Consider the following 1,095,691-nt stretch of genomic DNA (forward strand, 5'->3'; position numbering starts at 1 on the left):
TTGCTGTTCTGCATAGGACTGAACTCCCTAAGCCAAGTAATCACCAAGACAGGCTATGGATACAGCCTCAGAAATGAAGCTACGATCAGTCACCTCCTCTACATGGATGACATAAAGCTGTATGCTAAGAGTGAAAGGGACATAGACTCCCTGATCCACACAACCAGGATCTACAGCAGCGACATCGGGATGTGATAGTCGGATGGTGACTAAGAGAGGAACGGTAGTCCGGACTGAAGGGGTCTCACTCCCCGAAGGAACAATAGCAGACATTGAGGACAGCTACAAGTACCTCGGTGTACCACAAGCCAATGGCAACCTTGAACTGGCAACAAGGAAAGCGGCTGGGGACTAGTGAGTGTGAGAGCCACTGTCCAGGATGAAACATCCAAGCTCCATGAATACATCAAGGAGAAGGCTCCAACGGATGACGTACTCAGAGAATGTCTCAGACAATGGGCAACAGAGGATGAGGCGCTGGAAGAGGGACCATCATCGGAGGACAAGCCCCTACACGGGATGTACCACCGGACCATAACTGAAGTGGCCGATCTCAAGAATTCCCATCAGTGGCTAGAGAGGGCTGGCCTGAAGGACAGTACAGAGGCACTCCTCCTGGCTGCTCAGGAGCAGGCCCTGAGCACTAGAGCCATTGAGGCCCAGATATACCACACCAGACAAGACCCAAGGTGTAGGTTGTGCAAAGAGGCACCTGAGACGATCTAACACATAACTGCAGGGTGTAAGGTGCTGGCAGGGAAAGCCTATATGGAACGCCATAACCAGGTGGCTGGCATAGTCTACCGAAACATCTGTGCGGAGTACGGACTGGAAACCCCAAGGTCAAAATGGGAAACACCTCCTAAGGTGGTGGAGAATGACAGAGCGAAGATCCTATGGGACTTCCAGATCCAGACTGACAAGATGGTAATGGCGAACCAACCAGATATCCTGATGATAGATAAAGGGCAGAGGAAAGCCGTTGTAGTGGATGTAGCGGTCCCAAGTGCTGGAAACATCAGAAAGAAGGAACACGAGAAACTCGAGAAATCCCAAGGGCTCAGAGAGGAGCTGGAGAGAGCCTGGAAGGTAAAGGGGACAGTCGTGCCTGTGGTGGTCGGAGCACTCGGGGCAGTGACCCCCAAACTAGATGATGAGTGGTTGCAACAGATCCCGGGAACAACATCGGACATCTCAGTCCAGAAATGTGCAGTGCTGGGAACGGCAAGGATACTGCGCAGAACCCTCAAGCTTCCTGGCCTCTGGTAGAGGACCCCAGCTGAATGAGGGATGGACACCACCTGAGGGGTGAGACGAGGATTTTTTTTATAGATATACAGTAGATACACATTCACTCCCATGAACATCCCCAACAACATTAACACCAACACTACAGAAATTCAAACCGTAAAGATTCACATAACCAACCACAAAAGACTACACATATGCAACATGTATATACCCCCCAGAGATACCACCCGACCAGACCACGCCACAGAAGACACAGACATCACCAACACCTTCCAATACATAAACTCGCTGAACAACACCATTCTAACCGCAGACATCAACGCTCACTCAACACAATGGCACTCTCCCTACGACGACCACAGAGGCACCCTCATTGCAGACATACTACAGAACTCCCAACAAATCACTCTAAACGCAAACACACCTACCAGAAAACCTACAAACATCAACCAACAACCAACATCACCGGACATCACAACAGCCAGCAACAGCATCACAAACAGAACAACATGGACCACAATACACGCACTCAGTTCAGACCACCTTCCTATCAAAATCACACACAACACGCGTGCTCCTTTCCGCCTACAACAACACCTTCAAACTTACACAAATTACAGGAAAGCAGACTGGGAAGGATACACCTCTGAAATAGAATCAGCACTGGAGAACTTAACCATACCTGACAACATCCACACAGCCAACACCATGCTCACAAACCTCATACTTACAGCAGACAAACACCACATACCCCACGGAAAAATAAAAAGCAAATCACTTCTCCTACCACAACACATCAGAACACTCATCAGCCAAAGAAACGACATCAGACAACAAAACCACCAAGACCCACGCATCACAGACCTAAACAAAGAAATAGACAAACAAATCCAAAAACAAACAAGAGCTATGGAAAGAACACTTAACGGATGCATGGAACCACAGACACAAACAATACATACTCTGGAACACAGTAACAAGACTATCTAACAAAGAACAAAAAGCACCAGAAAACACCACAATACAGTTCGGACAACACACGGCAATATCCAACAAACAGAAAGCACGAGCATTCAACAAACAATTCACCAACATAATACAACACAAAACCAACAGAACATACAGACAACTACAACGCAAAATACGAAAACTCAACACCACGCCCATAACCATCACAGAACAACAAGTCAAACAAGCACTACAACGCTCCAAAAGCAACAACTCCACAGGCCCAGACAACATAAACATCAGACATCTGAAACACCTAGGCCCCAAAGCAATAACACTACTCACACACACTTACAACACATCACTCAACACCAACACCATCCCCGCAATATGGAAGACTGCAGAAATAATCCCAATACCAAAACCCAACAAAAACCACGCACTCGGCCCATCCTACAGACCAATAGCACTACTCAGCCCAATAGCCAAAACAATGGAAAAGGTAATACTACCCTTCATTACCAACAACACTCAACTACCCTCTCACCAACACGGCTTCCGAAAACAACACTCCACAACCACAGCACTACACCACATACACAACATCATAGCCACAGGTTTCAATCAACAAAAACCACCACAACGAACAGTTGCCATAGCCCTAGACATGTCCAAAGCCTTTGACACGGTAAACCTACACACACTCACAAACAAACTCAACAACACTAACACCCCAAACATCATCATCAAATACATCTTCAACTACATAAGGGGACGCAGACAATACACTCAATACCGGGGGGAAACATCAGAACACAGAAACACGAAAACGGGAGTACCACAGGGGGGAGTACTTTCACCAACACTATTCAACATATACATGGCAGACTTACCACAACCACCTCCAAATGTACACACAGTTACATATGCAGACGACATCACCATTCTATCCACACATGTCAAACCACAACAGGCACAACAACGAGTACAAAAATATCTCCACGACATATACAACTGGACAAAACAGAACCAACTCACACTCAACGCAGACAAAACCACCACCACTCTGTTCACACCGGATCCGGCAGAATACAGCAACAGACTCACTTTACAAATAGATAACACCACCCTACCCACAGTCCGCGAACGCAAAATACTGGGATTAACATGGGACCCCAAACTCACCTTCTCAAAACACACACAACACACTCTAACCCGCGCCAAGCAATCAAACAAAATACTTAAAGCCTTAACAACCACTCACTGGGGAAAATCCAAAGAAACTATACTCACCACATACAAAGCAACCACACTCACACGCCTCGAATACGCAAACACTATATGGTCACCAACACTATCGGACACAAACAAGACAAAACTCCAGACCACACAGAACACCGCACTCAGAATAGCAACAGGATGCACACAAGACACAAACATACAACACTTGCATGAGGAAACAAAAACTCTCCCACTGAACACCCATCTAAAACTACACGCATCGCAAATCAGACAAAAAGCCCAACACCCAACCCACCCACTACACCCACTCACTCAACAACCACCACCACCCAGACAAAAGAAACAAACAATCTTCCACAACAACAACTACACACACAACAAAGACACAGCACCACAGGACACCAACAACGACACCATAAAACAGAACATGAAAGACATACACACCCACTTTGTACAAACACACTTGGACACCAGACAACACAACAAAGTAATACATGCACCAGCACCAGAAATAGACCCATCAGAGCAAGACCTACCACACAGAACCAGACAACTCCTAGCACAACTGCGAACCAACAAATCACCAGCCCTCCACTCCTACCTACACAACATTACACCGGACACACACCCAACACCACTCTGTGCGCTATGCGGCACGCAAGTGCACGACACACAACACCTGTTCACCTGCACAAACATACCCACCACACTGACTCCGGAGGACCTCTGGCGAAACCCAAGCGGAGTGGCGGCCCTGCTCGCCCGCTGGGCGGAGGAGGGGGGTCTGGGGATCCGGAGTGAGGGCCCGGTCCCCCAATGTCGGGGCACGGGTGGGGTCGACAACAACAACAACAACAACATAAAAAAAGACTCCCCCTTTAAATATTCCTGCTGCATAATATATCTCCTTTCCTTTCGTAAAGGATGGTCAGAACCTTTCCTAAGCATTATTAAAATTTAGACGATCTTTGCTCCAGGTGCTACCGGCTCATCTCACTCGGTTAGGATAGGAAAGGAAAGTTCCTATGCCAAAATGATAATCCAAAAAGGGCCCCTGTTGGTGGATAATCAGGCCATGGGAGGTGTGAGTAAATTGTGAGGGGGTGTTGGCTGGAGCTAGAAATAATTTTGGTGTCTTGTCCCTGCAGTAGGTTCATTAAAAGAGCAACCAGTGTTTTCACCACCATGGTCGGATCTTACTGTGGAGGGTAACCCATACAGGCAGGTGGCTTGGACAAAATATTTCAACACTGTCAAAGCTGTGTTGTCTGTGCTCCAGTTGAAGGTACGTTATTAGCCTGGAATTCCCATCAATGCCGACATGTGTCACAAACACCCACCTGTAAAACAAACATGAAAAGAATAATGATTAAATACAAGAAAACAATCAAGTTTCATATCTTGTTTGAAATATCATCTCGGTAGAGAAGGTATTGCTGTGCACTTAAGACTACATGGAGGCAATTTGGAGTTTGTGTAACTTGGATATACAAATGATAAAATTCAATTTAATCTGTGCTGTCCATACAATATGGCTTTCTAATGCTCCCACGAGTACAAATATAAGATGATCCCTTATTACCGAATGAGACGCATATGCCCATCTATGTGCCATAAACTATTGGGGAATGGCACATAGTATGTTCTTCTAGCCACAGTCTGGCTCCATCTCTGGGCTGCAGCAGCTGGCTCAATACGGTTGAGGATTTCTCGAACTCTTTTTCTTTGTACTACAATACCATCAGCACGCAGGTATGCCCTCATCATCTGCAACAGGTTCATAAAACAACACAATAAAGAAAGTACACTTTCACAATGAATATAATGATATATACATGAAGGGACAAGAGTATGTAGCAGAACACTTGCTTCCGAGCCTGATCTGGGAAATTGGCTGTGCAATCTTCTGACATGCTCTTCCAGGTCAACATCATGAATGGGAGTAAATCTATTTCTGGCTGAAATCTGAAAAAACTTCATTTTTTTATGCAGGTATGAAGAGGAACAACACAACATCTCAGTGATGGCTCTCACTGTAAAGCCCTGAGTGGGGAGCAGTTCAATTTGATCACTTGTAATGTCAAGTGCTGGTCTTCCTCGTCTACCTAAACATATGGAAATAAAAGGATTAAGGAATTCAAGCAAACGAATCACTGCGTGTTTTTTATATACTGTATACAGTACAGGCATATAGACACAGATGTACATAAAAGTATATGCAGCTTCAAAACCACGAGCAGCTATTTTCTCTAACCATTTTACTCAAGAAAAAAATAATTCAAACTTATAATTGAATAACTAAAAGATCACTAGTTATTGCTTAAAAGTGTACAGCCATCGCGTTACTTAATAGTCTACTGATTTGCAGGAAAACCACTGGTATAAAACGACGTTTGACAGGGTGATAGAAGGTAAGTCACAGCAAGTCGTCAGTAAAACCCGTGTGTAGTTCGAATAAAAATACATACGAAAAACCAATGACAAAAAATGGTAGCCATTTTACCTGTGTGCAAACGATGTGCCACATGGGAACAAACACGTCCACCATTAGGAGTGGGTCCCGCAATGATGACAGATCGGAGATCTATTGGACTTTGAATCAAACTTTGAATAGTATCAGCGCTAAACTGGTCACTAACTCTTCTTAAATTAGCAATTGAAATGTTTATCGCGCGTACTTCACTTTCACCGGCAGACCCTTGATGACAGGCACTCTCTATTGCCCTGCACCTTCGCCGAATACGTCTCAGGACACTGTCCGCCATTGTTGTTTTAAAAAACTAAGTGGGCACAGAATTTCCAAAATCATGAGCCCTGACTGGTGGGATGACACTATTTTGAAACGTACAGCCAATAGGATACCGTTACATGTTTTCGTAATCATCCTTATTTGCATTTAATGCAAGTACAGTGTAATGTCACTAGCACTACAAGTGGGCACATTTATGGCCTTACATGTTCACTAGTAAGCGTCAAAATCATCTTACCAGTGAACTAGTGGGCACATTTATGGCCTTACATGTTCAGTAGTAAGCGTCAAAATAATCTTATTAGTGAACTAGTGGGCGTTTTGCGGCTTACATGTTCACTAGTAAGCGTCAAAATGACCTTACTAGTGAACTAGTGAGCGTTTTGTGGCTTACATGTTCACTAGTAAGCGTCAAAATGACCTTACTAGTAAACTAGTGAGCGTTTTGTGGCTTACATGTTCACTAGTAAGCGTCAAAATGATCTTACTAGTGAACTATTGGGCGTTTTGTGGCTTACATGTTCACTAGTAAGCCTCAAAATGATCTTACTAGTGAACTAGTAGGCGATGTGTGGCTTACATGTCAACTAGTAAGCCTCAAAATGAACTTACTAGTGAACTAGTGGGCACATTTATGGCCTTACATGTTCACTAGTAAGCGTCAAAATGATCTTACTAGTGAACTAGTGGGCGTTTTGTGGCTTACATGTTCACTAGTAAGCGTCAAAATGACCTTACTAGTGAACTAGTGGGCGTTTTGTGGCTTACATGTTCACTAGTAAGCGTCAAAATGATCTTACTAGTGAACGAGTGAGCGTTTTGTGGCTGACATGTTCATAAATAAGTGTCAAAATGATCTTACTAGGGAACTAGTGGGCGTTTTGTGGCTTACATGTTCACTAGTAAGCGTCAAAATTACCTTACTAGTGAACCAGTGAGCGTTTTGTGGCTTACATGTTCACTAGTAAGCGTCAAAATGACCTTACTAGTGAACTAGTGAGCGTTTTGTGGCTTACATGTTCACTAGTAAGCGTCAAAATGATCTTACTAGTGAACTAGTGGGCGTTCTGTGGCTTACATGTTCACTAGAAGCCTCAAAATTATCTTACTAGTGAACTATCCGGCGTTTTGTGGCTTACATGTCAACTAGTAAGCCTCAAAATGATCTTACTAGTGAACTAGTGGGCACATTTATGGCCTTACATGTTCACTAGTAAGCGTCAAAATGACCTTACTAGTGAACTAGTGGGCAATATGGAATAAATACTCAAAGGGCTTGCCAGGCAAGCCCATTGAGTATTTAAAGGGTTCAAAGGGCTTGCCTGGCAAGCCCTTTGAGTATTTATTCATCCGTGATGGTATTGTAGACCAATGAGAGCACGTCCGACAGACACGTGGACTTCGGGCGGCCAATCATGATGCATTTCGAGCCAAGCCCCAACAAAAACGGAGGAGAAAACTTTCAGACGCTTTGAAAGCTTTTGGGGTACATATTACTCTTGTTGTTACACAAAATTTTGTTTTACGATTATTTTAGGCGGTAACGTTATGGTGTAAATGTCAAATACGTGGTCAATTTATCAAGATGAAGCCTGCTTAAAAATTTGCTCCAACAATTTTGGAGATGTGTCTGACTTTGACAGCAATGGCGGCAGTTCAACGCTGACAGTCGCAGTCGGGTGCAGATTTATTTCGGCAGGACTTTCTAAAATCTGCCGTTTGCTCTGACAGTTCTCTGTCTGACAGTCACATTTTGTCTTATTACTCACAAGCTAATTGACATTTAAAAAAAGAGTTAATGTTTGGAACACGATTTTGCTCTTACTGTTTGCTGCCTTAGTTCGTTTGAAATATTCGCTTCCTGCATTACATGAAGTACATTTTTTAATATTCACAAGACTAACTGTGCATTATAAATAATGTCACATTTGCACTACGTTTTACTGGATCTACAACTAAACTAGGTCCTCGTTTCTGGGAGAGTCCACAGCACCTCCTGTATCACAACCATTCTGCCGGCACACCTTCAGCAGCACGATGTTTCTAACGGGAGCTGGAGGGTGATCAGCTTCATTGAAGAACAGGAGGAGGAGAGGCACAACGTTTGTCATTTGTGATATGTTTTTAGACTTTTCTCCTAACTAAAAAAACGATGTTTTGTTAATTTCTTGATATAGTTCTTGTATTTAAATATTTTAACAATCAAATATTTTTCAACTGTGTTTTAGATATGAATTGTATGAAATAAATCAGTGAAGCCCCATTCAAATTCTACTCTATCTAATCTGCTCGATCACACTGCTGTCAACCTGCTGTACCTCCAAACTCCTTGGCTTACTCGCAGTTGGAGGGTTCCCCCCGAACGGGGGAACAAATCAAGGAACCAATCCCTGCACCCCGAACGGGGTGCCCTTACGGCCGTTTTTTTTTTTTTCGGCTAACCGCCCCCTGAACCTGGCAGGGTGGCGGGCGGACCTTTTGCTCCAGGCGGGGGACATAGAGACAAATCCGGGGCCCACACAGACACTCTCACGCACGCAACAAACACACACACAACAAACTACCTGGACATGCGACATTTGCACACAACAGATTACAAGAAGACAGACATCCTTCAGATGCAACCACCACACACCACACTGGGTACACAAACATTGCACAAACATAAACACTAGACAATACAACATAACATGGAAATGCAGACTACATCCCAAAACACCACCACGAACAACAACACCTCGTAGGACACCAACAGGCAGCAGAGCACAAACAGACCAAAACAACACACTCGCCTCACCAACACTACCCTCAAAGGCAACACGGACAGACAACTCCAACAGAGATACAACAAACACAAGACCACCCTCCCAAACCTGGACCTGCAATAGCTGCAATAGAATCATCACACGCAGACAAACCTCACTCAGATGCAACTCAACACACCCACACTGGATACACAGACATTGCTCCGGCATCACCACCCGCCAATACACAAACACGTGGACATGCAGAACACACACGCAAACAACAAACACCCCAACACCACAACCCCCGAACAACCCACAAAGAACAACACCCACCAACAAAAACAACAAACACACACTGACCATACTACAAATAAACATCAACGGCATCCAAAACAAGAAAACAGAACTAGAAGAACTCGCCTCACAACAGGACGCAGACATCATCACCATACAAGAAACCAAACTAGAAAAACAACACAACACACCTCGTCTCACCAACTACACCAGCATTAGGAAAGACATAGAACACAAGGGAGGAGGAGGACTGCTCACATACATTCACAAATCAGTCACATTCACTCCCATGAACATCCCCAACAACATTAACACCAACACTACAGAAATTCAAACCGTAAAGATTCACATAACCAACCACAAAAGACTACACATATGCAACATGTATATACCCCCCAGAGATACCATCCGACCAGACCACGCCACAGAAGACACAGACATCACCAACACCTTCCAATACATAAACTCGCTGAACAACACCATTCTAACCGCAGACATCAACGCTCACTCAACACAATGGCCTTTATTTCAGCCTTGTAACAGGACTATTGTGTTATGGCTGCTTCATCATCGCCGTCGTGAGTCGTTATGAGTACAAATATTTTTATTTGTTGATATTTCTCTCTTAATATACTGTATGATACTTTAACTGTGTTTGATCATTTAAAAAATGTGTTAAAACACCGTAAAAACATTTTTTTTATGTTCTGGAAATGATTTTATAACTTGCCTAAGGTGTGTAAATTGAAGGAAACACAACTGTAACATTCGTTCATCTATTCTCTATATTGCTCATGAGAGTCACAGGTGACCTGGATCCTATCCCAGCTCAATCCCGATGATAGGCATGATAAACCCTGGGACTGGCCGCCTCTCTGTTGCAGGGCACTTATCGACAAACATCCATTCACACCTAAGGATTTGTTTTTAGTTTTCAATTAACCCAAAAAGTGTGGTTTTGGAATGCAGGAGGAAGCCAGAGTACTGGCATAAAATCCCAACAAGCATGGAGAGTGCATGCAAACTTCTGGAGGCCCAAGCTCGGATTCTAACAACCGACCTCAGGACTGTTAAGTGACCACAACATATTATATATAATTTTACTTAGACCTTAATGAGTAACTTTTTTATTCAGTTCACATACTGTAAATACTTTTTTTAAAAATGTATAATTTTCAAAGGCATTAAAAAGTCACTCAAGTTTTTTTTGTTGCAGCATGATCTAATGGTTACTTTAGGCCAGTGGTCCTCAACTAGAAATGTCCACTTTTGTTTTTTTAATAAGACCAAGGTCCGATTCCATGCACGGGAATCATGGGTAGCAGGGCTATATGCCCATTTAGTATGGTAAAGCCAAGCTTATACAAATAAACACTCCTCACAACCAATCAATAATGGGGTGCATGAAAATAATTATTCACTTTGCCAGTACACAGCAAATAATGAGAGGTATTGTGTTGAGGCACAGGAACTCTTTTATTTTGTTAAGTTGTGCCTTCTTAATAATACAAATAGCACTTTTAGGGAAATAAGACATTTTTACTTTAACTTTGTTAAACAGTAGTTGTCTTTTTCCCTTTCTTTAATAAAAATAAAACACTAATTTTACCAAAATAAATACTAAACATGAAAACAAAAATATCCTTTTCATGTGTACAATTCCCCTTTTCAAATCCCCTCTGAAATCACTTAAAATATACCAGAAGAGGAGTTAAGAACCATTTTAAATACTGACACAGGGAGCACAGGAATGTGCAGTGCTGTTCTTCCACTATAAGTGAATGCAATGTCTGAGGCATGCAAATATTATTTGACGACGCCATTGTGACGTTCATTTACCTTGCGGTGTCCTGCTGTTAAACAGCTGCAAAGAACCCCGGGTAGACGGGAGCAGAACTGCACACAATCGAAACCTCCCGCGATTCGTTTTGTCTAATTGTCTGTGTGCGGCTCTCCTGGGCTGAAGCTGTGAGCACACTGTGGCGTCGCGCATGCGTCTGACACAATCCTCCATTTTGAATCGCCGTGTTAGCGTTAGCTTGTGGCGCAATGTAAACACCGACTAGTAAAAAGGAAGTGAACTCACGTGGCGAGTAGAATGGCTTGCAGTTTATTGGGAAAATCCTGCGCACTATGCGGGTGTTCGGCCGTCTCGTTTTTGCCCCCCGCGACGCTAGGGTTCGACGGCGGGTATCGTCCGAGGCGCGTCCTTCGGTTCGCCGCGCGCGGCGGGTCGACGGCCGCCGCTGCCCGGCTCCGAGGCTCACAGCTTCAGCCCAGGAGAGCCGCACACAGACAATTAGACAAAACGAATCGCGGGAGGAACCCCGGGTAGACGGGAGCAGAACTGCACACAATCGAAACCTCCCGCGATTCGTTTTGTCTAATTGTCTGTGTGCGGCTCTCCTGGGCTGAAGCTGTGAGCACACTGTGGCGTCGCGCATGCGTCTGACACAATCCTCCATTTTGAATCGCCGTGTTAGCGTTAGCTTGTGGCGCAATGTAAACACCGACTAGTAAAAAGGAAGTGAACTAAAAATCCTGCGCACTATGCGGGTGTTCGGCCGTCTCGTTTTTGCCCCCCGCGACGCTAGGGTTCGACGGCGGGTATCGTCCGAGGCGCGTCCTTCGGTTCGCCGCGCGCGGCGGGTCGACGGCCGCCGCTGCCCGGCTCCGACCGCGCCATCTTGCAACGCACTGTCAGACGAGGGCTCGGAACGCCCCAGCGCGCATGCAAATTAGCCATGTGCGCGAAAGCCGCGCGCGGGATTCGAAATGTACGCACCTTGTGTTGTCGTCTGAAATGAAAAATAAAATCATTTGCCCGCCCGCCGCCCCCCTCTCTCTTAAAACGACTCGTCCGAGGCATTTTGAATGCGTGTGTATTGGGATAGACGCGTGCTGACGGTTAAGTATGGGCACACCTTAAATTCAAATGAGCCAATCAGCGTATCGTATATGCTGACGCTTGGGTATGGGCACACCTTAAATTCAAATGGGCCAATCAGCGCATCGTATATGCTGACGCTTAGGTATGGGCACACCTTAAATTCAAATGAGCCAATCAGCGCATCGTATATGCTGACGCTTATGTATGGGCACACCGTCATTTCAGAGGAGCCAATCAGCGCATCGTTATCGCCACATGCCCTCCTCAGACAGGGTCTCCAGTTAGTCCTCTGCATTACATCTGTTAGTGCACGCAAAGAATACAACGGATAATAAACGCCATCAGGCGCTGACAGGTATGGCAGCCTCGGTCACACGCTCCCTAGTATTATCCCTGTTTTTGTCATTTTCGTTTGTTTTTGGCGACCCTGAGCGGCTTACTTACACGAGGGAAAAGTTTGATTTACACAACAACGGCATTTCCTTGCGCATCAGGATACGTATTCAAGAGGGCAAGAAAGAACTCAAAGAACAAATGTGCTTCGTAGCAATCTTTATTTTGATTTATTTACATAAAATTTGAAAACTATAACATTCTCATGTCCTAAATATAGCTTGAATTGGACAAGTCATCCATTTCTAAACCGCTTGACCTCATTATTCACACTTAACTGGATCTGCCGTGATCTTTTTCAGGTGGTATGAACCATGAACCTTTGTACGGGAACTAATTTTAAAAAATGATACAAGTGAAAAACAGTGAAATGTGTCATATAAATAAAATAGACACAAAACAGAAAAGGCATTCAGCACACTTTGGTACCTCTGACTGGCTGCTCCTCTTCTCTTCTTTTCAACTTTGACCATATCATGACCCAAATTTAATGGGACTTCCTGCTGAATGACAACAATATCTTCCAAGATTAATACACACGCACTCACACACACACGCACACACATGCGCGCGCACACACACACACACACACACACACACACACACGCACACACACACACTCCGATGCTGACAACCCGTCCGTCCGGAGGCGAGATGCACCCTCACACACATATTGAGCGTCATCCCTTTTCAGCTCCTGAGCTGTTTATTTACAAACACACACATTGGCAAACCTCCAGAGGAAGGATTCGGTTCTACAAACAAATGAACTGACAAGCAAAGATTACTTTAATTTTCCAACTTCACCCGCCCACCCACTGTTTAATTAATCTTTCTAAAATAATAAATACGGGTAATCTCTTTAGCCAACTACAACACTGCATCATGACATAAATGTTCTTTCTTCAGCTTGAACTGTGCTCAAGCACTGGAGTAATGCTCACTGTTTTCTAAAAAAAGTCTAAGTCTAAGACTTTTGCAAATTGTCATTTAGATATACATGTTTATTTCTAAGAATACATTAAAATAGACAGAAATTAAGAACACTAATAAGGATATTTCATTTCTTTTTGTGGCAGTCGAAAATTTTACGGGATCGATCTTCTGCGCTGCCGAGAAGTCAAAATGTATGTTAAGATGCCCGTCAGCCCTTAATTGTCCTCCCTCCTGTCAGAATATGATAGATAGATATGTGATATTTGTTAGCTGTCAGGGCAGGCAACAATGAGGGTGTTGCCTACGTAGTAAAGTCATTTCTATTCACTGGGCGAAAACTCCCCTATTTTGCTACAGGAGGACCGCTTCGCTTCGGTTTTCGTCTCCCCACCCCCACTCGCTGTCACGAACGTGGTGGTAGAGGAACCCATAAAGCAGGCAGGAGGGAGGAGCAAGGTGAACCTGACAAAATGTCAGGTGACACTAAGACACTGAATCCAAATCAAACAAAAGTCCTGAAAACCAACAAGAATACAAGGTAACAAACACAACCGTATGACAGACGCAAAAACAAGGTGAAAGCAATACAAACTAAAATCCATGGCAGTCAGGCACAAACACTAACCAACAGAAGCAGTGACGGCAACAGAAACAATGAGTCCTTTTCACAGAAAAGCTACTCATGACATGATGGCCAACAGGTGTGCCGCTGTAGGAGGAGCCCTACAGAGTCACCTGTTGGTCTCAAACAGATCAACCGTGACACCCTCATTTTCCCCTACTCTCCCCGCAATCGAATTGGGACCAGTGCACCGGGCTACTAGTCAACCCATGAGTGAGAGTATTCAATAACCTTCCATGCATGGGAAATTTGAGTACCCGTGCTACCAAGTCGATCTGCAGAAAAGTGCTTGTCCGTACCTGTAATTATATCCACATTTCCATATTGAGGCAAAAAAAAAAAACTAAAAAGATGAAGTGACGTTACCAGATGGACTTCTGATTGGACGGTATCACTTTGCATCAAAACCAATCTTGTATAACATTCCCCACCTCTGGCCAAATATCTGTCCTGTCAAACAGTGTGGATTTTTACTAACAGTGTAAATTTTGTGCATCGCACATACATTTATTTTGCAAACAAAAGTTTTACATGTCGATCCAAGGTACCGTACATCGCATAAAACCCAACAGCATTCAAGCACTTACTGTAAACAACTGTTTACTGTAATGGTGGTCTTCCCTCATCGACATAAATGTAAATAAATTAAGAAACAATTACAAAAGCCCTCAAGTGACTGAACATAAATCATTCATCTGAAGTAATATTGCATTTCTTTTCAATGACATCTTTGAACTGGTTTAATTTAGTTTTGGGATGCAGATTTATGCTGATTTTAAGGAATCTAAATTGATGAGTGCTAAACATCCAATCCATCCACTTTTCCTCACAAAGGTTAATTCTAAATATGATTTAAATATAATGAAAATAAACTATGCCATGATTCAGTTGTGTGTTGGAGTTTGTCAGTTTAATTGTACAGCAACACCAGTGGACTAGCTTGGATGGATTGGATACAAGCAATACTTTGCACTCTACATTATTCACGACTTTGCCTTAGCCGATGGCAAGGGGGCTGACAGCCTAAATGAAACCAAGAGGGAGTGGCTTTGTTTCAGGGGGGAAAAGTGTCCCACCATGTTTGTCATCCACATAGTCGTGATCAATAATAGCTTCAAGATGCCCGTTGCCTGAACGACACTGGATAGTAGTTTGCTGCATTTACTCATGGTCGTTAGCATGAGCGTTGGTCGACATCGCAAGGCTTGTTGGAAAGCTTTAGTCCAATGATCAACCTTCCTTTTGGCATGCCACAACTGCCAAAACGATGCAAAGAAACAATGATGGCAACATTTTGACTGTGGATGTTATTATTTTGAGGTTGTTTCATGATCAGCCTTGGATGCGTCGCCATTGAACTTAATACTCTATTGCCCTGATTCTCAAGGTATACAGTCCCAAAAGTGGATCACAACTAGAAAACAATGACTTGTATTTGTATTGAAATTTTTCCCAAACACTACTTTGATGTACTATTTTCACACATAGAAGCCATAATATTACAAATACAGTGCAGCTTAGCCTTTGGCTAGCGGACATCAGAGCTAGCAATCTGCTTTTGCCAGTATGTCAAACTCATTTGGAACTACTGTACGTCTAAAATGGTTACATTAGCGTTGGTCCTCCTCGAACATATACTTTACATGCCTTTTTGAGTGGCGTTCTTTTCAACAAAGAAAATACATTCTTTATTGATCAAAACGTCTCTAAAATGGGATGCGACTTTGCAGCAATAGGAAGATGGAGGTCCCAAGATGACAACAGTTGAGAACCACTGCACTGCTGTAAGACAGGAACTGCAAACAGAAGGTCTCTTGGTGTGCCTGCCACTTTGCTCAAGTGGAAGGAGTATTTTAACCCTTTCATGCACAAATAATAACTTTATATCTGATAATATTTCCACTGTAGTAACCGCCTGAAAAGGTAAAGAAATAAAATATGGTGAGTACTGTGTCTGGAGCTCTGTCAAATTATTTGAGGGGGGTTTGGAGCTACTGTGACTTCAAGGCCTCCACTCTTCTGAAAATGGAACAGAGCAGCATCAGCAGTGGTCACTCCCATGCGGCATCCGTATGACATCTGAAGGTTGGCACCCCCGGACTCGTTCTTTGGATTCGTCTAGTCCATTCAAATCGCAGGGTCCTGATATCCTTTCGTTCTTCTGGTTCTCCTCCATCCCAGTCTTTCCACGATTGCTATTTTGTTAAGTTAATGGTATAATAATTTTTTGATCATCCACAGTGATTAGAATCGTATTCCTGCGGTTCTTGCCGACGTGATCGAGCAGAATCACAGCCCTGTGGCCGTCGTTCTCGTCAGTCGGAACATCGTGGGAATCTGTGGCCGAGATGTTGGGATTGGCACTGCAGTTGCCAAGGCAGCAGCAGAGAAATCTTGTCGCGGGTCGAAAAATAGCCAGGGAAAAACCTCGGCGAGCACTTTCGCTGACAAAACAGTAGAGAGCGGGATCAGCCACACAGTTCAAAGAGGTCAACAACAGCGCTAGGTGGTAATAGTTGAATATCCCTTTTGGAAATAAGAACACAGGACAGACGGTGTGATTCGACAGTTTTAATCCAAGTCAAAAGATCACTTCATTGAAAAGAAATCATACCTGTAATAAAGTTGCAATCCCGCTCCAGAACTGTGCGAACTAACAGAAAGACGTGGTAAGGGGAAAAACAGATGAGGAAGATGAGGATGGTACTGCTAACTAACTGTCGGATTCGGGTCTTCTGATCTGGCTGCGTGCCTGCACTTTGGCCCACAGCACGAAGCACGCACAGGTAGCTGATCTGCAAACCAAAAATCTAGGGCAGAATATGAGCAGTCATTGCATTTGCACTTCTAAAAACCGTATGAGGATGGGAAAGCATTTTGTATTTTGTGGCTGTCTTGAATGGAAACTCTAAAAAGGTCGGACGATTTACAGTTCAAATGGAATGATCAAAAGATGCATCCGACCATACGTAATTTATTCTGCTTATCCAAACTAGGTCATAGACGTGCTGGAGTTTATTCCATCTGACTTCAGGTGAGAGTGGGCTACACCTTGAACTGGTTGCTAGCCAACCGCAAGACAAATATAGACAAACATCCATTCAGACTCAAAAAAGTCAAAGCAGTGTCTTGAATAAAGTGCATTATGAGCCCATGCTCTTTTATTTAACCCTTTCATGCGCCCTGTAACCTAATAACATGATAAGATGTCCACTGTAGTAACCGCTGTCCCTGAAAGTGTTTAAATAAAAACTGGTATTTTCAGTAAGAGCTGCAGAAGAAAGACAAGAAGACTCATCAACGTGGTGACATGAAGAGCTCAGACCGGACTCGCAAAAATCGTCATGAAGTGCTCGTTCATATGAATAATTATCGAAACGGCATTCCTACCAGCAGGATGGCCAACGGGAACATGAACCCAATAGTGACGCGGTAGTAGTTGATTGGATACTCCCAAGGCCGCATGGGGTAGTGCTCAAAGCACACCGATTGGTTGTTGGGATTTTTGCTCAGCTCTTTATGACGGAAGAAAACCACGCCCACCGCAACTTCCTTCAGCCAGATGATGGCACTGAAAAGACAAGCTGCACTTATAGAGCGCAGGGAGGTGAACCTGCAGACGAATGAGAAAGTTTTACAGTTGAGTCATATTAAATGTTACGCTAACCCACGGGTGTCAAACTCAAGGCCAGATTTGGCCCACCACATCATTTGATGTGGCCAGTGAAAGCAAATCAAAGATGTCAACTTTTTATGATGCTTGCTAAAATCTCGACCAAAATTTCAAATTCTCAATTGTAATAAATAAGAGTGGTACTGAAAGCATTACAGTAACTTAAACAGTGAATCAATAAACTGTTATTCTTGACTTCTTGACATGGTTTCAGCCATAACATAGTGATAAAGCCGCTCATTCCTATCGGCTGCTGAATAAACATACGTAAAAACCTGAAACCATTGTAAATAGCACAGCCACCTTATGCTGTATTTTCTATGCTATTGCTAATTTATTGTATTTATTCTACAAATATATTGCTAATGCTATATTTGCACTTATATTGAACTGTGTACAGTTCTTTTCTGAAACATTTATTTTGTGCAATGAAACAATTTGTTGTTTTTTTTCTTCGATCCCTCCCAATTTTGCTGCTGTAGACTGCACATTTCCCCAGTGTGGGACAAATAAAGTAAATAAATATTCTTATTTTATCTTATAATGGCCCTCTACTGGAAATTGTCATTAAAATCAGTCCCGCGAAAAAAAATTGTTTGACACTCCTGTTCTAATCCTTTCATGCACGCTATAACCTGATAACATGATAAGCTGTCCACTGTAATAACTCCTGTCCCTTAAGGTGAATCTCAGGTTTGCGGCGGTATTCGGATAATATCGAAAGAACACGCCATACAGGTAATTTCATTGAGGAAAAAGTCAAATAGTGCTGCGAAATGTATTTCCGATGCCATAGGTTCTATGGCATCGGAAATACATGTTCTATGGCATAGGACAAGCGAGGGGACAGGCTGCAGTTTGATCAATTAAAATGATTCCAGCTCTAGCTATTGCTAAGGCACAAACTAGCAAAACAAACATTCGGACTCTAGACAGCAGAAATTGTAACAATGGTGGGGTTGAAAATGTGACAAAAAACAAACAAACAAAAAAAACGTACGTGGTCAATTAGAACATGGTGTGAAATGATCACCATGAAAGTACTGTAACGTTACTGGGATTGGCCCAAAACTGTTTGGAGGGCCTCAACCAGAAAATGACATCAAGAGTATGAGACGGAACCACACAGTGAGATGGAAACCAACAGCATTGGCAAATGGTCCATGTATGGACTTCTATTGCAGAATCTCTCAGTCTTACACAGGATGTCAACCAATTCAAGGCAAGTGTGGTTGACGGAGCAGGAAGGGAAATGCATTAAAAAAAAGACAGAAAATGGTGAACGTGTGGGAGCCTTTCAGACCGAACTGCAGAGATGGCAAATTCAGGTCCAGAAAGTAAGAGCCCTGCTGACAGTTTGGCTTTAGCCGCACGTGCCTCGACTCCATCAGCAGATAAATGATTTGCTTGTTGGCCCATTTAAGTGACGTAGTTTTGGACTTCATTTTTAGAGGTGTAAATGCTCATTTCATTTGGGGACAAGATGTGGTTTATGTCGTATGATCAGTGAAAAAAAAGTGATTTCAACGTGTTTTGAATGAGAAAGATTTTATGATTTGAATTTAGTGACAGCTCGACTTGCTTGTTTTTTTTTTTTCTTTCCCCACATGCCTTGGGTGATTCTGTGGACTTGAAGGTCATGACCTGAGACTTACAATTTGCACATGTGACTTACTCCCACCTATTAGTCATATTATTCAACTCCCATATTTTTTTTTCCACCCCAGTTTGGAATCATTTTTTTTCAAGCAAAATATTTTTGAAAATTTCTTATTATTGTTATTGTATGTATATTATTTTGGGGTTCTCGAGCAGAGTAATTCTTATATACAACTTGTGAAAAACAACCTCAAAGGGTGAACGACAGCCAGGTAACGATCCAGACTTATACAGCATAGGAAGCCAATGCTGATGTAGATGTTCTCATAAAGAAGAAAGCCACACAACTGACACAGCCATTCCCTGTGACGCCAATCGTCATCCTGTAACAACAAACAAAAATATGGGAATACAAACATGTACGGGGTAAGACAAAACGATTTGTGGATTTGTGTGTTTCACATGCAGTGCCTAAAAAAAATTATTTACTCCTCCACCCACACATATAAGCAGCCATGTGTCAAAATCAATTCATGTTTTCCTTCAATATTTTCCCACAATACCAGAGGTGGAAAATCCAGGTCTTGAAGGTCAAAATGCGCTTTGTTTACCTGCCGATTGAGTAAAGGCACCCGTGGCTAAAGCCAAGCTGTGGCAAGATTTTTAACTTTCTGCACCTATCCCCTCTACACAATAGTGTAATAATAATAAATTGTTGGTTTATTCTTTCCCAATGTAGTATGATTCATTACTTGCATTTACTTCCGTCAGTATTCAATTTCCATCGACTCTTAATTTTACTTTTGCCCCGTCTGTAATTCAAGATCCATCTATCCATCAATTTTACGATCCGCTTATCCTCACAAGGACTTGAATGTCCGGGTGTGCCGGAGCCTATCCCAGCTGTCTTCGGGTAGTAGGCGGGGGGACACTCTGAATTCGTTGCCAGCCAATTGCAGGGCACACATGGGAACAGGGAACAACCCTGTGCTCAAAATCACACCTAGGGACAATTTAGACCGTTGTAGAACATGCAAAGTCTTTGTTGGACCTTGTGAGGATGAGAAGTTCGTTCAAATCTTTGGGCAGGTAACATAGGTTTGTATCGCTGGTTAACGGTGTTTGAAATCCTCACTGTCAAAGTCAAAACACGTCGAATTGAATCATTTAGCCCTTGACCACAAAAAAGTTGCAAAGTGTTTTACATGCCCTCATTCGACAAATATTAACGACATCCCCTGATCTAAACCACAGAAGAGGGCAATGATCTGAGGAAAAATGAGAAACCTTGAGAAGGGGGAAATCCCCCTTCCAGGATGACCAGACTGCAATGGATGTCAAGTAGGTAATATTCAACATCATAAGGTTCTATCCAGTATTCAACAAGTCAAGTCAAGTCAACAGTATTTAGAGCACTTTCAAACAGCCATCGCTGCATACAAAGTACTGTACATGGAGCGATTTAACATACACAATAAACAGTAAGACGAAATGGTAATAAAAGCGGTAGAAAGCACCAAGCAGTAAAATCATGCTGAGTCGAACGCCAAAGAATACAAGTGGGTTTTGAGGAGGGCTTTAAAGATGGGCAGCGAGGAGGCTTGCCGAATGTTCAGTGGGAGGTCATTCCAGAGAGAGGGACCAGCAACAGAAAAGGCTCGATCCCCCCTGACCCTCAGTTTAGTTCTTGGTACTTCTAACAAAGACTGGTCCACAGACCTGAGGCGCCGGGCAGGTGTGTAGGGGCGGATGAGCTCAGAGTAAGGTGGCGCGAGATTATTTAGAGATTTGAAAACAAAGAGGAGGATCTTGAAAATAACTCTAAAATAAATGGGGAGCCAATGAAGGGATGCCAGAGTAGGAGTTATATGCTCCCTCTTACGAGTACCAGTCAAGAGGCGAGCAGCGGCATTCTGGACTAGCTGAAGGCGCTTAATGGAGGACTGTCTGACTCCAAAGTACAGGGCATTACAGTAATCGAGCCGGGATGTGACAAAGGCATGGTCTCAAAGTGTTCATGTGAGAGGAAAGGTTTTATTTTGGCCAGCTGTCTAAGGTGAAAGAAGCTGGATTTAACAACGGCACCAATTTGCCGATCGAGTTTGAAATCACTGTCCAATTTAAGGCCCAAGTTTGAGACCGTTGATTTCAAATAAGGAGACAGGGGGCCCAAGTCTACAGGATGGAATGTACAAGGGCCACTGGGACCAAACAATATCACCTCTGTCTTCTTTTCGTTGATTTTCAAGAAATTTTGTGCCATCCAGGTTTTGATTTCTTCCAGACAGGATAGGAGTGGCCTTAATGAGAAGGCGTCTTTCTTGCTCAGTGGGACATAGATCTGGCAGTCATCTGCATAGCAGTGGAAGGGAATACCATGTTTCCTTAAGATGGAACCCAATGGGAGAAGATACAGCGAGAATAGCAGAGGCAGAATTGAGCCCTGTGGAACACCACATGACAGGGGAGCAGTGCGTGACTCAGAGCAGCCACACAAAAGGTCCTGTCAGCTAGATAGGACCTAAACCACTCAAGAGCACTGCCGCCAATGCCCACAAAGTGCTGCAAACGAGTCAGCAGAATACTGTGATCCACTGTATCAAATGCTGCAGTTAAGTCCAACAAGACCAGACACACGTGGTCTCCAGAGTCATTTGCCAGGAGGATGTCATTAGAAACGCGTAACAGGGCTGACTCCGTGCTATGCATCGTCTTGAAACCTGACTGGAAGACCTCCAAGATGTTATGTTCATCCAAGAAAAGTTTCAACTGCATGTGCACCACTTTTTCCAGAATTTTGGAAATGAAAGGCAGTTTTGAAATGGGCCTGTTACTTGACAGCACATCTGATCAAGACCAGGTTTTTTGATCAAGTGTTGGACCACAGCATGTTTAAACTGTTGGGGAACTACACCAGAAGAAAGGCTGCTGTTGATGATGTCCAAGACTGATGCACCAACACTCGGGAGAACCTCCTGAAAGAAGCGTGGGGGAAGAGAGTCGCAAGGGGAGCCAGATGGCTTCGTCTGGCGAACTACATCCTACAAAAGCGCCAAGAACACAGTATCAAAAGAATTAAGTACAGCTGAACATGGAACATGGACAGAGGGGTCAGATGAGGTATTTGAGACCGGAGTCCTAGCTTTAGAGACCTTATCAATGAAAAACTGAAGGAATCTGTTGCACATCTCGGGTGAAGAATCCGAGCAAGTAGGCAGAGGGGGTTTGAGTACAGAATCTATCGTTTTAAATAGTGCGCGTGGGTTGTGACGGTTAGCTAGAATAAGGTCCGACAGATATTCTCTTTTGGCCTCTTTTACTGTGAGCTGGTAGTTACGCCAGCAGTCTTTCCAAATTTGATAAGAGACATGCAATTTGTCTTTTTTCCACTTGCGTTCAGCTTTGCGACACTCCTGCCTAGCTGCGCGCGGAATGTCGTTAAACCATGGCTCGGGTTTAGGCTTTGGGAGCACAATTTTTGAAGGAGCCACCAAATCCAGGATGGCACGGCATGACGAGTCGAAGCAAGAGGTGAGTTCCTCTGTGTTAGACGAGGGTACGCAAAGGTTATTAAAGGCATCAGAGAAACGACTAGCAGTGCGAGGGTTAAAAATTCGGCGTTTACAGCTAGGAGCGCCAGATTTCACAGCAGCATGCGATAAGACTACTTCAAATAAAACTGCCATGTGATCAGAAATCCCATTTTCAAGGACTTCCAGATTCGACACCGGTAGACCATGAGCAAGGACAAGGTCTAAAATATGTCCTTGTTCATGTGTCGGGCTGGTCACATACTGCACAAAATTAAAAGATTCGATAAGTCTTAAGAAGTCTTTTGCTAGCGGCTTTTATTAAATCAATGAAATAATCCATTTAATAGAATGAGAAGCTGCTGAAAGACTCCTTTGGAGTGATTTATGAAGATACCTCGTTGACTTGGCCCTTACAGATATATCATCGAGCAAGAACTCACTGGGCGACGCTACATCACGGCTCTGCTTCATGCACACTAATAAGGAGCAAATATGTCTGCACACGTTTGCTCTTATGCTGTCTCAGAGGCATCCCAGACACCTCATGACCAGTCGTTGAGTATGTGATATTACATTTGCTGCGATGCGTCAAGACAACTCAAAATCGGCTGGGAGACAAACGTCTGTCGGCTCAAAATCGGGCTACATTTGTGCGGTCTGATGTCGGCTTTCAAGATCCAGGTTAAAAAGGCCATCTCTCGGCTAGCCTTGGAAGGGCGGATCAAAGTGGCTGAGCTCTGCCTCTCCGGCTGCCCCCATGACTTGACACCGAAAGCACAATGGACGAATGAATGGCTGGGATGTGCAAAAACATTTGTGTCAAATTTTGAAGGATGTGTAAAATTGAAGGGTGGTGACCATTTGTTCAAGGCACTGCATGCGACTGTGAATGATCAATTTTAGTTTACCTGAAAAAAGTATTGGAGCCACAGTGGTAATGATGCCAGGTATAATAGATCAGACACGGTGAGGTTTATCAAATAAACCCCCAGCTCATTCTTTTGCTTTAGCTGCAGTGCTGCATGGTACAGAGCGTACAGGTTGGAGGGAACACCCACCTAAAATCAGGAAGACCCATGTGATTCTCTTAAGTGCTGATAAGACTTCCGATATCCTACCTTTCCACCAAACGAACAGATGCGGGGTACAGCAGAATTTAGCAACTTGCTGTGCTAATATCTTGAACCACATTCCCATATAAGGGCAGTAAGGATTTTGTTGTGAACAAAATTAGGCTATGCCAGTTTTTGAGCTCACCTGCACTGTCTATCCATGTTAACTCATTCAGTACCAGCCAATTCTAGACCAAGTCTGAAAAGACGTTGAAAAACGTCTTTGGGAGTGACTGAGTTAAGCCCAAAAATCAATTTGTACTAGAATGTTACTAAGCAGACCAAAGACCTGCCGTCAATAGTCAGAAAGTAATTTCTGAAAAGTGCTTTTGTGATCACCGTCTGAGCTGCGCACCCGAGCAATTACGTACTTCTCTCACCCTCTCAGCACATACAAGACATCACCACGTACGCATTATATTTCTACATTCTCTCATTCCTTCCATTTGAATCGACAAACGTCATTCCCACTTCCCTTGCAGTTTCAGTCACACAACCGACGACGAAGTTTGAAGCATACTTTGACACACATAGACTTAGACTCACCAATGGCGAGACGCTGCAGGCAACTCCGTTTGGGACAGTCAAACACTGTATTTTATTAAAATGCTATTAACCCTAGTGAATAGTTTGGTCTGGAACATGTCAAAAAACACATATTACGAATATTAACACTGGGTAGATTGACAGATGATACCCAACTGCGCCCTCCTAGGTATCAATATCAATTTTGACTTTCTGGGCTCGATTATCATAGACAGGAACCCGTGGATCTGTGAAATTGGGAGACCGCGCTATAGCTATATAGCTCTTCTGGCATATTTGATTTGGGTGATTTGACACCCCCGACGCATCTGGGAATTTGGTGACCAAAAGTAGACTAGATTTCACACTACCTAAAAACCAGATCTAAGGTGTGGCTTCAGTGAAGTAATGCGATTTGGTGGATTTAAATGAGACGCAGGCAGACTTCTGAGCTTCGCGGTTGTGTGTGGTGGATGACTCATATTTCTATCATAAATGATTTAATTTGCCCAGGAGTTGGCTGCGTTCCATCCCGCAATGGCACACAACAGCGAAAACGCACTGAACCTAGGTCTAGGAAAATACGAAAAGAAAGAAAACTCCACCCATGCGCCAAGTTAAACTTTGCTTTGCACTACATTTGCACTAGGCACAAAAATAGGTCCCCTGAATCCAGTTCCATTAACTCAAGTGAAATTTGTAGAACACCATGTTTATTCGTTGGGAGGTGTCCAATCCTCCAGGATTCTACCATTCATTGTGTCATGAGGCAGGATAGTCAAGGGATTAAATGATCATTTTCATTATTACTCGGGATGAAATTACGGTTTCATTACAATACAGGATTTTAGTTTTGCTGTGTGCAATGCCTCTTTAAGGGCAAGCAAACAGTGTTCGAGAGGGAAAAAGGAGGGTGGGTGGAGGAGGGGGTGGGAGCACTTAGCTAATAATGCATGTGTGGCATGTTTCACATAAACAGTAAAGATGGATTCATGGAGAAAAACGCAACAACAGTCTCATTCCTTTACTGGAGGAAAAATAATTATTTTGGATTTATATTGTTGTTATGCATGTTCCTATGCAGTGGTACCTTCGGATATGACTTTTAATTTAATTAATTTATGAAAAAAGACTTTTGTAATTCAAAACACTCATATTGCAAGGTATCTTACCCCAATGAAATAAATGCCGTTAAGTGCTCGCGTGATCAATAAGTTGGCAGACGAGGAGACTTAAAGGAAAAGCTATGCTTCAAATACTCATCATTCTCATTGATTTATGTTTAGTTTGATAGTACACTTCGACTAGGTGTGGCAATAAACAACTTGAAGCCTCTTTTCTTTGTCGTGAAGTGAAATAAGTTCAACGCTACCATACCGTGCTCATCTCTCAATTGATCAGGTATCTCAAGTCAAAGCAAAAAAAAAAAGAAGACACGCCTCAAAGAGACGATGCCAACTTCTCACTGAAGTGCCTCAGAAGGTTGACAGGGACATAAATATCCAATTTGAAAACATTCTGTTCTATTAAGAGTCCAATTTTGGAAAAATGCGAGTACTCAGTAAATATTTATTATAGGCACACACTTACCAGTAGTACGAAGATATACACAAAGCAGAAGAGGTACTGGTGGATTTCATGGCTGACGGTGCAGTTCATAATGCCCTCCTCAAGCATAATGAACCGGCACAGCCTTCTCTTTTTAGATGAACTTCTCCAGAGGGTTCACCTTTTTACACCCACACACACAAAATAAATATTCTTTTTTCTGTTTTCTTCTTGGACAAGGTTGCTTAAGTTCCTGGCTGCCACTCTAGAGGAAAGAAAGAAATGTGTTTTAGGGATTGACAGAACAGGGAAAGCAGGTCTGTTGTCCATATAACAGTGAACACGGAAAATGCTTTGATGGAATATGCTGTACGCAGGGGTGCGCATAACAATATTGGTCTGTTTCCCAAAGGAGCACCAGAGGTTGTTGCTTGGTACTCTTTACCCCCCCCTACCCCCCAACCACCAACTTCACCACAGACTGGTTTCACATAAAGACATCGGACTTTCTCGTATGCCACATGCTTTTAGCTGAGATCAATCGAACTGAGAAAGGAGCGAATCCCTTCGTGATCATTTGAACAAGTCATTTGCAAATGATACAACACAACCACTCAAGCCCCCAGGCTCCCCAAAAAATAATATAAAATAAAATTTACAAAAGTATCACGTGTGAACATTTTGATTTGTTGGCTATTGTATTTTGTGGAAATTTATGAAATGCATGATTGATGAAATGTCCGTGCAGTTAGAGTTGGACCCTGGACGACTCTCCACTAATCACAGCCCTCGGTAACCACTTTGTTTCAAATGTTTTGAGCAGCAAATGAGTTTCGGTTTAAATTCCAAACCTTTAAAGAATACTTTTGCTCGCGGCTGTAGCTAGCTAGTAGTCTAGAGTAGTTGTAGAGTCATAGTCGTGTCTAGAATAATGCACATGTAACCAGGCCTTCAGCATTCATTACGAAATGGGTGCGGGGGGTTTTTTCAAGGTTTTTCCCCACGTTTACGATTATAGGATAGAAAGGCATGTTGAAAATCCCACTGCCTTCAGTGATATCATTGGACACACAGTCTCTCCATTTCAGCAACCAAACCACCATTTCGCTTCGCCTGCTCATTCAGTCATTGTCAAATTGTTCTTCACCCAGAGGAAATGACATACTAAAAAGACATGGTTGAGATCTCAAACAAGTCTGATTACCGGTACTTACTCCTCGACAAAATGAGGTGCCTGTGATATTACACTGAGACAAAGGTGTGTTGCTCCTGCGTCTCATCATTTTCTCCTGAGCAATAGTTACTCTCAAATTAGTTTGCTTTTGAGCTTTGTCTTTTTGTGATTCCAAGCAAAGAAATCTCTTTATGAACCCAATCTAAGCAATGACTACATTTACAAGCCGTCAATATTTGGCCTAAGGTCAGAATTATGGTTCCTGTGCTTGTTTGTCACGACGAGCGTTGCAGCTGACAGATGACGTCAACATAGGCACATAGAAGAGAGTGCTCGCGCCTCATTTTCCCTCTCTCTCTCACTCTTTGTGCATTAGATTAAATCCTTCCCAATGAACACGATAAATAAATATCCGTGTCTGGATATATAATTTGCCACGTTTATAGCCATTTAACTTAACTCCTGTAGTCCAATTTGCTTTTTATAAACGGCATTTGGCTTCTTTGAGAGCCCCTTTTCCTCGATGACGGATTCACCAAGTCCATTTTGCCGAAGAACACTGAGCTCGAATCCGTTTTATCTACGGGTGCATGTACATTATAACTATCGTTAGGTACTGTTGTAAAACACAATATGTATCTGGCTGGTTGGGTCTCCTGTCATCAAGTGATCACCACCTTCAAATCTGCAAACGTATTTGTTGTGAGTGTGTTAACAGCAAATAGCACATGTGACTCCTGGATCACATGTGCTGTGCAATAGGTGGACACGTGTACTTGAATATTTGTCCAATCGTTTGTAATATATGCAACCTTTGTGGTTCATAAAGGGAGGAAACAGTGATGAAACACGCATTAGGCATGAGATAGGAGGTGCATTAAAAGATTAAAAGACCGCTTGCACATTTCAAACTCAGACACAAACTCCCTCTCCCCGCCCCCCCTCCCCATATATTAATGTTAATAACTACAACTATCTAAACAATGTGGGCTTTCTAACAATCTATCAAAGCTGATAAATCAAGACAAATGACAACGGTGAAATATGTTTGTTTTTTAATTTAATTCCAAGAAATGTTCCATCTGGTGACCTTCAGTATGTTGTAATGCATAAGGAAATTGCAAGGCTTTGATTCACCATTCTGAAAGTTTCAGAAAGTATTAGTGGTTGGGATGTCACACATTAAATATTCAGTGAGATTTTATACTGCCCGATGGCTTTAAGATAAGATAAGATAAGATATCCTTTATTCGTCCCACACTGGGGAAATTTACAGCCTCCAGCAGCAAGAATGTATGTAGAAAGAAGAAAGGAGAAAGAGAAAAAAAAATAAAAAAATTAATAATAAACAACAAATCTTTTAACACCTTTTGGTACAGTACAGGACATGCATGAAATGATCAGTGTTTAAACATCTTACATGTTTTATCTTCAGTTGTTCGAAAGCAATGGTCGGCAACCCAAAACGTTTAAAGCCATATTGGACCAAAAAAAACAAAAATATACCTGGAGCCTGAAAAAAATTAAAAGCCTTATAGTTAAGGCAACACTTGCTGTATGTATCTATATTAGCCATACTAGCCTATTATCAAAATGACCAAGGTGGCTACAAATACACAATGAACCTTCACGATTAAATGTTTTTTTCCCTGCAGTGCATTCTGTAGAGCAGGGGTGCCCAACCTTTTTTTGACTGAACACCTAACTTTTCGATCAACCAACCTCCTGCGATTGACCCGTTACCGCACATGCGCGCATACGCACGAACTTAGACACAGATGCCATAAGGAGCAACAGCCATAATGGCCCCTAAGATGAACGATGCATGGTACGCACCTTTGCAACATGTTAACTATCGTAGCTCATGTGCACCATTGAAAAATGTTTCTCTAGGCCCTCCAGATTCCCAGTCTTTGCCAGTACCCTCAGTGAATTGTACATAATAGGCCGTTTTTTTCAAATGTTTTTTTTTTTTACAACAACCACCTGCCTGGCATCCAACCCCGCTAATAGAAAAGTGCGTCGCAGGCTATGACGCAAATCTTTGTTGACAGAAACGTTGAAACGTAATATTTATTTTACACATTTTTACAGCATTATAAAACGTCAAGAATGTTTGTGTCATGTGTGTCCTCCTACAGAAACCATATCAAAACAAATAAACCTATTTCCCTTCGCCATCTTTTTCCATTTTCAAACATTTTTGAAAACGCTCCAAGCAGCCACTAGGGTGACGCTAAAGAGCAATCTGCAGCTCCAGAGTCGCGAGTTGCCGACCCCCGTTCTAAAGAGTTTAAAGTTTTTTTGTATGCTATACATGCTGCATGGGCTTTTAAAAAAAAAATCATTTTATAAAAGTTTCATTTTAAACTATAATGATCTTGGCCCTACTGGACGTACTGTAAAGGGGCAATAAACTGGTCTGAGGAACATTTAAAGGTGGATTGCATTTGAAGTACACTGCCTACGGTCCAAAAGGGAGAAGACGATCAATGAAAGCAGCTTTGAAGCTGCCTATGTCGAGTACACAAATCATTGGAGTGCCACGGAATTCAATTTGTGTCAGGGCCGCATATATTTTTGCGCAGCTGGAAAGGATTGGTGAATAACATGGGTTGGTGGTTTCCTCTCAAAGGGACCATCCTCATTCACACGTGCACAATCCAACAAGCATACGAATGAATGCATCACTGTGTCAAGGACGGCATGCTGACGGGGATGCAGAAGTGACCGATAGTCAAAGCTGGTCTGCAAAGAGGACGAAAGTCCTCCTCATCGTACAGATATGAATTATAAATACAAATATCTGTATTTAGCCTAAATTACACAAGTCTAAGAAAAAGTGACTCTCAGTAGTTTCCTGTTAGGGGCCTTCGCGTGGCACAGGATGTTTGACACCCATTTTACAGAGGATCCTCTTCTTGACGCAACACACCCATTTTTAGTCGGACATGGTAATATCAACATATACAGTAGCGGAAAGATTCTTGCCACATTTTGGTGCCTGTTGAAATGACTGATGAAATTTTGTTCCTAAATTGTGAAGGCAAGCTCTTATTGATGTCCCAATAAAGTTAGTCAAGCATTACTGGGCTCTTAAACTGAGTGTCGTAGGTTGGAGCACCTCACTTGAAAGGCAATTTAAAATGACCCTCTATCAATGAAAAAGATGACGTCAGCGTTTCGAACTATATTTAGCAACTTTCTAATCCCTCTAGGACAATTTTTTTCTAAAGCGACTCATGACCCCTGACAACCCTCACACTGACCATGACATCACATTGCAATTTACAGTATGTGGGCGGCCCGGTGGTTGACTGGTTAGCGAGTCACCTCACATTGCAGAGGTACAGGGTTTGATTCCGGCTCCGCCCTTCCTGTGTGGAGTTTGCATGTTCTCCCCGTGCCTTCGCAGGTTTTCTCCGGGTATTCCAGTTTCCTCCCACATTCCAAAAACATGCACGGCAGACCGATTGAACACTCTAAATTGTTCTGAGGTGTGAGTGTGAGCGCGGATGGTTGTTCATTTATGTGTGCCTTGCGATTGGCTGCCAGCCGGTTCAGGGTGTACTGCCTGAAGGCAGATAGGATAAAGCCAATCCGAAAATGGATGGATGGATGTAATTTGTGTAAATTAAGGTAAATCAATCCTGACTATCTTTCACAGTAAATCTACCATCAAGCATCTGCGTCTTCATTGTATTTTGGGAGAAGCTGTGGATAAATTTTGGTTAGACCAGACAAGAGCCTGGAACTGAACGAGTGCTGCCTCAACCCATCAAACACAGAGGGAAGGAATGAAGAGCACCGTATATTTGAAACAGTTCTACTACTCTCTGAAATTGTATTGTTTTAGTCAAATTAATGCAGTGTCGAGTTCTGTGAGTATGGTGACCTCACCACCAGTGTTACATGAATCTTTCCAATAGAGATGAACAATTGAACCAGCAGCTAATGTAGATTTGCTTTCTCACCACAGTTAAACCTCCCTTGTATTTCCCTCTTTCTTAGTATGTCCTTGATCCAATTTATTTTAAAAACATTGGTCACGCCCTACACACACCACCCAAAAAAGCCAATTCAACAGTAATGACACTCTAGCTACGCAGCAACAACAATATACAGTAACTCATTTGTAGAAGCAGAAGTATACCCATGTTGGATTTCATGTCCATTGAGTGAGTTACTCGAAGAAGAAAAGGTGAATATTACTTACCGATGTGAAGACTGCGTAGAAATGAGCTCAAGGTCTGCCTGTCTGCGCTCTTCTGGCTGACTCAATTGTGCTTGCGCGCTCCTTCTGAGGCGCGCTCGCGCCTACACTCCAAATATAAATGTTTTGTGCCCGTGCGTGTGTATCAACCACAAGGAGCAGATTACTCGAAAAAAGGAGGGTCACAACTTTCAAGGAGTCCAAATAGGGTGGGTACTGCTGTTTGGTGCATAGGCACAAACAACATTCAGGACCCGTCCCTTGGCCTGATGGTGGAAGGAAGCCATCCTGTCAACCACTGGCGTGAACCCCAGGCACCAAGCCGAGGAGCAATAAGAATGCCCACACCTGCTTGGCGCCTCACACCTTGGGCAACTCCAGATTGGAAAAGTCCCAACAGCTCGGACATCAGACTGGTAGCAGCGCCTAAGCTGTATGTGGAGGTGAGCCCAAAACTATCGAGTCAGAACTTCTCGGCCTCGCACACCAGCTTAGGCTCCTTTACTGCCACAGAGGTGACATTCAATGATCCGAGAGCTAGTTCCTTTAGCTGGGGATCAGATCTCCTTTTGCCGCCTCCCAGCTCAAAGGGCGCCTGACACCTTTGGCCCCTCCCACAGGTGATGAGCCCATGGAAAGGGGGACCCATGTTGCCTTAGCTGGTTGAGCCTGGCCAGGCCCCATGGGTGCGGGCGCACGCCAGACAGCCCCACCTCCAGCCCTGGCTCCACGATCTTCTGGATAAATGTGACAGCCAAGTGTCTTAATATTCTGTCCATGTCATGCAAATTGCGTCCACAAAGGTGATGTTACAAACTCAGACATTGATCAAGTTGAGAAGTTTTTATTGCAAAAAGTATCTAGTTCACAAGTCTAGAAGCCTTTTAATAATAGTCACGTCACAACAGGCCTGTCAACATTAATTAGTAAAGTGAACGACATAAGCGTTTATTCCAGTTACAACAGGAAAATGTCTTTGACATCAACCTTCACTGCGCTCGCCTAAAGCTGCGAGATGCTTCCGTGAAGACCAGACAGTAGGGCATTTTGGTGGACAGACAAAAATAAAAACAGTTCAGCAATGCAAATACACTTTCCTTTCAGACAGCCAACAGAACAGTAATAATGGCAGACACACAGTTTGTGTTATTTCAGCCGGTAAAAAAAAATAGCCTGGAGGAATTCCATTTATTTTCTTAAAGCATCAGCAAAATGGTGGACAGCCACCCACATCGCGTCCTACCTTAAGCACAGACGTCCTAAACCAGAATAAAACGTAGGGAGGTGAAAACACCACCACTGGCATCAAGTATGAGTGTCAAGTCGTCACATCACATTAGTCACTAATTAATCGCATTCCTATTCCCTATGAATATCAAAATTTCCAATGGAATTATCAGTCCGTTTTTCTAAGTTTAGAGCTCAACTGTGTTTTTGATGCAATAAATCAAACTTTACAAAAGACAAGCCACCTTTGCGGTTTCGAGTATGTACAGTCACAATAATTTAGCTCGTTGCATAAAGTAAAATGTGCTTGACACCTGACAGGGGAGCAGAAGAAAGCTTCCACATATCCACATGATCACTACAATTCCAGTGTCAACATCCTCTCCTTGTTGGCTTTCTAGACCTTTTTTAAGTCTTTGTTGTCAAAAAGCCGGAAGGTCACATTTCTATTTACAGACAGCAGTACATAAATGTATATGAAGTCAGAAAATCAGCTTCATCAAAATGAGATTCGCGAACATCACCTTTCTCTCACTGCCTGTCTCACATAGATCCCCCGTTCCGAAATTACAGAATTACTGTGTGTGTCTACAAACACACACACACACACACACACAATATATATATATATATATATATATATATATATATATATATATATATATACACACATACACACACACACACATACTGTATATATATGTAGTGATTATAAGTTGCATTTATTAATGACTGTGAGTGGAGTGTGCTTTGCACCCTGGCAGCGGATGAGGACAACAAAGCATTGGCTAATACAGTCATACCTCGGTTTTTGACCATAATCCGTTCGAAAACCGAAACCACGCATTAAAAGTAAAATATAATCTTTATTGAACACGTCTGTGCACAATGCAACGCTACACGAGGAAGCGTCACTCTCTCCCTTGTGTAAAGGAAGGCGAGGGGAGTCAAGTGACGCATTCAAGTGCGCTCAGTTTGTTCGAGAACCGAAATCTGGTCATTTTCCAAGGCATAAAAAACTCTTAATTTTTGGTCGAAAACTGATTTGGTCGAGAACAGAGACGTTCGAAAACCGAGGTTTGACTGTAACTACATTCAAGTTTTACTTTTTTTTTTTTTAATCTTAAAATGGGTTAGCTTAACCAAAAATCCCGCCTTGGTTAAAAATTAACCAGTGGCAGTTTTTTAAACTGACGTTGAATGGGAGTCAGCCCACAAGTTCCACCATTTTTAAGTTTCAATTTTCAAGTTTGATACAAAGGTGTGCGTAAATGTTTTATATTCACTAGACACGTGCACGCATGGAAGGAACCAAAAAGTTGCACTAATATGACACTTTCAGGCATTTTGCTCTGATGTCATAAATGTGTTTAGCAAGAGAATATAAAATGTCAAACACTTGGTGGATTTCATTGCGATGAACTAAATCGATCTAAAGGTTCGATAACACCTCAATCACCATCACCCTCCCAGTAGTATGTATTCATTAAACTATGTTTAAAAAAAAAAAAAAAAAAAAACAAGCACAAGTCAGTACAATTCGGTATCAGTTTCTCATTATGATTGTGTTCCTTACTGTTAAAGTTATGAAATGTATCAAATAACCCCGTGTATATTTGGTGAAGTTGGTTGGGGCTCAGACCACAGTGGTCTTGGACAAGGGGCCAGACAACACCAAACCGCAGCACAATTTGCGTTGAATTCAATGACTGATCTCACTGGTATAATGGCTCAAAATTCACTTGCCAGTTTCTCTCACAGCTATGACGAGACCAATCAGTATTGGTGAACCATTTGGCTGCTTCTTTCACTCCCACTGTACTTGGTTGAAAGGCAGAATAGTGTTGACTCAGTCAAATATCAGTGGTGCATGTGGACACTTCCAATCTCCGCAGTTTATTTTGCTGTCCTCACATTTCCCATCCTCGCGACCCTCGCTCCTGTTTCAGCATCCCGCTTTTTTACAGTATTCTCACTGCCTCTCTCAATTCATAAATACACTTCGGCATGGCATCGCCACCCCTCTCTGCTCACCTTTTCCGGTGGTTGTTTGAGATGATACTTGATATGTTTACTATTTTGCGCGCTACTGATTGAATTAAGTGTGCTTCGAGGATTTAGTAGCACAAGCCCTTTGTCCATTGCTCCGAGGAAGCCAAAACCAGGAGAATTGTAATGAGGTCACTTGTCATAGCTTTGATCGCTTCTTCATCCCAAAACTGCGGTTTTTGAAATCCGGCTTCATTTCCGTACTTCCCGTTAAAGATGTTCACTAGTGCTGGGCATTGATGTCTAATGGTTTTCGTCAAATAGAAGCTCCAGAAAATAGACTGTGGTCCGTGTTCCCGTTTTTATACAGACCTAACCGAATCCTTGTCTTGGCATCTGTGATTAGACACAGCCGTACTCATACCACACAGTCTGGGGGTCGTTGTTGGGGTCAGGGGAAGCGGGTGTGCTTTTTGGGCGTTCCGCAGAGGTGCATCTCACCCTCTCACTGTCTTTGTCTTGGCGAAAAGGCTCACCTGGGCGCTCCTCCCCGAACACCTCTCCATGTTCCAAGGCTTCGTCCGGCTGAGCAGTGGGCACAGCCCTCACAGGGGTTACCATGGCAACCTCCCCACGATGATAGTAAGACGACGAGAGGCCGTTAGGGGACACAGAGGTCCGTCCTCTACCGCGCTCTCTCTCCACATGTCTGTCTGTCTGTAGCGTGAGAGAAGACGAATGGTGAATGGGGGAGTTCGGGATGCCGCCGTCTCTGTGCTGATCGGTTGAGCTAGCCAAACGTGCAGAGAGCGGCCTCTCCCTTCCATTCGTCCCTCCTCCTTGCCTCCGAACCACCGCATCTGACTGGTTCGCAGATCCCCCGTTTCCATGAAAACTGTCTGGCCCGTTGGAGCGCAGCAAATCAGCAGAGGCCAGGCTGAACGTCCTGCTCAGTGACTGGTTGATCCTCTGGGTCACAGGTCGGCCAGAGGCCTGCGACTGGCTGACAGGCTGCCGAGAAGATGGCTTAACACTTTGGCCCGGCCTCTGGTTAGATGCATGTACGGTGGGTGTGACGTAGCTGGTGGGGGTGCCCTGATCTTTACCGGTGGGACCCGAAGAGGCTGGACTTCTGGTGAAGTATTCAATCATTAATTCCTCTCTGGTTTCTGTTGGAACCTGATCAAGAACAAAAACATTTAGTTCCACTTCGGTAAATTCCCTGTCACTGAAAAAATCTTTCCATGTGAGTACTCATGTGTGTGGGGGGGTGGGGGGGGGTGCAATCAATCAGATCATCTCGGGTAAACACTGAGGTTAAGTGACAAAGAAAATATTAAAATGATCACTCAAAGTTAAAAAGACAAAGGAAAAGCCTTTGAAGCAAAGGACATTAAGTGTTCATTCCATCCGCTCGTCTTATCAATTAAGGACTGTCAATTTGTTTCGGATTCTCGTTGGAAGACCGCAACGTTTTCTAAGTAGAACGTCATAAGAATCATGACAGGTTTTATGTTTGGTGAGACATCCCTCTGATTTCAGGAAAGGTCACAAAGACAAAGGCTGGAATTTAACAGTTGATTTGCGGGCAAAATTTGGCTTCAGAAGAGATTAGAGGTGTGGGGAAGTACCATCATAAAACTAGAGCATGACAGCAAATTAAGTTTGCTCAGCTGAAAACCATACATCTTGGCAGCTGTGAAACTGAATTCTTAAAAAGGATGATAGCAAGCAGTAGATTTGTATTATTCAAACTGACGTCTAGTGGAAAAAACGGTTTTCTTGGCTGTTTTGTTGTACAGAGGGACGGACCATGACTTTAAACAAAAGAGTAAAATACAATACAATGTTTGTTTTTTGTTCTAGTTTGTTGCCGCATGTGACATGAAGAGCAGAATTATGACACAGACAGGACACGCAGGTGGAAAAATAAGTGTCTTTAAATTTAAGAATACAAAGTAGCAACCGAGACCAAGGGAAGCATCCAAAACAGGCTGCATAGGGGCTCCCGAGTATGCGACTTGGAGACCCCTGATGGAGAGCTCTGATGGAGAGCAATAGAGTCAGAGCTGTACCAGGGATGCCAATATTTGCCACCCGCACCAGTGGAGAAAATTAACTCACAAATGTATTATTACATATGGGGTTTTTTTCCCCTTTCTGTTTGGCTCTTAATGGAGGCAGATGCTTCTCTGCTCCTCTCCTCTTCCATCCTCCCTGCTTTCTTGTCTCATGTGGTCTTGTGTTTGAACTACTACGTCGGCCTCCCGATGTATTTCTTGCGAAAAATCTAAGGGTGGATTTGGTCATCTGGTATCTCAACACAATTGTCGAGACTTTCTTGACGAGAGAAGCTGGTAGAGTCGGAGCCGGCTTGCGCCCGCGTGGACGGCGGCAGCTCGATATATTTTGGATTCCTGGAATATATGAAGGATGTGTCTGTTTATTCTGTCCAACGTTATTGGAATTCTGCGAACAGGTATCCTGCCGTTTGGGGTTGACAGTTCCTGTTTAATTGTAAAAAGTTAGTGGACGGGAGCCGCTTTCGTGGAGGCGAACAAGCTGCAGCGTCTTTCTGGATGGTGTGGGACAAGCGGTCAACATTCGAAACCAGGCAACATGTGAACTCAATCTCGAGACACTGCGCAGATGGTAAAAAATTTGATTGCCAATTTGGCAAATGAATGGCCTCTGAAGGGCACCAGCAAGCTTTATGGTCAACTGATATTATTGGCATGTTCCCCAAACAACCGTTATCTGGAGCTCCTCCTAGAAGCGATGCAACCAAGGCAATATACTGGATCTTGGCGTGCTGGCAAAGATATCGACACAGACTTTAACTTTGAAACAACTCACTACTCCACACAATGTACACACATCTCGGACACTTCACTGTTTCCGTCAGTTTTCCCACACCCCTCCCCATGATGTACCCTGATACGCTACGAATGTGCCAGCCTGAAGTGGCTTGGCTGCTAGATAGAGTGACTGGGGGTCACACTTTTTTGACTCATCACTTTTCCATATGTGCATCTCATTGAGGTTTTTCTCCAGGCTCAAACCATAGTCTTTTTTTCCCTTCTCCTCCCCTATCATTTCCTTCCACAATTAAGAACCGGGGCACTAAACAGTGAACCGCCAGGCTTCCAGTACTGTCTCCCTCTGTTGGTCATTGTTATTGTTTCTTTGGGAGGACAGGTTTTTACATACTTGGTCAATAAATCAGATTCTGGGGAACCAATTTAACCTACAGTCACAATAACGGCCCAACCACTTTCTATAAGACTTACCAGTAGGCTGATTACGAGTCAGTCCCAGGGATGACAAAAGCCAATCACATTCCTATGTTCAGTGAACCGAATACACAGTTGTTTTAAGACAGGGGTGTTGAACTCATGTTAGTCGCGGGCCAATTTGAAGTTACGTCTTCCCTCGGAGGGCCGGCATGACATTGAAACCACAAAATTATTACTTATACACAACAAATTAATGCATTATTAGTTTTGAGATCAGTCAAGTCGATTAAAATAGAGTCACAAAAATTATTGCAAAATGTCAACGTTATTTATTACCGTATTTTCACAACCATTCGGCGCACCGCATTGTTGGGCGCAGTCTCGGTAACGGGTGCCATTTCTGTATTTGACACATACACAAAACGCACTGTATTATTGGGCGCAGCCAGGCATGGTAAAACATACGCCAGCTTCAACATACGGCATGCTATGGGCGTGCCTTTAGCGTCCTCTTACACACCCACCCTTCACTCATTGGCGGACTTCCGCATGCCTGTCGTCACTCACGTCCGCCTTTTCTCTGTATAAACAGCGTGTCGGCCAGAAGTGCTCTCAGTCAGGCTTTGGAACTCGGCGCATACACTAGACCAGGGGTGCCCATTACATCGATCCTGATCTACCGGTAGATCTAAAACAGGTCCTAAGTAAGGGTGTGGAAAATAATCGATATTAATCGATACATCGATGCGCACGTGCGCGATCCGAGTGCATCGGCTCATTCACTGGGTACGACGCGATTGACGGGTGAAATCGCGATTCATCACGATGCATTGATGGGTATCGGTAAAATCCGAGGAGACCCCGAGGAAGACCCAGGACACGCTGGAGAGACTATGTCACCCAGCTTGCCTGGGAACGACTCGGGATCCCCCGGGGAGAGCTGGAAGAAGTAGCTAGGGAGAGGGAAGTCTGGGCTTCCCTGCTAAAGCTGTTGCCCCCGCGACCCGGCCCCGGATAAGCGGTAGATGATGGATGGATGGATGGATGGTAAAATCCGATTCAAGCGCCGTTTTATTCATGTTAAACGTCACATATCTGCCCTTTCCTAGGCGCAATGAATGCACCATCATTGCTTTGTGTTTTGTGTTGAATACGGACGGTAGCCGTGCGTCACATACAGTCCAGTACACAACTAGCGAAACATTATGGAAGTTAGCGCACGCAGCAGCAAGGAAACTACTATATTTAATGCAGCCGCAACATTCAAATCTTATGTTTGGAAATACTACGGCTTCGAAAAGAAAGACGGAAAGCTTGATAAAACCTCCGTAATTTGCAAGGAATGTCGCACTAAGAAGCCATACAACGGCAGCACCACAAATATGCAGACCCACTTAAACCGATGGCACCAGATCACCGACAAGTTACCCTCCCGCTTCCCCGCCCAGTTCCTCGTCGGACACCGGAGAAACTCTTGGAAAACCAGGTCAGGATCAGAAAAAAATTGCCTCTTATTTTGGGAGTCCCCTTGCAACTCACTGTGACCGCGCAATGGCTATAACTAAGGCCACTGCTTATTTCATATGCAAAGACCTCCAGCCTTAGCGTGCTGGACAACGAGGGTTTCAGACAGCTCGTGCACGTTTTGGAACCCAGGTATAAAATACCGGACAGGTCTGTGTTCACTTACAAACATATTCCCGACGTGTACAACAAAGTAAGAAGTGAGATTACTGTGTCGCTGAACAGTGCGCAAAGAGTTGCACTTACAGTGGATGGGTGGACATCTTGCGCTAGAGATTCATATACATATATATATTATTATATTTCATATAAGACACTCAGTGAGAATAGTCTGTTTGTGTTTACACTATAGCAACAGCTGTGAGTCTCAGGTGCCAAATTGTTTACATTTTCTTTGCACAAAACCCAATTGTGAAAGGCTTAAATAAGTTGTTTTACAAGTTCTACTCTTTATAAGGAATAAAGTGGCATCCTTTTTGTAATACCATACTGAATTCCATCTTTTTAAAAGCTTTTTTTCTTTGCTTATTTGCATCATGTTTAATTGCACAATATCGCAACAAATTGCATTGTATCGTATCGTATCGCATTGATTTGAACTTAATGTGTATCGAATCGTATCGCATCGTGACGAAGGTGAAACGTATCGCATCGTATCGCCAGAAAATTCCATGTATCGTTTAAGTATCGCATCGCTGGCAGTGGATCGTGATGTGTATCGAATCGTCCTCAGTGCTGAGATTCACATCCCTAGTCCTAAGTAGATCCGAAGAGTGCCGAGGAGAAAAAAAAACAAAAAAATGTTTGTGTTAATGTACGCTGCACCATAATCATCCTATCAGTCTCCTTTTCACAAAATAAACATGTGCCGCGGGTTCAAAGCTACATTACATTTCTCACAACTTGTGCTGAGGTGTATACACGCATTTTGAAAACAGAGGACAATGTTTATGTTTGTTTAGTACAGATAATATACAACACAATGACAAGCAACATTGACAAATATATTTCTCACCGTTTGTGGTGACTTCAGGTTGCTCTCTTGCAGAAACTCCTCCAGTGACACTATTTCACTTCCGGGAGATGAAGGGCGACCCCTACTTCTAATGCCGCCTCCACGCTGTGGTTGGGCCCGCTGGGGTGCTTGATCGTATGGGAGAGTTGCGCTGCGTGACAAGATCTGCTGTGATTGGCTGAGACCCCTGACATCATCGCTGGATAGGCTCGCTGACCGGAGGTGACAATCGGATGCATCTAGGATAAAAAACGTTTTGGAATACTCTTGCACATCAGTCACGTTCAAAATGATGGAATAATTTTAAAATCCTCAATGATGGAATAATTTGCACAGCACAGTCCCTTGCTGGTTGCTAGTCAAGGTCCGAATTGTTCAGATTTTCAAGCAAACTACCCACAATAAATTACAGTCAAGTGTAAAAATGTAAAACAGTACAGTCTTGAAATTTTCTCTTAGCTTTAATTAACAACTTTGCTAAAGGTCATGTTGAAGTAAAAAAAATGTTAACCACCTAAAAAGGTAAAAACACTCACTTAAAAACTTAATGGCTGGCCACTCAATTTTCTGCTTGCTAATGTTAACAGCTAACACACTAAATTGTGCAACAAAAAAAAAGCCACAAAAATATAAAACAAAACAAAACACATGAACTGAGTCCTTCTGCAAGATTTGACTTTCCTATTTAGTGGATTCAGAAAATGTTGCCGGACTTCCCAAATTCAGGGGCATTAGAATAAAGACGTTCCACTGTAGTACTGTATTGTTGGCCTCATTAGAGTTGAGCCGATTCAACTGTCAGTACCTTTGCAGTTGACCGGTGAGTTTGAGCTGGAGGTATGGTGACTAAAGTCAGCTGATCCTGGACGACATCCCATGTGACCACGTGGACCAAATCCGGTCTCAGTGTCTTCGTCGAAGAGTACACCTACAAAAACATGGTTACATCTCCAGCTCCGCTTGTGTTCAGGTCTGCTGTTAAGTGGCCCTTGTGTCTTACCTCTGGGCCTGCAGCTACTGAGGGCAAGTGAAGAAGATTGATGGCTTGGGGTGGAACTCAGAGCTTTGTGGGTCTGTGTGAGGCCTGAAAAACACATTCGCGCGCGAATGCACGCACATATACACAGGGTTACTGTTACTCTGGGGAAAAAAATAATCCATTCAGCCATCCATTTTCCATACACTGATGATCACAAGGATCACGGGATTGCTGGAGCCTATCCGGGCTGACTTTGGGGTGGCCAGCCACCCGAAGGAAGAAACCAATACCGCATTTTCCGCACTATAATGCGCACCTAAGAGCACACAATTTTCTCAAAAGCCTACAGTGCACTTTATAATCCGATGTGCCTTATATATATATATATTATATGGATCGTCATTCTGATTTCTTGGACGTAGTATTTTAAATGTTCTAAAAAGCATTTTGTTCCAGCTGCAGTGGTTGTGAAAGCGCTACATGAATAAAGTAGCTCTGTGCTGTGCCGCGCACGACTGGGAGGGGAGGCGGCCTCGCGATGGTTCTGCGCGAGGATTGGAAATTTGCACCTGTAAATGTGCCTGCTTTTTTATCTTTTGAAGCGACAGTTATACAGCTCTCTGGATCAACTCCCACACTGATTGCCACTATTTACCGTCCACCAAAACCAAACAAGAATTTTATCACTGACATTACTACACTCCTCACTCATCTGTATACACTATCACCAAATGTGATTCTCTTAGGAGATTTTAATATACACATGGACAATATCAATAACTCACTCACCAAAGACTTTACCTCCCGTCTGGACAGTTTTGGTTTTCAACAGTATGTCAACTTTCCCACACACAGTAAAGGACATATTCTGGACTTGATCTGCTGTATTGGATTATCACCAACAAACTGTAAAACCGATCTCCTCCCATACACAGATCATCTATTGCTTTCATTCAATGTTAACCTGTCATTTTTCAAATCCAACCCACAACGCATTATACATTTCCGTAAAATCAAGGACATTAACCCGGACAATTTAGAATCACTTATCAACAACCTCCCCAGTACTGCTTGTCTTTCTACAACAGATGAGTTTTTGACACACTACAATACAAATCTCCATAACATTCTCAATATCCTGGCCCCACTCAAAACCCGAACTGTCTCCTTCAACCAAACAGCACCCTGGTTTACCCCTACCCTCAGACAACTTAAATCAAAAGGCCGTCAACTTGAAAGATTATATAGAAAAACTGGACTCGCCATTCATAAAGAAATGTACACTACCCACTTTCTCCATTACAAGGACTCAATATCCAAAGCCAAATCAATCTTCTACTCTGGATTAATCAGTTCCAATGAAGGCAACCCCAGATCACTCTTTTCACTCATTTTTAAACTCACAAAACCTGCTGACACTCTTCCCTCACATCTCTATTCCACTGATTTTTGTAATACTATGGCCTCATTTTTTACATCCAAAATCCAACTTATCCACCAGCAACTCACCCCTTCAGCTGCTCCTAACCCTCCGTCTCCATTCTCCCCGGTTCCTCCCCACCTATTCTCTGCATTTACATCCCCATCTGTCCACCAAGTCTCCATCTTAATCCAGAAGTCCAAATCCTCTACTTGTCAACTTGACCCTCTCCCTACTGTTTTAGTCAAAGCTTCTATCCCGGCCCTCTCCCCTCTCATCACTAACATTATTCAAACTTCCCTCTCTACTGGCATTGTACCATCTCATCTCAAAACTGCTGCTGTCACTCCCATACTGAAGAAACCTGGCTCTGATCCCTGCGACTTGAACAACTTTCGTCCCATATCAAACCTTCCGTTCATCTCCACACTTCTAGAGAAAACAGTAGCTGCTCAACTTCACACCCATCTTTCCTCCAATAAGCTCTACGAACAATTTCAATCTGGCTTCCGTCCCCTCCATAGTACCGGAACTGCCCTCCTCAAAATATGCAATGACCTTCTCTCTGCTGACTCCGGTTCACTCGCCATCCTCCTCCTGCTTGACCTCAGTGCAGCCTTTGACACCATCTCTCACCCCATCCTCCTCGACAGACTCTCCTCCATTGGCATCACCAGCATCCCCCTCTCCTGGTTCCGCTCCTATCTTTCTGACCGCACCCAGTTTATCCAGCTCAAACGTTTTAGATCTCACCCCTTTCCCCTCACTTCAGGTGTTCCTCAGGGTTCTGTCCTTGGCCCATTGCTATTTCTAATATATCTTCTTCCCCTTGGTAATATCTTCAGGAAACATCACATTCATTTTCATTGCTACGCGGATGACACCCAGCTCTACATCTCTACCAAACCTAATACCATACTTCCACCATCCTCCCTAACCAACTGCCTGCAGGAATTAAAATCTTGGTTCACCTCAAATTTCCTCAAACTGAATAGCAATAAAACTGAATTCCTCCTTATTGGCACTAAATCCAATCTAAACAAAATAAACAATTTCTCCATTCCCTTCGAAAGCTCTTCCATCTCCCCCTCCCCTCAGGTCAAGAGTCTGGGTGTCATCCTTGATAGCACCCTCTCCTTCACCTCACATATCAACCACATCACTCGTTCTGCATATTATCATCTTCGAAACATCCACCGGCTCTGCTCTTCTCTCACTCCTCAGTCCACTGCTATACTTGTACACACCCTCGTCACCTCGCGACTCGATTACTGTAATTCCCTTCTGTTTGGTCTCCCCCAAAAAACCCTCCATAAGCTTCAGCTGGTCCAAAATTCAGCCGCCCGCATTATCACACTCACGCCATACATAAACCATATTACACCTGTCCTTCAACATCTCCACTGGCTCCCCATTATACACCGCATTCAATATAAAATCCTGCTCATTCAAATCCATTCATGACCTAGCCCCTCCATACCTATCTGACCTCATCCATATTCCTACGCCTGTCCGCTCTCTTCGTTCCTCCTCCTCTGTCCTCCTCTCTGTCCCCCCTGCTCGCCTCGTCACCATGGGAAATAGAGCCTTCAGTCGCTCTGCTCCCCAGCTATGGAACTCACTCCCCGCTGACCTTCGTAATACAGCCTCATTAACACATTTCAAATCCCGCCTCAAAACACATCTGTTTCGACAAGCCTATTCACTCAGACCATAAAGCCATTATTTTATTTATTTATTTTTGTTGTATTTTTTCTTATCTTATTTGATGTAGTTTTTAACATTGTACTTGTGATTTTAACTGCTTGTTGTAAGGTGTCCTTGAGTTTCTAGAAAGGCGCCCACAAATAAAATGTATTATTATTTTTATTATTATTAAAGTGGTATTGTATTCTTTAGCGTGGCTCCATCTAGTGGACGCAGCCACTATTGCTGCGTCTATTCTATGCACCTTATAATGCGTTGCGCCATATATGAAAACACTTCAAATTCATTGAAGGTGCAGCTTATACTCTTCAGCGCGTTATCGTGTGGAAAATATGGGAATGAGAACGTTTTTTTCCCTCAGTGCACTAGACCCTGAGAAATTGTTACCTGTTTAAATTCAGCTTTCAAAAATTCTCTTTTTCAGGAAAGAGAAACTTAATCGCTGCCCTACGATTGGCTGGAAACCAGTTGAGTGCGTACGCCGCCTGCTGCCCGAAGACAGCTGGGATAGGCTCTGACACACCCGCGTCCCTTATGAGGCATAAGCAGCTTGGATAGTGGTATGTTTTGAATCTCTATTCATTCATATTATTTACTCTGATAATAAAAGATACCAGCAAATCCGGGGACCATATTTTACACCAGTACAAAGGAGAAAAAAAATGCATTTTAAGGGTGATTTTTATTAAGACGCTTTGTTACAAAAACGAAATAATGTCACTTTTTGTGCAATATTTAAAAATCACCATGTCCATCTTCTCCAGTGACACTCTCACTACTACCTCCTGGTGTGCTGCAATGATACACCCCTCGTCCTCTGTCAGTCAAACCTGCGGACCAATGACAGCACAAATAAGACCATCTCAGTTCAGTTAGACGAAGAAGTGTGATGATAAATAGGACGGAAGCAAACAAGAAGAAGCAGAGCTTGGCAACAGTGCAAGGACAGCAAGGACAGGTGTGTGACTGTGTGCATGGTTAGTTCAAGCAGAACGTTGAGAAATCCACACAATGATTTTGGCTGGTCTTGACTATTGTACAGTATGATGAATTTAATTCTTGTTGGGCATAATAATAAGAATTTTATGCTGTCTAATAATTGCTATGGTACAAGGCTGCACTGTATCTACAAATGATGCAGACAGTTCCACAGTTCCCTGTGTGTAATAGGGTATATTCCCCCCGACCCCGGAAAATGATACAAGTTAATACAAGGCTGGACACATTTTATGATTATTTAACAGATGAAGCTAAAATGAAGTCATTTGGATTAAATGTCTTACTCAAATCCTAAAAAAAATTCTATCTAGACATGGGACCCTGGCTTGGAATCGCACAAGAAGACTGAGTGAAAGCCAAAACTATTCACACAGTTGCCAAACTTTGAGTGAGAATGTTTGAGTTGGTAGTGCCATGAGAAAAGGACAAAATACTGCTAAGTGGGAATAAAATTGGTATTTCTGACACCTTTTTAGAAGGTAATGTCAAGCCAGAGTACATCAATCCAAATTAAAGTGATGGCAAAGATTATATAATCCTGAAGAAGTTACCGTATTTTCTGCAGTATAAGGCACACCTAAAAGCATTAAATTTTATAAAAAGCCGAAAGTTGCGCTTTATAATCCAATGTGCCTTCTAGATGGCGTTGATGTCTTTATATTCCCCATTGAGTTGTTTCCGTTAGTGTTCCGATGCCATTTAAGTGATGCACCAATTGTAACGAAAGACGGTTCTATTCAACACGAGCTGACGTGCATTCGCCAACACACACTCAAACAGACAACTACTTTGTGAACTGTGCAGCCATTATGAAACAAATAATCCAAAAGCAGAGTCAACTACTGACTAAATAAAGGATAAGGGAGACAAGCAAGACTTCTAAGGATATTTAGCCTCTTGTGAATGTGAGCCCACAAGGTTTCGGCCTTTTTGTTAAATCGATTGTCTTCCCAACCTTTGTCTTTCATTTATTGTTTTGTAATGCCATTTGTATTTATGCCAAGGAATAAACTCTGTATTTTTATGGACTTTGTGTCGTGCTTCATGCTACATCCTGAGGAGCTATGTATGGGTCAATATTCAGATTTCTTAGACGTAGTATTTGAAATGTTCTGTAAAGTGCTTTGTAACAGCTGCAGTGGTTGTAAAGGCACTATATAAATAAAGCGGAACTGTATTGTATTCCCTTTAGCATCGCTAACTGCAGCCGCTATTGTAGCTTCTATTCTATGCGCCTTATAATGCAGTGCGCACTATATAGGAACAGTTTTTTTGTACTTCAAACGTATACTCCCCCCCACTTCAAAAGTGACCAACAATGCCATCTCCAATTAATCTAACACAGACATTTTGGGAATTTAGGAAAAAAAGAAAGCCGGCAAAACGTAACCTTGTTGAAAGGTTGTTAAGCATGTTTTTAGTGAACAACTTTTCCGATTTGCAAAACAATTTCCCCTTTTAATCTTAGACAATAGACAGTTAGCCCAACAAATTTTTGCAACAAATAAAGTTTTCCAAATTTTCAAAAGAACTGAAAAATTCACTTAATGTATCTTTTTACATGAAGTGAAAACCGCCGAAAAACGATGCATTATTGTTAAAACCAAAAGGTGCAGAGCGTTCCCATGGTTACCAAAATCTCTTGGAAAGTGAACTGAAATTTTAAATAAATTACTAGTTTTAAAAGGATCTCGTACCGGCCGTCAGAAAGAAAAAAAAAAGTAGTATATCGTTGCTAATAACCAGTCTATCCTCCCCCCCTTTGGCATGCCACCAATCTGCCCTGATGAACATCGCTGCAGATACAGACAGTGATGATATTTGTGACACAATGACTTCAACAACACAAATAAAATGGAGACGAATAGATATGTTTTTCCACACGGTTCTTGAAGCCAGCGGCCATCTTCGAGGTTATCTGAGGCTAAAGCCACTGGCTCACATGTTGGTGTCTGTTCACAGCTAACAGACAAGACCAGTTTAGCAAAGAGCTGACAGGTAATAAGTTAGCAGGTGCTGGTTGCTGCGGTAACATTTCTTGGGCTGATTGCATTCAAGACAAACGACTGCAGCAAGGCATTGTGAAGCAACCGCATTTATAAACAGTGGCCTGCTCCAATGTGACTCGGATGAGAAGTGATCTTATTACCAACCGTTGCCTCATCATTTCAGAGCGCACTCTGAAAAGGGAAGACACTGCGGGTCTACTAAAATGCAAATAAATTATATTCTTACACATAGAAATCAATTTTAAGGATGGGGGCGTGCGGGCAAGCTTGCTGTGCTGTCGAAACAGTGACACACGCACGCGCACACACAAAAACTTAACTGGTATTACTGGCAGCCAATATTTGCAACAGGCAACTCTTTTGTGGATGTTTTATGTGATTTTATATGTGTGATTTGTATTCTCGAGGAACAACCCCATGCCAGTCGGTGTTCATGAAATATGTATGCATGCTGTAAGTCTTCGTGGGAAATGCTGAAAGTCAGTGATGACCGATGATGATGATGATGATGATTATGGTTTAAAAAGATGAAGAGGAAGATGAGGGTATTAGAACACTCCATTGGCTGAGACGGACTGGCTAGTGATGGCGTCTGCTGTGATGTCACTGGACGACCAGAATTGGAGTCGTCTGCTGAGAGAGAGGGAGGGCCGTGAGGAAGGGTCGGAGGTGGGGGAAGGGGACGGAAGAAGTTTATCTTGGCTTTTACTGCGGAAAAAACAGAAGCGTTTTGGGACAGGAGGAGCTGAGGGGTAGAAAAATGGAGAGAGAGGGAGAGAGAGATGGAGACAAGACAAGAAAAAAAATGATAAAACAATAGTGAGTAAATGAAAAAATATATATAGAATTTGTGATGAATGTTAAAACTTCATGAGGAGCCACATTAAGGGGTTAAATTTATGAGACTGACATGAGAAAGCAGTCATGTTTAAGGGTGGTGTGTTATGGAAATTTGAGTTTGAATTGCTTGTATACAAACAACTGGGTCTCTGAAATGCAGGCCCACCTATCAAGTGTAAAAATACAACAAGCACATAAATTGTTCATGTTCAGCACGCGGGTAGTTGTGTTTGTCCACTGTTTGCACCACGTGCAGGGATCATTTGCATTAGTGACAGCGAGAATGAAAACGATGCTTTTATTTTATCGTTTTACTCTATCTGGAGGCTCACTTTTCTGGCCTGGCCTAATCGCAAGGCCCTACCTCCGGCGCCGTTCATCAGGGTTGTGACAGCTGTTTTCAACTTTGCACAGGCGCTACACCGCCACACAAGCAGTGATTACAACCAGAGCATTTAATTTTTTTTTAATCCTAGACTATGTAAAATACATTTTATTCAATAAAAACATGTAACAAAAATAGTCGGCTTTCAATTAAATCATGCAGAGGCCACTGAGAGATTCATCATGGTGCCATGCATAAGAAAAACTAAACACCTGCTAAATGCGGCACTTCTAAGTGAACAAACAAGTGTAAAAAAAAAAGTAAAAGAATACGATGGACAGATTACGAATGTACATGATAGAAACAGACTTGGCAAGGCTGCCCCTCTGTTCTAGGCCTCAGCAATGAATCAAAATGTAATTGTCATTTCTCGCAGTTAAAACACTTCTTTAGTGTCGTGATACAGTATTTGCACATATTTGGTAGCACAATTCTGAGATGTATCAAAAAAAATATTTTGATATATGTATGTTTGTGCATGTATTTCTGTATTAGTGTGTACATGTATATATGTAAATACAGTATGGATGTGAATATATATGCATGTGTATGTACAGTATATCCATCCATTCATTTACAACACCGCTGATCCTGAACGGTGTCATAGGTCGGTGCTGGAGCCTATGCCAGTTGAATTCAGGTGGAAGGCGGACTACGCACTGAACTGGTCGCCAGTCAATCGCAGGACACATGGAAAGACAAACAACTATACACACCCACATTCATGCCGTCACTGAGTGGAAACCGATCCCACGCTGCCCATACACAAGTCAGGCGAGTGGACCACAACCCTACCAGTGACTTGTACTGTATTTTGGCGTATATACAGGAAAATAACAAAAGACCAATACAAAAAGATGAGGTCAATAAATAACTGTAAATATTTTATGGAGATGGGGCAATATTAAAGGAATTGTACTTCTTTCGGACATATAAGTTAAACTACTGTTCAGTTTTCTTGTCTATGATTGCCCTGGTCATCAATGTTGTACTATTATTCTGTTTTACAAAAAACAAACACACATTGGTCGGGCGCGCTTGATTCCAATTTGCAATAATGGTATTATCTCTGATCAAAATGCCTTTTCAAAATGATTGACTTTGATGTGAATTTTAACAACCACCATTTAACAACTGCAATTTCTAAATCCATCCATCCATCCATTTTCTGAACCGCTTAATCCTCACTAGGGTCGCGGGGGGTGCTGGAGCCTATCCCAGCCGTCTTCGGGCAGTAGGCGGGGGATCAGTTGCCAGCCAATCGCAGGGCACACAGAGACGAACAACCATCCACGCTCACAATCACACCTAGGGACAATTTAGAGCGTCCAATCAGCCTGCCATGCATGTTTTTTTGGAATGTGGGAGGAAACCGGAGCACCCGGAGAAAACCCATGCAAGCCCGGGGAGAACATGCAAACTCCACACAGGGAGACCAGAGCTGGAATCGAACCCGGTACCTCTGCACTGTGAAGCCGACGTGCTAACCACTGGACTACCGGGCCGCCCATTTCTAAATCCACCTTTTAACAAAAACATAGCTCAGGGTTCTCTGTCTCAACCAGACACAGAACAAAATCCATCCATCCATTTCCTGATCCAATTATCCTCACAAGGGTCACAGGGCGTGCTGGAGCCTAGCCCAGCTGTCTTCGGGCAGTAGGCGGGAGACACCCTGAACCGGTTGCTAGCCAATCGCAGGGCACACAGAGACAAACAACCAACCTAAGGTCATTTTAGAGTGTTCCATTAACCTGCCACGCATGTTTTTAGAAAGTGGGAGGAAACTGGAGTATCCGGAAAAAAACATTCAGACATAGGGAGAACTTGCAAACTCCACCCAGGGAGGTCGGAACCGGAATCGTACCCTACACCTTTGCACCGTGAGGCCAACGCGCTAACCAGTCCACACCAGGCCACCATGCTGTTGATCTATAAATCTGAAACTTAATGTTCTTGGACCAAAATACATGCAAGATGTACTACTACTCTATGAATCAGCCAGACCCCTCAGGTCATCTGGCACAGGAGTCTTGTGTGTTCCCAGAACCAGAACCCAAAAAAGTGGAGCAGCATTTTAGGTATGATGCTCCTCACCTGTGGAACAAACTCCTCTGCTCACACTGTCAGCTCATTTAAATTAGGGCTCGAAACATTCTTTTTTTTACTGCAGCATTCTCATGAACAATCAATTTTCTTTTTCGTTCATGTTAGCGACCGATATAGCTGTTGCCCATCATGGGACGCGTGTGCGTGTGTATGCGTGTGTGCGGGAATGGGACAATTTCATGTTGGTTGGCTCATTGAAAAGTGGATCTTCGGTCAAAAAATGTTGGGCACCCCTGACATGCAATACCTCACACACTCTTGTGCTTCGGAATTGTAGATTTCATCTGAAAATCCTGAAACAAATCATGCGTTGAAAATATACATACCTAAAAAAAGAGAGCAGTGTGTTCACGTGTGTGTTTATCTACCTCGGCTGTTGGGCATCAATGTTGGACTCTGGAGGCCCAGGCTTGGGCTGTTGCTGTGGTTATTATGTTTACTGTGAGTGTGGCCATTGTCCCAGGACTCATTTCCTGTTCTCTGAGGGCCAGGGGGTGGGGTTTCTGGGGGGAGTAATGGAGGGGGGGCAGGTAGTGGGATGTCAGGTGCACTCTTTGTCCATTCTCTCTCTTGGGTCCCTTCCTTGTCTTGATCTCCACCTCGCTCCCTGCTCCTCTCCTTCCTCGGTTTCATGAGTTTGACGAAAGCCTTGGCGCCGGACCAATGACTCCTCCTGACAACGCACAGAATACTTTTAATCACAACCTTCCAGCTATACATTTTCTCCAACCACAAGAGCATCTGGAACTTCTCCCAGCTGACTTTGGAAGGTATAACCTGAACTGGTTCCCAGTTAATCACAAGGCACATGCTGGAAACATATCAAACACAACAAATCATTGTCAAAATATTTTGGATTGACATTTCATATCCTACTTTACATCTTGTTGTTTGTTTTAGAGAGAGAGAGAAAGAAAGAGAGATATTACTGAGACATCTCTTATGCTGCCTTCAGGTAGTTCAAATATACCCACATACATATTTGCACATACTATATCCCCCCAACCAAAAATTATATATACCGTATTGGCCCGAATATAAGACGGACCTGATTAGCTATGATGGCCAGTCCCTCCCACCCCCTCCAGCCCGCCCTGACAGCACTTGGTAGCTCCTTCAGCCAGAGACTATTACACCCGCGCTGCAAGAAGGAGAGATACCGACGCTCGTTCCTACCGACTGCTGTCAGGCTAATGAATAAAAAATACAATCATAATAATAATAATAATTAAATGATGAAGGAAAATTGTCAATAGTACTGCGATTTATCCATTTTGTGTTCATATTGCATTTTATTGAAAGATGTTTGTTGTTTTTTTCTCTTTCTTCTTTCTACATACTTTCTTGCTGCTGGAGGCTGTAAATTTCCCCAGTGTGGGACGAATAAATGATATCTTATCTTATTATAAGACGACCCACTCTTTTTCGAGACTCAAGTTTGAAAAAAGACTTTTTGAACACCAAATTAATTTTTATAAAGAAAATAATTAAAGTAAATCTGAAACTAATGATTATAACAATATATTTGAGAGACAAAGCATATTATTTTGCCTCAATCAAATCTTAATATCTGAACATTTAAATATGTAAACTAAAGTGCAATCACATTCGTAAATGAATGGCTTCTGGTTTTTGAAATGTAAATTACATCAGAACTTCTCCTCAGCTGCCGCTATTGTTATTTTTCTTCTTCGTGCTACCACTATTTTTCTTTTTATTCTTCGTGACGGGTTCGCTTTGGCCTGGGAGTCAAGTTAAGCATTCGCTTCAATGGAATCTGGCGCCATCTAGCGTCGTGAATGGGTATAATGTCTAGACCCCGAATATAAGACGACCCCCACATATTATATATATATATATATATAATATACACACACACACACATGCACGCATGCACACCATGATGAGAAACAGCCTGAAACTGAGGCATGCAATGCACTTTTGCAGCCTGATAACCATCGTAGCTCACACGTACCGTTTTAAAGTGCTTCCCTGGGCCCTCCTAGGTTCCTATTCTTTGCTCGTGCCCTCAGTGAATTGTACACGAAGCAAACTCTGAATGAGAATAATGACGATAAAAGATAGAGCGCAACAGCTCTGAACACAAGCTGCAATTGCAAACTGCTGAGCGCTAACAATTTCTGGTGACGTAATCAGGCGCCACCGTATATTCAAGATTTACCTGCTTTATTTTTTAAATATATTTTTTTGTGAAAATGCGACTGAAAGGATGATTATGGTGCAGTGTTTATTAACACAAACAAATATATAACTAACATACAAAGACACACAAATGGTTGTTTGTTTTTTTTCTCCTCGACACTCCTCGGATCTACCTGGGACCTGTCTTAGATCTACCGGTAGATCAGGATCGACGTAATGGGCACCCCTGCTATACAGTATATACACAGTACGTACAACCCACATCCTGTTCAGTCCCCTCCAAAGGTATTGGACTGACAGGTCACTTCCTTTGCTTTTTCCGTGCACTGAAGACATTTGGGTTTCTGATCAAAAAATTAATATCACATTGAAGTTCGGAATGGTGGTTGGAACAGAATGAGTTCTGAAGCCTAAAAAGCCATTTGGGCTTGCATTTTACAGAAAAATGCACTTAAACTAATCGGGAGAAGCTTCATCATACATCAGGACAATGACCCAAATCACACTGTCAACACAACAAAGGACATCTCGTGGGTTAAAAGTAGAAGGTCCACTCAGCTTCCTGTGTGCAAACTCAACACAGGAAGGCCGGAGCCGGAAACGAACCCTGCACCTCTGTACTTACTTTTTGGGTGTAGGGTCATAGAACTTGTACTGGTCCATGATCTTCTCTTCCAATTTCTCTTTCTGACGACGAAGAGTGTTCAGTTTATCACTAACAAAGTCAAAGAAGGAAAAAAATTTTTGCAAAATGTCCAGAGAAACTGTTCTTCATGCTTTGTTATCATTTTTTTTTTTTTTTTTATGATGGCGCCCCCTGAGTGGCTGCCTCTCCAGCAGCTCATATCTTGCTGCTGGAGGCTGTAAATTTCCCCATTGTGGGACAAATAAAGGATATCTTATCTTATCTTATCTTATACCTGTCAACCTCGGCTAATAGCTGCCCTTATAAATGATTACGATTCCCCTTACAAAGCAACAAAAACCCGTACAACGGTTTACCGCGCATGCGCACATCATGCTTTATCAATCCAACCGTACGCAGCGATGAAAAAAAAATATGCAATTGAGGATTACTCTTGCCGCAACAATAGTAGCGATCGACGACGGCATTGTCGTTGGCTACCAGCAGGTGAGACGATCCGGATTTGAGGCAAAATGTTTTTTGTGAGATCGGTTCACAATTTTTTTTGTTGTTGTTTTTAAATAAAAGTTGTAATACGCCGTACATGATTTGAAATGATAAAAAAAACCTCTAAAATACGGTGAAAATATACAAGTTGACAGGTATGCGTTATCAAAGTCAAAATTGCCCCTTTTCCACTTCGCAACAGTTCAGATCTACTCCTTATTTTGATTAGTAATTGTTTTTTTTAGCAATAATTGTGGTAAACAAAGGAGACTCAAGTCAACCAGGGAGTGCTGCAGCAAAGTGGAGACTGTAGAGTATCAAGGCACTGACAAATTGCATTTGGTTTTCACAACGTCCACTGCAGGTTAGGCCGCAGAATGGCAGCGGGACAACAGCGATATCGCACCAGCTTGCCCATATTTGCCACTGGTTGCTGAGTGACCAAGTGGGAAGTAGCCCAAGTGACTTCTTCTGCTGGTTTTGATGTATAAGTAAAACTTTCAAAAAGTAATATTTTTATATTACATTATATTACATACATTTCTAACACTTTCAAAAAACATGATACAAAGTAATGGTGATCTGCCTTTTTTACCACGTTACAGAAGGCCAATTACCTTGTGTTCCACTCGTCAGGAAAACTACGATACCAACCACATTAATTATTGATTCCGCTATTTGTCATATTTTGCTTTTCTCTGCCGTTTTTGCTGTCAATCTGTAATCACTGCGCCAAAATCACCCGGCAGGGTGTGGCGACGCATAAATAATCAATGGGTTCGTGAATGGCTTATTGTGATGTGCCAAGTGCAGCGTGAAAAGGCCTAATACTGCAGCTTCCACTCAACAAGGTCAACTTACGTTAGCATGTTTGTATAATTTCCATTAGGGTTATTCGTTACAAAGCCTGTTGGAAAGACAAAGCTGCCTGATCAACAGTGGTTTCCTTCACCCATTAGGCATGTACTCAGCATCCTTAGACGGCCTGCTAGTACCTGATGGCACCGATCGCGCCAGCGGAAAAGGGTCAGTGAAAAAGTGGCATGTAAAAGAGGCTTGGGTTCTACAGAATGAATTGCAATTGCAAAGGGTAGTGCCTACACTGCATACAACACAGTACAGTACAGTTTCTTATGTTCCCTCCTACATCGAGTAAATACAGTATTGTTGGTGTGCGAATAGTTACATGTACAGCTTCTGCTCCTGATGATAAAGCTCTTTGCTCTCCATGCTTCTTTCCAGCAGAGTGTGGTTTTGCTGACTCAAAAGGTTGATCTGGCTCAGCAGGTGATGATTTTCTTCTTCTAGATTCCCTTTCAGGCGACTTAAAAGCTGATTCAAACCCAATGCATTCCAGAGTTGACACAAGCATATCACCTAATTACTGTATTTTCCACACAATAAGGCGCACCTAAAAGCATTACAATTTCTTAAAAGCCAAGAGTGCGCTTTATAATCCGGTGCTCTTTATGTATACGTCTCTTTATAGTTCCCATTGAGTTGTTTCCCTGTCAGGGTTCCGATGCCATCTAGTGGTGTTCTGCCCAACACAAATTGACATGTGCATTCGTCAGCACACACTGAAATAGAGCTCACAAACGTACTTTGTAATGCTTTTAGGTGTAGGCAGAGATCACAAATTAGGTTTGTGAGCTCTGCGCAGCCATCAGAAATGAAAATAAGACCAAAAGCAGAGTTAACTACTGACAAAGGAAGGAGACAAGCAAGACTTCAAAGGATATTTAGACCCTTGTGAATGTGAGCTTGACTCGATTTGTGTGCTTTTTTGTCAAATCAATTGTCATCATAAATTTTGTCTTTCATTTATTGTTTCCTAATGCCATTTTCATTTACATGTTTCATGTCCATGTTCGTGACCAGTTCTGCATGGCTTTGCTTGATGATAAAGCTTTATTGCATTGTATTCCCTTTCGCGTAGCTCCATCTAGTGGATGCATAATGCCACTACAGCCACTATTGTAGCTTCGATTCTATGCAGTGTCAAGTCAAGTCAAGTCAACAGTATTTATAGAGCACTTTCAAACAGCCATCGCTGCATACAAAGTGCTGTACCCAATATATATGAAAAGAGTTTTGAAATAGGCCATTCATTGAAGGTGCACCTTGTAATCCGAAGTGCTTTATAGTGGAGAAAATATGGTACATGAAAAATATTACTTTTTTACATCTGGGAAAAGATTTACCTCACAGTGGTTGTCGAGCTTGGTCATAGTGAGGTCCAAGCCCTGGTGTTGCTCCATGAGCGTATCATACCGGGACATCCATCGATTCACTTCTAGCTGAGCAGTGCTAAATGAGGTCTTGAGTTCATTCATCTGCTGCTGGAGCGCATTGCACTGTGCAGATTGCTGGGATTCGCTATGTGACATCCTAAAGATTGTACACAACACGAGCCAATAAATACGTTTCCTCTGAAGCGGCAATATTTCATAGATTTTTGAAAATGGGAGACAATAAATGCCACGTGAACTGAATAACACTAGGGAATGATTTGGAGAAAATAAAACTATGCAGTCACAATAGGTCAGTTCTATCAGTATCACCAAACAGAAGACTAGCATAGCAGTTTCTTCTCTTAACCTTGTAGCTACGGGCATAACATTTTCAAAGCTTGTAACAATTCCATTTTAGTGTTTTATTACACATTAATTTCATTTTTTTTTTAAGAAAACGGGGATCTTACATTTCAATAGCTTGGTATCATAGAGGAAAAACTGAAATCAATTTTGGATTCCACACCCAAACATTTGTTAAAAATGGTTGTCAGATCTAACTCAACAAAAAAAATGTATTCCCCAGTGTCATTTCTTTGTTGACCAACACCTCCTCACTGAGCTGTCCACAACAATCGAGATTCTCATGCCCCAAATCACAATCACAAGTATTGCGTGTTCAAATGTAACCTGATGTGGTACCGACATTGATTTCAAGGAACTAAAAAAAAAAATCATAATCTGGAGCTCTGCATGTATGTCATAAACCTGTCAGCGTCTGCCATCTTGTACCTGTCCACTTCATTTTTAAGTTGAAGGTTCTCTTGCTGCAGTAGCCGATTCTTCTGGTGCTCTTGGTTTAATGCCTCTCTCTCCTTCTGACCTCGCCCTTCTAAATCCTCCCATTTCTCTTTTTGCTGTAACAAAGCGCAATACCTGCAAAGAGGCAGAGAGAAATTACACAGAAGTCAATTAGTTTTCAGAGGGAAAAAAAAATAAATGCTGCCATCATTCATGAATATAGTTTCATTATAGAGCTGCAACTAATGATTGGTACTTTAACAATGGATTCATCTGTTGATTTTTTTTCTCATTGATCAACAAATCAGGTTTAATTTTTTTTTACATTTCTATCCCTTTCGAAAATAAGATAAGAAAACCTTTATTTGTCTCACAATGGAGAAATTCGCAATCTAGAACAGGGAAAAAAAAGGACATAATTTCTAATTTACATTGCAGGAAACCGCCCAAACAGAATGCTGCATTCTGCTGCATCGTGTTGAAAATGACATTTGCTATGCTAACGATGAAGTCCTATGCTGGACTTGTGTGTTACACAAATGTGCATTGGCTGCTCTACTTGTGCGTGACATGACGTGTGACATAGAGCGATTCAAGCGTAATAAAAGTTTTTTATGACAGCAATTCAATTGCTGAGTCACAATTTTGATGTTCAACTGAAAATTCAAAATTGGGGGGAAAGTGCTTGTGTTCGACCTTGTATTTGTATGTGACAAACTTACTTGCTGTGCATTGTTCTGTGTTCGCCTTCTAGTGTCCTCTGCTTGACTTTCAGAGCCGTGTGTTGACTGATCAACTCCTCGTACTCATGTGCTTGCCTCTCATGTACATTCAGCAAGCGCTCGTGGTCATTGAGAACGCTTTCTCTGCCTCGCCAGGCCTCCTCGCGCTGTCTTTGCCATGACTCGACCTCATTCTCCAAGGCGGTGACTTGGCCTTGCAACACGGCATTCTGAGCCATGAGAGATGCACTCTGGGACGACAGTGTGGAGTTTTCCACCTAGGAGACAGTAACATCCATTATACCAGGGGCCTGCAACCTGAGGCTCCAAAGCCACACGCGGCTCCTTCATCCTTCTGCTCGGGCTCACTGTGACTTTGGAAAATCAATAGTTAGTATTTCACTTTAAATTTGTTTTCATTTATTTACCGTATTTTCACGACCATTCGGCGCACCGTATGGTTGGGTGCAGTTTTATAGTGGTAAAACATACGCCAGCTTAAACATACAGCATGCATGAGCGCACGCTAAAAACACGTTAGCTTGAAGCATACGGTAGCATGCCAAGACAAAGCTACAAGACAAGCTAAAAACACATTTTTAAAAAGACAACTGAAGCAAAACCGAGTTCCGTTGTATTTTATTTAGCCATCGTACAGTGGACTCACGTTTTTCGCTCAATCATCACCCAGAAATCCATCAAAGTCCTCATCCTCTGAATCAGAATTGATCAATTGTGCAAGTACAGGTAATCCATCAAAAACGCCGTGTTCCCTCTCGTTGTCAGAGTCACTCTCATTGCCATGTGGCTCCACAGAAATGATGTTCGGCTTTGGCAAAAACTCGAACAACAGTGCAAGCAGACACGTTCGTCCCAGCAGCCACAATCCATTCGCAAATTGTGGCGTAACTCGTCCAGCGCTGCCTCTCACTCTTTGTAAAGTAGTGTTTGCCATCTATCATCCATTGTTCCCATGCCGTTCGCAACTTTACTTTGACCGCCCGGGTGATGCCGATGTCCAGCGGTTGTTTAGTCAAGCCTCCGGGAATAACGGCAAGCTCAGAGTTCATTTGCTTGACTTGGTTTTTCACCGCTGCTGTGAGATAGGGACGCATGCCAAAAGCATAACCGATGGCTTGAAGTTTGAGCTTCGTAGGCGTCTCTTTGTAGAATTTATTTTCGGGGGTTCTTAGAAACCAAAACCGAAGTTGTTTTGCAACAATGCACATAGCCACACTCTATACAGGTGTTGGTACCTGCTTGCGGCGTCCCTTTAGCGTCCACTTACACGCCCACCCTTCACTCATTGGCAGACTTCTCCCCCGCATGCCTGTCCTCTCTCACGTCTGCCTTCGCTCTCTCTCTCTCCAGATATCTATATATACACGCCCACCCGTCACTGATTGGCCGACTTCTTTGCCGCACGCCTGTCCACAGTCACTTCCGCCTTTTCTCTATATAAACAGCGTGTCGGCTGTCTGTCAGGTTTTGGAACTCAGCGCATACACAAGACGCTCCGCATCATAAGGCGTCCCGTCTATTTTGGAGAAAATTGAAGACTTTTAATGGCGCCTTATAGTCGTGAAAATACGGTACTCAATTTGAAGACTATGGTGCTCTTGTAACATTAAAATAAAACTTTTTTTTTTCTCTCAAAATATGCGGCAAAGCTGCCTTCACCTGGGACCAAGATTTCCGGAGCTATTCGAACCCCTGCAAGCAACCCAAGAAAAAAGAAGTATCTGAAGAAAAATAATAATATTACGTGCCACATCGGCTATTTTTTGATTTTATTGATTGATTTCATAAATGCAACAGTTTCATTCATACATACAGGAAAAAATAGGAAGGAAGGAAGGAGAGAGAGAGAGAGAGAGAAGAATTTGAGATTTGGATATGGTTTGTTTGTTCCTCTGGTATGAAACAAAGTAAAACAACATGCCGAAAACATGATTGTGAACAAAATGATTGCCTGAGGTGTTTCAGAATGATCTGTGTACCTGAAGTTGTGCTGTCTGAGTATGCAGAGCTGAATTCTGCTCCTGCAGCACTGTGGTGTGTCGCTGCAGTGTCGCCATTTGGTTGTTGAGTGAAGTGTTTTGGTGCTCAAGTTGTTTAAGCTGATCCTTCAACAAACTGCTCCGAGTCTGCAGTGAGGCATTCTAGGGAAAATACGGACACCGTTAATAATGACAATAGGCAAGAACTACTCAGAAAATATGCATATGGTGACCCTGACTGAATTACAAAACAGTGATGTATTTACAGGAAACTGGATGACATGAATTCATATATTTGAAAATCAAACTAAATTTCATTTCTGAGCAACAGGGTGAGTGTTAACAAGCCTCAATGACATTATATCAATTAGACAAACCAGTGACACACCCACATACACTCAATTGCGAGCAAACCCCCGCCGAAACTTACATTCTTCTCGATCTCAATGAGATGATCTTTGATACGGAGAAGCTCAGCAGTTGCTGAGCTGCCCCGTCCGTCTCCTCCTGAGAACTCAGGGGGGTTGTGGTTTTCTTTTCTCTCCCGTTGCTCACGGAAGGTAGACACTTTCTCAAGCGCCTGAATCAAAATGAAAATAAAACAAATTCTCGTGGGTCTCTCTCTATTTTTACACACGTCTCTTACTCATTCCGAATTTAGTTATGTATGCTTATATGTGTTTCTGCGTCGACAGATTTAATTCTGAATTGAAAACATACAGGAAGTGTACAGCACAGGGGCATTAGCGAGCCTGACATCTACATGCAATTGCTGTTGCTTCTTTGCTGCCTATTGGCAATACATTACACCATGGAAATTTACTTCCTGTGCAAAGTACTGAATTGGAGAAGACTTTCTTAAAAATTTAAGCTACAACTTCACCAAGAAATGGTTAAATAAATAATAGGGGGGGGGGGGGGGTCTCTGGACACCGCATGATCTCCATGTGTTACAGTTTAGGAAAGACAAGGTACTCCTTTTCTTGGGTGTTTAAATACCGGAAGTCAGAACAGGTCCTAATAACTGGAAGTTAACTACTAAGTGCAATCTTTCCTGGTGTGTACTTCACCACCTTCACATTAAGTTTCTAAACATATTTGACAAAACAACAGCTGAAATACGATTCACTTGCCCAATAATTCGAAACTACTGGCATGAAGCGAATGCTCGGCTGTGTTTTTATTTTCACTCACAGTAGCTAGCTCATTCTGTAGTGTGGCGTTGCGTGTGTTGCTCTCTTCGAGTTTCTTCTCCAGATTGGAGATTTTGCCCTCTTTAATCTTCATTGCCTGTTGGACTGTTTCCTCCAGTCGGGATTCAAGCAGCTTGTACTTGCTGACGCACACAAGCACGAGTCAACGTCAACGTTTTACAGTAAGGCTTCTCGGTACTCCAACAAAGTGAGCATTTGTAAAGTATTTGGTGCGATTTCAAGCTACCTGTCTTCCAGCATGTGCTCCTGCTGCAGTAGTCTTTCTCGGTTGAGTCCCACCTTCTCCAGTTCTTCATTGAGTCTTTCCAACTCGACGCTGTGCTGCTGGACTCTCAATTTCTCGGACACCAACTCCTACGCGCAATGCTCTTTGTTACGCTTATTATAGTTAATGACAAACCTATGTGCACCCGCATGTGCCATTCTACTGTGCAGTATGTAATATGAGTAGCTCACACCACACAAAGTCCTCGATATCTACCCCCCCCCAAAAAAAACAACAATGTCACTCTTACCTCTCGAAGTGTAACCAACGTTCTCTTGTCAATGGTGGCCTGTTTGTGCAGCTCCTTGTTCTCCCTCTCCAACTCTTTGGCCTTGAGTGCCACCTCCTTCAGCAAATTCACTTCTTTTCTCAAATCTACGCCGTTCTTCTCCGCCAGAGCCAACTGACGAGCCTTCTCCTCCAGCTCCGCCTCCTTACCTTCCAGGAGCATTCTGTTCCTCCAACTCTCTTTTTCCAGGTGCTTCCTTCCCTTCTCAGACTGTTCCAGGTCCACCAGCATCTTCCGTCTCTCCCTGTCCCCTTCCTCTCTCCTCCTCTGCTCCCGACTCAGATCTTCTATTTCCTTTCTCAGCTCTTCCTGCCTACGCAATGCTTCCTGCTCCTCCCTCTCCATTTGTTCCCGCTCCTCTTTCAACTTGTCCATCTCACCCTCTAAGCGATGCTTCTCTTGATTTAGTGTGGCAACACTGACTTCCAGCCTCTCTGCTCTCTTCCTCTCGCCGTGTAGCTCCACTCTGACCTCCTCCAATCTCCTCTGCAGTTCTTGCAACTCTTTCTGCACCTCCTTGTAGTCCTCCTGTTGTTTTGTGAGAAGAGACGCTGAGGAGCGCAGATTTTCCACGGAGCGGCGGAGGTCCAGGTTTTCCTTTGTCAGGAGGCTATTTGCTGCTTCCTGTCTCTTCAGTTGCTGAAGCCCTCGTTGAGCCTCCTCGGCTTCCCGTTTCAGTCTGTGCACGTCCTGCTCCAGGGAGGACACCTGCTTCTCAAGAAACTCTGACCTCTCGCTGCAAGCACGCAGAGATGTCACCTGGAGACCCAAACGTCCAAGTCGATCACTTTGTTTTCGCCCCCCTTCAGGAATCGTATCATCGATAAAGGGAATGGCTTACCTCTCTGTTAAGAGCATCCCTGTTTCTCTCCGTCTTGGCCATCTCCCTCTCGACTTCACTGCATCTTTCTGCCCTCTCCCTCAGCCTCTCTGCCTCTTCTTTGGAAAGCATGAGTTGAGTTTCCAGACTTGCTAACCGGGCACTGGTATCAGTAATGCCTTGGTGTAGGTGGCGATTCTCTGCTTCCACCTCGCGGACCCTTGTTTCACTGTGAGACTGCGCCCGCTCACGAAGCGACACCATAGCATCAAAAAGATGCTGCTTCTCACTCTCCAATTCTGAAATCTTGTTACACGGGAGAAATAGAGCAGGAAGGTCTTAAGCAAGGCACACGATCTCTTTCTGTTGTTGACTCTTTCTGTTGTACTTTGCGTTTACTGAAGCTTGATCTGTCTTTGCTCTTCATCACATCATGACGGACTGAACTTCTCTGGTGTACAACTGAGCTTCTGACCGTGTTGCTAGAATTTACCTGTCGGTCTTTGTCTGCTCTTAGAGCGTGCATTTCTCTTTCCAGATTTTGCTTCTCCTTCAACAATTCCTCCGCAAGTGACTCCATGTCTTGATTGGTCAGTTTCTCCTGGTCCAGCAAGCCTTGGAGACGCTCCAACTGAGAGAGACACCAATATAGTCATGTAAAAGCTAAATTAAAAAAAAAAAAAAACCTTACAGACAAAGACGAACAAAATCCAGAATCAAAATTAAAACAGAGGAAGAGAAGACAAGGGCTTCAGATGATCTGCTTTGCTCCCTTTCAATCCCCTATTCTGCAGGACTCTTTAGTGGTTCTCATTTCATATAAGGTAGGCTACTTTTTAACAAGGTTTTACATCCACAAGCCTGTTTTTGCACACGCAAACTTGAGGGCTCCACAGGGTTCCACTGTCCAGGCTTGACTGGATTTCTTTCTACGAATGGCTTAAATGGCTTACATTTTAAAAAGGTTTTTTTGATTCTACCTTGGTACTGAGACCCTGGTTATCCCTGTCCAGCTCTTGGGTATGGAGTTGCTTCTGTTGCAGCTGGTGATTCTCCTCTTTTAGTCTTTCAATCGAGGTTTGCAGCTCGCTGTTCTCTTTCTCCAGTTTCAAAACTCGACTGGAGACACACTCGTTGAGCTCATGGACAAACGATTTCCGGGCTACAGCACACCAAAAATTGAGAAGTCAGGTTCGGTGGAAAACAGTAATGGAAAATGTGTAGGTACCGCTAGCTTACTTTCCGAGATAGAATTGTCTTGGTTTTTGGTTAGCTGTTCCAGTTCCCATCCCAGATGAGCCGATTCGTTCATACTCTGTTTCTGTCCAATCTCCAGAAGCATGTTCTCCTCCACCAGCTCCTCGAGCCGACGGCGCTCATTGTCCCTCTCCTGCAAAGACCACAGACAAACATTTGTGTCCTAGAGCAAATACAACATATGAGAATACCAACTTGCATGACCACTTATATATTCCCAAAAGAGCATGAGCTGAGCGTGGCTCAGAAATTCTCAGCAGATTATGCAATTCATCAGCATTTCTTTGCAGGTCAGTGGACTGCGCATGCATATAAATATCACTTTATAAAACATTTTGCCATCTTACCCATTTAGTTTTTGCCTTCTATCCATCCATCCTTCCATTTTCTGGTTGGATGGATGGAGCCTATCCCAGGTGTCTTTGGGCAGTTGGCGGGGGACACCCTGAAATGCTTGCCAGCGAATCGAAGGGCACACATATACAAACAACCATTCGTGCTCACAATCACACCAGGGGACATTTTAGTGTGTTCAATTAACCTCGGGTGCATGTTTTTACATGGAGCAAACCCAGGCAGGCACAGGGAGAACGCCACACAGGAAGGCCGGGAACTGGAATCAAACCCTGAACCCTCTGCACTGTGAGGCAGACGTGATAACCAGTTGTGCACCGTACCGCCGCATTTGGTTGCTTGTTACCAAATTAAATATGTTTTTGTCTCCAAATGGATAACTGTGCTACACAGTGAGCAACTGTGTACGATGAACAATTGTAACATTCCACTTTTATTTGTCCTTGACGGTGTATTAAGACAAGCAAGTTGTATGTGATATAATGACACCATACCATTTCCAAGTCACGTATTTTAGCTCGTAGTAGCAGGTTGTCCTTCTCCATCGCGTGAACTTTCTCACAGCGCCCCCTGGAGACTGATAGTTGCTCCTCCAGCAAAACTTTAGTCTCCATAAGCGTCAGGTTGTCTTCACGAAGCTCCTAAAATCCACACATATTAAGTATAGCTCGGGTGTGAGTCCCTCTTGCTACATATGAGTTTTGGGTCTTGAGATGAAGAATCCATAGTTTTTCGGTGATACAAAATATGAAATTACATCGCTACATAGATATAACAATAAAGAATGAATCGTCAAAATTGATTCATAAATGTGAGTCCCATAGAAGATGTGTTTACCTCCACTCTGTTCTTGTAGAAGTGAACATCATTGAGTTTCTCTTTACACCGAGTCAACTCGGTATCGAGTCGGTCCACCCGGGCCGCTTTCTCCCTCAAAGAGTCAACCTCATCCCGATACAGTCGTACAGAGCGAGCCTCACAAGACAGTGACTGATTCTGAACCACACACAGAAACATGAATACATACATGCTTTCTCTGTGGCTTCCGTGGACAATTATCTTGCGAGGCGTCATTTTTTTTGGCGTCGTTTGAGCCAACTAGTCAGATGACGTAAAGGTTGTAATTCTCAGGTGTCATATTATCGAATCTGAGCAAGGCTAGGTATCACCGTCAAATAGTTTCTATGCACAATATACACCTGGGAGACAGTTTTGGTGAGACCAAAACTGGAAATCAGTTACCGGTATATTCAATTTGGGTTGTTAACTGTCTCTAAAATTATGAGTTCTAGGAGGCCCTCTTATCCCAATGAACATGACATATTACTGACACGATGGCAACATCATACACACGCAAATTACCGTATTTGATGATGATGAAGCACACAGTGCAGGGATTAACGCACGTGAAGCTAACCTCTTGTTTAAGTCTCTGAAGCTCCTGATCTAGATGCTCCACTTCATGTTTGGAATCCATCAACTGCTCAGTCTTCTCTTCCCTGCACACAGAATTTTACAATTATCTTGTGCCTACTGCATGGTGAGCTTAAAAGCCTCAGTCGACTCACAACTCTTGTCTATATCTGCGAAGCTTGGCCTTCGTGTCCGCGAGCTCGACAGATATATGCTGCTTCTCTTCTTTGGTAAGGCTGGCCACAGCCAAGGCTGATCCTTTGTTATTCACTATCACACCTCCTGAAGTATTCACTTGCCCTGGGTTACCTATTGATCTTTCCTGGGGATGCAGGCTGGATAAGTAGTCCCTCTCCTGGGTAAGATCCACAATGACCTAAAAGGGGTGACATCAATTCTCAATATATCATCTACTGTATATAAATAAAAATATACATTCCGTATTTTGCGGACTATGATGCGCACCTAAAAGAATTCAATTTTCTCTAAAGCTGACAGTAAGACCTATAATCCGATGCACCTTCTATTTGGTGTTGCAGTCTCTTTATATTCCCCGTTGAGTTGTTTCCCTGTTTGTGTTACTATGCCATCTAGTGGTGATTATTAGCAGGAACCAATTGTAACCTAAAAGGGTTCTCCCCGACACCAATTGACATGTGCATTCGCCAACCCACACTTCAACAAACAATGACTTCGTTAGTATCTGCGCAGCCATTATGAAATGACGATGATACCACAAGCATAGTTAACTACTGACTTAACGAGCCCCTTGTGGATGTGAACCCTCGAGGGCAATTGTCTTCACATTTTTTGACTTTCATTATTTGTTTTTTCATGCCATTTGTATTTATGTTTCATGTCCATGTTTGTGATCAGTTCTCATTGTGACAGCTGCAGCGGTTGTGAAGGCTTTATATCAGTCTTTTTTAAACTGTTTTGAGCCAAGGCACACTTCTTTCATTGAAAAAAAATCTTGCTCTACATAAATAAAGCTGTATTGTATTGTATCCCCTTTAACGTAGCACCATCTCATGGATGCATAGCGAAACTGCAGCCACTATTGTATGCGCTTAATAATGCAATCCGCCCTATACAGTATATGAAAACAGTCTGAAAATAGGCCATTCATTCAAAGAGCGCTTTAAAATCAGAGGTGCCTTATAATGCAGAAAATACGGTCATGTAGCAAAATGTTCATTTCTCATTAAATGTACAAGTGTTTTCATACGTTGGGAATATTTCCTGCATGTCTGACACTCAATTGTGATCAAACCTTTAAGGTGACAGTGCCGAGGTACGGGGATGCCAGATGAATGAAGAACTGCCGTAAAGCTTTAAAAATAGAGCTAACCGGTGCATTAGCAGCCCATGCTTTTGGCCTGCTAGTTAGGGCACTTGACTCTTAAGTCGGGGGACGGTGGTCGTGTGGATTCGAGTCTCGGTTTGCATCAGAAGACCACCGTCACACCTGATCGAATGTGCTTCAGCTTCAAAGTCAAGTTCATAGGACAATTATTTCATGAGATGTCTGCTATAGAAATTGTTCAATGTGTTTTATTCATAATTCTTTTTTTGTGGTTGTTATCGTTACCTCACTGGCCTTGTCTCTCTGCGCTATCAGTTGCTGTAGAGACGTAGCCATGCTGCGTGACAATGGTTCAAACTCTTCCTGTGCTAGCCCTGCTCCTTCCTCTAGCCATGAAAGGTCAAGTACATTCTGCTGGTTGTGGGTCACCTGCAAATACAGATACACACTTTTACTTTTCACTTGTTATACGACTGTTGCAGTCAGCAGTGTGACACTGCACCGAACTGAACTGAGATCTTTTTTCTGATATTTCACCATTCCGAATTAGCTCAATAAGGAAAACCAAAATAATAGGATACAATTCATCAATCAAATAACCAAGTGCACGAAATGGTCTACAACCTAAAGTCCAGGATAGTCATCATGTTCATCGTTGAACATACAGTATATACTGTTCTTCACTGACCTCCTGGATGTGAGCGACGATGGCAGCTTGGGTCTCAATGTCCAGCAGTTTGATCCTTTCGATCATCTCCTCCTTACGCTCACACTAATATTGAACACACACTTCAATCGTTAGAAATATACATTTTTGCAAGTTGTTTTTATATTCCGCTATCGAAAATGGAAACTACGGGAAATATATTGTACATGTAAAATTTGTGGCTGTTTATTTAGCTGCTGCTAAGAGCATTTCATCATGTCAGCATTTGTACATGGCCCAAGAAACCCCTTCCTGTCTTCCTGTTCCCTGCCTCAGTGAAACCTTCCTTTTTCCTGAAAACAGTCAGAATAGACCAGGTAGGAAGGAGACAAACTATCGGGGAAGAAAATAGAGGGAGAGGGAGTGAAGTTTGGAAGGATGGTAACAAAGGGAATAACAAAACAACTGCGGAGATTGAGAAGTTTAGCGTTTAAGTGGGCGCAGAGTCAAGGCGGCGGTGTAACTTCTGTATTAGGATGCTGCTAAGAGTAAAAGTAAGAAAAAAGAAAGTGTTATTTGATCAACATTTTCATGAGTCTTCAGCGTAGCAAAGTATTTCATCCCACAGTGATAGTCTCACTGTGTATCGTATTAGCAGTATGAGCAATCAGCTTTGCTCAGACATGAAAAACTAAACAGACACAAATACTCTTCTTGGGAGAGACTGGTTGTCTGGGCATGTGTGTGTGTGTGTGTGTGTGTACGAGTTACCTGGACAGCACAGCCAAGTATCAACAGTAAAATTCTTTTCAGCTCCTCCATGCTCTTTTCTAAAGGGTGGACAACACAACGTTTTACTTTTTCACAGTTCAGTTTTGAGCAAAGTAGCTTTTTGTGGGGCGTGAAAACAAAAGGTCTTTCCTCACTCATAACACTGTTTGAATGTTTTTTTTCCACTGGACTTTTAACTCCACTCGGCTTCCTGTGTGAAAACTCCACACAGGAAGGGTGGAGCTGGAATTGAACCCTGCACCTCTGCACTGTGAGGCCGACGTCCAAAACAGTTGTCCACCATGCCGCCCCCTCCCTCTCTCTTACTCTCTCTCTCTCTCTCTCTCTCACACACACATACCTTCATGATGTTTTACACAAGAAACACAGTTAAAGTGCATTCTGAACTGAATCCATCCGTACATCCGTTTTTGAACCGCTTGCTTATCCTCTCATTTCAACTGTACCGCTTGGTGGAACACTTCAATGAAATATCAACATTTGTAAATTCAATGTCAAACACAACTGGGCGAATGATGAGTGTGACTATGTTTATATGCAGTCAATGTTTTGTTTAAGGTCAAAATTGTGGTTTCATTTGCAATAACCCATTTGCATGGGCGAGCAGAAAGATTTACTGCTGGATAAATTGGAATAAATTGGAATCCCGGGGGTCTTTTGTCATTGCCTTGGGCAACCACACTATTAGCAATATTCCGGTTATGAAACTGCTATTGACTGAATGTAAACATAGCCTGTATAAGTGATGAGAGTGAGCGTGAGTGCGCGCTACCTGATAAGGGATCCCTGGCAATGGAGAGAATGTTTGGAAGAGGCATCACTATTAACTGCTGAAGGGTATCCTGTAACGGAGGAGGTTTGTTAAAGCAATAAAAACTGAAATTGAAATTGAGTGTCACACCTAAACAAAAGGACTTATGCACACCTTTCAACATGTATTTGGTTCAGGTTGATATCCTGAAGCCTAAATGAACATTAATTTGATCATACAACTCATTCCTATGAAGAAACATTCAAATTTAGAAAACATGCTCAGCTCGGCCTGAAAATGCATTTACTGAAGCGAGGAAAATATATACATATTTTTTTAACAACCGTCTGTAAGCGGTTTTGTGAACAAAAATGTTGGGATCGGAACAGAATGCTGACAATGTTGTGTGTTTTGGGACAAGGGAAGTCGCTGTCATCAGGGAAAGGTTATCTTGGAATAGAGCACGCACACGCACACACAAACTTTCTTCATTGAAAATTTCAGAGGTGCAACAGTGCAGGTCTGGTAGCAAAAAGAAACAATTATTGGATGATAAGAGTTATTTTGATGTTTAAAAAAAAAAAAAGAGTTATCTGATCAGCATCAACTTACACGACTGCTCCAACGGAGACAAAGTGCAGTGAACGCTCAGAAGTAGTACAATACTTGCAGGTCCAATTTCACTGTCCCAAAGACTAGGGGGTAATTGGATCGTCAAATCCCTCGTTCTCGGTTTAAATAAAATATGTGAGCTGCTTACCAGCTGGTCTTGGAAGATGAGAAAGAATTTAAACACAAAGATGTTGACTTCAAACAAGCACAGCCTCAATTAACATGGACTGTAACAGTCACCACCTGACATTTATGATATTAACCGCAAAATAAGTCCGGTGACCATTTAATGGATTATCATTCAAAAAAAAGTGGAAATGAAACCTAACACCGCCAGGAGCAATTCATTGAAAAGTATGATCAAGGTGGATTGTTATCAACAGAAACACAACTTCTAAATATCCTTTGAATTTTATTAAATTCTGGAAAGCTATACAGTGGTCCCTCGTTTATCCCGGGTGTTACGTTCCAAAAATAACCCGTCAAAGGGGAAATCTGTGAAGCAAGCAATTTTTTTTTCAATTAGGTACTGTACTGTTTTAAGGTTGTAAATCACATCATTAACATTTTCTCACATTTCCCTCTTGTTTAAGCACACTCAAAGTTCAAACCTTTGCAAGAAAAAAATATGTATACAGTATCATCATCATTATCATTATTATTACTATTGTTCAGCTTATTTATACCGCAACAAAAGTCAAACCTTGTTTTAACCCTGTGTTGTGGGTCAAATTGGCCCGTTTAGAAAATCTAGGGATGATAAAAAGCTTAAAACTTAGTCTACTGAGCACTGTTTTATCTGATTTGAATATTATCAGCACAGCAATATTTATGATGATTCACATGCTCACTGTAAAATCCAGAATGTCGAATTACAGGAAGTCAATGAGGACACAATGTAGGTTTTAGGCTGTAAAAAACAGCATGCAAGATTGCACTTGGAAAAAAAATGCCAAAAGGTCAATCGGGGGACCACTGAAAAATGGAAAAACTAATCATCTAATTTGGAGAGCAATCGTAATGTTTACTTGAGATATTAAGTGGGCAGCACGGTGGTCGATTATTAGCATGTCCCCAGAGTGCAGAGGTGCATGGTTCGATTCTGGCTCAGGCCTTCCTGTGTGGAGTTTGCATGTTCTCCCAGTGGCTGCGCGGGTTTTCTCTGAGTACTCCCATATTCCAAGAACATGCCTGGCAGGTTAATGGGAGACTCTAAAATTTAGAGTCTAAATTGTCCCTCGGTGTGAGTGTGAGCGTGAATGGTTGTTCGTCTAAAGGGCCGTTCACACGGCACACATTTGCTCCGGCGCTGCACCGATATATTTTGTTGCGATATATTTTGCACCGCAGCAAATTGTGTGGAGCGTTCACACGTACAAAGCCGATGAGCGGGGCAGCCCCTACACTTGCGTTCACACGGCAGTTTCTGCAGCGGAGCGTGTTGGTTCTTTTTAAAACGTACTGTATATACACTACTCAAGCGACTACTGCACCGGCACGTTCTTTTCCTTCTCGGTCTCCGTGCCTTCTGCTCGAGAGTGACCGCCCAAGAAAACATAAATGAACGATGACTTCAATGACACTCAGAAAAGCAAACACTAATGCGCCAAACAGAAAATCAAGAGAGGAAATCACAAAATAAATTCTATGGGGGCTGGGGGGGTTGTGAACAAACAATAAAGGAACAAACAACTCCGAGACAGTCCAGTCTCCTACAAAAGGAAAGATGTTACTAGCCAAGTCTTGTGTCGTTCTGAAACAAACACATTACGGAAGTCCGACAGAGCACGAATGCAACGCATTCTCGCCATACGTACTCTTCACAAGCATTTGCTCTGGGGCAAATTTAACCCAGTTGCGTTCACACGTGCAAATTAACACCGGTGCTGCTTCGCAAACGAGCATTTGCTCCGGAGCAAATATTTGACCCACCTCCATTAGGTGGGTCAAATTTGGTCCGGTATAAGCTCTTTTCCGGGGCTACGCCGGAGCTAATTTGCACGTGTGAACGCTCTACTGGGGCAGCCCCGGCGCAGCACCGGACCAAATCTTGCCGTGTGAACAGCCCTCAAGTGTGCCCTGCGATAGGCTGGCAACCATTTCAGGGTGTACCCCGCCTACTGGCCAAAGACGGCTGGGATAGGCTCCAGCACGCCCGTGACCCTTGTGAGGATAAAGCCGTTCGTTCAGATTATGGATGGATGGATGGAGATCTCAAGTATACTGTACATAGTTACAAACGCACAACATCTGAATGCAATCCAAATCATTTACTGGATTGTTCAATGAAACAAAGTATCGATTCATCATTCTGATGCATTTGTATTTTCCAGTTTTACACAAATGAGGCAAAAACAACGCAATTTAGAGAAATGTGATCATTCTAGAAGGAGTTCGTATTCTGCAATTCTGGCTCGCATGCATTGATGATGTCGTGTAGCAAAAATCACATTAGACATCCAACACTTCAAATTGACAGGAGGTCAATATATGATGTAACAATGACCTATTTAAACACACGCACACACACACACACGCACATGCAAACGCACACTCACAGAATCCTAATCCATGCACCACTAACACTCCGGATTTATACATCTAATCTGAGATCAATAGAAGGGTAGCAAGTACCAGAGGATGCAAAGTTAACAAAACCGCAAATACTTTGGACAACATTCCCCATCATTTACTTATGTGGGGAACATACAAGCTGTTTGTTTTGAAACAACATGAGTTGTATTAATTGAAAAAGTCATATAAATTATAAATGCAACTATCTGCAGTTCATCTTGCTCATCGTGAGCAAAATTGGATTTACAGTATTTGCAGTCAAGTTAAACACAATACGAGAAAGATGTGTAAAAATGTCATCCAAACAAAGACACTGTAGGAGGAGCCATCAAAAGGAGAGCGGAAGCTCAATTTAACAGGGGGGCAAGGGGTCATTTGTTTGAGCTGATTTACATTGAAAGACTTTTTTCAGAGCCTAAATCCAATTATATAATTGCAGTATTGTAATCAAATGTTTTTAAATAAAAGTTTGAAACGAACTGAAAAGTTTTAAAATTTCTCCAAATATGCGTTGGTGCTTGGGGGTGCAAAAACCATTGGCAAGTATTACCGTTGACCACATTGACAGCGATGGCTGCTCAGTCTGTGAAAACATAAAAATATTCAAAGAATTGCAGGCCTCGCTGATTAGCTTCAGTTCAGGTCAGTGTCCATAACTCAACTTTAAAGCCTGGATCCCACTGTGAGCTTGAATGAAAAATTTACATTCGCAAACACTTGCAAATCTTCTCTGCTAAATGGGATGTAGATTTAAGAAATACTCTGGACAAAAATGGCCTCCATGGGAGAGTTTCAAGGCAAAAACCACTGTTGACAAGTATACGATAAAATAAAGGGTTGTCTCATTTAGCAAGAAACAATGTTATGATTCAGAAGAATTTGGGATCATTATTTTTATTTGTTTTTAACACCTTATGTAAAAGAAAAAAAAACAGATTAATTAAACAATGAGTTCTGCTTTTGACCAGAAAATGTTTCGGGTGATTACACCTCTGAATAGCTCCCCTCCAAAAATTCAGGTTTTCGGGTGGCCAAGTCAAAATGCGGACTTCAATCCAATTGAGATACTGTAGTACGACCTTAAATGGGCAGTGCATTCTCATAAACCTTCTAAGGGCAAAGTTAAACAATTCTATGAAGAAGAGAGTCAAAATTCTTCCATGGCAAATGCGTGAGTGACTTCAGTTCATGCTGCCATCGTTGCTAACCTTTTACCAGCTATTATTTTTCACACAGGCCAAAATACAGTAGGTTGACTTTTTCCCCCTTAAATACAATCATGCTTTCAAAAGAGCATTCTATAGTTACTTGGGTGAACTTTGTGAGATACAAAATTGACATTGATGACGTGAAAGATACAAGATAAATCAAGGGAGGTGGAAAATACTTTTTTCACAGCACTATGTAAAGTAGGCCAGAGGATCTGGAGTTCAAAACATCCCATAGACACAGCCCTTTGTTGCAGTTTCCAGAGTAACCGAGGAGGGTGAAGGTACAAGCATGATGCAACCCTTAAATTTATTAGGGCTGGGGAGCAGCACTGGTGAATAGTGAGAATCAAAGTTGCACCAGCTCCTCGATACTATGACCCCACCGGTATACTCAACTGCGAAGATGCAATTCTACAATATTCCAGGTGACATTAAAAGGTTGGAAGTAGTGTTGACAAACGATTAAAATACTTGATCGTGATTAAATGTATATAAATGTTGTGGCTAACTCATAATTAATCACAATTAATCGCACATTTTTACCCCCCCCCCCCCCAACCCCATTTTAATGCTCTCATCAACATGGAATAGTGCATCAATTTTCTTTGTGCAAAATACAGGCAACAATTTCAATTTTACATTAATATTTTTCACTTTTCACACAGTTCATGACTGCAAAACACACACATAACTTTCTTTGGTTTTGTCAGTGGAACCATCTGGTAACTTTTTAAAAGCAAACTTTCCAGTCATAAGCTCTTGAGTATCCATTTTCGGTGTCTAGCGTTGCCATTCGCTCAAACCGTGGCCGACCAAACAGACATGCGCGTGGTTATGTGTGGTGCAAACGTAACATCCTGTGTGATGTGGGTGATGCTGCATTAATCTCACGAGAAAAAATGTAATCCCGTTAAAACTGATTGAAATTAATGCCCATAATAACGCATTGAATTGGCAGCACTTCAATGCTGGGAGTGCTGCCAACACCAACACCAAACACTTGGACATGGCAATGTTAGATTTGTTTTGGAATGAGTGTGAATATGACCAGTGTGTTAGTCAGATGGTCACTTGAAGCACTGTGAAAACGAGTCTTGAGAGTTGGTGATATCTTGTTACAGGGCTTGACACAAAAGAGAACAGGGAGAGGTGGGAGACACTCGCTTTCATTCAAACTCGCTTGCATTCACATACACAGAGCTTAACACTGCAACGGGTGTTGGCTTCTTCCTAACCGGGATGGCATAACAGCCACTCTCCAGGCACTGGTTCGAACTGACTTTCTGCACTGTCGACCCATGTAAAAATTGAGAGAAGCATACAGTGTTTCAGAAACGTGTGCATATGGTCGGGTACTGTATGTAAGCGCACGTACAGTGCACTCCGCTTAATAGAACACCGGTTAATAGAGTAATCCGCTTAATAGAGCAAAAGGCTCTGGAACGGATTTGCCTAATGCAATTTCCTATAAAGATACTCCGCTTAGTAGAACAGATCTCCGCTTAATAGAACAGGCCGTAAGCAATGAACATTGTAAACTAGTGGTTTTCAAAGTGTAGCTATCGCGATACTGTACCACCATCGCGAGAAAACGCGGTAGTTCTAGCCGTATACAGTAACAGGTAGCACGCGTCACTTCACACATAGACACACGCACGTCACAATGGCTTCAACTTCATTCAAGAGACGAGGGCTATCACCTTCGGATAAGAAGGACATACTCAGATGATACGATGCATTGCCGGATTCTCAGAAGGTACGCCCGCGGTTTCCAGGACTTCCCTCTTATCCAGCGCATTGAGAGGGAAGTCAACCGCAAAATTACGGACTCCTGTTTCCAGACAAAAGTAATGAAATTTTTCTCGTGATTTGAGATGTTTGACTGAAGTTGATTAAAGTTGTTGTTTTGTTGTTTGATTAAAGATATGGACGTCCACAGTCGAAATATCTCTTCTAACTCGTCAGCAGGGGTTTTTCTGCGTGCATAACTTGGTCGTCGACGTGTCTGAAGGTATACCTAATAAAGTGTCTCCGGTTAATAGAAACTCCGCTTAGTAGAACAGAAGCGCTTCGGCCCAATGGTGTTCTATTAAGCGGAGTGCACTGTATTGTCAAAGCTGAGCATTTGACTACAGAGATCACACACCCACCTAAGCCCAGACTGTCCAGAATGACCCAATTTAAAAGTGTGTGTGCAGACTGTACAGATAGAACAGACAGAAGGACGTACAGACTATAATCTGTGGTCCAATGACGACGGTGGGAAAAATATCGATTCATCGATGTTTTGCAATATTTCCCTTTGCAAGTCAGTATCAATTCAGCAAGTCCTCTGAATCAATCAACCTCAGGGACGCATGTGCGTTGTATGGATGGGAGCGCTGCACAACAAAACAAAAATAACAACAACATGGCACCAAAAGCCAGCTGCTGCAGCCTGAAGCTAGCACCTTCTATTTCTGACGTTTTGGGTCCTTTTGGATTGCCCAGTACATTTGCTTGCCAACTACATCCAAGCACTGTTCACGCATAGAAAGAGCTTCAACAATACGTGTCGTGGCAAAGTAGCCATTTAAGAAGTTGGTGCAGACACTCGAAACATCCTACGCATTACCCACACGAAAATATGACCCTAACCCTTCCCGTGTGGAATTTGCATGTTCTTCCCGTGCCTGTGTGGGTTTTCTCAGTGTACTCCGTTTTCCTCCCACATTCCAAAAACATGCATGACAGGCTGATTGAACACTCAAAATTGTCTCTAAGTGTTAGTGTGAGCGCAGATGGTTGTTTGTCGATGTGTGTGCCCTGTGATAGGCTGGGAACCGGTTGAGGGTGTCGTCTCCCGCCTACTGCCCGAAGACGACTGGGATAGGCTCCGGCACGCCCGCGACCCTCGTGAGGATAAAGCGGTTCAGATAATGGATGAATGGTTGGATGGATATTGTGCACGTTTTAATTTTTAACAAATCACAGTTTAACTGCTTTCTGGATTTGAGCCGTGATTGATCATTACCTACGCTCTTAGGCACTGTGATGTCATTTTCAATCGAAAATGGCTGCCCCTGAGATGGATACAAACCGGTGGGTTCATATTCCACAAACAAAATAATAATCACAACGCCGTGTTTAGACTAGTGAGGGCGTAGGGAAAATGATTGTAAATATAATTTTTGACTTGACTTCTCTTTTAATTACTTGTAACTGTGGCGCCATTAATTTGCGAGGAGGACTGATTCGACAGCGGATTTTTATGCCTTCAATCGGCAGCCTTTGCATTTATTTTGTAGCATGAAAAAAAAGTATCTGACACGATACTTTGTATACTTTCGGTCAGGGGGAGGGAACTCCCGTTCCTTGAGAGCTGTATCCTTCTCGTTTCGGATCTCTCTATTTCAACAAACGATTCAATGATTCAAACGATCAGCTCATCAGCAAGCTCTGTCGAAGCCTGAAATGATCAAGATCAATTGAATCAGGTGTGTTGGAGGAGGGAAAGCTTGTAAAACAGGCAAGATATGGCTGTTGGGGAACTGGAGTTCCCTACCCCTGTTGTAGGTAATTGCCCATCCCTACCTTTCGTAGCATTAACATGGATATCGAATCAAAATCTGTCAAATCGCAAACCTGAAAAATCAATACAGAACTGAATTACAGCCTAAAATAATCTAAATCGAATCGCGAGGTTCTCAACTATGACAGTCCTGTCAAACCCTATTCACTGAATTCTGACAGATCCAATGCATAACGGCACGTTTGATAAAAAGCGGTGCACTTTTATTTCTATCTATATAGAGCACGAGTCGGTACATTTTAACTTGTTGCTGACACAGTGACTCCACCTTGTACAGTAAGCAATCTAAGTGAACTTTGAGATTGTGTCACTCTAGCCAAGGGCTGTGTGTTTGTTTGGTGGGCAGGTGGGGTGGAGCTTAGAGGTGGGACAGTTAGTGGATAGTCTTTGTATAAAAGTGCACAGAACAATACTTGAGCTCAAATTTGAGACCAACCTGGCTCTGGTGGAAGTAAAAGAACAATGTCATCACAGCACCGTTCAAACACGAGACATTGCATCTCAAGTCTATGTTTCCAAGTAAACACTAAAATGCAGTTCACACGCTGGTGTGGTTTAGAGCCCTGCCCCGGCTATTCTTTTGTTTTTCAGAAATCTCCTTAAAAAGGTTGATTTACATTTTCATTTTGGCAAATTAGGAAGTATGGATGGATAATCATAACTTTTATTTGACCACCTGTTAAAAGACTTAAAAACAACTTTGAGATCAAAAACAGAAATATAACAGTATGATATGTAGTTGTGTGGTCTTGCCGAGCCTCAAGTTGAGACAATTGTAGTCATTCAGTGTCCTTTGAGGAGATAGATACAGAAGCTGCAGGAGGAGTTTATATGTCCCAAAAGTGCAGTGCGGCTGAACGTGACTGGCTACTTTGTTCTAAATCATGCTCGACTTTGACACAAAAAGTGCAAACATTTGTGGCAAAGTGGTGGACACTGTGCTGGCCTCGCTTGATCCAACTATGGAGGTTTTGTGAAAAAGCTGGTTTCCGTTACATCGCTTGCGCATCATGGAACTAAACTTTTTTTTAATTCAAGACAATACATATGTAGTGTGCTTTTCGAAAACACTGGTCTCTTTCTGGAACGCCGGTTTGCAAGGGTTTTAAATCCTTCTGGACTCAGGTGTAGTACACAGTGGGTTACGCCTTTCTTAAAAGTACTTCAAATTTGGGTTTTGACATGGCGTATCTTGAAAAGCTATGTTGTAACTGTGGCATCAGGCCTTTCCACAAACGTAGAAACACCATCACTGGCACAAAAACTTGAATGACCCACGTTGTACAAGCAATAAATAATAAAGTGATTGGACAGAACACAAAATAGCACTGAGGAAAAAGTGTACATGTAGGTATTGTTATACAAGAATGGGTCCCCCAGCAGGGGCAGGTTCAGAAGGTATTTTTCAATCAAAGCTGAGGAGACACTTCAGATGACATACAAACAAATGAAATTCACAAACAAACACTGGGATGATTTTTCTGAACACAAACACAATGGCTTCCTGGTTTGTTGGATCATGAAGATTGCGTCAAGGGTCCTATGTGAGTATGCATACCTGGTAGTAGGTCCTGATGTGTCTCATGAGAAGGGTCAAATTGTGAAGGCGAAGCGACACATCATTGTTCACATTCTTGTTCAGCCTCTGGTTGTTTGGACTGGGGTCACTACGGAGACAAAAACGCACGCCAAAGAGGCTTTAGATTTATGTCGTTCACGCCTGTTTAAGACAAGGATCAATAAAAATAAGTCCCTTTGTTCGGAATGGGGATTTAGGGCCTTCAATGTCACCGTGTGCCAGTCTCATTTGCATATGAACTGTGTGTGTGCGTGTGTAAGCGGGAGCATGAAAGGTTGGCAACATTGCTTGACCGAGCCTTCGGGGACATGAGTCAGAAGAGTTCAGTTCTACACTTATGGTTTCAACAAGGGTGTCAAAAGAAATGGGGGAAAATGTCTTGATACCCTAGATTGGAGTACTGATTAAATTTACAGTACCTGGCGAAAGTATTACCCCCCCCCACCCCCATGAACTTTTTTGACATTTCAGGTTTCAAAAATAAAGATATAAAAGTGGATTTTTTTTCCCAATCAACACCAAGTGTATACACACAAACAAACACACCTCTCTCTCTCTCTCTGTCTCATGTGCCATTGCAATGACTTTTTTTTCAGTGTGTGTCATTGCAGTAGACCACTATCAGCCATCTGTTGGAGGTGGGGCTCACCTGCCAGCGCCACTTGGCACACAACATGCGATGGAGGGGAAGGAGGGAAGGCGGCAACATCCGTCATGCACAGGTTGCAAATCGAATTGAATGGAGGGAAACACTGTTGCCGGCTGCTGCGTATGAGTAACTGCGCTGCAATTTTTTTTCCCTTCCCACTCCGGGTGTACCCCCAAGTCCAGTGTCCGGTCCGCGCCTCACACTGGAGCACAGCTCATTAATACTGGGGGATATGCAACCTTAAAAGGCGTCTCGCGATGAAACTGATCAGGACCTAACTGACAGGAAAACATAATGTCACTGCTGGATTTACTTCAAGCTTTACAATGAAGGGTATTTGGTGTCTTTTTCTGCTGAAGTATCATATGCTTCAATCTCCTCACACCACGTTCATGTCTGTCTTCATTGTTTTGCAAAACATTATAATAATGCTATTGTTCTCCACACATTGAATGCCCCTTGGCTGGCTAGCCCCCGCCTTCGGGGAGGATTTAGGTTTTCTACGGTATAGATGAGAAAGTGGGTTAAACAGGAGGAGCGTGAGCGGTATTAAAGCAGAGAGAGAGAGAGAGAGAGAGACCCCTACGAGCAAGCTTGTTGAAAAGACGTCAAAACAAGACTGTATGAAGCACATTTACCCATCAAGTCATGCAAAAAGAAAGACAAAAAAACGATTGTGCCAGTTTGTCCCGGTAGTACTAAGCATCACATTGTTGACCATACGTTACAAGCACATTAAACACCAAATGAGCAGATGGGAGAAAACAGAAAGGCTGTTCATTATTCCATACAGAGTTCAGCGTTTTAATTGCCGAACACATGTGTGAACTTATATGAGCATATTAAAGCAAGCTGACCAAATATAGCATGATGTTTTCTCTTTTTTTTCAAGGTGCTCTAATGTTTTTGGGACAAAAACAGCAGCAGCTCTCTTAAAATCCAAATTGAACTTCACTAATTTTGTACATGGCACCATCCATGCTCGCACTGCCACTTTACCCACAAACGCAGCTTTCCCTGGGGTGCGAAACACTGAGCGCACAATGGAATCTGACGCTAACGTAACACAAAAACTGCTTTGCTATGCTTTTCTTATGGTGTTCAAAGTGTTCATAGTGGTTGAAATACACAAGACTAAATATATATTCGTACATTCATTAATATCTCCAGTAGTAATTTCAGTCAAGAGTATGGCAGTGAGGTTTTGTGTGGGTGTGTGTGCATCCGCATCCATGCGCGTTGTCGTGTGGAACGGGACATAGTGGTCCCTGACCTTTTTTCTGTCACGGACTGGTTCATGCTATGACATTTTCTGATCTGGCAACGATACATTACATTCCTACATTGGTGATCACATAAAATTGGGGAATATATGCTCCACTTTTTTTTTCTTTTTTTAAATAAGACCGACACCGCACCCGTGGCTGAGGACCAATGCAGTTGGGGACCTGTGCCAGAATAGAGCTTTATGCTCCTGGTCCTGATGTATACTTTTTGGCACAAATACTGTTTTGTACAACAGTACTGGTTTAGTCCATGTAATTACTTCAACTATACAGAGAGTGCACAAAAGCTTTTCATATTGCAAAGATACTTTGTTGAATTAAATTAAAATTGCACCTATTCTACAGTACCAAGCAACCATGTGTGACTCAGTACAAACACTGACTGAAGTTCAAAGAAGACATCTGGCAGTGATGCTCAGAATTTGAAATGCGCTCGTCAGGATGTGGTTACAGAAACACACTCATATAGATGCACGCAGGATACCATTCATGCACTCTTTCCTGTCCACACAGACCAAAGTATTTGTCAAAGTATTTGAGTATTTGTCAACTGAATCATGACAGCGAGACTCACTAAGGGCCCTATTTATCATTCCCAGAGAAAGTCTAGCGAAAAAAGCTGGTTGTGGGATGGAATAAGCCAAGTCCCGGCCAATTGAAGCGCACTCACTTCATTTCCGTTAAAATCAGGGCAGCCAAAGCAAACGTAATTTCACATTGAGGAAACAGTAATAGCCTCACAAGAGTCCATGCCTGACATTGGCACCTAAACTGCAAGATTTCCCCTTGCAAATGATAAGTCGCCCAAGTATATTAGGTGAGCAATTGGAGACGGCCTTGCACTTGCACAACTGTGCATGCACGTGTGACCATGCCCTCCCTCCCCAACAGTAACCGCGGTGCTATTAAAATACTTTAAATATTAAATACGATGATAATGACTCGAATTTGTTCAATGAATTGATTTCTACAATGCTTCAGAGGGGTTGTGCCACACCCTTTGTCATATTTATGCAATACAATACAGCTTTATTTATACAGCACTGTCACAATAGCTGCAGCTGAAACAAAGCGCTCTACGGAAGGAACATTTGAATGAAATCCGGTGACATCCACCACACACGTCCGCTGAGTGCCGAATCTGTGTTGATCAAATACACCCAAATTGCATTGTGTCACCTGTGCAGCACAAAAGTCTAAAATTGGGTCTACATTTTGTAATCAGATTTTCAGATCGGGGTGAGGCAGGAACGCCCGGTGAAGCAGAGCACTTCTACCAAATTCACAAACACACTGAACTAGACAATTGGCCAAGAACGAAAATGACGATGTGGCTTTTTTTACACCAAGCACAGACTACTTTCAATGACCAAATTGTTGGATGAGTCGGGAACGAGGCAAATCTGTGTGCCAGACGCCAAGAGAGGCGCAAAACAGTCCCAAACATACTAGACTCGTGCTGGCACGAAAATGAAGCTATGCCCGTTTTCAAATCGGGCACATGGGTGCCACTCGACTAAAATCGGGCCTGAAACGTTACCTACATTTGTGTCATGATCTTGTGCAGGAAGACGCCATCCACAAGTTCGACGAACATGTTGACACGCTCTTCTGAACCCGCATTGTCACATGATCCCAGTGGACCCAATGTCCGCACCTGAAGACACAAAATATGGGGTCAAAAAACATCAGAAAAAACCCCGTCAGATCCCACTTAGAGTTTTTGAGCTTTTGAACTGCTAGACATGTTTCAGGACATTAAGAAGCTGAACCAGAGCCATAACGCCGTTATAAGTCACCTATGGAAAAAAAATGATGCAACCTTTAGCATAAGGCTTATAGCTTTTGTCTGCATTTTATTTGCAAAGTGGAAAAATTATGGATATTTCAAACAAAAATCATTGCGGAGTCATAGAAAACCCATTAGAAACGTTTTTTTTAAACGTTTCATTCCATGTTACATTATTATAACACCTGGATTTCACAGCCTGCTGAACTGCTGGTATATGTCCACTATCCACGTCATGACTTTTCTGCTGTCTGACCCTATTTACATTTGTCTGAGGAAAAAAAAAACAACTTCTGATTGACCAGAAAAGGTTAACAGGATGTGTGCCACGGGTAGACAGGAAGTACCGCAGGGTTATTAACCTGCAGCCCGGTTTGATTTGATGACCTCTAGCAGAAATCATTTTAGTGTGCTTAGTGACTAAAATGCGTTTGCTTTCCACTCAAAACCTGACATTTGAATCTGTGTCACTTGTTCAATGATCAGTCTGGTGTTCTAGTAGCAAGTTAGAACCAAATAAAACGAGTACTGTAGACATCTGTGAAGTTGACTAAAGACGGCTGTTTGTTGACATTATTAAAACCTGATCGAACCAGCGACGCGTTGATCCTGAGGTTCCCCACATTCTTAAGTTCGGGAAAACACTGCGATTAATTTTCTTGTATTTGAATGCGCACTTTGTCCGCTATTAATATTCCGGTTTTAATAATTGTATTCTCTAACATTTTTAAAAGTCTTATTTTTTCTTTAGTAATGCTTGTAATCAGGTGCTATGAGTTGATCAAGCATCTCGAGTATCATACTATCATCAGTACTCATCTAGAGGCAAACATGGCTCTCCTACTCACCCACAACACGAGGGGCGACTCCAAGAAGGCTGCCAACAGCTCGGAAAGAGTCCCATCCATGGTGCCTGGGCCTGGATCCCTGTTGATCAGTCAGTCGAAGCTGGCGGCAGGTCTCCACGAACAGAACAAAGCCGCCGCGAGGCATTCACCTCCCCCGGATGAGCTTTCTCTCACACACTATTGTTTCGCGGTGTCCCAGTTCCCTCGACGCATGGTTAAATATTCCAAAACGCGCCGAACTCGTTCAAAGCCGTTCAGCATAGTTCAAAGGGGTGCTGCAAGCATTTAGAGTGTTTGAAGTTGTCAAATACAGTTTTTTCCACGTCTTGGGCAAAACACTTGATTTAATACAAACTTCGACAGGACAGTTGCTCGCGTTGTCAAGTATACAACACTCGGCCGTAAAGCAGGAAAAAAAGAGTCAAACGGATGAAGGCAAGAAATACGTTCAATATGTAATAAACACGCGCACACCAAACTCCTAACGTGTCAACTTTGTGGTTTCCGTTTTTCCCCCCAAATTTAAGTTATTTCCACACCCCATCCACACGCTTCTCAAATTATGCACTCCAAACCGACTGGCGAGTGGGTGACACCTCCCGAAATATGATTGACGACTATTTCGTCCAATCCCATATTAAAAATCCATAGACTCCGCCTTTTAGGACGAATTAACCAATTATTATTCCGTAATTCAGGAGCGTTTCCCTTTTGGAATGACGTCAGCGCCAACAAAACCAAACAATTCGGGGGAGTGTTTCTTTGTACTTTTATTACGGTACTCGTTGTAAATAGTCGTATATACTGCATGCGTAAACTGTAAAACTATTGTATTTTTTTACCCCAAATTGATTAAATATTCCAATAACGTTTGTCACGTTGTTTCAAACTAATTTAATGGAAATCGCAAAGAGCACTAGTGACAGTTAGGTGCACTTGGAGGAGGAGTCAAAGCCACCTCTTTTTCCAACCCCCCAGGGCTCCCCATACCAACGGTAAACATTTCATGTCTTTGATTTTTCTATTTCACATGAACGCAGTATTCTTAGAGCCTTTGATACTCGGCCACAAGTTTTCTAAATATACTAACTGCATATTTATAGAATAAATGTACAACTGGTCTGAATCTAAGTTTATATAAAGAACACTCAATTCTTATCGCAAACTTTAATGAAAATAATTGATTTCACACGACAGCAAACAAAACCAAAAAAAAACCCAGCAGAAAAGTAATTGTTTAATCATACCATCCACATTCGTGGTTTCATGAAATAGAGTGCACACATATAACAATCTTTCCTCCACACTCATAATACAAGTAGGAGCAAAACTGAGAAAAAATCTAACCATATAATTGCGAAGAATGAAGACACGGTTATGTCATTGTGCTTTTTAGATATGATTTGCCATTGATTGTAGAATGCAAAATGGCGTCTGTGTCAATCGATCACTGTGATTGATTGTTAGCTTTCAAATCAGTGCATGAGATTGAAGTAGACAACACAACATAAAAAGCAACTTCACAGCAAAGAAAATGGCATGAGCTATAAAATAAAGATCACCAAAATGTTGATTTTTACTTCCTATAGCGCCTGCTTGATTACTAGTGTGATGGAAATTGTACTGGATATGTCTGAATTTTATTTCATGAAACCCTGACTGTGGATCCAACGATAAAGAATGGTGGCATCATACACAGCCTTGCCTAATTGGCTACCCCTCACTGAGGGTTTGTGTGTAACCCTGGCAACCACCCACTGTGATAATTCGGCTAAACCACTGGGTACACTTGTTTGCGTTCCGAGCAGTAAGTTTAAAATCACTGACAGTGTGAGTGGTGATCTTTTCCTTTCATATGTTCCCTGGGATTGACTAGTGACAAATTCAGTTCCTGCAACCCCAAACAGGATAAACAGAGCATGGATGGTAAACAGAATAATGTTTAATCTCCATGGGGAGGCAATAAAATATCAACGGTCATGTGGATTTGTAGCTTAAAAATGCCCTACATATTGGACATGGCAAAGGATAAATATAAACAATATAATTTGATTTAACAACATAATCTCACGCCTGAAAATCACCCACTTGAACATATTTCTCGTAATTCCTTGAAATGTTTTTTTTTTAATTCGTTCTCCGAGCACAACAGTGACTAAAGTTAACGTTACTTCATCAGAAACAACTCCAAGAAAAATACTGTACTTGGCCAAACGTGAAAAGTGTTTTGAGTACGTGGGCTTCCGCGGGAGCTGGTGACTTCTTTCGTACGTCTGACAAGGAGAGCAGGGTTGAACGTGTTCGCACAAGCTGTAATTCTTGCAGTTCGTTGGACAGCAGCGTTATCAAGTGGAGATTTAATGTTACTACAAGACAGTTATTTTGGGAGAGCGAGGAGGGACAAACTTGGACACCCATCATCCATCCACTCTCTCTAATGCAGATAAAGTCTTGCAAAAGTATCTCCCCTTGGACTTTTTGCCACATTTCAGGCTTCAAAGGTCAAGATAAAAAAATAAAAAAAGATGTTGTGTGTGTAAAGATAAAGAATCAACATCAAGTGATATGCAGATGTGAGATGGAATGAAATTCATACGATATTCCCACCTTTTATTTTAAATAAATAAAATAAGTGTACTTTATTCATTTCAGAATGTGCAATATTATTCAGCCCTTTTCCTGTCAGAGCGTCCAACTCTCTAAGCAAGATACATCCTGAACTGGGTGCCAGTGTAGTGGGAACTTGACATTTAACAGTGTTATACTTAACTGTTAACTTGTATCATTGGATCACTTGATCATGCTATCTGTAAATGCTGCTATGGAAAGTAGGTTGCAATGCTAACTTGTCATTTTCCTGTAAGTCAGACTTTAACCCCTCCCAAGAAGAAAATGCTATAAGAGAGGGGCCGAAATGAATGCACCTGGAGGCTGAGAAAAAAGTTATGACGGAAAACAAAATAAAACACTTAGACTTGCATTGCTTCTCAGATTTACCCATATGTAAAGCATTAAAATTATTCAAAAAAATAGAAGCCAGTCTTTTTTTTAAATCAACTATTTGTTTATTGTGAATAGCGATAGAAAATGACAGCTTTTTCCTTAAGCATGTGACATCAAAATAAACTAAAAGTGGCATCAATTAATTTTACATTCAATACTCAAACCCACTTCTGCGCAACCCCACCTCATCCGGACCTAAGGTAGGGAGGGAGGTGAAGTAGGAGAAACCTGTAATCCTATTGGTGGACTTCATACACCCATTTTCAAAATAACAAATATATAAATGCTCTACACAGTGAGAACAGCCATATTGTGTCAGGTCATAATACTTCATTGTCCTCGAGACATTTTTATTCACTCCCATCCAGACACACAAAACGGAATATATTTGGCAAATGGTGCCCTTTCGGAATGAAACAATGTACCTTCATCCTTTCTTTGTAGCCCTTCACTCCTCAAGGCTCATTGGTCATTTACATGATAATGTGATCAGACGGGACAGAGTCGAAGGGAAGTGAGAACATAAAACAGTCAGCCAAGAATGGGAATATCAAGTGCTGCGTTCATATTATTAATATCAAAAGAATGCTGTCAAAACTACATGCCCAACCGGTCAGTCATTTGAGTTCACAAGGCTGCGGTTTGGAAGCCATCAATCACCACCTCCAGTATGGTTAACAGGTGTCACATAGCAGTATATGTACAGTCTTGAATTTGTATTCAATGTTTGTGTGTATTAACAGATCTCAACAGTGATTTTCACATTTACTACTAAATTGCCTCATCAATAGGCGTGCTCAGGATATCGGCCAAGCCAGTATTTCATTATAAAAACAAACAATAGGTGGAACAAAAAAAAATCTTTGTGTACATGGATTCTACATACTGCACCAAGTAAAAACAATTCACTTCAATAATTTATATATTCAATTATGATGGTTGAAATGACAACAGGATGAATCGCAAGAAAAAAAATTGCCTACAAATGTTGAAGGTCCATGTTTTGGTGCCATCAGGAATGATTTTTGTGCCAGACAGCACATAAGTGTGACAAATAGAGGACAGTGTAATATAGTGCAGAATCTGTTCGGTGTTCAAATGATTCGCTTTGTGTGACATTAATCATGTAAATACACATGAACTTGCTTTCATTACGCTTGGCAACTGACTAAATCCACTGTTAGCAAATCTTTCATTCTGATATCTGCTATGCAATGCCAAAGTAAAACACAAAGAATACCATGTAAAAGTAAAATACAAAGATACTTTGATTGGAATGTGACTGGATCAGTGGAGGTAGTATGTAGTGATTGCGAGTTCACTTGACACCAACAACTATTTCTCCAACAGTGGCCTAAGTACCTTGTAAATGATACAGCACCGCTGAATGAATAGTCCGGGCACTGTGTACTTACGCTATTTAAAAAAAAAAAAAAATCACATACCGTATAGTGCTTGAAAAAAATCGGATAACCACCACCTACTTGTTTCGGGTGCTTTGATGTGGATTATTTCAATTTAAATGTGCTTTTATGTAAGTATTTTGCAGCAACAGGAGGAATTTCTCATACCCAAATTGCCATTTGGCTTCTTCGCAAAGTAGTTAAATTGATCAATCATATTTTTCTATCACTAAAACTTTTTTTTGCTATTTGGAAATGCAAGTCATTCACTATGACTTCACATCTTGATAATTAAATATTGCCATTTTAAAAAGAAACTACATTTGAAAATTCATGAATATTCAGCAAAGTGCTCCTATAACATGCCCTCAAAAAATATCTCGGTCAGCAGTGGCATAAACCTTTCGTTAGGTGACGGAGTATCAAACTTGTTAACCACCGTATGTCTGTCTGCACGTGCGTGAGGGAGAGAGAGAATGTCAGCGCAACCAGGAGCAGGGCACCCACTGGGGTTCTGTATCCAGTTTGTTGATGAGTCTTAGCAGCTCGGCATAGGCTTTGTCCTGGTCTGTGTTAACTATGATGGCGTCAAACAGGTGACCCCAGCTTTGCTCCATCTCCCGTGCTCTCTCAATGATGTCCCGTAGCTCCTCGGGCTGTCCCAATCACAAAAAATTAGGATTAAGAAGGCTCAAAGCCACATGCTGCAAAAATTACATTGCCAAAAATTTCCACAAACAGGTGAACCGGCACCTTGGGGTTCTTATGGTCTTTCGCCAACAGGGCTCTGAGTCTTTCTTGTGAAGGTGGTGCTATGAAGATGACGTATGGTTTTAAATCTGAACTTCTCAGCACCTTAAGGGCCTGCACACACACAGACACATTTCAATTAGACTAAACCAATAACTCAAGAAAAAAACTACATTTTCATGTACATGTATGTTTAAATACATAAGTTGGTAGTTTAAAGCCGTGCATGAAATTTGCTGCTCGTGTGTGTGTATACACACCAACCTGAGTATGTAGACAGAGTACACATATTTTCCCAGTGTTGATGACCTGTCTCACCGAGTCCGTGCTGGTTCCATAAAGATTCTTCTCAAACTCGCCAGACTCAATCAGCTTGCCTAAGGAAAGTATTGAGGGCGCACAAACACAAGTGTCCAGGGGTGGCAAATGAGATTTGGCACTGCACACTTGGGAAAATTGAATTCTAACATGTTTTTACATGGTAAAAATGAGTACACACCAATAAAATCTTGCAACGCAAAATTTTAGAAGAACCATTTTTAAACCACAACAGTTCCACCCATGGGGGTCTAAATAAAACTTTTTGAAAATATGAGACTTTTGGCCTATTTTAATGGGATTTCAACTACTGTATTTTCTGCACTTTAAGGCGCTTCGGATTATAAAGCACACCTTCAATAAATGGCCTATTTTAAAACTGTTTCCATATATAGGGTAAACTGAATTATAAAGCGCATAAAATAGAAGCTTCAATAGTGGCTGGGATTGCGCTATGCATACACGAAGGTGATACACTAAAGGGAATAAGATACGACAAGAAAACCTTTATTAGTCTCGCAATAGAGACATTCCCAATTTACAGCAGCAAAATACAATACAGCTTTATATATATATATATATATATATATATATATATATATATATATATATATATCCTTCATGACCGCTGCAGCTGTAACAAAACTAAGAACTGGCCACAAACACGGACATGAAACAAATACAAATGGTATTACAAAACATTAACTGAAAGACAAAAGTTCTGAAGATTCAACAAAAACACACACAAACCAAAAGGGGCTCAGTATCCTTAGAAGTCTTGTCTCCTTCTGTTGTTTAGTCAGTAGTTAACTATGCTTTTGGTATGATCTTCGTTTCATAATGGCTGCACAGATGCTCACAAAGTAGTCTGAGTGTGTGTTGGCGACTGCACATTTCAAGTAGTGTCGGGCAGAACCCTTTTAGATTACAACTGGTTCCCTGCTAATAACCACTAGACGGCATAGAAACACCAACAGGAAAATAATTCAATGGGGAATATAAAGAGATTGCAACTCCATACATAAAGCGCATCGTATACGGGTGCACTGTTGGCTTTTGAGAAAATGGAATGCTTTTAGGTGCACCTTATAGTCCGGAAAATACGGTAATTCTTTTCAATTTAAAATGGTAACATGAAAGCTTACCAGCAGCCAGCTCGGTCTCAAACATCTGACGAGAAACAAAATGATAATCTCGACCACCGAGCTCTACATCTCGCCGGCTCCGCGTTGTGTCTGCAACACAAAATCTCAGGTGGGTATACAGGACGAACGTTGCACGGGTGCTTGTGTGAGTGTTTAAGTCTCACGAGGTACAGCCCCAGCAAAGCGTTCAGGGTGGTTATTTAGAAGTCTCTGACGAAGCTCGCCCTGCCCACAGCTGGTTGGCCCAATCAATGCTATTGGCCGCTTCCGATTGGCTGGCTGGTGGTACAGGGCCATCTCCTCATAGGTCAGAATCTCCTCATCAATATCTAGGCCAGTTGGCAACGGGGGAGAAAACAAAGAATGGTGATGCAGTGTTTCATCAATGACGTGCTTATTGCATACAGTTTGTTACCATCATTTCTCTGAGTGTTGTAAAGCAGCTTCTTTCTCTTTCTCTTGTTCTTTTTGGCACACCACAACTTTCCTGGAAAAAAAAAGATCATTAAAAAAAACTTGCATTAGAAGAGCCAAAAATAATGACAATTTTTTCCCCCATTTTAATTCAACAGTCTGTGCTTTGAGTATTTTTCTTTTTCAATCAAATGTAAATTTTATAACTGAAATGAATGAAAAAGCTGAATTAGGTAACAAGAGACTTTGTACTTTCAGTGCCTCAACTACGCACACAATTGCCAGTGGGAAGCGGGCCCTCGCACAAGAGGCATGGCTTTCTCTATGTATCGTCAACAGACATATTTTATCCTATGCACTCCACATGTTGACCATCAACAGTCTGTCAATTTCGTTCATGAATGTGTGCGACACATTTGATCTTTCTAACCAGGCAGAAAAGCAACTGAAAGTGCACGGTGGCGGAAAGAGAGTACAGCACAGCGCTTTTCCTAAAGAGCAAGGGTCACCTTTTTGAAACTAACTGAGAGCAACCTCTTGGGGACTGCTTAATACAAAGCCCTATTCGTTGCTCAAATTACCTTTAATAATAGTATCATTTGCATGCATGATTACTAATGATATGTATTTATGTGACGACACTGACAATGTCTATGATTTCACACAATAATTAGGGAAAACACAAGTATTAACGTGTAACTCTATATCTATAATTCTGTGCCAGGGTTGAGGTGTTTATATTTTCAAATGATAGCCCCTGCAACATTCCTAAAAAAACCCTAATGCCCAATCATTTGTAAGCTATTTTTAGAACAAGCCAGGCTACTCATGCGATCCTTGGGGGTGACCTGGTGCCCGCGGGCAACATGTTGGTGAGCCCTGCACAAGTCAGTGCCTCATCAGTCATGAACCTCACCGCACGTCACTGGTGTAAACCACCACAAAACTTTTCCTTTTCACAATTGCGACATTTCCATGAAGACAGACCTGATTTCTCGGGCTCTTTGTCTTCTTCTATTGTCTGTTTCATTGCTTCTCTCTGCTGCTGGAAACTCTTCCCTATGACCAAAAAAACCCCCAAAACAATCATTTATGATACCATCAGGCAAAATGCTCAATGACTAAGAGATGTACTTGACAGCACCATAACTTCCATAGCTTAGAAAAAAGATTGAAGGACCTGGTACCAATCCAGCAAGAGGCTGATTATCTTCATCTCCATCCCTATATGCTTGCCACCAATTGGGGTCAGACTGGCTGATGATGTGGAGAATATCTCCTTTCTGGAAGGACAAGCCCAACTCTCTGCATGGCACATAGGGGTCATCTGATGGGTCATAGTCGAAATGTGCTTTCACATGAACCTATAGGAACCAAGGAGGATGAGTTGGGGGTGGGGGGGGTGATGCACATTGAGATTTTGTTCTTCGGGTGTTCATTTATTTGTGAAATTGTCTTATTTAACACACGAGCCGTCTTTGATTTGGTTAAGAAATGTTCCCTTTTTAAATATTTTGAATAATCAGCAATAGACTGTAAATGTCAGCACAGATTCAGCACTTACTACATTCTCTTTGACTGGGGGAGGTTTGCTCTGAGGACTCGGAATGAGTACAAAGGTCAGGAGGCCGTGCATGTCCGCCTGAAACAAAGACATTTTGCAAATTACTTTTGGATAGTGGGCTTGTTGTTTTGCGCATTTGCTGTGAAGCTGCACACACTAAATTGACTCAGCTGAATGGAAAACAGAACAATTCCAAGTTAGGGTGGTTTTTAATCGCCTTTTAAACGCTAAGACAAACTGAAATACATCAAGAAATGTATTTTGTTAATTTGTGTATACTTACTAGAATGTCAAAGACTTGGTTGACATCTTTGCCTTTTATTTCAATGCCATTTATTTCCAATATTTCATCTCCTTCTGCTAAAAGTCCACTGCGTTCGGCTGCTCCTCCTCGAACAATCCTACTGATAATCACACTTTCCATTTCATTCCGGACCGTCGCCCCCTGGGGAAAACACAGACAAGACCTTGTGTGGGATGACCGCTGACATTTTTTAAATTATTTTTTTGTATACTGTGTATTCAGAGTATGAGGATCGGAAAAAGTCAAGCCAAGAAGGCATCTGTATTGTAGATGGAAACAAAATAAAGGTCAAATATGAATACAATAGACCCACTTGATCTATAAATAACATGAAAAATATATAATATAATATACACACCAAGATAAATACAATTGTTAGGCTGCAACAGCAGCCACGACTCCGGTATCGTATTGTATCGGTTTGTACTGGAAATTAAATGTCTGACCAGTGGTATGTCTCGGGCCTTCTCTATGTGAACAATCTTTACTGTCTCTTCTCCCCATTGTGTCAGTGTCTCTGTTTGGCTGGTCGGTGGTTCTAGTTCCATTTCTTTCTCTGCGATGCGGTCATGTGCCAGAAGCAAAGACTGCAGCGTAACGACATAGACACATCATAGGAATACACACACAACAACTACCAAATTATTATTTTAGTAACTTGATACAGTTTAAGAAGTTGTGTCGAGCTACAAGTCTTCACCTGGAGGCGAATGTCTGATAGGATCCTGCAGAGTTCCAGTCCTTCTTTGTTCTGACATGTCTGGCTGAGATTTCTGACCTGAAATCAACAATAGTAAAATATTACAGACAGATTTTTTTTTTACGTTGCAAAATAAGATTTGCTTTTGGTGTGTGGATAAATGATTTCTTGTTTCTACAACTATTACACAATGTATCCCACCCCTGGAGTGATGTTATGATGCAGGAATATTTGTCAGGGAGGCCAGCTAATGCTGTGAGGCAGTTCATTCAGTAAACCTCACTATTCTCCAGTGCCTTAAGAGCTGCATTAGCCACTGGGCTAGGAATCTGGGCTTTTAGCCTACAAGGCTAGTGCGCTCACCTCAAAAGAAGTGGGCACCAAGCCCAGGGCTGGTTCGTGCATGATGAGCACCACCTAGAGTGGTGCCATGGCCCAGATTGAGAGGAATGTTTCTGGGGGTGAGTGTTCCGGATGCCAGCTAGTGCTGTGCTACAATATATGAAGTCAATCTCACTCCCTGATGCCTTAAGAGCTTTTAACCTACTCTGCTACCACGCTCAACTCTGAAGCTGTGATCTCGGGAACAAGCAGAAGCTGAACGACTACAAGTTAGAAATTACCTCCAGTGCCAGCTGTAGTGCCTGGTCTGTTTGTGGGTATGGGGGAGAGGGTCTGTGCATGTTGTTGGCCACCGCATTATGGATCTTAAGTGCAGACTGGAACTCTGACTAGAAACAAAGGCGACAAACATTTAGTGACAGAAATAGGTAAAAACGTGAGCGATGTTATGCTTACTAAAAAAGGTATTTCAGCATACATGGTTACCCCACTATATCTTCTTGGTTTTTACAATTATACAGAGAAGTTCAAATTTAGTGCAGTAACAATTTCTAGGGTGTACTGAAGTCTACTGAAAGTGATGCAGCATTAAAGAAAAAAACAAGAAAATGATTTTGGGGTTTTAGATTAATACGCCCCCTGAGCCCCCCCCCAAAAAAGACACTGGTACAAAATTATCCTGACAACTAGGAGTGTGCAGCTCTCCACAAAAGATCTGATGCGGTTTTTGATACATAGGGTGCGAAACAATTGAAGGAAGGTTGAATTTGAAAGTGGAACCATTGGATTTGGTTCAAGTCAGTGGGACTACGATTGGAGATTGTACGGCATAGTCTGAGACGGTATGATGCAATTTGGTTGTCATGTGACATACATTCGCATCCAGTTCTCAGTAATGTTCTAGTGTTTTTACTAGAGCTGTCAGTTTAGCGCGTTTTTATTGGCATTAATTTAAATGAATTTTAACAGGATTAAAATTTTTCTTGCGAGATTAACGCGGCACACGTCACAAGCGGATGTTACATTGCTCTATAAATACACCAGAAACAAAACAAGCGCGCTGCAAAAGTCCACGCCCATGTCTGTTTTACCAGCCACGGCAGCTCGAGACACCAAAAACGGAAACTTAAAGAGTTTATGAATGGGAAGTTTACTTTTAAAAAGTTGCCAGATTGCTCCACTGACAAGACCAAAGTTACCCGTTCTTCTCTCTCTATATATATCATACAGGTACACGATGTATGCCACCGACGCGATTGTTACTTGTTTGGAACTATTTTGTGTGGAAGGTTACAGTGTTCTGAACTTCTCTGTGTTCATCATACAGTGACAGCGCGCTGTAGTGGTAGCGACATAGCGAAAATAAAACGTCTCCAGTGTTGTCATCGAACCAAGTGTAGTCATCCGAAATGTGGTCTACACAAAACCGTGGAGAGACTTCCGCGCAAGAAGTACCAACACAATCAACATAGCCCGACTCTGTTAAGGGGAGTGAAACCCCCCTCTTTCAGAATGGTTTGCCCCGGCAGCACGGGGGAAGTACGTGCGCTTTTTTGTACGGCGGGCAGTTTTGAATACAGCGGCACATAATGAACACTGGTGTCTGGTGTCTTGCAATTCTTCAACAAACATACAGAAACAGACTGCTGTGTTCAAAGCAAACTTGAGAAAAACGAAGTATGCAACCATGGTTTAAATCCATTATAGGCTGAGTACTTGTTTACCCTGGATGTGCACTTTATAATGTTATATTGCTCTGTTTTGATTTCATTAAAAAAGCTGTTGTGTGACAAAATATTTTTTTTCCACTGTTGTTGATGGACAGTAATATTGTGTGAGAGATTATGTGTGAACAACTGCTCCAAGTGAAAAATTGTTATTTCAGTAAATATTTGCATTTGGCATAAAGAAAACTGATTCATGATTCCAAGTTGATGAGAGCATTAAAATGGGGAAAAATAGGACAAAAAATGTAAAAGGAAATTCAGAAACGATAAAAAATGTGTGAGTAATCATGATTAATTTTCATTCATTCATCTTCCGAGCCGCTTGATCCTCACTAGGGTCGCGGGGGGTGCTGGAGCCTATCCCAGCTGTCTTCGGGCAGTAGGCGGGGGACACTCTGAACCGGTTGCCAGCCAATCGCAGGGCACACAGAAACGAACAACCATTCGCACTCACCCTCACACCTAGGGACAATTTAGAGTGTTCAATCAGCCTGCCACGCATGTTTTTGGAATGTGGGAGGAAACCGGAGCACCCGGAGAAAACCCACGCAGGCCCGGGGAGAACATGCAAACTCCACACAGAGAGGCCGGAGCTGGAATCGAACCTGGTACCTCTGCACTGTGAAGCCGACGTGCTAACCACTGGACTACCGGGCCGCCCTGATTAATTTTCATTTGAGTTAATTATGACAGTTGCATTTTTAATTAGATTAAATATTTTAATCTTTTTACAGCTCTAGTTTTTACTGTCTAGTACATTTTAGAGTTCTTTTTAAGATCCTATTTTTTGCACTATAAGGCTTCGGAGTATAAGGCGCACCATCAGTTAATGGCCCATTATAAAACGGTTTTCATATATACTATTCAACGCATTACAAGGCGCAAATAGAAGCTACAGTAGTGGCTGCCAGTTGTTGTTCCCACAGAGAAGAGAGAATACATGCCAATGTGTACTGTTGTGTGCTCTGAAAGTGTTGTTGCTCAGTATTAAAGAGGAAGTCAACCCCAAAATGTCCTAACAAAAATATGTTGTATGCAGCCCCACTCGTCTAAACACGGTATTCTGATTAATATTGCGAAAACACTGTTGGCGAACTTCTGCCGAACTTCACAAATATTACTATATTTTCCGCACAATAAGGCGCACCTAAGAGCATTCAATTTTCTCAAAAAACGACAGTGCACCTTTTAATCCGATGCGCCTAATTTAAAGAGCCTGTAACTATCCTTATATTCCCAATGGAGTTGTTTCCCTATGCCATCTAGTGGCGATAATTAGCAGGAACCAATTGTAACCTAAAAGGGTCCTCCCCAACACTAATTTACATGTGCAATCGCCAACACCCACTCAAACAGACAACTACTGCAGCGGTTGTGAAGGCGATACATAAATAAAGCTGTAGGTGTATTGTATTCATTTAGCGTAGGGCCATCTAGTGGATGCATAGTGTAACCGCGGCTACTATTGTACAAGTTTATTATGTTGTACACCCTATATATGAAAACAGTTTTAAAATAGGCCATTCATTGAAGGTATGCTTTATAATCTGAAGTGCCTTATAGTGTAGAAAATACAGTACTCGCAAATGCTTGCCATTAAGTGGGATAGGGGCTTACATGGAGGTGGAGGGCGGCCTTAAAGGGGGAAGTGAAGTCAAAAATGTTTTGTATGCGCACCCATGATGTCTAAACAACAGTATGATTAATAATCCAGCCATCTTCTATGGCAAAAATGTTATGGCAATGACTGTGCGAACCACCCATTTTATTTTTTAGGTCTCCATAACTAGGACCAAGTATTCCCCATCGATTACAGTACCTTGTTAAGTAGTGCAAGAACCAGCTCGATGTCATTCTGACTCTGCGGGTCGGACAGACAGCCCCGGACCTGCTTCAGTGACAGCAACAACTCATCCAACTCTGCAGGAAAAACACATTGCCATTCGAGTCATTTCATATTTTTGTCCATGGGCAGAATGAGAATATCGTCTTGCGCTGGCTTCACATTGACTGTCCCATTTCACAGTGAAGAGTAGTACACAGATAAACATTACAGTCCCCAAGAGATTTAATTAAGTTGCTTCCAGGAGTGTCTCATGTCTGTCTCTCCCTCCCTGTGCAATTCCCTCCCACATGTTCTTCCTTACATTCCTTTCAGTCCAAGCTTTACTTCCCTCTTCTGTTGCTCTCCCGTTTCACAAACAGGTTCAATGATGTTCGCTCCAGAAGTGGAAAAACTTTCACGACTATTACTTTATGTGCACTAGCTGACGTTTGTGTGTTCATACCAAGCAAAGTGTGCCGACTGCTCAGTGGTGGTTGCTGTGACGTGTGTGTGTCCTGAAGGAATGTGGGGTTGTCGATGCCAATGTGGGGATTCTGGGAGAGCTGCTTCAGCCTGAGTGAAGCATTCAGATCCAGCTGCCGACCTTCCTCCTCTCGACGTCGGCGCAGGTCCTCCTAGCAAAAAGAGACAAGTTAAGTAGGCCAGATTACAGGATGTCTGGTTTCTAATCGACAGGCTCTTTAAAAACCAGACAAATCAAAAAGGACATTTCTGGATTGATCAAGAATGAAATCAGCAATTGCTCGACAGGGCTTGGTAAACTCTTTTGTGCAGACAACCACATTACCTGATGTTGTCTTATTCTCTCAAGTTGAGCAGATCGCCGGACTGGCAGTGTCCGGCTCCCCAGTTCTCCCGGACAGTCGACGGCCATTTCCCTGTGCTGGTGTCCTACCCTCAGCTCTTCATCTCCTCCTCTTCCTCCTCCTTCTCCAGCAACATGTCCATTCAGATGAGAGGTTGTCATCCCTCATACACTTGGAGTCACTAGTGTGTATGCCCACGGATTTCAGGGTTGCCCAGGTATATGCCACGATACAAGGATTTCTAGGAGGGTAGCTCTGTAAACAATGCAGCCATGTTGCCTATACCTGCGGACAAAGCAGACGCCTCAAAGATTTATTCATTCATCTTCCAAGCCGCTTGATCCTCACTAGGGTCGCGGGGGTGCTGGAGCCTATCCCAGCTGTCTCCGGGCAGTAGGCGGGGGACACCCTGAATCGGTTGCCAGCCAATCGCAGGGCACACAGAAACGAACAACCATTCGCACTCACACTCACACCTAGGGACAATTTAGAGTGTTCAATCAGCCTGCTACGCATGTTTTTGGAATGTGGGAGGAAACCGGAGCACCCGGAGAAAACCCACGCAGGCCCGGGGAGAACATGCAAACTCCACACAGGGAGGCCGGAGCTGGAATCAAACCCGGTACCTCTGCACTGTGAAGCCGACGTGCTAACCACTGGACTACCGGGCCGCCCCCTCAAAGATTTAACTTTGTTTATTTCGTTTTGTGATTAAGTACATTGAAGTGAAAATGGTGATGATTGTTGTTCTTAAAACATTCAAACCGAGACAACGTAATCAAAAGTAAAGGCACTACCGATGTCTCAAAATACAAAGTACATTTACCAGCATATGACAAAACACTAATACCTCATAAAAAGAAAGGGAATGGACGAGCACCTTATACAGGTAAATGACTCCTCGTAGATTTTTCTCCATGTGGCTACTGAGCTAAAATGAATTTGACGTCCCTAATCTAAAGCGAGGGTGTCAAATTCAGTCGCCAGGGGCTCCAAACTCAAAGCACAGTTTTTGTAGTGTGCAGAACAGGATAAACGTTATAAGTTTAAAACTAAATGTTTATAACAAAGATCAGCATCAAAAGAGACAGTATAGAACAGTAGTTTGTGATTGACCAGTAGCTTGCTAAGGGGGTGTCAGTTGATTGCATAGCATTAACTCACTCATTGCCAGCCCTCCCTGTGTTATATTATTTTAGCAACCTGCCAACAACACTGAATGAGCCCATAAAAACATCAATCAAAATAAGTAGACTCCCTCCCTATCATCCGTTGCGAACATACAAGGCAGCCACCTGCCTGTTGCATGACTCACCGCGCATGCACATAAAAGGGTGCTAATTGGCAAAACTAGCAGCTTCTGTTTATTTCTGCCGACTCTACACTTAATCCAGCAAGTATAAAAATGATTAGGGGCCCAGTAAGCAAATTATTTCCAGACAGCTCTTATGTTTTTCTTGCAGTGAACTCGGTGGCAGGGCGTCCGGGGGGACGCGGGTGATGCACTCTGTGACGTGCTTGCGGTGCACCTGGCGCTGGGGAATGAATCGCTGGGCGGAGAAGCGGCTTCTCCCGACTCCTCACTCGCCTAGGCAAGTGCCCTCCGATGCCATTTGGTGGCTGTCATTTGGAGTCGGTCCACCCCTGGGTGCTTGCTGGCTGGCTGAAGCAGGACATGCGGAGTGGCATTTTTGGGCCATTGATTGAGTTGACTTGTTTGTTCTTTTATCTCTAACAATTTTTTTTCAGGCTGTTATTTAGCAGACATGTTTCAGCGAAAGTCTCTCGCCTCCTCAAAGAGTGTCACATGATGGCGGGATTCTTCTTTATCAGCTAATGTTCAATGCAGGCGTGATTAGCCTGTCAGATTAGACAGGAGAGTCAGGCCCCCAACTTGACTGATATTCATTGGGAAGTGTGCACATGGGTCGCTATCAGCAGCTCCTGTCCGGACTCCCTGGCTGATTCCATTCAGCGCAAGTCATCAGAGTAAAGTAAGGACAGAAAATGTATAGTCGTTCTATTGTGAAATATGCTTCGTGCAGTTTTGTGAGTGATAATGTAGTAGCTTTGTTCATTTTATAAGTAAAAATCTAACAAATTCAAAAGAGCATGCTGAAAAAAAACTGCAAATATAGAAAAATGACAAAAATACCAATTCAAAACCTTCAAGCGCCTTACGCACACACACACACACACACACACACACACACACACACACACACACACACACACACACGCAGGATGGACACGTAAATGTCAACAGAAGCTCCAAAGAAAAAAAGGTGGAAAAGGGATTGATTACTTATCTTAGTCACAACCACCACAAAAGCATGTTTGATATGTTATCTCTCACCAGCAGGGCAGTGTATTTGTACGTGTGTGAACACACACGCAAACGCACACGCACACGCAAAATACTCAGATCCCATGGTTCAGGAGTGAGGAATGCCAGGCAGTCCTGGGAACAAAATTCCACGGCTGGGGGAGGGAAGTGTGTGTATACAAGACCACGTACAGTCTGTAAAATAGTGTTTGACCCCTTCCTGATTTCTGTGTTCTTTGCATATTTATCACATACAAAGGTTTCAGTTCATCACACAAATTTCAACATCACAGACACTACACAAGGAAATCCTAAACACAGTTTCTACATGCCAATTTATTCAGGTCCCCCCCAAAAAATCCCAAACTACCTGTCCCGACGTGAAAACGTAATTGTCCCCCCTTGTTAAATCACATAGTAACTGTGACTGACGACAGTTTTGAGAAAGGCGAGTTCAATTTCACAGGAAACAAACACTCTAGCATCACCTTTGTTGAGAAATCATATTAAGAGAATGTGTCAGACAAAGTGAAGTAGGGTACAAGATCTAAAGAAACAAACACATCCTCCTCCCATGATCCAAAGAAATTTGATAAGAAATTTTTAAAAAAAGGTTCTTGACCACTATCAGTCTGGAAAAGGTTACAAAGCCATTTCCAAGTCTCCGGGGCTTCAGCAAACCATCGTCAGAGCCATTATCCAGAAAAAGATCAAACTGGGAGCAGTGGCAAAAAGTCCCAGGAGTGGTCGATCAGCTAAAATAACTCCATGAGTGCGAGGAAGACTCATCTAGGAGGTTGCGAAAGAACCTCGAACAACATCCAAAGAACGACAGGACTCATTAGCCTCAGTTCAGGTCAGTGTTCACGACTCTGAAAGATACTGGCCAAAAATGGCATCCATGGCAGAGTTCCCAGGCAAAAACCATTGCTGACACAAAGGCTCGTTTCACGTTTGCCATCGAAAGACGTCGACCCAGAGACACTCCTTCATATGGCAGCACGATAAATTCCGGATCACTTTCAATGTTTGAGGGCATAATGCGATAGGAACTTTGCAATTAGGAGACTTGCGATGCATCCTTAGTCTGTCGGCTGGCCTTGTAACCCTTTGTGATAACCCTGGAAGAGCTGCTCATGGAGATGGAAGTTTGGGGCCTCTCTGCTTAGTCCACTGCTCTTGCAGCCCGACCCCGGATAAGATGGATGAATGGATTGGCGGACTTTCAATGTGTTAACATTGAAGCAGATTGTCAGTGGTGCATCTCAATCACAACGCAAATTTTAAAATGACTCGGCAGCGAACAGACACCCAGAAATGTTACAGGATCCCTTACGTCAACAGGGAGGAGTGGCCTTGAAGATGAAAAGTATATTCATGTTGAGCATAAGCAATTCTGAAAATGGGCACCTATAGAATATTGAATGCATATAACATTACCACCCAGAAATTTTTTAACAGTGTCATTTGTGCTCGATACAAAAGAGCAACATTGAGCAAGACAGTTGTAATACAAATATTCACATCTGTGCCCATTCGCAGTTTGGCTTTTTAATATGTTTAGAAGAAGCGCAAAATATGAATTCTGACTCGCAAATTGCATTGTGAATCTGCTTATTTTGAGCCTGGTTTTATTGATCAAATACAGACACAGATCTGCACTTGGGTACTCTGGAGTTGGAAGCAGAAAGAGAGGCAAACCTTATCACGGTATGACGCACACAGACACAGACACACACTACCGAAAAGGGTTGTACAACCCTGTACCAAGCAAAGAGAAAGCAAGCCCGGATATAGAAGAACTTTGATGCCTTTGATGCCTTTTAGGCACTCATTTGTGCTTCAATATCAATAGACATTTGATCAATATCAATGTTTAAAAACTAAAATAAATAATTTAGGAAGCAACACTGGCTCTGCCATTCTGCGTGCTGTAATAAGAGTTTAAAGTGTGACATTGGATTTGTGCCACTATTGCAAGCAACAATGAGGAAATTTAGAGCACAAAAGCATGTTTTGAGTGCACAGGAACCTTTCCTGTGAACCTTGTCGGCCGAAACTGTGAGAAATATGTGGTGAACCACCCAAGGAGTGCGCATACTGGAATTAAGTGCACTTCAGTGTGTAGGTACGCCAAATGAAAGTGTGGCCTCTTTAAAGTAAATGCCTCAATGCAACTTTGACAATATGATTGTATTGTGCATACGAACGATTGTATTGTGCATACGAACACAATCAAGCACGTTTGGATGAATACGTGTTTGAGAAGAAAAGGACTTGCTCGCTCCACTTTTGCCCAGCTATGACCCTCTCAGCGTCACAAATAACAGACAAGTTTAAAAAATAATAATGTCCTATGACATAATGAGCGAGCGATAAAGAAAAATTAGTACTTCAAGGAAGGTTCATGCAACTGCATAATGATACCGCTTAATACAATATAATGCGACACACATATTGAAACAGGAAATGTTACAGGATCCCATACGTCAACAGGGAGGAGTGGCCTTGAAGATGAAAAGTATATTCATGTTGAGCATAAGCAATTCTGAAAATGGGCACCTATAGTATATTGAATGCATATAACATTACACCGTCCTGAATTTGAATTTTGACTTGAGATTTGCACAAGAAATATTGTCAAAATTACATGAGCGTAGTGCTCATCATCTTTTTTTCTAAAAGCAATTTCTCTCACTAACATTTTGTTTTAGGTTTATTAATTACATCCACATCGGAAATCCCGATTTGTGCAAAAATATGGAGGCTACTTTGTTTCTGATTACATTTGACAATGTTATAAAGAAAACAAAAGCACTATAGGATGCATTTTTTCATTTTAATGTCACTTCAAAATAAAGTGAAAAAATGTCTGCAGTCGGTGTGTTGTGTATTTATTTTTAACAGAATAACTGAAGCTATATCATTATTGTGATATAAAGTGGCCTATATCGTGACAACATTTTTCCATATCGCCCAGCACTAAATATACCATGATACTTTGTGCCAGTGAACCAATATAATCGCATGACAACAAAATGACTGGCCAAGCCTATTTATTTGTCGCTGTCATGTACAAAACCACAATGTTGTGCTTCTTCCCACACATGAGCTTTTTTTCTGACAATATTGTAACTTTATAGACAGCATTGTGAGCATTTGTATATCGCCAACCAAATACATTGTGACGGTTGGATATCATTACTCCCCTAGAAGAGACTGAGCAACATTATACAGCTGGGTGAATACAGGGCTTAGCTATCGAATCAGCCATCGGTCCAAGGAAACACTGAGATGGACAACAGAAGAGACGATTGTTGGTCCAACACTGCTTTGGTGGCACATTTTGATTTGTATGTGGCCTAATTTTAAGTTTGTCAGAGCATGGAGAGAGTGAGAACGAGAGTGAATACAATTTCAGAGAACAGAGGACGTGTGTATTGTGGTGGCCGGTAGCCCATGTGCTTGTTTGCTACTGTATGTTTCATCAGGATCTGTAAATACATTATCAACCTTGGCCTCATCACCTCAACAACATTGACGAAACGACTTACTGAAAGACGATCATAGTTTCAAATATTACAGAAATGAACAAATATACTATTACCTCGGGCTGGACGATTAATGGAAATGTTATTTGTGATTTCGATTTAGGGTTCTGGCAATCTTCACAATGTGATAATCGAAGATAAATGATTCATGTGCAAAACGGCAAGGTGCGTTTACAAGTTCCTGATGTTGTGAGAGGACCTATCTAAAATGATATAAGTTGGATCAATGTAGATTTCTTAATAGCTATAAAATTTATTCTTTGGTTAGCTATCTATGATTTTAATTAATTCATGGTTGAAGAGGCCCAGGTGGTTCAGCAGGTGATTGAGAGACATGGCAGGAAAATGTACAAACAAGTGGAAGGACACCATCGCATATAGAAAACTGCCAACACTCACCCTGACCTTCTCTAAAGATAAGCCGTATGTTTACAGTATTTCTAAGCCACACAGTTATCACATGTTTGTGTCACTTGTGTCCATGTAAAAAACTTTTTCTTTTCTTTGAAGAAGTTGCAAATTCTTTGGCACAACCACACAAATGATTGTTTATTATGCACAATTCTCTGCAGTTGCCCCACATTACCAATTGCTTATCATGGCTCCAAACTGCCCCTTAAAGGTCACATTTTGCACCTAAAATTCGAGAGTGCGCGAGTACATTTTTCGACCAGTCACACCTGTGAGACTTGACTTGAATATTGTCATACCGGTATAATTGTAATCAATAGCATTGCAAGATTTAACAAAAACCCAAAGAAATTACACTTATTATGTAGTGAAAGAAATGCTTTTCACATACGGCAAAATAAGCAGTTTGTGTGAGTCTTGCTTGTTGCTAATTAATTGTAATACCTTTAAAAAAATAATTTAATAAACAATTCTAAAATATATTTCTTTAAGCTACTGAGGGTGCATTCAGATAATTCACTCTGGCACCCGCACATTACTCTGAGAGAGTGTGTTTGGAGAGGCAGATAGCACTCTAACCCAGTTAATTTCCAAATGGACCCTATGTTCTAAACCATTCATTAATTCATTCATCTTCCGAGCCGCTTGAGCCTCAGTAGGGTCGCGGGGGATGCTGGAGCCTATCCCAGCTGTCTTCGGGCAGTAGGCGGGGGACACCCTGAATCGGTTACCAGCCAATCGCAGGGCACACAGAAACGAACAACCATTCGCACTCACACTCACACATAGGGACAATTTAGAGTGTTCAATCAGCCTGCCACGCATGTTTTTGGAATGTGGGAGGAAACCGGAGCACCCGGAGAAAACCCACACAAGCCCGGGGAGAACATGCAAACTCCACACAGGGAGGCCGGAGCTGGAATTGAACCCGGTACTTCTGCACTGTGAAGCCGACGTGCTAACCACTGGACTACCGGGCCGCCTTGTCCCCAAACTTTTTCCTGTGAGGGCCACATAACTTTTCGCTTCTCTGATGGGGGTGCCGGGGTCGTTTTGTAACAGCAAAAGTGTGACTGCAAGAGTACCTAGACGTAAAAATGTATCGTTTCCCAGAAACCCACACAAAATCAAATAACTTTTTTTGATACACTCGCGGTATTAAAGACGTCTTTCTTCTCGGGACACACCACCTCCGCGACAGCATTCATGCATTTCTTGACAAACTCTCCTTACCGCTGCTTGCTATCAGTTGAGCAAACCGAAAGCTAGCCCGAACAGATGGCTGGTTCAGCTGAGCTTGGCGTACAAATGTATTTTGCTGAGCTAAAGTTCTTCTTTTTAGCATTGACAGTTTGTCTGCTCTCATTTGCCCATGCAAAAAAATCGTACTCGTTTCAATCGTACGGGATTCATAGTGTCTCCGCAGATTGTATTCTTTGAATACCGCCACCGACAGATGAGAAAGACAATCTTTTCTTTGCATTGAAAAAAAAAATTGTTTCTCCATTTTGGGTTAAATTCCCTGTATTGTGAATAATTTTTTTCTCTTACCATACCTTTTCGCCATGATTATGTTCTCTTTGAGAGGGACGGGTTTAGGATTTTTTTTTCTGGGTTTGCCAGATAACGGCACAGACCACAGAAGGATGTAACAAATGTCACGTTATTTATTTTACTTTATGTTAACGGATTTGTTAAGCGCTTTGTTACAGCTGCCGCTGTTGTGAAAGCGCTATATAAATCAGCGTGTATTGTATTGTATATGTGTTTATGAAATTGTTACTAGCTAATAGTTAATCATGAATATAGTTCATAACTAAGGAATATTTTATTGCAAAAGCCAAATTTTATGATAAAATACAAATATACACAGATGAAAAAGAAATCAAAAGACTCTCAGGTATTGTTCAGGGGGGCCGGACCAAATGTGGAGGCGGGCCGGATCCGGCCCGCTGTTCTAAACCAATCAGTAGCTTGCGCTTGAATTGTTTTCATCTGCGCTGCCGGGCGCACTGTATTCTCAGTCTGAGCGGCAAAATGTCCAAATTCTGGCCCGGGGGCCAATTGCGGCCCATGTTCAAATTTTGACCGGCCTCTGGCATAAAATTAATCATGTGTCAGCACTGATGACCAGAGGAAAAAATACATATTTACAAAAAATCTATTTTATATTTCACCAGAAGATGGCCACAAACCCGTAGCTCTGCTCTCGGTACATAAGTACTCCCCGAAACGTGCTCTGGGCCTCCAAAACACACAACTCTCACAGTCATATAACGCGTCACAGCGAATTTCCGAGCACAGCCCTCGCTGCATGACGCTTATGAGACACTTTAAAGGCCATTTCAAAAATAGAGACTGCCGTGAAGAAAAGGAAAGTTAATAGAAAGGGACGTCGCTTTCACCATAAATATAAATTGACACTTTTTTTCCCTACTGAAATATGAAACAACTGTGACTGCCTAATTTGCCAACAGGCTGTAGTTGTTTAAGGAAAACAATGACAAGAGGCCCTACCAGATGAAACATGCAAACTACTCCAAGGTGAATACTACTCCAAGGTGAATGGGAACAAACGTCATGAAAATGAAAGCAACTGAAGGATGAATGGTTGGGCCTTACACATTTTTACCTCACCAAATCTGGATCTCTGGTGCACTCTGAATGACTTAATGGCACATTTGAACAACACTCTGATTTTCTGAATGGTTGGAGTCCAGCAGTGTGCACTGGGAGCATATTTCCGGAACATGCCATTGGTGTTGATAACGCCCCGAGATACTGTTCCAGGTCAAAGTCACATAAAACCATTCAATTCCATTTGAAACTTGTTGCACGTCTTTGTACTTCGTATAATGCAGGGGCCTTTACTAAAATTAAAAGAAAAAAAAAAGATAAATTGTGCATCCTTATTTCCTAAACCTTCCTAAACCCTAAAAATTTCATTTAAGAGTCGATAGATAGATATGTAAAACACAAAATAAGGTGAAGGCCTGGTCTCATAACTGCAAGTCATTCATCCAGTGAGCACCAAACAACAAACCTCTGGTGCTCCTTTTAGAACAAGACCAAATTTGTTGTGTACACCTGGATCTAAATATATAATTACCAAATCATACCACACACACAGCATTTACAGTTAGGTAGAGTATTGGGTTAGCCGTATTGTCGACTTCCTATAACGTCATACGCCTCCCTCTGCGGGTTTGGCTAATTAATTTCAGCCAATGTAGCAGTTGCGACAGTTGACATTCTAACGTTCATGATTGAGATGCATCAGTGACACATAAACTGATATGAATTCGCCATTAAAGTTATATGCATTTCAAGAATGTTTGAATGTTTCGTGTTTGCCTGGCTTGTTGGGCATTTCTGTTTACTGTGGTTTAAAATACTTTCACCTTGATTAAACGTGTTTCTCGTGTATTTGGGGAGGGTGCGGTGACAGCGAGTCAGTCCCATTACTGTATCAGAAGTTACGTCTTTGCGAACATATCGGTGCTAATAAACGCCATTCGTTTCAAACACTGTTTGGTGACGTTCCTCAATTTTGTGAACAGGCCGAAAGAAACGCATCCTTTGTGTTTTCTTTAAGTGACAGTGTCCAGGCTAAAATTAGCCGCTAACTAGCTAGCTCACTTGCTGCGTCTTTCCAGCACCTGTTGATAACAAAAGCCTCTTCATCTGGGGGCGAAGAGTAGACGCTTCAGTACTCACTCGCGCTGTTCCACGGCCGTCCCACGTTCCTCTGACGAAAACAGCAAGCTTCATCCAACCAGTCGTGGGTCTTCTGGCGTTATGTCACAGTTTCGTTCGTACAAGTTCGCTGCTCGATTCTTCTACTCAGCAGCTCGGACGTCTCCCGCCCTCCTCGTCGCTCCCCCTCCCTGTCTGTCCGTCGGTCTGTCATTTCTACAGTCACAGAAAAAAAGAGAAGACCAGCCCGCCCCCAAGTAGTCAGAGCGGCGAAACGATTGGATAGGCCAATAACAGGAAACGCTATCTGACCAATCAAACACTCGTATGTCCGATCAGCGTCACCGTCACCAGTGCAATGTCTGTCGGAATAAATTATAATATACTTCTGCACTTGCATTACTTTTCACTGCGATTGGCTGGCAACCGGTTCAGGGTGTCCCCCGCCTACTGCCTACTGCTAGACGGCTGGGATAGGCTCCAGCACCCCCTGCGACTCTAGTGAGGATTAAGCGGTTATGAAAATGAATGAATGAATACTACTTCCATTATTTTTCAATCAGGAGCGTCTAGGCCTGGGATGAGCAACTATTTTAATTTAAATAGATAAATGAATACATTTTTGGGACCTTGTGTTAAGCATCAAACCAGTATAGAATTACTGTATTTCCAAACCAGGTGCAATCTGTATTTAATTGAATACACGACAACGACAGGATATTTTATGGTCAAATTGAAAACGTTATTGTTTTTGCAATGTAATCGCTTGTCGAGCGAGTTGGACAGACATCCACCATCTGCTGGACGACCGGTACATGTGAAAAATGTAAAAAAAAAAAAAAAAAAAAGGCGGGGGTGGGGGGACTGAAAATGCTAATACTATATTGAATTACACTCCATGCTAGTTCTATGATCCGTGATTTCCATTGCTTCTCTTTTCAATCCAACAAATACAAATGTTATTCCCCTTAAAATAGCTGGATGTGCATATTTCTTATTTTAAAACAAAAATAGGCGGTGGGGGGAGGCTTTAAATGCTAAGACAGTATTGAATTACTTTCCATGCTAGTTCTATGGTCCGTGATTTCCACTGCTAGCGTTTCAAAAAATGTTTCACTCCAAACATTTTTTTCCCCAAAACAGCTAGATGGGAGGATGAGCAGGAAATGAAGCAAAGCACCGCAGGCCGGGAGCCTCAGTTTAGCATTCCGGACTCAGGCAGTCGGTTTGTGCACCCACACTTGAGGTTACCACTCATCCCATCCTGTTGCCCTGGCGAACCTCTCGTACTGTCACAATGTAAATACCACAAATTAAAAGCTGCTTCTGAAATGTTGTCTGATATCCATCTTTTGATCGTGAAACACAACAAAACAACGGAATTGACCTTGCCAGTCCAATACTTTTGGAGAGGACTGTAAATAAAAGTGAAATGCTATTCAATATGCATTGATGCATGTAAAATGCATCAGTTTAATGTACTTAAGTGCATGGAATAGTAAAGCATTGTAATTCACTCTGGCAGCAATTGCTTCACTTTCCTTTGCTGCTGCAGCAATGTTACTTAATTTTTGTATGCATTATATTTTTCAATCACTATATGCCTGCATTTTCACCCCCAATTCCAAGGGGCTGTCAGCAACAGGTGTCTTTCCATTCCCATAGTGAATTGCCATGTCGGGCCCCGATGATGCTGTGTTTTTATTGTGGCCGTACACAAGTTTAGCTTGTGGTGATTAATTGAACTAGTTGAGATCAGCTGTTCTGGACCCGAATGATCTGTGACTATTTGAGTTCAGGGGAAGTCAAGGTTTAGATAAAGATCATGTTGAATCTTACTGGAATGTCCCCCAGGTGTAACAATGCATATCTGTCTTCCAAACACGAGAAAGTATTCTTTAAAAAAAAAAATAATAATAATATGCACAACTTATATTTCAGACTAAACAGAACTGGAACAAAACAGGTCATACAGAATAGTCAGGATTAATTTTATTAATTCATTTTCAGTTTCAATAATATCATTACAGAAAAACAATTTACATGATATTTTATACAGTAATAGAATGCTGTGTAATTGCTTCAAGTGCTGGTCATAGTTTATAGTGTGTGCAATGTGAGACTGGTTTCAGTCAGGTGTTAAGAATCACTCAGTACAAAGGCTGTAATAACCTGCTTCTTACTCCAATCAATCTGTCAGGCTTTGATTCCGCCTGTTTAGGCAGGTGCCTGGAAGAGCTCGTAATCCGTGTTCAGGTCATAGCGGTGTTGATGTAAATATAAATTGCGCAAAACCTGGCAAGTCTTTTCACTGAACTTTTTTGTTCTAATATGTTAACTTCTACTTACTTATCGCACACAACCATTGAGCAAGCTAAAATGACATGTCATTTTTACTCTCACTTTCCTCCAGTCTGCCCTCTACACTATGAAATGAACGCAGCATGAGCCCCCAATATAAATACGATGATTTTGAGGTATTAGGGACATTTCTGATATACACACACTACAGGGTTAAGGAAGCATGGTCCAACATCATCTTACGTCTAGTACAATCAAAATAAACACAAGCACAAATGAAGCATGAATATTGGAGAGAAATCCTGCCGACATACGGCAACCTGCTCAACGTGTGCACCACACCCCTCGTGAGAGCTTGGAGGGGAGGCAGGAATTAGTTTGTGGAATTTTGGGCGAGGCTGAACGAAGACCACAAGAGGCAGTCAAGAGAAGGGTCCAAGCTCCAGCGCTCGTGCTGCATTCATATCACAAATGACAATGGTAACATGAACTTCTTTTTTTATTAAAAATAAATAAATATATAAATAGAAACAAAAAATCGCATTCTCGACCTTTGGGCAAGTGAAGCAAAAGCAATTACGAGAAGCATCCATTCATGAAAAAACATCAACAAGCAACTTGGTGCCGTCACAATATTCATCAAACGAAAAATACTTGTGCAACAAACTTGCTTTTCTCCTACCGTCAGAATGCAGCATTAAAACTTTTGGACGGCATCGTTTGGCACTGATCACACTGACAAGAAGAATCACAAACTTTTGGAGCAAAGTTAGGGCAAAGGGTGAATATCGATTGCTTACAGTGCTGTTATTTGGCAAATTCTACAAGGTCAGTTTCTAAAGATGACAATATCGCAGTCAACTGGTCTACTTTGTATTGAAAATGACGGAGGCGGACATTCCGTCAGTACTGACGCTCGCTTTGCTGACGATTGACGCAAAACGAGAAGAAAAAAAGGACGATGCACTGATTGAAGTGGGTTTCGTTCAACGGCGTAATCGTCACTAACCAGGTCAAATAACAAAGGACATCTGCGTCCATCATTGACTGAACGACGGCGTTTTGCTGACGACAGAAGAGAGAAATAAGCCCCCCCCCCCCCGTCTCGTTTGTTTGGTCGCGGGGGTGGGGGGGGTCGTCTTCGAGGGAACTGCATTGAATCTCCGTGTGAGAGAGTGAGTGCTCCTGAATTTCAATAGGATCTCTGCGAGGAAATGTGATCGCCGGCTGTAATTGGCTAATGAGGCGGATCCAGATGAAACCACGAAGCTCTGGGATACCAACACAAATATACAATCTTCGTTTGGGTGTAATTTAATGGACAGGTGTCCAGGCTGCTGCTGGTGGGTGACGGAACGACGAAATTTCGTAAAATAAATGCCCACCTCTGGAAGGAGATGACGTTTGATTCAGTTCAATAAACACATATGAAGCAACAGATAAAATATGATTAGTCTTTTTCACATTTGTTGGGCTGCATACAGTAGAGAGAGCTTGTTCAAGGATTAAGAATTTTGTTGTTTTTGACTTTTTAAACGCAACTTTCTTTTTTTCCGAGGCAGAGGAAACATTACGTAGCTAGACTAGTGATTCCCAACCAAGGGTGCTGTGGGAAATTATCCAATTTCACTTAATTGTGAAATACATATCTCTTTGTCAGTGACTGTAAGTGACAGGCAAAGCTCGCAGAAAACAAAATAAACTTGTGTACCCGCCTGTTGTCATTCAAACAACAAAATTAATAATGGCTTTCTTTGAGTTGACAGCATCAGCTTTGTGTTCACATCAACAGGTCCAGGTTTCACACCAAGTACATCAATTTGTCAGTCAACGACCAATAAATTTAGACAAGATAGCCATAATTTCAGGATTCATACTTTTTCCCGACATTATTCTCATTTAAAATGGGTGCCTTAGCTTAAAATGGGGAAGAGGGAGGGATCTTCAACTAAACAACACACATTTACAGAAAGTGTATGTGAATGTCGAAAAGTTGAGGTGCCGCAGAAATATTGTCAGGTATACATGAAAATGTTTGAACGACAAGTAGAAACAGAGGATTTGAATGAAAAACAAAGATCGACTGAAAACAAACGATAAGACTGGGCATTGCCATTCAGGGGTTGTCAGGTTCCAATTTTTCGGAATCTTTCTTCGAGGGGGGCTCGTTTTTTTTTGTCTGCTTCCTGAGCATTTTCCTTGCGCAAGGCACCAAATCCTCCAAATGTAGAGGGGTGCAATACATTTCTGACATCTCTAATTTTAAAAAAGTATCATAAAAAATATCCAATAAGAAGTCTGTGTTTTTTTTTATTCTATGTTTGCTTTAGAAGTCTTTCCAGCATTTGACCTCTACAAAGTCAAGATTGTTTTCAAGTGACATTAAAAAGGGATGGTCAAACAAACGCAAGCGTCAGCCAGTTTTGACCGTTAAAATCCTATATCCTGAATTCTTCATAATTTTACCTACATGGAGCAGCAGCATCTTAGAATAGGTCATGATTAGGTTTGTCATTTGCAAGCTCTGCTCGAAACAACACCCCACCCCAAAAAAAATGATGAAGGGCAACTCCACACGGAAACTCTTAATAGCATTTGTCAGCCGATGAAATGCGTTCATCACATCGCACTTCCTACCACAGTGAGAAAATATTCCAAGTGGGGTCCTGAAATCAAGCCAGTTAGGAGCCACTAAGAACAGCCAACAACTTCCACCATTTTTTTTTTTAGGTGTGTATTTGCTGCGTTTATGGTTGTCAAGTGTCATTCAAGTAAGACTTTGCTAATGATCCACTGCTTTCAGTGAGTCACCAGTTTTATTGTGTAATACAATGCATCGTTGCTGATGTTTTGATTTTTGGGGTCGGACAAACAAAGTCAGGGGGAACGGTTTTCAATCAATTGCAAAGGGATTCTACAAAAGGCTGTGTTGAGAGGGATGGAAGACGGAAGAGCTGAAACGAAGAAGACAAAAGAGCGTGTGGCATAAGCAGAGGAACGGAGTCATTTTCTATCACTAGATCCACGAAGGAAAAGTGCTGATCGCACAAAGCAAATGAACTCGAGAGACAAGAATGTGATTACTACTAGAGTGATGATGATATTCAATCAGAACCATAATAATATCAGATGAAGTACGAATATTAATAATTATAATCAGGAGAATTATATAATATTACAGAATAAATCTCATTTGTATATTCCTTCACATTTTTTTCTTAAATCTTCTCAATGCAGACCTATGAGGATTCAACGTCTGCTGGCTCCAATTGGCTGTTGCATATGACATCACAGCTAATAGATGCCCCTGTCCAGGCAGAAAGTCCCAGCACCGTCAATATATTTGTCTCCAGTGACTGAAATCTGGGGGGAAAAATATCTGGGTGAGTTGCTACATGTTCAACTTTGTGAGTGTCAAGCACAGAACGGCAGGGCCATGTTAAAACTCAAGAAAGCACCTGCATCATAGCCGTCCGATGACCATAACATCCACAACTTCTCCCTTGTGCAGTTCCACATACTGCTCGGTTTTCGGAGGCAACATCAGCAGGCCGTTGGCACTGCGCATTGACATTAGCCTGCTGGACACTTGGTTACCTGAAAGGGGGGGACAAGAAATTTTGGGGGGTAGGGGGGGGAACTTCCTCAGACTAGTTGATCGCCTCAAGCACAAAAGAAGTCACAAACTAACATGTGAACACAATTTTCTCAGACTTGCATTGGCCACATTTTTAGGTACACTTCCAAAATCGATGTGTACATTTAAAAAAAAGTCAATTACAGTATCTTCCAATATATCTATTACAGTATATATAATACTGTACATTTAAGCGTTATTAAATAGAACTGAACTGCTACATACGAAAAGGTGTTTGTAATAATGTGGTTACGTTCATGCCATTTCACTGACAGGATACATCACAATCGATCATTTGGTTTTTTTTCGAAAGGCAGAAATGTTGGTATAACTCTTGTGTTTCATTGCATTAGATTGTGTGCGTAAGTGAATGATTCTTAGGACAGAAATTGAAAAAAAAAATTTTTTTTTGCAAAAACACAATCTAAATTAATGATAAAAACGTTCCATACATGTTCATGGGAAGACACAATTGGTAATCTTTCCTCTAAAACCACCATTGCAAATTACAAACACCCCAGGTAATTTTGCGTTTTTTTGGAATTTTAATTGATTGACAGAATCCCCATTATTCTTTAAGTATCAATGAAGCATTCAACCTTTTTATCCCATGTTAACAAAAGGATCAAATAACACCCCAAATTAGTTGAAAGGCTTTTCATGGCGCACAACATGACATTGCTCTTGTCATCATTCTGTTGTCAGCAGGGCCGATAAATTTGAAGAGAGCATCAACCATTACTCAACATTTATATGGAAAATGTTTGAACAGAAATTGGAGGCGAGCATGGTTATTTGGTTGAGAGAAATTCTGGCTCCGGTGATGGTGATGGTGGAAATGATGAGATCAAGTGTGGCCCTTATAGCCTGCCTGTGTGCATGCATTCTCACACCTGTGCTTTGAGCCCAGGGCAGCGGCTCTTGGTGATGCCAGGTGAGAATACAGCGATGGTACTCTGGTCGAGGATCTAGCTTCACATCACACGAAAGCTAAAACAAACACAAACAAACTAGTGGTGGGACCTCCTTAACCCTTGTGTTAGCCTTATTGCCTGAGGCTTTAGTCATCAAACAAGAGCAATGAATCTTATTTTCACTCATTCAAAATACAGTATCTGACACGACGAACAGGAAGTGAAATTTAAACAGCTATAGATTGACAACATATATAAATTCGTACAGATTCGTACAAATTTTCAAAAGTGTGCAATTCTAATACCATCTCAAGCAACATTTTGAGCTAAGAATATCCACAACTAAATTCAAGTTGGCTATATTCAAGCCTTTAAATGGCAAATTTCTGTTTAAATGTCGTAATTCTGAATGGCTGTATGGTCTTTTCCATCCATCCATTTTCTGATCTGCTTTATCCTCACAGGGGTCGCGGGGGGTGCTGGAGCCTATCCGAGCCGTCTTCGGGCAGTAGGCGGGGGACACCCTGAACCGGTTACCAGCCAATCACAGGGCACACATAGATGAACAACCATCCGCGCTCACACTCACACCTAGGGACAATTTAGAGTGTTCAATCAGCCTGCTAAATTGATTTTTTTAAGGTGGGGGGGGGGGGGAAGGATAAGGTCTGCTGTAATTTTATTTGGAGGAAATTAACTGTACAGACCAAAAGTCAAGATGAAAAGTCATGACTATATTGTATCCACTATATTAATATACTTTTAAGGTATATTACCTTAAAAGTACTGGTATACATCCTGCCTGACATACGTGCTAACCATCTGAATTCATTTCCAGTTTCTGTTTAGCGCTCCAGGCCAGTTTTGCTTGCTATTCTGCTGTTCAAAGTTGGATTTTCTCTGCTCAAACGTGGTTCCAGCCAGATTTCTATGAGAAGCGTACTCAATCACCCAACACTTAATTCCAGTGTTAATTGGTTCCCTGTCAGTTTTAGGTTGGCTTTCCTCTGCATCCCTTTGTGATAACAAAACTACTCAGAAATGTAGCTAATTCGCGACCACGGAGGTAAGGATGACTGACTTAGGAGCAACTCAGCAACATTTACCCGCACCCCAACTGTGTCTAAATACTATATGCTGCTCATCAACTCAAAATTAGGTTTTCTTTCATTACAAAATGAAGTTGATCACACTTTGCAGACAGTTGGCTATAGAGCAGGGACAGTCCATGAACATTCTTTGGTAGAAATAATTGTCTGTTTTTGTTTTGTACAAAGTAGAATGAATATGTACGCCGTATGTTGTGACAGAGGAGTAACCTGACCAAAACCTCCATGTATTGTGTTCAAAAACAGTGCATTATATATTGGATACCCTTGACAAATAGCATTCTGTTAAAGATGAATTGGAAAAAAAAACAAGTACCTTTTATTTTGCTTTCTTTGTCAGTGTGTATGAGAAGGTGTTTAAGTGGGTTACCCTGGCTTTAATAATGGTGGGTCTAGGGTCCAGAATGCCTTGCATCTTCCTCAGTGCAGGAATCACAAAGAGATTACATGTGACAACTGCAGACACAGGGTTACCTGTAAAAACAAGCGATCACAGATTTTCAATTGGGAAAACGGAGCGCTTCATAGCAGTCAACTGACAGCATGATTCTCAGAAGCATTATGGATTGACATGTTTTATCACTGAATTATCTTTGCATTGGAATACAGCAGTGATTCCAAGTCAATGTGCCCTGGCGCCATGGGAAATTATATGTCAATTATTTCAAAGAAAAATAGTTTTTCTATTTAAAATTTGTTTTGTTCAGATATAAGCCAACCAGGTGTAGGAACAGGCAGACTTTTTCTCACTTTTGACTGAAACTGTCAGAGATATTCAATCCATGTTTTTTTTTAAATTCTTGTCGTTTCGTCAAGAATTATATATTGCATCATAAAATGAGCTGTGTCAAATATTTTGCTTATATACAATACAATACAATACATGCTGATTTATATAGCGCTTTCGCAACAACGGCAGCTGTAACAAAGCGCTTAACAAAACAGTTAACATAAAGTAAAATAAATAAACACAACACATAACATAAAACACGGACAGTCGTGCAGTCCTAACCACTTTTCCGTCACACACTTTGTTGTTTCGAGCAGTTTGAGATGAAAGAGGAGAGCTTCAAAGTGTCCTTTAACCAGTGGATCAGAGACGTCGTGCTCAAAATGTGCACACGTCGGCTACAAGCTAAGTTTCAAAGTCAACAGCGCCGACATCTCCACTGAACAAAACGGGGTTGTGAAAAATGCTGCGCATTACAGGCACAAAAAACAAGTGCCCCAGGTCTGTCCAGCACCTGACAGTCAATGGCGCCGACATTCCTCCCAATCAAAATCTGTGCTGGTACAGGCGTGCTGCCGAGAAGGTGCAACCACCAAGCACAGATTCTTCTCCTTTGACGAATGTCGTGACCAAAAAACGCTGAAAACAGTCCATATAGTCAAAAAACAATCATCATCATCAGTAAGAGCGAGTGGACTTTGTCGCGTCAGGCAACTTTATTTGGAAGGTTTCCCACAACCGTTTTAAAACGAGTCACGGCAAGACATGGTGACAGATCTGACAGACTGGAGTGACAGCTGAAACTGCCAACAAAGGAAGAGAATTGTCTTTACTGGATAAAAACATTTGTCTGAACAAAAGAAATTTAAAACTTGAATAGAAGATGAGAGAAAACAAGATGAATGCTGAAGTTTGATACACCAGTTCGACACGAACAACAAAATATCCAGCTAACTGCAACACATACAGACAAGTTTCATACCTGGCAGAGCAAAGATGAGTTTCCGCGTTCCATCAATGTCAACAGTGGCAAAGGTAGTAGGAAGACTGAAAACAAACACAGAACCCTTTTCTTAAGCATAGCTCTATAAGCAAGTTGCATTATCAGTTACAAAATAACAATTTGCAACAATTTAACCATAGGCGAGTGGAAACAATATTCTTAAAATGTCTCTCCGTTTTATTTGCATATACTGTAAACCTTTAGGATTGTGGTTTGCTGTTGAATCTTGAAATTATTTATCTTCAAAAATGTATCGTGTTTGCAGGACTGAATTGAATATGAGCAGGGTTGCTTCCTTTGATGAAAGATGGAAACGCTTTGTGCTTCCTGTACAGTAGGTGGCGGTATGCCTCAAAGAGCTGTTGTGAGTGGCTTGGGAGGAGGAAAAATGATGTCACTTCACTTTGGTATAACAACATAATCTACAATTTTTTTTTAAGTTCTATTTTTTAGGGAGGCGTAATGATTTGCATGGTGTACGGTCAGTGGCGCGAGGCATCAAAATGGTCTAATCCACCAACGATCCAAGAAGAAGAAGGTACGCAAGCTACGCTACTTGGATTGGAGTTTAACTTTGGCCACGATGTGGAGTGGAATTCTGGTTATGGTATGCCATTTTAAATGCTAAATTAAATAAACTTTTTGGAGTTTTTAGGGTTAAAACCGCTGCAAGCAGCTCCCAGTTGTATAGACTAGCAAATAAGCTGAAGTGAAATGTAAGTGAGTTAATGTGAAGCTCTTTGGTTATTGGTTTTACATGCTCAATCAACCGGTATTGTGAAGGGTAACTAAACGAGGGTGAATGGTAAAGAAAAAAAGAACGACGTCATCCTTTATCTACTCACCCTGGCTTCATGAACACACGTCCAAAGTGAATCTGAGCATGAAGGTCAATGTCCAGCACCTGCTTCAGGAAGTCCTGGTTGGAAACACAGTAAATTATGTTCATCTAACTGTGTCAGCTTAATTGATCAAATGTTGTCAGATGATCAAAACTGGAAAATTCAGCATGGATGAGTCAGAGTTTGGATCTTACCTTCTCTCCCATGGAGACGCCCCCTGAGGTGATGATGACATCAGCACGACTGATTCCCTCATGAAGAGCTGAGAGCAGGTCATCAGGGCTGCGCATATAGGTATGAAATGTCACTCCGGGGTCATGAATGACTCCGCATATTGCAAAGACAGAGGAATAAACCCGATCAAGAATTCAGTGAGATCTGTTGAATTTCAAACAAGAGACACATTTGGAAAGATGTGGATGATACTCTAAATACACTGCCCTTAAAATGTATTTGTGTGTGCGTGTGTGTGTAAAATTATTTTACTATTACAGTATTTTATATTCTTAATTTCTTAGTACAGTATTTGGCAATTATTATTTGCACAAAATGGTCAGAATGCATCAATGAAGAGTTACAGCTTGGAATGAACTTTTACCGAGACAGGAAATAATTTGTTTTTTTTGTAATATTTTTACTTGTCTCCAACAATGCCCAGGTTGATGGTTGGATATCCATGTTCCTGGATGGTCGCGAGCAGAGTCGAACGGTTGGAGTCTCTGATCTTTCCTGGGTGGAGGTCATCTTCTGGATTCAACAGCTTGAATGCAATAAATCAGTGAGTTCATGAACAGAGAACGCGCTGGTAATAATCCTGTGATTATTTGTGCGCACACACCTCATTTCCAGTGGACATGACAGCCACCACTGGGAACTTGTGCACATTGACATCAGTCACCCCCACAGTAGCCAGCAGACCGATCTCTGATGGGCCCATGTGTGTCCCTTTGGCTAACACACACTCTCCTCGTCTGATGTCATGACCTATAGGCCTGAACAGACAATAACAGTTGACAGATGAAGTTCTAAAGCACATTTAGAATTGTAAATTTCCCCAGTGTGGGACAAATAAAGGATATCTTAGGCGTGTCTGTGCGTTAGGGGTGCCACAAACGACTATTTCGCTAGTCGACTAATCACCAACAGTAGTTGTGATTGGTCGACAAATTGGACCATATGTAAATCTTAGCGGATTGTGCTAGCAAGCAGAAACATGATACTCTGTGCGAGTTCGGGTGTGACTCTAAGGGAGTTGCTTGTTCAATACCAACCACAAGCACAAAAAAATGTGTTTTGGGTGTCAATACATGCGAGTGAGTTCGCTGACTATTACCTCCAACCACCCATCTCACAGCCTCTTCGACCTGCTGCCGTCAGGGAGAAGACTACGGTGTCTCTGTGCTCGAACCAGCAGGCTTAAGAACAGTTTATTCCACCAGGCGGTCAGGAGACTCAACGCCCCTACCCCCTTTTCTGCTCGCAATCCCCCCCACTCTACCCCTGCCTCCTGCCACAGACTGTGACGCTCCCTCAGCATCTGACATCCGATTATTACTTAAACAATGGACTAACTTCAACCTGCAATAATCACAAGTTTCACCTTCCCATTGCATTTTAGTTTTCTTTTTTTTAAAAATATATTTGTCTTTTTTAATGCAGTTCAGTTTCACTGCCGTTATTTTTAGCTGTGTGTGTTTTCAATGCACTGCATGTTTGCACTGTGGTTGAGAGGAATGAAATTTCATCTGTGCTGTATGTTGTACGTAGAGCATATTTGACGATAAAGCTGACATGACTTGATTTGATTTTGGGTGAAAATACGCCCAAATTTCCAGACTTTGTTGCTAACACGGTTTAGCCAAGACCCTGCATTACCCTCAAAGATTCTGTTTAAATCCGGGATGGCCTGGATTACCACTACCGCGCATGTACGTCACAGACAAGGCATACAGCCAGCAGGAGGAGCGGGAGATGAGACAGTTATAATGATAAGTGAATCGTGTTAACTATTAAATTAATTGTCAACGATTTTGATCATTGATGTGACTAGTCAACTCATTTTGGCAGCATGATGCCATTGTTCCTTTTTACCTGATGTCCTGTCCTGGCCGAGCCTGCACCATAATCCTCACTTCTAATTCTTCTGTGCCCTGAAACACACCAGAGATAATATTACCATACTTGATGAGACACATGTATTCCCCGGCAACAATTTGTTTTCTTGCTTACATCTTCAGACTCTCTCAAAAGTTCTGTATCTTCTACTTGGACTACTGCGTCAGCACCACACGGAATGGGAGCACCAGTGGTCACCCTCATCACTTGGCCTGGCATCACCGTGTGGGTGGGCTGCATTGACGCACATATTAGAGTCATATTAGAATTGTCAACTTAGAACTGCAGTACAAAATTTGCCACAATCAACGAAAAGAAGACAGAGGTGATATTGTTTGGTCCCAGTGGCCCTTGTACATTCCATCCTGTAGACTTGGGCCCCCTGTCTCCTTATCTTAAGTCAACGGTCTCAAACTTGGGCCTTAAACTGGACAGTGATTTCAAACTCGATCGGCAAATTGGTGCCGTTGTTAAATCCAGCTTCTTTCACCTTAGACAGCTGGCCAAAATAAAACCTCTTCTCTCACATGAACACTTTGAGACAGTAATTCATGCCTTTGTCACATCCTGGCTGGATTACTGCAATGCCCTGTACTTTGGAGTCAGCCAGTCCTCCATTAAGCACCTTCAGCTGGTCCAGAATGCAGCTGCTCGCCTCTTGACTGGTACTCGTAAGAGGGAGTATATAACTCCTTCTCTGGCATCCCTTCACTGGCTCCCCATTCATTTTAGAGTTATTTTTAAGCCTCCTCTTTGTTTTCAAATCTCTGAATAATCTCGCGCCACCTTACCTCTCTGAGCTCATTCGCCCCTACACACCTGCCCCCAGCGCCTCAGGTCTGTGGACCAGTCTTTGTTAGAAGTGCCAAGAACTAAACTGAGGCTCAGAGGGCATCGAGCCTTTTCTGTTGCTGGTCCCTCTCTCTGGAATGACCTCCCACTGAACATTCGGCAAGCCTCCTCGCTGCCCATCTTTAAAGCCCTCCTCAAAACTCACTTGTATTCTTTGGCGTTCGACTCGGCATGACTTACATTTGTTCTTGATTTTACTGCTTGGTGCTTTCTACCGCCTTTATTACCGATTCGTCTTACTGTTTATTGTGTATGTTAAATCGCTCCATGTACAGCACTTTGTATGCAGCGATGGATGTTTGAAAGTGCTCTATAAATACTGTTGACTTGACTTGACTTGACAATCTAGTCATTTTTAATATTTTTGCTGGGAAAAAAAATCTCATGGGAGCATCTTTCTTTTGTTGTTACTCGCTTCCCACAGTTCAAAGCTATGACAGTAATGTAGGTGATCATTAATTATGTGACTGGCTGCGAGTATTTTTACAAGCACACCCTCAAGTCATGCTCTACTTTTGTGAGCCTTCTAACAATATGTGCTGTTGTACACTTGCGTAAAACAGCCATCGGGGATGACCAGAGAATGTGAACGATGCCTTGTTGTGTTATGAATGAGCCACTCGCTTTCTTCAAATGTTGGAATAAGTCATTGGTGATATGTTTAATATCTTGTATAATGACAAGTCGCAAACATGTTTGTGCTGAAAATGTTCAAAACGGGATACGTTACACGGTTAACAGCAGTTTCCTGTGCGACTTACAAAGCTCAATGTATAGTCCTGGAAACTCAATCAAAGAAATGTGCCTTGAAAAACATTGAAAAACACTCATCAAGAGGAGTAAAAAAAATACAAGTGGTCCATGAAGTGTGCATTATAGGACGCTGCATGAAATGACGACGTTGAGGAGTGATCAAAACATTTTTACCATGACTTAAATTATAACATACAAGACATTTAAAGGAAAAACGTTTCTATTAAATACCGACTCGTCACTCTCAAGTTGTGGGAGATGCCTCCCGTGCTCGCATGTCTAAAGAGGAGAGTTTAACGCCCCCGTGAATGTTACATTACTTGACTACTTTTATACAATTTATACAATTAAAATTATAAAATTTTAAGCTTTGGGCTGCTGGGAAAGGAAAATAAAGATTTTAAAAGGAGGGCATTTTTCGAAAGATCTCAAAACTGACATTTTTAACAAAACAATCCATTTTTGTCAATAACTCAAACTAATCTGTCACGAATGACATACACTTGGGAAATTATTAAGATTTCACTTGGCAAAACAATTCTCTTCCGTCTGCGATTGGATTTCAGTGGTGTTTTCAAATATTTGAATTTACCCATCACTTCTAAAAAGCTGACTAAAGACCGAATGTTCTTTCTTTAAAAGTTAGCTTCCTTTACTTTCTGTACCGGTCATAACCCCAATAGGAAATTGCCCCCCAAAAAAGCACATTAGGATAATCCTTTGTTGTCTTGACTATTTTTGACAATTGAAATAAACTGAACAAGTTTGAATTGCACCAATTAGTGAATAAGGACTGACTGACCTGTTGTCCAGCCTGTGATTCTCCCATGATGAAGCGATCTCCTGGGCCATCGGCAGCTGCAGGACAACAACGCCAAATGAAATTAACTGTGAAAACTAGAGCATCTTCTTGAATGGTGATTTAAAAGACGATTTCAGTGCCGAATACAGAGTGAAAAATCTCATCTTTAAAACACAGAGTGCTAAGAAGAAAACATCACATGTAGTACGAGATGAATGCAAGAATCATCAGCTTGAACCAAACCTTCCCACTGCCTACCTCTTACAGCATAGCCATCTTTAACTGAGGCGGGAAATGGAGGAAGGTTGTCTTTGGCATAGATGTCCTGAGCGAGCACTCGACCCAATCCGTCTAGAAGGATTAGGACTTTACTAAAACCATTTCAACAACACTCAACAACAACCATCACAACAGGTTGAGTTAGTGCACGGAGTAGTTGGAAGTTTCACTGCTTTACGCCGCTTACGTTTCAAAACCGATTAGGGCATACAACGCACAATCGATGGTGGAGACTGACCTCTGTAGTTGATGACTTCAATTCCCAGAATAGGAGTCATTTCTAAAACAGTGATGAAGGCTTTGTCCATTGATGTCAGTGGAAACGGGGACATCCGATGGCGTCGTGCCACTTTGCTGATGTCTACTGCACTGTGGCCTGAACATCCGCACACACAATAAAAGTTTTGCATGGTCATGGAGTTGTGCAAGGGTGATGTGTAAATAACTTACTGGCTCTCAGGATGTTCTCATTACTGCCACATCGGGACTGGACCTGGAGGAGGACAATGACTCTCTTGTTAGTCGTTGTTTGAATCGCATGGAACTACTGTAAGTCCAACGTTTTACTTTGTTACGTGATTGTTGAAGTTATTGTCTCCTGACAAAGGATTCAGAGTGGATGATTGAATATGGATACATACAGTCTTTGTGGAACTTTGACTTTTACAAACCAGTGCAGCCATTTACCTGTATTATAACTTTTAGCCACTGATCGGTTTACATTGCTATCATTGAAGTATCTACACATATAAAAAAAATGAAAAAAAAACTATGAAACTGTTGTTTAAAATTTCCATATGACTTCTCCCCATCTCCGCTGTATTTATCTGCTCCAGTTGTCAAGGTTTGTAGCTTGTTTTCTCCAGAAGGCCTGTGTCAGGTCCTTCCACAGACCTTCAATAGGATTTATATAAATTGTTTGGAATAGGCAATGCATCACTTTAGAATAGTCCAATGCTTTGCTGTTAGCCATTGAGTCATTATCTTGTGACAAGACCCATGACCTGCGAATGAGGCCGAGGTTTCTGACAATAGGCAGGACAATTCTCTCTAAAATATCTTGATAGTTATGAGATTTCATTATAGCTGGACAGATTCAAGACAGCCTGTGCTGGATTTGGCAAAGCAGCCCCAGAACATGACAGACCCTCCTCCATGTTGAACAGTAGGTACAGTATTCTTTTGTTGATATGCTTCCTTTTTTTAATCTGTGAACATAGAGCTGATGTGCCTTGCCAATGAGTTCCAATTTTGTCTCAGCTCTCCCAGAAGCTTTGTGAATGTACTGTATGTCGGTGGAACTTCCTTCTCGCAGCAACATGTGGGGATGACAATATGACGTGTTTTCACTGACATTAACCGCTCGTTCTCTGCATTTAAATAACCTACATTTTAATAAATAACAAACACACTTTTGTTTTACTTTATTGTTTTTTGTTTTTTTTAAAGAAAACAAAAAGATTTTCGTGCGGCACGGTGACAGACTGGTAAGTACGTGTGCCTCACAGTGCAGAGGTGCAGAGTTTGATTCCACGCCCTGGCCTTCCTGTGTGGGGTTTGCGTGTTCTCCCTGTGTCTGTGTGGGTTTTCTCCAGGTACTCCAATTTGTTCCCACATTTCAAAAACATGCATGGTACGTTTAAGGATCACTCTAAAATTGTCCGGAGGTGTGATTTTGAGCATGAATGGTTGTTTGTCTATGTGTACCCTGCGATTGGCTGGCAATCAGGTCTACCTCGTCTGCTCCCCTGAAAACAGCTGGGATAGCCTCCAGCACGCCCGCGACCCTAGTGAGGATAAAGTGGTTCAGATAATGGATGGATGAAATGATGCAAGAGCAATTTGTGATTGGATGGTCATGAGGGCGGAGGTGGCACTCCCTCCTACATATGCAACAGCAAAGTAGGGATATCACTAGTTTTCAGATTACAACAGTGCATCACGCATGTTGCCAATGATAAGTTACATAGAATGAGAAGAATTACAGCATAGATCCATCCATTCATCCCAGACAAGACCGTTTGTAAATCGAAAGTAGTCCAGTAATTTTTCTCCGAAAACTATAAATGTAGGCAAAAAGGAGTGTTTTGGACCGGAGGTTTCACTGTGAGAGAGAGAGAGAGAGAGAGAGAGAGAGAGAGAGAGAGACAGACAGACAGAGAGAGAGAGAGAGAGAGAGAGAGAGAGAGAGAGAGAGAGAGAGCGAGAGAGAGAGAGAGAGAGAGAGGCGCCCACACAAATTATAACAGTTGATGAGTTATTTATACATTTATTTATTTGGTGCTTTGCTTTTCTCTTCAAACGTCCTTGTTTTGTACTTCTCCTGCTAGTTGTAAATCTTCTATGATGCACTTGTGGAGTTGTGGTAATCCGGGGCAGAAGTGATGTAAATAGAAACATTGTGGGTAATGCAGTGTCATGGCTCACCCGTAATAGCTACAGAATCCAAAAGGCAATTTTCACACAAAATGCTTATTACAATGCAAGCCTTCATTTCTTGGGAGCACGGCGGTGATGAACGACCATAGAAAAAGAAAGCATGTAGGGGCTGATGCCTGATTTCAGTCCTGACATAGGGACAGTCGTGTCTAGAAGATTAGCAGACACAGGCTACCGTGGGTGTTTGATGTAAAGCAATACCACGTCACGTGCCAAAACATTGTCGCGTGTACTATGGATTACAGAAGCATTAACCAGTGAACTCCCATTTACCGACAACCAAAACACATTTTGTATGCCCGTGGTAGACATCAAACAGAAAGAGCACAGACAACACACAACCCATAAGTCTCTCTCCATTCCTACACTCGCAACCACGCCACAAAGTGTTGCTTTTAAGAACTCGGACATAGCAGCACTCAAAGTAACAGAGCGTGACATGTTTTGTCACAAGCCCTCAGTGGAAGCACAAATGATAAAGCACAACCTAGGTCGTTACAATATACTAACTTATAGTGCTAAAAATTATGTTCTAAGATTGAAGGATTTTTTTCTGTTCAGGTAGATACCACATTTTGATTGTGTAGCTCATTTTACTCCGTACTTTTAATTAATACAAAGGAGTGAAGGCAGAGAAAGCTGGATACAGGTGCGAACCAGCGTCTGAGAACTTTGAGTGGGACATGGAGTCACCTAAGTGTTTCACGAGCACCATATTGTTTTTTGCTTAAAAAGAACACGTCCGGTAAACTTAAAGAAACTGATTTGTAAACACATGTCCCTCATCGAAAATTCAGGTTGGAACCATCAGAAAAATAACAAAATGTGAGCTGGCTCAAATAGACTGCACATGCTTTTCACCAGTGAAACAACAAATTAAATGTGACCTTTAGGATAATTCCAGCATCAAGTTTTTGCATGTTTTTCCTTTTCAGAATTAGCACCACTTGTCATTACAAAGCGCATCTTAGAATATTACATTCTGCTTGCTCGGAAAGACATTGGAAAAAAAACTTTGGGTTGAGGGCAGACACAGCAAGATACCAAGTATGTGCAAAATTGCAAGAACAGATTTATTTTCCATTGTTGGAAAATAAAAGATGCATTCTTCCATTCGTCAAAAAGATCTCGACTCGGGCTTCCATACAGCGTCTACATTCATGTGTTAATGTGACTATATGTGGGTACCTTAGGTGTTGGGCATGATGCGGTGGAAAGGCGGGAGGTTGCCTGTGTTGCCCGTGGTGACTCAGAAGGGGTGGAGCTCAAAGACGCAGAATCTCGAGGAAGCACCTGAACACCTCGAGAAATGATCGAGTCCGGAATCTACAGGTTAAGAAAGCAGAGACATTAAGATGATCCATGTTGCCATGAAAAATCTTTGGTCTTACTGCACAGTAACATAGAGTATTTTTGAAGCAACAATTTATGCAACTAGGATTTAATCTGTTGTTGTGCTGTTGTTAAACATGGAAACCGATGACACGAATGACTACATTTAAAACTCATTCAGTACCAGCCAATTCTGGACCAAGTCTGAAAAGACGTTTAAAAACGTCTTTGGGAGTGAATGAGTTAATACAGTGGATGATTACAAAAACGAAAAAGAGAATAGCAGTTGACGTAGAGGTTAGCAGGATTGAGCCGTCGTCTCCCAAAATAAGATCTATGTTCAAATATACATTTGAAGAAACTACAAACAGACCACTTGACGCTTTATTAGGTCCAATTAGTTATGCATGAACTTTCGTGAAACAGTCACAAATTAAACATGTTGATAATTTTGGGTTCAACTTTAAACTAAACAAGGAAATTAAACTGATTTTCAAAGCACGGACACCCATTATATGACAGTAATAATTACATCTCGGTTAAACACTGTCTGACAGCAAAGTATGCATTTATCCATCCATCCATTTATCTGATACGCTTATCCTCACAAGGGTCACGGGCATGTTGTAGCCTATGCCAGGTGTTTTCGGGCAGTAGGCAGGGTACACTCTGAACTAGTTGCCAGCCAATTGCAGGGGACACATAGCTGAACAAAAACCATTAACACTCACACTGAGGGACAATATAGAGCAATGAATTTACCATGCATGTTTGGAATGAAAGTACGCTGATAAAACTCTACATTAAAAAAAAAATACGAAAAAAAGACTTATCTGCATTACATAATCTTACAGTAAAGCCAGGTCCATTATGTTTTAAAAAAAGTCCATTAGTGTCCTATTAAAAGAAGGTATAAATAAAGAAATCAATAACAATCCATTACATCATAGGTACAATTAGAAATGATATTGTGCATGGAAAGTTGAATTACGTTTGCCAGAATTTTGACATCAACAGCGTTTTATGATCTTGCCTTTACACAAACCACATTAGATTTGAAATCAAATAATCAAGATGTGTGCGATTGGCTGGCAACCCATTCAGGGTGTCCCCCGCCTACTGCCCGGAGACAGCTGGGATAGGCTCCAGCACCCCCCGCGACCCTAGTGAGGATCAAGCGGTTCGGAAAATGGATGAATGAATGAATAATCAAGATGTGACTAAAGTATAGACTTTCCGCTTTAATGAGGTTGTATTGGCAATTATCCATCTGGCCATCCATCCATTCATCATCTTCATTTTATCAGGAGTCAGGGTCGTGAGCGCAGCAGCTTAAGCAGGGAAGTACAGATGACTCTCTCCCCAACCACTTCATTCAACTCATCCAGGGGGAGCCCAAGAGATTCCCAGACAGGCCGGGAGACAGAGCCCACCGTGTGCTGGATGTACACAGAACACCTTACCAGGGGAGCACCCAGGAGGCATCCTGACCATATGCCCGAGCCACATCTTCCGTTTCCTCTCAATGCAGAGGATAAGCAGTCTGTGGGTCTTGCTGCCATAAATATCATTTCAATTGAATGAAGTTCCCTGGGTTCTGTCAGTCTTCGTCGGATCATTGTGTGTTCTTGTCATGTTTTGTTTCCGTTATATATTTTTTTGCTTGTTTGTTACTTTGGTTTCATGTAGTTTTCAGGACTCTGTGTATTTGACTTCGATTTTACTCCTGCAAGTATTTTTTTGTTAATATACAGGTATTTTCTTCAGTCCAGTGCCTCCTGCCTCCCTGCTTTTTGGGTCCTCTACCATCACGCAAAATTTGACAGAATGATCCGAACCAGCAAATGGACCCCGCAGGACCAGAGACTTGATACCATCGCCAAACCCATTCCAGCGGCGCACATCCTATGGCAACCACCCCTTTCTGGCGGCGCATGTCCTACGGCAGCCACCCCATTCTGGGGGTGCACGTCCTGCTGGCGCCACCCCATTCTGTTCTGGCGGCGCATGTTCTGCAGCCGCCACCCGTCCCCGTTTTGGTGGCACACGTCATGCGGCCGCCATTCGTCCCCGTTCCAGCAGCGCACGCCCTGCAGCGACCACTGGGCCTTTGGGACATCTGGGATCCATCCCTTGAGGGAGGGGTAATGTTATGTTTTTGTTTAGATTACATTTGGTTTTGTTCCTTCATGTGCCTTTTTTGTCTCCACCTGCTCTGGTCATCCGGGTCCCTTGTGTTAACCAATCAGCTCTTTCAACCCTTTGTGTCTTGTCCATGTGTTTCTCCTTGTCTCGTCGCTTTGCTTGTATTTAGTTCCCCGAGTTCTGTCAGTCTTTGTAGAATCATTGTGTGTTCCTGTCATGTTTTGTTTCATATTTTTTTTTGTTTGTTACCTTGGTCTCATCAAAGACGGCGACGAGTCTGCGTACCGCCAACAAGTGGAGCAGCTGGAGCTGTGGTGCGGCCGACACAACCTCGGGCTGAACACGCTCAAGACTGTAGAGATGATCGTGGACTTCAGGAAACATTCTTCTCCTCAGTTGCCCCTCACACTATCCAACTGCCCTGTGTCAACCGTCGAGACCTTCAAGTTCCTGGGAATCACAGTCTCCCAGGACATGAAGTGGGAAGTCAACACCATCTCCATCCTGAAAAGGGCCCGGCAGCGGATGTACTTCCTGAGGCTGCTGAGGAAGCATGGCCTGCCACAGGAGGTGCTACGACAGTTCTACAAGGCAGTCATCGAATCAATCCTGTGTTCTTCCATCACGGTTTGGTTTGGGGCCGCCACAAAAAAGGACAAAATCCGACTTCAACGGACAGTTAGGACGGCAGAAAAAATCGTTGGCACCGCCCTACCCACTCTTGAGGACTTGCACACTGCAAGACTCAAGACAAGGGCACGGAAAATCCTCCTGGATCCCCCGCACCCTGCGCACCACCTTTTTCAGCCACTCCCCTCAGGCAGACGCTACAGATCCATGCGCACCAAATCCAGTAGACACTTAAACAGCTTCTTCCCTCTAGCCCAGTGGTCCTCAACTAGAAATGCTGGAGGTCCACTTTTTTTTTTTTATTAAGACCAAGGTCCGGTCCCATGCATGGCGGTCATAAGGAGCAGGGCTATATGCCCATTTAGTATGAGCATATATAAAATAACAATTATTCACTGCCAGTACACAGCAAATAATGTATTTTGTTGAGGCACCAAAGAAATCAATCCCAATTTGCATTTTGTATTGCATCACAAAGCTGGCCAGACAAATCAGCAGCAAGGACTTCAGTTCGTCTGGTCGATGTGGAATCTGACAGTGGAATTTGCTTTATTTTGGCTGTCATTTGCTCCTTTTCTTTGCCTTCAAACATTGTGCCCATAACTTCAGTCATGCATTCTTTTATAATTTCTGCATCAAAGAATGGTTTCTTGTGCTTACCCAAAACCCAGGCCACTTGCAGTGAGCACTCTGTTGCTTTTTGTTGGTGTGTCATACATGTCACAATCTTCCTGCTTGAGTCTTGATATGACCTTTTCAGTTTCTTTATTTCGTTTGTTCTTAGCTCTGAATTAGGAGGGAAATCCCGTTCAAAAGAGCTGTGCTCAGTCACATAGTGGCGTTTAATATTTTGACTCTTGACCAGAGCTACCGTCTTTAGGCATATTAGACACAGTGGCTTGGTGCTCGACAGAGGTAGAATGAAAGCATAGTTGTCAGTCCATTCTTCCTTGAAACGCCGATTTTCACTGTCCACCTTTCTCTTTGAAGCAATTTTAGAGGACGCCATTGTGACGTTTATTTACCTGTTCTGCTGTTAAACAGCTCTAAAAGACCCCCTGGTAGATGGGAGCAAAACTGCACACAATCGAAACCTTCGTCTTAATTGTGTGTGCGGCTCTCCTGGACTGAAGCTGTGAGCACACGGTGGCGTTGCGCATGCGTCTGTTTCCGGCCACAATGATTAAACAATGAGAACTATTTTGAATGCGTGTTTATTGGGATAGACGCGTGCTGACGCTTATGTATGGGCACACCTTAAATTCAGAGGAGCCAATCAGCGCCTCGTATATGCTGACGCTTATGTATGGACACACCTTCAGTTCAGAGGAGCCAATCAGCGCATCGTTATCGCTGACATGCCCTGCTCAACCAGGGTCTCCAGTCAGTCAAACATTATACACACAAAGTCGCGCTGCCGCGGTCCTCTGCCTTACATCTGCACGCAAAGAATACAACGGATAATTTTAACAAGCGATCGCGGTAATGCGCAGATTATAGTCCACAAATATAAAATGTATAACTTAAAAATCACTTTATAAATTATTATTTTATACAATTTTCCGAGGGCCCGGACAGAGGAGGCCCGGACAGAGGAGGTCGGCGGTCCGGACTGAGGAGGTCGGCGGTCCGGTCGTGGATCGCGGTCCGCCAGTTGAGGAAGAGGGCTCTAGCCATTAACTCCTTAAACAGTCACTGACATAGTCACTCTTCTTGCACCACAAAATGGTACTACAAAACTACTGGTTACTCTAAAATGGTTCAATGATTTTGTTGTTTACAATGATACTAGTGCAGCGTGTTATACCGGAGACAAATTCCTTGTGTGTTCTACATACTTGGCCAATAAAGATGATTCTGATTCTGATTCTGATGTTGTTTCCAGGTCTTTGTTTGAGTTAGTTTTTCCAGTGTACTCCTGCAATCATTTTTTTGTTCATATCTTTTGTTCAGTCCACCCTCCTCATCCTGCCACGCTGCTTTTTGGGCCTTCTACCATCATGCAATACTTGACTCAAAGTGGTGTATAAAGACAAAATCGCAAAAGTGATATCAATGTCAACACTTCTCAAAATGTACACATTGAGCAGATTAAAAATAAGAACCTGTAATTCCAATCCAAGTCTTGAGATGTCCTTCCTGGTTGGTCATGATTGTATATAAAACATGCAAAAACCGGTGGTCTCTACAGCAAGTTGAGATGTCTTAAGCAATAGCTCACTTGAATAATTTCATCAGACTGACAAAAGCACCTCCAGAGTCCCAGAAGAGATTATACAACTAAATGCCTGGGATGGTCACCATCTACTCACATGTGAATAGACTTTGACATCCAGTATTCAGTAGTGAACCCTGAGGAAACTCACCTAGCTTTCTGAGGAATGGGAAATTATCAAATACATCCTCTCTTGTAAATATATGTATTTTGCTTTTATACTATATCATAATTTCTATTCATTTCATCATTCCCTTGTGCTGGCAGCCGTAAAATTGCCCAACTACCGGAACAGTTTGTCCTTGTGGGCCTCATGTGATGTAGTAATTCACCTTCACCCAGGCCAATTCATACAATGGAAACATTGTCAGACTTTTACACAACATGAACCCAGACCAAATGATTATCTCCGGATAGGGTTGTTTCTCCCAAAAGGACTTATGAATAATTGTCACCACGGTGTCCTGATTTTCAAAAAAGTACAAAAAAAATGTCCATGGGGAAAGAGGTGAGGTAGGTGGTACAATTACATAACACACAAAACATGTGCAGTTCACCCACTCAACAAGAGAACGTCAGATACTTGTGTGGCAAATGCTAATTAACTGCCACTCACGACTGGAACGATTGTCCAAATGTTTATCTGTAGAAAGGAGCGGAAACATTCAGAATGTATCGAGCTTTGGGTTTTGCTACATTGACCAACAGGGCAGTTACTAAAAAAGCATGAACACTTTTTGGGAATGTGTACTTGAAGCTTCTTCTTTAAATAGTTTTTCAAAGCAATTTTTCAGTCCCCTAAATGCCTGTAAATGTGTATGTATCCTTCTGGCCACTGGTTGGTTTGACTTAAAATTCTAATAACTGTTGCTTTAAGGGTCGTGGAGCTTTCTCCAAACGTCAACCACGTACGCCAGTTGAAATATGAATTGGCAGGTTCTGACAGACAGACATGATGACCTGATCAATGAAAAAAAAAGGGAGTGTGAGGGTGCCTCACCTGCTGGTCATGGCTGCAGGAGCAGGTGAAATGAGTGGGAGGGGCAGGCGTGTTGCCAGGCAGATAGGGACCCCCCTTAGCCATGACCACAGCATGGCTTGTCTGATGGACACCAAAATGCATGCACGGGTCACATACAGACACATGTTGGCAGAAGTGAACAGATGAATGACATGATGTGGGCATACTGACAAAACGTTCATTTTACGCTCATGAATCAGGTGGATGAAATATTCATCCATACCAGGTACATTGGACACCTTGGAACGGCTTGTAATTTATAGGAAAAAGAAACTGTGACACAGGTGGAGAAATAAATGGAAGTCAAAGAAAAACAGGGTGAGACGAAGGAGGACACGACAAATAAGCATTGGCTGTTGTCCTACACTACACTCCAAATTTATGTTTGTTTGTTTGTTGGGGGGGTTGTTTTTTGCAATTCATCTGGTGCTTTTTGTAAGTGTGTGATCTTTTATCAGCCATCATAGGCCAAAGAAGAAAAGCATCATGAAACTACGATTGGGCAAAAACTTGGATCATGTTCAAAATAGTGATAAATGTGTGTAATTTGGCTGGTGTCCATAGCAACAAAGTATAAAAGCCATATCTTGGTTCAGTAAAATGGAGTGCAATGTTGCCTGGAATATGCGGCCGTGTGCAGTCGTGCACCGCTCCAACCCTCTCAGGGCACAGCAAAATGTATACAGCACCCCCCCAAAAAAAAAAACGTCAAACCTGAGTTGCATTGGATTTTCACATTAGCCTCATACAAAAGCTATTGAAAGGTTGATTTGGTGTGTGAGGTTGACCAAGCAGGAAGAAAAATGTACAACTTTTTTTTTTAAGACAAAAATGGTGACAGTGCAGGAGCAGACTAAAAACCGCAGTGTCTTGCAATCATTGTCACGCAGACCTTGCTCGAAGATGCCCACTTCCAGTTTCATTTTGCCTCGTCTCAGGTCTATATGGGTCTTCTTTACAGTGATTAAAGTTGATTTACCACCTTACTAATATAACATTTCCCTGCAGAGGTATTGGTCTCTTTTATTTGTATGTCTACCTTGGAGTTGGGAGTTGTTTACTCCCATGGTGAAAAGTGCAGTCTCTGCAGGTTGAAAACAAACAAAAAATGGTTGCAATCAATGTTTCCTCTAACTTAATGGATGCTGAGAGGGTGAGAGCAGTGCGCAATTGCTCACACGCGCAGCTTAGAGGGAATAGCGGTTGCAATGTGTTGGACAGCCCATCAATTGGACACGTGGTGTTGTCCAGCTTTCATGCTGTCCACTCGTCGAGTCACCGATCCCCTCAGTGGAAAGAACCCAGATGCTTGAATGAGAATATCTGTGCACAACTGAAGAATATTGTCGCAATGCACAGTATGTATGAAGTGTGGATGGCCAATCCGTGGTGAGATTCACTAACTTATTGCAGCTCCGCGCTGCCTCGTGTCATCAATGCACGGGCCACGAGTAAGCACGCTTTTGCTGGCTCAGTACAGGGCCAGAGCTGGTCATTTGGATGCCCAAGGCAAAACTAATAAGCGTATTTTTCACACTAGAAGGCGGACCTAAAAGCATTCAATTATCTCAAAAGCCGACAGGGTGCTTTATAATCCGATGTGCCTTATACATGGATCAATATTCTGATTTATTGGACGTGGTATTTTAAATGTAAAGCGCTTTGTTACAGCCGAAGCCGGTTGTGAAAGCCCTATATACAAAGAGCTGTATTGCATTGAATTCCCTTGAGCGTAGCTCTATCTGGTGGATGCATAACACAACCTAAGACGCAGCCACTATTGTGGCTTCTAGTCTGTGCGCCTTATAATGCGGTCCGGTACAGTTTTAAAATAGACCATTCATTGAAGGTGCCCTTATACTCCGAAGTGCCTTTTAGTCTGGAAAATACGGTTGTCATTTTTTTTTAATGCTCAGCCACATGGAAAATTAGAGGGAACATTGGATACAGGAAAGATAGGCAGGGTCTTTGCTTGAAACTATAGCCTATATAATCAGTTTTTATTTTTTGTACATGGGGTCCTCAGATTTTGTGACATTTCAAGGTTACAACGCGCGTAAGATGTCATTAAGCAGAACAAGGCAAACTTGTTGCCTGCCTTATTTACAGTTTTTCATTTGACTGGTTTATATTCAAGCAGTGTTTGTCATAAAAATATGTACCGTACTATAATTATGACTTTCCTATTGGTCGGTAATAGGTTGGTTCCACAGAAACCTAACTTTGCTGTAAATCAAGGACCGACTGGATGCTCAAAATTCACATTTTCAACCAATTATAGTGTTTTAAAGAAAACGTGTCATACCTTGTGCAACATATACAAAACTATTAACACAAAAGACCCGCTGTGGCCAAAGCAACAAATCAAATGGATGCCCAAGAATTTTGTAGAGTACTGTAATCCTGCACACTACACAACTGCATTTGGCTCAATAGCCTTGTTATCTGTGCTGTCATGACCAAAATGACCTTCGAGGTTTCTAAAAGTTTCACTGATCAAGTCTGCAGCAGCAATATTGGATGCCCTGTTAGTCTGTTACCTTTGCAGCAATAGCAGCTGCGGTGATGTGGGAGGAGCCATGCTGGTGATGATGATGATGGTGGTGGTGTGCATGTCGACCTCTCCGCCTGTCTTCCTCCTCATCATCCTCCTCCTCCTCGCACTGAGTGCCGCGCTCCATAGTGTGCGAGTGGGCATGCGCGTTGGTGTGTGCGTTGGACAGCAGAGAAGAAGGAGAAGGCAGCTGCTCGAGTGCGGCGTGTACGGATTTAACCCTGACCATGGCCTCGCGCAGCAGGTCGATGGCATGGGGCAGAGCAGGAAGGATGAATTGAAAACACTCCTGGAAAAAAAAAAACTGAATTCATAAAAATTAAAGGATTTCCCAGTCATAAAAACAGCTAATGCGTGCAGTTTTATTCCAATCCGGCTAACAAAGGTTCGAATGTGCATGGGTGTTGATTAGCTAAACTTGCTAAATTTTTTAGCTTAATTTTTTAAGTTTTTCAAACAATTGGAGAAAAAAAAGTAATGTTTAGGCAACAGTGCAACTTGTCATATCCGCCGCAGCTGTTCTGAGCTATTGATACGATCTATTTCAGATCGACTGATAACTGATGAACATAGTTGTACTCTTGATGCAACTCATTAAGTCAAGACATCAAAAGACAAAAATGAGCAACTCCTCCGGCTGACATTTTTTAAAGCATGAAAATTTCTGTGAGTCTGTACAGTCTTGACCTATAAGTCTGAGCCCAGAGCTTCAGTACTTAACCTATTTTGACGTGCTTTGAGCGCATGACAGTTGGGGTGAACGGGACTTAAACTCTGGCAACAAACAGGCATCCGTGTGATGACACTGCCCTTCCATTGCATTCACCTCTCTCATTCTTGAGAAAATAGCAAACAGAACCACCCACAATTCATGTGTGCAGCAACGAACATAAAGATAAATTATACTGACAGAAGTGTTCAAGCTTTTGATGAATTACTTAAATCAAAAGCTCACCCACGACTTTAGCGAGGATAAGTTGGATAGAAAATTGCTGGATGAATGGAATTGGGTGAAGAGCCTTAATCTGCCCTTGCATTGACTCCTACCGTGTATCCCGTTCCATTTCACAGGTGAGCAGGATCATAATTAATTTGTGTATTTTTTTGCGCCATTTATTTGAAATAATGTCCTGCTTTTGAATAAAGGGATGGAAATTAAAACATGCTTTTTAAAATCCAATTTATTGATTAATCATCACAACAATTGACAGATTAATCGATTATTTTATGTTTCCCTGAAACATACCTTCTGGAATTATGGCCAAAAAGTTCTAACTTGATTTCATCGGAGCTTAATGCATTTTCCCACATGTAATTTGTATTTGAATGATGTTTTTGAAATGACAGACCACATGTGTCAAACTCAAGGCCAGGGGGCCATATCTGGCCCGCCACGTCGTTTTATGTGGCCCGCGAAAGCAAATCATCCTTGCTAAAATCTGTCCCGAAATGTCGAAATGTCATGTGCAATAACGTTGAGATTTTTGTTTACCCTGTTCACACTCACCTGAACAATAATTGAACAAACTAGTTATCGATCACTTTGTTGTGTGCAAGTAATTATACGATTTGATGAAATATACGATATGAAACATTGATTCGGTTTCACTGTCGTAACGGCCCTCCGAGGGAAGACGTAACTCCAAAGTGGCCCGCAACAAAAGTGAGTTTGACACCGCTGCTGTAGACAATGTGGAGGAACTCATAAATAGTTTGAAACAGCAAAGGAAGCGAACATCTTCCAACTATTGTTGCAAAATTTAAAATAAATAAATAAATAAGGAAAAGCCTACTAGAACAGTTTTATTTGAGATTATTCAGAGGCACTGGTGCCAGATGTGCATTAACTCCCATTGAACATGAATTTAAATGTGATTGGTTAATTATGAACATAGCCACATCACATTTAAAATATGTATGCAGTGTAACCAAATGATTTAATCAAAATTTCCTTTCCCTTTTAAAAAAAAATGTTTTAACCCATTGAGTTTTACAGCTAAGAATCACAATGGTGGGGGAAAGTCAAACCCTGGCACTTGAGCGGGGGTGGGGGGGGTCGGGGGTATAGACTTGTCATATCCACTGTAAAGTGAATATACCCTTTTCAGGATCAGTTTAACATAGCAGAAAATCAGAGTGAACAGAGTCATGGTACATTACCTGAGAGCCCTTCTTGCTCCCTGGCAGGTTGATGATCAGAGTTTTACCACGGATACCACACACTGGCCTGGAATTAAAACAGTAAATGAGCACATGTGAACCAAGCTAGAGTCAACCTGATTTTGGTGAAAGGAGAAGTAACATGGAATGAGAGGAAACCAAATTGAATCCTCACCTGGACAGCATACCAAGTGGTGTAACGTTTAGGGAGCCCATAAGCATTGCCAGAGCCATGCCTGGAGCCTCTCTCTCGATTACTTCTCTGGTGGCCTACAAGTTGAAACAGCGGTTGATAGTTGGCAATCAATTAAAGTAAAGTATTAAAGTATATATTAAGACTTTGGGACTTAAAGCAATGGACTGAGTTAGTCATGGAATTTCAAAAGCAATCAATCAAGTCCCTATAAATTGAGACATTAAATCAAAACATACTTCTGGATATTAGTGATGAAACAATACGTTCATGCGAGTACCTCTGGCGTAACATCGCGTGGTGCAAATCCAGTTCCTCCTGTGGTGAGAATAAGATTAAGCTCCTGGTCATCACACCATTCCAAAAGAGTTTCCTGTACAAAACATATTCTCAGAATTAACAATTGCAACTTAGACCTGAAATTTGATGGGCAGAAATGTGAATTTGTATGCCAGCTTTTCAAACATGGGTCTTAATCTCAGGTCCTTGAGGGTCGCTTTCCGAAATGTTTGAGACCCTGGCTTCAAACTCTTTGAAAATGAAGACGAACATATTTTACAGACCATTACAAGCACTGGACTATTCAGTCCAATATCAATTAAGAAGTCTATTTTAAAACGTTTTCATACATAAAGCAAATGGGGTTATGAGGTCGATTTGATAGATTTAACACTACTTTGTTTGTTTCAGCGCGGACGCAAAATATCATGTGACACCGCATGTCTCAATTGCTGTTGTTTTCCGTGAAATTACACGGGGGTTCCTGTGTGAGGAAAAGTTGAGAGGATCCTCTGACAGACAAAAAGAAAAAGGATTGAACACAGCAAGTCAATCTGGTGACCAGTGGTGGTGGTATTACTTTGGCTACTGCTTAATGCTATTTTCGCGGGCAGCTCAATGGCGAGAAAACAACTCAATGCATTCACCATGACCCAACCTTTGTTACTCGGTCCCCGGCAGCTACTGGAAGCTTGCTACGTTGTTTCCCAGTGCTCCCACATTACAACATTGGGAATGCGCCGCCAGAAACATTGAGCTTGCCTTCGGTCTCTGTGACCCCAGGATTAGGCGAGTAGGACCACATTTCCCGTGATTATTTGACACAGAAGCAGGAAGTAGTTCTCTTTGCGCTACGACGAAAACATGGATGATTGATTGCGATTTGATGTGGATGAGAATGAGAACACTAACGTAAAAGGAAGGAATTTGAATTATAGACAACGATCTGAAAAGCCATCCATACATAAGGCGCACCGGATTACAAGGTGTACTCTCGCTCTTTTGAGAAAAATAAAAGGGTTTTAATTGTGTCTTATGGTCTGAAAAATACAGTAAATAGCTGAACATTGTACATGCAGCAAAATGTTCATCATGTCAGTGTTACGACTTCATGTGCATCAAAGCCGAATTCCATACCTTGATTTCATCAATCTCATCAGGAACAATTTTATAGGCTGCAATGACCCCACCTAACCTGCAGGTTGTGACAGAGGAAATTAGAGGAATCTCGAAAAGTCTGTGCAAGTGTGTCGGCAGACTTACAGTGACGGATCATGAACCAGGTCCTTCAAGTTGACCCCACTCCTGTCCTCAGCCAAGTTCTTGAAACAACTGTCACTGACTGAGAAGAAGGTAAGATTTTCATATATTATATAATATATAACACATATTCATATGAATGAGAAGAAAATTCGGATGGAAAAAAAAAATCCTGAAGAGCGTGTTAAGGACCCAAACTAAAAGTAAAATTGATTATATTAAGTGAGTAATTTAGCGTACTTTTTACATCGAACAATGAAAACATTCTGGTTAAACCAAGCAAACATCAAGTGTAGTTCATAAATTGTTATCTTTAATTATTAATAACAAAAAAAAACAACAACAACAACATTCATCGCTACATTGCCCTGTGTGGAAAAAGCGATTGGCCCCGAAACCAATAATTGGGTGGGCCATTCTCAGCAACAACAACTGACATCAAGCCCTTTCTGCAACGAGCAATGAGTTTTTCATATATCTGTGCATATATTTTGGCCCATTCTTCCGAGCAGAATTGTTCTAATCCAGCAACACTGGACCATTGTCCTGCTACAGAGGCCAGGCACACATCAGCTTGCGGCCACGGTCTGATGGATCTAATCATGCGAAGACCTACTTGAAATATGGATTTACAAAAACAGATTATTCCCACAGAAGAACGAAACCCACACTGCACAATACGTGGCAAGCGGCTCTCCAATGAGTCAATGGAGCCTTCCAGACTGATGTGTCATACTTGGTGGTTAAAGGCATTGCTAAGGCTAAAGAGTAAGACATCACTGTCCAAATCCAAGTTTTTAACTTCCTTGGCCCTGTGAAAATGCTGTACAAATAAAGATGTATTGTATTGTATTTCCTCTGGGTGAAGAGTAGCAAGGATTGGCTGATGTTTTCTGATCTACTTCAGGAGAGTAAAACCAGCTTTGGCACACAACTCACTGACCTTCTTATGATGGGACAGGCATTCTTTGTGAATGGCATTTGGCACAAGACAGTCATACACATAAAAATGCAGCAGCAGAGTGTTCCGATTGTCCTCGGCACACGCGAAGGGAAAAAGAAGGCACAGATTGGAGATGATGTGGTACCAAACATGGCCTCGATATATGCGACCAGTTGGGTTGTTAAAAATCTGAGTTGTTTTGACTGTTGCATCCGTAATTCATAGTAGACGTTACAATCCGTGCACCAAACAAGACATTGCGGTACATAAAATATACACTGTAGCCTGTGTCTGCTAATGCTAGCTTTTAGACAAGGCTGGTTCTATGCCAGAAATGAAATCAAGCATCAACCAGAATGGGCAGCCTGGTGGTCCAGTGGTTAGCGCGTCGACCTCACAGTGCAGAGGGGTTCAATTCCAGCTCCAGCCTCCCTGTGTGGAGTTTGCATGTTCTCCCTCTACCTGTGTGGGTTTTTTTTTCCGGGAACTGCAGTTTCCTCCCACATTCCAAAAACACACATGGCAGTCTGATTGAACACTCTAAATTGTCCCTAGGTGTGAGTGTGAGCGCGGATGATTGTTCGTCTCTTTGTGCCCTGCGATTGGCTGGCAACGGGTTCAGGGTGTCCCTCGCCTACTGCTCGAAGACGGCTGGGATAGGCTCCAGCACCCCCCGCGGTTCTTGTGAGGATAAGCGGATCGGAAAATGGATGGATCAGCCAGATTGTGCTTCGTTTTTAGATGCTAGTTTATCAACGCCGTGCTGCCATAAAAAGGAGGTTTGCATCTTCTTGAGTATTTTGGGTGAAAATGTGACTAATCTTTCTGACTATGTTTCTAACACGGGTTAGCCATGACACTGTATTACCCACAACGCTTCATTTTTACACGGATGACCCGGATTACCACTAGTGCGGATGTGCATTGCAGCCCAGGCTTTCAGCCGGCGGGAAAAGCGGGAGACAAGCCACGTTCCACACAAAACAGTCCAATAAAGGATATCTTAAATAAATATATACATAAACGACTCATTTACTATTAAATTGTCAATGGTTTTGTTCATCGTCATTGTGAGTAGTCGACTAATTTTGCCCTTTCAACTGTCTCACCCAAAGATGATCCAATCTTGCTAGTAAAATTAGGTTTCCTGTCATGTCGGGTTTCAAACACTGATTTTCCATTTGGAAATGTACTTTGAGCAAACCAATCACAACCCAACATAGGATGGTCTTGATGTCATCAGGGCCCACCGTCCACTTCACCAACAACCTCGCAGGTCTCCCATGTATGATGTTGGTGCCAATGAGCAGGTCCACATCTTTCTCAACCTCCGGTATCCGTACATGCTTCAGATATGTCCAGTGTTCAAGGTCCATTGCCTGTGGAATCTTCTCGTGGTGAACAGGCATCTTCCTTCGTGTGAAAATCGCAAGTAAGTTTCAAAGGTTGTTGCGTTCCATGCCAGCCACTGCAAATCAGACATAAAGCAACTTTCTCATGATCCATCGTTCTGAGAAGGATCCCCATCTTTTTTCCGGTCAGATGAAGTCCATTCATGAGTCGTTTGTGGCCAAACAAGGCAGTGCTCCCTGGAACTACACACAAGTTACCAAAGTTTTGTGCCCCCTTTTGGACTTCACGTGGCTGGGTTGTAGTGACAATGGACATTGATGTATATCGGTCCAGGTCAAGCCACTGGACTGTATTGACATCACAGCCCCTTCAGAAACACCACTGGCGTGGGTTGAATTTATTTGCTTTGTTTGGGAGTGAAAATGCAACAATGTAGGGTACCTTAGTTTGCATACTCTGGAGGACGAATGCGTTTTGCAATTTCTACTTCTGTGCCCAATGCACGAAAAAATGAAAGTACATCCTTTTTTTCCTGAACAAAAAGACACATTTTCATCTTCTGTCTTTTTATCCAACATAAGTCAAACATGCTAAGAATGTCTAGCTCCACAAAATACGCACACCTTTACATTGCTGTTCTCCTTTTTGTTTACAGGTTCCACTTTCGTTTCAAACCTTTCTTGTTGCGCCAAAAAGTTTGACCACATCACATTGACAAAAAAATGCAATGCTGTTAAGACTTTAGGATCCCACGGGAACCCTGCTGATCTTTGTCCAGGATGACTGAGTGGTAACTGCATGCTTACAGCATCCACATTTAACTGCATATTCGTTTCATTAGATTTAGCAGAAACACGAAAGCCTTCTGAAACCATGAGCACATTCACTCTCACCATAAACGCTGCCAGTTCCATGTCAAAGCCCAATGGCTCAATTTTTCTCCTGAGTTATTCCTCTTGCTTGAATTGCACGTTTAGGAAATAACGGTGAAGCTTTCCCGGCTGGTTGGTCTGTTGCTGTTAGCACTCTAAAATGACTCCACCAGCCTCTCTCCGATGCGCCTGCTGACGTCATCACGAGAGGGCTCTCGAGTTGAGCACAAGAGGACACGCCACGGAGTTCCATCCTCACTCACTCGCAGCAAATGCACAATTAATGCGTTTGACGGCATGCTGCGCATTGCTAAGTGTTGTGTGAAAAGGCTGTAACGGTGTGTTGAACAGTTAAGTATTTGCTGACTTCCATGTTATTGTTTTATATTTATGGTCATCGAGTGTTTTTATACATTTTTTAATGACATGGACTTCACTTTTAGCATGCTCTGCCTTGCATACAAACTTGGGTCACGTTGTCGCCACAGGAGTGGAAATCTGCCGCATATTGAGGACACACTGTACTTGACTTTAGAGATTCCAAAATATTTTACAGGTCTCACAACAAGTTAGATTCTTTGGTCAATAACGAGCAAGGGCTGGGAACTGGATGGAGAAAATTAAAAAGAACCATTGAGAAGAGGATCCCCTTTCCAGTAATATTTGTTGAATTGGTTGAAGTGGTGCGGTCGAAAGTATTTTGAAAGCTCCCCAAATCTCTGTTTGCACACCCAAGAAGAAGCAGCATTAAATTGTTCCATTTTAAGTCCAGGTCATGAATGTTATGATGTGTTCATTAACTGCACTGACGTGTCAAGAGGGTGTGAGCTTCAACACCACGGTCAGCAGTGTTTTGCATACAAAACGCTACCTCGTCAAAACCACGACAACAGCCTTCCAAGTCAGCTACTGGCTTGCATCCTCTGAGCATTTTGAGCACGTCTCCTTCTGCCTTTGAGAGATGGCAGTAGGCCTACTGGTGACTGCCACACGACTCGATGGACGCTATAGTCCCCATCCTCCTCACGATTCAAAGGAAAACATCGGCGAAGCGAATTAGAGAAGCTGCTAAACTACCTGCTGAAGAGAATTCATTTTGCCCTGTTGACGGCTCTCGTCTGCTGATTAAATGTGCAAGCGCACGATTTATGATTGACAAATGAATATTCTCTTAAAGGAAGATTACACAAGCAGGCAGAAGAGACGAAGCGTCTGTCAAAGTGACATCGTAGTCACGAAAACGAAATGCACGCGTAGAAATAGGCAACAAATCTGCCAAAATACATGAATAATGCAGCTCATGGGCTCGGTGGGGTTGCACAGTCGTTACGCTGCTACAAATTATGCCACTTGCCAGCATCAAGGTAGCAACGTCAATAGAGCTTCACAGGAAATTAAACACTTATCTTCAAAATAAAAGTAGATATTTATATTGAGGCTCATTGAAACACTTCCTAGTGGTGCGGGGATAACACCTAATTTTGAAAGTATTTCCCAAACGTCTACGTTCATTCTGTCACTCGGAGCTGATTAGAATATCTCGCTATAGCGTGAATGTATCTAAAATCATGGTGTTGGATGTGCCATATAGTATTTCCATGTCACGTCGACTAAATGCAGGACACACATTCATACAGAAATGCACGCCCGTCGTTCAGAGCGTATTCAACATCTGACAGACCTGTTAAACAGCTAGCTGCTAATGTAGACCATTGACAGCAAACGGAACCGGCTAGCATGCTGCCTAACCACGGCTAGCTCCTCTGCAGTGGAAAGAGCTAATTTTGTGACACTGTCGAGCAGCGGCAAGCGACGCGTAGACGACACATGCCCATTCAATTTGGGGGCATTAAATGACGTTTCCTCAAACGCTTTCTTACCTGTTAGAATTCCCACTCGGGTCTGATGGTCGTGATTGGTGAGCACCATCCCGTCCGTCGCCATGTTTACAACCTCTGTCTGCACTGTGACAGCACATAAGAGAAACAGTGCTGGGGAGCGTGAGCTGCCGTTGCACCTCTGGAGGACGACTGCCTGCGCGTGCTGGCGCGTGTACGCTCGCGCCTATACACTCCTGTTTGAAATCGACCTTGGTGCTATTTTAGGTTAAAAAATAAGTATTAAGTATCATTTGTAAAACCACAGATTGTGTAGTTTACCAACTGAATGTCTGCTATAAATAAAAGCACAATTTTCCCTACATAAAACACACGCTTCACACAGGAACACGTTTTTATATCTTAGTTGCAAGCATTATGTACAAGAATAAACCCCAATTTAAATTCCAGAGCTAAATGTTTGGTCCCAACAACTACTAGTTACCAACAAGCGCTTAATCATGCAAGATGCTGTGCAACAGAATTTCAGAATAAATACTGGATGCGCATTTCCTTATTATCAAGCACATAGGTGTAATTGAAATATAAATCTCCATTGTGCTGTATAAGTAGTGCCAATAACGCCAATATGTTTTCATGGAGACATCTAATAACCCAACTTGAAGAGGATACCCGAGACCAGGTCTCAAAACAGACAGCAAGATGGGGGCGTAACCTGTTTTGGGGAGTGACGATTTGAGCGGGTACCGTTCGTTCATTTTGATGTCCAATGAGGGTGCGCAATGTGTGCACCGAAAAATGACGCAATCGACAGCCATCTTGCGTTGCCATTCGATAAGTGTGCCAAACTTGAATACATTGATTTCTCCGATGTTTTCTTTATGTTTTAATGGCAAATTTGTGGCTTACAGTTGGACCAATAAGTCTAGGAGAAACACTTCATACAGGTTTCATCAGTAAGAATGTGATTATAAATGTTCTCTTATAAAGTACAGTATATCTTTGCTGTGCTTCTTATCATTTGCATCATGGTTTCAGATCCATCACTAATGAAATGAAAGCAAAGTCCATCTGGAAAAAAAAATATCTGCGGATGTAAACCTAACTTCTGTAAGTCACTATTCATGATACTGAGATAATATATCCCGAATGATCGAGGCAAACAGCGAAGTTCGTTCTTTGAGAGGTTCTTATACATCAATCCGTGTAGTGCAGTCAGTCAAATCTCGTGAAATGGGAGGTACCCACCTCAGATGTCAAGGTCATGTGATCCACAAGGTCAATTTCAAGGTCAAATTACAGTTGAAAAGTCAAGATACTAAAATTAATCTTCTAAATCAGGGGTTTTTGGACCATAAATCCACTTTTCGATCAACCAACCTCCCGCAGTCGACCCGTTACCACGCACGCGCTCACGCACGCATGTACACATGAGAAATAGCCTGACGCTGAGGCATGCGACACACTTAGGCAGCCTGTTAACGATCGTAGGTCATGTGTACCGTTTGAAAATGCTTATCTTGCCCCTCCAGATTCCCATTCTTTGCCCGTCCCCTCAGTGAATTGTACAAAACAAACTCTGAATGAGAATAATAACGATAAAATACATTGCGCAACAACTCTGATCACAAGCCTACCCTCTCTGCTTCCCTTCATCTCAGCCATTATCCATTCCTCTCTGTCGACTGGAATTGTTCCTGTGCTCTTCAAAACTGCAGCTGTCACACAAATCCTGAAAAAAACTGGTTCAGATCCCAATGACTTCAATAACCTACGCCCCATTTCCCATCTTCCCTTCATCTCGAAAATTCTGGAGAAAACTGTCGCCTCTCAGATCCACTCCCACCTCACCGACAATAGTCTTTATGAACAATTCCAGTCCGGCTTCCGTCCCCGTCACAGTACTGAAACAGCCCTCATAAAAATCACAAACGATCTTCTCATGGCAGCAGACTCTGGCCTTATCTCCATCCTCATCCTCCTTGACCTGAGTGCAGCCTTCGACACAATCTCTCACCCCATCCTCCTCAATCGACTCTCTACCATAGGCATCACCAACACCCCTCTACATTGGTTCCACTCATATCTCACTGGCCGCTCTCAGTTCATTCAAGTTGATTCTTTTACTTCACAATCCCTCCCCGTTTCTTCTGGTGTTCCCCAGGGTTCTGTCCTCGGTCCGCTCCTCTTCATTGTCTACCTCCTTCCACTCGGAAACATTTTCCGCAAATTTGGCTTACACTTTCACTGCTTTGCGGATGACACCCAGCTCTATCTCTCCAGCAAACCCGACGCTTCTCTCCCACCCTCGTCCCTCTCTCACTGTCTCTCAGAAATCAAATCTTGGTTCACCCACAATTTCCTCAAGCTAAACAGCAATAAAACTGAACTCCTACTCGTCGGTACCAAATCCACTCTAAACAAAGCCGACAGTTTCTCCCTCACAATTGATAATGCCACTATATCTCCTTCCCCCCAGGTGAAGAGTCTGGGTGTCATCCTTGACAGTTCACTATCCTTTCACTCCCACATCAATAACATTACCCGATCCGCTCATTTCCACCTTCGCAATATAAACCGCCTCCGTCCCTCACTCACTCCGCACACCACCGCTATCCTTGTTCACAGTCTCGTCACTTCCCGTATTGACTACTGCAACTCACTCCTCTTCGGTGTCCATCAAAAATTCCTCCATAAACTTCAACTTGTTCAGAATTCAGCAGCCCGGATCATCACGAGAACCCCCTCCTTCCATCATATCACCCCCATCCTCCGACAGCTCCACTGGCTTCCTGTCAAACTTAGAATCAACTTCAAAATACTTCTCTATACATTCAAAGCCATCCATAACCTTGCGCCCCCCTATCTGTCAGATCTATTTCAAATCTCCATTCCCTCTCGCTCACTCAGGTCCTCATCCTCCCTCCACCTTTTTCTACCCTCTGCCCGTCTCAGTACAATGGGGTGCAGAGCCTTCAGTCGCTCTGCCCCCAAACTCTGGAACTCACTTCCTCCCAACATTCGTAATATTGACTCTCTTTCCTTATTCAAAACCCAGCTCAAAACCCACCTATTCAGACTTGCCTACCCGCCTTAAATCTTTCTTTATTTATTTATTATTTTATCTGTGTTTTACTATTGGTCTTGGCTGTACAGTGTCCTTGAGTGTTGTGAAAGGCGCTTACAAATGTGATGTATTATTATTATTATTATTACAAGCTGCAACTACAGACTGCTGAGTGCTAACAACTTCCGGTGACGCACTCACACGTCACTGTAGGTTAAAGATGACCTGCTTTATTTTATTTTCTTTTTTAAATACTTTTTGTGAAAGTGAGCTTGATTGTATGATTAGGGTGCAGTGTGCTTTAACACAAAAAACATATTACTAACATGCAAAGAGACACAAATGTTTGTTTGTTTGTTTGTTTGTTTGTTTGTTTGTTTGTTTGTTTTTTCCTTTACACACCTCGGATCAACTTGGGACCATCCGCGCTCACACTCACCCCTAGGGACAATTTAGAGTGTTCCACTAACCTGCCACGCATGTTTTTGGAATGTGGCAGGAAACCGGAGTATACAGAGAAAACTCACGCAAGAAGAAACATGCAAACTCTACACAGGAAAGTCATAGCCGGAATTGAACCCTGCACCTCTGCACTGTAAGGCCGATGCACTAACCAGTCGACCTCCCGCCCCTGAAGAAAATGTCAAAATTTGGTGGGTCGTAGCTCTTTAAACACCTGCTCTAATTAACCTCAAATTTGAGATTTAGTGTTGTGCCATCACTATCAAAAAGCATCCATCCATCCATTTGAACATCCTTACTCCACACAGGGAGGTGGAACCCGGCACCTCTGCACTGTGAGGTTGAGCGCTAACCTCTAGACCACTGGACCACCCTATCAAAAAGCATACTAAGTTGAATTAAAATAAAAATCTGCTTGGTTAAAATGTTTAGGTGGCTTGAAATTACCCTCTCTTAATTCCAATGTCATATAATAATTTCATTAAAACTCAATTAAATTGAAATCATATACAATACAATACAATACAATACAATACAATACAATACAATACAATACAATACATTCAATACATGCTGATTTATATAGCGCTTTCACAACAGCGGCAGCTGTAACAAAGCGCTTAACAAAACAGTTAATAAAGTAAAATAATAAACACAACGCATAACATGAAATATGGACAGTCGTGCCTGTCCCATGGCATAACTGCCACGACTGTAAGAACATGTTGTACTAAGGGAAAAGCAGGATCCTGTAGCTAACCGGGTACTGCGGATCACCATTCATTAGCTACAGGATCACCATTCATTGATGCTTCGACCCTTATCTTGTAACATCTCCAACAGATGGGTCAGTGAACAGCGCCATCCTCCTGATATTTCCCATAGCCCCACTTTAGATTTTATTGGCTTTACAAGTCTTATCAAGTCTCTTTTACCAGGGCTGGAAGCTTGCCTTCTTTGCTTCCTCTGCTATATCCCTCATTGCCCTGTGAAATCTGGCAACGAGGGATAACTTAATACTGTAGGCGCAATGTTGACACTCCCTCAATGCCGCTTTCACCCACTTCAGCATGGTAGAGCTTTTGCAGTGCGTCACTTTCACTGCACTCTGCCACCAGGCCAGTGTGCTTTGCACGCTACCTGTCGTGAGCAGCCTCCAGGCCCTCTTCCCAGGCCACCGTCAGTTCAATGAGCAGGACAGTTTTTCTGGCTGGAGAACACAACCTGATGTCTGGTCACAAAGTGGTGTTGCTGATCTGCCTTGGGAATTGGAGCATGAATGATCAAATTCAGCTGTTGTGGTTTTAAATCAGATGCTCTTTTGACCATCTCAATCCCATAGAATCTGGTGCAAAAGTTGAACATTCTGCAACTGAAAATGTTGTGTATGTTGTATTGTTTGTCCAACCATGCTTGAACTTTGACGTGGAGCTATAGGGGAATTTATACAAAAGCAGAAGAAAAAGCTATGACAATTGTACACAAGGCTGGATTTCGCAATCATACAAATAACCTGTTTCCGAAGTCAAATGTTTTAAAACTGATAGATTTACAAATTTAAACTGGCACAGATAATGTATTGGGCGACATAAGCATAAAAAAAACGAGCTACCATTCCGAAATTAGTGAGTGGGACAATGTCTACAATTTGAGAGGAAACTATAACTTTGACAATGGGTGCGCTTGTACTAATCTCAGGAACTGGTGCATATCATCCTACGGAGAAACTGTATGGAATTAAATGGAAGATAAATTGAAGGAGAGAAGAGATGTTCAATTTTCTTTTTAATGTAGAATTCTTTATGCAAATTACCAAAGAGAGGAAAGGAAAGATGACTGTTTTCAATCTTCTGGATGCCAAGCAGTTTTTTCCCCTTTTTTGCTTGTACAACATTGCTTCGACTGATCTTTATTAGGCTATGCATTCTCACTGTTAAAAATGAAGCAGGACTGGAAAGGTGGATATGATTATAAAATTAAAATATACTATAATGTATATAATATACTGCTGTTTTCTTTTAGAATAGAAATGTGGGTGTTATGGATCTAGGACAGGTATGATCTGAACAAAGTGCCAGAAAAATACACTGACATTTGGGCGTATGTACAACGTGTGCTTATTTTCAATTTCTTCCTTTTTTCGGGGTAGGGAAACGACAACCTTACGAAGAGTCTTTACTTAGCATAATTCCATCGGAACCATTGCAAGCATTGCATCGGTGACACAATAAAGCTTTGGAACCAAAGGAGTTCTTTATTTGCCTGGGACGCAATAAAAAAGTGGGCGGTAACGCCCTCGTGTCGGCGATACTGGGCAAGCGCAAGTTTACTGTATCGTAGCAACCGGAGGAGCAAATCGAAAATGGTGGTAAGTTGTTTGTCGCCGAATTTTTATTATTCTGTTTAGCATTTACAGTATTACCGTTTCTGTCTGTAACTGTTTGGTAGGACGTCATATAACAATATTAACATTAGGCCAAACGCCGTATGGAATGATGATAGCGTCACTGCGTGTTCGGGTTTAAATCACGAGTGTTCATTCGAAAACAGAAAATCAACCAAATACTAGGAATGACAGTTTTTGTTCATTTGGTTTGTTTTTTGGTATTGTTTCCAGGGGAAAGCAACAACAATAAAAGAAGCCCTGACCAAATGGGTAAGTGGCATAAAGACAAGATTTTTGAAATTCAGTTACTCTATAAACTTTAACCTGTGTTTCGATAAAAGCTTGTAAACAGTGGACCAAAAATTGATTAGTATACCCGTGTTCAATTTGTGCTTCTTTGTGTTCAGGAGGAGAAGACCGGAGAGAAGAGCAGCGAGGCCACAGTTGTTAGGCTCTATGGTCAAATTCCTCCGATTGAAAAGTTGGACTCCACTCTTGGCAAAATCCCCAACTGCGAGTGAGGCATGAAAATGAACCATTTTAAAGCAAAGTGCACGTGGTCCCTCTGTCTAATGTATCTTGTCTGTCTGCTTGTCCATCCACCTGGCTGTCTGTTGGCCTCTTTTCTTTCCCTGTGTGCTGTATCATTCACAGAAAGCTGTGTCTGTCCACAAATTGCATTGACAAAATAACCAATCTAGGAGAACTAAGTAAGGACTTTATTACATAAAAACGTCAGGCGGCACACAAAACATATATTGAGAGTTAACATGGATTTATTCCTCTCTGTTTTTTTTCAGAAAATTTGAAAATTTTGTCACTGGGTAGAAATAATATCAAGGCCTTTACTGGGCTGGTGAGCGCATATACATTCAATTTTGTAAACATTTTGGTGATTTCAGTTTGTTTCACTTGCAACATTTTGTGATGATGTGGTTGTGCAAAAACATGAAAGGTGCATATTGTCTCGTGTGTTGTGGATTCCTGCAGGATGCAGTCGGCGACACATTAGAAGAGTTGTGGATCTCTTATAACCTGATCGAGAAAATGAAGGGTGTTCATTTGATGAAAAAACTTCGAGTTCTCTATATGTCCAATAACCTCGTCAAAGACTGGGGTGAGCTATGCTCCTAACGTCACCAAATGCAGAACTGACGTGCAAACCTCTAAAGCTGGCCACCATTCCCCCCGCCCCCCACATCATGATGACATTTTATTTTAAATGTTGGTTTGCAGGAGAGTTTTCCAAGCTGGCTGATCTCCCATGCCTGGTCGATCTGGTGTTTGTGGGAAATCCTCTTGAAGAGAAACACTCACCTGACGGAACATGGATGGATGAAGCTACTAAGAGGTTACCCAGACTGACAAAACTGGACGGTAAAGTATTTCAGCACCAGTATCTATTTAAAGGATTGTCATCTAACTGTCTGTAAATACGATATAATACGAAATACTATACTGATTCAAAAATCTTTTTGCAATGGATTACTACAAGGAACTGGAAGTTGACAAAAAAAAACACATGAAAACACACACACACACACACACACACACGCACACACACGCACACACACATGCGCACGCACACACACAATGTTTGTTTTGGAAGGAAAACATTTACACATGGAGTTTAGAATTCACGTTGACTTAACAAGGGTATTTTTACATAAGAACAACAAAAGAGAAGCAATTGTTATTTTGAATTGATGCATGGAGAGACTGCAACATTGTCAAAAGTGCCAGTAGTGGGCAGTGGACTGCAATTTTACCAGCTGCTTGCCCACCTTGAACTTGTGCACGTTCATTCATTCATTCATCTTCCGTACCGCTTGATCCTCACTAGGGTCGCGGGGGGCGCTGGAGCCTATCCCAGCTGTCCCCGGGCAGTAGGCGGGGGACACTCTGAATCGGTTGCCAGCCAATCGCAGGGCACACATAGACAAACAATCATCCACGCTCACACTCACACCTAGGGACAATTCAGAGTGTTCGATCAGCCTGCCATGCATATTTTTGGAATGTGGGAGGAAACCGGAGCACCCGGAGAAAACCCACGCAGGCCCGGGGAGAACATGCAAACTCCACACAGGGAGGCCGGAGCTGGAATCGAACCCGGTACCTCTGCACTGTGAAGCCGACGTGCTAACCACTGGACTACCGGGCCGCCACCTTGTGCACGTTATGAATACATTTCATCAGTGTTTATCGTATTCCGCAAAAGTGCTGTTGTCACCATGCTTGTGCTTTCGCATTTCAAAAACGAAAATGTAAGGTTGATTGAATAATCTAAATTATCCATAGTTGTGAGCGTGTAAATCGTTGGTTTTATCTTATGTATGACCTGTGATTTACTGGCAACCAGTCCAGGGCAAACATCAAAATGAGGACAAATGTAGAAAATGATTGAGACTCAAGCCGTATACAGTGTCGCTCAAATGGGAAGTGAGACTCCATTTTTTTCTGCTGCACGCATTTCTTTTGAGAAGGTTTATTCGTTCTACTAATGTATATTTGTGGAACCCCGCCCCTAACCGTTCCATCTCTTTTTTTAACGTTCTTCATGGTCTCAGTGGGTAACACCGCTTACTTCAGACATGGAGCCGGTGTTCAAACCCTGGACAGGGTGAACGATAACATCCACATTGGTCCTTTGGCAAGACCCTTTATACGCCAATTCATAACCACTGCCGGGTCCAAAGCTGGATAAAAATCGAGTGGGTTGTGTCAGGAAGGTCACCCGCTGTAAATATGGGGGCCACACATATCATAGAAGTGACTTGGTGTCCTTTATCCTTCTGTTCTGTTGATGGCGGCGCGGGCACCCGCAGCGGCTCCTCTTCTCTTTCTCCTGTGTTTGCACCGTGGTTGATTGGAAATAAATTTAATCTGTGCTCTATGTTGCACATAGAGCGCATTTGATAATAAAGTGGTCTTGAACTTGAACTTGGTGTGGTGCCCCTACAGGGAAAAGCTGAAAGTAGCTTCGTTTTTTTTTTTTGCAAGGTCTTTTTCTGTGTTTTCATTTCACTTCAGGCAAAATGTTGAAATGACACCAATTGGATAATTTAGTCTACAACCAAACATACATTTTTAGTGATCGAGAATGTTCTCAAGCACATACTGTACACCACTCTCGAGCTGAACCTTCTTCATGAAGGCAGTGCAAAGTCTACCAGCCCTCCGAAGGAAGATTCTCACTTTGATTCCACTGATTCCAGCACAATTACGTAGTTTCACCCGCAAGGAATGGAATGGCAATTGATCTATGCTTGCTTTGTACAGTGAATATGCCTTTTTTTCCCATTGTCTCCAGGGATTCCCGTCATCAAACAAGATGCAGGTGAAGATGACGACTGATGGGCTGCAAAACTACAAAAGTTCTCTTTGAAATTCATCGATTTGAAATTTCTTTTGGAAAATCTGATGTGACAAACCTGCCCTTAGTGTTAATCTTCTGTCACTCCCATCTCTTATAGAATGCCTCAGCTTTATCCTTTACAGCAAGCCCATGTATATTGTGGTTGAACTGGCTACACAATAATATATTCCACGAGAATAATCCTTTGTCAGGTGGTCCGCTGTAAAATTCATCACTACTTTTGATGGTTGACAATTTTGTAATTGCTTAGAAAACCAATCATGTTGACCCTAGTGTACCTTTTAAGATCATGAGTGTCCTGTGGAAATGATTCAATTTCACAAAATGGATCTGATACTTATTATGTATTAATTACAACGGCAGTACCTGTATATCCTTGTCTATCTATCTATGCCAGCAATTTACAGTGACAGGGAGAACAATGTAATGTTCTTGCTTAGATGGCAGAAGGAAAAATAAACCTGTGTATTGACCCGATTCTATTCATTCATTCCCATAACTCACGGCTTCCTGCCAGTATATTCACTTTGTGAACAATTCAAGGGGCTCAGATTTCACACTGAACAAGTCAATTTGGGGTTAAATTACCGTAAAACAGGCTCACCTTTATTTCAGTTTCTATACCTATTGTTACAATTTTGCTTGGTGGTGTGCCGTTACATAATTTTAAGGTAAAATGGTTGGGAAACACTGGATTCTAGAAAAGCTTCTTCTGAGGTTTTATAATGCTATACTTTCCCTGTGTAATACCCTTGTATAAGGGCGGCCCGGTGATCCACTTGTTAGCGCCTCACAGTGCAGAGGTACTGGGTTCAATTCGAGCTCTGGCCTCCCAGTGTGGAGTATGCATATTCATCCCGGGCCTGCGTTGGTTTTTTCCGGGTACTCCGGTTTCCTCCCACATTCCAAAAACATGCATGGCAGGCTGATTGAACACTCAAAATTGTCCCTAGGTGTGAGTGCGGATGGTTGTTCATCTCTGTGTGGCCTGCAATTGGCTGGCAACTGGTTCAGGGTGTGAATGAATGAACGCATAAAAGTACCTAAAATAAAAATGTACTTACTAACCTAAACTAATGCAGAGTTTATTTGAAGGTGTATTTAACTTCCACGACGTTCATTCTTTCGATTTGAATTCAAAATTGTAAAATGCTAATTCGAGATCGAGTACTGATAATGTCAATGCCAAATTAATATCGGATTGATCAAGACATGATGAGATCGATACAGTAGTTTCTGTTTTGCTCTTTTATGCACTGTTGCCTTGTATTTTTGGGGGATTGTTTGCACTTCATTTGGTATATTTTTTTGCCAGTTTTTTTTTTTTTTTCCCTAGAAAGAGAAGAGATTTGCACTGAAGGGGCTAGACGTTGTTTTGTTTTTGTATTGATTCCCCAAACGCACTTGACAAATCATTGGGTTTTTGAGTGTTTTATATTTGATTTTGGGTGATCATTTTGAAGAGCGTGTTTATTGAAGTGAAACAAAAACCCAGAAGAGAAAAGCAATGAAGGGATATTTGTCACCTAATTTTTGCACGGTAGTTTCTGGACAGAACCTGGGGAAAAAATATGTTTCCCGGTGATCACTTTGTGCACTTTTAAGAGAAAAAAAAAATCCACAGCTTTAACAATGACTAGTAGTACTGTATTTTAAGATAAGATAAGATATCCTTTCTATTTGCCAATAAACTTTGTCCGATTTATGTCGTGTTTTTTAACTGTAAAATAATTAAAAACAAAGAAGCATCACAAAAAACATGTACATGTATCATGAAAATTACCGGTACTTGAGATTTATGATGCATCAACCTTAGTTATTAAAAAGTTGGCATCGATATTGGCTATCCTTGCCCTGCATTTACTTGGTATTGGATCACTCCCTAAATATGCACCACCATTCGCAAATAGAAATAGGAAATGACTGAATATCTGAATATGAAATTGTGAGAATTAAGTCATAGTTAAAGAAAGTTCTACCTTTTTATTACCGACTAAATGTGGAAAAATGCACGTACAGTAACCGTATGTAACTAATCGTCATCGATTTATCACTAATCATATAACCAGCAAAATAATAGTCTTTAGAAACAAGTTAGAAACAAGCTGAATAAAAAATAAAATGATGTAAAAACAATTGTAAATAGCACAGCCACCTTATCTATATCTATATTTATATTGCACTTAATCGAACGGTGTACATTGAAACTTTAACATTTATTTTGTGACTGCAAACACTTTGTTTTTACCCACAATCTTACTGCTGTAGACTGTAAATTTCCCCAGTGTGGGACAAATAAAGTACCGGTATATCTAATCTTATCTTATCTTAAACAGCTGTGATGTTGTATTTCAACAATTAATCTAATTTGATAAGACGTGCAAGTGGATTCATTTATTGTTTCGTTGCTGGGTACATACAGTACGGTTTACTAGAGTCAGTACATAAAATATACAAGACATTTAACAACAGTTTTTATTCATAGTTGTGGTCATGGTTTTACCTGCAGAATTTGCCAAAGATTTTTTTTCTGGGAAATATGACGACTGAATGGGGCACCACATTATTCTCTTTGTTACTGTTTTTTTTTAAATTGTGCTGTACTGTATTTAAAAAATGTTTCGCATGATCACTATTTTTTATTTTGAATAAGGAAGCTACAAGTTGTACATTGTCAGTTCATGATCACAATCTATTCAGTCATTGCATAAGACTCACTATTTTGTTCCAGTAATCAAACAAAGAGTTATTTACGAACCGTACACATTGATTCTGGAACAGTTTGTGGGAATGTACTGGACATAACATTGGTAGGGAAAGGGGTGAGAATGACAATGGCGAAAGTGATGTCATATTCATGTCCGGAAGAGAGCAGTAATGCTCCTAAAAATGTCCAACATGTCAAAAATTGCAAGAGAAGAAATAACAAACTCGTATTATTTTGCAGCGCGTTGCTAACAAAAAGGAAACAGTTTCGCTGTTTGGTGCAAGCATGCTGCGTCATAAAGCGAGTGTGGAGGTAAAGCAAGTGATTGGAATTTTGTCAAAGTTACTGACGGCCACCGGACTCCAACATGTCCCTGCACCGGAGACTTTTAGACGGGCTAAGTTTGGCGAAGTCAATGTGGTAAGTGTCTCTTAATCCATTTGTATATGTGACGATGCGGTCGGAGCACAATCTAAAACGCTTAATATATATATTAAAAAAAACTTAACATGGCTTAGTGTCAAAACTACGACCAATTGTTATCAAAATTCTCATGCATACATCTCTACCAATGCCCACTTCATCCTTGGAAAAACATCAAAACGATCGCCAAAATATATTGTGTTTTGGGGATACTATTGAGCTTTTTTCCCCCCACATTGACGCGAATTAATGTTCGAAAACTATAGTTCTTGGGTGCTGAAGTTAACCACATTACGCAATGTCAGGCAGGTTTCCAACAGTCCTCACGATTTCTTCCCCTAATTGAAGAGGTATCCAAGACAAGAACGCATCGTTCGCGACATTAATAATTTGGAGTTGTATTGTGATTATATTTGCAGGAAATACTTAAATGGTAAATGTTGTAACTTTGTCAAGTCAAATACAACTTTATTGTCAAGGGTAGCCTACCAATGATATTACCCCAAATACGAACAGTACTGTATTAACAACAATTGCGTCAAATTCGTTAGTATTGCCGATAAAGTATCTGTAATTCAGTTTTGTCTTGTCAAAAATAACTTTTGTGATACCCGAAATGGACGAAATTATCTGCAATGGCATTTACATCACTTTTGCCATTTTTGTGTATGAGGTTTGTCATTCTCGACACAATTTGCTGATATCTGCTATGCAAATATCTGCTTATGTGGAAACAGTCTCTCTGTAACTCAAATTTGAGATATTTACAATTTGATTCTGAGGAACATAACTATGGAGAATTAATGACAAGTCAAAATGGCAATATATATATATGGCAACAATTGAGTTGCAGCTCACCCTAATTTACTCGTGGATGTTGGCAGCTGGATGGTAGAGATCTAAAAAAAAAAGAATTCCATACGCATAAATGGCAAAAGTGGCATCACTTGCCGTCGGTCAGATGGCGTCGCAGATATCTGTAATTCAGTTTTGACGATAAGCAAGACATATCTCTGTGTCTGTTGTTTCAAATTCTGTTAGATGTTTTGAATGAAAGTTCCACTGATTCAAAATGTGATTACAGCTACTCAGAAAGACATTAACATCTACAGTGTTAACAATTCTGGATACTAAAGCCAAACTTAGCTTTCACGTGTTGAATACACTTTTCATAAGGTTTAAATTATGTACTTGCAGCGTACATGTTGCAGGCCACCTTGGAGAAACCACACCCTGGAGGAGAGAATATTGTTGTTATAAACACTAGTTTTATTTAGAACGGTCACCTGCTTAAATCTAATGTACCGGTAGTAACAATATTCCTACAATTATACTGTTTTTTGAGAATTTCTGCATCTGATTTTGCTGTCTTTTTGTTTTCCAGGAGGATCAATTCTGGCAGCTGCTAGCCAACATCCTGCAGACAAGAACTCTGTCCGCTGCAGGCTGCACACAGATAAAAAATGGTCAGTCGCAGACAAGCCCGCTTCAGACCAAAGAATCGAAAGTCTGGCTTAATTTTGTTAAAATGGATGGATGGAGTTTGGACACAGCTGATTTAAACCATGCAAACTTGTTTAACTCCACCTCCTCAAAGAATCGGAATAGGTTGGAAGCGGAATCGATACGGGGAATCAGAACCGGGATCATTTAAATTCAAACAATGCACAACACTAGTTTTTCACAATCGGAACAGAGTTCTATTAGGTCTGCTTATGTTTTTCCTCCATCATGTCTGAACTCTGTAGTCACTCCTGAGTGCAAGATGCTGGTGAGCACAGGCCTGTGGCAGAGTGGTTACTATGCTGGCTGGATGTATCGAAGCCAGACGGGAGGAGTCACCAGCAGGGAACTCCTTCTAGCATTTGGCTGGTTGCTTGCTGATGGAACGCTGGAGAAACTTTTGACCCGACGAGTACAACAACTGGACAAAACACTTGTCCCACCCATACTTGTAAGTCTGACCAGGACAGTCACACACAGTACACGCCATTCAGTATTTGCACAATCCTTCGACCATAAAATGGCTTAAAGTCAAGTAACTTGCTGTCGATGGAAAATGACATCATAGTGCCTAAGGGCTCAGGTGACGACCAGCTGTTTTCTGAGTTAGGCCATTTGACATTCACAAGCTAAGTTGTGATTGGTTGTTACATGAGCCTTGAGCAACTGTCATGCAATTGGCAGTCGACAGCGAGTGGCTAAATGGCTGCTCGTTGACACTGACAAAAAAAAGAAAAGATTTGTGCTGCAGGGACAAAAGTACGGTTGATGCCGGAGCTGCATGACGAAGTGTTGGATTAGCTGACCCAAAATATGTAAAACTTGGGTTACAACTGTCCACAGCCAAACGCAAATCCCGATTTAACCGCAAATCCCCACTTTGGCTGGAGTTTTCAGAAACCTTCGATTTCAATGCAAAAAAATCTCTGGGACATGTGAATAACAGGGCAAACCACAGAAAACTATCTCCCATTTGCCAAAAGCCTTAACCCACTCCTGAGGAGCAATAAGTAACAACCATATAATATGGACTCCAGATCACACTGACTGGAAATGAACCTTGTTTGAATGTTTTTAATTGCAGGGAAACTTGAATGAAAGCCTAGGCAAGCATGGAGAGAACATGTCAACTACATTTACAGACAAAATCAAAGCTATTTGAAGAGGAAAACAAGAGAATATATATAAATATAGCCCATGCATTTGCTTACATTTGGTGGTGCAAGGGTATTTGATGAGAGATCTTGTTTTCTGTGTTCTAGATGAAACTTGAGATTCCTCAGCAGTCCCTGGTCGAGTGCAGCTCAATGAGAAGACTTCAGTGGCTCATGGGTTGTCTGAGACACCAGGGACGGATGCTGCTGGCCATGCAGGACGAGCGAGCTTCTTTGCTACATGCTGTGAGGAAGTTCATCTAACTTGTTAAACACAACTCCCGTATTGGCCCGAATAGAAGACGGCCCTGATTACAAGACGACCCCCTCTTTTTCAAGACTCATTGTTGAAAAAAGACTTTTTGAGCACTCAATTAATTTTTATACAGAAAATAATGACAGTACATCTGAAACAAATGATTATAACAATATATTTGAGAGAAAGAGCATGTTATTTTGCCTCATTTAAAACAAAAGTGCAATCACGTTCGTAAATGAATGGCTTCTGGTTTTTGAAATGTAAATTACATCATAACTTCTCATCAGCTGCCGGTTAACCTGGCCGATCATCGACCCACCTTACCCCAGATTGTCACTTCGTTTCTCCATTTTCTGTTATCTCTTCTATTATTTTCTTCTCTTTTCCTTGTTACCGCTATTTTTTATTTTTCTTCTTCGTGCTACTGCTATTTTTATTTTTAAGTTTTCGTGGCAGGGGTTCACTTTGGCTTGGTAAGTCAAGTTCAACATTCGCTTCAATGATATCTGGCGCCATCTAGCGTCGTGAATGGGTATATTGTCTTGACCCTGAATATAAGACGACCCCCACTTTTTCAGTCTTATTTCAATGCAAAAAACACCGTCTTATATTCGGGCCAATACTTGTGTTGGTTCAGTTTATTGTTGTGCGATGGATGATTTTGTCAAGTTCTAAGTGTCTAAATTTGAAAAACTGCTTAGGTGTTGTTTATCTGTTGCTAATGCATGATTTAGGCGTTGAAAGTTAAACCAAAATATTGACACGCTGATAAGGGCGTGTGAATAGTGAGAAATTTCACCATCAAACAACAATTCTAGTGGGCTGAAATGAAAGGTGGACATAATTTCAGGTTAATATTAGATCACAGCATATCATGTGAGCAGGAACACTTGTCTACTTGCAATACAGACTTAATTCTATCCATCCATCCAATGTTCGGGCATTAGGCGGAGGACACCCTGAACCGGTTGCTAGCCACTCGCAGGGCACACACAGACAAACAACCATTCACGCTAACACTCACACCTCGGGACAATTTTGAGCGTTCAATCAGCCTGTCATGCATGTTTTTGGAATGTGGGAGGAAACCGGAGAACCCGGAGAAAACCCACGCAGGCCCGGGGAGAACATGCAAGCCCCACAGAGGAAGGCCGTGGCATTGAATCAAAGCCAGCACCTCTGTACTGTGAGGTCGACACGCTAACCACTCGACCACCAGGCCGCATGACTTAATTCTAAAATTAATTAATGTGCAGACCATATATAACTGATTTTATAATGTTTGTGTTTTTATTTCCCAGATTTTTTCTGCTAGCCAACCTTCTCGATCATCTTCCGCTGGTCAAAGCTGTACTGTGCTGAATGAGGTGCGGAAGTAAATTACCACTTGTCATGCAACATGCATATTAAAGTTAGAGCTCTGACTCTCAAGTCTGAAAGTGTTTAAAATAGGACACACATTGTCCACATTCCAAATAAATTAAGTTATCATACAGTAGCAACTTTGAAAGATCAAACACAGTTCGTTTTATTTTGGACACTGTGCAATTTTCAATGTGTTAAAATTTGAATTCCCCTTCACCTACCCGAATGGAAATAATGGATGCATTGTACTTTTTAACATTCTTTAACTCTTAACTGTAGTATAACTCTACAGTGAAACAACATATTGTGCTTGGAAGGTGTAACCCTTCAAATTCACTTGTTACCCAAAACAGAACTAACTTTGCAAAGTTCCCATCTACATCATTGTGTGTTTTGTATTTTAGACATGCATTGGTGCGCAGGAAGTTTGTGACCTCCTTGAGTTGTACCTAAACTGGAAGCAGGTGGAGAATGTTTTCTGGACCTGGATGGTGAGTTGTACATCTGCAGAGATCCAGACTAACATTTTATTTAATTTTTTAACGAGCAGCACAGTGGACCTAATCTGAAGTTTTAGGTGCTCTAAGTATAACATTTTAGGATTCATTCATTCATCTTCCATACCGCTTGATCCTCACTAGGGTCGCGGGGGGTGCTGGAGCCTATCCCAGCTGTCTTCGGGCAGTAGGCGGGGGACACCCTGAATCGGTTGCCAGCCAATCGCAGGGCAACATTTTAGGATGCACACTCTCAATGAACTTGCAAGGGTCACATTTCCACGCATTTTCACGATCTTACTGATAAACGGAGTATGTGTATCGCCGAAGTTTGTCAGCAGCAGCAGCAACAACAAATCACCAAATGCATTGGTCGCACATGCGTGACTAGTCATTAACGTGCGCATGGATTTTAGGTGCCATCATTTAGGGGCATTCTGGGGTCCCTGCTATGCACGCCTCAAAACCTTCAAAATACACAAAGCATTTGTGCCTGTGTACTTGTAGGACAGTGTGGTTGATTACCGTGAGAAGGATGCTGTCACCGAGAGGCCGTCACATCTGAGGGGAGCGATCGCTAGCCTCCCTGGACAACCGGCTACAGAAAAACTGGACGACATACTGCTGAGACTGAAAACAGTGCAGGTGCTCGGTGACACACGCGTTTCAAAAGTGAAAAAATGAAATTCGGAACCCCACCAATTCCATTAAGTTGGGACTGTTATGATAAAATAACAAACATTGTATGATATTATAAATTACATTTTTTAAAAAAAATAGCGCTTTGTAGACTTGGCTGTTCTTCTTCCCCCAAACAGAAGAGACAGAAGACTACAAGAGGGGACGTTCAGGACGGCCGAGGGAGACTTCGGGCTGGCATGGATATTTGCCATGACACGGCTTTTCTCGAATCTTTGCCTCCCCTGTTGTCCATCTCTCAGACATACCGAGCCAGATTCCAGTCCGCGAAGACGGGCAACAGCTGCTCGGTCAGTTTCCATGGTACAGTCGAGGAGGCAGACGTGCTGTCAGCGTCTCAGGTCTTGGGACTGCTTACTCAAACTGAGAGACAGCTGCTGGAGGGGAGGGACACACAGAGACTGGCCAACAGGATGAAGCTACAGGAGATGATTGGCAGATTGGACAAACTGGTGTTGATACCACCGTAAACATTGTTTGTGTTCAACACGTGAAAAATTACATCTGCTGTGCCCGCCGTAAGATATTATGGATGTTTGTAGGTGCTAAAGGGTCATCAGAAAATGGACACGTTTCTCATGCAGGCCTGTGAAATGATATGAAATGACTGAACATAATTTATGATGCCGTATTTGAAGGGGAACTAAACCCAAGATGTTTTGTAAATTATAACATTTTCTTTAGCAGCTACTGTTTACTTAAGTCTATATTTTTGTTTCTTGAGATGTTGTTGCCAATTCACTTTTCCTGACAGATTCTATTTATGTGCCTTCTTGATTAAACGAATGTGGTGGTAATCAGGTTTGGGTGTGGTCTGTGGGATTTAACTCGGCTTTCCCAAAACGGTCATTCGTCGCAGTTTGTGATTTAACGAGAGGGGGCAATTCCTTTTTCACATGGAGCCAGTTTCCATTTTTGGGTTCCTTTGCAAGTAAAAGAATTTTCCCGGGTTGTAATCTCATCTGGATTACTTTTTGTGTTTCACATCAAAGAGAACAAACGTACAATGCTGATGTCCGCTTCATGTTTTTCCGGTCTTTATTAAATCCATTGTATTCAATCTCTCAGCCGAGCCAATACCCGCTTATTGTCAGGAATTATGATCTCTGTCAACATGGCACCGTATTTGTATTTAATTATTCAGTTTTTATTCCATCAATGCTAACAGATGACTGTTAAAATCATGCTGGTAGATCCTTATCCGAAAAATTACTTTTTCACAGAGGATCAGAAAGGTTTGGATTTTCTTTTTGCCTGAATAAAGTGAATTGTCATTTGAAAATTGCATTTGAAAAGTGTCAGGGCTGATCTGTGACAAAAGACCACCAGAGCAAATAATTCTCTCTCTCCCACTCCTCTGCATCCTTTGTTCTAGTTGCATCGTTTGGGCAACTCTTCAATCGAGCTCAGTCAAAAGGGAAATAAGACTGACACGCAGAATTTCTTGGTCTTGACTTTGGTAATGTAAGTACAGGAACTGTGTTGAACATCAGCAAATGCTCCCAATTAAATATCCACTCGTCTGTTTTCTGCCATTCGGGGTGACCAGGATATGATCTCAAAAATGACATTTGGAGAGAACTAGGGTACACCCTGGATTGGTCACCAGTCAATCGCAGCCTTATTAAACATGAATTACATGAACAAAATGATTAACATTGCATTGCCGCATAAACATAGTAGTTTTACAAAAAGGAGTTCCAGACCCCACGAATAGACAATCACACAGCCGGCATGTTATGCTATAGTTGAACATTGCACAGACATGAGACTGACTGGAAACAAAAAGAAATTAAAGGTCCCATGCAACCATTAAACCCACCTTCATGGTAATACAATACTTTGAGTTTCTCCCAAAAATAAATTTAAGCAGTTTATTGCTCGATTCCTCTGAGCTGATGGAAAGTTTTAGCTTTACGTAAGTGTCGTCGCCATCAGTCTTTTTTTTTTTTTTCGGAGTTGAGTGGCCGCGTAGTAACCGTGAAGTCAGTGGGCAATCTTACGTCACAAATTGAAATCTGCTCATTTCTGCATGGCTTTGTCTTTCAAAGCCTATTGCATTGACGTCCAGCTACATGGATGCCAAACCTAAACCATGTCAGATTCATTTTGACTGATGTTATTCAGAAACAAGTGGGGGAAAAAATGAGGCCTTTAAGATATTCTTCCAGGCTTCATCAAAGCATCAGGTGAAGCCAAATGTTCACTTTTGCATTCAGCACCAGTGTTGCGGTTACAGAGCAATACAACAGCAGCTGCTGCGGCAGTGAAGCAATTACCAGCTAATCAGACATCCCTCTTCTTCTGTATTTTCAGTATCGACAGTTGAAATGTTTTGGAAAACGCTTTGTGGAGGGGGTCTTGGGGGCGGGCTAGTGGGACAGCTGCGGCCAGACCAGGCACGTTGGGTTGATCCATGGTCAATGGGGTGATAGATGAAGCAATACGTTCCTGGTTGACACTTGTTCTTCACACTCAGTGCCAGCTCTGCAGCTGCCAGGGGCCGCCGAACACCATTTTCATAGATGCTGAGGATGTATGAATCTGGAGGACAGACAGAAGGATTTTTGGGGAAGTGAAGGAAAGTGTTACTAGACAATATTACCAACCCAAGATATTTTGGTCCCATAATTACATTAAAGCATAGTAAAATATCAGAGTATTTGGACACCAAAGTATTACGCATTTAGCACTGATCTATTTAGATTGTTAGACACACAGATTTGAATTTCAGTGATATCTACCTTGTTCAAAGCGTGCAGCACACTGTTCGGTCAGCTGTTGGACTGTGGTGGTGGGAAGGATGCCTAGAGTTTTGGGATTACTTCCAATGTCAGGAGAGCATATTGTCAAGAATTCCTGCGCAACCGCCATAAACACAAGAGTTACAACTATAAACATTTATGCAGTCAAAATAACACGCATGTATTGTCAGATTCCAGAAACTGTTTCAGTGATTCATAACTACTTAGAAGGTATATTTGGTTCATGTCAATTTGTGTAATTGTCTGTTCATCCAGCAAGATGATTTTTATCGGGCAAGCTACCGTTTTCCCAATATTTTAATAACTACTTTGGTGTGGTCGGCCAACCTTTTCCACTCAGCGAGCTGTTGTTATGCCTTACAAATACATTTGTTTGATTTATTAGGTCGATTATTGTAACATGTTGCTCTCTGATCTTCCCATGTCGAGTATTAAAAGTCTGCAGTAAGTACAAATTGCTGCAGCAAGACTCCTGACAAGGACAAAAAAAAGTTTGATCATGGTACTCTGATACTTGCATTGGTTCCCAGTCCACTCGAGATGCAATTTCATGGTTTTGAACTTAAAATATTACACCGGTTAGCACCTTCCTATCTCGTTGACTTGGTGGTACTGTACATTTCGTCATCATCCATCGCAACCTGATCATCCTGGAAAGGGGATCCCCCATCTGCGGCCCCTTCTCAAGGTTTCTCATTTTTCCCTAGATTGTGTTTTGGAAGTTTTTCTTTGCCCTCCTGGGGTTTACTATGAGGCGATGTTGTTAATATTTATCAACTTTAGCGCCGTTGTTTGCGCATGAGCGGTGATGCAGTCATCTGATTGGGTTGCACTCTATGTCAATCAAGTAACGGGATTGATGATAGGCTGACGGAGTACGTTCTGTGAAGTTAGCGCCTTGTTAGAATGGTAAAGCCACTGCCGAGGAGTTTGACGCTTGTTGTTGTAAGAGCCCGGGAGCCGCATTGAACCAGCCAAAGAACCGCACGCGGCTCTTGAGCCGTGGGTTGCCCACCACTGCTCTAAGGCAAGGGTGGCCAACTGGTGGCCTTCACTCACATTCAGAGTGGCACTCGATTAATTTCTAAAACGAAAATCTTTGCTGTTGATGAGCCATTGAAATATGGAATACCAGTCTCAACCAGATGATAGCAGACATCGCTCAGCAGCGCCTCCGACCCATAAAGTTGCAATTGCGAAGAAAAGCGTGTCGTGGCTGCCACAAAAGTGAGCACAAAAAAGCACAAAAGAGAGCATTGACAGTTGGTTTACATGGGGCTTGAGTACATACATACTCTAACGGCCCCATGGGGATAAATAAAGTTTTCTGAATCTGAATTTGTGTCCTCCATAAACATGGATATATTCGATGCTTAATAGTGCTACAAACGCTTATGGCGGTTTAATTGGACAAACAGCCATGATGTTTTACCCATCGTTTAATAATAATAAAAAAACACAGACTTATGCACATATTTTGTCCGTATTAAAAAGGTAATTTTTGTTTGGAATGCATCACCTATCCCTCACTGATTGATGGATGGATGGATGGATTGGAAAAACTTTTTCTGTTTAAGTTATTTGGCCTGTATTGCCTGGGATAAACATGCAACCCTAACCTTTAAATGACTTTTTCTTTGGGGGGGGGGGGGGGGTGGCTGCTTGAGAATAAGAGAGTACCGGTATGTCTACCTGAACAGATCTTTGGTCCAACCATTCCAGGTTGAGTGTGCGTCGTCTCTCCCACCGTTGAATGGAGTCCTGAATCTCCTTACTCAGCTCACGTGGACCTGACTTCTGCCGGTCAAACGTCTTAATGTGCTCAAGAGCGCCGTACGTGGTCGTCAAATAATATGAGCCTACATACGTACAGACACACATGTTACAAACAACAAAGGTCATTGCAGGGGCAAATAGCTGAGCGGTGAAAGGAAGCAAATACTGTACCTTCTCCTATTGTTACCGCAGGGTCCATCAACTCCATCATGTATTCCACATCCAGCAGTAAATTTGACAGATTAGATCTAGCCAGGACATAAATCATTACAGGCAGGAAGTCATCAGCTCCATGGGTCCGCCCTGTGAAATCATGCAGACTTTTTGTCACCACGTTAGACGAGTGTTGATTTAATTCCACGTACTTGCTGGTATTGTGGTCGCAAGACCAAAATTTTGACTTTGATATTATACCTGCATATCATGCCTCGATACGCACAATGAAGAGATACTAAAAAAAACAAAAATGAATAAAGCACAGTGGAAGAATTAGCTGACACCTAAACAACTTCCAATTCTTTTTATTTGTATTTGTTTAGAAAATTAAAAGGATACTAATTAAAATATTTGTAATTGAATAAATGTTTTAAACAACTTTGAACATCGATCGTTTTTAAACACTACTGTTAAACATCCATCCATTTTCTGAGTGTGCTGGAGCTTATCCGAGCTGCGTTCGGACAGTGGGCGGGGTACACCCTGAACTGGTCGCCAGCCAATCACGGGGCACACATGGACGAACAACCATCCGCGCACACACTCACATATTGCGACAGTTTCAAGTGTAGGTTAATGGGGAGAACATGCAAACTCAACACAGGGAGGGCGGAGCGGGAATCGAAACCTGCACTTCCGCACTGTTGCCGACGCGCTAACCAGTCGACCACCAGGCCGCAACACTACTGAAAATGTTATATTTATATCCAGCACTACAAAAAATATTTGTTGTTTTAGCAAAGTTATCATGATCATAAATCCACGTTCCAAAAACATGCGTGGTAGGCTGATTGGACGCTCTAAATTGTCCCTAGGTGTGAATGTGAGCGTGGATGGTTGTTCGTCTCTGTGTGCCCTGGCTGGCAACTGATCCAGGGTGTCCCCCGCCTACTGCCCGAAGACGGCTGGGATAGGCTCCAGCACCCCCCGCGACCCTAGTGAGGATTAAGCGGTTCAGAAAATGGATGGATGGATGGAAATTACTAGTGTTAGCTCATCGTTGGCTGCCTCAAAAGTGTTGAAAGCTAGCTTTGCTTTTTTTTTTATATCGACATATTTCACCTAATTTTGAGTAGTTTGGGGACATGCAGAGAATGTTATATCCAATTCGTATGTTGCCAAAGAGTAATACAGTGCCACAATGTCACCAAACCTTAGTTGCAATCTTAGTTGTTCCCTCTGCTTTTCTCGACTCAAAATGATTCTCTTTGCTCTTTTTTGTCCCTACACAGCCGCACACCGCTTCGCAAAGATGCCCAATCGCTGGCCATTCCATTGTTTTGAATTTAGAATTTTTTTTGGTGCATTTTTTGAAGCCTTTAAAAGTTCCATCCACCTACCCATCCGTTTTCTAACCCGCTTATCCTGACAAGGGTCGCGGAAAGGACTTACACCCACAGACGAAAATGCACCTCCGTAATTTGTTTAAGGTTTCCTGTCATTTGCCAGTCGACAGCTAAACGGGCATCCGTCAGTGATGGACTGACGGACCTCCCATTAGAATTGACGTAATGCTCACCTCCGGTAACTGTATAGTCCTCCCCTCATTCTGTTTGGCTATTCGGGCAGCCAGCTAACTACTTTCTCCTCGTCACATTTCATGTGACCACCGTACCTGTCATGACGCACAGGCGCATTAAGATCGCAGACTATTTTTAACAACACGTTTATTTTATTTTATATATTTTGTTGTGTATATTTTCAATGAAATAAAAGGAATTAATTTGTTCAGTGGCATATTATTACTCAACCGCTTCGATATTTGTGCTTTCATCGTTGTTGTTTTCCTGCTCACATTGCATTATGATTTCTATGAATAACCTGTTGAGTGAAGATCGATGCTCACTACTTTTCCAAGTGCATTGTGGGTAAACTTTGAGTCCACTACATTTTTTAGATATTCAGACACCCCAACAAAATGGCCTAACACCATAATAGTGCACAATATAGGTATGAGTGTGCACATTCGACACAGCCATAGTTTAAAATTTGTTTTACAAATCAATTTGGGGGCGGCCCGGTAGTCCAGTGGTTAGCACGTCGGCTTCACAGTGCAGAGGTACCGGGTTCGATTCCAGCTCCGGCCTCCCTGTGTGGAGTTTGCATGTTCTCCCCGGGCCTGCGTGGGTTTTCTCCGGGTGCTCCGGTTTCCTCCCACATTCCAAAAACATGCGTGGCAGGCGGATTGAACACTCTAAATTGTCCCTAGGTGTGAGTGTGAGTGCGAATGGTTGTTTGTCTCTGTGTGCCCTGCGATTGGCTGGCAACCGATTCAGGGTGTCCCCCGCCTACTGCCCGGAGACGGCTGGGATAGGCTCCAGCACCCCCCGCGACCCTAGTGAGGATCAAGCGGTTAGGAAGATGAATGAATGAATGAATGAAATCAATTTGGACATCTATGAGCTTCAAAATACTTCTCGAGGAACATGTTTGTACCTAAACCAAGTCTTATAACTAACATGGAACGATAACAATCACATGCCCTTTTATAAATGCTGTGGAATATATGGTGAGGTGTGTTGCCATTTTAACCTTTACTGCCCAGGATCTTCAGAATCAATCTTCACAATGGGATTGTTTCTTTAACCAATGATATTTCAAATGCGTACTGCCTCGATGACACACGTTTTTGCAGTGTATTATTATAATAATAATGATAGCAATAATAATAATAAAGTGTGCATTTTTAGTTTTCGTTTTTGGGGCACTTACCTGGACTGCTGACAGACATGGAGTCGTAGATGATTTTACAGGCCTTGAGCAGTAACTCAATCTTCTTTCGAGGAGAATATTCAAGATGCAGATTACTGAGTTTCACGCTAATCTTCTCCATCGCCGAGGCCTCTGGGATGGCGGTGGTGACTCCCAGAGCTGTGGTGGTACTGCCGAGAACTACAGACTAATTTACACAAAATTGCACAGACCTCATTTTAAAAGAAGCGGTTGCGCATGCGATGATTAAACCACACGTAGTACAAATATGTTGCGCCACCTGGTTCTGTGCAAGTTGCTTAAGGCTGCCATTGTTGGTGTGTAGTTTCTCCAGACTGCGGTAAACAGGCTCCCTCAGTGGCTTCAGTACACTCTTACACAGAGCTGCTTCGACAATGCTCTCTACAGGGTCATAAAGTACAAATCATCCTTCCAAACGTTGACCTTGTTGAGAGAGACATGTTACAAATCACAAGCACCTGTTATTTATTTATTTATTTATTGCTTCATCTACGTAGACCCATAACCTATAGGTGGAAATATTTCTTGATGAATTCATCACACTGGTCAAGAGAAAAATTTTAATCAGAGATGACGCTGATTTAAAAAATGTCTATGTCTGTTTTTTTTTTTTTTGGTATCGCTTCAGGTTCTTACAATTAATTTTTGTTTATTAGTGAGACCAGTAAACGCCTGCGCAATATGGATTTTTCCAATTTACCCAAAAAATCCACCCGTTTCTGAACCTAACCCTTAATTCATATACCGGTATATTGTATATTATTGTTCTTATGATATTATTATTATTAAAACGATGTGCTAGAGAAAAAAAATTGAATCAGCACAGTTAATCGAGAAAAGTTTGAATCTCTGATTAAAAAAAATATATAATTTTTTTTACCAGTGTTATAAATTAGGGTGACTTCTTTGCCTCAAATATGAAACCTTGTGCCCTCCTCATATTCACTAAACTTTGGACATATAATGTACATCTATCCATCCATCCATTTTCCGCATCGCTCGATCCTCGCAAGGCTTGCAGGACATTCTGGAGCCTATCCCAGCTCTATTCGGCAGTAGGCGTGGGACACCCTGAACCAGTTGCCAGCCAATCGCAGGGCACACAGACGAACAACCATTCACGCTCACACTCACACAATTTAGAGTGCTCCATTAACCTGCCATGCAGGTTTTTGGAATGTGGGAGGAAACTGGACTACCCGGAGAAAACCCACGCAGGCACGGGGAGAACATGCAAACTCCACACAGGAATGCCGGAATCGAACCGAGCACCCTTTCTGACCTGCTAATCAGTGGACCACCGTGCCTTCTAAAATGTCCATGCATAAACAAATTATTTTAACATTTTCATAAGTTAACATTCGAAAATGAATGACTATTCTGCAGTGGAAGAGAGGTTAAAGACTGGGGAAAAAAGTAAATACTGACGTTTTATATTTTATTAGAGATGTGTTATGCATGGCATGTTAGTGGGGGTGGGGAGGTCATAAAAGGTGCAAAATCTCTCCGTATATAATCCCATACAGTAATTTGTCTTTGCAAACAGGACAGCACAGGAGCTAAATATAAACGACATGTGGCATACCCAGTTTGTCTTGTGAGAACTGATGCTGCGGCTCTATCATGGCCTGAAGTTCAGCACTTTGCAGCAGGTAACTCTTTAATTGAGTCATCATCTGCCTGATCTCCTGTAACAGCTCAGTGGAAGTCGCGTGGTTGGACATGGTCTCAAGGGTAAATGCTCGGTGCTCTTTCACCTACAAATCACACATGAAAACTGAACTTGATTCTTTGCGTTGGATATTTTGGAAACATGAACATTATTACTGGATGTATTTCAAGTAAATCATTTACCAGGCTACCAAAATAGCTCAGGGGGTCTCTGGCGAGCTCTACAATGCGTTGGGAGAGCCGACGGTCGTGATTGATGAGACCAGTGATAACGGTAGACAGGCGAGAACGAGCTTTGCCCAACATTATGGTGGTTGGTGTCCTCTTTATTTTGCTGCCGCGATTCTCTGATGGAAAACTAAAATAAATAGATGGGTACAGTAAAGTTAGTTGACATCCCAGGTTCTATGTCTTGATACCATGACCCTCCCCGGTCCCCTCCAGACAGACGCACACACGCACACACACACATATCCGCATTGCAGCCAATGGGCAGGTGACAGTAGTGCCTGGCGTGGTTGATAGTAACCAACGATCAAGTCTACGGGAGCTCTGCCCGATGTCGCTCTACATCTCGCATACTAAAACTTGGCCGAGGAAGAAGTCCGAAATATTTGTGGGATGGGATTGGAAGCAGTATACTTGCTGTCAAAACAATGATAGTGCATTTTTGCACCCAAGTTTGATCTCAATGTGGAGGTGGACACTCTGTATTTACTGTAAATGAAAAGCTGGGCTGGAGGGTGAAATATACAAAACTTGAGATGTCACAAAAAAGATTCTTTCCGCGCCACTGCTGAATGCAGCCAAGTGGCGGAAATGTACTACCGGCAGCTTTAGCCCGCCGGGTCGTTTCTTCCAATACTACTATGAGCCAAGGGGAACAACAAACGGTGGGCTATCTAGAACTGAGGACCAAGATGGCTTTCTGCCCATTGATGAGGAGGCCAAATGCCCCACAGGCGGGCCTCAAGGACCAATAATGCAGATCATCTCAGACAACACTCGCAGGCTTGCGAGTAGGACACAATGCTACGGAGTACAGATAGGTCAAGTCGTTTGGTCGTGGACGCATTGCGTGACTTTGCGTCCGGGCCTTCAAGAAACTTGAAGTTCAAGACAAGTTGATCACTCTACACAAGGATTTCCATTGAACGTGTGAGTCCATGATTGATCTCAGAATGGGTGCTGTTAGGTAGTACTGACCATTGTATCTATGCACTTAAAGGGAAGTCTAACCCAAAATGTTCTTGACAGTAAGATGTTCTGCATGCCTCCACTAGTCCAGACACGGTAGTCTGATTACAGTAAAACTACATTTATGCTATATAAGTTAAGCAGGGAATTTTGCTACTTTCTGTCAACTGAAAATGACATCACAGTTGCTCAGTGCTCAGTTAAAAAACAATCATGGCTCATATTGTTTTTGATTGTGATTTAATTCTTTTCGTACTGACACAGCTTATACCTCCGTCCATCCCTCCATCCATCTTCTGATCCGCTTACCCTCACAAGTATGCCAGAGACTATCCCAGCTGTCATCGGGCAGTCGGCGGGGGACACCCTGAACCGGTTGCCAGCCAATCGCAGTACAAATATTGACGAACAACCCTTCGTGCTCACACACACACCTCGGGAAAATTTAAAGTATTCATTCACCCTGGCGTGCATGTTTTTTGGGATGTGGGAGGAAACCGAAGTACCCCGGAGAAAACCCATGCCAGCACGGGGAGAACATGCAAACTGTAAGGCCAGAGCCGGAATCGAACCCCGCACCTCTGCACTGTGACCACCGCACTGCCTACAATTAATACACTCAATTGAAAAAAAATAAACTGAATGAATTCTTATCCTACTTATGATTTTGATCATGCTCCAGATTCATCTCTCCTTCTTCTTCGGTGCTGCTGTTAGAGTAGGAGTCCGGATCTAGCATGGCGCCCCCGTGAGGAGAGTACAGTGACGCATCTGGTCTTGGTGCCAGGGCGGGAGGGCCTACTTTTGTCCCAGTGTTCTGATTGGCCAGTCCACCGTTTGAGCTATTCGGTGAGCATGGTTTCTTCCTTGGCTGAGGTATCGGTCGAGTGGGTCTCTTCGCTGACATTTGAGGACTAAATTGTTGTTTGTCCTCTTCTTTATCCTTGCTCGCAGCTCTCTCTCCCCCGCTCGCGTCCGACAGTTCAACACCTTCATCCACCAGACATGTTTTTGCTTTCTCTCGTAGTCCTTCTCCTTCCTTTTCAGGTCCCATCCCAGGATTTTGGCCCTTGTCCCCGCCATCTGCACTGTTCCTAGAGGAAGTGCGGCGTAGAGGAGCAGGACGCAGCGAGGGGATGGCTCGACTCTGCGGGGGAACTGGAGGTCTTAATGGAGGAGGTGATGTCAACGCTGTCTTCCTGTCTTCTTTGTCCCCTCCCCCCACCCTTCCTTCCTCTTTTCTGTCAGCTACAGAGCTTTTTTCGAACGGGGGAGATGAGAAGAGCAGACCCATCCCAGAGCCGGATCCCAGGCTGGGCGGTCTGGGAGGAGGCCGCTTGAATTTCGTGTCCTGGTTCAAGTTAGTCTTGATCTGATTTTTAATGTCTCCGTTTTCCTTCTGGTTGGATTCTCCATTGAGCAAGTAGGCAATGATGCTTTTAGGGGTGTTGATTAGTAGTTTGGACTCAGAGAAGTCTTTTGGCTGCTTGGTTGGAGTCTCTGCCAAAGTGATTGGGTTGATATACAAATAAACCATGTTGGCATTCTGGTCCAAAACTAGGTTCTGTTTTTTTGTCTTCTGGTTCGTATCTGATGTCCAAAAGTCTGCAATATAGCCAAAGAAAAATATGTAACAGTTATCATATTTGTATAAACGTAGTATTGCATTTACTAGTAATATCTCAGATTGACAAATCCATACCCAAAAAATTAAATAAATAAAACAACCAAACCTTCGATTTCTATTTGTGAGAATTGTGGCCCACATTTATAAATATGTCACTGTCTACAGTCTGTACGTATTCCAATTGAAGAACTTTTCAGTTCAGTCTATCCTAAAATGTATACGATACAACAACATACAGCGCGTATCTGCAGTACCTGTACACATAGCAGAGATGATCGCCAGCTCCTCTTTCTGTGTTGCCATTGAAATAGCTTGTGGTAATTTCAGCGGTGCAGCCAGGATGTCCCTGATGGGATTCAACAACAAAGATTCAGTAATTTTAAGAAGTACGTTGTCGTAAAAAGTATTTGACCATGAAATGCAGTAACAGCTTGGATGGGAGTTTGCTAACAGGCACAAATTGTATCATTTCATCACCGAAGGTGACAAATATTGTGACTCTGTGTAGAATACAGGATGAATAATGGTGAAGACTTTCATTTGGAAAATTGAGTATTCAAAGTATTCGCATTAGTTATCATTCAAAACTCAACAAGTAGTTGATATGTTTCCCATTTTTACTCTGAAAATCTCTTTACTGCTACCAGTATGTCTCTCAAATTAAATGTTATGATTTACAACATGTTTTCCAAGCATGTTAATGACATTTTTGAGTATTTTTAAATGTGTTCTGTCCGATTGCTTAACATGCCTTTTCCATGAAGACAAACACAAATGCCCCTTCACAGTCACATCCAATGATTACTAAATGACTTAAGGAGGTCTGCCTTTAGACTTTTTTCCCCTATTTAGTACATCTTTCCATGAACGTGTGTGTGTGTGTGTGTGTGTGTTTAACCTGCTGACACAGTAGAAGGAGATGAGTTTGTAGATGTCATCAAAAACTAGCGCCGAACCATCTAAGTGAAGAACTGCAGCGGAAGAAAAAAAAACAAAACAAAACAGGCTAGTTCCGGAATGTCCACATTGTCAAGGTTTGTATAGAGTAGACACGAATAAGAAGACGCGCATACATGTCTTGTGCTGTTTGACCTTCAGGTTTTGTATTGGCATCCTTTCCTCCTCCTCAGGCAGGCGCACCGACAGCATCATCCCGTGCTCCTCTGTGCTTTGAACCAGAAAGATCTGCTCGTCCCGATCAGATGATGTCAAGTTGTAGAAAGTTGATGTGGAAGAGGAATGGGACATTATACAGTAAATCTGAGTAGTGTATCTGACACACTATTTTCTGACATACTATGTACCAGAGAAAACCCACGCAGGCGCGGGAAGAACATGCAAATTTCACAGGAAGGCCGGAGGTGGAATTAAACCCTGCACCTCTGCGCTCTGAGGGCAACGTGGTAATCAGTCAACCACCGTGCCACCGACTCCACATACAAAATATTAAAATATACATTTTCATAGTAAATGTACTTGTCCTGAGAAAAGAATGCTTGAAAAAAAAATCCCTAAAATACAATTTTTTCTCTTGTCCCACACCCAGTGACCAAATTGAATTTCAAATAAAAGTTAAAATGGAAAAAACAAAACAGAGCAATAAATAAACTCAAAGCAATCAACAGTTACAAAGTGGCAAAACTTGTTCCACTTTTCAGACGGAAGTTTAATAATAACAACAAACAGCACTCCAGAGTTTCCTGCTAGTTATATTTGTCTACAGCTGACTACAGCCACTTCCATTCCAACGTGAACATTTTTGGGAAGAGATACAAACATATGTGTGGGTGTCTCACCCCTGCAGCCTCTTCTCGCAGGATGCACGTGATTTCTTCTTGGGTGAGTTCTTTGGTGAGCCATACAGAACTGCTGCCCACCAAGAGATCTATAAGGCTCAGCATTGGTGTTGGAGAGGCCGGTGAGATGGCAGGGGGAGAAGCTAGGCAGTCAGTGGGGGAGGTTGAATCTACCTGGGGTGAGAGTGAAGAGACAGGAAAGAAGGAGGGAGTACGCTCACCGCTGATAGAGCTCTCTAGGAGAAGTGAGGGAGACACAGTGTATGGGGTCGGGGAGAGAGGCGAATGGAGAGATGGAGCAGGTGGGTTCGAGGAGAGCGGGGAAGGAAGTTTAGGAGTAAAAGGCAGTGACGGAGTAGTGGGTGGAGGTAGGGGAGGTCGAGAAGGGATTTGGGAGGACTTTGTGGTGGGAGGAGGAGGCCTGGGTCGACATGGCCTTGTAGAGGGGAGGGCAGGGGTGGTATGAGCTCCTGTCAGAGTGTTCGTGAGGCTGTGAAGGACAAATAGAAGGTCATGAATTCCATGCTGGCAAGCTGTCCCCACTTCACTTGGCATTTGATAACAGTCAACCATTGGTTTCAAATGTTTTTTCATAAGACAAGTTCATTTATATCAACGGTAATTGTCGTGTATGTAGGCTTTAGGGTTACAACCGAATGGTTTAAGTTTCCTCTCAAAATTTCAGTCACACACAAACACACACACACACACACACACACACACACACAGAAGTTTGTTACACAATACTTCCAAACATCTCCATTCTGGTAAACACATTGATACTGTTTCTTATTCATGAGAGGAGCAGAAGCAGCAATATCACCTGACCTCATGACTACCAAATGACTCACTCCAACTCTGTTTGGGCTCGACTTCGTCTTTAGTCACAGCACATTTGATACAATTGGTATTAAGAGTACGAGTATGTTATCTGCAAGGTTATTTAAGTCAACAAAAACAAACAAAATTATTACTATTATTCATAAAATAATATAAAAACTAACTACATTTTACATTTATAAAACTAAAACTCACTACAATTGCAGGGAAAATGACCCTCATTTTCATCTTTGGCAATTAATTTAATTCATGATCCTTTGGGGTTGATTTTAAATGCATTTATTTATGTGTTGGCCTGAAAAAGAACGTTCGAACAGTCAAGTCTTATTAATGTGTGTTGCACAGGAGCAACTTCATTTACCAAGCAGCCAATAAAAAATATGCCATCAGATAGACAGACGTGTTGCGTTTTTGGCTCCACCGATTTCATCATACGTGTCAGACTTCTGGAAAGAATAGAATTGGACTCCAGAAACGTGAACACGAAAAGAATGAACAAATATTTATTACAGAAAAAAAAAAACAGGCCGCATGACAGACAAAGTACAACAAAAGTTGCTGGTAAAACTGCAGAATAATGACTAAACCAAAAAACACTTGCCAACGCAAGGATCAAAATCAACAGAAATAACTTGTCACTGAATAGACAAAGGCGGCCCGGTGGGCCAGTGGTTAGCACGTCGGCTTCACAGTGCACAGGTACCGGGTTCGATTCCAGCTCCGGCCTCCCTGTGTGGAGTTTGCATGTTCTCCCCGGGCCTGCGTGGGTTTTCTCCGGGTGCTCCGGTTTCCTCCCACATTCCAAAAACATGCATGGCAGGCTGTTTGGACGCTCTAAATTGTCCCTAGGTGTGAGTGTGAGCGTGGATGGTTGTTCGTCTCTGTGTGCCCTGTGATTGGCTGGCAACCAATTCAGGGTGTCCCCCGCCTACTGCCCGAAGACAGCTGGGATAGGCTACAGCACCCCCCGCGACCCTAGTGAGGATCAAGCGGCTCGGAAGATGAATGAATGAATGAATAGACAAGGGACGACCCGGTGGTCCAGTGGTGAGTGCGTCAACCTCACAGTGCAGAGGTTATGGATTCAATTCCAGCTCCTGCCTCCCTGTGTGGAGTTTGCATGTTCTCTCCGAGCCTGCGTGGGTTTTCTCCGGGTACTCGGGTTTCCTCCCACATTCCAAAAACATGCATGGTAAAGTTCATTTGACGGTCTTCTAGGCGGAATTGTGAGTGTGAATGTTTGTTTATCTATGTGTGCTCTGCAATTGGCTGGCGACCAGTTCAGATGATTGTAGGATGGATAATATATGATAAATATAAATGAGTAATATCATAAAAATCACAGCTACAGTACGAATATGCACCACACGCGGTTATAACAGTGATGTAGGCATTTTATAAATTGCAAACTCTCATCAACAGAAAAAAAACGTTGACTTTCTTATATGCAATGACAATCATTTTGAGATGCACACACGCAAGTAATAATGATTTTCATATTCACGTCACTGCAGCCTTGAAATCGGGAAGATTTTTGTGAACGACTTATATATGTTTTATTAGGTAGTTATTAGCAAATATATGTCGGTGATTCTATTTATTTTGTTTACTGAAATACAAACACTTAAGATATACCACAAGAATTTTCTACAGTTAAAATTTTGAGTTCGATGAGTGCCTTAGAGGAGGAAGAGGTTAATCACATTATGCCATACTATTGTACTTCACCATCAAAGCTCTTAAGTTGACAAGTATGAGAAGGGAACTAACAATCCAGCACTTGTATCCATTGCGTGTACGTGACAAAGATTTCTGTCTCTGACCTGCAAGTGAGGGTCTTGCACAAAATTCTTAAGTGGCAGACTTGGTCAAAAGCGCTTGCATATTTTCAGTGCGTATCGAACCATACAAAGTTCACATGTCAAAACAAAGTCGACTCAATGAGAGATCACGTTACAAACCTGATCTATGGGCACCAATGTAAGAAAAATGTAATGACGCAAGCCCATGAAACTTGTTTTTTGTAGCCACTGACCTATTTATTAGTGAGTCACGTCTGTTTTTCCTGCCGCGTCTTGTTGACTTCCAAGTTCCACCCATGACTACTCTTTCCCTTCTTACACTTACAACACCCCATTGCCTTGGTAAAATACAGTTTGCTCACAAGATTTTCAAACAGTTCATTGATCCCAAACTCACCCAGTTTCCTGAGAATCAACGTTGGCTTCCATCATAATTTCTGAAAGTTGACTGTTGGACTGCTCGGTAACCTTCTTTCTCTTTTTCTTTTCACTCTCAGCTTCACCCAAATCCCGCCTTCTCTCCTCCCTGGTTCTTCCTCTTGTTTAGTCAAAGCAGGACAGAATAAGGCAAGATAAGGGGAAAATAACTGCCCGTGTCAGCTCTGGCCTCAACTTCCTGAGCTGAAAGACAAACCGCGGCTGAGAACTGTGGTTTCGTCTGCTCTTCTGGTCTTTTTCATTCATGCTATATGCTATATAAGTGGATGTCATGACTTTCTTTCTTCTTGCATCTTCTGCTTTTTGTACCAAATCAAAGGCATATATCTATATATAGATATATACATATATCTCGATATAGATATAGACATAGATATATATTCTATTTTATCCTCTGGACTCTGTCCTACATATTCAGCAGCCGCTTGTTCAGGCCCCACCTTGTCTCCTCCCCCACTCCTTTAAAGGCTTCCAGATGGATCCAAACTCACACTTGTGGAATGTAAAACTTCATGTTTCTCTCTCGCTTCACCTTCTCTGACGCACCCTAATCATTTCTCATTGCCTTGTTTCCTTTTTTTTTTATGATTGCATTTCCATTAAAACCAATTGCTTTCAGAAACAGGCTCCCTAGATTTTATCTTCAATGACCGAATGTTGAGCCGCTGCTATAAACATACAGTGTTTTGATATGCATGCGTGGTTCAACCATCTACACTCAACAGTGAGCATGTTGATTGTGCAGCTGCTTCCTGTGTAAGCACCAGCACTCATGCATGCTTGCAACATTGCACACATTCTGGTTGCATAGTTTCACCTCCAGCGAACTGCCACTGGATGGAGCAAAAATACAGAGATATGCAGTTATCTCAGCAACACTGAAAAGCATACCCCTATGACAATGTAAAAAGTACATCTTGAATCTTCCAGTCACTGGCTAATCAAGGTGCCATCATTCACCAAGAATACATGAGAAATAAATGCAAATAAAGAACAAGTAAAATGGAAATATTCCATCCATCCATCCATTTTCCACCGCTTATCCGGGGTCGGGTCACGGGGGCAGCAGCTTTAGGAGGGAACCCCAGATTTCCCTGTCCCCAGCCACTTCTTCGAGCTCTTCCTGGCGGATCCCCAGGCGTTCCCAGGCCAGCTGGGTGACAGTCTCTCCAGCGTGTCCTGGGTCGTCCCCGGGGTCTCCTGCCAGTGGGACATGCCCGGAACACCTCACCAGGGAGGCATCCTAATTAGATGCCCGAGCCACCTCATCTGGCTCCTCTCGATGTGGAGGAGAAGCGGCTCTACTCTGAGCCCCTCTCGGATGACCGAGCTTCTCACCTTATCTCGAAGGGAGAACCCGGACACCCTGCGGAGAAAATTCATTTTGGCCGCTTGTATCCGGGATTTCGTTCTTTCGGTCAGGACCCATAGCTCGTGACCATAGATGAGGGTTGGGACGTGGATCGACCGGTAAATTGTGAGCTTCGACTTTTCGCTCAGCTCCTTCTTTACCACGACGGACCGATACAACGTCTGCATCACAGCAGAATGGAAATATTTTCAAATATATTTTGAGATGAACAGGATCCATTCGCATAGTTTATGATGAGAAAAATGGATGGAAAGGTGAACGACTGGTTAGCATGTCCACAGTACAGAAGTGCAGTTTGATTCCCACTGACACATGCACACACACACACGTGCGAGTATACACGCACATGTCACGTTGACCAACATTCATAATGGACCCTAAAATGAACGAAACAGAAAAAGAAACTAATCACTGCCTACCTAAGTGGGAGACCTGACACAGTGAGGCAGAGACACACTTTTATGGCATGTTAAGTGCAGAAATATGCAGAAATATTGATATATCGAAGCTCATGTGTACCGTTTGAAAATGATGCTCCTGGTGCCGCAGATTCCCATTCATTGACAATGCCATCTGTGAATTGCAAATCAAACAAACTTTGAATGAGAATCATCAAAAACGATCAACAGCTTCGATCGCAAACTCCAATTCCAGACTGCTAACCGCGAACAACTTCCTGCGATGCGTAGGTTTAAAGTGATTTTTTGGGGGGAGGGGGTGCTTCGGGTGCAGTGTACCCGAACACTAAAATATATAAAATTAATAACATGCAAGCCTTTTTTTCCCCTCATTTCCCCCTCAACCGTTGCAGTCTCTTCTCCCTGGAGCCTCATTCTTCCTCTTCCACCCCTCTCCCTCATGCAAATATAGCCCGTCTTCCGCCAATATGCCTTCATTCCTCTCCTTTCCGCCGCATGCCTCCACCTTTCGAAATGTTCCGCCACCTCCTCTCTTTGACATCATTGACCACGGGGATTCCAGTCTGTCCTCATTAGTCAGCCTATCCGTTACTATTACAAAGAGGAAGAGGGTTCAAGCTGAACCATTATACAGTCCAACCTCCAATTTAAACCCTTCTATCACACCGACAGCAGACCTCACCACCATTCTGCTATCCTCATACATGTCCTGTACTAGAGTATCCTTACATACTTCTCCGCCACTTCAGACTTTCTCATGCAGTACAACAGTTCCTCTCCGGGTGCTCTGTCATTGGCTTTCTCTTCTAGATCAAGAAAGAAAATGCAGCTCTTTCTGACCTTCTATGTAAATAATGCATCTGTAGTACTCCTCTGGGCATGAAATGATACTGTTGTTCACAAACACTTTGGTCCTGAGTCGAGCTTACCTTCCGACAACTTTGGTTTGAGCAGCGTTGAAAGAAATTGATGGGCGGAGACGAGCAATGTTTTTGAGGAGGAAGAAAGCCGTTTTGGTGGTTTGGTTGATGTGTTGATCGAAAGAGAGGTTATTATCAAAAAGGACCCCGAGGTTGCGACAGTGAGAGGAGGGGGACAGGGTGAAGTTATCTATAGTGAGGGTAAAGTTGGTGGTTGTTTGGGTGAGGGACCGAGGACCGATTATAAGCAGTTGAGATTTAGTACAGTTAAGAGTGAGAAAGTTTGTTTGCAACCAGGATTTGACATCTGAGAGACAGTTAGACAGGGTGGAGTGGGTTGTTGGGGTAAATGATTTGGTGGCTATGTACAATTGGACATCATCAGCGTAGCAGAGTAACTGGAGACCATGATGACGTATGATTTGGCCGAGGGGTAAAAGATAGAGAATGAAGAGAAGAGGACCGAGCACAGAACCCTGGGGGACACCTTGGGACAGTGGGGCAGTGTAGGAAGAGCAGTTGTTTATGTGTATGAATTGTTTCCTGTCTGTGAGATAAGAGTGTGGCCAGGTAAGGACTTTGTCGGTGATGTTTAGGTATTGTAGGCGAGAGAGTAGGATGGAATGGTTGATGATGTCAAAGGCAGCTGTAAGGTCAAGAAGGATGAGGATGGAGAGTAGGCCGGAGTCAGAGGCAAGGAGGAGGTCATTGGTGATTTTAAGGAGGGCTGTTTCAGTGCTGTGTTGTGTGCGGAATCCAGATTGAAATTGTTCAAAAAGCTGGTCGTTGTTTAGGTAGGTTTTAATTTGAGATGTGACGGCACGTTCTATGACTTTGGACAGAAAGGGAAGGTTGGAGATGGGTCGAAAGTTGCTCATGATGTCAGGGTTGAGTCCGGGTTTTTTGATGATGGGGGTTACGGCAGCCAGTTTGAGTAAGGAGGGGACATAGGCAGAGTTGAGGGAGGAGTTGACAATGTTCATGACGAGGTGGGAGATGGTGGGAAAGCAGTGCTTGACGAAGGAAGATGGGATGGGATCCAGTGTGCAGGTGGAGGAGTTCATTGTTGAAATGATATTGGTGAGTTCGGCTATGGAGACAGGTGTGAATTCAGAGAGAGGTGAAGTAGTTGGAGTGATGGATGCTGGTAGGAAGGGAGGGGGGACAGGTGAGGTGGTGAGTGAACTGTAGAGGATGTCGATTTTGGATAGAAAGTGGGATAGGAATGAGTTGCATTTGTCAACGGTGAAAGAGGTAGAAATATTGTCGCTGGGTTTGAGGAGTTTGTTGACGGTGGAGAAGAGACCCTTTTGGTTGTTGGAGTCGGTGTGGATTAGGTTGGAGTAGTAGGTGGAATGGCTGGAGTTGAGTGCGGTCTTGTATAACTGAAGGTGATCAGTGTAGGCGAGGAGATGAACAGTTAAACCAGATTTTTTATACAGTCTTTCTAACTGGCGTTTTCGGGTTTTAAGTTTGCGGAGTTCTGGGGTGTACCAGGGGGCTGAGCGAGTGAAGGAGACAGATTTGGTTTTGATGGGGGCGAGTTGGTTAAGACAGGAGGAGAGAGTGCTGTTGTAGTAGTTGGTGAGAACAGTGGGGTCATGGGACAGTGGAGGAGGTAGTATGGACAAGTGGTTGAGGACGGAGGTAGAGAAGCCAGTTGGCGAAACGGATTTGAGGTTTCTGAATGATATGGTGCGCTTTACCTTGGGAATGGGGATAGGGAGGTGGAGGTCCAGAGTGATAGCCAGGTGATCGGAAATGTTGAGGTTGGTGCTAGAGAGTTTTTCAATGGTGAGACCGGTGGAATAGACCAAGTTCAGAGTGTGACCGTGGGTGTGGGTGGGGAAGTTGACATGTTGAGTGAAGTTAAGGCAGTCCAAAAGGTCAAGAAATTCAGAGGCATGTTTGCAGTTGGTATCGTCGATGTGGAAGTTAAAGTCGCCAAGGAGCAGAGTGAAAGGTGAGATAAGTGAAAGCTGTGTGACAAAATCTGAGAAGTCTGATAAAAATGATGGGTTGAATTTTGGGGGCCGGTAAATGACAGCAATGACCAGGGGGGAGCGACCAGGGAATTTGAAGGTGATGTGTTCAAAGGACTCAGTGGGTGAGGTGGATATAGTGCTGATTTTAAACTCTATTTTATGGACTGATGCCACCCCACCACCTCGGCCAGTGAGGCGGGGCTTGTCGATGTAGGTGTAACCAGGTGGGGTGGCTTGGTTGAGTGAGAAGTAGTCCAGGTGTTTGTGCCAGGTTTCGGTGATAAAGAGGAAGCCCAGGTTATTGTCAGTTATGAATTCATGTAAGACGAGTGCTTTGTTGTTGAGTGAGCGGGTGTTAAATAGAGCCAGTTTGAGGATTTTGTGGTGTGTGGGTGACAGTGTGGATTTGGGGAGTGGGCGGAGGTTGGTATTTGATATTTTAAAACATTTTCTCTTGTTATTATAGTAGTGCGGGTGTCTGGCTGTGATGATGGATTGAATGGGGTAGATGGCAGCAGGATCAGGATGAGACAGTGACAACTGGGGCCTGTAGAGGGGACTATGGCAAGCTGAAGTGCCGGGTGTTGGTAAAGTGGAGGAAGGGGAAGGTGCAGGTGTGTGATTTGTGATTAGTCAGCTTGTGGAGTGGTGGACAGCATGCTGGACATTTGCTGCCAGTATTCTGCTGCCTAATTTGTTGGGGTGAAAACCATCCGGTTTTAAAAGGGATGGACGGCGCCAAAATATATCAAAATTGTCAATGAAGCCCACATTATGTGTCCTGCAGGCAGTTTGTAGCCAGGTGTGGAGGCTAAGCATACGGCTGAAAATGCCCATGCCACGGTGCGGAGAAAGTGGGCCGCTAATGAAAATTGATTTCCCGGTCGAGTTAAGGAACTGAAGAAGTTCGTTGAAGTGACCTTTGGTGATTTCTGACTGCCGGTGGGATGCATCAACGCAGCCTACATGTACAATAATTCGATGGACAGATGGTGGGAGTAGATGAAGCAGGCTGGGGAGTTTTGCGAGGATGATGGGAACAGTGGCTCCGGGGAAGCAGTGTGTTGTTGCGTTGAATATAATGAGTACCCGCTGACTTTCCAAATTTCATCCTTTTTAGTACCATTCTAACTCCTTTTTACAAATCAGTGTTACTTCCTGGTCCACCACAATTGCCTCTTCGACTCTTCCTCCTCTCTCATTTTCCTCAGCCATCAACGCCTTAAAGCCTTCTTTCCATCTATTCAGCACACTACCGGGACCAGTTAACAGATTTTCATCTCTATCCTTAATCTCCCTAACCCGCTGCACATCCTTTCCATCTCTATCTATTTGTCTGGCAAACCCGCAATGATCTTTCTCACCTTCTTTCCTGTACAACCTGACATATATGTCATCATATGCCAATTTTTTGGGGCCTTTTCCACCTTCACCTACGCTCTATGTTGCATGTCTTTGTAATCTCGTCTCCTTTCTTGAGTTCTCTCAATGTCCCACTTCTTATTACCAGTAGCTGAGCTTTTTCTTTTTGTGGTTTTTCCACACCACCAAGTCTCATTCTCCCCTTTTCTATCAGAAGATATTCTAAGTACTTTTCTGCCCGTCTCTCGGATCACGTTGGCTGCCGCGATCCAGTCTACTGAAAGCTCCTTCTGCCCACCAATAGCCTGTCTCACCTTTTCTTGAAGGGCTGATTGACACAAAAAATTGGTCCGGTCTGCTCTTCTAAAACAACTGCCTCTCATTTCATTTATTCAGTGAATTGGATGACGAACAAAGTGGAATAAACTGACTCGTGTCAATGTAAGCAGTGCATGTACATGTATGGATGTGCGAGAGCTCACCCTTGCTTTGTTGGTGCAAAAGAAGGTGAATGAAATGAAAATATTATACCTGACATTGCGGCAATTCAAGTCAACAGTATTTATAGAGCACTTTCAAAAGGCCATCGCTGCATACAAAGTGCTGTACATGGAGCAATTTAACATGCACAATAAACAGTAAGACAAATCTGTAATAAAAGGCGGTAGAAAGCCCCAAACAGTAAAACCAAGAACAAATCTAAGTCATGCTGAGTCGAATGCTGTTTTGAAACACTTCTGATACTCAATTTGGATGAATATCAAGTTTTATAAAGGATCGTCGGAGATAGGCACTCAGAAATAACGACAAGACACTTCTGGCTACCAACAATAGGCACTTTATTGGTCCCACACAGAAATGATAACACAGTTCAAACAAGTTGTATGAAGCTAAAGAACTCTTACCGTGTGCCAGTAGGGTGGAGAGCCAACACCCTCAGCAGAGTGAGCTTCAATACGAGCTAGGCATTCGTACGTAAACCCATAGCAGACTCTGCTGAAGTAGCATCGCTCCCATCCTTTTATCCTCTAAAGTGTGTGCATCGGGAGGGGTGAGTGGCCATTCTCATCCCTTCCTACGCCACACTGTTTGTTGTGTAACCAAGTGGCACGGACTTGTAATTATTTACTTGCAATTATTCCAAAGCAGGTTCAAGAGTTTCCAAAGGGTTTATCTTATTTGTAATCATTTACTTGTAATTATTCCAAAGCAGGTTCAAGCCAAAGGGTTTATCTCACTTGCAATCATTCCAAAGCAGGTTCAAGAGATTACCTCTGAGAAGATATACATTGGTTAAAGGAAACATCACAAAATATCTTAATATACCAAATGCCAAAGAATACAAGTGAGTTTTGAGGAGGGCTTTAAAGATGGGCAGCGAGGAGGCTTGCCGAATGTTCAGTGGGACGTCATTCCAGAGAGAGGGACCAGCAACAGAAAAGGCTCGATCCCCTCTGAGCCTCAGTTTAGTTCTTGGTACTTCTAATAATGTCTGGTCCACAGACCTGAGGCGCCGGGCAGGTGTGTAGGGGCGGATGAGCTCAGAGAGGTAAGGTGGTGCGAGATTATTCAGAGATTTAAAAACAAAGAGGAGGATCTTGAAAATAACTCTAAAATGAATGGGGCGCCAGTGAAGGGATGCCAGAGTAGGAGTTATGTGCTCCCTCTTACGAGTACCAGTCAAGAGACGAGCAGCGGCATTCTGGACCAGCTGAAAGTGCTTAATGGAGGACTGGCTGACTCCAAAGTAAAGGGCATTGCAGTAATCGAGCCGGGATGTGACAAAGGCATGAATTACTGTCTCAAAGTGTTCATGTGAGAGGAGAGGTATTATTTAGTGTCGGCTGCACCAGAGCTCCAGCTGCTCCACTTGTTGGCGGTACACAGACTCGTCGCCGTCTTTGATGAGACAGATGACCGTGGTGTCGTCTGCGAACTTTATGAGTTTGACAGCTGGATCTGTTGAGGTGCAATCGTTTGTGTAGAGAGAGAAGAGCAGTGGCGAGAGGACACATGCCTGTGGGGCTCCAGTGCTGGTGGTGCGTATTGATGATGTTGTTGCTCCCAGTCTCACCTGTTGTGTCCGTCCCGTCAGGAAGCCGAGGATCCACTGGCAGATCGTAGGGGACACACCGAGGTGGAGTAGTTTGGGGGTGAGGAGTTCCGGGATGATGGTATTGAACGCAGAGCTGAAATCCACAAACAGAATCCTTGCGTAGGTCCCTGTGCTGTCGAAGTGTTTGAGGATGTAGTGCAGACCTATGTTGACTGCGTCTTCCACAGACCTGTTTGCCCGGTAGGAAAACTGGAGAGTGTCCAGCAGGGGTCCAGTGACGTTCTTTAGGTGGTTCAGCACAAGGCGTTCAACGGACTTCATGACCACAGACGTCAGGGCGACAGGTCTATAGTCGTTCAGTTTCGATGTTGCCGATTTCTTGTGAACTGGGATGATGGTAGACTGTTTGAAGCAGGATGGGACCTCACACAGCTCCAGGGATCTGTTGAAGATTTGTGTGAAGACCGGAGCCAGCTGGTCAGCGCAGACTTTCAGGCAGGAGGGGGACACTTTGTCGGGCCCCGGAGTTTTCTCGATCTTTTGCTGCTTGAAGAGCCGTCTCACGTCCTGTTCGTGGATCTGTAGTGGAGAAAAAGAGGGTGGGGGGGTAGGTAGTGTGGTTTCTGGTAGAGGTGTGTGTGTGTGGGAAATGGGGGTGTCCTTTTCAAATCGGCAGAAAAACATGTTTAGTTCATTAGCAAGACCCTTATTGTTCACTGTTTGGGGGGATGGCATTCTATAGTTAGTGATTGCTTTCAGGCCATTCCATACAGATGCAGAGTCCTTAGCAGAGAACTGGTTTTTCAGCCTCTCTGCATAGCTTCTCTTAGCGATGTTAATTTCCTTTGTCAATTGGTTTTGGGCATGTTTGTACAGTGCCCGATCTCCACTTCTAAATGCGGCCTCTTTCTCTTTCCTGAGTTGCCCGAGTTTGGGAGTAAATGCGCAGCAGCTTTTCCCTCGTGTAAGTAAGCCGCTCAGGGTCGCCAAAAACAAACGAAAATGACAAAAACGGGGATAATACTAGGGAGCGTGTGACCGAGGCTGCCATACCTGTCGGCGCCTGATGATGATGATGACGCCTGAAAGACAATAGAATATATATTATTTGTAATTGTTTATAGTTCATGCATCTAGAAGCAGTGGGGATGTTTTGGGCTGGCAGCGAATTGGAGCGTAATCCAAAAACAACGCCTTCACCATGCCCCTTGAACCACTGAATTCCGCAGCATAGCTGGACTCAGACCATCCAGCTGACTTCCTCCAGCTGTTCATTACGGATCAGCTGCTCCCGCATATCGCAGGTGCCACGAACCGCTTTGCAGAAAATTACTTTTGTCAAAGCCCCCCGGTTGCAAAAAATTACAACGGAGACCAGTTTCTGTTCAAGAACTCATTATTTTGGGGGAACTCAGAGTCATTACAGGATTTGTAATTGAAAGAAAAACATGATCTAAGGAAGAACAGGGTGAGAACAAGAACTGATAAAGGAAGCTACAGAGAGAAATTCAGAGGAAGAGCGGAAAAAATGTCTGCAAAATGGAAATATGATGTTGCTTGCATGGCAGGGCATGCACATTGATGATGGTCACCAACGTCACTGCCACAAGGAAACAATGCATTAAGTTGATGTGTTTAAAAAAGGACAGACAAAAGTGGTCAGTGTTCCCAAGACTGTATTGCGTTGGAAAACGCAGACATGAATGGGATGGACAAACTTGGTTAGACGACTGCCTACTTCCGCTTCATGCGCAGATCACTGACCTGACCCAAAGAGTTTGTGGCTTATTTATTTCAGTTATGCATGTTCAATACTCATATTCTGTTCAAAGCCAGAAACAGATGGAACACATTTTCTCTTCTGGATTTTATGACGGCAGCAACAGACTCCCGTACCACAAAGCAACACACAAAGGAAGAAGCTGCATGTTGTCAATGTAGAAGGGTCTGTGGTTATGGGTGTGGCTAAAAGGCCAACATAGGGCGCATTACAAGACCGAGCCACCAAGTTGGCTTGAAGGACCACGGCACAAACACAAACTGAAATACTTGCCGCCCACCACAAAAAATGCCACAACACAAAAAATGCCGGATCTGCCAGCACCAGCGTGGCGAAACGTGAATGTGATGCGAGACGTGGGCTGCCCTTGCATCAAGGTAATTTGTAACGTGAAGGGAACAACACGCACAAACATATGCTCAGTTTTTAGTTCTCATGACGCATTGTTGTTCGTGTAGTATGATATACTTAACGACTGGTCGTGAGGCGTCTGGGATGCTTAAGACAAGCACGGGACCCACAGGCAGACAGAATGAACTCAGTACAGGTTTATCATCAGGGAAGAGGACCAGGTGAAGGAGGCAAGAAACAAAGGCAGTCAGAGAAACCGAACGTAGGTGTACTGGAGGTGCTGGATGCGACAGCTCAGCAGCAGGAGAGGTAGCTGAACAACTGACAATGGGTGTTTTTTAGACTAGTCTTTATGCTACAGTGGAGAGTATGGCTAATGAGGTGAAGACTGGCAGGTGTGTAGGTGAGACAGGTGCAATGATTGGGGAGATGCCCAGCCCACATTGAATTGAAGAAAAGGCAACACAGTGGAACACTGAGGACAGACACAATGGATTCAAACAATGGGGAACTGCTTTTGTGTTTCCGTAACACAAAAAATCCCTATGAGTAGCGGTGAAAAGCAGATCTATGTGCCCAAAACTTGATGAGTACAAACACACATATCCTAATCTGCCTGCCACCTTGTACTTTCATGAAAACATCGAAAATGGTAGAGTCGAAAATGTTACCTTTTTAATGTAAACCAATATTGTCCAAAAATACTCTATATTGCAACCGTTAGTACTTATCTTTGATGCTAATATTAAGTGTTTGAAATAAATCTGTGACAAATGTCTGCGTGTGCCTGTGGTGATTTCGCTGAATCACTGAGTGATTCTTTGTCACTCGAAATCAAGCTCCTCTTGCTTGGAAGAGGCTAATGGTGGCAACCGTTTCCATGTGGATGTTTTTGCTGCTGCTGCCTGTACTAACTACCTTGCCGCCTCCTCAGTGATGCATGTTGCATTAATGCTGAGGTGAAGAGTGGGAGGTAGAGGGCAGGCTGAGAGGGCTGTACAAGAGAGATGGAGAGAAGAAGTGCATGGGAGCTGAGATAGATAGATAGATAGATAGATAGATAGATAGATAGATAGATAGATAGATAGATAGATAGATAGATAGATAGATAGATAGATAGATAGATAGATAGATAGATAGATAGATAGATAGATAGATAGATAGATAGATAGATAGATTATTTCATGAGAAAGACAATATGAAGTGTGAAATATTGAATAAGCAAACAGAGGGAGGAAAAGTTGGTCTCTTGTAGCTCTTCTAACCCTGAAGCTGTATGGAGGGTAAAAGGGAGGGGAAGAGAGCAGCAGAGGGAGGTTGATTTGAGGAGCTACATGGAGAGAGAGGGGGAGAGAGAGAGAGAGAGAGAGAGAGAGAGAGAGAGAGAGAGAGAGAGAGAAAGAGAGAAAGAAGGGCAGAGGAGGAGGAAGGTTTGCGTTGGTGTGTTGGTTGGCAGAGTGTGCTTGTCAAAAAAAACCCTTCCTCTGACAGAAGGCATGATTCACAGCATTCACAGCAGAGAGAGAGAGAGAGAAAGAGAGAGAGAGAGAGCAAGAGAGGAGGAGGAGGAGGAGGAGGAGGAGGAGGAGGAGGAGGAGGAGGAGAATACAAGCTACTGAAAGAGAAAGAGAAAACGAAACAGACCATGATGTGAGACGCATCAAGAGGCACAGCACAGACACAATTCTGGTAAGGAAAACAATTGTGCATGCATAAGGGCAATGCATTCATTGGACGGGATGGGAGACTGAATTCTAAAGACTCTGACCGCGTTGATCAGGTTTGGTTTTTTTTTTGGACCAGCGGAAACAGAGCAGGTGGCGGGGCAGTGAAGAAATAGAGATACTTCGTTGTATGGGGACAGAAAACACACTGATGCATTGATATTTTAAGACATAAACAAGCGAAATTGCAAATTAATTTCTTTGCGGACGGGGTGCATATCTATCTATCTGAGGTTTTTTTTTCCCAATGCATTTCAGTGGGTGTCAATTAAATGTTGTTTTTTGATATTCGTGGGCCAGCCAAGTCACTATGCCCCTCCACTATATACAACACCTGGCCAATGTCTTTCTTCAGGTAACCTCAGAGCAGAGCGTGGTCATGGCACTTTATGTCGATAATTTTGTTTAAAAAACAATGACAAAGTCCTCAAATCCAATACAAGCGTTTTTATCCATGCGGCCCGAGCTCCATGTTCTCTCATAAAATGTTGATGTGACTTCACTGAGCTGAATAGAAAAACAAAAGTTTTTCCTCTGTACAAGCCTGGCTGAGTCAAATCCAATATGGCTGTCACATTGATGCATGTGAAGGAAGGACCACTCGGAGCCAGACAGGAAAAGATGTTGCTTTAACGGTAGCTCCCTTTACATGTCATTGGCTATGGATGGTGGAATGGGGGCACCCAACAATCCCCAAAATGTGTCTATTGCACTAGGACCGACTGCACATGGCACACTCGTAATGTGTCTATTGGCAACAATCTCGTTTGAGACACCAGAGCTAAACACATTTTACTGATCAATAACTGTATACAAAGTATCCTGCTCATCTAAAAACTTTATATAGATATTTTTTTAAGCATTTATATTACAGCATTTTATTGTCATTATTTCCATTTTATTGTCATTATTTCCATTTTATTGTCATTATTTCCATCCTGGACCGAGGCTGAAGAGTGGTGCCCTGGCGCCGTCTATTGGCAAGCCTCCACTCTATCTTGGATACCAAATGTCTTTGGCTTTTCATATGATTGTGAAATTCTCAAGAGGCTCTCGAATCTCACACAAAGAGATTAGTAGTCACCAAGTGCAACCTACTATATTGTGGGTAAATTAAAAACACAGTCAGTCTTTATTTATTTATGAAGTTATTTTCAAAATGTAAAAGCATGACCTTTGCTGTTTCGCTAATATATGAACGTGAGACACACAATGACAATTCAGCAAAGAATTTTCCATGCTGTGCAGCATCATCTTCCTTGTTTTTTTCGCAGATGGACGACTCAAGTCAGCAAATACAGCAAGAATGAGGGGACGCTTTGCCCGAATCCAGTCTCCTATTCACTGTGCTCTGTACCTGCCTTCCTAACGCTTGGGTGGATTAAGACACAGCTGGCTCCAAGCACATAGTGATTTAAAAAAAAAACTGACTGTAAACAAACTCATCCTGGAAAAAAAAACAGGGAGGCAGAGAACATTTTTTATATTGATGAATGGGCATATGAGAATAACTGTGGACATACAAAGTGGACATGTTTTGTATTTACTTTTGTAAGGCATCCACTGTCATTTTTGGACAAAAGACTCAATTTCCATTTTCTTTCTAACTTGTTGTTCCAAGTCATGGCTGTCTTTTTAAGTGACCTTGATTAGAAACTGAGTTGTTTCAAAGACCCTGTCTTATAAGTCTTGAGAAGCTGCATAGAATAGAAGGACTGTTCTTCATTGGTTTGACTGGAACACTTCAATTTAACACATTTTTAAGAAATGTGTCTGTTTGGCTTGTTTATAAAATCAATATTCTTCAGATTCAGTTAAACTATAGACTTCACAATTGACGCTTCAAACTTTTCCCGTGCCTCCCATCCACCCTTCCCACTATCTACCTTCCAACAAAATATGGGCAAACCACTAAGCCGCCCAGGCTGTTTCAGAAAGAGCTCATGCTGCCTGGAGAAACATGTAGTTGGAGAAAGAGGAGTGAGAGGTCGAGATGTGATGATGGAAGGGGGATACGGTGACGGCTATGTACCACAACGCTCTATCTATGATACCATGTGCATTAATCAACAAATTGACAGCCACCACCATCATCATCACCATCCTGTAGGATCAACGCGACGAGATGCTGGAGGTGAAGGGAGTTTCAGCTACTCTGCAAGTGGCTCCCTTCGGGTTAGCAGATCTCCAGCTGAAATGTTCGACTCGCAGCCTTGCTCTCTAACTCCAAATCCCTCATTTGTTCGCCGTCTGGATGAACGGGCTATCTACGATTCGCTGAAACTCGGAGTTCAGGATACTGATGGTGGTGGCTGCCCTTCGCCTGGACATTTCAACCGGTCAGTTTCTCCAGCCGTGTCCTCATTCTCTGCACCAGGAGTGTCATCATCATCCAAGAAGCACCACCATCACTATCACCCTCATCATGGGGAGAGTACAAAGAGTAGGGATAGTCGTCACTCCTGGAAAGTTCTCACACCTCCAAAACACCTGGACTGTTTGGACATCACTACAAATGAAATGATGGGCCAAGGAGGAGGATGTTTGAACCCAGCACACTATTCTCACCCTGGAAGGCCATCTCCTTCTCTTACATCTCCCCTTATATCCCCCTTCTCGGGCTCACCTCTCTCATCTGGCTATCATACGCCAGTCTTCTTCTCACCTGCCAAACCTCGCCCAAGTCAATCTCAAAGTTTGCGTTGTTCACCTCCCCATGTGATTCAACCAAGACATTACTCACAAAGCCAGAGCCTAAGGATGTCACCACCACATGAACTTAGACGTTCCCCCTACCGTGCCCCATTGGTCCAACTTTCTGCTCATGACCTTGAGCAGGATTTGAGGGAGCAAGGTGGATGGGGTTGTGGTGAGCGAGAACGGGAGTGGGAAAGGGAGAGAGAGAGGGAGATGGAGAGAGGGTGGGCACAGCGAGAGTGGGAAAGAGAGAGGGAAAGAGGAAGACTGGAGAGGGAGAGAGCAAGAGAAAGGGAGAGGAAGGAAACGAGTTTTGGGACGTTTGGTTATGGTCGACCGGTTCCTCTGCGTTCAGACAGAGACTCTGTCTTTTTAGAACCTGAACAGGTCTTAGACACGGTCCCACTTTTACTTCCCCAGCCTTCACCTTCTCCTTCACCTTCACCAAGTGCTGCCCCAAGAATGGGCACTGGTGCAGTGGGAAGAAATCGAACTGGTTCAAAAGTATTCTCAGATACTCTTGCCGAGTGTACAGTTTCTACAACTGACAATGGGAATATGAGCTCAGGGTTAATTGAAAGCAAGCCGAGTTGTGGATCAAGATTAGTCAGTGGAGGTGGAAGCATGGCCGAGGCTGACATCATGGCTGGGATGCATGGAAAAAATAGAGTTGGAAGCTGGAACAAATATGAAAATGGAGCCAAAGTTAGTATTAAAAATGGGTCTGAAAAAAGAATGGGTTCACAGGTGAAAACAAGAGCAGGGGGGAGAGATTTGGAAGGAAAAGTGGAATCTGGAGTATATATAGAAAATGTGTCAAAAGCTGTAAACAGAGAGGGACAAAGGAGAGGGACAAAGGGTGGAGAAAAATTTGGAAGAGCTGTCACTAAAGCAGAAACAATTCCTGAGGCAAGACCATCAACTTTATATAATATAGACAATGGGGTTGTGCTTGGAGATCAAATGGAGAGTGGAACCGTGTATGATTTTAGAATGATGGTAGATATCGAAACAGAGCCTGAAATGAAAGAAAGTCCAGAGCCGGTGGAGATTGCAAGAGATGCAACAACCAACATTGTTAAAAAGTTGAGCTCAGACCCAGCTGCAGTTTTAGAAACTAAACTTGAAAAAGAGGTAACGATTGTATCTTCGCATGAGCCGGAGGCAGCACCTGACGTGGGACTGGCCAAGGAAATAGAAATTAAAACTAAGAATGACACCGTCAATAAAGAAAACAACAACAACATAGATAAAGCCCAGGTGAATATAGAGCCTGTGGAGAAAACTGAAACTGCCCCTGCAGAAAAAGCTCAGAAAACATCTGTGGATATCGGAAAAATAATATCCAGCCATGTTGGAAAAGGATCCAAAAGCCAAAAGTCCAAATCCTCAAAGTCCAGTTCCAGGTCTCGACCCGGTACTGCCACAGGGTTGAGACCTGGGGTGCTTAGCCCACGACTGCGAAAAGGTCTGGCGGATTTGGAATCAACAGGCCCCGCTGAAGGCATTGAGTCCACCTGGCCTCGTCGAATCATGGTTAGAAAGAGAACTGTTCGGCAAGGTGGCGCAGTCCATAACCTTCCCATCCTTCCACCACTTCCATCAGTCATATCTGCCTTAGAGAAGCGCCGCCCACATTCCCATCTCCATTTCCGCCCAGGCCATCACTCAGAGAACCCGCTTTCGACAGATCTGAACATTTTTACAGGCCGGAGCTCACTAAAAGAGCCCTCCCATCAAGAGCAAGCCAATTTAGCCAATTTAGTGGGCAGAGCATCCCTTAAAGAGCAGAACCTGGAGCACTGGAGAGTCTACAGAGACCAGGAGGAATCCAGAAAATGTAAAACCAGGGAGAAACAAAGCGATAAGACTGATCATAATAATGAGACAGGGGGAAAAGATCAAATTGGAGAGATCGACGACAGCAATCATAAAACTAAAGAGAATGCATCCAAGACAAAGGATACAATTGGAAACCAACTGCTGGACGACATCAAACAAGACAAGATCAAAATAAGCTTAGAAGAAAAAGTTCAACAGAGTGGAAGTGAAATAATAAAAGTAGTCGTAGAAGAAAGGCATCATGACATTATCAGTGAGAAAATGGAAAAGAGAGACATTGAAGATGGAAAGCAAGAGCAACAGTTGCAAACGGAGGAGCTTGTGGCACATGTAAAGAACGAAGAAGGTGTGGTGGAAGCAGGGATTGGAAGATCCTTTGGGGAGGAGCATGCAATTGAGAGTTGGGATTCCGTGCTCCAGATGGTCAATACTATTTGGGATGATGGCTGGGAGAAAGGGGGAGCAGCAGGAGGTGATGCAGATTCTTTATCGGGTTCCCTTCAACGCTGGCCCCTCCTTCGGCCTCCGGTAGGCTTTGGAGGCTCCCATCCCCCCTCGTCTGCAGCCTCGGAGCTCAGTTTGACAGAGCTGGAGAAGAGAGCGAGAGAGCTGGATTCTGATTTGGAACACCTCGATCTGTCTCAGGGCACCCAGGATTTATACCAAACACCGGCGGAGTCTCAAAAGGAGCGATCTGATCTGTACCAAACACATCCCAGGCAGCAGAAAGAGAAAGGGTCTGTCTTGACAGGTAGGCATAAGCTGTGCTGTTTTACTTGATTTCTTTAAGTAAGGTACTATGTATACATGCTTTAAGCCCATATCTGACTCAGTGGCAAAGGTTTGGAACTGTGTGCTCACGTAGCAAATTTCGAACATGTATGGCAAATGTTCATTGCCATAAGAAAAACTGTTTGAGACCATGAAAATTGTTGGCAAACGTCTTTGCGACAGTTTGCGATCTTGAACCCTGACGAACAGACAACATTCGCATCGGTGCGCACTCACTCTCAAACCGCTGCTGCTCAGTGAGATATTGCTTTTTAGGATGGAAAATGTTAACATTTGCATGATTAGTAGCATGGCAAATTTTTAAAAATCTGAAAAATCTCTTAAGATAGATTTCCCTTTCAATTTGAAAACCCAACACTAAGGGATAAAAATGAAGCAATTTAGCGCTTTTCTAGGTTAGCCTTACAGACTGAATTCCCATTCATGTAACCAATCAGATATTTTGTGATAAATCTTGTGCAGATGGTTCAAATGCAATTTGTTTTTCTGGATCACTCAAGCAAATAAAGTTTTTCTACTTTAAATTGATCCACTGGGTAACACGTCCACCTCACAGGGCAGAGGTTAGATACCAGGCTCCAGCCTTCCTGTGTGCAGTTTGCATGTTCTCCCCATGCTTGTGTGGGTTTTCAACAGGTACTCCGGTTTACTCCCACATTCCAAAAATATGCATAGCGGGTTAACAGGTTTAACTAGGTGTAAGTAGTAGTGCAAATGGTTGTTTGTCTATGTGTACCCTCCGATTAGTTGGCAATCGGTTCGGGATGTTCCCTGCCTACTGCCCGAAGAGAGCTGGGATAGGCTCCAGCACACCCGCGACCCCCGTAAGGATACGCGGATTAGAAAATGATTGAATGAATGGATTGTTCATGTCACTTTGACAGAAAAACTGACCCCAAAAATTTGCTAATTTTCTTCACTTCCCAAAGATATTACAAGACACTCCACACCTCCCCGCCCTCCCTAGTCCCCTTTTAACATGAATTGAGCAACGGTATTCAGATTTGGTTGTTATTGTTTTCTATGGCTTCAGATTTCAAAATAATTTAAATTTGATGTGAGAATATATACAATTACAACGAAATGCAGGCGAAATTGTGGAATTATAATAACAATAATATAGGTTAAGTATGCTTCTCACTGTCATAATGGACTTCTGGGGAAATGATGATGTGGCCCGCGGTGAAAATTAGTTTCACACCCTGGTATAGTGTGAACTCTAATACATCTCTCAGGGATTGTGCCTGAAAAAGAGAGAATAAATGAATATAGGTTGTGTGAATGGGTGTTTGGAATTGACCTAGCATTAGGCTTTTATTTAAAAAAAAATAATGTCACTGGGCTATATTGTGACAAAGAATGCACTAACCCCTTGCGGTGATACCATTTGTGATTTGTTGGAATCATGTTACGATAGAGATAAATGTCTGCTGAATTCCAGGAAACTTTTAATGGGAAGTTTAGCTTAGGATCTGTTTATCATTTTTTAAAAAAAGAGAGAAATATATGAAATCAGCATTCTATTGTTGGTCCAATGTTTGCACCTCTTGGCTCTCAAGGCTGATTTTTAATCAGTCATCATCGCTTCCTGTGCAGTTCAAAGTTCACTTTCGAGCAGTGGTCCCCAACCCCCTGGTCATTTGGTGCCGGGCCGCACAGAAAGACTAAATAACTTAACATTACTTCTGTTTTATTCCTTTCGGAATCTGAAAGATGTTCTATTTTGAAAGAATCACTGCATTCTCTGTTATATCCATTAACAGTAAGTCACTCTTGACGCAGGTCAAGGTGCGCTTCTCGGTCACGTGATAAGTTACTGCTAAAATGAAAACCAGGAGCGAGCAAAATGGGTACCGTAATAAATAAACGTCTTTGGAAAGTTTCTTTAGGAAGGGGAAAAGTCCCAGCCAGGAGACAAAAGGAGACCATTTGACTTCCAAGAAAAAGAAGGCTACATTTAATCAGACAGTATCAGGAGTCCTACTTAAGATATGGATTTATCTCATTAGGAGATTCCCACGCACCAAGCCCACTCTACATAATATGCGGTGATGGTGAGTCGTAATTTTCATGCGCTTTGTATTTGTGGTGTATCTTATTTTGAAGGCACGTTTAAATGTTACCATAGCGACCAGAGAGTGTTGAGGCCAGGTTGGACGTTCATCGTGTCATGATTCGTGTTTATTATTATGTTATGAAAATATCACCTTTTTCATGCAGGTCATATCATATTATTTTGTTGTATTTATCCGGCCTTAAAGGCTGGTCCCTGAAAATATTGTCTGACATTAAACCAGTCCGTGCGGCAAAAATGGTTGTGGACTGCTGCTTTAGAGCATGTTAAACACGGGGTGTGTTGTTTTCTTTATTGGTTTGAGAAAAGCTTGCTTGTTCGATCAACCGACCTTTGAAGTTGCATTGCCTCACAATGCACTTTGTTGCAAAAGTGTCAGAAAACACAGGATTGAAATTTCACCTGTTAGGTTACAAACATAATCAGGAATGGAAAACAGGTCAGGTTCTCCAATTACAATTTGTGTCCGCTCTGCCTCAGCTACCTTCATTGCCTGGAGCGGAGTCATTCGTCTCATAATTGTGACCCAGAATAGAAAAATGAGTTCACAGTGAAGACATTAGTTGCTGGCATCACCTCCACCCCATCCCTATTCCAAAAAAAAAAAAATAAAACAACCCAAAAAACAAAAGAGTGACCTACGTTTTCCAATGACATTGTATATCAAACATTAGGCTCGGTTACTCATTATATCATTATTATCATACTCATTCCATGACCACATATATGCAAAGGTAGATGTGACACTCCTGTTTTGAGCTGCACGTCTATTATAGTACTCAAACGAATGGCATTGGACCAATCAGATGGCAGTATTTTGGGGTCATTAACTCTCAGGGATTCATTTGTGTAGATGGTGCGCATCCCCTGGGTCTAAGAAATGAAGCATCTAGATTTTCACGCAGGTCCTCCTTGAGTGCGTCTGGGAATTGGGCAGGTCACAGATTGGGGGCATTTTCTTTTATACGCCCTGGGCTACTCTGACAAACATGGTGCCTGAAAGTTGACTGAACTGCAGCCCACCTGAAAGCCATCTCCTGAATGGAGACCAGCGACTGCGTTCATGCTTCCTCAATGTCAGTCATGCACCTCTCCTGAGCGGAATTTAAAGGAAATGAGTGGAGCCGCTTTCACTGGCCGTGAAGCAAGTTGGCTATGTTCACTCCCACAATGGCGCAAATGCCGATTTTCTACTCTCCAAAGGAAAGAAAAGTCCACCCATGTGCACAGTTAGGCTGCACTTTGTGCTAGACCTATGCTTGGCATGAAATTAGGGTCCACTGTGTACCGTACGACCACTATTTTTGACATGATCCCATTGACTAGGTAATACTGTATGTGGTCAAACCTCAAAACACAAAGTTGTTGTTCTTTAAATGCTTAATGTTGAATGTGCTGCGAACTGGGTTTTATTTAGACATCTACAGTTATAGTTGTGTGCAGTTGATTTGATTTAGATTGGTTACTTTTCCCATTACCCAGCGCAACCCCTAAAAAGTTCCTCGCACCACGCACACATTCAGTGATTTCAAATGTTTTGTATTTAGAACGAATCGGTGCAATCTATTTCGCTCATTGTGAGGTAATGTGTATCTGTAGATTTAGTTTGAACTATTGAGCAATGACATCACCTCCGAGTTATGTCGAAAAATTACCTGTCTTGAGATTTGCTGGAGCCGATAATGGGCTCAGTGGCGCTTGTGTGAGGACCGAAGTGTGTACTGTTTTTCTGTGCCTGTTGTGTCAGTAGCATGTCTGCATCTTCTGTTTGAATGTATATGTGTGTGTGTGTGTGTGTGTGTGCGTGTGTGTGTGTGTGTGTGTTTGTGTGTGTGTGTGAGTGTGTGTGTGTGTGTGTGCGTGTGTGTGTGTGTGTGTGTGTGTGTGTGTGTGAGTGTGTGTGAGTGTGTGTGTGTGTGCTTGTGGTTATCTGATGAGTACCGTAACTCTTTTTGAAATTACCAGTTCCTCCGCATTAATTCCCAAATATCCATATAATTAATTAAACCCTTGTCATTTTTATATAACTTGCTCTGGGCACAAGTTGAGCTCATGCTGCTGAATGAAAAAATAATTTTCTCTTCATTGTTTAATAGGTTAATATTAACTGTTTAATATCATTAAACAAAGGAGTAAAACATTACAAAATTTCTTCCTGTTTATATATAATGGTTGGAGCAAGCTTCTGCACGGTGGATAAGTGAGGATAAGTGGATTAGATAATGGATGGCTGGATGTGTGCACTGTTATTTGTGGACAAACCATCTCATTGTGATACCGAAAGGAAAAATACACCTCTGCATCGCATAGAATAAACAGTAATTAGGAGGTAAAGAAAGGAGCAATGTGAACATGGGACAATCTCTTTTGGGTCAATTATACATACGTTTCAAGTGGTTGTTCGTGTATGCCTGCGATTGGCCGGCAACCAGTTCAGGGTATACCCCGCCGACTGCCCGTGGACAGCTGGGATAGGCGCCCCTTGCGAAGATACGCGGATTAAAAAATGGATAGATGGATGGATGGATGTGTTTGAATGGTGTCAATGACAATATTCTAGTCAATATTGGAAGATACCTTTGTGATATCTGCGATGCTTGTGAGTGTCATTAACTTGTGAGTTTGTGTGAAGAACAGCCCGTGAGTTGCCATGTGTATGAAATGCGCTATATAAATAATAGTGTCTTGCCTCGACTGTTAAGTGTGTTATCCCAAAACATATACGCATCCGTTCATTAATGCCTGATCGTCTAATCTCTTTTTTTTTAATCCAGCTCTTCTGAAGTCAAACAATCAGTGTCGGTTTCCAAATCGCTCCTTTTGTTTTTAGGATATGACTTCATATTTTGTGAATCTTGCATCAATATTTTAGATTGGTGGTGTAAATAATGTAAATTCAAAGTTACAGAATATGGGGTGGTGATAGCCCCTACAAATGATCTAGGTCTCTCTCTTCACTATGTAGACTCCATTTCAGGAACACAAAAAGAAAAGTTAGAAATCTACATGACAACTGCTCATGTAATACTGTACTGTGATAAAAATGTAGTGTCCAACAGCTCTCCTCTTGCTCTTGTTTAATGAAACTAATTGTGTGCTGTTTTCTAGGAGTGGGGAGCAGGTCCCAGGTCAGTCTTGAGTTCAGCTCCATGGTATTGCCAGTTACTGACACAGACAAAGACACTGTCGGCTGGTCATTAAAATCTGCTGGGACGTCCACTGTTGGCACAAGGTTAGTGGCAGTGTCAATGTGACAAATTAATTGCCGTCGGTGTTGGGCAAGTTACTACCAACATCACTTTACTTGGTGTTACCTTCTGTGTAGAGTGATATGCTCCTGATTTCTTTTACATTGTTTTTTTTTAGTCTGTGATGAATTGATTTATTATTGCATTTGACATTTTGCAAACAGCTATTAAAGTTAACTGATATTAATGAAGCTCTTTTTATATAAAGTGTGGGGTATAATGTAAATATTTTGGCTCCATGGTGGCAGATCATTGCCTTTGATTCATATTTGCACCAATAACAAGATTTTTATTTTAATATAAATCTTGGAACTGAAATTTGGTCCAATAAAGAACCCCAGACCGTAGAGCATAAATAAAATAATCCACATACTCAAATTAATTTCTCCACGGGGAAAAACAAGTTTTAAATTGTCAATAATAGTTAAGTAAAAACGTACAATAATAAAGTGATGGATCAATAGATCGGAAACATGCAATAAAAGAAAAACATATCCTTTGATAAAGATAGACCTGACCTGAGTCTTTTTCATGAAAAAAAAGCACAATTCAAAGTTTAGCAAGTTGTAATTCTCTTTACTAGTTAGAAACAAAGGTTCATGGTGAATGGTATGAACAAATGGAAATGATAAACGAGAACATAAGACTCTTATGTAATGGTGCATAACGTAGATTGTCAGATTGGATTTGCCGTAGCATGACATCAGCGGCCAGCGCAGGCCTTTCGCCCAGAGGCAGTCTGATTTGCATTTTCTAGCTAATAGCCAATCAGAATGATCTATTTTGCCTTACTGCGACTGTTGGCCAATTCATTCAAATCATACCTTCTCATTAGACGCCCTGAAAAGAGCATCAAACAGCTGCAGCACAGTCATAACTCTGCAATTCGTGTTCTGACCAGAATAAAGACAACTAAAAAAACTAAAGGCTTTACACTGGCTACGAATTAGTTTGTAGACTCGATTTTTAAATTCTTTGACTGGTTTTAAACCACTGGATGGTACTGGATAACCCACTTGAGCTTTGAGATTTGTAGACTTGGGTCAGTTAGTGGAGTATCAATTTTAAAGTAAACATGGTGAAGCTGGATTTTGTTGTTATGCTGCACACTAATCGAATAAACCGCCAACAGAAGTGAGGTTAGCCCTGAGTATAAATGCTTTAAAATCCAGGTTAAAAACTCTTTTTTCCCCCTCCTACCTTTGATTCAGGTCTTGAAAACATTTTACAATGAAATTTTCTTTTTGTTAGTTCAAGATATTTCTATACTTTAAAATGGTTTTAACGTTTTCTGTAAATGTGTTTAAATGATGTCGCTGTGCTTTCTTTTAGTACTTTTTCCAAGGCAATTTTGTTTTGTCTGTGTCATTGTCTGTACTGTTTGTAAACGCTTGGAGGTGTTTGTAAATGCTTGTTGTTGTTGTTGTTGTTGTTGTATCTTTGCTTATGTGAATCATATTGAGTTGCCTTGTCTGTAAAATGTGCTATACAGTATATAAATAAAGTTGCCTTGCCTCTCCATAAAGCGCAATGACTCGTGATTTCAATTCTAAACGCTGCTATTTGTTTCGGTTTCTTCCCACTTGTATTGTGACTGTGTTTTGCATTTTATTTCGTGAAACTATAACCAGAAGTGAGCAATTCATCGTCATTGCACATTCGCCAGCGGCCATCCCGCCAGTCCGTCATCAACAGTCTGTCATTATTTCAGGCCAGGCCAGTCGTCAGTCTGTCATCCTTATTTAAACCCTGATTTCAATAAAATTATTATACACTGTAATTTGTTAAATTACACTGAAGTAAAAATCTGTTGAACAGTTTTTCACTGACACATCTAAAAAAGCGGTGACGAACCGTAATATAATGATGACGAAAGCGCGGCGAAAATAACGATGACAGAGTGATGGACTGACGACTGACAGACTGAAATGATTTTGGATCGATGGGCCGCTCGCTGGCAAATAACGGACCAGCAAAATTTACTGATGCGCCCACCACTGCCCATTACCACTGATTGTAATACAGTACATGCACAGCTATTGCTGTGTGACAGTTAACAACGGACTAAGCTACTCTTTCTATTTCTTTATTTATTTGTGTGCATTCGATGTACTGTATAAAAAAAAGCTTTTGGGAGTTTAATACTTAATAATTTATGTTTTACCCATGGCTGTCACTAAGTGCAACATGTTATAAAATATGAAGATTATGCAATGTTTCATTTTAAATTTCCAGTAATGGCCATGTGGCAAAATACTGTATGTATAAAGGAGCATTCGGGCCTTAGTGAAAAGAGAAAACTATGACTAAGACATGTCAAGTCATACTGTTTCTGAATGGATGTCAAAATTCCCCGCAAACATAAGATACCTTGAGAAACGCGATATATTCATCATATTATATGACAAGTGATTTTGCATAAATTATCGGGCGGAAAAACTGTGATTTCACACCATTGTTTTTTTTTGTTCTCAGTAACTGCCAGAAATGCGCAATCATACTGATGTGCCAAAACATTTTTAAATTTGTGAAATACTGATCCAACCGTAACTTGAAAAGCTCTTTAATAGTCCTCTTAACGTAGATGTAAGATGTACACTATGTTCATGCTCATTATTATTTATGATAATTATTGAAAGTCTCGTTGTATAATTATTCATTTCCTTTTTCATTACCAGTATAGATAAAATATACTGTATATTTATATTACATTGTAAACCTTAAAAGCCATACAATGAAATTTTTGTCTTTCATTTCCTTATTTTGTAGTGGGAGCACCTTTAAATTTTGTATTCAGCCATGATCTGCCAGCAATACGATGCAGTGTTTTTTTTTTAAGGAGTTAAATATCAAAATTATGTCTCCATCAAACTTTGGATATCGATCAATGCACATATTGTGTCGGGTATAAAGGCCTGAATAGAGAGTTAAAAATAGAACGGCACAAATGTAATGGCATAGTGGTGGTAAGCAATTGTGCAATCTCTCTTCCAGCCCAAATAAAGAGGACAGCTCTCCAGACTCCAACTTAACGCTGGAATCTGACTCCAGTGGCGTCTTTCTCTCATTATCCACTCAGAGCCAGGAGGGGGCTGGCTCTGACAGCGACCAGCCAATCAGTGGCTCTGACCTTGGCAGCAGCAACACATCATTGGAGAAGGAAGGGGACGATGGAGGTTTCAAGGAATGGGGCAGGGAGGAGAGTGCTGAACTCCAGTGGTGCTACCCCTCGCTGCTCAGCACCTCCTCTCACGAAGACGTTGAAGGAAATAAGGACAATGCCGAGGATGTTTGTGGCTCGAGAGGGAGAAATGAAACGAGAGGGAAAGACGGAGATGGATGGAGGGAAGAAATGGGAGAGGGACTATTTTCAAGCTATAAGTCCACACTGGACCAATCAGAAACTAGTCAGTTTGAAGCAATGCGGCAGAGAAGAAAAGTTACCATCATGGCAAATGACCCCCTCCTTCCGCCGTCTCCCATGAAGCAGCCAATAAAACACCTGATAGATCCGTATCATAAGCCAATTCGAAGCTCAGGACTGGACAGTAGTGACATTGATCCATTTGTCCAACCGGATAGCTTTGTTTATCTTGCTGTGTCAGCAAGACCCGGCCCCCATGGAGAGATCTCCACAGTTACAGATTACTCCACCCAAGACATAAAGCGACACCTTGACCATAAGAAAGCACATTTTGAGCATTCCAACCTGGAATCCCATGCCAGGCCGTCACACCTTGCCCCCCGGAAACCAGAAGAAGGAGATTTTTTATGTACTGACAGTTTTGTATACCTAGCTGCTCCAGATTGCCTCCTCTTAGGCCCTGAAGGATCAGCATCATACAGTGGCAGGTAGGTTTTTTTTTTTATTGTGAAAGGTCCTATGCTACACTTAGAGTAAATATATATCTTCTATGTTGGCGGCTCGGTGGTCGAGTAGTTAGCGCGTCGACCTCACAGGGCAGAGGTTTGATACCAGGCTCCAGCCTTCCTTTATGGAGTTTGCATGTTCTCTCCGTGCCTGCGTGGGTTTTCTCCGGGTAGTACGGTTTCCTCCCACAGTCCAAAAACATGCATGGCAGGCTGATTGAACACTCAAAAATTGTCCCTTGGTCTGAGTGTGAGCACGGACGGTTTGTTCGTCTCTGTGACCTGCGATTGGCTGGCAACCGGTTGAGTATGTCGTCCCCCACCGACTGCCAGAAGACAGCTGGGATGGGCTCCAGCACACCCCGCGGCCCTTGTGAGGATAAAGCGGATTAGAAAATGGATGGGTGGATGTTTGATGTCCCTTTATCGGGTGTCAAGATAATTTTAAGTGGAAAAGCTCAGGATGTCCTTTTTCAAGCTATTCCAGTTGGTCAAACATGCCTGGCACTTCTGACGGCTAGATTTTCTTATCCATATGTAAATTGGCAATGATTGGATCATTGTTATCCTCAATTTGAATTTTATGGAAAATAGCTTTTCTCTATTTAGTAGCTGGTGATAGCTGGGCGTCTTGTAGCGGCCATGTCAGGTCTTATTTTCATTGTGAATCAGAATTTACCTAGCTTTGGTAACTCACACGAGCACATTGAGCGATTTGACACTCTAAATCAGGCATGTCCAAAGTCCGGCCCGCGGGCCAAATCCGGCCCGCGGTCGAATTTCATCCGGCCCTCGGCCCCCGTCATAAAATCAGTGCCGTCTGGCCCGCAGGTTGGGCGCAATGGAACAACGTGTTGCATTGACTGAGGTCTCGTAGACTGGTGAGTGATGTTTCATAGAGAACTGCTTCCCTCTAGTGGCTAAATGAGTAATAGCATTCACTAAATGAGTACAGGTAATAGCATTTAGACACTAGAGGCCATCACTCACGAGTTAACAAGACATCACTCCGTGTTTATATTGACGGATATGTCATATTTCAAATTCCTGTTTCAAATGAACCAAAAGAAATTCGTAAGATTGTTGAACTTAAAATAAAAATGGAAATGTGAAACAGACTGGCTTACTAAAATTTGTTGAACAATATTGTTGTTCAATGTAAAGAATGTCAGCCAAGGTCGGCCCCCCGACATTTTACCACATAAAATCTGGCCCCCTTGGCAAAAAGTTTGGACACCCCTGCTCTAAATGTATATAAGTTTTTGAGACTGCAGAAACAAAACATTGCAGGTTATCATAAGGAATACTGGATACCATTAAAAGATATTCAGTAATATTCAATGAAGAAGCCTGTTGATATGGAAAGGGCTTAAAGAGGCTCGCTTGACAGTAACCAGTGTGTTGCTTGTGTACATTTTGGCAACAAAGCAACAATGACCGCAAGCTTTGCTATTTTATCCTTAAGTACATTATAAATTACAAATTGAATTAAGTACTGTTGTAAAACAATATACATGTATAATTTAGTTACTGGATTTGTAAGGTTTTGCTTGATTAAAACCTGGATATGTATTTTTAGCATGCGTGTAAGCAAAAGGTCAAACAAGTATTTCGTCATGTTTCAATAAAATGCTGCAAAGTTAGTTATGGTCTGGATTGTTAGAATTAGGCCATGCGATTGGCTGACAACCAGCTCAGGGTGCACCCCGCCGACAGCTGGGATAGGCTCCAGCATAGCTGGATGGATGTATTATGAGTCCCTGTCAATCTTGACTTCATATGTAACGACAGGATGCCAATTGCCATTTTTTTCAGCCTCTTGGCCTTCACATGCGATTTTATCTGGAAATTGCATTCTCTTGTTATTATGAAAATTAAACATATTAGCTAACCACTTTTTACTTACCAAATAATGGTGATGTGTATCTATTCATTCAGGTAAAAATTCATTTGTAAATCATCTCAGAAGTCCTACTACAGTATCTTTATTTAGTTTAGTTTTTTTTTTGCACCGCATACTCATCCACATGCAACTCTTCCAGCACCATTTGCATCTCCAAAGGTGTGTTGACCATCACCTCAATATGCGAGAGCTGCAAAAAAGACCAGAAAAAGTGGACCACTACACTTGCAGTGTCTCAAGTTCATTGTACAAATACAAATTTCTGTGTTTCGTTTTGTTTTGTTTTTTTCCAGGGAGTCTGACTCTGAAAGTTCTGGCTCTGAGCCCGTTGATGAGTCTATATTGGGTTGCAGTTCAGTGGCAGGAGACAGCGACTGGGATTCGGACCTGTCTGATTCGGGTCCCGGTCGCCCTTCCAAAGTTGCAGCTGCAGCGGCTAAATCTGCTGGGTTAGCCCGACCCAAAAGACTGCCAGCAGAACCGCGTTGGGACTCATTTGGAGAAGTCACAGAACCTGAGTTGCTGGACGAGCCCTTCATTGAACAGGACCACAGCAGCAAAGTGAGCAAGCTTCCCATCGGATCGACAAACTTGGATAATCAGCCTGCTGAAGCAACGGGGACAACAACAGCTGAGCAATCGTCATCAACCAAGAAGGTTACCTGGCAGTTCAAACCAGCCCAGAGGTCAGTCTGCACTGGAAGTAGGAAAGAGAAGGAGAAGGAAATGACATCATTTTCATCATCGTCAGAGGCCGGGATAACTGAACGTTGTCAACGTGAGGAGTATCAACCTCCCCATTCATCTTCATCGTCTTTAACATCATCCCAATCGTCCTCCTCTTCTGGTTGAACTAAGCAGTTATTGCCTGGGTCTCTGTGGGACGCTTTCAACACCTAAACTGAGTTGGTTCCAAAAACGGTAGAGAAGTTCTTCAACTTTCTCTGTAGAATCTGTTGGCTTGAGCAGTCCAAGCCTATTATCTTTTCTGTTATCTTTTAATCTTGCAGCTAGCTTTGCCATTGCCTTCTTGCCACATAAAGATGCATAAATGCGAACCAAATGAGCTTACCTGACAGTATGTAATGATTTTTAGTCAAAGGACTCTGAGAGACTGTGAGGAAATGCAGTCAGTTACGGTGTATACTGGAAGAAATGAACAGTAAAATAAAATACCTATGAATGATTTACAGAATACAGGTTGGCCTATTGCACACATTTTCATAATATGTTGTATTATGTTGAATGTACTGTACAGAAACGATTACACAAACAACGTACTCCAGAATAAACTCAAAATAATATTATATACAGTATATAATAGTGGGGCAGCCCGGTAGTCCAGTGGTTAGCACGTGGGCTTCACAGTGCAGAGGTGCCGGGTTCGATTCCAGCTCCGGCCTCCCTGTGTGGAGTTTGCATGTTCTCCCCGGGCCTGCGTGGGTTTTCTCCGGGTGCTCCGGTTTCCTCCCACATTCCAAAAACATGCGTGGCAGGCTAATTGGACGCTCTAAATTGTCCCTAGGTGTGAGTGTGGTTGCGAATGGTTGTTCGATTCTGTGTGCCCTGCGATTGGCTTGCAACCGATTCAGGGTGTCCCCCGCCTACTGCCCGAAGACAGCTGGGATAGGCTCCAGCACCCCCCGCGACCCTAGAGAGGATCAAGCGGCTCGGAAGATGAATGAATGAATGAATATATAATAGTTGGCATGATCCTTAACCATTAAATGGTAGGTGGGATTTGAAACAGAGTGCGCGAATCTAAAAATCGAACAATTGAACATGATTGCGGCCTTTATATTGAATATTTTCATTTTTCTTTCCCAAACGCCACAATAGATGGATGTATTTTACCAACAAACCTTTAAGAATTGACTGATGTCAAGCTAAAGTGTACAGCGTATTTTATTTAACATTGCAGTGGATTTAACTGTGTGTGACCGATATATTTTCACCATTGAGATAAGAGCGTAGTGCAGTGTACTATATACGTACATAGAATGGGATCAATGTGCAGACATGGAAAATATCGGAATTTGTTCCCATTTCTTTTCTGACCTGAAAATGTGAATGTATTCATAATTGAGCGACGTGCTTAGAGATCCACAATATATTCTACGTGAAGTGTGTTTCTTGAGTGATTTGTGTACTATAGCCGACTGTAGTTGATAAGTTTAATTTTCTTCAATGCTGCTTTCCCCTCAGTAGAGCTATTGCAATTACTACGAGACGTAATCCAAGATCAGGATTTAGTTCAGGGGCCACATGCACCCCAGTTTGATCTCAAGTCAGCTGGACCAGTATATTTCTGGCCTTTAAAAAATATATATATAAATACACATATATATATAAAGAGAGCGAGATATATATATAGAGAGAGAGAATTCACATTTTTTCTCTTCTTTTGTGCAAATAAGTACCGGTACATTTGGATATTCATGTATTATTATCTTGTTGCAAATCTTGTTGAAGATCCTATGATTTATTTCAAATTTCTCGCAATATCAACAGTGTTATTATTCAGTGTTTTTATTTGTATATGTTGTGTAACTTACAGCTCACAGTGGATCGACATACTGTATGTACCTTTTCATAAAGGAATTTAGGATCGAGAAATCCTTTGAAACTGGAATGCATTTCCACTTTCACTTGGAGATCTGGACAAACCTCAGCTGACTCATTCCGCCGTACAAAGCAAAATAAACATGTTTCAGAGTGAGTATGCACTTGTCTGTTGCTGGTCCATCTCTCTGGAATGACCTCCCACTGAACATTCGGCAAACCTCCTCGCTGCCCATCTTTAAAGCCCTCCTCAAAACTCACTTGTATTCTTTGGCGTTTGACTCAGCATGACTTAGATTTGCTATTGGTTTTACTGCTTGGTGCTTTCTACCGCCTTATTACTTATTACTTATTACTGATTCGTCTTACTGTTTATTGTATATGTTAAATCGCTCCATGTACAGCACTTTGTATGCAGCGATGGCTGTTTGAAAGTGCTCTATAAATACTGTTGACTTGACTTGACTTGTCATTTTGCCTGGTAAATGGAAACGCAAAATTACATGCAAGTTTGTAGCAGCGCACGGAAAAGAACAAAAAATACACTCAGTCACCACACCGTTCACCAAACACACACGTGGAGGTATGTGGAGTGGCTGTGTAGTTTTTTAACAGGTTGTAAAAAGAATTTGAGAGGGTGAGAGGATACTCGAGGAGGGGAGGTAAAATATGTTTTTGCTACTCGATGAGGAGTAATGGAAGCTTGACTCAGAAAGGGAGGGAATATTTATGAACAAGAGTATGGATTTCATGCCCGAGAGATCTACAGCTACATTATTTGGCTCAAGGTTGTTGATGGAGAAGTTCAGAAAAGGTCAGGAGGAGCTGTATTGTATTTTTGTGGATCAAAAGACACAATTAGACCGGGCTTTACACTACACGATAAAGCGCTAAGGGTCAACGGTCCACAATAATGATGTGTGTGGCAAGGGGGTGAAGAGGTTGGAATGGTTGGAGGAAAGTGTTAGGTGCCTTGTTTGATGCAAGACAGCAGCACTGAAGGGATGACAGGGAGCAGAGCTTGAGGTGGTGGAAATGAAGAAGTTGAGGTTTTCTTTTGGAGAGACAAGGTTTGATAAGATGACAAATTAGCTCTTCAGAGGAACAGCCAAGGTTAGATATTTACAAAGTTAGAGAACCAGACCTTGATGGTTTGGACACATCCCGAGTAGAGATACTGAGTACATTGAATATGTTGGAGCTGCTCGGCAGGAGAGTGAGAAGAAGCCTTCAAAGAAGGTTGATACATGCAGTTGGGAACGGCATGAGAGTAGATGATGTTCTCGAAGAGGATTCAGAGGATAGATTTGTCAATGGAAAGACCTGGAACGGGACAAGCCAAAAGCAAAGAAGCTTCACCAAACCAACCTTTTATCATCTTTGACTGATGTTTTGCAATATTCCTTCTGTTAAAACATTTCGACGGGAGGTATTCATTTTTTACACAAGTGAATTGTTTACGGGCGGCCCGGTAGTCGAGTGGTTAGAGCGTTGACTTCACAGTGCAGAGGTACCGGGTTCAATTCCAGCTTCGGCCTACCTATGTTTGCATGTTCTCTCCGTGCCTGTGTGGTTTTTCTCTGGGTGCTCCGGTTTCCTCCCACATACCAAAAACATGCGTGGCAAGTTAATGGAACACTCTAAATTGTCTCTAGTTGTGAGTGTGCGTTGTTTCTGTGTGCCCTGCGATTGGGTGGCAACCAGTTCAGGGTGTCCCCTGCCTACTCCCTGAAGACAGTTGGGATAGGCTCCAGCACCCCCCATGACCCCGGTGAGGATGAAGCGGTTCGGAAAATGAATGAATGAATCAGGATTTTGGCCCATCATTTATGAAGAGACCACATCAATATGATACACAGATCAAGTACTTGACATAATTCACCTTCAAATCTTGGCTCCATTTTCTTTGTTTTAGTAGGGCTGTGCCCTTCTAATATGAAGTTTGCATGTTCCCTTCATGCCTGCGTGGGTTTACTCCAGGTACTCCCGTTTCCCGCCACATTCAAAAAAGCATGGTAGGTTGAGTGAACGTTCTAAATTGTCCCTATTTGTGATCGTGAAAACTAATGGTTGTTTGTCTCTGTGTGCGCTGCCATTGGCTGGCAACCAGTTCAGGGTGTCCCCCGCTTACGGAGAAAATTGGGATAGGCTCCAGCACGCCCCGCGACCCTTGTGATGATAAAGCGGATCAGAAAGTGGATGGATAGATAGTATCCTTCCGACACCCTGATGCCCCCCCAATGTATTTTTTTAAGGTTGGGGCATGTGGTCTGTCAGGTTAAGATGGCTTGTTTCTTGCACTCTATCTCCAATGGCTTAGGAGGCACGTGTCTTTCACCCAGCCATGGTTCTCCAAGAAGTCCTGGAGCATTTCTTTGCTTACACTAAAATGCACACACATGCCCCCGCGGACAGACACACACACATGCATGCACGCCCACAGCCTGTGGCACCATCTGTGTTTGAGATCCATCGAACGGTATGAGAAGTTGTGTCAGTAATGTAGGTCTGTCCATCTATTTAAAGCTTATTAATTAGAGCATTTGAATAAGGCCTCAGAGAGTGAGATTACCTTTATGAATAGTTAATTCATGTGCCAGTTCTGCAACTATCAAGGGAATTGTTGGGCCAGATGACACATTCGGTTTGTCACCGCCTGTAACATTTCACATTCATTGTAAAGAAGAAAGATAGGACATGGAAGATTCTGGTAGTTTGATAAATGTTGAGGAAATTCACTGTCCTCTAAATCCATTTTGGATATCATATGTTTCTCTCATCTTTATTCCTCTACGTAATGAAATGATTGGCTTCAGGCATCATGCGGAACCCAAAGTGGACTCAATAACCCATGAGCGTGGAAGACCACGTTCAACACTTTGGTAGGACATTTCTGGGATTCGGTCACGCCTTTTGACCTTTTCGAATGCGTTTGTGCTGTTTGTGAATGCAGAGAAGGGTAGATTCCACCTGAGCCCCGACGGAATCTCCCAGCTCAACTTGAAAAGCTCTTCAAAAGATTCCTGCAGTGGAAACGCAGAAACTCTTCATGTTCAGAATTCTTGGCCTATCGAACCAGACTTGACAGTTTTACAGATTTTGGGAAATCCTGTCACGTTACTAATTACACATTGCGTACCAATGAAATCTGACATCTAGATTTTAAAGCCTCTGTCCAGCCATTTACTGGTGTTTGTTGTGTTTCGTGTAGACTAGAGAGAGCAAGAGAGATACAGCCAGACCAAGAGATAAATAGACAGAAAATTGAAAGACAGTATTACTGCTTTACAAACTCGCACAAGTGTCGAATCCATGTGCCGAAAGTAAAAACCCTGCTATACAAAGCATTATACAAAAATTATAGTCTTTGGATATTGTGAATATCGTGGTGGGGTCCTATTGTAATATATTTAGCTATCAGTTTGATATTCAATCAGGTCTCAATATTCATAGACGGCGCCGCTGCACTTGAGCATAAAAACCTGCGCATCTTGATTTTAGTGCCGGCGCGAGCCTCGTTTCGCCTGTTTGGAAATTTGTCAAACTGCTTGGCATCACAAACAGGGGCTGTCTTTTGACATTCGTCCAGCGCATCAGACAATTTTGTGGCTGATAGTTGAATAAAAAAACAAAGAATAAAGAATACAAATGATGGTCATTCAACTTTGAACTGCGTTTTTGCCCTCTTTAGTCCATGTTGTCTCTCAGAAGTGGTTTTTGCCTGGCGTTTTGTAAAGAACTCTTACGAGGACATTTGCTTTTGTCGGCTTTTAACATTCATTCGAAAATGTCGAAGGCAAACATCAACATAGTGAGCGATCGCCCAACTGGTGAACACTCTTTCTTGATGATTCACATTTACGTAAAACTATCAGGACGCCTCAAGGCCCGAGGGGCGAATGACGAGGACGCTGCATAGACACATCTATCTACCTACACTAATAGACAAATACGGTAGAAGACCTTCTGAGCCAATGGGTTGCCAGGATGATGCTCAGTAACAGCCAATGGCAGAGCGGCTATAAGTATGTTGGGTTGAGAAACTCTGAGCTGCGAGTACCAAACAATACTGCATTTTTACCTTTCGTATCTTGAAATTTCTTTTGTAACAAGAGGCAATATTTTCCTGTTGATACATTTCGTAACTTGAACATTTCGCACGAAGAGACGTTCGTAAATAGAGGTCCCACTGTACTATACTTTGCACACTTGGACCTACTGCATGGATTTATTTTGTCGCCATGTCATGGACTGCACCTCTCACATGTTCAATGCGATGATAAGAGCTGCTTTGATTGGCTGCAAATGAAGTCCGTTGTTGGGTGGTGCAAAACACCCATTTTTAACTGCGCTGAGATGTGTGCACCTGCTAACATACCAAATCCCACGCTAGCCCGCCTCAAATCAGCTCTATTTCCCTGAAGTGGGCTTTTGGGTTTTAAATGAAACGTTAGTCATCAGTTGAGCTACATAAAAGTCTGGTGAAAAAGACTGATATCGGTGTTGCAAAATTATTTCAGTTATGCTGAATTTATGTCAGAAAACCATAAATTATTTCATATTGTACTATAAAATGTCTACTTTCATCTTGAAGGAGATTCAGTAACTGGCTCTTGATTATGCTGCACAACATTGATTTAGCTAATGACATTTTCGGAGGATTAGTCCGAGAAAATGAGGGCTACAAAAGCAGAAAGAAAATCAACTGCAGTAGGCTGCCGAAGGACCATTTTTGTCAAAGCCGACGTGAGTCTTCTCATTTATTTTTTTATTCGTGTGTGTGTGTGTGTGTGTGTGTGTGTGTGTGTGTGTGTGTGTGTGTGTGTGTGTGTGTGTGTGTGTGTGTGTGTGTGTGTGTGTGTGTGTGTGTGTGTGTGTGTGAGAGTATTTAAATCAACAATTTGCAAGTGGGTTCCCCTTCCACCTGTGTCCTCCTAATGAAAAATGACTCCGAAGGAACAAATTATACAATGAAAGCATGCTAAAAAAATTACAGTTGTCTGGTTCAATGCTACATCACTGTTACAGTCTGTAATTGTATCTCAACACAGCCCTTCACGTTGTTGCTCTTCTTTATCTGCAGTGACCATGAAAAAAAAAATCCCAATGCAGCGATTCACTATTTGCCATTTAATGCTTGGAATTATCACTCCCATTTATGTAACGAGTGCAAATATGAAAGCCCGTCAGTATTTTTCCCTGCTTTTCTCTTATTTCGTTCGTCACCACTTTTCTTCATATTGTTGTGTACGCATCGTGGGTGTGTGTATGAGTGTGTGGGTGGTTGCAAGGTTTTTTTTATTTTATTTTATTTTTTTATCTGTGAACGTTTTCTACGTGGGTGATAGTGGCTTGACTGTGTCGCGTGTGAGTTTCTGAATATCTGCAGAATCGAACACACAAAGAAACACACACACAAACACAATCCAAGGTTGCATCTCTTTTTTTTGATAAATACTGTTGCGTGGGTACTTAAAAAAATTTTTTTTACATCACCATTTCTAATGAATATTAATCAGCATCTACTTGTGCCACTTACACACCCGTCGAAATTAGCAAAAATAAAAACAATTAAGGTTGGATGAACAACATTCATTGTACTATGTTGAGTTATCATGACAAAAGACAAATTGATTAACAGATAGTAAAGGCGATAAATATTTATGACCGATAAACAGAACTGGTGCTTTACTTGGTTTTTTGCCAAACTGGCCAGGACAATTACTACAATTACATCTAGAGTCTAATAACAAAAGAGACTGAACTACAGTAAGATAGTTTGGAATATGCGATTGAAGCATCAGTGACAAAGAGTAAGAGGGTAACAGTAAGAGGTGATTATATAACACCATCCCAAATATCATGGTGAAGACCTGAGAGGGAAAATGAGCTATTTTAAACCTGGGCTACAGCTCAGAGAAAGAAGCAATGTGGGCTGATCTGCTGGCCATCACAGCAAGCTCCACTGATTTGTGTGTAAAGCGTGCCCCCCTCCCCACCCCTCCACCACGCTCCCTGTGAAAAACTGGCATCACAGACAGTTTAGTACGAAGGCAGGTTACATAATGATGACTGGTACTACACCTCAAAATTTGCATCCTGCTCTAATAAACCACACCATCACCCCCCCCCAAAAAAAATTGCAATTGTATAAAAACAAAACTGCTTCTAGCAAGATATAATCAACATTTTCATAAATGCTAACCTTAAAGGAGTTGCAAATTGCAATTTTTTCACACATTAAAATGTTCCCTGCTGTCTTAATAATATATTTATGATGTGCTTCAGTCTAAATTACCCAGCACACATTTCAACCTCTTTTTACAGGCTTTTTCAAGCAGCAAGTGTTTTTAGAGGTCTAATGCAAATGAGCGACAGCTCGTAATGTTCCGCTTCTCTGAGTTTTGACTGAAAGAGACGAGAAACTAAATCCTGGCTTTACTGTTCTTCCGCTGATGCGGCCATTTATCATGAAGGTGGCACTTGATTAACGGGGGAAAAGCTGAATTTTACTTTCAAAAGTTCAAGTGCCCATAAAAATATTGTTCTATTCTATGTATTGTGTATTTCGCTCATGGAAGCAGTGCTTCATCATCAAGCAAAGTAGTGTGCTGATCCATGCATTTGGTGCATGCATTGTGTGAAATGTGTTGTCACGTTACCAACATTTTTACTTTGATACATGCACGTAAAATACATTGATAGCAATACTGAAAACTTACCAGAGCAAAAACTTAAAAATAGGCAAAAAACAGCAGATGCAAATGATCAGCTAATAAGGCAGCTGTGAAGCAACATTAGAACAATCCAGATTATTTGAATCAGTTGTGTTGCAGCTGGGAGAGATGGAAAACTGGCAAGACAGCGGCCCTTGAGGGCCGACTTTGAACACCCCCGCATTATAGGGACAACTATCACAATGGAGGCCGGTTGTCAAACGTATTAGTAAACTACATTTCTTTCTTTTATTTTTAATTGGTATAGAAACACTATCCTTACAGTTGTTTTGTCAAAATGTTTTAATCAAAAAAAGGAAAAAACGTTAAAACACACATACACACATTCTGCACTCAATAATTCTATCCTTAGTGGAGCTGTAAAAAATTAATCAAAAATGGCTTCAACATGACTGTACCGTGATCACAAAATCTTACATTTGGATGCAAATAATATGTGAGTCAGATAAATAAGCACAAAATATGCACTACATAAAATACGTAGCAGCACATAACAAGATTTATAAACACTTGGGCGCTATGTCTAACAGGGAACCAACAGTAAAGTAAGTGCCGGTACATGAAAGTCTGAAGTAGTGGTGTCCCGTATGTTTGTTTCGTTCCAGGAACCATTTCTTAGTGTAAGATGATCACATGTAGTAAATTTCCATCAGATTTTCATCCTCACATTTTTGTTCTTCAGCATTCTTCTTCTGCATAATGCTAGAAACGATCAAGAAGATGTATAACAAAAACATATATCAAGTGTCAAACATTCAAACAAGTGTTACAGTGTCCCAAAGAACAAAAAAAATCCTAAATGTTTTCACAACAGCATTGAGATTTCTCAGTGGATTTAGACATAATCGAAGACAAAATAGACTAATAGGCTAACATATTCTCGGTAAGATATTATATTTCTCAGTCCAGAAGTAAAGTGACTGACTGTCTCTACAAAAAAAAATGTCTCAACATTCACACATCATCTTGTAAGCGGGTCAAAATTAAAAGTATAAAGAAAGTATAAGACCATTCCAGGTTTTGTTTTACATCTATGACTCAACAATCCATCATTCCGGACTCGGATGAGCTCTTGTCTGTTCACCTTTGTGTTCTGTTTACGTCTGCAAAACCGGCAATAAGTGTGAGAGTGATATGACACTCCCACATGACGTCGTCTGCTCCTGCTGGGGCTGCAATTCAAGAGCTCACCTTGAAATAAAGGACATTGAGTCGACCCCCCACCCGTCCCCACCTCACCCACACTATTTTCTACACTAAACCGCACAAATGACTTGCGAGTCATTATCCAGCATCAACGACAGACTGCATTGCGACGTCAACTTTCAATAAACCGGTTTGATCAGCACGTCTTAAGGGAACGCCTTTTATAGAAGTGTAGCGCCCTCTGGTGTATATATTTACACAACGTGCTAAAATGCACTGAACGTTCAGATTCTTGTAGTCATGGACGTTTCGGCGTTTTTCTTTTTCTTGTCTTTTTTTAATAGTTTAAAGAAGAAGCTGAAAAAATACAGGTCATGTGATAGATCGTTTAGGGCAGTGCTTACAATAATTGAAGTGTTTTTCGCAACAACACCAATATTGTTTACTGTTACCATGACCTGAGAAACCACTGGCCTGCGTATATCATATACGGTACATATTATACATTTGATGTAAACAAAGTTTATTACAAGAGGTCCAGGGGTATTTGTAAAATTACAGTTTTTATGATTTGATGCCTAGAACTGTCAATTGAAAACACCTACTATAAGTATGATTTGTTATACATGGATATATATTTACAGACACACAAATATCACTGCAAACCTCTCCATGTAAAGTGAAATATTCATTGGAATATCTTATGAATAGTGAAATTCTACACTTCAATCATAGGTTGATTGTTTGATTTAATTTCACCATAATTTTGGTGCTTTATAAAGGCAAAATCATGTCAATAGTGTCATTTTTCAAATACTAAAATAGGGTGGCGCGGTGACGACTGGTTAACATGTGTCCGCCTCACAGTGTGGAGATGCAGGGTTCGATTCCGGCTCTGGCCTTTCTGTGTGGAGTTTGCATGTTCTCCCCCCGTGCCCGCGTGGGTTTCCTCCGGGTACTCCAGTTTCCTTTCCTCCATTCCAAAAACATGCCTGGCAGGTTAATGGAAGAATAAAAATTGTCCCTAGGTTTGATTGTGAGCACAAATGGTTGTTTGTCTATGTGTGCTCTGCAATTGGCTGGCAACCAGTTAAGGTGTACCCTACCTAATGTCTGAATACGGCTGGGATAGGCTCCAACACGTGACCCTCGTGAGGATAAGTGGATGAGAACATGGATGCAGGGATGGATGGACAACGTAATGTAATGTAATGTAATGTTCAATTCCTGACCCCGTACATTAAACAGAAAAGGATCACAAATGATCATGCTAATTTTAAGGCAACATATTTGGATATGATATACTCAACATTTCAATTAAATAACCACATATTTTGTTTCTTAAGAAGATGATATTTCAATTCTCAGCCTGGTCAGTCCACGTTATGACAAAGGTCTTCCATTTTCAGCCAGTGTGCCATGTGTAATTTATCAGAGGAATAATGCAAACGTTGGCATGCGCCGTAGTTCGAGTGGTGCCCAGTATTTGACCAGTTGAAGTCAGTTGCAGGGAGTTTCTCATTCAAGATGAAGTTAGAAATGTGAAATCCAAACAACACATTTCTGTTTCTCCTCCTCCTTCGAACACAATGTCCCACAGCATACAAAAAAGTATTTTCAGTCAGTTGACTTATATCCATCATTTGATTGTGTCGAGATTTTTTTTCAATCAGATAATTAATTAATCCATCTTGAATGGATGTCTAAAGCGTTGTCGTCGCACCCATATCGCTGGTCTTGGCTTTCTTATTTAAACTTTTCTGGCTCTCAGCCAGTGTTGGATCAGTCTTCCTGTACAGCGACCTGGGTGGAGCCATGTTGGTGAGCTCATGCTGATCAGCGAACATTATCCTCTCGTTCTCGTGTCGGACCCGGAATCTTTTGACGAGGCGCTTACCAATGAGATAAAGCATCTCACAAATGCACATGAAGATACACAGTACACTGGAGATGACCATAAACAACATGAAGATCTTTTTCTCAGTCGGACGGCTAATGAAGCAGTCCACTGTGTTCGGGCACGGATCCAGTGAACACTTGGATAACCTGAGAAATAATGGAGAGATGATTGATTTTACTCAAATAATAAATATCGAAATCAAAAGATTGTATAATATGAAAACAAATTACTTTGGCAGGTCATATCCATGGTAAACGTGATGCAGAATGTAGAGGAATGAGATGTCGAATCCAGCTTTGAAGACCAAACTAATTAGATAAGTCCACCACAGCCCTCCTCTCTTCTTGCCAGGGTTGGCGTACAGGTGAGAGCCTTCGTGTAACTCCACATATTTCTTGTCCTTTTCTTCCCGGAATCTGACATGAGCCACCACCATGAGAGATGGGCAGGTGACAAAGATCAGCTGCAGTGCCCACAGACGGATGTGGGAGATGGGGAAGATGTGGTCGTAGCACACGTTGGTGCAGCCCGGCTACGAAATAAGCATGAGTAGTCAAAGAAATGGATGAAACAATTGCACTTACTAAAGTAACCTGCATTTCCAACAGCAGCCCCGCCCCCTCTCTACAAATAAAATGTTTGATGGTAGGATAGGAACGGTCATTAAAATCAGTTTTCCCCAGTTTAAAATTTTTGTCAACATAGCAAAGCTGAGTTGCGGCGCCTGTAACAGCAATTCAGTTTAGTTCGGTTAATTGTGGAGTGTCCTTTTTGGAAGCAACATGCTGATGGCCAGAGGTACGTTGATTATGTCTCAACTGGTTTGCTGGCTACAGAAGCTGTTTGTGTTGAAGCCAGTAAGACGAGTCTGCCAAGTTATGGCAATGATTTTAGTTCCTGTAGTTATGTTATGTAATGATATGGCTACAGGGTAAATTCCGTAGAGTGCATTTGACTCTAAAAAGTCTATATTTGGTCCGAGTCAAAAAAGAGTAACATGTTCAAAGTAAATTTTACACTGGAAAAAACATTGGTGCAAAAAGTTTTTGAGGACTTTTTTTTTCCAATGTAAAATTTACTCTGAATATTGGATTCTCAAATTTTACTGTGTTTACACTGGGACCAAATATAGTTGATTTAGGGTATGTGTCAAACACAAGGCCCGGGGGCCAGATTCGGCCCGCCACATCATTTTATGTGGCCCGCGAAAGCAAATCATTTGTGTCAACTTCCATGAACCTTGCTAAAATCTGTACCGAAACATCAAATTGTCATGTGTCATAAATAATGTTGAGATTTTGCAATAATTTTGTCACCCTGTTCACACTCACTCAATCAATAATTGAACAAACTATTTTAGTTGATATGATTTCAAAACTAGTAATCCATCAAATTGTTGTATACTAATATAATACAAACATTTGAAGTAATAATATACAAAAATTGATTTCACTTTACTGTTGTGATGGCCCTCCGAAAGAAGACGTAACCCCATAGTGGCCCGCGACAAAAATGAGTTTGACACCCCTGTTTTAGAGTAAAATGTACTCTGAAATTTACTGTGTTGACAATACTGTTTTTATTATATTTTTTAAAAATGTTAAATATCAGTTAATACACTGAGGGAATGTAGTCAAATGCTCATGTTATTCTGGTACAGTACATTTCTGTCCTGTCTTACCTGCCGTGTATTGCACACAAAGTCTTTGCTGTCATCGCCCCAAACTCTTTGTGCTGCCACCACAAATACTAGCACACGGAAGACAAACACCATGGACAGCCAAATCTTTCCAAACGCGGTGGAGTACTTATTGACTCCACTCAACAGGCTTTCAAGCCCCGACCAGTTCATCCCCGCGGCCTCAACTTGTCTTGCTGATAAAAAAAAAAAAAGAAAAAAAAGAGAGAGTGCTCCTCCTGTAGGAGAAAACAAGCAAACAAAAAAATGTTAGAAGCAGACAGATCATTGTTGAATCTGTGGCAACCAGTCAGGATTCACCACACCTCACTCAGTGTAACATTGGAGTGCAACACATAGGTTCAGCAGGCACAGACTCGCATGAAGTTCTTCATACCAACTCAGAAATCAACAAGGAAGACGTGCATGTGCAGAAGACATGGCTTGGGTTTCTTGTTTCTCAAAAACAGACAGACTGTTTGCAAGCCTGACGACTATGAAAAATATATATTATACAAATGTCACTGAAGTGAGTAATTTGATCAGGGGTCTCACATAACGTGGATCTAAAAATTATACACACCCCAAGTTTCTGTAATATAAATACCCCACCCACTCATTTTCCGATCGTAGGGCACACATAGACAAACAACCATTGACATTCACAGTCACCCCTATCGAAAATGATGAGTTTCCAAATCAAAAATCAGACCAAAAGAAATCATTTCAAAACTTTTTCCACCATGAATGTGACCTAACCTGTCCAACTCAACTGAAATGTGATTCCTTTTCGAAGGAGAAAGGAAAATCAAACAATAGTTGTGGTTGCACAACATGCCCTCTTTTCACCGGTGATATGGCCGTGCTCAAAATGAAATACAGTACAGTATTCACATTCAAAAGGGAGTGAGATCGCGCCTGCCACCACTTCAAGTGTCTCTGATTAACCAACAACAACATTTAGCTTTTCCACAGATCAGGCTTTTTATTACTTGTTTTTAGGGGAGGCTTAGGGGTGTTTTAGCATAAAAACCTCAAGGTTTTTATGCTAAAACTGACTGGTGTGAGGAACTGTTTGTAATTACCTCAACCTTAACTACGGTATGTCGTCGTTTCTTGCTGAACAAATAAACAGTACCACTAATACAATACAATACAATACAATACAATACAATACAATACAATACCATACAATACATGCTGATTTATATAGCGCTTTCACAACAGCGGCAGCTGTAACAAAGCACTTAACAAAACAGTTAACATAAAGTAAAATGCTAACACCTTCGCGCTAAACTGTCAGTTCGGTATGTATCGTAGTATGTAAGTTCAATCGTGTTTTAACACATTTTACTACTTGTTTTTAGGAGATTTCGTTTGTGTATATAAAGTCAGATTTGGATGATTTTCTATCGTGCCACCAAATCCCCAAGCCCAAACATACAGTATGAAGAAATTGTCACATTTACTTAACGGTCCATCGTTCCCAGAAATTGTTGCCGCCCCTTCAATTTTGCCGTTGGCCTTCTCAAATTTTCATCACTTTTGGCGGGATGACCATATTCTTGGTTCTGTCACTATTGTGCCATATTTTCTACATTTGATGATGACTGTCTTCACCTTGTTCCATGATCTATTTAATACTTTGGAAATTATTTTGTACCCTTCTCCTAACCGATAGCTTTGAACAAGGAGATGCGTCTTATGCTTTGTAAGCTCTCTGCGGGCCATGGCTTGGGCTGTGAGGTATGACTCCAAAATGGACAGGAAAAGCATACTAGAACATCTGAACTTTATTTGGGGTTGATCAGAGGCATACTGATTGGTGGAAAGTGAGCGCTGACTCCAATTTAACCTAAGTTTGACTGTGATTGGATAATTCTGAGCTCAGCTACATCCCCCAATTATAAGAGAGTGTGCACACTTGTCTAGCTACATTCATTCATTCATTCATTCATTTTCCTACCCGCTTGATCCTCACTAGGGTCGCGGGGGGTGCTGGAGCCCATCCCAGCTGTCTCCGGGCAGTAGGCGGGGGACACCCTGAATCGGTTGCCAGCCAATCGCAGGGCACACAGAGACGAACAACCATTCGCACTCACACTCACACGTAGGGACAATTTAGAGTGTTCAAACAGCCTGCCACGCATGTTTTTGGAATGTGGGAGGAAACCGGAGCACCCGGAGAAAACCCACGCAGGCCCGGGGAGAACATGCAAACTCCACACAGGGAGGCCGGAGCTGGAATCGAACCCGGTACCTCTGCACTGTGAAGCCGACGTGCTAACCACTGGACTACCGGGCCGCCCTCTAGCTACATTAGCTCTGTTTATTTTTTTGTTTCATCTCATGAAAAAATAATAATAACCATATAGTTTCACCAGCTACAGGTCGTGAAAAGGGATGAGAAAATGTCTGAAATTATTTCTCTTGGTCACTTCCTTTTGTATACTATACATCATAAACAAAATCTGACATTTTAACGGGGGTGTTTGCATTCACTGTAATACACTCCAAACAAATTAAAGTACTGCACAGTACAGCAATTCAGTTGGTCTAATTTGTCTATTCGATTAAAGTGAGTTTGTTTTTTTGATGTTTCGAAAGGACCTTTGTGCCTCCCATATTTTTACCATTAAAAAAAAAAAGCAAAAAACACTCAGTATTGATTATTTTCATATCTTGTTGACACAAGAGGGCTCTATTTTTATAACTGGCGCATGCGGAAATGCTGGTATATCTTGGCTTTCGTGCGGGTGCAAGGCCCCGAATCATGGTAGAAATCAATTATTCATTCATTCATTCATTCATCTTCCGAGCCGCTTGATCCTCACTAGGGTCGCGGGGGGTGCCGGAGCCTATCCCAGCTGTCTTCGGGCAGTAGGCGGGGGACACCCTGAATTGCTTGCCAGCCAATCGCAAGAAATCAATTAAATGAATGTTATTTTTATTATTATTATTGTTATTATAATTATAATTATTAAATCATCCACCTGGCCTGCATGCAACTGGACTTGTGGAGCGGGAGTGTGGATACATAGTTACATGCGATACGCCGACATATTTATGTCGCCAATGGTTAACATGAGCTTATTTATTAAGGGTAACCGCTTTGGTTGCCTGTTAGTCTAAGAGGAGTGAAAATGCTCTGATCACGCATGGATTGATGCATCATTTTCCGGACAGTTTCCATGTGAGGTGTGAGTGTGACACATTTATAGGGAAAGAGTAGACTGAGTAGAAACTGTAGAATCAAATTTCAGTGAAGAATATGCCATTGTTACTGTCAATGTCGATCCAAATATTTTTACACCATAACCAGCAAGTAGCACGGCAGAGAGGTAATTGTTTATCACACCATCCAAAGTCACAGTTTCATGAAATAGAATGCCCACAAATACCAAACTTGCGCAACACAGTCATAAAACAAGCAGAAACATAGCCCGGCAAAAGGCAACAATCATAGCTGTGAAACATTGGGATTTTTGCGTCATTGGGCTTTTTAGACATGATTTGAAACAATGTGAGTCATTCGCATTATGTTAAATGGCATCAGCCTTCGGTGGCAATCGAACCCTCTGATTCGCTAGCAAATCGGTGCATGAGACAGAAGACAACAATTAGATTGTATACCAAAGTAAAACAACGGCAAAGAAAAAAAGCACTAGCTGGTAAATTAAGCTCAGCATAACATTGCTTTTTTTCCCTTAGACTTGGTCCTGGTTGGTCTTGGAGTTTTTTGGGGCAATGTTCTATATATGTGTGCATTGTATTTCATGAAAACCTGATGTGGACTGTTTGATAAACAATGCCTTCTCGGTGACAGAAATGGTTACATGAAAGGAAGAAGGGATTCAACTGGTAGACAAAGATAAACTGGCAGGCCTGACACTTTCTGGACCTGGATTTGACATCTCTCAGACAGGAGGATTTGCATTTTGGCTATCGATGTAGCCCGCCCTCTGTGAGGTGTTTTGTCACTCTGGCCAACTCACCAAAAGAAATCTGATTATAACCCTGCCACAGCTAACTTTGGTTCATTCTTGTTTTGTTAATCATGTCAACATAGCCAGATAATATTGTAGCAAGCAGGACAGTCAAAGGGTATCGCTCTCATACATAACAAACTCCTTTTGTGGTTGGATGATCCCTTTTTTCCAGTTTGCCAGTGGAGGCATTATAACAGCCACCAAAAAATACAAATTGCATTTGTGGCCACACTGAACTGAAGTCTCTAAAGTTATGACATGTTTAAGAAACATTTCAAACCCAAACTACAAAGAACAGGTTTGCCACCTTCAACGCAGGCCAGACGATCAACCAGCAAGTCAACAAAGACATTATGTTGTGTTAAGTCAAGAGTTGTACAGTAGAGCTCGTTTGCGGCTGCCACCATGACAGCAAGAAGCAATGCTCTGAACATCTTTCCTGGCCCAAAACAACATCATTATGCTGCTAGAGCAACCCTACTGATATGGTGCTCAATATGTTCTTTTTTTGCCCCCTCTTTCAAAAGCTCGGTAGGGTCATCAGAGGAGCTGTTTTTAAGACGTACATAACATTAAGATGGCTGATACAATGGAAGTGTGGAGAATTCCAGAAGGTGTGGTGTCCTTAATTAAACCTTTTTAGGTGGTGACACTGTCGAACCACTATTAGCCAGAATCAGCACTGGTCTTGTATATTCATGATATTGTTGCTGGCTTGTGAAAAGTCATTGAAAATTTGTTTACATTCATAATGTATCTATGTTCGTCAGGGTGTTTGAATTTCAGATAACCCATAAATGTACAAATGAAAAAAAAAGACCAAAAAATGGACGTACAGTATGTGTTTTTCACAGGACAGCAACAAAATAATATGTTTCTATAATATCATGTTTAGCGTCTTTATACTGTATTATTCAAGCCTTTCAGAAAATATTACCTCTGTGTATTTCATTAGTTGATGTTAAGGGGCAAGTGGCTCAACATACGATCGACCTGAATATTTAACCGTTGACATTTTCTTGGCTTTAAATGTTGTACAAGTCATACCTTTTAGCAGTATGTTAAAGAGTTTAGCACCTTTTAAAAATTGCAACGATGATTGGTCGATTTAAGTGAATAAAACTCAAGATATTGAATATTTAAAAAGCAAGAACGTTGTTGGTTTCATCGTATTTATTAATTACATTTCCCCAGGTTCCGTTCGAGTATATATATCACAAGCTATACAAAAAGGGAAATCCATATTGAATATACAGTACAACAGCCGTCTTAGCCTTGCATTCTTTCCGTATTAGTCAAGGCTCACCCACTGATTCATGAGTTAAAAAAACAAAACAAACAAACAAAAAAAGAGATTTGAAAGACTTTTTGTTTTAGATGTGTGTTTTTCAATGACTGAAATGAGTCGAGCCTCAACATTGAGGACTGTTCTATTTTGACCATACAACTTGGGATTTCTGTGCCATTTTCACTGCTACTTATTGACCGTCAGTGATGCTTGATGAACAAGGTGTCATCAAACGCCATGAACATTAACCTACAATATGTCCCTATTGCCAGACCTGAAACAACCAGCTATACATGTCATCATCCCTTTCTACGTTGGTTGTGGATATTGATTGCAATATCATCATGAATGACAATCTCTTTTTCCACTTTATAACTCATAAAACGTTCATAGGTCTCAGTCAGAGGAAAAATTAAACCCAACACCAACAGTAACGTAGGTTCCACACATTTCCCCCTGTAAAGCAAATTGTTTTCTGTGTAAAACAAACAAGCAACAAGACTAACATTGATACTTGCTTTTGACACAGGGAAAAAATATGACCAGATTCAAACTTACCTGGTGCTGAAAACCTTCCTTAAAATCTGATACGTTTTTCCCTAAAACAAAGGAGAAAGTATCAATTTACAACAGTTCAAGTTAGGATGCGAAACTATTTAGCTCTTTTCCGTCTTTCAGGGATTGTCTGTTCTTGCTCGCCCTTTTCCAGAAATCTTGCCAAACCAGATTCAGCAGCTTCTACGTCATCACACACACGCACGCCCACGCGCACGCACACACACGCCCTGTCATGTTAGAGAGACACTAAGCTAGGTGATAAACATCTGAAGGAACGGGAAAGAAATTGTCAGACTCTGAAAGAAAATGGGATCAAATATCCACCGTTTTCTTATCCACGAATGAATTTGTGTGTGAGACTGTGCGTGTGCTTTTAGAGAAAAAGTAGTGCGCTTTGGAGAGAGCCACGCCCCTTTTGTCTCACCCAGTTAAAAGCATTGGAATGAAATGTTTCAGGGGATCCTATGAATCACGTCGATATACGAACATTATTACAATAATAATAATACTGTAGTTACCATCCTATTCTGGTGTCACAAGTGCTCTATATCTAATGTCTCTTTTACTTATTTCTTCATACTTTCAGTATTTCTAAATGTTATTACCCAGGAAGATAGCTGGCCTGGACTCCAGCGCGCCCCGCGACCCTTGTGAGGATAAGCAGATCAGAAAACGGATGGATGGGTGTATGATCATATTCATAACAGGGTTGCACAGCTAGAGTGAGACATTCAATCAAGGCTAACTTGGCTGTAAAAGTATGACAAATAAAATAGAAGAGTCGGTTCCATTCTTGTGGAAAACGGTTTGTGCTGTCAAGTGCAGCGCATCATGTTATTCACTTCTTTCCTCTTATTTCTACCATGCTAAAATGTTATGGGGTTGCGTGCAAGTTGTGGGACACACGTTCCACGAATAATACTTTTTAGTTCAAATATGATGTTTATTAAAACAAATGTTCCCACAATTATATGGGTCAGCAATGAAACAGATCACTTAAAAATGACATTAAAGATTCGATTTGATCATTGGGAGAGCAAGAATAAAAATTGCATTTTAGGGCATACTCCTGATGTATTTGGTATTTTCAGGCATACTTTTCTCCTTGTTCTTTTAGACTTGTTCTCGGGACAAGTAAATATACTCAGAAACTGCGTGTTTTAATTTTTGAATGTGGATTGTTTAAAGTTCGATTTCTGGAATGGCCCATCCATTGAACTGCATGTCGGTATTTGTATTGCCGTAGAGCAGGCATTTCCATAATCTATCTATCTATCTATCTATCTATCTATCTATCTATCTATCTATCTATCTATCTATCTATCTATCTATCTATCTATCTATCTATCTATCTATCTATCTATCTATCTATCTATCTATCTATCTATCTATCTATCTATCTATCTATCTACAGTATCTATCTATCTATCTATCTATCTATCTATCTATCTATCTATCTATCTATCTATCTATCTATCTATCTATCTATCTATCTATCTATCTATCTATCTATCTATCTATATTTCTAATAATAATAAGTAAATAGTCATTTTAATGCACAATGACTCGTTGCACTGGAAGACAAATTAAATATCCATCCATCCATCCATCCATTATCTACCGCTTATCCGGGGCCGGGTCGCGGGGGCAACAGCTTTAGCAGGGAAGCCCAGACTTCCCTCTCCCTAGCTACTTCTTCCAGCTCTCCCCGGGGGATCCCGAGTCGTTCCCAGGCAAGCTGGGTGACATAGTCTCTCCAGCGTGTCCTGGGTCTTCCTCGGGGTCTCCTCCCGGTGGGACATGACCGGAACACCTCACCGGGGAGGCGCTCAGGAGGCATCCGAATCAGATGCCCAAGCCACCTCATCTGGCTCCTCTCGATGTGGAGGAGAAGCGGATCGACTCTGAGCCCCTCCCGGATGACTGAGCTTCTCACCTTATCTCTAAGGGAGAGCCCGGACACCCTGCGGAGAAAACTCATTTCAGCCGCTTGTATCCGGGATCTCGTTCTTTCGGTCACGACCCATAGCTCGTGACCATAGGTTAGGGTTGGGACGTAGATCGACCGGTAAATTGAGAGCTTCGCCCTTTGGCTCAGCTCCTTCTTCACCACGACAGACCGATACAACGTCCGCATCACAGCAGACGCTGCACCGATCCGCCTGTCGATCTCTCGCTCCCTGACATCGGTGGTATAGTGACCGAACAGCCCGTATCAGGGGGTTCGGTACCCTATACCCACGAAGAACCCCCCACAGAACTCCCCGAGGGACACCGTCAAACACCTTCTCCAAGTCCACAAAACACATGTAGACTGGTTGACTTCAACCACAGAGATAGGAGAGCCCACCTCAGAGTCCCAAGGCTCTGCTTCCTCCAAGGAAGGCGTGTTGGTGGAGTTGAGGAGGTCTTCGAAGTACTCTGCCCACCAGTTCACAACGTCCCGAGTCAAAGTCAGCAGCGCCCCATCCCCACTGTACACAGTGTTAGTGGTGCACTGCTTCCCCCTCCTGAGACGTCGGATGGTGGACCAGAATTTCCTTGAAGCCGTCCGGAAGTCGGCTTCCATGGCCTCACCGAACTCTTCCCACGCTCGGGTTTTTGCCTCGGCGACCACCGAAGCCGCAGTCCGCTTGGCCAGTCGATATCCGTCAGCTGCCTCTGGGGTCCCACAGGCCATAAAGCCTCGATAGGACTCCTTCTTCAGCTTGACGGCATCCCTTACTGCTGGTGTCCACCAGCGAGTACGGGGATTGCCGCCACGACAGGCACCAACCACCTTACGGCCACAACTCAGATTGGCCGACTCAACAATAGAGGCACGGAACATGGTCCACTCTGGCTCAATGTCCCCCGCCTCCCCCGGAACATGGGAAAAGCTCTGTCGGAGGTGGTAGTTGAAACTCCTTCTGACAGGGGATTCCGCCAGACGCTCCCAACAAACCCTCACTATACGTTTGGGTCTGCCAGGACGGACCGGCATCTTCCCCCACCATCGGAGCCTACTCACCACCTGGTGGTGATCAGTTGACAGCTCCGCCCCTCTCTTCACCCGAGAGTCCAGAACATGCGGCCGCAAATCCGATGATACAACTACAAAGTCGATCATCGAACTGCGGCCTAGGGTGTCCTGGTGCCAAGTGCACATATGGACACCCATATGTTTGAACAAGGTGTTCGTTATGGACAATCCGTGACGAGCACAGAAGTCCAATCCTGTTTGGTGCATATGCACAAACAACAGTCAGGACCCGTCCACCCACCCGAAGGCGGAGGGAGGCAACCCTCTCGTCTACCGGTGTGAACCCCAATGTACAGGCACTGAGCCGGGGGACAATGAGTATGCCCACACCTGCTCTGCGCCTCTCACCGTGAGCAACTACAGAGTGGAAGAGAGTCCAACCCCTCTCGAGAGAACTGGTACCAGAACCCAGGCTCTGTGTGGAGGCAAGTCCGACTATATCCAGTCGGAAATTCTCTGCCTCACACACCAGCTCGGGCTCCTTCCCTGCCAGAGAGGTGACATTCCATGTCCCAAGAGCTGGCTTCTGTAGCCGAGGATCGGACCGCCAGGGTCCCCGCCTTTGGCTGCCGCCCAGCTCATATTGCACCCGACCCCTTTGGCCCCTCTCATGGGTGGTGAGCCCATGGGAAGGGGGACCCACGTTGCCTCTTCGGGCTGTGCCCGGCCGGGCCCCATGGGTGTAAGCCCGGCCACCAGGCGCCTGCCAACGAGCCCCACCTCCAGGCCTGGCTCCAGAGGGGGGCCCGGTGACCCGTGTCCGGGCAAGGGAAACCTAGATCCATTTATTTCGATCATCATTGGGGTCTTTGAGCCGTGCTTTGTCTGGCCCCTCACCTCGAACCTGTTTGCCATGGGTGACCCTGCCAGGGGCATAAAGCCCCAGACAACTTAGCTTCTAGGATCATTGGGACACACAAACCCCTCCACCACGGTAAGGTGACGACTCACGGACAAATTAAGAATTAAGAATTAAGAATACCTTTATTAGTCTCGCAATGGAGAAATTCCAGATTCACAGCAGCAAAGTTATGAAAGGAAGAAGTAGAACAACAAAAAAATAGGAGCTGCTGGAAAGGCAGCCACTCTCGCGGCGCCATTTTGAAGTCAAAATAACAAAAAATAACACAAGACAACACATAGGACAGAGACAGTCGTGCAATCTTCACCACTTTTCTGCATACACTTTGTTGTCTGAAGCAGTTATAGATGAAAGAGGAGAGGATCAAAGTGTCCTTTCACCAGTGGATCAGAGACATCATGCTGAAAAATGTGCACACGTCTGCTCCAAGCAAAGTTTTGAAAGCAAACACGAAGCTGTAGCGTCCATTGACGAAAAGAGATTAGTTCACTTCTCCTGTCCCACATAATCCGCTTCAAACTCCAAGCCGCGACTCCCAGCTCCAAATCCGCATCGGCACTCCGCGCCAACGCTCCTTTCTTCTCATCGTCGGCTCCTCAAGACCTCCATCCATCCAGCCGCAGACCGTTCAACAGCACCGATCTCTCCGCTGAACAAAGCGGGGCTGTGAAAAATGCTGCCCATTACAGGCGCAAGACACAAGTGCCCCGGGACTGTCCAGCAACGACAGTCAAATGGTGCCGACGTTCCTCCAGTCAAAAACAGTGCTGGTATACCCATGCTGCCGAGAAGGCGCAACCACCAAGCACAGAGTCTCCTCCTTGATGAATGTCGTGGCCAAAAATGCTGAAAAAGGTCCACATCAAGTCCACACGACGTAACAACAAACACAAAGTGACAAAAGAAACACAAGAACAACAAAAAAAAGCAAGGCTCATGAGAGCACTTGCTGACGGCTGCCTACTCGGGCGCCATCTTGACTTCAAAGAATATTAAATATTAAATTAAAATATATACAATCACAGTGTGTGGTTATGTTATGCTTTTTCAAACACTTGAACACTCTTTGAGCATCAACTTTAAGATACTGTGCTAAATATTGGTTTAATGAAAAAGATTTATTGTATAGTACTTAAAATGGCGCTTTTGACATATCTGGTTAGGCAGTGCCCACTGCCTTCCCATCCCCAGTGGCGCTGATGACCATTCAACCCTTAATTCAAACCTTAACTATTATTTAAGCATAGCGTGTGAAGACTTGCTTTCTCTGCTATTATGGATGCACCCTTTACGTGCGTCTCTCATTTCCTGACTTTCTATTGTTTACACTCCAGTCCGTTAGGCAGCGCTACTGCACTGGTTTGCCATCATCCGGATAAATGACAAAAGAAGGCGAAGAAGACAGAGGAGGCGGTACGTGATGTTTTCGCTGTACAGTACAGTAATCGCATACTTGGTTACGTTGTGCCCTCGTTTTGGAACCTGGTTGTTTTGTCCTTTTCTAACCGACCTTCTCAGATCCTCTGAGCCGAAATCGCTGTAAATACAGTTTAATTAAGATTAGTTTTGTGTTTTGTGTTGCATACGATGTTTTTGCACGGGTTGTCATAGTGTAATGTCACGTCAGACGCTTAATTAACGTTATATTGCAAATCATGTAATATGAGTGGAGTAATAAGAAATTGATTGGGAAGTTTTATTCGACGTCTTATTTAGTTTATCATTAAACTAAACGTATTTGAAACCTCGACTTTGACAATGTCACTCGACAGCAACTGATCCGTCGAATATTGTTCAACGTAATATAAATCTGTTCGAAAGACCTTCAGAATACTTAACGGTCCAGTATCTAGCACTGTGACGCAATATGTGACCGTTCCTTAAGATGATTTCGTTGACAATTCTGTTCAATGTGCAGTCACTTCAATTTATCGGTTCCCCTAACACGCTGCAAGACACCCTCAAGCCCGTGTTTTCTATTGCACAACAGTTTAGCATCAAGCTAGCAGGCCGTTGTCAGCCGTGAGCAGAAGCAAACCAGCATCTTCATCAATGGTGTGTCCACATACAGCAGCCGTCACATTGTCCTGCGCGTGCTCAATGAACTGTCTCCTCAGCTCACATCACAGTGAGTAATTAGTTAAAATTTTTATTCCAAAAAATGTTATTGTCAGTTGCCAAACCTCACTCATTTGACCCATCCCTCACACCCACACTAAGAGCTTGTTGGCACAAGAATTATATTTTGGGAATGCGTGTCCCATCAAGTAACAGTTTCATTTACTTACACCAGTGCAACCAGTAATGTTTATTATTTGTTCATATATTTTTGTTGAATACTTTTTATTGGTTGCTGACAAACACTGCCCAATTATAAAGCGGTCAATGAAAATGAGTGGAGTTAATGATTACTTTGCAAGTCGACTTTAAAGGTTTAAAAAAAAAACTCGTAAAAAACAACATTTAGTTTGGAGCTCTGTTACAGAGACATCCTCAGTCATTGAGTTAGTAAATTAATATTTTGTTGCCTTTCTCTCTACTCAGGCTGCTCGTGTATGGCAGTTGCAAGGCGCGAAAGGGAGTTCTGCCAAGCCCAGCACCTACTGCTAATTGTGGACAAGTGAACCACAGACACTAGAAAGACAAAAGCACTGGCATTCACACACATATACCCACGAGTAAGTCTGGGTGGTAAATAACAGTAGTAAAACAAGATATCAATGTAATACAGTGTTGTTATGTTGGCAGGTCTTCCCTGCCACCCTGTTTAACCACGTGAAGGAATCTTGGTGAACAGCAGAGGCTTTGATTATTTGTGGTCTCAACATCTCCACTTTTCCTCTCATCGCTTGATTTGATTTACTTCTCTGGATGGGTTGACATTTTCCAAAGGAAGCCTGGATTGATCTGATTTTATTTGCTCTGTTTTCCCATTTCACTCCAAAGATTTTCTCTCCCATTCACAAAACGTCTGCTATTTTTCATTAAGTAGCAAACTTCAGTGGGTGTAAAAATGAACCGACTTGCGCCAGTGGAAATCTCTTATGACTCTCTAAGGTTCCTCATCACACACAACCCCACTAATGCACAACTTGGAAGGTTTATTGAGGTAGGGCACATTTTTTTGCACTTTCAATAACAACTGTCATATTACTTGTTTGGAGAATTTGTTGTGACATTGAAATCTGTGTCGATTCGAAGGACCTAAAAGCATACAGAGCTAACACCCTGGTAAGAGTGTGTGCTGCCACTTATGACAAGGCACCAGTGGAACAAGAAGGCATTCGTGTCCTGGTGAGTGACCAAATTTATTGATTTATGTAATGTGTGTACAGTATATATATATATATATATATATATATATATATATATATATATATATATAAAATAGAGCTGTCAGTTTAGCACGTTTTTATTGGCATTAATTTAAATGAATTTTAACGGGATTAAACATTTTCTCGCGAGATTTACGCGGCACACGTCACAAGCGGATGTTACGTTGCTCTATAAATACACCAGAAACAAAACAACAAGCGCGCTGCAAAAGTCCACGCCCATGTCTGTTTTACCAGCCACGACAAGACCAAAGTTACCTGTTCTTCTCTCTCTATATATATCATACAGGTACACGATGTATGCCACTGACGCGATTGTTACTTATTTGGAACTATTTTGTGTGGAAGGTTACAGTGTTCTGAGCTTCTCTGTGTTCATCTGACAGTGACAGCGCGCTGTAGTGGTAGCGACCTAGCGAAAATAAAACGTCTCCAGTGTTGTCATCGAACCAAGTGTAGTCATCCGAAATGAGGTCTACACAAAACCTTAGAGAGACTTCCGCGCAAGAAGGACCAACACAATCAACATAGCCCGACTGTGTTAGGGGGAGTGAAACCCCCCCTCTTTCAGAATGGTTTGCCCCAGCAGCACGGGGGAAGTGCTTGCGCTTGTTTGTACGGCCAGCAGTTTTGAATACAGCGGCACATAACGAACACTGGTGTCTCGTTATTCTCCAACAAACATACAGAAACAGACTGCTGTGTTCAAAGCAAACTTGAGAAAAACGAAGTATGCAACCATGGTTTAAATCCACTATAGGCTGAGTACTAGTTTACCCTAGATGTGCACTTTATAATGTTATATTGCTCTGTTTTGATTTCATTAAAAAAGCTGTTAAGGCAGCTGTTGTGTGACAATTTTTTTTTCACTGTTGTTGATGGACAGTAATATTGTGTGAGAGATTATGTCTGAACAACTGCTCCAAGTGAAAAATGTTCATGTAAAATTGAAAATTGAAATTGTTATTTCAGTAAATATTTGCATTTGGCACATAGAAAACGGATTCATGATTGCAAGTTGATGAGAGCATTAAAATGGGGAAAAATAGGACAAAAAATGTAAAAGGAAATTCAGAAACAATAAAAAATGTGTGAGTAATCACAATTAATTTTTTTGTTCATTTGAGTTAATTATGACAGTTGAATTTTTAATTAGATTAAATATTGTAATCGTTTGACAGCTCTAATATAAAAATATAAAATGTATACAGTGAACCCTCGTTACAACTCGGTTCACCTTTCACGGTTTTGTTGTTTCACAAAAAAAAAAATGAATGCTAATGTTTTGGGCGCTTTTTTTTGTAAATCAGAATCAGAATCATCTTTATTGGCCAAGTATGTAGAACACACAAGGAATTTGTCTCCGGTATAACACACTGCACTAGTATCATCGTAAACAACAAAATCATTGAACCATTTTAGAGTATACCAGTAGTTTTGTAGTACCATTTTGTGGTGCAAGAAGAGTGACTATGTCAGTGACTGTTTAAGGAGTTAATGGCTAGAGGGAAAAAGCTGTTTAAGTGTCTACTGGATTTGGTGTGCATGGATCTGTAGCGTCTGCCTGAGGGGAGTGGCTGAAAAAGGTGGTGGGCAGGGTGCGGGGGATCCAGGAGGATTTTCCGTGCCCTTGTCTTGATTCTTGCAGTGTGCAAGTCCTCAAGAGTGGGTAGGGCGGTGCCAACGATTTTTTCTGCCGTCCTAACTGTCCGTTGAAGTCGGATTTTGTCCTTTTTTGTGGCGGCCCCAAACCAAACCGTGATGGAAGAACACAGGATTGATTCGATGACTGCCGTGTAGAACTGTCGTAGCACCTCCTGTGGCAGGCCATGCTTCCTCAGCAGCCTCAGGAAGTACATCCGCTGCCGGGCCCTTTTCAGGATGGAGATGGTGTTGACTTCCCAAACAGTGCATTGTGTTTTGCAACCTGATTGGCTAAGAGACTGTAGACCAATATCAACCTTCTTTGACTAAAGATCTGCTTAACAAGCAGCAAACCTCCCGTGATCAACCTGTTAGCGCACGTGCACGCGGGACATGCTTGGAACGCCTTGCCAGGGAGGCGTCCAGGATAAGATCCAGAAAATACAGAATGTGAAACTGCAGATATAGATGTTTTCTGAATCCACGTGATCTTTTTTCTAGGATATGCCATTTGAAGATGGCTCTGCCCCTCCCGATCAAGTGGTTGAAAGTTGGCTGAGTCTTTTGGAGACAAAGTTCCGAGACGAGCCCGGCAGCTGTGTGGCTGTGCATTGTGTTGCTGGATTGGGAAGGTATGATTGCCCAAGATCGCAGATGTCAAATTCCGGTCCTCGATCCTGATTCAAATGATCAGGATTGTTTTCAGTGCATTTGAATCACGTGTGTGGGAGGCGGGAAACATCTAAAGTGCGCAGGACTCAAGTTTGACACTTGTGCTCTCGATATGATTTAGAAACATTGTGCTGAAAAAAGTAATTGCCTCCTTGACAAATTCATATTTTATTGCAGATTTTTTTCCTCTTTTAATGTTTAACATCAAAAAATAGCAATATCAGACAAAGATAATTGAAGTAAAGATGAAATGCAGTATTTAAGTGGAGACCTTATTTATTAAGGAAAAAAAATCCATTCAAATATACCTGCCCCCCTCCTTTTTTAAATTACGACTGTGGCCAATCATATTTTTTTAGAAAGCTGAATTCATTGTTACTGAACTCACCCAGGTTTAATTACCTTAAGGCCTGTTCAATCAACAAATCACTACCGTGTTGTTTTACCGTGTAATTGCTCAATTTAGCCATAATGACAGAAATATACATATTTTGGCTGATTTTCTTTGTTAGCCGTGAGTCTTCACATTCTAATATGGGATATTTGCAAAGAAAGTGGTCACGCAGATGGATTTTTTGTAATATTAAATGATCTTAAACAGTGGTAAACAGAAAAATCAAGTAGACACAAGATTTTGTGTGTTTGTGAAAAGAAAATCACCACCTCCTTTCGTCCATACCTGACGCGGCGTTATGGGGCGCATTTGTGCAGCGTGTTAACTATCGTACCTCACGTGTGCCGTTTTCTCTCGGCCCTCCAGATTCCCATTCTTTGCCAGTGCCCTCGGTGAATTGTACGTGAAACAAACTCTGAATGAGAATAATAATAACAACAACAGATATAGCGCATTCCTTTATTGAACTGTGTACAGCTCTATTCTGCAACATTTATTTTTGTGCATGCAAACACTTTTTCTTTCCCCCCCCCCCAATTTTGCTGCTGTAGACTGTAAATTTCCCCAGTGTGGGAAAAATAAAGGATATCTTATCTTATTGTTGGAATTGCCTTTTTGTCTCTAGAGCTCCAGTTCTAGTAGCCCTTGCTTTGATCGAGTGTGGGATGGCGTATGAAGATGCTGTTCACTTCATAAGACTGTGAGTACCTCATACCTACCGTAATTTTTTGTAACATGTACAAGGCCGCCATTACACTGTCCAATGGGCACAGGTACTCTTACTCACACAGCCTTGCTCTTTGTGAACACAGGTTTCAAGCTTTATGATGTTTTTTTTTTTAAATCTTGTTTTTCAGGAAGCGTCGTGGAGCATTCAACTCAAAGCAGCTGCTTTTCTTGGAAAACTACAAACCAAAACTGTGCTTGCGCTCCAAAGATGCGAACAGACAGAGTTGCGCAGTACAATAGGAATCAGCAAGCACAGCTTACCCTCTAAATCTTCGCTGTAGTTTCATCAATGGTTCATGTACATTTTGATGTTATTTCTTAGATTAGTTCAAAATGTTTCATCCATTTAAGATTATCCAAGCGGCAAATTCCACTTTTGTAGGTGCTAGAAGACTTCTTGCCTCTCACCAATGGGACTTGACGTTCTGTTGACTATTTCAAATCCAAACCGCACGTTCTCCCCTTTGAAGTTATCCCTCTGGACTCTTAACGGGCACTTTTCCAGCCTTCTCTGTGACAACATCATGTACTCTCCTGAAAGGATTCTTCAGGGATCCTTCACAGGGCTGCACTAGGAGTAATTTTGATGTTGGCCACATCTTCAAAACAAGTCTCCTTGATGACTCCCTTGAGCTCGGGAAAGAGAAAAAAAAATCACACAGAGCAGAGTCAGTTCAATAAGGAGCGGCACAACAATGTTATTCTCGGCCTGGAAATGTCGGAAGATGAGGGCATTTTGAGGGGCTGCGTTGTCAGGGTGAAGCAGCAACAAGTTCCTGCGCATGGAATGAAGCAAACGCCCTGTGGCATGAAAAGGCAGAATATGATGGACGGCTATCAAATTGAAGAATTCAATGAACATGACTTTGGAATCCGACTGTATTACTTTCTTAGGCCATGCCGATGTTGGACTCTTCCACTGAAGGCTCTGATGGCCTTTGGCCTCAAGAGTTATACTTAAAGATCTCCCTCCCGAGTCTCATCTAGTCTCTTTGGTCTCGTCACTCACTCTGCTATTTGCTTGATGACGTGCCGCAGAGGAGATGTATTTAAATGCACTCGGGGAGAAAAATTCAATGGTTTCGGAGAGCCGAGGTAAAACAGGGTGAGCCTAAAGTCGATGTACTGTACATTTGACATAATAATCTGGTGTTTGTGGTCTGAGGTTGGGACAAAAAGTGGAGAAATATAGCCCAAATACTGTAACGTTATGCAGCAGGCTTTAAAATTGGCTCCTATTTTATTTTGCTGTTTTTAAGAGAGACCAAACTTTGAGTTAAGACCAAGTTAGAGGCTTGTTTTGGTATTTTTTCTCTCTCCACATTTTAAAGCGAGACAAATATTTGAAATGGCATTGATTTTAATGTAAGAAATTAGAAGTTAAGAAGACCCTCAGTGAATGACAAGCTTGCAAATGGTTGTGGTTCTGATATCATTAATAACTTTGATGTGTTTTGCATCCAATTAAAAATACTCTTCATTCGACATCTGTCTTTGGTTAGCGCGCAACAAAAAAATTACCGTACATGTGGGACGATGAAGAGAAGTTTATTTTTTCTCCAAAATTTGTAATTCCACTTCTCACTCAACATTCACATTAATATTTTTAAATAATTATTTTGTTGTTTAGTAGGTACAGTCATTCCAATGTCAACTCTTTGACTGTCCAGGATGTAGCACTGATAACGCTTTAAAAAAAAAAGATCAATTTCCAAATGTATGTCAGTTTTAGGCAAACGTTGCTGTATTATACAATTCAAATGTACCGACTGTTTGTCCCAATGCTAGTATTTCTTTGTAGAAGAACCTTGTATTGCAATGTTTTGCCAGTGGTAGCCAAGTTTTATGTGACAATTCATGTGTGGGACGAATAAAGGATATCTTATCTTATTCAAATTAGTTTCATCTAAAGTGCCATCAAAACGTATTTGCCAGTGTCCTAATTTGTTTAGTTTTATCAATGTTCATCACAAGTGTTGAAAATAATTAAACCAAGACACAGAAGGCCAGACAGGTTGGGATTTCCCCCCTGAAGAAATAAAATAATACCGATCATTTTTGTGCATTTTGCATTTTGTGTTCTCAGTGATTGCCTTTGTGAGATATTATAATTGGCTAGTTGATAGTGTAACATGAGTCCTGTCAAATACAAATGCCAAACAACTAAGAAATCAGGAAATACTTTTGACATGGCACAGCATTTAGTAGATTGTCGTAGCTATGACAAGAAATCATAACAGCATCATCTTCCTTGTTTCCTGCCCGTTTTGCTCTACGTCTTGCTCTTTATGATACTGTGTTCTGGTAACACGATGTGTGGTATTGGGCCACTATTATCCATGCTAAATGTTAATGGTCCATAATGTGCGTAATGATCCTGGGTGCACTGTGATATGTTTGCTGGGCTACGTGCAACCACATGAGCACACGTATCAAAGATGGCAACAGTATGCAAACATTGTTACAAACATAGAGCACAACTTTTGCCCAAAATGCCAGAATTCCTTCTTTTGTGGCACTCTTCTGTAGTTTGTATTTGGTCCGATCGTTAATGTTTTTGCTGATCCTTGATTTCCTGTTATTGACTCATTTCACGGTTTCTTTGTGAAATGCCTACTCACAGTAAATGTGTTCAGTAGCCTTGTGTGTGTGTGTACTTTTTGTCCAAATCATGAAAAACTAGAGCAGTGGTGTCAAACTCACTTTTGTCGCGGGCCACATTGTAGTTACGGTTTCCCTTGGAGAGCCACTATGAATTTTGGGAAACCATATACCGGTAAATGTATAATGACCTCCACCTATTACATACACAGCGCACGACAAATTGATGGGCAACTAGTTTTAAAATCAGAAGTCAAGAATAATGACTGTTACTGTGAATTACACATGACAATTTGAAATTTTGGTTCAGACTTTAGCAAGCATCATGGAACTTGACATGCTTGATTTGCTTTCGTGGCCCACATAAAATTATATGGCCGGCCAGATCAGGTCCCCGGGCCTTGACTCTGCACCTTTAAAGCTTTTATTTTGAAGTCAGCACTTGCTTTGACAGCGTCTTAATGTTTGCCGCTTCCGTGACATGTCTAAATGACGGTGCCAATCAACAGTAAATAAATAATCTTTTTTTTTTACCCGAATAGTACAGCATACTGTAGGAGTCGTATGACTATTCCAAATTGCAAGAGATACATTGAACAAGAGATGGCACTGTGGGCTCATGTGAAGTCTGTCGCAATTCGTCACGGCAGGGGAAGGGCACTCCGGTTCCTCGACAGCCATATCCTGTCTGTACGATCAGCTCATCAGCAAGCTCTGTAGAACCCTGAAACGATCATGATCAATTGAATCAGCTGTGTTGAATACTCCTGCGTTAGACGCTAAAAAGACGTGCTGGTACTTCGTAAGCACGGCAGCCGACTGGTTAGCACATTCGGCTCACATTGAGGAGGTCGCGGTTTCGAACCCGTGTCTGCGTGTTTTCTCCGAGTACAGTTTCCTCCATCATTCCCAATAATGCATGTCAGGTTAACTGAACACGAAATTGTCCCGAGGTGTGACTGGGTGTAAATGTTTGTCTGTGTGCCCTGCAATTGGCTAGCACTCGATTCACGGTGTAATACCCTGCCGACAGCCGGAAGATGGCTGGGAGAGCCAACACATCCGGGACCCACTTGAGGAAAAACGGCTCGAATTATGGATGGGTGGTACTCGGCACCACTGTTGTCTGGTGGTAGCCAATCAGCAGCGTGTACTCCTGACGCGTCACTGCGCATGTGCAAAAGCATCCACACGTGGTTCGTGGAAACCACGCACGCAGACTCGGGCGCTTTCAGAAATGGCGGACGGCAAAGGCAGCTCTTTGCTGCCTCTACCTTGCGTTTTTTCACCCAAATCACGCCAGTACCTGGCAGTGTGTGCCCAAGATGGAAGGCTTCGAATTTGGAACACAGACAGTAAAACACTTCACCAGGAATATGTGCCTTCAGCTCATTTGAGTGCCACTTGTACATGCATACATTGGGGACCATGCCGGACAATCAAGGTACGTAAGGCTGCTATGGTGCTGCCTGCAGTTGCTAAATAGCCTAGCGCGGCCTAAACTAGAGGGGCGAGGACGTTGTCAGAGAATCACAGCGATACACAATCACTGTCGATGTTTGCAAAAAAATTGCGCGCGAATACCTTGCAACAATACCCAATGTTAACACATATAGACGTTTTCTCGTGCCTCCGCCCGAGACTTTGCCGTATAATCACCATAGCTAAGCGCTAGCCGTCAACGCTTCTCGAAACGCACATGTTGGTCCCACATGGACTTGTGAAAGTTTACTGTGCCTAACCCTTAAGCGTCATGCAATTATTAGATTACCTCGACAATATAACTACCAATGCTATATATTTTCCAAAGTTTCCGAATACGGTCCTTTCGAAGATTTTTTTTAATTCACTCAGTAACACTTCAGGAATGTTAGCTACATGTTGTTAGTGACAGTAGGGTTCAGAAACTCTTGCATCACAGTGAAAATTCACGGATTTAAATGAATCGTTATAAATTTAACGGTCTATGCTTATCGGTATGAATATTTGTATCCATAACGTCATATGTCGTCGAATTGCTTTGCGCGAGCTCTTACCATGTTTCGTCAGTACAATCTCAGGTGTGTTGCATGCGTGATTGATATTCACCTATTATGTTGGTGTTATGCGCTCAATATTGAAATTTGAATGCTCTCAAGTGGCCTCTGTAAATGCTGAAAAATGGTATCCAGTAGTTGAAATAAACCCTGCCTAACAATCCAATATATGACGTGGATAAACGAAGAGTTGGAGGGACGGATCTGCCAGTGGTCAGTTTTTGATAGTATTTCCTTGGTGATCTGGCATCTCAAGAACAACAGCATTTTTGCAAACCTCCATATTTACTAATGTGTACAATGCAACCATTTCATTCACTTTTCATCTGTGCTGTATGTGTAACATACATTTGACAATAAAGTTGTACTTGACTTGATCAGTGGAACCTTAATGAGGCACGTTTTTTAGGAAGGTCCTCAGAGGAAGAAGAGGAAATCAGAGGCAGGGCAGCTGGAGGAAAAGGCAGACCTGCTGGCAATGGGCACGGTGGCAGGCACTGTGCTCATTTACAGTACTGCTAAGGGAGTTTTGCACTGCACCTTGGTGAGTTTCAAACAAAAAATAACACCAACATGAAATTCTTGTTCAAATTTGTTGTGGTTGTATTTAGTCAACAGGTTGTCACCATGATTTCACCTTTTGGAGAAATTGTAGTAGCACTGAATTTAATCACATGTTTCAAAATGAGGCTGCCTTATATTGGCACACTGTTTGTGTCCAATTCAGTTGTTGTTAAACTTGATTGTCCCAGTTGTTGTTTAACTTGATTGTCCTTTGTTCCTTTCAGGATGGAGGCCATAGTGGAGGAGTGAATTGCGTTCACTGGCACCCTGAAGATAGTTTATTATATAGTGGCTCAGATGATACAAACATTGTAGAATGGGACCTGCAGACAGGCAAGATGCGGAGGTCAGTATATGAAATATCTCAAACTTGATGGGACATAATTTAAAACCAGCAGTTATTAGGACTGTACGGTTTCGGAAAACCCTGTGATCTGGATGGAGAATATTGCAACATTCTCATCCATTTCTTGATCCGCTTATCCTCACAAGGTTCGCTCGCGGGCCATGCTGGAGCCTATCCCAGCTGTCTTCGGGCAGTAAGCGGGGTAAAACCTGAACTGGGGCACACATAGACGAACAACCAATTTTGCCGACACCCAATCCTAGGGACAATTTACAGTGTTCCGTTAACCTGCCATGCATGTTTTTGAAATGTGGGAAGAAACCGGAGAAACCCACGCAGCCACGCGGAGAACATACAAACTCCTCACAAAAAATCGAACCCCACACCCCTGTACTGTGAGGCTGACGTGCTAACCAGTCGCCCACCGGACCCCCCAACCTATATATTTAACATGTAGAAATTACATTTTAATTATGAAATACTTTGTTATACGTCAAAATAACAAGACTCAATGTATTGTTTGTTTAAATACATACAGTATATTTTTTTTAGTAATGCTCCTACTGTTCTATTGGGTGGGGATGTATATTTAAGGTTGCATCTGATTCGTCAAAGTCAGACAAAAGCATACAACTCCATAAAAAAGGATCGATTTATGACACATTTTGCCGTGACACAATGACAATATTTTTGCGATATATTGGGCTGCCCTGGCAGTTAATTCTTAAATGCAGATGCAAAGTCCTAACATGTGGGGTACTTATTTTCTTACTCTTTTACAAACTACATGAATGGCAATACATTTTTAAATTGTTGAGTATGTAACTTGTTAAAAGGGGGATGATTCCAAGTGGAAGCACTTGTTTTTAAATTATCTGTAAAGGGGAAAAAAAATTGTACTTCTGTGGCAGTCGATGCTCGATAATTTCTAGGGAGGGGGTTCAAATCTTGTTTATGGGGAGGAATGAAGCATATCTTAGAAGTGGGGAAACCCCTAAAAAGCAAAACCAGTTTTGAAAGGCATAATGCCCAATTCTGATTAATAATAAAATCACATATTTTTATATATTCCTTGACAAGGCCCCTTTCATTGGGATTTTTGTCTTTCAACTACCAAAAGCCTTTGGCTATTTTGGGAAAATGGGTGCTGAAGTCCTGTCTGTAAAACAGAAACAATCTCTGGTATAAAACTGAGAAAAGACATTCTCACTTGCATGTTGGTTTGAAAGGCTAGTCATCGAGCAAATGATTGTGTCATAATAAATCCAAGCCCAATTGTTGTTTACAGTAAGTGGAAGGCAGACCGTGCTGCAGTGACCAGTTTGTGTGTGAGCCCAGATGGTAAACTGTTGCTTTCAGCTGGACAGACCATCAAAATGTGGGACCTGGACACCAAGGAGGTTTATAGGGTGAGTGTCACAAACTTTGCATTCATATGTGTAGATATGAGAGCAGTTAACTGAGAACATCAAAGAAGCCTCATTTGCAATCAGCACTCATGTTTCCAACAATTACTGTAATTTCCAGACTACAAAACACCTGAATAAAAGCCACAGTAGCCTCCCAGAACCTTTCTCAGTCACTCTTGTTATGTGAGGCCATTTCGCCAGTGAGCTTCTTCGGGCAGTAGTGCACCTTAGTTTGTGGCAGTGTAGCCTTTGGAAAGTTGTTTATGTGTTGGGGAGATTTAGCCGATTTTGCTCCATAGTCAGAAATGCTGTCCTTCCTCCTTGGCTAGCTGTTAGAGCCAGCTGTCTGTCACAAGCAATGGTGGAAGTAGATCGAGACAGTCACGTTTCAGAGATGGCTCTATCTATGGCACATGATCCCAATGCTAATTGAACCCCATTGAAATTGAAATAAATATATATATATATATATATATATATATATATATATATATATATATATATATATATTATATATATTTTGCGCACTCCAGCCGCAAATGGCTGATAAATATTCCGTAGGAGGGCCACTGTGAACTGTTCGTTAATTTCATTGGTCACATGTGACAGGAAAATATGGGACATTCCAAGCAATGAGAGAATGTTTTCCTATACCAGTTAAACATGGCTGTCACCGAGCAGCAGTGGCAACTTGTCTGCTTCTTTCCCGTTTCAGAAATTCACAGGCCATTCTACAGCCGTGACGACCCTCCACTTTGCCACCACACGACCCCCTGACAGCAGCAGTCTCTATTTTCTGTCCGGAGCTGCTCACAATCGACTGCTTAGCGTATGGTGCGTACACACACGGTGTCATTTCAGATCGTGAACTGTATGTACATCACACTACATTACACTGTCAATGTGCCGTGGTACTGACTTAAAGATCGTTTCACTTCAGGCAAGTACGAGAAGATGGAAGGGACAAGAACTCGGTGGTGTCATTCGTACTGACAGATGAGCCTCAACATATTGACCTTGTCACATCCAAGAGCAAGGAGCAGGTCAGAGAAGCAACTGCGTATATGATTGAGCCTCATAAAATGCATTGAGACGTTGTGATGCGCAGTAGACTATTGTGATGGAAATATTTGTTGATAAACGCAATGCCAAATTCTTGGTTCTCTCCCCTTTACAGGCGGTGAGGCTAGCAGTGGTGTGTAAAGATGGACAGTTGCATCTCTTTGAGCACTTTCTAAATGGGTAAGCCCTGAGCGCATTCAATTTATCTACTGTATTAACCTTTGTCATGCAATATTAAGATGTGTTGATGCATGGTTCACTGCTTGGTAGCAATCAGGATGCTTTTATGTGGATGCTTAAGTCTTAAAATCTGTTGAATCCATCCATCCTAATTGGCTTTAGAATATCTTTAAAATGTTAACAGATGAAAAGTGGGGTTTTATTAAATAATTTTCCGAATGACTCTTGCGGAGAGGTCAAACAATCACCATAGTGCAACCGACAAAACAGTAATGTGGTTTTAGTAAGGACTCTTAAAAAGACCGGAGTCACGTCATGTATATGTCCTTTTGCATTTTGGGACAACATGGTACATTTTTGAAGCAGGTCGAAAATCAAAATTGTAATTGAATTCAACACTCTTAAAGCATTTTTAATTTCACTTTCCTAAAACTATAGCGGCGGCCCGGTAGCCCAGTGGTTAGCACGTTGGCTTCACAGTGCAGAGGTACCGGGTTCGATTCCAGCTCCGGCCTCCCTGTGTGGAGTTTGCATGTTCTCCCCAGGCCTGCGTGGGTTTTCTCCGGGTGCTCCGGTTTCCTCCCACATTCCAAAAACATGCGTGGAAGGCTGATTGGACGCTCTAAATTGTCCCTACGTGTGAGTGTGGTTGCGAATGGTTGTTCGTTTCTGTGTGCCCTGCGATTGGCTGGCAACCGATTCAGGGTGTCCCCCGCCTACTGCCCGAAGACAGTTGGGATAGGCTCCAGCACCCCCGCGACCCTAGTGAGGATCAAGCGGCTGGGAAGATGATGAATAAAACTATAGCAACACTATTAACCTTATCTGTGCTTTGGGGCTCATATTGGCTGACTATGTCCACTTATGAGTGAATTATGTATCGAAATATTCATTATGGTTTGAGGTGGGGGAGGAAATTGTCTTGAGACTTGGCAGAGGTCCCCTATTTGCGTCTAATAGTCAGTATGGGTAACTGGTAGTGTAACTGGACTGTTGTATTTTTGATGGTAATTGTTTGAGTCACCAGGTATGTAAAAAAAGGGGGGGGGTCCACACACTCCTGAAAAATCTCATCATTTAATGTAGCCTGTTCTGTCTTTTTGAATTTTCCACAGATACAATATCCTCCCTAATTTGAAAATATAGATTTGTAGAGCATTTTAGCTGGTGAATTAGATCAAACGGTTGTCATTGCAGGCCCTGCAAGAAGCCCCTGTCACCTTCATGCACAGTGCAGATGTCGGACACAAAGGATTCCCCAATGCCGATCCCGTTTCTTGCAGCTGCCTTGTGTGATGAGTCACGGAGTGTGATGCTGGCTTATGGCAACTATCTACAACCTGTAATGGAGAGAGTGGTGAGTGCGCAGGCGGTTCCTTCACTACATAGCCTAGCCAATTGTTTAATAGCTCATAAAATGACTGGATTAATAATTTTTGGCTTCACTGTCTAGTCTTAGTCGACTCTTTATGCCCTTGGTAATTCATTTGGCCGTTCATTCGGCAATGAACGTCTCTTGATTTTTGATGAATGAGTTCCGTTGGAAACTTTCCAGAGGTAGTGTCAAATTTGTTGATCTAACTTTATCACAACCTCTTCATTTGCAGGATATCAACACACCTGACAGGCATGTTTGTTTGACACGGAATGTTCAAACCACATTGTCCCTTTCCATTGCATCGACCGTTTCCAAGGTAACCATCATGCTTTTGGTGTCCCGATAGTCTACGTGTCTATGTGCTGTCAGATGTAGGGCTACATATTAATGCTCTTTGATCATTGTCCAGACAACTTCCCCCTGCTGACCTTGTTGGCATCTCTGGTATTATCTCGGATAAGAAAACCTTTATTTCTCTCACAATGGAGAAATTCCCAATTTACAGCCATTTGCAGCAAAAATTTGAAAGGGAGAAAGTAGAAAACAAAAAGTATATACATATATTATACATTATATAAATATATTGAAAGCAGTTCCAACACAAGTCAATGGCCTTAAACATGAATTCAGAGCCACAATGGAGTTGCTTAGATCTAAGAATATTCAAGGTTGAATGGGTGTCAAGGTTTTAGTGTGTGTGAGAAGGATTCGAAAAAAAGCTGCTCACAGATATTGTCCATCCAGTCTGGCTGAGCTTGAGCTCTTTTGCCAAGAAGAATGGACCATAAATTCTGTGTAACGCTGGTAGAGACCAACCCCAAAAGACTAATAGCTGTAATTGATATAGAAGGGTTCATGCAGGGGGCTGAATGCAAATGCGCACCACATTTTCATATGTTTTTTTTCCCATAAAATTTTGACAATTATTTGCCAGTTTGTGGATCATATAAAATCATTGAAAAAATAAGTTTGTAGTTGTAGAGTTTTTGGAAAACTTTTTTTTTCTACATTGTACATTTTGCAAGGTGGCAAAATGTAAAAAAATGCAAGGGGTAAAAATACTTTTTCACGGTACTGCAGAGTACTTGAAATATTCTGTATTTGTCGGAAGAAGGAAGAAAAAAATGCTTCCCTTGTATCATCTACAGGTAAAAACCCCAATTGTCAATGCCAAGAGCAAAGTGCTGGTTCCTGGCCTTCCTGGACATCAAGCCCCAGTGAAAGCAACAGAGAAAAGGAAGAAAGACTCTGACTCCAAAGAGGTTTGTTGATTGCACCTGATCTTGAATAACAAATGCCAAAATGTCACATTCTATTTATCTTTGCCCCCGGAAAAAGACAGTCTGCCCGAAACACTCTCGTTGATTGGATTGAGACAGCCTCATTAAATGTATATCCACTTGTCCTCATTTAGCAGAAGTTTCTCTTCCCTCTTCAGATGTCAATAGCAGAGCGTATTGGCGAAATTGATCTGCAGTCTACAGCTCTCACCGAAAAGGGAGCGTCTCAAGGGACGCCCTCTTTACAGACAGATAATTTTGCAGTGTTGCTGGTGCAGGGCCTTGAGAGCGGTGACGGCGACATTCTAAATGTAAGTATTCCTCTCGGGGTCTCTATACGCTTCAGTGAATTCTTAATTCCATGAATCTGTTGCCGTGTCCCCTCCAAAACATTTTTAGTGTTTTTCAATTAAAAAATAGCACTCTGTAACATTGTACTTGATCAAAACATAGTAGTGATACAATTAAATGCCATGTTACGGTTTAAAGATCCCCTACCAAACCGGCATTTATAATATTTAATGGACAGCTGGGCAATAAGGATGAGAAATATATCATAAGTATTTCATATGAGTCTACCCATAATAATGTTTTTAACTTAACCAAAATGAGGGAAACTATTACGTGGATTCAAGATAAAATACAATAGAACACAGACAAGTAGGAAAATTAGTACCATTCTAAATATTTATAAAAAATAGTTGTAAAAATAATTTTCAGATCATGTGGTTGTTGTTGTGCACATGGTAATGTGGTGTATTGTGCTATGTTGTTTACGTCCATGCTCCCCGAGCTGTGTCCTGAACGCATATTTACGGATAATATAAAGCGACAAGGGTGATAGCTTTCCATTCATCTTGATTTATTAAAATTATTTTAATATTTATTAAATTATTAATTTTAATATTTAGTTTTTTAAAATTAAAATTCAATAATTGCCCCAACTCCTTCATCAGCATTTTCCCCTTTCCTTTCACAGAAAGTTTTTCAAACTCGTAAAGATCAAGTAATCAAGAAAACGGTGGCTCGGCTACCCCTCCCTGCTGTTTTACCAATGGTGGAAGAGGTTGGTGTCAGTTCATTTTCTGCAGTGACACGAGCCTTGAGCTTTTGTCACAATTGATTTACGCAAGCATTTTCTTCTAGATTACCAGGAGGCTCCAAGGACACCCCTTCACGTAAGTATAAACATTGGCAGTCACTTATATTAGATGCATTGTATTCTGAGGGACCTTTTTTGCCCTGAGAAGTTCCTGTGGGTTCCTTCATTTAAAAAAAAAAACTCCAACTGGAATGCTGTCTTTAACCCTCCTATTATCTTCAAATATAACCCATTTTACCCATGGGGTCAATCTGACCCAAGGGATAATTTCAATTTTGTTGTTACTTGAGTAAAACATTTTAAATGGTTTTGCATATACTTTACATTTTGGCACGTTGGAAATTTTGCATCACTAATTTTATTTTTATGATCACGTCCTTAATGAAGGCTTGAGTTGATAAATCAAATGTATTGATGAGCCTCTTCGACAATTTAGCAATAATCATAGACACAATGGTTGACAAAACTATTACTTGGAAAGGAAGCATGAGAGATATTGAATGGTGGAATCCATTTGAACAATTTTTCCCTTTCTTCTATCAGGGCAGTTTTTGTGGTCCGGTGGCTCAAAGCTGTGCTCACGCACCACACGTCATACCTTTCTTCGGTGAGTCAGCTGTTTGCTCATTTGGAGCTATTGCAGTACAGTAATCCCTCGCTCTAACGTGGTTCACTTTCTGCGGCTTTGCTTTTTCACAGATTTATTTTTTTTTGTGCAGTTTTTTTTTTAACAGTGAATTGTGTTCTGCATCCTGATTGGATAAGGGACTGACCAACGTAACCAGTCTACGGACCTCGTCTCTGTACAGCTTGCCAAATTTACCGCTGCGAAGTTTTGGTCTTTGGTTTCGTTGTATCAGTGGCGGATGCTGGTCTGGAAAGGGGGGCTCAATTTAGGCCTACGTCATAAAATCTGTCCGTTTATTTATACGTGAATTCTACTTATCTGTTGCCTTCACCATACAATCGGTGATTGCCTCATTTCGCTGTCAATCATAAAGAGATTCAGCCTCAGACAGATCATCAATCATCATGCAGAAAAGCTGAGAATCCGGGACAGCCGATAAACGGCCACTGTCCATAGACTCCCAGGGTCGCTGAGCATCCGATGGGCATGACAATTTGACAATAAAGTTGTACTTGATACTTGATTTACCCAATGACTTGTTAACCTATACTGAACTCTCATATTTAGTCAGTGACATGTCCACATAATTGTATGTACACACATGTATTTGATCATTTACTATTTGACATTTTAGGGGAAGCTGAGCTTCCCTTGCAATCTTGGAGCAATCGCCTTTGCATTGTATACATAGTTTAGTATTGTGTAACTGTAAAAAATAAAGCAGACTATCAAGTACAACTTTATTGTCCAATGTGCTGCATGTGAAATTTCGTCCCTCTCGCATTTTTTTGCTTAAAAAAAATACTACTTTACGGATTTCACTTACCACTGGTTCTTTTTGGAACGTAACCCCCGCGATAAACGAGGGATTACTGTAATCCTAAACGAGACACTTTAGTGGTATTGCCAGTAGGAAATGTTACCATTGTCTCTGTTTTTCTAAAAGGCATATTTTGAAAATGACATTTTTTGTGTTTAATAATGACCCTTGTTGAGTGTTTGGACAGTTTTGTCATGTTTTCTGTTTCTATTACCAACCTGAGTGATTCTGCGCTATATCCCAAAAGCTGCCTGACCTGGTTTCCAAGCTGGGAGTGCTCTATCACATGATTGAGAGCAGAGTGAAGACGTTCCACAAACTGAACAAGCTGCATGGGAAGCTGTACCTCCTCCTTACACAGGTCAGCTTGAGCACATTTTATGAAAAATGTTACCCTCACCACGTCACGTGTTCATTCTTGCTACCTGAGTACATTGCAGTTGCTCCTCCAACAAGGCACTGTAAATGCTTATTTGCGTTCGGTGCGCCTCAAAGCAGTATTGTTGATAGTTACATGAACCTTCTTCATGCAGTGTAACTACAATGTAAGTCTAGTGAACCAACACTCTCATGCCGTGCTTGCGTGAGCATTGACCAACCGTCTTGGGGCGACTTTTCTTTTTAGCGCACTCATTATTGCCTGATTTTGACTTGCGTGCGATGCCGAGGTTCTGACATGGTTAACACCGGTATTAGCATATCAAAGATGGCAAATTTCAATCCGTGTACATCACATCCGGAGGGCTTTTTCGCCAGGTTTGCGCAATATAATCTTATTGTTAGAGTTGTGCTCAGGCAGCTAGTCATTTATTTGAATGAAGTTCTGCCACTCACTCGTTCCGCATGAGTATGCCACATGTGCGATTGCGTCTTCTTCGTTGGATTCGCTTCTGCTACTTCATTGGTTTGTATGTTTTATTGGTTTAGCGCTTGTTCTTTGTGTTTGGAGGAGGCTATGCGCTGCCTACAACATGCACAGTTTTTCTATCCAATATTTTATTATTCTTTATCATTTTCTCTTGCTATGAATCACGCATTACATATTGAGATTAATGTTTTTCCCGATATTTTGCAGTCATGATTGCAAGTATTTGATTCATTTGTATTTTCTACCAATGATATTGGCCTCCCTGTGTGGAGTTTACATGTTCTCCTGGGCCTGCGTGGGTTTTCACACATTTCAAAAGCATGCATGGCAGGCTGATTGGACGCTCTAAATTGTGCTAAGGTGTGAGCGTGGATGGTTGTTCGTCTCTGTGTGCCCTGCGATTGGCTGGCAACTAATTCAGGGTGTCCCCGCCTACTGCCCGAAGACGGCTAACTCCCTGTGTGGAGTTTACATGTTCTCCTGGGCCTGCATGGGTTTTCTCCGGGTGCTCCGGTTTCCTCACACATTTCAAAAGCATGCATGGCAGGCTGATTGGACGCTCTAAATTGTGCTTAGGTGTGAGCGTGGATGGTTGTTCGTCTCTGTGTGCCCTGCGATTGGCTGGCAACTAATTCAGGGTGTCCCCGCCTACTGCCCGAAGACGGCTAGCGTAGGCTCCAGCACCCCCCGCGACCCTAGTGAAGATCAAGCGGTTCGGAAAATGGATGGATGAATGGATGGATGGATATTGGTGCATGGTATACCAAAACTCTGCATACTGTCACTGTCGGACAGAGTCTTTGCATCTCCAAAAGCACTACTTTTCAGGGGCTGAAAAACCCCATCTCTCGTTAGATACCAACTACTGCTTCGTTCAAATTAAACTTAATACTGCTATCAAAGACCATTTTGTGCATCGAGGCAACACCACCCCAAAACCATGTTCAGTCGCAAATGTATTTTATAAGCTAGAAAATCCTAAATTTATTATGTTATCACTGATTAAAAAGGTGTCATATGGCACCAGTCATCCACATCTGTGTCCACAGACGCTGGCCAAGATAAAAAAACGTTTCCTATTTCTCAAAAGCAAAACGCTGTGGTTATGTCAGCTTGCTTCTGTTCTGAAGCATTACAGAGAACCATATACAAAAAAATAAAAAATATTCAAATGTATATAACTTGACCCTTTTCAGTCGTTATGGTCTTAATCGACTTTCCATCCTGAGGCGACATTACGCTGCATGGCTCCGGAAAAGTTGGAGTTTTCAAGCCTTCGAGAGAATAGATTTGTTCTCAAGCTATTTCCAGCACTTTGAAATGGTTAATAACGTGTCAAGATAACAGATAATATGGGCAAGAGCACTTGTATCGATTTGTGAAAAATAATGAAATTTACTTTACTTGGACATGTTAGGTTTCGGCCCGACTGCAACAATGTTATAAAGTTATATCTCCTTAATATTTTGTCCAGGATAACAGTCAAAACACATCCAAAGTAACATTTGAGTTTGAGCCTCTGCAACTTTCCCTTTGGAAAGTTGCGTCCCCCTAAAACCAAATTAGTGTTTTCAATATTGCGACCGATGAATCATCCACAAATCCTAACACTATTATTTTTTTTCCCACCAGGTAGCAACAAGCACGGGTAGCAACAAGGTATCTGATGTTGACCACACAGCCAAGCTGGTTTATGAAGATGGTAAGGATTTGTGGTTATTTATTTATTGTTGTTGCTCTGTCCAAAAATTGTTTATTTATTTATTGCCCCGACTTCTTTTCTGATGTTCAATATGTTTTCGGTACTAATCTGTGTGGTACAGTCATATTTTGCTCGTTGCTTCAAATAGATGTAACTTCTTCATGGGTCCTCTTGAACACAGGTGTCAAAGTCAAGGCCCGGGGGCCAGATCCGGCCCACCAAATCATTGTATGTGGTCCGCGGGAGCAAATCATGTGTGTCAACTTTCGTGATCGTTGTTGGAATCTGTACCGAAATGTCAAATTGTGATAAATAACGTTGAGACTTTGCATCGGACCTCCGAGGGAAACCGTAACGAAAAAGTCTTGAAGCTTCCTTTCTGTCATAATTACAGATGGAGAAGACTGCTGTGTAAAATGTCAATGAAAACCCAAATCCAATCATTTGCAAATCCGATAAGTTAAAATAATTTGTTGACTTGGTTTGAAGCACTGTTGCACTGGGCCCTGTAAATACGTGATGATGCTGCTACATTTTAGTTTAAAATATATATGAATGGTTTGGACAAATTGCTCTCATCCCATCCTTGCTTGTGATCAGCTTCACCTTTCTGCGATGCTGCTTGATGATCCATTCTTGATACTCATGCACATTCTTCAAATGTTTTCCCCCCTCCTTTTGCCTTTTGAATAGAATCTTCAGATGAAGATGAGGCCTCTGGGCCCGAAGACCTTGTGGATGAAGACTCGGATGTAAGTGAGATGAGACTGGCAAGTCCTGTTTGAGTAATTGTTTCAATCACGGCATCTACACGTTAGTTTTGTTCATAACTACAAACAAGTGCTGGGCGATATGGAGAAAAAAATGGTCACAATAGATGTCATTTTATGGCATGATAACGATATACCACGATGTAGATATTTTCTGTTATTCAATATGTTAAAAAAATAGAACGTAGTCACTACTTATCTTTTCTCACTTTATTTCTCAGTGGCATTAGAGAGACAGGTATCATCAGAGAAATTCATTCAGTAGTAACACGATATAAAATGATCCGTCAATATGCATGGGGTCTTGCATTGCAATTAGAATGAAAGTGAATGACTACCCGGAATGCAAATGCTCCATATAAACACCTCGATGAATGTGAATGGCTTTTCTTTTGGATTCACGGTGTTCCTTTTTGCCAATTTGAACAAATGCCACGTCAAGAGTGCAAATAATACGTTCATTCGCAAGCTCTGAAGAAGCGGAAGAACGATCCTCATGATGTGAGTCGGGTTGCAGCAAGGACCGTGGGGCCGTTGAGGGCCGACTTTGGACACCCCTATCTAGTTGTCGGTTACTCACTTGAAAATAGCGTCTTGTCTGCGACGAGAGAACTTTTTTAAAACTATACATGTATCTTGTTTTTATCCAGCTCCTGCTTCAATATGCCTTATAACAGTCACAGCTACTGTGCTCCATAGATCTATTTGCTTTATAAAGAATGTTTTAAGCCGGCTTCCCAAACGGGGTAGGGTCATAACGGGAACATAACATCTCGTGCATGGGGATACTCAAGGCCATATCCATACAGTTAGTGTATACACACAAATCACAATCAGCATTGTTTTCAGCCTCCTGCAGAGCTTGCTGATGAATTGATTATTTGAATCAGCTGTGTTGGAGGAGGGAAACATCTACAACTTGCAGGACGGCGGGCGTTGACGAATGGAGTCTTTTAAAGTTATATAAAATAATGGACCTGTTTTGACCCCCGCAGCTTGTTGCAAACAAAGTTCTTTTCACAGCAAAATATTGAGCATGTACTTCAGTCACTATCAATCTTTACGTCCTATTGTATGCAGTGTGAGCCACGGAAAAAGTTGGTTGCACCCATGTCATGGCGCATTCTTCCTGCTTCAAGATGTCACCCTGACATGATGTTTGTTATTTATTAGAATTGGGAGGAGGATGAGCTGATGGAGGAGGACAAGAAGGCTCAAACTGACCAGGATGAAGAGGATCCTGACAGCAGGACAGATTCCAAAGCCAACGGCGAGGAAAACATGGAGCATGATAATGAGAGTGAAGAGGAATGAAATGTCAAACACAAAAATGGACTCGAGAGAGTTATATGTACTTTCATTTTAGTTTCATCATTATGATTTTATTATGATACCCAAGTATTGTTTTACAAAATTGAGGGAAGTGATGGAAGTCAACAGGTTGTCCTCCATTTTATGTTCAACCGTCTCTATCTTTTACACTCTGTGAAGACTGCCAACTTGAGAAGGAGGAGGGCAACGCGTGACGCAAAATGACACACTTTCCAACTTGGTCAATTTTATGATGAATCCCAGTTCGTTTTGGCCAGATGAAGTTGTAAATGAATCTGGAGATGTTTCCAGCTTAGTCAGCATCTCGGGATTAATGCTGTCATCTTGCAATCAATACTACAGCATATTGTTGTGCTGTGCAGTAGAAAAGGTGGCACCTCCTTATTGGTTGACTATAACCACACTTGCCATTTTGTGCCTGGTTCTTAGAGCTGGGATGCAGGCTTTTTATGTACAGAACACTCTTGGATCCAGAGGTGGACTCAGTAAGACCATACATTATGTCCCCGCGTAACAATGTAAATCTCTATTGTACAGTGAAGTGTTTGTATGAGCTCTTCCCTCGAACTATCCCGCAGAGGTCCTTGAGATTAAAGGAACTCCGATAAAACAAGTCTCCTGAAGGTTTTTATTTCCATGTGTGTCGGGATCCTCTTGTTTTTACATATGAGTTAGGTCCGGACATGGTCTGATGTCCACCAGCTTAAAACCAAACCTGGCGGTAAACAAGAGAAAAAAACATCAACAGACTGAATAAATGGCTTTTTAACATGAATTTGTGTTGATCGGGTGTTATGTGTAATTTAGATACCTCGTTTATACCATTAAAATATAAGACTCAAAATGAGATTTGAAAAAAAAGATGCAATTATTTGTATACCACAACAACCATCCACGCTCTCACACACCTAGGGACAATTTAGAGTGTTCAATCAGCCTGCCACGCATGTAGCCCAGTGGTTAGCACGTCGGCTTCACAGCGCAGAGGTACCGGGTTCGATTCCAGCTCCGGCCTCCCTGTGTGGAGTTTGCGTGTTCTCCCCGGGCCTGCGTGGGTTTTCTCCGGGTGCTCCGGTTTCCTCCCACATTCCAAAAAACATGCGTGGCAGGCTGATTGAACACTCTAAATTGTCCCTAGGTGTGAGTGAGAGCGTGGATGGTTGTTCGTCTCTGTGTACCCTGTGATTGGCTGGCAACCGATTCAGGGTGTCCCCCGCCTACTGCCCGGAGACAGCTGGGATAGGCTCCTGCACCCCCCGCGACCCTTGTGAGGATCAAGCGGTTCGGAAGATGAATGAATAAATGAATATTTGTATACCTGATGCCTTAATCAAATGGTGTGCTGTGTATGTGTTAAATTACAATGTGACAAATGTTTCACAATGCTCCATTGAAGCCTACGAGTGGTTTTTAAATTGTGTAAATTTGTATTAAAACTTTAGATTAGGTCAGACTTGTACCTATTGGCTTTTATGTGTTTTGCATAATGATTTCTCCCAACTCAAACACCCATTTCAGACCTATGCTGACTGACGCCCCCTAGTGTACCGGACTGCATAGGCTGTAAGGCGCAAGACTGGGGGGGGGGGGGGGGGGGTGCGTCAACCGCTCTGCGTAAATGAATAGAACATTGGAGCCATCATCATGGAGTATTTACAGTACTTCCACTTGGGAAAACATGACCATGTTGATTTGGTTAATTTGTACATGAGCATTCTACAGTTTCTGGAACGTTTTTGATACCCCTTTCTCCCGTTCGTGGTTGTTATTCTTTTTACATCACGCACCTCTTCTCACGGCGGCCATGTCGAAGGTCTAAGAGTGCTTGAATAGATACAATTAAAGTCTTTGCATTTGCAGTTCTCAAGAGTACAGTGTTCACGAGAAAAGACTTCAATGTATTTCCACTTTAAAATCTGATATAATCGCCCTTCTGTTCGGGAGACAGGTCCTGACTGTTTCATGTGCTTATACTGTACACCACACAAAATAGACGAGTAACCACCCCTTTTTGGAGTCCTTGGAGGGGGGCCACCCCTGGAATCTGCTTTGAACCAGTTTTACAAACTTAGATGAAGCCTTTTGGACCTTTTGCGCTTATAAATGTGTTTTAGCCCCCTCTACTGGTAAAGAGTTGATATAACAGTTTGCAGGAGATTACTTCACACCTCGCCACAACGAGCTGAAAACAATAAATAAACTGAGCCGTCACAAGGCCTCAGTCTTTCGGGGGGGGGGGGGGGGGGGGGGGGGGAGGGACATGAAATGCATTGGGGCTGGTGGCAATTATGATTCTTACCCTATCAACAAGTGGTCCCAGACCTTTTTTGTGTCACGGACCAGTTCAGACAAGTACATGTTCCCGAACCGCCAACCACGTTTCATTGCTTTTATATTGCCAGTTTAGAGCATTGGTACTACTGTAGCAACAAAGATAATCATAGAGTAATTAGACATTTTATTAATATCCCCCCACCCCCATTTATTTCAAACAGTGTTATTCTCCTGAACAACAAATGTAGAATAAAATAAACGAGAACTACTAAAAATGGACAAATCAGGAATAATAATTAATATTTAAATACAAGTGATTATCCTTCATGCAGCGTTAGCATCCTTGCTACTACTTCCAAATGTGATGGATGAAAAATGACACAATTGACTGCTCTTTTCATCCGGTGGCTGGCGGCTAGTTAGAAGCGACTAAATTGCGACTGTTTAGCTGGGCAGGTTGTGCAAACTACTCGCTTTTTCATACTTTCCTCATTTGGGTGGGACATGTTAACTTCAAAACCAATACAGTATTAGAAAACCAATATTATATTTGTCTAGAGTAGCGCTCATTTCTGCCATAACCTATACAGTAAATATGCTCACAGCATAGCTCGCAGGTCTATTTGGGCCAAGGCCCGGTACCGGTGGTTGGGGACCCCTGCTATGAACAACTATTTGTGCGTGAATGTGTGGCTCAAATCCAACAGTGCAAACCACACATACGGGCTTCGAACCTCCATCATGGCATGACAGGCTGTTGCCCATTCGATTTCCTTCAAACAAAACACCACTGTTTTTTCATATGTATCATGTCTGAATGATAAAAAGAAGAAAAAACTATGAGCATTCCAGATTGTGGCTCTTCTTTCAAGCTCAAAGTCTCATTACCGGGCTGACTCAGAAACTCTTTCAAAATAAGATCCTAATATTTTAGGCAATATCAGTTTCCCCACAATGAGATGCGGCTGTTATATTTCCAACCCATATGGTTTATTACAAACTATCATTCACTGCATGTACAGTTCTTTTTTTATTAGTTAGTCACATAATTGAATCATTATCAACACACTAAATCACCGTGTATGTAATATTTTTTTTTCCAATAAAGCAGCTTTTTATGATGCAACAACATGGTGCAATTTTAGGACCCCTAAGAGTCTGTGTGCTGAGAATTGTCACACACAGAGGTGCAGTGCATCGTCGTTAATCTCAGCATGTATTATTGATTTCTGTGCCCAGCAACAAATACAGCATCTCTGTAGGGATGCAGCTGTGTGGTAAATTCAACCTGTACATGGTGATTTGTAGGATACCGACATGTCTTCTCATTTTGCAAATGTGAGGAACTGGTAGAAATTACATGTCAGCTGTGGGAAAATGAGTCAAAAGATGAACTGAAATCATATTGCCATTTTTTCCCAGTGTGTCTTTCTTTGCTGGTCTTTCCATTTCCTTAGCATAAAATGTTTTATTCTCTATTCATTCCAGCTAGTTTGACTCATATTTAATGATTATTGTATTATTATTTTTTTGAATTATTCATGTAGAAAACATTGTACAATAAATTGATTGTAAATGTAACATGACATCAGTGATGGTGTAGAGCATGGGTGCCCAAAGTACGGCCAGTGGGCCATTTGTGGCCTGCCATCCATTTTTCAGCAGCACCGCAACATGATTCCAACTTCCAAAAAACACAAAAATGACATTTGATCTGAGCCGCAAGGTTAGTTAAAAAAGGTGAAGGTGGGCAGAGTGAGAATGGAGGGTGTACAGTAAAACTTATTTTCTGTATTTGAAGATACATATGAACCATTTATAATTGAAACAATATAAGAACACAATATATCTTTAAAACACTGTAGTGAAGAAAGATAATTCAATTTTAGCTACAAAAATAATTCCTTCCAATTTGTACTTTATTTAATTAAATTTTTGTGAAAGTGAGACTGATAGGATGATTAGGGTGCAATGTGCACTAACACAAAAATATATTCATAACATGTACAGAAACACACAAATCTTTGTTATTTTTCCTCTACACCACTCGCGATTGATTTGGGACCAGTTCGCGAGCTACCGGTTGATAATGGGCAGCCCTGCTGTACAGGATAAGCGGTGTTGAAAATGGATGGATGTCACATATCGTCGCTGCTCCATGAAAAACATGCATGTCCATTTTTTGTAATTTTTTAAGGAATTATGTTAATGGGGTGTCCATGTTTCGGACATCCCGTTAACGTGAAAATGAAAAAAAAAAGACATAGTTTTACTTCTCTTTCTTGTTGGTTCCATTGCGCAATATGAACAATATATTTGTTTCCTAGTAAGTTCTACAAGGAAACAAGTATATTGTTGTACACTACCGAAGTATGCAATGAATGTTTTCAACTAGGAACCACGTAATTTACTGAAAGTTACCAGAAATGAAAGCATTCAAGTAGACAAAAGCAAATGGAAATTTTCAGACTCCGTATGATCTGTGCGATACGGCCATATACGTAAGATTCACCACCAAATCGGTATGAACTATGGCTAAACCGTATGAGTTGACAGGTATGATTATACGTTGCGCTAACTGTTACCTGTCAGTGGTAGACCCGCCCCTCTTAAAGTGCCAGAGTTAAACCATCAATATGGGTTTCCTTGGATGGAATTTATTAGATTCGTTCGTGATTCTTGCTGTCCTTATACAAGTGTTTCGAGGCTCTAATCCCTCATTGTGTCCGAGGACCGGCAATCCGAGGCCAAGGCCATGGCCAAGGCCAAGGCCAAGGACTTGACTCCCGAGGCCAAGGCCAAGGACCAAGGACTTGACTCCGAGGCCAAGGCCGAGGACCAAGGACTGCCCCTCGGTCCTCGAGCCGGTCCTTTGCCTCGAGGACACATCACTGCTGGTTGATGAAATTAAACAATCTGTTTGGTAATAACCCCGCCCCGCCCCCGCACACACATACATTACTCTTCAATTCTGTTCACAATTAGAACAGCTTCCCAAAAAGTCTCATGGCAATTTCCTCCAAATTCGACTGCAGTTGAGGTACCTTTTTCCCCCCACGTTACATTAATTAATACGGGTGTAGCACAGTGAAGAGAGTATAAAAATTGATTAGAATATTCGTATGGTTTCTCTCCACATGAGTGCGTCGGGAAACACACACTGGTAATTCGCTAATCGCTCTGTGCAATGTTGCGAAGGATTACGAGGATGAAGTATTTTCCTTGGATGACAATTGAGGTAAATCAATTTTCCATTTTCTTTTTGGTCCTCACTCCTATCGAGTGTCAGACTAATGATAGCATGAGCCAGTGGGACAGGAGTCATTCATCAAAAGCTTTAAAGTGCAATAGCCGATCTGCGTCTCTCTCTCTCTCTCTGTCTCTCCTTATTAGTAAAATAAAATTACTTGTGAGGCGAGCTGCTTGCAGCTATAAGGCTCTAATTATGGAGGATAGGGGGATTAATTAGAGAAACGCAGACACCCTCTGGTTTGATGGAAACATAATTCATTTTTAACTTAACTGAAAGTAAACACGAGTCTGACATCAGTTTACAGACACTCGCGTGACGCAGACGGACGTTTCACGCGAGTGTTTGCGGGCCTTAAAACGTTTTCCTGTCTAAATAAAAAGGGGCCAGCGCAAAACTTTGTTAACATTTTTCTTAAGGAGATTAATAGTTACTGTCGTGTCGACTCAGTTAACGGGGTTGAGACTGTGACAAAATTGGTCACTTTTGTGATCTGTTTTTCAACGTGTCCAACCAAATAAGAAATCATCTGGTCGTTCATTACATTTGAATGCCACTGGCACGCAGGCATTGAAGTTAGACGTCACCCGTGTTCAGTCTTCTATAGTTTGTTTGTGCCGGCATATCGCGCATATGTGCACGCCATTCCATTCACATTTCAGCACATAGGGATGTGTTCCACATATTGGTCCATGTGTGGCAGGCAATAAACACCCTGCACGCATGTAGTCAGTCATAAGCCAAAAGGCAAAACCGCAATGGGCATCCTTGACGCGATGGCATTTTACTTGCTGACATTCAACAAGACAAAAATACCAAAACAACTGAATGAAAATAATAACAAAGGATTAGATTTGCCTCATTTCCATTGAAATTTTAGAGTGCAGGGTTTCAAAGAAGGTTTTGCGTTCCACGCAGGGTCGTGATTTTTAACTGTGATTTTAAAATTGAGTAATAATTACTGTAAAAATACGTGACCTCAGGTTTTAAAAGAGTCAAAGTTTCAAAGGACGGTTTAAAGGAGAGTTTGCTTTCCATGCACTGTTCCCATGTTTAACATTGACTATAAATTGAGTCAGAAACTTCACTCCTGAGATCCTGTCTGCCAGGGTGCTGTCTCAGGAGAAGACTTGATGCCAAAATCCCTGTGTTCAAAGTCAGGAGTGCAACCCACTGATGCACGCAGATAGCTGCATTGATTAATCAGGACGGCTTTCAAAGGAGTGTTTCAGATTTCAAAAGAAGTCACAGTTTTTGACAGCTGTCCCAAAAGTATTATTGTGATTATTATTATCCTTCCGCCCATCTTCCCAGCTGTCTTTCGGCAGTAGGCGGGGACACCCTGAACCGGTTGCCAACCAATCGCTGCGCACACAGAGACAAACAACCATCCGCGCTCACACTCACACCACTTAGAGCAGGGGTGTCCAAACTTTTTGCCAAGGGGGCCAGATTTTATGTGGTAAAATGTCGGGGGGCCGACCTTGGCTGACATTCTTTACATTGAACAACAATATTGTTCAACAAATTTTAGTAAGCCAGTCTGTTTCACATTTCCATTTTTATTTTAATTTCAACAATCTTAAGAATTTCTTTTGGTTCATTTGAAACAGGTATATCACATGCAACTGCTTATTCACTTGACTTTTTCTTAAACAGAAGTCTCCTGAGTGCAAATTGATTGATTTGAAACATAAAATGTATCACCATGACTTTTCAATAGTCACAAAACCTTTGACTCGAACAACAGGGAAATGAACAAGCAATACACATATCCACAACTGCAAGGATCATTTGAAATATGACATATCAGTCAATATAAACACGGAGTGATGTCTTGTTAACTCGTGAGTGATGCCCTCTAGTGTCTAAATGCTATTACTCATTTAGTGAATGCTATTACTCATTTAGCCACTAGAGGTAAGCAGTACTCTATGAAACATCACTCCCCAGTCTACGAGACCTCAGTCAATGCAACACGTGTTCCATTGCGCCCAACCTGCGGGCCAGACGGCACTGATTTTATGACAGGGGTCGAGGGCCGGATGAAATTCGACCGCGGGCCGGATTTGGCCCGCGGGCCGGACTTTGAACACGCCTGACTTAGAGTGTTCAATCAGCCTGCCACGCATGTTTTTGGAATTTGTGAGGAAACCGGAGTACCCAGAGAAAACCCACGCAGGCATAGGGAGAACATGCAAACCCCACACGGAAAGGCCAGAGCCAGGATCAAACCCACGACCTCTGCACTGTGAGGTCAACGGGCTAACCACTGGAACACCGGACCACCTTATTATTATTATTATTATAATTTGTATTATGATTATTATTATCCATGACCCGAATCGCTTATCCTCACGAGGGTCGCGGGTGTGCTGGAACCAATCCCAGCTGTCTTTGGGCAGGAGGCGAGGGAGCATGGCCGAGGGATTCAATTGGGCCTGTTTTTAATTTGAGATTGACAACCCTGGTCTAGTCCCTCATTCCCCACAGGATGGCGAACTTGTTTTATCTGTCGGCTCAACAGTGATGATTCTTTCATTTGAAATCATCTGATACTGTAAAAGCAAACACTGTGGCTATTTTACTGTCCTAGCGAGGCATTTATTACAATGATTCATCAGATCCTGTCCGATGCAGTGCAGCAAACTATAATCATCAGATTAATAACTCTGGGAATCCCCGAAACATACTAGAGAGCAGTGTAAGAGTTGTAGATGCCTCTGAAATATTATGCTTTGTAAGATAATTTAGGATAATTCAAGAGGCCAGGCACTAAGGCAGTGCACGTGCCATGTAGCCTACAGTTTGTTGAGCCTTGCACCACACCGAAAGACCCTGTTGTAAAATGAATTCAATCATTTGCTTCAAAATACATAAAACAATGTTTGAATATACAGTAAGTGCTGAAAACATGTCCAAAGACTGACAATAATTTAGCAAAAATTTAATTTTGGCAGCCTTATTAGCAACACTGTTCTCTGAGGTGTGTCAAATTTACAAGACTTTATCTTTTTTTTTTTAACCTGTGAAATGTAATCCCTAGTTCCCTTGTTGTAATTGTACAATGTTGTGTGCAACCGCAGCACAATATATCCTTTGTGTTTGTATTTCTTGCCATCCTCACACAGCGAATGAACTGACGCCTTTCACCCTCCTCGCTTTGCGTTGCCATAGGCACGAGGCCCAAAAGAGGAGTTTCATATCCACCATCCCTCTCTGTATTGCGGTTCAATAATTGCTGGTTCAGTGCATTGCAGATTTTTATGATGGGATTTGGCATTTTATATACACTATAGATTTGTTTATTATCATAGTGTTAAAAATGAATGAATAAATGAATGAGTGAATAATTTAAAGCAACTGTATCAAAAATAATTGAAGTGGTTGCTCCGTTGCATATTTATTTATTTATTTATTTTCCCCATTATTTGCATTTTATTCTGATTTATAACCTGTTCCCTGTTCGATTCCGGCTGCGGCCTCCCTGTGTGGAGTTTGCAAGTTCTCCCCGGGCTTGCGTGGGTTTTCTCCGGGTGCTCCGGTTCAGGGTGTCCCCCGCCTACTGCTCGAAGACGGCTGGGATAGGCTCCAGCACCTCCCGCGACTCTAGTGAGGATCAAGCGGTTCGGAAAATGGATGGATAAAATAATACGCCTACATTAATATGACCCAGATATAGAGTATTAGCTTGCTTTATCTCTAGAGCTAATTCATTCAAAAAGAAAGCAAACAGGGTCGGGCAAAGTACATCGCATGCTTAACTCAAAAACATGTAACAAACCCGCCAGTAAACATCAGATTAATTTCAACAGGAGCCGCTGGATTTTAACACAAAGTCTGACATGCTTGATAAAAATCCTCCCCCAACCCTTCTTCGATTGGTTGAAAAGCAAGCGTGTTCCTGTTTACCTCATCAAATGCTTTTGTAGATGGATTAAGATTAATCCCTACATAGTTAAGGGGTATTTTGTGGTTGTTGATTTTGTTGGGGTGACTTTCTGATTGTCTTCACAATAGATTTTAAACCAAACACACAAATCGGTTGGGGTCAAAATAATTTTTCAATATATGAATGAGGATAATGATTTTGGGGCTTCATTTGGAAACTTTTCAATTCCTGATGCTTTATTTAAGTGTGCTTTGTCTGTAGCCCCTTTTACCTCCTCCAAGGAAATGTCACTGTTGAAAAACATATTTGTACAGAATTCTGATGTATTTATATGGATCTGCTTTTCATTGAATGTGCAAATGTCATTTACAAATTTCTCATTAATAACTATCAATAAGAAAATGAAATGAATCTGCAATTTTCCCCGTTTACCAAGTATGGCTACTTCTAAAAATAATTTGGGTTGTATTTGGCCAGGATTCGCCTTTTTAAAGCTATTTTGGTTGGGCAAGAAATGTTCCATATACCGGTACTCATAAATATCTCAAAAATATATTCAATGTGTAAATAAGCTTTGCTCCTATTATGTCTCTGCTGTCCTTAATTTAATAACGACAGCTCTGCATTCAACACCATCATCCCGGAACTCCTCACCTCCAAGCTTCTCCAGCTCAGTGTGTCCCCTATGATCGGCCAGTTGATCCTCAGCTTCCGCATGTGCAGGACACAACAGGTGAGTCTGGGAAGGACAGCCCCATCAATATGCACCATCAGCACTGGGGCTCCCCAAGGATGCGTCCTCTCTCCGCTGCTCTTCTCCCTCTTCACGAATGACTGCACCTCAACACACCAAGCTGATATCGAACCATGCGCACCAAACCAGCAGACGTTCAAACAGCTTCTTCCCTCTCATCATTAAATCCCTAAACAGTGACTCGAATCTATAGTGGCTCTTTGCATTTTTGTAGCTCCAGCTCTCTACAATTGTCAGTGATCAATATTCCACAGCATAAGACACTTAAAAGCCCACAAGGACTTTTGGTATAATTGCACACTGAAAGTTGGACTACAGTTACTGCTACTGGTCACTTAAAAAAATGGTACAATGATTATCTGCACCAACTGCACAACCGCCCTAGGTATTGTATTGCACCACTGATCACTTGATCTGTCATTGGGTGGTACTCCTGCATGACGGCACCCTGACATTACGAGTCTTCTTGTACTTATATGTCGTGTTTTTGTTTATTGTAGTTGCTTGTTATTGCAATGCTAGTGTAGCCTATTCTACTGGAGAAAAACTCCGTGTGTGTTTTACATGTGCGGCCAATAAAGATGATTCTGATTCTGATAAAGAAAACAGCAAATGGTGGTGGTGGTGGGGGGGGGGGGGGGGGGGTCAAAAAATTTGTCTAAAACTTGGTTAGTCGACCTAAAATCTTTGGCCACTGTCCATAGTTACCACAATGAAATGAAGTGCAAAAAGAAGAAAAAAAAAGTGCCTGTTGTCGTCGAGCTCCACAGAGGATGGTTTGGGCACTCCATTCTTCAAGGAAAGCTTGGGGTAATATTTACATACTTTTGATACACTTAACATGCAGTCAACATAATGCCTCCTGAGCTACATAATGTTATGCGTTCATGATTATATCAAAAGTGCAGGGATATCTGCTTCCCAAAGTCCTCCAGCTTTTCTCCAATTTCATTGTTCCACTCATTTTTCTTTTCCTCCGCCGTTGTGCGTGTGTATAAATGTTGACAACGGAAGGCAAGGCGCAGTTGCATGATGCAATCCTATTGATGGATGTCAAGGTTTTGCGGTGCAAGGTTCTTGTTGAACTGTCATGCTACATGAAAGATAACCTCCCTCCCCGCAAAAATTGAACATTCTAGACCAGGGGTGTCCAAACGTTTTGCCAAGGGGGCCAGATTTTATGTGGTAAAATGTCGGGGGGCCGACCTTGGCTGACATTCTTTACATTGAACAACAATATTGTTCAACAAATTTTAGTAAGCCAGTCTGTTTCACATTTCCATTTTTATTTTAATTTCAACAATCTTAAGAATTTCTTTTGGTTCATTTGAAACAGGTATATCACATGCAACTGCTTATTCACTTGACTTTTTCTTAAACAGAAGTCTCCTGAGTGCAAATTGATTGATTTGAAACATAAGATGTATCACCATGACTTTTCAATAGTCACAAAACCTTTGACTCGAACAACAGGGAAATGAACAAGCAATACACATATCCACAACTGCAAGGATCATTTGAAATATGACATAGAAAGGCGCCCACAAATAAAATGTATTATTATTATTATTATTATTATATCAGTCAATATAAACACGGAGTGATGTCTTGTTAACTCGTGAGTGATGCCCTCTAGTGTCTAAATGCTATTACTCATTTAGTGAATGCTATTACTCATTTAGCCACTAGAGGGAAGCAGTACTCTATGAAACATCACTCACCAGTCTACGAGACCTCAGTCAATGCAACACGTGTTCCATAGCGCCCAACCTGCGGGCCAGACGGCACTGATTTTATGACAGGGGCCGAGGGCCGGATGAAATTCGACCGCGGGCCGGATTTGGCCCGCGGGCCGGACTTTGGATATGCCTGTTCTAGACTCTAGGGGTCTGCAACCTTCATCATCAAAAGAGCTGATTTGATCTTCCGCCAAAGAAAATTAATCTGGACCGGCAAAACATACCACAGCTTTTGCAATTTTAAAATTTGTATCAAGCAAACAAAATTGCCCATTACAACCGCAGAACATAAAAATCAGTGTAGTGTGATGTTGGCCTTCTTTGAAATTAATGACGCAGTGGACTATGCAGACCTATTTGAGTCCTTTTATATTTGTGTCATATTTAAATTCAAATTAGACCACTTAAATATGAATAAAACATTGAATTGAGCCTTGGCACCTTTTCTTTTGTCAAGTCCATTTCGGTCTCGCTCTCTTTAGGTTTCTTTCTCAGCCATCAAAAAAAAAAAAAAAAAAAAAAAAAAAAAGAAAAATGAGGAGAAAAAATAGTCTATAATATTTTTTTCCCACCTGGTTAATGTGACTTCTGTTTCTGGAGTTCGCTGTGAGCGATTTCAACAAAAATCGGCACATACCAAAGTACACCAAAAAAAAATATGGATCTAGACCATTGATTCCCAACTCCTGTGCTGCGACACATGAGCGTGCTGTGAGGGATTATCCGATGTTTCACAGGAAAATTGACCAATGTCAATTATTTTGACAAAAGATTGGCTGGCAGGCAGTTCAGGGTGGACTCCGCCTACTGCCCCAAGTCAGCTGGGCTAAGCGGAACAAAAAAATTTATTAAAAAAAAATATACAGTATATATAACCAATTTTTATTTAATGCATTAGTCAACAACACATCGTAACAGGCATAACAATCAAATGCAGCTCTTCCTCTAGAATGACAGGTGCACAATTAACCGGTGTATCCACTTTTTGTGAATCATTTTGCTCAATGGTGTGCCGAGAGATTTTTTTTTCAATGTTTTATATGTCACTTGGCTCCAGTGTTGCCAACTCCTCAGGAAGGAAAGTAGCTATTGGCTGTCCTAAAAGTCGCTATATGACACCATCACCCAATTTGCGTCATTGACCATGTGCAGGTAAAGTAATGGACGCTGTAGAAGAGGAATAATGTTGTGGAATGGACAACAGGTGAGTAAAACAAACACCCTAAATGTGTTGAGAATTACAAATGAACTTTCTTCTTTTGATTCTTGTTTCTTTTATGGTCACAATTCCAACCCTCCTCTTTTATCCGGGCTTGCTAGCGGCAAAAGTGACTCAATAGAGCCAATCAGATGGACTTACATGGTTATTTTTTTAGGTTCATTTTTGTTTTTTAGTTGTTTAGTTACTTTATTCATTTATTGAGTTAATTTAGTTGGGTTTTCTTCAGTTGGGTTTTGTCACAACGAAACTTGAATATCCATCCATCCATTTTCTAATCCGCTTACCCTCACAAGGCTCACGGGTGTGCTGGACCCTATCCCAGCTGTCTTCAGGCTGTAGGCGGGGCAAAGAATGGGAATGGAAGAAGCATTTTAAAACGGTACACGTGAGACTGTTAACACGCTGCTAAAAGTGCGTCCCAAGCCTCCACATCAAGTCTCAACTGAGGTAGGCAGTGATTTGCTTGTCACAAACGTGTGTTTACTCTTTTGTTCATCTTAGGGGTCCGTTTGCTCATCAGGGGATGCGTCTGTATGTCCGTGTGTATGCGGTAACGGGTCAATCGTGGGAGGTTGTTTAAAAAAAAGGTTGGACACCCCTGATCTAGAGCATGATTTTTGAGGAGGGCTGCAACAGAAGCAGTTTAAAGATAGAGGTGACAGGTTCATGATCGGAGTTGATAAGAATGCCCATTGTGTTGTAGAGGACAGGCAGCGAGGTGGAGGCCTTGGAAGCCGAGTTAATGCAATAATTTGCTTTATGTCCAGCCCCAAAAATGTCTCCATTAACTTTCCGAATATTCATTCATTCATCTTCCGAGCCGCTTGATCCTCAATAGGGTCGCGGGGGGTGCTGGAGCCTATCCCAGCTGTCTTCGGGCAGTAGGCGGGGGACACCCTGAATCGGTTGCCAGCCAATCGCAGGGCACACAGAGACGAACAACCATCCACGCTCACACTCACACCTAGGGACAATTTAGAGTGCTCAATCAGCCTGCCACGCATGTTTTTTGGAATGTGGGAGGAAACCGGAGCACCCGGAGAAAACCCACGCAGGAGAACATGCAAACTCCACACAGGGAGGCCGGAGCTGGAATCGAACCCAGTACCTCTGCACTGTGAAGCTGACGTGCTAACCACTGGGCTACCGGGCCGCCCCACCTTTCCGAATATTTTTACAATATTCTTCCATCCATTTCCAATAGCATTTATCTTGTGGTGGGTCACAGGTGGGCTGGAGCATGAAAGTGGTGGACTTTGCCCTAAACAGGTCATCAGTCAGTTATGGGGCACTTATGAAGAGCGCTGACATTTCTGTTATTTCATTTCTCTTTCTGTTCGTGTCACCTGTTCCTGTCTTTCATTTCCTGCCTGCCCTGGTGGTCCACACACCAGTGTCTCATAGGCTCATCATTCAAGAGGATATTTAGTTTCTCACTTTGGCTCCAGTTGTTTTGTCCCATTTGTTTTTGTTCTGCATCCTCGCTCGGTTTATTTGTCATCACTTTTTGCCTGCCTCCAACACTTCAACTCGCAGAAAGGACATGCGGCTCTTAATGCTCTTTTCACTCTGAACTTGCAGCACGCAGTTGTCAATTCTATTCATTCTGTATGTAGTCAGGGTCGGACATCACAGAAGGGAGCATTGTTGCGTGGCTCCAACGAGACGGTAAATCACGTGTGATGAAAAGATTTGACTTTCGAGTGGTGCCGTCGTGACGTCAGAAAGCGTTTTCAATAGGAGAGTGGTTTACTGCTCGGAAGGGAAGGAAGGGGCCGGTTCAGCAGGGTCATTCAGCCTTATAGTTCATTTGAGCATTTCAAGGCTAGAAATCTTCAGTGGTACTTCAGTTTACTCCATGCTTCAACCAGGAATTTTCCAAAGGGAACTTTGGAAAGCACAAGTTACTCTCTTTCAGTCAAGCAGAAAGAATTATTTCCCAAATTTATGAACCAATCTTATCAACTCCTTCCTAAAAAGCCAAAGAAAGAAGGGGAGTTAGTCAAAACATGCAAAGGAGAGCGAGGGAGGAAGAGGGACGGGATGGGGAATGTTTATATGCGGTCATATGTATGATTTGGCTTTTTGCAAGTAACACTCAAAATTTGGGGCCGTTAGCCTCTGACTGGTTGGCCAGCCCTGCCCTACATCATGGTGATATTATGGTTCTTTTCATTATATCATGCTAATCAAAGCCTTAACAAACAAAATTATGTAATTTGAGAAAAATTTGTGCAAAAGATCTTTCCCTACCTGTACCGTGGATGCCAGATCAATCGTTTGATTGGCTGTTTTTTTTCCAGCATCTAGTGTTCACAGGACATTTGCTTTTGTACTGAACTCCATTATTTAAGTCAAATGATAAACTGCGTTGTTGCATCTTTCACAGATGAGAGATTGGATTGGATGACTGGACAAGCACACGCGCATACACATCCTTGTTATCACTGTTTTCATCGCTCTGATTCTTTTTCCCCCCGTGACGTGGTTCGATAATGCGGAGCGCAACGGCGAACCGCGCAGCTGGTCATTGTTCGGCCACTTCGTGGTTCCCCCCCCGCCCCCCCCCCCCCCGCCCTTCCCATTCATCCTCCCCCTTATACATGTTATGTCTTGTGACTTGTTGTAACTGTCATATGCTTATTCATGTGCTAGTGTCTTTTTTTATCCTGGACTTAAATTATCCTTGGAAGAGGATAGTTCGAGCGTGTTTTTTTTCCCTCTCCCTAGCCAGAGTTTTTCCTTTCTGAATTCTGATTGTAATTTCCCCATTGCGGGACAAATAAAGGATATCGTAATCCTAATCGGGGGAGAAATAGTCAAAATAGAAGTCTGCCATATTCCCATGCATTACAAACGTCGAACAATTATTTGTAGTCCACCTGAAAAATACTAAAAACTTTGAGTGCTGTATTTCAGAATTTTTTTTTTTAATTATCATTAGTATTTTTTAATCACTGATTTTTCCTAAATCATCCCGTCTCATCTCAACCTGGCACATTACGTAGTTCATCTCAAATATGCTAAATTAACTATCGGTAAATGATTTCTTTCAGGAAATTTGGCCAACATAATGTAATCATTGTCATCTAATTATGATTTTCATACTTGATGAACCACTGACTCAGCATCAGTATAGGCTAACTCACCAATATTGTTGAAAGTCCAGATAAGATATTTCTCATCAGGTCTGACACATGAGTCACACTTTGGCCGCATCTAATTGCTGAGTCATCCTGTAATGTAATTGGGAAATGTAAATGAATGTAGGCTGAAGAGGAGCCTTGGAGCAGAGGAAGTATATCGATTATGGAGTGCAGAGTCCCTTTTGTTTTTTGTTTAAATAAGAAAAACATTATTTTAGAAAAAGCATCATCATTCACCATAAACTCAGTGCCTTTTGGGAAAAGTGATCCAATTCTGTGACTGCCACACATTCATTTATATTCAGGCCTTTGACAAAACAAAACAGGCATGCAAACATTTGGAATGAGACCAATTACATATGCATTAAGATCCAAATCCCATGATGAGGTTTTTTTATACATTTCCGTATGTTTGTATGCCAATCCATCAAAACATAAAAGCCATAAAGTCTTTATGTGAAACTCTCAGATGTCTGGAAGGATTCAGGGCAGAACAAGGATTCCACAAGCATTGGCAGAGTTAAGAAGCTTTGAACAAAATATTGATTTATAAAAACGCAAGACCGACAAAGTACCACGAAGGACGCTGGTAACAAAGAACCAGGAAAAGGCGAGAACAAACCAAAAGCGCTTGCAAAAGGCAAGGAGCAAGAAAAACTTGCTTGTCAAGGACGAGAGAATCCAACACACAAAGAACATAAATCGAGACTGCATAACCAGAATACTTACAGAACAAAATTATTATGAAAGGCGAAGGCTATGAGGAAAAAATATCGAGAACATAGAGAGAATTGAGGCACAAGTGGACAGAGTCTTTAGCAAGTAGTGATGGGTCCATGAGGCCTCATGAGGCGTGTCGACACACTGACACACTGTGTTGATACTGTGCTGATACTGTGTCACTGACCACTGCCACCTGCTGGACCTTCAAGATCCCTGCATCCAACCCACTCAACAGACTTTACTGACTGATAATTTTTTTGTATATTGAACATATAAAATATACAATTCGGTAATAAATTGGCAAAAAGTGAAGGTAAGATATAAAAAAAGGAAAAGAAAATAGTCATCATCACAAATATGTGATCAAAGGAGTAGAAAGAAGTAAAAAAACCCTAGAGTCCTACCCCTTCTTATATATGAATTGATCATTTTTCAAAATAGAAAAGAAAGTCTACATATCAACAAATGCTTTTACCCTTATGTATGCTGTACTAATACATTTTTACATTAGGTTTGTATATACAGTACATACTCTTTAGAGCACATGTATATGTCGATTTTCTCATATTCATAATGGATGCTACATTTCATTAATATATTAAATAATCTCATCAATGTATTCCTGATGTATTGCTATATTTCATGGGTGTATCGAATTTATTAGCTTAATTCTGATTTGTGTAGTTGTCTTGTACTACTCTCAAATTCATTTTTAATCTCAGCAAGAGAGTTACTCATTTTACTGGTCCATTTCAGAATCATTCCACAGATTTACACCTATTACAGATACACTCCTTTGCGTGATGTTTGTTCGTGTTTTGGATTTTTCTGTATAGGTTAGTACCCCTTAAATTATGACAACTTTCTCGAATTTTAAAAAGCTTCTGGATGTTTTGGCAAAGGAGGTTATTGTGTGCTTTGTACATTAATTGGGCGATTTTGAAGTCAACCAGGTCATGAGATTTCATTGTTTAATTTGATAAACAGTGGATTTGTGGGTTCCGTCTATTTGGAGCCAGTGATTGTTCTGATTGCTTTGTATTGTAGTTTTAAAACAGTGTTTTACTGGCATTTCCCCATATTTCCACACAATAGGTCAAATATGGAAGTAATAAAAGTGTGTACAAGGATTTCTTATTCAGCACATCCTTAGTTTTGGGAGGATCCCTATGGTTTGGGATATTTTTCTTTTATCATCTATTATGTAGCTGCCAGCACGGTTTTGCATCTACAACTGTTCCAAGACATTTTCATAAGGTCATTCATCGATTTGATGAAGTGTATACAATATCATTCACATCCATGCATTTATTTTGCAACATTCAATGTGTTCAAATAATGTGAAGATCATTTGAATGAGGATGCTTGTGGGCTTTGATTTCACATTTTTATTGAGAAAAATAAGATGCTCCAATGTTTTAAACTTCAGCCTGTTGCGTCTTTTACAAGCAATTTCTCCTGCTGTGAAGAACACACGCTCACAAGGGACGGATGTGGCTGGCGTACAAAGGAACTCCTTTGCGAAGTGGGACAGGTTTGGGAAAGAAGTGTGTTGGTCCTTCCAGTACAGCTGCTTCCTGGAACCTTGATTGTCAAACATGGAGTGGAGAGTCAACCAATAATTACTGATTGTCAATTAATCATCAACATAGCAACCGTGAAAAGATGAGAACGTTTGTATACCTGGCGTAATACCGGGTGCATCGCGAACTTCATTCTCATGCTTGGCCCGATAATGCCTCAGCATGGTGGAGGTGCTTCTGTTGGCGAATTGACTTGGCAAATTCGACATTTCACCTGTAATGAAATGTGAATAAGAAGTAACTAAGAGTTACCTTGAAATGTATTCGGATTAGAATGGTACAACACGTCAATAATCTGAGAGGCACTCGGCGAGTGCCTCTCGCCGAGAGGCTCTCGGCGACAGAAGGCGATTTGAATAAATAAATAATACCTTATTCTCCAGGACATCAAAATGGTCCCACACGGCGGATGATTTGCGTCTCTGCTCCATAATCGGCAAGGAAGGCAAGGCACGAACACGAAGTCTGCACTGACACGAGCTTCGACAAGCGAGCGTGAGTGAGGTCTGGCTTGTTTCGGCAGGTGTTCCTTATAAACACTGTGTGGCGGGCTTTTGCTGCGTCAACGCCCTCTGCACTGAGTCGACGCCCCCTGGACTAAGTGGCGCAGCCTGTACTGTGCCAAGCAGCCGATGCAGTCTAAACTGCACCGGTGCAGTTCATGTGTCAATTAGCAGCCTGGACTGTGTCAACGCAGCCGATGTGTCAATTAGCAGCCTGGACTGTGTCAACGCAGCCGGTGTGTCAATTAGAAGCCTGGACTGTGTCAACGCAGTTCACGTGTCAATCACGTGACGTAATGAGCCAGCACATGCATCGACACGTGGTTTGCTCTGTGTAGTGATGGGTCCAGCGACACCAATGCATTGACACATGCGCCGGGCTCACAGAGCAAACCACGTGTCGATGCATGTGCTGGCTCATTACGTCACGTGATTGACACGTGAACTGCGTTGACACAGTCTAGGCTTCTAATTGACACACCGGCTGCGTTGACACAGTCCAGGCTGCTAATTGACACATCGACTGCGTTGACACAGTCCAGGCTGCTAATTGACACATCGGCTGAGTTGACACAGTCCAGGCTGCTAACTGACACGTGAACTGCACCGGTGCAGTTTAGACTGCATCGGCTGCTTGGCACAGTACAGGCTGCGCCACTTAGTCCAGGGGGCGTTGACTCAGTGCAGAGGGCGTTGACGCAGCAAAAGCCCGCCGCACAGTGTTTATAAGGAAGTGGGTTTGGCGACACAATGCCACTTGCCGAAACAAGCCAGACCTCACTCACGCTCGCTTGTCGAAGTTCGTGTCAGTGCAGACTTCGTGTTCGTGCCTTGCCTTCCTTGCCGATTATGGAGCAGAGACGCAAATCATCCGCCATGTGGGACCATTTTGATGTCCCGGAGAATAAGGTATTATTTATTTATTTATTCAAATCGCCTTCTGTCGCCGAGAGCCTCTCGGCGAGAGGCACTCGCCGAGTGCCTCTCAGATTATTGACATGTGTTGTACCATTCTAATCCGAATACATTTCAAGGTAACTCTTAGTTACTTCTTATTCACATTTCATTACAGGTGAAATGTCGAATTTGCCGGGTCGAATTGTCATACACCAACAGAGGCACCTCCACCATGCTGAGGCATTATCGGGCCAAGCATGAGAATGAAGTTCGCGATACACCCAGTATTACGCCAGGTATACAAACGTTCACTCATCTTTTCACGGTTGCTATGTTGATGATTTAATTGACAATCAGTAATTATTATTGGTTGACTCTCCACTCCATGTTTGACAATCAAGGTTCCACGAAGCAGCTGTACTGGAAGGACCAACACACTTCTTTCCCAAACCTCTCCCACCTCGCAAAGGAGTTCCTTTGTACGCCAGCCTCATCCGTCCCTTGTGAGCGTGTGTTCTCCACAGCAGGAGAAATCGCTTGTAAAAGACGCAACAGGCTGAAGTTTAAAACATTGGAGCATCTTATTTTTCTCAATAAAAATTTGTGAAATAAAAGCCCACAAGCATCCTCATTCAAATGATCTTCACATTATTTGAACACATTGAATGTTGCAAAATGAATGCATGGATGTGAATGATATTGTACACTTCATCATCAAATCGATGAATGACCTTATGAAAATGTTTTGGAACAGTTGTAGATGCAAAACCGTGCTGGCAGCTACATAATAGATAATAAAAGAAAAATATCCCAAACCATAGGGATCCTCCCAAAACTAAGGATGTGCTGAATAAGAAATCCTTGTACACACTTTTATTACTTCCATATTTGACCTATTGTGTGGACATATGGGGAAATGCCAGTAAAACACTGTTTTAAAACTACAATACAAAGCAATCAGAACAATCACTGGCTCCAAATAGACGGAACCCACAAATCCACTGTTTATCAAATTAAACAATGAAATCTCATGACCTGGTTGACTTCAAAATCGCCCAATTAATGTACAAAGCACACAATAACCTCCTTTGCCAAAACATCCAGAAGCTTTTTAAAATTCGAGAAAGTTGTCATAATTTAAGGGGTACTAACCTATACAGAAAAATCCAAAACACGAACAAACATCACGCAAAGGAGTGTATCTGTAATAGGTGTAAATCTGTGGAATGATTCTGAAACGGACCAGTAAAATGAGTAACTCTCTTGCTGAGATTAAAAATGAATTTGAGAGTAGTACAAGACAACTACACAAATCAGAATTAAGCTAATAAATTCGATACACCCATGAAATATAGCAATACATCAGGAATACATTGATGAGATTATTTAATATATTAATGAAATGTAGCATCCATTATGAATATGAGAAAATCGACATATACTTGTGCTCCAATGAGTATGTACTGTATATACAAACCTAAAGTTGTAAAAATGTATAAGTACAGCATACATAAGGGTAAAAGCATTTGTTGATATGTAGACTTTCTTTTCTATTTTGAAAAATGATCAATTCATATATAAGAAGGGGTAGGACTCCAGGGTTTTTTTACTTCTTTCTACTCCTTTGAACACATATTTGTGATGATGACTATTTTCTTTTCCTTTTTTTATATCTTACCTTCACTTTTTGCCAATTTATTACCGAATTGTATATTTTATATGTTCAATATACAAAAAAATTATCAGTCAGTAAAGTCTGTTGAGTGGGTTGGATGCAGGGATCTTGAAGGTCCAGCAGGTGGCAGTGGTCAGTGACACAGTATCAGCACAGTATCAACACAGTGTGTCAGTGTGTCGACACGCCTCATGAGGCCTCATGGACCCATCACTAGCTCTGTGAGCCCGGCGCATGTGTCAATGCATCGGTGTCGCTGGACCCATCACTATTAGCAAGGTTTAATAATCTGACAGCCAGTTGTCGGTGTAGCATGGCTTTATAAAGGCAGTAGGTAACGAGGCCTGATGCGGCACAGGTGCCAGTCATTATTGACGCCTACTCTCCAGCTGGTGACTGAAAAAAACAAAACAGTGCCATGCAGCCAATCAGAAAGCGAGGTGATGAGGCGACAAGGACATACGGTGGGAAATCCTGTCATGATTTGTTTTGGGACCAACAGGTGGCACTGTAGGGCTCCCCCAGCAGTTGCACACCTGTTGGTCATTATGTAATTATTAGTTGTATAAAAGGACTCCTGCCCGAACACTCAGTTTCGGGTCACTGTTTGCTCTTTACTACTGTCATGTTCGTTTGTTTGCTGTTGCTTTTTGCTGCTGTCATGTTTTGGTCATGTTTTTGTTATTGAGAGTTTTTACTTTCTGCCATGGTTTTTGTTGGTTACTTTGGATTTGTTTTGTTTTCATGACTTTGTTTTGGATTTAGTTTTCTGTGTTTTATCAATACACTTCTTCAAATACACCCTGCTCCTCCCTCCTGCCTGCTTTTTGCGGTCCACCACCACCTTGCTACGTGACAAATCCAAAATCAAAACAGTCATGATGCAACAGAAAATCCCTGCTTGAGCCGTCTCCACTCCTTTGACCAATGCCTTTTCTTTTTTCTGTCATTGTTTTTCTGCTAGAAAACCACAAACTATCACCACTGCCTCCTCTTTGTCGACCATGTTTGCTTACTCTGAAGTCACGTTCCCCATCGCGTTTCCCGTCTGCCCTGGGAATATTCATGAATGAAATTGGCTTGTGTGTGATGTGTTGGCTTTGCTGCGTGGGAGCACATGCCGTGTGTTCAAAATTGTTATACCGGTGATTTTCTTGTCATGTGTGCGGTTTCTCAGTTTTTGGAAGTCTGTCATTTTCATATCTTGCCATGTGAAGCAGGCTTTTGGCAAATCAGAAATGGAGAATTGAGTTTTCCTCTGCTATGGAGACGAAGACACGGCACACTATTGCAAATAGTCGATGAGAGAAACTGAAAAAAAAAACATTTCAGCAGATTTATGGAATACCTCATAATGAAAATGCATTTTGGCAGGTGCACATTGGACAAGAAATCACATGGGAACGGTGAGTCATTTGAATAATTTTTGACAAATTTACCAAAGTTTATAGTTAAACTATTCAAAGGTAGAGATTGCATAATATTTGCCGCCAACTCAATTTGAGTTTGGGAAAAGTAACTTCTCCATGGACCAGATCTAAAATTGCTAAAAGCAATAGACACAGCACGTACTCATGAGCTACAGCAAACACAGATGAAAAGAATGGCTCATGAATGTCAAGTAGGCAACATGCAGTCAACAGCAAGATGGTAAGACAAAGTGCCAGCAAGTCGTTTGACAGGCAAAAAAGCCAGAAAAAGGCCTGTGGCATATGTGGAGGTGATAACAATAGAACAGAAGAATGACCTGTCAAAGGAAAAAAAAAGCTCCTAAATAAAAAAAAGGCCAACCACCAGGCAAGTAAAAAAATCCCTAGACACAGAATTGTGCAAAACCCAGGGAAGTCTACACTCAACTCTACTCAATGAGATTTATAGAGCACTTTGAAACAACCACTGCTGTGGAATTGGGACCACAGAATCGACAACTGCTGTTCAAGTCGGATACGAGAGTTTCAGTGCGCATCAACCCAGAATCTTATGAATAACTCTATTGGCAAAATCAAACTGTAATTCGACTAGCCCTCGCACCACCATGATTTCTATGCATGTTTCTGGCACTGCAGAAATACAACATAACTCTCATCTAAAACATCAGCAAGGAGATCCCTGTTGCTGAGAAATGATCCAGAAAATCCATGGATGATCAGGACAGTGTCTTATCTGAAGCCGTGGAGACCCGAGTACAGATTCATTTCAGTGCAGCACCTGTGTGCACAGACAACGTGAATAACATCTGAACAGCAACTGCTCAGAAGGAACAACCAGTGGCGTTTTCTAGCCTGTGCTACGCGAAGTGTTTTTTTTTTTATTGAGAAAAATAAGATGCTCCAATGTTTTAAACTTCAGCCTGTTGCGTCTTTTACAAGCAATTTCTCCTGCTGTGAAGAACACACGCTCACAAGGGACGGATGTGGCTGGCGTACAAAGGAACTCCTTTGCGAAGTGGGAGAGGTTTGGGAAAGAAGTGTGTTGGTCCTTCCAGTACAGCTGCTTCCTGTGCTACGCGAAGTGGTTTTCTATTTGCAACGTGACATGTGTTTGCACTAGAAATTTGCACCCCCTTGCGCAGGTTATAAAAGCGATACAGGCCTGCAGTGGGACATTGTGGGTCTTGGTGAATTATGGATAATGTAGTTACACTTGTCGTGAACGTGGAGAGGAAAAAGCTATCAGGTGCAGAAGAAAAGAGGATAAATGGGCAAATAATGCATCATGAAGAAAGCTTTATTCCTTTTGACTATACTATGTTGTTATTTTATGGATGAGGTGGGGGGGTCCTCTCATGTAAACTGTAGCACTTAACGGCCACCCTGCAAAGTGCTTTTAATAGCCTGGCCGCTTATGTTTATTTACTTTTGTGGGGCTGGGGGTATAGGTAGGGGGGGGGGCTTGGGGTTAAATGAGCTGAGATCAGATAGATAAGTAAGAGCATATGGGAGGACGTTTGCAATTACTGAAAATAACAACGTGGCATTGTTTATTTACCCCTTGCTAAGAGGCTTGCAAGGAAAACAAACATTAGAAACAATGAACAAGGCCTTTGTGGAAAGGTAATATCAAATGTAAGGGGCCTTCTGAGGCGCAAATATCAACGATGCAACCAGTGTAGATGATATTTCAGGCCATTGAAGGAAAGAAGGAGGGGGAAAAATCTGTCCAGAATTCCCATAGATTGATTTTGTTGAGAGAATAGCTCAAAGAGGGTAGGTTGCTGGTAAGGGAGGAGGATTATTTGTCTCATCATCTTGACTCCTGTCAGTCACGGGGAGTCTCAATGACATTAGTTGTTTCTCTTTTCAGCAACAAAATATAAAATGAAATAGAATTGGGTAGTTGGTGGATGTAAGTGCATAGCATCATTTTGTTGAGTTCAGCTGAACAAAAAAAAAAGCGAGAATGGCCAGCAGGGGGCGGTGCAGCCATGCCTCACTTGCTTACCCTGACCGCATGTTCGCTCATACACGGTGCACACAGGACACACGTGTGTATGAGTCATCAATAATAGTAGGCCTGACTAATAGGTTATACCGTATTTTCTTACAGGAAGATATAAATATTCATTCATTCATCCAATTTCCAAACCGCTTTATCCTCACAAGGGTCACGGGGGTGCGAGAGCCTATCCCAGCTGTCTCCGGGCAGTAGGCGGGTGACACCTCTTTCTCAAAGTTGACTGCTGGTACTGCTTTGCCATGTGGTTGTTTCTTGTATCTCTTATGATGTTGACTTATTTTCAGGGTGTATTGATGCCCTCCATGTTTGGGTTGCCATTCAGGGACTTGTTTCTGAAGATGTTGTTGTGAATTTCTATCACGAATGCCTCCATGTCTTCTCTGGGGTTTGTCAGCCGTCCAGATGTTGCTGCATACCTGCAGTATTCTAGTCAATTATAAGGGGTCTTTTAAAGTGCTTTTTGGCTGCCTAGATTTCTTGAGCAATCCCTTGCCAAATTGTATGTTATTGTGGGTAGGGTCTGCGATTGGCTGGCGACCAGTTCAAGGTGTTATTCCACACCGAAAACACCTTTGAGGCCAGTGTAACGATGAGTCTTGAACGCAAACAGCAGGACAAGGATTTCGTCTTTTCTATTTAATCAACAAGAAATGTAATAAATAAATAAATACATACATAAATAAATAAAACATGTCTTTGTCCCTGTGTCTCTGTTTTACCTTAATTTGTTTGGTCAAAAACTGTATTGTTTCATTCATCCATTTTCTGATCCGCTTTATCCTCCCAAGGGTCACAGGGCGTACTGGAGCCTATCCCAGCCGTCTTCGGGCAGTAGGCGGGGGACACCCTGAACCAGTCACCAGCCAATTGCAAGGCACACATTGTCGAACAACCATCTCTGGTCACACTCACACCTAGTGACAATTTAGAGTGTTCATTCAGCCTGCCACGCATGTTTTTGGAATGTGGGAGGAAACCCGAGTACACAGAAACATGCAAACTCAACACAGGAATACCGGAGCTGGAATCAAACCTGGTACCTCCGCACCGCGAGGTCAACGTGCTCACCACTGGCCCACCGGGCTGCCACAAATGAATCTAATATATGCATAAAATTATCTGGATAATTATTTTTACGAAGTTTTGAAATATGCTAATACAATAAATCAAGACTGCATAATATATGGAACACACTACAAAAACTGACCCTTATTAAAATGGCTCCAACACTGCCTACTGCCCAATCACAGCTGGTATAGGCTCCAGCACACCTGCGCCCCTCGGGATGATAAGCGAGTTGGAAAATGGATGGATGAATTGTGTTCAGATATTGGCTTTCTGCCTGGTGTCTCCCATCTTGGTGCCATTAAATTCATTCCTTCGCAGGGTGGGGTTGGCTCTTTGGGGAGCTATTTCAAGAGTCCCTCCTTTAGTCTTGAGTGCTGAGAGATCTCGTGGACCGTGATGTTCTTCCCGCTTGGAGCTCTCCTTCGTCTTACGAGGTTCTACCGCTATGCGGTGCACATGTGGTCTTCCTTCCCCACACTTGGTCCTGCCTTGGTGTATTTTCAGCCCTTTTGTGATGTCTTTCCACAGTGACACATGACTTCCTTTGCCTGCACAGTTCACAGTGTTTGGGTGAGCCGTGTCATTATCCATATGTCTGATATACGGGCCATTCCAGGATAATGGACTTGCGGATAATGACATATGAAGTGATGAAAGAGAATCGGCGTCAATCGTAATGGAACCATGAGTTATCGATTACATTTCTTATTATTTGATCACGTGTAGCATGATGCGTGCGTTGTGATGCTTGGCAATTTTGACTCAGTTGGCTCCAAACGTGTTCAGTCACATCCACGTTATTGTATTGGATTTATGAAAAAGGGAATGCTAAAAACACACTGCACATCAACATAACTGACCATAACTGCAAGTGTATTAAAGTGTGCCATATTAACTCATTCAATCCCAGCCATTTTCACTGGAGCAACCGCCTCAATCCCAGCGTTTTTACTGGATTTTGACTGATCTTGCAAGGCCCACAGAATATTTGGTTCTAATGTTACATAAACATGGAGCCGACCAAAATAAAGTTTGGACGTTTTTTTTTCTTTTTCCATTCTTCAGCAATCAGCATTACAAAATCGCTAAGTTTCATGAAAATTGAGATTCCTGGACAAAAAACTGAGAAAAAGATCTTTTTGTAAAAGCATGCATTTCAAACATGTGAGGCACCACTGCCACCTACTGGTCGTTTTTTAAACATGATCTACAATGCAAACGGCAAAAAAAAAAAGACTTGGCCAAGTACGTCCTTGGTAGGCGGGGGATCATTTTAAAAAGATGTACAAGTACGTCTTGTGGAATGAAAGAGTTGGCCAAGGGGAACGTACATGGTGAGTGTGTCAGATGTCTGGACAGGAGACTTGACACAAATGTCAGGTGCATGGAAAAAATATGAACATGCAATTGAGATAATATGCCAGTTCATGAATTGAACCGTTATGCTGACGACATTCATATTTTTATTCACAATGGCATGAAAAAAGTGAGACAGTATACCAGTAGGACTCAATTGATGATGAATAATTTAGTCTGTCTAGCCTTGACTTACAATATGTCTGTGCTCTACAAAGTACCCTGCAGTCACTTTTTTTTCAGTAATAGATGTATTATATGCATGAGCTATTTTTTTTTCTCAGCTAACAAAACACAGAAGGCAACAACGCATCCAGACATTTTGCATGCAAACTTTCAGATACACACCCACGCCACCGGTTCTGACCCCAAAATCATTAATTACCTAATGCAATGAGGCCCACACGGAAACACAATAGCACATAACTGCAGCATCCTCCTGCTGCCATCCAGAGCACGCCTGACTAATAGATGTGTGACAAGAACAAGACAAAAAAAAGCTACCTAAATGAAATTATTAATTCATGTCTCGCGACCAGTGAGATGAGAAATTAAGAAACAGAGGGGAGCTCCATAATTAATGGTCCAGCAGGGCCGCCACACCAAGTTTCAAACACTGAACGCAGAATGCATCTAAAATTCACGGCCAACTCCTTCATAGACGAGTGAGAATGTAGCAGCAGGCACCTAAGGTAAGATCATTTAAAACAAACCAACAAATGTCTCACATCAGCAGAGGTTTTAGTTGCAAAAAAAAAAGGGCTTAAGATTGTTGTTGTTTTGGCTTTGGGACCTTTTATTAAATAAGTGAAACGAATCAGCAGCCTCATATTTAAAGATTGAATCTCAATGTAAAATGCGGTCAGGGTGGATTTTGACATTGAAGCTGACCAAATGCTACGAATAAAAAGTACATTATTTGATCGTAGTTTGTTTCACCTTGCTGCAGTGCTCCTGTCAGACAGTTCATAATCCTTTTCCTTCAGCTCCACTGAGACAGAAGACACATGCTTATCCTCGAACACAACCACCCGTTTGAGAGGGTGATATGTGGTTGCTAAATCAGCAGCGTTTCTCCACTTTGGCCTGTCACAAAGCCTGAGGGGGTTTTGTACCGTGTAGCATCTGCCTGGCCACGCATTGCTGTCTACACTGTTGGTCAGCTCATCCGGCGTGTAGAATGATGCACATGAGCTGGCTCACTGGGACATGTTTTTTTTAAATCAATAAGATTTGAATATCTTTAATTCACTCACTTCCTTCTTCGTTCCGATAAGCTGTTTGGTCTACTGTATTCACCGTTCCAGTGGTTGGCCACGTTCAGATTTTGTTTGGAAACAAGTGACTTTGATTCGATAGTTCCTGAAAGCAGAATACACTGTAACTGCATCTTGTTAATTAGTGTAGCATTTATCAATTTGGGATGGACTGTGTTGTAAATATTAGCTTATACTGGTTTCATTGTGTGGTCCGGTGAGCCAGTGGTGAGCGTGTTGACCTCACGTTGCAGAGGCCATGGGTTTGATCCCGGCTCCGGCCTTCCTGTGTGGAGTTTGCATGTTCTCCCCGGGTCTGCGTGGGTTTTCTCTGGGTACTCTGGTTTCTTCCAACATTCCAAAAACATGCAGGGCGGGCTGATTAAACACTCTAAATTGACCCTAGGTGTGATGTGTGAGTGCGGATGTTTGTTCGTCTGTGTGTGCCCTGCGATCGGCTGTCCCCCGCCTACTGCAATACGGCTGTGATAGGCTCCAGCACCCCCCGCGACCCTACTGAGGATAAAGTGGTTCGGAAAATGGATGGATGGATGGTTTCACTGTTGCTTCAATTTTGTCGTTTCATGATACTAAACCGGGGGTAGGCAAATCCGGTCTTCAAAGGGCGCACTCCTGCTTGTCTGAGAAGTTTCCCTCTCCCACTGGAATCCAAACTATCGGAAATACACAACTCTGTCAATTTCTAAAATGAGTATTATATTTGAAAAGGCTGGATATGTGGATGCTACTCTATATTGGTTATGGCCTCTTAGTATTTTACGTTTTCTCATACCTTGCCTTAGCACAACACTGCATCATAATTTGAAGTATTGCCGATAATTGTGTCGATTCCAACGTGAAGGATACTAGAACCACAAATTACTATGTCATCACTTTCTTTCAGGAAAAAAATGAATGATTAAATAAAAACAAAGCAGCACAGAGGTATGGCTAGCATGTTTTCCTCGCAGCTGGCCTGGCATTTGAATCCCAATTTAGGCCTGCAGTTTGCAGGTGTGGGTTTTCCCCAGCTACTACGACTTCCTCCCACGTTCCAAAAACATGCATGTTAGGTCAAGTGAACACTTAAAATTATCCATAGATGTGAGAATTGTGCTTGGCTGGCAGTCACTCCAGGGTGGACCAAGCCTCTGGCACAAAATCAGGATAGGCTCCAGATAATCCCTCTTAAATGTGTTGATGATGAGTCACAGTGAAACAGAGACGAGGGTGACCCTTCTGAACTCAATCACCCTGTTACTCTTCTGATCGAGAAAGAGCTGTTCATGATGACTATTGACCAATCATCACACAGGTCTCGAGAGCACACAAAGATTCTCTCGTCGTGGTGAAAGTGGTTGAAGACGCAACATAAAACCACGGACAACAGCTGTTCGAGGGAGTGAACGGGTGACCAATCTAGCTTCTCTGCAACAGCATGTCAGAGGGTGATTGTCACAATAAGGAAATTTTACAAAGCCTGCTCGTTAAGTCACAATTATGTCACGTCATCATGTGAGACAGCAGGATTATATTGTTGACTACATTATGTCTGTTTCAATACAAAACAAACCCAAAGAGACATGACACCTGTATGATTCATTAAACAATAAATAACTATAATCCATCCTTCCCTTCTCCATACGAGCCCTCGTTCGGGTCACGGGTAAGCTGGAGCCTACCTGAGCAAGAAGAAGGGTGCACCTAAGACTGATCCCCATCCCAGGGCAGAAATCATGAATGAACACGTAACAGAGAATCCGTGAACCCAGTGAACAGTAGGGTTCGGTCTCTATCCCCTACGGAAATTTCCAAATGACACCTTTCCAATGTCAGAAGATGGCAACAAAGCACTTTTTATACTATACATGGTTTTGGCCTGAGCACAAAAATGAATAGATGAGTTTTTCAGCCAATAATGTGGAATACTGAATAAAATCAGTGAATAGGTACATTAGCGAACGTTGAACCCCAAATATGCCGGCATTCACTGCCTGCATTAGCTGTGTTTTGTCTTGATGTGAATAGACACAGCTCACAAATTTATCACACCGTCATGTCACATGAGTTGTGGGGGATCCAAAAAGCAATGCAGAAGGGAGGAGCAGAGCAGACTTAAGAAAATGTATTAACAACACTGAAAAAAACCCCCTACAACCCAAATTCAACTCTCAACTCAACTGTATTTATAGAGCGCGTTCAAGCAACCATCACTGCATACAAAGTGCTGTACATGGAGCAACTAACATATACAACAGTAAAGCAACAAATCGGTAACAAAGACGGTAGAAAGCACAGAGCAGCAAAACCAAGAACACATCTGAGTCATGCCAAAGAACACAAGTGAGTTTTGAGGCGGGTTTTAAAGATGGGCAGCGAGGAGGCTTGCCGAATGTTCAGTGGGAGGTCATTCCGGAGAGAGGGACGGGCAACAGAAAAGGCTGGATCCCCTCTGAGCCTCAGGTTAGTTCTTGGTACTTCTAATAATGTCTGGTCCGCAGACCTGAGGCGCCGAACAGGTGTGTAGGGGCGGATGAGCTCAGAGAGGTAAGGTGGCGCGAGGTCATTTAGAGATTTGAAAACAAATAACAGGATCTTGAAAAGAACTCTAAAATCTATAGGGAGCCAGGAAGGGAAAACAACCGAATTCCTAAAAATACTCAGGAACCAAAGTAACAAACAAAAACCCATGGCAAGAAGCAAAAACAACATGACAGCGTGGTCGGCGAGGCACTGCTTTTAAAAGAAAAGAATTACAGTAGTGGCATGATGACCAACAGGTGCGATACCCTTGGTGAAGCCCTGCAGTGCCACCTGTTGGTCACAAAGCGGGTAATCATGACACACCCACTGTATTTTCGTCACTGTGGTTGTCCCACACCATTTAGATGCAGCAGCACCTCTTGGATCCTATTGAAGAGGCGACAGTAGCTTCTTCATACGTACTTGGGCCTCGGGAAACTGCATCCCGGCGACTATCAACATATCTATGAGCAAGGCATTGAATCTCAGGGGCACTGAACCATTCATGCACCCCATCACTCTGACATCACTCCTTGCATGCATTTGAGTACTATTGCTTCTCTGTGTTGTTTGCAACCAAAATGAAAAGCAAATTATAAATTCAATTTCCTCTGGCCTTGAGGTGAATTGGTATACAGTAAATATTGTTACCGGAAGTAATGCCGCGGGAGCTTAAATACACGCAACGCCCACCCAATGCGACGGAAAATACTGACGCTGAAACAAGTTTTCACTTCGCGTTTTTCGATCATCAGATTCTAAACGACGACGTGTAAGTGAGTTTTTATTGCTGTGCGTTTTACTGTAATTGTGAATGATTTTAACTTTATTCACTTACGTCGTGTAGATCATCGCGTCGAAACAGAGAAGAACTGTAACGACTGGAGCGGAGCGAGTGAAATGCATCCGTTTGAGCAGGCTGGACACAAAGTTAAAAATATCCAGCAGACACTGGGAGTCGGAAAGACGCAAATTTACGAAACTTTAAAAAACAAGGCATCGATTCAACTCCTGATGACAAGCCACCATCCAGCAAGGAAGCAATGCAAATGGCAACAAAAATCCTTCAGTATGCACAAGAATTACCAGACATCAGTGATCAACGGGACAGTTACTTGCAACTAGCAAGAAAACTGTATGACACGCACGCAAACATTGTCATAAACCAAAGAATGCATCCAACAAAACAATCCAAAATACAATTTTTTTTCCCAAGACAGAAAAAAATAAACATTAAAATGCTGTATGTTTTTTACTGTTGTGATTTTTTTTGGGATACACCTGTATTGCACTTTTTGTTATATAAAATTTTGGGCAGTATATTTTTGTATTTTATTGATTGTGTTGTTACACGTGCATTTTGTCAACATACTTGCAGGTCCATAAAGGACATGTACCATGCTCATTTCCCAAATGAGGAATTTCTGTTATCAGGACAAATTGGACAGCGCAAACGCGAGTCCGTACTAGAGAATATTTACTGTAGTAACGAATAAAATGAAATCCCAAAAGATAAAGTTAAAAAGTGTAGTGCAGAAAGAGCCCCCTCTCCCTCTCTCTTTCTCCTGTTTTTAATACATGTTTTGTATTACAGCCGTTAACATCTATTTATACCTCTATGACAGGTTGGAATATTAAAATGTTGACACGTAGTCACTGACGGTTTAGCAGTTAACTCACTTGGCATCCATCTAGTAGCTTGGGTTCCAGTTTGAATGGTTGTCCATCTATTTGTGCCTTTTGATCGACTGCTGACCAGTACGTGGTTTTATTCAGCTTTTCCCCGAAATTCCGCTGGGATAGACTCCAGCTACCCATGACCCAAATGGAAAATAAAAGTGTTTTAGACAATTGATGGATGTAAATATTAAATGCAGCTTTTTGTCTGGTGACTGTTCAACCCTTGAAGCGACTCCTTCAATTTGTTGAAGACCCGGCAACCTCAAGATGTGATTTGTTACTGTTGCAGGTGGCAATGGTGCTCGGGAAAATATATCACTTTAAAATTCACCAATGTTTTGCTATTTTCTAGAAACCCTTTCAGTCAAAGGCCCTCAGTGTGGACATCATTTTCTTCCCCTTGAGGTGCCCGTTCGTGATTACAGGCCTATGCCACTCATCTGCTTTCGTGCGGGAGTGACAACTGCTATTTGTCCTGCAAAAATGGCATCGCAAGATCTGGCAATCATTCAGCTCCACAATGAGCAAACAGTATGAAAGACATGTGTAAAACCTTTTTGGCCATGTCTGAAAGAAAAAAAAAACAATGCAGTGCTGCAAAATGGAAAAAAAGACAATTTTCCCAAATGTACAAATAATTACCGTACACCAAATCCAGTACTTGTAAATGAGTGCGTAGTTATTATCTGCGGACTGTTTTGCGGCAACCGTCCGCTGTGTCACATGTACTGTATTTTTGGCAGTCCATTAATGATAATTTTTCGTGGAAAAATCCATTCATCCTTTTTCTATACCATTTGTGTTAATTTGGGCGGCTGGAGCTTATCCCAGCTGGCTTTGTGTGAGAGAATAGGTACATCTTGGTCTGGATGTCAGCCAATCACTTTTCAATCTCACACCAACGGACAACTTAGTCTCTTTCATGCACGTTTTTGAAACATGAATGAAAGCTCGACTACCAGGAGGGAAAAAAAATCAATAAACACATAAACACGTTTTGCAAGTCAAACTTCGGGGCTCCAAATAAACGGGGCCCTGCTCGACCTTCCAAAATCCACTCCACTGAAGTCGAAGTTAATGTCCGTGTTCACTTCATGAGACACTTCCATATTTGTTCACAAGATGTAAAACTTTAGATGAGCCGAATGAAACCCCCGGGTCATGACTTATGCATAGTAGTAATAAAGTGAGATGAATCATTGATCTCCTGGCGATCCTTTTTCAAAAGTCTAATCTCACCCTTTAGTCTCAAAGCGTGGAGAGAAGAAGCCCATTTTCGTTATTAGAGCTCCCGCGTGGCCGAGAAAATGTCACGGTGTAGCATTACTGGTTGACTCCCAGGAGCTCAGTGTCCTACATACGAGAAGAAAAGGCTTTCGTTTGGATGTTAAAATGGCCTTTGAGGATGGGAAATGAAACATAAATAATTATATTTTATTAAAGTGCGAGTCAAATAATTACCTGAACATGACTTCCTGTGTATTTACTTCAATAAATGTTCTCTCCTGAGTTTTCACAGCACTCCTGATATTATATTCATTGGTTTATCATCTAGTTACCGTTAATCATCTAAATGACCGGGAAGCGGATGACTCGCTCATAAATAGTTCAGATTACGGCCTGGCCTGGGGTTTAAACATTTTGAGAATGCGCATTATGTAGGCTAGCGAAATTATAACCACCAGCTTTTGAGAGGTAAAATTATGCGTGTTTATTGCTCACATTTGTCGCTTCGGGCTCGTTATTTATGTATTTATTTTTGGGCATAGTTGTGGCTCGGCAATTACAGACACCGCCGACTGCAAATGGTAAAATCATTCACCGCTAATATTGTGGGATTATGACCATAAAGTGATCAAGCCAATATTATGCAATGGTTGTATGTTGAATTCTGTGGAAAAATAGCAAATACGGTTAATTGTGAAACTGTCACGATTGTAAATATTGTTCACTAGAGGGCACTGGTTGGTAGAGGAAAGAACATGAAGCCAGCCAGCAGCAGCCAGTGGGAACAAACATGTAATGTAAAAAATCTCTCATGCGCCATGAACACATTTCTACGAAGAATGGTCAACGTTTGTTCACATCTTGAGGCTCCGTTTGCATGTTGCGGTTCTTAGCTTCATATATTCTTGGGGTTGTTTTTTAGTTATTAAGGTTGGGTTTTTAGGCATAGAAAGCTTGATGAGCTGACTCAGAGTGGCGCAAGAAGGCAAAACCTCATGTTGAGTAGCTTAATGTCAATAGAAAACATCTGGGTGGTTGACTGGTTAGCGCGTCGGCCTCACAGTACAGAAAGGTTCACATTCTCCCCGTGCCTGTGTGGGTTTTCTTCGGGTTCTCCGGTTTCCTCCCACATTCCAAAAACATGCAGGGCAGGTTGATTGAACACTCTAAATTGTCCTTAGGTGTGAATGTGAGCCCGGATGGTTGTTTGTCTATGTATGCCCTGCAATTGGTTGGCAACCGGTTCAAGGGGTTCCCTGCATACTGCCCGAAGACGGCTGGGATAGGCTCCAGCACCCATGGATGGATGGATGGATGGATGGATGGATGGATGGATGGATGGATGGATGGAGTTAACCAAAAAGTAGACTTTAATCCTGAAAACGGGAGATATATATGCACACACACACACACACACACACACACACACACACACACACACACACGCACACACACACACACACACACACACACACACACACACTATTGTAGCGCTTCTCCCAAACTTATGGGTACAACCGTATGCCATATACCAGTGGGTCTCAGGCTTTTTTGGCTCATGTACCCCCGAACATGTCAAACAGGACATAATACAACTGATTATTACATGAAAATCATTTTACTTTGTAAACCTAATTTGAACATTGAATTGTTAGCCATTGTCTTCTCTTGGACTAAAATGAAACATATACTCACAAATACATTTTGAATGGACAATACTTGTCGGCAAAAATGCAGAATGAAAATCCTATCTTGGTATCGGTATAATTAGAAAAGATTGAAATGTAATTATTTTTTCATAATTAGGGGGGAAATTTTCAGAATGTAAATCATGCACTACAGACAAAATAAAATCACAAAATTACGAATGAACAATGCTTAGTTAGTACATTTTAGTACAGTATAATGTAAGCCAAAGCTTTTTTTTTTAACTTGCACATGCGCCAGTCTATCGCCAATGGCATGTCTATTTTGCGCTCTTCTCAAAAAAATGGTTATTTAAAAATGTGCTTTCCGTGTCTACTTTTAGATATGCTGTAGAGAGGAATCCCCTCTGTGGCCTCGTTTAAAATGTGATCATTTTTATGCAGTATTTCAATGTTTATCGCAAGAGCAGCAGGATAATTAATTTTGACTGCGGAAATCGAGCTCGTTCTTCATACAGGTATTTACCTATCCCACTTAATTTTAAGGTAGATGTATTTGGAGACTGGTACACATAATTAGATCTAGTACGGTGCCAAAAAAAAATTACACAATGCCAAAGTTTTTGACGCCTGACTGTGAAAGGAGTGGAGACGTCGGGGAGCCGGCCGGGTTAAGCCAGCCATCCGTTGGTAGCGATGGTGTGGGAATCCAGTAGCCAAACAAACAACTGATAGACGGGAATCTCACTGCAAAGATGGATTTTATTGCAATCTTAGTCCTGTGCTTGACCCAGAATGCTTCTCTCTGCTCTTGTCCCAACAGTATTACACCGCTTCGCATTGACATTGAATCACAGGCCATTTAATTGTTTTGAATTAGAAACAAGGGGTCATTTTTGCCCACTTTTTGAAGTCGTCTTGGCATATTGATACAATTGAAAAACAATTTTGTTCCTTTCGTCAAACTTTTTTTCTGTGACTTTCATTTTGTTGATGAAAAAATATATACCGGTAAATAAAATTGATTTTTTTCAAAGATATCTCTGAATGCCACTCAAAGATTTCTCTGCATCAGATTGTCAGCACCATCAACAACGAACTGAAAGCAGGACAAAATTTGAGGCAAACCTAACCTCTGTCAGCCACAATTCACAATATTGAGAATATACTCTAAATCAAAAGTGTCAAACTCATGCCCCGGGGGCCAGATCCGGCCCGCCAGGTCTTTTTAGGTGGCCCTCGAAAGCAAATCATGTGTGTCATCTGTACGGAAATGTCATGCGTAATAATAATTTTGTTTCCCGGTTTACAATCACTTGAACAATAACTGAAGAAACTATTCTAATTGACTTGACTGATTTCAAAACGAATAATCTATTCATTTGTTGTGTACAAGTGATCATTTTGTGGTTTCACGGCCCTCCGAGGGAAGACATAACTCCAGATTGAAAAAAAACAAAAAAAAGTTCGACACCCCTCCTCTAAATGGTCGACGCAAAAAGTGAATTTTGTACTGTAACAGATTCCTAATATAAAATGCGTACTGATAAGAGTGTTTTCACAGCTGCCCTCTGACGAAGAGGCGGCGTTGATGTCTCCACTGAACAGGAATGAGCCCTAGCCCATTTCTTGTTTAAAAAGTGGAAATTGAAAAACGAAAAACAAGCCTTTGTGCGCTCTTCTATTACGTGTTTTTTTTAAGTCAAAATGCAGACATAATTTGTTTCACTCGAGCTCATTTTGCCTTGACCCCGCAGTTAAAACGTTCGAGAGCAATTTGCTCATCACAGTTTCTTTTAACGACTTTTCTTTTCATAAAATAATTAAACACACAGGTTTAGAACACTTCTCCTTGTCCTTGAACATAGCAAAGACACAACATTGAATCGAATGTTTCTCTTGCTCACTCAATCTAAACCTCGCTCACTGTTGACATCCGTTATCTTGTGTTGTCTGAGGCACTTTTCTCGCTTTTAAATCCATCTCCTCCTTTGGGATTAATAAAATTGAATTGAAATGAACATGAGCCGAAAGTGATACGCAGATGCGAAGACACCGTGGCATCTTTTTCACACGCAGAAATGAAATCTAATGTGCTTATCATGGATGCCTCCAGCAGGATTAGCTATGAAGATATGTGCGGGGTTTTTTTTTCTTCTATTTTTTGGCCCATGGAGAGACGGGAGGTGGTGGCAAATGCAAAATCCCTCCACGTGTGCGCGTGTTTTTATACACCAACTATGTAATTGGGCCACAATTGCAAAAGCTGGACAACACGCAACCCTGACTCACTGATTCTGATGGTTTATTCATATTGAGGGTTGGCTGAGAATAAGATGTAATAAGATACTACTATCAGACTAACTCAGCCGAGGGCCAATATCTCTTGAGGCATTGCTCTCACCGGTAATGGCAAATATAACCTTTGCAGGCATTTTAGCGCCATCCCGCTCATCAATACAATTGTGTTGTGGTGAGGTCATGGTAATGCTAAAGCGAAGAGAGTGAAAACGATGGCATCATTTAATGAATAAAAATACATTCTAAATGTTATTTGTGTCGTTGTTGAATCGGAAACTAGTCGTTACGCCCACTTAGTGTGACGGTCGACAGCACACAGCATCATTAGAGCGGGTCTGTGATGGCACTAGCGGCTTCTCTCAGCGCGTTTAGATGATGTTAAGCATCTATATTCTGCTGCTGTAATTGCTTCACAGGGAAGCCACGTCGCTACAAAGCAGGCGGTTTCGACAAGGTGGATCCCCAAAATGATGAAGGAGGCCAGACTCTAAATGACATGGGCTGATGTAATCGGCTGATGAATTTGGTCACATCAAAGTACTCGCCAACCTGACATCACATCGATGCGCGCCCTTTATCTTCTGTACCTGGCCACTCTCGGAAGATATGCAAAGAAGCGTGTCGCTGCTCAACTTCTGACACCAGGCTGCGGGGCAGATGGTAATGTTCCATTTGATGTCAAATTATTTCCTCAGTAGGCCATGCCTCTAATTGGAGCTCGACAGCATTTCTTCTACAGGAAGAAAAGCAAAGGTGTCATTGACTTCAATGACTGCCAAAGGAAACTGACGTTTTTGTGATTTCATCAAATCTCAAGATGTGATGACATTTTCACTCTTTCTGAAGCATTCAGGGCACAATTTCGAGCTGATCTTAGCATCCCACACCACATCGCTAGGGAGGTGCATATTTGCATATAAAATGGGATCCACTGTAATTAAATTTGCATGCATATTTTATGCTTGTCTGACTAGGTTCAGTTCCCATGTAGTGATGGTGTGATTGACTGAAACTACTCCAGGCTGTGGGCCGCACTTTGCCCAAAGATAACAAAGGCTCCAGTTGTACATTGCCCTAAGCAGCATAAACTGTTGAAAGAAATGCATGGATGGCTGGATTTTGTGTAGACCTAGCAGATAGGCCATACATCTTCTTCTTTACCTTTCGTGTGCCCCTTTAGGGGGCCGCTTTTTCCATGGATGCTGTCCTCCTGCATCCTCCTTTCTAATGGAAACATCGATCATGTCTTCCCTTCTTGCATCTGTCAACCTTCTCTTATAGGAGTTCTTTTTGTCATTCTTTTCTGGCAGCTCTCCATTATTTTGTCTCCAAAACATCTAACCATGACTGTCCCTCTAATGAGCTCATTTCTAACATGATCTAACCTGGTCACTCCTAAAGAGATCCTCAACGTCTTCATTCCTGTCACCACCAATTCACCTTCCTTTTGTCTCTGTCGTGCAACTGTCTTGAATCCAAATATTATTGCCAACCTCACCATTGTCTTTTATACTCCCCTTTTTCCTAGTGGAGTCTCTTCGATCACATTACCACATATGACATTGTCCTCCACCCGTCCCAACCTGTCTTGATCCATTTCTTCACCCCCTTGCCACACTCACCATTGCTTTGGATTGTTGACCCAAAGTATTTAATGTCAAGCTCTTCTCCTTGTAGGCTTGCTCTTCCCCAACTCATTCATGCACATATACATATATTCCTTGCCCCGCCTGGTGGATGACTGGTGAGCATGTCGGCCTCACAGTGCAAAGGTGCAGAGTTCAATTCCGGCTCCGGCCTTCCTGTGTGGAGTTTGCATGTTCTCCCTGTGTTTGAGTTGGTTTTCTCCAGGGTACTCTGGTTTCCTCCCACATTCTAAAAACATGCATGGCCGGTTAATGAAACACTCAAAATTGTCCTTAGGTATGTGTATGCTTGAGCGCAGATGGTTGTTTGTCTCTGTGTTCGCTGGCAACCAGCTCAAGGTATAAGCGGCCTGCTGCCCGAAGACGGCTGGGATAGGTCCCCCACGACCCTTGTGAGGATCAGTGGATCAGAAAATGGATGGATGGATGGCTTGACAGATGCCCAATTGATAAAAAGCCTAAAATTAAACTAAAGCATATTATTTTTGAAAAAATAAAAAGAGACAAAGAAATCCACACCTGAACTTGAAAAACGTAAAAATTATATAAAAACTAACTACCTGTAAAATGAAAAATTCCAAATTTTGCCTATCAAACAGTAACAACCAAATTATGGTGTATATGCAATTGGAAACAGATAAAACCAGCTCAGACGACTAGCTCTGGCACAATGTAATTTGAAATGCTATACAGTAAATGAATCTGACTGCATTACATCTTGAAGTGACTCATTCAAGCTGAGAACATGCTTGAAGCAGCCTGATTATTGCCTTCTTGACTCCCCCCCCCCACCCCCCCGACTCCCCCCATCCTATCCCATAAATTTCACTGCTAAACAGCACACACATTCAGGCCACTACTCTTAATATTAGACGTTCACTCATCATCATAACCACAAAGTGTCCCAATCAGTGAAGCTGTTTAATATGCTCATAAACCCCAAATATCTCCTTTTGAGTTTGATTGTTAAATCTCACCATTGAGTCATTTGCTTTTTCCGTGATTGTATCTGTACGGGAGAGGATTAGGGCCAATTCCGTATATCTGAAACCTAAAATCTTTCATTTGCTCCAAAGTTTTGTACACAAAACAAAATGAGCAAACAGAAAAACAAAAATTTGGCTGGACTGCGGCATCATAAAAGTCCACGGACAATCCTTGAGACACTGACTCACTGCAGCCATGAAGCATTCACACCAAATGAAGCAAACTTGATGTCTCATTACCTTTAACTGCAGAGCAGTACAGCTGACGAACTGCTCTGTCCGTTTGTCACCGACACTTGTGGACATCTCATGAATTTGATTATGAGTTAGAAAACAGATTAGTTGCATGATAGGCAGTGGGACGAGGCTACACATCTGCTTTAGCTTTGAGATCAATGATCCCTGACAAGGGATGACCTGATCTTTTAAGTTTTTACCTTTTTTTTTTCTTAATCAGATTTTTTTTTTGCACTCGTCATTCTTGCACATTTCTTCTAAATCTTGTTTTAAAGTTCATTAAATGTGCAAATAACGTAGCATCCTCCTATGTCATTTGCAATGTATGCACTGTATGAAAAACTCCAATACAGTAGATGCCATAGACCCAAAATGTCAGTCTAAAATTTAAACGCTCATAGAAGCAGTCTTTAATGATGTGATTGGTTAACCACTGACAAATCTCTCTCTCTCTCTCTCTCTCTCTCTCTCTCTCTTTTTCTCTCTCTCTCTATATATATCGATCTATATATATATATCCTTCTCTGGCTCGGCTCCGTCCAGAGAGGGAGACCAGTGGCCACCGATGGCCATGGCCTCGTCTTTGCCTCTCATGCCCACTAAAAACTGAAGGTGAAAAAGTAGACAGGGGGGTACAGAGGTGAGGTAAACGGTAAAAGTTAGAGATGAGTGACATCTAAAACACTCAATTCCTCTACTGCTTATCCTAACTGGCTGTGATGATGTAGTTACGTTTCCTACTTCCAAACATGATGCCATGAGATACGTTACCCACCATGCAAAAGACGGTTGGAGGCTAAGATCAAGGCGGCTCGGAAAGATGTGAGTCAATTGACGATCCAGAGAGGTGTGATGAAAAGGCCGATACCTGAGAAGTACATCCAGATGACCATACCCGAAGCACTCGAAACTGCCAAACAAAGACTCCAAGCCTTGTCCAGCCGCCTAAAGCGGTACTCGAAAGAGAATGAGGCCAGACGAATAAACAGGCTGTTCGCAACACAACCTGCGAAAGTGTACGCTCAGTGGCAGGGTCCTAACAACAGAGCTGACCCACCCAGACTCGAAACTGAAAGGTACTGGAAAGGCATCTGGGAGAAGGAGGTTGCACATAACAGCAGTGCACAATGGCTGGTGACCCTGAGAGAGGAGCACAGCAACCTCCTTGAACAGAACCCAGTTAACATAACAGTGGAAGACATACAGGAAAGAGTCTCGGATATGAAGAACTGGACAGCACCAGGCCCGGACATGGTCCACACCTACTGGCTAAAGAAACTCACAGCACTCCATGAGGGCCTAGCAGCACAAATGAACCAGCTGCTGAGGGATGGGACTCACCCAGGATGGCTAACCGAAGGGCAAACAATCCTGATCATGAAGGATCCCTCAAAGGGTGCAGTCCCATCCAACTATCGGCCAATAACCTGTCTCTCCACAACATGGAAGCTCATGTCAGGCATCATTGCGGCTCAGATAAGTGGACACATGGATCAATACATGAGCGAAGCACAGAAGGGCATTGGTTGAGATACCAGAGGAGCCAAACATCAGCCCCTGGTTGACAGAACAGTCGCACAAGACTTCAGGTCCCAACGTACCCACCTGAGCACAGCCTGGATTGATTACAAGAATGCCTATGACTCGATGCCACATACATGGATCACTGAATGCTTGGAGTTGTTTAAGGTGAACAGGACCCGAAGAGCCTTCGTTGTGAACTCGATGAGGATGTGGAAAACCACACTTGAAGCCAATGGCAAGCCACTTACCCAAGTGTCCATAAGATGTGGCATATATCAAGGTGATGCACTCTCCCCACTGCTGTTCTGCATAGGACTGAAGCCCCTAAGCCAAGTAAGTAATCACCAAGACAGGCTATGGATACCGCCTCAGAAATGGAGCTACAATCAGTCACCTCCTCTACATGGATGACATAAAGCTGTATGCTAAGAGCGAAAGGGGCATAGACTCCCTGATCCACACAACCAGGATCTACAGCAGCGACATCGGGATGTCATTTGGGCTTGAGAAATGTAGTCGGATGGTGACTAAGTGAGGAAAGGTAGTCCGCACTGAAGGGGTATCACTCCCCGAAGGAACAACAGCAGACATTGAGGACAGTTACAAGTACCTCGGTATACCACAAGCCAATGGCAACCTCGAACTGGCAACAAGGAAAGCGGCTACGGCCAGATACCTCCAGCGATTCAGGAAAGTCCTAAGAAGCCAGCTCAATGGCAAGAATAAGACCCGGGCAATAAACAGCTATGCCCTGCCAGTGATCTGATACCCTGCAGGAATAATAAGGTGGCCAAAGGAAGAGATTCAGACCACGGACGTTAAGACCCGAAAGCTCCTAACCATGCATGCATGGTTCCATCCCAAATCCGGCACCTAGGGACTGTACGCAAGCCAAAATGAGGGAGGCCGGGGACTAGTGAGTGTGAGAGCCAATGTCCAGGATGAAACATCCAAGCTCCATGGATACATCAAGGAGAAGGCTCCAGCGGATGACGTACTCAGAGAATGTCTCAGACAATGGGGAACAGAAGATGAGGCGCTGGAAGAGGGACCATCATGGGAGGACACGCCCCTACACGGGCTGTACCACCGGACCATAACTGAAGTGGCTGATCTCAAGAAGTCCTATCAGTGGCTCTAGAGGGCTTGCCTGAAGGACAGTACAGAGGCACTCATCTTGGCTGCTCAGGAGCAGGCCCTGAGCACCAGAGCCATTGAGGCCCAGATATACCACACCAGACAAGAAAGTGTGCAAAGAGGCACCTGAGATGATCCAACACATAACTGCAGGATGTAAGATGCTGGCAGGGAAAGCCTACATGGAACGCCATAACCAGCTGGCATAGTCTACCCAAACATCTGTGCGGAGTATGGACTGTAAACCCAAAGGTCAAAATAGGAAACCTCAGAAGGGACTTCGATATCCAGACTGACAAGATGGTAATGGCGAACCAACCAGATATCGTGATCATAGATAAAGGGCAGAGGAAAGCCGTTGTAGTGGATGTAGCGTTCCCATGTGATGGAAACATCAGGGAGAAGGAACAAGAGAAACTCGAGAAATACCAAGGGCTCAGAGAGGAGCTGGAGAGAGCCTGGAAGGTAAAGCTGACAGTCGTGCCTGTGGTGGTCAGAGCACTCGGGGCAGTGACCCCAAACTCAGACATCTCAGTCCAGAAATGTGCAGTGCTGGGAACAGCAAGGATACTGTGCAGAACCCTCAAGCTTCCTGGCCTCTGGTAGAGGACCCGAGCTGAATGAGGGACGGACACCACCCGAGGGGGGGGGGGGGGTGAGATGAGGAATTATATATATATATATATATATATATATATATGTGTGTGTGTGTGTGTGAAATATGGGCCCCATTTTAGATCTAATGAGTGGAATGACGGAAGCTTAGAGGCCTTTAAATAAGGAATTGAAATCCAAAGTATTGGCTTCTCACAGCTGCTGACTGATTTAAACATATTATCTGCCATGATTGGTTCAAGTTGCACTCCCCCCCCAAACCCACCACTCCTTCCTCCCGAATCTACTTTTAGTGAGAGATTGACAGTTGAAAGCAACAGCTTGATGAAGAGGAATGAAAATGGACAAGACTGTGGAGACACAGTCAGGGAGAAAAGGCTCAGACGAACTGTCTTGCTCTCCACACAAACGATGTACCATAGTTATCTGTGATAAAAAACAGTACACCTTTGGCCAATGCTATGTGATATCCTACGGAAGACAGGTTCGTTATTCCATGTAAGAAAAGAACTTTAATATCAACATTTTGTCTGGCGAGTGCATGGAGCAGGTGAAGCAACCTGTGGTGGACAGTCCTTCCTTCCCTCCATAAAGTACCATGAGAGACATTCTCCACACTTCTGTCCACTGCTAATGCAAAACTGTTACCAAAACAGAGAAAACATTTTTGCCATATTTTTGATTTTCTGTGTCCACTTTCGACTACTAAACAGAGGTGAGTGGGTATTCCACAAGAATTGACGCAAGGTCTGTCAGTCCTTCACTGTCAAGAGCCAAAGAATAGAAATGAGTTTTAAGACAAGGTTTAAAGATGGACAGTGACAGGGCATGCGCAATGTTCAGTGGGAGGTCATTCCAAAGAGAGCGACCAGCAATGGAAAAGGCTCTATCCCCCCCAGTCTCCGCTTAGTTCTTGGTACCGCACACAATGTCTGGTCCATAGACCTGAGGCACCGGACAGGTGTGTAGGGGTGGAGGAGCTCAGAGAGGTAAGGTGGAGCGAGGCCATTTTAAGATTTGAAAACAAATATAGGTAATAGGATCTTAAAAACAACTCTAAAATGTATTGGGAGCTACTTACGAGTAGCAGTCAAGAGGCGAGCAGCAGCATTTTGGACCAACTGGAGATACCTAATGGAGGATTGACTGACTCCAAAATAAAGTGTATTACAGTAATCCGGCCGGGATGTGACGATGGCATGAATTCCTGTTTCAAAGTGCTCACGAGAAAGGAAGTGTTTTACTCTAGCCAGTTGCTTAAGATGAAAGAAGCTCGATTTAACAACGGCACCAATTTGCCGGTCCAATTTAAAATCAGCTCTTTAAGCGGTAATTGTTTGATGGAGATACACTGATATACAGTGCACTTCATTTACCATTTTAATCTCATTAGATTTTTCGTTCGTTGGACTATGGCGTTTCTTTGGGGGATTGGCTCATCAGCAAGCTCTGGAAGTGCCTGATAACAATCCTGATCATTTTAATCAGGTGTGTTACAGCAGGGAGAGATGCAAAACATGCAGGAAAGTGGCCCTCCAAGACCCAAGTTAGACACCCGTGTCAACAAAATGGGTTCTTCCTTGGCCCCTCGAGCATACCTCAAACAAAAGTCTGGTGGAAAACATTTTTTTGTCTGTAGCACTATTTACTGCTATGAAAAAGCTTGTCTTGGTCTTAGACTTTTATATGGAACAGTATCTTCTCATATATTACAAGCTAATTCTTAAAAAAAAAAAAGAGGCAACTCATGCTTTTACGAATCTAATAACGAAAACCGTTTTTGTGTATTTCGGCTGTTGCCTCGAGTGTAAAAAAATGCCACTAAAATGCTTTGGAAATAATTCCAAATTAAATGAAGTGAGAGTCGGTGAGTCACTAATTACAGTCCACTCAAATATCCCATTGTTTGGGAGAAAGGAGGCAGACGACTACAAAACAGGAAACCAAATACGGATTCAAGGGAATTAAAAACAAATTGAGAAAATAATAGGTAAATCATCTCTGCTGAGGCCTAATTGTGCTAATAATAATAATAATAATACATTTTATTTGTGGGGGGCAGCCCGGTAGACCAGTGGTTAGCACGTTGGCTTCACAGTGCAGAGGTACCGGGTTCGATTCCAGCTCCGGCCTCCCTGTGTGGAGCTTGCATGTTCTCCCCGGGCCTGCGTGGGTTTTCTGCGGGTACTTCGGTTTCCTCCCACATTCCAAAAAACATGCGTGGCAGGCTGATTGAGCACTCTAAATTGTCCCTAGGTGTGAGTGTGAGTGTGGATGGTTGTTTGTCTCTGTGTGCCCCGTGATTGGCTGGCAACCAATTCAGGGTGTCCCCCGCCTACTGCAGACAGACAGCTGAGACAGGCTCCAGCACCCCCCGCGACCCTAGTGAGGATCAAGCGGTTTGGAAGATGAATGAATGAATGAATGAATTTATTTGTGGGCGCCTTTCTGGGAACTCAACGACACCTTACAACAAGCAGTTAAAATCACGAATACAATGTTAAAAACAACATAAAATAAAATAATTAATTCAATAAAATGCGTTCATAGCACATTTTGCGGAGGGTTTTCATTTTTTCTGAAGATATAGAAATATATTACATCTCTATTTGTCGTATTCTGCTCTGTCTTTGTTGACATTTTCAGCAGAAATAAATATTTTTGTTTCGTAGTTTGAGTCTGTTGAATCTTTTCGCACTTTACCAATTCTGACTTGGGGCACTAAAAAAAAATTAAAACTTGATCTTAAAGTTCCTGGAAAGTGCAACAGGATATTTTCGCAGCCTTGCCCTTGCCACATGAACTCTTCAAGTAGCTTGTCTGACCACATGGTTTGATGTGATGATTGATATTGATGAGATCTTTTTTGTCATTCCAAATCATGTCCAGTCAAGGTCTACTAACATGGCACAATAAATAAATAACTGAGAAATTGATCGTTTTTAAAATCTTCCCTATTCTCACAGAGCTTTAAAATGCCTCTAGACCGTAATGTGCATACTGTGGCAGTAAAAGTACACATCAACATTTTATAAGAAAAAAAACAGGATAAACCACCATTTTAATATTGTGAAGTCTTCACAGCAGCAGATGCCTTGCTCAGACATTTGAGACACCAAATCTTGAAGGTTGGGATCGAGTCATTTCTTGACTTCACATATTCATATTTGCTTGATGTGCACATGGAATTGGTAATGAGTAATGCACACGCATGGCAACTAATTTATTAATTAATTCATTTTCCGATCCACTTATCCTCACTAAGGTCGCGGGGTGTGCTGGAGCCTATCCCAGCAGTCTTCGGGCAGGAGGGGGGAACAACCTGAACCGGTTGCTACCCAATCGCAGGGCACACTTATACAAACAGCCATTCGTGCTCACAATCACTGGCAGAACATGCAAACTCCACACAGAGAGGCCGGAGCTGGAATTGAACCCGGTAACTCTGCAGGTCGACGCGCTAACCATTGGACCACGGACCACCCCATGGCACCTAATATAATTCTAAAAATGAATTGTATAATGGAACCTGTTAACAACTAAAACTTCCTTCTACATTGCCTGATCAAACGCCATGAGCCAGGCCCTCAAGTGTTAAAAAGGCTTAGCGTTGAACTGGTGTAGTCCATGGAAACAGCTCCACCGGTTATGGGGTGCCAAGTGAAGTATTTGCATCCTCCAAACCTTCTTAGGGCTTGAGTACAATTTAAAAAAAATGTTTGACCTTATGGCTGATTATACTAAAATTGGTTGTCACATCACACACAGATACACGATGCAGTCTGAAAAAATAAAATAAAATAAGCACTCAGTATTTGGCCATGGCAGACGGGACCTCCTTAAAACCAAGAGAAGGAGTTCTACCTTGAGAGTTGGGAAATTAACAACACTGATATATAATAGAAGATTCTGTGGGAACATTTTACTCACGGCATTCGTTCTTTCTTCTTTTGTGTTGACTGGCCATCACAGTTGATGAGATTTTTGGCCAGCCTTTCTGGCCTACAATCATTTGGAGACGAGCCATCCTTTCACTGCATGAATAATGATGTTCCATTTACCGGTAATACAAAAGAGGGTCGTGCAGCCAGTGTGATCTGCACAGGATGGCTGTGCGGACACCCACAGCTGCGAGAGACTCTGAAAACGCTGGGAAACAGTTGGGGGCTTTAATGGGCGTTTGCTGTGAAAATCAAGCCTACCTCTGTCCCTCCTGTTGGAGTGACTCATCAAACATTTACTATTGTAAAGAGAGGATTAGCCTGCCCGAGCACCCAGATGCGACTCTGATAGTGTCCTTCTGACGCGGCGCACTGCGACAATGAAACATCATTTCACACGAACATGGGCTTGTCCTTTGCCATCTCCATGCTGGAGCAAGACAGGCCTGATTTCACATCAACATTTCCATTTATCATGTTTTGCTTGAAGGTGCATGAAATGAAAATTTGAGAAGCAGGGCCATTCGGCATTTGTCGTGAATAGTGAGAGAGGAACGGAGGTTAGATAGTCACCTGTTTTTGAATTATTATGTATTGTCACTTACTAACATTCACATTGACCCATAAAGGGTACAATGAAAGTGCTCGTGAATATTTGCATATAGATTACAGTTTGAAATATGTCAGTGTTGTGCAGTGTAACGCGATTGTCTAGCTGGTTGACTCAATGTGAAATTCTCTGATCTTCTGTCATGATTGTTATTTGACAGAGTGTGAGGAGAGTTCGAATTTCCCCTCACAGATTAAATGAAGGGTGTCTGGACGATGCTGTCAATAGAAAGTGCTGCCTTGTCTTTCGTCGAATTCCTCGGGAACATTATTATTACAAACAAAATGAGCAAACCAGGCAAAGCCTTAATTGACCTCCCCGCAAAGAGGAGTAATAATGGTGACAAATGGAGAAAAATCACACAGTGACCAGTGTGGCGGCTTGGGCGAGATTTATTTTGGCGCCCCCCCGCCATCGACCATTTACATTTAGTTGCAAAACAAGTCAATTTACTTGACATTTAATTTTCCAATAACATCGCCTTAGCTTATATGATAGCATCACCCTTAAATTTACACGTTTCACTGCAAAACCGGTGAGGCTGTCACAGTTTTTTAACATTAAAGTATGGACATATTCTTTTTGCCCCTCGAATGTAAACTATAACATCTGATGATTTCAGCTTTTTTGTTACTCTGCAATGCAATTCTCTCATTTTCATATACGATTTCAAATGCGACGACCACCGTAATGAATTTGGACCTTGAGAGCAACTAAGGCGCAAGAGTTAATGGGATGCAGGTGAAGCACGGTGTTGATTTCAAATGTATTCGGCTTGCTCTTCTGGGCTTGTTTAATTGTTTATATTGTTTCCAATTTAATCGTCTTTGCTTTTGACTTGAAATTAAGAGTTCATAGTAATCATTCGTGAGGGCCATACATTCATTCATTTTCCGAACCGCTCGATCCTCACTAGGGTCGCGGGGGTGCTGGAGCCTATCCCAGCTGTCTTCGGGCAGTAGGCGGGGGACACCCTGAACCGGTTGCCAGTCAATCGCAGGGCACACAGAAATGAACTAGGGCCATACATATTATTATTATTAACTGGGAATCTTTTCAGCATGAATCAGAATAGAATCAGAATCACCTTTAATGTCATTGTATAGCATACAACGAAATTTGGGTGCCACTCCTTAGTAGATTTTGTAAAAAAATAAATAAAATTGAATAAAATAACGGTTTAATAAATACACCAATAAATGAACCAGTGCCTCTTTGAAGACACTGTGACGCCAACGTCTTTCAGCCAACTCGTTCCAAGGGAAAACAAAGTCAACAGGTACCTCACTTGGTTCTCTACCCAAGCCAGCTGCATCCGAATTCTATCAGTCAGAACTGATGGCCAATTAGCGGGGGCCAGCAGACGGAGGCTCACCATCAGGCACAGGATTTGGTGGATTTTCTAACTGAGGCATTTTTCAAAAAGCGAAAATGGTATTTTCATTTGTGCACGTTATTCACCGAATTATTGTGTTCACAAAAAAAAAGCAAACATGCACAAACATCCACACACACTGATAATAATAATAATACATTTTATTTATAAGCGCCTTTCAAGACACCCAAGGACACTTTACAATAACAAAAAACACAAAACAATACGGCTGAGGAGTCCTGCAGCAAATATGTGCCTGAAGAGATAGATGGCTCCTCACCAGACACCTGCATGTCTGCTGTGCAAGTGTCTGACTCCTCATTTTTGGCCTCGAATATTGCAAAATTGTTCCCAAATTTACAATTAAGATACAATGTATATGTGAGATAACACTACCCAAATAAAATGACCGGAATACACCCATTATAAACATATGTTACATCCTATTAACTAAGCATAATACATTACTCATTATTTTTCAAATATATCACATGTAGTTTACAAAATGCCACGTGACTGTATGATACCAAGTCATTTAACTTAGCGTATAGTTATACGGATTAAAAAAAATTCCACAGTCAGGACGTCTGTTTGAATTTACATCTATGTTGCATAAAGAAACTAGACCAGGTTGCCGTTGGGTGAAATTCGTTACATGGCATGATGCCTCAGTTCTCATAGTTGCTCATTTAACAAAACAAAAGACCAAATACAGTACAGTCAATTAAATTCTTTGCACTTAATCGTTTGCTCTGAAAAGAAGTTGTCCAGCCACCTACAGTATTTTGATTGGGACATTTTCCCACCACTGGATACTTGTTGAATTGTTTATTCATTCATTCATTGTTAATTTATGTATTTATTAATTTATTTTAGTTCAATGTGTTGTGTGTTCAATACAAAATCTGTATTTTTTTAATGGAAAAGAGATAATACAAAATGACCATTAAATTCATTTTATAAAAGGAAAAAAAATGATATGATATGTAGGAGACCAAAAAGGAAATCTTTTTTTCACAATATATTTTCAGTTGACCACCACTATTCATGGGAAACGGAGAACAGGAAAAACAGAAAACAGCCAAAGTGTGCCTATTATTGACTCAGGGCCAAATTCACAAAGAATGAACTGTGGCCACTGATGGCAGCTTCAACTACACTTGATTCACACCGGAAGTTTGCTCATCTTTTGTACTTTTTCAAGGGAAATGCTATTCACATTATTTCCTGTAATTCATTATCTTTTTTTTTATTAATTACTGAATGACCTTCAACCCAGCAATCTTTAAATCCATGAACAACCTCTTTCACGTCGTACTGAAAATCTTTTTTTTTTTTTTTTTTGCTTGACAACGTATATTTGAATATTGATTTTCTTCTGTTATTTTTCATCCAACTCTTTATTGTTCCCATTCATTTTTTTTATTGGTTAATTTGCATACAGAACTCTGAGAACAGCCATCTTCCTGAGCAATAAGCTTTTGTGGCTTGCCTTTCTTTTGGAGTGTGTCACTGACTGTCTTCTCTGCAACAGTCACCTCAGTCAACCTCTCACATGATTGTGGAAGCTACTAAACCAAACAATTTAAGTCTCTTAACTTAAGGAAGCCTTTGCGGGTGTTTCAGGTCATTAGGCAATTACAGTGCGACGCTGATAATTTACCACATTGAACTTTCCGCTGAATTCTAATTTTACGAGACTGATTTTTTAAAATGTAGGTATAAGCTGGGTCGCATCCTCCAAGCAGACCAAGAGAAGCTTATCAATGCTTTTATATTCAGTTGACTTGATTATTGCAAGGGCTGCCCGGTGGTCCAGTGGTTAGCGCATCGACCTCACGGTGCAGAGGTTCAGTTCCAGCTCCGGCCTCCCTGTGGCAACTTTGCATGTTCTCCCCGGGTGTGGGTTTTTCCGGGTACTCCGGTTTCCTCCCACATTCCAAAAAACATGCATGGCAGGCTGATTAAACACTCTACATTGCCCCTGGGTGGGAGTTGGAGAGTAGATGGTTGTTTGTCTCTGTGTGCCCCGCGATTGGCTGGCAACCGGTTCAGGGTGTCCCCCCGCCTACTGCCCGAAAATGGCTGGGATAGGCTCCAGGCTGTGACCCATTTGAGGATTAAGCGGATTGGAAAATGGATGGATGGATGAATAGGAAAAGCCATGGTTATGACGATTAAAAGAAACAAAGACAAAGATTCATGAATCTATAGAATGAAACAGATGACGGATTTTCCATGATGTTTGAATTTATTGCCGTGTATCTGTAGAAATGGCAGATGAATACAGGATGCATTGGAATTTAATCACTGGTCTCTCTAATGCCACATGTCTTTTGACTGTTTGGCTCTAAGCAAAGATTGCTTTCTTATTTTCTGTTTTTAATGCAAATGGAGTAAGCTAGCCGTTTACTTGTAGCTCACCTAAAAGAATGCAGATCATCCTTCCCCAGTGAAAATGTAGATGGAAGACATGATTCATATGCAGATCTTGTGTAGCATTTCATTGCCGCACTCTTCCCCAAACTCACACAATGGCAAAATGAGTGACAGGTGTGACGTGACGCTCTCATAGCAACCATCGTTTCTTCAACAGACATAGAGAAGGGTAAACATTTGTCATGCGGTTTGAATCGTTTGCGGAAAAGATGAAGATGGTGTGTCTTGTCCAGGGAAACCAAGACAACAAAAGTATTTTTTAAAAATAATGAGATGTATTTAAGAAAGAAAAAGAAAAGAAAAAAAACATGGAGAGACACCATTCACCGATCTGTCAAGGGAGCCTTCTCCCCCTTCGTGTCTTGCGCTCTCATTTTATCTTGTTGGGAGGTGGTCAAGGTCAGCTCAATCAGCATTTTGAGCAGCTACACGGAGTACAGACCAGTGCATGTGCAGGCAACTTTGCTTATCCGCAAAATAACTGGTCAGCATTCAAAGGTACGGTCACATTCAATCGTACGAACTGTTACTTCCATTTAGTGTTGTTATATGTCAAATTCCCATGAGATGTAATATGAGTTGCATTCAGAACGCACATTCTGAAAGAGATCATAAATGACTCCTTGAATGTGTTTGGCAATAAAGCCCGTATGGATTTTCATCACCCGAAACAGTGATTCCATTGCACTGTGGAATTGCAATCCTGGCGACTGACTTTCTTGTTGTCATAACAACCAGTGTGGCTTATTTTAAACAAAGAAAGGCATATTTAAATCAAATGTATGTTTTATTAATACCATCAACATCTTTTTAAAATGTATAATCCATGGTCATGCGTCTTGTCTGGCGATTTAAATAGAAATGCCGTTTATGAGGCCCCTGGCACCAAATTGTCCCAGATCAACAGAGTTTGCATATTAGTGAGGAGGCGTAATGTGACGGACTTAATAGGATTTATTTAATCAGAGTAAATTTATCACCCAACATCATTAAAGCAGTCAAACGATTTTGTTGATACATCCATGCATCCATCCATCCATTGTCTTTACTCCTCATGTTCGCGAGAGTCGTGGGTGTGCTGGAGCCTTGATCAGCCGTCAATGAGCGAGAGGCGGGGAACACTCTGAACAGCCATTCGCAAGACATAGCTTGTTGTTTATTTTCGACTAAAACTCAAACAGTTGGTGTTTTTAAACTCATTTATGTCACGTTTTGCATGATGGTGGATGTTGTAGGGAAAAAGCAGGGAAGCAGGGAGGAGCAGGGTGGAGTGACCAAGATGTATAAAATTGCAAACAGGAATAAACCGGAGAAACTAAAAAAAAAAAATCCCAGGCAACAAAGTAGCAAACAAAACCTAAAACTGAAAACAAAACATACCATGTGCACAGAGACACACAATGATCCGACACTGACTGTTTGGGCAGGGAGTCCTTTTAAACACACACATGAACGAATGATCAACAGGTGTGCCACTGCAGGGGGAGCCCTACACTGCCACCTGGTGGTCATAAACAGAACTACCCTAACAATTTATTTGTAACAGAGAAATTCTATAACCTACTGATCGTCATGGCAATGTTTTTTTTTTTAACCGAAAGTTATTATAAAATGTTCAAAAATCATACTATAATTTTAACACTTCAAGCCACTCTTATCAGGATGGTTTTCAATCCACTGCCCACAAAAAAACCCAACCAAAAAAATAAAAATAAACAACCAGCAGCAACATCTACAGAACATGTCACGTTGTGCCCGAAGCGATGGAATAATTGCTTCGTGCACAACAAAATAAGGAAGTGGTAGTGGATCCCCGAAATAGCAGACACAGAAAAGGTTTGTCAGAGAACAAAAGAGGTTTAATACAAAAACACAAAATACCCGTCCGGAAGAAACAATAAAAACCGCTGGTCAAAAATAAGGACCAGGAATAAATTAAGGAGGTAACAGAAAACGCTTGCGGGAAAAATAGACAAGGAGAATTAATTGGCAACTATAGAATTTCACACAAGCGGATAAGACTGCACGCTATAGCAGTCAATTGACTTTAAGATAATAATTTATTCGAGAAGGACTCGGCGAGAGTAATGGCACGACGTGGAATACTCCGGCAGTAAGTCAACTGCCAGAGCGCCCAAATAAAGCCTGCGTTATTAGTCCCCAATGGGTGACAGGTGTGCAGGTGGCAAACAGGGCCTGCCCCCTGCTGGCAAACACGGGACGTGACAGAACACAATGATACATTAATGTTTTTGTAAACCAAAAATGCTGCAATGCCTAAAATTATCTTTTTTTTTTTTTTTTGGTATTTCCTTAGACGGCGGGCACAAGTAGAAGAGGGCATCTGCACCATTGTGCAGTGCCGTGCGTTGCTGTGGAAGCGATTGCAGTCAATTTGTTTGCTGTCCAATGGACAGAACCTCCACACAGAGGTTCAACGTCAGGCACGGGATTTGGTGAGATTTCGAAATGAGGCATTTCCATTCAAGAGAAATTGGTATTGTCATTAGTCCACGTTATTCACAGCATTTACAGTGTTTGCAAAATAAATACACACACACACACACACGCATACAAAACCAAGCCCACTGCTCCACTTTTACTACTGTCAATCTGCTTTTGCCGCTCCCAACTGAAACTCCGGTCACCCCGTTACCACCCCGGGTAAATCTTTGTTCATCTGCCACTGGTCCTCTTGCCCTCTGTGGGACATCACATGTTTTGTCAGCAGTCTGAACTCAAACACTTAGGTAATTTGATGAGATGTCATGTGACGTCATGCATGATTGTTTCTTAAACGTCAGGCTTTTGTGCAAGTTAAGGTGAAGGATTTTGATTAAACTCTGAAATGCATAATTCTGGGGACTGGTAATTTGACTTTAGTTGGGTGTGCATTTTTGGAAGACTGCACTGATTTAAAGCTATTCAAAGCCTCCCAAGAAATGCAATGCTTACTCTTCCTGGAAGAGATTTTATAGAGCTTGCGGTTCTGTACGACTCTGTGTTTCTCAGTCATCTGTAATTCAGGCAGACTCCTTGAGCAAGTTAACCAAGACTAGACAGGAAAAGATAATAAGACTGTTAGCGGATTTCTGTTCCACCTCTCCAGTCATCTAGACATACTCCATTTCATCTCGCCCCACCACTGTTTGCACCAGTATCGCCTCACATTGCTGGTTGCCAAGGAGCTCATGAATTTTTCATATCTAGTGTATGGCACTCTAGCAAGTGGTTAAATCTTGACTGTGGAGCTTGTGTGGGTGTCAGTCTGTGGAAACGCAGCCCTTGATTAATGATAGTGGGAAGTGCAAACAATTACAACTTGAATGGAGCAAATAGGGCAGTGGTGGACGTGCGGCAACTCTGAGGCAGAACGACAGATCTAGAAATCAACCTGCAATCTGGTTTATCGGCCAAGGGAAATGAGTTTGTTAGCTCACTTCTGAAATGAAAAGATTATGTAACAAAGTGGTAAACATGCCCCTGTCTCAGCTTTTTTGAAATGTGTTACAGGTATCAAATTCAAAATCTGTTTGAACATCAAATATCTTTGTCGTGTATTCGATTGAATACAGGTTGACAAGAATTTGTGAATGTATGTTTTGATTTCATTTATGTTTTACACAAAATCCAACTTCATTGAAATGAGGATTTGAAGAATGACATTGTCTTCAGTCATTCTAATAGATAGTGTGCACTAGAGACAAAGGTAAAAAACAAAATTCTGAGCTTGAGGGATTCCCTTTGGAACATTTGGAGAAGCACCGCAAGTGCAACAACATATGAAATTATGGAATTGAAACTGTTAGTGGAAGAAAAAAAACATTATTGAGTCACAGAAATGAAAAGTATCGGTCCAATAATTTGGGTGGGACCAGCAACCACATAAAAGTTGTTTGGTTTAATTGAACTCTTCTTGAGTGCCCATCTTGTCTAACATTGCATTTAATACTGCTGCTGTGTGTGTGTGTGTGTGTTTAAGTGCTCCATAAATAAAGTTGAGTTGAGTGGAAACTTGGAACCGTACACTCAAAATATTGCTCTGGGAAAGGTCAAGACGAGACAATTGTCACAGTGTTCTGAAATGACCCAGACACAATGAATTGCAGTTGATAGGGGTTTTGTCATTGTTGACGGGCTCCAAGTCAGCCCCTAAGATCAGGGATGGGCAAATGGAACTTGATTAATTTTTGAAAATAAAAACAATTCATGTAGCTGAGCAGTTGTAATAACAGTGTTCACTGCTAGATGGCAGGCATCATATGGCACTAATTGTCCCATGTCCGCGGCTGCATTTGTGCATCAAATAAAAAGAGAGAACTGGTCCTGGCAAAAAACAAAACAAAACAAAAAACAGCACCAAAGCCAAATTAGCTGAATGTGGTGTTTTTCAAGTAAAATTGAATGCAGATTAATACTCTATGTTGACCAAAAACAAACGCAAACCTATTTCTCTAGTTTGCTTTGAGGTGATATGAGCCAGGAAAATTTTCAACCTCAGTTGCTATCACACCACCGATCACAAAAGTACATCAAGATTTTCTTTTTTGCAAAATCACTGACAGTTCATTTGAGGTCCACGAGGAGGTACAAAATTTTTGTCCTCCAAAAATAGGAGGTTGTCAATGCTTCATATTGTTAGAAAAGTGAATGGTGGCTTGGACGAGCAAGTGAAGTGAACTTTATTGCCCTTTATGTTGGTTTGCTGTTCAGTAGTCTTGTGCCGTCTTTGAATAGGCACTTCAATGCAAGAGGAGAGCACTTTGCACAGAAAGGGGTAAAAACACAAAAAAATCATGGTGTGTGGTTAATTTGTGTTTAGACTTGAGGAGTGGATATTTTTTATATGCATTTTAGCAAATAAATATGAAGATGCTGTTATGTTAAAAAAACAGACATATGCACATAGTTTGTCCTTATTAACAACGGCGTTTTTGTTATCGATTTGATTCGAAAGTATACTGCGGGAAAACCCACGCAGTCACAAGGAGACTATCCAAATTCCACACAGGAAGGCCAGACCTCTGGACTGAGAGGCAGGCATGCTAATCCGCCGACCACCATGCAGCCGGTTAGCACGCTAGCTGTCTATCTCGCTAGCTAGCTAACTAAAATAATTTGTTTTTGCTGACGGTAGCTCAATATAATTTAATAAAAGGCAAGGCACTTTATTTTATTTTATAAAAAAAAGTAAGGGGTTGATTGCATTAAAAAACGAATCTGATAAGTACAATTGATCAAAAATATAGCAAAGAAAATGTCGGAAGTCATTACTTCCCACCAATCTTTTGAAAATCAGGCCCCCTTGTGTCATGATAATGACTCTGTCCATGGTTCTGATCGTCTTTGGAAGCATCTGTGGGAACGTTCTTGTTTGTCTGTTCTACTCACAAGTAGAAATGCCATTGACAGCAGGAAAAACCGGGACTGGCAACATTTTTGTCTGACGTTCCTGAAATATGGCTTCTTTGGAGTCAAATTTACACAGGCAATGTTGTTACTGTGCTTGTACGGAACATCTGTTTCACCAAAACGCACACTTAAATACTAACGATGTGTAACAGAGTGAACTTGTGTCCCCCACACTGCAGCAGCTAATTCCTGTCTCAGCACTTCACACTGGTGGGGTAATTAGCAGTTTACAAGTGTCTTAATTATCCACCACTCCGAGTCATAAATTCTCCAATGCTGTGAAATTCTCCAGGATGGTAGACTAACAAGACATACAAATGACGACAAATGACAGGACAGCGAGGGACGACCTGATTTACTACAGTTTGCGCATGCAAAAAATTGGCGCAAACTTGAATGCGGACGCAAACAAATGTGGAAACTAATCTACTAACCTGGTTAGCCGGGTTTGCATCAGCCAAACATTCTTTCCCAAAGTTTATATTGCACATTATCGAAGGAGTATACCTGTATTTAAAAAGAATTGCGATGGCCTAGTTTGCGTCTTTAAATAGCTAGTTTGAGAGGGAGGTGCCAGCATTGTGCAGATAAAATATGAAGCGGAGGAGATGACTCACTTGTGTAAAATTTTTAAATAAACTATAAAGACGGCATATACGGTACAACTTTTTATGGAGCGTGTTCGTTTCCCAGAAAAGTGACTGTCAACTTTCTAAGTTACTTTGGTCAAATAACAGGAACATTCAAATGAGTTCATTTATATCGACTATTTTCCACAAGGCATTTCAGCTAGAATGTTTTTTAGGGGCATTTTCCATTGTTAAAAAAACATTTTAACATTAATGTTTAATGTTCAAAGAAAAATTAAAATACCTTTATTTGAAGTAGGACAGAAAGCATTTCTGGTCCATGCTGAAATCCCAAGTTTCAAATGCACAAAGTATGAATCCGAATGTGATCCGAATTATAAACCATGGTCTGCGTTCTGTGCCCAAAAGGTCCCTGCAGCAGTGGATGTGGTTGATGAAACAATGTTCCCCCAGTGAGTTACTAATACCGAAACCTTTGGAGGGATTTGTAAAATGACATTTCATTTTCTACTTCTTGTGTGGAAATAAATATCAGACAAGTTGATGCTGTGTGAAGTGGGTTTTGGATGCATGGCTCTATTGGATGAAAACAAGTTTTCCCAAAAGCCTCCCACAGAACCAGAAAGCTGAAATATAAGGCAGTGTCTTATTTTCTCGCAGTGTTTGAGGCACAACATTTTTATTTCATTCATTCGGTGGGAATTGGGCAACTTGACACTTTCAGCACAGCATTAACGGTACTTAAAACCTTTGTCTTCAGTTGGACCATTAACTAAACAGGCTAAAACAACCCCAACTCCCACCTTCCACTCCATCACAAACCACAAGAAGCTTTCATTTTGATGGTACCATGCAGATTCCATGCGTGCATCAACCCCGCACATGAAATCATCTTATCTTTGTTTAAAAAAAAAAAAAAAGTCTGCCAGGATCCTGGGTGGTTATTCTTGAGTCGTTCTTCGCCCCCAGTGGACACTGCCGTTTGTCGAGTGGCTACCTTTTCTTCTGTCTGGAGCTAGTGTTTGGAGAAGTAGCTCTTTAGGCTTGTTTACAGTCATGCCACAGGGTGTCACGTGCAGTGAAATATGACAGAGGAGCACAGGACTAAGGAGGGATCATTTTCGAACGTTTCTGCAACAGAGAATGAATTCTGCGGGAGGAGCGCAGAGGCGACACCACAGCTAGCACAGTGCTTGGGAGGCTTGTACGAGCAATTGTTCCTTCGTGAAGGCCAAGCTAAAGGTTTTACAGTCAAGTACGGTGCAAGTACAGTACAAGTAAGTACACCCACTTTAACATATGAATAGGGGTCAGGGGTCATCTGTTAAAATGGATTATAAATTTAAGACCGAGTGTGAAGTCATTTAAAAAAATCCGTCCATCCATCCATCCATCATCTACCGCTTATCCGGGGCCGGGTCGCGGGGGCAACAGCTTTAGCAGGGAAGCCCAGACTTCCCTCTCCCTAGCTACTTCTTCCAGCTCTCCCCGGGGGATCCCGAGACGTTCCTCGGGGTCTCCTCCCGGTGGGACATGCCCGGAACACCTCACCAGGGAGGCGCTCAGGAGGCATCCGAATCAGATGCCCAAGCCACCTCATCTGGCTCCTCTCGATGTGGAGGAGAAGCGGCTCGACTCTGAGCCCCTCCCGGATGACCGAGCTTCTCACCTTATCTCTAAGGGAGAGCCCGGACACCCTGCGGAGAAAACTCATTTCGGCCGCTTGTATCCGGGATCTCGTTCTTTCGGTCACGACCCATAGCTCGTGAGGGTTGGGATGTAGATCGACCGGTAAATTGAGAGCTTCGCCCTTTGGCTCAGCTCCTTCTTCACCACGACAGACCGATACAACGTCCGCATCACAGCAGACGCTGCACCGATCCGCCTGTCGATCTCCCGCTCCCTCCTTCCCCCACTCGTGAACAAGACCCCAAGATACTTGAACTCCTCCACTTGGGGCAAAATCTCCTCCCCGACCCGGAGGGGGCACGCCACCCTTTTCCGACGGAGGACCATGGTTTCAGATTTGGAGGTGCTGATTTTCATCCCAACCGCTTCACACTCGGCTGCGAAACGCTCCAGTGAGAGTTGGAGAGCCCCGTTTGAAGGAGCCAACAGCACCACATCATCTGCAAAAAGCAGGGATGCAATACTGAGGCCCCCAAAACGGACCCCCTCAACGCTTCGGCTGCACCTAGAAATTCTGTCCATAAAAGTTATGAACAGAATCGGCGACAAAGGGCAGCCTTGGCGGAGTCCTACCCCCACTGGAAACGATTCCGACTTACTGCCGGCAATGCGAACCAAACTCTGACATCGGTGGTATAGTGACCGAACAGCCCGTATCAGGGGGTTCGGTACCCCATACCCACGAAGCACCCCCCACAGAACTCCACGAGGGACACGGTCAAACGCCTTCTCCAAGTCCACAAAACACATGTAGACTGGTTGGGCGAATTCCCACATACCCTCAAGGACCCTGCTAAGGGTGTAAAGCTGGTCCACTGTTCCACGGTTGGGACGAAAACTCCACTGCTCCTCCTCAATCTGAGGCTCGACTTCCTGACGGACCCTCCTCTCCAGCACTCCTGAATAGACCTTACCAGGGGGGTTGAGGAGTGTGATCCCTCTGTAGTTGGAACACACCCTCCGGTCCCCCTTTTTAAAAAGAGGGACTACCACCCCGGTCTGCCAATCCAGAGGCACTCTCCCTGTTGGCCACGCGATGTTGCAGAGGCGTGTCAACCAGGACAGCCCCACAACATCCAGAGTCTTGAGGAACTCCGGGCGGATCTCATCCACCCCTGGGGCCTTGCCACCGAGGAGCTTTTTAACCACATCGGTGACTTCAACCACAGAGATAGGAGAGCCCACCTCAGAGTCCCCAGGCTCTGCTTCCGCCAAGGAAGGCGTGTTGGTGAAGTTGAGGAGGTCTTCGAAGTACTCTGCCCACCGGTTCACAACGTCCCGAGTCGAAGTCAGCAGCGCCCCATCCCCACTGTACACAGTGTTAGTGGTGCACCGCTTCCCCCTCCTGAGACGTCGGATGGTGGACCAGAATTTCCTCGAAGCCGTCCGGAAGTCGGCTTCCATGGCCTCACCGAACTCTTCCCACGCTCTGGTTTTTTGCCTCGGCGAACACCGAAGCCGCGGTCCGCTTGGCCAGTCGATACCCGTCAGCTGCCTCTGGGGTCCCACAGGCCATAAAGGCTCGATAGGACTCCTTGACGGCATCCCTTACTGCTGGTGTCCACCAGCGAGTACGGGGGTTGCCGCCACGACAGGCACCAACCACCTTACGGCCACAACTCAGATTGGCCGCCTCAACAATAGAGGCACGGAACATGGTCCACTCGGGCTCAATGTCCCCCGCCTCCCCCGGAACATGGGAAACGCTCTGTCGGAGGTGGGAGTTGAAACTCCTTTTGACAGGGGATTCCGCCAGACGTTCCCAACAAACCCTCACTATACGTTTGGGTCTGCCAGGACGGACCGGCATCTTCCTCCACCATCGGAGCCTACTCACCACCAGGTGGTGATCAGTTGACAGCTCCGCCCCACTCTTCACCCGAGTGTCCAGAACATGCGGCCGCAAATCCGATGATACAACTACAAAGTCGATCATCGAATTGCGGCCTAGGGTGTCCTGGTGCCAAGTGCACATATGGACACCCTTATGCTTGAACAATGTGTTCGTTATGGACAATCCGTGACGAGCACAGAAGTCCAATAACAAAACACCACTCGGGTTCTGACCGGGGGTGGGGGGGGGGGGGCGTTCCTCCCAATCACGCCCCTCCAGGTCTCACTGTCATTGCCCACGTGAGCATTGAAGTCCCCCAGCAGAAGTACTCTCCAGCACACCCTCCAAGGACTCCAAAAAGGGTGGGTATGCTGAGCTGCGGTTTGGTGCATATGCACAAACAACAGTCAGGACCCGTCCACCCACCCGAAGGCGGAGGGAGGCAACCCTCTCGTCTCCCGGTGTGAACCCCAATGTACAGGCACTGTGCCGGGGGGCAATGAGTATGCCCACACCTGCTCTGCGCCTCTCACCGTGAGCAACTCCAGAGTGGAAGAGAGTCCAACCCCTCTCGAGAGAACTGGTACCAGAACCCAGGCTGTGTGTGGAGGCAAGTCCGACTATATCCAGTCGGAAATTCTCTGCCTAACACACCAGCTCGGGCTCCTTCCCTGCCAGAGAGGTGACATTCCATGTCCCAAGAGCTAGCTTCTGCAGCCGAGGATCGGACCGCCAGGGTCCCCACCTTTGGCTGCCGCCCAGCTCACATTGCACCCGACCCCTTTGGCCCCTCTCATAGGTGGTGAGCCCATGGGAAAGGGGACCCACGTTGCCTCTTCGGGCTGTGCCCGGCCGGGCCCCATGGGTGTAGGCCTGGCCACCAGGCGCTTGCCAACGAGCCCCACCTCCAGGTCTGGCTCCAGAGGGGGGCCCCGGTGACCCGCGTACGGGCAAGGGAAAGCTAGATCCATTTATTGTATTCATCATTGGGGTCTTTGAGCCGTGCTTTGTCTGGCCCCTCACCTAGAACCTTTTTGGCAAGGGTGACCCTGCCAGGGGCATAAAGCCCCAGACAACTTAGCTTCTAGGATCATTGGGACACACAAACCCCTCCACCACGGTAAGGTGACGACTCACAGAGTCATTTAAAAAAAATTCAAATGCAATCTTTGTATGTCAGAGTAAGGTAATAAAACAAAATACAGTACATTCAACAAAGTATTTCAAAACATCATTTATATTTCATATATTCGACAAAGTAAACAGTTCCGCGATGTGTGATCCTGGCGAGCGACCAACATTTAAGTGTGACGTTCTTTAAAGAAAAACAATGGCACAGCTCAATATGGAAAGTGTACAAAGCCAATCAGAAATAGATTCAGAAAGCGTTGTGTCAAACTTATCTGAGGGGATCCAGGTGTTGGAGGAAGAGTTGGAGGAAGAGAGCGTTGTTGGCAAGAACCATGTTGGACCATAGATATACGATCCAGATGCACAGGATGCGGAAAATGAGTGGAGTGGAAACGAGACCCATCGAGATTGAAAGAATGGTAAGCTATATCGGCTGCCGTTATTAGCCTAGCGTCATTGTTTGAAATTTGATGCTTTGTCAGGCTGTAAATTGCACACAGTGGGATTACCTACTTGGTCCTTGTATTCCCCCTCACACTGAGAGCACCCGCTATAGTGGGTTACATTGTCATTGCTAAGGTTGTTCTGTTGCATTGTTGACCACGGCACACAATACATCGGCTACATTTTTAATTGCAAAACATTGCAGAGGATTCTAGATATTTTTAATGCTTTCATACAGGATTAATAATAATAATAATAATAATAATGCATTTTATTTAAAAGTGCCTTTCATGCCACCCAAGGACACTGTACAAACAATAAGAAAATACAATGTAAAAATTTGTAAACGAGATGTTATATAAAAACAGGACATAAAATCATACAAACATAGGAAATGGAAGAGCAATGTGTTGTAGGCAATCCTGAACAGGTGTGTTTTTAGTCGGGACTTGAAAGTGGAAAGAGGTGTGCAGTTTTGGAGGTCCGGAGGTAGGTTGTTCCAGAGCTTTCGAGCAGCGTGACTGAGGGCTCAGGCTCCCATTGTGATCAGTCAGGCAGGGGGCACTGACAGGCGGAGGGAGGACGAGGATCTGAGGGAGCGAGAGGGGATATGCACCTGGAGAAGGTCAGATAGCTAAGGAGGGGCCAGGTTGTGGATGGCCATATATGTATATAGAAGCAGTTTGTAGTTGATTCGATGTTGAACAGGGAGCCAGTGTAGCTGTTGTAGAACGGGGGTGATGTGCTGGTGGGAAGATGTTTTTGTGATGATACGAGCAGAGGCGTTCTGAACCAGTTGGATTTTATGAAGGGACTTTTGAGGTAGCCCGAAGAGGAGAGCGTTGCAGTAATCAAGGCGGGATGTGACAAGACTGTGGACAAGGATAGCAGTGGTGCGGGGGGGTGAGGGAAGGGTGAAGTCTGGTAATATTGCGGAGGTGGAAATAAGCAGTGCGGGTGATGGTGTTGATATATGAGTGGAAGGTGAGCATACTATCCAGGATGACACCCAGACTCTTAACCTGGGGGGAGGGGGACACGAGGGAACTGTCAATGTTAAAGGAAAAACTGTTTACTTTGGATAAAGTGGATTTGGTGCCAAGAAGGAGGACTTCAGTTTTATTAGCATTTAATTTAAGAAAGTTTGTTGTGAACCATGTTTTGAGTTCGGAGAGGCAAGAGGTGAGGGAGGGTGGTGGGAGTATGGAGTTTGGCTTGCAGCAGAGGTAGAGCTGGGCGTCATCAGCAAAGCAGTGAAAGTGGATGTTAAATTTGCGGAGGATATGGCCAAGAGGCAGGAGGTAGATGATGAAGAGAAGTGGATCTAGGACAGATCCCTGTGGTACACCTGTGGTGACTGGGGAGGCCTTTGAGGTGAATGATTTGAGCTGGACAAACTGCGTGCGGCCAGTGAGGTAGGAGTGGAACCAACTGAGGGGAGTGTGGGAGAGACCAATGGAGGAGAGTCTATTGAGGAGGATAAGGTGAGAGATTGTGTCAAAGGCAGCGCTCAAGTCTAAGAGGATGAGGATGGAGACTAAACCGGAGTCAGATGCTATGAGGAGATCATTTACAATACGGATTAGGGCAGTCTCTGTGCTTTGGCGGACGGAAACCGGACTGAAAGGGTTCATAGAGAGAGTGAAGGGACAGGTGGGAGTGGAGTTGAGCAGCAACAGTTTTTTCAAGGATTTTTGAGATAAATGGAAGGTTGGAGATGGGGCGGAGGTTATCAAAGTTGTTGGGGTCAGAGCCATGTTTTTTCAGTGTGGGGGTGATAGCAGCGGCTTTGAGGAGTGATGGGACAATACCAGAAGAGAGTGAGGAGTGGATAATGGCAGATATGTGAGGAAGCACAGAAGGAAGGCAGGATTTAACAAGGGAGGAAGGGAGGGGATCAAGCTGGCAAGTGGTGGGCTTGGATTTGAGTATGAGGTCGGATAATTCAGCAGTCGTTGGTAGAACAAAACTGGAGAAAAAATGACAAGGAGAAGAAGTTTCAGATGGGGGGGGGGGGAGCAGGCAGGTTGTGATGGAGTTGGTGATGGATCTTGAGGATTTTGTGGTTGAAGTGTTCCATTATGGAGTTGCAGGTTGCTGTGGATTACACACATGTGCATGTATATTTTGAATCGAATGTTTTCGTAAACTACCGTCAGGGTTATTCATTGATTATCACACCTACCTTTTTGCAAATCTTTTACCATAACCAAAACTGTTGAGAAAATGGTGTCGTAAAAGTGGTTGTAACAAAGAACTGCATGTGAAATTTGTTCGCTTTGCGAGAATGAAACTGATCCATTTACGTGCCCTGTTCTTTTCTTTTGGCCATTCCAAAAACTGTTTGGTGAAACGTGAATAGTGCATCGCCACATAGCGCAGAAGCCTTTCGCCAAATAACTCGATAACAATTGCAAAGAGCAGTTGCCTTGCTGCATTCAGAGTGCTATCTGGTCCAAAAAAAAAAAAAGAAAATAATACAAACATTAAACATCATTAAACAATACCTAGTCTTATGCCGAGTTAAAAGCCATAGAATAAAAATGTATTTTAAGATGAGTTACAAGAGACGGACAGGGACCTTGATGAGTGGGACAAGAGAGGGACAGGAAATGGAAAAGGCTCGGTCCTTTGTACCTCTGCAATAAGTGCCACGGCCACCTTCTGTATTTGATGTGCAATTAATTATAAAAACAAAACATATCCCCGGGGTTACACAGCTCCCGTCGGTATCGCACCACTGGTGCGCACCACGATTTGAGAAGGACTGTGCTCCACATGGGTGGTCCAGTGGTTAGCGCGTCAACCTCACGTTGCGTAGGTGCAGGGTTCATTTCTGGCTCCGGCCTCCCTGTGTGGGGTTTACATGTTCGCGCAATGCCTGTGTGGGTTTTCTCTGGGTACTCCGGTTTCCTCCCACATACCAAAAACATGCAGGGCAGGTTGATTGAACACTCTAAATTGTCCTTCGGTGTGAGCGTGGATGGTTGTTTGTCTCTGTGTGCCCTGCGATTGGCTGGCAACCGGGTCAGGGTGTCCCCCGCCTACTGCCGAAGACAGCTGGGATAGGCTCCAGCACGCCCCGTGACCCTTGTGAGGATAAAGCGGATCAGAAAACGGATGAATGGATGGATGTGCTACACAAACAACTGCACTTCAATGCACCCAGCTGTCAAACTCTGGAAGTCGACAACGCAATGATCCACCTCATTATACACAGCGGCATGTCGGTGTATAAACAGGAAGTGGGCGGTTGGTGCAACCAACACAACCTGGGCACTCGTTTTGTAGACAGGCACACATGTGCTTGGCATCAGAAACAGTGCATCTTAATTTTCGGTGTGGGGCAAGTCTACTGTGTTTTGGAATTTTGCAGATTGTGCTGCACCTTTGCGAGGTGAAAGCAGGTCTTAGTTGTTTTGCCGTTGGAGGTGTTGGATGTCATCGTATTTCGTCAATAAATAAGAGAGCATGCATCAAACCCTCTGATTCACTGTCGAAATCAACACACTGAATGTACTACTATTATCATCATTCATCTTTATATTTTTAAAAGCACGCCCCTGACTGCGGCACGCACAATCAAAGGTAAATGCCCATTATACAACCGTCTTTGTAACGTCATTCTCAAATGGAGATTTTTTTTTTGCAGTTCCTACTAATCATACATTTGCGTGGTGATCTCCTGCACAGACTCCAGAGAGTCCATATTATGCTTCTGCTATGTTCACCGAGCACAGAATTTAAAGAGAATGAAAGGATTTGCGTCAATAGGCTGGGATCAAATTGGCTGTGCTCACTTCCCACAATGGCGCAAATTCCATTCATCACTGCACCCGCGTGTGAAAATCCCATCATCCACCCCATCCATTAACTGAGATGCTTATCCTCCGTAGGGTTCGCAGGCATCTTCCTAACCGTAGCAGCAGGCGGTGTACACTTTGTACTGGTTGCCAGCCAATCACAAAATAACAAAACAAAGAAAAGTCAGTCTGGAACAGGCTCTCGATTGTAGAGATGACTTCAAGACATGTCTTCAGCCACGACAGATACACAAAGATTGATTTCCATTGTCAAAATAAGTTTGGGGCAGCGCGGCAGTCCAGTGGTTAGCACGTTGGATTCACAGTGCAGAGGTACCGGGTTCGATTCCAGCTCCGGGCTCCCTGTGTGGAGTTTGCATGTTCTCCCGGGGCCTGTGTGGGTTTTCTCCAGGTGCTCCGGTTTCCTCCTACATTCCTAAAAACATGCGTGGCAGGCTGATTGAACACTCTAAAATTGTCCCTAGTTGTGAGTGTGAGCGTGGATGGTTGTTCGTCTCTGTGTGCCCTGCGATTGGCAACCAATTCAGGGTGTCCCCCGCCTACTGCCCGGCGACAGCTGGGATAGGCTCCAGCACCCCCCGCAACCCCAGTGAGGATCAAGCGGTTCGGAAGATGAATGAATGAATGAAAATAGGTTTGGGGTTTCTGTGAATATCATCAGATTTTGGCTGTCACTGGTATTCTTCTGTGGTCTTGTCACAAAAAAAAAAAATCCAAAGAAAAAGCAAAAAACTGATTTTGTTCATTCTGAAGATACTGTATGACTACAAAATGTTACACCGATGTCGATCCAAAAAAAATGTCAATAACGCCTCGGATGATCAGATTTTTCTTACAGAGATGTCGACGCTAACAATAAGTGTGAGTGGGCTAAACAGGCTGACAGGATCCTGGAACAAATGAAACCGTGACAGACACTTGTGGGAGAAAAACCTGTTGCTCAGTTGTAAGCATGAAAAATTGCGAGTAAAATGGTGATCGTATAATTGTTTCTCTCTGCAAACAACGATGAATCAACTCCATGTGGGTGGAAGTCTCCCCCGAACAAAAAATAAGGACCAATACCCCCAATGTGACTTATGTCTGGGAAGAATTCAGCCATTAAATTCTGCGAGGTTTGTTTTTGCACTTCAGTGGCATCTAAAAATGATACACGATGAAGAAGTCATTCAACTAATGTTTATTTTACTGCAATGCCACATGGGTATTTTTGCTAAGGAGCCCAGAATAGGGATGTGCGGAGCTGATTGGCCTCCATGAGCTTTAATCATTGCTCCATTCTTTAATGGAGCAATTATTAGCAAGAGGATTTAGTGTCTCATTTAAGTCTCATGCTGGCCTCTTGGTAATTTAGTTCTCGGTTGGCGGATTGATTAAAGACGGTGGCATTTCCATAGTTTACCTTCCCTGAAGTTTGTGTCTTCTACACGTGGTAGGAATACACACTCTAGCCACAATAGCGAGCTCTGATGGGTGGAATGGACATGAATTGTCTAAATACAACAACAGTCCAGTGACTGCAGCATGATGGTGAGATGGCGCAAGGAAAGAGTAGAATTTTCTCCAGTATTATTAATGCTGGAGTTTTGTTGAAGTACGAGTTGTGGCAGTTTTATGAGGCAATTTTATTTTCTTAGGATGTGCAAGTGTGTGGGTTGCGAGGGGAGACTGTGTTAGTGGCATTGTGTCCAAGGCAGATATATACACCATGATGACCTTGAATCTGGCCTTGGCACTCACTTGCGTTCTCATCCCTCTTGCTTCAATGTCAGGAAAAAAAAAAAAAAATTGAAGCAAATTTAAAAAGTAGATTGTCTAAAGTGCACAGTTCGGTTCTTTACTCAGTCTCTGCTACTGCTGGAGGTGGTGCCTCTTCCTGCTATTTTACATGCAACAAGCACAAACTAACAGAAATATTTTTTTTCAGTGACTTTGATAAAATAGTAAATACAATGAATAATGTATGTTTATTTTTCAGAGTAGTCTGAACATCATCCTTGCACGGTAAAATAAAACCGTTTGGGGATCATAAACAATATTAGCAGGATTATATGTTGTGCATGTAAAGAATATCTACATTATTATTGTATGTGTATAACTTGTGTGATTGTTGACTGTAAGAATCGCTTAGTAGATTTACATTCTCGAAGGATAACGAGAACATTAAACCAGATTTTAAGATGCATGTAAACACCTGCATCTGCCGTGGTCAACAATGCCAAATTGAAATCTCTTTCTTATGATCTGTAACATCCTATGGGACTTCAACTCAACTTCAACTCAAGGTCCGGTCCTGAGGAAATTATTTTTGCAAATATACAGAAAATATTGCCCAAGAATAGCATGACTACGCTCACGCTATTAGCGACCATTTTTTGAAGAATATCACTTGTCACTGCACACACCTGCGATTGGCTGGCAACCGGTTCAGGTCATCTCCCGCCTGCTGCCCGAAGATGGCTGGGATAGGCTCCAGCGCTCCCCGCAACCCTTGTGAGGATATGCGGATCGGAAAATGAATTAACTACACACACACACACATTTCCCTGCAGTGTTTTAATGTTGTCAAATGGAGTTTTATATAATTCTAACTAACAGTGGATAGTGTTAGTTGTGTCGAAATTTGCCCACTCGGCATCCTGGAAGGGGGATTCTCCCATCTGCGGCCCCTTCTGAAGGTTTCTCATTTTTCCCCGGATGTTTTTTTTTTTGGTTTTTGCCTTGCCCTCCTTGGGATTAAGGTCAGGGGATTCCGTTAATATTTGTCAACTGTGGGCATGTGAAGCCCTTTGAAACTGTTGGTAATTAAGGCCGGTATAAATAAATGTGACTTAACTCCTGAGCCATTTTACGGTTTGCAGTCATTTTAATGTCAAAGTTATTGATACAGCATTTGTGTTAAATCGCAGTGTATTGCACCGTCGGCCTAATTTTGTGGTCTAGTAAACAGAGAGTTTTGCTGCCATCTTTTAGGTATCCCACTCTAAGAATTATCTTGATAGCCAAACAAAAGCTACTGCTTTCCTGTAAGAACTGGCTTCTCCATGATGAATGTACCATGACAGATTCTGTTTTGGTTTCACTTCCACTTTACCATATCCATCTCATCCTCCCACCATTTCCCCAGTAACAGATAATTCACCATTCATTCACCTCTAACCTCTCCCATGTGATGTATGTCATTGCGACAAATACCCGGCATGCCCCGTCTTATCCTCCATCCAGCTAATATATCATGTCAGCCTTCAGCAAAGCACACACTTGTATTGACAAGATGCAGGTGAAAAATTATCTGCCTGTACCTTTTCCAGGCTTGCATTGTGCTTTTGTCTCTCTGTGAAAGTGATATAATTTTCCATTTAACTACCTGGTCATCAGGAGGTCTTCATTTCTACAATGTGAATTATCTTTCTTTCTTGAAACAATTTATTTCAAACACCCAGAAAAATAAAAGTACAGTATACTATAGGAACTAGTGAAGAAAAATAGTAAAATGAAGAGCATTAAAAATAAAGAAAAAAAAGAGCAAATCAGAATTACAAATAATCATTACAACAGGTGATCTTTTACCTACTTACACATCTTCCTGCACATGTATGTTAATTTCATGTTAAGATCCACCCATCTTTAGGAATCTTCATACATCTATACATAAAAAAACATACACGCAATATTTCAATTTTGAATACATCTTGTGTCGTTCCAAAGAAAGCTACCATTATGCATTTATCGATAATTGTCATGCATCACTAAGCCTTCAGTATAACAGTTACTATATCTTATTTTACTGAATTATACACCTTTGCTTCTTATCTTCCGCATAACAGTGCTCATAGTTGTGTTTAGTACTATTATAACCTTATCATATAACATCAACTTTACAGTAATGGTACAGTCATGCTCCAGCTAATTCCATATTCTGTGCCTCTTCTCTATTAATACATTTTTTATTATAATAAAAATGCGAAAGTTCCCTCTTTAGTCTGGTGCATATATTCGCCCTACAGACAGAAACAAGTTCTGGATTGCTGCAGAACAAAGTGCATCCCACAAACGTAGCCACAGATAGAGATCAACAAAAGTGTTATTACAGAAAATGCAATACCGACAAAAGGCAAGGAGTACTAAAATATGAAAATCACTTGTCATAAAAAGACAAGGAGATCCAATTTAAAGAAATACGATAAGATATCCTTTATTTGTCCCACACTGGGGAAATTTACAGCTTCCAGCAGCAAGAATGTCGGTAGAAAGAAGAAAAAAAAACAAAAACAAACACCGTTCAATTAAGTGCAAACAAACAAGCACAACACTTAGACCGAGAATACAAACTGTGAACAAGAAACAAAGTAAAACAAAACTTTAAGATAATCTAACACTCGAGTTGTGAGCAAGGCAAGCGAATCACCCGACATCAGGTTGGCAGCGAGGCAGAGCTCATAAAGACTGATAATTGTAATGTGTGACAGATATAGCTCGGGAGGGAACGCCACCCCCCAACCAGAAACCGAAACATGTTGCATTGACACCAATTATCAATGCCTCATTATCAGGTTCATGGTTACCGAAAGGAAGAGTGCTCCAACAAACCTTTTTAAATGAAGTCGTTGAGCTGCATTGTCCATTAATCTCTCCATTCTCTTTCCCCACCCACTTTTCCGGGGTTGCATATTTGGCAGGAAAGCCCAGTCTTCCCTCGCCTTAGCCACTTTTTCCACCTCTTCGCGAGGGATGCCAAGGCATTCCCACATTCCCAGGCTCTCACATATACATTATGGCAGCACAGAATGACCCCGGAGTGAAGAAGATTGCGTTTGCAGTCATGTCTCATTTCATCCAGTCAATGAAGTCATTGAAAGATCCCGCAAATGATGACATACAGTCGATGATTCATTTTGCAAAAAATGCAAAATAATGAAAACTCCAAAGCGCAGCCTTCTTTTGTGTGCAAGTTAAAGCTCCTGTGCGTTTTGATTGACTGTTGAAATCACGATGATCTGGTGGGATATATTTCAGTCATCTGGGGCTTTAAGGTGATATATATTTCACGACAAGTAAGAATTTGTAGGCATAAGAAAGATGTGTGCTATTTGAATGACAGCAGGGGTGTGTTTTCAGTGCATTCAGGGGACACTCCCGCAGCATTTGACAACAAAAAAAAAGGCTGAATTTTACATATTTTTGATAACTCATATTGTATTCCTGCAGTGTTTTTAAACATTCCAATTTTGCAGGGTTGTGAATGCCTTTCTCTGTGGTGTGACATACTGTATTAACTTTGACTTTACAGCGACTCAAAGGGGAAAATTCACAATCTACCGTACATTTTTATTGCACAATAAAGACTCTGGGCCCTATATTAGTTCCCAGCACAAAGCGCAATCTAACTGTTAGATTTATGTCATATCGACTATCCATGCCTCACCTCTCATCTCCAAAGGAGACTCCGTTTAGATAAGCAGGAAAGGAAATACAGAATTTTTTGATTTTTACTATAAAAGTGGTCAAAATACTTTAAGAACCACACCAAAATCATAGTCCAGAGGACAAATATTAATACAAGTACTTGCGTTATTTTATTATTGCATCTCATGACGACAGACGTGACGATCTCCCTTGACTGAGCAACACTGCTGTGCGCATGGGTTGAACTGCAATGTAGGTCATGCCCCTAAAACCAATGGATCCATCTCGCTAATGGGGTGTGCCTTAATCAACTATTTCTGAGAACTTCCAATAATTTTCAGCCGCCCACGAAGAAAAAAAGTAGACCAGTCATCTGTAAAGATCAAGACAACAACTACTACTGTATAGAAAACAGATCAAAACAGACATGCTGACTACTTTATAGAGCTATCTGGTTTCATATTACCGATTACAGACTTCTTGGCTGACTTGTGTGGGAGAAGTATTTGATGCGTTTACTCCGTGCGAATGAAGTTAGTTCCTTATGAGACAGGTATTGACAATGTGCCCAATGGATGTAATCTTTGATTTACTGGCTCATCATTAAGCCACAATCAAGTACATTGGTTAGAAAACTTTAGGCTCACATTAACCTTCTCAATGTGTAAACTGTGGGATTCCTGAAAGTACTGTAGATCAATACGGATCCAATGAAGACACTTTAAAATGTAATTGTGTTCATTTACTCTCACAGTCAAAATCACCTCAATTGGTAATGAAAGTAACCATTGAACAAATACTGCGCGGTTTCTGCTGTGCATTCAGGACTACTGGTAAAAGCATGGATTCCTTTGCAATATAAAAACACAGTATGGGGCTGTTGTGGCAAACTTTACAACACAGAACTATTGACTCAACATGCTGGTGACCGTCAATAGATTCATGAAAAGTCAATGTTTTTTTCAACAAAAAAAGTGTAAATTGAAATACAGTATATCAAATAAATATTTTCCAAACATCCCTTGCTGACGTCATTCTCCTTACACAATCAAAGTACTTGGAAGTTGACAAGATTTTTGATCAATTTTTGTTTAGTGTAAAAAAAAAAAATATTTAAAAAAAATCAGGCGCACATCATGGTGAGAGTTTGAGTTGATTTTCAATGAACAACAAGCATTCAACATCCATCCATCCATTTTCCGATACACTTTATCCTCACAAGGGTTGCGGGGGTGCTAGAGCCTATTCCAGCTGTCTTCGGGCAGTTGCCGGGGGAAACCCTAAACCGGTTGCCAGCCAATCGCAGGCCACACCCAGATGAACAACCACACGCGCCAACACTCAAACCTAGGAACAATTTAGAGTGTTCAATCAGCCTGCGATGCATGTTTGGAATGTGGGAGGAAACCGCAGTACCCAGAGAAAGCCCACGCAGGCAGGGGGAGAACATGCAAACTCCATACAGGAAGGCCGGAGCTGGAATCGTCCCTCTGCATTGTGAGGTCAACGCGCTAACCGCTTGACCACACTGCAAATTAAATACATAGCAAAAGTCAAGAATAGCTGTGCTTGATGATTTATGTTATGACTGCTCATGCAGAGAGCTCCTCAAATAAAAGACAGGCATCTTTCAAGTCAACTATGAACACTCATCGCCCGACATTAACCCTTTACAACTTGTCAGTCAGGGCTATAAGAAATGACCACCCTGAACATGTGCCAGCCAACAAGACACTAATCAACTCTTGAACAGTGCTTTCTTCTTCTTTTAAAGGCTAATGTTGTTCCTTGTACCCTGCAGAACTACGATTTATGGAGCTTAGAGAAATTTGTCACAAGACGAAACAGTAACAAACACACAAAAACAAAAAGCAACCTAAAAAAAGCCACATGATTGCTTCCTCAAGCACTGGCAGTGTGTTATGCAAGTAAAATAAATACAAGATATAGATTGAGCTCAAGTTTTGGGAAGGTCGGAGGACAGCGAAAGTTAGACCTGTAGAGAGATGTGCTGATGACATTTGTTTTTAAAACATCCTATTAGTTGGGCATTGAGCAGCTTTACAAGGTGGGAATGGGGAAAGAAAAAAAAAATCACACAGAATGAAAGGAAAGCCACTTGTGGTGACTCACCTGCTGATTTATGAGGTTCACCGCGTACCATGAAAAGTGACGCTAGAGGCGGGAAGGGTTGCTGTAAGAACACATCACTATGTAATTTATCACGCCAGCGCTCCCCCAGTGACCTTAAGTGCGCAGGCTTGCGAGTCATCGTAGCCTACAAAAAAATGTTCAGGAAAAGAGCTGATTAGTGCACTGAATGTGCAGTTTTGGAAATTTCGTCTTTTGTGTGGTTTGCTTACTAAAATGTGAAGAAGGCGGGACAAACCAAGAAAAATCATTTCAAAACTTTTTGTTCGGGTTTGTATGCGACCCCGATTGAACGACAACAGGCAGGCATGGGCGTTGTTTATTAGAGTCTTTGCAAAGTCAACTCGGGGAAGAAAACTGGGACTTACTTCAGAGTTCAGGGAGAAGCACGAGGAATCCACAGGGAAACGTCCGTACAGGGAACAAACAATTCAGGAGATGCCAACAGAGCTCACTACAGGTGGTGACAGCATGAATTTGCACTGAAGACTGGTTTGGGAACCAACTTATACCAGCCCAAACGACATGATGGGCTACAGGTGGGTAATGAGCTGGCAAGTCTCAGGTGTGAGGTGCACACCACCCTGGCTGAGGAGGCTGCCTGGCTGGCCCCTCCCTAACACTTTTCCCACCATCACTGTGGCCTATACCCTATATAACTCAGTTCAATCTTTTTAAATTGTCTTTTGATGGCAACAACTGAAAAAATGTGGCTGCAGAAGTGTGCACAGCCTCATCTACAGCACCTGGGATTCGATTGCTTTCCGGATGACTTAATCACATTTAAACTCATGTTAAATGTGAGTCATCTCACACCCGTTAATTTTTATGGTGCCTCTGATTAAGGTCAAATAAATCTCATATATTCTAGTAGGCAAGTCTCTGTGTCACGCTCTGCCCGAAGCGATAACGGATCGCTCCGTGCAGAACAAGGAAGTAAAGGGTTGGATCCCCGGAAAGCAGACAACGAAAAAATCTTGTCAAACAAAAGGTGTCTTTAATGACAAAAAACAGAAAGAGCCCGACAGGGAAAAACGGTAACAAAAAACGCTGATCAAATAAGGACCAGGAGTAACAAAGAAGGAAAAAACAACTGAAAACGCTCGCGAAAAAACAAAACACGAGGAGGGCCTGAATTGGCGAAAATACGATAAGTACAATTCTTAGAGTCTAAACGCGAAATCACAAGAGTATCGGCCGTAAGGCAAGAAGGCAACGAGTCAAGAACAGGTGTGCAGTAGGCAGAGGGAAAAACCCGCCACCTGCTGGCAGTCACGGAACGTGACACTCTGATGGTGTAGTGGTACACTCGCCTGACTTACAGTATATGCGGACAGCGTGGGATCGGTTCCCACTCAGTGACTGTGTGGATGTGAGTGATTGTTCATCTCGACATGTGCCCCCGGACTGACTGGAGACCAGTTGAGGGTGTAGTCTGCCTTCCGCTCAGGCTCAGCTGGGGTAGGCTCCAGGAACTCCCCATGACCCTGTTCAGGATAAACTGTATTGGGAATGGATAGATGGATGGATTGTAGTAGGCTTTTCCCAATGATAGCTTTCTCGATTCGGCAAAACACTGAGGCCCGAATGCACAAAGAATGACCTGCAGCTGCTGATAGCACCTTTAATTGCTCTTCATTTGCCGACAGTTTGCTCTGTCTCAACACCATATTAACAAAGGTTAAGTTTGTGACGCATTTCACCATCTGCATTTGCTTTGTGCAAGCTATCTGTTTCCTCCATTTTCACCAGGCAAAAGCCACGCGATACTATCGTGAATGGGGCCCAGAAGATTTTGTGTGAACACAATGCCGTGTTGACCTGTGCATAAACCCCTCCAGTTTGTCTAAGGCCCCGGATCCAAGTGAAGAAAACTAGCCCCCAAAGCACGATGCAGCCACCACCGTGCTTCACTGGAGGCACTTCTGTGATGATGAGCAGTTTTGTTTTTGCACCAAATGATCCATTTTGGAATTAAGGCCAGGTTTCAGTCAATTGTGAAAAAATACATGAAAATAAAAATCGCCAAAATAAAAATTTCCAAACACGTGGCCTAATGTGTTGTTGTCCGATTCAACCAGTGGTTGACTTTGCAGTCAGCACACACACACACACACACACACACACACACACACACACACACACACACACACACACACACACACACACACACACACACACACACACACACACACACACACACCATTGAAGGCCTCCTCGAACATAACTTCATTTGAGGAGTCCAACCTCATGCTAATTATCATGTTTGCACAGACAGTAGTGCAACCACATTATGTATTTCAGTTGTTTATGTTTGTATCCTCTCTAGAAAATTGAGTTGTACAGATTGGAAGCTACATTTATGATCCCAAAAAGTTTGAATTAATTTGTCTTGGTCTCATTTTGTTGTATCACAGAAACCTGCCATTTGAACAAATTCTTGATATCCACTGTATGTTGTGATGCTGAAAATGATCGGTGGGCTACGAATTTGCCATTATATTGGCCAACGACCACCAAATGCTTTCCTTTGAAATACAGAGGGCCACAATTTGACAATGGTACACTTATATTTATTTTTTAAGAAAATGGCAGTTCGTATTTCATACGCAGTAACTCTAAAATGAAAGGGGTAACTCCACTACACCTGTACATGATTCCTTACTTGACATACTTTGTCACGCCTTCACTGCAAGCACCTTTTCTGTTTGTTTGTGGGTCTTGAGAAAAGAAACCCTTCTTCAGAAAATTAAAAAGTGTGCTTTACCGTTTTTAAAATCCAGCCACTGACAATTAAAGAATATTCCATTTATTTGCGTCTTTTGATGAATGTTTCAAGTAATAGTCAATGTGCACGGTAACGTGCTCACCTCTCAGTTTTATGTGATGTGGTTGAATGTGAATAGAGGCAACCTGTATGACAAAATGCACTGCACCTTACACTTCAGTGCCATTTTCACCACCTGAACACAAGCACAAAGCTTCATCCATTAGCTGCCATACATACTGTAACTGCACACGTTGTAATACGTAACACTTTTTGACACAGGATGTGATGGCGCGCGTAGATCATGAGCTTTCCTTTCCTTCGCTGTACTTGACTCTTCCCGTCAGAGTGATGGGAATGAACTTGGGTTCTTTTGCCCAAAGAATGCGATTCCACAGCATGTGACATGTGTGACAGGTGCTTTGCATGTTGTTTTAAACGTGCTGTCTTTGAATTCATTAGGGCTTCTCATGAATGTGAAAACAGTTAAATGACTTGAATGATGTATGTATGTATGCGCAGAATGTATTTGGTTTTTGTGTGTTTATATAGTTTTGAGTGGACGGATTTCTCTTGCCTCTGCTCACCCACACATAGAGTACCTTAAGTTCCATGGTTCCGTCGAAGTCGATTCTCTCCCACACTGATATATATCAGGGTCAGAAATAAAGCAGCTAATGTAATGTAATTGCAGCAGCTCTGCATTTGATAGAAGAGCATTGCATTGTCTCCTCCGGTTTCCTCCTGCAAGAGATTCAGATTGGTCTGACACCGAACGTGACTCAGGCTCTCAGAATGAAAATAGAATGCTCTCTCTTGAATAATGTGATGAAATATTGCATACACTTTATGAATATAAATTTATCCCCATTATCATCGTTTTGTAGGCGTCGAAACACAAGTTGGAAGGGATTTAAAACACACACATACACAGAAACACACAAATGTTTTGTGTTTGACCTGAACCTTTAAGGCATCAACCCAGAGAAGGGATAAGTTCTGGGTGAGTCAACACCTTATGCAATTCAGATTTTTCAATGTGTTGTAATTTGTAGCTATGAGGAAATCGAAATCGAAAGCACCTTGAATTGGTTGCCAGCCAATCGCAGGGCACACACAAACAAACGACCATCCATGCTCACACTCACACCTAGGGACAATTTAGAGTGTTCAATCAGCCTGCCATGGGTGTTTTTGGAATGTGGGAGGAAACCAGAATACTGGGAAAAAACCCACACAGGCACGGGAAGAACATGCAAACTCCACGCTTGGAGGCCAGAGCTGGAATTGAACCCAGTACCTTCGCACTGTGAGGTTGACACACTAATGATGAAAAAATCCACCTGTCAATTCATAAATACTCCAAGATATATTATTATGATTATGATGATTATTATTATTCTATGAAAACCTGATTTCATCGTGAAAAAAAACGAGCAGATTTTGTCTCAGCGCAAAAAAGAAATCAAAGGTTATCCTCCATCTCTGATTAAAAAAAAAAGTACAAGTTTGCTGTCCCGCGTAATCTGTTTCGTCAGATGATTCACCTTGGCAAAGGTTTGCGCCGTATATCCATCACATCACATACATTCGTTGCTTATGCAGCTATCCTGTTCCTGTTCAAGGTTACTGAGAGGGTGGAGCCCAAATGACTTGTGAAAGTGTAGTTGTACGCCCAGGGCTGGCAAACTCGTCTATCACAGCTGACACAGAACGAGCAAACATTCACATTCACCCACGGGAAATGTAGTCTTTAATTAACATAGCATAGCTATGGTGCTTTTCAAAAATGAAACAAAGGATAAGGGGTATATGTTAAACTCCAGACTGGAAATCAGAACTCTCATTCTGTGAAACAGCAGTGCTGGCCTGTGGCATTCTACGTTAACATGTTTAATATGTTTTGCGGTGAATCACATGGCATCATACTGCTATTTGTAATTGTCATACCCCCACCCCCCGCCCACCACCGCCCTTTGGACATGTCACTTTTGAGAGATCAAATACATCCCTATATTGATCCACCCTTCTTTCTCCCCTTCCTGGATTAATGACATTGTTGTCATTCCATTTTTCTTAAATCCTCTCATTTCGTTTTTCCTACGTCCCACATATGCTCAGTGGCCAAGGCTCTAATTAGATACTGAAAACGAATGGTAATTAGGCGGTAATATATTGTTCTGTGAAAATGAATGAGCATTAACATTGGTATGTGTGATAACGCCATCTAGTGGCTGTTGAGCGAGCGAGAGTGAAAAGCTGCCATGTTTCCCCTCTGCACTCCAAACATAACAATTGCTATTCCCAATTAATAGACAGGCACACACACACAAGGCGATAAGTAGCATCCTTGTGAAACTCTGAGTTGCGAATAAAAGGGAGAGAAAGTCGCACCTCAGTAAATCGTTTGTAGCATCCGGTGGACCAACCCTGGACATTTGTCTGCTCACGTCCTGCCTGCCGTTTTTCATTCCAATAAAACCACACGCTTCGCGTCTACAGTCAACTACCTCAGCCACTTTTGACTGATTGCGATGTGAGAGTCGCACACGAAGAAAACGTCTCATCGTGACGTCAAATGGATGTGTGAATTACTTCCTCGCATTTATTAGTGTGTGGCGGAGGCGAGACGCCGAGCTTGCATCACTTCTGACCAGCTGTGCACTCAAATGAGAGAGAGAGAGAGAGAGAGAGAGAGAGAGAGAGAGAGAGAGAGAGAGGGAGAGAGAGAGAGAGAGAGAGAATTGAGCAGCGTTCCATTTCCCAAGTTTACGGACGTTCAGCATATTTCAACTCAGTGTGTAGTTTTGTGTGCGTGTGTGTTTTCTCCTCAAAGGGAAAAGAGCGGCTGCTGACAGAGACCACTTGTACGCAAACTGTGCCAGGAAACGGCGAGTCTTTGGGGGGTTTCTGGAACGGACCAGACCGGCATATCAATTAGCGACCAAGAGAGAGACTGGCTGGCTGAAACCTTCGAGATAAGCCACAAGGAAGACACATAGAGAGAAATAGAGTGATGGCTGATTGGAGGGCAGGAGTATAAAAATCTCTGTTTTGTCTCGTCGATCCACGTGTGCGCGCGGCCCCAAAAAGAAAGAAAGAAAAAAAAAAAGACGCAGGAGCTCCTTTCGCACTTGCCGATTTTGCGCTGCGTCTATGCGAGGGACGCATTGGAGGAAGCGGTGAACGGTGGGATTAGACACTGCTTCTCCCGAGCTGAGGACTTGATTCGTTTCAACAATGAACAGTCGCTTCTTGGTTCTGGTTGTTTGTTCTGCGGTATTTTTCGCCGGGCTGCAGTGCACCTCCCCATCGGCGACAGACGCCACCGCCGCCGTCTCCGGTAATACCAGCGGTAGCGGCAGCGGGGAAATTGGGGGTAAAAGAGACTTCAATCAAACGATAAACTCCCGCTTGAAGAGGAAAACACTGGCTGTGGATTTTGCCGTTCCCTCTTTGCTGCGCTTTTACCTGGCGGAGTTTGTTAAGAGACCCCTAAATGGAGACTGCCAGACTTTTAGAGGATGTTACACAGTGAGTGCAAACTTAAAAATGCACTGCATACCGTTACAGAAAACCATATCTACCCTTGTCGATCAAAGGTCTCCAGCATCCGCAAGAAGTAACACGTCTGTTGACGGCCAGCTTCCTTTCTTTTCCAAGCGGCCGCTGTCCAAAGTTCTGAAATTAGGTCTGACCAAAGCCAGTCGCAAATCTAATCAAGTGGTGGTGGAAATAGGAGAGGATATCATCAGGACGGGATGCGGGGGGTTGTCTGTGTACGAGGAGGCACCCGCGCTCACCCTGGAAATGGACCTCACAACTATTCTGGAGTGGTGGCTTGGCGCGGACGGAGGCCGACTGAGAGTTCGGCTCATGCCCGAGAAAAAGGCACAGGTGCCTGGGATCGAGGACCGCTACACTGCGGCCATACGAGCAGCGGACCCCCGCCTCTTTCTACAGATTCTCTCCCAGGGTGAGTCTTTAACCCCCCACCCCTTTCTATGTCTCCACATATTCTCTCTGCCCCATAAACACCAAACTACCTTACGCCGCTCAGTCAAGTCCTGATATTCCGTCCTGCAAAATATGAGCTGAACACATGTTGCAATACAGTGGCGGCTTTCATGTTGAGAATTATGTGTTGCCACGAGCAATGAGAGGAAGTTGTAGTCTGATCATATCATCGCAAGAGGATGTGTTTGTGGAAAGAACAGTCAATAGGTGATCTGATTGAGCTTGATTCCCTGTCATGCTCTTGCTTCATTACTGATGCTAACAGCAGCGCTTAAAGATGAAGTGCATATTGATTTCATCCTCTTGGCCATTTGTTACCTTCCACGGCCTCCATTGTGACCATTTTACAGACAGAGAGAGAGAGAGAGAAAAAAATTCCTTTTTTAAATAATGCATGCACAAATCCTACATGTGAGTTGATTCGAGTCGAAGAAGCCCCAGCAGGGCCTCTCACGTTCCCCTTGACATAGCTTCTGGAGTTCCCTTGCCACCCACTTCGAGCGGGGGAAAAAAAGGTTGAAATGAAACAAAAAGGCATTATTCTGATGAGGCACAAATGATGTCTTTATCACAAAGAATGCTTTAGCGCTCAATACTCCAGGGGGTTATTTCGGCTCTCTCCTGAGGATTGGCACAATCAGTGTAATTGCTGAGGCTGTCCTAGAAAAATGCAATGAAACCAATCAGACCAAAGCAAAGAAGAGGCTAGCTTGAGCTTGGTTGGATGGAAGCGTTGCATGTATAATATATGCTTCTGCACTCACTTGAGGAAGGCGATAGAGTCCTCAAAAGTAAGACCTCGTGCCATTCGATGTTTGCTTTGTGGTTTTGCTCTTTGTAATGATAAGAAATGGAACAGGTGTATTACATAATAAAATAAATGACTTAATACCCCGAAGAAACGCACACCGACACATAGACAACGAACAGGGCTACGACTGCAGTACCCAAGTGATAATCTTAGCATGGAAAGATGTGATTTCGTTTTTTTTTTTTTAATAATCTCTTTAAGGTCAGGTTTTTAATGATCGCCACCTCAGCATTGCCCTGAAATGTCGATCTTATGTACACGGTGACCTAAGTAATCAAATGACACCAATTGCACCTCAGGCTACCTGCATTATTGACCTATAGAACTGACAACATATGAAGCAGGTCACCGTCACGTGAAAAAACCCCCCAAAACATTCAAAGGTTTGCATTGCAACAGTGATGACATGGAACCTGCGTATCACGGCACATGTCATTCGCTGAGGCGATTGCGCAATTACTCTTGAGATATCCACGCCATTGTTGTGGTGGAATAATCATTCGGAATAGTCATTTGTTAACGATGATATGACTACTGTAGTTTTGTCTTATTGCCCCCAAAACAAATGAACGCAACTACGCTTTGAATACGGCATCTAATTTGAACCAGAGTAGGTAATGGCACTTAACTTTTTATTATATTGAGCTTATTAAACTGCAACAATTATTGTGCTATTTCTCCAAATTTTGCTCTGATAGTGTTGTGGTTCAGTCACCTGGCTTGCGTCAGCTGGCGTAGGCTCCGGCTCATGGCATAGTTGAGCAGTATACAACATGTACGGAGACAAATTTGAATTCTCAGAAGCAAAAAAAAATATTTTGATCATCGCTGTGTATATTGTACTGCAGGCGTTACACTGAAAAGAAAGTTTTTGTTGAATTTATTCAATTTTGTTTTGTCAAGTGTTCGCACAAAATAAAATCATCAGCTTCCTTTTTTTTTTTTAACAAACTATATATCTACTTAACGAATGGCTTCAGCTTCCCTTGAGATGGGCACATGAACCACAGGCAGACAGAATGAGCTCAGAACTGGTTTACTGTCAGGAAGGGGGACGGGTTTGAAGAGGCAGGAAGCAAAAGCAATCGGAGAAACCAAATTGAGGTGTACAGCAAGGCTTGAACGTAAAGGCAGCAGCGAGTACGGCACGGAAGATAGCTGACCCACTGGCAACGGGTGGCTCTTCAGTCTGACCTTTATGCGGCAAGGAGTGAATGTGGCTGACCAGGTGAAGACTGGCAGGTGTGTTGGAGAGACAGGTGCAATGATTATCCAGCCCAGAGAAAAGAGGGAAGAGCCACATAGTGGACCGCAGATGACAGACAATGTATTCTAACAGTATGTATCTCGATCCAGATGAGTTTACTTTGTCCAGTCATATGATGAAATAAAATGGAGTAAATTGAACACATCGGGGTTTTTTTTTTCAGTGTGAGCCACACAGAGAACCAGATCAAAAACATGTCAGCATGCAGGCAAAGCGAAACGTCAGTCTGATGGTGTCCGTCAACAGCGCAGTACCACTGAGCTGAGTTTGGGATAGCTTGGGGCCTTTCTCAGAAACGAGTTTGATGCCTTGTCCAACGACTAGACGGTTTCGTTTGAAGCAGGATTCAAACCCTTGTCATACCTTGTGAACTAAGCTATTGCCGCCCCATTTATTGGAAAGAACATTAAGCCTACTTGTAAGGTCCGATACCATAGGTGTACCAAAGATTCTGTATTTTCAACTCGTATTAAGGCTCAGTTTTGATTGATTTAAGTAACTTGTGTTGGACAACGGAACTGTGTTGTTTACAAAGATACTGTAATGCAGTATTCCATCATCACAGCAACCTGCAACCCCAGTAGTACCGCCCTGTCGTAGCGCTACTCAATCGCCATGATGAGCGCAAACGGAAGAGCGAGTGCCATTTCTCATGAGTCATGTCACATCATATTGTGCATGTCAATTCAAAGATATTTGTGTGTTTTGCCAATGTACGACAAAATATGCCCCTGACTGAGTTTGACATTTCTCCGTTCATTGTGTGTCTTTTCTCCCGCCTTAAGTCAAATACTGGCTATTAGCATTGGAATAAATGGCTGTTCTGGCACCCTGAATAATTTGGCAACCATGTAAACATGCCTGAAGGAACCAAGACATGAAACTCTGCCGGATGAATTTGTTACTTACTTATGCAGTGGGCCTTAAGGGGTAAATAATTACTGTGAGTTGTTCCTGCGGGGAGAGCAAAGGTGTGATGAAGTTGACCTCTACTTTTGTAGCCTTTGCTATAGTTACTAAGTGGTGCCGTAATAGCTTTCAAAACACTGAAACACAAAGGGCAACACAGCTTTGTTCATATGCACATTCCTACCCTCAAGTCAAAATCTGCTGCCAACACGCTTGTAAGAAAAGTGGCGCAATTGTAGGTCCCCCCACCACCCTTATTGCCCCAAAACAAACACACTTGTGTGATCTCATCAGGATGCTCACGCTACCTTCCTGTGCGAGGAGGTCTCAAACAAAACGCAACAGTACAATCAAACATTCTGAATCAGAATATGGTATATTCTTTCATTCCACAGCAATCACTTCTTCTTTGTTATCAGAGAGAAAATGACTTCAATGATACTAACTTTATCGGATTATTGCTCAATGTTGCCAGTTCTAAAGCAAAGGATCAGAATTTTGAATCAGGAGAGAGGAAATTCCCTTGTCGTCTATTGCACCTGTCTTCACATAACACAACTAGTCAGATCGTCTTCAAATGGGCAATTCTGCCAACCAATAGTCATCCAGTACCGTGCATCATGTTTGTGATTGGTGGTAGGATTGGTGACATTACTGAAAACACATATTGAAATGCATTACAATAGCTAATATTTTACATAAAAATGCTTCGAAAAACAAAAACAAAACAAAAATGAGTTGCAATGAACTAAATCCTCTTGGTGGGGATGTTTCCTTTCACCCTTGATTTGCATGGAGGCCCAAAGGAAAAATGACATGACATTGCCAGAAAAGAGGTTGAGCTTGTAATCAATGAGGCTACTGACATCAAAAGCTTGTATCAATCAACTGCTAATGGGAAAATCAATAGAAAATCAGAATGACAAGCCCCTTTATTATTTATATATTTCTATGATCAGTTTACCTCGCTGTATAGCGCGACACCTTATCAAAACCCCCATGCAGCTTGGGGGGGCTCACCGAGGATACGCAGAGCAGTGATACGTCTTAACTGGGAGGACGGCTGGTGGCTATCATTGTAAAGTATTTTTGCTACTTTCGTACTGCACTAAGTAATACTACTTTACTGTCGTCATGAACGTTTAAAACCATCACCTGTGTTAAAACTATGGATATTCACTTTGCAAAATTCATGATGTTTATTACAGTTGTTGTATTGGATCATATTTGAGATTTTACACATATACTATATTTAATTTTGTACTGATCCATTTGTCCTTGAGAATAAGGAGACACGCACCGCATCTACATGCTAAATGCTATTTCGCCATTGTGGCACACATGGCTGCTTTACGGAGCTTACGCAACAGTGGGCTTTACCGGCGTCACATGCATATGCGTGTCATTGTTTTTGTTCACGCAGAGAGCCCCATGGGAAAGATTTGCAAACATGGCATATTGGGATGGCCCAGTGTTCCACTTGCTACCTAATGTTTCCCTGACAGTCACTGTGCTGAACTTCACGGCGTAATGTGAAGATTGAGTCTGTTTGACTCAAAAAAGGAAATTTGATTCAATCAAATGTTATTTTTCTAATTCGTGAATTTTTGGTTGTGAGACTGCAGACAGCAATTTTGGACAGGTTGTATTATTCTGGAGTTGACGCAAAATGTTAAAAAGCGTGTGACTTCATGTTCTCACTTCTGTTAATGTAATCGAGAAGAATGAGCATCCAGATTGATGTTTATGCCCATATCTATGTTTTGCAAATTCACTGAACTCAAGGTGACTTTGGCTGTGAATTCCCTTTTTACTTCTTATTCAGCAGTGTCTTTGCCTACGCTTCCCTGATGTTTTAGCTATTTATATATGCCTGCAAGCTGACTGTTTGATTAATGGTGATGCTTTTAAGAAGCATCGGTGCCAAAGTAATGCTACAGGCTTGCTATGAAGAGTACAAGTACATGCCATACATGAGTGCTTCCTTCTAATGTTCCACTCCCATAATGAGAGAAGTGAATGAGCCTGGAAGTTTCTTTTTAGCATTTTTTTGATGTTTAGATCGAAAGGGGATCGAGCCTTTTCTGTTGCTTGTCCCTCTCTCTGGAATGACCTCCCACTGAACATTCGGCAAGCCTCCTCGCTGCCCACCTTCAAAGCCCTCCTCAAAACTCACTTATATATTCTTTGGCATTCGACTCAGCATAACTTAGATTTGTTCTTGATTTTACTGTTTGGTGCTTTCTACCGCCTTTATTACTGATTTGTCTTACTGTTTATTGTGCATGTTAAATTGCTCCATGTACAGCACTTTGTATGCAGCAATGGCTGTTTGAAAGTGCTCTATAAATACTGTTGACTTGACTTGACTTGTTTATTTTTGTTATTATCAAGGCTTCAGGTCCGTAAATCATTATTGATTCAACTTTTCTAATGGAATATATCTACTGGACAGCAAATCCCCCTCATTTACGAGTTCCGGGTGTGTGGTGCTGATATTTTGTGGATTGTTTTGTACAGTTAATAACTCTTATGCTGTGATGAAGCTTGTCTATTTTGGTGGTAATTCTATTCTTGAACACTAGATGGTGTCACACAACATACCGTATTTTCACGACTATAAGGCGCCATTAAAAGTCTTAAATTTTCTCCAACATGGACAGGACGCCTTATGGTGCGGAGCGTCCTTTATATGCGCTGAGTTCCAAAATCTGACTGACAGCCGACACGCTGTTTATATAGAGAAAAGGCGGAAGTGACTGTGGCCAGGCATGCGGGAGAGAAGTTGGCCAATCAGGGAAGGGTGGGCGTGTATATATACATATATGGAGAGGGAGAGAGAGAGAGAGAGAGAGGGAGAGAGGGAGAGAGAGAGGACAGGCAAGCTAGTCCGCCAATGGTGAAGGGTGGGCGTGTAAGTGGACGCCTCAAGCCAGTACCAACACTTGTATAAAGTGTGGCAATGTGCATTGTTGCAAAACAACTCCGGTTTTGGTTTCTAAGAACCCCTGAAAATAAAGACACACCTACGAAGCTCAGTTCAAACTTAAAGCCACCGGTTATGCTTTTGGCATGCGTGCCCATCTCACAGCAGCGGTGAAAAACCAAGTCAAGCAAATGAACTCTGAGCTTGCCCTTATTCCCGGAGGCTTGACTAAAGAACTCCAACCGCTGGACATTGGCATCAACCGGGCGTTGAAAGTAAAGTTGCAAACGGCATGGGAACAATGGATGATCGGTGGCAAACACAACTTTACAAAGAGTGAGAGGCAGCGCTTGGCGAGTTACGCCACAATACGCAACAACGAGAGGGAACGCGGCGTTTTTCATGGATTACGGTACTTGCACAATTGTTCAATTCTTTCTACACACACACGCGCTGCCACCATGTTTCGCTCTGTTCTTTACTTTCAAATGTGGGAAAGCTTCACACGAGAGAAATGTTGACTTTGCTGTTGCTACTCCTTTCCGCTCGGCAATGCGTAGCAACTCACACTAGCATGTGATGCATTGAATGACAACTGAGATGTGCAGTCCTCTGCTTCTGATACAGAGGATGAGGACTTTGATGGATTTCTGGGTGATGATTGATCGAAAAACGTGAGAACATTGTACGATGGCTAAATAAAATACACCCGAACTCAGTTCTGCTTTCGTTGCCTTTTTAAAAACGTGTTTTTATCTTATCTGTATGTCTTGGCATGCTACCGTATGCTTCAAGCTAACGTGTTAGAGTGCGCGCATGCATGCCGTATGTTTAAGCTGGCGTATGTTTTACCACTGTAAAACTGCGGCCATTCGTACGATGCGTCCTGTGTATGTGTAAAATACAGAAATGTCACGCATTAATGAGACTGCGGCCATTAGTACGATGCGTCGAATAGTCGTGAAAATACGGTACTTTAAAATGGTCTGAATTTGAAACAAGAAGAAAATGAAAAAGAACAGCTGCCTGTGGTAATTGGTGAATTTGAAACGATCATGTAATTTTTTTCACCTTATTTATTAATATTTTACAAAAAATTAAGTTGATTCCTGTGATGAGACTCCTAATTGATTGAAATATCTTTTCAAAATATACTGTACACTGTAGTGAAACAGAAAAAAATTGAGATGATTCATTATGAGTTGAGTTGTCCGATATCCAGTAACTTGAATTGAATACTTTTTTGAAAAACAAAAATACACACATATTGTTCTTAACCCTCGTAGTGCACCGCTTGCGATAAATGTAAAATGATGTCTTTGAATCAAAGGCAAAGGCATTCCGAAAAGCACGAGAGAGCTGAAACTTATGGAGGGGTTCTAAAATTGCCTAAATTTCATGACGTCACCAGCTGATAATTCTCAGGCATTGCAGCAATAATAAAAAAACGTTTTGATACCTTAATCTTCACAATTTACTTATTTTGCACCATAGAGACCCATTATAATTCTTATTTTTGAATGCATCGTAAACCTAATGTGTAAACATGCATTTCACACGTTTTTTACATCAATCGCTTTGTTTTCGCTTGGACAGACATGTATGCCACATTGTTGGGTTGAGGTCATTCCAATTGTGCAACTTTTAGGTGGCGCCAGAGGATCGCAACTGAGTTTGCCTTTTTGCAGGAGGCTTCAAACCAATGCATTGTACATGAACACGTCCGGTCGGGCTTGTTAGTAGGGCTTGGTTGGGACCTCCAGACACAATTTTTTTTTCCTTTTGCAAAAAATAAAGAATAAAAAATCCCAAAGAACTAATACAAACTATATATGTATGGATAGCACAGATGCCTCTGAACATTTTGAGTGTTTGAAAAAAAAAGAATGTTTGTATAACACAAAATACATCATTACAAAAATTGTAAAATGCGTAACTTAAGGCCTTTTTAATTTGGAGCACACAAGGGTTAATGTGACAGAGTTGATTATGATGTACCCAAATCCCTGGATTTTGCATTAATTTCACCAAGCATTTCATTTCTGCTGCAGTTTGGAAAGGTGAACTCTGATCCGACTTGAATTCCCACTGCTGGCATGTAGGCGTGATTCTGATATAGTTACTTAGTTAGTTATACAGTTTCAGCTATGACATGGAATGCCATCATACCAGGATAACACTCTGCACCTTCCAACAAGTAAATAGAAATAACATTAAAATGTTGGGTAAAATAGTATTTTTCTTTCCTAACTATTGACAGTGAAATCAACAACATCGGTATTATTGCACCATACTGAATTAAACAACACTTTTAAAAAGACAGCCGTTCATCCACTTACGGTGAGGACCAAAATACGCAAGTCCACTCGAAAGGGGCGACTCAAATATTTTACAAAATAAAATCTCATGTTTTGTTTACGACACCATTATCATATCTGCTTTGGGTTTCTAATAGGCCTGCGGTTTAGAAAAATAAAATCAAAATCAATGAATGGGAAGATGACCTGCAAAAAGAAATTGAAATTTAAAGGGACAATAAACAGGAGGCAGAGGAGGGCACACACTTGGGGTCTTTGTAATGCAATGAGGCACTGCCTCTGAGCATTTCTCAGTGTCAGTCTGTCTTGGGCTTTACACATCATTTGCCAAGCTCACATTTATTTGCTAAATTGAGCCAGGCCCAGTCACGCTTCCTATAGACCGCAAACATCAACTGAAGCTGAATGTGAATGAAAGTCATAACATTCACCTGAAGTAAGAAAGGAATGACCAAATGCCTCAGCTGCCCGATACCAAAGCGTGGCTGCCATAGCAGAGAAGCCTGATAGCCCTCAAGCCTCATCCCCAGCTCCCTTTATGATCTGTAATGGGATTGTTAAAGAGTGCCAGCAGCATCTTCATCACAGAACAAAAGCCTCTTAATTGGATTTAATTCGTCATGAAATGTCGGGAGAGAGCAGTGTTTCACTGAACCCACTCATCCCTTGAAGCTTTTACGCGTACCTCACATTCAAAGCCTGCCGATTTGGGCGGACCTCATATCTTTCATTTAGTTCCCGTGGGAGATGGCACATGGATGGGTATTTGAAAAAAACAAAACAAAACAAAACAACAGCAACAATGCAAAAGTGCCATTAGACGCAGTTTGTGGCTTATGGTCACATAAGACTCCGCACGCTCGATGGCTTGGACCAGCTCAAGTGATGGCAGCCTCCTTATTAACCATTGTGTAACAGATGCAATTCTCTTGTGTGTCAGTGGAGGGCAGCAGAGAGATAATAGCATTACTGTGCAACAGGTGACAGTGTGCAATCGCAGCGAGACGAGCAAGACAGTGACGGAGACGTTTCTGAAAAGGGAAAATACAAATGCCAAACTGGGCTCGCGACAAAATTCTGACCTAGATGATCTGAGTGCTCAGCAAAAGAAAAAAGACAAGACGGTGAGCTTGAGGCATTAGAGCAAAAGCTATCTTGGATTTGGATTTACTTTCACCGGGGATGCAAGGGCATCGTCCTCACTATGCTTGGTGGGTGGTGAGAAGTTCTCCGATAGCGCCATTGAGCCAAGTAAGCTCAAGCGCCATCTCACAACGAAACACCTTTCTGTTCAAAACAAGCCAGTGCACTATTTTCGACGTGTACATACAGCGAATGAGAAACGGGCAGCTTCTTTGAGAAAAACCACAAAGATCAACAAGAGAGAACTCAAAGCTTGCTTTCTTGTTACTGAACTCATAGCTAAATCAAAAAAAGTTCAACATTGTGGCAGAAAGATTAATATTGCCAGTTTCCTCGGCCAAAGAGATAGCACTATTGTGAGACGTATTGGTGAGATGTCTGCCGACATTGAAACGGTCGCTTTGGAAAAGATTTGCATTCGTAAGAAACTTACAACTTGATGCGCCAACGGCTATCAGTGAACACTGCCGGTAATTGGCCAATGTACGTTTTGTGGATTGTCATCAGAGAAAACGTATTGTTTTGCAAGGCGCTACCAGAAAAATCAACAGGCGAGGACATATTTTCGGTCACGTCAGAATATCTTGACAAAAGCGGGTGTCTACACCGATGGGGCCGCAGCTCTGGTCGGACGCATCGAGGGCTTCGTGTGTAGGGTCAAAGACAGAAGTTATTGTTACGCACTGTTTTTTTTTTGTACTGTGAGGCCCTCGTCGCAAAGACCTTACCAGCAGATTTAGCTCCCGAGTAGCATGATCCTGTATCCTGTGCGCACAGTGAACTTTGTGAAGACGCAACCTTTAAAATTTGCGTCTTTGTGTGAGGAAATGACAGCGGAACATAAAGTCTTACTGCTCCACACTGAGGTCCGGTGGCATAGTTCTGGCCTGTGAGAAGAACGTCAAGTTTTTCTCACAAACGAGAGATCGGATTACTCAAATCTGTTTGCAAGTGATGAGGGGTGTACAAATCTGGCAAATCTGAATGATATATTTTATCATAGGAATGAACTGAACACACGGATGCAAGGCCGAAATGAAAACTTGCTTCCGAGCACTGATAAAATCAAGGGATTCCATAGATTTTTTTTTCCAAGATGTCACATGTTGTTTGTTGTTTCATCGTGCGGACCATGATATGGACTGTTTTCAGCTATTTTTGGCCACGACATTCGTCAAAGGAGAAGTATCTGTGCTTGGTGGTTGCGCCTTCTCGGCAGCACGCCTGTACCAGCACAGATTTTGGTTGGGAGGAATATCGGCGCCATTGACTGTCGGTGCTGGACAGACCTGGGGCGCTTGTGTTTTTTGCGCCTGCAATGGGCAGCATTTTTCACAACCCCGTTTTGTTCAGTGGCTATGTCGGCGCTGTTGGACAGTCGGCGTTAGTGCGGCTGAATGGATGGCTGCTGAAGTTGAGGATGAGGAGAGAGGAGCGTTGGCGCAGAGCGCCGATGCGCATTTGGAACCGTGAGTCGCCGCTTAGAATTGAAATGGATTTCCATGGGACAGGAGAAGTGAACCAATCTCTTTTCGTCAATGGATGCTACAGCTTCTTGTTGACTTTGAAACTTAGCTTGTAGCTGACGTGTGCACATTTTGAGCATGACGTCTCTGATCCACTGGTTAAAGGAAAATTTGATTCTCTCCTCTTTCATCTCAAACTGCTTCAAACAACAAAGCGTGTGATGGAAAAGTGGTTAGGACTGCATGACTGTCTGTGTTTTATGTTATGTGTTGTGTTTATTGTTTTACTTGATGTTAACTGTTTTGTTAAGCGCTTTGTTACAGCTGCCGCTGTTGTGAAAGCGCTGTATAAATCAGCATGTATTGTATTGTATTGATAGGAGCAGCTTTGGTAACACGCGCAGTGTGGTAACCTTGAGATTTTCCCTTTCACCGTGAAACTGCATGATGGCATTACTGCAATGTGGCAGATGATTTACAAACATTTGAAAACTGAGTTCATCTTTCTACCATTCCTGCCATGTTTTCCATTTTCATGTTCACCAAAATAGGCTCAGGTTTCACACTTGGTATGCGTAAACACATTTAGAAACTTCTTCTCATCTTCTTCAACTTCTTCATCTTATGAACTATATTTATGATGAGTAGTGTGCCCGAGTGTCATTGTGTGCCTTAGGATTTTGTAAATGTATAAAATGTGCCGTGGCTCAAAAAAGGTTGAACATCACTCCATTAGAGAACACCGTTAAAAGGAAAATGTTTTGTATTCCACATGTGTTTCGAGGTCAAAAGAGAACAGAAAAAACCCCCAAAAAGTGAGGAATAAGTAATCCAGGAATAGACCGTGACTGTGATTAGAATTGTAATATCTGCCTTGTTTTAGTGCCATCTATTCACACCTTTTCCCCAGACATGGTTAACAGGAAAAATAGATAAATAAATAAGTAACTGATTGTTGGCACGGTGGTCGACTGGTGGTCCACCTCACAGTGCAGAGATCCAGGGTTCAATTCCGTCTCCGGCCTTCCTGTGTGGAGTGTGCATGTTCTCCCCGTGCCTGCGTGGGTTTTCTCCGGGTACTCTGGTTTCCTCCCACATTCCAATTTGCATGGCAGGTCAATGGAACACTCTAAATTGTCCTTTGGTGTGATTGTGAGTGCGATTGGCTGTTTGTCTATTTGTGCTCTACAATTGGCTGAATCCCGCCTTCTCCTCAAAGACAGCCCCACCGCGCCCCCTGACCCTCGTGAGGAAAAAGCGAATTAGAAATAAATGACATACATTACCACCAAACTATCAAAAACATTTTCCCAACAAATAAATACACAAAATAAAATTTCAATAAAATAACTTAAGGTGCCATTACACTCCAACGACGGGCATATCACTACTTTCTCAATACCCATCCATCCATCCATTTTCCGAACCACTTGATCCTCACTAGGGTCGCGGGGGGTGCTGGAGCCTATCCCAGCCGTCTTCGGGCAGTAGGCGGGGGACACACTGAATCAGTTGCCAGCCAATCACAGGGCACACAGAGACGAACAACCATCCACACCCACACTCACACCTAGAGACAATTTAGAGTGTTCAATCAGCCTGCCATGCATGTTTTTGGAATGTGGGAGGAAACCGGAGCACCCGGAGAAAACCCACGCAAGCCCGGGGAGAACATGCAAACTCCACACAGGGAGACCGGAGCTGGAATCGAACCCGGTACCTCTGCACTGTGAAGCCGACGTGCTAACCACTGGACTACCGGGCCGCCACTTTCTCAATACAATACACGAAATAAAATTGGGCTCCAATAAACAACTCGAGGTGCCAGCCAGAGAAATCAAAAACTAACTTTAAACATTGGAGAACATAAAAGTGCAGTTGCATGACAGCAAAACGGGCTATTTGAAAACTAGACAAAATAAATGAGTTCAGAACTCTGCATTTCTGCCACGGTTTGACTTAGCCGAGAACTTTGTTTTTCTTTTCTTCATCCTAGCAAATGTCTTAACAACATTGTTAAAGTTAGCCCTCTGATTATGGTCCATCTCAATGAAAAGTATTGCCAGGTTTGAGAGACAAGACGCACTAATCGTTGAGCGCAGGTCCGATTTAATTGCTGTAGTTGAAGGCAACGAAAAGGCGCTCTTGTGCACTGCTTATTTATGGTCTAAATGCGGCACCGCAGGGCGTCTTGTTCCCATGACAACTGACTGACGAGAGACATGTGACACGTCATGCTTAAGGGCTTCAACCGTGGCTCGGGCCACACCAAGTAGCTGGAGGGGATCCAGATTCGGTCGTGTTCAGATTTACCGGGAGAGTCGGTTCTTGTGATAACCCGCCTCAAATCTGAGATCATCGTCGCTTGGTGTTACAGTGGACAGTGCGTGCTTGTTTCTTTGCTGTGGCTGTGTGGTCCCAGAATAGATGTGTCAGTTTTGTGCATTTGGTCGCATGTTCAATTAACTTTTGATTTTCTTTTTTACCCTGCACCACACATATCATTTTCTGGTGGTTTCTGTCTTTTAAGCGTCTTTGCAATTGCAGTTGTCCTCTATTTTGCCCCCCAGAAACGGTTATTGACTGAGCAATCACATTGAATAGAAGCATGGATCAGTTCTAATTGGGGTGCAGAGGGGGGTGGGGGTGGCGCTCATATCCCTACAACATAATGCAGTGACCCAATCAGATGTTACACTCCGTGTTATCTGGGGCTACCAGGGACAGCATTACATTAAAAAAAGTTTGACCGCAAGAGGGCTCATGGGTTTATAAAACTCACCAACACGTCTTCTACGCAGCTTTTCGCTTTTTTTTTTGTTTTTGACTTGGCTTGCTTTGTTTTGTACGGAGCCCTTAAGTTAACATGGCAGTACAAAAAAACCATGCCTTCCCTCGCAAAAATGTGCATTTCCTCACAAAGATTGTGAGAAAACGCAAATGTTTTTGTTTATTTTTTTTTTTTTGTAAGGGTACGCTTTTTTTTTTTTAATGCGCGTTTATGTACTTCCAGGTCAGCTCATGTCTCATGACTTCGGGGAAGGAGAGAATTATGGAGGAGGACTTGCAAACTGTATTTAAGCTCAAAAACAAATTTAATGTCTTGGTCAAGCCAATTTCAAAGTAAAATTCCATTAAACTCGCCATCAATGTTTGTTGTTTTCAGTTACCCGGAGGATGACCCGGAAGTGGCGTCGACATGCATTAAAAAAAGCACCCCCCTCCACCACCTCAAAAATGTTTGCGATATCTCGCAATATTGGGGAGGGGAGGCAAAACTTTGAGAGGGAACGCAAAGGGTTTTTTTTTACTTCCATGTCCCCTTAGACACTCCGTAGTTTTGCTGTGACCGAGCTCCGCAAAGGCAAGATATAAGTCCAATCATTTGAGCAACTGAAAATTAAAATATGTGGGTTTTTTTTTTTTTTTAAATAAAACTACCTTCATGTGAGTTTCAATTCAATCGAAAATGTGAAGTGCTCCACTGATCTACAGTAAATTTTATTTACAGTAATTTGAAAAGACCTCCACTACTCCATTAGAGCTTTTTCATCTTGTTATGTCATGCGCTGTTCTTGAAAGTGCCTTGCATAAAGTGTGACACTGGACTTCAATGACTTGAGATCTCCCGCTTGGCTGCATTTATGTGCCTATTGCTTTACGTATTCATGCTAAATACGTTCAATTTCACAAAGACACTGCAGATTTTTGTTGGGGCAGTTGATTTGCCCTTTTCAGGAATACTTTCCACATCATTTTTAATTGCATTTGCGGCTGACAGTCCCTGTTATAGTTCTTCCTAAAGATCAAACCTTACTTTGTGTACTGAGGCAAAGCTAAGCTGGAAAAGCGACGGGCCTTTGACAAACTTTTGGGTATAACTGCAGGTACGCAGCCACCTGCGGACCATTGCTCCCTGTTGCTCAGCCGTGAGCCATCTTTCATTGATTATTTTGGAAACAGAGAATAACAGAATAACGAAGAACGTCAAATTGTGTACAATGCCTTGCCGTGCTGAGCTCTCCAAAGTACTCCAGGCTCAAATACATTTTACAAAGATTGTGTTTTAATAATGTCTGCCCTGTTCAAGCACATATGCCAGAGCAACAACTGGTGCTTCCAACTTAAAACATGAAGCGACTTTAGCCATTAAGCTAGCTACCAAAATGAGTGTCACAACAAATGCGACTTGAAGAGAAAGGGAAACCGTGACGCCTAATAATAATACAATAATAATACAGAAGAGACTGCAGTGTGCATATAGCTCGGATTTTTTAAAATATTGTTTACACAGGGTTGGTTTACCAAACAGATGACAAGGTCCTCCGTTAAATATCTACAAGTGCGTTCAGTCGCATTATTCGCTTTTGTTTTTCAGAGCAAGAGCACTTTTGACTGAATGGCATTTGATTCGATGGAATATTTTCAGTGCTGTGCAAGGTCGGACAAATTTGCATTTTGATTATTTTGTTTGGCTGGCAACCAGTTAAGGGTGTCCCCCGCCTACTGCCCGAAGACAGCTGGGATAGGCTCCAGCACGCCCCGTGACCCTTGTGAGGATGAGCGGATCAGAAAATGGATGGATGGATGGATGGATTAGCTGTGTTGTTTCTCTTCTCTCGCATTATCTCAGTGTTAAAATATGTCCTTTACTTTGATGCAAAGATCATGTCCCGCCCATTTCCCATTTTGATCTTTAACTCAAAACAATATTAGGATTAAAAGCTAACGGGGGAGCTTTATCGGGGAAAAAAAACTGCCCCCAATTGACCTTCCAAACAATGCAGTGTACATCTGATGCTTGTGATGGGAATTAAAAATTATTTTTCTGCTTGGCTGTTGTGCCAATTTTACCAAAGTAGGCCCATAAAATTTATGGAGTTATTATTTATGCATGCTTAGAAATATATGAAAGTGCTCCTTGTTAAAATACCAATGAATTCTTACCTTAGGATAGAGTTACATTTTGCCTCACCGCAAATAAAGACGTAGCTGAAATCTAACCAGCAGAACTCGGTCTGCTGATTGCTTTTCCCCCCCGTCATCTTCATTTGAGCAATTGAAACACAAAACTTTATTTGAGTCTTTGAACCACAAAACTGCAATATATAAAAATGTTTAGAGTGGGATTTATTCGGCACCGTGCTTCTACGAAGACTCCATCAGCTGTCACAGTCGCACATTATTAAGAGCCTCAAATGTGCTACAATGTGCTCAGGCTGAACATTTTCCATCTTAGTTTGGCAGATGCGGAGGAGGGCCACGAGTCAAGCAATTGTTGTTCACTTTTGCTGCTCCTTATTTTTCATTTTAAGAGCCCATGAGTTGTTGGTTTCTTCGGATAACGACGTTGTATGCAGTAAAATAGAACCCAAAAAAGATCATGAACATCACTACTACTTACGCTTATTCGGGAGGATAATACTGTACACCTCAATCAATTTGTCCTGCACTTCTACCTTGTCATTAACTCATTCAATCTCAGCCATTTTCACTGGAGCAAATTTTCATGAAAATGGCGATTCCTGGGCAAAAAACGGCGAAAAAGAGCTTTTTGTAAAAGCATGCATTTCAAGCACGCCAGGCACCACTGTCACCTACTGGTCACTTTTCGACATGATTTTCAATGCAAACATCTTATTCTCATTTACAGATTGCGTCAGACCCTCCTCCTATCTATGACGCAAAAAAAAAAAAAAAGACTCAGACGTACAAGTACATCCTTGGTAGGCGGGGTATAATTTTAAAAGGATGTACAAGTATGTCTTATGGAATGAAAGAGTTAAAGGAAATGCATATTGTTTAATTTTCACAAAGTTACGATAAAAGTGTCAAAGCAAAATATCTCTGACACGCGTTGGTCAAAATTCCACAAATGATGGTACACTTATTAGTATTGGGCTCTCTTAACAGCCCTGTTCATCGCGATTTTCAGCTGCTACACTGGACACAAGCACATGACACCGGGTGTAAGATCACCACATTGGCTCCCCGCATCTTTCAGGATCGATTTTAACGTTCTTTTTTTAATTGTAATGGTGTTAGCTCAGTGGTGGGCAAACTACGGCCAGTGGGCCAGATCCGGCCCGTTGGGCTTTTTAATCCGGCCCGCCAAAGATTGTTTCAGAATACAGTATAACGTTTGATGTGAATTCCCGCAATTTATTTCATTCTTACTTGCAATGACTGGCGTTCAACACCAGGTGGCGCTGTGACTTTATTTTGCAGTTCCTGTACCCCGAAAGAATGTGAGAGGAACAGAGAGAGAGAGAGCGAGAGAGAGAGCGAGAGAGAGAGAGAGAGAGAGAGAGAGAGAGAGAGAGAGAGAGAGAGAGAGAGAGAGAGAGAGAGCACTCTAGAGAGCGAGCCATTTCCAATTCAGTAATCGCTCTACTTCTACTGGTTAGATCGCAAGCCATCTGCAGCAATGTCAAAGAAAAGAAAAGATGATTAAGAAGGAAGGCCTAAATACTTTTTTTACCAAAGTCCGATCCAAGGCTGTATGTCATATATGCCAAGAAACTGTTGCGGTTTTAAAAGAATACAACATCAGCCGTCACTTTTCCACTAAACATGCTAATTACGCCAGCAACCTTTCAACACAAGAACGTACAGCCACAGCTGACAGGTTGCTAGCAAGTTTGCAGGCTCAACAAAACACCTTTACTCGATCAACTTCCATCCAAGAAGCAAGCACGATGACAATTTTTTTTACTGGCATTCAAACTAGCAAGAGCCAGCAAGCCTTTCTCCTAAGGGGAGTTTCTTAAAGAGTGCATGTTAGAGACAGCAAGTATTTTATGTCCTGGGAGCAAGAACAAATTTGAAAAAAATAGCTTATCACGCAGGTCAGTGACTCGCCGGATTGAAGTAATTGACGAACACTTAACGAGCAAGCTAAACAAAAAAGCGGAGAGATTTTCATTATATTCTTTGGCACTGGACGAAAGCAACGATATTAAGGACACTGTTAAAATCTTAATTTTTATCAGAGGGATTCATGAGAATTTCGAGATTACGGAGGAGTTTTTGGATATGGAATCCCTGAAAGGAAAAACACGAGGAAAGGATTTATTTAACAGCGTGTCAGCGGTCATACAGAGGCACAAATTACCTTGGAGAACGCTCACCAACGTTACCACAGACGGATCACCGAATCTGACAGGAAAAAATATCGGGATGCTGAAGAGAGTTCAGGACAGGGTGGAAGACGACAACCCTGAGCAGGAGGTAATTTTCCTACACTGCATAATTCACCAGGAAGCACTGTGTAAATCCGTGCTGCAGCTTGACCACGTAGTGAAGCCAGTCGTGAAACTTATCAATTTTATTCGAGCGAGGGGACTTCACCATCGTCAATTTATTCAATTCCTTGAATAAGCTGACGCTGATCGCACGGATTTATTGTACCATTCTAATATCCGCTGGTTAAATTGGGGAAAGTATGTCAACGTGTGTGCAAGCTCAAACAGGAGATTATTTCATTTTTAGAGCAATTTGATAACAGTGACAAGTTTCCTGAGATGAATGACAGATTGGCTTTGTGATTTTGCTTTTACTGTGGACATACTGACACATATGAACGAACTGAATGTGAAGCTCCAAGAGAAAACCAGTTTGTGCATGAAATGCAAGCAAACGTCAAAGCCTTCAAAAGCAAGCTGATTTTATTTTCGAAGCAGCCAAGTCATTTGCTCATTTCCCCACACTGGCTACGTTGAAGGAGGCCCCACAACATGTGAAAAAATACAGAAAATCACTGGATGACCTGCATGAGGAATTCTGCCGTCGCTTTTGCGATTTTGGAAAAATTGACAGGGCACTTCAGCTGGTGTCATGTCCCTTCTCACAAGACCCGCAAACAGTGCCACAGGAGTTGCAGTTGGAACTAATAGATCTCCAATGTGACATGATGTTAAAGGACAAGTTCCACTTCCTGAAACTGGATATGTTTTATGCTTCGTTAAGTGCAGCCAAATTTCCAAACATCCAGACTATGGCACGGAGAATGCTGGTGTTGTTTGGCTCGACATATGTGTGATGAACACCAACAAAACACCCCACAGAACCCGGGTGAGTGATGAACACCTCAGATCTGTTCTGAGAATTGCGACAACACGATTCCAACCAGACTACTCCCATTAAAAACGATGTTAATACTTTAATGCTTTTGTTCTGTTTATGTTTAATATGTTCTGATGTTCGGTTAATAAATCTATCTTGTGCTGACCTGGCCCGTCTATCAATTTTTAAAAGGCAATGTGGCCCCTGAGCCAAAAAGTTTACCCACCCCTGTGTTACCTATTATATCAAACTGATCTGCTTTCATCATATCAACCCTCACAGGCCTTGTGGTTCACTGACACCAGCCTTATAATTCTGCCAACAATTTGCATTCTGGCCTGCGACTGTGGAACAGCCTGCCAGGAGGCATCAGGACCGCGAAGAATTTTGATGCTATTTAAAGGAGGCTGATAACTCACCTGTTTGTTTTAGCATTTTATTGACTTCGTTTGATCGATTTCGAAATGTATTAATGCCATCACTTATTTATTCACTTATCGATCTAATGGTTATTCTATCCATCCATTTTTCCGACCCACTTGTCCTTGTTAAGAGTCGCGGGGGGTGCTGAAGCATACACCAGCTGACTTCAGATGAAAGGCGGACTATACCTCGAACTGGTCGCCAGTCAATCACAGGGCACATATAGTGACAAATGACCATTCATGGCCACATGCACGCCATCACTGAGTGGGAACTGATCCCACGCTGCCCGCACACAAGTCAAGCGAGTGTACCGCTACAACATCGGTGACCTGGTTATTCTATTTGATTATATTTATATTGGAGTCTTTTTAACTCTGGCGGTCTCCTCATGGGAGCCTCCAAGGTGGGATGTGATCCTGGAGATGAACGGGATCAAGCGGAATGAGGAACCTCTGCACTTTGTGGAAAGTCTACCCTGGTCGTGGTGGTCTCTGTGGCCATTTCCTTTTATCCTCACGTGTCTTGCCATGTCTCGGAACTACCAGTTAATATGTAAAATGTGAGGAATAACTAAAAACAAATGTGCTGTTCGTGTACGTATACATATGGTGTGTGTGTGTACATCTGTATGTGGGGACGGGTGGATTTTAATAGACAATACCATTTTCATTGTCTGTTCTAAGCTTCGTAAAACACTTTCCAATGCATTGCTAATGCATGAAAAGAACCTTGTAAAAAATGTTATTTAATTTAATATACTCACTCATGTGAAAGGCACGGCTCACCCAACCTCTCGACTGCATGGTGCGCCAAGAGGAGTAAGTCTATGCTTCGTGTTACCTTGATGAGGGTAAGAGCAAGGAGGCTGCTGCTAATTTTAAGATTTTAAATTTGATTCTCCAAGTTAAAGCTTGATATGTTTGATACTTGGTCATTTGAGGCACTTTACACGCAGTTTCGGCAGGAAAGCGGTGCAGGTATTGATGCGCAGACCCACAAGGATTACACATGGAGCACGTTAAAACAGTGTCTACGCAGCAAAAAAAGGTTATTGCAATGTTTACAAATTAATAGGTACATCCAAAATCACTGTGTGTGCCTGAAAGTGGGCATGACGTGAGGTTGGGAGTTGGGGAACATGTTCATGTGCACGACTATCTCTGCAGTTGCATTTTCATTCATGTTTACTTGTCCACTAGGGAGTACTGAGTGGCTTCCGGGCAACACAAAGCTTATTGTTGTGGAACGGTGACCAAAAGCCAGCAGCTTGAAGCCACATTAGAAAGGCAGCATGGGGAAAGGGGGGGGGGGGATATCATCACCATCTTTTTTTAATTGGGTGCCAGCTGGACAACTCTTTGTCCTTTCTTTTCTGGCACGGCACCCATGAAATCAATCCCGAGCAACGTACACAACTATTCACCTGCTATGCTTACAACAAAAACCTGACCATGGTTCCTGATTCTCCCTCTGATTATCTCCTCATGCTGAATTACCGTAGTGGCCTGAATATAAGACGGCCCTGATTATAAGACGACCCCCCAAATCATGTTTGAAAAAATAATTTTTGAACACCAAATACAATTTATACAGAAAATAAATACAGTACACCTGAAACAAATTGTTATAACAATATATTTGAGAGAAAAAGCATGTTATTTTGCCTCATTCAAATCTAAATTGCAATCACATTTGTAAATGAGTAGCTTCTGGTTTTTGAAATGTAAATTACATCATAACTTCTCCTCAGCTGCAGGTTAACCTGGCTGATCATCAACCCACTTTTCTCCAGATTGTCGCTACGTTTCTCAATTTTCTGTTATCGCTTCTATATTTTCTTCTCTTTTCCTTCTTACCGCTACTTTTTAATTTTTCTTCTTCGTGCTACCGCTATTTTTATTTTTATTCTTTGCGGCAGGGGTTCACTTTGGCCTGGGGAATCAAGTTCAGCATTCGCTTCAATGATGTCTGGTGCCATCTAGCGTCGTGAATGGGTATCATGTCTAGACCCCGAAAGTAAGACGACCCCTACTTTTTCAGTCTTATTTCAATGCAAAAAGCAACGTCTTATATTTGGGCCAATACGGTATTGTTCTTTTTTTTAAACTCCAAGTCAGGGAGGGCGATTCACATAGCGTGATGCTGATTTATTTTGAATGATCCAGAAGTAGTTATCGAGATAATAGATGCTTAATTCATCCACAAGCGGAATTCACTGTGCCAGCAGTCTCCTCAATAAAAACAACAGAACACAAAGCAAAGCAGCAATGCCCAAACACAAATGATATACAATGTTGAAATCATTTCAATATTGCATTTTTAAAAATATGAAACTTAGTTTCCATCCATCCGAATTCCGATTCACTTTATCCTCACAAGGGTGACGGGGGGTGCTGGAGCCTGTCCCAGCTGTCTTCGGGCAGTAGGCGGGGGGCACCCTGAACCGGTTGCTAGCCAATCGCAGGGCACACAGAGACGAACAACCATCCGCGCTCGCACTAATGCTGAATGTCTCATCTCCTCCTCGAATGGGTGGAATGGGGCCACTGTTAAACACATCAGAACTCACAGCTCAACAGTTCAGTAAAGTCCTGTTTTGAAACTTCAGACCGTTGTCTGGACACATCGTTTAACCCGATGTGCAGAATAAGCCGTTGTCTGGTTGGATATGCTGACACAATCTTTCTCTCTGAGGCCCGTGATGCGTCATTTGGAAAGCAGAGTATATTGGTATTTTTACTGCACATCCTTTGTACATCCAGAACGGAAGAATCACCTACAATAAGTATATCGGGCCGAGCCTTTTCTCTTAGTCCCTTATCACTTGAGTTTTTGGTTCCTACATTGCTGCCTGAGAATTTACAGTTCATGCTCTCATCCAGAGTAGATTCGGTGTCTTGGGGAAGCGAACTCAATCGATTTTGAAGATTCAGAGATCTATTCCCAGCTTTTCCCCTGGCCATTGTCAAAAGCGATGTCCTCACACAAATAGGGGTTGAGGATGCTCTCAGTCTTTGTGGTAATGCTGGCTAGCTAGTTGCATCCAAAAGAGGTGCTCTATTCTTTGGCCTTGCTCCAACACGGTACTACGGACTACTACTTTGTGATTTATGGCACCTTGTGTCCTGTTTGCTATTTTGAAGATTGTCCTGCAATTTAGCCTCCAGCCATAATGTTGCCATATCAAACCACACTTTGTGAGGTGTTGCCTATAGTACAGTAAAAAAGGCGTAATATACTGATTCCAAGAGCAGCAAGTACGACTTTTGCATTTTGTACAATTTCTTGCCCATGAAGAAATGCCAGCTAACAAATCCCCAAGACTAGTTTTCTGACATAAAGTGGAATATGCTGTATGATTCAAAGTGACTACAAGTAAATATGTTTATCCATCTGTATCTTTTAAATGCAATTATTTTGGAGATAACACAATGAAGAAAGAAAAACTCTTCCTCATGACTGTACAGGGGAAGCAGCCTGAATATAATGTTTAATGCACCGTGAAGTTGTGTCATGCACTTGTGGTGAGTGGGGTTTAGAGTCTCACTGTACCACACACACGTATAATTAAAGACAGCCAAATCCCTTCTTTCACACGCCGTTTAAAAGGAACGCTGTCATGTACAGATGATTCATGTTTTATAGAGCCAAGTCACCAACTGACAAGTATGAGACTGCCCTGATCTATCACGTAATAGAGATGCCATTAAAAATGTTCGACTGCTGTAGGATGCCAGACACGATGGTGAATGCAGCTGCCTTTAGGCAGACAAGCTTAAGGATGGATTATGTAAGAGTTTCAAAATAAAGTGGGCCACTGTCATTTTTGTCTCCCCTTTATAATTCGGCCTAGCAGAACTTTGTAACTCTTATGTGACATTGATGAAGCCCTTACACATCACAGAGGGATAAAATCGAACAGAAGACATTGGGCTGTGACTTGGTAAAGTTTTCTCTGTGCAACAATGCCCGTGTGCGTCACAAAATGATAAGGAAGCGCCTTTGGTGAGTTTTTCAACAGTTTTTTTTTCTTCCAAAAATATGTTACCAGTTATTTAATAAATGCATGATCTGGGGTCCAGGGGTGCCTACAAATGCCCACGTCTCATGCATGGTCATTTATATCATTTGGAAGGAGAGAGTTTGCAATACATCTGCCAATGTCATGAACAAACTCCAAGTCAATTTTTGTTTCCGCAATGTCAAGCACGATGTACTCGAGCGAAGTAGGGCAGGACCGCCCTAATTTTGATGTAAATGAGGGATTTGGCGAGGATTGGACTACTTCCGTGCCACAACGTTGCACAAAAGCGTAAACACCTTGCTACGCCTAATTCTACTGGCGCAAAGTCAAGCAAAATATCTCTGAAAAAGGTTTAACCAGGTTAATGTTTCCTAGCTTGGAAAAAAAATAATAAACTTGGGCTAACTCCGACCCTGGGAAGTTGATCACACAGTAAATGTAGCAAACAAAAAGCAGCCGAGTAATGGTAAAGAGTTCAGACTGAGTAGAAGTTAAAAAATGTGTCACAAAAAGCACGGTATATTTATACATTCAGTCAATATCAGGACAGAGATCACACACGGCTGGTGCTCGGGGCTCCGAAGCAGAAGTGGAAGCGAGTGAGGTGAATTGAACCATTATTGAAATGAAATGGCGTGTACTGTATTCTTGTTCTTAAAATATGACAATTCAACCTTGTACTGTATGGGTTTTACAGCTTTCTACCCTGTTAAAAAACATGAACGCTTATAAAATATAGAATTATCTGTAAAATTTTGGGCCTGCTATCATTCTCTTTCAGAGTGTTTTAGCACCCCTAAAAATTGGCTGGACACTTCATCTGTATCTCACAACTTTGCTGCCCCTTACTTTCTTCTGAGTTTTAATGCATGGCTGCTGTTGAAAACAAATTTGTAACGCAGTTCCATAACTAAATTTGAAGAGTCCATTAAAATTAATGAACTTCTTTTCCTATGATAGCCAGCAGAGTCTGTAAAAATTGTTAAATAAAACAGTGATGTACTCCAAAAGGCATTTGTTTTGGAGCCGTTTTCTTGCTGGAAAAGCAATGCCAGTCAAGAGGGAAAAGTTAAGGTAAGACGGAATATAAAAAATACAGTTTCAAAGTGACAGGACAGAAATGATCCTTTCCATGGTGCCCTGGGATGAAGAAATGAAATTGAATTTGTGCGTTTGGGTCTCATTTGAAGCACTCACCATTTGTGACTGAGTGTCATTTATCTCCCACAGCTCCAGTTGTTGCATTTGTATTGAACAGTAGTCAATCAAGCAAACAATGAATGCCAGCTGGCTGCTGAGACTATAAAAGAGAAAGGGGAATACAACAATGAATGAAAGGGAGAGGCCAAATTAATGTATGCCAGTGGAAACTAAACAAGACCCAGCTTTTACTCTGATTACACATCAAATGGGAGGAAGCCATTAGTGATGGATCGTATTGGCTTTTTGGCAAACTTCGGAGAGTTATGTCTATTGATCTTTTGCTTTCTTGTCAAAGAAGGTGAGTGAAGTGAAAGAAACATAGCCGGAAACTTGGTCAGACATAATCATTATTTTACACATAGCTGCTCTTAAATGCAGTTAAAGCCTTGGCTGTTCTGTGAAATCCAAGTCGTATTTTGAAAATGGAAAGTTTGTTCTTGAAAAATTACATAACAATGACAGTGCAAACCTCTAAAGTCCACACAGTCTCTTTCACAGTGTGTTGGTCAAGCTCTGGTTTGTTTGTGTTGTTTCTATGGGCAATATATGAGGTAAATTTACATTGTGGGCTCAGAGAATATACTCATGTCTGCGGGATGTCATTCACAATGACATTTTAGCCAAAGAAAAACAACATGCCCAGAGTTCATTCCCAGATGCAAAACGTTTTATATGGCATATATGCTTTGGCTTTCCCACCCAATCACAAGTCAAGACAAATTCTTTCAACAAACATGGCCTTACACCCACCCGCCCATCCATTTTCTACCATTTATCCGGGTTCGGGTCTCCGGGTAGCAGCCTGGGCTTCCCTCTCCCAAGCCTTCTGATGGTCCCAAGGCATCACGACCCACAGCTCGTGACCATAGGTGAGGGTCGGGATGTAGATTGGTAAATCGCCACGACAGACCAATACTAAGTCTACATCACAGCAAATGCCAAACACTGATTTGCCTTTTAGTCCATCCTGCCTTCGCTCGTGAACAATGCCCCAAGATATTTAACCTCATTGAAATGTTAGAATTGTATTGAAAATAAATGAACAGTATTACATCATGCACAAAAAGCAGAGATGTGATACTGAACTCACCAAAGTGGAATCTCTCAACACGTTGGCCACATCTGGAAATTGTGGCCATATAGGTTATGAACAGAATCCGTGACAAAGGGCAGCCTTGGCGAAGCCCAACCTTCGCTGGAAAAGAATCTTACCGGCAATGCAAACTGAACTCTGACATCTGTGGTACAGGGACTGAACAGCTTTTATGAGGGAGTTCGGTACCTTGTACTCCTGAGTCACCAGCCTCAGAATTCCCCAAATGACATGTTGTAGCGCATTGACCAAGTCCACAAGGCACATGTAGACTGGTTTGGTGAACTCTCATGCACCCTTGAGCACCCTGCTGAGAGTGTAGTGCTAGTCCACTGTCAACGGCCAAGACAAAAACCACACTGCCCTTACAGAATCATAGAGTTCACTTGCTTATGTACCCACCACTACAGCACCTCTGAACAGACTTTACCAGCCAGGCTGAGGAGGGTGATCCCTCTGTATTTCGATCATACACTCCAGTCCTCCTCCTTTAAAAAAACCTCGGTCTGCTAATCCAGAGGCACTGTCCCCAGTCTTCACACAATGTTGTAGAGGTCTGTCAACCAGGACAGAGACGGGAGAAGCTCATCCTCCCCTGATGCTTTGCCACAGAGGAGCTTTTTAAACACATCACTGACTTCGGCAGAGCAGTGAAGCCAATGGACTCCATTAGGACTCCTTCAGCTTGATGGCATCCTTTACCACCAGTGTCCACCAGTGGGTTTGGCTATTGCCATCACAACAGACACCTTCGTGCCACAGCTCGGATCGGCCAGCTGAACAATGGAGGCACAGAACATGGTCCACTCAATATCCCCCACATCCCCTGGATGTGGGCGAAGTTCTGCTGAAGTTGGAATTGAAACTGTCTGACAGGAGATTCTGCCAGACGTTCCCAGCAAACGCTCATAATACAATGTGGTGTGTCAGGTCGAACCGACATTTTCCCCCTTTACCGGAACCAACAGACCATCAGAAGCTGATACGTTGACAGCTCTGCCCCTCTCCTCATCCAAGAGTCCAAAACATGCTGCCGCTAATCTATTGACATGACCACAAAGTCGATCATCAAACTGCAGCCTCGGGTGTCCTGGTGCCAGATGCATATATGGACCCCCTTATGTTTGAACATGGTGTTTCTTTACGGACAATCTGGGACGAGCAAACAAGTTCAATAACAAAACACCTCTGGGTTTCTGATCAAGGGGGCTGTTCCTCCCAATCACATCCTTACAGGTCTCCCTCACATTGCCCATGTGAGTTTCCAAGTCCCCAGCAGATCGAAGACTGCTTTCAAGGACTCTAAAGAGGGTGAGTACAAACTTGGTGACATTAACTACAGTGGGAGGCTTATGTGCTGAAAACTGAAAAGGTCGTTTATCCCAATATACTGATTTGAAATTCCCCCTTTTTTTTATTTGTTTTTGCATTTGCCAGACACATAAAGTGTCTGCACCAAATATTTGTTACAATCTGTGTCATCTAATGAGAAGGAAATATAGATGACAAAAGGACATGACTGGCATACAAAGACAGATTTAATTGATTTTTTTTTTTTGGTAAGAATGGACAAATAAAAAGTTATGTATGGTTCAAATATAGAATATATGAAGAGGGTGAGCAGGGGAGTATGTTTGGAAGAAGCAATGTAGAATCAGATCCATAGCAATTAGGACACATTAAACGATATGCTGTCATAACCTCCAACTGGCAGTTGTTTTTAAGAGCTGTCATGATTTCAGTTTAGTGTTGCGTGGAGTGTTTAAGCCTGAAGATTTATGTTTTTTTTATTGTAATGACTATTAGGTATTATGTATTACAGATTAGACCTATTCATTTATTATGCCACAGTGACTGACCACAGAGGATACAAGGGCTGTGAATGGTTTTTCAAGACTCAATATGAATTCGGGCACCCTTTTCAAGGTCAAGGGCATGCTAGCATATGCATATGCCAGTCAGGACAAATGAACAGAAATTGCAGTTTCAAGTTGGAGGGTGTTGCTCACAATGTTACAGATCCCCCATGCCGCATGTTACTACAATTTGGTATACACGTTACGCCCCACTGGGCATTCCTGCCCCAACGACCCAGTGCATCTGAAAAAAAAAGAAATAAAATAAAATTAAAAATAAAGTAGACTACATTTTAGACTGGGTAAAAGGAGATCTATTTTGCAGCGCAACTGTAGTTGATTATGGAGCAGGCAGACAAATTCGGTGCTCAGTGGACATGTGTGTGCATGGTGGACATCATGGTGTTTCATTCATGAATACAGCTCTCGCATGGGACTGAATCACAGTAGAAATTGATTCATTGAACGGATTATTGTCATGATCATCTTCAAAACATTGTAATAACACCCCATCATCGTGTGTGTGTGGGGGGTACTCATAATGTATTGAAACAGCGGTTGTATAGAAGACAGGTGGTGAAAACTTTATGATGAATATTGCAGTCGTTGACATTATTGCAATTGCTTTGAATTGGATTCTGTGGGATGTTGACATTTTATCAAGCTTTGAAGTGAGTTGCCGGGTAAATTGTGATGCTTGCTGCTCATTCAAAATTGGCACTGTTTCAAATCGAACTACCTGTACTCTCGGTAGATACCCTCTGGACATTCATGCATACTGTCGCATATAAATAGCATGCTGTAAACCATCAGCAGGGCAAGACACTGAGGTTTTTGCCACCAACAAAAGTTCATTGATTGATTTTTTTTTTAACCTCACTGGTTGGCAAAAAATAAAATCAAGAACAGGGTTGCAGAGTTGAGTGTAATCTTCCCATGACACAGTGTTTGACATGTGCAGCTGGGGAGAGGTTTGCGCATTGATCTGCACATTTGCTCTCACCACGGGCATGCTCATTTGAATAATAAAAGGGGAGAATATTTTTGTGTGGAGTGCCTCAAGACCATATGAGGAGTGAAGAATGAAGTGAGGGCTGAAATCCATTGGGGATCTTTGTAGGACAGTAAGGGGCTGTTGTGAATGGCTAATGAAGAAAAGGGTGATATGCAGAAATGATGATTGGAAGGAAGGAGGAAAGAGGAAGTAATCAGGAATGAACCGGGGGAGAAACTGTATGTCATCTTTTCTTTTTCACTTTAATGGGATCCTAATAAACTCATTTTATAAGGTGCAGGCAATGCTCTGTGAGGTAAAAAAAAAAGACAAAAAGAAATACAGTATGTGAAATATGCAATCCTGTATAAAGATGAGTTTGTTAAAGCAATTCATACCTGAGCTCTTGCCCGAAGTCAGCTGGGATCGGAAATCAGATGAACAGTAGACCCTGGATTCATGTAAAATCAAGTCAAATTTATTTATATAGCCTTTAATAACAGAAAGGTCTCAAAGGGCTTCACATGTCCATAACTGAAAACATCTTAACCACATTCCATGAGCTTGGGAGGGCAAAGAAAAACTAACAAAAAAACAACAAAAAAAGAAAAACATCCAGGTAAAAATGAGATACTTTGAGAAGGGAAGATGGGGGATCCCTCTTCCACAATGACCAGCGTGCAATCGCTGCTGATTGGGCAACATTTAACACAATAAGGTGCTATACACGGGCGGGGGTCCAGTGGTTAGAGCGTCAACCTCACATTGTAGAGGTTATGGGTTCGATCCCGGCCCCGCCCTTCCTGTGTGGAGTTTACATGTTCTCCCCGTGCCTGCGTGGATTTTCTTCGGGTACGCTGGTTTCTTCCCACATTCCAAAAACATGCGTGGCAGGTTAATGGAACACTCTAAAATCGTCTGTAAGTGTGAGTGTGAGCGTTAATGGTTGTTTGTCTCTGTGTGCCCTGCGATTGTCTGGCAACCGGTTCAGGATTTCCGCCGCCTACTGTCCGAAGACAGCTGGATAGGCTCCAGCACCCCTGGCGTCCCTTGTGACGATAAAGCAAATCGAAAAATGGATGGATGGATGGATGTTGATATACACTGTTCATTAGAATTATGTAAGAGTCAGTTTTAAGACCTTTTCAGAGAAGTGGGTCCTCTTCATCTAAGGTTGATAACAGAGTTACTAGTGGCCGAACCAAAATGTTGTATAACTGCAAATTAGGAATAAAGCAGAGTACAACTATCATTATTATCATTATTTGTAGAGAAGGAGAGGTCATGTAAACTGCATTAAACTCATGTAGGTATTGATAAGGTGTCCATATTTTTGTGTCTTTGTTATGTGTTGATATCGTCAATAAATCAAGTCATTACAAACGCTCACGGCATTAATTATTTTGCAAGGTGGATCGAGTTGGAATTCGCCAATTGTGTCTGATTTTAGTTCACATACAAGAGTCCTCGGTGCATATGCTGACTTTACTGCTGGTACGGTACGTGGTGGATAAAAACTACAGAAGCCAAGTATGATTAGAAAGTATTTTTTTTCCCTCTCCACTCATAAATTAGCGAGGATATAAGACAAGCTTCCTATCACTAAAGGTCATAAACCCTCCCAAGGGGGCCATTAAGTGTGTTTTCTTTCTCGCTCTGTCTCTCTCTCTCTCACTCAGAAATTGCGTTTAACTCAAAGATAGTCACCCAACGCATTGGAATGGTAATGCCATCGGATTGAAACAACGGGGCCTGTGTAACGAGCAAATAGACTTAAAATAGACAAAAAAGCAAAAGCAATGCAAGAAAGGTTTAAGGATTTGTCCGGAAAAATGATGAGAAATCAATGTGCAGGGAGATTCAAACACTTGCCAGCCTCATATAAATGAATCACAGACTCACAGCCAATGTCTTACTTGAACATTTTTAACACTAAATACAAAAACTGCAAATGCAGCCTTTCCACCCCCCAACCACCGCCCTCCCTCCTCCTATTTTGTGACCTATAGGGAAGTGAGTTATTACATCTTTGTGCACTGCCGTCCATCTGGCAGTGTTACTTACCTCCTCGGGAAGAACGACTGCTTAAACTGCTACCAATTCATCCACAGTTGGGTGTCTCTGCCACTAATAGTGGGAATCATTTGAAATTAAATGAGCCATTTTCTGCAGTAATTGAAAAGATTTTCATATTAACATGTACATTAGCAGCAGTTTCCCCGACGCTGCAACAGCTGTGAGGCCACAGGGTATTCACGAACGAGAGTTAAGAGCACCGTTTGCATACATAAAGATTATGTACTATGTGAAGGCAAATTCAAGAATGAATGTTCACCAGAGAATGTTTCACCGAAAGTGTTTTTAATTTCTCAGAGATAAACATGAAGTTGCCAGTTTAAAATGGTGGATTTGTTTTTGCAGTCTGTTTTGATTTTACTGTGCTGGATATTTTTAAACTTTTCAAGGTAAGGTGTCACGCTATGCCCAAACACTGCTTCTATCACCTGAGTAAACGCAAAGAAAGTGTCTAAGTTTTGTTGATATCTTCCTTGTGATAAATCAAGTCTTTTTTTTTTTGCATAGCCCTTAATCACAAGAGGCTCAAAGGTCTTCACAAGCCAAAATCCCCACGGGACAATTTTATGATTCTCTGATGACAGTTGCAACTTCAAAGATCTAAATGGGGATCAGTGTACATTACCGTAGGTAGAAAGGCATTCATACTGTATATTTAGGGTGGTCTTCACTTCATGAAACATCTGAAGAGAACATCCAGAGACCAAATTTGTTTTTTGCAGCTGTCAAAAATAAAAGCGCAGATCAAATGAAACATTTGGGGAAGACATGGGATGCAAAATTTGCATGAAAGTGAGGTGCACAGCTCAGATGCTGTGACATAATTTGATGACTGGGATTTATAGTAATGGGAGTTAGCAGTAGGAGCTTGCGTTTGTTTTGTACAGTATTATGTAAAAATTCTTACTTGTCACACTTGGGCAGTAACAGTAGAAATATATATATATATATATATATATATATATGATAAGATAAGATAAGATAAGATATCCTTTATTCGTCCCACACTGGGGAAATTTACAGCCTCCAGCAGCAAGAATGTATGTAGAAAGAAGAAAGGAGAAAGAGAAAAAAAAAACAAACAAACATCTTTCAATTAAATACAATATGAACACAATGGATAAATCTCAGTACTATTTACAATTTTCCTTCACATACTTTAATTATTATTATTATGATTGTTATTTTTTATTCATCAGCCTGACAGCAGTCGGTAGGAACGAGCGTCGGTATCTCTCCTTCTTGCAGCGCGGGTGTAACAGTCTCTGGCTGAAGGAGCTACCAAGTGCTGTCAGGGCGGGCTGGAGGGGGTGGGAGGGACTGGCCATCATAGCTTTTAGCTTAGTTAGCATCCTTCTGTTGCCCACCTCCTCCAGACTGTCAAGGGAGCAACCCAGGGCAGAACTGGCCTTCCTGACCAGTCGCTCCAGTCTCTTTCTGTCCCGGGCTGAGATGCTGCCTGACCAGCAGACAATGCCATAATGGATGGCCGAGGCCACCACCGAGTTATAGAACGTCTTAAGGAGTGACCCCTGAACCCCAAAAGACCTCAGTTTCCTGAGTAGGAAGAGTCGGCTCTGTCCTTTCCTAATATATATATATATATATTATATATATATATATTATATATCGTAATGCATGAATTTGGACTTACTGCAGACTCTCAATCATCAGCCCCAACATTAGACACCTCTGCAATATGTATTGCAGTATGAATTTGAGCCAATTCATGATGCCAATTTAATTGCCTTGCTTCCCGAAGCATCTTAACAATGCAACAGCAATATGAAAAAAAAAAACCCCAAAAAACGTTTGGCATGATATCGAGTTCAATTGACTGCATAGTACAGTCCCCGTCGACCATATTTTCTCTCTCACGAATCGTAAAAACTGGTCATCTTTTCATTGACAGACTATGCAACGCAGCCCTTGCAATGGATTGTATTAAAAAAAAATTACATACCGTGCTCTAGTTACAAAATGTTGTTGACACTGAATGTACAGTAAATTTAAATTTATATTATGGAGAATATTTTTTACAATTCAATAATAAATGTTACTGTACTTGTGATTCAGATTCATCGACCTTATTTGCAGCTGGCAAAAATGTAATCATTTCATATGCAAAGACAATCCGAAAGTGCGCGCTGTAATTAACTGCCCCCAATAGTTGGATTTCAATATTTCAGTTTCTGTACATTTGAACTCATCGGTCCAACAAAGCAGAAAGCCCAGATGATGAAAGGTGACCTAGATAACTTTTGTGAAGCTGTGTGCAATCATCATGTGAGTGTGGCAAAATACAAACGGAACAAAATTGGGAAACAAAACTAACCTCAATCCCCTGAGCGCCAATAGGCAACGTCTCAACTCTATGCAAAATGGGACATTTGAACCACATATGCGTGCCCTATGCAGCATTTTGAGGAATGTTTTACTGGAGCAAAATGAGACTTGTCTACTACTGGCAGCCTCATACAACAGTGTATCCAAATGTGCGAGCGATGCAAGGATGATATTTTTATTCTAATTTTGCTTCTCTCCAGAGTGATCTTACATCAAAAAGTGGGTAGCTCTGAATATTCAAACACTGCATTATAAATAAGAGAATTTTTAACTTGAGTATTCTCGAGATTTACACACCCATCCATTTCCTTCTGCTTATCTTGGGTTTGGTTGTGGGGGCAGTAGCTCAAGCAGGAAAGTCCCGATTTCCCTCCACCAGCCACTTCATCTGACTCTTCTGGGAGGATCCTGAAACGCTCCTGGGCCAACTGAGACATCAGCGGGATGTGTCCGCAACACCTTAGGGAAGTATCAAATAGGCACCCTCACAAGAGGCCACAGCCACCTCATGTGGCTCCTCAATGTAGAGGAGGAGCAACTCGGCTCTGAGACTCAAACAATGCGTATTCCTGCAATATGGCTGCTGATATGGCTGTATTTATTTATTTTTAAATTCGAAAAAAAAAAGGGAAAACTTTCAGCCTAAATATGGAAGGCCAAAAAGTCCCGTTAAGACTCCTCCAGCTTGACTACATTCCTTATCACGGTGTCCACCAATGGGTTCGGGGATTGCTGCCGCAGCAGTAAATGACTCACTGAGGTGCCAGGTCAAAGAGGCATCTGACCTCAACATCGCAGCCAATGCACCAAGTGATAGTGATCGGTTGAAAGCGCCGCCCCTCTCGTCACCCGAATGTCAGAGAAGTAGCAGCAAATCTGATGATACGACCACAAAATCAATGTCAAACTGCGGCTGAAGGTGTCTTGGCCCCAAGTTTTAAATCCTTATGTCTGAACATGCTTTTCATCAAGTACAATCCAAAACACCACTTGGGTTCTCATCGAGGTGCTAGTTCCTCCCACTCACATCCTTCCATGTCTCATTATCATTGCCCATGCTTTTTTTTTTCTCAATCTAAAATGGGTTGCTATTCAAATTAGACATGAATGAGGACAATCATGCAAAACAGAATATAGAGTCAATATGAATGTTTAATTACAAGTAATGGTGCAGTAACGTTTTTTTGTGTGTGAATCATTACCATTGCTCAAAGCAGAAAAAAAAGTGTAATCAGGATAAGAGGATTCATCTGATGCCTGACCTGCCCTAATTTTTATCACCGCAAATATGTCACAACTGCAGCTTCACCCACTCCCACACAAAATTAAGTCTGTTCCAGTGTCGTAGCCTGATGCATTAGAAAGCCCTAACGGCATACCAGCGCCTGAAGAGAGTCTCCTTACATGTGCCCGTAACGCCTTCAACCAGCATAAAGTTTGTTCGCCACAATGTCGACATCTGCAGGCATAATTAAAATTCCCTCTGCTGGGCTGAGCGACCATCTAATTGATCTCAGACAGAGGCATGCTCTGTCAGAGGCAGTCGATGAGGCTCCAACAGTGCGCTCCCTTTGACAACCCAGCTGTAATTGAACATTAATTATCACCGATATAGCTCTCCATATGGCTTAAACTGCTCGCTGATAATGCATTCAAAGCGCTTGATGTGTTTAATGTGACGGTGTGACAAATTGAACTCTCATCAACTGAACTCTCATTACATTCACCGAAAATGCATTTGTATGAATTAGCATGCAATGCTTTGTCAGTACCTGTAAGTCTCCGTCCAGTCACACGGGATGACTGAGAATGATGTTTGTGTAACTGATGATGGATTCATCTCAATGTTTCGGAAGTTCGTTGGAATGGAGTCAAATCGATTTTTAGGTGTTCCTCATTAAACAAGTAAAAGAATAGTCATCTACTTAAAACGTCAACATATATTGCATATTCACATCACTAGTCTTCCTTCTGAAAGGAATGTATCAGTTTAAGACTTCAAATGTAAGGCCTCGTCAAAGGGTGTTGTGTTCAGCGGTCAGGATTTTGCTAGAATAGGCATAAACAGAATAATTACAGGCCTAATGGCATTTCCATTACAAGCAAAAGTGATGGATCAAATGTCAGATTGCATTGAGGTAAACAACAAAAACTTGGAGAAGAAAATTACTGTTTGCTGCCTCAAATATTCATGAACAAATCAGAACGGAGCATGAGGACAAAAAGAGTGTCAGTGTCCACACTTCAGGCCGTTTTTTTCGGAGACATATTGCAAACCCAATCCCAATGCAGTTGGGACGTTGTGTTAAACATAAGTAAGAACAAACTGCAATGATTTGTAGATCATTCTCAAGATGTATTTCATTGAATACACAACAAAGACAAAATATATAATGTTTAAAGTGATTTTTGATTTAAAATGTTATGACTGCGACAGGGTCATGTTTACAACTGTTTTACATCGCTTTTTCTTTGAACAACATTCAATAAATGTTTGGGAACTGAGGACACTGATTGTTGAAGCTTTGTAGGTGGAATTATTTCCCATTCTGGCTTGAGCTAACGCTTCTCTATTATCGTATTGTACGCTTTATAATGTGCCACACATTTTCAATGGGAGACAGGTCTGGACTGCAGTCAGTGAGTCTAGTTCCGCAGTATTTTATAAACCCAATTTAAATGTGTTAAAAAAAAATCTGAATTATTTGCAAATTGAATACACAACCAAGACAAGATAGTTCATGTTCAGACTGAGAGACTTCACTGTCTAATGTATTCAATTAAATATAGGTGTAACATTATTTGCAAATCATTGCATTCTGCTTTTATTTGTGTTCAAATCAACGTCCCAACTTCTTTGGAATTGGGCTAATACCTGCACTCGGGTGTAAAAACTCTCAAATTTAGATTGCTATGCCAGTTGTAAGCCTCCTGTAGTGCATTTGGGAGTTTATGATGGCGCCCCCTGAGTGGCTGCCTCTCCAGCAGCTCATATCCCTGTTTGAGTTTCTTTTCGTCCTTTTACTTTATTTATTACTTCTTCCCATTTTGTTTTGGGTGGTTTTGTACCCCAAACCCATGGGGGGGAGAGGGGCAGCTTCATTTATGCTCATCTCCTTTATTTGCTTTAATCTTTTTACGTATCCTGTGAACGGAGATCCAGATAGCACACGCAACTCCATTGTTTACAGTAAGGACCAGCTGTTAGCATGGCGGGCTAACAGCAGGCTACTGGCCGGTGACAAACCGGATATCCCACGAGAGTTGAAGAGGAGGACACGAGGGTGTCGAGCCGGGAAGGACCGCCGCACAAGGCGGAGAAAGTACAGACATGTCCTCCCGTCCGTCATCATGGGGAATGTAAGATCGCTCCCTAACAAGATGGATGAGCTGGCGGCGCTAACGCGACATCAAAGGGAGTACCGCGAGGCTAGCCTAATGCTACTCACCGAGTGGTGGCTAACAGCGATCACTCCGGACACACATGTCGAGTTGGAAGGCTTCCAACTCATACGTGCGGACAGGAATGAAGGGAGTGGAAAGAGAAAAGGTGGGGGACTTGCTGTTTTTGTGAACAACAAATGGTGCAATCCGGGGCATATCACGATCAAAGACAAACTCTGCAACCGGGACATTGAGCTGCTAGCAATTAGCCTCAGGCCCCATTATCTCCCGAGGGAATTCTCACACGTCATAGCCGTGACAGTGTACATCCCCCCGTCGGCTAATAGTGATGCAGTGTGTGATGCCCTGATGACTGTCGTGAGCAGGCTGCAAACACAGTCCCCCAACGCCCTGCTGATCATCTCTGGGGACTTCAACCATGTCTCTCTGTCGTCCTCCCTTTCAACCTTCAAGCAGTATGTAACCTGTGCCACTAGAGACAATAATATTTTGGACTTGTTTTATGCCAATACCAAGGAGGCATATAAACCCCTCTCCCTCCCCCATCTTGGAAGAGCAGACCACAACTTGGTATTGGCAACCAACTGTGACCAGAATGGTCAAGAAATGGTCATCGGAAGCTGAAGATGCTCTGCGAGACTGCTTCGCGACAACCAGGTGGGAACTCTTCAGCGAGGTTCATGGGGAGGACATTGATGCACTCACTGACACCATCACGGATTATATAAACTTCTGTGAGGAGAACACTGTACCCACCAGAACTCTGCGGTGTTTTTCCAACAACAAACCATGGATTAATCCGGACATAAAGACCCTGCTGAAGGAGAAGAAGAGAACTTTTCGGTCGAGAAACAGAGAGGAGCTGAAGGCCGTGCAGATTCGGCTGAGAAGAAAGATCAGGGAGGGGAAGAAGTTATACAGGATGAAATTGGAGGACCAGTTACAGGCCAGCAATGTCACTGGTGTCTGGAGGGGCCTGAAAACCATCTCAGGCCATGACAGCCCAAAGACAGTGGTCGAGAAGGACAAGGACTGGGCAGATGGACTGAACCATTTTTTCAACCATTTCGACCAGTCGTCTGTCCCTTCCCCCAACCACAAACTGCAACCTCTCTCACTGAGGACTTCTTCTCCTCCCCCTCCTCTTTTGACCAGCTCTCATCAACCCAGTATGTCACCTGGTTCCTGCCCGTCCGTCACAACAGAGCAGGTAAGGAACCAACTGAGGAAGATGAATGTGAGGAAGGCAGCAGGTCCGGACAAAATCAGTTCCCGGCTCCTCAGGACCTGCTCTGACCAGCTGTGTAACATTGTCCAGCACATCTTCAACCTGAGCCTGAAGCTGGGCAGAGCTCCACAGCTGTGGAAAACTTCGTGCCTGGTCCCAGTGCCCAAGACCCCCCACCCTAAGGAGCTGAACAGCTACAGACCGGTGGCGCTGACGTCTCACCTGATGAAGACGCTGGAGAGACTCATCCTCGCCCACCTTCGACCGCTGGCGAGCCCGTCACTGGACCCGCTGCAGTTTGCCTATCAGCCTGGCATCGGCGTGGAAGACGCCATTATCTACCTCCTCCACTCAGTGCTGTCACACTTGGAGAAGGCTGGGAGCACGGTGAGAATCATGTTCTTTGATTTCTCCAGTGCCTTCAACACCATCCAGCCCAATTTGCTGGGAGGCAAACTGCAGAACGCCGGAGTGGACCACCATCTCGCAGCATGGATCATAGATTACCTCACAAATCGGCCGCAGTACGTGAGATTGCAGAGCTGTGAGTCGGACCGGCTTCTCTGCAGCACTGGAGCGCCGCAGGGGACTGTTCTGGCTCCATTCCTGTTCATCCTCTACACCTCGGACTTCAGACATGACACTCCAAACTGCCACCTTCAGAAGTTCTCCGATGACTCTGCGATTGTTGGCCTCATTACAGAAGGGGATGATCGGGAGTACAGGGGACTGACAAAGGACTTTGTGGACTGGTGCCAGCAGAATCTCCTCCAGATCAACCCGAGGAAAACTAAGGAGTTGGTTGTGGATTTCTGCAGGAAAAAGTCCTCACCAGCACCGATGAACATCCAGGGTATGGACATAGAGAGGGTGACCTCCTACAAGTACCTTGGTGTTCTTCTCAACGACAAACTGGACTGGTCCACAAACACGGACACCCTGATTAGGGAAGGACAGAGCCGACTCTTCCTACTCAGGAAACTGAGGTCTTTTGGGGTTCAGGGGGCACTCCTTAAGACGTTCTATAACTCGGTGGTGGCCTCGGCCATCCAATATGGCATTGTCTGCTGGTCAGGCAGCATCTCAGCCCGGGACAGAAAGAGACTGGAGCGACTGGTCAGGAAGGCCAGTTCTGTCCTGGGTTGCTCCCTTGACACTCTGGAGGAGGTGGGCAACAGAAGGATGCTAACTAAGCTAAAAGCTATGATGGCCAGTCCCTCCCACCCCCTCCAGCCCGCCCTGACAGCACTTGGTAGCTCCTTCAGCCAGAGACTGTTACACCCGCGCTGCAAGAAGGAGAGATACCGACGCTCGTTCCTACCGACTGCTGTCAGGCTGATGAATAAAAAATAACAATCATAATAATAATAATAATTAAATGATGTGAGGGTAAATTGTAAATAGTACTGCGATTTATCCATTTGTGTTCATATTGTATTTAATTGAAAGATGTTTGTTGTTGTTTTTTTTCTGTTCTTCTTTCTACATACATTCTTGCTGCTGGAGGCTGTAAATTTCCCCATTGTGGGACAAATAAAGGATATCTTATCTTATCTTATCTTATCTTATCACCCATGGACACAAACGATCGGAGTGCCACTTCACAGCGGTGATCTGAGATCGCCCGGGCCAACTTTACATGATCTGCAAGTGGAAATCTTCTTGCAGTTCTTTATGAATGTACTTGGTACGCTTCAGTCATCTGCATGGACTCGAGTGAATTAGTTCTGCTTCCGCCATATAGTTTTGTGCGCGTCTCCTGCACTAAATTTAAAGTGAATGCGATGAGCCGCTTCCATTGGCCGGGAAGCAAGTCGTCTACGTTCACACTTTCAAATGGTGCGTTTGCAAGAATATCAAATTAAAAACATTAATGTGCAGTTTCAACACGCTTAGAGCTAGATTTGCACAAAATCTATAAAATCTAAAAAACAAAATAGGGCCCTTTAACTGAGTTGTTTACATATTCACTCAAATAAAACACGATTTGTGGGCAGTTATTTACAGCTACAGCATGAGGGAACGACATAGTGGTATGCGAGTATGTAATTTCAGATTTCAAGGGCAACTGTTGAGATACCTTCCTTCGTAATCAATTAAAACCAAAGCCACAGAGAAAACATACGGTATTAATGCCGCTATTTATAGATCCTTTCAACCCCTTAAATTGAAAATCATTACTGATTTCAAAACTGTTTGCAAACATCGCACACCACATTAATTCAGTCAGAAAACCCGGAAATAAATATGTGAAACAAAAGTCCGGACTTCCAAATGAATGGAGCTTTAAATGGATTGTCAAGCACAAAAAAATAACATCTTTGCCAGGTTTTCGATCAAATGAAGTCTCCAGAGATGGTCGCCAACTGTTCCTGTCAAAAGATGTCTAAGGATTGAGAAGTATTCAGCTAATATCTCTTTTGAATGAATTGAATGCCATAGATTTTTCAGGAGACCCTTTGTGTATTATTGTGGTCTGCTTCTTGATGAATTAATTAACATGGTTTCAGGGTGCAAGGGCAGACAATCACTTGCCTCGCCAGCTTAATTTTGCTTCTCAAATGGACTCAATGGCACCCCTCGGACATTTTGCAGCAAATGTGCTTTTTCATTATGAATTAAATTATCAAACAATCACTCTGTTCGTGTCACGTTGTGCCCGAAGCGACAGAGTAATCGCTTCGTGCGCAACAAACTGGAGATAAGTGGATCACCGAAATAGCAGACACAGAAAGGAACTTTGTCACAAAAATGATATTTATTACAACACAAAATCCCCGTCTAAACGGACAACAGAAAACACTGGTCAAAAAGAGAACCAGGAAATAATTGTAACGAGGCAACAGAAAACGCTTGCGGAAAAAAACGGCAAGGAGAAAATTTAGGCAAAATACTATGATCACTCACAAGAGGATATCTAGGAACGCAACAATTGTCAATAGTCTTTAAGGCAATGTTTTAACCGAGAAGGAATAGGCAATAGCAATGGCACGGCGTGGAATACTCCGGCAATGAGTTGACTGCCGAAGCGCCTAAATATAGCAGGTGCAATTGCCTACAAATGGGTGGCAGGTATGCAAGCAACGCCTGCCCCCTGCTGTCAAATACGGACCGTGATAGTTCGACAGGCTAAGTGAGTGGCTATTTGTCGGTATATTTCATTATGTCCCCTGCCAGCTGGTTTAATACGTCAACCAAGTCGTTTTCCATTTTACAGAGACTCTGTTTCTTCGAAATGATGTTTTTAAAAAGTCAGGTTAAACTAATGGACTAGATGCATCTGTGACCCAATCGACAACGAGACACACATATGTTCTGTTTTGTACATTAAAAGCATCCAATAGGAGGTGGAAAAAAGCCAATTAACTACTTGCATTACTGTATAGATTTCCCGTCTTTGTGCTCTAAAAAAATACTTCGGTTATGTCTTGACCCAATAATCAGCTACTATCAGCACATAAAACTGAACTTCATGTTTTTACGGTAGGGGAGTAAGGAGGCATCACAAGTCTAAAATCAATAATTAATTGACAAACAAGCTAAAATGAGCGACTTATATCTTGGTTTTTGTTTTGTTACTAAGCACAGGCTGAAAAGTCCTAAATATTCTACCAAGGCCCACTTCCACAGTGAGGACATTGGCAATAGTGACAGACCATAACAGATTATTAAAGTGATTTTTTTTTTCACACAGTGCGATGACAGTTTAACAACAGTTCTGATTAATGCACCTGCGATTGGGTGGCAACCGATTCAGTGTGTCCCCCGCCTACTGCCCAAAGACAGCTGGGATAGGCTCCAACACCCCCCGCGACCCTATTGAGGATCAAGCGGCTCGGAAAATGAATGGATGAATGATTAATGCACGATAATAAACTATTCCAATTAAGTTGGAATCTTACGTAAAACATCCAAACAGAATAGATCCACTCATCCAAGGGTCGCAGGGCGTGCTGGAGCCTGAATTCGGGCATTAGGCAGGGGACACTCTGAGCTGGTTGCCAGCCAATCACAGGGCACACAGAGACAAACAACAATCCACGCTCACACTCACACTTAGGGACAATTTGAACTGTTGGACTAACCTGCCATGCATGTTTTGGGAATGTGGGAGGAAACCAGAGTACCCGGAGAAAACCCACACTGGCTCAAGGAGAACATGCAAACTCCACACAGGAAAGGCGGAGCTGGAATGGCTCCCAGTATCTCTGTACTGTGAGATCGACATGCTTGCAACTGAACCACCGGGCCGCCGCAAGCAGACAATATTTTTTTGCAAATCCATATTAACCCGATTGTCACGATTCCGTTCTGTTTAGTCTTGAGCAGGTGGCAGTGTTGGACCTTTCTTTCAGCTGCGAACCTCTTACCCATGCACTCATGATGATCAGACTACTTAAGGACTCTCACTCTGACCATTCAGCATAATTCGCCTTGCTCAAGCCGTTTTTCAAATGCTGTTTTCTAGACGTCTCATGTTATTGCGTCATGAATGCGTTTTGAATTTTCATTTGTAAGTAAGTAAGTCATTTGTAAGTTTCCTTTCATCGGATAGCTATTGTTGGATTGTATTTGTCACAACTTGATCCTCTTGTCCTTTTATGACAGCTGTGGGCCTGGAGGGCCACTGTCCTGTCTGTTTTCCAGCAGTCCCAGCTGCAACACACCTGATTCAGATGATCAGCTCATTCGCCAGCTGTGAAGCAGCATTAGAATGATCCTGATGATTTGAATCAGGTGTGTTGCTCCTGGGAGAGCTGGAAAACACGCAGGACAGCGGCCCTTGAGGACTGAGTTTGGACACCAAGTGCTATTTCCTTTTTTGTTTCCTTGTTGTCCTGAGCTTATGGTTCTCATTGTTGTCCTTGTTATTTTACAAGTATCCATATTTGTACTTTGTCGGCCTTGCGACTTTTTTTGAGGGGGGATAAATGTATTTTTTGACAACTATCAGAGTCTACGTTTATAGAGTCCGATTCTGTCCGGAAACCTTCCCGAAATCCTGACAATGATCATTTGAATACACTAAACCATAGGTGTCAAACTCAGGTCCTGGAGGGCCACTGTCCTGCATGTTTTCCAAGTCTCCCTGTTTCAACACACCTGATTCAAATGAACAGGTTCAAGGTCAGGCTTTCACAGACATACCTGTCAACTTTTTGGAGCGCCAACCTGTATAAACTACAAAAAAAATCCTTATAAAGAGCAAAAAATCCTTATAACATACCAAAGCATTTTATGTCAAAATAACGGCAGAAGAAAACCCACAAAATTTTCAATGATATTTATTGTAGATCTGCATAATACAATGTCTGGTTAATGTCTAATCATCATTCTACTTAGTGGCATTACTGTGTTCAGAGTTGTATTCCTGCATTACTTTTTTCACCAACTCCAAATCATTTGGAGTTGGTGAAAAAAGAAAAAACGGAAATTTTCAGAATCTGTATGATTTGTGCGATACGGCCATATACGTAAGATTCACCACAAAATCAGTATGAACTATCGCTAAACCGTATGAGTTGACAGGTATGCACAGAGCTTGCTGATGATCTGATCATTTGAATCAGGTGTGTTGCAACAAGGAGACTTGCAGGACCTGAGTTTGACACCTATGGTTTAGTGCATCGGTGCCAAACTCAGGTCCTGGAGGGCCGCTGTGCTGCATGTTCCAAGTCTCCCTCTTGCAACACACCTGATTCAAATGATCAGATCATCAGCAAGCTCTGCGCAAGCCTGACATTGAATTTGTTGATTTGAATCAGGTCTGTTGCAACAGGGAGACTTGGAACATGCAGGACAGCAGCCCTCCAGGACCTTAGTTTCACACCTATGCACTAAACAAACAAGATAGCCTTTTTACAACTGAGTGCCATGACCTCAGATTTAGAGGTGCCACTCCTCATTTCACCGACTTCACAATTGAATGTGAACCGCTTCAATCAGGTCGAACATTGCAAAAGGCAATCTTTATAAAGAAAAAAAATGCACCGACAACAGGAAACTGGGGGAAAAATATGCAAGACTAAATTTGGCCAAGTGCTTGTGCCCATCAAAGAAATACAGTGATGTGTTTCTTAACACCCACCAAAGGGCAAAAAATGACATTTAACAGCTGTGGTAACTCTGCCATACATGGATGCCTTTTGCTGATATGTTGATTATTGCCAAGACACAATACTGAGTACAAACCTATCAACAGCTAGCTTGCACATAGAAATTCTGTCTGTAAAAGTAATAAACAGGTACAACTGGACAACCTTGGCAGAGTGCAACCCCCGGTGGAAATAAATCTGACTTACTGCTGGTAATTCAGCCCAAACTCTGACTCCGGTCATACAGAGGCAAAACAGGCCACACTCCAGCCCGAGCAGCTTGGTGAGGTTTACCTTTCCCGTGACCCAAACAAATATCAAGAACAAACTCATTTTTGCATGTACCGGTAGTTTATCAACTTAAAATGCACAGAGTGTGATTGGAGTTGGACATAGAGGAAGTATCGGAGGTAAGCAATTTACAAAATGTTGTAATCGGTCCGCCAGTCCATCTATCGTCAACCGCAAACAAACACACGAGACAGGCGGGTCGTGTTTCAGTCAGTTGTCAGCAAAACAGGCAATCCGTCGGCGAGGGACAGAGAGGTCCGTCGGGACTTGACCCAGTTTGTGACGACGACACTGACGGACGAAAACCCAACTCCGTCAGTGCTTAGTCCGTCATTGTTTACTGTCTGAACTCAATTGTCAGCAAAATAGGCGTCCGTCAGTGACAGACGAACGGACCTTGCATCAGCCTCTGTGAAATAGTATACTAAATTATTCTGTTGTCGTTGTACATGCAATGGCATTTTTAGCCACAATAATATCTACACACAAAATTGAAAAGATAGTTTATAGATGAAAGAGGACCCAATGAATTTTAATCCAAACAGTTAATTATTTAATATTTTCAATGAAGCTCTTCTTTTCAGTCTCAGCGGAAAGCTGAGCTGCACCTTATGAGTTTTCTGACATTTGCAGGGATGCAGAGGGACAAACCGTGCAACAGCGTGTATCTGCGGTGGGCCATGTATAATCTTGGGGGCCTCATCCCAGTGGTTATTAAAGCTTGTGTGACCTTTAAATATCATTGAAGTCGATATGGGTTCCGCTGTACCTGCATTTGTTAAGGAGAACAGCACATTCAATCACACTCTAACACGTTGTCAAAGAGAGAGAATGTAGACAGAGCACTGACAAAGCTCACATCTACACCACGCAAACTATATTTCACTGTGGGGTGAAATCACGACCAACTACACCACATTGGTCTTATTTGCATAACTTTGATGTCAGTCTGAGAGTCTCATGATAAAAGAACATTCCTCTTCCCATTGTTATGCTTGAACACACTCACAAACTGCCCATGGAAAAAAAACCCCCAAAGAACTTGCAACCAAACTCCAAAATTGAATGCCTGAGCTGTTTCAAACCCATACTCTCAAGATAAGTAATGCTTTTGGGACACCGCTCCCCATTCATTTTAGAGTTATTTTCAAGATCCTCCTCTTTGTTTTCATTCATTCATTCATTCATCTTCCGAGCCGCTTGATCCTCACTAGGGTCGATCTCTAAATAATCTCGCGCCACCTTACCTCTCTGACCTCATCCGCCCCTACACACCTGCCCGGCGCCTCAGGTCTGTGGACCAGTCTTTGTTAGAAGTACCAAGAACTAAACTGAGGCTCAGAGGGGATCGAGCCTTTTCTGTTGCTGGTCCCTCTCTCTGGAATGACCTCCCACTGAACATTCGGCAAGCCTCCTCGCTGCCCATCTTTAAAGCCCTCCTCAAAACCCACTTGTATTCTTTAGCGTTCGACTCAGCATGATTTTACTCCTTGGTGCTTTCTACCGCCTTTATTACCATTTCGTCTTACTGTTTATTGTGTATGTTAAATCGCTCCATGTACAGCACTTTGTATGCAGCGATGGCTGTTTGAAAGTGCTCTATAAATACTGTTGACTTGACTTGACTTGACACAGTGCTGTACAAACAAAATAGTTGTTCTCAGGATGTTTTATAGAAATTGAACGAGTGGATCGGTAGGGTTGCACCTTAAAAAATAAAAATAAAATACTGTAGCTGAAAGTGCTGTGATGTCTTCAGTTGTTTCAATACATTCAAGGAATGCTTCACATATGTATGCCATTTGCAGCTTTAAAACGTAATAAGTTCATATTCTGTCAATAATTAATTTGATAACTTCATTATTTTTCATTTACATTTCATACATTTAAAAAACGATTTCAAAAACAACATCGCTGCCTGCCATGTTCAAACGTCACTCGATAACTGTTACGTGTGTCAACTTTGGACTGGACAGCGCAATGACATACACACAGAGCTAAATCACATCTATTACGTGAGTCTTAAATGAATGAAGCCATACCTTTTACAGCCAAAAGTGTAAAATTAAGTCTACCGAGTGAAATCGCAGTCTTTCAATGGCACAAAGTACACTTTGGAGAACGAGTGGGAACAGACAGCAGCGTGTCCTCTATGTCATTCGCTCGTTACTCAGGGACCATACGGGAAATAATACAGGATGGCGGGGATGGCAGAAGGTTTGAGAGAAAGCAGATCCTCCCTCTGGTAGTTAAGCTCATCGCCCACTTCTTGCTTGTTAAAAACACTCGTCACGGCTTCTGTTTTTAATGTCACCTGCGTGGTGTGTCACATCTCTGAACTGTAAATCTCTCCTCGTGCCAGGAATACTCACTGCACACACGTGCATGCCTGCCTGCCCTCGTGCACACGGATGGCTCGACAAAACTTGTGCAAATAAGAATTGTGACCTACCCGTGTGCACCAAATTTGCCCTTTCTGGTTGACCACTTGCAAATTTCTGATATGCATCATGGCAAAATTTTTCATTGGGTCCAACATTCCTCTTCCCTCTTTTCTCTGGGTCCTCGTCCTTGTCCAATGTGTGTCTATTGTGCAACGTGACTTCTTATTGGGCGCATCATGGATGTAGCCTTGTGTTGAAAATGCCACAAAAGTGAAGTACTGTATTTTCCGGATTATAAAATGTTTTTTTTTTTTTACGAGTTTTTTATAGTTTGGCTAGGGGGGTGATTTATACTCTAGATGTGTTTATGTGTCATTTCACACATTTTCACATCAAACAGCACCTTATACTCCAAAATGCCAAAGTGCAGAAAATACGGTAATAATTGTAACTCACAAAAATCAATTAATCACATGTTGACATCTGATATGGTGAGCCTGGTAGACAAAAAATGTTGATATTGTTTGTTTTCAATTGTTACTGTTACAGCGATGTTCAAGGTGGTTCTCCAACAACTGCACAATAGGACATGTCCAACATACTGAAAAAATAATAATAATAATGATGGACTATTGCTTTATTAGCACCATAACTAGAGCTACAAAAACATTTATAGATTCACCCTTGTGGCATCAGCTTTTTGTGAACGACAACTACTCCTGCTCTCAGAGATGCTGTATATCAGGGGTGTCACACTAATTTTTGTCGCGGGCCACTGCCCTTAATGTCTTCCCTCGAAGGGCGGTTATGGCAGTGAAACCAAATGCTTGCTTAATCATCACATCGTATTACTTGTACACCAAAAAATGAATGGATTGCTCATTTTGAAATCAGTTAAATATGGGTTTGTTGTTTGCTCAAATATTGTTCAAGTGTGTGTAAACAGGGGAACAAAATATTACTTGATGTTATTTATTACAAACGACAGTTGGACGTTTCGGTATAGACTTTAGCAAGGATCGTGGAAGTTGAAACACAAAATTTCGTTTTGCCGGTCACATAAAATGATGTGTCGGTCCGAATGTGGCCCACGGGACATTAGTTTGACACCTCTGGTGTATACGGTACTGTAGTTATGATAACTGAAATTAAAGTAAATGAAATGATATGATAAATTAAATTTTCATTTTGAAACAGACTGTTTGAAATCCTAAATTACTTCTTCTCTATCAATTAGGCACCATATGGGTTCCTGTAAGCTTAGTAATGAAATTCAGTTGAGAAAATAGTAACATGCTTTGTGTGGATGCTTGCTAGCTTGATGAGTCCTGAAACGTATCACCATGAGTGTCTTAGGCTGGCATTTCCTTTGGTGTGAATTGTTTCCGAAGGCACATCAAGTTGCTTTAGACCTGTGTGTGTTTGTGTGTTAAGGGGATATGACATGATATTTAAAGAAAAGCCCAAGGGTATAAAATCCAAATCGAGGTAACATGAGGCATTTTTCAGGACCACAGGGGGGGGGGGGGGGTGACCAGTTGGTCACAACAAACCATACAGAACATGTGGATACACTCACAGACCAGGACATTAACCATGAGTCAAAGAAGATATTGTACCATTGAGCTTTGGTTTGCATGTGGTTTTAAAGCTGCAGGAGGGTGGCAACATGCTTTTTCTCCTTTATTTTGACAACTTTTAGCACACTGTACCTTCATCAGTGTTCCAACAGTAGCAGTACGATGTGAGAGATGTGCTTGACCAGATGAAAGTTTTTTTCCTAATGCCTATTAGGAAAAAAAAATATTGGATTTATTTGACATATTATGTTTCTATTGTGTGAACAATTATTGAAGGCATTACACCAAAATGAAAACAAAGCATACAAAAAGAACACAAAATGCCCATTATGACATTAGCTTGTTCTTCAGACTAGACTAGGATAGAGTGAATCAACAATTTCATGAATCAACCCCTATAGTGTTTTATTGTTTTGTTATTGTAAAGTGTCCTTGGGTATCTTGAGAGGCGCTTATAAATAAAATGTATTATTATTATTATTTCAGGTCAGTTGCTTTAACACCAGAGGCATGGTTGTCAACTGGTTAGCACGTCAGCCTCACAGCACAGGTGTGCAGGGTTTGGTTCTGGGTCCGGCCCTCCTGTGTGGAGTTTGCATTTTCTTCCTGTTTCCAGTTTCCTCCCACATTCCCAAAACATCCGTGGCAGGTTAATGGCCCACTCGAAATTGCCCCACGGGTGTGAGTGTGAGCGCAGATGGTTGTGCATCTATGTGAGTCCTGCAATTGGCTGGCAACATGGTTTAGGGCGTACCCCGCGTTCTGCCCAAAGACAGCTTGGATTGGCTCCAGCACACTCCGTGACCCTTGTGAGGATAAGCCGATTAGAAAATGAATGAATGGATGGTTTAACACCCAAAATAATACACAACTACAAACATGAAGCACAATTCCTTTGAGGTTGTCTGACTTCCCAGTCCTGCTGCAACATTGAAGAAGTAAAGAAAAACAAACAAAAAGACATGACTTGAATGTTCCATTTATAGTCGGGTCCAAAATTACTTGTAAGCGAATGTGAAGAATTCTGTTAATCGTAATTGTGGTTAATTGTGACATTTCAATCCGAATACAAAATCAAGGTGCGGTCTTTGCAGTTTCATGACATTACAGTTTGAGAGTAATAAATTGGCAGTCATGTTCCTTGTGGCTAAAGTCATCAGAGGTCCCAGCTTGCCACAATCCCTGAACAAGATAAGCAGTTGCGAAAAATACTTCAGAGTCTCAGAGAATGCAAGCAATACGTGAAGAGTTCTTCTGGTGGTTTTCTGTTTTATGTAGAGTGGAATGAAGTGTTTGTTTTTCATATAAAAACATCCTTCTCATGGGATGCTAAATAGTATTTTATGACTAGGCACAAGGAGTTTAGTTGCTTATCCTATTATAGAGGAGAGGGAGATGTTGTAATATTTGGTTTATTATAAAATGTTATATTCCGACACCAACCTCAAGCAGTTTTTAAGATGTCCCTCAGCATGCCCTTCTGCAGACACTTGCTGAGAAAACATTCAAATCATGCTGTCAGGCGTCTCGCTAGATCATAAATATGGATTGGCATCCAAATGAGGCTTTCCTTGTCGGAACTGGAGCTTTTCAGGAGGGTATTCACCTTCAATGTCCCTTTTTTGATTGACAATTGCTGCTTTTCAAAGTAATATTCTTCTCGCTGCCTAGATTAACAATCATCATTTGGAGCTAAATTCCTTGATCCTACAGCTAAATTGTGGGCGGACATTTGAGAATTTGTGTGAGAGTGGGAGGGTGGGGGTTGGATGAAATCGATGGCCTGCGGCACCTGCAAATTCAATTGCTTGGCATGAATTAAAAATATATATATTGTACAATTTCTTTGTAGGGCTATACAAACTTAAAATGGAAGACTCGAGTCATTGGAAATTACGGCTGGGCACGACATTTTCTTGACCGTCTCGGGTGAAAATAAATGGTCAGTCAATTGTTTTCCCTCGAATTATATTAACGGGATGGGGGAATTTCTGCGACTGTTCTAAACTCGTGTTAACAGGCTCCTATCAAAGAGTAAAACAGAAATTGAAGGAGGAAAAACAACACTTGAAAGTTTTGTCTATAGTAAAGAACTTTCAATGTTATCAAGAAATACTCTTTTGACTGTTTTTGTCAATCACAAACATTTTAGGCATGCCGAACACAGCTCACAGTTTTATTTTGGAAGATTCCAATCGTATATCCTTCACTTTGGAATAATTTCAAGATTATACATACAGTATATTTTTGTTGAAGTGTTGAAACGTCGACACAATTGCATTTTTCCACCAGGTTCCAACGAGGGATAGAATGCTAACGGCGATATTGCAATTTTATACAAGACACCATATCGTTGTCATGTTCGTCTCCATTCAAAGACTTAACTTTCTGCTCTCCTCAGCTGAACATAACCTTGTGAACTACATAGCCCATGATACTATAGAGTCTATTTATCCATCCATCCATTTTTCGATCCGCTTTGTCCTCACACGGGGGGTGCTGGAGACTATCCCAGCCGTCTTCGGGCAGTAGGCGGGGGACACCTGAACCGGTTGCCAGCCAGTTGCAACATTTTTGCCTATCGTGCTACGAGTAATACAGAGTAATTTAGCCACACAGAGGCTTCATTTATTACGTGCGACAATGACGTAACTTTCATCTTTCATAGATGTCTCCATTCAATGAGGAGCTCGATGAGCATTGCGTCACACATTCCCAAAATATTTCTACCTCCTCCCATCTTGCTACTCCTGTGATATGAAATGATAAAATGAGCTCTTTCATGCGGGGCCACATTTATTTCCGTCAAAATTTGTGCGTTGTGCAAACTTGTGTCACATCACGGACATGTTGCATTCCCCTGGGGAAGTCGCTTTGTTTTTTTAAGTGAACGAGCACATAAAAAGATCGGATTTAACAAAAAATCCGAATTGGGAATCACATCCTGCAGTGTGAACATAACCTTCACTCTGACCACAGATCTTTTCTATGGCATGGTCCCGACTCTGCTGGCCACCAGGCTACAGGCTATCTGTAATCTCAATTTTGCTGCAAGTGTTTGCTTGCTGCCCTCAGTTTCCTCTCAATTAAGACTCACTTTACTGTTGCCAACAGCCATGTGGAAAAGTTAATAGTGAGTCTTTCTCTCTCCTCTCGCTGCTGTTTGTTAATGCTACTTGTACCAACTAGTGCATTCACTGTGTCATAGTTTTCAGAGTTTCCTGTCGGTAAGTGGAAATCCGACTGCCCTAAACCCAAGCAAGCATGTGAGCCTCATGTGTAAAGTAGAATGTTGCAATCACACAACTTAAAGACTTTGTGTATTTTTTCATTATTGACATGACTTTTGACAGTGGTTACACAACAAAAGGTAAATGCATTTGCAAATGTTGTTTATTTTTGCTGCCAGAATTGTAAAAATAGCAGGTATTAAGGGAAATACAGCATTGGAAAAGAAAGGAGAGGACGTGGGGGCATTTAGAAATGATACAAGAAAAATTCACAGCGCACACGTTTGCAGGTACAGTCAGTATGTTTTATTTCATGGGGCTCTTCAAATAATCTCAACCTTGTTTGAATCAAGTACAACAATTTCGCTTTTATGCGAACACGCCAAGATGAGTGACACACTGTGTGAAATGAAGATGATGCTAAATCTAACGAGACTGACATCACAGCATTTAGAACAGGTTCACGCTACTCTTTACATTCCCTCAATGTTTGACAACCCAACACTAAATTGATTTTTTGGGCAATGAATGAGGCTAAGAGAAATGCAGAATGCTGCAGTGTAATAGGAGTAAATTATTTATGATGCATTTACCCTGTGGTGGAATGGAATGTTGACTATCTATTAACCGCATCCCGGTTTGAAATGGTGTTTCATGGCTATATTACTGTAATAATCACAATGACATGAACATATACAATTGTCATTGAGTTGCCATTTATCTGTGTAATTACACATCCCCTGTCCCCATTCCTCTGTGGGACACAAACGTGTACACATTTTGAGACTGTTAGTGGTGGCCGTGCACCTTTATACTGCACCGCTGTCTTCTGCTGAACCCGTAAAAGGATGTTAATGCAATTAGCTCTGTTGCCTTCATCTGAACTTCCCCACAAATCTACCGGGACTAAGAGGAGGGTGAAGGGGGGGGGGGGGTATTTGAGGCGATGAAAAGATATGTGAGAGACCGGAAAGCAAAAGACCTCCGGATTTAATTAGGAGAAAGGTGTTAGTAAGAAGTGGGTTCAGAACACAATCAAACTGCCCGGATTTGAATGGGTTGCTGTACATTATTACTGAATGAAAAAGAGTGTAAAAACTGTGATAGTAGCAGCAGGTAAATTTGATAATTATTTAGATAAAAGATGAGTGACATAAATGGAGGTTTCCACTCAGTATACTCATAATAGCCTGATGTTTTCTTTTTTTTCCCCATTAGCATCTTTGAGACCAGTTTAGCTTTGACAACTATTTTGTGATTTTGGTCATTATAGCATTGTTAAATGAACAGCAAGACTTTTATGCAGCACTGTCATATTCTCAAACACCACGTTTACCGTATTTTCTACACTATAACGCACTTCGGAGTATAAGGCGCACCTTCAATGAATGGCTTATTTTCAAACTGTTTTCGTACGTAAGACATAGCATTATAAGGCGCATACAAAAGAAGTGACAATAGTGGCTGCGGTTGCGTTATGCATCCATTAGATGAGCTATGCTGACGGGAATATAATACAATGCAATAGAATACACCTTTATTAATACAGGGCTTTCACAAATGAGACAGCTGCTTTCAGATCATTTTAAATACTACGTCCAAGAAATCAGAATATTGATGCATATATAAGGCACATTGGATTATAACAGTCGGCTTTTTAGAAACTTGAATATTTTCAGGTGTGCCTTGTAGTACGGAAAATAAGATAATTAGAAGCAACAACAATTTAAAAATAAATCTTTGGGCTCTGGCTGTAATAGTCATATTTGGTCAATGTTGGCGAAAGTTTTATCGGGTGATCTGATTTTAATTTCACAGAGAGGAGTATTATGGCCAGATAATGCACCTTATCTTCTTTTTGCTCTTACAATCAGTCACTGATTTAGTCAAAAAACTACCAAACCTGGCAACAAATATTCACTGAACAACTCAGCAATGCAACACTTAATGCATGTGTCTTCCTATAATACTCAACGGTAATTAAAACTCTGTCTGCTCTATTCCCCCAAACATATCGATATTGCCAGCCGGTTCACGCTTCAGGTGTCCTTATTATAATGGGCCATCTTAGAAAAATAAGTGGATTCCTTCCACAGATGTCATGGTGAGGGAATTGGCAAAAAGCAATGGTCTAATTGAAACATGGTGTATATATATATATTATATATATATATATATATATATATATATATATACTGTATATATATATATACTGTATACACACATATATATCGATACACCTGTTATCTTTTTATGCCCCTTTATAAAGTGGGGCATCTGTTCAGGTAACGCCTTCATCGTGAGCTTCTGTATCTAATTAAAATTCACGACATTCTTGTCAGACCCCTTGTGTTCTACTCTAGTTTCTAATTAGTTTGTGATCAGACAGCTTCTAGCCTTGTTTTCACTCCCTCTGGTTATTGAGAAGCGATTAAAAAAAAAGTCAAATGCATTTCGGAGGCGGCCCAACTTTGTCATGGTGTAAAAATAGAGAGGTATAGCTCAGCTGTAGGCAATGATTAATCCATGACTTTGCCACTGTCTGTGTTGCACAGGGCTTCTCGTCCTTCAAGTTTCGTCAAAGACTCACTAATCCTGACGTGTGAGCTGTCTCACTTACTGTGTACCATTTATCAGGGCCTGTATGCAAGCTGGATAAGCATATGTCCAGCAGTGCTTTTTCTTTGTCTGCATTGTGTGTATTTTTGTGTATGTTTCACCCAAGTGTATTGATTAGTCCACAGTTTAGACACATGAATGTCAAGTCACAGCATGTTTGTGCTGTGCAAGATCAAGTCTGTATGCGAGTGTGCGTATCGGGCACCATCTGTGTCCACTTGATAACAGTAATCCACAAGGCTGGAGAAAGAGTGTGGGTCTCAAATAACCTTGCCCAAATGATCTGAAATGGGCTCAATATCGATTGATATAAACGGACACTGGCTGCCTCTGTTTGTCACATTTGAGACCATCTATGATCATATAGCAAGTTACTGTATTAGCTGATCATGCTTCGAGACAGACTTGACTATGTGGTGATACGGGCAAATGCTATGAGGACTGGGGCTTTGGAGGGTGCCACAATATTGGAAAATAAACATACACATTTGATATATTGCAAGTAAAAGAACACTACATTTTACGATTAACTCTCACAGTGCGGAGGTGCAGCATGCAATTCTGGCTCCAGCCTCCCTTAGTTGAGTTTGCATGTTCTCCCCGTGCCCGTGTGGGTTTTCTCCGGGTACTCTGGTTTCCTCCCACATTCCAGAAACATGCATGACAGGCTGATTGAACACTCTAAATTGTCCCTTGGATGGTTGTTAATCTGTGTTCCCTGCAATTGGCTGGCAACCGGTTCAGGGTCTCCCCCACCTATTGCCTGGAGATATCTGGGATAGGGTCCAGCACCCGCCACCCGAGCCGTGTGAGGATAAAGCGGATTGGAAAATGGATGGATGCCCTTCCTGTGTTTGTCTATGGTATTACAAACCGACTGAAATAACACCACAAATGTAAATATTGCTTCTTAGTTACTGTAAGTCCTTTGAAAAATGTTGAAAAGCCAAACCTCAGTCATTTATTTAGCTGTTTGGGAAACTTGAGGTGACGTGTGTTCACTCATATCTTGTGTGTCTCCTGGGGGCTCTCCAGGACAGCTAACAATGCCCTTGCACAGGCCTGCTGCTGCAGGGAACACGCTTGCCTTTTTGGTGATCTTAGTGTATGTTGAAGTCATAGTTTAAAGATTGAAATGCAATATTCTGCCATCATTCCAGAATCCATTAAAAGGACAGCTGAATGTGCTTTTTTTTCATTATAGATTATGTTTTGTACAAAATATTTCTGAATACTCATCAGTCTTCTTCCTACATTCCTGCCACACCCTCAGTGCATTGTTCTGAATAGTTTTGGCTTTTTCATTATCGTTAATTTTTGTTATTTGAAATGTCATTTGAATTTTAAGAGCAGATTTGTTAGTTTTTGTTCATTTTAGTTTGGATTAGTAATAGCTTTGGTGCTCGGTTATTGGCGGTCGCCAGAGGATATCGCTTCGAGGCGACACAGTAAAAAGACCACAATTCCCAGATGACTGTTCGACCTTCCATCATGCAGTGAATTGCCAAACAGTGAAACCAAAATAAACAATCATAAATAACTATCTTGGTGAATGTAATCTATAGTTCCAGTTCATTACAAAAACACTAATTTTTATTACATTAAAGAAAATATATTTTTTCTATTTTAGGTTTCATTATTTCATTTTATAATAATCTTGCCTCACATTCAACTTTGGCAAGCTGTCATACAATTTTATTTATTTATTTATTTATTTAATTTTTTAAATTTTCTCTGTTTTTAGCCAAATTAATTACCGAGTGACATGAGGCATGAATTATATTCAGGCTAAACTTCAGCGCAGAGCTAGCTGATTGATGAATGCGATCCAGATATCACTAATGAACCATACATTAACTTTAATTAGTACATGCCTGCTAACAAGCAGACAAGATTCGAGCTTCTCTGAGTTATGTACCTGAACCCGACTAAGCAAATCAATTCTTGCTTGTTAGGCCAACTTTTGTTTTTTTGTAGACATCCACACACAGGCCACCTTTATGTGTGCATATGTAAATCACTTCATCTCAGGCTGTAGACTTTTTCAGTGACCTTTATGTTGTGGTAAGGAGTGCTTGGGAGTCTGTTTTGGCTCAATGATTGCCCGGAAAAAAAAAATACAACAACAAAAAAACCCTACATCTTATGTGAGACCAGTGGCACAGTGAAACATTCATAATTAACTTACAGCTCGATGCCATGATTAACACTCACAAGTTTGGGGCCCAAAAGAGTCAATTTGACTGTGGAAACTGTCATGTTCATTTTTTGCAAGTGTTTTCTGTTGTTGCGTTTCCTTATTTCCTGGTTCTCGTTTTTACCAGCGCTTTCCGTTGTTTATTTGACGGTGGTTTTGTTTGTAATAAATATTTTTGTTTTGACGAAGTCCTTGTCGGTGTCTGCTCTCTCGGGGATCCACTTATTCTTGTCTTCTCTGTTACGTACGAAGCAGTTCCCTTTTCCTGCTTCGTGCGTAACGTGACAGAAACGTTATTCAAGACTGATCAGATCGGAATACACAAAATTACCTGTGGTTAAAAGCGGACACTGCCTTACTAATTTTTATTCTATGGTCAGAGAGCGTTGATGTAACGTATTGGATGCACATACAATTCCCGAAAAGTATATGCAGAGGTAATTTAGGGAAATATGCAAATTAGCATTTGGCAGACACAGCACCGCAGCCTGGAACAGACAGACTCCTTGTGTCACAGGTACAACTCATTGAAACGATTACCAACCAGACACCCTGGAGGAAAAAAAACAAAACAAAACAGCATTTGCAACAGATTGCCAATAGCCATAAATAATCCCACACTCCCGGAAAGTCACAGATGTCTCTTGCTCCACAGACAAATAGAATCACATGGAAATGGCTCACACAACACTTTCTTCCCATAACCCGCAAATTAGATGACCGCAAAACCACCTGCTGAATTGCTTCCAATAGAAGTTAAAACGTTTGACAAATCACTCATCTGTTCGACATATTTATTTCTCTACAACACAGAAGGTTCAAAGATATGTTGCTCATAAAGTACATGTCTGTGTGAAGGAAAAAAAAAGAAATCCACATTTTAGATCAGCATTTATAGTCAAAGCATGATTCAATTGAATTTCAAAAACATAATGATTATGACTGATCGGTCAATCTGTTTTGATTGTAAATCATTTCTGAAATCTATTTCACCACTTCTTGGAGATTAACTAGATAATTTGTGTGACTCAGTAATTTGTGTGAAAGATGTTTTGTGTTCTGACTTTTCATTGACTCACTTAAAAAAATATGCTTTAAGAAGGCCTTTTCTGGCATAAATAAAAATAATGGGGCTACAAACAATAGTCTCTGAAGGACTAAATTTGCTTTTTCCATGCCAACTCAGCAACTTCTCTCAACCATTTGGTAAAACAGTCACATTAATTATTTTTAACATTCAGCCTTTCATGCACCCTGTAACCTGATAACAGGATAAACCTTCCACTGTCGTAACCGCTGTCGCTGAAAGCGTTAAAATGGTCGTCAACTGTATTTCAAAATCACAAATGAATTTTATCGCTTTGCTCTTGCAATATAATGAATTAAATAATGAATGCTCTGGCACAACGAGGCACAAAAATGAAGATGTGCCAGTTTTTGTGCTCGAGCTGTGGCAAATGGAACCCTACGTTTGGCGATATGCTTTTGGCCGACGTATTCCAAACACCAATATCAATGCAACAAAAGAAAAAAAAAAGCTAATCCTGTACCAATTTTGAGCAGCTACAGTGTCTCCTGGGCTCTTCAGAGAGAGCAAAGCGGTAATGATAAAGCCAGACATTGTTTTTATAGCAGCGTCATCAAACTATCCTCTTACACACACACAGACAACCTAAACAGTGTGGACAACACAGAAACAGATGTGTAGTTTAAATGCATGTTCTCAGTGAAAGAATACCATATGCCATTGACATGAATCGATGGCAGAACAGTCCATTGAGATGGCTTTAAATAAGATTGTTTTGTTTAGCCTTCGCTCAACCCTTAGCAGAGCTATGTGGTTTCAAAAGCCATCGTCGCTGTAGATTCAACGTTGCATCTTTGACCTCTATCACAGGATCTCTCGCAGGAGCCAGTAAAATGGCAAAACGAGCAGTTAATTGCCCATCCTCCTCGCTGTAATAGCACCTGGTTTTCCCGTTCCATGTTTCGCTGTCTCCAAAAGCGCATGATTTCAGTCCATTTCAGACCAAATGCACTGTGTCATTTATTGGTGTCCGACGTGTGCGGTGATTGCAGCATTAAAAGTCAGTTGCACAAACCATTGCCAGAGTAGAGTCTTGAGATCTCCAGATAGACAGGTGCTAACAGAAATCCCTGAAGATCTTTTTTTTTTTTTTTACCTGACTCCTCATTAGGAAAACAAATCCATCGTTATCTCTGGGCCCCAATCATTGAGGGGCAATTTCTTCGCAGAGCTGCCCGATGTGACAAAGGCCACATATCAATAATGGAGTTTCATTTCAAACCATTAAATTAAAATGTACTCTACCTTACTATATGAGCACTGTTGGGGGCTTTGGCCATTGTCCTTGTTTAGATTACAGATTCAGTAGTCTCTGAAGTAATATTTGGTCACGCCCCCACGAACGAGAACAGCATTGCCTGATGGTGGCTTAGCTTAATGATCGAGAATCAGTGGGCTGAAGTGTGAGCGTCTTTTCACCGTGGAGGTCAGTGCAATCTGAGCTACGTTATCTGAGAGATTACAGATTCAGATAAACAGGCACTGCAAGTCATCTTTTGTAGCAGTGGTGGTTTAGCTATATCAAAATATGACATGACGTCATGGATCCAAATTGCAAGCTTTGTGTATGTCCTGCCAGGGAAGAATCAAGTCAACATGTTAGAGTAAGTGGCTCTAGCTAAGGAATACATGAAACTCATAATTTCTTGCTCTGCATTAAATGCTTTGTCATTTGACATTGCTGTAAAACCCAACCACTGAAGAAAAAAAACACATAAAAAGTACCATCATTTCCAGACATTTTCAAGGAAAAAACATTTTGTACACACATAAGCCGCACCGGTCTATAAGCCACAGTTGCCCAAGTTGTAACATGAGATATTTACAAAGAAAGATGATACACAAAAAGAGTTTTCATAACATACCTCAACTTTTCTTTCCAAATAGTGACTGTAACGCAGCAGCACAACTATGCCAGTAAAACAGCAGCACTAACACGGCTGGTTAAAAAAACACATAAAAGTCACTGTTTGCCATCGAGTAATGCTTATTTTTTTTTCAATGAAATGATCCTCATTTGCTGTAACACTCAGTCAACCGTTCCTTCATTAGGCTTTCTACCATCCATACTTTCGTGTCAACTTTCACAATGTCTTTCGAGAGTTTTTTTTTGGGGGGGGGGGGGCACAGTAATCCTTGGTGGATGCAGTGCAGCCCAAAACATAAGTCAAATGCACCCTCTCATGGCCACTTGTTTTCAGTGTGTGACAGATGATAGCGTCTGTCTCACTCTTAACCTCCATGTTTGAGCGCTCCAAGGCGGCCATTCCAAAAATCTTTACATAGGCCACTTATTAAATAAGCCCCGGAATTGAAAGTGTGTGACAAAAATCGTGGTTTATAGTCCGGAAATTACAGTACATTCTCTGTGCATTTAAAAGAGGGATTTTGAATCAAAAAGCGTTGGTTACTTTGCGGCAACTTACTTTCACCCTTGTCTTGACTTCTGTATGGTATGTCCATGGGTACCCACTCAACCCACTCAACCTAAACTGTTAGTTTGTGTCATGAAACATAAACAAGAATTAAATGAATGACCATACATTTTAAAGGCATATAAATGTTTAAATACAAGACAAGCTTCAGAAAAAGGGATATTTAGTTGATCGAGATCAGCTGATAGAATTCAACCTTCTGTAGAAAAGCATGGCAAAAGGTTGGGTGTGTGAAGCTAGCCGCGAGATGAATTGTCGTGAACCTTCAAAAGGATTTGGTTGTGTTTAATGTCACCGGCTGTTTTCAGTGACAGAGAGATGACGGCATGTGCCTGAGGCTGCCTGCTTGAGCAATACTCCGTTGTACAAGCGTCCTCCACAAAGCCAAATCCCAGGGCTGTTTCTTGAAAGGGATCCTGTAACTCTGATGAACAGTTTGTCCTCAAATGGATGATAGATCTACGGCCCTTGATTTCAGCCATTGCCCCCGTTCAATAGAAGTGAACCTGAGTGGAATCGAGGACGCCAACGACTGTACCTTTGGCGCACAGGTTTCACACAGATAATTGCACCACTGATACCACCTTCCATCAAACTATCACAGCCTCAACTGTCTTACAGAGAGACTTGAAGTTCAAAGTTGCTGATGTTGGGTTTATTGTTGGCATAGCGATATTACTGCTGCAGCTTTTCGGAAAAACTCTCTCAGCAAGACTAAGGGATGTTTTTCTACTCTTCTTTGTGTGCCTCTCGGCCCCGTCGGCATTGTGAACCTGCTTGCTTGAGCCTGACTGCATTATGCTGAGACCTCGTTTGTTCCTTATTTTGAAATATTTATTTATTTATTATATATTTATTTATTATATAATTAAAGTGGGAGGAAACCTGAGTACCCGTAGAAAACCTACGCAGGCACGAGGAAAACATGCAAACTCCCCACAGAAAAGCCGGAGCCGGAATCAAACCCTGCACGTCTGTACTGTGAGGCCGACGTGCTAACCAGTCGGTCACCGGGCCGCCGACATCTGCATGATTCGTATTTTTTATTCATGCGTGGCTGCCATATGCCAGGTCTCTTCTTGATGTTGTAAATGCGCATGTAATTTTGAAGTTGTCATCCCTTTAAACTGTCTTTCAAATGTTCGGTTATTGTTGACTTTTCTGCTTTAAAGGGAGTATATTTCCCCAACGCAGTACAAATAAAGGCTTATTCTATTTGATTGTCAATAAAGGAAATTCTGTCAAATTTCCATATACTTCAGTATCAAATATGTGCTCAACTATTATCATAAAGAATGATTATTATGATCAAAGGCCCTTGCATTCATAAAACACAAACATGTTTATCATATTAAAGTCTGCCAAGATATGAAATCAGTCCCTCAGCAAATTGAGCAGATCACAGAGACATGATCAAGGCTTGCCTTGGTACCTTGCTGCCTCCCTCTGACTCCATTGCTCCCGATGGCGTCAGAACAAGTGCAGCAATGCTAATAACCACCCGTTTGCCTGATATAACCCAAGGTGGCAATTTAATTACATTGCACGTAACCCCCACACCTGCGCGACACTCAGACACTACCTAACAATATTTCGCAGTTGGCACAATGCCTCAGCAACACACTCATGTGGAGAGAAAACACAGTGGTGTTATTAAGGAAGAGCTTTGAGGTACGAGCTCGAATCCTTTCAAAAAAATAACCTTAGCTGGAGAGCTCATGAACATCCTGACATAGGAACGTTAATCACCATATAGTCCTCCCAAAAGGGAATTTCAGCCTTCAAGATTGCAATAATCTCTTTCATGAATCACGGAGCTAGCTGTCAATTTCAGTTCTTTTACTTGAAGATTGTGACTGTTGGCTCTTCCCACCAGCAGGTGTCACACAGAGGCACGTGTGCGACTTTTGCCCATCCCGACAAAACCATTTCTCTCGCCTTGGGATTAGAACGAGAGAGCAACAGTGGGTGGGTGTCGAGACACCGTCTGGGAATTGAGCCAGTGTGTAGTTTGCCTCTCAGCCACAAGCACCGGCCTCAGTTCTGCCAGGATTGAAATGGCAGGATAGATAGTTGAAATTGACTTTGTCAACAATAGGAAGCATAATATAATTTAGTCCTAAAAGATGGGGAAAAAAATAAATATATTACCCGTCAGACTTAATTCTTATGAAGATGCTGGTTTCGCGAGAAGAAAGAAGGGTGCCGTTTATCTATAAATGACTCATCTTGTTGTCAAAAGAGTTGTTTGTTTGCGCTTTAGATGTCATTAAGGTGTTACGGCTCCATTTATAATTCGTCACATAAAAGCTTTAATTTGCCCCATGTCATCGACTTTGTCTTCATCACCTGTCATAATAAAATAAAGAAACTGATACTTATGTATCGTGTGGGTCAGGGCTCATGAATTGAACGAATGAATTGCAGCCCCCCCCAAAAAATCGGGGCATGAGATTGGCAGTACAAATGAATTTTAATCGTTAGAATTAGTACGGGTGAAAAGACAAACAGCTGATTTCCTCAGATATGTCACTTCTGACAAGAGCCTTGTCCACAGAACTGCGAGTGAAATGATAATGGTCGAGTTTTAGCGATGATGAATTTTTTTGCATTTCATTGAAATGAAATGGCGATTTCATAAAACGTGACTGCGTGCTTTTCACCTTAAGTATATGCACGTCTCAAAATAAAAAGCCACTTTGTTGTGTGTGACAGCCACTTTTTGCATGACACCAAGGTCTGTTCATTTCCTCCTGCTGAAAGATGATTGGCACAAGTCTTTGACAACAACTTTAGGTTTTCAAGTCACCGTTTTAAAGTATTTCTGGGATGTCTCTACACTGAAACACTGCTCCGTTGGTCCGAAATACACTTACGTGAGCACAACGTGTCCCAAAATGCACATGACTTGAAAATACATGAATTTAGCCAAAGTCAAGATGGCATTCCATTTCAAAAGACACAAGTGGGAACAAAATGGGATCAGATTCAGATTTTCTTTAGTCAAGCATCTTCAAACACACAGTGCATTGTCTTTATACTGTAAGATGATTTGGTCAGAGATGCTGGTCGACCTCAGAAGTCGTTCGTATTTCACAAATGTGTTTCACTGCAATGCGATTGACTACCGAACAGTTTAGAGTGCACAGTGCCTTTTGGCCCAAACTCAACAGGGTAGTCTTCAGGCCACTTGTGACTACGGCTGGGATTATGGAAAAAAAAATCCTGATTATTTTGATTCATATGAGTTATGATTAATAAACACCGTTATTCATTTATTTCCAAACTTTGTATTTACTCAACAACCAAAACTCAGCTTTCAATACATTTTAAACAAACAACCAGAAAATAAATTAGTAATGAGGAAAATAATATATGAAAGCGCTAGCAATAAACATAAATAAATAAAAGGAAAGGTTGCTTATTTGAAAATCACACAAAACATTTTTATACGCACCCCTGCTTACAATCACTGTTACATTTCTGAACATTGCAGATCAGTCGCTGTCAAGAATGTGATTGTTGTGCTTAGGGTCATGCAGGCCGTCGCCGCATAAAAAAAATCCCATTTTCATTTGCTCGTATAGAACACTACCGACAGCGATAGCTTACTAGCGTTTGACGTTTTGTCCTTTCAGTGGCTTTTTTTTTTGCAATGACAGTTTGAAAACACTGAATTCTCTACTTTGCATGTTTTGTGTATGAGGCCAACAGGTGAGCCACGGTTGTCAAACTGCATAACTAGGAAATGTGTCTGTTTAAGAAAGATTTAATATGAAAGGTGAAGGATGCAAATGAATACTTTGGTACTTGTTGCATTGCTTATTTATTTATTTATTGCAAAGCTATAAAAGACAAATGCCCTTTCAAAGCATGAATAAATGCTGATTGAATCATGGGAAAAACAATTGCCTTTTATGTGAGGCACCCGGTCACAAGAGCACTTTTATAAACCAAAGCCATACGACAAAGTCCACAAATGCCCCATGACAAATGCTTGGAGACTGCGGTGAGGGAACCCCACTAGCTTCTCAACAAACATAGTTATCTTTATGAATGGGGGTGTAAGAAACACAAACTGTCTGTACTTTGGCATTGTTTGTTGATACAATCATATCCTTTTATGTTGCGACATCATCAGAGTGTCAGAGTCTTTGCCTGAATGCTGTTGTGCGAACGCAGACTGAGTTTTAGATTACGGCCTCAAGGCGGTGTGCTCTCTAATCTCTTTAGCTGCTTTAAAGCCATTGACACGCAAGATACTGTGCCAAGAATTTTTTATATCAAAAAAAAAAAAAAAAAGATCCTCGGGGACATTAACACGGGCTGAGTGGAAGTATACATTTATTTCACCGTATTTAGTAAGCTAAGAAATACTGGTGTGAAACACAAACAATAAATAACACCAACCATCTAGTTTTGAATGGAGTCTTAATGGAGTCTTAATACTGTGAAATGTTGACTTTTTAATTTATTGCTTATATAAATCTGTCATCTCGTTTATAATCCTCCAACCATCAAGTGTGAAATCATACAAGCAAAAACATGTCTGTGAGCTTTCCAAAAACGTATTTGGTAGCAAGCTGTTAAGAATTTTGCCAGATTGCGACAACACAAAAACATCACATGCAAGCCAAAGACCTTGCAGAGTTGCCGTGTTGTTGCATGTACAAATCCAAATTGATTTACGCAACAGTCACAGTGAAATGTCAGATTGAATCCTTAAATCTTGCTCTTTTTTTTGGAGGGTAAAATGTCACAGGCTGTCAAGACCAAGGAACCGTTTTAATTTCTGGAAAACTTGTACATGAGAATACCGATTAAAATGTTTGTGCCTCAAAGTTTCACAATATCTATTTGTGTGTGTGTGTGTGTGTGTGTGTGTGTGTGTGTGTGTGTGTGTGTGTGTGTGTGTGTGTGTGTGTGCAATAATGTCTTGCAAAACAAGTATGTGGCAGAACACCACAGTTGGGGTTGCCCTTTTCTGACAGTAATCCAATCGTGGGATTTACAGTAGTGCTGATCAAGACTTGATGAGTGACAGATTTATGGTCAATTACAGCTGGTGCTGTAATGCCCCCAATCCAATAAATTTACATTTTGTTTTGACTTACATATGTACAGTAATTTAGTTGGCACTTTATTTCTCTAGTTTATGAAAATTGTGGGAAACTAGCAAGCTCTTTTTATGGATATTAGGGATGTACTTAGATGTATGTTAAGGCTGACCGGTGATCGAGTGGTTAGCACGTCAATCTCACGGTGCAAAGGTGTGGGTTGTGATGTTGAACAATTTTCCAGATATGGAAAAATGAGAAAAAAAGTTAAATGTCCTGCAAAATGGTTATTTTATTCCTCTGATTGTCTTTGCCTTGTATGGAACTGAAAAAAACTGATCATACAAACATGGACTGTATGTCGCTGTCTCTGCCACAAATGGTCAACATTGAGCTGTAGTGCTTTCTTTGCTTCATCTTTTTGTATAGCTGGCACAGCACCCCAGGTGATGCTACCAACCAATCAAATTGCAGTTCTGCTGCCCAGCGTTTCCATGTGACTTGGTTGCTAGATTTACTGGCTTTTCAGACCCAAGTAAGAATTAGCTTTTGCCAAAATTGGCAATTTTCATTTCAAGAGTGTTGCTGCAGTGTTGTACTGTACATCGAGTGTGAGGTTTCGTGCAGAAAGCGGAGCTTCGACTTTTCATGCAGTCTTTAGCTATTGGTACACTCCTGAGCTCGTTAACCTGGCCATGGCAGTACCATGGGCGCGAACACGGGCTTTGGCCTCTCGCCAACCCATTAGCAGCTCATTAGTCAGTCAGATGTATTACAACGACTTGATTTACTTCGCAATGACAGTAATTTAGATGTCAACATCCAAGTGATAGCTTTTTTAGTGCTGTGACATTTGTGAACGAGTTGTTCTTTTGAACAGGTCTTTTGGGGTGAACGGCGATTAGAATTGAATTGCAGCTGTGAAGGCGCAGTCGGGTTTTTTTTTTTTTTTTTTTAAGCCAGTCTGGTATGGTATTTGGGAACATTGAAAGAATCAGGTTAAATGTACAATGTGTAAGGTACAATTATAGAAAGTAGCACTTGTCAACATTTTGGAGAGTGTGTGCATGTGAGCAAGAGAGAGAGCAAATGAGTTTGTGAGTCTCAAGTAAGCACAACAGAGAGCCCGTAAGTTCAAAGTACTTATGTGAATGCCTCCCTTGTCAATGGCAGTTCTTTTTTTAAACAGTCCTGGTATTGGGAGCAAGACATCCAGGTGCCCACAAGCAGCAACAATCTTTTTTTCTTTTTTCAAATAATTTAATCGGCAATGGCGTATAATCGAGGATGGCAAATTTAAACCATGTCACAGACTCATTTTGATACATACTTTGCATAAAACGGTGGGAAAAAATATCGTGATGGCATGAAACCTGTAAAACCAAGACTGATGAAAATAGGACAATGTGGCAATTCCTTAGTGTGTGGAAAATACTAGGCTTATGTGCACATAGCATTGATGACTGTGAAGGTGACTGTTTTTCCATTTGATTTTTGTTCAGGACATATTTTGAGAGAACAGTTTATTTATGTATTAAATTATTGAACAAAACGTTTCATGCTGAATCCGCAAGGAGACTGAAGAAATGCACTGTGTCTAGCTTCAATTACATGGATATTGTGATGTGTGGTGGGTGGAATTCAGGAGCCTCCTTTTATAAATGATGGATACCCCATTTCTTTATTTCTGGCACCATCACCAGGTGTCGTTAGGAGCTAAATTTCTGTGCACAGGACAATATCATGCCCCTAATGATATTAGGCTGTTATATGGGATTGATTTGCTCAAGCACAAGAGCAGTATGACTCATCATATCACTGCGCAGTCTTAGTCGACATCCATCGGCTAAACCAGTAACCATATTATGGATAGTATCATTTATATTTGAGCTTCTCCCCAGCAGCCCCAACCAAACTATAAGTCAAGACTGTCTATCATTAATTATTTGAAATGAAAAGATTCGTAGTAATGCGTACAATTCAGCGTTGAAAAGGGGCATACAAATGTAGTATGGACCAATTTATTGCCTGCCTTTCTGTGAAGTACTTATATTACTGTTAATTAATCACAGCAAGGAATCTATTTTGAGCTGTCTATTTCTAAATATGTGCCAATGAGCATTGTGTTTAGAATTTTCTACCCAACTGTTAAGTGGCAGTAAGGCTGATTTCTAGAATACTTGCCCCCACACCAACTTTCTTTCCTGATTCCGGGGTGTTTGAGTAAGAGCAACCGCTTGTTTGGTCGCAATGCCTTAGCTCCGCCCCTTCACATCATGGTATAATAATCCTACGAGACCAGTGGTTCTCAACCTTGTTCGAGGTACCGAACCCAACCAGCTCATATGCACGTTCACCGAACCCTTCATTAGTGAAAAACTAAAATGTGATTTATTACAAATTCAAGACATAAAAAAAAACCCCACATTGATTAAAAACAGGAAAAAGTAAACAAATTTACATGGCATAAGTATCGTTTTTTTTTTTTTTAATTCTATGACATACTATCACAATAGTCACACGGTCACTACCGAGTGGACTAAATCTCCCCGCAGCACCGATTGGACAAGCAATGTAATGTGATCATCTGCAGCCAGCGATGGCCAAGCGTGCGTGTCATAACGAATTGACATCTTGAGTCGGGTGTGTCTTAACCGCCATGTCAGAGGTTCCGTCGCACCCTTGAGACTGAATTACCGAACCCAGGTTAAGAAGCACTGTACTAGACATGTATAGAACACATGGCAGGTAAACATTGGCTCATATTATTAGAAGTACAGCAATGGGAGTTGGGGACAAATGGGACATAGGGAAAAGTAACTATTTATCTGAACAATGAGTGATCAAAGGCCTAAAATCAATCTATGGGCCCTCACTGGACTTTGCTGGAAGGGGTTCTGGCAGACGAGCATGTGTACTGTGTGATGCCCCATGGCTAATAGAAGGACTTGTGATATTATTTTGAGTACTTACTCCTCAGCGTTTTCTCTCTCTCTCTCTCTCTCTCCTTCTACCTTTTTTCATTAAAGCCGATCTTTCCCTCCCATTCTCACCAGCTGCATCCCATGGCTGCCCGCTGGTCTCAGTGTCAGGCACAGCGCCCAGGGCCTCTGCCAGCTCTTTGAAAAAGTGCAAAGCGGCAGACCAAAGCAGCTTATAGACGGTGATCACAGAGGGACCTCATTTTCAGTCTCTTTTTTGCCACAACTAGCTCTGATGATGCCTGCTCTCATGCTCCCACCAGGCCGTACTGCAAAATACCTGTGTGATCAAACTTGACAGAGAGACAGCAGGACAAGACCCATGTGACCAAGCCCTCGACAGAGACCAGTGGTGCTCTTGAACCGATGGATAATATATATAAAAATAACTGAGGAGGCTTAAAAGTGATCTCTAATCCATCCATTCATTTTCTAATCTGCTTATCCTCACAAGGGTCTAGGGCGCACCGGAGCCTATCCCAGTTGTCTTCAAGCAGTAGGTCAGGGGACACCCTGAACTGGTTGCCAATTTTACAGTGTTCCATTAACCTGCCACACGTGTTTTTAGAATGTTGGAGAAAACTGGACTACCTGGAGAAAACCCATGCAGGCACGAGGAGAACATGCAAAGCAAGAAGGCCGGAGCCGGAATTGAACCCTGCACCTGAGTAATGTGAGGCCGACGCGCTAAACATCTTTAGTCCTATTTTTGATATTTACTTTTTTCACATGAAGCCTCACAAAAAGTTTTGTTGCCAAAAGTAACCCTCTGATCCCTGCAAATAGTTCTGTTTTATAGTTGTTGTTTTTTTTTAATGATTTGCATGTTGTTGAAAGGCTCAACACATCCAGCCATACATTTTCTATACCACATTTTGGTCTAGGGTGAACTGGAGCCGATCCCAGGCGAGAGACAGGGTAGACCCTGGGGTTGTCGCCAGCCAATCGCAGGGTACATATGCACATACCACCATTCAAATCACCTTCACATCGTTGGGCAATTTAGTTTGTCTTCATATTGACCTAAGAGGACGCATCATTTTGGTCTCTGTAAAAAAAAACCCCAGCAGAAATGCAATCCATAATTCAAGTCTGGTCCTTTAGTATGCAGACTGTTCAGAATATTGCCTCTGGTATATATTTTTTGGGGGAAAGAGTCATGTACACAATATAAACTCTGAGCCAAAGAAAAGCTTGTGTTAAGTTTTCCGCGGTCTTTACAGAGCTGGAGATGTTGAAATATGCAGGACTGCAGGGGTTGTTGGTGTGCGTGGGCAGAGGAACCTCAGATAAAGTTCCCTCAAACCAGCCTCTTTTATGTAGTCACCAAGTGGGAGCGTGCAACTTAACTCTTGTAACAACTTCACTGTCCCTTAAGGAAAATACATTTTTACCTTACCTTTACCTAGTACGGCACAAAATAAATAGAACAGACCGTTTTCCAAAATATTATGTGTACAACAGCTGACTGTATGAACATACATTTTTTTAACTTTGTGCACACACACACACACACACACACACACACACACACACGCACACACACACACACACACACACACACACACACACACAGTTGTGGCTCATCAGTTTACATACATGAGTGTTATGTATACTTAAGAGTGCAATAGATTAATTGATGGATGTCCTTATTTACATTCATTTGTGTAACACTGGGGCAGCCCCGTGCCCTAGTGGTTGGCGCGTTGGACTCACATTCCAGAGGTGCAGGGTTCGATTCCGACTCCGGGATGGAGTTTGCATGTTCTCCTAAGTGCCTGCATGGCTTTTCTCCGGGTCCTCCGGTTTCCTCCTCCATTCCAAAAACATGCATGGCATGTGAATGGAACAGTGTAAAATTGTAAGTGTGACTGTGAGGGAGGATGGTTGTTCGTCTCTGTGTGCCATGCAATAGGCTGGCAACCCTTTCAGCGTGTCCCCCGCCTACTGCCCGAAGACAGCTGGGACAGGCTCCAGCATCCACCATGAACCTTGTGAGGATACAGCGGATCAGAAAATGGATGGATGTTTAATACCGATACTGAACTGAATGTTGGTCATGATGAGCATTTGCTTTTTGTTTTTCATGTGCTTCATTGGCTCAGAAATACCACACTTATTGATAATGTATCAGACTTCTGTATAACTGCAGACATGACAAGTTGTTGTTGTGTTTAACTCGACTAGGGTCCACATTAGTAAAAGGTGCTATAACCGGTGAGTTTTTCTAGAAGTAAAACCTTGAAGTGCGCCATCCAATAAACCTATAGTGCATGTAAAATGTCAGGACATGAATGAAATGAAAATTAATTATTACATGTCACCTTCTACAGGGTTGAATTTCCGTTTCTTTCTTTCTTCTTTTTTTCTTTCTTTCTTTCTTTCTTTCTTTCTTTTCCCAGCAACACATAAAGATCAAACTCATAAATACTGTCTCTTTTGGGACTGATGAAACACAAACAGCCAATTAGAATCATGCGTGCTGTTGCTGCTTCTGCTCTCTCATTTTCTGTGCACAAATTGTCTGTCTTTTTGTAAGTCTTTCTTTCCCGGGCAAGGTACAGCCTCGTTTGCAGAACTCGGTTGCAAAGGCATCGACTGTGCAATTTTAATGATCAGAATCCAGGCAGCCTTTTCTGCAAAAGTGTTTCATTTAGGCATACTAACCAAGCATCTCCTCATCTGATCTACTGTAAGTTTAATTTAATTTTATTTCGTCTGACATTCCCCTGCCCCAAGATGTCATTATATGTTGTGTGCAAGTTTCACTTCTTTTGAAAATTGAGGCCTATGCTGGTATGCATTTCGAAATCTTCGCTTAGCCTCCGTGCTCAAAGCAATGACGATGCCGGTGAAAGAGAAGAACAGAATAAGAGCTATCCAGCGGCTTCACCTCACATGAAATGGTGGGGCAGTCAAATCTGACAAGTGCCACAAAGTGATGTGTTTACAGATCTGCCTGAAGTCACGCTTATGTTGTCTCCGTTCAGGTTTGGAAAGCACTTGTAATTGCAGACAAAAAAGGCAAGTTACACATTGGCTCAACATAAGTCGCAGATATACAAAGCGGCCTGCCATCAAGGGTTGAGCCTGCATGAGACAGAGCCCGAACCAAATCTCCTGCACAGCTCAAGTCTTATTTTTTTTCCTTTAGAGAAACATCTCTCTCTCTCTCTCTCTCTCTCTCTCTCTTTCTCGCTCCCACACACAGACATATCTCTTGCAGCAAAACTCGTTTGAGCTAGCAAAGATGAATTAAATGCTTTCGTGTAAACACATGTAGTAAATTTGCTTACACTTCCAAAAGATGAATGCATATGAGTAGCTGCTGTATTTAGTGTATCAGTACATCTCAGACTGACCTCACAGTGCAGAGACCGTGGGTTCGATCCCAGCTCAGGCCATCCTGTGTGGAGTTTGCATATTCTCCCCCTGCCTGCGTGGGTTTTCTCCTGGTATTCGAGTTTCCTCCCATATTCCAAAAACACGTACGGCAGGCTGATTGAACACTCTGAATTGTCCCTAGGTGTAAGTGTGAGCGTAGATGGTTGTTCGTCTGTGTGTGCCCTGCGATTGGCCTGCCTACTGCCCAAAGATGGCTGGGATCGGCTCCAGCACCCCGGCGACCCTTAAAGCGGATCGAAAAATAGATGGATGGATACATCACAGCCTGTTATTACAGAACTTGAGCCATGTGGATGCACGATTGTCTAGATCACAGGTGTCAAACTCAAGCCCCGCTGGCGAGATCTGGGCCACTAGATCCTTTTATATAGCATGCGAACGCAAATCATGTGTGTCCACTTGCTAAAATCTGTACTGAAATGTCAAATTGTGTAATAAATGACATTGAGATTTTGCATTCATTTTGTCACCTTGTTTACACTCACTTGAACAAACTATTGTAATTGACTTGACTGATTTCAAAACTAGTCATCTATTCATTTGTTCTGTTCAAGTAATACTTTTGTGGTTTCACTGTCATAATCACCCTCCGAAGGAAGACACAACTCCAAATTAGCCCACGACTAAAATGAGTTTTACATCCCCGCTCTAGATGTACCCTTCAATTGACAGGTGTTCATCCTGCCATGGATGTAACCCCGCCTCTCACTCTGAATTAATTGGGATAACTTTCAGCTTCCCCGTGACCCTAAACAAGATAATTGTTAAGAAATCGATGGAAGTCATAATCATGATGATTGCATTTTTTTTCTTTGTTTCTCGACTAAGCCCCAGGATCAGCCCAAGACTACTTGCTGTTTTTAATCATAAAACTGAAATGTCAGCTCTCATTCATCATTTTGGGCGATGACATTAAATGTTTTGCTCTTGCACTCGGCCTCCAGTTCTTTTAGCTCATGTGTTTGTTTGTTTGTTTGTTTTTTAACCTCATTCCATGTAAGTACAGGCTAGTATTTCTTTAAAGTCCTGATTATAATATCACACGAAAGCAGTTAGAGGAAAAGTAGGTAAAGCATTAAAATGCACAGCTGTAATTAATAGAACTCCCTGCACAAAGAACTCAAACACTGAATGTGTGATAATATATGCAACCATTCAAATATGTTTGAGTTTGTCAATCCACCATTGGAGGACTGCAAAATTGAGGAGGCACCAGTATCACATTACCAGGGTTGGGCAAACTTTTTGGCTCGGGGGCCGCATCGACTTTTAATTTGACAGAAGGGCCGGGTCAGCATGAGCTATGGTACATTAAAAAAAATTAAATAAACTGTATTTGTTGACAGTTCATATTAAACATCAACAGAACAAAAGCATGTACTGTATTAATATACATTTTTTTTTTCATGAGAACAGTGTTTATTACCTATTTTAGCCAGTGCATTGCTGCAGATGGGTTATGATCAGAACAGTAAAAGTTGTGCGATACAGATGTCCGTAGGTAGATAAGATCTCTTTCCCTCCATCCCCCCTCTCACCCAACGTGCCACCTGGTGTTGAAAAGCCTGTCATTACAAGTCCAAATGAAATGAATTCATTCATTCACATCGAACCTTAATTGTGTACCAACCTTTGGCGGGCCGGATTAAAAAGACCAACAGGCCGGATCCGGCCCGCGGGCTGTAGTTTGCCCACCTCTGCATTAGAGAATATAATGTGATCCTTTTGTTTGTTTTTTTGAAACTAAAAAGTATGCTCTCTTAAAAAAATACTGAAAGTGACATTGATGGTACAGATGTAGCACAAAAATCTCTAGCTTTATTCATGGCAACTGGTGACCCTATCGATTGAAAAGAGCAAACCTCTCACTCTGGGATTCTATTCTCATTCCCTGCCGGTGCCGCTGCTGAATCATGCCAAAAGCCTTTACTGTCTGCATTGAAGCGAGAGGCCTGATTGCCTCATAACTGCCAGCTAACCCTCCATGCCAAGCACAGCTCTAAACTCTAATACTTGCCAATCAATCACAGCTACAAACTTTGCCATGTGATGGATGCTGGAAACCCACAGAGCATATCCAGATGGTCTCGGAATGTAAAGCAGCTTCCTTGCTCCCACATTCTAGACACCAAGACATCCTCGTTCTTTGCGTGATGCTTGCACTGCTAATAATCATGTAAGTCTCTGTGTCACAGTATAAGAATTGTTGAAAAAAAGTAGAAGCATAATTTAAATACACTATTGAATGATTTAAAGTGACACAAATTGAGTGAGTGATTCAGCAGTGCGATATCAGTGATAAGTGACATTTTTATGTGAAAGGAAAATGTGGGCCACCAACCACTCTTGTTGGCTACAGCATGGAAAACTGCAGTTTACAACATATAAAACTGTCCAGACAAGAAAGCATATGTGATAACTTCACAAATAGAATTGACAGCATTGCAGACTAACTGAATTGCTTTGATTTGGCATCATTCTTACAATATTACTACCACACTCAGTATGCAGCCATGATCACTGAATAAATCTCTTTCCGACCCCTCAGGCAAACATGTCTTTTTTTTTTTTTGCATTCTCTGCAATCTCCTTCTCCAACTCTATCTTCCCGAGCTTGTCATCTGTGGTTAGGCCATGTGTCGGGCATAAATAGACAGGGGACAATTAAGTTAGCCTTTTTTGATGCTCCAAATGCAATCATCTTAGTGCCATTTCCAGCATCCATCCCAGATGACAGATAACTGCAGTCTGTTGAATTCCCCCGAAACCCCTCTCTTACTCCTCCACTGTTTCTGCTGTGTAGTCTTTTTACTGTGGTGAGCATCTTGGAATTGTTAATTAAAAATGATTAAATTGAAATGATCACCTCTGACAATACCAACCCAGCAACATCTCTGTTAAAATGGGTTTGGCTCTCATTAGATTGTTCTGGTGTCCTTCATGAACCATTTCCAAGTTAGTCCATTCAAAAATGAATTAACCTTGTTATCACCATCTATCTATGGTTTCTGACATGTTTGGGCAAAATACACAAAGAATAAAAGAATTGGAGCACACATACTATCCACTCATTGTTATGATTCCAGAAGGGCCCGGAACAGAAGCGGATTTTCAAAACGTGGACTCAGATGGAATTGAACAAAAAAAGCTTTGTTAATAATAATAAAAAAAAAAAAAAATGCAAGACCGACAAAGTACAACAAAAGGACGCTGGTTACAATAAACAGGGAAATATAAAACTAACACAATAAAAATCCTTGGAAAATGCAAGGACAATCAAAACAGAAATAGCTTGTCAAGAAAAGACAAGAAAATACCCCACAATGAAAGTTACAAGAACAAGACTAAGCTTAACAACAAAAATACTTACTCTGATGAACGCAACAATGAGGTGAGAAAATACGTGGCGGAATCAGAGAGATCATCGAGAAAATTCGACACTTGTTGACATAAGCATGAGCAAAGAGAGAAATAATCCGACAAATCTTGACAGCTTGACAGTCCTTCAATACATGGCAAATGATTAAAACATTGGCAGCAGGTGCGGCCACTGAAGCAAGGCCCTTGTAACACCTGAGATGAAATGACTCCGTTCTAGGGGGGCGGTTCTCTCTTGGGCAAATCAGTCAAAGCTCACACCACACCCTTGTACTGCCCAACCAATGCAGGGTATGGATTTCGTTTCCATGTTGAGCAAGGGCAGAGCTGGGGTGTTGCGAAAAAGCAAGTGCTATTACCTGCAAAGTTTGAAGAAATAAACCCACGGCAATAAAGCTCTGACTGTGCTGGAGACTGTCAAGGCAGCATTTCATCATCAATCTTGACTAACACTCGTCATCAAATGTCAACACAAATGGCTCACACCGCCCATGTCCACAACTGAGCTGAATATTCAAGTGTGTGCCAGGAATCAGTCGCTAATGTTGACAAACAAGGTAGCTAAAGCCGCTGTGAAGTAAGTACGGTATAATTCAAGCTGTATGGATACTCACTGGCCACTTAAAACATACCACTGTTCTCCAAATAGACTCCAAAGCCCATGTTCAGTCAAGCCACAAGAAAGCAGAAGCAAAGAATAAATGAGTAGCACATCAGTGTTTCACTCACTGCTTTTGTTTATTGGTTTAATTGCTGATCAATAAGTCAGTCAATGTGACAGTTTAGACGTCAATTACGGTCAGCTTGTGTTGTTTTGGGGCCTGTGTTTGTGAGTGCTGTGTGCATGAGGGGGTCTTGTTGAACACACAACATGGCCCACCATCAACAACCAATAAAGTCAATTTAATCCAAAATGGATTTCAAAACGGCTGTGGACTTGTACAGTAGTTCTTATTGAATATCTCCCCTTCTCTTAATGTGTCTCTGTATTTCCTCCAGTCTCTGAAGAATCATCTTTTCTTCATTTCGATTTTTAGCCACGGCTACAGCTAAATTTATGCAAGCCTTGAAGCTGCTATGTTACTTTGGGGTACATCCTGTACATTTAGTAGCTTTAAGGCCTTTAGAGATAAAGAGACAATGTTTGGTCTATCAGCTTAGTTTGGCTGCTCTAAGTGGCAGAAATGCTAAAAAAAGAGCATCTGGTGTCCAACGTTTTGACCTTAAAGACATATTGCAGCCAAAGGTAGGCAATTTACAAAGTTTTGCCAGTCCGTCATCGGTCAAAGGCCTGGGCATTCGTCCATCATTGTCAGTCCGTCATGTTTTCAAGCTAAACCAAACTGCAGTCATCAATCCGTCTTGTTGTTTTAAACATGCTTCCATCATCCCTTCAGACAGTAAATTTCACCAGGCCACCAGTGCGTCTATCATCAGTCTGTCGGTTGACCATTAAAATTGTATGTGGAGTGCACTATCCACCAGTGTATCTACATCATATGGTGAAATTTACACACACATACACTGGATAAAAATAGCATTTATCCGTCAACATTTTGGCCAACTGGATTCACATCTCAATTTGATGAAAAGGACATAATGAGATACATGCACAAGCTGGGCAGGTTGGATATTACTGATCCCTCTCAAGCGACGGCAAATGGTGAGACTGTTCCAGATAAGCAATACACACATATCTACAATTATCTGGTCCAACTTCCCTTCTAACAATGCTGGTGAGTGTTGTTTTTTCTTCCTTTGCGTAAGGATTTTTTTTCTATTTACTTCAAAAGTAAATGAAGAAAAACACCTTATTGTCCTAAAAAAACAACAACAACAACAAAATGCATTATAAGACAACAAAAGTACACTGCTCATTGCTTGTAATGACACAAAGGCTTGGAAGGTTCTAAATTTTTACAACCCAGATTTCTTATACACTTTTGTGTGTGGTCAATATGCCATTTAAGCTAGCAGCGCCATGCAAATCTTGCACTATTGTTTTTAGGTATGTTTGCGCCTGCTCATTCGGCCACCGCTGTCATTTGAGCATCAACAAAATTAACTATTTCCCTGAAATTTGACGTGTGGTGCAAAGCTTGCGTCACGCAGGTCTTGCGCCGTTGTTATGCTGGAATCTGCTGATTCAGCCGGACCACATCTTTTGCCATCATTAAAGAAAGAATAATTATACAATCAAGCTACATCAGTAATTGACTCACCTGATAAGAAATGTTCGCTACACACGCGATAACCAACACAATGAGAAGGATCAAGCATCCTGTTGTTGATCTTTTTACGGCTGCTATCCATTGACTACATCCTGGTTCCTCATTTGTGAGGCTGTAGAATGTTCCCCCCGGCACCCTCCTTCTTTGTAAGAAGGGGGGTGCCTTACATTGTAAGAGTGTGATGTTTGTGTTTACGCAAAATAGCAACATGCCGGAGCCCATCCGAGCCATCTTCAGGCAGTAGGCGGGGGACACCCTGAACCGGTTGCCAGGTAATCGCAGGGCACACAAAGACGACCATCCGCGCTCACTCTCACACCTAGGGACAATTTAGATTGTTCAACCAGCTTGCAACATTTTTGGAATGTGGAAGGATCTGTGACAATTACAGACCCCTCCAAACTGGCCACATCGGGGAAAAAATATATATATTGTATATATTGTGGTTGTGGAGGTTGGAATGAAACAGGCTTATGACTTTAAGTTGCAGACTCTCACTTTTTTTGTTACGTGATTGTTTCGGTTGTCTATATTTTTGATGAAAGTGACTCATAGTCTTAAAAATTCAAGGCCATAGGAACGCTTTTGATGCCTTTTACCACTTGGCACAAAGTGTAGTGTGAGGGAGAAAGATCTAAATAATGTCCTCTCTACTTCAGGTACTGGTTATTTGGTTGCTTTCCGAATCTACACTACCTGATACTTTTTTTTTTCCCCGATTCAAGTGGACACAATTTTGTTTTTATGATGATTATTATTAATATTATTAACATAATTATTAATATTCTTTTTCAATGTATACAATAAATAATGTTTTATTTCCATATGTGATTGTATCTGCTATCATTAGTATTATTTTTATGATTAGGAGTACGGTTGGTTGTTGCAGCAGATACCGCATAGTGGTAGTTATAGCCTGTTTCGAGGGGCAGACAAGAATTTTTTTTAAATGCACAGTTGAAAGTAAGTCCAATTTACTTTTCAAGGTCCCTTTTGAATATTTGGATCAAAACAATATGACCAGTGTGATCACAGAAACAGAACCACAGCAAGTTGTGCACAAGAGGAAAAACAGGTGCCCGGAATATTCCTCCATACCAAAATCAGTAACATTGATACTGATTACTAAGCAGTTTTTATTTCGTAAAAATACAAAAAAATGCACATCGGGAACAGCTGTCAACAGCATATCTACAAACACGAAGCATCTACAGAACTGGAATGTATGATATGCTAATAAACACAAAATAAATTAAAATACAATATGCATCTATATTTTGTTTTGGTATGTTTTCTGTCTCCTCAATATTTAATATGCATGGTTAGACACCCACAGTTAGATTTACTAGCTTCATTAAGTTAATAAAACCAAACTTGTTATTACGAGTGGAAAAAATCAAACAAAGAAACAAGCAAAAACAAGGGACAAATTAAGCTCATGATGGCAAAATTAGCATTTTGTGGTAAACCCCAACACAATCACACATACAAACCATACACACATTTTTTTTTTTATTATTAATGCGGTGATAGCGATACGGTGATGTCAAATGGTGAAGTCAAACGTTTTCATATTTTTTAAGTCCTAGTGACAAGTTTAGGAGTTTAGATTGCCAATATGGTGTTTAAAAGCTTAAACTGTGGGTGATTTGAGGCAGTGTAGTAAACATTTATTTACTTACTTGATGTGGGTGTGCAGATTCACCCGCTGCTAGCTCCTCTGTAATATAACACCAGCATTCGGGGATGACAGTGGCAGCTCACACTTTTATTTTTAAAAGCGCTTTAAAATGAATAAGGCTCCATTTGTCAATCCATTCCCTCTGAGTGGCTTTTAAACAGGCTGCAACAGAGAAACTTGCCATTTGTTTGAATGGCTAATGCTTTCCCAGTGACAAGCAACTTGTTCGTTCATCATCAACATTACATAAAGCTAATGGTAGCTCCCGTGGCTTGGTTTGCTCACAATATTGCGGTTACGTCCTTGGCGGTAGAAGTCATGTGGCCCTTTGAGCCATTTGTGACTATATATCCCCTTGTTCGACTCCCCAGCCTTGGTTATGACAAAAGGGTTAGTGAGTCAACACCGGGACTGGTCTCGCAGGATGGTTGTTTTGCACTTGCGGTCAGGATTTGGCCAGCGGGAATCTATTTGGGGGAGGACGGTATGTAGTATGTCTCTGCAAGGAACATCTGGATGAAATTCATGGATCAGTAGCCTGCTACACTTGAGCCATCTCCATGTTATCATTGCTTCAGTCTGGAATTTTTGTGTTTTCAATTTCGCAAAATCTCCCCACGCACACATCTTCTCCACGGAATCTTCTCTCCTGTCTGAAAACTATAACCTTATTTTATAGAGGCTTCCATCCCATTTTATGAACATGATTGAATATTCAGCTATGCACCAGTATACTTGGTATGACATATTTTCTTGCTGTCAAAATATATACAAGCACACAGTTCTGCTGAGATAATTGACATTTTAGGGGGAATAACGTATTCAGTCATAGTTTTTCCTCTTGTCTTTCGTCTAAACTGAAACATAATTCGAGGATGGGAAAGAATAATTTTCCAGCTATGTTTATGTCCGATAGTCTGGCGGCGAAATATGCACCTACCCGGACGAATGATTGATAAGACAACTTCCTTGCTCCAGATTGTAAACACTTGGAAGTGACTGAACAATGGAACACAGAATTGCTGATTACATACAACATGCAATGAGGAAGGCTGTCTTGTAAAAAAAGAAAACACAAACAACGTAAACAGGATGAAAACAAGGTGCCTGCAGTCAACCCCATGGACATTAGTAGCCCACAGCTCAAATTTTTTTGGGGGTGCGGGGGGTGTTATAGAAATGATGATTTGCAGATGTGAATTCTTGCAGAAATGTGTAAAAATAATGTGTTGTGTCACGATATCTGTTTCCTACCTTGTACAAATGTTGATAGCTATTGTCAGAAATGATGAACCATGATCAGTGTCTTCTGCAATTGGATGGCAACCAGTTCAAGGTGTACTACTGCCCCAAGTAAGTTCCAACACGCCCATGATTCTCACAAGGATAAGCGGATCAGAAAATGGACGGATGGATGGATTAGAGATCATCCCAAGGTGTGATTGTGAGCACAATTGGTTGTTCGTCGATGTATGCCCTGCGATTGGCTGGCAACTGGTTCAGGGTGTCCCCCGCCTACTCCCCAAAGACTGCTGGGATAGGCTCCATCTTGCCACCGGACTCTTGTGAGGATAAGCGAATCAGAAAATGGATGGATGGATTGATTTTACATCATCTAATTGTGCTATGTGGGGTACACCCTGAACTAGTTGCCAGCCAATCACAGGGCACACATAGACAAACAACCATTTGCGCTCATACTCACACTGAGGGACAATTTAGAGAGCCCAATCAACGTGTTTTTCTTTATAAGAAGATAACACATTAATCACACCAAAGAAGTAGGTTGGTGAGCCAGGATGTCAAGATATTTCCTGTCAAATATCTGATAATTTGTGTAAAACCACATTACAAAAATGACCAGTTATGTAAACGTGTTTTTCTGTGAGTAACAGATTTGCTTCATCCTCAAGTTTAAAGCCTCTCTGTCATCTCTGGGGCTATGGTAAGTGAGGCAGGCAACAATTGCTCAACCATCTTCCGGAAGGCAGGGCAAGCTTGTCAAGGCATGGGAAAAAACAAAACATTTTCTTTGTGGTTATTCTTATCTACACGTGACGGATTTGACGTCACAGCCAGTCACAAGTTACCTCTGATATGATCCATTTGTTTGTCAAAGAATTATCTGTTATTCTAAATTATTTTTATAAAAGACAAAATGGTTTTGAGAGAAACAGCAGATAGTACCATTTTTATATTAGCCGTTTGAGTGACAGAAGCTGTCCAGCCGACTTCCACCACTCTTGGACATCAATCACAGTGTCTGATTTACCAAGATTCCGAACAGCGGGTGCTAAATTGTATGTCCGCTGTAATAGATTGCTTGTATTGTCATGGGCATGTTTCACATAATTTACTAATCTTGCCGAAAAACTACTTTGTTCACTCACTACAACCGATTGCACCCTGCAGCAGGTATGCAAGTGATGGAGCCCACCGTATCGAAAAGAGGCTTTTACACTTTACCATTTACCATTGAATGTTTGGGAAATCGAAAAAAAAAAAACAGTTTCAGGGGATGGAATCATAATTGCTACGAGAAAAGAGTACAAATACCCAGAGAAAACCCACACAGGCCCAGGGAGAACATGCAAACTCCACACAAGGAGGTCGGAGCCGGGATCGAACCCACGACCTCTGCACTGTGAGGTCGACGCGCTAATCACTGGAATACTGGGCCACCCCAGAATAGAAAATCTTCTTGTAAATACATTTTGGGGGAAGGTAACTTCCCTTTTAAGTGAACTCCCGGTTTCTCCATCTGTCAGGGAGGCTTTACATTTAACTCATTCACTCCCCCCAAAAAAGCCATTTTCAGACCCTTTCAGACCCTTTTCAAGTCTAGTCAATATAAAATGAGGAGCTGGGATTAAATGTGTGGCGTCTTGACAGACATCTAAATACGTCTTTTGGGGTGAATTTAAGTTTGATTGTGGCATTAAAGTTACCAAGTGCTGAAGTATCCCTCCATCTTGTGTTGTACTCCATAATCCAGAAAGGAGCGTGCTATATACAGGTATATCCATACAAACCATCCATAGTTCCAACCAGGGTTACATGGCATATATTCACAGACAGCTATTTTCGTTCACATTCGTTTGCATGGGGCAAGTTAGTCTTCACTTACCCTAACATGAAGGCTTTTGGAGTGATGGAGGAAGCTGCATGACCCAGGAGGGGAAATAGATGCAAGAATACGGTGAGGCTGAGCCTTGATTCAAACCCAGAACTTCTCACCTCTAAGGCAAAAGATGGTCGCCATAACACCATTTTACTGCTTACAAAAAAAAAACAAAAAAAAAAGGAGCACTCAGTTTGTGGTGAGACAGAACAAAAGAAAAAAAATGAGGAAAGTGTTTTTGTCTCGTCTGTTTTTCTTTGCATGATTCTGTGATGAGTCTTTCCCAAGTTGCCACGGTTACCATGTCTGCCCAGCCCCCGCAGGCACCCGGGGACCATAGCAGCCAAAAGATACATCTCATAAACAAGATGTTCACCTTGCTTTTTCCAACTTACTGCTTCACTGGATTTCCAATGAAGTCAAGCATGATGCCCACCATTAAATCCATGCATAAAGGAGGAATAACGACAAAACTTAACTACACATGACAGGAGGGTGTAGGAGAACAATGGTGGATGTTTCTTTGTTTTGTTTGCAGTTTGTCACACATGACAAAATGCTGTAAAAATGACATTTTCAGTTGAATCTGGGAAGTTATCTACATGGGATAGAAGATATTCCATTTAACCCTTTCAGGGATAGCGGCTACTAGAATGGACAGCTATTCACATTTTATTTTGTCTTATATGAATTAATCTTAGGCGGCCTGGTGGTCCAGTGGTGACCGTGTCATTCTCACAGTGCAGAGGTACCGGGTTCAATTCCAGCTCCGGCCTCCCTGTGTGGAGTTTGCATGTTCTCCCTGGGCCTGCGTGGGTTTTCTCCAGGTACTCAGTTTCCTCCCACATTCTAAAAATATACATGGCAGGCGGATTGAACACTCTAAATCGTCTAAACCTAGGTGTGAGCGTGGATGCTCGTTCGTCTCTGTGTGCCCTGCGATTGGCTGGCAACCGGTTCAGGATGTGCCCCGCCTACTGCCCGAAGATGGCTGGGATAGGCTCCAGCACCCCCCGCCCCCCTTGTGGGGATAAAGCGGATTGGAAAATGGATGGATGGATGGCTGAATTCATATTAATGTCACAGTTGTGCATAGAACCACAACAATGGATCCTGATGTGTGTTGCCATCCAAGGTGATTAATTTTTTTCCATGCCTAAAAACTAATAAAATCACTTGAAAAAAATCCTGATGTACAGTAGGTTATTACTATTCATGTAGGTTATTATTATTTTTGCATGAACATGTTAAAAAAGAAAAACATCATTATTTGAACCTTGACATTCGCCATACTTTGCGAAAATGTATATTCAGCGCAGTGCCCTCTGGTGGATTAATTGTTGAACATTATTTCAACACAACGGATAATAATAATAATAATAAATTTTATTTATAAGCGCCTTTCAAGACACCCAAGGACACTTTACAATAACAAAAAACACAAAACAATACGATGAATGCAAAATACTGTATGAGTGCATGGTCATTCAAAACATTCACAGCATCTATTTTCACACAAAAGGAGAGTGTACATGAGCCTTTAATGCTCCTTCACAAATTGTGATATCTGTTCTATTTTCACCTTTGCTCCAATTTTTCATCCGAAATCAAGGATCGAAGACGTTATTGATGTGCACAAAAGGGGCAATTGTCTGAAATATCCGTAACCAATCGGTCCAAATCTGTGAGATTCATCACTTCTGACTTTGCCGAGGCAAGTGATGAAACCGCAATTGTAGCGTGGCCTTTCATTGTGAGATAGCTTGAGGCATACCTGTGCAATAATCATGCTGTCTAATCAGTATTTTACTATTCCACACCTGGGAGGTGATGGATTGTCTCAGCAAAGTCAGAAGTGATGACTCTCACAGTTTTGGACCAATTGGTTACAAATATTTTGTGCACATCAATAAAGTCTTCGATCTTTGATTTCAGATGAAAAATTGGAGCTCAGGCGAAAAATGTTGCATGCGTCTGCTTGTTCAGTAAACGTTTAAAGCAAAAACTGATGATTGGGGCTGTTTTTTTTTTTTTTCTTTTTGGGGAATTGATGATGTCTGCGCATTCTGATAGACACACCGAGATGCTCATGCTTTTGAGTTTATGACTCAACCACAACACAACCCAAAAACAACGCATTTCTTTTTTTAGCCGACTGGCATAACTCTGCTATCCATTCGTTCTTCTTAGGTTAAGTTTAAATTCCAATCCAATATCCATCATCATCTCTTTGCTAAAAAATATTTCTTGCATTAATTGACTTCATTATCATAAGCAAGTCACTTGCTTGGAGTGAATTATTTATAACATCATAAAGCATTTGACATTTAACATTTCACTTTATTGTACTACAAAGGTTACAATATCAACTCACTAAATAAACCTAGTCAATTATGCCTCTTTCACTGACTCAATGGATGTGAAAGCAGTGACTCTCCAAGGTACATTCTTTGCTGGGTTATCGCTGCCGGAATTAAGGCAGCTGCAAACGGTAACAGCCTTAGTCGCTAAACACACTTCGATTGTCCTGTGCATGTTTAACCCATCTAGTCTCCTTCAGCGGGAAGGTGAAAATAGCTCCGTGTTCATTGGTTGCGTATTTGCAGGTTCCTATCTTGTCATTCATCTATCCATCGCAACACCCGCAGGGAATTGGAGCATTAAACACAAGTGGGTGCTCCTTCTACATGCAAAGCTTTTCTTGGAGGCCTGCCACACCACAACGACAGATTAGCAGTTGACTTTTGTCACATGCTTTGAGGATACATCATGCTACAAATGCTTGCTGTCTTGGAACATTATGACCGCTCACGTAATCGAATAAGAGACAGTTTGGCCTTGGAACAATAACAGTGCATTTTGGTTGATACCATTGCTACAGTGAATTTTGTTGTCATGTACAATGACATTGTATCATACTGTGACATGTTAGTATGTATGTTTGGTTACATAATTATCATCTATTTTTTGATCCGCTTTATCCTCACAAGGGTCGCAGAGGGTGCTGGAGATTTATCCCAGCTGTCTTCGGGCAGTAGGCAGGGGACACCCTGAACCGGTCGCCTGCCAATCGCACGGCACATAGAGACGAACAACCATCCGCGCTCACACTCACACCTTGGGGCAATTTTGTATGTCCAATCAGCCTGCCACGCATGTTTTTGGAATGTGGGAGGAAACCGGAGGACCCGGAGAAAACCCACGCAGGCCCGGGGAGAACACGCAAACTCCACATATGGAGGCCAGAGCCGGGATCGAATCCACCACCTCTGCACTGTGAGGTCGATGCGCAAGCCACTCTACCACACGGCCGCTGTCTCAAATATGTCAAGTCTAAATACTGTTTACATATTTTAAACATGCATGTTATACATGTGATATATACATAATTGACTCGGTAGTGAGTGAGTTGATATTGTTACCTTCTTAGCACAATAAAGTGAAATGTATCTTGCTTACAAAAACATCAATGATCAGAATGACGACATCGCAGACACCAGCTCTTCCCATCCAGCTTATTCCCGCACATACATGTAATTCTGCACTGTGAGGTCGATGTGCTAACCACTCAACCAATATTAACATTTGGGATGGAAAAATGCCTATGCCTCTTTATTTTGAAGTACTGGTTTATTCTTAACCATGTTATTTTTTTCGGTATTCTGAAACATTTCAAAATAAAATGTCTTTCATTCAGTCTAAACCATCAACACAAGTGGAACACCTCCCAAAAGATAAGAAGAAACTCCACATCCTGGCCTCTTTTTTTTCTTCTTTTTTCGCTATGCCTAACATTATACGGCTGTGCTTTGGCTGGGTTTATCAAATACGGCGTTTATCCCCTTTCATATGAAGTGTTGTTTACAGTGTCAGATTTTCTCTTGGAAGTCAGATGGACCCTGGCGCCCTTGAACAAAAACGAACTGCTGTTCAAAAATAGTTCACAGACACCAGACTCTGGCTGTCAATTGAAAGTGGCTTTGCAAAGTCTAGTCATGGGTGGAGAAAGGTTAATAGTGAGGTTAAAGTGCAGAACATCTCTCTGACAGAGACGCTTTCAGAAAAAAAGACAGATGACAAAAGATTTACTTGGATTTTTTATTCTTTTCACAGTTTTTGGATGACCAGACGCTCTAGCGACCTTAGTACAGTGTTTATATGCAAGCAATTTTCCCCCACTATAATATGTCCCCTTTCATTTTCAAGGAACGTATACCATACCTGACTGTGGGCAAAGCCCACAAGAAGTATTTACTCGTGTGTCTGGTGGCTGTATTATATACCAGGCAAAAATCTTTTGAATGAAGGGCACAATGTCAAAAAGTCCGCTTATTCATGCTGCAAACTGCCCTCAAAACAAAAAAAACAAAAACAAAAAATTATATATATATATATATATATATATATATATATATATATATATATATATATATATATATATACAGTATATTTTCTGGTTAGCATGTCGGCCTCACAGTGTCACGTTGTGCCCGAAGCGATGGAATTATTGCTTCGTGCACACCAAAATAACTGAAAGGTGAATCCCCGAAATAGCAGACACAAAAGAGATTTTGTCAGAGAACAAAAGGAGTCTTTAATGACGAACACAAAATACCCGACAGGGAGAATAACAAAAAACGCTGGTCAAAATAAGGACCAGAGATAGAATAAAGGGAACAACAGAAAACGCTTGCGGAAAACAAATGGCAAAGAAGGTCTGATTAGACGATTATATAAATTTCGTACGTAATAGGAATAATGGCGCGTAATAACAGCCACAAGGCTAAGAGGCAACAAATAATCCAAATAGTAATTTGAGCGAGAGAATATTGGCGCAGCGTGGAATTCTCCGGCAGTGAGTAGACTGCCAGAGCGTCCAAAGAAAGGCTGAGCAATTACTCCCAAATGGGTGACCGGTGTGTAAACGGCGGGCAGATAGCCCGCCCCCTTCTGGCAAACACGGGATGTGACACACAGTGCAGACGTGCAGGGTTTGTTTCCGGCTCCTGCCTTTCTGTGTGGAGTTTGCATGGCTGGGTTTTCATTGGGTACTCCGGTTTCCTCCCACATTCCAAAAACATGTGTGGCAGGTTAATGGAACACTCAACATTGTCCCTAGGTATGAGTGTGAGCGTGGATAGTTGTTCATCTATGTGTGCCCTGCGATTGGCTGGCAACCAGTTCAAGGTTTACCCTCGCCTACTGCCCGAAGACAGCTGGGATAGGCTTCAGCACCCCCCGCGACCCCAGGGAGGATAAAGCGTTTCAGAAAATGGATGCATGGATGTTATGTAATTGGTCATATCTTTAGTAATTGTTTCAAGGTTCAGTCTCCTCCTTTTCCTTCAAATGTAGCGATACCCTAAGTATGCATCAGTAAGATATAATTTTGTGTGATCTGTATTGATATGCAGACCGTGACTTCCTTCTTTCATGGTGCCTGAGTTCTTTAATCTGCCTCAAAGTTCTAAAGGTAATCGTCCTGTGCCTGATGAGATTTTAACATAATAAATGTGAATGGAGTAAAACAGGATCGTCCAGGGATGACTTCTTCATCGGCAGTAGGCGGGCTGTGACAGGGCCCAAGTTCTCGACACCAAGATTTCCCTGGAGAGTTGTTGGTCAGGGACACAGTCAGAATATGCCTGCTGTCATAGATGAATGGCGGTTATGCGACCATTCCGCTGGCTGTCAGGCAGAGTGGAAAGATGATACATATTTTATTACATCTGCACTTTCTGCAAGAAAGCTTGAATTACATTGGGATGTAATTGGGTAACCAATGCAAGCGTCTTGAGTTGAACGGACCGAGTGTTCTATTTTTCAGTTTGTTGACATCAGGCCAGATTCCGAACAAACTGTTCGGCTTACGTATTTATGTGTGTTGACTGGACTATTTTTCCAGTGAATTTTAGTCAAAGCAATCTCCCTGGCACCCCGTTTGCCGAATGTAATCATTTGCACTTATTTTGGTCCTAGAATTTAAGTCTTGACCTGAAAGTGTTTTTATTTCCCCAAAATTAAATGAGAATGTGTGAATGTTGTCGTAAATATGTGTGCAATGTGAGCATGGCACTGTAAAGTTCACTCTTTCAAGCATTCATCTTAAGTATAAGAAGCTCAATACAAATATATATATATATAGAAATATATGTCCTGCGGTAAATGGGGGCCATAGTAATGTTCTCTACAAGTTTAAAAATACAGAAATTCAGACAAATAGGTTGGCATCTCTGTGTTACATGTGAAGCAGTAAATTGTTCACCAGCCCCTCTGCGATTGGAAATGCATTTTCTGACATCATGACGGGGCCGCTTGAGAACTGTATCGGAGGATAAGTGGTTCGGAAAACAGATGGATGGATGTTTTAATTCTGACATTTTCCAGCTGCCCAGCAACAATCCATTTTGCACTATGCGCCCCTCACCGCATACATAATAAATGTGGATGACAATGAAAGTTCAGAGTGGAAAGAGTCTCATTCGGCTCGCGAGTCGACACTTGGATAGACCTGCGGTAGCACTTTAACAACAACCACATCTGTAACAAAGTCTTCCCTTTATATCTGCCCTCATCATGCAGGAGTTGTTAGTCCTTTTTTTCACATGTAGTGTGAAGTCGTTTGGAGGTGTGAGAGAGGAGCAGGACTGAAGTCTCTGACGATGACTATGAGAGTGCCGCGACTATGGATAGGATATTGAAACTGTAATCTTACGATCAGCGAGTGCATGGCGTCACTCACGTTTGTTTCGAGCTGAGGTTGAAAGTAAACAAACAACAGTAGTTTGTTTTTTTTTTTTTTTTTTTAACAGCCGATAGTTTATTGGTATTACACAAGCTATCATAAGAAATACACTACCGGTACTTTCTTCGCCATGTTTCATGTTTGTCGAACATCAGTTACTACTGCAACCCATTTGATTTTGCATCTGGAATGGTATGGAAACTAAAGCCAAGTTGTGAGCGCTGCTCATTTTTGGGACTTGGGTGACCCTGAGTCTCTCAGTAAAGTGATCTGGTTCACGAAAGTCAGTTATGTTAGCCACTCCCATTTCAATTCAGGATGCATGTATGGATGACCAGGTTACAGATGTTTCAAGTATTTAAAATTCCATACACAAAAAATATCTTTAAATCAAATGGTACACGGTGAAAATTTCTAAATCTGTTTTACATTTGCCATAATTACAACACAAACACATTCAATGTAGTATTTAGAACGTCAACAAGGGGGAAAAGAACCAATAAAATACAATTGTGAAAATGTCAAGAGAATAAATATATAGCACTAAAATACACATACAATGTTTTGAAAAAGTATTATGACAATTTTTTAATTGAGATTTTATATGATTGACCAACACAGTGGCACAAAACTGTGTAGTACAGAAGTGATCCATCATTTAGAAAATTTTGAAATTTTTGTTTGCCAAAATGACTTATGTGTAATTACAATAAATTACACATTAGTAAACTATTTACTAATTGAGGTGACTTCTGAAGGCAAATAATTGCACTGCCTTGTGCTAATAAAGTGTGTCAGGGGGGCGAAATAAAAATGAACAGTCAACTTTTAAGATTTATGTATGCTTACATTTCCATTCCATTTCAAAATCATGCAATTTTTGTGCTGGTCTTTAACATAAAAGCTCAAAAACAACAACACCGGAAAAGAAACGCTTGCGTTTTTGATTGGAAGTGCACAAAATGTAGAAAAAAGTTCAAGGGGTCCGAATACTTTTCAAAGGCACCGTAACAACATTGGAAAGGCAAAGAAAAATACAAACTGAGAATTTAAATTTTTATGTTAAAATGAACGTTTTTGGCATTGTAGCTGTACTTACAGAGGAAACGGGAGTACAGAAGAATAGAGAGACCACTGGCGATGATACTCGAGCCCCTTTCATTGACTGCATGAAAGCACATTGGCGACCCTTGTGGTGACGGACGGATAGATGGATGGTGACAATCATTTGCTGTATGAATATTTCATTTGAGACATCATTGGGGCGGACGTGAGGCTGTCAACTTTTAATAGTTTCTGCTCTGGAAGTTTTTGGAAGCATTCGAAGCATTTCCTTGCCCAGTGGCTTGCCAATGCACATTGAAGCAATGTTGCGAAATTGCCATCTGGCAAGAAGTTATTCTGTCCCCGACTTCAGTTCTGAGCCATTTTGAGAGGCTCTATGGCTGTGACACTTCTGCAACACCAAGTACAATTTAGACTATCCATGCAGAAGTAGGCCTGCTTCTACTTTGACTGGTGACAACACAAAACAGCTACAGCAGGCATTCGCGCATAGCCATTGGAAGTTTCTGAGAAAGGCTTTGCTGTAACTTAGAATTAACACAAGCTCGGTTCAGTAGATGCTTCGGAGTGTGATCAAGTTTTACACAGATCGACTCCAGGTTGTGTAAAGGCTTCAAGCGAAAGATTATGATGCTAAACATCCTGAAGTCGGCAAGAATAAAGCTTTATCACTTCCCGAGTGTAAATCAAAGCTTCTCAAAGTGGTACTGAACTGTAGTCAGGGATGGGAAAATGTCTTGCCAGATGACAATTTTATAATGCTGGTCCAGTTTTTAAGTGGCGAGCCATGGGCGAAGGAAGGATATGCTTACTATAACTGCACAGCCAACACATTGTTGGCCTCATGTCTGCCAGAATGATTGATAGAAAGAAAGGAAGGGAAAAAAATCCATATTTGGACACACAAAAACATCTATTTCTGTTTTTTTCCCCTCTATGTTTTTGAGTCTGTTCTTTGACATATGATTTATTTATTTATTTATTTTACAAAAGTAGATGTGAAAGGAAATCGTTTTGTATAGGGTTTTATGCAAATATTGACACCACCATAATCTGCTAGCAGCTCCTCAAGCCATCCAGGAATTGCATCAACTGGTTTCACCCACCCTTCAAATTTTGTTTTTGGTATAGTTGACTTGCGCTTTTCACGAACCAAATGCAACACAGTCGGACTTCTGGCTGGCCATTCATATGGACCACGGTGTTGCATTCTTCTCTCGGCGTATTCACCCATTAAAAAAAAAAGCAAAATATGGAAGGGCATCATCTTCATTATCATCTTGAATGCATCATCTTCATCATCATCTTGAATGCAATACAGTATAAACATCTTCAACATTCTCCTAAGCACATATATTCGGTTAGATTGTTTTATGTTAAAGCATAATTATAATACAGATTTGGAAAAGCAGCCAAATTAGTCAGTTCGCAACTGATGAAATGGAGGTGAAAAATCTTGCACGCTGTGTGACACAGCTGAACTGCTCGGTGCCGTTGAGTCGCGTTGTTTGGTGTGGGGTTGGATTGACTGGTCTGAAAAGTGTTTTGTCTTTCTTCATTTCCTGTACGTCCATCAACTTTATGTTCAACTAAACAGGACCAGATTTCACACTCGGTCACGCTAAGTTGGTTTGTGAGCATAACTAAAGAGTGTGTGTGTGCGTGCGTATGCACACACCGTATTTTCAGTACTATACGGCGCACCTAAAAGCATTCCATTTTCTCAAAAGCTGACAGTGCGCCTTATATCTGGGGCAATATTCAGATTTCTTGGGCGTAGTATTATTAATGTTCTGGAAAGCCCTTCGTTACAAGCGGTTGTGAAAGCTCTAGATAAATAAAGTGTCTCCTAGCGAGGTGGTGGTGGATCCCAAAAAGCAGGCAGGAGGGAGGAGCAGGGTGTATTTTAAGAATTGTATTTAAAACAAAGAAAACTAAATCCAAAACACACAAAGTCCAAAGTATCAAACAAAAACCATGACTAAAGCAATGAACTAAACATGACAGAAAACAAGAGCAAACAGCAACACTCATGACAGTAGCAAGAAGCAACAATGTCCCGACACTGAGTGTTCGGGCAGGAGTCCTTTTATACAACTTATTACCAAATGACCAACAGGTGTGCAGCTGCCGGGGGAGCCCTACAGTGCCACCTGTTGGTCCCTAAACTGAATCATGACATAAAGCTGTATTGTTTTGTATTTCCTTTACTGTAGCTTCATCTAGTGGATGCATAATGCAACCCCAGCCACTCTTGTAGCTTCTATTCCATCGGCCTTAGAATGGAGTCCACCCTGTATATGAAAACTGTTTCAAACTAGACCATTCAGTAAAGGTGCACCTTACACCCCAGAGCGCCTTATAGTTTGGAAAATACGGTGTATATGCTTTATGACATTTTGTCTGTGGGTATGCCATGGGATTTTTTTTTCATGTAAAAATCTGCCTAGGCTCAATAAAACACCGCTTTCACTCTTCACTACTGTGACTGTCTTTCAGTTGATCATAGGTTGGCAGCTACAACTGGCTAAATTGGGTATCACCCTGACTGAAAGATGGGGAGATGGGTTTGGACAGTCTTCCTCCACATTTGGAGGTACTATTAGAGGTGGCTTGGGCATCCATTTCAGATCCTTTGAAATCAAGATGTTGATCACAAATGTATGTCTTGATTTTTTTCCTCCCCATTCTATTATATGTCTATTCAAATTTGATATATTGCAGTTGCTATGACTGAAGTTATTATGTTTGGTAAAGGGATATTTCAAAGGGAAAAAAATGGCTTCTCGAGCTGTTGGACATGTCGGAGGAGTCCGTTGTTGAAATGGAACATTCATCACACATTGCCTTTCATCCAAAACACTGCCTGTCACCTTACATTTAAATATAATTTAAGATGTCACTTTAGGCTGTCTTTCACACAAATGTGAACGATTATTTTCCACCTGAAGCTGCAGCCTGGCTATGAAAACTAAGCAACGTAATACACATCTGCAGATGACAGATGCTGGTTAAAGTCTCTGAGACGATCAGGCCGCTGACATGGATGGAAATTTTTAGGGAGGCCTGTTATTTCCCTCCTGGAATGCTTTAGGAATGATTCCGTTTTCTCATCCCAATCTTTATGGCTCTATTTTTTAAGATCAAGCAGACAACAGTAGGGCTCATTAACACCTTGATTACTTGATTACAGAAACAATTGCCTCATTCATTTCAGAGTTCTTACAGAAGCGCACTGAGCCAATCAGGGCGCAATATAAATTTTAATATAAAAAAGGTAAAAACATGGGTTGCTCCACCCAAAGGGTAGAGAATGTTGTTACTTTTATGATAGCTGCGGCCAAGTGGAAATATTACCAAAAAAAAAACATTGTATAAATGATGCTTTATTTAGGACGTCTTTAAAACCCCAATAGTATGCTCTCATGCCATGATATACATTATATATATATATATATATATATATATATATATATTGTGAGAAATGTGCTCTTACAAATTTCTTTCAGACTAAATCTATCTGTCAGTTTCTGAAGGTACAAGGGATACAGTTTCTGGTTACATGTGTACAATTAAACACAGCCAGAACAAATAGTATTTGTGTGTAGTTTAGACGGCGATTATTGTGTCCATGTTGTAAGATGTCCGCTATTCCTTCATGATTAGATGTTGGTGGGTAATAATTTCACTTCACAGATGGAAAAGAACATACTTTTCAGATAAAGGGATGGAATGAAAAAAGTGTGATAAAGCAGCTTGTTTATGGAGGTTGCTACTGTCTTCCGGAGAAACATGGTGAGAAAGAGGTACACAGTACAAAGGCTATTTGGATGTGGTTGCCAAGCAACACTGCCTTGATCGTGTGAATCCACAAATGGTATCTGTTAGACATGGCCAAAGGAGAAAATACATGACTAATTGCATCAAATATCGTCCTGGCAGAAGGAACAATTTAATTGCATAAAATTTGATATAGCGTGTGCTAGCTTCTATGAGGTTCATTAACTCATTCACTCCCAAAGACGTTTTTAGACGTCTTTTCAGACTTGGTTCAGAATTTACTGGTAGTGAATGAGTTATGGTAAAGGTTTATTGTGTTTTCACTGGCTCCCTAAACATTTTTGAGTTCTTTTGAAGATTCTATAATCTGTTTTGAAATCTTTAAATGGCCTCGGCCCACCTTACCTTTCTGATCAAATGGTCAAAACCGGCTGGCTCCCAATTTGAAAAAAAAAAAAAAAAAAAAACTCAGGCACTGAATTAGTTAATGTTAGGCGACCAGGGGTGTGGTCATGGAGACGCCCCCGAAACTCGGCCCCCAATTCTTTATCCAAAGTCCTCAGGCTGAAGTGAGACGTCCAAATCCCCTTCTCGTAAAACTCGTGTCAAAGCTTGATGTAAAGCCGGGAGCTAGTTCTCCAAACCGTACACACGCAAAGCCTAGGCTGCAGATTCCAATAATTCACATTACCCATGACAAAAGAGTACCGTGGCAATGTTCTCTAACCCAGCTTCATCTCTAATTACACATGACTGGTTGTCGCAAGTCCGAGACAATTTCTCTGGTGCAACCCCCCCCCCCCCCACACTGAACACTGCACAAATATAGGCAAATGCCTTTTCCCATTTCCAATAATACCCCGTTGAAAAAAAAATTGTCCATTTTTCATCATCAAGGACAAAAAAACCGGCATGGTTCTTCTAGAATGTGTGGTTCATTTGATGCTTGACTCTTCTCCACAGTACTCCGGGATAGTCTTCCTGGGAAGTTCAGGGGCGCGATTGCCCTGGAGCTTGAAAGTGCTCTCTGCCCCGCTCCTCAAAAAGAACCTCCACAGCTGTCTCACTCTGAGTAGTTGAAAGAGACAATTTATCCACGACACCATTCACTGAGCATCCTTAAGGAGCTGTGGGTGAATCAGACATAACCCTCGGGTGCTGCCACCAAGCTTTGTTTGTGGCTACCTCTGCCTTCTCTATCTCAGACAAAGGTGCAGTATACGTATAAAAGAAGCTTCTACTGTAGGCGGTGTATTGATTGAATCCTTTCACAATGAATTTGCAATAACAACTTCAACATTCACTGTTCAAGTTGCCCTGCTGCCGAGCTGCACGGCATAACAATAGAGGATGTGCACTTAGTCTCCCCCTTTTTACACGTATCTTGTTAAATGATTCCATCTTAACTCATTCAGTACCAGCCAATTCTGGACCAAGTCCAAAAAGACATTTAAAAACGTCTTTGGGAGTGAATGAGTTAATAGTTAATTGCACGCACGCATAATGACTCAACCAAGACTGACAGAACCCAGAGAACTAAATACAAGCAAAGTGAAGAGACAACGAGAAACACCTAGACAAGACACAAAGGGTTGAGGGAGCTGATTGATTAAACACTAGGGACTTGCATGACGAGAACAGGTGGAGACAAAAAAGGGCACATGAGGCAACAAAACCAAGTGTCATCTCAACCAAAACACAATTGTATTCTCAATGCATTGTATTCGTAAACAGAGCCAAACATACAGATGCGACCATATTGGCACCCATGACCTTTGCCTACCAAATATTGAATGTTAGTTTTTCGTGTGTGTGTGTGTGTGCGTGTGTGTGTGTGCGTGTGTGTGTGTGTGTGTGTGTGTGTGTGTGTTTATTTGTCAACACACACCGTGTTTATCTTATCATGTGAAATTGAATGTCAAATTCATTTTTTCATCTTTCATTCATTCATCTTCCGAGCCGCTTGATCCTCACTAGGGTCGCGGGGGATGCTGGAGCCTATCCCAGCTGTCTTCGGGCAGTAGGCGGGGGACACCCTGAATCGGTTGCCAGCCAATCGCAGGGCACACAGAAACGAACAGCCATTCGCACTCACACTCACACCTAGGGACAATTTAGAGTGTTCAATCAGCCTGCCACGCATGTTTTTTTTGGAATGTGGGAGGAAACCGGAGCACCCGGAGAAAACCCACGCAGGCCCGGGGAGAACATGCAAACTCCACACAGGGAGGCCGGAGCTGGAATCGAACCCGGTACCTCTGCACTGTGAAGCCGACGTGCTAACCACTGGACTACCGGGCCGCCCTGAATGTCAAATAAGAGGGGAAAAATAGACAGTGAACTGCATCTAAGCACGGTGGAGGATCCATTATGTTGTCAGGGCTGTTTTGCCTCCTCGTGTAGTGGAGACTTAAATGTAGTGAATAAATTATCAATCCAACCTTTATTTGCATAGCACATTTCATAATGCTTCACAGAACAAATGAGAAAAAAAAAAACAAAGCACATGGCTGAGCGCAGAGTGTAGTGAAGGAGCGGCAACGCAAATGGCAATCAGCAACAACAGACGCGACCAGTTCGAAGACACGGAGACAGAAGGGACAGGACAACATGCATAAGACAAAGGCCATGACCTTCCACCACACGTAGACACCCCACCTCCATGGGGTGGGGTGTAGCGAGTGGGGGCTCCACGCCCCTCGGAGCATGAGCTGTGTACAATACCAATTGATTGTTATGGTACTAATAACATATACTGTGTATAGGAATTAAATGATGATTACCTGTTTAGCCACGTCAGTCCATTATTTAAACAAACTCACTTGATGAGACCATTTTTCATCGCTGTCTATGTTAAAAAAACAACAACAACAAAAGCTACACCAATTGCATCTGCAGGCATTTTTAACCTCATGTGGCACTATTGTTTGTTGGCTGAGTGACTTAGGAAAGGGGTCTGCCCATGCAAGTTCTAAAAGAGTGGTCGTGAAACTCTCCGGTTCATGTGTTTTCTCACTTTGCTGCTTGAATTGATTGAGCTCTGAGTAAGAGAAAAAGAGTATGATATTGATTTAGCAGCCTACAGTAATGAAAAGATGAGAGAGAACTGTACTCTGGAGACAGGGCAGCACACACCACTGAATAATTATTTGAAGACATATGGTAGCACAAATACAATCTATGGAAGCCACCACTGGGATCAACGTACACCGAACCCAACATGAGTCACAAAATAATTGTGTACAAACCTCTGAGTTTTTTAAAATGGTTCCGTAGAAGAAAGTTAGTTCACTAGAATAATGTCGACTATCCAGTGTTTAGAGATAAATCATTACAGGAAAACTTGAATGTAAAACACGATCCATTCCCGGATGCTGGTCTGGTTCACAGTCATGAGATTCTGGTTGGAATCTCTGTGGTTGAGTTCACATGTTCTGCCGGTGCTTTCTCTGATTTGAAATTTGTAAGTGAGTGCCATTGCAGCGTTGCAGATGTGATGTTTTGTGTGTCATTGCATGCCGAAAGCATGCTTCTTGCGTCACTTTCTCTTAATTATCCATAGGTCTGAAGATGAGTGTGAATTGTTATGCACAGTATATGCCCTTTGATTAACTGGCTTCAAGTCTAAAGTGTTTGCTCTCTTTTGCTAGAATTCAATTAAAATTATTTTTTTCTGGATTTTGTTGAGTTTTTTTTTTGAAGACAGATTTAAAAACAAGTTCCTGGAGAATTAAACTAAGTGACGCAAAGACAAAACTGCATATACAGAGGCGCACATCGTCACAAGTGGAGTGCAAAAATGCTCTCTGAAAATGAACCGATTCCATGCATGAGACTCTCAACATTTTTCATGAAACTGTCATGATTGTGTTTGTGACCAACAGGTGACCAACACTGTAGGGTTCTCCCTGCAGCTGCACAACTGTTGGTCGTTATGTGATTAGTACCGGTAGTATTAAAGGACTCCCAGCACGACCAGTCAGTGTCGGGTCATTGTTTGTTGCTGTTGTCATGTTTGTTTCAGTCATGTTTAGGTCATTGTTGTGTTTTATCTTCAGTCGTGATTTTTGTTTGATACTTTGGACTTTGTTTGTTTTGGATTCCGTTTTCTCTGTATTTTAATACAATTTGTCAAGTGCACGCTGCTCCTCCTTCTTGCCTGCGTTTTGGGGTCCTCCACCACCTTGCAAAACGTGACGAACAAAAAAAAAAAGGTTCAGGTGAGTCTCTTCACAGGAACTAAACTATTATTACGAGAGTATTGTGCATTACTAGAGTATTATGCATCGCGGCTCTGGTCATCTTTGACTTTCAACTGCAGGGTAATTGTGAATCAGACATTGTGTGTGAATTGATCCCACACAAGCGCTATCAAAGTCAACCAAGTGTAACCCTAACTGCCTCGAGTTTAAGTAAACTGAACTCTGCTTTGACAGACAATTATTGGACTCCAGAGTAATGGACATAAATTTCTGATTTATTGTTGCAGAGGGTAACAAGGTAAAAGCCGTGGACTGGTCATGTACAAAAATCCAAATGGGCAAAGTACTGTATGTTGATCTATTCATAAATAATCCAAAATTGTTAGTATTTTTAATTGAATCTAGAATCTTTAATACCACATAAATATTTTCTTGTTGAAAATGTGACATAACTCTTTTGTGTCCCAACTCCAATATTCCGCAAGGAAAACAAACTGCTAGCTGGGCTTATTGTGAGGCTCATGACCAAACCGGAGCAAATCAGAGCGACCTGCATATTTATTTACTTCAGCCAAGAAACAAGCAAAAACCCTCAGTGCACTAAGCTGAGAGTTGGCTCCGAAAACCTGGAATGAAAAAGCCAAGTTCTCACTCCAGGCCTTCCATTTGGGCATGACAGGTGCCAAGGTAGTGGAATGGTTGGAAGGATTGCGCAACTGATCCTTGAGGATGAGATTTGAGCACCTGGAAATCAAGCCAGTAAAGCATATGACACCCCACCTCTCGCCACAACATCTCTAAGCTTTGGCTGTGATTTTTTTTCATACAAGCATACAAACATTGCACACATACACACCTTTTTTTTCTTCAATTACCCCGGCTTCATTCAAATGCCATTGTCAATCAGAGTGAAAGGTTGCTGTTCACTGACTGACTTCATGGAGTTACGTCATGGCCTTTATGCCAAAATGAACTCGAATAGACCATTCACCCAAGACACCAATTAGGACAGGCATTGGATGCCCGGTGGCCTGGTGTACACGTGGTTAGCGCGTCAGCCTCACAGTGTCACGTTCTGCCCGAAGCGATAACTATCGCTCCGTGCAGAACAATGAAATAAAGGGTTGGATCCCCGGAGAACAGACAACGAAAAAATCTTGTCAAAGAAAAAGAGTGTCTTTAATGACAAAAAACAGAAAGAGCCCGACAGGGAAAAACGGTAACACAAAACGCTGGTCAAATAAGGACCAGGAATAACAAAGAAGGATACTACAACTGAAAACGCTCGCGGAAAACAAAACGACGCGAGGAGGGCCTGAATTGGCGGAAACACGAGTAATACAAAATCTAGGGGCTAAACGCGAATAACAAGAGTAACGGCCGTAAGGCAAAAAGGCAACTGGTCAAATGACAAAATAGCGAGATCGAGCGCGAGAGCAATATGGCACGGCGTGGAATTCTCCGGCAGTGAGTAAACTGCCGGAGTCTCCTAATAAAGGAAGCATAATCATCCCGAAATGAACAACAGGTGTGCAGTCGGCGGAGAGAAAGCCCGCCCCCTGCAGGCAGGCACGGAACGTGACAGTACCCCCCCCTCAACGGACGCCTCCCGGCGGACCCCCCGGTTTGGAAGGGTGAGAGGTGTGGAAGTCGCGCAGAAGGGACGGGTCAAGGATCCAGGAGCGAGGAACCCATTGCCGCTCCTCCGGCCCGTAGCCCTCCCAATCGACCAGGTACTGGAAGCCCTTGCCCCTGCGCCGAGAGTCCAGGATGGCACGCACCGTGTACACCGGACCACCCTCGACCACCCGCGGAGGCGGCGGCGGCGTGGGAGGAGGAGCCAAGTCACTGGAAGACACGGGTTTGAGTAGGGAGACGTGGAAGACGGGGTGGACCTTCATGGTGGGTGGCAGCCGGAGCCTGACTGCAGCTGGACCGATGATGGCCTCGACCTCGAACGGTCCGGTGAATCGGGGACCCAGCTTCGCCGACGAGCCGGCCAGGCGAAGATCCCTCGTAGCCAGCCACACCCTTTGTCCCACCACGTATGAGGGGGCCGGACGCCGACGACGATCCGCGATCTGCCGGTTCCGGGTCGCAGTGCGGGACAACGCCGCCCGAGCCTCTCTCCACACGCGATTGGCCCGCTTAAGATGGTGCTGGACGGAAGGGACCTCCACCTGCCCCTCCTGTGATGGGAACAGCGGCGGCTGGTAGCCGTAAGCAGTCATGAACGGTGACCGGCCGGTTGCGGAGGAGACGAGGGTGTTGTGCGCATACTCCACCCATGCTAAGTGGTCGACCCATGATGCGGGACGGTGGAGGCACACACAGCGGAGTGCCGCCCCCAGATCCTGGTTGGCGCGCTCCGCCTGTCCGTTAGACTGGGGGTGGTAGCCGGAGGTCAGGCTGGCAGTAGCTCCGAGGGACCGGCAGAACCGCTTCCAGACGCGAGGCCACCAGAACCGCTGGGCGACGAGTTGCACCGTCCGGTTCACCCCCAGATGGCATGCCACCTTGGACCCATGTCCCCACTGCAGGACTTCCGAGCGCAGGGACGGAGGCACGAACAGTCTCCCCGCCGGACACCCCGCCGGCACCTGAACACCCTCCAGGGCAGTCTGGATCCGCTGCTCAACCTCCCACTGGACGACCCCCACGATGCACTGAGCCGGGAGGATGGTTTCCGGGGGCCGATCCCCTCCCGTGGGGTCGTGGAGACGGGAGAGGGCGTCGGGCTTGGTGTTCTTCGACCCGGGGGAGTAGGTGAGAATAAAGTTGAACCTGGTGAGGAACAAGGCCCACCGGGCCTGACGGGGGTTTAGTCTCTTGGCGGTACGGAGGTAAGCAAGGTTCTTATGGTCCGTGTAGACCGTGAACGGTTCCCTTGCCCCCTCGAGCCAGTGTCTCCATTCCTGCAAGGCGGAGACAACAGCCAACAGTTCGCGGTTGCCCACGTCGTAGTTGGATTCGGCCGCTGTGAGTCGACGAGAGAAGAAGGCGCAGGGGTGCAGCTTCTGGTCGATCGGAGAGCGTTGAGACAGCACCGCCCCCACCCCTGAATCCGAGGCGTCCACCTCTACAATAAAGGGAAGATCAGGGTCAGGATGTTGAAGTACGGGGGGACTGGTAAACGCCGCTTTTAAGTCTGCGAACGCAGCGTCCGCGGTGGAGTCCCACTTAAACGGGGTCTTAATAGACGTCAGGCGGGTCAAGGGGAGCGCCTTTTGACTATAGGCCCGGATAAACCGTCTGTAGAAATTGGCAAACCCCAGGAAACGCTGCAGTTCTTTGCGATGAGTAGGAACCGGCCAGTTCGTGACTGCCTGTGTCTTGACGGGGTCTGCTCGTAACCTACCCTGCTCAATGATAAACCCCAGAAAGGAGATGACGGGAACATGGAATTCACACTTCTCTGCCTTGACGAAGAGCCGGTTCTCTAATAGGCGCTGTAGCACCCGCCTAACATGTTGCTTGTGCTCATGTAACGACCGGGAGAAAATCAATATATCGTACAAGTAGACAAAACAGAAGATGTTAATCATGTCCCTTAACACATCATTGATGAGGTTTTGGAAGACGGCAGGAGCGTTAGTAAGACCGAAAGGCATCACTAAATACTCGAAATGGCCCAGAGGGGTCTTGAAAGCGGTCTTCCATTCATCTCCCTCTCTGATACGGACCAAGTGGTAAGCGCTGCGTAAATCTAATTTGGATAAAACGGTGGCGGATTGCAATGGGGCGAAGGCGGAATCTAACAAAGGTAGTGGGTATCTATTCTTTATGGTAATCTCGTTTAACCCACGATAGTCGACGCAGGGTCGCAGGGTCTTGTCCTTCTTTCCCACGAAAAAAAACCCCGCGCCTAACGGTGAACGCGAAGGTCTAATGAGGCCTGCGGCGAGCGAGCTGTTAATGTACTCCGTCAACGCCTCGCGTTCAGGCCGAGACACCTGATACAGCCTCGAGGTCGGCAACGGGGCGCCCGCCTGCAGGTCTATTGCGCAATCATAGGGGCGGTGTGGAGGTAAGGAGCGCGCGCGGTCCTCGCTAAAAACCTCCTTGAGGTCCCGATAGCAATCCGGCACTCCGTCAAGGCAGATATCCTCGGGGGGTGTGACACGTTTGTACCCCCCGACGGCTGACTGTAAACAGTGCTGATAACAGTACGGACTCCAACTATCTATTGCTGGGCGCGCCCAGGAAATTACGGGGTTGTGTACCCTGAGCCAGGGTAACCCGAGAATAATAGGAGCGTTGCGGGACTGCATTACAAGAAAACGTCGATGCTCGACATGGTTACCTGAAAGTTGAAGCTTCAATGGCTCCGTTCTATGCGTTACGACCGCCAGGAGACGACCATCGAGATCACAAACCCGCTTTCTATCAATAAGCTCCTCCAAGAAACAACCCAACTCGGATGCGAGCTCGGTGTCCATCAGACAGTCGTCTGCTCCTGAGTCCACCAGGGCCCGAACCCGCTTCGACCGGGAATCACCAAATATCTCCCCCTCAAGTTCCAGTCTGTTGGGGTGTCCCGGTCGCGCGTCGGCCCGTCTAGGCTCGGGGGTTAACGCGCGGGATCGTGACTCACAGTACTCGGGATGGACGTGAAAAGATGATCCTGGAAGACTGGTTGTGGCGTGAGGAGAGGTTTGGGTGTTGTCTCTAGTCGTTCGACGGCTGACACGGCGACTTCCTTCCTCTCCACCAACGTCCTTGCCACCCAGCTGCATAGGTTCCTCCGCGGGTGCTGTCTCCCGGAATACTCCCCGATGTTCCTCACGATATGGAGTGCGTCGATACGGGAAACGATCTCCCCCACGCTCCCGGCCCCGCTCCCTCAAGCGATTGTCCATGAGGAGAGCGAGGTCGATCAGCTCCTCCAGGTCGGTGCTGTGGTCGCGGGTCGCCAGCTCGTCCTTGAGCTGAGAGTTCAGGCCGCGCCGAAACAGTCCACACAATGCTCGATCGTCGTATCCGCTCTGTGCTGCCAGAATCCGGAACTCGATCGAGTAGTCGGCGACCGATCGTCTTCCCTGGTGGAGGGCAAGTAGCCGACCCTCTGCCTCTCGGCCCCGCACGGGATGGTGGAACACCCGGCGAAAGGCCGTCACGAATTCAGGGAATGATGATCGGAGACTCGGCTTGGATTCGCTGGTCGCAATCGCCCATGACGCCGCCGGACCTGTCAACAAACTCATAATATAGGCCACTTTGGCGGCATCATTAGCGTAGGCAGACGGCTGTTGGTCGAATATGAGTGAGCACTGGTGAAGGAAGTGACCACACTGCCCATGCTCACCCCCATAACGAGGGGGGTGTGGAAGCGATGGTTCCCTCGACATAATGGTATGAGAGGGGGATGCTTCCGGGGTGGCTGGATGGCCCCCGGAGGAATGGGGTCTCCGTTCCTCCACCCGTATTAAACGAGGTTCGAAATCGTCGAGCCGATGAGCCAGCATGGAGACCGCGCCTCGGAGTTCCGAAATGGCTTGGCCCTGCTGACTCATCTGTTGCTCTTGTCGTGCAAGAGCGGACAATATTTTTTCGATATCTGCGGGATCCATGGTGGCCGGAGAATTCTGTCACGTTCTGCCCGAAGCGATAACTATCGCTCCGTGCAGAACAATGAAATAAAGGGTTGGATCCCCGGAGAACAGACAACGAAAAAATCTTGTCAAAGAAAAAGAGTGTCTTTAATGACAAAAAACAGAAAGAGCCCGACAGGGAAAAATGGTAACACAAAACGCTGGTCAAATAAGGACCAGGAATAACAAAGAAGGATACTACAACTGAAAACGCTCGCGGAAAACAAAACGACGCGAGGAGGGCCTGAATTGGCGGAAACACGAGTAATACAAAATCTAGGGGCTAAACGCGAATAACAAGAGTAACGGCCGTAAGGCAAAAAGGCAACTGGTCAAATGACAAAATAGCGAGATCGAGCGCGAGAGCAATATGGCACGGCGTGGAATTCTCCGGCAGTGAGTAAACTGCCGGAGTCTCCTAATAAAGGAAGCATAATCATCCCGAAATGAACAACAGGTGTGCAGTCGGCGGAGAGAAAGCCCGCCCCCTGCAGGCAGGCACGGAACGTGACACACAGTGCAGAGGTCATGGGTTCGATCCTGTCTCCGGTCTTCCTGTGTGGAGTTTGCATGTTCTCCCTGTGCCTGCATGGGTTTCCCCCGGGTACTCCAGGTTCCTCCAACATTCCAAAAACATGCATGGCAGGCTGATTAGATATTCTAAATTTTCCCTAGGTGTGAGTGCGGATGGTTTTTCGTCTCATGTTCTCAATATGTGGATGCCCCTTCATATAACTTTTGGTAATCTTAAATCAGTGTGGCAAACTAAAAATGAATGAACTTCTGTGGGTGCTCTCTATTTCCCTACTTTTCTCCTTTGTCATTCAGAAGACATGCTCCTGATAACAAATACCGGTGTTAAAAAGAATTTTAAAAAGTGACTCATGAGGTAAGTTACAATAATGATGTAACGGTTCATTTGCCTGACTTTCTGACCAGCCAGCCTGGGCCGGCTAAGTGGCAGTGTGAATGTGAGTGTCAGGGGTTGTCTTGTCATGTGGCCTATAATTGACTTGCCACCATTCCACGGTGACGCCTCCTTTCACCCGAAACCTGCTGGGATACACTTCAGCATCCCACGACGCTGAAGAGGAGAAGCGGTACAAAAATGATTAAATACCGGTAGCTCATGCAGTTTTCTGCTGTGGAAATTGAAGGCAGTGTGAAACATTTATTCACATTCATCATTGTATCATGTACCCTTGCTCTGCTTAATCTAATAAAATAAGATAAGATAAGATAACCTTTATTTGTCCCACACTGGGTAAATTTGTAGTCTATGGCAGCAAAATTGGGGGGCAAGAATACAAACAATGTTCATGTTCTTCCCAGTCTCTCCCAGTTGTATGATTTAAGGTTGAAAGGAAAAACGGGACAGTATAATGTTTTACAATGAAATATACTGTAGTACCAATTATCGCCCCCTAAATGACTATTCAGATAAATAATAACAGATTTGACGCACAAAGATGATAATCCTTGTGCACGTAGCTTTATTTGCCAACTGCTGTACAGTCTTGGCCAATATTTATAAAGAGGTTAGTGGATTAACAATTGTATTTGAGTCCAGTTAAGTAACTGTAAAAGATTTGTGTCAGTTATTTTCATGTTTGCCTTCAATTCATAAGAATGGACAATAACAGTGGGACATGTGCGTAATGTAATGAATGAAAACAACAATTTGTAGTAGAGCATGCAATTCAACATACTGTATTAATGTCAATTAGACTTTTGACTATTCGTGGGTTGACCTGGTCCCTCTCGCCCGTAAATAGTGGGGGTCGACTGTACACGGAAACACGGAAAACGAAGCTACTTTGCAGTCTTTCGCATGTGATCAGTGACACATACTCAAGTGTTCAGCAAAGTCATCAGTGTGGTGGGATGGAGCATCCTCTCTTACACTTGAGCAATTCACAGTTGCGATTAACATCTTAAAAACACTTCTTATGATGCAGTGTATTCCTCACAGTCTGTCTCAATAAAAACTTGCAAGGTCAGATATTTTCTTTGGATCTTAATTCGGGATGGTACCCAGCATCAGTACTAAACTGGCCCTGGGGTTGAATTATTAACACTTTAATGCACCCTGTAACCTGATAGCACGAAAAGCTGCCCAGTGTAGTAACCGTTGCTCCTGAAAGGGGTTAAGATCGGATTATTGTTAAGATCCACCCTTAAGAGTTCCATGAACAGCCCTGGAAAAATCACTCAAATCAAATTTTCATCTATTTAGGCTAGATAAACATTATTTTGCACCTTTTACCTGGCAAGAGGCATTTAGCAATCAAAGGCAAGCCATCGCGTTCCACTCCATTGCTATGCATCAGAGGCATGAGTGAGTCATGTACAACACTTTTCTGTGCCACTGTACTGTTGTACAATTACATTACAATATGATTGGTAGGATTAGATAAAATCAACATACATCGTGTCATAGGACCCTAGCATTGTGGTTACTAATGTCATGCTTGTGGGCACCAGATAGCCAGCAAGGATCATGAGTAGCTCATGTGCCTGTTCTAAAAATAGCTTCCCAATGATGGAATTTTATTGAAATGATCATTTAAAAATGTGAACACTGGCACAGATTTATTAAAAAAAACAGGTGTGTGCGTGTGTGTGTGTGTGTGTGTAACTATATATATATAGAAACGGTATATTCATTCATTCATTCATCTTCCGAACCACTTAATCCTCACTAGGTTTGCGGATATATATATATATATTTCTCTGTTTCCTAAATGTGTGTCTAAATTCATGAGGAGTGTCCTCACATGAATGTATACTGTATCCTTAATTATGTATCATAACATATAAAATTGGTTATTTCTGGAATGTGTATTATACTGGTAGCCATTGGCATTAATCAGTACCCAAGAAATTGCTCAGATGAGTAAAAAGGTTTATGCCCGTTGCCCTACCTGTCGTATACTGCAATTTTGATTTTGATGTGTGTTTGGAATTAGTGTGGTTTGTATGAACAGTCAGTCAGTCAGACACCCTATATGTGTGTGTGATTTGGGTATATATACAGTACATAATAGTAACACAGTTTTGATTCTAATTGTTTTTTGAGAAAAGTAACAAGAATACCATTTAAGTACTGCATAGATGAGCAGCATCAAGAAGTGTTGTAGTGTCGTTAAGATGTCAACAATACCCATCCCCTGTCTCAAATCAGATACAATACACTGGATTCAATGAACCCAATGAATATTCCAGAGAGAAGTCTGCTTTAAATTGTGCACAGGGCCTGGTATGAATTGAGTGACACAAAATGTACTGCAAACAACATGCTGCCAGACACCTGGGGATTTTATGTTTTAAGTACAAGGGCGTGTAAAGTCAGCACAGTGTAACATATGGTAATTGGCTCTTTCTATTTTCCCAACATCCCAATCAACAACCTGGCTGGGGGCTTATTTTAATCACCTTTGGTGCAGCATGTGGTTTCACATCAGATGCACTGTTGCTTCTATTTCTGCTTTCTGTAATTTGTCTCTGATATACCCGTTGTACAGTACATACTATGTGATACATGACTAAATTCTACACTCAAAGAAGACCCTGTCAATATTACGACTACAATTACTACTTCTATACTACTACTACTACTATTACTAACAATAATAATTATAATAGCAAGAAGACAAGACACTATTGTGATCAGTGTAAATCCTATCATGTACACACCACACAGCTATTCCACCCAATAGGATGATCTACAAATATATAGTACAATGATTCTGAGGGGGGGGGGGGGGGGGCGGTAGTCCAGTGGTTAGCACGTCGGCTTCACAGTGCAGAGGTACCGGGTTCGATTCCAGCTCCGGCCTCCCTGTGTGGAGTTTGCATGTTCTCCCCGGGCCTGCGTGGGTTTTCTCCGGGTGCTCCGGTTTCCTCCCACATTCCAAAAACATGCGTGGCAGGCTGATTGAACACTCTAAATTGTCCCTAGGTGTGAGTGTGTGTGCTAATGGTTGTTTGTTTCTGTGTGCCCTGCGATTGGCTGGCAACCGATTCAGGGTGTCCCCCGCCTACTGCCCGAAGACAGCTGGGATAGGCTCCAGCACCCCCCGCGACCCTAGTGAGGATCAAGCGGCTCGGAAGATGAATGAATGAATGAATGAAAGGATGAATGATTCTGAGGGGTTGATTCATGCTGTTCTCAATTTTTATGAATGAACTTTAGATTGACTCTTTGCCACCAAATTGTCATTCTGCCAGGTACATCTTGAAGACATTTCTTAAAGACCCATTTAGCGAAATGGGCAAACTCGTAAGGTGAGCCTTGTGCTTATATGAAAAGCAGGATCTGTCCACATTTGCTTCATGGCACCGATGCGGTATCTGCAAAAGTAGTGTCCTTGATATTCAGTTTTTTTTTTCAGGCATTTATTATATGATAATGATTTAGCATTTTTGTGGCAGAATTAAGTCATAGGATGGGGATGAATACGGTACAGCGTAGTTATGATCCAAATTAGGATTTTTTTTCCTCTTTTTTTGGTGAAGCTCTGTGCCGTACGTAATATGCTCAATTAAATGATCATAACCGACTCTTTGAAGGCTGTCCATTGGTGTGGATGTGAGTGTGAATTCTTTGTCAACACTGTGATTGACTGACCTGTCCAGGGTGTGCCCCACCGCTCCTCGAGGTCAGCTATGTGAGTGGAATGAAGACAAGTAGCTGAGATATGTATGTGTATATGTATGGTTTTGGGGTTTTTTTGCATACAATCTTGAATAATTCGGAGCAATAATACCATTTTCAGTTTTCCTAATTTTTCTCGTCATTATCATCAACTCCCTAAGTATTATTATCACCTAATCCTCAATGTCCGTAGAGCATTCACTGAACTGCATCAGTGTGGGTGTAAACGATAGCTGGATTATGCAAATAATACTTGGGTTGCCTAATGATGCTCCCACACCGACTGGATGAAGACAATGATCAGAGATTTTGCTCCGTTACTATTGTGTCTCGTTGTTCAATTACAGTGTCCAACTGCCGTTGGGCCTTTAGGATGTCGTCATATTTGACCTCAAAGCTTGTCCAGTACACAACAAGTCATATGTGCATGATTGCGATGACATATTCAAAGTCTCCATTTCATTCCTTTCTCCTATTTTTTTTTTTGTGTGCCATGATGAGTTGTCAGTCCCCCCCCTTGCCCCCCCCCCAAAAAAAATTAAATGAATACTCATATCCGAAAGAGTATTTGATACCACCCCACCCCCCAAGTATATTATTCCTACCAGCGATAATTACCGGTACCATGTGGGCCAGAGGAATGTTCATTTTTTCTCTTGGAATAATCTTTACCTTACTGAAGCTGACCTGAATCTCAACTCAAATGAATCAGCAAGTAAGAAACAGACACTTGTGGTTAATATTGTGTCAACCTTAGGAAACTTTTACTTTTGCTGGAGGGGCAAAGTGATAGCCGTAGTAGTAGATAAAACCTGAGCCGAAGAGAAATAAGATCTTGTGTCTTCCAGGGAGTCATTCATGGCAGAGCGACTGATTGTGGGGAGCTAATAAAGGGTATTTTATGCCCTGGTGATGTTTAACTCAATCATGATTATGTGTTTGACTCGAGCCCACAATTTGCTTTCCTAGCCAACTCGGTGCATGAAAACATTATATTAATAGGAGGAACAGATTTGGTAAAGAAAGTGATCAAAAGAGATTAAAAATTATCTCGACATTACGATTATAAAGATTATCTGGAATTTCGATTTTTATTCAAGGTAAGATGGGCTGGAGCTACCCAAAAGATTGACTAGCCATACCATTATACGGTGACCTTTTTTATTGCTTTTGCAGAGTTGTGAAGCAAGTCACAAAGGAAAGTGTCCATGTTTGCATATTTAATTTGGTTTCAAGATAGACAAAGAGGTACATTTCAAAAAAATGGACAGCAGGGGAAAAATAAAATACAATCAATACATTGCGACTCCACTCCCCAAAGAAATATGTAATAACGTATGTCCTGTGCTTTACAATTGGTTCCAAGGGAGACAGTGGGCAAGGCAACGAAACGACACAGCAGGAAAAAGTTCAGATGACGGTCACACGTCATTAACACCGGGAGCTTATAACCCCACCACCCCGTGGCTGGAACACCACCAGTGGGGTTAACACAGGGCCCCCAGCTGCACAATCCAGTCAACCCTTGGAGCATCACAAAGTGGAATGTCGAGCCATGGGGTCACACTGTTAGTCACTTATCATCAAGTTGCTGAGCTTTTATTTCCAAAAATAGTGGGGAAACAACGTGTACTATGAAAGAATGAATGTGATTAAAGAGCCGTAGCATTTAAACAGCACAAATGCAGACAAACATTGGTCCAACCATATGGTTATTCGTCTATGCGTGCCCTGCGATTCAGTCCAGTTCAGGGTGTCCCCCACTTAATGCCTAAACGCAGCTGGGATAGACCTGTTGGATCAGAAAATGGGTGGATTTTTATCCAATCGTTTTCTTTCATGTTTATCCTTATTAGGTGTGTGGCTGACTTCAGGCAAGAGGCAGGCTACACCATGGTCGTCAGCCAATCACAGGGCACATATAGATAAAAACAAAAAGTGGTGGGATAGTTAGTTAATTCCACCAATTCGTCATCGTCATTATTTCAGGTCAGCCTAGTACATCAGTCGTGAGTTTGTGTCATTAGTAAATTACTGTTCGTAACCACTATTTTAGGCCTATCTCTTTAAAAAAAATTTAAAAGGGTAATGGCACAGAAGTTTTTAAATGTAAAAACAATTTGGACGACTTCACACAAAAATGATAACAAAAAGAGCTGGCCATCTTCTGCTCCTACTACAGTAAAAAGCGTAATGCGTTGCATTCAATAAAGGCTATTGGAGATTTTAATCCTTTATTCTGCCACTCTGCTGGCCTCCATTACCGACTGTTCTTTCAACTAATCCACACATTACTAGTTTACCTGCTTGAACTATGGCCAGTGATGAGGGACAACCATAGTTTGTATTTTAAAATGCAAAAAAAAAAAAGATGGCTGACAAACACGTCCAACCCAACCACATCACCAACATGGATGAGGTGTCACTCACTTTTGACATCCAAGTGAACCGCGCTGTAGCGAAGAAGGGGACCTGCATGGTAACGAGAAGTCGCCATTTACTGTGGTGCTTGGTTGCCATGGTAATGGACCTGAAACTGCCCAAGACGCTGCGTCAAAGAAAAGTTTCCAGCCAGAGCCATCAATATGGCCAATCAAAAGGGCTGGATGAAAATACAAAAAATGAGAGAGTGGTTGAGTAAAGTGTAGATAAAGAGACCGCATACATTGTCTGCACTCAATATCGTGCGCTTACACAGCAGAGGTGCTGCCTCCCTGATGAGACAGCCATCAACCAACTACAAGCCGGACACATTAAAAAGACATGATATGATGGCCATTCACAAAGCAGCAGAAAAAAAGTTTATTATGGTCGATAGTACCTAAAAACACTCAACAAATAAAGTTACGAAAACTAAAATACTGTAATACAGTGGATAAATATTAGATAGATAGTTGAACTTTTTTTTTCTCACGGAAGAGACTGCAGCCTTATTGCAGCACAGGTGGACGTGGAGAGAACACTTAAAGGCTGCTTCAAAATAATCAAAAAAGTTATGAGCCCCTCAGTTTCCAATGCAGGGTTTGAATAAATTAATGTTTTAACATGATTTTATAAAGCATGTTTCCTGTAAAAGAAAGTAAGTCAGTTGAATTGACAGAATACATGCACATCATGCCGCATGGTCAGGCTCGTTCCACCTCTGCCTTAACTTGAGCCAAGGATCATGTAAAGCAATGTTTTTCCAACCGTTTTTGAGCCAAGGCACGCTTCTTTCATTGAAATAAAATCTTGCGGCAAACCACTAGCTGAAAATGTGACACCCCCCTGCTTATTTTAACAATGAACGTGTTATATTGTTACTATAACTGTTTTTAACATTGAAGAATGACGTTATAACAGCTTGAATTTGAATCAAATGAACACAAAGAAAACCGTATTTTATCATCATTCATATTTATTGTTTCACCGTCGTCCTGCATTCATGCGTCACAAATTCGCTTGTCTCTCGTCGAAACACAAGGCAATTGGCTAGCCGTTGCTTCTCCCTAGTGGTATGGGAGGGTACTACATGATTACTTTCTGGGCGAAAGACAGCGCAGGCATACAAATTGGATATTTTTTCTAAATACGCCTTTGTCTTTGGCAATTCATTTAATACTTGAACCTTTGGGGTTTATTTTCAATATGATTTTTAAATGTCTTTATATATGTATTAGCAGCGAGAAGGACATTCCAGCAGTCATCTGGGAGTTGAATTCCTTTAAATGTGTGTTGCACAGAAGTGACGTCATCGATCAGCAGCCAATAAAAAAAGCATCACCAGTGACATCACTTCTCAGCGACAAGTTTTTATTGAACTTTTGGCTTGAATGGCTCTCCTGCATTTGTCATTTAAATCAGCCCAGAACGCAACGCTTGGGAAGAAGTGCTTCCCTTCTGTCAGAGATTTTCTCAGACAAAGTTAAAGAAACGACTTGGCACAGAGGAAAATTGTCTTCAATATCGGCGGAAGCGGACCTCTGAAAGCGAACGACGGTTGTTGCTCCGCGATCACACTCAAAGTCCCGTCTCCGCGAGTTCTACATTTTATTGTAACATACGCAAAATACAAGAAAAACACTGCCCCCGATATTTGCATAGCGCACCCCCGGTCGGGCCCCTCAGTAGTGATTGGTTACCTGTTTTTCAACCTCGAACCACCAGTACATTGGCGCCTTTTCTGTCTGGTCTACATTGTATCAACATGTTACAGACTTTGCGGATAGCCAATGTCGCTTGGGCGCGACGGGTGTTCTCACCTCGTCTTTTGTTGCTCACCCGCTGTTCCCGAATTATTCATTCCCCTTTTGTGACCAAGTTTCGCCTTCTCCCCTGTGGTCGTCCACCTGTATTAACGTGTTAGTGTGGACTTTAACAGCCCGCCGGCCAGATGGCCGGGGCCTTTGTGTGTAGGCATTTGGGGGTGCTGGATATGCACCCAAACGTTTAGATGTGCCCAGATTAAATGAGACTTTAAAAATGATACAATTTAGCTCATAGATTCCTCTAACAACGTCTTTGGCTCATACACGAAAAAAAAATCTACACAGTATATAAAAATAGTACACTGTACAACAATCCATCCAGGAATTCATCCATTTTCCGATCCGCTTTATCCTCACAAGGGTAGCAGGGCGTGCTGTAGCCTATCCCAACTGTCATCGGGTAGTAGGCGGCGTCCTGGCACATATAGACGAACAGCTATTCACACTCAACCCCTTGAGAAAAGGCTGATATCCCCTTCTGTGAGTTAGGCGTTCACACCACCTGATGGCAACTTTTCCCTCACTGGAGTAGGCAGCATCTATTTCTGCAGGAAGAACAGGACTGAAATGCGGCTGGTGGCAGATGTTGCTTTACTGTTTTATTTAGGTGCATATACAGCATCAGTCTATGGAATATTGTCCTCTTAAATGTATCCACCTAACACTGCTCGGAAAACAGATGGCCTTATATCTGGAGTTAAGGGGAGTGATAAGAAATGCAGAGTTTGCAAATGCCATTATAGTTATTTGCTCATATTGGCCTTGAGTTTACTTAGCCGCACCGTCCTGATGAGGCATCCTGATCACCAGTCATGACATCCTCATATTCACCCCTCAGATTCCTCCCTAGCTCCACACAGCTCACTCAAATGCAGTGACCTGATGATGGAGCACAAGACATGCAGTAGGGGGGATGACCTCAAAGATGGAGGCACCGTGTTTTGAGAGTGCCCTTGTGACCCCATCAAAAGGACCCAGAACAGTGAACATGTCTGATGCCAACCTCAGTTCATTTGATGAATGTTGGAGCTCTACCCATGCCAGACTCCTGTGTCATAATCTGCACAGCCCTGCGCTACTCCCACAGCTACTGGAACACGTAGAACATATCGTTCCATCTTGTTTTTGTTCTGCGCTCTGTGATAAGAGTGTGTTGTTGGGGAGGTTCAATGGTGTTTGAAGCTCATGTATTCTGTTGCTGGCTTTGCTTGACTGATGAATATAGCCAGGGATGCTCTTTGCCTTCCACAGAAGGGATGCCACAATGCTGTCCTGCTCCAATGCATTGATCATCAGCAAATGACGTGTGTGGGACATGCAACGGATGCGCCCAAATTCAGTTAAAGCCCTCTGTCAAACAGACCCTCCCCACTCTCTCATCTCTTCTTTCAGGCAGCTCAAAATGTGGTTTGCCGTGTGCTCAATGTCCAGCACACCAACATTCAGCAGCTCTGCTCTCCTCTGCACTGATGATAACCCCCCACACGTTCACATCAGTGCCCAGTTATACAGAGGTATGCATGGGCATTGCGGCTGCTCATCCAGAGATCGGCAGTGAGCTTGATGACACCTCCATCAGCTCCCACGAGTGACTGGACCTGCTCCCCTCTTATTTCCTCATACAACTCAGGCAATACAGTCCCACTAAAATAGTGCCTTGATGGGATCTTATATCTGGGCTGTAAATAGGGAACAAGAAAGTTGAAACCTCTCCACTCCATCGCCGAGAAAAGGTCAAGATGAGTGCAGATCATTTTATCAATCAACTCTATATTTTTTACTTTATTTTTATCCCAGGGGTGGTTTGCGGAGAATGGCTTCTTTGCTGCAGACGTAGTACTGGAGGTAGATGGGAGCCCTTAGCGACCCTCAGCTGACTGCTCGTGTGTTGAGAAGTAATGCTGTCAGGAGAGGTCAGGGAAGAGCTGACTGATTAGAGTGGGCTTTGTAACAAATGGTTTTGTAGCGATGGTGTACTGGAAGCTTTGTGGGTCTCTACCAAAACTTGTTCTGCACTTGCAAAATTTTACACATGTCTTTGGAGGGATTATCTTGACAAATATTGAAATATTACAGAGGTCCTTTTTTATTTTTGGTTGAGAAGGACCTCCATCACCAGATCCAGTATTGGTGTCAGTGGGGATAAGGTGAGTGCTACTACTGCAACTTCTATTGTGAGTGATACTGCCTGGCTCAGTGCCAGTTGAAGTACCTCTCTATCACTCAGGGTACGAGAGAGGTAGGCTTTCACAATTTGTGATCGGCTACACATGTACTGTCCATGTGTGTGCTATGTGTGCGTAAGTGATCTGAAGACTTTATTTATTTCTTCGTTTAATGATCTGTGATCAATGCAAGCATCCAGTAATGACTAACTGCCTTGTTCAATATACGGTATCTTTCTAAAAAGCACCGTGTTCTGTACGACGAGCTTTCCAGTTTTTCAACTGACTTCATATCACCAGCCAAATTATAAGCAAACAAATGAAACATAAATACAAATACAGGCAGTGACCGGCACAGCACAAGCCATTTACAGCTCCGTCTGGTCAAATGCACCACATACGTTTTGAAACAAGTTCACCAACTAACTTGAAATTTCATACAAACCAAAATAGAGGCGAGCTGAGGACAATTGAGTACTGATTCGAACAACCTGAGCTGGAGTCAAGCTAAGCAAGTATGGAGTGATCATCAGTCACTATCCGTGTGTGAAAGTGCAACAAGTCTTTCTAGGTATAGGGCCGGGCGCTGTGTGCCGATCATGGAGCGTGAACAGTGAATGCATTAGTAACTACTAATTTAGTAGTTACCCAAACAAGTCTGGATAGTGGCGAACTGTAACGGACTCATTTATTCTCGCACTCTCCAAAAATGCATGACCCATAACTGAACTAAAATGGATATCCGGATCAGTCCTACGAACAAAGCCGCCCTGACTACTAAATAAAACGAATGAAATTTGTAAAACAAAACTCAAAACGAAACAAAAATGAACTCTGATGAAATGTGAATAACTATGGTAACCACCCAGCAGAATGCAAATGACAGGCCTTATTGATGGTTTACACCCTTTGTGTGCTCCTCCTTGCTTTTTTTTGTTTTGTTTTTTCATAACAGATGTTTTTTCATCACCGTCTCATATCTGATTGCCTTTTTTTAAAAACATATACCTGTATATTGTCTGCATTTGAATTAAGGCTTTACTTGTGTCACAGAGAGGAGAGCTGTGTGCGGTGGCTGCAGATAATGGAAGACGAATGAGCGGAGGCTTGTTTTTCTGAGTTAAAAACGGAACAGGATGAGACAAAATCTCGAGTGACAAAAATACTTGGGGGACACATTGAAGCACAGAGAAAGAAAGTGAAAGGCCTTCAGTCTCCTCAAGGCCAAGTGTGAGAGGAATGAGGTGTTCTAAGATGGTCAGGAGAGTATGCTCAGGAGTGCAAGGGCACTCTCAAAACACGGTTGTGAGTTGAGAGTATGCTTGTCACATACTCGGTTCATTGGAAGAAACAGTGCACCCACGCTTTGCAGCAGTTTCCACACATATGAATGTGAACTTGCTTGCTCAGAAAGTCTCTGTCCAAACTAGTACTTCTATTTAAATTTTAAAGTGTTTTGTAAGGGTGTACAAAAACCTATGAGCTGACGATGTGAAACGAGGTAAAGGAACATGGTCATACAAAGATCACGCCCCATCAATATTACATTGGAAACACCATCATTTCATGTTTGATGGCTAATTTACGAAGCCGATTTTGATCCTTGTTTAATCGATAGAAATAGCAAAAGTGGCTGAGCGAAACTATAGGTAGCTTTCACCTGACGTCACTTCCGTTTTGTTTATCTTTTTTTTTTTTCCAATCGCCATCTTGGGTGAATACAGGGTGACCCAAAAAAAAAACGGGCCCCAACTCTAATTAGGCCCCGTTTCTTAGTGTTTTGTCCGAATGAAATGAAACTTTGGCCATAACTAGTTTATTATATTCAAAACATCACATCAAAACACTTGAGTCTTTGGCCTTTTTTTCTCCGTTCTAAAGCATATGTTCTAGATGGCCTCCATTTAGCTTTATGCATTTCTTGAGGCGCAGCACAAAGTTGTCCATGACGTTCTTACAGACTGAATTGGTAATGGCTCTCATCTCCTCCCTGATGTCTTTCTTGAGTTCCGTGATGGTTCTGGGTTTCCCTGCTATGCATGATTAGCATATTTTTCTTCATTCATTCATTCATTCAGTCATCTTCCGTACCGCTTGATCCTCACTAGGGTCGCGGGGGGTGCTGGAGCCCATCCCAGCCGTCTCCGGGCAGTAGGCGGGGGACACCCTGAATCGGTTGCCAGCCAATCGCAGGGCACACATAGACGAACAACCATCCACGCTCACACTCACACCTAGGGACAATGTTGAGTGTTCAATCAGCCTGCCATGCATATTTTTGGAATGTGGGAGGAAACCGGAGCACCCGGAGAAAACCCACGCAGGTCCGGGGAGAACATGCAAACTCCACACAGGGAGGCCGGAGCTGGAATCGAACCCGGTACCTCTGCACTGCGAAGCCGACGTGCTAACCACTGGACTACCGGGCCGCCCCATATTTTTCTTGTGTTGGTTTATTATTTTATTGTGGACTGGTGGATTCATTCAGTGTGTCTTTTGTTAATCTAGAGTTTTGCTTTTATTTTTATTTTCAGAGTACAACACTGAAAACGACAACCATTGATTTGGGTTGGGCCGGTGTTGGCCTTTTGGGTTCTCCAGTTGTTTTTGTTTGTTTGAGCTTATTTTTGGCTGGGTGAAATGAAGCTATGGCCTTATGACCTCTCTCCTTTTTGCATCCTTTTATGTGTTGCTGTCTCTTAATGAGCCCAAGAGGCCGTGACATTTGCCAAATAATCAGTCATGGACAAGCGTGCATGAGTCAAGTTCCCCCACACCGAATAACTTGCTGCCAGTATCACATTTTTATATCAGCTGGCAAATAGTCAACATACTTTGAGAATGCCACAATACAAATTGACGATCAACGTCAATAGCCCTAGGTGTGTGTGTAAAAAAAATAAAGCTTTATATTCATCATCTTAGTAGGAGCATCCACATAGAATATAAGTCTTTTCCTTCTGACATATATGAAGATAAATTACGTCAGCATTCAAGTATTCATACAGCTAACAGCATCATAATCACAGAGAATGACAGATGGGAGTTCAGACAAATCCTTGATAGCAGGTATGATGAGATCAGTGGTTCTTAACCTGGGTTCGATCGAAACCCAGGGGTTCGGTGAATGAGTCCTTGGGGTTTGACGGAGCCTCTGCCATGGAGGTTAAGACATACCTGACTCAACATTAGTTATGACACGTCCTTGGTCATCACTGGATCCAGATGATCACATTACATGCCTTGCAATCAGTGCTGCGGAAAATGTAGTTCACTCATATCCCTTTCCCACTGAAATTAGTGGGTAGTCGTGATCCGTGGTGACACACAACCAATTGGCATATTGTCTTTTCCCATTGACCAACTGGTGGGGATTCTGCAAGCAGAGGCGATCGGAGGCGATCACAACCCGCCTCCCATGGCGTGCTGGTGGACACGGATCGACACAGATCGATACTGGCCAGAGAGCCTTTCCCACTGCCCAAAAAAGCGTGTTTACCCGTGGTTTTGCGGCAGTGGGAAAGGGGTATCAGTAGTCAACGTGTGACTGTGATGGTAAAAAAATTTTAAAACATGTATACTGTACTTATGTCTTGAAATCGTATTTACTTTTTCCTGTTTTTAATAAATGTGTTTTTATGTCTTGAATTTGTAAAAGGTCATATTTTTGTTTTTCACTAATGAAGGGTTCGGTGAATGTGCACATGCACTGGGTGGGTTCAGTACCTCTAACAAGGTTAAGAACCACGAGATTAGATACTGTTTGCTCCCAAGTAAAACTGCCCTCATCGTTTTTCATTGCGAACCATGTGGATGAATTTCATAAAAACATATCATTGTTTGATGAACACAATTAACTGTGACAAGCACACCCAGTTCACCCTGAAACAGGGACTGACATTAAGAGAGCTTTGTGACACATTAGCGGCTGTCAATAAGCATCACAGGTATGGGAAGCAACGGTGGTCATACTTCTCATTTGCTTTGCACATGACACTTCTTTTGTTCCTTCACTTGTTTATAAAATAAATAGAGGTGTTTTTGAAGTATTGCACAGTAGAGACAAAAAAAGCAATCCATTTACTCTTATTGGCTTTGAATGATTTTGCTCCTGCTGCAATTCTGTTGGATAGCATCTGTTTTTTTTTTAATTGTTTTTTTTTTTTTTTTTTTTTAAATTAGGCAGTTTATATTTGTAACGTAGCATTAAACCAATGAGATTGGAGGACAGGAACACAATGTGTTTTTCATGTGAGCAGTAATGCACTACACTTGCCTATCTCAGCTGACCGGAAAGGGTCGCCCACTATAGGCAAATATTGACAAACAACCACTCATACTTATGTTCCCACATTATTTGGGCATTTAGTTGAAATTCCACAAATGCTTTGGGATATCTGACGCAAAAAAATGGAGACTATGCTGTGGATGCATGCCTGGCTGAGGGGTATGAGATGGGCAAACGTGACCTTGGTGTGGGCGAAAAGTCGTGTAAACTTAGCATTATAATGCTTCTATTTATAGGGAATCGACGTAAAAATTATGTAGCGAACATTATTGTGCATCTCACAAGTACAATACAATACATACAATACATGCTGATTTATATAGCGCTTTCACAACAGTGGCAGCTTTAACAAAGCACTTTACAAAACAGTTAACATAAAGTAAAATAATAAACACAACACATAACATAAAACCGGGACAGTCGTGCAGTCCTAACCACTTTTCCGTCACACGCTTTGTTGTTTGAAGCAGTTTGAGATGAAAGAGGAGAGAATCAAAGTGTCCTTTAACCAGTGGATCAGAGACGTCATGCTCAAAATGTGCACACGTCGGCTACAAGCTAAGTTTTAAAGTCAACAAGAAGCTGTAGCATCCATTGAGGAAAAAAGAGATTGGTTCACTTCTCCTGTCCCATGGAAATCCAATTCAATTCCAAGCGGCGACTCACGGTTCCAAATACGCATCGGCGCTCTTCGCCAACGCTCCTCTCTCCTCATCCTCAACTTCAGCGGCCATCCATCCAGCCGCACCAACGCCAACTGTCCAACAGCGCTGACATAGCCACTGAACAAATCAGGGTTGTGAAAAATGCTGCCCATTACTGGCGCAAAAAACACAAGCGCCCCAGGTCTGTCCAGCACCGACAGTCAATGGCGCCGACATTCCTCCCAATCAAAATCTGTGCTGGTACAGGCGTGCTGCCGAGAAGGCGCAACCACCAAGCACAGATACTGCTCCTTTGACGAATGTCGTGGCCAAAAAGCGCTGAAAACAGTCCATATCAGGTCCACACAATGAAACAACAAACAACATGTGACAAAACAAAAGACAAAAACAGCAAAAAAGAACAAAAAAGCAAGGCTCTTGAAGAGCACTTGCCGAAGGCTGCCTACTCGGGCGCCATCTTGGGAAAAAAAAAAACAACATATATATATATACATGATAAACATATGTGGCATATCTTGACCTGCCGCAAGACTCAAGCAAATCACTGTCGTATTCCACAATTTCAAGAACTGAGGAGCCACTGCGGTTCGCTGTAAAACAAGTCAGCTATGTTCACATCCACCATGGCACAAAACACTAATTTCATGTGGCCTGTGATATCTTGCATGGGTTTGTGAAAATACCAAAACTTAGTTCAGCCCGCCCCTTACACTATACCTCATGCAAAACTTAGAACTGGCCAAGGAAATAGAGCCCCTGGTCAAAAGTAATTTGAATTTAATACATTTATTTTCCTCCTGCAGTCAGTATAAACTTTAATGCTTTAATTCCAACACACTTGATTCATTGAACAACAGTTTCTAGTAGCACCCTGTTGACATCAACAGTCCACACAGCTCAAGCCATTGTTCTTGATGCTCCTCCGATAAAATAACTCCCATACAGTTTAAGAGTTGAACATAGGAGGTAGCTGAGTTGAGGATATAGAAAGTCAAGTCAAGGGAATGGATGCAAAGGACATGGGGAATGCGGATGAAATAATTGTGGTGAAGGAAGAGATGTACATCTGGGAGGAGAAGAACAAGAGGGAACAAACCCAAATGAGAAAACAGAGGGCTTGGAGATGAGGTCAGAGAAAATAGAAAAAAAATCACATTCAACACAGCAAGAAAACATGAAGCAGAAGAAGTCTGCGAGTGGATATTGTTGAGTCTTGGAGCAGCTCATGGAATGTCATTTGTCAAGGCCATCTTGAATCCTTTTTAAGTGTATCATCAAATGCACCGCACTTGACTCAGAAATGGCAGCAAACAATGCACTTCCTCTGAGCAATTTTGTATATCACGGTGCAGTTTGGGAAGGCAAACTTGTTGGGGGTGTGATAATAGCTACATTTCGACATCAATTTGATGACGTCATACCCAGCGTGACTCTGTGTCATTTTCAAAGGCTTTCAGTAATGTTGAGGGACTTTTACAGTGCTTAGTACTGACATCACGTAAAATATGATGATCTCACAATTGTAATTCTTTGGATTCTTGATTCTCCCTGTGGTGAGTGCTGCCGTTCCTGTTTCACAACATCAAAGTCAAGTCAAGCTTTCTTGTCAAATATGTTCTATGTGCAACATACATTCATTCATTTTCTGATCCGCTTATTCTCACGAGGGTCGCGCGGGTTGCTGGAGCCTATCCCAGCTGTCTTCGGGCAGTAGACTGGGGACACTCTAAACCGGTTGCCAGCCAATCGCAGGGCATACAGAGACGAACAACCATCCACACTCACGCTCACACATTGGGACAATTTGGAGTGTTCAATCAGCCTGCCGTGCAATCTTTGGGAATGTGCAAGGGAACCGGAGTACCCAGAGAAAACCCACATAGGCACGGGGAAAACACACATAGAAATGCAAAAAACTTTATGAGTGCAGTTTGCATGTTGAAGAAGAATGCGCAATTGTCTATATCACATTAAGTTAACATTTGGAAATGTCCTCAGCATTCAACCCATCTGAGCAGTGAACATAGTAAGCACACAGAATGGTTATTCGTGGCTTTGGGTTGCAAGTAAGATGGGCTTCCCCCCTCAGTCCAATGACATGAAGGCTCTTGTTGACTATGTCAATGTGATTGATTCTCTCTCTCTCTCTCTCTCTCTCTCTCTCTCTCTCTCTCTCTCTGTATGTTCTCTGTATCTGTTGACCAGTGTGTGTGGTGCACTCCTTGAGAAATCAAAGCATTGCATCTTTTCTTGCTCCATCTTTGAGCTACAGTTCTATTTTGATTATTGCTGCAGTGAAAGAGTAATCTATATATATATTGCGCGTCGTCCCGCATGCGGTCTGTCCTTCCGTCTGTCCCTTTTCAAAACGTACCTACTTCACCGCGCCGCTGCGCGCCGCCACTGCGTGCCGCCACTGCGCCGCTCAGGCAGTGGCTCACTACGATCGCGCGGGCATTTTAGCGAAAAAATGTTGTCTACCCACAAGCATTGCAATGAAATTGTTAGTTATTTAGTAGAGCTAAACATCTCTTTATTTTCGCGATAAGCAATGAAGATGAACAAAAAGTTGAACCAAGCAACAACACTTTTGTGGGCCGAAGTCCCATCTTACCAGCCTTCCGCAGGAACTAGCTGACGAGCCGCCCGGAGGGCGGCGAACCACCACCTTACCAGCCTTCCGCAGGAACTAGCTGATGAGCCGCCCGGAGAGCGGCGAACCAGCTGGTTATATATATTTGAACAATGTAAATGCAAGAACACAGTCAATATAATATTTAATTAAATCTAACTAAGGTAACTAAAGGTTGAACGTCTAATGATGTTTTGGATTGGACTGCAATGTGTTGAAAGTGAATTAATCGAGGATGTCATTGATGTTTTGTTGACGACTTCATTGATATTTTTTTCAGTTACAGCAGTCCTCAAGTGACATAGAAATAAAAACCTGAATGATAATGCAAGTGATGTATTGACTTGACGAGAAGACAGTCTCTGGTTGACAAAGTTGTTTTCGGGGGCATGACATATGCCTGTAAAGTGGCCCCAAAATGAAATCTTGCATGGGGTCACATTTTCGGTTAGGTGCGGCTTTGGACGTAATGTTTTGGTGACAATTAGACTTTCACTTGTCCCACTGCACTCACGGTATTAAGACTTTTAAGACGAGCAGTTATCAGAATAGCGGATGCTACTGAGGCCAACCACTATTCTCATTCACCACCTGTTTATTTCCATACTCTGAGGACAGCGCAGATGTATGTTGGCGTTTTGTTGCTCCATAGCGTGTTATAGTCCAGTGACAGCAGCAGATGGGTGAGTCATAAGTCGTCCATCAATTGGCCGACTGGTAGGCAAGACGCAAAAAAAACCCTAAACCATTCGTTGACGTCAAGCTCTGAACAATGCGGAATAATAAAGTCAAATATAGATGAATTAATCAGCCCCTACTGGAAACACGGCATAAGGGCAAAACGTGAAAAAAAACATTGGAGCAGAATGCGTTGTTTTAATCGTCATCTGGCCCACAAACTGCAGATGGGTGCTGCTCGTATGGCGGACCTTACGGTATCCAAACTGAAACACAGAAGTGGAGATGATTGAATCACACCAGTGGCAGCATTGCACAACACTCAATGCTCAGTAGGCAGATTGAGCAACATCTGCTTGGAGCAATTTGTTTGTCAAGTCAGATCGTCGATGCGAGGAGGGCATCGGGAACATTGTACCTATGAAACTCTGCGGATTTCGACTTCACTGCAGAGCCAGCGGTCTCTGTCCATGCTTGCCATTAAAAGGCAAGCTTTCTGATGTGCATCATTGGAATCCCAAAAGTGCAACCGTTTTTGCACTTCCTGCCAAGGACTGCCTGTTGTCTATACAAAGGGCAAGGGATAAGGCAGTTGGGTATGATTCAATAAACACTGCGCTTAATCTAAATTCACAAAGGGAGAAGTGTTATGTGCTGTCCTGCAGCACAGACCGAATCAGGCATCGTGTTAACGAGTCACAGTTGGAGTAAATGTTCTCTTTCATGTGAGGCAGCGTGTCTTGTTGGAGAAGATTACATTTCAAATACCAGTTTTGGGATTTTTTTTTTTAACTCTTGTATCTCACAGGCTTTGTACTGTAGTTCTTGATGCTGGTGGGAAATTAAAACAGCAAAAGCATGATGACAAGCAGAGATCCAAATGTGGTGTTTGTTCCCTCTCCAACAGATTCAGAATATAAATCAGGCACACCGAAACATTGGGGAGAAAATCTGGATGACTTTGTGTTTACAACTAGTCTAGGTTTGTTCACATGACTAAAGAAAGTAAAACCAAGTCTTGCAGTTTTTAAGAGGCGCATGACAAGAGTTGTGCATACATTTGCACACATCCCGTGATTAAAAGGATTGGTTTTTTTTTCTTTTTTCCAGCCACTTGTCTCACAAGCAATTGTTTGTGTCGGGCAGGAACATATTTTGGAAAATGTACTTTTTAATTGCTTTTTGCAAATAGCTCAGTCTCTGGAATGCCTGCTCACTGATCAAGTGTGAAATTAAGCAATGCCAATTTCATTTTTGGTTGTGTGCATTTTTTCTGAAAATGTGTCAGTGCGTGCGTGAACTGTTATGCGTTTCCTGTCATGTAATCTTGGGTCCCATTCAGATAATGACTGTCTCCTCACGGACTTTCTCTGCTTATGACCCGGGAGCTTGAGTGGGTGAACATCCAGAACAACTTTCAGGCAAATCCCTGTTTCTGGCTGCCCTCACAGCAATACTTTGTCTGAAACACTATGTCGAAGCCAAAATGTTCACTAATGGTATTAGCTTCTGTTAACCGGCACATAATCAACTGATGGGTGGTGTAAGGGTCACTCCTGAGTTTGCAATCTCCTACACTAATTGAGTGTGTAATTTAGCAATTTAATGAATAAGTGCTGATCCCACGAGAATAAATGTTTTTAATGTCTGAACGGGCATTCATTTTTTTTCCGCACTCAGGTCTCGACTTCTGCAAATAGATGCCCCTTGCCAGCCGCAGGTCCTACCTTGGCCGTCATTGTAATTTAAGATGTGCTTGCCAGTGGCTCAGCGGTATATTCATCGCTCACTTGCATGAGACAGGGCTGCCCAAAGACAAAGGGTGAATTTTAGCCAGACAAGGGATATGGTTGTGTAAAGTAGAATAGAATTCTGCATCCTGAGGCTATTTTGACAAAAGCAAGTTAGATGTGTTATAATACAATTTATGCGATATGTTGAAGTGCTTTAAAGAAAAAAAAGTATTTTTATTGGCTTCATTCTATTGAGTATTAAAGATTCCTCCAGAGACCTTTTGAGTCCAAGGTCCAACTATTGACCTTGTTTGATACGGGGCATTAAATGTTCAATCTTTCACGGGGTTTCCATTTACCCTCTTTCAAGCTGGTAATTGAATCAGGTTTAAGGGACCAATCCCCTACTAGGCTCAATTTAATCCAACTTTCTGTGTTGTTTCTCACAAAACTCCCAATATTTTGTACAAAACGACCCAGGTAATGGGATCAAATTGACCCAAATAGCGGGTTGGTCCCTTTTTGGACTCATATTGGGTTATTTTGGACCGAAAGGTTTTTACATTGAATAATTTAGATATGTGAGAAAAGTGCTATTATTAGAAGAGTGTTCATGTTTTTGAGAGGAACTTTTTTTTTTTTTTTTACAATTTAATGAACCTCTTTATCCATCCATCCATCCATTTTCTAATCCGCTTATCCTCTTGAGGTTGCGGGCAAACTGTCTTTGAGCAGTAGGGCAGGGGGACACCCCGAAGCGGTTGTCAGCCAATCCAAGGGCACACATTGTCAAACAACCACAATTTAGAGTGTTCCATTAACCTGCCATGCATGTTTTTGGAATATGGGAGGAAACACAGGAAGGCCGGAGCCAGAATCAAACTCCGCACCTCTGGACTGTGAGGCCAAAGTTCTAACCAGTCAACCACCGTGCCGCCAACTTCTTTATCGTAACAGAAAATAGAGTGTTGTAATAGTCAAACACAGTTTGCAATATAAATCTTTTCATTTCTTCATCAAATCTTTCATCAAATTTCATAAAGTTTTCATTTCATTTCCTCGAGAACTGTAACGGTACAATGTGCATGTGTCACTGAAAGGGCAAAACTTAACTGGGATCATGGCAAGATGCTCACTGAATTTGATAATTACAATTAGCTATAAACTCCTTGCATCACATTCACTGCAAATTTGTAACGACGTTTGACTGCATTATTCCTGTCAAATAAGGATAGATTATTCGTATTAGAATCTTCGACTTATCATTTCATCTTTTAATTGAACTAAAACTCATTGTAATAGTAATTTGCGGCATTTTAGTGGCTATAGTGTTTTTTTCTTGTTTTTTTAAGGCTTATAAAATTAATAATCTGCCATCCACATTCGTGCACATTAAGTTCACAACTAACCTAACTTTCCTCTGTTTTGTTGGATGATTGCAATTTCTGCCGTCACTAAAAACAGTCATGACGTGTTGGTTATTCCATCCAGAATATTTCTTTGGGAATTGGCTGCCCTCATGCACACACTGTTTTATTTAGTGCAGTTTGCCAAATGCACATTGTTACATAAATGGTGTGTGTTTAATGTGTGCATAATGTGTGTTTATCTCCCCCGGGGGTACCTAATAGGTCGATTGCGATCGACCAGTAGCCCACGGACTGATTCCAAATTGATCGCGATGGGTGTGAGTGGGAAAAAAAAAAAGAAAATATTTGTCTGTATGTGTGCATGTTACGAATATTATATATTTTTGTGTTAGTGTACGCTGCACCCTAAGCATCCTCTCAGTTTCACTTTTCCAAAAATGGTATTAAAAAAAGTACTAATATTAAAAGAGCAGATCACCTTTATCCTACAGTGGCACGTGACCTGTGTCACCGGAGGTTGTTAGCGCTCAGCAGTCTGCAATTGCAGCTTGTGATCAGAGCTTTTGCGATATATTTTATTATTATTATTATTATTGTCATTCAAAGTTTGTTTCATGTGCAGTCCACCGATGGCACTTGAAAGAATAAGAATCTGGAGCCGCCGGGAGAAGCTTTTTAAAAACAACACACGTGAGGAACGATAGTTAAAACGCTGCAAAAGTGTGTCCCTTACCTACGCTTCAAGTCCTGACTCAGGTAGCGAGAAATTTCCTTTTCACAACTCACAAATAATTTTTCTGTCTCGTTCATGGTGGCGTGTGTGCGTATGCACATATATGCATGGCTATGGGTGGCTATATGCGTGCACGTGCGCTAAAGGGTCGATTGGAAAATTGTAAATAGTACTGCGATTTATCCATTTGTGTTCATATTGTATTTAATTGAAAGATGTTTGTTGTTGTTTTTTTTCTCTTTCTCCTTTCTTCTTTCTACATACATTCTTGCTGCTGGAGGCTGTAAATTTCCCTAGTGTGGGACGAATAAAGGATATCTTATCTTATCTTATCTTATTGCGGGAGGATGGTTGCTTGAAAAGTAGATCTAAAAGGCACCCCCCTTAGACCTTGACATGGAGCTCTACCAGGTTTCTGCAGCTGTCAGACAGGGTGGTTTACAAGCAGGCATAAGACATGTTGCCTATTCTATCCACTTTTTGTGACAGTGTCCTCCACCCTGACAGCCCCTTAACTACCTTGCCCATGTCCTGATTTCCAAATGTTATCATAACTGGGTGCTGGCATGTCATCATTTCTACGCCTTGGAGAATGTCACTGTAAAGTGGCAGGAGTGCAGTGGTATTGTGAGACAGACAAGATATTATAACAGCTGGAGCGACAATGATTCATGCACACCAAGGGCTATTAAAGTGTGTGATATCCATCTTCTGTTTCAAGACAAATGTAGAATTATATGACTCAACCTTCAATGCCCTTTGGTTAGGTGAAATGAGTTTATGTTGAGGCAGGCATTTTAGAAATGTCAGAATCATAGATGAGGGAGAAAAAAAAATGTTGGAAAGCTATGGACATGAAGCTCTTAATGGGGAATTGCTTTCTTTCTAGAGAACGAAGATGAGATTGCTGCATGAGTAAAAAGGTCAGGTGAGGTCACAGGTACTTCATTTTATCGTCTCCATTATTGGACTGGTCCATATCAGATAAATAGGATTGGGAGGGACAACCACTCTGATTATTATTTCACCTACCCTCCACTCCATTTGTTCCATTTGGCCTCTTGGGTGCACACACAGAATAGACCACCATGTCCATGTTGCCTGCTTCCAATTTAAAACCACCTTCAATTGTGCACGACGCTGTATAGCCCACCTTTCAGACACTTTCAATATTGTTGATTGTATAGTTGTTGCTCCCTGCAACAAAACTGATAAGTGTCCATCTTCATCCGATCATCAAGAGCAGTGGATACTTGGAACTCAAATTGTTGTTACTACTTTTTATGTTTGGTGTAGGATTGAATATGTTCTCTTTCTGTGTTTGATTAATGCACTACAGTCCGGTGCAGGGTGGTCCAGAGTCGAGTTTATGTTCTCCCCGGGACTGCGTGGGTTTTCTCCGGGTACTCTGGTTTCTTCCCACATTCCGAAAACATGCTTGGCAACCTGATTGAACACTCCAAATTGTCCCATCTCTGTGTGCCCTGCGATTGGCTGGCAACTGGTTCAGGGTGTCCCGCGCCGACTGCCCGAAGACAGCTGGGATAGGCTCCAGCATGCCCCGCGATCCTTGTGAGGATAAGCGGATCGGAAAATGGATGAATGAATGAATGAGTCCGGTGCAGTTGAGTGATCTCACCTTGGCAATTTTTCCAGCACCGACATTTGTTTAATTTTCATAAAATTTTGGGGAAAAAAAGTTGAAAAACTGAGGCGACAAAATTTTAAGCGCGAAGTGGCGAGGGATCACTATATTCTAGATACCATGCAATTGAAACATTGGCATCTGGATCAGAATCACAGATTGTACAGCACTTTGTATGCAGCAATGGCTGTTTGAAAGTGCTCCATGAATACAGTTGAGTTGAGAATCAAAGCAAATCAAATCATGAGCGAGCTACCCATCCTTATATTGTGACAAATGTTATGTTGTATAATATCAGTGAAGGTAGTTACTTTCCAACATGTCAACAGCAAAGGAAATGTGCAAATAGTTAAATGTCTACAGGTGAACATTTATTTTAGCTGGATAACTGCTGGCGAACGAAAACCATTTTCAGTTAGAAAGACTCAGTTTTTCAGCTTTAGAACCTAGAAACAGGCATGGCCGTTCATCCTTGACTTGAAGACCACCACGCAGACACATATAGTCACAGTTGGACATCAATTCTCACAGATATTGATCTGCGCAGGCCATACCCTTGAGCAAGGAGATTTTACACTTATCTCCACAACACTCATCTCAGCCCAATGGTGAATTTGTGGTGCTTTGGAGATTAAGAGAGCAATCCCATGGTATTTGTTTCGGGCTTCTTGTTAGCATTGCTGTTTTTATAATGTAATTGATATAGCAGGTCACTTGTGTTTGCAGTGCTTCTCAATTCTTTTCTGCGGCTTGTACAGTTATTGACTCCGAGCAGTGTAAACATTTTGGATCGAGGCTCAAAATAGTTTTTTTAATTTATTTTCAGAGCACATTTGTGAATTAATGACTTCTTCTGCAATTTTGTGGAGCATATGATTAAAAGGGCGACACTGTAGTCAAGTGGTGAGTACGTTCACCTCACGGTGCAGACGTGCAGGGTTCTTTTCCGGCTCCGGCCTTCCTGTGTTTGCTTACGTGGCTTTTCTTCGGGTACACTCTAAATTGTCCCTAGGTGTGATTGTGAGTGTGAATGGCGGTTCGTCTATGCGTGCCCTGAGATTGGCTGGCAACCAGTTCTGGGTGTACCGAGTTTGCTGCCCAAAGACGGGTTGGATATGCCCCAGCATGCCCACGACTATTGTGAGGACAAGCGGATTAGAAAATGCAAGAATAGATATTTTGTAGGGCCCTGTAGCAAGGATTTTATTCAACAATAGTAATATGATGATCTCATGAATGACCAATTCATTTTTTTATATCTTCAAGAGTTATTATTTCATATATTCACAATGTGGCTGACTGTAAACTATTTTCTTGTCTGGACGTAAACCTACGGTAATTGGATTACAAAAAAAAAACCTACACTAATGTAATTTGAGAACATTTATTCTGCAGACCTCAAAACTCAAAATCAAAACTCAGGACTTGATTGTGAAAAACAAACAAATAGTATTTACTGACATTACAAACATTTTATACGACAATACATTAATGTTTTTAATCTTATAGGCCACCTCTCTTGGCTGACATATGGTGTAGTGTCACATAATTCATTTCAGGTTCCCTTTGGCAAATAGATTTTCTCTCCAGAATCCAGACACCTATTAATTTGCCCATTATTTTGTTGTTCAAAGTTGGATGCTCTCCACTTTTACATGGTTCCAGACAGAAAAATGTCCTTTATCACCCCAAGCATGTATTTCCCATGTTAATGTCCATTTTAGGGTAATTTAGCAATTAGCATGGTTTCTTGGCATTTCCCCATCATCCCTTCATGAGAGCGAGACTTGTCGGAATAGAAGTGTCACAGTGGTGATAATTACTGACTTAGGAGCGACATTGTGCTTATTCATAGAAATAGCCAGGTGAACACTGTTGCTACCTTAAGCCGTAAGTAGCATCAAGCTACTCGAGCCTTGACCTCTGATTGCCTGACTTTAACGCGTGTGCCTCCAGCCCAGCAAAGTTTTTTGTGACCGGCTAGAAGATCAATTCTTAATTTTCCAATTCAGTGTGGTTTGATGAGGCGCAGAACGCAATTTTTATTATTTATTTATTTTGAGCCTTGTTGGGTTATGACAAAAAATAAATAAATCAGCTCCAGTCATTTCGAATTTGAAGAACTAAACATTTTTGTTTTTTTCAGTCTCGAAAATTGTCCCTGTGTGTGAGGACGCACCTGAATGCGTATAGGCAAGCATGTGTGAGTGTGTGTGAGTGTGTGTAAGTGTGTGTGTGTGTGTGTGTGTGAGTGTTTTTGTGCGTGTGTGTGTGTGTGTGTGTGTGTGTGTGTGTGTACAAATTAGGCCTGTGGAAAATAACAAGCAAGACCTTTTGCCTTACAAATGTGTGCCAACCAGTCCTGGTTGCCGCCTGTCCAAAGTAAGCTGGGATAGGCTCCAGCCCACTCGCAACCCTAATGAGGACACGCGCTAGATAAATTGGATGTATTGATCGATGGATGCAGGCACTTGTACAAATAGACCCGTGGTGGTTATTTGGCACCGATCCTGGACCAACGTTTATTAACTCAACACATCTGAAAAATGAAGGGGGTGGCGCGAAGACAACACTTATCGGGCATCTAAACTAGCATTACACTCAACCTTATAATCCTTGATTTAAAAGCCTTGTGTTGCTGTTACTGATGTTAAATTGCTATGTTAATTAAGTCTAAGTGTCACATTGAGAAAAATGCCCAGTTTACTGCCTCAACTCTTCAAAAAGCTAACCCATGTGTTTATTTTACCCAATAGACCAACGTCAAATGATTAAAGCAAATTTTAAAACCCTTAGTGCTAAATGTGTGTGTGTGTGTGTGTGTGTGTGTCTGTGTGTGTGTGTGTGCGCGCTGTCATGGCAGACTGGCTGTTTTAAAGGGCTTGATGAGTGTCTGTGTGTGCGTGTGCATCTGCTGCACGCGTTCTTAAGCGGTAAAATGTGACCCTTTACACCGACTAAATGCCCTCCCATCATGCCCCCCAGTGCCAGAACTGATCAGAATTATTGTGATGGGCGCTAGCACATCTGTCCTCAAAAATGTCAGTGTACTTTCCTGGACGGATAGATGGATGGATGAGTGAATGTCAAACATCAACATTGTCTGTCCTGTCGACCATTCTGATTCGTCTCATACACATTTTGCACAAAAAAACATTTCAAGAAAATAGCTCTGCCTCATATTTTTCTTCGATGGGACTTGACACTAATGGGAGGCCTGATCGAAGGCTCCCACTTCCTGCCAGTCACGGAAACCCTGGCAGGTGCACACTCAGTCATTGTTGATAAATTAAAAATGATTCAGCAGGCTGCAAGAATAATCGATATCTTGAGACATCTTGGATCGTGAAAGGGGCTTAAGAATTGAGGAAAATAATAGAATCAGACATCCAGTGTAGTGTCCCATGGTCAAGTCAAGTGACAGGTGTGAGTGGAAACACAAACTCCAATTCCATTGAAGTTAGAACGTTGCGTAAAAATGGAAATAAAAACACAATGCAATGATTTGCAAGCCTTTCTCAACATATGTTCATTTGAATACATTACAAAGACAATATATACATTCAAATTTTTTGTTTGTTTTGCAAATATTGTCTCATTTTGAATTTAATGCCTACAACACATTCCCCCCAAAATTGGGACAAGGCCTATGTTTGACGCTGTGTTACATCACCCAGTGGTAATGGGCTTTGTAGATATATGATATTGTGAGCTTATTGTATTTTTATTTAGCATTGCAGTATCCACATGTAATTGATCTTGTTGCTCTCAGTTGCATTCGCGGATGCACATTAAATGACCACCTTGACTTATTATTAAGATTTCTATATTTTTGTCGGTGTACCAGCAACTCATCAAAATGACCAACATATTTTTTTTCTTTTTAATCCGTTGTGTTTTCATTGGTTCGGTAAATCAGTCAATGACTGTTGTGTTTTTTTTAAGCCGATAATATTAGGACAATATTGACGGCAGCTATTATGATGAAGTGATGAGAGGAATGTGAATCTTTGCATTTAATTTCTTTATTTATTTGCGCGTGAAATTCAATCACAATATAGAGTATTAGCAATAGGTTTCTTCCACAGTACATCTCGTACAGGTTGTCATTTGTTATTTAACAAATAGCTGCCTTTCATGGCTCATTAGAAGAGAAAGTAATTATCGTAAAAAAAACGAGGACGTTGTAAAAGCAGTGACATTAAGCATTGAGTTAAGCTGAAAGTAAGAGAGCTTGGTTCGACAATTTTGAGCTATGTTTTTCCCTTTCTGCACACAATTCTGAGAGAAAGGTGAACATGTAAAATGCCATAGTTTTTCCACATGAAAATCCAATTAAAAAACATAAATGATAGAGTGCTAGGATGCTCGGGTCCAATGGCCTGCAATGAACACATTTACACACCTTTTATAGGCTGTTGAGCCGTGACCATCAAATACAGTCAAAGTTCCCCCCCATTAAAATTTGCGCTGATGTGCACGTGCTGCCGAGAAGGCGCAACCATCAATCACATATTCTTCTCCTTCGACGAATGTTGTGGCCAAAATGCTGAAAACAGTCCACAACGGGTTCACACACAAAACGCACAGCAAAACAAACAACATATGATGACAAAAAAAAAAAAGCAGCGCTCTTGCAGACGCTTGCCAACTACAGCGCCATCTTCAAAGGGCCTTCGAAGGGAACATTTGGTGTCCTCCGTGCTTTGCTGCTATTGTTGATGTTGCCGTATCGAGAAACATGCCATTTAAACGAGCCAAGTGCAGCGGTCAGTTCACTCCTACTTTGGTGGAAAAGTGAGGAAACTGATGCAAAAGGTGACAGAATAAATGAGTGATGAGCGTAACACAAGACAGGAAATATGAATCAAAGTCCGCACATGATCGTTAAGAGGGGTCAACCAAAATGGTGGCAGCGGTCAACAGGTAGCCAGACTTCACGAACCACATCAGTAGCCCGGGCCTGTGCTCGAAAATACCTCATCAGTTTGGTGGCCACTGATCTGACTGTAAATTTCCGTAGTGTGAGACAAATAAAGGATATCTTATCTGTACCAAAGCATGGAATAGTGACATAAAAAAAAAAAAAAAGAGAAAAAAAAACAGCCCATCATCGTACCTCATTTAGAACAGAAATCCAAGAGATGACTTGCGTGCCTTTGGCCATCCAGTCATTAGCACCATGGCTCTGAACACCGTGACTAACACGGGTTGCTGGGTTGCAGCACAAATGGTATTCAGTTTGAGGCTGTGGAGCGGAATCAGAGAAAATATCAGTCAATCAATTGTCATGTGAAGGAACCACAAGAAAAAAAAAATATTAAGGGTAAGAAAAACTGTACGGCTCAAGGAACTCAGCAGATTGAAAGATGACATTTTTTAAAAGCCATCAAATGCTATCTTCACATTTGGAGAGCAGTGGTGATTAATCATGTTTACTTTCATTCAGTGACATCTCTTTCTTGACAGATTTTTTTGTTGTTGTTGTTGATCACCTCCAATGTTTTGAAGGACCGTGCGCATTGTTTTTGCATGTGACATCAGTGATAGTTCGTAGGAAGGTATAAGCAATGGCAATACAAACCATCAATCCATCCAACCGCTTTTACTCATGTTGCGGCTTTGGGCGAGATGCAGTGTACACCTTGAACTGGTCGGCAGACAATTGCAAGGCATACATGGACAACCAATTCTCACTCCCATAAACAACAAGGACAAAGGTTTTTGGCATGTGGGAGGAGATCGAAGTATCCGGAGAAAACCCACCCAGGCATGTGAAGAACATGGAAACTCTCCACAGGATGGCCCAGATTTAAACCCACGACCAAAAGAAAAGATAATCCTATGGGACAATAAAAATATAAATAAAAATTAACAAGATATAAGATTGTATAAAACGCGTGTCAAACGCAAGGCCCGGGGTCTTGATCCGTGCCCAGATCCGGCACACAACATTAATTTATGTGGTCCGCAAAAGTAAATCTGTTAACTCGCATGATCCTTGCCAAAATGTTTACCAAAAAGTCAAATTATCACATGTGTACTAAATGATGCTGAGATTTTGCAATGATTTTGTTACCCTTTTTAGACTTGAACGATAACTGAACTATTATAGTTGACTAATTTCAAGACCAGTATTCGATTAATTTGTTTTGGACAAGTAATGATGCGATGAGACTATTGAAACATTTTTGTGGATTTTCTGTCAGAACGGCCCACTGAGGGAAGACATAAGTGGCCCGTGACAAAATTGAGCCTGCCACCCTTGGTATAAGACATGAAATTGTGAGAGCAAGGATGCCAAATTGTTTTTTGACATCCATGGTCGAGCCGAGAAGAGGCAAAATAGCGACCAAAACAGCCTGACTATCATTGTCTGTAACCGGCTTGGGTTTGTTCATCATTTAAATTTGAAATGAACACTGCGCGGACCAATTGATGACACCTGTATCCCAGTTTATCCATTTCCGCAAAAAGCTTTAAAAGCCAAGATGAGTTTTTCTTCATTCAATTTGACCTGAGTAGTGTCACGATTTTAACTTCCATCTTGAGATTCAATGCCCTAAAGTAAAGTAAAGCCTGCTTTTACTCACACTCTCATTAGGAAATTCAAAAGGTGCCACCGGGACAAGGAAGAAAATCTTATATAATTTATTAAATTAGTACACCCACGGTTAAATCAGACACCCCATGGTCACAAACTTTTTATACAGCAATGCAAATTAGACATTGAACTTTTTTTTTTTTTTTGGTGAATTTACCATCTGTGGATCATCCACATTATGTGTCCTGAGTGAGTTCCTGACAGGCTGCTTTCTTTAGGGATCTTATTTTATACTTGTACTGACAATGAAATCATTTTCTTTTATGAGTTGATGTCATCATAGCTCTGTCTCATCCTGTCTCTTGGATGATTTTCATACTGAGATCTCACCATTCATTTCTTGTCTAATTCATTTTGCGTTTGCCCCATTAGAGACCCCGCCGATATTTTCACACATGACTAATTAACAAACCCCACATCTTATGTTGCCCTGAAGGCATTTGTGTGGAGTTGTTTCAAGGTTAACTCTTAAGCCTAGCTGTTATTTCATCATGTGCTGTGAAGTCTGATCACAGTGTAATGTCTAAAACCAATAGCGGTCTTCAGTCACGTGTTTCTTCAAGTAAGAACAGCCGTGGCTTGACCCGTCTTCCACTGATTGAAGTATTTATAATGTATGGATGTGGGCTTCTGAGTCTTATCTTCTTCGCCTGTCCCCTTGTTATGATGGGCACTCTCTGCAGGATGAAATCTGTGCTAAGAAAAATTCAGTGTGCAGTTTGTGTAATTGGTAGCCTTAAGTCAAACTTTATGGGCAAGACTCATGACTTTATGAGCTGCGTCCTACATTAGAACGCAAATCCACACTTGTTTGCAAGACAGGGTTCATGCAAACAATATTAATCTACTATAACATTTTATCACACATACAATGTATCCACGACACCTATCATTGCTCTTACTTAACCGTCGTCACATTTCCAATGGTACTAATATTATCGTTATACCCTTAGAAAAAGTGCGAATGATTACTGCCACCACGTCGCCGTTATAACTTTGTTTTTTAGTGATTGATTGGAAATACAAGATGGTCGGTCATCGACAGGGTGCCCACAGGCACCAGCTGGCCCCAAAAAACCAGATGAATAGTCTCGGTCTAAGACAAAAACAAAAGGAAAAGCGTTTTGACCTTGTAATTTTCCGGGAAATACAGTATATGAGTTAGTTGGAGAACTTTGAAGCTGGTGGACAATGCGCCAGTGTTTGTGGCAATGCTCCTGTTGCTTTGGCTTTATTTTCTATTCGCAGTGCTTGGTGCAATTCTAACTTGGTCTCTACCAGATTATGATCGCCAATCATTTTTGGCCTTTCAAAAATACATTGGTTGCTCGTGAGAAGAGGTTCCCTCTGTTTCTGGCAGACATACCGGCTGACCTCTTTGCCAAACTGTGAAGCCGAAGAGTACTTTTGTACTCCCTGAATGTGGAAAAGGATTTCTTCGGTTGATATAGTGGGTGGAGCCGGAAGCAGTGCGATAAAGTAACGGTGGCTGACTCTGGCTTGCGGGTGGCAACCACGGCAGTGAATGTCCTCACAGCCCCTGACATGCTAGAATTGGTGAGTAGGCCTAGTCTCGGCTAAACGGCAGTGCCTAACATAAATGAAATGAAATAATAAAGTCTGAAACAAGAAAGGCAAAGGAAATTAAAGGGTGAGAGAACAAATTGGGGAGAAAAACAAAGACATTCTACAATGTGTGACCGCTATGCTTGGCCCTGCACAGGGATATGGTGGCGGGTCAGACCTTCTGGGGAGTAACAGGTTTGTTATCAGTGTCAGGTTTATCAATTACACATTCATAAAACAGAGGGAGAAAGAATGACACATGCACTGGTACGCAGAGAGAGAACAGTCGGGTTCTTATCAACATTGCCCAAAATGATTCTCCATGGATGCCTCCTTTTATGTGCTTCAGGAGGCTCTAGTTACAAGGTTGTTTCCAACATAGGGATTGGGAGTGGTACTGTGGTCGGAAACACGTAGACTTATTTAAATATATGCATAATCCGGGTGTAAGGTTACTGGGTACATGTGAAACCAGCTTTAGCATTTAAACCGTCTGCATTCCATTAGGGTGAAAGGGTAGAGGTGTATGTGAGACCATGTCAAGTGTTGAGGTCATCTAACAGTTATCTCACGTGGTGAGGTTGTACAGTACAGTATATAAATCAGCATTTTGGACAGGTCTGTGTAAACCATTTTCCACTTTCTCAGCCCTATTTCTATCTGCTTTGGAGGAACTGATTATTAAATTATAAATGATAACTAAACTGCACAATTATTCCTTCAATCAGCCTTGGGCCAAGGCCCTAAAATGGTGCGGCAGTGGAGGCCGGTTGAACGTTCCATCAACCTGGTCGTCGAGAATGTGGACTTCATCCGTTTCATGCACAGCAACCAGATGACCACTTACTCGACGGCCGAGGCTAAAAACGCAAAATGCCGCGTCGGAGGATGTCGCCTTGCAGTCCAGACCATGCGGGTGTGTAAGTGGTCATCTAGGTGCTGTGCATGAAACGGATGAAGTCGATCAAACACTAGCAAAGATGTATTGAAATAAAGTGTTGATTATAGAATTTTTGGTTGCTTGTTTTTTTCCCTAATTATTGAGAAATCATGAGTTGCAGAAAATTGTCCCAATGTCAAAAGTGTGTATCAAACTGGGACCTCTTCTCATTAATCAGCACCCACAAATTATCTGTCAGTTTCAAATAGGTTGGTGACATGAAAAGCATGTCAATGTGCGCACATAGGTGGTTTTGTTCTTGGGAGCTACCTGACTGGATTTCAGTGTAAGTTCATGCTTAGCGACGCCCTCTAACGGAAAAAAATGTGGTCGTTGTTGTGGGGAGTAGTTGGCAGCCGATCCAAATTTCAACTCCCTAATATGGAGGCGGGAGACTTTGATCATCTTTTAATAGTGCAGTCTATCGTGCAGAGAATCAATTTATTTAGGCAGTAATGAAGGTACCCTGAGGTAAATCTATAACATATCGGGGGAAAAAAAAGAAGACGATCACCACGTGGGAAGACAAGGTGTATGGCTATCCAAGAGTGGAAAACATGGACTCACTCATTTTCATTTCAATTAGGTCTGATCACTGCAGCTCACCAGTTGTGAGCTGTCCTTTTCCAACATCTCCCTTTAGCTGGATCTTGTTGCTACACCGACTGGAACCGACTGCCCAGAATTCTCCATTGGTAAAGACAAAAAAAAAATCTGACTGCTGTGATGTTTCCACCAATTCCACCTACTTTCTTTTCATGGGTAATTGGTGTCATTTTTGGATTATTTCACTCCTGAAACAAAGCCTGATGAAAGCACTGCATCACCTCAGTGCATTGTGCCTTCAGGTGTTTTTCTCTCCCAGGCCTTGATCGCACCTATTTCCACCCATTTTGACGATGTGATATAGATATACTTGAATTGAAGAGCAATGCACTCATAGGGGCCGACAGGGATACCGTAAAACATATTTTACCAACAGTCAAAGAAAAAAAAAACAATGTACAAATAAATAAATCCACAAAATGGCAGGACGGCGAAGCGTGAACTGCGATATAGTGGGAATTTAAATCATATCTCTTAATGTGATTCCTATTGTATTGCCTGAGGGTAAGATTTGTGTGTTTTCTGTTCAGTTCTGTTTGCACTGCATATTGGAAAAAAAGAATGCTGATAGTTTGACAAGGAGGCCAAATCTTGTATCCCAGAAATTTGGAGTATTCTGCTGTGGATCGATTTCATGATGGGCAAATATTTATCACTTGTGGAAAATATATGTTAAAACCAAGCCCTTTTTCTTCCTATGATTGAATTCAGACACCAGCAAGGACAATCCTGGACAAAAAGAATTGCAATTTGATCTACTATGTCTCCAGATGTCAGACTGAGGAGAAATCGAACTTGGCCCAAACTGTTTCTGCTCTTTTCAGGGCTACGGAAAGGGAATGTTAACAATCAATCCCCTCTTTAAGGCTCATTTAAACTGATTGATTTATGCATCTGCTTCTTTGGCTGTGGTTTATTGGACTGTGACTGTGTTCTAATTAACCATGAACTTGGAGAAAGAGCTGGAGAGCAAAAGATGGTCGTACACTGAGGAACATTAGCCAGAAGGTACACACAAAAGTTGCATCCGTCGACTGACAATCATTGGCCCAAAGGGGCCAGCGGGTAATATCAATAGTATCGACAACAGAAATCCAATCATAATCAGATTGCATTGAGATTCCTCGAGGCTTAGTCAGATACATGTTTTTGGCCATATTATTTAGGAGATAAAATATGATAAAAGTGAGGGGGCGGGGGCACGGTGGATGACTGGTTAGCACACCGGCCTCACAGTGCAGAGGTGCAGGGTTCGGTTCCGGCTCTCACACTTCTGTTTGAAGTATGCCTGTTGTGCCTGTGCCTGGGAGGGTTTTCTCCGGGTACTCGGGTTTCAGCGGCTTTATCAGTTACGTGCTTAAAACAACACTTCCCTTATTAGCGATTTCGTGCATCATACAGTTGGACATGTACATGTACATGCCAAGAAAGCACACTGCACGCTGAATACGTCTTGACTTAACGATTTCCTGTTTTACAGGTGAGTCATTGGCTGGTAGGACTGGCATTCCTCAAGGGTACTGGAGCTTTTCCTGGGTAGCTGAGGATGAGCTGAGCTTTCCAAACAACTGGAAGCCCGTGTCAGGTGAGTTAGACATTGTTAACCTTGCTCAGCACGATGGAAAGGCCCTGCCACCGCTGTCCCGCAAATCCCCTCTGCACCCAATTGGCCGTGACGAGTCGCATCAGGTCGCCATCACAACAAATAAACATCTCCGTCTTACCTTGCCCTCGACTTTATATGATCACAGCTATTCATGCCTTGCAATGACAATAGGGGATTTGCATTGGAGTTTCTCAATGCAAGCAAATCTGAAACATGCATGACTGTTCTCTATAACAAACAAGCCCATGCCGTTGATGGAAAAAAAAAACAAGAGGGTGGTCTGCCTATATATATTAAGAACATCTTGTTTATCATTAAAAATCTTGCCATCAGATGGAAAGATGAAAGATTTCTAATGATAAAGAAAGATTTGTCAAGTCAAGTCAAGTCAACAGTATTTATAGAGCACTTTCAAACAGCCATCGCTGCATACAAAGTGCTGTACATGGAGCGATTTAAAATGCACAATAAACAGTAAGACAAATCGATAATAAAGGCGGTAGAAAGCACCAATCAGTAAAATCAAGAACAAATCTAAGTCATGCTGAGTCGAACGCCAAAGAATACAAGTGAGTTTTGAGGAGGGCTTTGAAGATGGGCAGCGAGGAGGCTTGCCGAATGTTCAGTGGGAGGTCGTTCCAGAGAGAGGGACCAGCAACAGAAAAGGCTCGATCCCTTCTGAGCCTCAGTTTAGTTCTTGGTACTTCTAACAAAGACTGTTCCACAGACCTGAGGCACCGGGCAGGTGTGTAGGGGCGGATGAGCTCAGAGAGGTAGTGGCGCGAGATCATTCAGAGATTTGAAAATAAAGAGGAGGATCTTGAAAATAACTCTAATATGAATGGGGAGCCAGTGAAGGGATGCCAGAGTAGGAGTTATGTGCTCCCTCTTACGAGTACCAATCAAGAGACGAGCAGCGGCATTCTGGACCAGCTGAAGTTTGTAATGATAAAGTGTAGGTGCTGCAGGTACGATTGTTAAATGAACACAAATATAAAGACCCACCACTCTGTGAACTGACAACCCTGGTGAATTGGCTTTCTTTTCGCATTCTCTGCTCCATGTTTATGTATAACACACTCATTTGCGAGATCCCACCCTCACTCTCCTTTCAAAGCAGTTTTATGAACCTCTTCAGTCACCGAGTCTGCATTACTTTTGCATCTTCGTTTCATTTTTTTCCCCACACCAAAAGAACTGAAAACTGTAGTAAAAACAAAGTTCATCTCATTCTACCGAATAGCGTCTCTTAAAAAGTAAAATAATCACCGCTTCTGTTTTTAGGCCATGATGAACCTATAATTCATCATATGTTATGACAGGGGTGTCAAAGTCTTTTTTTGTCTCGGGCCACATTTTAATTAGTGATTCCCTTGGAGGGCTGTTATGAATGAAGCCATATAAAGAAGTCAAGAATAACTGTTGATTCAACTATTGTTTCAATTACTATCATGAGGGGTTTGGTCATAGAAAATGCTTCCAATATCTCTCTTATTTATTGAGAATTTTAAATTTTGTTAGACCTTTTCAGCTTCATGGAAGGTGATATGTTTGATCTGCTTTCTCGGGCCACATAAAATGATGTGGCGGGCCTTGTGTAAGGAAGGCGAGAGGAGTCAAATGGTGCATTCAAGTGTGCTCAGTTTGTTCGAGAACCGAAATTTGTTCATCATCCAAGGCCTAAAAAACTCGAAAATTTTGGTCGAATTGGCCGAGAACCGAGACGTTCAAAAACAGAGGTTTGACTCTGTGTGTGTGTGCGTGTGTGTGTGTGTATATATATATATATATATATATATATATATATATATATATATATAATGTGTGTGTCGGTGTGTGTTTTATATTGTTACCCAAAAAATCGGGTTAGTGCAAGCATAGCAATATACTTAAATATGTTCTGTAGACACAAATGCATTGTAATAATGCACAAAAAGACAATTTATCATGTGGAATCAAACGGGGGCATTATTTCATATCATTTTGCTGCGACTAAAACTCCACCTTCTATTTTCCCCGCCATATCAGGCAACTTATAGATCATGCGTCACTTCGAATTGACAAATACGATTTTGTACAAAATAAAAATGGTCACAGGCGATCAGCATCTCTGTGACCTTGCCCTTTACACCCCCACCCCTCACACCTTGATAAGACGACAATCAATTTCTCCTCCAGTTGATGAATGTGTGCTGGGTCAGTGTCGTGGATGCCTTGTTAATGCAGCATGTGTGTTATTCTTAATAAATATTTTCCCCAATGCTTTAAAGTGACGTAATGGACTTTAAAAGTCCATTACTTCACTTTAAAGCATGTGAAATATTCTGTGTGTGTGGACTTTCATGAAGTGTCTTAAATTGTATTTAAAGTTGAGGGTTAAAATATTCACCATTCAATAATGCAGCGTTGAAAAGCTTATCAGAGGTAGAATCTTGATAATATGTTAATGCAGGAATGGCCGTTGACTTGACCAGTTCCACATCGACAGTCATCCAAGCCTCATAATTATTCATGACCCATGACTGCAAGCTTTGGAGAGTGTCTCTGAGTAGTTATACTGTTTGTACAATATGTCATAATAGTCACGGTTTTAAGAAAAACATGCAGTTGTCATGTCATAAAACAACAAATAGCACGCTGGTTGAATTTCATGACATAAAAAAAATTGATTGATGGCTTCAGAAGGAATCATCAGTTCTGTATAACTTCAATAAAACACCATATCAATTTATCTCCTTGGCTGTCAGTCACAAAAAATGAAATTTTGCATCTTGCAATTAATATTTTTCCCCATTTTGTCTCATTTGCACAGTACATGAGTACTGTATTTTTATTATTCTTTTTGTTGGCATGCTTCACCGCCTTTAACTTATTGTTGGCAGTGAAGATTTTAGGTTATTGAGAGACCTGAACCAAAAGTATTAGCCACTCATCGATTTTCAAGACATTATTTTAACATTCTATTGTCTTCTCTCTGAGCTCTAAAGGACTGCAGAGACAGATACACTTTTGATGATTATTCTCAATGCAAACTTTGATTGGTCAATGTGATTACTTGCAAGATTTGTGATATTTGTTAGCAACAGATAAATAAATATTATTATAAGATTATCATGCAGACCATTCCATCCAGCCATTTTTCAAGCCAAAGCCAAATTGTTGGATTGGATTGGATAAACTTTATTTACTTTAAAACTTTGTCAAATGTACTGTATGTGGAAAATACAGCACAGATTATTGCATGGTTTTGACTTTCTGGACCTGGATTTGACACTTCTGAATCCGCCTAACTTCAATTTTGTCTCTGAAACACGATAAAACCAGAGGGGCGGGGCTCTCTGTGTCACATTTTCATATTCACCCCCACAAAATGTTTGGGTGACAAATGGCGACATGGAGGAAAAAAGCACCTGGACAGGGCACAAAAAAGGGAGTGGCGGAGAGAAAAATCCAAATGGCACACATAAAAGCTCCACTTTCATGATGAAAATTACGTATAAAGGATAAGATAAGATATCCTTTATTTGTCTCACTCTGGGGAAATTTACAGTCTACAGCAGCAAAATTGGACGGGAGAAAGAAGAAAAACAAAGTGTTTGCATGCACAAAAATAAATGTTTCAGAGAGAGCTGTACACAATTAATTAAATTAAGTGCAATATAAATATCGATTGGTCCTGGGTATGACGTTAAACTGCATCCAACTGGTCCTCCAGGTTGGGGGGTTGGGCGTGAGGTTAACAACCTCACCCTGTAAAAACCTGCTGCCTTGTAGGTTGGGTCTCTTTAGACAAAGGCTAGGAGAAGGCAACTCTGAATCCAAATCCCCCTGCTGCCTCGCAGGGTCTGCCTCTTTGGCATTGGCTACGGTGGTACACCCTACCAGTGTACCCGGAGTGGAGCCCCGACAGGCAGGGTCAGACACGCAGTCAGCGACCATGGCAACTCCTGCAGCAGACCCGGTCCCAAGTGTATTGGTTCATCCTCTCCCTTGGGCTCCGATCGGTGACGCCGAGAGGGGGACACTACAGCCTGGGCAACTCAGTGTCTCCATATCCCCCGCCCAAGCCTTCGACGCGCACTGGAGAGTGGTCTCCACCGAAGTCGCAAGACTTCGTAAAGCAACCACGGGAAGAGGCAGTTACCGGTTCATTAGAGCTCCGGCCAATTGGCGTGGAGCCGGAGCGCCAGGGGCCTCGTCCGACGGTGGGAGGAGTCATCGCACTCCATTGGCTAGCTACCGCCCGGCCCAAACTGGGCAGCCCCCGGTCAATAGGGTGCTAGCCCGTCACACTCGCCTGCTCTACTGGGTGCGTAGAGAGCAGGGGAAACCCGGAAAGCGAGTGCCTCCATGCACCAGGCAAAACACGCAAGAGAAAGAAGTCCCCAGCACTTCGCATAGCAAGCTGGAACGTCAGAACTATGTGCCCCGGAATGTCCCCCGACCAGACTCAGATCACTGACCTAAGAAAGACCGCCATCATTGGGAAGGAACTGGCCCGCTTGAACATCGATGTGGCCTGCCTCCAGGAGACACGCCTGCCAGACAGCGGATCCCTTAGGGAAGAAAACTACACCTTCTTCTGGCAGGGTCGGCCGCAGAAGGAACCGCGCCAGCATGGCGTGGGCTTCGCAGTGAGGAACTCCCTGCTCCACGCAGTGGAAACACCGACCGGCGGCACGTCCCGTATCCTCTCCCTGCGCATGAAGACCACAGCAGGGTATGCCAACATCATCTCAGCCTACGCCCCCACCCTGACGTCCTCCCCAGAAGCCAAGGATGAGTTCTACGAAACTCTCGAAAATGAAGTGAGACGTATCCCCAAGACCGAACTCCTCCTGATTCTCGGCGACTTCAACGCACGTGTGGGGGCCGATTGGCAGGCTTGGCCCTCTTGCCTCGGCCCACATGGAGTTGGCCGACTGAACGAGAATGGCCAACGCCTCCTCGAGCTGTGCTGCCACCACAGCCTCTGTATCACCAACACCTTCTTCGCAGGCAATGACCGCCACAAGGTGTCCTGGAGGCACCCTAGATGCCACCATTGGCACCAGCTGGACCTAGCAATTACAAGAAGATCCAGCCTGAACGCCATCCTCCACACGAGGAGCTACCACAGCGCAGACTGCGACACCGACCACGCCGTAATCGCCAGTAAGGTGAGGCTGCAGCCTCGCAGAATCCACCAAGTGCAAGCCGCGCATAAACACCTGTGGCACTGCCGACCCGGAAAAGGTGAACTGCTTCTCCACTACATTCAGAGATAAGCTGAAAGAGAAATATGACAACACCACAGAAGACCCCGTCCGTCTCTGGGACCAGCTCAGAAACGCCATCTACGACTCCGCAATGCTCGCCTTTGGGAAGAGAGTGCGGAAAAACGCAGACTGGTTCGAGGCGCACTGGCTAGAAATGGAGCCTGCAACAGGAGCCAAGAGAAAGGCAATGCTTGAGCACAAGAACAACCCCTGCCCCAACACCCGAGACACCCTCCGTGCTGCCAGGAGTAAAGCCCAGCGGTCAGCCCGCCGTTGTGCTAACAAATACTGGCAGGACCTCTGCATGGAGATCCAGTCAGCTGCTGACCAGGGCAGGACCAGGAGCATGTATGAGGGGATCAAAACGGCAACGGGTCCATCATGCAACAAAACCGCCCCTCTCAAGTCCAAGACCGGTCACACGATCCAAGACCAAAGCAGGCAAATGGACAGCTGGGTCGAGCACTACCTAGAGCTATATGCAACTCAAAACACCGTCGCAGGAGCAGCCCTTGACTCCCTGCCTGACCTTCCCCTAATGGAGGAACTGGACAGCGCACCCTCGCCTGACGAGCTTGCGAAAGCAATCGACGCTCTAAACAATGGCAAAGCACCAGGCCAGGATGGCATCCCCCCTGAGGTACTGCGGCATGGGAAACACACGCTCCTGCAACCGCTGCACCAGCTTCTGAGCCTCTGCTGGGAAAAGGGCCACATCCCCCAAGACATGAGGGATGCCTCCATTGTCACCCTCTACAAGAACAAGGGGGACCGCAGCGACTGTAACAACTATCGGGGCATCTCTCTGCTCAGCACCGTTGGGAAGGTGTTCGCCCGCGTCGCCCTGAAACGGCTTCAGCGCCTCGCCTCACGAGTCTACCCCGAATCGCAGTGTGGCTTCAGGGCTAAAAGATCCACAGTGGACATGATATTCTCCCTCCGCCAGCTTCAAGGGAAGTGCCGCGAGCAGCAAAGACCTCTGTTCATTGCCTTCGTTGACCTGACCAAAGCGTTCGACCTGGTCAGCCGGAGCGGGCTATTTCAAATACTGGAGAAGATAGGCTGTCCACCAAAACTGCTCACAGTTATCCGCTCCTTCCATCAAGACATGCAAAGCACAGTCCGCTTCAACGGCGCTACCTCCCAGCCATTCCCAGTCAACAGTGGAGTGAAGCAGGGGTGCGTCCTTGCACCAACCCTATTTGGAATCTTCTTTTCCATCCTCCTCCAGTGTGCCTTCTCCGACTGCGAAGAGGGGGTATACCTCCGCACACGGCAAGATGGTAGCCTCTTTAACATGGCAAGACTGCGCGCCAAGTCTAAAACCTACAACATCCTGGTAAGAGAACTACTGTTGGCAGACGATGCTGCCCTCACTTCCCATAGTGAGGCAGGACTCCAGCACTTGGTGAACAGACTCTCGCGTGCGTGCAGGGACTTCGGGCTCACGATCAGCCTAAAGAAGACAAATATACTAGCCCAGGGAACCACCGTCGCCCCCTCTATCACCATCGAGGACACGCCGCTGCGAAATGTCGACTCCTTCACCTATCTAGGCTCAACCGTCACATGTGCAACAACACTCGACGCCGAGATCAGCTCGAGGATCGCCAAGGCTGCCGGTGTGATGGCGAAGCTGTCGAAACGCGTCTGGGAAAACAGCCTTCTGAGTGCAAAAACCAAGGTTATGGTGTACGAGGCCTGCGTCCTCTCCACCTTACTCTACGGCAGTGAGTCATGGACCACCTACGCTAGGCAGGAACGGCGACTTAATACCTTTCATCTACGTGCCCTCCGGCGGCTGCTGTGCATCAGGTGGCAGGACAGGATTCCAAACACCGCGGTCCTCCAACAAGCCGGCCTCCTAAGCATCCAATGCACCTTGATGAAGAGGAGGCTCCGCTGGATCGGCCATACCTTCCGCATGGACCCCCACCGGCTGCCGCGGGAAATCCTCTATGGCGAGCTGCTTGAGGGACGCCGGAGTGTGGGCCGGCCCCTGCTGCACTACAAGGACACTTGCAAACGTGACCTAAAGGCGGTCCGGGTTGATCCCAACAGATGGGAGAGTGCAGCGGCAGACCGAGCCACCTGGCGCAACACCATCCGCATAGGGGTTGCCGAGGCTGCGGCGGAGGAGCAGGACCGGGCCTCACAGAAGCGGGCAGCGAGAAAGTGCCGCGCAGCTGCTCCACGCACCACCCCACCATCCTCAACATTCACCTGCGTGAAATGCCAGCGGGAATGCCACTCAAGAATAGGGCTCTTCAGCCACTCGCGCTCATGCGTCCAGTACAGGACCTAATCCCCCCCTACGCGTCGACCATCGCCTTTCGAGACGAGGATGCTATAAAATAAATATCGATATAGATAAGGTGGCTGTGTTATTTACAATTGTTACTGGTTTTCACGTATTTTATTTTTTTTATTCAGCAGCCTGACAGCAGTCGGTAGGAACGAGCGGCGGTATCGCTCCTTCTTGCAGCGCGGGTGTAACAGTCTCTGGCGGAAGGAGCTACCCAGTGCTGTTAGGGCGGGCTGGATGGGGTGGGAGGGACTGTCCATCATAGCTTTTAGCTTAGCTATATGTCCTGATATAGATGTGTTTTGCATTAAAAATAAATACATGCAAATTAAAATACATTATGGGTGGCCCGGTGGACAACTGTTTAGCGTCTGCCTCACATTGCAGAGGCGCGGGGTTCGATTCCGACTTTGACCTTCCTGTGTAGAGTTTGCATGTTATCTTCATGCCTGTGTGGGTACTCCGGTTGCCTCCCACATTCCAAAAACATGCATGGCAGGCTGATTGAACACTCGAAATTGTCCCTTGGTGTGATTGTGAGCGCAGGTTGTTGTTCGTCTCTGTGTGCCCTGCGATTGGCTGGCAACCTCTTTCAGGGTGTCCCCAGCCGACTGGCTGAAGACAGCAGGGGTAGGCTCCAGCACGCCCCGCGCCCCTTGTGAGGATAAACGGATTAGAAAATGGATGGATGGATGGTTGGATGGATGGATGGATGGGTAAAGCATGTGTGCACAACCAGATTTAGTGTAGAAACATGCCAGAAATCATTCCAAATTGCAGTAACAACTCCGGTTTGCCAGAGTGAACAAACATTCAAGTTTTACTATCGAACAAACTTCTCAGGCTTTGGCAAAGCTTGCTTATTATTTGAATCCGGTGTGATATAGGAGGGAAACATCTAAAACATGCAGCATAGCAGCTCTCGAGCATTCGGGTTGGTGTCCAAGCTTGGTGTCCAAGCCGAGTCCATCTGACTTAGATAAAGATCTAAATATTTTTTATGACCAATTTTTGAGAAAATTAGTGACACCTAAAATCCCCCCCCCAAAAAAAAACAGTTAAAAAATTCTATTTATAAAAAAATAAAAAAATACCAACACGTGGCTGCCAACCCGCGTCCACTACATAGTTATCCAACACATCCATTTTCTGTGCAGCTTATTCTCATCAGGGTGGTGTGTAAGTTTGAGCCTATCCCAACTGAATGTGGGTGAGAGGCGGAGTACACCCGGTCGCCGGCCAATCGTAGAGCTAATCAAGATTCTTATATTTAATGAAAACTAATTGAATAAGTCAAGTCAAGTCAACAGTATTTATAGAGCACTTTCAAACAGCCATCGCTGCATACAAAGTGCTGTACATGGAGCGATTTAACATACACAATAAACAGTAAGACGAAATGGTAATAAAAGCGGTAGAAAGCACCAAGCAGTAAAATCATGCTGAGTCGAACGCCAAAGAATACAAGTGGGTTTTGAGGAGGGCTTTAAAGATGGGCAGCGAGGAGGCTTGCCGAATGTTCAGTGGCAGGTCATTCCAGAGAGAGGGACAAGCAACAGAAAAGGCTCGATCCCCTCTGAGCCTCAGTTTAGTTCTTGGTACTTCTAACAAAGACTGGTCCACAGACCTGAGGCGCCGGGCAGGTGTGTAGGGGCGGATGAGCTCAGAGAGGTAAGGTGGCATGAGATTATTTAGAGATTTGAAAACAAAGAGGCGGATCTTGAAAATAACTCTAAAATGAATGGGGAGCCAGAGTAGGAGTTATGTGCTCCCTCTTACGAGTACCAGTCAAGAGGCGAGCAGCGGCATTCTGGACCAGCTGAAGGCGCTTAATGGAGGACTGGCTGACTCCAAAGTACAGGGCATTACAGTAATCGAGCCGGGATGTGACAAAGGCATGGATTACTGTCTCAAAGTGTTCATGTGAGAGGAAAGGTTTTATTTTGGCCAGCTGTCTAAGGTGAAAGAAGCTGGATTTAACAACGGCACCAATTTGCCGATCGAGTTTGAAATCACTGTCCAGTTTAAGGCCCAAGTTTGAGATTGTTGATTTCAAATAAGGAGACAGGGGGCCCAAGTCTACAGGATGGAATGTACAAGGGCCACTGGGACCAAACAATATCACCTCTGTCTTCTTTTCGTTGAATTTCAAGAAATTTTGTGCCATTCAGGTTTTGATTTCTTCCAGACAGGATAGGAGTGGCCTTAATGAGAAGGCGTCTTTCTTGCTCAGTGGGACATAGATCTGGCAGTCATCTGCATAGCAGTGGAAGGGAATACCATGTTTCCTTAAGATGGAATCAATGGGAGAAGCTACAGCGAGAATAGCAGAGGCCCCAGCCCTGTGGAACACCACATGACAGGGGACCAGTGCGTGTCTCAGAGCAGCCAAGGCTGACACAAAAGGTCCTGTCAGCTAGATAGGACCTAAACCACTCAAGAGCACTGCCGCCAATGCCCACCAAGTGCTGCAAACGAGTCAGCAGAATACTGTGATCCACTGTATCAAATGCTGCAGTTAAGTCCAATAAGACCAGACACACGTGGTCTCCAGAGTCATTTGCCAGGAGGATGTCATTAGAAACGCGTAACAGGGCTGACTCCGTGCTATGCATCGTCTTGAAACCTGACTGGAAGACCTCCAAGATGTTATGTTCAAGAAAAGTTTCAACTGCATGTGCACCCCTTTTTTTATAATTTTGGAAATGAAAGGCAGTTTGGAAATGGGCCTTGTAACTTGACAGCACATCTGGATCAAGACCAGGTTTCTTGATCAAGGGTTGGACCACAGCATGTTTAAACTGTTGGGGAACTACACCAGAAGAAAGGCTGCTGTTGATGATAACCAAGACCGATGCACCAACACTCGGGAGAACCTCCTGAAAGAAGCGTGGGGGAAGAGAGTCGCAAGGGGAGCCAGATGGCTTCGTCTGGCGAACTACATCCTCCAAAAGCGTCAAGGACACAGTATCAAAAGAATTAAGTACAGCTGAACATGGAACATGGACAGAGGGGTTAGATGCGGTATTTGAGACCAGAGTCCTAGCTGTAGAGACCTTATCAATGAAAAACTGAAGGAATCTGTTGCACATCTCGGGTGAAGAATCCGAGCAAGTAGGCAGAGGGGGTTTGAGTACAGAATCTATCGTTTTAAATAGTGCGCGTGGGTTGTGACGGTTAGCTAGAATAAGGTCCGACAGATATTCTCTTTTGGCCTCTTTTACTGTGAGCTGTTAGTTACGCCAGCAGTCTTTCCAAATTTGATAAGAGACATGCAATTTGTCTTTTTTCCACTTGCGTTCAGCTTTGCGACACTCCTGCCTAGCTGCGCGTGTAATGTCGTTAAACCATGGCTCGGGTTTAGGCTTTGGGAGCACAATTTTTGAAGGAGCCACCAAATCCAGGATGGCACGGCATGACGAGTCGAACCAAGAGGTGAGTTCCTCTGTGTTAGACGAGGGTACGCAAAGGTTATTAAAGGCATCAGAGAAACGACTAGCAGTGCGAGGGTTAAAAATTCGGCGTTTACAGCTAGGAACGCCAGATTTCACGGCAATATGCGATAAGACTACTTCAAATAAAACTGCCATGTGATCAGAAATCCCATTTTCAAGGACTTCCAGATTCGACACCGGTAGACCATGAGTAAGGACAAGGTCTAAAATATGTCCTTGTTCATGTGTCGGGCTGGTCACATACTGCACAAAATTACCACCTAACTGTGGTTTCCTCGATACCCCGAGGACATCAGGACGTGGTGGAGGTACGGTAAGCATCTTTAAGAACAATTTCAAATGTAAAAGCAAAATAAAAAAAAAAGTCCGTCTATTAAAAAAGAAAACTGACTGCATTTTACCTTAATAAAACTCATTAGAGTTGTCATGAAATGTCCTTCATTTTCATCTTTGTCAGTTAACATCATGCATTAACCCTCGGGGTTCAATTTAACCATATTTAGAAAAAGAAAGCTTTAACACCTCTTTGCGAATAATTTACTTTATTCAGAATAGTTAGTCGCATTTTCTTCGTATTTTGCACTTGAAAAATAGTCCATAAATTAAAAAAAACTCAAGTAAAAACTTGATTTTAAATGTATCGCAGTCAAGAAGGAAGCTTGAGCAGCCATTTGGGAATTATAATTTGTACTTGGCAAAGACTCACCAATTAAACATAAATAAATGTAATGAAACAAGTAAAAATTAAACAAAAACTAATTATTTTTGGGAAAAAACAACTCAAAACTAATAAAAGCAAATACAATACAAAATACCACACACACACACACACACACACACACATAGACTCACAAAATTAAGCATCATCTGGTGACTGCACGATGATTTTTCCTTTCTTGAGTTTCTCTTGTTTCTTTCATGGATATTGTTTGTCCATTCAAACTTGGTATTTCTTCTCCAACAACTGCCATTATAAGTTGAGTGAAAATCCCTTCCCGGGATAATTCTGAATGTTTGTTTCGACTAGATCCTCTGTGCGACAGAAGCAAAACATGTGACCAGAGTGGAGGTGGTGACCCCGAGTTTACGTGGAACATTGTGGCGACAGGGGACACATGGACAGAGCACCACCAAAAGACCGAAAAGAGAGCGAGAAGTCCCCAAGGATGGGAGGAAGGTAAGAGCGAAGGTATCGCATCCCGCCCCCCTCTCCCCTCCAAAGGGGGTTTCACTTTTCATTCACATATGCCCTGTTTGTTCGAGACTTATGAAGAAGTTGCCATCCATTACTTTTAGGGTTCAAGTCATTTTCAAGCATCATACTTTGTTTGGTTTAACACACACACACACACACACACACACACACTCACACACACAAAGCAGCAAACAAAGTTTGCAAAAAGCTATTTAGATAATATCTTTTCATGAAATGTTCCCTGTGAAAGATCAGAACATAGTAAAAAAAAGAAAAACTAAGACTCACATTTTCCACCCTCGCAAGCATTATTCATTTTCACACCTTGGACGAAGAGAAAACAGTTTCTGCCATTTTATCACCTGGGGTGATGGTGAAATGGGGGAGATGGAGAAGTCTATTTATTTCAGTTTTGTTTTTTTGTTTTTTTTGCCAACATCATACGCAACAAGTCTGAGACCAGATGGTGAAATGAAATTGGAAGTACACGGGGACAAGAAAAAAAAGAAAAAAAAAGACGTATGCTCATGCTGGGGTAAGGTCCACTTACTTCAAGTAATCTTTGCAGTGTATTCTTTCTGAATACACCTACCTTGTTGAGGCTGTTCCTTAAAATAAATAAATACAAGCTTCTGTGTGCCCTGCGATTGGCTGGCAACCGAATCAGGGTGTCCCCTGCCTACTGCCCGAAGACAGCTGGGATAGGCTCCAGATCCCAGCGACCCTAGTGAGGATCAAGGGCTCCCCCAGCAGCTGCACACCTGTTGGTCATAGGTAATCAGGCCTTTAAAAGTAGTCCCAGCCCGAACACTCAGTGTCGGGTCTGCCCTGCCCTCCTGCCTGCTTTTTGGGGTCCACCACGCAAACGTGACACATCCTGATTGGCAGCAAGTCAAACGATGAAGCTTTGTGCGACTTGCGAGGTGTATTTTTCGGGAAAAAAAATGTTGATTGCCTCCCAGTATGACTTCAGGGGCATTTAACTTGGGAGGTCTGTGTCTGTCTGTATGTGTACATTTTGAATCGTATTTGCATACAAAGTCTAGTTAATGAAGCATTATACCGTACAGCCTAACCCGATTTGCCAACCTAAGAATCACATACATCATTTTTACTCCACCCGTGTCATATATGTTATATGTATATATATATATATATATATATATATATATATATATATGTATGTATGAATATTTACTGTATTGTGATGAACTTATCCTTCTTCTAGTCTTCGTTGTTTTAGCCCTATGTCTATTTGCACAGCAGCGTCCCAAAAGAATTAAAGCTGATCATGATTAGATTCTAGGCAACATAGAGTACAAAGGAAAAATATTTACATAATCGTGTTCAAGCCCTTGGTTAACCACAATATACTTTTGAATAATTGAGCAGGGCAAGCTGCTGTCTCCACACATTTTCACTGGTACAAACAATTTTAAAAAGGAATGGAGAAAAAAAAGGATGAATACTTCATGGCTGTGATCTGTGGTATTGCTTGTGGTGTTTTCAAATTGACCGAAGTCATCACACGAAAGATTCCATTTGGAATCATACAAGCTTTCAATTTGTTTCAGATGCAGTTCTTTAGTCAGGTTTAAATTCAGTTGAATTGAAACTGTAGCAATAAATAAATATTGAGCGTATTGAAATTGTAGTTATTATTCTAATATCATTATTATTATTATGGTATACTAGCTGGTTCGCCGCCCTCCGGGCGGCTCATCAGCTAGTCCCTGCGGAAGGCTGGTAAGGTGGGCCTTTGGCCCACAAAAGTGTTGTTGCTTGGTTCAACTTTTTGTTCATCTTCATTGCTTATCGCGAAAATAAAGAGATGTTTAGCTCTATTAAATAACTAACAATTTTATTGCAATGCTTGTGGGTAGACAACATTTTTTCGCTAAGATGCCCGCGTGATCGTAGTGAGCCACTGCCTAGGCGGGGCAGTGGCGGCGCGGTGAAGTAGGTACGCTTTGAAAAGGGACAGACGGAAGGACAGACCGCGTGCGGGACGACCCGCAATATATATATATATATATATAGATGTTTTTCGTGGCTGTCAGCAGCTTTGATTGACGTAAACAGTATTCCTTTCCTTAAATTCTAGAAGGCTCCGTCTTTGATAGGTTACCATTTCTTTTAGTTGAGGCATATGTAAAAGGAAATGTTCAATGGCATTACTGCGAAATATGAGCATACTAATCATTTTCACGATTGCATTGCAGCGATGCCAGGGAAATGTACCTAAAGACCTTTTTGCATTTTGTCTTTAATACTATTGTATTTTGAATTTGCTGTATTGAATGTTTAATTTTATGTTATCAGTAATGTTGATGCACCACATATAACATTACCCCTGGCAGAGTTTGGTTATTGTTAATTATTGCAGTTTTTTTTTTTTTTTTTATCAGAGTGCCAAGTGCAGGATATGCTAATCTTATGCCTGTAACATTTGCTCAGGATATTAATAAAAAGAAATCACAGGTGAAATTTCTCAGTCAGGTTTAAAACAAACAATTTTTGTGATGTGTTTAACAAGGTGTCAATTGGAGACACGGCATTGTCCAACGTTTGCACTGTCCCAATCTGTTCGTAGCCGACCAGGGAAAGGAACCCTGGTGCTTGAGTGAGAATGCCTTCAAATTCGAAACAGATTACTTATGAAGTGTGGTGGTGCGGTTTACTTTATTCTTGCAGCTGTCTCGAGCTGTGAATGATCACACTTTGGCTAGCAACTTAAGTTAGCGAAATAATATTTACCCCCAAAGATGTTTAATACTAATGTTTATGTCAAACTGTTTCATTTGAAGTCCTGTGTTGACGGTCACTCTGGTACACACCCGTTTTCATACGTCACCATCGAGTAGATACAGGACTTCTACAGAGTACACGTCAGACGATCCTCGATTTAAATGCTTCATCGTCACACCTGATGTGGCTACTGACAATTAAGACGCTTCTGATTATGGCAGCATGAGAACAATTTCCGGGTTGTGTTCAATGGTTTCAGATGTTATGCAGAGCCCACACTCCATTCCAGAAGGTGGTGGTAATGCATCAAATGTTGTTTGCCAACCCTCAAGAGACAGAAGAAGACTGACATTGATAGACAGGAGCAGGTGTGCGAGTGACTTGGATTGGATTCTACCCTTGGCCACAATGCAAAGTGGGATGCTGGTAAATGTAAGCCATTTTAAACTTTGATTGAAAACATTTTGACATTTTAGGAGTTAAAACAGGAGCAGGCAACCATCAGCGTGCTACTGCTGAATTTAAAAATTCAATGGATTCGTTTGGAAGGTCGGTAAAGTATACGTGAAGCTCTTTGGGCAGCAAACGTGATGTGCTCTTAAGAGCACTTATTTACCACTTTAATCCAATTGGATTTTTCATTTTTGGGGCTATGATTTATTTGTTTATTTATGAACTGGCGGACTGGAGAACTTTACTGATGAAAGCAATGATGAAAGTGACATGACGGAATGACACACTGACAATTAGTAATTGCCCTGATGATTATAAATGCCCCACCCCTGATTATTACAAAATTCCCAATTTACTTACACTGATTTCTGGACATGTAAAGTCAATTTGGGGGAGAGAGAGATTGGTGGTTTGATATTTTGTGTAACCTATTGTGATCTCAGGTGTCAGATGTGACACTGGTTTGGTTGCTCTTGGTCCAAGGAGCACCCTTGGACCTTGGAACTTTGTATGAGTGTTTAGACACATGGAAATTTAGAGGGAACATTAGTTAGTACAGTAGTAGAACCCCAGGAGCTTGGCCTTCTCCAAGCAGCAGCAATAGTCTAACCGCACTGGGCTGACCGACTTCTATATCCAGTAAAACAACACACTTTACCCAAGCAACCTTGCGCTACATAACTGGCACTGTGGTCTTGACACTCTGCACTTTGTTGAAACATTTACTGCTAACGTGCGAGTGTGAAATGATGGTCTATATTCTTACTCCATGTTGTGTACAGTATCACCCACTAAAGGAATGCAAATGTAAACTTAGTTACACTAACTTTGATGCATTTACAAAGTAGATATGTACTAGCATACTGTTGTTTATTATTCTTATACTTATACAAAGATTATACTCCTAGTATGACAATGACGAATACTACTACGACAAATATGACTAATGATAAAAATAATACTAATAAGAAGAAGAAATCGGATTTGTATTGCAGTTTTCTTAATACTCAAATACACTTTACTTCCTGGACACAAACAAACACACAGGCAAAAGCAAAACAAACAGTTAACACTATCAGTAAGGACTGGAGGGGGCATACGACCGCACTAACACACCTCCCACGTAACTGATGTGGAAAGGTAGTTAGTCATCTCATTGTTTTGGGAAAAGTAAGTCATGAGAACAGTATTTAGTGCTCAGAGAAATCACACTGAACAATTATTACATTAAGATGAAGGAACATCACAGTAGCAACCATGGATTGTTTATGCATTTAGTTCTTGTATGTTTTTCCACAACAGCAAATGGGTTTAACCAAGTTGTCCAAACGGCGGCCTGGGGGCATATTCAAAGGATGGCATTTGACATGGTGTGCAAGGCGAGCAAAAAAAAAAAAGAAAGAGAAGAGACGGTGTCAAAAATCACAGGGCACATACAATCATTCACACTCGCCAGAGTCACTGAGTAGGAACGACCCACTCCCCGTGCCTGTGTGGGTTTTCTCTGGGCACTCCGGTTTCCTCCCACATTCTCAAAACATGCGTGGCACATGAATGGAACACTCTAAATTGTCACTTGGTGTGAGTGTGGATGGTTGCTTGTTCGTCTATGTGTGCCCAACAATTGGCTGCCGCAGTTCAGGGTGTCCCCCGCCTATTGCCTGAAGACGGCTGGGATAGGGTCCGGCACGCCCGCGACCCTTGTGAGCATGAGCAGATTAGAAAAAGGAGATTATTATATATATATAAGGAGTAAACTCAATTAACTAACACTGATAAAAAGCACCCCTCCGTGAGTCGTCACCTTACCGTGGTGGAGGGGTTTGTGTGTCCCAATGATCCTAGAAGCTAAGTTGTCTGGGGCTTTATGCCCCTGGCAGGGTCACCCATGGCAAACAGGTTCTCGGTGAGGGGCCAGACAAAGCACGGCTCAAAGACCCCAATGATGATTACAATAAATGGATCTAGGTTTCCCTTGCCCGGACACGGGTCACCGGGGCCCCACTCTGGAGCCAGGCCTGGAGGTGGGGCTCGTTGGCAAGCGCCTGGTGGCCGGGCCTACACCCATGGGGCCCGGCCGGGCACAGCCCGAAGAGGCAACGTGGGTCCCCCTTCCCATGGGCTCACCACCCATGAGAGGGGCCAAAGGGGTCGGGTGCAATGTGAGCTGGGCGGCAGCCAAAGGCGGGGACCCTGGCGGTCCGATCCTCGGCTGCAGAAGCTAGCTCTTGGGACATGGAATGTCACCTCTCTGGCAGGGAAGGAGCCCGAGCTGGTGTGTGAGGCAGAGAATTTCCGACTGGATATAGTCGGACTTGCCTCCACACACAGCCTGGGTTCTGGTACCAGTTCTCTCGAGAGGGGTTGGACTCTCTTCCACTCTGGAGTTGCTCACGGTGAGAGGCGCAGAGCAGGTGTGGGCATACTCATTGCCCCCCGGCTCAGTGCCTGTACATTGGGGTTCACACCGGTAGACGAGAGGGTTGCCTCCCTCCGCCTTCGGGTGGGTGGACGGGTCCTGACTGTTGTTTGTGTATATGCACCAAACAGCAGCTCAGCATACCCACCCTTTTTGGAGTCCCTGGAGGGTGTGCTGGAGAGTACTCCTGCTGGGGACTCCCTTGTTCTGCTGGGGGACTTCAATGCTCACGTGGGCAATGACAGTGAGACCTGGAGGGGCGAGATTGGGAGGAACGGCCCCCCCGATCAGTGCCCGAGTGGTGTTTTGTTACTGGACTTCTGTGCTCGTCACGGATTGTCCATAACGAGCACCTTGTTCAAACATAAGGGTGTCCATATGTGCACTTGGCACCAGGACACCCTAGGCCGCAGTTCGATGATCGACTTTGTAGTTGGATCATCGGATTTGCGGCCGCATGTTCTGGACACTCGGGTGAAGAGAGGGGCGGAGCTGTTAACTGATCACCACCTGGTGGTGAGTAGGCTCCGATGGTGGGGGAAGATGCCGGTCCGTCCTGGCAGACCCAAACGTATAGTGAGGGTTTGTTGGGAGCGTCTGGCGGAATCCCCTATCAGAAGGAGTTTCAACTCCCACCTCCGACAGAGCTTTTCCCATGTTACGGGGGAGGCGGGGGACATTGAGCCCGAGTGGACCATGTTCCGTGCCTCTATTGTTGAGGCGGCCAATCTGAGTTGTGGCCGTAAGGTGGTTGGTGCCTGTCGTGGCGGCAACCCCCGTACTCGCTGGTGGACACCAGCAGTAAGGGACGCCGTCAAGCTGAAGAAGGAGTCCTATTGAGCCTTTATGGCCTGTGGGACCCCAGAGGCAGCTGACGGGTATCGATTGGCCAAGCGGGCCGCGGCTTCAGTGGTCGCCGAGGCAAAAACCCGAGCGTGGGAAGAGTTCGGTGAGGCCATGGAAGCCGACTTCCGGACGGCTTCGAGAAAATTATGGTCCACCATCCGACGTCTCAGGAGGGGGAAGCAGTGCACCACTAACACTGTATACAGTGGGGATGGGGCGCTGCTGACTTCGACTCGGGACGTTGTGAACCGGTGGCAGAGTACTTCGAAGACCTACTCAACTCCACCAACACGCCTTCCTTGGAGGAAGCAGAGCCTGGGGACTCTGAGGTGGGCTCTCCTATCTCTGTGGTTGAAGTCACCGATGTGGTTAAAAAGCTCCTCGGTGGCAAGGCCCCAGGGGTGGAAGAGATCCGCCCGGAGTTCCTCAAGGCTCTGGATGTTGTGGGGCTGTCCTGGTTGACACGCCTCTGCAACATCGCGTGGACAACAGGGAGAGTGCCTCTGGATTGGCAGACCGGGGTGGTAGTCCCTCTTTTTAAAAAGGGGGACCGGAGGGTGCGTTCCAACTACAGAGGGATCACACTCCTCAGCCTCCCTGGTAAGGTCTATTCAGGGGTGCTGGAGAGGAGGGTCCGTCAGGAAGTCGAGCCTCAGATTGAGGAGGAGCAGTGTGGTTTTCGTCCCGGCTGTGGAACAGTGGACCAGCTCTACACCCTTAGCAGGGTCCTTGAGGGTATGTGGGAATTCGCCCAACCAGTCTACATGTGTTTTGTGGACTTGGAGAAGGCGTTTGACCGTGTCCCTCGGGGAGTTCTGTGGGGAGTCCTTCGTGGGTATGGGGTACCGAACCCCCTGATACGGGCTGTTCGGTCACTATACCACCGATGTCAGAGTTTGGTTCGCATTGCCGGCAGTAAGTCGGAATCGTTTCCAGTGGAGGTAGGACTCCGCCAAGGCTGCCCTTTGTCGCCGATTCTGTTCATAACCTTAATGGACAGAATTTGTAGGCGCAGCCGAAGCGTTGAGGGGGTCCGTTTTGGGGGCCTCAGTATTGCATCCCTGCTTTTTGCAGATGATGTGGTGCTGTTGGCTCCTTCAAACGGGGCTCTCCAACTCTCACTGGAGCGTTTCGCAGCCGAGTGTGAAACGGTTGGGATGAAAATCAGCACCTCCAAATCTGAAACCATGGTCCTCAGTCGGAAAAGGGTGGAGTGCCCCCTCCGGGTCGGGGACTAGATCTTACCCCAAGTGGAGGAGTTCAAGTATCTTGGGGTCTTGTTCACGAGTGGGGGTAGGAGGGAGCGGGAGATCGACAGGCGGATCGGTGCAGCGTCTGCTGTGATGCAGACGTTGTATCGGTCTGTCGTGGTGAAGAAGGAGCTGAGCCAAAAGGCGAAGCTCTCAATTTACCGGTCTATCTACGTCCCAACCCTCACCTATGGTCACGAGCTATGGGTCGTGACCGAAAGAACGAGATCCCGGATACAAGCGGCTGAAATGAGTTTTCTCCGCAGGGTGTCCGGGCTCTCTCTTAGAGATAAGGTGAGAAGCTCAGTCATCCGGGAGGGGCTCAGAGTCGAGCCGCTTCTCCTCCACATCGAGAGGAGCCAGATGAGGTGGCTTGGGCATCTGATTCGGATGCCTCCTGAGCGCCTCCCCGGTGAGGTGTTCCGGTCATGTCCCACCGGGAGGAGACCCCGAGGAAGACCCAGGACACGCTGGAGAGACTATGTCACCCAGCTTGCCTGGGAACGACTCGGGACCCCCCGGGGAGAGCTGGAAGAAGTAGCTAGGGAGAGGGAAGTCTGGGCTTCCCTGCTAAAGCTGTTGCCCCCGCGACCCGGCCCCGGATAAGCGGTAGATGATGGATGGATGGATGGATGGATGATAAAAAGCATCAGATTTCAATAAGTTTTATCACATGTATTTTTCTGCAGGTTTTGGTTTTCGTGGGTGAAATATATGCAAAAGGTGTGGTATTTTTATTTCTTTATTGTTTTTTTGGGTTGGAGGCTATTGCAGGACTTGTTCAGGCTGGAATGTACTGTGGTTAGCTCAGGTACTCAAACCGCATGTTTATTTTTGCAGTTCATCCATGAAGATTTGGATTGGAAACCAAAGCCTGTCCCAAAATAACCAACCCCCAAGAGTTTTTTTTTTCCCCTTCAACCTTCATTTCACAGAATCCCCTACCCCACCTGTTAAATCACTGCTAATGATCTAGTATGGATTAGCAAAGGTTGATCTTCTCTTTTCATCAATGATTGAACCTTGAGGGCTCCTCTGATCAAAGAGCTTACTGCATCATGAAGAAACGGGAGTGCTCTAAGACTCATTTGTAATGCACATCCTAACCTTGAAGTTCTCCAGTGTCTGATGTTTTCCTTCTGTCTTCCATGTCAAATTTGTCATCAGTGGACTGAGCAACCCTGTTAATCAATAATCCATTCAATGATCCCTTTTCCGCTTGTTGGATTAGCTGCTAGGTACTGCAAGGACAAGATCAACAGGACAAATTCACAATCATTACTGTTTTCGTGTGCTGTTTCTACTCAACTGTATTTATAGAGCACAACCATCACTCTATACAAAATGCCGTACTTTAAGCAAATATCATAAAGACAGCAATAAACAATAAAACAATAAATTTATAATAAAGGCTGTAGAAAGCACAAAAACAGTAAAACTAATTCAAAAGCCAAAGAATTAAAACTGATGTTTAAGACAAGTTTTAAGGATGGGCAGCGAGGGGGCTTGCCGAATGTTCAGTGGGAGGTCATTCCAAAGAGCCAACGGAGACGGCAACGGAACAAGCAACGGAAAAGGCTCGATGCCCTCTGAGCCTCCTCTTAGGTCTTGGTACCTCTAATAGTGTCTGGTCCGCAGACCTGAGGCACCCGACGGGTGTGGAGGAGCTCAGAGAGGTCCGGTGCGACGAGGTCCTAAGTATTGACTTCATGCCAGCTGACCAATTATTTCTCTTGGTCAATTATTGATTCACTTATACAGAACCACATTTTTACCCATCACATTGAGTCATGTGTTTCCTCTCTCTGCTATACCAAGTATCATATTATAGATGTAATGCTTAGCACTTCTGCCTTGTCAGCTCTTTTCGATCGTTTCAATTGAGTCAAGTTTACGGCATCGCTTTCTCCTTCCCTGTGCTCCACTGCTGCACTTGAAATAAAGTATTCATCAATGGATCTGTTGTTGTTTTTTTGGTGTAAAGAGTAAAGAGGTGCTTCGAAACCTACCCTAAACGGAAGCCACAACAACCAAGTAGTAGTGTCATTTAAGCAGAACTGAATGTGACATCTTGCTCTCGGAAGAAAATCAAATAGCGTTGATTCCGCTTTCTGCCTATTTAAAGCATTGAGTAAAAAACAAAACAAATGAACAGAACTTTATCAACTGAAAAATTTGAAAATTGAGTCTGAGTTTAAAACTGCTGTGATGTTTGTCATCATGCAAATCATTAGCTTAAATTATTCATAGCTGATTTGTCTTTAGCATCTCAATGTTTTTTTTTTTTTTTGGTGCGTGTTTTTTTAGTTGGTTTAGGTAAAGTGAATTGGAAAATGGTGACCAAATCTTACCTGACACATGGCTGATTGTCTTTGGCTTTCTACAATCATGTGAGTTATACTATCATCTTCACTGAATTACATATTTAAGCAGCAAAAATAACATCAGGACTGCGGGGGCTTCCTATTCCCATTTGTGAGGTCATTATATATTCACGATATCACTGACAACACAGAAAATGATGAATCGGAAGAGAGCACGAAAATGATGGCAGAGCATGAAAGCCAAAAAGATGATTTACATATAATAACTAAATGATACATAAATCCATGCTATACTGTCAAAGAATTAGTAAAATAAGTGCGGGGGGGGGGGGGGGAGAGAGCATTATTCAAGAAAATGCTTTGATTTGCACTTTGACATTTCTATAGATGAGCTTCCATCCATCTATCCATACACCCAATCATTTTCCGATCCGCTCATCCTCATTAGGGTCGCGGGATTACGGAAGCCGATCCAAGCTGTTTTTTGGGCAAAAGACGGAGTACACCCTGGACTGTTTGTGAGCTAATCTCAGGGCATACTACCATTCGCGCTGAGAATCATACCGAAGGACAATTTAGAGCGTTCAAATTTGCGTGCAATGTTTTTGGAAACCGGAATACCCGGAGAAAACCCATGCAGGCACAGGGAGAACATACAAACTCCACATAGAAATCGGAATTGAACCCCAAACCTCTCCACTGTGAGGCGTACGTCCTAACCAGTAGATGTCAAAAGAGGACACGAGACGTATGCAATAGATGGAAAGCAGAGGATAAATGAAGAGGAAAAGAGACTGTGATGTGATAGACAAAAAAGATCAGAGCAATTGGTACTCCAGATTTGATAAGCATCATTTCTATTTGCTGTGACTCAGCACTCAACTCTGCTTCTCGTCAAAAAGTCTTTTTTCCCCCCAAAAAACATTTTGTCGGTTATCAACAGAAAAAAAATCAAGTTCTACTCAGTGGACCTTAAATTGTAGGTTATTCGAAAAAAAAAAAGTATTTAAATTATAAAATGACAGTGAAATTACTTACGTCACTTGTTACATCAGAAATATCTACCAGTACACATCTACAGTCCATCCAGTCTAACAATGAGCATTTCATCATAATCGTTGTATAATCTCCAGAGCACGAAAAAATATATACAATTTCCACAAACATGATTTTCCAATTCTATCCATTCACTTCGACAGTACATTTTCTGCTGCTTATCTGTTTCAGAGTTAGTTGCAGCCCAGCTAATTTTGAGTAAGAGAAAGGGGATCCCATGGGTTGCTTGCCAGTCTGTCAATGGGCACATATAAGGTAGACACCCAAGCATTCAAACCGTTGAAAAATGTTGCGTACAATTAACCTAACACGTCTCTAACGTATTTGGACTGTTGGAGATGTAGCCAGGAGTATCTGAGCCGAGTTTGAAACTCCAGAGCGTATGACAAACGGACGATACAGGCCACATGCCCCACCACTGTGCTGTTTATAGTCTGTACTTTTTTTTTCTCAAAGGTTTTCTGATTTCTAAATGTCGCTATGAATCCAGGGTGTTTTTTCAAGTCAATGGGCCCTTTATTCGTAGTTAGGTGCACATGTGCTTGGCGTAAAAACAGGCAAATCTTTCAAATTTCTGTTCTGGCGCAAGTCTAATTTCCTGGGTTTGGCAATTTGGCAGACCACGCTGCACTTTGCTAGGTGTTCCGGCACACTGAGGGCGATTTCTATTACACGCCCCCAACACATCTGACAATTTGGTGAACCAGATGAAACCAGTTGTGCATTAAACCTTGTGGCACAGGTGGTGATTCTGGAATTCTGCGCTCTATGTAATCATATTTTATTCATAAATATAACAACAGTGTGCAACTTTTGAATCATTGTCGCAATCTGTCACGTTGAGCCCGAGGCGATGAGGAATCGCCTCGTGCACAACAGAAAAAAAAACGAGGTGGATCCCCAGAAAAAGCAGACAACGAAAGAATCTTGTAAGAAATAAAGGGTTTTAATAAAGAACAAAAAGAGCCCGAACAGGGAAAACGGTAACAGAAAACGCTGGTCAAATAAGGACCAGGAAAATAAGGAAGATAACCGAAAACGCTCGCGAAACGATAAAGGGCGAGGAACTACCGAAATAGGCGAATCGTAACGATAAACAAATTTGGTCACAACACGAAATACGCGAAGGTAGGGGCCGTAAGGCAATAGGGCAGCGAGAAATAGTCAAGCGACGAGATTAGCGATAGAGAGCAATGGCACGGTAAGGAATTCTCCGGCAGTGAGATGACTGCCGGAGTCTCTTAATAAAGGCCGGTAATCAGCCCGAAATTACGGACAGGTGTGCCGAACAGGCGGAGGGAAAAACCCGCCACCTGCTGGCGAGCACGCGACGTGACAGTACCCCCCCCTCAATGGACGCCTCCCGGCGGACTACCCGGTTTGGACGGATGAGCAGTGTGGAAGTCGCGCAGAAGGGACGGGTCAAGGATCCAGGAGCGAGGCACCCATTGCCGCTCCTCCGGCCCGTAGCCCTCCCAATCGACCAGGTACTGGAAGCCCTTGCCCCTGCGCCGAGAGTCCAGGATGGCACGAACCGTGTACACCGGGTCCCCGTCGACCACCCGCGGGGGCGGCGGCGGAGCGGGAGGGGGCGCCAAGGTGCTGGAAGACACAGGCTTGAGCAGGGAGATGTGGAACACGGGGTGGACCTTCATGGAGGCCGGCAGCCGGAGCCTGACCGCGACGGGGCTGATGACGGCCTCGACCTCGAACGGGCCAGTGAATCGGGGCCACCGTTTGGCAGACGAGCCGGCCAGGCGAAGATCCCTCGTTGCCAGCCACACCTTTTCTCCCACCACATATGACGGCGCCGGGCGCCGACGACGATCTGCGATCTGTCGGTTCCGGGACGCAGTGCGGGACAACGCAGCCCGGGCCTCCCTCCACACGTGATGGGCCCGCTTAAGGTGGTGCTGCACGGAAGGGACCTCCACCTGCCCCTCCTGGGACGGGAACAACGGTGGCTGGTACCCGTAGGCCGTCATGAACGGCGATCTGCCTGTAGCGGAGGAGACGAGAGTGTTGTGGGCATATTCCACCCAGGGCAAGTGGTCGACCCAGGATGCCGTACGGTGGAGGCAAACACAGCGGAGGGCCGCCCCCAGATCCTGGTTGGCGCGCTCAGCCTGTCCATTGGACTGGGGGTGGTATCCCGAGGTCAGGCTGGCCGTAGCTCCGAGGGACCGGCAGAACCGCTTCCAGACGCGGGACACAAACTGGGGCCCCCGATCTGACACGATGTCCGCCGGAATGCCGTGGAGACGGAAGACGTGTCTGATGAGGAGGTTGGTGGTCTCCAGCGCCGACGGCAACCTGGACAAAGGCACAAAGTGAGCGGCCTTGGAGAAGCGGTCCACGATCGTGAGCACGACCGTCCGGCCCCGGGAAGGCGGTAGGCCCGTGACAAAGTCCACAGCGATGTGGGACCACGGGCGAGGAGGAATGGGCAGCGGCTGGAGCATTCCCGCCGGAGGTTGATGGGACGACTTGCCGCAGGCGCAGGAGGTGCAGGCCTTGACGAACTCCGTCGCGTCGCGGCGGAGCTCCGGCCACCAGAAACGCTGGGCGACGAGCTGCACAGTCCGGTTCACCCCGGGATGACACGCCACCTTGGATCCGTGTCCCGACTGCAGGACCTCCGAACGAAGGGCAGGAGGCACGAACAGCCTCCCCGCTGGGCACCCCGCCGGCACCTGCACCCCCACCAGGGCGGACTGGATCCGCTGCTCAACCTCCCACTGGACGGCCCCCACTATGCACTGGGTCGGGAGGATGGTCTCCGGGGAACGGTCCCTCCCCGCAGGTTCGTGGAGCCGGGAAAGGGCGTCAGGCTTAGTGTTCTTAGACCCGGGGGAGTAGGTGAGGACGAAGTCGAACCTGGTGAGGAAGAGGGCCCACCGAGCCTGACGGGCGTTTCGTCTCTTTGCGGAGCGGAGATAGGCGAGGTTTTTATGGTCCGTGTACACGGTAAAAGGTTCCTTAGCCCCCTCGAGCCAGTGCCGCCACTCCTGTAAGGCGGTCACCACCGCCAACAGTTCCCGGTTGCCCACGTCGTAGTTCGACTCGGCGGCACTGAGTCGACGGGAGAAGAAGGCGCAGGGGTGCAGCTTCTGGTCGACTGGGGAGCGTTGGGACAGCACCGCACCCACCCCTGAATCCGAGGCGTCCACCTCTACGACGAAAGGGCGGTCAGGGTCAGGATGTTGCAGTACCGGGGGACTAGTAAACGCCGCCTTAAGATGAGCAAACGCCGCATCCGCGGCAGGGTCCCACTTAAAAGGGATCTTGACCGAAGTAAGGCGGGTTAGGGGAAGCGCCATCTGGCTGTAACCACGGATGAAGCGTCTATAGAGGTTGGCGAACCCCAAGAAGCGCTGCAGTTCCTTACGGCTGGACGGGACCGGCCAGTCAGTGACCGCACGCGTCTTAATGGGGTCCGCCCGTAGCTTGCCCTGTTCTATAATGAACCCCAGGAAGGAGATGACGGGAACATGGAACTTTTCTGCCTTGACGAAGAGCCGGTTCTCGAGCAAACGTTGTAGCACCAGCCGAACATGTTGCCGGTGCTCATGCAGTGAACGAGAAAAAATTAAAATGTCGTCAAGATAAACGAAACAGAAGATGTTAATCATGTCCCGGAGCACGTCATTAATGAGGTTCTGGAAGACGGCAGGTGCGTTTGTGAGACCAAAAGGCATGACTAGATATTCGAAATGGCCCAGGGGGGTCTTAAACGCGGTTTTCCATTCGTCGCCCTCTCGGATGCGAACCAAATGGTAGGCGCTGCGCAAGTCAAGCTTTGAAAAGACCGTGGCAGATTGCAGTGGGGCGAAGGCGGAGTCTATCAAGGGTAAGGGGTATTTGTTTTTTATAGTGATCTCGTTCAACCCCCGATAGTCCACGCAGGGTCGTAGGGACTTATCCTTCTTCCCCACGAAGAAAAAACCCGCCCCTAACGGTGAGCGTGATGGTCTGATGAGACCTGCAGCGAGCGAGCTGTTAATATATTCCGTTAACGCCTCACGCTCGGGATGGGATACCTGATACAGCCGCGAGGTCGGCAACGGGGCGCCCGCCTGCAGGTCTATCGCGCAATCGTAGGGGCGGTGTGGGGGCAAGGAGCGCGCGCGATCCTCGCTAAAGACCTCCCTAAGATCCCGATAGCACTCCGGCACTCCGTCAAGGCAGATCTCCTCGGGGGGCGTGACGCGTTCGTGCCTCCCGACGGCTGACTGTAGGCAGTGCTGGTAGCAATAAGGGCTCCAGCTATCGATAGCGGGGCGCGCCCATGAGATCACCGGGTTATGCGTCTGAAGCCAGGGTAATCCCAGGATGATCGGGGCGTTCCGGGACCGCATAACATAAAAACGGCGATGCTCAATATGATTACCGGATAACAAAAGCTTTAACGGCTCCGTTCGATGCGTTACCACCGCCAGGAGGCGCCCATCCAGATCACGCACCCGCTTCGCAACAACCAACTCCTCTAAAAAGCACCCCAGTTCGGACGCGAGATTAGTGTCCATCAAACAGTCATCTGCTCCTGAATCTACCAGGGCCCGAACCCGTCTTGACCGGGACCCGCCGAATACCTCCGCCTCGAGCTCGAGTCTATTGGGGTGTCCTGGTCGCTTGTCGACTCGCCTAGGCTCGGGGGGTGACGCGCGGGGCCGTGACTCACAGTACTCGGGAGGAGCGTGGAAAGACAATCCCGGATAGCTGGTTGCGGCGCGGGAGGATGGTTGGACGCCGTCTGTTGTAGCATGGTCGCGGCGACGGCGCCTTCCTTCCTCCGCACCACCGTCCTTGCCGCCCAACTGCATCGGCTCCTCCGTGGATGCTGTCTCCCGGCCCCGGGAGTGCTCACCGAACCCCCGATATTCCTCACGGTACGGGAGACGTCGAGACGGATACCGATCACCTCCTCGCTCCCGGCCTCGTTCCCTCAGGCGATTGTCCATCAGGAGGGAGAGGTCGATCAGCTCCTCCAAGTCGGTGCTGTGGTCGCGAGTAGCCAGCTCATCCTTGAGTTGAGAGTTGAGACCCCGGCGAAACAGTCCACACAGGGCCCGATCGGCGTACCCGCTCTGCGCGGCCAGGATCCGGAACTCGATGGAGTAGTCAGCGACCGACCGCCTTCCCTGCTGCAGGGCGAGCAGCCGACCCTCCGCCTCTCTGCCCCGCACGGGATGGTTGAACACCCGACGGAAGGCTGCCACGAAGTCAGGAAAGGAGGTGCGGAGATTCGGCTTAGCATCACTGGTTGCAATAGCCCACGACGCCGCCGGACCTGTTAAAAGACTCATGACATAAGCCACCTTGGCGGCGTCAGTAGCGTAGGCGGACGGCTGTTGGTCAAATATGAGCGAGCAATTGTGTAGGAAGTGTCCACACTGCCCGTGCTCACCCCCGTAACGAGGGGGATGTGGAAGCGAGGGCTCCCTCGACATAGTGGGGTACGAGGAGGGAGCCTCCGGGGTGGTAGGACGAAGCCCGGAAGGTGGTCTTCGTTCCTCCACCCGAATTAGGCGAGGTTCGAGATCATCGAACCGATGAGCCAGCATGGAGACCGCGCCGCGGAGTTCCGTAAGGGCTTGGCTGTGCTGACTCATTTGCCGCTCTTGTCGAGCAAGAGCGGACAAGATTTTTTCGGCGTCTGCGGGATCCATGGTGGCCGGAGAATTCTGTCACGTTGAGCCCGAGGCGATGAGGAATCGCCTCGTGCACAACAGAAAAAAAAACGAGGTGGATCCCCGGAAAAAGCAGACAACGAAAGAATCTTGTAAGAAATAAAGGGTTTTAATAAAGAACAAAAAGAGCCCGAACAGGGAAAACGGTAACAGAAAACGCTGGTCAAATAAGGACCAGTAAAATAAGGAAGATAACCGAAAACGCTCGCGAAACGATAAAGGGCGAGGAACTACCGAAATAGGAGAATCGTAACGATAAACAAATTTGGTCACAACACGAAATACGCGAAGGTAGGGGCCGTAAGGCAATAGGGCAGCGAGAAATAGTCAAGCGACGAGATTAGCGATAGAGAGCAATCGCACGGTAAGGAATTCTCCGGCAGTGAGATGACTGCCGGAGTCTCTTAATAAAGGCCGGTAATCAGCCCGAAATTACGGACAGGTGTGCCGAACAGGCGGAGGGAAAAACCCGCCACCTGCTGGCGAGCACGCGACGTGACACAATCAATTCATTGAATGCATTTGAATTATCATCTTGAGTATATGTACCCTAATATTTTTCCACAAAACTCATGATGTAATTATGGAGTGTTTATATTGGAATTTGTGTAATTAATTGTAACCTGAGCGGCCCGGTGGTCCAGTGGTTGGCGTCTCGACCTCACAGTGCAGAGGTTGTGCGTTCGATCCCGGCTCCGGCCTCCCTGTGTGGCATTTGCATGTTCTCCCCGGCCGGTCCTGCGTGGGTTTTCTCCGGGTACTCCGGTTTCCTCCCACATTCCAAAGACATGCATGGCAGGCTGTTTGAACACTCAAAAATGTCCCTAGGTGTGAGTGTGAGCGCGGATAGTTGTTCGTCTCTGTGTGCCCTGCGATTGCCTGGCAACCAGTTCAGGGTGTCCCCCGCCTACTGTCCGAAGACGGCTGGGATAGGCTCCAGCACCCCCCGTGACCCTAGTAAGGATAGAAGCGGTTCAGAAAATGAATGAATGAATGAACAATTGCAACCTGAAACAGCTAAACTCATTAGTTTAGTGGAATTAGTTATTCCCTTTTACCGTCAGATCAGCATCTAAGATTGTCTGCGCCAACAACGAAATAGAATTTGTGTCTGAATTTTGAAGTGTATTTGGCCCTGCTCCTAAGGACATTGGCACGGAAGCCTGTGAAGCATTTGGTCTTCCCAAGCAGAGGTCAGGTCATGCTGATTGTTGATAGGTTTCATTTGTATTACCACACAGTTGCTGACCTTGCCTGCCATCAGTCTCCCTGTCCCTTTCCTTCACGTTGTTACTCAATCACATGCACATGACTGCCCACACACATACATAAAACCCCATTGTTAGCACAGTCGGATTGACATGTTTTTCTCGCAGCAGGCTATTCCCTTTACTTCAGATGTGAAATGCTGAGTAACAAAATCGCCATGATAATCTCATCATACTGTTTGTGGATCGGACCTTTAGCAAAAGATTACTCACATTGCCTAGACCCAGTCTTCATTTCAAGAGCTCGCATGCGTAACTGTTGATCTCACAGAATTTCATTAATGACAAGTAAAGGTGACTTCTTACTTGGAGTGATGATACATAAACATTAAACTTGATCAAGTTTCTCAGAGTGATATTGAATTAATGCGATGAAGCACATTTTGGAGAGATAAGAGTTCAGAGAAAATATAATTTAGAGGTCACTGTAGTCAAGTGGGCGGCCCGGTAGTCCAGTGGTTAGCACGTCGGCTTCACAGTGCAGAGGTACCGGGTTCGATTCCAGCTCCGGCCTCCCTGTGTGGAGTTTGCATGTTCTCCCCGGGCCTGCGTGGGTTTTCTCCGGGTGCTCCGGTTTCCTCCCACATTCCAAAAACATGCATGGCAGGCTGTTTGGACGCTCTAAATTGTCCCTAGGTGTGAGTGTGAGCGTGGATGGTTGTTCGTCTCTGTGTGCCCTGTGATTGGCTGGCAACCAATTCAGGGTGTCCCCCGCCTACTGCCCGAGGACAGCTGGGATAGGCTCCAGCACCCCCCGCGACCCTAGTGAGGATCAAGCGGCTCGGAAGATGAATGAATGAATGAATGTAGTCAAGTGCTTTGTGAAATATTATGCTTTAGTACTTGCTACATATTATTTTAAATGATTTGCACATGTAGGGCGGCCAGGTGGTCCAGTGGTTAGAGTGTCGACCTCACAGTGCAGAGGTTCAGTTCCAGCTCCATCCTCCCTGTGTGGAGTTTGCATGTTCTCCCCAGGGCTGCGTGGGTTTTCCCCGGGTCCTCCGGTTTCCTCCCACATTCCAAAAACATGCAAGGCAGGGTGATTGGACACTCAAAATTGCCCCAAGGTGTGAGGGTGAGCGCAGATGTTTGTTTTTCTCTGTGTACCCTGCGATTAGCTGGCCACCAGTTCAGCCTATCCCTGCTGCCCGAAGACATGGATGTGTGTGTGTGTGTGTGTGTGTGTGTAAATGTATTATTATTACCTTTTTATTTGCTTTTGTCCATCCATCCATCCATCCATCCATCCATCCATATTGTCGTATAAGAGTCAGAGGAAAGCATTGTGCTATTTTAGTTCAGAAGTAGAATTACTAAAATCCTGGATTCAAATTAGAATACAGAAACCACATTTGGCTGGAAAAGGATGATAGCTCTCAGACGTACTTAATGTTGAGGTCTCACGCCTCACTGTGATAACTGACAAACTGGCCTTAATCACCAACACCCACTGTAAGGGCCTTATTTGTATGACTCATCTGATATAGTTCTCTGTGCACCATCTTTATGATATAAATCCAATTTCCAATTTTTCTTGCTCGCGTTCCTAGTTTCAGAATCACAACCTATCCATCTTTTTCTCTGAAGACAATCACAAATTAAGAACTTTAATGTGGCATGTTATGGAATGTTGACTTTGAGTTGCATGTTCAAACAATTTGGTTGTGAGAAACCCATTCACAATATGGTTTAAATTACTACATCCTAATTGACTCATTTATGTTATTGGTTGCACACTGAGTTTTCCATCCATGACTTAACAGGTTCTATAATGACAAATTACTTTCACACTGTGAACTTTGGCAATGGGCACATTGCAAGCATTATTTTTCACCAGCATTTCTGATGGCACCACACCAGTTCCCCGTTTAATAATGGTCTAAGTGTTGGACTGCCCTCTCCATAACATTAATCATGTTGGATTGCAATCAAGATGAAGCTCGCTTACTGGCCTGCATGTCTCGTTGAAACACTGATTTCACTGCCAATTCCGATTTGTCAGGAGGCAATACGACCTCTTCAAATATTATAAGAGAGTATTGTCTATATCCATCCACAGAGCCTATGCCTTATTGCATGTTGTTTTTACACCACAGTTTGAAAGACTATCGTCTCAAAGCCAAAAGATAAGAAGAGCCGCATTGAGAATTGGTGGCATAACGGTTCGTTGCCTCTTACTTGAACTGTTTTACACATTCAATTGTGATGCAATCTTTGATGGTGGGTGGGAAGATAAAGCATGCTGAGTAGAAACAGAATTTACTCTTGCTACTAATAACATAGAGAGCGAGCCAATGGGGGGAAAAAAAACACAAAAAAACTCCATCACTGCACTCCAGGCAGTACTGTCAAAGTGAATTAGACTTTCCTCTGGTAAATATGGAGTGAAAAAGTTAATGGGACAAATACCAGACGATCTCAAAATGGTGGGCTGTCTGATGAGTGCACCGAGAGGAAGTATGCGGCGGGAGTGATATGGCACATCCGTAACAAGGGGTACTAAAGGGGTGAGAGGTCTATTCCCTCTGGCCATAGGCTCAAGGAAGTGGATGAAAAACAACTACAGTATGTGTTGTTTTTCCTCAGGGCACATGACTTGAGGCAATCATGCCTTCAATCGCTCCAATAGACACTTGCCTGAAACTGAAATGAGCCTTGAAACTTCAGTAAAACATCACATAGGCATGACTGGTGTAATACACGGTATAAATTCAAGGACTTTATGTAACTGAGTTTTTTCTCTGTGTTGCAAGAAATGACATGGGCAATCACCATCTGTCAAGTTTTGTTTGAACATTCTCAACCCTGCACCCATTAATGATAATCATTTACACGCCTGACATGCTTCCACCCAAAAAAAAAACCCCAAACAAAAATAATCAACAAAAAATAATGCATTTAGATTGACCATAAACTTGCGAGGGTTTCTCAGCAAATTTGCATAAAAATATGTCAACAGTTTGGCAAAAGAGTGTCAAAATAGAACATAACATTTCAATGAATTAAAAATAAAGTAAAATAAAATGACTAAAATAAAATACAATCATAATGACTACTGAAAAAACAGAGGGGAGAATCCACAAAGAATGAACTGAAGCTGCTGATAGCACCTTAAATTGCACTTCATTTACACCTCCAGTATGCTCTGTCTTAATGTTCCTATTCCCACGTAATACCATTTACAGCTTTAACCCATCGATTATTTTTTACCACCATACATTGACATGATGCACTCTTGGCTTGCTAAATCTGCGCTTGTGGAGTGCAATCACTGCTATGGGCTGCTATCGCTACAGGATGGACTCTGCCTCTTGTCAGATGGGATAGCCTCCAGCTCCCCCAAGACCCTGAAGAGGACAGGCTGTATAGATAGATAGATGGATTTCAATCCAGCAGTGTCAGAGAAGGTCAGGTGGTTACCATAGTGATGCTATCCTTTAAAAAATAATATATATATATATATATTCATTCATTCATCTTCCTAACCGCTTGATCCTCACTAGGGTCGCGGGGGGTGCTGGAGCCTATCCCAGTATATATATATATATATATATATATATATATACGATCCAGAGAGACGAAGCACAATGAGTGGCTCTCAGTGGAGTACATTAAAACAGAGAGCAACATGGAGAGATTTGGGCCTCCTGGGTTGGGGTTGGCTCATTTCGAGTTTATAAAGAAATATATCGGTTTCTCTTTCGATAGTCTCAACTTTATTTATGACTCATGGTGATGCATTCCGAGTGGTGACGCACCAGTTTTTATGCCCAGACTGCTGTAATTTAAGACGTTTTGCAGAATTGGTTGTTTGCAAATACCGTGTTAAGTGGTTACATCCTTGTTGTGACTGCTTTTACAAATATTGGATTTATTTTCCCTCTCAAATGAGAACATTTTTCTATTGCTGTTGAATTATTTTTTAATCCATATGAAATCTTTTTTCCACAATAGCAATTTTACTGAGTCTTGCTGTCTTTGCAAGGTTTTGACAAAGTCGCATATATGGCAGTTACTTCTTTGTGGTTTTCAAGTGCATTGACTGAACATAATTTGTGTGAGTTGTGGCATTGAATGAAAACTGCAACAAAGTCAGGACTTAAAAAATATTGATGCACAGATTTGATCTGAATTTAATAGATATTTTTGTTTATTCCCGGCGGCCCGGTAGTCCAGTGGTTAGCACGTCGGCTTCACAGTGCAGAGGTACCGGGTTCGATACCAGCTCCGGCCTCCCTGTGTGGAGTTTGCATGTTCTCCTCGGGCCTGCGTGGGTTTTCTCCGGGTGCTCCGGTTTCCTCCCACGTTCCAAAAACATGCATGGTAGGCTGATTGGACGCTCTAAATTGTCCCTAGGTGTGAATGTGAGCGTGGATGATTGTTCGTCTCTGTGTGCCCTGCGATTGGCTGGCAACTGATCCAGGGTCTCCCCCGCCTACTGCCCGAAGACGGCTGGGATAGGCTCCAGCACCGCCCCGCGACCCTAGTGAAGATTAAGCGGTTCAGAAAATGGATGGATGGATGTTTATTCCCAAACTGAAAAAAAGACAATCACTGTTCAAGGTTTAGGTAGGCTTAGAATAATACTAACCATGTAACAAAAGAAGTGACAACAAACCGAAAATCATTTTGACAAAGAAAAGAAGAAATCAATACACTAAGCTATACTGTCTTTGTAAGTGTATGGCTGTTCTGTGTGTAGTCATTTTTTTTCACCCATCTAATATGTATCTTTTCTCCCCGCCGTGACGATCCAATTACGCTGATCTTCTTTAAGCACTAACAACGAATGCTTATATTTTAAAAACAACTGAGGCAAAATGCAGTGTAATTTGTTTGTTTCAGTCACTGTTTATTCAGTCTCCGCTTGTTTACAACTAAAGGACGGCGTGACTTCAGCTACGACAGGAGAGTTGTCTTACATTAATGCGGACAGAATTATTATGCTCAGCACCAATGGCAACAAAACTAGAGCTCAGTGCATTCTGGGAGATACTATGCCCACCTTTTGTAATTGTGTGCATGTGTTTGTAAATGTGGGGAGAAGCTTTTTAGCTCCCAGCAAGTGCATACTATACGTTGAAGTGAGGAAACATCAAGAACTGAGTTCAGATGGAGTTCACATACTTAGTGGAATGTTTTTTTTCCTGAGCTGGAATTGCTGCCGTTTTTGTCTGATAACACACAAACACAATAAGCGACAACCTTTGACCCCTCGCCCATTCTGTCTGAAGGGCTTTCAGATCAAGTGTGTTTCCTGCTCGCTCCTCCAATTTTGTTTGGGTTTGGTTCAATTGGAGTTAGAATAAGAGGGTGGCTTCTGTTCATCTATGAGTGCAAGTGGATGCCTCAACATTCACAGCATGGCACCTCATGTATTGATGCGAGGGAGCGGATTTGACGCCCATAACACAGCGTGCTGCCTGCTATTGGATAATAAGCAGATGGACTTGTTGAGCATGGCTGAGCTCACGCACACTTGATTTCAGTCTGAGACAGTGGCGAGTACGAAATTCTCACTGTCTTTCTCATTACCCATAAGTGTCAGCTTTTGTGTGCAAGACATTAAAAGTCTTACACCAGACTTTCAGCTTGACTGAACAGTTACAAGCTGGGTAAATAAACTTTGGCAGCCTCTTGAAAGGTAAAGAAGATGGACAGTAGGGTTTATTTTGACACAAATAAATACATGCATAATGCTAGGAGCTACAGTAGACAAAGTCTTACACACCACTGTTCAAACGCGTGTGTGTCTGTGTGTGTGTATAGATATATGTATGCATGTATTAAAAAAAAAAAAAAATCCTCGTCTCACCCCTCGGGTGGTGTCCGTCCCTCATTCAGCTCGGGTCCTCTACCAGAGGCCAGGAAGCTTGAGGGTTCTGCGCAGTATCCTTGCTGTTCCCAGCACTGCACATTTCTGGACTGAGATGTCCAATGTTGTTCCCGGGATCTGTTGCAACTACTCATCTAGTGCAATCCTCTCTGAGCCCTTGGTATTTCTCAAGTTTCTCGTGTTCCTTCTTTCTGATGTTTCCATCACTTGGGACCGCTACATCCACTGCAACGACTTTCCTCTGCCCTTTATCTATGATCATGATATCTGGTTGGTTTGCCATTACCATCTTGTCAGTCTGGATCTGGAAGTCCCAAAGGATCTTCGCTGTGTTATTCTCCATCACCTTCGGAGGTGTTTCCCATTTTGACCTTGGGGTTTCCAGTCCATACTCCGCACAGATGTTTCGGTAGACTATGCCAGCCACCTGGTTATGGCGTTCCATGTAGGCCAGGGGTGCTTAAACTTTTTGGATCGAAGATCTACTTTTCGATCAACTAACCTCCCGTGTTCTATTCCTTAACGGTGCGCACACGCACATGCACGCACACACACACACACACACACACACACACACACACACACACACACACACACACACACACACACACACACACACACACACACACACACACACACACACACACACACACACAGGCGCACACGCCATGATGAGAAACAGCCTGAAACGGAGGCATGCGACGCACTTTTGCAGCCTGTTAACTATCGTAGCTCACACGTACCGTTTTAAAGTGCTTCCCTGGGCCCTCCTACATTCCTATTCTTTGCTCATGCCCTCAGTGAATTGTACACGAAGCAGACTCTGAATGAGAATCATGACGATAAAAGATAGAGCGCAACAGCTCTGATCACAAGCTGCAATTGCAAACTGCTGAGCGCTAACAACCTCCGGTGACATAATCACGCGCCACCATAAATGTAAGATTTACCTGCTTTATTTTATTTTTAAAATATATTTTTTGTGAAAATGAGACAGATAAGATGATGAAAAAATATATTACTAACATGTACAAAGACACAGAAATGGTTGTTTGTTTGTTTTTTCTTTTCGACACTCCTCGGATCTACTTGGGACCAGTCTTAGATCTACCGGTAGATCAGGATCTACCTAATGGGAACCTCTGATGTGGGCTTTCCCTGCCAGTATCTTACACCCTGCAGTTATGTGTTGGATCATCTTGGGTGCCTCTTTGCACAACCTACACCTTGGGTCTTGTCTGGTGTGGTATATCTGGGCCTCAATGGCTCTGGTGCTCAGGGCCTGCTCCTGAGCAGCCAGGATGAGTGCCTCTGTGCTGTCCTTCAGGCCATCCCTCTCTAGCCACTGATAGGACTTCTTGAGATCGGCCACTTCAGTTATGGTCTGGTGGTACATCCCGTGTAGGGGCTTGTCCTGCCATGATGGTCCCTCCACAACTTGAGATTGATGATATATATAATATATGCTGCGATCAGTGAAAAACCATGGAGGATTTGCTCCCCCCTAGGAATTGTTGTGTAAGGGTATGTGGGTACCAGCTTTTATAAAATGTGTAAACAGTGATGATACTTTACATATTTGAGACAAAGACTACAGCAGTACACCTATTTACTTAAATCTTAAATTATAAAACCTGATACAGTAATTAACATTCATTGGCTCCTGAGAGAGGCAAAGAGACTTAACACTCTGACGGCTAGCCTCCATCTATTTTACGCATTTATACATGAATAGTGCAACAAAGGGTGCAAAATATGAATTTTCCCCTCCAGTCTGGATAGAGAATCAATGAGCAGTCCACAAAACGGTCCTGCGACGTTTGCTTCATTCATTGCGTGAGGAGAGGCAAGAGTAGTTGCAAGATAAATTGATGCTGCTTCACCATAACAATGTGCCTGCTTGACATTTCATGGTCGAGAACCATCACCATGTCTGAGCAACGTCTATTGGTTCCATATACCGGTAATTATTTTTTCCTCTTTCAAAAGATCAAGGTACATATTAAGAGAAGTGATGTACTGGCTGACGGATTGCCAATGCACTTTGAAATAATTTTTTGATGTGACTTAAAGCTCAAATTCACAAAAACAAAATGGTAACGCTCACAAGGAACCAACATTGAAATATGCAGTCAACCCGACTGACTCCTGCTCTGGCCATGCTCCTTAATAGCACACAAGCGCCAGATGTTACTGAAAGTGCAGTCATTTCACTTTATTCTACAAAGTAATTCTAGCGTAACGGCCAACCTCCATGCTGCATCAAGCCAACAAAAAATCCGTTGACTCCGCCGCCCTCTGCACACTCCTGGTACAGACTTTTTATTTCGACATATTAATTATAGAAGTAAGATTTTTGTTTTCTTTTGAAATGGTTCATACAGACTATGGCTCACAGAGGTCTGCAATTGTATTTTTTTTATTTATTTTGCCGTGGAATATGGCTCCAAGGCTTCTTGTTGAAAGCCGCATTCAGATTATCCCTGCATAGCAGTCCAGGCAGGAGGTTTTGGCATGGGAAGCAAGACTGAACTCTTTCCCAGTGGAGTGTAATCCGTCAGCTCCTTTACCTAGCTGAGAGGCTGCTCTCCGGCTGGCTGTTGCTCAGTTCACATCCAGTCGTGAGCTAGTTCGACAAAACAATAACAAACATTCATAGACCAAACCAGAGGAGCAAAACTTCCCTTGGGTTTAAGTGGGGTGTTCACATGCAAACTCTTCATTTTTAATTGGGACAAATTAATTCAACATCAAGATGAAACACAGACTTGTAATAAATCATTTTTCTGTCAGGAATTTACAAATAATAATTTAAAAAACGACTACCTGGGAGGAAAATACTGTTAGTTTTAAAATTACTTCCTCTTATCGCCACAATTTATAAGTAGATAATATTTCCACCCTTAGTAATTCGCACCATGAAATATTATCGGGACACTAATGTTGAAGGTTCAGCAAGCTATGCTTGCTATCCTACCACAGACTCCGGATAGTTGTCTAAATGGTAGATATCATCTTCCAAGAGGCATTATCATTGGGGGCCTTCTTTCTGCTCCAACAACCTACTAATTTGTGTATTCATTCATTTTTGTCTCAACTTCAAAGGCACTCTGTGGTCTATTTATGTTGGATGTTCAGTTGACTTGCCGTGATGGTTCAATACCAAGTGACCCAGAACAACAGAGATGAGCACGGTCAATTTATGACTGAATCACTTAATAGGAGTTGATTCATGTATTCCATAGGGTTCGAATTCTTTGGCTGGATGAAGAAAAAGGATCACCATACATATGTGTTCATTTTTGGGAAATTTAACTGGGCATTGGGTTCCATTTTAAGAAGCTTAACCAGGGGTCGGTAACTCAAAATATTGAAAGAGCCATATTAGACCCAAAAAAACAAATAACAAATATGTCTGGAGCCACAAAAGATTAAAATCCTTGTATAAGCTGTAACATAAAGACTCGAATTGCCCCACACGGATAAATAACGTTTTCTGAATTTGAATCTGAATCTGAATGATTCACATGGTGTGTGTATCTAAGAGTTCAATTAAGTGCAATATAAATATTGATATAGATAAAGTGGCTGTGCTATTTACAATTGTTACTGGTTTTTCACATATTTTATTTTTGATTCAGCTCACTACACTAGCTATATCAGCCTACTATCAAAATGACTAAGTTGGCTACAAATATACAATGAGTCTTCATGATTTTTCCCTGCAGTGCATCTGTAGGGCAGGGCTGCACAACCATTTTTGAGCGAAGATCTACTTTTCAATCAACCAATCTCCCGCGAGCAACCCGTTACCGCACATGCGCGCATTCGCATGCACTTACACACGCATGCCATAATGAGCAATCGCCATAATAGCACCTAAGATGATCGAGTCATGCGATGCACTTTTGCAGCGTGTTAACTAGCGTGTTAACTATCGTAGCTCACATTTACCGTTAGCAATCCTGGAATAATTACAGTTAATTCCAAAACTGTTGTTACAGCCACCATCTGCTTACAGCACAGGTGTGAAAGTCAAGGCCCGGGGCCACATGCGGCCCATTCTATGTGTCAACTATCACGATTCTTGCTGAAATCTGTACCAAAATCTGAAATTGTCATTGGTAATAAATAACATTGACATTTTGCACTGGCCCTCCGAGGGTAGCCGTAACTCCGAATTGGACCCCGAACAAAAATAAATAAATAAATAAATAAAATAAAATTGACACCCCTGCCTTACAGTATTTCTTCCTCTATGTATGCAACGGTGAAATTCCTTTTTCAAAAAAAAAAAGTAGATTTCATCACATTTGTTGTAAGATACAGAAAATCACTTCACTCGGTCATAAGTTCATGTTCTGCTGAAACTTACTGATGGTTGGAAAGTGTTAACAAGTCCTTGAGGGCCACTTTCCTGGATGTTTTAGATGTTTCTCATCCTCCAACGCACCTGATTCAAAATTTTCAGGATCCTGCTCAGGCTCCTTCAGATCTTGCTGATGAACTAATCATTTAAATCAGGTGTGTTGAAGGACAGCAACATTCAAGGAAAGCAACTCTCGAGGGCCGGAGTTTGAGACCCCTGGGTGAAAGTAAAATGGTGGCATCGCTTGTTTGACATTTATCAGCGACCATCACCAGCTGTTCTAATAATTAAATGTGAGACAGTGACCTTTAATTGTCTTCAAACACTACCTCCAAAATGATGTAATGACCTAAACCTGAACAGAAAAAAAATGTAAACCCTATAGCAAGCTTTTGAAAGCACTTCTTTGCATCTAAAAAAAAAAGAAGCAACATTTTCTAGGGGAATGTCAGATGTAGAATCCAAATATTGTCTGTGCTTTTTCTGGCCATTGACACATGTGGCTTAGACTATTGTCTAATATATACAGTACTTGGACTAGAATTAGACTATATCGACTTTACATACCTCAAACCCTCTGGGACAAATTCCTTGGATGTTTTTAACATATTGGACCATGATTCTGATTCACTTTAACTTTACAAGTAATTTTAATGAGTTTCATATTCCACATTAAGATAACTGCTGATTGTTTCATTCACCATTTCATTTCAAATAATGTCTTTGTTGCCAAGGGCCAATTCTCACCGGGCTGTCAGCCAAATCTTGTGCTGTTAAACGTCACACTACATTATATCCCAAAAGGACTATACTACATTTTGCTACATTTTGGATTTTCATTGAGATAGAAGACACTTTTTTTCTCACAAGTGCTCACAGTTTGAACATGGAGCTTTTTCTCCGTCTATTCGGTGAGAAAGTAAATAAATATATACATAACACCAAGTTGCATTAGTGACTTGTGACTGGTTCTTTATTTGGTCATATGAAAGGGCATGTTTAACACGTTTTACTTTTACCACTGGATTGATAGTTGATATAGCCTAAATTGCACCCATCAACTTTTCTGTTTTTACATAAATATATTGTTAAAACCTCTATTCTCACCATGCCGAAAGGCATAATGAGATGTGATGTGCAGGTTCTTCTTCTACATGACATGCACATTTACAGAAGAGTGGGGAGGTGTGACGGTTGAGCAGGTCAGAGTTCCTGACAGGTCAACAACAATAACTCCATGACTCTGCATGACCTGGTGACCTCCCACCGGTGTAGAATGCTAATACTGTTGGTATTGAACAAGACTGCTTTGGGATTTTTTTTTTCCTCCAAAAAGTCCATGATAGTTGATTTGTTGTTTTCCAGATTTTCAAAGGGACGCCCTCTGACTAAGTAACGTCTACGTCATTAAAATGTAAATCTCTAAAACTGGCTAACAAAGCATTGGGATGTTAAGCTTTAGTTACATTGTTATGTTACGTCAACATTTTATTGGAATTGAGATTATTGAGGCAATGGATTTGCTTTGGCATGTTAATTGTCACAATATGTGCACAGCCTTCTCTCTGCGGAGTTTACATGTCCCCCATATTTATTGAATGTTTGAATGATTGAACATGTAAACACAAGACAGGCTATAAAAATTGAAGTACTTATATGTCCGTATACTGTGGGAAATCTAGTTTCCTCACACAATCCATGAACGTGCATATAAGATTTATTGAATACTGCCCTTGGGAGTGAATATGAGTTTGAATTGCTGTCTGTCTGTACCACATTTACTCTGTGGTTGAATATTGACCTGTCCAGGATGTACCCTGCACTCATCCAAAGCCAGCCAGGATAGGTTTCATTTCACTGGTGGGCCTGAATAGATCAAGCAGGAAACAATGAACGAGTGGATTGTTTTCGATTGTTATGCAACACAAAAGTCATTTGTGCAATTGTAGTCGGACCCATAAACATTTCCTACATTGTTTGTCCACTTTTTACTTGGTGTGTTTATACCGTGTTTGTGATAAGGTAGAACATTCTCAAAGCCGATTGGCTCCTGTTTAGCTGGACAGATTCTACCCTATTGTCCCCATTGTGGGACAAATAAAGGATATCTTATCTTATCTTATCTTATCTTATCTATTCTGCTAACTCAACTCAACTGCCTTAATGGAGCATTTTAAAATAACCACTGCTGTACACAAAGTGCTGTACATAGAGCAAAAATAATTCATACAACAACAAACAATAAATTAATAAAGAAAGTAGAAACCACAAAAACGGTGAAACTAAAAATCAAGTCTCAAGCGGAGTCAAAAGCCAAAGAATAAAAATGTGTTTTAAAATGTGTTTTAATGATGGACAGTGAGGGGGCTTGCCTAACCTTCAGCGGAAGGTCTTTTCAAAGACAGGGATCAGCAATGGAAAAGGCACAATCCCCTCTGAGCCTCTGCTTAGTTGTCAGCACCTGTAAATAGTATCTGGTCCGCATACCTGAGACATCAGATAGGTGTGTTGGGGCGGAGGAGCTCAGAGAGGCAAGGTGTGGCGAGGCCACTTATAGATTTGAAAACAAATAATAGGCTCTTAAAAAGAACTCTAGAATGTGAATGCATGCCATAGTACGAGTTATGTGCTCTCTCTTACGAGTACCAGTTAAGAGGCGAGCAGCTGGAGACACTTGATGGAGGATTGGCTGACTCCAAAGCAACGTGCATCACAGTAATCCATTCGAGATGTGACGAAGCCATGAATTTCTGGTTCGAAGTGCTCTTGAGAAAGGCGAGGCTTTATTTTAGCAAGGCGCCTCAGCTGGATTTAACAATGAAACCAATTTTCCGGTCCAATTTAAAATCACTCTCCAGTTTGAGACTCAAGTTTGAGTCTCAAGATAGTTTAAGTTTGGCTTAAGATAAGGACCCAGGGAGCCCAAGTCCTCAGGATGGGATGTACAAGGGCAACTGGGACGAAACACCATCACTTCAGTCTTCTTTACATTCAAATTCAAGAAAATTAGTTCCATCTAGGTCTTGATTTCATCTGCAAAGGATACATGTGGCCTCAATGAGAGTGTATTTTTTTGCCCAGCTGGACATAGATCTGACAGTCATCCGCATAGTGGACGGAAATACCATGTTTCCTTAAAATATAACCCACAGGAAGCAGATAGTGAGAACAGCAGAGCCCCCAAAATTGACCCGCGTGGAACACCACATGACTATGGGGCAGTTTGTGACTCAGAACAACCAAGGTTAATACAAAAAGTTCTGTCAGCCAAATAGGACCGAAACCACGCAAGCATCCTACCGCCAATGGTCGAGGGTGTGGAGGCAAAATTTTCACTTCCCAGCACAAAGGTTTTCTGCTTGTGTGAAAGGCAACACGGCAAAAAATAAGATTCACTTTTGGGCTCACAGTATCGCAGTTCAAAACAACCCCGAAGTGAGAAAGGTTGTGTTTGCTGTAATGTCTGATTTTGTGGGTCTGATCAATGATGTCATTGATAGATTATGAAAATTCTGACATGACAGTTGATGAGATTTTGCATAGAGCGCAAAATGGTGACCGATTTCGATCCACTCAATCAGATCCGTCGTTTAGACAGATCTGATACTAGTTATTTTTCCTTTTGTTCTCTTAAAAAAAAAACATGTATTTAGTTAGCACTGAAGTTACGGTATATATTTATCCTCCTTTTTATGAAATTTATTGTATTTTTTAATTATGTATTTATTTATTGAACATGTGATTGATACATTATGAAATCACCACAAAAAGATACTTATTTATTTGCACCACAACCCTCCATTTCACTTAAAGCTCCATTAAGGAGCATATGGATTCAAATATAAAATTCATGGATTTTTTTTTCATTTTCTGGTTTCAATATACTCTGTCCAGAGTTGTTTTCCTGGCAGGTGTTTCAATATGCCATTTGTACTTAGCAACATATTTTACTTCAAGCCAAAACCCCTTCCAGGCTGAGTTTAAAGCCTTTACATCAAATCTATGCTCTGTATGCAGGAAAATGTGCTGTCCCGACAGCCCCAGGCACTTGGACCATCTTTGCCAAGTGGCTCTTTTATCCCAGGATCTGTGTTAACGTGGGAAAAGGGCCAATCAGGTTAATCCAGCACTGTAACATACAGGGAATTAGCAGGGGAGGACTTTAAATGAAATAAAGACAAAAGAAAACAAATACATATAATACACTGGGGTTGAAATAAGTGGATATACATTGCACTTTGCCAGTCAAAATTCACATTTTGCCCTCATTAAAATGTACTAAATAGCAATATAGAGAGTCAAAGATTTGTAACATTTTCCGATCTATGGAGACAGTCCCAATAATATCCACTGGACTAGACTCACATGTATTGATGTCAAAGACGCATGGGAAGTAGAAGGCGGAAATAAATGTTCAGTGTTGCACTGTGTCATCAGGTTGTTAAAGATACTGACCTGACTGCGCCAGAAAATTTTAAATAAAAATTAAGAAATCAACAAAATCTTGTTTAAAAAAACAACAACGATGATATGTCCATGACGAAAAGTCACCTAATTCTCACTGCTCTCCGCTGTTCGGTGGAGTCAACCTCGGTGCTCCTTAGGCCACACTTGCTTAGAAGAAATTAACTTTATCTAGCTAGCTAGTGTGTCTAAATACATTACGGAGTCGCTCCCAAGTCAGTAATTGCCTCCATTACAGCACATAAGCTGGACTTCTGACAAGTATCGCTCTCACGAAGGGACGACGAGACTTAAAGTAAACAGAAGACGGAGAAGCCCTGCTAATTACGAAGGTAAAATTAACATGTGAAACCAGGTGGCCCAGCGGAATTAAGTGCTTAAATGATATTTTCGCAGAGGTCTGGCTGGAACTGCATTAAAGCAAATCGTATCCAACTTTGCACATAAAAAATAGTAGGCAATATATCCTAATCTATACCATCCATGACAATAAGGATAGATTTTATCCTTACCAGTTGATTGCATGCTGGGTTTGTTGAAAAATGATTTTCAGCAGCACCCAAGTGTGTATTAAAAGCATTATCTCCCTATATCTCTATTATGCCGTTATTGTGTTTGATAAAAGGAAGAAGAGATCACCAAGACTTCCTTTTTGCATTAACATTTACTGCTTTCCAAAATTTAGATGCATTTTTAACAAAGCAAGAGAATCAGTCAATACGGCCGTTCGCTTTTTGCTTTCATATTGCATAAGTGTATAAGCTTATTTACCAGAAGAGCTTACTTTCATCCATGCTTTGTCTGTTGCTGTGAGCAGGAATAAGTCAGTGTTGATTCAGGCTTGTTTTTGACCGAAAGCGTTTTAGAGGGAGAATGTTTATCGACAGTCAATAAAATGGTTCTGAAGTTATGTGGGATAAAAATGACAGCCCTGCCTTCAGACTCTTCTCACACACACTTCCTAGGTGTGGCCCCAGTCTGATTGGCAGGTACAATGAATGATTCTTTTTTATAGAGATCTTCTGATTCATTTGTATTCTGACCCATGACCTAACGACGATTTGCCTTGGAAGACCATGACCTTGTAGTCCTGACAACAGTGCTCCTGGGACCATGCGGGCGATAATGCTCCTTCACGATAGTAATGTGGTGAGTCACAAACGGGAGGGTCATACAAGTCTTACAGCACAAATTGTCATCAAACATTAGTGAAAACGAGTAACGTTAGACAGCAACGAGGCACGGCGGCACCGACTGCGGCTGACATTGGGAATGTGGAGCATGTTGACTTATTGGAGCAGGACTGATTGTGTCTCAATTAGCATGTCATACGCACACGCGCACACACACAATGCATACCAACCATAATCACATCGTGTGTGATTCTTGCAAATGTAGCAAGTTAAATCTAATTAGAGCTGATAAAGGAATGTGTTGTTACTGAGATTGAATAAATGACGATAAGTACCAGTGGTGAAATACTCGATTAACTTGTGTTGAAAAGTACAAACATCTGAAGTTTGCGTGGTCCTTTCATATCCACTCCCATCCAGCACAACACATGAATTGCATATTGCTCCAACTGATGGAAAAAGACGGTTTAAGTGCATTTGTTGAGATACGCAAGGAGACATGTGACCCAGTTTGGGAAGTATACTTGGACACAATCTGATCCTTGGTAAGTTGCTTTTGCTAATATCGAGAAGAGCGACTGATCTGTAAACAAACTGTAATAGGAATGAAAAGAAATATGTACTGTGTTCAAAACTATTTGAGGCTCTAGTTTTTCCAGCACATCAAGCCATTTTCACTGCGACAACAAAATAATCCACAATGGCACGGCACCTTCATCTTCTGAGAATAATGAAATGTATTAATTCTGTCAGATTTCAGCTTTGCAATATTAACTTCATCTCATGAACAGTACATTCTTTAACAGGGCGCATTAAAGATTAATATTCTTATCAAGTTAAAAACTCTTTGTGATCCACCACACATTCACTTCGTGCCTGAATGATCACAGTGTGTTTGAAAGTGACATGAGACTTCATATCATTGCAAGGGAAAAAAAAAACGATCGTTGAATTCCCCCGGCCCCACCCACAGCTCCTTTTTTACTTTTTCCTCTGTCAAGGCTCTTATTGGCTGTTCCATTTCATGCATTTTCATTCAGTGCTACAGTTCACCCTTCTCTCCAAAGTAGTTTAAATCAAAGATGTCAGCACAGTAATTTCAGACATGATTATCATTTGCAAATATGCTTCCCCTGACTGACGAACTATGTGTCTATTTTTAACCATATGAAAATGACTACCGGTAGGTTTCTGTTTTTGCAATGGAAGCAAAGTTGTGTGTTCTAGTTTTGTGCTCAACACCGTGTGTTCTCATCCTCCTAGGTCAGTTTTTTTGGGTGAATGGTTCCTCCTATGGTGGTCCCTGGGTGCTGAGTCCTTGGCTGAGGAGTGGCCCAACTTCCTGCAGCATCGACATGGCCTTGTACCTGAACCCCAAGCAAAGTGGGCAATACACGATATGGCTCATTGAGCGGGACAAGCCACAACTTGCTCTCTTCTCAACTGACACATTACCTCCTATGACAGGGTAAGTGCTGGTTTTGGGTTGTTGGAAAGACTAATCCTCATCACGGATAAGACTCACTGAGGTGGCTGGAGTCCAATACATGTCAGGTCTAAATTGTGAGGAATTATGATTTTCGTAGCACGGGACAATGCATACTTTCATGACGGTCTGGATCTGGGATCGAAACAGTTTTCAAAGAATCAACCATTTTACACTCAACTGGTAACACGACCACGACATCTGTCGTGAAACGTCCCAGACACATCATGGCCATGTCACGCTACATGGTTATGATGTGTCAAGACAACACAAAATTGGCCATGAGGCACTATGTTTGTGTGCGACATGTCTGTCGGCTCAAAACCAGGCTACATTTGTTTTCTCGAAGATCCGACTGTCTCTGAGACCCAGGAGGCGTCTGTGATTCGCGATCAGTTGAGTCAGTCGGGATGTTGGAGCACTAGAATTAGGAGGAGGATTGTGAGCGCGTGTCTACTGAGTGATGGATGTTTTGTTGGGTTCACCCTGATCGCATTGACTACAGTGGCAAAGTTTTGACAGTTTAAAATTTATTCCCAAACTCATTTGCCAACTCTGCTCATGCTTTGTTTCACATCCATCCCATTTGTCCATACAACTGTTTCGCATCCATCTAAAATCACGCTTAAAAAGCATTTTTACTCACGGGACTTGTATAAAATACGGTCCCTTGATTTGGTGGGATCCTTTATTACACTGCCCAACTATTTTATTGATAAAAATGATTTCTGTGTAACTAGTTGACAGTTTTGAGTGTCACTTTATCCTTTGTCTGAGCTGTCACTTCTTCCTTGTGGTACGTGTAAAAAAACAGCTGAGCGGATCAACCTGAGGCTCATCGATCAAATCTTTGAACCAACCCCCCGCCACCGCCGTTGAAACAATGTTTTCCTGTTGATGGCGCCATCTCCATGGAGGGACAAGCGGGTTTACGTGCAACATAAGTAATCCAAAAAAAGTGAGGGTGTAAACAAAAACGTTATTACGAACATAACACAAAGATACGCGAGATGTCAACACCGTGATGCAACACAATAAGAGAAGTGCTGGGCAAGGCTACGATGGTGAGCAGCCAATCAGCTCACAGGATGGTTCTACTCGTGCTCACATTGCTCGCCGTCGCGCCGGAAACCAATCACGTGCCCTGTTTGAGTGGGCATGTATAGTCCGGTGCAGGAATATAATAATAATAATATTACATTTTATTTTGAAAGTGCTTTTCATTGCACTCAAAGACACTTTACAAGAGCTTAAAACACAGGATATAAATGCACACTTAAAACAAGCATACATCATTTACAAAAGCACATTTAGATGAACAAAAAGCAAAATGGGTAAAAGATATTAAAAGGTATTAAAAGAGACAAAGCCTATAATTTTTATTTTTTGATTATTATTTTTCAATGAACACAGTATTATGGAAAAACCCGCAAATCACAGAAGCCGCAAAATGTGAAGCACGAAGTGACGAGGCAGTACTGTACTCTGTTACAAACATTTTCAAACATTTTTCCACATGTAGGTAAACATTTATAAAAACAAAATCTAAATGCGTGTATAATTATCAACATCTGCTATCTCGACCTTCCCCTGATGAAAGTATGCACGGAAGCCAGTCCCCCACCATCACTCCCTCCTTCATACATTCCCTTGTTTCACCGTCTTCATTGCTTATGTCTTGTGACCTGTTGTAACTGTCATGTGCGTGTGCAGGAGTATTTTGCCGAACTCAAATTATCCTCAAAATGAGGGTAGTTCGAGCGTGTTTTTTTTTCTCCCCCTCTGCCTCCCTTGTGGTTTCTTTCTGACTTCCGGGTTGAGTGAACGCTGGCGCGTTTTGGCTGCCGCTGCTCAACCCGTATTGTTTTGTGTTTTTTGTTATTGTAAAGTGTCCTTGGGTGTCTTGAAAGGGGCTTATATATATCAGCGGGAGCGGACCTCTGAGAGCGAACGACGGTTGTTGCTCCGTGATCACACTCAAAATCCCGTCTCCGCGAGTTCCACTTTTTATTGTAACATATGCAAAATACAAGAAAAACACTGCCCCCGATATTTGCATGCCGCACCCCCGGTCGGGCCCCTCAGTAGTGATTGGTTACCTGTTTTTCAACCTCGAACCACCAGTACTTTGGTGCCTTTTCTGGCTGGACTACATCGAATTAGCATGTTGTAGACTTTGCGGATGGTCAATGTCGTCTGGGCGCGACGAGTGTTCTCAACTCGTCTTTTGTTGCTCAACCGCTGTTCCCAAATTATTCATTCCCCTTTTGTGACCGAGTTTCGCCTTCTCCCCTGTAGTCGCCCACCTGTATTGACGTTCTAATTGTGGACTTCAACAGCCCTCCGGCCAGGTGGCCGGCGCATTTGTGTATAGGCATTTGGGGGTGCTGGATATGCACCCAAACGCTTCGATGCGCCCAAATAAATGAAACTTTAAACATGATACATTTTTGCTCATAGATTCTTCTAACATTGATTATGGATCATTTTATATGGAAAAGAAATCTTGGTAAAATCTTAATAATGGGATGTTACAGTATACCTGTATATAGAATCCCCCCCCCCCCCCCCCCCCGCCCCCCCCAAAAATCACTATTTCTTCTGGCTGTGGAGAAATTATAACGTACAAGGCGACCAAACTGGTTGCACTCACACCATGCCACCGTATAAACAGAACAACTTGAAATCAGCCAAGAAATCAGGAAAGATCCAATGTTTGATCATGTAGTAATGACTCACAAACGTACTGAAGCACGAAGGAGTGCAGAAGACAAGGTAAGGGGCAGTTGGCAAAACCTACTGAGCAAGGTTCCACCATCCCACTCCAGAGGTAATGGCCCAAATTTGCAAGTACAGAGGCGTTAATGTCGTCGGTTTGGACTAATGGCCCAAAAAGGGACACCACTGGCATAAAATTAGGGAGCACCATACCTCCGGTTCTGCCAGTGTTAAATTATTATATGAGAAATGTATATTTTATTACAAGATCGTTTTTTTTAATTTCATTGGCTTTCCCACCCTTTTTACATGGTCAGGCGCTTGCATTTATTCGTAAACTATTACTTTGGTATGATGGAATAAAACTGAGGCGATTGTTCAGAAATCTGTAATCTTGCAAAGACGTTGATGTCTTCTTCATATCTGCATATCGATGTTAGACGCATATCTGTATAAAAACACACACCTTTATGCAGCAGAATGATGGCATGTTTTTTGCATGTGTGACAGATGAAATTGTGTGTTTCTGTGCGCTCATTTGTCGTCGAAATGTGTCATCCACCCACACTATCTCAGCAAAAAAATTGTTTGGAGACAAATTCATAACAACCTTGTTCCAAGGATGTGGGTTGCAGGGTGCTGAATTCTCGAGAAAAGATGGTACAGAATAAAAGAAGAAAGCCAAATCTGGACAGTTTCCCAATTGCCAACCTATGTTTGCCAAGATGAAGCCAAGCCACCCTTGTGGATTTTAACTTGCTGGAAAGCCTTTTGTTATGGAACATTTAAATGTGCTTAAAACAAGCATATCGCAACTTTCTAGTCTGTCGCGACTTCGTAATCACCCTCTTCACTGATTCGCATTAAAATAAATGACATGACAATTCATAAAAATTATGATAAACCAAATGTTTTTTTACAGAGTCATTACACGCAATATTACGTCTGTGTTTTCCCCACAAACTTTAATACAAACTGCTCATTTGAGAATAATAATTTTCAGCTGAGATGATTATTTTTTAAAACAAATTGATTGATTATGTTTATTTAGCGGTGGTCCAGTGTTTAGTACGACCTCACAGTGCAGAGGTCACGGGTTCGATCCCGGCTGCGGCCTTCCTACGTGGAGTTTACATGTTCTCCCAGTGCCTGCGTGGGTTTTTTGCGGGTACTCCAGTTCCCTCCTATATTCCAAAAAAGAAATGCATGGCAGGTTAATGGAACGCTTTAAATTATCCCAAGAAGTGATTGTGAGCGGATGTTTATTTCGTGCTATGTGACCATCAGAAGAATATCATAGTCATATTCCATGATGTCCAGATCATCATCTACTGTAGTTTCCAAATGGACGTGATGTGTGTGAGCACGAAGATGACAGCATAAGAACAAGTTGTCAGTGATGAATGTTGTTGGACCACAAAATACTTTTAGCAAATCAAGTCAAATCACTTCCATTAATAAACAAACATAAGAGGTAAAAAAAATGTCATAACAGATCAGTAAATATTATTACCCTTTATTGACTTATGGGGTAAAATTATAATTAATCCTAACACGCTTCATCCCCTTTCGTTTTGGCTGAAAAGCTAAGTGATGTGTTTTTATAAAATACAGCGCCTATGCGAGCCATGCCAAATGTGATTCATCTGCACAGTGCCAGCTCTTTCAGTGTCTGTCAAGGGTCAGAAATGAAACTTGAACTTTTGCAAGTGTGTGAGTGTGTGGCTATATACTTTTCTTTACTTTTTTATTTGAAACCGACATTGAATAGGTCATGGTTGCGCAGCTTCAAATGTGGAGGGACTGCGAGAGTCACTTCAATATACAGTTTCCATCGATCCACTGACCGATTCATTGTTGCATCCATCAACACAGGATCTTACACAACATCTACCTTAAATTAGTAGCTTGTGACATCATGCCTACCATGTCAAACATACTGTATATTTTATTGTGTCGTTAGCTATAAATCGGGGGTGTCCAAGATATTTTCATTGTGGCTCACAACAGAGTTACTTTTGCCATTCAGAGGGTTAAGATTTCACCCTATTCTTATATGAACTCTTGCTCATAAATACGTGATTCAATTATTGTAGCTGTACCAACTAATTGATTGATAACTTGAAATGCAAAGCAAAGGGAAATAGTAGCAAGCCATTCTTTGACTAGTAGGAATACAGCTACGATTTTAGTGGACAACAGGCGCAAACTCAATTGCTCACACAAAGAGCGGTGGAAGCACTTGTGCTAGTGCTAGTTCCAGGCCACTGCCCAGATTAGCACCAGTTCTTTTATTTTCATCACCGGAATTCGGTGTAGCTCTCGCTTTGGTGCTTGAAACGGGCTAAACCTGGCCCCAATTATTTTTTTGGCCATAGTCGGAAGGCTGGGCGCATATTCACCCCAAAACTCAGAAGAGGACATGACACACAGACCTCGGGAGCAGCATATGCGGCAATCTCTTCAACCTGTATGTTCACAGCTCCCACGCAGGCTTCAAAAGATACATTTCAGGAATCCGACTAAAAGTTTCCATTCGTTGTTTCTCGGGATAGGTTGTGGCCCTTGACTATGTGCAGCAGGGGTGTGAAACTTATTTTTGTCATAGGCCACTTTGGACTTCGTCTTCCCTCATAGGGGCACTATGAAAGTAAAAACCACAAACATGTCTCATCATATTATTATTTGTACACAACAAATGAATGGATTCTTAGTTTTGAAATCAGTCAAGTCACCTGTTATAGTTTGTTCAGTTACAGGGTAGGAAAGTTATTGCAAAATCTAAACATTATTTATTACAAATGACAATTTGACATTTCGGCTGAGATAGTAGCAATAATCATGCACGTTGACACACACCATTTTCTTTCATGGGCCACACAAAATAACATGCCGGGCCAGATCTGTCCCCCGGCCCATGAGTTTGACACGTGCGATGTACAGTATGTTCAGTAACAATAATTTACCACCAACATGCAAAAATGTTCATTGTCATTTTATATGAAATTATAGTGTGAAAAGAAGGATCTGATAACAGACACGGGATGAAGGGAGATTCATAGTTTTCATCCATCCATCCATTTTTCCGATTCGCTTCATCCTCACGAGGGTCGTGGGAGGTTCTGGAGCCTAAGCCAGCCGTCTTTGGGCAGTAGGTGCGGGACACCCTGAACCGGTTGCCAGCCAATCACAGGGCACACATAAACACACAACCATGTGTGCTCACACTCACACCTCAGGGCAATTTACAGTGTGTTCAGTCAGCCTGCCATGCATGTTTTTGGAATGTGGGAGGAAACTGGAGTACCTGGAGAAAACTCACGCAGGTCCGGGGAGAACATGCAAACTCCACACAGGGAGGCCGGAGCTGGAATTGAACCGAGTACCTCTGCAATGTGAGGTCGACGCGCTAACCACTGGCCCACCGAGCCGCGATTCATAGTTTTATGAATGCTTATTGACTCCCTCGAGGAATGGGCCATGGGAATTTTAATCCTGACAGAGCTGCGAGATGAGGTTCACGGATATGGGGTTCCGGCCATCAAAAGGCGAGGCAAAGGCGAGGATGCTGATGCAGGAATTCTGAGAGAGAAAGAGGAAAAAATACAAATACAGGTTCAAATCAAGACCAGAGTGCATGGATACCTGTACAAGATGGTTGTGACTGACTATGACAGAGTAAGTCCTTCTGGCGGTCAGGTGATATTTGGTACTGCCGCTGAATATGATGATGATTGTTTGCAGCTGTGTCCCGGCACTGACATTTCTGCTGTGTCTCCAAATCCGCACGCAGACACACATAAAAAGCCAGGGGATAAGTACAATTGAAAGCAGCAGACCATCAAAGTCAACATACTTCCTCTCCACTTTTTCTTAAATCCCTCTGCATGTCCTGACTGTGATATCATTGTCACTGCCTGTCATAGCAATTATGATACCAAGCATCAGTGATTGGTTGTAAGTTCACTTTGTGTATGCAGAATGTTAATCATAAAAATAATACGAATAACAATACAGTGAATGCCTGTTCATTGTGGAGGATACGTTCCAGACCTAATCGCTATAGATGAAAAGCCACCATTTAGAAGGTCCTCCCACACATTCTAAACACCTAAAAAAATACACATCATAAATATATTTGAACACAAAATAATTTCGATCATATAATTTACAGAAAATATTTTACGTATCTGCGTCTCTAATGGGCCTGAGGGCCGGCAGGTGAGTTTGGCAGGTTGGTCTGGGAGTGTCTGGGCATGAAATGTGGCTGAGAATAGCTCCTGTATGAGTGTAGTCATTGTGGCATGCAACATCATTTCAATATAAGAGCTGCGCAAAACATCGTATCGTCATGGCTATAATGCATGCACAGATTTCAGCACCGCACCGCCTGCCCGCACTGCAACTCTGGCAGGGGGGGGCTGCCTTTCTCCAGGGTTACAGTACATCTCCCTCCAGCTAACATCTATGTGCACCAGCAATGACTGATCGTCTTGCTGCAATGCCATGGGAATCGTACTCTGTTTTCCTGTCCTGCAAAGCAGAAGATTTACACCTCAAGTCTCAATTCAATAAGGCGCACAACCAACCCTACCGGTGGAAGCTGCCCAGATGCCATCGCAATCATGGCTCGATAATAGATTTATCACTTGCACATTTTCCCCTCTTGGAAGCCCTACCAAGGGCTATTTTATAGCAAAAAAAAAAAAAAAAAAGAAAAGAAAACCCAAAAAACTGTTCATGCTTGGCGAAGTAGTGGTTTGATTCAGTGGCAGTGACAATGGCCATGTGATTAAACCAAGTATAATCAGGCAGGTTTTAGGATGTCATTGTGGTCGACAACATCATTAGACTCTCTTTACCACAAAATGATTACACTTAAAATCACTATCCTTGTTTCATAGCTGAGTATGTGGGGCCTCACCATCGGAGGAGAAAAAAAAATGTTCAGCCATTGATCGTGCGAATCGGGGGGCCTCTCCATCAAAAAATTCCCAGACTAAATTTGTGGCCTAGTACTTCCATGCTACCAACAAACTATAACAGTTTGATCCAAACCAAGTAAAGTGGCATTTACTGTCAATATTATGCTCCTGTGGAACAAACTCTTTGAATATACTGTAGGTCCGCTCAAAATGTCACTTCATTGAAATCAGGGCTGAAAACGTTGTTTATAGCAGCGTTCTCTCGATTATATCCTCTTCTTTTAATCCCCATATGCATTCTATCTTTTAATTTGCTGAAACTGATACTTGGTTTTATATTCCCTTGAATTATTTGAGATGTTTTCGTTGTGAATTTTGTAGTGTCCTCATAATATTTTGCTTTTCATACCATAATGCTTTTAATACTTTATTTTATGCAGTGCACTTTGAAATGACTTCTACATGAAGTCTGCTGTGCCAATAAACTTGCTTTGCCTCTAATGTATTGCGACAGGAAGACAGGCTTTGCATGTGAAACGTCAGACTGCCCCCAAATACAAAGTATCCAACCATGCCCCGATCTGCATGTCAAATGGGTGAGAGGCTTCAGTCCTAAAGCCTGCCACAGTCTCATATTAAAATCTTTTTACACAGAATGCTACATCAAAGTACAGCTGTTTTTGTTTTGTATAAGTAATGAATATATTATGAGTGAGGTTTTGGTGGATAACGAAACGGCTCTGAGAGCAGACTCTTTGAGGTGAACGATGTGAGCTGGCTCCTGTGGAGCCGCTTCCATCGTTCACGTCAAAGCCTACACGTGTCAACATGTGCGGTAAAGGCTGGACAATGAATCAAAACTTCATTGTTATTTCGATTTTGGCCTCCCTCAATTTTTAAAGCATTCAAATTGAATAAAAATGATTCGTTTGCAAGTGTCCGACATGAAAAACAGCCTGAATGCACCACATTGGTCGCGTGTTGTGCATTCTGCTGTTCTTGAGGCATGTAATGATACCCCAGTTGGAGTTTCCTGTAAAACTAAACACGCAACCCAAATAATTAATGTATTGTATATTTAAGTGCGAGACATGCTTTATTTTTAAAACATGCTTAAGTTAATGTAAAATCCCCTTCACATCTTAAATGTAAAATTTGCATTGACTTTGGGAGTGACATTCTTTCAAACATACAAATATACACACACAAATTGCTCAGGACAGCTCAATTGCTATTTTCTTCTTATTTCATTCGAAGTGTGTACTCCATGCACTCCATGGATGGCAGCACATTGCCCCTGAAAGGCAAACACACGCTCAGCAGAAACAGCCAGTAGTTTTTTTTTTGTATTGTTCCGTTTTTTTTTTACATTATTTTAGTCTGATTTTATTTTACCTTCTAATTTATTTCCTCATTGTCCATTCAAGTTGTATTTAAAGGTATATTTTCAAAGATTCAACACATTATGCTTTCCTCACAATTCAACTTCTAAGACACCCCCTCCTCCAAAAAACAAAAACAAAAAACAAAACGGAACACTGAATATAAAGAAATGAGAGAGAAGCTTATTCAAGGTTTGAATGTGCGTGAGGATGAGAGGTGTGGCTGTAGCAGAATGAAAAAGCAAGGCACATGATTTTACAAGGACCTTTTGGAGGACTTCGTGTGAGGCTCTGGCGACAGTTTTTACTCGTTGAGTTTTAGTAGTTGAATAAATACTATGTTTTGAAGTCCCAAAATGTATCAGTTTATTCATCAGCATTTCAATATCAATCAAAATAAGTAAGTCTTTATTATTTCATCCAGACCTATATGGCATCATGACTGATTGCACGGAGCAAAAGGGAGAAGGGGTGGCATTTGTACACAGCATGCACAGGGGGGAGGGACACAAACCTAACAGGGGGCCAGGAGAGGAGGACAATACAAACTCACTGGTTAGGAATAGTTTTTTTTTCTTTAACTTCAGTTACAATACAAAGGCAGAGGATGGAAAAAGGAATGTGAATGGAGGTGACAAGGTGTCTAATGCTGCTGTTGCTGTTGAGCAACGTTCAACTGGGTCTGACGGCTTTGAAAGCCGCTGCGTCCCGGGTACCTGCTGACGGTTGTCGGTTGTCAGTTGTCGGTTGTTGATTGGGAACTGTTCGTAGCCCGACGGCACACCCAACACCGAGTGGAGGTCGTTCCCAAGTTGGGCAGCTGTTGCTGCTGATGCTGAATGGAACCTGGGCATTGTTGCACCACCAGTCACTAGGGAGAGAATCATCTCCAAAAGAAGAAAGATCTTTTCCAAAAGAACAAGAAAGTGCATCAGATGTTTCGAAAACACACCTCGCATTACATCCAAAATTCAATCAAACACTGTGTATCGAATAAAAAGTTGAGTGCTATTAAAATAATGGCATTAGCCCGGGCAGCGTCATTTTGACTATTTTTGAACAGTCACGCAATTAGTTTGATGAAGTTCGTGCTTAAACAATGGTGATTGTTCTTTTTGCATTCATTTTCTTGTCTAATTGTTAAAATGCCATATGGTATCGCTCAGTATTGGCGCAATTCAGATAGAAACACTCCTAACCATGTTCCTTCTTTGGAAAAGGAAAAAAAAAACATTGAAAGAGGCGTAGTCTAAAAAAAAGGGTAACATCGTTTTATGTCCAGAAAATGTGATTGATCATCACCAAAAATTAATTTACACATCGATTGTCCTCTACCCATGCCCACTTCATCCTATAAAAGTATTATAATGATCGTGAAAGTGCTATATAAATTAAGATGTAGTGTATAGTGTGTAGTGTGTAAGGCGGCCTAGTAGTTAAATTTCCCCATTGCGGGACAAATAAAGGACATCTTAATTTGATATACAGATATACTTTGATATACAGAAGAAACCCGAGTGGTGTTTTGTTATTGGACTTCTGTGCTCGTCACGGATTGTCCATAACGAACACCTTGTTCAAACATAAGGGTGTCCATATGTGCACTTGGCACCAGGACACCCTAGGCCGCAGTTCGATGATCGACTTTGTAGTTGTATCATCGGATTTGCGGCCGCATGTTCTGGACACTCGTGTGAAGAGAGGGGCGGAGCTGTCAACTGATCACCACCTGGTGGTGAGTAGGCTCCGGTGGTGGGGGAAGATGCCGGTCCGTCCTGGCAGACCCAAACGTATAGTGAGGGTTTGTTGGGAGCGTCTGGCGGAATCCCCTGTCAGAAGGAGTTTCAACTCCCACCTCCGACAGAGCTTTACCCATGTTCCGGGGGAGGCGGGGGACATTGAGCCCGAGTGGACCATGTTCCGTGCCTCTATTGTTGAGGCGGCCAATCTGAGTTGTGGCCGTAAGGTGGTTGGTGCCTGTCGTGGCGGCAATCCCCGTACTCGCTGGTGGAACCAGCAGTAAGGGATGCCGTCAAGCTGAAGAAGGAGTCCTATCAAGCCTTTATGGCCTGTGGGACCCCAGAGGCAGCTGACGGGTATCGACTGGCCAAGCGGACCGCGGCTTCGGTGGTCGCCGAGGCAAAAACCCGAGCGTGGGAAGAGTTCGGTGAGGCCATGGAAGCAGACTTCCGGACGGCTTCGAGGAAATTCTGGTCCACCATCCGACGTCTCAGGAGGGGGAAGCAGTGCACCACTAACACTGTGTACAGTGGGGATGGGACGCTGCTGACCTCGACTCGGGACGTTGTGAACCGGTGGGCAGGGTACTTCGAAGACCTCCTCAACTCCACCAACACGCCTTCCTTGGAGGAAGCAGAGCCTGGGGACTCTGAGGTGGGCTCTCCTATCTCTGTGGTTGAAGTCACCAATGTTGTTAAAAAGCTCCTCGGTGGCAAGGCCCCAGGGGTGGATGAGATCCGCCCGGAGTTCCTCAAGGCTCTGGATGTTGTGGGGCTGTCCTGGTTGACACGCCTCTGCAACATCGCGTGGTCAACGGGGAGAGTGCCTCTGGATTGGCAGACCGGGGTGGTAGTCCCTCTTTTTAAAAAGGGGGACCGGAGGGTGTGTTCCAACTACAGAGGGATCACACTCCTCAGCCTCCCTGGTAAGGTCTACTCAGGGGTGCTGGAGAGGAGGGTCCGTCAGGAAGTCGAGCCTCAGATTGAGGAGGAGCAGTGTGGTTTTCGTCCCGGCCGTGGAACTGTGGACCAGCTCTACACCCTTAGCAGGGTCCTTGAGGGTATGTGGGAATTCGCCCAACCAGTCTACATGTGTTTTGTGGACTTGGAGAAGGCGTTTGACCGTGTCCCTCGGGGAGTTCTGTGGGGAGTGCTTCGTGGGTATGGGGTACCAAACCCCCTGATACGGGCTGTTCGGTCACTATACCACCGATGTCAGAGTTTGGTTCGCATTGCCGACAGTAAGTCGGTATCGTTTCCAGTGGGGGTAGGACTCCGCCAAGGCTGCCCTTTGTCGCCGATTCTGTTCATAACCTTTATGGACAGAATTTCTAGGCGCAGCCGAAGCGTTGAGGGGGTCCATTTTGGGGGCCTCAGTATTACATCCCTGCTTTTTGCAGATGATGTGGTGCTGTTGGCTCCTTCAAACGGGGCTCTCCAACTCTCACTGGAGCGTTTCGCAGCCGAGTGTGAAGCGGTTGGGATGAAAATCAGCACCTCCAAATCTGAAACCATGGTCCTCAGTCGGAAAAGGGTGGAGTGCCCCCTCCGGGTCGGGGAGGAGATCTTACCCCAAGTGGAGGAGTTCAAGTATCTTGGGGTCTTGTTCACGAGTGGGGGTAGGAGGGAGCGGGAGATCGACAGGCGGATCGGTGCAGCGTCTGCTGTGATGCGGACGTTGTATCGGTCTGTCGTGGTGAAGAAGGAGCTGAGCCAAAAGGCGAAGCTCTCAATTTACCGGTCGATCTACGTCCCAACCCTCACCTATGGTCACGAGCTGTGGGTCGTGACCGAAAGAACGAGATCCCGGATACAAGCGGCTGAAATGAGTTTTCTCCGCAGGGTGTCCGGGCTCTCCCTTAGAGATAAGGTGAGAAGCTCAGTCATCCGGGAGGGGCTCAGAGTCGAGCCGCTTCTCCTCCACATCAAGAGGAGCCAAATGAGGTGGCTTGGGCATCTGATTCGGATGCCTCCTGAGCGCCTCCCTGGTGAGGTGTTCCGGTCATGTCCCACCGGGAGGAGACCCCGAGGAAGACCCAGGACACGCTGGAGAGACTATGTCACCCAGCTTGCCTGGGAATGACTCGGGATCCCCCGGGGAGAGCTGGAAGAAGTAGCTAGGGAGAGGCAAGTCTGGGCTTCCCTGCTAAAGCTGTTGCCCCCGCGACCCGGCCCCGGATAAGCGGTAGATGATGGATGGATGGATGGATGGATGGATACAGAATGTCGTTAAGTCATTTCCTCTTCATACGCACTTATAGAGAAAAGCCATTTAGGTTATGCCATGTCCTGTTTTATAATCAAAAGGAGAGAAATGAAAAACTTTCTTAATTCATTTGATTCAAAAAAATAATTGACAGATTGATTATTAAAGTAATTGTTAGTTGTATCCCTAAAGTTGTTACTTTTGATTGTGTTTTTAATATTTTTTGTAGCATTATGAAGCGCAAGTAAAGGGAAATAATTAAATCTAAAAAACAAGAACAACAAACTTTTCCTTTGTGCACATAATTTTCAATCAATTTGATCAAATGAATTAAGTTGGAAAATAAAATAAGAAGATCTGTTAGCAGTTTAAATTGTGTCACTTCGTAGGTGCCATTTTCGGGATGTTGTTTTTCACACTGGACGTACTGGCACCTACTGGGGGCATGCCTTGAGCGTCCTCTTTCACGCCCACCCTTCACACTTTCATGTCCCCATACTGTCCTCAGTTATGTCCGCTTTTTCTCTATAATTAACCAACGTGTCGGCACAACATCACTCTGTCAGGCGGCTCCGTAAATAATTATTAGGCGACCCGTCCATTTTGGAGGAAATGCAAAGCTTTTAAGATTAAGATTAAGAAAACCTTTATTAGTCTCGCAATGGAGAAATTCCAGATTCACAGCAGCAAAGTTATGAAAGGAAGAAGTAGAACAACAAAAAAATAGGAGCTGCTGGAAAGGCAGCCACTCTCGCGGCGCCATTTTGAAGTCAAAATAACACAAGACAACACATAGGACAGAGACAGTCGTGCAATCTTCACCACTTTTCTGCATACACTTTGTTGTCTGAAGCAGTTATAGATGAAAGAGGAGAGGATCAAAGTGTCCTTTCACCAGTGGATCAGAGACATCATGCTGAAAATGTGCACACGTCTGCTACAAGCAAAGTTTTGAAAGCAAACACGAAGCTGTAGCGTCCATTGACGAAAAGAGATGAGTTCACTTCTCCTGTCCCACATAATCCACTTCAAACTCCAAGCCGCGGCTACCAGCTCCAAATCCGCATCGGCACTCCGCGCCAACGCTCCTTTCTTCTCATCGTCGGCTCCTCAAGACCTCCATCCATCCAGCCGCAGACCGTTCAACAGCACCGATCTCTCCGCTGAACAAAGCGGGGCTGTGAAAAATGCTGCCCATTACAGGCGCAAGACACAAGCGCCCCGGGACTGTCCAGCAACGACAGTCAAATGGCGCCGACATTCCTCCAGTCAAAAACAGTGCTGGTATACCCATGCTGCCGAGAAGGCGCAACCACCAAGCACAGAGTCTCCTCCTTGATGAATGTCGTGGCCAAAAAATGCTGAAAAAGGTCCACATCAAGTCCACACGACGTAACAACAAACACAAAGTGACAAAAGAAACACAAGAACAACAAAAAAAAAGCAAGGCTCATGAGAGCACTTGCTGACGGCTGCCTACTCGGGCGCCATCTTGACTTGACTTTTGACTTTTATGTGCATCTTATGGTCCTGAAAATACGGCATATTAATGGAGCAACACATGTTGTCTGTGTGGAAGTGCACACAGTCCTGGCAATAAACCATCGTGATGGGTTAGTCTGAAAGGGATGGGCAAGTGCTTCTCTACTCAAATTGCTACATTTGAGGAAGAACAGGAGAGCTGTTCTTCCTTGGATGCAGCAATTTGCCTGGAATCCTGTGTTCAAGCAGCTCCAATTAGATGTGTGGCAAGGTCAGCGTGAGAACGACAGTTGTTTTCAAGAATCGTGTCCAGTGAGTCTCGCTGGGTCAAGTTCACAGGCCAGTTGTGGCTGGTGACGTTTTTCTCTTTTATGGCTTTGATACTACTGTTGGAGCTTATAAATTACAGGTGAACATAATCACCCCTTCTTGCATTAATCGCTTTAATACAAGACAGCAAGTCGGAAAAATACTTAGAGGACCGGGAAGAGGCTAAAAATGGCGGCGGACAGCAGAGACCCGTTCAGCCCTGCAAATCCGACCCCTGCCTAACATTCAGTTGAAAGTCAAAGAAGATAATTTAATAAAAGTTTCTGTAATTATGAATTTATGTAATATCTATGTTCTCATTCCGTTCAAATAGGAACATATTTTTTTATATTTGTGCAAGTTTCCACTAAAAATCATTGATCACATGGTAAGTAAATGATTGCGCAGTTCAGAAGAAAAATTTTTTTGATTCTGACATTCATTAAGCAATAAAGCTGAATTCATGATTGCCAAAAATATTAGGAAAGAAAAAAAACAGCCAACTGATGTCCTGTGCGATAGCACTCACACACCTTCAGCTTCAAAATCTCCAGTTTAATGATGGTGTAGGTGTAAGGAAACCATAACTTGGACTCACCGAACTGTCTCCACTCGTGATGGTTGCCAAAATTGTAATTGGGAAGATCAATGCAGTTCATACAACTGCCGCGGAGACCCATTGGTCATACAGATAAGCTTTTTTTTCTTTTTCTTTTGGATAGCTGCTGGGCATCAAAAACCCAGCTTCTTTGGCCCACTCCAGATGGACAATCACCTCCAGTCACTGTTATTATTTGCTTGAATGATTACCGATTTTGGCCGGCTGCTCCAGAAGAGTTGAGGTGTCGCTTTTCCCAAACTTTGACTCCCTCGGCCGTTTAGGATTTAAAAAGAGGCAAGCAGCGCGTTCTTCCAGTGTGTGAACCATGCCAAGAACCATGTTTGATTCTAGATTATGGACAGCTATGAAAATTATCTCCAGCTGTCTTTTGTTTTTTTTTTTTTTTTTTGTGGCCATTGGTCTTGCAGTGTGGTTGCTGTTGGGCTGTCCTATTGATCCATGTCATTTATATTCTAACCCAGGCTCGTATTTGGAAAAGGAACAGATGGTCGTTATGGTACCTTCATGAGTGCTTCTCTTCTACATGTTTCCACTTGAGCTGCACTCATGCAAATGTTCATTATTTCCAAGCACTCAATTACAGCTTCAATACATGGCCTGCGGCACCTGTGACGCACACTGCGCTATGGCAGCTGCGAAATGTGCATATCGGGATTTCCACTTAAAGGATCTCAAATCCGTCACCAAACAAACAGATCAGATGGAGATACGCTAAATTGCCACATGCAAATTGGCTATTAGTTTCCCTTAAATTAAAACTGAAATTGGGAATTTTTTTTCTTTTTTTTTTTTCGCTGCATGCTCCAGTGGCAGCGTTGTGTAGCATCATGGTAAAAGTGACGAGGCGAAAGCTAAATAATTAAAATAAGGTACGGTAAAAGCATTCAGCTTGTTTGTATGGAAGCTGACGGTAGTTTTGGAAAACAAGTTTGGCTCTAAGTTGAACATGTACAATGTTCAACGGTATATTAATGTACAAATGGATTCCAAATCAGTAAATGTCTACAACACACTGCCGTCTCAAAATCAATCTTAAATGAATAACACATAGTCCCTCGGTGTGAAAAAGTTCACAACACCAACAAAAACATGCAGTACAATTTAATTGTGTCAAATGTGCGAGGATTCGCGATTTAAACCACGTTCCATAAATAGATCCCAGATGTATTTATATTTAGAACCAATACCAGGGAAAATAATGGACATTTTAGTTCCATCTCTTCCAGGATGAAACAATCCTCTTTTTAAAACCTATTTACTGTACCAGCAATGTTTTAACAGTCCTAAACTGCCAGTCAAGATTCACAATAAGTTAACCACTTTGCAGTAAAATTAAAATAAATACCATTACGACCGACTTTGAATAACACATCACAAACAATAGCATATGTTTAAGTGGAGAAATTTTGCTGGATGTCGTCGACTTTGTGCCTTGCTCATTGAGAGATTCTCAACTTACTTAGAAGTGTAAAAAGAATCTCATCATTCTCCGTTGTCATCCGTGCAAAGAGAGATGATTGGTGTGCGTGAGAGCAGAGTCAATACTAAATTCAAAAACATATGTCTTGGCTTTGTCTTTTCATTGAGCAGCCAGGATTGAGAAACATACTGCCATTCTATGTAACAATACACTGTCTCCCAAATTATGATGTACAGTATGTCGGATTTAAGTTGAACGATGAACATTTAACTGTGTTTTTGTTGTTGTTGTTGTTTTATTTATTTTTTGAGGGGGGGGGGGGCGGTGGTTAGAAGTTAAGAGCCGTGCTGTGAAAACACCACTCATTAAGCAGGTAGTCGAAGCACGTGGTGTCTGGAGCTCCAAAGAACCTCTGCATCCAGGATCCAGGTGTATGATTTTTGGGTCTTGACCTGCTGAATACATAAAAGGGAGCTGGCATCAAGTCACACGTGTGCAAGTCTTAAGATGTAAGCTCTCAAGCAAGTCCAGTCATTTTAACTTGAGACAAGTGAAGTTGCAGGTTCTCGCAAATCAAGTACCAATCTCAGTCACCTAATGAAAGCAGTCTAACCTGCAGTCTTTCTTCACAAAATGGGTAAGCCACTATTGGCCCATTTATGTAATCTGGATGCATGTACAGGGGCATGAAAATTAATCGACATTCAATCATAGTGTCCTTTCACCAGTGGGTCAGAGACGTCATGCTGAAAATGTGCACACGTTTGCTCCCAGCGAAGTTTGAAAGTAAACAAAAAGCTGAGGCGTGCATTGACAAAAAAAGAAATTGGTTAAATTCTCTTATCCCATGGAAATCTGCTTCACTTCCGAGCAGCAACTTTCAGTTCCAAATACAAATCTGCGCTCCATGCCAACGCGCCTCTCTCCTCATCCTCGCCTCCACAAGCCATCAATCCAGCCGCACCAACGCAAACTGTACGACAGAGCAGACATCTCCGCTGAACAAAACGGATGTGAAAAATGCTGCGAAAAACTTACAGGCGAAAAAAAACACGAGTTCCCCATGGCTGTCCAATGGCGCCAGTCAAATAGTGCTGACATTCCTTCCAACCAAAATCAGTGCTGGTACACACGTGCTGCCGAAAAGGTGCAACCGCCAATCACAGATTCTTCTCCTCCTACGAATGTGGTGGCCAAAACACTGAAAACAGTCCACATCCATTCCATGCAAAGGACAAGAAACACCGTATGACAAAACAAAAGACAAAAACAGCAAAATGCAAATCTCTTGAAGAGCTCTTGCCAACGGCTGCCAACTACGGCGCCATCTTGGATGTTTTATTGAGACAGCAAGGCTACATTTAAATGTCTGAATAGTCTTGGGCCTTCTTCTTCTCTCTCTCTCTCTCTCTCTCTCTCAACTCCTTTTACTTTGCAAACCCTCACAAGCTCTGTTTCCTGGCAGCAAAGTTTAGGGCTGCTGGAAAAAAAATGTACCGGTACTTGTTTTTAAAACTAGACTCAAGACACACCATTATAATCTATCTTTTTAAATAGTATTTATCTATTTACTTCGCTTACATTTTTAAGCTTTTAACTAATATGTATTCATTCACTTTTCCTAATTTTAGCACTTTCAGTTTTAGTCATTTATTTTTGAATTGCTGTCATTTATGATTTTTTAAAAATTATTTTATTCCTTCAAGTTCATAGGTTTTTTTGTTAATTATATTTTCGCAAGGATCATCTATTTTCCTCAGTTTCTTCAGAGGGAGACCTCTGCTCCAGGAGTTTTGGTGTGTCTTGGCTGTTGTTTCTGTGCATGTAGGCGCCTGTTGCACCGCTGTAATGGGGGCTCATCACTGGCGGTCTGGCGGTATGCAATCTTGTCCTGGTGCAGAGAGCTCCATGAAATGGTGTTTTCCATCACAGGATGCGCTTTACCCACCCTCTGATCTTTTACCTTTTCATTTGATTATGTCTGCATATATGTATTGAAACCCAATATATAACCAATTATATGTGAAAACCGGTTCTCAGATTTTCAATTCCTTGACATCGTTTGCCGTTTTTGTAAACAATGTCCTTAAAAATTGCAGTAAGACCGAATACTAGTACAGCTATCAAGAAACATGCCTCTGAACACCCGAACGTTTGTTTAAAAGGGAGGATAATAACTTTTTTTTTTTTTCCAAGGCATGCCATTTTGTCATTTTCACCGCAGCTTATCCTGTACAGGGTTGCGGGAGGGAGGGGTCCTGCAGCCTATCCCAACTGACAGTGGGCAAAAGGCGGACTACAACTAGAACAGTCACAGGACACACACACACACCATTGACACCCGAATCCACACCATCACTAAGCAGGAACCGATCCCACACGACTCCATCTACGACATTCATCCCTGTCTAATCTATTAATCTAATGGTGGTGACAGCTTTAAAACTAAATCTATCAACCTTGTTACAATATACATCAAGTACAGACACATATGTATAACGTTAAAAGTAATCTGTTAAATAAGTCTGAAGTACTGGGGGAAAAAGTGACTTGTAATGTACTATCGGGAAGTAATGAAGTATTTGTTACTTCCCGTCTCTGCCCAGTTTAAGACAGTAATTTCCATTTTACTTTAGGAAAGTAGCTGTGATAGCTTGTTAGCTATCTGGCTAATTAGCTAACGTCGGACAACAGCTGTGACTGCAATAGAATGCAATGAGTGGCTAGACTTTTGCCTCTCCTCTCGATGGGCAGGGCAAATGTGTTTGAATCAGTAGAGAACACCAGATGTAATGTGATCTTTGAGCTCAACTCCTAAGTAGGACTATGACTACAGTAGGCAATTAAAAAGATGCTCAAAATACATGAGTAATTTTAGTCGGTGTGGCTATATTTTTCTTTCAATGGGAATTTTTGGCTATTATGTCTGAACTCTTCAGATGTTCTTTATGCACAATTCCCTTGCTGATTCTATCCCACCAGGAATAAGAGAGACTGGGAATATCATTGTACATTTACTTTGTAAATGGGGAAACTGTGGCCACATATTGAATTTTATGATTGTGCTGTCTTGACATCTTGAAAATCTCTGGCATAGAAACTCAATGCATCATAGAATAAAGCATCATGAGAAGAAGGTCATGTCTTTAGTTCTCCAGGGAATAGCTATCAGCACACTTGGAGATCTTTGGAGGAGAGCGAGCTGTGAAACTGGTGAAAAACAGCACTCATGTGCTTGTCGAGAAAATCACACGGCACCAGAAAAGCCTCTGAGACAACGCATGTTATCTCAGGAGTCTCTCGACATCTCTCAAGCCACACAGAAAACAGGGCATGATTGTTAAGTTTGTCGACATCCAATGTAGAGTGACTGAAAAGGAGCCCAAGTTGAATAAACCACATCCACCTCATCTAAAAATACACTTGATATCTTATTTGTTGAACAAAATCCATCCAAATCTAAAACAATTAATTCATGGTCACTGTTTCAATTATTTCTATAAGACAACTGCATTATATACAGTGTAAGTGGCAAAAATCATTTCCTCAGCAGGAAATTGATAATGTTTTATTTGCAGGTGGGAATACAGACGTGCATCATTCCCTGCTTCATTTTTTGTTCAATTTTTATACCAACCCTTTAGATTACGGTTCTTTGTTTCACCATGTTCTCTGGCTTTTAAGGTCTTTATTTGTTTGTTGGGGAGCTGGGGGTGTGTTTTGATTTTTTAACAGCATTGGGGCACCTGAAGGAAATTTCTTAACGTGACGCTAATGCATTTAAAGTACAGGACTTTTATTGCTCTCTAAAACAGGTACCAGCAGTGGCCTTTGCACAAAGCCATGTAAAACACTTAATTAAACCACCAACACACATCCTCATCTTGACGACCCACGTTAATATTTTCTCCAAAAATCCTCAGATTATAGCGCTGAGTTTATCCTCAAGTTCCCTCTGCATTTCCACACTCTCCTAACTCATACCTCTTTCAAGTAGTTGCCTGAGTAGTTCCTGTTGACTGCCAAAGAGAGACATGTGAGACATGATCTATAAATCATGGATTCATCGCTCAAAAATAACCCACGAAAAATAGGATTCAGTACTGCGTACCCTGTGAGTTCCAGTCATATTGCCGTCTGCCACTCTGCTGCATGTGTACCCCCCCGAAAAAAAAGTCATGAAATCATTATACTGACTTCATTTTCAAATATGCAAAAACGTTTTTTGATCAGTGTAATGGCATCTGTGAAGATGCTATTTCCCCAGAAGTATCGTAAAATTAACAATACAATTGTTTTTTTTATTCACTGTGATAGTTGCTGAAGCCAAACAATATATTGTATATAGGGGATGATGTGGTTCTTCAAAATAAAAACCCACTTGCAAATATCTTTCCATAATTTAGCAGAAATGACACCGAAGTGAGGAATTTGCCCAGACAATTGCGACAATCGCGACAAAGGAGTGTGGGGAGTGAGTCAAACATCACACTAGATTCCATGGTGGCAGCGTTCGCCCCTGTTACATCACTGATACTACCTCGGAAGGCCGCTCCATTTCACATCACTAACTTACATAACGTCTCTCGCTCTGATGCAAAGCCCTCTTGAATTCAGTTTACTGCTCTATCCTCCACCATTATGCGCCTCTCCTGCCAATGATCACAGACATCACCCTGTGTTATCGTTAACTCCTCTTCACCTGTCAGCCCAGGAGCCTAATTCAGTGGAGATGAAAGTGCGGCAATGCTTTTGATAGCACAATTTATTACATGGGTTCTCCTTGATAACCAAAGGACAAGAGATAAACAAGACCCTTTTGGCAATTTTAGATCTAAGGAAGATCCGCTGCTGTTGCTCCATGGTTTTAAAAACATGACACTGCTCCTGGTAAGCTGCCGGTTTTATTTGCTCCGTCAAATCAAATGAAACTAAGCAGCTTAGGCGGACACAAGACACAATCAAGAAAGAAACTTTCTCACAAAAATAATACATGATGCATGATGGCGCCGCGAGAGTGGCTGCCTTTCCAGCAGCTCCTTTATTTTGTTGTTCTACTTCTTACTTTCATAACTTTGCTGCCGTGAATTAGGAATTTCTCCATTGTGAGACTAATAAAGGTTTTTCTTATCTTATCTTATGTTTCCGGTATACAGCATTCAGGAAGAAATCTTGAGGGATACAAACCATTGGTAAACCTGACCTCCGCTGTACCCAAGGGGTTGGTGGCAAAATGCCCAATGGTACATTCAAGCATACTTAAGCAGCTTCTTGTTTTTTTGTTGTTGTTGTTTTTTCCTTTGGTGCATCCCTCACTTTGTAATCGAATACATTTGGACTCAGCACACAACTTGAAATTTTCGGAGCGCCACCCTGTATACACTACCAAAAAAATTATTATAAAGAGCAAAAAATCCTTATAACATCCCAAAGGATTTTATATGTCAAAATAACGGCAGAAAAAAACCCACAAAATTTTCAATGATATTTATCAAGTCAAGATGGCGCCCGAGTAGGCAGCCGTCAGCAAGTGCTCTCATGAGCCTTGCTTTTTTTTTGTTGTTCTTGTGTTTCTTTTGTCACTCTGTGTTTGTTGTTACGTCGTGTGGACTTGATGTGGACCTTTTTCAGCATTTTTTGGCCACGACATTCATCAAGGAGGAGACTCTGTGCTTGGTGGTTGCGCCTTCTCGGCAGCATGGGTATACCAGCACTGTTTTTGACTGGAGGAATGTCGGCGCCATTTGACTGTCGTTGCTGGACAGTCCCGGGGCGCTTGTGTCTTGCGCCTGTAATGGGCAGCATTTTTCACAGCCCCGCTTTGTTCAGCGGAGAGATCGGTGCTGTTGAACGGTCTGCGGCTGGATGGATGGAGGTCTTGAGGAGCCGACGATGAGAAGAAAGGGTGCCGATGCGGATTTGGAGCTGGGAGTCGCGGCTTGGAGTTTGAAGCGGATTATGTGGGACAGGAGAAGTGAACTAATCTCTTTTCGTCAATGGACGCTACAGCTTCGTGTTTGCTTTCAAAACTTTGCTTGTAGCAGACGTGTGCACATTTTTCAGCATGATGTCTCTGATCCACTGGTGAAAGGACACTTTGATCCTCTCCTCTTTCATCTATAACTGCTTCAGACAACAAAGTGTATGCAGAAAAGTGGTGAAGATTGCACGACTGTCTCTGTCCTATGTGTTGTCTTGTGTTATTTTTTGTTATTTTGACTTCAAAATGGTGCCGCGAGAGTGGCTGCCTTTCCAGCAGCTCCTATTTTTTTGTTGTTCTACTTCTTCCTTTCATAACTTTGCTGCTGTGAATCTGGAATTTCTCCATTGCGAGACTAATAAAGGTATTCTTATCGTAGATCTCCATAATACAATGTCCGGTAACTTTCCAGTAAATCAGATTTACTGGAAAGTTACCAGAAATTAAAGCATTCGAGTAGACTAGTACCATTCTGGGCAAAAGCAAACGGAACTACCTGTTTGGGGTAACGGAAATTTTCAGAATCCGTATGATTTGTGCGATACGGCCATATACGTAAGATTCACCACAAAATCCGTATGAACTATGGCTAAACCGTATGAGTTGACAGGTATGACAATCCTTATTTGTTTTACTGATGTGCTGAATAATTTTTTTCAAATTGATCCGTTTCGGCAATTTCCATAGTTGTTTTCTTGGGAGAAAAATGTGTATTATAGAGCATATCCCATCCTATTATGGGCGACTACAGCTTAAGCTCGCCACATACCGAAAGAGTGGCTGAAACCAACTGAACAGTTTTGCATTGGATGGCATTCTGCCACTAGTTTTTCTGAATGTCTGACACTTGGCGGTTTTGCTACAAAAAATTTGAATCGTCGATGTATGGAGTCGCTACGTTACACATGTGGAATAGCCAATCGAAAAATGTGCAAAAGTTGGGATTTAGCGAGGCCCCAGCCAAAACCTAGCCGGCTGGTTGAAGCTAACAACACATCCTTGGTGTCCCAAGAGCTTTACAAAGTTTCACATTCACCTATTAACAAACAGAAATTGGGTGGTCAAAAATGTCATTTTTGAGATTTTTTCAAAATCACAAAAAAATGCAGTTGTAGTTCATGAAAATAAGTGATTGCTAGTCAGCGTGTATCGTAACTAAGTAAACTAGTGTGTTTTTATGAACTGACAGGAGCTAGCGCGTTTCGGTGAACCTTCTGTAAAATTATTGGAAATTTGTCGCCTTTTAAAAATGATTCATACAAATGGACATAGTAAACAATAAGAGTTGAAACACACCATAAAATAAATAGTTGCAACCCTCCAGCACAAAATCAAACAGAAGGTGCGGCCATGTGCTCCGATGATGGATGGTTGGTCAACTCTTCCCTACCTCAGAGCAAAAAGTGAATGTCGTCATGGGATCGGACACCGGCAAATGTTTGCAATTCAAGTCCATTTCTATGTACTCCATCCAGCAAGTAATGTCACAATCACAAGGGTGCAAAACGCTGCTCCGTTTAGATGGGAGCACCTCCCGCCAGTTGAGAGTGTCATTATCATGCCAGCATTTAGTGGAAACATTTTTAAATGCTCGGCTCCTCTCCGTGAGCCGTCACCTTACCGTGGTGGAGGGGTTTGTGTGTCCCAATGATCCTAGGAGCTAAGTTGTCTGGGGCTTTATGCCCCTGGCAGGGTCACCCATGGCAAACAGGTCCTAGGTGAGGGACCAGACAAAGCACGACTCACAAAAGCCCCTTATGAAAAATAAAATCGATGGTACTCAGTTTCCCTTGCCCGGACGCGGGTCACCGGGGCCCCCCTCTGGAGCCAGGCCTGGAGGTGGGGCTCGTTGGCGAGCGCCTGGTGGCCGGGCCTACACCCATGGGGCCCGGCCAGGCTCAGCCCGAAGAGACAACGTGGGTCCCCCTTCTCATGGTCTCACCACCCGTGGGAGGGGTCAAAGGGGTCGGGTGCAATGCGAGCTGGGCGGCAGCCAAAGGCGGGGACCCTGGCGGTCCGATCCTCGGCTGCAGAAGCTAGCTCTTGGGACATGGAATGTCACCTCTCTGGCAGGGAAGGAGCCCGAACTGGTGTGTGAGGCAGAGAAGTTCCGACTGGATATAGTCGGACTTGCCTCCACACACGGCCTGGGTTCTGGTGCCAGTCCTCTCGAGAGGGGTTGGACTCTCTTTCACTCTGGAGTTGCTCACGGTGAGAGGCGCAGAGCAGGTGTGGGCATACTTATTGCCCCCCGGCTCAGTGCCTGTACATTGGGGTTCACACCGGTGGACGAGAGGGTTGCATCCCTCCGCCTGCGGGTGGGGGGACGGGTCCTGACTGTTGTTTGTGCATATGCACCAAACAGCAGCTCAGCATACCCACCCTTTTTGGAGTCCTTGGAGGGTGTGCTTGAGAGTACTCCTGCTGGGGACTCCCTTGTTCTACTGGGGGACTTCAATGCTCACGTGGGCAATGACAGTGAGACCTGGAGGGGCGTGATTGGGAGGAACGGCCGCCCCGATCAGAACTCGAGTGGTGTTTTGTTATTGGACTTCTGTGCTCGTCACGGACTGTCCATAACGAACACCTTGTTCAAACATAAGGGTGTCCACATGTGCACTTGGCACCAGGACACCCTAGGCCGTAGTTCGATGATCGACCTTGTGGTCGTGTCATCGGATTTGCGGCCGCATGTTCTGGACACTCGGGTGAAGAGAGGGGCGGAGCTGTCAACTGATCACCACCTGGTGGTGAGTAGGCTCCGATGGTGGGGGAAGATGCTGGTCCGTCCTGGCAGACCCAAACGTATTGTGAGGGTTTGTTGGGAGCGTCTGGCGGAATCCCTTGTCAGAAGGAGTTTCAACTCCCACCTCCGACAGAGCTTTTCCCATGTTCCGGGGGAGACGGGGGACATTGAGTCCGAGTGGACCATGTTCCGTGCCTCTATTGTTGAGGCGGCCAATCTGAGTTGTGGCCGTAAGGTGGTTGGTGCCTGTCGTGGCGGCAACCCTCGTACTCGCTGGTGGACACCAGCAGTAAGGGATGCCGTCAAGCTGAAGAAGGAGTCTTATCGAGCCTTTATGGCCTGTGGGACCCCAGAGGCAGCTGACGGGTACCGCCTGGCCAAGCGGAACGCAGCTTCGGTGGTCGCCGAGGCAAAAACCCGAGCATGGGAAGAGTTCGGTGAGGCCATGGAAGCCGACTTCCGGTCGGCTTCGAGGAAATTCTGGTCCACCATCTGACGCCTCAGGAGGGGGAAGCAGTGCACCACTAACACTGTGTACAGTGGGGATGGGGCGCTGCTCACTTCGACTCGGGACGTTGTGAACCGGTGGGCAGAGTACTTCGAAGACCTCCTCAACTCCACCAACACGTCTTCCTTGGAGGAAGCAGAGCCCGGGGACTCTGAGGTGGGCTCTCCTATCTCTGTGGTTGAAGTCACCGATGTGGTTAAAAAGCTCCTCGGTGGCAAGGCCCCAGGGGTGGATGAGATCCGCCCGGAGTTCCTCAAGGTTCTGGATGTTGTGGGGCTGTCCTGGTTGACACGCCTCTGCAACATCGCGTGGTCAACGGGGAGAGTGCCTCTGGATTGGCAGACCGGGGTGGTAGTCCCTCTTTTTAAAAAGGGGGACCGGAGGGTGTGTTCCAACTACAGAGGGATCACACTCCTCAGCCTCCCTGGTAAGGTATATTCAGGGGTGCTGGAGAGGAGGGTCCGTCAGGAAGTCGAGCCTCAGATTGAGGAGGAGCAGTGTGGTTTTCGTCCCGGCCGTGGAACAGTGGACCAGCTCTACACCCTTAGCAGGGTTCTCGACGGTATGTGGGAATTCGCCCAACCAGTCTACATGTGTTTTGTGGACTTGGAGAAGGCGTTTGACCGTGTCCCTCGGGGAGTTCTGTGGGGGGTGCTTCGTGGGTATGGAGTACCGAACCCCCTGATACGGGCTGATCGGTCACTATACCACCGATGTCAGAGTTTGGTTCGCATTGCCGGCAGTAAGTCGGAATCGTTTCCAGTGAGGGTAGGACTCCGCCAAGGCTGCCCTTTGTCACCGATTCTGTTCGTAACCTTCATGGACAGAATCTCTAGGCGCAGCCGAAGCGTTGAGGGGGTCCGTTTTGGTGGCCTCAGTATTGCATCCCTGCTTTTTGCAGATGATGTGGTGCTGTTGGCTCCTTCAAACGGGGCTCTCCAACTCTCACTGGAGCGTTTCGCAGCCGAGTGTGAAGCGGTTGGGATGAAAATCAGCACCTCCAAATCTGAAACCATGGTCCTCAGTCGGAAAAGGGTGGAGTGCCCCCTCCGGGTCGGGGGGGAGATCTTGCCCCAAGTGGAGGAGTTTAAGTATCTTGGGGTCTTGTTCACGAGTGAGGGCAGGAGGGAGCGAGAGATCGACAGGCGGATCGGTGCAGCGTCTGCTGTGATGCGGACGTTGTATCGGTCTGTCGTGGTGAAGAAGGAGCTGAGCCAAATGGCGAAGCTCTCAATTTACCGGTCGATCTACGTTCCAACCCTCATCTATGGTCACGAGCTATGGGTCGTGACCGAAAGAACGAGATCCCGGATACAAGCGGCCGAAATGAGTTTTCTCCGCAGGGTGTCCGGGCTCTCCCTTAGAGATAAGGTGAGAAGCTCGGTCATCCGGGAGGGGCTCAGTGTCGAGCCGCTTCTCCTCCACATCGAGAGGAGCCAGATGAGGTGGCTTGGGCATCTGATTCGGATGCCTCCTGAGCGCCTCCCTGGTGAGGTGTTCCGGGCATGTCCCACCGGGAGGAGACCCCGAGGAAGACCCAGGACACGCTGGAGAGACTATGTCACCCAGCTGGCCTGGGAACTTCTCAGGATCCCCCGGGGAGAGCTGGAAGAAGTAGCTAGGGAGAGGGACGTCTGGGCTTCCCTGCTAAAGCTGTTGCCCCCGCGACCCGGTCCCGGATAAGCGGTAGAAGATGGATGGATGGATGGATTTTTAAATGCCCTGTAGGTTATGATGTAATATAAATAATGTCATGTTTTGATCACTCCTCGACGTCGTTATTTCATGCAACGTTTACCACTGATGGCATATCGTATGTCATTGACAAATGGCATACATGGCAGGGTTCTAACATGACAAATTTCCACTTTATACTGTTTTAATTGGGATGAATACAAAATCAAGCATGAAAATTGTGAACCTTGCAAATGAAAGGATGATGTTTGTGATCGACCTTCCAAAGCTCAGCCCATATTGCACGCTGCTAATGTTTTTGGTATTTTAACATCAGTAATACCAGATGCCTTCATGCCATGAAGATATTGTACAATGAGATTTTGACATCACTGCATTCCTATGGGGTGGCCCGGTAGTCAAGTGGTTAGCACGTCGACTTCACAGTGCAGAGGTAATGGGTTAGATTCCAGCTCCGGCCTCTCTGTGTGGAGTTTGCATGTTCTCCCCGTCCCTGCGTGGGTTTGCTCCGGGTGCTCCGGTTTCCTCCCATATTCCAAAAATATGCATGGCAGGCCGATTGGACGCTCTAAATTGTCCATAGGTGTGAGTGTGGGCGTGGATGGTTGTCCGTCTCTGTGTGCCCTGCGATTGGCTGGCAACTGATTCAGGGTGTCCCCTGCCTACTGCCCAAAGACAGCTGGGATAGGCTCCAGCACCCCCTGCGACCCTAGTGAGGATCAAGCGGTTCGGAAAATGGATGGATGGATGTATGCATTCCTATGATATATATTTACGGTACTGTATATCCATTACAGCATGTCAATCGATGTGCGGTGTGCTATCCTTTCGTGTGTGACAGTCCTTTCGTGTTCTGCCGCATCACTCAGTGCGCCGTGGGTCTTTCATTGATCACAGTTAATCAAGAGGTGATTGTGACTTGAGCACTGATGAGGAAATGATAACACTTGAGCCACATTAAAGGCAGTTCAGTGATTGAAGAAAAAAAAATACCTTCCTTGGCCTCTCTTATAAAATATTTGTTTTCCGTCAATTTCCGCAGCTCTGGAATTTCTTTGCTCTTCTGTGTCACTCATAGGATGCAACATGAACACAGTTTTGTCCAGGTGATGATTATTTTGACCATCTCCATCTTGTCATCAGAGCTCATCAAACAAGCTACAGTTTGCTCAGACAATTATCTGCCAACCATTAAAAGCAGGCAAGAACGTTGTTTTTTCTGCATTTGTTCATTTATACATGTGCAATATAATGATGCAATCAGTAAATACTGTTTTCTGGCAGTGGCTTCCTTGTTGCCCCTTCATTAGATTGCATTTGTACATTTTCAGACAGCGAAGATTCAAACAGTGGGAACCTCATCATGTTCACACTCTCATACCTGCCACCTTTCTTCTCATTAGGCATTGACAGGCTCGGCCATCCTTGCACAGTTCATTAGTAGAATCTGACGAATCCTTGCTGATCAAAAACAAGGCACAGCTCACTAACTGGGTTCATCCATGTTTTTTTTCTCCACAACCACAAAACCTGTTACAATCCTCACCTCAAAGTTATGTACCATGTTCCTTGGCCTTGTACCTTATATATTGTATACTATTGTATCATGCTTGTAAATGACTTAACATTAGTTGTATTGCGTCTGGTGGTCATCTAATTCCATTGCCTCAAAGGATGCCACTCCCAAGCTTTTGCAACTCATCCAATATTCTTTCCATGATTGTTTCCTATTCACGCTGAGAGGCATGTTTGGGATAATCTGAGGTCACAGAGTTGTAACAGATCAAGCTTCTATCTATCTATCTATCTATCTATCTATCTATCTATCTATCTATCTATCTATCTATCTATCTATCTATCTATCTATCTATCTATCTATCTATCTATCTATCTATCTATCTATCTATCTATCTATCTATCTATCTATCTATCTATCTATCTATCTATCTATCTATCTATCTATCTATCTATCTATCTATCTATCTATCTATCTATCTGTTTGTTTGTACAAATCTACATATTAAACACACTTAAGTGCGCCGACCAAAATAACACTAGAGGTCTGCTTCGCATTGCACTTGTGTGAAGAAATTTGCTAGGATCCCCTTCTTTAGAAACCAAACAAAGAGAGTCAAAAAGCTCAAAATTCCCGGCATGAACGTTCAGTCATTTCAACACAGGAACTGTTTTTTTTGTTTTTGCTTTTGCAGGACTGGCATTTCAATTATGCATGACCATGCGTACAGCATGTTTACTGACAGCGAAGTGTTGTCCAATGCTCATTTGTGGCACACGCACTAACGTGGACCCCAAAATGTGGTATTATCGGAACTGTATGCACATAGGCGGTTTTCATGCAAGTGGAAGCAGCCTGTGGATATATGCGCAATGCGGAAACTATGGGTGAACCTTGAGAAATCACCCGTGGCTCCATTCTGTTGTTGTCAGAGCCTGTCTTGCTTTTTAGCCTTAAATTTGCATACCAGTCCTGTGCTGTATAGCATTATAGTGATACAGATAGTCTGGTCAAATAGTAAATAACATTTTATCTCTCAAATCTCTCATTGCAGTCAAAGGCAACCATTTACTGTACGTTCAGGTTTTTTTTCTTCCCAGTGGAATGTATACTCAGGTAATCACAAGAAGAAGAAAAAAAAACTTGGCAGCCTTCAGGTGTACTTTTATGTTCAGTATGCAATGCCCTAAATGCCACCATTGCCCTGGCCAAAGGGAAACGTTTTAAGATGAGTTTGAAATTATAGTCCATTATTTTGGTGTTATAGTTCTACTTATATTTAGAATTTAAGCTATTGATATGGGCTATTGGCACATGAACATTTTTAGGGGGTCTTCATTTGCTCAGCTTAATGCAGTTTACAGTAGGGCTCGGTTACCAAAGTATTTACTGGACTGTGATTTTAATATTCAATTTAGAAATCTATTCTCACATGGGACATATTTGTCAACACACACCCGGCGTGGTGATTGATGAAATAAAACCAATATGGGATAATGTCTTTGTGGTCTGTGGGACTGAAAGGTATAAAACACAGTTTGTTTTGTTTTGTTTTTTAAATGGAGACTTCTGTGCCTGCATGAGATGTAAGTAAGTGCGTTCTCTACTTCAATATGCTGTTGCCAACGGCCGGATCGGGCCGGCATAAAGAAATGACGGAAGGGATGCCTGATGGACTGACATTCCTACGTCTGGTTTTTAGACATTATTTAGAGTGAGAGTCATTGATTCACTCCTCTTCATGTTTTTCTTGTGCTTAGAAGAAATGTTCATGATGAAATGAAAAGTAAGTATTTCACTAACGATTTCAGGGGTGCTTAACCCTTAGGAAACAAAAAACCCATAAGTTACGCGTTTTACAATTTTGGAAATGATGTGTTGTGTTACACAAACACTTTTTTTTTTTCAAACACTCAAAATGTTCAGATGCATCTGTGCTATCCATACATATATAGTTTTTATTAGTTCTTTGGGATTTTTTATTCTTTATTTTTTGCAAAAGGAAAAAAAAATTGTGTCTGGAGGTCCCAACCAAGCCGTACTAACAATCCCGACCGGACGTGTTCATGTAAAATGCATTAGTTTGAAGCCTCCTGCAAAAAGGCAAACTCATTTGCGATCCTCTGGCGCCACCTAAAAGTTGCACAATTGGAATGACCTCAACCCAACAATGTGGCATGCATACGTCTGTCCAAGCGAAAACAAAGCGATTGACGTAAAAATCGCGTGAAATTCATGTTTACAGATCAGGTTTACGATGCATTCAAAAATATTAATTATAATGGGTCTCTATGGTGCAAAATATGTAAATTGTGAAGATTACGGAATCAAAACCTTTTTTATTATTGCTGCAATGCCTGAGAATTACCAGCCGGTGACGTCATGAAATTTCGGCCATTTTAGAACCTCCCCATACGTTTCAGCTCTCTCGTGTTTTTCCGAATGCCTTTGCCTTTGATTCTAAGACATATTTTTGCATTTATTGCAAACCGTGGACTACGAGGGTTAATCAGAAGCTAAATAGGATGATGAGATGTACTGGTCTACATGTGGCCGAACACTACCCCATTGCAGCACTGCAATGGATGAAGAGGCAAGAGTTCAATACATGTCATTTGTCACAGAGCAAGTGGGTGTGTTTATGTGTGTGTGTGTGTGTGTGTGTTTTAGGGGGAGCAGAGAACTACAGTTCATCTATTACGATTATCCCAGATACAATATACAAACACCGTGATAAATTATTTTGTTCCCTAGTCTTGTTCTTCCCCCTTGTGGGAAATTTCCTCTGCAACCCAAGGAGAGACAACTTGGGCCCTTCTGTCGCTGGATGAACTGTCAATCAATTCAACGTTTCGTAGCCTAAGTAACACAACCACCGGGCGCACGATTCACTTGCGTTGTTCAAGTTTAGTTTCCGGCAAAGGAAAAGGAGGAGCCCCTCTGCGCAAAACAACTCTTCTGTGTTAACCTTCTAACAAACGGGGCGATGTGATCTTTTTTGTGTTTGGCATAAGCCACTGGTACATGCCTACAAGTTATAGGTAACTCCTTAGAGGGAATGGTCCTGACTCACAATGTTCCTGAAAATTTGTAAGAATCTGAGAATTCTGAACAGCCCTTAAACTAGTGCTTCTCAATTATTTTCTGTTACATCCCCCTGGGTAGAAGAAAATATTTCAAGTCCGCCACTAACTCTCCACAGACTATATATAGTATCATTTGTCGATTAAATTGTTATACTCTAAGTAAACCTCTGCATAACATTCTATTCTTATTAACATGAAAACAAAAATGAATCAAGAATATAGATAAGCTTAAAACAAAGAAAACACTTGTAATAACGTTAAATCTCTCTCCATCTTTCTTTTCATCCATTTGGAATATTTTTCCATGGTGTTTCTTGTGGGTTTGTTCACCGCACTTCATAGCTCCAGCTCGGTGCTATGTGTAAACTCAAGCGCTCTTGGATCATGCAGCAGGACAACAATCTGAAACACACCAGCAAGTCCAACTCTGAATGGCGAAAATATATAAAAAAATGAATTCATCCATCCATACATCCATTTTCTGATCTGCTTTATCCTCACAAGGATCGCAGGGCATGCTGGAGCCTATCCGAGCAGTCTTTGGGCAGTTGGCGGGGGACACCCTGAACCGGTTGCCAGCTAGTCGCAGGCCACATAGACGAACAACCAATTCGCACTCACAATCACACCTGGTAACAATTCCAATCAGCCTGCCATGCATGTTTTTGGAATGTGGGAGATAACTGTAGTGGCCGGAGAAAAGCCATGCAGGCACAGGGAGAACATGCAAACTCCACACGGGTAGGCTGGATGTAGGATTAAATGAGTTAATGAATTATATATAAAAATAAAAAAAAGTTTTGGAGTGGCCAAGTCAAAGTCTGGATTTGAATCCGATTGTTATGCTGTGGTGTGACCATTAACTTGACAGTTCAGTACTACTGAACTACTACTACTAGTAGTAGTTCATGCTGGAAAACCCTCCAATATGGCGGAGTTGAAATAATTATCTGAAGAAGAATGGGCCAAAATTCCTCCACAACGATGTGAAAAATCACCAATTATCGCAAACGCTTGATTGCTGCCAAGGGTGGCACAACCCATTATTAGGTTCCGGGGGCAATTACTTCGTCACATAGGGACAGGCAGGTTTTGATTTGTGTGCGTGTGTGTGTGTGTGTGTGTGTGTGTGTGTGTGTGTGTGTGTGTGAATAAATAAAATTGGCGTTTAGAAACTGCATTTTGTATTTCCTGGGTTGTCTCTGTGTGATATTAAAATAGGTTTGATGAATTGAAATCTTTGTGAAGAGAAATCAGGTAGGGGGCAAATATTTTTTCAGAGCACCGCATATAGATAGATATGCATGCTCCCATAAAGAGCCTGAGTACACCGAACACACTTGATCAGGGTGCTCTACCTTCCATTTCCAGTGTTGTCATCTTATTGTGTTCTTAATGCACATGAAAGATGGTCAGACTTCCATCCACAGCATTGGCACATTTGAATTTATAAAGCCATCTTGTGTCTGCTCCCATCCTCCAAGAGCTGCATCAGCTGGAAACAGTCTGGCAGTTATGGGACTTGTCCCAGGACGTATTGCTTTCAACTGTACTGAATATCCACACTGAGCTGGGGAAACATTCCTTTAAATATGTACCGTATTTTCCGCACTAAAAGGCACACTGGATTATGAGGCGCATATTTAATGAATGGTCTATTTTGTAATTTTTTTTTCATATATTGGACACACTGGATTATAAGTCGCAATCTACAATGCATCCACTAGATAGAGCTACGCTCCTTCCGTTCGACTCAAGAGGCGTTCATAACCGCCTCCGAAAAACGCAAATTAATGATTCATTCAATGAAACTACGAAAATTGAAAATAAGGCATCAAAACAGAAAATCAAGCGAGGAAACCACAAAATAAATTCTATAGCCCGAGTACAGAATTTATTTTGGCATTTCATTGAGCATAGCTCAAACAGAAGGATCAGATGTCAGTAAAATGTAGGAGACTGGACTGTCTCAGAAGTGTTTGTTATTGATTCCTTTGTTCTTTACTGTATTCACAAACGAGCAAACGAGTAAATCACAAAATAAATTACAGTGCATTATGTAGAGCAGGAATGCCCAACCTTTTTTGATCGAAGATCTACTTGTCATTCAACCAACCTACCGTGATCAACCCACGCATACACAACACACTTACAGACGCATGCCTTCTTATCTTCGGAGGCCTGGGACGCACTTTTGCAGCGTTTTCGTAGCTCCCGTGTCCCGTTTTAAAAATGCTTTTCAGAGCCCTCCAGATTGAGTTTGCCTGTACCCTCGGTGAATTGTACATGAAACACAGGTTTTTTAAAAATGTTTTATTTATTTATTTTTTATTTATTTATTTATTTATTTTTGCAACAGCCACCTGCCTTGCATCCCGCCCTGCTAATATAAATGCGTGTCACAGGCTATGACGCAAACCTTCGTTTAAAGAAACGTTGAAATGGAATATCATCCATCCATCCATCCATCCATCTTCTACCGCTTATCCGGGGCCGGGTCGCGGGGGCAACAGCTTTAGCAGGGAAGCCCAGACTTCCCTCTCCCTAGCTACTTCTTCCAGCTCTCCCCGGGGGATCCCGAGGCGTTCCCAGGCCAGCTAGGTGACATAGTCTCTCCAGCGTGTCCTGGGTCTTCCTCGGGGTCTCCTCCCGGTGGGACATGCCCGGAACACCTCACCAGGGAGGCGCTCAGGAGGCATCCGAATCAGATGCCCAAGCCACCTCATCTGGCTCCTCTCGATGTGGAGGAGAAGCGGCTCGACACTGAGCCCCTCCCGGATGACCGAGCTTCTCACCTTATCTCTAAGGGAGAGCCCGGACACCCTGCGGAGAAAACTCATTTCGGCCGCTTGTATCCGGGATCTCGTTCTTTCGGTCACGACCCATAGCTCGTGACCATAGATGAGGGTTGGAACGTAGATCGACCGGTAAATTGAGAGCTTCGCCCTTTGGCTCAGCTCCTTCTTCACCACGACAGACCGATACAACGTCCGCATCACAGCAGACGCTGCACCGATCCGCCTGTCGATCTCTCGCTCCCTCCTGCCCTCACTCGTGAACAAGACCCCAAGATACTTAAACTCCTCCACTTGGGGCAAGATCTCCCCCCTGACCTGGAGGGGGTACTCCACCCTTTTCCGACTGAGGACCATGGTTTCAGATTTGGAGGTGCTGATTTTCATCCCAACCGCTTCACACTCGGCTGCGAAACGCTCTAGTGAGAGTTGGAGGGCCCCGTTTGAAGGAGCCAACAACACCACATCATCTGCAAAAAGCAGGGATGCAATACTGAGGCCACCAAAACGGACCCCCTCAACGCTTCGGCTGCGCCTAGAGATTCTGTCCATGAAGGTTATGAACAGAATCGGTGACAAAGGGCAGCCTTGGCGGAGTCCTACCCTCACTGGAAACGATTCCGACTTACTGCCGGCAATGCGGACCAAACTCTGACATCGGTGGTATAGTGACCGAACAGCCCGTATCAGGGGGTTCGGTACTCCATACCCACGAAGCACCCCCCACAGAACTCCCCGAGGGACACGGTCAAACGCCTTCTCCAAGTCCACAAAACACATGTAGACTGGTTGGGCGAATTCCCACATACCCTCGAGAACCCTGCTAAGGGTGTAGAGCTGGTCCACTGTTCCACGGCCGGGACGAAAACCACACTGCTCCTCCTCAATCTGAGGCTCGACTTCCTGACGGACCCTCTTCTCCAGCACCCCTGAATAGACCTTACCAGGGAGGCTGAGGAGTGTGATCCCTCTGTAGTTGGAACACAACCTCCGGTCCCCCTTTTTAAAAAGAGTGACTACCACCCCGGTCTGCCAATCCAGAGGCACTCTCCCCGTTGACCACGCGATGTTGCAGAGGCGTGTCAACCAGGACAGCCCCACAACATCCAGAACCTTGAGGAACTCCGGGCGGATCTCATCAACCCCTGGGGCCTTGCCACCGAGGAGCTTTTTAACCACATCGGTGACTTCAACCACAGAGATAGGAGAGCCCACCTCAGAGTCCCCAGGCTCTGCTTCCTCCAAGGAAGGCATGTTGGTGGAGTTGAGGAGGTCTTCGAAGTACTCTGCCCACCGGTTCACAACGTCCCGAGTCGAGGTCAGCAGCGTCCCATCCCCACTGTACACAGTGTTCGTGGTGCACTGCTTCCCCCTCCTGAGACGTCGGATGGTGGACCAGAATTTCCTCGAAGCCGTCCGGAAGTCGGCTTCCATGGCCTCACCGAACTCTTCCCATGCTCGGGTTTTTGCCTCGGCGACCACCGAAGCTGCGTTCCGCTTGGCCAGTCGGTACCCGTCAGCTGCCTCTGGGGTCCCAGAGGCCATAAAGGCTCGATATGGGAAAAGCTCTGTCGGAGGTGGGAGTTGAAACTCCTTCTGACAGGGGATTCCGCCAGACGCTCCCAACAAACCCTCACAATACGTTTGGGTCTGCCAGGACGGACCGGCATCTTCCCCCACCATCGGAGCCTACTCACCACCAGGTGGTGATCAGTTGACAGCTCCGCCCCTCTCTTCACCCGAGTGTCCAGAACATGCGGCCGCAAATCCGATGATACAACTACAAAGTCGATCATCGAACTACGGCCTAGGGTGTCCTGGTGCCAAGTGCACATGTGGACACCCTTATGCTTGAACAAAGTGTTCGTTATGGACAGTCCGTGACGAGCACAGAAGTCCAATAACAAAACACCACTCGAGTTCTGATCGGGGGGGCCGTTCCTCCCAATCACGCCCCTCCAGGTCTCACTGTCATTGCCCACGTGAGCATTGAAGTCCCCCAGGAGAACAAGGGAGTCCCCAGCAGGAGTACTCTCCAGCACACCCTCCAAGGACTCCAAAAAGGGTGGGTATGCTGAGCTGCTGTTTGGTGCATATGCACAAACAACAGTCAGGACCCGTCCCCCCACCCGCAGGCGGAGGGATGCAACCCTCTCGTCCACCGGTGTGAACCCCAATGTACAGGCACTGAGCCGGGGGGCAATAAGTATGCCCACACCTGCTCTGCGCCTCTCACCGTGAGCAACTCCAGAGTGAAAGAGAGTCCAACCCCTCTCGAGAAGACTGGTACCAGAACCTAGGCTGTGTGTGGAGGCAAGTCCGACTATATCCAGTCGGAACTTCTCTGCCTCACACACCAGTTCGGGCTCCTTCCCTGCCAGAGAGGTGACATTCCATGTCCCAAGAGCTAGCTTCTGCAGCCGAGGATCAGACCGCCAGGGTCCCCGCCTTTGGCTGCCGCCCAGCTCGCATTGCACCCGACCCCTTTGACCCCTCCCACGGGTGGTGAGACCATGAGAAGGGGGACCCACGTTGCCTCTTCGGGCTGAGCCCGGCCGGGCCCCATGGGTGTAGGCCCGGCCACCAGGCGCTCGCCAACGAGCCCCACCTCCAGGCCTGGCTCCAGAGGGGGGCCCCGGTGACCCGCGTCCGGGCAAGGGAAACTGGGTACCATCGATTTTATTTGTCATAAGGGGCTTTGTCTGGTCCCTCACCTAGGACCTGTTTGCCATGGGTGACCCTGCCAGGGGCATAAAGCCCCAGACAACTTAGCTCCTAGGATCATTGGGACACACAAACCCCTCCACCACGGTAAGGTGACGGCTCACGGAGGAGTGAAATGGAATATTTATATTATTAATAATAATATATAATATATATAATTATGAATAGGGCGGCCCGGTAGTCCAGTGGTTAGCACGTGGGCTTCACAGTGCAGAGGTACCGGGTTCGATTCCAGCTCCGGCCTCCCTGTGTGGAGCTTGCATGTTCTCCCCGGGCCTGCGTGGGTTTTCTCCGGGTGCTCCGGTTTCCTCCCACATTCCAGAAATATGCATGGCAGGCTGATTGAACACTCTAAATTGTCCCTAGGTGTGAGTGTGAGTGCGACTGGTTGTTCGTCTCTGTGTGCCCTGCGATTGGTTGGCAACCGATTCAGGGTGTCCCCCGCCTACTGCCCGGAGACAGCTGGGATAGGCTCCAGCACCCCCCGGGACCCTAGTGAGGATCAAGCGGTTAGGAAGATGAATGAATGAATAATTATATATATAATAATATATAATATAATAATATAATATTATATTTAATATTTATTTTACACATTTTTACAGCATTGGGAAACGTTAAGAATGTTTGTGTCATGTCCTACAGAAAACATTTAAAAAACACAAAAAAACAATAATTTCCCACATCTTTTTAAATTCTCAAACATTTTTTATAAATCTCCAGGAAGCCACAAGATCAGTGGTGGGCAAACTACGACCCGCGGGCCGAATCCAGCCCGTTGGTCTTTTTAATCCGGCCCACTGAAGATTGGTGCACAATTAAGGTTTGATTGCATTCATTTCGTTTGGACTTGTAATGACAGGTATTTCAACACCAGGTGGCGCAGTTACTTCAAGTTGCAGAGCACAGAGAGGGAGGGGAAGACGAAGAAAGAGGGAGAGAGTAATGACCATGGAAGGGAAAGTGATACGTATCTGATTAAACGAAGCGGGTAACAAAGTACAAAACATTCAGGAGATGCCTGGAGTCGGAAAGACTCAAATCTACAAGACTTTGAAAAACAAATAAGCAATTCTTACTCAGTCCGATTCTGGCAATTTCCATGCTCAGAGTGAATTGCTTGTGGCTCGAGTAAATGAACATTTCCTAGAATGGTTTGATTGTTATCATATTAAAAACTTTCCGCAAACTGGACAACTAATAAGAGTCGGAGAGCAGTCAAATGTGTAGAGCGTGAACAGTAGGGGTCTCAGTACACATCCTTGAAGAGAACCGGTGCTGAATGTGATGGTGGAGGAGAATGTTACATTATTACTGGGATACAAAGACATTGTGCAATCTTCTTTATTTTCTATTTCTAACTTTTGGCCCAGCACTCCACAATATTTTCTGCTTCTCATTTGGCCCCCCCGGGAAAATAATTGCCCACCCCTGCTATATACCATAGTTGTGTCACTGTTCTCATTAAAAAAAATATGTTATGCCTTTGATTGTTGATCTTTGGTATGGACTGTCAACATATGCAGTTTTTTTTATATGTACTGTATCTTGTGCTGACTCGGCCCACCTGTTACATTTTAGAAATTAATGTGGCCCCAGAGCCAAAAAGTTTGCCCACCCCTGCACTAGATGATGCAAAAGAGCCGCATGCAGCTCTGGAACCGCGTGTTGCCGACCCCCGACCTAGCAGGTCTGGTACTCCTGGTTTTATCATCACTTACCTGACACAGACGATATGTTCAGGATGTAAAAGCATGTGGAAAAAAGTGAAACGGAGAGCTGAGGTGAAATTTGTATACTACAGGGAGATTATATGGAGAGGGCAAGCGCAAAGTTTGTGGTTTGTGTTTTTAAAATGTCGTTTGCGACACTCGTTCTGGAATTTTTCTGACACAACTCGTAAAAGTTGAGTCCAGCTGATGGGCTTTACAGGCTGGATGAGAGCAAATCAGTCATTATTATTCTCGCTTTTTTAATGATATTTTACAACTCTTCATTGTGAAGCACAATTTATGATTTGCTCCAATAAAGTTTTATCAGGGACATACTTTAATGATGTGATTAGCTGAAAGATTTTTACATGTTTTGGCCGACATACACTGATGCAGCAAAGCTTCTTATACTGTATCATAAAGTATGGCCACTGTGGCCCCTTAGCAAATGTCACGTTATAGAATTCCATGTCAGTCAGACATAAAATAGGTCGATGTGCTTCAACTTAGCAGAGAAATACATAATCTAATGCATCTCATTTTGCAATGCTTCCTAAATGAATGCTGTACATTGATTTCAGGATTGTTTATGATTTAATATCTCCTTCAGTTGTTTGCATTTTACAATGGTATCAGTGGGGAATTGTCTGTTTATATGGTGTCATGACGATTTTCCAATGAAAGAAAATAATTTAAAAAAAAGAATAATTTCACTGTCCATTTTGGTGCCCACCGTAGGGGGCTGGTTTACTTCAATAAAAAAAATCCATACTGGCCATACGTATGTAAAGACACTGCTATATTAAAATAATTTGTCTTAACGCAGAAATTGGGATTATTTTGTGAAACCACTTGAGTAAATTCTACAGACCATTTTTTCCAATGTATTTTTTATTTTGTGATTATTTTACTGTTGCACAAAATGCCCCCTATCAAATTTGAAGGTTTAATCAGGCCTTTGGTGAAAAAAAAACACGTTCGGCTTTCTTTATCAAATATGTGAGCATCAAATTGCGTTAAAATATACAAAACTGTGAAATATTTCTTGCCCGCTGTCACGTTCTGCACGAGGCGATGAACAGATCGCCTCGTACAGAACAAAAATAAAGGTGTGGATTTCCAGTTAAGCAAACACAGAAAGATCTTGTCAGAGAAAACAAAGAGTCTTTAATGACTTACCGTTTTCCCTGTCGGGCTCTTTCTGTTAACAAAAAGCGCCGGTCAAATAAGGACCAGGAAATAAGGAAAACAACCGAGAACGCTCGCTAAAAAACAAAGTGCGAGAAAGTACTGATTAGGTAATCTAGAGATATACAATTTAGAGGCAACGCGAATAACAAGAGTGATGGCCGCAAGGCAAAAAGGCAACGAGTAGTTAACAATCGAGGAAAATAGCGCGAGAGAACAATGGCACGGCATGGAATTCTCCGGCAGTGAGTGGACTGCCGGAGCCTCTTAATAAAGGAGGATAATCAGCCCGAAATTACGGACAGGTGTGCAGTTGGCGGAGGGAAAAGCCCGCCACCTGCTGGCGGGCACGGGACGTGACACCCGCCTGCTAAGAGCTCAGCACTGTTACATATTATGGCAAATAACATATAATTTTCATATTATGGGTGGGACGTAATGAAACTGCAAGGCAAGTAGAAGACCTTATACTGCTAGCCTTACAGAAGACTGAAACGCTGCAGGACAGTGAATGTGATCAATTGCTTTGCTGATGTAACCTAGGCTGGATGCTGTTGCTGTTGATGCAGCTGAAGGGCAGCACAAAATTGTGGCTATGGTATTTAATAGAGAGAAAGACACCTGAGGAGATGGATGGAAGACACAGAAGTGTGCGCTGGAGAGAGACAGCCAGTCATTCAGACAGAGATTGTCAAGGTTTTCACGATGCAATAGAAAAAAGAGAGGAGAGGAGAGAAGTGGAGTCACTGATGCATCCAGTTGGACCACTCTCCTGTGGAGGACTAAATGAACAGTGATGTGCCTCACTCTTCTCATCTGATTGTGTGACAACTTATCCAAGCTACTTTCATTATTTTTAGACGGATGTTGGAGTAGGTGAATATAAAAAATAAATAATAATAATAATAATAAAATGTACAAACAAGTAGCATTCAAAGTGTGTGATTTGTAGTGTGTGAATATACTCAATTGCATCTATTACTGCTTCAAACAACAAAGTGAATGGAGGAAAAGTGGTTAAAGTGGCACGACTGTCTGTTATACTGTATGTGTTGTGTTGTATTGTTTTGTCATTTTATGTCAAGTGTCCTTTTGATGGCGACGCGGGCACCCGCAGCGGCTCCTCTTGTTGTCTGTTTAAGATGGAGGAAATTTAATTTGTGCTGTATGTTACACATACAGCACATTTGACAATAAAGTTGTATTTGATACTCCATTTTATTTCATCAAGTGGTTACACGAAACGAAATCATCTGAATCCAGATACATTTTTCTTAAGTAGTCAATACATTGCCATCAAAAAAGTTGACAAAATAAGTCCAGGTTCTAACCTGCCTGATTGAGGCTCTCGAGACAAATCTGTGACCCTGAATAATGACACAGAACAGAAGAGTGGCATTGAAAAGGATTGTTGTGCCTTGAAAGCATAAAAATGGCAACTGAAAAGTTGAATTGGAGAAGGTAAAATTTAATGCCAGGTTGTTCCACGCTTACTTTTGATAGCTGTTGAATTGGTCCTTGTAAAGGACTGAAATACAAGAGTCAGCACAAGTTCATTGTGATCATTAGGTGGTGCTCCCAACTCACCGTGAGAGGTTCAGGTTGCAAAGAAGTCATGCTGGAGCCTCACTGTATGAGACACATGAGTCAGCAGTGGTTCTCATCCAGCATGTGGTCTATTCCTGTGGCGGCAATCAGATGAATTTCCACAGGGTAGTACATTGTCATGTCACTATTCTCATCGTTATTTTGAGAACACGTCGGAGAGGTGTAGAAAAAGTAACTTTCAACAATGTATTTCATCAGCGGGGTTGATCTAGAGATGAGAAAGTTTGGCACGCGGTACGCCCGTTTCGATGGTTACTGTTGATAAATAGATGAGCGGTTTTGAGTGGATACCTAAATCAATCATTCCATCAATAGATGGTTCAGTGCTGGAGACAGCCACATGAATGAGTCTCTGTAAGTCTGGTTTCGATAATATTGCTTTTGGGAATGTTTTTGATGGTATGAAGCGACTGATAATGTGGATTTAATGTGGCTGCTCAATTTCAGGCCTGAGTCCAACATTACCCCGTGGTTTCGAACATGATTATTGAGTTAGTAGCAACGCGTCATGGGGTCGTCATCTGTGCGGAAAATCCCCCCCCCCCCCCCCGTTCCACAAACTAAAACATGGAATGTGCACTTTAAACACATCTAAAGTCCATCAAAACAAATTGTTACAAAAATGGTGAGTGATACTGTACCATACTTCTGAATTTCTTAAAACCTCCATCTAATGTTTGCCATTATCATTCTTTAAATAGCAAGATTCCATCGTCAAATCATTCACTTTCAAAAGATGTTGGCATTCCGTATCTATTTCTATATTTAGGCATTATTGCTGGGCTGTATCTTACTGGAATTGGGCTTCCACCGTGGAGGATCGTTTTTCTTTTTCCCTAATATGGTTGAGGGCGACGACAGCGAGGGAACCAACGACGGCCGTGAGGGAGCCATCGACGACCGTGTGGGAGCGGGAAATTCACATCCCAAAAACATGAACTTCCAACCCTTTGAAGATATTGACTATAAGCCATTCGATCCCGAGAACAATTTGGACCCAGACAATAACTTCTTCAACAACAAACAACGGGTAACAAACTCTGACTATTACCTGGATGAACAATTCAACACTAATATTAACTAAACTTTAACTAAAGTTTCCAAAAAGTATAAAGACCCAAGTAAGCCATGGATAACGAAAGGCATAGAAAACGCATGTAAAAAGAAAAACAATTTATATAAATTGTTTTTAAAATTCAGAACTGAAGAAGCAGAAAAAAAATACAAGACCTATAAAAATAAATTAGTAAATATTATAAGAACCAGTAAAAGAGATCATTATCATGCACTATTAGAGCAGAATAAAGGTAACACACAAGAAATATGGAAAATACTTAACCAAGTAATCAGAAATAGTCCTAAAAAATGGATTATCCAGAGTATTTTATCAAAGGCAAAAATACTATTTTGGAAAAAACTGCAGAAATAGCAAATGAATTTAATGAGTATTTTGTCAACATCGGCAGTAACCTAGCAAAACAAATTCCTGATCCAACAGACCTGTTTGAAGTGGATAGATACGTAGAAAAAAACTCCTCCACGATGTTCCTTACTGCAGTAAAACAAGAAGAAGTATCAAATATTATAAAAACTTTTAAAAATAAAAAGTCAACTGATTGCTTTAATATTGATATGACAATAATCAAGCAGATTATAGAATATGTAGTGCGACCTTTCACACACATATGCAACCTGTCATTCAAAGCTGGTAACTTTCCATCAAAAATGAAAATTGCTAAAGTTATTCCAATCTATAAAAGTGGAGAAAAACATATGTTTACAAATTATAGACCAATATCACTACTACCACAATTTTCAAAAATATTAGAAAAACTATTTTCTCGCAGACTTGATAGTTTTATACAAAAGCATGCGCTGTTAAGTGAGAATCAATATGGCTTCAGGGAAAAACGGACCACCTCAATGGCAGTTATGGAGTTTGTGGAAGCAATAGCCACTAATATAGACAACAAAGAATTTACTGTTGGGGTTTTCCTAGATCTAAAAAAAGCTTTTGACACAATAGATCACAGTATATTATTGAAAAAAACTAGAAAGATATGGCATTAGAGGTGTAGCTTATAAATGGATAAAAAGTTATTTAGAAAACAGATATCAGTACGTGCAACTCAACAATAAAAAAACAAATCAACTGAAAATCACTCACGGAGTACCTCAGGGGTCAGTGCTTGGTTCAAAACTATTCATCTTATATATAAATGATATCTGCAAGGTCTCAAAACTATTTTAATGTGTCCTATTTGCTGATGATACAACTTTCTACTGTTCTGGAATAAATCTGAAACAGCTCCTGACAACCGTAGAAAACGAATTAAACAAATTAAAAAACTGGTTCGACAGAAATAAATTGTCACTTAGCCTGAAAAAATCGAAGTCAATTGTTTTTGGCACAAGACCAATCAAACACCAAGCTAAAATTATGGTAAACTCAATTGAAATAGAAAGAGCGTATGAAACCAAGTTTCTCGGATTAGTAATAGACTCAAAACTATGTTGGAAACCACATATCGATAGCATCGATAAGAAAAATAGCCAAGACCGTAGGGATCCTCTACAAAACCAAGGAAGTGCTAAATAAGAGATCCTTGTACACATTATACACTTCATTATTATTACCATACATGACCTACTGTGTGGAAATATGGGGAAATGCCTGCAAAACAAACACACTCCCTATTCTCAAACTACAAAAAAAAGCAATTCGAATTATTAATAGATCAAAATATACGGAACCCACAAATCCACTATTTATTAAAATAAATACGTTGAAATTTTATGACCTGGTTGGTTTAAAATTGCCCAATTAATGTACAAAGCACACAATAACCTGCTCTGCCAAAACATTCAGAAGTTTTTTGAAATTCGAGAAAGCAACTATGAATTAAGAGGTACCAACTTATTCAAAAAACTCAAAACAAGAACAAACATCAAGCAAAGAAGTGTATCTAGCAAAGGTGTTAATCTGTGGAATAATCTCGAAACGGACCTAAAAATGAGTAAATCGCTTGCTGAGTTCAAAAACAAATTAAAAAAAATAGTACAAACAACCTACACCAATCAGAGTTAAAATGATAAATTCTAAACATTAAATATAATGATAAATCAGAACTAAGTTGATAAATAGAGAAAGGAATTGCAATATCCATTATGAATACAAGAGAAAATTGACTCAAGAGTGCCAGGGTGAGGATGTATATAATCCCGATACAAACCAAAAGTTGTGAAAATATCACGGTTAAGGGTAAAGTATGAGCCTTAATGGAGACTTCTTATTACTTTTTCTTTTCTGATTGATATAAAAATGATTTAGTAGATATAAACACATAACGGGGTAGGACTAGATACGTTTTTTTACTTCATCCTACTCCCTTGAACATAATAACTGTGTTGAATGAAGACCGATTTCTTTCTTTTACTTTTTTATCTACCTTATTTTCTGTCAAATTATTACTTATATGTTTCATGTTCAATAAACAAACCAAAGGGTCAACTTCATTTCTTCTGCACTGCTGTTTGCCCTCATACTAATATTAAGAAAACCTTTATTAGTCTCGCAATGGAGAAATTCCAGATTCACAGCAGCAAAGTTATGAAAGGAAGAAGTAGAACAACAAAAAAATAGGAGCTGCTGGAAAGGCAGCCACTCTCGCGGCGCCATTTTGAAGTCAAAATAACACAAGACAACACATAGGACAGAGACAGTCATGCAATCTTCACCACTTTTCTGCATACACTTTGTTGTCTGAAGCAGTTATAGATGAAAGAGGAGAGGATGAAAGTGTCCTTTCACCAGTGGATCAGAGACATCATGCTGAAAATGTGCACACGTCTGCTACAAGCAAAGTTTTGAAAGCAAACACGAAGCTGTAGCGTCCATTGACGAAAAGAGATTAGTTCACTTCTCCTGTCCCACATAATCCGCTTCAAACTCCAAGCCGCGACTCCCAGCTCCAAATCCGCATCAGCACTCCGCGCCAACGCTCCTTTCTTCTCATCGTCGGCTCCTCAAGACCTCCATCCATCCAGCCGCAGACCGTTCAACAGCACCGATCTCTCCGCTGAACAAAGCGGGGCTGTGAAAAAATTCTGCCCATTACAGGCGCAAGACACAAGCGCCCCGGGACTGTCCAGCAACGACAGTCAAATGGCGCAGACATTCCTCCAGTCAAAAACAGTGCTGGTATACCCATGCTGCCGAGAAGGCGCAACCACCAAGCACAGAGTCTCCTCCTTGATGAATGTCGTGGCCAAAAAATGCTGAAAAAGGTCCACATCAAGTCCACACAACGTAACAACAAACACAAAGTGACAAAAGAAACACAAGAACAACAAAAAAAGCAAGGCTCATGAGAGCACTTGCTGACGGCTGCCTACTCGGGCGCCATCTTGACTATCAAGTAAACCACGAGGCTATAAGTTCATCCTCAAAATCCTTAAATCCTTAGAAAATCTAAACCCAAGAAACACATTTAAATGTTCTAGTGAGTGTCTAACAAATCACCACATCTCATTTTTTTTCTTTGGAGGGAGGCGAGACGACTCTGTAGCGTTGGAGGTATCCATTTTAATGGTAGGTTGTCAACATTCCCTGAACTCCAAATGAAATACCACTTTCTCCAGTAACATTTTACACAGTTTTGTTCAAATCAGGCATTTATTTTACAGAAAAATGTACCAGAATTGACACCCAACTCACGTCATTCAAAAACTGCTCTCATAGCCGAAACTCAAAACATCTCATTCCTCTGTTTATCAATGTTTTTAAAATGCCAGTATGATACTTATTGTCACCAGATGCTAAAATAAAAAAATAAATAAATAGAATCATCCCAAATAAATTCTTGTAGCTCGTTTTCAATACATGGCCCACTTTATTAAGGTTGCCTTTGTAGTTATGTTTGTGATGATTCCATTCTGAGTATGTTATTCCCCAAGAAAGTAATCGGGTTTGCCTCCTCTGTTGCTACATTTCACCTGAGCAGTAGCAGGCACTTTTACGGTCAGCCATCACTCTTGGAAACAATAAGATCACAGGTCAGTCTGATTCCTTCGCCGTGCAATATCACTCTGGAGAAAAGCCTGTGCTTTCCTTTCACTCATGCTTATTGGTTGAAATATCTGCTCACAGTCCCACATTTGACATGTAATCTACTGTTGACAGCAGCAGAGAGGGAGTCTCATGATAAATTGTCTCTGGGAGTGAACATGCTTTATGGTTTCCGCATCCCGAGCACTAAACTAGGTTTGAGTGTTCCCTTAGTGCCGCAGTAGTGTAAAAACAAAAACATGTACAGTCTCAAAGAAGACGCAAGGCTACAGCAGACTGAAACAAATGTGATCTGAATGTGTAAAAGGCCATATTGTGGTACACGTGTATACGAGACTTACAACTATTAACATCTCCAAGCTACGATCCTTGACATAGTTTACACCAGGGTTGTCCAAACTTTTTGGACCTCAGATTGTCTTTTCGATCAACAAACCTCCTGCGATCGACCCGTTACTGCGCACGCGCATACACACGCACGTCATGATGAGCAACAGCCCGACACGTCGGCATGCGGTGCTATTTTGTAGCATGTTGAATATTGTAGCGTTTTAAAGTGCTTCCCTCGGCCCTCTAGATTCCTATTATTTGCCCGTGCCCTTGTGAATTGTACACGCAGCAAACTCTGAATGAGTTGACCGGTGATGCAGGTCATGTGCCACCGTAGGTTAAAGATTTACCTGATCTATTTTATTTTCTTTATTTAATACTTTTTGTGAAAGTGAGACTGATTGGATGATTAAGGTACAGTGTGTATTAATACAAAAACCAAAATATTACTAACATGCACAGATGCACACAAATGTTTGTTTTTTTCTCCTCTACACCCCTCGCGATAGACTTCTGACCAGTCCGCGACCTACCGGAGTGCCATATTCCCGGCGATCCCAGCCTTCTATTTGCCCAAAACATAGTGCGGCGTGGGATTTTGAGATTATTTCTTTCTTCTTAATATTCACGCTTTTTAACTGTCTCTCACGGATTCCATGACAGGCCCTAGAGAGAAAGCCCTTCTGAGTCCGAGAGGCACAAAGGTGTAATGCAGTTCGTCACGTGTACTGTATTAGATCAGGCATCCTTAACACACATACTGCATTAGATAGTTGACTTGAGTTGACGGTTGTATCACTGTGACCCAACTCCTCCACCACCACGACCACAAATGTGGGAAAAGGGAGTAGACGTGCAGGACTCATGTTGGTGACGGGAAACCAGAAAATGGCTCCACAGCCACGAGTATTGGATCTGTTTGCCATTAAAGAAACAAGGACCAACAGAGGTACCCATGCAACGTTTCACCTGGTTTACCATTGCTAAACCAAGCTGTCAGCTTTTGATGGACACTAGCACATTCCTCACGCTGTGTCAAGGCTTTCTATGAAACGTGAATGTTGGACAGACAGCTTTGGAGCACATTTGTGGTCCTGACAGAGTTAAGTGAAGCTCCCCTGCCAGGCCCAGTTCCAGAGTTGGTGACAGTGGAGTGGGGCTTTATAGAGCCGCTCAATAGATGTTTGATGATATTAGTTTAGTGTCAAAAACGTATTCCCTAATACAGGACATCATTTGTAGTAAAAAATGCACAAGAGACGATTATTCACATAGACACTGCGGAGTGTATGTCTGTATGTTTGTCCATTTTCTCTCTCTCTCTCTCTCTCTCTCTCTCTCTCTCTCTCTCTCTCTCTCTCTCTTCACTCCCCTCCTCTCTTTCTGTCTCTATCTCAAAAGCAGACATGCACATTCATATTCATGAGGTGTTAGAAGCAGGTATGTCATGGCATGCATTGTCAGTAAATTGAACACCTGGCTTGGTTTTCGATAAGTTCCAGGCACAAGTGTGAGATGCCAAAGAATAAAATGCTGCCTGTCTCACTACAGACTTCCTCCAAGTTGTGTTTGGCCCAATGAAATACTGTCAAGTCTAGTTGCATGCACTCCATTTTACTCTGGTGGATTTATTTTATTTTCATCTGTTACTGCCGTGGTTAATGTTTTGACAATTTAAACATTTTGGCAACCATGAAGGGCAATCACGGCCTGTCACGTTTGTGCATCTCGTCCCCCTGCGTTGTCTTACAAGCTTACATTTTTGTCCACTGTGGCCTTTAAAAGGCTCTTTAAACGGTGGCAGGGGTATGCTGAATCCTATTTAAAATTCATTTGTACATGTGTGTGTGTGTGTGTGCGTGTGCGTGTGCGTGTGTGGTTAATTCTGATCACAGCCACATCCCAGTTACAAGTCGGTGTTCAAACTTGCGTAACCGTATTTCAGCTGTATATTTTTACTTCCTTTCTAGAAAATATTGTATTTCAAATTGAATTCTACAGGTCATAGCTCTCATCAATATTTGTAAATGTTTCATTTTTTCGGATCACGAAAACATGCCATTTGAACAAGGGTGTAGTGTAGTGGTACATTTGTCTGACTTTGCTGCAAGGAAAGCGGGTTCAGTTCCCACTCAGTGATGGTGTGAATGTCAGTGTGAATGGTTATGTGCCCTGCGACTGACTGGTGAAAAGGTCATTGTGTGGCCAGGGTTGTTGTTGTTTGTTTGTTTGTTTGTTTGTTTTTAATGCCAGAAGTTAGCGAACACAGCTTCCTGCACCCTGTGACCATAAACAGGATAAGCAGGACTCGGAAAAGTGGATTGGTGGAGATACAGTACATGGAACAGTTTTTGAAAACCATAAAAACGGTTCGGTCAGTTTAATATTCCACAAACAGAATATTCATCAGAATGCCGTGTGTAGACCAGCGGATGTCACAATCCTGTCCTGCTTGCTTTGTTTCCTCAGTCTCCAGATGGAGAGTGGGCGTTTCCTCACGAGCTACACCCGACACAAATCTGGCCTCGTTACTTGGTGGCTTTAAAAAGCCATGCCACGGATACGACAATACGACAGCTGTGGAAGAATTTGCCTTGCTCACGACTCTTTATCCAAGTGCTCAAATTCGCTAGATGCTTCATGTTCTTTTCATTTATATTTGTCCTTGCCTTTTTCAAGCGTTTTTGGTTTATTGTAACCAGCCTCATTTGTTGTTGGTCTTGCACATTTCTGTAGGAGTAAAACCTTTTTGTCAATCCTTATCTGAGTCAACAAAAATAATCCAGTTCTGTATGGAGAACCCCAGACGACCTTGACATTGAGGGTCCATAAAACATATTGTCCCCAAAAAATTTGATTTAACTTCCGTATTAAACATCTCTCAATATTTTCCTGCAAATAAGACCAGGCTCACGATTCTCTTCATCCTTCCATTGCCCCCTACCCTCCCAAATTCATATGTGCTTGTGACATGTGATTGACTGATGACCAGTCCATGATGTAGTCAGCCTTTTCAACTTGTTTGCATCATGCATGATAGTGATTTTACTTGACCACGTGTTGTTGCATTTTTGAAGCACAATTTTCCACATTAAAACATGTTTGAGGATTTAGGCTCCACTGTGCACTTGTAATAAGAAGTTGTAAACTAGGTCATACCGAATCACCACTGGGAAATATATTATAGTGAGACCATGACACAAAAATGTAGATATGAGTCAGTTTCACCGCGAGTTTCAATTTTGCTGCTCGATTTAAAAGGCGCTTCCATGTTCACCCGGTTTCATTAATGGAATGTTGAGGCAAACACATATTTTGAGATACTGCCTCGGTACATATATATATATATATATATATTATGTATATATATTACTACTCAAGCAACCCTAGTCAGAGGGGTTACATGCAGAGAATTTGGGCTAAATGGTTACTTCGAAACCTACAGTCACGGTTGACCACGAAACAACTAGTAGCTCAGTATTCCAACATCCACAAACGGCAACTGCTGTCACAACTTGAGATTGATGAGGTTCCATGGTGAAGGGCCCCAGGCTGCCAGATCAGAGGAGAGGAGGTCATACCAGAGATTGGGAGGCAAGTCCCAATGAATGCATATGATGAGATTGGGAGGCCAGCCCCAATGAATGAAATGCTGAGCGAGGCAGCAACTGACCTGAAAGCTAAGATCATGGCGAGAATGAAAGCTGGGCAACCTAGAAACCGATTACAACGGCTATGTGAAGTACCACCTGAAAGTCTCATAGAAAGTGTGAATGCAGCACTGAGGGCGATCCCTACCGTAACGATCACAGAAACCAATGAGCTGATATACGCTTCAGCATCAGTGATCCTTGAGATGCTTGGCTATAAGAGCAACCATGGAAGCCATGAGATACGTTACCCACCATGGAAAAGACGGTTGGAGGCTAAGATCAAGGCGGCTCGGAAAGATGTGAGACAGTTGACGGAGGCCCAGAGAGGTGTGATGAAAAGGCCGATACCCGAGAGGTTCATCCAGATGACCATACCTGAAACACTCGAAACTGCCAAACAAAGGCTCCAAGCCTTGTCCAGCCGCCTAAAGCGGTACACAAAAGAGAATGAGGCCAGACGAAAAACAGACTGTTCGCAACACAACTTGTGAAAGTGTACGCTCAGTGGAGGGGTCCTAACAACAGAGCTGACCCACCAAGATTGGAAACTGAAAGGTACTGGAAAGGCATATGGGAGAAGGAGGTTGCACATAACAGCAGTGCAAAATGGCTGGTGACCCTGAGAGAGGAGCACAGCAACCTCCCTGAACAGAACCCAGTTACCATAACAGTGGAGGACATACTGGAAAGAGTCTCAGATATGAAGAACTGGAAAGCACCAGGCCCGGACAGCTATAAGAGCTAAAAGAGTTCTGCCAGGCCACTCTCATTCATTCTAATTATTTGATATTTGAATGCAGAGTGATTTATGAGCATATCATTCACTCATTAGCCATTGAAAAATGTAAATATTATTTTTTTTGCATAATATTACATTCACAAACTGTTTAATCGAGATAGTCAGAGTAACATGTCCAATTTCATGCACAGATTTGGTGCATTTTGTACACAAATGGACTTGTTTATTTATGCGGCATATGCTCACTCACATCTCAAACAAACTATTGAAGCTTTAACCAAAAAAGGAAAATTACATCTGTCATAGATACAAGTTTGTGTCTTCTAGTTAGCCGTTGTGACATTTGCACTCACTGTTCTCTACATCCAGCCATCCATTTTCTGATCCGCTTTATCCTCACAAGGGTCGCGTTGTGTGCTGGAGCCTACCCCAGCCGTCTTCAGGCGGTAGGCGGGGGACATCATGAACCGGTTTCCAGCCAGTCGCAAGGCACAAAGATACGAATAACCATCCACACTCACACTCACACCTAGGGACAAATTACATATTCCATTAACCTGCCATGCATGTTTTGGCAAAGTGGGAGGAAACCGATGTACCCCGATTAAAACCCACGCAGGCATGGGGAGAACAAGCTAAAATCGACTTGGAATATAAGTGTTTCATTACTTGTTTGTGTTATCAAAATACAAAAGATTGGATTTTTTTCACATATGTCTCCATGCAAGAGAGGCCGAATGGACAGTTTGTCAAGTGATGACAGTTTTGATTGAAGTGGCGACTTTTGTCATTTCATTTTTAACATGTCCCTGATTTCTCACTACAAGCTTTCACCTCTCAGCAGGCCCTGAAGCTTTGTCATGTTCAATAACACTTCTCCCCAAAGATTCCAAAGAGGATGCACTACAAAAGAGAATTCACTGTCCTCTGGTACCAGTGACAATGACTCAAATGACACATCCAATTCATCAAGGGACACATGATATGTAATCAGTCTTCTCTTTGGAAACTCAAAGCTTTGACAGCAATTTTTCTTTGCGACAGCATCAACATATTTTAATCACATGGGCTATCATCCGATTTGAGCAATTTCCTGTGGTACTGGAAAGCAAGGCTTTTCAAATTAATTTTATCTCGGTCAGGATTTAAAAAAAAGGACTACTAAACATGTGATCTTCCACCCTTGTATGAATATCATCTTTGTCATAGCAAAGCAATTTGTGAAGTTCTTATTGGATTTAGCTAATTTACTGAGCACCCTGACACTACGTTCCCTCGTAATCATGTGTTATTAGCTGTATGTTTGGGCAGGGTGTGTGTGTGTTTGTGTGTGTGTATATATATATGTAAATATATATACTGTACACAGTCAAACTTCAGTTTTCAAACGTCTCTGTTCTCGACCAAATTTCGAGTTTTTTATGCCTCGGATTACGACTGAAAATCGGTTCTCAACCAAACTAAGCGCACTTGAATGCGCCACATGACTCCTCTCGCCATCCTTACACGAGGAAGTGTAGCGTTTTGAGAAGACGTGTTCAATAAAGATTTTTTTTCTTTAAAGAGCGTGGTTTCGGTTTTCGAACAAGTCGGATTTCGAACAGCCTCCTGGAACTGATTATTGTCGAAAACCGAGGTATAAGTGTGTATATATATATATATATATATATATATATATATATATAATATATAAAATAAAATAAAATCCTCATCTCACCCCTCGGGTGGTGTCCGTCCCTCATTCAGCTCGGGTCCTCTACCAGAGGCCAGGATGCTTGAGGGTTCTGCGCAGTATCCTTGCTGTTCCCAGCACTGCACATTTCTGGACTGAGATGTCTGATGTTGTTCCCGGGATCTGTTGCAGCCACTCATCTAGTTTGGGGGTCACTGCCCCAAGTGCTCCGACCACCACAGGCACAACTGTCACCTTTACCTTCCAGGCTCTCTCCAGCTCCTCTCTGAGCCCTTGGTATTTCTCGAGTTTCTCATGTGCCTTCTTCCTGATGTTTCCATCACTTGGGACCGCTACATCCACTACAACGGCTTTCCTCTGCCCTTTATCTATGATCACGATATCTGGTTGGTTCGCCATTACCATCTTGTCAGTCTGGATCTGGAAGTACCACAGGATCTTCGCTCTCATTCTCCACCACCTTCGGAGGTGTTTCCCATTTTGACCTTGGGATTTCCAGTCCATACTCCGCACAGATGTTTCGGTAGACTATGCCAGCCACCTGGTTACGGCGTTCCATGTAGGCTTTCCCTGCCAGCATCTTACACCCTGCAGTTATGTGTTGGATCGTCTCAGGTGCCTCTTTGCACAACCTACACCTTGGGTCTTGTCTGGTGTGGTATATCTGGGCCTCGATGGCTCTGGTGCTCAAGGCCTGCTCCTGAGCAGCCAGGATGAGTGCCTCTGTGCTGTCCTTCAGGCCAGCCCTCTGATAGGACTTCTTGAGATCAGCCACTTCAGTTATGGTCCGTGTAGGGGCTTGTCCTCCCATGATGGTCCCTCTTCCAGTACCTCATCTTCTGTTCCCCATTGTCTGAGACATTCTCTGAGTACGTCATCCGTTGGAGCCTTCGCCTTGATGTATTCATGGAGCTTGGATGTTACATCCTGGACAGTGGCTCTCACACTCACTAGTCCCCGGCCTCCTTCCTTTCGGCTTGCGTACAGTCTCAGGGTGCTGGATTTGGGATGGAACCCTCCATGCATGGTTAGGAGCTTTCAGGTCTTAACGTCCGTGGTCTGAATCTCTTCCTTTGGCCACCTTATTATTCCTGCAGGGTATCTGATCACTGGCAGGGCATAGCTGTTTATTGCCCGGGTCTTATTCTTGCCATTGAGCTGGCTTCTAAGGACTTGCCTCACTCGCTGGAGGTATTTGGCCGTAGCCGCTTTCCTTGTTGCCAGTTCGAGGTTGCCATTGGCTTGTGGTATACCAAGGTACTTGTAGCTGTGTGTATATATATATATATATATATTGCGCGTTGTCCCGCACGCGGTCTGTCCTTCCGTCTGTCCCTTTTCAAAACGTACCTACTTCACTGTGCCGCTCAGGCAGTGGCTCACTACGATCGCGCGGGCATCTTAGCGAAAAAATGTTGGCTACCCACAAGCATTGCAATAAAATTGTTAGTTATTTAGTAGAGCTAAACATCTCTTTATTTTCGCGATAAGCAATGAAGATGAACAAAAAGTTGAACCAAGCAACAACACTTTTGTGGGCCGAAGGCCCACCTTACCAGCCTTCCGCAGGAACGAGCTGATGAGCCGCCCGGAGGGCGGCGAACCTTCTAGTATATATATATATACACAGCTGGAAAGGTGCGGGAAGCTTTTGCCGCACTCTCCGCAGCTATAAATCGACTCGGTATCAGACTCTGGGGGGTGAGCTTGTATGGAGCCCTGCGTGGGTTTTCTCCGGGTACTGCGGTTTCCTCCCACATTCCAAAAACATGCGTGGCAGGCTGATTGAACACTCTAAATTGTCCCTCGGTGTGAGTGTGAGTGCGACTGGTTGTTCGTTTCTGTGTGCCCTGCGATTGGCTGGCAACCGATTCAGGGTGTCCCCCGCCTACTGCCCGAAGACAGCTGGGATAGGCTCCAGCACCACCCGCGACCCTAGTGAGGATCAAGCGGCTCGGAAGATGAATGAATGAATGAATGAATGAATGAATATATATATATATAGATATGTGTATATATATACATATGTATATATGTGTGTGTGTGTGTGTATGTATATATATGTATATATGTGTGTGTGTGTGTATGTATATATATGTTTATAACTTTTAACAATCCTTTTTAATTGCGCTTTTACATAATATAAATAATTAAATAGCGGTCACATATTTGTGTACGAGCATAGCAATAGCATTACGTACAACTATGTCCACCTCTAATAGGAGACACTCGACTAAATCGAAAAAAAAAATCAATAACATTTAAAAAAAAAAAAGATAAACAAGAAATTAAACACACAGTGGAAATCTAATAACAGTGAAATAATTATAATATGTACATTGTGTGGCTGTTGAAGTGTGTCTTCTGCCAAATGCTTGGTCGAGCCTGTATAACTTTCTCATGCCCGCAGTAAAACCGGTGTGTCCTTGAAGCAATCTGTTACACTGCTTATTGGAGACTTTTTGGAGACGCACAGGGCATAGGAATGCAGCAGTTGATACAAGCTAAGAATCAGTTTCAGAGAAGCGAAAGTCCCGATGCCGCGCCATAAGTTTCGGTACCGCACTTTTTGATTATATAAATATGTTGTGAATCTCTTGTGTGTGCGCACTTGTGATTGACAGCCATTGTTTGTAATTCATTTGTGCCCGGAGCAATAGCAATTTCCCCATTAGTTTTTCTTATTTGGAAGATTTGTTGAGACGATGAATGGTTGAGTTGTTTTGCCAAAAGCCGGCCTGCTTTTTCACCGTGTTCATAAATGTATCCATGTGATTTTAGCAGGTGACACTCTGTATAGTCAGTTGATAGAAGACTGTACCCCATTTGAATTTCCAGTTTCTGTTTATGTATTTCTTAAGAGGGAGAGACTGAATACCGAGTTGCTATCCATGCCTATTGATTAAATAAACATAGCTCTATTCTTCTTCATCATCATTTTGGTTGAGTGTGTGATCATACCTCCCCGAAAGAATTAATCAATTTTATGATTCATAAATTCACAAAAGGCCTCATAAGTGATCAGAGTCCGATCCAATTTCTAAGGGGAGCGTTTGAAGTTATCTTGAGGAAGTTCACAATCTAATAACACTGGGGCATGGTCTGATTCTATTACACTTGGGTATTTAGCTGTAGTGACGAAAGGTAAGAGGTTCTGATCAATGAAAAAAATAGCCCATTCCACCAGAAGACTGATGTGCGGGGGAGAAAAACGAGAATGCCATGCTTCGAGGAAATACTGCCACAGATGAACACACCCCATCTGGTCCATAAATGGTGCTAGTGGCCTGGCCATTTTGAAGCGCACCTGTACAGGGTCCATCACGCTGTTCAAATCCCCCTAAAAAATCAACTGATGGGAAATTAAATGTGAAATCAATGAAATACGTTTTCCCGTGAATTTATCGATGGCCCAATTTCGGGCATAGATGTTGACCGTAAGGACTGGTTTGTAATGCAGGAGTCCCCTAACAATCACAAATCTGCCTTTGGGATCTAAAGTGACATTGGTTTCACTAAATTGGATTTTCTCGTGCACCAAAATGGCAGTCCCACGTGATCTCGAGTCAATACCAGAGCTGAAAATGTGGCCTAGCCTGCCTTTCTTCAATCTAAATTGATCTCTTGATAAAATATGGGTTTCCTGGGGTAATGCAATATCACACCTCAAGCGCTTAAGATGATTAAATATCCTAGCTCTCTTAACAGGCTCATTACGTCCCTTAACATTCCAACTGATAAATCGTACAGCAGTCAGACTTTGCACCATCATTTTTCATATCTACCTCTAAAAATACGACCAACAATGATGGTACAGCACAGCAAGAAAGTATCAATCCCCACCCTGTTTCCAACATGAAAAAAGTGCAAACATTTGCAGATGCCCCTTCCCCAGGAAATGGTTGACCCAGTTTTTGTGTTAGGCACTGTATTTGTTGATTAGATAAATATCCTCTCAATAATAAAAGTTATTGGCGAGTTGATCTGTCCTCTAGCGCCACCATCAGGTCAAATGTATCTTAAAAAGTTTTCATCCCAACCTGAAATTTCCTGTCATTACTAGCCATAAACGGGTGAAACCTCTTGGTTTTGGTGATGAGATAACATTTTCTTTCACGCCACCATCAGGTCAATTTCTCACTTTTAGAGTTAGGGTATTTTGAAATTTGTTTGTCTCTGTCTGTATGTGCTTATATTTTCTGCTGACCGTGGCAAACATCGCTGTCGAGGAGGATTCACCTGAGTTAGCCGCGGTAGAGGGATTGCTAGCCGTGAATGAAGCTAGCTGGTTAGCAGCACACATCGCCGGCGTCTGGGTGTGATTTGACAAATTAATGTTCTTCGAGTTGTTCATTTTGCAAAGATATAGTCTTCAGTTAAACTATAAATGCGAGCGGTGTTCAAAAGTTGCGTCCAAGTTTGATCACAGAAAGTCCCCAATTATTATTTTTTTCAATTTTAATTGTTAAGCGTGTAACAATGAGGAATCTACCACCTAAAGCTAATATTGATAACACATGCATTTTAAAATGGGACAGAGCTATTTTGACTGTTGTTTTGACTGTTGACTATTAATTATTGAGACCAGAAATGAAAACCACCGAAGAAAGTCTTGCAATCTACGCCCGTAGGTATCGAGGGTATTCCAGTGTGTTTTGGTGCTTGATAAAGTGTTCAAGCTCCCAGCTCTGCAATACTCTGTTTTACTGTTGCAATGTCATTTCAATCATCACGCTATCATTAGAAGGCACTTCAGCTGACGAACTGTGGTGTCTGAATTATTCAAACCAGTTTGCTTGAAGGCAGCCAAACCCAAAACCCAGACAGCAGACTCAAAAAAGGCACAAGGAGTATGCGTGACACACACAACAAGGCTTAATAATAGATTAGAGCATTAGAATGAAGGAAACCGTTATCGAGAACTTTAATTAGATTGAGAATGCGAAGCGGGAAAGCAACTACAGTGATGAATCGCGGTGTCTTTGTGATGCCTCCATCATACATGATGACTCCACAGAGCTCAAGATTGGGGTGTTACGTGTTCCATGTGCCTGTGCGTGTCTGCTGTGTGTGATGAGAAGTTGCTGCTTATGAGTTCGGTATTGGGAACTTGTTATCCATTCATCGAAATCCGAAAAAGTATTGGACAGGTTAAACCTCTGCTTTATTGGTTGTACAGTAAAATGATGAACATTTGAAAAACTGTTTTTTCATTTCATCTCAATTTATGGATATGAAATGCAAAGCAGGTAGTTAGAATTGCAGACAACAATTACTGAAAGTTGAATTTCTCATTCTAACTTGATACTGTAAATGGGCACTCGGCACATCCCCCCAGTGTGTTCCTTATATTATTACAATATTTTAGTTTAGAGACTGATATTATCCGAAAAATGTTTTCCAGTAAACAATAGCAAGTAAATGTTATGCTTTAGTAAAGTGGTGTCTTTATAAAAAAAAAAAAAAAAAAAAAATCCTCATCTCACCCCTCGGGTGGTGTCCGTCCCTCATTCAGCTCGGGTCCTCTACCAGAGGCCAGGAAGCTTGAGGGTTCTGCGCAGTATCCTTGCTGTTCCCAGCACTGCACATTTCTGGACTGAGATGTCCGATGTTGTTCCAGGGATCTGTTGCAACCACTTATCTAGTTTGGGGGTTAGTGCCCCGAGTGCTCCGACCACCACAGGCACGACTGTCACCTTTACCTTCCAGGCTCTCTCCAGCTCTTTCTCTGAGCCCTTGGTATTTCTCGAGTTTCTCATGTTCCTTCTTCCTGATGTTTCCATCACTTGGGACCGCTACATCCACTACAACGGCTTTCCTCTGCCCTTTATCTATGATCACGATATCTGGTTGGTTCGCCATTACCATCTTGTCAGTCTGGATCTGGAAGTCCCACAGGATCTTCGCTCTGTCATTCTCCACCACCTTCGGAGGTGTTTCCCATTTTGACCTTGGGGTTTCCAGTCCATACTCTGCACAGATGTTTCGGTAGACTATGCCAGCCACCTGGTTATGGCGTTCCATGTAGGCTTTCCCTGCCAGCATCTTACACCCTGCAGTTATGTGTTGGATCGTCTCAGGTGCCTCTTTGCACAACCTACACCTTGGGTCTTGTCTGGTGTGGTATATCTGGGCCTCGATGGCTCTGGTGCTCAAGGCCTGCTCCTGAGCAGCCAGGATGAGTGCCTCTGTGCTGTCCTTCAGGCCAGCCCTCTCTAGCCACTGATAGGACTTCTTGAGATCAGCCACTTCAGTTATGGTCCGGTGGTACATCCCGTGTAGGGGCTTGTCCTCCCATGATGGTCCCTCTTCTAGCGCCTCATCTTCTGTTCCCCATTGTCTGAGACATTCTCTGAGTACGTCATCCGTTGTCCCTTCTCCTTGATGTATTCATGGAGCTTGGATGTTTCATCCTGGACAGTGGCTCTCACACTCACTAGTCCCCGGCCTCCATCCTTTCGGCTTGCGTACAGTCTCAGGGTGCTGGATTTGGGGTGGAACCCTCCATGCATGGTTAGGAGCTTTCGGGTCTTAACATCCGTGGTCTGAATCTCTTCCTTTGGCCACCTCATTATTCCTGCAGGGTATCTGATCACTGGCAGGGCATAGCTGTTTATTGCCCGGGTCTTATTCTTGCCATTGAGCTGGCTTCTTAGGACTTGCCTCACTCGCTGGAGGTATTTGGCCGTAGCCGCTTTCCTTGTTGCCAGTTCGAGGTTGCCATTGGCTTGTGGTATACCAAGGTACTTGTAGCTGTCCTCAATGTCTGCTATTGTTCCTTCTGGGAGCGAGACCCCTTCAGTGCGGACTACCTTTCCTCTCTGAGTCACCATCCGACTACATTTCTCAAGCCCGAATGACATCCCGATGTCGCTGCTGTAGATCCTGGTTGTGTGGATCAGGGAATCTATGTCCCTTTCGCTCTTAGCATACAGCTTTATGTCATCCATGTAGAGGAGGTGACTGATCGTAGCTCCATTTCTGAGTATCCATAGCCTGTCTTGGTGATTACTTGGCTTAGGGGGTTCAGTCCTATGCAGAACAGCAGTGGGGAGAGTGCATCACCTTGGTATATGCCACATTTGATGGACACTTGGGTAAGTGGCTTGCCATTGGCTTCAAGTGTGGTTTTCCACATCCTCATCGAGTTCGCAACGAAGGCTGGATAGCCTTATAAAAAAAATCCTCATCTCTATATCTCTCTCTCTCTATATATATATATATATATATATATATATATATATATATATATATATATATATATATATATATATATATATATATATATATATATATATATATCTTTATATACAACATGTTGTTACCGCTGTGGTTCTTTCTTCAAGTGCTCTAAAAATGTAGTTGAGAATTGTGTCTCAAAGATCACGCCATGCACATTTGAGTAAACATGGCTCTATCTCGTAAAACTGCGAATACTGCAGCTGTTTAAATAAGATATGAGTCACTTCATTGCATCACCGTTTCTCGGACAGTTGTAGCAATTCTGAAACCAATAACATCATGTACAGTTCAGTAATTCCGTCAGACGGTGAGTCAACTGACGAGATTGACGTTGTCATTATTGCCATCCTGCGTTTATTTGCCGACCAAACATTAGCACGCCACCTTACCCCAAACGCAAAAGTGCCGCGTGCCTGAAGTCCATTGGTATTTGTGTCAGGATCCTGCTCGTGTGTTTCCAGCAGGTTACAGTCGAGGGCCTCGCTTCAGTGGGCACACCTGCTGCCAAAGTTCTAATCAATTGCCATGTATTTAAGAACTGTCAAGATATCAAGGTTTGTCGGATTATTCCTCTCCTTGCTCATGCCGATGTCTCTTGGGCTATTTTCTTGTCTTTTCACTACAAGCTATTTCCGTTCATATTATCCTTGCCTTTTGCCAGTGTTTCTTGGTTAGCTGTGTTTTTCTATGGTTATTGGAATCAGCATTCTTTGTTGTACTTTGTCGGTCTTACGTTTTTGTATTAAGAAAGCCTTTTTGTTCAATTTCATCTGAGGCCACGTTTTGAGAATCCGCTTCTGTTCCGAGCCCTTCAGCAACCATAACAGTTAAACAAATTATGGCTGCCTTTGATATGTTAAATATTTAGTCTTATTGAGGCCCATTTATGACTTTGTTGAAGAACTGACTTTAGTGTGGGTAAATACAAACTTTTTGTGTTGGGAGCTAGTCATTTTGAAAAGCTTATCATGGAACTGAAAAATATCAGTATCGTTCCATTGTGAGGCACCCCTGATTCCTGATAACATTAGTGGGGCACATGAGCGGAAAGTCCCTGGTTGCTTAACTTGGGAAGAGATGAGCTTATCTTGAATTATGTGCGACATGGTGCCAGTCACTTTTATTGGAGGCAAGGGGCTCTTGCCTTCAAGGCTTGCTGGGTAATGAGTTGGAGGCTTATGAGGGAAGTGCTGAGACATACTGTAATAGAGCACGGAACATGATGTAGAGTACAGTAGATAGACAATAATTGTTAACAGATCAGCCAACCAAAACTCCCGTATAGTTTTGAAGAGAATGCAGCGTGTATGTTCTTATCTGTGTTACATCGTGGGTTGCAGTGGCATTGCATATTACTGAGAGCTCTTACAGGGATCATCCGGCCAAGATGGTCCATTTTTCACAAACGAGCTCAATTGATGTTGTTTCTTTTTGATCAGGATAGTGATACAACGTACTATTAATAACCAAGTACTCTCAAAACACCCCTTCCCAGTCAGCAATATACTCTAGTTTCCTTCGACATTTCAAAAACATGCATGGCAGGCTGATTGAACACTCAAAATTGTCCGTAGATGTGAGTGTAAGCGTGGTTCGTTATTCGTCTCTTGTGTGCCCTGTGATTGGTGGACAACCGGTTCAGGGTGTCCCTCGCCTACTGCCCGATGACAGCTGGGATAGACTCCAGCAACCCCCGCGACCCTTGTTTGGATTAAGTGGATCAGAAAATGGATGGATGGATGGATGGATGGATGGATGGATGGATATCATTCAATGTACAACGTAACACATTGCTAATAATTTGCAAAAACGCCGATCAATCATTACCAAAATTTACCTGGACATATCTACTTATGCCCACTTCAACCTTTGAAAATATCAAAAGGATTAGGTTCATTTGAAAATGGGGAAATGAGCATTGTACATGGCCCACGATATGTCAACACAATGTGTTTATTAAGTGGTCATTAAGTATTAGATTTCAATATAAAAGCATTAATAATAATACATTTTATTTGAAAGCGCTTTTCATGACACTCAAAGACACTTTACAAGAGCTTAAAACATGGGATAAAAATGCGTACTTAAAACAAGCATACATAATTTACAAAAGGACATTTAGATGAACAAAAAAAAAAAAGCATTAGCTTGACACCCCCCACCCTCTCCCTCCAAGTCTGCTTCATGGGGCTATACCTGCACCAAAATGATCGGACACCCTGATTAGGAAAGGACAGAGCCGACTCTTCCTACTCAGGAAACTGAGGTCTTTTGGGGTTCAGGGGTCACTCCTTAAGACGTTCTATAACTCGGTGGTGGCCTCGGCCATCCATTATGGCATTGTCTGCTGGTCAGGCAGCATCTCAGCCCGGGACAGAAAGAGACTGGAGCGACTGGTCAGGAAGGCCAGTTCTGTCCTGGGTTGCTCCCTTGACACTCTGGAGGAGGTGGGCAACAGAAGGATGCTAACTAAGCTAAAAGCTATGATGGCCAGTCCCTCCCACCCCCTCCAGCCCGCCCTGACAGCACTTGGTAGCTCCTTCAGCCAGAGACTGTTACACCCGCGCTGCAAGAAGGAGAGATACCGACGCTCGTTCCTACCGACTGCTGTCAGGCTGATGAATAAAAAATAACAATCATAATAATAATAATAATTAAATGATGTGAAGGAAAATTGTAAATAGTACTGCGATTTATCCATTTGTATTCATATTGTATTTAATTGAAAGAGGTTTGTTTTTTTTTTCTCTGTCTCCTTTCTTCATTCTACATACATTCTTGCTGCTGGAGGCTGTAAATTTCCCCAGTGTGGGACGAATAAAGGATATCTTATCTTATCTTATCTTAAAATGGCATGTCGAAAGTAGAGCAGACCATCCATCCATCCATTTGTATGCACCGTAAAGTATATCCTCAGTAGGGTCAGGTGCCGGCGTGCTGGATTTTTCAAAGTCCAATTTTCAAATCTCTCTAACACCAACTGCCCTCATCTCTTCCCTCATTGTAGCCATCAACCTTCCGTTAGGTCTTCCTCTCGCTCTCTTTGCCGGCATCTTCATCCTCATCACACTTCTATTGATAAAGTCACTCCTCTGACAGATTCTCGTCCATCCTCATCTGGAGGAGTGGGGGAAGCATCACCTCACCACTGTTCTGCTCCCCTCATACATGTCCTGCACTATTCTAACATACTTCTCTTTGACTCCAGACTTCCTCATTCCTCATGCAGTACCATCATTCCTCTCTGGGTATGTCATATGCTTTCTCGAGATCGACAGAGACACAACGTCAAATCCTTCTTGATCTTCTCTTTACTTCTCCATAAACACCTTCAAGGCAAATAATACATCTGTGATACTCTTCATAGGGATGAAACCATAATGTGGCTCAAAAAGAATCACTTCTGTCCCGAGTATGGCTTCCATTACTTTATAGTGTTTCTCTTACACTTGATTCTTCTATCGTTACCAGACCTCTGCACTTCGCCTCTGTTGTTAAAAATGGACACCAGCCCACCTGACCATTTGTCAGGCACCTATTTACCCTTAAGAATTCCCTTCAAAAGCCTGGTCAAAAACTCCAAGGCCTCCTCTCCTGGATGCTTCCATTCCTCTTTAGATGTGTCATCAGGACCAACTGCCTTTCCATTTTAGTGTCTTTTGAATTTCTTCCTTCCCACTTCTTTTTATTAAACCTCTTTTATTCTTTCCCACATTTTCTGGTTCCACCACCAAGTCTCCGTTCCCATCACTAGATATTCAATGCACTGTCCTGTCTGTCTATCGGCTCACCTTGCCTGTTTTCTTCTGGAAGCTCCACTTGCCGGGCAAGAGCCTTTGTCACCTCCTCTTGACACACAGCACAATACTCTTCCTTTCACAGCTTTCACATATTCTCATGGTCAGTGATATTGGTGAACCGCCTCAGACAGCTTATGGTGTGTCAGCACAAACATCAGCACTGTGTTGTTGTTTCTAGAGTGTGTGTAGCTAAACCTTGCTGCACACTAAAATCATATAAAAAGGGTAGACGAGGGTTAAAATGTATGATGGTTTTGTTTTTAAAGACTCTGTAAAGTGAATGTAGATATTTGCTTCTAAATAAATTGGACTTGTTTGACGATTCAATAATTGTGAAAAGCCTAAGAACTCCTTGGTCCGAATTGTGGAGGTATAGCAGTCAACCATTTTAATTTTCCAGACTTTTCGGGTGGTGCTAAAGTGAAAAAACAACATCTCGAGAAACGAGGAAACAACATCTCAGGCAATATACAGTAATTACCACAACAGCATGTACTTAGCTTGTTAAATATGCCAACACTGAGCAGTTGTGTAAATTGCGGCATCGAGGGAAGGTGCATTTTCAGTGTGATGAATTAAAATTGGTGAATAAAAGTTGACTGAGTTTTACGCTTGCTGAAAGCAGCTTCAAACTGCGGCACGTGATGAAATGCGATTTAGGTTAATTTGATCGACGTCAAGAGGTCAGCAGCACACATCGTGGAAAAACACTGGAAAAGTAAAAATAGACAAAAGGCTTCAATAGAATGTTTTGCAAGTGTATTGTGTCTTAATGCAGAAATGTTTCAGCATAAATTACAAACCATAAACACAGGCACCGTTTGGGGGTCTCACACTTTTTATCATCAACATTGATCAAAAGGCTCAGTGTGTAACAAGTTCTGAGATCTTCAGTTCAGTCTGTAAAGCATTCCTTGCTGTCGGGGCAGCACACCTGAATGCTCTCTTTCCCAGTTCAGTTCTGACACGAGGAACAAAAAGGGGCTGAACATTAGAGAATCAAAAGGCAGAGCGACTTTTAGTTCATGAAAGAAGATTCCATAAATAAGATGGAACAAAGTCAAGAAGAGCCTTAGAAATCAGGGTCAGCCAGTGCATCTACCTACGCGCACTAGTGTGGTGGATATCATTGAATTTCTTTCATAAATTTAGGAGTGTATATTTAACCCTCTGAATCATTGTGGAAATCCAACACATTAGCATCTTATTCTTATCATCTTGAATATATTTATAAAATCACCCCCCTGACTACAGCAGAGAGATGGTGTGGTTGGGGGTGTTTGTCTGGAGGAGGTTTTGGAATCAATCACGGACAGGAATAATGAGGTGGAAGGTGGTCTCCAAGTGCCTACTTCACTGTCGTGATGTGTAATCATCCTGGCCAACTTGACACCATCTGCAAGTCGAGATCTTCTTGCAGGTCCTAATGGACGTACTTTGCATGCATCAATCTATTGCATAGACCCCAGCTAAGTATAGATCATGCACCTGCCCTGCACTGAATTTAACACGCATCTGAGTAAATAGCAAAAAATAAAACTCCACCCACGTGCACGGTTACAGCACACTTTGCGTTGGGCAGGCAAATAGGGCCCATGGTGTTGACAAACATTTTTTGTTTGCTTTTGTAGCATTCTCATCCGAATCTTGAATGCCTTTTTTGTTTCTTCTTTCCTGAATATTTCCTCCCACAGGTTGAGAATTTTTTGAGAATTCCACATTATGAATTAAAAAGGGAATTTGCGGTTATGAAACTGCTAGCAAGATCTGAATGCTGCCTCACTTCTCTCCTCCCTTCTCCCTGAGTCTCTGACCAAAGCCATATCCCTCAAATGTTTAGCCACGGATGCTACATTGCTAGCGTGAATTATTCATAATGAAGTGTTGTCGTGTTAGATTAGTCAATAATTTCAATAATTTATAAGATATAACACCCACATGTGTGGACGCACCAATTGTACAGATACAAGAAGAATATTAAATGTAACAAAGTGTGACATAGGTTTCATTTAATACCAAGACTTAATATCATTACGAGACTTTTTAAAGATGTGGCCATGGTCTGATCTTTTTAACAAAAAAATGATTTCCAAAATGTACATGGTGCAAGATAGAATCACTAATGCAGCTATTCTTAGGGTGTTATTGAAGAAATGACCCTCACTTGTTACATTGTCTACTAAGGCTCAGACATCTAAGTCATCTGCTTCCATCTGTCTTGGCAGAAGCTGTCACTGGATAGTTGTTAATTTCCCTTATAAATTATTTCATTGCTTCCAATGTGTCCAAATCATCCGTGAGTATTCGGTGTTCAGTTTGACCTCGATTAAATTCTGGCAGAATTGTGTCTCATTTGTCTTTGATTTAAAACTTGGTTGAAGCTTAGCATTCATAGCTCATGGCCTGTTGCTGTAAAATGTCTGAGCTGACCGATGCTCGTTCTCGCTTCGAGATATTAGGCTGTTTAAAATTTCGGCTAGAAATATTCAATCATTTCTGTGCTATGGTATCAGGGAAGTGAAGGTCAGTCTGTCGCCACATGGTACATTTTAACGGAAAATAAAGGATACTGCTTGCTTTTGTCAACTTAAACTATTGTCACAATTTATATAATACCAGTCAAACGTTTAAGCAAAGCACACTTGTGAATGCTAGAAATTAGATGTGTCCAAGTCTTTGAGTGTAAGAACCAGGCCGGCGTGCAAAGAGCAAAAAATTGTGCATGTTTAACACCCAATGAAATGCATTGCGGGGATGGGGAGAGGTTTTCCTTGGAAAAACTGAAGGGCGTGGGAGGGACATCTGTGAATATGCGAATCCGCAGGTGCGGAACCGCAAAATGTCGGAATCCACTGTAAAGTAAAAGTATGAAAATCTCAGTTAAAAAAATAAAAGTAAGGTTTGTTTAGAAAAATGACTTGGGAGAAAAAAACAGAAACCCGAATGTTTCTCTTTATCAAGAGGAAATAGGAATTGCTACTTTTTAACAAGGCAGTATAAATTAATGAGCATCATCATTTTTTTTAAATGTCAGTAATTGTTTATTGGAAAAGTTGATTCAAGACTCTTTGCTCCCTTTGTAAATTCAGATATTAAGTCAGTGCTTCTGTACTTGGCGTTGCAGAAACTGTCTGTGTCATTTTCAGCCTGTGTGAAATATAAACACACGTCACAGTGAGAGCACACTTGCATCTGGCATTTGTTTATTTGCTCCAGTTTGCTTTCATCCGCCACGATTAGCTCCTGGCAGCTTTGTTGCAGAATAATCTGTTTAGCGGCATACAGGTTTAAATCAATTGGCTGTAATGTAATGTAATGGTTAAGGTCTACCTTAAGTGGCTTTCTTTATTCTAGCCAGAAACCATCATGGAAAAGTCTCATGAATATTGTTGACTAAATCCTCCATTTGTTCACATGTGCCATAAAGAAAATTGGTATTCATTTCCCGCCAGATGAAACAAATGTAATCTTCTTGTCCCCCTGACCCCCCCCCCCCCCCCACACACACACACACACAAAGCCCTATTTTAGTTTCAGGCCTGTGTGACGATTATCCTTTCTTTCAAGCTTAATGCGGTGTAACAACAACAAAATGAGACTGTGGCAGTCATGCTCATAACTCAGTGCCATTTGGCCCGCACCACAATTATGCTGTAATTTTTTTTCACATCACCCACTCCGTGGTTCTTTTTCAGGCTTTTTTGTTGGGTACTTTTCATGCTTTGTCAGACAACTAACTGGAGGTGACATAAGCATGGAGCAAAAAATACATTTGAACTTGATTCCTTGTTCAGTTGGGGTAGGGCCCAACCGAATGTCTCACAGGGGTTTATGTAGAACATGCTATGATGTACTTGTGCGTCTTAGGATGACCCAAATGCTTCAGGAGTGGCTGCAATGAGGTGGAAGATGACCCCAAGTTTGGATGGTCCTCCATGACCTCGATGGTGAACAACAATGACAAAGCGAACTAGGTGGTCCAGAGTCAATGAATGATGGTGGGTTTTGAGACACTCACTTGGGCCTCTCCTGAACATAACCAGGGATTTCAGATGGATTCATTGCTCCATGTTTATGCCATCTGCAGTTGTGGGAGACACGGAGTGAGAATGTCACAAAGCATGACAGCAGTATGCTTGTACTAAATCCTGAAAAAGGAACATGAAAGGAGCAAAACGATGGGGCAAGCAGTTGCGCAACACTGCAGTGTGGCTGCCAGTCTCCTTTCTTCATTGTCCATCTGTGGACCTGAAGGAACCCCCAAACAACACGTGCTGATACTAAGTGATCCAGCAGTCATCAACAAAGTTACCTGAATTCACCGTTGATGAGACTCCAGTGTATGGTCTTTGATAGGCATGAACTGCACATGCTGTAGTGATTCAAATTTTAGAAGTGTAACCAGGTGAAACAAAGGCCTTTGTGCTTTTTCGTTGCTTTTTTGGGGGAGGGGGGATAATTAACCTCATCTTTTGTCTACCAGCTTATTCAAACTGCATGCTAGTTAACATATTTACTCTCAAGAAACAGTAACAAATAGTCGGTAGCAATCGATCTGCAGTGCCCCATCCACGCAACATATTCCTTTCCTGACTTATTCCGTGCATGTTCTCTATTCCATGCACGACTGCTCAAGCAGCAAACACAGAAGCACCTTCAGCTTTCAACCCTGTTGCATATCAATGCGCCATTATTTCCAGTCTTTTTTTATTTTTATCATTTGCTGATTATAAAATGAACTGTGATCTAATCTTGTTGGTTAAAACATATAGAGAGCTCTTGCCATGAGTCAAGAAATTTTACCCTGTTAGGTGGTTTCTATATCTACCCTCTCTTCCTTTGGGTTAACTGCAGATGAGTTCCAGAAGTCAGATGGCCTCATCAAAAATAAGTTTTAAAAACTCCTTCCTTGATTAGAAGCACTAAAAGGTCGTCTTGAAAGGCGCTTATAAATAAAATGTATTATTATTATTTATTATTTTACTGAGTAACGAAGGGTTGAAATTCTGTGCGCATGAAGAAAAGGTGCTACCAAGTGAAGATTGGCGTCGCTTTGAACTAAATAAGAACAAAATCTACACTGCAAAAGTAATGAGGCTATAATTACAACAAATGGGAAATAATCTAAACTACAGATGCGTAGAAAGACAAAGAACAACAAAAACATCCCCCAAAAAACTACACATCCATCCATCCACTTTCCGATCCGCTTATCCTCACAAGGGTCGCGGGGGGTGCTGGAACCAATCCCAGCCGCCTTCGGGCAGTAGGTGGGGGACACCCTGAACCGGTTGCCAGCCAATTGCAGGAATGGCTGGCACACAGAGACAAACAACCATCCACGCTCACACTCACACCTAGGGTCAATTTACAGTGTTCAATCAGCCTGCCATGCATGTTTTTAGAATGTGGGAGGAAGTACCCGAAGACAAACCCACGCGGGAGAACATGCAAACTCCACACAAAGGAGGCCAGAGCTGGAATTGAACCCGGAACCTCTGCACTGTGAGGTCGATGCGCTAACCACTGGCCCACAAGGTCACCCCTAACTAAGAACAGAAAATTGCTTACACAAGCAATCTTTAAAACTAAGAAAGATGAAGTCAGACGAATTACTTTTCAATCAAACCATTTACGGGTCTTTGATTTCATTTTTAGTTTTTTAGGGATTTTTTTGCCATCACTGACACTCTGCTGTGGTCGTATAGTTTAAAAAAAGTGTCATATGCATTATGGCAGCAACCAAATATCACGGTTTTGGCATCATACACAAATGTATGCAGAGTCCACTAGTGACAATATTCTCCACCATGAAGATGTCACGACTAAAGCACTGTAATTACGTAAAAGATCAAGGATTACAAATAAAGACAACGGAGCTCTTGCAACTGGGCTGCCGATTCACAGGCACACACAACAACGACAAGCGGCCAAACGATAGGCTCCCATGATGAATGTCACAACTAAAACAATGACAACAGTCCAAAATAAGCTAGCCGAATGCAAAATGAACACTGCATGATTTTAAAAAAGGGTGGAAGGCTACAAATAAAGGAGAAACTTCGATGAGTTGCTGACTCACAGGCGCTCTTTCGTCTTTCTCACTCATTTGTATTCCATTTTTATTTCCGGGCATTGTGCCATGCATGGTCAACCACTAATTAAGTTGAAATGTTTTGAGTGAGGCGGCCCGGTAGGCCAGTGGTTAGCACGTTGGCTTCACAGTGCAGAGGTACCGGGTTCGATTCCAGCTCCGGCCTCTCTGTGTGGAGTTTGCATGTTCTCCCCGGGCCTGCGTGGGTTTTCTCCGGGTGCTCCGGTTTCCTCCCACATTCCAAAAACATGCCTGGCAGGCTGATTGAACACTCTAAATTGTCCCTAGGTGTGAGTGTGAGTGCGAATGGTTGTTCGTTTCTGTGTGCCCCGTGATTGGCTGGCAACCGATTCAGGGTGTCCCCCGCCTACTGCCCGAAGACAGCTGGGATAGGCTCCAGCACCCCCCGCGACCCTAGTGAGGTTCAAGCGGCTCGGAAGAAGAATGAATGAATGTTTTGAGTGATGTGCAATGGCAGCTCCACTCACAATTGTTCATCTCATCATATCCAGTGATTGCCAGTGCAGATACAGTGTGATACAAATACTTGAGCAGTCAAAGAGACTTGTGTTTGGTGGTACACACATGAACAAAACTGTTGGTATACAACGTTAGGAAAAGATACGCCTATCATGGCCTCTGAAATATTTTGAATCTGGAATGCGCCCCAATGTATATTAATTTGCCAAAAAAGGTTCTGGGGGATTTTTGACAGCTGAGGCAAAAGTGGAGTTTTTGGGCAAGTCACATCTGCTCTATGTTTATCAACACAAAAGTAAAGTATACAACAAAAAGAATGCTGTACAAACTGTGAAATGTAGCTAAAGCTTCATCTTAAGTGGGGTTGCTTTGTTGCATCCGGCTCACGGTGATTCCAGTCTGCACAGGGTAAAATGAAATTCACTTGACTGATTTCAAAAATAGTCATCTATGAATTTGTTATGTGCAAGTAATCATTTGGTGATTTCACTGTCATAATGGCCCTTCGAGGGAAGACGTAACTCCAAACTGGCACGCGACTAAAATGAATTTGACACCCTTGAGTTAGTGTATGTGGTGGGTCAATTCAGGGTAGATGACATAGAATTGTGTGCACCATGCTTAATTAACTTCAGGTACACGCAGTTAGTTACGTTCAAATGATAAATTTTGCTAATTTGTTGCATATTTCAGTTTTGGTGTTTATTCGCTGCTTATCTGGTGTTTAGGAGTTGTTGTACCGTACTGTGTTGCCTGTATATATTTTACGCACAAGGAAACAAACATTCCTGTGCAATTATGGGCTCATCACCATTTTGCTGCTGACTGATCCTGCGGGGCTTGGATCATCACAACATGTAGATTTCTGAGTCTGATATTAATATTGACGTGGCAAAGGACACAGTGGCGAGCGACTCTTATCGGGTATTTAATTTCTCTCCTTTGATAGGACATGACAGATGCCCTCTAATGACGTCGTCTGGGGCTGAAGTTTCACTTCTCATTTGGTCAACACCTTCCCTCGCCTCTAAGAAAAGCCGAGTGAAATGAGTAAATTGGAGTGAGGCAAGTTGAAAATAGAAATCACACCTTTCAAAAAGAAAAACCGAAGTAGAAGACGGCAGCGCTTGTGATGCAAAGCCTGTTGCGTCAGGGCACAGACGTCTGGGAAATCATAAAAGCGCCGATGTTTGTGGAGCAGCAGCTGTGCGTGGATGTGTTTTGGGTTCCGTCTACTGTTTTCACACAGACTCTGCTACCAAATACATCCACTCACATTTCATGCGTGAAAATACAAACAATACATCTTTATTTATATTGCGTTTTCACAAAAACTGAAGCTGCAACAAAGATAATACATGTTATGAATTAAATGTTTTGTGGGTTCGATTCCAGCTCCAGCCTCACTCTGTAGAGTTTGCATTTTCTCCCCGTGCCTGCGTGGGTTTTCTGCGGGTACTCCGGTTTCCTCCCACATTCCAAAAACATGCATGGCAGGCTGATTGAACACTCTAAATTGTCCTAAGGTGTGAGTGTGGGCATGGATGGTTGTTCATCTCTGTGTGCCCTGCGATTGGCTGGCAACCAGTTCAGGGTGTCCCCCGCCTACCGCCCGAAGATGGCTAGGACAGGCTCCAGCATGCCTCTTGCTAGGATGAAGCGGATCAGAAAATGGATGGATGGATGGATGGATTGATGTCACTCAATGCACGTGTTAGGACAGACACACAGAAGTAACCAACTCTATGATTGCTTTTTGTTTTTTGTAGCAGTTCAGCCTTCGTGGTGGTTTGTTTTGTGGCAGAAAAGTTACACAGTTATTCCAGGGTTGAAAATACATCATGTTAAACGGTGGCCTTAATATTTTATATCGCAGTGTACACAGTCTGTGGATAAAAGTGGTTGACTGATGGCATATGTGAAAAGAAGCAGAGGATCAAAAGCCAGAGGGAGGAGAAAGCGGAGAGAGAGAGAGGAGGGATTGTTTTATGACGTTAAAGCCCAAGTGAAATCAGCACAATTTGCTTTACCAAATTAGGGACAGTTGAATGCTCTGGCAGGACAGCATTCAAAGCAAGACTGCCTCATATGCTCCAGAATCAGCAGTTTCTCCTCCTCCATATTTGCAATTTTATTCAGTTACCAGTGAACAGTTTCGAGTCAGGTGTCACCTTTCACCTGGTCATCTCAAAGGCTCCTTTATGGACTCAAAGAGTGGCAAGGTGTTAGCAAATCAAAATGGAACGGGACGAAGAACCCCCCACATCTTTTTCCTCTGAGGTCTCAGACAGTCTCCCTCCAGGGGCCGTCGGGGTTCACGAAGAGCAGAACCGACCCGCCCTGACCCCGACGCCTCATAGAGGATGCGTGAATGTCTGTCAGCCATGGTACCTGCTCATCACAATGATCCTGCTCCTGCTTTCTCTCCTTGGCAGCTGGGCCATGGCTCACCTCACCCTGGGCACCCACGGGGGCTCACCTTTCCGGATCTCAGCAAGCTATGACCAGGGAACGCTTGATGACACGGCCATGATTGAGCCCAACTTCACCACCAACTGCACCATGGGTAAGTTATCTTGTTCATCATTGTGATTATGGCACTTGGTTAACTACTTGCAAATCTAAAAATATCATCCTAGACATTTGAGAACATTGCATCTTTTTTGTACTTCCTCAAAATATTCACCTGTCCCATTACTCTTTGTATTTATCATATCCTGATATCATCCCTTTATAACAGATGCACATTTCCACTGTTTAGTTATAGCTTTTTGACAATGTGCGAAATGGTTGGGATAAATCAAATACAGGTTTTCCTCTATAAAACGAAATTGCAGTGCTCTGACTGTGGCATAGTTGTAATTGCGTAGCAATTTTCAAAGGTGGATGGAGTGAAAAACAATCCTACCCCATGCTCAGTAAGAGACTCGGCCTCGTTTTCTTTTTCTTGTGTACTTTTTGAATGCTCGCGTAATATGCATGTAGACTACAGTAAATGCATTTCACGTGTCTGCTGAGGGACTCGGCTCTCAAAGCGGATCAAACATGTCAAACTAAAAATTATGCAGGCATCATGAGGGATTTTTTTTTCTCTCGCTACATTCTGAAATGAAATGTGATGACTGTTGGGAGACCGAAATAATCTTCCTCTCTGTTGATTTTCAACACTCCTCCAATTGAATTAATACGACTGTTTTCATTTCCTGTGGAGGCTCACATTAGCATTTGCTTTATCATTTCAAGTGAGCTTTACAAAGGAAGAATGGTTGAAAATCCTTGTTTCCCCTCATTGTCTCCAATTCATCAAACATGAAATAGAGACTCAAAAAGGTCAACGCCATTGTACCAGCGTGAATCTGTTTAATGGATTCTTCTCATGTGGGTGCAGAGTACACATATCGCGAGGCATTTTTATGCATGTACATGCTCTGAGGGGAAAACACTTCTTTCCAAGAGTCCTAAACTCTCTTATAAAACCTCAGCATCTTCTTTACTAGCTCATGCCGTAGTATAAAATGGAGTAATCGAGTAAAGGTTGACCAAAATAAATGTTCCACCATTAGCTTCTTATACTGGACTATATCAAATCTTATAATTCGCCACAGCACTGAGGGAATTCCCAGTATTTGACTGACACAATTTCCTGCAAGGAAAAAAAACAAAAAAGAAACTGAAATGTCTCGTTTTCAATTAACGTTTGGATTTTAGGGATGAAGAGTGTACCATTCTGGATTCAGATCTCGTCATGAAGATCCCAGGGTTTCAAACTTTCGACACACACTGTTCTGTTTCCACACTGTACTAATTAAATTATCCCAAATCACTCACCTCTGACAGTAGATGTAAATTGCTCATCTGTTTTGTTGGCTTATCTCTGTATCCCTTTCAGAATCCTGTTAATTCTTGTTTTTATACAGTAATTAATGCAACCCAACGTCATCTGTTTTCACAGCATTTCAAATTTTTTATCTAATGTTTGTCCAGTATTGTTGTATTATGATTGATACACACTGGATTATTAGTCTAAAAAGATCATGTAATTGCTTATTTTGCCTTAAATGTTATATATGCCCTGAAGCGCAGAGCAGGTTAATATTTTATCACACTGTTTCCACACCGCTGAGCAAAGAGCCTGAAAATGTCGTTATGTTATGCCGTTAGAGATCATCGGGTGTGCCGCAGAAATACTTTGCGCTCACTTAATTCTGGGTTGTACGACACACGCAAAGGATGGGTACCTTTCACATTTCTTCGGTTCCAATTCTCGGTACCTGGGAATTGATAGCGGTACTCAACGGTAACAATGTTGCGCGCTTTTGTTCTTTTTGTTCTGAATCGGTTCAGATCCTCACCAAGGTCGTCGGCGCACTGAAGCCTATCCCAGCTGTCTCATGAATTTAAAACAAATGAGCCAGAAGATATGGAGTGAAAATAAAGGTATAACATTTTACGATTAATAAAGTATAAGCTCAAAATACAGGTGAAGTCCGCCCTCTCATGGCTGATTGTTTTCACTGTGACACATGAAAGCATCTCACTGTTATCTTTTTAATTGAGCGCTTCCTGGCGGCAGTTGGAAAAATCTTGAAACAGGCTGCTTCATTCAATAAGCCACAGGGTTGAAAGTATGTGACAAAAGTAGCGGCTTATAGTCTTGAAATTACGGTACATCTTTGACACCAGTTCTTGTAGCATGTTTGGCTGTTAGCACACAAATGCAAATAATTTTTTTCTTTCATAGCATTATCAGGCCTGTGTGACAAAACTGGAAAATATATGTGTGTGTGTGTGTGTTTATATATGTATATATATTTATATATATATATATATATATATATATTTTTTTTTTTTTTTAAATCCTCTTCTCACCCCTTGGGTGGTGTCCCTCATTCAGCTCGGGTCCTCTACCAGAGACCAGGAAGCTTGAGGGTTCTGCTGAGTATCCTTGCTGTTCCCAGCACTGCACATTTCTGGACTGAGGTGTCCGATGTTGTTCCCGGGATCTGTTGCAACCACTCATCTAGTTTGGGGGTCACTGCCCCGAGTGCTCCGACCACCACAGGCACGACTGTCACCTTTACCTTCCAGGCTCTCTCCAGCTCCTCTCTGAGCCCTTGGTATTTCTCTAGTTTCTCGAGTTCCTTCTTTCTGATGTTTCCATCATTTGGGACCGCTACATCCACTACAAGGGATTTCCTCTGCCCTTTATCGATGATCACGATATCTGGTTGGTTCGCCATTACCATCTTGTCAGTCTGGATCTGGAAGTCACACAGTATCTTCGCTCTGTCATTCTCCACCACCTTTGAAGGTGTTTCCCATTTTGAGCTGGGGTTTCCAGTTCATACTCCGCAGAGATGTTTCGGTAGACTATGCCAGCCACCTGGTTATGGCGTTCCATGTAGATAAGATAAGATAAGATAAGATAAGATAAGATAAGATAAGATAAGATATCCTTTATTCGTCCCACACTGGGGAAATTTACAGCCTCCAGCAGCAAGAATGTATGTAGAAAGAAGAAAGAAGAAAGAGAAAAAAAAAACAACAAACATCTTTCAATTAAATGCAATATAAACACAAAATTTACCTGCCAGCATCTTACACCCTGCAGTTATGTGTTGGATCGTCTCGGGTGCCTCTTTGCACAACCTACACCTTGGGTCTTGTCTGATGTGGTATATCTGGGCCTCAATGGCTCTGGTGCTCAGGGCCTGCTCCTGAGCAGTCAGGATGAGTGCCCCTGTGCTGTCCTTCAGGCCAGCCCTCTCTAACTATTGATATGACTTCTTGAGATCGGCCACTTCGGTTATGGTCCGGTGGTACATCCCGTGTAGGGGCTTGTCCTCCCATGATGGTCCCTCTTCCGGCGTCTCATCTACTGTTCCCCATTGTCTGAGACATTCTCTGTGTACGTCATCCGTTAGAGCTTTCGCCTTGATGTATTCATGGAGCTTGGATGTTTCATCCTCGACAGTGGCTCTCACACTCACTAGTCCCCGGCCTCCATCCTTTCGGCTTGCGTACAGTCTCAGGGTGCTGGATTTGGGATGGAATCCTCCATGCATGGTTAGGAGCTTTCGGGTCCTAACGTCCGTGGTCTGAATCTCTTCCTTTGGCCACCTTATTATTCCTGCTCGGTATCTGATCACTGGCAGGGCATAGCTGTTTATTGCCCGGGTCTTATTCTTGCCATTGAGCTGGCTTCTTAGGACTTGCCTCACTCGCTGGAGGTATTTGGCCGTAGCCGCTTTCCTTGTTGCCAGTTCGAGGTTGCCATTGACTTGTGGTATACCGAGGTACTTGTAACTGTCCTCAATGTCTGCTATTGTTCCTTCAGGGAGTGAGACCCCTTCAGTGCGGACTACCTTTCCTCTCTTAGTCACCATACGACTACATTCCTCAAGCCCGAATGACATCCTGATGTCGCTGCTGTAGATCCTGGTCGTGTGGATCAGGGAGTCTATGTCCCTTTTGCTCTTAGCATACAGCTTTATGTCATCCATGTAGAGGAGGTGACTGATTGTAGCTCCATTTCTGAGGCGGTATCCATAGCCTGTCTTGGTGATTACTTGGCTTAGGGGGTTCAATCCTATGCACAACAGCAGTGGGGAGAGTGCATCACCTTGGTATATGCCACATTTGATGGACACTTGGGTAAGTGGCTTGCCATTGGCTTCAAGTGTGGTTTTCCACATCCTCATCGAGTTTGCAACGAAGGCTCTTAGGGTCCTGTTCACCTTATACAACTCCAAGCATTCAGTGATCCATGTATGTGGCATCGAGTCATAGGCTTTCTTGTAATCAATCCCGGCTGTGCACAGGTTGGTACGTCGGGACCTGCAGTCTTGTGCGACTGTTCTGTCAACCAGGAGCTGATGTTTGGCTCCTCTGGTATCTCTACCAATGCCCTTCTGTGCTTCGCTCATGTATTGATCCATGTGTCCACTTATCTTAGCCGCAATGATGCCTGACATGAGCTTCCATGTTGTGGAGAGACAGGTTATTGCCCGATAGTTGGATGCGACTGCACCCTTTGAGGGATCCTTCATGATCAGGATCGTTCGCCCTTCGGTTAGCCATCCTAGGTGAGTCCCATCCCTCAGCAGCTGGTTCATTTGTGCTGCTAGGCGCTCATGGAGTGCTGTGAGTTTCTTTAGCCAGTAAGTGTGGACCATGTCTGGGCCTGGTGCTGTCCAGTTCTTCATATCTGAGACTCTTTCCTTTATGTCTGCCACTGTTATGGTAACTGGGTTCTGTTCAGGGAGGTTGCTGTGCTCCTCTCTCAGGGTCACCAGCCATGGTGCACTGCTGATATGTGCACCCTCCTTCTCCCATATGCCTTTCCAGTACCTTTCAGTTTCCAGTCTTGGTGGGTCAGCTCTGTTGTTAGGACCCTGCCACTGAGCGTACACTTTCGCAGGTTGTGTTGCGAACAGCCTGTTTATTCGTCTGGCCTCATTCTCTTTCGTGTACCGCTTTAGGCGACTGGACAAGGCTTGGAGCCTTTGTTTGGCAGTTTCGAGTGCTTCAGGTATGGTCATCTGGATGTACCTCTCGGGTATCGGCTTTTTCATCACACCTCTCTGGGCCTCCGTCAATTGACTCACATCTTTCCTGGCCTTCTTGATCTTAGCCTCCAACCGTCTTTTCCATGGTGGGTAGCGTTTCTCATGGCTTCCATGGTTGCTCTTATAGCCAAGAGTCTCTAGGATCACTGATGCTGAAGCGTATACCAGCTCATTGGTTTCTGTGATCGTTACGGAAGGGATCGCCCTCAGTGCTGCATTCACACTTTCCATGAGACTTTCAGATGGAAAGTCAAATCTCTGGTATGACCTCTGATCTGGCAGCCTGGGGGGTTCCTTCACCATGGAACCTGTGTTGTACCTCATCAATCTCAAGTTGTGACAGCAGTTGCCGTTTGTGGATGTTGGAACAATGAGTTACTAGTTGTTTCGTGGTCAACCGTGACTGTGGGTTCCGAAGTAACCATTCAGCCCACATTCTCTGTATGCAACCCCTCTGACTAGGGTTGCTTGAGTAGTAGCATTCCAACAGAGCCATGTTATCGCATCTCGCCCATCTCCGCTTTGTTCCAGTGGCCCATTTTTCATCAAGGTGCTCTGGTTCCCCAGCACCTGACGCAGACCTTGTTTGGCCGGGCGATGTCTGAGCCGGCATGTCATTCATTTTAGTGTCTCTCATCATTGTATGAGGTAGTCATTAGCGTGAAGGATCTTGCCCAAGGATCCACACTGGATGGTGTTATGTGCTCATTTTCTTGCCCCAGGCGGGAATCGAACCACCGTTTCCCGTATGCCCAACCGATGCCTTACCAACTGAGCTATCCAGCCGCTTTATATATATATACACTGTATATATATTAGAGCTGTCAGTTTAGTGCGTTTTTATTGGCATTAATTTAAATGAATTTTAACGGGATTAAATTTTTTCTCGCGAGATTAACGCGGCCCACGTCACAAGCGGATGTTACTTGTTTGGAACTATTTTGTGTGGAAGGTTACAGTGTTCTGCGTCCATATAAATAGAGTGGGTGGAGCTTCTCTGTGTTTGTCTGACAGTGGTAGCGACCTAGCGAAAATAAAACGTCTCCAGTGTTGTCATTCAAAATGAGGTCTACACTAACTCAAACGAACTAAAAAATTAATCATGATTACTCACACATTTTTTATCGTTTCTGAATTTCCTTTTACATTTTTTGTCCTATCTTTCCCCATTTTAATGCTCTCATCAACTTGGAATCATGAATCAGTTTTCTATGTGCCAAATGCAAATATTTACTGAAATAACAATTTCAATTTTCAATTTTACATGAACATTTTTCACTTGGAGCAGTTGTTCACACATAATCTCTCACACAATATTACTCTTCCATCAACAACAGTGAAAAAAAATATTTTGTCACACAACAGCTGCTTTAACAGCTTTTTTAATGAAATCAAAACAGAGCAATATAACATTATAAAGTGCACATCTAAGGTAAACTAGTACTCAGCCTATCGTGGATTTAAGCCATGGTTGCATACTTCGTTTTTCTCAAGTTTGCTTTGAACACAACATTCTGTTTCTGTATGTTTGTTGGAGAATAACGAGACCCCGGACAACAGTGTTCGTTATGTGCCGCTGTATTCAAAACTGCCGGCCGTACAAACAAGCCCCCTATATATATATATATATATATATATATATATATATATATATATATATATATATATATATATATATATATATATATATAGGGGGCGCTTTTTTTTAAGATAAGATGGGATAAGATATCCTTTATTTGTCCTACACTGGGGAAATTTACAGCCTCCAGCAGCAAGAATGTAGGTAGAAAGAAGAAAGAAGAAAAAAAACAACAAACACCGTTCAATTAAGTGCAATATAAACACAAAATGGATAAATCGCAGTGCTATTTACAATTGTCTTTCACATCATTTTATTATTATTATTATTATTGTTGTTGTTGTTATTTTTATTCAGCAGCCTGACAGCAGTCGGTAGGAACGAGCGTTGGTATCTCTCCTTCTTGCAGCGCGGGTGTAACAGTCTCTGGCTGAAGGAGCTACCAAGTGCTGCCAGGGCGGGCTGGAGGGGGTGGGAAGCACTGGCCATCATAGCTTTTAGCTTAGTTAGCATCCTTCTGTTGCCCACCTCCTCCAGAGTGTCAAGGGAGCAACCCAGGACAGAACTGGCCTTCCTGACCAGTCGCTCCAGTCTCTTTCTGTCCCGGGCTGAGATGCTGCCTGACCAGCAGATTTGGAGTTGTTTTGGGGGTTTTTTGCCCTTGCTTTGGAGGAGAAAGAAACCCCTCTGCTAAACATGCAAAACAGTCACTGTGATCGTTGCATTTTATCCACAAATGAGTGTGCTTTTCTACTTTCATAATTCTTTCCATCGCAGATGCAAAGAGTTCAGCAGGTGCTGTTGCACATGCAAATCCAGACTTGGCTCAACAGTGTCCAATTGTTCTCGGGTGCCGGTTCACGGTGTTCCTCCTGTCAGGCCGTGTTCAGGCAATAGCTAGTAGAGAGGAACAGTGTGCACAAGTGTCGTATTCTATTCAGCTTCCACCTGCCTCCCCAAGACCACTGCTTATATGCACCTCCCACTATAAAATTGAAACTTGAATCTCTCGCGGCAAGATCACTGTGTGGCCTTACCGCATTTTGCGTATTTCAAGGCCACCCCGACTTTACCCTCCAGCACCTGTCACAAAAGTGGAGCTCAAATTATCTTCTTTCTAACTTGCACTGAATTTGAAGAAGCGACAGACAATTAAGGCTCTCAGACACCATCCGGCTGAGACATGTTTGATTTATTTGTTCCAGGCTTTTGCACTCAAAATTAGCTACTCATTGCTATTAATGACCTGCATGCAGACAATTGGGATGGATTGCACGAGCCCCAGTCAAACTTTCCCTTCACTAATCTTGTTTAATTTGCTCCCACAGGATTTGAGATTTATTTGACTGTGGAAACAAAAAGTAGGTATTCTTGAAAACGAACCGTGGCACGATGGTGTCCTGAAGAAAGTTTTTCCAAACATGAATTTGTAAATCATGATCTGATTTAGCAAAATAGTAGCGTGAGTCCACTCAGTCTCACTGAAAACCACAGTCTCACGTCAGTTGAAATTTCCAGGGTTTATGAAATCTGACAAGCACTTAAGTTTTCAGCTCAAAACAGATGATATCTTTCCACCCATCCATCAATTTTCAACACCACTTATCCTGAACAGGGTCGCGGGAGCCTACCCCAGCTGACTTGGGATGGAAGGGAGACTACACCCTGAACTGGTCGCGAGTCAGTCGCCGGGAACATATTGAGACAAACAACTATTCACACCGTCACCGAGTGCGAAACGATCCCACATTTACCGGACACGAGTCCGAAAATTGTACCACTACTTCTTTGTAGAGTAAAAAAATTGATTTCCAAGTTGAGGCTTTTGAGCATCTAAACACTGAAAACCGCTAGTCTGCCAAACACAGGACTCAGGCATGCCGAAGTAGAAACAATTATGGAGGAACATTGCTTCTGGAAAGACAAGTTCTCGATGCAAATATACTCAGAGTAAAATAAAACTGGGACCACAAGTAGTTAGTGCATGTGGTACTTTCATTTGTTTCTGCTGCTCTGTTGGAATTCAGTCACTTTTGCCACTCGTATGTAAAAACTTTCAAAGATGTCCGTTAAACATATAATTCTCGGTTTTCCTTGACTACTCAAGCTCGTGAAGTGAAAGGAGATAGCATCAATTGCTTCTCCATACCTCTCCATTTTAATGAACTCATCAGTCACGGGACCAACAAACAATCCAATTTTGTTGCCTCCAAAGTAAGTTGCCTGCTATTATGTCTCTGGAGCGTTGTCTCCCGACAGGAATTTAAGAGACTCCTTTCTGCTACATCTTCAACCCAATCACGATGGCATTGCAGAGAACATTTCAATGACCTTCTTACCCATTTTGTGTGTTTCGTCCTGGAAGGAAACAGACACCACCCTGATGAGTGACAGGCTCATTACCCAATTGCGTTACTCGACGTGACTTTGTAGAAAGAAGAGTGTCACAATCGTCCCCAGCATGTTGAGTATGTGTGCTCATGTATTACCCTGCAACCTGTCACTGTCCATTTTTCCAAGTGGCCATGTAGTGCGGGACATTGAAGCCTGTTGGGAGATTGAACCAGTGACCTTACCTTCCCTGGCGCATTCCCTTAACCATTACACCATACTGCCCCAGGCCCTTAATGGAGCGTTACGGCAAGTCTATACTGTGCGATTAGGTACACAGTAGCATGAGGGTGTCCCTAGGCCCATCAATCACACACGGCGCTGCAGAGGTAACGGGACAAATTGGACTGTGGGAATTGGTGGAGTAGACAGAGCAGGACATTTGGATGCATGGGTGCAGGTGCTCTGTATGAAAATGTGATTCTGTGTATGGCTCTCAGGTTTTCCTTGAAATCCCCAGCATAAGCTTTTTTGACTGAATTTTCAATTTTGCATCTGTAAATTCTTCATAAATCTCCATAAAAAGGGAAACATGATCAAAATGTGTTCTTAAAAGTATGATTGAGTTCCAGTCGGCCTATGTGTACAGTTTAAGCGGAAGGATGTCATGGATTGAAGTTGATCGTATATTTCTGAGCTGTGACACCTGATCAAGACATTATAGATCAGCAGAAGCAATATCTAATGGATACTTAAAGTGTTTCAAGAACTGCATTATTTTATTTTTGCATAAATTCAAGCAGTGGAGGGCAAAGACTTGGGCCATCAATACAACGATCAATACAACGATTCCATTGATATTTGAAAACAAATTATGGTGTCTGTATGTACTGTAGTTTTTGAACAGTGGCAGTTTGTTTTTCAGCAGTAAAACTGGCACACTGTATTGTGGCATATAACGGTTTGGGCGGTCTCCTCTTGTCATTAATTTCTAAGATTTCACATAAATAGGGTGATCAGAAATTACAGCCATGCAGAAATTTTTCGTTTATGATGGATGGTCTTAATCAGGGCTTCGCTCGTCGTCAATATCTAATCTAACTTATTTGGTCACCAGCCATCTGTGCCTCGTGTTTACTCAAGGTACTGGAGCTAGATTTACAACCTTTAAAAACAATTTGTCAGCTAATTGCAACTGCTATCTGTGACTAGTCAACTAACAAAATAATAATTTGTGGTAGCCCTATGTGAGAATTTTTATCGCATAGCCTACATGGACTGGGTTAGTGCTCAACATTAGGCTTTGTTCTTCATGTCACATGCATAAAGCGTGCCAAAGAATGCCGAAAATGAAACATGAATTCAAAATGCATGTGTGGGCGTGAGCATTTGTTTGCTGGTAAGGGGAGTTGTCGCCTCTGCCCTCCCACCTGACTCTCTTTCCACCCCCTCTACACCAACTGTGTTCCTGCTCCATTCTCTTTCTTCTCCGTGACTCTTGCCGCCATATCTTTCTTTCCCCCCTTTTCGGTTCACCCACTCCCTCTATCACCCATCTGCTAGCAACCTCCCCCACTGATGTTGCTGCTGCTAATGACAATAATCAGAATGCATTCTGAATTATGTTCTTCATAACCAACGGCAATCAATGAGGCTTTACGTTTTTTTATGTTAGAGTAATCCTTTTGTACACATGTGAAATCATGTAAAGATTCCCTAACTGCTAAATGTGATGTGATCTAATCACGAAGCCAGGTCACTGAAAATTAATTTCTGATGATAAACAACAACAGCCAATTATGCGGCATCCTGCATTCAGTCATGTATCATATCAGGAATAAAATATTTAATGATTTCATCATTAATTTCAAATGTTTACCACATCATTTGCATCGGAAATGTATGGACTACTCCATCTAGTTTTGAGCCATTCATGTGCTTTTCCTCTTGGCCACTTGTCGTAGTCCTGCTGGAATCCAGCCTCAGCAGGTCCCCCTTCCTCCACTGAAAAGCTCTGTAAGCTTGGTACATTTGGCAGCACTTTCCTGAAGCATTTTTATTGTCCTCTATTATATCACAACGCTACCCATTTCATCCATTTTATTTCTTTTTTGACAATTTTTCCCTGCTATTTTGCTAAAAGCAAACTGTTACAAGTGGAGACTGAGTCATTCAGATCTCAGAAAAAATCAGGGCGGATGCGCTACGTAAAGGGTTTGAAATATGCTTCTTACTCTCAACTATTGGCCGAAAATCCATTGTAAAGAACTGTATATGTATCGAAATGAAGACCGGACCCAAAAAAAAAAAAACCTGCCAAATTCAGCCTGGAATGGATCGGCTTGGATTTTCCCACAATTCCTGATGGCCACCACGCCCCTGATTGTAACCAGAATCTGGTTGACTCCTGGAAAGCTTGTTTGGCCAATTAGTTTGAGAGCTGGTGAGGACTGGACCCCGCCATCTCTTTCCTCTGACATTAAAAATGTAATCATGCAAAATAATGCAATTTTCCTAAAAATGGTACATGTAATCTGATAACACATATATGTAACAGCTCACAGTTAATTATTTTAATTTTTGTACCCTGAATAAGTCACGCCGGTTGTGTATGTGTATTCTGTTACTATATTTTAAGCCTACATGCTCTTTGCCAAATGGAACAGGTATCTAAATCAATCGCATCGAGCAGGCAGGGGCATGTGTTCAAAATGGATGGACTTAAGCATCACTAAAAGAGTGTTTCTGATGGAGGTACAGACACCTCTATTCTATTCTAATTTTGTTCAGAGAAGGTATTGGCCTTTCAGTCACTGACATGACTGCATTCGATGGGAAAAATACATCACATTATACTGTTCCCCTGCTTCACCAGTTGACTTTTCAGCCATTTACTGAACTCATGTGGGAGCTGCTGTTGGCCACAGCTCACACGCAGACGCTCACATGCATGGGTGACAATGTCGCAAGCCACACCATGGGCTTTCACTGCATATGGACACCGTTTGGGACACAAATCTTTATATTTCAGCTCTGTATAATGGTTAAATATTACAGTGCCCTCTGAGTGCCCACTTTTACCTTGAGTAACGTCCGCTTCAGGGAAAACTAATTGATGATTAATGCAGTAATATTTTTGCAGGAAAGACTATTTGATTATTCCTCCCACTTGAGGCTTTACTTAAGTTTAGTTTTGCTCCTTGCTGTTGGTTTGAAGTTTTATTTTGTGGGGAATGTCCAATTCAATTGATTTATTTTGTTGTTTTTTCTAAAGAGGGGATAAACTTACTGGTAGAACAGAAATATTACTATAGTTATGGATTACTTCTAGATCCTTATTAGGCCAGTTTTATCCCCAGTATCCTAATTTTTTTTCCCCTAGAGTTTCCTAGAGTGTGCTAACTGGTTCGTATGAGGCTGCGTGGGCGTTCCTTCAATTTTATATATTTATATATATATATCTAAGAGAGAGAGAGAGAGAACCTCAGATTACTTATGCGGCTGAACAGCAACTTTGATGACGTAAAGTACTTGGTGGACTTGATGCAGTACATCTCACTTCAAGATGCCGATGGCCGAGAGTGTGTATCACCACACACACACACACACACACACACACACACACACACACAAAGAAGGAGTTTACTTTTGCAACTAGTTAACAAATTGTGTGTGTAGTCATGGCCATAACCTTGTCACGTTCAATGTATGATAAAATGTTGAATTTGGTTGCTGATTCATGCAACGGAAAACTGCGCTCAGTCATGTCAAGCCAGTGTGCACGTATGCGTGAGCGTGTGCGAACATGCGTGCATGTGTGTAGGGAATGAAAAGTTGACGGGCTGCACGAGCTGCATGCTGGAGCAAAAGTTACAATATAAATTAAATAAATAATCATAAACCTTGATTGTCATCGCTTCACATTTTAGGTATATTTGTATTTTTTCACTGCACATACCTTCATGGGTATTTTTTCCGGCTTTGCCAGTGAAAGTACTGATTTCTACAGTGTCACCATAGAAACTCATGAAAATGTGGTCACTTGCAAATGTACTTGCAGACAGTAGCGCTTCAAGATCATGTTTAACAAATAAATTCATTCATTCATTCATCTTCCTAACCGCTTGATCCTCACTAGGGTCGCGGGGGGTGCTGGAGCCTATCCCAGCTGTCTCCGGGCAGTAGGCGGAGGACACCCTGAATCGGTTGCCAGCCAATCGCAGGGCACACAGAGACGAACAACCATTCGCACTCACGCTCACACCTAGGGACAATTTAGAGTGTTCAATCAGCCTGCCATGCATATTTTTCGAATGTGGGAGGAAACCGGAGCACCCGGAGAAAACCCACGCAGGCCCGGGGAGAACATGCAAACTCCACACAGGGAGGCCGGAGCCGGAATCGAACCCGGTATCTCTGCACTGTGAAGCCGACGTGCTAACCACTGGACTACCGGGCCGCCCGGTATTGTTTTTCAGAAAAAGGCCCATTTGTTGTGTATGTAGCTGTACCTGAGGAGATGCTTTCGTGCCCTTAAGTTACCTCTCCTGGTGTTTTCTCATTTACTTCACACTGTGAAACCAACCCAATGAACACATCGCCAGGAAAACACTCAAACTTCGCCAAACAATTTATCCCCAACTGACCTGATTCCTCAAACAATCTGTAAGTGTGATTTAAGGACTGTGTTAGGTCAGGATTCCAGCGGCCCATTCTAGCCAAACGTACTTTCTCTGTAAGCTCAAAGCTGAGTGACAAAGCCACTTTTGAGTGCTTATCCAACCGTCACTGAGCTAATAGACAGAGATGGATTTACATGGCTCGCCCTAAGTTTTCTTTTTGTGATGAACTACAGTATTTCAACTTGCACTAAGTTGAAAGGAAGCCCATGAATGCATAATGCATGCCTTGAATGAATGCCCATTGCAAGACTGCATTCAGAACCATAAACCCGTACGGTCATAAACAAACATCACCTCATTTATTTGAAATGGTACATTTGCCTTGTCCTGGCCTTGCAATGTCTATTTTTGCCGACAAATGTCACAGCACATTGCTGTTTGTACTCCTCAAAGCATTTCACCATTTAAAACTGAGCTGCATTGTGCATCGCTGCTTTGACATTACTTAAGTCATTTATTCAGGCAAGTGTGTGTGTTTTTTGTGATTTAGAAGTTGGGGAAAAAAGTCACACAAAAAATGATAACTTGTGTTTCATGGTTTCTAAAAATGTCGCGTATTCAATTCTTGACACATATGGCAGAATTCGGAATGACATGAATGATAAAAATGATCCATCTACCCATTTCATATTCCCTTGTCCTCATTCCATCCCAGGTCACCAGTCGCTCACAAGCAAAACACACAAAACAGTATTCCTATTCACGTTTACAGTATAAGCAATTTAGATCCCGCAGTTAACCCAATATGCATGTTTTTGGAATGTTGTAGACAGCTGCAGTGGCCACAGCAAATCATACCAAACTGAATATCAAGCATGACTGAATATCAAGCATGACATCTCAATTTGGTACAAAAGAATAGTATCCCGCCTTCCGTATGGAACATTTTTTTATTTATTTATTTTAAGATGAAAACTTTCCTCACCTGCTTGAGAAATAAAATTCAGTGTGTTGTCTGTGTCAAGTTTTCAATTCATGTTTATATATTTAGGGTGTACCTTGCCTCTCACCCGAAGACAACTGGGACAGGCTCCAGCGTGCCCATAGTCCGATTAAACATCAATGTTTCATGGAATGTATGCATGTTTCGATGGATAGCAGGAAATCATAACATAAGCTGTCTTGGGGACTTTACACATACAGTAGAGCAGATCAAAAAACACTCTACTACTTATTAAAAGACTAAATAAACCCAGACTGATCAATCACTATGTGACAGAGGCATGCTAAGACTGAGTAAGAAGAATCCTCAAGCAGAAGAGAGAGCGAGAGGTGCTGTTTTTGGCTCGACATGAGAAGCACAGGTGACTCCTATTTATTACTGGGAGGATGAAGTCAGAGGTGAGTGTCATATGGAGATCCAAATTGAGAAGCCAGAACATGCAGTACTACAAAGGTGTAGCCGTTGGACTAGGAACCACGCTGAGATGGGGAACAACCAACAAAAGTATATAGACAGTATCTCCGCCTGTTACGCGAAGACGCGAAGGATTCGATTCCCTGACGGGGGCGTTGGTTGTTTTTGAATATTATCATTTTGGTGCTGCAGTTTTTCATCGCAAATAAAAAAAGACTATGGATTGTTTCCACCCAATTTCGAACTGGGGACCTTTCGTATGTGAGATGAACGTGAGAACCACTGCACTGTAGAAACAGATACAACCACAGTCTTTCAAATCAGGGCTGTCAACCCGCCTAATTGGCGTTGCTTTGGCGGGTAGAGATTGTTAAAAGCAGGCATTTTTCGTGAGTATAGTGGACAGTATCTCCGCCTGTCACACGGAAGACCAGTATTTGAATCCCTGATGTGCAGGTGATTGTTTTTATTATTTTGTTGACGCAGTTTTTCATCACATAAAAAAAACAAAAACAGGGATTGTTTCCACCCAGTTTCAAACTGGGGATTTTTCGTGTGTGAGATGAACGTGCTAACCACTACACTATGGAAACAGACAGAGTGTTTTTTCATATCAGGACTGTCAACCTTCCTGATAGCATTCCTGGTGCTTCGGTGGTTAGGGCTTGCTGGAAGTAGTTGTTCCTTGTTAGAATATTGGACAGCATCTCCGCCTGTCATGCAGAAGACCAAGGTTCGATTCCCTGACGGGGATTTGGGTTTTGTGAATTTTGATGATTTGGTGGTGCAGTTTTTCACAGCAAATCAAATATGGAGGAAAGATTGTTTCCACCCAGTTTTGAACTGGGGACCTTTCGTATGTAAGACGAATTTGATAACCACGACAATATGGACTAACTGTTCGCATTGCTGGTGCTTCGGCGAGTCAGGCCTGGTGTCGTGGACAGTATCTCTGCCTGTCATGCGGAAGACCGGCATTCAATTCCCTAAGGGGGTACCCTTGTGCTCGACCCTATCCCAGCTGTCTTTGGGTAGTCATTAAGGTCACAATTTAATTTAAAACAACCAACCATCAAATCATCGCCTCTTGCATTGAACAATTTCACTGCCAGTCTAATAAGCTCAGAAGCAATAAGTGGCACAGGATTATCCCTCAGCAAACAACAAGCAATGTTGCTCGTCTTTCAACTTTCTCTTTGGCTTTCATAGAAAACAAATGCATATACAAGTGCAAAAACAGATAAAAGCCAACCCTTAGCAAGCCAAACAATTGCTAATGATTAAAATTTGTTATCTATCTTCTATCTATCTATCTATCTATCTATCTATCTATCTATCTATCTATCTATCTATCTATCTATCTATCTATCTATCTATCTATCTATCTATCTATCTATCTATCTATCTATCTATCTATCTATCTATCTATCTATCTATCTATCTATCTATCTATCTATCTATCTATCTATCTTTTCTATGATCACACTCTTAGGGTCGGCGTTGTGGTGTCCACAGCCACAGTCTGAGAATATCAGAAATATCACCACTCTGATTTGCATAGATATGCAAATGTCACTGCAGTATAACTGCGTTGTTCAAAACGATGGCATCAAACCAGTACCTGTATGTTTGTTTATCTTTGTACTAACAAGAGTATCTGGGTCAGAGTTTTTTTATTCTACTGATAAATAATGTACTCAAAGACAGATTCTTATGTAGACCTGGGCAAGTTATTTTTCTTGGTACTCGGCAGCATGAGGCCAGACATAAATTAGCATGTGCCACGACTGTTGTAATTCTGGAACAAAACTGATGTGTGTGAGTGTGTGTGTGTGAGCATGTGTGCGGGCGCGCGTGTGTGTGTGTGTGTGTGTGTGTGTGTGTGTGTGTGTGTGTGTGTGTGTGTGTGTGTGTGTGTGTGTGTGTGTTTGTATGGCTATACTTGTGAGGACCACTGTGATTATAAGACCAACGTAGTGAGGACATTTTTGACAAGTGAGGACATTTAGGCCAGTCCTCACAAGTTTTTCATTCTAAAGGCCTCTAGAGGGTTTATATAGGCATCTCTCAAAGTTTCAGAGAGGTCCTCACAAATATACCAAAAATGATTTTTTGTGTGTATTTTCATTTAAATTCAATACACACACTTTTTACTCACTACCGCCACCTATTGATTTCTGAAATATTTTTGTTCCAACAAAACTGAAACTATAAAAAACAGTCTCATGGGCTTATTAGAAAGTAAAACAATGATGTATTTTTTATTATATCTAATATTTGTCTAAGTTTAACTTTTTTAACAAACATCTTGTTATGAAATAGAACTTGTTATGCAAACCCAAATCTGGAATATGGCCTCAGACCCACCCGAAATTACACCTTAAATCAAACCACTAAATAAAAAACCTAAAATAATTTAGTGAAGTACACACTTATTCCATTTGTGACATATTGAGGTTTTAGTTGTCATTTCATAGCTCCACATTTGTAATTTGAAGTGCACATTTCTAACATTAAGCAAAGCTCTCTGTGAGTATTTTTACTGAGTAATGTAAAGGGCATCAGTCTCATCTTTTCCATAAGGACACAAGGACAGAGGTGGCAGAATAAATGTGCACTCAATTGTATTAGTGTTACTTTTGAAAAATATGACATGTAAAAAAAAAAGAGTCCTTGAATAAGAGTAAATATGTACGTAGTGGGGCAGCCCGGTAGTCCAGTGGTTAGCACGTCGGCTTCACAGTGCAGAGGTACCGGGTTCGATTCCAGCTCCAGCCTCCCTGTGTGGAGTTTGCATGTTCTCCCGGGCGTGGGTTTTCTCCGGGTGCTCCGGTTCCCTCCCACATTCCAAAAACATGCGTAGCAGGCTGATTGAACACTCTAAATTGTCCCTAGGTGTGAGTGTGAGTGCGAATGGTTGAACGTTTCTGTGTGCCCTGCGATTGGCTGGCAACCGATTCAGGGTGTCCCCCGCCTACTGCCCGAAGACAGCTGGGATAGGCTCCAGCACCCCCGCGACCCTAGTGAGGATCAAGCGGCTCGAAAGATGAATGAATGAATGAATGTACGTAGTGAAAGAATCACAAGTACTGAGTAATTGGTGAGGAACTTCTTATTTATATTTTCAAACTACCACATTAAATAGAAATAGGAAAGTGGAATTAAATTAAAAAAGTTAAAGCTGTAAGCATATTTACGCCCTCAGGCATGTCGGAGTTCTCATTGTAACATACATTCAGTCATTTTCCGATGCGTTTTATCCTCACAAGGGTCACGGGGGGTGCTGGAGCCTATCCCAGCCGTCTTCGGTCAGTAGGCAGGGGACACCCTGAACCGGTTGCCAGCCAATCGCAGGGCACACACAGACAAACAACCATCCACGCTCACACTCACCACCGAGGGACAATTTGGATTGTTCAATTAGCCTGCCATGCATGTTTTTGGAATGTGGGATCTGGAGAGAACCCACACAGACCTGGGGAGAACATGCAAACTTCACACAGGGTGGCCGGAGCTGAAATTGAACCTGGTACCTCTGCACTGTGAGGTCAACACGCGGACGACTAGTTCACCAGGCCGCTCCCCAGAAAATCCATCAATCCATCCATCATCTAGCGCTTATCCGGGGCCGGGTCGCGGGGGCAACAGCTTTAGCAGGGAAGCCCAGACTTCTCTCTCCCTAGCTACTTCTTCCAGCTCTCTCCGGGGGATCCCGAGTCGTTCCCAGGCAAGCTGGGTGACATAGTCTCTCCAGCGTGTCCTGGGTCTTCCTCTGGGTCTCCTCCCGGTGGGACATGACCGGAACACCTCACCGGTGAGGCGCTCAAGAGGCATCCGAATCAGATGCCCAAGCCACCTCATCTGGCTCCTCTCGATGTGGAGGAGAAGCGGCTCGACTCTGAACCCCTCCCGGATGACTGAGCTTCTCACCTTATCTCTAAGGGAGAGCCCGGACACCCTCCGGAGAAAACTCATTTCGGCCGCTTGTATCCGGGATCTCGTTCTTTCGGTCACGACCCATAGCTCGTGACCATAGGTGAGGGTTGGGACGTAGATCGACCGGTAAATTGAGAGCTTCGCCCTTTGGCTCAGCTGTTTCTTCACCACGACAGACCGATACAACGTCCGCATCACAGCAGACGCTGCACCGATCCGCCTGTCGATCTCCCGCTCCCTCCTACCCCCACTCGTGAACAAGACCCCAAGATACTTGAACTCCTCCACTTGGGGTAAGATCTCTTCCCCGACCCGGAGGGGGCACTCCACCCTTTTCCGACTGAGGACCATGGTTTCAGATTTGGAGGTGCTGATTCTCATCCCAACCGCTTCACACTCGGCTGCGAAACGCTCCAGTGAGAGTTGGAGAGCCCCGTTTGAAGGAGCCAACAGCACCACATCATCTGCAAAAAGCAGGGATGCAATACTGAGGCCCCCAAAACGGACCCCCTCAACGCTTCGGCTGCGCCTAGAAATTCTGTCCATAAAGGTTATGAACAGAATCAGCGACAAACGGCAGCCTTGGCGAAGTCCTACCCCCACTGGAAACGATTCCGACTTACTGCTGGCAATGCGAACCAAACTCTGACATCGGTGGTATAGTGATCGAACAGCCCGTATCAGGGGGTTCGGTACCCCATACCCACGAAGCACCCCCCACAGAACTCCCCGAGGGACACGGTCAAACGCCTTCTCCAAGTCCACAAAACACATGTAGACTTGTTGGGCGAATTCCCACATACCCTCAAGGACCCTGCTAAGGGTGTAGAGCTGGTCCACTGTTCCACGGCCGGGACGAAAACCACACTGCTCCTCCTCAATTGGCGGCTCGACTTCCTGACGGACCCTCCTCTCCAGCACCCCTGAATAGACCTTACAAGGGAGGCTGAGGAGTGTGATCCCTCTGTAGTTGGAACACACCCCCCGGTCCCCCTTTTTAAAAAGAGGGACTACCACCCCGGTCTGCCAATCCAGAGGCACTCTCCCTGTTGACCACGCGATGTTGCAGAGGCGTGTCAACCAGGACAGCCCCACAACATCCAGAGCCTTGAGGAACTCCGGGCGGATCTCATCCACCCCTGGGGCCTTGCCACCGAGGAGCTTTTTAACCACATCGGTGACTTCATGCACAGAGATAGGAGAGCCCACCTCAGAGTCCCCAGGCTCTGCTTCCTCCAAGGAAGGCGTGTTGGTGGAGTTGGAAGTCGGCTTCCATGGCCTCGCCGAACTCTTCCCACGCTCGTGTTTTTGCCTTGGCGACCACCGAAGCCGCGGTCCGCTTGGCCAGTCGATACCCGTCAGCTGCCTCTGGGGTCCCACAGCCCATAAAGGCTCGATAGGACTCCTTCTTCAGCTTGACGGCATCCCTTACTGCTGGTGTCCACCAGCGAGTACGGGGGTTGCCGCCACGACAGGCACCAACCACCTTACGGCCACAACTCAGATTGGCCGCCTCAACAATAGAGGCACGGAACATGGGACTCGGACTCAATGTCCCCCGTCTCTCCCGGAACATGGGAAAAGCTCTGTCGGAGGTGGGAGTTGAAACTCCTTCTGACAGGGGATTCCGCCAGACGCTCCCAACAAACCCTCACTATACGTTTGGGTCTGCCAGGACGGACCGGCATCTTCCCCCACCATCGGAGCCTACTCACCACCAGGTGGTGATCAGTTGACAGCTCCGCCCCTCTCTTCACCCGAGTGTCCAGAACATGCGGCCGCAAATCCGATGATACAACTACAAAGTCGATCATCGAACTGCGGCCTAGGGTGTCCTGGTGCCAAGTGCACATATGGACACCCTTATGCTTTAACAAGGTGTTCGTTATGCACATATGGACACCCTTATGCTTTGACAAGGTGTTCGTTATGGACAATCCGTGACGAGCACAGAAGTCCAATAACAAAACACCACTCGGGTTCTGATCGGGGGGGCCGTTCCTCCCAATCACGCCCCTCCAGGTATCACTGTCATTCCCCGTCTGCCAGGACGGACCGGCATCTTCCCCCACCATCGGAGCCTACTCACCACCAGGTGGTGATCAGTTGACAGCTCCGCCCCTCTCTTCACCCGAGTGTCCAGAACATGCGGCCGCAAATCCGATGATACAACTACAAAGTCGATCATCGAACTGCGGCCTAGGGTGTCCTGGTGCCAAGTGCACATATGGACACCCTTATGCTTTAACAAGGTGTTCGTTATGGACAATCCGTGACGAGCACAGAAGTCCAATAACAAAACACCACTCGGGTTCTGATCGGGGGGGCCGTTCCTCCCAATCACGCCCCTCCAGGTATCACTGTCATTCCCCACGTGAGCATTGAAGTCCCCCAGCAGAACATGGGAGTCCCCAGCAGGAGTACTCTCCAGCACACCCTCCAAGGACTCCAAAAAGGGTGGGTATGCTGAGCTGCTGTTTGGTGCATATGCACAAACAACAGTCAGGACCCGTCCACCCACCCGAAGGCGGAGGGAGGCAACCCTCTCGTCTACCGGTGTGAACCCCAATGTACAGGCACTGAGCCGGGGGGCAATGAGTATGCCCACACCTGCTCTGCGCCTCTCGCCGTGAGCAACTCCAGAGTGGAAGAGAGTCCAATCCCTCTCGAGAGAACTGGCACCAGAACCCAGGCTGTGTGTGGAGGCAAGTCCGACTATATCCAGTCGGAAATTCTCTGCCTCACACACCAGCTCGGGCTCCTTCCATGCCAGAGAGGTGACATTCCATGTCCCAAGAGCTAGCTTCTGCAGCCGAGGATCGGACCGCCAGGGTCCCCGCCTTTGGCTGCCGCCCAGCTCACATTGCACCCGACCCATTTGGCCCCTCTCATGGGTGGTGAGCCCATGGGAAGGGGGACCCACGTTGCCTCTTCGGGCTGTGCCCGGCCGGGCCCCATGGGTGTAGGCCCGGCCACCAGGCGCCTGCCAACGAGCCCCACCTCCAGGCCTGGCTCCAGAAGGGGGCCCCGGTGACCCGCGTCCGGGCAAGGGAAACCTAGATCCATTTATTGTATTCATCATTGGGGTCTTTGAGCCGTGCTTTGTCTGGCCCCTCACCTAGAACCTGTTTGCCATGGGTGACCCTGCCAGGGGCATAAAGCCCCAGACAACTTAGCTGCTAGGATCATTGGGACACACAAACCCCTCCACCACGGTAAGGTGACGACTCACGGAGGGCCCCAGAAAATCCAATTCATTTTATTCTGCTTTGGACATTGAAACTGGAAAATATGACTTGCATTCAATAAGTAAAGAATTCCAATTCCAAGAAACCAAGAAACGATTAAATTCCATATTAGAGTTTGGAATTATGTTGCTTTAAGAACAATTGTAAATTTTTAAGTCAGTTTAAATATACTGTGTGTGCGGTTGTGTTTGTGAACATATATATAATTTTATTTGCTGTAATTATTTTAGGAGTATGTGACATTGGTGATCCTCGTTACTCAAATACTGTATGTAGATGTTGCTCAAAATTTATCATGCTCTCCTTCACATCAGACCTCAAAGTTCACAAAGGCTGTGGGAACTTTGATAATTGACTTAATCATTGGCCATGAAGGGGAGCGGCTGTTACCTGCTCCAAAACGAAGTTTTTGCAGCACCCCTCCCCCCAGACATGAGTTTGTTTACATTTCATTTAGCAGAGCTGCGCAGAAGCCAGCCACAACGCTTTGCAAGAAAAAAATGAGTTAGGTACTGTATTGCAGAAGTGTCCCCAGCATATCCAATTTATTTCATTCAGCTTTGGACATTGAAACTGGAAAATATGACTTGCATTCAATAAGTAAATAATTGTTTCATCTAAATTCCATATTAGAGTTTGGAATTATGTTGCTTTAAAAACAATTGTAAAATTGTAAGTCAGTTTAAATATACTGTGTGTGCGCGGAGTATGTGACATTGGTGAGCCTAGTTACTCAAATACTGTATGTAGATGTTGCTCAAAATTTATCATGCTCGCCTTCACAGCAGACCTCAAAGTTCAAAAAGGCTATGGCAATTTTGATAATTGACTTAGTCATTGGCCATGAAGAGGAGCGGCTGTTACCTGCTCCAAAACGAAGTTTTTGCTGCACCCCTCCCCCCAGACACGAGTTTGTTTACATTTCAATTAGCAGAGCTGCGCAGAAGCCAGCCACAACGCTTTGCAAGAAAAAATGAGTTAGGTACTGTATTGCAGAAGTGTCCCCAGCATATCCAATTTGTTTCATTCTGCTTTGGACATTTCAACTGGATCATTATGATTTGCATCCAATAAGTAACAACAGTAAGTATTCTTTAGTAAGAAATCATGTTTGCGTTGCTCAATCAGTCTTGATAACAGAATTTCCTTATGTGGGACATGACTACGGTACACGTCCTTTATGAACATGCAAGTGTGTTAAAAAAATACATGTGTAAGAACACAAGCAGTAAAATGCAAAAATATATGCTCCAACAACACAAATAACACAAAAACAGCAGTATACAGTACAGGTATATGAACAAAATACATTATAACAAGAGTAGTCACAAAATGAGACCTATAGCAGCTGGTGGCTTTTCTTTCCAATCACTCACTATCTCGAACTTGACCTCCCCTCGATCACCACCCAAGACAGCGTTGCTCAGCTGATGTTGTGCAACAAATGTCTGAAGGCATCCACGGGACCCTTCAAAGTCCTCCATGCCCATAGCGCGATGGAACTCGCCTTCTCTCTGATTAGCGCTCCAGTTAGCGCAAATTGTTTTCAAATCTCTAAATGACCTTTTCAAATCTCTAAATTACCTCGTGCCACCTTACCTCGCTGACCTCATCTGGTCTGCGGACCAGACATTATTAGAAGGACCAAGAACTAAACTGAGGCTCAGAGGGGATGGAGCCTTTTCTGTTGCTGGTCCCTCTCTCTGGAATGACCTCCCACTGAACATTCGGCAAGCCTCCTCGCTGCCCATCTTCAAAACGCGCCTCAAAACTCACTTGTATTCTTTGGCATTTGACTCACCATGACTTAGATTTGTTCTTGGTTTTGCTGTTCGGTGCTTTCTACTGTATTTATTACAGACTGCGTTACTGTTTGTTGTATATGTTAAATTGCTCCATGTAAAGCACTTTGTATGCAGCGATGGCTGTTTGAAAGTGCTCTATAAATAATGTTGAGTTGAGTTAGCATGATAGCAGGTCAAGCATTCCAGGAAACGTTCATTTACTGTACAGTCCGTCGAGTCACAAGCAACTTGCTTTGAGCATCTAATCGGATGCATTCCATGTTCTCTTCCACAGTCATTACCATTCCTTTGTTTGGATGCAACGATCGACAGGACGTAAATGTAAATCAATGGAATAGAAAGTCGTTCACGATTCCAGTAAACTCATGCTAATAGAGAGATTCTGCTGTTTTTGTGCCAAAGAGAGTAAAAAGTGGTGCAGACAGTTATTCCGCGGTATCGAACGGGACTTGCTTGAGTTTGCTCTAATTCGAGCTTCCGTATGGCTTCCAGGTTCCATTTATCGGAACGTTCGTCCGTTGTTATGAATCGATCACTAATGTAATATCCATCCATCCATATTCCACCGCTTATCCAAGGTCGGGTCACAGGGGCAGCAGCTTTAGCAGGGAAGCCCAGACTTCCCTCTCCCCAGCCACTTCTCCTAGCTCTTCCCGGGGATTCTGAAACGTTCCCAGGCCAGCTGAGTGACACAGCCTCTCCAGCGTGTCTTGGGTTGTCCCCGGGGCCTCCTGCCGGTGGGACATGCCCGGAACACCTTTAAAACTCATTTCGGCCGCTTGTATCTGGGATCTCATTCTTTCGGTCACGACTCATTGCTCATGACAGTAGATGAGGGTTGGAACGTAGATCAACCGGTAAATTGAGAGCTTCGCCCTTTGGCTCAGCTCCTTCTTCACCACGACTGACCGATACAAAGCGCGCAGAGCAAGCAGCAGCCGCTTCACCGCTGCGCCTGTCGATCTCTCATTCCCTCCTGCCCTCACTTGCAAACAAGACCCCAAAATACTTAAACTCCTCCACTTGGGACAAGATCTCCTCCCCGACCCGGAGAGAGAACTCCACCCTTTTCCGACTGATTTTCATCCCAACCACTTCATACTCAGCTGCGAAACGCTCAAGTGAGAGTTGAAGGGCCCTGCTTGAAAGAGCCAACAGTCCCACATCATCTGCAATAAGCAGAGATGTAATACTGAGGCCACCAAAATGGACCCCCATCAACACTTACACTGCGCCTAGAAATTGCCAATGTCCGTAAAGTTTATGAACAGAATCGATGACAAAGGGCAGCCTTGGCGGAGTCCAACCCTCACTGGAAACGATTCTGACTTACTGCCAGTAATGTGAACCAAATTCTGACATCTGTGGTGGAGGGACCAAAGTGCCCGCATCAGGGGATTCGGTACCTCATACTCCTGAAGCAATCATATAATGTAATATCGTACTCAAATGTGTAATGCATAGATTTTTATTCTGGGTGAGGGAATTTTCGTTTGACAGAAGTCCATAGATGGCAATACTTACTGTAATTATGTTTCATTGAACAATTATAATATTTAAGTCTGGTTTAAAAAATATGAACAGGTATATACATTTGTGTTATTACAGTTGCTGAAACATATAGATGTTGCTTGAAATTTATCATGCTCCCCTCAAAACAGACCGCAGAGTAAAATAAAAGTTAAAGGCTGAGCAATTTTAGTTTATCGTTGGCCATGAAGGGGGGAGGGGCTGTTACCAGCTCCAAACCCTTGCAGTTGCACTGTTTGAACCTAGTTTATTCAGCTCCCCTCCCCCACACTAGTTTGAGCACGTGATCAATTAGGAGCGCGGTTCATACAGCAGCAACAAAGCTTTGCAAGAAGAGTTGAGTGTTGCAGTCGTGTCCCCAGAAAATCTAATTCGTTTTATTCTGCTTTGGACATCGAAACTGTGTAATACGAATTGCATCCAATAAGTAAATAATAATGATGTTTCATCACAATTCCATATTAGCATTTGGGAATAATGTTGCTTTCAGAACAATTACAATATTTTAAGTCGTTTTTAAAATATATGTGTGTGTGTGTATATACTGTATATATATACAGTATGTATATACACACACATGTATATATGCTGTGCTCATTTTAGGAGTACATGACATTGGTGTAAACAAGAGTTCATAAAATATGTTGATATTGCTTGACATTTACTATGCCCCACTTCAAAACGGACCTCAGAGGAAAAGTGAAGGAGTTTTGGTTATGAAGGGGCAGGGCTGTTTTCACACCCCAAAACGTCACAGTTACGTTGCAGGAAACGAGTTTCTACAGCTACCCTCCCCCACATCACACTCGCTGACCATCAATTAGGAAACGCGCGCTTTGCTACCTGCACAAAAGGAAGGCGTTGAGAAGAGTGAGCGTACGAGTCAGCATCATCGAGAAAACCCCAGAAAGTGACAAATACTTCAGAATTAAAGCAGGTAAGACACTCAAGTTTTGAATATTTTCTTACAAGTTAGTTATTCTAAGTAATTCGGGCAGGCTCAAAGGTTCGTGTTATATCAGCATTAGAGTGAAACTAACTATATGAATAACTCTGCTATGCTGTACCTAAGGAGTTGTCACCAAGATAGAAAGTTTCCTCTCAAACAATAAACTTTCAATAGGCCGTCAGACACACAATACAGCGCCACAGAATAGGCCGCTGGTGTGGTAAAATCAAGTTTTAACACCCCCCCCCCCCCCCGCCGCCGCCGTCGTCGTCGCCATTTTAGTTGAGCAGAAAATTAGTTGCAAATGACCCAGCGTCTTTCGCCGCCGCCGCCATCTTAGTTGAGCAGAGAATTAGTTGCAAATGGAACCAGTGTCTTTCCAGATACAGAAAGTAACTGCAAAAAGACGATGTAAAATACCAAGCAATTTACAGATAACAAAGTGGGTTGAACGAAATATTATACTGTGAACCATTATCAACACAAAAGTTAAAATAAAATAATAAATAAATAAAAAATAATAATAAAGGTTAAATGTGTGGATCACCAAAACCTATGCATTTTGGGCTGAAAAAAACCCCCACTTATGAGGAGAGATGCATATTTTCTATGTTTGTTAAGCTTTCTACTATTTTATGGGGACATTTTGATTATTTTTTTTGTGGCAACATACATTGTCACTGTCATCAACCTTTGCGATTTGTAACCACACTCGCTCATCGTTTATTGATCCCAAATATCCTTATTGGCAAAGCCGAATTAGTGGTGATTGAAACTTTGACTTTTCAAACGTCAAACCAGTTATTGGCCCAGGCTTATAAAAACACACTAGTAATGCATTCTCAGCATGAATCTTAACCTTATCATACTCATATCAACTTAGTGATTAGACGTTAATCGGCAAATTAGTGGATGAATGTTGATGTAATTCAAGGAGAAAAAAAATGCTCTGGCGTGCAGAGATTTAGTGAATATGCGTTCATTTTAGTCGCCACATACTAAGAGAAATTTCATCTTCTGGGAATATAATAGGATGAACGTGGAAGGAATTCAAACAAATTTGATTAAAAAGTACACATGATGCGTTCAAAGAATTAATGTAAATATTGTAATTATATACAGAAATTGCATCTTAATAGGTGTATGAAAAGATTGACCTGGGTACAGCTCACGTGGAAAATTGTTCTCTCCGCACTCTGTGTCGGCCATCATTGTTATTGGATTGCCAAATACTTGGAAATAAGCCTCTCTTTGTGACGCAGATGATTCGCCAAATGTGTAGTGGTAACTAGTACAGTATTAAATTTACATTTATTAAGTTTTTAATTTTCTGAAATATCGATTGCTGGTATTGGCAGCCTCCACGATAACCTTAAAATAATGCCGGTATCAGCCTGATACCATTATTTGGTTTCGGCACTTACCTATCTTTGCCAAGCACTGGAAATGAGTGATATAGACATTTTTAAAAATTATAATAAGTCGACTTTTAATTGATTACCCGGTCAGTTTCAAATGCTTTATTTGCCCATATTAAACAAAATAAGTTATTTCTATAAGGTATTTCTGTTTTGCCATGTTAATGTGTTCGATTAATATTTTATCCCACAGAACTATCTTGTCATGTAAGCCTGAATTATCAGTACTATTCTCTAACATCATTAATTGCAATGGTATTTTCTGATCTTTTTTTTTTTAATAACAGATGGACAATCCCACTGAAGATGGTGATTATTCCGACTCAAGTCTTTTTGGATCAGATGAGGAATACAAACCAACTAAGACATCCTCTGAGTCGAGTGATGACGAGGAGATATTCCATCCAAAGGTAGAAAAATTGTTCTCTTATGATACATCCAGTGAAGACTCTACAAGTCATCAGACATATGAAGCAGAGGAGCACAGTCATGTCTGCAATTCGTAAAGAAGGTAACCCATTAACCTATGTAAAAAACAAAAGATGAGCAAAGAAGATCCTTCTTTAACCATAAAAGCATTTACAAAAAGGGAAGGCAAACGAGTTTGGCACAGAAGTCATTATTGCTTCTACTGTGGCCAATCAAATTTAAAGATGGCAAGGCAATTGGAAAGGAAACATAAGGAATCACAAAATAAATTCTGTGGGGGGGTTTGTGAACACATAACAAAGGAACAAACTACACAATCAACTCTGAGACGGTCCAGTCTCCTACAAAAGGAAAGATGACAGAAGTACAAACGAGCACGAAAGCAACACATTCTACCCGTATGTAATCAACTCTTTTCACGCGTAGCAAGTCTACTCCTGTAGCGTTCACACGTCCCATTTTATATCGGTGCTGCCCCGCATACTAGCATTTACTCCAGAGTAAATGTTTAAACCACCTCCTGAGCAGGGTTACATTTGCTCCGTTTTAAGCTGTTTTCAGGGGCTACACTGGTGTAACTTTGTACGTGGCAACGCTCGACATGAGGGCAGTCGGCTTTTGGGGTGGGGGGGGGGGCAGAACGGATGAATGGACATGTCAAGAGTTTTAATTTCTCCATATTTTGTTCCGGTCAGTTGTCACGCAGTATGAGGAACATATATAAATTATATTTAATCCTTGTGTATTTTTAGCCGTTATAAATCAAATGTTTCTTGGGGGAAATAATGCGGCGTAAATTCACTCCAGCACCTAAAGCACTATGAAATGACATACAACAAAAATTTCTACTGTACAATATTACACGATCGATTACAGCATTATTTTGGGTATTTTTGTATTTAGATTCATGTTCTTACCATTTCATTTATCAAATGCATTGCCCACACTGGACAATGTAATCTATCAATATAAAAGTTGTTTTTCGAAACCCCTGCTATTCGCGTTCAATAGAGACCAGGCTCGTTCACTGGCTGCCACTGGAATGCACTTGAAGGGGGAAGATAATTTATGGATGATAGTTATTTTGAATCAGGAATCAGTATTTTATTTCTGCCAAATATTTGCATTGGTCTAACAAAATTTAATTATGTCGGTTGGTTCACACTGACTAGCATGAAATCATACAAGATGTTCTTGTAACATACCTTTCAAATGTTATATGTTGCCCAGTAAATCTTCTCTATTCTTAATGGAAGCACGAACTTGTATTTAATACATAATACAATGATTTGCATGTCATGTTCAACCTCTATTTAATTGGCTACACTACTATGTTGGAATTGATGGCTGCAACACGTTCCAAACAAGCTGGGACAAGGTGGTTTTGGATGCAGTGCTCTCTGATAGGTCGAAGGTCATGGCCTTTGAATGTTATCTGTTTTTGGCCTTGCCGCTTACATGCACTGATTGGTCCAGATTCTCTGAACCTTTTGATATTATGGACCAAAGATGACGTAATCCCTCAATTCCTTGCAATTATACGTTGTGAAACTCTGTCCTTCAACGATTCAACTTGTGGTGACCCTCACCCAATCTTTGCTTGTGAATTCAGGATAGCTACTTTTTGACCCAATCATGGCACCCACCCATTCACAGTTAGCCTGTTCACCGGTGGGATGTGACAAACAGGGGTTTGATGAGCATTTCTCAACATTATTTTTTTTGCTAGCTGTTCCATCTTTTATGGAACGCATTACAGCCATTAAATTCTAAGTTAAATATTATTGGAAAAAAATTAAATGTACCAATTTGAACATTGAATGTTGTCTTGTCTTTGTAATGCTTCACTTAAATATAGGTTGGACATGATTTGCAAATCATTGTATTCTGTTTTAATTGATGAGCATAATGTCCCAATTTCACTGGAATTGGGTTACTAAATGAATGCCTTGATGGCATATTTTTGTTCAACACTGATTTAGTAAAATGTGTCACTTTGTTCTCCTTTTCATGTGGTGGTATCGACCTTTAGCCCCAAAAAGGGAAAAGCATCTCTCCAAAAGAGGGAAGACTGAATTGGATGGTAAGCTTTGGATGAGGAACTATATCTCTTTTTTCATAATTTAACCAGTTAAAATGCATGCAACGTATTTGACAATGAGTGTCAAATCAGGGATGTCCCATTTCATTGCAGATTCGAGTCCAGGCGGGGACCCTGGCGGTCCGATCCTTGGCTGCAGACGCTAGCTCTTGGGACATGGAATGTCACCTCTCTGGCAGGGAAGGAGCCCGAGCTGGTGTGTGAGGCAGAGAATTTCCGACTGGATATAGTCGGACTTGCCTCCACACACAGCCTGGGTTCTGGTACCAGTTCTCTCGAGAGGGGTTGGACTCTCTTCCACTCTGGAGTTGCTCACGGTGAGAGGCGCAGAGCAGGTGTGGGCATACTCATTGCCCCCCGCCTCAGTGCCTGTACATTGGGGTTCACACCGGTAGACGAGAGGGTTGCCTCCCTCCGCCTTCGGGTGGGTGGACGGGTCCTGACTGTTGTTTGTGCATATGCACCAAACAGCAGCTCAGCATACCCACCCTTTTTGGAGTCCTTGGAGGGTGTGCTGGAGAGTACTCCTGCTGGGGACTCCATTGTTCTGCTGGGGGACTTCAATGCTCACGTGGGCAATGACAGTGATACCTGGAGGGGCGTGATTGGGAGGAACGGCCCCCCCGATCAAAACCCGAGTGGTGTTTTGTTATTGGACTTCTGTGCTCGTCACGGATTGTCCATAACGAACACCTTGTTCAAACATAAGGGTGTCCATATGTGCACTTGGCACCAGGACACCCTAGGCCGCAGTTCGATGATCGACTTTGTAGTTGTATCATCGGATTTGCGGCCGCATGTTCTGGACACTCGGGTGAAGAGAGGGGCGGAGCTGTCAACTGATCACCACCTGGTGGTGAGGAGGCTCCGATGGTGGGGGAAGATGCCGGTCCGTCCTGGCAGACCCAAACGTATAGTGAGGGTTTGTTGGGAGCGTCTGGCGGAATCCCCTGTCAGAAGGAGTTTCAACTCCCACCTCCGACAGAGCTTTTCCCATGTTCCGGGGGAGACGGGGGACATTGAGTCCGAGTGGACCATGTTCCGTGCCTCTATTGTTGAGGCGGCCAATCTGAGTTGTGGCCGTAAGGTGGTTGGTGCCTGTCGTGGCGGGAATCCCCGTACTCGCTGGTGGACACCAGCAGTAAGGGATGCCGTCAAGCTGAAGGAGTCCTATCGAGCCTTTATGGCCTGTAGGACCCCAGAGGCAGCTGACGGGTATCGACTGGCCAAGCGGACCGCGGCTTCGGTGGTCGCCGAGGCAAAAACCCGAGCGTGGGAAGAGTTCGGTGAGGCCATGGAAGCGGACTTCCGGACGGCTTCGAGGAAATTCTGGTCCACCATCCGACGTCTCAGGAGGGGGAAGCAGTGCACCACTAACACTGTGTACAGTGGGGATGGGGCGCTGCTGACTTCGACTCGGGACGTTGTGAACCGGTGGGCAGAGTACTTCGAAGACCTCCTCAACTCCACCAACACGCCTTCCTTGGAGGAAGCAGAGCCTGGGGACTCTGAGGTGGGCTCTCCTATCTCTGTGGTTGAAGTCACCGATGTGGTTAAAAAGCTCCTCGGTGGCAAGGCCCCAGGGGTGGATGAGATCCGCCCGGAGTTCCTCAAGGCTCTGGATGTTGTGGGGCTGTCCTGGTTGACACGCCTCTGCAACATCGCGTGGTCAACAAGGGAGAGTGCCTCTGGATTGGCAGACCGGGGTGGTAGTCCCTCTTTTTAAAAAGGGGGACCGGCGGGTGTGTTCCAACTACAGAAGGATCACACTCCTCAGCCTCCCTGGTAAGGTCTATTCAGGGGTGCTGGAGAGGAGGGTCCGTCAGGAAGTCGAGCCTCCAATTGAGGAGGAGCAGTGTGGTTTTCGTCCCCGCCGTGGAACAGTGGACCAGCTCTACACCCTTAGCAGGGTCCTTGAGGGTATGTGGGAATTCGCCCAACCAGTCTACATGTGTTTTGTGGACTTGGAGAAGGCGTTTGACCGTGTCCCTCGGGGAGTTCTGTGGGGGGTGCTTCGTGGGTATGGGGTACCGAACCCCCTGATACGGGCTGTTTGGTCACTATACCACCGATGTCAGAGTTTGGTTCGCATTGCCAGCAGTGAGTCGGAATCGTTTCCAGTGGGGGTAGGACTCCGCCAAGGCTGCCCTTTGTCGCCGATTCTGTTCATAACCTTTATGGACAGAATTTCTAGGCGCAGCCGAAGCGTTGAGGGGGTCAGTTTTGGGGGCCTCAGTATTACATCCCTGCTTTTTGCAGATGATGTGGTGCTGTTGGCTCCTTCAAACGGGGCTCTCCAACTCCCACTGGAGCGTTTCGCAGCCGAGTGTGAAGCGGTTGGGATGGAAATCAGCACCTCCAAATCTGAAACCATGGTCCTCGGTCGGAAAAGGGTGGAGTGCCCCCTCCGGGTCGGGGAGGAGATCTTACCCCAAGTGGAGGAGTTCAAGTATCTTGGGGTCTTGTTCACGAGTGGGGTAGGAGGGAGCGGGAGATCGACAGGCGGATCGGTGCAGCGTCTGCTGTGATGCGGACGTTGTATCGGTCTGTCGTGGTGAAGAAGGAGCTGAGCCAAAGGGCGAAGCTCTCAATTTACCGGTCGATCTACGTCCCAACCCTCACCTATGGTCACGAGCTATGGGTCGTGACCGAAAGAACGAGATCCCGGATACAAGCGGCTGAAATGAGTTTTCTCCGCAGGGTGTCCGGGCTCTCCCTTAGAGATAAGGTGAGAAGCTCAGTCATCCGGGAGGGGCTCAGAGTCGAGCCGCTTCTCCTCCACATCGAGAGGAGCCAGATGAGGTGGCTTGGGCATCTGATTCGGATGCCTCCTGAGCGCCTCCCCGGTGAGGTGTACCGGTCATGTCCCACCGGGAGGAGACCCAGGACACGCTGGAGAGACTATGTCACCCAGCTTGCCTGGGAACGACTCGGGATCCCCCGGGGAGAGCTGGAAGAAGTAGCTAGGGAGAGGGAAGTCTGGGCTTCCCTGCTAAAGCTGTTGCCCCCGCGACCCTGCCCCGGATAAGCGGTAGATGATGGATGGATGGAAAAAACCTTACACCCAAAGAGCAGGCAAAATCTAAATTGGAGAAAAAGACAAGTACTTTTATTTTTTTTTACGTATAAAATCCACATTGTAAAACTATCACAAGGTGGTCTTTGTGAGTATCATTAAATTGCAATTGTCATCATATTTAGGGTCTCCCAGAGCAAATTTGAGGAGACCATGGAATGAAGAAGAAAAGGCTGCTGTGGAAAAACACCTGGGGAGACTTATAAAAGGGTGTCAAGCAAGAACAATGCACTGACTGCAAAATGAAAGAGCCGCAGGCCTTGGCTCAAAGAACCTGTAAAGACGTAAAGAACTTCAAGAAAAGATCTGCTTCTCGAGTTCTTCATTTTTAAATTTAAATTTTCTTGCTGGAGTATTTTTTTTTCAATTCTTTTCTACTCTTCCTGAGCAGTGTTGTTAAAAATGTTCTACTTGAGGTGAGATTTAATGTTGACATGTACTTATAAAGTTTTACAATATATTTGATTTAGTTCCGTAAATTAATTGGCCAAAGCATGGGTCACTTTTATTGTAGTAGTAATTGTACAGCAATCAATCGGTTCAAGTTGTGATTGATATATAATGTATAAATGAGGAACTCTGCTTATCTTAAGTTGAAACTATCAAATTATTCATAAAACAGACTACTCACACTTTTTAAAATTAAAATACAAAATGTCTGCTGTGTAATTGCAGGTTAATAAGAGAGGAAAAACTCTGAAGGCCATACCAAAAGTTGATTTGTATGCTTACTGCAACAAAACCAAAGTCACAACAGGAGTGAGGACTTTGAATGTGCCCATTCAGAGTCCTCACTCCTGCTATGATTTCAGTTTCAAGTCTACTTTTTATTGCTCTGTTTTTTAAAGAAGTTGAAGTGGGGAAAGTAGTTGGGGTGACATCTAGTGTACAAATCTAAGACTAGTTCCTCTCTAAACCTATCAGAAAGGGTGGTCCTCACTCCCTATCTGGAGTTACCCGGACCTCACAAATATAGTCTTACAGGAATGTGTGTGTGTGTGTGTGTGTGAGTGTACAGACAATGATTTCAGATGTGTTTGAGTTCGGTTGGAGAAATTTCAGCATCCACCCTCTCAGCCCAGATTTACTTTAGATTTGAGTGTGCTGTAATCTGCATAATTGTGGTTGGCCTCTTTACAGCTGCATATTAGCTGCCCTTACAGAAAGAAGCATGAACAGATTGAACAACAGAGGTACGAGGAGTCACCCCTGGAGAACCCCACAAGTCATACTGATTTGGTCTGGGACCCATTTACCCTGAACTGATCACCACTCACCACATTCTAAATCTAGTTTTCAATTAACCAAAAAGGTTTGGGAGGAAGCCAAATTACAAGGCAAAAGCTTGATTCGACAGAAGAACCTTTGATTCGGAGTCAGACTTTCTAGCCACATATGCCACCAAAAATACAATAATTTGTACTGTACATCAGAACATTTAGTTCGTTATATTCAATAAAAATAATCACCAACATAATAATTATTATTTTTCTTCCATTTGTCTACCAGCTTTCTCAGCGGGCCCTGTCATCACTCTTGAGGGCCAGTACCACTGTCACGATGGACCTGCGATCACACTGGACAAATTATGTGACTTCAGAACAGACTGTCCGCTTGGGGATGACGAGGGCGAGCAATGTCGTGAGTACATTAAGATTGAATAATTGACAGACAATCACATGTGCGCTCTTTGAACTTCAATCTCTGGATTATAACACCCAAATTGGAAAGCTGGTTGGCTATTCTGCAGCTTCATTAACAAAACCTGTGAATATGCCTCGACAAAGAACAGTTCAGTGTCACACACAATCTTTTCCAACAAAGAAGTCAAGGAGAAAGGCAGCTGAAATAGTGCAGATACATTGTATGCTTGGCATGTTTTCCTCACCATTTCCATATTTCAGGGTTATTTCTGTTTCTTTCTTTTTATGTTTCTTTGCAGTTTTCTTCTTGTTTGTTCCCGAAGCCTTGGTAGAACACTGCCTTGGCCAGGTTTCAATATTCATGACGTCTACCACACACGCCCGTCGCTCATATACTGTCTACATCAATCAAATTCACCAAAATGGCATGATACCACTTGCGTCAAACCTTAGACTTGCTCCCTGCAGGCGTATAATGTATTGTATTTTCAGCCTCCAAATTGTCAGGTGGACCAGGGGTCTGTAAAAGAAAATGCCTGTGGTCTGCATGAACATCAAGAATGGTGCAGCGTTTGCTGCCAAATTCCCAAATACGCTGAACGAGGCTTGTACCAGCCTGACAATCTGTAGATTTTATGCCCGAGCATACATTCGCTGTCTACAAAAATACAGCCCTCAGGAGTTGATCGCTTGGCTTGTGTATCAACGAAGAAAAAGCTCAGTCAGAGAACAAATGTGAAACTCAGGAAGCTCTGGTTATCCACTCTTGTAGCCGCACCTCGTTTGCCTGTGCATCGGGTGTTGCCGTGGCTCCTGGTGGGTCAACGCATCTCTCTATATCTTCTGCAGCAATCAGGCAGCAGTGGCTCCTCCCTGGTTGGTGTCAGCATATTACTAAGTGGAGGAAAAGAAACTACAGGATTCCTCAGCAATGGCAAGGGATATTGAAAATAATGATACCAGTAATAGGTGCTGATTGTGCAAAGAAGACAGTTTTATAATATTGTCCGACAATATATATTGTCAGAGACTCAAATGGTCAGCAGAATCAACAGGCAAGCAAATAATAAATAATCCCAAGAAATCAAATTCATGGGACCTGATTCTCCAAAAGGGACGATTTAGGAGTGCCTGAAGGAAAGTCCGTCGGAAAGTCAGTTCTGAGACTCAGAACGAGCAGTGTCATTTTCGTCCTGACTGTGGAACAGTAGACCAACTCTCCAGGCTTCGCAGCGTGCCTCGAGTGTGCATGGACGTTTACCCAATCCGTCTACATGTGCTTTTTTTGGACTTGCAGAAGGTTGTTACACCCTGTCCCTCTGCAGATCTTGTGAGGGGTGCCTTGGAACCATGGAGTCCCATACGTCCTAGTGTAGGCAGTTTGGTCCCTGTACATCCGGTGTTAGAGAATTGTCCACATTGCCAACAGTAAGTGGGAGGCATTCGCCCTAGCCACTACTCCATCATGCTGCCATACAAGAAACAACATATCCAAGCTGAAATTCAACTATTTTACTTTTATGTCACTAAATCCTCCAAGCATATGACTGTGGAACATGGTCTACATTCTCCTCGATTGGGTTGGATGCATACTAATATATGTTTCTTCAGCACATTGTCAATATGCTTTTTGTTGGCAAATTTTCTGTTCATTCTCATGTGAGCCATGAACCATTTCACATTTCATCAACTTGTGGTATATTTTTCCATAAGATTTTTTTTATTCCAAATTTGTTGCATTTCAGTTGTTATATTAGATTGCCATTCCACCGTAGTTTGGTGTGATCGTTGTAAATGCATTGCATCACCCTGACAAAGTAATTTACATGTCATACATAGATATTTGTACTCAAGCAGATGAGCAAAATATTAGAAGCACCCTGCCGTTGCACCACTCCAAATAATGGCCAAAATGATCAACATATTGCCCATAGTTGTCGACACATTTTTGATCAGATCTTGTATTTGATTGTAAAGGTGTACCTAGTGGGTCCGTGTGTGTGTGTGACACACACACACGCACACACATACGCACATCAAGTCCTGCTGTCATTTGCTTTGATTCATTTTCTCACAGCCCATCCATCCATTCCTAAAATAGTAGCAACCTTTATCCTACTAAGGGCAAGCACAAGTGATCAAGTCAGTATATCAGTGTGACACAGGCAGGTGACGACTGGAGAAGACTCCTTGTTGGGTCTTTTATTTTCATACCCCATCACTAACCACAACACCTCACAATGCAAATCACACTGCCCCCCCCTCCCTCTCTGATACCCTATTCTCTCTGATCTGTCTGTGAATTTCCTGATTTGATCTATTTAAATCTCTCATCAGCTCTGCCGAGGCTAATTAAGAGGAAAAGGGGGTGAAGGGGTCATGAGCAACGATCCCAGTTTGTGTCAATCACAAAGACTTCTGACATCGAGGTGCAATTCAGTCTATACGTGATCCACCCTCTGCATCATTACGTATACATGCATTCTCCCTTCTTTCAGCCGCAGCTTCCTTTGGTTGATCTTCGTCAATCAAAATTCTGCAGACACCCTCCTGTTTTTCAGCATATTTCGTCCAACTACAGAGGAATACTGCTTCCCTCAAAGGGAATGCAAGCATGTGATTTAAGTGGCAATCTGCAAGGTTCCTCCTTATCCCAGATTTTACTTATTAGACTGCGAGGCCGTTGGCTTTGAACCGTTTCTTTTCATTCAGCTGTTGTTGCACTCATGCTCACTAATAAGGCAAAGGAATTCTTGAAAATGTCGCAGATGTCAACATCTGCATGCTTATTTGTAAGAAGACAAAGGGAAAGGTGAGCGCAGACATTGTGAATATGAAACATTTTATACTTGTGGTAGTCTGCCAAGCTCGGTGGTTTGTGTCATACAAAAAAAAAAATTAAAATCTGGCGGCACACAAACACACACTGTAGCCAGAACATCCCCCCCACCCTCTAAAAAAATGATGACCTATTAAATACACTGCACACATTCACTGCCGACGCAACCTTTTTCGATTGCAGGATAATATTTTGTTGAAATTTCACCTACAATTAAATGAGAAAACTTACTTAAAAAAAGTAAAATATTGCCCTGCCAGTAATGATGTTGAGAACATAGTTTTCATTCATCTCACCTTGGGGCACGACTTTTTCTAAAATAGTTTTCAGAAGCAACCGACGTATTGTACGTGTCAGCTTTTTTTATGTATAATTACTACTTGATTATGTTCACAATGCTAAAGTGAAATGAAAAGGCCACTTTTAAATTCTTCAAGTTTTTGAAACATGCTAAAGTCAGTCAAGATCAAGTCAGAATTTTTGGAATGAAAATTATTTTCTGTTGAAAGACTTGTACTTTGACTCAAAGACAGTTTACAGGTACTTCCTGTCAGACGCATTATACAAGTTCTCCAACAACCATTTGGTCTCGTGTGCATCTAGCAGACTGCAGGCCTGATGTTGGCATCAAGCCGCTATCTGATTTTCTATCGTTGTGTTTCATGTCACAATCCAAAGCTATGTGTCCGGGCTGAAGGTGGCATTGACTAGGATTTGCAAGTAAGGAAAGGATTTGTCAGAAAAGATGAACAGGTTCAACAGCTACGGCTGTCGGCCGCAACTGTCTTTTAAGTAGACCGAAGAGGAGGGGTGAAAAAAAACCCAAAATAAATAAATCACTCCTCCTAAACCCCACATTGCAGGATAGTGCTCATCAGGCCTATGCTGACTTGGGTTCCAATGAAGTGAAAATGCTCCGCTGTCGGTCTGCGTGTACCCACGCCTACCCTAGACTGTTGTGCAGACAGGCCTTTTAAAAGCAAACATTTTTTTAAAGGAAAATTGTGCATTTGTGTCGGAAATGATTCAATTTTTGACGTGCTGCCGATGACCAATTCTGGATTGTGACCCCACTGATTGGAAACCCAGGTTAAACAAAATAACAAAAAAGAAGAGCAATTCCCACATGCGCATTAGAACATTTTAACGATAGGTTCATGCATCTTCAGCTGAATTGAGGATCTTTTGACCTTTTGTCAATTATGTTAGGACATCAAGAATTTCTCTCACATACCAAAAAGGAAAGATCTTCACTTTGAAAGGAAGGCATAGAGTGCTTATTCTGAGCTCAAGGTGATTTTGTAACTGTGATGTCTGAATGTGAAGGCACGGAAATGAATGATGAAAAGAAGTGACTGATGTGGTAATTTTAGATAGTCGTTGTGTAACAAACTAATATGCAACCACACTTTGACTCCGGTAGTAACCCACTGCGAGTATTGATGTGAACTAAAAAATGTGGAAGAAAATTGATGTTCTGACTGCAAAAAAGTAAGGGGGTGCGGGGACTTGCTTCATATCTCAAGAACCAACTCATAGCATAATTTAGAAATGGATGAAATGTATTCACAGAACTAGCGTTCATATGTGGGCGGCCACCTAACTCATAGGATGTTTCAGATGTGATTTCACATGGATATTAATCTAGACGACTGCAAAGTAATTTGTTGCATACGCCACCCTTTTACCCCCCCCCCCCCCAAAAAAAGGGATATTCTGTATAGAAAACGTGGATTTTGGGGCAAAATCCTCCCTGTAACTGTAACACTCATTAGGGCATAGAACAAGACAAGACATGGCACAAAAACATATACACCAGCCAGTTCCACTATTGTGACCAAGTACATTACACGATACAGTATATTCAAAACAGGAGATGGATCAAATATTCTGCCTTTAGGTAAGAATGGCGAGATTTAATTGAACAATGTTAGTCTTGTTAGAGCGCACAGCTTGCAGCAATCACAGTTTGTTTTTTTTTTTTGTTTGTTTTTAATGAATTTAAGATTTAGAGACGTTTAGGTAAAGGACATCTTTTTTATATTCTGTTTCTGATTACCAGCACCATGGACAAGTCTTGTTTTTGCGCCATTTTCTTGATGATGCTCTCACCTTCAAGTCCACTTTCATCACAACACAACATATTTTTACAGCTAATGGGCACTTACAGTCACTCAATTTTACAGGAACATCAAGGTTCTAAGCAGAAAAAAAAATCAAAAGAAAGACAAAATCACCCTCCACCCCTCACCCTGCCCCCCAAAAAACAACTACCAAAACAGAAAACAAAAGCCTGGAGTCATTGCTGGGTTTCAAAAAGCAAAATGCCAGCATGGCATGTTACTATTTTTCTATTTCATCACATTAGAGCACTTTAGTAGTCAGCTGCTTCGGCTTGTCATGCATCAGTTCCCCACGCTGTTATCTGAAGATGGGCCAGAAAAGGATTGTGTAAGTGGAAAAATGGGGGGGAAGAAATCAATCAAAGAAAGGCCTTTGACAATGGCTCTTATAACATTTGCCCTATCTAAGTGTTATGTGATTTATGCAGTCAATTACTTAGACAAACAAGGGAGGGGAAAATAATAGAAATAAAAGAGTTTGCACTTTTCCATGATGGCATAGTGGAAATGAGGCGAGACAGAACACACATTCGCCTCCTCGTATGGAACCAAAGAGATGCGTTTGACGGACTGCTCAGGTCACTAAAATATATCAGTGGTAAGCTGCCAAAAATGCTTCAAAGCCACATGTCATTCACTTGATCACCACCCCCCATACACACAACCTGAGCACCCTAATTTCTCCTCAATTCTCCCTCGTCTCTTTTCCTGTCTTCGGAAGGTGGGCCTTTCCAATTTTCTACTTCTTTTTTGAGCAGTTTCAGCTTCCACCTCACAAATCTAAACACATTTGACCAACACAATGACTCACCTGGACTATAATAATGCACTCCCGACTTGCACAATCACATATTCGCTGTTGCTCACGTCGATGACAAATAGACTCTACATATATCACCCTTTTTCGACACCATCTGATGTTCAAAGCGCTTTACAAAGCACAGCCTGGTCACTGGGAGCAAATTAGGGTTCAGTGTCTTGCTCAAGGACATTTTGACATGGTCATAGGGATTGAGGTTTGAAGTCTAAGCGCCATGCCGCCCCACAAGTCTTCCCCTCCTCCGTGACAGTATGACTTTATCTCGCGCCCCCTACTGGGCCTATCTACTCATTATATCGTCGTTCCTACCGACTGCTGTCAGGCTGATGAATAAAAAATAACAATCATAATAATAATAATGATTAAATGATGTGAAGGTAAATTGTAAATAGTACTGCGATTTATCCATTTGTGTTCATATTGTATTTAATTGAAAGATGTTTGTTGTTTTTTTTTCTCTTCTTCTTTCTACATACATTCTTGCTGCTGGAGGCTGTAAATTTCCCCATTGTGGGACAAATAAAGGATATCTTATCTTATCTTATATACGGCCAGGCTATTTATTATTATTATTGCTCTCTTGCCCTGAAATAATCTCTCTCCTGTGTCTCTCCAGGCCGTTTCCTCAATGGCAGCTACTGCTCTTTTGAAGAAGACGAGTGCAGTTGGCAGTCCATGATGGGTGTCCCCTTGAGAAGACTCCAGTATTCAGCCAAGGCCACTAGAAAGAACTGCCCATCCTCAGGTGGTCCAAACATTATTTATTGAAGTCATGATTTGTTATGATGCTTTTTTTTCATAGTCCAAAGCCAAGGTCCTTGTTTTCATTCCCAGTGCAAGTCTTGCACAAAGTGTAGTCAGGCTGTGAGCATGGGTGGAGGTTTCTTTATTTTGTCATCATTTTCATATGAGGCGCAGGTAGAAATTTCTATCTGCACTGTTGTGTGAGTGAACACACCAGCCGAAGTGACTCCCCTCATTGCCTTTATTTTCAGTTTAGGTGAGGTGGGCAGTCTACATGGCTGAGATCAGCTCACACAAAGTATATTTAAAAAGATATCTCTCCCCTAGTGGATGATGTACCGTATTTTCACGACTATTCGACGCACCGTACGGTTGGGCGCAGTGTCATTAATGGGTGACATTTCTGCATTTTACACATAGACAGACCGCACTGTACCAATGCGCGCAGTTTTACAGTGGTAAAACATACGCCAGCTTAAACATACAGCATGCATGCGCGCACGCTAATACGTTAGCTTGAAGCATACGGTAGCATGCCAAGACATACAGATAAAAGCTAAAAACACATTTTTAAAAAGGCAACAAAAGCAGAACTGAGTTCGGGTGTATTTTATTTAGCCATCGTACAATGTTCTCACGTTTTTCGATCAATCATCACCCAGAAATCTATCAAAGTCCTCATCCTCTGTATCAGAAGCAGAGTACTGCACATCCCAGTTGTCACTGAACGCATCGCATGCTAGTGCGAGTTGCTACGCATTGCCGAGCGGAAAGAAGGAGCAGCAACAGCAAAGTCAACATTTCTCTCGTGTGAAGCTTTCCCACATTTGAAAGTAAAGAACAGAGCGAAACATGGTGGCAGCGCGTGTGTGTGTGTAGAAAGAATCGAACAATTGTGCAAGTACCGTAATCCATCAAAAACGCCGCGTTCCCTTTCGTTGTTGCGTATTGTGGCGTAACTCGCCCAGCGCTGCCTCTCACTCTTTGTAAAGTTGTGTTTGCCATCGATCATCCATTGTTACCATGCCGTTCGCAACTTTACTTTGAACGCCCGGTTGATGCCAATGTCCAGCGGTTGGAGTTCTTTAGTCGAGCCTCCGGGAATAACGGCAAGCTCAGAGTTCATTTGCTTGACTTGTTTTTTCACCGCTGCTGTGAGATGGGCATGCATGCCAAAAGCATAACCGGTGGCTTTAAGTTTGAACTGAGCTTCGTAGGCGTGTCTCTTTGTCGAATTTATTTTCAGGGGTTCTTAGAAACCAAAACCGGAGTTGTTTTGCAACAATGCACATTGCCACACTCTATCCAGGTGTTGGTAACTGCTTGCGGCGTCCCTTTAGCGTCCACTTACACGCCCAACCTTCACCATTGGCGGACTGCTCCAAAGCTTGCCTGTCCTCTCTCTCTCTCTCTCTCTCTCTCTCTCTCTCTCTCTCTCTCTCTCTCTCTCTCTCTCTCTCCCTCTCCATATATGTATATATACACGCCCACCCTTCCCTGATTGGCCGACTTCTTTCCCGCATGCCTGGCCACAGTCACTTCCGCCCTTTCTCTATATAAACAGCGTGTCGGCTGTCAGTCAGATTTTGGAACTCAGTGCATACAAAGGACGCTCCGCACCATAAGGCGTCCTGTCCATTTTGGAGAAAATTTAAGACTTTTAATGGCGCCTTATAGTCGTGAAAATACGGTAATTGTGGTCATTGTGAAGCCTTCCACCACTGATCGTGCGTCTGTGCGTGACACCACCCTACAACTCCGCCCCTCCCACACACACACCAGTTCGATGCACACTGCTGTCATATTAAATATAACATACATTTTATGAATGAAATGCAATAGCATTCACAACAGATGTCCGCTGTCTGGCTGTGCCTTGATCAAATCCACCCTAATCATGTGACCCTACCTGGACCACAACTTAGACCTGGTTTCACCTGGTCTAAAGTCTATTCTACTTTCTGTCACCAAATTGTCAGGTGCACTTGGGGAGTGTAATAGGAAACACCTTCGGTCCGCCAGAATGGCCAGTGAGGTGTAACACGTTTTGCCAAATTCCCAAGCACTGTAAACTTGACTTGCCCCAGCATAAATATGAAGATGTGCCAGTGTTTACGTCAAGCGCACGTGTGTTTGTCTACAAAATAGGTTCCATGATTCAAAGTAGACGGTTCAAATCAGCTCAACCTTGTATTTTTTTTTATAACTAACAAATCAAATTCCTCAGTCTTTTAACACAATTGAACACACAATTGCAATAGGTATAGAACAAATCTGAGATGGTTGGAATTGGAACAATGGCACTTTTACTCATAGCACCGGCTCAACTCAGCTCCACTCAATCCACTCACCTTATGGTGAGGTGGTTAGACTTTCACTTCATTCGTATTTCTAATAATAATAATAACAATAGAAAACTGCAACTAACATTCTACATTGAACACTTCAGTTGAACAACACAGACATGTGGCTTGTTGGCGATGGTCCTGTAAGTATCTAGACACATTTTATTCAAGAGGGGAAGGACTGCATCAGGCAATTAGACCGCTGGAACAAAATTAAAATTGTTGAATAATTCTGTAGTCCCAGTGGTATTTTGGGCATTAGCAGTGTATCTTCAAATGCGAAATAACTGGAGCAGTAACAATTCTGCTCGAGCACGATTTGGTATTGGTTGGGCAAGCTTGGAGCACTGGCTGACCAAGTTCTAGCAATAGTCCCGTATTCATCGTAAGTACACCTATGCCATGCCATGGAAAAAAAGTGAAATGAGACAGGATGCTTCACAATTCTTCCCACGAGGACTGACAGGGAAGAGGTTTTCCAAGAAGACACTCGACCAGCAAACAATGGCAAAGGTCTGTTGGTTCTGTTTGTCTTCACATAGCACACACTTATACAACACGCTGTTATTTACACACAAAGCAGGTCGAGCAGTAAAAAACCCAATACTAAGATGCCCAACATGGCTTTAGTAGAGTATGCATCCAACATGATGATTTAATTCCCCGACTGTTCACTGGTGTTTGATACCAGAATTTGTCCAATTTAATATCTTTGCTTGTACACACTTTTTCCATTAACTTCTTTATTTCTATTGTGCACGGTGGCTGTCACCATTAATAACTGGCCAGAGAATCATGGCGTGTGCTCACGCACGTGCTGGATTTTGGCCGGATTATTTCTAGTAGATCTGTTCATTGATATTGTGTGCGGTGGCAGTATCATGAATAAATGTAAAAGTGCAAACCATGTAGGTGTGTGTACTCATGCATGACCCCCCCAACGAGTGGAGGTGAAATATTCCTCAATAATGTATCAGGTGGTCATTCTTAGCTTGCAAGGAAAGATTGTATTAAATGAATTATATGAGACGTCTGCGTTCAGCTTCTGCGTGCATGACCAGTCATGCCGGATAACTCACCTCTTCCAAGTGCACCAAATATGAGTATACATCAGCACGCTCACACTAGCCAAAGGTACTGGTCTTTAGGTGTAAAGTTGACTAAGCACGTCGCAAATTGCTCTGTATTAGCACGCCCTTAGTTGAGCTATTGCTATAACTATGCACGTAAAGATGCTGAATGTAATCTGTCACTGAATTGTAAATATTGGATCTCAATTCCCAAATAACGGACTTTAAAGCGTCTGCACCCATAAAGAACTTGAACACACTTGTTAGTACAGAACTAGTGTGGTGCCGTAAAGAGCTATCATATGCATCTATTTTAATACCTTTTCCGAACGACTGCTTTTAAAGTTTAGCGAACCCTACAAACTTAACTGCCTGGTGGAAATTGGTCTTAGATACTTTAGGAAAGAAAAACATGATACTGCAGAACCTGGACCACATATTTAACTGCCAGGTCAAATGTGAAATAACCAAGAACTCTATTTTCAGAAGTGATCTCTCAGAGTTCCTAGGGGAGAAAAGAGCTCAAATATTCAATTTATTCAAGTTCAAACCATGCATAGTTGATGAACTTTTACCATCCTGGTTGTGATGCATCTTATACTTCCAATAAGGAAATTAGGAATTAGCATGATAAATTTTTGCAATGCTTCGTCTCGAATTCTCTTAGAATTATGAATAATGTTCTCTCGCAATACAGTCTTTAGGTTTGGTATTTATATTGAGTTATGAGTTATGAGTCAAAACCACCATGCTATTTTTGACAAATCTAAAATGTTCACTTTTTGATGTTTTGCATTGAATTGAATGTGTTTTTGTTGAAAAGGTGCAACACTCAGTTTGGAGGGGAACCAGTTCAAAGGCCGGCATCGCTCAGCACTACTGAGGAGTCCTCTCTTTCCACCTCCTCTAAGAAACTCTCCATGCACGGTGAGCACGTCGTTAGATTTTTTTTCATCGTGAATGCCCAGTCGAGAATCATGTCTTTGCAAATATGGGACAGCAGTAGCTTAGCTTAGCTAACGTGTGTGTGTGTGTGAGGGGAGGAGGGGGGTGGGTAAAGATTTGACTTTGGAGTAAGAGGTAGCAAATACAAGATTTGCTTTTGACTGCTTGGAACACAAAGGTAGAAAAAAGGGGGGTTGGTTGGCATACGTGTATGTATACCAAAGTAAAGACTGTAAAAGTGACTTTTCCTTTCACGGGTGGTTGTTCTCTTTCTCCTGGTTGTCCTCCCACATGCATGTTTGTTTAATAAGGCATTCTGAATTATTTATGAGTGAGAATGCGAGTGTGAATGCTTATACGTCTATATGTGTCGTGCCCTCCTGCCCAAAATCAGCTTGGATAGGCCTCCGGCTCAACTGTGACCCAAATGAGGAAAAGGGATATGCTGGCAAAGGGGATGCTGCATCTCAAGCGTCCCACATTAATTAATAATTTTCATTATCATGTGCCAAAAAATGTTATTTCTTCTTCTTTTAAATATAATTGATTTATTTATCAGCAATAAACTAGTTCAGGACATCATCCTGAAATAAATCATATTGAACTCTAATAATATCAACGACATTTTTTTTCTTTTGCTAGAAATTCAGTTCTAGAAGCTTGCACTAAATTCAGCTTTTTAATTCATTACCTTCACTTCTGCATTTTTTATTTGTATTACTTTTGTAAGAGTCCAAAATGTGTCATTTAATAAAGAAAATTTTAGATTAAATAAAATTTTCTGAAACATGGATAGACGTGTGTGTGTGTGTGTGTGTGTGTGTGTGTACACACACGGCGTCTTTGAAACTTGCAGTAATGTGTCTCGATCGTGTTGTCTAAAGGGGGAAAGGAGAGTTAGCAGTAAACAAGGCTGACCTCGTCAATCAAAATCTGCTTCTGCTTACCTACACATTAAATCAAATTATTCTCTCTTGATAAGATACAATGCCACTGGAGACTGTAGCTGAAAAGTTTAGATCCCACAAGTCTCAATTAAGGTTTTGGAACACACCCACTATTTGTGTTTGTTTTGCATCCCTTGCGCCATTGTAGGTATGTGAATTTGCACATTTGACAGAGGTGAAGAGAGTCTCCAAAGGTTTGAGAAGACGGTACTAAAGTCATGGATGAGCTTGCAAAGGCAAGACCACAAAATGCAGCCAATAGCTCGACTTAAAGAGATTTTCATTTTGCCAGAAGGGGGAAAAAAAGTTTGTGAATCAGAAAATAAACCAATGTATGAATGGAGAAGCTGACACCACTTCCAAAGTGATTAAGAGCCAGGATTTTTGTGGACAGCTGTGTTGGCAGTGCTGCGCCACCGCGGATCTTCTACAGTCTCTTGACACCTAGCCAAAGATTAAGCATGATTCCCGATTAAGACACTAAATCCCTTTTCTAAACACTGAATTGGCACTGTTCATTCTGGCCTCTGTGCTCCCGGACAACTGCAATGTAGCGACGATATTCATTTTGGGTATTACTACATCTCACTTTCATGTCATGCCCAATGTCCATTGTCCACGATTGTGTATTGTCAAGTCAACATCTGTTTTTGCAACGGATGATAAGCAATTGGAGCTGGAATGGATAAGTAAGCGCTTGACATAAAGATGTGTGTATTTAGTTTTGTGGTTATGCTGCCTTTGTGTGTGTATAGCATCTATTCCGGTGAAATAGTGAAACAAGAATTATGTGCTTGGCTTTAATAAAATGCTGTTGAGGGACACGCTAGCTAGCAGCCGCTGCTTGTTGGCAAGCTATAGAGCTGTTTACTTCCTGAGGTTTAATTTGTGTTACGCCCTGTGTGTTTTCAGGCCAGATTAGTTTGACCATATCCCTTCAGGAAACAACCAAATTAGATTAATTTGTGGAGAGGCATGCAGGAGTGTTGTTGATGCAAAACAAGCCCAGTGAGCCTCCTGGTTGAATGTTGTTCATCTCTGAATCATTACAGAGCTACTGCTGTTTGATCTTTTTTATTATTTGGCTATTATTTGGCATTACTTTACATCAAAACATTGGACTTCATTTGCACCTAGTCTTATATACAGTAGACATGTTTTAAGAGTAATGTGGCATTCACCATTTTTCCAGACTACAAGATATTATTGAGCAAGATCATTTTTGTGTGTCTCTTTCATTCTGTAGTGGTTAAAAAATGTTCACATTTAGGTCTGTTGCTTCTCAAGTCTGTCAGTCTTAGATGCTCAATCACTCGGTGTGCTTGTGTGAGTCACCGACTGTAATATTTGTTCGCAATGGTCCACTTCAGTCGCATCCAGCCGGTGTGTGGCGAAGTCAAATTTTTTTTAACAATTATTTGCTACTATCTCACAGTAAATTGTAACGGCCTTCCTGAAAATGCTCCTTGTTCATCATAAACATTCCCCTGTTTAAAGAAGAAAGCAATAAAAATTAAAAAGCTGAATCAAAAGGGTGCCATTCAAGGGAACAGGATCTGTCCTGTCCTGCAACTGTGCTTTAAATTCTGTTTTTAACCATAGCACTGGAGTACAAATGCAAATTTAGCCACACTGAAAGGATGGTGCATACCTGATTTCAAGTGTGCTTTCTCGCAATCCCATTTAGAACGGTGTAGCTCAATGCAAAAGAGCTTATCGGAGACCATTAAATTTCACGTTATTAACCTTTGTACAGGTGTGATACTGGTTTCAAGGCTGTGTGCATGCTCACCACCGTCCAAGGAATGCTCAGGAGGTTTGTGTGAATGCTCAGAGACATAGAAAATTAGATTATTTACTGAGTCCACGCATTCCCGCAAGCACTGAAAGGACACGTTATTGTGGGGTTGGTGTCCTCCATTGCTATTTCTCAGGTAGTTCTGTTGCGCTATCACACATTTTATCGGCAACATTGTTCGTTGCTGACCATGACGGAGGATTCCATCCATTCACAATAGTTTGAATGTTTCCGTAAAAGGATTACATCGATGTACACCGACAGTACCGGTACTTTCAATGTTTTCAGAAATACCAGCCAGAGTTATTCATTGATTATCACATCACCTTTATTAACTCTCCAACAATGGCAAAGAGCAGTGAACAGCTCAATCAACAATGCATGAAAAGTCCTGACTGGCGACTCGGCATTCTGTAAATAACTTAAGTTACCGGAGATTGCCGAACAAAAGCATTTTCGTTGTTAACTGCATTGCTACGGGTCTCACTATGAACCTGGGTGGGTGGTTTTAAAAAAAAAAAAAGTATGCTTGAAATAGTTTTAGCCCTATGGATTGCTCAACAGATGGTTGGCCAACTTTTTTTCATGCTTGACCTTTAACCTGTAACCTGACAACATGATGAGCTGTCCACCGTAGTAACCGCTGTGCCTGAAAGGGTTAAAGGCAGCAGGGAATACACCCATCTGAAGAGATCAATTGGCTGTCTTTAAAATTTGTTCTTCAAAGAATCCATAAAAGGTCTTTGAAAGTGATATGGGAATTGGATCTAAAAGGCAGCTTGTTGGATTTGTCCGAGAGTAAACTTGACCAAGTGATGGCCTCATCACTGAAGATAAAGTATGATCTTCAGCATTTGCAGACACCGGTAAAGAATCCACATGAGAATCACCTTCATATCAGAGACCACAGTTTTTAGCCATAAGAGGATGCATTGTACACTCAAGCTTTGAAATAATGTCCCGCCTCAGGTGACGGTGGTCAGGATTCTCTGGGTCTTGTTTTGAGGAAAGCGACAAATGTATGACAAGAGTGACAGACAGATAAGTGTGACACCAGAAGTGATGAGATCACTGTATCAGACTGTCGTATAGTAAAGCTGAGGCAAAAGGGCAACAATGTTCCCACCTCAGGTCAATGAGGTCTGGGTAGTGGCTGAAAGGGCACGTGTTTGCAGGCTGGAACAAGTTTACAAGTTTTGTAGGATATGTGTAAATCTCTGATGGGAAATTGATATTTCTGAAAATTTGGATCAATTCTCGGCAGGCATGCGAAATGTCATTGAAGAACTCTTGGTCAATCTTACAGCATGTCAACCAAGAAACGTCAACAAAAAAACACTGCATCTATTGTAGCACTCTGACTTTTGACCCAAATTGCAGATTTTGTGAGTCGCTTTGCTTCGTTTTTACTTCGTGTTTTAAGACAATTGATTATAAGCAACCTTCAGATACGCTGCCACTCGAGTCATATCATAAAATGAGTTTTATCACACTGACAGATGCACCTTGAGCCATTTAAGATAAGATAGGATAAGATATCCTTTATTTGTCCCACACTGGGGAAATTTACAGCCTCCAGCAGCAAGAATGTAGGTAGAAGAAGAAAGAAGAAAAAAAATTACGGAACAAGACAAATATTCAAAAACATTTTCTTTACTTTCTCTTTGATTCCCATGTTTATAGACGATGCATTGCTATTTGCCTTTATGAAAAACACAGAGGGGGGCCGGGGGGGGGGGGGTGCTGCATGCGGCTGAAACGGATTTCAAGGCATTTCAATTAATTTCAGTGGGGAAACACTGATTAAATCCATGAGGTTATTGAATTACAAACTTGGTTGAGGAACACATTAAACTATTGTTATCTTATATTGCTGAATGAGCCGCATTCTTTATAGATTTGATGCATCCTGTAGCACTGCAACTACGACAAAGCACATTGTGGTGGCCTTGTAAATCAAGAATTGCTTGACTGAATCCTGTATTGTATGTTTGCCCACAGGTACGTTTCTGGATTTGTTCTGGAGATGTACAGAAAGGGACGCTGTCTTTGTGGATAGCAGAGAACAGCACGGGCCTCAAAGACCAGCGCCAATTGTGGCACTCAGCCAGCGAACCAGCATCTGAAAAAGGCTGGAAATTCATCACAGTTCCACTTTATGGACTGGCTGACTGGTACGACACTCACCCTGTGATTACAGCAAGACGGTTTTTGATTTAAGCAGTTATCAAGTCCCATGGTAACTCTCCGTCATACTCGTAGAAAATAAATACTGTACAATAGGTTTCCACATGGCAATAGACCTCTGGACCAATAAACTCTTCTTCGTTTGTTTCTCTCTCATAAATGTATATTTCAGCTTTTTTAAACTTTATTTTCTCTTAATTTATTAAATTAACAAATCCCATAGAGCACCTGAGTCAAACCCAAGGCCCGCGGGCCGGATGTGGCCTGCTTCGCCATTGTATGTGGCCCGCAAGAGCTTAAAAAAAGGCCTGAATGTCCAAAAAACAAACAGTCAAACCACAGTTTCTGAACGTCTCTGTTATCGACCAAATCGGAGTTCGACCAGAAAATTCGAAATTTTTGCGCCCCGGATTACGACCGAAAACCGGTTTTCAACCAAAGTGAGCAAACCTGAATATGCCACTTGACTCCTCTCGGCTTCCTTACACGAGGAAGTAATGCTTCCTTGTGTAACGTTCATTGTGAGCAGACGTGTTGGTTGTGATTTATGCAAATCTGACTCTTTTTGTTGTTATTATTTCTGCATAGTGTATTAGCCCCTAATCATGGGCTAATAAAATAGTTTCGAACAAATCGCTTTTCGAACAGCCTTCTGGAACGGATTATGGCTGAAAACCAAGATATGACTGTAGTTTAAAAGTATGCCTTGACCAAAAAAAACGCAATTTCCCACAATTCCTATCGACTATGTTACTCGCGAAGTGACGGCTCACCGACACTACGTGCCGGTGTTTCCGCATCAATGCTCATGAGTGGAATCGGGAGAAAATAATGATCCCAAAATGTCAATGAAGAGAAAAGTTGATGCGAGGCTAAAGCTAGCCTCTAAGAAAAGCAACAAATTACATGAAGGAGTAGTTACATATATTTTACATTGCATTGATTTATATTAAGTTACAATTATAAATTACATCTGGCCCTTTGACAACAGCCATTTTGCTGATGTGGCGCTTGGTGAAAATGAGTTTGACACTCCTAGCATAGAGCTTGCACTGCAGCAGATATGCCATGAGTACAAAATCTCCGCTTCCCTTTTATATTCCTCGTCTGTAATAAATTTGTTGAACTCAATCCTCGAGGCTCCATCTTTCAGCCTTACAATTAGCCAGGCTCCTCATTTTCCCTCAAAGAGGAGCTCAATTAAAGTTAAACAGACAGAGCAAAGGAAATAAGAAATCCACATCAAGCATTTTATCATTCTTTGCCTGACTGGTGGTTTCTTTGCCATTCAAGTTTAGATAATCCTGCTCCACTGAGAGTGATTAATGTTTTATTCCTGGGTTATATACTCGGCGGTGCCTGTGTTGTAAATTAGAATGTGATGTTCGTAACCACGAGGTGAACCTTTTAGTTTTTGCGAACTGACCTTTTGTAGAGCTGAAGTGCATCGCAAAGTGCTGACCGCAGTCAGAACACCGCGAATAGATAAATACAGCAAGTCAGTCAGATTAAAAGGTCATTTATACGGAAGAGATTATTGATTGACTACGATTATGAATGCCTTCCCGAGAATTGATGGTACATTTCATGTTGACATCTCAAGGAAAAAAACCCAATCAAACTTTCCGCAAGGATTACGACTATATTTATTCATACTACCCACAGACGCTCCAAACCAAGTCTAAATATGTATGTTCAAATTAATTATGGTTGAAGGAATTAAATTACAAAAATCATAGGTGGGTAGTTTACAAAATTTTGCTGGTCCTTGAGTTGTCATTCATTGTCAGTCTGTCATTATCTCAAGGTGAACTAAACTGTCATTTTCAGTCAGTCAGTCCGTCATGTTATTCTAACCAAGCTTCATTCATCGCGTCCGCCTGTTAAAGCAAAACAAAACAAACCCCAAAAAACCGTCACGGTCCAACAAATGAAAAATTCAGTTTGATTTACATGGAAAGGGCGGCCCGGTGGTCCAGTGGTTAGCGCATCGACCTCATAGTGCACTCTAAATTGTCCCTAGGTGTGAGTCTGAGCGCGGATGGTTGTTCGTCTCTGTGTGCTCTACGATTGGTTGGCAACCAGTTCAGGGAGTTCCCTGTTTACTGCCCGAAGACAGCTGGGATAGGCTCCAGCAACCAAGGGACCCTTGTGAGGATAAAGCGGATCAGAAAATGGATGGATGCATGGATGGATTAATATGGGAAATGGATTGTATCAGTGTATCTACATCACAGGGTGTCTACCTAAAAAGCTTTACACACACACACGCACTCACACACACACGCACACACAGACACACACACACACACGCGCGCACACACACACACACACACACACACACACACACCTGTAGCTGCATGATGGTAAAATCTGAAAATGGGCGTGTACCAGCAGTCCCGTGAACAACGCAAGATTTCAAATTAAATTGAATCCTTTTTTTTGGCTCATTTCCTGATCATTTTTATTTGAATCGCAAAGTGTTTCCAAATAGAGTCGGCGCAGTCCACTCAAGCAAAGCCACCAGGTTCATCCCTGCCAGGTGGGGCTGGTTTCCCTCAGTCGTCAACCAAACGGGCGTTAGTGAAGGACAGACAGGTCAATCGGTACTTGAACTGGTTAATGATCATTACTCTGACAAGCGAAAATCCACCTCCGTCAGTGCTTAGTCCAGGGGTCCCCAACAGGTTGGTCCCAAGTAGATCGAGGGGAGTGTAGGGGTAAATGGGAAAAGAAATAGTGTGACTGTGTGCCTGTTACTAATATTATATATGTTGGTGTTAGGGTACATGAAGCATCCTATCAGTTCACAAAAGGTATTTAAAAATAAAATAAAATAAAAAAGCAGGTCGCCTTCAACCTACAGTGACGCATGACCTACATCACCGGAAGTTGTTGTCGGTCAGCAATCTGCAATTGCAGCATGCGATCAGAGCTGTGGCGATACAGCTTTTTCGTTGTTGTTCTCATTCAGTTTGTTTTATTTTTTGCATTTTTCTGTATTAAAAAAAATTATCTAATTCACTTGTGTCATAGTGGTAATTGCTTCGATTCAAGCGGGAGCTCTCAAAGTTACATGTTGATTCATTGTTTAAGGCCTGCTGTCCTTACACAGGTTCTGGCTTCTTTTTGGATCAGAAGATGGAACTGGAACTGGGCCTGGGTCCATTATCTCACTTGACAACATCTCTTTCAGCATGAACTGCTTCCTGGCTTGTGAGTACTGTTTTATTTGTTCTGTCAGGTTTTGATTCGAAGTACTGCATCCATCATGCATATTTTTGTCTTAATTTAGGGATGAGATTGATAATCTACTTTCGTCAATATTTAAGATGGTAATGTTTTTCAGCATCAGAATCAGAATCAGAATCATCTTTATTGGCCAAGTATGTAGAACACACAAGGAATTTGTCTCCGGTATAACACGCTGCACTAGTATCATCGTAAACAACAAAATCATTGAACCATTTTAGAGTATACCAGTAGTTTTGTAATACCATTTTGTGGTGCAAGAAGAGTGACTATGTCAGTGACTGTTTAAGGAGTTAATGGCTAGAGGGAAGAAGCTGTTTAAGTGTCTACTGGATTTGGTACGCATAGATCTGTAGCGTCTGCCTGAGGGGAGTGGCTGAAAAAGGTGGTGGGCAGGGTGCGGGGGATCCAGGAGGATTTTCCGTGCCCTTGTCTTGATTCTTGCAGTGTGCAAGTCCTCAAGAGTGGGTAGGGCGATGCCAACGATTTTTTCCGCCGTCCTAACTGTCCGTTGAAGTCGGATTTTGTCCTTTTTTGTGGCGGCCCCAAACCAAACCGTGATGGAAGAACACAGGATTGATTCGATGACTGCCGTGTAGAACTGTCGTAGCACCTCCTGTGGCAAGCCATGCTTCCTCAGCAGCCTCAGGAAGTACATTCGCTGCCGGGCCCTTTTCAGGATGGAGATGGTGTTGACTTCCCACTTCATGTCCTGGGAGACTGTGATTCCCAGGAACTTGAAGGTCGCGACGGTTGACACAGGGCAGTTGGATAGTGTGAGGGGCAACTGAGGAGAAGAATGTTTCCTGAAGTCCACGATCATCTCTACAGTCTTGAGCGTGTTCAGCCCGAGGTTGTGTCGGCCGCACCAGAGCTCCAGCTGCTCCACTTGTTGGCGGTACGCAGACTCGTCGCCGTCTTTGATGAGACCGATGACCGTGGTGTCGTCTGCGAATTTTATGAGTTTGACAGCTGGATCTGTTGAGGTGCAATCGTTTGTGTAGAGAGAGAAGAGCAGTGGCGAGAGGACACATCCCTGTGGGGCTCCAGTGCTGGTGGTGCGTATTGATGATGTTGTTGCTCCCAGTCTCACCTGTTGTGTCCGTCCCGTCAGGAAGCTGAGGATCCACTGGCAGATCGCAGGAGACACACCGAGGTGGAGTAGTTTGGGGGTGAGGAGTTCCGGGATGATGGTGTTGAACGCAGAGCTGAAATCCACAAACAGAATCCTTGCGTAGGTCCCTGTGCTGTCGAGGTGCTTGAGGATGTAGTGCAGACCTATGTTGACTGCGTCTTCCACAGACCTGTTTGCCCGGTAGGCAAACTGGAGAGGGTCCAGCAGGGGTCCAGTGACGTTCTTTAGGTGGTTCAGCACAAGGCGTTCAAAGGACTTCATGACCACAGACGTCAGGGCGACAGGCCTATAGTCGTTCAGTTCCGATGTTGCCGATTTCTTGGGAACTGGGATGATGGTAGACTGTTTGAAGCAGGATGGGACCTCACACAGCTCCAGGGATCTGTTGAAGATCTGTGTGAAGACCGGAGCCAGCTGGTCAGCGCAGACTTTCAGGCAGGAGGGGGACACTTTGTCGGGCCCCGGAGCTTTCTTGATCTTTTGCTGCTTGAAGAGCCGTCTCACGTCCTGTTCGTGGATCTGTAGTGGAGAAAAAGAGGGTGGGGGGGGTGGGTAGAGTGGTTTCTGGTAGAGGTGGGTGTGTGTGGGAAATGGGGGTGTCCTTTTCAAATCGGCAGAAAAACATGTTTAGTTCATCAGCAAGACCCTTATTGTTCACTGTTTGGGGGGATGGCATTCTATAGTTAGTGATTGCTTTCAGGCCATTCCATACAGATGCAGAGTCGTTAGCAGAGAACTGGTTTTTCAGCCTCTCTGCATAGCTTCTCTTTGCGATGTTAATTTCCTTCGTCAATTGGTTTCGGGCATGTTTGTACAGTGCCCGATCTCCACTTCTAAATGCGGCCTCTTTCTCTTTCCTGAGTTGCCTGAGTTTGGGAGTAAACCATGGCTTGTTATTGTTAAACGAGCGGAAGGACTTCGTTGGTACACACATGTCCTCACAGAAACTGATGTATGATGTTACAGTGTCTGTGTATTCATCCAGTGTGCCCGTTGAAGTTTCAAAGACGCCCCAATCAGTGCAGTCTAAGCATTCTTGTAGAGCTAGCTTTGCTTCATCTGTCCATTTTTTCACAGTCTTAACAACCGGTTTAACACATTTGAGTTTCTGTCTGTATGTAGGTATTAAGTGGATTAAATTGTGGTCAGAAAGACCCAATGCTGCACGGGCGACCGATCGGTATGCATTTTTGATTGTTGTATAGCAGTGGTCTAGAATGTTGCCTTCTCTGGTGAAACAGTCGATGTGCTGCTTATATCTGGGAAGTTCACGGTTAAGATGTGCTCTATTAAAATCGCCCAAAATGATCATGGGTGCACAAGTCCGGTCCTCGAGAACCCCAATCAACCTTTTAAATGTTTCCCTCTTCCAACACACCCGATGATGAAGATCATTACCAGGCTTATGCAGAACTTGCTGATGAGCTGATCATTTGAATTGGGTGTGTTGAAAGAGGTTATGTGTAAACCAGCCTGGGCAGATGCTCTCAAAGACCAGACTTGAGATAAACTGTTTTATAGGCCCAATCATTGTTATCCAACTAATGCAACTACAGACCAGTGCAATGTCTCAGTTAAACTAAAAGCATTGTCCACATTGTTGAAATAAAATTGAATACTTGGTTATTTAGGAAAATGTAAACAAATGCCACAGTAAACTTTGGACCACACCGTAATCAGGATTCTGGAGGGTGCATGGGGTTCTGGATAAGGCGTTTGACCATGTCGCTCGAGAAGCCTTTTGGGAGGTGCCACAAGAGTATCATCAACTCTCACTGGAACAGTTGACAGCAAGCAAAATCATCAGCACCTGCTTCCTCCAAGTTGGGGATGTGATCGACTGGCAAATTAGTGGTCATGCAGAATCTGCATCCGCCAGTCATGATAAAATTGGAGCTGAGCCAAAAGGCAAAGCTTTCTTTTAATGGTGAATCAATGTTCTCGTGCTCCCCTGTAGTCATGAGCTATAGGCAGCGACTGGAAGAATAAGATAACAACTGGCTGAAATGAGGTCCAGGCTCTTCCTTCCTTCAGGATATTGTAAGAAGCTTAGTCATTCAGGAGGGGGCACAGAAGAGAGCCACTGCTCTCCGCATCCAGTACAACCCTGTTCAGGTGTTCTGGGAATGTCCATCCAGAGGAGACCCACAGAAAGACCCAGGATATGCTATAGACATTGGGCCTCATTCACGAATAAACACGTAGAAATATTATTGCGCTCAAGTTGAGCGTATCTGCAAAATTACAGTCAGTGACGTATATTATACAGAATATTTTGTAATAGGATTTTAAAAAATCTGCAAACGCCTCAATTACACAACATAATCATGTCTCTATAATCAGAATGTCTCATTTTAATTAATTTATTGCATCAACATTGTAAAAATGAGAATGTAGTCATATAAATGAAGGACAATATTATTTGTCCTGCACATGGACTTTATTGTGCTCCATCCGTTTGGAATAAATCCATCCATCCATCTGACCGTCCTCCCGTAAAGCCTTCAGTAGGGTCAAATTAGGAAATTATAGAACTACAAGGTTTATATACAGTATACTGTATATAATATATATATATATATATATATATATATATATATATATATATATATATATATATATATATATATATATATATATATATATATATATATATATATATATATATATGTGTGTGTGTGTGTGTGAACCGTCCGCGCTCACACTCACACCTAGGAACAATTTTGAGTGTCCAGTCAGCCTGCCATGTATGTTCTTGGGATGTGGGAGGAAACCGGAGTACTCAGAAAAAAACCACACAGTCACGAGGTGAACATGCAAACTTTGAACACGGAGGTCGGAACTGGAATCGAACCCAGCACCACTGCACAGTGAGGGCGACACACTAACCACTGGCGCACTAGACCGCCCTCAAGGCATTGTATTGAACAAAATAAATAAAAAAATCAAAATAAAATAAATAAATCCAATATGTATTAAATTATTTATTTTGCAGTGAGATCCTGACAATGCACATTGCTCACATATACACAGGGACACATTTTACCCTTTATTAAAACCATTCTCTTGGGAAAACCTGCTTTCAAGGACCAAAACGAAATCAAATGATTAAAAATGTCACTCACCTTTGGCTAAGCTTCACTGAGCTGTGGCCTTTTGGCATTTTCCAACCAGTATAATATGTAATTATTAAATCAATAAATATGACACCGAAAGTATAGCAACGCGGTGCAGTGGGATGACATTCTTCAAAGTTGGGCGTTCCAGCGGATAGAGCTCTGTGGACAGACGGGTATTTACTTTCGAAATTCTCAACACAAAGGGCTTTTTTTTTAAACCCAGGAAGTGCATCAATGTCGATGTTTCTCGTGAAGCTTTAGATCAGGGGTGTCAAACTCATTTCACATTGTGGGCCACATACGGCCTCTGTAGATGTCAAGTAGGCCGGACCATTAAAATGTTCCAAACTCAGCTATTAATAACCAAAGTAACATGTATTTCCTTTGTTTTGGTCTAAAGAAGCACAAGAATATTTGGAAAATGTTGAAATTTAATGAACATATTTCTTTTCAAAACATTTCATGAAGCACCTTAGATTTCCTTAGACAAATGTGCAATTTACTTTTATCATTCACATATCTGCATTGCAACTCATCCCACTGATTGTACAAAGGCACAAAATTTTAACAAGTAATTGGTCATGAAAAATATAGTATTTAACGAGATTTACAAAGAAAGGAATTTTTAAACAATTTACACATGTGCATATAGAATCTAAATTGAACCTCTGCCTACACCTTAGAAACTAAGGAGAGTGATATTAAATGTGTAAAGAATGAAGTATTCACATTTTCTTGATAGCGTCTGATGTGTTGGGTCTGTTTCAGTGACAGACTGGAGACTGCTGTTGTCTTCTTCTCGAATCAAAACAATGTTGTCTTCTACTCTGATCAAAACAGTGTGACCCCTAGCGGATACTCCTTCAATTGCACCTTATTAAAAATATTCATTCCGTGTCTTTTATGGATTTTTTTCAGTTTTAAATGATCCTGTGGTCCTGATTGAACCTCCTAGGGGGGCGGTTCCGGCCCGCGGGCCATATGTTTGACACCTGTGCTTTAGATGGTCAAGCATTGGATTCATTCATTTCTTCATATATACAGTATTTGTGAGAAAAGTGATATTTATTTTTGCAAAGTGTGAAAACAGGAGTAGGATAACATCCCTGTCTGGCTGGAGAGCAAAAGGTTGAAAGTGCAAGACCCCTCCGCCCCCTACCCCCATGCTCCCACTCCATCTCTGCCTTCCTGAAGATACAACTTTAATATGTGACATGAATACCAATGCCACAGCACCACTGCACTCAAGAAAGACAACATAACCAGAATCAGAATCAGAATCGCCTTTATTGTCATTGTATATTACATACAATGGAATTTGGGTGCCACTGCTTAGTGCAGGTTAAGATGATCAGTGGTTTTACCAAGAATAAATAAATAAATACAGCACAATATTTTTGACATGTCTTGTATCTCAATTGATTCTCACATTGTGCATATTACGCACACACACACACACACACACACACACACACACACACACACACACACACACACACAAGCACACACACACCCAAGTATGTTTATAAATCAACACTTGATGATGATCGAGAACAACAAAAGAGGTAGAAAACGATGAGTGTATTTGTCAAAAGCTGTGATCATATATCAAAACAAAGCCTTGTGCCACCTTGGGCAGGGTGTGACTTGGGGTGTGTATTGGTTTTATTCTTGAGCGGAGGAGATACACAATCACCCTTTGTCATCGCTGGCTTATTGAGTCAGGGGCCCTTTCTTTAAAGTGATGACATTTTCAAGGAGTTATGTATTTGCTCTCCAATTTGTGGTTTATGGCCTCTGGATTGGCAACACTGCAGGAACATCTATCTATGCTTTGCTCACGTTCCAGATGGCAAACTCTCAATCCAGAGCAGGTATCCATGTCATCCATCTGCATCTGTCTCGATAATATCTTATTGCCCATCAGTCGAAGCAGTTGATGAGCGATGCTGAAGATGCACATCCATTCTTTTTGACTGACTGAGGATTGCAATAAAGCCATTGAATACAAATTCATGTGGAAAATGATGAGGCGAATTGACCACACTTTCCTTTCCTTGTAATGATTACCACCATAATAATTTATGTTACAAGATTCGTAATTAAAATGCTAAAATGTTATTTGTTTCAGTAATGATCCCATTGCACCTCTGGCTGTTCAAAGACAGGCACAACGTGGGCCAGCGCAGATGCTTAGTAACAGTCCCTCAAGCATGTTTGTAGTGATGAAGTAGGTGCACTCGGTTTTCGCCGGTGATTTGCTTGTTTATTTCAAAGCATTTTTAAATGCAGTATGTGAGATAATCATTTCAAGGTCACACAATGAGACGGATCATGTGGACAACTGTAAAACCCTTATCTCACAGAGCGGAGAAGGCTTACACATGTAGCGGTTGTTGTTTTTTCGATAGCGTTCGTTCAAGGTTGCAAGTGTTTGCAAAGACATTTGCCAAACATTGACAGTTTTACTGGTTGCAAATAGTCTTGGCGCCATCAAATTTTGAACATGTTCAAAATTTCTTTGTGATAAGAAAAAACGAATTACGACCGTGAGAACTTGGTGAATGTGTGGAACAGTTTGGGATGAACACTCTACAAACATTCAACCAAATGATAACCAAGTCAATAAAAACAAAGAATCAGGGAGAAGAAAACACAGTTGTTTACAGCTTGTACTTGTCCGCCATGTTTTTCTATGCTGACCATTCGCTTAGGTCACAAATATTTGTAGGTACGCGGTATGGAAAATGTGAGCAATGCATACGCCGGGCAGAGAGTAGTTTTGCTGAGTGGAGCTCTGCGAACCACATGGATGCGACAAGCATAAACCAATTTTTACACATACTTCCAAGGAGACATTATTACATTCGGTATACATTGCATCTATCATCCTGTCTCACAAGGTGATGGAAGTTGGTCAGCAACTACTGTGTTTGTCACCCAGTAGTTCACTGCTAGCTGCTGAATGTAATGCATTGATGTCAGCACCAAGAGTGGCTTGCTTATTCTGGTTTCCAACCACCAACACTAATTTTCTCTCCACACTGAGACATACAAAATCAAGAGAAGTGGCAATTTTCCAGGCCAACTTTCAACCACGGTAGCTCAGATTATTCATCCCTACTTTAACATCTGTGGGGGAGAGAAGTTCCTCTATCTTGTGCAGGTAATAACCAATCAGGTGCCCTTATGCCAAGAAGACTTTACCTCGGGAGAGAGTTTAAGCAGGATGTGATCAAGGTATCATCGAGCATATGATCTAAGTCCTGAAAATGTGGTTTGGGTTAGAGGCTTGAGGGATTGCTACGACAGACCCAGACTGAATGTGTTTACCCCATTCCCTGTTGGAAGAGATAGAGAGATTGGAATTTGGATGTATCCATTCCCTCTGTTCTTTATGGCCAAATGAAACCCACAAATTGAATGGCAATTAAATGGTTAGTTGCTCGTCTGATTACTTGTATATTCAACCCGGTGACAACTAGATTTCACTGCCACACATGGAGTTACTTAGAAAAACAATATCTTCATGATAACGTGTTACATTTCATTTCAGCAAATGGAGAATTTCCACCTGTGGCCGGTAGCACAACCAGGTTGCCCATTGGACCACCAATCACTCCCACATCTCCATCCGTCGGGATTCCTCTGATGAACTACCCTACGAGAGATTACTGTAAGTGTGAATTTGTATGAGATTAATATTTACAGTTTGATGGAAGCTATTCATGCCAAAGTGTTTGTCTGCCGGTCTTTCTTTGCCCTGGCTTCAACATCCTACATCCGCACATGCACTGAATGATTAACAATTACTCTAAATGCATTGCATTTGACATGACACACAGACTGAAATAAAGTATTCGCATCCCGCCCGCAACAGCAGGAGTTCTGTAGAGATCTCTTTTGGCAATAAATGGCGCAGGACAGGCAGTTACGAAGTGTAAAATCCTTCAATTTGTCTCCGGAGAATGTCAATGGAGACGGTTACACGGACTTGACATTTTCCCGCTCACGCTCTCTTACACCCTTCCTTCAGTAGGGCAACAACAAGGAGACTTCAAAATCGAAAGCCATACATTTGTGTTAGTCTTATCAAACATTCTCTAAAACACATTTCCTTAGCCGGACTTAAAAAAGAAAAAAAGAAAAAGTGAGCTGTTACTCTGCCCCCGGTAAAGTAGATGTGAAATCTTTTTTTTACAGCCTCGGGTAGTAAACATGTTTCTCTGATACCATTTAACACTAAGCGTGCTGCACTTCAATAACTGTGTGAATGTGAATCAGTGTGAGTCGGTTGAGGAATACTTTTCTCTTACAACTGATGATGAGCCCTGGAAAATTTTTGCATGTGATTGTATGTCCTTGAAGAGGAAAAAGCTTTTATGTTTTATTAAATCCCAGACGATTAACTTTGTCATGTACAGAAGCTTCAATTTCAAACCTGTTTGACATAATGCAAAAACCCCGCCGATTAAGGGCATTATTTACAAAAGGTTTGTGCAAAAATAATTGAGCACGTAGGCAGATCAGTGTGAACTGATTTCCGAATTAGGTGCAACATGGATTGTGACAGTTGTGCAGTGTATTTTTCACCTGCTGAAATGAGTGTTTGCAAATAAATAAACTGTCATGGTGGACGACACCTCCTCACAGAAGTCACGGGTTCAAATCTGGATGCCAACCTTCCTGTGCATGATTTGCGTCTTCTTCCCATGCCTGCTTGGGTTTTCTTCAGGTCATCCGGTTTCCCCCCCACATTCCAAAAACAATGCACAGTAGGTTAATTGAAAACTCTAAAATTATCCATAGATGTGAATGGTTGTTCGTCTTTGTGTGCCATACGATTGGATGGCAACCAGTTCAGGGTGGGCAACCCTTTCAACTGTATTACTAGCTATTTGAGTTAATTTATTTCAGCACAGCGCGGACCGGTGTTCCAGCGTTTAGTGTGTCGACCTCAATGTGCAGAGGTCTTGGGTTCGATGCCGGCTCCGCCCTTCCTGTGTGGAGTTTGCATGTTCTCCCCGTGCCTGTGTGGATTTTCTATGGGTCCTCTTGTTTCCTCCCACATTCCAAAAACATGCATGACAGGTTAATGGAAGACTCTAAATTCTCTCCATTTATAATTTTATCTGTGGTTTTATTGTTCTTGTTTTGATTGTAAAGTGTCCTTGAGTGTTTTGAAAGGTGCTTATAAATGAAATGTATTATTATTATTTTTGTTAAATTGTCCCTAAGTGTGAGTGTGAGCGCGGATGCTTGTTTATCTCTGTGTGCCCTGCGATTGGCTAGCAACCGGTTCAGGGTGTGCCCCCCTCCTACTGCCTGAAGATGGCTGGTGTAGGCTACAGCACCCCCCGCGACTCTAGTGAGGATCAAGCGGCTCGGAAGATGAATGAATGAATGAATGTCCCTAAGTGTGAGTGTGAGCGCGGATGCTTGTTTATCTCTGTGTGCCCTGCGATTGGCTAGCAACCGGTTCAGGGTGTGCCCCCCTCCTACTGCCTGAAGATGGCTTGTGTAGGCTACAGCACCCCCCGCGACGCTTGTGAGGATGAAGCGGATCGGAAAAAGGATGGATGGTTGGGTATATTTCAGCACACTGTGGCACATCAGTGATAGCCTCTCTAAAAGCAATATTTCATGTTTTGTCCAAAGTTTTAAACGCACTGAAGTCCTTTGCCACTGTTTTTTCAAGAAAACACACGTTAATATTAAAATCCCCGATAAGGAGCATATGATCAAACTTGATCCCGAGTTCAGCAACAAGATTTCAAGTTGTTCAAAAAGTCCTTATTATATTTAGGAGGATGGTAAATGACAGCGCAGAGTACAGGGTCAGCACAGCCTACTTCAAAAACGTTGCTTCAAAGCTTGTGATTGATGTGGCGAATATACTCTGTTCCATTTTAAATTGTTTTTAAAAATACTTACTGTTCCTCCACCATGGACTGAAGTCCTTGGGGAGTCCAAGAAGGCACAGTCAGGTGGCACCATTTCAATCAAAGTGTTATACTCACTGGTGCCTGTCCAAGTCTCCGTCTTCCAGAGGAGCTCAAAGCTTCTTTTGTGGAACTGATTGTTTGTCTTCCACGTAGGTTGGGCATGTTTGGATTTAGACGCTTCTGGATTTGATATTGATTCTTTGATTCCATTCTGGTTACTAACGATTCCGAATTCTGATTCTTCATTTTTTAAAAAAAGAAAAAGAAAAAAAGTGGAACTAACTAAAGTTTCTTGTGGCAAAATAATGTGAAATCAGACTGCTGTTTGCGCATAGCCTATGTATGTATGTATGGATGGATGTATGTATACACTGTAGATGCTCTAAGAAAAATATTTAGGTATTCATTTGCGTTTGTATGCAGGCTAAGTTCTTTAATTTCTATTTAATTTGTTGACTCAATGTTGGCATTAGACGTACTCGATTTTGACCGCGGACCTCACAAAGGGCGAATGCTGCCTTCGCGGGGTCCCATTGGGCACCACAGCTGTGGAGATCCGCGGAAGGGCCGAGAGCATGTCCAGAGTCACCACCACGGCACAAGTGCACCTAGCGCAGGCGCATCTGGCGCATGCCCACACAGCTGCTCAGTGTCGCAAAAATCTTTTTTCTATTGATCCTTCTTTGTTTGTGCTTCTTCTTCACAGCTAACTAGGAATTAAAGTCATGACCTTTTAAAATCAGAACGATTCAGTGTTAAGCGAAATGTTATTCCAGGTTCCACCAGATTCTCGGTCATCAATGCCCAACCTAACTTCATGAATACTTGTCAGCAGAGGTGCTCTGCAATCTCACCTGGAAAATGGCATTCACACACAGGATAGTCCGCAATCTAAAAAAATCCATTACAAGCCATTTTCGCTGTTAATGTCTCATTTGTTATTGTTTTAATTGACTTTATTTCCTGTTCTGTTTGTAGTTATTTCTGTTATGTCTCTTTGTTGTATCATGTTATGCACTTAAATGTAATATAAAATCCCGGTAAGATAAAACAAAATAATAATACAAACCATTTAATTCCATCCATTCTAAATCCAAATTATGTATTTACAAAGATGATAAGGCACAGCTTTAATTTATAGGTATAAGCTGTAGTATGTACTCTATATTATTATTATGATTATAGGTTGCAATGATGCTTGACTGGACCACTTTATACATCTTCGACCCTGATCAAGTGTGGCCAGTTAAATTAGAATGTTAATGGAAATAATGATTATATTGTACAAACATATTTTACTGTAATTGTACTCACACCTTGTGCCGAATAAAGAGCACCAGGTATGTGGATAGAACTAAACCACTGTTTCCTGATGTTTGCCTGTTCAAAATGGTGGTATATTTAAAATGGGTGATTCAACTACGTACACCACTAGGGGTCAGATGCACTTGTTTAATTTCTGGGGCAAGAATATTATGAGTCTGATTTAATGAGTTGTGTGTTTTGGGTCCTATTTGGCTGACAGAACTTTTTGTGTTAGCTTTGGTTACCCTGATGTTCCACAGGGTTCATTTCTGGGGCTTCGGTTGTTTTCATTATATCCGCAATCTTTTCTATCTTATGAAACAAGTTATTTCTTTCCACTGCTATGTGGATTACTTACAGATATGTGTTTCGCTGAGCAAAAAAGACTTCACGTTCAATAAAATATATGTTGGGACTATATAAAATAAATGGAATCAATTTCAATCAAATATTTCAAATAACTTGCTTGGGCTACAACTTATGGTTTAATGAGATCAGTAAAATTATGTTTCACTAAACATTTGATGGAGCAGCCAGTGAATCGTCTCTACATGCAGCCAATTCGGCATGTAGTGTTCAGTCTGCTGAACAGGCGTGGATGGTCAGAGCAAGAACCAAATCGAAATATGCTAATTTGGGGTGTTTCTTGCACAGCAGTTTGTCAGTCTTGAACACAAGCTGCTGACTTGTTTCATGCACTGGAGGGTCAGCGAGGGAAGTCATACATTCATGTTTGACCTGCTTATCTACTGTGTTGATGTATCAGCACTGCAGTTTTTGGTCCTGATTTTATTTTCAAGACGATGTGTGGCATTTATAACTAACTACCTAACTAACTAACTAACTAACTAACTAACTAACTAACTAACTAACTAACTAACTAACTAACTAACTAACTAACTAACTAAAGATCATTTCACTTCCAATAAAACCTACTTATTGAAATTGTCACTCCTTTGCCCTTGTCCATATATACTGTAGTAACTGTAGTGAGCAAAGATGTTCTCCTTGCAGTTGGCCATTTCGAGGACAACGGGCAGTGCTTAACATTCGCAGAGTGTCTGCTGTCTCCCCTTGTGGGCCTGATGTTTTGCCATTTGCTGGGCCTGATGGGAATTTTAATTCTGCCAGCCTGTCAATCCAACAATCCTCCTCTCTTCCCTTGACACGCTTCGTGATTAACCCCAACAAAACGCCTTCACGTATACGGCCTATCACAAAACCATGCTTTTCTGTCAGCTTCCTCTGATCCCACTCTGCTCTCCTTGTGCTATATTTTACTCACCCTAACTTCACCTGCACACACTTTCCTCTTTGGCTTTTCCTTCTTATCTGCATCCAAGCTCCACTATCCTGGCAAAAGACACATTCACTTCTCACCTCCTCATCTGTTCAAAACTGACTCATCCTTGGCCTTATACTGAAAAAGTCATTCGAGATTGTGTTGGTTCACTCCGCAATACAAGGAATGCATCACTAACCTCAATGTGAGCTCTCGTTCCGCATGTGGGTGTGCACATGGGTGAGCGTGTGATGGAGATAAGCATTTGATACAAAATATCATGTTTCCAAAAGTGATCATCTACAAAAGAGAGGAAGGGTGTACAAGCATGCTCTTCTTTGAACCGCAGCACATTTTCATATCAAGGTCTTCAAATTCCGCTCACGCAACATCAGACAACAAATCCAAGCACTGTGGATCAGATGAAAACTGGCTCCAAATCAAGTCGATCAACTTCGCCTTGAAACAGTTCAACTGGCTTTTTCAACTTGCTCTTCAAGCAGATGTTGCTCCCCATCCGCTTCATTCAGAAGCAGGTTTTGCCATTATCTCACTGCTTATTATTTAAGAAACTGAAATGCTTCATTGTGTACATATCTAACAGTTTGCGCACTGTTGTTGGGGGAACAAAGCCATGTCATGCAACTCCAGCTTTTGCGATTAATTTTAGCCCCGTGCTTGATTTTTATGCAGATCCATTCCGACTTTGTCAACTTTGATCCTTTTAGTTTATAATAGCATCTCCAATATATGGAAGTGGAAGGCCATCCCTCAGCCTCCACGCCTGTTCGTAATCTATTTAAGGACACCCATGTTGTCATGTCTCTAAACGATTATTCGCTTTGCTCATGACTGTCACCAAGTGTTGAATTTGTCTCGACGTTCCATATTCCTGCTCCTTGTTTTTCCTTGTAGTTATAATCACAGTTTTTGTATTAGACGTGTTTGGGTTTCTTCTTGTCGATTTATTGGTCAAGCAATTGCCGTTTATGTTTTTATCCTTGCCTTTTTTGAAAGTATCTTGGTTGCCTCCTTTTCCTGGTGTTGTACCAGCATTCATTGTTGAACTTATTTGGTCTTGCGACCTATTTTTATTCATAAACCTTCTTTGTCAGTTATTTCCAAGTTCATGTACCTGGAGTCCAATCCTTTCCAGAAACCTGGCATATGTTTGTTCAGGATGATTGTGTTTCATCAGTTCTCCATTTTTATCAGCAGTCTTGAAATGTTATCTTCTTGGGTCTTCGAAATTTTGTCCTCCATTGAAAATATGTGAATGTAAAAATCATACACTTACTGTATGTGTGGACTGACAACATAAAGCTAGTCTGTAAATAGGAGCTTGTGGGGCATTTGTTTAGATGTGGTTTTAAGAAAATACTTATTCTTATGTGGTTATAAGAAGCATGAATCACTCATGCTGCTTAGCACACAATCCATTTAGATTCCTGCCATACTGGACTTGCTGCATTTAATTCTATCCATCATCTATGACGCTTGCCCTAATGATCGTCTCAGGCATGCTGTTTGTAGAAAATAAATATTTTGTTTAAAGGCTTATTTATGTTTCACTGAGACAATTATGAACACAAACAGATGGTTAAAAATATTTACTGTACATGATTTCCTCAGACTTAATCAATTGGTCATCCGTCAATTTTCTGAACCACTTTACCGCCAATTCGAAATGAAAAGAAAATCTTGTGGCATTGCAGTATTTAACCCGCAGCGTTATGTAACCTGCCACCCAGTCCACATGTGCTGGACAAAAGTCATTCAAAACATGCATGGCTGTATTGTATTTAATCAACAAAGGGTATGATAGTCCCACTGTGTAACAAGTCAGACATCACCAGGCCCGCTATTGTAAGAAACGGCAGAATCGACTTGGACTTGAAGCTGGTGCTTGTTTGTCTGAGTAAATAGGGCTGTTGCTCTGCACAGCCTGAAGGCCAAACGTTCGTTAAACACGACAGCTAATTTCAGTGGGAGTGGTTATTAATAGCGACGTATGGGGCACCTACTCCCATTGTTATTACGCATTATATTACATAAGTGGATGCTTGCATATATTACCTGATACAATCCACATCTTCACCTTACATGAACACATTTCAACACGTGTGATTGAACGTAGAAAGACAAATGTGTGAGATACTGCTTACATTTATATTTGTGTCTCTTCGGCTCCATGTCTAGATAAAACATGTCTGTCTATAGTCCTAATGTTATTTATGTTCTCTCCTTGATGTTCAGCCAAAAAATGGATTTTTAACACCTGTGGTGCTGGTGGCCCAGAAGGTCCAACTCCCTCCCAGTGCTTCAATTCTTATAGGAGCAGCAAAATCAATGTGACGGTGGGCACCCGGGGGCCCTTCAAAGGCATTCAGATGTGGCAGGTCCCTGAAACGGGCACATACAGGTAAGAGCCAGTCATTATTTGCTGAAAATTTTTACAAAATACCCATATTACATTGAACTGATTATAATGATCAAAACTAAAATGTGTGTGTTTATTAGATGGGCTTTGACATGCCATTAATTTTTTTTAATTATGTCAATTGACAAAATTTTTAAAAATGAACAATTTGGTACATGTTTTCAGATCACAACTGAATTTCTCAAAATTTTCACATCATTGTGTCACTAGTGCACCTCAACAAAAGCTGTTCCTACTTAATTAATTTAGCTTAAAATGACCGGTGCGGTGAATTAAAAGTAACAGACTTTGATCTGTGTTAAAAATCTCTTTTCAATTCCATCCATCCATTTTCTGAACCGCTTGATCCTCACTAGGGTCGCGGGGGGTGCTGGAGCCTATCCTAGCCGTCTTCGACTAGGCGGTGGACAGTAGGTGGGGGACATCCTTAACTGGTTGCCAGCCAATTGCAGGGACTCTTTTCAATTATATGTTCTATTTTGATACATAGGGTGTTTAATTATATTTATTTTTTTTGCATTCCTAGACCATGTAAGTTGATCTCAGGTTTTGGCCAGGTGTGATACTGTTTTGTCCACCTTGTGCATGTCAGATGTTGCTCAACGTGGCCCAAAGAACACTCACAGAGTTTGAGTGAATTCTGGGACACATGGAAAATTGGAGGGAACATGTAAACACTATGTTTACCCAAAGGAGACTGACACATTTCATTTGTTTTCTTGTTTTTTACTTTCTGCGATGCAAGTTTTTTTTCTCCTTTCTGAATTGCAATGTGTTGATGGTCTTTGAACAAATTGCAGGACAAACAGTCAAAGCGTAAATGCAAACCTTGTCTAATTTCTTGCAACCAATCTTCCACATCCACAAAGTTGTAACTTGCAATTTGGAATAATGGTCACTCAAAACTTTAGCCACATTTTACATCACGAGTATCCCTCCAGAAGACACTGTTACATTGATAACAAGACTAAATAATTTGAATTATCTGGACACAAGGTCATGTCATTCTGATAGCTCTTACTTATGTTCAGTGACACCGATATTTACTTTTGAGATACGTAATAAGGATTTGGGGAAAGAGACTGTCAGAGATGTTCGCTCGGACAGTTGAACAGAGGCTCAACGCAGGAACGGATCGACTTTCACTGCCGGCAGGAGGCGTACTTTTCGATGAAGCCACTCATTGTGCGCCTCTCAACTGACACCCGACCTCTGCAGCCTCGGCCAGCTTTTAATTGGTCGTGTATGCAAATTACAAGTAATATATCAGAAAAACACTCCCATTTTCATTTACATACCACACCCCTCCCCAATGGGTCGACCCTCAGTGGACCCCTGTTAGGCCAAGGCATTCCCCTGGTACCAGCACCCACATCCATAAACCAAAAGAAACGTACACATTTTAATAAGTGGCCTTTCCATGAACTGATACATCTGTAACCTGGCTAGTGACCCTTTCTCATGATGGAGCGGACCGAGTACTCCCTTTCGCCCAAAGTGAAATCTTCCTTTCCAAGTTGTCGTTTAACTGGCGCCTCTGGGTCCTCAAATTGGTCCCTGATTCTCTGTGCTCCATTGTGTGCAAGCTGTATGAACACATGCGTTCAAGGTCAATCAAGCATGTAACAAAATGAAACTTTTAAAACATGATTACATTGTGTTTGTCAGTTCTCCATCAGAGATTCAATGGGATCAATTGTTTTTTGCTCTTTGTATGATTCGTCTTAAGATATGTACGTACCATTTTGTGAATTTCGAGGACAGTTCGAGAAATGGACCAAAGCGACTAAGCGACTACAGCCACGATGCAAAACACATACTTGTACAGCTCACACTAAAAACGTCTTTCGCAAGCAACATCCGGTCTTGAACATCTCATGGCTTTCATAACAATGCGCTCTCCAACTCCCACCCACTTCTTCCGCTCTTGTGTGCATCAGCAGAGTATCAAGGTTGCTCAAGAGTACAGAGGAGTAGAGATGAGAATTTTTAAAAAGGATTCAAAAATACATCAAGAATCAGCCCGAGCCCATTGTCCTCAAACTGTTTTTTTACGCTGGAATTCAATATGTAGTATCAATCATTGTAGGCAGGCATCAATATTTATCCCGTGGGCGTTTTATGAAAACATGAAGCATTTATCTTGAACTCGACTTTGGAAAAGTTCTCACCTCACTGCCTACTCAGCCCTTCTGAGTCTTTAGTCTTTAAATACCTTACAACGGTCGTGACACATGTCCCAGAGTTTTGAGAAAAACACCTCCAGCCTCCAAACTTCAAAATTGTGGCTTGAATGCAGCCTGGTTATCTGGCAGAGCCAGTAAATGAAGTTGACAGACGGCCACAGAGATGAATGTGAGCTCTGCATCTCCCAAAAGTCATTAGGCAAACAGCTGAGGTAGCGACCGAGCACCAGGCAGCGTTCTCTCTCCACCGAGCATGACCACCGGGGAAGAGCAATATTGAAGCACTCCCAAAAACCAATCAATTTTTTTTTGTCTGGCTGGTAAAACTGGGGCAGTTAGAATGGACGTCATGTGCGATGAAAGTCTATGTATTTGCTTTATGTGTGTCCGCATTTAACTGAAAGCATGACGACGGTGTGCGTACGTGCCTTGAAGCTCAATTATTATTTTTAAAGGTTGAGAAAAAGTGTAACTTTCCCACTTTCATTTCAATTTATTTGTTGTACATATTGATGGAGCTCTGAGTCGTTTCTAGTATACAGTTTATTCACAGTTAATGAAATGAATGAAATCTGATTGATTTGTGCTTGTTTTTCCTTGTCCTCCTATTTGCTGTGTTGGTAGGATCACAGCCTCTGGTGCAGCAGGCGGCCGAAGCGTTATGGCCGTTAGTAGATCGCATGGCATCTACATCGCTGGGGACTTTCTGCTGAGGAAAGGAGAGCTCCTTTACATCCTGGTTGGTCAAAAAGGAGAGGATGCATGTCCCAATGTAAGTTAAATTCAAATAATTGTGTTTCACAAAATATCTTTACTGCCAGAAATGCTCATGGTGATAGAGACTTACTTTTGTCGGAGGTGGCTGTTATCAGTTATGCACTGCAGCTCTTTGCTGGCAGCCTTGCTGTATGCTTACACAACGCTGCGGTTAAAAAAAAAACCTCCCAACCCCTCTAGTCAAAAATAAAACCATCCATCATTTCCAATGTAAACATTCAGAAATGAAGGCCAGACTCGACAATGAAAATTTCTCATATGAACAAAGTAAGATGGTTTGTGGACATTATTCAGCTTGTGAATTAACTGTATTTGATGTTCCACATGTCAGATGACACACAAATGAGATTGGCCTAAACATTCTCAGAAAAGTACATTTAATAAATTTACTTTTCTGACTTTTCTGAAAATAACAAATTTAATTCATGTTATTTTATTTCCATAAATATGTAAACAAAATTATTCGCTGTATTCTTTACGTCATATTATTCCCATATTATTAGTCGAGTGGCTTTCAATTTTTATTTTTATTATTTTAAATAAAATTGAAAACCACTCGATAAATAACAAATATTTTATGGTAGAGTTTTTAACCAATCATATTTCAGATAGCTTGTGTTGCCAGGTAAATGAAATGCTCAGGGCCTTCAGATGAAACAGAGCAGGCCCCTACACACTGTAACTGAACGGGCACAGTCAGGTTGCAATAGCCAATCAGATCACAAGTCTGCGTACCAGGGCCAGCTAGAAGGCCTTACGTCGAGACTGCACGTGCGTGTTCGGTGATTGTATTAGCGCCTGCTCGAGCTATCAATGCATTTTAACCCAAAATGGCCGAAGGAAAAGACGATCTGGTTGCACAACTACTTTCCACACAATTTTCAAGACGGACCTTCCACGAAAAGCTGGATATTGTGCAAAGTGGTCGCCCAACTCCTGCGCTAGCTAGCCAGTCCCAGCAAGAAAAAGGGTTTGTCCGTCATTTTCAGACGAGCAATTATGAACGTTACCTGTGGCCCACAGCCTCTGAGAAACGCTGCAAATTGTACTGATGGGAATGCTTATTGCTTGAAACTGACCTATTTGGTGTTTGGAGCCACACTGGATTGTTTTACCAAGGCAGCAATGAAACATCAGAGCACGGCTGGGCATTTACAAGCTACGGTGTGTTTAAAAACGTTTGGGGACACTCGTGTAGATCTGCAGCTCAGTGAACAGGCACTACACTGGTGAGTCAATGAATTTGATTTTACATTTCTTCTTGTCATTTTATTTCATTAGTATTAAATTAATGGTAATGAAATAAGATGACAAAGAAACAAAAATGTATCAAATAAATCTGTTCACCTGCAATTTATAATGGCACATTGTAGTCACCTTTGTGCATTAAAGTTCATTCAATCTCAGCTGCTGTCACGTTCTGTCCGAAGCGATAGCGATCGCTTCGTGCAGAACAAATGAAATAAAGGTTGGATCCCCGGAGAAACAGACAACGAAAAAATCTTGTCAACGAAAAAATGTCTTTAATGACAAAAGAACAGAAAGAGCCCGACAGGGAAAAACGGTAACACAAAACGCTGGTCAAATAAGGACCAGGAAAATAACTATAAGGGTTCACTAACAGAAAACGCTCGCGGAAAAACAACACGACGCGAGGAGGACCTGAATTTGGCGGAGATAAGAGCAATACAACAACTAGGAGCTAAACGCGAAATAACGGCCGTAAGGCAAAAAGGCACGGGTCAATTGACAATAGCAAAATCGAGCGCGGGTGCAATATGGCACGGTGTGTAATTCTCCGGCAGTGAGATGACTGCCGGAGTCGCTTGATAAAGGCAGGTGATCAGCCCGAAATTAACAACAGGTGTGAAGTTGGGGAAAAGAAAGCCCGCCCCCTGCAGGCAGGCACGGAACGTGACAGTACCCCCCCCTCAACGGACGCCTCCCGGCGGACCACCCGGTTTGGAAGGGTGGGCGGTGTGGAAGTCGCGCAGAAGGGACGGGTCAAGGATCCAGGAGCGAGGCACCCACTGCCGCTCCTCAGGCCCGTAGCCCTCCCAATCGACCAGGTATTGGAAGCCCTTGCCCCTGCGCCGAGAGTCCAGGATGGCACGAACCGTGTACACCGGGTCACCGTCGACGACCCGCGGAGGGGGCGGCGGCGTGGGAGGAGGAGCCAAGTCACTGGAAGAGACGGGTTTGAGAAGGGAGACGTGGAAGACGGGGTGGACCTTCATGGTAGGGGGCAGACGGAGCCTGACCGCAGCCGGGTTGATGACGGCCTCGACCTCGAAGGGACCAGTGAATCGAGGACCCAGTTTCGCCGAGGAGCCGGCCAGGCGAAGGTCCCGAGTAGCCAGCCATACCTTCTGCCCCACCAGATAGGAGGGGGCCGGGCGCCGACGACGATCCGCGATTCGACGATTCCGGGACGCCGTGCGGGACAATGCCGCCCGGGCCTCCTTCCACACACGATGGGCCCGCTTGAGATGATGCTGGACGGAAGGGACCTCCACCTGCCCCTCCTGTGACGGGAACAGCGGCGGCTGGTAGCCGTAGGCAGACATGAACGGTGACCGGCCGGTTGCGGAGGAGACGAGGGTGTTGTGCGCATACTCCACCCATGGCAAGTGGTCGACCCATGACGCGGGACGGTGGAGACACACACAGCGGAGGGCCGCCCCCAGATCCTGGTTGGCGCGCTCCGCCTGTCCGTTAGACTGGGGGTGGTAACCGGAGGTCAGGCTGGCAGTGGCTCCGAGGGACCGGCAGAACCGCTTCCAGACGCGAGACACGAACTGGGGCCCCCGATCAGACACAATGTCCGTCGGAATGCCGTGGAGGCGGAAAACGTGTTCGACCAGGAGGTCGGCGGTCTCCAGCGCCGACGGCAACCTGGACAAGGGCACAAAATGAGCCGCCTTGGAGAAGCGGTCCACGATCGTGAGCACGACCGTACGGCCCCGGGAGGGGGGAAGGCCCGTGACGAAGTCCAGAGCGATGTGTGACCAGGGGCGCGGCGGAACGGGCAACGGTTGGAGCAATCCCGCCGGAGGTTGACGGGAAGACTTGCCGCATGCGCAGGAGGTGCAGGCCCTGACGAACTCCGTCACGTCGCTCCGGAGCTCCGGCCACCAGAACCGCTGGGAGACGAGTTGCACCGTCCGGCTCACCCCCGGATGGCATGCCACCTTGGATCCATGCCCCCACTGCAGGACCTCCGAGCGCAGGGACGGAGGCACGAACAGTCTCCCCGCCGGACACCCCGCCGGCACCTGAACCCCCTCCAGGGCAGTCTGGATCCGCTGCTCAACCTCCCACTGGACGGCCCCCACGATGCACTGAGCTGGGAGGATGGTCTCCGGGGGCCGGTCCCCTCCCGTGGGGTCGTAGAGACGGGAGAGGGCGTCGGGCTTGGTGTTCTTCGACCCGGGGGAGTAGGTGAGAATGAAGTCGAACCTGGTGAGAAACAAGGCCCACCGGGCCTGACGGGGGTTTAGTCTTTTGGCGGTACGGAGGTAAGCAAGGTTCTTGTGGTCGGTGTAAACGGTAAAAGGCTCCTTTGCCCCCTCGAGCCAGTGCCGCCACTCCTGCAAGGCGGAGACAACAGCTAACAGTTCGCGGTTGCCCACGTCGTAGTTGGATTCGGCCGCGGTGAGTCGTCGTGAGAAGAAGGCGCAGGGGTGCAGCTTCTGGTCGATGGGTGAGCGTTGAGACAGCACCGCCCCCACCCCTGAATCCGAGGCGTCCACCTCTACAATAAAGGGAAGATCAGGGTCAGGATGTTGAAGTACAGGGGGACTGGTAAACGCCGCCTTTAAGTCCGTGAACGCAGCGTCCGCGGTGGAATCCCACTTGAACGGGGTCTTAATAGACGTCAAGCGGGTCAAGGGGAGCGCCTTCTGGCTATAGGCCCGGATAAACCGTCTATAGAAATTGGCGAACCCCAGGAAACGCTGCAGTTCTTTACGATTAGTGGGAACCGGCCAGTTCGTGACTGCCTGTGTCTTGATGGGGTCTGCTCGTAACCTACCCCGCTCAATGATAAACCCCAGAAAGGAGATTACGGGAACATGGAATTCACACTTCTCTGCCTTGACGAAGAGCCGGTTTTCTAATAGGCGCTGTAGCACCCGCCTAACATGTTGCTTGTGCTCCTGTAACGACCGGGAGAAAATCAATATATCGTCCAAGTAGACAAAACAGAAGATGTTGATCATGTCTCTTAGCACGTCATTTATGAGGTTTTGGAAGACGGCAGGAGCGTTAGTGAGACCGAAAGGCATCACTAAGTACTCAAAATGGCCTAGAGGGGTCTTGAAAGCGGTCTTCCATTCATCTCCCTCCCTGATACGGACCAAGTGATAAGCGCTGCGCAAATCTAACTTGGAGAAAATGGTGGCGGATTGCAATGGGGCGAAGGCGGAATCTAACAAAGGTAGTGGGTATTTATTCTTTATGGTTATCTCGTTTAACCCACGATAGTCGACGCAGGGTCGCAGGGACTTGTCCTTCTTTCCCACGAAAAAAAACCCCGCCCCTAACGGTGAACGCGAAGGTCTAATGAGGCCTGCGGCGAGCGAGCTGTTTATGTACTCCGTTAGCGCCTCGCGTTCAGGCCGAGACACCTGATACAGCCTCGAGGTCGGCAACGGAGCGCCCGCCTGCAGGTCTATTGCGCAATCATAGGGGCGGTGTGGAGGTAAGGAGCGCGCGCGGTCCTCGCTAAAAGCCCCCTTGAGGTCCCGATAGCAATCCGGCACTCCGTCAAGGCAGATATCCTCGGAGGGTGTGACGCGTTTATACCCCCCGACGGCTGACTGTAAACAGTGCTGATAACAGTACGGACTCCAACTATCTATTGCTGGGCGCGCCCAGGAAATTACGGGGTTGTGTACCCTAAGCCAGGGTAACCCAAGGATAATAGGGGCATTGCGGGACCTCATTACCAGAAAACGCCGATGCTCGACATGGTTACCCGAAAGTTGCAGTTTCAATGGCTCTGTTCTGTGCGTAACGACCGCCAGGAGACGCCCATCGAGATCGCGAACCCGCTTTCTATCAATAAGCTCCTCCAAGAAACAACCCAACTCGGAGGCGAGCTCGGTGTCCATCAGACAATCGTCTGCTCCTGAGTCTACCAGGGCCCGAACCCGCCTCGACCGGGAGTCACCAAATATCTCCCCCTCAAGTTCCAGTCTGTTGGGGTGTCCCGATCGCGCGTCGGCCTGTCTAGGCTCGGGGGTTAACGCGCGGGATCGTGACTCACAGTACTCGGGGTAGACGTGAAAAGATGATCCCGGAGGGCTGGTTGTGGCGTGAGGAGAGGTTTGGGTGTTGTCTCTGGTCGTACGACGGCTGGCACGGCGACTTCCTTGCTCTCCGCCAACGTCCTTGCCACCCAGCTGCATAGGTTCCGCCGCGGGTGTCGTCTCCCGGAATACTCCCCGATGTTCCTCACGATGGGGAGAGTGTCGATACGGGAAACGGTTTCCCCCACGCTCCCGGCCCCGCTCCCTCAAACGATTGTCCATGAGGAGAGCGAGGTCAATCAGCTCCTCCAGGTCGGTGCTGTGGTCACGGGTCGCCAGTTCGTCTTTGAGCTGAGAGTTCAGGCCGCGTCGAAACAGTCCACACAATGCTCGATCCCCGTATCCGCTCTGTGCTGCCAGAATCCGGAACTCGATCGAGTAGTCGGCGACCGATCGTCTTCCCTGGTGGAGGGCAAGTAGCCGACCCTCTGCCTCTCGGCCCCGCACGGGATGGTGGAACACCCGGCGAAAGGCTGTCACGAATTCAGGGAACGATGATCGGAGACTCGGCTTGGATTCGCTGGTCGCAATCGCCCATGACGCCGCCGGACCTGTTAACAAACTCAAGATATAGGCCACCTTGGCAGCATCATTAGCGTAGGCAGACGGCTGTTGGTCGAATACGAGTGAGCACTGGTGAAGGAAGTGACCACACTGCCCATGCTCACCCCCATAGCGAGGGGGGTGTGGAAGCGATGGTTCCCTCGACATAATGGGATGAGAGGGGAACGCTTCCGAGGTGGCTGGATGGCCCCCGGAGGAATGGGGTCTCCGTTCCTCCACCCGTGTTAGACGAGGCTCGTAATCGTCGAGCCGATGAGCCAGCATGGAGACCGCGCCTCGGAGTTCCGAAATGGCTTGGCCATGCTGACTCATCTGTTGCTCTTGTCGTGCAAGAGCGGACAATATTTTTTCGACGTCTGCGGGATCCATGGTGGCCGGAGAATTCTGTCACGTTCTGTCCGAAGCGATAGCGATCGCTTCGTGCAGAACAAATGAAATAAAGGTTGGATCCCCGGAGAAACAGACAACGAAAAAATCTTGTCAACGAAAAAATGTCTTTAATGACAAAAGAACAGAAAGAGCCCGACAGGGAAAAACGGTAACACAAAACGCTGGTCAAATAAGGACCAGGAAAATAACTATAAGGGTTCACTAACAGAAAACGCTCGCGGAAAAACAACACGACGCGAGGAGGACCTGAATTTGGCGGAGATAAGAGCAATACAACAACTAGGAGCTAAACGCGAAATAACGGCCGTAAGGCAAAAAGGCACGGGTCAATTGACAATAGCAAAATCGAGCGCGGGTGCAATATGGCACGGTGTGTAATTCTCCGGCAGTGAGATGACTGCCGGAGTCGCTTGATAAAGGCAGGTGATCAGCCCGAAATTAACAACAGGTGTGAAGTTGGGGAAAAGAAAGCCCGCCCCCTGCAGGCAGGCACGGAACGTGACAGCTGCTCAACATTTTCAGTTATTTGCTGTTGTATAGTCTATTCTCAAAATGCTAATGATCTGTTAACTTTATTTTTAAAGAATAGTTTGTTTTGTTATTGTTTGATTGGTGTCTTGTATGAAACTGCGACATTGCGCAATTTATTGGACAGACTTTTTAAAGATCACACAGCGTAATTTGGTTGGCATTTTATTTCGTATTTTTAATCACCTTTTTATTTTTGACAATATCTGTAAATCTAGTTTCCTGCTTTTAATTGTCAATGCATACTTGATGGTTTTAAATGCTCCTGAAATTAATTGCTGCTTGACGAGCCTATATTGTGTTCATGTATGTGACGTCACTGAAGGCCTCAGGTTGAAATGCACGGCCCGCCACTGGATTTTTTTTTTTTTTGGTCAACTCAAGAACAGACCCACAGACAGATGGTGGAAAAGTCACATTATTGGGGATTTTATAGCTATGTAGTTGGCTAGAAATTCATATTTGACATAAGGCTGTTAAATAAAAATAGACTTACGTTAAACGATTGGCCCACGGTAACTAACCTTGCCATAACACGGCTGTAATGTTGGCTTGTAACGCTATCTGACTGTCTTTTATACTCATATATTTAACCATCAGCATCTCCGAATGTACCAACACATAGTTTTTAGTGAATAAAACACATCACTGTAAGCTATTGAACAGTGTCAGTCTGATGAGTATGCACAAGGAGGCCTGAATAGAACATCCTCCTCCACTCTCAAGACTCTACTTTATGGAGAAACTGTCATCATGTTTATTAAAGCATGCAGATTGTACACAAAAATTCTATAACCCACAATAATAGTGACATGCATCCTAGCTTAATTAGAAAACAAGAAAGAGTGTCTCCAGAATCGAGGCATTGCATTCTTTTGGTATTTGACTTTGCAAACATTGTGCTCGCATTACGCTGCACCAAAATTGTCAAACATACGGCCCACGGGCTGGAACCGGCCCCCAAGGAGGTTCGTTCAGGCGCGCAGGATCATTTAAAAGTGAAAAATTTATAAAAGACGCGGAATGAATATGTTAAAAAGGTGCTATAAATGGAGTATCCGCTAGGGGATGCACTGTTTTGAGCGGAGTAGAAGACAACATTGTTCTGATCAGAGAAAAAGACAACAGCAGTCTCAGTCTGTCACTGAGACAGACCCAACACAGCAGACGCTATCAAGGACATGTGAATACTTTATTCTTTACACATTTAATAGCACTTCCCTTGGTTTGTAACATGTAGGCAGGAATTAAATTTAGATTTTATATGCACATGTGTATATTATTTTAAAATTCCTTTCTTAATAAATCTCGTTTAATCTTAAAGTGCATTTCTGTATTTTTCAATAACAATTACTTGTTAAAGTTTTGTGCCTTTGTACAATCAGTGGGGTCAGTTGTAATGCATATATGCGAATGCTAAAAGTAAATTGCACAATTGTCTAAGGAAATCTAAGGTGCTTCATGAAATGTTTTGTAAAAGATATGTTCATTACATTTAAACATTTTCCTAATGTTCTTGTGCTTCTTTAGACCAAAACAAAGGAAAGACATTATTTTGGTTATTTAGCAGAGTATGGTATAATTTTAATGGTCCGGCCCACTTGACATCTACGGAGGCCATATGTGATCCACAATGTGAAATGAGTTTGACACCCCTGCTCTACACACAGTCAGGACTCAATGTTCATGCCACATGTAACTCATTTTTATGCAAACCATATCCAGAAACGGCCACATGAAACAGTACGTGTTAAAGTACACCATTGTCCGAGGGTGTTATAGACATTGGCGAATATTGTTCTGTTTATTGAAAACAGTACAGTATCCAGCACAGTATGTGTTTGGAGATGTTCGCAGCAAAAACCCAACCATTCACCTTTTTCTGCAGCAGACCAAGAGTACATATCGGAGTCACTCACAATATTTCATTAACATTCCTATTTATTGCCCAGGTATTGGCTGATGACCAGTCTAGTGTCTATCCTGCCTCTCACCCAATAGCAGCTAGGCTAGGTTCTAGCTCACACACCCCTCCCCCTGACCCTAATCGGGATAAGCGGTATGGAAAATAAATTCATTCACATTTCAAAGAACAGTAATTTCCTGGTTGAACACTCATGTCATACTGTATGTTCCCTCAAGAACTTCATGATATTCTTCATGATTTTTCTGGAACTCACGGAGTCACTGTCAGACCACAAGTGTATACATCTTTTCAGAACCAGCCTCAAAAAGTCGCATTAAAAAGAAAAAAAAATAATGTAACTAAAGGCGTTTTCGAGTGTGCAATAAAAACTGCACCTGTCAATGTGTTGCTCCAAATTAGGGTCAAAGCTAGGATCTGAACTCAGTCTCTGATGACATTATTCGGAATGTAGCACCTTGTATTTCGTGTGCTACTCTCAATAAATAATGAAAGGGGAAGTTAAGTAAAAGAAATAAAATAAAATCAACTCATGAACGTCACGTGATCAAACAAGGAAAACAAGTAAAATTGTCATCGCGGTCGTTACCCGAGCCCTTGGGCACTGTGATGTCATTTTCAGCAAGTTGCAATATGTACAAGGCAAAATGGCCGACCCATTAGTTGAATAGAAACGGGTGAATTATTTTCTAATTTATTTATATTGCAGACTAATAATCAGAATGTCATGTTTCAACAACCGGGCACACAGCAAACTTGTTCTGTAAAGAAAAATGTTCACGTCCCCTTGAAATAATTTAGGTAAGCAATTTCTGAATCTTTACGGGCCATCGAATCAGAAGGTCGAAGACCTCATATCCTAACTATTCAAGATATTGGTCTCAAGCAAACTCGCCTGAAACACAGCGCAGAGAACAAACATCAATGGACGTTTACAATGCAATGCACATGCAAACGTTTACGTTTACAATGCAAACCTTTTTGTTTCTAATTTGCATTGTAAACCACGGGTTTGTGGTGTCTTTGACTTCATTCAATCAGCCACACATTCCGGCGAACTACAGACAAACCTCGTTACATCCTACTGTACCTTAAGGGACATGACGAATCTGTATGTTAAAATGGTTATTCGTTGTAATCATCTCCGATAAAATGGCCACCATCTATGATGTATAAGACTGTATAAACATTTGTAGAAAAAACATGAGCATGTAATATAGTATGATCATGTCAATTACAAATACGTGTACTTGAAGAAAAAATGATTTTGACATGAAAAAAAAATAATAAATATAGCCTTCCTACTTCATCTCTGAAAATGTTCAGTCAGCAAATATTACCCGCCCTTGGCAACTGCCTAAGTAAGGTCATGGCGGCAGTTAGCTTGGCGGCAGTTAGCTTCCCACGTTTCGTCATCGCGAAGGCCTTTTCACGATTTTGTGGGAAAAATCTGGCCGTTATAATGAACTTTACGTAATAAAGTTACTCATGAGCAAAATCGGCAAATGGAAAACGAATTCGGTGAAATCGTAACTTTGAAATATGAATGTTATAGGGGTGAAATCCTTGTAAACGGGGTACGTTGCAAGGAGGTTCGACTGGAGTAACCAAATTGTCCACTGCCCTGAATCTAAGTGTCAAGGGAAGCCCATTATGCACACAATAGTTTGGTGATCTGTTGAGAGATTGGATCCGCATTGGTCATTTCTTTCAGACAAATTTATCTTTCTTTAGCAAGCAAGAGAGCACTTGGAGAGCAGTGTTCAGCAGTGAGTGTCCTTCCATACAGGGATTTTTTCCACACACACACACACACACACACATCCATGCTGTGGATATATTTTCTCACAGACAGAACTTTAAAGTGAAAAACAACAGTCAAAACTCGCTTACAGGGAGAAAGAGTGAAGAAGGCTCTTCCAAAACTTTTGACGGCATTTGTTTTGTACTGTGTCAATCCTACCAGCAGTTGTCAATTATACAAAGCTAAACACAACGCTGTTCATCACCACAAGAACACCAACCCTACAGTGAAGCATGGTCATGGGTCTATTTTTTTCTTCAGAAGGAACTTGGGCCTTCAACACGGTGGAAGGAATAATCTGATAGAAAGCAAAATAAATAAATAAAATGAAAATTGAAGAAAAACATTCTGCAACAGCTTCATTTGGAGTTAACCAGTGGCACTTTATATAGGCAGCTGTGTGCCGACTCCCATTCAACATGACTTTGAATGTGATTGGTTAATTCTGAACACAGCCATTTCCAACTTGTGCAACCACATTATTTTGCTCATTTGAGTTCTCCTCTCGAAAAGATTAAAAGCAATACAATTGAGTTGAATAGGTTATAGCTCACAGTGATGGTGGAAAAAGATTTTATTTTTCTTGGTCTCATTCCCCCAAAAAAATTGCTTTCGATGAGGGGTTTGCTGACTTGTTATCTGCACTTCATTTCATAATTTTGAGGGGTTTTTTAATTCCCTGATTTAAAAAAATTAATAAATTACATCAAATGTTTGTATCATCTTACTTGCAGAAAAATCTTCTTGAGGACAAAAAGACAAAATAAATTGTAAAAGAGATGCAGTGATCAGAATTGCGCAAAAATACAAATGATTTGCAGCTACTTGGAAAATGGTTTAAAAAAATAAATAAATAATAAGCTCTCCCGTTCAGGTCCGCCTCTCAAACATGTCCCCATGCTATGTGTGCAATGTCACGTTGTCACTTTTGATTTTAATCAAAAGCTGGTATTATTTGTCACTGTAATCAAAGTTACCTTGGACACTGTTTGACTTTCACTCAGGGAATCTTGACTCCCTCTGTGATCCAGATGCTATGTCACAGAGTTACGATAACTGTAAACAGAGGAACGGGGAAAATGTCTGTGCCACTCAAATTGTCTTTGCTAATCAGTCTTTCCTGACACAACTAACACTGAATGGAAGCATTCCTTTCTAAGCTCTCTCAATGTCTCTTTCCCCACAGTCCAACGCCTTGCTGAATAAGATCTGCTTGGAACAGACCGCTCCGTTGCTGAATAAGACTCAAGTGAGGGGTGGAGGAGGAGGAGGCGGTGGGGCTACCTATGTGTTCAAGGTGAGAAGATCACTAAGGAATGATCTCCTCAGGAACTTGAGGGGCACTCGGCAAGAAAACGACACCCTTCAATGAAAGCATACGACACATTTTACACAATAGCTTAGAACTAGTTCTACATTCGACTAGTTCTCATAGTGACATCGATTGAGGAAGGATGTTGACATGGCAACAGCAAGGGACACTACCAGTGGTCACGAAATAATACCTTATTATTACCCAGGTGCGCAGTGGGTTTCACATCCCTCTCATCATCGCTGGTGGGGGAGGGGGCCGAGGCTACAGCAGCCAATCAGAGAGCCAGCTAGAACAGATGGACTATGACCTCAGCCAACCAGGTCGCAATGGGAAGTCAAATGCTGCTGGTATGTTACACCCATCTTTATCTTGTTCCTGTATGGTAATAGCAACCGTCTGTTTGTTGGTACAAAAGGCTGCATTTAATAAGAAAATAAAGCTGTGCTTTATGTCAGACAAATATTAACTCTTTCAGGGACAGCGGTTACGACAGGTTCCAGGGTGCATGAAAGGATTCATTGAACAAACTGTGTACCATTGTAATTTTTTGTGTGAGAAATCCAAGTCGAAAAAGTAAAAACCCTGTTTTAACCCTTTCGCTTAAGTCACAGGTGCTTCTGCTCAACTGGCAGGGGTAAACAAGCTCTTGAGTTGAGGCACCTGTGGCCAAAGCCAAACTGTGGCAACTTTCTTTTTCTTTTTTTTTTTCCGGGACCTGTATTTGCCCCCTCTGGGTATAGGCAAGGCAGCGTTATTATTATTTTTTTTTTTAATAGCACATTTGGTGCACAAGGCAACTCCATGAGGTTCACATAATTAAAAAAAAAACATTTCAAGGCATTTAAAAACAAAAGACTTGAAGACATGTAAAAGTAAAAAAAAATTAAAGCATGCCATCTGCATTGTCTGTGTATGGATCACGCCGTGCGTCCAGTGTAGTATTAGGATTGCATGTAATATTTTGGTTTATCCAAATATTGAGCAAAGTTCTGTGTTTGCGGTACAGATACGTAGTGCACCGAAGTTTCTACAACAGGGGTGCTCAAACTTTTGGGATCGTAGATCTACTTTTCGATCAACTAACCTCCCGGGATCTACCCTTACCGGCACGCGCGCGTGCACGCACACGCACACACACACACACGCACACCCTGATGAGAAACAGCCTGAAACTGAGGCATGCTACGTACTTTTGCAGCCTGTTAACTAATGTAGCTCACACGTACCGTTTTAAAGTGCTTCCCTGGGCCTTCCTAGATTCCTATTCTTTGCTCGTGCCCTCGGTGAATTGTACACGAAGCAAACTCTGAATGAGAATAATGACGATTAAAGATAGAGCACAACAGTTCTGATCACAAGCTGCAATTGCAGACTGCTAACAACTTCCAGTGACGTAATCACGCGCCACCGTAAATTCAAGATTTACCTGCTTTATTTTATTTTGAAATATTTTTTGGGTGAAAATGAGACTGATAAGATGATTAGGGTGCAGTGTACATTAACACAAAAAAATATATTATTAACATGTACAAAGACACACAAATGGTTGTTTGTTTTTTTTTCTCCTCGACACTCCTCGGATCTACTTGGGACCTGTCTTAGATCTACCGGTAGATCAGGATCTACCTAATGGGCACCCCTGTTCTACAACATGTTAAATTCACAACATTTATAGGCCTTTCCACCTACAGTGTACTGTACATCAGGGGTGTCAAACTCGTTTTTGTCGGGGGCCGTTACGTTATGACTGTAAATTTTGTGAATCCACACAAATGATTCATCACCTCCACATACAGTATTATATACACAGCACACAACACATTCATAGATAACTAGTTTTAAAATCAAAAGTCAAGAAAAATGGCTTTTTCAAAAGGTGTTTACCTTCATATGGGGTTTGGTAACGATAAAATGCTTGCAATATCACTATGATTATTATTGTTGTTGTTATTATTGTTGGTTTTTTTTTGGATTACAGATGGTAATTTGAAATTTTGATTCAGATTTTAGCAAGCATCATGAAAGTTGACGTGCTTGTTTTGCCTTCGCGGGCCACATAAAATGATGTGGCGGGCCAGATCTGGCCCCTGGGCCTTGACTTATAGTTATGACTTATTGTCATAGCTATACAGCCATGCTCTCTCTCTCTCTTTTATTTGCTTTGTGATCGAAGCCCATTGACCACAGTAAGGAGAATATTGCATGTGAGACAAGACTGATGGCAGCAATGAAACAAACTGCCATCGGCAGGGCTAAAAGACCACAGGGACCTCATGTACTGTATGTCATAGTTTCAATTTACAACATTTAAATGGTGACACCCCTGCTCAGTCAGTGCATATAAAAAGTATATAGCCCTCTATTCAAAAAAACATATTTAATGCACCTGGTGTACACACATCTGTAACACAAGTTTAAATGTGTTACAGTGCATCATCTGGATGTACATCTCGGGTATCGGACTATATATATATGTATATATATATATAGAGAGAGAGAGAGAGAGAGGACAGCTACATATATATATATATATATATATATATATATATATATATATATATATATATAAAAAAAATCCTCATCTCACCGCTCGGGTAGTGTCCGTCCCTCATTCAGCTCGGGTCCTCTACCAGAGGCCAGGAAGCTTGAGGGTTCTGCACAGTGTCACGTTGAGCCCGAGGCGATGAGAAATCGCCTCGTGCACAACAGAAAAAAACGAGGTGGATCCCCGGAGAAGCAGACAACGAAAAGGTCTTGTGAGAACAAAAGGGGTTTTAATAAAGAACAAAAGGAGCCCGAACAGGGAGAACGGTAACAGAAAACGCTGGTCAAATAAGGACCAGGGAAAAATAAGGAAGACAACCGAAAACGCTCGCGAAACGATAAAGGGCGAGGAACTACCGAGATAACAATATGATCACAATAAGAAGTACGCGAAGATTGAGGCCGTAAGGCAATAGGGCAGCGAGAAATTGTCAAACGACGAGAATAGCAAATAGAGAGCAATGGCACGGTAAGGAATTCTCCGGCAGTGAGATGACTGCCGGAGTCGCCAAATAAAGGCACGTAATCAGCCCGAAATAACGGGCAGGTGTGCCGAACAGGCGGCGGGAGAACCCGCCACCTGCTGGCGAGCACGCGACGTGACAGTACCCCCCCCTCAATGGACGCCTCCCGGCGGACTACCCGGTTTGGACGGATGAGCAGTGTGGAAGTCGCGCAGAAGGGACGGGTCAAGGATCCAGGAGCGAGGCACCCATTGCCGCTCCTCCGGCCCGTAGCCCTCCCAATCGACCAGGTACTGGAAGCCCTTGCCCCTGCGCCGAGAGTCCATGATGGCACGAACCGTGTACACCGGGTCCCCGTCGACCACCCGCGGGGGCGGCGGCGGAGCGGGAGGGGGCGCCAAGGCGCTGGAAGACACAGGCTTGAGCAGGGAGACGTGGAACACGGGGTGGACCTTCATGGAGGCCGGCAGCCGGAGCCTGACCGCGACGGGGCTGATGACGGCCTCGACCTCGAACGGGCCAGCGAACCGGGGCCCCAGTTTGGCAGACGAGCCGGCCAGGCGAAGATCCCTCGCAGCCAGCCACACCTTCTCTCCCACCGCATATGAGGGCGCCGGGCGCCGACGACGATCAGCGATCCGCCGGTTCCGGGACGCAGTGCGGGACAACGCAGCCCGGGCCTCCCTCCACACGTGATGGGCCCGCCTAAGGTGGTGCTGCACGGAGGGGACCTCCACCTGCCCCTCCTGGGACGGGAACAGCGGTGGCTGGTAACCGTAGGCTGTCATGAACGGCGATCTGCCTGTAGCGGAGGAGACGAGAGTGTTGTGGGCATATTCCACCCAGGGCAGGTGGTCGGCCCAGGATGCCGGACGGTGGAGACAAACACAGCGGAGGGCCGCCCCCAGATCCTGGTTGGCGCGCTCAGCCTGTCCATTGGACTGAGGGTGGTACCCCGAGGTCAGGCTGGCCGTAGCTCCGAGGGACCGGCAGAACCGCTTCCAGACGCGGGACACAAACTGGGGCCCCCGATCTGACACGATGTCCGCCGGAATGCCGTGGAGACGGAAGACGTGCTGGATGAGGAGGTTGGCGGTCTCCAGCGCCGACGGCAACCTGGACAAGGGCACAAAGTGAGCGGCCTTGGAGAAGCGGTCCACGATCGTGAGCACGACCGTCCGGCCCCGGGAAGGCGGTAGGCCCGTGACGAAGTCCACAGCGATGTGAGACCACGGGCGAGGAGGAATGGGCAGCGGCTGGAGCAGTCCCGCCGGAGGTTGATGCGACGACTTGCCGCAGGCGCAGGAGGTGCAGGCCTTCACGAACTCCGTCGCGTCGCGGCGGAGCTCCGGCCACCAGAAACGCTGGGCGACGAGCTGCGCAGTCCGGTTCACCCCGGGATGACACGCCACCTTGGATGCGTGTCCCCACTGCAGGACCTCCGAACGGAGGGCAGGAGGCACGAACAGCCTCCCTGCTGGGCACCCCGCCGGCACCTGCACCCCCACCAGGGCGGACAGGATCCGCTGCTCAATCTCCCACTGGACGGCCCCCACTATGCACTGGGTCGGGAGGATGGTCTCCGGGGAACGGTCCCTCCCCGCAGGTTCGTGGAGCCGGGAAAGGGCGTCAGGCTTAGTGTTCTTAGATCCGGGGGAGTAGGTGAGAACGAAGTCGAACCTGGTGAGTAAGAGGGCCCACCGGGCCTGACGGGCGTTAAGTCTCTTCGCGGAGCGGAGATAGGCGAGGTTCTTATGGTCCGTGTACACGGTAAAAGGTTCCTTAGCCCCCTCGAGCCAGTGCCGCCACTCCTGTAAGGCGGTGACCACAGCCAACAGTTCCCGGTTGCCCACGTCGTAGTTCGACTCGGCGGCACTGAGTCGACGGGAGAAGAAGGCGCAGGGGTGCAGCTTCTGGTCGACTGGGGAGCGTTGGGACAGCACCGCACCCACCCCTGAATCCGAGGCGTCCACCTCTACGACGAAAGGGCGGTCGGGGTCAGGATGTTGCAGAACCGGGGGACTAGTGAACGCCGCCTTAAGACGAGCGAACGCCGCATCCGCGGCAGGGTCCCACTTAAAAGGGATCTTGGTCGAAGTAAGGCGGGTTAGGGGAAGCGCCATCTGGCTGTAACCACGGATGAAACGCCTATAGAAGTTGGCGAACCCCAAGAAGCGCTGCAGTTCCTTACGGTTGGACGGGACCGGCCATTCAGTGACCGCACGCGTCTTAATGGGGTCCGCCCGTAGCTTGCCCTGTTCTATAATGAACCCCAGGAAGGAGATGACGGGAACATGGAACTCACACTTTTCTGCCTTGACGAAGAGCCGGTTCTCGAGCAAACGTTGTAGCACCAGCCGAACATGTTGCCGGTGCTCATGCAGAGAACGAGAAAAAATTAAAATGTCGTCAAGATAAACGAAACAGAAGATGTTGATCATGTCCCGGAGCACGTCATTAATGAGGTTCTGGAAGACGGCAGGTGCGTTTGTGAGGCCAAAAGGCATGACGAGATATTCGAAATGGCCCAGGGGGGTCTTAAACGCGGTTTTCCACTCGTCGCCCTCTCGGATGCGAACCAAGTGGTAAGCGCTGCGTAAGTCTAATTTTGAGAATATTGTGGCTGATTGTAATGGAGCGAAGGCGGTGTCCAACAAGGGTAGCGGGTATCTATTTTTAATTGTAATTTCATTTAATCCACGATAGTCTACGCAGGGTCGTAGGGACTTATCCTTCTTCCCCACGAAGAAGAAACCCGCCCCTAACGGTGAGCGTGATGGTCTGATGAGACCTGCAGCGAGCGAGCTGTTAATATACTCCGTTAACGCCTCACGCTCGGGATGGGATACCTGATACAGACGCGAGGTCGGCAACGGAGCGCCCGCCTGCAGGTCTATCGCGCAATCGTAGGGGTGGTGTGGGGGCAAGGAGCGCGCGCGATCCTCGCTAAAGACCTCCCTAAGGTCCCGATAGCACTCCGGCACTCTGTCAAGGCAGATCTCCTCGAGGGGCGTGACGCGTTCGTGCCTCCCGACGGCTGACTGCAGGCAGTGCTGGTAACAATAAGGGCTCCAGCTATCGATAGCGGGGCGCGCCCATGAGATCACCGGGTTATGCGTCTGCAGCCAGGGTAATCCGAGGATGATCGGGGCGTTCCGGGACCGCATAACATAAAAACGGCGATGCTCAATATGATTACCGGATAACACAAGTCTTAGCGGCTCCGTTCGATGTGTTACTACTGCCAGGAGACGCCCATCCAGATCACGCACCCGCTTCGCAACAACCAACTCCTCTAAGAAGCACCCGAGTTCGGACGCGAGATTAGTGTCCATCAAACAGTCATCTGCCCCTGAGTCTACCAGGGCCCGAACCCGTCTTGACCGGGACTCGCCGAATACCTCCGCCTCGAGCTCGAGTCTATTGGGGTGTCCTGGTCGCTTTTCGACTCGCCTAGACTCGGAGGGTGACGCGCGAGGTCGTGACTCACAGTAATCGGGAGGAGCGTGGAAAGACGATCCCGGATAGCTGGTTGTGGCGCGGGAGGGTGGTTGTGCGCCGTCAGGTGTAGCATGGTCCCGGCGACGGCGCCTTCCTTCCTCCGCGCCACCGTCTTTGCCGCCCAACTGCATCGGCTCCTCCGCGGATGCTGTCTCCCGGCCCCGGGAGTGCTCGCCGTGCCCCCGATATTCCTCACGGTACGGGAGACGTCGAGACGGGTACCGATCACCTCCTCGCTCCCGACCCCGTTCCCTCAGGCGATTGTCCATAAGGAGGGAGAGGTCGATCAGCTCCTCCAAGTCCGTGCTGTGATCGCGAGTAGCCAGCTCGTCCTTGAGCTGCGTGTTGAGACCCCGGCGAAAGAGTCCACACAGGGCCCGATCGTCGTACCCGCTCTGCGCGGCCAGGATCCGGAACTCGATGGAGTAGTCAGCGACCGAACGCCTGCCCTGCTGCAGGGCGAGCAGCCGCCCCTCCGCCTCTCTGCCCCGCACGGGATGGTGGAACACCCGACGGAAGGCTGCCACGAAATCAGGATAGGAGGTGCGGAGATTAGGCTTGGCGTCGCTGGTCGCGATTGCCCACGATGCCGCCGGACCTGTCAAGAGACTCATGATATAAGCCACCTTGGCGGCGTCAGTGGCATAGGAGGACGGCTGTTGGTCAAAAACGAGCGAGCAGTTGTGTAAAAAGTGTCCACACTGCCCGTGCTCACCCCCGTAACGCGGGGGATGTGGAAGCGAGGGCTCCCTCGATACAGTGGGGTTACGAGGGGGGCGCCTCCGGAGTGGTAGGACGAAGACCGGAAGGGTGTCTTCGTTCCTCCACCCGTTTCAAGCGAGGTTCGAAATCCTCGAACCGGTGAGCCAGCATGGAGACCGCGCCGCGGAGTTCCGTAAGGGTTTGGCTGTGCTGGTTCATTTGCTGCTCTTGCCAAGCAAGAGCGGACAAGATCTTTTCGACGTCTGCGGGATCCATGGTGGCCGGAGAATTCTGTCACGTTGAGCCCGAGGCGATGAGAAATCGCCTCGTGCACAACAGAAAAAAACGAGGTGGATCCCCGGAGAAGCAGACAACGAAAAGGTCTTGTGAGAACAAAAGGGGTTTTAATAAAGAACAAAAGGAGCCCGAACAGGGAGAACGGTAACAGAAAACGCTGGTCAAATAAGGACCAGGGAAAAATAAGGAAGACAACCGAAAACGCTCGCGAAACGATAAAGGGCGAGGAACTACCGAGATAACAATATGATCACAATAATAAGTACGCGAAGATTGAGGCCGTAAGGCAATAGGGCAGCGAGAAATTGTCAAACGACGAGAATAGCAAATAGAGAGCAATGGCACGGTAAGGAATTCTCCGGCAGTGAGATGACTGCCGGAGTCGCCTAATAAAGGCACGTAATCAGCGCGAAATAACGGGCAGGTGTGCCGAACAGGCGGCGGGAGAACCCGCCACCTGCTGGCGAGCACGCGACGTGACACACAGTATCCTTGCTGTTCCCAGCACTGCACATTTCTGGACTGAGATGTCCGATGTTGTTCCCGGGATCTGTTGCAACCACTCATCTAGTTTGGGGGTTGCAACAGATCCCGGATGAGTGCTCCGACCACCACAGGCACAACTGTCACCTTTACCTTCCAGGCTCTCTCCAGCTCCTCTCTGAGCCCTTGGCATTTCTCGAGTTTCTCATGTTCCTTCTTCCTGATGTTTCCATCACTTGGGACCGCTAAATCCACTACAACGGCTTTCCTCTGCCCTTTATCTATGATCACGATATCTGGTTGGTTCGCCATTACCATCTTGTCAGTCTGGATCTGGAAGTCCCACAGGATCTTCGCTCTGTCATTCTCCACCACCTTCGGAGGTGTTTCCCATTTTGACCTTGGGGTTTCCAGTCCATACTCCGCACAGATGTTTCGGTAGACTATGCCAGCCACCTGGTTATGGCGTTCCATGTAGGCTTTCCCTGCCAGCATCTTACACCCTGCAGTTATGTGTTGGATCGTCTCAGGTGCCTCTTTGCACAACCTACACCTTGGGTCTTGTCTGGTGTGGTATATCTGGGACTCAATGGCTCTAGTGCTCAGGGCCTGCTCCTGAGCAGCCAGGATGAGTGCCTGTGTGCTGTCCTTCAGGCCAGCCCTCTGTAGCCACTGATAGGACTTCTTGAGATCAGCCACTTCAGTTATGGTCCGGTGGTACATCCCGTGTAGGGGCTTGTCCTCCCATGATGGTCCCTCTTCCAGCGCCTCATCTTCTGTTCCCCATTGTCTGAGACATTTTCTGAGTACGTCATCCGTTGGAGCCTTCTCCTTGATGTATTCATGGAGCTTGGATGTTTCATCCTGGACAGTGGCTCTCACACTCACTAGTCCCCGGCCTCCTTCCTTTCGGCTTGCGTACAGTCTCAGGGTGCTGGATTTGGGATGGAACCCTCCATGCATGTTTAGGAGCTTTCGGGTCTTAACGTCCGTGGTCTGAATCTCTTCCTTTGGCCACCTTATTATTCCTGCAGGGTATCTGATCACTGGCAGGGCATAGCTGTTTATTGCCCGGGTCTTATTCTTGCCATTGAGCTGGCTTCTTAGGACTTGCCTCACTCGCTGGAGGTATTTGGCCGCTTTCCTTGTTGCCAGGTCGAGGTTGCCATTGGCTTGTGGTATATTGAGGTACTTGTAGCTGTCCTCAATGTCTGCTATTGTTCCTTCAGGCAGTGAGACCCCTTCAGTGCAGACTACCTTTCCTCTCTTAGTCACCATCCGACTACATTTCTCAAGACCGAATGACATCCCGATGACGCTGTTGTAGATCCTGGTTGTGTGGATCAGGGAGTCTATGTCCCTTTCGCTCTTAGCATACAGCTTTGTCATCAATGTAGAGGAGGTGACTGATTGTACCTCCATTTCTGAGGCGGTATCCATAGCCTGTCTTGGTGATTACTTGGCTTAGGGGGTTCAGTCCTATGTAGAGAGCAGTGGGGAGAGTGCATCACCTTGGTATATGCCACATTTGATGGACACTTGGGTAAGTGGCTTGCCATTGGCTTCAAATGTGGTTTTCCACATCCTCATCGAGTTTGCAACGAAGGCTCTTAGGGTCCTGTTCAGCTTATACAACTCCAAGCATTCAGTGATCCATGTATGTGGCATCGAGTCATAGGCTTTCTTGTAATGCTGTGCACAGGTTGGTATGTCGGGACCTGCAGTCTTGTGCGACTGTTCTGTCAACCAGGAGCTGATGTTTGGCACCTCTGGTATCTCTGCCAATGCCCTTCTGTGCTATCTATCTATCTATATATAAAAAATCCTTATCTCACCCCTCGGGTGGTGTCAGTCCCTCATTCATTCAGCACTGCACATTTCTGGACTGAGATGTCTGATGTTGTTCCCGGGATCAAAACAGCTAGGCAGGGCATAGCTAAACAGCTATGCCCTGCCAGTGATCAGATACCCTGCAGGAATAATAAGGTGGCCAAAAGAAGAGATTCAGACCATGGACGTTAAGACCCGAAAGCTCCTAACCATGCATGGAGGGTTCCATCCCAAATCCAGCACCTTGAGACTGTACGCAAGCCGGAAGGAAGGAGGCCGGGGACGAGTGAGTGTAAGCCACTGTCCAGGATGAAACATCCAAGCACCATGAATACATCAAGGAGAAGGCTCCAACGGATGACGTACTCAGAGAATGTCTCAGACAATGGGGAACAGAGGATGAGGAGCTGGAAGAGGGACCATCATGGGAGGACAAGCCCCTCCACGGGATGTACCACCGGACCATAACTAAAGTGGCTGATCTCAAGAAGTCATATCAATGGCTAGAGAGGGCTGGCCTGAAGGACAGCATAGAGGCACTCATCCTGGCTGCTCAGGAGCAGGCCCTGAGCACCAGAGCCATTGAGGCCCAGATATACCACACCAGACAAGACCCAAGGTGTAGGTTGTGCAAAGAGGCTCCTGAGACGATCCAACACATAACTGCAGTGTGTAGGATGCTGGCAGGGAAAGCCTATATGGAACGTCATAACCAGGTGGCTGGCATTGTCTACCTAAACATCTGTGCGGAGTACGGACTGGAAACCCCAAGGTCAAAATGGGAAACACCTCCGAAGGTGGTGGAGAATGACAGAGCGAAGATCCCATGGGACTTCCAGATGCAGACTGACAAGATGGTAATGGCGAACCAACCAGATATCGTGATCATAGATAAAGGGCAAAGGAAACCCGTTGTAGTGGATTTAGCGGTCCCAAGTGATGGAAACATCAGAAAGAAGGAACACGAGAAACTCGAGAAATACCAAGGGCTCAGAGAGGAGCTGGAGAGAGCCTGGAAGGTAAAGGTGACAGTCGTGCTTGTGGTGGTCGGAGCACTCGGGGCATTAAATTATATATATATATATATATATATATATATATATATATATATATATATCCATTTTCCGAACTGCTTGATCCTCACTAGGGTTGCGGGGTGTGCTGGCGCCTATCACAGCCGTCTTCGGACAGTAGGCGGGGGACACCCTGAATCAGTTGCCAGCCAATCGCAGGGCACACAGAGACGAACAACCATCCACGCCCACACTCACACCGAGGGACAATTTAGAGCACCCAATCAGCCTGCCATCCATGTTTTTGAAATGTGGGAGGAAACCGGAGCACCTGGAGAAAACCCACGCAGGCCCGGGGAGAACAACAGGGAGGCCGGAGCTGGAATCGAAGCCGGTACCTCTGCACTGTGAAGCCGACGTGCTAACCACTGGACTACCGGGCCGCCCTAATATATATTTATATATATATATATATATATATATATATATATATATATATATATATATATATATATATATATATATATACCGTATTGGCCCGAATATAAGACGGCCCTGATTATAAGATGACCCCCTCTTGAGTACTCAAGTTTGAAAAATGACTTTTTGAACACCAAATTAATTTTTATACAGAAAATAATTACAGTACATCTGAAACAAATGATTATAACAAAATATTTGAGTGAAAAAGCATGTTATTTTGCCTCATTCAAGTCTTAATATCGAAAGATTTAAATATGTAAACTAAAGTGCAATACATTCGTAACTGAATGGCTTCTGTTTTTTTAAATATAAATTACATAACTTCTCCTCAGCTGCCAATTAACCTGGCCGATCTTTGACCCACTTTTCTCGAGATTGTTTCAACGTTTCTTCATTTTCTGTTGTCTCTTCTATTATTTTCTTATATATATATATATATATATATATATTCCTCCTATGATCCCATTTTGATGAAACACAAAAAAGTGGGTACTTAAAGTACTTAAAAAGGGGGATGTAGCGACTTTTTATATACACTTTTGACATGTTTTACTTATCAAGGAAAACATGTCAATATCTAAAAAATCTTGAGGAAACAAGTTTGTTGTGGAAATGGGACTAAAAGCTCTCCCTTTTGGTTGGCAAAGGATAGCAATTGCCATTTAGTCCCGCTCTGACTTCATCCCATCTATGATCATCATTTTGACGTGATAATTTTCCCAGTTATCATCTTTGGGACCGTCTGGCTGCAGTTCAAAATGGAAAGGCTGAACTAATGTCACATCTCACAACCTCATTAGTGTCAATATTAGGACAAGCGGGCAGCGCACGTCTTTTATACTGTATCTCTGAAACAAACAAACAAAAAAAGACAGCTGAACTGTATTCATGAGAATAATTAAACTTTTCATGCACCCTGCAACCTGACAACATGATAAGCTGTCCACTGTAGTAACCGCTGTCCCTGAAAGGGTTAAACAACTAAAACCATTAATACTCATCAATCAAATGCCATTCTCTTTGGTCATTACACTCAGTCACAGACCAAATATGATTTTGATGACTTTATCATATGAGACATAATGTATGTTATATCTGGTGACAGGTGGGGGTGGAGGATGGAATGCCAGTGCTCCTGTCAGTCAGGGCGGCAGACCTCTGCTGTTGGGGGGACAAGGAGGACAGGCCTGTCAAAAGTTCTGGCAGACACGAGGTGGCTTTGGGGGTGGTGGAGGTGGCTGTATTGCCGGAGGTGGTGGTGGAGGCTACAGAGGTCAGTAAAAGAGACTTTTGTCTATCACTTTTTATGAAGTGTCAAAACGTCCATATTCTTGATGGAAGATTCATTTTGACAGTGTCATTTTTTTTGTATGAATGTTACACCTGGAGCAAAATATTTTTGGAAAATGTTACATCATAGTTAACACGTGAATATGTTTTCCACCAGAGTGTAAGATTATCTCTACCAAGCATAAAAGCACAATAAAGGCCATTTATTGCTGTCCACAAACAGACACCCATACAAGGCCAGGTAGGCTTGGCTCCGACAGTTTTTAATGCACCCCATTATGTACTTGTACATGTATATGCTTTTGTGGGTGAGTAGTCGTAGCAGGGTGCACTGGTCATAGGGTTGGCATGGTGGTTACCCCATCCCAGTCTCATCTTCTGGGCGGTGATCCGGTGGCAAGGTCCCTGGCAGTGGATTCAGTGCTCTCAAATGGTATCTCATTGGGGTGGGCGCTTTGTCCCATCCCTCCCTCTCAGATGGATGAGCCTGAGTTCACCTGTCCTAATTGTGCCTGCGCAGGAACTCCAGACACCAGATGGATAACATGCATGTGTGATGGTGTTCAGTAATGTCAAGTCAAGTCAAGTCAAGTCAACAGTATTTATAGAGCGCTTTGAAACAGCCATCGCTGCATACAAAGTCCTGTACATGGAGCGATTTAACATACACAATAAACAGTAAGACGAAATGGTAATAAAGGCGGTAGAAAGCACCAAGCAGTAAAATCATGCTGAGTCGAACGCCAAGGAATACAAGTGGGTTTTGAGGAGGGCTTTAAAGATGGGCAGCGAGGAGGCTTGCTGAATGTTCAGTGGGAGGTCATTCCAGAGAGAGGGACCAGCAACAGAAAAGGCTCGATCCCCTCTGAGCCTCAGTTTAGTTCTTGGTACAGTACTTCTAACAAAGACTGGTCCACAGACCTGAGGCGCCGGGCAGGTGTGTAGGGGCGGATGAGCTCAGAGAGGTAAGGTGGCGCGAGATTATTTAGAGATTTGAAAACAAAGAGGACGATCTTGAAAATAACTCTAAAATGAATGGGGAGCCAATGAAGGGATGCCAGAGTAGGAGGTGCTGATTTTCATCCCAACCGCTTCACACTCGGCTGCGAAATGTATCTCTATGGAGACGCCTACCGGGCCTAGTTGCTTGGTGTGGGGCTACTCTCACATCGATTTTGATTAATTCCTTGGACAGTCCTCTCATTTTCATTCTAAAGACCAGAGAGGTATTTTGGAACTGCATAACCACTTACACCACCGGTGTGTAGCGCTGCCAGGCTCACTATCCCTGTCCTGTCCTATTTTCTACTCTCTGTGTTCCTTCCATAGGATATTATTAATGAAATCCATCTCCTATGCAACGCTAAAGTAAATATATACTGACATGGTTTGAATCTGCATTGCAAGATGTGTGCGGGGTTTTCATCTTATTCCCATGACAAAACAAATTTTCTCCGCATCCTCATTCCTCCCACATTTAAAAAACAGGCATCCTAGCTTAATTGAATATTGATTGTTTATTTCTGCACTGTAATTGACAGCTGACAAGTCCAAGATTCACACTTCCTCTCTCCAAAAGTCAGATGAGATTATTTTCCAGCAACTGTAATGAGAACAAGCAGTCTAGTCAATGGATGGATGGATGTTGATTACAATAGAGAGTTAATCCCTTGTTAATTTTCTTTCCAGGTGGTAACACATCATTAAATGACAATCCTAAACACGATGGTGATGATGGCACATCCCTCTTTGGTCCAACTGGAGATCCCTACCTCTTCCCTCTGAAAGGTGATCTTAAAACATGTTGCTGCTTCAAAAGTGTGCATGCATGCATACATACACACACACACACACACACACACACACACACACACACACATATATATATATATATGTATATACACACACACACTCAAACAGATAAACATTGTTGTTTTTAGCAAATAATTACGAACTTGGATTTTTATGGTGACAACACATTCCAAAAAAGAGCCTGGCTCAGTCTACCATAGCTCTCTGTAGCTCTCTCCAGACCTGTGATGTGAATTGGACACCAGATTGCACAGACTGCCATGGATGCGGAACACACGTTTAATGAGCAGGTGTTTGATTTTGAGCTATTCTTATTTTGGCAATAAAGGCTGGTAAGAACAGACAAACACCGTTTTCTTATCGCTGTGGTGCATTTTGCAGCTTTATCACTGAACAAAGTCATGGTGAAAGCCACCTTAGTCAAGTCGTTGAAAATTTGTTGATCAAAAACTAATGAACAACGGTGTAAAAATTGCCCACAACTACCTAGTTCCATGGAATAATGAGTGGGATCTGGAATGTTGGGTTCTTGAAAATAGAACTGATTAGCGCTGGAAGGTACAATAATAGCAGCTGAACTAAGAACCGTGAAATTAGGAATAGAAGCCTGACCGTGAACAAGTTGCACACACAGAGCCTCAACACGCCTCAAGTCAATGCTGTTATGGCCTTCATAACCTCAATAAAATGGTCCTGCTGACCCACCAGCATTTGCTAGTCGGACAAAACCTGTCCTAATTGCTGTACGTCCGCATGGTTCATTTTGTTCCCAGTTTTCTGCAATGATCGGACCAGATATAAAAATTTGAACACAAGTAAGAACAAGACACAACAAAAAAAGAGGAAACTCACAACAAGGAAAAACAGTCATCATTAAAAAAAACTACATGTTGACACTAAAACCAACAGAAAGGCGATGGACAGAGCCACAGTAGAAGAAGATATAGGGCACATAAACAAAAACCAAATCTATCTACAAGGGATAGAAAATGAGAACACAAAATCACAGAAGTTCTTCAACATAAACAAACTTTCTTGTGAAGACACAGGAAGGAATAACGGAACACAAAAGTCACAGAAGCACATAATAACCAACCTTAAATACTCCTGGAGCTGACAACGAGGCTGAATCCTAAATACCTTCCACTGGAGCCGCATCTAAATAGCCGCCATTGCTTATTGTCGGCTGGCGCAGTAGATTGATTGCAGTAAGGTGCTGCTCCGCCCACCAGTTAAACGCAACAACACTGAGGGCATCTCAACCCATGTATTGGATAACATATTATAAGATAAGATAAGATAAGATAAGATATCCCTTTATTTGTCCTGCTATGGGGAAATGACATGAATATGGTCATGTTGTGATTGGTCGGTTTCTTGTCATAATAAAACAATGATAGTAAAATGATTGAGGGCAGCATAGTACAGATGAATATGATTGCGATGCCCTCGTAAATATTGCACGCTTTTAACAAACAGCCCCTAATGAATCTATATTGGACCCATTTCTCATGTGCTGCGGCTGGCATCCCAAAAAAACAGGATAGAGATTGCTCTTCAGCTTCATTTAGCAGTTGTATATTGCTATGCAGGCACAAAATATGTATGGATGTGGTCCCTGCGAAAGGCAGATTACTTCCTTGATAAATCCACTTGCATCAGCAGATAGATCAACCAGTGTTCCATGAGAGATCATCAAGGATGCCACAGGAAATTATCCAATTGCACTTTTTAATTACAAGGTATCTTTTTTTCATCTATCAATGCTGGCAAAATAGTTACGGGCAGAAAAATTAAGTTTCCTTCCATTGAATGGCAGAAGCTTGGCTCAATCGTGGTTGGGAAACACCGCTCAGATACGATACATAAGGAACAGGTCTCTCATAACAAACATTTCAGTGTCGCTGCTGTTCATGCGCAGTAACAAAGCAACATTAGCTCAGAATACATGAGCTATATTGAAGATTGAATAGAATAATGATGCCACGTGTGCAATGATACATTACTGTATTTTCTGCATTACAAGGCGCTTCAGATTATAAATCGCACCTTCAGTGAATGGCCTATTTTAAAACTGTTGTCATATGCTGTATAGGGTGCACCACATTATAAGGCGCATTGAATAGAAGCTACAATAGTGGCTGTGGTAGTGCTATGCTTCCACTAGATGGAGCTGTGCTAAAGGGAATACAATACCGCTATCTTTATATAGAGCCTTCACAATCGCTGCAGCTGTAACAAAGCCATGAGAACACAAAGACGGACATATAAATACAATGGCATTACAAAAGAAATAAAAGACAAAAGTTCTAAAGACAATTAATTCAACAAAAATATACACAACCTCTTGGGCTCGCCATCCACAAGGGGCTAACTGTGACTTAGAAGTCTTGCTTGTCGCCTTCTTCCTTCATGTAGTCAAAAACTATGCTTTTGAGATGATCTTTGTTTCATAATGGCTGCGCAGAGCTCAGAAAGTTGTTGTCAGTTTGATTATGCATTGACAAATCCACATGTCAATTCATGTCAGGCAGAAAAATTTAGGTGACAATTGGTTCCTGCTAATAATCACCATTAGATGGCATCGGAACACTAACAGGGAAACAACTCAATGAGCAATATAAAGAGACTGTTAATGTCATATATAAAGCGCACTGGATTATAGGGCGCAAGAAAATTGAATGTTTTTCGGTGTGCCTTATATTGCAAAAAATACGGTCGTTTTTATTTTTTACCTGGCCTATAAAAATGTTCATTCACAAAAAATCAAACATTACCCACCAAAATAGTTTGTTTTTTGATACATTGCAACATGAGAGGGACAAACCTTTGGAAATTTAGAAAAACTTTCTCTTTGTGCACTTTAACAATTGGCCAAATACTGTGTACTGTATCGTGGGTTATAACTATACAAAACAATCCTCATACACATTCCTTCTGTCTGTGTTTCTCAATTAGCAATGGAGAGCGATGGAGAAGTGATCATCAGTCCAGTATGGAACTGCAGTTATTGCGAGAGCGGCGAATGTCACGAGGTAAGCGGCAAAATTGTCTGCTCCTGTGACGATGACCTCATGCTGGCACCCGACGGCACGTCCTGCATTAACTCTACAGGTACGACGCTTGTGTCATCTCACATTTCCCTTCCGGGGTCTGATCGTAATAGATTGAATTGAATCTAAATGTACCTTTAATGAACTGTGACTGTGAATAGAAAATGAATTAATCTGAAAATGTAATTATGTCTTCGAGGCTCAGTAATTTAGTGAATCTTTATCTTGGTAAATGTTATAATGTGTTTTTATGCATTCAAAATTACACATGCACACTGGGAATAATCACACTGTACCTAATGGTGTTATGAGCAACTGTTGCTCCAGATGTTGAGTGCCTTTCCAAGATTAGTCATTTATCTCTGCTCCAGCGTGATGAAACCTCTTATCATGTTCAGGATTTATGATAAAAGAGTCAGTCCCTTGTGAAGTTAAAGCGGATTTGGAATCTTTATTCATGATCCGGCGTTCTTGCAAGCGGCTCTGTCTATTTAAACCGTGTCAACCTTCACTAAAAATGAGTTCTGTCATGGGTTAAGCTTGAACAAAGGGCTAATTCGTGAAACCAATTCAGTTGCAATATTCTTCAATTACAATTGTTCATGTCAGATGAATACACTAATGTTGATCTGAAATAAATGGATACGGGAGATGTCCATATCATTACAATCAATATAATAGCGGTATTCAATACAATACAATATCTTTATGGCCTAGAGTTTCTCCTTGCCCTGATGATTTGCAAATGTATTCTCTGTAAGGACACGCAGCGCATTAATGGATGTCACTCGGTCAGAAAAGGTCACCGTCACAATATGGTCCCTCTCGGCGGGCACATTTGTTCCTCAGCTTGAACAAGAGCAAAGAGATTTTCCCGTCAAGTCAATGAGGAATTGATGTGCCGCACAGCCCCTCAAGCTTTCTTATGTCATCTCGTTCACATCATTAATTAAGGAGAGGATCAGAAAGGCAAAGGGAATGTTAATGGTTCTCTTGGGACGGTAACAACTGGAATGCTGTTTTCTTCCCTTGTCATGCAGAGGTGTCCCTGCTGCCTCCCCAGCCATCTCTCTCCCACCTGGCGCTCGGTCTGTCCGTTGGGACTTCGGCCCTCATCGCTGCACTACTGCTGGCCGTGTCTGGCGTCATGATAAGTAAATGTCCCATTGACGGCAAAAAGACACAAGATATTATATATACTGTATTTTTTAAACATCACGCTTTAAACTCGCTTCCACACTGCACATTTCCACGGGGTAGGACACAGAACGGCGCAGGGACAACAGCAACACAAGCCTATCTATAGTCTGTTTGCAAAGATACCAAGTCAAGTCAAGTCAAGTCAAGTCAACAGTATTTATAGAGCACTTTATACATACAAACCCATCCAAATGCAGGGATAATATATAAACTCTGAAGAGGAGGGCCTGAGGTAAGATTTGCACCGTGCTGCCCCTTATTCATTGACAATAAATGCCCCAAAATCTATGAAGTGTAGTATTTTCAGTGAGTCCTGCACGTTGGCACTAGCCAGCCTTTGTCTGCAGGTTTTCTGGACGATTGATCATGTCGAATCAGTGAGGGAAATCAATCACTCACTTATTTTGTGGGCAGTTTCGGCAAATAGGTGCACAAGAAGACAATCTGAAATGAGACAGTGGAGGTTTTACGCAGGATGGCACTCAATTTCCCGTCACACATATTTCTGAGCAAGTTGGAATGGAAATGTTTATTTGAAATAGCTCTGTAAAGGCCGTCTTTTGCTGGGTGTGAAAAATGGTCAGACAACACACCTTTGTTTTGATATGTTTGGTGTATGTGCAGCATTTCTATGAATTTCAAAGCAATGATGAATACTGCAAGTACCAACATGCATTGCAGTTGCTGGACGTAGCCTTTTTGGTTTGTTCAAATGGATCTTTCCATTTTTGTAAAAATGATGGATGATACAAGGTGACAATTAGCAAAAAAAAAAAAAAAAAACATCAACAAATTTCTGCCTTTACAGATATCACAATGCTTTGTGTTGATTAAGGCCTAAAGTAAAGTATTAATTTGACAGAGGTTTTGTGATTTCCTCCTTGGGTCTGTCTATTGGAATTTATCATAGATTGTCCATGCCTGTAATATTTTGGTTGGTGAGTGTGTGTATGCATATCACATAAAATAAAAAATAAAAAATAAAAAATGTTAAGCCTTTCGTATACAAGAAACAGGAGCAAAAAAGAAAACTTTGAATTGCAATTGAAGTAAACTTGCATGCAAGGAGACAGGTTAAATCGAACCGGAATTACTGCCGCTAAGAAGTTTCCAACTATTACCCCTTAAGCAAGGTCATGCTGTGTATCCTCACCTGATTATGCAGTTATCGTCTGCCATATGCAACCGGCAACTCCCTCCCCCCTAACACAGACACAGACACACAACATTTGCTCATGGCAAAGCGTGATTCTACAGTATCAGAGAGATAGAGGACAAAAAGAGACTGAACCAAGGGGACTTTATGATCCTCGCACTAAAGCAACAATTACCGTATATGAAGTTACACTTAACAGAATTAAATGCGTAGATTTTATGAGTGCTAAGAAAATTTCTTCAAACGGTGCAGTATTATGTCCAAGTCATGAAGCTCAGAGTTGTAGTTGACTGCAGGTTTTTGAGTTTCTGCCTCTGAATTTACCGATGATCCCCTTCTCACACCCACGCACACAAATGCAACATACATCCCTCCCGGTCCCCCTTGGACAGCACTTAATATATTGTTGTCAGAACAAGAAGCCCCTGCAGCCAGTGCACACGTTCAATTGCCCAGCAGCTCTCGGACCATTATTGCCAGACATGCACTCATCAGGCCATCATCTCCTCCACATGCGCACCCACGCGCCCCCTCATAGTTGGAGTGGAGAGCTTACACACACGCACACACGTATTCAGACTCCCACCTCTGCTCACTGGCAAGGCAGGGGGTGAGGACTACCTCTGTGCGCCAATGAAATGTGCTAATGATGGATGGCAGCTTAGCTGGAGGCCGACAAATCTTCCACAGTAGACACTACTTGTTAAATAGCTCCTCTAAACACATACACTTTTCAACAAAAACGCACACATTAACTGTTCTCACTTGGACTAATGTGTGCATAGCACAGGTCAGTGCTGTATCAGTGCTGTATCAACTTCCTTTCAGCTGCTTTACCCCCATTTGCCTACGTGAGTTGTTTTCATATGTGATTTCATCTCGCTTTTAGTGATTTTGTTACTGTTCTACATTCGGACTACATTTGAAAGACAAATATCGCAACGATGATTGCTGCCAAACAGAGAGAGAGAGTTTCAGCTACAAGATGGTTATAAAGCTTGTTGTTGTTGAAAGACTTGTTATTTTAGAAAAATGTATATTCCTCTCCAGTGTACAGACGTAAACACACAGAGCTGCAATCAATTCAGCTGGAGCTACAGAGTCCAGACTGCAAGCTCAGTAAACTGCAGGCATCGACCATCATGACCGACTATAATCCAAACTACTGCTTTGCTGGCAAGACGGCGTCAGTCAACGACCTGAAGGAAGTGCCACGACGCAACATCTCCCTCGCCAGGTGAATAAAACTACAGGACACACTTTATATGTTACTAGCAGTCAGTATTTGCCGGCATGTTTGTTAATATTGCATCAAGGGTAGAGCATGCTAAATTTTAGTGATGGGAAAATAAAGCTTCAAGCTGCTTCATAAACCAGTTGTATTTTATGACTCCTCTAAATGACATTTTTGGTTGAAGAATATCTTCAGAAAAGGCACGTCAATGTGTTGTCACACATTGTCAGCCCTATGTGAAAGGGCTGACAATGTGAAGAGAATGCCATCTAGAAGAGTCCAAAAAATACAACAGGATCCCCGGAACATCACATTCGCACCTATTCTCAGTTTCTCTTTAATATTTTTGTGTAACTTCCAATTGTCATCACAATTTTTTTTTTAATGGGGTTGGCGAAATCTGCTTTTCAGCCCTTCCGCCAGTAGATAAATAGAGAATTCTGCCCAAAGTAATCCATGTAAAAGTGACTGTAAATGCTTGATGCAAAAATTTCTCGCCAGGGGTCTTGGTCATGGTGCTTTTGGTGAAGTGTATGAGGGGTTGGCAGTGGGAATACCTGGCGAACCGAGTCCACTTCACGTGGCAGTTAAGGTGATGTCTCTCCCTTCCAAAACTGTTTCCTAAAGGCTTTGGCACGTGTGTACGAAAAATGTTTTCTCATGATAGAAGACTATCGAAAATAACCTTCTGATTCTTATTTCATTTGCACACTCGCTGAAATGAGTCCTTTGCAATGAGCTCTTATGTTTTTGTATGAAAACTAGACTCTCCCTGAGGTTTGCTCAGAACAAGATGAACTGGACTTCCTTATGGAGGCTCTAATCATCAGGTACCAGACATTTTGTCAATTCTCCAAAATATTTGCTCGTGCAAAGTCAACATATCCAAGGCTTTCCTTTCCTATATTTTTGCTTCTGTAGTAAGTTCAGCCACCAGAACATTGTGCGGTGTGTAGGGGTCAGTCTGCAGGCAATGCCTAGGTTCATACTACTGGAGTTGATGACTGGTGGAGACCTCAAGACCTTCCTCAGGGAGATGAGACCTCGAGTGGTAAGACATTTATTAGCTCATCATTGTTCATGTGGCAAATATAGATGCAATTTGGGACAAATATTGGGACACTTTGCCTTGACACATTTGGGAACTGCCTGACGAAAGACAGCTCTTCGGAGATAACGGGTGTTGGTCAAAATGGCCCGGCTCCGAAACTCTGTTCTAATCCACCTCAAAGGTGTTTGATTGGGACTGAGATCAAGGTTTCTGCAATGGACCACACCCCATGAGAGGAGAGTATTGGTTGCTAGTCAATCACAGGGCACATATAGCCAAACAACATTCACACCCATTTTCAAGCACAGGGCACATATAGCCAAACAACATTCACACCCATTTTCACACTTATCGTCTGACCACACAAACGCAAAATTTAATGCAAACATCAGGCACTTCAAAAATGCCCTCTTTTATTTGAACTCATGTGTGAATGCAATGCACTGGTATGGCTCTTTCTTAGGAGCAACCGTCCAGCCTGACCATGGTTGACCTTCTCAATGTAGCGCGAGACATCGCCAAAGGCTGCCAGTATCTGGAGGAGAACCAATTCATCCATAGGTATCTTAATCCCTACATTTTATAAAGGAAAAACATTTAGCATATGGATGAGTTCCAGAATTTGTATTCTTAAGAGATACCACAGATGGGAAAGAAAACAATGCATACATTGTGAATATGGAATGCAAATGACAGAAACAATTTTCACAGATTGCATGAACAAGAATTCAGTTTAATGTGACTACACCTGCTAAAGTTGAACAAAAGGACACATTTTGCCTCTGATATTATAGTTAAGAGGACGAATAAGAAGTTTATAAACAAGGCAACAGACAGTCTATTTCTTTTATATCCAGAAGCATTATATTCAGAAAACAATGGATGCAACCTGGAGATTTTAAAGAGACTCTCTTTGAACCCCCAAATCATTGTTATGGACCTCACATGGAAGGTCAAGTATAAGTCAATATGGGGAAAGGTCAAATTTCCTCCCACAGTCACATCAAGACAATTGAATTGTATCTCCCTTTCAGGTCAGGTATTAGCCATTGATAAACGAGGCCTATTAAACCGAATTTGCTCCCACATGGAGCAGTAAAGCCCCATCAATCCACCTAATGGCTGCGTCTTCAAACATGGCTCACTGGCCTTCGATACAGCCCGTCTTTCTGCATGTATTGAAATGGGCACTAACGCTCTCCTTGTGGACATTTACCACTTTTATGAAGGTGCGTTCTCTTGAGTTGGAGGAAAGGGCAAGTGAATGAGGTCAGATGGGCAAATATAAAAAAAAGCGGTGAATATCCCATACTTCCTTTGAAAAGGCTAGAAATTAGAAACGCATACGTGGAGTGCTACTCTCAGGGCAGTAAAGTGCTGTTCGGGCTAACCAAAGCTCTTTAAATAGTCAATAGTTTAACAGCAATCACAAAGAGAGAGTTCTTTGCAATGCTGCAGGAAAACGAGCCTTTGAAACTCTTTCTAATTCACTGTGAGTAATGTCTACAGTGAGAGGCCTGTTAACATTGTTTTAATAAGTGGCTAGACTCCCATTACTGCGCCGCACGCACTTCTGCTCTGTGCCCTTCCCTGAAGGCTTGTCTGTGAAAGCTCTTGCTGCATTCCAAGGCTTGTCCTTGCCTACCAGCAGAATCAAATCATTAGCATGACTCCTTCCAAGCCATTAAGCAAGGACTACGGCAGTCATATTAGTCTGCACCAATGTACATTTGTGTGTATGTGATTCCATGCGTTTTATCGGGAAGACCTAAGGAAAGAAACATAACATGCCCACTGCGAAATAGATAGACTGCCTGGTATTGAATAGGATTGTCGTTAGGTCCCAAATGTCGGTACTCATGTGTACTACTACTGTAAATTGTTTGGGTAATAAATGCTCATTAAAATGACGTATTGTCCGCACAATAAGAGTATTTTGGAGTATAAGGCGTACCTTTAATGAATGGCCTATTTAAAAATATTTTCATATATTGGGTGCACTGGATTATAAGGCACATAGAATAGAAGCGACCATAGTGCGTTATGCATCCACTAGATGGCGCGACACTAAACACACAATACAATAAAATACAGCTATATTCATATAGAGTCTTCACAGCCGCTGCAGCTGTAACAAAGAGCTTTAAAGAACATTTAAAATACTACGTCCAAGAAATCAGAATGCTGATCCATTTGTAGCTCCCTCAGGATGTAGCATGAAGCATGACACCAAGTGCATAAAAATACAGGGTTTATTCCTTGGCAACTCATGGGAACTGGTCAGAAACATGGACATGAAAAATATAAATACAAATGGCATGACAAAACAACAAATGAAAGACAAAAGTTCTGAAGACAATTGATTCAACAAAAAGGTACACAAACCTCGTGGGCTCACATCCACAATGGGCTAAATGTCCTTTGAAAGTCTTGCTTGTCTCCTTCCTTTATTTAGTCAGTAGTTAACTCTGCTTTTGGTATTATCTTCGTTTCATCATGGCTGCGCAGAGCTGACAAAGTTGTCGTCAGTTTGAGTGTGTGTTGTTCGAATGCACATGTCAATTTGTGTCAGGCAGAACCCGTTACAATTGGTACCTGTTAATAATCACCACTGGATATAGGAATAGGAACACAAACAGGGAAACAACTCAATGGGGAATATAAGGCGCATCGGAATATAAGGCACATTGTCTGTTGATTTTAGTCCTTCCTGAATTATTCAATATACATTTCTTGAATAATTTTCAGTCTCTACGGGCACAATGAAGGGATGCAACACCGCAGACCATGTCATAAAAAGACTCTCTGTTCCACTCCATCTGAGCTATTACTACATCCCCATTGTGTCATTTCACATCTACATTCATCAGAGGACGGCTGTCTGAAGTCCGCACATGCTATGATTGGTCATCTTGCTTCCAGTTGTGTGTTTTGCAGCTCTGCCCCAGTCTCATGATTCCGTTAGAGCAGTGTGTCACATGCTGTTATTTTGATGTTCAATTCTGGCAATTTATTAGCCCTGGTGCCCATTTGTCTCGCCCGATGAAAAGATGTATGCACTCTGCTCTTTGACGTCTCTTCAGAAGAAAGTCATGCGACTCGGGATTCAGTACAATGTGTTTTCCTCCAAAAACGAGTGTAGAGAACAATGTGTGCACTGAAATATTCTTACTCAAAAAAATAACAAACCCAGCCATGTGAAAAGAACACTTTTATGTTTTTTCTCATCTTAGTCACCGTTTGTATTTGCAGGAAGCTATGAGTTTTAGCAGCAATGCTGATGGCAACTTATTAGTTACACTGAGCTTCTGATCCAATGTGGGAGTATGTGCCTGTGTTTCAAGTGTGAAAGACGGGCAAATATATGAACTACTCTGATAAACTTCTTGCAAAGATGAGACCTCAAGGAACTTGGATAACAAATTGTGTATATTTTGACACTTGACTCTGCGTGTATTTTTCATTATTTAGGGACATTGCGGCTCGTAATTGCCTGCTGACGTGCAAAGGACCAGGTCGCGTGGCCAAGATTGGAGATTTTGGGATGGCTCGAGATATTTACAGGTAAGAATTTTCCACAACACAATCTAATTATATTCAGCAGATTAATATATGAACGTTTTTGCGACAATGTTTTTTGTATCACTTTAGACCAGTGAATGTGCATCTGAACTTGGTGGGTTCAGTACCTTTAACAAGGTTAAGAACCACTGCTTTAGATGTATACTTGGAGAGACTTATACCCTTTTCCCACCGGGTACTAGTGATCCGTGGTGACACGCAACTATTGTCCCTTTACCATTGACCAACTGAAGGCGATTCTGCACCCCTCCAACCCCCTTCCACCACTTTGCGTCTGGTTACGTCACGACGCTGTGATTGCGTAGATGATAGTGCGACAGATTTCTTGGTGGTAAACAAAGCAACATGGAAGCGAGTGTTCTTTCTCCTATCATGTTTTTATCGTCCTCAAAATGGTCAAAAAGCAGCGGCAGATCAACTCTTTGCTACTATTCAGACAACGTAGACGATGTGAATTTTTGGCCGAAAATGAGGGTGGGCCGTGCTATATACGAGGCTGATGGTGCGCGATGTTATGACGCATCACGTACCGCCCTATGTCATCACATAATTACCAGGAAGTCCCATGTTAGGCTTTCAAACTGCATCGGAAGCGATCATAACCCGCCTCCCATGGCGTACTGGCGGACACGGATCAACACTGGCCAGTGAGTTTTTCCTACTGCCCAAAAAAGCATGTTTACCCATGGTTTTTGCGGCAGTGGGAAAGGGGTATTAGTTTTACACTTACTGAACATATTACAGATAGCCTATATCACATCAAAGTGTTTATAAAGGCCTTTGAGGGTTTGATAAAACTGCTTTATCAATTATATCCTGTCAACAGCAATTGGCTAAAATGCATTGTCCCATGGGGCGCAGCAGTAGCCCATTTCTCGACTCCTTAGGGCTAAAGCTATACTCTCACTGCAGGTAGATTTTAATACTGTTTCCAGAGTCGCAAGGCTGCAAGTATGTCCCCAAGTCGTAAAAGTCAACTGTTCAGGATCCAAAAGCAGGATTATTTATGAATTGGAACATTTTATTTGCTTTCTGATGAGATTCGAAGTGCTGTGGTGATACTCTTGACATTCAATCGTGTAGTTACCGCTATACCTGTATTATCAAAAGATCATTGAGCTTATGTTTACACTTGCTTTTGTTCTTTTGCCAAACATCGAGTATAATCAAAATGCAGAATGATGCCTTATTGACAGAGGCGCAGACACAAGCACAATAGAAGCCAATCTATTCAATCAATAGATCTGACAGTGTCAATTAATATCGACTATTTTGTCTGAGCGGAACCTTTAAAACAAGTCTTGCATTGGTTTTCATTAGATTGCATATTCTGCATGCCCCTAAATTTGTGACCACTCAAGTGCAGAGTTTATTATAGAAATGAATTGTTGCACTGTCCCTGAGGCTCATTAAGTTCTGTAAATGTTGTAAACTTTACCTCCAAGGGGCTTTCTCAGTCCGGCTTCTAATCACAACAACCATTCAGTAGCCTCCAAGCATCACAAGATTCTCATCTCAAACATTTTAACACGGCCAGTGCAGTTCCACATGATGCCACGAGTTCCCAATTCAGTAGGGAAATCATCCTCGGCTTTCATCTGAGAGAGACTAGAGCAGGGGAAATGTGTCAAAACATGCAGCTGTATCATTGCAGCATTCTGTGAAAAAAGTCTTATGTGAGGGCAGGGAAGGGTCCAAAGTCACATCCGGTTAAGGCGGTTGCTCAATTGCCCCCCGGGTGCCACATTAGGAGAGTTTGATTTAATTGCTGATGTCAGTTTTGCAGGTGCCTCGCCAAGATTTTGCTTTTTTATTGCAGCCTCCAGCAGTTGTGCTCAGACTTGGATTATCTCTGCTTTTATGTGCAAAAGAATGAGAGGGTACCTCATGCTCAGTGGCGCTTCGCTGTCTGCAAGTTCTCTTTGCTGTTTCCTGGTGCGGCCCTTATTTGTGCGACAAGGGACATGCAAGTCCTTTTAAGGCCATCGCAGTGAGAGTAGGGAAGGAGCTTAATGTCATATTTTTATATTCTGAGAGGAGAGCCGCAGGCGCACACACGTGCTGGTATTCTTCACACAGAGACTTGCACGCATGCGGGCACACAAGTGAAGCCCCCCCCCAAAAAAAAGCTTGTCAGGGCTACACAGTCGATTAGGTGGTGAGGGCCTCTGCCTCAGAGTCGAAAGGTAAAGTAATTACAACATTTCAATGTTGAGTTTGCATGTTCTCCCCATGTTGCATGCCCCCCCCACCCCCTAAAAATTATGCAGCTTAGGTGAAATGAAAACTTTTGAGTTGCACTTAAGTCTGAAGGTGGCCCATTTTGTTTGCCTGGAATGCGAGACAGTCAACAGCAAGACACAAGGGAATGTGTTGAGTGAGGCAGTGATGATGCACATTTTTTTCCCTTAAACTCTCTATACAAACCACTTTATTTTAGTTTTTCTAACTTTATTAGTTGAGTGTTTTTAGGTATTGCCATCTCTAATATGTTTGTCCTTCTCTGCTGCTGCTTTGTTAATGGCCCTCATGTCTTTTTAATGTGCCCACCCTGTCATTGGTTTGATGGCTGTCCCACAAGCGAGGCAGCAATTGCCTGCTGTGATGGGGCACCGTGCTTTTAGCATAAACAAGGCACGCCTTCCTCGGTATGCCTAAGTCAGGTAAATTGATTTGGCCAGTGCTTGTCAAAGCTACTGGCTCATGTGTTTCTTTAAGACGATACGGAAAGAGGAACACAAAATAATGTTTTAATCACGTAAACATTGACTTTGCGTCGTTATGCTCTTAATTGGAAACAGATTTATGTCGCCGCGCCTCATCAACTCATCCTGTCCTGCATTCCGACCGTCACTATCACCAGTGTTCATTCATTCATCTTCCGAACCGCTTTATCCACACAAGGGTCGCGGGGTGTGCTGGAGCCTATCCCAGCTGTCTCCGGGCAGTAGGCGAGGGACACCCTGAATCGGCTGCCAGCCAATCGCAGGGCACACAGAGACGAACAACCATCCACCCTCACACTCACACCTTGTGTTTCAGACCAAATTTCCGCATGTTGTCTCCACCATGAATTACTACATTCTAACTGCTTGATGCATTAATTTCTCTGCTCTGTTTCTCCTGGACTCGGTGGTTGCTTTAAAAAAAATAAAAATTAAAAGGCAGATTTTCCCTGCCCTATCTGCAATTCTAAAAATAATAAACATTACTTTGACACAAAGATAACTTTATTTTTTAATAAACATGACATACTCGGCTGTAAAAAAAACACAATATTATATTTACCTGTTTGTATCATTCACTAAGGAAAATCAGGATGCCGATAGATAGATGGGGGGGGTAAGAAACAGGATTTGATCTGTTTCTTCTTCAGTAGTTGCTTCAAGCCTTTCCTGTGCACCGCTGTTTATATGGCGCCTCCATAGTGGCGGAACACTGCTACTGCAGTTAAAATATGCCACTGCCGCAGAGGGACGTCAATCTCTCAATCAGCCCAGCTACAGCTTTACATTGTGTTGAGCGTGATCAATCGGTCTGGCTGGGGGCAGCAAAAAAATAGCAGGGAGGCTATTTTGAAAGCAGAAAAACCCTGGCAACACTCGTCAAAATATCCACACTTTAACTTTTATGTTTCACGTTGCCTTTGGAGGTCGGGTGGTCCAGTGATTAGTGCGTCAACCTCACAGTGCGAGATACCGGGTTCAATTCCAGCTCCAACCGCCCTGTGTGGAGTTTGCATGTTCTCCCCAGTTTTCTCCGGTTACTCCGGTTTCCTCCCACATTACAAAAACATGTATGGCAGGATGATTGAACACTTAAAATTGTCCCTCGGTATGAGTGTGAGCGTGGATGGTTGATCATCTGTGTGTGCCCTGCGATTGGCTGGCAACCAGTTCAGGGGGTCCGCCGCCTACTGCCTGAAGACAGCTGGGATAGGCTCCAGCACCCCCCGCGACCCTTGTGAGGATAAGCCGATCACAAAATGAATGAATGAATGTTGCCTTTCTTTGTAGTAATCCTCTTTTTCCATGACAATCACAACATGTTTTTGTGGTTCAATAAAAAAATTAAAAATAAGAAGAAAATAAATTAATACATAATACAGTACAGCATATTGTTTATGGAGTCTCAACACCCAATAGAGGTTTCCAGTTTTTCCGTTGCAGTTTTTAGATGTGTGGTGCCCAATCACTGGATGTGCGTGGAAAAGTTGATGTTGTTTTAGTCATAGCACACTGTGTGCGGCAAACCCAAGTTGCAGTAATATTTGTTGTTTTTCGCAGAGCATAAAGAAATTTTCCTGATGTTTATCTGTAGATAGTTGCAATGTTTTTGATTGAGGGGTGGGGGGGACTGGGAGTGTTTGAACTCATTTTTCAATTCTGAAAAGAAGATGCTTGTTTGCAGCTCACGTCCCCCAAAAATTGTCCACCGTGTATTCATTATATTAACGGCAACCTTGAATTATACAATTTCATATGTGTCAGAAAAATTTATTAACCAAACATGTCGAACCAAAAATGCAAACCAAAATATGCCATCTGCATAAGTGTTCAGTACATATTTATTGCGTGTACTGTGGGCCAGTGCCCTGCAAAGGGTATGTTGGCACCTGATGCGAGCAACGCGTCAACGGAGGGGGGTGTTGGCGGCTGTGGATGAACTTTTACCCCATCGGAAACCAATCGCCAGCTGGTGGTGCGGGGATGTGGGTGTTCAGGGAACACATGCCCACCTGCCTTGTTTGGATGCGACCCTGAGTGGCAAATGTAGTCCACTGCTGCGGAGCATGCACTCAGCTGTCAGCTTCAATTTAAAAAAAAGCACTACATCGCTTAAAATACGCTGTACTGGAGATATTATGCCGAATGACAGTGAATGAAAGTACCGGTAGTTATTTTACCTGGTGAATGTGATTTTTGTTCCTGAGCCTCAATGCAGAATCGGCACGTCAAAGCTGTAGACGACACCTTCATCTGTCGTCTATGAGGCGTGAACAATGTTTGTTTTTAATATAGTTCGGCATGCATCATTCAATGTTCTGTTTTTTTTCTGAAACTATTATTTTCTTAGATTTACCCATGGTATAACTATTGGCAGTCAAATCGCACAATAAATCATGACGCCAGGTGTCACACATTGGTGGTTGTGCCACATGTTTTGAGTGACAAAAAAATTAATTCATTAACATGTTTTACTTTCATGTTGCAAGAGCACTATAACCTTTAAATGTAGAATTACATTTGAGAGTCGAATTAACAGAGGCCCTGTGTAGAAGGATCAAAGATGCATGCGGCTCTCAAGTCGCCGAGCTATCGATAGTTCCCATCACGATTACCACTGAATCCAGATCCGAAGACTTGTCCTTATAAACCCCTCTAGCTGACACCTCGTGACTTAGATGTTGATGCGGGTTCATTCTTCTTGGAGGAAACCAAGGTCGGCAGCCGCGTGATCAGTCATGGCCGTCACTCAGAGGGTGCTTTGAGCAAGCAGGTCCGCATGAATTAGGCTTGGACCTCCAACATTGTTCACAATTAGAACAGGAAGACAACGTTAAAAATGGCAAAGACCCAGCCCAGACAAAAAAAACGTTTAAAAAAAAATGCCCTCGCCTTTTTCCCTTGATAGATTGGCACTTCTCATGGCCTTCCCCTTACCGATATATTTATACAATGCGATCATGCTTTTGGATCAGAGCACTGACAGCTCAGAATTAATTATGCATGTCAGGATTCTTTTATCCTTCTGTTTAAGGCTGTTGCTATGGCAACAGTCAAAGCAAGTAACTCTGGTTTTCATTGTTTTATGATTTCTGATTGCATAATTGTGTGTGTGTATGTGTGTGCGTGCGTGTAGAGCAAGTTATTACAGGAAAGGTGGTCGTGCCATGCTCCCAGTCAAGTGGATGCCACCTGAAGCCTTCATGGAGGGCATCTTCACATCAAAAACTGATACATGGTGAGCACCTCATCCTCTCTGCCCAATAAATATTCACAAAGGTAAACCCGCCATCATTTTCATGCCATATTCCAATGTTTTGCATTCGCACTTGTGCTGTCGATGTCTGTGATCCCTTCAATCCTCTGTCCTTCAGCGTGCCCAACTCAGATTGTTTTTGTTGTTTAAAGTCTTTATCTTGGCTCTTGTAAATCCCCTCGTTATCCTTTATAGCTGTAGCTTTGATGGCGCTTGTGATATGACTTGATTGTCCTTTTCACCCTGTTTCTTTTTTTCCTCCATAATCACCAGGTCATTTGGGGTTCTTCTCTGGGAGATCTTCTCACTGGGGTACATGCCTTATCCGAGTCGGAGTAACCAAGAAGTTTTGGACTTTGTAACCAACGGTGGGAGAATGGACCCACCCAAAAACTGCCCTGGGCCTGTGTACGTAAATCTGAACGCACATGCAGTGTTTGTTGCATATCAATGCAAAAGATGGTGGTGTAATCTGTTCATCGGTCCATCCAATTTGACTATGACTGACAGTTAAATGAAAGTGGGCAGGTGGCTTTTAGTGTGTGGCGTAGAGTACTTTTGAATGAGAATCCCCCTTAGAAGTTGTCAACTTGGCAAACAATTGCTGGAAAGCAAGTCCATCCTAGCTTTATTTCAGCCATTGGCATTTGTGATGCATCAAACTTGATAAGCATTCACTGCACTTAATGTACCTCAAAGTCCGTGGAGAGTTTTCAGTACAGTGAAACTCCTCTACAACGAAATCATGTTTGCAGCAAGAAACTTTTCACAACAGGGGGTCTTTCACTGTAGCAAATTGGATCTCAGATGTCAACACACGCACACACAAACGTATGTGTACTCTTTATTTTTATTCCAAGTGTGGTGGTTGCTCTTGCCGTTTCCAAACGAAGCAGTAGAGGTCGCTGTTGGATTACACTTCGTTGTAGTGAATCTCGTCACGAGGCAAAAGCAGAGAAAAAAAAATTAGTATGACGCAACAGGGTTTTTTTTCGTTGTATAGGGGGCAGGAAAGTGGGAATGGCGTTAATGCGTGAAAATTTTTTCACACTAGGAGGTATTTTCGCCCATCTAGGTTTCGTTGTAGAGGAGTTTCACTGTCCCTTAATTTGATTTATGGATGGCTCCTTTTAAAATGTTTTTTTAAACAATTGTTGAGTTTTTACTGCACAATAATTACGGTGCTCACAAGAAATGCACCTTTTTAAAACAAAACTAATACAAACCAAAACAAAGCAAAAAATTAATTAAAACTCTCAAGCACTCTCTGAAAACTAATTAAAACTATCTACAAAACAAAAACGAAATTTCAAAACAAAATGAAAACTAACTTTAATGACAAATCCAAAGCTATTATTACTTCGTAACCTTGATCTCGTCATAAATAGAAGCCGCTTTGACACAGGGAATCTGAACCCTGTTTTTTTACTGTTGTTCACGGCTGGCTGCTCTGTGTGTACCTATGCAGGTTGGGAGGTGTCGGAGCACCCCCAGTGTGGTGGCGAGTGTAGACTTGCCTGCCCAAACCATTTTGTGTCGAAAGCAATTTTCACTACACATTGTGAGAAGTCGAAATGGCTGTGTGAACCTGCAATGGCCCACTTGAGCAAGTTCTGTATGAAAGAGACAGGCAGATAAATGTCTATACGCGTGCATATTGTCCAATTTGCCATGAAAGCGGTTGTGGCAAAAATGTTTGTGTCATACTGGGGGATTTGTCGACTCTACACCATCATAAGACTCCTTACCCATTCTGCTTTTGAGATTGACATACCCAAAAGTTGGTCAGGATTACAAAAGTGCAATGTTCTCATGAGCGATGTGGTACTCGAAGCTCAATCCAAGAAGCACTTTAAAGGCCATTGAGGCAGACAAAGAAGCTATTACTGTTTTAGGATTCTGTGCTACGTAGCTCTGTCACTCCTTGAGTTTTGTACTTGCTGCAACTATCCAATAAAAAGAACTCCAGCATGTGAACCAACATCGTGGCTCAACATTATTATGAGAAAGGACCTATTGGACAGACACTGATTGACAAATGGCCTTTCAACCCGCCTTGATTATGTGGGGGAAAAATTGAAATATTCAATACTGGTGCCAGATGTCAAAATTTGACAGTGTGGTGACCGCAGAGTTCATCTCCAATCTGAGAGAAGTCAATTGAATGAAATAATGAGAGGAGGCAGCCATTATTGATGTCCTTGAGAACATATTAAAAACTGTTCTTCTGCGATAATTACTTCATTTGTACTCGGGAAGGGCTTCATATAAAACTAATGTACAGACTTGGAGAGATTTTTTTTAGAGACTTGAATATGAAGGGTTGGGGGATGACAAACAAAGTTTTTGATGAGGATCAAATAAACTGTGCAGTGGGTTGGTTAAAATGAATAATGCTGAAATCAGTATTACAGAAAACAAAATTCTGATAAAACATTTTCAGTAAGACTGCTTCATTTTAATTCCTGTTTGATTCCCTAGCCATGAGTCCCCGCCATACTGAAATGATGTTTAATTCACACATTCGCTTTTTGTGGTGGGTAACCATCCGTGGAAAAGAAAGCGCCTGGTTGTCTCTGGATGTAAACAGATTCATAAAAATGAAAATAACACACAATCATAACTTCTGTCCTGTTTGTGGGTCATGACATATTGCATCCAAATTAGGTGAGCATTTGCTCAGAATCGCCACACATCTTCGGTTTTTCCAGTTATCTTCATGAACATTGCAACAATGAGTTCATGTCTCTTCAATACTTTCTTGCATATCCACAGGTACCGTATAATGACTCAAAGTTGGCAGCACCAACCTGAGGACAGACCCAACTTCTCAACTATCCTGGAGAGAATTGACTACTGCGTGCAGGTAACAAAAGAGATCTTGATGATAACTGAACACAGAGGTACCTCTACTTATGAAATTAATTGGTTCTGGAAGAAATTTCTTAACTGGAAAATGTTGTAAGTAGAGACGTGTTTTCCATGTAAATGCCCTAATCCGTTCAAAGCCCACCAAAATACAGACATAAATGTTTTATAAAGTATAAAAATCCATAAAATTTTTAACAAATAAATGTTACAAAAATATTATTGCACAATAAATGAGAGTTGTGCATGATGTAAAAAAAACCTAAGTAAATATTTACTGAAATAACAATTTCGATTTTTCAATTTTACATGAACATTTTTCACTTGGAGCAGTTATTCACACATAATCTCTCACACAATATTACTATCCATCAACAGTGAAAACAATGTTTTGTCACACTACAGCTGCTTTAACAGCTTTTTTAATAAAATCAAAACAGAGCAATATAACATTATAAAGTGCACATCTAAGGTAAACTAGTACTCAGCCTATAGTAGATTTAAACCATGGTTGCATACTTCGTTTTTCTCAAGTTTACTTTGAACACAGCAGTCTGTTTCTGTATGTTTGTTGAAGAATAACGAGACACCGGACACCAGCTTTCATTATGTGCCGCTGTATTCCAAACTGCCCGCCGTACAAAAAAGCGCACGCATTTTCCCGTGCAGCTGGGGCAAACCATTCTGAACGGTGGAGGGGGCGGGGGGGTCACTCCCCCTAACACAGTCAGGCAAACACAGAGAAGCTCCACCCGCTCTTTTTACATGGACGCAGAACACTGTAACCTTCCACACAAAATAGTTCCAAACAAGTAACAATCGTGTCAGTGGCATACGTCTTATACCTGCATGATACACAGAGAGAGAGAAGAACAGATAACTTTGGTCTTGTCAGTGGAGCAATCGGGCAACTTTTTAAAAGTACACTTTCCATTCATAAACTCTTTAAGTATCCGTTTTCGGTGTCTCATGCTGCCGTGGCTGGCAAAACAGACATGGGCGTGGACTTCTGCAGCGCGCTTGTTGTTTTGTTCTGGTGTATTATAGAGCAACGTAACATCCGCTTGTGACGTGAGCCGCGTTAATCTCGCGAGAACAATTTTAATCCCGTTAAGATTCATTTAAATTAATGCCAATAAAAACGCGCTAAACTGACAGCTCTAGTTTAAATGTGTCCTCATCGTTTAGTTTTTTTGTTTGGTTTTTTTGCCCTCTTTAGTTCATATTCTCAGAAGTGTTTTTTGCCCGGCGTTTTGTAAAACGTTTGATTTTTAACAATGCCTCGAAAATGTCCAAGGCAAACAGCATAGTGAGCGATCACCCAACTGGTGAACACGTTTTCCTGGTGATTCACATTTACGTAAAACGATCGGAAAGATCGGAACGCCTCATGGCCCAAGGGACAAATGACGAGGACGCTGCATAGACACACATCTACAACTATACACATAGACTTGTGGCAGCAGTCCCTCTTAGCCAATGGGATGCCAGGATGATGCTCGGTAATAGCCAATGGCAAAGCAGCTATAAGTATGTTGCGTTCAGGAAACTCAGAGCTGCAACTAGTGGCCCATAATGTGTTTGTACCTTTCGTATCTTGAAATTTATTTCGTAAGAAGAGGCAATATTTTCCTCTTGAGACGTTTCTTTAACTTGAACATTTTGTATGAAGAAACGTTTGTAAGAAGAGGTACCACTGTGAGGCGATTTATTGTCTGTTGTCTTCCTTGACTCATATCGTGATTTCTGCATCAGATAATAAATACATGTTATTATCCACTCGCTGGAATTGAAAAGCAGAAACAACAATTATCGAGACAAAGTATCTCGTGGTTTACATAGAGTAATCGATGATGATAATGATAATACAGTAATTCAGCCTCCGCTGTGAAGACACAGGGCCCCATTTAATCATTGTCCACTTGATTCGATAAAGGCCGCAACCCAACTCGACACATCCCGTATTACACCCTAAAGAAAACCATATGGGGTGCCTCAAGGTAACTTTCATTGCCTTTGCTAAGTCGTGAACCCTTTCATGCACCAATAATGATCACCTGATGACATGATTGGCTGTCCACTATAGTACCCACTGTCCCTGAAAGGGTTAACGAAGACATCATGAATACAGCTCACACATCCTACTGGAAAGCGGAAGGTTATGGTGAGGAGAAAGTGTTGCTCAATGCAGCACAAAGCATTCTGGGTCACATTTTTTGCTGAACATTTCAACACTGTCGCCAAAAAAAAAAAAAAAAAAACACCTGTAGGAGAAATAAGAAATAAATAAAATGAAGGAGAACATAATGTCCGCTGAGAAGAAGAAAGCACGCCTTAGAAAAGTAAGAGACAAAGCCAGAAGCTTGACGGAAAGTGTTGAGATTAGATTTAAGTCCGTATGGGACATGCAAAACAAAAGCGGTCAGAAAACTGAATAGAAAGGAAGTGACACAGCCCACAATACGTTCATTTATTTATTTTCCACTGCTTATATTGGGTTCGAGTTTGCTGCGCTTCAGCTTGCATTTATCCCAGCTGGTGGGAGGGACTCCTTGCTCGGTATTTTTATCAAACCAACCCTGGAAATTATGTTTGAAAAAACAACAACAAAAAAGTTATTTAATGCAACGGCCCCCAACCTTTTTTGCCCCATGGACCGGTTTAATGTCAGGCAATATTTTCAGGGACCGGCCTCTAAGGTGTGACGGATAAATACAACAAAATAATATTGCAGCCGCATTGTACCCAACATTAAGTTGGGTGACGGAAAATTCAAAACCAAGATGCTCAAGTTGGGTCTTGTAGGTATCACGATGTCTGTCATTGATCAAAAACAGTTGCCCCGCAAGGCAAAACCTCTATTCATTATTTATTAATATTATTAATTATTATCATTAACCCTCTAACATGAACGTTTTAGGACCCGGATGTGGTGACCGTGCCCTTGCCTATTGAATATGGGCCAGTCCAGGAGGAAGAGGAGTGTGGACCCAGGCGCACTGATGATCCCTCGGGCGCCGCTGTGCTGGTGAATGCTCAAGTGCCTGATGGGGAATTTCCACAGCCACATCCGCGCTACCGCTCAGAGGAGAGCCATAGAGGAGCCGAACACGCATCCGCGACGAACATGGCGTCCGAGGCCCAAGCGTACCTCCATCAGCATCAGCAACCTCACCCACAGACCTCCGTGACGACGGCTGCCACGGTCACCTCCGCAGCAACCTCCGCACTCACTGCCAAGGGGTCCACCCAGCCAGGCCCAGAGGGGGGCCACATCAACCTGGCCTTCAACCAGGGTCACCCAGGAGAGAAGGAGAGCCACAGTGGGAAGAGCAGCAGTCTTTGGAACCCTACGTACGGCTCGTGGTTCCTGCAGCAGCTACAGAGGAAGCAGCAGCAGCGGCAAGGGGGCGTGGGTGGGGTTTTGGGTGTGGGCGGCACCAGTGCCAGGGTGCCCGGCGAAGGACAGGAGCACGTGGGACGGACTGTGGCTGAAGTGGCTGGTTCATTGGGTCTCCAGCATAAGTTTCAACATCAGCACCAATTTCAGATGCTGCACCATCAACAGCAGCAGCAGCCGCCGCCGCAGGGTCTTTGCAGACCCCTGTTAGCACCTCCACCACCAGCCAACCAGTCCCAGCTCCTTTTAGATTCAGGTCCCCTGTACAGACTGAGACGTTTCCCCTGCGGGAGTATCGGTTACGGCTACCAGGAGCAAGGCGTGTCGCTGGAGGCGAGTCCTCCTCCGCTCCTTCCCTCCCAACAGAGCGCATCAGCAGCCCACCAGCGGACCCCTACATCGGTCTCCCTGGGTCGGCCCGGATTATCGGAGGACAGCCGACCGCTCTTAGTCACCATGGGGACGGTGCAGGACACCCGGCTGCCCAGAATGGAGGGTCACAACGCCACTGTGCTTTAGCCGACATGCCTGTGCAGCTTCATTCACTCCCCGACACTACACAACAGCAAAAGTTGTGTCAGCAAGTCTTACCGTCCTTTGGTTTCTCCCTCCGATTTGGAAATAACTTTTTAAGCATAAGCAAGAGCTCAGTCCATTAAGCTTTTATTATAAGAAACCCAGTGGGTGTGGAATCCCCAATTGAACTTGAAAGCACATCAGAAAACACTGGAGGGCAAATTGAATTCAAAAGCTAGTTTTGGAGTCCAGAAAATGTATTTTTTCATCGCAAAATAGGCATGACTGAGACCTCACAGAATGGGATTTATAGCAAATATTAAATGTAAAGTTTTTCTGCATCAGGAACTGGTGGCCACCGGAATGGACGATTACGCTGATTTAAACCTCTCCAGTACGCCGACTGCAGACTTTGATTCACAAACTCGAGTGACGGAGGAGACCAATTTCAAAGTTGCTCCTGCCGGCCACATGTTTCATTTCTATTGCAGGACCCTAAAATTGCCCCCATTCTTCACACAGGAAAAAAAAATAAAAGCTTGGCAGTCGACTTCTAATTTTTGAGAATCATGTTGGATTTACCAAGATATTTGTACTAAAGCGAAAAAAACAAATGTGTTTGTTGTTTTGCTTGCTTGCTTATTTATTCATTTGTTTATTATTTGGATGTGGCTCTTTTCAAATAGCAATGAACAGCCTCATAATACAAGCAAAATCCCCGTTGCCCAAGTTGAGTCTCACGTCGTGTTTGAAACTGGTTGAAAGCATTAACAACAAAAAGCAAGTTAAGAAAAAGCGAGAGAAAACAAGAATCCCTCGACAACTATAAACTTGACAAAGTTGAACAAACAAAACTCACAGAGGAATGTTTGGTATACTTCACGGTTGCCCCATAAACCAAGATGATGCAGGTGATTCACCGTTTCTTAATCTTGTTGCTGAACTTGAAAGAAGTCAGCCCCGCTGGTGTAAAAGCCCATCGCAAACTCACATGCTGTGTTCATGACTTCATTGTGTTGAAGGCCGAGGTCTTCTTTCTTTTGTGGCTTTTTACAACAACAAAAAAAAGACAAAGAACCTATTTATGTTTTTGCGTGTCGTTATACGAACAGAGTGGATATTGCTGACTCAGTGCTCACCTTCAAATGTGCAATCTCAAAAGAACTCTGACATTTACAAATTGTAACTTTTTTGGGTGGGGGTTGCTATTACTGGAACGAATGTTGTGGAATACAAATGAGTATGAATCTACATTTGCTCCTTTTATTAAACGCTGGTTAACATTTTGAGTTTCCTGTTCCATTTCAAGTCTGACAGAAAGAGCCATGAGCAGTTGATTTCAGTGACTCGTGTTTGTCACTTCTTCCATACGTCATTTGATTGTATTTGGCAAGCGTGTCCCCGTCCATCTGTTGTCAAGCAACGAGCCGCTGTCGCATGTCAAGGAGCAATTAATACGTATGTTGACTATGCCTTCTCTCCACGGTGTGATCCCTTGTTGGCCATCTGTCATTCTTTAATGTACAAAGATCTAATGAACCACATCTGTAAATGATGTAATTAAAGAATATTGTACTATGGCTCTGGTAAATGCTGTATATTGCCCTTGGGAAGACAGTCACCAAAAAGAATAAATTACTATCTACTAAGTTTCCTCCTGAATCTTTTGTTTTTGAAAAAATGTCGGTTTTTATGAGTCATGAACAGAGATTCAGTATCTTTAAATGGATTGTGAAGGCATACGTAAGGAAGTGTCTGTTAAGAAGGCAAACATGATTCCTATGACAAACTCATTCAATGTTACTGTTTTTTTTATGGGGGGGGGGGGGGGGGTTCGCTATGCAACGATCACAACTTCACATTCCTCCTGTTCAATCCATGGTGGCATCACGCAAACACGACTCATGTGCATTCCAGGCATGGAAAGGTCGATGTCGCCATCGCCAATAACACCATTCATGTCACTTATTTTGATGCAAATCATGTTTTTGAGAAATGGCCGCTAAATATTGATAAACGGCTTTGTTGGCAACACTGCCTTTGCAGTTACATGCTTGACTCAACCGTACCTAAAATGTCATCATGTAACTTTTCTGCCTGAATCCATTTGAAATCCTGCAATTCTCGACAAGGTTGAGGTTATCAATAATTGTTGTAGGGAGGAACAACATGAATTACACAACATGTTGCATGAGCAGCCGTATCATGTTGAAGCTGCTGCCAAGTGTAGTCTACCATGTTTGAACACAGTATAATTGCCAATGGTAATGTCACATGTATGGGTTTTTTTTCAGGTAATTTGATAAGAACGTCACTTGTGTAAAAAAAAACAACACATACTACAGTAATGTAATTTAGCATTTTTTAAAAATCCATCCATTGTCTGATCCGCTTTATCCCCACAAGGGTGCTGGAGCCTATCCCAGATGTCTTCAGGTTCTCTGAACCGGTTGTCAGCCAATCGCAGAGCACATATGGACAAACGACCGTCCGTGCACACACTCACACTTAGGGACAATTTCGAGTGTTCCATTAACCTTCCACGCATGTTTTTAGAATATGGGAGAAAACAGGAGTACCCGAAGAAAACCCACGCAGGCACGGGGAGAACATGTGAACTCAACACGGAAAGGCCTGCACCTCTCCACTGTGAAGCTGAAGTGCATTTTTTTTTAAATATTGCCCCTATTTTTACATTTTGAACCGTCTCCTATGCTGAAACAAACACACTTAAAGTCTTATTTTAAAATGATTGAAGTACTGAAAGAGCAAATGGTGTTGACCCATTGAAATGCACGGTAACAAACGTATATGATGCTGAGGACATACAAAGCTTCACAGCAAACTTCCGACTTTATTTTTTATTTTTTCAAATTTTCTAACTCTCCAGGTTGTGCAAAAATGATCCTTTTTACTCATGAAACCAACCACGCTGTTCTCATAATACAAGTAAAGACATTTCCCCTAGTTCCAACACTTTCACAAATTAATACATAACTCAAAAATAACACAATTTTCCAGTATTTTGCTGTATGCCGTTGTGTGAATGTAAAATGACTTTCTCCTCCTGGCACTTCAGCTCAGAACCCTCTGTTGCATTGTAACATTGTGAGCCTTGTTTCAGTGGCATGAATGGTAAACGCAGCTTGTATGGCTTGAATGACAAAGACGGACGTCCTATTTGTACCAGAACACACAAAAAAAGCTACTCTTAAAATGCTTCGATGCATTTGCGTTAGTTAAAAAAAACAACGCAACAGGAGAAAAACGCCCCCCCAGCAAAAAAAAAAATGCATCTTCAGAGAAAATAATTCATAATTTGGGACATACATATGTAAATGGACATTTTGGCACCTGAAGTTTGAAAAACAAATCCTACTTTAGAATATTTATTTGGGGGCGGGGGGGTTGACTTTGTCAATAAGTGTGAATAAGTAAAATGTCATGAGTTTAGACACTGATTATGTAAATGTCTCACACTATCAACGATGATTTACACAATGTTGAAAAAGGATTAATATCCCTGTCGTCGCTCGGCAAACATTTGCAACCGTGTGAATACATTTTCAATCGTGTTCGCATTAACCCCGGAAGTGTAAATCCACAACGATCTCGTTCGCTTGTAGCCATCGACTTTTCATTTTCACGCATAAATTGCTGAAATGAGGATGATAGTTGAATTCGAACACGCTTTTAACCCATTTTATACAAAAACAGGCGATGGTGAGCGTCCGCGGTTATATCATCGTTTAGTCGTTGTTTTTTTTTCAGAAGAATTTAGTTTTACCGTCAAGACAACGAAAATGACGCCAGGATGTAACAAGTTGCTGCACAAAGCGAACGTCGACTACACGATGTCTTTCTATTATTCGCTCGCGTCGTGTTTTGTCACGTTTATCACAGAGTTTGATGCTGCTGACGACCTGGCTTTATAGGCACACACGTGGATGTATATAACTGTATGCGTGCGTTTATGTGCGTGCACGTAAACGTTGAGCTGGACAAACACGTCTGTGCATCTCAGGAGAGTGGCATTTAAATTATTACAGTAGTCGTGCTGGATCTGTGAAGAAAGAAGGCGGAAACATGTCAGACACTATTGACCAAGTGTAAGTTGTGTTGTTTCAAATGGGATGCTCAACTGATGTATTTGATGAAAACTCCCGATTTAAATGGGTTTTCTTGAAATAATATAGCATGGTAAGGGTGTCACATACATCAGAAAAATACCATAACATGCTGTAAATGTACGATCACCATTCTGCTTCTATGGGTTGCTTGCTAACAATTTTTGAGGAGTCATCTTAAATATCTACATGCTCTTGGTCAATTTCAAACCGTACACGCCTCAAATGTAAATAGGTTTTAGCTTTGGATAACATGCGCAGTTATGAGTGCAGAATTATGAAAATAAGTTTTTAAAAAATCAATATGTAAATTAGACTCAAGAAAATATCAAGCCTGCCATCCAAGTATCTTGGTCAGGTTCTTGATCCAATTTTTTTGTGTAGAAGCAACAAGAGCCTTTCGGAACAAGCGTCAAGAGAAGTATACGGTTTTCCTATAACGTAAATCCCTTTTACGAAGGGCCTTGCACATTGTCAATAGAGGGTTGAGGCAAGTCGTGTCATTATTCTTTCATCTTTAAGGCCTTTACCGGTTAGCCATATTGGAGCATTGTCCTGCATAAAAAAACACTGCGGTGTAAAGATGTAGCCACTAGCCAGTGCTTGTCTTAAAAAAAATGGCAGGTTGGTGATCGGTCCTGATTCTCTGGCATCCGATTTGAAGTGGAGCTTTGCGCCCATTACTTGTCCACACATGGGCCAGTCCATCTGGTCCATCAAGAGGCACTCATGTGAGCAGTCCATAAAACCCCGGAATAATATTGGCCCTTTGGCTGCATCTCTGAGCACACTATACCCTTTGTGTTTCTGTGTACTCGATTGTGTAATTCTGTAGAATCCTTCGAAGCAAAATGGTAGTAATTGTTTTCTTTCTTTCCTGGCTCTTCACAACAAAATGTTCAGAGGATTATACAATTACCCTAAATGTTTTTTTTGTTGGTCCAATATATATATATATATATATATTAATACAGTATGTACTTTGAGCACAGTTTGCCTTTGCAAAAGAAACTGCCTACTTTATACACACTTTGATGTATGATGTTTCAGGCTACACTCGTCCACATATATGCTCGAATAGACGGCGACCATATTTGGCATTTTACGACATGTGGTATTGGCATTCTTTTTTTAAATTCTGCTGCTTGATAACATTTACCCCTTCCATGCACAAATAATAATAACCCGCTTCAGGATTTTTTTTTCTCGAGTGTTTTTCTTCATCTTTAGGCATGCAAAACAATTATGGCATTGGATGGCAGCACACATCAGGGTCCATTGTAGTGGTTGATGCACAACTGTGACTTGAAGATTCAAATAAGAGAAAACGTGAATAGCTTTCTACTCTAGTAACCGCTGTCCCTAAAAGGGTTTAAACATGTAATCGTTAACTTTGTAAGACACGACTGAGCCTGGGGAACACCCTGTCCTTTCTTGTTTGAATTTAAAACAACTAATTAAACCATTTCAGTGGAAAGGTATTGATGAGAAAATTTTACGGAGCTATTTTAAGTTTTCATCCAAAAGACAATGCTGCTGGGATTGGAAGCTCCGTGTACTCTTTGCTCAAATTTTTGAAACTATTGTATGCTTAGAGGTTCTTAAATTATGTTCAGTGTTGGCATTTGTATTAAAAATGTTGATTTAAAAAATATTTTCTGTTTTACTGCAAACCAGTTTCGGTTCTAAATGTCGATTATCACGATTAATAAAAAAGTCTCTCTCATATTAGCATGCTAAATTAGCATTTAGTTTCCTATGCCTTGCGAGGGAAAAAAAAAAACATGTTCGAGCCTCACTCACACGTCTGTGTTTGTAAATGTGTGTTTAGCTGTCAAAAAATGGCAAACCTTCAGCTCAAGGGGCTGACGGCAGAGGACGAGTTCCCAGATCTCAGTCAACACAACAACCACATGGCCAAGTTCTTAAACATGGACATGTACAAAACCCTGAGGGATCGGACCACCCCCAATGGCTTCACTGTAGACGGTGTCATCCAGACAGGCGTGGATAATCCAGGTAAGTCATGCCCCGCTCCATTTGAGCATGCAAATATGGCGTCGTCTGATGCGGCATGATGTGATGTGTGTAGGTCACCCCTTCATCATGACTGTGGGCTGTGTGGCTGGAGATGAGGAGTCATATGAAGTCTTCAAAGAGCTGCTTGACCTCGTCATTGAGGACAGACATGGAGGATACAAACCAACAGACATGCATAAAACTGACCTCAATCCAGACAATCTCATGGTAAGGAATCACCCGTAACATCCGGTGCTGATTTTGACTATAAGCACAAATGTTCTGTTTCTTGAAAGGGGGGCGATGATCTGGACCCGGAATACGTTTTGAGCTCCAGAGTCCGAACAGGCCGCAGTGTCCGTGGCTTCTGCCTGCCGCCACTCTGCAGACGAGGAGAGAGACGTGCTGTGGAGAAGCTCTCTGTTGAAGGTATAGAAAAACAAGTGGGGTTGCATTTTGTGTCAGGGATGACCCAAGTGGCAGCAACACTCTTCACAGTGGCCCCTTGATAATTACCTCCCCATTATTACTTTTTCTATTTTCTTAATTCTCAAAAAATGAAACAGAATGTTCCTTTTCCATGCGATTTAGGAGAAAATTGGGGAAAACCACACCAAAAAAGGAGGGGAAAAACAAAACATGAATGAACATGAAAATATGTAAAAATACTGAAAAGATGTTGATTATGAGAATCCTCAGTTGCCGAACAGTGAATATGCAGCGATTGACTATTGTTTAAAGTTGTAATCTCACCAATCACCAATAGATGGCTGACATGTCTTAATTGCACTTATATTGGGGTCTTACACTGCCATACTATTAAAAGTTTGCCAAAATCTTCAGATTTGGATTGACGTGTAGGACAAACAGTACCTCATTAAAATTTTGGGTTAATTGACCTCTTTGTGGAAAAAATTCAATTCTTGTACTTCATGTTGGTTTGTTGTTGAGCAATTTTGTGCCGTCCTTGAATGTCTTTATTTTTAGCGCAAGAGAACCCTTTGCATTATGTTGTTGTTGGACTTTGTTGGATCTAAAAGATCCAACAATGTGCATTGAAAAATGAAATGTGTTAAGAGGACCTATTTTGCTCCTTCAAATTAAGTTTTGTCACACAATTGGTTAGGAAGTGCGTGGTCAGTAGTACTGATGAAAAATGTCAGCCCCCTACAGCAATGAAGTTGTCCATCCCTAGTCCATAAATTACTCCAAAAAACCCTTTCTGCAGTCCTGGGTTCACTAACTGGAGACCTGCAGGGGAAGTACTATTCCTTGAGAGACTTGTCAGAAGCTGAGCAGCAGCAGATGATTGACGACCACTTGCTGTTCGACAAGCCCGTGTCCCCTCTGCTGCTGGCCTCAAGAATGGCCCGTGACTGGCCTGACGCCAGAGGCATCTGGTGAGACGCTCTTTTATGTACGGGAAAATGGAAAGAAGGTCAAAAACATGTTTTGTCTTTCAAGGCATAATGAGAACAAGACGTTTTTGGTATGGGTGAATGAAGAGGACCATCTGCGAGTGATCTCAATGCAGAAGGGCGGTAACTTGAAGGAAGTGTTTACCCGCTTCTGCACCGGACTCACAGAGGTTTGGTCAAACGCACTGAAATTGTTTTGATGAAAGGTTAGTTGAATGCTATGAATAATGCGACAATTTGCTTTTTAGATTGAGTCTTTGTTCAAGAACAAAGGTTTTTCTTTCATGTGGAATGAGCACCTTGGCTACATCCTGACTTGCCCATCCAACCTGGGCACTGGTCTACGTGCTGGTGTGCATGTGAAGCTCCCAAACATGAGCAAGGACTCTAACTTTGAAGAGGTTCTCAAAAGACTCAGGCTGCAGAAACGTGGAACTGGTATGGTTTTGTTTTATTGTGTGTTTCTTCAAGTCATTCGGGGTTGGTCCCTGAACTTTTGCTCGCCAAGTTGTGTCAATTGTAATGTACCCACTAGGTGGTGTGGACACTGATGCCGTGGATGGCGTCTTCGACATCTCAAATGCCGACAGACTCGGCTTCTCTGAGGTGGAGCTGGTGCAGATGGTTGTAGATGGTGTCAAGCTGCTAGTGGAGATGGAAAAGAAACTTGAGGCAGGGGAGTCCATCGAGGAACTAATGCCCACCCAGAAGTAGAACCATCTTGTCCCACCCTCCCTTAGAATCAAGATGACTTGTCCTACCAGGGATTGGATGTTATGAAATGTCTTTGAAAATGAAATAAACTCTTGTAGTTGTGTGCTTTACATGAAGTCAAGGTATGATTGCTACTGGCTTAATTCTGATGGTTTGGGTCTGTCCTTGTGAAGCAAGTGGCACCTGGAGGTAAGAGAAAATGGTTCCCGAAAATGATGGGCACAAACCAGTTTGACATGTCCAGATTGACTTTATATGCAAAAGCTAACGGCACAGACATGCAGAAAGTTGCCTGCCAGATGCTAAAATTGAACACATTGGACCCTCATATCTGTTTTCTAAAACGCAACTCAATTATGTTTAACACTTACAGAACCGTTTTCTTTCCTTTGTGTGCAGATATTTTTAAAATGTTGCTTTATTGTGGTTGACCTTGGAGCCAAGACTAGATCAGGCACGGGAGCCGCAAATTGCGAGCAACGCGGCAGCTATAAAAATTACTCAACAAGCGACCACCAATTGGTTGCGGCAGCAGAATTTGCAAATTTCCTTGCGGTTAGGTTAATCCATTTTCCGATCCACTTTATCCTCACAAGGGTCGCGGGAGGTGCTGCAGCCTGTCCCAGCTGTCTTCAGGCAGTAGGCGGGGGACACCTTGAACCTCTTGCCAGCCAATTGTAGGGCACACAGGCGAACAACCATCCACACTCACACCTAGGGACAATTTAGCCTGCCACTCACGTTTTTGGAATGTGTGAAAACCAGAGTACCCAGAGAAAACCCACACAGGCACGGAAAGAACATGCAAACTCACAGGAAGTCCAGAGCCACAATCGTACCCTACACATCTGCCGCTTCCTCTGTCCTTCCCCCTCCTCCCTAGGTGGTGGTGACCCAATTGGATGTCACTGTATGGATTAGGCTCCTTTCGATACAGGCAGGATTTGCAACGACTGAGCTGGACAAGAACTGGGTCGGCCACTCGCAGACTGTTCTGAACTCTGTTTTGAAGATATCTTCATTGACCAACTGGGTGTTTTCAAGGGGTCCCTCAGGCATCTCCCTGCAGCATTTTCATCTTGTTAAATGGACTTTTATATTCTAACTATTGTACATTATTGTGTCGAATGTTGACCACCCGACATTTATTGCAGCCTGGTCATCCTGTAAGGGGGATTCCCCCATCTGCAGCCCCTTCTCAAGGTTTCAAAATTTTCCCCAGATTGGGTGTTTTGAAATTTTCCTTGCCCTCCTGGGGGTTAAGATCAGGAGATGTCATTAATTGTAAACAAGAGCTTGTGAAGCCCTTGTGAAGTCGTTATTAAGGGCTATATAAATACTGGAAATGTCGCTTAAAAGCTCTAAAATTAAAGTCATTGTAACCATTAAATTTAACGCGGCAGTTAAGATACACATTGAATGACCTGCGGCTACCATAAACACACTTCAACGATAATGAATAATGACCCCGGGATGGAAAAAGCTCAGTACAATATTGCATGTCAAACTGCATCCTGGGAAGTACTAGATAGAACAAGAGAGGGTATTGAAGGCTCATGTGAACTCCTGGTATGCTGTAAAAAGTCCCAGATTGCTGGAAGCTAAACCTGGGAAGTGCTGGTACTCCAGTCCATACTGTTAAGTACCATTTTAAGCACTGCTTTAAGCTACATTCCATACAACGGAGGGTTCTTTCGAAAGGCATTCGCATAGGCCTTGCACTTGTTTGTACCCTTTACTGTACATGCAAACCCAAAGGTACAGAAATAATCCCTTTTCCCGTTTAGACCATTAGTGTACCCTTTTCTAACCGTAAACAGTAGTTATTTGTACCGAGGGGTCTAATTGTGAACCCTACAGGGTACATATAAAGAGGGCCTTGGAGAGCAAAAATGGACCTCGACAGTAACCTATTTTTTCACAGAGTATGAGTCCCTACAGTGCAATGACCCATACTGGATCAATCTGTTGTTGAGAAGGAAAAAAACAACAGCCATGCTGGGTGCAGCATTTCAACGCTGCCAAACAGTTGAGCATGTCTGAAGAGGCAATTGGAGCATTGCCTCTAAATAAGTTATACCTTTGAAGGAAATCATCCATGGGAGTTGACAGCAATCCTCTAGACGGTTTGGATGACTCGGAAGGTTCCCTAAGTTTATATTCCTTGTCATTACTACTGTGGAGAAAAGACTTCTGGCTGTCCCCATTTGTTTTATGAAGTAGCTAAATAAATAAATACATAACAGACAGCAAAGATGTATTGTTTGTTTTTAAACTAACTCATGAAACAGGCAAGGACCACAATTTTGTTTCCATAGAAGAGATTTAAAATAATTAGTCCATCGGGACATTTTCAATCAAGTTGTGTCCTCTGATTAGCATCACGGACTATGTTTACATGCAGTCGATATTCGCTTAAGGTCAATTTTCAGATTTCTGGAACATTCTAAATTACCCACACGCACAACACAAATCAGTTTGTTCGAGGTAATTATTATTATTATTATTATTATATGTTGTGAAAAACAATTGTAAATAGCACTGCGATTTATCCATTTTGTATTTATATTGCACTTAATTGAACGGTGTTTGTTTGTTTTTTCTTCTTTCTACCCACATTCTTGCTGCTGGAGGCTGTAAATTTCCCCAGTGTGGGACAAATAAAGGATATCTTATATACCACTTGGCAGGTCTTCATGATTTGCAACACCCCTCCATCATAACCCCTTGCACTCCCTAACGCTTGAATGAAGTGTTTTTATTCAAAGAGTAGAACAGTCAGGGTACGTGTTATTTATACTGAGAAAAACAAAAAAGCATATGATATACATTCATGAATTAATGTTTTAGTGCAGTAGTTTCTTAATGTGAAGTAAATCAACACTCAACAGGCATGACATGGCACGGAAGACAAGTTGAGAAATGACTTTGCATAGAAGTCAATCACTGAGTGCAGAAAAAGCGGTAATCTCTGCAGTGATAATTTTACCGGCAGCGAGTCCCAGGGACTCGCTGATCAGAAAAGTATGAGTCCCATTATGCATTGAGAGCGTCCCAAATTTCGAATTCTGAAATTGTCTACTTATTCAATTGCACATGATAATAACGCAAACAACAACATATACATACAATTATAAACAAATGTTGCAAAAATGTAAATAATTCAGGAGCAGGCCTGAGGATTCGCTGCCGGTAAAATTATCACTGCAGAGATTACCGCTTTTTCTGCAGTCAGTGATTGACATCTATGCAAAGTCATTTCTCAACTTGTCTTCCATGCCGTGTCATGCCTGTTGAGTGTTGATTTACTTCACAGTAAGAAACTACTGCACTAAAACATTCATTCATAAATGTATATCGTATGCTCTTTTGTTTTTGTCAGTATAAATAACACATACCCTGACTGTTCTACTCTTTGAATAAAAACACTTCATTCAAGCGTTAGGGAGTGCAAGGGGTTATGATGGAGGGGTGTTGCAAATCATGAAGACCTGCCAAGTGGTATGATAGCATTGTTTTATACATGTCCTCGGCTAGGCCTCAGGCTAGGCCTCAGCTTCAAAATCAGTCCTTGGTCCCTGGCCTTGGAGGCAAGTCCTTGGTTCTTGGCCTTGGCCTCGGAAAATTTCTCAAGTCCTTGGCCTTGGCCTTGGCCTTGCCTCGGAAAATTTTCCAAGTCCTTGGCCTTGGCCTCGGAGTCAAGTCCTTGGCCTCGGGTTGCCGGTCCTTGGACACAACACTGTTAGAGGTGCGCCTCATAATCCAGTGCGCTTTTAGTGTGGAAAATACGGTTGTTGTCAAACCATGGACACTGATAATTCAGTCAGTTTCGGCTCCAGGCTTTATCTCTCCCAGGGCTAAACGGGGAGGGTGGTTGGGGCTGAGAAAGTAATTAATACATATATTTTACAATATCAAATAAGATGCTGGAGAGGCTTAAGTGGGGCAACACAGATTTCTGATGGAGATACATTATAACCTCACCATTACCACCACCACCAATCCCTCTATGGCAGGGGTGTCAAACTCATTTTTGTCACGGGCCACATTGTAGTTACGGTTTCCCTTCGAGGGCCATTATGAATTTTGGGAAACCATATAAATGTTTAATCACCTCCACATATTACATACACAGCGCACAACAAATTGATGGATAACAAGTTTTAAAATCAGAAGTCAAAAATAATCACTGTTATTGTGGATTACATAGGACAATTTGAAATTTTGGTTCAGACTTTAGCAAGCATCATGGAACTAGACATTATTGATTTGCTCACGCGGGCCACATGAAATTATGTGGCGGGCCAGATCTGGCCCCCGGGCCCTGACCTTTACACCTATGCTGTATGGCCTAGCTGTAATATAGCACCATCTTGTGGCAATGTACAGGGGCTGCGATAGCAAAGTGAATTCTCTGAGTGCCAGTGGAGCGAAGAAAACACACTGCAGTTCTGCTCCCCGGTCTTCATGAGCTCCTTTGTTTTTCATTTGGGATCACTTTTGTTCGATTTTATTCAAACAGCAGACGGTGCAACTTTATGCACCGTGATACGGTACTGAGTTATCTTTTATCGTTTGAGGAAAGCTTTAGATACAAGGCTTTAGGGGCAGGGTGCACTCTGAACCAGTGTTGCCGAAACTTGAGTGAGCCAAGCCACCCATTTTACGTTCGAAAAATGTCACAGTGCGCCACCACACACAAGTGTCACCAGTAGTAAGACGACTGAAATACTGATGATCTTGTTTCAATTTACTCACAAATTTATTTCGTAGGTGCGTATTTGGGGGCTGTAGCTTATTTCATGCCACTGGAAGGTTGTTATATTATTAATTGTGATTTTATGTTTGAGCATCGTATTATTTCATGTTATGATTACCGGTACCTAAATTGCATTGTGTTGTTTAATAATCGCTTCAACATGTTTTTATGTTGATGGCTTCTGATTGGCTGTTAAAGTAAGGGAAGCAGGAAATGATTTTAGTACTGCGGCGCAGACGTCCTTTTTTTTCTCCTTTCAATTGAGCCGTGTTCAAACGGAATCAATCTCTCCTTTTGCCATAAAGTAGAGCCATCCATTAAAAACAACGAACCCCTCAACTTACATCACATATATCAAAATAATCTTATGTTCACCATGATGTTTTCCAACATACACTTCACAGATTTGTTGAACCAAAAAAAAAAAAAAGAAGGAAACTCAAAAAAGGTGGTGCGGGAGTTGGTAGGTTGTCACAATGACTTTGACAGATGGTGACACATAACAAATCCTGTCAAATGTGAGACGCACAGGGAAACATTGGATCAAGAGAAAGCAGCACAGACAAAGTTTAGAGTTTAGTGGGAGTATTTTTTTCTTCTTAGTTTGAGGTCTTGGTTATGCTAATGAAATGTTGACAAACTTCAGTTCTAAAATCTGCAGGTGACAGAGTGCTATTGCGGTGCAGCTTTCACTTAATATGTTTAGTTTTCAGACCCACAAATATCCTGTTTCTGTCAGTAAGGGATGTCACCTTCTGGCTACATATTACTTCGACCAAAACAAAAAAAGAAAATTGACCAGTGTAATGTTCAATTTTGAAAACAAGGGTACTGCAGGCTGGATTTTATGCCATTAGTATTAAAAGGTCGAAAGGCTGCATTGAATGTGGGAGGCACAGGCTCCTTCCAAGGAAATTGCTAACCTAGCGTACAATCAGGGGAAGCTAAATTGTGATGAATAGACTTCTCTTGATTTTAGAGCTTTGTGTAAAACATGAGACAAACAGGATCATCAGATTTTTTTTTCTTTTGGGGAATAATTAGAATGGATTCGTGACAGAGAACAGTGCTACAGTGTTAGGTAGGGGCGCCACCTCAGTACCATTGGCTTTCTGGAATACCAACTCTCATGGTTCGAATTGGATTTTTGTGAGGATACCGAATTGATCGACCGGCTGCTTCACCTAAAGTGCACATCATCATAGATTTTAATGCATGGATTTAAAACCACTTTTCATCTGGGCCTTGTGGAAAATCAAGGCCCAGTAGCCGAACTGAACAAATGTTATATATTTTTTTTGTCTCACCTTGAATTATCAATGATTAGTATTTCATGAACACAATTCCAATTTGTCCATTTACTATTTTCTTTATTATTGATTTATCGCTGAAATGCTCTCGCGACTTTCCAACTTTATTGCAATAAAGCATTTCATATTTGGAGAATGGTTTCTTTTTCTTAATTCCATCACACCTTAAAGAGTGATAATACAGTATAATTAGTGACTGTCATTACAATGACGAAAGGCTTTTTTCTGGCTACAATAATGATAATAATAATAATTAGCCCTGAAGGTCATAACAATGATTTTCAGATTATTTTAGGTACGGTAATTGTACCGGATCTACAAGGAGGAAGCTGCCTTAAAAAGAACGCGATTCGATCCATCCATCCATCCATCCATCCATCCATCATCTACCGCTTATCCGGGGCCGGGTCGCGGGGGCAACAGCTTTAGCAGGGAAGCCCAGACTTCCCTCTCCTTAGCTACTTCTTCCAGCTCTCCCCGGGGGATCCCGAGTCGTTCCCAGGCAAGCTGGGTGACATAGTCTCTCCAGCGTGTCCTGGGTCTTCCTCTGGGTCTCCTCCCGGTGGGACATGACCGGAACACCTCACCGGGGAGGCGCTCAGGGGGCATCCGAATCAGATGCCCAAGCCACCTCATCTGGCTCCTCTCGATGTGGAGGAGAAGCAGGTCGACTCTGAGCCCCTCCCGGATGACTGAGCTTCTCACCTTATCTCTAAGGGAGAGCCCGGACACCCTGCGGAGAAAACTCATTTCAGCCGCTTGTGTCCGGGATCTCGTTCTTTCGGTCACGACCCATAGCTCGTGACCATAGGTGAGGGTTGGGATGTAGATCGACCGGTAAATTGAGAGCTTCGCCTTTTGGCTCAGTTCCTTCTTCACCACGACAGACCGATACAACGTCCGCATCACAGCAGACGCTGCACCGATCCGCCTGTCGATCTCCCGCTCCCTCCTACCCCCACTCGTGAACAAGACCCCAAGATACTTGAACTCCTCCACTTGGGGTAAGATCTCCTCCCCGACCCGGAGGGGGCACTCCACCCTTTTCCGACTGAGGACCATGGTTTCAGATTTGGAGGTGCTGATTCTCGTCCCAACCGCTTCACACTCGGCTGCGAAACGGTCCAGTGAGAGTTGGAGAGCCCCGTTTGAAGGAGCCAACAGCACCACATCATCTGCAAAAAGCAGGGATGCAATACTGAGGCCCCCAAAACGGACCCCCTCAACGCTTCGGCTGCGCCTAGAAATTCTGTCCATAAAGGTTATGAGCAGAATCGGCGACAATCCGTGAGTCGTCACCCCCCTCCGTGAGTCGTCACCTTACCGTGGTGGAGGGGTTTGTGTGTCCCAATGATCCTAGAAGCTAAGTTGTCTGGGGCTTTATGCCCCTGGCAGGGTCACCCATGGCAAACAGGTTCTAGGTGAGGGGCCAGACAAAGCATGGCTCAAAGACCCCAATGATGAATACAATAAAAGGATCTAGGTTTCCCTTGCCCAGACGCGGGTCCAGACGCGTCCAGAGGGCGCGAGGGGGACGGCGGAGGCGGCGGCGGCGGCGCCGGCGACGTTCGAAGGCGGCCCGCGGGGAGAGGCGCGGGGCCGGGACGGCGTGAGGGGGACGGGCGTGCGGGGGGGTACGGTGCCGGTCGTTGGCCGGTAGCCTGCTCCCCCCCGCCCCGACCCCGAAGCGGCGCCCGGCCCCGGCGGCCCGACCCCGGCGGCCCGACCCCCGCGATGCCGTCGGCGGCGGCGCCGGCGCACCCCGGCGAGCCCCGGCCCCCGGACCCCGAAAGCAGGATGCGAGGGGGGACGGCGGAGGCGACGGCGGCGGCGCCGGCGACGTTCGAAGGCGGCCCGCGGGGAGAGGCGCGGGGCCGGGACGGCGTGAGGGGGACGGGCGTGCGGGGGGGTACGGTGCCGGTCGTTGGCCGGTAGCCTGCTCCCCCCCCCGCCCCGACCGCGAAGCGGCGCCCGGCCCCGGCGGCCCGACCCCGCGATGCCGTCGGCGGCGGCGCCGGCGCACCCCGGCCCCCGGACCACGAAAGCAGGAAGCGCCGAGGGCGCTGGGGGGGGGACGGCGGAGGCGACGGCGGAGGCGACGGCGGAGGCGACGGCGGAGGCGACGGCGGCGACGTTCTAAGGCGTCCCGCGGGGAGAGGCGCGGGGCCGGGACGGCGTGAGGGGGACGGGCGTGCGGTGGGTACGGTGCCGGTCGTTGGCCGGTCGCTTGCTCGTCCCGCACCCCGACCCCGAAGCGCCCCCCGGCCCCCGCGGCCCGACCCCGCGATGCCGTCGGCGGCGGCGCCGGCGCACCCCGTCGCGCCCCGGCACCCCCGTCGCCCGGAGCGCGACCGACCTCGATGGGCGGCGGCGGCCGCCGGCGGAAAGCCTCGGCTGGCCGCCGGCGTCGCCGTTCGCCCTGCCTACGCTCCCATAGTCCAGGCCGGGCCGCGGCCGGCGTCGGGGACCGCTCCCCCGCCGGTGCCATCGCGACCCGGCCGACCTCGGAACCCAACACCCAGCCGCCGGGTACCCAACCTTTAAGTTTCAGCTTTGCAACCATACTCCCCACGGAACCCAAAGACTTGGTGGTTTCCCGGGCGCTGCCCGGCGGGTCATGGGAATAACGCCGCCGGATCGCGAGTCGGCATCGTTTATGGTCGGAACTACGACGGTATCTGATCGTCTTCGAACCTCCGACTTTCGTTCTTGATTAATGAAAACATTCTTGGCAAATGCTTTCGCCCTGGCCCGTCTTGCGCCGGTCCAAGAATTTCACCTCTAGCGGCGCAATACGAATGCCCCCGGCCGTCCCTCTCAATCATGGCCCCAGTTCAGGAGGAAAAACCCACAAAATAGAACCGGGGTCCTATTCCATCATTCCTAGCTGCGGTATGCGGGCGGCGCGGGCCTGCTTTGAACACTCTATTTTCTTCAAAGTAAACGCTTCGGGCCCCGGGCGGGACACCCAGCGAAGGGCATCCTGGGGGCGTCCGAGAGGCAGGGGCTGGGACAGACGGTGGCTCGCCTCGCGGCGGACCGTCAGCTCGCGTCCCGAGATCCAACTACGAGCTTTTTAACTGCAGCAACTTTAAGATACGCTATTGGAGCTGGAATTACCGCGGCTGCTGGCACCAGACTTGCCCTCCAATGGTTCCTCGCCAAAGGGTTTAGAGTTTGCTCATTCCAATTACAGGGCCTCGAAAGAGTCCTGTATTGTTATTTTTCGTCACTACCTCCCCGCGTCGGGAGTGGGTAATTTGCGCGCCTGCTGCCTTCCTTGGTTGTGGTAGCCGTTTCTCAGGCTCCCCCCGCGTCTGGACGCTGGGCCCCCCTCTGATGCCAGGCCTGGAGGTGGGGCTCGTTGGCAAGCGCCTGGTGGCCGGGCCTACACCCATGGGGCCCGGCCGGGCACAGCCCGAAGAGGCAACGTGGGTCCCCCTTCCCATGGGCTTACCACCCATGAGAGGGGCCAAAGGGGTCGGGTGCAATGTGAGCTGGGCGGCAGCCAAAGGCGGGGACCCTGGCGGTCCGATCCTCGTCTGCAGAAGCTAGAAGCTCTGCACAAGCTCTTGGGACATGGAATGTCAACTCTCTGGCAGGGAAGGAGCCCGAGCTGGTGTGTGAGGCAGAGAATTTCCGACTGGATATAGTCGGACTTGCCTCCACACACAGCCTGGGTTCTGGTACCAGTTCTCTCGAGAGGGGTTGAACTCTCTTCCACTCTGGAGTTGCTCACGGTGAGAGGCGCAGAGCAGGTGTGGGCATACTCATTGCCCCCCGGCTCAGTGCCTGTACATTGGGGTTCACACCGGTAGACGAGAGGGTTGCCTCCCTCCGCCTTCGGGTGGGTGGACGGGTCCTGACTGTTGTTTGTGCATATGCACAAAGACCTGGAGGGGCGTGATTGGGAGGAACGGCCCCCCCGATCAGAACCCGAGTGGTGTTTTGTTATTGGACTTCTGTGCTCGTCACGGATTGTCCCTAACGAACAGCTTGTTCAAGCATAAGGGTGTCCATGTGTGCACTTGGCACCAGGACACCCTAGGTCGCAATTCGATGATCGACTTTGTAGTTGTATCATCGGATTTGCGGCCGCATGTTCTGGACACTCGGGTGAAGAGAGGTGCGGAGGTGTCAACTGATCACCACCTGGTGGTGAGTAGGCTCCGATGGTGGGGGAAGATGCCGGTCCGTCCTGCCAGACCAAAACGTATAGTGAGGGTTTGTTGGGAACGTCTGGCGGAATCCCCTGTCAGAAGGAGTTTCAACTCCCACCTCCGACAGAGCTTTTCCCATGTTCCGGGGGAGGCGGGGGACATTGAGCCCGAGTGGACCATGTTCCGTGCCTCTATTGTTGAGGCGGCCAATCTGAGTTGTGGCCGTAAGGTGGTTGGTGCCTGTCGTGGCGGCAACCCCCGTACTCGCTGGTGGACACCAGCAGTAAGGGATGCCGTCAAGCTGAAGAAGGAGTCCTACCGAGCCTTTATGGCCTGTGGGACCCCAGAGGCAGCTGACGGGTATCGACTGGCCAAGCGGAACGCGGCTTCGGTGGTCGCCGAGGCAAAAACCCTAGCGTGGGAAGAGTTCGGTGAGGCCATGGAAGCCGACTTCCGGACGGCTTCGAGGAAATTCTGGTCCACCATCCGACGTCTCAGGAGGGGGAAGCAGTGCACCACTAACACTGTGTACAGTGGGGATGGGGCGCTGCTGACTTCGACTCGGGACGTTGTGAACCGGTGGGCAGAGTACTTCGAAGACCTCCTCAACTCCACCAACACGCCTTCCTTGGAGGAAGCAGAGCCTGGGGACTCTGAGGTGGGCTCTCCTATCTCTGTGGTTGAAGTCACCGATGTGGTTAAATAGCTCCTCGGTGGCAAGGCCCCAGGGGTGGATGAGATCCGCCCGGAGTTCCTCAAGGCTCTGGATGTTGTGGGGCTGTCCTGGTTGACACGCCTCTGCAACATCGCGTGGTCAACAGGGAGAGTGCCTCTGGATTGGCAGACCGCGGTGGTAGTCCCTCTTTTTAAAAAGGGGGACCGGAGGGTGTTTTCTCACTCCAGAGGGATCACACTCCTCAGCCTCCCTGGTAAGGTCTATTCAGGAGTGCTGGAGAGGAGGGTCCGTCAGGAAGTCGAGCCTCAGATTGAGGAGGAGCAGTGTGGTTTTCGTCCCGGCCGTGGAACAGTGGACCAGCTCTACACCCTTAGCAGGGTCCTCGAGGGTATGTGGGAATTTGCCCAACCAGTCTACATGTGTTTTGTGGACTTGGAGAAGGTGTTTGACCGTGTCCCTCGGAGAGTTCTGTGGGGGGTGCTTCGTGGGTATGGGGTACCGAACCCCCTGATACGGGCTGTTCGGTCACTATACCACCGATGTCAGAGTTTGGTTGGCATTGCCGGCAGTAAGTCGGAATCGTTTCCAGTGGGGGTAGGACTCCGCCAAGGCTGCCCTTTGTCGCCGACGCAATTCGATTCATGTCTTAAATGTCTGATAGTTACCGAATCAAAAGTAAGTATGGGCTTGTTTAGATGGGCCTGGTCGTGAGAACATAAACACATTCCTCCTGACACCGACTTATCAAGAGAGAGAGAGAGAGTCAGTCAGAGCCTTTTAAAAGTCTTTGGTAATACTTCAGATTCAGGAAGTTTTGCGGGAATGTAACCGCTAGTCAAAACCACTGCTTGTAATTAAGCTCCTACTGCATCACTGAATTCAATCAACTGCTCTTAGTTTATATGAGTCACCCAGATTCAGCTAGGCTTCGCAAAAAGAGAGAGAAAGAACAATAAACAATGGGTCAATTTAAAATTGCTTGCTTTATTCATTTTAAATGTTAGCAAATATGTCAACAATATCAAACCTTGCTGCGATGCATTCGCGCAACAAATAAACATCCACCTATCATCCCTAAAAAAGACAAGGGTCACACCCCAATGGATCTGAAAGAATTAATGAGTAAAGTTGTCCAATTGGTTACAGAGCATTTCAATATTGTATATGGCTTATTTAATGATCTGTTCTTATACGTTTAGGCTGCAATCTGCTCACTTGCTTGGAAAGAAAAGTCAGACAATGGTTGAGCTTCGCCCTCCACTTTCTTTCAATTGCAAGTGGCCACCCATTGACAGAAGCCCGCTGAAGATTAAAGAAAGAAAATTGGTGGATAAGAAAATTAAATGCTATGTGAGTGTTTTGCACATCAGGGGCTCTGTTGCACATGCACAATAGATGACTTGCAGTAGACTCACAACTTCAGTCAAATGGGTTGCTTCCAAGTTCAACTTGAGAACGTTAAGTTGTCCTTTTGAACTGATGTAATTAAATGTCTTCTATGACTATACCCTGTGCTGCCTTATTTAAATGAATGTGCTGGTGGTTCCTAATCAAACGCAAATGTTGGTACTGTTTGTATAAGAAAACAAAACAAATTGATTGATCCATAGTCTGTCCACTCCACTCCGAGTGACGCGGCCCAAATCAACTGAATAAGTCAACTGAATTAAAAAAAAAAAGGCAGTCGGCGACTTTTACGCTACATGTAATGAAAAAAGTGGGCAACATTTTGAGACAGCACATTTAAGAAAAATAAGGATAAATATGTTTATTTATTTATTTTAATTGAACCGCAAACATAGAGCCATTGACAAGGAAGAAGTGGTTTGCCCTCGATCTGTACCTCTATTCTAATTTTTACAAACACGTCAGAGGTGCACAAGTGCGCATTTGAGCTACAAATGTAACACTGCACCAGATTAGACTGTTTGACTGCGCATGTGCATAGCAAACATATTGCCGCTCAGTGAGCGTGACTGCGGTCAGGCCAGCTTATGTTGGCGCCAAAGGCATTTGGGTAACTTAAACATCTGTGAAAGCACCATAAATGCTGAAAGCTACATACAGATTTTGGATACACATACAGTATACTGCTATCCAAGCGACACTTTTTACTGTTTATTACAGCAAGAAAATTCCAAACTACATTCTGCACGTGTTACAACATTGTCACTTCAAAATAAAGAAGTGCTAGTGTGAGACTGGCCTGCCTGCAGTTCAGACCTGTCTCCCATTGAAAATGTATGGCGCGTGATGAAGTGTAAAATATGACAACGGAGATCGCAGACTTTTGAACACCTGAAGATGTACATCAAGCAAGAATGGGAAATAAATCCACCTACAAAGCTTAGACGATTACTGTTCACATTTCACAAACGTTTAAAGGTGAGGGAACACAGTGATCCAGCTCTGGCCTCTCTGTGTGGAGTTTGAATGTTCCCCCCGGGCCTTAGTGGGTTTTCTCCGGGTGCTCTGGTTTCCTCCCATATTCCAAAAACATACCGGTACATGGCAGGCTGATTGGACGCTCTAAATTGTCCCTAGGTGGGAGTGTGGGCGTGGATGGTTGTTCGTCTCTGTGTGCCCTGCGATTGGCTGGCAACTGATTCAGGGTGTCCGCCGCCTACTGCCCGAAGACGGCTGGGATTGGCTCCAGCACCCCGCGCGACCCTGGTGAGGATCAAGCGGTTCGGAGAATGGATGAATGGAACACAGTGATAAATATGACCGTGTCCCAGGTTTTTTATTATGTGTGTGAATGAATTGCAGCCATATAATTCTAATAAAAGTTAATAATTATTTGCCCCCCAAAAACCCAATAAAGTTTATCAGTTTGAACATTCAAGATATTGTCTTTGTGGTGAATTCAATAAAAAAACAACAAATCATCATATTCTGTTTTTTATTATGTTTAAGGGTATCAGTTTCATTGGAATTGGTTTTGTATACTGGTAATACCTCATTTTTTAAGTTGGCCCTCATGGAGCATTACAACAGGATGAACAATTGTTGCCGCGCTGGCAGTTGATCGTACGCCACAAGAGAAACTTCCCTACAGGGACATGGTGGCCAAACCCACCCGACCCTGTAAAGCAAATATTCTTTCTCAATCCAACAATATCAATTATTTCATCATTAAATAGCAGAATGTTCAAATACATGGGAAAGCATCGCAGGTACCCTGCACTCCAATTACCACGCACACATTCATTGCAGTCTCAGGCAGTTGGCATCTGCAATCACAGAAGAGACGTTGCTGTTTGTGTTTCGCTCGCTCATGAACGTGTTTTATTACACACTTGTTTTGCACATGCTGACGTTCAACAGTCTAATATATTTGATGTATGTAAAAGCGATTCAAAGTGAACGCTGGCGTCCAGAAAGTACTGTGCCGCTGCCAGCGTGTAGCAGTACAGCTCTCCATTAGCACACATGCGTAAAAGAAGTCTATAGGAATGCAATTCCACGAGAGGAAATCTCGGAAAGTTGTGGACGTGCAGGCCTTGCCGCCATCTTGAACCGGGACTCCAAGGGGAGCTCTCCTAACCCGTTGAATTGTTTACCGATTTGAAAACGCATTTGTTTGTTGGAAACGTCAAACATCATACCAAACTGGTCATTTTATAATCTGAGTTTTCATTATATATGAAATATAAAGGGAAGAAAAATACTTTAATTTAAAAAAAGATATGTAAAAAATAACAATGAATCAATTTTCTTTTTTTCCCCCCTATCACATTGTTGAACAGTATGGAATCAGTTTAAACATAATTCATTGCTTTGAAAATTTCAATTATGATTTTATCTGACACATATTTTAAAGAAAGACTAAATTGAAATACAGGCTCATCTTCTGTTTTGGCTTCATATCGTTATATTTGACTCCAGGGGCGACACCGAAACGCTAACTCAATTGATATCAATTCAATGTTTTGTTTTTCCAAAAGCAGTGAATTGTATTGTTTTAATAAGCTGTCACTTGTGAGGCAATAGCATCAGTTGTTGCAATTATGAAATAATGTTAAACCGTTGCAAAAAATTATAATCAGTCGCCCCCACCACCCTTTTTTTTTAGGTGTGCTGACAATATTGGCATAAACCATTATTATCCACTCTTCAGACCCCAAAGCATTAACAAGGCAAATTCTCTTCTCTCCAATGTGCAGGAAATAAGAATTTGCTAAAGTGAGGATAACAGCTGGTGTGAAGAACCTTTTTTTCACTCAAATACTAGAATCTCAACTCAACTCAACTATATTTATAGAGCACTTTCAAACAGCCATCGCTGCATACAAAGTGCTGTACATGGAGCAACTAACATATACAACAGTAAAGCAGTAAAATCAGTAAAAATCAGAATGATTGGAAACACCACTGAATACAGCGACAAAATCTTTCTTTCAGTTGGCAACACGAAAGACAATTCGCTGCTTTTGTTCGCTCATACTGCTGACATGCAAGCACATCAAAATAAAAGCAGTGCATAGTCAACATTTGAGTTCAATTGATAAAGGCCTCGAGGGCCGGTTCAGAGACTGAAGACGGGCCGCAAATGGCCCACAGGCCCTATTTTGCCTCGATGTGCCCTTAAGTTTTTAAGTTTATCCACAGAGTCGGAGGGTCTGCAAAATAAAACATCCACCAAACAACAACCTCTGGCGCTCATTTGAGAACCACAGTAAAATTGTTATGTGCACCCTTGATTCTACTAAGATGAAGAGAAGAAATAGGTGAGGAATAAAAGAAGACTATGGGTAAGACAGAGCCTGTTGCTTCCATTCAGTCACTGTACTCTACCATTTCTGAGACAGAGTTTTCTCTTTTGTCCATAGGTTCACATGAAATAATAAAAAGTTAAGTATCATTTTAAAACACATCAACTGTACTGCAAGTTTATTGGTAGAACTTGTCAATGGCGGCTGCACATTGACAGTCACATATCTGGATATGTCAGGGTTTTTTTTGGTTGTCAACGTTGTTGTGAAAATATCGCATTTTTGATTGGACGTTACACCTGCGAAGATGAAATGCGATTCAAATTTTTGCACTGAGGTAAAAAAAATGGCTGGTAGTCTGTTGCAACGCCTGAAAAGTAGCTGCAAAACCCGGCCACTCTGCGAGACAGTTCCGTCAGTTTCGGCGCCGTTGCTCGCTGTGCGACGGGCCTAATGTTACACTCTATTAAAAGATGAAGCCTTAAACAACAGTCCAAACTAGGAAAAAAAGAATTTAATTTTCTCATTTAAAATGAGTGAATATATTCCTGTCAAAATATGTGATTCAAACTGCTATTTTTGTATTCCAGAACACAACGGAAACAAAAGCAAAGGTCGCAGGCCGAAACATGACGTACTGCTCAGTCATTGCATTTTGACATAATTCGTAAGAGGCAAACATTTTTGATTAAAAACTACTTTGGGGGCTCCACTGTTCGAACGTCACCTGAATTTTTGGCTTAAAATGAGTGTCACAAAAACTCCTCAAGTGAAAGAGCTTTTGAGTCTATTCTGCAAAATATGACAGCCATATATCACAGGTTGTTTCCAATAATGAAAACATATACCCACGCAAACATACCTTGAGTCACAGCGTGTTCCTAACCCTAACATCTGATAAACATGTTCTGATCTAAGAAATTAACTTTTGTCAGTGCAATCCGATTAGAAGTAGTGCAATGCTTAACATCCGATTAAATTCCTTCCACCATTTCCCGCTGAAACGATTTCAAATGGGAATTCAAAGCTAATTCGATAAAGTGCATTCATTCTGTTTTCTAAACAAGTAGCTGGATTCAGGCTATGAAATTGTTGCTTTCAGCTAATATATTCAGAAACAAACAAACAAACAAACAAAAAAAACTGAGTCATGATAATTGCTTTTTAAACGGTGGCTTCGTTTCAACTCCAGATTCCACTTTTGATTGTACCCTTCTGTGAAAAGTTCCATTTCTCAACTGTTTTCATCCACCAAGTGCGAACCATTGATGCCACGATAGGTAACACGGCTTGGACGGACAAGCACGCCGTGGCCCGGGCGGCAGGTGAAGTAGCGGCGGCCGCCGACAGAACCGTCGTTCTTTCCCTTGGGACCTCGGAGCTCCAGACCCAGCCAAAGGCCTGGAGCAAAGTCAGCCGTGCCCATGTAACGGATGCAGGCCATTTCATTGGCACTGTTCAACAAGACCTGCATGCCCTCATGGAGGTGGACCTTGTTGTCAGAACTGTAGACGGTTCCGGCGCTACTTCTCGGAATGCTGCTGCTGCTGCCTCCACTCAATGTGCTCCTGCGGTGGCGACGGGGGTTGGAACGACATCTTTGGTTTTTGCGTCAGGGTTTGGGGGCCCGTGACAAATGGGTGCATGGGTAGGGGGGCGGGGGGGAACGTAAAAGTTCATGATGTTATCATATAAAAGTTACGGAAAAATTGACAGAAGCTCAATACATTGCAAAGTCCGTGGTTGTACAACTATTGTCAAATTTAGATCAAAAATACGAGTGAAATAAAACCCCAACCACGCACTTGCAAGACCTCAAAGTTATTACAAATTAATTAAAATTTTTGGAAGCGATTTTAGTATGTAACATTAAGTACACACATGGCTTGCTTTACGGGCCACGTAAAAGGATGTGTCTTTCTGATCTGGCCCAGGACCTGGTTTTGACATGATCTAATAGATGGAGCGTTTCACGGTTGCGGAGAGGAGAAATGAAAGGTGGACAATAGGCCCAGAACGGAACGTGACTGCTTCTCATCAGTGTCCGTTTCGCCGTGGCCGAGAATGATGGCCATGATCTGGAAAGACCCACCTGCTCACAGGGTTTCTCCTGATCGTCTCCTTGGGTGGAGCAATTGCAGATGAGGTGCTGAAGCTGCGGCGAATCACCCCTGCATGACAATCATAAGAATGCGTACGTTCCGCCAAAACACCATGAATGCAGAGACACATTTCAGACTGTAGGGCTGCAATATGGGCGGCACTCACCGCTGATTGATGGATGGTTGAGATGTGACGAGGAGAGCTCCGAGAGGCAATCAACAGATCCGTGGATGCTGGGGGTGGGCAAAACAATAAACAGATGTATCATAAGGAGTAGAACACAATCAGCTGTATAATCCGCATGCAGCAAAGTCACTTTTAATTCAGTAACTGCCAGTGTACAGTATACCATTCTAAATTTCAAAGAAAAATAGATTACTTGAGACGATTGCTCCTCGCTCTGACAGAAGCAAAAAGTGCTGCGACATGAATTTCCCCACTGCGAGAGTAATAAAGGATTATCTTATCTCCCTGCAACAAAAGAAACGTTGTTTGTTTTCCTAATGGCGTGTTGGAGCTGCTGACAGGAGAAGAGGGGAGAAACCCATTGCTCGATGGAGAGAAAGTGAGATTCTCCCGAAGACGGAGAAGCATGTGTGGGGATGGGGGTGGGGATGGGGGGTGAGTATGGGCCTCAGGGTCAATTAGGGCGGGGAACGAAACAAAAAAAAAGGACATGAAAAGGGGAAGGCAAACACAAAGGTTCGTTCTTGCCTAAAGCAGCTCATATTTCATTGAAGGTGTAAATAGGAGATTAAAAGAAACAACGTTGAGGGAGTAATGAAAGCAATAAAGAAATGCGAAGAAGAACGTCGCTGCAAAGTCCCTGCGGGTCTGTGGATCATTGCTGTGGCAGAGCAAGATTGCCCCTACCTTGATTTGAAAGTAAAACCAGCAAATGCACTGGCATGTGATGACCAGTATATATATTGAAAATGAGTTTCTCCAGGCTCTCCCGAATTACTAGAGCTACTTTTGCACTTCATATTCCTATTGAGTCATTGCTTCGTCTTCAGGCAACTGCTCTAAAAAGAGTAAGATGATAAAATGTGTCGTCGAATTGGAGAAATGCAAACTCATTGACTGCCTCTTGATGGTGTGATTTTTTTTTTCTTTTCCAAGACGAGATCCTAGATTTCAATCAGCAAGAGTGACACACACTCCATTGAGCAGATTGATAGAAAGGTTCGGTAAATAAGAATGAAAATTCAATAGCTGTAGCATATTCAGGACAAATTCATTATTGTGTCAGCCAAGACAAGGGCTCAAGTTTGATCACAAAAAGCAAACTTAGACAAGATTTAAGAATGCTATTTTTTTCCATTTGTACAAATGAGAAGGCCAGGTTCGGGTTATAGCTAATCTGACTCTATGGTTAGGGGGGAAAAAAAATACATGACTAACAAAACCATTAAAATGCTACCGAATGATAAAGCGAGTGGATTGGATAACACTTCTTATAAAATGCCCGACTGAGGTTGTCTCCTCTCCTTGCTCTCCGTTTTACTGGTCTTGTGTTTCATGGTCTGCTGTTGTATTCTATATTGTCTGTTTGTTGGTCTCTTTGATCAAGCATAAAGCTAGGAAAGTGGTAGTGCTCTAGAGGGGTTTAGACTCTTATTTGGCTGACAGGATTTTTTTGTGTTAGACTAGGGTCCTCTGAGTTCCGCTCTGCCCTTCTGTTGTGTGGTGTTCCATAGGGTTCGATTTTGGGGCCCCTGCTGTTTTCCCTGTATTGCTGCCATGAGGATCCATTCCAAGAAAACATGGTGTTCCTTTCACTGCTATGCAGATGACAGTCAGATCTATGTCCGGCATATGCGTGGACCGTGTACATGCCAGCCTGTTGAACTGCTGCTCATCACTCAACTAGAGCTCGTATGAGGGAGCACATACATAAATGTGTGTGTGTGTGTGTGTGTGTGTGTGTGTGTGTGTGTGTGTGTGTGTGTGTGTGCGCGCATGCAGGGATATATATCTGTGTATGTTGAAGGGAAGAGGGTCCTCTTTTTATGCTGTAATTTTCAAGTTTTAATTGCACAGCGGCGGCCCGGTAGCCCAGTGGTTAGCACGTCGGCTTCACAGTGCAGAGGTACCGGGTTCGATTCCAGCTCCGGCCTCCCTGTGTGGAGTTTGCATGTTCTCTCCGGGCCTGCGTGGGTTTTCTCCGGGTTCTCCGGTTTCCTCCCACATTTGAAAAATATGCATGGCAGGCTGATTGAACACTCTAAATTGTCCCTAGGTGTGAGTGTTTGGTCACGTCACGTGAGTTGCTACGCATTGCCGAGCGGAAAGAAGGAGCAGCAACAGTAAAGTCAACATTTCTCTCGTGTGAAGCTTTCCCACATCTGAAAGTAAAGAACAGAGCGAAACACGGTGGCAGCGCGTGTGTAGAAATTGGCGACGTGAAGAGGGGGCTGGACGAAACGCTAGCTCGTTAGCACGGAAGCTAACCGCGGACGTTAGCACAGAAGCTAACTGCGAAAAGTTGCTACGCAGCTGGAACCCACGACCAGAGACCAACCAACCAAACGCCAGCGAGCGTGAGGGAGCCGGTAAACCCACTTGCCACGTTAGAAACACCCAAGCCTACTGGACACGTCACAAACTAGCATACAACCGGCTAGCAACGAGACCCGACAAAATGCCACCCAAACAGAAGCAAGACACAAAGCAGGAAGAGGATTCCCTGACCCTCACTCAAGTAAATGAATTACTCCAGCAACAAAAAGAACTTTTTACGGCGCTCTTGCAACAACAACAGGAAAATTTCAAAGGATTCGTCAAGATGATAATGGACTCAACAAACTCACGACTTAACACTTTTACCAGGGAAGTCCAAGAAATAAAAACCAGCATCAACTTTACCCAAAAAGAGGTAGACGACATTAAAAAAAATCTAATCTGTCAAACTGGCCATTCCAAAGACATGCAAACGGAATTCTACAAAGTATGTGACGGCATGCTTGTATTAACGGACAAGGTGGACTACTTGGAAGGACAGTCAAGAAGAAACAACTTCGTAATTGATGGAATTGAGGAAAAACCAGGAGAAACGTGGACTGAAACAGAGGAAAAAGTTCAAAAAATCCTTAAGGAGAAACTGCTGATACAGGGGCAAATTGAGGTGGAGAGAGCTCACCACACAGGAAGACAAGACCCTGGAAGACCTCGACCAAGGCCAGTTGTGGTGAAATTTCTAAGATACAAGGACAGATCAAGGATCCTACAAAAAGCAAAATACTTAAAAGGCTCCAACATCTACATTAACGAAGACTTTACAGATGCCGTACGACAAAAAAGAAAAGAGCTCCTCCCAAAATTAAAAGCTGCACGTGACAGAGCGGAAACTGCCTACTTAAGACAAACAAACAACATAACAAACATAACAAACTTATTGTCCACCCCCGCACCAGTACTTCAACACAACAGGCTCGAGTTCAACACCATCAAGCAGCATACTGAGAATTTTTCACCACCCGACAATAAAAACTCTGACCCTACTGAAGCAGGGAATTCACATACCAAAAAACATGGACTTCGAATCCTTTGATGACCCTTCCAACCCTTTGATGACTTCCAACCCTACTGACCACAAGACGTTTGACCCTGAGAACAACTTTGACCCAGACAATAACTTTTTCAAGACCGACCGACCGCGAGGCAGCCAGCGACGACCGACCGTGAGGGAGCCAGTGATGACCGCGAGGAAGCCAGCGACGACTGCAGGGAAGCCAGCGACCGTGAGGAAGCCTGGAGACAACCAGCCTGCGACCACCGTGAGGGAGCCAACGACGACCGCAAGGGAGCCAGAGACGACCGAGAGGAAACCAGCGACGACTGCAGGGGAGCCAGTGACCGCGAGGGAGCCGGGAGACGGATAGCCTAAGGCAGCCGGGAGACAACCAGACAGCGCGCGTGAGAGAGCCGGGAGGCAGCCAGCCGGCAAGCGTGAGGGAGTCGGCGACGACCGCAAGGGAACCAGTGACCACGAGGGACCCAGTGATGACGGCAAGAGAGCGAGCGACGACAGCGAGGGAACCAACGACGGCCGTGAGGGAGCCATCGACGACCGTGTGGCAGCGGGAAATTCACATCCCAAAAACATGAACTTCCAACCCTTTGAAGATATTGACTATAAGCCATTCGATCCCGAGAACAATTTGGACCCAGACAATAACTTCTTCAACAAAAAAAAAAGGGTAACAAACTCTGACTATTACCTGGATGAACAATTCAACACTAATATAAAATTGGAAAATGCACTTTCGGTAATACACTTAAACAGTAGAAGTCTCTATAAAAACTTCACAAAAATCAAAGAATACCTGACTAAATTCAATAAATTTAAAATAATTGCCATATCAGAACTTGGCTTGATGAAGATAAAACAACTGAAATGGAAATAGAAGGTTATGAAATGTTTGCAACTAATAGAGGAAACAAAAAAGGAGGGGGGGGGGGGGGTTGCAATATATGTAGACAAAGCACTTAAATGCAGTAAAATCGAGAGATTGACAAACACAATAGAAAACCTAATGGAATGTCTAACCATTGAAATACACAATAAAAAGGCATCAAATATCATCATAAGTTGCATCTATAGGACACCAGGAACATGTATTGACACATTCAATAAAAAACTAACAGATATGCTCAGTTACTACAACGATAAGAAAACACGAATAATATGTGGTGACTTTAACATTGACTTATTAAACCCAAATAGACACAAAAAAACAACTGACTTTATAAATACTATGTACAGCAACAGCTTTTTCCCAGTAATCCTGAAACCTAGCAGAATAACAGTTGACACGGCCACATTAATAGATAACATATTTATAAATAAGATTGATCATAAAATGGAAAGTGGACTTCTCATTAATGACATAAGTGACCGCCTGCCTGTTTTTGCAGTTTTTCATAATTATTTCGATAGAAAAGCTAAATCAACAACTCGTATAACAGAAATAAGACTAAGAACCCAATGTTCCATCGATGCCTTTAAGCAAGACCTAGAAAAACAAAACTGGACCGAGGTCTACTCAAACGAAGACCCAAATACAGCGTTTGAAGTATTTCAGTCTACCATAATGTCCTTATATGATAAACATTTTCCATTAACTAAAGTCTCCAAAAAGTATAAAGACCCAATTAAGCCACGGATAACAAAAGGCATAGAAAACGCATGTAAAAAGAAAAACAATTTATGTAAATTGTTTTTAAAATTCAGAACTGAAGAAGCAGAAAAAAATATAAGACCTATAAAAATAAACTAGTAAATATTATAAGAACCAGTAAAAGAGATCATTATCATGCACTATTAGAGCAGAATAAAGGTAACACACAAGAAATATGGAAAATACTTAACCAAGTAATCAGAAATAGTCCTAAAAAAAATGGATTATCCAGAGTATTTTATCAAAGGCAAAAATACTATTTTGGAAAAAACTGCAGAAATAGCAACTGAATTTAATGAGTATTTTGTCAACATCGGCAGTAACCTAGCAAAACAAATTCCTGATCCAACAAACCTGTTTGAAATAGATAGATACGTAGAAAAAAACTCCTCCACGATGTTCCTTACTGCAGTAAAACAAGAAGAAGTATCAAATATTATAAAAACTTTAAAAAATAAAAAGTCAACTGATTGCTTTAATATTGATATGACAATAATCAAGCAGATTATAGAATATGTAGTGCGACCTTTCACGCACATATGCAACCTGTCATTCAAAGCTGGTATCTTTCCATCAAAAATTAAAATTGCTAAAGTTATTCCAATCTATAAAAGTGGAGAAAAACATTTGTTTACAAATTATAGACCAATATCACTACTACCACAATTTTCAAAAATATTAGAAAAACTATTTTCTCGCAGACTTGATAGTTTTATACAAAAGCATGCGCTGTTAAGTGAGAATCAATATGGCTTCAGGGAAAAACGGACCACCTCAATGGCAGTTATGGAGTTTGTGGAAGCAATAGCCACTAATATAGACAACAAAGAATTTACTGTTGGGGTTTTCCTAGATCCAAAAAAAGCTTTTGACACAATAGATCACAGTATATTATTGAAAAAACTGGATAAATGGATAAAAAGTTATTTAGAAAACAGATATCAGTACGTGCAACTCAACAATAAAAAACGAATCAACTGAAAATCACTCACGGAGTTCCTCAGGGGTCAGTGCTTGGTCCAAAACTATTCATCTTATATATAAATGATATCTGCAAGGTCTCAAAACTATTTAAATGTGTCCTATTTGCTGATGATACAACTTTCTACTGTTCTGGAATAAATCTGAAACAGCTCCTGACAACCGTAGAAAACGAATTAAACAAATTAAAAAACTGGTTCGACAGAAATAAATTGTCACTTAACCTGAAAAAATCGAAGTCAATTGTTTTTGGCACAAGACCAATCAAACACCAAGCTAAAATTATGGTAAACTCAATTGAAATAGAAAGAGCGTATGAAACCAAGTTTCTCGGATTAGTAATAGACTCAAAACTATGTTGGAAACCACATATCGATAACGTAAAAAGAAAAATAGCCAAGACCGTAGGGATCCTCTACAAAACCAAGGAAGTGCTAAATAAGAGATCTTTGTACACATTATACACTTCATTATTATTACCATACATGACCTACTGTGTGGAAATATGGGGAAATGCCTGCAAAACAAACACACTCCCTATTCTCAAACTACAAAAAAAAAGCAATTTGAATTATTAATAGATCAAAATATAGGGAACCCACAAATCCACTATTCATCAAATTAAATACGATGAAATTTTATGACCTGGTTGACTTTAAAATTGCCCAATTAATGTACAAAGCACACAATAACCTGCTCTGCCAAAACATTCAGACGTTTTTTGAAATTCGAGAAAGCAACTATGAATTAAGAGGTACCAACTTATTCAAAAAACTCTAAACAAGAACAAACATCAAGCAAAGAAGTGTATCTAGCAGAGGTGTTAATATGTGGAATAATTTCGAAACGGACCTAAAAATGAGTAAATCGCTTGCTGATTTCAAAAACAAATTCAAAAAAATAGTACAAACAACCTACATCAATCAGAGTTAAAATGATAAATTCTAAACATTAAATATAATGATAAATCAGAACTAAGTTGATAAATAGAGAAAGGTATTGAAATATCCATTATGAATACAAGAGAAAATTGACACAAGAGTGCCAGGGTGAGGATGTATATAATCCAGATACAAACCAAAAGTTGTGAAAATATCACGGTTAAGGGTAAAGTATGAGCCTTAATGGAGACTTCTTACTTTTTCTTTTCTGATTGATATAAAAATGATTTAGTAGATATAAACACATAACGGGGTAGGACTAGATACGTTTTTTTACTTCATCCTACTCCCTTGAACATAATAACTGTGTTGAATGAAGACTGATTTCTTTCTTTTTACTTTTTTATCTACGTACCTTATTTTCTGTCAAATTATTACTGTATATGTTTTATGTTCAATAAACAAACAAACAAACAAACAAACAAGTGTGAGCGTGGATGGTTGTTCGTCTATGTGTGCCCTGCGATTGGCTGGCAACCGATTCAGGGTGTCCCCCGCCTACTGCCCGGAGACGGCTCGGATGGGCTCCAGCACCCCCCGCGACCCTAGTGTGGATCAAGCGGTACGGAAGATGAATGAATGATGAATGAATAATTGCACAGCACTTTTTTATGTGTGAAGAGTGCTGTATAAATAAAGTTTGACTAATTGATTGTGAAAATGCCTACTAACTCTGGGAAATCACGAGCCATAGTGGCTGATGAGCAAAAAAAGTTCATGTTAAAGCCTTGCCTCTGGGGGTTGTGAGCAACACCGGTGTTGATATCAGAGTAACTTGATTGGATGCTTATTAAGTGCGTTGGCTATTCTCCATCAGTGATTTCTTACCGTTGGTGTTCTTGCTGGATAATTGTTGAAAGTAGACATGATGTGATGGTGCAGTACAGCTAGCTATTGAAAGAAGCAAGGCACTGAGTTCACACTCACAATAACATTAACACCTTAGACTTTCAATGACCACGTGTGCCCCAGTGGGACATGTGCGATATAAAAAAAATAAACAAATGGAAGAAAAAAATAAATGAATAAAAAGAAAAAGAATATAAATCTTCCACACAAATCATTGAATATGGGAATCCTTTCTTGCAACCCATGTTTACTGGATCATCACACTGGAATTGGCAAAATTCTTGTCTGCACTTTACTGCTATTACATAACAGCAGTAACTGCTGATATACCCCAATTATTTTAATCTAGCATAAATGAGTCTAGAACACGCAGATAAAGTCTTATACGCCACAAGGGGCGGCAAAGTATTTGGGTAAATTGATTTAAGACTGATGGGAGGAGGAGTTAGCAGCACAAGCTCCCAAAAGAAACCGTCAAGAGGTTGAATTTGCAGTTATGTGAATACTGGTTAATTAGTGATTCGTGCATCCTTGACACACTCAGGCAAGATGACAATAGCTCATGGTGGCCAAGACTGCATACAGTATTAATAGCATTACCAAGTTGGAAAAACACCAGCTGCAGTTTTATTGAAGTGTCCGCTTTACATCCAAGGGTGATCCATTGCTCCCAGTGGAAAAAATTCACTCCAAAATGCTGAATTGAACTTGATACTTTCAATAAGAGTGGCAGTTTTTTGTAGGGGAAATATAAACACACAATTGCTTTCGGCAAAAAATAACAAAACCTTTTAAAAACTCTAGGTCTACAACAAACAATTGAAACTACTCAAGATATACTTAAGCAGTGTGGTTGTGTACTGTAAATCAGCGGTCCCCAACTCCTAGGCCGCAGACCGTTACTGGTCCATTGGGTCATTTGGTACAGGGCCGCACAGAAAGAATGAATAACTTACCGGTACATAACTTCCGTTTGATTGTTTTTGGAATCTGAAACATGTTTTATTTTGAAAAATGACCGGATTCTCTGTTACAGCCGTCTACAGTATGTCACTCTTGACACAGGTGAAGGTGGCCCTTCGCGGTCACGTGATGGGTTCCAGCTAAAATGAAACCCAGGAGGTAGCAAAATGAGTAAAAAAAACAAATGTCTTTGGCAAGTTTCTTGGGAAGGGGAAAAGGCCCAGCCAGGAGACAGAAGAGGAGTTTATGGCTTTCAAGAAAAAGAAGGCTACATTTAATAGGCAAGATCAGGAGTCTTACTTAAAATACGGATTCATCTCAACGGGAGATTGCCACGCACCAAACCCACTCTGCATAATATGCGGTGGTGGTGAGTCATGTTTTTCCTGCACTTTGTATTTGCACTTATTTTGAAGGCACATTTAAACATTACCATAGCAACCAGAGAGTGTTGTGGCCAGACAGGACGTTCTTCGTGTCATGATTCGTGTTAATATTATGTTTAGAAACTGTTTTCATGCAGGTCATATCATATTATTTTGTTGTATCTATCCGGCCGTAAAGACCAGTGCCTGATAATATTGTCTGGAAGTGAACCGGTCTGTGGGGCAAAAATGGCTGGGGACTGCTGCTGTAAATGATGCGAGGATCCAATTGATTGTGAATGTAGTTCAGGAAAACAGTACAACTTCTGTTACTGGCAGCTTCCCAAATGCTTATCATAATACGGTCAAACAGAGATATACACTCATTTTATCAGTAAAGATGACAGAATTATCTTGGATATTATTTTGCTTTCCCCTAGTATTTATTATTTAAAATCCATATCTGCAATCCATATTTAACGGCAAGAGTCACCACTGTTGGCTCATTGGCTGTCATATTAAATGCAGTAGTCGTGGCGAGAGTAGGCCTTGGGAATCTCGACTCCTGTTAATTACAACCATAGAAGCGACTTTTTGCCAAGTAGGGCACAACCATGAAGTCAACACTAGGACAAATAACACTGTCAAAGGAAATCATTAGCGGCAGTTGTTTTGATGGAGCCAACATCAGGTTATTCTGTCTTGAGACATTGTTAAATCCAACAGAGGTTTATTCCAAATGTAACTTTGCAGATGAGCGCTCACCGTTGAACACGCGAGGGAGGAGCAAAGACCCCATGTCTTGGTGGGCAATTAAAGTATCTGACTCCACCCACGGATCCGTCATTTTTCCCACTGGGTGTGTCCAGCGCGATGCCCAACCAGTGGCCTGGAAGGAGAGAGACAGTGTCAAGTGGATCATGAAGAAGACCCAGCTAAATTCAGGTGTTGGCCTTAATGTTCCAATACTTTTGGCAGAGTGTATACCGTATTTTCCACACTAAAAGGCGCACTGGATTATGAGGTGCACCTTCAATGAATAGCCCATTTTATAATTTTTTTTCATACATTGGACGCACCACATTAAAAGACGAAATCTACAATACATCCACGAGATGGAGCTACACTCAGGGATGTCAGTAAAACCTATTTAATAAAGCAGTGACACAGTTCACTTAACCAACAGCAAGTTATAACATTGACTCGTTAACGTTGAACTCTCTTGCTGCTGCTCGATTTCCGTGTTCAACTGCGTAAGCCGATCGCTTTAAGTTTGAACTTTGCGTTGGAAGCATGTCTCTAGCAAAGGGCCATTTTGAGGGTCGACATATTACCGTAATGACCATACACAAGGTGCATCGAGTTTTAAGGCGCTCTGTGAGCTTTTAAGGAAATGGAAGGCTTTTCAGTGTGCCTTTTAGTGTGGAGAATACGGTATTGACATGTGGGGAGAATGTAAAGTGATGATGACAGCGCCTATGTAAATATTATTATTTTAATCATGGCAAGGGAGGTCATTCCCAAATTGCGTTTTAAGCATTAAGTTGTCACACAGTAAGTAAAGGGAAATGAATTTGAATTTGAGCCTTGCAAGCAGTGTATACTTGATATTTTACTTTGGCGTCATAAAAGCTACCAAGGCCAGTCAGAGACTGTGGATGTGAGATGTGGCCCGCAGGCCCTACTTTGTCTATATGTGCTGTAAGGCTTTATTTTCATCCATGAGGTAGAGTTGGGAAAAAATGAGCACCAAAAAATAACATCTGGTGCGCATTTGAGAACCATCCAAAAATTGTGCGCGCTCCTGATTATGTAGACTGAAAATGCCTGTGTGGATGCCATAACATGCCAGCCACATTTTGTGACAAAAAATTTGTGGCGACTCAGTCGACTTTCGTTCCCCAGCTCTACGAGAATATCAGCCACTGTAGCACTAGTTGGTGGCACAAAATTCCCAAGGAAGTATGAAGGGAAAGGTAGCTGTTGTTTTTACTACTGCTCCCAGTTGAAGTAAAACAAAGTTCACAAATTTCATTTTAGTACCTAATGTGAACGTTATAGGTAGGGTAACGAAACTAGTATCGATATTGCAATAGTTATACACTAACAAATTATGTTGAAACACAAATGGTGCAACAATACAGGCGGACGGTGCACATAAAACACACATCGCGTGTACTTCAAAAAACGACGAAAGTAATCCCAGAGGTTACAGGGTGACGCATTAACTGTCATGGAGGAACATGGATTAATTAACCTGCTTGATTCTTATTCCAAAAATATTAATGAGAATACTGTGTTTAGACTTATGGGGTCATATACAACATATTCTTAACAAGAAAATTCCCTTTCAACTTTGATCTCCGGGTCTTCCTCGATGTCATCTTTTTGAAGCAGTTGTCTTCTTCAACCTCCATCTTCCAAGTACCGTATTTTCACGACTATTCGACGCACCGTACGGTTGGGCGCGGTCTCATTAATGGGTGACATTTCTGTATTTTACACATAGACAGACCGCACTGTACCAATGGGCACAGTTTTACAGTGGTAAAACATATGCCAGCTTAAACATACGGCATGCATGCGCGCACGCTAACACGTTAGCTTGAAGCATACGGTAGCATGCCAAGACATACAGATACAAGCTAAAAACATGTTTTTAAAAAGGCAACGAAAGCAGAACTGAGTTCGGATGTACCTTATTTAGCCATCGTACAATGTTCTCACGTTTTTCGATCAATCATCACCCAGAAATCCATCAAAGTCCTCATCCTCTATATCAGAAGCAGAGGACTGCAGATCCCAATTGTCATTGAACGCATCACATGCTAGTGTGAGTTGCTACGCATTGCCGAGCGGAAAGAAGGAGCAGCAACAGCAAAGTCAACATTTCTCTCGTGTGAAGCTTTCCCACATTTGAAAGTAAAGAACAAAGCGAAACATGGTGGCAGCGCGTGTTTGTGTAGAAAGAATTGAACAATTGTGCAAGTACCGTAATCCATCAAAAACGCCGCGTTCCCTCTCGTTGTTGCGTATTGTGGCGTAACTCGCCCAGCGCTGCCTCTCACTCTTTTGTTTGCCATCGATCATCCATTGTTCCCATGCCGTTCGCAACTTTACTTTAAACGCCCGGTTGATGCCGATGTCCAGCGGTTGGAGTTCTTTAGTCAAGCCTCCGGGAATAACGGCAAGCTCAGAGTTCATTTGCTGGACTTGGTTTTTCACCGCTGCTGTGAGATGGGCACGCATGCCAAAAGCATAACCGGTGGCTTTAAGTTTGAACTGAGCTTCGTAGGCGTGTCTCTTTGTCGAATTTATTTTCAGGGGTTCTTAGAAACCAAAACCGGAGTTGTTTTGCAACAATGCACATTGCCACACTCTATACAGGTGTTGGTACTGCTTGCGGGGTCCCTTTAGCGTCCACTTATACGCCCACCCTTCACCGTGGACTGCTCCCCAGCTTGCCTGTTCTCTCTCTCTCTCTCGCTCTCGCTCTCGCTCTCGCTCTATGTATATATACACGCCCACCCTTCCCTGATTGGCCGACTTCTTTCCCGCATGCCTGGCCACAGTCACTTCCGCCTTTTCTCTATATAAACAGCGTGTCGGCTGTCAGTCAGATTTTGGAACTCAGCGCATACAAAGGACGCTCCGCACTATAAGGCGTCCTGTCCATTTTGGCTCTCTCTCTCTCTCTCTCTCTCTCTGTCTCTTTCTCTGTCTCTCTCCCTCTATATATATATGTATATATACACGCCCATCCTTCCCTGATTGGCCGACTTCTTTCCCGCATGCCTGGCCACAGTCACTTCCGCCTTTTCTCTATATAAACAGCGTGTCGGCTGTCAGTCAGATTTTGGAACTCAGCGCATACAAAGGACGCTCCGCACTATAAGGCGTCCTGTCCATTTTGGAGAAAATTTAAGACTTTTAATGGCGCCTTATTGTCGTGAAAATACGGTACGCTGTGTCAAACCTGAGGTTATCCCAGGCATGACTGTGTGTTGGGTGGCTCTATGCAAGTGATTCGTTTTCAAATTATCCTTGAATGATGTGCAATGAAAAACATTAGACTTAGGAAAATGTGCTGACTTTTCTGACTTCAAAAGAAGAGGAAATAAACTCAGGAGGTTTCTTTAAAAAAGTGTTACCAAAGGCAAGTTCTGCCTATTGTTGATTCTTCATGACATCCCTTTGGACAGAACACAAAGATTCGAAATAAACAAACTACAAAGGGCAGACATAATTTATTGATGGCATAATGAATATTTCAAATAGCCTTTGAATGCTTTATTTAAGGTTTTTAAATACACTGTAGATAGGTGTCCGATTCTGATTCTTCGGGTGAGTTAACGTTTTTGTTCCCGAACATTCAACAAATTTGACACAGTTTCCTAATCGCATAGCATCTTGCTAATCGGTGCAGCTCTTGCTCTGTATATACTCTTCCAAAGGCAGTACCTGGCTATACATTTAGCGCTCACGATTAAATTGTGCTTTTTCAAATTTTGAATGCCAAAAAATGTTCCAATTTCAAGTTCCATTTGAAATGACTCATAATTACTATTATACGAAAGGATTCTGACGACACTCCACAGTTTTGTGACTCAACTACACGATTGTTAAGCTATCGGTCACATTTTAATTCCTGGTTAAAGTGTCACGTTAATGCTCACACTGATAAGAATTCAACAAATCAATTCTGAAGGGCATAGTCAGATGTGAGTGCATAAATGCTGACCTGGAGCAAAGCACGTCTTCCCATAGAAATGGACGACGCCAGTTCTCTGGCCAGCGACCAGCACCCTATCCCCTAGGCGCATCTCAGGGCCACCATGCACAGAGCTGCTAGCTGACGCGGTTTGGCTTCGATAGCCTGGCAAGGAAATGGTCAAACAGCTTTATTTTATTTCTTCTTGTCAGACATATTGCGGGAGCATTTGGATTCGCAACATGATGTGTCGAAATAATTCCTACCGGCTGTGGCATTTGCAGGCATGCCGGAAGAGGGGTGGAGGCCAAGGGCAGTAAGTTGTCTGGCAGTAAGACGTTGCCTGTGATGCGGACGAGGTCGAGGACTCCGTCCATGACGAGATTCCAGTGAGGAAGACGAAGAGGAGAGTGAATGGGCGAGACCACCTGTGATCCAATCAATGACAAATAAATGGCCGGACATAAAAGACAATAAAAAATGTCAAGGCATTTTCTGACAGCTCGTAAATGCCGACCATTCGATGAAATTGTCAGCAGTCGGTCCAATTGCAGTGTCGACCCTTGTGCTGTCTAAAAGTCCGAGGTAAAAACGTACTTCCTTCTTAATTGCACCATTATTCCATGTCTGTATGCAAGTATGAACACCCCTTGACCTTTTTGCCCTATTGCCACATTTCGGGCTTCAAACAAAGATATAAATATTCTTCAATGGACCTTTGAGAGCATCATAGAGCAGGCGCGTTTATAGTGAGATAGGTGGACTACAGTTACTGACATCAGTCATTTAGGTCAGGGGTGTCAAACTCATTTTTGTCACGGGCCACATTGTAGTGACAGTTTGCCTTGGAGGGCCGATAGGACTGTGAATTTTGTGAAACCATATCAATGTTTAATTAGCGCCACATATTACATACATAGCACACAACAAATTGGTGGATACCTAGTTTTGAAATCAGAAGTCAAGAATCATGACTTGTTTCAACATTGTTTACGTGAATGTGATAAGGGGTTTGGAAAGGAGAAAATGCTTATAATATCACCGCATTATTGTGGATTACAAATGACAATTTAAAAATTGGGTTTACAAAATGATGTCGCGGACCAGATCTGGCCCCTGGGCCTTGACTTTGACACTTGTGATTTAGGTCAACTTTGGATCATTCAGATATCATCAGGGAACTTCTGTAGTCAGTTGGCTGCACTGAGAGAAAAGAGGATCAATTATTTCGGATGCTCTACTTGTCATTTTTTGTTATAAAACTTATATCTTTATGTTAGTAGCCTGAAATTTGGAAGAGGGACAAAGAGTTCAAGGGGGCGTGGTGGGGGTGGGGGCTAATCCAGCACACACACAAAGATACATAAGTACGACAAAGCCTATAAATAATTTATCTGCATTCATTATCTTGCATATGATGTTAAAAACAACACCGGAATTAATCAGTTTGAAGAATTGCAGTGCTCCGCAAATGAAACACTGTGGGCCAATTAACGTGAACTATGGTACCGGGTTTAAAGTGCAAGAATCATTATTTCATCCACAATCCTTTCTCAAGACAGGTCACATGCATAAACAGTTGACATGGAGCAAAAGCAAGTAGAAGCTACGATATCAACCTGATTTTTGTTAATGGCCAGCATCAGAGATGTGCGTTTCCTTTTGGACTCCAGTAAGAAACATCTGTGAATACAAAACATTTCTTGCCGCTTGACATTTAGCGTTCAGGGAGCTTCCGTATTTTCATGCCTTGCACACACTGCTTTAGGCAACCTGCAACACAGTATTTAGCTGTTCCTGTTTTTGGTTATGTTCTCAGCACCCTTTGAGTCCTGAACTATAGCTGACATAGCAACAGCCTAAAATCTTTTGGGGGTTAAAAGATGAGTCTTTCAAAATGACCCAAGACCAAGCTAGCTGCATTGTTGAGCTGGTAAGTCACAAAAACTCTGATGACACTGAGAGTCTTGACGATAAATGTCTAACAAAAGCCCTGAGAAAGTTTGCTCATAAATTAGTCTGGTTCCTGTGGAGTACGGAGGTGCTGACACGCACAACCTCACATTTCTTGCACACCGCACATACATACACACTCAAACCTCTTGATGAATTGTCAGCAAGACTATTCAGCCTGTCTATGCCCTGGTTATTAAACTCTACTTAATTGGACTATCAATCACAAGTTTTCCATTGGCTACTCTCCTGTCCGCAATTCCAGTCACGTAAAGATCAATCAGCCACCAAAACCCAAGAATATCACCCCTGTACAATAAATCTGTAAACCCCGGAGGACCCACAAACCACAAAAATCCACTACGACAAGTTTCAACTATACTCTAGGTCACTGGACTGTGTTTCAGGCCGATGTTAGTCAGGAAAGGAGAATGTGGACTGATGACTGGTCTTGTCAGTAATCAAATTTATGCACTGTCTGTGTCAACCTGCCTTTTCAACGCTGAGCAATATTAACATATCTACACCATTTCTCCATAGCAGGGCCACAGCCTGCAGTTGGTCAGGGCACATTTTGAGAGGAGACTGGCAGAGAGAGTACACAACAATAACATTATATAGAAGACGGATCTTCTCGATAAGCGCACTTGAAGGGCAGTGCTACAGTCAAGAAGGGACAACAATGAGTAGAAAATATATGACAGGATGGGAAAAGTTGCAACTTCAGGACTGGACAAAAGCAGGACGCCATGCAGTCGTACCGGTGTATGGTATGATTGGTTATGTCGTACTTATCACTCCTGTAAAGCGTTTAAGTACAAATGAGAAGACAGTCCAGGAAGATAATGGGATCACAGGGCCCTTGTACAGGAATGAGAGAGTGACCCTAAATCAAATACCAAGGGAGACTTGTGATTCCGAGGAGGATGACGCAGACATTTAAATGGATTGGTTTCAGCATTCAACTGGGTGGAAGTTTGGAAAGATCATCCCTTCATCCATTTTCCGATCCGCTTTATCCTCACAAGGGTGTACGAATGTGAATGGCTGTATGTCTACCTGCGCCTTCTAATTGTCGAGGAAGAAAATAGCCTCCTGAAATTGTCTAAAAATCCAGATGTTGAACTGTTGTCACGAATAAAGTATCACGAGACGTTACCACTTCAAGCATCAACCTCATAAGCATGTTTGATTTTCCGGTTGCTCTTTTTTTGGTTGTTTTTGTGATGACACCGCAGAGTACCAGTGAGGGCCAAGAGCACCATGTGATAACAACCATAAGACCACAAATCGACATAGTGGGAGCAGTGCAGCAAAGCTATTATAAGTTGACAATGATAGCGAAAGAAGTATGAACTTCCAACTCAGAAATCTTCTTCTCCACTTCGCCAGACACTGCCCATCACTTATCATCCACGTTAAGACTGAGTAAACCATTTATTTTGTTCTTTTTAAATGCAGGATACAGCATACGACAATTTGCTTGTGTTACAGCAATGTAAACATTCTTTTTGCAATGATCTATTTTACTGTATATGTCAACAGAGCGATCCGGTTGCGAGAAAGAATATTTCCCAAGAGATAAACAATGCAGTTATTGCGGAATGGAGGCTGATTACCAACACGGCTGTCATGTTAAGTATATCTCCCGCTGAGTAATGGGAAGGTTTCCGCTGCTGCAGTACTTCAGTTAATGCCCCAAACCACTCAAGCGACCACATAAAGAGTTATTTCTTCAGCTAACAGAATATTGGGTCATCATTTATTGATGTGATGCAGTTAATTTGAATTTTTTTGTGTGGTTGCTGTATGCTTCTTGCAGTTATTTTGGTATTACGTGGCATGTGGTCCCCAGTCGGAAATATGCATGCAACTGGATACAATGACTTACTTTTTTCTTTCTCTTAATACCAAATATGCTTCGAAACTGTTTTTGAAACATTTTTCCCCAACATCAACTCCTACATGAATAACATGTTTATGTCTATACGGATAAACAAATGTTTCCTTTTCTGCAAAACATTCATCTTTCATTCATTCATCTTCCGAACCGCTTTATCCTCACGAGGGTCGCGGGGGGTGCTGGAGCCTATCCCAGCTGTCTTCGGGCAGTAGGCAGGGGACACCCCGAATTGGTTGCCAGCCAATCGCAGGGCACACACAGACGAACAACCATGCACTCCCACACCCACACCTAGGGACAATTTAGGTGTCAATTCACTTGCATGTTCCTTAGGTTACTCCTTAATTACTATAAATAACTCTTAAGACTTTGCAAACTTCTTGAGATGCCGAGCTGACTTGCATTCCACTGCTACAGGTGTATAGAGATTACACAGCCACTTCCACTAAACTCCAATTGTCCATCACCTGTAATTAGTACTGTCCCACTCTGGTATGAAATTGTAGTCGTGATGTGTATAATGCTTTGTTTTTTTAAATTTTTCCTTTAGCAGGTTTATTTTTCAATCCGTCATCTGTTTTATTCTTTTCTGTAGCTTCCTGTTTCAACCTTATTCTGTTTGGCTGCAAATTTTTTTGTTCAATTGTTTTTGCAGGAAGTAAAGTGCTTAATTTTAGTTGTCTTTTTAATCATCACAAGAGGACTACACTGACTTTGCTTTTGGAAATTATCTCCACTCTGTTCGCAGCCATGCTGTTAGTTTATTGAGAATTGAGGATAAAGTTGTTAATCGGATTGACATTAGATGTACATACCTGAACAGGGGTTACTCTTTGTGGGAATGGTGGACAGGCCAATGCGACGATGGCGTGCGGGTGCGGGCAACTTATTGGCACTTTTGTATCTTTCCAAAGGTTTCCTTATCTTGGAGAGAGGAGCAAATACACCTGCAAAATAAATAAATACATAAATAAATAAACAAACAAACAACTAAATAAATAACTGCTCATAGTGCTTCATTACACATAGTCTTGTTAATGAATTACAGCATACCGATTTCTTGAGAACTTGAGGGATGGAAAAACTTACTCAACAAAATCAAATAAATGAAAATGTGAGAAGGAACTGATCTCCAAAACGAGCAAAAGGTAGTGCTACGACATACCATGTTTGACTTGACAGGTAAAATACTGGATGCCCGCTACAGACCCATCATTCTTCCCCTCTGGCTTGTCAAGCACAACTCCAGCCCAGAGACCACCAGAGAACTCCGTGTTGCCACAGAATTGCAGAGTTCCAACCTGTAAAGGTAGTGGCACATGCATGCTCTAGTGACGGTGAAAATAAGGAATAAACAAAAGTCATTTGCAAAACAAATCGGAGCCACATTCCTGTTTATACAAGTGGGCTGCACTTTGTAAGATCCTGTCTGACCAAATTTGGCATTGAAAATGGCTGGTTACTTTGTAAGTGGAAAACATCTTACCTCTGGGTAATCTTACCAAGACATGTTGGAAGGGCTGGATGACTACGAGATCACAAAAATGATCACGATTATTCTGATTATGATCTCGATTACAATTACTCACTGATTTCAAATCTTAGTATTTACTAAAATGACCTTGTGAATATCATGTGAAATTAAAGCCTCTTGCATTTTTTATTTTGTTACATCCACACCTTTGATACCTTGTATCTTGGCACATATTGAAGCTGTGAATAAGCAGTACTGTTCCCTCTTTATGAATGTATTTTATCTTATTTATTTTCGCAAGTCATTGGACTCAAACTTAGGACCTCGGGGATTGTATTTCGTGCCATGTCATGTGGTAATGTGTGCTGGTATGACGAAAAAAGTCCTTGGATCTTTGTATCCTTGAATTTTGAGGAGAGGAAAATTCCTTGAGTCCTTAAAACTCAACTTTGAGTATAACTTGAAAGGACGAGGAGAAAATAAATTGGTAAGAGAGTAAAATAGGGATATACAGTCCTAAAATAAAATGTAAAAAAACAAAACAAAAAGCGGCCTGTTCATGTGCCTGTTAGATTCTTTGGGGAAGTGTGTTGGCGTGCGTGGATGGATCACACACTTAGAATGAGAACAAAATAATGTTGCAATTCAACTCAATACAATTTGCTTCTCACGGATTGGGAAAAATGTGTGCCCTTAACTCATTCAGTACCAGCCAATTCTAGACCAAGTCTGAAAAGACGTTTAAAAATGTCTTTGGGAGTGAATGACTTAAGTAGTGTTCTGCAACCTGTGTTTAGGAGATTCTATACCAAGTATGTGAATATTCATTATTCCGAAGTCCATGCTAATATCCCGTAAGCGCAGGGGTGGGCAATTATTGTCCCGGGGGGGGCCAAATGAGAAACAGAAAATATTATTAGATTTATAATTATAGAATTATAGAAGAATATTAATACAGAAAGTATTATATAAAGATTTATATAACATCTCGTTTACAAATTTTTACATTGTATTTTCTTATTGTTTGTACAGTGTCCTTGGGTGGCATGAAAGGCGCTTTTAAATAAAATGCATTATTATTATTATTATTATTGTGGAGGGACAAGCCTAAAGTTAGAAATAGAAATAGAAAATAAAGAAGATAGCACAATGTCTTTGTATGCCAGTAATAATGTAACATTCTCCTCCACCATCATACTCGGCACCGGTTCTCCTCAAGGATGTGTACTGAGCCCCCTGTTGTTCGCGCTCTACACATTTGACTGCTCTCCGACTCTTATTAGCGGTCCAGTTTGCGGAAAGTTTTTAACATGATAACAATCAAACCATTCTAGGAAATGTTCATTTACTCGAGCCACAAGCAATTCACTCTGAGCATGGAAATTGCCAGAATCGGACTGAGTAAGAATCGCTTGCTTGTTTTTCAAAGTCTCGTACATTTGAGTCTTTCCGACTCCAGGCGTCTCCTGAATGTTTCGTACTTTGTTACCCGCTTCGTTTAATCAGATACAGTACATATCACTTTCCCTTCCATGGTCATTACTCTCTCCCTCTTTCTTCGTCTTCCCCTCCCTCCCTGTGCTCTGCAACTTGAAGTAACTGCGCCACCTGGTGTTGAAATACCTGTCATTATAAGTCCAAATGAAACAAATGCAATCAAACCTTAATTGTGCACCAATCTTTGGCGGGTCGTGTCAATGGGCTATTACATTGACTTTAGTATTACCACAACCAATGTTTGAAAAACAAAGCAATTCTTGTATTAAAATTAAATATGTAATTTATTTACTTGTTTTGTTGTGTTAGTTTTACAGTAAACCCCAACTACGGTGTCATTGAACATGGTCAGGGTCAGCAGAATCACATAAGCTGCACGCTTGGTACGCAAGCAACATGGTGCATTCAGGATATGCTCTCATTGTAAAGGTACTGCGCCATTCTACACTTTAATAGTTTTTCTTCAATTTAAAACGTTTTAAAGATCAAGAAAGGCCAAAATCTAAATCACGTTTAACACATTTTTAACCTTGAAAACCACACATTGTTAACCGAGGCAAAGCAATTTCAATTCTCTCGTCTTCCTATTCTTCCAACTCCTTCTTTTGCCTCTGGGTGCAATACTGTGTATAGATCGTGAGAGTTAGAGTAAATAAGGGAAAATATATCAAAGCCAGAGTCCAGGTGGAAAAGAAAGTGTTGATGAGTCCATCCTGGCATGTGCCGGGTTTATTCACAGAGCAGCCCCCAAACAGTAACTATGGTTCACTGTTTTGAAGAAAGGAGTGATGGAATTGGTGTGAAACAAACACTTATTTCAGACACATTAACCGACAACTCACTCATTACAAGTAGGAAATTTAGTTTTCCTTGTACCTCAGAAGGTGTTCATAAACAATCTTTTATCATCAAGGGTTGAGTTTTAAGAAAATAATTAACTCAATAAGACGAAGCACAAACCTTCTGCCCAGCTATCACCACACGGTCACCGAGTTGGATTCCCATGGAGGCGAGCTTTATCCGGGCTTTTTCGGAAAGAGCAGGAGGGGTCTGGACTTGCAATGTTAAAGGCAAGGAGCTGGGCTGTGGCAAATCCACTCTAAGTAAAGTCCGCAGCTCTTTGGCCAGAGCAGCAGCATCTGCCATCTCTAAGGGCATATTGAGAGGATCAGGAACAACATCAGCTGGGTACTGGCCCTTATCATCCTGTAATATAAGACCAAAGACGACAAAATATAGTTATTACATTAAAAAAAATCATCCATAGAGATTACTGAATTTATGAAGAAAAATCCTCTCTATGATTGAATTGGGATTGTCGGAGAAGTACAAATGCTTGAAGCGCGCCAACTCTTGGAAATGTCATCAACCTTCAATCAGCCAAACTTGTTTCCATCCCTTGCATACATTAGGATGAGATGATACTTGCTAAACTGACTATGAAAATATCCATCCATTTTCTGAACCGCTTTCTCCTCACAAGGGTCGTGGGGCGTGCTGAAGCTTATCCCAGCCGTCTTCGGGCAGTAGGCGGGGGACACCCTGAACCGGAAAATCGCAGGGCAGACATAGACGAACAACCATCCATACTCACAATTTTGAGTCTAAATTGTACCTAGGTGTGAGTGTGAGCGTGGATGGTTTGTTCAAACTTTCAGTGTTCAATCAGCCTGCCATGCATGTTTTTGGAATGTGGGAGGATACCGGAGTACTCAAAGAATACCCACGCAGGCATGGGGAGAACATGCAAACTTCCACACAGGAAGGCCATAACCGGGATCGAACCCACGGCCTCTGCACTGTGAGTTGGACGCGCGAACCACTGGCCCAATGGGACGCCTATGAAAATAATAGGACACATAATTTCAGAACTTCCCATAGTGCAGGCTCCAACCTTATTCCCTCAATAGCGCTCCTTCATGCTGTACAGATAATGTTATTATTAGCTGGGAGAAACAGGCACGTAATACAGAAAAGTTACTACACCAGTACTCTATAAATCCTCCAGTGCATGATCACATTATTCAGGGGTCTGGTGTTGATTTTTACAACACTTGCGTCAGCTCAAGTAGTCATAAAAACATACTGTCGGCACTCTCTCGCAAGTGTTACGTTCTTATTTTGTCTATCGCTGATAGTAGAGGAAGTGTGGGAAAAACAAATGCTGACCATTGCGGAGCAAAGTCAAGCAGATTCTTCAGTTTGGAATAAACAGAGATGGGCAACTCGGTCAATTTTGCCAGTCTGTCATTCATTATTTCCCAGTAAATACGCCACCCATCCGTCAACGTCAGTCCATCATTATTTAAAAACCGTAACTAAACTGTCATTGTCAGTCTGTCACCCCGTCACACTAATTTTAACCATGCTTCCATTACATACACAAATACATCCGGGGCACTGTATCCATTTTTAAAACTCCTCTTATCTCAAAGGAAATAATTTTGAACAGTTATTTTATCTTTGGAAGATCATACCTTTGTTTTTACCAGTCCCCCTTTTCAATGTGTCACTGTTTACAGACCTTTGTTTTAGGAGAGACTTCAGAGTTCTTATCGATTTAATGCACTACCTCTGACAGAATTTTAATAAGAGGTCATTTGAACCCTTTCAGGGACAGCGGTTACTACAGTGGACGGCTTATCACGTTATCAGGTTACAGGGTGCAGGAAAGGGTTAATGTGCACGTCGACGACATCTCGGACCCGCTGTCCAGAGAATTTTTCAATCTTTTAAACTGCTTGGATTTTAAGCAGCATGCCTCATAGCCAACTCACAACGGAGGTCACACCCAGGACCTGGTCAGAACCTACGGCCTGTCCATTAGTGTGTGTCAGACCACTACCGTGTATAATTTAAAATCAGTAGTTTTATTCATCAGGAGGCCCCTGGCGAGAACAGTGAGGAAACAGGACCTTACTTCTGGGCTGGCTGCTAATTTTATGGAGATTTTAAAGAGCACTCCTGCTAACATTCTACCTGCACCCTGTGATTTTATTGTTGATAATTTTAACAGGAATTTAAAATGAACATTTAACTCAGTAGCACCACTTTCAACAGAAACTATAAAAATAAATAACGGTACCCCCTTGGAGAAATGATGCAATTAATAAATGAAAAAGAAATTGCAGAAGTGCACAGAGGGGGTGGAGAAAAAGTAAACTTACAGTTCACTGTGAAGTATGTGAACAATAAAACAGTCAAACAAGCAAGAGCATCTTATTTATCAAATCTCATCACAGTTAATGAAAACAATTCCAGATTTCTGTTCTCCACTGTTGACCTTTGAACAATTCCAAATACCACTCTGTGTTAGCATTAACTCCTGCTAGAAAGCTCAAGATGAAAAGGAACTTCACCTTTCAGTGTGACAATGATCCAAAGCACGCGTCCAAATCAACGGAATAATTGTTTCACCAAAAGATGATTAAGGAGAATGGCCCAGCCACAATCCAGACCCGTTCAAACAGCTTCTTCCCTCTCGCCATTAACTCCCCAAACACGGACCCAAATCTAGAGTGGCTCTTTGCATTTTTGTACAAGCCTATAGAACGGTATTACCGCAATAATCCTTGTAGCTCCAGCTCTGTACATACTTGTTGATCAATATTCCCCAGCACCAGACACTTTAAAGGCCCCGAGGACTTCCTGTATAATTGCATTCCTAAAGTTCTATGACAATTATTGCTACTGGTCACTTGAAAAATGGCGCAACGTTTATCTGCGGCAACTGCACAACCGTCATAGTACTGTACTGCACCACTGATCACTTCATCTCTGCTCGATGACTCTGCACATTGTCGCACAGCTGCCATTGGGTAGTTCCACCGCACGACGGTACCATGACATTACGGAAAGCCTTTGGATACTTATATGTCATGTCCTTGTTTTTCAGAGTTGCTCGTTAGTGCACTACGAGCCTGGACTACTGGAGACAAATTCCTTGTGTGTTCTACATACTTGGTCAATAAAGATGATTCTTATTTCTGATGACATTTGCGGGGTGATCTGAAGAGGGCTGTGCACAGGAGTTGTGCCCCCTGCGAATGGATAGATTTGGAGCCTTTTGCAAAGAAGGTTAGGCAAATATATCAAGATGTGCCACACCGACAGACTCCAGTTTTCTCCCCCAAAAAGACTGAGTGTTGTAATAAAAGCCAAAGGTGCTTTCAGGGTGTGGTGGGGGTGACTGTGTGCACTAAGTATGCTGGCGGATAAACAGCATCCAAAATTGGGGGGTGAAATTATCCATTGATAATGCCTATTATTAACCAAAACAGGAAACGTGATGAGCAAGTGGCAACATTGTTGCATTATTATCGCCATCCTGCTGGGCTTGGATTCAGGGAAAATAAATAAATAAATACATTGAATCCTACTTGAATAAATTACAAAGAGGATGCTTATGATTGCATGAACAGTGAGCCTTGGAGTAGTGGTGAAAATAATTTCTAGGGTGACATTCCGGTAGTTAATGATGTGAATAAGTGGAGAGGAGTGACAATAGAAGTTGGGGTAATTGGGCCGAACTCATTTTTGCCTACACAATGTGTTAAGAGCATTTCATTTCAACAAATTATGATTTTGTTTGCTGCAACACTGGCCTCATATCCTCCACTGGTCGATGTACTAACACCACCTCTCTCTCTATATTAAGATTTTCAAACATCAACCTTCCTTACATGGTTTTTAACGTTGGTGAGAAAAAAAACCCCGCTGCAGAATGGAATGAGGGATTTTCCTGATTACAGCACAAAGTGCTTTGGTGACAGCTAGTGGAGAGTTGGTGCATGGTTGAGGATCATGTCTTCCTATTTCAAGTCAAGTCAAGTACAACTTTATTGTCAAATGCGCTGTATGCGCAACATACCGCACAGATGAAAATTTCAAAAGACAGCAGTTGTCAATTTTATCGCTTGAATCATTTGAATATAAATGAGCAAAAGGATAACATACAAAAATACATATCAACATATCATCAACATTACAATAGCTGGCAACACTTGTCATAACATTCAAAGTAACGGCCAAAATGATTCAACGGTAAAATTGTTTTTTTTTAAATTAACAACAATTATTTTATAAAATAAGGCAATGCTAAACATTTTCAGCAGCATCCAACAATAAAAGATTCCGCAAAAACAAAAAGAACATAAAAAGACAGTATCTACAGATAATTGTGAGCCCTGAAAGAGTTGATACTAAATTACGTTTTTACAACAAGCAATACGACAGAACGCGAAATTTTGCCAAGAATCTATTTTGTGGTCATGTGTTATCGTGAACATCTGTTGTCTGGCTGTAAAAGCCAACCGTAGAACTTTAATAATCTGTTATTTCAATAAAGTGATGCCACCCTTTCGGAACTAATTAAATGCTAAGAATTTCCAAATAATTCAATGTCCATCCATTCATTTTCCAATCCGCTTTATCCTCGCCAGGGTCGCGGGGGGTGGAGCCTATCCAGAGTTGCCAGCCAATCGCAGAATAATTCAATACTTTAAAAAATGAATCAATCAAATAATTTAGGAATGCTTTCAGCTCTTCGGTGTGAGGAATGAAAATACGTACTTGATTTACAAGATCATCAACAGAAGACTTGGCTTTTGCATGGTTGATGCACACAAAAGAGTTTTATGATACAAATTTCAGTTCTAAAGAGTTGGGATCAGCATTTTCTGTGTTTTACGACTGCTACAAAAAAACGAGTTCAAGTTTTAATAGATTGCAATTTGTATTACAAACAAGCGGGGCGGAAAATGTTGCCCTATGAAATACGGTGGAGTCAATTTTAAGAGTCCTTCGAAGATACAAATTGCTCCAGTAAAGATGCCAGACCTTCAAACAGAATAGAACAAAACTATTAGCGGATTGATCGTTATAAAGTCATGTCAGGCATTACTTATACTTTCCATTTATTGAATAATTATTAATAACGACTTGAAATATCATAATGCGGGAAGGATAGCCATTACCTTGTCATCCTCCTGCCACCATATGCTAACTGTCAAAGTGAAGTCTTTAAGCACTGAGCCTGGAACTGGCAGGACAGTATTTTTTTTAGTTATTCATTTCATGATCTTTTTTCCCTTTTTTTATTTTGTTTGTTTATTTGAACAACCAGAATCGTAGTCACTATAGTTAGTGTTATTTGATATGAGTAAAAAAAAGAAAAGAAAAGCTTACCACTACAAACAACACCAAATACACAGTTATGCCGTGGGGTCTAGTCAGATTCCAATTCAGCTCAGTGACTATGATGATGTCATATTGGCAAACTCAATCGCGTTTGTGAAAACGTGATCATGATGAATCTGCTGGACGAATCTGTTCCACAAATGTTCGAGTGACTGGCAGTGGTTGAGGTCACCCATACTGTAATTGGAACCACAACTCCCACGACTGCCAAGCAATTACAAACTGACCCTGATGACATCACGTAACTCCTGCACTTTTCGAGAGATGTTGGGGTCTGATAAAACCATGGGAACTTGGCCTAAATTCAAGTGTGCGGAAGAAAAACAGACACGACTTCACTCCTCATGCTGTGAATCTCGGCTACAGAACTGCTAAGTACAGAAAGTGCAGAGATATACTGGATAAAACAAAACTAAACAAAACATTTCAAGAGTTACCTTGTCAAGGACCTCAAACGAGGGGGACGATTCACCTTCCAGTAAACCTCCCAACATGACAATGAACCAAGGCACACAACTATGATAACACACAGCGGTTTTGAAACAACTCGATGTGATGCCGTACCCAGCGGGAGACTTGATTGGAAATCTCCGGGGGGAAGACCTGAAAATTGCTGTCCATCAACATGCCCCAAAGCTCAGCAATGAAAGAATAATAGCAAAAAATAATAATAAAATAAATCCCCAAACTGTCAAGAGTCTGTATTTAGCCCGGGGCAAAAAAAAAAAGGGCTCCTCTAACTACTGAGCAAAAACAATCACATTTCAAAACATATTTTTGTTTTTCTCGTACATTCCAAAACCTTGCTACCGCCCCTTACGCCTGAAGTCAGCTGGGGCAGGCTTCAGTACACCTACGACCGTAATGAGGGTATGTGCGGTGTACAAAATAGCTGTATGCCTTTGCCATTCAGGGGCAGCAAGATGGTGGGGGTGGAAAAAAAGTTATTCTGCTTATTTTATCCAAAGGTGGCAACATACCTTATTAAATATACCGTATTTTCCGCACTAAAAGATGCACTGGATTATGAGGCGCATCATCAATGAATGGTTATTTTGTACATTTTTTTTCATACATTGGACACTTCAAATTATAAGGCGCAATCTACAATGCCTCCACTAGATGGTGCTACGCTCCTTCCATTCAACTCGAGTGGCGTCCGTTCAACTTGAGAGGCATTCATCACCGCCTCTGAAAAATGTAAATTAACTATTACTGTACTTAAATGAAACTCCGAAAATTGAAAATAATGCATCAAAACAGAAAATCAAGCGAGGAAATCACAAAATACATTCTGTATCCCCCTACAGAATGTATTTTGTGATTTCCTCGCTTGATTTTCTTTGTGGTTTCAGTAATAATTAATTAATGTTATTCGGAGGCTGCCATGAACGCCTCTCGAGTGGAACGGAAGAAGGCACGGAGACGGACAAAAACGTACAGTACCCGTATTTGTTGAGACTGTGAAAACCATTAATAAAGTCTGCGTTTAAAAAATAAAAAATAAAACCACAGCTCTCCTTTTTTCAACAAATACAGGTGAGTCTTTGTCCGTCTCCGTGCCTTCTCTTATTCCGTTCAACTCGAAAGGCGTTCATGACTGCCTCCGAAAAACGCATTGACATTTCCTTGATCATAGCACCACGGCTATTACGGTAGTCGTTATTTATTCCTTTGTTGGGTATTCACAAATGATGAAATCACAATATAAATTCTGTAGGGGTGGCTATAGAATTTATTTGTGATATCCTCGCTTGCTTTTCAGTTTTGATATATTATTTTCAAATTTCGTAGTTTCATTGAAGTAATCATTAGTTTACGTTTTTTGGAGGCGGTCTTGAACGCCGCTCGAGTCGAACGGAAGAAGGCACATAGGCAGACAAAGACGTACCTGTATTTGTTGAGACTCTTTTAAAAAATGAACACCACAGCTCTCCTTTTTTCAGAGCTGCAACAAAAAAAATGTAATAAAGCAGTGACGCAGTTCACTAAACCAACAGTAAGTTAAAACATTGGAAGCATGTCTCCAGGAAGGAGCCATCTTGGAGTCGATGTATTATCGTAATGACCATACAAAAGACGCACCGGATTTTAAGGCGCTCTGAGTTTTTAAGAAAATTGAAGACTTTTCGGCGCGCCCTATAGTGCAGAAAATACGGGAATAGAAAAAGAGGCAACCGGTCTGCTAGCCTAGTTTCCCATTTTCACATAGCACTGTACTGAATGAATGGTGGGAAAACGTCACTGTACTGTACTAATGTAGAAAAATACAAAAGTAGACACAGAGGACCCGGTAGCTTACTTTGAAAGCAGGATTGGCCCCCAGCTCCAAGAGACATGAGACAGCTGATGTGCACAGGTTAGACGCAGCAATGTGCAGGGCGGTGCCAAAGTCAAAGTCACTGCAGGTCGCATCTACGTCTTAGAGAAACAGAAATGAGGAGAAGGTTTTTTTTTCTTTCTTTTCAATTTTGTACAGTATGTTTCTTGTTTCTCTACTCATCAAGATTTTGTGTAGGTACCAAAATGATTTTAAGTCAGCACTAATTCAAACAGTGAAATGAAAAACAACTTAAATCTGTTGTGGTGAGACCAATGTGTTTAGATGGGTCGAGTTGCTCCAAAAAGTATTTGCACCAATGCCATTCTAATTATTTTCCTCAAACAGAGGCAGTTATGTTTTGCCTGCACCTATATGAATTTTGATTTTGTGACAATGGCAGAGAAGGAAAAAGAAAAATGAACTTATGTGAAGACTCTGAAATGTTTGCAATGATTTTTTAAAGGCTGTGGAGGAGGATATTGAGCTCAAAGCGAGATCCAAGTTGTTTGAAAGTTTTGGGATTCTAAATCTCATACCGAGCTGATGGCAAGACATCCAGCAGAAGGGTAGATGACAATTTATTGGGTCCAAATCAATGTCAGATGAAAAGACAAAGAAACTTTGCAAAGGAAATTGTGCTTACAGTTTTGTTGATGTATTTATATGTGAACAAGGAGGAATGGAAAACAATGATCTTATGAAAGAGTCAAGTCAAATATTTTCTAAAAAGAGGTAAAGATGATTCAAATTTACCCGACAAAGGCATTGTTTTTAAAAATCTCTTCTGGATTATCAGTAGTCTGTAGAGTGTAGAATGGAAAAAAAAGCACTATGATACAAAGTCAAATGAGTAGGTGGATGAATGAGGGGAAAACCTTTTTTCACTATACCAAATATTTCCATTGATCTTTTGGTTACAAGATTAACATGATTATTCCAGTTGAGACATTAATCCAATCATGCACCCATAAACTTTGTCCGAGGTGGTAGAGAAATGTCAAGACCATTAATGAACATTTTGACTTCTTGTTTTAAGTGGTTTTATCTCATAATTCAGTGCTTACAAATTTTTTGAGACATTTTAAATCATCACTAATGGCAGACTCGTATCTTCAGCAAATAATAAGGGGATAAGTCGTTTATGTAGGTCAAAGGTTCTCCAAATTCATACACCAAGTACCACCTCAAAAAATTCTTGACTCTCCAAGTACGACCATCATTAACATAATAATGCTATAGCATTGCAGTCCTGAGCATTCATCATATACAAAATTTTATTCCTGAGAAGTATCTTTCATATTTTTGTCAACCACTCGAGCATTAGTATTTATCGTATGTATTGCACATAATAGTTCAAGAGAATTTAAAAAAATAGTAAACTAAAATATTAAATTCGAATGTAACAAAAAGTACAACTGAGCTGTCCTTCGGCAATGAATCCCTCAAAAACCACTAGAGGGTGCCCGTGTACCATTAGTGGAACTCCTACCACACTGAGAACTACAGTGCTAATTTAGGTTAAAAGTAAAACTAGATCCAAGGGGTCACTCCTTAAGACGTTCTATAACTCGGTGGTGGCCTCGGCCATCTATTATGGCATTGTCTGCTGGTCAGGCAGCATCTCGGCCCGGGACAGAAAGAGACTGGAGCGACTGGTCAGGAAGGCCAGTTCTGTCCTGGGTTGCTCCCTTGACACTCTGGAGGAGGTGGGCAACAGACGGATGCTAACTAAGCTAAAAGCTATGATGGCCAGTCCCTCCCACCCCCTGCAGCCCGCCCTGACAGCACTTGGTAGCTCCTTCAGCCAGAGACTGTTACACCCGCGCTGCAAGAAGGAGAGATACCGACGCTCGTTCCTACCGACTGCTGTCAGGCTGATGAATAAAAAATAACAATCATAATAATAATAATAATAATTAAATGATGTGAAGGTAAATTGTAAATAGTACTGCGATTTATCCATTTGTGTTCATATTTAATTGAATTTATTTATTTATTTAATTGAAAGATGTTTGTTGTTGTTGTTTTTTTTTCTCTTCTTCTTTCTACATACATTCTTGCTGCTGGAGGCTGTAAATTTCCCCATTGTGGGACAAATAAAGGATATCTTATCTTATCTTATCTTATCTTAATTCTCTCTCATTGCTGATGAGATTGGGTGGACCAGTTGCAGCAAAGCGCACTTAGTAGAATACAGTGCACTCCGCTTAATAGAACACCATTGGGCCGAAGCGCTTCTGTTCTACTAAGCGGAGTTTCTATTAACCGGAGACACTTTATTAGGTACACCTTCAGACACGTCGACGACCAAGTTATGCACGCAGAAAAACCCCTGCTGACGAGTTAGAAGAGATATTTCGACTGTGGACGTCCATATCTTTAATCAAACAACAAAACAACAACTTGAATCAACTTCAAACATCTCAAATCACGAGAAAAATTTCGTTACTTTTGTCTGGAAACAGGAGTCCGTAATTTTGCGGTTGACTTCCCTCTCAATGCGCTGGATAAGAGGGAAGTCCTGGAAACCGCGGGCGTACCTTCTGAGAATCCGGCAATGCATCGTATCGTCTGAGTATGTCCTTCTTATCCGCAGGTGATAGCCCTCGTCTCTTGAATGAAGTTGAAGCCATTGTGACGTGCGTGTGTCTATGTGTGGAGTGACGCGTGCTACCTGTTACTGTATACGGCTAGAACTACCGCGTTTTCTCGAAATAGTGGTGCAGTATCGCGATAGCTATACTTCGAAAACCACTAGTTTACAATGTTCATTGCTTACGGCCTGTTCTATTAAGCGGAGATCTGTTCTACTAAGCGGAGTATCTTTATAGGAAATTGCATTAGGCAAATCCGTTCCAGAGCCTTTTGCTCTATTAAGCGGATTACTCTATTAACCGGTGTTCTATTAAGCGGAGTGCACTGTATTTGTTACAAGAGCCATATTACTTTTTCAGGACTTGGCAGATCAAAACGGGAATGAGAAAAAATAATTTAATAAGGCTACACGGGCTCACATCAGGCCCCTTTTTGTTCGATGCCAAAGAAGAGCTGGTACGGACCCAAAAAAACTCCCATAAGCCGCAAAGAGCCTCATGCTTTCCTGTCATCTCAGAAGGACGAGTCGCTGAAGTTTGCTTTCCGTTCAGCAACTCATTGGCAAGGTACCAAGATGACTTAACATCCTGTTAATGGCTGTTATGTCCTGAATGTTCATGTTTGACTAGACAACACACACACCACCCACACACACACGCCCACGCACACACGCCCACGCACACACACCACTTACGGTACTTAAATTCAGGTTGACATTCCTAAAATAGTCTTCTCCTGAATGGCCTCAATATTGTAAGTTTATTTTCACTTTTGTCTGGATTAATTGGCTATGAAGACATATATAAATAAGTGAAGTCGATTTTATGTGTCACGATCTGCCCGAAGCGATAATGATCGCTCCGTGCAGAACGAAAAAATAAAGGATTGGATCCCCGGAAAACAGACAACGAAAGAATTTTCTCAAAGCAAAGAGTGTCTTTAATGACAAAAACAGAAAGAGCCCGACAGGGAAAAAACGGAAACACAAAACGCTGGTCAAATAAGGACCAGGGAAGAAATAAGGAAACAACTGAAAACGCTCGCTGAAAAAACAAAGTGCGAGGAGCTACTGATTAGGCAATATCTAAGTATTCAATTTAGTGACTAACGCGAATGGCAAGAGTCAAGGCCGCAAGGCAAGAAGGCAACGAGTAATCTACAAATAGAGGAGTTAGCACGAGAGATCAATGGCACGGTGAGGAATTCTCCGGCAGTGGGAGAACTGCCGGAGTCTCATTAATATAGGAGGGTAATCAGCCCGAAATTACGGACAGGTGCGCAGATGGCGGGTGAGAAAACCCGCCACCTGCTGGCGGACACGCGACGTGACAGTACCCCCCCCTCAATGGACGCCTCCCGGCGGACTACCCGGCTTGGATGGATGTGTAGCGTGGAAGTCGCGCAAAAGGGATGGATCAAGGATCCAGGAGCGAGGCACCCACTGCCGCTCCTCAGGCCCGTAGCCCTCCCAGTCGACCAGATACTGGAACCCCTTTCCCCTGCGCCGAGAGTCCAGGATGGCACGAACCGTGTACACCGGGTCACCGTCGACGACCCGCGGAGGGGGCGGCGGCGTGGGAGGAGGAGCCAAGTCACTGGAAGACACGGGTTTGAGTAGGGAGACGTGGAAGACGGGGTGAACCTTCATGGTGGGCGGCAGCCGGAGCCTGACTGCAGACGGACTGATGACGGCCTCGACCTCGAACGGTCCAGTAAATCGGGGTCCCAGTTTCGCAGACGTGCCGGCCAGCCGAAGATCCCTAGTCGCCAGCCACACCTTCTGTCCTACCACGTATGAAGGAGCCGGGCGCCGGCGACGATCCGCGATCCGCTGGTTCCTGGCCGCCGTGCGGGACAACGCAGCCCGGGCCTCCTTCCACACGCGATGGGCCCGCTTGAGGTGGTGCTGCACAGAGGGGACCTCCACCTGCCCCTCCTGGGACGGGAACAGCGGCGGCTGGTACCCGTAGGCGGCCATGAAGGGGGACCTACCAGTGGCAGAAGAGACGAGGGTGTTGTGCGCGTACTCCACCCAGGGTAAGTGGTCGACCCAGGATGAGGGACGGTGAAGGCACACACAGCGGAGGGCCGCCCCCAGATCCTGGTTGGCACGCTCGGCTTGTCCATTGGACTGGGGGTGGTACCCCGAGGTCAGACTGGCCGTGGCCCCGAGGGACCGGCAGAACTGCTTCCAGACGCGGGATACGAACTGGGGCCCCCGGTCCGAGACAATGTCCAGTGGAATGCCGTGGAGACGGAAGACGTGTTCGACAAGGAGGTCGGCGGTCTCCAGCGCCGACGGCAACCTGGACAAAGGAACAAAATGAGCCGCCTTGGAGAAGCGGTCCACGATCGTGAGTACGACAGTTCGACCCCGGGAAGGCGGGAGACCCGTGACAAAGTCCAGGGCGATGTGGGACCACGGGCGAGGAGGAATGGGCAACGGCTGGAGCAGTCCCGCCGGCGGCTGATGGGACGACTTGCCGCAGGCGCAGGAGGTGCAGGCCTTGACGAACTCCGTCACGTCGTTGCGGAGCTCCGGCCACCAGAAACGCTGGGCGACGAGTTGCACAGTCCGGTTCACCCCGGGATGACACGCCACCTTGGACCCATGTCCCCACTGCAGAACTTCAGATCGTAAGGGAGGAGGTACGAATAGCCTCCCTGCTGGGCACTCCGTCGGCACCTGAACCCCCTCCAGGGCTGCCTGGATCCGCTGCTCAACCTCCCACTGGACGGCCCCCACGACGCACCGGGCCGGGAGGATGGTCTCCGGGGATCGATCCCTCCCCGCAGGCTCGTGGAGACGGGAGAGGGCGTCGGGCTTGGTGTTCTTAGACCCGGGAGAGTAGGTGAGGATGAAGTCGAACCTGGTAAGGAAGAGGGCCCACCGGGCCTGACGGGCGTTCAGTCTTTTGGCGGAGCGGAGGTAGGCGAGGTTCTTATGATCCGTGTAGACCGTAAAGGGTTCCTTTGCCCCCTCGAGCCAGTGCCGCCACTCCTGCAAGGCGGTCACAACTGCCAACAGTTCACGGTTGCCCACGTCGTAATTGGACTCAGCGGCACTGAGTCGACGGGAGAAGAAGGCGCAGGGGTGCAACTTCTGGTCGACCGGAGAGCGCTGGGACAGCACAGCCCCCACCCCCGAATCCGAGGCGTCCACCTCCACGATAAAGGGGAGATCAGGATCAGGGTGCTGTAGTACGGGGGGACTGGTGAACGCCGCCTTCAGGTTTGCGAACGCCGCATCCGCGGTCGAATCCCACTTAAATGGGGTTTTGATGGACGTAAGGCGGGTTAAGGGGAGCGCCTTCTGACTATAACCGCGGATAAAGCGTCGGTAGAAGTTGGCGAACCCCAGAAAGCGCTGCAGTTCCTTGCGATTGGACGGAACCGGCCAGTTAGTGACTGCACGCGTCTTAATGGGGTCCGCCCTTAACCTGCCCTGTTCAATAATGAACCCTAGGAAGGAGATGACGGGGACATGGAATTCACACTTTTCTGCCTTGACGAAGAGCCGGTTCTCCAGTAGACGTTGTAGCACCAGCCTAACGTGTTGCTGGTGCTCGTGTAGTGACTGGGAAAAAATTAAAATATCGTCAAGGTAAACGAAACAAAAGATGTTTATCATGTCCCTTAGCACATCATTAATTAGATTTTGAAAAACGGCAGGGGCGTTGGTGAGCCCAAAAGGCATAACCAGGTATTCAAAATGACCCAGAGGGGTCTTAAAAGCCGTCTTCCACTCGTCACCCTCCCGGATGCGAATCAAGTGGTAAGCGCTGCGCAAGTCTAATTTGGAGAAAATGGTGGCTGACTGCAATGGGGCGAAGGCGGAGTCCAGCAAGGGTAGCGGGTATCTATTCTTAATTGTTATCTCGTTTAATCCCCGATAGTCTACGCAGGGTCGCAGGGTCTTGTCTTTCTTCCCTACGAAGAAAAAACCCGCCCCTAACGGTGAACGCGATGGTCTAATAAGACCTGCGGCGAGCGAGCTGTTGATGTACTCCGTCAATGCCTCGCGCTCGGGTTGGGACACCTGATACAGCCGCGAGGTCGGCAACGGAGCGCCCGCCTGCAGGTCTATAGCACAATCGTAGGGGCGGTGTGGGGGCAAAGAGTGGGCACGATCCTCGCTGAACACCTCCTTTAGATCCCGATAGCAATCCGGCACTCCGTCAAGGCAGATCTCCTCGGGGGGCGTGACACGTTCATGCTTCCCGACGGCCGATTGAAGACAGTGCTGGTAACAATATGGGCTCCAGCTGTCTATCGCTGGGCGCGCCCAGGAAATCACGGGATTGTGTGTCTTCAGCCAGGGTAACCCGAGAACGATCGGGGCATTGCGAGACGGCATTAGGTAAAAACGGCGATGTTCGACATGGTTGCCGGACAGTAGGAGTTTCAACGGCTCCGTCCTATGCGTAACTACCGCCAGGAGGCGCCCATCAAGATCACAAACCCGCTTCCTATCTATCAACCTCTCCACGGAACAACCCAGCTCGGATGCGAGATCGGTGTCCATTATACAGTCATCAGCCCCCGAGTCAACCAGAGCCCGAACCCGCCACGACCGGGACCCCGTTAATATCTCCCCCTCGAGTTCGAGTCTGTTGGGGTGTCCAGGCCGCGAGTCGACTCGCCTAGACTCGAAGGGGGGCGCGCGCGGTCGTGACTCACAGTACTCCTGGTGGGCAGGGGGTGACGACCCCGGATGGCTGGTTGCGGCGTGAGGAGATGGTGGAACGCCGTCAGTCGTCGCTCGGTCGCTGAAACGACGCTTTCTTTCCTCCGCACCAGCGTCCCTGCCTCCCAGCTGCACCTGTTCCTCCGTGGGTGTTCGTCGGAACTGGGACCGATCACCTCCACGCTCCCGGCTTCGCTCCCTCAGGCGATTGTCCATGAGGAGGGAGAGGTCGATTAGTTCCTCCAGGTTGGTGCTGTGGTCGCGGGTCGCCAGCTCGTCCTTGAGTTGAGGGTTTAGCCCGCGGCGAAACAGGCCACACAGCGCCCGATCATCGTATCCACTCTGGGCGGCCAGGATCCGGAACTCGATGGAGTAATCCGCTACCGATCGCTCTCCCTGGCGGAGGGCGAGTAGCCGGCCCTCTGCCTCTCTGCCTCGCACGGGATGATGGAACACCCGGCGGAACGCAGCCACGAAGTCGGGGAACGAGGTACGGAGATTCGGCTTGGCGTCACTGGTCGCAATCGCCCACGATGCCGCCGGACCTGTTAACAGACTCATGACATAAGCCACCTTGGCGGCGTCATTAGCATAGGCAGAAGGCTGTAGGTCGAATATGAGAGAGCACAGGTGGAGGAAGTGTCCACACTGCCCGTGCTCGCCCCCGTAGCGAGGGGGGTGTGGAAGCGATGGCTCCCTCGTCATAACGGGAAATGAGGAGGGCGCTTCGGGAATAATAGAATGAACCCCGGGGGGAGATGGTCTCCGTTCTTCCACCCGGACCAACCGAGGTTCTAAATCATCGGACCGATGAGCCAGCATGGAGACCGCGCCACGGAGTTCCCTAATGGCTTGGCCCTGCTGACTCATCTGTTGCTCTTGTCGGGAAAGAGCGGAAAAAATTTTTTCGATGTCTGCGGGATCCATGGTGGCCGGAGAATTCTGTCACGATCTGCCCGAAGCGATAATGATCGCTCCGTGCAGAACGAAAAAATAAAGGATTGGATCCCCGGAAAACAGACAACGAAAGAATTTTCTCAAAGCAAAGAGTGTCTTTAATGACAAAAACAGAAAGAGCCCGACAGGGAAAAAACGGAAACACAAAACGCTGGTCAAATAAGGACCAGGGAAGAAATAAGGAAACAACTGAAAACGCTCGCTGAAAAAACAAAGTGCGAGGAGCTACTGATTAGGCAATATCTAAGTATTCAATTTAGTGACTAACGCGAATGGCAAGAGTCAAGGCCGCAAGGCAAGAAGGCAACGAGTAATCTACAAATAGAGGAGTTAGCACGAGAGATCAATGGCACGGTGAGGAATTCTCCGGCAGTGGGAGAACTGCCGGAGTCTCATTAATATAGGAGGGTAATCAGCCCGAAATTACGGACAGGTGCGCAGATGGCGGGTGAGAAAACCCGCCACCTGCTGGCGGACACGCGACGTGACATTATGAGCCCTATTTGGGTTTTCTGCTCTCACCCGCACAATTTCTCCCTTTGTTCTGGGTATGTTTTATACCATTTGTATTTTGTTATCAGTTGTCCATGTGCAAATAATAAATTATACAACAAAGAAATGTCGCTTGAATCGTTAATACATTTATTTGAATAATAGGCTTTATTTTTACATGTTTCTTATGAATTTCATAATTATTAGGTGACTAATAGCTTTTCTTTGTACCTGTAGTTTTATTTTTCATATGAGAGTTTTTTTTTTAACTCATCCATTAATCTAAGATTTCCCTTTAGATGAGTTACTCATGTTTTTGTTTTTTTTTTTGCAGTGATTATAGAAAAGCTAGTCTAGGCTTCATTAACATCTTTTGTACATCATCCCAGGAAACCACAGACATGAAGGACCGAAAGGATTACGAATTCTGTGAAGCAAATTTGCAATATTGAATTTGCGAGGGATAAAAAATGATTGCAGCTATTGTTTCTTTTGTTCTGCAGAATCGGAAAGAAGTCAATCAGAAATGCCAATAAAACCTGTAATTTCCAAATCTAAGAAATGAATAGGATAGCTCTACTGTAAGGAAACGAAAATGACAATCTAGAAATAAAACAAGAACAGGGTGAAAAAATAAAGAGACTGTGTTCATTAAGTTAGATGGTGGTTCACACTTAAACAAATCAATGTTAAATCTCCAAGTATCCTCTACATTTTGTGTTTCTTTTACTATCCAAGATAGAGAAAAGAGACTCAAAGCTGCTGAGGTTAGGTGAATGCTTTTCCCTTTAAAAGGATGATAAGATGACATTTCAATAGACACAATCTACATCAGCATTTTCTGGATGGATACTGAATCTATCAGACATGCATAAGGAAGGAATACGTGGCAGTATAATAAGGCAGACAATCGATATCTGTAGTATCACCATTTCAACAGGTTTCTGAGAATGCCATGACTGAGAAGGAATGAGACCGGCTTGATAACTATAATTTTAGATTGTTATAGTTTTTGGGATAGTGCAAACATTTAAGTGCAAGGTCAAGAAAATAGTTGGCTCAGCATGCACAGCGAAAGAGTAAGAATTAAGACATGAATGTGATCCTCTGAAAATGCTGGGTAGTTAAAATTCTTTTTTTGCTCTCAATTATTTTGTCCCACATTCCAAAAACATGAACACTCTAAATCCCTCTTCCTCAACTGGCGGACCGCGATCCACGATCGGACCGCCGACCTCCTCAGTCCGGACCGCCGACCTCCTCTGTCCGGGCCTCCTCTGTCCGGTCCCTCGGCAAATTGTATAAAATAATAATTTATAAAGTGATTTTTAAGTTATACATTTTATATTTGTGGACTATAATCTGCGCATTACCGCAATCGCTTGTTAAAATTATCCGTTGTATTCTTGGCCTGCACTAACGGATGTAAGGCAGAGGACCGCGGCAGCGCGACTTTGTGTGTATAATGTTTGACTGACTGGAGACCCTGGTTGAGCAGGGCATGTCGGCGATAAGAGACCCTGGTTGAGCAGGGCATGTCGGCGATAACGATGCGCTGATTGGCTCCTCTGAACTGAAGGTGTGTCCATACATAAGCGTCAGCATATACGAGGCGCTGATTGGCTCCTCTGAATTTAAGGTGTGCCCATACATAAGCGTCAGCACGCGTCTATCCCAATAAACACGCATTCAAAATAGTTCATTGTGGCCGGAAACAGACGCATGCGCAACGCCACCGTGTGTTCACAGCTTCAGTCCACTGAGTCCAGGAGAGCCGCACACACAATTAAGACGAAGGTTTCGATTGTGTGCAGTTTTGCTCCCATCTACCAGGGGGTCTTTGAGAGCTGTTTAACAGCAGAACAGGTAAATAAACGTCACAATGGCGTCCTCTAAAATTGCTTCAAAGAGAAAGGTGGACAGTGAAAATCGGCGTTTCAATGAAGAATGGACTGACAACTATGCTTTCATTCTACCTCTGTCGAGCACCAAGCCACGGTGTCTAATATGCCTAAAGACGGTAGCTCTGGTCAAGAGTCAAAATATTAAACGCCACTATGTGACAGAGCACAGCTCTTTTGAACGGGATTTCCCTCCTAATTCAGAGCTAAGAACAAACGAAATAAAGAAACTGAAAAGGTCATATCAAGACTCAAGCAGGAAGATTGTGACATGTATGACACACCAACAAAAAGCAACAGAGTGCTCACTGAAAGTGGCCTGGGTTTTGGGTAAGCACAAGAAACCATTCTTTGATGCAGAAATTATAAAAGAATGCATGACTGAAGTTATGGGCACAATGTTTGAAGGCAAAGAAAAGGAGCAAATGACAGCCAAAATAAAGCATATTCCACTGTCAGATTCCACATCGACCAGACGAACTGAAGTCCCTGCTGCTGATTTGTCTGGCCAGCTTTGTGATGCAATACAAAATGCAAATTGGGATTGATTTCTTTTGTTAAAGGAAATGGATATTTTGATGCATCTTCTTAGCAGGCACAACTTAACAAAATAAAAGAGTTCCTGTGCCTCAACAAAATACCTCTCATTATTTGCTGTGTACTGGCAGAGTGAATAATTGTTATTTTATATATGCCCATACTAAATGGGCATATAGCCCTGCTCCTTATGACCGCCATGCATGGGACCGGACCTTGGTCTTAATAAAAAAAAAAAATGGACCTCCAGCATTTCTAGTTGAGGACCACTGCTCTAAATGGTCCCTCGGTGTGAGCGTGAGCAGGAATGGTTGTGCGTCTATGTGTGCCCTGCGATTGGCTGGCAACCAGTTCAGGGTGCCCCCCGCCTACTGCCCGAAGACAGCTCGGGTAGGTTCCAGAAACCCCCCAACCCCCCGCGACCATTGTCAGGATAAACCGGATCGGGAAATGAATGGATGGATGGATGGATTGAAAGTGAATGATCGTACAGCATGATGGGTAAGACCCATCATTTATGGTGGTTGGTTAATGGATGACATGATGTTCATTTACATGAGCGGAACATTGGAAGGCCAAAGTCGATGGAAAAAGTCCTGATTAAACTTCGAAGACATTTGGTAGCATCTGACGTCTCGCTCCTTATTTTAATTTTTACCTCCTCCGCAGGACCAGTGAGTTCAATGCATGTTTTGCAATTGGATCGTCAAAGTGGACGAGCCGAGCTTTCTTAGCGATAAGAGCCTTTTTAAAAAAAAAAGTTATTAGACGTTCAAGTTTCCACTGCTATAAAAGTCTAATCTTGTGGTGTCTCTTAGTGAATCTGAGGATGACAACTGAGTGTGTGGCCTTTCTCTCGCGATTGTGGTACGCTCTAACAAAATGTGGTTTACGGCAGTCCTCTTGGGATCCAGAAAGGAAACAAACCTACTCTTGCACTGTTTCACGGTCCTCGTCTGTTATTTCCATTCACTTTTGACAATTCAGCATGTCACTTCATTGCGAGGGACATATTTTGATGGCTCGGCCAGCCAAGCCTTGTCTTACCTCCAGGTTGAGAAGCCTGCAATACCACTCGAATGAGCTGGGGCACATCAAAGTAGGCAGCGTAATGCAGAGCCCTCATGTTTGTCCAACGGGAGCGGAGGTTTGGATCAGCTCCCAGTGCGAGAAGGTGGCGGGCAAAACCGGAAGCTGTATCTGCATCACCTAAAGAACAAAAACAGGAGTAGTTTGGGTGGTGATTGTTAGCTCTTTGCAGTGCATTCTGTGGAAATACCATTTGAACAGCTTTTGTGACCACGTCATACTGAGTCGCGTTCATATCACGTAAGTCAAATATGTGATAAAAGACAAACTTCTAATTTTGCCTTGATATTCGATGAACAGTAGCCAATACTAACCAATGCCCGGGGCTCCCGCCTTGCAACAGTAGTGCAGAAGGCTCATGTCTGTCAGACCATCTCGATCATTTACACCACAACCTCTGTTCAGTATCTGGGCAAAAAAATATATAAGATAAAAACCAGTCGAGTCAGTGAAAAGCTTGTACCAGATGTCAAGAAGTGCAGACTTGTATGCCCAAGTTGTCCTTCTAGTAGGCAGAAATTAAATTGTCACAGAAAGTATGACCTACTCATTGCGTGTTGTTACACACTTGTCAATTAGAAAATTCCACGAGGTAACACTTAGCACTTGACTTGGAGCAAAAGTAGCATGTAGATGTCAACTAGGGCACAGTTTCGCCTCAATAGCAACATGTACTGGAGTTGTCTACTGCCACCAGTGTGCAACAGTTGTCCTTCCAGTGTGCATAAATGTCATACAGTCATGGAAAAAATGTCACTAGTAAGACACGATTGTCCTACTAGTTTGCTGAACTGTGTGTGCTTGTGCTAGTGTGCTTGTTGCTGGGGCGAGGGGAGGAAAAAGGGGTACAGCATTACCTCATTGCCAATCAGATCAATGTTCTTCTGAACCTGGGGAACCCACTGCCTAAGGACAGCAAACAGTTCCGGTATGGTGGTGGTGGGCTCTTGCAGAACCTCCCTGCACTGTGGCTCGCTGGGGTCAAAGAAGGAGAATTCTGCCCATGGTGGGTGGGGAGAACACAAACAAAGACGGTAAGTATCACTTTGGCTGAATCCATATATTTTCCCCATTAAAAAATAAAAATAAAAATAGTATTTTCATAGGGAATGTCCTCTCCGAAGGCAGTTTGAGCTACAAAATGGCTTACCAGCTACACCGCAGAAATGGACAATAAATGTCTTAAATATGGGACTGAAAGCTGTCTTTCGCAACTTGCATCGAAAGGCAAAAGCTGAGATTCTCTTGTACTGCTGACAGTTTCCAAAAGATCCACGACGGTTTACTTACAGTATTAACTCAAGGTCAACAGATCTGACCCTTACTGAAAATACATATTTGTTTGAATTTGTCAATGTTGCAACTTTTTGTAGTCACTTGCATGTTTTTTTTTGTGAGCCTTTATGACGAATTCCGTTCCTGATCAACCCACACATTTTACAGTAATATTAAACTCCATCCATGTGCACAGATAGTATACATTTATAGTATCTAAACATTACAATGCCCTAACCAAATTGAGAAAATATTTTATGTAATTATCATGCCCGTGTGTGATTTTATAGTGTTCATTTCCTGAATTTTCTAAGGAAAGATCTTTGTGTTTACAGGCGGGCTTTGCCAGTTCTGTTTTTATTTGTCTAAATGGGGTAAATGCCTTTTTATTTTACCTGTAAAATCACATGATTTAAATGATATCTCATGAGGATCTGTAAACTTTTTCAAAGAAAGCATATCATGAGTGTGCGCATTCATGTATGCCCTCACCACAGTCGTCAGGCATTGGTGCAGAGGCCACCTGATGGATGACCGGATGCTGATGAGGAGAAAATGTAGTGACGCAGTCCAAAGAAGCAACTTCCTCCACGGGCTCTGAAACATCCTCCTTTGTCATCTCCTTCTCAAGGCCAGCGGCTAAAACAATATAAGACGCCCTATTCTTAGAACCTAAGTGGGTCTGAGTATTTGGAACCGTGAGTCGCCGCTTGGAATTGAAATGGATTTCCATGGGACAGGATAAGTGAACCAATCTCTTTTTTCGTCAATGGGTGCTACAGCTTCTTGTTGACTTTGAAACTTAGCTTGTAGCCGACGTGTGCACATTTTGAGCATGACGTCTCTGATCCACTGGTTAAAGGACACTTTGATTCTCTCCTCTTTCATCTCAAACTGCTTCAAACAACAAAGCGTGTGACGGAAAAGTGGTTAGGACTGCACGACTGTCCGTGTTTTATGTTATGTGTTGTGTTTATTATTTTACTTCATGTTAACTGTTTTGTTAAGCGCTTTGTTACAGCTGCCGCTGTTGTGAAAGCGCTATATAAATCAGCATGTATTGTATTGTATTGTATTGTATTGTCTAATCTCAAGAAAGCAAAAGACGACATCATTGGCACAGCGGCAGTTCATTTCATGTTTCAGTTGATCTGGCACTTTCAGAAGAACATCACATATTTGCAATTAAGTTTAACAGTAAGCACTGAGCACAAACCTACAGAAGATCAAGAATACTGACACCAAAGTCATGCCCCCCTCGTGACAAAGTTGCCTTGACAAGTATGCCATGTGGGAAACGTGTAAAATTTGATCACATGTAGTTTACCAGATGCAGAGTCAATGTAAGTATATGGGGGAGGGGGGGAAATACTAATCGCAAAAGGAAAAGGAGATGGGAAAGTAGAAAGAAAAATTACAGTGTAAAAGGTGGCACTTTAAGAAAACACAGAGTCCTAAATCAGAGACAGCACACACATCTTCCCAACTAACACTCACTGTATGCCCTTTCCCACTGAACTCCATATGAGTATCCGGGTCAAGCTATGCTTAAATCACTAGACTGTTGAGCAAAACGTCCTACAATGATGCTTTGTGAAAACAGTGAGTATAAACCAACAACAAGAGCCATCCCTCCGATTAAACCCCACTAATCCCCTAACAGTCTGCTCGATTTATAGCCTCCTCTCTTTTCAAGACCCAAGGTGGTTCCACTACTGACGGTCCATGTCTGGACTGTCCCTTCCACTTCCACCTGTATTGTGCACTGTGACCCTGTTGCAAATTCAGGTCACTGGTCAACCACAGTGAAGAGAATTAGGCTGCATAGTGTGACTGGTAACAGTGTACATTGGTATAGATGGGATTATGAGGTCAGAAGACAATAGTTGAAACCTCATGCAACAAAAACGTATATCCTGATACAGCGACTGTCTCTTTCTGGACATGTTACACCAGTCTAACTGAGCATCACTTCTGAATAGCTTCTTTGAGGATAGGGGTGTTCAAATGAACAGCAGATGGGACACTGAGCCTCTCGATTCTGTGAAGCAGCGGTGCTAACCACTATTGCCGGTAAACTGTGCTGTGTTAAAACATGATTTGTTTTGTTTTGTTTTGTTTTTTGCATGCAATAAGACTGACTTCTTATTAGCTAACACAGATTCAGATATGCCATTCTGACACGCCCGATCAAAACATGCTCTCGAGACGGCTCTTAATTTGTTCATATACTGCACATTTCGCTTCTTTCGTGTATCTGTGTGCGCAGTGCAAGTCAAGTCAAAGTAAGAGCAGCCGGAAGTTAGCACACTTTTGTTTTCATTTCTATTTTGTACTCGAGCGAATGGTTCTGGTATGTCCTGTCAAACGTCACAAGTGGATGTGAGTGGACGCGAGACGGGCTAGCACGAATTAAGATACCAGTGAAGCCTGAATGAAGAGAGTGATGCCACATCACGTCTGACATTATTCAAGTCAAGAAAGGGCAAGTCATCAAAAACCCGACATTGTACGCTTAGTTAATCTATTTAAACATAACGAAAAAAGCGATAAGAGTGGAATCTCATATTCATTTTCGCACATGATATAGCCTCTACCTGTAATATTGGGCCAATCATTAAAATATCTACATATAGACACACAGAACAAATAAATCAGTCTATTTTACACAAAAGAAAATGTTGCATAAAATCTTCCATTTTACCTTAACACAGTCACCTCTATCATGTGCGACATCCACTGGAACGTCACATCTAAAAGCGCTGCGCACGGAAGGAACATCCGGGTTTGGGTGACAGGCTTCAAAATAAAAGTTTTGATTTTCAAGCCCGTTTAAACATCAGTGCAGGGAATAGTGAAAAATAAGTGTACAAAGTAATTACGTAATCCGTGATTTTCATACCCTGGGTATAAAATTCAGCATAAAGAATAAAAGAGTAAATTGAAATTACCTTGTGGAGCGAAGAGAAACACCTGGTGTGGCCCCATCCTCCCCGATTTCACCCCGTTCAAAACCCAAGGTCAAAGGTGGTGGTAAACAGTTAACATTAAAACAGGTACAGTACTATGGGAGGCTATTCTGACATCCTGCAACGAAATTAAAACAGAAACTCTCAAAAACTCACAAGTACAATGCAAGGATTATAAAGCTGCTACCAAACAATACTTCACAATGCGACATGGCTTGTTACTAGTAACTTTTGGATTCGGCACATGTGACCTCCAAATGGTGCAAGCTCAACTAGTGGCGCGCGTGTGTGTTAGTGCTCAAAAACATTCAAATTCAAATTATATATGGTGTCATGTATGTATACATCGTTTTGTTGTATCATTAGTAGAATATTTTTCAAGCCCAATTAAAATGCAAGGTACAATCAAATACAGTACTGCACTCTCAGTTTCCATGGAAACGTAAACACGCGGAAGTATGTGCCGTGATTTGATCCTTCGGTCATCTGACCTAACTTACAATGGGCCCGCAGTAAGACAGTGTATACGGGTCTTAATAAGTTATTTATATTTATCTTTGAGCAAAATGGACTTGAACAATCTTAGACGCGCGTCATCTGCTGGCTACCGGCTACCGGAACGAACGAAAGGGAGCAGGCCGATAACAAAGCAAGAATTCGCGGCCAAATGTCTGAAGAGGGCTCGAGACACGACGTCCTCCTCGACGCGGGGTGCAGACGCGAGTGATCCAGTCAAGCACGACCAAGCGTGGAGAGAAATGGTGTGGAGTGAAAGGAGAGCAGTACTGGAATGGTGAGTTCCCTCTCATCGCGCCATACAGATCGAGTAATCACCAATGCATTCACAGGGACAAGAACTGGAGTTTCTTGCGGAATTACGACGAGTTGGTAAGTGTGTTCATTGTTCAGTATAAATGAATACGTCTCAGAAAAAATAAACATTGTCCAGAGCAATGTACTTTGTCATGAATTTTATAAATATCCTAATGTCTCTCCAATTCAAAACCATCAGTCAAATTACTCGTCTAAAAGTATCTGTGTTCAGGAAGGTTTTGTTAAATGAATGCACAGCGTCGTAAAAAAGTATTTGCCCCCTTCCCGATTTCTGTTTCTTTGCCTATATATCACACACAAAGATTTCAGTTCATCAAACCAATTTTAATATCACACAGAGACGGCCCAAGGAAATACAAAACACATTAAATGCCAATTGAGTTTAGTTAGACACAAAGTAAATACAAACCTACCTGTCCCTATATGAAACAGTAATTGACCCCTGAACCTAATAATGGGTTGTACCACCTTTGGCAGCAATAACTAAAATCAATCGTTTGCGATAATTGGTGATGAATCCTTCACATTGCTCTGGAGGAATTTTGCCCCACCCTTCTTCACAGAATTTCTTCAACGCCGCCGTATTAGAGGCTTTTCTAGCATGAACTGCCCGTTTAAGGTCACACCAGTATATCTCTACTGGATTCAAATTCGGACTTTGACCTGGCCAATGCAAAACCTATTTTTTTTATGGCCATTCAGAGGTGGACTTGCTGTTGTGTGTCGGATCGTTGTCCTGCTGCATAATTCAAGAGCACTTGCGTTTGAGGGCGCAAACTGATTGTCGTGCGTTCTCCTTCAGGATTTTCTGGTAGACAGCAGAATTCATTGTCCCAAGAAGCAGTCGTGGTCCTGAGGCAGGAAACGGCCACAGACCATCACACAACCACCACAATGTCTCACTGTTGACATGATGTTCTTTTTATCAAACGCTGTGCCATTTTTACCCCAGTCATAACATCTTCCGAAAAGTTCACTTTTTGACTCCTTAGTACACTGAATGTTTTTTTTTCCAAAAGTCTTGAAGATCATGAAGATTTATTTTGGCAAATGTGGGGCAAGCCTTTGTGTTCTCTTTAGACAGCAGTGGTTTTCGCCTCTCCCATGGATGCCGTTTTTGGCACGTGTCTTTGGTAGAGTTGTGAACACTGACCTGAACTGAGACCATCAAGGTCTGGGGTTCTTGAAGTATTATTTGAGGTTCTTTTGCAACCTCCTTGATGAGTCGTCGTCGCACTCTTGGAGTAATTTTAGCTGATCGACATTGGGGAACCTATCCTCCATTATTTGATCAGTTAGTGTTACGGCCAAAACAATAAAAGCGTTACTTCAGGCCCCATTTGGTGGCGTCTTTGTCTCAAGAAACTAGGTTGAAGTGAACTGAGGTTCGTTATTTAGACAGCTTTATAAAAGACTTTGGCACCGTTTTATGGGCACTTGGTCATTTGAATAGACTTCACACTAAAAGAGCATTAATCTGTCGCGTTTAAAAAAATTTAAATACAGTATTTAAAATTGCAACGCATCCATTTTGGTAAGTGTTAGATTTTGGTTACATTTTGCTCGATGCAACATACTGCAGGGGCCTTTGCCATTGGAGTTTTGACAATGCAGTCCTGTATATGTTTGCAAAAAACAAATTGATGTTGTTTTTTATCTGCTGTATGTTTGTAGGGAGAGCTGAAGACAGAAGAACCTTTACCTGACAATTCATCACTCTTCTCGGATTGTGCCCCCAACACAACTAATCAAATATTTGGAAGCCGATTGTCGACGCCATTGGGACTTGAACTGATTAGACTAGACCGACTTTTATCCAGGTCCGCAAGCCATCATAAATGCAAACAGGATCCGGAGATGATGTCATGCTAGATAAGTTACTTTATATTCACCACTCTTGACGCATGAGTAGACCAGGATCTGATATTACTCTCTTTGCATGGTGCTCAGTTGCATTTTGCTAGCTTATCAACTTGCCATAACTGCATAAGAAGCATGCATTGTTTTGCAAGTAATACATATGTTGTATTCACTCAAAGACAATTTTATAACAAGACAAATATTGATCAAACTGATGTCTTTAATGCCATGCATCTACACCTGAATGTAATTGTTTTTCTTGGTTTGACATGTCTTTGGAATCCAAGAGTCTCAAATTATGAAACTCGTGTTTCAGACTCACGTGTTTGTTTTATGTCATTGCATTATATTTGTACAATATCGTACCTTTGTCGCAGCTGCCGCTGTTGTGAAAGCGCTATATAAATCAGCATGTATTGTATTGTATTGTACCTTCGGAAAATACATCTTCCTCTGCTGAATTGAATTAATAAGTGTACGGAAGTACAGTGTAGACTTTGACAGTGACGGAAACATTTGACTAAAGGAGGCGAGAGGAATCTTCTTTCAAAATAAAATCGCCCATTGCAACGTTTGTCGAAAAGCACGGTGAATGAGACCGTTGTATTTTATTTTGACATGCAGCAACGGAAATTATGTTGTCCGAAACCAGCAATAGAGTCCCTCGAGCAGCGTCTCGTTGATGCTTATATAGGTCAGATTTTGGAATTCTACGCATTAAACAATATGCAGTCTGGCACTTTGTTACACCTTGCCAATGTTTCTACATTGTTGGCGTGCATGGTGCTGAAGTTTCCACAGATCTTCGTACTGTTGCGAGCTAAATCCACAACTGGAATCAGCCTCAAAAGTCTTGTGCTTGAACTTGTGGGGTAAGTGACGATATTGTAATGTGCCTTTTTTGCAAGCGATTGTGTTTTGTGCATATTCATGCACAGCGTCATTCATTGATGTTATAAACTAAAGCAATGGTCCCCATTATTTTGAAGCAGCGCTTGTTTTTGGAGATGTTTTTAATAAGACGCGTCAACGTTCCACGTAACCATTTGCACCCATATTCACATGTCACGCAATGTATAGTCTTCAATGAACCTAACATGCATATTTTTGTAACGTGATGCAGGATAGGCCAGCGGTCGGCAACCCAAAATGTTGAAAGAGACATTTTGGACCAACACAGAAAACAAATCCGAAAAAAAAAATTAACACCCTTATACAGTATATGCCTTTTAAATCAAGACAATATGTGTTTTAAGTATCTTTATTAGCTATATTGCGCTACTATCAAAAGTCGGCTATAAACACGGAGCATTCATGATAAATGTTTATTTCCCTGCGGGGCATCCTGGAGAGATTAACGCACCACGTGACTAGTCTGCTGTAACTTTCATTACAATATCAACGTAGAGTATTATGTTTATTGTTTTATTATGTGGCATTGATAAAATTAGAAATTCAATAACAGAATCAGATTTTTGATGATTTTTTTAATTTGTGAGGAAACAACAAGAACAAAATGGAGCATGCGCCAAAGGGCTCCTTTAATTTCAGACCTCCCCATAAAAATAAAATGCAGTTATCTTCAATCCTCAAGAATACAATACAACCCCCCCCCCCCCTCCCCTTAATCTGGGGAACAGACTGAGTGCAATTCAAACACAACCTGCAATTACATTATTGTCTTTTGCCATACACAATACAAGTCTCCGACTGGCTTGGATTAGGTGTCAGGTATTCTTAACACCAGTGTTGCGTGATGTTCAAGGGAAACTGAAGTCTGGTGTTGAGCCATGTTATTAGGGCATTGTCATTGGACTCATTTCAGTTTATTTCATTTCCTTTAGTGTCAAAAGCCTCTGATGTGGTAAGTGAGAGCTACTGTTACATTGCATGCTGCAGTGTCAAAAAAAAGTAAATATTTAATATTGCACAGAGAATCAAAAATTACTGCCGACCTGACCAAGCATGACGTTTTATATATCTTAATTTTATTTTTACTTGGAGTTTAAAAAATAAAGACTTGAAGTCGTGTGAAACTATATTGATAAGCACTTACTGAAATTTTGACATGCAAAGTGCATTTGGTTCAGTGAGTCGGTATGCAGGATGGATGCCAGGAGAATAAAAGTGTACCTTTGCAACTAATGATGAACCTATAGCAGGGGTTGGCAACGTGGTGCCCACAGGCACCAGGTAGGCCCCCAAGGACCTTATGAGTAGCTCACGAGCCTGTTCTTAAAGTAGAGCACCATTGATGGGACATTATGATTTTCAAGGAATTTTCTAGAAGTGATCGTTTGAAAATGTGAAGTGTTTTTCCTAATTATGATTAGTGTCTCTATGTAAACATAACATAACGTTTTTGAAATGTGAAAAATGCATTCAAATATGCATAGAGGGGGTGGGGGGGCTGTGTGAAAATTTACATGCCAAACCTTTTAAGTGGTGGTTGAGCCACTCAACGGCAGCAACTGAAATGAAGCATTTTCTTAAACTACCAGTGCGTCAACTCTGGAGATATTTGGACCCAATTGTTTTCACTCAGCAACACCGGTGGGTTTTCCGCATCTCTCCTAATATTTGCTGTGGACTTTATGGAAATGAATTGCAGCCGTTGAAGCTTTGTGGCGGTTGAAGAGTTTTGCGCAGTTCGGTAATGTCATTATTGATGCAATAAAATTGGAGGTTTGTTGATTGTTTTATTTGCTTACAATCAAGTTAAGTCGAATGGGCACAAGCTTGTGTGAACGTTGACCATCACCGTGAAGTCACATGTCAAACTTCATCTGTAGTATACTTAGCATTTTCTTTTTCATCTTGAATGGCTGCCCATTGAAAAAATGACGGCACTAACATGTTGCTGCATGCATGATCATGTGGTAAAACATCAACTCAAACTATCGAAAATAATACAGTATGTGGGCACATTACACCATCTAATAAGATCCATTTGAAATTTGATCCATTTGTCATTGTGACAGCCCTTACGTTGGATCTCATCAGATTGTGCAGGTGTCCGTCAAATCATGCCAGCGGCGTTTAAATAGCAGAATGATCATCATCATGCTCGGCTACATGTGAAATGTGGATTTAAATTTTTTTTATTTTATTTTTTTCTTTTTGTCACACGATTGACCATTTGCGTAACATCACTGCTTCGCTCATCCATTCTGACTATCAAGCGGCTCAGTCGTCAAATTTCACTTCTCATCTACTTCACAGGTATGTTGTGTTTGTTACCTACCAGGTGTATTATGACTACCCATCTCCAACTTATCTGGAATATCCGATTCTCATTGCGCAAGGTGAGGCCACACTTCTGCTGTCTGTCTAAATCTGTGTTCATTTGGTATTGGAAGTAGTGCATAAAATGCTAGTTTGTTGTTTTTGTTGTTAAAAATTGAATAGGAATGTTTTGTCTCCTCAGATGTGGTTCTTCTGCTCTTGATTCTTCTCCACGACGGCCGACTGCAGGACAGCCTCAAGTACGGCGTTGTGTATCCTTCCGCCACGGTCTCTTTTGAAATTGTTCGTTATCTTTGCGTCATGTGCCTTAATGTTACACTTTCAGCTTTGTAGTGGGTTGGCGGGTCCTCACGGTGGAAAAATGGATCATTGATTTTGCAATGGTAATTAAGATATGCTTGTGACTGCTATGGGTGTCGTTTGTCAGCAGAAATGGAGGTTTATGTTAAATTTTATCCATCCATCCATTTTCCGATCCGCTTTATCCTCACAAGGGTCGCGTGGGTTGCTGGAGCCTATCCCTGCCGTCTTCGGGCAGTAGGCGAGAAACACCTTGAACCAGTTGCCAGCCAATTGCAGGGCACACACAAGACAAACAACCATCCCCGCCCACATTCACACTTGGGGACAATTTCGAGTGTTCAATCAACCTGCCATGCAAGTTTTTGGAATGTGGGAGGAAACCGGAGTACCCAGAGAAAACCCACGCAGGCCCGGGGAGAACATGCAAACTCCGCACAGGGAGGCTAGAGCTGGAATTGAACCCGGTACCTCTGCACTGTGAGGTCGACGTGCCGACCACTGGGCCGTCGCTGAATTTTTAATTAATTTGATGAGGAATCTCCAAAACGGTTTGATTGCATCTTTCTATAGAATCGGCAGATAAAATGTTGCTGTAGACATTGTAGATTTACAGCAATGAAGATTACTTGATTAACTAACATAATAAAAAAAAACAATGAAGATTAACACGTTGCATGTAAGGAGGAAGTATAATATTGATTGTGATACACAATTACATATGATTTATAAATATGCCCAATTTGTACAGTGTATGAAACTGAAATCTCTTGACATGGGGAACATGTAGCAATACTTGTTTTTCATAGTGCACATGAGAGAAACTTAACACATTGTAATCATGAACATATAAATGTGTCAACATAGTCCATATAGTCTACATACAGTCTCAGTTGAACAATGAGTACAAATTGGAGGGACGGTATAAATTTTGATAATTTAAGCATAGCCGATGTTTGCTGTAAATCGGACATGGAGGGCGTTGTTGTAAACACCAACTAAATGATAGAACAAAAGTGGACATTGAACTTGTACTGGATGTACGTTGTGGAAATCCTCCAGTGTGGGTTTGAATGTGTGATTTCTTTTCATATCATGTATTTTCTATTTTTACACATTGTAAATTGTATATTGTTAATTCTGCTGACTTGTGTTTGACCTTCTCAGAGCTTGTGCACATTTATCAGTGCATCTAGCAAGTTTGCCCAGCTGCAGTGTCTGTGGAGGTCAAAGGATGCTGGACAGGTGAGCGCCCTCACTTGGGCGCTGGCCACATTCACATGTGCAAGTAAGGCAAATCTGTGGCGAGATTTTGTAAATAAGCATTTTAGCTGCTCATGACTGATTGGATATTTGATACGATCAATCACTATGCATCTCTTTTCAGCTCGGATTTACACGACAATAGCAACAACTGGAGACGTGCAAGGTAAATACATTGCGGTGTATCCTAGATCATGGCTGTTTATGTAATCCAAAATAAGGATTACAGTAATCGCTCGTTTTTTTTTTTGTCCGCTCTTTGTTCGGCACGCGTGGAAACCTTCTCTCGTGTATCAACATGAAACGTCTTTAAAAAATAATATTTTTTGAAGAAAACAATATGAAACACTAAAAAATATGAAGACAATTTTGTACTCATATTTTCCATGATGTAGAAGTTGCCAGAATTTGAATATGTAAACAGAAAATATATATAAATAGAGCAAACATCGTACATTTAATGCATCTGGGATTGTGAGGATCGAAGAGAGGTAGGAGCAACCGGCGGTCTGCAACCAAATTCTGTGGTGATCCCTTGACTAATTTTCAAAATAAAAATAATTGTAAAAAGTGTGTGTGTGTGTGTGTATATTATATATATATATATATATATATATATATATATAACACCAACTCCGTTTCTGCATGCAGTTCTGGTGCGGTTCGTTGTCATGACCTTGCTGAACCTGTGGGTGCTTCTCAGCGTGCTCCATTACAGAAAACACAGGCACAGTACCATCAAAGAAGACTGAGCACTTTAGAGAGCAATGGTCCTCCGTTACGACAAGATAAAGCCTGACTGGTTACATCTGTTTTGTTTTTCGACCTGTAAAATGTGCTTTTGACTCCATTTATTTTTTTTAACAGAACATTCCAATGCAGAAAAAAAACAAAACCCACACCAATGTTTTATTACGCTGTAAATAGTTTTGTAATGGGAAAGCACAAACATGACACTTTTCAACCCAGGATAAATGACAGTATTCACGTGTTCAGTTTTTTTCCCAAAATTGAAATAAACCAGAACTTTTCCTGCCTTATCTTGTAATGCATCTTGTGTACACCGCTTGATGGGGGAAATTCTACATTTACGTTCTGTGTATAACGAAGTGTAATTTCTAACCACTTTAACACATTGTCAGGGTCAATCAAAACCGCATAATGTTTAATATAGCTGTTGTTGTAGATGTACTTAATGTGGTTGGTGGGTGTCTATGACCAACATTGCAATGTATTGTGTGGTATGGTTATTCTGACACATCACAAAAAAAACAGGAAATGATATTTCACCTGCCTGGGTACTTGCCAGCTAATAAGATATGATTCAGTAACCTCCTAACAGGGTATCTAAACTACTAATGAACACATGTCGGACGTTACAAATTATAACACCAAACAAAAAATGTTTGAATGTTCTCCCCGGGCCTGCGTGGGTTTTCTCCGGGTACTCCGGTTTCCTCCCACATTCCAAAAACATGCATGGCAGGCTGATTGAAGACTCGAAATTGTGCGCGTGGATGGTTGTTTGTGTGTGCCCCGGGATTGGCTGGTAACCGGTTCAGGCTGTCCCCGTCTACTGCCCGGAGACAGCTGGGATAGGTTCCAACACCCCGCGAGCCTTGTGAGGACAAAGCGGTTCAGAAAATGGATGGATGATTCATTTGATCCTGTCATTTGCCACCTTGATATCGGATTTAAATCATACTGTGTAAAAATGACTTTTTCCCCCCAATGTAAATTCATTTCAGAAACCCATTTTTAATTTAATATCCAAAAATATCAACATACATTTCTAAAATTAATAATTGGTGACAATCACTAATTATGTTACATAGGGTGTGCCTACGTAGCCTGGCATGTTTCGCCACCATCTTTCTGCTATGGGGATATATATACTGTATGTATACAGTATATATAGAGAGAGAGACTGGAGCGACTGGTCAGGAGGCCCAGTTCTGTCCTGGGCTGCTCCCTGGACACTTTGGATGAGGTGGGCAACAGGAGGATGCTAGCTAAGCTAAAATCTCTGATGGACAGTCCCTCCCACCCCTCCAGCCCGCCGTGACAGCACTGGGTAGCTTCTTCAGCCAGAGACTGTTACACCCGCGCTGCAAGAAGGAGAGATACCGACGCTCGTTCCTACCGACTGCCGTCAGGCTGCTGAATAAAAATAAAATTATGTGAAAAACAATTGTGAACAGCAGAGCCACTTTATCTATATTTATATTGCACTTAATCGAATAAAAATAAAATTGTGAAAAACAATTGTGAACAGCACAGCCACTTTATCTATATTTATATTGCACTTAATCGAACTGTGTACATTGAAACTGAATCATTTATTTTGTGAATGCAAAAACAGTTTTTTTCTTTCTACCACCAATTTTGCTGCTGTAGACTGTGAATTTCAAATTTCCCTAGTGTGGGACAAATAAATGTGCATCTACACATGCATACACATAAATATATACACAGACACGCATGCAGACGTGATTGTTTTTGCATTTGGTAATAAAGATATGAGGATAATAGTGTGTGGTGAGTTACCCAATCTATTCCGGTTTATTTCAGCAAAGACAAATGATAACTGAAGAGCCAAAAGGCACATCCACATCTTTATTGTTGAAGTGCTTATTTTAGAGAACTGTTTGGTAGCCAACATGCAGTCTGGATGTAAAACCCTTAAATGCAAAGTGAAGACAGCTGTATAAATAATATGTGCACTGTATGGCATGTAAAATATATACTGTATTTTGTATACTACTGTGTATATGTATACGTATAAAACATGCTTGAAGGTTAAAGGAGATCGCACGTACACAAACACACTCTGTGTCTCTCCACTTGCTATATAAAAGCCACATCCAAACACAATGTGCCCAAACTAACATCTGGTATCTTTTAATACAAAAATATCACAAGAATCACCTTTGAAGCAAAACTTTGAATGCAATAGTGCTTTTCAGTACATCAACTGGATTTTGACTCTGCTTTTTGGTATACTTCCTTCAGTTTTCTCGTTGTGAATGACGCACATCTTAATGTGTCGCAGCGTACGTGCGTGACAAGAAGTAACGAGTAAATTTGGATCCAAGGAATACAATGCTTGTGTCTTGACTCTGGTACATGCCAGTTTTTACATTCAAACAACAGCAGGTGCTGAGCTTGGATCAGGAAAAGCAAGGAGGGCACAATCCCTTTAATTCAGTAAAACAATAAAACGCTGAGCTGACAGTGCAGAGCGGTGGGATTAACAGGAGCCGTCATTCAAAGTGTTTTCTGTTCACGTCGGACAGAAAAGATTGCAATAAACAGCGCTTTGGTGGCTCTTTCGCTAAAGTCGCTTCTTCAAGTTTCTGTGAGCAGTGTAAACACATCTGAAAGCTATGCTGAATGTCAAACGGTGCTGAACTACACCAACAACAGGATTTTTATTATCTTTTTTTTGTGTTGTTTTCCACAGGACACCCCTTCATGTTACTGACAACGATAACGCACAATATATTTTTTGGCAACAGTCCACAATGAAGAAGAAGGGGAGGAGATGAGCGTCCTTCAATCAAGCGTTTCGGAATGCGCAACTCATCTTTCTCTGTGGAAGCCCCGAATCCCTCCGAGACGCACTTTAAAGTCTGCGTCAAATGCTCCCCCGTCGCCTCGAGGGCTGCCAAGCTCTCGAGCGGCCACGTCACCTTGAATAGAGATGAGCTGGAAGTCGTGGCGTCAAGCAGGAGGGTGACCCGTGGAAAGGTGAAGGTCAGTGTGCTTTTTGGCCAGTGGAGCTTTGTCATAAAGTCTTCATTTTAAGAGGGAGCATCTTCAAGACGCACGCACTTTTCCTGCACAAAGTTAGCTAGAGCAAGACAAAAACAGTTGTAGTTTAAAAGATTTTAGCTGCAGAAGTGAAAGACAAAAACCCTGCCATCTACTTCATTTACCGTCTTAATTTGGATTTGCACTACAAGTCAAATGAATTGGGGTTTTTTTTTCCACCAACTGGTTACATTTAAAAGATATTAACTCATTCAGTACCAGCCAATTCTGGCCCAAGTCTGAAAGGACGTTTAAAAATGTCTTTGGGAGTGAATGAGTTAACTGATAAGTTTTAACAGTAAATATGCTGACATGAATGCAAAGTCTATCCTTGAAGAAGCAAAATAATTGCCCACTGCAGCCAGGCCGGCGGTGTAATGCTCAGATGAGCCTAATTATTGAAATCAAGTGGAGGGAAGACGAGTCAGCCCAGGCCAGGGGTCGGCAACCCAAAATGTTGAAGGAGCCGTATTGGACACAAAAAAAAATAATTGAAAATGTCTGGAGCCGCAAAAAACAAACAAAAAAACAAAAACAAAAATAAAAATAAAAGCCTTATATAAGCCTTGCAATGAAGGCAACACATGCTGTATGTATCTATATTAGCCTACTATCAAAATATCGACTATGTTAGCCAAGTTAGCTACAAATACTAATACTAAATATTTTTATCTCCCGCGATCGACCCATTACCGCACACGCGCATGAACTTGCACACGCGCATGACCTTGCAAACGCGCATGAACTTGCACACGCATGCCTACCTACCTTCGTCGAGACCAGACGTGGAGGCATTTGACGCATTTTTGCAGTGTGTTAACTACGTAGCTCACGTGTACCGTTTTAAAATGCTTCTTCACATTCCCATTCTTTGCCAGTACCCTCGGTGAATTGTACATGAAAGGCGACCCCCCACCCCCCCCAACAGCCACCTGCCTGGCATCCCACCCTGCTAATAGAAACATGTGTCGCAGGCTATGACGCAAATCTTCGTTGACAGAAATGTTGAAATTTAAGTTTTATTCTACACATTTTTACAGAACTAGAAAATGTGAAGAAGGTTTGTGTCGTATTTTTCATCCTTAAACCATATTAAAACTAAAAATATTTCCATTTTCAAACATTTTTTAAAAAGCATCAGGAAGCCGCTAGGGCGGCGGTAAAGAACCGCATGCGGCTCCGGAGCCACGGGTTGCCGACGCCCGGCCCAGGCCAACCAGCCAGTATTGTACATTTCTTATTGATATTCCTGATTACTTCCATGTCGTCACCGCCTGGTTTTGACACCAGTAGAGTTATTTATGTGCCAATTCGGCACCTGCGTATGCAGCAACAATGCTTCTCTCAGTGTAAACGCTTATATATGTTTGCGAGTAAATCCCGCCTGCCACTTGAAATGTACATAAGAACATACAGTCAACAGAATCAAACATTATGGAAAGCCATCTGAGCATTTATTTGATATGATAAATCCAGTTTCGGATCCATGTTCCAGGACACTCTTCATCCTCACTGGTCAAATTATTCAGCGCACAAGTAGAATGGGTGCAATAGAAAAACTGTATTTGTAGTCATGTTTTCATTTTCCAAGACGTGTTCCGCTTTTGGCCTTCACGACTGAACCTGACAAGAACTACTGACAGCTTCCCTTACAGCAGGCATGTCCAAAGTCCGGCCCGGGGGCCAAATCCGGCCCGCGGTCGAATTTCATCCGGCCCTCGGCCCCTGTCATAAAATCAGTGCCGTCTGGCCCGCAGGTTGGGCGCAACGGAACACGTGTTGGCATTGACTGAGGTCTCGTCGACTGGTGAGTGATGTTTCATAGAGTACTGCTTCCCTCTAGTGGCTAAATGAGTAATGGCATTCACTAAATGAGTAATAGCATTTAGACACTAGAGGGCATCACTCACGAGTTAACAAGACATCACTCCGTGTTTCTATTGACTGATATGTCATATTTCAAATTCCTGTTTCAAATGAACCAAAAGAAATTCTTAAGATTGTTGAAATAAAAATGGAAATGTGAAACAGACTGGCTTACTAAAATTTCTTGAACAATATTGTTGTTCAATGTAAAGAATGTCAGCCAAGGTCGGCCCCCCCGACATTTTACCGCACAAAATCTGGCCCCCTTGGCAAAAAGTTTGGACACCCCTGCCTTACAAGGATTAAATAAATGCTCAAATGACTTGTTCGGTATCCTTGCAAAATAATGATCTACAATAATAGACAAGAAAGATAACAAGGCAATGAAATAATCTCTTTAGTCACCGCACAGTCCATCCTCAGAGCAAGCGTTCATTTAAGCACCTCAAGCTGATACATGCCTTGAGCCCAAAGTGCAAGTTGCCCACCACCGCAAAATGACAGAAACAGGAGAAATCATCTAGTACCATAGTCCACTGCTGGAGTTTTCTCGCATCAATTTGAGGCCATTTGATCTAGTGAATGAAAAATGTTTTTTAATGAGTCAAACAATATGCCGAAGGTCCCCCCATCACAAATAATTGGGGAAAAGGGCAAAGTCCTTAAACGGGGGAGAATAGTAGAACATCAGCGGAGGAGATCCAAATGATGAAGACGGCAGTCTGACACGGGTAAAAATCTTGAGTACGTGATTGTAATGCACATTTTGGACAAGGGTATTTGTACACCCTCAATAAACTGAAAACAAAATAACGGTGGGATTATCACCCAAAAATTGTGAACACAAGAGGTCTTAACTGTCAAAACTATCTGCATCCATTTGAAAGCACACATTTGTCAAAGTAAACAATAGTTGTTTCATCTCAACTTCTTTTAATTTTAAATGTACAAACTTTTACATTTTTATGTACTTTATGATGTATTTCTCACAGGGCTATTTTTTTAAACCAGTATTAATACCAAACTGATTAACTTCAATTTAATTGTTATGAATTTTCTTTTCAAATGGGGAACATTGGACTTGCACAAGAGAGCATTATTTTTGATGACGTCACAAAAACACAACTTGAGTGTTCCATAACTTTTCCAGTTTTTCCAAGCTCATACGAACACTGTACAACAAACAACAAAGATTTTCTAGTGACCTGCAACATACTTTGCCAGCTTCCAGTTCATTTTTCCCCTCAGTATTAGTTGGCCTGGAAAAATCATTACACCCTCTACTGGTTGCCGTGTGAAATGAAAATTCAGATGCCGCTGGAACAGCAACTACACCAAGGATTTGTTCGGATTGTTTCCCTGGCTCTTGCTGTGTTTAGGCCCAGATTGTAGAAACTAAAAGTGAATTCATTCTCCATTTACCCTAGAAGATGGTGTTTTTATTTTATTTTAAGTCATTTGTCACCCCTACAGCAAGGTATGCGCATCTCACACCTTTAAAAACACGTACCTATTCAACAGGATATTGAGGTGAACAACATTTACAGCACAAGATTGACAACATGCTTAGCAACTTTAAAAAAGTGGAACAACTTTAACTACCTGCTCTTGCTGGTGGGGAGCTGTCGACTGGCTCTCCTAATGGACTGACTGGGTTGGACTTTCATGGAAGTGCGTGGTGAGGAGCGGGAAAAGTTCTCCGGAGGTGGCGGCTTCTTGGGAATCTTCTTAACCAGGCGGCTCACCCACTTTTGCTGCTCCTCCTGAGACATGGCGAGCAGCAGCAGGTTCTTCGCCGTCGACACGTCATAGTTCACTGAAGTGCAAAGTACGGTACATATTATTAATATGCTTGGGAAAAAAATGGCCTTGATCAAATTTACCTTTGCAAGGAGCAATGATCTCCTCCTTTTTGTCCATATGGTCCTTGTGGCACTTAATGTGGCAGCGTCGACATTCCAAAGCAGGCGGAGGCTTGAACATGTTCCATAGCGGTTTGGTGCATGCCTCACAGTTGGTGGGGAAGTGGTACAGTGTGGGGATGAACTCGTGGCCTTTGTGACAGATGTAGCTGGACTTTTCACCGATTGGCAGCGGCTCTGCAGGATATTCGGGCTCCTTTTTGCTCTCCCCTTCATTGGCGTAAAGAATCTGAACAACCAAAAGAAAGGCATGATTCAGGTTGTGCATTTGTCTTTACCACTTTAACTCACGGCAATCATCCTTCTCAAATCATCAATAAGGTTTCCATTTTAGGGCACTTTTGGATGTCCTGGTAAAAGCACTTGAGTTGTTCTTTTTAATCAATTCGGGTTCAGCGTGGACGTCTGCACATCAGCAATTATATTGTTGAAAAACTGTATTTTCGGGATTATAAATGGCAAGTTTTTTTTTTTTCATAGTTCGGCCGGCGGTGCAATTTAAACTCTGGAGCGACTTATGTGTGAAATGATGAACACATTATATCATTTCACATGTTATTTTCACATGAAATCATGTCAATATCAAGCAACATTTTGAACTTTGTCAGAACTACTGAAAATCTCAAGTGAATTGAAAATTGAAAAAAAAAATGAGGAGGTAAAGGGATTCCCTAACATCTTCGCCTAGTACAGCTGTCGGCAAATGTTGAAAGAGCCATAAAGGACAAAAAAAAAAAAAAAAAAAAAAAAATATATGTCTGGAGCCGCAAAAAAATAAAAGCCTTCTATAAAACTTAAGATGAAGGAAACACATGCTGTATGTATGGAGGAGACTGGACTGTCTCATAATTGTTTGTTATTCATTCCTTTGTTGTGTGTTCACCCAGCCCCCCATAGAATTTATTTTGTAATTTCCTCACTTGATTTTTTTGTTTTGGTGCATTATATTCACTTTTCTTAGTGTCAGTGAAGTGATCATTAATTTCCGTTTTTCTGAGGCTGTCTTTGAACACCTCTCGAGTTGAACGAGAAGAGAGAAGGCACGGAGTCGGACGCGGACGTGTCTGGTTGTCGAGACTGTTAAAAGCATAAATAAAGTGTACGTTTAAAAAAAAAAGCCACATCTCTCCTTTTTCGCAGCTGCAACATGTATCCATTTGAGCTATATTAGCCGACTATCAAAATCTTTTTCCATTTTCAAACATGTTTTAAATAAAGCTCCAGGGAGTCACTAGATGTCGCTAAAGAGCTGCATGCGGCTCTGGAGCCGCGTGTTGCCGACCCCCAGCCTAGTAGATCAAGGACGCGCAACAATGGCAAACGTGATTTGGGTGGACTTCTGCTAGGTTCGGGAAATCTGGCACAGCGGAATGGAAAGAAAATGGTGGTCATGTAACATACCTAAACTTTGTGAAAATAAATAACTAGTCGCCTCAGCGCAACAATTGCTATAAAATTTAATTGCATTGCTCAAACTGATGTAATTAACGGTTCCGGTTAGACACAGTACATGCTGTAGATGTAAAGGAGCTCCCTCTGACTTGCTAGCTTCTGGTTTTAGCTGGCGCCTACTCTCAGCATTGCGTTGAAGTCACAATCAGATACTGTATGAAAAGCAAAACGTTTCATGTCAATAATGAGCCTGCTAACAAGTTAAATTAGGTCTAAAAAAATGACCATTTGATTATACGGGACAGTGTACATTATTGAACATTTAAATAGCAACAGAAAAATGTACTACTATTACAGTTACAAGAATCCATCCATTTTCTGATCCGCTTTATCCTCACAAGGGTTGCAGGGGGTGCTGGAGCCTATCCCAGCCGTCTTCGGGCAGTAGGTGGGGGACACCCTGAACCGGTTGCCAGCCAATCGAAGGGCACACAGATGAACAACCATCTGCGCTCACACTCAAACCTATGGACAATTTGGAGTGTTCAATCAGCCTGCCATGCAAGTTTGTGGAATGTGGGAACAAACCAGAGTACCCGGAGAAAACTACGCAGGCATGGGAAGAACATGCCAACTCCACAAATGATGGTCAGATCAAACCAGAGAGGTCGATGCACTAAGCACAAGGCCACCGGCCGGCCTAGTTATTAGCATGACAACTGAACTGCATGCACTCCACGACAGTATTAGTTTGTGAGGGGTTGGGGGGTTCTTTTTTTTTTTTTTTAGATGCTACATTTACACTGTATGAATAATGAATGAATTGTGGTAGCAGCTCTACATTATCCGCTAATACCTATTTGCTCGGAAATAATATAATATAATATAATATAATATAATATAATATAATGCGCACAACAGTGTTCGTTCCTTGAAAATGTCTTTTACTACTCGATATTTAGAATGGTAATTTTCCTCTGAATAATTGTGTTGCATTGTATTTTCTCTTTCAACCAGTTAATACTTCTAATTTTGATTAGGTAAAAAAAAAACAAAAAGAAGAATAAATCAGTAACTATCAATATTGACTGATATGAAATACATTGCGATTCATTTTTCAGCCATATTGTCCAGCCTTCCCAAAGATAACATACACACTGTAAACACAATTTTTTTTAATGAAAGTTACTTGATTTTCGGGCTACTTCACCACCACACTCTGAATACCTTTGGAGGCAAGTGTGTCTTCTATTGAAGTGACTGTGCCCGAATGCCCGGTATACAATCTCAATGATTTAAAGAGTGAAGTAGCAATTACAGACCTGGAATATTCTTGGAATGTCTTTGGCATCAGCTCGGTACACGTCTGTTTGGGTGACAGGCCTCACATGGAAGAGTTTGCTGTGTAGAGAAAAAATAAATAAATAAAACACAAACACACACACACACACACACACACACACACACACACACACACAGCTGAGAGATTCACGCTCACTCTCAGGAAGTAAATTACTCATGAATTTTCATACGACTGCAGTTTAATTCAAGTGCTGTACTCACTCTATATCAAGCACCATATAAGGGATGGACTGCTCTTTGTCTTGTTCACTCTTGTAGAAGAGAATCTTCTTGCTGCTCACAACAACATACTACAGCAAGTGATAAGAACATGGTAAAAAAAAACACATTTCCTGATCTTTCACATATCAGTTTGAAATGTTTACCTTTTTTTCCCATCCAAACTTCTTGGTGTTGTTCCGCACAGGGAGGGACAGCCACCCTTCAAGCCTCGTTTCTAAGTGAAAAAGAAAGATTCATAGAAGTATTATTTATATCTCCAGCAGAACTAAATCGGATTTATTTTTTAATGTATTTTTATGAATCTGGGTTTTTGTTGATCTCTTTATTTTTTACCTGTAAAGGCATCATCAGCATCAAAGTCCGGACCACTACTGACGCTGGCAGAGTCTATTGACTGAACACTGAGTGATTGGAGGAGATTCCGCAGCTGCTCGATGTCACTGTCTTTACTGTCCAGAGCCATCTGAAGCTCAATTCGCATGTGACTCTCATCTGCCAGTTGCTACAAAGTACAATTGAAACAGGTGTGATCAAATATACTGGGAGAAGGATGTATTCCTTTGCACCTGTGTCGACATGAACTTCGAAAAAGGATGCGTCAACCTTTGTGACGCAGATCATCCAAAACATCTCATGAAGAATGTGAAACCAAGCTGTGACTGTTCGACTCACTGCCTGCATTTCGTTGATCTCTCGCTGATATTTGATGATGGTACTATTGAGTTTTTCCTTTTCCGATCTCAGCTCGAGCTGCAGCTTTCTGTTCTCTTTCTCCTTGCGGCGCATGTCTGTGTCATTGCCACGGCGACTACTTCCACCCCGGACCTCCTTCCTGTTCATGATCTCTGCCAGCTTGTTGACGGCCTGTAAGACGGACATTTGTGTTGTTGTTTTTTTTAATCCAACTTCTGAAATGTATTGGTGTAAAAGAAGTGTCTTGCAATGTTGAAAGAAACACAGCTTTGCATGGCCGTTGTTAGACATAGCAACATAACAAGCCTGAGTTTTCAGCGTCCTCTCAGACTGGAGCTGCTTCTCAAATGTGTGCTTCATCTGATTGATCTGCTGCTCCCAGTCCTTTGACTTCTCTGTTTCTACATTAAAAAAAAAGGCAATAATGGTTATTTGTGTGGGCAGGATGTATGTTAAACCAAACTATAAATACCTTCTTGGGTTTCCTTCATTTTGTTGTTGAGCTCTTCCTTCTCATTGGCCAAGTTGGCGACATCAGTGGTCAGGGTCCGATTGGCTTCTTCCAACTGTAACAATATTACAAGAGATATGGTGAGCTGTGTGTGTCAATTATGCAGGCAACTTTTACCAGAATTAAATGCCTCGCAAATGCATACCAAATTGATGGTGATGTCCTTCTCAGACAATTCCTGACGATGGCGGGCCATCATCTCCTTCAGCTCCAGTTCCTTCATGATTTTTTCCTTCTCCAGATCAGAGTATTGCTCTTCAGCAATTGAGCGAGCGAGCTGCTCTGAGTCAGCCTTGGTCAGCGTGATTTCCAGCTTGGCAGCCAGAGAATCTCTGAAAGAATCACAAAATGAAAGGTCGACCAATAGTCATCCACAGATCTACGACATCAATACTTTGTATTACTGTACCGTATTGGCCCGAATATAAGACGGCCCTGATTATAAGACGGCCCCTTCTTTTTCAAGATTCGAGTTTGAAAAAAGACCACCAAATTAATTTTTATACAGAAAATAATTACAGTACATCTGAAACAAATGATTATATTTGAGAGAAAAAAAAGCTTTTTTTTGTTGCCTCATTCAAATCTTAATATCTTAATCTATCAATTGTTTGAAGACTCTGCCTCATTTATCACCATCTTGAAGTTTACATCATAACTTCTCCTCCGCTGCCGGTTAACCTGGCCAATCTTTGACCCACTTTTCTCCAGATTGTCACTACATTTCTCCATTTTCTGTTATCTCTTTTATTCGTTTCTTCTCTTTTCTTTCTTACAGCTATTTTTACTTTTTCTTCTTCATGCTACTGCTATTTTTATTTTTATTCTTCGTGACAGGGGTTCGCTTTGGCCTGGGAAGTCAAGTTCAGCATTCGCTTCACTGATATCTGGCGCCATCTAGCGTCGTGGATGGGTATAATGTCTAGACCCCGAATATAAGACGCCCCCCACTTTTTCAGTCTTAATTCAATGCAAAAAAGACTCATTTTTGGGCCAATACGGTACATCCAGCCTGTGATTTAGAATTTGAATTATCAGCACATTATCACTTATACCTCGAGAAGGACTAGTAAGTTGAACAGTGCTATTTTTTTGTATGTACCATTTCTAATATATAGTCGAGGAAAATATTACATGCATGGCACATTAATAAGTATGAACACAGTTGTGTGTAATTATTTTTGGAAATCTATCCAGCCAGCTATAATCACTTCATTTATAAAGGTACATGGACTACTACTATCAGTACAATCTTCAGTTACACGGGTACCACTAGATGCTGCTGTTAGCAACAGAATGCCAATAGAGAAAAATTAGCTGGCTGCAGCAAATGCCCAGACGCCAGAAATTCAATACTATCATGGTCATTTGGTGGTTTGTTCGTCGGGATTACAGAAATACAAAAATGCTTTGAAAAGTTAAAACACCTCTCCTCCTGTAGTTCCCGAAGAGATTGCTGCACTTCTTTATAGAGTTTATTTCTCTCCTCGCATTCCTCTTTTAGTTCACGAACCTGGGTTTTATACAAAGTCTGGAAAACACAAAACGCAGGTCAAATACAAGATTGCTGTACAAATGATTTTGCATTGCTTTAATGTGATTTTTTTTAAGAATGTATAATTGGTCGACTGCTTTTGGTATGAACATAAAGAGATGCATTAGATGAAAAAAATAAAGCGGTTGCTGATATTCCAACAGTCGATCATATTACAAAAATTAACGTATTTTTAATGAGTGCAACGTTTTATAGGGATCATCAGCTCATTTTCTGATTTTTTTTTTAATTTAATCAGGGTAAAGATATGAGCTTGCATGTTCAATTACATCAATTCGTTTTGGAGAAATCAATAGAAAACTAACAAATTCAAAATCGCTCAATGGAAATGTGCAATATAGCCACGCCCCACACCAGCAAGCTCCAAAAGGAGGCGGGCCAATTTGTGATATATCTCATCCCCACCCCAAAAATATCACTCCAGATTCTTTTATGGAGATGAATTTTAGTGCCGACATCATTTTTACATACGGAGCTATTATACACTACAAGTGACAAGGATCAGCACACTCAAGGGTCCTCTTAAGGGGTATCGACTCACAGAAAAATACTGTTCAGCTTCTAACTGGTCTTGTAGTTCCTTCATTTGCCCGTCTGCGTCTTGTCTTTCTCTGTAAACAAAACGTGCATTCCCTTAATGATCCATCCTCTCTGCATGTCTAAATATAAAATATGCATCAAAGTAAGCAATAACAAAAATTTCACTGACTTGCGCAGCTCCTGGTTCTGTTTTTCCAAGCTGCGTTTCATGTCCAGTAGGTGATTCGTTTCTTGCTTAAGCTGCTTTTCGGACGTTCGCAGAGAGTTCAGTTGTTGGTTCTGGGCCTTTAGGTCGTTCTGAGTCAGGTTACGTTTCTGGGTCTCCTGCTCAATCTTCAGCGTCAGATTTTTCACCTGTAGGCACGGACAGGAATAAATGCTGCCAAATAGACAAGACTGTGTCCTCCTTCTGTTATACATTCCGCCTTTCATCAGTTTCCGCATTAACAAACACACCAATTGTTAAAACTATGCGAGTCCCAATAAAGCAACACCTGACTGTTGTGGTCTGTCAGTGTATTACTTAAGTGGTCATTTCGATTCAACTCATAAGTAACCTCCAAGTAGTGAATAAATTCTCACTCACCTCCTCCGTGAGGTGGTCTTTGTGTCTGCGCAGCTCATCCAGCTTCTGAAGGGCTTGTTTATAGTCACAGTCCATCATGCTGCTGTGCTTCTCCTGTTCAAGTATTCTGTTCTCCAGCCGCAGTTTGGCTGCTCGCTCCTCTGCCAGCTTCTGCTCCAACTCTGGTTTGTGTCAAGGATACATCAAGATATATACCAAAGGGACACTTCACACTGGTATTTAAATGTTTCATACATTGACAAAGAATTTGGAAAAGATCAACTTTGTGAATCTTACTTACCCTTCATGGACTCTGATTTGGCACCCTCGATGGTTACTTTCATCTTGTTCTTGTCTGCCAGCAGAGCTCTGGTGGCTTTATGGGAGTTTTCCTCCTGCTCTAGCCCCTGCTGAAGCACCTTGAGTTTGTAGGTCAAATTGATCTCTTTGTTGCTCTTCTCCTGTGCACAAGCGCAAACGTGATTTTTCTTTTTTAAACACACAGTATACGAAGCTGGAATAGTCACCCATGCCGCAGTGGGGATACCAAAATGACAAAATATTAACAGCCCAGAACCAAGTGTGGAATGATTAAAGAGAGTTAAGTTTTAAACAGTCATGTGCAGTATTGACTCTAACCTTTTCCAAGTCAGTGAGCTTCTCTTGAAGATGCCTCTTCTCAGTCTCCGTGTTGGAAAGAGCTCGTTTCTGCCGCTGCACCTCCTCTTCAAAGCCAGAGATGCGCCCTACAAAATGGATATGTTGAGTAAATGTTTCACACAACACCTCCTCATCCTTTCACCTTCTCTTTGAATAATATATAACCATAGAGGGTTTAAAAGTGATTGACAACCGGATAAGTACAGCTAGTGTGTACTTTCGGTGCAATCAGATTTTGACAAATGGCAGCAGTAATGAGCAAAGTAGTGTTTTGTTTCTGGGGTTTTTTTTTGTTTTGTTTGTCATATTTCACTGATGAAATTTCTCTCAGAAACAATGCATAGCCAGTAAGTGATTACCGACCGGGAGAGAAATAATTATTTACGTGTGAAGAAAAACGTCGTACATGTGTGCCTCTGCTGGGAATTTCAATGCTTTGTATACTGTTCATAATGAAGCACTGCTCCTCTAAATCTTCATGACAAAGGATATAAACCATGGTCCTATTGTCTGAGATCCTTTCCTATGGTCTCCACTGCAGGACAGAAGAGATCCAGAGATAAGGCCTCCGATTTCACAGCTTCAAATACGCACAAAAAGGGTTTTGTCTAATAGATAATTTCAGAAGTCTTGAAATGAAAAGATCACAGGCTCGTCCGACTGTAAATTTTCCAATACAAACAATATGTGTGTGGTTAATAATGATTTCATTTCATCAATGCTTTTTTTTTAGCCGCCGTCTTTGTATCCTGGTGAAATTAACAAATGGATCTTAACGATCACAGCGCCACACCTCAGTTTATACAACAGGATGGCGGACTGCCTGTGTGCACAGCAATAACTACAATAACTGTGGGCGGATAACCTGATGGCTTGAACCCAGACTTACTAGAATACGGTTTTCTTTATCTTTGGCATCTTCAGACAAACTATTAACACATGTAGCGTATATTTTCAGACCATAGTTTTTTCCAGTTTTCAAGGCGCTCAATATTTATTTTTCTTTGCAAGGCATTTTTGGGGATCAGTGGAGCAGCGTTTTTTCTAATGCAGGTTAATCCCAGGGATGTGAAGCAAGGGTTCGCGTAAACCAAAAAAAAGAAAAAAAAAGACAATGTATTGAATGAATATTGATTTACAATTACAAATATATATAGAAATATATCATAAAATTCTGGATCAGATTAATTGTATTAAAATTCTTTTCAATTGGAATATTTATCTCGATTTACCAATGTTTCGAGTTTCAAACGTAGTCACGGGATGAAGTAACTTCGCAAATTGAGGTACTACTGTATGTACTCATGCGTGAAGACTAAACACCGGATATGGTGGCTCGGATAGCTCTTAAGGACGGAAAAAAGTATGTTCAGACTGTAGTTTATTTTTAGCGCTTATCTGTATAACACACTTCCTATTGTACTTGTGGGAAAAGAGAAACTCGCTCTTTGCTACCTCAAATATCTCTTTGGTCTTTTTGTACTGCTCTAAGCTAACTACAATGCATGAACTGCGATCACGAAGATATTCATTCATTTTCCGAAACGCTTGATGCTCACGAGAGTCGCGGGGGGTGCTGGAGCCTATCCCAGCTGACTTCGGGCAGTAGGCGGGGTACACCCAGAATTGGTTGCCAGCCAATCGCAGGGCACACAGAAATGAACAACCATTCGCTCCCACACTCACACCTAGGGACAATTTTGAGTGTTCAATCAGCCTGCCATGCTTGTTTTTGGAATGTGGGAGAACATGCAAACTCCACACAGGAAGGCCGGAGCTGGAATTGAACCCTGTATCTCTGCACTGTGAAGTCAACGGGCTAACCACTCGACTACCGGGCCGCCATCACGAATACATATTGTAGGTCAAATTGCTGTGCTGAGTAAAGCATTCATCATACGTACCCAGCAAGTCAATGATGGTCTCTGAGCCCTGGCTGTGCTCCCTGCGTTCTGTCTCCAGGGCAGCCTGCAGGGTGATGCATTCCTTCTCTAGGCTTAACTTGCTGCGTTCCAGTAGACAGCATTTGTCCTGCAGCTCTCGCGTGTTCACCTCTAGCTGCTGCAGCTGTTTGCTGTTCTCTGTCTGGGTTTTACGGAGCCTTGTTGCAGACTCAGATTCAGCCCGCAACAAGATGTTGGCTTCTTCCAACTGAGAGAGAACAATTGTGAGGTTTACAAAACTCCTCAAAGGTTCATAACAAAGCTTTTGAAGTATTGAGCAGGTCTAAAGGAGGGGTGCCCATTACATCGATCGCGATCGACCGGTAGGTCGCGGACTGGTCCCAAGTCGATCGCGAGGGGTGTAGAGGAGAAAAAAAAGGTCTCATTTTCACAAAAAGTATTTAAAAAAATAAATAAATAAAACAGCTAAATCTTTAACCTACGGTGGCGGGTGACCTGCGTCACCGGATGTTGTTAGCGCTCAGTAATCTGCAATTGCAGCTTGTGATCAGAGCTGTTGCACTATATCTTTTATCGTTATTATTCTCATTCAGAGTTCGTTTCGTGTTCAATTCATGGTCAAAGAATAGGAATCTAGAGGGCCGAGGGAAGCACTTTAAAACGGTACGTGTGAGCTATGACAGTTAACAGGCTGCTAAAGTGCGTTGCATGCTTCCATGTCAGGCTGTTGCTCATTAAGGGCTTGCGTGTGTATGTGTGTGCGCGGTAACAGGTCAATCGTGGGAGGTCGCTTGATCGAAAAGTTGATCTTCGGTCCAAAATGTTTGGGCACCCTTGGTCTGAAGCAACCTAAATTTATGTCAAGAGCAGCCAAGCACGAGCGACTTTAAACTGAGGCTTGTAAATCAAGCAACTTGTTGTAGGGAAGATTGTTATGTTTACATGTTGTACACATTAATGCCTTACTTTTGAGCTGACAGTGAAACAATCAATGAATACTAAGTCATGTATTCAAGAAAAAAATAACAATTAGGTCCAAGTGCATCACAAAAACCGACTAACCTGTTTCTGCAGATGAATGTTCTTCTCATTGGAAATGTGTGAATTTTGATTCCTTCTTTTTAAGTCATCTAGCTGATCGCGGAGGTTGTTAACTGTAAGATTTAGCACAACAAAAACGGATTGGCAATAAAATTACATGAATCATTGTCCCATCAACTTATTAATAATAGGAATAAAAATCTCCAATCAAGTTTTTACATGAAAAAGACTTATTTTTGAATTAATGCAAACAGGATAATTGTGTTGCTTCTAATTATTTTGGCATATTTATCAAATGTATCCAACGACTATACATTATTAAAAGATCCAAAAACTGGAATGAAATTAATTTGTTTTTTTAGTTAATACTTTCTGCTATCACCTTCATTTTCCAGACATCGTTTCCTGTCAGCTTCACTCTCTGCCTTGCGGTGGCTCTCCAGGCTCTTGTGCTGCAGAAGGGCCTTCTCCCTTTCAAGCTGCCTCAGGCTTGACTCCAAATTCTTCCTGCTGGTCACCTAAAATCAATCATTTCATACGTTGCGCCAAATGTCAAAAAGGGTTGCTTGCTTTCACAATCCTGTGATTTTATCACTATATTAATGTGAATAAAATGGTGTCTTTAACAAAAGCCTAGACATTCAACTGGCATTCAACGGAAACAGAATTACACAGAAAGCCATGAAAATGAATTAAGAGTATAAAATGTAACTATCCTGAAAGGGAACCTGGATTGTAGCACCATCAAAATATTACAATAAATATTCAAGTAAAATCTGCCCATGCAGCAGGTGTGTCGGCAATTATTGCTTACCTCATCTTCAAGCTCTTTGGAGACTTTATCCAGACGACTAGTGGCAGCTCTGAAGAGTTGCAGATAAATATATATGAAACATTCGTCTCATCAATGATCCATGTTTTTGTGAGCCTCTGCTCACGTACCTGAATTTGTGCTCAAGATCATCTTTGGCTTGCTTCTCATTATTTAGCTGGACTTCCAAGTGGCGAAGTTTCTTCTGGAATGCTACAGACTGAAAAGAAGTGGAAAAAAATAAATTAATTTGCACCGACATCCAATCACAGTATCATTTTGTTCTTGAGGAAGCATACTATTTAAAGCAAATTAAGTGGCGATACATTCATTGGTGTAACTCCAAGTCAATGACACTCCTGTGATATGAACCAGTCCAGTTAGAAAGCAATAACCGTTAACATGCAGCCAATAACCCTTAAAAACTCAAATAGTGACAATATTCAGGTTTTGGAACACCCTTTTAATGTGCAAAAACCCAAATAAGAGGCCTGAGTAACCCCTTTTGTAACCCAAATATTTAGTCAGACAAACGCGATTGTATTGTATGCACAGTGTTGGCACTTAATCGAAATAGTGATAAGTGTAGCCACTGACGGCCATCTTGTGTTGTCACTCGATAAGCAAGTCTAATTTTCCATACGTTGATTCCTCTGCGGAGTTTTCACATTATTTTGGTTCTATGGTGAAAATACCAATGTGTGTACACAGACACACACACACGCACACACACGACTATTATCATCAGTATGTCACAGTTTAGATGCTCAACTCAATTGATCATAATTACCATGTACAGTATATGGGGTTAACCGTGTTTCCACAGTATGTCAACGCATTTTCTTAATGAAAGAAAACTGAATTTTGACCTTAATCCCAATACTGACTGCACGTGAACACAGTCATTGTGAATCAGTGTCACCTTCTCTTGTGTAAATGGGGCACCACGGAGTGTCCTTATGCAGTTCTGGGAGGAGATCCCAGAGGTGACTAGCTTGTATCTCATCAGTAACAAGGAGTGCATACAGGCATTTGGATGTCACATACACTTTAAAGGGGGACATTTGAATTGATCACAATTAACATGTATACAGGACTAACTGTCTGCTCACGCATGGAAACGGGTTATTCCCAATGTTTCTGAAACCAGAATTTTTACTATAAACTGAACATTGACGTCATCTAAATGTGGTCATTGTAGAACCACCTGATCCTTCATATTCCTTCAAAGAACTAATCAATTAAGAGTACGCAATTTCAATCGATTGTGATTCCCTGAATTAGTTTTAGGCCCAATGGTTGATCTTAAATATTTTCATGAGTCAAGAGCACAGGTTACGAGTCTTAAATAATTATTTTCAGTTATGTTTTATTTAAAGGATGTTTGATCCTGTAGCTGTCAGTGTACTTTAGTGTGTACTTTAGTGTGTGTTAATATTAATCTATAATGTTTATCTACCGGTAATGTAACAGCTATCGAACGTAGGTTTTATTAGTGTGGTTGCGTGTTTAAAGACAATAAACCTGAACAATAAAATGAATTGTGCGTCGTATGAATTGACTTACCTCTCCCTTGGAGTTATCATTAGTAGATGAGGCGTTGTTGGACGCATTTAGTAGCCTAATAAATGAAAGAAAAAAAAACATGTCAATTGAAATCTATGCTTAGTGTAACTACATACTACGAAAAGTGAGTGCTCCCAAAAAGCTTTCTCTCATGTCTTACTGGTCTTCTTTGAAGTAGGTGAAGCCCACAAAGGGGAGCTGATTTCCAACAAAAGCTTTGGGTGTGGGGAATGTCTCGACATCACCTTTGTCATCTTCAATCTCATCAAAGTTACTAGTGTCAATGTCACTGCTCAGCTCTGGGACCACAGGTGCAACAGCTAAGAAAAATAAATAAATGACAAAGTCTTACACAATAAACTTCGATGTTCAGGTCTATCTCATTATCCATCGAGACACTAACTCTCTCTGATGGTGTTAAACGTCCACTGATCATTCCTGAAAAAAGGGTGTCGCTTGATCTCCTCCACACCATTTTGTCCTAATCGCACTTCCCTTTAAAAAAGAAAAGAAAAGAGAGAATAAACAAAATCAACCTTCGACTATTCCCATTTTGCTGTATTATACGTATTAAAGAAAGGACAAACGCTGTTGATTTTTAATATTGGGAAAAACAAAACAGTATTTAACATTTGTAGCATTTATTGTTTTTGTACATATAGCACACAAAAAAGACTGTGCTACGACCAACAGAGATTTATGGCTCATTACATAATGTGACCCAATGCCACAAACACGACAAGAAATCCCCATCCATCAGTCTATTTTCCATACAACTTAAGCAGCGCAGTGTTCAGGAAAAGTTGGACTACGTATGTGCCAATTGACAGGGTGAGATGTAGGCTAGACCCTGGACAAGCCCCACATCAATCTCACAGACAGACAACCATTAACACCAAAGGGCAATTTAGGGTCTTCACTCTTTAATTAACATATACTGTATGTGTATGTTTTTTGACTGTGAGAGGGAGGGTACTTGACAGAACCCAAACAAGCACAAGAAGACCATGCAAGCCCTACAAAAATAACTGTAGAAACAACAGTAAGAAAAAAGTTTCCGAAATTCTTCATGGTCAATTATTGATGTTTTAACAAAGCTTCATGCCAATCGTTGGAAAGCCACTTAATTTCCGTTAAAAAAAATATTATATGGCCTTTGTAAGACACATGCATTAGCATTTTTGGAATGAACAGACAGTAGGCAGTGTGCCCATGTAAAATGTGTCTCTGGCAAATATATTCATCTGCTGATGATGATTGAGTGTGCCAAAGGAAATTGGATTGTAGCTCGATGGTGAGAACGCGATGCTGATTGCTGCACTTATGAGTATAACATTTTGGTGCAAGGCAGCCTAATCGTGTGGAACGGCAGGAGAGTCACAGGAAAAATATTTAGATGACTTAATACTATCTCCAGGCACAGAGATTTTTCAATTGGTGACAATCCCATCTTTCCTCAGTCTGGGGGCGAACATAATGCTCACACCCAAAATACCATCAGAGACTGACTGCCTTCAGATTTCTTATCAAAATCTTTTTCTGCTGAATATCAATCGGCCTAAAAAGAAAAAAAAATACCTAAACAAATCCATATTGGTCAAATCCTAGTTTTTACGATTTTTACAACATCAGGAAATCCTTCCAAATTGAGCATTCAACACAATGTCAGCCAGGCCAGGATAATGCAACAATTGTGTCTTGTACTTTTTTACAGTTTATGGACCAAACATGGACACTTCAAGAGTAAAACATTAGTGGCCATGAGCCATTTAAATACCTGTCAGTCAAGAAGGCACAGATTATATTCTTTGCATCTTTGGAGATCTCGACATCATCCGGAAAGTTAAGGGAGTTTTTATAGTCCATGATCTTACTGTAGGTTCCCACCAGAGAGTCAGCATAGAATGGCGTGTCGCCTGAAAGTGGCAAAACGGTTTAATGTATTGAAAAAAGAAATACCATTTAAAGAAGAAAAAAAAACACTGACCAACAAGCATTTCAAAGATGAAGACCCCAACAGACCACCAGTCACATTCTCTCCCATAACATCCATCGCCTCCTTGGGATTTCAGCACTTCAGGTGAGATGTAGTCAGGGGTTCCAACTGCTGTGTCACAGTGTACCATACCGGTCTGTGACAAAAAGCAAAATGTAAATAGTCAACACATTTTTACACACCGAATTTGAAGTCATGATCTCAATTCAAATTAATGTGATAAAACTCCCATTAAACCCTAAATTATCCTTGCCAAGAAATATAATGTAACCTCTAGAATCAAATATTTTATTCAAAGATAGATAGATAGATCTGTTTTCCGATCCGCTAAGTCTTTGCAAGGGTCGCAGGTCGAGCTGGAGCCTATTCCAGCTGTTTTCGGGCCAACCAATCAAAGGGCACACATGGACAAACAACCACCGTGCTCACAATCACACCTAAGGACAATTTTGAGTGTTCCATTAACCTGCCACACACGTTTTTGGAATGCGAGAGGAAACCACAGTACCCGGAGAAAACCCACACAGGCATGGTAAGACCATGCAAACCATCTAAACGCCCCACAGGGAGCCCAGAGCCGGAATTGAACCCTAGCACCTCTGCACTGTGAGGGCGACGCGCTAACCAGTCATCCACCAGGCTGCCTTATTTTATTTAGATAAACAGTCATACCTCGGTTGTCAACCATAATCCGTTCCAGAAGGCTGTTCAAAAACCGATTTGTTCGAAAAACGAAACCACTCTTAAAAAAAAATCTTTATTGAACATGTCTGTGCACAATCGAACGCTACACGAGGAAGCGTCACTTCCCTCGTCAACCCAAGAAAGCGTCACTTCCTCATGTAAGGAAGGCGAGAGGAGTCAAGTGACGCATTTTAGTGCGCTCAGTTTGGTCGAGAACCGAAATTCGGTCGTCATCCGAGGCATAAAAAAACTTGAAATTCTTGGTCGAAAACTGATTTGGTCGAGAACAGAGACGTTCGAAAACCGAGATTTGACTGTAGTATAATGCAGGGGTGGCCAACCCGCGGCTCGTCGAAAAAGCCTCGGCGGTGGCAATGTCATTCAAACAACGGCGCCAAATACACAGAACGTACTACTTCAGCCGATCATCAAGCTCGTTACTTGATTGACACATAGGGCAACCAATATGATGACTGAATCACCGCTCATGCGCAAACAACGGCGCTAAGTGCTAAGATAGTCAGCGAATTACCTCTGTTTTCTGCAGGTGTGCCCAATATGTCGATCACAATCGACCGGGAGCCAGCGGGCTGGTTCCAAGTTGCCCGCAAGGGGTGGGAGGAGGAAATGGGGCAGCGGAAAAAGATCTGTGCGTTTGTGTCTTTAGCTTTCATTCATATTCGGGCCGCTCAGGCGGTTGCTCATCATGACGTGCGTGCATATGTGCGTGAGTGCAAAGTTGGGCACCCGCGTGCGTGTGTGTGTGTGTGTGTGTGTGTGTGTGTGCACGCGTGCGCACGCGAGGACGGGATATCCATGTGTATGTGGCTCTTTGCACTAACACAGTAAAAAAACGGCTCTAAGTCTAACTGGTTGGCCACCCCTGGTATAGTGTAAAGGCAGTACTCACGTAATGCCTACCTCTGCTTTTTAGGTCCTTTTACAGTTTTTGTCTTTGAGGTTCCACTGTATCCTTATATGAAAATTAAATTAACTCTTACAGTGTTCTAGTTAACATTGTATAGCATCACATTATGTGTTTGTTTCCCACTCGGCATTCAATGCAGCCTGGTCATCCTGGAAGGACGATTTTTTCCTTTGTGATTAAGGGCTATCCAAGTAAATATTATTAAATATTTAATATTCGCCAAGTTTAAAAAACAGATCTTACAGCTGCCATTTTATACCCGATTATTTTTTAAATAAAACTTACAGAGTCCATCTTCATGCATGTGCCGAAGTCAGCAAGCTTCAGGTGTCCGTGCCTGTCGAGCAACATGTTGTCCGGCTTGACATCGCGGTGAATGAAGCCCATCGAGTGAATAGCATCCAGGGCCATCACCACCTCTGCAGTGTAAAACTTGGCCCATTTCTCTGGCACATCATAGGTACTGGTGAGGTTTACCAGGTCGCCTCCTGGCATATACTCCATCACCATGTAGAGGTAGTGCTCATCTTGGAAGGCACAGCATAACTGATCAAACAAAAAGGACAAGCTCCTTTATAGATAATTCCACACCACATATCCTAAGAAAATTGTCAATGTACATCAGTGTGTGTGTGTATTTGACCAGTGCCTTAAATGTCTGTCATACCTGCACCACCCACGGACTGTTGGCAAAGGCCATGATGTCCCTTTCTTCCCAGAAGAAGGCAGAGTCTGAGCGTTTGATCATCTCAAACTTGCTAAGAAGCTTCATGGCGTAAACTTTCTGAGAGGCTTTATGCCTGACCTGAATGATGGCGGTACACACAGTATATAATATGTATATTTGGTGTTACTGCCTTGCCAAACGGGGCTTTATCAGACAGTATCAAATTACATCTACATTTAATGTTACTAAATTGGGTCATGTAATTAACTTGAGGCTTACTCACCAGTTGAACCTCACCAAAAGCTCCTCGGCCAATCACTTTAACTCTATCAAAGTCTTCTGACTTCATCTGTAGGTCTCGAACTTGTCTTATGACATTCTCATCTGTGAATAAAATGTAATTATCAATACTTGACATAGATACATGAAATTGTATAAAAAAAATAGCACCGCTACTCTGACACTTTAAATACTTACATCTATTTAAAAAGGTTTCAATATTTTTATTCTTGCGAAGCGCAGGGTAGTCCAAATCTAAGACCACAGCATTTAAGGAGTCCTGGAGAAAAACAGACAATGATAAACCAACAAAAGAGAACACAAAAAAGATATCCAATATCAATTGGTTCCTAAACCTAACCATAAATAAATGACAGATACAATATGCCGACAGACGGCAAACACGGCTATTTCACCCACAATAATATCAACATAATCATTTAAAAGGAATGTTTCTCACAAACACAACACTGGTCACCCTTAAAAGAACCTGTCCTTATCCCAGCTGTCTTCGAGCAGTAGGCGGGGCACACCCTGAACATGTTGCCAGCCAATCGCAGGGCACACACAACCATTTGCGCTCACACTCACACCAAGGGATCATTTCGAGTGTTCCATTAACCTGCCATGCATATTTTTGGAATGTGGGAGGAAACCGGCGTACTCCACACAGGGAGGCCGGAGCTAGAATAAAACCGTGCATCTCTGCATTGTGAGGCCGACGCGCTAACCAGCCGACACCGATAAATTCATTAATTAATAAAACTCTTCAACTTTCCCCTCCACATCGTATCTTGTATGGCACAGGCCTTCATAAAAACATCATACCGGTAATAACATTGAGATTAATGACGCATCAATCTTTGATTGAGAATTTTTGCACAATACTTGTTCAAAGCATGTGTCATGTCTCTACTCCTTCCTCTCCAACTTTCTTTGTTGGTTCTTTTGCATTCTTCAGTGCTTTATCTGCCTCTCCTCCTGCTTTTTCAAACGTTTCCCGCTCGGCTGAAGTCAGTCTGCAGCGAACTGACGCTCTTGATTCACCAGCTCAACAGCACTTCCCCATTAAAGGACTAACCTCACACAAAGCTACTATTTAAGGGAAAACACACACACATATGCAGGGGGCGGGGAAGGGCACATGGGGAGGACGGGAGGGGTGTGCACATACAAATACAGTACATGCACTAGGAACTCCCAAACAGCAATCCAGGAAATGATCCACCCCACCCCGTGTTTGGCCGATAATTTCACTATGACAGAGACGGTCCCTGCGTGCAACTAATTTCCCCTCTGACCGCGTTTGGCTTCTACTTACACTCAGAAAACGTCAAAATCCAAAAAAGCACTGCAAGGTACCCATGACAGTTCGGTTCAATGCTACACTGACATTTTTACAGAGTGAAACAAGATTTTCAGTAAGCCTAACATTCGCTTTCTGTGGTTAATTTGCAATAATGAGGACACGGAGACCAATGACATAGCAAAAAATAAGCCATTCTATTTAAAGGTTCAGCCAAACATGGTTTAAGTGATGTCATAGGATTAGTGAGAACTACAGATGTGATATAGCAATATTCAAATTGTTGTCGTTGTATTACAATACTATAAAAAGCAGCTTGTCTCCGCAAAATTCATTACTTTTTGCCCGTTAAACGCATTCACAAAAATCAATGGAAACACCTTATATTTCCTGAACATAAGTTGACACAGGTTGAATTTTTTTGAAGCAGTGTGGAAAGTACAATTCGATTTTTTTTTTCAATTTCGATCTGGGCCCCTTTCATATGTGGACATAAATCACATATGTAAGCAATGTGTCTGCGGTATGAACGCTTATCTCCACGCATCTGACCTATAGGTTATCAAAAGACCAATATTTCCTCCGCACAACCAGGGGAGATCGCTTGGGAGACGACTGACATCGTGTTGTTTTGAGTAAGTTGTCCCACTTGAAACATGAAGCACGTCAGCCACACTGACGGTTCATTTACTGCAGCAATGGTATGATGTGATGTAATCTTTAGAAGAGGTCTTCATGAAATTTCATAATGCCAGCCAATCACAGGGCACACAGAGATTAACAACCATCCACACTCACACTTACACTTAGGGACAATTTAGAGTGTTCAATCAGCCTGCCATGCATGTTTTTGGAATGTGGGAGGAAACCGGAGTACCTGGAGAAAACCCACGCAGGCACAGGGAGAACATGCAAACTCCACACAGGGAGGTCAGAGCCAGGATCGAATCCACAACCTCTGCACTGCAATTTAAATATGTACTCATTTTAAAACAATTGTAACAATTTCTTAGACACTTATATGACAGCAATTTTGTGTACTGCATTTCTATCAACCTATAAATGTTTACTCTTACTCATATGAACAAATGATGCATTTTTCTCCTATTCAGTGTTGGCCGAATACCATTTCATGGTAGTTTTTTTTTCCATTTGTTTTACAAAAATCTTACCTTTAACATTAGGTATCAAATTTCAAACAACTACACCACTGTACTACTCCTAGTACCAACTACTGTATTTTAATATTGGTAAATAGATTCAGAAAAGCTGACTTGACAAGCATATAAAAAATGTTATCAACGTGACATTTAAGAGAATACTTATTCTTTCAAATCCTTGTATCTGATGCTGACCTTCTAGAAGGGGCAAGAAGGCTCAGGTGCATAAAAGCTCTTGTGCACCTCCTTGAATGGGATGAAGACAAAGACAAGTAGTGTAATAGGCTACCACTTGAGCTCAATTGCAATAAATGAAGTAGCAATCCATTGGGGGTTTTTTTTGTTTTTTTTTTTAATTTTGCTTGCCTTCACGATTCTGTGTTGAGGATGATGGACCCAAAGTGCCAATAAATTGGCCTTTGAGTGCAAAGATTTGATTCTTTCCAAAACTACCCTATTTTCTGCACTATAAGACCCTTTGGATTATAAAGCGTACCCTCATTGAATGGCCTATTTTAAAACTATTTTCATAACAATAATTAATAATAATAATACTTAAATGATGTGAAGGACAAATGTAAATAGCACTGCGATTTATCCATTTTGTATTTATATTACACTTAATTGAACGGTGTTTGTTGTTGTTTTTTCTTTCTTCTTTCTACCTACATTCTTGCTGCTGGAGGCTGTAAATTTCCCCAGTGTGGGACAAATAAAGGATATCTTAATATACTGTATTGGGCGCACTACATTATAAGGTGCATACAGTAATGTCTACGGTTGCGCTATACGTTCACTGGATGGTGTTACGCTAAATACATTACAGCTTTATTTGTATCACGCTTTCACAACCGCTGCAGCTCTTACGATGAGAGCTGGTCACAAACACTGACATGAAACATATAAATACAAATGCCATTCCAAAACAATAAATGAAAGGCAAATGTTATGAGGACAATAAAAGGGCTCAAATCCACAAGGGGCTAAATATCCTTTGAAGTCTTGCTTGTCTCCTTTTTTGTTTAATCAGTAGTTAAATATGCTTGTGGTATCATCTTTGTTTCAGAATGGCTGTGCAGAGCTCACAAATTAGTTGTCTGTTTGTTTTAGTGTGTGTTGGCGTATCCACATGTCAATTAGTGTTGGGTTGGCTTTTAGGTTACAATTGGTTCCTGCTAATAATCACCACTCGATGGCAGAGGAACATTAACGGGGAAACAACACCATGGGGAATATAAAGAGAGTTCAAGTGTATTTATATTAATTGCATTGGATTATAGGGCGCACTGTCGGATTTTGAGAAAACTGAATGTTTTTAGGTGTGCCTGATAATGTGGATAATAGGGTATTGCAAATGTCAGATAGCGTGGAAAAGTGAATTTCACAGATTACCCCTTTAGGGCAAGAAAGAAATGACAAAAAAGACTGGTTGCACGTTACCATGCGCAATACAAAGTACAGCAATGCAATGTTTGAAATCACTGCAATCACCAAGCAAACAATCCCTATCGCTAACTCTACAAGCTGACTTTGACCTTCCATGCACTTTCATTGAGTGAGTCATGATGTGAAGTAGGAACGAATAAACAAACATGTTGCATTGCAAACCAAAACAGACACCAATGGAATGTCTTTACAGCAAAATCATGTCAATTCCTTCCAAGATAATTTTCCTCCAAATCAAAGCAAAATGAATAACAATGAAGTTCCTGCCATTAATAATATGACAGAAAACGGCAACAAGGGTCTGTAGGCCATTTGTCAACGACTTAGTCAAACAGCCATCCATTCATATTAATCAAATGACAAGTGTCTGAGGAAGTGCAAAAGCCGAATGGACCATTTGCACTCAAATCCATCAGCTGTTTTTGCATCTGCTACTGATGACTTCTGGCCTTCCTCTTTTAAATGATAGTACTCATCCTCTTCAGGTCCCATGCCATAGTGTGAGACTAAGTCACTAATCTCTTCCTGACGAATAACAGTATCTATCCTGTTAAATTCAGCAAACTGTGATTCCCCCCAACAGCCAATGAATTCTGGATGGTTGCTTAGCAACTACAGCAAAAAAAATGCAAAGTGGAGCTGAGTGTGAAGTGAGCGCCCTATTTCATATGCAGAAACTCAATTATTGAAAGTAGTGTTGGCAAACTTGTATCAAGCACTGCTTTTGGGGAACTTTTCCATACATGGAGTAACTCTGAAGTTCACAGTCAGAGAGGTTACATGGAACGTTGATCCATGCAACCTTTCTAACTGCCTCATCATTGGGCAAACGGAACAAAAACAAGCAGCGGCCCTGCAAAAAAAAGGGAAAAAAACAACTGAATGAATGTCGCTGTTTTGATTGAATTCCAGCCGTTTTAAAAATAGCTGTCAAGATAAACAGTGGGCCAAGCACAGTGAGGAGGACCAAGGTTGGCACGGCCCATAAACTCACGTTAACAGACACACAACAGGAATCCAGCCGAGGCTCTCAGATAGCACAGTAAATGTGGCCACGGGGACGAGTAGGAGTGGGTCTTACTCTTGGATTTGAATAATTTCCGTCTCATGCTCCTGTGCCCTGTGCATTTTTGGCAACAAGGATTTCTTAATTAATATAGTACAGTCAACTGACGAATGTGCTGGCAAGAAACTTGGTGCGGTGAGGTCCAAGGTTCACCTTGAATGACTCCGTAAGATTTTAGTGGGGTCATCATTTCAACTGACATTGTTAATGGTTGGTCTTTAAATACCTCATGTGTTGTGACAAATTTCCCCAAAAGGAACTCAAGTCTGTTCACAATCTACTCCAGGGTGCAGGTTAACCTCATTTCAAAAGAGAATGAATAAATTTTTTGGGTCAAACTGTCACCTTGTAACCTGTTCAATGTAATACGTAAATATACAGTGGATGTAAATGGAAGAAACAAGATTTTCTAATTGTTGCATACAATAGAGTACTGTAAAGCTTGGCTCACCCACATTGTATCTGCAGAAACCAGGGAGGACTCCGTGAGTAGCCCAAGGCCCTAATCTAAAAATAGCTTGCCAGTGATGCAAACTGATTTTTCTAGGAATTTTCCAGATGTGATCATTTGAAAATGTAAACCTTGGCAGAGATTTCTAGAGATAAAGTGTTTGCATATCAATATTTATCTAATTCTATTACTGTGAAAAATCATTAACATGATCAATGATGTTGTCACATAAATCAAGAAGAATTATGATTAATGATCCAAAGTAATCACATTAATAAAAGGCAAAAAAGCTAATTTGTTGTTTTAGAAGTGTTCTCAGACCTACTTCGACTTGTGGTGGTGGCTTGCTTTTCATTTGAGCGCCTGGGCTGCTTGAGAACAAGTTGCCGCTCGCCGAGTCATAATGCCCTAGCACAGTGGTTCTTAACCTTATTGGAGGTACTAAACCCAACCGGTTCATATGCAGATTCACGGAACTCTTAGTGAAAAATAAAAATATGATTCTAGAAGTTTTCCTTTAGTTTTGCCGGTGCGAGATGGGAGTTGCTCAACTTGGTACGACAAATCGTGCAGATGGGACTGGGGTCAGCAACGCGCGGCTCTTTAAGGCCCCCTCGGTGGCTCCCTCGAGCTTTTTCAAAAATGTTTGAAAATGGGAAAAGATGGGAGGGAAATATATTTTTTCATTTTAATATGGTTTCTGTCAGAGGACAAACATGACACAAACATTAACGTTTTCCGATCCTTTAAAAATGTGTCGAATAAATATTTAATGTCATCAACGAATATTTGCGTCATAGCCTGCGACACACATTTCTATTAGCAGGGCGGGATGCCAGTATGGGGATGTTGTTGGCTGGAAAAAAAACTTTTAATCATGAATGCTTGTTGTGCATTTGTAGCCTACTTAGTCATGTTGATAGCAGGCTAATACAGCTCATATAGATACATACAGCACGTGTTACCTTCATTATAAGGATTTTTATTTTTTGCAGCTGCAAACATATTTGTTATTTGTTTATTTTGGTCCAAGACGAGCCGGCTCTTTCAACATTTTGGGTTGCCGACCCCTGAGATAGGACAATGAGTCGCATCATGTTTCATGATGTATGTGAATCCATGTTGTACATGTGTCTGGCCACTCTCTTTTATTTGCCCGACATAGCATGTGTTAAAATATGTACAGTATATTTTCTTAAATCACACATAGTACTTTCACGACAGTCACACGTTGACGACTGAGTGAACTAAATTTTCCACAGCACCGATTGGACAAGTAATGTAATGTGATCATCTGCAGCCAAGCGTGTGTGTCATAACTAAATGACATGTTGAGTCGGGTGTGTCTTAACTTCCACGGCAGAGGTTCCATCGAATCCCTGAGACTGATTAATCGAACCCCTGGGGTTTGATCGAACTCAGGTTAAGAACAACTGCCCTAGCACTAGCCCTGGTTGTACTGGTAATAAAAGCTGTTCTTAGCATCGGTCTTACTGCAGAATGAGACGGGTGAGCAGGCGTGGCTCATTGTATGAGACACGAGCATGCCTGATTTCAGCTGGGGCTGAGAGGCGAAATGTGATGAATATGGGATCCTTCCCACCTGGGAACTGTAATAAATTGTGACAAACAAAATGCATAATACATTTTCTTTAAAAGATGAGCGTTATGGAGGTTGAAAATAAAAGGCCATGCAAATCTGACAAATAAGGTTACGTATGTTTTCCGTACGGTTGTCATGGTAGTTTTACTTCTGCCATCACACAGGGGAGCCTCTTGCCATGACACCAACAGTATTTAAAGTACCTTATTGCATCGTTTCTTACATCACTTTTGTTTAGCTCCGGAAGGAAGAGATGTGAAAATCATAAGATGCTACCCGTATGTTGAATTGTGTTTTTTGTTGCTGCTGACTGCATAGAAGCTTGTGAAAAAGGAATGCAAAGTGTGCAATCATAAGCACGTACATCTGCGTATAAAGCACATACAGACTGTATGTGTTTTCGTGTGAGGAAAAAAAAATGAGTGGGAGGTTATGTCTCACCAGAAGGTTGACAAAGCTGAAGCTAGATGGAAAGTGTTCTGTGTGGGAGCCTCCTGTTCTCTGCTCTGCTCACTCACACTCTCTTCCAACTAAAAATACACGAAGATGAAGGTTGCAAATGCTTGAACACATACAAGATCAGTGATTTGCAAATCCAAGAACAACGACGACTGCCGATATATTCAGTGATTGTCCAATTTTTATGATGCCACTTTTATGATTGCACATTAATTTATTCAGCTTTTTCATTCATCTGCTAAGGCTCTCTGTGACTTTGGAAAATATTACAATTCCAGTTGCTCTGTTCGATTTTCAAATGTATTTGTAAATCTCAAGATTATGGTGCGATTGTGACATTAAAGATAGAAATTTAGAGTGACAAAAAAATATATGTGTCTGTGCAACACCTGGCTGCAAGATTTATTGATCTTTTCCACTACGGGGACCCAACCCATGGATACAACCATGAAGTGAAAAGTTTTTGAATAAGTCATAAGATTTATTAAGCTACACCCTACATGAAATGTATAAAATACAAACATTGCTGGCACCTTTCAGAAGGCACCTTACAACAGTGGGTAAAAAACGTAGGTAGCGGCTTACAGCCATGACCATTACATGCAGACACTGTACAGAATCGAAAAAAAAAATCTCAATTATCAGGTAAAATAAGAATTCAAACAGCGTTCCTACAGGTTTCCTCAAGTTATATTTAAGACATTTTTGGCTTATGCACAACATTTTCTTTTAAAAACTTAATGCTCATTTCACAGCCATACGGGCACAGAAAAACATTTGTTAATTTGGGTTATTTCTCAAACGTGGATACGTCGAACGCATACAGAATGCAGCAGACAATATGGCAAGTACAGGTGTGAAAGAAATACTTTTTTTTTTTTAATGGGCAACATTGGGGTTTTTTTTTGCTTTAGCTAGTTACTTATTTAATGCTAGGGACATGGGGAGTGTAGGGGATCTCAAAAATAAACGATGTAAATCAGAACTCAACAATAAATAAATAAAATGAAGATGAGGAACAGTCAACTCCTTTAGGACATAGTCACTGAGCATCACAGGTTAATGAGTGTTGGCGCACATGGCCAATGTTTTTTTTTTGGTCAGGATTCATTTGAGGTCACAGTCACAAAGATATTCGCCAACTAATGTATTGCCGCAAAGAGGTTTTCGTGTCACTAAGAAATCTTGAAGATGTTCAACCATTAAAACTGTTGGCGCAAGTCTAGCTAAGGTCTTTATAACCGTTTTGCGACCTTCAACCAACCCTGACAAAATATCAACATTCGGCCATGCACAAACAGGGCTGGTCCACAAATAGTGAAAATCCAGGTGTAGGTTCAAGATTTATCTGCTTTATTTTAGTTTTTAAATACCGTATTTTCACGACCATTTGGCGCACCGTGTTGTTCGGAGCAGTCTCAGTAAGGGGTGCTATTTCTGTATTTGACACGTACACAAAACGCACTGTATTATTTGGCGCAGCCAGGCATGGTAAAACATACGGCAGCTTAAACATATGGCAAATTAGACCAATCGTATGATTAGGATACTCATTCATTCATTCATCTTCCGAGCCGCTTGATCCTCACTAGGGTCGCGGGGGGTGCTGGAGCCTATCCCAGCTGTCTTCGGGCAGTAGGCGGGGGACACCCTGAATCGGTTGCCAGCCAATCGCAGGGCACACAGAAACGAACAACCATTCACACTCACACTCACACCTAGGGACAATTTAGAGTGTTCAATCAGCCTGCCACGCATGTTTTTGGAATGTGGGAGGAAACCGGAGCACCCGGAGAAAACCCACGCAGGCCCGGGGAGAACATGCAAACTCCACACAGGGAAGCCGGAGCTGGAATCGAACCCGGTACCTCTGCACTGTGAAGCCGACGCGCTAACCACTGGACTACCGGGCCGCCTGATTAGGATACTGTGTCCATTAATACAAAAAAATATATTACTAACATGCACAAAGACGCACAAAAGGTTGTATGTTTTTGTTCTCATCTACACCCTTCGCGATCAACTTGGGACCAGTCCGTGATCTACCGGTCGATCGCGATCGATGTAATGGGCACCACTGCATGAGACAGATACATTTTTCACCCGATGAAGAATAGTAAATGTTTACTGTTGCAAATGTTTGCATGTGTATACAGTAGCTCAACCTCACACTTGTGGTGTCCAATTGTTTCACCACCTTGTTCACTTAGGAACCGCCATCTATGTTGCAGCGGCAAATTTTGAGAATCGGACTCATTCACGGCCGTATATATATATTGGTGGGGGGAACATTTTTTTTTTTCACATAAATAAATTATTGAATCAGTGGAGATAAACAGTCATTGTCAATAAGTGGTTTTCACAAAATATATAATATATTGAAAGGAAAAACAAAAAAACAAAACTGTGATAGCCACACTGTAGTCCATTTTACCTGCCGTTGCATCAACAATATAAACCACCAAATCAACAGAATTCTAGTCTCATATAACGCCTGCTGCTAACAAATACATGTAATATTGTCAGTTTTGCAGTACATTTAGCAAAGATATTAAATAATGTGGCGTTACATGGTACCTTTCTTTGTCCCTCTCAAAAATCAGTGGGTCAAATGGAAGTGGAAAATGAAGCTCAACATTTTCAGTTGTGTCCAAGGCATGCAAGCGACATGACTGAGGTTGAGTGTGACATTTTCAAGCCATTTAGGACTTCTGACATCTGACATACATGGGATCTTCTTCACTCAAGTGGAGCAACAAACCAAAAAAAGGCCACAAAAGAGGCCTAGAAGTATCCCCAGAGGAGGTGCTAAGTAGAGAGACTGGCTTGTTTTGCAAAAAGGAAAAAAAAAAAAATTGACCTGGGCCACCATCCCGAGTGCCTTATAAGGAAGTGTTTCTTTCCAGCTAGCACACTGATACCAGTACCGTTGTTGCTCAACTCAACTACACTCCAGAGACAAAGCTGACACTTTGGTTTTAGAGTCAGGTTGAGGTGAGACTATCCACACCTCCTTGGGGGATCCACACAATCAAATTGATCCATATGGAATATGTAAAGTGGCATCGGAGTCGGGCAAAAAGTGAACAGGAAATGCTGGAATAGAAGAAGACGTTCACATTTGTGTGGCCAAAATAGGGAGAAAGAAAAAGTGGAGTGGAACATGTACTGTAAATAGCAGAGGCTATTCGAGACAGGAAAAGATATGCGGGGAATAAACAGTGAATGATAACCAAATGCATGATGTTGCTTTTATGACGCTGAGATCGTTAGGGCATCGTTACAAAGACTGGTAAATGTGTCCAAAAGCTGGTTCAAGAGAAATGTACCATTTCTTATGTAAGTGTGAAGACAGTATCTCACACAAAAGTCACAGGTGAATCAAGTCTTGAGCCTGAGCAAGATGACGCGGTTAAAGTATCTGCAGTGTGTGAAACAGGGCTGAAAAGAGCAACAAGCTGTGGGCTGAAAAGAGAGACAGAAAAAGAGATAAGGCTAAAAATAAAAACAGAAAGTGTAGTCATTTTGGGGACTTTCAGCCCCATATACAGTATAGTTGCCAACTATTTACCCAATGAGGTCATTTCCTTCAGGACCAGAGAAAGGCAGTTAATGTGATTTTTAGGGCTGCGGCTGTTGAATATTTTGGTATTTGGATAGCTGACTGAAAATTATATTATTTGGATAAGAATAAAATATAAAACCAATTTCAATGAGGCTGGGATTTTCTGTTTCACAAACAGAATCAAATCATGTTCAACCTATTTTTAATTGAATACACCACAAAGACAAGATACTTTATGTTCAAACTTATAAACTTTGCTTTTATCGATAATCTTTAACTAAGGATTTAATGGCTGCAACGAGTTCCAAAAAAGCTGGCACATGTGGCCAAAAGAAAAATAAGACTGACAAAGTTGAGGAATGCTAATCAAACACCTGTTTGAACCATCTTACAGGTAAACAGGTCAACTGGGAACAGGTGGGTGCCATGATTCGGTATAAAAGGAGCTTCCCTGAATTGCCCGGTCATTCACAAGCAAAAATGGGGTGAGTTTCACCTCTTTGTGAAGAAATGAGTCAAACAGTTTCAGGATATTATACCTCAATGTACAATTCCAAGGAATTTAGAAATTTCAGAGCCTCCCTACTGTTGAACAGCTAAAGCTGTACATCAAGTATGAATGGGAAAAAAATCCACCGACAAAGCTTCAAGAATTTGTGTCCTCAGTTCCCAACCTGCTTATTCAATCTTGTTAAATGACAAGGTGATGCAACACAGTGGTAAACATGACCCTGTCCCAGTTCTTTTGGAACATGCTCCAGCCATAAATGTCTCAGTTAATGATTATTGGCTAAAAACAAAGTTGATCAGTTTGAATATTAAATATTTTGCCATTGTATTCTATATGACATCAGTGGAACATGATTTGCAAATCATTATATTGTTATTTATGCTGAACCCAATTTCCTCATTTGTGCACTCTATCGCACTAAATTATTTATACCAACGGTCTCAAACTGCTCATCTGCAAGCTCTGCAGAGGCCTGATAATGGCCCTGATCATTTGAATCAGGTGAGCAGGGAGAGACAGAAAACAAGCATGAAAGCGGCCTTCGAGGACCCCAGTTTGGGATCCCTGATGCGATTAATGGCTATGATTGTAAAAATAAAACATTTAATTGGAATATTGACAAATACAGTGACCTTCCAACCATGTACATTGCACACACGCACATGTGTGTGTTTTATATATGTATATGCGGCCCAGTGGTCCAGTGGTTAATGCGTCAACCTCACAGTGCATAGGTATGTTCAATTTTAGCTCCGGCCTCCCTGTGTGGAGTTGGCATGTTCTCCAAGTGCCTGCATGGGTTTTCTCCGGGTCCTCCAGTTTCCTCCCACATTTCATTAAACATGCATGGCAGATTGGTTGAATGCTCTAAATTGTCTCTAGGTGTGAGTGTGAGCGCAAATGGTTGTTCGTCTATGTGTGCTGTGCGATTGGCTCGCAACCGGTTCAGGGTGTACACCGCATAATGCCCGAAGACAGCTGGGATAGGCTCTAGCACCCACCGCGACCCTTGTGAGGATAAAGCGGTACGTACAGAAAATGGAAGGATGGATGGAATATATATATATATATATATATATATATATATATATACATACACACACACACACACACACACACACACACACACACGCATGCACGCACACACCCCGTAAAGGTACAATTATTGTTGGCACAAAGCTGTCTGCGCATTAATGTACATAATAATCTAAATCTACCAATGAAGCTCAACTTTGTGCTGCTGCCATTGTTTCTCACCACTGATATGAATCTATTCAAATTAGCAGCAATCAGGGTGAGCCTCAAGCCATTCATTTTCTGTTAACTTCGAAGCCATTGGCGGAAGTGGCGTATTTCAAAGAGAGATTGCAATTATCTACAAAGTATTTTTGTCCATATTCAACCCGTTTGAACGTGATTTTTTTTCTCAAAATATTCGGAACACCACGTTACAGCCGCACCGCAGTCACGTTCAGAGATTTGTGTGACTAAATACGGACAATCCATAACAGTTGGCAGTTCTGTATTTCAATCTTCTCCTGAAATCGTTCAACACTACTTCCCCACCAATAAAAAATAAAATAAAAATTAACTGTCAATACCATTGTCATCATATCGTGCTTGAATATGACTACTCATTTTCAGCAGCTACCGACTGCTGTCAGGCTGATGAATAAAAAATAACAATCATGATAATAATAATAATTAAATGATGTGAAGGAAAATTGTAAATAGTACTGCGATTTATCCATTTTGTGTTCATATTGCATTTAATTGAAAGATGTTTGTTGTTTTTTTTTCTCTTTCTTCTTTCTACATACATTCTTGCTGCTGGAGGCTGTAAATTTCCCCAGTGTGGGACGAATAAAGGATATCTTATCTTATCTTATCTTCCTTCAAAAAATTGGGCCAAGTGGTGTGTGTGCACTACCATTAACAGCAACAGCAGCCCAACTCCGGAACGACCTCCAAGCGGCGTTAGGCGTGCCTTCGGGCTACGAACAGTTCTGAGTCAACAGCCGACAACCGGGTCTGCAGGTAGCCGGGTCGCTGCGGCTTTAGGAGCAGCTTTGGGACCCAGTTGGAGGTTGCGCAACAGCGACAACATTAAACTATTCTGATGTTTGTTGTCAACGAAAGAATTATGCCTGTGCTGTGTGCGTGTGTGTGTGTGTGTGTGTGTGTGTGTGTGCGGGGTCGGGGGGATGAAGGGTTGTAGAGGGATCAACAGCAAAAGGGGCCCCACACCTGTTAAACGGGCGAAAAAGTGCTTTTTGAGACAGAAATTATTATGTGGTTGTCTTGTAGCAGAAAAAGTGAAAGGGCCCAGCAATTCAAATCACAGGCGCAGAACAGATGCAACTTTAGTTAAAATAATTTGTATGCCTTACATTAAGTTATCTTTCAAGTCATGAATTTATACAACATTCATCTTTTGAGGAAGCACAACTTATCCACAATTTACTATACAGTGGAAACTAAATGCCAAAAGTCACACATTCACCAAAACATGGGGTGGAGAAGATGACTCAAAAGTTGTACAAAATTTGTGTGGTTGAACCGCAGCCATACATGAGGTTCAAGCGAGACCTCAGCATACCTGGGCAGACTTACGCCTACGTCAGGAGCCTTCAGATCAGTGAGCAAAAACTATTTGTCCACTGGTGTGTTTGTGTATGTGGGTTTCAGATCAGTGAGCAGAACTGTACTAGGTAGGGGTGCCCAGTTTTCCAATAAAAGAGGATTCGATACACATCGTGATAGTAGGGGTGCAATACGTTTCAAGGACAGGTCGTTTTGAAGTGGAACAATTTGATTCATTGCATTGCATTAATATTTGCAGTTTAATTTATTCAATTCATTCAGTTCATACACACTACTGAGCAAAAGAAAATGAATTTGGAGTCATCTGTTGCTTTAAAATTTCAACATTGGTCCAAAATAGCATTTTTCACTTATTACTCACCGTGTCACTCAAACCAATAAAAAATCTTTCTTCTCGAACAAAGCTGACATTCTTATTTGAACCCGCACTGTTTTATTGAACAGGGTTTATGGTGCATTTAACGATGCAGTGTCATGGACAATTGCTCCCTTTCAATAAATTTCACTGAGAAAAAGCAGGTACTATGAGATACTATGTCCAGTACCTAACAGAGTACCTGTACCTGACCCATATATTTCTGGTCGCCTATTCATCAAGCAGATCTATCTACCGATGTAACATTTGACTAAACAAACATGATTACGTTTACTTTGCCTTAGTTGTAGACACAGCGCCTTTTGAATTAAGCAATTCCCCAATTTAATACAAGAGACTGTTGCAATATTATTTGAAACCGATTGAGCCTGTCCCATCGAGTGGAAGTCATTCAAGAATGCCTGGGGGAATACAAGGTAATCGGACTACAACAAGGAATGTTAAATTTTGAATGGAATTTGACTCTTTAATTTCATAGTCTATGTATCTGATTAAAGTAAGAGTAAAACAAGGACCAGAATTATGTCAAGAAATGTCCAACCACCAGTTAGTTTTCACATTTTTAATCTAACCAGCTTGATGTACTACGCCTTGCTCCTCTCATCTCTTCGAGCATGAGGACCGCAGCAGTGACCAACGGTTACCCAATAGTCTCCATAAAAACATAAATAGCACATTCTCCACAAATTAATCCTAATCTGTTGACACCACAGAACTCCCAAATGCACGTTCTGTGGTCAGATTTAAGTATTAATCAGGCCTATCCTGCTGTAGGCCAGCACACTGTCTTCCAGTGCAGCTTCCATGAAATACGTTTGTAATGGCAAGAAACTGTATCTGATTACAGGACAGACTGGAAAATGTAGTTTTACCGGGACAAAGTGAACGGGGAGGAGTCGTTGCAGCAGTCTCCCTAATAACAAAAGCTGACAACTCAGATGGGATAAGGTGGATAATAATGCAGTACGTGGATTTAATACTGTACCATGCAAAAGCCACATGACATGCCAATAGCACAACGTTAATCGATTCTCGCTTTTCATAAAGCAACCACCACGCCATTATTCAATATTGCACGAGATGTAGTCCACTTGACTTACCAGCAAACTTTCCAGATTCAATGCAGACCTGGGGTTTCTCATCATGTCCTCCAACTTCTTCAGCCGGCTTTCCATCCTCCTCTCGGCGCCCTGAGACATGTCTGCGGCGTCGCACGTCAAACAAAAGCAAGAAAATAGATGATTTTTTCCCCCCTCCGACTCTTTAGCTTTACATCTGAACCGTCGACCGTTGTTCGGCCTAGCGGGGCAGCTTCGGGGCTCCCAGCCCACCCAGATCGTCTCCAACGGGAATAGAGTGCAACAACGAGGGGAAAATATTCCGAAAGCAACGAGACTTCGAAAAACTTGCCAAGAGAGCGGTCCTTAACAAAGAGAGAGACGTTAGCCTTTCAAGTATCAAAGACAACGTTCCATATTCCATCTCATCTCCCGTTAAATGGGAGATGCATGTTCAAAGTCGACGATAAAGTTTGAATTTGAAGATAACGGCAACGGGCAGTGGCAGCAGGGCGTTTTCTTTGCGCCCCTCGCCCCCTCCTTTTTTGAACGTCTGCAAATGCCTCGGATTCTCTCCTCCAAATATATACCGCTTCACCTCAGCCCATTCAGGAAAGACTGTCAGCCAGTCGGTGTCAAAGTTTCTCCTCCGTGATGCCACAAGTGTTAGTAAGGCATAAAGAGAATCCCGCGCTCATTTTTTAATGGGCACGCGCTCTCTTCCTGGATTCTCTCTCGCATTTTCGAACGTTTTCCGACCGTCGTCTCGTTCGTACTTTTGACTTTGGTCGTGAAAAAAATCCTTGTTCGCTTGGTGGAAAGGTCCAGCTTTCAACCAACCCTCACGATTCACTTAATCTACACCGCAACGCATATGCAAACAGGCACGCAGCCTGGGATTTACCTCCTCCCATTGACAAAGAGAACCACATTTCCCATGATGCACCAGTCCAGACCTGTCTGCACCTCAACCTATCTCCAAGCGACTTTATTTTGAACACAGGTGTCAAATTGCGGTCCACGAGGGCCGTTATCCGGTCGTTTGCCATTTTACTCTCCTGCAACACGCCTGATTGAAATGATCAGGATCGTTATCAGGCTCCTGCAGAGCTTGGGCCCGAGCCGGCCCCGAACTGGGAAATCACGATATACTGTAACTAGTTTCTGCTGTTGTTTTTCAAAGTACTCTACAAAAAGTTGAAATAAATCAAGTATAGGGAGCTGTAGTTGAATAAGATAAGATAACCTTTATTTGTCCCACATTGGGGAAATTTGCAGTATACAGCAAAATGGGAGGGGGTATATCTATATACAGTACTATATATATACATTTATATAAGAATATACAGTACATCTTTATTTATGTAGCGCTTTTACAACAAAGAACTTTCCAGATCATTTAGCATGAAATAGCAATTGTACAAAACAACACCAAACATGAAACATCGACAATAAAATCGTAAGAACTGTTCCTACGTACGCCTTTTTGTTGTTAGAAGCGGTTGTAGATGAAAAAGGAGAGGAACCGTCTTTCACGATTGGTTCAGAGACGTCACGATTACAGCGTGCGTGACGTCATGCGTATGTTTCACAACGGGGATTTCTTCCCCAAGTTTCCAAATACTGTACGTCAAATTCTATGCTTTTTGTGACTAGGCTCCACGTACCTACATTATGTTGCAAACTGCTAGTGACACTGTGACTCACAATTGCGAAGTAAGTACACGTCTTAGATCAAGGTGTTAGGATGTGAATATGTGGAGTATTTTTAATATCACTTCCAAATGAACGGCGAAATTTCTTGGCAGATAGATCTGACGCCTTTCTTAAGTTTGTCCATAGTTAGAGAATAGAATGTTGTGTAATAAAGACCAAAACATTGAACAGATATATATTTTTTAGGCTTATCATACCTTTTGCGGATGCCCTTCATAATGACACATTACGTTATTTATTTTATTTTTTAACGACCATGGCTTGTATCATTTACACATAAGCAGAGTTTAACATGAATGAAGTCTGTTTGAACATCTGGTTTCCTTTTTCAATTTAGCCCAGCAATATCATTTGTACTTTCAGAAGACAGAGGGCGGCGCTACAACACAGCTAAACCGTTTTTTTCGATGCGGCACCATGACCTTGAATCAAGGACCAACCCGTCTCCCCGCCCCTCCCCGCACACTCCTACACTCTTTACAAGTTAACGTTTATATTCAGTTTAACCCTGGAGAACCCACGGGGTCAAATTTGGCCCCTATAAATTCTGCTACTCAAATGCGCCCCTTATAGCTTTGCTGCTGTTAATTGGGAATTTCTCCATTGCGAGACTAATAAAGGTTTTCTTAACTTAAATCCCAAAGGGTCAAATTTGGCCCTAATCCTAAATTAGGATTCAAGCATTAAATATTTGAAAAAACATCTATTTTGGTGTTCATATGTAGCAGTCATTTAATGTAAAATTAATCATTTTCTGAAGAAGAAAGGGGTTCTTGAAATTCTTGAATTTATTAATTTCTGGACAAATAAACGTTTATATTTTGGTTTTATTGATATCTGATTATATATTCAGTTCTGGGTCCCAAGGACAAAATGTTCAAATTTCGGGAATGTATCTAAACCCTTTGTTGCGAGGATTTTTTTTCAATAAAATATTCAGTTTTGATATCACTACTGTATGTCAAAAGGTCATGGTTAGCGATAAAGGGTGAACCTCTGCTATTGTGCACTGTTCTGTTGCACCTTGCAAAAATATAATACAGTATATCAAAGATGGAAACGAGGGCAATGTTATCTGCTCACATGGTCATGTTCTAATGTCCCTAACTGTGCCGGTAGATTGTGTATAGACATGATCAATCTGAAACAGGTGTGTGTGCCTCTTATTTATTTTTCATAAGCAGTTCATTAACAAATACTCATGTTACAACACAAAAAAAGTTACTTTCAAAGTAACTTCGGCCACATCATAAAAAGATCTCATACTGTTGTATGCACCATTTTAATAATTACAAAAGATTTTCATTGCTCTCCAAACATTCACATTGAAACTGAAGGTTTAGATCAAACCTTCTTCATTTTTTTTTTGTTATTTGTAAATGCAAACCAGGTCAACAATAAATAATAATCGAAAATGTACACATAAAGGTTGACTTGTCACCACTAGGTAATCCAGATGATTTGTAACAAGGATGTTTGGGTCGAGAGCAAACGTAGGACAATTCATACAGGTTACAGAAAAAAACATGATCATCTATACAATGACACAAGAGAACAAAGTTGTTGTTTCTTGTCAATTTCCTTTAGTACAAAGAAAGAGTGAGAGTCCTCTGCAGAGTGTGAGTATCATTGTCTTAATTGTAGCGATTATTCAAGCAAGAGATAAGGCAACTTCTCTGTTGTTTTTGATGAAACAGTTTACGTTTTTGATTTCTTGTCTTTTTTAGGGTTGGTTGTCATTGCATAATTCATAGCGATGGGCCCAGCCTGCAGTTTAGCATCTAAACTCCTTGATATTTTTTTTTTGTTTGTCATCACAAACAACAATGATTCAGTGAAGCGGCATTTCAATGTCATAATGACACTTCAATATTGTCAGCATCTTAGCTTTTACAATGGCACCACAACATTGTGCAAATAAACATCAGGCTAACTATAAATTGTGTTCTTTGGGGGGCGGGGGGAGCATGCATGCTTGTGTTTTTATAAGTTAAAAAGGAGGAACAGTAGATAGACTATTTGACTACAGGTTGTGATTTAACCCACAGGAACGTAAAATTACATGACACGTGATGGGGCAAAGATGAACTGCAATGTCAACAATCCTATTTTTTCAGAGTACATTTTTGGATGTGTAAGTCCATATTTGAAATATTTACCTCTCTCACTTCCCGATTGAAAATAAGTTGAGCTGCGACTTCTTAGCACATTGATTGGAACTTTAGAGGGCATGACATAATTATAATTTTGAGTAAAAAGATTGTTCACCATTTGGACACAGTCATATTCCCGCGAGAGTGTAATGTATGCTCAGCAAAACGAGTTGATAATACAGTTAAACCTCCAAGGTTGAACACACCTTAAGGTGTATAGTTATGAAATTCGGGGGAAAATATATCTCTAAAGTAGCACAAATTTCCAAAGAAGTTGAATGGCCGGCATGCACTCGGGCAACACCTCAACAAATCTTGTGCAACTATAGCTCACTGAGCAGAAAATTCACAAGTGATTTTGGCTTTTCTTTGGCTTTTCTTCATGCCTTCACAAAAAGTTTAAAAGCAAACAGTAAATGTGATGACGACCATGAAACCGGAAATACATTATAAACTAACTGTCAAGTAGTGTTTGCGTGGCAATGAAAGCACTGTACACATATGGTACCTCTGTCCTGACATCTCAGCACAACATGTCAACATACTGCAAGTGAACAATTATCATTTATATATGTATATATTCACATATCATTGATCCAGTCCACTGATTAGCACGTTGGCCTCATAGTGCAGAGGTGCAGGGTTCGATTCCGGCTGGGGCCTTCCAGTGTTGCGTTTGCATGTTCTCCTCGTGCCTGCGTAGGTTTTCTCCGGGTACTCAGGTTTCCTCCCACATTCCAAAAACATGTGTGGGAGGTCAATGGAACACTTGAAATTGTCCCTAGGTGTGAGTGTGAGCCCGAATGGTTGTTCGTCAGTGTGTGCCCTGTGATTGGCTGGCAACCAGTTGAGAGTGTAGTCTGCCTTCCACCTGAACTCCCTACGACCCTGTTGTGTGTGTATGTATGTGACCGAGAGTGTAAAAAAGTGAAATGCAGTGCGCGTAATGTAAAATGTTAGTTTGAACAGTGCCCGGAGAGTTCATGAAAGTGTTATTACAGCAACAGTTTGACCTTGGTAATAATTTATAAAAGTCGATTTTGAATATTGCACGTATAAATCAATGGTGTCGAAAGGACTGTGTGTCAACCTTTGGAGGGTTCACATTATTAATCCAGACCACTGGCTGTTTTTTATATTTAATTTTAATTTTTTTTGCCTTATGTTTTGTGCATCTCATGTAGAGGGGAAATATTTTCCTCAGGGTGTCTTTATTGGAGAGGTCCATTCTGTGATTAAAGTAAATAGTGTATCATTCATCATTCCACCCAAATGATGACAGGACTAACATGGATCAATCTAAAATGCCATGTGGAACACCTTCACTATTTGATGTATGTCCTCTTGCTCTTGGAATGTCTCGCGGCCTTTCACTTTTAGCATACGCAGTACTCTATACATTGTTTTTGCTTCTGAAACTAGCGTACAAAAATGGTTTGAAACCTTAAGAGTCCCTTGCTGTAGGTGGCCCTCAAAACCACTGATTGACCGAGTTTGATACAAAACCAAATCATAATGGACAGTATGTTGAAATCATTTTCAAGCAGCAGTTATATAAATGGGCAAAATCAAATGTTTCATCTCTCTTATGATCAAGTTACAAATGATTATGAACACGGTGGTGTTTCATAGAAGACTGGAAAAGCACATGGTCGAAACAAGCTGATAAGAGCAGCTTCAGAACACTTTTTCACTGGCGTTGACACTGATTGGAGAGAAGTGAAAGGAAATGCTTCAAGTGACACCAAAACAAGGTCTTGGCAAGCAGCTACGTGAAGCTAAACGCATGACTAACAGGCAACAGATGATTGCAGGCTGCAATCTCCACTGCTGCTTCCACCCACCTCCCCCTCACCTCCCACACACAAAATGAAGTTTACGGCGTTTACTGTATGAGGATGCATACTAGTGCATATTGCAATTCCAGGAATAAGCAAGACCCACAAATGCTGGGCTCATTTGGGCATATATAAGCTTCAACATGACAAAAAGTAAAATGTAAGCTTATTAGTAATGTCACATGTAGCGGGCAATTAATTTTATGAGAAGTGCTTGCTATTTTGGCAATTCAGATTTATCAGTCTATTTTTTTCCAGTTTAGCAAGGTGCCAATGGCATATGATAATGCATTATTTCCTCCCCCAGGCGCAATGTTCCCTTGCAGTATAAGTCTAAACTCAATGCATGATCCTGGATGGTGCTGGTTCTTCAATTTGATGATAAACATACATTAACAAATAAATGCTTCTGGGGGGACAAAAGGCAACATGAGGCAAATATTTAAATTGGCTTGTGTGTGATTATTCTTGTTCATGACATTTTTGTTGTGTTTTGTTTTACTCAGCAAGTGCGAGGAGAATTATTCATGATAGCTGGCTTCTCTCAGGACTGTCTCAATTCTGAGCAAAAGTCTCAAAATGCCCCATGACAGTAACGACACTGCTAATGTATTATTTAAAAAAGAGCCTGCGGTGTAATTTCCCCATTACAGGCTGACATGCTTTCACAGCTCTCAAACAGCAGGGGTCTGTAGTAATTCACTGAATTCTGTGATGTTTCAAACAAAACAAATGAAAGGCAACCGATAAAAGCAGAGGTTGCACAACATCATGATGTTGTATTTGCTGAGTTAATAATCAGGTAAACTCATTCGTTAGCATGCAATCACAATGTTGTTGATGCTTGCGGCCACTCGCATCAAAATCAGAAAGCATAGTGTTGTGTTGCCAAGTGCACTTTTCTGGTTGTCATAATAAAGCCTAAGAGAGAGGGCAACAATTCTGTTTTTGGAAATGAGTGACGCTATAGTAACACACCGCAGCCATGATTTCATATGTCTTGTATGTCTCCAAATGAACCACAGTGCAGTGCTGTATAAAATAATGACCCCCTTCACAAACATCCCAAACAGCTTTGCACACAAACCATGGTGCACTCTACAGATAATAGACAATGGAGAGAACACCTGAATCAACAGGGACTATTGTTGAGTTTGTGTTCTTGGGCCCGTTGTGCATTGAGATTTGCTGTCAGGTGGTCCCATTGACAGCTTCCTCAAGACTTTCCATGATACCATCAGTTACATGGACCAAGAGAGTGCTGTCATCTTTTCTATGACATGCAGATTTTATTGACTTGAAGGAGTCAAAGGCGAGTTGCGATGCTGGTACACTGGATACTGGAGACTCACAAGGACACCTTTGTGAGTGTGTATGCAGTGGGGGTTCTGGCATGGATGGCACGACGGTCCTTGGAGTATCCATCTGTGTAACACAGTAGAAGGAGAAACAATCAATGGGCAAATAAATAAAGCGCTCCGACTTACTTCCAAGTCATGACAGTCAACACATTCCCATGAAGCCCCCCTATAGGATGCCTTGGGCCAAGATGTCAACTTCAAAAGAGGACTAGGAGAACTACAACTCCCAGACGACTGTTGGACATTCTCTTCTTCCGGCACACAGCCATGCAGTAAGATGAACATAATTACAATTAAAATCAACCACAAAGGCTTGTGTATTAACTTAATCGCCAAAGACACCAACAAATAATATTTTGGTTATAATTGTAGTTGATTTTCGTTAGTTTTGTAAACATAAAAAGTAATGTTAGTTTTTTTTTCAAAGCATTTGTTTTTATATTTTATTTTGTGCATGAAAATTAGTTTTGATACATAGCTGTGAATCAGCAAATAACATATAAATCTGAATAACTCCACACAAAAACAAGTGCCTCAGAAAAATAGTAGGAAGACACTATGGTTGACCAACCTTATTTGTTTTGATTGCGGATTCGCAGACACCTCCTCTTCATTGGGGGCTCCAGCTCAGGGCTCCCAGCAGCTGATAGTGGTGCACTGATGGAACAGGAAAGGATGGCTGTCTTCTCAGTGCCAGGCTTTGGCACAGGCTGGATAACCACACAACCCCCAGTTGATAGCAGTGGCAGGGTGTAAGCATGTTCACCCTCCTCCGAGTTGGAGTCAGGGTCTGGCTTACTTTCTCTGGCCTCTACCATCTGGTCTTGCATTGAGCCACGCTTACCAGATTCCCATTCTCTCATGGAACAATTGTTCTCTTTTAGGGCTTCCTGTTCCAACTCACCATTTGCTGGGTGCTCCCTTACGTTTTCCTCTGATGTCAAGCCATCTCCTGATCTGTCCAATTTTAAATTAGGAGTATGAAGTGAATGCCACGCTGTACCATTGACAATGACATTACATGAGACAGCAGGGTTGGTTTGAATATGTGGGAGAAGTTGGGGTTGGGTGCTTGGTGTGCTGGGAGCAGGTGATAGAGTAATGTCGGTTTCACTAGGAGCGATAAAAGAAGAGCTATTTTTCCTGGATGGTGAATTTGATGTTTCCAGTGTTTCCAAGGCGTTGGCTGCAAACAGCTCAGTATTACTGAGAGGTTGCTGTAATGCGGCCCTTTCCAGAAGATTGTGACATCCATTGACTTCCTGTTCAAGCCCAACATCCAATAAAGATCTTGACTCAACCTCTGCCTCTACTTTAACATGCACCTTAGGCAAAATCCTCTGAATGACGTTCTGTTGGCATGGTGTCTGGCTTATAGTTAGATCAATAACTCCTTCCAGCTGTCCAGTGTCAACAGTTGAGCATAAGTTTCTCATAGTATCCTCTTCCTTCACAGTCAAGTTCATCACTGACGACCAGTTTCGATCTGAGCATCCAGGAGAAAGACACTCGACACCATCAGGATCTTCTCTTTTTTTCCCTTTCTCGCCTCCTGATGATCCTGGAGACTTTGATAGCCCAGATGCTGAAACATCTGCAGACAAAGGTGCACTAGAGAGAGGGTCACCGTTTTCTGGTTGGGTGCTGGAATATTTTGGGTTGAAAGGGATTGGAATTGGAATAGGAATTGGGACTGGAAGGGGTACAATGACAGGATAAGGGACTAAAAGGGTTGGTGGTGGTACTAATGGAGCTAAGGATGGCATGCCATAATTCATCATTGATGGCAAAGGAATGGGTCCATTGGGCATAATGTTGACTGAGGGGAAAGGAGGGAATCCCGGCATGTGGAGACCAGGGTGGGGAGGCATGATGCCAGCATTGGGATTGGATGAGGGATGGACATGAGGGGAGATCATGGGTCTGTGCATGGGGCTAGAAGTAGGACCAAGAGTCCTGGGAGGAGGTGGGGGACCTATACCAGGGATGACAGGGTTTGACAGGGGACTGTTGGGTCCGCCTGGATGGACAGATGGACGAAGAAATGACGGACGGATCTGCTGCATCATTTGATGTTCCATAAAGAGAGGCAAAGGCATTGGCCCACGGGGAGTCATCACCATTGGAGGACTCCCTGAAGGAACCCCAACCGCTGGATGCAAAGTGGGTATGGGAGGGGGTGGGAGTGTCGGGCTCTCATGGGGTCGAGGTGTAGGGATCTTGGCAGAGGACGAAGAGGAGGATGGAGAACAAAGAACATCTGAAGACGATGTGACAGATGAAGTACAAGGAGCTGAAGAGTTGGGGGGGCCTCCAGGTGAGGGAGCTTTACGGCGAATGTCCGGTATTGGTGTACCCCAGGATTCAGGGGTGAGCAGCTGTACACCACCAATGCACTCTGCCTTACCCTCGCCTCCAACCCCATGTCCGGGGTTACAGAGAGCTCCAGGCAGTGCTGCTTGTGTTTCCTTATAAAAAATGTCCATCTTATATTGGTTCAGGCATTTGGCACTGCAGAACTGCAGCCGTCGTTCGCCAGCCCCAAAGTCGAGATACTCTTTAGTGTGGCGTATATGCTTGCACCAGTCACATACCTATGACACAAACACAAATTACACACACTATATCAGTCACCCTGCTTGAACAAGACTTTCTGAATTGAATTCGGTTACATTCTCCTTTGAAGTTCCATGTTAAGAAAAGACAGCTTCTAAGCCAAATGGAGACACACATTAAATAAAGGAAGCTTAAATTCCACAGAAAACATTTAACTTTGACGGAATAAATTTCATGATTTTGTACAGGAGTGATGCCAGGGATTTGTTCTCTTGCTTTTATACATACATTGTCCATGGTGTGTGCGTGTGTGTGTGTGTGTGTGTGTGTGTGTGTGTGTGTGTGTGTGTGTGTGTGTGTGTGCGCGCGTGTGCGTGTGTGTGCGTGTGTGTGCGTGTGTTCTGTATGTCTTTTGGAAAGGGTGGTCCCCGTAAGTGATGAACAAAAAAGTGGCGCCCAGAATACATAAAAACGTGTGTGTGTGTGTGTTTGTGTGTGTGTGTGTGAGAGCGCGCGCGTGCGTGCACGCACTGTATATCAAGATGAACATTAGACATGCACATCTTAACAATTTATCCTACACTGTGAGCATGAATGGTTGATCATCGATGAGGCTCCAGCATGCCTGTAACCCTAGTGAGGATAAATGGTTCGGAAAAGGACTAAATGAATGTATGCTTGTGGCCAACAAAACACACTCTAAAATAAGTACAGATTGCTCCTTGAGAAAACATCCTCAACCGAGAGAAAACATGATTGGCATGATTACCATACAGAACGTGATAGTGGATAGCAGAGGTGGGCATTCTGCCAGACTGACGGAAGGTCTGTCAGTCCGTCACTCTTCCCGTTCAGGACGACCCACGTGGGTGCAATCCGTCTCCCACTCAGTATTAGCCAGTCAAGAACGGAATTTCTACATCACACACAGGTACCGCATAGGCCAACATGCAGCCAGATAAAAATAAATAGATAAAAACTACAGAAACACATGCACAGCATGGTGATAGGTGAAATAAAATTAAAAAAAAATATGCAACACGTTATTGAGGTCTGTGAGACTGAAAGTTATACAACACTGTTATTTTATTTTTTGCGTATTTGGCTGTGTGTCGTGTACCCGGCACCTGCGTGTGACGTAGTACTGATGAGTCCGCTCTTGATATCGATTGGCTGTCGCTGACAATTCGGATGGACTCGGCTGGCCTGAAATACTGATGGAATCTCACTGACAAATTATAAGTGAAAGTAAATTTCTTCAAGTAAAATGTTTGCAATTTTAAATTTTAGAAACTGCATTGGTGCATTCACCTGACTTTTGTGCAGCATAACATTTGATATTTCTGTGTACATGCATGTGTATGTGAATAGCCAGAATGTAGGCTGGTGGTTCAAATCCGGACTCCGGTCTTCCTCTGTTTATTTTATAAAAATATGACTCAAGTAAAAGTCCATCCATCCATTTTCAGATCCGCTTTATCCTCGCATGTGTCGCGGGTTGTGCTGGAGCCTATCCCAGTTGTCTTCGGGCAGTTGGCGGGGGACACCCTGAACTGGTTGCCAGCCAATTGAAGGGCACACAGAGACTTGAATGTGAGCCTAGCTGTGGTCTGCCTCTTCTGACTCTTGTTTCTGCAAGACTTTATTTAGTCACCTTGAAAACCTTTCGTCTGTGTTGGGTTATGACTTCATTTGATTGGTGAAGTTGAGTCAGAGCTGACCGGCCGTTACATTGGATTGGTGATAAATGTCGCCGAATGTACGACAGTAAATGTAATATTTCTTCTTCACAAAAATGTTTGTAAAAATGAAATCTATGATGTATTAAAACTGCACTGACAAGTACACTACGGTATGTCCGAAAGGTCACTTAAGTCTAGGTTAACCGAGGACACAAAATTGTCCTTTGGTGTGTATGGGTGTTTGGTGTGGTTTGAATGGGTGTTTTGTGCCCTGCAATCGGCTGGCACCTTGACCAGGGTGTACCCGGTCTCTCGCCAAAGGTCAGGTGAGATAGGCTCCAGTATGCCTGCAACCCGAGCGAGGATATGCGGTATAGAAAACAGGTGAATGGATGAAACTGTGTGCTTCTCATCCATCCGTGCCGCCTGAACCTATCATCACTCAACAACAGGGCGATCATGAATGAGACATTGAGTTGAAACCAGAGGTGATTGCTTAAAAACTGCAAGGGAAGCTCAGCTTCCCCTAAAATGTCAAAAAGTAAGTGATCAAAAACATGTGTGTACATACAATTGTGTGTACATGTCATTGACTAAATATGCGCTACAACGCACTCAACTTTTGTTCCGAATCAGCTTCTTATTACTGGTTACTACGCGACTCTCTTCACATTAATTCCCGCAGCTTCACTGTGCTTTAAACTGTGTGGACGCTGAGCGTCTACAGCGCGGACGCTGGGCGTCTAGAGAGTTCAGTGTAGGTTGTCCCAATATATTGAAACGAGACGAGTCATTGGATAAATGCTGGTCTAGCGACAAATTAATCTTTTGTTTCTGGTGGGTTTTATTGTAGTTGCTGAAGTTGTTAAGTCCCTGGAAAAGACGCCTTGTTGGTATGACAGGGTCACAGATAATTTCCTTGAAAAGGAACGGAGAGTAGAATCCACGTATAAATAAACGGACACATTTTATGATGTAGGCTGAAATTGAGCTTCCCCTCCTTGACAGGCCAGCATCCGCCACTGGTTGAAACTGATCCCAACAGTCGAACGTCATGTGAGACATTAGCCAACCAATGGACCCTATTGCTCAGTCACGACAGTACTTTCATTTTGTATTCATATTACCATTTTTTTCTCATATCATATATCATATAACCATTTCCGTTTTCTCTCTCTTACTTTGTAATCAAACCTTTTACGATGACACATAACTAAAGCTGATTTTCAATTTCAGAAGGTTCTCAATGCTTCACTGACGTCGCACTGGAGTTAATTAAAAGTGTCTAAATTCTCAGTGCCTGTCCTTGTCCCTAACCCTTGAACAACCTGCTGCCCACTTTCATCGCTGTTATGCATCTTTTCAGAAACAAAGCAAGCACATTTTTCTTGGGGAAGAGAATCAATGTGACCCTGGTAGAGCAGATAGCTGTGGGCGAGCCCTAAACAGAGTGTTACTTGTTAGGCCACACACAGCTCACTCTGTCAGCTCTGGGGGGAGTGGCGGGTCCTTACTGGAGATAATTAAGGCATTAATCAGTTGTCAGACCTCTCAACGACAACCATCCATCAAACACATCCTTAAGATCCCTGGTACCGAATAATAATAAGCAGGCGGTGGAAAAACTATTTCAGCCCAGCAGCATTGCAACGTCGGTTTATCTGGCGCAGTCCTCGTTGGCAGTAGCTAAGAGAGAGAAACACACTCAATCTGTCTTCTGAATTGTAACAGAATTATCAATTGGTCAGAATTGAATGTGCTCCAGCCAAGTAAAAAAAAAAAAGAAAGCCCCTTTTATCAATGGATCCAGGCATTATTCTAATCTTTTGTTAGGTTGTTTAATGTAACAAAGAGAGAAACAAAATCGACATTATGAGTTACATGCTGTTATGGCAACGAGTAGGCATCAGGGTCATCCAAGATGTGTTTATCAAAAAACCCAAATGAACTTTTAGATTTTACTGAACATCATTTAAATGGGAATTTACTCAAAAAACATTTGATCACTGCTAACTTTGTGAAGATCAGAAATGCTGCAAAAAGCAGGAAGATTTGAGTCTCTTAAGATTTTACAAAAGTCACTGCCAATTTAACGCAATGAGTGATGGTTAAGTTGAATTAAAAAATAATAGTCATGTTTCTTTTTAACGGTAAGTCAAAGAAATTTCAATTATACATGTGCTAAAATGTTTTTCACCCAGAAATACAGATGGAGAGCACTTAACGACTGGACGCTGTGAGTCAAACTCCACTGCACATTACGCAAATGGAGTTGTGCTCTTCACATCCTGCACACAGATGTTTGCAGTTCAACTTAATTACGGTCATTTATTTCCACCACGGCCAAGGACCAGACATCAGTGGCCCAGTTTAACCATTTGCACGACAGCAATTATCATGCTTTTTGCCACTCGGTCACGTCAGCCAGACTTCACCTCTCTACCACTTGACCTCAAGACGAAAGCTAACGATTACATTAGTCCAGTCATCCGATGACAGTGAATTTAAAAGATTGGATGTGAGCATTTATTTTAGCAGCTATTTCTGTTAGCTATTTCACAAGTCAAATAGACCCTGGCCAACACGTAGATGAGGAGGTTTTGTGTAAAGGAATGTCAAGAAGACATTGTTGATATTAAGATTGTTGAGGAAGTGCGGGAAAACGAGAGAAAAGAGGAGCTCTCAGGGACTTAAAGGCTAAATAAAGATCCAATGACAGAGGATAAAGAGCTGCTGTATATTATCCTCTCTTGAGTTTCATGTTTAATCATTTATCATGTTCAGTGAACGCATTCATATTATTATTATTGTTATTATTATTATTATTATTATTATTATTATTATTATTATTGTTATTATTATCCATCCATCCATTTTGAGATCCGCTTTATCCTCACAAGGGTCGCGGGGGGTGCTGGAGCCCATCCCAGCTGTTTTCTCGGAGCAGTAGGTGGGGGACACCCTGAACCGGTTGCCAGCCAATCGCAGGGCACACAGAGATGAACACCCATCCGCACTCACACTCACACCTAGGGACAATTTAGAGTGCACAATCAGTCTGTCGTGCATGTTTTTGGAATGTGGGAGGAAACCGGAGTACCCGGAGAAAACCCACGCAGGCCCGGGGAGAACATGCAAACTCCACACAGGAAGGCCGGAGCCAGGATCGAACCCACGACCTCCGTTCTGTGAGGTTGACGCGCTAACCACTGGCTTGCCAAGCTGCCATTATTATTATTATTAATATTATTATTATTATTATCTTTAATATTTTTTTAAGATCACCACTGTGGCTGTGACTAAGCTTGGGCAAGGGCAGGGGAAGGGGAGGTGGAGGGAGGAGTTTATTGGGGGATCATAAATACACAAACAATCAGGTTGGAAGATGCTCTGCATGTGCCCACTTCAACAGCGGTGATCTGTGATCACACTGGCCAAATTTACATCGACCGCAAGTGGATATCTTCTCACAGTTCCTCATAAATATATTTTGACACTTCAAGATCCTGCATGGACTTCAACAGGTTAGTATCGACTTTGGCCATGTAGACCGTGTGCCTCTCCTGCGCTGAATTTAAAGGAAATGAGTCAAGTCCCTCCCATTGGCCAGGAAGCAAGTCAGTTGTGTTCACGGTCACAACGGTGCAAACACGTAGCTGCCGTTGTGTTAATAAGGAAAGGAGTTCAAATGAGCTCCGCATTTAACTCTTGTCTTGATGTCTGAGCATCTCTGAACTGACATAATGGCTTTATTTTTTCCCAATAAGAAAAAGCAGACATCCAATGGAGTTTGAAGTGAAAGATGCAACTGGGAACTAATTAAGCCATAATATTAGTCAGAAGGCTACGACATCCGAAGGAACATTATTTATATTTACAGTATATGCATTTAGGGGTCTTCACATTTTTCCAGATGGCAGCAGGTACCCTTTTCCTCCATTTGTTTAAACTGTCAATGCTGTCAGAATCGCTTCCTCGGATGCTTGCGTGAAACCTGAGCTCCAAGTAATGTTATCAATTGTTAACTTTTGATGCCTGCAGTGAAAAAGCTCAATGAATTTTTTGCCTTGAATAATGATCTAAAGCACAGGTGTCAAGGTCACGGCCCGGGGGCCAGATTCGGCCTGCCACACCATTTAATGTGGCCCCCCCCAAAAGAAAATCATGTGTCTCAACTTGCATGATCCTTGCTAAAATCTATACCAAAATGTCAAATGGTCATATATAATAAATTATGAGATTTTGCAATAACTTTGTTACTCTGTTTACACTCACTTGAACAATAATTGACTATTGTAGTTGACTGATTTCAAAACTAGTGAGCCATTAAATTCGGTGTGTAAAAGCAGTAATGCGAGGAGACAACATTTTTTTGGGGTTTCACTGTCGGCCCTCCAAAGGAAGCCGTAACTCCAAAGTGGCCCGTGACAAAAATTTGTTTAACACCCCTGATCTAAAACAACTGAAAGTGTGTTGAAATGACAGATCCAACATTTCCCCAACCATAGACGTCTAAAGTAATGTACAGGAAAGACAAACAAATGAGTAGGGATGAGAAAACTCACAAATTTAAGGATGTAAATGCAGTGTAAAATGTAAACAACAATTTGACAATTTTCTGTCTAGCGACTCCAGCATGTGCTTATTTTGAAATATGCATATATCAAGACAGGTTAATCATCTGAATTGATTGTCTTCCACCTGGAGGTTCTACTGCACTTCTTAGTGTTTGCATTACTATTGCATCACTTCCTGGTGAATGGACTCGAGCCACGGAGCACAACCGCAGTCAGTTAACGGGTGGCCTGTAAACGTGCGGGTAGTGTGACACTATGGGAAACGTGTTAAAACTCATAGCCGAGTTGAGGCCGAACATAGCGGCACACTAAAACTTTCATCAATTTTTGATGGCATTTCAACCTCGGAAAATGCCAAACTACTGGCACCGCAGTAGCCTGTAAGATAGACAGCAAAAATTTTTACTCCATCGGAGACTTCCACTTCGCCATGCATACGGTTCAGTGTAATACCGATCTTGCAAAATAAAAGTGGCTTAATTTGACATTTTTAATCATATCCTACGATGAAGATGTTGATGTGGAAGACATGACAGGAAAATGGTCCTCCGTTATACAGAAGAAGATGAAAACAATTTTGCGCATTAAGACATCAAGCTGAAGCGCTATCTGGTGGTAAGTGGTTAGGGTCCTTACAAGCACATCGCTGTTTGTCTTGAAGACAAGCCTGGGCGTGTCCTGAGTAAAGCTGTGCTGGAGTAATTTCCCACCGAGGCCATCGTCGTCTCTCGCCTGGGGGGAGAAATAATGGCTGCTTTTTATGGATGGACAAAATGAACAAGTGAACAGAGGTAACAAGGATCATGGCTCGAGAATGGAAAACAAATGAGGAACAAAAATTGTGACTTTTACATGGGCAAATACTTGACTTTGGTTTCAGGGTAAACCAAGAAAAAGTATTTGAAACTAAACTGTGGGGGACTGGAAGTGAATGTTCATGCATTGCTGAGCAGCGAGTGCGCTTTCCCATGTCCATTTATCTAAAGCCAAATAAAAAGCAAATGTAATGATAATAAAATGTAAATGTTGCCAACACAGTTCACTCTATGAAAGTCTCTTTAATCTGAATAATTTTCCAATTAATTCAGGTTTTTGCTGCAGTGCCGCCTCGCTAAGGGACAGCTCACAAAGCAAAAGCCATCAGTAAGATACCTTTTCATTCATGCTAATTTATGTAATCATTTAATATTCACAGGATCCCATTTGGAAGTTCAGTCTACGTGCGGTCAAGACCTTATATTGGCCAAATTGCCAAGGAGTGAAAAACATGTTTTGAAACAAAAAACATCAATACATTTTATATCAATTTTAGCCGTTAAAATTAAGTGAAACGATAATCCATCCGAGCTCTCCACACAACCACCATTTTTGTGATGTTTTTAATTAAAAAAAAAAAAAGAAACAACAGTAAAACAGCACTGCATTGCAATATATAAAACTAATTGTGTACGGAGCTGAAAGTATATTGGCGACTGGCCATTTTTTTCACTTCATTTGACCAGCGGCTCATCTGAAGCTTGTTTGGATGTTAAATGTTGGCTTGCAACATAAAGCATATAAACAAGAAAGAGGCGGCTCATCACTTGAAAGACATGGAAGTTTGTGACACTAGTGGGTTGGGCTGGGTAAAAAAAAAATATTTTTGGATTCAAATCGATTCATATTTGATTTAGCAAATACTAATTCATAAACATAGTTCTTTTCAAAAGTTTTTCCGGGGTTTACAACTGTGACCCAGCTCTCGCATGACTTGCGTGACATGAGTTTTGCCCTCCAATGTAGGAGCAGTTTTCAAAAATAAATAAATAAATGAATGGTGAAAAGTCAAGATACAGTACTTGTACGAAAACCTCAGTGAATTGATGTCCTCGAGAGTACATGGGAGTTCACCCAATCAACCTATATGTGCTTTGTGGATTTTGAGAACGCATTTTACCGTGTTCCTCGGGGGGTTCTATGGAGGGTGCTTCAGGAGTATGAGGTACTGAACCCCCTGATATGGGCTACAGTATTGGGTCCCATACCATGATGTCAGAGTTTGGTTCGCATTGCCAGCAGTAAGTCTGAAATCGTTTCCAGTGAGGTTGGACGTTGCCAAGGCTGCCCTTTGCACCAATTGTGTTCATAACAAAATTTCTACTTCTAACTTCTAGGCGCAGCCGAGGTGTTGAGGGGGTCCGGTTTGGTGGCCTCAGTATTTCATCTCTGCTTTTTGCAGATGATAAGGTACTGTTGGCTCCTTCAAACAGGACTCCCACTGAAGCGTTTCACAACTGAGTGTGAAGCGGTTAGGATGAAAATCAGCACTTCCAAAATTGAAACAGTAGTCCTCAGTCAGAAAAGGGTGGAGTGCCCTCTCCGGGTTGGGAAGGAGATCTTGCTCCAAGTGGAGGAGTTTAAGTATCTTGGGGTCTTGTTCACGCGTGAGGGCAGGAGGGATCGACAGGCGTATCGGTGCAGCATCCGCGGTGATGCAGACTTTGTATCGGTCTGTCGTAGTAAAGAAGGAGCTGAGCCAAAAGGCGAAGCTCTCTATTAACCGGTCGAACTACGTTCCCACCTGGTCATGAGCTATGGATCGTGACCAAAAGTCCGAGATCCCAGATACAAGTGAGCCAAAATGAGTTTTCCCCATACGGTGTCTGGGGTCTCCCTTAGAGATACAGTGAGAATCTCGGTCAATTAGGAGTGGCTCAGAGTCGAGCCCTCCACATCGAGAAGAGCCAGATGAGGTGGCTCGGGCATCTAATTAGGATGCCTCCCGGGTGCCTCATTGGTGAGGTGTTCCGGGCATGTCCCACCGGCAGGAGGCCCCGGGGACGACCCAGGACCCAGGAGAGACCCAGTCTCCCAGCTGGCCTGGGAGAACATCGAGATCCCCCGGGAAGACCTGAAAGAAGTAGCTGGGGAGCGGGAAGTCTGGGATTCCCTGCTAAAGCTGTTGCCCCCACGACTCGACCCATGCAGTAGAAAATGGATGGATGGATGAAATGGATGGATGAAATTAAAAATCAAATCAGATAAAAGTTGGTCATTGATGTCTCTTTGATGGGTTGAAACTGTTAAATGGATTTGGTGGCTCTGTACTTGTCACATGTTCAATGACAATAGAATTCAATTTTTGTTTTCATTCACACTCACATTTCTCCATCCATCCAGATGGAAATGTTCAACTAACTTAACGTGTATGTTTTTGGAATGTGGGAAGAAGCCAGAGTACTTGATGAAAAAAAACGCAAGCATGGGTTGAACATACAAACTCCACACAGTCAGGCTGAAGTTCAGATTCAAACTTCAAATCTCAGAACTGTGTGAAAGATGTGTTAACCTTCTGTACATGTCACATGCTAATTTAGCCCCCGTCCTTAGGGCACATCATGATTTTATTGTATCTGTCACTGAAATAGATACTTCTTTGATGGTAATGTGTGATTGTGAAAACAGGTGGAGTGACACAAATTACGGTATCTCCATTGAAGGATACAAGATCTGAAACACAGTTCAACTCATTTTACAATGTATTACGAATATTACTACGTACTTGAGAAAGAAATGTAGTTTTGACACATGGGTGAACTGTTTTGAGCGATATGAGCTTTATCAGTAATCCATAGTATTGTGTTGAACCATTTGTGCGATTTTCAGCAAAAGCATTAAGTACGCAGGTATGAATGCAAATCAGCCAAAGCAATTGAGAAGGATCTTTGCAGTTTTGGTGGTTTGTTGTCTGAGAAACAGATTAGTTGGAAGCATGTGTGAACAGTTTTTGTTGCTCATGAGCTGTATTGTTGTGCAGTACTAAAAGACTGTTTGGCCAAAAGACCTTTAAGTTTTAAGAATGTCAATTCTGTTTCAAGAAATTAGCCAAACCAATGGAGAAAAACTGCCAAACTCAGTGAGTGTCTTGTAAAATGAATGAGATTTTTCTGTCAGGCTCTCCATATTTCTCACTCAAAAGCACACATGCACACACACACAGATCTGGCGGACCTCTGTGTTTGCCTCCACACACACACACACACACGCACACATGCACCCTCACACTATTATTCCATCTCCAGTTTGTGCTCTGACCCTCTGGCCCCGAGCCACTTTATTTGCATATTGTACTAATGAGGTGTTGCCACTGTGAACGAGGAGTGAGGTGTTCACCGGAAGACATACAGACCGATAGGCAGACAGATAGACAGGCAGGCAGGTAGGATGGCAGATAGATAGATAGATAGATAGATAGATAGATAGATAGATAGATAGATAGATAGATAGATAGATAGATAGATAGATAGATAGATAGATAGATAGATAGATAGATAGATAGATAGATAGATAGATAGATAGATAGATAGATAGATAGATAGATAGATAGATAGATAGATAGATAGATAGATAGATAGATAGATCTGCCAGCTGCCATTGTACCAGCTGCCATCTGGGCTCATATATATGTGCAGGTGTGTGTGTGTGTGTGTGTGCATACGTGCGTGTGTCTGTGTGTGTGTGTGTGTGTATGTGCGCGCATACGTGCGTGTGTGTGTGTGTGTGTGTGTGTGTGTATGTGCCCATCTCCTGGCAACAAAGCTGCATTTGAAAAATGCTCACAGGCATGTTCCAAAATCCATAGACCAACACAACCAAGCGCAGCAGAGCTGATCTCATATGCTGCCATTGCTGCTCGCATGACAGGCAAGACAACCAGGCTTTATGGAAATAAAAGAGGATTCAATATGGTTGAATCAATCCATCATATGCACGTACGTTTTGGATATATTCATCAATTCTTCCCTTTTGACTAAGAGGCATTCCAAATCCGACCCATTTGCAGCCCTTAACTCACTTTTTATTATAAGTTATTTTTATTTATCAATACGCTTACAGGTGAAGAATATGTTTGTGGCCCCTATATCCTACATTTTTTAAATGTTGCCACTCTCTCTAGTAACAGTTAGGATATTGTTCAGGATTATGGGGATTGTTAGGTTAAGTTGGGGGTCGGCAACACGCGGCTCCAGAGCCGCATGCGACTCTTTAGCGACATCTAGTGGCTCCCTGGAGCTTTATAAAACAATGTTTGAAAATGGAAAAAGATTTTGATAGTCGGCTAATATAGCTCAAATAGATATAGATACATGTTGCAGGTCCGAAAAAGGAGAGCTGTGGTGTTGGGTCCACTTTATTTATGCTTTTAACAGTCTCGACAAACACAGACTCGTCTGCGTCTGAGTCCTTGCCTTCTCTCTTCTCGTTCAACAAACGAATGAATAACAAACAATTCTGAGACAATCCAGTCTTCTACATACATACAGCATGTGTTTCCTTCATTGAAAGGTTTATAGAAGGCTTTTTTTTTTTGCGGCTCCAGACATATTTGTTTTTTGTTTTTTTTGTCCTATATGGCTCTTTCAACATTTTGGGTTGCCGACCCCTGGGTTAAGTCAACCTACAACATTTAATTAATAAACAACAAACACGGAAGGAAGACAAGAGAACGGACAGGTTGCACCCGGTTACAATCTCCGACCTGCTCTGCGATACAATCTGCCGAGTCCTCAATTTTTTGAAAAAAGAGGTCTCTAATACGCAAGATTCTAAAGGAAAGGAAGGGGGAAGCATACACATACGTCTGAGAGTGTTAGTGAAGTCTCCAATCAAAAGAATATAATATAGATGCACTCTTGTGTGCTTGGAAGGGTGAGAGTTCTTTTACACAGCTGTGCAGCTGAACAAGCTCCAATCCTTGATGGTTTATCTTGTCCAAGCTTGGGAACCAGTTGGCCCCCCTTCAACATTGTTCTTCACTCTCTCTCTCTCTCTCTCTCTCTCTCTCTCTCTCTCTCTCTCACTCTCTCAGTGAAAGCTTGCAAAGCCATACTGCTGAATAAATGCTTTGTAGTCATGTAAGACTGCGATTGGCTGTTCAGGATGTCCCCCGCCTACTGCCCGAAGACGGCTGGGATCGGCTCCAGCACCACCCGCGACCCTAGTGAGGATTTGGCGGTTCGAAAAATGGATGGATGGATGGATAGTCATGTAAGAGTAAATACGGGATAATTTTATGTACATGTATTCAATCAGGGATGTTGACTAATCAGTCACCAGCCAGTTAGACAATTGCAGTTGTGCCATTAACTTGATCTGGGAACACTGGTTGAACAACTACACTGCCAACTAGGGTTGTCCCAAGCCAATCACATGACGGGAGAACAACGATGTAATGTTTTGGATTTGCTAGTAGTAGAATTTTTAGAATGACATTAAGAGAGCCAGAGCCAGTGTGAAGCAGCAGCCTGTGCCTCAGCGGCTGTAGAGGGTTAGTAAAAACACATCCCTTCAAAGTGTTTTGGGGCGACAAAGAAATGGCCACAAGATTTTCTTGCTCATCTGTAGTTTGTTAGAAAGAAAGAAGCGTGTGATGAGATGTGGAAACATTTTACTGACATGGCCAACAGTCGGGTTAAGCTGAAAAGATACTAAATCGACAAAGCCTGATGTAACCATTCACATGGAAATTGAACCAATCTTTTCCTCATCAGAAGCATCCCAGAAATTGTTTCAAGAAATGTGCTCACACAAACAGAATGAGACACTGCAGTACATATGCCAGGGCTGAAGTGGCGGTGTAATGCTGCCGCAGGAAGTCAGCAAAAACAGAGCTTTTGCGATGTAAATACACTGACAGCAATGGACGAGGTGAGCAAGAAAGGAAACATTTCAGAATTAAAGCCCAGATCATCGCCAAGGTAAAGAACATCCAACACGGTAATTCACCATCGTTGTTTTGAATTTTGGTGCTGTTCACGCACGGTCACTCGAGAATTTGGACAAACTATTGTGACCATCTCAGGGACGATGCATGTGATGTACACAGCGAAACACGAGGGAGGTGTTTAAAGATGCATCCGCTCTGGGACCCGGATGCAAAAATGATCGTTTATAGGCTCAAAATGCAAGATATGTGGGGACGTAAAAAAAAATCGGACTCAGTATCAGCAGATATTCAAAACCAAGTGACTTAAGTCAGACTCGGATGTAAAAACAAAATGTAATTGGGTAACTGCCAGTCCTTAATCATCCTGTTTAGAGTGTTCAATCAGCCTGCCATGCATGTTTTGGGAATGTGGGAGGAAACCGGAGTACCCGGAGAAAACCCACGCAGGAACGGAGAGAACAAGCAAACTCCACACAGGAAGGCCAGATCGGGAACTGAACCCTGCATCTCTGCACTGTAAGGCCGACACACTGCCTTTGTAGAAGTCAGCAGAGTAAACCATATTGCAAAAATGTATTATCTAATGCACATTTGCAAGGAGGGCACTTTTTACAGCGGTGTTTCTATTTCACTCAAGCAAGTTTAGGAAATAATAAAATAGTTAATGAGACATACTTGGGTCATAATTTGAAGAGAATAGCTGGCAGCCACAATATAATCACCTTCCCCTCAATGCCCCGAAGCTGTAAGAGGCAGGCCTCAAGGCTTCCTCGCCACGACAGTAGACGTACACACAGCAAACACTTCACTCATTCAGTTTGCTTCCATGCCGTGCCAACCAAAGGTTGGTGCGGAAGGGACTTGTGTGTTTGTGGTGTTGTGACATTTCTGGGATGACATAAAGTTGCACTCTGCACCCCAGTGCCAGGAGGGAGCTCCTGGCGGGGAGATGTCGATGGGGGTCTGAGGTCTCCAGGGGGGATATTTTGTGGCGTGAACAAAAAGCTGAGAAACAAAACGACAAGCTGTCCCTATTGTCTCCATAAAGTTTATATATTTTTTCATGATTGTTACGAATTACAGTACATTTACAGTATATGCTACATAATATACTAGACATATAATATACATGCAATATTTGAATGCGTATTTACCGGACGCTTACAAAGTACACTTATCCAATTATACTTCAACCATTCCATTCGTCCCCCCACCCGAAGGAGGAGGGACACTACCCTCTCGTCCACCAAGGTGAACCTTCATGTACAGGTGCCAAGCAGGTGTGAGCCCCAGCTCGGCACTTGTACAGTGGGCAACTCTCACCGTGGGCAACTCCAGAGTCGAAAAGAGTCAATCCATTTCGAGAGCCCAAGCTGGTGTAAGTGTGGAGGTGAGCCCGAGTTTACCAAGTGCAGTGCTATTCATTCTTTTCTCTTACGCCTCCCTAGAAACAAGAAAACATTTTGTTCCTGACGCTGCGCCATCAGTAGGCGAATGAGGAGAACCACCTTGAGCGTCTTGTAGGTGGAAAAGCACGATACAAGTGAAAGTCCATTTACCAAGCCCATTAGTACATAAATACCGGTACACCTCTGCATAACATTGTCCCCTGATTAACATTAAAGAAAACAAAAAAGAAAAACATGTAGATCAACTTACAACGATGAATACGGTACCTTTATTAACATTGATTTTTAAAAAATATTCTAAGTGCTGAATGAATGAATGAATGAATTCTAAGTGCATAAATTTGACTAAAACTTAAAAAATATACTTGAATATAAAGAGAGAGTGAGAGAAAAAGAGAGAGAGAGAGAGAGAGAGAGAGAGAGAGAGAGAGAGAGAGAGAGAGAGAGAGAACCATTGCCACCTAGTGTAGTGTGCAATTACAAAAAAATGCATAATGGATTCTAACATTTAAAACAATGGCAGTGTTATGTGTGTGTGTGTGTGTGTGTGTGTGTGTGTGTGTGTGTGTGTGTGTTTGTACGGCTATACTTGTGAGGACCACTGTGATTATAAGACCAACGTAGTGAGGACATTTTTGACAAGTGAGGACATTTAGGCCAGTCCTCACAAGTTTTTCATTCTAAAGGCCTCTAGAGGGTTTATATAGGCATCTCTCAAAGTTTCAGAGAGGTCCTCACAAATATACCAAAAATGATTTTTTGTGTGTATTTTCATTTAAATTCAATACACACACTTTTTACTCACTACCGCCACCTATTGATTTCTGAAATATTTTTGTTCCAACAAAACTGAAACTATAGAAAACAGTCTCATGGGCTTATTAGAAAGTAAAACAATGATGTATTTTTTATTATATATAATATTTGTCTAAGTTGAACTTTTTTAACAAACATCTTGTTATGAAATAGAACTTGTTATGCAAACCCAAATCTGGAATGTGGCCTCAGACCCACCCGAAATTACACCTTAAATCAAACCACTAAATAAAAAACCTAAAATAATTTAGTGAAGTACACACTTATTCCATTTGTGACATATTGAGGTTTTAGTTGTCATTTCATAGCTCCACATTTGTAATTTGAAGTGCACATTTCTAACATTAAGCAAAGCTCTCTGTGAGTATTTTTACTGAGTAATGTTTTATATTCTATTGTATACTACTGATGGAACTATTATTTACTATTATATTTAGGGCATCAGTCTCATCTTTTCCATAAGGACACAAGGACAGAGGTGGCAGAATAAATGTGCACTCAATTGTATTAGTATTACTTTTGAAAAATATGACATGTAAAAAAAAAGAGTCATTGAATAAGAGTAAATATGTACATAGTGGGGCAGCCCGGTAGTCCAGTGGTTAGCACGTCGGCTTCACAGTGCAGAGGTACCGGGTTCGATTCCAGCTCCAGCCTCCCTGTGTGGAGTTTGCATGTTCTCCCGGGCGTGGGTTTTCTCCGGGTGCTCCGGTTCCCTCCCACATTCCAAAAACATGCGTAGCAGGCTGATTGAACACTCTAAATTGTCCCTAGGTGTGAGTGTGAGTACGAATGGTTGAACGTTTCTGTGTGCCCTGCGATTGGCTGGCAACCGATTCAGGGTGTCCCCCGCCTACTGCCCGAAGACAGCTGGGATAGGCTCCAGCACCCCCGCGACCCTAGTGAGGATCAAGCGGCTCGAAAGATGAATGAATGAATGTACGTAGTGAAAGAATCACAAGTACTGAGTAATTGGTGAGGAACTTCTTATTTATATTTTCAAACTACCACATTAAATAGAAATAGGAAAGTGCAATTAAATTAAAAAAGTTAAAGCTGTAAGCATATTTACGCCCTCAGGCATGTCGGAGTTCTCATTGTAACATACATTCAGTCATTTTCCGATCCGTTTTATCCTCACAAGGGTCACGGGGGGTGCTGGAGCCTATCCCAGCCGTCTTCGGTCAGTAGGCAGGGGACACCCTGAACCGGTTGCCAGCCAATCGCAGGGCACACACAGACAAACAACCATCCGCGCTCACACTCACCACCGAGGGACAATTTGGATTGTTCAATTAGCCTGCCATGCATGTTTTTGGAATGTGGGATCTGGAGAGAACCCACACAGACCTGGGGAGAACATGCAAACTTCACACAGGGTGGCCGGAGCTGAAATTGAACCTGGTACCTCTGCACTGTGAGGTCAACACGCGGACCACTAGTTCACCAGGCCGCTCCCCAGAAAATCCATCCATCCATCCATCATCTACCGCTTATCTGGGGCCGGGTCGCGGGGGCAACAGCTTTAGCAGGGAAGCCCAGACTTCTCTCTCCCTAGCTACTTCTTCCAGCTCTCTCCGGGGGATCCCGAGTCGTTCCCAGGCAAGCTGGGTGACATAGTCTCTCCAGCGTGTCCTGGGTCTTCCTCTGGGTGTCCTCCCGGTGGGACATGACCGGAACACCTCACCGGTGAGGCGCTCAAGAGGCATCCGAATCAGATGCCCAAGCCACCTCATCTGGCTCCTCTCGATGTGGAGGAGAAGCGGCTCGACTCTGAACCCCTCCCGGATGACTGAGCTTCTCACCTTATCTCTAAGGGAGAGCCCGGACACCCTCCGGAGAAAACTCAATTCGGCCGCTTTTATCCGGGATCTCGTTCTTTCGGTCACGACCCATAGCTCGTGACCATAGGTGAGGGTTGGGACGTAGATCGACCGGTAAATTGAGAGCTTCGCCCTTTGGCTCAGCTCCTTCTTCACCACGACAGACCGATACAACGTCCGCATCACAGCAGACGCTGCACCGATCCGCCTGTCGATCTCCCGCTCCCTCCTACCCCCACTCGTGAACAAGACCCCAAGATACTTGAACTCCTCCACTTGGGGTAAGATCTCTTCCCCGACCCGGAGGGGGCACTCCACCCTTTTCCGACTGAGGACCATGGTTTCAGATTTGGAGGTGCTGATTCTCATCCCAACCGCTTCACACTCGGCTGCGAAACGCTCCAGTGAGAGTTGGAGAGCCCCGTTTGAAGGAGCCAACAGCACCACATCATCTGCAAAAAGCAGGGATGCAATACTGAGGCCCCCAAAACGGACCCCCTCAACGCTTCGGCTGCGCCTAGAAATTCTGTCCATAAAGGTTATGAACAGAATCAGCGACAAACGGCAGCCTTGGCGGAGTCCTACCCCCACTGGAAACGATTCCGACTTACTGCTGGCAATGCGAACCAAACTCTGACATCGGTGGTATAGTGACCGAACAGCCCGTATCAGGGGGTTCGGTACCCCATACCCACGAAGCACTCCCCACAGAACTCCCCGAGGGACACGGTCAAACGCCTTCTCCAAGTCCACAAAACACATGTAGACTGGTTGGGCGAATTCCCACATACCCTCAAGGACCCTGCTAAGGGTGTAGAGCTGGTCCACTGTTCCACGGCCGGGACGAAAACCACACTGCTCCTCCTCAATTGGCGGCTCGACTTCCTGACGGACCCTCCTCTCCAGCACCCCTGAATAGACCTTACCAGGGAGGCTGAGGAGTGTGATCCCTCTGTAGTTGGAACACACCCTCCGGTCCCCCTTTTTAAAAAGAGGGACTACCACCCCGGTCTGCCAATCCGGAGGCACTCTCCCTGTTGACCACGCGATGTTGCAGAGGCGTGTCAACCAGGACAGCCGCACAACATCCAGAGCCTTGAGGAACTCCGGGCGGATCTCATCCACCCCTGGGGCCCTACCACCGAGGAGCTTTTTAACCACATCGGTGACTTCAACCACAGAGATAGGAGAGCCCACCTCAGAGTCCCTCCAAGGAAGGCGTGTTGGTGGAGTTGAGGAGGTCTTCGAAGTACTCTGCCCACCGGTTCACAACGTCCCGAGTCGAAGTCAGCAGCGCCCCATCCCCGCTGTACACAGTGTTAGTGGTGCACTGCTTCCCCCTCCTGAGACGTCGGATGGTTGACCAGAATTTCCTCGAAGCCGTCCGGAAGTCGGCTTCCATGGCCTCGCCGAACTCTTCCCACGCTCTGGTTTTTGCCTCGGCGACCACCGAAGCCGCGGTCCGCTTGGCCAGTCGATACCCGTCAGCTGCCTCTGGGGTCCCACAGGCCATAAAGGCTCGATAGGACTCCTTCTTCAGCTTGACGGCATCCCTTACTGCTGGTGTCCACCAGCGAGTACGGGGGTTGCCGCCACGACAGGCACCAACCACCTTACGGCCACAACTCAGATTGGCCGCCTCAACAATAGAGGCACGGAACATGGGACTCGGACTCAATGTCCCCCGTCACCCCCGGAACATGGGAAAAGCTCTGTCGGAGGTGGGAGTTGAAACTCCTTCTGACAGGGGATTCCGCCAGACGCTCCCAACAAACCCTCACTATACGTTTGGGTCTGCCAGGACGGACCGGCATCTTCCCCCACCATCGGAGGCTACTCACCACCAGGTGGTGATCAGTTGACAGCTCCGCCCCTCTCTTCACCCGAGTGTCCAGAACATGCGGCCGCAAATCCGATGATACAACTACAAAGTCGATCCTCGAACTGCGGCCTAGGGTGTCCTGGTGCCAAGTGCACATATGGACACCCTTATGCTTTAACAAGGTGTTCGTTATGGACAATCCGTGACGAGCACAGAAGTCCAATAACAAAACACCACTCGGGTTCTGATCGGGGGGGCCGTTCCTCCCAATCACGCCCCTCCAGGTATCACTGTCATTCCCCACGTGAGCATTGAAGTCCCCCAGCAGAACAAGGGAGTCCCCAGCAGGAGTACTCTCCAGCACACCCTCCAAGGACTCCAAAAAGGGTGGGTATGCTGAGCTGCTGTTTGGTGCATATGCACAAACAACAGTCAGGACCCGTCCACCCACCCGAAGGCGGAGGGAGGCAACCCTCTCGTCTACCGGTGTGAACCCCAATGTACAGGCACTGAGCCGGGGGGCAATGAGTATGCCCACACCTGCTCTGCGCCTCTCACCGTGAGCAACTCCAGAGTGGAAGAGAGTCCAACCCCTCTCGAGAGAACTGGCACCAGAACCCAGGCTGTGTGTGGAGGCAAGTCCGACTATATCCAGTCGGAAATTCTCTGCCTCACACACCAGCTCGGGCTCCTTCCCTGCCAGAGAGGTGACATTCCATGTCCCAAGAGCTAGCTTCTGCAGCCGAGGATCGGACCGCCAGGGTCCCCGCCTTTGGCTGCCGCCCAGCTCACATTGCACCCGACCCCTTTGGCCCCTCTCATGGGTGGTGAGCCCATGGGAAGGGGGGCCCACGTTGCTTCTTCGGGCTGTGCCCGGCCGGGCCCCATGGGTGTAGGCCCGGCCACCAGGCGCCTGCCAACGAGCCCCACCTCCAGGCCTGGCTCCAGAAGGGGGCCCCGGTGACCCGCGTCCGGGCAAGGGAAACCTAGATCCATTTATTGTATTCATCATTGGGGTCTTTGAGCCGTGCTTTGTCTGGCCCCTCACCTAGAACCTGTTTGCCATGGGTGACCCTGCCAGGGGCATAAAGCCCCAGACAACTTAGCTTCTAGGATCATTGGGACACACAAACCCCTCCACCACGGTAAGGTGACGACTCACGGAGGGCCCCAGAAAATCCAATTCATTTTATTCTGCTTTGGACATTGAAACTGGAAAATATGACTTGCATTCAATAAGTAAAGAATTCCAATTCCAAGACACCAAGAAACGATTAAATTCCATATTAGAGTTTGGAATTATGTTGCTTTAAAAACAATTGTAAATTTTTAAGTCAGTTTAAATATACTGTGTGTGCGGTTGTGTTTGTGAACATATATATAATTTTATTTGCTGTAATTATTTTAGGAGTATGTGACATTGGTGATCCTCGTTACTCAAATACTGTATGTAGATGTTGCTCAAAATTAATCATGTTCGCCTTCACATCAGACCTCAAAGTTCACAAAGGCTGTGGGAACTTTGATAATTGACTTAATCATTGGCCATGAAGGGGAGCGGCTGTTACCTGCTCCAAAACGAAGTTTTTGCAGCACCCCTCCCCCCAGACATGAGTTTGTTTACATTTCATTTAGCAGAGCGGCGCAGAAGCCAGCCACAACGCTTTGCAAGAAAAAAATGAGTTAGGTACTGTATTGCAGAAGTGTCCCCAGCATATCCAATTTATTTCATTCAGCTTTGGACATTGAAACTGGAAAATATGACTTGCATTCAATAAGTAAATAATTGTTTCATCTAAATTCCATATTAGAGTTTGGAATTATGTTGCTTTAAAAACAATTGTAAAATTGTAAGTCAGTTTAAATATACTGTGTGTGCGCGGAGTATGTGACATTGGTGAGCCTAGTTACTCAAATACTGTATGTAGATGTTGCTCAAAATTTATCATGCTCGCCTTCACAGCAGACCTCAAAGTTCAAAAAGGCTATGGCAATTTTGATAATTGACTTAGTCATTGGCCATGAAGAGGAGCGGCTGTTACCTGCTCCAAAACGAAGTTTTTGCTGCACCCCTCCCCCCAGACATGAGTTTGTTTACATTTCAATTAGCAGAGCTGCGCAGAAGCCAGCCACAACGCTTTGCAAGAAAAAATGAGTTAGGTACTGTATTGCAGAAGTGTCCCCAGCATATCCAATTTGTTTCATTCTGCTTTGGACATTTCAACTGGATCATTATGATTTGCATCCAATAAGTAACAACAGTAAGTATTCTTTAGTAAGAAATCATGTTTGCGTTGCTCAATCAGTCTTGATAACAGAATTTCCTTATGTGGGACATGACTACGGTACACGTCCTTTATGAACATGCAATGCATGGTGTTAACAAAATACATGTGTAAGAACACAAGCAGTAAAATGCAAAAATATATGCCCCAACAACACAAATAACACAAAAACGGCAGTATACAGTACAGGTATATGAACAAAATACATTATAACAAGAGTAGTCACAAAATGAGGGCTCTTTGCTCCAAAATGAGACCTATAACAGCTGGTGGCTTTTCTTTCCAATCACTCACTATCTCGAACTTGACGTCCCCTCGATCACCACCCAAGACAGCGTTGCTCAGCTGATGTTGTGCAACAAATGTCTGAAGGCATCCACGGGACCCTTCAAAGTCCTCCATGCCCATAGCGCGATGGAACTCGCCTTCTCTCTGATTAGCGCTCCAGTTAGCGCAAATTGTTTTCAAATCTCTAAATTACCTCGTGCCACCTTACCTCGCTGACCTCATCTGGTCTGCGGACCAGACATTATTAGAAGGACCAAGAACTAAACTGAGGCTCAGAGGGGATGGAGCCTTTTCTGTTGCTGGTCCCTCTCTCTGGAATGACCTCCCACTGAACATTCGGCAAGCCTCCTCGCTGCCCATCTTCAAAACGCGCCTCAAAACTCACTTGTATTCTTTGGCATTTGACTCACCATGACTTAGATTTGTTCTTGGTTTTGCTGTTCGGTGCTTTCTACCGTATTTATTACAGACTGCGTTACTGTTTGTTGTATATGTTAAATTGCTCCATGTAAAGCACTTTGTATGCAGCGATGGCTGTTTGAAAGTGCTCTATAAATAATGTTGAGTTGAGTTAGCATGATAGCAGGTCAAGCATTCCAGGAAACGTTCATTTACTCTACAGTCCGTCGAGCCACAAGCAACTTGCTTTGAGCATCTAATCGGATGCATTCCATGTTCTCTTCCACAGTCATTACCATTCCTTTGTTTGAATGCAACGATCGACAGGACGTAAATGTAAATGAATGGAATAGAAAGTCGTTCACGATTCCAGTAAACTCATGCTAATAGAGAGATTCTGCTGTTTTTGTGCCAAAGAGAGTAAAAAGTGGTGCAGACAGTTATTCCGCGGTATTGAACGGGACTTGCTTGAGTTTGCTCTAATTCGAGCTTCCGTATGGCTTCCAGGTTCCATTTATCGGAATGTTCGTCCGTTGTTATGAATCGATCACTAATGTAATATCCATCCATCCATATTCCACCGCTTATCCAAGGTCGGGTCACAGGGGCAGCAGCTTTAGCAGGGAAGCCCAGACTTCCCTCTCCCCAGCCACTTCTCCTAGCTCTTCCCGGGGATTCTGAAACGTTCCCAGGCCAGCTGAGTGACACAGTCTCTCCAGCGTGTCTTGGGTTGTCCTCGGAGCCTCCTGCCGGTGGGACATGCCCGGAACACCTTTAAAACTCATTTCGGCCGCTTGTATCTGGGATCTCATTCTTTCGGTCACGACTCATTGCTCATGACAGTAGATGAGGGTTGGAACGTAGATCAACCGGTAAATTGAGAGCTTCGCCCTTTGGCTCAGCTCCTTCTTCACCACGACTGACCGATACAAAGCGCGCAGAGCAAGCAGCAGCCGCTTCACCGCTGCGCCTGTCGATCTCTCATTCCCTCCTGCCCTCACTTGCAAACAAGACCCCAAAATACTTAAACTCCTCCACTTGGGACAAGATCTCCTCCCCGACCCGGAGAGAGAACTCCACCCTTTTCCGACTGATTTTCATCCCAACCACTTAATACTCTGCTGCGAAACGCTCAAGTGAGAGTTGAAGGGCCCTGCTTGAAAGAGCCAACAGTCCCACATCATCTGCAATAAGCAGAGATGTAATACTGAGGCCACCGAAATGGACCCCCATCAACACTTACACTGCGCCTAGAAATTGACAATGTCCGTAAAGTTTATGAACAGAATCGATGACAAAGGGCAGCCTTGGCGGAGTCCAACCCTCACTGGAAACGATTCTGACTTACTGCCGGTAATGTGAACCAAATTCTGACATCTGTGGTGGAGGGACCAAAGTGCCCGCATCAGGGGATTCGGTACCTCATACTCCTGAAGCAATCATATAATGTAATATCGTACTCAAATGTGTAATGCATAGATTTTTATTCTGGGTGAGGGAATTTTCGTTTGACAGAAGTCCATAGATGGCAATACTTACTGTAATTATGTTTCATTGAACAATTATAATATTTAAGTCTGGTTTAAAAAATATGAACAGGTATATACATTTGTGTTATTACAGTTGCTGAAACATATAGATGTTGCTTGAAATTTATCATGCTCCCCTCAAAACAGACCGCAGAGTAAAATAAAAGTTAAAGGCTGAGCAATTTTAGTTTATCGTTGGCCATGAAGGGGGGAGGGGCTGTTCCCAGCTCCAAACCCTGTCAGTTGCACTGTTTGAACCTAGTTTATTCAGCTACCCTCCCCCACACTAGTTTGAGCACGTGATCAATTAGAAGCGCGGTTCATACAGCAGCAACAAAGCTTTGCAAGAAGAGTTGAGTGTTGCAGTCGTGTCCCCAGAAAATCTAATTCGTTTTATTCTGCTTTGGACATCGAAAATGTATAATACGAATTGCATCCAATAAGTAAATAATAATGATGTTTCATCACAATTCCATATTAGCATTTGGGAATAATGTTGCTTTCAGAACAATTACAATATTTTAAGTTGTTTTTATGTGTGTGTGTGTATATACTGTATATATATACAGTATGTATATACACACACATGTATATATGCTGTGCTCATTTTAGGAGTACATGACATTGGTGTAAACAAGATTTCATAAAATATGTTGATATTGCTTGACATTTACTATGCCCCACTTCAAAACGAACCTCAGAGGAAAAGTGAAGGAGTTTTGGTTATGAAGGGGCGGGGCTGTTTTCACACCCCAAAACGTCACAGTTACGTTGCAGGAAACGAGTTTCTACAGCTACCCTCCCCCACATCACACTCGCTGACCATCAATTAGGAAACGCGCGCTTTGCTACCTGCACAAAAGGAAGGCGTTGAGAAGAGTGAGCGTACGAGTCAGCATCATCGAGAAAACCCCAGAAAGTGACAAATACTTCAGAATTAAAGCAGGTAAGACACTCAAGTTTTGAATATTTTCTTACAAGTTAGTTATTCTAAGTATTTCGGGCAGGCTCAAAGGTTCGTGTTATATCAGCATTAGAGTGAAACCAACTATATGAATAACTCTACTATGCTGTACCTAAGGAGTTGTCACCAAGATAGAAAGTTTCCTCTCAAACAATAAACTTTCAATAGGCCGTCAGACACACAATACAGCGCCACAGAATAGGCCGTTGGTGTGGCAAAATAAAGTTTTAACACCCCCCACCCCCGCCGCCGCCGTCGTCGTCGTCGCCATTTTAGTTGAGCAGAGAATTAGTTGCAAATGACCCAGCGTCTTTCGCCGCCGCCGCCATCTTAGTTGAGCAGAGAATTAGTTGTAAATGGAACCAGTGTCTTTCCATATACAGAAAGTAACTGCAAAAAGACAATGTAAAATACCAAGCAATTTACAGATAATAAAGTGGGTTGAACGAAATATTATACTGTGAACCATTATCAACACAAACGTTAAAATTAAATAATAAATGAATAAAAAACAATAATAAAGGTTAAATGTGTGGATCACCAAAACCTATGCATTTTGGGCTGAAAAAAAACCCACTTATATGAGGAGAAATGCATATTTTCTATGTTTGTTAAGCTTTCTTGTATTTTACGGTGACATTTTGATGATTTTTTTTGTGGCAACATACATTGTCACTGTCATCAACCTTTGCGATTTGTAACCACACTCGCTCATCGTTTATTGATCCCTAATATCCTTATTGGCAAAGCCGAATTAGTGGTGATTGAAACTTTGACTTTTCAAACGTCAAACCAGTTATTGGCCCAGGCTTATAAAAACACAATAGTGATGCATTCTCAGCATAAATCTTAACCTTATCAACATACTCATATCAACTTAGTGATTAGACGTTAATCGGCAAATTAGTGGATGAATGTTGATGTAATTCAAGGAGAAAAAAAATGCTCTGGCGTGCAGCGATTTAGTGAATATGCGTTCATTTTAGTCGCCACATACTAAGAGAAATTGCCTCTTCTGGGAATACAATAGGATGAACGTGGAAGGAATTCAAACAAATTTGATTAAAAAGTACACATAATGCGTTCAAAGAATTAATGTAAATATTGTAATTATATACAGAAATTGCATATTAATAGGTGTATGAAAAGATTGACCTGGGTACAGCTCACGTGGAAAATTGTTCTCTCCGCACTCTGTGTCGGCCATCATTGTTCTTGGATTGCCAAATACTTGGAAATAAGCCTCTCTTTGTGACGCAGATGATTCGCCAAATGTGTAGTGGCAACTACTACAGTGGAGGACTGACTTGATATCCAAATTTATATTTATTAAGTTTTTAATTTTCTGAAATATCGATTGCTGGTATTGGCAGCCTCCACGATAACCTTAAAATAATGCCGGTATCAGCCTGATACCATTATTTGGTTTCGGCACTTACCCATCTTTGCCAAGCACTGGAAATGAGTGATATAGACATTTTTAAAAATTACAGTAAGTCGACTTTTAATTGATTACCCGGTCAGTTTCAAATGCTTTATTTGCCCATATTAAACAAAATGAGTTATTTCTATAAGGTATTTCTGTTTTGCCATGTTAATGTGTTCGATTAATATTTTATCCCACAGAACTATCTTGTCATGTAAGCCTGAATTATCAGTACTATTCTCTAACATCATTAATTGCAATGGTATTTTCTGATCTTTTTTTTTTTTTTTTAATAACAGATGGACAATCCCACTGAAGTTGGTGATTATTCTGACTCAGTCTTTTTGGATCAGATGAGGAATACAAACCAACTAAGACATCCTCTGAGTCGAGTGATGACGAGGAGATATTCCATCCAAAGGTAGAAAAATTGTTCTCTTATGATACATCCAGTGAAGACTCTACAAGTCATCAGACATATGAAGCAGAGGAGCACAGTCACGTCTGCAATTCGTAAAGAAGGTAACCCATTAACCCATGTAAAAACAAAAGATGAGCAAAGAAGATCCTTCTTTAAACATAAAAAACATTTACAAAAAGGGAAGGCAAACGAGTTTGGCACAGAAGTCATTATTGCTTCTACTGTGGCCAATCAAATTTAAAGATGGCAAGGCAATTGGAAAGGTAACATAAGGAATCACAAAATAAATTCTGTGGGGGTTTGTGAACACATAACAAAGGAACAAACTACACAATCAACTCTGAGACAGTCCAGTCTCCTACAAAAGGAAAGATGACAGAAGTACAAACGAGCACGAAAGCAACACATTCTACCCGTATGTAATCAACTCTTTTCACGCGTAGCAAGTCTACTCCTGTAGCGTTCACACGTCCCATTTTATATCGGTGCTGCCCCGCATACTAGCATTTACTCCAGAGTAAATGTTTAAACCACCTCCTGAGCAGGGTTACATTTGCTCCGTTTTAAGCTGTTTTCAGGGGCTACACTGGTGTAACTTTGTACGTGGCAACGCTCTACATGGGGGCAGTCGGCTTTTGGGGTGGGGAGCGGGGGGAGAACGGATGAATGGACATGTCAAGAGTTTTAATTTCTCCATATTTTGTTCCGGTCAGTTGTCACGCAGTATGAGGAACATATATAAATTATATTTAGTCCTTGTGTATTTTTAGCCGTTATAAATCAAATGTTTCATGGGGGAAATGATGCGGCGTAAATTCACTCTAGCACCTAAAGCACTATCAAATGACATACAACAACAATTTCTACTGTACAATATTACACGATCGATTACAGCATTGTTTTGGGTATTTTTGTATTTAGATTCAAGTTCTTACCATTTCATTTATTAAATGCATTGCCCACACTGGACAATGTAATCTATCAATATGAAAGTTTTTTTTCGAAACATATTTAGCCTTCACCCCTGCTATTCGCGTTCAATAGAGACCAGGCTCGTTCAGTGGCTGCCACTGGAATGCACTTGAAGGGGGAAGATAATTTATGGATGATAGCTATTTTGAATCAGGAATCAGTATTTTATTTCTGCCAAATATTTGCATTGGTCTAACATAATTTAATTATGTCGGTTGGTTCACACTGACTAGCATGAAATCATACAAGATGTTCTTGTAACATACCTTTCAAATGTTATATGTTGCCCAGTAAATCTTCTCTATTCTTAATGGAAGCACGAACTTGTATTTTATACATAATACAATGATTTGCATATCATGTTCAACCTCTATTTAATTGACTACACTACTATGTTGGAATTGATGGCTGCAACACGTTCCAAACAAGCTGGGACATGGTGGTTTTGGATGCAGTGCTCTCTGAGAGGTCGAAGGTCATGGCCTTTGAATGTTATCTGTTTTTGGCCTTGCCGCTTACATGCACTGATTGGTCCAGATTTTCTGAACCTTTTGATATTATGGACCAAAGATGACGTAATCCCTCAATTCCTTGCAATTATACTTTGTGAAACTCTGTCCTTCAACGATTCAACTTGTGGTGACCCACACCCAAGCTTTGCTTGTGAATGACTGAGCAATTCAGGATAGCTACTTTTTGACCCAATCATGGCACCCACCCATTCACAGTTAGCCTGTTCACCGGTGGGATGTGACAAACAGGGTTTTGATGAGCATTTCTCAACATTATTTTTTTTGCTAGCTGTTCCATCTTTTATGGAACGCATTACAGCCATTAAATTCCAAGTTAAATATTATTGGAAAAAATTAAATGTACCAATTTGAACATTGAATGTTGTCTTGTCTTTGTAATGCTTCACTTAAACATAGGTTGGACATGATTTGCAAATCATTGTATTCTGTTTTGATTGATGAGCATAATGTCCCAATTTCACTGGAATTGGGTTACTAAATGAATGCCTTGATAGCATATTTTTGTTCAACACTGATTTAGTAAAATGTGTCACTTTGTTCTCCTTTTCATGTGGTGGTATCGACCTTTACCCCCAAAAAGGGAAAAGCATCTCTCCAAAAGAGGGAAGACTGAATTGGATGGTAAGCTTTGGATGAGGAACTATATCTCTTTTTTCATAATTTAACCAGTTAAAATGCATGCAACGTATTTGACAATGAGTGTCAAATCAGGGATGTCCCATTTCATTGCAGATTCGAGTCCAGGAAAAAACCTTACACCCAAAGTGCAGGCAAAATCTAAATTGGAGAAAAAGACAAGTAATTTTATTTATTTTACGTATAAAATCCACATTGTAAAGCTATCACAAGGTGGTCTTTGTGATTATCATTAAATTGCAATTGTCATCATATTTAGGGTCTCCCAGAGCAAATTTGAGGAGACCATGGAATGAAGAAGAAAAGGCTGCTGTGGAAAAACACCTGGGGAGACTTATAAAAGGGTGTCAAGTGCCTGGCAAAGAACAATGCACTGACTGCAAAATGAAAGAGCTGCAGGCCTTGGCTCAAAGAACCTGTAAAGACGTAAAGAACTTCAAGAAAAGATCTGCTTCTCGAGTTCTTCATTTTTAAATTTAAATTTTCTTGCTGGAGTATTATTTTTTTTCAATTCTTTTCTACTCTTCCTGAGCAGTGTTGTTAAAAATGTTCTACTTGAGGTAAGATTTAATGTTGACATGTTCTAATAAAGTTTTACAATATATTTGATTTAGTTCCGTAAATTAATTGGCCAAAGCATGGGTCACTTTTATTGTAGTAGTAATTGTACAGCAATCAATCGGTTCAAGTTGTGATTGATATATAATGTATAAATGAGGAACTCTGCTTATCTTAAGTTGAAACTATCAAATTATTCATAAAACAGACTACTCACACTTTTTAAAATTAAAATACAAAATGTCTGCTGTGTAATTGCAGGTTAATAAGAGAGGAAAAACTCTGAAGTCCATACCAAAAGTTGATTTGTATGCTTAACTGCAACAAAACCAAAAAAGATTTTAACCAAAGTCACAACAGGAGTGAGGACTTTGAATGTGCCCATTCAGAGTCCTCACTCCTGCTATGATTTCAGTTTCAAGTCTACTTTTTATTGCTCTGTTTTTTAAAGAAGTTGAAGTGGGGAAAGTGGTTGGGGTGACATCTAGTGTACAAATCTAAGACTAGTTCCTCTCTAAACCTATCAGAAAGGGTGGTCCTCACTCCTTATCTGGAGTTACCCGGACCTCACAAATATAGTCTTACAGGAATGTGTGTGTGTGTGTGTGTGTGTGTGTGTGTGTGTGTGTGCGTGCGTGTGTGTGTGTGTGTGTGTGTGTGTGTGTGTGTGTGTGTGTGTTTCGGACATTAAATAAGCGATTGAGCACAATTAAGGGTGGAGTTGTGTTGATGTTAGTGTGCAACGTTATATGATAAGATGTAAGATAAGATAAGAAAACCTTTATTTGTCTCACAATGGAGACATTCCCAGTTTATAGCAGCACAATTATGAAAGGGAGAGGAACCCCTCTCAACCCGTATTGTTTTGTGTTTTTTGTTATTGTAAAGTGTCCTTGGGTGTCTTGAAAGGCGCTTATAAATAAAATGTATTGTTATTATATTATCATTAAGAAGAACAAAAAGTATATAAATAAATATACATGATAAAATGTATATATAAGCATATTAAAAATGGGTGAGTGGTGGTGAGTACAGCTTTTCAAGTCTGTCTATTCAATAGCCAGACAGCAGTCGGCAGGAACGAGCGGCGGTACCTCTATCGTGTAAGGTATACTGTAATACCAACTTGAATGAAGCAATGTTTTCGAATTTAAGTAGTGATTCAGTCGATAATTCATAAATCACATATTATTGTGCTTAATAATATAAATACATACAGTAAAGATCTGCAGAGGTGTGAGAAAGTAGCAGCCATCGGCACCCTAAGATTACGAAAGTTACATAGATGAGACAGTGAAGTTGTTTTCATGCAACATAATGCCAGAGTCACTGCCCACCCTCCAACACAACCACCCCCCTGCAACACACCCGTACACCTACTCATATTTCAGGATTCCAATAAAACATTCATTCATTCATTCTGATGCAGCAACAAGTGAGTGAAACAAATTTTGAGTCACTGCCAACTTTTTTTTCCAATAAATCTTTATCAAACTGCAGCGAAGGGTTCCCATATTTTAGATATATTTTATTATTTATTTGATTGTCCGGTCTTTCATGAGCTTTCTGTCGCTAGTGATAAAGTATGTTTCTCAAAATGCACAACGCCATAAATGACATCAGTTTTTAGAACTGTAATGGTACAGTTCGATAGATCATGAAGAATCTCTTTCTAAAGCAGGTTTCGGAAACAGAACATGGACAATGCAATCCTCATTTCCCATTACCACAAAAAAGTTATCCATCTAGCCAATTTCCGATCCACTTATCCTCACAAGGGTTGCGGGGGCAAAAAAGTTATCACTCACATAAATGTTAAGTGAAACATGTGGTACTTGGGCTCCGAAGCACATCATCAAACAAATATTGACAACAAATATTTTCATTGTATTTATTCAATTTTTTCATCCTTAATGTCCATCTTTCAGGGTCTGAGTAAATTTGCCCATTCACCCGAACAACACTTATTCACTCGAACCATGCATGTTTTGGGGATGTGGGAGGAAACCAGAGTACCCGCAGAAAACCCACGCAGGCCCGGGGAGAATATGAAAACTCCACACACAGAGGCCAGAGGTGGAATAGATCCCTGCACCTCTGTACTGTGAGGTCGATGTGCTAACCACTGGACCACCGGTCCGCCCTTCTTGTGTCCCTACGGTGCCAAATGTGTATTGAACGAGGACCGACTGCAGATGTCACACTTAACTAGAATGTATCGGCGATGTTCTGTGAGTACAAACCGAAATTATGTCATCATTTGAAATGCCCAAAATAAACAAATCAATCTTACCCAGCAGTTACTACCGTATTGGCCCGAATATAAGACAGCCATGATTATAAGATGACCCCCTCTTTTTCATGACTCAAGTTTGAAAAAAGACTTTTTGAACACCCAATTAATTTTTATTCAGAAAATAATTACAGCACATCTGAAACAAATGATTATAACAATATCTTTGAGAGAAAAAGCATTTTATTTTTAAATCTTATTTCAATGCAAAAAACACCATCTTATTTTCGGGCCAATACGGTATATACCGGTAGTATTTATTCTGTTCATCTATTATATATATAAATATATTTATTTGTAGGTGATTTTATTCTAATATTTTATTTTCATTCTTAAAGTTTTGCACTTTTTAATGTGACCGTGGGACACCACCTTCTCACTCTCTATTGACGTGGAGATCATTCTAAGAGTTTTTCACCATGGAAAATTTGGGAGAGTGCCGCAAGTGCAAAATTAAGTTTGAAGTGATGGAATTGGAAGTTTTTGTGGAAGAGTCAAACAAAAATATGACTGAGTTACATAAAATAAATGTATTGCTTTGATAACCCTGACCTTTTTCATCAGAGCTGCAGGCAATCTTTTGTAGATGATTTGTTTTTCTTTAGCACATTTTCTTTAGCTGATGAATAAAAAATAACACTCATAATAATAATAATAATTTTTATCCATTTGTGTTCATATTGTATTTAATTGAAAGATGTTTGTTGTTTTTTTTCTCTTTCTCCTTTCTACATACATTCTTGCTGCTGGAGGCTGTAAATTTCCCCATTGTGGGACGAATAAAGGATATCTTATCTTATCTTATCAGAGTTTCATAATAGGTATAAGGCAACAACAATAATACATAACATAATATATTTGGTATTATTTGTGAATTATGGGTTTGGTTCAGCAACAGGTGTTTTTTTTGTTGAAATTACAACAAAATTTGGAATTCCCAAGATTTTATAGGTAAAATAAGAAGAAAATATATGAAAAACCTGATGATGCATTGTTTAAAAGAAAGCCTAGACATTATTGAAATCAGTGTCAAAAATATATATCGGGACGCATAAGATTTTTGTTCCAGCTGCTGCTGTGAGTGTGCTATATAAATAGAGGTGTGTTGTATCAGATTATGAAATTAGCTGTTGCCTAGTGTCATTTCAGGGAAGCCAGCAGCTACATAAAAGCCATGTTTTGTTGATTGAACTCATCTTGAGTGTGTAAGAAATGGGTGTTTAGAATCTGCCTACCCCGCATAAATCTTGGCACATTTGTAAAGAGTGGCCAGCATCAATTATGAGGTGACATACCAATTTTAGGACCTGCAACTTGCTTGACTAAAACTTATGAAAGACTTGATTTTAATTTGACTTAAACAACTTTACTTGACAATTCATCTTGTTTGCATTGGAAAATCTGAATTTTTAAGAGGGTGTGCCTTTTGTTATTGAAAGAAACGCTTGTTTGTTTGTTTGTTTGTTTTTGTTGGTCATGCACACTGTAAATGCTGCAAGCCCAGTCAAGGCTCAGAGGAAGTGGTTCTTAACCTTATTAGAGGTACCTATCCCAACCAGGTCATTTGCGCATTCACCGAACCCCTCATTAGTGAAAAATAAAAATGGGATTTTTTTTTTTTTACAAATTCACGACATTAAAAAAAAGCATTTATTAAAAACTGAAAAGTAGTACATAAAATTACATGGCATAAGTACAGGATTTTTAAATTGTATGACGTAGTATCACGACAGTCACACGATGACTACTGAGCAAACTAAATTTCGCGCAGCACTAATTGGATGCAATGTAATGTGATCATCTGCTTTCAGGATAGTTCGAGCATGTTTCTCCCCCCCCCCCCCCCTTCCCTAACGCTGTACATACGGTGAGTACCGACAGGCCCTTCGCACTGTATCCCATTCCATCATTGTTTTTCATGTTTCTTGTGCAGAGTGTGCCTGTTAAATCCAAATTACCCCATGGGGATGAATAAAGTTTCCTGAATCTGAATTTGCAGCCAGTGATGGCCAAGCGGGTGTGTCATAACTAATTGATATCTTGGTGGCAGAGGCTCCGTCGAACCCCTGAGACCGATTCACCGAACCCATAGGGTTCGATCGAACCAAGATTAAGAACCACTGCTCAGAGGGATCCAGAAAGGATGATTACATTTGGATTAAAATTAAAAAATAATAATAATAACATGCAAGGTTTGCGTGTGCATGTATGTGAGGACGGAAAACCATGTCGCTTGATTGCGTGCTTGCGCGCTGCCCTGCGGCAAACACCGAGAAAATCAAATACAGTTTGGAAAGCCCTGAACATGGGACTTGTTTGAAACTTGAAGTTTAAGACTTCAGAATGTCAAAATCAAACATTGACTTTGTCAAGACAGTCACGGAAAGTGCAATGATAAAGTGAGAGGGATCAAATCGTCAAGTCAATGATGAAATTCAGACAATGAACAACAGTGGAAATTAAAAAAAGGGAATAAGTTGCTGTCGCAAATGCTGCTTGCTGTGCTGGTGGGGTGCGGAGGAAGTGATCGTGTAGGATGAATAACGGACTTGAGGACAGACAAGCAAGTAAATCAAAAACAGGACAACGCATACTCACAGTGTAACTCCTTAAACATCCCAGCTTTAGTTCGTACAAGACAGAGAGGAGATTGTTTAACCAAATGCTGGTGGAATGAGGAAAGCTCAACATCAAAACTGATTAATGCTATCCAGAACCAACAGCATCCATCGCCTGCGGATGTTTTGTAGTCAAAGAATCTGGATGTTATTTATTCCCAAAATGCTCTCAGGTGAAATGCATTACGGATTCTGGCAAACCTGGCAAAAACATAACCATTTTACGTCAACAAGAGATGTATTTTTAAAATGTATGCAGCTGGCTGACAGTTGACAGAGCAGGTGCCCAATTCAGAAAGTCGGAACGTTGCTTTTCAAGCAGATATTACATCGCTCCTTTTTCAAAAAAGGCACCAGAACATGAAAAAGTTGGCGTGAACAACTGACACAATTGCACGTAAATAGGAAAACACGTGAGGAGTCTTCCATTTCGGCAATTAACTCAGAGATTAGGAAAAACACGATTTAAAAAGAAAAACATTTGAAGACAGGCTTTGAGGCATACATTGTGTTTGTATTGCAGATACAGACTTCCGAAGGACGCTAACAGTCCTTTCATCACTTAAACAAAACATGGCTACACAAGTAACCATTTCAAATCCCCTAATAATGCTTTCATATAGCCGTTCATAATCAATACGATGAGCTCCAACAATTTTCAATCTGGATTTTATTCCTTTTTTTTTTGCACATAAAATGTAAAGTATTCTCACAACAGTGTCTCATTTTCAAATCAGGTCTGCACACTGAATATTAGCCACCCTAAAAATAACTGCAAAGAAATATTATGCCATTGTCTTTTGGATAATTTTGTTGGGATTTTTTTTACCTTGTTCCTCTTGAAATAGGCTCTGCGGCAGGCGGCAAAGCACTTCTCGCTGCAGAAACTCTTCAGCTCACTCCCCATGCTCAGAGAGTAGCGTTTGACACCGATTTTCTGGCACCAGGCGCATATGATCTGTACGCTGGTTGCATCTTCATCTGTTGGAAAAACATGCAGTTGTGATGGTTCATTACGGATACAGTCAGTGGGGAAGCAAAATAAATGGGTAAGGCCGACATTAATCCTCAGGTTAAAAAAAACAATATTGCAGCCCCCTGAAAAAGTTTTTGTCCATCCCTACATTGGTGTTTCTTTTTTACTTCTTTATTTATTTTGCTCTTACGTCTTTCACAGCAGTTGCTTTCAGAGTACACATAGCAAAACGGTAACTCGTAGGTCAGATGCAGTTCCGAGGATTACACAAAAAAAGGTTCCCACAAAATTTAGTAGAGAGTTGATGCAAGGGTCAAGGACGGATATGGATAAATGTGCAGATAAAGGAAAACATTTATATTGTGTAGGTTTGACTGACATCAGCGTAGAATTGATATGACTACAGTATGTGATGTGCTTACTCACTCCAAGTAGAAGTGTGGTGGGAGGCCCAGATCCAGCCATGCTAGATTTGCTTTAAGGGGAAGTCAACCCAAAAATGTTTTTTACAATAATTTATTGTATGTGCCTTAATTAGTCTAAAAACAGCATTCTGAGTAATATAGTGTTTGTGGAATATGAGGTAAGCAGCACGTCACGTTTGCGAGGTGGTGGTGGACCCCAAAAAGCAGGCAAGAGGGAGGAGCAGGTTGAACTTGACGAATTGTATTTAAAACAGAAAACTATATTCTTGTTCTTCCATCACGGTTTGGTTTGGGGCCGCCACAAAAAAGGACAAAATCCGACTTCAACGGACAGTTAGGACGGCAGAAAAAATCGTTGGCACCGCCCTACCCACTCTTGAGGACTTGCACACTGCAAGAATCAAGACAAGGGCACGGAAAATCCTCCTGGATCCCCCGCACCCTGCCCACCACCTTTTTCAGCCACTCCCCTCAGGCAGACGCTACAGATCCATGCGCACCAAATCCAGTAGACACTTAAACAGCTTCTTCCCTCTAGCCATTAACTCCTTAAACAGTCACTGACATAGTCACTCTTCTTGCACCACAAAATGGTACTACAAAACTACTGGTATACTCTAAAATGGTTCAATGATTTTGTTGTTTACGATGATACTAGTGCAGCGTGTTATACCGGAGACAAATTCCTTGTGTGTTCTACATACTTGGCCAATAAAGATGATTCTGATTCTGATTCTGATTCTATATCCAAAACAAAGTCTAAAGTAACAAACAAAAACCATGACTGAAAAAAAACTATCAATAATCAAAACATTACCAGATCTTGACAGCAGCAAAGGAACAGCAACAACAAACATGACAGTAGCAAACAGCAACAATGACCCGACAACGAGTTCTCGGGCTGGGAGTCCTTTGAAAGAATTAATTACCTCACAACCAAAAGGTGTGCAGCTGCAGGGGGAGCCCTACAGTGCCACCTGTTGGTCCCAAACCGAATCATGACACAGCAAAATCAACCCATTTTCATCCACCTCAAGGCGTGGCAAATTTGCGAGTTGCTGTTGACTGAAAATGACGTCGCAGCTGTTCGGTAATTAGGTCATGACCAATCACGGCTCACCTGTTTTCGGTTGAGCCGTGACTGACACGAATAGGTTAACAGATGTCACGATTGCTTGTAACTTTTATCGGCTCGCCGCTGGCTAGTTATTAGCGGCTAAAGTGCTAATGTTCATATGGGCAGGATGTGCAAACTCTGCTCGCGTTTTCATGCTTTCCACTTCATCGCAAGCGATGAAGTGATACTTGTTCAAATGATTCCCTTGTTTTTGGCAGCACAACCTACAGAACGGCTTCCTGCATGTCGCTCTGGAGATGCCGCCGCACAAGCAATGGGAAGGAACTTCTCTTGTCAATTTCAATCTTTGGAAGTTTATTCTGCCCATCAACTATGCGTTTCGCGGCACATTTGGTCATTGTTACTATTAGTTTCTGTTTACTGCTTTCTTTCTTTCTTTTTTTTTATTGCATTTTTTTTTCCACAACCCACCCCCGATTATTTTTTGTTTATTTATGTATTTGTTTATCAGAGGAGGATCTGTCTCAGTGCGGCTTGGTACTAAATGGGCCATTGCCCGGTGGTAGGAGACCACTTATCTCACTGGAAGGCTCGATAATATGCATATGCTGCATTATTTGTCTCATTGAAAAATCGCACTGTGATGGGGAATGCTGCTCCACTTGAGTCCTGTAAAAGGTGCTTGAGTGTGCACAAAGGGATTTTTTAATGCAACTGGGTGGTTTTATGCCACCGATGTAAGTCAATCAAACTTAATTTTACTTTATTTTCTGTGGTCTATATGAATGTCCTGGCTACGATTCTTCAATCCACACTTAAGTATAAATGTGTTGTGACCTTCCTGACCTCATACATCATATGACATGTCTATCCATCATCACTTTGCATAATTCCGTCAATTTATTAACTTACTAATTACAATGATATGTGATCTCTAGCTTACACTTAGACTCGACAGAGGTAAAAATAGGCAGGCAGCAGTTGCTCACTTTATGTGAAGAGACTGATTGCAACAAAGATGCCCGGCTTCTTCCTGAGTGTGGTTTGGATGACCTTTCATTCTGACATGTTGAAATTGCCTCTATGGCCATCGAATGCATTTGTGTATGCATTTGGGATAATGGATAAGCTTCTACAGCTGTGCGGTGGAGAGCATCCTGAGCACCAGCACCATGGTGTGGCTCAGCTGCTGCACGGCCACAGAAAGGAAGGCTCTTCAATGGATGGTAAAGGCTGCTCAAAAGATCATAGAGAATAATAGCCCCCCTAAAACCACCGGCAGATTAGGAAAGTCGCTTTCTGCATCATCAAGGTCCCAACCCACCCCGCACACACACCCTCTTCCATCCCTTACCCTCAGGCATGAGGCGAGGTAGCATCCAGTTTTAAGAGTGCATGCATATTCATCCCCGCACACTGAATACTTTATTATTGAACACATCATTATTTTTGTCAAGTCCAAATTGACCTCATAAATCTATCCATCCATCCATTTTCCGATCCACTTATCCTCACAAGGTCATAGGGGCTGCTGAAGCCTATCCCAGCCGGCTTCGGGCAGTAGGCGGGGGACACCCTGAACCGTTTGCCAGCCAATCGCAGGGCACATATAGACACACAAACATTCGTGCTCACACTCACACCTAGGGACAATTTAGAGTGTTCAATCAGCCTGCCATGCATGTTTTTGGAATGTGGGAGGAAACCGGAGTACCTGGAGAAAACCCACGGAGGCACAGGGAGAACATGCAAACCCCACACAGGGAGGCCGGAGCTGGAATTGAACCAGGTCCCTCTGCACTGTGAGGTCATATATAACATGTGAAATACAAGCCTCCCACATTTTCATTCTGTTGCAACCAGACCTTTGCGGCATTGCATTCTTTGCACACAGGCGCGACATTATTAACTCATATTCACCAAACAGCAACTCCACACAGGATGGCCGCAGCCGGGAATCGAACCCATGATCTCTGCACGGTGAGGCAGACTGGCTAACCATCCTAACACCGTACCGCCCAACATGAGATCTACTGTAATGCAAGATTGACATGATTTACTGTGCAGATGTCAAAAGTTAAAATGAAAACTCTGAACTGTATTTTGTCAAAATAAATAAATAAATAATACAACAACAACAAAAAGACTGAAGATTACTGACATTATCACCATTCTATATATTATTTTAATATACTATAAACCTTAAGGGCCACACCTCTCGGCTAATGTACGCCATAACGTACATGTAACAGAAATGTAATTAATTTCTGGTTCCGGTCCTTTCACAACCGTGAGTGATTAGAATTTTCGCTCCTGACACTTATTAAATTGCCTGCGATTTTGCTGTTTAAAGTTGAATGCGCTCCGCTTTAACGGGGTTCCAGATAGACTACTGTGAAAAGATGGAAGTGATTCTATACCACATGTAGCTCAAGTTGTTTTGCTAACTAGCTGGTGTGGCATAATTAGCACCAAGCTTGATTGTACCGAACAGCGGAGAACTGCAAGGATGTCTGACTGTACATCGTGCATATTGTTGTTTTTTTCTTTCAATCAAGATTGTGTTGATTTCATCATATTTACTTACAAAATTTGTTTGCTTTCAACGCCTACTTCCCACGCATAGCTGACATAAGGTCCACATTGACACACGTGTCCAGCCCCATGAAGCTTTTAGGGAGCATCTACGTGGATTAGAAAATCGTAAAAATCTTTGATTCTCAGTTTTGCTATTCACTGTGTTTTTATGAGGCACAAAATATGAATTTGAACGAACAGCCTCCAATGCCAAACAGCTTATTTCATGCATGCATTAAATTGTCCAAGTATACCTAATGAAGCAGCCAGTGAAAATACAAATATCTTTAATTCTTCCAAATGTTTTATGCTCTCATTAAAATGTATGTAGCCACAATGCTCCATGCGGTTAATGTGGACAACAAATAATTTGAAGAGACCCTCAGTGACACCAAAAAGGCTCCTTTGTTTGAAGCTGTGGCTCTGTGACCAGTGATGAGCTGCAGGCTTTTAGTGCTGACACTTTTATGGTAAGTGAAGAAAGATCCTCTGAGAGTCTGTCTATGTCTCCCGGTTTTCACATTATGACTATGCGGGTGTGAAGAAAAAAAAAAGCACAGCCATTAGTCTCTTGACCCAGCTAACCCCCTCATCACATGATGGCCTGGTTTTTCCCCTCTTGTTGGGATTAATGCACCTGTAGGATCACCCCATTTGAATTTAAAGACTAACTCGCTTTTTTTTTTAATGGCTCTCCGGGTTCTTAAGATAGGACAATGGGCACCAAGTCCATAACTGATATTTCTTCTCAGTTTGACATCTAAATCTAAGAGCCTTTATCCTTGTTTTATATGTGTTCCATTTCTGGATTCATGCCCACCGCTGAGAATAAAAAGCACGATTGACTGTGTAAGTAAATTGCTTGGAATAAATGAATGGGCTACAGTGTAATGAACAGGAGCGAGGGTAAACGTGGATTCACAATCCAATACGTTGTCTTTTTTTCCCCATGAAAAAACAACTTGCAGTGGTTTGTTTTGCAAAATCTGCCTGGCATCTTGTAAAAGAAGGCCATCTCAAACAGATCTGCATGAGTTGGGGAGTTATACTCTTACAATTATTCAGACAATCCTCATATATGTATAAGAAGCTGCAATTCAAAAGAGTCTTTGTCAGATACATGAATAATTCAGCGTATGCGTGGGGGTTGAGAGGAGAGCGGTTGGAAGGGGTTGTTGGCCGAATACTGGGCTTTAAGTGCCACTGCACCATCTGTTTCTGCTCTGCCATGGCAGAGCCAGTGGGGACTCCTCTTCAGCGATGCCAAGGCGGCTCGGTTCGTACCTTCCACAGGGCGTAACAACCTCCTGTGCAACAACAGACGCAAGAGATAATGATGCCGCTGTCTGGTCGGAGAGTGCGGACATTTCCTTGGAGAGTTTATGGGGCAATATTGACACTTGGAACAGGTGGAGAAAAACAAGGTGTACAGCAGGTAGCTAGCTCATTAGACACCTGTCCCTGCTGTCTGCACTGGAAACAGAGGAAGTTTGAATGTTTGAATTCACTATTTTTATTGCCTCCAGCTTGCGATAGACTACAGTGGAACCTCAGAGGTTGGACTGCGCTGAAGGTGTATAACTATAAAATCAACCATCATTTTTGTTAAGGAATAACTGGATCTGTTTCTCCTTCATCGCATTGGCTTTTTAGAGCTTTTTTGCCATTATTCCAAAAGATGGACCGCCATCAGGGATGAGGTCACAAAATTTGTCAAAATACCCCACCCGATGTCAGTTTATCCTTTCGTTGTGGAGTCTGTCTGTTCTTTATGTCTGTGTGGGCTCTTTCTGTGGCACACAGCTTCCTCCCACAGTCTAGAAACATGCAATCTAGGTCATCTGAAACTCGGAATTGGATAAATCGAAGAAATAAGAACTTGAGTCATTGCTACTTAAACTCGTGTCAACATGTGTCACTATTTGAATGACTTGTGGCTCAACTTGACAAAATATTAAGACTATGGACCCTATTTTCACGGCCAGTGCAAATCTAGCTAGTGCAAAGTGTGATCTAATTGTGTTGATGGGTGTAATGCTGTTTCTTGATATTTTCAAAGGGACGGGTACACAGCCAACTTGCTTCGCAGCAAATGAAAAAAGCTCCTCTCATTTCCTTTCAATTCTGTGCAGGAGAGGCACTGGTGTCCATGCAGTAGATTGATGCGCGCAAATAATGTTTCTGCGAAACTGCAACAAGATCTCCACTTACGGATGATGTAAAGTTGGCTTGCACAATCACAGCTCATTACTATGAAGTGGGCACTTGGAGCCTGCTTTCCACCCCGATGGCTCGAGTCCATGTGTGAGCCCTACCTTCAACCACCAAACTGTCAGATGCGCCGGGGGCATGGAAAAGGAAAGACCCTTGATCCGCCGGAACACCCAGCATAAATTCCCGAACACGCTAAACAAGGCTTGCACCTGTATGCCCGATGACTATGAAGAAAAGAGCCCTTTGACTTGGAATTAATTTGAGGTGTTAAACGTGCAACATATCTTTTTCTTACTTATACAGTATATAAAATGTGCAACACACAGTATCTTTTTCTTACTTATTTCCAGTATATACAGGTATATACACATATATGTTTGTGCAAACCAAAGTACTCTTAAAAGCTGCGCCTACCTTTTGGTGGCTTGATCAGTGGCGGGGGTAACACTGGGACAGTGACGGGCTGGCTGCCACGTTCCTTGGTGCTGGTTGTCGAGGTGGAGGGTGCGGTGGGGTGTTCTGAGACTCCGTTTCTGGAGTTTGGCAGACACTGAGAGCTGTTGGCTAAATCCGGAGACACATCGTTGCTCCGTCTTGAAGTCTGAATTTTTGGCAACAAGTTTTCTGTGAAGGGGAATAGAAGGATGCTCTTGAACTCACTGCAAGTCCATCCATCATAACAGAGCTAAGGAACTTAAAATGTGAATTATGGGGCAACTTTGTGTTCGGTGCATGTCAGATTCGTGCATTTTTCTGGCAGTGAACGTTAGCCTTGAAAGTAACTTATAAATGAAATAAAGGGCAGGTAATTTCTTTTAAAAAAAACAGTGCTATATTGTACTCTGCATTTTGGGCCTAGTTCAACCACAAGAACCTGTGGCTTCAAAGAGTGGGTAGAAGAGGTTCTAAATTTGCTCATACGACTGAAATTTATAGTGTGAATGAGAACAAATAAAATGTATTTCTTAAATGCGGCCCCTGTCATACGCACACCAATAGGCAATGTGTGTTGATAAATCCCGCCTGTTCTAGACTGTTACGCTTGCGGACCTGTAGCTTCAAATGCAATGAGAAGTGTCTCCTATTGACAGTACACAGTAGGAATCTCTTTTGGAAATCAAAAAGCATGGCAAAAAGGGCAGAGAGATTCTTATAGATTAACATTGAGTTACATGTCCAAGAAGTGGAAACAAATAAATGCTGTTTGGACCAATTAATGCAAGTCTTTCCAATAAAAGAAACAAAAACACATTTGCTTTAGTGCACCTTTAGTGTTGACTTTAAAGGTAATGAGTGGAACTTTTTTCATTGGCAAAGAAGTATGTCAGCTGTATTCACTCCCAAAAAGACGCAAATGCCCCTTTCTACCTGTTCCTGTCTACAAAAATACCAAAAGAAAGAAAATATCAACCAAGCGTGCAGTTCATATTTATAGTGCATTTCGTGTTAGAATTGCGCTGGGCATGAAAATAAGGCCTTTGGAGTGTCTTTAAACAGCTTGAAGCCTCTTTTTTGAAGAAGTGTTCACCATTTGCCAAAGTGCTACTCTTGTTGAGTTGAGTTCACTACCACCGTAGAGCATTCATATTTCAAGTTTAAACTTGCCAGCCGAAGCAAAAAACATCAATTGAATAACAGCTCATACATATCTCCCCCAAAATTAATGTTGGGTTACACACATATCTCATGGCACTCCTGTGTGCTTGGGGGTATTGTCATATTTTCTGTCTACATGTGTTGCACCGCCATTTATGTTCAAATATCAGTTGCTTAAAAGGTCATAACGCCGCGACACATATGTTATTGCTTAGCTAGTATGTTGCATTTTTCATTGTTTGTTAGCATTAACCAAGTGGACTTTCGTAATGCTATACGATCAGACCGAAAGCAAATTGTTCAATTCTTGCCACGCACTTACACATGAAAGTCAAAGCAATTCACATAGAAAGATGCGAATCCATACCCGGCGGCACAATTGACATTTTTAAGGGGGGGAAATGGGTGGCGAGTACATTTGTGCAGGTTGGTAAATTGGAGCAGTGAAACACACAACGCGTTGCGACCGCCATAAAGAATCTACTGGTTAAGTCTTACCTTACACACACACACACACACACACACACAAAACCACACACACGCACAGCACATGCACTTGGCATCCTGTACAGGTAGCACAGAGAAACAATGATCAAGCAACTGATCAAAATAATCATTGCAGTCTTCAAGCACCGGGAGTTGCACAAGACAGCTTCCAGTACTCGGATGGAGTTAAAAAAGATCAGGCTTGGAGAATGGAAAGCGAATACGTTAGTGTAGCTGATAAGTGCATTTGCATATTTACAGCTTTTGAATTGTCAACCATGATGGCAATATCGTTTAATCTTACCCAAAAGTTTTAGAACACCAGCCACCTGATTAACTAGCGATGCTCATGCTTTGGTTTTGTTTTGTTTTCAGAGTCAGAGGAAACGGAGGAGTGCCTCCTCTTCTCTGTTGTGGCGTGGCACGAATGAAGCAGGTATGTTTGTGAACACTGTATCCCCTAATCCAGAGGTCGGCAACCCAAAATTTTGAAAGAGCCATATCGGACCAAAAAAAACCCCAAATACAAATATGTCTGGAGCCCCAAAAAAATAAAAGCCTTCTATAAAACTTACAATGAAGGAAACACATGCTGTATGTATGTAGGAGACTGGACTGTAGCAGAATTGTTTATGTTATTCATTCCTTTGTTGTGTGTTCACAAACGCCCCCATAGAATTTATTTTGTAATTTCCTCGCTGGATTTTTTTGTTTTGGTGCATTATATTCACTTTTCTTAGTGTCAGTGAAGTGATCATTATTTCCGTTTTTCTGAGGCTGTCTTTGAACGCCTCTTGAGCCAAGGAGAAGAGAGAAGGTACGGAGTCGGACACAGACGTGTCTGTGTTTGTCGAGACTGTTAAAAGCATAAATAAAGTGTACGTTTTAAAAAAACAACACCACAGTTCTCCTTTTTCGGAGCTGCAACATGTATCTGTATATGTATGTATATGTATTTGAGCTATATTAACCTACTATCAAAATCTTTTTCCATTTTCAAACATTTTTTATAAAGCTCCGGCTAGCCACTAGATGTCGCTAAAGAGCCGCATGCAGCTCTGGAGCCGCGTGTTGCCGACCCCCGTCCTAATCAAACTCACGTGAATAATGCGAGGCAAAGCATAGCTTTACCTTTGGTGTGAATGGAGCATAGGGCAAAGCTATGCGGTTTGCTTAAATACACAATGTGCTATTATCATTTTTAGTTTTGGCAGGAAACTTCAATTGGAAGTGGCAAAAATCAGCTTGACGCATCCTCCTGTTTAAAGAATTGTTCACAAGTATTTGCCAAACAGCTGCTTCTTTGTGACATGAGTTGAGTTCAATCCGATTTCAAATTTGACTCAGCGGGCCTCTTCACTGGCCCTTGATGACGTCGGCATTTTAAGGTCCTTGGATTGGGTCGTCAGAGCAACAACCGTAACGGCCAACTTCAACTAACAAAACACAATTATAGCAATCTGCACAAAATAATACCAAACATTTAATAATCAGCATTGCTGGTGAGTATAATATATTTTGTTTGCATTGGTTGTTTTTTTTTTGTCACCTTATTAGCTAAATGTTGATTCTAAACCGCTTCAGGTTATGGCACTGTTGCATGCCATTTTACTGCATTTTTATTGAGCATTGATGGTTCCTGTAACTGCAACATGATGGTAGTGGTATAAATATTTGGATTAAGTCGGCCCAGGGATACCAAATGTAGGACTTGCCCGCCACTTTAACTCACAGTACATTTCAATGTCATTAATGTGCATCTCTCATCGGTGTTAGTGTCTTGCACCTTTAAGGACAGAGATGTGCTGTGGCGTTTCGCCTATATCCAAGTTGTCCGAATCTCTCAGCTCCACCTTGTCGTAGCCATACCACCCCAGCAGTTCGTTCATGGTGTTCTCTGCAAAACTCTGCATACAAACAAAAGGATGATAAGCGGGATCAATATGTGTCCATTTGTGGGGTGTGTAACAAAATATAAAGCATCATGTCAGAAATTACATCAATAAAAAATATATATCATAAAAACAAATTCCAATTTTATTGTTATTTTTATGATTAGGAAGTTTTACAAGCATGTGACAAAGTAAGTGTATTTTCTCTTTATTTTGGCTTCTCGGTGTGTATTTTATCTATAGTGTGCTGTGCTAAATTTAAACTGTTATTAAATGCAAAGCTTTTCAATTCTGGGTTCTGGAATTGTTAATGACCACTGACGGTACCTGTAACTGGCGCCAAGACCGAGTTGTTGGTTGCCATGACAACAAAAAAAATAATTTATTTTAGGCTTGTTGTTTAGCTAAAGTATTTCATATTTCTATGTGAACTTTCATATTTGTTTTTCCTTAAATCCTCTGAATATGTTATTCGGAATGTTTGTTAATAATCACTTCCGGGTCAAGTGCCGTGTATAGCGAGGAATGAGAGAAAGATCGAGAAGACAACGGGAGACAGAGAGAGAGAGAGAGAGAGAGAGAGTCAGAGAACTACGATACCGTGTGATCTACGTGATTTATCGTTATTTGATCTACTTTCGGTTTACCAAGGTGCACACGGTATGTCATTTGTGTTATTTATTTAATGTCCTGTTCAAGATATTATAATTTTGATTGTTGTTCGAAATGTGTTTTAGTTTTCACGGTGTTCCATGAATAAACGTTTTGGACATCAGTACGAGGCGTCATCCTTGACCGGGGTAGATACAGTGAAAACGTGTCCTCATCCATCCTTCTGGAGGCTTCGGCGCGCAGGTGCTTCCCCCACGGCAAGCTAAGCTATCGGCTTCGGCGCACATCACGTAGCAAGCTACGAGCTACATCGAGCGTCGTCGCACTCGACCCGCGTGCCACGCAGCTATCCACGAGCTACTTCGAACGTCGTCGCACTCAACCCGCAGCAAGCTACAGGCCTCAGCATGCATCGTCGCTCCTCAACCGGCAGTAAGGCAAGATTTCAACGCGCGACGGTGCTTCTCATCCTGTAGCAGCTAATGGTTTCGGTGGACATTAACCAGAGTTGGCAAAGGCCTATACAGCTTCCAGTAGCTCACAAAGTAGATGGATAGAACATAGGCGAAGATTATCATAAATGAGAACTAATGAATGTGAGTTCTTGAATGTGTGAAAATATCTGTTGAATGTTTGACAAGCGCATCATTGTTATTATTGCTCTGTAAAACTCAGGTTCTGAAGTTTGAAAGCTCCAAAAATGTCTCAATATAGTGACAGTCAGTGTGATGAGATGCAAGAGCATGAAAATGTGGAAAGGGAGGCTGAGGCAAAAATAAGAAAATCCTCTCGTTTAAGACATTTGACACCTAAAATGCAGGAACTAAAGGAGAAAGAGTTAATTCAAAAGGAAGGCAAGTTGAATGTAACTTATAAGAAATGGAAAAGTCATGTTAGAGAAACCCGAAGAAAGTTAAAACAATGGTGCCCTGAGCAAGACATGTACGACATGATGGATGAAGTTGAGAAGCTAGAGGGTGAGATAAAAGAAATATACGACAGTGTCCGAAGCCGGACAACACCAAGTCAAGAATTACGGCGAAAAGTTGATTCATGTGCAGCGGCAACAGCAGACTTACTGCAAGTAATGAGAATCCGTCTAACAGAATATGAAGAAGATTTTGATGCTGTGGCAGAAAACGCAAAATTACACATGCTGCTAGATAACGAATATGCCAGGTCCATATATGGTTCCACCGCCTCCATAGTTACAGCACCCAGTGCCAAGCCTTCCGGGCACCCGTCCGAATCACCAAGCATTTCAGTTAAGCGGGCCGAAATGGCTGCTCTTCTGGCTGCGAAAGAAGCTGAGATTAACATGGAAGAGGCTATTGAAGCTCAACGTCAGCAGTTGAAAAAACTTGAAAATCAGAGAGACATGGAAGTAATTAAGGCACAGTTAAGTGTATATGAAGAAGAGGAAATTAAGGAAAGGAATGGTACGAGCAGCCCCGTACACACCAAAGAGAATGTTGCATTTCCTTCTTCTCACCATGCCCCACGTCACGAACAGCAAACTGTACAAAATGAGACAACCTTGGTTCAGATATTACAGGAATCATTAGCACTCAGTCGCCTTCCAAACCCAGAGCCTACAGTATTCTCAGGTGATCCTCTGAACTTTATAGAGTGGAGTACAAGCTTCAAAGCGCTGATAGAGAGGCGATGCTCAAACCCTGCAGATAGGTTGTTTTATTTACAAAAGTACATAGCAGGGGAGGCAAAATCTTCTCTTGAAGGCAGTTTTTATAGAAGAGATGAAGAAGCCTATCAGCAAGCATGGGATCGACTCAACACCAGATATGGTAATTCCTTCATTGTGCAGAGGGCTTTCAGAGAAAAACTCAACGGATGGCCAAAGATTGGTGGGAGGGAATATTTCAAATTGAGAGAATTCAGCGATTTCCTACAAACTTGTAGCAACGCTATGCCTTACATAAAGGGTCTGCAAGTTTTGAACGACTGTGAGGAGAACCAGAAAATGCTGGTGAAACTACCAGATTGGGTGACATCCAGGTGGAACCGTCATGTCACAGAGCAGCTAGATGAAGGTAAAGACTATCCAAGTTTCCATAACTTTGCAACATTTATATCTAAAGAGGCACGCATCGCTTGTAATCCGGTGTCGTCTCTATACGCATTAAGACAATCTACTGAGATGACAGTAAAGGGAGGTAGGCAATCAAAAGCAAACACATTTGCTACAAAGGTGAGGATCCAAGATCCGCAAACCTCTACAGCCGATCAAGACCCCAATGAAAACGATTTACGAGATGCCGAAAATCCAGGCATATGTTTATGCTGTGGAGAAGAACACTATATACATAAATGTAAGAAGCTTATGAAAATGTCTTCAGAGGAAAAGAGAAAATACATCTATGAAAATAAGCTATGTTTTGCATGCCTGAGAAAGGGTCACAATTCTAAGGCATGTAGAAATAGAGCCATGTGTGGAGTATGCCTAAAGAGTCATCCAACCGCATTACATGAAGATCGTTCTCCAACGGAGACAGCCTCAGCACAGAACACCACTGAAGAAATCACATCCTCACTATCTTGTTGTGTCAAGGGAAGTGATGTTGTGAGTACATCAATGATTGTGCCCGTCTGGATCTCGGCACCTAACGCACCTGAGACAGAGACCCTAGCTTATGCGCTGTTGGACACACAAAGTAGCCACACGTTTGTTGATCAAGAGTTGTGCGCAAAGCTTAAGGTAGACATGGACCCAGTTAAACTGAAACTCTCCACGATGATGGGAAAGGACTCAGTGATAAAAAGCGAAAGAGTTTGTGGACTTAAAGTAAGAGGATTTTCCTCAAATATTTCAATTGACCTACCTCCGGCCTACACAAGAGACTTTATTCCTCTTGACCGGACACATATTCCTACCCGCAAAACAGCCACTTCATGGAAACATCTTGTTAACATAACTCAAGAGATACCCCCACCAATGGATTGTGGCGTTGGATTATTGATTGGCTATGACTGCTCCCGAGCCTTGATTCCAAGAGAGGTCATTACTGGAGGTGACTACGAGCCTTACGCTGTCAAAACCGATCTTGGCTGGAGTATTGTGGGAGGAGTAGCACAATGCGTAAATGCAGGCGATGTGACTGGACTTTGTCTTCGAGTATCTGTCAAAGAGTTACCACCTGTAACACCATCAGCCATCATTAAAGCCCTTGAGTCTGATTTTGCAGACACAAAAGCAGGTGAAAAAAGCATATCTCAAGATGACATTCTCTTTCTGCAAATATTAAAAGGAGGCTTCCAACTAAATGAACACGGTCACCTCGAAATGCCACTTCCTTTCAAAGCACAACCTCACCTCCCAAACAATAAGGTCCTGGCTTTGGCACGACTGAAACAACTGAAAAGGAAGTTGGACAGAGATCACAAGTTCAAAGGTGACTATCTGAAGTTTATGGAGGGCATCATTAAAGATGGTGATGCAGAGAAAGTAGACAACCCTGCAGACCATGCCTCCAGAGGCCTGAACGTGACAGGTCTCATCAACTCAAATTGGCTCACCTGTCCAAGGTTTTTATGGGAGAGAGATATAGCCATAAACGAGGTGACACCTGAGCTACTGGTGGGAGATCCGGAGGTGAGGATTGTACAAGTGTTAAAGACAGAAGCTGTAAGGCAATTTGACATTCTAGAGCTTCTGTCACGGATTTCAAAATGGGCAACAGCATTTAACGTCATTGCTCGCATCCAACGGCTAGCCAAGAAAATCAAAACCACAAAACCTGTAAACGTAGAAGAAAAAAGGCAAGCTACACTGACCCTTGTTAAACTGACACAAAAGGATGTCTTCCAAAAGGAGATGAGCATGCTTAGCGAGAAATCAGGAAAACTGCCTTGTAACCATCAACTTTATCAGCTTGACCCGTGCCTTCAAGACGGCATATTGAGAGTAGGAGGAAGACTAAGAAAAGCAGCTGTGTCGCTTGAATTAAAACAACCAGTAATACTCCCTAAAGACGGTGCTCTCAGAAACCTCATTATTAGTCATCATCACAACAAAATACAACATCAAGGCAGAGGACAAACTCTCAATGAGTTACGGAGTAATGGATTTTGGATTGTTGGTGGAAGTAAAGCTGTAGCTCAACGCATCAGACGGTGTGTACAACGTAGAAGAATTCGCGCACCACCAGAGGAACAGCGGATGGCAGACTTACCCAGTGACCGTGTTGATGCAACACCACCATTCGCTTACTGTGGTATGGACTGCTTCGGCCCCTTCCACACCAAACAGGGAAGGAAGGAGCAAAAACGGTATGGCCTGCTCTTCACGTGTCTGTGCTCCAGGGCAGTGCATATTGAAATGCTTGAAGATATGACAACCGATGCCTTCATCAATGCCTTGAGATGCTTTGTAGCTATCCGTGGAGCCGTTAGACATATAAGATCTGATCAAGGCACTAATTTTGTGGGAGCAAGAAATGAGATGGCAAAGGCGCTAAAAGAATTAAATCAAGAAAGATTGGCCTCCTACCTTGCAGACAAACAATGTGATTTTCAGATGAACACGCCACACTCTAGTCACACTGGCGGGGTATGGGAACGTCAAATCAGGACGGTGAGAAGTGTACTGAGCACGGTCTTGGCCCAAAGCGCTGGAAGGTTAAATGACTCTTCCCTAAGGACTTTCTTTTATGAAGCTATGTCCATTGTAAACAACCGGCCCTTAACTGTTGACAACATCAGTGATCCCACAAGTTTGGAACCTCTCACGCCAAATCATTTGATTACAATGAAGTCTTCTTTACCACTACCCCCACCTGGCAAGTTTATCCAGGAAGATCTCTACGCCAGAAAACGGTGGAGAACAATTCAATATCTTTCCGAACAATTCTGGCACAGGTGGAGGAAGGAATACCTTGCAAACCTTACCCTGAGGCAACGATGGCTTACACCAAGGCGCAACATGGTAGTTGGTGATGTTGTGATCATCAAAGAGGATGATGTCCCTCGCAACGAATGGAAACTTGCTAAGGTTATTGAAGCAAATCAAGATGATGACGGACTGGTGCGAAAAGTAACCGTACAGATAGGAGAACGAAAGTTAGGGAGAAAGGGAGAGCGCCTCAATAAGCCTTCCGTCGTTCAAAGAGCCGTACAGAAGTTAGTGGTTCTAGTTGAAGGCAACTAGGGAGAAAGCATCAGATGCTGTAAGTTAAGGTGTCAAATATTCAATCTAGAATAGGTCAATTTTTTGGAATATGTAAATTCCATTGTTTGTTTGAATGACATTAAATTTGTCTCGTTTAAGGACACATCAGAACAAGGGTGAAATTACTGTTGATTATTTTCAAGGGTGTAAAGTATTTTTTCATTTACAAATGTTACTCCAACAGTAATTTGGTGGGAGTGTAACTGGCGCCAAGACCGAGTTGTTGGTTGCCATGACAACAAAAAAAATAATTTATTTTAGGCTTGTTGTTTAGCTAAAGTATTTCATATTTCTATGTGAACTTTCATATTTGTTTTTCCTTAAATCCTCTGAATATGTTATTCGGAATGTTTGTTAATAATCACTTCCGGGTCAAGTGCCGTGTATAGCGAGGAATGAGAGAAAGATCGAGAAGACAACGGGAGACAGAGAGAGAGAGAGAGAGAGAGAGAGTCAGAGAACTACGATACCGTGTGATCTACGTGATTTATCGTTATTTGATCTACTTTCGGTTTACCAAGGTGCACACGGTATGTCATTTGTGTTATTTATTTAATGTCCTGTTCAAGATATTATAATTTTGATTGTTGTTCGAAATGTGTTTTAGTTTTCACGGTGTTCCATGAATAAACGTTTTGGACATCAGTACGAGGCGTCATCCTTGACCGGGGTAGATACAGTACCTATTGATCTGTATTGTGGTTTCAAATACCACAACGGTGGCTTGGACAATGGGTGGATGTGACATGAAGGTAAGCCACAGTCCAAGTCACGGTAAGATGATGTTGGAGAATCCCATTCATGAACATTCAGCGACGTATTAGTTTACCCTTCTCAATGTGCTATTTGCAATATGAAATAGCTTTTCAAATGTGAATACCTTCATGATCACATAATATTAAAGTGTCCCCCGACCCAAAAAAAAGCTATGTTTCTCCAGGCAGTTTTAAACCCTAAATGCATCTCTTCCCTTTTGACGTCAAGTCCCTATCTGCTTTATAAAAGTCCAAAACGATGCCCAAGTATTGTGATATTGCAGTGGGGCAAGAGAAAAACAATCTGATGAGGTATCCGCCTTATACTTATGCAGAGTTGCCATTGATCAGTATTGAGTGCAAAGTTTCTGAGTGAGTGTCAAAATGCACACTATCAGACACAACCACAGCATCAAATGCTTTCCATTGAATAATAGAGTAGCAGTCACATTAAATGTAAAACAAAGCAGCAAAGAGGAAAAAGGAAAACATCCTTTTCTTTCAGTGTCTCCCAACACCCTGTCCCTTGTGTCAACCCACAACTTGGAGAAAGTGGGAGGATTATAACGAGTGGAATCTAATCCTGGTTGGCATCTCATCAAAGCAGAAGCACAAACTTGGGCTCTGGACAGCTACAGAGGAAGTAGCTAGGCACTAAGCAGCCACCGACATATAGTTTAGTATAGTATACAGGGTATATACAGTTATCATCGTTGATATGTGATGGTAGTCCGCCAATACCTTCAAGCAATAAGTGGCCCTGGCTATACACTTAATATAATGTTTCCCAACCTTTACTAAGCCGAGGCACCCATTCTACATTGGAAAAAATGATGGCACACTCCAAAAAAAAAAAAGGCCACAAAAAGTATGATTAATGATGTAGCGATAATCGTGTCTCATTTTACTCACAAATTTACTGAGTGTAAAATGTGTGTCTGTTTAATTAAACTCTAAGATAATAACATTCACAGGAACCCATGACTTATTAAGTTCTCTGAATGGCAACAGGTGAATATTTCCGTTTATTGTACATTTTGTCATCTAATAGATGAGCATTTAATCATCCTGCCCCCATACGATACAGCCGGGGTCACCAACAAGATGTGATAGCCCCCCAAGGACCACATGATTAACCGCAGGATGGTTTTAAAAATAGCGTACCAGTGATGAGGCATCCTGATTTCTGGAATGTTGTAGAACTGATCATTTGAAAACATGACTACAGTACTGGCAGATGTTCATGAAAATTAAGTGTTGCATGTTGATCTTGATTTGTTCCTATTACTGTGAGAAATCATTAGCATCAGTGTTTTCACAGAAATGAATACACTTTATAATCAACATTAAATAATATCCAGGAATGTAACTGGTGTTTCATATTCAGAATATACCCAAAAAAATGTAACTGTATTTCCTTACAGTTACAGTAAAAAAAAAAACATGTCCTCAGTCTATAGGTACATTTACAAAAATGAGGATTATTTCGCAGGATTACATTCTCCACACCAAACAGAGTGAAGCCATTGTTTATTTGAAAGCTCAGTGCAACAAGTGGATCAATTGTCATAATTGTTGTGTACCGGTAACGCAAAGGACAAAGGGGTTGATGTTGTTCTCCACCCCTGGGCAACATTCTGGTTTCCTGGGCGGTTACACCTGTGACTAAATCTAGCCAAAAGCTAAATTTGAAAGGGAGTATAGATATTCAGTTACCTATTCTTGGAAAACTCAATGTGACAGGACACATCTGGGCAACAAAAAACAACCGTCAGTCAAATGTTGCAAAACTTTTGCTCATGTGAAAAATGGGCGGGTTCAAAAAAACAGGTGCTACCTTTTCAACGCTGTGTATCAACTCCAGATGTAAATACCTTGAAATTAAGGATGGAATGTTGCTCTTTTGTCTCATACAGTATTCAACTTGCCAAACCCTTTTGGTCTGCAGCAAAAATAAAGGAATTTGCCCCACACTGATTGAAAATATTTTCAGGTGGGTGGACAAGTTTTTAGACTGCGGAGGGCGCAGCAAGAATTAGAACACTGCATACAGTAAGACGAAAAGCCCAGATTTGAACAGAGACACTTCTTACTCTGAGCTGAAGTTGCCAAGCAGTATTCCTCAGCCCTGTCATGGAAGACTGAAGTGATCCCCTCACTTTTCCTCTAGCACCACCATGAGGTTGCCATGTGATTTTGAAGTGTGAGAACATTGAATGACCTGTGTGATATACATTTGGGTACACTGTAAATATACTTTATATGGGGTTTGTTTATAAACCAACCAACGTATCATACTGAGCTGTAAAATTATACATTAAAGAAATCTACAGAAATTGAGACTGGAGATCCAAACTTGTGAATTTCAGCGGAAAGTATCGACTTTGCAGACGTAAAGTACATTGAGTTGCTTTGTGGATGAAATGTGCTCAAAAGCTGCCTTGCCTTGCCGAGACTCCAATCACTTCTGACACTGTTGTGTTGTTGTATAAGGCCAAATCATAACGACTCTGCGATTGTCAGCATACGTGAAGCATTTTTCCATTGAAGCCAGTCCAAGATTTGTCTCATACTCGGAGAACAAACAGAGCTACTGAAGTTTTTGTTTCAGTGTTTTGGTAAATAAAAAAACGGGAATAATGTTCATCGGCTATGCATAGAAGCAACCTGTACAAAGGTTTTTATCTGAAATATTTTCAGGAGGAGATTCATTTTTTAATTTTTTAAGGAGAATTTACTTCTTTTTTTTAAAAACATCTAAATCCAGCATCCTCCTCAAGCCTCTTAACTTTATTGAAAGACCAATATAGCCAGTATGGATTCCATGAACGATGACGGAGGATAGAAACCAGAGCAGGACACAGATCACCACGACAGAATTCCCAATTCCACATCCAAACTTTCCTTTTTGCGGATGCCTCATCCACTTTTCATTTCTCTACGTTCTCCAACCTCTCCCTCTCTGCTTTCATTTCCCTCTCCTTTCCTTGATATGTGATCCGCTGGAGACGCTCAGGTTACAGTTTTTACAGCTTAGCCAGCCCCGTGCTCCATACATTCCTTTCTCCCCTTTCCTCTCCTCTCCCCTCCATGCCCGTTCCTTCTTCCTCCGTGATTACTCACCAGAGCTTACTTGGCCATGGCACACATTAAGCTGCAGCCAGAAGAAGGAAACACTGTCAGACTGTTAAGATTTCCAGTGGAGCACTCACAAGGGAACATTGTGTATTTGTGTATGGGCATGTCTCCCCCCCCCCACCCCTCTCATCCCTCTAGCTTTGGACTAACTTATTAAAAATGAAACGATGAGAGGAAATTATGTACAAATATACATTGTAAAATAGAAAATGTTCTAATTTTTGCAATTGTGTTTTGGAAGGGATGAGTTACTGTACAAAAAATGTTATCAATTCTGCATCTGCAGGTTTAAAATAAAAGATTTTTTTCCCATGTGTTTATGTGTGAGCCTGTTAGTGCCTTTTAAATAAATAAAAAACAGGAAACTCTAGGTTTAGTGAGCTATGCATGAACACGTCTTTTCTGGAAGTGTTTTAACACCCTCACCACATTTATTGAATGCAACGTCTTGTATTTACAGCAATGCCAGAGTGTGTGTTTTCACTCCACGTCATCACAGCAGCACTGTCTGGTATTGGCCATGACACAGTGACCAAGCATTACTTGCTCAATTTCTTAAATACTGAAGCTGAAGTTTATTCATTTGAATGATTGGAGTGCAAGGATTATGGAATGATACTGTTGCTACAAATGGCACTGATTGTAACAAACAAACCTAACTTCTTCCTGTGTAACGAAAATCTGCTTTATAAGAATTATATAATAAAAATGGGACTAATTCACAGAACGCACGTGCACGCGCACACGCACACGCACACACACACACACACACACAAGACTTACACTAAGTAGGCCTACTCCCAGCACAAGACACATGATTTGAAGTAGGGGGTTGACATGACGTCCTTACAAACAAAATAAACACCCCCTCCCCAAAATAAATAAATAAAGGAGGTATTAATTTAACAGTGACTATGGATTTGCTTTGCAGTAGTGTAAATCTGTTCTGCATTATCCTAAAAGCTGTGTCTATGATGTTTTACTGGTGGCATATTAATTTCAATTACAGGTACTAAAAGAAATGTTATACTGCGGTAATTATGGCATAAAATATGTCACTGAACGTTCTTCAAGTCTAACACTCCACTAAGAATAAGCAGATGTAAAAGAAACAATGTTAGCAAGGAAATATGAATTAAACGGTTTGTTAAAACAAAACGATGTTAATGCGCTATCACGAACTTAAACATTGTAAATAAATACATGTAATGATCATGAAACTAGAATAAAACAAAATGCATCCATACATCAGATTTGAAAAGAATTGATCCATTTTACAGTGACAGAAAGGACGCTGTGACACACGGATGCGTCTTAATTCTGGATGAGTCCAAACACGAAAAGGGTTGTTTCGGGTCTCGCTGAGAAAAACTCAGTCGAACACACAATTTCCATATTAGCCTGAGTGTGATCGCCGACATTTCTACCCAGAGGAGCGTTTTGAACGTGATTGGCCGAAATGTGCGCAAACAATGCCGAGGTGGGAGACAAAGCGACACGCGGAACATCTGTCGTCAAATGCCGAGATCACTTTCTTTCTCCTCAATTAACCGCACCGGGTTCAAATATAAGCCACTAATGGGAATAACGTGTTTCGGGGATCAAATCTTGTAGGCCCAACGCGGAAGACAACGTGTTCTTGTCGAGTGCGTAAACCTGACAACAGAGGCACATCTGGATCACAAGCCTCTGGGCAGCGCACGCGCCTTTACTCAGCCGACATAAAACGACGTCAACGTAGCACGAGGAGGCGAGTTTTCCCCACATTGATTTGTAGTAATTATGCGGACTGGATGCATGCTCTCTTTGTATCGCTGATAGTCATAATAGTGGAGGCGCGAGGTGCCTTCATAGCACACGGGATTTTCTCTCAGTATTTATTGAAGATGTGTTAAAACATGGACGGCGACATTGGTGTAACAAAGCGACGGAAAAACACGCCTGGTATTTGTCTTTTCTCCAAACTTCATGTTAAATTGATAAGTGAACGGATAATGGTGAATGTGTCGCGCCGTTGCGTGGTGAAGCAGGGCGCGCGACTGAAACAATAGAACTTGGGTCATATAAAAAAATAATCCACATTTCAAGTTAGTCTCGCATGCAACATACTATTACACTTGGGTGCATCATTTACAGTGTTAGGGGCCACCGGTGCTTTAACACGCGCACGCTCCTCACAAGCATTCCGCGCGTAAACAGCATGCAGATCCGTTACCTTCATCTCTTCATTAATCTCCCTTTTCACCGGGTGAGCTGGTTTTCGGCTTCTTTTATTTTCCGGAGGTCTGCCCTCTTTTTCCATCTCTGCCATGTTTTCTCGCTGATACTTCTGTCAATATTTGCGGTGGCGGTGGGGGGTGGGGGGAGGGTGGGGGTGGATGCAAGGAGCAGGGACGAGAGGCAGCGAGTTTACACTCGCCAGACGGCGGATGTCTTGGAGCTTCTGAGCGACCCGTTTGAAGCTGGTGATGCCGCCGAGGGCTGGCCGTGTCGGGCTAAGTCAGTCATCTTCTGCCTGTCTCCTCCGCGGTCCGTGCACCACTGTTGTGCCGCCTCTGTCCAAGAGTCAAAGGAGAGGTTGAGCGAAGGGGGAAAGGAGACAGGGGGAGGGGCCTAGGCTGAAACATTATATGACGTGTTGATGATTTGAGGTAGACGGTGTCTTCTCAGTTTCCCATGGAGCGCAATCAGTGCAGTCGCTCAGTCCGTTCAGTGCAACTGTCTTGACTTGGGGGGAGTCTGCAAGAGGCGAACTGGTGCCCTCGCAGCTGCCCATCCAGTCCACAAGCGATAGTGACAATAGTGTGTCACTCAACTTAAACTGCCCATTAAACACTGTCAAGCCAAATGTTATTTCCACTTAAAATTTTCAAGTACAATGGACATGAATTTAAATGTTTTCTTGCACGACATGAGTAATTCAACCACACTTTACCAATTTGGGTGCAAAGTAGAATGCATTCATTGTCTCTATGTGTGCCCTGTGACTGGCTCGCAACCAGTTCAGGGTGTAGTCTGCCTCCCACCAAAAGTCAGCGGGGATAGGCTCCCACAACTCTCCGCGACCCTCTTCAGGATAAGCGGTATTAAAAATGGATGGATGGATGGATGGAATATTTGGGTTTACAGTGGAGGGTCACGGATGTGCTTGTTTTTAATTCCCATTATTTGTGTGTTTGACTGTTTGTACCACTCAATAAATTTTGTGGGCGACAGTGAGTTTCTCTTTTTCTACTGCACTCAAGAGTATGTATGCTCGTGAATCAAGTTTTGGATTTTAAAAGGGACAATAAATAAATAACTCAACCAAACAATAACTCTTAACTTGAAAAATGTGTAAACTGGAGCACTCATAAGTTAAGATGCTGGTCCTCGGGCCCCTATGCAGATATTTTTTTAGATGTTTCCCTCCTCCAGCACAACTGATTAAAATGATCAGCTCACCACCAAGTGCTGCAGAAGTCTGTGAACGATCCAGACCAAGCCAAACACACTTGTAATCTTATACGCACATAATCATTATGAGGATAATGAATTTTATGATGATTTTGAACTGCTCCAGATGACATAAATAGCACAATTGCATGCATGTCAAACTTGCAGATTTGTGGCATCGTGCTCTGTGATAGATTAGCACTGGTGCAATGCTGTCTAATCAGCATCATCAGATGCCACAGCAATAAGGTCTAAGTATGGCAAAGGAGAAGTGCTCACTGAAACAGATTTCAACAGATTTGCAAACAATATTTATAAAAGACCTTTTTGTGTAGTTTTACATATTTGAGTTCAAAGGAAAAAATATGGTATTGTATATTATATTTGATAGTCGCTGCTGGTGTAGTGATACACTCGCCAGACTTGCGTGCGGGTTCCCACTCGGTGACGATGTGCATGTGAATGGTTGTTTGTCTCTCTACGTGCCCGGTGACTGACTGAAGACCAGTTCAGGATGTCGTCTGCCCTCCGCCCGAAGTCAGCTGGGATAGGCTCCAGTTTACTCCTACGCTGTTCAGGATAAGCAGTGTTGAAAATGGATGGATAGATTATATACTGAAAAAAACGATTATATTGTTTTATTGTATATGTATATGTAATACAATTTTACGCCTATTTGGCAAGAATTACAAATATAAATATTATCCTGGCCTTGCAGTCTTAATTTAAGACCAAGAAGACAATAACAAGGCCTTTAATCAAGTGCAAAGTGTGACAGGAAGTAACGTTGTCCGCGTAGAATGACGTAACGTCCTGTGTCTGTCAACATGGCGGCGCGCTGTGACAGGTCGTGTGTTGTGAAACAACCAATCGCAAAACAGTGAGTTGCGCTTGTAAAAACCAAATCGATGAACAGCGTTTAAAATGTAACATCGGAAGAACTCCGTTTTAAGTTGAAATTAAATATCGGCAAGGCTGTTAAGAAGTGCCTATCGTATATTAGAGAGATGTTTTCGCATGTATGGACGCGACTGCCCTGTAAAGTCGCGTCCGGACCAGTGAGGAGGACATTGAGTCTATTTTCCAGCCCAGGACCTTCAAACTGGAGTAAAGCGGTGTCCGACGCCGAGAAGATTGTGGGTTATCCAACATCTTTCATGAGCCTGCGTTGTCTACTCAGCGACGAGTTCAGTAACGTTGCCATGCATGTCAAGAAACTGGTCGGAACCCAACACCCTCTACTTAACACCGCAAGGTAAAACCTTTACCAGGGGTGCCCATTCGGTAGATCCTGATCTACCGGTAGATCTAAGACAGGTCCCAAGTAGATCCGAGGAGTGTCGCGAAGAAAAAAAACAACCATTTGTGTGTCTTTGTACATGTTAGTAATATATTTTTTGTGTTAATATATACTGCACACCAATCATCAGTCTCATTTTCACCAAAAAATATTTTAAAAATAAAATAAAGGAGATAAATCTCAAATTTGTGTGTGCGTGCGCGCGCTGGTAAGGGTAGATCCCGGGAGGTTAGTTGATCGAAAAGTAGATCTTCGATCCAAAAAGTTTGGGCACCCCTGCTTTACACTATTGTCGTCTTCATCGCTTTGACTGCTCGAGAAGAGAGAGCTTGGAAAAAAAATGCCTGAGCAGGTGTAAATTAAGTTCATTGCTTTAAATATTCACATGTAATAACATATCATTTAAATGATGGAGGTGGCCACAATTTTTATTCTGTGCTTCTGGGGAGCCACATAGAACCACCCACTTCCTAACCTGACAAAAATGCAATTTTAAATATGCACAAATACGTACATGAACCAATATACATCATAGTATCTTAATATGCACTGTCAATTCATGTACAAAATATTCAGGCTTCCACAACAATCTCAAAAAATAACCACATACTGTACTTAGATAATTTTTTCTCCCAGTGAAAAGGGCTCTTTGCATAAAATTACCATTGATGGAGGGACAAAACTGCTGAGCAGAAGCCAAACTTTCATGCAAAAAGAACTAATTTTATGCACTTTTTATGAGAAAAATCAACTCACTCAAAATGGGTATATTATTGAGATTCTATGTTTGTCCCGCGTATCATTCCAAATCCGCAAAAAAATGATTAGGCCTACAACGACTATGTTCTTTCATTGGGTAGAGCAGGCCCCGTTGGAAGCCCAACTAAGTGATTTAATAATAATAAGAATACATTTTATTTGTGGGCGCCTTTCTAGAAACTCAAGGACACCTTACAACAAGCAGTTAAAATCACGAGTTCAATGTTAAAAACAACATCAAATAAGATAAGAAAAAATACAACAAAAATAAATAAATAAATAAAATAATGGCTTTATAGTCCGAGTGAATAGGCTTGTCTAAACAGATGTGTTTTGAGGCTGGATTTGAAATATGTTAATGAGTCTGAATTACGAAGCTCAGCTGGGAGTGAGTTCCAAAGCTGGGGAGCAGAGCGACTGAAGGCTCCATTTCCCATGGTGATGAGGCGAGCAGGGGGGACAGAGAGGAGGACAGAGGAGGAGGAACGAAGAGAGCGGACAGGCGTAGGAATATGGATGAGGTCAGATAGGTATGGAGGGGCTAGGTTATGAATGGATTTGAATGTGAGGAGCAGGATTTTATATTGAATGCAGTGTAAAATGGGGAGCCAGTGGAGATGTTGGAGGACAGGTGTAATATGGTTTATGTATGGTGTGAGTGTGATAATGCGGGCGGCTGAATTTTGGACCAGCTGAAGCTTATGGAGGGTTTTTTGAGGGAGACCAAACAGAAGGGAATTACAGTAATCGAGGTGACGAGGGTGTGAACAAGTATAGCAGTGGACTGAGGAGAGAGAGAAGAGCAGAGCCGGTGGATGTTTCAAAGATGATAATATGCAGAACGAGTGATGTGGTTGATATGTGAGGTGAAGGAGAGGGTGCTATCAAGGATGACACCCAGACTCTTGACCTGAGGGGAGGGGGAGATGGAAGAACTTTCGAAGGGAATGGAGAAATTGTTTATTTTGTTTAGGGTGGATTTGGTGCCAATGAGGAGGAATTCAGTTTTATTGCTATTCAATTTGAGGAAATGTGAGGTGAACCAAGATTTTAATTCCTGCAGGCAGTTGGTTAGGGAGGATGGTGGAAGTATGGTATTAGGTTTGGTAGAGATGTAGAGCTGGGTGTCATCCGCGTAGCAATGAAAGTTAATGTGATGTTTCCTGAAGATATTACCAAGGGGAAGAAGATTAGATTTTTTTTTCCCAAGATGGCGCCCGAGAAGGCAGCCTTCGGCAAGTGCTCTTCAAGAGCCTTGCTTTTTTGTTCTTTTTTGCTGTTTTTGTCTTTTGTTTTGTCACATATTGTTTGTTGTTTCATTGTGTGGACCTGATATGGACTGTTTTCAGCGCTTTTTGGCCACGACATTCGTCAAAGGAGCAGTATCTGTGCTTGGTGGTTGCGCCTTCTCGGCAGCACGCCTGTACCAGCACAGATTTTGATTGGGAGGAATGTCGGCGCCATTGACTGTCGGTGCTGGACAGACCTGGGGCGCTTGCGTTTGTTGCGCCAGTAATCGGCAGCATTTTTCACAACCCCGATTTGTTCAGTGGCTATGTCAGCGCTGTTGGACAGATGGCGTTGGTGCGGCTGGATGGATGGCCGCTGAAGTTGAGGATGAGGAGAGAGGAGCGTTGGCGAAGAGCGCCGATGCGTATTTGGAACCGTGAGTCGCCGCTTGGAATTGAAATGGATTTCCATGGGACAGGAGAAGTGAACCAATCTCTTTTTTCGTCAATGGATGCTACAGCTTCTTGTTGACTTTGAAACTTAGCTTGTAGCCGACGTGTGCACATTTTGAGCATGACGTCTCTGATGCACTGGTTAAAGGACACTTTGATTCTCTCCTCTTTCATCTCAAACTGCTTCAAACAACAAAGCGTGTGACGGAAAAGTGGTTAGGACTGCACGACTGTCCGTGTTTTATGTTATGTGTTGTGTTTATTATTTTACTTTATGTTAACTGTTTTGTAAAGCGCTTTGTTACAGCTGCCGCTGTTGTGAAAGCGCTATATAAATCAGCATGTATTGTATTGTATTGTATTGTAAACAGCAATGGGCCAAGGACAGAACCTTGAGGAACACCTGAAGTGAGGGGAAAGGGGTGAGATCTAAAACGTTTGAGCTGGATAAACTGGGGGCGGTCAGAAAGATACGAGCGGAACCAGGAGAGGGGGATGCTGGTGATGCCAATGGAGGAGAGTCTGTCGAGGAGGATGGAGTGAGAGATGGTGTCAAAGGCTGCACTGAGGTCAAGCAGGAGGAGGATGGCGAGTGAACCGGTGTCAGCAGAGAGAAGAAGGTCATTGCATATTTTGAGGAGGGCAGTTTCGGTACTATGGAGGGGACGGAAGCCAGATTGAAATTGTTTGTAGAGGTTATTGGAGGAAAGATGGGTGTGAAGTTGAGCAGCTACTGTTTTTTCTAGAAGTTTGGAGATGAACGGAAGGTTTGATATGGGACGAAAGTTGTTCAAGTCGGAGGGAATCAGAGCCAGGTTTCTTCAGTATGGGAGTGACAGCAGCAGTTTTGAGATGGGATGGTACAATGCCAGTAGAGAGGGAAGTTTGAATAATGTTAGTAATGAGAGGGCCGGGATAGAAGCTTTGACTAAAACAGTAGGGAGAGGGTCAAGTTGACAAGTAGAGGATTTGGACTTCTGGATTAAGATGGAGATTTGGTGGACAGGTGGGGATGTGAATCCAGAGAATAGGTGGCTAGGAACCGGGGAGAATGGAGAAGGAGGGTTAGGAGCAGCTGAAGGGGTGAGTTGCTGGTGGATAAGTTGGATTTTTGATGTAAAAAATGAGGCCAGAGTATTACAAAAATCAGTGGAATAGAGATGTGAGGGAAGAGTGTCAGCAGGTTTAGTGAGTTTAGAAATGAGTGAAAAGAGTGATCTGGGGTTGCCTTCATTGGAACTGATTAATCCAGAGTAGAAGATTGATTTGGCTTTGGATATTGAGTCCTTGTAATGGAGAAAGTGGGTAGTGTACATTTCTTTATGAATAACGAGAGATTTCTGCCATCCAAGATAAGATAAGATCAGAAAAACTTTTATTTGTCTCACAATGGAGGAATTCGCAATCTACAGCAGCAACATTTGGAGGGAAGAAAGTAGAAAAAATGGGTATTTGCTTGCACAAATTAATTTAAAAAAGAACTGTACACAGTACAGAATGCAATATAAAATAAAAGATATAAGCATATATGCAACTGCATATATGCTGCATAAGGTGGCTGTGCTATTTACAATGGGTGAGTGAGGCGCGAGTCTAGTGGTGATGGATGACATTGTACAGTGGACACCCTTTAATCATGGGAGATAAGGACCATGAAAAGCGAAAATCTGCCCATTGAAATACATCAGTTTTCCTTTTCAAGTTTTTTTAACCTTGTAATTACTGAGTGAGGACGGTGGAAGCCTGCCTTCCCCCAGTTGCTCATGCCTGTTCTGTCGAATTCTCGAGTACTGTAATCAATCCAGTGGTTAGCGCGTCGGCTTCACAGTGCAGAGGTACCGGGTTCGATTCCAGCTCCGGCCTCCCTGTGTGGAGTTTGCATGTTCTCCCCGGGCCAGCGTGGGTTTTCTCCGGGTGCTCCGGTTTCCTCCCACATTCCAAAAACATGCGTGGCAGGCTGATTGAACACTCTAAATTGTCCCTAGGTGTGAGTGTGAGTGCGAATGGTTGCTCGTTTCTGTGTGCCCTGCGATTGGCTGGCAACCGATTCAGGGTGTCCCCCGCCTACTGCCCGGAGACGGCTGGGATGGGCTCCAGCACCCCCCGTGACCCTAGTGAGGATCAAGCGGTACGGAAGATGAATGAATGAATGAATGAATGAATGTAATCAGTTACAATATATGTGTGTTGATGGAAGTGAGATGTCTCATTGTCGGTGGGTTAATTCATAATGAATGATCAATTAATTGTCTTTTTATAGAGAATCAACATTTTTCTTACATTTAAATTGTAGTAGCCAATTGTATTTCCATGTCTAGAAAAATTCGTAGGTGAGGTTTTGGGCTGTTGGACGAAGTGACATCACAATACCACTTTTGCCTGCTTAAACAGCATTTTTGAGTTAGCTTGGTTTGGCCTGGCCTGCAAACGTGTCACGCTGTCAGCATCGAATTTTCATCGACTAAACTGCGTTTGAAAAAAAAAAAAGTCTGACGGCTGTTGCCAGCCTACACCACGCACGACTTACTAGCTACTAGCCACTAACACCAACACCTGCTATTCATGGCAGATAGCGAAATAGTGAATAGTGAAACTCCGGGTAACGCCAATCAAAATGTGTTTTGGAACATCCATTCACCCATCCATTGTCTATCCATCCATTGTCTTTATCCTCACAAGGGTCACCCGGCATGCTAGAGTCTATCCCAGCTGTCTTCGGGCAGTAGGCGCGGGGACATCCTGAACATTTTGGCCAATCGCAGGGCACACAGAGACAAACAACCATCAGCACTCACACTCACACCTCGGAACAATATAGATCATGGGGTGTCAAACTCATTTTTGTCACGTGCCACATTGTAGTTACGGTTTCCCTTGAATTTTGGGAAACCATATAAATGTTTAATCCCCTCCACATGTTACATACACAGCGCACAACAAATTGATGAATAACTATTTTTAAAGTCAGAAGTCCAGAATAATGACTTTTATTGTTGATCGTTATATATGACAATTTGAAATTTTGGTTCAGGCTTTAGCAAACATCATGGAACTTGACATGCTTGATTTGCTTTCGCGGGCCACATAAAATGATGTGGCAAGCCAGATCTGGCCTTGACTTTGACACCTGTGATTTAGAGTGTTCAATCAGCCTGCCGTGCATGTTTTGGAAATGTGGCGAAACCATAGTCCCCGGAGAAAACCCACGCAGGCCCGGGGAGAACATGCGAACTCCACACAGGAAGGCCGAGATCAAACCCACGATCTCTACACTGTGAAGCCGATGAGCTAACCAATGGATCACCGGGCCGCCCGCATTTTGGAACAACAAAACAGGAAATAAAAAATAACTTCCCCGAATTCCTCCCCAAAAAAATGTTGGTGCTGGTCTGCTCAAAAACAAATCAATCAATCAAAATAACAAAAGATACTGCATACATCAGCTCACAACAGCAAGTGTGATGTGATGGTTAAAACATCAAGGTATTGGAACTACTTTTTCCTCATTGTCCATCATACAAATTGAGTGAAAATGTAGAAATGCTTCTAATATTTCAGTTTCTTTTTGAGAGAAGAATTATTTTGAGATGTTTCTAAATCCAGGTGCTGGTGTGCCTGCAAAAGTTAGTGTGCACAGTGCAAGTAGAAGGCGTGGTGACCTGTTCACAACCCTATGACAGCTGCCCATTTTTCTCGTCTCCTCTGTCGCCCCTCTCCCATTCTCTTTTATCATGCCATTCATGCTTCATTCCTTTCCACGGGATTGATTGATTGATGGATGCTGTTGTAGATAGTGACATAAATATTAATCACTTCGCAGCCCTCAGACCGCTGGGCCACACCAACTCAGAAGAGTGCCGCCTCATAACAGTTAGTCATATTCTGTTTTGCAGGTTGCATATTTGCTACAGTGTAAAAAAAAATAACATAAAATAATTGACCACACTTGAACATTTTCAATGGGGTGAAGGCACGATGCTCCAAAAAGGTTGTCACTATTTTTGGTAAAAGCTGCATGGGGATTTTGTTCAGTGGAAGGTGCAAAAACTTGCGCTCAGTGATTGTTGTGTGCTTTTCCATTATCACGACAGTGTGGATCACTCACATATTCATTCGGTCATTTTGTTTTGTTTTTTGTTTTTTTTGCATTCTCATTTCTCCCACAATGTCTCTCTGCATTACCTCCCTCTTTTCACGGTCCATCTCCCACATCCCCTCTGTCCTCCACCTTTCCCTGTGGTGCAGGGGTGGGTCAGAGTGGGGGAGGGGGCATGGGGGCTGGTGTGACACTCGTGGGTGGAGGTGTGAGGCTGCTGTCTGGGCATTGAGCAGTGGGGGTGTGGCCGCTTGTCTGCCTCGGAGCCCCTAACGAGAGTGTGATTCATTGCACAAGAGGCTCCCATAGGGACAGGATTAGAGGTGCTCCTTCTGAGCGCTCCCACGAGACATTAAAAGATATTTAATCGAGCTACCACACAGGCAGTAACCATTGCACTATTTGTGTGCCTGTCTTTGTTTGTGTACATAAATTTTTTTTGTAGAGGATTGGGGTGAATCTGTGATCACTAACTGTTTCATCTCACATCACTATTTTTATAATACTTGTATAGGTGTATTATAAAAATTGAAAAAACAGGAACTTGCAAAGCATGTTCATCAAAAAGGATGATGATATAAGTTGCTTTTTTAAATTGCTCTGTGTTGGGTTTGATTCTTGTTTTAGTTCGTAGGACAAATGGTTTCTCATTTACCCAACTCAATACAGAACCAGCATTATTATCTAATTAGAACCAGTACATTCTCTGTGTGAAAAATTAGGAAGTACGTTTAAAACGGATCCGGGCAAAGTATGGACCGTAGGTTGTAGCTGGCCTGTCCACAGTCTCTGACCGGACCGCATCATCTTGATGAAGTCACAATACGTTATCCACTGTACGTGGTGCTTTGATTTGCAAAACTATGCTTTTATTGCGATGTGCATGTGTGTGGATGTTACAGGCACGAAAAAGCATTGTCTTGTTTTCAGCGTTGCCAATTTAGTGACATTGATACTATATTTAGCACCTTTCTTGGTTGCTTTAGGGACTATTTTTCAAAAAAATGACAAAAGTTAGAGGTGCGTCACACTGCCATGGCCGCACGTGATGCATCTCAGTCGGTCACGCAGTCACTGATGTCCGGGTGAACTGAGCAGACGCGGGCAATGAGTCCGGAATTCCCCTGCCGCAACAGCTGGGTATTGCCCACCCAGCGAGAACCCTGCCTGGGGGCCGAGGACTGCCTGAACTTGTGCACCTCGCTCGGAATTGAAGTTCCTATGCTTAATAATCAAGCATCAACTTGAAGTTTTATGCTCTCTTCAACCTATTGCTTATTCTTCACAAGTTTGCATTCGTGCTGTCACAGGTGACAATTATGTTCGCACACAGCACTGCAGAAGGAACTAGACAGGTATGCACTTTTGAAATTGACAATTTTTGAATTCAACAAAGTACAGAAAATGATCCAGCTTTTTAGGGGGTAGTGTAATTTTTGGTTTTTTGGCCTTGGTTTCTTGGTTTTGGCTTATCACAACTAATTTTCATGTTCGCAGCAGGTTTCGGTGGATGGAAGAGTGCCGGCGGGAATTACGCCGATAATAATTTGGGAGTCCTAACTAGGAAGGGCAAATATAAATTAGAGCACAGATGTCAAACTGAAGGCCGGGGGCCAGATCCCACCCGCCAGTCATTTTATGTGGCCCGTGAAAGCAAATCATGTGTGTCAACCTCACTCAAATCTGTACGAAAATGTTAAATTGTCATGTGTAATAAATAACTGTGAGATTTTGCTTCCCTGTTTACACTCGCTTGAACAATAATTGAACAAACTATTATAATCGACTTGATTTCAAAACTAGTAATCTATTCATTTTGTGGTTTCATAACGGCCCTCAGAGGGAAGACTCCAAATTCGCCCGACACTAAAATGAGTTTGACACCATTGAATGAGAGGTTGGTGCTCATAACATCAACACACTTTAGAAATAGGAAAATAGATGTGTGAGTATCAGACGTCCCAAACTGATGGCCTGGCTGCCATCTGTGACCCGCAGGACAATATTTTGCGGTCCCCTAACAGTTTAATATTAGTATGCACCCCACCCTTTTTTTCCCCATGTTAAGCTCTGGGTGCGTGTGTGTGTGTGTGTATGTGTGTGTGTGTGTCTTTTAATCACTTTTGGAATACCATTGCTGAGGTTCATTATGACAGCTTTTGGCAAACGTCATTCAGAAGTGACACAAAGTTAAAGGAAAAGATATCCTACAGTATCACGCAGTCCCAGTCATCTTTTTCCAGACCTGCCATGAAGAGAGAGAATGGCGACAAGAACGGCCAGTTTCAAGAAAAACGGGAGATGATGTTTTTTCCGTTTAGCACAGGGGCAACCCAACATGTCTTGAATGCACAGAGAAAGGAGCACTGCTCAAGAAATCAGGCGTCATAAGTCGTCTCGACATGCTGAGGAGTATGAAAAGTACCCAGGGAGATAAGAGATCGAGCGGGTCACCAGTCTTGGTCGTGTTCTGAAGAACCATTAATGTTCCCAACTGTAGATACACAAGATTGGATGGGTTGTACATTTTTTTGCTGACTTCAACCCCTTTTCTTTGGAATACTTAATATGGCTCAGACACACGCAGACTCTCTCCTGGATCAAATAGCAATATTAGGTGAATGTAATTTTACGCATATTAACATTACATCACGATTAAAGATGTATTTGTAACTATTTTTGGGATATAAATACAAATCATTGTCATGCCAGCCAACACTCGTGCCTGATGTAAATGCACATAGTTCAACACCAAACAATGCGGCCACAAAATGCAACAGTAATAGAGAATTTGCAACAATTGCCTCATTTGAAGAATCCATCTTTGTTCTCCACTGGTTGATCTTAAAAACACAATAAAAATGTAAAATCACATACAAGGGGCATAAATGTCATACCTTATAGAAGCGACAGCACTGTTCTGTTGTTGCAATACACAATTCCAGTTGTTGGGTCGGCAGAAGTCACTTTAAAGCAAGATTCTCAACAAGCTTTTGTACAGTGTACGTAGTTGTTTCAATATATTTAAAATCTGTTGACATTATGAATAGGGCGGCCCGGTAGTCCAGTGGTTAGCATGTCGGCTTCACAGTGCGGAGGTACCGGGTTCGATTCCAGCTCCGGCCTCCCTGTGTGGAGTTTGCATGTTCTCCCCGGGCCTGCGTGGGTTTTCTCCGGGTGCTCCGGTTTCCTCCCACATTCCAAAAACATGCGTGGCAGGCTGATTGAACACTCTAAATTGTCCCTAGGTGTGAGTGTGAGTGTGAATGGTTGTTCGTTTCTGTGTGCCCTGCGATTGGCTGGCAACCGATTCAGGGTGTCCCCCGCCTACTGCCCGAAGACAGCTGGGATAGGCTCCAGCACCCCCCGCGACCCTAGTGAGGATCAAGCGGCTCGGAAGATGAATGAATGAATGAATGACATTATGAATACACACTGTGAATTCACATTTAACTGTCCTTGGTCGGGCCACAAAAATAATTACCAGGCTACTAATTGGAGCGTCAAACAGAAATACAGGGTCGTAGTTTTTTAGTTTGTCTGGTGATGTCCAATGCTCAGCTGCTTCGTATGTAGAGAGGCGTCGTCAAATATAATTCTATTGCGATAACCATTTCCTGGTAGTCGCTTTTCGGTCATGTCACTCGCGTGCGGCAGGCCTAATTTTTTTCCCTCTTTCTTTGCAGAGGTTTTGTCTACGACAGCAGGAACAACTTTCAGATGAGGGGACTGGTTGTTCTTCTTCTTTCAAAAGCTGCAGGACCGAGCCACACATCCTTAGATGCCTTAGCTCAGGACATGGTCAGCGGCATCTACCCCAGGTAAAATCCACTCATGTCACTGGCACTGGAATAGCAGGGTTGGACATCGTTTGTATTTGGACGATTCCTGTTCTACAATTTGATACTGATTCCTAACGATGCTCAATTCCGATTCTTAAAAAAAAAAAGGATGCATGGTTTAAAGGAGTGAGCCCACCACTTATTTTTATAGCTTTAAGCTTTATAGCTTCATCCACTTAAGGTATGAGGACATATTAATTACAACTTTGTCCATGCGTTTGTAACAAGTCAAGGACATGGCGGACATGGTGCCGTCTGCCGCACTTCCTGGTCTGCTTGTTCTCCAAATGGTATTTTGTGCCACCAAGACCGTTTGGCGCTGCGTCTTTCACATCAAAGGTAGAATCTCATTCAGTAGATGTATATCATAGTATTGTCTGGAAACAATATGGCTGCATTCTTTCAGGATTAACACGATAGATATTTAATGAAATGTAAGTTATTTAATGTACATAAAAAATAATCAAGTTATCAAATGAATCCAAGACAAAATATGAACTACTAGCTGGTTCGCCGCCCTCCGGGCGGCTCATCAGCTAGTTCCTGCGGAAGGCTGGTAAGGTGGTGGTTGGCCGCCCTCCGGGCGGCTCATCAGCTAGTTCCTGCGGAAGGCTGGTAAGGTGGGCCTTCGGCCCACAAAAGTGTTGTTGCTTGGTTCAACTTTTTGTTCATCTTCATTGCTTATCGCGAAAATAAAGAGATGTTTAGCTCTACTAAATAACTAACAATTTCATTGCAATGCTTGTGGGTAGACAACATTTTTTCGCTAAGATGCCCGCGCGATCGTGGTGAGCCACTGCCTGAGCGGCGCAGTGGCGGCGCGCAGTGGCGGCGCGCAGCGGCGCGGTGAAGTAGGTACGTTTTGAAAAGGGACAGACGGAAGGACAGACCGCGTGTGGGACGACGCGGAATATATATATAGATTTACTGCTGCAAATGGCTTATAAACTGTATTTGAAGTATGAAAGCGTGTTAACGAACACGCAATCGTTGAATGCTGCGTGCACTCTATTGTTCATTCTTCATTTGTAATCTAAGGGGACGCGCAACGCCACCGACAAGCACCGCACACTCACATTTCCTATTGGTCCGTCTTGCACATGGCTCAATGTCAAAATTCATCAATAAATGTAGATAGAATTACTTCATAAATAAAAAGTGGTCATCAAAATAGAATGCTTCCTAATTTCAAGTCTTCAAAGTAGGCACCAGTTGCCCAGATAATAGAAGACTGTATATTTTAACCTGGTCAGTTAAAAATTTATATATATGTATATATATATACACAGTATATAAAATTTTAACTCACTTACAAATTAAAATTAACAGACTAACCTGGTCAGTTAAAATTTTATATACTTTATATATATAAAATTTTAACTGACTTACCAGGTTTGTCGATATATACATATTAGAGCTGTCAAATGATTAAAATATTTAATCAAATTAAAAATGCAACTGTCATAATTAACTCAAATGAACAAAAAATTAATCGTGATTACTCATGCATTTTTTATCGTTTCTGAATTTCCTTATATATTTTTTGTCCCATTTTCCCCCATTTTAATGCTCTCATCAACATGGAATCATGAATCCATTTTCTATGTGCAAAATGCAAATATTTACAGAAATAACAATTTTGACTTTCAATTTTACATGAACATTTTTCACATTTAGCAGTTATTCATACATAATCTCTCATACAATTTTACTGTCCATCAACAACAGTGAAAAAAATATTTTGTCACACAACAGCTGCTTTAACGGCTCTTTTTATGGAATCAAAACAGGGCATTATAACATTATAAAGTGCACATCTAAGGTAAACTAGTACTCAGCCTATATTGCAGGGGTGTCAAACTCAGGTCCCGGTGGGCCGCTGTCCTGCATGTTTTCCAAGTCTCCCTGTTGCAACACACCTGATTCAAATGATCAGATCATCAGGAAGCTCTGCGCAAGCCTGACATTGAACCTGTTCATTTGAATCAGGTGTGTTGCAACAGGTGTCTCGTGCTGCCGTGGCTGGCAAAACAAACATGTGCCTGGATCTGTGCGGCATGTTTGTTGTTATTGCTCTTCATCCACTGTGACGCGTGCCGCGTTAATCTCGCGAAAAAAAATTTAATCCCCTTAAAATCCATTTAAATTAATGCCATCCATCCATTTTTCCGAACCGCTTGATCCTCACTAGGGTCGCGGGTGGTGCTGGAGCCTATCCCAGCCGTCTTCAGGCAGTAGGCGGGGACACCCTGAATCAGTTGCCAGCCAATCGCAGGGCACACAGAGACGAACAACCATCCACACCCACACTCACACCTAGGGACAATTTAGACCGTCCAATCAGCCTGCCATGCATGTTTTTGGAATGTGGGAGGAAACCGGAGAAAACCCACGCAGGTCGGGGGAGAACATGCAAACTCCACACAGGGAGGCCGGAGCTGGAATCAAACCCGGTACCTCTGCACTGTGAAGCCGACGTGCTAACCACTGGACTACTGGGCCGCCCTCTCTCTCTCTCTCTCTCTCTCTCTCTCTCTCTCTCTCTCTCTCTCTCTCTCTCTCTCTCTCTCTCTCTCTCTCTCTCTCTATATATATATATATATATATATATATCATCTCTACATACTACTGAATCACTGCTGTACTTACATGCATTCCTTCACTGCACTGTGATGAACCCACATGTAGACACGCACGCAGCGTGACTTGATCACCTCATTTGTGCTTCCACAAGCTCTGCCTCTTTTCCTCTCTCCGGCTCATTAGCACCTCTGCTGATGGCGAGATGGAAGGTGGAGGATGATTGAAACCTCAGGGGGATGGTCTCCTCCCTCCTGACGGACAGCATTTGTAAAAGATTTCCCACTCTGCTGCCTGACACTGATGATTCACCAAAACATAGCAATGATTGATGGATAGATGGGAAGGATGGATGGATATGTTGATAGCTTGATAGGACAGACAGGAATGTTGTTGAAGTATATGAGGAAAACTGTAGAATGAATGAACGTGTGAACGAATGACTGCATAAGCATGCCACTGAACAAATCATGTTGTCCATCTGGTGGACAGTCCCCTGAAGTCACTCCTACAAGGCTACATTTGATGCTAAGGCAGACAGCTGAGGTAGGAAAATGGCATACAACACTTGGACGAGAGGCGTGGTGAGGGGTGTTACAACTTGACAAGATGGCATCAGTTGCTATGCAACCAGGCACCAAAGCTATTTATACACGGGCCCCCTTGTCCCCATTTTCTTCTCAAAGCCCCACAGATACATAACTGGACTGAGAGAAAAGAGGCAATGGTTTGGAACATACTGTACATGCAGAAACAGTTGACACTTTTGTTCCATCAAATGATTATGTTTGTCCTCTTTCATGACCGTAATGAACCACTACACCAGTATTTACTGAAGATAAAATGAAAGTAAAAATGTATCCAATGTCAGATATTTTTCCATTTCATTTACGCCCCCAAAGTGTCCCAAAAGACCTCCCCAATTTTTTTGTTTTAGTAAAATGTATCTGAATATGTAAATCTGTGGGTGGTAAACCGCAACTCCGAGGGCTCGGCTATTTTAGTTTTGGACACAATCGGGCATCTCAAATTGTCAACTTTATTTATCAAAGGGCAACAAAAACGAAGAATTGACAAATATTAACTCATTCACTCCCAAAGATGTTTTTAAACGTCTTTTCAGACTTGGTCCAGAACTGGCTGGTACTGAATGAGTTAATGACACCCCCTAATCTGGACCCAACAGGAGGGCAAGGAACAACTCAAAAATATAAAACCCCATCTGGCGAAAAATGAGAAACCTTCAGAAGTGGCTTTAGATTGGGGAATCTTACAGGATAACCCTACCCCAGTGGATCCTGAGTGGGCAACATTTAACACATAACATGTCCGGTTTCCTCCCACATTCCAAAAACATGCTTGGCAGGCTGATTGAACACTCCAAATTGTCCCTAGGTGTGAGTGTGAGTGCGAATGGTTGTTTGTTTCTGTGTGCCCTGCGATTGGCTGGCAACCGATTCAGGGTGTCCCCCGCCTACTGCCCGGAGACGGCTGGGATGGGCTCCAGCACCCCCCGCGACCCTAGTGAGGATCAAGCGGTAAGGAAGATGAATGAATGAATGAATGAATGTTGCTATATAATGTTAATTAGAGTAGTGTCAGAGTCCATTTAATAAAATGAAGGGCTGCAGGAAGATTCTTTCGAAGAAGTGGGCCCTTGTCAAAACCCGGCCCAGTTGGTCAATGTGGAAAACTCCATTGCAGCGCCCCCGAGAAGATGGCTACCTCTCGATCAGTTGGTGAAGAATCTGCATGGTGACATCCAATTCGGTCATCATCAGCTTGCCCTTCCTCCAAGGAGGAGGAAGAGAGGGCAGAAGAGAGAAGTGGCAGTCAAACAGCTCAACATCGAGTTCAACTAAATGCAGAAACAAATTAGCCTTAAATTGAATTCTAAACATTTATTCTGCGATGGCAGCTCTACTTTCTGTGGGTAGGGCATTAGAAAACGCTCTCGAACCTGCAGACTTCTTTTTGGCCCTGGGGATCACTAAAAGACCAGCATGTTGCAAACGTAGATTTCATGACGAACATAGAGTACATAACCACTAAATCAAGGTGCTTCACCATGTAAGTAGCAAAACGTTAAAATCACACCTCAGGTGGTCTGGGAGCCAAAGCACACTGGGTTGTGTTGGGGTAATATGATCTGAAGTCTGCAGGTTTGACTTCTGTTTTTATCACTCAGGATCACTAAAAGACCAGCGTGTCGTGAAAAAAGGTTTCTGGACGGAACATACGGTACCACAGAGTCAACTAGATAAGAAAATTTAATAAGTAAGTAGCAAGAAAAGCGTGCCTCATGTGGACTGAGAGCCATTGTACGTTGGCACGTATCGGGGTAAGATGATCGACCTTTTTCATAATTGTCAGGAGTTTTGCTGGAACATTTTGTACTTCAGACTTTTAATTCTAGTCATGGGTAGACCAGAGAACAATATGTGACAAAAGTCAAGGACAAACGTAACAAACGCAAAAGACAGAATTGAGAACAAGCAACTTTCAACAAAGATCTTTTTCACAGACTTATTGCAACGCCCCTTGAGGGGTGACCGTTGTGTTTCGCTGCCACAGCCAGCGTCTAACCTGCCAGACAATAGGTGTGATTGAGAAGAGCGAACTACATTACATTATTGAATGTTAATCACATCTTTTTTTTTTTTAAGCTGGCATTGAACTCGGCAATTACCGTGACTGCATACTAGATGCGTGTGTGTGCGCGTTTTGGTGTTTTGGGATGTGGAGGCTTAAGGGGTGGAGGAGAGCAGAGCAGGCTAATCAGTTTCTCACTATGGCTGAAAAAGGTAAGTGGCTATCAGGGCACCCGACCCTGTCTCAATTAATCCTTCCTGCCGCAGCCCTGTGATCTCCTTCTACATGGAGAGGGTCCTAATTATCTCCCACCAATGACTGAATCAACATTTGATTATGTCCTCCCTGAGACTGCGCTGAAAGCCTCGATTTAAAGAATAGAAGCAGAAGTGGCTAATGATGAGTTTACTTTTGATACTGAACAAGTGAGTGTATTTTGAATCCTTTGCACATTTCAGAGTAAGAATGAGTTTTGGTGCTACCGGTAGGTTTTGTCAGGAGCAGGGTTGTCTTAAACGTTGGAGGAAATGAACATGGGTCTTGCAGCATGAAAACGATTTCAAAGAAAATATTTGCTTAGAAAATGTTTTTGGGGAAGCTAACTGGATGATCAGATTCACCAAGCTGCACATTTTCCTCAACATGATCATCAAAATAAAAAAAATGATTCATTCATCCATCCATCCATTTTCCGAACCACTTATCCTCACAAGGGTCGTGGGGGGTGCTGGAGCCTATCCCAGCCGTCTAGACAGACACGAACAACCATCCGCGCTCACATTCACACCTCGGGACCCCTGCCCTGTGAGGTCGACGCGCTAACCACTGGTCCACCGGGCTACCCTCATTTATTTATTTATTTATTTATTTATTTATTTATTTATTTATTTATTTATTTATTTATTTATTTATTTATTTTCTGTCCGTCGCAGCCAGCGCAATTTGGCAGAAATCACGGAGTTGATCCACACAGCGTTCCTGGTGCATCGTGGGGTTGTCAATTTGAAAGAGTGGACGGCTTCCGACGGCCTGCTGAAGGACATGGAGTTTGGGAATAAGATGGCTGTCCTGAGTGGAGACTTCCTTCTTGCAAATGCTTGCACCGGATTGGCCCAGTTAAACAACACCAAGGTAATTTGTGTGGCATTAAAGACAATTTATTGTACCTGTAATAAATAACTGAATAAATCCATGTCTGTGTGTGGGACAAGAGGACATTTTCTTAGTCGGAAGTAGGCAGAGCTGTAATGCAATGCAACAGCAATACCAACAACACAACACAATACTACAACGGTAGTGACAGGAGATCAGACTTCTCCTGGCCCGACCTCAAAGCACTCTGCCAAAACTAGATTATCAATTTCATCATTTGGAGGCCTCTTTGCCAATAAATGTACAGCTAAAAAAGAATATGGTGGACCTTTCATGTAAATAATACTTAATAATGATAACCTTATTTCGGAGGGCTTTGATATAGAAGCTATTTTGGGCGTGACTTAGTGTGCGACACAGAAGTAGCTGTGAGACGTTTGTTATGGCAGCTTTTGTTTCCTGTAGGGATTTATTTTTTGTTAATTTCATTTTCTAAACAAACAAGACTCCGTGCCATTTAGAAATGTCTCGTTTGGGAACTTGTTCTGCTGTTGGCGTGTTGTACGAGGTGGCGTGCAAAAGCAGTGTGGTGGTGAGAACATGGATAAAGTTCACCGTTCATGAAAAGTTCATGCAAACGTCATGCATAGTTCATGCATCAGTGTAGTGTTTATCTTGCAGTAAACTGTGATTTGACCTTTTTTTGTGTTATTTAGTAGGAAAGCAGTGTTAGCTGGCTAGCTATTTGAGGTATCACAAATGCAAAAATAATAATAATAAAATAGCATCAAAGTGCAAGTTCTGCTTGAAATGCATCTTTTCGCCAAAAGGTTTTTCTCAAACATTTTGGGGGGGGGGGGTAGTATTTTCAAGAAACTTCCCAATGTTCAACTGCCGTTTACTTAAGAATGGTAAAAAGTAGAAATTTACTTATTTCCTGATGAAAGAAGAGGGTTATTTTTTTCTTTTGGTACGTTCCATTATCACATAGCTAAAAAACTCAATTTTAAGCCTTCAAAAATTTGTCAAATTGTCAAAAGTGACCAGCTCTCCTAATTTGAGAAAAACATCTGGCAATAAATGAGTTAAAAAGATCACCAAAACGTTGTATGGGTGTTTCTTTTATTTTGTGGACCAAAGGCCCATGGAGCAACACACACATCGAGGTTTGTGCTTGTGTTATGACCAAAAAAAAAACAGAGTAGGTGCAACATAAAAATTGAAAACAGTGACACAAGAACATCAGCTTTGATTGCATGTGCAGGTGGGGCCACCGACTTTGTTAAATGTTTTACATATGATAGATTTATCAAAAGTTGTTGGCATCTGCCAGCGAGTTCTGTATGACCTCAGCTGACACTCTAGTTTTTACCTCATTGGGAATTCTGTGCTGTGCTCTTGTCGTCAAGTTTACAGGACTTATTGTTGAAGTGATACATCTCGACCAAGAGAGCAATATCTTTGTATGCTGGGAAGGAGATAAATTCTGTCGGAGTTATTAATGGAAGTTATGGAGAGTCTGTGCCGCATATGCATTAGCCTGTGCATGTGCAAATTTTTAAGGATAATCTTGCAAGATGATTTTGAAATCATATCCATCTATAGTTTGTGTTGTAGTCATGGTTCAAACTATTCATCTAGGCCAGGCATGTCCAAAGTCCGGCCCGGGGGCCAAATCCGGCCCGCGGTCGAATTTCATCCGGCCCTCGGCCCCTGTCATAAAATCAGTGCCGTCTGGCCCGCAGGTTGGGCGCAATGGAACACGTGTTGCATTGACTGAGGTCTCGTAGACTGGTGAGTGATGTTTCATTGAGTACTGCTTCCCTCTAGTGGCTAAATGAGTAATAGCATTCACTAAATGAGTAATAGAATTTAGACACTAGAGGGCATCACTCACGAGTTAACAAGACATCACTCCGTGTTTATATTTGTAAGCTTTTGTTAAATTGTTAATTATTATCATTTTATATTCATGCATTATATTCTTTTATGTTAGTTACCTTAATTATACTCTGTTTAATACGTCCTGAAATATTCTTAGGTTGCTTACATGTGATTGGAGAAGAAAAACAGGAAGGCGGGTCGTTACCGGAAGGGGGAGTGTTGGTTGGAGCGTTAGCGGGGAGCGGTTGAGGAGAGAAAAATAAAAGAGAAAGAGTTGTGTTCAAACGAAGTCGTCCTCTCCTTTTTGCCCATTCTAAACGTAGAGCAATCCATTTAAAACCTGCGAACCCTTCAACTTACATATTGACTGATATGTCATATTTCAAATGATCCTTGCAGTTGTGGATATGTGTATTGCTTGTTCATTTCCCTGTTGTTCGAGTCAAAGGTTTTGTGACTATTGAAAAGTCATGGTGATACATTTTATGTTTCAAATCAATCAATTTGCACTCAGGAGACTTCTGTTTAAGAAAAAGTCAAGTGAATAAGCAGTTGCATGTGATATACCTGTTTCAAATGAACCAAAAGAAATTCTTAAGATTGTTGAAATTAAAATAAAAATGGAAACGTGAAACAGACTGACTTACTAAAATTTGTTGAACAATATTGTTGTTCAATGTAAAGAATGTCAGCCAAGGTCGGCCCCCCGACATTTTACCACATAAAATCTGGCCCCCCTAGCAAAAAGTTTGGACACCCCTGATCTAGGCAATACTAAACATGATGGAGGTTTACTGTAACTATCACCCATCCCACCCCTTGTGCCATCAGACACCCCTTTATCACGCCCTCTTCCACTTTATATTCAGAAAACGCAGTCCCCATGTTCTGTGGTCATCCACTCGAAAATACATGTCCTCGAATGTAGTTGAAATATTGCCGAGCTTATAAGATTCTTGTGTAAGGTTGATTATCAGTTAATCACATCGCTGACACATAGACATATACTGTGTACTGTCTGTGCACTCACATTCAAACCAGTGGGAAATTTAGAGTATTTACTGAACCTAACATAAAATTAGAGGGATTTATTTACTGGTTAAATTAACATGGTATGTTGTGTAAAGATGTATGTGTGCCCTGCGATTGGATGGCAGTTCGGGGTGTCCCCTGCCTACTGCCCGAGAATGGCTGGGGTAGGCTCCAGCATGCCCCGCGACCCTTGTGAGGATAAGCGGATCCAAAAAAAATGGATGGATGTTGTGTAAATTTGTCATCCACCGCCACAGGCATTCATTCCACCCAGAAGTGAACTCACATGTCATCTTGATTTAAAGAAGCAACCTCATAATGAACTTCAGGAAAGGGAAGAAAACTGTACATAGAAGAATTAGTGCACGCTTTTGTTTTCTGGATACAGAAGTGATTGATTGGTTCAGAGTCAGCAACTCACACTTTCTTTGCCGCTTACTGTGTCTGTATTACTGTAGTTGCTATATGTTCCTGTTTCCTTCAAATTCAAAAATCTAATTAACCAAGGAATGCGCTTCACTCACACTTTCTTTGCCGCTTACTGTTTTTGTATTACTGTAGTTGCTTGATGTTCCCGTTTCCTTCAAATTCAAAAATCAAATTAATCAAGGAATGCGCTTCAGATATAGTTTAATTGGGGTCACTGACAGTGCAGTGGTTCACTCGCATGAATTCCCTGCATGCAGTGTGAGTACAGGGACAATGTGAGTGGTACAGTGGTAACTTGACTTACAAAGTTAATTGATCCTGGAAAAAAATGTTTGAATTAGAAAATGTAAGTAGGGATGCATTTTCCATGCAAATGCCCTAATAAAGCCCCCCAAAATTCAGACATAAATGTTTTATGAAGCATAAAAATGCATCAGCATCATGATTTTCTGTCTTTTAGGAATATAAATCAATAACTGTCATTCAAAGTTTATAGGTTAGATATTAACATCCTAGTACAAATAGCCCTTTGGGGAATTCATTGTAAAGTTCGTAAACACTCAAAAGTTCATGAAACTAAAAAACAGAGAAGTTCAAATTATTTCATTCCCCCCCAAAATAACGAATTAGCTCCCTCAATTAAACCATGCAAAGTTTTTTTTAAAGGCTCAGAATTGAAAATTGTTAGGAACTAGAATCTATTGGAGGGACTAGAATCGCAATCGTCCCAATTCAAACGATGCTCATCCCTCACCTTCACACGTACTCTGTCCATTGAAATAAGGTCAGTAGGCGCAGATAATGTTCCCCAATGCTGGGCTTTGCCCATCCCTTGTATACATCTTCAAAAGCTTATAATTCAGTATCATAAAATTATATTTTGTAGCCTGTTCAGGATTATTTTTGGGCAAACAACTTGACTTAGTGTTGCTGATTTTGTAGTGGTACACTCGCCTGATTGTATGCAGACAGCGTGGCATCGGTTCCGAACTCAGTGACGGTGTGAATGTGGGCATGAATGGTCGTTTGTCTCTATATGTGCCTTGCAACTGACTGATGACCAATTCAGGGTGTCGTCTGCCTTTCACTCCAAGTCAGCTTGGATAGGCGCTGGCAACTCACCGTGACCCACTTCAGGATAAGCTGTGTTGAAAATGTATGGATTTGTGGCTCTTGACCTGCACATTGGTTGACTTGAAGCTTTTTAAAGCTATGAGAGTGATGGAAATGGTGTGTCATGGCCTTGAGAAGTAACCTATGCCGTTTTAGTAAAGTAATCTTGCCCAGCAGCTCTAGTTTCTTGCCTTTCGCAGGCCCTGTCGGCAAAACACGATCCGACTGGATTTGGGAATGGAGTACGGGGGAAGCAGAGGGAAAGCTTATCTGATACTTTCCAAAAAAAGCCCTCCACCACCCTCCACTTCCCAAGACAGGGAGAGACACCAGAGTAACACTGTAGGCATATTGTCCTTTCAGGTCTGTGGGTGAAGCTCGGGTTTCCTCAATATTTTCCCCCAGATGGATTGTGTTACCCAAAGGGCACCGCAAGCAGACTTTTCTGAAGCACCAAGGATGTCTACAATAAGCAAAATGAACTCTGAATGTGTCATGATTGATTCTGTTGGAGTGAATCTTCTAATAAGCCTCTCGCGTGGCAGGTTCACAATGGGCAGCGTTTCTGCAAACTAAAAGGTAGTCGTGCATGCCCCCTGTAAGAGGACATAGGCAACTGCAGTCTTACAAACATAAGTCAGTCGAGGCAAGAGAACCCCCACCCCCTCCCCTCTCTGTTAGCACTGTGAAAAGAGCAAATGATTACAATATCTATTTATCTTATTATTTGCATCAAGGGTTCATGTCTCATCAGCAGGAATAATTTCTAGTGGCACAGACACTCATCGGTTCAGCACCTACTTCAGCAGGGCGTGATGACAACGGTGTAGATCTTACATGTTATTCTGGTCATTAAAGATGAGGTGTAATCAACTTTCAATTCTTCCATCTGTTTCGATGCCATTTTTAATCATGAGTCCCCTATTCTCTCTCAAACATGATGCAGGACACTGAGGGCCTCTGTTACCTTAATGTCTGCTTTGTGTTTTTGTCTGTTTGCCAGGTTGTTGAACTGATTTCCAGTGCCATCGGTGATTTAGTTCAAGGAATCTACTATGAGAATTCCAACAACACCGAGGTAAACTACACATATAAATAGATCATTGTTTTTCATGAGAACAGGAAATTGAAAATAAATGAGGGTGGACAGTCAATGATCTTAAAGGACATCAATCTAAATCCAAAAGAAATGTTTTGAATCCCATGGGACTGCATACGAAAAGCCACAAGAGCTCAATAAATTATATTTTGATCGCATTGGATTTTACGGAAGTACTGTATACATCCCAACAGGGTTCTAAATTAACTTTTGGTGAATTTCTCAAGTTACCAGTCAATCTGAATTTTCACTTGCCTTTTTTTATTTTTGTTTTAGCTCCATTGTTAATTTATAGCTTTCTCACAATTTCCCTGTTAATTTATTGTGCTGTTTGCACTGTTAAATGTCATTACGGCACATGAGAAAACAAAAATGCCAATATATATATATATATATATATATATATATATATATATATATATATTTGAGCTGTCAATTTACCACATTTTTATTGGCAATAATTTAAATGAATTTTTTTTTGCGAGATTAACGCGGCACACGTCACAGCGGATGTTACATTTCTCTACAAATAAACCAGAAACAAAACAACATGCGAGCTGCACAGCCACGGCAGCGCGAAACACCGAAAACGGATACTTAAAGAGTTTATGAATGGAAAGTTTACTTTTAAAAAGTTGCCAGATTCAAGTGATGGGTCCATGAGGCCTCATGAGGCGTGTCGACACACTGACACACTGTGCTGATACTGTGTCACTGACCACTGCCACCTGCTGGACCTTCAAGATCCCTGCAGCCAACCCACTTAACAGACTGAACTGACTGATAAATTGTTTTGTATATTGAACATATAAAATATACAATTCGGTAATAAATTGGCAAAAGGTGAAGGTAAGATATAAAAAAGGAAAAGAAAATAGTCATCATCACAAATATGTGTTCAAAGGAGTAGAAAGAAGCAAAAAACCTACCCCGAGTCCTACCCCTTCTTAAATATGAATTGATCATTTTTCTAAATAGGAAAGAAAGTCTAAATATCAACAAATGCTTTTACCCTTATGTATGCTGTACTAATACATTTTTACATTAGGTTTGTATATACAGTACATAATCTTTAGAGCACATGTATATGTCGATTTTCTCATATTCATAATGGATGCTACATTTCATTAATATATTAAATAATCTCATCAATGTATTTCTGATGTATTGCTATATTTCATGAGTGTATCGAATTTATCAGCTTAATTCTGATTTGTGTAGTTGTCTTGTACTACTCTCGAATTCATTTTTAATCTCAGCAAGAGAGTTCCTCATTTTACTGGTCCGTTTCAGAATCATTCCACAGATTTACACCGATTACAGATACACTCCTTTGTGTGATGTTCGTTCTTGTTTTGGATTTTTTTGTATAGATTAGTACCCCCTGAATTATGACAACTTTCTCAAATTTTTAAAAGCTTCTGGATCTTTTGGCAAAGGTTATTATTGTGTGCTTTGTACATTAATTGGGCGATTTTGAAGTCAATCAGGTCATGAGATTTCATTGTTTAATTTGATAAACAGTGGATTTGTGGGTTCCGTCCATTTGGAACCAGTGATTGTTCCGATTGCTTTGTATTGTAGTTTTAAAACAGTGTTTTACTGGCATTTCCCCATATTCCCACACAATAGGTCAAATATGGAAGTAATAAAAGTATGTGTACAAGGATCTCTTATTCAGCACATCCTTAGTTTTTGGGAGGATCCCTATGGTTTGGGATATTTTTCTTTTATTATCTATTATGTAGATGCCAGCACGGTTTTGCATCTACAACTGTTCCAAAACATTTTCAGAAGGTCATTCATCGATTTGATGATGAAGTGTACAATATCATTCACATCCATGCATTCATTTTGCAACATTCAATGTGTTCAAATAATGTGAAGATCATTTGAATGAGGATGCTTGTGGGCTTTTATTTCACAAATTTTTATTGAGAAAAATAAGATGCTCCAATGTTTTAAACTTCAGCCTGTTGCGTCTTTTACGAACGATTTCTCCTGCTGTGGAGAACACACGCTCACAAGGGACGGATGAGGCTGGCGTACAAAGGAACTCCTTTGCGAGGTGGGAGAGGTTTGGGAAAGAAGTGTGTTGGTCCTTCCAGTACAGCTGCTTCGTGGAACCTTGATTGTCAAACATGGAGTGGAGAGTCAACCAATAATAATTACTGATTGTCAATTAAATCATCAACATAGCAACCGTGAAAAGATGAGTGAACGTTTGTATACCTGGCGTAATACTGGGTGTATCGCGAACTTCATTCTCATGCTTGGCCCGATAATGCCTCAGCATGGTGGAGGTGCTTCTGTTGGTGTATGACAATTCGACCCGGCAAATTCGACATTTCACCTGTAATGAAATGTGAATAAGAAGTAACTAAGAGTTACCTTGAAATGTATTCGGATTAGAATGGTACAACACATGTCAATAATCTGAGAGGCTCTCGGCGACAGAAGGCGGTTTGAATAAATAAATAAATAATACCTTATTCTCCGGGACATCAAAATGGTCCCACACGGCGGATGATTTGCGTCTCTGCTCCATAATCGGCAAGGAAGGCAAGGCACGAACACGAAGTCTGCACTGACACGAACTTCGACAAGCGAGCGTGAGTGAGGTCTGGCTTGTTTCGGCAAGTGGCATTGTGTCGCCAAACCCACTTCCTTATAAACACTGTGCGGCGGGCTTTTGCTGCGTCAACGCCCTCTGCACTGAGTCGACGCCCCCTGGACTAGATGGCGCAGCCTGTACTGTGCCAAGCAGCCGATGCGGTCTAAACTGCACCGGTGCAGTTCACGTGTCAATTAGCAGCCTGGACTGTGTCAACGCAGCCGATGTGTCAATTAGCAGCCTGGACTGTGTCAACACAGTCGATGTGTCAATTAGCAGCCTGGACTGTGTCAACGCAGCCGGTGTGTCAATTAGAAGCCTGGACTGTGTCAATGCAGTTCACGTGTCAATCACGTGACGTAATGAAGCAGCACATGCATCGACACGTGGTTTGCTCTGTGAGCCCGGCACATGTGTCAATGCATTGGTGTCTGGACCCATCACTACCAGATTGTTCCACTGACAAGACCAAAGTTACCTGGATGGTTTGCAGTCGTTAACTGAGCTATCATCATAGCACGTCGAGTCTGAAATACCACTTAATGGCCAAGCACACAGCTGACGTGATTACTCCACCCCCTCGTCTCAGACAGACAGCTATGGATCATTTCAAAGCGAAGAAAATGGATGACACGACGAAGAACAAATTTGCTGAAGCCAGAGCTAAATGTATGGCTTCTGCATGCAAGCCTGTCAACATTGTCCACAGCTCCACTCAAGCTGAAATAATTCGCATTGGATCTAACGACTCCACTACGGGTTGCCAGCGAGAGCCTCCATTTCAAGCTGTGTACAGAGATTGTACGGAGCGGAGAAGGCTAAGGTACACCAAGCGGGAGAAGACACTGTTTCGGGAGAGAAATAAGAGACTTGGTTGATGAGTCACTGGTGAATAAAGAGCAGGCATTACGTTGAGTTCGATGTATGCCACTGACGCAATTGTTACTTGTTTGGAACTATTTTGTGTGGAAGGCTAAGGTGTTCCGTGGCCATATAAATAAAGCGGGTCGAGCTTCTCTGTATTCGTCTGACAACGATGGTGCGCTGTGGCACGTCGAGAGTTCAGCGGTGCAGTGGTAGCGACCACACTGAAAATAAAACGTCTAAGTGTAGTCATCTGAAATGATGTCTACACAAAACCATAGAGAGACTTCTGCGTAAGAAGGACCAACAGAATCAACATAGCCTGACTGCTGTGTTCAAAGCAAACTTGAGAAAAATGAAGTATGTAACCATGGCTTAAGTCCACTATAGGCTAAGTACTAGTTTACCTTAGATGTGCACTTTATAATGTTATATTGCTCTGTTTTGATTCAATAAAAAGAGTTGTTAAAGCAGCTGTTGTGTGAATAACTGCTCCAAGTGAAAAATGTTCATGTAAAATTGAAAATCGAAATTGTTATTTCTGTAAATATTTGAATTTTGCACATAGAAAACTGATTCATGATTCCATGTTGATGAGAGCATTAAAATAAAAAAAATAAAAAATAGGACATAAAAATATAAATGGAAATTCAGAAACGATAAAAAATGCGTGAGTAATCCCGATTAATTTTTAATTCATTTGAGTTAATTAGATTAAATATTTTAATCGTTTGACAGCTCTAATATATATATATATATATATGATTCCAGCTCCGGCCTCCCTGTGTGGAGTTTGCATGTTCTCCCCCGACCCGCGTGGGTTTTCTCCGGTTTCCTCCCACATTCCAAAAACATGCATGGCAGGCTGATTGGACGGTCTAAATTGTCCCTAGCTGTGAGTGTGAGCGCAGATGGTTGTTCGTCTCTGTGTGCCCTGCTATTGGCTGGCAACTGGTTCAGGGTGTCCCCTGCCTATTGCCAGAAGAAGGCTGGGATAGGCACACAGAAATGAACAATCATCCATGCTCACACTCACATCTAGGGACAATTTCGAATTTTCAATCAGCCAGCCATACATGTTTTTGGAATGTGGGATGAAACCGGAGTACCCAGAAAAAACACACGCAGGCACGGGGAGAACATACAAACTCACACAGGATCTAACCCACAACCTCTGCATTGTGAGGTTGACGTGCTAACCACTGTTCCACCGGGCTGCCTAAAACAATTAAATGTACCATATTTTTGGGACAATCAGTCACGTTTTTTTTTTTTCATGGTTCCGCGGGTCCTGCGACTTCTATATGTTAAAATTCTAAACATTTCTTTTGGCTGTTGGCAAATACTTTTGGTGCCTAATCGCCGGTGGCCATCTTCTTTAGCATGCTGAAAAGATAGATGGTGGAGCATTTGACAATCTTGAAACGAATGTAGAAGAAATGGAAGAAGGAATAGAAGTAGTAGTTATAGCATCTACTGAGTGATGTTGTGCTAGTTTAGCATGTGGCACGGATTTACAGCAGTAAACGGTGCAATAAATCCAACAGGATTCTACCTTTAGCCACAATGCGACATCGAATTCTAGTTCAAGTAAGCCATTTTAAACTAAATAGTAGAGCTGTCAAACGATTAAAATATTTAATCTAATTAAAAATGCAACTGTCATAATTAACTCAAATGAACTAAAAAATTAATCGTGATTGCTCACACGTGTTTCATCGTTTCTGAATTTCCTTTTACATTTTTTGTCCTATTTTTCCCCCATTTTAATGCTCTCATCAACATTCAATCATGAATCAGTTTTCTATGTGCCAAATGCAAATATTTACTGAAATAACAATTTCGATTTTCAATTTTACATGAACATTTTTCACTTGGAGCAGTTATTCACACATAATCTCTCACACAATATTGCTGTCCATCAACAACAGTGAAAACAATATTTCGTCACAAAACAGCTGCTTTAACAGCTTTTTTTTATAAAATCAAAACAGAGTAATATAACATTGTAAAGTGCACATCTAAGGTAAACTAGTACTCAACCTATAGTGCATTTAAACCATGGTTGCATACTTCATTTTTCTCAAGTTTGCTTTGAACACAGCAGTCTGTTTCTGTATGTTTGTTGAAGAATTGCGAGACACCAGACACTAGTGTTCATTATGTGCCGCTGTATTCAAAACTGCCCGCCGTACAAAGAAGCGCACATACTCTCCGTGCTGCTGGGGCAAACCATTCTGAAAGGGGGGAGGGAGGTTTCACTCCCCCTAACACAGTCAGGCTATGTTGATTGTGTTGGTCCTTCTTGTGTGGAAGTCTCTCTACTGTTTTTGAGTAGACTCATTTGGAATGACTACACTTGGTTCGATGACAACACTGGAGACGTTTTATTTTTGCTAGGTCGCTACCACTGTCAGACAAACACAGAGAAGCTCCACCCGCTCTATTAATATGGACGCAGAACACTGTAACCTTCCACACAAAATAGTTCCAAACAAGTAACAATCGTGTCAGTCGCATACATCTTATGCCTGTATGATACAGAGAGAGAGAAGAACAGATAACTTTGGTCTTGTCAGTGGAGCAATCTGGCAACTTTTTAAAAGTAAACTCTCCATTCATAAACTCTTTAAGTATCCGTTTTCGGTGTCTCGCGCTGCCATGGCTGGCAAAACAGACATGGGCGTGGACTTCTGCAGCGCTTGTTGTTTTGTTCTGGTGTATTTATAGAGCAACGTAACATCCGCTTGTGACGTGTGCCGCGTTAATCTCAAGAGAAAAAATTTAATCCCGTTAAAATTCATTTAAATTAATCCCAATAAAAACGCGCTAAACTGACAGCTCTACTAAATAGATAATCATGTATGTCGCTATTACGTGGGATTTTCGTCCAGTTAGAACTCATTTATTCAATGCCGTTAGCAAAGGGGAATGTTTGAAAAGTTACTCTTGCACACTACCACCACTCTTGAAGAGGCAGATCGCACTCCCCTCCCATTAATTTCCAGACGCAGCCTATATTAGAAAGCAATCAGCAGTTTATTGCTTGAACTGTTTCTATCTGTACTGTCTGACACACTGGGCTCTCCTGTTCCTGGTCTCAGTTTTTGTTAAATAAATTTCCAGCCCAAAAATATGACTTGTGATTATTTTTTTGTTGTTGTTCTTCATGATACATTTTTTTCAGTGGTTTGACTCATACTCTGGAGCGACTTATCGTCTGAAAAATACAATTGTAATGAACACAGTAAAAAACATCATTAAGTGGAGAAAATGTGGCCCAAAAGTGTCATTACCAAGGACTCGACCAGGGGTGTGTAGATGATTTCCGGTGTGTGTCAAACCAGTGTTCTTCTCAGCGGTGCCAGACATTCTTGGGCTCGGAAATGAACTCAACCATGAAAGTGTGGAGAGAACTCGACGTTCAGGTTATTGTCCCGTTTTTGCAGGAAAATAATCTCACCACTGAAGTTGACACAACAGCATGGGAGGAGCAGACATTCCTGTCTCATGGGGCGCTTCTGGCCAAGAGCTGCCAAGCTGCCATGGAGCTGGCACAACATGATAAGAAGTCCCAAAGACTGGCGTACAAGTACGGCAAACACCTGTCGTTAGGCCACAAGGTAAGTTTAATATTTTGAATCGTGAGTGGAACACGGATGCAGGAGCTGTAATATAGTGGAAGGTCACTGATGGTGTAGTGGTACACTTCCCTGACATATATGTGGGAGTGTGGGATCAGTTCCCACTGAGTGATGATGTGGATGTGGTTGGCATGAATGGTCATTTGTCTCTATATTTACTCTGCGACCGACTGGCGAGTGGAGTCTGCCTTCCGCCCGAAGTCAGCTGGGATTGGCTCCAGCAACTCCAGCAATAAGCGATGTTGAAAATGGATGGGGGCGGCCCGTTGGTTAGCACGTCAGCCTCAGTGCAGAGGTGCAGGGTTCGATTACGGCTTCGGCCTTCCTGTGTGGAGTTTGCATGTTCTCCCCGTGCCCACGTAGGTTTTTTTCCAGGTACTCCAGTTTATATATACCGTATTTTCACGTCTATTCGACGCACCGTACGGTTGGGCGCAGTCTCATTAATGGGTGACATTTCTGTATTTTACACATACACAGGACGCACCGTACTAATGGCCGCAGTTTTACAGTGGTAAAACATACGCTTAAAAATACGGCATGCATGCATGCTAACACGTTCGCTAACACGTTAGCTTGAAGCACACACTGAAGCTCGAAGCTAAAACACGTTTTTAAAAAGGCAACGAAAGCAGAACTGAGTTCGGGTGTATTTTATTTACAAGGTACTCACGTTTTTTGCTCAATCATCACTCAAAAAGCCATCAAAGTCGTCATCTTCTGTGTCCGAATTACACAATTGTGCAAGTATCGGTAATCCATCCAAACCGCGGGGTTCCCTCTCGTTGTCAGAGTCACTCTCGTCGTCATGTGGCTCCACAGAAATGATGCCGGCTTTGCCAAAAGCTCGAACAACTGTACTAGCAGATACGTTCGTCCAAGCAGCTACAATCCATTCACAGATTGTGGCGTAACTAGCCCGGCGCTGCCTCCCACTCTTCGTGAAGCTGTGTTCGCCATCGATCATCCATTTTTCCCATGCCGCTCGCAACTTCACTTTGAAGGCCCGATTGATGCCGATGTCCAGCGGTTGGAGTTCTTTAGTCAAGCCTCCGGGAATGATGGCAAGCTCGGAGCTCATTTGCTTGACTTTGTTTTTCACCGCTGGTGTGAGATGGGCACGCATGGAGTCGCAAATCAAGAGTGACGGCGAGGCATGGAAAAAGCCATCCGGTCTCTTAACATACACCTCACTTAGCCACTCTCTCATCTTCTCCTCGTCCATCCAGCCCTTTTGGTTTGCTTTCACGATGACGCCGGCTGGAAACTTTTCTTTCGGCAGCGTCTTTCGCTTGAAAATCACCATAGGTGGCAGTTTCTGTCCGTTGGCATGACAACCAAGAACGACAGTAAAAGCTGACTTCTCGTGCCCCGTTGTGCGTATCGCAACCGTGCTGGTCCCCTTCTTCTCCACAGTGTGGTTCACCGGGATGTCGAAAGTCAGCGGGACCTCCCGAAGTTGTTTTGCAATAATGCACATACTCACATTTTATACAGGTGCTGGTACCTGCTAGAGGCGTGCCTTTAGCGTCCACTTACACGCCCACCCTTCACTCATTGCCGGACCCACCCACTGCGTGCCTGTCCTCACTCACGTCCACCTCTCTTCATATATTTACATATATGTGCACGGACGCGCTTCTCTGATTGGCCGACCTCTTCTCCGCATGTGTGCGTGTCGTCACTCACGTACACATTTTCTCTCTCTCCATAATTTACATATAACTGCGCGGACGCGCTTCACTGATTGGCCGACCTCTTCTCCGCACTTCACTGATTGGCCGACCTCACTTCCACCTTTTCTCTATATAAACAGCGTGTCGGGTCTCAGCCAGATTTTGGAACTCAGATCATATAAAAGACGCATCGCATTAAAAGGCGTTCCTGTCCATTTTGGAGAAAATTTTAGACTTTTAATGGCGCCTTATAGTCGTGAAAATACGGTGTGTGTATACATTATATATATATATATATATATATATATATATATATATATATATATATATATATATATATATATATATATATATATATATATATATATATATATATATATACCATCGGACCATAACTGAAGTGGCTGATCTCAAGAAGTCCTATCAGTGGCTAGAGAGGCCTGGCCTGAAGGACAGCACAGAGGCACTCATCCTGGCTGCTCAGGAGCAGGCCTTGAGCACCAGAGCCATCGAGGCCCAGATATACCACACCAGACAAGACCCAAGGTGTAGGTTGTGCAAAGAGGCACCTGAGACGATCCAACACATAACTGCAGGGTATAAGATGCTGACAGGGAAAGCCTACATGGAACGCCATAACCAGGTGGCTGGCATAGTCTACCGAAACATCTGTGCGGAGTATGGACTGGAAACCCCAAGGTCAAAATGGGAAACACCTCCGAAGGTGGTGGAGAATGACAGAGCGAAGATCCTGTGGGACTTCCAGATCCAGACTGACAAGATGGTAATGGCGAACCAACCAGATATCGTGATCATAGATAAAGGGCAGAGGAAAGCCGTTGTAGTGGATGTAGCGGTCCCAAGTGATGGAAACATCAGGAAGAAGGAACATGAGAAACTCGAGAAATACCAAGGGCTCACAGAGGAGCTGGAGAGAGCCTGGAAGGTAAAGGTGACAGTCGTACCTGTTGTGGTCAGAGCACTCGGGGCAGTGACCCCCAAACTAGATGAGTGGTTGCAACAGATCCCGGGAACAACATCGGACATCTCAGTCCAGAAATGTGCAGTGCTGGATACTGCGCAGAACCCTCAATCTTCCTGGCCTCCGAGCTAAATGAGGGACGGACACCACCCGAGGGGTGAGATGAGGATTTTTATATATATATATATATTAAAAAAAAAAAAATCTTCATCTCACCCCTCGGGTGGTGTCCGTCCCTCATTCAGCTCGGGTCCTCTACCAGAGGCCAGGAAGCTTGAGGGTTCTGCGCAGTATCCTTGCTGTTCCCAGCACTGCACATTTCTGGACCGAGATGTCCGATGTTGTTCCCGGGATCTGTTGCAACCACTCATCTAGTTTGGGGGTCAGTGCCCCGAGTGCTCCGACCACCACAGGCACGACTGTCACCTTTACCTTCCAGGCTCTCTCCAGCTCCTCTCTGAGCCCTTGGTATTTCTCGAGTTTCTCATGTTCCTTCTTCCTGATGTTTCCATCACTAGGGACCGCTACATCCACTACAACGGCTTTCCTCTGCCCTTTATCTATGATCACGATATCTGGTTGGTTCGCCATTACCATCTTGTCAGTCTGGATCTGGAAGTCCCACAGGATCTTCGCTCTGTCATTCTCCACCACCTTCGGAGGTGTTTCCCATTTTGACCTTGGGGTTTCCAGTCCATACTCCGCACAGATGTTTCGGTAGACTATGCCAGCCACCTGGTTATGGCGTTCCATGTAGGCTTTCCCTGCCAGCATCTTACACCCTGCAGTTATGTGTTGGATCGTCTCAGGTGCCTCTTTGCACAACCTACACCTTGGGTCTTGTCTGGTGTGGTATATCTGGGCCTCGATGGCTCTGGTGCTCAAGGCCTGTTCCTGAGCAGCCAGGATGAGTGCCTCTGTGCTGTCCTTCAGGCCAGCCCTCTCTAGCCACTGATAGGACTTCTTGAGATCAGCCACTTCAGTTATGGTCCGGTGGTACATCCCGTGTAGGGACTTGTCCTCCCATGATGGTCCCTCTTCCAGCGCCTCATCTTCTGTTCCCCATTGTCTGAGACATTCTCTGAGTACGTCATCCGTTGGAGCCTTCTCCTTGATGTATTCATGGAGCTTGGATGTTTCATCCTGGACAGTGGCTCTCACACTCACTAGTCCCCGGCCTCCTTCCTTTCGGCTTGCGTACAGTCTCAGGGTGCTGGATTTGGGATGGAACCCTCCATGCATGGTTAGGAGCTTTCGGGTCTTAACGTCCGTGGTCTGAATCTCTTCCTTTGGCCACCTTATTATTCCTGCAGGGTATCTGATCACTGGCAGGGCATAGCTGTTTATTGCCCGGGTCTTATTCTTGCCATTGAGCTGGCTTCTTAGGACTCGCCTCACTCGCTGGAGGTATTTGGCCGTAGCCGCTTTCCTTGTTGCCAGTTCGAGGTTGCCATTGGCTTGTGGTATACCAAGGTACTTGTAGCTGTCCTCAATGTCTGCTATTGTTCCTTCAGGGAGTGAGACCCCATCAGTGCGGACTACCTTTCCTCTCTTAGTCACCATCCGACTACATTTCTCAAGCCCGAATGACATCCCGATGTCGCTGCTGTAGATCCTGGTTGTGTGGATCAGTGAATCTATGTCCCTTTCGCTCTTAGCATACAGCTTTATGTCATCCATGTAGAGGAGGTGACTGATTGTAGCTCCATTTCTGAGGCGGTATCCATAGCCTGTCTTGGTGATTACTTGGCTTAGGGGGTTCAGTCCTATGCAGAACAGCAGTGGGGAGAGTGCATCACCTTGGTATATGCCACATTTGATGGACACTTGGGTAAGTGGCTTGCCATTGGCTTCAAGTGTGGTTTTCCACATTCTCATCGAGTTCGCAACGAAGGCTCTTAGGGTCCTGTTCACCTTATACAACTCCAAGCATTCAGTGATCCATGTATGTGGCATCGAGTCATAGGCTTTCTTGTAATCAATCCAGGCTGTGCACAGGTTGGTACGTCGGGACCTGCAGTCTTGTGCGACTGTTCTGTCAACCAGGAGCTGATGTTTTGGCTCCTCTGGTATCTCTACCAATGCCCTATATATATATATATATATAATATGGAGAATGACAGGGTGAAGATCCTGAAATACGTCAAGTCTGAAATGCCACTTAATGGCCAAGCACACAGCTGACGCGAGTACTCCGCCCCCTCGTCTCAGACAGACAGCTATGGATCATTTCAAAGCGAAGAAAATGGATGACACGACGAAGAACAAATTTGCTGAAGCCAGAGCTAAATGTATGGCTACTGCATGCAAGCCTGTCAACATTGTCCACCGCTCGACTCAAGCTGAAATCATTCGCATTGCGTCGAACGACTCCACTACGGATTGCCAGCGAGAGCCTCCATTACAAGCTGTGTATCGAGAGTGTACGTAGCGGAGAAGGCTAAGGTACACCAAGCGGGAGAAGACACTGTTTCGGGAGAGAAATAAGAGACTAGGTTGATGAGCCTCTGGTGAATAAAGAGCAGGTAGCCTGTCGAATACAATGTATGCCACTGACGCGATTGTTACTTGTTTGGAACTATTTTGTGTGGAAGGTTACAGTGTTCCGTGTCCATATAAATAAAGCGGGTGGAGCTTCTCTGTATTCGTCTGACAGCGATGGTGCGCTGTGGCACGTCGAGAGTTCAGCGGTGCAGTGGTAGCGACCACACTGAAAATAAAACGTCTCCAGTGTTGTCATAAAACTAAGTGTAGTCATCCGAAATGATGTCTACACAAAACCATAGAGAGACTTCCGCGCAAGAAGGACCAACAGAATCAACATAGCCTGACTGCTGTGTTCAAAGCAAACTTGAGAAAAACGAAGTATGCAACCATGGCTTAAATCCACAATAGGCTCAGTACTAGTTTACCATAGATGTGCACTTTGTAATGTTATACTGCTCTGTTTTGATTCCATAAAAAGAGCCGTTAAAGCAGCTGTTGAGTGACAAAATATTCTTTTCACTGTTGTTGATGGACAGTAATATTGTGTGAGAGATTATGTGTGAATAACTGCTCCAAGTGAAAAATGTTCATGTAAAATTGAAAATCGAAATTGTTATTTCAGTAAACATTTGCATTTTGCACATAAAAACTGATTCATGATTCCACGTTGATGAGAGCATTAAAATGGGGAAAAATAGGACAAAAAATATATAAAAGGAAATTCAGAAACGATAAAAAAAAAATGCGTGAGTAGTCACGATTAATTTTTTGTGAATTTGAGTTAATTATGACAGTTGCATTTTTAATTAGATTAAATATTTTAATCGTTTGACAGCTCTAATATATATGAGTATACAGAGAGAAAGAGAGAATTTAATTAATCGTTATTATCATTTCCATTTGTAGTTTATCAACAATGTTAACATTTTTAAGGGTATACGCACAGTCATTCATTCATTCATCTTCCTAACCGCTTGATCCTCACTAGGGTCGCGGGGGGTGCTGGAGCCTATCCCAGCTGTCTCCGGGCAGTAGGCGGGGGACACCCTGAATCGGTTGCCAGCCAATCGCAGGGCACACAGAGACGAACAAGCATTCGCACTCACACTCACACCTAGGGACAATTTAGAGTGTTCAATCAGCCTGCCATGCATATTTTTGGAATGTGGGAGGAAACCGGAGCACCCGGAGAAAACCCACGCAGGCCCGGGGAGAACATGCAAACTCCACACAGGGAGGCCGGAGCTGGAATCGAACCCGGTACCTCTGCACTGTGAAGCCGACGTGCTAACCACTGGACTACCGGGCCGCCCTATACGCACAGTCCCAAATTAAAAAAAAAATGAAGGTTAAAAAAAAAGTCAAGAAAGTATGGATTGACATTGGAGGGAGTGAGGGCGATGCCTTATGTCTCAACCTCTCATGTCTTGGATTTCTTTCTTTCTGCCTTTCCTTTTATTTCTTTTTCTTCAATTTTAGGATCCAATCCTGAGTGGTTCACTGATGGTCCACTGTAATTTTTTCTGAGCTCATTTCCAGTAACGCGATTTTATATTCGATCCTCTTTGGCTGTGGCTGGCTGTCTGCTGGTCTGTGTTGCTGCAGGGTGTCCCAGCATGGGTTCGCGTTGAAATGGGTCCTTTCAAGAACTATTTATATCAAGCAGGCTGTGTTAGTTACAGGGCCGTTCATCATGCTTGTCTCGATGAGGGTCACCTGGGGTGTAACCAGGCATGATTTCATTTATTGGATTTGTTAAATTGCTGTGTTTTCTTTCCCGCAGCTAAATTCCGACCTACAGCCATTTGTGAAGAGCAATGTGGGAGAGCAGGTGACTTTCAGTTTCAGCGCCGCCCCTGTGGTTTTTCACCGTCACATCGTTGGCCCCGAACGATGGGAGCAGCAACTGCAGCAGGTAATGTTGGCCTGTGGCACCCGCACAGCAACCGCAATAGTTTCTAATGTTTCCACAATCAGACTCTGAACTTGTTTCCTGCCACCCAAAAGTTTGAACTTTATTTTTTCTTCATTAGGCAAAAACAATGAGAAACCAGCTGGATTATTCCAAGGTAGGCACTGTAGCTTTTTTTTTTGTTCTCCAGGGTCTTTACATGATGAAAGCCACCAAATAGTTTTGCGATGTCATTTCACTGCAACTTATTTCAAAGTTAGCAAGGTGGGAAAAAAGGGGACTTGTGGGGTGAGAGGATATTGGGATGCTTGAGAGGAGGGGAGTTTGGTGGGTTATTTAGTCCTGTGTGAAACCAGAGCAGGATAGGATTAGTTACCAAGGCCTATTTGTGGAGGAGACGCTGAGGCTCGAAGACACTGGCATTGTGGGAGAATCTCCTTCAGTTGGAAAGGACACTTAGTGAGAAGTTTGCATGGAAGCAGAAAGTCATGTGACACGAGTCACCCTTTAGGCGGGCATAAACTAACTCGTCAAACAAGAAGCAGATGACCTTGGGCCTAAAGGTGATTACTCCTCCTTTCATCAATGTATATAGCACATGGACAGTTTTTCACAAAATGTCTCCTGCGATTTAAACCTAATCGACCAATTTCCTCAAACAAAGTGTCTTGCTCATGAATGTCAACAGTGGCGACATTCATCTATCTATCAGTCCATTTTCTATAACGCTTATCCTCATTAGCTGGAGTCGACAAAAAGTGCCTTGTCTGTGTGTATCCTCACCTTGCAAAGAGCATAGCAGTGGATGTTATTATAGAAATAAACAGTTGTGATATTCCCCCTTCTTCAAAGGGGGATATTATGGAAAATGTACTTTTTAATTTGTATGTACAAACAGTTGGATCCCTGGAGTGCCTGCCCACCTAGTGTGAAATTAAATAGCCACGTGAATCTGCAATTATGCCATTTTTTTTATGTGTCTGTGAGCAAGCCGTTATGCACTTTCCTATTAATGAAATAACCAGCTCACATTTTTTTAAGCCAAAGACTTGGCAGCTAAACTGGTCAAAGTTGAAGAGTGAAAGAATCACTTCATCATGGGCGCTCTAGCGGCAAAGCCAAAAGGTGAACAACGGAACAGATTCGTGTGAGCTAGCATTTAAATGAAGTAACAAACAGCATTACCGACTCTCAATTGCTTCATGAAATTGTTGGCAGGTCAGGGGGTTGTTTGTGTTTGGCAGTGTCTCCAAAAACGTTAAGACTGTCTTGGTGACTTGCTTGTTTTCCACACTACGGGCTATGCTTCCGCGAGTACATACAGGCAGCCGCAAATGCTCGCCGCTGAGCGATGCAGAAAAGGAGGCGGCCAAAGGCAGGCGCAGATTGGCAGCAAAATCCAGCCTGGTTGTCCTTCTGATGAAAGCGGGGCACGCCATCGGCCAAGCGGTATGTGGGTACAGCTGAGGCCTCTGCATGAGACAGATTTGCCCCTAAAATGTGTAAATTTCTCCATGGCAAATAATGGGTTGTATAAAATTGTATAATTCTTGGTCCTTGGGATGTGGGCAAAAGCATACTAGAGAAAAAATGCAGTGGAGGTGGCAATGTTTGCCCCTGGGTTTCCCTTACATTTGTGGCATGTCATTTTTCAGAAATGATAAATACTAATCAGCAGAGTTGAAGACGTGTCCCACCGATGGCGGAAACATTTCAAATGAATAATCCATGTCCAGTACCCTGCCATTGGTTGGGGACCGGTGTACGGCATACGCTGCCTCTCGCTCAAAGTCAGCTGCGATAGGCACCAGAAACGTAAATGTTCTGGCAAATGGATGGATGGATGGATGGATGACTTTTACAGTTCTGATTATACAGTAGATTTTTGTTGTTCATAATTTGCTTCGTTGTGAAAACTGGAATCGCAGCCCAACTCTTCAAGTGCATTACAACTGGGTTTTCCGAGAACATACCTCGGTTTTCGACCATAATCTGTTCCAGAGGGCTGTTCGGAAACAGATTTGTTTGAAAACCGAAACCACACTCTTTTTTTAAAAAAATCTGTATTGAACACGTCTGCTCACAATGGAACGCTACACAAGGAAGCATCACTTCCTCGTCTACCCGAGGAAGCGTCACTTCCTCGTGTCAGGAAGGCGAGAGGAGTCAAGTGGCTCATTCTATGCGCTCAGTTTGGTCGAGAACCGATTTTCGGTAGTAATCCGAGGCCTAAAAAACTCTAAATTTTTGGTTGAAAAACGATTTATTCGAGAACAGAGACGTTCGTAAACCGAGGTTTGACTGTACTTACTGTTTGGGGAAGCACCTCCCACTATGCTGAAAACATTAGACCAACACAGACCATTTTAAACGTCTCATTTATGTAAGGTTTATCCATGGAAAAACAAGAACACATTTGAACTTAGACACAAACCGATGTGGAAGCTAATCTACTTAGTTGGCGATTGCATCTGCCGAATGGGCAAAATAGCCACATAATTCACATTTAATGTGATTGATCAAACCTGGAAAAAATTGAGGTGGTTGATTTGGCGACTTTACACACTGCGTCTGAGAGGCATTTGTAACTGGCCAATGTCCTGCCTAATGATCACTGCACTTGTGGCGAGGAAGAGAACGGACCTTATACATTCATGTAAACATTTTTCAAATGCCAGAAATAAAAATTATTTTGATGTAACGTCTATTCAGCTAAGCATTTTTTTTCATTTGGAGTTAGTTACAAGAAAGGCATGATGTATCACCAATGGCAAAAGTCCGTTGCCTCTACATATCTTTGTGTCGCGGTCATTCCAGCAAAATCGGTGCTCGCTTTGAGAGCAGTTTTTCAAGTTTGCTTTGCCTTACTGAGTATTAAATAGAATTTTACATAGGATGGACAAATTCAATTCCTATGCATTCGGAAGCAGATAAATCAAACGAAACATGTTATACAGTTGCTGGTTTCTGCAAAATTATCAAAGCAATAGTTTGCCTTTCTTCCGCCAACACTTCCAATTCCATCACTTCAAAGTAAATTTTGCACTTGGGGTGCTCTCCCAAATTTTCCACTGTGAAAACCATCAGGGCAACCTAAGGCACAAATCCTTCATTTCATTGGGGCGGTCTCCACCACTTTTACACCGGCTGCCAGTTGCACTGCAATCTTGTGTAGACCCTGGCTGCAATGCAGTGCCCTCAATTTCGAATCTTTGGAGTGCTGTCACCGCCTCCACTGTTGTCTTTATTACCAGCCAGTTTACCATCATAATAATTTGGAAGCTAATATTTTAAGGTGAAATCACTAAAATGAAATGTGTACTGTTGTTGCATGAATAGGTCATGTTAGGTGTCAATTAAGTGTGGTGTACAACTCACCGCTCAGTCCTACAAGAAACAATTGAAGGCACACCATCAATGAATGGGCTATTTTAAAACTGTTTTCATATATAGGGCGCCCTGCATTATAAGGCGCATAGAATTAAAAGTAGTGGCTGCGTTTGCGCTATGCATCCACTAGATGGTGCTACGCTAAAGAGAATACAATACAATACAGCTTTATATAGAACAGCGGTGTCAAACTCATTTCACGTTGTGGGCCACATACGGCGTCAGTAGATGTCAAGTGGGCGGGACCATTAAAATGATACCATACTCTGCTATAAATAACATATTGTGAAAGCGCTATATAAATCAGCATTTATTGTCCAAAATAATGTCTTTCCTTTGTTTTGGTCTAAAGAAGCACAAGAACATTCGGAAAATGTTGAACTTTAATAAACTGATTTTTTACAAAACATTTCATGAAGCTCCTTAGATTTCCTTAGACAAATGTGCAATTTACTTTTATCATTCACATATACAGTATGTATTGCAACTGATCACACTGATTGCAAAAAGGTACACAAATTTAACAAGTAATTGGTATTGAAAAATATAGTAATGCAGTTTTAAGATTAGACGAGATTTATAAAGAAAGAATTTTTTTTAACCATTTACACTTGCATATAAAATCTAAATGTAATCCCTGCCTACACCTTACAAACTAAGGAGAGTGCTATTAAATGTGTAAAGAATAAAGTATTCACATGTCCTTGATAGCGTCTGCTGTGTTGAGTCTGTCTCAGTGACAGACTGAGGGTGCTGTTGCCTTTTTCTCTGATCAAAACAGTGTGCTTCCCCTAGCGGATACTCCATGAATTGCACCTTATTAAAAATATTAATTCCGTGTCTTTTATGCATTTTTTCACTTTTAAATTATCTTGCGGGCCTGATAAAACCTCCTTGCGGGCCGTATGTTTGACCTGCGGCTGTCACAATGAGAACTGGTCACAAACACGGACATGAAACATATAAATACAAATGGCATTACAAAACAATAAATGAAAGACAAAAGTTATGAAAGCAGTTGATTCAACAAAAAGGCACACGTACCTCGTGGGCTTACATCCACAAGGGGCTAAATATACTCAGAAGTCTTGCTTGCCTCCTTCTTCCTTCGTTATGTCAGTAGTTAACTCTGCTTTTGGTATTATCTTCGTTTCATCATGGCTGCGCAGAGCTCACAAAGTAGTTGTCTGTTTGAGTGTGTGATAGCCAATGCGCAATTAGTGTCGGGCGGAACACTTTTAAGTTACAATTGGTTACAGCTAATAATCACCACTAGATGGAATAGGAACACTAACAGGGAATTAACTCCATGGGAAATATTAGGTGAGTTAAAGTCTCTTTATATTAGTTGCATGGGATCATAGGGCGCACTGTCGGCTTTTGAAAAAAATAGAATGCTTTTAGGTGCGCCCGATAGTATGGAAAATACAGTAGTCTATTCAAATCCATTGAATGAAGAATTGTTGCTCTTTGGGAACAAGCGTACATTGAAATGAAATGCACACGGCAGTTTTGCAAGCTATATGCTGTGACGTGAGAATGAAAAAGAATCTCTTCTTAATTGATTATGTGCCAAGGTGAATCTGAGTACTGTTATTGAAAAAGACGAAGAACAGCCCGCAGTGCTTACCATTTCTTGAATTCATGAGATAAAACACCCACAGAAAAAAGAAATGCCTCAACGTCAACAAGTCCGATCAGTCTGTGGATGAAAGAAGGTTGGTCAGGGCTGATTGAACTTGCTTTGTATGTTCATGTTGCCTTATTGACATGAAAATCACGAAAAAAATACTAATACTGTGTGCATTCTATTCCCTCAGAAACATTTGCTGTTTTACTTAAGTGTTTTGTGTATGGGACAGCGGGATTATTGCTGTTGTTTTGTTGAGGGTTTGTGCATTTATGTCTTTTTCTTTGACGATTATTTTAATTTGTATTGATAAATTGTATGTGTGGGCGGCCCGTTCATCAGTGTGACTAATTTGCATAAAAGGCCATGCCAACTCAATGCTGCGTTCCTTCACTGCGCAAACTTACACTACGCGAGCTCCTTCGACGGCGGCCATGTGCACGGAGTTCACCGGCAGTCTGAGAAGCAGATCACAGTTCGATGAAAACAGCTCGCTCTCATGCTACACTCATGACTTTACTTCTCAAGTTAGGAATGTGTGGGAAAAGATTGATTTGCGATGTTTCTGGCAGATATTTCCTTCAAATTATGGTTTAGGGCAATATTCTCTTTGAACGGTAATGTTTACAAATTATGGGCGGCCCGGTGGTCCAGTGTCGACCTCACAGTGCAGAGGTCGTGGGTTCAATCCCGGCTGTATGGAGCTTGCATGTTCTCCCCGGGCCTGCATGGGTTTTCTCCGAGTACTCCGGTTTCCTCACGCATTCCAAAAACATGCATGGCAGGCTGATTGAACACTGCAAATTGTCCCCAAGCGTGACTGTGAGCGCGGATGGTTGTTCGTCTCTATGTGCCTTGTGATTGGCTGGCAACTGGTTCAGGGTGTTCCCCGCGTACTGCCCATAGATGACTGGGATATGCTCCAATGTCCATGCGACCCTTGTGAGGATAAGCGGTTCAGATAATGGATGGATAAGTGAGCAGATGCATAATTTCCGCCTGGAAGTTGGATTGTACGAATACATTCTCAATAAAAATCCGTTGACAAAGAAACTGTTGCAATGGTATTTCCAAGAGAAGCGCTAGAACAGGACATACAGGTGTCATTCTAACTAAAAAACACAACCGGTATTATCCTGACAATTTTGTAACTCACTCATAGCAATTATTGTGTAGAGGGATTGCAAATGTATTCTTCACAGTGCATATGAAGATATATTTGTGTAACTTGTCGTCAAGCTTGTATCCTTAAGTTAAACTTTTTTCTCTTGAGTATCCGAAGCTTGGTAGCGGGAAAAACAGGAATACAAACATGACTATTACAAAAAAAGAATAATAATAATGTGTGGTTTGCTCTCTCAACAGCTTTTGGCAGCAGTTAAGTCAGAGAAAGGCTTGAGCTTGGCGGTCAACTTATGCTGTTACCATGGCAACAGGGCTCTGGAGGCTATCCAGGCTTTCCCCTCATCCGAGGCTCGTTCTGCTTTGGAAAACATTGCCTCTGCCATCACCAAATTTTGAACGGGATTCACTTCCATACGCGCATGCGCGCGCACACACCCACACACACACTTTTGATTTCGAGGTGAAACCCGATTAGTCCTTTTGTGCCGAGGCCAGCAAAGGGAGAACCATAGAACTGTTTGCTTGACTTCTGAAAACAACCAACCAGACCAGGTGTTGCCTCATGTACTGCTGAGCTAATCTGTGAATGTGCTGCAACAGCATAGAACAAAGGAAAGTTTAAAAAAAAAACATTTTAGCATCATACTTCGAATTGATGCACACTTGTCCTCGACTTGTTGAACCTGTCTTTTGTTGCCATAGTTATCTGCAAGAGACTAAGATCAGTTGGAAAGTGAATCCTGCAGGAATTGATTGAAACGTCAAAGTTTGAGAGACAGCAGAATACATTTTGCTTTTGTTTGCCGTTTAGGTACATTTTTTTTGGGTGGGGGGTGGACCTATTCCAAAAGAAGAACCTGCATCAGAAAGAGCAGAGAGAAGTAAGGTGAGGAAAGGTGAACATACACCAGTCGTTAAGTGATGGAATATTCAATAATGGTATACGAGTTGTGGTTTTTCCAGACTAGTCACCTAGTCACTTTTACTACTCCACAATATGAATCTTCTAGTTGCTAGTCGGTGAATCTAGATTATTCCAAAGCATTCCCTCCTCATTACGTGAAATATTATTCCATTAATTAGTTCTGTACCGAAAAAAATATAAATCCCACGAGTGTCAACTTGTTCAAAAAAAAATCTGAATCATCATTTCCAGCCCTGAATCAGAACTCAACAAGCTTCCCGGAACAATACAAATTGACAAGCATAGCCAAATAGCCATGTTGTCTCAAATATTCTGATCAGTTGATAAGTGTAACAATTGTTGGGTTCAAACTTGAGTTTGACGTGATATTCCCTCTCTGGAGGTGGTAATGGCACATTTACAGCTGAAGAATAAAGTGATCCATGTCACTTTCTTGCATGCGTGATGTGATCCAAGTCAAATCGGGGTCGGGCAAAGGTCACCCAGCCTTCTCCTCTTGGCCCAGTCATCCAGAACATTGAAGCTCCGCCAAGCAGTAATTATTAATGAAGAGACTTGAGCAAATGGACAGGAAATGCAGCGCTATTGATTGGGCTTGGTTGCCCTGCTCCGAGCTGCACGAGCTGGCGCCAGCCTGGTAGCCTGTGGTTTCCCCCGGCCCGCAGTCTACAAGGAGGAAGCAGCTGAGGTGTGAAACCACGCAGGCCGCTTGATGGCAGCTGTCCGTCAAAGCCGGGCCTTACCTGAGGAACAGAGCTCAGGGCGCCGTATGACATCATGGAGCTGATGGAATTTAATTTTTTTTTTTTTTTAAAGAATACAACGTGGGGGACATCCTTGTTTGATGTCATGGTTTTGGCCAGTTTCACTACCCCTTGGTTTGGAATGCGGTCTGTGAGATAATTCGTTTTCATGGAAACGTTGGATTCCACGCTTTTGTCCGCATTACTACAATTAATAGAGGCAACATCTGATGAGCAAAATAGAGAAGTGGGCAGAAGGAACACAAAGGGTAAATCGTAATGCTTGAGGACGTGACAAGGACTATTTCAATTATTTTTAAAAAAAAGTGACTATTTCAATTATTTTTAAAAATAAATAAAAAATGCTGTGTGTTACATGTTGCTTCTCTGCGTCCACTTCGTCAACTGTTTGAGACTTCCTCAGTCATCATGGCTTCCTGTCCAAAGCTTGTACCAAGGAAAGCCTTGGGCACTTCATGAAATATTGATCCTCGCCGTGAGGAGACATGAGGAAAGGTACATGGAAAGTTAAAAGAACTAAACAAGGAAGGCAGTTGCACCAGGGCCAGAATGTACTAAATAACTTCATAAAACTTTTTACAAAGAGGGAAGTCTGGCCGAAGACGCTGTATGTCGTAGAATTACAGGATATAACTTAAAAAAAAAATGAATCTAGGTCTAATTGACTCCCCCTGCCTCCTGAATATTTGTTTGTTTGTGTTTTCATAATCAAGGTACATTTATTTGGGGCCACCTTGAAAATATCAATTACCGGTATTGTTTTTTTGGAATATAAAATATGTGAAATTCATCACTATTTTCCCCACCGGCCGTATGACTGCGCTATCGAATTTTTTGCTTAACTCAACCCTTCCTGGCTCTAGTCTGTACCAGGCATCGCAGCCCAAACGAGAAACCTCAATGAATGGATGAAGCCACCACTAAGTCATCGAAGGTCTTTAGGAGTGACCCCTGAGCTCCAAAAGACCTCCGTTTTCTGAGTAGGAAGCCGGCTCTGCCCCTTCCTGATATAGCCACACATTAAGCATGTGGTGCAGTTGCAAAGAAATTTATGAAAACGACTGCCTAAAGAAAACGTGCAAATTTCCATAGCCGTTGATGATTTGGGGCTGTATCTTAGGCAAAAGCATTGTGGAGATGACTGTCATTACACCTTCAATGAATGCACAAGTTAACAGTCACACTTTGGACCTTTTTTTTTTCAACTCACATAACCACTGCGTGAGTCTTGCTAGGATCTTTTCTAAGCTGTCCTTTCTCTTTGATGAATCAGAAAAACAGACTCAGAAGAATGGAATTAGCACTTTTCCCCCTTTAGATTCTTGAGGGGATGTTGCAGAACGTTCCGAATATGTTGGCGATGTTCCTGAATGTAAAAAAAGTAAAAAATTAAAAGATCATCAAGATAGACAAACCAAAGTTTGAGCATGTATATCACTTAAAACATCATTGATGAGGTTCTGAAATACAACAGCGGCATTAGTCAAACTGAAGGGCAGACCTAAATATTCAAAATGCCCAAGTGCAGTTTTCCATTCATCCCCTTTCCTGATTGTAACCTAATGATCGGCACTGTGGAGATTTAACTTGGTGGCAGCTTGTAAAGGAGCCGAATTGAACAAAGGTCGGGGGTACTTGTTAATCGTGATTTCATTAAGTCCTCTGTATTCTACACCAGGTCTCAATGTCTTATGTTTCTTCTCAATCAAGAAGAAGCCAGCTCCCACGGGAGACGTAGATGGACGGATTAAGTCCCGCATTTAAGGCACTGGAGATATACTTCTTTAAGGCATAGTCTGTTGCCTGACCGGTCTGGTGGTCAGAGAGGTACCGCCGCTATTGAATCGACGCACCTGAAAACCTGGATTCACCCCCACTCACCCATTTTTAATAGCACAGCCACATTATGCAGCAAATATGCAGGCGCATACATGCTTACATCTTACATTTTATATTGCATTCTGTACTGTGTACAATTGATTTTTCCAATTATTTTTGTGCATGCAAATACTTTGTTTTTCTACTTTCTTCCTTTCAAAATTTTTGCTGCTCTCATTTGCGAATTTCTCCATTATGAGACATATAAAGGCGTTCTTATCTTCTCCACTGGTGCAATTCCGAATGGTCTTTCCGTAAACACCCATGACAGTAATATGAGTGTATTTCGAACAGTGATGGATGAGAGTCATTTTCCCGTGATGGCGCAAGTACGGCTGAGCAGCCCTGCTTGACACAGACGATCATATTGGTTAAAAAGGACACTTTAATGAGCTGCTTCCTGTGTTAAGTGCCGCACGCAGTCGCCTGGCTGACCCCGGGCCGCGCTTTCTCCCGCACAGGCTGCACTCGTACCGTTGCCTGACAGAGACCAGACTGCCACGGAGACAGCTCATTAGCCAACTAATGAGAATCACATCAGCCAACACATTGACTTCTTACAGCGTCTCTCTGTCAACGTATTTGTGGACAGGACAGAACATTGGCTGCTAGTATGTGCCTGAAATCGGCAGTAATTAAAATGGAATTTTCTGTTCATCTCACCGTAAGCTCCATTCATCAGCGAAAAGCGGTTTAGCAGCAATGGTCAATATAAACGTCTACAACCATTTGTTACGTTCAAGTCCAGGGGGATCGAATCCGAGACCCGCAAGACACAGGCCAGATCACGCCATCATTTTGTGTGGCTGATGAAAGCTTGCTGTTTTTGCTTGACTTCTGTTCAAAACTAGTAATTAAAATTACTAGTCAGTAAAATGTGAAAAACAAGTGTAAATAGAACAGCAATTTATCCATTTTGTATTTATATTGCACTTAATTGAACGGTGTTTGTTTGTTTTTTCTTCTTTCTACCCACATTCTTGCTGCTGGAGGCTGTAAATTTCCCCAGTGTGGGACAAATAAAGGATATCTTATTAAAATGATATACACAACTGCAGGGGCAATTACCCAATTTAATCTACCTCCTAATGCCACCACTATGGCACAATTACAGAAACCATGTAACGACTGTGTTCATGGCACGAGAGAACCCCTAAGGTGACATGGAAGGAAGAAAAAAAACGCGTTCCCTCGCAAAGATTGCGAGATAACGCAAACTTTTTTTTTTTTTAATGCGCTTCATGTTTTCCCGGGTCATCTTTTCCTGGTAACTGAAAACAACAAACATAAAGTGTTTTCATTCGTTGGCGAGTTTAATATGATTTTACAGTACTTTGAAATTGGCTTTAAATACAAAGACATTAAATCTGTTCTTGAGCTTGAATACAGTTTCCATCCTCCATGATTCTCTCCTTCCCCGAAGTCGTGTCGTCTCTCAATCTACTGCGCAAGAGAGTCTATAGTAGCCAAGCTGACCTGGAAGTACACGAACGCGCATTTTAAAAAAAAGAAAATTTTAAAAAGCATCCCCTTGTAAAAACAAACAAACAAAAAAGGTTTGCGTTATCTCTCTATCTTTGCTGAGAAATGCACAGTTGTTGTTTTTTTTCTTCCATGTCACCTTTAGGGCGCTGTATGGCACAGTCCCGCGGATGCAGCTGCCGCTAGACCATTTTAGATCCAATACATGACAAAAACATACATTTAAATGAAATACTGTGTAAATAATGCATGTGGCATGGTTGTCCGTGTGTCTTGCACATTCCGCTTCACAATGCAGAGGTTGTGGGTTCCAATCCGGCTCCGGAGTTTGCATGTTCTCCCCATGCCTGTATGGGTTTTCTCCGGGTATCGGTACTCCGGTTTCCTCCCACATAACAAAAAAAAACATGCATGGGAAATAATGCAACACTCTAAATTGTCCCTAGGTGTGACTGTGAGTGTGAATGGATATTTTCTTTGTGTTCCTGCGGATGGCTGGCAACCAGTTCAAAGCTGCCAACCAGTTCAGCGTCTACCCCCGCCTACTGCCCGAAGATAGGTGGGATAAGCTCCAGCACGTCTGCGACTCTCGTGGGGATAAGCAGATCAGATATGGATGGATGCAACAGGCATTGGCTTAATGAAATCATGACACATGACGAATCTATTTTGATCAAATTTTACTTTCTATCGATATATAATCGCTGTAAAATTCTTTTCAAAAGATCAAGGCATTAATGCATGACAAAGACTTTACGCAGCACGGTGTGCAGATCCATTAAGCTGTTATTACACGCTCTTGCCACTCGAAGACGCTGTTTCCCTATTATATCAACCGTTAGTAAGCCTTACATACCTGTATACGGGTTTGCAGTACACTTGAGGACAAAATTGTTGGTTCCCCGTTGTAACTAAAAAAAAAAGAAAAACTACAGCTGTCACCGAAAAAATGGAATCTGTTAAAAGTAACACTAAATACAAATGTAAGGATAATTAACCAACGAAACTCAGCCATTGCGTTAGAATTGTGGTTCAACAAGATTAACAAACCCATGACACAGGCCTAGAAAAAAATGATGGTACACTTAAATTAATATGTTGTTGCGCATCCTTTAAAAGCAATCGTGATTTGTGTAAGTTTAAATCGAACCTTTGCACTTCATGAGCAAACCTCTCCAGTTGTCTCAGGTTTGAAGGGTGCTTCCAACACACCATGATTCAGCTTGTTGTGCAGATGTTCAATAGGGTTTAAATCAGGCTTCATGCGGTAAAGGGCCACTTCAGAATAATCTGTTTTGCTCTAAATCAGTAGTTCTTAACCTTGTTAGAGGTAATGAACCCAATCAGTTCACATGCACATCCAGCGAACCCTTGATTAGTGAAAAATATCAACTTTTTTTTTTTACAAATTCAAGACGTGAAAAAATAAACACAATTCATATAAGTATAAAGTATGAATTGTTTTAATTGTCCACAAAATCAACCAGCCAGTGATGGCCAAGTCATAACTGACATGTTGAGTCGGGTGGGTCTTAACCTCCATGGCAAAGGGTCTGTTGAACCCCTGAGACCGATTCATCCAACCCCTGGGGTTCGATTGAACCCAGGTTAAGAACCACTGCTCTGAACCATTCTTTGGTGTTTTTAGCTATGCGTTTTGGGTCATTCTCGTGTTGCAAGACCCATGACCTGTGACCAAGACCAAGCTTTCTGACACTGGGCAGCACATTTCTCTCTAGAAATCCCCCGATAGTCTTGAGATTTCATTTTACCCAGCACAGATTCAGGAGGCCCTCTTCCAAATTTAGCAAAGCAAGTCCCCGAGGATAACAGAGCCTCCTCCATGTTTCACATGAATAGAGACCGTATTCTTTTCTTGGTACTGTAAATTATATTTTCAATAGTCTGCAGCATTGATCTTATGTTGTGTTTGGTTAATTTACCATGTCTGTGTGCCCTTCTTATCGTAACGTAGTCACTGAGGTGGAATTGCTCAAAGTGTTTTAAGTTAAACACGGCAGTGGTTCGAACAGAATTAAGCCTTATGAAATCGGCGTTTCATATGATAACATAATATGAATTATATAAATGCACGTACAGTTGGAATATTTATTCATTTTTAAAAAGTGTTTCATTTTGCACAGGATTTGAGGTATGACGTTTTGATTTGGGTGGTAATAATGCCGTTGTTCCAAATGCTTTCTTTATGAGAAAAAAACATATTCACGTGGCGTACGGTCTGCTGCCGAAACTTTAAAAGTTTAACTGTCAATGTAGTGATGGCAAAATTGCAACAGAGTAAAAAATGTCGCTCGCCGAGATGTGCGGAAATGACACAGGCGCGCGCAGTGTGACGTCACAATACGTCACGCAAGAAACCACGGGAGTGGACGGACGGACAGTGGGAAATCATGGTCAACAACGGTGTCAACCGTTATACGCGGTGACATTGTGCAAACACGTCCGCTCAGGATTGCTCTCACTTGTGAAGGTGAGCGTTTAACGACATGGACACTTGATTTCTCTTTTCTTACTGGAACTGTTCCGTCAAATTAGCAATAGCTTTAGCAGGACGAGGTATTGGTCCTCGCAAACACCGTCGCGTCACTCAAATTCACACATCGTACACAAACTGGCCGATCCATTTGACACTTGTCTGGGCATGAAAACAAGAAATTTATCATGCGTGGGTCTGCAAGTAGCCGCTTTCCGCGCTGCAGGATTTGCTGGTGTGTTTTGGTTCAAGGGTCGTCGGGCGAAGGAATGCGGAAGTAGAGTGGGACGTCCAGCTGACGAATCGGCGTCACATCGCCTCTCCTGCAATGAGTCAGTGACACATGATGCCATCACACGCCGCCTGCTCTGTCACTGTGCTGGCGTCCGCAACAACATTGACAACTTAACGGCTTCTTCGATGACATGATGTGCCACGTCTCTGTTTCATCGCCAGCAATGTTCGGCCATGTGTCCACACAAGTCACACATGTCACCCCACGGATCACCGTTTCCCCACGCCTCTTTGTTTGTTTGGTCACAGATCTGTGGTAGACGGACTACAAAAGAAAATGAAAGATGTAGCTCGGTCTAAAAAGCACCCTGGAACAGTAAACAGGTGAGGGGGGAAAATGATTTATCATATGATGATTAAGTCAAATAGAATCAATAATTATAAACAGTACTCACAAAAAATAGTTATATTGGCCTTTCGGGTTAAATTTCAGGATGAACTAAAAATAGATGTTACTCAATTTTAATCTAAATGTTTGAATGTGCATGTCCAACTACTTGCACGACTGGCTAAAATGTATCTTCTTGATGCATTTCTGGGTTCAGTGGGAATTTTTTATTTAGTCCTCTTTCATGTTATTTACCTTTGAACACACAGTGGGTGATCAAGGACATCAAAGTGCCGTCTCTCTCCCACCTTTAAAAATGCAATCCTGCAAAATAATCTACATTTTTTTTTATTTCAATCGATGAACCTGTAATCTGATTTCAAGTTTTTTTTTCTGTAACTGTAACGGAGTGTAGTTTAAAAAAAAAAAGTATCCTGAGTTCGTAATGCCGGTACCGACATATATTTCATTCCTTCCCGTGCCTACCTACAGGTTGACACAAGAACACAGAATGAATGAGTCACAGAAAGGCAAAGAAGTGGACCTCCTTGGAAATGTCTTGGTGGCTTCATGGATAAAACACCGGCTGTGAATTTTACAGCAAAGCTCCTTAAGACGCAAAAACAATTTGTGAAATGTACTGAAAGAGTGAAAAGTGTGACATATACATTCAATAATTTAGAGAAGGTCAAAGTAAGGTCACCTGTAAAGGTTGTAGTGCATTTTAGGGTCATCCTGAAATTTCCCCCGAAGGCATAACATCTCAAAATGGTTGTGAGTAGTTATTCTGATGTATCGCAGTGTTTGATTGACAGCACATAATGACGATTTTTGTCTTGAAGGCTATGAATTCCTCCAAGTGTGAGGAAGCCCCAGATGAAAAAATGCTTGAAAAAGGTAAACATTATTTCAAAACTTGAATGTGTCAGTCAAGTCTCAAATATTGAATAATGTATGACATTAATTATCAATCTGGGCTACGCACATAACAATCAGGCCATGTCACATCACGGATGCCGTGGATTCACATTTTTGTTGCATTTGTTTTTGCAATGTGAACATATTGTATATATTAAAATATCTGAACTATGTCACCACCTGCTTTTTTTGACGGGGAATGAAAGGAGATATTTTTATTTGAGGTGTGTTTCTAATTGTAGTCAGCAATTAATTGGGGCATGGAGACATTTATATTGGGGACCTTCGTTTTATTTTTTTTATATCCTTTTTTTTCCAGTAGATTGACGTTCATAACATATCATTGTTTTTCAGTGTGGTTGAAGATAAGAAGGCATGATAATCTTATTTTGGCAGAACACAAGCATGGTAAAAAAGACGAGACTGAGGATTTTGCCTTTTGCGAGGCACCCGAAGAGCGTGAAGGGGACTCTCATGGGACCGCCGAGCCCGGTAAACGAACTTGTTCAGAAATGGAACCAGACTCCAAACAGTTCTCAAGCGGCAAGAGAGTCAAAGTTGCAGAAGAGGTGAGGGTTGTTTTTTTTTATTTCCACAGATGATTCAATCAGATTGTTAATATAGGACACCCGATTAAAAAAAAATACATGCTCTTGCTCACAAAGTGCCATCCCCATTTTACCTCAAAACACACCGCTTCACAATTTGTTGATCAACATTAAAGGCAACACAAACACCTCGGGTGGTTTGACTTTATTTATTCTGAGTTCAAATCAAATTTATTTCCCACAGAAAATCAAGTCGCTTCAATGCATCCATTCCAAGATGAAATTCATCCATCACCCCCTCCTTCATACATTCCCTTGTTTCACCGTCTTCATTGTTTATGTCTTGTGACCTGTTGTAACTGTCATACGCTTGTGCAGGAGTTTTTTGCCCAACTCAAATTATCCTCAAAATGAGGGTAGTTCGAGCGTGGGGGTTTTTTTCTCCCCCTCTCCCTCCCTTGTGGTTTCTTTCTGACTTCCGGGTTGAGTGAACGCTGGCGCGTTTTGGCTGCCGCTGCTCAAACCGTATTGTTTTGTGTTTTTTTGTTATTGTAAAGTGTCCTTGGGTGTCTTGAAAGGGGCTTGTAAATAAAATTTATTATTATTATTAAATTGGAACCGTCTTTAAACCTTTGTTTGCGATGCAGGCGTAGTCGCTCCGCATTAGGACAAAACGTACTGCGGCTCACTCTGCATTGTGAAGTCGGTTCTTTGATTATTGTTCTGTGCGTCAGTGTGACCAATTTGCATAAAAGGCCAAGCCAACTCGATGCTGTGCTAGCTTGCACTACCCGAGGTCCTTTGACGGCGGTCATGTGCACGGAGTTCACCGGCAGTCTGAGAAGCAGATCACAGTTCGATGAAAACAGCTCGCTCTCATGCTACACTCATGACTTTACTTCTCAAGTTAGGAATGTGTGGGAAAAGATTGATTTGTGATGTTTCTGGCAGATATTTGCTTCATATTATGGTTCAGGGCAATATTCACTTTTAACGGTAATGTTTACAAATTATGGGCGGCCCGGTGTTCTAGTTGTTAGCACGTCAACCTCACGGTGCAGAGGTCCTGGGTTCGAACCCGGCTCCGGCCTTCTTGTCTGGAGTTTGCGTGTTCCTGCGTGGGTTTTCTCCGGGTACTCCGGTTTCCTCCCACATTCCAAAAACATGTATGGCAGGCTGGTTGAATACTCAAAAATTGTCCCTAGGTGTGAGTGTGAGCGCGGATGGTTGTTCGTCTCTTTGTGCCCTGCGATTGGCTGGCAACCGGTTCAGGGTGTCCCCCGCCTACTGCCCGAAGACGGCTGGGATAGGCTCCAGCACCCCCCGCGACCCTAGTGAGGATCAAGCGGTTCGGAAAATAGATGGATGTTTACAAATTATGTTTAAAAAAAAACAAAACAAGGAGTTTAGGGAGGATGGGTGCCTGAGTGATATGAATGTCACAGTTTTCTTTTTTTAACAATTCTGAACCGATTTGGTTTGCGTGACCTATCCAGATGCCGCTTCTGATTAGTGAACTTTGGGGCAGAAGAGCACTTTAAAAACAAACAGCTTTGATGATCACAAAATGGCCTCGTCCGAGACGAGGCTTTTGATCAATGGTTCAGCCCGAGTTGTCAGGTCTGAAATATTGCCCTAATTGCGTCCGCATTTTGTTATTCCCTCTAGATGAAGCGGCAGTTAGCAGATGAGAGCAGCAGACATGAGCCTCTGTGTCTCAGCACGAGCGGAGAGACGAGAGACAACCTCCATGGCAAATCCAGAATTTCCTACAGAAAGCCTCTCTTCAGTATCTCCCACAGAATCTTAGAGAAGAAGAACATGCAGAATGTCGAGCAGCAAGCGGGTCAAGTTTCTGGAAATCTGCACAACTCCAGCGGCCACTTCTCCTCCACTCTCCCGAGTCCCCAGGAAAATGGCTTTTCGGAGTTTTTTCCAAGCACGGACAATTCAGGCCAAACGTGGTCAAAGGACTCAAGCATTTCCCCTTTAATCGAAAAGATGTTTTTCATTCTCAATAGTCTCAGTTCCAGCATGACTCAGCTGCACAGCAAGGTGGACCTCTTAAGTCTGGAAGTCATGCGGATCAAGAAGCAGATCAAACCGGCGCAGATGGTGGCCGAGTTCCAGCCGCCGCCGGAATATTTGCTGACAAGCGAAGAGTTGAATCCTCTCATGAGGCAGACGTCCAACGCGGGAGAGCTCGGTTGTCGCTTGCTGGTGCATCTCTTCCCAGAGCTGTTCAAAGCCCGGGATTGCTCCCATGACTGCGTGGCCACCAAGCGATCGCTGGAGTCTCTCCATTTGCAGCTGATCCGCAACTACGTGGAGGCGTGCTATCCCTCAGTCAGGAACAACGCTGTATGGAAGGGAGAGTGCCTCCCTCAGATTAATGACTTTTTTAATCGCTTTTGGGCCCACAGAGACATGGAAAGCACCCGGTTGCTCAGGAAGCAGACAACGGCGGGAGACGCAATCAAAGCGGAGCGTTCTCCGAGTTACCGTTTGGAAAACGAGCAAGGTCGCGGGGAGCATTTCTCTCGAGACAACGAGCAGGGCAGCTTGGCGGGAATGTTCAACGACCAAGCCGCACAGGACCTGGATGAGCTCTCGTCCCCCGAAGACTTTGTCATTTTCCTGATGCGTCGACTGTTCCCCGAGCTCTTTGAAGAGGGGACGAGAGCGCCAGAGGGCTCAAACTGTTTGAACGGTGTCGCCCAGCAGATTCTCGACTCGGACAGGATGGAAATCATCAGAAAGTATATGGAAACCAATTTTCCAGATGTGCCCGAGGAGAGCTGGCTTCAGGTGTGCCTTCAGCATATGGATGATGCCTTCGATGGTCCTCCCAGCAACGGCAATGCGAGTGAAGCCGAGAACCTCAACGACGAACGCTATGACCTGGCCGGCATGTCCGAGGACATTTCCGTCCTGAAGCTTCCGGAGATGTGCGACAATGAAAGGCCCTCGCGCAAGCCCAAAAAGTCGCTGCTGTCACCCGTCGATTTTGACACGCTGGAGATCCCCAAACCGGATTTTAACGTTCCCCAGGAGTTTCTTTTGTCCAAGGAGCAGCTGAAGTGTAACTACGAATGTAGTTTGTCCATTGGGAACTTTGCCTCCCGGCTGCTGGTGCTCATGTTCCCTGAGCTCTTCACCCACGAGAACACGCGCAAGCTGTACAACTGCAGCGGTTCCTTGGGGAAAAAGCAGCTGGATCCCCAACGGGTGAACCTGATCCGCCATTACGTGCAGTTGGTCTACCCGCGAGCCAGGAACGACCGAGTGTGGATGCTGGAGTTTGTGGGGAAACTTGACGAGAGGTGCCGGAGACGCGACACGGAGCAGAGGAGATCCTACCTGCAGCATCGCAAAGGCGACGCTCACGATGCAGAGCAGGAATTCTTCCTCAACCAGATCCACCCAGACGGCATGAGGGAGGATCCGGATATTCCCGCGTTACCGCCTGAGAAGAGCACGAAAGACTTTTGCAAAATCCCCCTGGATGAACTGATCGTTTCACAACCAGACTTCCCGGTTCCGCCAGCGTACCTGCTCTCCGACGCGGAGGTACGGGAAATAGTGCAGCAGAGCCTCTCGGTTGGAAACTTTGCCGCCCGACTGTTGGTGCGCCTCTTCCCTGAGCTCTTCACCCAGGAGAACCTGCGCCTGCAGTACAACCATTCCGGGGCCTGCAACAAGAAACAGCTGGACCCCGCGCGCCTCAGACTGATCCGTCACTATGTGGAAACGGTGTACCCTGTGGACAAGATGGAGGAAGTGTGGCACTACGAGTGCGTGCCGAGCATCGATGAACGCTGCAGGCGCCCCAATCGGAAAAAGTGTGACATTCTGAAGAAGGCCAAAAGGTCAAATTCTGTGTTATAGTGTCTGTCTCTCTCTCTCACACCCCCACACCCACATTTTTGCACAGCATATAAGCTTAACTTTACAAACCTGTCCTTTTTAGGATCAAGCCAACCTGTCTGGTGTTTCTTCCGTACAACTCCTCGTCCCGCTCCGGGCTCCAGATGTATGACAAAAGCGTCTATTTAAGCCAAAACTTGTCATAGCTTATTTAACATTGCCGTAGCCTTCAACAATAAGAAAAGTTGTTTATAGTATAGTTTCCTAAAAGAGCAGAAATCTCACTGACTGATGTTGGATTATATCGCCGGTTTTAATGACGTGCTGTTATTAAGCCTTGTTATAGAGGTTTATATTACAGGAAAAAAAATGTTTAACACGACAGTGGTTCAGCACCTATTTCGAATAAAATCACATGACACTTTGGGACTTTTACTCTTGATTCGTTCCTGTTCAGCTCTAAGGTAAGGGACTGTATTAACACTGATAAACTGTCTTTTTTGGGGGGAGATGCTGTGCCAGTTTGTTTTGGCAAGGGAGAATTATTAACTCATTCGGTACCAGCCAATTCTAGACCAAATCTGAAAAGACGTTTAAAAACGTCTTTGGGAGTGAATGAGTTAAATGGGAAGTCAAGTCAAAAACTTTCTTTACAAGATATTCTATGTGCTTGCCACTAGTGTTAAACGCGGCATTCTGATTAATATTGACATTGTGGAAAATGGGAAAACGAACGCAGTCATTTTTAGCCGTCTCCGGGGGTGTTCATTTCGTCCCTTGCTCTTGACCGAGCATGACATAAAAGAGACGACAGGCTTAGGAAACAACCATCACGTGTTCTGGATTTGGTCTTGTGACATTCACAAGATGAGATTCTGACATCACTGGCACCGTCATGTCATTTAGAGTCAATGGCAAGTGGTCTTCCCGGATGGATTTTGCTGCTTACCAGTCATTCATATTCCACAAATGCAACATTCATCCAAATGCTGATTTTAAACTAGTCGGGGGTGCACAGAAATGTCTTGTAAATATATACCGGTAGATGTTTTACCTGAACTAATGAACCTTTCAATGGTACGATTTTGCCCTGCCGGCGAATTCATCTTACATGAACGGGTTTTAGTGAACATTTCCATCAAAAAACAGTTGGAAGTGGGTAGACTCGTTCAAGTCATCAAACTATGCAGAATTCATCCAAGTGCACATTTATTGCACAGCAGAAACATGTTTTTTCCATGTCTGGAATCAGAACGGTTGATCGATCTTCCCAGGTGGCCGCATCACACTCTTGTGGACACATCGCAGAGGATGTCATGTGAACAATGTAGCATGTCCATGTAGTGCCTTAACTGGCCGATGTTTTTAACAACTGCAACGTTTATGAACTTCAAGGCTTGAAGGCCTCTTCCTTGGGTAGTGTCATAAACTTCCAGCGCCTTAAAGAAACTTTGTACTTTTCTGTGTTAGTGGATTCACCCAAAACCTTTTTCAGGATAACTCTCATTAAAGTCACAGTGTTGGTATCTTGGTTTTCTGATATCACCAGGTCCAAAGTGTCCCCAACTCTCACCTAAATATAGAACATGATTGTCAATGTACGGTACAAGAAATGTGTGGAATTAGTTGTAGGGATATACTCACGGTTTTACTTTTCTTGATAAGCTTTTGTCCATTTAGTCTGAGCTGGTTGCTGTAGAAGCTATCTTCAATTTTGCTGTTGGAAAGACAAAAGATCATCAGATGGATGGAACAGTATTTCAAGTCTTTGATTCCTGACGACTTCCCCCCCGCCCCAAACATGTTACTCTCAACAAAATCGCGGCATTTTACTTCAGCCCAGACCGCAAGAAAACATGTGACATTCTATGAGAAACAATTGCACAATCTAAGGCACGGGTCATCAACCTTTTTGAAACCGAGGGCAACTTCTTTGATATTACTGATTATTGTTAAGGGCTACCGGTTTGATAGAAACTTCTGAAGTCACACATTTGTTCAAATTACCTATCATTCATGTTATTATTAGATGATACAGTAGACACACACAGACCAGTATGTTGTTTTTGTTTGTTGGATGGCTGCTGAAGTTGAGGATGAGGAGAGAGGAGCGTTGGCGCAGAGCGCCGATGCGTATTTGGAACCAAGAGTCGCCGCTTGGAATTGAAATGGATTTCCATGGGACAGGAGAAGTGAACCAATCTCTTTTTTCGTCAATGGGTGCTACAGCTTCTTGTTGACTTTGAAACTTAGCTTGTAGCCGATGTGTGCACATTTCGAGCATGACATCTCTGATCCACTGGTGAAAGGACACTTTGATTCACTCCTCTTTCATCTCAAACTGCTGACGGAAAAGTGGTTAGGACTGCACGACTGTCCGTGTTTTATGTTATGTGTTGTGTTTATTATTTTACTTTAACTGTTTTGTTAAGCGCTTTGTTACAGCTGCCGCTGTTGTAAAAGCGCTATATAAATCAGCATGTATTGTATTGTATTGTATTGTATTGTATTGTATTGTATTGTTGTGTTTGTTTGGGGGGGGGGGGTGGTCATGCCGGTCTTGATATTGACAAAATAAAACAACCAAGATTCAAACAGCCAAACCTTCACTCACTGGACTTCACTGACCCGCTCTCTAAACTGAGCCACGGCTGCCTAGCAGGGCCGCCTTGTTGCTGGGACCCTGGCAGCAGCTGGTAACAACTAGTGACCAGCTAGTTTTCCTGGTGTCACCGGCTATCAGCAGTGCAACAACAGCATTTTGGTCTTGCCGAGTGGCTGTGGTTGAGTTGGTAGAGTGGGTTACCCAGTGACCGAAGATTCGCATGTTTGAATCTTGGCTCCTTTCATTGTGCTTTTACCGCTGGTGACAGCAGCAAGAACAGCATGCTGCTGTTGCGCTACTCAGAGCTGGTGAAACAAGCAAGAAAACAACAAATCCATACTGGTCTATGTTTTTTTTTTTAGCGGGGTACAAACATATTAGTTGTCAACATATCAGGTAGAGGTTTTGTTACGTGTCCCTAATCTGTGAGACTTACTTGCGCGCCATGTCCAAGCCAGCTCTTAAAATGACATCATAACGGAAGGACTGCACATATTTCTCAATGTCTTTATAGTCTTTTGGCATATTTGGCTCCTCGTCCACTTCATCCTCAGAATCGCTGCTCTCAGTGTCTTCCTCTTCCTCATGCGTTGGCTTAGCAGCACCTTTTTTCTTGTTGCTTTTGAACCGCAGCTGATGGACAGACCACGTCCTGACGGCATCCCTGCTGCAGAGAGCCGGCCCGTGGCAGCCCAGTGTGGGATAAGCGGAGCAGCCCCACAACTGTCGTGTATGGATAGTTCTGGGACACCATTCAGTCTGTGCAGGTCCATATCCAACAGCCAGTAGATGGCGCGGGTTCAGCCTTCCCAGCTGCCTCATGGCAAGAGCTTGTACCACCAAACTGTGCATGTTGGAGCCCCAACCAGTCACTACAATCCAGTGTTATTAAGTTAATGAAAAGGAACAAAATAGAGCAAATACACTTGAAAAATAATGTTCTTTAACTGACATAAAAAAACATCTCTGTCGTCCTTCACGGGATCTCGCGAGATTAACCTAACCTATTCGTTATTATAATTGGCACAAACGTCAGATTAAAAAACGGTTCTCTAAAATATGAATGAAGTGTTGAACGAACACTCGAACGTGTTGTCGTGCGTTGTCTTCAAGTCCAGCGAATATGCACGCATTATTTGAAAACAATCGACAGACGGCAACGGCCAAGGGGGGAGGGGGGGTCCTTCAAATTTTCACCAGAACAGCGATTACTGAACATCCTATTTCACTTTGCTGTTAAATCCTAGTGCTACAACGTTATAACTTTGCAGTAAAAGGAAGCACGCGTGTCGTCACTCACCTAGAGAATAACCTCGCATAGCTTGTGGTGCTTGTTGTCGTCTGACTGTTTTTGTGTTGTCACATCAGCTGTCTGACAGCAGTGCTGCCACCTACCGTTGAGGAATGTATGGCACATGTTAAACATGTTCAAGGCGAGTGCAATTGTATAAATGATCTGGGGTTTGTGCATTTGGGATGAAATGCATAATAACGCTACAACAATCTATAAATGCCGAGTGGGCTGAAATAAATTTATGCCGGGGGCGTGTCCAACCACGGAGACGCCATTGATTCCAGCATCGTCACGTGCATGATAGATTGCCTGAAGACTAAATTATCAATAAGTGTGGATGTGAATGATTGTTTTTTGGTTTCAAACAGCCCTGTGATTGGCAGGTGCAGTCCAGGGTGGGAAAGGCTTCAGTTTCCCAGTGATCCTGTCGATGGCAAGGTAAAATAATAATAATAATAATAATAATAATAATAAATGGCGGACACAACAGGTATCCAGTGATTAGCACGTCAGCTTCACAGTGCAGAGGTACCGGGTTCGATCCCTCCCTGTGTGGAGTTTGCATGTTCTCCCGGGCCTGCGTGGGTTTTCCCCGGGTACTCCGGTTTCCTCCCATATTCCAAAAACATGCATGGCAGGCTGATTGAACACTCGAAATTGTCCCTCGGTGTGAGTGTGAGCGTGGATGGTTGTTTGTCTTGTGTGTGCCCTGCGATTGGCTGGCAACCGATTCAGGGTGTCCCCCGCCTACTGCCCGGAGACAGCTGGGATAGGCTCCGGCACCCCCCGCGACCCTAGTGAGGATCAAGCGGTTCGGAAGATGAATGAATGAATGAATAATAATAAAGGACACAATACAAAGAGTTTAACTCATTCACTCCCAAATACATTTATATGTCGTTTCAGACTTCACACATTCAATCCCATGTACTTAGGTTTTCTTTTTTTCATAGCTTTTTTTTTCTTTCCAAGACTGTAAGTACATTTTTTTAAACGGGTCTGAAAATGGCTAGTACTGAATGATCTTAATTTTACCTCTGAGGCAGCTGCGCCTTGCCGATTTAAACACACATAGGCTTGTACTGACATTTATTGCAGAAACTGATTTCCAGCATAAGATAGAACTGCTTACATATTTTTAATATAATCACTTTTACCCAACAGTAATATGAAGAATAAGACAGCAATAATGTACTGTATATTTGTACAACAAGTAAGAAATTTGATTTGTTACATATGATGCAATACAGCAGTGGTCCTAAACCGTTTTTCCACCAGGGAGCATTTTTTCTCTTACTGGCAACCATTCGTCTACAGCAGGGTGCAGGTAGGTGGGTGCTGACGTATTCCCGGTCAGGATGTACGGTGTATGCTCCGGTACAACCTTGATATAACAAATATACCACACAAGACCTGGTATATGGGGGGGGGGGGGGGGCACTGCTATACATCTTGAATACGACATTACTGTATTTCCAACATACATCAACATTCAGCATCAGTACAAGTCATAGCCTTTTGTAATTTCAAGTGCATAATACTGGTTTGACTACACTGAAAATATTGACTATGTTCAACAGTTATGTTATACAAAAAAATCTAGATTATAAAATGGTGTACCAAGTGTCTAAACATATGTGCACTAACATATTTGCATTAATTGAAGTCAATTGCATTTGAAAGAGCTGGATAAACGTAGAGTGGAGATGTGGTATGATGCGTGAACTCCTTTTCCAATAGCTACATAAGTGACACGTGCTACGTAATGTACGCTGGTGGCTGACATTCAGCAATGTTTGTGAAATACACTGTGTTAGGACATAATTATGCAATCGCGGTCATGAATCTGGTGCCCTGATGATGATTTTTTTGCTGATAAATACAGACCGAGTGTCAGTGTTTGAAAGATCCAGTCGCGACGTTTGTAACCTCCTCATCATGTAAAATGTAAACCTCTGTCTGCAAGATTCATGCAGGTGATATTACAGTTGACAGGTCATTTTCAGATCGTGACAGTTGGTAGTAAAAAAAAAAAAGTATGCTTTAAGAGAATATCTTTCAACCAACATGATCAAAATCACCTTCAAAAATCAAGATCACTGTACGTGCATACATGTACTTTGTATACCATACTCAAAGTTTGCAAAATATAAACTGCCCACTAATTGATGATTCTTCTACAAGCAATTATGCGGGGAAAACAATTCAAATGAATTTCCGATATAAAGGTCAAACTGAGAGAGATACATGTTCCCCCTGTACTCCGGCTTCCTTCCAAATATCCAAAACATTCTTTTGAGGTCAACTCTATATTGTCCGTAGGTGCAAATGAGAGAGTGAAAGGCTTTTTTGTCTATTTGTGCCCAGTGATTCGCTGGCAATCAGTCAGGGGTGTTTTCCTGCATCTCACGAGGACATGCCCTATTGAAAATGAATAGATGGACAGATTATGAATGTAAACTAATAATAACAGTAAGCACGTATCGTGTGGAATAGATTCGTGTTTCGATCTGCTTCCTTTTATATGAATTAGTGCAACTAACATTCTTTATTTTAATTCCACTTGGGATGATTCTACTTGGGTTTTGCATTTATTGCTGTAGTTCGAAGTAGGTGAACCGTGAGCTAAAAATTTCATCAAACTTGCCAAGTAACTAGTCGCCGATGATGCACATATTTCAACTTTTAGACATGTCCATTTTTTTCTTTTTGTTTTTTTGCATGAGGTAACTGCAATGCCACTTTTATATATCGAGATTTTCAAAGCTATGGCAATGATGTGCAGTGTTAACAGTCTTTGTATGTGTGTAAGTTTCACATATCACGAATCGCTCTTATTGCTTTGCTAATTCACACATTCAGGATTTAGGCATTTGTGTATCACTCATGCAGCCAAGTGTTTGTATGCTACAGATATTCTCAATTTGTTTTTTGTTTTTTTGTTCATGCGGTCATAACGAAGTCTCCACACAAGAGCCGTTTCTGTGGAAGGACCTGTGGTTGTGGCAGTTCTCGCTGCAGTGGACGATGAGCAGCGGGTAGCACAGTGCGTCGTCGTAATCCGGTGGTTCTTCGTCGTCGTTGGTGAGGCGCTCCGACAGACAGCGGGTGTTTTCGCTGGGACTTTCCTGTTCGTCCAAGCTCCCGCTCCTCCAAAAGCAGCTTCTTTGTGATCCGTAGCGTCGCGCCAAGGAGAATCGGCTGCCGCTGAAGGGGATTCGGGAGCTGGCTCCCGTGCAGATGCTGAGGGCGCTTCTGGAGAACACTGAAGAGCAGCTGATGGCCCTGTGGCAGCGCTCACAATTCTGACGCATGCCACTAAAGCTGGAAGGGCACTGGGCTAGATCCATGAGGCCTGCCTCTGAGTAACTGGGCACCAACTGCTGGTTGGACCGAATGTGCCACTCCAATTCGGTGCTGTCGATAGTGTTTACACGAGGGATACGTCGCCAATACGGACGATCCTCACACGGCGTAACCGGAATGTAATCATGTCCGAAGAGTTTCTCGACACGATAGTGAACGTACGCGGTTCGATATTCTGTGAAAACCCGGAGAGGCCATGAGAAGGTGAGGAATGAGGCCAACCAGAAGACATAATGGGACAGATACCAAGGGTGGTGCTCTGGGTGAGACAGAGCCATGATATATTCCTTCAGCTCAACGTTTTTCAGGTGCATGCCCTCCCGGGCCTCCATGTAGTCATCGAGACCTTCGTTGTCGGTGAAAAACCTCGCTCGCTGTGTCAGGTACGAATTCTCCGATTCAACATTGGCGAAGCTGAAGCACTTGGTAAAACGCATCTTTGTGAGGGCGGACTTCTCCAGGCTTAGCAACTGCTTGGAGACATCTTTCACTCCGCAGTGACCGTAGTCAAATTCCGCTTCCGCCACGTGAGTGTTGACTCGCTCGTGGTAAACCTGGGTACTGGTGTACGCGTCCCCGTTCCGGTAGCGTGTGACTTGCCTGGTGCGACGCACATAGTGGTAGCTGATGGCCTTCCACCAGATGCAAGGTTTGGCTTGCTGCATTCTGTGGATTCGCTCGTAAATGCCATCCACGTCGACTTTGTGCTGCAGCTCGTTCTGCACGTGACAGTGCCAGCATTCCACCAGGTAGACCAAGTAGAGCATGGCCAGGAGGGCCAGAGGAATGTAAATGTAACCATCCGAGCAGGGACTGTCGTGGTACATCATGGATTTGCCTTTGAAAGCACTGTCAAAGGTGAGGCGGGTCACCTCGGTCACGTGACACCAAACCATGGCTCCCATGCAACTGTACATGAGAACGGACAAGAGAAGGCATTTCCAGAAACTCTCGCGACACAGTGACTTGCTCAGAGATTGCTTGAGGGGTTTTTGCTGCAGAGAAAGAAGAAAGAAGGAAATATATCAAAACTCTGACAAGGGTCTCCTTGGACTCCAAACACTTGGTCTCCAAACACGGTATCGTTTTGATTGTTGGTTCTTTGTTACGTTTCATTTCGTTTATTGTGATCTGCATTAGTTTTGGCAGGCTGCATCGCTATTCTTTCTGGAGTCCACTTACACAAAGTGTATCACACTTTAGAGTGTGATACACCTTTACAACAAAAAAGAAGACACAAAATAAAACAACAAAAATGACAACACCTTAAAACAATAACAACAAACATACATTCACAATATTTCCCAAGTGTAGACAAAAACACACCTCATAAATAGCGAGTTGGATAAATGTAAATCGGTATATATTAATTAATCCCAGTATTTTACATTTATAACCCCAAAAAGCTTACGGATTTGATCATCTCAGTTTAACATTTTACACTATGGGGCCTCAACCAACAGCAGCAGACAGACTGACTTAAAAAGCTCTTTCACTGGTAATATCTTAAACGGATGTCTATTATTTTCTTAAATTAACTTTTTTTTTTTTTACTGATTTCATTTATTACATTATCAATGTATTTAGCCCATGCTAATTTAACATCAACTCCTATCCCCGGAAATATGGTTTCTTGAAGTAATTCAAATGCCACGTTCATTCACATGGAATTGGTCAATTCAGTTTAGGCTCATTCATTAAAATTGTTGTTGTTCCAAGTAACACGCATTTTTTGTTTGTTAGCAGGAAATAAATAGGACACTGACAATTTCAATTCTTTGTCCAGACGTGGAACATAGCAAGCAAAAGACAAAAGGCAAAGCAAGGCAGCTTTATTTATACAGTATGGCATATTTCATACACAAGGAAACTGAATGTGCTTCACACAGCCAAGCATTTACAAACAGAACACTTAGCGACTTACAGAATCAAAGCAGAGAGAAGAAAAGTGGCTTATAAAAATGACAAAGAGGACATACATTGACAACATTTAAACACATGAAGAGAAGACTTAAAAAAAAACATTTAAAAGTGAATAAATAAGAGTATGTAAATTAAATATGTATGTCATAAAAATGTAATTTTCCCCAGTGTGGGACAAATAAAGGATATCTTATCTTATGTCTCCTAAATAACTAAAAGGGGGAAAAAAATGATGTATGATTGATGAGAAGACCTGAATCAAAATTATGGGGTGAGGAAAAAAAGCAAAGTTTGGAAGCTGGGTTAAAAAATATTTGCACTTCGGGCTGACTTCACTTTTGTTTGCAGTGTATATCCCTTTTGTGCGCAGCAAAAACAACTAAGAAAAATATCAATACAACTTTTTCTATAAATCTGGATTAAAATGCAGATCGCAAATCTCATTTCTTTTATAATGATTATATGATTTGTAATCCTACTGGCTGGACTGGGCCTATCGGAGAGAGAATTCATCTCAACGTGGGCCCAATTAGAAAAGGTCATGAGCAACCTGTCATGGTTGATGTGTTTGGGACCAACAGGTGGCTCAGTAGGGCTCCTCCTACAGCGGCATTGTTGGTCACTAGTATATTTTCTGTTAAAAGGACTCGCAGCCCGACCACTCAGTGTCAGCTCATTGTTTCTGTTGCTGTCACTGCTTCTGTTGGTCAGTGTTGTCTTACTGCCATGGATTTTTGTTTGTATTACTTTTTGAGGGGGGTCTGCAATAGGATTTTTTTTAAACTTTGGATTCTTGTTGTTTTCAGGTCTGTGTTCTGTATTTAGTTTACTCAGTGTTTTGCGAATACAATTTGTCAAGTTCACCCTGCACCTCCCTACAGCCTGCTTTATGGGGTCCTCCACCACCACAGTTTGTGACACAACCCCGTGGTCTGACTGGTATGATTCAAGGCTGACTGCTGCCTGTTGCTTGCGTAAATGCTATCCTGGTGCTAGAGAGAAGATGTCTAAGAAGCCACTGGTGAAGATATATAAACTGTGCTTTTGAGTAAACAAATGGACTCCCCACTCTCACAGCCACCCAGCATGTCATGTCTATGTTACTTTTCCACACCAGCCCTAAAATGAAAATGGTAGTGACGCTGTTATCTAATCTGGATGTTTTTGCAGTTACTCGCCTCATCTTCTCTTTCTGTATACAATTCTGACAGAAATCCCAGTTTCGTTTTGGATCAACCTCATGCCACATGTTATTGAAATGGTCTTATTGTTTCTGTTGAATAATGTTGTGTTTAATATTTGCATGTCTGTCACACAGCTCGGGGTCTGGGGTTCAACTCCAGCTTTCCTGTGTGGAGTTAATGCGTTCTCCCCATGCTTTATTTATTTATTTATTTATTTATTTGATACAGTAGCTAAACCGCCCAAGTCCCCCCTCCCAAAAAAAAAAGAAAATCCTCTCTACATGTACAGTACAACACGCACACACACACACACACACACACACTCACACATACTCACTACGGTATTTTGCAGTGACTACACAGTGCAGTTTTACGATGTGCACTGTTGGATTGAGCCGAGGCCCAAGATAAACAATATAAATGATGCAACAGGAGCGCCGTGTCAAGATGAAGTGATGGTGATGGATTTATTGAGAAATAAATGAACAAGTTAATGGGTTAACTACCAGGAACACACAACAAGAAAAATACTCATCCCCAAAAAATGGTTTGTTCAGTGTGTTTAAAGCTTTTTGATGTGTGTGATTTTGAAGATTTGTGAGAGGTTTACTTAATTTTTGTTACCACTTTTATTTCCATTGATTATCTTCACAAAAAAACCTAATCACACATCTATGTGAATTTATACATGTGATGCCTCATCAATGAGGTGACAGTGTTTTTAATTTTCAACATGTAACATTTTTTTGGGGCTGCTGCATTGGACATATGCTGCAACTCATATACAATGAGTTGTATATGTTGTACCTTGAGGCACACAAATCCTAGCATATCTCTAATGTTGACAGTGCAAATCTTTTTATACTCCACTCTATACTCTCCACTTTTTATATCCTATTGCGTTTTGGATAGTGGTGGTTTTCGCACACCCATTGAGAAGACAGTGTGGCAAAGCCCTATGAAAACACACGAGTCCACATTCGCATCGCAAGCCGTCCACGCATGCACATGGATTGGTTTACCTTCCCTGACACACAACAAGATGTATGCGTTAAGAAGATACCTCCTCCCTGGTGTCTTCTTCAAACACGACGGTGGTAGTAGTGGTGGTGGCGGTGTTGCTTTCGCTGGCAGTCGCAGCCGACGCTGGAGGGGACATGATGCCGATCGGCGATTGACGATGATGACGGGGCGTGGAGTACCTCGTTAATGCACACCCATCTTGACTGACAGCAGCTACAATTTGAGGTAAGCGAGAGAAGAAAAAAAGCTCAAGACGCCCGGAAGGACTTGGGAGACAACTCTGGGAATGCGGTGGCTCGAAGATGGATACGCGCGTGTGGGAAAGCCCGCATCCAAAACTACCACCCGCCCCTTTGCGACCCCTCTTTACGGTGTGCCGCAGCAACACGATAGAAAATCGGGGTTCCGAATATTATGCCACAAAGAGCATGACCTACACTTCCGGGTCGCGGCTTCTTTTATCAGACGACGTCGTTCGTGGCGTGTGTACGGTTGGCAGGGTTGCTCTCCATGGTGCTGAGGTAGGCAGGAGGCAGCGGCAGGTAGCCCACACAGTGAAACGAGGCTGTTGCAGAAATCACTTAAAGGGAAAGCACCGCTCACACCTCCCAAAACAACAACACTACACTGCTGCGCATATGGCGTTTTTTTTAACTCAACCATACACGAATAATTGAACACATCACATCCCATTTTTTAATATGCAGTTTTTCCTGAAATATGTGTTGTGAACATGTTCTTGTCTGTGTTTGTTTGCACAACAGGGGGGGGGGGGGATCCACACCGCTGAATCCAGAGCTGGTCCATGCCTCTGGATTCAGATGATTGAAGAGCTTCACACGTAAAAAACATACCAAAGAAATCATACGAATGAATAGTTGAGGTGAGAAACCAAATATAGCAACAACCAAAATAACGCATGCACTGTAAAAGTATCATCTGTCTTTTAATGTTTGGTTTAAAGAAAAAGATGCCATGGCAAAATGCAAGAATCATAATTTATACAAGAACAGCAATGAGCACGGTAAGAAGCGTTTCATGGCGTGACTTGTTCAGACCTAATGTTACTTTTCAGAGGACACACGAAAGCTCAAATTTAAGATAAGATAAGAATGACTTTATTAGTCTCGCAATGGAGAAATTCCCGATTCACAGCAGCAAAGTTATATAAGGAAGATGATAGGGAGGGGCCAGCCAGGCAGCCTCCTCAGCCAGGGTTCTCTGCACCTCACACCTGAGACTCATCAGCTCATCACCCACCTGTTGCCTATCTGCTTGTTTGGACTGGTACAAATTGACTCACAGACCATTCCCCAGTGCAATTCCCAGTGCAAGTTTGTGCCGTCAGCACTCTGTTGCCAGTGACTCCTGCAGCTTCTTGTTCCTTGTGCAGACATTTCCTTGTGGACTCCTTGCGCTTCTCCCTGAGTGATTTTGTGACCACTCTTAAATAAACTACGCCAAGTGTTGGCTTCCACGATACCTGCCTGTTGTCGTGCTGTTGGGGTCACATCCAAACCCTAACAGAAGAAGTAGAACAACAAAATATAAGAGCTGCTGGAAAGGCAGCCACTCACGCGGCGCCATTTTGAAGTCGTAATAACAAAGTGTCCTTTCACCAGTGGATCTGGGTATGATAAAAAGATTAATTCACTTTAAATTTTCCACATTCCTTTTCAACATGGTAAAGAGAGAGCTCACTGAAAATGACAGTTACTTTCACTCATTCACTTCCAAAGACGTTTTTAAACGTCTTTTCAGACTTGGTCTAGAATTGGCTGGTATTGAATGAGTTAAAATGAAATATAACTGTTTCCTAACTACTAATGTTACTAACGCAACGTTAAAGCAGTTCATGATGCCTGTCGTCTTTACGATGGTGGTACAGTAATTGTATAAATATGCACCATTATTAACTTCTCCATGTGTTTGTCTGTGAACTGCAGTATGTTGCAACTGTGACAACACTTGGGGAAAAACAACATCAAATAATGTTTTTTACACCTTATTTACTTTCGTGAGAGAAACTGAAAATAACTAAACCCCAACAATCGGCCCAACGTTGATTTATTTTCATTAACGTGAGCAACCAGCAAATAATCTGCAACACGGAAAACTTAATTTACGATTACATCTTAACATATGAGGTGACTACTGTGCGTAAGAAGTTACCAAAAGTACAGTATCAAATATTATTCCAATGGGACAATCCGGTCAGTGTGTGCCACACAGACCCAAAAATCATTCACACGATACATTCAACATGCAAAAAAACTGGGGAGACGCCAGGCCCACACTGAATTAAGGGAAAAGGAACAAAACACAACAGAGGGAGGGGCCACAGAGCAAACGGCGTTTGTCTTGCTTTAATGAGAAAGAATCTAATCTTTTTCCCAAGGTCTCCTTTTCTGGTGACGAAGTGGTCCCTTAAAGAAAGACAGAATACAATTTATGGCTACATCACTTCATCTGAAAGACAAACATAAATCCTGAAGTTCTAATGCACGAGCATGCTTTCAAGAATCCTATCGCATGATTGTTCCCATTCGTCAAAACGATGGTGCCAATAACCACAAATCATTGAAATAATTCATTCAATATCAACTTCTACTTACAGAATACACTTTGGAGAGGTTGTTGAAAAGCACTTGGCCTGCGCTGACTTTGTTCCTCACCCCTCTTACGGTCCCGTTTTTGCTGCAAATATTGAGCCGCGTGTAGCTGAAGAGCTTCTCTCTCTTGGCACTGGCATATAAAAGCAGGTCATCGGGTTCGCCTCCATTCTCCTCCATCGAAGAGTCAACCACCAGGCCTTTCAGGTGGCTGTTGGCCTCGCTGGTGGGGGATGAGACTCTCCGCTGTGCCTCTGGACCGCCGCTTCTGTCCAAGTCCACAGGGTCAGACACCGACCCGCACCACCGTGTCTCATCCTTGAACACCTCAGCCAACACACGGCCGCTGTTGGCAGACGCTACTCTGAACCTGACCGTCCTCACTGTCTCCTCTTTGACTTTGGAGCCCTCCATTGGACCACCACAATACTTCACATTTCACACCCCAGTCAACAACACCGGACATACTCTTTCAATCTAAGAGGTAACAAATTAGTGCGCATATATCCAACAAAAACATCCCGACGTGCCAAAATGAACCGAAAATACCCAGAGTGCAAAAACCAGACACCAAACTGTTGAATAATAAATGAGCCTCTGTCATGGCAACAGCTAAAACGGGCAAACTGTAAACTGATCCATATCAGCATGTTCAATAATGGACTGGCCGTTTGCCAGGAGCAGATATCTGTGTCTTGTCTCGAAAAGACATATACCAGCACTCTGATAAACTGACACTGACCGAGTATTACCCCTCAAGAAACTACTGATGACCTTCTGCGCTAACTGCTCCATTGTAACTTTTGTTTGACCCTACAATCTGAAGAGTTTCTCACCCGGGTGCTCTACTGGACACTCATTATGTAAACGCCACGTTCAACAGGAGGGAAGCACTGTGGAAGAGTGGGTACGGTCAAAATCGATATTCAAAGGGGTCAAGTCTTGAGTAACTTGCATTTTTTAAACATACTTTGCAGTTTGGGATTTTTGATAATACTATTTTGCGTTGACTTTTTTTTTTTTTGGCTTTCATTTTTGTTTTCAGACCAGGTTTGTTAGTTTGTATTAGTTATTATTGATTTAACAATGATTTGCTTTAGTTTAATTTGTTTTCGTTTTTTCAATATATTGCCAAGTGCAAAAAAAAAACAACAACAACACTAAGTATTGTCTTATAAAGTCAAGTAAACAACTTGGTATGTGCATACAGCAATACCAAAAAAATACGAATCCAAAATGAACTTTGAAAGCTCGTGTGATATGCAACAGCTTTTTGTAGGACATCAATTTCATGTTGAAGATTGGATTTCGATGTCATATTAAGGTTGAATTGACATCAGATACCCTCTTTTTAAATTTTCCTCAGTTGTTTTTTACGATGGCCTGAAAATTGTGAGATGTACATTGTTTAGGTAGGTCATTCCCGAACAGTATGCCATGAGATCATCAGGCGTTCCCCCAGGAAATCATCCAAATTCACCAAATTGGTTGGGCAATTATCATTTTTCTCTCCATTTCATTCGTTCCTTTTTCTATGGCAGTGACAGGCAGCAGGACAATTACCGTAAAAGGTGTTCCGCATAAATAATTAACCGGAGTGCGCCACCTTTGTTTTATGATGTGCCAGAACCCAGGAATTTTTTCTAACATGAATGATGTGTCTTGCCTCAGTAAACAGTCTGGGGGGGAAAAGGTCAGGACTCTCAAGTTTGTTTTCCCGTACCAGCGATATACTTTTGAGTACCGGTACTTCCTGCCTGGGTCTGACACGTAAATCTCCTCCGGTGCTGTAGGTGGCAGTAGCACGCAGCTATTGAACATTAGCCAACGCACGAGTTCGTCATTCACGTGGGACAGATTAGTGTCAACATGGGGAAAAGAAGACACAATAAGCAACTTTTAACTAGTTTGTCTAAAAAACAGAAGAAACACTTGAAAGAGTTTGGAGAGGAACATCCATTTCACGACGTGTAAGTTGCAAAGGAAACGTCTAAAAGGCTGAAAATGGACGATTCTTAGTCTACTAGCTAAGTAAGATGTTGGTTTCTGTTCGGTATCTGGGTGGAAGCTTGTTTTCAGTACAGTATTGGCCAACACAGTACTGTATTACAATATCAACAGTGTCGGTGAAATGGTAGTAATTGTATAGTGTTGGAATTTGAGTTTTCTGCTCCGATATTTGATGCGATTTTGTAATTTCTTAGAACGTTTCCACAAGATACTGCAATTTCGTATGTTTCAGTTCTCATATTTTAACTTACCCTGATATGTTGTTTTTGCAGAGTCAATGATAAATCTTTAAGGACACAAGTAGTGGAACTGGTGAGTGATGCTATTCTCTTAAACCAGACCCGTGGGTCGTTGAAAAACGTGTGGCCTTTGTAACAACAAAATATTGCCTAGTAAATTCTAAACTAATAAAGTTAAGTAAAAAAAGCAACGCTTAAGATTTTTGCGTACATGATCGGTGTGTTAAATCCGATCTTTTTGTCTCCTCGTTCACATTACAAAAACAAATGTGTTTTCTAATGTGAACGCGACACATCCGCGATGTGACACGCATTCACACAAAACTGATCCCAAAAAAACAAAGTCCTATGGCGCATGATTTACAGAAGTAAATATGGCCCGTGTGTAGGGCTCATTTTGTCATCACATATCGCCAGAGTAGCGAGGTGGGAGAATGGTCGAAAGATTTTTGAGCCATGAGGCCATGCTCCTCGATCTCTCATTTAATGGCATGGCTCCTAAAGATGATGTCGCTTTGTTGCTACATGTAATGAATGAAGCGTCTGCATGTACAACTGTCACCACACATTTTTATTTTATTCTTTTATGTTTCAAGTGGGTTTAAATTTATGACAAATGTCAAGACAACAACTGTTACCGTATTTTCATGACCGAAAGGCACACTTAAAAGTCTTAGGTTTTCTCCAAAATGGAATCTATGAAATCTATGATTGCTGTTGTGTGACTTCGTTGAGGGGTCCGCTTGACTGTTGTGATGATGTGCTGTTCATATAGAGCAGGGGTGCCCAACCTTTTTTGTCCTAAGAGCTACTTTTCTAGGATCCAACCTCCGAATTCAAGGTCAAGTAATCCATGGTGCTTTCGTTTTATGAAACTGGGCCATCTATCGATTTGGTTAAGGATTAACCTACAGACAGCACTACTTTGCTCCTTCTATTTGCATTGCACTGCCAATCCCATCGTGAATGGCACCTTTTTCGACAACCGCAAGCAATAGTGTATTATCATAGACAACATTTACATTACATCCACAAAGACGCCTTCTGGGGTACTTCAGTGCTGATTTTCCTATTCCAATTGTTTTTCTTCCACCCCTCATGCTGGTATTTTCTAATTCAAGGCACCAAGTCCAGAACAGTCTGATGCTGAGCTGGATGATCCGGAGAAGGAAGAGGAAGAGGAGGACCCAGAGCAGAAAACAGCCTATCAGAAACTTCTTTCGACACTTAGTCAACCCAACCACAATGACCAAAGTGAAGAGGAGAGCACCGATGAAGAGGAGCTTGTTGACGAAGGCACGCTAAGAGTAAACTATGCGTATGGATTTTGATTATGCTCATTACCGTTGCAATAAGCAAAGTGTTATTTGTAGAAAACTGTGCTGGTGTTGACCAAGATGATGGCGATGAAGAGGCTGGGGATGAGGAAGAAACAGAAGACTCTGGTGTAGCACTTTCTCAGTCATTAGAAGGAGAGGAGGAGGAAACACGGGGTGAAGAATTCATTGACAAGGAGAATGAGTCCCAATTCTGCTTGGACACCAACTTGATTGAGAGAGGGCTCGAGGAGGTTGTTGATGTTGCTGACCAAGACAAAGGTGAGGAGCAACGAAGAAACAAGTTGATTTGATATTTTTCAGAACTTGAAGAATAAGGCATGTACTGAATGTATACTTTGTACTTCCAGATATGTTTTTCCAGCATCTGGGAACCGAGCTGAGTGAAGATGATGTGCAAAAAATTACATCAGGCAGCAAAGCAAAGGCCCAGATCACGGTACTCACTTAAACATAATCTGCACAGTATGATTTTAAATCTTTTGTTTAAAAATTCTTTTGTTGTTGCTTTATTTTGCTGAACTCAGTGGCCCAAATTTGGCTCGCTTCTCTGCATCACTCCCTTGGAGAGGTTCGGCCCCATCAGCTCTTCCAAAGACACTGAGCTCCCAGCCCTCCACAAACTCTTGGAAGCCAGTTGCAAGAATATGAACGTGTCTGGAAACTCCAAGGATGAAGCTGAGGAGGCGAGCCCTCTCCAGCTGGAGCTGTTGGCTCTCATGGGAACATACAAAGACCTCTACCATTCAGAGACTTGCCCTTTGAAGGTGGGCCCACAGGTTCGAAGCGCTTACTGCCTCCATGTTCTCAACCACGTGCTGAAAGCCAACTCCAGCGTCTTGGCTCACAATGCTCAGCTCAAAGAGCATCAGCAGCAGGCAAAGCGTGGAGAAGTATTACAAGATGAACTAAGAGACCAAGGTCTAACCCGGCCTAAGGTAAATACTCGCTACAGTCAGTGAAAACTTTTTCTTTACAGGTAGCTAACAGTGTTAATTCTTGTGCCAAATCTCTTGCAATCAAAAATTCTCTGTCGAATTTGAAAGGGAAAAAAACACAAGTTGGATGTACAGTTGTGATCATTGGCCGATTTTCAGTTCATGTTACCAAAGCTGTGGGTTTAGTACAAGCACTATCTAAGTTTTTTGTTTCCATTGCCCCAAGTTATCAAAACCAGTAAATCAACAGTAAGAATTCATTTTGTAACTTTCATTCTGTCCATCCATCCATTTTTAATACCACTTATCCTGTTCAGGGTCAAAAGATGCCTGGAGCTATTACTTTGCCCTTTATTTTAGTGACGATAGTGCACAGTCATAGCCATGAATGTACTTGTGTAGTATGAAGACACTAAATATGATATTATCACTAAAACCTAGCACACTGTATTACATGAGGGTCATTCAATAAACAAGGTGATTTTTTTGTTTTGGTATAAGGACTTGTAATACGGATAGAAGCTTACTTAACTCTTTCATTCCACAAGACGTACTTGTATGTCTTTTTAAAATTAGGCCCCGCTTACCAAGGACATACTTGTACGTCTAAGTCTTTTTTCTGCGTCATAGAGAGGAGGAGGGTCTGATGCAATCTGTGAATGAAAATTAGCCGTTTGCATTGTAAATCATGTAAAAAAAGTGACCAGTAGGTGGCAGTGGTGCCCCACCTGCTTGAAATGCATGCTTTTACAAAAAAGCTCTTTTTCTCAGTCTTTTGCCCAGGAATGACCATTTTCATGAAACATAGCCATTTTGTAATGCCGATTGCTGAAGAATGGAAAAGGATAGAAACACATTTTCTTTTTTCTGCTGAATGAAGAGTGTTCAAACTTTAATTTGGTAGGCTCCATGTTTATCTAGCATTTGAACCAAATATTCTGTGGGCCTTGCAAGATCAGTCAAAATCCAGTAAAACGCTGGGATTGAATGAGTTTTTAAAAAGTTCAACATAGTCTCCCAGCACTGTCACACACTTCTCCCATCTGTGCACAAGCTTTCATATGGCCTCAGCATAAAAATCTTTGGACTGATGTTTGAACCAGTCGCTCACAACACTTTTGACTTCATCGTCACTTTCAAAATTCGTGCCAACTACCATGAACTGTTGAGGCAGGTCAAGAAAGACATCAAGAACAAACGCAAGTGTCATCTGTCTGAAGGGGTCATCTTGCATCATGACGACGCAAAGCCTCACACAGTAGCCCAAACGCTGCAGACCATCAACGAGCTGGGCTGGGAACTGCTCCCTCATCCCCCATACAGCCCAGACCTTGCTCCTTCAGACTTTCACCTGTTTGCTCTCATACATGCATTCACGAGAGGCACAAAGTTTCAAAGTGACTATGAAGTCAAACATGATGTGAGTGACTGGCTGAGACATCAGTCCAACTATTTTTACGCTGAGGGACTATGGAAACTTGTGCACAGATGGGAAAATTGCGTGACAGTTCAGGGAGACTACGTTGAAATAAAAAAAAGTAAGCTTCTATCTGTATTAGAAGTCCTTATACGAAAAAAAAAATCACCTTATTTATTGAATGACCCTCATATTATAAATATATGGGGCCAGTAACACTTCTCTCAGCGTCGCCACGTATAAAACTTGAAGTCAGACCATGGATCAAGGCCAACTTACTCACGATCCTAATGAGGACAAGCACTCCAGAAAACAGATGGATGGCAGAATCTTTGTGTCTATTTAATCCTGCGTGACTTTAACGCATGATGTTATAACCTGGCAGGTCCTGATTCTTGTGCCCTTCCGAGGTGGAGTTCTGCATATCGTCCACACTCTCATCAGTTTGCTGGAGAGCAAAGGCAAGAAGGTGGTGGTCAGCAACAAGAAGCGCTTCAAAGACGAGTACGGGCAGGGCTCGGATGATAAACCGGCCAACCTGCGCAGACCGGACGATTACCACGCCATCTTCTCGGGCAATGTGGACGATCACTTCAGGATAGGTGCAGCTGAAGCAAAAAGAGCCACACGACTCCACCCTTTTTGATTTTCTGTCTGATGCGGCGCTCGCTGTCTCTCTTCAGGTGTCTCCATAATCAAGGGCAACATACGCCTCTACTCCCCCTTCTACCAATCCGACATCATCATTGCATCCCCACTGGGCCTCCGCACAGTAATGGGAGTGGAAGGAGAATATAAGAGGGACTTTGACTTCCTCTCCTCCATCCAGATACTAGTAGTCGACCAGGCTGATGTCTTCCTCATGCAGAACTGGGAACACGTCTTGGTAGGAATACTCTCGCCCTCTGAACTTAAGTCTAGGCTTCTGGTTCATACTAGCGGTACGTCAGCTCTATCCATCAATCTACCCGTCATTTTTCTCTTTTCTGGTTCGGTTCATGAGCGCTGGAGCTGAAACGGTCCAGACCGGGCCCATCATTTAAATATGTGTTCGAAATGCGTCTTCAAGCTGTGCAATAAGTTGAAACCAAATCTTCAGGAACATGAAGGAAATCTTTGTCTCTCGTGATGTTTTTACAGCTCCTGGTAGATTCCATGAGGTATTATTGATTGATAGTTTACATTACTGTTAAATGGCATTCTCTTTGTTAAATGTTATTTTTTTTTCTTCATTGGTGTCTTATTGTTTAGTTTTCTTTCATTTGACTTGTTTGCTTCAGTGTATAACTACTTCTTCTCCCTCCATCAGCATGTGATGAAACACATGAACCTGCAGCCATTGGAGTCACATGGAGTGGACTTTTCTAGGGTGCGAATGTGGAATCTCAACAACTGGGCCAGGCATTACCGGCAAACACTTGTGTTCAGTTCCATCCCGGACCCTCAGATCAACAATATCCTCGCCAAACAATGTGCCAACTACCGTGGACAGGTTCTCTCCCTCATAGGCCTAATTTTTGTTGAACAGACCCAAAATAGAAATGGAAAGTGATTACTCATAACAGTGTTTCCCAACATTTATTGAGCCAAGGCACCCATTTTACATGAGAAAAATTGCATGTGCATAACACACCGCCAAACAAAAAAAACTGAAATGATGATCTTGTCTCAATTTACTCACAGACAGACTTACTCAGTTTCAAATCTGTCTGCCTGTTTAATCAAACACAAAGGCGATATACTCACAGGAAGCAATGACTTTGGGGTGGACAAAGCTTTATTGTACCTTCTGCCATCTCATGAAATAGCATTTCATGGTTTTCCCTTTCACGACACATTGCTGGCACAGATAGATGAACAATGATATCTATCCATGATCCGAGGCGCTTTATTCTCATGAGGGTCATGGGTGTGCTCGAGCCTATCCCAGCTGTCTTCGGGCATGCGGGCGGGGTACACCCTGAACAGGTTCCCAGCCATACACGGGGCACACAGAGACAAACGACCATTCTGACTCACAATCCCACCTAGGGACAATGCAGAGCAGCAAAGATGGGGCGAGTTTTAGACCTCTCTCTACTCCAGCACACCTGATTCAGAGCTTGCTGATGAGCTGATCGTTTGAATCGGGTGTGTGAAGTACAAAGAGATCTAAAACAGGCAGGATATGGCCCTCGACGAACCAAGTTCTCTATCTCTGACGTTGCGTGTTAACCTACCATTAACCTACCATGTTTGTTTTTTGAATGTGAGGAAACCAGAATACCCGGAGAAAACCCACGCAGGCGTAGGGAGAGCATACACACAGGAACCCCAGGGGCCCGCAATCCAAACCCGGACCTCTGCATTGTGAGGCGGATTTGCTAATCAGTCGACTACCGTGCCGCCTGAACAAAAATCCAATTGAAATTCACGAGTCGTAATTTTTGCATGACATGAAATAGACTAATTTTATTGCGGCACCTCGGTGATGTCTCATAGCCCACTGGAGTGCCACGATGGTTGGGAATCACTGTTTTATCAAATCACACCATGATCATTTCTTATTGTCTAATTAAAAAAAAATCAACTTTGAATTTTATGGCTGCAACACGTTCCAAAAAAGCTTGGATAGGGTCATGTTTATTATTGTGTGACCTCACCTTTTTCCTAAACATATGAGAAGTTAGTATGCTAAATGTTGAAGCTTTGTAGCTGGAAGTCTTTTTTTTTTTCAATTCTTGCTTGATGTACAGCTTCGGCTGTTCCAACAGTCCGCTTGGAATATTCTCTCGTTTGATGTTTTCCCCCAGATCTCAGTTAAGAACATCCCCAAAACAGGTTCCATCTGCCAAGTTCTTGTTCAGCTGCCCCACGTCTTCCAAATGTTCTCCTCTGACAGCTTCCTGAATCATGATGCACGGTAAGGGTGAACCATCCCGGCAATTGTTTTACCACCCACTTGACGTGATGAAATTGTTCTCCATTCAGGCATCACAAAATATTACATTAAAATAGTATTTTGAATAATTTTACATTGATTTCAGATGGCAAAAATAAAAACTTAAGAAAGCATGTTTTGCTGGATTGAAATATTTAAACCATTTTGGCAAGCGGCTACCACTGTTAAAAAAAGTGGTGGTGGGGGGGGAAATGTGTCCATGTGTTTAACTCTCTGTTTCCCTCCGTCTCATGTTTAATCCTCACTAAAAGGTAATGTCTGCAGGGTGGAATTACAGTATCACATTCCCGGCATTGGTAGCCCCAGCAGTTACTTAATTTACGGGTTATGGCATACCTTTGTCACTGATTGATTAGCGATTTTTATTTATTTATGTATTTATTTTTGTCTCTGCTTCCTTTAGGTTTCAGTTCTTTGTCGATAAAGTGCTGCCTCAATACAGGGACTCTGTCATGTCGCACACGCTGATCTACATTCCCTCTTATTTCGACTATGTGCGGTTGCGCAACTACTTGAAGAAACAGGAGATGAACTTTGTAAGCGTGTGCGAGTATTCCAGCAAATCGGAGGTGTCTCGAGCAAGGCACTTCTTCCTGAAAGGCGATAAACAGTTCATGCTATTCACCGAACGCTTCCACTTCTACAAGCGGTGAGTGCTCTCGTCGGGTGGGTTTTGATGCGACGGGGCTTCTGTTTTATTTCCTGCTGTGACAATGCTTAACACACCTAGTTAATGTTTTGGTCAGGTTTATAGTCTGCAGTAAAACAAGATGGTTCTGCTTTTATCTATGTCATGAGATGACAATCCCACGGGCACCCGCAGTGTTGCTCGCTGATGGCTAATTTGCCATTACATGGCAAAGGAAACATCCAGAAGATTTGCTATAAGCAGATACCAGTCAATTAGAATTTGAGACCTAAATTACCGTACTTTCCACATAAGGCGGACCTAAAAGCATTCAATTTTCTCAAAAGCCGACAGTGAGCCTTATAATTCGATGCACCTTTTATATGGATCACCATTCTGATTTCTTGGATGGAGTATTTTAAATGTTCTGTAAATCGCTTTGTATCAGCCTTAGCAGTTCTGAAAGCGCTATAAAATTGTATTGTATTGTACTCACTTTAGCATAGCTCCATCTAGTGGCTCACTTTAGCATAGCTCCATCTAGTGGATGCATAGCGCAACTGCAACCACTATTGTAGCTTCTATTCTATGCCTTATAATGCGACGCGCCATATATATGAAAACGGTTTTAAAATATGCCATTCATTGAAGCTGTGCCTTATACTCCGAAGCGCCTTCTAGTGCAGAAACTACGGTCACCCTTAATGCAACACAAGAAACTGTATGAAAATTATCCAATGGGACCTTTTAAGTCAATGACTGATTGCTCATTTGTGGCTCTTGCTGCCTTCGCTTTTGTCTGCAGTAATTGAAAAACAAGCTCTATTTGCCTTGAGATCAGACCACTGACTTGGTTAGTGAAAAGAAAACCAGTGTTGTTGCCTCCAAATTGTTTTGAGTCGCTTCTTTGAACCGAATGTTAAAAACTTTAGGTTTGCATAGAAAATTAAAACTTTTTTCCCCCCTCTTCTTCAGGTACACCATCAAAGGGATTCAGAATCTGATATTCTACGGCCTTCCCTCCTTCCCGCATTTCTACAGTGAGGTGTGCAACATGCTCACAGCGGGGGCTCAGGGGGAGGAAGCAAGTTGGACGTGCATGGCCCTGTACTCTCGCTTTGATGCCCACAAACTGGCTGCCATCACTGGTGCCCAACGAGCCGGACAAATGCTGCACTCCAGCAAGAGCCTTCACCTCTTTGTTACAGGAGGGGAAGATAAGTCCTTCTGAATGAGCTGGCCAGTGAAAACTGTTTGGGCTGCTGAGTGGGACTTGATCGCATGCCAGGTGCAACAGCTGATGATGCGTAATCGGTCACAGAAGTCCATAAACAATGTGGAACATCATGTCTGTGGTTTGAGTTGTTAGCTTTATTGCCGCAAGGTGATGCCACGTTCACAGAAGTTTCAAAAATTAGCAAATAAATGTTTGACTGTCTTGATTAACATCCACAGTGTGGCGTGTTCACATGGCATTTGCATCCCAGAGACCATATGACCTCCTGTATGCAGCAATACTGTCTTATTCTTGATACCTTTTGGCAAACTAAATACATTCTATGTCCTACTCACTTAATTATTAATTTGTGGGCTGCTGTGAGCAGGAACTTGGCCACCGAATTCTCATATGTCTCCAGTTGAAAGAACGGTGCAAGACGGCAACCACCATCATGGAAGATGAGACACAAAAGCTCAGCCTCAAGCGTGAAGTGGGCCTGATGGGAGCTGTGTCCCTCATTGGCGAGACAAGGATTAGCTCTGCCGGTGTGGTTGGCATCTCACTTGGTTTCGCTCAGTACGTTGTGGCGCCCTTCTACTCCGGTTGCGCTCGTCAAGTGTGTGGCCGCAGCTGCTGGTAGTTATCATCGTGGGAGGTATTGTCATGCTCATCAGAGGACATACTGAAAACTTGCAAGACTCCTTTGAAAACTCAAATATCGCCATCAGTCCAATTGGAATTGCTTTCTACCAGGGCTTGTGGGCATATGACGGTTGGAATAATCTCAACTATGTGAGGAATAATCTCAACTACCGGTATGTGACAGAGGATTTAACGTCTAGAGGTACAGTAAGTCACTCAAGCTTTTCAGTCGACATACAGAACAGTAGCTGATGTAAAGACAGCCTTCATGTTGTCTTTTGCCCGTCACCATACAAATGTTTATCATTGTCGAAAAAACAGCTTTTCTTCAAACCATAAAGCCACTTGTAAAAAGGTGTCCAAATGTAAAGATTATATCCAGGGGACATTGCACCTTGTTTGATGGGCTAGGTTAAGGCGACCCACAGGCTGCATGTGACATCCCCTCACACTTGGAGTGGCCCTTGATTAATTTCTGGGGAGGGGACTAGTGGAGCAGTTTTAAGTTGGAATAACAGTGCTCACCACTCATCACTTAAGAAGGGCTCTAAGCCAAAACTAGTCCTCCTCCAGAGAAAAAGAGACCATGGGTCATTCAAGAAGCCGGGACCAAATTAGGTCAAGAAAACATGTTTTGGGTAAAAATGAAGCGGATTATGCATCCGGGATTTAAACACAAACCCATTTGCTTCGATACACTGGTTTAATGAAACACTGATCTCAAAATGACATAAGCAGCAATTATTATTTATTTATTTTTTATTACAAGAACCGTTAACAGTTCATTTGAAATACATGAGGAGTTATTAAATGTCCTCTAAAAACATGGATATAGTCAAAGCTCACTCGTGTTACAAGCACGCGTGGTGTTGAGATAGATCCCGATGCAAAGGGGGGTGAATTCTCCTGCCCTATGCTGCAGTTATGTTTACAGGTGATTGACTTGTATGATTTGGAGTATTTTGAATGACATGCAGGCCCCTGTAGTAAATTGATTTTTGCGAAGGCATGCACAAAATGAGCGATTGCTCTTAAAATCGGTTTGCTGTGAAGCAGCGTTGTGCCGGGAATTTTTATCTGAGAGCCCATGGCGAAGGGAGGTGATTTTTTTTTGGTTTGCTTCGAAGCCTTAGTAGTTCAGGAGTAGATCTTTTTGAATTTGATCATTAAAAAATAAAATACTCTACTGACCATTCATTTAAAACAAACAAAAAAAAACCCCACATCTGATCCAGACAGGCAAGTGTGAGGCCCAATGTGCCGAAGAAAAAAAATTGGGGCCCCTTCCATCATATAGGTTGCCCATCCCTGGGATAGTAGACATCCATATATTAAAAGTAAAACATAAATAGATGCAAGTAAAATGTTAATTGCTCTGACTGAACTACTACTAGGGGAACAGTGTGAAGTATGCGTTGGCATGTGTGCCTCGCATTCAAGAGGTTCTGGGTTTGTGTCAGGTTCATCAATTTGACACTTAGACATAAAACACAAGAAGGAGACTGGAAATTCAATTCTGGTACCAAGGGGGAACGAGGAGAAGCGTTGGTTTCAGTTCTCGGTACGTCACCCAAGGATCTCCCCACTCGCCCTCTCATTTATGGGGAATCTAATACATGGGTGTGTCCAACCTAAAGGATGAGGGCTATTGAAGACACACTGAACTTGTTTGACTATGTGTGTTTGTGTATCTGAGTGAAAATTACGTACATGTGTATAATCATTACAAAAACACCCACGTTGCAGCTGGTGTTGACAGTTCCGTCCACGTCCGACCTTACTCCTGTTTAGTCATAATACTTAGCTCTTCCCAACCACTTCCTCGGAAAGGTGGTTGCGTCCCTAAACTGCCACACAGTGCACTAAGCATTCTTGATCATAAATGTGAGCATATAATGATTAAAAGCATTATATTTTTATTAAAAGCATAAGCGTTCTTCATTGCAAGCATAATCAATTTATCATTAATTATATGCAAATGTATGATCACTAAAAACAATCAACTGTCAACAGTTTGAATCTTAACTCCGGCCTTTATTTTGTCCCTGCATCTTCTCGCAATGCTTGCATGAGTTTAACAAATGCTTCTCATGGTTAAAAAAAAAAGAAAAATTCATGTGAAGTTGAGAAAATACAATCTTGTAAAAAGGAGTACTGTAGTCCCCCACATGTTTGTCAATAGTTTACTTTTTTTTTAACTTCTTGACAAGCTGCCACAATGAACAATGCGGTAAACAGTAGATAGCGTGCATTTACGGTTCTCTCAAAAGAACTGAATACACGGCCATTATTGCCGCAACTGCAGGCAATAAAAGGGAATACACACCACACACATGAAACGGTCCAATTTGGGGGCCATTTAGCCGTTTTCCAGGCGTCATGTGACTCCTCAGTGTTGTTAGGTCTCATGTGTAAATGGAGAGCATATGGGTTAAATTTTGGTGTCATTGTTCTCAACCACTCATACCGGTGACTGAAAGTTCAATATGGTTGATCATGGCTAAGAACTCTGAGGATCCATCCATTATTTGATGCACTTTATCCTCACAAGGGTGGCATGGGGCGCTCGCTCAAGGCAACCCCGGCGCTGGACAGCGATCCGTGGGCTGGAAGAGCCATCTGCCCGAACACCGGCAATACTTGATTGGTTCTTATTGTAGCCTGGAGAACCCTTCTTTTGTTCCCTCTTGTTGTGTCACCGCGTAAACAACGTCTGCCATTGTCAATGCTTGGCCCCTCCATCCAACCATCCATTTTCTAATCTGCTTATCCTCACAAGGGTTCGCGGGACATGCTGGAGCCTATCCCAGCCGTCTTTGGGCAGTAGGCGGGGGACACCCTGAACTGGTTGCCAGCCAATCTCATGGCACACATAGGCGGACAACCATTCACACTCAGAATCACACCTCGGGACAATTTAGAGTGTTCCGTTAACCTGCCACGCATGTTTTTGAAATGTGGAAGGAAACCGGACTACCCGGACAAACCCCACATAGGCACGGGGAGAATATGCAAACTCCAGACAGGAAGGCTGAGTCTGTAATCGAACCTAGGACCTATGTACCGTGAGGCGGACTTGCAAGTCAGTCGCCCACCATGCCGCCTCAACTCTGAGGATCTGGGAGAAAATTAATGCTTTTTTTTATATAGTTGCCAAGGCGACAAAAATATTACAAACACCCTAAAACAACTGCAGTAACAAAAGAGATTTAACAGGACAGGATCCACTCAGAACAGAAACTGCATGTTGTGAGACATTTGAGTGCTGCCAGCATTGCCTCTCAGTACTCCAACCATAGATGACACACACTGCATCAAATTGGTCCGCATGGCTGTTGCCCCAGAAGGAAGCCTCATCAAAAGCGAATGTACACCATTCTGTTTGTGTGTTATTAATATGATTGATTTTTGTGTTGGTGCACATTGCACCCAAGAATCCTGTCAGTCTCACTTTCACAAAAAGTATTTTCAAAATAGAATCGAATCAAACAGCAGGTCACCTTTAACCGACGGTGGCGTGACCTGCATCGTTAGAAGTTGTTAGCGGTCAAAAGTCTGAAATTGCCGCTTGCGATCAGAGCTGTGGCGCAATATCTTTTATTGTTCTTATCATTCTCTTTTATATTTGTTTCATGTACAATTCACCGAGGTTACTGGCAAACAATGAAAATCCGGAGTGCCGGGAGAAGTATTTGAAAACGGTAAAAATGAGCCATGATCATGAACATGCTGCAAAAATGCGTCCCATGCCTCCGCATCGGGACTCTGCTAAGCTAGGCGGTGATTTCTTTTTTGCAAACCCACAAACTCTTATGTCTAACTTTATTTTACTTTTTCATTCATCTTCGCGGCCGTTATGGCGATTGCTCATCGGGGCATGCGCGTGTAAATGCGTGCGTATCATGCGCGGGGCAACGGGTCGATCGCGAGAGGTTGGTTGATTGAAAATTAGATCTTCGTGTTTTTTGGGCACAATGGTTGTTGATACTCTTCGAAAAGATAAGAATGGTTTTGACACGTGTTGACAAAGAGATAACCGCAGGCAATTTCTTTCCGTTTGGAACAATGCAATCCTTCCGTGGCCATCGCCTCTTCTAACCTTTCACTGTTTACACAGATGTATCATTACCCAATGCTTAACCTGAGTCTGCAGTAGTCTATCCCCAAGCAGTCTCACGATGGCGACCGACAAACTCGGACTGAACCTGAAGAGGGATGTTGGGATTATCGGAGCGGTATCTTTCATTGCTGGCACCATGATGGGGTCGGGGATCTTCATGTCACCCCAATATGTGCTCTCAGCCATCGGCAGTCCGGGGGCAAGCCTCGTGATATGGGCAGCATGTGGACTGCTAGCCATGCTGGGGGGGCTCTGCTATGCTGAACTGGGAACAGTCATTCCAGAGTCCGGCGGAGAATATATCTACATGATGAGGATGGCGGGGCGAGTGGTGGCCTTCATGTTTGTCTTCAGCTTCATCATTGTCATGAGACCTGCAAGTGCCACGGGAATTGCGCTCAGCTTCGCCGAATATGCGGTGGCGCCTTTTTTCCCAAGCTGCTCGCCTCCACTGCTGCTGGTAAAGTGTGTGGCTGCAGGAGCCATCGTCGTTCTGGCAATGGTGAACTGTCTGAGCTCCCGCCTGGCCACCATCATCCAGGTGGTCTGCATGGTCGTCAAAGTGCTGGCACTCGCAGTGATCATATTGGGAGGAGTGGTGATGCTCTTTGACAAAGGCACCGGGAACTTTGAGAACGGCTTTGAGGGAACCAATATGCACGTCGGATCCTTTGGCATTGCTTTCTATCAGGGCTTGTGGTCCTACGATGGCTGGAATACTTTGAATTATTTAACCGAGGAGCTCAAGCATCCAGAAGTAAGACTTTTATGCAGTGACTTTTTTTCCTTTACTGATAAGCCCAAAATGATTTACACACCAGCTATTTATTTATTTCTGTGTTAATTCATGTCTTTATTGATTTTTATTACAGTGATCCCTCGCTATTTCACGGTTCGTTTATCGCGGATTTTTTCAAACATTCATAAAAAAAAAAAAATCCCCATATACATGCAGTACAGTACTGTATATATTGCTCTATGTGACTCACTGTTGTTTTGCAGATTCTCCCGGACTTTTTGCGGACTTAAAAAAATATATACAGGTATATATTTTTTTAAGTCCGCAAAATCTTTTTTTTTACCTGTAGATATTAATTGGTCGCTACTTCGCGGATTTTCGTTTATCGCAGGAGGTTTTGGTCCCCGTTTACCGCGATAAACGAGGGATTACTTTAGTCGTTCGGATTGAATTTGCGCCCCCCGCCCCCCAAAAAAACTGTAAAATGTTTGGTTTTACGAGCTACAAAACACCACGGGATGGACATTGAGTCAAGAGCTTTGTAATGTTTTAGTACTAAAAATGGAGTCCCACACAGAAATTCATCTCACCCTTGCGTAACATTGGCTTCTCAAAAATTGCCCTCATGTTCCTGGGTCAATTTGACCGGTTATGCAAAAAGTAGTCAGAAAAAGGAATGCTCGTTCCAAAGGCATGTACCTCAGCAAATGACATTATTACTGCATGTATAAAGCGAAAACATTTACAATGGGCCATTAAACACAGGGGTTAAAACAGACCGATAACCAGATAAAGCAGACAGATAAGATGAACCAGATTAACCTAAACAATGGGGAAAATGGCTTGGAGCGAGAGCGACCCGCTCTCCATCGCCGGAGTTGAGCGAGCTCCCCGTGCCACCCGTTCAACAGCAAAGCCGAGACGCCCCGCATTGGCATCCTCTCCACACCTGCCCGCAGCGATGGAGCTTGGGTGCCCCTAAAGTCAGGCGCAACGGTTATTGATGTGTTATCAGTCATAAAGATTCTGGAAAGTCCATAAAGAAGTCCATGAAGATTATGGAACATCATGTCTGTGGTTTGAGTTGTTAGCATTATTGCTGCTAGGCGATGCCACGTTTCATTCACAGTAGTTTCAAAAATCAGCAGCTAAATGTTTTGCTGTCTTTACTAACATCCACAGTGTGACGTGTTCACATGGCGTTTGCATCCCAAAATGCCAAAATGACCTCCTGTATGCAGTGACAGTGTCGTATTCTTGATAACCTTTGGCTAACTATCTACTTTCTCTGCCCTACTCACTTAATTATTAACTTACGGGCTGCTGTTAGTAGGACCTTGGCCACAAAAATGTTTTTCCAATTCGAAGAACGACCTAAGACGGCAGCCACCATCATGGAAGATGAGACGCAAAAGCTCAGCCTCAAGCGTGAAGTGGGCCTGATGGGAGCTGTGTCTCTCATTGGCGGGACAATGATTGGCTCAGGGATCTTCATGTCACCACAGACGGTGCTCGCAACCATCGGCAGCCCCGGAGCCAGTCTGGTGGTGTGGGCAAGCTGCGGTCTACTGGTCTTACTTGCTTCTTTTTGCCATGCTGAAATGGGAACCGTCATTCGGGAATCAGGCGGAGAGTACATCTACATCCTTAGGACGTCAGGCCCAGTCATCGCCTTTATGTTAATCTTCAGCTCGGTCTTATTTGCGAGACCTGCCAGTGTGGTTGGCATCTCACTTAGTTTCGCTCAGTACGTTGTGGCGCCCTTCTACTCGGATTGTGCCCCTCCGGTTGCGCTCGTCAAGTGTGTGGCCGCAGCTGCGATTATTACTTTAGCGACAGTCAATTGCCTCAACGTTCGCTTCTCAATGTCAGTGCAGGTGTTCTTCATGTTGGCCAAGGTCCTGTCGCTGGCAGTTATCATCGTGGCAGGTACTGTGATGCTCATCAGAGGACATACTGAAAACTTGCAAGACTCCTTTGAAAACTCAAATATTGGCATCAGTCCAATTGGTATTGCTTTCTACCAGGGCTTGTGGGCATATGACGGTTGGAATAATCTCAACTATGTGACAGAGGAATTAAAACGTCCAGAGGTACAGTAAGTCACTCAATCTTTTCATTTGACAAACAGAACATTAGCCTAGGTAAAGCCAGCCTTAATGTTGTCTTTTGCCGTCACAATACAAATGTTATCATTGGAGCAAAAACGGATTTTCTTCTAACCAAAAAGCCAGTTGAAAAAGATGTCCAATTGTAAAGTTTATATCCAGGGGGCTTTGCGTCTTGTTTGGGCTCGGTCAGGGATGGGCAATTGGCGGCCCACAGGCTGCAAGCAGCCTCCGTCCACGTTTGCAGTGCCCACCACTAGATGGCAGACATCACTTAAGAATGCCTCTCACTCCAAGACTGAGAAAAAGAGAACACAGATGGCATGGAGCCAGGACCAAATTAGATCAAGAAAATGTGTTTTTACGTCAAAATGAAGCCGAGGGTCACAGTGTGGCTGGAGCCTTTCACAGTAGGCAGGGTACATCCTGAACTGGTTTCCAGACAATCACAGAGCACATATTGACAAACAACCATCTGCCTAACAATCACACTGAGGGAAAATTTTGAGTGCTCCATTAACCTGCAATGCATGCAGGTCTTTAGAATGTGGGAGTAAACCGCAATACCCGGATAAAACCCACACAGGCACAGGGAGAACATGCAAACTCCACACAGGAAGGCCAGGGTCTGTAATTAATTAATAATTAATTAATTAAAAAAATAATTAATAAATATGTAATCTTGCACCTCTGCAATGTGACGCAGACATGCTCACCAGTCGCCCACCGTGCCACCAACGTTTCAAATCTTACTGCCGAAATCATGCTGATAAGTGATCACATCCTGTTCACGGGGGATTTTAATATTCATATGTGCTGTCCTGAAAAAACATTGGCAAAGGACTTTTTGACTCATTTAATTTAGTGCAGTGCGTGTCTGGCCCGCACTCACAAACAACGAGATACTTTAAATCAGGGATCACCAGCTATGGTTCTCGAGTTCCCCATTCCTGATTGTTTTAGGTGTTTCCCGACTCCAACACATCAGATTCAAATGTTCAGATTCCAAAACAGCTTTGACAAGATCATGTTTACCACTGCGTTACATCACCAAACTACTGTATCTGAAAGTGGTATTCGATCCAATTCATGCTGGATGTGCAACTTCAGGTACTTAACAATACTGGTCTCCATTTTCATACTTTGTGCTTCGTAATGTGCTCCACACTTTCAATGGCAGACGAGTCTGGACTGCTGGCAGGCCATTCTCGTACTCACACCCTTTCACTCCGAAATCAAGCTGTTAAATCCGAGCTGACTTTGGCCACCCTATTCTGGTTTCAAGTCAGTCACAGTACATGTACAGGCGAGACAAAGTAAGTATTTAGATTCACATTCACACCTATGGAAATGCAGAACATTAAATTAAGCTAAGAAACATGTTTTCTGAATGTGGAAGGTAGCTGCACCAGTAGCTGTACCAAGGCTGAACCAAGATTCAAATCCCAAATTTGAGAATTGGGAGGCAGATGTGCTTACCAGCCAGCACGTTAAAATGAATCAGAGTGTAAAATAAATTGCACTGGCATGAAGCAAAATTCATGTGTGAAAGTCTGGGATAAAGTAGGAGATGTCAAACCGTTTACTTTTGCCAAGGTCTCACTGAAACAACACACCTGTACAGTAATGACATTTAAATTGTTAGAAGCCCCCCTCCATTCCTTATGTACTTTCATCTGTTGCAGGTGAATCTTCCGAGAGCAGTGATCATTGCCATCTCCCTGGTGACTGGCTTGTATCTGCTGGTGAATGTCAGCTACCTAACAGTACTGACACCGAAAGAACTCATATCATCCAATGCAGTGGCCGTCACGTGGGGGTAAGTCGCAGCAGCTTACAAAGATGTTTCACCTCGAAAATCAATGAGATTACTGATCTGATGAGGGAGGATTTGTGCTTCCTGTTGAAAACCTTTCAACAATGGACAAAAGCAGCACTGTGTACTACATGCACCCAAGGCATCCTAATTGATTCTCTTTGTTCTCCAAAGTGTATTTTGTCCCATCAAAAGACCAAGCGCGCCTCTCCAGCTTTCACATCGGTCGGGTAATTTCATCGAGTTAGCTCAAAACCACATGGCTTCGTTCTTTCGGGATTAGCGCTGGATGAATTCCATTCGGGGTAGCTGTGCATCATTGTGAAGCTTAGCCGAGTCCGGCCCTTCTCAAATAGTGGGGCACGCCCCCTAAGAGGGCGTGATGCAATGTCGGGGTGGGGGGCCTTTCTTCTTGTTGGGGGAGCGAAACAGAAAATAATTGGCAAGCACTGGCTTAGTCCAACGTGATAGATAAATGTCATCTAGCGATGTGTTTGATAAACGGAGTTGCTACGCATTGCCGAGCGGAAAGAATGAGCAGCAACAGCAAAGTCAACATTTCTCTCGTGTGAAGCTTTCCCACATTTGAAAGTAAAGAACAGAGCGAAACATGGTGGCAGCGCATGTGTTGAAATTGTCGACGTGAAGAGGGGGTTGGACGAAACGCTAGCACGGAAGCTAACCGCGGACGTTAGCACGGAAGCTAACTGCGAACAGTCGCTACGCAGCTGGAACCCACCACCAGAGACCAACCAGCCGAACGCCAGCAAGCGTGAGGGAGCCGGCAAACCCACTTGCCACGTTAAAAAACACCCAGCAGCAAGCCCACTGGACACGTCACAAACTAGCATAAAACCGGCTAGCAACGAGACCCGACAAAATGCCACCCAAACAGAAGCAAGAAATGAGGATTTCCTGACCCTCACTCAAGTAAACAAATTACTCCAGCAACAAAAAGAGCTTTTTACGGCGCTCTTGGAACAACAACAGGAAAATTCAGGGAAGTCCAAGAAATAAAAACCAGCATCAACTTTACAAAAAGAGGTAGACGACATTAAAAAAAAATCTAATCTGTCAAACAGAATTCTACAAAATATGTGACGGCATGCTTGTATTAACAGACAAGATGGACTACTTGGAAGGACAGTCAAGAAGAAACAACTTGGTAATTGGTGGAATTGAGGAAAAACGTGGACTGAAACAGAGGAAACAGTTCAAAAAATCCTCAAGGAGAAGCTGCTGATACAGGGGCAAATTGAGGTGGAGAGAGCTCACCGCACAGGAAGACAAGAACCTGGAAGACCTCGACCGAGGCCAGTTGTGGTGAAATTTCTAAAATACAAGGACAGATCAAGGATCCTACAAAAAGAAAAATACTTAAAAGGCTCCAACATCTATATCAACGAAGACTTTACAGATGCCGTACGACAAAAAAGAAAAGGGCTCCTCCAAAAATTAAAAGCTGCACGTGACAGAGGGGAAACTGCCTACTTAAGACAAACTTATCGTCCACCGCCGCACCAATACTCGAGTTCAACACCATCAAACAGCATACTGAGAATTGTTCACCACCCGACGATAAAAACTCCGACCCTACTGAAGCAGGAAATTCACATACCAAAAAACATGGACCCCTTGATGACCCTTCCAACCCTACTGACCACAAGACATTTGACCCTGAGAACAACTTGGACCCGGACAATAACTTTTTCAAGACCGACCGTGAGGAAGCCAGCGACGACTGCAGGGAAGCCAGGAGACAACCAGCCAGCGACCACCGCGAGGGAGCCAGCGACGACCGCAAGGGAGCCAGAGACGACCGAGAGGAAACCAGCGACGACTGCAGGGGAGCCAGCGACCACGAGGGAGCCGGGAGACAACCAGCCAGCGCGCGTGAGAGAGCCGGGAGGCAGCCAGCCAGGGAGCGTGAGGGAGTCGGCGACGACCGCAAGGGAGCCAGCGACAACGAGGGACCCAGGAGACGTCCAGCCAGCAACCGCGAGGGAGCCAGTGATAACTGCAAGAGAGCGAGCGACGACAGCGAGGGAACCAACGACGACCGCGATGGAGCCAGCGACGACCGCGTAGGAGCGGGAAATTCACATCCCAAAAACATGGGCTTCCAACCCTTTGAAGATATTGACTATAAGCCATTCGATCCCAAGAACAATTTGGACCCAGACAATAACTTCAGGAACAAACAAAGGGTAACAAACTGACCATTACCTGGATGAACAATTCAACACTAATATAAAATTGGAAAATGCACTTTCAGTAATACACTTAAACAGTAGAAGTCTCTATAAAAACTCCACAAAAATCAAAGAATACCTGACTAAATTCAATAAATTTAAAATAATTGCCATATCAGAAACTTGGCTTGATGAAGATAGAACAACTGAAATGGAAATAGTTGCAAACATTTCATAACCTAATACGGAAAACTAAAAAGGAGGGGCGGGGGTTGCAATATATGTAGACAAAGCACTTAAATGCAGTAAAATCGAGAGATTGACAAGCACAATAGAAAACCTAATGGAATGTCTAACCATTGAAATGCATAATAAAAAGGCATCAAATATCATCAGAAGTTGCATCTATAGGACACCAGGATCATGTATTGACACATTCAATAAAAAAACTAAGATATGCTCAGTTACTACAACGATAAGAAAACACGAATAATATGTGGCGACTTTAACATTGACTTATTAAACCCAAATGGACACAAAAAAAACAACCGACTTCATAAATACTATGTACAGCAACAGCTTTTTCCCAGTAATCCTGAAACCTAGCAGAATAACAGTTGACACAGCCACATTAATAGATAACATTTATAAATGAGATTGATCATAAAATGGAAAGTGCTCCATCGATGCCTTTAAGCAAGACATGGAAAAACAAAACTGGACCGAGGTCTACTCAAACGAAGACCCAAATACAGCGTTTGAAGTATTTAAGTCTTCCATAATCTCCTTATATCAGGGGTGCCCATTAGGTAGATCAGGATCTACCGGTAGATCTAAGACAGGACCCAAGTGTCGAGAAGAAAAAAAAACAAACAACCATTTGTGTGTCTTTGTACAAGTTAGTAATATATTTTTTGTGTTAATATACACTGCACACTAATCAGTCTCATTTTCACAAAAAAAATATTTAAAAAATAAAAAAGCAGGTAAATCTTTAATTTGTGTGTGTGTGTGCGTGCGTGCGCGCGCCGGTAAGGAGGTTAGTTGATCAAAAAGTTTGGGCACCCCTGCCTTATATGATAAACATTTTCCATTAACTAAAGTCTCCAAAAAGTATAAAGACCCAAGTAAGCCATGGATAACGAAAGGCATAGAAAACACATGTAAAAAGAAAAACAATTTATATAAATTGTTTTTAAAATTGAGAACTGAAGAAGCAGAAAAAAATATAAGACCTATAAAAATAATTATAAGAACCAGTAAAAGTGTCACGATTCGGTCTAACCGAATCAAGTTTTTTGGAACCCAAAAGTGTAGACGCCAGACAAGGTCGCCGAAGCAAAAATATTTAATGTACAAAAATCGCACCGACAAAGTAGAAACAAAGCGCTGGTCAAAACAAGGACCAGAGGGCACAAACAACGAACAACAAAAAGCGCTTGCACAAAAGGCAAGGGAGGAAAATAAGGATCGCGAAGACAAACAAAAACTAGTGATGGGTCCAGCGACACCGATGCATTGACACATGCGCCGGGCTCACAGAGCAAACCACGTGTCGATGCATGTGCTGGCTCATTACGTCACGTGATTGACACGTGAACTGCGTTGACACAGTCCAGGCTTCTAATTGACACACCGGCTGCGTTGACACAGTCCAGGCTGCTAATTGACACATCGACTGTGTTGACACAGTCCAGGCTGCTAATTGACACATCGGCTGCGTTGACACAGTCCAGGCTGCTAATTGACACGTGAACTGCACCGGTGCAGTTTAGACCGCATCGGCTGCTTGGCACAGTACAGGCTGCGCCACCTAGTCCAGGGGGCGTCGACTCAGTGCAGAGGGCGTTGACGCAGCAAAAGCCCGCCACACAGTGTTTATAAGGAACACCTGCCGAAACAAGCCAGACCTCACTCACGCTCGCTTGTCGAAGCTCGTGTCAGTGCAGACTTCGTGTTCGTGCCTTGCCTTCCTTGCCGATTATGGAGCAGAGACGCAAATCATCCGCCGTGTGGGACCATTTTGATGTCCTGGAGAATAAGGTATTATTTATTTATTTATTCAAATCGCCTTCTGTCGCCGAGAGCGAGTGCCTCTCAGATTATTGACGTGTTGTACCATTCTAATCCGAATACATTTCAAGGTAACTCTTAGTTACTTCTTATTCACATTTCATTACAGGTGAAATGTCGAATTTGCCGGGTCGAATTGTCATACACCAACAGAAGCACCTCCACCATGCTGAGGCATTATCGGGCCAAGCATGAGAATGAAGTTCGCGATACACCCAGTATTACGCCAGGTATACAAACGTTCACTCATCTTTTCACGGTTGCTATGTTGATGATTTACATATTTAATTGACAATCACTAATTATTATTGGTTGACTCTCCACTCCATGTTTGACAATCAAGGTTCCACGAAGCAGCTGTACTGGAAGGACCAACACACTTCTTTCCCAAACCTCTCCCACCTCGCAAAGGAGTTCCTTTGTACGCCAGCCTCATCCGTCCCTTGTGAGCGTGTGTTCTCCACAGCAGGAGAAATTGCTTGTAAAAGACGCAACAGGCTGAAGTTTAAAACATTGGAGCATCTTATTTTTCTCAATAAAAATTTGTGAAATAAAACCCCACAAGCATCCTCATTCAAATGATCTTCACATTATTTGAACACACCTTATGAAGACCTTATGAAAATGTCTTGGAACAGTTGTAGATGCAAAACCATGCTGGCAGCTACATAATGGATAATAAAAGAAAAAATATCCCAAACCATAGGGATCCTCCCAAAAACTAAGGATGTGCTGAATAAGAGATCCTTGTACACATACTTTTATTACTTCCATATTTGACCTATTGTGTGGGAATATGGGGAAATGCCAGTAAAACAGTTAAAACTACAATACAAAGCAATCGGAACAATCACTGGTTCCAAATGGACGGAACCCACAAATCCACTGTTTATCAAATTAAACAATGAAATCTCATGACCTGATTGACTTCAAAATCGCCCAATTAATGTACAAAGCACACAATAATAACCTTTGCCAAAAGATCCAGAAGCTTTTTAAAATTTGAGAAAGTTGTCATAATTTAGGGGGTACTAATCTATACAAAAAAAATCCAAAACACGAACGAACATCACACAAAGGAGTGTATCTGTAATAGGTGTAAGTCTGTGGAATGATTCTGAAACGGACCAGTAAAATGAGGAACTCTCTTGCTGAGATTAAAAATGAATTCGAGAGTAGTACAAGACAACTACACAAATCAGAATTAAGCTGATAAATTCGATACACTCATGAATTATAGCAATACATCAGAAATACATTGATGAGATTATTTAATATATTAATGAAATGTAGCATCCATTATGAATGAGAAAATCGACATATACATGTGCTCTAAAGAGTATGTACTGTATATACAAACCTAATGTAAAAATGTATTAGTACAGCATACATAAGGGTAAAAGCATTTGTTGATATTTAGACTTTCTTTCCTATTTAGAAAAATGATCAATTCATATATAAGAAGGGGTAGGACTCGGGGTAGGTTTTTTGCTTCTTTCTACTCCTTTGAACACATATTTGTGATGATGACTATTTTCTTTTCCTTTTTTTATATCTTACCTTCACCTTTTGCCAATTTATTACCGAATTGTATATTTTATATGTTGAATATACAAAACAATTTATCAGTCAGTTCAGTCTGTTAAGTGGGTTGGCTGCAGGGATCTTGAAGGTCCAGCAGGTGGCAGTGGTCAGTGACACAGTATCAGCACAGTATCAACACAGTGTGTCAGTGTGTCGACACGCCTCATGAGGCCTCATGGACCCATCACTAACAAAAACAATGTATCCAAAATACACGCAAGAGAAAGCCAATTCGAAAAATAAAATCCAATACTCACAAAACCATTGGTACCGAGAGTTCAAGAGCGAAAACACGACGAGATCTATAGCAAAAAATAGTCTATGGGCAAGGAAGCATCAAGGCATAACAATATCCCGACATCCAGCAGACAGATTGTTGGTTCTTAAATACACAGTTCCTTGATTGAAAGATTGGCAGCAGGTGTGCAGCCAGAAAGTCTGCTCAGTCTGCCACCTGCTGGCCAGGCCAAGGACAGGAACATGACAAAAAGAGATCATTATCATGCACTATTAGAGCAGAATAAAAGTAACGCACAAGAAATATGGAAAATACTTAACCAAGTAATCAGAAATAGTCCTAAAAAATTGATTATCCAGAGTATTTTATCAAAGGCAAAAATACTATTTTGGAAAAAAACTGCAGAAATAGCAATTGAATTTAATGAGTATTTTGTCAACATCGGCAGTAACCTAGCAAAACAAATTCCTGATCCAACAAACTTGTTTGAAATAGATAGATACATAGAAAAAAAACCCTCCTCCACGATGTTCCTTACTGCTGTAAAACAAGAAGAAGTATCAAATATTATAAAAACTTTTACAAATAAAAAGTCAACTGAATGCTTTAATATTGATATGACAATAATAAAGCAGATTATAGAATATGTACTGCGACCTTTCATATGCAACCTGTCATTCAAAGCCGGTATCTTTCCATCAAAAATGAAAATTGCTAAAGTTATTCCAATCTATAAAAATGGAGAAAGACATCTGTTTACAAATTATAGACCAATATCACTCCTGCCACAATTTTCAAAAATATTAGAAAAACTATTTCCTCGCAGACTTGATAGCTTTTGTCAGGTTGGTCCAAATTGACACTCAAGAATAACCAAAAGGAGGAGACAGGAGACTCGATTCTGGTACCAGGAGGGAACGAGGAGAAGCGTTCGGTTTCAGTTCTCCACACGTAACCCTAACGATCTCCCCCTTCACCTCCTCATTTATTGGGAAAAGCTACTACATAGGTGTGTCCAACCTAAAGGGTGGGGGCTGTTGAACACACACTGAACTTGTTTGACTATGTGTGTGTATGTGAGTGCAATTTACGTACATGTGTGCAAATAGACATAAACATCCCCTTGCAGCTGGTGTTGATGTCTCCATTCACGGTTCAGCCTTGCTCGCTGTTTAGTCTTAACAGTTATCTCTTCCCAGCCACGTCCTCGAAAAGGTGGTTGCGACCCTAACTTCTCACACAGTACAGCAAGCAAAAGTGAGCACATAATGAAGAATATATAATGATTATAGATGTGAGTAAATAATAAAGGATATATCTTTATTGAGAGCATAAGCGTTCTTCATTGCAGGCAAAGCCAACTAATGATTGCAAGCATAAGCGTTCTTCTTTGCAAGCAAAATCAAACGATACTGACAGGCAGAAGCATTCTTCATTGCGAGCATAAAATGACGACACGAGAATCAACCGAATAATACGTGAATGTATGATTACTAAACAATAATAAATCCAACAGCTTTATACAAAAGCATGCACTGCTAAGTGAGAATCAATATGGCTTTAGGGAAAACGGACCACCTCAATGGCAGTTATGGAGTTTTTGGAAGCAATAGACAACAAAGAATTTACTGTTGGGGTTTTCCTAGATCTAAAAAAAGCTTTTGACACAATAGATCACAGTATATTATTTAAAAAACTGGAAAGATATGGCATTAGAGGTGTAGCTTATAAATTGATAAAAAGTCATTTAGAAAACAGATATCAGTACGTGCAGCTCAACAATAAAAAAAACGAATCAACTGAAAATCACTCATGGAGTTCCTCAGGGGTCAGTGCTTGGTCCAAAACTATTCATCTTATATATAAATGATATCTGCAAGGTCTCAAAACAACTTAAATGTGTCCTATGTGCTGGTGATACAACTTTCTACTGTTCTGGAATAAATCTGAAACAGCTCCTGACAACCGTAGAAAATGAATTAAACAAATTAAAAAACTGGTTCGACAGAAATAAATTGTCACTTAACCTGAAAAAATCGAAGTTAATTGTTTTTGGCACAAGACCAATCAAACACCAAGCTAAAATTATGGTAAACTCAATTGAGATAGAAAGAGCGTATGAAACCAAGTTTCTCGGATTAGTAATAGACTCAAAACTATGTTGGAAGCCACATATCGATAACGTAAAAAGAAAAACAGCCAAACCCGTAGGGATCCTCTACAAAACTAAGGAAGTGCTAAATAAGAGAACTTTGTACACATTATACACTTCATTATTATTACCATATATGACCTACTGTGTGGAAATATGGGGAAATGCCTGCAAAACAAACACACTCCCTATTCTAAAACTACAAAAAAAGCGATTTAAATTATTAATAGATCAAAATATACGGAACCCACAAATCCACTATTTATCAAATTAAATACGATGAAATTTTATGACCTGGTTGACTTTAAAATCGACAATTAATGTACAAAGCACACAATAACCTGCTTTGCCAAAACATTCAGAAGTTTTTCGAAATTCGAGAAAGCAGCTATGATTTAAAAGGTACCAACTTATTCAAAAAACTCAAAACAAGAACAAAGATCAAGCAAAGAAGTGTATCTATCAAAGGTGTTAATCTGTGGAATAATCTCGAAACGGACCTGAAAATTAGTAAATCGCTTGCTGAGTTCAAAAACAAATTTTAAAAAAATAGTACAAACAACCTACATCAATCAGAGTTAAAATGATAAATTCTAAACATTAAATATAATGATAAATCAGAACTAAGTTGACAAATAGAGAACGGTATTGAAATATCCATTATGAGTACAGGAGAAAATTGACACAAGAGTGCCAGGGTGTGGATGTATATAATCCCGATACAAACCAAAAGTTGTAAAAATATCACGGTTAAGGGTAAAGCCTTAATGGAGACTTCTTTCATCTTACTTTTTTTCTTTTCTGATTGATATAAAAATGATTTATTAGATATAAACGCATAACGGGGTAGGACTAGATACGTCTTTTCTTCTTCCTACTCCCTTGAACATAATAACTGTGTTGAATGAAGACCGATTTCTTTCTTTTTACTATTTTATCTAGCTTATTTTCTGTCAAATTATTACTGTATATGTTTTATGTTCAATAAACAAACAACAACAAAAAAACAAAAAACGTGGCAGCCAAAAACATAATTTTTAAAATCAATTTATGACTTAATACATGTGCATGAAAATAAATTAGCAAATTAATGACAGACCAAATATTAACTTTTTACTGCTGCAACTGGCATACGGATGGGAAGTACCGGTATGCCTTTCAAATAAGAAAGCTATTAGTGCCTAAAAACCTTCACAAAGTACATTTAAATCCACTTGAGGTTCTGACCCTTTCTTTGCAAAACCTTGAGGAATTTATCGAGGGCGGAAATGGCTGGTGTGGAAGTTTCGCGCTGAACCTGAAACCTTTTGCCCCACAGGAACAAAGTGTTTGGATCCTGGGGGTGGATCATGTCATTAGCTGCAGCTTTGTCGGCTTTTGGGTCACTAAACGGGACATTCTTCAGCGGTGGCCGCGTGTGCCTTGTTGCTGCACGTGAAGGACACTTGGTGAGAATTTTGTGGTCTTAAAAGTAAAGATTTTCTTTTTTTTTCTCCCAAATGGAGGACATTTCAAAGATGTCTTAGCATTCTTGATTCTTGCTTTGAGGAGAGTAGACACACCTGCTTTAGCTTGCATTGTTTGTGCATTTCGGCATATTTCACAATACAAGTTGGTTGGGGGGGGGGGTTGTTTGTTTGGGTTTTTTGTACAATTCAATGCAAAAAGTTATTGTGCTTAGCAAGACTCAGACAACGTTGGCGAAACACATCCCAGAGCCAGCAAAGTACAAAATAAAAGCATGGTCGTTACAAAACAGCTACACCACAAGAGCCTGAGTTAATTGCAGGACTGAGAACAATGATCAAATTTTGTTGATATCCACCACAAGCTCAAACTTAACCATGCACCCGGTTAAGATTGCGAGGGCAATCAGAATTAGCAACAAACTACAAACAATATTGTATTGTTACAAAGTAAGACTTCTGGTCCAGAAATGTTGGCTAACTTTATTAATTACAGTATAATGGTACCCACATCTTAGCGGATCAGTTGATTAAAAAAGTAAACCAGGTCGAAAATCACACCTAGTCATCATTATCATTGAAGGACTGGCTAATTACTGACTTGTTAGTTGCCCGTGGATAATACCATAGCCATGCCCATTGGATTGTGAAATGGATAGCAAAGTGTTAGCTTGAAAGCTAGCCATGTTTGGCTAAATTGCTCATTTGAAGAAAAGCCAACAAAACGTTTTCTACATGGTTGTTGGAAAATCGATTCCGCAAACCCGGTGATGGAGGTTTGATTCCCGGTCAGTCCCTTCAGAAGACGCTACACCTCCACGAAGAAGTTTGCCCTCAACTCGATTATTACAGCCAACAATAACACGCACGCAAGGCTTGACGAATGGCAAATGGCGCTTTGTTGGAGAGTCTTGCCAACCAGTATGACCGCCGGCAACGCATTGTGGGAAATCCGAAAAGCTCGGAGCAGTCGATACAAGCTATTAAAAAGTCAGTTGCTTATTATGTGTCCCCTTTGCAAATGATGTTGTTGCTCTGTTGTCACAGTTGCGCCTTGTGAGGGAATAACGGATTGTATGTGGTTTCTAGCCGGACGTTCTGTCCATGGCTCACGTGCACAGACTGACTCCATCTCCAGCACTCATTTTCACCACTGTTGTCTCCTTGCTGGTGCTCATCCCCGGAGACTTTCAGGGTATTGTCAACTTCTTCAGGTGAATGCAGGCTCAGAATTGAATCTCTTGAAAACAAGCATATGGTACCACTTTGTGTTTACCCAAAATCCATCTTTCTTCTGTTTGCAAGTTTCACTGCCTGGTTTTTCTATGCCATCACGTTGGCTGGCCTCATCTACCTCAAGATTAAAAAGCCAGAGCTCCCAAGGCCATACAAGGTTGGTGCCACTCCTGAAAGCTTGATCTTCCAATTCCAATAAAGTTGGAATGTTGTACAAAACACAAATAAAAACAGAAGACAGTAATCTGCAAATACTTTTCAATTTACATTCAACTATAAATGACACAAAGACATGATATTGAATGTTCAAACTGATGAATGTTAATTTTTATTATTTTAGGGGGGTGTGGGGGGGGGATATGCTGTCATTTTAAATTGGATGCCTGCAACGGATTTGAAAAAAGATGGGACAAGGGCAACAAAAATCTGGGAAAGATGAGGGGGGGATAACAGTTTGGAACATTTCACAGGTCATATTTTATTTACGCTGAAGTACCAGAGTGGCTTGCCAGTAGTCCACAATTATTTTCCTCAGATTGTTTCCTCAGATCCCAAACAGTTTCTGTCATGATTTGGTTTAGGGACCAACAGGTGGCACTGTAGGGCTCTCCCTGCAGCTGCACACCTGTTGGTCATTTGGTAATTAGTGCTTTAAAAGGACTCCCAGCCCAAACACTCAGTGTCGGGTCATTGTTGCTTCTCGCCACTGTCATGTGTGTTGCTGTTTTGCTCTTGTTTTCTGTCATGTTTAATTCATTGTTATGTTTGAGATTTAGTCATGGTTTTTGTTTGATACTTTGGACTTTGTGTGTTTTGGATTTAGTTTTCTTTGTTTTAAATACAATTCTTCAAATACACCCCACTCCTCCCTCCTGCCTGCTTTTTGGGGTCCACCACCACCCTGCTACATGACAGTTTCTGAGTGTTGTCAAAAGGAAAGGTGATGTAACACAGTGGGGGGAAAAAATCTCAGTTCCAGCTTTTTTGGAACGTGTTGTCTTGTCTTTGGAGTGTATTTAATTAAATAGGCAGAAAGGGGACTTTCATGCTTTTATTTATACTTGACACAACGTCCCAATGTCATTGGAATTTGGGTTTGTAAAATAAAACTATAAACAACAAAAAACACAAATGGATGACTCTCAGCATCTGTGCTCTCTTCCCTTTTTTCCTTCAGGTTCCCATCATACTGCCCATAGTGGTCCTCATCGCAGCAGTATTCCTAGTGCTGGCCCCCATCATTGACGATCCTCAGATCGAATACCTCTATGTGACTTTATTCATCTTCAGTGGGGTCCTCATCTACATCCCTTTCATTCATTACAAGCTATTCCCAAGCCTGTTAACCAAGTTGACCATATTCCTACAGCTGTTTTTACAGGTCGCCCCAGCAGAGAAAAACCTGTGATGCGGGCCGAAAGACTGTTTGGTTTTGCTCATATGTGAAGGTGATAACATTACCTGATTTTGTCCCGTTGTTTTCTTTGATTTTACACAAAAAAAAAACAAAAAAAAATCTGATTCAGCTGAGCAATAGAGAACATGGCTGAATATTTTTATTAATGAATAGCATTTATTTTGACTTACATTTTTTTAACAGAATCACTTTTTGGATTTAGGGTTACGTAACTGTGATTTTGTTCAAATAAAGTCATGACTTTTGTGGTTCAGTTCTTGAAATTCGAATATCAACGTTGTGTGTGTTCCCCGCCTTTGGGTGCCGCCCAGCTCACATTGCACCCGACCCCTTTGGCCCCTCTCATGGGTGGTGAGCCCATGGGAAGGGGGACCCACGTTGCCTCTTCGGGCTGTGCCCGGCCGGGCCCCATGGGTGTAGGCCCGGCCACCAGGCGCTTGCCAACGAGCCCCACCTCCAGGCCTGGCTCCAGAGGCGGGCCCCGGTGACCCGCGTCGGGCAAGGGAAACTTAGATCCATTTATTTTAATCTTCATCAGGGGTCTTTGAGCCGTGCTTTGTCTGGCCCCTCACCTAGAACCTGTTTGCCATGGGTGACCCTGCCAGGGGCATAAAGCCCCTGACAACTTAGCTCTTAGGATCATTGGGACACAGAAACCCCTCCACCACGGTAAGGTGACGACTCACGGAGATCCCTATTATATAACACAAATACCCCCCCTCCCCGGACCCTGGCGGTCCGATCCTCGTCTGCAGAAGCTAGCTCTTGGGACATGTAATGTCACCTCTCTGGCAGGGAAGGAGCCCGAGCTGGTGTGTGAGGCAGAGAATTTCCGACTGGATATAGTCGGACTTGCCTCCACACACAGCCTGGGTTCTGGTACCAGTTCTCTCGAGAGGGGTTGGACTCTCTTCCACTCTGGAGTTGCTCACTGTGAAAGGCGCAGAGCAGGTGTGGGCATACTCATTGCCCCACGGCTCAGTGCCTGTACATTGGGGTTCACACCGGTCGACGAGAGGGTTGCCTCCCTCCGCCTTTGGGAGGGTGGACGGGTCCTGACTGTTTGTGCATATGCACCAAACAGCAGCTCAGCATACCCACCCTTTTTGGAGTCCTTGGAGGGTGTGCTGGAGAGTACTCCTGCTGGGGACTCCCTTGTTCTGCTGGGGGACTTCAATGCTCAAGTGGGCAATGACAGTGAGACCTGGAGGGGCGTGATTGGGAGGAACGGCCCTCCCGATCAGAACACGAGTGGTGTTTTGTTATTGGACTTCAGTGCTTGTCACGGATTGTCCATAACGAACACCTTGTTCAAACATAAGGGTGTCCATATGTGCACTTGGCACCAGGACACCCTAGGCCGCAGTTCGATGATCGACTTTGTAGTTGTATCATCGGATTTGCAGCCGCATGTTCTGGACACTCGGGTGAAGAGAGGGGCGCAGCTGTCAACTGATCACCACCTGGTGGTGAGTAGGCTCCGATGGTGGGGGAAGATGCCGGTCCGTCCTGGCAGACCCAAACGTATTGTGAGGGTTTGTTGGGAGCGTCTGGCGGAATCCCCTGTCAGAAGGCGTTTCAACTCCCACCTCCGACAGAGCTTTTCCCATGTTCCGGGGGAGGCGGGGGACATTGAGCCCGAGTGGACCATGTTCCGTGCCTCTATTGTTGAGGCGGCCAATCTGAGTTGTGGCCGTAAGGTGGTTGGTGCCTGTCGTGGCGGCAACCCCCGTACTCGCTGGTGGACACCAGCAGTAAGGGATGCCGTCAAGCTGAAGAAGGAGTCCTATCGAGCCTTTATGGCCTGTGGGACCCCAGAGGCAGCTGACGGGTATCGACTGGCCAAGCGGAACGCAGCTTCGGTGGTCGCCGAGGCAAAAACCCGAGCGTGGGAAGAGTTCGGTGAGGCCATGGAAGCCGACTTCCGGACGGCTTCGAGTAAATTCTGGTCCACCATCCGACGTCTCAGGAGGGGGAAGCAGTGCACCACTAACACTGTGTACAGTGGGGATGGGGCGCTGCTGACTTCGACTCGGGACATTGTGAACCGGTGGGCAGAGTCCTTCGAAGACCTCCTCAACTCCACCAACACGCCTTCCTTAGAGGAAGCAGAGCCTGGGGACTCTGAGGTGGGCTCTCCTATCTCTGTGGTTGAAGTCACCGATGTGGTTAAAAAGCTCCTCGGTGGCAAGGCCCCAGGGGTGGATGAGATCCGCCCGGAGTTCCTCAAGGCTCTGGATGTTGTGGGGCTGTCCTGGTTGACACGTCTCTGCAACATCGCGTGGTCAACAGGGAGAGTGCCTCTGGATTGGCAGACCGGGGTGGTAGTCCCTCTTTTTAAAAAGGGGGACCGGAGGGTGTTTTCTAACTACAGAGGGATCACACTCCTCAGCCTCCCTGGTAAGGTCTATTCAGGGGTGCTGGAGAGGAGGGTCCGTCGGGAAGTCGAGCCTCAGGTTGAGGAGGAGCAGTGTGGTTTTCGTCCCGGCCGTGGAACAGTGGACCAGCTCTACACCCTTAGCAGGGTCCTTGAGGGTATGTGGGAATTCGCCCAACCAGTCTACATGTGTTTTGTGGACTTGGAGAAGGCGTTTGACCGTGTCCCTCGGGGAGTTCTGTGGGGGGTGCTTCGAGGGTATGGAGCATCGAACCCCCTGATACGGGCGGTTCGGTCACTATACCACCGATGTCAGAGTTTGGTTCGCATTGCCGGCAGTAAGTCGGAATCATTTCCAGTGGGGGTAGGACTCTGCCAAGGCTGCCCTTTGTCGCCGATTCTGTTCATAACTTTTATGGACAGAATTTCTAGGCGCAGCCGAAGCGTTGAGGGGTTCCGTTTTGGGGGCCTCAGTATTGCATCCCTCCTTTTTGCAGATGATGTGGTGCTGTTGGCTCCTTCAAACGGGGCTCTCCAACTCTCACTGGAGCGTTTCGCAGCCGAGTGTGAAGCGGTTGGGATGAAAATCAGCACCTCCAAATCTGAAACCATGGTCCTCAGTCGGAAAAGGGTGGAGTGCCCCCTCCGGGTCGGGGAGGAGATCTTGCCCCAAGTGGAGGAGTTCAAGAAGTTTGGGGTCTTGTTCACAAGTGGGGGCAGGAGGGAGCGGGAGATCGACAGGCGGATTGGTGCAGCGTCTGCTGTGATGCGGACGTTGTATCGGTCTGTCGTGGTGAAGAAGGAGCTGAGCCAAAAGGCGAAGCTCTCAATTTACCGGTCGATCTACGTCCCAACCCTCATCTATGGTCACGAGCTATGGGCCGTGACCAAAAGAACGAGATCCCGGATACAAGCGGCCGAAATGAGTTTTTTCCGCAGGGTGTCCGGCCTCTCCCTTAGAGATAAGGTGAGAAGCTCGGTCATCCGGGAGGGGCTCAGAGTCAAGCCGCTTCTCCTCCACATCGAGAGGAGCCAGATGAAGTGGGTTGGGCATCTGATTCGGATGCCTCCCGAGCGCCTCCCTGGTGAGGTGTTCCGGGCATGTCCCACCGGGAGGAGACCCCGAGGAAGACCCAGGACACGCTGGAGAGACTATGTCACCCAGCTGGCCTGGGAACGTCTCAGGATCCCCGGGGAGAGCTGGAAGAAGTAGCTAGGGAGAGGGAAGTCTGGGCTTCCCTGCTAAAGCTGTTGCCCCCGCGACCCGGCCCCGGATAAGCGGTAGATGATGGATGGATGGATGGATGGATGGATGGATGGATGTGTGTTCCCCTTATCATCATCATTTTAGCTCATGTGGTACATTTTCTGTACATATCAATTTTGACACATTTAAATACCATTCAGACTCTGTAAACGATGAACCACTATTATATACCGATCTGTCACCAAAGTGTCCCAGTGAAAATCTCATTGTGTAAATTTCACATGAAGACCAAGTCCTGTTCAACATAAAACAAGGAGGACGAGAAAAAAAAAAAATGGATGAACAAGCCGTCTTCAGTGGTGATGTGGCTTTGAAAAGAAGCATCAAGGTTTTGTGCTAGCATTGATTGGTAAATGAAACTCTTCCGACTACGCAAAAACTGCCCCAACCTATGATGCTACGACAACAACCACGCTTCACCGTTGGCAGGGCATGGTCTTGTTTTGGTTGTGAGCGGTGTTCCATTTGCGCCAAACATCCCTTTTGGAATTATGGCCGCAAAGTTTAACCTTAGTTTTATTGGGCCGTAACACATTTTCAAACCGGGATTAGGGATTTTTCAGGTCTTTTTATCCACCTCGACCACTACAGGAGATTTTTGTCACATATACGACTAACCAGCCAGTACTTTCCTGAAACTCCTGCAGCTCCTCCAGTCTATCCGTCGACCTCTTGGCAGCTTCTCTGATCAGGTCTCTTGTCATTTTTTCAGATTTTCTTTCTTTCTTTTGAAGCGGATGGTTTGGGGGGGTCCCAGGGTCCGACATTAGCGGTAGCCCGACAGCCCTGGACCGGCTTGTAGCTTCGACGCTGGCCCGACCGGGCGGGTATAAATTTCACAAATACAATCAAAGGACGGCATGATGGACAACTGGTTAGCACATTGGCATCACAGTGCAGAGGTGCAGGGTTCAATTCTGTCTCCAGCCTTCCAGAATAGAGTTTGCGTGTTCTCCCCCCGTGCCTGCGTGGGTTTTCTCCGGGTATTCCGGTGTCCTCCCACATTTTAAAAACATGCGTGGCAGGTTCATGGAACAATCAAATTTCAAATTTTGAATTACTTGTACATATAATGTTTTTATATGTACAGAATTCAAAAAAATATTTAAGATAAATGATGAAAAAATAAACTTATAATCACCTTTTAATCAACAAAATTCCTCGAAAACTAGCTAAATTAATGCAACAAATATTACAGGACTCTTTATAATGTCACTGCTCACTGGACTGAATTAACAAACGTTGCGGGCATCTTGTAGCCATACTTTGCCCAACAATACTATACACTGTGTATATTCACAATTTTTTTATTTGTTTGTTTTACTGTACAAATATTTACCAAACCAAACATTCAAGCCTCATCTCACTCCAGACATCCGAAGCTCTAAACCTGATTGATCAGAATTCTAGACCACAGAATATCCCAGCTGTGGCACATGGTGAATGTCTCTTCATTTCCAGCAAACATTTTGCACTCAAGAAATATCAAGATACGATAATATCAAAATGCCTTTGCGTGTAGAGATAAAAATCATTTTGGAGCATGATCTAAGAGGAATTCTTATCTTTTACAACCTTTTTATGCTCTGCAGAATCACACAGTCATATTCTGATAAAACATTTACAAGATGAGTGCAGTTTATTATATTCAAAAGCTTAATGTTTTCCTCATTTCCTGAGTTTTGTCCTTTGCTGCAAAAGGGCACAGCTTCATAATTTGGAGCGTCGGCGTCAACACTATTTTTGTGCTCTCGGATCTCACCTATACGAGCCAGAAGCCATGAAGATGAAAAGGGAAATCGGTTTGATTGGTGGTGTGGCATTTATTTCGGGAACTATGATTGGATCCGGGATATTCATGTCACCGCAGTTTGTGCTGGCCTACGTGGGAAGTCCCGGAGCGAGTTTGTTGATCTGGGCCCTCTGTGGAATTGTGTCCATGTTTGCAGCCATGTCCTACACCGAACTTGGAACGCTTATTCCTGAATCCGGCGGCGACTTTATTTACATCCTCCGGATCTTTGGGCCTTTTCCTGCTTTCTTTGCAGCAATCACTTCTATCGTGGTTATCAAGCCTTTTGGCGCTGCTGCAGTGGCACTCGGCCTCGCAAAGTATGCAACTGCTCCCTTTTACGTTGGATGTGATCCCCCGCAGCTGTTGGTGAAGTGTGTTGCAGCTCTGGCCATACTGACCGTTGCCATCATCAACGTCATGAACGTACGGATTGCTGTCAGAATCCAAGTTGTCTTTCTGGTGGTTAAGGTCTTAACATTGATGATGATCGTCATCGGAGGAATTGTGGCAGTCACACAGAGCCAGCGAGCCCTTGTGCAAAACTTGAATATTGACGATGCATTTAAGGGCACTCGGTACTCCTTTAGCACTCTTGGAATGGCTTTTTATCAAGGACTGTGGTCATATTCTGGCTGGTCCTATTTAAACACTGTCATTGAGGAGCTGAAGAAACCCCAGGTAAGACTGTTAAAAAAAACGTGGATTTTTCATCAAAGTCATTGTGTTATTGTGAATTCAAGCATTGAACAAATGTGATATTCTGAATTACCACATGAACGTTCCATTGAAGAAAAGTTAAACCCGTAACTGCAGTCTTTTTCTTTTTTGATGATATACATATATAGTGTATGTATGTGTATTTATTTATTTGTTTGTTTGTTTATTTATATACAGTATATATAATGTGTGTGTGTGACAGGGGTCACAACTGTGACGGGGTTGAGCTCCACGTCGCTGCCGCCTCAATAAGACCAGACACTGGGATGTGGCTTTTTCTCTCTTAAATTACTGCAACACAGTATGGCGGGAGGAATAGATAGTCGCGGGGGTATTCGGTCTTAGAAATAACTGCGCAACAGAAAAGCACTATTAACTCAATGGGTAAAAACTTCAATTCGACAACTTAAATCACGATACAAAAAGCAATGTGCACTCAGAACAAATTAGGAAACTAATTAAATACACAGCACTGTAGAAAAAGGGAAAAAAAGTGAAATATTGTCATTAAATTAGAAATGAATCTGGACCGTCAATGAAATGCGACCTACTCTGTGACTTTCCTGGTAGCTCTGCCTGAGCTACGGCGGGAAGCTGGTGCCACACTGTGCGCTGTTGCGTTACTTCCATCACAATTTTAAAAAACTTAATGTGTCACTCTGTTACACACACACACACACACACATATATATATATATATCCCTAATTTCTCGTGGGGGTCATGTTCCAAAAAGAACCAGTGGTAAGTGAAATCCGTGAAGTAGTGAACTTTATTTTTTTGCAATTATTATACAATGCTTAACTGTGTATACAATGAAATCAACCCTGTTTTCGGTCCAATTACCAAAAAGAACAAACGTTTTCAACAAATAACTATACTGTAATAGTTTTTGGAAATACTGTACTGTCGACACGCGGCGCCGCCGACGTGTTCTGATTTAAAGAGTTAAAAGCATTAAAAACAATGCACTAAAAAAAAATCTGTGAAGCAGCTAAGCCGCGGAAAGTGAACCGCGTTACAGCAAGGGACCACAGATATACTGTATATATATCAACACGGGCTGTACCACCGGACCATATCTGAAGTGGCCGATCTCAAGAAGTCCTATCAGTGGCTAGAGAGGGCTGGCCTGAAGGACAGCACAGAGGCACTCATCCTGGCTGCTCAGGAGCAGGCCTTGAGCACCAGAGCCATCGAGGCCCAGATATACCACACCAGACAAGACCCAAGGTGTAGGTTGTGCAAAGAGGCACCTGAGACGATCCAACACATAACTGCAGGGTGTAAGATGCTGGCAGGGAAAGCCTACATGGAACGCCATAACCAGGTGACTGGCATAGTCTACCGAAACATCTGGGGGGAGTATTGGCCTGGAAACCCCAAGGTCAAAATGGGAAACGCCTCCGAAGGTGGTGGAGAATGACAGAGCGAAGATCCTGTGGGACTTCCAGATCCAGACTGACAAGATGGTAATGGCGAACCAACCAGATATCGTGATCATAGATAAAGGGCAGAGGAAAGCCGTTGTAGTGGATGTAGCGGTCCCAAGTGATGGAAACATCAGGAAGAAGGAACATGAGAAACTCGAGAAATACCAAGGGCTCAGAGAGGAGCTGGAGAGAGCCTGGAAGGTAAAGGTGACAGTCGTGCCTGTTGTAGTCGGAGCACTCGGGGCAGTGACCCCCAAACTAGATGAGTGGTTGCAACAGATCCCGGGAACAACATCGGACATCTCAGTCCAGAAAAGTACAGTGCTGGGAACAGCAAGGATACTGCGCATTACCCTCAAGCTTCCTGGCCTCTGGTAGAGGACGCGAGCTGAATGAGGGACGGACACCACCCGAGGGGTGAGACGATGATTTTTTTTTTTTTTTTAATTCCACTGGCATTTAGAAAAAAATAAATGTTAGAAATTTATTAATTAATAATTCCACTGCCATTTAGAAATAAATAATGTCTCACTGAAACGACACACATGTCCTCACATTTACCCCTTTCAGGGACAGCATTTACTACAGTGGACAGCTTCTCATGTTGTCAGGTTGCAGGGTCCATGAAAGGGTCAAATAATAGAAGTCTCACTCCTTTCTTTGTGTTCTTTCATTTGTTGCAGGTGAATCTTCCGAGAGCAGTTGTCATTGCTGTCTCGCTGGTGACTAGCTTGTATCTGCTGGTGAATGTCAGCTACCTGACAGTAATGACACCTAAAGAGCTCATTTCATCCAGTGCAGTGGCCGTCACATGGGGGTGAGTAGCAGCACCCGACGAAGATGTTTCACTTCTTTAACTTGATTTCTTCTGTAAAACATGAAAAAAAGTTTGTATATCTAAGCTTCACCTACAGTCATGACATATACAGTCATTTATTTTTAACCAATCGTCAGTGTATGGGCTTGACTTTTTCGAAAAACGAAGAAACACAATGAACTGTTGTCCTGAGCTCACCCGTATTAGCCACTAAATTGCGCGAGCTCGGGCCACCCTGGCTGACACTGTTACTTTTTAGATTTTAATATATAATTTTATGTTGAAACCAATCTGGACACAATAACTACATAATGTTAACTGCTATGTCTAATTTATTTTGATTTACAGTGCTCAGATTTTAAGAATTGTTGTGAGTTACAAAGGAATACACTTTATGTATAATATGATGACTTCCTAGATGTTGCAACTATTTTTTACTTTAGTAGTAAGAGAGCAGTCAATAAAATAAGAAAGCGATTGGTGGTCCTTTACACGTACTGTGCACTTAAGCCCATTTGGGGTTCCGACCCTTTGCTCAGCAAACCTTGTGAAAATTATGTGGTGAGGAAACATTGCAATGAACGTGAAACTTTTCTACCCACAGAAACAAGGTATTAGGATCCTGGGGGTGGATCATGTCATTAGCTGTAGCTTTGTCAACTTTTGGGACACTAAACGGGTCATTCTTCGGCGATGGTCGTGTGTGCTTTGTTGCTGCACGTGAAGGACACATGGTGAGAATCTAGCTGTTTTAAAATGAAGAGATGTGTTTTCCGTTGTTCTCCACATTGAAAAACAATTCGTTGGTGCCTTCGCATTCTTGCTTCCTGCTGCTTGGAGTGTAAATGTATGTGCTGCTTTGTCCGGCTTTTGCTTGCATTCTTTCTGAAGAAAAACTCTTTTTATGCATTGCATTTGTGTGGACTGTGTTCTCAGTCCTGACTTTAAATTGAGTTTGGCGCACTCTAGCGTTCAAATTGGAAAATACACTAAATCGATTCCAAATTCAAATTGGATAAGCTGCCTATTCCTGGGAGTTAACCGTGAACTTATTCATTTGTTTCGCAATTGACATGGCCCTCCTGTACATCAGTTATGTATTTTATTTTAGGCCTTGGCTCAGTCCAACAGTGCACATCTTAAAAATGCATCGTGTCGTCACAACACAATACAATCGTGTGCGTGTGCGTGTGCGTGTGTGTGTGTGTGCTCGCGTGTGTGTGTGTGTGTGTGTGTGTGCGTGTGTGTGCGTGAGTGTGTATTTAAATAAAGGTTATTAAGCTATAAATTTCAAATCAGAGCTCGACATTCTATAAACAAATAAACTACTGTATAAACCTTCCAACAGTCGAGGGTGTTGAATACTTCAATACTTGATTGATTACCGGTACTCTTGATGAGGACACAAGAAACAACAGTACATCTGTGGTTAAATGTGAAGCTCTCTCCAGGATGCTAATCAATTCCATTATGGACAATCCGAAGACCTCGAAGCACTCGATACAAGCCACTAAAAAGTCACTTGTCCATAATTTGTCCCCTTTGCAAAGAATGTAGCTCTGCTGTCACATTTGTGATGTATGACGGAATAACGTGTTGTGTGTGGTTTCTAGCCAGAAATTCTGTCCATGGTTCACGTGCACAGACTGACTCCATGTACAGCACTCATTTTCACCACTGCGGCCGCCTTGCTGGTGCTCATCCCTGGAGACTTTCAGAGTATTGTCAACTTCCATAGGTGAACACAGGTTCAGAATTCAATGTCTTCAAAACTTTTTATGTGAACTAAAATCCATCTTTCTTGTGTTTGCAAGTTTCCTTGCCTGGTTTCTCGATGCCATTGTGTTGTCTGGCCTCCTCTACCTCAAGATTAAGAAGCCAGAGCTCCCAAGGACATACAGGGTTAGTGCCACCCCTCTAAGCAATAACCTCCAATTCCAATGAAGTTACAAGACCGAGCACAATGATTTGCAAATCCTTTTCAACCTACGTGCAAGTAAATATGGTGCAAAAACAACATATTTAACTCTTTTATTCCCCATGACGTAAAGATATGTCAAAAAAGCCACTACAGCCGGCTACGCATGACTAATTTAGACTTTTTTTTTCATCAAAGAGTGCAGAAGGGTCTGGCGCAGCCACTGACCAAGCACCAGGCTTGTCTGCTTTATAAATCATTTAAAATCTGCCCAGCAGGTGGCAGCTGTTGGAAGGGATAAACCAGGATCATGCTGCAGAGCAAAGCAGAAGTGGAGATTTAAACAGAAGTGCACACATTCCCTGAACTCATTTCACTTCTCTTCATGTCATCAGTTCAATAGGCAGATAAATATTTTTGTAATCAAAAGCCCATTTGTGGTGGTGTTTATGTAGTTGGAGAAGTAAAGTCTTATTTATATGTTTGAGATGTCACAAAAGCAAAAAGATCGTGCTTTTACATCTTTGGAGTATATTCCATTGAATAGGCAGAAAAGGGACTTGCAAATCATTGTATTGCTTTTATTTAAACTTGACACAGCGTCCCAACGTCATTGGAATTGGGGATTGTAAAATAAAACTATATCCAACAAAAAAACATAAATGGATGTGTTCCTTCAGGTTCCCATCATACTGCCCATACTGGTCCTCATCGCAGCAGTATTCCTCGTGCTGGCCCCCATCATTGACGATCCTCAGATCGAATTCCTCTATGTGATTTTATTTATCTTCAGTTGGGTCCTCATCTACATCCCTTTCATTCATTACAAGCTCTACCCAAGCCTGTTGGCCAAGTTGACCATTTTCCTACAGCTGTTTTTGCAGGTCGCCCCAGCAGAGAAAAACCTGTAATGCGGACTGAAAGACTCTGTTTGGTTTTCCCGTTGTTTACTGGCAATTTTGAGCCTAATGAAACTTCATAGTTGAGACCTTAAACATCTGTTTTTTCTCCTCCAGTCATGTTCTGTCTAAAGCTAATTGCAGTGCTGTTCATGTAACTGTCCATGCACTGCTAAGCCAAAATAGACAATCACACCTTTTAATATTAATGGAATCATCGTTCCACGATTTAAGTCTAACAGAGATCTGATGTTGTCACACTGGAAAGGAAAAAGTTGCTTATACATGAAGGTGATGACATTACCTGATTTTGTCCACTTGTCTTCTTTGATTTTGCACCCCAAAAATAAAGACTATGTTCCGCTGTGATTTCCTCACACAAAGACGCAAATTGATCTGACCGTGCTCGGCTGGCGGTTGGCAACCTGCGGCTCTTGCTCATTTCCAGCCAAAATTTTGCATTCAACAAATGTCAAATTGCCTTTGCTGAAAATCGAAGTGTAGAGATAAAAATCATTTTAGAACATGATCTAAGAGGAATTCTTATCTTTTACAACCCTTTTATGCTCTCCAGAAACACGCAGTCATATTCTGATAAAACATTTACAAGATGAGTGCAGTTTATTATACTCAAAAGCTTAATGTTTTCCTCATCCTTTCCTGAGTTTTGTCCTTTGCTGCAAAACGGCACAGCTTCATAATTTGGAGCGTCGGCGTCAACACTATTTTTGTGCTCTCGGATCTCACCTATACGAGCCAGAAGCCATGAAGATGAAAAGGGAAATCGGTTTGATTGGTGGTGTGGCATTTATTTCGGGAACTATGATTGGATCCGGGATATTCATGTCACCGCAGTTTGTGCTGGCCTACGTGGGAAGTTCCGGAGCGAGTTTGTTGATCTGGGCCCTCTGTGGAATTGTGTCCATGTTTGCAGCCATGTCCTACACCGAACTTGGAACGCTTATTCCTGAATCCGGCGGCGAATTTATTTACATCCTTCGGATCTTTGGGCCTTTTCCTGCTTTCTTTGCAGGAATCACTTTCATCGTTGTTGTCAGGCCTCTTGGCGCTGCTGCAGTGGCACTCGCCCTCGCAAAGTATGCAACTGCTCCCTTTTACGTTGGATGTGATCCCCCGCAGCTGTTGGTGAAGTGTGTTGCTGCTCTGGCCATACTGACCGTTGCCATCATCAACGTCATGAACGTACGGATTGCTGTCAGAATCCAAGTTGTCTTTCTGGTGGTCAAGGTCTTAACATTGATGATTATTGTCATCGGAGGAATTGTGGCACTCACACAGAGCCAGCGAGTCCTTGTGCAAAACTTGAATATAGACGATGCATTTAAGGGCACTCGGTACTCGTTTAGCACTCTTGGAATGGCTTTTTATCAAGGACTGTGGTCATATTCTGGCTGGTACAATTTAAACTATGTCATTGAGGAGCTGAAGAAACCCCAGGTAAGACTGTTTAAAAAAATGTGGATTTTACATGAAAGTCATTGTTTCCTTACGAATCAAAGCACTCAACAAATGTCAGTGTGACCACATGAAGGTTCCACTGGACAAAAGTTATACACGTAATTGCAGTCTTTTTCTTTTTTGCTGACATTTATTTTATCAATGGCAAACAACACCATCATAAATGAGTTGAAATGTAACAACCTTCACTCCGTGTTTAACGGGGACAGTAAAATTCATGTCATAACACTTCTTGCCTTTGAAGCACTTTCTCATATTAAAAAAAAAAAAACTTCTTCCAAATCAGATCATCCTTATCAGATTGACTTTAACCTCATGCGCAGAGGCTCAATTGAGACAATGATAGTGCGCACTATCTGCGCACTACACAGCGCAGTGTGTGCTGATTTGATTTCAAAAAGTGAACAGTTTCACTTCAACATGGAGTTCATCAAAGAATTCCAAAATAGTCGGACCGATTTTTGACCAATCCAGGGTGTAGTCTGCCTTTCGCTCAAAGTCAGCTGGGATAGGCTCTCGCTCCTCATGAATCTAACCAGGATAAGATGCATTGAAAGTGAGTGGATCGATGGACTGACCGAGGGATAAACACTCATTTGGTTACAGAAGCTAAGAACAGAAGTATGCGACACTATGGAAAATCCCCAGGCAGGCGAAAATTCGCAATTTATGGACCAAACTTTAAGTCAAGTCAAGTCAACAGTATTTATAGAGCACTTTCAAACAGCCATCGCTGCATACAAAGTGCTGTACATGGAGCGATTTAACATATACAATAAACAGTAAGACGAATCAGTAATAAGTAATAAGTAATAAGGCGGTAGAAAGCACCAAGCAGTAAAACCAATAGCAAATCTAAGTCATGCTGAGTCAAACGCCAAAGAATACAAGTGAGTTTTGAGGAGGGCTTTAAAGATGGGCAGCGAGGAGGCTTGCCGAATGTTCAGTGGGAGGTCATTCCAGAGAGATGGACCAGCCACAGAAAAGGCTCGATCCCCTCTGAGCCTCAGTTTAGTTCTTGGTACGTCTAGCAAAGACTGGTCCACAGACCTGAGGCGCCGGGCAGGGGTGTAGGGGCGTATGAGCTCAGAGAGGTAAGGTGGCGCGAGATTATTCAGAGATTTGAAAACAAAGAGGAGGATCTTAAAAATAATTCTAAAATGAATGGGGAGCCAGTGAAGGGATACCAAAGTAGGAGTTATATGCTCCCTCTTACGAGTACCAGTCAAGAGGCGAGCAGCGGCATTCTGTACCAGCTGAAGGCGCTTGATGGAGGACTGGCTGACTCCAAAGTACAGGGCGTTGCAGTAATCGAGCCGGGATGTGACAAAGGCATGAATTACTGTCTCAAAGTGTTCATGTGAGAGGAAAGGTTTTATTTTGGCCAGCTGTCTAAGGTGAAAGAAGCTGGATTTAACAACGGCACCAATTTGCCGATCGAGTTTGAAATACTTTACAGTATTTGAGGCAGATGTACTCACCATTTGGCCAGTAAAAATGAATAAATGAATGAGAGGATGTAAAATTAATTCCCCTGGCGTTAAAAACTATATTAAGTGTTAAAGTGTGGGATAAAGTTAAAATAAAAAAGTTAGGATACGTCGAACGATACACTTTTGCCAATGTCTCACTGAAACAACACGCATTTACCGGTAATCACATTTATATAATAGAAGTCACTCCTTTCTGTCACCAACAGGTGGCACTGTAGGGCTCCTCCTACAGCGGCATACCTGTAGGTCAGTCAACTATTTGTAGGTTTTCTATTAAAAGGATTCCATGCCAATCCACTCAGTATCGGGTCATTGTTTGTGTTTATGTCATGTTTTTTTTGTTGTTGTTACTTTGGTTTTAGGACTGTTTTATTTAGGATTTAGTTTTTTCAGTGTTTTCTGAACACATTTTTTCAGACCATTCTGCTTTTGTTTGCGTTCATGACACGTTCCTTGTGTTCTTTCGTCTGTTGCAGGTGAATCTTCCGAGAGCAGTTGTCATTGCCGTCTCGCTGGTGACTAGCTTGTATCTGCTGGTGAATGTCAGCTACCTGACAGTAATGACACCGAAAGAGCTCATTTCATCCAGTGCAGTGGCCGTCACCTGGGGGTGAGTAGCAGCACCCGACAAAGATGTTTCACTTCTTTAATTTAATTTCTTCTGTAAAACATGAAAATAAGTTTGTATATTTAAGCTTTACCTACAGTCATGACATATACAGTCATTTATTTTTAACCAGTCGTCAGTGTGTACCGTGAGACAATGGCATGGGCTTGAGTTTTTCGAAAAACGAAGAAACAAAATGAACTGTTGTCCTGAGCTCACCCGTATAAGCCACTAAATTGTGCGAGCTCGGGCCACCCTGGCCGACACTCTTACTTTTTAGATGTCAATTTTATTTTCAAACCAATCTGGACACAATAACGACATAATGTTAACTGCTATATTTAATTTATTTTGATTTACAGTGCTCAGATTTTCAGAATTGTTGTGAGTTACAAAGGAATACACTTGTATAATATGATGACTTGATGACTTCCTAGATGTTGCAACTATTTTTTACTTTAGCAGTAAGAGAGTAGTAAATAAAATAAGAAAGCTATTGTTGGTCCTTTACATGTACTGTGCACTTAAGCCCATTTGGGGTTCCGACCCCTGTGGAAATTATGTGGTGAGGAAACATTGCAATGAACGTGAAACTTTTCTACCCACAGAAACAAGGTGTTAGGATCATGGGGCTGGATAATGTCATTATCTGCAGCTTTGTCAACTTTTGGGACACTAAACGGATCATTCTTCAGCGGTAGTCGCATATCCTTTGTTGCTGCACGTGAAGGACACATGGTGAGCGTCTTGCTGTCCTAAAATTAAGAGATGTTTTTCTCCACAATTAAAAGCAATTGCCTGGTGCCTTTATATTCTTGCTTCCTGCTGCAGAAAGTGTCGACCTGCCTGCCGCTTGGTCCTGCTTTTTCTTGCATTCTTTCTGATGAAAAACTCGTTATAAATTTCAGATTTTCCGTGATACTTTTTACATTGTTGGGACTGTCCATTCATTTGCAACACCGCTTATCCTGAAAGGGGGTTGGGGTGCTGGGGCATATTCAAGTTGATTGGAGCAGAAAGCAGCGTACACCCTGAACTGGTAATCAGTCAGTCGCAAGGCATTTATTGAGACAAATAACCAGTCACACCAAGATCCACACCATCACTGAGTGGGAACCGATCGCACGCTGCCCGCTCACAAGTCCGGCGAGTGTACCAACATTATTCATTAATGACAGCATGAGCACGGCCTGCCGATTAGCACAAAACAGCTATTAGCAATGAAGCAAGATGGCTCCTTTCTCTCCTGATGAATATCACAAACTCCAGAAGATGGCACAGCTGGAGACAAAAATGCTCCACCTCAAAGTCTTTCATCATTACAACACCCATATCACTTTTGTATAATCCAGATCTTAAATGATTTTGTTTTTCTAATATCATCAAGTCATCATGCCTTTCTGGCAATATCAATCAATGTCACTATATTCCATTTGTGTGGATTGCGTTCTAAATCATGACTTTAGAGTTTAGTGCACTCTAGCGTTCAAATTGGAAATTACTTTAAATCAATTCCAAAATAAAAGTAAATAAACTGCCTATTCCTGGGAGTTAACCGTTAACTTATTCATTTATTTCGCAATAAATCCAACACCATCACTGGCGCTCCCGTTACATGATTTATATATTTTATCTTAAACCTCGGCTCAATCCAACAGTGCACATCATAAATAACACTGCATCGGAAGATGAATGAATGAATGTGAGGTGTGTGTTTTAAAGGTTATTAAGTTTTAAGTTTCACATGAGAGCTCGACATTTTCCAAACATAGCATATCCTTCCAATGACTGATTTCAAGAAGGGGTTTTGTTGGTTTTCGCATTTCAAACGTAATCAAAAAACCAACGTGGTGCTCCAAAGAGGTGATCGAGTTTATTGCAAGCAAAGCCAATTACAAGTAGTGTGTCACTCCACGTTGTTGTTCGATGCAAAACTGGAGTGTAAAACAATTGATTAAACAACAAATATCCGCCAGCTAAAATGTTATCACTCACTAAGAGGCAGACATGCTAGCCAAAATTAGCAACGATGTTACAGTAAAATATTAAAAAAATTCAAACAGCCGAGCGCATTGTATCCACTTATCGGAGTTAATGTGGTCCGGGAAACTTTCGGGAAAAGTGAAAAACCCACTCGTGCTGGTCATTGGTCGATGTCACGCAGGGAAACAATCATGTGCCTTGAATGAGTGCCCCTTGCATATACAGTACAGACATGTACCAAACCTCTGAGTCGTTCTGCATTTGTTTTCTGAATACAGTACTTTGGGGGAAAAAACATGAGGTACTGAAGTGAAGCGCGATACGTGAAGCGCGATTTCGCGACATTTCACTGTACTTAAATTCTTAAATGGTTCCTCTTACTGAAGACACAGGAAACAACAGTACATCTGTGGTTAAATATGAAGCTCTCTCCAGGATGCTAACCAATTGCATGATGGGCAATCCGATGAGCTCGAAGCACTCGATACAAGCCACTAAAAAGTCACTTGTCTATAATTTGTCCCCTTTGCAAATAATGTTGCTCTGTTGTCACAGTTGGGACTTGTGAGGGAATAACGTATTGTGTGTGGTTTCTAGCCAGAAATTCTGTCCATGGCTCATGTGCACAGACTGTCTCCATGTCCAGCCCTCATTTTCACCACTGTTGTCTCCTTGCTGGTGCTCATCCCCGGAGACTTTCAGAGTATTGTCAACTTTTACAGGTGAACACAGGTTTGGAATTGAAACCCTTGGAAACAAGCACAAGGTACCACTTTGTGTGAACTGAAATCCATCTTTCTTGTGTTTGCAAGTTTCCTTGCCTGGTTTTTCTATGCCACTGCATTGTCTGGCCTCCTCTACCTTAAGATTAGGAAGCCAGAGCTCCCAAGGACATACAGGGTTAGTGCCATCTATCACTTTACCATCTAACCTATAACCTCCAATGAAGTTACAAAACAGAATACAGTGATTTGCAAATCCTTTTCAACCTATATGGAACAAAAAAATATTTAACTCTTTGATTCTCCATGACGGAAAATATGTATAAACAAAAAAAAGCCACGACAAATGTCTACCCATGACTTATTTCGACGTAATTGTTTTTTTTTTTCATCAAAGTGCAGAAGGGTCTGGTGTCGCCTCTGACAAAGGATCAGGCCTTGTAAATCTTTTCAAAATCTGTCTGGCAGTTGGCAGCTGGTGTAATGATCAGCCAGGATCATGCTGCAGAGAAAGTAGAAGTTGAGGGGATGGGACGCATGGACGGAGTTGTGAAGTAGCGTAGTTGGGTGAGTAGTTATTAGAAAATGTATTAGAACTAGTAGCGATGGAGAAATCGAAACAATCCGTGAGGATTGCTTTTGGGGAAGAAAATCTTCAACTATGACGCGGGAGATGGAGTTGCCGAAAGCAGCAGGGCGCTAAAAAGCAGCCATCAAAAGAGGCTCCGTGGGCACTAACATCATCTACCAGTCTACCTCAATCAAAAGCCACACCTCAGCAAAAGTACCTTCACAAAATGAAAACAGAATGAGGTGTAAGACATGTGTGACACCTGTACCAGGGCAATTGCTTCATTTGATATCACACAAAAAATGTGTGTGTGTGTGTGCGTGCGTGTGTGTGTTTGTGTGTGTGTTTGTGTGTGTGCGTGAGTGTGTGTGTGTGTGTGTGTCTGTGTGTCTGTGAGTCACATTTTGCAAGTGTTACAACAGTGTTGCTTGCTGAAAGAGCACAAGTCCTAGAGTGACTTGCCAGCAGTCCAGACCTGTCTCTCACTGATAATGTGTGGTGCATTATGAAGTGCTTAAACTCAACAATGGAGACAACTATCAACTAGTGGCCAACTGAAGTTGCACATCAAGCAAGAATGGGGAAGAAATGCATTGAAAATCTCCAACAATTAGTGTCCTCAGATCCCAAACTGTTTCGGATTGTGTTGTCAAAAGGAAAGGTGATGTAACACAGTGGTAAAAATTCCCTGTTCCAGGTTTTTTTTGGGAATGTAGTGCAGGTATCAAATTCACAATGAGTGCCTATTGAAAAATAATAATAATAATGATAAAGTTGATCAGTTTGAACATGTATTTACCTTGTTTTTTAAGCACTGTATATTCAAATGAATGTAGGCAGGAAAAGGACTTGCAAATCATTGCATTGCTTTAATTTATACTTCACACAACTTCCCAACTTCATTGGCATTGGGGTTTGTGAAATAAAACTATATACAACAAAAAAACGAAAGTACGAGTGATACACGGATTGATGACTCTCAACATCTGTGCTCTTTACCTTTTTTTCCGTCAGGTTCCCATCATACTGCCCATACTGGTCCTCATCGCAGCAGTATTCCTCGTGCTGGCCCCCATCATTGACGATCCTCAGATCGAATTCCTTTATGTGATTTTATTTATCGTCAGTTGGGTCCTCATCTACATCCCTTTCATTCATTACAAGCTCTGCCCAAGCCTGTTGACCAAGTTGACCATATTCCTACAGCTGTTTTTACAGGTCGCTCCAGCAGAGAAAACCTGTGATGCGGACTGAAAGACTTTCTTTGGTTTAAAAAGGATTAGCTTACACCTACCTAACAACATAATCAGGGAGCTATGATTAAAGGTGTGAAGTAATTTCAAACAATTACAAATGAAATATTTCTATGCCACAATGAAACAAAATACATTAAATAAAGCATGAAATAATTTCTAATTTTCTTTGTAAATTCCACAGAGTAATTTTGATTCAATTTTGAGTTGATCTACATCAAATCAATTATATATATCAAATCAATATATATATTAAAAAAAATCCTCATCTCACCCCTCGGGTGGTGTCCGTCCCTCATTCAGCTCGGGTCCTCTACCAGAAGCCAGGAAGCTTGAGGGTTCTGCGCAGTATCCTTGCTGTTCCCAGCACTGCACATTTCTGGACTGAGATGTCCGATGTTGTTCCAGGAATCTGTTGCAACCACTCATCTAGTTTGGGGGTCACTGCCCCGAGTGCTCCGACCACCACAGGCACGACTGTCACCTTTACCTTCCAGGCTCTCTCCAGCTCCTCTCTGAGCCCTTGGTATTTCTCGAGTTTCTCATGTTCCTTCTTCCTGATGTTTCCATCACTTGGGACCGCTACATCCACTACAACGGCTTTCCTCTGCCCTTTATCTATGATCACGATATCTGGTTGGTTCGCCATTACCATCTTGTCAGTCTGGATCTGGAAGTCCCACAGGATCTTCGCTCTGTCATTCTCCACCACCTTCGGAGGTGTTTCCCATTTTGACCTTGGGGTTTCCAGTCCATACTCCGCACAGATGTTTCGGTAGACTATGCCAGTCACCTGGTTATGGCGTTCCATGTAGGCTTTCCCTGCCAGCATCTTACACCCTGCAGTTATGTGTTGGATCGTCTCAGGTGCCTCTTTGCACAACCTACACCTTGGGTCTTGTCTGGTGTGGTATATCTGGGCCTCGATGGCTCTGGTGCTCAAGGCCTGCTCCTGAGCAGCCAGGATGAGTGCCTCTGTGCTGTCCTTCAGGCCAGCCCTCTCTAGCCACTGATAGGACTTCTTGAGATCAGCCACTTCAGTTATGGTCCGTTGGTACATCCCGTGTAGGGGCTTGTCCTCCCATGATGGTCCCTCTTCCAGCGCCTCATCTTCTGTTCCCCATTGTCTGAGACATTCTCTGAGTACGTCATCCGTTGGAGCCTTCTCCTTGATGTATTCATGGAGCTTGGATGTTTCATCCTGGACAGTGGCTCTCACACTCACTAGTCCCCGGCCTCCTTCTTTTCGGATTGCGTACAGTCTCAGGGTGCTGGATTTGGGATGGAACCCTCCATGCATGGTTAGGAGCTTTCGGGTCTGAACGTCCGTGGTCTGAATCTCTTCCTTTGGCCACCTTATTATTCCTGCAGGGTATCTGATCACTGGCAGGGCATAGCTGTTTATTGCCCGGGTCTTATTCTTGCCATTGAGCTGGCTTCTTAGGACTTGCCTCACTCGCTGGAGGTATTTGGCCGTAGCCGCTTTCCTTGTTGCCAGTTTGAGGTTGCCATTGGCTTGTGGTATACCAAGGTACTTGTAGCTGTCCTCAATGTCTGCTATTGTTCCTTCTGGGAGTGAGACCCCTTCAGTGCGGACTACCTTTCCTCTCTGAGTTACCATCCGACTACATTTCTCAAGCCCGAATGACATCCCGATGTCGCTGCTGTAGATCCTGGTTGTGTGGATCAGGGAATCTATGTCCCTTTCGCTCTTAGCATACAGCTTTATGTCATCCATGTAGAGGAGGTGACTGATTGTAGCTCCATTTCTGAGGCGGTATCCATAGCCTGTCTTGGTGATTACTTGGCTTAGGGGGTTCAGTCCTATGCAGAACAGCAGTGGGGAGAGTGCATCACCTTGGTATATGCCACATTTGATGGACACTTGGGTAAGTGGCTTGCCATTGGCTTCAAGTGTGGTTTTCCACATCCTCATCGAGTTCGCAACGAAGGCTCTTAGGGTCCTGTTCACCTTATACAACTCCAAGCATTCGGTGATCCATGTATGTGGCATCGAGTCAAGCTGTGCACAGGTTGGTACGTCGGGACCTGCAGTCTTGTGCGACTGTTCTGTCAACCAGGAGTTGATGTTTGGCTCCTCTAGTATCTCTACCAATGCCCTTCTGTGCTTCGCTCATGTATTGATCCATGTGTCCACTTATCTTAGCCGCAATGATGCCTGACATGAGCTTCCATGTTGTGGAGAGACAGGTTATTGGCCGATAGTTGGATGGAACTGCACCCTTCGAGGGATCCTTCATGATCAGGATCGTTCGCCCTTCGGTTAGCCATTCTGGGTGAGTCCCATCCCTCAGCAGTTGGTTCATTTGTACTACTAGGCGCTCATGGAGTGCTGTGAGTTTCTTTAGCCAGTCGGTGTGGACCATGTCCGGGCCTGGTGCTGTCCAGTTCTTCATATCTGAGACTCTTTCCTGTATGTCTGCCACTGTTATGGTAACTGGGTTCTGTTCAGGGAGGTGTCTGTGTTCCTCTCTCAGGGTCACCAGCCATTGTGCACTGCTATGTGCAACCTCCTTCTCCCATATGCCTTTCCAGTACCTTTCAGTTTCCAGTCTTGGTGGGTCAGCTCTGTTGTTAGGACCCTGCCACTGAGTGTACACTTTCGCAGGTTGTGTTGCGAACAGCCTGTTTATTCGTCTGGCCTCATTCTCTTTCGTATAGCGCTTTAGGCGACTGGACAAGGCTTGGAGCCTTTGTTTGGCAGTTTCGAGTGCTTCGCCCTCAGTGCTGCATTCACACTTTCTATGAGACTTTCAGATGGCACTTCACATAGCCGTTGTAATCGGTTTCTAGGTTGCCCAGCTTTCATTCTCGCCATGATCTTAGCTTTCAGGTCAGTTGCTGCCTCGCTCAGCATTTCATTCATTGGGGCTGGCCACCCAATCTCATCATCTGCATTCATTGGGGCTTGCCTCCCAAACTCTTGTATGACCTCCTCCTCTGATCTGGCAGCCTGGGGCCCATCGCCATGTAACCTGCGTTGTACCTCATCAATCTCAAGTTGTGACAGCAGTTGCCGTTTGAACACTGAGCTACTAGTTGATTCGTGGTCAACCGTGACTGTGGGTTTCGAAGTAACCATTTACCCCACATTCTCTGCATGTAACCCCTCTGACTAGGGTTGCTTGAGTAGTAGCATTCCAACAGAGCCATGTTATCGTCTCTCGCCCATCTCCGCTTTGTTCCAGTAGCCCATTTTTCATCAAGGTGCTCTGGTTCCCCAGCACCTGACGCAGACCTTGTTTGGCCGGGCGACGTCTGAGCCGGCATGTCATTCGTTTTATTGTCTCTCATCATTGTATGAGGTAGGCATTAGCGTGAAGGATCTTGCCCAAGGACCCACACTGGATGGTGTTATGTGCTCATTTTTGCCCCAAGCGGGATTCGAACCACCGTCTCCCGTATGCCAAACCGATGCCTTACCAACTGAGCTATCCAGCCGCTATATATATATATATATATATATATATAGTCCTACCCCTTCTTATATATGAATTGATCATTTTTCTAAATATATATATATATATATATATATATATATATGGCACTTGTTATAGCTCAAACATCAAAACATTGTTTCCTACTAAATAACAACAGAAACAATTCGAAAAGGGCATTATGAGTAAGAGTTTGTTTCAAGAAAAAGACTTAACCGATGCATGAACTCTTCATGCACGTCACCACCACACTCCTTTCGCCCGCAAGCTCATGCACCATGCATGTACGATCGCTGCACTGCATACAGTACACAAACACACTCACATGATGTGTGGAGTAAGTTCTGATTAAAAACACTCCTGCTATCACATGGTGATTTATCAAACTGAAATCATTACCAAATTCTTGATACTTACTCAGGAGTTGCGAAAAGCCCTTTATTATTTATTTTTTTTTATAAAAATAAAAATAAAAACTGCAAAAATGTCATTGTATGTTTTGGCATTGAATGATATGGTTTTTGCACATGTAATTTTTACGTTCTGGCATTAAATGAGTGAAAAAAAAATCTCTTCAATTTTAGGGGTGTTTGAGCAACCCCCCGCAGTCCAGTGGTTAGCATGTCGGCTTCACAGTGCAGAGGTTCAATTCCAGCTCCGGCCTCCCTGTGTGGAGTTTGCATGTTCTAACCGGGCCTGCGTGGGTTTTCTCCGGATGCTCCGGTTTCCTCCCACATTCCAAAAACATGCGTGGCAAGCTGATTGGACACTCGAAATTGTCCCTAGATGTGAGTGTGTGTTGGATTCAACTTGGGCTTTAAGAGGGGCGGGGCTGCCACTGACAGGTGACCGTTCGCCCGACGTATAAAAAGCAGCATCGCATTATGATACGTTAGTGATGAATACACTCGCTTCGTCGTCGTCATGGCCCAATGGTAAGCCACTAGTGATGGGTCCATGAGGCCTCATGAGGCGTGTCGACACACTGAAACACTGTGTTGATACTGTGCTGATACTGTGTCACTGACCACTGCCACCTGCTGGACGTTCAAGATCCCTGCAGCCAACCCACTTAACAGACTGAACTGACTGATAAATTGTTTTGTATATTCAACATATAAAATATACAATTCGGTAATAAATTGGCAAAAGGTGAAGGTAAGATATAAAAAAAGGAAAAGAAAATAGTCATCATCACAAATATGTGTTCAAAGGAGTAGAAAGAAGCAAAAAACCTACCCCGAGTCCTACCCCTTCTTATATATGAATTGATCATTTTTCTAAATAGGAAAGAAAGTCTAAATATCAACAAATGCTTTTACCCTTATGTATGCTGTACTAATACATTTTTACAACATTAGGTTTGTATATACAGTACATACTCTTTAGAGCACATGTATATGTCGATTTTCTCATATTCATAATGGATGCTACATTTCATTAATATATTAAATAATCTCATCAATGTATTTCTGATGTATTGCTATATTTCATGAGTGTATCGAATTTATCAGCTTAATTCTGATTTGTGTAGTTGTCTTGTACTACTCTCGAATTCATTTTTAATCTCAGCAAGAGAGTTCTTCATTTTACTGGTCCGTTTCAGAATCATTCCACAGATTTACACCTATTACAGATACACTCCTTTGTGTGATGTTCGTTCGTGTTTTGGATTTTTTTGTATAGATTAGTACCCCCTAAATTATGACAACTTTCTCGAATTTTAAAAAGCTTCTGGATCTTTTGGCAAAGGTTATTATTGTGTGCTTTGTACATTAATTGGCCGATTTTGAAGTCAATCAGGTCATGAGATTTCATTGTTTAATTTGATAAACAGTGGATTTGTGGGTTCCGTCCATTTGGAGCCAGTGATTGTTCCGATTGCTTTGTATTGTAGTTTTAAAACAGTGTTTTACTGGCATTTCCCCATATTCCCACACAATAGGTCAAATATGGAAGTAATAAAAGTATAAGGTGTACAAGGATCTCTTATTCAGCACATCCTTAGTTTTTGGGAGGATCCCTATGGTTTGGGATATTTTTCTTTTATCCATTATGTAGCTGCCAGCACGGTTTTGCATCTACAACTGTTCCAAAACATTTTCATAAGGTCATTCATCGATTTGATGATGAAGTGTATACAATATCATTCACATCCATGCATTCATTTTGCAACATTCAATGTGTTCAAATAATGTGAAGATCATTTGAATGAGGATGCTTGTGGGCTTTTATTTCACAAATTTTTATTGAGAAAAATAAGATGCTCCAATGTTTTAAACTTCAGCCTGTTGCGTCTTTTACAAGCGATTTCTCCTGCTGTGGAGAACACACGCTCACAAGGGACGGATGAGGCTGGCGTACAAAGGACCTCCTTTGCGAGGTGGGAGAGGTTTGGGAAAGAAGTGTGTTGGTCCTTCCAGTACAGCTGCTTCCTGGAACCTTGATTGTCAAACATGGAGTGGAGAGTCAACCAATAATAATTAGTGATTGTCAATTAAATCATCAACATAGCAACCGTGAAAAGATGAGTGAACGTTTGTATACCTGGCGTAATACTGGGTGTATCGCGAACTTCATTCTCATGCTTGGCCCGATAATGCCTCAGCATGGTGGAGGTGCTTCTGTTGGCGAATTGACTTGGCAAATTCGACATTTCACCTGTAATGAAATGTGAATAAGAAGTAACTAAGAGTTACCTTGAAATGTATTCGGATTAGAATGGTACAACACGTCAATAATCTGAGAGGCACTCGCTCTCGGCGACAGAAGGCGATTTGAATAAATAAATAAATAATACCTTATTCTCCAGGACATCAAAATGGTCCCACACGGCGGATGATTTGCGTCTCTGCTCCATAATCGGCAAGGAAGGCAAGGCACGAACACGAAGTCTGCACTGACACGAACTTCGACAAGCGAGCGTGAGTGAGGTCTGGCTTGTTTCGGCAGGTGTTCGTTATAAACACTGTGTGGCGGGCTTTTGCTGCGTCAACGCCCTCTGCACTGAGTCGACGCCCCCTGGACAAAGTGGCGCAGCCTGGACTCTGCCAAGCAGCCGATGCAGTCTAAACTGCACCGGTGCAGTTCACGTGTCAATTAGCAGCCTGGACTGTGTCAACACAGCCGATGTGTCAATTAGCAGCCTGGACTGTGTCAACGCTGCCGGTGTGTCAATTAGAAGCCTGGACTGTGTCAATGCAGTTCACGTGTCAATCACGTGACGTAATGAAGCAGCACATGCATCGACACGTGGTTTGCCCTGTGAGACCGGCGCATGTGTCAATGCATCGGTGTCGCTGGACCCATCACTATAAGCCACGCTTGTGCTTTTCTTTACCAGATATCTAGTTAGCTTTAGATTCGATGATGATCAGTTGCTTTGTTTGTCTGCTTTGCATTGTGTCCGTTGTGCTTTGTTTGCCGCATCGCTATGCAGTCAGTTTGGACTTTGTTTTGGATTTAGTTTTCTGTTTTAATACAATTTGCCAAGTACAACCTGCTCCTCTCTCCTACTGCTTTTTGGGGTCCACCATGCAACGTGACACACTATACATTATTTAGTTTTCTTAACTAGTACTAAAATTTAGTTTGTCATTTTTTAAAACCCACTCGTTTATATTCTATTTCGTGAATGGAAGTCTTTTCAATTTAGTTTTCGTAATTTCATTGACTCGAATAAGATTATACATTTAAACACCAACTCAGACTCTAAAAATGATTATCCATTTTATTAAATAATGGTTATTCACCAAAATGACCCAATGAAAAAGAACATCTCATTGTACAAATTTGTTTGACATGAAAAAAGGGAAGAACGGTGTTACAGACACACAGTGGATATAACAATCTACACACCCCTGTTTAAATGCTGGGGTTTTGAGCATTTAAAAAGACCAAGACAAATCATTTTTAAAAAAACATTTCCATCATTGATATGACTTTCAACCTGTACACTTCAACTGAAAAATAAGGATTTTTTTTAATCTTTGAGAGGGCAAATAAAAATAAACAATGGAGATGTGTTCAGACTTTGCCAATCACATTAAAACTCATGTTAAATGGGAGTCAGCACACATCTGTCACCATTTAATGTGCCTGACCAACCCCTATGAAGTTCACATGTTCCAGTTTTTTCCTGACTTCGCACACACACACACTTGATCTCATTTTCTTTCATCAAATAACTTGACATTTGAACAGGGATGTGGATTTTTTTTTTATCTACTTGTTATTTTGATCAGCACGCCACATTTTTGCATAGCTGTCATTATACAGTAGTTGACACATTTTATCACAAATACATTGATTTTATCAACTTCAGTATTCTATTGCCTACTTGAAAGGGGACATAGCGTATATGTACTTGACTTTTTACTTTCTTATACACTGGGAACCTCCCATCCACACACACCACACATACTGGGATGGGCTGTGCCTACATATAGTCGTCACAACTGCCAAAAGATTATTACAGGAGGCGAACCAAAGCTGCAATGACAGACCACGAGTCCTGCTTGCCTTCATTTTGCATGGCACAGATTGTTCAATATTGGCAAATAAATGTTTTGGAATAGTTTTGTTGATAATGAGTAGACAGATCATAATTATTTATATACAGTAAATAAATAACTATTTAAATAGACCTACTGTTCTTGTAATTAGTTTAAACTCGCTAATTGATGTTTGGCCTTGTAAGTCCTCATTGTGTAACGTCTAATAACCGCCTCAAAACAAGCTTGGCCGGGCATAAACCAAACAAACAATTTTTTTTTAAAACAGCATTTACAAGTGACAGCTTGATCTGCCACATTAAATGAAAAGTTCAATTTGACGGCTTGGCGATGCCTCCACAAGGTAACATTTTTCACACCAATCACCTTTCACTCTTGCAGCAGCTTGCGTAGCTCTAACTCCTTCGCTCTGCCTCCAGCCAATATGATATTGAAAGCCTAAAGCATGAAACAGAATTGCGCCCCAGAACCAAGTAATTTTACGTGGAGTGTTACAAGTGTGCTACAAATCCTCTTCCTGACACCTGGCTGGGAACGGTTTTAAATTATGAGGGTTAAAAATGCATGTCTGATTTAATTACCGGTAATGTCCTGAATGTTTTGTTTTTTACCTGACACATTATCGAAGAACATTTGCCATTAGTCACCACCACTATCCCTGAAAATATTGTCCCTCTCATCAGTTTGAGATTGCCAACAGAGGGGAAAACACTTCAAAAATTGTACAAACCCCAATTCCAGTCAGGTTGGGGCGCTGTGTAAAACAAAACGGAATACAATGATTTGCAAATCCTCAACCTATATTCAATTCACTACACCACAAAAAAGAGATATTTGAGATTAAAACTGGTGGATAATTTTTTTCCTTCTTCAAATATTCTCATTTCAAATGTTATGCCTGCAACACGACCCAAAAAAAGCTGAGAGGAGCACGCTCACCAGTGCGTTCACCTTTCCTTTGAACAAACCTAAATCAGCTTTTGGGAAGCGATGGCACTCTTTGTCGAAGCTTTGTATGTGGAATTTTTTCCTACTCTTGCTTGATGTAGCCGAGAATTTAAGTTGCTTACCAGTCCAGGGTCTCCGTTGTGTTTTACGCTTCATAATGCGCCACACATTTCCAAAGGGAGACAGGTCTGGACTGCTGGCAGGCCAGTCTGGTACTCGCCCTCTTTTATGTTGCCGCACTGTTATAACGCATGCAGAATATGGCTCACAGATGCTCATTCACATGGCAGTATCCTTTAAACAAAGATGCCTGTTTTTAATGCAGTGCCGCCTAAAGGATCCAAGTTCACACCTTATTCGCGTTGGTTGGCGGCTTTGCCACTTATATGCTGAAATTTCTCCAGATTTGATGTAATTATGGACCGTAGAGCATGAAATCCCTCAATTACTTGGAATCCTCAACTCAATTTAACTCATTTTTTTTATTGAGCACTTCAAAACAACCACAACTGTATAGAGAGTTGTAAACGTAAAAAATCGGACATATAGTCTTTTGTTGCCTCTGTTCTGTTTTTTTTGTTTGTTTTTTACCATATCGCCGGCATCTAATACAAAATGAGATTATTTGCAACAAAACTAACATTCATCAGTTGAACATTAAATATTTTGTCTTTATCCATCCATGAACAGGGTCGCTTGTGCATTGTAAAGGATTTGCAAATCATTGTATTGTTTTATGGAGCATCCCAACTTCAGTGGGATTTTTTTTCTTTTTTGCTTGTGGTTTACTTCTCTGTGCCGTTTGTAGGCTTTTGATGGTTATCAGATGTTTCTCCACTGCTCTGATCATTTGTCCTGATCTCCTGTGACACTTGATGGTAGAGTATGTGAAGCCGCTTTGCATTCACATCTGCATCATCTGCCCCCTCACAGCAGCGTATCCATGGCTGAGGAATGGCCTCTACGCCATAGTGGGCTCCAGCGATAGCCCCAGCCATGCAAGCTATGGTGTCTGTGTCCCCTCCCAGGGCCAAACTGTAGGCAATTGTCCGCTCCAGGCCACCGTAGTTCTCTGGAAGGTATTCCCTTGGTTGCAGGCAATGGAGAACACAGAAGATGGCGGTTGGTACTGACTGGAGTGCTGCAATGCCATTACCTGAAAAAAGGTTCACATGAACGGGCAGAATGGAGAAAAAAAAATGTCTGGACTACTTACTTTTGAGCCTCACATTTTTGACAGTATTCAACAAGGCATTCTGATTAAGATTGTGTTTGTGTAATATGAATTAATCAGCAAATTCCTGCTATTTGCTATTGCTGCCCTTGAGTGTTATGAAAGGCGCTTGCAAATTATTATTATTATTATTATTATTATTTTTATCCTTCTCTCTCAGAGGTATCCGTTTTACCACTTGCTGTCGACTGAAAATGACATCACAGAACTCAGGTAATTACCAATCACGGCTCAGGAAACAGGACAGCACATTCACACAGGTAAGAGAACTCTACTCAAAAGAAAACATTCTTCCAAATCTGTAAAAAAGGAGTTAAATTACAGAGTTGAATCGCAACTTGATTCTGTTGTCATTCTAAGTGTGTACTTAATCCATGCACTGCATCACACTGTTGGGGGGGCAAAGCAAGCAGAAAGAGCCGGTATTTGGTTTTCTTGGGGGAGGGCTTTCCCAATTCGGACTATTTTTGTACATTCTTTTAAGCTTCTCATTGTCCTTTCAAGTTATATTTAAAGTTGTGTTGAAGGATTCAAGGAATTTTCCTTTACTCAAAATTCAAGGATCCAAAGACTTAATTTTTTTTGTAGCTTTACACTAAATTTTGGACTGGTAGCACTGGTGCGAACAGCTTATTTAAGTTGGTCGCACCAACAAAGGGGGAAAAAAACTCTCAAAATAAACCCAGCTCATTATGGGGGTTTTTTGTCTTTAATGGAAAGGGTACAAATAATTGAGCGTGATTTGTGTGTGTGTGTGTGTATACATGAATAGACAGACCAATGCTGGATATATGGATGGATTTTTTTTTCTCCGATTTCCTCAAAAGTAAATTTAATATGAGTACTGACCTAGCTCAGAGATGACCTCCTCGATGGTGACCTTGTCCATGTCCATCAAATCTCTGACTCGATGAAGGCGGTTACAGAATGGCTTCTCTGCTTCTTTAAGACTGTGCCAACACACCAAGGGATTACAATTACTTCCAGTGACGGCCATTAATATTGCCTCTTTTGTGCTGAAGCATGTAGTGACCTACATTCTGGCATCACTCCGTGAGACCTCATCACTCTCAACTTCCTCCATTTCTGTGATGAGCGTGTTGATGAACGTCTGTGGCAGGTCCAAGGCACCCTGCAGTGCAAGGTGTACTGCTAATGCTTGCAGCACTGCGCCATTGTAGCCGAGGGAGCAAGAGTGAGTCAGCATTGCACCCAGGCGAGCAAACTTGCAACACAAGAGAGAGAAAAGTTCATATGGACATTTGACTTTTTAAAGTCCAGGTACAGAAGAGAAAAGAATGATTAAAAATAGTTTTAACGAGTGTAGAGTACCCTCTAAAATTAAAATTTTCTCTTGTCCGCCACATGACCAAGTTAATCTCAAATATAACGGTTGAAATGTATTTGAAATCTTTATACATACATACATACACATAAAATTCAGTATCTAACATTTAAAAAAAAGTCACCAATTAGTAATTCGTTTTTAAGTGAACTGCATTAAGTAAAAATGTTCAGTCTACGGAAGAGCCTTATATTCATTTTTTTTAAATTTAGCTTTATTTCGTCTGAGTAAAGATGTTCCATTGTGAAAAATTGACCAGATTTTCTTATCTTATGGAGTCATACATTTCCTGTTTTGCGTCTTGTAAGAAAGCTACGCAAGAATGACTTCATCTATGTGTCTGAATGCAAGTACAGCCTTTTTACACCTTTTTGAGTCATCTCTATGCTACATAAATGTGCAAAAAAATCATTGATGTTATCATTAGAGCAGGCAGAACAAAGACACCAGGGCGAGGGGGTGCTATGGTCCCATCAGAAACCGGTGTTAATTCATGAAAGCCCTTCCAGCATTTTGTTTTACATTGTAAAATATCTGAATTCATTTGATAAAGTTAAAAATTTGTGAGAAATTCACAAGAAGCCATAATGCTCCGTTCAATCTCTTTTTTCTTTTTATGTGCTGCACCTTTACCATGTCTTTGAGAGGGGAAGGTTGGCGGTTAATCCTTTAATTACTTAAGAAGAAAAAAAGACATGCTCTTTGCAAACCTTTTTAACATTAGCTGCATCTGGGAAGGCCAGTGCAAAGGGGGCAGCCCTCATTGCGCCACCATTCCCAAAAGAACCCCGGCCATTAAACTGATCCCTGGCTGGCTGGTACACATCAGTAAGGTGAGGAGATGCCAGCTTCTTTAACACCTGGATCACTCCAGAACCATAACCTCGACCCGGGGATATGCTGTACTCCTTTGCAAACCTGAATAAGCAAGAAATGTATATGTGGGGGTTAAATCAGAGCTTGTGGTTAACTTGATATATTTACGGGGAAAAAAGTGTTTTAACACACAAACAGTATGTGGTCTTTTTGTTTACCTGCGAGCCATGTCATGCTCATCAAAACCAGCCCGTGTGAGCAGAGACTGGACCACACAACTTGCCATAGCTGTGTCGTCACTGTATTCAAGGATACCTGAAAGACATGCACACACAGAATTGTGTGAATTACACACAGCATGAGTGTGGCGCGGCAAGAGAAAAAAAATGTGTCTCACGTAAAGGTGTAAATCAAGTCATGGATGGAGGTGTTTTCCTACAGTCGCATTTTCAAAGCTCTGTTCATCCATGTTGGACAAGCATGCATTACCTCCACCTAATTTCTACATTATATAAGAGTTTGATTTTTCATAAGAGATTTTTTTCTGTAGGTTTTATTTCATTTTGACTTTTTTTAATTCAATTTTTGTAGCAAGTGTGGTAGTTTTTATGATTTTTTTTTTTTACCCTCAGAATGCTTTGTTGGAGCTTCATCTTTATTAGTTTTGGCTTTTTGATGTATGGAGTATTTGTCATGTGCATGATTTAAAAAGAAAAGGTCACCAATTATTGCTCAATGATCACATTATGCTATAAAAGGAATGAGACTAACAACTTCCTTCATGAAATGCACAACGGTGCAATTAACAGAGTAAAATAGTGGAGTAAACATACAGTACTTGATAGTTTTCAAACTACTGCCATTCATTGTTTGCAGCTCGCAGCATAGACTAAAATAACATTTGACATAGCCCACACTGTACAAATACTTTGGGTCGGTGGACAAGGCATCAAAAGGAAGAACCGAAAATTTAAAAGGCAAACGATTCCGGGAGAATCAGAATATTAGTCCTGGTTCTAATCAATTCTTGAGTCGATGGCCAACCCTATATCCCCACGCTCTCCAAAATTATTTTATTATTGGCTTTCCATGATTCAGATAGGTCACCAACTTTGTTTCAAAATGGCAAATGTCACCAAAAAGGGAGAGATTTTCATGAATGACTGTTGGTCAATTGTGAGATAAACATGGCCAGCCATCATTTAAGTAATACTGAGCTAAATAAATAGTTCAGCATAGTTTTGTGGCGCCCCGGTAGTCCAGTGGTTAGCACGTCGGCTTCACAGTGCAGAGGTACCGGGTTCGATTCCAGCTCCGGCCTCCCTGTGTGGAGTTTGCATGTTCTCCCCGGGCCTGCGTGGGTTTTCTCCGGGTGCTCCGGTTTCCTCCCACATTCAAAAAACACTCTAAATTGTCCCTGGGTGTGAGTGTGAATGGTTGTTCGTTTCTGTGTGCCCTGCGATTGGCTGGCAACCGATTCAGGGTGTCCCCCGCCTACTGCCCGAAGACAGCTGGGATAGGCTCCAGCACCCCCCGCGACCCTAGTGAGGATCAAGCGGCTCGGAAGATGAATGAATGAATGAATGAATGAATGAGCATAGTTTTGTGCTATTTGTTGTTTACATTAGCTTGAAACACTGAGGTAGCAACTCGTACAATCCGAGGAAGATAATTTCAGATTTTCCACTTTTCTGGAATGTAGCATTCCCCGTTTCATCCCCCTATATCCAGTCAAGCGTATGCCAGGCCATTTCTTTCTTGCATCATCACAAGATCATGTTTTGGCCAATGTCTTTCAGACTAAAGTTATTTCGGTCTGACACTGGAATAGCACTTTTGTGTCATTTTCAGCGGCCGATTTCCAGGGACTTCAAAATTTGTATTGGCCCGCTCCGGACCGGTATCTGAACGTAGCTCTTGGTGATCCGGCACAAAGCTGAGTGGCGAGGGACCACTGTTCATGTCAAACCCTGAGATGGTTCATCCTGTACATCTATGTTTTTTTGTTTTCCCAAGACGGCGCCCGAGTAGGCAGCCTTCGGCAAGTGCTCTTCAAGAGCCTTGCTTTTTTGTCTTATTGTTTTGTCACATGTTGTTTGTTGTTTCATCGTGTGGACCTGATATGGACTGTTTTCAGAGTTTTTTTTGGCCACGACATTCGTCAAAGGAGATGTATCTGTGTTTGGTGGTTGCGCCTTCTCGGCAACACGCCTGTACCAGCAAAGATTTTGATTGGGAGGAATGTCGGCGCCATTGACTATCGGTGCTGGACAGACGCTGGGGCGCTTGTGTTTTTTGCACCTGTAATGGGCAGCATTTTTCACAACCCGGTTTTGTTCAGTGGAGATGTCGGCGCTGTTGGACAGTCGGCGTTGGTGCGGCTGGCTGGATGGCTGCTGAAGTTGAGGATGAGGAGAGAGGAGCGACGGCGCTGAGCTCCGATGCATATTTGGAACCGAGAGTCGCCGCTTGGAATTGAAATGGATTTCCATGGGACAGGAGAAGTGAACCAATCTCCTTTTTTGTCAATGGATGCTACAGCTTCTTGTTGACTTTGAAACTTAGCTTGTAGCCGACGTGTGCACATTTTGAGCATGACGTCTCTGATTCACTGATTAAAGGACACTTTGATTCTCTCCTCTTTCATCTCAAACTGCTTCAAACAACAGAGTGTGACGGAAAAGTGGTTAGGACTGCACGACCGTCCCATATTTTATGTTATTGTGTTCATTGTTTTACTTTATGTTAACTGTTTTGTTAAGCGCTTTATTACAGCTGCTGCTGTTGTGAAAGCGCTATATAAATCAGCATGTATTGTATTGTATGTGCCTTGCACGGGGAGAACGTGCAATATCCAAACAGATTGGCCGCAACTGAGATTGAAACAGAAGGTGAGAACTATGAGGCAGACATGCTGACAAATATCAATTAAATAAACAGAAAATAAATCCATTTTCCACTAATGCTCAGTAATTGATGTCGACTCTCTGCCAATGGGTTAACTGCTGATACAATTTCACAAATGTATACTATTTTATGACATAGTTGTGAACGCTTTATTGATGTAAGCGTTGTGCTTATTCGAATTATTAATTATTTCTATTGAGTAGACTCTGTGGGTTTACATAATGTTGTGGCACTCACCATTTCCTTTCGTCTCGTCTTCCAGACTGTTTACGTGCCGCAGTACATTCTCCATGGGAACCTCCTCAACTCCCTCGAACTCTCCGCCGACGCAGTCGCCCAGCACAGCCGCGACCAGTGCTCCCCTAAACCGGGACAGAGACGTCGGGCCCGCCGCTGCCACCACTGCTCTCGCCATTCATCCGCCGGTCACCAAACGTGTCTGTGTAATCGAAAGCGTAAAATAACAACAGCGAGTCGTTGACGCGCATAAACGACAAATGACAATTAAAAAAAACGCATTTATATTCAAAGACAACAAATGCTGCCTCGTCAGTCTGTCTACTACTTCCGGGTAACGACGCGGTATCATTTGCAGACGGGAAGTACAGACGGACACACCAAGGATAAATAATAAAAGATTAAAAGAATTGGCACATTGTTGCAATGTGATTGAAATACATCAAAACAATTAATGAACAGAAGTTGTATGTGCATGTGATTTTTTTAAGACAAAGCAGAGGACTGGTATTTTTAGAGCAGTTCCTTCATGCACCTTGTGCACATTTTTAAGGGTAGTATTGCCATCTGCTGGACAGGAGTCGTTTACGGTTCAAATCACGAAAATTCTGGCAAATTCAATAATTTTTGGGCGATTACAATAAAAATCATGGATGCCGTGGTTGTACAAAAACTAAAAAGGTTTTCCCTAAACATCAGACAACCAAGTTTAGACGTTATTTTACACAATTGCATGCAATATAATTGATTCTTGGTTCAAAGGTCTGCGATTGGCTGACTATCAGTTCAGGGTGTGTCCCCCTACTGCCCGAAGACAGCTGGGATAGGCTCTAGCACCCCACTCGGCCCTTGTGAGGATAAAGCGGATCGGAAAATGAATGGATGGGTTCAAAGGTATTTGTTGTTTTACAATGAGATTCTCCATATTATCACATTAATGCAGTTGAAGAATAGCAGATCACTGTTGGTCTTGAGCGCTCTCAAACGAAAATCCCAAGAATGAGACAAGACCTTCGGGAGTTGAGTCTTCACAAGTCTTGGTCTGGTCTCGAAATTTTATAATTTTGTCTTAAGTGTATATGGGTCCGTCCATGTTGTCTCCGAGATGTAATATGTGTTATCTCAGGCTGGGCAATAGACACACATTGGACAAATGAGGAGGACACAAAGAAAGACTGCCATAATTCATAGCAAAAATTTGCAAGGGGTTAACCAGAAAGAGCAAACAAAGTCCACACTGGAATCTTATTCCACAATTTCGACAAAAAGTGCAATTTTGTCAAGACACTGTGTGCACATCGAGGCGCGAGTGTACCGTGACCATTTCAGTGAAGAAAAGTAACAGTTTGAGATGGTACAAACCACAATGCTGTATGAGTATTTTTTAACAAGCAAGACGTGAGAGATAAGCTTACCTACTCGAGGGAAAATCCGTGCATCTTTTAAACCTCGTGTACAATTGTACTTACTGAATAAAATTGGTGCAGTACCTACGTTTTTGGGGGGTTGTCTAAACGCTAATACCAGTACATCAATTAAGTACACAGTACTTTGGCGACCACTGTTTGATTTATGTAGTTACAGTAATGGCTATTTTATAGTCTTTCATAAGTCTGAAACTTTGCCGCTTTACAGTATCATCCTTCTTGAAGCTGTGGAAGAAGCGACAGGGCCAGAGAAGGAAGGGGAGAAGGAGGAGGAGGAGGAGGAGTAAGAGGAGGTGGTTGTGGTGGTGCCGGGGTTGCTGTTTGGAAGCCAATGACTGCAGCATAATTAAAGATGGCGGACTCGGAGGAATTTAGACTCAAGCGATTAATGGTAAGCAAATTGCACCAGGTGTTAAATTACTTCTGGGCATTTACCAGCGGGTCAATTTGTTCATTGCGTCCGACTGCAAAGTGTCCTAAGTGGTCATTGTTTGTTTTCTCACAGCGTTGATTTGGCAGCTTAGGCTAAAGCTAGTTAGCTTGCAACTATGTGACGCGAGCACGCTGTTGTTTAGCCGTGATACGAGCTCCACTGTCAATATCGCTGGATGCACACTTGCCAGCTATCATATCAATACATCAATAAAACAGTGCATGGTGCCATTGTGAGTCATAAAATGTAGTTGTCCAGTAATGTAACGTTTTGCACGGTGTTTCCCCCCGCCCCCACAAACCTTTCACTAGGGTGCCTGCATGGACGATGAAAACGGCGTTCTATACTATATTCAAATATACTTGTTTAAGTCTAGCGATTGAATATACTTCATATTACCAAGCATTTTAAATCCCCGCAGATCTAATGGTTAAACACTCCCACTGTGAGAGAGGAGACAACGTGAGGCCTGCAGTTTTCATTGTAGCTGTAATTTCACCCATAGTGTCTCGATGATCCCTTCTCTATTGTGCTCCCATATGATCCCGTGAACTCGTATATAACATAATTTAAACAGTCCTTAGTCGTTTAAAATCAGGGTAATTCCGTTCATTTTAACCCAACGCATCCAAAATATAAAGTAAACGTAATAGCATTTCCTTACGTCCTCAATTTCTTCCAACATAACGGCTGTCACTTTTTTAGTCTTGGCAGTGTTATTTTTTTGTTAAATTCATATGTTATTTGCTGCTCGAGGGGGAAAAAACCTCTTTGCTTGATGGACTGTTGCATTAACAATTTTATTGGAGCATGTATTCTGATTGTTGAAAACTATTTAAACATACATATTTTACCTTAAATACTGCCTGAAACTGCAGAAGAGTGCAGGACTCTGTAATTTGAAATGCCAAAGAAACAAACTAATAGAGGACAGTAGTGCAGCCAAATACAGTACATCAACGCAGATCATAGCAGTCTACAGATACTGCATAATCATTGTTTGGCATTCACATATTTACTGATTTATGTTTTTCCTTCAGTGGGGTTGGAGGGGGGAAGACCCTAGCTATGTCATTTGCTAAAAAATTCATCTGTAATGTTGTGTTCAAGCCAAAGTAATAAAATACTTGGGTGCCATCTTGTGGAATCTTGGTTTTGTAGTTGGGGTTGAACGACTTCATTTTTGTAGTCAAAGCTAAGGTGATGATAGTCGAGTCAACTTCATCTAATCAATGTCATTGGTTGGTTGAGTGATTTTTTTTTTCAGTTCACTCGGCATGTCCCTCCATCCATTCTGGCAACCGGGTCAGGAAACCCTGACCCGGTTGCCAGTCAATCGTAGGGCACACACAGACGAACAAATTTCCACGCTCACACTCACACCTAGGGACAATTTAGAGTGTTCCATTAACCTGCCATGCATATTTTTGGAATGTGTGAGGAAACCGGAGTACCCCAAGAAAACCCATGCAGGTCTAGGGGGAATATGCAAACTCCACACAGGAAGGCTGGATCACTAGTTTGAAGTTAATTGCCAAAAGAGTAAAAAAGGCTGAGAGTTACACTTGATTTGGAGATATTGCGTTAAACCTTTTTCTTTTTTGTGTGTGACTTTAACAACCTATTTGGGTGTTGAGCATGAGTTAGCACTTCCTCACAATATAGTTTGGACCACGGCAGTGTGCCGTTAGCTAACTAGCTAGCTTTGTCTACATCCAGAAAGTGCATCTTTCTTGGATGCCCCAATTTACAGAACAGCTTTGTCATTATTTCAATTCCCCAAAAAGGAGGAAGAGGTGGATTGACTTTTTGAAGAGCCAAAGTGATGGAGAGCTGAAAATCCACAAGAGCATCTGCCTCTGCAGTGACCATTTTAAAAAGGATAATTTTGTAAACTTTTACTTGAAATAACAGGGCTTCATGGCTAAGCTGTTACAAGTGACTGGGTCAGAGCCAACTCATTCCCTCCTGTCTCACTGTCATCAGGTTTCATGGTCTGCACTCCACTCACATTATCTCCCCACCAATTGTAAGTTGGGCTGTCATTTAAAAAAATACTTCACATTCGGCAATTTGGCAGGAGTAATTGCCCAAAGTAGTTGACCACCACAGAGAAGAATGGTGTGAAATATTTAAAGTAATTTATTTTCACTTAACAGGGACTTTAAGGCTATTCGTCATCTAACGTCACTGGCTGTTTTTTCAGATGGGCGTGCAGAGCATTTGGTTTTGCTGTCATTGAGGGTAGGCTTGCATATTTTGCAAGTGGCTACATATCGGTATCATTTTTAGTAATGTATTTTCACGTGCCAAAGTCACTGCGGCTAGTTTTCTGTGTGAACCTACCTCTGGTTCATTTCATTGAGGTGTCCATGTTGTTCTTGCCTAAACACTTGATTGGTGATTCATCGACCACGAGGTATCTGTGAAGTTTATGTTGTCAGTGTGTGTTTTGGCTTGGAACTACCACTCCAAGTTGAGCAAAGACTACGTAGTGTTGTCAGTGTCCTTTTGCATTGTGGTGGCAAAAGACATTTACAGGGAACAAACTGACCACGAAGATGTTACCCCCCACATCCCAAGCCTATTTCAAACAGCGTAACTCTGTTTACCTTGTTGACACGTTGACGGCGAAATATGACAATTACTTAGAGGGAACACCAGAACAGAGCAGATGTGTTGAGCTCGCTTCATAACTCTCTCACTTCCTTCAAAGATACATATGCCATGTCCCATATCCATTAATAAAGTGTGAGACTGCTGTACAATTTCATTGTCGCCACTTCAACCTGCAATGCAAGTGTTATGACTAACAAATCAAGTTCTTCCTTAAAATAATTTTGAAAAAGGATCCAACTAAGTATTTAGCTGTATTTTTTATATTGCATCTTTCTGAAAGCAGCTTTTTCATAAATAAAAATTCACTTCTACTCATTTGTTAATGAGTATGCTCAAATCACACTTATTGCTCCCCCCCCCCTAACCCCCTGTACTTTCCTTCCTTGCGGCATTGCAAAGATTGCTTAACATTAGCAAAAATGCTTGAATACGTTTGCTGATGTTCAAATCAAATCTCAATCTGCCAAAAGACTACAGATGGAAATTTGCCAATGGCTATAAACTGGCCTATTCACTTGGATAATTGCATAATTAAAAAAAATTGACATATTGCTCCATTTTGTGAGCGGATGAGTTATTGGTTATCTTATTTAAAAAAAATAAAAATGTAACTCGCCAATCGGTGAATGTCCCCAAAAATCCTGATCGTGTAAAGCCTAAAGGGTGGCTTTAATGTTGACACACTATTCCAATTTACATAGATCTTATCAATTGTCCCCGGTTGGCTGAATTATAAATACTCTCTGAAATATATTAATCTGAATGACTCACTCAACCCAAATTGTGCTGCCTGGTATAATTCTGTCCAGTATCTTCATCACAAAACATAAAGAGGCCTCCATAAAAGAGAGTCACTGGGAATAACTGCTGCAAACTCAACACACATCCCCTTAGCTGCCCAACAAGGTGCCTGACGTAAAAGACACCAAGTAAAAATGAAATACGCCAGCACACTGTAGCAACCCGGCTAACCCTGTGCCTGTGTTGTAGCCAGGTTTGCAGCGATGACTTTCCCATCAAAGGCAATACTTGGCAAATTTGCTTATTCCTTAACTGTTTTTCATCAGGTTTTCTGTTGTGGTGTATAACTACATAACATTTGAAAAAAAGAAATTTTTACCTGTGGTAGGTTATTCCCATTTCCCTGGTAAAAAATGCATGGGGTTGTCCTTGGTTATTTGGATTTCTTGCCATCTACACAAATGGAATGTGATGATGCCTTTGCCCCTCCTATCTTAACTGCCATAGGCACGCAGCTAAAATGGGCGGGCCGTATCTACCTATTCATATCTGTAGACACATATTTCCAAGGGCGCCGTCTAAGAAGGTGCCTAATATAAAATATATGAAGTTCAGCTCTAAAACGCCCCCTGCTTAGAACAAAAACAGGGAATGGCTCATCTCCGATTGTGAAAATACTTATTCGATGAGTATATTATGAGGGTTAAGAAATGAGACTGGAGAAGTAAAACGTGCAAAATAAGGTTCCGTTAGCCAAAATAAATAAAAATCTAGCCCGTGGGCTGCTACTTTTCACTGGCGTATCACGGCAGTGAAAGCGCTTTTGCTTTTGTGTTCACTTTGTGAATGGTGCTGGAAGATACTAGCTTGCCGATTACTGGCGAGATGGAGAGGACATCACAAGCGTATTCACATTACTATTAGCAGCTAAGTTCATTGCACTTCGGGATCATTGTCTGAACTATATTGGACTTTAATTTCGGTATTTTTCTCAAGAATCAGTCTTGTATTTCCTCTTTTATTCACTTCATTTACAGGTCAGCACATAGCTCTAAACCACAGGTATCAAACGCAACGCCCAGGGGCCAGCTCCGGCCCGACACATCATGCCTGTTAGCTTGCATGATCATTGTTAAAAATATTGTACTGAAATGTCAAATTATCATGTGTAATAAATTACGTTGAGATTTTGCAATAATGTTGTTACCCTTACAACTAATGATGAGATAAAACATTTTTGTGGTTTCACTGTCATAACGGCCCTCCGAGGGAAAACGTCACTCAAAAGTGACCTGTGACAAAAATGGGTTTGACACCCCAGCTCTACACGATTCATTCAACACGATGCATCTGTTAACTCACTCTTTCCTGTTCTCCTCAGCATGAGCAACAACAATCCAGAGTCTTTGACCAGGTGATGGGGTTGGGAGACTTTGCTGACTCCTCCCAAGGCTCCAATACCTCCTCTAAGAGCGGCAGTCTGGAGGGGACAAAGGCTGCCGATGAAATTTCAGGATTAGAGGTGCCTCATCATCCAGACGAGGACAGCAGCAACAGCAGCAGCAGGCAACAGGAAAAGATTGGTGAGGGGGTGGAAGAGTCGTCATCTCCTCGCATTGCTTCCCCTGTCACTGACCAGCGCTCCTCATTTACCATGGGACCCAGTGAAGGAGGAGGAAGTGGCGAGGCAGCATTTGATGATGCCTTGGATGGCCTTCCTTCATTTGGACCTGAGGAAGAAGAGGAGGAGGATGAGGACTGGCACTTTGCTCTGCCAGCAGAGACACTGCAGGATGATGACTGTGACAAATCAAAATGCAAAAGTAATCAATTGAGAGAGAAACGTAACAAAATTCAAGAAGATCGCGCTCCTCTGGAGCCCAGAGATGAAGTCGAGGAGGAGCAAGAGAGGGAAGTGACGAGTTGCTCTGCCAACACTTCCCACTCATCCAAGGACAACACACCTGAGAGCAGCCGAGGTACGTGCATTGTGAAACCCTATCCAATTGATCCATCTATCCATTTTCAATAGGAAGAGGGAGACAAAATGAGCCCTCAGCACCAGCGGTCACTGCATAGATTTCATCAGTCTGCCCCCCTGACCCCCTCCCAAAAAAAGTGTCCTTGCATGACGCCGTGGGAGAGTGGCTAATGGTGGAGGTTTCATCATTAATAAACATTATTAAAAGCTCATTAGCTGTGTTCAGTCCCCTGCTGCTTCTCCTCCTCAAACTGCCCCATGTCGGGTACCCAAATAGGTAAGTGTTCCCCTTGAGGTAGACCAGCTTGTCAAAGCTGGCACAGGCCAGGGCGGTCCTCTTTGGCCGGAGAATCTCGCCAACTGTTGAGAAAAACCCTTCTCCACAGCATCGGAGTGAGGGAGTTTGGTGTTCTATTTAATAAATAAGTCGACCCATGCCTCCTTGTGCTCTGCCGGCGCAATCCCAATGCAGTACGCGCATTTGGGTGACCAGTGGCGCATTTGAAACATTTCAAGGCAATTTTTGTCTTTAGTCCATTTCGCCCGAGTAGGTTGAAATGAACTTTTGGTCGCCTCGTGTCTGTGTCAAAGAACGTACCTTTTATGGCACACGCATGCGTGTGAATAAACAGACACTCACAAATAAAGTGAAAAACAAACAAACACACCCGCACGGTGTGGGATGAGAAGGTGCGGAATACAACACAGCCAGCTTTCTTAACCGGCTGGATTGAATTGTTTACAACTGTTTAAGTGACAACCATATTCACCCTTATTTTGTCTGTCCATCTATCCACGACTATTGTGTTGTACATGGGAGAGCAAGGCAAATGATTGACACCCTATGTGTCAGTGATTGTGTGTTTGGTTGTTTTTCCTGTGCGTGTGCGTGTGTGTGTGTGTGTGTGTGTGTGTGTTTTAATCAGATTTAGAGGTACAACATGGGGCCAGAGAGGGATGATTGATTGATTTCTTCTTCCTCTTATTTATTATTATTATTATTGCCCCTGGTATTTTACCAACATATTACTGTTAGGTATACACCGAAAGTTTGAACAGATCTGTTAGTGACTGTTTTTTTCTTTTCTCGTTTGTTTGTTTTTGTTTTGTTTTGCTAACTCCCCCTTTAAAACATGACTTTTTAACCTCTCATCAGATGCAGGAACTCTGACTCGGATGGAGCAAACAGAAGACAGTCGGCAAGGAGAGGTGGGTTCAGTTAAGTAAGGATGGAAATGATTCAACCAACAGTGACATTCCATTCCATGTGCTCCTGCTCTTTGTACATGTATTATGTGTATATGTAATTTTACTCAGCATTGCCATTTTCATTGTTCGTAATGGGGTTTTTTTGTAATACTATTAGACCTTCAATGAACATGTCTTCAGTATTGAGCACAAATCACATTTATAATTTCAATGACTAAGCACGCTGGGAAAGGTCCAAATTTGATAGCTCTTGTTCAGAACAAGCTTAGTTTTCCGTAAATCATTCGAATTTACTGCTTTAACAATGTCAAGTGTCACATTTTTCAAAAAGATCCTTTGTTATTCGGTATGTCAGCGGTCCAGGGCTCCTCCCGTAGAGGACAGCAACCCTCCGATGTCTCCCAATATCACCATTAAAGATGAGCCAATTGATGAGGGATACAATGCAGCTTTGCAGCCTCAGACCACCGTCAGACAAATCAAAGAAGAACTAGACCATCAGGAGGTAAGTGTTGTCCTTGCAAAAGCATAGAGCGCTTGTTTCACTGTGTCCTTGGATTTTTTTGGTCAGGTGTGCACATCACCAATTTAGTGTGGTTTTCAGAGGAGCACTAGAGATGGTTGTATCGTGCTCAGATTTTCCACAACCCACCAACCTTCTTGATGACTTAGACCTCCCGCACATTTGGGCAAAACATGGCCTGTGCACCACATCTGGCCCATCCACAGACTGCGAGTGGCTTTCGCAGCCTCTGTGAAATCAAACTACCGTATTTTCACGACTATTCGACGCACCGTACTAATGGCCGCAGTCTCATTAATGGGTGACATTTCTGTATTTTACACATACACAGGACGCACCGTACGAATGGCCGCAGTTTTACAGTGGTAAAACATACTCCAGCTTAAACATACGGCATGCATGCGCGCACTCTAACACGTTAGCTTGAAGCATACGGTAGCATGCCAAGACATACAGATAAGCTAAAAACACGTTTTTAAAAAGGCAACAAAAGCAGAACTGAGTTCTGGTGTATTTTATTTAGCCATCGTACAATGTTCTCACGTTTTTCGATCAATCATCACCCAGAAACCCATCAAAGTCCTCATCCTCTGTATCAGAAGCAGAGGATTGCACATCTCAGTTGTCATTGAATGCATCACATGCTAGTATGAGTTGCTACGCATTGCCGAGCGGAAAGAAGGAGTAGCAACAGCAAAGTCAACATTTCTCTCGTGTGAAGCTTTCCCACATTTGAAAGTAAAGAACAGAGCGAAACATGGTGGCAGCGCGTGTGTGTGTAGAAAGAATTGAACAATTGTGCAAGTACCGTAATCCATCAAAAACGCCGCGTTCCCTCTCGTTGTTGCGTATTGTGGCGTAACTCGCCAAGCGCTGCCTCTCACTCTTTGTAAAGTTGTGTTTGCCACTGATCATCCATTGTTCCCATGCCGTTCGCAACTTTACTTTGAACGCCCAGTTGATGCCAATGTCCAGCGGTTGGAGTTCTTTAGTCAAGCCTCCGGGAATAACGGCAAGCTCAGAGTTAATTTGCTTGACTTGTTTTTTCACCGCTGCTGTGACATGGGCACGCATGCCAAAAGCATAACCGGTGGCTTTAAGTTTGAACTGAGCTTCGTAGGCGTGTCTTTTTGTCGAATTTATTTTCAGGGGTTCTTAGAAACCAAAACCGGAGTTGTTTTACAACAATGCACATTGCCACACTCTATACAAGTGTTGGTACTGGCTTGAGGCGTCCCTTTAGCGCGTCCACTTACACGCCCACCCTTCACCATTGGCGGACTAGCTTGCCTGTCCTCTCTCTCCCTCTCCATATATGTATATATACACGCCCACCCTTCCCTGATTGGCTGACTTCTTTCCCGCATGCCTGGCCACAGTCACTTCCGCCTTTTCTCTATATAAACAGCGTGTCGGCTGTCAGTCAGATTTTGGAACTCAGCGCATACAAAGGATGCTCCGCACCATAAGGCGTCCTGTCCATTTTGGAGAAAATTTAAGACTTTTAATGGCGCCTTATAGTCGTGAAAATACGGTAAAATGTTTAGCTTTTTTTTTTCTTTTCTTTTTTTGCTCCTGATTATAAGGGTTGGAGCGATTAGCTGATTTGCCGCTATTCTCTAGAGCAGCGGTCTAGCTCTTGTCCCCAACTTTGTTTGCACCATGGACCGGTTTCACGTAGACCTGGCCATATCAAAGTTATTTTTAGTATACTGTATGTCGGGGACTGTGAAAAAAATGGCCTCAAATGACCCCGGTCAGTATTTTGGACACCACATTTTGATGACCACCAAAGCGCTGAAGCCAGCCACCTTGATGGCCCCCACTGAAGGAACCATCGGTGGCAAGTGCTGCTTGCCATCCATCCTTACAGCTGAGCTCAAGTGAACTGTGAAAGGAAAGATCAGTTCATGATGTGATTCCACTCATTATTTTGAAGAACAAATCGTTTGTGAATGACAGAACAAAACTCGAGCCCTCTCTAAGTGCAAAATGCTGGATACACAAATGCGAAGTGACTGCCTCGAACTGGTCCACGAATTTTCATTTTCCAATGCTCTTGCACACCCATGTACCTGTTATTTGCACCCTAGGGATGTGTTACACACTCGTCTAGGACAGGGATGGGAAAACATTTTGGCTCGGGGGCCGTATAGACTTTAAAAATTTGATAGAAGGGCCAGGTCCGCATGAGCTATGGTACATTAAAAAATAAATAAATAAAAATAAACAGCATTTGTTGACAGTCCATATCAAACATCAACAGAACAAAAGCATGAAAGTACTGTATTAATATACTTTTTAAAATGACAACAGTGTTGTTGATGACCTATTTTAGCCTGTGCATTGCTACAGATGGGTTGTGATCAGACCAGTAGAAGTAGAGCGATACAGAGGTCCTAGGTGGTCGAAAAGGACCCCCCACCCAATGCGCCACCTGGCGGTGAAATGCCTGTCATTACAAGTCCAATTGAAATGAATGCAATCATTCACATCGAACCTTAATTGTGGACCAACCTTGGGCGGGCCGGATTAAAAAGACAAATGGGCCGGATTCGGCCCGCAGGCCGTAGTTTGCCTGCGTCTGGTCTAGGAGAAGGTGCATAACATAGAGTAGGGAAAAAGACGGGAATTGATCACTCTCGGCCCCAAGGTGACACAAATGTATATGCATGTATGTACCCTACCTTGCCATGCTTCATATTTCTCAGAGAAGCCCAATGAGCCGGCTTAAATGTAGGTCAATGGGAGAAATTTGTTTGAAATTCCTCATCCCTGCAGAAAGTGGTAAAATTCAGAATCCGCATTAAAGCACTTCATAATGCTGGGTGGTCTCAATTTTTCTGACAAATTTCTTTAGAACTGTTGATATGTACTTATGGCACATTTAACCGCTCACCTAAATTCTATTTGTGTTTTCCAGGAAGAGCTTAGAATTAGCTCAGTTTACTCTGTTGGCGGAGGGAACACACTTGTGCCCCCCGTGGGTGAGTGTATACATTTCTCATCATGTTTTTGCAAATTGCAAAAAATTGCAAATTTCCCTCAGTGTGGGACAAATAAAGGTTATCTTATCTTATTTATCATCATAAATATTAAGTAAATACCATTGTATTTATTCATTTATGGGTTCAACTGGTCTTACTTGCTCAAAGCCAATACCCTATCTAATATAATCGCCTAGCACACAACATTGGCATGTTGTTTTTAGTATGTGTAGGTCTAAGGCGTTAATTTGAAAAGTCTGCTGTAATATCTGAAATTGTCCAAATGATTCAAAATTCCAAGTACTTAGTACAGAAAACCATAAAAATATGTCTTTGTTCAAAATAAATTGAAGGCATAATAATATAGGTTCAACTGTTAAGCTTGACACTATGGCGTTGGAAAATAGTGCTGGGCGAAACAGCTGAAAGTATTTCTGATCAGCCAATGCTGATAAATAAATTGATTGTAAATTTCCCCAGTGTGGGACGAATAAAGGATATCTTATCTTATCTTAAATATTACCGTATTTCCTGCACTTTAAGGCGCTTCCGATTATCAGCCGCACTTTCAATGAATGGCATATTTCAAAACTGTTTTTATATACAGTATATATATTACAAGTACAGTAGTGGCTGCGGTTACGCTATGCATCCACTAGATGGTGCTATGAAAGAGGGAATACAATACAATGCAGCTTTATTTATATGGAGCCTTCACAACCACTGCAACTGTAACAATGAGAACTGGTCACAAACACAGATATGAAACATATAAGTACAAATGGCATTACAAAACAATAAATGAAAGACAAAAGTTATAAAAACAATTGATTCAATAAAAAGGCACACAAACCTCATGGGCTCACATCCAAAAGGAGCTAAATATCCTGACAAGTCTTGCTTGTCCCCTTCATCCTTCGTTTAGTCAGTAGTTAACTATGCTTTTGGTAATATCTTCGTTTCATAATGGCTGCACAGAGCTCACAAAGTAGTGGTCTGTGTGTGTATTGGCGAATGCCCATGTCAATTAGTGTCTGGCCGAACCCTTTTAGGTTACAATTGGTTCCTGCTATTAATCACCACTAGATGGCGTAGGAGCACGAACAGGGAAACAACTCAATGGGGAATATAAAGAGAGTTACAGGGCGCACTGTCAGCTTTTGAGAAAAATGAATACCTCAGCTGTGCTTTATAGTGTGGAAAAATTGGAAATGTATTTTTTTTTACCTGATCCAAATAAGAAAATATATTACAGAGAATAAAGATAAAAATATAGTAAAATACAGCGATCCATTTTCGGAACCATTGATCCTCACTAGGGCCTGCAGGCTTGCTGGAGCCTATCCCATCTTACTTGACTGACCAACAAAAGAGCTTCACTTTTATTTCTATGGCCAAACTACATCACCACAATGTTGTTTTCTTCTTTTGGTAGTGCCTTTAAGTAGCAAGTAGTTGGGTTGGCCACTTTATCAGGGGCAGGGACGAGCAGGTGGCCAGGACCACTTGCTATTTTCCATATTTAAAAGGGATTCATACTATATTAGTGGACGAGGCAATCCAATTACTGAGGTACATAAACTAAATTCAGTATTCTGATCACATAAAAGAAAACTGCATGTTTTGTTCCATTCAATACACCCTGGGGATATAGCAATAGAATGTGCAGATGTGCCGCAAATGACGTCTAGTTGCGAAACCATTCCAACATCATTTCTACATCCAATTACTTGTTTGAAAACTCGGAGGCACAACATTTTGGATGTAATGGTTGCTGTGACTTTCTAGTATGCTAAATCTACATTGAATGTTAGTCCTCACCCTGAAAGGACGCATTTTGGGCATCTTCAGCATTGTGGCACAAATATTCACAAGCTACAATGGGTCCTTTCATTTTGCCTGCTGCTCGGGGAACGCCTTCTTTGATTACCTTCCAAGTTTCACTTTAAAAAAATCCACAAATAAGCCCATATGGGCCGAAATTCCAAGGTGTTCTCCAGAATTGTCACCTCTAGCAGCATTACTTGCCCTAAAAAATGTACTCAAATAGCACAAATTGAACATGTGTGAGAAGAGGGGGGGAGGCAGTAGAATATATCAAATATGACATGTGTTTGAAGTGCTCAATCATGTTTTGTTTTTGTTTTGTTTTTTGTAGGAAATTCTACCAAGATGGCGGCCGCTTCTCACATTGGTACTGGATGACTGACATAAAGAAAATAGAAACATTTTCGCAAGTGCATTGATATTTTTTGTTTACATTATGACCATTGGTTCAAATGACTTGGGCAATTATTCAATTTGACAAATATGTTAGTTCCATTGATCAGTAGTTTCTGTCTCATCAAACTTTACCCTCTATCTTTATTCCAGCCCACCAAGTGGCAGCACCTGCTCCTCCACAAACAGCCATTTTTATTCCGGGTAGAGGTGCTGTTCTCCAAGCAGTGACTCCGCTTTCTGTCCGACCTCCAGCTGCAATTCAGACTTCGCTTGCGTCCTTGTCGCCACTACCCCTTCGACCCCCTGTGCCAACCATTCCTGGTAGTGTTCGCTGCAGTGGCTGTTTTAAGGTAAGATTACATACTCGCTGCTGTTCTGGCTACTCACACAAAAGAAAGACAAAACAAAGAATAGCAAGGACTATGGTATTTATGACGACTACCAATGTATTTTATTTCTGTTTCTTTTACTATTGTGTTTAGGTTCTGCTAAAAGGTCAAACAGCATTCCAAAGAAAAGGTTCCACTCAGCTCTTCTGTTCCACTGTTTGTCTAACAGGACATCTGCCCCCAACAACCAAGAACCAATTATGTTCCCTATGCAATAGGTACTTCTTAGTGACCCTTCTGTCTTTCCAACTGAGTTACAACTAGAGTCCCCTCCCACCAACCTTTTTCCACTTTTGGGGAAAAATGTACAGTATAACGGATGTTTATCAGCGTTTTTTGAAGAATTCTTTGGGATAAAAGTAATTGTGAATACATTTCCAGGACAAGAAAAACATTTTTGGAAATAAGCATAAAAAAGCCTGAAACTGTTGAAAAGTATGTCACTTGGTTCCCGTGGGGTAGTGAAATTCTTAAGAACATTAAATTTAGGGAGTTGGAAATAATAGCTTAATAAGCATTGAAAAAGTCTTGAATTTTGAGATCTGGGTCTAGGGTTGTTGTTTTTTTGCCGTATATAATTTTTCTTTGTCCCATTTCTCCTATAAAAGTCATTTGTCATTTTGAATCAATAAGATATTTGAAATAAATGGTAGTACCGATAAAAACATCATGTTCTGATAACCAATCAGAAGCCACCACACACAAGGCAGTTTATTTTTGTGAGTGCCAAGCATGCACTATTCATAAGAAAGCACTGTCAAGACTATTCAAATGCAATGTATGAGGTATGTCTTTGCACCCTGCAAGCTACAAACTGAACTTTTTTTTCAAAACGGCAAGGTGTACTCTTCTCTCTAAACAGAATAATGATAATCATGAATTTTATTTTTAATGCACTTTGCATTTCAGCAATCTCAAAGTGCTACATAGGTCGTGGCATTAATGAGGCAACAGACAAAAACGTGGACCACATTCGAAATATCCTCTTCAGATTTTCTTTAAATGCTTTCTACCAGCAAATGCAAATAGCCAACACAACCATAGGCTACCATATTGACTTGCGATGTTGAAACATTTTTTTTTCCTGTCGGAGGGTGAATATTCCATTCTCCACTCCGCTAAAAGCGAACCCTGGTCTGGTCACCACCGTGAGCAAACGCGTGTGACACACGAAGCGCATGTTTCCGTCAGTCGTCAAAGAAATGGGATTCCATCACTGGGAAGTCTTCTGTCGGTATTGACGGAATGGCCACCTGTGCTTAATCAAAACGCCGTTCTTAGACTAGTGAGGGCACCAAGAACATATTCTAAAGAACAATTTTGACATGACTTCCCATTTAAACTGATACAGTATTAAACTGAAAACTCCGTCTTTGCCTTTGTTGTCTTGCAGTGAGATTCTTCGAGCTCGGGACACAATCACAATCCCAGCTGATGACAACACCTACTTGCACTTTTGCGGCCAGCACTGTTTGTCAATCTTTAGACACAGGACAAAAAAAATCGAAAAGGCCCCTGAAAAAGTAGTTGAAAAGCGGCCAGAGAAGAAGATTGATAAGCCACCAGAGAAGCCCGCTGAGCGACTGGCAGAAAATGTTTGTAGTGTATGCAGAATAACCAACCGGGTAATCACTGATCAATGATATGAGCTTGTATTGCAAACAACCTCTGGTACTCTAAATATCAGGCAGATTCTCTTTGATGGAGTGCATCCATCACATGTTAAATACTTTTTTTTCTTTTATGATCCTGTTTGTACCCACCAGATCGAGCATGAGGTCAGCCACCAAGGTCGTCTGCACAAACTCTGCAGTGATGCTTGTTTTGTAACATGGCGCAAGATGCGACAGTTAGCCATGAACTGCTGTGAAGGCTGTGGACTGTATTGTAGTAGTAGTTCGGACTCCTACCATGCACTCACGATTGAAAAATCTGAGCTCAACTTTTGTGGTCCTACATGCATTGGCACTTACAAACAGGTATCTGAAAGTTTCTTTTTTTCAGGAGGAAACGCATGACACACTAAAGATGGTAACGTAAAAGCTTGTGTTTCGTTGCTTCCCATCTAAATAGTCCTGCCGAAAGACGGTTGAGTGTGCCAGATGTCAAAAGTCCGCAATAGTATCAGCCACCATCATGGAGCGAGACGAGAAGGGAAAAGTTCAACTCTACTGTTCACCTGTTTGTGTGCAAATGAGTCGACCACCGCTACACACACTAACCGGTAGGCCGGCACACAATCCCAGAAAAACGTGTAATGATTTTTAGAATATATATAACATGTATATCATTCCACAGGGGCTGCGTTCCCATGCTGTCTGTGCAAGAACGTAGCTGTTCCTCAGTACCACCTAGCAATGGTGGATGGCACCATCAGGAACTTTTGCTCCTTTGATTGCGTTTCTACTTTCAGGGTAAGGGTGGTGCAGAATTGCATAATCCTAATTAAAGTATGATGCAGAATTCTTTTGGTTGTGTCAAACTGATTATCAATTGCATGTTGAAGCAATCCGCAAGCACATGGCCAAACTGGAAAACGTCATCGTTGACTTCTTGTATTGATGACATCATTGCTTGAAGCCAAATTAGCTAAAAACAAATGCATAAATACATCTCTATGGCTGGGGTCTTTGGACAAATGTGACATGCATATCATTTATTTTTACAAATGAGGTATGCAGGCGGTACATTGATCCACCGGTGAGCAGGTCTGCCTCACAGTGCAGAGGTTCAAGGTTTGATTCCGGCTCTGGCCTTCCTATGTGGAGTTTGCATGTTCTCCCCGTGCCTGTGTGGGTTTTCTCCGGGTACTCCGGTTTCCTCCCACATTCCAAAAACATGCATGGCAGGTTGATGAAACACTAAACTGTCCCTAGGTGTGATTGTGAGTGCGAATGGTTGTTCGTCTGTGTGTGCCCTGTGATTGGCTGGCAACCAGTTTAGGGTATACCGCCTGAAAATGGCTGGACAGGCTCCAGCACACCCACGACACTTGTGAGCATTCGCGGATCAGAAAATGGATGTACCATATGCAGAGATGTATTCATTACATGTACAGATGCAGCAGCTTCCAGTGCATGTGACCGATGGCTGAACATTTTAATGTTCTTCCCCTGTGTGGCTCCAAATATGAACCAATTAGACAGTGGAAGTGATTTTCAGATTTTTGTGGTCTAAACTACATAGTCGGATGATGTCAACCATCAATACAGTTTAGAATGTCATGCTGACACGAGGGCTGGAAAATTAATCGAAATTTAATCATAACTTTAATTTTGGCTTCCCATGATCATAAAAACGTGCCAATGGTCCTGTATGTGTTTACGAGTTCCTATGTAGCGAAAGCACCCTGAATACACAAATACACCAGCAAACCAGTGACATGTATGTGAGTGTGTCCTCACTAGGTGTGCTTTAAATTATTTAATTGCAATTTACTGTAAAACTAAACTTTAATTTTAGAAAAGACCAGTGCTAATGCTAAAGTCACCGAAAAGAAATCACAATCACATGGTCATGGCAAATTCAATTGCAGCATATACAGAATCAGAATGATACAATACAATACAATACAATACATGCTGATTTATATAGCGCTTTCACAACAGCGTCAGCTGTAACAAAGCGCTTAACAAGACAGTTAACATAAAGTTAAATAATAAACACAACACATTAGACATTTATTTACTCAAATGCCCCATATTGTTTGAATATTTAGTTTTTTACCAAGAATTCTGAAAATCAGGATCTAGAAATATTCTCTCATGTGTAAGAACCTTTCAATGTTCAATCTTTTTCTTAATACCAGTACACTATTTCTTTTTTCACAAAAACATTTTTGACGTTCCTTTGTCATTATTTTATTCGTTTTTCTTACTATATATTAACCTTGCTTCATTGGGCACAGTTACCTCAAAACGGATTTCATTTCCGTCGTCTGATTTAAAAAAATAAAAAAATAAAATTGAGTTGTCCCCTATTCAGTCGTTTCTTATTTATCTTGATATATTTTAATAGAAAACAGGGCATGGTGGATCAGAGCTGAACAATGGAAAATCTTCTCCAAGGGATGCCTCGCGACTTGGGCCCTCCTCCAGAGCCAGCTCTGTCCCTCCCATTCCTCAGGACTACCCATCTTCAGCCCCCTATCCCAGCCACCATGGAAGTAACAGCTCAGTGCCCCCTTTGGTTCCTCCGTCGCTAGGCTTGACCTCAAATTCTGTGCCAGGGCAAGGCCATCCCCGAACACCTGCTGCCCTTTCTGTAAAACCAGCAGAGGGTGGACCCAACGATAGCCCCAAAGTGACCTGCCATCAGTGTACTAAACAGTTCATCACCAAGCCCTTGCTTTTTGGCCACAAAGTAAGACAATTACTCTTCCCTCAACATCTTCATCATTTGAACTCTGGAACTGTTGTGTAATTGTACCTTTTTTCCCCCATGCAGGATCAGATTTCTGTGTTCTGCTCCATGGTATGTTGCGACGTGTATAAAACAGTAAACAATATCTTGGTAATGTGTGAAGTTTGTAGGAAGGACATGGTGCCATTTGACACAATCCATTATAATGGGAAAGACATTTTCTTTTGCAGCAAACGTGAGTCGCCATCAATTCTTGATATTTTCCATTATGCTAATTGGGGTTGAGTTTCCACTTCTTCTGACCATATATGGCTGTGTGACTTTCCCCCAAACATTGTGTGTTTCAGACTGTAAACAAAACTTCAAAATCTGCATAACGTCCCGGAACAAGGATCCACCCTGCCGTCCCTGTAGCTATTGCTATAGCATTAGCCAAAGAATGTTGCATAGTCACTATGGAGGCAAGCTAGAAGAGTTCTGCAAACCCCTCTGCATGTCCCAGTACACTGTACTCTATTATGGGGTAAGGAGATAGACCTTGCATTCGTTACCAAAGTACACTGTTAACCTAATTGGCCCTGACATTGATCAAGAATCGCAACCAAATAAGTTCTATTTTATTATTTAACATTTTGTTTGATTTCACATCAGCCAGTATCGTGATAGTGGAACTTAATCACTCTCTGTTGTACAGATGGGTCGATGTGACAGTTGTAGGAAGCAGGGCTACTTAAATGAGAAGCTGCAGTACATGGGTTCAGTGCGGAACTTCTGCAACCTGACCTGCTTGCTTGGGTACTGTTCCCTGAATTTTCAATCCACCCAGCACACTCCCAGCAACGGAACTGGAGCAGAACAACCTCATGGTAAGATATGGTAATGTGTGAAATCAAAATTGCCTATTTCTTGGTGAGAACGTGGATATTATTGTGTTGCATGAAGTAGTCATCAAGTTCTTTGAGCCCCTTGTTCTGCCCCACCTCAAGTCACCACCCCTCTCCAGAACCCGCAGCAGTTCCCGCAGAGCCAACAGATCTGTAGACAACACATTTATTGTAGTTCAACTGAACTACAGAAACAAAAACACAATTTACATGTTGTTAATTAACCATTATCTCCCAAGGAGATTTAAAAATAATACTGCATCGGATTTATGTGCTACTTTTCTGGACACTCGATGCTCAAATCGCTCATAATAAATACGTTATTCATGCACTCGCACATTCACACTCTGGTGCCGGTAACTTAGATATGTAACCACAGCTGCCCTGAGCATGCCGCCGTACACCGACGGTGTCTCCGACCACCACCAAACATTCACACCCAGGCATATACCAGTGTGGGTGGCACAAGACTGACATATATCAACTGTGCATTCGGTAAGGAATGTGTTTTCTAGAAGCAATATAAGGCTGTGCAGTCAGGAAACGTTAACAGTAAAATGCTACAGGCTCGATAAGCTGCTCAATGTGAATTTGATTTACCGTATTTCCGCATTATAAGCGGATACTGTTTTTCCACGCCTTCAGCCCTGCGTCTTTTAATGTGCTGTGGTTCATTTATAAATTCTTACTGTTCTTTTAAAATAAAATTAGAGTTGTAAATGTACCTTTCAGTGACGGTAGCAATCGAATCTTGAAAAGTTAAAATTTTTCTTTCTCTTATTCCAGCTCCAGCCCAACCTCACCATTCCTCAAAAACTAACCCTGTCATTGCTGATGTTGTGTCACTAGCGAATGGCTCTGCAACTCAGCCCAGCGTGCCGTCGGATGTTGCAATGACTGGTGAGTTGATTTATGTGGTCATACCGTGCCACCGAGCACTAAGCAGTAGATCTCATTTCTATCGATTATATCAATCAGTTGGTGAAACAATTGAGTTGATTTCGAGTCAGTGTTTGCAACAACATTTAGTGGCGATGTTTAGGGGGGGGAGTTGCAAGTCTGTGTACAGCTGTCAGTCATACCATTGATGTCAAATATTAGCTTTCAAAAAGCGGGTTGTATTGTTGACATGCCACTGTCAGAATGAATTGTCTATGTACGCTGGCTCATATACTGTACCGTACTGTACTGTACAATGTCATATTTTTCTTCTTATTTTTCCTAATACAGGAGGACTTTCAAACTCGAGTGTAGATGGCAAGATTCTTGATCATGTATGCATTGTCTCTTCTATTGAAATGAGGACTTGTTGCGAAGAATGCAAGACAGGCACTATAGAGCTTTGTTTTTGCTCCCGAAATGTGCAGGCCAGTACTCAAACGGACACCATGCGGGGCCCCCCATTGTGCCGACGTCAAATGAAGAACAAGTCCGTTCTCTGCCGGCCATTCACAATGGATCAAGAGAGCTTATGTCTACTTCTCGAGCCATCAACAAATTCTTCAGGTAATCTGCGGTCCGGCCTTCCTGTGTGGGGTTTGCATGTTTTCCCCGGGCTTGCGTGGGTTTTCTCTGGGTACTCCAGTTTCCTCGCACATTGCAAAAAACATGCATGACAGAGTGATTGAACCCTCTAAATAAGGGGTGGCCATTAGGTGGATCCTGATCTACCGGTAGATCTAAGACAGGTCCCAAGTAGATCCGAGGAGTGTCGAGAAGAAAAAAAACAAACAATCATTTGTGTGTCTTTGTACCTGTTAGTAATATATTTTTTGTGTTAATATACACTGCACACTAATCAGTCTCATTTTCACCCAAAAAAATATTTAAAAAATAAAATAAAGCAGGTAAATCTTAAATTTGTGTGTGTGTGTGCGCGCCGGTAAGGGTAGATCCCGTGAGGTTAGTTGATCGAAAAGTAGATCTTCGATCCAAAAAGTTTTTGCACCCCTGCTCTAAATTGTCCCAAGGTGTGAGCGTGGATGGTTGTTCAAAGGACCAAGCAAACTATGGGAAAAAAATGCCTTTGAGTCCAAAAACTACGGTTACAGTAATTAATTGATTGTTTTCAATAATCTGTTGCAACACAGTGTCGCCGCACAGTGCGCAGTGTTTCCAAATCCAGCTCGAGCCCAACCACCATCAATTCTTTTTGTTTTGCTATTTAGAGCGTCACTATGATGCAGACATGTCAACAAGAGGTGACGTGAATTGTGTCAATAATGTTAATCAATCACTTCTAAGAGCATTATTTGTGGTTGTGTCTTCCTTCATCTTGGTTTTTTATTTGAACTTTATTTTCAAGCGATAACCAACTAGCAAATGTTTCCTCTGAATGATGAGAGTGTATGTAATGATGATGATGATGTAGTTACCACGCTAATCCCATCTCCCTCTCTACAAGCAGATGATATCACATCAAATGACTCTGAAAAAGCTGTTAAAAAGTTGAAGACAGACCAGGAAACGGGTGAGTGAGTGCCACAGATGTTACTCAGCTGCGGGTATACAAATACATGGTTGGATGAATAAATTATGTATGTATCGAACTAGGGCGGCCCGGTAGTCCAGTGGTTAGCACGTTGGATTCACAGTGCAGAGGTACCGGGTTCGATTCCAGCTCCGGCCTCCCTGTGTGGAGTTTGCATGTTCTCCCCGGGCCTGCGTGGGTTTTCTCCGGGTGCTCCGGTTTCCTCCCACATTCCAAAAATATGCATGGCAGGCTGATTGAACACTAAATTGTCCCTAGGTGTGAGTGTGAGTGCGAATGGTTGTTCGTCTATGTGTGCCCTGCGATTGGCTGGCAACCGATTCAGGGTGTCCCCCGCCTACTGCCCGGAGACGGCTGGGATGGGCTCCAGCACCCCCCGCGACCCTAGTGAGGATCAAGCGGTACGGAAGATGAATGAATGAATGAATGAATGTATCGAACTACCCCTACATTCAAGAAAAAGTAAATAATAATAATACATTTTATTTGAAAGCGCTTTTCATCACATTCACTTTACAAGAGCTTAAAACACAGGATAAAAATGTGCATACATAATTTACAAAAGCACATTTAGATGAAAAAAAAAGCAAAATGGGTAAAAGAGATTAAAATGTATTAACAGCATTGCAGAACAGGTGCGTTTTAAGAGATGATTTGAAGGATTGGAGGTCAGTACAGTTGCGGATGTGTTGTGGTAGAGCATTCCAGAGGGTGGGGGCGGCAACAAGTCAAAACCAATATATATATATATATATATATATATATATATATATATATATATATTAGAGCTGTCAGTTTAGTGCGTTTTTATTGGCATTAATTTAAATGAATTTTAACGGGGATTAAATTTTTTTTTTCACGAGATTAACGCGGCACACGTCACAACGGATGTTGCGTTGCTCTATAAAGAAACAAAACAACAAGCGCGCTGCATAGGTCCACGCACGTTTGTTTTGCCAGCCACGGCAGCACGAGACACCGAAAACTGAAACTGACTTTATGAATGGAAAGTTTTCTTTCAAAAAGTTGCCAGATTATTCCACTGACGAGACCAAAGTTTACCTGTATCATACAGGTATACGATGTATGTCACTGACGCGATTGTTACTTGTTTGGAACTATTTCATTTGGAAGGTTACAGTGTTCCGTGTCCATATAAATAAAGCTGGTGGAGCTCTGTGTTTGTCTGACAGTGACGGTGCAGTGGTAGCGACCTAGCGAAAATAAAACGTCTTCAGTGTTGTCATCGAACCAAGTGTAGTCATCCGAAATGATGTCTACACAAAACCGTAGACTTGCGCGCAAGAAGGACCAACAGAATCAACATAGCATGTCGCTGTGATCAAAGCAAACTTGAGAAAAATGGAGTATGCAACCATGGCTTAAATCCACTGTAGGCTGAGTACTAATTTACCTTAGATGTGCACTTTATAATGTTATATTGCTTTGTTTAGATTCCATAAAAAGAGCTGTTAAAGCAGCTGTTGTGTGACAAAATATTTTTTTCACTGTTGTTGATGGACAGTAATATTGTGTGAGAGATTATGTGTGAATAACTGCTCCAAATGAAAAATCTTCATGTAAAATTGAAATTATTTCAGTAAGTATTTGCATTTTGCACAAAGAAAACTGATTCATGATTCCATTTTGATGAGAGCATTAAAATGGGGAAAAATGGGACAAAAAGGAAATTCAGAAACGATAAAAAATGCGTGGGTAATCGCGATTAATTTTTAGTGAATTTGAGTTCATTATGACAGTTGCATTTTTAATTAGATTAAATTTTTAAATCATTTGACAGTTCTAATATATATATATATCAACGAGTACAGTTTTAAAAAAAGAATTTGTTCTTCATGGCACATTTCATCTGCAATTACACTCACAGCATTAGTTGTGTATCAGTCTCCGTTCCTATCCAATTCATGATGAAATATTTTCTTTACATTGCTTTCATTCTCATCTAGCTCCATCCCCACCTTCATCAAACTGCTCCACAGAAGAGGAACAAGTGAAGATGCTGATGGTGCCAATTCCTGTACCAGTCTTTATCCCAGTGCCGATGAACATGTACTCCCAGCACACGCCTGTTCCAATGGCAATGCCTATAACTGTACGTTCCATAATGTTACCTGTTGTCTTCTATAACATTTAAATGATTAGAAGCATCGTATGCACATTTCAGTATCTTCTCACGTTTTTTTTTCCTCCCCCAGGTTCCAGTGCCGATTGTTATACCGCCTCAGAGTAAAGAAGTGACAGATGCAGCCATCCAGTTGGATCCTTGGACCGAAGAGCCCGAGAAGCGGGATAATGTTGAGGAGCCCATGGAACAGGAGGTCATTCCCCCGGATCCAGTGCCCGTTGTTGTTCCACCACAAAGAAAAGATATGAAAGATGTAGCTGTCCAGTCAGATCCTTTAGAACAAGTGACTGAAGAGCAGAATCAGGCTAAGGTAGCATCACAAATCACAGATGTGAAAGATGTTGCTGTCCAGTCAGAGCACATGGACGTGCAGGTTTCCTTACCCATTGTGCTGCCACAGAGTAAAGATGTAAAAGATGCGGCTGTACAATCGGAGCCTTTGAATTTGGAAAAGCAAACTGATTTGGCTGACCCCAAAGAATATCAAGTCACATCCAAGGTTCTAACACCCATTTGTATGCCACCACTGAGCAAACAAGCACTAACTACTGCTGTCCGATCAGATGTTTTGGAACTGAAGACAGCTGCCACAGTCCAGTCGGACTCTCGTGATGTGGAGACCGCAGCCACTGTCCAATCTGATCGTTTGTCTACACAGACTGCTGCACCCTTTCAATCAGATTCTTTGGATGTGGAGACAGCTGCCATTGTCCAAACGGATCATTTGGCGACACAGACTGCTACACCGGTCCAATCAGATTCTTTGGATGTGGAGACAGGTGCCGCTGTGCAGTCGGACTCTTGTGATGTGGAGACAGTTGCCACTGTCCAATCAGATCGTTTGGCTGCACAGACTGCTGCACCGGTCCAATCGGATTCTTTGGATTTGGAGACGGATGCCAATGTCCAATCAGATCGTTTGGCTGCAGAAACTGTTGCACAAGTCCAGTCAGATTCTTTGGCTATGGAGACACCTGCCACTGTCCAATCAGATCTTTGGAATGTGGAGACTGAAACAAAGATGGATTTGGATGATGCCAGCACAGGTGATGTCCTGACTGATGAATTCTCTAATGCATCTCGATTCCACCAGTTTGCAGTGTTGTGCAACCTCTGGCTTTGTATACATTATATTGTTGGAAGCATTTCAGAAATGTTATTTTGATTATTTTTTTCCCCACACTGTAGAAGGAGAGTTGATTTCAGATATTGATTTATTGAGATATTATTTTGACAAGCACTTACCATTTCATATTCTTCCAACTGTTTTTTTTTTACAGGCCAGGGTAAAAGCACAACGTCAGAAGTGGCCGCTCCAACAATCCACCAAGTTGAGGAGAGTCCTAACACAGCACAAACCAAAATTCCTCCTCCAGTAACTTCACCAAGGAAAAAAGAGGCAAGTCGGACCCTACGTAGAAGTCAGCCAAAAGCTAAACCGACAACAAGCGAGAACCAAGACACGATTATTGCTGAACAACAGCCTCCCTCCTCTCCAATGACTGATCTGGAGTTTGACTTTCCAATGGGTGAGATATGAATGAGTTTAACAGTTCCTAAGACTGATTGTCACAATGTCAAATTTCACATGCCTTGGACCAAATCGTGTAGGAGGGTTTTATTTTATTTTATTTTACACTTATTTTTGTACTTATTCCAAAAGATGTAACAGCCTTAACATTGAGCCTGTTTACCCAAATGATAAAAAAAAAAAGATTACATTTCTGGTTATTTTAATAACAATAGAATATTGTTGTATCTAGTATATGCTAATATCTCATTCTGCACTACAGTGAAACTCCTCTACAATGAAACATACATGGGCGAAAATGCCCCCTAGTGTGAAAAAATCTTCGTGCATGAACACCATTCCTACTTTCCTGCCCCCCATACAACGAACAAAAACCCTGTTGCGTTATACAAAATCTTTGTATAACTACAAACTACACGTTGACAAACTACAACAGTCTTATCCAACAGCGACCTCTACTGCTTCGTTCGGAAACAGCAACAGCAACCACCACATTGGTTTACACATGCGCAGTAGTCCAGGAAGTATTTGTTATTGTTAGTTTCAGACGCAGCAAGAACGATGCATTGCTAAAATGGCTACTAAACAGACCTTTGGATGTCAAGCAGCTAAGACAAGAAGAGATCTGTGTGTGTGTGTGCGTGTGCTTGTGCTTGTGTGTGTGTGTTTTAACATCTGAGATCAAATTTGCTACAGTGAAAAACCCCCTATTGTGAAACATTTCTTGCTGCAAACATGATTTCGTTGAAGAGGAGTTTCAATGTATAAGGCACTTCGGATTATAAGGCACACCTTCAATGAATGGCCCATTTTAAAACTTGGCTATTGTTTTGGTTTGGTTTGTTTGTTTATTGAACATAAAACATATACAGTAATAATTTGACAGAAAATAAGGTAGATAAAAAAGTAAAAGAAAGAAATCAGTCTTCATTCAACACAGTTATTATGTTCAAGGAAGTAGGATGAAGTAAAAAAACTTATCTAGTCCTACCCCGTTATGTGTTTATATCTACTAAATCATTTTTTTTGTCATCTGTGAGACGATGCAAATGACATTATTATTATTATTATTATTATTATCATCCCTTTGTCTTCTGCGGTGTTTGGGAAAGGCCATTTTTACGTCCAAACAAATCTGACTGCGGGAAGCCTGCTTTTGACTTTGCTGTCAATCAGGAAGTGGCTCAAAATCCTTGTTTAGGATTTTGCTTTATCACCAGTCGCTATTTAATAGGCAAATGCTAAATGGGAATTGTAGTTGGCTAATAATGTTTTGGTTTTGCCCATAGCCAAGTAATGTAATTGATTTTTGGTTGTTGTTGTTTTTAAGATTTGTTTGATTTGAAGCCAGCGACGCCTCAGCGAGGAGTGAAGAGGCCTCGAGAAGGTTTCTCTGGTCGAAAACGGGTAAGATAACAGCACTGACAGGTCACCTCTCAAAGCAGCCTCCTATATTGTCAGCTTCTTAAAATAATGGCCAAAGTCATATTTGAACAACAAAGAAAATGCCTTTAATATTTTCTAAAATTGACTACGTCTGTAGTTCAAAAGATCATTCAGTTATATACCTGAAGTGAAATTATTAATACATACGATCAGAATGGGGTTCCTTTTTTTTCGTGTATTTTTCATAGGAAATTATTTTAGGGTGCTGATGTATGTTTGATTCTAACCTTAGATAAAGTTGTGCTGATAGTTGCTTTAGAAGTTGGTTTTCAAATTGTTTTTACTTTGAACTACTCTTGTTTGTAGTCAAGTCAAGTCAACAGTATTTATAGAGCACTTTCAAACAGCCATCGCTGCATACAAAGTGCTGTACATGGAGCGATTTAACATATACAATAAACAGTAAGACGAATCAGTAATAAGTAATAAGGCGGTAGAAAGCACCAAGCAGTAAAATCAAGAGCAAATCTAAGTCATGCTGAGTCAAACGCCAAAGAATACAAGTGAGTTTTGAGGAGGGCTTTAAAGATGGGCAGCGAGGAGGCTTGCCGAATGTTCAGTGGGAGGTCATTACAGAGAGATGGACCAGCAACAGAAAAGGCTCGATCCCCTCTGAGCCTCAGTTTAGTTCTTGGTACGTCTAGCAAAGACTGGTCCACAGACCTGAGGCGCCGGGCAGGGGTGTAGGGGCGTATGAGCTCAGAGAGGTAAGGTGGCGCGAGATTATTCAGAGATTTGAAAACAAAGAGGAGGATCTTAAAAATAATTCTAAAATGAATGGGGAGCCAGTGAAGGGATGCCAAAGTAGGAGTTATATGCTCCCTCTTACGAGTACCAGTCAAGAGGCGAGCAGCGGCATTCTGTACCAGCTGAAGGCGCTTGATGGAGGACTGGCTGACTCCAAAGTACAGGGCGTTGCAGTAATCGAGCCGGGATGTGACAAAGGCATGAATTACTGTCTCAAAGTGTTCATGTGAGAGGAAAGGTTTTATTTTGGCCAGCTGTCTAAGGTGAAAGAAGCTGGATTTAACAACGGCACCAATTTGCCGATCGAGTTTGAAATCACTGTCCAGTTTAAGTCCCAAGTTTGAGACCGTTGATTTCAGATAAGGAGATAGGGGGCCCAAGTCTACAGGATGGAATGTACAAGGTCCACTGGGGCCAAACAATATCACCTCTGTCTTCTTTTCGTTGAACTTCAAGAAATTTTGTGCCATCCAGGTTTTGATTTCTTCCAGACAGGATAGGAGTGGCCTTAATGAGAAGGTGTCTTTCTTGCTCAGACATTAAGAGTTAATAAATTGCTGGCATCAGGTGAAAACCTCCCATTTGTAAATTCCATCTTTCCACCCACAATTGGTCAGTCCGCGGGTGTGCGCTGTTTTTACAAATGATTGACCAACCGAAAGTGTTGAAAATAGCTTGCTTTCTTTGATGAAGCAATGCTAATGGTTGAACAAACCTGCTTTTTTTTTTTTTTTAATATCCTGAAAAATTTAGATTTTGGAATTAGAAGGATTTTGCCCACCTCCAGCGAAATCTGTAGCCAGAGCGCTCATCAGTGAGCAGAAGTGTGCCTGTTTTCTGCATTTTTTTCTCAACTTTTTTGTTGACGCAGGGTCGAAGGCGAACTGTCTCGAAAGATCGCAGCGCTGTCGTGCCTCCAGTCAGCTTCAGTTTGAACTACATGTATGGCGTTAAAGCATGGAAGAACTGGGTGCAGCTGCACAACACGCATTCCAAAAGATGTGAGCAAAAGTACTATTATTCCGTTGCTTTTATTGGACATATTTGATCATTTTTCGGTTCTTCCACTTCCAGCTAATCCAGTCATTATCAAAGAGGAGATTCTTCAGTGTGATTCTGCTGAGCTGAGCTACGCTCTGTCTTGCTTTATCAAAGAAGTGCGTCGGCCGAACGGCGAGGCTTACAGCCCTGACAGCATCTTCTACCTCTGCCTGGGGATACAGCAGGTACATGCATTATTTGTGAGCTTCTTTACTATGATTGTGTGTCACTTCATCCTGACCTTTTGTCTTTTTTGCTTCCGATTCCCTATATGCGGGCAGTATATCTTCATGAAGGGCCGTATAGAGAATATTTTCACGGATGAGCTGTACAGTCAGTTTGCAATGGAGATCTCTGGGATGCTGCGACTCTGGAAACCTAAACAGCTGCCCAATGGTATGTTGACTAATGATAAAACCATGCCTAATGTGATCAGTTGTAGTGGACCATTTTAATTGCACTTGATCTCAGATCTGAGCCAGAATGTGATCCCATTGGTTGTACAAAAGCACAAAACCATAGTGGGTTTTAAGTAAGTAATTGGTATTGAAAAATATAGTAATGCATTTTAAGATTAAACAAGATTTATAAAGAAAAAGGAATTTTTAAACCATTTACACATGTGCATCTAAAATCTAAATGTAATGCCTGCCTACACCTTAGAATCTAAGTCGCGTACTATTAAATGTGTAAAGAATAAAGTATTCACATGTCCTTGATAGCGTCTGCTGTGTTGGGTCTGTCTCGGTGAAGACTGAGACTGCTGTTGTCTTCTTCTCTGATCAAAACAATGTTGTCTTCGACTCTGATCAAAACACTGTGTCGCCTATCGGACACTCCATTAATTGCACCTTTAAAAAATGTTTTTTATGCATTTTTTCACTTTCAAATGATCCTGCGGGCCTGATCAAACCTCCTTTGGGGCCGTACGTTTGACACCCCTGCACTAAGCGATTATCACCCCGCATGCTGCACTCCAACAGAAAACGTGTCATGCACCTGTTTTGAGGCTCCACATGCAAAACACAGTTTTATCTTTTTTTCTGTTTTTCAATTGAACCACAAATACATAGTGCGATTTTCAAGCATGAAGTAGATTGCCATGCGGAAAAAGTGTACAAGGTACCATAAATATGTATGTATACTGTATAGACACAATGGGAATGGTGAAGGTAACAATGGTGTCAAGTAGTGCACCACCACCCCCCACCCCCCGCCCCCTCCTCTCCCCGAGCTTGATGGAGACACGGCTCTGGTGAGATAGCATAAATGTAGATGTAGATAAAGCTAGCTGTATCGATAGATTGACAGTAAAAGCAAAGCGTACATTCATTCATTTTCCGAACCGCTTTATCCTCACTAGGGTCGCGGGGGTGCTGGAGCCTATCCCAGCTGTTCTCGGGCAGTAGGCGGCTGACACCCTGAACCGGTTGCCAGCTAATCGCAGGGCACACAGAAACGAACAACCATTTGTGCTCACACTCACACCTAAGGACAATTTGGAGTGTTCAATCAGCCTGCCATACACGCTTTTAGAATGTGGGAGGAAACCGGAGTACTCAATGCAATTTCCTCAGGTCTTTTCTATTCCACTCTCCCCCTCCAGGTAGCCCCGTGTCCTCTCGGGTTGAGGAGTCCTTCCTTTGGGAGTGTAAGCAGCTGGGCGCTTACTCCCCCATCGTGTTGCTCAACACGCTTCTTTTCTTCTACACCAAGAACTTCCACTTCACCACCATGGCGCAGCACCAAAGCCTCTCTTTTGCCAACTTCAGTTTGCACACAAAACCTTGCAGTCGAGCGGGCAAAGTTCTCTACCTCAAATACCAGCGAAGCAGTACTGCTACTTCCAGCCGTGGAGAGACGGGTGTGTGGAACATGTCTGGATCACCATGACACTTGGCATACTTTAGATTGATTGACAAGCTCTTCAATGATCTCATTTCCTCCTTAGAATATTAAACAATCTTTGTTGTTGCGAAGAATTGAATTTACTGTGAATGATTGTTTTTTTTTTTAGAGCGAATGAAAAAAAGGCAGGAAAAGGAGGAGGGGGACATGGAGATAGCGGAAAATGTTACAAACCCTCTGCACTGTCCTGTCAGACTCTATGAGTTCTATCTCTCGAGATGGTAAAACACACACACACACACACACACACACACACACACAAACGTGAATGTGTTTATTTTTGTTTTTCGAAAGGGACAATGCATGTTAATGAACACCGGTACAAAACGTGCGTAATTGTGTCGAGGTTAGCATACAGCTAATTTAGATTCATAGTCCCTTGACAGGTAAGCTATATTTTTCTCTCTACTCATGTATAATATTTCTCCCCGATTTGCTGGCATTCTTTATGACAGTGGTCTCAAACTACGAAGGCCACGGACAACTACCGAGCAGCGCAGATGAAAGAAATTACAGTACTTATGTTTTTTTAATAATCTGGATGCTGAAACATATTTTAATTTGGAAAGTCTGACGCATACTTTAGAGCAGGGGTGCCCAAACATTTTGGACCGAAGCTTGACTTTTCGATCAACCAACCTCCCGCGATCGACCGGTTACCGCGTACTCGCACGCACATACACATGCACGCCATGATGAGCAACAACCCCTGCTTTAGAGTTACCGTAATGACCATTTGTTACTTGCGTTATGGTGTTGGTGCTACTGAAGCTCCATAAAAATACACACTGGATTTGCGTTTGTCGATGTAGCATTTTATAAATCAATGTCCCCCCCCACTACATTCATGGTGGCAGCAGGCGCCGTATAAAACAATGTCATCTTAATTTATTAGAGTTTTTTTAGCATCCGTAATTAGCGATTGAACATGACTTCAGGATGACGTGTTGTGGCTGCAGTTTGTGATGGCAATCAGGGTTGGCACTGGATCATGAAACCTTTTAGCCATTGTGGCTAAACAGTAAAATAATTTCTTAGCCACATTTGAGTTTAATTAGCCATGATATCACATGTTGATGTGGCGACGGTGCCGCCTGTTTTGCACTTATGTTGCTGCGTGTGCCGCGTACGCATGCCCGCGACAAGGACAGATGTTGAACGGATATCGCGCACCCTGACAGTCTGAACTCAAAACGGGCTCCAACTATTGAGCCGCTCAAGTGAGGAAGGTGAGTCGACTCAATAAAGGCATTGCCATGCCACCAAGCACTGCCACAATCAATTTCAAAATAATTGTGTGCCAAGGTACCAATATCCATGTATTACTGCAGGGGTGTGAAACTCATTTTTGTCGCGAGCCACATTGTAGTTACGGTTTCCCTTGAATTTTGGGAAACCATATAAATGTTTAATCACCTCCACATATTACATATAGAGCACGCAACAAATTGATGGGTAACTAGTTTTAAAATCAGAAGTCAAGAATAATGACTGTTATTGTGAATTACATATGACAATTTGAAATTTTGTTTCAGACTTTAGCAAGCATCATGGAACTTGACATGCTTGATTTGCTTTCGCGGGCCACATAAAATGATGTGGTGGGCCAGATCTGGCCCCCGGGCCGTGACTTTGACACCGGTGTGTGACTGTATTTGGAAATATTTTATTTTGAAGTTGGCCTCATCATGTAGGCTGTATTTCCCGCCACATTTCGCATGAGCAATTGTTGCTGCTGCCGGCTCGTGATGTTGCACACTGGAGCATTATTTTTAATGGTGGTAATTTAACATTAGACATATAAAATAGCCCCAATTTTTTTAAGGTACTAGTAAACAACAATGAAAATATTATTGGGGAACTGTGAGAAAACTGATCAATTAAGCATAAACTACTTATAGTCTAACAGTGAGAATTTAGTATGCCTGAGAGGCAAAAACTTAACCTCACACTCTTTCTTCCTCCCCCATAAGCCCGCCAACAGCATTGAAGAGGACTGACATGTTTTACCTCCAGCCTGAACGCAATGTCCATACACACAGGTCAGAAACTTCAATTTGTCTCCTATTTACAAGTTGTGAAGCAGCGTGGCCTGTGGCTCTCTGTAAAAAAAAGGTTTTATTGTATATTTACTGTCTTTAATACCCTTGCGTATGGGAAAGGAGAGCCACAATCGATGCACTTTTCATCCATTTTGTATAAAGCACATTCGGGAAGGCGCAGTAGCTGCTGTCAGCCACAACTTATGACCAGAGGCGTACAAGCAGACTCGCTGACGTCGCCTGCCACTCTACGAGTCCTCGCCTCCCAAAGGCACACACGTCATCTAACTCACATATCATAATCTGTACAGTGTTTTCTATTCACATTTTATGCTTGTGTGAATAGAAAATACATGACTGTGCTTTTCCTGTGGGAAGTATTCTGATACTTCACAATGTGTTTAGCTCATTCACTCCCAAAGACGTTCTAAAACGTCTTTTCAGACTTGGTCCAGAATTGGTTGGATGTGAATGAGTTTAAAAAATTTCGCTAACTTGGAGAGATAAAATAAGTTCAAACGTCTTACAAGCGAAAAATATATTTTTTTAATTTTTAATTTTACAAAAATTGAACCACCTCAGATTTCTTCAGTTTGTCATCTTTATTTGTACACTGTAGAATGATCACATTGATTGTATATGAAGGCACAAAACTCAAGTATTTGAAACTCAAAAATACAGTTCTGCACTTTAAAATAATAATAATAATAATAAGAAGAAGAAATAAAAAGAAAAAAAACACTTATTTTGCTGCGGTTTATTCTGCTGTCTACGCCCAACTCCTTAAACAGTCACTGACATAGTCACTCTTCTTGCACCACAAAATGGTATTACAAAACTACTGGTATACTCTAAAATGGTTCAATGATTTTGTTGTTTACGATGATACTAGTGCAGCGTGTTATACCGGAGACAAATTCCTTGTGTGTTCTACATACTTGGCCAATAAAGATGATTCTGATTCTGATTCTGATTCAGGTCGGCATTACAAATCAGAATCGCTTCTCAATTGCCTTTAGTTGAAACAAACAAACAACATTTTGTATTTATTCTCACCCGATTTTCCACATGGATGTAATAATTCTGGAATTCTCCCCCAACACTGCCAACCACAATGTCTTGTGTATTTTTCACTTTCAAATTCATATGACTTTGGAGTTTTCATTCTGTTTTTATAAAGGAAAATGAGATGCCCAGTGACCTCTCTCATGTCATAGTTTCTCTCTCCTCTCCTTTTCTTTGCCCACAGTTCCTACTGGTATACCTGTCACACCCTACATCATACAATTCTGCAGAGCATGCTCACTCGCATCTTGGCGGTTAAAGAAGTTCAGCGGTAACAGGAGGCAGCCTCCTCTGAGTCTCAGTTTACAGTGACAAGCCTTTTTGGAACGGGAAAGCGTTCCCAAGCGAAGAATGATCACATGGACACACGCCAGCTCTTGGCTGGGTGTGAAGAAGCAGGCCGCCATGCCATTGAAAGACACACAATGGAGATTTGTCATCAAGACTATGATTGGACTCTTTGTTGAGCTTACCTGATTGAATGCCTGCCTCCTTCTCTGATCGACACTCCTCCAGGCTGCAGGCATCTGCTATTGTTTCAAATGGGAAGGGGAAAAAAAGCGTTCCGGTCTGTTTGATTTCTCCTTTTCTCATTCCAGTCACAAATTTGAACATCGGTTTCAATGGTGGTTCATTGACTTGATTCTCGCAGCCCTCTCATCACGTGCAGTGTGACATTCTATGCATTGTACATGCATCCACACTGTGCTACACTGCTGCTGTTGCTGCTGTACCGACGCTTCCACTCGAAGATCTCACCCCCTCCCGCCACCACCATCACAAAATTTTCAGCATTTTTTTGGGCATCAAGCATCATGGACAGCTGACAGTGGCAAAGGATTACATCATCAAAAAATGTGTGGTTTTTTTTCATATTGTCAATCAAACTTCATTGAAGACCAAACTCAAAATACCAGTAGTCATCATCGCATAACTTCATCATAGCTTGACTTCCGTTTGACATTTGTGTTTTTGATTATATTCTCTTCATGTTACTAAAGTGCTAAATCTGGATCTATTGATGCAGTAGTATCATTATTATTATTTTTTTTTATAAAATAGCTTGTGCAGTCTGAAATTTTAGCAGCATGATGCCAGCACCGAGAGATGCGATGAAAGTTTTTGAATCGGTTCCTTCAGTTCAATTTCAGAAAAATGCTTGATAAAATTATTCACTGACTTGTTTTGTTTTGGTCACATAAAGTTTTTGACAATAAGAAAATTCAAGTACTGTAATGTCACCAGCTACATATTGAATGAGGTGATGTGACACGAGAGGAAACTCAGAGTGCCTCTCATCCGCTTTGATGAATGCGTCACCTGACGTCCTTCCCAAATCATTCTTTTGTCCCTTTTGTGGCCTTATTTAGTGTCAAATCACCCCATCAATGATTCTTTCTATCCTTGGAATCTGCCTGTTTTTCGTGCAGTTCTCCCTCATACTCCTTGTATCCTGTATAAAGCCATCCATTCCAGTATTCATGTTCGTTTGCTCCCTGTAATGGTGCCATTGTTTTTCTTTCATGGGAGTGAAACCCTTTTTTTTCCCACTTTCACTTGGCTTTGCACTCTTATTGAAAGAGAAGCATATTTTTTTTGTTTTTTTTTAAGTCTGTATAATGGTCTGTAAGGTTAAAAAAAAAATTTAAATTGTCAGACAATAAATAAGCACCACGTTTTTTTTAGGGTCCACCAAAAACTAACGGTGACAGTAATTTCTACTCATTCATATTCTGAGCATTGTCAGGTGACCAATAACATTTGTTAAAAATATTATTAAATTAAAAAAAAATAAGTAAAAGATCCACTCAAACCAGTTCTTGTCCTAACAAACAGTGAACATGAAATGCCAATTAATACTGGTTCAGTGCAAGAGAGTTCTTGAGTGTTGTAGGGGGAAAAATCTTTGAGCATGAAACAGCAAATGCAACATAGAGGACAAGTCATTAGTGTGTCTGCCTTGAAGTTCTGGGATTTGTGCTTTGAATCCTTGGACTTTACAAGTTCTCCCTGTGCTTTTCTATTTTTTTTTTTTTTTTTTTTACCAGCTCCCTCTCACATTCCAAAAACACACAAGTTAATTAAACACTAAATTGTCAAGTGGTTCAGTTCATAGTCAGCTGTGATCGGCTCCAGTTCATCCACAACTAAATGGGTGGTTGCTTTCACAGCCCAAAATTAATACTGTATTACTTTCCACATTTTCAATGAGTCTGCAACCCCTTTAGGCTATACCTGTTATGCTTCAGATGTGCATGAAATGGAACATCAAGTATACTGTATTGGCTAAGTGGCATGACTAAACTCTAAGTCTCACTTACAGAATCTTAATCCCTCATCGCGGGGTTTACGTTCCCAAAAGAACCTGCGCTTTTTGTCGTCATTGAGTTTTGTCCTGGAGAAAATTTGTCCAGTGAAGTTAGCCAATCAGGATGCAGAACACAAGAAATGCACCCAAAAAAAATCCATCTACAGCAAAATCATGAAAGAGGGATTATATATTTCCCAAAGGTTGATCAGATTGCATTGGCTTTTATTTTTGTCATCTATTTTCGAGTATTGTGAATTCTAGCCCGTTATGAATTGCAGTGCATATGCAGTAGATGCATTCAGCTTAAGGCCTTATGTTTTGGGAACATAAGATGCCACGGGAAGACTGCAGCCCAGATTCAAAGAGCCTCACTCAGTCACTGAGTGCCTCCTCACTGCCATGTTGCACCTCCCATTCTTCCTCACTTTACACCGGCACTATCAATTGCTGTATGTGTCCCATATTATATAGAGCAATTCCAGTCAAGGTGTTCCATCCCAAAAATGATCAGTGAAGAAAAGTATGCACTTGGGCAATCTGAAAATTGACCATAATTCATCTGAACGATGTTATGCCCGTAACATGATATGGAAACACTTGGGGACAAATGTTGCATTTGCACACAGGATGTCAAGAGTGAAAGATTGTATTACTTTATTTCGGGGTCATCTGAACAGAACAGTTTCAGAACACGAACGGTCACACAACGCTTTGCTGCAGAGAAAAGTAATTGGGGAATGTAGAAGGGTTATGAGTGGTTCTACTTTTGGACGGGCATCAGGTCGTCAATACCCTCTTCCATCTCAAGCCTCTTCTCCATCTCCACCAAGACCTTTACGCCATCAACTACCACCTGCACGAGCTGCACTTCAGTGAAGCCCAGTCTGTCAGTGTTGGAGATGTCCAAGACTTCGCTATCTGCCTCGGTGTCCACCCCACCTGGTTGCACAAATGACATTTTTGAGAATTTTATGTCCTGTCTGCAAGCAACATTGTTTCAACCAAACTCTGCACTATACCAGTTCGTTTTTCAAGCCTCAGCCTTTTCAGAACTTCCTCGAACTCAGGGCGTTTGCTCAGGTTGGGCAGCTTCACATGCACACCAGCGCGCAGACCAGTGCCCAGGTTGGATGGGCAAGTCAGGATGTAACCCAAATGGTCATTCCACATGAATTCAAGTTCTTTCTCGTTAAGCTTAGACTCGACCTAAAAGGGAAGAGTGGATGATTTTAGTGGATAATACAACTGTATTACGCGTAACTGACTTGTGATCAAACCTCTTGAATTCCACTGCAGAACCGAGTAAAGGCTGCCTTCATGTTGCCACCTTTCTCGATGGAGATCACTTTTAGATGCTCCTCTTCATTCACCCACACCAAGAATGTATTGTCATCATTGTGCCTTTCAAAAGACGACATGAATTTTAATTTGCATTTCATGGACCGGAAGGAGATTGAGCGGCTGTGTGTCTCACCACACGCCTCTGCCATCGGGCCAGTCGCGGGCTATCCCGGAGCCAACAAGAAGAGGACACGCTGGCTTCTCAAACAGCAAGTGGTCATCAATCATCTGCTGCTGCTCAGCTTCTGAAAGGCTCTTCAATGGCAAGTATCTACCCTGCAGTTCTCCAGATAGTGACCCTAGAACTGCAGAACAAAAACATTTATACACCCGAATGCACAGGATTCGTCTTTCTGCAATATATATGATCGGTTGGCGAGCCCAAAATCATTACCTTCGATGAAGAGCTGCTCGAGAAAACGCCGCTCCCCACGAGTGCAATTTGGCGGCAAGCAGAAGGTGCGAATGTTGCGACCCGCTCGGACACGTGAAATCAGAACATAGTTGGGGTCGAGGTCGTCACCCCCCTTCGAGGGAAAAGACAATTGACTCACAGGTCAATTCCATATACAATGTGTCTATGAGTTGGAAAGAACGCTGCTGTACCCCAAGGCCGTCAGGGTTGAAGTCACTCTTGTGCACGTCTGTTGGTTTATAACCTCCGTGTTTATCCTCAATGACAAGGTCCAGCAGTTCTTTGAAGACCTCGTAGGACTCCTCATCACCGGCCACACAGCCCATACTCATTGTGAATGGGTTACCTGCACATATACAGACACGCTACACGGGTAACTTCCACCTTGGACCAGAATGCAACTCTCGTTCTCAGAATCAACAATCGTACCTGGATTATCCACTCCCGCCTGGATGACGCGGTCAATGGTAAAGCCGTAAGGGGTTTTCCGCTCACTCAGCGTTTTGTACAGGTCCAGGGTTAAGAACTTGGCCATGTAGTTGTTGTGCATTGTGAGATCCGGAAAGTCCTTCTCGGGTGAAAGTTTCTTCAACTTAAGTTTACCAGGCATCAGGTTGTTGATGGAAGCACCCTTTTCCAGCTTCTTCTCCATGTCCACCAACAATTTAACACCATCGACCACAATCTGGACAAGCTGCACCTCAGAGAATCCGAGTCTGTCTGCATTTGAGATGTCAAAGATTCCATCCACGGCAGCTGTGTCCACCCCACCTGGGCAAAAAAAATTCTCAGAATAATTTAGGGAAGCAAGCAACCAAAGAAAGTTTTCAAAAAAGTAATGTACCTGTTCCACGTTTTTGGAGCCTCAGCTTCTTGAGAACCTCCTCAAACTTAGGGTGCTTGCTCATGTTTGGAAGTTTGACATGTACACCAGCACGCAGACCAGTGCCCAGGTTGGATGGGCAAGTCAGGATGTAGCCTAGATGCTCGTTCCACATGAATGCCTCCCCTTTTTCCTTAATCACAGCCTCAAGCTAGACGGAACCAAGTTGATCGAGATATTATGCATCATACCACCCACACCCTCCATTAACCAAACAATGTTTTATCTAGAAACCTCTTTGAGTCCGGTGCAAAAGCGAGTGAACACATCCTTCATGTTGCCACCTTTCTCCATGGAAATGACTCGCAGATGGTCTTCCTCGTTCACCCACACCAGGAATGTCTTGTTGTCATTATGCCTTTTGAAGGACACATTATTTAGTGCATCTTTATAAATCGTCAAAGTTGGGGAAATATAGAAATTCGGGATGAGACTCACCAGATGCCTCTGCCATCGGGCCAGTCGCGCGCCATCCCCGAGGCAACTAGCAGAGGGGATACTGGCTTGTCAAAGAGGAAGTGGTCATTGATTAGCTCCTGCTGCTCTTGCTCAGTCATGTTCTTCAAGGCATAATATTTCCCTTGCAAGTCCCCAGTTAGTGTATCAAGAGCTGCAAAAAAAAGCACCGTAGATTTTGTTATGTCCACTGCCACAATTAACTCATCCAGTACCAGCCAATTCTAGAAAGCCAGGTTAGGTTAGAAAGTTAGGTTTAGGGGTTAGGGTTATGGTTAGGATTAGGAGTTGGGGTTAGGGTTAGGGTTAGGGCTATGGTTAGGACAAGTCTGAAAAGACATTTAAAACGTCTTTGGGAGTGAACGAGTTAAATGGCAGCCATGTTTATACTGTCTCTATATGGGAGCCTAACCTCCAATGAAAAGCTTCTCCAAAGCGCGCCTTTCCCCACGGGTGCAGAGCGGCGGCAGGCAGAAGCCACGGATGCTGCGGCCTGTTCGAACCCGGCAACTCAGAACGTATCTTGAGTCGAGGTCTTGGCCCCCCTGGAGAAGCAGAGATGAGCTTTTCTGCAATACATATCAATCCTGGTAAAATGCTGGCTTTACCCTCAGGTGCTCTGGGTTGAGGTCAGTTTTGTGCATATCTCCTGGTTTGTATCCTCCATGTCTGTCCTGAATCACAAGGTCCATCAAGTCTTTGAAGACCTTGTAGGACTCCTCATCTCCAGCCACACAGCCCACGGTCATGATAAAGGGGTGACCTAGACACATGTTAAGAGTAAAATGGGAGACAAGTGTTTGTGGACAGAAAAGTCCAAGTGTAGAATTTGTCTCTCAAACTGAGGTGCTGTACCTGGATTATCCACGCCCGTCTGAATAACATCATCTATGGTGAAGCCGTTGGGGGTGCAACGCTGCCTCAGCGTCTTGTACATTTCTAGGGTTAAAAACTTTGCAATGTGGTTGTTGTGCTGACTGAAATCTGGGAACTCCTCCTCTGCAGTAAACACATTGAGCTGAAGGTCGACTGGCATGAGGTCATCAACGGGCTCCTCCTTCTCGAGCCTTTTCTCCATTTCCACGAGCAGCTTGATGCCATCGATCACCATCTGGACCAGCTGCACCTCGGAGAAACCCAGCCTGTCCGCGTTGGAGATGTCAAAGACCCCGTCAACGGCATCTGTATCCACGCCACCTGATGAACAGAGGTGACGTATTCAACCTCAAAATATCCTCATAGCCGTACGACTTTAAACAAGAAGTTCATATGTACCAGTTCCACGTTTCTGGAGCCTCAACCTTCGAAGAACCTCCTCAAACTCAGGATGCTTGCTCATGTGTGGCAGCTTCACATGCACACCAGCACGGAGGCCAGTGCCCAGGTTGGATGGACATGTCAGGATGTAGCCAAGGTGCTCATTCCACATGAAGGCTTCACCTTTCTGCTTAATCGAGGACTCAATCTAAAATCACATCAATTCATTACAAGATGAAACGATTGAAAGACCGGACTCTTGGATTGCTTGAAAAATCAAATAAAACCTCCGTGAGTCCTTTGCAGAAGCGAGTGAAGACTTCCTTCATATTACTGTCTTTCTGCATGGAGATCACTCGCAAATGATCTTCCTCATTCACCCACACTAAGAATGACTTATCTTCATTGTGCCTTGAAACAAAGCACAAATGTGAGCATCTTCTCCGGTGAAATGCACCCTAGAGATTTAGCCGCTGCATCTTACCACATGCCTCTGCCATCGGGCCAGTCACGTGCCATCCCCGATGCCAGCAGTAGAGGGGACACTGGCTTGTCAAACAGCAAATGGTCATCAATCAGCTGCTGCTGCTCCTCCTCAGTCATGTTCTTCAGGGCATAGTATTTCCCCTGTAGGTCTCCGCTTAGAGTGTCCAGGGCTGAGTGAAAAAAAAAATCACTTTTAAATGTTCAGTGATCTGCCCATCTTGTACACTTGCCTAGCATTATCAGCACGGCTGACATTCTGCTCCATTTACAATTGATCTTGAAGCAATTAGTCCGCTCGTTACCTTCAACGGAAAGCTTCTCAATAGCACGTCTCTCCCCACGGCTACACAGAGGCGGCAAGCAGAAACCACGGATGCTGCGGCCCGTTCGGACCCGAGCGCTCAGAACATATTCTGGGTCCAAATCATCACCGCCCTGCATAAGACAAGTCATTTGTTTCTCTCCGGTGCAAATAGAACACCCATGTCAGTGTGAAACATTGCTCGACCTTAAGATTGTCTGGATTGAGATCAGTCTTGTGGTTGTCTTTTGCTTTGTAACCTCGATGTCTTGCTTCAATCACAAGGTCAAGCAAATCTCTGAAGACCTCATATGACTCTTCATCTCCAGCCACGCACCCAACGGTCATGATGTAGGGATGACCTAAAAAAAGAAAATCAACCCCCAAATCAAAGTTGAATGGTTGCCAGTTCTCAGGTTGTGTTAGTTAACTCTACCTGGATTATCCACGCCTGTCTGGATGACATCATCGATGGTGAAACCATTGGGGGTCGTACGATCTTTCAGCTTCTTATACATGTCCAAAGTTAGTATTTTGGCCATGTGGTTGTTATGCTTACTGAGATCTGGAAACTCATCCTTAGCAGTCAATCCCTTCAGCTCAATGTTGCTTGGCATAAGGTCGTCAATGGCCTCGTCCATTGCCAGCCTCTTTTCCATCTCTACCAGAACCCTGATTCCATCAACCACCATCTGGACTAGTTTCACCTCGGAGTAACCCAGTCTGTCAATGTTGGAGATGTCAAAGACTCCATCCACAACAGCAGTGTCCCCGCCACCTGATGATCAAATGAGAGATCTCTCGGTTTTGGAGTCAAGTCAAGCGTATCAGTTGGCGCCAAGATTTACAATTCACCTGCACCCGTTCCACGTTTCTGCAGCCTCAGTCTCCGAAGAACCTCATCGAACTCTGGGTGCTTGCTCATGTTTGGCAACTTTACATGAACACTAGCACGCAAACCGGTTCCCAGGTTGGATGGACAAGTTGGAATGTAGCCAAGGTGCTCGTTCCACATAAAGACGTGACCTTTCTTCTTGAACAAGGACTCCATCTATCAACAGAATCAGGTTACCATCTCCAAAATCACCTAAGTGGGATTATTGTAATAGATTCAATATAAACCTCTGCGAGTCCATCACAGAAACGAGTGAACACTTCCTTCATGTTGCCTCCTTTCTGCATTGAGATCACTCTCAGATGGTCCTTTTCGTTTACCCACACCAGGAATGTCTTATATTCGTTATACCTTTGAATGAAAATATATCACATCCATGAGGATGCCTTTGAATGACAAAAAAGAATTGTGTACATTGAAGACTTTCCAAATGTCCTACAACTATTGCAGAATCAACTCTCACCAGATGCCTCTGCCATCAGGCCAGTCACGGGCCATCCCTGAGGCCAGTAGCAGAGGGGACACTGGCTTTTCAAACAAGAAGTGGTCGTAAATCATCTGCTGCTGTTCAGCTTCCATCATGTCCTTTAAGGCATAGTACTTCCCCTGTAGGTCTCCAGTCAGTGACTCAAGCACTTCAAGACCAACAGAGGATAATGTTCACATTTCCGTTCCAATAACGAGTCATAATGGTTGGGATCTTGACGCTGTCATTACCTTGGACCGCGAGCTTCTCCACAGCACGCCTCTCTCCTCGGCTACAATGGGGTGGAAGGCAGAAGCCACGAATGCTGCGACCAGTACGGACACGGGAGCTCAGAACATAGTTGGGGTCGAGGTCCTCACCCCCCTTCAGAGTCACGACAAACAATGTCAGTATTGGGGAACAATCAGTACTATATGTCAGTGGTCCCCAATCTGTTTTTATGGGCATGGACCAATTCAGACAATTACATGCTGTTTACAGACCAGAAACCATTTTTATTGCTTTTGACAGTCTAAAGCACCGGTATTGACAAAGCACAGATTTCTATCATTCATTTCAAACCGTGTTGTCCGACTGTACAATAAATGTAGAATTAAAGTAGCAGTGAACTACGAAGAAATTGACCTATTCGAATGTGTCTAATCTAAAGATGACACAATCCAGTGGCCGGAGGCTAGTTATTAGCGACTCAACTGCTAATGTTTACGTGAGCAGGCTGTGCCAACTCTTTTCTTTCTCCTTGAACACTTGAGTGCTACTTGTTCCAATGATTCAATAGATCAATGTATTGCCTAGTTTTTGACAACATACCATGCACAAGTTTACTCCTCCATGTCACTCTGGAGTTACCGTGAGGGGAGGAGCTTCTTTTCAAAACAGGTTCATCTTCGGACGTTTTAGTTGTATGTTTGGTCTATTTGTGACCATTTGTTTACTGCTTCTTTCCTTCATTGGCATATTCTGTTTATTTAAACTTGCAAACCAACGTTTGAGGGGGATACTATTGGCTATGTCTCGCAATTTTCCGCCACATCTAATGGAAGTGAATTTGCTCACAGCTCGTAGGTCGGTTTCTGTGCATCCCGGTCCCAAAGTGCCCGATGTCATCTAATCAATGGTCCTCACCTTTAGTTTTTCTGGATTGAGGTCAGTCTTGTGCTTGTCGGTTGGTTTGTAACCGTCATGTCTGTCCTGAATCACAAGATCCATCAAGTCTTTGTAGATTTCGTAAGACTCCTCATCTCCAGCCACGCATCCCACAGTCATGATAAAAGGATCACCTGCACGTTGTCACCAAAGAGTTACACGCAGATTAACGATTTTCAATTGATGAACAAGACTATGTTAGGGTGGCTACCAGAATTGTCCACGCCTGTCTGAATGACACCGTCTATGGTGAAGTCATTGGATGTAGTTCGCTCCCGCAGTTTTTTGTACATTTCCAGGGTTAAGTGCTTGGCCATGTAGTTGTTGTGCTGACTGAGATCTGGGAACTCCTCCTCAGCTGACAGCCTCTTTCGCTCAGGCTGAGGCTTTTCCTCTGGTTCACTTTTGACACTAAACAGAAAGATTTGTAAGACAGACCAAAAAATGGACTTGAAAGATAATTTGATCATTTCATTTTACATCTGGACAGTAGGCATGAGGTTGTCAATGGGCTCTTGTATCTCCAGTCTCTTTTCCATCTCTACCAGCACCTTGACCCCATCAATCACCATCTGTACCAGCTCCACCTCAGAGAAGCCCAGTCTGTCAGAATTAGAGATGTCAAAGACTCCATCCACGGCATCAGTGTCCACGCCGCCTGTTTGGACAAATGACAAATTCCTATGTTATTTCACCGCATTGTTTCATATGAGTTTTTCTCCCAATTACATGAAACATTTTTAATATACCAGTTCCACGTTTCTGTAGCCTAAGCCGCTTAAGAACTTCCTCAAACTCGGGGTGTTGGCTCATGTTTGGAAGCTTTACATGTACACCGGCACGCAGACCAGTGCCCAGGTTGGATGGGCAAGTCAGAATGTAGCCAAGGTGTTCATTCCACATGAATTCCTCCCCTTTTTCTTTGAATAAGGACTCCATCTTAAAAAAAAAAAAAAATAAACACCAAGCCGATCAAGTTACCAGAATATTCTGTGGCGGTTTTGATCTTGCCTTTGTTAACCACCAAATCCATTTACCGGTAATTAAAAAATACAATTGATCCTGACAAACCTCTTTCAGTCCGGTGCAGAAGCGAGTAAACACATCCTTCATGTTGCCGCCTTTCTGCATGGAGATCACTCGTAGGTGGTCCTCTTCGTTCACCCAAACCAGGAATGTCTTGTCATCATTGTGCCTTTGAGGCAATAGATGGCATAACGACCATTTGACAGTTCAACGCAGATCTAGGAGATATTGTTACCCTACTCACCAGATGCCTCTGCCGTCAGGCCAATCACGGGCCATCCCGGAAGCCAGCAGCAGAGGGGAGACTGGTTTGTCAAACAGCATGTGGTCATCAATCAGCTGCTGCTGCTCCTCCTCAGTCATGTTCTTTAAGGCGTAGTATTTCCCTTGCAATTCTCCAGTTAGGGAATCCAGGGCTGACAAGAAGGGTAACACTCAGCCTGTTATGATTCCATCGCCTGTACCCACTTTGTACACTGCCCCTCCTAAAGTACTGGAAGTGAGGTCCATTTGATTAACAGTTGGGCTTTTATTTAGCGCTACCATATATAATTTGCAATAGCAACTTGGACCCATTTTTCAAGGGAGGGAAAAGTGTTGGAACAGGTGATATTGTTAAAACTGTTAAAAACATTCATCTTCATCCGAACCGCTTGATCCTCACTAGGGTCGCTGGAACCTATCCCAGCTGTCTCCGGGCAGTAGGCGGGGGACACCCTATGTCGGTTGCCAGCCAATCACAGGGCACACAAGAGACGAACAACCATCCACGCTCACACTCACACCTAGGGACAATTTAGTGTGTTCAATCAGCCTGCCATGCATGTTTTTGGAATGTGGGAGGAAACCGGAGCACTCGGAGAAAACCCACGCAGGCCCGGGGAGAACATGCAAACTCCACACAGGGAGGCCGGAGCTGGAATCGAACCCGGTACCTCTGCACTGTGAAGCCAACATGCTAACCACTGGTCTACCGGGCCGCCCCTGTTAAAAACAGTAGTGCTTTAATTTGATCTATATATACAATTATGGGCTGCTCCCAGGACACTCTGGAGGTGGCAACAGGAGGATGCGAGCTAAGCTAACAGCTGTGATGGACTGACCCCCCAGGCCATTCTGACAGCACTGGGCGGGGTCAAATGTTCAAATTAAAGGACAGCTTGACATCTGCTCATTACCTTCAACTGAGATCCTCTCCACAGCACGTCTCTCTCCCCGGCTGCAGTGTGGCGGCAGGCAATAACCGCGAATGCTTCGGCCTGTTCGCACACGGGAGCTCAGGACATAGTTGGGGTCGAGGTCATCGCCCCCCTGAGGCGGACAAATATTAAAATTTTAAAAAAAGGATTCAGTCGAGCACCAGATAACATTCAGGTACCTTCAGGTTTTCAGGGTCAAGGTCAGTCTTGTGGGTGTCCGATGGTCTGTACCCTCCATGTCTTTCCTGAATTACAAGGTCCATCAAGTCTTTGAAGACTTCGTACGACTCCTCATCGCCAGCCACACAGCCCACAGTCACGATAAAGGGGTGACCTGCACTCATCAAAGTCAACGACAATAAAAAAAACTCTCACACGGCTCACTGTAGTGAATCAAATTTGTACCTGGATTATCCACTCCAGTCTGAATGGCATCATCGATGGTGAAGCCACTGCTGGTACACTTCTCCCTCAGCTTTTTGTACATGTCCATAGTTAAAAACTTGGCCATGTGGTTGTTGTGCTGACTCAGATTGGGGAAGTCGTCCTGGACTGATCCCTCCCCCAGCTGAAGGTTGGCCATGTCATCAGAGCTAGACAAATACAATTAAGAGCAGGATCTGATTTATTCAGTTGGATTAAGGTAGAGCAGACCCAACCGCTGTCATGCATTGATAGAAAACTTATCACATTCATCCCATGTAGTGGTTTTTTTTCCATTTCTTGTGACATTTAGTTGAGATTTTTTATTTTGGTATGTTTCAGGCTGTACAGTTTGTAGGGACATCGCAGTGATTAAAACAATGTTAGCGGTTTGAAGACTCATAGGGTGGTAGGACATAAAAGATGAAAGCAGCAATGCACAATTCTTAAATTTCTCCCCATTAGGTGAGCCGTTTTACATTTCAAATACTATTATATGTTATTAAGGGGTCTCTGAAACAAATGCAGTTATTCATTAATTTAAGGTAGGAATTGTAACGTGAATCTATTTAAAACGCATTGGTGATATGTATGTGAAATGTTTTCTAGTCAAGGTAAATAAAATTGAATCCCATAATGAGTGACCACTGTTAGGATGAGGAATGCTGTACATTTTAACAGAAACCATACAGTGCGTTTGAAGAGGTTAATATAAACTTGATATATGGACCAAACAATCTCATGTTACAAGTGAATAATTAGTGGACATTTCCTTGCGTTTGACTTACACTTTTTCAACAGTGTCTGACATGGTTCCGTCTTCTCTCTCCACAGATCCAGCTACGTGTAATAAAAGAAAATCTGCTCAGTTTCGGAGATATGAGAAAGTCTCCACAAACAAGAGTTGCCCTGTTGAATGTTTAAAAACACATTAGGATGCGTGTGTTCCACCCTATATAGCCCCAACGTCAGCTTTACGAACTGTTCAATAAACGTGACAGTCCACCACGCGTGCGAGCGTTCAAGGACGTCGTGTGGTCGGCGTTCGCTTTGTACAAAAAAAACTTCGTCCATAAAGGCGTCATTTTCGTATTCGTGACGGGAACTTTAAATCTTATGAAAAAAATGACGCACGACACAATCCGCGTTGATTGTCAAGAATGTAATATGTTGTATCACTCTGACTTGCTTCAGCTTGTAATTTATGTTTTTTTCTGACTCGAAACTCTCTACACGTAATTGTTTGACTCATAATTGCCCGCCACCGACTGCGCAAATACTGTGTTAGGAGGCGGCAACGAATTTGTTTGAGAAACACTGATGCGATTGCAATAAATATTTATATGATGTGTTGTTAATGATGCAGTGGCGTACTTGCCTGACTTGTGAGCGGGGGGGAGGGGGGGCCATTCCCACTCAGTGAAGGTATGAACGTGAATGTGGATGGTACGTTTCTGTGTGTGCCCTGTGACAGTGGCGACTAATTCAGGGGTTATTATTCCGCCATTTCGCCCAAAACCAGCTGGGATAGGCTTCAGCAATTCCTGCCACCCTCTTCAGGATAAGCGGTGTTAAAAATGAACGAATTGATGGATTTTTCACTATGTGACCACTTGTGGGTGGCGAGGAACTTACAGGGCGATGTTTCCACTTTATTTCATTTTGATGAAATACTTGTGGAACACCCTTTGAGAGAGAAATACACATGTAAGTATGCAGGTAGTGATAGCCAGAGAATACAAAGGTAGCT

The 1,095,691-nt window shown here is 42.8% G+C and overlaps 30 protein-coding genes and 13 long non-coding RNA genes across 69 annotated transcripts; 24 read left to right on the forward strand and 19 right to left on the reverse strand.

Moving 5' to 3' along the window:
• Positions 1-15,713: 15,713 nt before the first annotated feature.
• On the reverse strand, positions 15,714-31,734 carry LOC127614483 (ovarian cancer G-protein coupled receptor 1-like). Of its 3 annotated transcripts, none has more exons than XM_052085820.1 (7): positions 31,453-31,734; positions 26,105-26,327; positions 23,786-23,935; positions 19,594-19,727; positions 17,463-17,643; positions 16,687-16,867; positions 15,714-16,598 (listed from the first exon to the last, which is right to left on the reverse strand). In XM_052085820.1, exons 2-7 carry the CDS (start codon positions 26,189-26,191, stop codon positions 16,276-16,278), a joined length of 1,056 nt encoding a protein of 351 aa, XP_051941780.1. In that variant the 5' UTR covers positions 26,192-26,327; positions 31,453-31,734; the 3' UTR covers positions 15,714-16,275. The 3 variants fall into 3 exon arrangements, with proteins under 3 accessions (XP_051941780.1, XP_051941781.1, XP_051941779.1); XM_052085821.1 differs by having other exon boundaries at positions 15,714-16,516; positions 17,463-17,685; XM_052085819.1 differs by having other exon boundaries at positions 17,463-17,685.
• Positions 31,735-32,277: 543 nt separating this feature from the next.
• ccdc88c (coiled-coil domain containing 88C) lies at positions 32,278-83,766 on the reverse strand. 2 transcript variants are annotated; one of them, XM_052085645.1, is made up of 31 exons: positions 83,167-83,766; positions 82,074-82,186; positions 78,574-78,682; positions 69,069-69,138; positions 68,276-68,334; positions 67,547-67,630; positions 67,144-67,287; positions 65,708-65,928; positions 65,557-65,638; positions 64,977-65,135; positions 64,634-64,780; positions 63,768-63,918; positions 63,509-63,690; positions 63,022-63,159; positions 62,550-62,834; positions 61,670-62,467; positions 61,381-61,508; positions 61,135-61,276; positions 60,371-60,520; positions 59,941-60,102; positions 57,941-58,218; positions 57,210-57,353; positions 56,388-56,574; positions 55,370-55,515; positions 53,677-53,766; positions 51,257-51,561; positions 45,293-45,376; positions 41,441-41,524; positions 41,246-41,368; positions 40,441-40,679; positions 32,278-35,844 (listed from the first exon to the last, which is right to left on the reverse strand). In XM_052085645.1, exons 1-31 carry the CDS (start codon positions 83,224-83,226, stop codon positions 35,068-35,070), a joined length of 5,841 nt encoding a protein of 1,946 aa, XP_051941605.1. In that variant the 5' UTR covers positions 83,227-83,766; the 3' UTR covers positions 32,278-35,067. The 2 variants fall into 2 exon arrangements, 1 of the variants encoding a protein (XP_051941605.1); XR_007966490.1 differs by lacking the exons at positions 32,278-35,844; positions 40,441-40,679; positions 41,246-41,368 and adding an exon at positions 47,875-48,299 and having other exon boundaries at positions 41,479-41,524.
• Positions 83,767-87,710: 3,944 nt separating this feature from the next.
• On the reverse strand, positions 87,711-107,672 carry pals1a (protein associated with LIN7 1, MAGUK p55 family member a). Its single transcript, XM_052085744.1, has 17 exons — positions 107,494-107,672; positions 97,470-97,773; positions 97,125-97,296; positions 96,656-96,756; positions 93,391-93,498; positions 92,768-92,845; positions 92,514-92,654; positions 92,047-92,208; positions 91,764-91,841; positions 91,380-91,563; positions 91,187-91,258; positions 90,201-90,272; positions 89,950-90,114; positions 89,786-89,875; positions 88,587-88,699; positions 88,326-88,436; positions 87,711-88,228 (listed from the first exon to the last, which is right to left on the reverse strand). Exons 2-17 carry the CDS (start codon positions 97,647-97,649, stop codon positions 88,052-88,054), a joined length of 2,004 nt encoding a protein of 667 aa, XP_051941704.1. The 5' UTR covers positions 97,650-97,773; positions 107,494-107,672; the 3' UTR covers positions 87,711-88,051.
• A 1,770-nt stretch (positions 107,673-109,442) lies between these two features.
• gphna (gephyrin a) lies at positions 109,443-144,703 on the reverse strand. Of its 2 annotated transcripts, XM_052085717.1 has the most exons (24): positions 144,086-144,703; positions 139,041-139,119; positions 138,915-138,972; positions 137,779-137,871; positions 137,481-137,575; positions 137,306-137,372; positions 135,132-135,434; positions 132,571-132,672; positions 126,437-126,574; positions 123,260-123,302; positions 123,048-123,185; positions 122,789-122,881; positions 122,531-122,586; positions 120,238-120,357; positions 120,100-120,158; positions 118,847-119,000; positions 118,647-118,768; positions 118,203-118,290; positions 118,012-118,085; positions 117,146-117,210; positions 115,804-115,907; positions 114,304-114,400; positions 113,232-113,370; positions 109,443-113,136 (listed from the first exon to the last, which is right to left on the reverse strand). In XM_052085717.1, the coding sequence occupies exons 1-23, from the start codon at positions 144,147-144,149 to the stop codon at positions 113,237-113,239; spliced, it is 2,346 nt and encodes a 781-aa protein (XP_051941677.1). In that variant the 5' UTR covers positions 144,150-144,703; the 3' UTR covers positions 109,443-113,136; positions 113,232-113,236. The 2 variants fall into 2 exon arrangements, with proteins under 2 accessions (XP_051941677.1, XP_051941678.1); XM_052085718.1 differs by lacking the exon at positions 132,571-132,672 and having other exon boundaries at positions 144,086-144,702.
• On the forward strand, positions 116,504-118,807 carry LOC127614561 (uncharacterized). The gene is made up of 3 exons (XR_007966605.1): positions 116,504-117,704; positions 118,152-118,302; positions 118,667-118,807. It is a non-coding gene; the product is annotated as an uncharacterized LOC127614561 (long non-coding RNA).
• Positions 144,704-149,802: 5,099 nt separating the features above from the next.
• dnal1 (dynein, axonemal, light chain 1) lies at positions 149,803-153,814 on the forward strand. Its single transcript, XM_052085871.1, has 8 exons — positions 149,803-149,940; positions 150,190-150,228; positions 150,366-150,475; positions 150,613-150,668; positions 150,759-150,814; positions 150,949-151,075; positions 151,195-151,335; positions 153,272-153,814. Exons 1-8 carry the CDS (start codon positions 149,935-149,937, stop codon positions 153,313-153,315), a joined length of 579 nt encoding a protein of 192 aa, XP_051941831.1. The 5' UTR covers positions 149,803-149,934; the 3' UTR covers positions 153,316-153,814.
• Positions 153,815-156,199: 2,385 nt separating this feature from the next.
• tedc1 (tubulin epsilon and delta complex 1) lies at positions 156,200-163,493 on the forward strand. Of its 2 annotated transcripts, none has more exons than XM_052085808.1 (8): positions 156,200-156,464; positions 157,852-157,933; positions 158,216-158,421; positions 159,233-159,370; positions 160,685-160,750; positions 161,153-161,239; positions 161,753-161,890; positions 162,187-163,493. In XM_052085808.1, the coding sequence occupies exons 1-8, from the start codon at positions 156,330-156,332 to the stop codon at positions 162,412-162,414; spliced, it is 1,080 nt and encodes a 359-aa protein (XP_051941768.1). In that variant the 5' UTR covers positions 156,200-156,329; the 3' UTR covers positions 162,415-163,493. The 2 variants fall into 2 exon arrangements, with proteins under 2 accessions (XP_051941768.1, XP_051941767.1); XM_052085807.1 differs by having other exon boundaries at positions 156,201-156,464; positions 162,064-163,493.
• On the reverse strand, positions 163,385-179,271 carry rin3 (Ras and Rab interactor 3). 2 transcript variants are annotated; one of them, XM_052085689.1, is made up of 14 exons: positions 178,765-179,271; positions 175,726-176,215; positions 175,003-175,114; positions 174,828-174,900; positions 174,184-174,275; positions 172,962-173,907; positions 171,289-171,463; positions 171,020-171,191; positions 169,694-169,815; positions 169,414-169,600; positions 166,657-166,788; positions 166,402-166,568; positions 164,689-164,803; positions 163,385-164,488 (listed from the first exon to the last, which is right to left on the reverse strand). In XM_052085689.1, exons 1-14 carry the CDS (start codon positions 178,797-178,799, stop codon positions 164,220-164,222), a joined length of 3,087 nt encoding a protein of 1,028 aa, XP_051941649.1. In that variant the 5' UTR covers positions 178,800-179,271; the 3' UTR covers positions 163,385-164,219. The 2 variants fall into 2 exon arrangements, with proteins under 2 accessions (XP_051941649.1, XP_051941648.1); XM_052085688.1 differs by lacking the exon at positions 178,765-179,271 and adding an exon at positions 178,601-178,758.
• LOC127614550 (uncharacterized) lies at positions 174,811-175,521 on the forward strand. Its single transcript, XR_007966593.1, has 2 exons — positions 174,811-174,963; positions 175,060-175,521. It is a non-coding gene; the product is annotated as an uncharacterized LOC127614550 (long non-coding RNA).
• A 2,350-nt stretch (positions 179,272-181,621) lies between the features above and the next one.
• On the forward strand, positions 181,622-182,937 carry LOC127614567 (uncharacterized). The gene is made up of 2 exons (XR_007966610.1): positions 181,622-181,910; positions 181,948-182,937. It is a non-coding gene; the product is annotated as an uncharacterized LOC127614567 (long non-coding RNA).
• Positions 182,938-190,633: 7,696 nt separating this feature from the next.
• On the forward strand, positions 190,634-208,356 carry LOC127614382 (uncharacterized). The gene is made up of 5 exons (XM_052085652.1): positions 190,634-190,739; positions 192,049-196,064; positions 201,288-201,411; positions 204,422-205,279; positions 207,494-208,356. Exons 2-5 carry the CDS (start codon positions 192,674-192,676, stop codon positions 208,050-208,052), a joined length of 4,932 nt encoding a protein of 1,643 aa, XP_051941612.1. The 5' UTR covers positions 190,634-190,739; positions 192,049-192,673; the 3' UTR covers positions 208,053-208,356.
• Positions 208,357-214,515: 6,159 nt separating this feature from the next.
• On the reverse strand, positions 214,516-227,408 carry gjb9a (gap junction protein beta 9a). The gene is made up of 4 exons (XM_052085853.1): positions 227,059-227,408; positions 221,227-221,462; positions 219,776-220,077; positions 214,516-219,691 (listed from the first exon to the last, which is right to left on the reverse strand). Exons 2-4 carry the CDS (start codon positions 221,395-221,397, stop codon positions 219,349-219,351), a joined length of 816 nt encoding a protein of 271 aa, XP_051941813.1. The 5' UTR covers positions 221,398-221,462; positions 227,059-227,408; the 3' UTR covers positions 214,516-219,348.
• Positions 214,516-350,347, reverse strand: LOC127614559 (uncharacterized). Its single transcript, XR_007966602.1, has 2 exons — positions 349,564-350,347; positions 214,516-218,505 (listed from the first exon to the last, which is right to left on the reverse strand). It is a non-coding gene; the product is annotated as an uncharacterized LOC127614559 (long non-coding RNA).
• LOC127614523 (protein tyrosine phosphatase type IVA 2-like) lies at positions 222,060-240,356 on the forward strand. Its single transcript, XM_052085874.1, has 9 exons — positions 222,060-222,324; positions 232,277-232,355; positions 232,933-233,070; positions 233,487-233,620; positions 233,691-234,051; positions 234,144-234,236; positions 236,423-236,553; positions 237,613-237,687; positions 237,845-240,356. Exons 5-9 carry the CDS (start codon positions 233,956-233,958, stop codon positions 237,954-237,956), a joined length of 507 nt encoding a protein of 168 aa, XP_051941834.1. The 5' UTR covers positions 222,060-222,324; positions 232,277-232,355; positions 232,933-233,070; positions 233,487-233,620; positions 233,691-233,955; the 3' UTR covers positions 237,957-240,356.
• On the reverse strand, positions 239,038-241,370 carry LOC127614583 (uncharacterized). Its single transcript, XR_007966627.1, has 2 exons — positions 241,117-241,370; positions 239,038-241,041 (listed from the first exon to the last, which is right to left on the reverse strand). It is a non-coding gene; the product is annotated as an uncharacterized LOC127614583 (long non-coding RNA).
• Positions 241,506-256,569, forward strand: wdr43 (WD repeat domain 43). The gene is made up of 18 exons (XM_052085735.1): positions 241,506-241,761; positions 242,763-242,897; positions 243,142-243,263; positions 244,552-244,672; positions 245,388-245,506; positions 245,613-245,715; positions 245,850-245,914; positions 247,112-247,271; positions 247,522-247,608; positions 248,441-248,554; positions 248,731-248,883; positions 249,552-249,638; positions 249,719-249,750; positions 250,218-250,281; positions 251,370-251,483; positions 253,623-253,692; positions 254,386-254,444; positions 255,636-256,569. Exons 1-18 carry the CDS (start codon positions 241,555-241,557, stop codon positions 255,774-255,776), a joined length of 1,953 nt encoding a protein of 650 aa, XP_051941695.1. The 5' UTR covers positions 241,506-241,554; the 3' UTR covers positions 255,777-256,569.
• On the reverse strand, positions 274,291-275,139 carry LOC127614557 (uncharacterized). Its single transcript, XR_007966600.1, has 3 exons — positions 274,749-275,139; positions 274,478-274,591; positions 274,291-274,378 (listed from the first exon to the last, which is right to left on the reverse strand). It is a non-coding gene; the product is annotated as an uncharacterized LOC127614557 (long non-coding RNA).
• Positions 287,774-287,989, forward strand: LOC127614574 (uncharacterized). Its single transcript, XR_007966618.1, has 2 exons — positions 287,774-287,887; positions 287,959-287,989. It is a non-coding gene; the product is annotated as an uncharacterized LOC127614574 (long non-coding RNA).
• alk (ALK receptor tyrosine kinase) lies at positions 336,214-722,461 on the forward strand. Of its 2 annotated transcripts, none has more exons than XM_052085650.1 (29): positions 336,214-337,699; positions 476,460-476,564; positions 488,631-488,792; positions 523,921-524,125; positions 598,039-598,169; positions 633,122-633,253; positions 639,654-639,782; positions 644,020-644,123; positions 648,888-649,060; positions 652,189-652,289; positions 660,136-660,255; positions 667,368-667,533; positions 670,362-670,509; positions 682,223-682,333; positions 682,557-682,698; positions 694,774-694,941; positions 696,648-696,746; positions 699,729-699,884; positions 700,864-700,977; positions 703,230-703,416; positions 703,915-704,005; positions 704,179-704,243; positions 704,335-704,464; positions 704,928-705,025; positions 707,936-708,028; positions 713,909-714,010; positions 714,302-714,436; positions 716,804-716,894; positions 719,817-722,461. In XM_052085650.1, the coding sequence occupies exons 1-29, from the start codon at positions 336,964-336,966 to the stop codon at positions 720,813-720,815; spliced, it is 5,193 nt and encodes a 1,730-aa protein (XP_051941610.1). In that variant the 5' UTR covers positions 336,214-336,963; the 3' UTR covers positions 720,816-722,461. The 2 variants fall into 2 exon arrangements, with proteins under 2 accessions (XP_051941610.1, XP_051941611.1); XM_052085651.1 differs by having other exon boundaries at positions 336,215-337,699; positions 488,631-488,780.
• LOC127614549 (uncharacterized) lies at positions 626,335-629,634 on the forward strand. Its single transcript, XR_007966591.1, has 3 exons — positions 626,335-626,517; positions 628,468-628,518; positions 628,630-629,634. It is a non-coding gene; the product is annotated as an uncharacterized LOC127614549 (long non-coding RNA).
• Positions 722,462-724,651: 2,190 nt separating the features above from the next.
• LOC127614476 (creatine kinase, testis isozyme-like) lies at positions 724,652-729,200 on the forward strand. The gene is made up of 8 exons (XM_052085809.1): positions 724,652-724,921; positions 726,771-726,958; positions 727,032-727,186; positions 727,255-727,387; positions 728,187-728,358; positions 728,423-728,546; positions 728,625-728,814; positions 728,912-729,200. Exons 1-8 carry the CDS (start codon positions 724,899-724,901, stop codon positions 729,088-729,090), a joined length of 1,164 nt encoding a protein of 387 aa, XP_051941769.1. The 5' UTR covers positions 724,652-724,898; the 3' UTR covers positions 729,091-729,200.
• Positions 729,201-740,959: 11,759 nt separating this feature from the next.
• LOC127614417 (CAP-Gly domain-containing linker protein 4-like) lies at positions 740,960-792,910 on the reverse strand. 6 transcript variants are annotated; one of them, XR_007966508.1, is made up of 17 exons: positions 792,639-792,910; positions 792,392-792,486; positions 790,180-790,369; positions 789,270-789,409; positions 788,727-788,820; positions 788,371-788,532; positions 776,134-776,252; positions 768,594-768,839; positions 765,828-765,963; positions 765,478-765,609; positions 761,073-761,234; positions 760,837-760,971; positions 756,861-756,984; positions 746,979-747,046; positions 746,803-746,881; positions 745,282-746,308; positions 740,960-745,171 (listed from the first exon to the last, which is right to left on the reverse strand). XR_007966508.1 is itself a non-coding variant. In XM_052085724.1 (16 exons), exons 1-16 carry the CDS (start codon positions 792,673-792,675, stop codon positions 742,984-742,986), a joined length of 2,016 nt encoding a protein of 671 aa, XP_051941684.1. In that variant the 5' UTR covers positions 792,676-792,910; the 3' UTR covers positions 740,960-742,983. The 6 variants fall into 6 exon arrangements, 5 of the variants coding, with proteins under 5 accessions (XP_051941684.1, XP_051941680.1, XP_051941681.1 ...); XM_052085724.1 differs by lacking the exon at positions 745,282-746,308 and having other exon boundaries at positions 740,960-743,080; XM_052085720.1 differs by having other exon boundaries at positions 740,960-746,308.
• Positions 792,911-792,947: 37 nt separating this feature from the next.
• c14h2orf50 (chromosome 14 C2orf50 homolog) lies at positions 792,948-795,561 on the forward strand. The gene is made up of 3 exons (XM_052085872.1): positions 792,948-793,449; positions 793,505-793,544; positions 795,165-795,561. The coding sequence occupies exons 1-3, from the start codon at positions 793,115-793,117 to the stop codon at positions 795,360-795,362; spliced, it is 573 nt and encodes a 190-aa protein (XP_051941832.1). The 5' UTR covers positions 792,948-793,114; the 3' UTR covers positions 795,363-795,561.
• Positions 795,562-795,816: 255 nt separating this feature from the next.
• slc66a3 (solute carrier family 66 member 3) lies at positions 795,817-801,199 on the forward strand. Of its 2 annotated transcripts, XM_052085868.1 has the most exons (8): positions 795,936-796,222; positions 797,195-797,214; positions 798,573-798,655; positions 798,778-798,847; positions 798,922-798,979; positions 800,064-800,184; positions 800,284-800,325; positions 800,811-801,199. In XM_052085868.1, exons 2-8 carry the CDS (start codon positions 797,210-797,212, stop codon positions 800,909-800,911), a joined length of 480 nt encoding a protein of 159 aa, XP_051941828.1. In that variant the 5' UTR covers positions 795,936-796,222; positions 797,195-797,209; the 3' UTR covers positions 800,912-801,199. The 2 variants fall into 2 exon arrangements, with proteins under 2 accessions (XP_051941827.1, XP_051941828.1); XM_052085867.1 differs by lacking the exon at positions 797,195-797,214 and having other exon boundaries at positions 795,817-796,222.
• A 1,556-nt stretch (positions 801,200-802,755) lies between these two features.
• Positions 802,756-841,677, reverse strand: rock2a (rho-associated, coiled-coil containing protein kinase 2a). Of its 4 annotated transcripts, XM_052085663.1 has the most exons (33): positions 840,784-841,677; positions 825,335-825,416; positions 825,141-825,241; positions 824,858-824,995; positions 824,476-824,736; positions 822,570-822,714; positions 822,360-822,498; positions 820,986-821,077; positions 820,743-820,902; positions 820,583-820,637; positions 819,148-819,236; positions 819,020-819,068; positions 818,588-818,723; positions 818,227-818,318; positions 817,165-817,411; positions 815,240-815,346; positions 814,902-815,061; positions 814,622-814,782; positions 814,205-814,389; positions 814,037-814,106; positions 813,368-813,471; positions 812,086-812,272; positions 811,902-811,995; positions 811,736-811,830; positions 811,409-811,600; positions 811,070-811,238; positions 810,880-810,950; positions 810,716-810,804; positions 810,475-810,553; positions 807,722-807,989; positions 807,441-807,654; positions 806,366-806,413; positions 802,756-804,012 (listed from the first exon to the last, which is right to left on the reverse strand). In XM_052085663.1, exons 1-33 carry the CDS (start codon positions 840,880-840,882, stop codon positions 804,009-804,011), a joined length of 4,182 nt encoding a protein of 1,393 aa, XP_051941623.1. In that variant the 5' UTR covers positions 840,883-841,677; the 3' UTR covers positions 802,756-804,008. The 4 variants fall into 4 exon arrangements, with proteins under 4 accessions (XP_051941623.1, XP_051941624.1, XP_051941622.1 ...); XM_052085664.1 differs by lacking the exon at positions 806,366-806,413; XM_052085662.1 differs by lacking the exon at positions 802,756-804,012 and having other exon boundaries at positions 806,359-806,413.
• Positions 841,678-843,608: 1,931 nt separating this feature from the next.
• Positions 843,609-908,192, reverse strand: sobpa (sine oculis binding protein homolog (Drosophila) a). Of its 5 annotated transcripts, XM_052085698.1 has the most exons (8): positions 907,272-908,192; positions 895,261-895,381; positions 891,807-892,016; positions 884,952-885,103; positions 884,103-884,126; positions 857,261-857,356; positions 848,381-850,403; positions 843,609-847,873 (listed from the first exon to the last, which is right to left on the reverse strand). In XM_052085698.1, the coding sequence occupies exons 1-7, from the start codon at positions 907,365-907,367 to the stop codon at positions 848,382-848,384; spliced, it is 2,721 nt and encodes a 906-aa protein (XP_051941658.1). In that variant the 5' UTR covers positions 907,368-908,192; the 3' UTR covers positions 843,609-847,873; position 848,381. The 5 variants fall into 5 exon arrangements, with proteins under 5 accessions (XP_051941658.1, XP_051941660.1, XP_051941659.1 ...); XM_052085700.1 differs by lacking the exon at positions 857,261-857,356; XM_052085699.1 differs by lacking the exon at positions 884,103-884,126 and having other exon boundaries at positions 907,272-908,188.
• Positions 908,193-909,291: 1,099 nt separating this feature from the next.
• Positions 909,292-952,960, forward strand: pdss2 (prenyl (decaprenyl) diphosphate synthase, subunit 2). Its single transcript, XM_052085812.1, has 8 exons — positions 909,292-909,746; positions 920,015-920,149; positions 926,275-926,473; positions 931,896-931,970; positions 938,919-939,092; positions 946,042-946,173; positions 946,292-946,327; positions 952,556-952,960. Exons 1-8 carry the CDS (start codon positions 909,499-909,501, stop codon positions 952,709-952,711), a joined length of 1,155 nt encoding a protein of 384 aa, XP_051941772.1. The 5' UTR covers positions 909,292-909,498; the 3' UTR covers positions 952,712-952,960.
• Positions 933,993-934,744, reverse strand: LOC127614558 (uncharacterized). The gene is made up of 3 exons (XR_007966601.1): positions 934,480-934,744; positions 934,224-934,344; positions 933,993-934,118 (listed from the first exon to the last, which is right to left on the reverse strand). It is a non-coding gene; the product is annotated as an uncharacterized LOC127614558 (long non-coding RNA).
• A 6,793-nt stretch (positions 952,961-959,753) lies between the features above and the next one.
• Positions 959,754-966,091, forward strand: bend3 (BEN domain containing 3). Of its 4 annotated transcripts, none has more exons than XM_052085706.1 (6): positions 959,754-959,855; positions 960,111-960,190; positions 960,315-960,476; positions 961,323-961,377; positions 961,795-961,967; positions 963,615-966,091. In XM_052085706.1, the coding sequence occupies exons 4-6, from the start codon at positions 961,326-961,328 to the stop codon at positions 965,832-965,834; spliced, it is 2,445 nt and encodes an 814-aa protein (XP_051941666.1). In that variant the 5' UTR covers positions 959,754-959,855; positions 960,111-960,190; positions 960,315-960,476; positions 961,323-961,325; the 3' UTR covers positions 965,835-966,091. The 4 variants fall into 4 exon arrangements, with proteins under 4 accessions (XP_051941666.1, XP_051941669.1, XP_051941667.1 ...); XM_052085709.1 differs by having other exon boundaries at positions 960,402-960,476; XM_052085707.1 differs by having other exon boundaries at positions 959,761-959,855; positions 960,085-960,190.
• A 23-nt stretch (positions 966,092-966,114) lies between these two features.
• LOC127614562 (uncharacterized) lies at positions 966,115-966,750 on the forward strand. The gene is made up of 2 exons (XR_007966606.1): positions 966,115-966,370; positions 966,446-966,750. It is a non-coding gene; the product is annotated as an uncharacterized LOC127614562 (long non-coding RNA).
• A 250-nt stretch (positions 966,751-967,000) lies between these two features.
• mtres1 (mitochondrial transcription rescue factor 1) lies at positions 967,001-969,832 on the reverse strand. The gene is made up of 4 exons (XM_052085870.1): positions 969,719-969,832; positions 968,855-969,290; positions 967,458-967,530; positions 967,001-967,386 (listed from the first exon to the last, which is right to left on the reverse strand). The coding sequence occupies exons 1-4, from the start codon at positions 969,735-969,737 to the stop codon at positions 967,204-967,206; spliced, it is 711 nt and encodes a 236-aa protein (XP_051941830.1). The 5' UTR covers positions 969,738-969,832; the 3' UTR covers positions 967,001-967,203.
• Positions 969,833-970,957: 1,125 nt separating this feature from the next.
• tmem151bb (transmembrane protein 151Bb) lies at positions 970,958-977,729 on the reverse strand. Its single transcript, XM_052085773.1, has 2 exons — positions 977,249-977,729; positions 970,958-974,073 (listed from the first exon to the last, which is right to left on the reverse strand). Exons 1-2 carry the CDS (start codon positions 977,342-977,344, stop codon positions 972,664-972,666), a joined length of 1,506 nt encoding a protein of 501 aa, XP_051941733.1. The 5' UTR covers positions 977,345-977,729; the 3' UTR covers positions 970,958-972,663.
• A 177-nt stretch (positions 977,730-977,906) lies between these two features.
• LOC127614571 (uncharacterized) lies at positions 977,907-980,107 on the forward strand. The gene is made up of 3 exons (XR_007966615.1): positions 977,907-978,091; positions 978,173-978,232; positions 979,968-980,107. It is a non-coding gene; the product is annotated as an uncharacterized LOC127614571 (long non-coding RNA).
• grxcr1b (glutaredoxin and cysteine rich domain containing 1 b) lies at positions 979,258-980,775 on the reverse strand. The gene is made up of 2 exons (XM_052085875.1): positions 979,824-980,775; positions 979,258-979,634 (listed from the first exon to the last, which is right to left on the reverse strand). The coding sequence occupies exons 1-2, from the start codon at positions 980,232-980,234 to the stop codon at positions 979,590-979,592; spliced, it is 456 nt and encodes a 151-aa protein (XP_051941835.1). The 5' UTR covers positions 980,235-980,775; the 3' UTR covers positions 979,258-979,589.
• An 805-nt stretch (positions 980,776-981,580) lies between these two features.
• On the forward strand, positions 981,581-990,778 carry utp25 (UTP25 small subunit processor component). The gene is made up of 12 exons (XM_052085725.1): positions 981,581-981,790; positions 982,103-982,142; positions 983,191-983,365; positions 983,443-983,667; positions 983,757-983,845; positions 983,934-984,344; positions 986,147-986,363; positions 986,445-986,647; positions 987,071-987,253; positions 988,554-988,663; positions 989,106-989,351; positions 990,306-990,778. The coding sequence occupies exons 1-12, from the start codon at positions 981,690-981,692 to the stop codon at positions 990,559-990,561; spliced, it is 2,256 nt and encodes a 751-aa protein (XP_051941685.1). The 5' UTR covers positions 981,581-981,689; the 3' UTR covers positions 990,562-990,778.
• Positions 990,779-994,632: 3,854 nt separating this feature from the next.
• On the forward strand, positions 994,633-1,012,607 carry LOC127614452 (b(0,+)-type amino acid transporter 1-like). Of its 2 annotated transcripts, none has more exons than XM_052085778.1 (6): positions 994,633-996,068; positions 999,844-999,977; positions 1,009,532-1,009,661; positions 1,010,769-1,010,893; positions 1,010,985-1,011,072; positions 1,012,093-1,012,607. In XM_052085778.1, the coding sequence occupies exons 1-6, from the start codon at positions 995,370-995,372 to the stop codon at positions 1,012,321-1,012,323; spliced, it is 1,407 nt and encodes a 468-aa protein (XP_051941738.1). In that variant the 5' UTR covers positions 994,633-995,369; the 3' UTR covers positions 1,012,324-1,012,607. The 2 variants fall into 2 exon arrangements, with proteins under 2 accessions (XP_051941738.1, XP_051941737.1); XM_052085777.1 differs by lacking the exon at positions 994,633-996,068 and adding an exon at positions 997,106-998,143.
• On the forward strand, positions 1,011,474-1,011,772 carry LOC127614581 (uncharacterized). Its single transcript, XR_007966624.1, has 2 exons — positions 1,011,474-1,011,506; positions 1,011,563-1,011,772. It is a non-coding gene; the product is annotated as an uncharacterized LOC127614581 (long non-coding RNA).
• Positions 1,012,608-1,017,687: 5,080 nt separating the features above from the next.
• On the forward strand, positions 1,017,688-1,023,565 carry LOC127615167 (b(0,+)-type amino acid transporter 1-like). The gene is made up of 6 exons (XM_052086750.1): positions 1,017,688-1,018,449; positions 1,020,603-1,020,736; positions 1,021,341-1,021,470; positions 1,022,350-1,022,474; positions 1,022,551-1,022,638; positions 1,023,335-1,023,565. The coding sequence occupies exons 1-6, from the start codon at positions 1,017,757-1,017,759 to the stop codon at positions 1,023,563-1,023,565; spliced, it is 1,401 nt and encodes a 466-aa protein (XP_051942710.1). The 5' UTR covers positions 1,017,688-1,017,756.
• Positions 1,023,566-1,024,223: 658 nt separating this feature from the next.
• Positions 1,024,224-1,031,821, forward strand: LOC127614455 (b(0,+)-type amino acid transporter 1-like). Its single transcript, XM_052085782.1, has 6 exons — positions 1,024,224-1,025,011; positions 1,027,002-1,027,135; positions 1,027,741-1,027,870; positions 1,029,713-1,029,837; positions 1,029,928-1,030,015; positions 1,031,423-1,031,821. Exons 1-6 carry the CDS (start codon positions 1,024,319-1,024,321, stop codon positions 1,031,660-1,031,662), a joined length of 1,410 nt encoding a protein of 469 aa, XP_051941742.1. The 5' UTR covers positions 1,024,224-1,024,318; the 3' UTR covers positions 1,031,663-1,031,821.
• A 5,361-nt stretch (positions 1,031,822-1,037,182) lies between these two features.
• LOC127614554 (uncharacterized) lies at positions 1,037,183-1,038,110 on the reverse strand. The gene is made up of 3 exons (XR_007966598.1): positions 1,037,920-1,038,110; positions 1,037,667-1,037,780; positions 1,037,183-1,037,561 (listed from the first exon to the last, which is right to left on the reverse strand). It is a non-coding gene; the product is annotated as an uncharacterized LOC127614554 (long non-coding RNA).
• Positions 1,038,111-1,041,143: 3,033 nt separating this feature from the next.
• On the reverse strand, positions 1,041,144-1,052,785 carry adprs (ADP-ribosylserine hydrolase). Of its 3 annotated transcripts, XM_052085814.1 has the most exons (8): positions 1,052,720-1,052,780; positions 1,051,327-1,051,403; positions 1,047,121-1,047,322; positions 1,044,195-1,044,291; positions 1,043,871-1,044,078; positions 1,042,853-1,043,040; positions 1,042,665-1,042,765; positions 1,041,144-1,041,737 (listed from the first exon to the last, which is right to left on the reverse strand). In XM_052085814.1, the coding sequence occupies exons 3-8, from the start codon at positions 1,047,296-1,047,298 to the stop codon at positions 1,041,367-1,041,369; spliced, it is 1,143 nt and encodes a 380-aa protein (XP_051941774.1). In that variant the 5' UTR covers positions 1,047,299-1,047,322; positions 1,051,327-1,051,403; positions 1,052,720-1,052,780; the 3' UTR covers positions 1,041,144-1,041,366. The 3 variants fall into 3 exon arrangements, with proteins under 3 accessions (XP_051941774.1, XP_051941775.1, XP_051941773.1); XM_052085815.1 differs by lacking the exon at positions 1,051,327-1,051,403 and having other exon boundaries at positions 1,052,720-1,052,785; XM_052085813.1 differs by lacking the exons at positions 1,051,327-1,051,403; positions 1,052,720-1,052,780 and having other exon boundaries at positions 1,047,121-1,047,475.
• LOC127614380 (zinc finger MYM-type protein 4-like) lies at positions 1,048,817-1,083,116 on the forward strand. The gene is made up of 31 exons (XM_052085649.1): positions 1,048,817-1,048,938; positions 1,053,722-1,054,319; positions 1,055,478-1,055,530; positions 1,055,886-1,056,035; positions 1,058,977-1,059,040; positions 1,061,199-1,061,234; positions 1,061,414-1,061,613; positions 1,061,746-1,061,870; positions 1,063,046-1,063,277; positions 1,063,419-1,063,631; positions 1,063,726-1,063,876; positions 1,063,951-1,064,066; positions 1,065,670-1,066,014; positions 1,066,099-1,066,249; positions 1,066,362-1,066,537; positions 1,066,709-1,066,880; positions 1,067,685-1,067,798; positions 1,068,129-1,068,172; positions 1,068,266-1,068,404; positions 1,069,306-1,069,368; positions 1,071,357-1,071,502; positions 1,071,606-1,072,581; positions 1,072,816-1,073,064; positions 1,074,397-1,074,473; positions 1,076,131-1,076,260; positions 1,076,334-1,076,485; positions 1,076,582-1,076,696; positions 1,077,907-1,078,164; positions 1,078,318-1,078,429; positions 1,080,182-1,080,250; positions 1,081,500-1,083,116. The coding sequence occupies exons 1-31, from the start codon at positions 1,048,900-1,048,902 to the stop codon at positions 1,081,588-1,081,590; spliced, it is 5,556 nt and encodes a 1,851-aa protein (XP_051941609.1). The 5' UTR covers positions 1,048,817-1,048,899; the 3' UTR covers positions 1,081,591-1,083,116.
• Positions 1,083,117-1,084,256: 1,140 nt separating this feature from the next.
• LOC127614376 (creatine kinase, flagellar-like) lies at positions 1,084,257-1,094,853 on the reverse strand. The gene is given in 32 exon segments (XM_052085644.1): positions 1,084,257-1,084,565; positions 1,084,646-1,084,832; positions 1,084,904-1,085,027; positions 1,085,101-1,085,272; positions 1,085,362-1,085,561; positions 1,085,563-1,085,728; positions 1,085,812-1,086,153; positions 1,086,227-1,086,416; positions 1,086,500-1,086,623; positions 1,086,704-1,086,875; positions 1,087,134-1,087,484; positions 1,087,577-1,087,918; positions 1,087,997-1,088,186; positions 1,088,266-1,088,389; positions 1,088,463-1,088,634; positions 1,088,767-1,088,960; positions 1,088,962-1,089,127; positions 1,089,202-1,089,543; positions 1,089,621-1,089,816; positions 1,089,888-1,090,011; positions 1,090,124-1,090,295; positions 1,090,378-1,090,510; positions 1,091,273-1,091,427; positions 1,091,505-1,091,704; positions 1,091,774-1,091,951; positions 1,092,043-1,092,232; positions 1,092,365-1,092,488; positions 1,092,564-1,092,735; positions 1,093,498-1,093,630; positions 1,093,698-1,093,852; positions 1,093,924-1,094,111; positions 1,094,730-1,094,853. Coding segments are annotated over 32 exon segments (5,880 nt in total). The 5' UTR covers positions 1,094,753-1,094,853; the 3' UTR covers positions 1,084,257-1,084,386.
• Positions 1,094,854-1,095,691: the final 838 nt, after the last annotated feature.

This window comes from Hippocampus zosterae, chromosome 14, assembly GCF_025434085.1.
Source record: "Hippocampus zosterae strain Florida chromosome 14, ASM2543408v3, whole genome shotgun sequence".
NCBI classification, from domain to species: domain Eukaryota; kingdom Metazoa; phylum Chordata; class Actinopteri; order Syngnathiformes; family Syngnathidae; genus Hippocampus; species Hippocampus zosterae.

Excerpts from the sequence above, each read along its gene's own strand:
- LOC127614455 (XM_052085782.1), top strand. The coding sequence starts at position 1,024,319 with ATGAAGATGAAAAGGGAAATCGGTTTGATTGGTGGTGTGGCATTTATT. Across the intron at positions 1,025,012-1,027,001 it reads AGGAGCTGAAGAAACCCCAG|GTGAATCTTCCGAGAGCAGT; the intron begins GTAAGACTGTTT and ends CGTCTGTTGCAG. Across the intron at positions 1,027,136-1,027,740 it reads GCAGTGGCCGTCACCTGGGG|AAACAAGGTGTTAGGATCAT; the intron begins GTGAGTAGCAGC and ends TTCTACCCACAG.
- mtres1 (XM_052085870.1), bottom strand. Across the intron at positions 967,531-968,854 it reads GGCTTGGACATGGCGCGCAA|CAAAATTGAAGATAGCTTCT; the intron begins GTAAGTCTCACA and ends TCTTTCCAACAG. Across the intron at positions 967,387-967,457 it reads TTATCAAGAAAAGTAAAACC|GTGAGAGTTGGGGACACTTT; the intron begins GTGAGTATATCC and ends TTCTATATTTAG.
- tmem151bb (XM_052085773.1), bottom strand. The coding sequence starts at position 977,344 with ATGTCCCCTCCAGCGTCGGCTGCGACTGCCAGCGAAAGCAACACCGCC. Across the intron at positions 974,074-977,248 it reads AAGAAGACACCAGGGAGGAG|CAAAAACCCCTCAAGCAATC; the intron begins GTATCTTCTTAA and ends CTTTCTCTGCAG.
- rock2a (XM_052085662.1), bottom strand. The coding sequence starts at position 840,882 with ATGTCTCAGGGCGCCGAGAGGAGGATGGAAAGCCGGCTGAAGAAGTTG. Across the intron at positions 825,417-840,783 it reads TGAATCTGGAAAGTTTGCTG|GACTCCTTAAATGCTGTGGT; the intron begins GTAAGTCAAGTG and ends GTTTTTCTCCAG. Across the intron at positions 811,831-811,901 it reads AATGAAGGAAACCCAAGAAG|AAACAGAGAAGTCAAAGGAC; the intron begins GTATTTATAGTT and ends TTTTTAATGTAG.
- wdr43 (XM_052085735.1), top strand. The coding sequence starts at position 241,555 with ATGGCGGACGGCAAAGGCAGCTCTTTGCTGCCTCTACCTTGCGTTTTT. Across the intron at positions 248,555-248,730 it reads AAGACTCTGACTCCAAAGAG|ATGTCAATAGCAGAGCGTAT; the intron begins GTTTGTTGATTG and ends TTCCCTCTTCAG. Across the intron at positions 253,693-254,385 it reads CAAGCTGGTTTATGAAGATG|AATCTTCAGATGAAGATGAG; the intron begins GTAAGGATTTGT and ends CCTTTTGAATAG.
- pals1a (XM_052085744.1), bottom strand. The coding sequence starts at position 97,649 with ATGACAACCTCTCATCTGAATGGACATGTTGCTGGAGAAGGAGGAGGA. Across the intron at positions 92,209-92,513 it reads AGGCCCGAGACATACCACTG|GGGGCGACGGTCCGGAATGA; the intron begins GTCAGACATTTA and ends TGTTTTCCCCAG. Across the intron at positions 91,259-91,379 it reads TCTTGCTGGATTGGTACCAG|GGAAGAGTTTCCAGCAGCAG; the intron begins GTCCTTCAATCT and ends TTTTGGTCATAG.
- utp25 (XM_052085725.1), top strand. The coding sequence starts at position 981,690 with ATGGGGAAAAGAAGACACAATAAGCAACTTTTAACTAGTTTGTCTAAA. Across the intron at positions 983,846-983,933 it reads AAGCAAAGGCCCAGATCACG|TGGCCCAAATTTGGCTCGCT; the intron begins GTACTCACTTAA and ends TGCTGAACTCAG. Across the intron at positions 984,345-986,146 it reads AAGGTCTAACCCGGCCTAAG|GTCCTGATTCTTGTGCCCTT; the intron begins GTAAATACTCGC and ends ATAACCTGGCAG.
- LOC127614483 (XM_052085819.1), bottom strand. The coding sequence starts at position 26,191 with ATGCTTGAGGAGGGCATTATGAACTGCACCGTCAGCCATGAAATCCAC. Across the intron at positions 23,936-26,104 it reads TGTATATCTTCGTACTACTG|GTGGGTGTTCCCTCCAACCT; the intron begins GTAAGTGTGTGC and ends TCCTGATTTTAG. Across the intron at positions 17,686-19,593 it reads GCTGTCGTTCACCCTTTGAG|GTTCACCTCCCTGCGCTCTA; the intron begins GTTGTTTTTCAC and ends ATTCGTCTGCAG.
- sobpa (XM_052085698.1), bottom strand. The coding sequence starts at position 907,367 with ATGGCAGAGATGGAAAAAGAGGGCAGACCTCCGGAAAATAAAAGAAGC. Across the intron at positions 884,127-884,951 it reads CCTATTTCAAGAGGAACAAG|CTGGGATGTTTAAGGAGTTA; the intron begins GTAAAAAAAATC and ends TACGAACTAAAG. Across the intron at positions 857,357-884,102 it reads GATGTTTAAGGAGTTACACT|GCGAGAGACGACGATGGCCT; the intron begins GTGAGTATGCGT and ends TTCTCCCCCCAG.
- grxcr1b (XM_052085875.1), bottom strand. The coding sequence starts at position 980,234 with ATGGAGGGCTCCAAAGTCAAAGAGGAGACAGTGAGGACGGTCAGGTTC. Across the intron at positions 979,635-979,823 it reads ACCTCTCCAAAGTGTATTCT|GGACCACTTCGTCACCAGAA; the intron begins GTAAGTAGAAGT and ends TCTTTCTTTAAG.
- bend3 (XM_052085706.1), top strand. The coding sequence starts at position 961,326 with ATGAATTCCTCCAAGTGTGAGGAAGCCCCAGATGAAAAAATGCTTGAA. Across the intron at positions 961,378-961,794 it reads TGAAAAAATGCTTGAAAAAG|AACACAAGCATGGTAAAAAA; the intron begins GTAAACATTATT and ends TTATTTTGGCAG. Across the intron at positions 961,968-963,614 it reads GAGTCAAAGTTGCAGAAGAG|ATGAAGCGGCAGTTAGCAGA; the intron begins GTGAGGGTTGTT and ends TATTCCCTCTAG.
- LOC127614417 (XM_052085720.1), bottom strand. The coding sequence starts at position 792,675 with ATGGGGCCACACCAGGTGTTTCTCTTCGCTCCACAAG. Across the intron at positions 761,235-765,477 it reads AAAGAGTAACCCCTGTTCAG|GTGGTCTCGCCCATTCACTC; the intron begins GTATGTACATCT and ends ATTGGATCACAG. Across the intron at positions 746,309-746,802 it reads AGGAGAAACCCTGTGAGCAG|ATGTCGTTCCAACCCCCGTC; the intron begins GTGGGTCTTTCC and ends CAAAAACCAAAG.
- LOC127615167 (XM_052086750.1), top strand. The coding sequence starts at position 1,017,757 with ATGAAGATGAAAAGGGAAATCGGTTTGATTGGTGGTGTGGCATTTATT. Across the intron at positions 1,020,737-1,021,340 it reads GCAGTGGCCGTCACATGGGG|AAACAAGGTATTAGGATCCT; the intron begins GTGAGTAGCAGC and ends TTCTACCCACAG. Across the intron at positions 1,022,639-1,023,334 it reads AGCTCCCAAGGACATACAGG|GTTCCCATCATACTGCCCAT; the intron begins GTTAGTGCCACC and ends GTGTTCCTTCAG.
- rin3 (XM_052085688.1), bottom strand. The coding sequence starts at position 178,665 with ATGGGTGGAACTTGGAAGTCAACAAGACGCGGCAGGAAAAACAGACGT. Across the intron at positions 171,464-172,961 it reads GAGCATGATCAAAATCATAA|TTTTCCATCAGAGAATCGCG; the intron begins GTAGGATAAGAA and ends TATTTATTTTAG. Across the intron at positions 166,789-169,413 it reads CATGTCTGTCAGCAGTCCAG|GGCGGACCCATGGAGCTGAT; the intron begins GTAAGTGCCCCA and ends ATGATTTCACAG.
- slc66a3 (XM_052085867.1), top strand. The coding sequence starts at position 795,969 with ATGCAGCAACGGAAATTATGTTGTCCGAAACCAGCAATAGAGTCCCTC. Across the intron at positions 798,656-798,777 it reads TCCGATTCTCATTGCGCAAG|ATGTGGTTCTTCTGCTCTTG; the intron begins GTGAGGCCACAC and ends TTGTCTCCTCAG. Across the intron at positions 800,185-800,283 it reads GGCCACATTCACATGTGCAA|CTCGGATTTACACGACAATA; the intron begins GTAAGGCAAATC and ends ATCTCTTTTCAG.
- gjb9a (XM_052085853.1), bottom strand. The coding sequence starts at position 221,397 with ATGAACTGGTCGGGGCTTGAAAGCCTGTTGAGTGGAGTCAATAAGTAC. Across the intron at positions 220,078-221,226 it reads TTGTGTGCAATACACGGCAG|CCGGGCTGCACCAACGTGTG; the intron begins GTAAGACAGGAC and ends CTTATTTCGTAG. Across the intron at positions 219,692-219,775 it reads CATGGATATGACCTGCCAAA|GTTATCCAAGTGTTCACTGG; the intron begins GTAATTTGTTTT and ends ATTATTTCTCAG.
- dnal1 (XM_052085871.1), top strand. Across the intron at positions 150,476-150,612 it reads GGCAAAATCCCCAACTGCGA|AAAGCTGTGTCTGTCCACAA; the intron begins GTGAGGCATGAA and ends TATCATTCACAG. Across the intron at positions 151,336-153,271 it reads CAGACTGACAAAACTGGACG|GGATTCCCGTCATCAAACAA; the intron begins GTAAAGTATTTC and ends CATTGTCTCCAG.
- alk (XM_052085650.1), top strand. The coding sequence starts at position 336,964 with ATGAACAGTCGCTTCTTGGTTCTGGTTGTTTGTTCTGCGGTATTTTTC. Across the intron at positions 644,124-648,887 it reads TAAGAAACTCTCCATGCACG|GTACGTTTCTGGATTTGTTC; the intron begins GTGAGCACGTCG and ends GTTTGCCCACAG. Across the intron at positions 703,417-703,914 it reads CGCAACATCTCCCTCGCCAG|GGGTCTTGGTCATGGTGCTT; the intron begins GTGAATAAAACT and ends ATTTCTCGCCAG.
- LOC127614523 (XM_052085874.1), top strand. The coding sequence starts at position 233,956 with ATGAACCGACTTGCGCCAGTGGAAATCTCTTATGACTCTCTAAGGTTC. Across the intron at positions 234,237-236,422 it reads AAGAAGGCATTCGTGTCCTG|GATATGCCATTTGAAGATGG; the intron begins GTGAGTGACCAA and ends TCTTTTTTCTAG. Across the intron at positions 236,554-237,612 it reads TGTGTTGCTGGATTGGGAAG|AGCTCCAGTTCTAGTAGCCC; the intron begins GTATGATTGCCC and ends TTTTGTCTCTAG.
- adprs (XM_052085815.1), bottom strand. The coding sequence starts at position 1,047,298 with ATGGCGAGAGCAGTGGTGGCAGCGGCGGGCCCGACGTCTCTGTCCCGG. Across the intron at positions 1,044,079-1,044,194 it reads GAGCATGACATGGCTCGCAG|GTTTGCAAAGGAGTACAGCA; the intron begins GTAAACAAAAAG and ends TTGCTTATTCAG. Across the intron at positions 1,043,041-1,043,870 it reads ATGCAGCTAATGTTAAAAAG|TTTGCTCGCCTGGGTGCAAT; the intron begins GTTTGCAAAGAG and ends TTGTGTTGCAAG.
- LOC127614452 (XM_052085777.1), top strand. The coding sequence starts at position 997,400 with ATGTTTTTCCAATTCGAAGAACGACCTAAGACGGCAGCCACCATCATG. Across the intron at positions 998,144-999,843 it reads AGGAATTAAAACGTCCAGAG|GTGAATCTTCCGAGAGCAGT; the intron begins GTACAGTAAGTC and ends CATCTGTTGCAG. Across the intron at positions 999,978-1,009,531 it reads GCAGTGGCCGTCACGTGGGG|GAACAAAGTGTTTGGATCCT; the intron begins GTAAGTCGCAGC and ends TTTGCCCCACAG.
- tedc1 (XM_052085807.1), top strand. The coding sequence starts at position 156,330 with ATGCTGCGTCATAAAGCGAGTGTGGAGGTAAAGCAAGTGATTGGAATT. Across the intron at positions 157,934-158,215 it reads CTGCACACAGATAAAAAATG|TCACTCCTGAGTGCAAGATG; the intron begins GTCAGTCGCAGA and ends TGAACTCTGTAG. Across the intron at positions 158,422-159,232 it reads CACTTGTCCCACCCATACTT|ATGAAACTTGAGATTCCTCA; the intron begins GTAAGTCTGACC and ends TCTGTGTTCTAG.
- ccdc88c (XM_052085645.1), bottom strand. The coding sequence starts at position 83,226 with ATGGATGGGACTCTTTCCGAGCTGTTGGCAGCCTTCTTGGAGTCGCCC. Across the intron at positions 78,683-82,073 it reads CACAAGATCATGACACAAAT|TGACCCCAGTCCAAACAACC; the intron begins GTAGGTAACGTT and ends TTGTCTCCGTAG. Across the intron at positions 65,929-67,143 it reads AGAGAGACAAGGCCAGTGAG|GTCATTGTGGATCTTACCCA; the intron begins GTAACGATAACA and ends CACCCCTTTTAG.
- LOC127614476 (XM_052085809.1), top strand. The coding sequence starts at position 724,899 with ATGTCAGACACTATTGACCAAGT. Across the intron at positions 727,187-727,254 it reads TCAATCCAGACAATCTCATG|GGGGGCGATGATCTGGACCC; the intron begins GTAAGGAATCAC and ends GTTTCTTGAAAG. Across the intron at positions 728,359-728,422 it reads CCTGACGCCAGAGGCATCTG|GCATAATGAGAACAAGACGT; the intron begins GTGAGACGCTCT and ends TTGTCTTTCAAG.
- pdss2 (XM_052085812.1), top strand. The coding sequence starts at position 909,499 with ATGTTTTCGCATGTATGGACGCGACTGCCCTGTAAAGTCGCGTCCGGA. Across the intron at positions 939,093-946,041 it reads ACCTGTCGTTAGGCCACAAG|CTAAATTCCGACCTACAGCC; the intron begins GTAAGTTTAATA and ends TCTTTCCCGCAG. Across the intron at positions 946,174-946,291 it reads GGGAGCAGCAACTGCAGCAG|GCAAAAACAATGAGAAACCA; the intron begins GTAATGTTGGCC and ends TTTCTTCATTAG.
- LOC127614380 (XM_052085649.1), top strand. The coding sequence starts at position 1,048,900 with ATGGCGGACTCGGAGGAATTTAGACTCAAGCGATTAATG. Across the intron at positions 1,048,939-1,053,721 it reads TTAGACTCAAGCGATTAATG|CATGAGCAACAACAATCCAG; the intron begins GTAAGCAAATTG and ends TGTTCTCCTCAG. Across the intron at positions 1,061,614-1,061,745 it reads GCTGCAGTGGCTGTTTTAAG|GTTCTGCTAAAAGGTCAAAC; the intron begins GTAAGATTACAT and ends TATTGTGTTTAG.
- LOC127614382 (XM_052085652.1), top strand. The coding sequence starts at position 192,674 with ATGGGCAAACCACTAAGCCGCCCAGGCTGTTTCAGAAAGAGCTCATGC. Across the intron at positions 201,412-204,421 it reads ACGTCCACTGTTGGCACAAG|CCCAAATAAAGAGGACAGCT; the intron begins GTTAGTGGCAGT and ends TCTCTCTTCCAG. Across the intron at positions 205,280-207,493 it reads TCAGCATCATACAGTGGCAG|GGAGTCTGACTCTGAAAGTT; the intron begins GTAGGTTTTTTT and ends GTTTTTTTCCAG.
- gphna (XM_052085717.1), bottom strand. The coding sequence starts at position 144,149 with ATGGCGACGGACGGGATGGTGCTCACCAATCACGACCATCAGACCCGA. Across the intron at positions 137,872-138,914 it reads ATGAGATTGATGAAATCAAG|GAAACTCTTTTGGAATGGTG; the intron begins GTATGGAATTCG and ends TGTTTTGTACAG. Across the intron at positions 123,186-123,259 it reads TGAGAACATCCTGAGAGCCA|GCCACAGTGCAGTAGACATC; the intron begins GTAAGTTATTTA and ends GCGGATGTTCAG.
- c14h2orf50 (XM_052085872.1), top strand. The coding sequence starts at position 793,115 with ATGTGCCGTGATTTGATCCTTCGGTCATCTGACCTAACTTACAATGGG. Across the intron at positions 793,450-793,504 it reads AGGAGAGCAGTACTGGAATG|GGACAAGAACTGGAGTTTCT; the intron begins GTGAGTTCCCTC and ends ATGCATTCACAG. Across the intron at positions 793,545-795,164 it reads TGCGGAATTACGACGAGTTG|GGAGAGCTGAAGACAGAAGA; the intron begins GTAAGTGTGTTC and ends GTATGTTTGTAG.